Source organism: Anopheles stephensi, chromosome 3 (assembly GCF_013141755.1).
Source record: "Anopheles stephensi strain Indian chromosome 3, UCI_ANSTEP_V1.0, whole genome shotgun sequence".
NCBI lineage: Eukaryota > Metazoa > Arthropoda > Insecta > Diptera > Culicidae > Anopheles > Anopheles stephensi.
Genome location: NC_050203.1, coordinates 71,464,048 through 72,490,610, shown reverse-complemented (window position 1 = coordinate 72,490,610; position 1,026,563 = coordinate 71,464,048). Strand labels below are relative to the sequence as shown.

Here is a 1,026,563-nt window from a genome sequence, read left to right as displayed (position 1 = left end):
TCCTGATTTAAATTTCTTTCAAAATTTAAAATCATTTGAAATAGACTGAATTTTATATTTTTTATTCATTCACCTTGTATCATAGTTATTGAACCAATTGTATCATGTTTGTTGTAAATCGATAAAATATTACAGCGCCCCAAATTGATTTGTTGGCTTTAGCTTCGTCTCCCGGAACGCGACAATGATTTTTCAGTCAATGGTAAACTATAAAAAGACAGTCAGTAGTTTGGTCAGGGTTCATTGTAACCGCCAAATCAGTGAAGAGTATCTTGAGCACTGTTATGTTACAAACCTCGTAGTCCTTGTCTAAGATAATGTAGTTGCTTTGAAGACTGAGCAGCCCAGTTAAAATTGTCTTTTGTGAGGAATTGGATGCCCAAGAAGAAGCAGCAACTAAACATATTTGAACTTCTTCTTCTTCCTGGGCACTACAACCTCGAGAGGTCTCGGCCTGCCTTTTCTGGCTTTCTGTGACTTAGTTTTACCCGTAGTAAAGTAGTCAACCTTACGTACGGGGAGGCGGTCTGGATAGGATTTGAACCCCGGCCCTGCCGTGTGAAGACCGGCGCCGCTGTCGCCTCGGCCACCGGATCGCCCCAAACATATTTGAACAGCACAACCAAAAATTACAATAATTTATTTTTACGAGAGCGTTAACTGGTTCAATCCAATTGTCAAAGAGCTGCACAGGAATGGACAATTATTTTGCTGCTTAAAGTTAATCTTAATACATGTAACCGAAGTTAAGGAATTGTGGAAGCGATGAAGTTCCATTATGGACATTTTTTTGGCTACTTAGCAACAGCTTAGGAATTTCTATTGCTCCGTTATTGTTCCTTTTTGCTAATCCTTCAAAACGTTACTTAACAATAAAAAGACACACATTCGAAACGGCAACATTGACACATGTTGAGCAATGTTCAGAAAATTGTAGCTGAACAAAAAAAAAAAAAACCCCTCTGCTGAACCGCACCGGAACTCACCGGCTCGCCAGGCAGCGCCTTACTGCGTGACGGACGTTTGGAAGCTGTGTGATTTTAACCACGTGTTGTGTGTTTTGTTTAACACCGTTCGGAAGGCGTTAAAAAACTCCGATTCCATACCGTGCGTGTGTGTGCGAGCTGGATGTTCCGGGTGAGTTGAATTAGACGCATCATCATGCCACAAAGAGAGGGTCGTTCGGGATGTGTGTGGAGAAGAACCCCGAAGCTGGAATTGATCGAAAAGTTACCACTGTTTAGAGAAGTGATGTCGAGCCTACTGTGACTCGTTCAGTGGGAAAGTTAGGGCGAAGTTAAGTGAAAAAATATACTTAAAAATATTTAAAGTAGTCTGTAACTTGCTGTTACCGATATTTGCGATATTGAGTTTAATCAAAATCTTTTATCTTTTTCCTATTTCGTTTTAGCTCAGTAACTACTACAGCCTACCACCCATCTGGCCGACCACTCAAAAACCGTTTTCAACCTTTTGCCGGTAGAGGGCAGCCCAGTAGCGGCGGTAGCAATGGCGCACACTCGAGTAACATGGGGATTTTCGACAGAAAGCTATTTGTAAGAGGGCTTATCTACAGAAAGCCAATTTTATTTATTTTTCCATCACACGTCACGTAGATTTATTGTTTGAGGCATCGCGAGTGCAACACAACCCCCCCCCCCCCCCCGGTTGTTTCCTCGCTCTACAAGCCTCCCTCCCCTACACCGTAGCACACCATCGAGTGCGATGTTGAGGGTGGCAGGTCCAGACATTCGTCCTGTGTTGGTCGCTTTGATCCCTGTGGGCGGGGGTACGTTGCGAGGCATTATGACATCATTTCATTGTACGATGCGCTCGAATTGTTGCGGGCCCATGTTTGATAGCTTCCGTGGGAGCCGCACCAAATGGACTGGACGTGCTGTGGAATGGATGGGATGATCGGACGACCCACGACCAAATAATCGACGGGAGTAGCACCAACCGTTTACGGATGCTGGTGCTGGACGGAATCGTGATACTTTGCCCCGTTGGGGTTGGTGTCCCGTGGTGAGCTGGTGAGGCGAAGGTGAAGATAATTATTCTTTTGGCCCACCTGGTGGACATACTGCAATGTTGTACCATTGGTCCACCGTGGAAACCAAATGCACCCGGTACACCCGGGTTTTTTCCGAAATTTCCTATGAGGTCATATGGGTTTGTGTTAGAAAAAGAAATCGTCACCAGAGCAGGACTAGGATCAAGCTTCTTATATGCTGGTTATAGATTTGCATCGTGTTGGCTCTGTACGGCAGCCTAATTTTAGTCTCGAAGGATTTTTGGAGCGGGTTTTATTTGAATTTTATCTGCGCTTCATTGTTGCCTTCTAGGTTTGCCGAAATTGTTGGCCAGCTTTTGTTGTCTTCCCGTGCGCGGTACAAGCTTCCCGGTTTGAAGCTTCAAAGTTTTAGTCGCGACCAAACAACCAAACAAGCGCCGAACGGAACGGCCAGTGCAAGCTGTTAATTTTATTTAAATTTCAATTAGACTTAGCACACAAATAAAATGAGATCATTCGGTCGGGTTTTGTTGAAGGCTGTTGGCCGGCGCTAAACATTTGCGTTAGGCGGATTTGTAGGTAGGAAAAGTGGTTTAATCTCAGATTATTATCAGATGAGCACGGAATCTGTTTGAAATAATTTCATTTAGCTTGTTTCATATACGGCCTATTGTTAGTATGATTGGATGGTAATGTATGTATGGAAAAAATGTTAAGCTAATTATACTTTAAAACAGTATCCCGCTCATTAGGTAAGAATTTCCAAACTTACCCGCTAGGGAACCAAACTATTTGCAGTCCTCTGGCGTACGAAGCCGGAAGTTTCACTTGATTTAGTTGTACGCCGCTGGCATCGGACTGTGCATCGGGCGAAGAAAAATCCCTTACCTCTGCCACTCTTTGCCCGATTCGCTAATTCGTCAGCAGACAAAAATATCATCTCAATCCCCTTCGGTTGCCGCTTCCTCATACCCGTCTGCACTATGGCAGCTGACACGGATTTGACAAGGCTCTAGGATGCTGCCCGGTTCGTTGCCACCGCTTAATGCAAGATCCCCTCAAGCAATCGAGACACACAAAAGCGCGGAAAAACTAAAGCCCTCCCGACACTCCACGACGCATATAGAAGTGTCCTCGCGGCCTCGGAGAACCTAGCGGAGGAGTGAGCGCTCATTAGTGAAAAAATCAAAACATGTCTGTGCCAAGCACGGCATCCGGCAACACCGGCGGGCCAACGCGGAAACAACAGTTTAGGAAACAAAATCGGTAGCAACTTTTTTCGCGATCCAACCGGCGCGCCCTGATGGTTGGATGGCAAATGTATTTGCATACATGCAGATCGGCGGGATATGGTGGTCGTAGAAGCATTTTTAGCATGTTTGCTAGTCGCTGCCACTGTAGTGCTACCGCGTGGCGCTGGTGGAAAGCTTCTTTCGCCACGTCAAGCTAGCTGACGTTATTTGCATTTAGTTTGCAGGTCGCGCCAACCCGGCCAAAGAATATTGTAGCAGAGGTCTAGTGGGGCAAAAAAAAATTATAATAAATTCACTATCACTAGGTGCCGGTGGATGCTGCCGGGACACGCGCACACATTGTTTTGCGTTCGCTCGATGGAAGGATGTGATTTGAATAAGTAAGCGACGTGATGAAAAATAATGTGAACTTTGCGCCGTCGTCGCCGTTGTAGGTGCAGATGTGTGTTGCGCGACACTAAACAAAACTAATAAGAAAAAATGTGCAATAAATGCTAACTACTGATGGTAGTGGGAATAGGTGCACTCTTATACACACCACGCCTTTTATGTTAGGCGTGACTAAACGCTAGCATACTTCTTTTAAAATTCTCTTTATAAATGGCAATATTTTTATGGAACCGTTTTATAAAAAGTAACTCGTGGACCCAAAGCCACCTATGATTTTGTGTATGAACCTAAATGTATGCAATAAACTCAGTAGACTTTGTGATCATGTGGCGAGCGTTTCGAATCCAGGGTCTTGAATCATTGCCCTTTATTGAACAGTTATTGCAGACATTCAGGGGCTTGGAAACGTTTATAACAATTTTAAATATTAAAGAGATTTTAACTCATTTCTTTATTTTATGTACCCTTTTTAAGTACATCGAGAGGCCTTGGTTTCTTTATTTTATTAGCAGAAAGTTTTCGGGAATGGGATTTAATAATATGTTTAAAATTTGAAATTTATAACACAGTTTCGGAACCACGAATTGCATATCTTCTGGCGTCGATAGTGATTGCAATTCAAAGTAAAAATTGAGGAAAATTTTATTAAAAATGATTTCGTTTTAAAGAGAAAATTTCAAGACAAAGTTTCTCAACATACCCCATAATTGCCTACATTTGGGCGTTTTTAGAGATGTAGAAGAAATTCAAAATATTTTAAGATTAAAAATCATTTGGTGTTCAAATTAAGTTTTATTTGATTATTTAAATCCTTTTCACCAAAACTGAGCACATTTGTGGGCTGGTCTAATATAAATTAACAACATCATTAGAAAGTTATTCCAAATAAACTGCATACATTTAGGCGTTGGACTATTTCTTATAAGTTCTAGTCTCTTAACTTCTACTTCATTCCAATTTATCTGCCGCTAAACGACAGTTGTTTTTGTGCGTGCCAAAAGATTCCCTTCTGCTGGTTGTGCCCGTCCGCTGATTGGCTTATTTGCATCACTGATGCAAACGCGCAATCAACATCACAACGGCCTGCTGCACCTGCCAGTTTGTGTGTCTAACTTAATTGTCAATTTCGTCTACAGCTCGCATCGAACGGCGTGTTTCTTTCTAATGAAGGTGAACCACGGCTCGAACGCATAAAGGATGCGCCTTGCAAATGGTCCATAGCTGCGGGTCAGTGCACGCTCGTCAACGAATTGCTGCGCGGCCAAAGAAATGCTCATGCGGCGTGTCTTGCATTGGAAAACGCGTCAGTATTCAGATGGGAGGCACCTAGCTGCCTCGGTGTGCTGAAAGGATACTTTAATCGGCGCTTTTCACACCGGACAGCAGGAAAAGTGTTTATCCGATGGGGGTGCGAACAAAAAAAAAAAAAGGGGTGCCGCTTGCCGGGTGGTTTATCGATGGCGCGAGTTTCGAGAAGAACCGTGTCATATGAATCATGGCCGTCCGTGCGTCCGTCGATGATAATGCGGCGAAAGTCAATCAATTAAACCATCGAACCGTGATTCCTATAAGCGACATAATAATAAACATTTTCGCGCCGCACAGCTTCTCCCGTCCTCCCGGCATTCCCTCGGTGTCCCCACGTTCAAGACAATCAAGATATTTCCCGGGAGGGTTTTTGTGTGGGTGGCAATGCAACAACCGCAAGTCAGCACATTTCGGGGATGGTGCATCGGCGGCGAAGCGAATGCCGAGAAAATGTGGCCCGCGATAATCCTTAATTGGTTTTGCGATTGGAATCCGGTAGCCGCCGGAGGCTAGTAGCGCCCGGTGGTCTGAGCTAGGCCGACCGGTTCGAGTCGGACTGGCACCGGATGAGGTTTTCGGGAATGGGTCCGCCGCCGTTCGTTTGATTTGCGGTCACCTGGTCGGTTGGTGTGCAGCCGTGGGACGAATGGCTTCCTGAATGTGCTAGCTTCGCGATCAAATGACATCCTATCCGCGGTAAATCAACATTTACCGTCACAGCAGACGAAGGAACGGCGATGATAATGACGCTCTGCACGATTATGGATGATGAGCGATCGTTTGTACAGGTTGGATCGTTGGTGAGTCGTTGTGGCAGGCAGGTGATGGGGGGGTTGAGGGTGTGCTATTCATCAAATGAGGAAGGGAAAAGCTAGAAGCAGCTGTTATGTGTCTTAGGTGGATTATTCAAGTCGGATTGTTTAGTAGTTGTCATCACCGAACCCAAAGTACTGTAAGTAAAATTTATGCTTTTTTAAATAATTTAGAATCTTTTCTCATTAATTTATGCCTATCCTTTTTTAATTACCTTTGCTCCGGTCTGTAATAAAGTAACTATGTTATCATTATTTGTTAATGGGTTTAGATGTTTTTTTCTTTCTTTCATACCGCAAACAAAAAATCAGAATCAAAAAGGAAAGGTATTCGAGGTTATTCATTCGTTTAATTTAATCTAACATGAATGCGCCTGAACGTATGCAGTACATTTTACAATTAAAAAAGAGTCCAAGATGCTTATCTAAGTAAAATACTAAGATTCTATAAGCAATACTGCCAGGCCGTTTTTACTTTATTTATTTATTAATTGTTAAGGACAGACGCCGTATTGTATCGGGCTAGGCCGTTCTTATTGAATAAAAAAAGTAAAATTCTGTCGACAATCGATGTGATGAATCTTGTTATTGCATACTTTTAGGCGTATAAAATCTTTCACGCTGTCGCATTTGCATACAATAATTTGCTTCTCTTAGTAAGGTTCACAGACTATTTGGAGATTAATCCTTCTAATAAACAGTTTAATGTTTTAAACACGTAAGAAGTTGGTGATTTTATTCTCTAACAGTGTCTTTCGTTAAGATATTTCAGGAAATATCATTAAAGGATATTATTTAGCTCAAACTTTTCCTTTCTCTTGGAGACTTTTTCAATATGATAAATGAGTACTTCTTGTTCTGCTTCTGAGTTTGTGTATTTTTTTATACCCAAAGAAACATTTTTTTCTGGACTAATGTAATGCAGCTGGATTACAATCTTTATTCTCTTTCTTTTACAAACAATTTATTATGTTTAGTAATTCGCTTCAAAGTCCGACACAAGCTATTTTGAGCAATAAAACATGTAGAACAATTAACACAGAAAAACATTCCACAGCACGATTAGAAAGTCTAGCTCAAAACATGCGCAGCTACATGCGGGTACAATTCTAAAATTCCAGCCAACGTTAACAATAGCCGGGCCGCACCACACTCATATTGCGTGGTGACGTTGGCAAAACGAAACAATATTTGCCAAACCCCGCACTAGCACGGCATACAATTCCGTATGTGACGATGAAATATTATTTGTGGTATGCAACCACGGAAAACAAAATCCGATGACGCTGTGCTTTGCAGTGGGAAAGATGGGGACGAAAGGGAAGGATTAGACGGACCGTCGGTGAAGTTTCACGCGAGATGGAAAGGATTTATTTAGCTAAAAACACTCGGATATGTTTTAGTGAATGTTTTTTACCTTCACTGCTACGGCTAATCGTTGCACAGTGCATCGGGGCTAGTGTTGAAATAGTGGCGTTGAATATCATATTGTATTGTGGAAATAAAACCAACACAAACAGAATGGGGGAGAATAATACCTACGGTGGGTGGTAGTTTAGTGTGGTTAGGTAGTGCATATAGGGAAGGCAGTCGTTGATCGCAAACGATAGTCAGCTTTGTTATTATTTTTGCTGAATAATTTAATTCTCTTTCTGATTGAAAATTGTTACAAGAATTGAATATTTTTGAATTTATTTCAAACATCGTTATGAGTAGTAGTCCTATGTCCAGCATATTTTGACACCTGCTGTCAAATCTTCTAGCTGTCATTTTTTGTACACAAAACAGCCTCTCCCTAAAAACCGTTGAATCACCGTCGGAACTTTGTCCATACTTTCGATCGCTTCCCGTGATGTCTCAGTTATGCTCACCGACAACAATAAGCGAATCTTCGTACATCGGGCTCAAGCTTCATCGTTTTCCGCCTTCGCTACTGCTCACACCCCCGGAGGGCAAAACCCTTGGATCGTCGGTTCCTCAATAATCGCTATCAAAAAGCTGACAAAGGCTCATTATTCGCCAACCGACCCGGCGGTACCCAGGCTATAGTAACGTGTTGACCAGGCCACCCGATCGGGCGAATGGATCCGAATCGCGACCGATGACCTCCCATGCTGAGGCGGCTCCCAGCGGAAGCCATTGCTGTAACGCGAAACCATCGGCACAGTACGGCACCGGCCCTCGTGATCCACCATTTGTGTGGGCTGCCAGCATGTAATGTGTACATAGAAAACGGTACACGGTTAGTTTGCCAAAAAATCAAGCCCAAAAGTTCATTCCGTCCATATCCGCCCTGTGCTCCACTCTCGCTGGCTTCCCGGGATCGGTACGGGATGGGGGGAAAAGCCACCAACAGGGAAAAGCGGGTTTGTGCAGAAGGATCGAAGTGTGCTGTTCGGTGTGCCCATTTCCAGTGACGGTGGTTCTGGAGGGACTTTCCTTTGATAGTCATTGTGGGCGGAGCCTAGTTCTATCCCTCGGGATGTAGCAAAATCGCAACACCCCTGTGGTACATAAGCGTCTCACCGCTCCTCCGCATCGCGCACCGTGTAACGTTAGGAACTCTGGAGCTGCGGCATCAAAATGACATTCCGACGGCAGGTCTCGTGTAAGTTCTGGTGCTGGCTGCTTTGGCAAAACAAAACAAAGCATGAAAAAACACCTGCGCAGGGCTGGTTCGGTGCAGAGAGCATGTGCAGGACCAACACGGTGTCCAAGGAGATGTCGGAAGAGAAAGAGAGAGAGAGAGAGAGAGAGCGAGGAGTTGGAATGCGATGGAAAAGGAGGTTGGACCAGCAGTTGCCTACTCTGATGGGTACAGCGAGCGTGTGTGTATGTGTGAGAAAGCCCTTTTACAACGAAATGTGTTGGAATGTCCGCCACAAGCACAGTAGCACAAACTATATTGACACATCGGAGAACACGAACGACGGAGGCGTCGACGGAGCGGAGTTGGTTGGCAATTAAAGATCATGCCTCCGTCATCCATCAAGAAGCTGGAACGGCAATGTACCACCAACTTCCGATACGACGCCTGATATTGTCCGAGCCTTTTCGAGGCGCATTCCACTCCACCTCCATTGTCCTGTACTGTAAATTATTCCCACCGGTCCAGTGAACTGGCAAGACTTGGCCCAGAAGCCGCCTTGGTCGAATGTCGAGTTGTCGAGGTATTTGTCTGTCAAAATAATACTTTGTAATAGCTTATTCTGTCGCACTGTAGACGGTGGGACGATGTCGTGTCCTTTGTGACCAGCACCTGAACCCAGCAATCCCTTCTCTATACTATCCGATTTGATGTTTCGATGAAAAATTGCTCCCTCCTCCGGGGTTCGAGTGGCCGGAAAAGGAACAAACGGGGGATTTAAAATCCATTTTCCACGCCTGTGTTTCTGCAAAATGCAAAATGCAAAAAGGAAGTGTTAAGGGTACGGGAGATCGTTGCTCGGTCCGCTCTTTCTCCGGAGCGGTTCGAAAGTCCGGTCCGGTCGAGAGCCAGGTCATGTCAGGCAGCTAGAAAATCATGTTTTTAGCTTAGGTCGAACAGTATTAAGGTCGTGTCGGTCCGACCGGAAGCAACCGCAAGCAACAGTGAAGCACACAAACAGTGCCAGTGGTTTTTGGAATCAAATTGGAAAGTGTGACAAGTTGTTGGGAGAACTCAGGTGTCAGGATCTGAGGTGTGGTTAGAAGGGAGAAAGTGTTTCATAGCTTTAGACTGCTTAGAAGCTCGACAAAAAACGGGTTACGGAGAATCGATGCTGTTGGTAAACCAATGTTTGGTACGTACAATTTCACAGTCAATTTGATGCTACTATAGCACGAAACACACCAAAAATATTATCAATTGTGTCCAATTTATAAAGCATAAACCTTACGCTAGGGCTGAATTTTAGATGAGAGCCACTGCATAACATTTATAGCATCCTTTACCAAGCGCCTGACTCTGTACTTATGCCTTCTAACAACATTCATTGATAGAAAAATAAGTGGAAAAATAGATTGATTACACGTCAATCTAACTTTATTCCTAATAAAAATATGTAGGGGTTATGAGAATAGAACAATCCCTATAAGGAAACAACAATCTAGCTGAAGTAAGTAAATGAAGAACAGGGAAGAAAAGCTCAATTGATTTAGCAAAACAGGCATTTAATTTAGAGAAAATCATTACTTTTTTGTTGTACGTATTTTTCTGCTCCGTAGATTGTTGGATAGGTCAACGTCAACGTTGGATAGGACACAGGTCAGCGCCTGAATGTATGCTATCAAAATGTTTTGGCGAATTGCTACTACACTAATCTTCGTCTAGACAACTTTCTGCGCCAATATCTTTGCTCGAACCGTCTCTGAGAAAAATAGCCAGAAATATCGAATTATCATCAATTCTAATTATTCAGATTGAATGTCAGTAAGTAAAATCGGAGACTTTCATATATTTTTTTCTATTTTAAAAGTACACGTACGCGTTTAGTGTTAGGGGTTTAGTCGCGCATTTCTAGTTAAAAACATGATTATGATTTGTAAGCATATTGTATATTATCAATTCTTATAAAGTCTAAACCCTACGTTACGGCTGATTTTTAAGGCAGCCAGAGCACAACCGCCAAACACTGGTAATCCAGCTAAGGGTAAAATCAAGTCAAGGAAGCCAGGAATGGCAGGTTGAGACCTCTCGATGTTGTAGTGCAAAATTGGAAAGAAGTTTTATATGAACAAAGTGTCTACGTAGCATTATTTCATATATTAATTATATTTATCATAAATTAGTCTACGTTCGCCTGGAATAGCGAAATCACTCAAATTCGTCTAACGGCAACGTAGAAAATCTCCAATCAGAATAATGACGATTTTTATAAGAGTGCATCCCTTCAGGCGCTATGAACGCTTTTAACGCTGTCAAGAGAGTATTGTAACTAAATCATATAATTTATTAAAAATAAATAATCGTTAAGAATATTTTCACAGATTTTATAAAAAAAAGTTTGAATCAAATTGCTGAGCTATTTTACTGTGCTATCTGTAGCACATCCCTAGAGTTTGCTACTTAATCAGATATTTTATATAGTTGGTATGTTATCATATAAAATAAAAAAACCACAAAAATCAGGGAGGAAACATATTTTCTCCTGCTCACTGCTAGGTGTCATAAGAGACACGGGTTGTTTTCCGTAGCATTGCTTTTCTCTCCCAGCGATGGGTGTAGGAAAAACTATTTTTCTCTTATTCCGCCCTACGAACTGCGAATCCATCCCCTTATGGCATCACCAGCAAAACCCGTGCGTCAACCGTTTGTACCATGTGTTGTGTTGTACGGCACAACGAAAAGATTTTGCCCCAATCCTTTGCAGCTTCCTCGTTTAGGGCAAAGACACACGCGTGCGTGCCTGCGTGTAGTAGCGTCTCGAAGCGACGATACATACGGAACCGCAGAACAAAAATAATATTTATTGTCCTCTTCCAGTGCAGGCAAAAGGATCACCCACCCGTCACCCGCCTTCGAAAGTGTGATATGGGAAAGAAAAACAAAAGCAAAAAGAAAAAACGACTAAACACTGTGAAAAATAGCTTAAGAGGAGAGCTGCTTGCTGTGTGTTGTGTTGGGAAAAGTTTTCCCTGACGAGGTTCGCACGCGGGGAGCAAAGCCGGACAAGAGGCTAATGTTCTGGTATTTTGTTTACCATTGGTCTGAAAGTCCCTTTGATAAGCTAACGGACAGACAGCTTGCTCGGGGTAGAGTTTTGGGGGGATGGAAAAAATAGGGATGAAGGGGAGCAACCAGCCAGTCTCCACTCATGGCAGGCACACACTCCATCTTCTCGGCACCTTCAGCGCAACAAGCGTGTGTCCATCGCCGTGGGACCGTAAGCCGATTGTTACAAAATAGCGAAACAAGTTGTAGTGTGGAATGTTTTTCCGGATTTAGGGATCACACTTCTGTTCCGTGGTAAACGATTGTGCAGCTTCTCGTTTTTTTCCCCGTTTGACGCATACACATGATGATCCTTTGGAGGTGAATATACCCTGGGGAAATATTGCACAAACAGATATGATTTTATGTTTATTTAGCTGAAATAAACGCCTCAGTTTCAACAGCAATAGCATAAATAACATTTTAAAATACTAGACATTTTGGTTATCTAAATTGAGAAATTTCGAAAATCAGCTTCTAAACATACAAATTTACAAGGTGTCATGCAAATTGCAAACCTTATGGAGCTAACATAAACATACGCCTAGAAGTATGCAACCGGCATAACACAATAAAGCTCCTGTTAATCTTATTGCAACGAAAAGGAGTGTTTTACAACGTAAGCCATAATTTCATTCTAATACGTTAAAAATTCAAAAGAAAAAGGATCGATAATTTTATATTTAATCAAGCTTAAAATATCAAGATTTAATATCGATAATTTATCATCCTGCTCGATGAAATTATGCGCTTTTATACATTTGCTTTTTAAAATTCATACTCACCAAACTTCTAAGTAAAACTGCATTTCTTTCTAAATATTCTCATATTTTTACATTCCAACACCAATATGTAGCTGGTTTAAGTTAATGTATGGTTCATTTATAAGTTTGATTACGAAGAAAATGTACAACAGTTTACAAACTCAAACGCGCATCGTTCGTTAGCTAGCTTGACTGTCTGTGGAATGGAGTTATGAAGCTGACTGACTCATCCTTTCCATCGTCACCTACTTTTACGTGCTCAATAAATTGGTTGACTTTTCTTATCCTGACCCATTACAATCTAACCTTGCAGATGAGGGTGTCCTTCGCAAAAAAAAAACAACCTCACTCGTTCCCATGGCTCTAGTGCTTGCCCACATTTCAGCTGAAGATTTATTTTGCAAATTGAAAAATAACATAATTTCATCGCAAATTGAGCCACGGTCAGAGGTGAACCGTGGCTGTGAGTGATTGTTTTCCAATGTGTGTGTGTGTGAGACAAAAAAAGGTTCTTGAAACACCTTACAAAAATACCATCAAAAATTGTTTTTCCATCGGCCGATTCAACGGTGGGACACACATTTGCGGGCACATCTGGGAAGGCAAAAGAAAAAGCATCTGATTTGTAGACCGATGTAACAACGTTTGCGAGACTTTTTTGTTTCACTTGTATTGCTTCGTGAACTGCGTCAAGCAGCGAAAAGTTGCAAACATGTAATCATAAGAACTCGCAACATTGCAGACTACAGGGTGGCAACAGTTCCTTCTCCCGCACAGGAATAGCGGAACGGAATAAAACTCAAACAGCCGGAAGCGTTGTGGAAAAATACTTTTACCCCAGAAACATGTGCGCTACAAGCACGATACTTTTGCGCTCGCTTTCTCCACGGAATTGGACGGTCTCTACTGTCTACTGTGTGTGTCTGTGTGTGGTGATGTTTTTGGGAAATTAAAAAGCACCACCAAAAGAATTCCCACAAAACCCTTGAGTGCGGTGTTTTGCGGTGTACCGTGGTCGATAAGGAACGGGACAGAGATTTATGCCTTGGGCGTAATGGCACCGTTTGGCGTTGGTGTTCCTCCGCTGCCACCCTCCAGGTCGGTGTACTTTTCCATCTGGTACATGTCGATCAGCAGCCGGGAGATGGGGACGGTACCGATCGTTTCCTTGAAGAACAGGGTCTCGATGGTGGTGGACCGGATCGTGCGTAGCAGGGGCAGTAGCAGTAAAAGTCGTCCGAAACGGGTCGGTTGACGTGGGTACCGGACGCGCACGTGCTCCGACAGGACGCACTGGGCTTGGTCCTGCAGCATCTCGACCGGCTGCACGTCACACAGCTCGGACGTTTCTGTGAGAGGAAGGTGAGTAGAAGAAGGATTGAACAAACATTTCTTTGAGCTATTTTTGCTATAATTTTGTGTGTCACAAGCAGTTATTCCTCTCGCAAACTGTTGATAAACGCCAAAAAGTATGCAAAACGCAGCACAAGTTTAAATAGACTGCTCTTCGTTATTACACCGCAACAAATTAAACGTAATTTTTAATTTGTACCTTGTGTAAGGGAAGTAAAATTAGTTGAGTTGAATTCCGAAGTATTTTATACAGAGTTTTTACGTTTAGTTATGCTTACTGAAGGTAAAGTAATATTTTTAAAGCGAATTTTCATACGGCAGGTCAAAATCACTTTGATATCCGCCTGAAGGTATGCAATTCTCTATACATCTATAAAACCTACAGACATCAGAATAGAATCTCTTGACTCAAACGTATTTTCTTTAATAAATTCAGCAAATAGCTGGCAAAATCAGTGTTCAATTGTCTAAACAATCATCAAACAATCATTACCATGAATTATGATAAAATTGTGTTTGATATTCTACATTTCTAAGCTTACTTACCCGGTGAGAAGAGGATCACTGCCTTCATACAGCCCAGCTCACTCAGATCGGGCGAAATCTGTCGAAACCGGCATAGTATCTCCTGCATCGTTTTCATCTCAAGCTGAGTGGCCGCATCGGGAGGCAACCGATCGCGCACCTGAGGTGAATCAAGCAGACTGCTCAAATCCCACGGTACACTCCACTGGGCAAAGTTCAGTAGGAACAGTTCCTTCCAAGATTCCTGAGCAAAGAAGGCAAGAAGAGCAGAACAGGTGAGTGGAAGCCGTAGAGCGTTTCATCTGCTGTTGCGGATTGCCTACCTGCAGGAGTAAATGTTGATCATTTTTGGAGAGCGTCTGGAATGGAATTAAGCACCGTACCCACCGGACGGACATGAACAGAAGTCGAGCTGTTGTTTCCTGTTGGAGAGAAAGATACGCTTATGGATCTCGCACGACAGAGTGGTTGTGGCGGAGCTGACTTACCTGCAGGATCTCCCAGGTGGGAAGTCGCACAATGGTAGGACCTTCGGGCGGTAGGGCAGTCAGCGCGATCGGGTGTGGGACGAGCGGTGGCGGTGGTGGCGGTGGAGGTGGTGCAGGTCCCGTCGATGAAGCGGTCGATGACGGTGGCACTTGTGGCATGGGAGGCGGTGGTGCCGACGTCGGTGTCTGCCCAGGACTCCCGAGCGTGACGCCGCTCGAGGCGCTGCTCACAGGCGTAAATGCAGGGAAAGCGATGCTGCTATTATGCATCTGGTACTGGATGAACTCTTGGCACTTGTCCGTGCTCATCAGTATGTCAAGCACACCGTTCTGGGACAGTGGCGAAGGAAGGCTTAAACTGGTGGCGTTGATCGGCGTTGGGCTAAGAACGCTGGAACTGCCATCCACCGTTGAGTGTGGACTGGTGAGACTTTCGGACGGTGAGTCGACACTGATCGAGCTCTTGGAGTCGGTTGGCGATGGAGGCATCGGTTCCAGGGACTTGTACATGTGCTGCATGTGTCCGGCCGGCGAGAACTCGAACCCACCGACGGACGCCATTTTGCCGTGTTCGATCTTGATCGGTGACAGGATGTTCGCTCCGGGCAGTTGTCCACCACCATCACCACCACGATTGGGCCCACCGAGTGAGAACTCGAACTTACTCTGTTCCAGCTTGACCGGAGGTAGTAACGAAGGTCCCATGTGATGGCCTAGCGGTGCGAACGAGAGTGGTTGAGGATGGTGGAGCAGTGTGTTCGAGCCGCTCATGGCCGAGTGGTGCAAACCGGGCGGAAAGTGAGACATCGCGTGCCCGTAGGATGCACTGTTCACGAACGCCCCGGACAGGTGCGGATGTCCCGGATGGCCTCCGTTCGCTTGCAGGTGCTGGAGCTTCGGTTTCCGTGGGCCCCGTTCGTGTTGAACCGCTGTAATTAGAACGAACGCGGGAGATGGCAATGGAAGAAAATAGTTCATCTAATCAACTTCCCAAATGGAACGTTCTATTTTGACAGCTTAATCGACCCAAATTTACATCACCATTAGCCGAGCATGAGTGGGAAAAAGGAAAAGCAAAGCGCGTTAGAAGCGCGATTTAAACCGTTTTTCTTCATTTTCCTCGAGGCAATTTGATCCATTTTCGCGAATCGCGTTTGTGTGCACCAGAGGCGAAGTAACTTTTTTTCTCTCTCGCGATTTCTTTTAATTGAACATGCAATCGATTCTTCGGATGCACTTGATTGATTGGTGGCCTCGAGCGGTTTCGATTTGTTTCAAGCTCTTGTACGAGGTGTTGGATGCTTTTGCTCCGTTTTTACTACCCAAAACTTGCAAACACGGGATCAGATTTGGAAGAAGTTTAATTTCGCTTTAAATCTTATTAATCTGTTATGTTAAGAAAAGTTAGTTAAGAAATTTAAATTTGTTTGCGGTAGTTTGTTATGCGGATTGCATAGATTAAGGAAACATTTTAACCGAAAGCCATCTCTCAATCCTTGTTGTCTCAATTGTTGTCTTTATGCGATTTTTTATTCAAATAGGACGGGAGTCATTGTTTTGGTTATTATCAAGAAATTCTAGCTGTAAGTGCAATAGTTTAAGGGAGTACAAGTCATTGTTTTGTTGCCATTTTCTCTTCAAAGGTTGGAAGACTTCAAGGAGCTTGATGGGGAATGATATTTTACAACCATCTGGTTAATTCCTCTATAAATATTTTGCTACACTTTAATCTCATGATATCATACATACATTGCGATTTCTGTGTGCTTGGAAATCAATCAAAATTTGTATTAAGATACGCTTTCAAATCTTGAAAAGCAAAAAAAGCACTCTCATCTTTAGAAAATTGCATACTTTCGGGCGACTGTTTCCCTTGGCATAGATGTCAATGTATACGTTGTTGAAATATAGTTGTTGGGACATAGTTGACTACACATAGGGATGCTCTGTGTGCTGTTTGTATGCCCCTAAAGGTATGCAAACAATACCATCAACAGCTGGCAATAGTCCTCTAGACTATTTCGTCCGAGTGACCTAGGCAAAATCAATTTAAAAACTAGTAATTGCATACTTTAAGGCGAATTCATGTAAACAATACTATTTTGGAGTTTCATTACAAATCCAAATAAATATCTTCAATACAGCCAAACAGATTTAATTCTGTTGAGTAGATTCTAGCTCCGAAGTTGAGTAGAGTCAGCAAAGATCACTCACCCTACCAGTAAATGTCAATGATGGTGCGACAAAGCATTTCTTCACACACACTTCACACCAATGGGCAGTTATGTCCACAGTCCATTTCCCTAATTTCTCGTCTAATCTAATTAGGTCATGTGCAAAAATACGATCGAATAAGCACAATGTTTTCTAACCGATCGGACACGGGTGTGTTTTCGGGCACGAACGCCCGACCAAACCAAGTGTCCATACGATTGTTTGCGTTTAACACTTCATTGGTTCTGAAATCGGGGGTTGAAATTTATTCGATTACCAACACCACAAGCGAGGAGAAAATAGAGGGCAGAAATCCCGAGGGGTTAATTGCTACCACGAGCGAATGGAAATCGATTCGGGATCGGTCCCGGATCATCATCAAACCATCCACAAACGTATCATCAAAGGTGTGGGGGTGAGATTTCGTTAGGAAAGGCTTCGGGAGGGTGCCAGAGGGATAGAAAAGCGGCTTAGGATGCTGTTCCGTTTCCCTGGATTCCCACTCTCATCCTCCCCAATGCCTGGTGTTGTAACATTTTGACACATGACTTAACGCACATGACAGCGTACAGCCTGGGAAAGCTGTCAGCTGATCGGACGGGACAAAGAGAAAAAAAGGGCGATTTCCCTTTTGTGAACAACTGCTTCTTAGGCAGATGAGTGAGCGAGTGAGTGAGCCGCACCATCTTACAGAATTAGACCGTTTGCAATGAAGTGCATAATCCTTTCTATCGGGTTTGATCGACATTTAATGTTTGCGAGCGATTTACTTTTAGACTTGAGAATGTCAAGTGTTCCGGATGGTGCGGACGGCGATTTGAAAGGGATCTCTCTCGCAATAGGGTTGGGTTTTTGTATGTGTGTGTGATTATAGAATGCTAAGAGTTATGGAGAATCTTATGCAAGTGTCAGTTTGGAAATTCAAAAACAAAGAAATCCTTTTTGTTTCCTTCTGTTACTAGAACCCAAACACCTCAAGCACCTCTTTCAGAGGTGTCGTTAAAAGGGAAACTGTCCTAGATGCTCAGGAAAGTGATTAAAGTTTCCTCGAAGAAGCAGTTAAAAGGGAAGTCCTTCCATTCGCCCTAACTTTTACCGCCCGAAGGACCTTTAATCCTTTTTTACCCGACCAAAAATACATGGCAGCCCTGTAATGAGCCCCTGTAAGAGGGAAAACGAATCAAGGCACATCTTCATACATATACCCCCAGCTCAGATTCTTAGCCAGGGTAGGCTAGAATAAGAAAAGTTTCTCCACGCCCCGCCAAAACCTCAAAGGGAGCGAGAATCAACCCGGTCACAAGTGGTTTCTTGATGTTGCTTAAGACTTTTATGCAAAACTTATAACCCTCCGGTTTTGTCATCCCGTAACGGGGAGTTTCAGCTCTCGGAAGACCATCATCGTGGATCAGAGACCTCAAACTCAAATATTGATCCAGAACAACGCTTTCCGGTTGTGGTGGTGGTGTACAGTTTTGAGGATGGAAATTTTCCGCCCTGTGGTACTTTCTTCTCCAAAAACCAGGGAAGAAGTGTGTGCTAATGCGAATAACGTGGTATGTACCGTGTCTAAGAAAATAGCCTCCCAATAGGCCGAAAGATGCGGGAGCAGCTCGCTCGAAGTTGGAACTTTTAGACTCGGGTAATGATGATGCCGGTATATGTGATGGAGGAGCTACGATGGCTGACGATGTGATTTATTCGCAATTTGGCTAAGCTAACAGGGCATGCTGGTATGGTAATCGCGTGCGAATCGATACCCTGAGATGCACGAGAGAGTGCTTGAGGGGGGGATTCGTTCGGGAAGTGCAAAATTGGGGAAGAAAATGAAAGCTAAAATGACAATAATACGATATTGTGAGAAGGGAGAGCATTTTTTTTTTGCTACTTTTTTATCAGATTGAAGAATCAGTGAACAATGATTTATGCTAATTTGATGGAAATACTTGTAGGTGAATATATCAGGTTAATAGCTGTGTAATTTGCCAGGAAAACGTTCAAGTAGATTGATTCCGATTTCTAAATATTCCTTAATTATCATTACTATTAAGAACTTTGTTTGGATACGACCAATGCGGAAAATATGCTATCAGCCAGGCTACATGATGCGAGATTCCAAAAAGATTTCGCTCAAAAGGGGTGGTTATGCGAAATATATCCGTCAAAAAGATTTCGCCTACTCGAGCTGAAATCTCGGAAAGATTTCGCTTCTCTCTAGCTCTCTCTGTCACATTCTATGCGTTGCCATGGTAGTTTTCGGTTGAAGAGAGAGATCGCATGAAGTGCTCTAAACAACACGGGTAAATAAACCGAGATAATTTTGACGAAATCCCCCCCTTTTTAGCGAAATCTTTTTGGCATCTCACATCATGTAGCCTGGCTTTATGATAATTTAAGCTGCTCTTCTTCTGGTTCTTATGAAGCTAAAAAAAAAATGAAATAAATTAATTTAATAAAGCAACTTTTCCCGATTTACTTCTTCATTAAAGAGGCATTTATAGTATACTATTTATAGCTTTTCTTCCTAAGTTATGTCAGTAACTATTTGCCTGTACGCCTAAAGGTATGCAGTACATTTTTTCACTTTTTGTACAAACGATATTTCACAGCGCAAAACAACTCAAATGAATTTTTATGCTAATTGATATCTAATCTGCATACTTTAAGGCGTTGGATATTTTAATGAAATTGCTATTAATGATTTTTTTTCTAAATTAAATACTCTCCTTAGATATTGGAATATCAGCTATACGACCAGACCGTCCTCTCTGAATAACAAAAAGAGAGAATGTTAACATTATCATTATCTCTAAAACTCATCCCTAAACCGAACCAGGCTATCGATTTGCTGACAACATTCACATCCCTTCACAGTGAGCCTGTTACGTTGCAGTTTCCATCCCCTTTGTTACCCCCTAACTATCAAAGAATCCCGTTTTTATGAGCCCTACAACGCACACGTTTAAACGCTTCCCATTGTGCGAACCTGACAGATCACTCTTAATGCTCACAATTCAACTTGTTGATGACCATTGTCCGGTGGAAATGAACTCAAACACAACAGCTGTACCGAGTTTCCATCGTCATCATCATCATCGTGAAAGATTGACCGTGGCGGGGGGCTTAGGCCAAGAAAATCCATCCAGGTCAATCGATAAACACACACACACAAGGACACCAAACGGAACGAATCGCTCACACACTGTAACGAAGCAAGCTGGCGTATCCCGGATGACCTCGGCTAATGTTGGTTATACTGTGTCGCCTCACCCTTACCGATGCGTGTTCATCACCCACGCGATCCCGACAGGAATCCTTGGTAAAAATCCCTTGGAACTGCGTTGCCCCCCCTTCATGAGAGCAAAAGAACGTACGGTGGAAGCTGCCACCGTTTTCCCGCTATCCGTGGGAACCGGTCTGACTGTTGGTGAAGTTTTAATGCACTCCCCAAGTGCCGCTGACATGCTGAGTTTGCCCAAAAAAAAAAAAACCTTAAAACCGGCCCGTTTTCCACATGACGCACCGCATGTACACATTGATCATTTTGGAGGAATAGAGCGGATCTGATCTACCTGGGGTTGCTATAGGTGAAGCCGGGAAATGCATTTCCCCCAGCGAACACCGACACCAAACCAACAGAGAGTGAAAAAAAGAAGGAAATCCCACACCCTCGCGACAAGTTGGGAAAAGTGGGTTTTGTTTTGATCGTGGCACCAAATTAATTATAAATTAGCTAATTTCGCCCCGTTAAGCCACTCCGAATGTTTCCCAGCTTCGGGCAGCTTACGTTTCGGGCCGGAAAGGGTGGATTTCGCTCCGTCATGAAGGCGAACGAACATATGTGTGTGTGGGTGTGCGGATGTGCTTATGTGACCGTAGCATGTGGGAGGTATGCATGCAGCATGTAGCAAGTAAATATTTATGTCCCCGCCAAAACACACACACATACACGCACGAAACGCCAAAAAGGATATTCGCGCGCGCGTTTTCACTCACTTGAGCGTGGCACAACACCGCAACTGTTCCGATTCCCAGCGATGCTTCATGTGGTATTGGCCACGACCATTTCATCTCTCCCCACCCCCGCCTTGCCACTTCTCCCCTACTTTCCACCATCCCTAACCCTCATTAGAAGGCCAGCCAGTATTTCGAATCGTAATGCTGTCGGGGACGCTCCGTTGGGTGTGTGTGTGTGTGTCTCGGGTCATGAATCTTTTTGATGATGCGAGATATTCACCACCATTCTCACCCATCCGTGCGTACGGTTGTTTTTCATCTTAATTCGCACCTTTTCGGGTGGGGGTGAGGGTGCTAAGTCCGTGGTCGGCTTTTCCACATCGCCGCGTTCCAACGCTGCGCTATTCGGGCATTCGGGGGGAAAACGACGGCACATATCCTTGCCAAAGTTTCGATTCCACCAACACGCCTAGTTCAGGGTCGGTGGCATATGATTCCGTTTCATCTCCACCCGTCCCACACCCCCCCCACCCCACTCCTCGGGTTTTAGGGTTAGTGTACTGCCGGTGAACATCGTGTTTCAATGTTGATGATGCCGAATTTTGTCAGACATTTTAACCGGTTTTCGGATGTACATCCACATCCGCTCACTCAGTGCTTGTTTTTGTTTCAGCACTCAAACCGGGGGGGTTTGTTAGAAAAGGGTGTTGGGAAGTTGCAGTTGCACCAGGTTGCACTATTTGCAACCGGGGGCCGTGCCGTGGCTTACCGGATTCACTGGTTCCAATATTTATCCGACAAACGATTTAGTGATCTTGCCACCGTTTTCCACAACAGGGAGACGCATCTCGATTGGATTGGATTGGTTTGGTGTGTTGTGCGTATGTGCGGATTAATGTTTGCAAGTTTATGCAGATTTGGCGCAACTGTTGTGCTGGGGGGGGGGGGGGGGGGGGGAAAGCAGCCGCTAGAGGTGGATAACATATTATGTTTAGCTATCGAAATACAAAATACACAAATATTGCCCCGCTGCCAAGCAAATGGGCCTTTTTTTCCGGGTGAATTTGTTTCACACGCGTTGAACCATGGAGAGCAGAGGTTAATAATTGCTGCCACAGAACTGATATGAAATTAACATAATTGATAAAGCGAGCTTTGAATGATATTGTGGTATTCGTATGGAATAGAGGCGTGGCCGAGGCGATAACGGCGCCGGTTTTCACTCGGCAGGACCGAGGTTCAAATGCCATCCAGACCGCCTCGCCGTACGTAGTGCTGACTACTTTACTACGGGTAAAATTAAGTCACAGAAAGCTAGAAATGGCAGGTCGAGACCTCTCGAGCTTGTAGTACCAAGGAAGAAGAAGAGGCGTTCTGTAAAGCGAATTGCATACTTGTGCAATTAACCTAAAGTTATGCTGAACTTAGAATTCCGCAAATCGTGTGCATTTCTTGCTGATGGTTTATGCTACAAACGATTGGGTTTTTACATCTCTATTTGTCTGTTATTCGATGTATTTTAAAACTTTAAATTAGTTCTGCAAGATTGTGCCACAAAAGAAGACTTTTGCACAAAAGAAGAAGAGTTGTTGAATCGTGATGCAGAGTTGATTTATAACGCTGTATTTTAAATTTATATAAATGATTAATCCCCAACATATCACGTCATTCAGCACGCCTGAAAGTATGCAATCACTGGTTTAAGGATTGGTTTTTTGCTTGGAGAACAGCAGGATCTGGAGTTAGAGGTTATCCTATTTAAAAGGCCAGGTTCAACAGAGGTTGCAAAACTTCTTCGAGCAGATCGTGAGCAAAGCAATGCATTGCATACTTTCTGGCGCACAGACTCAATTTAAAAGGTTATCTTGAACCGTTAAGATGAGCCATGAGCTGGAGTATAAGGAATATGTACCACAACAAGGAGCAATATAGCAAACTGAATAATTGCCTTAGAAATCTAATGATTATCAGTCATAAATCAGAATAAAGTAGCAGCTGATAAAAACATGTTTATAGCATAAAAAATAATGAAAGTAATACTACAAAAAAACCATATGTTGACAACAAATTCGTTCACCTAAGTGAGCAACAGAGCAAACAGTGGCAGCAGTCCTTACCTACCAACCCACACAACCGTTACATTTTTCATGCGCCATTTTGATCCTTCATTTTCGATTCGATTCGCTCAATCAACAATCGTACATCCGAGTGGGTAGGAACCGAGGAAAGCGAAAAACGATGGGGCGACGGGGCGAAAAAAAGAAGCGCAAAAGCTTACCGTCGCACGAAATATGGCTTCGGCTGCCAAAATGTGTGCCCGAACCGACCACATTGTCGGGTGCTGCCGTACTTCCGCCAAACCACTAAAAGACGACATTACTGGAAAATATCGCTTTCCGGCGGATTACAGGGATTCCGTTTTTGGTTTTCCATCAAATGCCCGCACTTAGTCGAGCTCGACACACTGCCGAGCCCAGGTCGGTGTCGGTGCTTGCTGCTTGGGGTTACGCCACGTATTTTCCACACGATGAACAAATTGGTGACAAGCTTCTTAACGCCTGGCCCTAACGGAAGAGGAGGGAGGAACTGCTGCTTGCTTCTTGTGCGCTTGACGGGACAAAAAATGGTCCTCAAACTCAGCATCCGTGAAGCGGAGCTACCCTGTCATCGACGCGAACGCGCTGGGTGGGAAAATGTAATGGAACGCTTCATTTGATTTGTTTGCCAAGTCGGAAGCACGTGACGGTGGTGGCGTTGAAAAAAGCGAAGCGGAAAATGATGGAAAATGCCGATTACGCCATTCTGTGTCGCGGTTTTCCTGCTGCTGAGGCTGGCCGGAAATCTTCCAGCTGTGTTTACACGCAGTCGCTCATTTCGAAGGGTCGTGTGGTGGGGGCAAACTTGTCCCCATCGTCTTCGGGTGGCTGACAGTCGGCGGCAATCACCGCAGCAAAAACCGCAACCGTTCGCAGTTGATTAGCATTCCATCACGCCATAATCAGTGCTAAACGCGAACGCGATGCATAATATGGCAAACGATTCGCAAACAACGTCACGCCTGTCCTTCCTCTTCAGCTCAGCCCTCCGTACGGTGGGATCTTCTTGGCAAAAATAGGTTTGGGCCCGTACTTACCGTCCTTGTTCATCGCCGACTGGAAGCACTTGGAAAGCCGGCAGGCACGGCACTGGTTGCGATGCGTTTTGTCGACCGGGCAGCGACCCTTTAGCTCACCGGCCGCCTTACACGTGTACACCCGGTTTCGATGTATGCTGCGCTTGAAGAACCCGGAACAGCCTGTCCAGCGGAGGAGAAGATGTGAAAAAAGGGGCACATTGAAGAGGAACGTTTTCTGGGGTGGGGGGTCTCGATCAAGCGCTTACCATCGCAGCTGTAGATGCCGTAGTGTTTGCCCGAGCTGCGATCTCCACACACTTTGCACGGTATGTCTAGCAATCTGTCACCTCAATAGGTTAGAGTGAGCGAGCAGGGAAATGAAACGAAAACACGAACGATTATTATAGTGCTTTGTATGGGTATTAATGCATGTTACTACATCTAATAATAACCATAAAAAAGTAACACAAACTAGCTTTAAAGGGATTGAAATCGTAAGATAATGTTACGAGGATTGCATAGCCACAGGCGCTTATATAAATTATTGTTTCTTCAGGGAGCTTTATCAGAATGCAGTGTTTTCTTTTTACTGTCTTTCACAAAAAATCACAAAAAATTACCAAGGCATTTCCTCCCTGATATTTCGCCTTATCCTGGGCGTGCTCGGTTTAAAGGAAACATTTGTTGGCAGAAACACCTTATTTCAAGCATACTTTTAGATTGAGCTTTACGGTGCTGTCTTAAATAGTTCGTTATTAGGATGAGGCTAAGTTTGATAGCTTTATCGATTATCTTTGATAGTGCCAGAAGGTACACAAAAGGTGCTGATTTTAAGATCAATTTTCACATAACATGCCCATCGAATGCCTTCGATCAAATTTTTGAAACCGATTGCATACATTCAGGAGTTCGTATTTAACAATTATTGCAGATCTGTCTTGATTCGTGTTGGGAAAATAATTTACCTTTTTATTTTCAAATACCCTTGACTCTTTTTATCTATCTCAAAGGCTCAAATTTTAAATGATGTCAAGCCAAATACATCGATTTCTTGCTACAAATTTCAAAATTTCAGTCTACCACCATGAGTGACCTAAGAAGTGCCAAACGACCTTCCACAGCTATATACAAACTTCCAAATTGAATTAACACGTTTCCAATCATATTGGTATAGAGAGCGGTCCTTTTTAATTATTTCCATCCCCCGGAATCACTGACTAATGAGCTTTCATTGGATGGTACGTTTTTGTTATTTCTGAAGGAAGAGCCTAAGCTTGTGACACCAACCCAGAGAAAAAAAGAGGACTAATTTCTTCTTTCCAAACCCATCGTGTGTGTGTGTGTGTGTGTTGAGCGTGGCAGCAAAAATAAAGCAATTATTTAGTCAGTCTACCCTTTTTTTCGGTGGGCTAGCGCTCGCAGCTACCTCTTAAGAGGATTCACAGTCAACACGTCCTTTTTTCCCATTTAAAAGGTACACCAGGGATGTTCATCCGTCGTGGGATGGAAATCATGCAAACCCAGCTTTTGCCCGGAGTACGTCCTGCTTACATCCTAGGCGTAAGGCCGCCTGTTTTTACAACGACTCATGCTCATTTACGTGCTTTTTTTGTTGCTCTTGCTTTGGTCTTTCTACCGCCGGGTGTACATTTAATGCTGGCTTTGCTTTTATTTTGATTTGACGTTTGGCAACACTTCTCACGCAGGGACTTTGAATGGGACGGTATTTAGATGGGGGAAGCAAGCGAAAGGTTTCAAGGGGTTTTTGTTTTGTTTGTGCGGAAGTTATTAAGTGTCTTCGAATATTTAAAGTGGGCTAATCGCCGCGTGGCATAAAATTGTGCAACAGGGCATTGAAGATGTTACGCAAAATCAGATAAAAAATTGTGTTTTACTCAGATTTATAAACTTAATTATTGTAACACTTCTTTTGAAAATTTATACATGATGTTGATTGCATACTTTTAGGCGCAGAGTAATTCAAATTGACTCATCTTGACTGAAATTGACATGTATGTTAATTTGTTTAATTTATTCCTATTTATATTTTAATTTAAAAAATTTATCTAACCAGCTAAAACAAGAAATTGCATACATTTAGGCGCTTCTATCCATAGGTACAGTTGCACGAGAATTGCAATCAAGAAAAAAGCCATCACATTCGGAGAAAATTATGAAATTAGAAAGAAAAGAAATTAAATAAATTTTCATTTAAAAGCCAAAAGTTATAAAATAAAGAAAAACAAATCTTTCTGAAGATTATTTCACTTTTTGCCGCTACGGACCACCGTCAAACCCACCACCAATCGAGATTTACATTTGAATTTGTTCGCGTTCGCAAAGCCACACGATGGCACACCGGATTGCACTACCGGTGTGGCCTCTGTGTGCCAACTTTTCGGCTCCCGGTCGAAGGAAAATGTTTGCATACTACGGACACGTTGCACACGGTGACGGGTGAGCGTTTGTCCAGGCTAAGGCCAACCCCGGTCACGAATCACGAATCGATCCGGCCGACAAAATCAAACCAACCGACCAGAGACCACTGTCTCTGAAACCGTGACATGTCATCACATTAGTAGAACATTGGCCATGCCGTGGGTGACTGTGTGGGACCCCATTCACACACACATGCTCGATCAAGCGATCAAACAGTACAGGCACGTCCAGCTCACAATAAATCAATTGCATCCGTCGACTGAGGACTGGCGGCGAACGATGACAAGACCTGGTACGAGCTGTGCAAGTGCAACCTTGCGTAACTTTCTGATATTGTGATGTGGCGCCAATTCCACCACCAGACTGGGACATACTTTTGACAAAATGGCGTCCAGCTTGGGGTGAGCTTGGTGCCCGCTGCCCGGTGAGGGGATCGTAGATAAACATTCAATAAACAAACTCGTTCGACTACGGTTGGCTGGCCAATCCGAGACTAAAAGGACATCCACACACACTCACACGCCAGGGAAGGAACGTGTTTATGAGCATACGATGCCAGGGATCGACCGACCAGAGCGAGCGGGCGACACAAAATCAACATTGAAAAATTAATCAAAATTTTAATTCATGTTTTTCTAACGCCTTCCGGTCGGCTGGTTTGGTGGCGGCAGCACTGCATCACTCGAATCGATTATCGAGATGGCTTTCACACTCTCGCTCTCGCACCCTTTGGCCGGGGGGAAGTTGATGAACCCTTTTTCCTGGCCGTTTTTCGAGGCTTTGTGATTCGTGATTCGTGCCAGAGGAAGGATGGTAAGGGCTGGGAACTTATTTGCGTTTCTAATCCTCCCGGTGACAAGTCCGGAGCGTGTGCCTTACGGCCTTTTGAGCCTTTCGAATGGTTGCCGTCGGTAACCGGGAACCTGGCCCTGGCCTGGGGGTTTGTCTTTGGTTTTTCGGGTTAGCCTGACCTGGGCCGGAAGTTGACGCCGTTGCGATGCTCACTCCGGCTCGAAAAAAGTGGGAGGTGGTTTGAAAGTTTTTCATATTTTGTGAAAAATAACGCTCAAATCCTTTCATTCTCGCCTCTTTGTTCCTTGAAGCATGCTCCAGCAAAAGGTAGAAGAACCGACTTGATGCCTCTAACGTTTTTGTTTTTGTTTTTGCCCCCATCACACACTTTCCGGAAAAGCGGTGCTCGATTGTTTTGTTTTAATTTTAAATATTTGTGAAAGGAAAACACTCGTTACGCAGGGATTTTGGAGAGTGTGGGACACACCGAGCGTTTGGCCAACTCGCTCTCGCACTCGAGCGTGCCGGACGCCGATAGAAAAACATTCGGAACGTGTTGGTTCCGCTTGGTGTGCTGGTGGTGAAACGATTGCCAGGAATTGGGAAGCGTTTAGTGTTTGTTGTGATGGTTGAATCATTGTAGCATAGCTAGGGAGGGTGGGAGGGCGAACAATGCGCCCGGGAAGGGTCGGTCTTAAGTGGGAAGGATAGTGTGTAATGTGGTTATAACGTATGTTTCTCTTCATCAGTGTCATTGTGCTAGTTAATTGTAATTTTACGATGGTGCGAATGATGGGATTTGGTGAGGAAAATTGAATAAAATAAGACTGTGGGATGATCTGGTGGATGTTAAATTAAATTCATGTTTTAGGTTGATTACGCCTAGATTTAGGCAATCATCTTTTAGCGTACGTGAGTGGTAGGTCTATTAAAACAAGAATAATTTGCATATATTCAGGCGCGTTACTAACAGTAAGCAATAAGAATTATTTTTTATGTAAGAATTTATGTTACATAAATTATAACTTCCAATGGCTTTTTTTGAAAGGAATATTTCATTTATTACTTATTAATAATAATGCATTCTCTTGTCACTATAATCACTTTCTGTATGCTATACCATGATAGATATTATCAAAGTACAAGTTTAATATAGCATTTAGGTGCTTAAATTTCAAGCGATGAATTTTGATTAATTTAATGATTTGTTTTGCATCTAGTGTTCCTCTAGAACAACTGTTAAAATCCTTTATTTTTTAAATAATTTGTAGTTGTTTTGTTGCAAAAAAGCTTCCGGATTATAATCTCAGACAATTTAATTTTTTAATCTAGACTCACCGTAAGTATTCATGATATTTATCTCTTTCCTTATGTTAAAAAAATAATTAATTTTTGAACATAATTTACAGTAGCATACTTTTCGTTAAAAAACACTTTTAATGTTTGATTCTTTGGATACTGTTTTAAAGCTTTTAGCAGCTAAACATAGTTTTAGTACATCACAATTTGTTATTACATCTTCTTTTTAGACACTACAACCTCGAGAGCTCTCGGCTTGACATCTCTGCCTTTCTGGGACTTGTTTGTACCCGTAGCTGGATAGTCAGTCCTGCGGTTGAAGAGGCGGTCTGGATGGAATTTGAATCTTGAAACAACCGTGAGAAGACCGGTTCGCTATAGCATTGGGTACCGGATCGCCCAAATTTTTAGTAAAGATTATAAATTATTCAGTTTCTCAGGGAATACATCACACATATATAATCTCTAGATACTGAATTTATAGTTTTGACTCAAGCCAAGATAATTTTAAATATGTTTGAAAAGAATCCACCATGACGCATCCTGCAATATTGCATACTATTAGGCGCCACAAATCAGAACTGGCGTATCTGCCGACGGTAAATATAATGCTATGGGGCTATGGGGAAATTGAGTAATGTGTCCAGATTTGACTGGCCAAAGGTTCGAGGTTAGAGTTCAAAAAATAAATGTAGAAAAAATACATCATTTAAATCAAAGATTAAAAAAGAATCCTGGTCATTGGCAATTAAATTTCCACATATTGTGAGGTAATTTGCATTACATAGAATTTTTTGTCATGTTGGTAACATATTTTAAAATTAATCATTATAATAAAACCTTTCCTATAACTCCTTTGCTATATTAAGTTCCTGCAGTTATGCAAAGTTCATTACAAGATAAGTGTAATGGAATGAAAAGCATGGTGTGGTATAAAATGCAATTTAGATTTTAGACACAGTCTCTATTCAGTTATAATCCGTACCTGTTCCCATTCTGCGCGGTTGCCAAATGAGTTTGAAATCCACCGTGAGCCAAGTAGCCTGAATGGCTGCACAACGCAACAAAATACCGACACAGTGCTCCTCTTGTGCGTTGCGAAGAATTTAGCAAATAAACACTACAAAAACGAATAGAAATCCACCGAACAGAAGTGACTTTGTTGCGAGCAGCGTTTTCTAATGAGCCAACTCCGTATCCTTGGGATGGCACGTTGGACACCGTGCACTGAACTGGCGTAGGATGTTCTTCGGTTGACTTTTGTGTTTTTTGTATCGCAAAAGAATTCAAATAAAAAAGCACTACTTTAAACACATCACCCGACAGCACAGTTGAGAATAAATGTCGAACTAGTAATCACATTGCTAGGGTGTTCCGATAGCACGGCACTTGTGTCATGATTTCTTTCTCTAGGGACACTCGCTTTTTTCTCGCTTCACACTATGAATTGTTTGCACCTAACCTCAACACGGAGCACCTTCAGGGCCACTAGGCTTGACACTTTAATTATTCCCGACACGGACGGACACCGTCGTACAGTGAGCCCACCGAACGAGTTGTTTGTGCTCTAACGTCAAAGCCTTTCTCTGGATCTGTTTCTTGTCACTCGAACTTTGGCTTCTACCGATGTACGGTTGTACGAATGCTGGCTAGCTGGGGACAAAAGAACACACGGTTGTCCGTGATCCCATCATCCTCTCGCTCGATCTCTCTTTCTCTTTCCTTTTCACACTTAAAATCCTCGCAGGTTTGTGGAGCAACTGTCGAACGGCCTTTTGCTTTGACGAACCCTGATGACACACCACCGCCTGGCTTGCTGCGATGGAAGCTGCGTAACGACTGATATCAAAGTTGACTTCATCCTAGTTCACGTTGGCTGTCGTTGGCTGCTGGGTAGGTTTGAAATCAGATGATGTTTACCGCCACCGGCCACCTACCGGCCGCGTGTCTCCCACCGTTTCCGAAGCTAACCACGGATTCGTCGGTGCCTTTCGTCGTTAGCTTCATGTCCTTCCGGCTCTCGCGCACAGCGCACAGCCACGACCCCGCGAGTATGTTCGATGAATCCACAGTCACCCTAAACCGTGTCACCGAGGATGGTAGAGTGCGAGCGAGAGCGCGACACTGACATCGACGAGTGGCCTTATGTTCGAGCTAGGGGAGAACCCTAGCAGTCATCCCGACATCGTATGTCAGTTTGTGAGCCCTTTGGTGGAAGGTGCACGACTGCTAATGCTCTCCTGACCGAGCGCATGGAGTTGTGGAGCTTGTTGGGTGGTTTCGCCACTGTCAGTAGCGTAAAATCCGACCTGACCGACTCCTGCTGCTGCTGCTGTGAAGCAACCGCAATTGAGTGTATGCCATCTTCTGCCTCACTTCACCTCCCCAAATCTTCAGGACTCTGGAGTTACATCTCCGTACTCCGGAAATCTACTCCACTTGGCAAGTGCGATGCAACTTTGCAACACCGGAACATGAAATATTCCAGCTATTCCAGAGAAGGTGAACAAGCTATTTACCAACGCGATGGACGCCATATCCCTGCGAGAGGCGTGGCCTACCTGATGAGATATTTATCGCTCGCACACCAACACACCCGCCAGCCGGCAAGGGGCGTGGAGTTTGCGTACGAATATCCTTTCCTTCCCTATTACGCTCCACCAGCGTACACACGCACACCAACGTACGCTCATTCATTCATTCATACGTCCGTAGCGTGTCCTTTCGCATGGTGGAACGTTCATTCATCCAGCGGCGAATAACAACATGGATACGCAACTGTGAGGAGAGTGAGATAGAGAAAGAAAGATTCACACACACACTCACACATCCCGTTTGCTCGTTTACGCACGGTTTAATCAGGATCGACATGCTTCTACTACTACTACTACCACTACTACTAGCACACTACCACCACCTTGCTGGGCACAGCTCGATTACTTTCTCGCCTCGTGCTCGCCGGAAAGTCACGGGTTGTGAGAAAAGCGTGCGAGATTGTTTCACGCAAAGCCACAACATGCTGCGAGTTTGCTGACCGGAATTGTGTTGCGAATGGTGACTTTCTTTCGGTGGGGCATTTTTTGTTGTTGTTGGACCTGCCTCGACGGTCTCGATGTGGGTTGGTTGATAGTAGGGTGACTTTCGCAGGAAACAGCCTACTGAGATGAAGGTTTATGGATGATGATGTAGCGATATTTTTTTTGGAGCGTTGCAGCTAGTTTTATAAATCTGTGTTTTCCTTTTTCTGTTTAGCATTAAGTTTTGTTTTAGCTAACGCCTTTTTAACTATTCAGCGCTATTCGGCGAGATATGTCCTGGACCTGGAAGCTTAGGTAATCTCATTTTACATAAAAAACATGCTTATACATTTCGTTTTAAAATTCTGAGGACTGGATTTAACCTATAAAAACCACAAAAAAAGCCAATCAAGACTCTCCGATTAAAATAGAAGTAGTCAAAAACTAGGATCGAAAGCTATTGAAGGAACCAAACCTAGCCTTTTGAAGAACATAGTTCTAGTACTGGAATTAGACAGTTCAGATTGAAGATAAATAAATCCAGAGTATGGTACAGAGTATAGAGAAATAGAACATGTAAAGATTTAAAAGCAGAGCATAAAATTAAGAGCATAAAACTGCAAAGAAATTTTGATTAAAATCATTAAAAATTTCAATAAAGAAACCCCAAGAGAACTTTGGTTATTTGAAACCTTCTTGAATATCTGAACTTGAAATCTGGTTATTTCAAAGTTGATTGACTCTTACGTGTAGAACTTCTAGCCGTAAAATGTCCTCATCATGGAGGAACTGGCTGATCACACCATGAGTAAGAACACCCAACCACTGAGAGTGTTTTCAGGTTCCCGAAGGAAAAAAATATCACCAAGACACAGATCGACCATAATAATCCATCTCTACTGTGTTTCGGTTATTTTTTAATCGTAAGTGGCCTTAGAACTTTATCAGCAGTTTGCAAATAAGCAGGCAAAATATCCCTTTTAATTTCCAACAATAATTATAAGAAGGTTTGTCCATCTAATTTACTATGTCAATAATCTTTCCTTTAAATAATCACTCCTAATTGAACCAAACAAATACTCCTAAAGCTTGTTGTGACATACATTAATTTGATAACAGCATCACTTATGATGCTTTTTTCTCTTCTGATCCCATCCTCTTAGCTATCGACACATTTCTCAGCTGCCAGTGGTGGGTTTTTTTTGTTGTTGCACCATGTCCTTTCACCAACCGATTCGATACACGTTGGCCTTTCAGCAATTTCACACGCCTTCACCATTAACGGTGAACCAGCCACTTATTTAGCGAAGGAATAAATCATAAGAGCAGCGTTTTCAGCGACACGTCGTCGTGTTGATGCACAAGGCACAACAAAAAAAAAAATATCCGCACTCTCACAAGCCGTGAATCCGAATTCGTGACGCTGCACTAATTGATCGTCCCGAGCAGTACTTTGGCGGTGATCATTTTTTCTTTGCTGGTGCCACACCTTCTTACTTTCTTATTAAATGTATTTTACATTTTATTTCATCCACACAGCCAACCAACCAACCCGCACAATTTGCCACCTTCAAGGTATCGGCAGCACACGGTAGCGAGCACTTTTCTCCTTCCTCGACAGGCTGGATGCACTTTCTGATGACAAAATTGACGGGGAAGCACCGGGATACAGTAAGTGGATGTGACAATATTTCCTGCTTGTGTCGCTACCTTCGAGCATAACTCACTTTGCTTCTCCATTTTCGGGGGAACGGTGAGATGATTGATTGATATTGATTCGGCAAGTGTAAAGGAGGCAATGGGGCGAAGGTGGGAAAGGTACCGGAAGTGATGAATAATTGTCACCCTTAAGTGATAACAACTTCTTTCCGTGAAAGGAAATGCTTGATTAATAATATGGAGCAACGGTTTGTTGTTTGCGGGTAACCATAAACATATCTTAACAATGTTCAAAAACAGAAATTAATCAATAACAAAATATTTATAAAGCAATTAAAAAGCTACATAAGAATCTTTTTTTTTTTTTTATTCATAAAGAACGGCCTGGCCGTATTGCTACATAAGAATCATAACAATCACAAAAACAATCAGCAATAGTAAGTAGTTAAATAAACAGAAATTTAACAGAAAATAGATAAATGTTTATACATGTAGAAATTTACGTTTATAATTTAGAAACAATGGAAGAGGCTTTAATAAATATAAATATGCAAATATCAGAAAAAAAATCAGTAATCAAATGTAAATAAAACAAATCATATGATAACCAAACATGAAAACGAGAAATGTTTGAGTAAATCAAATTTAAACACTAAAAATAATTTAATAAATGATTTATACACAATTGAAAAACAATAAAAAATATGAAAAAAATCTAAAAATACACAACACAGAGAAGGTTCAATAATACAAACACAGAAAAACGAGGATGAGAAACTGACAAACCTTTAAATTTAAGGAGAGAAAAGAGAAGAAAGCTAAAAAGTAAAATACTCAAAGAAGGAACAAGAAAGAAAACAAAGACCATACTTAGAAGAAAAACGAGTAAAAAACAGAAGTTTTTTTTTAAATATGAATAAATTACTTTTACATTAATGAAGCCAATAAACAATAATAAAACAAAAATAAATGTAACAAAAAAGATGAGATTATTGAACGAAAATTGTAAATTATTTTGAATATTTCATTTTGGATAACCAAATAATTAAAAAGAAATATTTTACTGCAAAAGAAAAGGAAAAATCGCTCTCCGTGTGACACAAAAAAAAGGAGCAAACAACACTTAAAAACACTAGCAAAAAAACGAAGCATCCACCCCGAATCGCAACCTTCTACCGGTACCGGTAGGATATTGACAGGATTTGCCTAATTGAATTTGATTTGATTTGTTTATGCTAATTATGATTTGCTGGGGTTTTGCGTCAGGGTTTGGTTTCTTTTTTTTTTTTTCTCCCCTCCATATTTAGAACGCCACCAGCCCGTTCGTTAGATTTGTGTTTGTTGCCTCCTTTTTTGTGTTGGCATCCCATTTAATGATGCGTTTAGTGTGTTGTACGAGGTGTGTTACGACGTTTGGGTGTTTGGGGTTTTGTTCCAAATCATCCTGGCGTCGGCAACACCCGTACGAAACGAGAAATGATGATCCTGATGGGAGGCCAAACAAAACCAAAAAAAAAGCTCCACACTCATCCGGCCCCAAAGCAATCGACACCGGGGGGCTAGCTGTACCGGCACCCGGTAATGAGATTCTAATCGCACCGAAAAACATCAATTCTCGCCTAATTGAATTTCGGTCCAGCATGAAATGAAAGCAGCAGCAGCAGTCAGAAAAACACAGACCTGGGGAAAATGGAACCCAACAGCAAAAAACAGGGGGGAGCAAAAAAGGGAAAAATCCTACCACCAACGGGCTAATTAATTCGTAGCATACCTCAAAAACCTCGGAAAACCCACCACCATTTGTACTCGAACTGGGGACCGACCGGGTAAGGGTGCGAAATTACCAGAGTGAGCGCCAGAAAAGTGAAAGCAGGATGTTTAACAATTCATAAGTCCGTCCTTACCGGCTGAACCGGCTGAACAACCGATGGAAGGTGTTGAAACAAAAAACTTTCCTCATTAGCCAGTTACGCAGGGTTTTGTTGCGTGGCTTGTGGCCGCTCTCTCGCCGTCGCTCGCCCGCTGTCGTGAGGTAAGCCGGGGATAAGAAACCACCCATCGTGTTGTGGGTGATCCCGCAAGCTTGCTCCGGCATGGTTGACGATCACCGGCCAAACCACCGGAACTGATCCAGATGTTTGCCATTAATCATTTTCACCTTTTGTCGGTGAAACAAACAAACATTATAACTTTCGGAAATTTTCTAATCTGCGGCCAAGGAGCTAGTGCTAGGTGGTGTGTTTGGTGGTTTGGTGCCGGTTTCGGGGGTGAAGTTTGGAGTTTTCAGACGGAATCGGACCAGAAGCTTTACCTTATTTGAGCGGGGTTCCGTGGCACAGTGGGTAAGGATCGCTGTGGATAGAATTTTTAGGCCATTGTCCTTTTAAATATTTTTATAACCATTTTAGATTAATTTATAGAAGAATAATTCACGGACGGACATAGCGTAAGCAAACTAAGCATATGATTGGGGCTCCGAGCTTTCAAGAGGGACCCAGTATCTGGCTCAGTAGCGGGTTAAGGTATTTGGAGGCGCTGAGCGGAATGGCATTTGAGGCCCCTCTAATTTGATATAAGAGATAAACAACAAGACTTCTTTCGCGAACTAGGCCCTCCTAATCGACGAGGCCCCGAGCGGCCGCTCCTCCTCCACTCCTAGGTTGATCCGCAACTGATCTAACTATAAGTGTACTGTGGGATCCTTGAAGTATAGATCATTTACAGCACTCCCTGAGCTCCAGAAGAAGTTCTCGTATAATAACTCCGCTAAGTCTCTGACTCCGTCCTACTCAACATATTTGACTAGAAAAGCGATATGATAAAAAGACAATTGCTAATTATTTCTTAGATTTTCTTTGAGATTTCTTTGAATGTTAGTTGGAGGGATAATGAAGAATAAAATCAACAAACAATCTACATTTGTTTTCATTTTCTGCATTGAGTTCACTAAATTATGCCCGAAATTACTCTAACTCACACCCACCGTGCACGTTGCCAGGGAAATCATCATCATGGCTCACCCCGTCGAGACCCATCTCGTGAAGATGAGCTCATCCTGTCGCTTTCGTGACCGATGACGACCGTAACGAGCGGCCCCCGGATCCGGCAAGAAAGATTGAGGTTGCCTTCACCGCAGCAGCAACATTTCCACTTTATGACGTTCCGTGTGCTTCGTACCAGGCGAGCCGAGGCGGATGATCTGTACGCCTCCCAACCAGCCCAGACCCATCAGAACAAGGTGGAAGTAATTTCGCACCTCACTAACCGTCCGTTCGCTGTACAGGTCGCTTTTCGACCGACAAGCATTACTCGTCGCTCGGTGTAAGGATCATCCCCTAGGGACTTTTCCTTTTCTCTGTGGGCGGCTTTCCGGCAAGGAAAACCGTTGCCACGAAGGCCACGAACTGGAGCTGCGCTCCGCGTTCGGTGGGACCGGGTGGAAATGATGTGATGCCTGATACTTGTAAAACATTATTATTATTGTGAGAACGGTAACAACTGCTAGCGTTGCTGGGTGGACGTAGGTTAGCAGTTCTTAAGCCCGTGTCCGAATATGTACGTGGGACGATGGCTTTCGTGCTGAACAATAGTATTATACGGCCGGTGGAAGTTGATGAGAGATTTTTAATGTAGCCAACATAGCAGAACCCGTGCCGCGACGATAGCGCTGTTAGACACCTGGAGCATTCATAGAATGATGTTTTTTTTGTTGAAGGAAAATACGGAAAAACGACATGGAAAACAGGAATTATGATACTGGCCAACTGGAAAAGGGCAACACTGAATTAATTCCAAGGACACCATTTTATTTTATTTCCTCTGTTGGCTACAAATGACGGTAATAAAGAGAGGTTATTATTATAAATCAACCGCTAAGAGAAGTTTGAGGTGGTGTTTACAACGAATTACAGTTCAAATTTGATTATTTATCTTGTGAAACAATCTCTTTGAACGTATTTTGTTCATAGCCCCTGAAGGTATGCAATATGTGCGTTTGGGCCTTTTTTAATATTCCCAAAACTATTTTAAGAATATTCTGATGAATGAATCACTTTAAATTGCATTAAGTTTTTGCTGAAGACTATAAAAAAATTGCATACTTGCAGGCGTATTCCCACCTATCAAATAAACCAGCTACTAGAAGAAGGGTAATGCTCTCTACATGTACACAGAATCATTATTTTATGCATGCTCCTTCTCAGAGCAAATCAGAATTGAGATTCAAAACAATCGTCCCGGGAGCTTAATAAAGCTGTGCAAAAAAAATCTCAACTAATTAATCGCCTACAGGTTCTCATTTCCTTCCGAAAAATATAGTATATACCCTCTCGGCAAAATCCGTTCTCGAAAATGCTTATCCCGTGAATCAGCACATTTTTGTGCTTGTGTGTGTGTGTGTGTCCCATTCGTAAATAATCAATCTCCACAATCTCCAGGATTTTTTGTTTGTTTGGCCGGCAGTGTTGTTTCGTTCCTATTCAAACGATACACTGGTGGTGCCAACGATTAGACGATTGAAACGCCCACAAACAACCATCATCTAGCGCTCTCTATTACATATCGATTATTTATTTTACATCAATATTTCAATTGAGGCTGTGTTGCGCGATCAGGTTCCGCGCGAACACAGCACGCGCGCGCCCTTGCACACAATCAATCTCGGGCTCCATCCGCCATCCGTTACCGGGTGTGGATTGAATTTTCTGCCAATGTCATTACTGGCTGTTTTACGGGCTTTGTTGGTTGGTTGGAGAGGGGGGGGGGGGGGTTCAGCTGGAGGGGGACGAATAAAATGAGGGACAAATGGTACAGAACAGTTCCGGGTTTTTGTGGATGAATGGGCGAGCGGAGCCTTTGAAAGGAGCGATACGACGAGTACTGAAATGTGTCATTCGATGAGTAAAAGCTTCCAGTGTTAGAACATGGAAAGGAAATGTGCCGTATCCTCCCAGAGCAAATAAAAAAGGAGGTAGCAGAACAGACAAATTTTGCAGAATAATAAAAATATATTGGAAGGTCTTTAAAGAAAAAATAATAAGAATAGGAAGTGAGTAAGAATAAAATTTAATAGCTGAAATATAAAAAGCTCAAGCCATCATAGACCTTTTTAAAAGAAAATAAGGCTTTAAGGTATAAATCGAGAAAAATTAACTTTTTGTCAGTACATTGCCTACATTCTGGCGTTTAACTCTTAACGCCGTTTGTAAGGCTTTTGAACTACACTAAGGATCTATTATTTTCCATTTTTGGTATTAAATTTTTTCTATTGCGCTGTTAGCTTTTCTTCCTTGTATGTGTTAGTGTTACTTACCCCTAAAAGTATGCAATTAGTAGGACAAAGTGACTCTATTTCTCCTTACGATATTTTCGTTCGTCTATTTGCTGATAATTGCTAGATTTTTAGGGATTTAAGAGCAGAATATTAATCTTTAAGAATAAAACCATTACTTTTAGATCAAAACCTTTAAGTTCTAAAATAATTAATTCGGATACAGAAAATTTCTTCATTATCGAGAATAGTAAAACCCACTAGCAGAAAGATGAAATATATAAGTATAAAAAGACATCCGGCCCACGAATATGTAGGTCCTATCGTCACCGTATTATTGTGTGTGACCCTTTTCCCCCACAATTCCCACAACAACAACCGGTAAACTAATGACACCGGGACCAGGTTGCGCGACATCAAAGGTAAACAATTTGTCACGTTCGGGCCTGAAGCATCGGGCCCAGGATATTGATGATACCGTGCCATTACATCCAGATACCTTACACCCCGTCCCGAAATCAGATGCGGTGAAAGGATTCTCCACGCTTCTTTCCCTCCTCCGATCCAGAAACAGCTTCCCCGATGCAATCATCTTTCGTCATCTAAAATGGATGAACAACAACAACAAAAAGAGAGATCTCCTCGGTGACATATCAAGACCACCAATATATCGCCAGCTAGCTGGAGCTGGAGCTGACGTGACCGGGAACTGGGCCAGGAGAGCAACATAGAACGGGCGAGAGCAAAAGACACATTCCAACGACGACCGACCGTGGCCGGCTTTCGGGTACAAAGTGAAATCACACTCGATGAATATTCAAAATGGATGAAACGGCATTTAGCCTGCTTTTTTTTTTTCAACCGCTTTCTTTGCTCCATCGGAAGTGAGCTGTAGCTGGGTAGCTGGCAAAGGGGTGGGATGGGTGGGTGACGGGGTTTCGCGCTAATGGAATTGTCATCTGCCCAGTTCTCGCGCAATCGTACGCGTGTGTCGGGCTGAGGGTTCGCTTTTGCGCTCCCGGTTGGCGTAATGTGTGTGGCGGATAATTCTGGTGACCGCTTCCACATTGCTGCTGTTAGTTAATTTTAACTACGAAATGTGACAAACTATTTTAATAAAATGAAAGAAAGGATTTTTGTGAACTAAAAACGTACTGCAATCAAAATGACACAAACACGCCTAAAGGTATGCAATTCGCAAGACACATTAAAATGGTGAGTAAGGAATGCTTATTTTTGAACGAGAATAATTAATTAAATTTTAATAGGAAAAGCACTCTCTTAGTACAATTGCCCACTTACACACGAGCATAACGTGTGATTTATTTTCCTAAAATTGAAAAACTAAGAAAAAACAAATCCCTTTTTTGGTCCCTTTTTCCAACGGTGAAACGTGGCATGTTATTTGCGAAATTGCCCTAAAGTCGCACCAAATCCTGCACGCGTGATGTTTCGCTCAAACAAACAAACTGGCCGGTTTGGATTATGGGCCAAGTGGACAAGTGGACAGCGGTCTGGCCATTCCATTTCTGCCGCACGATAAAAAAAAAACAACAGCAGAACCCAACACCCAGTTTTCGAGGGCATGAGACTCGGACACGTGGCAAGTGCAAATGTGTTACACTAAATATTTACTGCACGCGCACCGGTAGCTAAGGAGAAGATTGTTTGCGGGTGGATTTTCGTTGCCCGCTACGTACAAGTAAGCCGAATTTGCCAACCACCTTCTTCAAGATCGGTTTACCCGTTCATACCCCCCCGGTTGGGAGGGAGGCGACAAACAGCTGTTAAACGAATCAAAAGCCATCAGTCAGATTACTTTGGATCGGCGGGCGACAGAGGGGTTCCGGCCCCGCAGGGTAGTGTCTTGAAAGATGGTGTGAGTGATGTCACAGTCACATCGGCGGCAGCTTGCCTCGCTGGCTTGCGGAATGTTTTTAATAGTTTTTCCAACGCGTCGTCTTCGGGTGTGGAGCAAGCTTATTTTTCATGTGTACTGGAGTGGGTTGAAAATTATGATTTTTTATAGTTCAATATCGGGAAAGTTAACTAATCAATTATAAGAGGCTATTAGTAAGCTAAGAGTGAGTTCGAAGAGAGATCTAGCGACTTGCTGAACCTCATGTGTATAGGACTTTACCCAATATTGACATTTTTACTCGCTAACGTTTTGCTCAGAAAAGGGTTCCAGTCCAAGATCCCTAGCAATGTTGGGGTCTGTTTTTAACTTGCAGACTGTTTCCTCATACGTAGGACTAACTTTTCTGTAGGTCAATGATAACTACAGCTCAACCAAGTAAAGGAAACGAAACCGCTACCCGATTGAGGTGTTTAAGCGTATGAAGAAAACGAAGTATTTAGATAATACAGTCTGTATAATCTAATTTTGCTCTAGTTAGGAGTGATATATTTACTCCTAAGTGATCTTGAGTGAAGAAAAGTTTTTCCATTGACAGGTTTTTTTCAAATAATCACACAAGAATTATACAGCATCTCAAGAACGGCAGTTGATATGAAAGATTCAATCGGTTTCAGTATGCTATAATAGAACGTTGCTCTTCTGAGATGATATCACTATATCAGCATATAATTTCACAACATCGATTAAGTAGTTTTTGAGAGATATCATTTGCTATCATGCATTAACGTACCTGAAATGAATTAACTCTTGCTTTGTGGTCATGTTTTGCTGTTGACCAGCATGTTGTTATGCTTGTGAAATCATCTAAGATGTTAGGATCTTCTGGAGCACAAAAAGATCGTAAAAAATAGTCATTCTAGTGAATAGATCAAGCTTACTCTGGACCAAGAAAAAAGCCCTCAATTATTCTTAAATAATTAATAGTGATATTGAGCTGTTCTAAACGGCATTTGCCAAACCTTATTCTGAAGCTACGCTTAGAATAGCACAAAACATGAGAAAACCCAAAATGTAATTTAGCAAACAAGCTATCCCGAACGATCTATCTTTCAACACTATTTGCTAATAATTTGGTTCACACACACATAGCAGTTTGTTCCCTCACTCTTCATGAACACCCTTTCTCACCCTTTATCCGATCGTGACCATACGAATCGGACATCCAACACCATCGCCACTAATCACTTCACCAGCTTCGCCCAAAGAACAGGCAAGGCAAGCAACGTGAAGCAACAGTGGCAAGAAGTGTACAGCAGCGGGCCTTAGCATCGCAATCTAAACTCTTCTTAACGCCCCAGCACTAAAAGCCTGTGCGCAGCCCGGCTTTCGATCAGTTGGTGATCGTTGTTCGTGGCCTGCAGATCGACGGAGCTCGGTGCCGTGAAAAGTAGGTTCGCTCGTTGTGTAATTTGAGTGTGGTTCTTAGTGAATTTGAGATACAGCTTCGTGTGGATTAACAAAACGATTTGAAGCTAATAAAGATCCAGTATTAGTTAACGAGATCGTGTGTGAAAGTGCTAGGAACGGTTTGAAGATCTTGCTCAGTTTATCAAACACTTTCCGGCGACTCACCACGTGGCATAAATTCGACCGCTAGCCTAATTATGGAGCTATTTCAGTGCTGTTGATAAGCGTTGGACCTACTCCTATTCCATTTCTAACGACGAGAGTAGCTGCGGGGAAAGGAGAATAGTCGAGTGACAGTTTTGATAAGTGTGAAGTGAAATTGAAAAAGGGAGGAAGAAATTCAACCAACTACAAAGAACACAGCACCCGGCAAAAGTAGTTCAGTGGGAAGTGACATAGTTTCGGTTTTTGCTGTTCCTATCGTGTTCTAAATTTTAGTGTCGTGATTGAAACCCCTAATGAGAGCCTCATTTAGTTAAATAGCCTTTTTTTAAATAATTCCTATCTTTCTTCAGTGAAATCATCCGACACCGGAAGCGACAGGGATGTGAAGTGACGAACCCAACCGGACGTCCTAATTTACTAAGCCAACTGTTGTAGTTCAATGAATGTGTGTGTGTGTGCACTTGGAGTAAAACGAAAGCTAAAACGAGAAGGTACTAGTTGAGTGAAGTCTAAACTTGGAGTGCGTGTGCTGCTGCTGCTGGGGCAAACGAGCAAAACCGGCTGCGTGTATGCGCCAGAGGTGGATTTTTCGTGCGCTTCGAACCGCCAGAGGGCATGCAGCAGGCGCATCAGTACGGCGTGTCCTTTCATCGTCCCCGGGGGCGAAGGAAGCGCCACGGAATGGGTGGTGGTAGCGTGGGTTCAGCGTGGGGCGGTGTGAATCCGACGATCGCCGTCGTCGTGGCGATGGTCGTCGGTGGGGTGATCGTGTACGCAGCTGCCGAACCGCGGACGGGTAAGTGGGGAAAGTGCTTTAACACGTGCGGGTTTCAATCGGTTTTGCATACTGACTGGGAGGACGATAGACGAACAGTAGAAGGCTTGTGGACGATAAGTACTTTGCCAAGCGTACAGCTACAGCTTAGCTGCCAAACGGTTTTAAATTTTCTTATCGATGTCCAACTTTTTGCGAAGCCGAAAAAATGAAGAAATTTAATATTATTTTCGATTTATAAAAATCCGCCTAAAGGTATGCAAACAACTATATTAAAATTATACTTCAAATTAAAGAGATTTCGCCTAAAAGTATGCAATGAATAGAAGGGCCAGAGTGTTCAACAATTTGATCTGATGTTATTGTTTATCTTCAGAAAACGAGGCTTTTATAGGATTAATCAGGGTATTGATGCTATTCTAATAGTTTTTTTATTTCGCAAATTGTTTTTGATTTATTTAGATTTTTTATAATAATGCAATGATATGCTAATTTCTGAACGGTCATAAAATTTTGATAAAAAATTCTAACGATCCAGATGCTTGTTATCGAGAGCCAGGATTGTCTTACCATAGTGTCCTTCACTCTATGCAATTCCAAACTAATGCAACGCCTAGAAGTATGCAATGGTACTGCCAAACACCGATTAGAAATACTTTTAAAACTTACAATTTCTCTTTCCTTTAAAAAAAAAATGTAGAAAGATCAGTCCTTTGATTCTAATGGAATGGTCTGGCCTCGTTTCACCCAAAAGGTTTGCAGAACCAGGACGTTAAACGTACACAGTAACCTGGTTTGCATATACAATCACATGAAATGATTTTCCCAATGCGACAGCCAATCACAAAATGCAAATGAAATCCTCCTTTTCGGTGCAAAAATCATGTATCAAGAGGTTAAGCGAGTAAACCCACCCGATTACCCGATACCTGAAGCGGGAGGGGGTTTGTCCTGCTGAAACCCTTGCTTCCCAAAACATCCCTGTCTCTGTGTCCTTTTGCATCCTGCAGCTGCCGTAATGTAATTGCTGTAATCATAATGATAATCATGCCGCTGAAACATCATAAGCGCATGGCGTGTTTGTGCAACGTTTACAACACAAAGCGCGCTGTACCGGTCATTCTGTTAATCTGCGTAAACACGCCAGTACACAACGCAAGGCACGCACTCCGGCCTGAAACTGTTTCGGTCAATGAAGGCTTATGGAAATTTATGGGTTTTAAATCATTGCACTCGTTCCGTGTGATGTGGAGCGGTGATGATGCATGTGAAGAAGAGCTGCACTTACACAGCAACAATGTTACCGGAGGGTTGGATTGACCGTGCTGTAATTAATCAACATTCAAGCGCGAATCGAGCAGGAAGGAGTTTCATCGGCAACTTTGTCAGAGTGGCACTGGTAGCCATCACTGCCCGTTGAAATGTGTACCATGATACAATCTGTCACGTATGCTTCATTACATAGGAAAGATAGGCAAAGTAGACTCTCAAACTCGGTCAGATGAGGCAGTGTATGAATGCTATGATTAAATGTGGAACAGTAAAATAGTGTCAGGAATTTTGTTGTTGTACATAAAAAACATCCAAAAAATACAAATTCTTTTCGATCGCTTCAATGCTTACAGTGTTGTATTACTATGAATAATTCAATGAGCGCGGGAATTTTTAATGAACGAAACGGTGCAGGAAATCTAATCTGTGCTCGCAGCGTTAATTCTCTAAAATGGATTTATCCTTCAGATGGTGAAATACACCAAAGCGTTATATACGAAAAGCTTATCGCAAAGCATATTGCAAACAAACATTTTCTACGAATTTTGAGGTAATGCTCGATAGAGGTTATAGTCCGTTTAAAAATGTATCCATATAGACTCGTTTTAAATTTGTTGTTATCGTTTAGATTCATTACATTTGGGTTGTTTGCAGAATCATTTAACGTCATGTGGAAAATGTATTTTATTTTTATTATTTATTTATTAATTATCACGGCTAGGAGCCGTATTGTCAGCACCGCATGTGCTGACGAAATACAAATGTCAAAAACAAAGAAATTTAACAAATTGCATACATTCGGGCGCGATTTGCTATTTGATTGCAAATACGCCTGAAAGTATGCAAAATCATTAATTGGACAAGTAAAAGGCCATTTTCTGTTTCGAATAGCTGAATAGTCAAATTTGCTGACCATTTGACTTGTCAAACCGAATATCAGTAGAACCCCAAGAAATGCCCATGAATGCTAACAGCTATCTCAAATTTACTTATCGTAAGAGTATTACAATACTCTTGGTAGGAAGCTTTATTCATTCGAGAAGCGTATTGCCTATATTAAGGCGTTCCACTGTTGTTTTATGTTTCTGTTTAGCGACGTGCCAAATAAGCCGTGTCATTCGATCAATGCTCTTTTCCTTTTCATTACAGATGGACTCGTTGACATGATCGACCAGTTCGGTATGCCTAGCTTACCGTCCGGCATCTCACCGACCACCGGCATGTGCAATGGCACGCGCAACCAGTACCAACCCCACCCGGAACCGGCCTACAATCTCAACCAAGACACCGTGCTGAGCATACCGACGATCACGAGCTTTCCGGCGGGTTTTCCTATCGATTTTTCACTGCTGGTAACGCTTCGCGCTAGCCCAAACCTTGAGCGGGCACCACTGTTTGCCGTCTACTCGAGCGATTCGGACGAGATACTGATGCTGATGGTGGGTCGTGACGTGGCGCTGTACTACTACGATGGTAATCCGGAGGATGACGAGCAGGACCAGTATCAGAACATGATCAGCTTCGGTGTGAGCATCGACGATGGGCGGTGGCACCGGTTGGGACTGAGCATCAAGGGAAACTCGGTAACGCTGATCTTGGACTGTAGTACACAGATCACGCGTCCACTGAACAGACGGGACGGTGTGCAGCTGGTGACGGACGGTTTAATCTTGACCGGATTGCAGTTGAACGAGGAGAATGGATTCTTTACGGTACTGTGGACACATGGAGGGGAGTTTGAAGCATCGACTAAACTAATTAACCACTTTACTTTCTACCAGGGTGATCTTCAACTCTTTATGATTGCAAACACACCGGACGAGGCGTACAACATCTGCACCAGGTATGCTCCCGACTGTCCAGGTGGATCTGGATCTGCTACCGGTTCGGGATCATCCTCTACGGTAACTCGCACCGTTACGATACAGAGCACAAGAACGGTGTCAAACGGTACTGCAGGAGGAGGAGGCACCGTCAGCCGAACTCAAACCAGTAGCAGCTCGAGCTCTAGTTCCGGTGGAAGAGCGTCCTCGCAGGCAGCTGGCGCTAGCATTCGTGATCAGGTGCTGCGTGAGTCGGTGTCCGTTGCCGGTGAAGCTAGCGCCGGCAGTTCCCGTGGAAGACAGGCAGCTTCGGCAAGCTCGTCCAGCGGTGGAAGAGACTTTGCCGATCTGTACGGTGATGGAGAAGGCTTGGAGGTGATTGGAGACGACGACGATTACTACAACAATTTGGAGTTCGGTGGGGATTTGAGTCGGGTAGCTGCTGGTGCAGAAACGCAACCAGATGGGAGTTCGCGCAACCGTACGGAAGTAGAGCCAGGAGCTTACGATCAACTGCGTCCCGGAGTTTTGCCTTTGCCTGATCCGGAATACGATGCGTCAGCCGGTGGAGAACCAAGACCGACGGGAGCAGGAGGTCCTCCAACTACGAGACCGCGTGTAAATACTGCGAACCGCACACAAACGGATCCGGCCGCCGGTTATGGTCCAGAATTTGAAGAAGATGAGGTAACTGAACCACTATACTTTAGGAAGTTTGGAGAACATCCTAATGTCTTGTTATTGCTTTTAAAGGAGCGAAGAGTTGGATTCCCGGCACAATCTACCGTAACGATCGTTGGCGGAGTGAAGACCATACGAGGACCTCGTGGACCACCGGGAGATCCAGGTCCGAAGGGAGAACCTGGTCGTGACGGGTTGAACGGACAGTCGGGACCTTCAGGACCACCGGGACACGTGTTCATGATGCCACTCACCTCTGCCGGCAATGAAAAGGGACCAGACTCACAGGCGGAAGCATTGCGGCAGATGCTCTCACAGCACATGACAGCGATGCGAGGAGCCGATGGACCAATGGGACTGACTGGGGTTCCTGGTGCTGTCGGACCTCCGGGGCCTGAGGGAACGAAAGGAGAACCGGGAGATGTTGGTGAACCGGTAAGGATCGGCCCAATTCTTGGGAAACCTTTTCTCCATATCTCCTGAGTTATTAATCTGTTGGAAATTACAGGGACCCATTGGACCTCGGGGAGGTGTTGGCGCTAAAGGTCGCGAGGGTCGCCGAGGAAGATCGGGACGAGATGGCGAACGAGGAGCGACCGGTTTGCAAGGTGTGAAAGGTGAACAGGGCCCCATTGGATTGCCTGGCTTCCCCGGAGAGAAAGGAGAGCGCGGACGACAAGGATCAGTCGGTGAGAAGGGTACCCAGGGACATGATGGCGCACAGGGAGAAGATGGTCCTCCAGGACTACCAGGACTTCCGGGTGAGCTTGGGCCGCGAGGATTCTCTGGACCGCGAGGCTTTCCTGGCCCATCGGGCAATCCAGGTCTGCCCGGATCTGAGGGCATTCCCGGTTCCAAGGGAAACCCTGGACCACAAGGTCAGCCGGGAGCGCCAGGCCAAACGGGATCGCCCGGTCCGGTAGGACCACCAGGTCCGCAAGGAAACCTCGGTCCGCCGGGTATTCCTGGTCCACACGGAAAGCCAGGCCTTCCGGGTCTTCCGGGAGCTGATGGGCCTCCGGGGCGGGATGGAAACCCAGGCATCGCCGGACCGAAAGGTGATGTAGGTCCGCAAGGTGTACAGGGCCCCATCGGATTCCCCGGCAACCGAGGACCCAAGGGAGACGACGGTGAGCGAGGTACTGCCGGCGATAAGGGTGAAAAGGGTGAACTAGGACACGATGGTGATAAGGGCGATATGGGACCACCGGGCGAACGTGGACATCCGGGTGTAACTGGTGCGCCCGGATCGGAAGGACCCGAAGGACCGAAAGGATTCGAAGGACCTCGGGGAGAAACGGGCATGATGGGGTTGACTGGCGATAAGGGCAAGCAAGGAGTGCAGGGTTTCCCGGGCTACCCAGGACCGCCGGGCGATAAGGGCGACAAAGGATCGTTTGGCATGGCCGGTTTGCCGGGCGAAAAGGGCGAACGTGTAAGTGTCTTTGCTCTATCAATGAGATGATTGGAATTTTAATGCTTATTGCGTTGATTTGATTTCCAGGGAAACACTGGACTTCAAGGAGAACGTGGTGAAGTCGGACCAAGAGTAAGTAAACTGAGATGGAAAATCGCCGAGAAGAAAACACTGACCCATTTTATCGTTCTTAAGGGATTCCGAGGACCGCGTGGTAGGCGAGGCGCAGATGGAACTACCGGACCGAAAGGTGATACCGGCCAGCCGGGATCTCCCGGAGCACAGGGTGAAATAGGCATGCAGGGACCGGAAGGTCCTCGGGGTTTCATCGGACTTCCAGGGCCACAGGGAAATCATGGCAAAGATGGACCGCCGGGAGCTTCTGGCGAACGTGGACCTCCGGTAAGCTCAATCCTATTCCAGCTATACAAGACTCTAAAAAATTTCCTTCTTCTAGGGTGAAAACGGAAATCCAGGCCCCATTGGTGCTCCCGGTGTTGTTGGACCGCAAGGACCAACGGGCGAACCGGGACCAGTCGGAGAACCAGGCATACCAGGACTGCCGGGACTGCCTGGAGAACCAGGCGTACCAGGAGACACCGGTAAAGAAGGCCAGTCAGGTCCACCAGGACCACCGGGAAAGAATGGTCCACAAGGTGGTCAAGGTTTGCCAGGATTCCCAGGTGAACGTGGCATGATGGGAATGCCCGGATTGCCCGGTCTCAAGGGAGAGCTTGGATTGCCCGGACTTCCTGGACCAATCGGTGACAAAGGTCAGCCAGGCGAACCAGGCAAGGAAGGACCACCAGGAGCTGAGGGACGACCTGGACCTCCTGGGCCGCCTGGCCCCTCCGGAGCAAAGGGCGAACGGGGAGAGCAAGGTTTAGGCGGACCAGTTGGACGAGACGGTTTACCGGGACAGCGAGGTCTAGCTGGACCACCAGGACCTGTGGGACCTCCGGGAGAGGATGGCGACAAGGGCGACATGGGACCGCCGGGAGAGAAGGGTTTCAAGGGCGCTCAAGGTGAATCAGTAAGTATGATGGCCTTCTGACTATTAGGCCATGGATTAATGTCTTGGATTCTTCTACAGGGACCTGTGGGATCGCCAGGATCACAAGGAAGTCGTGGAGAACCGGGAGCTATTGGACCACCGGGCGAGAAAGGACCTCCGGGAGAGATTGGCCGTACAGGGCCGAAGGGTGAAGACGGGCCAACCGGTCTGCCCGGTTCCCCCGGACCAGCAGGACCTCAAGGAATGCCAGGTCCAACGGGAATGAAAGGAGGCCGTGGGGACGATGGTCCACCGGGATCAATTGGACCTGCTGGACCACCAGGAGAAGCGGGTCGTCGTGGGCCACGCGGAGCTGAAGGTGGCCCCGGTGCTCCAGGATCTCCCGGTCCGCAGGGAATTGCGGGAGAACCTGGAACGCAAGGACCACCCGGTCCGATTGGACCCGAGGGCAAGGAAGGCGAAAAGGGTTCCATAGGACCAAAGGGCGAGGAAGGAAAGTCGGGACCACCTGGGCCACCGGGAAAACGAGGGCAGCCGGGCTTGGAAGGACCAAAGGGAGTTGCTGGTCCACCAGGATTCCCTGGCAATCCTGGTGAGCCTGGACTCGTCGGACCGAAGGGGGATATTGGCAAGGATGGAGACGATGGAAAACAGGGTGAAGCTGGCCTCCCCGGTGAACCAGGTCCACCGGGACCGGCGGGTGAGATTGGACCGCCGGGTAAAATCGGACCAGAAGGACCGGCCGGTCTGCAAGGAACGACGGGATTGGCTGGCGAAAAGGGAGACCGGGGATTACCAGGACCACCAGGAAATCAAGGACTCACCGGACCGCAAGGAATGCCGGGTCCACAGGGACCTACTGGACTGCGAGGATCTCCGGGACCTTCGGTGAGTTGAAGAATTGGAGTAGAGAGCAGCAAGAGCAAGGCAATTCTAAATGTAACCTCTTTTAGGGCGAAATTGGTCCCGTCGGTAAACCGGGCGATAGTGGAGCACCTGGAAAAGCGGGAGAGGTAGGTGCCAAGGGTCCGAAAGGTGACCGGGGCCGTCGTGGGCTAAAAGGACATCGAGGTGAGCTTGGTCTGGTCGGGTTGAAGGGTGACTCCGGTGAGAAGGGTGACAAAGGCGTCCGAGGAGTCCCAGGCCCCGAAGGGACCAAAGGAGAACCTGGTCCAGTAGGACCGCTAGGACTCAAGGGTAACGATGGTCCGCAAGGACCTCCTGGAAACGATGGCCCGCTAGGACCGAAAGGCACAGAGGGTGTTGCTGGTCTTCGAGGAGAGCCTGGACCGCCCGGACCTCCTGGACCACCTGGACCTCCAGCCGACGCACCGCTTATCCCACCGGAGCTGCTCTTCCGCATGAACGAGTTCACCATGACGAAGGGTGAGGATCGACAGAAGCGTGAAGCGGGTGATGGTACGGACATGGACGAAGACCTGCTCGAGGTGGATGACTTTGATGAGGAGATCCTGAAGGTGGAACCTCGCAAGAAAACCAAGAAGAAGAAATCCAAGTCGAAACCGTCCGATCTTGGCCCGAAGTTCCTGGATATGTACAGCTCGATCTACTCGATGCGGCAGGAGCTCGATCGGATACGGAAGCCGGTTGGTACGCGGGAAAATCCTGCTCGAACGTGTCGGGATTTGCACCATGGACATCCACAGTTCAAGGATGGTGAGTGATGACACCGGGTTGAGTTTGAGTCTAGGAAAATATGATTTAATGCTGTTTAAATGACAGGCTGGTACTGGATCGATCCTAACCTTGGCATGGGCGATGACGCGGTTTACGTGTTCTGCAACATGACAGCTGCTGGCGAGACGTGCGTTTTCCCGGACATCCACAGTTCCCAGATGCCAACGATTCCATGGCGCAAGGAGAACGATAAAACGGATTGGTACTCGAATCTGCGCGGTGGTTTCAGGGTAAGATAATCATCCTAACCTGTCCAACGACAAAAGATGTAGAATAGAACTTAATTATATGTAAACGTTTGCTTATAGATATCCTACGAAACAGTCGGTACGGTCCAGATGACCTTCCTGCGCCTTCTATCGCAAGAGGTGTACCAGAACTTCACGTACGCCTGCATGAACAGTGTCGCCTGGTACAGTACGAAGGACGAAAGCTACGACAACGCGATACGCTTCCTGGGCGAGAATGAGATCGACATCGGGTACGAGAACTCCAAGATTAAACCGACCGTCCTGGTGGACGGATGCAAAACGGGACGTAGCAAGAGCGAGACGGTGTTTGAAGTGAGGACACCCAAACTTCAATACCTCCCCATAATCGACTTCTATCCGATCGATTACGGACTGCCACAGCAAGCGTTCGGTTTTCAGGTGGGCCCAGTTTGCTTCAAGTAATAGGCAACCGTTACTTCACGGATCTTTTGCCATTGTTTAACACCATATTTGTTATACATGTATATGATGCTTACGGTAGAGTCGTCGAGATTAGTTAGTAGCTTTAACGGTTAGTATTTAAAATACAAAAGCAAACAAAGAGACACACACACACAAACAAGTTTGCGCGCGAAATTAAAGACGAAGAGGAATAGAGTTGGTTTAGGATAAGTAACATCGAGCGATAGTATTAAGAACTGTAAGAAAGGAAGGAAAAACTCATGTATCATATCGATCGGACTGAGCACATCGTTAGTCAGAAGAGGAATCGACCGAACGCTCACACACTCCTTTAAGTCATCACTGCTCTTGTTGTTATACCTGTTTCCTACATGTAAATAGAACCCCCGTCTATCCTTTCCTGCTCCCCACACATACGAATCAATTACAAGTAAAAAAAAAAAACACACACACACACACACGTACATAAGTGCACGTGCACGGAAACCATTTTTCCGGGAAGAACAGAAGCATTGTAAAGAGAAGAAAAGCAGGCAAAAAACGAACTATAATGCCTTTTACACTGCCAAAGATCGTTTGTTGTTGAAGAATAAATTATCGAAAGGAAATGAAACACTATAAGAAAGTGTTTGGAGGGTATTGTTGTCTTCAAAATGGTTAAAAAAGTGTGAGAACAACTCAGCAAACTGATTTGTAACGATTTAGGATTTGAAGTGTGAAATATTTCACTACCTAGTGAAACGTTTCAGCTGCGATTTTGAATTGAAACGCTTGAAGCGACCTCTAGCGCAATTCGTACGAAACTAGCCCAAAACGATTATTTTGAAAGTAAGCTTTGCGTGTTTTAGCATTTTCCACACGAATTATGAAGCTATTTCACATTATACTAATTTCGGATACACTTTACAATAATATTTCTCATCCGATACAAACAAAGTAAAATAACATTACCGCAACGATTAAACATTGATTGATGAGCTGTGTATATCTATCATTGAGCCTCTCGGTCATGTTCAGATTTGTTGGTTTTGTATATTTTGTTTTTAACTTCTTTTCGCACCACAACAACCACCTCGACATTGGCCACCGCACGTGGGAGAGGATTGCACCGCAAACCGAATATACATATCTTCCCATTCGTTATTCTTAGCACACACACACACATTGGGTGTGCCGTAAAACGCGGATGATCAAGTTCCACTCACACACACACTCACACTCTGTTCAGGAATCTTTGTAACCTACGATGAAAATCTTTTCCCCGGGCGCTCCGGGGTGAAAATGGGGTTCCGATCAAAAGCAACGAAAAAGGTTCGAAATTGGGTTTTTATGTTTAGCCGCCCTACAAACAACAATTAAACACGATGGAATAGTTGCTCTACACGTTTTCATCAGTGTGTGTGTGCTACCTACCAAACGCTCATTTAGTTTGTTTTAAACAGTTCCGGTACAAAAATGACATGGGGCGAGAGAACAAATTTTGCTACTAAAATTTCTTTTGCTCTAAAGAGTTGATATTAATGATTTGAATTGTTTGCTTTTTCCTAGTTTGCGTTGTTGATTTTTGAGAATTAGTAACTAGAGCTTTTTGGATTTTAATTTGTTTTTTTTTTTTGTCATGAATTTGTGTGGGGGGATAGTGTATGAATGTTATCAGACTGATGCTTCTTACAATTCACAATTCACGCGCCTAACAGATGCCAACACGCGTGGAGGGTCATTGTTTTTTTGCCTTTTCTGTTGTGGTGTTACTTGGTGCATCTTTACACAATTTTTACATTGCTTTTTCATTCCGGTTTTCCCCTTTCAGAGCTTTATTATCCTTGCTTTCTAAACGCTGCTGATTGTTGTGATACTGCTGGGACTACCAGTTTGTTTTCCTATTTACACGGCATATTATCCAAAAGGGAATAAACATTCAACCTAACAACCTTTTATTTCTGGTTTTGGTTAACGAGAGAGAATGGAAATTAACCGGTGAAAAATACAGCACAAAAATTTACTACACTGATAACATTGGAAGGAAATCAACTAGCTTCGGAAATGTTTCCCACTTGGATGTTACCGCCCAGTTCCATTCCGTAAGAAAACCAAAAAGCCTCCTACCAAGTGCTCCAAGAACATAAACGGTGTGTGGGTGCAAAAGGAATACAAAACGTAAAACCAACCCTAGCAACATTTTTACATAGTATTTTTCATTTACGATCCATACCTGACAACGCGCGCGAAATATACAAATAGGTTATATACAAAACGAACAAAAAATCCTAAAAATACTACTTAAAAAGAAACAAAATTCAAAAACATAAACAAATTTCATTTGCTTTTCCTCACAATTTTACCGTTAACTGGAACGAATGATAATAGTAAAAAAATAATGAAATAAAGTTAACATTAGATGTAATAGTAATAATTCGAAATAATACCTCCGTCTATAAACACACACACTAACACACACACACAGCTGTACAGTTTCTTCCCTTTTTCTGCTTCTCCTGTCCTGCTGCTTCCTTTCTTAGCCACACACGCACACAAATACATTCAATCTCTTTTCCGAACGGTGTGTCCTTACGAACGCACCCATGCTAGTAGTAGTAGTAGTAGCTTGTATCCCTTGCGTATCACTTTCCACCGCCGGATTCTTATCCAGTGTGAGCGGACAGGTGAGCGGGGGAAAGGGGGGGAGGGAGGGATTCGTTTGTGTTATTGTATTGTTTCTTTTGCATCGTTATGCTACTTAAAGCAAAATTAATTTCTTTTCACGCTAATTTCCCCATTTTTTTTCTCTTCCTCACCTTACGATATTTTGCTGCATCGTTCCTAGCTGGTGCACGTTTGTGTTAGTGTGCTTTCCTTTTTTGGTTATCCACACACACACACACACACACAAAAACCGAATTCAAAATTCTTTTCTCACTACCTTTCCCTACATTGCGCGGGCCTCAAAATAACCTACACAGCTAGCTCCTCTTCTAATGTAACAGGGCACCATTAGAAAGTTTTCCCGATCGTGTGCGTGTGTGTGTTTTTTTTGCACAAGAAAGAAAATACTCCTAACTATAGTTCCATTTCTTTGTTTTGTTTTTTGCATAAAACATACCACCAATTTAAAGTGCAGTATTGTAATGTAATATAGCAGCAGATTACATGCTACCGCGGGCGCTCGTAAGAATAGAAGGAAACTGAAGTAATAAAAAACCACACACGCACACACACACACTCTCTCTCTCTCTCTCACTCTCTCACGCTCTCTCTCTCTCTCTCTCTGTAACCCGTTAAAGTTTATCACAACGTAATGGCTTAATGGTATTTGCTTCTGCTGCTTTTGTCCCGCGCTTGCTACCTGTGGTACTTCTTGTTTGCGCCTGGTTTTTTTTTTCTTCTCTTGTGTGTGTGTAAAATAAAGTGTTAAAGAAAGTGTGAAGTGAGTAAAAAAAACTCTGAAAACAAAACTGTGTAAGGCAGGAAAACTTAAAGTTCATTACCCAGGCAAAGCGCCCCATTAGAAAGGCAATTTCTTAGGTGAGCTAGCCTAATTTACCTTTTTTTCTTCCTCTTTTTTCCGAACCAGATTTGATACGGCGAATGCTTGCTCTTTCAAGGAAAGACATGGAAAAAAAAATCACATAATTTCCTTCCTAACGCACCATTTTCTACCGGCCTTACTGGTGGAAGCACTTCGGGTACTTATTTCGAATCGTTTCAGTAGTTTAGTGGTTGTAGTAATAGAACGGCAAAACGTAATGTTAACTAACTGCTCTAAGCTGTGAATATATACGACGGCCAGGAAGAGCTTACCAGTTGAAGGACACAATTTAAAAACGAAAACTAATAAAACCAAATAACTCACGCCACGCTCTGTTTCTCATGGTTCCATTCGTTTCTCCAACAGTCACAAATACCACTGGCGCTTCTAATACAACAACGCACACACACACACTCACACCGGCAGATAATAAATCACACTTTTTTTTTTGTTTCGTTTGCGCATTGTGCACCCGGTGTAGCACCGTGCACCGAACTTCTCTTCTAGCATAGCGTACGTATATGGCAAATACACAACATTCGATAGCGACGATCGACCTGGTGCCTGGTGGTCGGTCTCCTCGCGATGGTTTCGTGTCGTCGCGCGGATGGGTTGCAACCGGGCAAAGTAATAATGCTACTGTTGCTACTATCTTGGCGTTTCCATTACGACCTGCTTAAATGCTCCGGCCGGCATGCGCGAATGTACCTCGTGGCTGCCAACCATCGTCGTGCCGTCGCTGCCAATATACAGTGCTAGCCCGGTGGGATCTAAAACGAGACAGACGAGTCAGAATTACTATCAATTGCCTCAGGAGGAAAATGAGATAAGCAAAAATCAAGACTTACTTTCGGATTCTTCTAAGTGGTCCAGTTTGGTGTTTTTCAACAGCTCGTCTATGATGAGCCCGGTGTTGACGCGGGTGTCCTCTACCCGCCCGGACAGTGTCGGTGCCATACCGCTGTCCCCGTCGTGCCCGGTACCCTTTTTCCTTCGCTCGGCCGCCGACTTCATGCGATCGAGTGAACCGGTTTCGCTCATCGGGATGGAACCGGAACTGGGGTTTCTTAACATTCAGCATCATCATCAGTGTGCAAACCCCGGAACATGGTGTGTGTGTGAGTGAGCGAAACATAAAAGTCAGATACAACCAACAGCGGAAAAGTGGATTCGAAATTGGAAAATTTACGACAGGGAGAGGGAAAGAAAAAGAAGAAATGGAGAAAAATATTTTATTAGTAATAAATTTAGTTTATAAAAATTATTCTTTAACACTGTCTTTTCTTTTTTTAATGTGAAACAACGAATAAATGCCAACTGTACCGAACAAGCAATATAAACACACTTTTTAAAGGGTTTTTTTTAAAACTGCTTTCGAGTGAGGAGGGAACCACGCTTCAAACTGGTTGTTTGAGGTAGCACAAAATGTACTTAGCACGCTTAGTGGAGGTGAACTTATTAAATATGTAAATTAACAGAAACGAGTGGAAAAAGCTTCAGAATTATTTACATGGCGTGAACGAAACAAATATAAAGCAAACCCGGATTTTACAGTAAACAGAATAAATAAAAGTAACGTGAGAAATTCTTTTAAAAATACAGCAAACACACACGAGTATTTTTTTACAAAAGAAAGAGAAACGTATAAGTAAACGTAATAAAAGAGGTTTTGTTTTATTCATAAGTGCACGTTAAATAAAACTAACCCAAGCTACATATGAAAACCAAGTGAGTTTAAAAGCATTTCAAACATGCACACAAAACAAAACATACATTTCGCTTGAGTGAAAAGGAGCAAATCAACTGTTTTACACCAATTTCGATGGTTTTTTTTAACAATTTTTGCGAACATTTCAACGATGCCAATGCAAAAAGAAAAAAACGCAGCCAATCCAATAGTTTGTGGAGCGGAAATTTGTTTGAATCAAACGGCCAATTCGAAACAAAAACCGGAAAAACAAGACCAATTTTGTACCAGTACCAGATAGAACATGATCAACCCCTACTGCAAACAACGGTAAATATGCAGGACAAAAAAACAACAGACGACAGACAACAATAATACAGATAAGGAGCAACAAAGAGAGTAACAGACAGACAGACAGACAGATAGAGAGAGAGAGAGAGAGAGAGAGAGAGAGTAGGAAAGAGATGAAAATAGAGTTGGAAGGTAAGAAGTAAAACACAAACATGTTAGCACTGGGACGTCTGAGCGCAAGCGATGATGGTAGATTGAGGGATGATGAGTTGTTAGTGCCATTGTTGAGTGCCATCGCCGTACTATCGAACCCGGATGAGGATGAGGATGAAGCCACGCACAGAGGCGCCCCGGCGGACGGTCCTCCACCGCCACCGCCACCACTACCCCCAGACGACCCGCCTCCTCCTGCTATCGTACGATCAGTGGACCCACTGGGCGGCGGAACAACCCCACTCGGGCCGTTGTTGTCCGTGCAGTCGGCACCGGATCCGGCCCCACCACCACAGCATGCGGCCCCGGTACCGACCGACGTACCGGTCGACGATGGACTGATTGCGCTCGAGCCGGACGAGGATGTGCCGGCGCCGGAAGTTGACGGTGTCGCTAGCGTTAGTGAGGTTAGTTGACGGGTGCTGCCGTCCAGCAAGCGCCGGTGCAAACCACAAATGTTCCTAAAGGAAGTAGGGAAGTACGTTCATAAACGATAATTATAGATTATAGAAGGGGGGCGGACGGGGGCACAACGAACCGAGGCGAAAGGAGGGGTGAAAGTAAAAGGAAAAACCCAATCTACGGGAGGAAACTGAAGTGAATAGAACAGGAAATTGAAAAAATGAGGAGCAAAGTACAGTAGATATCGATATCGATCCATGAGACATAAAATAGGACCCCAAAAAAAATGAGGAGAATAAATACGAATATTGAGCCTGTTATGGAGAAGGATGAGACTGATTAGATTAAAAATTGGACCACGGGAAAAGGAAAGTAAATACCGAAAAGTAGAACAAGTTGAAGATAAAAAACTCAAACATAATTCGTTTTTCGTTCGTCTATCGGACTTCTGGTGCACTAAACAGACCAGGAGACTCGCAAAAAGAAGAACAAATAACAACCTCGACAGATGTACAAAAATAGAGAAACATTCTGTTAGACGTTCGCCGTTTACAATTTAATTAAGTTGAATATTATCAGGCCGAAATCAGAAGAAACCCTGAGAGAATTCTGACGACCAAATTCAATATTGTGTAATAAATTAGTGAAAGTGCTTCATAGGGAAGATATTCTCAAGTATCTTATTAAGCTTGAAGTGTGTTTTCTGGCTTATCAAAAGTTGTATGTTACACTAGCATAATTGTTAAACTACTTGTGCATTAAGAAAAACCTGCATCAAAAAGGATTCTGTGTAGCTCTTAGTACCAGACAAAACTCCATCCTGTACAGACACTCTACCAAACCACTATCTGCACTATCTACAGCAAGCGAAGAAGAGGGTGACAACGATGCACTTGACCAATATGTTCCAGTGAATCTCTGTAAGTGTGTAAGGCGTGATTTATCGTAGCTGCCGCCTCCGTTTGCGCCACACGCTCTACGCTCTTGCTAAAGGTGCACAGGCACAAAACCACGACGCAGTACAGCGAAACAAAGCTGTCGAACGAGTGTGCAAACACAGCGGAAGATTGTAGCATTTTTTTTACTGTGTTTTGCAGTCAAAATTCAACATACAAACGAACGTGGGAAGAAAAACACAACGATTAACGGACAGCAAAAACAAACATTTGCCAGCACACACACGCACGCATACAAGGATAAGGGTGTGTGTGTGTATTTGCGTGAGTGTGAATGACACATTGAACACGTGCTAGCATGGAATTACTAGTCGCTTACTTTAACACCGTCGCACTGGTAGAAGAGCTGGTGGTATTGGTGGAAGTAGAATTGGAACAACAAGTAGTAGTAGTAGTAGTGGTGGTAGCAGTAGTACAAGACATGGTAGAAGTCGAATTGGTAGTTGATGCAGTAGTGGCGTTGGTGCTACTACCACCAACACTACCACCATTGGTTGCATGGTTGCTGATGGTGGAGCTGCTGCTGGTGGCAGACTTATGGCAATCGTTTGTCGATTGGTTCGATTGTCCCTTTATGATAAACTTAAGTACTACCCGCACTACTGAGCGGAATCTAAACGACGAGAGAAAGAGAGAGAGAGAGAGATAAAGAAAGAAAAAGAAAGATAATGGTAGCGGAAGAGAGAGAGAGAGAGAGAGAAACAGAAAGCGAAAAAGAAAGAGCAAAAGATATAAAACAATACGGAAAATGGTGAAAATCCAAATGGACCCGAATTGTTTTTTTTATTTCATTTTAAATTTGGATATTGAATTTCAAGTGAAAGTGAATGTTTCTTCATGAAAGTAGAAATACATACTGGATGAAGGGTACGGTTTTTAGTACTAAACAAACCGATGCAGTAATGTCAAGTGTCAAGTTTAAATATTTTAAAAATGTTACAAAAACATATTAAAAAATAAACAAACGTAGTCAAACACTAAAGTAAAAAGTGAAAAAACAAGTTAGCAATATAAGTGTAGCAAAAACAAATCGAACAACATTGAATACACATAAACACAATAATAATGAAGATAGTAAAGACACAAAAAAGGAATGTGTAAGCTTTCGTAATTAAAACAATTAAAACATAACGACACATACACACGCACACACTCTCTAATGTGTATGTGGATGATTTAGTATTTGCAATGATTTTTTGTGTCTGCCTTTAAAAGCTGTCTCTCTATCTCTCTAGAACATTTCTCAATGAGTAATGAAAAATTCTAAAAAAAAAGGAATCCCCCCAATGAATCACGCTACGATTCAGTTCGAATGCTACTTCACTACACGATTGATATTTTCACAGCATGTACTAATAATGGAGACGCCCGGTGTTTCACGTCAGAACAAAGCACTGGGCGCCTCCACCGATCTCGTGTGAGTTCACACAAATGCATGATGAAAAGCACTAATGCATACATGGTTCGTGTGTGTAATGATCGTAACGAGCAATCAACGGGTGGCAGTTTCCTTCGATGCCATGTAATCATCCCTCTCATGCACTACTCTTGCACTAAATGGCGTGTTTTTGTACAAAATTCTCATCCTCGTAGCAATCCTTGCACCTGGAATCGGTGGAGCCTCTTCGGTCGCCTGAGATCGTCGGCACCCTGTTTGCTGCATGGTATGAATGATGCCCGATACCATGTACTCCCCCTCTATGCAATTGTACAAGAAACAGTCCAGCAACAGCACAAGTACATACAACAGCAACAAGAAAAACAGAAACACACAGGTATATATGGATATGGAGGATGGTAGCGACGATGGGTGCGAAGAAGTGAAGGAACACAGTCGTGTATGGGTTTCCAGTTTCACTTTCTACCACCGTCCGGTTTCTGAGGCTTGATGTGAGGCGGATGTAAGACCGCGATGGCTTCGAGACCGTCACTATTCACAGAGCGCCACCCAGTATCATCCTGTAGCGTAACACGGAGGGTGAGAGAGGAGAAAGTGGTTATTACCTATGGTAGACGCGATTGCCCGTTGTTGTTGCTGCTGCGGTCGCCGTCGTTGGTTGATGGTTCGCAACGAGCGACTTCGCACCGACCAAAGGTACAATGCCCTTCGGATCACCGACGCCTTTGGATTGCTTCTGATGCGGTTGCTGCTGTTGTGGCTGGGGCTTTAAGCTCAGCGGGAAGTTGTTGTAGGAAGAGCGGTGCTTGAGCGACTCCAGATTGGCGGAGGAAGACTTCCCAATCGGATAGTTGCGCACGATGTTGTAGAAGTTGCTATCGGACTGGCGGAAAAATCCACCAACCTGCTGCAACTGTTGAACGGAGCCGGACGAGTTGGAAGTTTTCAGCAGCCCACTACTTCGCAGCCCTGCCGCTGGTTCCGGTTGGCCAACGACGACTCCAGCAATCGGAGCACTCTTGCGGAAGTTGCGCTCGAACGGATTGTTACCGCGGACGGAGCTGCGGGCAATCACCTTCGCTACTGTACTGGTAGGAGAGGCACTTGTCTTCGCTTTCGCTAACCTAATCGGATCTGGATCATTCTCATCCGGGCTGCTCGTCGCACTGTTGTTGGTCGTGGTTGTGTAGGTTGAGGCGGACGCAAATCGTTTTCGCCCAATGTTGGGCGTTAGGAAAGGCACATGATTCACTCGCTCGCCCGGCAGCACTGTCGGGATCGTGCTGAGAGAGTTGATTTTCGTTAGATTGGTACCGCCAAGCGTTGGACTACCGTTGGACGCGGTTGCTGTCGCTGGATCATCATCATTACCGATGTACCGCGTGTAACCTATACCCGAACGCTTCCGGTACACACCACTGTGGAACGAGCTGCGCATCTGGAACGGTAGGAAGCGGTTCGCAAGCTCAACGCCACCGGTAATGCTTGGTGGCGATAGCTGACACGAGGACGCTGGTTTCGACTCATCCGAGGAACTTTTCTCCTCTGCCTCTAGCTGCCGCCGACGACGCACCAGCACATCGTCCGACTCATCACCAGCCGTAAGATCGGTTAGGGAGCGCATTTTCGCAAAGCTAAACCTTCTCGTTTCAAAGTCCCGCTTCGACTGTAACAGATCTACCGGCGTGTGGCCGAACTCGCGCTCGTACGCCGACAGATTGCCGAGCGATTTCATCCGGCTCAGATTCAGCCCGGGCGTAAGATGATGCTCGTCGATAATGTCCGGCAGGACGTACCCGTCCGGTTGGTCCATCTCTTCGTCCGAGAACATCGCACCCTTCGGGACGGCCAGATTGTTCATGCTCTTGATCTTGATCAGCTTCGACAGCGGTATCTCGGACGTCGGCGTACCGAACTCCTCCAGCCCGGACTCGGTTCGATCGTCGCTTCCGCCGCCCTCATCCTCCGACATTACCGTCACGTCCGGCGTGACAAACACATCGTCGCCCGAGTCCGAGTTCGGGCTCTGCGGTATGCGCAACTTCATCAGCAACCGGTTCGCGGTCATCATCTGCTGCTTGGTCGGGTTCGGCTTCGGCCGGCCACCGTTGCTGCCGTTGCTGGCGGTGCTGCTGTTGCTGAGGCCGCCGCTGGTGAGAAGTTTCTTATTAGCGATCGTAACGAAACGGCTTGCGCCACCGTTAACTAAGCAAGGCTGTGCGGTACTACTACTAGTCGTGGTGGTTGTGGAGCTGGTCACCACCGGCAGCACCGTCGTGCCCGGTTTGCTATGGAAAACCGTTGCCGTCGCCGGACGGAACCTTTCCGGTTGTTGTTGTTTTATGTTGATGTTCGTTTTGTGTGTAGTGACCGCGTGGTCGGTGTCGGTGACATTTTTTTTTATTGTCCACCGGATTTTTTTTTTCATTACACCCCCGAAAAGATGCATCGAAATGCATGTAGTGTATTTGTGTGTGTGTGTGTATTTGTGTCAACAAGTGTTTAAACACAACAACCAACAGAACGGTACGTGTGCAAGATGTACATACACGTTACATTTTCCACATCATCGCGCGCGCAATCGGTGTCGCAAATTAAAAATTAATAGAAAAAACAAAATCGGGAATGGGAACAAAAACAGGAATAGGCCGGGGAAAACAAATCGAGTGGGAAAAAGGGAAACGGGAAAGGAAGAAAAGAGAGAGAGAGAGTGAGAAAAAAAAATAAAAAACGGGAACATAGCGCAATTTCTAATAAACAATACAGTAAACTAGAACTAGATATTCGCTATCCTACGAAAACTTGGCTTGGCCGTGATGTTGCTAACAAATAAAGGGACACCGTACACTTCAATGGGGCGGATGGGTTGAAGGAGACTAGAGAGAAATTAAGGAGAGCGCAACACGAACGAAGCCACACACTAATGAGGACAAGCTAGACCAACTAGAGGAGGCGCTAGAAGAAGAGTACTGAGAAAATGGGTGCGCTTCCAGGCGGAGGCGTCGTCGAAACATGGCGTCTAAATAGAGATCTATATGATGATGATGATGAGCAGTCAAGATACATAGCAGCCGAGCGAGCGAGAAAGGGCAGCTACCAAGAGCTGTAACCGAGTAGCTGCTAGCAAGCTACCAGAGAGCGCTTGCCGCTAATGAAATGAGATATCCACAAGAGGAAGCCTAGCAAGCCTGGGGGGGACTTTATTAGAGAAGGTCCTTGATAGAAAGCTTTAATGTAAAAAGGATCGACACACACCGAACACCGCGGGTGAAAGTGTATGAAGCGCGTGTTTCAACCACTCGTACCCGGGATTAGAGCACAGCGCAGCGATAGAGCGTATCTGTTATGGTGAAAGTTTGTTTAATTTAATGAACGTTCTGCGTGTGTGCTTCTATTTAATGGTAAGCATTTGCAGTAAATAGATCAAGCACGATATGCAATCTTTTTTCGAACGAAAACTCACTTAACTTCTGAAAAGACTATCGTTTCATTCTCACAGCACAGTGTGCAAAGCACATGCCATTTTGCGCGTTTCATTCTTATTAACATGCTTTTTAATAAATTTGGACTTGTCATTTGGACATTACTTATATATTTAATCTAGCGCAATGGAAAGGTATCTCTTCTTTAGGACGCACGTTATGAGATATTCATACCAAAGCGAACCTTCGTTCCAAGAAACGTGCGTCAAAACTGACCACCGCTCGGAAAATGCTTCAAGCGACGTATGCTAGCTTTACTTCACATCATGACGTATCATTTGATGCCAGGCTGGTACACACACATATATATACACATTTTGAATGTTCACCCACATCACAACAAGGTGAATGACACGCTAGAGAAAGCGTACACAATCAAGAGCATGTTCGCCTGAGCTAATCGACACAAAGACCAACGCTGTGACCGTAACCCGTAATCCCCTTGAAGCTCTTATCGGCAAAGATCAGAATTACCATAGCGTGAAGCATTAGCATTAGACTAAAGGTAAGCAAAAAAAGTGTAAAAAAACAGGGTCATAAATACGTTGTTCCATTGCTTTAGCAAAACCCTTCATGGGTATGGCTTTTAATCTGTGTCTTGCATTTGATATCTTAAATGTACCCCAAAATTCTTCAGAAACTTAAGCAACTCTTTTTTCTTTAGATTTTAATTGGATTTCAAGCTAACCACACAAAAAAAACGCTTCCAAAAAATTCAACCATTAGTATGAATAACGATCGCTTATCGGAAAGGCAATCCGGGATTGACCATTAAATTGAAATTCATACCGACGGCCCTGAGCTCGGTAACCCCGTTTTTTTGCGCGCCGATTCGCTGCTACACGGTTATCTCGATGCTATATTATTTTTATGATTCGGCAGCTCGTTAGCAGCAGCCACTGCTTTGCTTGCATGCTAAGCAGAACCGACCGGTACTGCAAAAGACAACGGATCTGGTGAAAAATCACGCACAGTCTATAAAGTGACCCGTTTTGGATATTAAATTGCATGCCTTTTTTTAATTTGCTGTTGTCGTATGTTTTCTCCTAGAAGATACGGAGATACCACCAGGAAAGCAAGAGAAATTTCTGCTTCAAACTGCCAAAAACGCTTATAGAAGAAAGGAACAAAATGGAGCACTTATATTTGATTAGATTTTGTTCTGAAAAATTTTCCTCTTGAATATATTCATGGAAAGCTGTTCCAGCAATTAATTTTTTCGAAAGTTCCTAATGAATTCGTATTTAGCTCAATCCCAAACAGGAGTTCTAGCAGTTCCAAAAATGGTTCAAATAAATTACAATTGATTCGCTGGAATTGTTCCCATCGTGTGGCCCAGAGCATGCGCTACCGATCAAGTTCAACATCATGCTCTATCGCTCTCCCATACTACGCACGTTCCACCGCCGTTCGAACCAAAATAATTCCAGGCGAAAAGAGCGAGCGATTCTATAAATAATGCTACAGTGCACACCGCCGGCAGCATTATTTGGAACTATTCGGGCAGAAATTTCACTGACAGCCGACAGCTTCCCTCATTGCCGCATGACTGCATTACATACATTCTTCGTACGAAATACGTTTGCCGAACAAAAGAGGTTCACACACACACACACGTATTCTAGATAGCTCAGATGTGATTCGCATGACATTCGTTGTGTGACGTTAGGCCGTCAGATTGGTATCTTCAAAGATTATTAAAGTTTATACAACCGGCACCGTGGTGTGGTAGAAAGTTGCTTCACTAGCCGATTTGTTAGTCACATTCGCTACTCTGGATGCGGTTTACAGTACGAGTTCAAACAATAGTACATTGTTAGGGGTGGAAAACTATGTGTGGGTAGTAGAAACGTTAGTTCACTTTAATACAGCCATACAGTGGTGTTAGTAGGTGAGCGATAATAGTGTAAGTGGAAAAAGTTACTTGGCGGACAGCCGGAAGGTTTGTTTTTTTTTTCATAACAACACAGATACAGTCAAACGGGAAGGAAAATAGAGAAACAGCGTCCATGGGATGCCGAAGGAATCCGAAAGAAATATGCACAACAAGGCTAACGTTTATTTCCACCGAACGATACGAACGATACACACTCAAATGGATGTTGATGGTAGAATTGAATTATTTTGAACAATTTGAAGATCACATAACAAGCAAGGATGTGGTGGTGGGAAAACAATAATTCAACATCAAAACCATTAAATGATCAGAAGAAATTACAGAAAAAAAACAGATCTTGGTCTGCAACAAGAAAACGTTAGAAAATCTTCATTTCTTCGGAAGAAAACTTTAAGTTATTGAAATTATATAAAATTTAAATCAAAAGAAGAATTCATCTTGAGCAGGATTCGTAAAACAGAGGGATGAAACTATCACATTTTCTGGACGAATTTAGGGGCTAACGAAAAACCCGACATGAGCTACGGACATTTTGCTTCTGCTAAAAACCAAAACGGATTGCACACCTCGACAACGCAACAAGTGTTGGAACTACTACGGGTACACAATGGTAAACCAGAGAAGGTAAGAAATCATACTGATATTTTAATTCGGGATAGGAAAGAAGAAAAAAACAGACGGGGTCGCTTACCTCTGGTGACCGGAATCTCCCTCGGAGCTTTGCCTCGAGTGTTGACTGTGGGAGAAGCTGCTGTAACCGGAGCCTTTGGACATCTGGCCAGAGAAAAACGGGAGAAGAGGGTGATTAGCAAGCGTAGATCAAAAAGGGACCGGCGGGATTTGAATCTTACTTGACTAGTATTGCTCGAGTTGCGCGAGTGACCTAATTCGATCGCACCGGACACGGTACCAACGGTCGGCACCACTTGGCTGCCGGGCACGGTGCCACTCGGCGCCACACCGACACTGATCGGTAGCGATGCGACGAGGGACAGATTCGACTGGAAGTCCAGCAGGGACGATGGCGGTTCGGAAGATTCGGAAATACCGGAATCGGTAATGATGAACGACTGCGGGTCCAGGTCGATCGATTGTTGGTGTTCTGGAAAGTCGAAAATAAAACGGAAAACGGTTAGCTTTGTGTCTATCGTTCTACATACGCCATCAAGCGGCAAGGTACCTATCGTCGTCGGAAGTCCCTGTGCGGTAGGTTTCTTCTTCTGCAGCGAATCAAACCCGGAGGACGCGACGGATGCGGCCGATGGATCGTCTTTGGTAGAAACGCGCGTTACGACGGGTGTAACGACGGGACCGACCGTCGCCATTGCCGGATCGGTGGGCTGTAGTCCGAGGTTGTCCTGTGGGAGGGCAGTCTTTGATTTCGGACTGGGAGAAGGACTGTGGAAGAGTGAACCGAGAGCATTAAGACGTGCGAAAGAGGGGCAACAAAACAGAGGCCACCGATTACTTACACTTTAAACAATATATCACCCTGAATCATGTGCATGCGTAACGACACGTTCAGCATGGAGTTGTCCTGCCGGTGCCGTGCGTCATATCCCTCCAGCAAACACTTGCGCGACGTTAGACCGGAACCGGCAAACTCGGCCAGGTTCAGATCGGTAAATCCTAGTTTCTGTAACGAAGGAAGACACAAGGACGGGAACATTAATAATTGAACCCAAGTAGAAATGCAATGTGTCGAGGGGCTTACCTGGTAACTCCTGCCACCCTTGATCTCTTTGCGCACCGATATCCGTACGGTGCAGGGGTCAAGCACGCCGGTCGACGCGTTCGACGTCATTTTGCAGGGAAACTCGAACTTTTGACCCCACTTGACGGTGTGGTTTTTCACTTCCTCCCTGGAAAAGGGGAAAGAGATGGAGAAAGGAGAGACAATGGATTAGAACACAAAATTGGATTAGATTGAGCTTATTTGGTAGTCGCCGTCATGCTGGCAGCAGCTTTACGCCGTGCGAATAAAAGAAAACGATTTGTAGAAACATGATCCAGGGACAGGTTAGGTTGGACAGACGATCGAAAGGATTTAAATGTTTTCTTCCAAATCATCATCGACACAATTTTCACAGCAATACTATCATAATCCACGAGGGTCATGTAATGCGTGTTGCCTAATAAAAGGCGCAGTTGATTTTTTTTCAAAAATTAACGGTGATGGATGTGACATTTCGCACCAGATAAAACGCAACAATGTAACGATTCTTCGTGTACAACAAATTTGCATTAAAGACACTGAAAAGCAGCGACTTCCTTGCCCATTTGCAGGATACATTGTGTACTGCTTCGCGTTGCTGATTTGAATCGAGATAAAAACGACCTACTTCGGAAACGCCGTGGCGTAGCGCACAGGGACAACAAGGTTGCCATTTGTTCTGTCACGTCGTCAACAAGAAGAAAGGATAGTGCTCGGGAACGGTTTCTTTGCCATTTTTTATCATTTACCATATTCCAACCTACGCAAAACACCAACAGTACAAAACCGGTGAACACCGGGCTGATAACACACATCGGCGCGGTAGCTTTGACAGGCGGAAACATTACAACGCCGTGGGACAAAAATAAATAACAAAAATTTGACCGATAAGAAGGACCGCGGAAAATGTAACACACACTTGGCCTGTACAATAGGCACACTCCGAGTTGGTGGAATTGAGGTTTTTTTTTTCGCGGCTGGCGACCTACACCCAGCACACGTGTGACGCACACGGCTGTCAAGCGTTCGTCGGGCTATTGTACCGACACTGGAGCCTTCCCTATGCAACAAGCCGCCAATGCACTTCACCCACCGTGCTACAACCTTGAACGTGGACCGGGGACACATTTTATCGTTCGGGACACATTATTGATCGTGCCCGGGAACAATATGTTTGTGTGTGTGTGTGTGTGTGTGTGTGCTGGCAAGTCCATGGCCGAGGGGGGCATGCTCTGGTGGATTGATTTCCCGCCCCATGTGCATTACCAAATGAAATCACGAAATGGCGCGAGCGAGACAGAGAGAAATAAAACTGTAAATGGCTAAATTCTATTTCCATCGAATGGGAGCATAAAATGACAAAAAAAGGGGATGACCCGGGATTCGGTTCGGGGATGACAAAAGCACGCCTGCCCCCCCCCTCCCCCCATATTAGGGGGATGTCAATTGAAAGCTCCGTCGTTCGCGGAATCGCCACTCTGGGGTCTGTCTGGACGGTAGCGAGAATGCAATTAGTTTGAACATCAGCGAGGTTCGTGCCGCGTCATGGGAAGCCGAACAAAAGCAATCCGACCGTAGTACACATTTGCCAGCCAGCCAGCCAGCCAGCCAGCTAGACCGGCCACCCAACCCTCTCCCAGGCGGTGGGTGTGTGTTGAACATGGTAGATAATAGTAAATCAGAGCCAAAGCTCTGTAGCTGACACACAAAACGAAGCGAAATTGCAGCAAATTGTTTAATGCTGCGCGTGTGTTTGATGGTTGAATTGATAATTTTAAATTTTATATCAAATGCGCGGAAGAGATGGAAACGTAAAATGTAGAAATAATCGGACTTGAAAAAGTACAGAAAATGCATCATTTATGATAGTGAAATGAGAAGCAGTCTTTTGAGATTTATAGTGAGAAAAATAGTGATTGGCACATAATAAACAACTTAGAACCCGGTTCCCACCATTTTCTAGGACAAGTTGAACAATTTGTCACTTTTTTTTCGTTTATTTATAGAGGCTTTGGGTCTTTGAGACTTCATTCGCCTCTATGAACAATTTGCAACTGACTCAAAGCTTCATGTTTAAACTGCAGACGTAAAGGATGAATTCATCTATTAGGTGTTCAATTCAATTAACTAGTGAGGAACTGTCAGATGTAGCAATTTTCATCATCCCAAGCACGAAAAAAAAAAAAAAACGATGAGCTGTACTGCCGCTTGCGAATCTTGTATTTGCTAGAAATGAATGGAGAAGAATTTATAAAAGTTAGGGAAATACTTTCCGAAATTTTAAAACGATGTTTTTTTTTTTTGTAGTTTTATAGAATTACTTTGAATTAAGATGTTTTTATTCAAAACAAAAATCATATTCTGCTCGTAATACATAACTTCTTACAGGTACCACCAATCAGATTGAACGATAACATCGTTAGCACTAGGCTTCAGGGTTCAATTAACGCTGTAGGTGGCGCTATGTCTCCGGATAGTCGTACTGAAAATAGTCGTCGAGTTGCGCGTCGCTCGCTAATTCACTCCAGCCAGATCTGGAGCAGATACAACCTCTATCGCTTGGGGGACGCCACCACAACTAGGCGAGCCAGTTTGGTGGTGACCACCACAGCGTAGACACTTAGGCGCCGCCTGGCACGCAAAAGCCTTATGCCCGCTCGAACCGCAGCGGAAGCAACAGCCGGTGCGATCCACACCACCGCACTGCGACGAGCGATGGCCTCTCTCCATACAGCGGAAGCAGCGCTCATCGTTGGCAAGAGGGCGCCGCTCCTGCTCTTGCAATGGTACCGTCACAAGCCCGACACGCAACGATTTGTTCTTGAGCCGCATTGCGTCCCGCACTGCGAGACGCACAAGCGCACGCTTGCGGGACGGCTGTAGCAAGATGTGGTCCGGATCAACTGCTACACTGTGCTGCTTCTGCAGAGCTGCTCGCAGCTCTTCTGCTGAGATGAGCGTGTCCAGGTTCGAACAGACCATCGTAGTCATCGGGGTCCACACTCGCACCGTCCCGACGTCCCCAGCTGCTGCGCGCAGACAGCTCACGATCGCCTGAATGTCAACCAAGCGCCTAAACTTTATCAGCAGGCTATCACCCGCTCGACGTTTCGACGCCGAAGCCGCGAGTGCACTAATAACCTCCGGGATCCGAATACTCTCCACCACCTCGGAGAACGTCCGTCCGGTTGCAGGGCACACACGGATGGCGGTCGTTGGCGGACGCTTTCTACCTCGACGTTTCTCACCCTTTGTCAGGGGCACCCCCGATGTAGGATCCGGGTTCACGCTGTTCGAGCTGGATTCCTGCCCCTCCTGCTCCGGCTGGGACTTTGGATGCTCCTGCTGTTTCGGCGAAATCGGCTGTCGCTGCTTCGCCTTCTTCGATTGTTGCTGGTTCGGCTTCTTCGGTTGCTGTTGCTGGTTTGGCTGTTCCCTTTCCTCCTCCGTTGGGGCTGTGGTAAAAAGCTCGCCAGCTGCAACTTTCTCAAGGGTCATCTGTGTACTCTTTCTGCATTCCTCCACCTGAGACTTGAGGGTTACCAGCTGCTCGGCCATTTTTTTCATCCTATTCGTTATTTTGTCTACATATTCCATATGCCTCACCCTCTCGGCATTCCACTGCTTCTTTTCTGAGCGATACAACACTAGCTCATCCCTCGCTTTCAGGTATAACTCTAGAAGCGAGCAGTAGTTTGTGGGTATCTTGATCGACTGATAGTCGTAGCCGTCGTCCGACTGAATGACATCCTCGCATGGCTTTTTTGTTTTGTCTTTTTTCTTTTGTCTCGCAGCCATTCTTCCCAAGAAGGGGGGGGGGGGGAGGGGAGGGAGGGTTGGACGCTGGAATGTTCTACAACCTCCTTAGCCACTTGCAACTCCTTCCACGCTCCGGAGAGGTAAAAAACCCTCGTTGACCGTTATCCGACGCTTGTAGGACACCGTCGATCCTTTAAATCTCTGCAAAGGGCGGAAGGGAGTGGAAAGGGAAAACTTTCGGACAATTTTCCCGGACCAAACCGTCCACGCTGATGATGCTCTCGTCCTTTTAGGTGCCAGGACAGATAATCTTTGCAGCGACCGTTATCTGACCCTTATCCGGCGCCGTGAATAAACTTTGTTACTTGGGCAGTCCCGTAATTGCTTCTGTCTTGCTTCGGCCGGACTTCATGGAAAAGGACGCCACCGATCATACGCTTAAAAAAGGTGTTTTACAGTCGATTTACCCTTGGTTTTCACACACTAAATGTCCGTTGGCCTTTTATGCGCAGATAACACTTATTTTTGTTGAAGAATATCGCATTTTTCACCGTTTTATCAAGAACAAAACAAAGAACTACGGCGCGCGCACACTTGTTGACGCTACGGCCTTCGGCTGTCAACCTTTGTTTGTGAATGAGCGCGCTTCCAGACAGCGCAAGATCGCGTAGCTGAGAAACAGGATCTGCCGAAAATGACAACCGATCTTGTGTCAAATTTCGCAGCTGTCGCCGTAGGAGCAAGGTATATGGATCAAGGTGTATGTATTTAGAAGGTGAATTTTTATCGATTTGACAGGGCGACATTTTAGTCGAGTTATGTCAGAGTTTGTTTACAAAAACATATGGTATGGGGCTACAAACATGAATAAACAGCCTCGATTCTCAGTCCCTTGAGCAATTTCGCTAATTTATGGATCATCTTCGCATATTAAGTGTTGTCCCACAGAAGATTGACGATATTTGGTTGCATTTTTCGTCAAAAAATCGCAAGCGATACCACCACCGGCGCTTCCTCCGACGCTGCCATCACTCTTCTCAATACCCTTCCCCTCGATCACCTCGGAATTGTTATGTCAGGTGGAGAAATGTCAATTTGCTCTAAACAACTCTACCTTCTATATCCATATACCTTGATATGGATATAGAAGGTAGAGTTGTTTAGAGCAAATTGACATTTCTCCACCTGACATAACAATTCCGAGGTGATCGAGGGGAAGGGTATTGAGAAGAGTGATGGCAGCGTCGGAGGAAGCGCCGGTGGTGGTATCGCTTGCGATTTTTTGACGAAAAATGCAACCAAATATCGTCAATCTTCTGTGGGACAACACTTAATATGCGAAGATGATCCATAAATTAGCGAAATTGCTCAATTGACTGAGAATCGAGGCTGTTTATTCATGTTTGTAGCCCCATACCATATGTTTTTGTAAACAAACTCTGACATAACTCGACTAAAATGTCGCCCTGTCAAATCGATAAAAATTCACCTTCTAAATACATACACCTTGCGTAGGAGCAATCTGGCGGAGATTTGAAATTTTTGTTTCTTTTGGTACTTATCGTTTTGCACGTTTTTACAGTGGTAATGTAAGGACTAATAAAGTTTATACTAAATTAAAATACATTTTTCAGAAATTAAAATGGTCCTATAGAAATGAAATACAATCCTTAACCGAGTTATGCGGAACATTCAAAAATGCAACCTATTCGTTGATTTAAATCGCATGATTTTTTTACATGCTTTTACATATTTGTTATTATATACAATTACATTTGATTTTTTTTCCCGTGGAACGCTGTTTTTAACGAGTTTTTTTAAGCTCAAGAAAAAAAAAAGTTGTTATTTTTCGCGGATCCCGTTCACAGGTGCGATCTCTGTCTGTTTGAAAACGATCTGCAAAAAAAAATTCTACCCAATTTTCTGGCGAAATTTTCTTGCAAAAACAATTCTTACCACTAAAAGCGTGAAAAAGTGAGTGCTGGAAAATAGAATTACAATTGAATTTCATGACCACGAGGCTCATTTTTTTGGTGTAGATGACTATTACTTCAACACCCGATTCATATTTCACTTCCATTAAATGAATTTTCTTTCAATTTTCACTTAAAACCTGGTGCATGAAAGTGATTTTTGTTTCATGACGTACAACTTAATCCTTTTATGCAAAACCTTAAACCTCAACCATTCCGGCTCGCTTCGGAACTCGCTTCGTCCAACCGTGAACGTGACACGCACAAAGCACGATTCGAATCGAGGAAGCGTTCGTACCACGTACGAAGGCGAGAAAAAAAAACGCGTGCGCGTCCGTGCGTCCGGCCATGTGTGCAGCCCCTATCGTGTGGTGTATATTTAATTCCTTTTGATTGACTTACATTTCATCGACTCGACTAATGGCCAGCGTAATGTAATGGTATGCGGTCGGTTGTCCGGGAAGGAAATTAGAAATGGAGCCCAGCAGCGCCCTGCAACACCCCGGTTGCACCATGTTCCAACAGTTACTGTTCGTAAAGGTGTTATGCTAGGCCGCAGACAAATGGGCGGCCGAGGAGAAAGAGCTCCGATGTCATAATAGGGCATGCATTAATTAATGTGCAAGGGCACGTGCGTTTATTCATTCATCCGTTTGCCTCAATTTGTCACTTCCGTTTCGATTGTACTGCCGCACGGGTAAGGAGGCGCAAGCGTGCACCCCAATTTTCCTTTCCGCCACCCGACACACGTCTGCCCCCCTCGGGCTCGGGTCACCTCCATCCGAATCGAAATTAGCTTGGAGCAACAGTGAAAAGCGACAACACTATGACCTTTTGGGTGTGAGCGTGTATTTGAACAGCGATTCGTGTTCACCTGCAGGGGGGGTTGTTCGTGATTTATTTGCACCCTACGTCCCACACGATTTTCCGCGTGGAAAAAGGTCGATATGAAATTGGTATGATGTACATACTAATAAACTACGCCCGATCGGCACATTTGTTCCATTACCAGGCGCAAACAAACTCATCCAATAATAAAATGGTGGAAAGCATACAACCTGAACAGGACAAACGACAAAAATCCATAAATCACCCAGAAGGAAACAAACCACCAATTCTTCCGCGCTCGAATGTCATAGAACAATGAATGGGACAAAACGAGCGAGAAGGCCAACCAGCTATCGCACCTAATTGGCCGACACCAGTTGTCGATATGAAAATCGAATAAATTTTCGTCAACAGCAGTTTCGGAACGAATTCGGTGTTGCCCTTATTTCGGTAGCACTGGAAGTGCTGCTAGCTGTTAGGACAACAAACGTTAAGGGCAAACAAATAACAAGCTATGGAAAGAAAAACATAGACACAAAAAAAAACACAGCTCCTACCGACCTGTAATAGCTCCCTTCGTGCGTCTTTGTTGAACTTTACGACGGTTGCTACGGTCAGTGACTTTTACCCCACGTTTTTTACCCCCTCACACACACACACACATGATCAGATTGGGGGGTGGGTGGGGAGCATAATTTAATACATGCGTGTTTTGGGGTAGCTAATCGTGGGGTTGAGGGTGAGTTTTTCCGCGGTCCGCGGTGTGAATGTGTTGAATCATTGTGCTGTGAGTTGACATTTCGTGAAAAGAAGGTGTTGCAGGGCAACAAAACAGAGCGTGGCTCGATCGTTTGTAAGACACAACCGGTATGGACACAACCCAACAGACCAACCGACGATAGAGAGGGACAGCGAAGCTAAACCACAAAAGCTTACGAACCGAACGATAATTGGTTCAAACGCATTAGCGTGTGTTAAAGTGTCACGCAATGTGTTTGTAGGTATATTAGAGGGTAAAGCGTGTTCGGGATTACACCAATGAATTGTAAGAGTTGTGAAGAAGTTTTTTTTAAATAAAAACAGACTGCACCAAACATGGTGTCAGTATTTGTGATGTCAACACGATTAAGCTTCGTTCTACCGTTAATGAAGTAAGAATTACAGTATAAAGTTTCTAATAACATAAGGAATTTTTATACAAAATTTTGGTGTATTTCAAGACCGTTGTGTCATTATGATTTTTGCCTCATAACCACATCACAAAGACATCTTCTTTTTGCTAGGCCTAACAACCTCTTAAGGTCATGCCTGACATTTCTGGCTTACTAGACTTGTTGATACCAAGTAGTTGGATAGTCAATTCTCACAACGGGAGTACGGTCCGGTTGGGATTTGATCCCTGGTCCTGCCGTGTGAAAACCGGCGCCGTTATCGCCTCGGCCACCGGACCGCCCACCAAGTGAGAAGCTCCTCGCTATTTGAAAAATCAATTTTTTTTCAAGAAAAAACTCTATAATATTTACTTACTTATTTTATTGTTTTATCAATAGCTCAGAGTCTTCATTCCCCATCATATCTTTTTTGTTGAATTTTCTTGTAACAAATCAGATATGTAAAGGAATAAATTGAAATTGATTTATAAGCTCATCAACTTTATGCACATTTCAATACATGCAGCCATAACCTTCAACCAAACGTCCTTCATCTTTGGTCGCTTAGGTAAAGTTTGTGCCTGCCCAACTTAATTAATGTGAAAAGTTAGACTCCCATTTTGGCCCGTACGTGTACGAAGCAAACCGCGAAAGTAATAGCAAGGTCCCCTAACGAGCTTCCTGTGTCCCGTAGCTAATTCCCCCCAGAGAGAGAGAGAGTGATGAAGTTTCGCACGGTATCGATCTCGGCCAAAGTTTTTTGCTAATGAATGACGTCACTAATCGATGTTTTATGGCACTAGGCCGAGGCTGGAGCTGGTGAGTTTTGTCCGCTTTATAACGAACACAACCGAACGCTCCAAATATTCTCATTAAATCATCGTTTAGAACACATTTGTGTGAAGGTTGCTGTTTGCCGGCAGAGCGTTCTAACAATGCAGGAAGAATATTAACCGTTCCCCCGAGTAGGAAGTGTGCGATACACGTGAACGGTGGGAAGTTGCTTTAATATTGAAATATAATTCAATTTCTTGCGCTTGCAGTCTACCCCTACACAAAACTTTAAACCGCACGACTCCCACAGCTACAATAGAGGTGCAGCGACGAGCAAATAATTAAATACAGAGGAACCAAGCACAGCCTTCAGATCGCGGAACGTCGCTAACGATCGGCCAGTCATCAGCAAACACAGGCATGAGTAGGAGAGCAGTGTCATCGAGTTAAGAAAAGAGTCTTACGCCATTTCGGATGCTGCTAATGCTTTCGCACGACCAGGCTCACCAGCCGCACCAAACAGCTTCTCGCTGTTCCTCAAACATGGTGACTCATCGGTGACTTGGCTGCTTGAGCGATCAGAGGTGATAAGTGCAATTGCGGCTGCATACTACAGACCCATCGGAACTCCTTTCTTTTGCGTTTGTTTACCACCATACATTCCGATGGCACTGATCGGTGTAGAATAAAAATAGGTAACAGGAATACGTTACGTGGCGAGTGGCACGAGAGCAACTGGCGAGGATCGTAGCAGAAGCTCGCCAATGGCAGCGATTCAAGTGCCGGCATCATCCCACCGATCAATGACCGAACCTTCGTTCGATTGGCTAATGAAGAGGAAAGGAGATTTAAATATATTCTTCAAACACCCTTCAGATTTTAAGGATTTTTAGAGACTCTACTACTTAAGTTATAAAATGCTGGGCATCAAATCCCGTCCGAAGCTTCTTACAGTACCCAGGCCTTCAAGCCTCTATTGGCGGTCCAAGTCCTCTTGAGGTTGTAGAGCCAGAGCAGAAGAAGGATCGAGAGCCATAAATCATCACTTGCCATCATTCCAAATGCAAAAAACCACCGCCCAAACCAACGATCAAGTTCAACACACCCAGCCCCTTCAAGTCCAGGTTGCACCGTTGACCATCACCACGTGAGAAGATACATAGTTGCTTATATTTGCATATTTTTTTAACCTCTCCCTAAGCTCCCTTCTTCTACTGTCACGCGACCAAACAACATTGAACTTGAGAGCGCGGTGCATTAAGCCTTCCCGGATGTACGGCTGCTTGTTCCGAACCTCCCGTATGGCGGAGGGGCGCGAACTTGAAACGTTCTTCAAAAATCTGATACCCCCTTTGGAGATGCGAAAAACAAAAACCAAGCACTCCCTCCCCTTCTACTACTAACTTCGTCACCGACGTAGGGTTCATCAAATCGACCATCTTAAATGGCTAAACAACAGCCAACTCTTTCGAAATGGCGGGGTTGCGCTCGTTAGTGATGCAAAACGGTGACTACGAAGGCTGCCAGCCAGCCAGGCCAGTATTGTTTCTATCGTTGACCGGAACCGACGGCCTTGCAGTGTTGTGTGGTGCTAGGCTAGGTTTTGGAGCGTAGTTATACCGCCAATCGAATGTGCGAGACACCCATGGGGAAGACCGTGACCAGAGAGCAGGAGCTGTGACGAGGGTCAAAAGGTAGAGTGTGCTCGTTGATGCTGGTGGGGGTGAGAGATCATCGGGTCCATCACGTGCATTCGCAGTGGATACTTTGGAAATGAAATCATGCTGATGTTGCGTGGCGTGGAGTAGACACTAGTCCAGCTACTAGTCAGGGAGTTGTAGTTAAAAAATCAATAGTTTCTCAAGTAAGCATAGATAGCTTCAGAAGACATGACCCCACAAACAACTAGAATGGGATCTTCGTAACTTCAAAAGAGAAAAGCGTCAAGTTATTGTGACGAGCGTTAATCGTCATCGTCAAGATTAAAAAATAGACTTACAATACAGATATTCAGATACAAAAAGCCAAAGGCAATAGGTTCAGAGCTAGATAATATTCTGAACAACAAGAACTTTTAGTATCCGAGTACATTTTTTTATATTCAAATATCCATAAACTTATGATCAAATTTAAAAAAGATCAAAATCGCTCTTTAATTGGTGAAACCTACCTAGTCGACTAATCAACCCGAAACCTTCGCAGCCATTAACATTGAACTCTCTTGACATTTGCCAAAAACTTCTAACCTTCAAAGCTATTATAGTAGATAACTGTAACTTCAAGGTAGTCACAAATCGGTATGCACAAACTCAACCCAACACTAGCCTTCATCGTGAATACGCAATTTGCATCACTGACGGAAGATGCCGCCGAGTGCAATGTCAAGAGGATTAAAAAATCCTTCACCATCACACGGTGACACTTGTTCGTCCGTCAAGACCCTATAGTCACGGGTAGTGGGAATAGTATGCAAAAGGTGCTAGCTTCCACTTCTCAAAGCCACCATTAGGTGGGTCATGCACACGAGTGCAATTTATCACACAATCTACCAGCTCGAAATCGAAATTGAAGGTTGTGTCCCGATTGTGTTGCACAACACATAATAACCGTGATGCGTGAAGGTGGTTAAATTAATATCCAGCCGGAAAGATTGCGCTGCTATCACACACACTAATGTGGCAATAGCAATGTTCGATTTATGGCACCGAAACTCACTTGCAAGGGAGGACAATCGGTGGAATCAGTTACATTGAACGTGAATTACGGTTGAATTGTTTCACATTGTGGTGCGAATGGTTTATGTCTTGCTGCAGCTTCGGGTAAAGCAATAAGGTCGGTTTTTATGACAGTTTTCCTGCCGGGTGGAAGATGAAACCACCCAAGACTGGATCGAGCGGTGTGCAGAAAGCGAATCAAAATACAATAAATTAAATCGTATTTTTTTAAAATGGAGAGTAAATCGAAAAACCTCCTAAGTGTGGCGATGATTCTGATAATAAAATCGCAGGCAGTTTGCAAAATAAATTGCAAAGACTTCATGATCGTCCTGATAAGGTCTCTTCCAACCTCCGAAGGTTCTTACCTAAAACGAGAGAAACAAAACAGAATGAAGAATTAAATTTAATGTTGACAAATATCTGGCGTTTAATTAATAAGGTTATTAAATTTCTGGATAAAATCCCTAACATCTCACAAACGATTACACGTGTTCTGGTGATTGAGCCTCATTCACGCTCCTGACAGACACCCCCCGATTTCTCAAAACCGATCATAGCTGTAGTCAACCATATGCAAAACACACATTTCAATTCTCGCACATTAATCGTCCCTTTTTGCTGGGCTCTGTCTGGCTGGCTAGCTGGCTGTAACCGATGGGAAATTTTCCGTTTTGGCGACGCAATAAAACGCAGATGATTTATAGATACGGCTGGTGCATGTCACTGACAACGGATAAAATAAACCATTCGGAGTGTTCGGAGCAGCAAACAACCGAGCGAAGAAGCTTCGCACAAAATGGTCCATGTGTGTGTGAAGAATTCCCATTAAATATGTTCCATCGTTCGAGATCGTTCCTCCGAGCATAATAACGCACACGAAGCGGTGTGTAATCGGGTGTGTTACCAATGACGCAGTTAGCCATTTAACGTGACCGCCGCCTGTCACATGGGAAGGGTACGGAAGGTAACGAAAGCATGAGATTGAATTTTCCGGCTCGATTCATGTAATACAGATTCGTCGCACGACACGGCATAAGAACAGACCTTAAAATCAAATAACTACCTTCTGCACCTTAACTCCGCTTAGCTTGACCTTATCGAGTGCGTTTTGATTTATTGGATTAGTTACCGGACTCTGCTAGCCAAGCCACCAAAAATCAACCCCGTGGTCGATGATGCGGAAAACCAAGACGCCGTTGTAAACGGCTCAATCGAACCATTAAGCCCCTTTTGAGGAATGAGACTGATGACGTTAAATCACACTTGCTTAGCTGCGATCGAATGACGCAACCTCATTAGAGACCGAGACACACTCGGCTAGACGTAATGGGTACTGACTGTTTCCTACCATTTGTGACACGGGGCGTTGTGATGAAATCGGGAGCGAAATCGTTCCTTCTCGATCTCTCTTTGGGATCGTTCGTCTAGGGGTTTGTTTACCAGAACGACTAGCTCTAACATTACCCCTTTTTTATTGAAAAAGAAATGATCTTTAAACACACTTAAGGGGGATATTAGTTCTCGTCCATTATCCGGTTAGATCACACGATCGTTGCCAACCATCAAAACCCTTTCACACCCGTTTCATGGGAGGAAAAATTGATGGGGCAAACTTTATTACAAACAAAATCCACCACCTCGACAACTTCGGCGGGCATTGTTTAGGCGATATGATGGGATCATTCCACATTCCCCGATCTTTCACTTTCAGCAACGGAATGTGCCAGTTTGATGGCTTTCACAGGCTGGCCAAGAGTAGCCGTACCAACCAAAGCGCGCGCCAGCGTACGTACGACGGAACAAAATGGGGAAGATAAATATTTAACTAACCCATTTTCACACACCCGGCGGAAAACTGTACGGCCGGTATAAACGGGAAACAGACCAACAGAGCCAAGCAAAAAGGGAGTGTGCGTGCGTGTGTGTGTGTGTGTGAGAATACAAACACTGATACGGCTTTTGGCTGTTTTAAGCAGCTGCCAAGAATATTAAAGTATGTTTTACTACTGACCCACATTTGGACGCCGTCCGTTTGATGGGAAAGGAATATGGACACGTTCTGGGGTGTAGTTTTGATTTTGGCCCGTATAGTTTTTAATTTTTTGCTAATATCGATTGATCGTAAAGAATGTTGCAACGACGCTGTATTAAATATTGGAGAACGCATGTAGTTGGAAGGATATGGTTACAAATGAGAGTACGAATACAATTTTGAAGTCCTTTTTGGTTTATAATACTCAGAAATTTTATCTGTCCGTAGTAATAAATAAAGAAATAAATAAATATTTATATTTTGCGATTTTTGGATTTTCTTCATGTTAGCTTAACGATCTTCTGCAAGATTGATCATGACGATCACCATAGGAGCGAGCTTTACTAACCAAATACGTACTAGACCTCACTGAAGAATCCTTACTGCGAGGGAATTCTCTAGCTAGGATTCGATACCTGGTCCTGTCGTGTGCATGAAAGGCGTGGCTACCACGCCCATCAGACCTTCCGACCGGTTGTCTGTTTATAACGCATTATAACTCAAGCATCGGTCGCATGCCAAGACATCCCATACCCAGAAGTGAATTATTATGCGTGCTGGAGATTTCTATTAAAAACATGTTTATTTTGGATTTTGTCAGTTATAAGGAATCCTGCAATTTCTCTGGCAATGATCAGGTAAGATCAGATTCTTTCTTAAACATACAAAATGGCTTCAGCAATGACAACGAAAATATCTAGTTCTATTTGTAGATTGTCCACATTATCTTGTGCAGATTCAAAGTCCATTATCACAGTCCACATAATCAGAGCAGATCTTCTGTAGATTCAGAGTGGTCCAGTTCTGTCTGTAGAATGTTCACTAAATCTTGAGCAGAGTTTTCAAGTGGCTGAAATATTACTAACTTATCTCGCAAACCCTGTGTAACAACTGAATGTATTTTATTTCAAGAAATCCCGAGTCATCTATTTGAATTCTTTACATAATTTATTTGCTTTATTATTAAGTAGAACAGCCCTATCTTATTTACGACAATCACTTTTTCATGTTAAACAACATTGTTTCCACTCTACTCCTTTTTCTTTCTGAAATCCTGTACCTTAATCATCAAAAAGTGCAATAGGAACTATCAAGCAAAAACATGAAATAAAAAATTGAAGTAGCGTCCCTTTCACTACCAGTTCCGAAACCATGTTCTCCGATCCACTTCTGAATGATTTATGGAAAGTGCCCGTTTTCCAACCCACACAACACACAACCTACCCATCATCGGGGGCCTGCATCAAACATGATGTGCACTTATTTCTAATCGGTGCCCGGCACGATCGACTCGCATACCATCATCGCGGCTGAAGAAGAGCCGAGGTGCGTTGAGTATGCGCCGCACCTCCATCAACCTCGACTTTTGATTTCACCAGCTTCGCCTGGTACGACAAGAAAGTAAAAAACTGGCACGCAATGCACCGGGCTCCTTTCCCGGCGATGGTGAGCGAGTGCAATCAGGCGATAAAACGTGCTCGCAATTCTAGTTATCTTGCTACTACCTTTGCTCCCGCATACACCACCACGCCCCGTGAGCTTGTTTTGGCGCTGGGTTTATCAACACATTGGGCCTCCACCCCCTTCAACTGATATATTGGCGGCGAGCGTGTCACCTCAATACTGGGATAGTGAAGGTCTCGCAAAACATCAGAAGGAAAGGCAACAATCCGGAGACGATTGTTTGAACAAATGCAACTGTTGTTTGATGCACACGTATCGTAAAAAAAGGGCATCGTCAGACAGCATGGAGCAAGAGGGATTGACGCGTGCACGCGTTGCAATGTCTCGGTAGCAGCAGCTGAAGTTCCTGGATCGACGAGAGACGACCTACTAATCAGCCGCGCTTAATCGTTTGATGTTTGTCCCGGCGGTTTGGTTCCGCAATATCCGCCCCATAAAACAAATGGCACTTACAGCTGGACAAATGGACAAACACTTTCCATTGAGTGGGAGCTCCCCGGTTAGGCGCGACCAGGTCGGGCGGCATGTGACCAGTTTCCAGAGTGGTAATTGATTTGGCCCAATCGTTTTAGATCGCTTCCAAGTAGAAAAGCATGTCTCCGGCAAATGCTCAATATGGCAGGGAACGTCTCCATAAAGCGTGAAGCAGTGGAAGATCCTGTCCCACTACCTTAATGCCCTAAACCAGAACCGGATACCTTCCATCAACACCTTCTACGGGATGAAAGTAGTATACAAAACTTGCAACAAAAATCCAAACAAAAACCCATAAACTCGTGCCGGACGTATTTGCCCTGAACACCGTGATCACCGTTCACACGTGATGTCGAAGGCACGAAACACCGGATGTTCAATAAAACTGGCCAGCAACACAGTTTTTCATAACGGGCAAACGGGTCAGTGCAATGAATTGCATTCGAATTGTTTGTGACAGAACTGTCATGTGATGTGTAAAGGTGTCTGGTCTGTGGTGTCTGTGTGTGTGTGTATCCAGCCTGCGGTGTAATTAGCTGAACGTGGGGTAGAAAACGTGTGATTAAACGGGTATCACAGCTCAGGTAATGGCGAGGCCATTTTTAATAATACCACAATGGCCCTGTGCACACGGTAAGTGCAGGTGGTGCACTTTTTCACGTGGAAAGTGCTTTTGAAACAGTGGAATATGCACCGCGACTGTTGTAAATGGTTTCTTTATGAAGTGAGATTTTAGAATGTTTTTCATTACCACTTGAGTTTGGTTAAATCACACGCTTATATTATACTCTTTATTTTTTATACACTTTGTTCTGTCGACTGTTTTCATTAGTTCATTGCTAGTTTTACATTAGTTTTAATTCCTTTTATATTGGTTTTTTATTTTGGATATTTTTTAGATATCTTGATACTTTTATACATTTACTTTTTAAATGTTAATGTCTTATCCAATGATTGAATTTGTCATTGCTTTTTTTTGTTTTCTTTGGTTTTACTTCCTTGTTTGAGTTGAATCTGTTCTACTTATTATGTTTTTCTATTTTACCGATTCATAATTTTTTTCTTTAATGTTATTAAAGTTTTGTTACTTTGTGACAACTACATTAAGTTTTAATTTGTGTATACATTATAATATTTTTTGATCATACTTTTATGTTTACTTCATTTACTTTATTTTGTTTTCTGTTGCTTTTTTTTCGTTTTTGTTTTATTTTCATGTGCAACTGCATTGCATAAAAGTTTAATCGTTTTGTGCGTTCTAATAACTTTTTGCCGATTTTTTTTGGTATTTATACTCTGTTTGGTTTTTGAATAAATTTCCTTTAACGTTTTTCATTTCATTTTTATTATTTTAAGTTAAAAAGTATAAAGCGTTTTTCGAAACTATGTTGATTACTATTTTGTTATTTAATTTCATTGTGTACCCAATTGAGCAAAACATATATAGATGTTTGTTTCCGTATGCACTGACCGGCACACTCATGATTTAACTGAGCCAAATCTGATTCACGTAACCAAAGCAAGGTGCACCAAATCACAATCGATGCAAATCTATCACAACAAAAGCATTAATTTTCCCAGACCATCACAACAAAATGCAAACGGCAAACGAGGCAGGCCAACCCCAAGCCACGTGAGTGGCTTTCATTCAGCAGCAAGACCCGATTCGGCCGGAAATCCCTACTACCCCCGGTAATCAAATTCGATCGGTGAGAGATTCGTTTGACTAATTACATTTGTTTGATACACGGCGTTTTCCTACCACCAATGCTATCCGTGCTACATTACGCTGTGAACACACGGTCGGGGTTCACAACACAAATGACCCACGCTCACAGCAAAAGCCGCAAAAATGAGGAGGCGGCAGAGGGAATCGTGGAGCAAAAGGCAATGCGAAAGCGTACACGCGTTCGCACAACAATTAACTTTCGGGGGGCATAAGAGCGCACCAACGCAATTGCGTGAGTAAAAATGTAAAGCAGAACGATCGCATCGATTTTTCTCTAGGGTGAAAAATGAAAAAGAAGAATGCAAGAGAGAGAGAGGCGGAGCGTGTTATAAGCTGAATGGGCAATAAAAACAGGCAAATCGAACATTCGTAACTATTCTCTCACGTGTCTCACGTAGCAAAAGTGACTTTAAACAGAGTGGAGTTCCTAATTGCACCTGAATAAGTTTTTAGTTTAATAAAAAAATTGTGGAAGAGATAAAAAACAAACACACATGTAATGGCGGTGTTAAAAGCACGATTTAAAACCCCATACACACACACACACACACACACACACACACACACACACACACACACACACACACACACACACACACACACACACACACACACACTCACTTTAAAGGTCATTTGAGACGTCACTGGAGCACGCTTAAAACTAAAACACCTCTCAATGCCTTATTTTTTCGTGTCTTTAGATCCATAAATGGAGCAGCAAGAAGATGGGGAATTACATAAGACGTCATCATGTTGTGGTTGGCGAGGCTGGTAAGATGGGGTTTTATTTTCCCAGGTTCCGTTCTCCAGCTCTTATCCAACCTGCCCAGCCACGTGTGCCACCACCCAGCAACGAAACCCGGTCGCCTTCCCATTTCGACCACAAGAAGCATTACGTCAGCAACGGAACCGATGACGTATTTGGAACTTTTATCGTACTCTTTTCCGGGGCATTTTACCTTTCCGATGGATCCAACCCGCTGCATTTTCTTCCTGCACTACATTCGCACACTAAAGCGAACAGGAAGTACGAGTTGGCAGAAAAAGAAATGCCCAAATTGATAGCGCAGTGCAATATTATCGCGTTCAGCTAAATATAAAGCTGACACGAGCTTTGGGACATTTAGGCAAAGCGACACCGTGCCGGTTGTGATCGTGTTGTCAACTGCTTTGGGGTCGCCACCAAACGACGCAAAGGTATGCACAATTGCACACGCCGAATAGCACACCCGCCCGAAACGATGACGCTGGCAGGTTTACCTTGGAGCGTGGAAATACCGTGTATACCGATGGCCCCGTTTTTCCGACGACAACAGTTTAATGTTTCGTAATTATGAAGGGCGCGAGTGGCGAACAAAAAAAAAAGCGGCACCAGATAAGAGCTCCGTGTTCTTCTTCGGTAGAGCGAATCGTTCAATTGAACGAACAAGGATAATTTTACGTGGCGAAATGTCACGTTTGAACTGTAAATATCTTCTTCGATACCCTTTTTTTTAAGCCTTAGAACGGCTGGAAAGTTATTGCGAAGAATAAAACCCAAATGTACCAACCAATCAACCCGCTTTTGGCTTGCTGGTACGGCTTTAGTCCTCACTATAAAATACGACTCGTAATCACGGTTCGGTAAGGCGTTCGATGATTCAAGGGAGTTTTTATCTTTGCCACCCGAACCGACCGACCCCCCGATGACATTCGCAAATGGTTTATCTTTGTTTTTCTTTTCCTCGAGCTTTTGCTTATTAGTTTGATGTCAATGCCAACAAAAAAACCCGGGCTTCTGATTATGCGAAAGGTCGCCCGTAGCCAAGGTCAACCTATCGGAAATGTCTCAATAAACATGTCGACTCTCGATGAGTGTTTTTTGTTGTTGCTTCCACTCTATATCATCTATTGCCAGGCACCCCATCCACACACACGGACGGACAGCATGGAATTTGTTCGATATGTGCCTTATACGGCCCGACCAGTGTGATTGATTGACAGGTTTTGTTTGCAAATGGAATTAAAATTGCGTTTGTTTTTTCTTGTCCCCGTCTCCGCTTGATCTAGGTGAGTGGCGATAAATTATACGGCCTAGATATTCTGATAAACCTGCGTACGGAAGGCTGGGCTGAGGCTTCGAGATACTATTTTTGGAAGAGAGACCAATAACACGCGTCAGTCTACAAAGTAAGATAGTTGATTAGAGTCACTCTCTAATCCACGTTTGAATCCTTTAGGCTTACTGATGAAGCGATTCTACTTTGTATCGAGTTAATTTGCTCAGGATTGGTTTATTTGAACTTTAGATAAATTTTGTCCTAAAGCTTATTAAAAGGGAAATATTTGCAAAATTAGACAAATCAAGAGATCTCTTAACGATGGTTTTAAAAGTTTTTGATCAACTTCTAACGCCTTTTTCCACTCAAGCAACTCAAGGCATCTGGATTAAATGGTGTCTGCTAACACCTTAATATATGCAATTAATTTTTTATTTAAAGTTGATAGTAACATGATGAAATTTTAGGAACGGTTGAGGTCTTTGTGAATTCCAACTTGTGATTTGTAAACATTCTGGGCAAAAATGGGTGATTGCCTACCTTTAGGCGCTTAGATTTCAAGATATTATCAAGGCTAATGATTATGGAGGATCAATCTAATATTTGCAGTCTGAGGTGATTATAAATGACGTATACAATAGTTTACGAGCTACTTCTTTTACGTCGTAAACCAAGACAGTAGGCCACATGAAAATTCAAACATAACCGTATAACGACTTTACGTCATGTGAATTAGCTCTGGGATCAAAAGGATAAGATGCGCTTTGATGTTTTGCACTGACTATAAACACCTTCAATCAGCTTTTTCTTCACAGATCAAAACGTTTAGTTATATTTTTACGCCTTTAAAGAAAGATGATGTTGGTGATTTTTATTAGAACATGTTTTAATCCAGCATCAAACAAAATGTCAACCTGTCAAAAGAAGCCATACACCTAACGCGCACACGAAGCACCATAAAATCTAAGTCGTTACCAAATCTAACGACATTCAATACGATTTTCGTGAAGTTAACAGCACGAAGCATAAAATGCTTGTGACACACTCAGGGGCGCGTCAACCGCAAACCGTCTGTTGCTATCTGGTGCAGAGGTTAAATCACGTCCCGTAAGACATCCGCAGTCGCCAAATGCGCAACGCCGCGTGCGAGTGTTGCAGAAACCCGTACCGTATCGGATTACTGTCATCGACAGCAGGGCCAGCCAACCTGTCGAATGTGAACCACAACACCAAGGCCACTCGGGTCCATCCACCCGAAAATCGCCGACTCAAGCTCCAGCCCGTGCAATCCAAGTTTCGAGCGAAGCATCTGACATCTCCCGACGACCTGTCGGTGAATGACCGTGCGTAAACGGTGCTTCCCTTAACGAGCCAGGGTAATCTCTTAATGGCAAAGATAAGAACTCACCAAGAAGGAATGCACTGAAATAAGACGTGGAGAGTCTTTTCTATTTTTTGTATCACCACTCGAGTAGCTTACGGGGCTTAGAATGTCACACGCAGCATTAAAAAGCAAAACCACAAAAATCATTATTCTAAAACATCCCGCAACTTCGGGGAGCACATGAGCATAAATTGTCCAAAACAGAACTAACGGCCAAAGCCGATCGGGCGATTGGTTCGAAAAACCCGCGTCTGCCCTGTGCTCGTGCGGCTAAGAATAGAGTTCCGCACTTGTCTGAGGGGGCAAGCGTGACAAGACAGGAAGAACTCGCCACACAAGATGCCGGGACGGAGAACAACGCCAGGGAATGTCATTAAAAATAAACCATTCATTCCGTCGGTTCCATTACCCCCGGAACGTCGGTCGGGATCCACTTATCCTGCGGACGAGGAAAAACCACGGCGAGTGTGTGTGGATGAAAATTTCAGTGTCAAATGTGTTGCATAGTTGGTGTTTGGTTAGATGGTTTAGCCAAACACGACACAAACGGCTTCCATCAAGCGAGAACCCCGCACACACGCACGGAGAGAATTGATTTCAGATTCCACGTTACGCCACAAGCGATTGGAAAATGTTGGGAGAAGCGGGAAACGACGGAGGCGGAGTGTGTTTTGAAATTCTTAAACGGGAAAACCGTGCGTGCGGTACATCTCTAAACACAGCGCGATTTGTCCAAATGACAGTGTGTAGCAAGGGAAAAAACGGAAAACATTCTTCCGTGAAATGATTCGATTGCGTACCCATGTTCAAAATGTTGTCCGACGTGCGATTCCAATTTTATGAGTCCATCCATTACATCCTCGCACGGATTTCCTGCCCGTATTTCCCAACGGCATCGATCTGAAGCCACCCACCACCAAGGGGCAAACATCACCGGCGACAACATAATTCAGGGCCACCACATCCAACAGACGAGTCGGAAGAACGTCGCGCTTGAAAATCCGGAAACCGCCCAACAGGAGTCCAGAGCGTCCATAGGTCCGGAAATCTTCGTCCACAGTACAAGCGGCACGCAATCTTTGTCCGAACGGCGGCTGATGTACGGGGCGGGTGCTAAAAATAGGTTCAAGGTTGCGCGTACATGAACCGGGATGGATGGAAATTTGGAAATCCGATCGCAAAACCCAAACATGGAGGAACGCTATTTATAGGGTTACCTCGGCCACAGGGTTCATATATGCCGTCTTAGCGGCTCTCGGGAAAGAATTACGTAAAAAAAGGGTGTGGAGAGGCACTGGTGCCTCGAGAAAAATCGATACATCTTGCTGAAGAAGCATGATATGACGTTTACAATATTGGATTTTCTTCGCTTGCTTTTGTTGGGAATGGTTCAGAGTTTAAATCAGTTTGCAATTTAAATATATTGAGAAGAGAATTATTGCCCCTCTTATAGAATTGGCGGTGGCTGCAAAACGCCTGAAAGTATGCAATCACTATTCTTTTTCTATGCCCAATGATTCCCTAGGACTATAGAAGTTCTCAGGAATTATTCGAGTGACTTACATTTACAACTTAAAATATTTACAGGATTTACAGTATTGCAAAGCCAAGACTGTTCCCATCATTGTATTAAAAAGGAGCAAAAGATAAACTTCTGAAGATCTAAAGATAAATTTACGGTCCTTCATGTACAACTCTAAATGGGTACTAAAAGCTGTTGCCAACACCATTTTCCAACCTCACACCAGCAATGCCCTTGCACAGTGCATCGTTCATTGATAAATTAATTCATTGCACACAACTTCAACAACCTTCCCTTTCCTGGTGACACACACGCCCGTTGACGACCGCGCCAGACAGTACCCAGCGGAAAGTCCCAGCACCCTCGCTGTCCAAACCAAACTAGGTCATTTGGTCATTTGCGCACGCCTTGTGGACAACGAATGAATGGAAAGCATCGCAACCCTCGGCACCCTCAGCCGAATATGCTCTGGGCCACCACTACGACTTGTTGTTATTCGCAGTGCGTTATAGAGGAAGTGCAGTGGTTCTCGCTCCCTCTTTTTTAGCGTTTGTAAACAACAGCCGTCTTAGATATTCCATTCTTAAACCTTCGGCGTTAAGAATGGAAACGCTAGGAAATAAATCCGCCATTAAGACTGACATAAACGAACCTCCCATTCTATACTGGAAGCCTCTTGCACAGGCGGGAAAAAAACGCTCACATCCGGCTTAAGCATGTGGTACTGTGGCAGCAGCTCACACATTCTTGCGCACCATAAATATAACTTTATCATTGCCCGGCCCAAACATTGATAGCAATAGAAACGGATCCCGGCCGTTCGCGTTCTTAGTCTCGGTCGAATGGCATATTTTCTCCATCTGTGTCTCCGGGCGTCCGAGTCACGGCGACATCCGAACGGTACGCCCGTCCATACCTTTTGCCTATGCAAATGAGTTGAACTTCAACACACACACACACACATCTCGCCCGGTCGCATGTCTTTTTTCCCGTTCGAGGCATCCTCGTCACGGTTCATTGACACGTGCGTACCTCTCCAGGGGGGGGGGGGGGGGGGGGGGGGGAAGGTTAGAAGCGAAAAAAAGGCACGTAATCACAGGATCCGTGCTGATTATAATGGAGCCGCGAGACACCGGGGGGAGGGGTTGCTGCCGGATGATTGTTAGAGCTTTATTCTGAACCGGTCAAGGGATTTTTTGTTGTTGTTTCACTCAACACGGTCGCTGCAACCCCCCGGTTGTGTTGCGCTGCATATTATTAAACGCTGCAGGGTCGTTAGAAGAGGTGTTTAGATTGGCGATTGCTAGTTCCGTTTCAAGATTGAAATCAACTGTGCGGCCGCGACGGGTCGACGTGCGGCTGTTGATACAGCTTCATTGAACTGTGACTTGAGTTATTGGATGTTTATAGCAGAACGGAGCTTTAGTGTGCAAACAATGGTAGAGAAATAATAAACAATCTTATCAAAAGTGATCGTGGGGATTTCGCTGCCTGCTTTTCCATTTGTTTACTAAACATTAGACACTTTTAAAAATTTGTTAATGAAATTTTCTTGTTGAGCTAATTGGTGATAAAATAAATGTAACAACAGTAAAAACTCTCAATAAAACCAAAAAAGTGAAAAACCAAGACAAAATAAAACTCTTATATCACTATTACAGAAACAGAAATACCAAAATGAAACTACAGAAATATAAATAAATAGAAAGAAAACAAGAAATACGAGTGAAAACTACAATAACAAAAATATAAGTAGAAAACTAAAGAAAATAAAAATTGATAAAAAAAAACAAACATAAATAATAATAAACAAGAAAACAAAAACATAAAAAATAAAATATTAAAAAATACGAATATTTTCTGGCCTGCTCGAATCTCTCCTATTTTCCATATTAACCCTAACATATTAATGAGATTTCGACTTTTTATATCTTGTCAATTTGAAAACTTTGAAGCCCATCGCCACTATATTTAAACTTCATGTTAGTTATTTCGTTACCCTAAAACAAACATCACTTCCTTAACCAACTGACAACGCTCGGTCAAAATACAAGACCTTTAGATTCCTTTACATCTCCTCTGCGCACACCCCGAACCCTACCATCCTGCCAATTTTCTCCACCATCAAAACAGTTTATGGTGACCCAGAAAAATGGCACCGTCGTTATTTTTTTTTGCTCGAAGGCACCGTATGTCAAAACAACAATCACCGACCGGACTGGCTGCCTGGGTGCTTGGTCTAGTTCTTGACACTTTTTCCCCGGCGGCAGAAAGGACCGGTAACGCAACGCATTAGAACGAACGGCGCGCCGAGAGGCAAGATCGTCGGTAGATTGCGGACCACAACGATATTTTATTCCACCTACAGCGAGAGCATGTCCTACATCGTTTGCTAGACTCGACGCTGCTCGTCGGTGAATCCTAACCCCGTGTGTGGCCTTATGGTAAGTGACATACACCCAGGAACTACCTTGCCCATTTTCCAATCCAATCAACTAGGCGGCCTCTGGTGTGGTGCTGTTGGAAAGATCATTTTCATTAAGTATCAGCATCGAACACGCTGTGTCGCGATCAACAGCTTCCACCACAATGGTGTATGTGTCTGCGTTCTGGTCGCGATAAACCGTCGCCGACACACGTCATCTTCGATGGCGTGTACGTGGTGCTGCGTACGTGTACCATCGTCGATGACATTTCATTGTCGATCGTCAGCAACCAGCGGTGCGTTTTGGGGGTTTGTGGGACTCGCCGGGTCGATCGCTGTAGTAGTGATGATTGGTTCACCCGTCCAAAGTAATGATCGTTTGTGTTGGTGATGTCAATTTCATTTTTTTCTTTAGCTATGTTCAGATGCATCAGATCTAACTCTACGTGATCGGTACAGCTGATGTTGCTGATGTGAGCATGTGTACATGGTCTTTGCTGCTACCGTATCATTCGCAGGCCGACACGAGAGACAGAACGAGGAAAAATGCATCAATGCATGACACAATCACCGAGCAGCAGCAGCAGTACTTTATAAGAGGAAAAATGAATGTTCGTACATGGCGTGTCACATTCGGGTTGATTCTGTGTGATGATTATCACAAAATCTTATGTTTTTATAATAAATACTTATGTATTTAAGAATAAACATACGAGTTCTTTTTATTGCACTTTGAAGGCATCCGACCATGAAGGCTTGATATCAAGGGTTTTCTCCAAACATGTTCATTAAAGTAATCTCTTGCACACTGCGCTTGTACGCTTTGCACCAACAAAAAATTAAGTTTCGACCCAACAATATTAACAACCTCATGCCATAAATGAGATCGACATACACGCACACCACCGAATGTACGCATTCGTTTTTAGACGCACACCGACGTCACAGAAAAATGGATTCGTATGCTGCTCGCTGTAAACTGGTTTGAATTTTACAATGACGCAAGGTTGCGACCGTTTCAAGGTTGGTTGGTCAGTCTCCTCTTGCCAAGCGGGTCTCGTGACGTCCACTCTTGTGCGGATTTTCTGCGGCGTTCCACCACCAGGGCTGACCTGACCCTCGGAATAACCACAACCGCTGGACCGGTAGAACTCGAGCCAGAGCTCCGGGGACCAGAGAGCCTTTCACGCGACCTTTTCGATGGGTTTTCGACCACATCAGAGCTAGATCGGTCCTACCGTAGAAGGACGTCATCGTGGCTAGCAGTTAAATCGGTTCTGGGTTACTGGAGGGTTACTTTGTGCCAAATGGTTTCGATGGTTGAACTTTTTGAGTCGGCTTTTTGGCGACATCGACCAAAAAAAAAAAAAACAGGGGATTGAATTTCTGGCCTTAGTTTGTTTCGAGTTTCGCTGAGCCAATTCATGGAACTGGGAAATTTACAAACCATTACATCCGTTGTCGCATCGAAACGTTTGGCTTTGATTTGTGGTGCTTACGACCGCTTTTTTCTCACAATTTAAAAATACGGACGGAATGGTTCAAAAGCTTAATGATTTCAGCAGAAACTGATTAGTGGCAAACGTTGTCTAAAAATTGCACCACGTTAGGCATTTTTTCTCCGCCGGACAAAGACCGTTCAACTCCCTGGTCCGAGCTGAGCTAGGCTGCCAGAAATATCCCAATGCAGCCATTGGGTAGTCAACATCCAATTCACGAGCAGGTGATAAATAAATGAGATCTTTTTTTTCCCTTAGCACCTGCCGAAAATGGTTGCCAAATGTGCAAAGGGTTGTATGTTTGGAAAAGTGGGCCGATTTATGCTAATATTTGGTTAGATATTTTATGTTTCAAGCTTGTCGAAAAAAAAAGAAGCATTAACATGATGCTGCCAACTGGATGCCGGTTCCATTTTGAGCATAGATTTGTTTTCATCTATTTTTCTGAGCTAATGAGAAAAATAAATAAGACTCATAAACGACCTAAGCAAGCTAGAGCCATATTCAAATTTCTTCTAGAACTAGAACATAACATAATTAAATTTAAAATATTAGTTATGGTGTATGATTTTGTCTCTACGCGTCTTCAAAGAATTATTGGGGTTGAAACGCCTAAAAGTATGCTATATACTTAAGTCATTATTAGTTACAGGGCTCGTCAGTAGTAAACTACGAGGTATAAAAAATGGCGAGAAAGTTACAAAAACCATCTGGCGTGATTAACAATATGTTGATTGCATACTTTCAGGCACTGAGAACCCATGACACAATCCAGTATCGGCGTGAGATGTACAGCGATGTGGAATTGTTCATTAAAATTATATTTGCTGCGTTTTAGCTTACAGCATTTAGCTTCAAAAACTATGACGCTGTTCTTGTGGTCTTCTACAACAATTTCTGAGAAACCACAACTTGAGAAATAATATGTTTGGTCGAAAGAAACAAGATTCCTCTTACTGATGTTCTTATTAACAGGGAAGTAGACAGATCAACTGACGGGGACCAGTCAGAATCCACGCAGAATCCAGTATCCAATATTCCAATATATTAAGTTATCAAAACGTACCAAACAGTTTACAGCTGTATGACTGATGCATTGCAAACAGCTCTATTGAGCTAGAATCGCGTAATCTGCTTCCATCATCGTCATTGTCATCACTCCATGACAGTTGTGCTGACATGGGCCATCAACAACGCACGTGCCAAAAGCTACAGCGTGTGCGCATATATACAGAGAAAAAGGATATCAACTACCCGTCCAAGTGCGGTCAGTTGTCTAGAACTATCATCGTGCACACCTTCTGCAACGTGTCGGAACCCCCCCATACATCTGTTCTATTCTACAGCAGCTGCGCAATAAATAGGAGCATCGGCACTACAATAATGATGCAAGTTGTGTGGAAGGCTGTCACAATAACGACCGGCCTCAACACGGCCTCCACGTAGAGGGTCTCATAGCCGTCCGTACAACTATGTAACCGCTGAAACTTACCTATTGCTGTGCTCCTGGAACGAACCGCCGTCCAGCAGACGGATCTTTGCAAACAGCACCGCATTCAGGAACGGCACCTCCACCAACTCCTCCAGGTGGAGTTCCACCGAGAACTTGTACTTTTTCTTCTTCATCATAAATGCCATTCCTGGGGCGCCCGGCCCTATTAGTGTCATTCACGACGGTATGGTATGGTAGTGTCGGGGTGGGTAGTACGGTGCCACCCGAGAACTGTAGCGCGACCAGACCGCTGGCGATGATGATGCTGCCACTCCACTGTCAGCCACCACTCACTTTCTAATGCGATTTTTTTCTCTATTAGCGCTTGCTGATCGATACTGCTATTAACCACTTCCGCCCGGAGAATGTTGCACTCGCGATGCAGCTTCACGATCGAGCCTTTAGCTTACATGTAGAATTAACACCAATCGCAACACACTTTCACCAACAAATCGCCACCGCAGCACAACACAATACACGCTATTAGAATGATATCAGATAAACGATTAGTAATACATCTACAACGATTTTCACATTTTTTCACAGCGAAAATTTTCACTAGTCACACCGAACGCTCACTGATACGAAACAGTACTATCACCCCGTTTTCCTTAACGTCTCAGCATATTGATAGAGGCGCAATTTAGGCGATCCCAGCGAATGGCACTTTCATGGACAGCACACGCATCTTCCTAAAAAGATAAAACAGATGATAAAAAATGGCATTAGATAATGTGCGGAGAATTATATTCCTAATCGAAATCGCTATCTTTAAGCTAGGCGTACTATGTCAGCTATGTATCAAAGGTTAACGGGTAGCGAAGAAGTAAACACGTCCACACCTAAAGGCGCCAAACAACCTACTGCTGCTGCCGGATCCCTTCCCAGTTCGGGTAGGTTCGATGGCAAAGGATGACATGAATTATCACCTGCCGAACATCGCCCAGATAATCCATCACTAAAACCCTCAACCAAAACCCGATGACAGCTCAAATCTCGATGTGACATTGATCAAATCGTTGCAGCAGGAAACAAAGAACAATTCGCCCCTCCATCGCAGCGTTGCAGATCCGGTATTAAGGCCGGAAAATTGTACGCCAAATAAGCGCTGGAACCTAACCCCCCCCCACAGGAGCTAACACATCCGGTTCAGATAATGAACAAACTTATCGCCCGTTTTTCGGTGGGGACTTCCCGGTCGCAACGCGTGCACATTTTTGGGCGTTATTTGCGAACCTAAAACATGCGAAATGAATTGCGCTTCGTTTGTTCTTACGTTACGTACTCCCAAATATGTGCATTATTACACGCTGATAGTGACGTAATGAACCCAAAAATGGGTGTGAGGGCTTCTCTCTTATCGTTTGCCAGCAAAAAGGTTTTCCACGAGTCTTAGTACGTGAACGCAAACGCTTTGATTACGAAACTAATTTCGGCAGTAAATGAAAGCGATGATAACATCTGGGGCTTTCGAAATTTAGCCAATTGGAACAACCCCGTAACTGTACTTTGAACTAGTGTGGGTTCTAAAAACAAAACAAAGGAGATGTAATGAGTTTGAAGGTTATGAAAGAGTGACTTATAAATTAGTAAGAGCCACACAATCAGCTTTAAAATAGTAAAGAAATGTAACTTAATGCATAACATAATTGATCTAGACAAGAACTAACGAAAATAAGGAAAAACTAGTCGACAAAAAATTGGAAAAAATTGGAAGAAGTTGAATCACTCGCATGGTAATTATAGCGAGTGGAGAATAAAGCATCATTTTGCAATGCTCATCCACTCCCTTTACGGACACTGTTTATCAGCATTTTTATCACATAGTCGTAAATTACCCTCACCGCAACTCTGCTTCACCCCACTCGCCTCAAGCAATACCTGCCAAGGGAAGGTGATGTCTGTCAGGGCTGGCATCACCGATAACGCATTTCAGCACAACAATTTTTGCTTGTAAAACGACAAAATGCCTTTATCACACATTGCTAAGTGCATCGGTAACGATAAACGAATGAGTCAGAAGACAGACGCTTCTCCAACGGTGTGGACAGTTCGTTTTTACTTCTGTTTACCAAAATCGTAGTTCCAGATGATTCGTGGGAGAGAGACTTGTTTGCAATAAAAATTAAGCAAGCAATTGGGGCCACGATTTACGAGCCCGAAGACAATACGTTTAACAGATGCTTTGCTTACTTTTAAGCGAAAACAAACCAAATTCTACACGCCAACACGGGGTTTCTCTCCTGCCGGCGTATGTGCGAAGCCAGCCAGCCACAATCTGCATTCAATTACAGGCGAATTCTTTCACAAATCAAGACCACATTCCGGTGCACAAATTGCCCTTCCGCCAGATGGTCAATTGAAAAATGACACAAATATGTGCTTACCGCACCGAACGACAGACGATCGTTGTGTAAAGTGGTGGTGACATACATCCGATGGGGGGTTTTCGGGAAGGTTGGACAGGACAGAAAAAAGAATCGCAACGAACCCTCTCTCGCCTGATTTCCATCTGACGCCGATGCCTTTGCGAATGGGTTGAGGGCAAGTGCGGCAAGCGAAATTCCTTCTAAATTACCATTCTAGGATTCAAATGGCTTGCACGTCTCCAGCAAAAAACGCAAGCCGCAGTAGCGTGTCAGCAGACCGTTTCCTCGGTCCTGGTCCTTCGTTTTCTTCTTCTACTACCTCCTAGAGCAGTGGGTTAGGGAAGGCCGGAAATCTAACCACACATTTTTCTGCTGCTTGCGCAATATGCGGCATCGAATAAATCATCGCGACAAGCGACACAGGGAGCGCACACACGACAGCCGGAACAGGAGGCAACTTGTTGCTAAAGTCATTAACGGCCAAATGGCCAAACGGTTAAAGTCAATAAGTGGCAATGGTGTAGCAACATCATTATGTCGCAATGTGGATTAGATTAAAAACGTTAAAACAGACCATGCGAAATCGTGTGTCTTAGAGCTCTGGATACATTCTTGCTCTGGATACGAGTTTTGAATATGGGAAAAACTCAAAGTCTCACAGCTCTAACATATGTCCAAATAGGTCACATTAAGCGTGTGAAGAAGCGACACCATCTCATGGAAGAGGTAATGAAAAGAAAACACATCGTCAGTGGATGCACACCACGACGAACCCCCCCGTTCATGTGGGAAGTAAACGGGAAACGTTTCTGGAAATCGCAGGTTACAACCTTCGCCGCCACATCTAACGGCGTGTGTGGCATAACACAAAAGGGTTACGCGTTTCCAGGGCCCGGCTGTGGCCGCGTCACACGTCTTGGTCGACGTCAATCGGTGGGCATTACTGCCACGTTTGAATGACTGCGGTTTCCCGATTTTCACACCGTCGGCCACAAAACACCAGCCGGAATGACCAGCGGAATAAAGCAAACACACCGCAGTCTCAAGGCAAACAGTTACAGTGTGGGTAATGTGTTTAGGTCAGGCAAATAATTTTTAAAAACCAGCACCATTTATTGGTCATCCATTGTAGAAGTTTTTATGGGATGGTCTGGTGGCAGGGGCGATAGCGGTCTTCACACGACAAGACTGGGGTTCAAATCCCATCCACGACTGACTTCCTTGCTACTGGTAAAATAAAATCACAAACAGCCAGAAATGGCAGGGCAAGACGTCTCGATCGGTTGTAGGTCCAACTAAGCAGAAGATGGATGTAGTAAAAAAAATCTTAATTATCAAGTTCCAAATGCTTTCTATTAGGAGGTTGAAAATATTTCTGAAAAAAATGAATCAAACAAAATAATTGAACGACTTCGAAATTAAATTCCTCGATCAAACCTTCCAATCGCCCTTACAAACATTCGAATCTACTTCACTGCTTGATGCATGTTATTATTGATTAATTGAGGATTATGTTATCACTGTCCTTAACATACTTTCATTCTTTTGAAAAAATCTCCCCAAAACACACCTATAATTATTCCGCACCATGTTTGGGCCGTAAAATCGCGTATAAACACACGGGGCACACATCGCTTCGCAACTGTCCACAGGGACACGCGACTCCGTTTGGGAATTATGCCAAAACGGAAGCACTCCAATTATCCCAGAAACCTCAAACTGCAGTGGATAAAGCGCTCCACACCGCAGGGAGCAAGAGGTCAGTTCTGTGTCTCTTCTGACTTAGCTCCAGCATAAACACGCAGTCCCACGGGATGCGATACTGGGACGAAGCCCAGGACACCATTGTTTACTTGCTGGCCCATATGGTCACGAGAGCGTGTGTTTAGTTTAGCGATTTAGGTTTATATCATTCGCTCTAGTTTAGAATTCACTCACACGCAGGCAATGCATCCTTAGGGAGATAGATAAATAAAGCTTGAGCTGTTTTTTTTTACACTAAAGCTAGTAGAATGGTTTCAGATCACACGACAAAGAAACGCAAGGTAGAACTTTTTTCGTGTTGTCCAACCTGCAAAAAAAATATGAAACCGCTCCATATGACGTGACGATAATTATACTAATGCACTAATAACCCATTCCAGCGTTTGTTGGACGAGTCCACCAGTCACCACCTGTGATATATCCCGGTCGGAACCACAGATCCCGGAAAGCAAATGGAAATGGGCCACCGTTATCTTTACGTGGCTCTGCTACGTCAACCACACGCCCTTAAGATAGCGCAGCTGGGTTGCGTTGAGTCTACGAGGCGTCGCGTTCTATCTAGCGTATACTGTCCGCCAGTTGTGGGTACGGTTGTGGGCCGTCTCCCCGCCAGTGGTAATGACATTCCAGCGAGGACACCTTCCCTCGCTTTATCAGTTGACCATAATCGGTAATTAAACCTTCACCGTACCGCGATACCGCCACTCGGGTCTTTCTTCCGCCAAACAAAGTTCCAACGCGTGTGAGGAAATAAAGACGAAAAATCCCACCGATGATGATGGGTCGCGTTTTGCCACGCTGCTTTAGTTTACGTTGCGTGAAACGGAATGTGTGTTTACTTATCAAGTTCAAAGCGTTGAAGGCGTGCTTTGGAAGTGGTCGAGCGTGTGTGTGTGTGTGTCAGTGATAAGGGCTTACCGTACAACGATCATTGGTTAAGGCATTGTAACAAGTGCAAATGGACAATACAGCGCACTTCTGCTGCAATCACACAGAACATGTGCTTGATGTCCGGGTGGTGTTTTGCAGCAATCTTTCCTGCACTGGGACTAATGTGTTGGACCAATAAAGAATACGTCCTAATGAGGCGTGTCGAATAGGTTTGTAGACCTTTTTCCCTTGTAAGAACTAGCTACAAGTTTCTAGCGATATAGCAGCGATGTTTGAAAACAATGATTGTTTTGACATTACGATGACACTTCATTCTGACAGTACTCATATAAATATGACAATCAGTGTACTTTGAAGCTTATGCTTTCAACGATAATTGCGATGTACTAAAGAAAACACCAATGAATCCTTTCAATTATTTAGGAAATAAGTTCTGATGCCAGGTATAAACAGATGAATAAATAATCAATAGTTCAAATGACACTTGATTGGACAAACGACAGTCCCAAATTCTGAAGAGCGAAATTAAAATACGAAGACTCGTCCAGGGAAAAAAACACCAGAGGGAGACATCGACAACGAACTTTGGACAGCGAAAATGTCGCCTATTAGGAGATCGGAACGCTAAATGAAACGGTTACTGGGTATTTCCTACCGAATTCAACAGAACAAACGCAAAAGCAGAATCGCTGTGAAATAGGTCAGCAAAAGCTGCAAAGTTATTCTACTGCTTCATTACGATGCTCGGTCGCGAATTGGAAAGGTTATGGTGAGAGCACTCTGCTTCAACTTAAATGGAAAGTTCTAGCACACCCAGCCCTAGCACTCTTCAGATCTATTCCAACCAGTAGAGGCAGCACCTTAGTTCCGACTGTTCCAAGAAGCGTTCGTTTCCAACCAATTCTTACAACACAGTGTATCAATAATTTTACGATGTTACACTCTCATTTTAACAGCTGTAGCCTTGAGCACAAAGACTTTAACTACCAACTCAGCTAATGAATCGGTGATAATATTGTATTACCGCATAGACATCAAGTTGCTAGTACCTCCTTAACCTATTTTAAAATGGCTTTCAATTACGGGACGTTACTTCCGGCTCATTAATCACGCACATGTTTAGATAATTATCGCTCAAAAGTGTTTAACTTTAATGGTGTACGCCTCTTTACGCGGAAACTATGAAAATACACAAACGGAAAATCTCGTTCGGTCCTCACTAGAGGCATTTCCTGCCGGCAGCTAGCCTGTTTGTTTGTTTTGCTTTCCAGTCGACAGTGTTTGTGCAATCTATCATCTACCCTTTTTGGCGAATGGGTGCTGATAGGCGACTTGGGGCAGGAAGTTGGAAATAGTTCTTCGAGAACTCGAGATCGAAATAATTCGTAACCGTCTTCTCCTCCGAACCGATTGCCTGATCGATCTCCTATTACCACGTTTGTGTATCTACGTGCGTACCCGAAACCCGAAACAGTTCATTCCATTAGGCACGTCACGTTCCATCGCCGTAGGTCGAACACGCTTGGCCCATATTACCGGAAAAGTACCCACCCTCCCAAGGTATCACACACACCAAGAAAGTTGTGGTTTGATTTTCATTTCGAGTAGGAGTCGTTGTTGTCGTCTCTCGCTACATTTCCCTTTCGAGTGGTTTTCTGCACACTGCAAACACTCACGGGGAGCACTACAATACTCGAGAAAAGTATCGCACCAAAGGGCGTAGTGGCGTGCCGATTTTGACGCAAGAAACCCGATAAATCATAACGCGAAAAGCACCGAAATATTGCACGTGTTTGCCACTTGAGGCACGCGTGATGGAAGCGAGAATTTTGGGGCGTAGTTCGGCGTTCCGGTGAGCACAGCACAACGACGACGACGACGGTACAGTTCGTGGGCCGTGTCTGAGCTTTTCGAGTGATTTGCTGAGGGCTCGCCATCATCACGTCTTACCCATTTTGGGGTGGGTGGATGGTCCTGTTGAAAAAACGATTTCTCACCATTAGCGTCGTTAGCGGATCTCTTTCCGGGGGTGGTTCGTTCGGGACTGCCAAGAATAATGACACAGAAAGTCATTTTTCATTATAGGGCTTGTGTTTTCTTTTAAGAAGAGCATCGAATATTGCAAAAAAAAACTACAGAGATACATAATCGATCTAACAGCAATACAATTCAATATAAAAAGTATAGAAATTGAAATTGATAATAATTTATGATTAAAACTAAAATTTGACCAAACCTGGTTTGCATGATTTTCTATAAAAAAAATTATTTTATAATATCATGTGGTACATTTACGATATCATCTGTTATATTTGTGACAAAGATGAGATATTTAGCAAAGTCTTCCGGTACATTTATCTTAATAAGAATTGTTTTGCAATATCAAACACGTTTTTTATATTATGTTCCCCTTAAAGTGATTCCTAAGCAATAATAAATTTAGATTTTTATAAATCGTCTACTCATCACTTCGAAATGTAATCTACCTAGATTGCTTATTCCGTTCACCTGCACACGTCAACACCGCGGCAGGCGACAAATACCTCCATTTTATTGGGCCATAAATTCAAATTCGATTGGCAAATTTGCTCGAAGAATCGCTGCAGTAAGGTTCAGAAAGATCAATTTCCCCTATCAAAGCCAATAAGCGTCGAATGTTCTAACCCCCTTGAAGTCTCTTCGACGCAATTACTTTGGAGACATTGTGCCACAGGCACCTCGAGACGGTTGCTGTGATTTCATTGTGGCATCTTGCAATGACTGGAGCGCTTGGGTCAAATGAAATGAGCGCGCAGCACCGCAGACGAACACATAAATTGACGAACAAGCTCGACGCCTGAAGCAACACACTCACACAGCTCACGTACAGGTTTGCTGCAAGGAATGTGTGCAAAAGTTTAACTCCAAACTAGTGGTAACATAAACATAATCATTAGCGCCTCCTACACCCAACTTATTTAGGGACCTTCCGATGGGTGTTTAAACAGCAGACTGCTTTATTTTCGTAACTGAAAACTTGCAAATGTAAATAGGAGCGAGTTTTTTTTGTTTTGGGAAATAATTTTACGCACGCAAAGCCATAAACCCGACGTGCGGTGTTCACGTGGCCCGAGGCTGTTGGCAATAGAAGCGTGTAGTGTTTTTAATGGCAAACATTGCCGGTTGCGATTTGATTTGTTTGGTTTCGAATTCGATTGTTTGCTGCCTGATTTGTTACACTTTTGGCGCACTTTTCCATGCTCTGTTTGGTCTGTAAGCCAACGTGTGCTTTATGCTATCTGTTGAGTAATTTTCGGACTAGACAGTAAAAAACGCGGATTGGCTCAACGATCACTCAACGAGGAGGATATTGAAGGCTTCATGGGGAGGATATTGTTCCGAAATTCTTTTCTCCTTCGTTTCTCGAACCAACTCACTCCCAAAGGGGTAAGGAATGTTTGAATACCGAAATAAGGTATGAATCTCCAGATAAAGCAGCCACTCACAGCCCGTTTGCCCTGTGGCCCAAGCACCCTCCAAACTCCCAAATGTGCTGACCCAGTCTCCTAATACCCTGTTTGAAGGATGCTTAGCGATCTTATCGTGTGATCTCCGGTTTTTCGCTCTGGAATGCAAGCACCAGCCAGAGCGCCCCATTACAAGAGGACACAATTACAGTAAGTCTGTGCTTCCATACGAATAAGCTCATGAAAACAAACTTCTTCCAAACTGGCGCAAGGTCTTGGAACATTGGATAGGTCTCAACGAAATAACAAGTGCCACACTTGAGCTGAAATGCCGAAAAAACTACTGTTTGCTGTCTGGTGTGTGTGTGTGTGTGCGGTGTTGCGTTATCGTTTTTCGTTTGTTTTTCTTTGCTTTTGTCGAGTAGCGGGATTTATGCCGTTCAGTGTTGCCTCGCCCTAGTGGCACCCACTGTAATAGAATGAAAAAGGGCACACACACACACGCACAGCGATAGACGCTGGACAATTAAAGACACTAGGGCGCTAGATGCGAATGGAAGGTTATCGCTGAGACCTAAGTGTGTTCCTACAACAAGCGCTAGCAAATGATCTTTTAAAGCGATAGATTAATCTTCACTGTGCGTAGAGCAAAGTACACCCAGTGAGAGCATTGGCGAGCGTAACGTGGTGCAGAAAAGGTTTATGATTTTTCTAAGATTTGCTATCATTTTTATACTTTTTTTTAGAACTTTTTTATATTCAAAATTTTACATTTTTTCTGTTTAAATTGTGTAATTTTTTTAAAGTTTTTTTTAAATGTTTTTGTTGTCTTCTTTTTATGTTTTTATGTCTTTTTTTTTCTTATACGTTTTAGTTTTTTTTGTTCCTTTTCTCCTTTTTAACGCTGGCTTAATTTTTTTATTGCTTAATTACTAATACGAAATACAATTTATTTTTTAATACAATTTTCTTAAATTTTCGTCTTTTGTTTGTTGATTTTTAATAAATAATGTTAAAAATAATTTATTGACTTGTTTTACTCTTTTAATTGACCGTCTTATTAACTTATTTGTTTTTGTACTCTGTTCTTGCTTGAAGTAATCAGTTATTTTTGAGATTTGTTAGCTTAAAAGTTTGATTTTAATTAGAATTTGTAGCGATTTTTTTACTTTTATTATTCCTGAAGAACGGCCAGCTGATTGTTTTATTCTAATTACTAGATTTTAATGAATCTAGAATGTTTATTTTTGCTCTCTACATTATTTTTGTTATTTATAAACTTTTGTTTTTTAGATTTCTTTTTTATTTCTATGTTTATCGTTATTTTGTTATAATTTTTATCTAGTTCTAATTTATTGTATATAATAAATCTATGATTACCTCTTTGTGTTGGTGTGAACATTTCATATTTTTACCGAAGTTAACCAATGAATTTTAAAAATGCAAAAAATCTAGAAAAAAAGAGCGAAAAAACAAAAACGCAACAAGAACAATTTTCCCATAGAAAACACCATAGTATTATACTTATTTCTTCATGATATGAATTCCATTCTGCAATCTAATACCCGACAAACCAGCTGGCATTCAGTTCATATGAAATACGATTAAAAATAGAACAATTCCGCCCTACCGGTTTTGCAGACTGGCTCGGACAGGCAGCTACCCCCGGTTTTGCTGCTCATCAGCAACACCATTTCCTACTTCCCGAAACCCTTTTGCTGCTCCACACAGCTGGGCGCCGCCACCGAGCCAAACCGTGATACCAATTTACCACCCAACGGTGGCCTCGTGCCCGGTTTCTATATTCATTTGTACTAGATTTCGATTAAATAATTACTATTCGAGAACCACCTGTTTGATCGGACACCGCAAACCGGGTTCGCCTGACTGGCAGGGCAAACAGCAGACGCACAAGTAGCGGTTTTAATAGAGAGCTTCTATTTCCCCCCCCCCCCCCCAAACCACCCAAACAATCGAACCCAATCAACGTCTGCTAAGACATCGGTCCGGACCGAATAATCAGTCGCTTCACGCGGGAAATTGTAGGGAAAAGAATAGGGCACCACACCCTAGGCACAAAACGCCATTCCGTTCAGTTTTGTTTGTTTGATAAATTTAGAGCAACTGTTCTTTGGCTGTTTTTCTCTTCTCTCCTTTCTATCCACCTTATTAGGCGCCATTCTTTCGCGTTTCACGCACATTACAGCACTGGCGCTTTAAATCCCAAGGGAAAAAGTGGGAAGGAAATCATTTAAAGGCCTTTTTCACCTGTGCTGCTCATCGGAACGGTCAATGGCATTGAAGGGCAGGCGTTTGCTGGCAGAAAATAAAAGCATCGTGATTCCCCCATGGTAACCTGACCTGGCAACCCACATCAGGCCTAGTATTTGCTATGGTCGAAACAAAAAATGGGAAGGAAGTGAAGAAAATGAGGTTTTCCCGGTATACACAACAAAGCCGGCCCGGTAGGGGTCAGAGGGAGCAGCCCGATTCGTCGGCACAGGGCATTCGGACATAATCGCAGCCGGCAGCGCACCATTGTACTTGAACTTCGATGATCTGGAGATTTTGGTCGTGGCTTCGTTACGGGCCGCTGACGGAAGCAGCAGCAGGACAGCAAACCCCCGGGCAGGGGATCACGATCTCTTGAGCTAGCGTTCGGGTAGGAAGATCGCTTCAACGCTACCCCGCTTGATAAAGAGCACCCGGAGTGCGTGTGCGTTACGGTACCGACCGAAAATTTTGGCAGATGGATTCCACCCAATCCCACTCGAGAAAATCGCACCGTTATGCTTATCTACTCGGCGTTTGTCGGAGCCGGCACACAACGCCAACAGACAAACCAAAAAGACCAGCAGGAACACTAGGTGAACCATGAAGCACAAACCAAACTGATAACAACAGCGCGTACGCGCAAATGCTGCTGCTGTGCAAAAGATCAGCCCGATTACACACCCGCGGCCACACCGGGGTCAGTCTGGCGGAGGCTCGATTTCTGGGTCAATTGTTTTGTCTAATCTTCTACACCACACCAGATTGAACCGAATGGGGAGGCAATTTACTTTCCAAGGTTCGGTGCGAAAAACAACACAACTAGATAATCGGGCGGGCGGCCGAGTGGAAAAGTCTTGATTGAGATGAGAAAGAAGAAAAGTGATAGACTTTCCCCCTTCAAACATACCACTAATGCGCATATGAACGGCGACTAATGTACCTACAGCAGATCGAACACACACCTGCTGCTGATCGGAAACAGTAAGATCAAGATGAGATCGTGTGATATTGAGAGGGATAATATGGCTTATCTTTGGAGATGAAAGACATAATACAATTATGTTTTACAAGTTGATAGCTCGAGAGTTATCTGATCTTCAATAACAGTATATTATATTAAGATACGTTTGAGATGCGTGAAGCAAATCATTATAAAGATTTTATAGAAAATGACATATCTTCTTGTTTGGCTCGATTTTAACTGCCATTACCGCATTAAAATTCGATTCTGGCTATTTTTATACGTTTATAATACATGTTTTAACATATTTTTAGTATGTAAGAATGTTGTAATTAACTATAGCATTTTTATTACGAATCGAACCATATGAAACCATGAACAGAAAAGACTATGACTGTTCGGTCGATTCGAGATTTTGAAACCTGGCCTACCGTGTGCAGATAACGGCGTTTACCTGTGTTGCTACCTAGCTCTACGGAAATAGCAGCGCCAATACGTGGCTTTTAATCGCTCTTCTGGCTATGTTGGAAATAAAAGCTTTTTAACTGCTGGATCCTCTAACTTCTACAACTCAATGTAACATTTCTCGAAAATCCTAATATAATTATTTGAAACTCATCTGTCTGTGTGAAATGAGATAAAAATGCCGAAAAAACAATGTTGAATTGCTTTGTGGATCAAATGAGATTAAATAAAGTAAAATGTATTATATTAAATTTCTAAAAACTCCTGTAGCGTTTCTCATAAATTCCTGATTATTATTTAATCTTCCCAAAAAACAGGTTTCAATAAATTTTTCGTGCGGCCAAACCACGACATACTTCACTTTTCATCGGACGCCGGGGGGGGGGGGGCGTCGAGCAACGGTAACCATAACCACCCCGGAATGGCATTACGAACGTAAAGAAACCGCCCCCGTAACCAACTGCACTGTTGATATTTACAGTCCCAACCCAAACGCATCGCTAACAAGACACGCTAGCTGGTCGTTAGGCAGCTGGCAGCGTATCGTCGATGCCTTCTTTTACGGCGGCTTCTTTTTTCTTGCTGATGATGCAGATGATGAATCGGCACACTACTGAGCTAGTCGTCTAGTAGGCTTGACCTTCTTGCACGAAAAAAGGAAGGCTAAACTACCCTCAAGGACCGTATTCCGTGCGATTCGGGAAGTTTCATTTGCAACAGGAAGCACCAAGTCAACCGCGAGTCCTACCTACAACCACACACATCCGAAGCACGCGAAACTTGAAACTAACTCAAACAAACTCGCCAACCGATGATAATTCGATTTCGCGTTGTTGTACCCGTACGCTACTGGTTTTTTTGGACCAGCGTTCAGGGGGAGAGGTCGCCATTCAACCGTGGCCTTGCAAAAAGTCACGAAACAACCGCACACATTCCAGACGAACGTGAGCACACCCTGGTCACATACACACACACACACGCACCTGGGCGGGTTGGAAGGGAACCGTTTTTACGTAACAACGAACCCGCGCACCTACCTCAAACAACTCCCCCTACACGCCCCCTTAGTGATACTGTTCCGGAGTTTCGGTTGGACCACTTTTTCCGTGTCCTGAGGTCTCTGAGGAACATTCGGTAATCAACGCACGTTTAACCACTCGGAACCACTTACTGCCCGTAGACGTAGCCATCGAGCTACTGTTGTGTCGAACGGATAGACCGCGAGTGCTGCCACCGAACTGCCGCGACTGCGAAGCCTGCCGAGAACCGACTGGACACACGCTGGAGTTGAATGAAGTTCGCCCGTACTGAGCCGTGGTGTATCGCGCGCGCGTTACATAAAGAGAGCAATTTCCTTTTGACGGTCACATGGACGTGAGTGCGTGTGTGTGTGTGTGTCAATCGGGAGAGCATGACGGGCTTTTCCTCAATCAAAGACCATACACGCACACACAGTAGTCGGACGCTGCACCTGCACATGCGCCACATGCGAATCCCGTCTGGATGCGTCGGGACAAAGAGAGTACCAAACCCCGGCGAGAGAGCGAGAGCGAGACATATAACAGAGCACGACTCGGGATGCATGGCGGAAGAAAAAGGAAATGGGGGGGTATTGAGGACGCAGGTTCGTAATGGTCTCCGTGGGCGGTTGTTTGAGACGGGAACACGCTTTGTGAAAGAATCCTTTTTTCCCACTCCCCCCGATTTCTGCTCGATTCCTGCTCAATGGGTAACCTTGAGCCGGCTGTCCGAGAGGGAGATGCCCGACAAAGAGGATGTCTTAACATGATTTTCTTGACCTCTTCTCCCCCTATCGATACGAACATAGACGCACACACACACACCAGAGATGGCTTATCCTCAATTAGCCCCACGAGCATCGTGTGTCCTGCTATATCGAGATCGATATTTGACCGCGTGGAGCGGGAACTTCAACGGCAGGATACCATCGCTAGAGCACACGTTCTCTAAAAGTCCGACAACGCCCTTTGAACCATGGTGAACTAGAGAAAAGCCTTTCGGGAGAAATGGAGCCCCGTTTTATTTTTCCCGTGAATCCACGGCGTTTGACAGGATGCGGCATCCACAGGACGGCCGGGCACATTCAACAACTGCCTAGCCATGCTGTCCGATGGTGGAATTTTCACCCATTTCACGTGGGTTTTTCGCGCGATCGTAAGAGCATATGCGTGCCATCAACCTACGTCAAGGGTGGTAAGCAAATGGGTACTTCCTTGTATCGGGGTGAATGGGTCCCTTGTTGGACGGAAATGGATCAAGAATGGCGCCAACGCTCGTTTGTCGTTTGGTGGGTTTGATGTGATCCTGTGAAGCTGATATGTCGATGGGGCGGTTCCACCCACGACCCGGTACTGTTTCCCTGCAGTAAGGAGTTCATATATGCCGAGTAAGCATCCGTTGATTCAATCGGCTCCGAGAGCCATCACAATAAAGCATAACGGGCAATAATGGAAACAATCACTGGCAATGTACTGTTGGAAGTTACTTTGAAATGGCTGTATTTCATTAACGCTTTGTTTGTTGTAGTTCTTTCCTTCTTTCATCAGTATTTTAAGAGATTATTCTTTGTTTTTACTAAAATTGTATTTGATTATGTTCTGTGATTATGTTATGTCTGTTCTGATATCGAACTTCTATATTTTTTATGTTTGTTGTTTGCTTTGTTTTTTATTATTGTCATTTTTTATTTATTTCTACATCTACATTTTTTATTTTTACGTCTTTTCTTTTTAAACCAATAATTAATCTATTTATTAACTCACTTTTTTCCTTTTTTCATTTTTGTTATCAAATTTAACTGTTTTATATTATTCTGTTATTGTTTTCTTTATGCTGTACAAAATACTATTTTTCGTTTGTTCATTTACTCTGTTTATTTTGTGTTTTTTTCAACCATTTTTATTTGACTTTGTAAGAATCATTGCATAAATCCCGCACAATAAATAGCATAAAAATAAATGTGTATCACTTTCTTACTAAGACAGTTCTTGGCACACAATACAAAAGTCAACAAGCATTAATACTCATTCAAATGACAAACCCACACACACTCAACCAAGCAGCCGCCATTAAAAAGAGAGTCAAGCAATGTAAGTAAACAACAATGAATTGTTTGAAAATTCTCCAGCAGAACCATGCGGAGCCATTGAGGGGGTGGGGGGAGCATCTTGTTCGTTCAATGCAAATCCTTTTTATAGCTGCGGTGATTCTTGATGTAGCTCCAACAACTTTTTCCAGATGAGTTTAAAATTGCGCCCAAACCCAAACAATGTCGGGGGCCAGGAACATTACTGCAAGCTGGAATTACCCAACCTAGGGCCAATCCCAGATCTGTAAACAGCAGACAGCCCACCGAAAACCACCGTGTTCGAGAGGCGGGCAATAAAAAGTATATTAAAAGAATTGTAAACATTCGCGCCCAGGGTCTGGTCACCTTCCACGTGGGTGCCTCGGTTGGATCGCTGGCGGCCGCATTTTGAACGGCACAGCAACCGTACCACGACCCTGAAAATGTGACTGAACTTGGCTGGAACCCCCCGGCGGGGAGACAACATTTTTGGATTCGAATGCAGAGATTTCCTCTCCAAACAAACCCCAGCCATTCTAGCCGAACTCTCTACATGTTCCCAATGTGCGCGCCTAATGAAATTCTTCCCCAAGCCGATCCACGTGCCTATACACGGGTGAGGTTGGGTACGGATCATGTTGGTCGATTTGTATCGAAACAGAACTGACCGGCCGATGATGGTATGGTGTGCTTTGTACCACATTATGTAGGCCAAACCGTCAGCTTTCGAACCAATGGCCAGGCGCATTACCACAACAACCTGCTGGGGTGCTGGTTGACCGATTGGCTTTGACACACGAACGAACACACAGCGAACAAAGATGGGGTGGCGATCATGCCGAGCTGTTGTTGCCTCGGATTATCCGTTAGAATGACATTGAACGTGTGGAGGCGAAATCTCAGGCCTACCGGACAAGCATCAAACAGCAGAGAAAAAAAAACCGATGAATCTGCCGGAAACCGGTGAAAATGGTCATCCAGGTAGTGGTGCGCGGGTGGCATCATATTGATTAGTGTAAGATTGGGCGCGAAACGGGGCCAGCGCGTGGTGCGAGTTTTGGGTGAAAAAGAAAGTAGAACACCGGTGTGTGGTTCTGCTGTTGGCGATTGGCCCAGGAGTAAAATGGCCAAAAGTTCGGGCAAGAGGATTTGCGCCATCACGCTGTGACAGCTTTACAAAACACCTATCTGGTCGTGAGGTGAATATAATTAAAGGGACATTAAAATAAGATTTTCAACACTGGATCTTTTAGTATTTTAAAAGTTATTCTTAATTTGTGCTTATGTTTATTAAATGAAAAAATCATCTAATAAAAATGTTAAAACACCATAAACGAAAGAGCTATAGATTTGATCAATGTCAAGATGAGTAAATAGCAAACAAGATGGCGAATCAGACCTTTGTATAATCAATACTGTAATAGTTGTTTTATTAAAATGGACATTGTTATAGCTGTAGTCGGTGGCGGATCTAGTCCAGAATCCCAGCAGAACGGACGGAGCAGAATCCCATCTCAAGCAGAATTAAAGTAAGAGTATCCTAACAAGCAGAATCTGCTGACTGGTTCAGAGTCAGAGGCCATGTTGAGATATTATACGAGGCCCCTTAATGAAGTTGAGGCCCTCTGAATGTTCGAGACTCCCAGGATTTAACAATCAGCTTACAGCTTAGATCGCTCTGCTTAGATCGCATCTGCTTAGATTGCTTATACTATGATGTGCCCTTTCTTTGCAGTAACCGCTTTTCTAGTGTTGAAATAAAGTAGAATCGTTTTAGAAAAAATTAAACATCCTATATTCAGTTTAATTTAAACGTTAAGAGTTGATGAAAATGGATTCTAAGGAGGCTTTCGCCTTTCCTCTTCCTTTCCAAGGAATCGCCCAACCTAGTTCCAAGGGATTCTGAACGAAACTCGAACCATCTCGTTTTATCAGCAACATCCATACATGCGGAAAAGCGGTGGGTGAACTTGGAACCAGCCATCAACATCATCACTTCCATTTTTCATCCCACTCATACAAACACAGAAGCTCTGCAATACCGTCCTCTTCAGCATATGGGGGGAGCATCAAAGTTTAACAAATCGATTATGAACCACCAACTACAACACTGCTCTCCTCTTGGACATGTCTGAGCTCGTCTGCTGGAAAAACACATTTCCACCTCAACGCACAGCGACACTTTCCAACCCTCGAAACCCACAACTTAAAGACCCTCCCAGGCGTCGCAGCTTGCTGTGGGCGTCGTCTCTGTGAAGACTCATTCTGCATTCTGTTGCATCATCATCATCATCATCGCCATCATACCATCGTTAGGTGGCAGAAAGTTGAAGCCGGCCTGAGAAGCCAGCGGCCATTAATAAATTATCTGTACCAGGCATTTGCCCCGACACAGTAATGTCTGGCGGCCAGTGTTTTGTACAGACCGGCTTTTCGAAGCAGAAGAAAAGCCATAAGTAAAAGGGAAAAGTGTGAACTACACCCTCGCCCAGTTGCATAAAAGTGGTTCGGGGAGAGGTGTAGGAGTGCGTGCGGCAAAAGGCGTAAAGTTTAATGAACAAATCTTCCGATTCGTCCTCCCTCGTCCAAAGAAATCATCGCATCACAGGCAGCGAATGAAGCATAACAACAACGGGAGCATTATGCTGACTTTTTGGGAGGCTTTGCTGCTGGACGAAGCGACCACGCAGCAGTATACTGTCCGCTGAACCTTTTTCGCCGTACGCACTCTGCACTAAGCGGTTACGATGTGAGACAAATTTAGGAATGTATATTTTATATACCAGCTTGTCCGCCGGTTTTGTGCCCACATCAGAATGCGATGTGGTAATGCATATTTGATGTAACGCTTGCTGTTAAATCACGACAGGAGTTTACAGTACGATATTGCGGCTTTTTATTTTTTGGCGCACGGTTTCGCAAAATGAGCCTCCCGCCGGCAAGGGGATTCGCAATTTTATTGGATTTAAATGAGGTTTAAATATAGGGTAATGGTTAGGAGCGTAACGCACCACATATATTTAGTGTTGCGCGAATAACCTTTAAAAGTGAAATCGGTGGAAGAGAATGTGGATGATACAAAAAAGTTAAATGGAATAAAATTATAGATTGCTCGTGATGATGCGAAGGTCCAAATGACTTATTACAACAAAAACATCATTATTTCAAGGAATGTTCCAAAAACCGAATGTCCATTGGTTTGGAAGCGATTGAAAAAAAAAAAATCACGCCACAAAATATTACAATTCGCTTGTGTGAAAAATATTTTCGCTTCATTTTTCAAGTCCTTGAAAAATATTTACAAGAATTTTAAAAACGTACAAAACATGCCTTTAATATTTTGCATTTCAAAATGGCCAAAAGCAACCGTTAAGCTGCCGACTTATTAAAACTTGTTTGAAAATAAAAATAAAAAGTTATAACGGTTTATTATTTCTTTAATTAATTTTTACCTATTTTTCTTATAGTCTATAAAATGACAAGCTTCCAATTTTACGACATTTGAAAAATGTTTTCAAATCACCAGCGAAAACACCGTATTTTATAAGCTTGATTTATCAATAATTTTCACCCCCGTTTTTCATTTTTCAAATCTTTCTTTTTTTTACTCTTAAATTGAAAAGTTACGAGTCTAAAATTCAAAAGTCTTTGAAATTGAACTTTTAAAATTTAAGTACAAAAAATTCAATCTGTCCTCACTGTTCTCGCATGTTGACCGAAAAAAGCGTTACAATGCGTTACAATCGATCTGTCAAATTTTTCGTCACGCGTCCTGTTTTAAATGTGGGTGAGTCCGTTCATTAAATGAGTGGATTAAATTCCTTACATAAATGGATTACATCTAATAAAGTAAATCCTCTCTATTGAATTCCCTCATTTTAACCCTAGACACAAGAAAGGTCTCAATCAAACTCCCTGCCGATCATCAATAATGACATTAAATAGAGCACCAACGGCTCATTAACCGCATTAAGTCAGCTAGACGAAGCGTTCGGAGCCAGGCGCATTTTAAGCCACCCCAGTCCATACAACACACCGAAAAAAAAAACACAAAAGAACAAACAAGCAAACCATTAATGGCGCTCTGCGCCGTCGCTTCTCCCTTTTAAAGCGGCCCTCATCCTGCTCCTCAATTATCTACTTTGTGGTCGTATGGAGCGTGCTGCGCAACGCATCATTATTGACCGGTTTTCGACACATTTCCAAAGACAGCAGGCACTCAGTGTGGAGTTTTTTGGATATGATCGGTGAAATAACCAAAAAAAGTTCACCAACAAAACAAGCACAAAAAAGGAAACCATAACCGTTTACCGAGATGCGCTTTCGTTCTCTACATATGCTCCACACTTGCCTGAGTCAAGGACAACTCTCTCTCTCTCTCTCTATCTATCTCTCTGTGTCCCAAGAAGAAGATGGAATAAGTTAAAGACAACGGAGCCATTTTGCAATTTTACCACTCACACAACCACAAAACGAGAAGGAAACTTTGAAGCGAAACGGTCATGTGCAATGTTTGTATTATCACCGTTTGTAACTGTTCGGAGTTGAGAGCTTGTGAAAGACATAAAAGGGGTTTCTGTCACTTTTTTTTCGAGCACGACTGATCGTTCCATAAAGAAGGGTCCTGTGTTATTTTTCGCCGTCAGAATTAATGACGCACTATGTTAAATTAAATGATCGTATTTTTTAGTCCTTCTTAGCTTTAGACAACAAAAAACCATCTTGTTCCACAGAGAAGATCTCTTTTCAGCAGTTCTCACTCACGCAAAAATGTAGCTAATGGCATGCTAATTGTAATGGTACCTTGCTTTATCCATTTCACCATTTCAATTATCGGCGGGTACACCTTCGGTAACTAAAAATAACTCTCTTGATAAATTGCTTTCCCGAACTGGTACCCAAAATCCGGTAGCTCCTCATAAATGCCAAAAGCAAGAATGAAATAAGAGCACCTAATTGCAGAAAAGAAAACATTGTCCAGAGCTACTGAGAGAGAGAGGGAGCTACCGGGCATATCGTAAACAAGAAAGAAAATCGCCAATTTTGTTGATTGAAATAATGTTTCCTTAAGACAATCCAAAAATACGAAATCCCTCCCTGAAGCATAAGAACTACGGACAAATGGTGTAAATGAAGCAAAAGCTGCAAATATCTCTTCCAAAGCTTAAATGCCCCCCCACGAACCGGTAAGCCGAAGGAACTATTAACAACACCCACGCTACGAAGGGTGCTGCTGCGTTGCTACCTAAACGCTGCCGCTAATTGCGCTGTGCTGCCCACGGAGCATTTCGCGTTTGTTTAGCTTCACTTTCTTCGCCTAATTAAAGACTTCGGGGTTCGTCGATCGGTTTGGTGGTGGCGGTGCTACTGCTGCTGGTCACTGTACTGGGGGTGGTTCCTTCGCCTGCGGATGATAGATGCATTCGTTTTATGGAATAAATGAGTGCTAATCGTTCGCGGTATAGATTGGCTGCCAACGCCGACACCATGTACGAGTCACATAACGAGTCATATCGCACTGATAGGTGGCTATCACTAATTGGTTTATAGGAGCATGTCTATTGCGAGTGATAGTCTTATAATGAAACGAGAGTGATGTTGATTCTTAAAACGGAGAAATAGAAAATTGAGTGGTGTAAGTTGAAATCCAAACAGATTAAGCAGGTGAGAAGCTAGAGTCGGTAAAGTATGACACGACATAAACGCCATCCTGGGTTGCTATCTCACCTAGAATGTGTTTTTGATGTACATAACTTAACTCTACAGTGGCTTTGTCCCGATGAGAATATTTAGGAATTCCTTGATAGTAAGGGGTATATCAAGTCATAAAAATGACACCGTACAACCAATGCTGCAAAGTCCTTTTAAAGGACCCTTTTCTATAAGGATAACTCATAAGTTAAAGATTTAGCTAGAAGTGGTATAAAGTTTACGATTATTCCCATGGCAACGTTAATTATTTCTGCAACAGAAGGGCGTCTCAGTAGTGGAGGAGACATCGGCCCGATCTTCATACGGCAGGAATGGAGTTCAAATCCCATCTGGACCGTTCCCCCATAGTGGGGACTGACCATCCAACTATACGGTATCAATAAGTCTAATAAGCCAGAAATGGCTGGCATGATCAAAGAGGTCGTTAGTCCAAAGAAGGAGAAGAACTGAAGATTTACTCGAGGAACTTCACATATTAAGGAGCCTTGCTCAGCGAGACTCCGAATGTTGGAAGGAATAGAGAGAAAACTGCTCTGAGAGCTATCTTCAACAAGCCCTCTGCCCGCAGAGTCGTTTTTGGGCCGTTTACATGGTTATAAGACGTGTTGTAGGCTTAGATTGGCCTAGGTCTAGATGACGAGATGGTATCCACCAAAAACGTCAATACTATTATATGACCAGTGATCTGCTTTGCATGATCTACTCGATAAATTACAAATAAAATCCACTGACATAGAGAACAGTTTTTGCTACTTTTTTAAGTCTTTCTTTCATCTTTGTAGCATTCTAGCTAAAGCTGACGCGTAGCTCTAAAATTATCCATGATCAATCGAGACATTCACCTCGCACTCGGAAGCTGTTCCTTAAACGTCAGTAAACATTTGTTTATCATTAAGCCACAAATTGGCAATCCTTTCTTCAAGAGAACAAACAAAAAGAGAAAATTGCTTGACAAAACATGAGAAACACAACATTGAGTTAATTTAAAAAATCAAATAAAAAATCCCCCATTTAGCGCATCTCGCGTACTCCGTACGTACATACTTTGCTAAATGGAAACATCCGTTCGAGAGCAGAATTTAATTATATTCCACTTTCCAGCGAAGCAACAAATTTAATTCAAGCCTCATTTTGAAGTATCGCAAATCGAATCAAAACAAACGAACCGGATGTCCCGAAAAACCGCCACCAAACCCCGGGGGTGACTGAGCCAGTCATGATAAAAGTTGAAGTTAGTTTTGTTTTTGTTTCGTTGTTCTCTACACTCTCCACAAAACGGGACACGGAGACCTCTCGTCCCCAAAAGAATGCTGAGCAGCTCTAATGAAAACCTGCTTGGCAGGTCTTCCTTTGAAGAGGATACTTCCCCATATTTTTGCTCTCCAACAGAGAGAGCAGAAGAGCTGAAACCAAAGATGACTCCCAAGAGAACGCCGTTCGCTAGGGTTTGCTTTTTTATTTTTGGACAGTAGTCTACTTTTTCCTGATGCATTTCCAACAGACAAAACACACAGACTTTTCCAGCCGGATGCCCAAAAAAGCAATCATCACCAAGTTGCTTCACCATGTTTTATGGAGTTGACAAGGAGCGCACAAAAAAAAAGAGTCAAAAACTGGACACGCAGTGTGTTCTACCTCACGAGCGGTGAACAAGAACCTCGACCCGGCCTTTAAAAATGAAGACCAAAAACTAGTCAAGCGACCGCTTGGGTGGTACATACATACACACATCGAACATCACACCACCAGCAGCACCATTCCATTCCACCCATTTACTCCACATTTGGTGCCATTTTTTCTGTTGTTGTTGTCTCTGTTTCTTGGTTTCCGTTTTCGGGGGATTTTCTTTTGCGTGCGCTAAATCTCTAGCTCCACAGACCGTGTATTGCATCATCGCGCACAAGATGATCGTTAAAGTCGCATTGGAGTTCGCGGTCGCGTACACACCAACACGCGTACACAGTGTCGAATTTTGTGTCAAATTTCAGTTGACACACGGAGGAATGGTTAAAGCAAGCAAGAAAGAGACCCCGAAACACACCCCTAGCAGCTGAAGAAACCGGTATTGACTTCAAGGTATTGCTCAAGAACACGGGAAGCCGGTTGGAAAACTGAAGTTTCCAACTTCGATTCGCGACTCAGAAGCAAATGCGTGTCTGACACAACGTGAAATAGTCGTCCAATGGTAACAAAAAAAAAAGGTCGCTAAACCACACTAGACCACCATGGAAAGCGAAGTTAGTGATGGACCATTTGGTCTTCGCTAATGTCTTCTACTTGAATTATTTCATTACTCCTTTTCGTCCGAAACCGATCATCCAGTATTGAATCCACGTGTGTTTGACACACCGGACAACAATGCTCGAGTTGGGGCTGGGTATGCAGACGACATTAACGACCCTTTCAAGGACTGGCCGAGAGCTGTTCCATCGAACCTCTGCACCTGGCACAGCCGTGCCACCGTCGCGCCCGTAGGGAACGAGATACCCGGCGCATAACGTTTCATGCTGATTGTATGTAATTTAATCTCATTTTTCTTATGCCATACTAAGCCACAATATCCACGACCACGGCATAATATCGGTGGTCATACACGAAAACACAGACACACACAGACAGAGGCGCAGTGTATGGAGGAAAGTTAATCCATTTATTGTTACATTCGCAAAGTATTCAAACAGTTGCTCAGCAGAATGCACAAAGTGTGCCATTTACTGCTGTGTTATGCACAGAGAAATAAATAAATATGCTGAATGCATCGATTATGACAGTATAGGAAAAGAAGGTTGTTATACTTGTTACACAGTACACAGTTTTTGTGTGAGCCAACTAAGCGATTCCTCTACGCCTATACTACTCTTTGGTGGGATTATTCTACGGTTGTGAATTCCAAACAAAACAAGTTGGAGATTACGTATTATGAGCTGCTGAGGATAAATAAATCTATACTAGCAATAGGTTATAGTTAAGCTAAATTTAAGGGGAGCCTGAAACAGAAATATGTCACAAGACCTTTTATAATAATTCATAAATAAAGTATGTGGTGGGACTAGCTAAACATTAGCTTCTATGAGCTGCTAACATCTAAGCGTGCTAATGGTAATTAGTTACTGCTGTGGAATATCAGTTTGCTGATATAGAAATGTGGAATTAAAAAAATGTTTGTGGTGGGACTAGTTGAAAAATTATATATTTTGATCTGTTACGAAATGTGGAAACTATCAATCGTTGCTTTCTTTTCAATCAATAGTTAATTAGGTAATTTGTTAATAGTGCCCTGAAAGAACGTCAATAAAAATTAAACAAATAATATAGTGGTTGGTCTAGTTACACATTATGTATTGTGAGCAGTTGGGATTAGGCAAAATCAGATGAACACTATTTTTTATAACAAATTTAAAATTACTAGACGAAATCAGTTAAGGTCAATTATTTGTAAAACAAATTTATTACTATTATGGCACTCAGCTGAGGAGGAGCCGTTATAATCACTAACAAAATAAACACATGGTGGGACCGAAAAGATATTATATACTATGAACTGTTCAGATACAGATGCAGCCATACTGATAATTAATTAGTATTATATACTAATTTACTAATTAAACTATTAAATAGTAATTAATTACAGTAACTGTAATAATAAAAAACTCGAGGTGGGACTAGTTGTATGTTGTGCATTATGAGCTGTTGAGCTTAAACAAATACATAATGGATTATTTTAAATTAATCTTTAGTGATTAAGTTTAATAAGAACCAGCTGCACTTAGACTCCTTTGATTAAAAGTAAATAACTATAAATATCCAAACAGCATAAATAATACAACTTATCTTCACATTATCAAACACGGTACACCTAAAGCGAAGCCGATCCCTTTTATCTACACAGCAGCACAAAACCAGCATTAGACTACCGTGTTAAATTTCCTCCCGACACTCACATCGAGTGTGAAAAGCTCGGTGCGACGCGGATCGATTTCCCACGGCGCTTACGACAAAATCAACCCCCGAGGAGGGCGGTCCGAGTTTCAAATTGCTCCGTTAAACGCCTTTCCCAGAGTGCTATGAACCTGACGATTGTGTCAAGCGCCTTCACCGTACGGTGGTGCGGTGAGTGTGTCACTTGCACCTCCATTTTCTTATGCACTTCCACGGAATGCAGTTCGAACGCCGCGCAAGACTAGCCCTCGGTCGATAAGAACCGGTGCGCAAAAAAGGGAGGGCGCGTGCGGCTAAAAGGGACTAAGGGTGGTCTGGGAAGAAAGTGGTTTTCCTGCCCCTGTCGAGCAGCAAAGAGGGTAGAAAGAAAGCAAGAAAAAGAGTGAGAGTTCAACGACTACCACTAAGGTAGCCGGGTTTGGAAAAAGTTGACTGATAAACGTGCTGGTGGCGGCAACGAACTGGTCGATTCGAAAACCGGTGCGCACTGACGAAGAAGATGTTACATTTCATCCGGTGGACAATTTTTCTTTCTGCCAGTCCATTGCCAGTTGATGGTTTTTGCCACCGTGTCCGATTTAATTTCCATGGAAATGCTGTTAGGACAGACAGTAGTGTGTGGATTTTCCCTCCATCAGAATGAGTTAAGGGAGCAGCAACACTGAGTGGAAAACGCAGAGAAAGGTGATGCATTTTCTCTGGGTTTCTTGCCCTGTTAAAAACCATCCACAAACCGTTCACTAAGTCAACAGGGAAAACGAACGAAAAAAGGGAAAATCGATTAGAGACGCTTGCAACCAATTTCCTGCCGCCCCGAACGAAAAAGGGGGCACAGAAAAGAAGATGTCCCAAAGCAAATACGGAAAAGTTCAAATAAATTAAATCCATTTTCCGACCTCACGCAGCGCCATTTTCTTATTTGTGTGAATCGTTTTCCCTTTTCTGGTTTCTCTTGATTGACACGGAAATGCAAACGCTGGGTGTGTATGTGCATTCCGGAAATCGGTGCCCTCAGTGCACGAGGATTTTTGTGCCGTGCCGTTGGAAAAAAAGTTACTCGCTACTTAAGGGATGCCAACACGCGCGCGCCACAAGTTGTGGTGTTTCCGCATACCTTTAGAACCCGTCCACCAACCAACTAGGTGGAGGAAAATCATTTTCCCTCAACTTTTCTTTCTTTAGTTTCCATCAAAAGAAACCCGAGACCGACGTTAAGGAAGGAGTTTGTTTGATTGTTGCATTCCACTGGTTAATGCTTTGCCAGATCCACTTGAGCCCTTCCATTGAAGAAAAATACACACTCATACACATTTGGAACATGGTATAAGTGATTTTGTGATGCATTTTCCCAAACTGCAGACACTGGCAGACCGCACGGAAGAAGTGGGTTCCCGGTTATGTGATGGGATTGTGTTCAAACATTTGAGATGAATATTTTTAAATTGAAATGCGGAAAACAAGTTGAGTCCCACAAGTGGAAGTGGGCTGGAAAGAATCAACCAATCGATAAGAATGGAATTTAAGGGAACTGTTCTATTTTGGTTTCCTGGTTATACTTCAACTTCAACACATTGATGTTTGGTTTTTGAGAATATTTAAAAATAGCTATCGCAGCTTAAAAATAATGCTAAGAATATGAATTGTGTTAAGATAGCAAGAGAAATTTAGCCTTGGATGACGATAAAAATTCTCCGGTGTTCTGAATTTATTTATTTTTTCATATTATTTACTAAACTATCATTAATATAAATTTAAGTAGGACGAATAAATGGAAGAGCAAGGTACATCCTTGTCGACCGCACCTGCTGAAAATATCCTCTAATTAACTGAATTGATAGTTTGGCCGATTTCAAGTATCATAATACACAATGCCACCTCAGTCGCACAGAAAAAAAAATGATATAATTATTTTAAAATCATCTAGAGTATTTAAATACCAGGACCCCCACAAGTAATCGATTCTTGTCGAAAAATATTAGACTATTCAGACAATTACTTCCATCTATCCGGATTGATCGATTGAATACATTTTCAAAGGCTCATAATACACGATGCCATCTGAGTTCCACCATATATTTAGTATAAGCTTGCCGGTGGACTGATTGCCTCGACTCCTTATCAGACTCTGAGGAGCCCGCCTACAGAGTGCCCTATCATTTTTAATCGTTAATTTATAGAGGTTTTGGGTCTTTGAGATCTCATTCGCCTCTTTCCTGTCAGACAGTTCAGATTAGGGTTAATATCAAAGATCGTCCAGGCATATTAAACACTAGAATTTATACATTCTCCACGGGTTCCAAAAAGCCCACCTCAAGTCTTTGACTAAACATTCCCAGACTACCAAAAAGCATATAACATTACAAATAAGTGGCATAGATGATTTTTGCCATGGGTAGTTTGTCACGGAGTTGGTGGGAATAGATCATAGTTTTATCTATGTCACTCTATATAATAAAAGCACATAAATACCGGCCACCCCAAAAACAGCGCCACCGAAGATATCACTTCTGTCTGATGTCTGTTATTATTAGACACATTCACCCATACCGCGGCAAACGGAAAACCGGCAGTGTTTTAAGCGTGCGCGAAAAATTCTTACACGACAACCCGAGGTCACTCTACCGTGAACATGTGGGCATACGCTTTAAAGATTTTTCCCAAATGGTACGTCATGGTGGAAAAGAGCTGGGACCACTACTACTACTACTACTACTACTACTTGTACCTCTACCACCACCATCGCGCCGAAACAATGGCGCACCTTTTCTTAGCGCAAAAAAAAGACGGACCGGTATTACGTAAAGCGCAAGTGGGTTTGCACTGGCTTCAACAGCTGCTTTTCCCCGTTTGTGTGTGCGTGTTAGTGAGATGAATTGTTGCGTTTGCATCGTCTTTTGTTCGTGTCTCTGTGTGCTCGTCTATGCTTCCCCCTTTTATCCTTTCGCATCGCTTTTGCATCTCTTGATGAGGCATGACTTTTCTTGTGTTCTTGTCTCGTTTTCTGCACTCTGATACAGCATCCCCCATCTTCCTTCTTTTTCTATTTTTCTCTCTCCTCTTTTCATTTCGTTGTTTGAACCGTCTTTTGTGATTGTGCGGCGTTGCATATAAAATTCAGTTTCAAATCAAAACAGTTATTTAACGGTTTGCGATATAAAAATCTAATCAGACTTAGTAGGAGAGAAGAAGTACTGCGCAACGTGCCGGAAAATTTGCATCTAGCTTTCACTGAAATAAACAACACCTCGGATGCTGCAGCCGCCCATCGCCACCAGCACACATTCATCAACGATATTGTTTACGTGACTCGTTAGAGTGTATGTAGAGTGTATGTGTGTGTACATATGTGATTAGGAGAGCACAATGATGATAGTGACTGGCGCTACAGTTTACACCAGGGGTTGGCACGCTTTTCTCTCGGGAAGGGCCATACAGTTAAACTAGGGACTGCGAAGCCAGATATTCCTATTTTTTTCTAAATTTGCATTTCGAGCAAACCATGCAGTGAAAATGAAGTTGTGCTTGCACAATTAGGGTAGCAGATTAAAATGAATAGGTGACAATACAAGTTATTAGCAAAAAACAACTAATGGAATGTGATTTGGCAAGGGCGCCAGAGGACCCTGCGAAAATTGTGATTTCGATGTGGATAGTCAGTCCTCACTTCAGAGAAATGGTCCGGAAGGGCTTTGATCCCCGAATAAAGACCGGAGCCGTTGTCGCCACTACCGTCGGGCCGCCCCCGTAGGTCCGGGTTGTTTACGTCTCACAATAATTCGTTCGGCAATTCTACTAACCTCACAAGCGCATTATACGCCTCTCCTAACCTCGCATTGATCCCAAGCATCAATTTTCCTATTTTCATATATTCACCTTTTACTTAGTAGTATTACGGACAATTACTGAATTGAATTGTTATTTAACATCTAAAAGATTATTATATGCATCATTAATTTAAAATAGTGCATATTTCGTGTTCAAAACAAACACAGGGCCATAGAGTTGATATGGCTTTTGTAGTTTTTATGTATCCACCGATCCTCTAAACCTTAGCAAGAATCTCAAATTTTGAGCTTTGAAATCTCCTATGGCCCACAGACTTCACCTATCTTACCGCAGTCGTTCTAGAACTCAGGATAAAAGAACTTGAGAGAAAAATTATCTTTCGTCTTGGTGAAGAGATTTGGTGATGCTCTTTGCGAACCGTACCAATATTTGCTTGCGGGCGAGATGCAACCAACCAGTTGGTTGGCCAGTCTTTGCCGACCCCTGGTTTACACAACCAACTATCGACGTTGACCAGCGCGAGCAGTAGTGGTTTGCCTTGTCCGGTGCATTGCCTTGCCTTGTTGCATTTTTTTTGCCTACTATTGCAGCGATAACTGAACGCGATAAATTGTTTTCGCGAAAAAAGCCCCCTCCATGACGACTGTGTTTGCACTGTTTGTGGTTGTTTAGAGGCGAATGAAGTCTCAAAGACCCAAAGCCTCTATAAATAAACGAAAAAAAAAAAAAAAAAACTGTTTGTGGTTGTGTGTGTTCTCTATGTGTGTGTGAGAAAACAAGGGGGAATGGTGGTTGTCTGGTTGAATTTCCACCTATTTTCCCACTCCCTCACCTCTTGCTGCACTTACCCTTTCTCTTCGCCCTGTCGTGGTGCCGTTGTTAAGGAGAAGCCAATCGAACCTCGATGCCCGTGCCCGTTGCTATGGTTACCTGATGGTGGCTCTGTCGGGCTTTGCGTTCTCTTGCAAGGGTGCTTGTTCGTTCTTGCTTCAGCTTCAATTGATGATAACGATGAGCGTACTCGGTGGACAACTGCACTAGACAAGCCACAATTGATTGCAGCTCGGATCGCGTTGCAGAGCGTGTCGCGATGGAAACGCGAACAGGGTATTGGTTGTGCCGAAATGAATGCCACCACCGAACACGCCAAACATTGTGTGCGCCTTATGGGTATGTGTGTGTGTGTGGGGGGGGGGATTGGAATGGGTTTACAAATTTACATTACACAACACACAACCTCGAAGAAGAGTAGAGAGAGCGAACGAGCATTAAACAACAACAACAAAAAACTGTGCAGAAAACATTTTTTACACAAACAACAACAATCACACAAGCACAACAAAAACCACTGCGCTCATACCAACCACACAGCGCACACTACCACGCACGCATTTATGCACGCACACGATTTACAGGCGGGAATGCAAGCAACCACAATCACGCACGCACGCACACACTCTCGAAGCTGGGGAATTTTCTTTATTTTGGTTTGTATTTACTTTTTGCTGCTGGTGCTTGCTCGTTTCTACAGCGACGACTGTCAAAATTGGACGGTACCTGTTTGACATTCGCGATCGCAATAGGCGATGTGAAAGGAAAAGTATCGAGCACGAATACCGGACCGCACTGAACGAAAAGCGTATTTTTCACAGACTGCGCACCACCTCACACACTTCAGCCACCTTCTTCACACCCGCGAACCTGCACCTTCCACTGGGGGTGGTTGGTCAGAATCCCGGTGGTAATCCCACAGTGTGTGTATGTATGTGTGTGAATGTATGAGGCACCCAAGATGGTTGCTTTTGCTTTGAACTTTGGAAAATTTTATCGCTCACACTGCGAACCAAGCAGGGTGGTGGTTCGGTTTTTCCTTCCACCCTTTGTGCTTTTGCAGACAGTGGTCAACACACACACACATACACACAGCTCTACGCAGCCACACAACAACGGTAAGAACAAGCACGAAGAAAATACTAGAACGGGCTAAAGAAAAAAAAACGGGGGTCGTTTTTCCTTTCAGCCCCCAAACGCAAAGGTGACCGATCGCACAACGCAACAGTCCGTTCGGAGTTCCCAAAAACCACTGTGCTGGGTTGAAAGGTTTGTTGTTTTTTTTTTTCGTAAGCCTTCCTTTCTTTACCCTTCTATAGCAACACAACCACGGGAAGAGACGACAGATTCCTGCTTCGCACTGATGAGGTGGAAGCTATTTCGATTATTTTACTCACTTCACTACCGGGGGAAGCGATGATGGCAAACGCACCACAAGCGGCACCGATTTAAAGAAGAGAAGCGCACCTTGGACTCGAAACACGGGAAATGAAAACGATTCGCGATAATTATGCGCGACGGAAAAGAGTTCTCGCTCGCAGCACGCACAAAACACGTCCACCCTTCGTTTGCACTGGCCGCGAAAACACACAGTGTGAATTTGCCGTGGGACGACGTTTTGACGCACGACGGTGTCGCTTCTCGGAAAATGCTTACGGCTCTGCTACACCACCACGCGAATGGAGGGAGCGAATCGAATGTGGGAATACAATATTTTGCAGTCCAATGCTTCGTTATTTACACTTTGCACCACCTTAAGGCATCAACTATGGTTCAAAGTATTTTTTATTAATTTCAAATAAAATTTCTGATGTGCATCACGCATAGATTCAGTTCAAAACCAAAAATTAAAATTAAAATAAAAGGATTTTCTAAAAAATATTTAGCTCCAGAATGTTCGATCCATCACTACATCGGAGATGGCAGGGTTGCCAAACCGAAGTATCATTTGACATATCTGTCAACTGCTAATTTTAAAATGGACCAAATTTTGTTCAGAAAGTTACCTTTTTTATAAGTACGATTTGATATTTTCAAATGTTTCTCTCAATTTTTCTAAAAGCTTGACCAAAAACGCTCCAATTTCCCATAATTCCGCACGGCTTTTGTCCGCAGCAAAATGGCACAGTGCGCGCTGTCAGCTGTCAAAACAACCATAAACAGATACCACGTCAATGCGGGAGGCGTTTAATCAGCTGGTAAATTGCGCGAGAATATTCAAACAAACCCCAAACCGCGAGTGATAAGGAGCGACGGAAAGCGCACCGACACGTACACTGATTTGGTACAATTGTAAAGGAAAAACTCTTTGTGAAAAAACAGCCACCAATTGAACGCCCGCAGTATTGTCCTATAGCATGCAACAACCACCAGCAGCACCACAACCATGACTTTCGACATCGAACGCAAGCGTTTGGAGCTGTGCTATGGGACGTTCGGTACCAACGCGAATGGCACCTCGGCCACATCGAAGGTGAGCGAACGAAAGCGTAGGAAAAGTTCCACCTCTTCCGAACAACCAAACACCCCGCACAGACATCGGAAACGGTCCGCGAGTGAAACGGGGACGCTAAACGCAACGCACCAACAACGATGGCCGCAACATTTGCTCCAAACCAAATGCCATGTTATCACCATCTTTGCCAGTGGCGTGCTCTTTTCGGTGCTCATGCTTATCCTGCTGGACTTTGTCCCGTCATCGCCTTACCGACAGACGGCCGGACCGTCGGTGCGGCGCGTTGGTTCCGAGAGTGGACGGGCACTGTACGCACCGCGTCATCTTCCGGATGAATCGCTGCTACGGTTGGCGGATGAAACGCGCGTGATGGAACCGTACCTGCCGGCGAGGAAGCTGGTCACCGCAAAACCGTCCGAGGAGAAGCAGGACACACTAACGAATGAACAGGAAGCGCTCGGATCGCTTAAAATGGCACTGGAAATGAAACAGCTCGGGAAGGATGATAAAGCGCTGCGATTGTTTCAGCACGCACTTGCACTGTCTCCCAAGCATCCGGAAATCCTTACCAAGTACGGCGAATTCTTGGAGCACAACCGGCAGGATGTGGTATCGGCCGATCAGTACTACACACAAGCCCTGACGGTTAATCCGTACTACTCGGATGCGCTTGCTAACCGACAGCGAACGGCACAAATCGTGGAACAGATGGATGCTAAGCGGTTCGAAGCGTTGGATCGGAAGCGAGATGCGTTGAGTTCGGTGCACGCTTCCAATATGGCGTTAAAGCGTGCGGAAAAGGAAGCGTACATCCAGCACATTTACCATTCGGTCGGAATTGAAGGAAATACGATGAGCCTAGCCCAAACGCGCTCGATTTTGGAAACGCGTATGGCCGTGGATGGGAAGAGCATCGATGAGCACAATGAAATTCTCGGGCTGGATGCGGCCCTTAAGTACATCAACGCGACCCTGGTGAACAAAAACGATTACATTACGCTAAAGGACATCCTGGAGATCCATCGGCGTGTGCTCGGGCATGTGGATCCGATCGAGGGTGGTGAGTTTCGTCGGACGCAAGTGTACGTCGGAGGTCATATACCGCCCGGACCCGGCGATTTAGCGATTCTGATGGGACGGTTCGAAAACTGGCTCAACTCGGAGCAGGTGTTCTTGATGCATCCGGTAAAGTACGCCGCCATGGCACACTACAAACTCGTACACATACATCCGTTCAGTGATGGGAATGGTCGTACGTCTCGGTTGCTGATGAACACGCTGCTGATGCGGGCGGGCTACCCGCCGGTGATAATACAGAAGCAGCATCGCCACAAGTACTACAACTATCTGCAGCTGGCCAACGAAGGCGATATCCGTCCGTTTGTACGATTTATAGCGGATTGTACCGAGCGCACGCTGGATCTGTATCTGTGGGCAACGAGTGAGCTGTCCCATCCGGTTCCGCTGTTGGCGCAGGAAAGCATGGAAGGAATGCCGCTCATTTTCAACAGCTTTACCGAGGAGGGAGCCGACGTCGGTAGCGGTGCAGGTGATACGATACGGATAGGTGTTATTTGGTGCGTAGAATCTCTCTTTATTAATGGCAGTTAGCCATGTTACTAATAGCTCCTCTTCCTTCCCGACAGATATTGGCTTCTAGTGGCCCTGGCTGGAACAGTGGCTCTCGGTGTGTGCGTGTGAGTGATACTGTTTGTAAATAGGTTTGTTATACTGCACACGTATTTGAAATACCGTCTTCTTACTAGATAAGCATGTTAACTTATTTCGTTGTCCGTTTTTTAAAACAAAAACTCTGTCTTCTTGTTACCGTCTCGTACCATCCACATCTACAAAGAAATCGAGTCCCTCGGGACACGTGGAGAACGATAGTCGTGTGATCGAAAGTCCAGCAGGTTTAAGGCTGGGGATCTACCAAAAACAAAACGCGCACAACAGAAACGGAACGCCAAAACAATAGTGTCCGTACAGATATTAGTCAATCGAAACAGCAAATGTGAGTCCTACCTTGTTTGTGATACTGTGATTATTTTTAGCAACTACGTAGCGTGGTAGATTTCCCACATGTACAATAAACTAGCAAATTTTATTCATCAAAAGATTGTGAACTTATTTTTTAATGGAGTGGTGAGAAGAGGTTGCTTAATTTGTTTAACTAACGGAGACGAGCAGAGGAATTGGCTGGAAATTTTGTGAACTTGTATGCAGGGTTCGTTCATTTCAGTTTAAAAAAATTAGAACGGGGTTCGAAGGAGGATTAATAAAAACGGTTCTTGAGGATGGTATTTTTCTGAAAAGGAGTATTAATTTTATCAGCGTTTTTTTTCTATTCGATCAAACTACGATAATAGTTTGTAAAAAGTGAATTAATTTTACAATTTTTTTCAATGGATAAGCGTGAAGAACTGAACAAATTAATATAAACGCTAATTACGGACCAAACGACGCATAGTGGGCGATTCTACTTGCATTTTTTGTATTTTATTAAATGTGATGATTTAGGCTCTTAAATCTCTTTGTACATTTTTATCATATTCAAAATTTGCATGTTGATTTTATAAACTATTTAAAATGGCGTTTACTTACTATAAAATGCCAATGGACTTCGAAAAAAACAATTCATTTCAAAATATGTTTTGTCCGATAGGACGTCACTGTGCAGCTGTCACCGAGCAGATGACAGCTCAACGTCAACGGATTTTTACTGCGTTGTTTTGCGTCGTTTCAGCCAAAAAGGTTTTGGCTTGTTTTTCCCCTTGTGCGGCAACGCGTTGTTGTAATGTTTTCGCCCGGAATGCATCGTACCCGGTGCATCGTCGCATTAGTGTTGTAAATCGTCGTGTAATAAATCGCATCCCGCAAACGATCCAACCGCCGCCTGTGTGTGTGTGCTTGGCGTGAACCGAGCAGTTAGGATTGCATCCCCCCGTCGCTTTGTTTACATCCACGTGCGTTGGTGCACTTGTTTGGCGACGATCTGTGCTGTTTCGGGGAGTTTCGGCGAGCGGTTCATGTTTCTTGGTGGCCGGCAAACATGGGTGCCAGCTCCGCCAGTGCCATCAACATGATGGACACGATGGACGATCACGTCTACTGCAACTCGACCACAACGACGGTAGCCGCTCCGGTGACGGTGACTTCCCCGAGTGCCGTCAGTACGTCAACCACCGCAACGACGGTGGCGGCTGGGTCGCGCGAACTACCGAAGCTGGCTATCGTCGCCCAGGAGTCGTCCAGTAGCGATGATCAGTTCCAGCAATCGTCCCCGTCGCAGTATTCACCGTCACCGTCATCACCGTTGCCATCGTCACCGCAGCCGGCATCACCTAGACCATCGTCACCGGTGCCGTCCTCATCGGTACCGTCCTCATCGGTACCGTCCTCACCGGCGCCATCCTCTCCGTTGCCTTCGATGGAGGATGAAACACTTATGATGGAGGACGATGAAACGCAACCGGAAGTGCCGTACCCGGTGGAAGATCATGTACAGATCAAGGAGGAACCGTGTGAGAATGAAGCGGAAGCAGAGTTTGTGAATGATGTGTACGATTACGGAGCGCATAACGGGAACGACCACGAGCTGATCAACCCGGACGAAAGCGAGTACGACGAGGAGGAAAGTGAGGAGGATGGTGATGGTGCGGATGATTACTATCCGAACAATCTTGCCTCGGACAGTGGTGTGCTGACGGACGATCAGCAAGGAGACGATGGCGGTGATGGCGGCAATGAGCCCGGGATGGCCGAAGCACTCGTTGCGATGCAGGAAGTGAAGCAGCTACAATCCATCCTGCTCCTTCATCTCGATCTCATACAAGAGCAGGGCGATCAGATACTGAACAAGGACAAAATGATCAATCGGCTAAAGGATGAAAACGATTTGCTGAAACACCAGCTCGATCTGGCCAACCGGCGCATGTCGCTGATGATGATGCAGCTGCAACAGAACGGACTAGCGCTGCCGGTCGACGATCAGCAGCAGCAGATGCTAATGCAACAACCGAAGCAGGAAGGAACCGTTTCACCGCTCACGATCCGCAGCCAGATGGAAAATGGACGCTTGCGGACGATCATCATGAAATCTTCCGCCTCGCCACCGTTCGTTTCGTCCAGTGTGGCGGACGGTGCCCTCTTCGGACCGTGCTTACCCATACGCAACCCGGAGGTAAGCAGCACCGTATCACCGGCAAAGGAAGAAGACCCGGCAGACGATATCGTGTTGCAAAACGGTCCGCTACAGTCACCGTACTACAACAACGACGAGGAGGACGATGAGGACGAAGATGAGGAGGAGGAGGAGGAGGAGGAAGATGAGGAGCAGGAAGAGGAAGATGAGGAGCAGGAGGAGGAAGACGAGGAACATTACGGGCAGGAAGAATTCCACACGGAAAATAATGAAGTTGACGGGGAAATCTTTCTGAACTACTCCAAATCGGACGATGATGAATCTCTTTCGCCTCGGATGAATGACGATTTCGACGAGCAGCAGGATGAGGAGGATGACGAGGCGGAGGAAGACGAGGCGGAGGAGGGTGAGGCCGATGATGAGCTGGAGCAGGAGATGTACAATGAGCAACAGCTTCAGTATCAGCAGCAGCAGCAGCAGTTTATGTTGCTGCAGCAACATCAACCGCAAGTGTACGAGCATTACGACGGAATGCAACCGCAACCGGAAGAGATGGATGAAGGGGAGGAGGGCGAGGACGAGGAGGAAGAGGAGGAGGAGGAGATGGGAGAGGGTGGTTATGAGTTGAACGGTGAAATGGGCGGTGAGGAGGATGCGATGCAGTACGCTAGTGACGATCAGGGCAACTACGACGACACGCCGATGTTGATGATCGATGACGGAGCCGTGGAAGTGACGATGGAAACCGATTCGCCCGCATCCCAAGAATCGTCCCAAGATTCGCAAGAATCGTCTCAAGATTCACAAGACTCGCAGGAGTCACAGGGTTCGCACACGCAGCATCCAACCCACGGGATGGGTGAGCTCGAGGTGAACGTGCCGTTCGTGGAAAGTACGGTCGGAAGTGAAGGCGAGCAGCCGGAAGATGATGATTGTAAGGAGGTCCCGCTGGATGGAGCCGAAATGGCGGTGGACGGTGATGTGGCTCAATCTACCGAGATAACAACCGGCGCAATACAGCAGCAGGACACCCGAAGGATGGCAGAAGCAGCGGAAGGAAGCGAGCGAAATGCGCCGGAAAAGCGTAGCAATGGTCCCGGTGGTCCTTCTTCGCGTCAGTTCAATCCCTCGCTTCACTGTCCATCGGGCAACTCTTCCGACGGTAGTATGGCGGGCAAGAGAAACTGTAAACCGACCGCCGCTTACATGGTCACGCAGAAGGAGTACATCTGCTGCAGCTGGAAGGATGACGCGGTTACCGCTGAGCTGGAGAAGCTACTCTCGAACGAAGCGGCGGAGCTGGAAATTCCTTCCTGGACGGTTATCGAGGACGATGACGATGAACCGGCAGGTGGGCGTGATCACCCGCCGGCCGGTGAGGAGGACCCCGTCTCGGCCAGTGAACCATCCCGCGAAAACATAACCGACGAAGCGTACTCCAAACGACACATCAAGCTCGAGATCGATGAACGGCGCCGGAAGAAATGGGACGTGCAGCGGATACGCGAACAGAAAAACATCGAACGGTTGAAGAAGCGGCAGCTGAAGGAACAACCGCAGGAACAGGAAGCGCAGAAAACGATCACCACCCTCTACCCGACGGTGGACACGCTCAAGTACATCCAGGTGACGGACGACGTGCCGGTGCAGGCGTTCGGTGAGCTTATTCCGCTACTACCGACGAACGGGAGCTTTTCCCTACCGTGGAACCAGCTGAAGGCGGGCCCGTCCTTTGCAAATCCCCAATCGTCGTATGCCTCCTCCTCCTCCTCGTTACAGCATCCACCCCATACGCCATCCCTACCGGGACCATCCGGCACGAGCAGTATCGGTGGTTTGCTACTGGAGACGAAAACCAAATTCATACACCGGTTGGCACCGAGCCTGCAGGCGCAAAAGCAACGCTTTACCAAGCGAATCAAGAAGGAACTGTAAACCACCCACACATTTTCCAACCCATGCACGTACCCTCCCACTTTTGATTTTATCTTTTGATTCACACTCGGTTTTTATTATAATTTCTCGTCTTAATTTAACTCGAAATGTGTGCGTGCGTGTCCGGCATGTTTGTTTGTCACATTTTGCAGAACAAGTGGAAATGCATTTCCGCTTTGTGTGGAAATTGTGTGAGGAAAATATTTTTGTCGTTGTTGTTTTTCGCTTTGTGCGGTACGTTTTAGTGTATAAGTGAAGTGATGCTTCTCTCTTTCCGTGCTTTTTTGTTTGTTGTACTTTTTAAATCTCACCTCACCACAACCCACTCATCTAGTGTTTATTGTGCTTTTTCTCATCACCATGTGTCTCTGTGCGTGTTTGCCACGTAGATTTGTGAACAGAACAAAAATAGGAAACGGTGTAACGTGTTTTAGTTGGCGACCTGGGGCGGGTGGGAGAGAAGTAGTATAAGGAGGTAGTATGGCTGCGAGGAGGATAATACAGTGGATACAAATTTGATGACTGTAGGCAAGACGAATAAAGCTAACTAGCGTTAGAATATGATGTAAAGCGGGTGTGCACCAATTTCTTTGGAAGCTTTGCAAATACGTCCGAAAAATCATGTCCTTGTGGTAGATTTGTTTTTGACCGTGTGGAAGTTCCCTCAAAAAGATTTGACGGTACGATGGTAAGCTCATTGTAGTCATTTTGTCTCATTTTTAGATTGCAGACATCTTGACGGTCTTGGTCTGCTGCAATGAACCTCGTAACGGCTCTCAGTGCATCGCCTTCGTTGGCCAATCGATTATCCCGGCCGTTCTGGCGGACGCATCAACGCCATCACACCATCTCAGCTTAGGACTATCACGCGTTCTCTGTCCGTGTGGATGGCCTAAAAGGAATTTACGGGGTGAGTCGGTATCTTTCTCATGACATGACGAGCCCACCAGCCATCTTCGTACAGCTCGTAGAGCTCATCATTGTAACGGCTCGACCGTGCTCAATTCCACACATATAAGGGGCAAAAAATGCATCTCCTTCGATGGTTTTCGTCAGTTTTGGGACAGAATCCATGTCTCAAAGGTGTATATGAGTATTGGGAGCATTAATGTTCGACATACAGTCCCAGCTTCGTCTGTCGGGACAGGTATTATGAGTGGAGAAATTTCCTCAGAACCCTTGTAACCATAGTAGGCTTTGTCAAACAAAAGCAGAGTCAATACCAAAGTAGGCATTGATTCGATCGTCTAAAATTAGGTATAAAAGCGGTGCATTCTGCTGTGAAGTTTCTTCAGTTTCAGTCAATCGCTTATCGCGAACGTTCTTGTCCATAAGTTAGCCTCAGTGTGTGTTGTGAAGTGGTTTGTTTTTTCTGCGTTTTAGGGAAAAAATTTCATCTGGAAGGTACTTAGACTTAAATAAACTTAGACCAAGTTCACGATGATGATCACTAATATTACGGTGAATAGGGAGTTAGAAAAGATGTGATATGTGACAGTGAAAGTGACGGGATTTGGAGCTTACGTAACGTCCTTTTTCGAGACCGACGTTTTACAACCGATGTCAGCTTTCCATTCGAAAGGGCAGGTATCAAATACCATTCGAAATGTTCGCTTGTACAAAGCACTTGTACTACATCAACGTACGGGTAAGTAAAGTGGAAGTAATACAGGAAAGTTAAACTACGTAGTACGCTGTAAAAAGTATTCTTAGTTCTGTTACATCATTGTGAAATCGTCTCTGGGTAGTTAAGGACCAGGATGGAGTTTATAACGATGCCTCCTATTCAGTGCCCTTCAAATACGAATATTCTCGAAGCCACCAATCGCCCTCAGCACGGACTCCACTCGACAAGATTCGTTCGCTCCGAGGACTCAATAGGAGCTCATTTGCCCTTAAAAATTCACACCTGATTCGGCATAAAAACGTTATTTTTAGGCGTTAAAACACTTATTTTGAAGTTCTGAAGGCGAATATCTGGTGGTTTTGTGCAAATCTAATCATAGCTGCATTGGGTTTACTATTTTAGCTACAATGCGATTCAAGGCTACTATGATGTGCTGCTATTCCCTATTTTTTGTCTTCTTGAGTCCCGTCAGGTGTGCATCTTAGGGAGAAGATATCAGTATATATGGGTTCTTCTTTTTCCTTGGCACTACAACCTCAGGAGGTCTCGGCCGGCCATTTCTAACTTTCTGTGACTTACTTTTGCCCGCAAGTACAAAAAAGTAGTCTGCCCTGCGTGAAGGGAGGCGGTCAGGATGCAATTTAAACCCCTTTCCTGCTGTGTGAAGACCGACGCCGTAATCGCCTCGCTCACCGTTCCGCCTCTATAACCTATACGTAGGTTATCAGTTAAACTTTCTATCGAGAACATTATCCAGATTTGAAAGTTGCACCTGAAGTGCACTAAGAAAAAGGAGTTTTAATAGCAGTTGTTATTTACAGACTGGGCTACAATGCTCGTTAACTGGGCTGACGTTGTCGTGAAGACACAGGTGAAAAAAAATCGTTAGGTTACTTAGATTCCCTTAGATTCTGTAGTCCACCTAGCGAACCTCCATTTAAAAGACCGTTCAGGTCAAAGCCATTCAGTGATACTTAGCGCCTGACGTATAGGATTGTACTAGGGATAAATGAAATCATTGATGATAGTTCTGGAGGTGTACTGCTCTGGGGTATTTAGCATTTTTCACTGTGATGTTTCAAGCAGTCCTTGCTCCCTGACCCTTGATTGATTCTGTTATATTTAACGGTCGTTGCCGGTGTCTTTGTACAAGACGGGTGAACCCATTTGAGCCCTAGCAACTTACCATCAAAGTTGTATTATGTAAAGATGAATTAGTCGACGTTGTAGGTCTAGTCCTCCGGTGGACTATATTGCGGTTCCAAACTTTCTGAAAACAAACTGATGAGCTCTGACCTCATTCTCTTCTGCCAGAATGTGATATAACTGCAGGTAGCAATTAACACCAACAACGTACAGGAAACTTAACAAAGAATTTATTCTCACAGTTGGTGACACCAAAAACAGAAAACTAACAAACGCTACGCCGGAGCAACACTCGTGCACCACACCCTGGGTATGCGTCTTATAAATAAAGCCCTTCCGCTAGTTTTTGATTATCACCTAAACACTCCTTCCGTCAACTATACCGGTAACGGTTAGGCGCTTTTATAGTGCGATCGTATGTATTGGGTCTAAATTTTACTACACAAACTATCCCAATACGAATTGTTAACATCGATCGCGTGTTCTCCTATTACGTCCACGGCGGAGTATTATTGTTTCTTTAGTATTCGTTTTTGTTCGTTTTACTCAACTATCTACTATGTCTTGTATCCCTATCTTCCGATGGCTAAGTCAATTTAAAAAATGAAGGACTCATCATAACAATCACTCAAGTCACTCAAGGATCTGCCTCGTGAAAAGCGAGTGCTTCAGATAGAACTTAAGTCAACGGTTGCTACCTCTCAAACTGATTGTGCCTTTGTGGAGTGCCAGCAAACCTTGTCAAACCTTGCAGTGACTTCAAATTGCACGCTACTCTAACTGATTCCCGTAACAAAGATACCCTTTTTCATCTCGCAAATTAATATTAAGTTTTTCTAGTTATCTGAGCTTTTGTCTATTGCTTTGTCCAGCATTACCAGATTGGTGGTTGTTTGACGTTTTGACGTACTGAGTATAGAAAAGATTTGTCTTGCTTTCGCAACTGATTGTGCCTGACCTGACTGGGACAAAAATTCCGGATTCCAACATACCAACCATACACCGTATTTTGGCATTGTAGGGAGAAGAACACAGAAAGTGTATTTCGAAAAGACCGCAGTGAGATTGACTTACGATTGTACAGTTGATTGACTAGAAGGGTTTGAAGTGATTGGCGTGCACAGTAAGCTTCAAACTAAACAGAACACAAATCGCAGTGCCATGGCATCGAATATCTCTTCTTGGTGATGGAACCAACCCAAAGTGAACATTTTACTTCTGGATAAAAGACAGTTTCTTCCTATAATCTACCCTCTCTCCAAAGTTGTCCAGAGTGACTCTCAACCACAGTGTTTCTTTATAGACCACTCTTCATATAAATCTTCCAATAATCTATTCGCTGGATGGATGGCAAAAAGGTGGATGGCGTTACGGTGTGTGTGTGTGTTTACAGTGTAAAAACGGTTGTACAATAAGAAAGAAGTGCCAAGAGGGCCAGCATGCGCTTTCCAGTACGCATCAGTACTACAGTAAAGTCTTTGGAAGGTGAGTGGTCCAATACATACTACGTCCATTGTGCCTGCTGATTACATTTTAAGTCTCACAAGTTAACGTGTGTGTTGCTGCTTTCGCCCTATTTTTTTATGCTCCATACTTAGTAACTTCAATTATTTTCCTATCAAAAAAGTGTCTTCGTGAGTGTGCGTAAGGACAACAGCATACATTTGGGGGGTTTTGAAATTCTAATGTCTAGAACTTGGTGTAACATTGTGAAGAGAAAAATCACAAACATCACGCAAGGTGGCACACACTCGCAATTGTCTTAAGTCTTCGAGGTCGTGTTGCCAGGGTAAGTCTCTAGACTAGAAAAAGGGACTGTCGCGGTCATTTACCCTCGCGGTATCGGTAAAAAATCGATTCCTAGTATACCTACTATCGAGTCTACATTAAAATTGGATTAGCGTTTTGGGCACATCGATATAACAACAGTGACACAATAGTCGATATCACTACAGTCAGTTGCATGGTTAGGCGGGATCCACTGCCACACTGGGCAACAAGTTCTTCCTGTGAGGCAGATCAGAGGATGTGAAGCGTTAATATAGAGACTATTAGAAGAACCCGGCTCATACTTACATCCGGATGTTCGGTGTAGCACTCTTCCAGACGTCGGCGGGGAAGGAAGTTTAGTTTGGTCTTTACACAGGGCAACGCTTCCGATTCATTGTGGTAGATCACCTCAGGTTCGGCGGATAATACAACCCGATCCACCTTGTACCCGTTCTCGACGATGATCATCAGCAAGTTGGAGCGAGGAATACGTTTCGCAAAGTACGGCGGGTAAAGAACTCTGGAACAAAAATCGAAAAAAACAAATCCTGGTGTGTTAATATCTCAACTCCAAGTTCCAATCCAGTGTTAATAGCTTACTCCTCCATCGGTGGCGGTGGTGGTTCGTAGAAAAAGCCATCGCCCTTAATGAACTTATCCTGCTGCATCACGTACAGGTTAGACTTCTTATCACACGGTTCGTATACGATCTCCTTCTTAATTTCCTTCGGTCGGTTAAAATATTCTTCCTCCTCGTCGACGTGTATCTTTTTCGGTTTCGATGGGCGCGTATCATCGTAGTCATCGTACTCGTCTAAAGAAAAGAGAAGAACCTGTCGTTTAGAAATCATTTCGAGGATGTGACTTGAGGGCACTTACGTCCAAAGTAGTCGGGACTAGGGATACCGTGCACCCAAAAGTCGAACCGGGACAACATCATTGCAACTTCCGCAATAAACCACTTTAGTCCAAGCATCAGGACTCGCCAAGGCTACAAGAAAAGTTCAAAAGATTTCCTTGAGCACTGAAGATAATCCTACTAAACATGATGGACTCACATGAAGTAACGCGATGGCATCATTTTCCACTACTCGCTCATACTCGCACAATCCCTGCAGATCGAACACGGTGATCATGGTGAAGATTTCCTTATCCACCATCGACTGCATGATGGCACCTTCAATTTCTCCAAAGAACCGTCCGGTGTGGTTGGAGGTTTCCGACAGCACCACATACCCGTTGTGATCGATCACGTAGCAATCTCGCGACTCCGACGCACAAGTCTCGATACAATCATCACACTAAAATTGAAGGAAGGCCCTTAATGACATCCTTAAAACAGAGCACATCTCCACAGCTCACCGTCTTCTTCGACGTAATCTCCATAAAGCGATCGTACATGAGCGAGTGCGTAAACTGGAACCCGGTCACACAGCCAGGCGCCTCCAGTCCACCATCGCGCGGAAAGATAGCCATCGTAGCCGTCACCTTCAGCTCCCCATCTTCCGGTGGGTCCGATTCGTGCGGCACCGAGTACACGAAACTCTTCGGATCGATCTTGTGCTGCAGGATCGCACTACGGTACCACGTTTCGTCGATCGCCTTCTTGTGATAATCACCGAACTCACTGTCCGTGTCCACCTCAACCTCACCGAAAATGAACTGCCACCGGGTTAGTCCACTCATCGTCGCGACAAACCGCAGCGTGGCATTGTACATCTCGATAATTTTCCGTTCGTTCTCGTTCTCAAACTCCCAGTTGCGGTAACTGTTGTTGGTGACCTTCGCGTCGAAGATCAGCAGCTGTACCAGCTCCTTGTTGCAGTAGTACGCATCGTCGTCCAGCGTTTTACGTCCACAGTTTGCTGTAAGAGGAGTAGTTTGATTAGAGTAGCGTGGAATATGGATGTGGTAGGTCTGCCACGCTGCATGGTACATACGGCCATCCATATCGGCTTTCTCATCGGGATCTTCGGGTTCGTACTGTTGGGACCACTTCCAGGTGGGTTCGTACAGTCGGTTCAAGAAATGGCGCAGCTCATCCTCCGGTGTCTTAAATTCGTGTCCTTCCAGATAATGGTACTTGCAGTACACCCTACAGCACAAATAACTCTTATCTTATTTGCGTATATCTTTCCTCTATCAAAATCAGTACTCACCAATCTGGATGTACCTTCCAGTTGTCACCCATAAAGAAATCGGAGATGTTCAAACCCATATGCTGGTTGCGCTTGATCTCGTCGCCCACCTTAATCCACGTGCTGCCATAATCGTGAGGCAGCACCAGCCCCAGCGAGAACGGAGTGTTCTCCAGCGGTGCGTAGTAGTAATCCTGGTACTCGAGCGATACTCGTCGCATCTTATCGTAATGGAACCGTACCGGTAACTTCAACATTTTACCGAACCGAGAATCTACCAGATGTTGACGCAATTCCAAGATGAAGGGACTCATCTCACGCCCAGTCATATCCTCAACCTGGCGTGTGATATTTTCATCATATATCTGCTCAATCTCCGTCAAATCTATACTGTTGTAATTCTCTTTTAGACGTCCATTTGATACGGGTCTCAGGTCCGGATGCATCAGCACATAACCATTGTTGCTGACGATGAACGAGTATCCGTTGACGCCAAGTTTGTACGGTAGCGTCAGCTCGTCAAGATCTTCCACCGGGATGTCTGTACCGGCCACTCCCAGAAGCCGGGCGGTTCGTGTTTCATTGTAATGATTCGCTTTTCGATCGAATGCGGGCGCACCGACAGCTATCATCAGTCTCGGTGGTTCGTCATCGTCCGCTTCCGTTAGTAGGTTTTCCTGTGGGCGAAGAATTCGAGAGACCATTTTGCTTACAAAGGTTTTTACGAGATAGATGAAACCTCTCTAAGCACACTTACTGCTGTGTCGGTGAAGGCATGTGTCCATGTTGGTGGATGTTCTACACCCTGAAGTACCAGCGGGGTTGCGATCACGGTGACGTACTTGAGGACTTCCTCCTGTACTTCGTCCAGCGATTGGATGTGTGAGTAGTAGCCTCGGTTCAGGCAAGCCATCCACTGAATTTCACGCACTTTGGTGACTTCACGACCGAGCAGATAGGTAAACACACGCACCGGGATCTTGGTGCCGTTCTCGAACCAATTGTACGCCTCGAACACCTCGGTGATGTTGCTCGGAACACCGTCGGTGATGAGCATGATCGCTTGATTGCATCCACTGACGGATTCGTTACAGCGACGAATCTCTCGGTACTGTAATGGAAGGCAGTCGTTTTAGAGAGCTCAGGACACATGTAAGGATTAGTTCTTACTTTCTGCAGAAGCTCAAAGGCAGCCACAAAAGCCTTCTTAACATTCGCGTATCCCTCCGGAAGAAGCTCTCGTACGTATTCGTTGAAGAAACGCATATTTTCCGGAGTCGCCTGTACTAACATATCCTGGGCGAAGAAATTGATATCAGTAAATAGCTTCAACTTTGAGCTAAAACCCATTTACTCACCTTAAAGCAAGGTACCAACGGTTCCACATCGTTCGAGTATTTGTAAATGTTTATAAAATCATTGTTCGAAAATGTGTCCAGTATACTTTTCACCGTCAGCTGGGCGATATAGTTCCGGTAGCCCGTCATGGAGCCGGAATTATCCAGCAAGATAACGATATCTTTCGAGCAGGTTGCAGTTTCAATATACCAAGAACGTTTTCGGCAATCGAATGTATCCACATGCTCTCGGTTCCACTCGAGTGCTGGATAGTGTCGAAGCATCCCCGTGTACGAACCAAAGTACTGCCACGATAATGCCGGATCAGAGTTGTAGTTCTGCACAAACACATCGTCCAACGATTCGGACCATTGCAGTGCCTCCAGTACCCAGGGATATCGGTCGTACACGTTCTGTGGCACATGCACTGAGCTGTAGGAAGTGTTGACCGAGATGTTGAAGAAGTGTGTGTCCGGATTGAGCGACATGTTCCGGTACATCCAGGCGTTCTCTAGCAACGTTTCCGGGATTTCTGGCTCGGGACGTCCATCAATCTGGAGTGGGAAGAAATTGTATTCAATCATACCATATGCAGAGATCTTCAAGCCAACTTACATTCGAGTATTTGCTGGAGTAGTAGGAAAAGTTGTCCGCCAGCGTTTCATTGTACTCGAACTGCTCGGACAGCTCCTCCGCCAGATTGATGATACACTTGATGGCGTCCATCTTGCGGATAAACATGCGGCCCACGTTTTCGACGATCGATTGTATCAACGCCGTACCGTCCTTGTGCTCCACACGGGCATTGTAGGCTTTGTATTTCTATAATTAAAACCAATGACCACCCGTACTCTTCGTCAGGAACCTGTTGAACCTTGTGTAGCCACCCTGGCTTCCTTACCGCCGTTATCTCCATCGCCTTTGTCATCGTTTGTGCCAGATCCCAGAGCTCTTCACCAAAGTTATCGGCCCATTTTTCCATGCTTATTGAAGACGGCCGGTAGATGAAACGAGAAAACGAAGTACACAACAAGTAATCAGTGGCCGAGGTGTACCGGACAGTGTTGTCAGGGGTCGCGTAGCGACGTATGTTACGAGGTCAGCTTTCGATTATGATAAATGATGATGTTGATGCAAATAGAGCACCAACGAGCATAGGACAGAGTCAGAAAGGTATTTATGTTGGTCAATGTGGTCTGGTGGGAATTTAGAACCGTTTGAAGTTGTTTAGAACGAAGAAGAGTCACGGAAAATGTTTCTTAAAGGCAGAGTGAAACAAACCATCGAATAATTTCCAATGTCGATTAGTAATCCAACAAGTTGAAAAAATTATGTTGATAAGATTTGAGATTAAACATATAGATAAACGGATATCAGAATAACTGAATTTCGCAAAAATCCCAAATTAAGTTTTAGTGCAAATATTCAAAAAGTCTGTTAGTTGAATTTGAAAATTTAGTTAAAGATCTTCATTGGTAAGGGTTTCATTGCAGTAATCACGTTTTGCCATTTTGATTAAAACATCATGATAATACGTGAGACAATAAAAAAGATTATTTATTGGTGTGGATATTATTCAAGTCTTTGACTGAAACGTAATATTTAAATGAAAACAAAATAACGATAGAAAATTAAAATAATTAATTTTTCAAAATCAATGATTAAGGTAGCCTTATACTTTTGTCGACCACTGTATATTTATTATTTTTTGTAATCTGCTGCTTATTCTTAATGATGGTCTGCTACTCGGAAATGGATGGATTACACTTAGGATTTTTCATAACAATGTCCATGCTATCTGGGATTTTCGTTACTGTATGGACAGATAATCCAAAGGCCAAGGTGCAAAACAGTCTAGGACCAGGCTCACAGTTTTTCCTAATCAGTATCTGATTAGGAGATCTGAGATGAAGTAACCAGGTATCGGATTGGCTGTAACCTGCGATTACATACCTCTTCACTAGTACCTAGAGTTAGGTCTTCAAACAGATCTTCATATGCTCTTGATTAGTTACGCTATGACTAGAACTAGACTAGTTTATCCATAGCTTCTTCATATCAACTAATACCGTTGAACAATGTTGGCTGTGCATTTGACCTCATACAAAACATATTACATGATTTGGAGGATCTTAAGGACACACGATAATGGCGAAACGAAAAAATCATTAAAACTAGTGCACCTTAGTTGCCTTATATTCTGCATCTTTGGCACTACGAAACCTCAATGGTACGTTTCGCCCTGCCATCTCTGTCTTTCTGTGACTTGATTTTTCCATAAGCTGTATAGTCAATCCTGCGTAAGTGGAAGTGCGAAGAACGACGCTGCTATCTCCTCGGCCACCGGACTGTCCGAATGCCTCGAATAGATGCCTTGTAAGGACAATTTGTTTGCTGCATTGAGAATTTAATCCATTACTGGCATTTAGTTGAACTGCTTATTTACGTTACTGTAAAACAGCAAGTAGCATGAAGGAAAATTTAAAAATAATTTTTATTTAGTACGAAGAAAAAACAATTCGTACCACTATTTACATTCTTCTAAATGCCTCATTTTATTTTCCACTGGCCAGAAAACACAAACAACAGAAAGCGATACTTATCATCTCCATTCAAATTACACCCTTTCCAGTGTCAACATAATTAAAATGTCATAAAAAACAATTCCCCACACCCAAAAAAAAAAAACGATGCGCACGCCCGGTTAGCACGTGTTTCGGCGGAGCATCGTTCGTACAGCAACCGAACCGGCATCCGATGGAGATAGGGTCTGTTGACAAACAACCGTGGCGGCCTTCGCCTTTTACCGGCATACACTTAACTGAACAGCCCACGCTAACCGCTGTGAGACGCACAACCGAACTCCGCTTTTCCGCGCGTACACGAAAAACACAAAACAAACCGAACACGTGCTTTGCCAAAATGCTGAGCACACATTGCGAAAGAATGAGACGACAATGTGGAAGTGAGTGAGATGCGCCCGCGAGAGAGAGAGAAAGCGGGGAGAGGTGAAGCTGAAAATAGCATCCGTGTCGGTCGGCTTTCGTTAAGTTTTTCCACCACCTTCTTCACGCATCCCTGGCTCCTGCTCCACCCTTCATTTTCCCGCTCCCTGCCATCACTGCCTTCTGCTTGGCAGAGGAGAATCCACAGGCTGCTTCGTTTTCATTGTGACAGCGAGGGAATATTTTCATCCCGAGCGAGCTGTCAACACGGAAAAACCACAATGTAAGATGGGGGGGTGATGAGCGCTGTCAAGTTGGGTGGAAAATTGTGATTTTTCCACCGAAATCGTCCTCTAAATGATAGGAAGCAACCGTTTATCCTTTCTCCAAACACCACTACTTACATTTCGGTCGCCGCCGAAGCGTCGACTGGTTGGTTGGGTAATTTTATCCATAAAAGGAAAACGATGCTGCCGAGCAGAAACTTCCTGCTGGACGTGCCAGCTACGGTGGGAAGTCTCATCCTTTGCGCACTAAGTTGACTTTCCGCTCACAGCTTGCTAACACTGTGGCACTATTGCTGCTATTGCTACGCGTTTTCCACAACACTTTTCACCACACAGCACCACATACACACGCACGCCGCCACCCCTAAATCTAGCTCTACCGAAGCGCACTAGGCAAAGCAAAAATAGTGCTAGCTAGCTGCTGCTGCTGCTGCACCTCATAACGAACGGCACCGTGACGGATCCCGGACACTGCACGCACTGGACGGTGTTGGTACGCACCACACCTGTCGCACACCATACGCCAAAGGAAAAAGGCGTATTTTCACAACCGAAAATTTAACTCAGTAACTTTTTTTTGGCTCCGGGAGCGACCACAGCTGCCCGTACCCGAGCACGTTCTCTTGGGGACTGTGATTCGTTCGACGGTCGCTGTTATGGGACCGAGGAAAAGTTAACGAAGAATTTTCCACCCCACACAACACCCGCTCGGCCCGTAGTGGGTTTTGGGGATGGTGTAACTGTCAAATGCGAGATGCAACTCGCGGTGAAAGGTGGTTTGTTTGGAAAATATGTTTGGCGCATGGCAAATAGTGCCGGGCCCGGGTTCAAAGTGTCAGTTTGCTGTTTTGGTATTCTGTGTGATAAAAAAAAACTGGTTTTAATTTACTTTTGGATAGTTTGTGTTAAAAAAATAGGAGCAAATTGAACTTTTTTATTATATTTATATACTCTATGAGTTATATACAACAATATTCAACTTTTTATATTATCTGAGAGCTTATTAAGGGTAATGTGGTACAATAGAGACATGGACCCCGTCTATTTGGCAGATAAGAAGCATGTTTTCGTAATGACTCATTAGGATATAGGATACATCATAGAATGTCGAGATTTTAAAAATAGGCTCACATTTTGGATATTATTCCTTTAACATAGCCTGTAGACTATCGTATGAAAAATAGGAGTCTTTTCTGTAAGAGAAAAGTTAACCGAGAGCTAATTGATCTCCTTCAAAATCTGATATTGTGATGTTTCTGCGTATCAAAAACTGACTATCCGACTTCACGCTATAACGGAGTCTAGTGAGGCAGACATAGGATTTACTATCCACTCTTGGCGTATAACGAACAAAGTAAGACTTGTTACATAGCACTGTAGGCTCATGATTGAACCTGACTTGAAGTCGAAGTACCTTACACCTTGGAATTTTGCCAAGAGACATATGTGTACACTCTGTCAAAGTATAGTCAACGTCAAGTGCCTGAAGAACTCCAGTAGTGAGTGAGAGAGAAAGAGACTTGAAAAGCAAGCGAGACTGGAGATCCTTACCCTGTAAGGTATCTTGCAAAATTAGACCCTTTGGACTAAGAGGTCCATGGAAGATCAGGATATAGGACGACTGGATTCCTGGGGTGATTGACTTGTTTCTCTTGGTATGCTAGGAATCTTGATAGGCGAAGTTCCTTGGAGGGAGAGTCCCACACATCCCAGTGTTAAATAACGATTAAAAGATACGCATTCCTTGATAAGCTTCAAGAATCGCTATTGTACTATTAAAAATCTTCTCGTATGACAATTATCTTTGGGACAATTGGAAAATACCTTGGGAACAGTGTGATTGGAATATTTAAATTGAAATTTAAAGATTTTACTGAGGTATTAAGATTATTGAATGAAGTACTACAGTAACGTCATCAAAGTCCACATATGTTCAGAGGACTTCCATTTAAACTAAAGAAAAAAATATCTTGGAATACAGCATCAACTTATGTAAAGACCTTCTTGCTTTCTTTGGGCCCAAGACCTTCTAGAATTATCGTCTGCCAATTACTTAAATCAGCAACAACTTCGTCGTACTTGACATTTATCAGTTCCCATAGCTCTGGCAAGATGATTCCCACTTTTCACCGGGACTAAATTAGCTAACCAGTCACCAATTATCACACGTCCCATTCCAAGAACCACAGCCACAAACCGTCTCATTGACCTATTCGCTATTTTGGCAAATGGAAGTAGGCCGGTTGTGCTGAAACCTAGCAGCCCGCAAGTATGTCACCCAAAAGAAAATTGAGTGCCAATTGATGAGGTGCCATAAATTTAAAATTACAATAAAAATCATCAAACTTTCCTAAAAGCGGCGCTGCTTGAATTGATTACTCCCAACCCCGCTCCGTGCCGGGTAGTAACGGAATCTGCTTCCTCCCCGAGGTCATTCGGGGTGTATGAGTTTGCAGTTCTGATTCCCCGTTCTCTCGCTCTCTGCACGCATCTTATACAGTAAGCCGATAAAATCTATTAACCGTAAAGGTTTGCCGTACAAATTTGCAAAAAGCAATAGAAAATGGGGGAAAACAGTCGAAAGAGAGGTCCCTTTTTGGGAAGAGAAAATCGAGAGACCGTGAGTTCTGGTAGGTGAGCAGCATTTGCTCAGCATCCAGCATCGCTCGGCCATGTGTTGGTGCCGGAGACCCGACTGTCGACGGTTTGTCTCCGGATTGGGCCACGCGTCAGGATCCGAGCCGTTTTTGTGTCACTGTGTGTGTGACCTTCACAAATTAGTTGTCAAAACAGAAACCATGTGACTCATGGTGGGCTTGCCGAAGCCTGGTCCTGGCTGTCAGCTGGTTCGGGGGTTTTCGGTCTGGGCTGGTGAGATCCGTTGTTTTTTCTATGCTGTTTGTGTCCTCCAAACATCCGAGGATGAGGGTTGAGTGTTTCTCTATTTCTGAGGAATTTCTGTGGAGGAACTGTGATGTGTTGACTTTAAATGGAGAATTAAATGAGATATTTTTGATGCTCTTAAAATTACTTCCAATAATTTTTTACCAAGATTATCGATAAGATATTCAAGGATCACTGACTCCAAAATGATTTAAATAAATTAATTGTTTATAAAAGCTAATTATGGCTCCAAATTTGGGTCAATAGCAATACCAATTCCTGCACAAAGCGTACAAGAAAAGGCTTCCAAAATTTCATGACATTATTCTTACCGTCCTTTTCGATTATTGAAAGAGGCCCCAAAAACTTCATCATTTTATTTATTTGTGCGTGTTCTTCATATGCACCGTGCAAAAGAGAGACACACCGTCCGGTGTGTGTTTTGATTTTTTGTTTCTGCATGCCACCGTGAAGCTCTCTCTCTCTCGAAACACCCGGAAACACTGGAGCCAGCATCCATCCTGCTGAGAGCTCTAAGCCGTTGCGGATTCAAACGGCAAACGACCTGAAACCGGGCATAAGAGCAATCGGCCCTGCAGAGAACCTGCCCACAAAACCCAGAGCATGCAAGGTTTGTCGGCGAAAAAAAAGGACAGCCCATTGCAGGGAGACAATTTTGAGGTTTCCTCCCTTTACAGTAAGGCCGAGCCTACAGAAGTGAGCATCTCATCCGAGAAGCATCTCCGAAAGCAAGCAACTCCGGACGCTGCTCCAGCGTTGGCCCCGGTGTGATTCGACCCAGAGTGCTCATTGTAGATTGGGTTGGCTGAGATAATGGAAGCATGTTTCCGAGGGCGTACGTACTGCAGAAGAAATTTGGTGCACTGAAGGTGGGGGACACTGCTTTCGACACAATAATATAAATCCTCCGGTCACCAAAGAAAAAAAAAAACCCCTCGAACGTAATGGTACAATTTGATGGTACTTTCATGCAAAGCGAGACAGTTTCGATTGCTTTTCAAATAACTAAGCCGCCTTCAGACGGAAGACACAGTGTTGTGACCTTTCCAATGTCGCGGAAAGCATCACACACTATCTCGTATGTCGAGCATATATCGCGAGCGTTTGTTAACCCCCATCTCGCGAAGATCGATAAACGATCGATCACGAGCAAATAGTTGCGAAATACACGTTGCGAACGAATAGTGTGTGGTATACGTGTCTGTTTATGATGGATTTCCGAGCAGCCCGGTAGCTCTCGTTCCACGCGGTCAAGTGGTCCGGTATGGGTCTCAATTACTGTCGAGCACGCTCTGCCCGGCCGACCAACGCCTGTAGTTCCACCCAGCGAACCCGAAAGTAGATCCAATCGGTGTGAGATGGTGTAATTACCTTCCTCCAGTTTCGACTGGTTAACTCTCAGCAGTGGTCAGCGATGTCAAACTTGCTGGCTGTGGAGGTTTGTAATGGTTCTGGGGGGTTTTGTTTTGAGAATTAAGGAGCTATGGTTTATCCATAACATATTATTTGAACTCTTTAAAACTCCAGGAAAGTTCTACACATTTGTTCTTCAACAATTTTCCAATACTTATGATTTTTGTTTCAATTCTTCTAGATCATTTAATTATTCTATATCTTCAATTAAGTGTAATAAGACAACTGAAACGCATTTTTAGGTTGTTGAATAACCGTCGAAATTAAACGTTATTCAAGGGTAATCCTTATTGCCTACTTCCAGGCGTTGATAAATTGCAAGGTATAAGTGTAATTCTAAGCTATATTACGGAACGAAGACACAATAGTCAAAATTAATGCAAGATATGATATTTAGTTATAAAATTTGTTTTCTTACACTTGAAGGCTCTTTAAATCTAGCTTGGTAATATTTTTAAAGCTTTTATCTGACTTTTGCTTCGCATGCAATAGATTAATAATATCTGAGCACACACACAATATTGACTAATAGATCTATATTACAATGAAAAGGAAAACAGAGTATATAAAATGTTTGGTTTTAAGGCCTATGTTACGACAATTAATTTATGGTTTAGTCGCTTGATGCGAACACATAAAACTGTTTTAATTAATCGAGCTAGGATAAAATTTCGCCTGTATGTTGATATGGACGTTAGATCAGCCTGACAAACCTGTTCTAGATAACGTTATATTACTCTAAACTTTTATCGTTTGACATCCCTGCAATAGGCTCCACTGCGAGAAGCCCAAAACACCGAAAAGAAAGCTTATAACGGCTTCAGGTGCTGGCGTGTGCGGGTGGTGTATGTTCACAGGGCGCGCGGGATAAACCGTAGGTTAGAAACGACGCACCGAACCAGCACGTTAGAGCGAGACACAGGCCACAGAGCGTGCCACAACTTCGTCAGGGAAAAGAGTAACTGCGTGCAGCCGAAAAACAATAGAGCGGCAGAGCGAGCGATGTTGGGTCGGCGAGAAATCGAGAGTTGCTCATGTTCTCCAGATGTTTTCGCAGCTCCGTCGAAAAAAGAGAGCGCGAGCGGGAGCGAACTTCGTTGTTATGTCCCGGTGCTGCGGTTCCTTCGATTGCGGAAAAGACCACGCCGCCCCAGAATATTGCTAGCACTGCGTCTGCACGGATAGCCTTTCCGGGCGTGTGTATCAAGGGTTCTGGTCCGCGTGGCTCGTGGTAGTAGTAGTCTTCACCCCGCAGTCTGCATCAGCAGAATTGTGTTGTGTCTCGTGTGTGTGTGTGTGTTGTTTGTGGTGTGGTGGTCAGTAAAGAATCGTGAGCTGAGCAGTGGTCAGTAAAGAAAAATAACCTCAAACAAAAAAAAAACCCGACCGGAATTGTTAACCGTACCGGGAGTAATCGATCCTTTCGGATCTCTAACCGTACGGTGGAGTGATTGTGTATCAGGTGTGTATTTATTGGCCCCGGGTAAGAGTGAAAACCTCAGCTGCAGCTGACAGTTGCCACAGCTAACGTTCCCTGGTGTGTGTGTGTGTTTTTTTTCCTGGCCCTCACACAATTGTCCCCGGGACATTGGGACATTGAGTAACTCGACAGGGATAATAATGCCGGTAAGCGTAACATGCGCCGGATGATGTGGTTGTGTTTGTGTTCGCGGTGTAGTTGTGCAAGTGAGCAAGAGGAGTCCTTTCGAGGCAGTAGCTACTAGTACCTACTGGGGGTGGCACCCAGACATATCAGGTGATTTTCTGTATCGTACGATGTGGAAAGTGTGATTTTCCCTGCGTACGGACGCACACCGGTACCTCACCTATCGTTCGGCGAAGGCAAACGAATTCGTGTCACGGTGGCGCGACTTTAAGAGTTTAAGAGGCCATCCTCCTCCAGCTCCGTAATTCAATAACAATAACCGTCCAAATTGAATTAAATCTCTGTCGGGCGATGTGTGATAGTACGAGTGATAGTAGTGTATGGTGCAAGACCTGTCATCTCAAGAGCCAACGTTATAGATCAAAAGGACCACCGACAGTTAAAGAAGAAGAAAAAAAAACATTCCAGACTTGTGTACTACCACATGTCTTCGCCTGCTACGATTCTGTTCGAATTAATCAATTAGCTGTCAAAGGCCGCTCCAGTGTGCGTGTGCTAGTGTCTGGGAATGGTGTAGTAAACAAAACAAAAAAAGGTGTCAAATATTACAAAATACTTATAGTCCGGCTTTGAGAACCCCATGGTGATGTGTCAAATCGATTCAAATCGGGAGTTAAGCAATCGGACACGTGTAAAATCTGCCTCATTGCGGTTTTATTTTATGTTCTGCACGATTAGCGTTGTTTTGTATTGTCTTCTTAAGTTATTTCCTCTTTTTTCCCCCGGTAAACACCGGTGAAACCATGTGCAGTAGTGTATTGTGCAACTGAATCACCTTTCTACCTTTCTCCCTAGATCTCCAACACTCCGATCCCTTCGCCCTTTCCCCCCCATCATTAGTGTAGTTGAATTAATTGGCTTTAATTGGGAGTTCTACGTCAGTGGAACACAGTTCCACATGTTCGTGGCCTATCACGCGGTATATCGAACCGTGGTAAAAACTTTAATCGCTGCAATATAAACCCTCGTTTCTCGATTGTGCAATCGGGGTGGGTCGAGACGGTGGTTTCTTTGCTAGAACCGGAATGTGTTGGGGGACGGGAGAGAAAATCGTGATAAATCGAAGCATTCCATTTCCGGCAGGAAATGGTTTACAAGAGTGTTTAAGAAGAGCGAGAGAGAGGGAGAGGGAGAGAGAGAGAGTGAAAAGTGTAGGAAAAAGTGTGTAGGATGTGAGCTAAAAAGAATTAAAAAAAATGAAGAAGGAAATTATTCTTAAGCACACCGATTATGCTGGGATTAGCCGTCCTTGAGCATTTTTAAATTCAAAGTCCCTTTTTTTCCTTGGTGACATTCTACGGCTTTTTTTTCCTTCCAATTCTAGTGTGACCCATTGCCAATGTAATCGATCCATAATGGTCTGTTAAATCGTTTAAGTAGACTTCTTTACGGTTTCCTCTTTTGTGGGTTCTGTTCTCCAATTCCCTTTATTTTTCTTCGTGTCCTCAGATATTCCCGTAACATAATTAGCATTCTTTAATTATCCTTTAATTAATCGGTCGTTTGATGCTATCGTGGTTGGGAGATTAATTTTATTCGCTTTAATTAAAATGTATCACCTTTTGGGTTATTCGGTTGGACAGAATTGAATTAATTTTAATTTTTTTGTTTTATTTAAAAAAATTATTTTGCATTCGAGAAGCGACGGGCTTGATATTTTAATATTTAAAAAAATCGAAACTCCCTAACCACACCCTTTAAAACATATCTGGAAGTTCTAGCTAACGATCTCTTCATGCGAAAGATAAATCAGAATCATCTATAGATTAATACACTCTCCCTCATCGCAGTGAACTGCATGATGTAGTCCGTGTGCACACACACGTGCTGGTAGTAGTGATGATGGTAAAATTCTTCACCGCTTACTGCAGCACTGTTTCCGGCGTACTACATCCGGCATATCGCGTTTTTCGATGCGCTACTCGTGTTCCTTACCCCGTTGTATTCGGGTGTATGATTTATGCCACCCTTGCAGATGACTGATGATGATCCACCATTCTGGCTGTTCGGAGAGCAGATATCGAAGATTTGGTCGATATCGTCCCGCACAGAATCTACCCAGTTTTTTGCAGTTTCCAATTACTTTGCCCCACGTTAGAACCAGAAGCAGGCTTTCTATGGAAGTTCTTGGAATTTCTGGCTCACTCTCTCACTCGCTCTCTGTTTCTCACTCCCCGGATCTTCCTCCAATGGACTGCACAGCGTACGAAATCTTTCTCGCGCATTCTAATGCTTCCAAGTATTTACGCTGCTCAGCACCGTATGCAAGCACGAGAGCTCGAGTTCCGATCTTTCCTACCTACGGTGATTCAGCATCAACCAACCGTGTCGAACTGCTGTCTCGGAACAGCTGTAGTTGAAGGAGGCAGCTCGACACTCGCGATGCATCGACAGTACCTCACTACCGGCAGTTCATGCACCTGGCCGGGACTTACCCTGCTTTGACGCATTCGTTTCGACAGCCGAAACGAATCGTGTGCCGGTGTGGTGGAAGCAGAGGAAGACCTCCGGCCGTGGAACGGAGGCACCGCGAATCGAGTTTTAATGGGAGAACCAACACGGGACCGCCACTTGGGGAAGTTGCAGCGGAGGGTGAAATTTTCCCACGAAATTGCAAAACGCGAGCTTTCCAAGGTTTTCTTTTGCATCTTTCGCTTTTTGGGCGAACCGCTTGTTTTATTGCGAATTTTCTCTTTCTTTCTCTCCTTATTTTTCTCGTATTCGTTTTCGTGTGTTTTATTTTACTATTTATGTGTTTTTCTTTATTTATTTTCTTTTTGTTTTCTCCTAGATTGCCTTCAGTCATCGCACCAAACCTTAGTTTGCTTTTAGTTAGCATCAGGTACGTATTAATTACTTTCTTTTTTTTGCCTCTTTCATTTTATATTGCCAATTTCTAGCTTTGCGTCTTCTAAACACATGGCTTTCATTAAAGTTTTGGGAGGGTTCTCCCTAGCCTCCTCCGTTGAGTGCTTTTTCTCTTCGGTTTAACCTATTTTTCACTTTGATTGAATACTTTTACCCCCTTTTTTGCCTCCTTTAATTTGTTACGTGTTTCGTTTTCCCTTTTCCATTTTTTTTTGCATCTGCCTCGTTCGACTTCACTCGATTTCGTAAGCCATTTTTGCGGATCAGTTCATGTATTGTTGTTTCGTCGATTTTTTGTTCTCTTTCCCATCTTTTCTACCCTGGCTGAACTCACCTACCGTGGCAAGGGATTAAAGTTTTGCAATATGTTGATATGCCTTGGCTGCTCTCGAGCGCTCTCTCTCTATCTGGTAGCCAATTTGACGGATTTTCGTCACCCATCCCATTGCAAACGGATGTAGCGTTTTAGCGCTGCTGCACAAGCTGCAGATGACATACGGTTGCAAAATTTTGCACAGAACCGGAGAACCGGCGACAGTAAAAAAAGGGGACCGTGCAAAAAGAAAAACCAAAAAACGTGGTCGAGTTCGGTTCACGGGTCCATTCTTTGCCGGGAACAGCTGTGATGACGACGACGAGTCATCAGAATGCAGTTTTTAGCTTTGAACAGGAGAGCCAGCCGGCTGACAAAATGAAATGCAATTTCAATGCATCGCTCTCACTGCAAATGTGTTCCATGTGAGTTGCGAGTGTGCGAAATCCGTACGATCAACATCGGCACCAATTTTCCGGGTGCGTTAGACCCCGATCCGATTCCAATGGCTTTCCGAGGTTCCAGGTTGGCTGCGAGCCCCGAATCAAATGGACCGTAAAGAAGGGATACACGATTATGGGACGCTACACCGGACCGGGAAGATAAATCGCCTTTTTTGGCCGGCCTCGACCGGTATAACTCCCGGGTCTACTTAAATACTGAACGGATTGCAATAAAACTTGATAGCGGGCGATAGATCGCGCATATCAAGTGTTTAGCTTTTTTTTTATGCGACGGACGCCACCAGAGAGCGAGGTAATGGAAATATAAGTCCGTTTGTCAAACACAGATCACTTAACAGTAAATAAACAATAGCGAAGCCAGGCTGCCATTTGGAGCGATTATCTGATACATTTGGCCATTAAAAAAGGGGTTCGTGTGAATGCTTGGTGAATATAACGAGGGATTTATAAGGTGAAAATTGATTTAAGTTGTGTTTCAATATAAGCAGTTGACCGATTAGAAGAAGTCTGCTTTAAATTTCTCTATTTAAGACAACATACATCAGATTCTAGTTTGATTCCATTAGTTTCTCAGCAAATGCATTTATTTGTAATGTGAAGTACTTACTTCGCAAAAGAGAGCTCTGTGCAGTTTTTAAGCTAGGAAATAAAGCGCAGCTCATCATCCCTACCAGGATGTAGCTCTACTAAAGGGAACAATGAAGGAAGTGCTTCAAACCTAAGCATACGCGAGAGAAGAAGCCTCGGAAGGCTCTTCATCAAAAAAGGACACTTCAGGAAACCCCCGCTATCCAGACGGTCGAGTTGTTCCCACGTTCCCACAAATGGGGGAAGAAAAATGATAACACAGCAAAAGGTAAACTTTGTCCTAAGTGCAGTCCTCGTGAACAGTGGCACAGCGCTGCACTTTAGCGCGTCTCGTTGTGTGCGGGGTGCGTTTTAAAGCTTGCAGTCAAGTCAAATGGCGGGCAGTTCTTCGGCGAGGGTGCATCCCATTCCACCGGAGCTGACAATGGAAAATGCGAAAGCAAACGATCGCGAGAATCAGCTTTGGTAATAAATTGAAAATTGAATTCTCTGCCGGAACTTAAAATGCATAAGTCGCGGCCGAGGATACGCCAGGTGGGTGGTGGTGGTGATACAGTGGAGTTGTCTTCAACCCGGAAACCATACCATGGTAGCCGTCCTTCCTACTGTCGGTGGTGCGCTTACCGTTGATAGCCCATAAAAATGTCAGCATAAACCTTTTATCGGAAATTTAAGGCTTCCTCGTGAACCCTGCTCGCGACAGCACCGGTGTCCCGGGAACACGGTCCCTACCACGATATCGGCAGTTGTGGTGATGCCAATTTCCCCGAAACTGTGCCAAAAAACTGAACCTCGCACTCCCACGACGGGCGACGTATTATGCTCGCTGAATTGACTTTTGTGTGGTTTCCTTAATTAGGGTCGACAGGGAGATCCGCGCCATGCTTGTGCCTGATGGATCGGAGGACCTGGTGCTAGGGGACCTCCCGTGGTGAAGGCTTCGTGGCACTAGTTTTAGAACCTGAAACGAGTACCTGTGTGTGTACCACGGCGAGACTGCCGGGTCCGAAAAGTTCATGAATGTAGGTTTTGGGTGATGGATCGCATCGTAATTGCATTACCGCTGCCAATAGCAGAATGCTATTACGTAGAGGTTTTTATTTTGGGGAGCCGGGTTTTTTTTTTGTAGGTCGAACAGAATTCAGTTCTTGTAGTTTCGCTAGAATCAATTCAGCAGTTTTACTGTGTTTTGAATGGTAAATCCAATGTTTTTTTTCTTGGAGCTGCACGAGAGCTTTTTTGGAAAACGTGCTCATGGCGCAGCAAAATAAACATCGGAAATGGTAACGTGCTCTCCGAGTGTACGATTCATGAATTGAGTGAGATTTGAAATGTAAATCAAAATGCAAAGTTACAACCTTTCTGTTGCCACTTTCAGTGCCGGAGGAAAAGTTCAAAAAATTCAATAACGAAATTGAAAATTGTAGAACGGATATTCGGTGTGATTTTACCATGCTCGTTCCTATCGATCCACGATTTTACTTTATATTCTTCTAAAGTAGCTATCCTTGGCTTACGGTTATGTTGCCCAACGTAAAAATAATCTTGGCACTCTAAAAAATATAAGCTCAATATTGGTAGAAAGCTTTTCGTTTTATTTGCGAATGCTTAAATCCCCTTTTAAAAAACAATTCTTATTCATACTGTCGAGATTCTGGCGTATTTGCTGAGTCGTTCTGCTTTGATTTTTGTCAAGTGTCGCCAACGCCCTTAAATATGCAAATTTCCAACCGTTAATTATGCTGTGAAATTTTGCGGATCCCAGGGGACGCTCTCTGTCCCACAAGAATTTCTCTAATTAAACAAAATACAAGAAAAATCGACCCACAATGAGCGCAGAATGATTCTTTTAAACCTCTGTTTGTTCATAAAAAATTGATTGCATATCTTCAGGCGTTGGAAACTCAGCTCACGACTTAAGATAAAAAAAACATTTTTTAACAACTGTTAAACCTAGATTGATTACTTAAGGAAGCTTACGTTCAAATCTTTTAGCAGAGAGAGGATCTTATTTATTTAAACTTCTTTTTTACTACTGATGCCACGAACAAAATAAATGAAGGAGTAGATCAAATAGATGGCGCGCTTCTATTCCGTTTTACTCTAACGATCTACTAGGTCTTGCCAGTTGTATAATAGCACGTGAAAGCCGGAAAGGCACAATTGCATACCTTCTGGCGTTACCATCCTAACGTATACAGGTTGTAGATTGAAACTCGTTTTTTGTGTAATAAGAGTCTTGTCTTGTGTAATAAGAGTCTGTTTGTTTGTTAAACTAAAGACATCTTAAATAGCTTCTTATTTATTATGATTCATTTAAGATCTAGACGTATTGAGTTTTGCTGTTATCAACAAGTCCTACTATAATAATTGCATAACTTTACGCGTTAGCTACTCATTAAGAAATTAAAAGCACTATTCTCAAATAATTTATGGGACAATACTGGCAATAGAATAATAAATTTTAATCTTGAAATTAATAATAAAAAACAGAACATCCACATTACATCCAAAAACTTTGAAATATCAGATCGAACGCTCGCACATAATGGGACCCTCGATAAGCATAATATTAGGAGTATTACATTTTATTATGTTACAGAACGTTTAGGTAGTTCTATCAACGTTTACATTACACGCTTTGCCTCCAGAATTCGATGTCACTCCATCGAGCGACGACCCACCCATAACCCACAAAACCCCAAAAACCACAACAACCGTGCGTGTCATCGAGCGCGCTAGTCCATCAAGTGAACCGGAAAATTCGAGCACACACATCTCAATGTCATTAATTTTCGTAATATTGTTTTAGCGTGTAATGCTCTGCATCCGGAAAACAAGCACACTTCACAACTGTTCGAGTGTTAAATTCTATTCATCGGGAATGTGTGTGTGTGTGTGTGTGTGTGTGTGGGGGGGGGGGTTTGCAAAATATTTTGGATATTCAATAAACGTTCCTGATGATAAGTCAACATTGGTTTATGTTGACATTATACTTCTTTCTTCTGGTTGCTTCCCACCCAGAACATGTCGCTGTTCTGGTGGAAGAAAATGGCACCACATCCATTTTGCTTATGTCGCCTATGTTTGCATTCTGATTTGTCTGGAGTTTGTTATGTTTGGCTGTATTATTATTAGTATACGCATTTTATTTTATTTCCTTTCTGCCGGTATTTTTTATGCTGCCGGTGTGCGCTAGGCTTGTTTATCTTACATCAATTCTTACGGCTGTGTTTGCATTCCATCCATCCATTCTGCCCTGTGTTTTTTTTTTTGTTGTTGTTCCACTACACGCCCTTTCCATGGGAATTTAGAAGCCGGGTGTTAGCTTTCCATTTTGCCCGTCAACTTCAGCGAAGCACGCTACAGCCCTTGCAGAAGGTAATGTTTTGGAACAAATGTTTTTAACACAACATAGGTAAGAGTGCATCGGGAAGCAAAACAGTTGTGAAGTGAGTGCAATGTAAGCATACTGCAACGTACGCGTGCAGGAAAAGCTCCTCAGAAGGGGGGAGGGGCTTTTATGTGTTGTGGTGTGTGTGTGTGTGTGCTTAACAACGACGTGTGTAACTTCGTGTGATTCGTGCGAATTTTGATGGTGTGAATAGTTTGTGTGTGTCTCGTGCGTCAAGGTGGTGAATGTTTGTGTGAAGGTGTTTTCCTGCTAACGTTCGCCCAAACTTGTGCTTTATGCTACCCATCCACCGTGTTACTATGTTTGTGTTAGTGTAAAAGCAAGCACGTGTGTGTGTGCGGCTGTGAAAAGAAAAACCGCCAAACGCCGCCTAACCGTCATCGTGGTGGATCTGCATACTTCCGTTCCGAGAAGAAGCTGCTCGGCACACCATTTCCGGTTGGGGGTTTTCCCACCTCAGCATCCTTTCCTTCCTTCCCAACCCACTTCCACCCCGGGTGCGCGCCTCGTGCCGGCACCCTTGGCAATCATAATTGACTGTACACCGGGAGCCTTCGAAACGCCGCCACATTGGAATATCAGGAGGAGAGTTGTGCGTGTTCGCACAACGTGGAACCGCCGCCACCATCCTGCTGCAGGTAATTTTCCATCTCATTGCTGGTTAGCGCAATTTTCCCGACTCCCTTCAGAAAGGTACAGCGAATAATCTTCGATTCGCTAGCGGACATTTTGAGGTCTTGTTGAAAAAACATGCTCACCAGAAATGGAAAGGAACGCCAACACCCGCTGTCAGGGCAAGATATTGCAGAATTCGCCATTGCCCACGCTGGCCACAGTTTTTGCCACAGTGACTGCAAGCAATGCGAACATTAACCGAATCTTTTTTTTTTCAACTACCCGCCAGTCATACCAGCGGCCTTTGCTTGGTTTGCCCCGTTGCACAGTGGGCTTATTAGAACAAATGTGGGGACAAAACTGCCGCTCACAGAGGATTACTTTGGATACGTGTGGAGCATTATGATGTGGCATTTTCAGAACACAGTTTTTGTGGTTTTTTTGTGGTTAAATTATATATTTTTACAAACTCCTATCCATAAATAGGCAGACAAGTGTAATCAAAACTTTAACAAAATCGGGCCAGTGCCTTATCTTATCGACTTTACTGTTTGACTGGACCTTTATGCTAAATTGCTTCTATGTCGCTGTTCTTCCTTGAGATAAGGCTTTTTTTATCCTCTGGACACAGATTTTCCTCGTATCGCTACTCAATAAAAATCTCTACAGTAGGAAACTTCATAGTCGTATAATAGAAAAAGCTTTCGGGGTTGCAAAGCATACACGACGTGATGATTATTCGTATTTGTTTAACTCGAATTCAATCATTTTTCAATGAGATGCTGTGTATTGCAAACATCCTTGAACTCTAACAATGCTCTTAAATGGCATTAAGTTTATCTTAAATATTTCATACCATTTTTATTTGATTACGTATTTGTTGTAACTAAGCTTCTTGTTACTGGACTTTAAACTCGTGCATCATAAACAAAATACAAAATAATCGGTTTAGGAATATAAAAATAATAACAGAAAAATCGGCTTTGGAGTAACAGATATTCGGAGTCTTCTGAGAAATGATTTCAGCAAGAACAGAGAAAAAATAGCAAATCTTCCAACATGAACCTTTTATTTCGGACGAAATACTCAGCATTATCGTATGACGATTTTAATGCTTTAAGCTTTTAACCCTCCGACTGCCCATTGTGCAGTGGTTGAAATGATGTGCAGGCCTTTCCACACCGAAGGGCAAAAACAAGTGAAACGCACAAAGAGCGCACAAAAAAACCTCCCCGACAACGTTGGACATCAGACATCAGGGAGCTTTGGGAACACACCGAACCGTCGAACCATTTTGTGTCCACTACCTAGAACGCTACCATTCTTGCCTTTAAAACAAAAACAAACAAAAAAACGAAGAACAAGCGAAAAGGAAATTTTAGGATCACATACGTCCGATTTTTACCCGGCGGCAGTAGCGAAAAGCAAATAAAACATGAAGAGGAAAATATTAATTTCCCCACAAAATTCTAGTCCGAAGGCAAGCACGAACCGGCCGGGAGGGATTTCTCCTCTTAGGTTTGCTTCGATGGTGACATTTTAAGCTTGTCCAGAGCGCGCAAAAAATGAAGCGTAGGTCCTTCTTCTCGGTGCCCTGTCATCGAATGGGCTGCTGTAACCCTAAGGGGAAAAAATGACAAAATTATGTAGAAAACAAAAATTATACCAAAAATCGTTGGCCTTGGCGTAAGGTTTTGGCGGAGAGGCGAATGCCTGTCTCTGTGTGTGTGTGTGTGTGTGTGGATGCTGTGGAAGGCTCGCCAAGCTTTCCATTCCTAAGCAAGACATCTTAGTCAGTGTTGCCCAAGTGCTTGTCGTCCATCGTCCAGGGACCGTCGTTCGCCAATCGGAGCAAATTCGTAATGAGCAATGGCGGCGGCCGGATACGAAAACCGAATTGGCAGCCGTTTTTCCGTCCGGGGACACACCAGATTTCCAGTCGTTTATCGATCGGTGAAGGATTTTCCCACCTCGTGGCGTTTTTTCCCCTTCCTTCCTTCTCAACCTACTCAACTTTGTCCAGGTCCTCAGTTTTTGGGGAGAAAATGACAAAAAAGAGACGCTCACACACACACACAAAGCTGGCTTCGCCCTGCTGAGGCGAAGACACGACATTCGGGACGGCCTTGCAGAAAACCTGGAACCCCGTTGCACAAACGTCGGAACACAAGGGTGCAGTTGCACGAGCAAGTGTTGAAAACTTTTCGTCTAGCACCGACAAACCCCGCACGAGCTCTTCACCTCAGCCTGCTGCCCAGTTTTGAAACTGGTGGAAAGTTTTCGGTCAGTTTGCTACCGAGTGCGAGTGCTGTGGGGAGTACCACGCTGGGCCTGGGCACTGGCATGGACACTGTTTGTTCAGTATCGTTTGCAAAGCCTCATCGAATGCAGCAGCAACCAAGCAACGACGAAACATTTGGGATGGGGGGGGGGGAGTTGAAAATATTTGCCGTAACAAACCTTCCGGTGTGTTCTTGGGGCCTGGATCGCATCCGCTCGCTCCCGAGCTTTTGCAAGGTGCAACTTTTCCTTGTACGGCACAAATTACTTGATTTGGCTTTCGTAACGTGATAAGGTCTTTTTGCCACCCCTGTTTTGGTGCATTTGCATAGGGTTGTGGGGGTAAGCACATTGTGGCGGCCAAGGATATTATTGCTGTGCTGGCCCACCCGCAACTATTTTGGGCCTCCGATCCAGGGGGTTGGTCCAGGCATCGGCCGGTTACGGCTTACGGTTTAATCTCGGTCGGTGTATTTGCTGGGTAAATTTTCGCCAAACTAAGCTGTAACTGGTTGTCCGGGTGTTATTGCAACGGGGGAAACTACTGACATGGTGGAGGAATTGGAAAAACAAGATGTCAGGCACTGTACCTCGGTAGAAGCTGCTTGGTACGGTAGCGGAATTTTGAACGGGAGTGGTATTTAAACGGATTTTCCAAAGTGGACAATTACCGTAAGTCTTCGACGGCGGTGCAAGCGCTAGGTAAAGAGATTGGTGCAGTGTAATATGTATTTGCTGATTTTACATTGCATTTGAGCAACATTTTGTTTACGTTTTAGCTTAAGCATCAAGTTGCGTTTGAGGTATGTAATTATCATTAAAACACTATTGTCAAATATTTTATACTTGACTTGAAAAAGGATTCCTGTGATATAAATGCCTATTATAACCACATATTTTTCGAGTGATATAGGAGACAACGACGCCGGGCTTTCTACGGCAGAACCGGAGTTCAAATCCGATGCGGATCGTTCCCCCGTTGTTGAGGACTATTCAACTATTCAATGACGAGGAATCATTATGTCTAGTAACACAGAAATGGCAGGCTTGACCTAAAAGGTCGTTTGGCCAAGAAAAGAACAGGGTCGTTATTCTAGATCAATTTTCTGAAGAATCTTCTAGTTTTTTATCGTTGGTTTTAGAGTATCAAAGACCGTAACATTTCGATGAAAAGATCCTTCCTTAGGTTAGGAACTCGTGGGAAAGTCCAATCAAATTTTTTATCTGTCAGGGACCGACTTAAAACAGGCGAAGCATTCGGAATCAAAACAGAAAAAGATATCTAAATGTATAAGTTGTTTTGACACAATTTATGAGAGATATAGGATATAATACAGCCTGCAGCGGCCTAAATTGGTCTGCTGCAGAAAACATTGATATCACTATCACTATCGCTATAATTCTGTAAGTAAGTCGCGACAGTTGAACTTAGATGATTTCTTATGCTGCAGTGCGACCAATCAGTACCCTAAGGCTCGGTTCTTGATTCTGACTTTTGACATCCTGGAGGGACATGAAATGCAAGACGAAGATTACCTTCTTGTACATCACACATATGCTTGAAAATAGAGCTGCAAGTTATGCCAATCACCATTTAATTTGTAAATCGCCATCACGAACATATCCTCAAATAAAATGAGCAAGAAAACTCATGGACTCTTCAATATATCATTCGGTACGTGCTTTTTTTTTTACTTAATATCGGTCATTCTCTACCAAAATAATGATGTGTATCGGAGTCGTCAGGGGAGTTGTCAGATTCATAAAAAGAACCTCTTAGTGGTCTCCACTTTCAAGTTACAAATGTTTCTCGTTAGCTATGATTACTAAGGACAACCGGGCTATTGACGCAGACTTCTTGGCGTTCTGTGTAAAGTCATCTCGGGTTTTTCTAATAAGAACCTAATTTAGGCATCTGGTTTGAGTTTCAAAGGACTAATATCAATCTGTTATACCATAGCTAAGCTGTTGTGCACGCCTTTAAGAACATCATTTTGTCTATGTAGTAAACAGAGAGACTTCCTACCAACATCTGGTTAGTATGGCATCTTTTATCAAATATGTAAATTTCACACAACCTCCTCAATGCAAAATAATGTACAATTAAAAAGCAATAATCAAGGCCCACAAGATACGCTTTTTCATACAATCTTAAGTCGTAAATAATATCCCTCTAAATACAGAGCATTTCCAGCGCTCAAACAAACATTAGCCTAAAGGAAGACTCCCCCCCCCCCAGTTCCCCGAGCAACATCTTCCAGCGCCTGTTTCTTTTGTTAGGTAAATGAATAAATATTATGGTTTTCCACCGTGCGCCATTTTGTACTCCCAATACGACGAATTTGTAATCCGCTCAGTCGCCATTCGGAATTTGTGAAACCAAAAATAATCAGAGGGCCTCGCCGGGATCCGCCCAGAATCTTCGCCCAGGACTTACCTCATGGCCGTGGCAATCCATTCCCATGTTACGTGAGCTTTGACTCTAGTTCGACATAATGGCGTTACGTGTCGCTCGCGTTCGTGCCCGGATATATGGCGATACGGCAGCATCCCTGTGTTTTCCCCGGAAATGGGAGTCATCCTCCATTCGGTTTCGCCGGATATACACCCACTCGTGACATTAAAAAATGAGCATAATTTTAAACAAACATATACGGTCCCCGAAGGTGCGCTTTTGTATGTGTGTGCGTTGGTGGAATGTATAATTAAAAGACAGACGACATCTTGGCGTTGTAGTGTCGTATTCCCCGGTGCCCAAACGGCAGCCGCATTACGCCTGGCGTTTTACTTGATTTGCTTGTGTGAGAAACGGTTTTCTGTGTTTGTTATTGCTGTGTGGATTCTGCTAACAAGCTATCTCGTTTGCAGCGTCTTCCATCGTCTGGTAAGCATTTAACCCGGCAGCGTAAACGGAAAATAGCCTTTTTACACTTTCCTGATAGCGGATAGCTAGTTTTGGAAGGTTGGTGGAGGTTTGAGATGTGGGAAAACGTTCTTCGCTCAGGTGATGATGAATAATTTCTGCAGCCAACACACACCTACAGCACAACGGATTCATGAGAACCCATGTACCAGCATTTCTTTGGTTCGTTTTACCATTTATTTCTTCGGCATGGGAAAACTTCCTTCAGTGGGCAAGGTTGGGTCGCCGCACTGTGTGTCCGCCACTCTCTCGCTCTCTCATCGGGTCATTGGAATACGGAGTGTGAAAAATGAGGCCGAGAAAAAAAAACGGAACCAAATGGGAAGGAAAAACCACATAAAAATGCTTCTCCTGGGGGGGCGCTTGTGACGTTTAACCGCAAGATTGGCTCTCGTAAATTTACGTTGAATGTCATGTGGAAAATTTGTTGAATTTTTTTTCTTCATTTTATTGGTGCCGGCGATTCCTTTGGCTTTCCTCTGTGCTTGCTGGACCTTTCCCATAGAGTGCCAATCCCAAAGCTTTTGAGGGAAAAAAATTCCATCATCCCCGTGGACCTATAACGAATCAAAGTGCTCTTCTCGATCTCTGATCTTAAGGATAGTTGTTGGTTCAGAGCCGGTGAAGTTGTGGACATTTATGCAGCCCAAGGATAATCAACTAAACTATCATTCCGGGTGTGTGTGTGTGTGTGTGTGTGCTAGCTTTTTTGCTACCTTTTTAGTCACCTCAAACTGTTAGCTTGAAGCTTTCAATCAAGGTGCCGTGCTCGTGGGCGAGTTTTTGCTTCGCGGATCGTTCAGTACGTGGCCGAGGGTGATTGACATTCTCATGTTCGGCTCGAAAAGCCACATGAAGTGCTGACGGTGGCTCGGTGAATGACAGCAGACCAGCAGCACGGGTGCTGCGTCGTGATTGACAGGATGCAAATTTAACAACGCACGATAATGAAAATTGTCGCACGGGGTTTCTCGCATGACCCGGGCACTAGCGATCCTCTGCTCTGTACACTGTACTCTACTGCCGGTCGTCTACTTCCCTTGGTTCAGCTTTTCCGTACCTTCAGCGCATTGGAGTGTACTTTGTTGATACACATTCTACGTTCTCTTTTTCGTCGAGCGTTTGTTCTCGATTATCCTACGTCCCGGATCATTTCAGACCCCCTACCTACCCGTGGGGAATGGGCTCGTGTGGGCAAACTATCTGTCTTTTATCTTGTCGGTAAGTCAGAGTCTAATCGGGGAACCGGGCCTGGGCCTGGGAGGAAATTAGGTTACCGGGACCCGGGTTTGTAGTAGCAGCAGTGGTTGCCCGCGTGTGCAGTGCACGAAATTCCCGAACGGAATTAAAAAATCATGCAATCACAATTATTTTGGGGTTGGTAAATTCTACTGCTGCGGGCACACTGCTGGTGCACACTAATGGTTTTTGGTTTTATGGTATGAAATCTGTGAAGCATCAAAACAGCCAGCATTGGCATCAAGCCGGGCAGGTTGAGTGTTTTACTTATTGCCAGGTGTACGGTATAAATTGGTTGGTGCAGAGCAGTTTTGGTGTCACTTTAAAGATGCTCAAAAATAGTTAGAGATTTTGGGGACTTTAAACAAATCTGTATGCGACTAGATGTGGCTCAAAGTTGAAGAAATCATGCACTGAATAGTTGTATTTTTTTATATGTTTAGAGTTTATTAGCTTGTGGGCTGATTTTGACAGTTATACAGCTTACTTAAGTTTAGTAAGTTGTGTATTTTTTTAAACTGTTGGCCCATTAAGTTCAGAAATTTTAACGATCATTTGAGTCTCAGAAACCACAGAATATAGTCGGAAATGCTCAACAATCTTTTGCTGAGAAATCAGATGATGATATGGTGTAAACTTCGAGTACCGTTTTCTATAAGATAATCCAGATTCTCTCATACGCTGATGATATAGACATCTTCATAATGGAGATGGGACCTCAAGCGATTCCTAAGGAAAATACTGATGTACGCCATACTGACACTGACAACAACATAGATGTTGCGATATTGGCAAGGGTGTTGACAGGTACCTGTTCAATGTAAAGGCTGAGGAAACATCTGAAGTTAAAACAAAAAGTTGGGATAGTACATCTATAGTTCCACTAGTCACATAAGCTTCAGACACATGGACTTGGTCTAAAATTGACCATTTTGTCTTAGCCGTGTTTGAGAGAAACATGATGAGAAGAATTTTTGGCCTTATCCATGTGTAGTTAAACAATGGATGAGTTGCTACAAAAACGAGTTCTACGCTAGGATACATAGGACAAGTCATGTCATAAGAATAGTACCGCACGGCTCAGCTCGTGTAGTATTTGTAGATTATCCGCATGGACTGAGGAGTGGCCCGGTAGAGGATCCGACAACGGTGCCGGTCTTCATACGACAGGACCGGTGCTCAAATCCCATCCGTACCGTTCCCCCGTAGTGAGGGCTGACTATCCAAATATGCGGTATCAATAAGTCTAGTAAGCCAGAAATGGAAGGCATGACCTAAGAGGTCGGTAGGCCAAAGAAGAAGAAGAAGACATGGACAGAGGAGTCTTGGTAAATTTAAGTTCATATGGAATGATGGCATTAATGTGATCTGTGACCGGTAAGGAGAATTTATACAGCAGGGAAAACCCGTAAAGAGGTTGTAGCTCTTGATGAGTAACTGAGGGAGTGAAAAATATGAAAAGTTTGAAGGATCCTTCATCACGTCAACCTCGAGTCAGGTTTTACAAGAAGCCATGCTGGTTTCCTTGGCTTGAGTTTCTTGTGAATGCATAAGTCTGTCTTGTACACTTGAGAGCTATTTAAAGAGTAACGTATTGTAGAGTAAAATGTCTGAAGCACTTTGTCCTCATATTCCCCCATTCCCAATACTAAGCCCTATTTAAGGAACATTGACATATCTTGAATATAATCTATTAATATTGGCACCTGAATATTTATTCGCAATAACGCAATACCAGCCAATTATGCAACGCTTAAGCTAGGAAAATTAAATTAGAGCATCCAATTGCTTGAAAGACGAATGTCTCAAAGCAAAATGTACATTTGCCGTCATTATGGTCCACCTGAAAAAATAACCCCCTCCCCCGTTAAACAATCATCAATTTCTTGACAGCTCATTATTCATTGCCACTTCGTTCCGGCAGACACACCGTAATTGCATAAAATTATTTCGCTACCTTCGCTGAAGAGGAAAATTCGCTCAAAATTGTGTTTGTCACAGTGCGCGGCTGTTTCGTATTTTTTGTGTGCAAATTCCGTGTTCGAAATGTCCCCTGCCTCTGCCAGCGATGCAACAGGACACGCTGATGGAGAAAATTGAACTTTTAATTGTTTTCAATTTGGATGAATTTTATTATACACCAAAAAAGTTTACGTTGCTGCTGCATCAAACACAGTGCTCACCCGCCACAACAGTACCGCTCGCTATTGAATATTATTCTACCGAGAAAGAAGATAAAAGGGTTTATCCTTTAGTGGGTCCGGATTTGCGGGCTTGCTTTAATTATCACACTTCAACGTCATCCCCATCATCGTGTTGGTCTGGGCGGATAAAATGAGTTTTACTTATCGTTTTCGGATGGCTGGCGGTTTGAGTGTGCCATAAAAACAGCATCGAATCTGTCGCCCCCCTGGTCGGGTCGGGTGCGGTTTTTCTCTACGTGTTGTGTTGTCCCGCCTTCTGACCCGTCCTGGAATGAGGGACTTTAAGCGCAGCATAAATTACCGAGTGTGCGGTCCCCGGTGTGGAAGTGTTGTCCGCGTCATTAGTGTGTGTCCTTAAAAGTGTCTCTGCAGATCGATTTAATAATAATATCCAGTGCTGCTTGTGCACTTCGGGATTCCCCCGTTTTGTGAAGAGCATATTTTGTGGGTTTCGAATAAATAACTGAAATTGAATCTTTTGGTTGATAGAAAACAATAGGACAACACAAAGAGCGGTGGGGGTTTACGACGAAATGAAACTCATTAATTTGCGACGGAAGGATGATGATGGGGATGACCACTCGCGGTTCACGCTTCCCTGCTTTTGTGATCCAAAATGGCTCTTTAATGACAAGAAAATGAGGCTTTTTGGATAGAAGAAAAACGGTTTCTTTTGTTGACTTGTCTGTGAAATTCCTTATATTAATTTCGGGGGGTGGTTCGAATCCGATTCTAATGATGTGCTGCTTTAAAGTATTCCACCTTACTTAATAACTCCTTAAAAGCAGCTTCTTATGCAGATCATGGTAGGATTTGAACTCACCGCTAGTGGCGTGAGAGATCAAACGCTTAGCGTAATGCCACGAAGTCATCTGATGCTTACACCTTTAAAACATATCAAAAACAAACTTCTCACGGGCTATAAACATCATACTTTAATCAAATGCTGATAATGGTGTTGAATAAAAACATACATTTGTCATCGTTTAGAACGTTCCCACCTTTATTATACATCTACCCGCTTGATAGCATGATTGATTCCGTTCAATTACTTTCATTGACACTCGAACCATAAACAACATGCATCAGCCACACCGACACTTGCTGCACCGACGCACAAAACCGTCGCGAACGCAATCTTTTCCATCTCGCCCGGTGTTTCCCACAGCGAATGTGCGCATAAGGTCAAAGCCATGCATCTTCGTACAAGATCTTGGCTGCAGTTTTCTTAGCAGCATAGAAATGTTGCATCCGACGACCCGGGACTTGCGTGACGCTCTCTGCATTCTTCAACGCTCAGCATTCGGCCAAGATGTGTATACGTGCCGTCGTTACCGGTCGTGAAACATTGACAACCTTGATGCATGACCAGCCCAAACTTGCGGTAATTGAATTACGCCAATCACGTCCGAATAGTTCACCGGAGTCAATAAGCGGTCCGCGGTGCTACCACTGTTTTCTTCCGCCTTTGCTGGCGTGCCGGTATGTTTTCGCTCTATGCTAGGCGGCCCCCAAAGTTTGGCCTCGGTAAACGATGAATCGCTCGTTCGCGTCCGACGTGTGGTTTGATGTGGCGTGAAGACATCAGTTTTGGCATCGATTGTACCGAGCGCATTTAAACGGAGCTACTGCTACCTCACCTTTTGACACACGGCTTGTTTAGCCACCGAGTGTGGTCCAGCATCCGAGAGATTGGTCAAAACACTCCGCAACACCACCAGGAGAAGTCAGCTAGCTACGGGAATTGATTTGCATTTTTAATCTCCAGCAGCGTACCATCCGTACGGTTTGGCGTTGTGTGGCTAACGCGTCATGCTGCGGTTAACTTGTGGTCCAGCCGAAGGATCTCGAGAACGCATGAGTGCTGTTTGCTGTCGAGCATATGCGGCAACGCCCGGGCAAAAGGCGCGCACCGTCTGTTTGCACTATTCCCGTGGAGGGTTGTTATCGATAGTGGCGGCGTGATTGTGAGCCGTACATCAACATTTTTGGATTTTGGTTGGTTGCGTTGGATATTGGGACGTTCTGGGAAAGAGGCAAGAAAGGAAAAAATGCGACAATGTCAATGCCACTGGGAGCTATAAGACGAGATTGAAGTATGTTTTTCTTGCCCGGAAAGAATCTGGAATACGGTGATGAATATTCAACCGTTTTTGTATTATGAAGATTTTAGAGATTAAACCGCTTGTATACGAAGATTTTAGATGACATTTATGCGTACACCAATTTGCATAAATTAAATTGTTATTTATACTAAACATGAACTTTGCGTCTCTGGCTGTTCATGCTGTGTTAAGTAAATTATGAAACTAATGATGAGTGGAGTTTCAGATTTAAAAATGAAAATTTTGTGATTTTGATACAGAAGTTTAAGAGTGTAATGGTATATCAACTTCATGTTTAAAATGGCAAATATTTCTTTTTATTTAATATTTGCAGTATTTTTTTATAAATAAACAAACTATTAATAATTTCTGCTGACCATATAATGTGATACTTACCAAGTATGACCGCACGTTCAAGCTCATAAGCAAAATATTTCTAGATTTCTACATGTTTAAAATAATGTGCAGTATAAGATACAAATATAATTAGACAGTAAAGATACTATCACACGACAGGAACAGTATCAAATGCGGACTATTCCCCCATAAGAACCACGGTAGTGAAACAAATTATAGCCGACATGACCTAGCAGTTTGCTTGACTAAAGTGATAAACAAAAAATAAATTGATGAATATTTTATAACAAATTTGAGCTTATTCCTAAAGGAGATAATTCATTTCAACCCATCCCAACTAATTTGACCCACTGTGCCGCACATGAGGCTAATAATCTTCCCCTACCATTTCGTTGCAATTTTATCGTCTGTTGATATGCAAGCCGCAAAGTCTTCCCGTCGCTTTCTTGGAACCCAGGCCGTACATAACAGCAAACGACAAATAAATGGTTCATTTTATCTGACGTGACCGGTTCGTTACTGGGTTAACACATTGGCCCTTGGAGGAGCAAAAGTTTTGTCTGCTCGAAGTGTCAAAAGCTGCGCTGCGTTAGCGTAAAGCTGGCAACGAAATATCGGCACGTGGTGGGAGCGGAGTATTTCCAGCTGAGCAATTAATTGCAGCCTTAGGGCCAATCGCGCTCGCTTTTCGACAAAATCGGACGAAAATGAATCCTCCGCAAAAAAAGCAGAGAAGATAACTTTGAACTAACTAATGAGCAAAAGAAACCGGAGAGTACTTCGTGCAGTGCTAAGCTTAGTCAAAGTTGATGGATTTTTTTTGTACATTTTGGGTGCATGTAAAGCACAGCATGAGTTGTTCACTCGGATGGGCAATATTTAGCACTGATGACTGGAAGCGTTTTTTCAAGAGTTTGTTGCTAAAGGAAGAAACGGAATGATGGCATGTGCAATAGGAGTTGCAGGATAAAAATCTCAATAACATGAGATCGTGCTTTGGGTTGTTCCCGATATTGTAGTCTCGCATTTTAGTGGTTTAAATAATACTTTATAAATAAGTCATCATTTTCGCTTCCGTTTAGAATAATATATAAACATTCTTTAGTCGCCCTTCTCTGGCAGTGCTTTCTACACCAAACAAAAATGGCGACACTTGTAATGGAGACGCCTAGTATATCATGCTTTATTATTGCTAGACAAATAGCTCAGTAACGTAAAAAGATAAGAAAAATTAGTGAAATTTTTCCTATAAAAATATTGAACTGAATATTAGGGATTAATATTAATATTAATAACTGAAAATAACGAACAACGTAAACAATTGTTCACAAGTACTAAAAACAATAAAAATAATTCATCATCATTGTTATCTATCGAATCATAATCAAGAAACAATGAACAATTCAAGTCATTTAGTACGAAAGAGATTCTAAATTTAGAATACAGACAAATTGTTTCACGATTCACACTATGCAACTTAAAGAGCTCTCAAAACAAACACAATTCCACTCATCAGAAGAGTTAGAATAAATACGTATCGTTCTACACATTCTGCCATTTTCCCACATTTTCTTCATTTCACTTCTTGCTATCACACAGTCTGGGCATCATTCCATGTTGCCCCTCGACGGGGCAAGAGCATTATCAACCGATTTAAAATTATTTCATTTAAACACTTACCAAACAGCACTTAAAAAGTTAGCTACCTAGCGCCCGGGCGAGTTAAGCTTTCGTGTGAACTTTGGTGAAATAAAAAGTAGGAAAAGCGCACCCTTGCACACCCTTTTTTATCGCTGGACCAGAACAGAAAGATTTTTTTTATTCTTGGTTGGTACACAACATTCGGCCTGGTTAATGAACAGAACTCTTGCCATAAACCTATGATTACGAGATGAGCATTTGACTGAATTCCAGAAAACTTTACCGCACACACAGACGCAGCGCAAGAATAGATGGACTGAGGTTTCTGGGTAGAGCTGAAATATTTCGTCGTCCGCGCTTTTCACTTCCATTCACACTATGTCTTCCTCTCTCTCTGTCTGCTATGGTTTTCTGGGATGTTGTCTTACTTGGAAAAATGCTTCCGGGAAGAAGCGATGAGTTCAGCTTTCCAGCAGTTGATTTCTTGCTGTACGATGACATTTATTTTCTCATCAGAAGTTGAGCCGTCAACGGGGTTGTAAGGCTAGCAGGAAAACACAGCGCCAGAAAAAGCCAGCTGACGAAAACTGTCGGCACCGGCTGGCAGGTATTTACCGTATCGCTTTGCTACATTTAAACAATTTTAAACCGGAAATGTGACATGTGACACGTTATGTACTAAGCTTCAGGGCTGGGAAAAAACGAGCAAAATTTCGCCTTCTTCAAGTATCAAAACATTAGGCCACGAGAAAGGTTGAATGAGAAAGTAATGGTTTAAAGAATTTTTATTAAAACAAGACGTGCTAATTTTTAGCTGTTAGCCTTTTGTTAGTAAGCACCACAATAAAGCTAAATTAAAAGCCAAAACTTAAGAACAAATTGCGCTTTCTGTGAAATGCCGTACATCTTTCTTTTGGTTTGGCTTTATTTTCCCAACTAAAAACCCCGAAAAAAGGCCAAAATATTCTTTTGCCGCAGAGCAATTTAACCTTCCTTTTGAAATGGAGCATCCATACAAACTGCTACAACATTTCCCATTCAAAAAAAAAAATCCTCGGCTTCGGCCATGCCCTCCCGAGACATGTGTCTCACCGGTGCGAAAGATACTGGTTGCAAGCATTAAAAGCAGCAAAACGATTCTACGGCACGCTGCCAAATGAAGGCAATCCTTGATGAGTGTACATTCCTGCAGTGGAAAATTTCATCGTTTTTTTTTCGCTCCATGTTTTGAGTTCACTTTTTTGGATGCTAGAAGCAAAAAAACCGGCTCCTTGACAACGTGTCTGTGTGCCCGGCGTGACCGTGTAGCCCATAAAAATAAGTGAACCCGCATCGGGAAGACGCTATTTCGATGCAATAAGTGCTCCCGTTCACCAGTGTCAAGCGACGAAATGAAAGCTTTCGGCGGTAAATGTTCCCTAACGTGAGGAGCGGGTCTGGAAATGCTGGTGGGGAGGGAGAGAAGGAAGAAAACACCTGTACATGTCATTAATGTATGCGATTGTACCACAAATAGAAAAATGTGTTCATCAACGTTAGTCCCCGGCATCAGGTGTACAGGGAAGATCCTTGAAGTAGAGTTCCACCTGCAGGACCAACCGAGAGCGATGGGTAGACGGTATCTTGGTAGTAGTAGGTAGTAATCGAGGAGGCAGGAGGCGAGGATTTCCCGTTAGCACCGACAGTGACAATGGGCGAACATTTATATCCATGCCTAGCGGGCGGAAACTCCGGACTTCTGAATCCTTAGCAATCAGGAGTTACATTGAAGTGTGAGAGACTGTGTCGAGATTGAGCTTTTGACTATTTGTGTTCTAACGTTTGTCGTTCTAGTTGCACAGGACTAGATTACTGGAAGCAAAAAAAAAAATTTAGGTCGAAGGGGTGGTGAGATGAGCGTCCAATGGGGAACAGCTCAGCAGACGGACGACAGCTTGAAATGGTGGATGGGATTGTTTGCTGATGTTATGTTAATTAAAATCGACATCCAACAGGAGTAGTGTAGTAAGACATTTCGACGACCGATTGTACTGGACGTGGAGGCATAACGTGCAATAGGTCTTCTAGATGTAGGCCACAGCATCGAATGTCCAGGGAGCATCAAGTACAAATGTAAAATAATAACTCTGCTTAACGAGACAAAATGACAACAAAGACAGGATCGAATACGAGACGCTTCTGCCGGAACGGTGTTATGTGCAAGTGTCATGGGAAATGTATGGGTTTCAATTTAATGAAGAAATCAATGTAACAAGTCTTGCGTGACGATCTAGAACGAATCCAATACAAGCAATTAGAGCTGAACGTTGCAAAAAAAACGGACGTGCTGTCATGCTGATTGCATATCTTTAGGCGGATATTGCGAAATGGTTCTGCTTTTTTCGATTGAGTAGGATTTCTCGGAGCTACAGGATTTTTAGAGTAAAGGAATTAATATGAAAAATTCTATATATTGGGATTATTTAATCAAAACGGGTCCTTTTGATGAAATAATACCATAACCACACGAATGCTTCCTGCAAGCCTTGGTATTTAATTGAAATCGATCGGTCGACTAGATTATGGTTCCGACGTTACCCACAAACCCACACACTATTGACAACTTGTAAATTAGGTACATAGACACATTGTTTGACTGCTTTTTTTTTGTTCGCCTTCTCCCCAAAGCTCCCATTGCCCACTAACCTATTTGTCGTTTCGAGATTTATGATCGTTTAAAGTTGTCTTTACCAACCGGAGCGTGATTAATAGTCCTTGTTTGACATTTCATTTGTTAAACTAATTGACCCCGGTGCTCATTCTCACGGTCCCATCTGTCACCTGTCGTAGAAGGCATTCCGTGCACAGGAGTGCAATTTCCGCACTTGCAGAACGCATTCCGTTCAACCGGTTAAGTGAGGTGTGAAAATGGAAGTACACTAGACACACAGTAGTAGCTTGAAAGTGAATGGTTTCTGTCGTTATTGTTTTATAGTAAGAATTTCTTCTCTTCACGTTGCATTTCTCCTGCATTCAATGAGCAGCCAGCATCATCATGGTTGGATTAAAAAGTGGAGAGTAACAGCTTTTTAACGTGTTGGCATATCGTATAAATTCTTATTAGCCTTCTTATAATAGTCCTTTGCCGTAAGGTGGTACGTGTCGTTCCATTTTCTTGATACCGAAGAATTCAGAGGTGGCAGAGAGGTCCCTGTACAATAGGGGCTGGAACGCAAGCGAAAGTTACTACCCCATATTGTACTTCTTGTCGTACTGTGTGTCCCTGCAGAGTGTGTGCTTGTGGTTTGCCAAGGAAGGCTTAAGCAATACTTATAGTTTTCGTAAAGTTATAGCCCCCGGGTAGCATGAAAGGCAAACGCACCAGCATCGTATGCTAGAAGGTTCTATCGTTCACGTATCTATAAAGCAATGCGTGCGGCGTTAGAGAGCAAGGACAGGGTGAATACACGGCCAGACCACTCGTCCTGAATGGGGTTTTCTCGGCGGCGTAGGGCGTGCACCAGTCGGTTAATGTTACGTGAAAGTGAACATGTGCTTCGGTTACACCACACAACATAACCACAGACGGCGAGCTAGGCCTTTTTGAATGAGCCCCCAAGTACAGTGGGGGGGTGGGGCATACTATAAGCCAAAGCTTGGCAGTGAAACCGTCATACATGATATATGAGCAATTTTAGAGTTTTTGTGTGTGCTTACTTTGGAAATGGGATGTGTTTAATATATAAAGCAAAAACGTTCTATTTTCTTTATACAAAGAGTTTATTCATATTTTTTAGATGAATTTACTTCTGCACAAAATAACATAAAACATGCCTATTACATTGTAAACGCCTTAAAGTATGCAATGCGCTGTTTTACAGCACACCGTTCATAAAATGACCGTATTTTTTATTATTATTTTAGCATTGCATACTTTTAGGAGTGACTTTAACTACTACTTTAAATCCTAATTGAATATGGATCATCACCCATATTTAGATTCTATTGAATTCTAAACTCATTTTAAGAACTTATTGTACACTACACAAGCAACACTAAATATTGGCTTATTATGGCACCAAATTCTCGATGTTATGTGTTGAGTGTTGTTAGCCACAGTTTTCGAAAAAATAATTCCCCAACCTTGTCACCACACTCTTTCCTTTCCCCGTCCTCGTGCAGCCCTATTGTTCTGCACCTTTGCGTACATACCGGTGTCAATTATGTTTCTCCACCATTCAACTCTCGAATACAAACCTGTCGGACAAATCCCTATAGTGCAGTGGAGCATAGAGAGTGTTGCGAATAGTGCTGACAGGCAGGATCCGGGTGTAAAAAAGTCACCCAATACATGACCCATCCAGGACCCACCGGACAACCCCTAAATCATGCGACCCATCCACCATTGTGGTGCGCCCGAGACAAACGTTGTATCACGTGCCAAACTTGGACGTTGGGATTAATGTACACAAGGTTCTGCTGGCAGCAAACCGGGCCATGCTTGCTGGTGTTGCGAGGTCAGCTGCTGCACCGGCCACTGTCTGTCATTATGGTGAAATAAGGGTCCACTTTTCCCCGTGCTCTTCATCCTCATCGTGAGCCGTCACTGCGGAGCTGAAGGATTATTTGATGCGCCCAGAAAGGCGAGAGAGAGAGAGAGAGAGAGAGAGAGAGAGAGAGAGAGATACCGAGATTGTAGTTTGTTTTTTCATCTCGATGCTTGCACAACACCGATCTGCACACACACACGTACCACACGTACCGCACAACAGAGAGTCTGTTCGATGGATGCCCTCCGGGGCATAAATGTTAAACTTCACCCAGCCTGGGTACGGAAACCGGAACGGAATGTTTACGCACGCGTTCCGCACTAAGTATCCGGCATCGGGCTTATTTCCGCATTGCGTGTCCGACTGTATGTGTGTGTGTGTGTGGGCTCGGTTGAATGAGAAAATAATGAAAGTTTGGTGTTGTTGTTCTTTCGCACGCTGCCATGTCTGTCGGCAGTTTTCCGGTGTTATGGTTTCCCGGAGCGGTAGGATCTGACAGACCAGAGAACCAGTCCGAAAAGTGATATCCTTGGTGATGGCTAATTATCTCGGGAGCATTAAGAGGAAGCAGCGAGCTTTACAGAACGATTGACAGTGGAGTGTTATCGAAGGTATATTAGAACGATGTCGACTCTAGGGCAGAAACACGGCTGGACCGGAGCAGACCGGATGAAGATGAAGATATAAGACGTTTCATCTTGACGAGTGGTTCAAGCCATCCGTATTAACATCCGTAGGTGTTGGTAGAGTTAAGGCGGGGGCCTTTGGGTTCGCTAACCGACCCTTGGTCAAAATGTGTCAAAATCATCACTCACTCTTTTTGCAAGGAATTCTTAAGAAACATAGTATCCTTTCAACGGCTGTGTGCCGGTTGGATTAAAAAAGGTGTTAAATATCGTGTTTCTGATAATTTTCCAGATTATCTTGCACTCAATCTTGGTCTTGTACATTATTATCGACAAAACATTGAAAACTTCAAATAATTTATTTAAAATTGCAATCTAACCATTAACAGAAACTTAGAACAGTAGTATATAAAAATATTTATTCTTTCAAATCGATATTCAGGAAAAATTGGAGATGAAATTCAAGTGAGATAAGATTTGGAAAGCCTAATCAATTTGTCAATTAATTTATAGCTGGATCCTTGGTCCTTTAGTTGGTCGTAGGCCCTGTGCCCTGGGTCCTTCATCCTTTATCCTCGGTCCTGGATCTTATGTCATTAATCCTACGTTCTGTGTACAGCATCCTGAGTCCTGGGATCCTGGATCGTGTGTCCTAAATCCTGGGTCTTATATTTTATGCCCTAGATTCACCATCCTGGTTCCTGGATCCTGTGTCCTGAATCTTTGGTTTTTTTCCCCTGAGTTCTGGGTCTTTTGCCTAGAGTCTTGGGCCCCAAGTCCTGGTTTTTAGGTGCTGGATTTTGGATACTATGACAATTTCTCTTAACAAAGAAGTCGAATAACAGAGCTCAATTTAATAATGAGTCGAGAACACATAAATTTCTTTTATTTTTCCGGGCATTCCGCTGTTGAGCAAGGTCGTCTTTCGGAGTCGGGATTCCGAAATTCTTGAGAATCTTCATCGTATAAAAATCCCATTACTAAGTTTTCCAGCTCTGCTCCAGAAGAAACCCAAAATTAACCAAGCCAAGCCACAACAGAAGTATCGCCTAAAATGTGTTTTATCATACAGACACATGCGTAAACTTACTTGTGCATTACCTTACACGACAGCATCAGCCAAGGCAAATACGATCTCCCTCTTGCCCTTGGCGTGATCTTACAAACCATGCACCAGAAGCTCACGCTTTACCCTTTTCCTTTCGCAGCGAAGCAATTTGAATAAATTACATACACTGTTATCGAATTAGCAATTTCATCAATCCCGTTCATCATAACCACGGTTTTCCTTATCTTGCCTGCTGGGTCCGCCTGCAAGCACACAGCACCGTTAACGCCCTGGCAAACTTCTTCGTCCAAAGCTCGCCGACAGGCGGCACTGTTTGCTGCGGGCACATAATTTATGAGCCTGCAGCCCGAATGCTTTTACTTTCCCTTTGCTGGTAGCGTGCGAAGCATTTCCCTTCTTTTTTGCTGTTGTCCCTCTTACGTTCTATTCTGTTTGCACTCACCACCTCCCCAAATGCTTTGTGATTGTATGCGAGTGGGTGTCAGATTTCCCTTTTGTTCCCGAGGCCGGCCGGGTTCGGTATTGGACGACAATTTTTCCCTATTTCCGTACGACGATGATGACGGCCAGCTGCGCGCTGCTTTGGGAAAGATGGAAGCCTATTTTTAGCCTTTGCACCAACCAGCCACCGTGATCGTCGCTCGTGGTCAGGATGCACTCCAAGGACGGAACATATTTATGAACCGGTGGCACTGTCCGGTGGTTCCTGCCCAGCGGAAGTTGACACTGATTGTAGGGAAAAAACGGTGTACGGACCGGTGTTGTTTTTCCCGCCCGAATGTTGCCTTTTGCCTGCCTGCCTGTGTGGGTCCCAGCTGTACACTGACCGTTTCGTTGAATAATAAATATAGGAAAGGCACTTGCAATACGGCTGTGAAGTATATCTGTAAGCGTTTATCTGTCGTCGTCACCCTTTTCGGGGAGCCGCTATTGTTAGATGATTTCCCCCCCGGTAGGAAAGATGTTCACTTTCCCTATGACAGTGGCACCGATTCATTACTGCTATAATGAAAAGTTGCTTTATATTATATTCATGAATTATTTGACAACTTCAGTCACACTTAATATTCATCGTTGGCTAGTTCACAGCGGAATGACAGCTGACTGAGTAGTGAACGGTATTTTTTTAAAGAATTTGCAATTGGTTGCATACCTTACAAGCGCTTTTCACGAATACGCCTGAAAGTATGTAAATATACGAAAAGGTTATGATGATCCCTGACAAAATGTGTTATTGAAGTAATATTAGTATAATTTTTAAATCAATTCATCAACGCACAATTTAAAATAAAATAATATGAAATTATTTACAATTTAAAGTATAGCTCGATAATATTGTAAAATGCTGGTGTCGAAATTCCTGCGATTGATTGAATCGCCACAAGTAATCTGTGTACCGAGCATTTATTTTGATGAACCCACAAAAGAGCCAAAACCACTACAGGTGATACAACGACCATCCAACAACTTATTTTCATCTCTCGTAGAAAATTACATCCCCCTTCGCCCTCGACAGGAAAGCTCTCTGTCGTCAAAAACTGAAAGCAAGCAACAAATGTCAAATGTTTCGTACCAGTGCCAGTACCGGTTTACTTGCCAGCTTCATCTTCATCACCGCCGGAGTGGTTGTACCATTTTTTTCCCCCGGTAGCTCACCTCATCATCTCAATCTTCCCGGGCTTCGTTGTTTGGCTGATTACGGGATTTCCATTGCAGTCCGTAAATGATTGGCACTTGTATTATACCGGCTCGGTAAACACATCTTCAAATCGTTTTACCCAGACTAAATCCCTTCAAGGATCATCCTATTTTGCAGACCCACCGTCTTCTGTACAACCAATCCAGGTTGTTGGGGATCATGAAGGAACATTTGTCCCCACAAACGGAGAACGAAGAGTTGGGAAGAACGGAGAGTTTGTGGGACAAAAAAAAAAACACCTCAACTCACGGGATCGATAAATATTTGTATCCCCAGGTGTGCTTGTCCTTTTGCTGAAGTGTGCTTCAGTTTTCCACCTGAAAGAGAGGGACAGCGAGAGTGTACACCACGCCAAACCAAAACTAGAGACTAGAGGTGCAGTTGCGTTTCGGTTGATGTATATACACACACAAACACCAGGTGGATGAGAACGACACATCTGGACCGGATTCTAAGCGGTCCGGGCATGCTGGATATCATTCTCGTTTGTTTTTGCCGTTTCGTTATGGTTTCGTCGCAGTTTTTTTTTCACGTTCGCACAGTGGGCAATTTCTAAATGGTATCAGGAAAAAGCTATATTATTCTTTACTAGAGAGTTGATATCAAGCAGGGTAGATTTTTTGTGATGTACTGGGCTGGAGAGAGAGCAGCACCGGTCTTTTTACGGCAGGACCGGATATCAAATCAACCTAGACCGCCTCCCCATACGCTGGGCTAGTCACCTTGCTACGAGTAAAATAAAGTCAAAGAAAGCCAGAAATGGCAGGCCGAGGCCTTTGTGTAATGCCAAGGAAGAAGATATTTAAAAAAATATATATTACTTGGCCAATTTCTATCAAGTTTACATAATACTTTCCTAGTTTCGTAAGTAATATTCAACTTTTTACCCATCTAACGCCCATTGTGATTCGGTACTATTCTAGAAAACAGAAACATGGGTGTAACGTGCTAGTGACACAAATCCTGCCCACAACGTCAACAGTCCGTTCGTATGTGACGTTGCCTTTCTCCAACAAAAAAGAAAGTTCTTGTAATAAATGGTGCCACTGTTCAGTGCTAAGGTGGAAATCCTTCCATTTCGAGACCCCACTTTTGACCTTTTGACACGTTTGTGTGTGTGTGTGTGTGTGTGTGTGCGAGTTACAGGGAACTGGATGTCGAAGATCAACGTGGGAACTGTCAAACCACACCATTAATGCGAGCGTGCAGATGGAAGCAAACATCCAACCAAAAAGACGAACAAAAACAAAAAACTCTTGCACTGCACATCGATTCCACACCCAACCCACCATCAATCTCTGCTGGAATGCTCCATTTTCGGTTCGATCCGGCTCGAAGGTACCGCTTCCGGACGTCACCGATCGAAATGGATGTAGAAATATGTTCTCTTGCATATGTTTTCCCATCCCGGCTGACGGTGGGGGAAAAATTTAATCTTTTCTCCATTTCACAAGAAGCAAGTTGAGCGGGTTATACGTGCGACGATAACCATGGTGCGGTTTTGCTTTTGCTTCGTGACACGATATAGATCAGACCAGCAGCAGTTGTGTGGCTCATCGTAAAACGAATTGGATGGATTTCGTTTGAATAAATTTCATATTCTTTTGATACGATTTGCCTGAAAGCGTTGATGTGTGGTGGTTTTCTTCTTTTTTTTTCGTTGTTGCTGAGCTACCGAACCGACATTGCGGGTGAAGATGGTTCGATTTTCATTTCCGTGTGTGTATATGCAATCGTCACCCATGTCATCCCTTTTCCATCGCTCTGCCAACTCTTCAAATCCATTTCCCACGTTCGACAAACTCGTCAACGTTTCTTTTTGCGCTTCACTTGCTTACGAAGAGAGATGCTTTGCCGAAGAATCCACAACCCAAATGGACAGGCCGGCTTGTGCCCTCCTGTCAGTTCGGACAGCAAAAGCACCAAGATTAGAGCAAGTTTAATGGCCCACATCCAAAGCGCTATTTGCAGGCACGAATGGTTGTACTGCTGTTGTCCGTGTGTGTGTGTGTGTGTGTGTGTGTGTGTGTGTGTGTGTGTGTGTGTGTGTGTGTGTGTGTGTCTAGATGATATGATTTCCGGTCATCGGTCATGTGTGCTTTTTGGGGTTGTATATTTGGTGCTTCCCAAAACTCTTCTTCTACTATTTTCTTGCCTTGATATCCTGTCATCTTACGAGAAGGACTTGCTGAAGATGTGATGTGGTGTGAAAAACTGCTCCAAACTTAAGGGTGCTGAGTGCAAGTGTTGGTTGTTTTTGCGGGGAATAAAAAACTTTCAGAAAAGCTGTTAGTTTCGCTGTACGCTACGAACGAACGCTAGTGTGAAAATAAGTTATGATTCGACACCCACCTAAGCTTTTCGCTGGGTTTCCCCCGGGAGAAACCCCTCCAGCTTTGGTTGGTGAATTTTTGATCCGATTTGCTGCGGAATGAAAATGTTGACGTTTATTTAAGTGGGGTTCCAGGCAAGAATTTGACGTCGAATTGAAGAAGGGTGTGTGAGTGACTTTTAAAAGCATATTCGTTCCACTGGACGGTTTTTGATCGGAGGTGTAGCATGTGTCAGCCCATAATTTCTACGCAAAATATTTACCCATTTCTTTTTTTTTTTTTTTTGTAAGTGACACATTCTTTAAGCGATGCAGGTTTTACCCCATAAGTTACATTAAATTATCTGTCACCTTCGAGCTGCTTGTTCCGCCCGTTAGCAAACACACTAAAGCTGGCTTACTAATTGCATTCGAAGGCTTAACAAAGCGTGATTAAATAAGAACCGGGGGGGAAAAACGCCCTTGAAACCTTCGTCGTCCACCGGTGGCCAGAAAAAAAACACTATCTCCGCCACTTTTAAAGTGAACGCGACAGATAGACTGCAGGCGAAAAGGCAAGAATCCATGCCACGGTAAGTCTAATTACCAGACGCGCGCACAAACAAACAAAAAAAAAAACCCTGGCCAGGGAGTTTCGATGGCACTGTAGGCTCTGGCAATCAAGTCTCCCGAAGGAGATCTTCCATTTTGTTTGCTTTTTTTTGCAAACTATTTTCCAACCGTCAGCGGAAATTGATAAGCGCACACTATTTTCCGTTCGCATTATCTTTGCTCGTGCGGGTGGAAGTAAATGGTGTGGGTGAAGGAACGGAGTGGTCTCCCTCTCTACCAAGGGAAACCCGTTCGGGAGGTGGAAATCTTACTTGTGTACTTACCACCTATTTGCCACTTCAGGTTTTCTCCTTTGGCGAAGAAGGAAAGGATGGCTTCTGCGCTGCGTTCGGTGATGGTTTATTCCATTATGGAAATTGTTTTTCCAGCGAATTCGATTCACTGCTCGCGGTGATGGTAAGACGATTGGGGGTGCCGATGAAGCTGTGAAGTTCGATCAAGCACAAGTAATGGATAGTTGGCTGGATTTTACGTAGTCTTGTTAGTGCATTTATTTTCAACGGTTATGCGAAGTTTGTTACGCAAAAACTGTTAGATATGGATTCTATAGAAATCAGCTCTACTTTATGATCATAATGATTTTTGAATGAGACTTTCGACTATTAGTTGCAATGTATGGTGATTGTGTTAGTTTACTTATAGAATCTCTTAGATTAATTCACGATGATTTGAAATATTGAACAAGGAATAGAAAAAAAAGATTTTCTAGACTTCTATTAATTTATTATCGAGCATTCCGTGTGTCTTCCATCTTCTTTCTCTTCTTTTGTCGTTGGCGACCTCTTAGGTCATGCCTGCCATTTATGGGTTTCTAGACTTCAAGATACTACGTAGTTGGATAGCCAAACCACACTATGAGTGTACGTTCCGGGTGGGATTAGAACTCAGGTGAAGATTGGCGTCGCTGTCGCATCTACCACCGGACCGGGCCAGTGGAATTGCACGGTAGTTAAGTTATTTGATATTAAAGTCTCTTAAAAATCATTTTGAAGATCAAGTGTAGGAATTTGTTGGAGCCCTTCGAAATCATAAGAAATAGAAATACCTAATTACCTATTGTTTACGCTTAGACGTTTGTTTACGCTTAGACGTCAAATCTACTTGACGAAAGCTAGTTTCGTCAAGTTTATGATACATGAAATATTTCAACGATACATTGAGTAGGGATGAGTGTCGCTCGCGTGGGAGACACTCATAAGAAAGTTTATAAATAGGGCAGAAAACACAATTATAACTGTCTTCGAATTTGGAATCTGAATACGACGCTTGGTAATTATTGCAACACACATCGATCCGAAACTCCGCGAATTCTTCACCTATAAATTTAGACTTAAAAGTTCTAGAATTCGTTTTGTGAAATATTTTCGGTGTACCGAGTAATCAAAAACAAGGTTTATTGAGACGAATTTTTGAAGAAAAATCTACAAAATTCCCATATTCATTATTCTCCAGAAATTCATTCCATTTGCTATTTCTCGGATCGATATCACGAAACCAAAATAACTCAGGACCTTAAGTCTAATTTTACCGAAATTTAATAATATCCTTTTGGTTCCTAAAATGGCATTAAATGAAAAACATGTAGCCACAAACTTTTCCATAGATGTACTGTTCCCAAGATGGATCATTCCAATTACACCTACCTACACGTACGATAAAATACAATGACAATTCCTGGACGCCCATACAAATTTGGTTACATTTAAGCCATCTGTATGAAATGTCCTGGCCCTATCACGCCCGGACGCAGCCATTACACGATTGGCTTTCGTTAACCGAACCATCTCTAGTCGCCATTTTGTGCCAATGAGCCACATAAGTTTCCGTACGTCCACCGGAAACTACCAACGGTCCGGGTCCATCCCGAGTAACTGGAAGAATAATTGAATTCATTTCTGGGAAAAGTTGGTAACAAAACCACTAACCAGGTTATTGATTGCACTGACCAAAGAACCGCAGCAACCATCACCGATCGATGGGCCCATAGAGATGGAGGCTTGCATATGGCGGACACCGCCCGGTCCTGGTCAGTAACCACCATCGTACGAAAGATAACCGCACGTGCATTCAATGTCCTTAGGGTGCATCCAAAGACACCGAACGGTCCTTTCTCGGGATATGATATTCGACTCAAAAATGGCACAAACCGGGACGGGTTGGACCACCACGACGTCCCTGGTCGAGACGGGGGACATCATACTTGGAGACTCACAATGCAAATGCACACGACCGAATGCCCGTGCCGTTCAGCGTTCTTACGTTTTTACGAGTCTAAGTTTTCCGTAACCACGAGCAGGGAGCGCAAAAAAAACTAGTAAAATCGTACCATCAAAGCAAGAAGCAAAAAGAGACTTGTTGCCCGCTGATGGCCATTTGAATTTCAATTTAGCCCGTACAGCCCGAATGTGACCGGCATGGAATGTGTGTTGGTGTTCGCCGGTGTTGTTCAATGCACCGGACGCGTAGTGTCCCGCCTTTCCGTCACAGCATCGAAAACCGAGTGACAGTCCTCCGAAACATGAGCGACAGCTTCAACGTTCTTTGGCATGCTCTCGGTCGCTTCCTCGCTCGGTAGAACTATTTTACGTCCCTGTTTTATTTTTCTTTTTGTCCGCATATCTCTGTGCAACAACAAAAAGAAAGTGGACGTGATCCGGCCGCAGTTTCGTGGAAAAATGTTTCAATTTACCCCGTTGCACAACCGTTGCCGAGTGACTTTTATGTGCCGCTGGAAAATAAGGTTTGATACGATGGATTCTTTTACGTAATGCCGGCCGCTTTGCCGTTTATTTTTGCAAAGGAAACTTACGTACAGCAGCAAGATGCAAGCAGGGGGGGAGAGGGACGTGAGGAGGTTGAGACGCGAGCGGGAGAAAATAAAGAGAGCGGAAACTGTTTTCCAACAATGGAGTTTATGGGGTATCGCTGTTTACCTAGGCCATGGTAGGCTTGTTCCCGGAAGAAGATGGAACGGTGCTGTTCGAGTTTGGTTTCGGTTTCAAAAGGATTTTCCTGCTTGCCGTATTGAAATTGGCTCAGGCTTCACGGCACGATTGTTTGCAAAAATTTTATGGAGAAAACTTTATTTAGAAAGCGATACAATTTACTGCAAAAATAGAAACCGAGCAAGCCTTTCGCTTAAATGGGAATTTAAGCGCTGGGGCGTCTCCAACTCCGTTACGTAGGCAGTTCTAAATCGGTATTGTAGCAGGAACTACTTTTATTTCGATGTAGATTTCCAACCAGCTGGTGGTTGGTTACCTCAAGCCTGAAACTGTGTAAAATATACAGAATTCTAAAAATGACTGTCAAATGTTTAAAATAGCTTTTCGATAAGCTTGTGCGATATTATCGGGTGGGTAGTTTTCATCAGGAATAATGTTAAGGGAGAAAGTAAAATCATGAACTACTAATGACTTATACGCAACTTCTAGTGTCACAATTGAAGCGTCACTGGATGAAATGACGTGCAAAGGAGCTACGAGTGACTCATTAGAAGAAGTTGCTTGATTTGATCAAGAAGGAACTAATTAGAATCTTATTGCAGGGATGTAATATGTCGTTAGTTGTTTGGATGAACGCGACGCAAGGTATGCAATACTCATGGCTTGCTATATCATATCAGTCAACAGGCTTTGGATTGAGATCTTTGCATTCTTCAGTCGCAGATTTGTTTCCAAAACGTTCAAAGTATCTTGTTAATCATCTCGTTCCTTTCCTAAGACTTTCTTGTGGACCTAACCACATGATTGGGCATGTTCCCTCTGGTTGGTTTATTCAGTCATTGGGGATAATCTTAGAGGAATTAGGGTTGATAAAGTTGACTTTCATCTGGCTGAGGTCTGATTATCCAGCTTCAGCTATAAACAAGTCACGATGGCAGGTCAAGATGGCAGGTCAAGGATTCCCCGAGGTTTTGATGATCGTTTCTTACTATGAAAGATAAGTTTGCCGATAAGAGTTAGTGCCGTAATATAAGATTCCCGATTTTGATCCACTGCAGTAATTTAAATAGAGCTTATCGATCATTTATTTGATTATAGCATCTTCTTATAGTTCTTATAGAAACTTCTTTGGCACTACGACCTCTTTTGGTCTTGGTCTACCATTTTCGGATTTTTGTGTCTTGATTTTACTCGTACCTAGACAACCAGTCCTGCGTTGGATAATCCGTCCTGATAATTGATTACTTCATCAAATGTCTCTACAATTTGACTTGAAAAAACATTGATTCAAGTATTCAAATTTATTGCAATTGAATTAACATCTGATTGTTTTGGCGAAAAATTTGTCACTCTCACCATAACAGTTGACAATTACGTCATAAAAGCTGTATCGTGTATTTTAAAAAATCGACGAAAAACTCAAGGTTTAATTTTATTTTTCTTTTAATCTTAACCTACAAAAAAAAAAAACAAAACCAATTTCAGTAATTCATTTTGCTAATAAATTTCAATCTATTTCCATTTAAAAAAGCGCTGATCAATTGCAGCCCGCATCCCAATAAAACACACCACCGCAAATGAAATACACACTGGGGCATTATATTCCGGGCGGATCAATTTTAACCCCATGGAGAGAAAAATAGCTTCACATAGAAAAACAATAACGTTGATTGATGTGTGATGCTTGACCCACCAGAAAAAAAAAGAAAAGAAATAGAAAAGAGGCAAAAAACCGAAACAAAAAATAGCGGCAACTAACATCAAGCTGTTTTGGCTCAATGTCATAATTTTTCCCAGCCCTGGCCAGCATCCACCGTTCCAAACACCTGCCTGGTGGGCAACATTTCGCGAGACACGTGAAATTAATGACACCCAAACGTTTTTTTTTCCTCCCGGTTTTTCCACGTGGCGCTCATATCGCTAGCCTAAGTGGACACAACAATTTGGTGAAGCAAAAACAGAAAAAACCTATTCCACCGTAGAGGGAAGGTTTTTTGTGTGAGCAATTTTTTCCCCCCCAATCCAACTCTGGTCCGTTATCTCAGAATCAATATGTTTGTCCGGTGGCACTCTTCACGTTTTGACATGTACTCCCTTCGGGCGATGTAAATGATGAGTGGAACTGCCGGAAAAGAGAGCACGCGCTCGTGAAACGAAATAAACATAGCAATTTGATTGCGGCAGTTGGATTCAAAATTTTATGACTCACATTACGGTTGTTTGGGACAACACTGCGTTAGCAGTTTTTTTTTCGCTCTGCATTGGAGTTTGGATTGTTTGTTGCTGCTACCGGTTCGATAAAAGTTTCGCGTTTGACACACGTTTCTGGTTGAACGCACCTCACCCCTGTGTGGCCTCAAGCAGGACGGTCTTCTGTCTTGGTAGCAATAATTGTACGCTGGCTGCCAATCGAGCTGACATCGATTAGACAGGACCGCTTCCAGGAAGTGTGTAGGGTTGCGGTCCTTGCGGTGGATGTTTGCTTTCTGTTGGCTGATTTCTCGATTCAGCCCTATCCTAACCTCCATCTTTGCGGCCATATTAACCGATGTTTGCGTCCGAAAGCACACGGAAATGAAACTGCGTGATCGATTTAGTTCCGGTCCCTTTAACCTTACCACCCGGTTGTCAGGGATGCTTGGACCTCCTTAACTGTCGTCTTTTCGGTGACCTTATGCCACTGGTTTTGTTTCTTTGCCGCCAAAGTTTCCAGCCGAAGTTCAGTCACGTTCTCGACAAAGCAGCGAGCACCGGGTTTGCTGGTCCAGTATGAAGCACTCGAGCGAAACACTATTTCCCGATTACGCTGGCCACCGATTTGGTGCTGGCAATTTTAATAATCTGCAATTGACGCCGGCAAGCGTTTTCCGTTTCGATGGGCCCGAAACGTGGGGTCCGCCACGTTGGATGCTTTTGACGCTCGAGTGGGTTGCAATCGTTTCCGATAGGATCTCCCACAAAACCAAGCTCGTTTAGGAGGATAATAACGGCACGGTTAGAAGAAGAAACAAGGCCGGTCTTCCTCTCTCTCTACCAAATTTCAAACGAGCTCTACTTCCGTTGCATCCTAACGGGGGCCTCCCGTGGCGAAAGCTGACGACGCGCTTCTGCGTCTCAGAATCGATCGTCTAGCCTTCGGACCTAGCAGCCGGCTTTCGACGATACCCACTCGAGCATGCCAATTCGTGGTCGCTAATGAATAGACCGCCGATGTTTAAGAAATTTCAAGAGCGCTCTCCACTTTAGTTGGGTCACCCCACTAATGCTTCGACGACAAGAAGGTGCTCGTCGAAGATGCTTGATATACCCATGCAAAGGCCGGCAGCAGTGCAACGGCAGCTAGCAGCATTTCAAGATCGTTCTCCATGCTTTCTAGCCGCCGGTACGAAACCGTGCGATGTTTGCTAATGAGATAAATGGTTCTTAATTCGTGTATTTCCTCTGTTTACTTTGTGCTTTTTCTGTTGAAAATGATACCGATCGCGATGGAACCTACGGAAATGGGGCAGGGAGAAGAAAAGCTTATCGACAGCATGCGTCTACGCTGACGGTAAATGTGTAAAACCGTTTCGTTACATAATGGGAAGTAGAGAATAAGTATGGAATGTTGAATATTTGAACAATTTGCTTATACCGTTTAGCACTTCGTAAAAACAGAAACAAAAATAGACCACACAAAACACGAGAGATAATAATTGCATACATTTAGGCTTCGTGAATTTAAAATGTGTTTTTTAAAGAAAAAATGCAAGTCATCATTTAAACAAAAGATCTTCAACTTGAAAAGCTCAGTAAATTTTAAAGTAGAAAGCCTTTAAGTTTTTTGAATCATTCGTTCCGGAGATTCTGGAGGTTTGCGATATTTTTTAGTTGGTTACACTTCTCTAGCTGGTTTAGTAGTAGCGATATCTCGGTTTCTGTCATGACAGAGCCAATATCGAATCTCATTTAAAGCGTTCTCGTGGCCGTCTTTACAGCTATGGATCTACGAGAGTTCAAGGAAGCCAATAATTCCACCTCAAGATCTCTATAGACTGTCTGGAGAAATATTTACTGCAAGAAAGGCAGATTTTTTGGCTTCCGATAATCGGAAGTCTGTAAAAGAGCCCTCTTAGGTGACATTTAGTACTGGATTATTTTAATCCAGATCGTTATGTGGGTTGCTTGTCCATATTTTATTCCTCCGCACAGAACTCTTCATCATTATCATGCAAAGTCCTTCACCTACATTCCAAATATTGTTGAAGAAAGTTTAATTGGCATCAACATTATAAATTTAGTAACAGATTAGGGTTAAGTTAAATAGCACTTTGTATATTTTTCCAACTTAGGAAGCAGTTTGTATTGTTGCTTACTCATAAAATTAAGTCTGTTTCATTCAAGCATATTAAAGCGCAGTTAAATTCACTCTCGTCTATTTAAGCTACGAAAAAATCAAAATCGCACGTCTACTGATGAAAGTCGTGTTTAGTTAATTACAAAAATCCTTCATCCTGTCATGTTTAATTTTGCTTAGAAACTTGTCTTTTACACTTGTTGTGACACTTCCGCCGTATTGTATTTAATAGGTTCTCTGTGGTTCAAGCAAGTTTTCGTGCTGCAAAATTTAACACTACAGGACAGGAGAATTCGCCTCGAAGGCCTTCGAGAACTTCCGCCATCGCTTACACTGCGTGCTAAGTGAAATCTAAGATAATCCTTTAAAATCTTCCACTAATCCTATATTCCGCACAAAACAAAAAAGGAGAGCGGACCAACTGGAATTTGCCGAGTTTTGTTTCCATTAACAAAATCAACTGTCCAACCTGACACGTCTCACGGTGTACCTTCTCGGAATAAGCGGGAGCACTCGGTTCCCTCGGCATTCCGACCAGTGTTCGTTGATTACTAACTTTACCACACGCTTTACAAATGCGTTCTGCCACCTCTCCACTTACCCACAGCTCCCTCTTTTACCTCACTCACACGAACGGGGCTGCAAATTTATACGCTCGAAGCACTTTGACAGCAAAGCTTTCGGTTGGTTACTACTGCTGCATCGGTTACGGGTTTTGCCGGGCGCTTTTACGCCAGCTTGGGATAAACTTTAATTGAACCGTGTTTTGCTTATGCCGTACCTGTTTTTTTGTGTTCTCTTCTCGTTTTCCAGAGTCATGGTTACCAAAATATGGAGCAGCTGCATGCCCAAACCGAGCAGCTCACCGAACCGCGTCGAACGGCATCACTTCTATCTGTGTCAGGTAAGTTTGGGGCGATGGGATGGGCTGCTTTTTTGAGGATGGAACTTTCAGGCTACGAAGAGGTAGTAGTATACAGCAGCAGCAGCATCTGTAGCAGCAAAAAACAGCCCAAACCGATAGGCTTCTCCCGAATACGTCCTCGCTCTCTCTCCTTCCACGGGTTCGCTTTTCCCAGCATGAAAGCCCCGTCGAGGCCCAGAAAACCCGAGATAACGCCCAACGGGACACGGGTCTCACCGGGTCGGGAAAACGAGCTAATAAACAGATTGAGATGCATAAATAAAAAATGGAAAAAAGTCCTCGGATCTCGGGCTGATTTCGTTTCCGCCTGCACGCCGAGTGGTGTGCACTGTGTGGCCGGGTTCTCCCGGTGTGTAGGCGTGATGCGGTTATGTTCGTCCAGTGCTCGGCAGCGCTACACGTCCGGTTGCTGGCTCGTCAGCGTTTGATAAGAGCACTTTCCAGCACGTTCACCGGTCTGATGGGTTGGAAAAGTGGTAGCGAAACGAAACAGTCTGATGACATTTCCGCTTTATCTGGTTCATAATTTAGACTGCAAAGCAGTGCTAAAGATAAGCCCCTCTTGTCGAGCATATCTCACACCAGATGGTGATGGCGTATCATCTCAGCACGTGAAGGGCCGCGTCCCCGGTAAAGCTACCAACAGCACGTGAGTGAGTGTTGTTGTTTTGTTTTTTTCTCAATCTCCGACAGCTCTTTAGAAATAGGTCACACATGGGTACAAAGCAAACCAACAATAGTCGTGTGCACGGGAAGGTAGTTGGTTGTTTACAGGATAAAAGCTTTCAATTTAAAGAGAATACGATTTAGAATGCACAAAACACTTATTTAAAGTGTAGCTTGTGCTTGCCAGACTTGATGAGAACGAGAAACGAGCTCTTTACAAGAGTACAACGTTGTTCGTAATGTTGGTTGCATAACTTTAGGCGTTTCGTAATTTACATTGATTTCCGCGACAATTTATAACTTTTAACTTTAAAATTTAAAAGTTATTAAAACGCCTAAAATCATGCAGCTCTTGTCTCACTCTTAAATTAAAAATAATTTAGCGTATTGCTCGCAACTGAAAGGGATTCTGGTTTAGAACTACCAACAAATTTATTCGAGAATAATTTCTGTTACATGCCTCAATGAAAATGAAAAAAAAAGAAAAAACTGTTGTTTAATCGCTTCTTTTTGATATGCATACATTTGGGCGTATTGTTATTAATATTTCCTGCTTTTAAAAGGTCATGCAACCAAATGTAAGATGGAGACACCGAAGGAACAAATAATTTGCAAAATAAAGTTTAAATTAACAATTCGCATAATTTGTTTTAAAATAAGCTTTTTTTATAGTGCAACATGATGTGTCTTGCATAAGATTAGACTTTAAGTTGTGTTTAGTTCTATGCCTAAAGTTGTTTTGGTTTATATATTTTATTTTTTTTTATAAAAAATTTTGAAATTATGTTATTTGCATACCTTTCGGTGTGTTGAAATTTACATTCCGTTTCTCGGCAAAAGTAGACAACTATTTTATTTTCATTTTATTTTAGCTTTAAAGTAAAATTACCTAAATTTATGCAATTCGCACATCGCCAGCAATTTCTTTAAAGATTTCATTTTCATTTTTTCTGTTTTTTATTGTTTTATTTTTTCGATAAAGCAACTACCTCTCCATCCTGACATGCTTTATTGTGCTCTCGGAACGTTTTTATCATCTGCGCATCAATTTAAGCAACGTTGTCGTTAACCGTACCGTTGTGATTTGAACCAATAATGCATATCGCGCTCTTGTGCTCTTCCGGTACGCGCAGCGTACTAAAAAGGGGGAATACCATTTGCCATTACACACGTGACTCGACTCGACGACATGCCGGACTTGAAAACTCAAGTCGGTATGCAACCACCAGGCGTCTCCATGAAATTAAAAGCACCACCCCGGGACACGCTGGCTGGACCAGATGTGAACAGCTCTGCGTGTGTGTGTGTTTATGGGTGTGAACTGAATGGCAGGGAGCGCGTGTAAGTCACCCAATAACGCAACGCCCGAGTTTGCATGTGTACGTGCGCGATAGCTCCATTGCTCCGGATCCGGACACAGCAGTCGGCATCGTAAAGCATCATTTACGCAAAAACCGTAAATTTGCTGCACTCTCTTGTGTCTCGTGAGTGTGTGTGTTTTTTTTTGCTTTTTGTTCTGCCAAGTTATACCAAAAGCGTGTAAGAGAGAGAGATAGAGAGCGCGAGATGAAAACAGAATAAAATAAGCAACGAGTCCTTGTATGCGCCAAGCGTGTAGCCATGTTAAATGCCACGTGCCAACAGCGAAAAGGATGCTGCACTTTGAACCGGAAATTTTGAAAAAAAAAAACAGTGGAATAATGAGCTTAAATGAATTAAGCTTTGAAAAGTTGAGTAAGCGTGTGTTTGTGCGTGTTTGTGTGTGTACAAATGGATGTTAATGTTATAAAAAACGACAAAAATGAAAACAAATAACCCGAGGATGAATTTGGATAAGATTTTTTTTTTTTGGAAAAAAATACGAGCACAAGGAAGGTGCACTGCTACCCTTGAAGCAGTTTTCACAACTTTGAACCTACTTGAAAGGCCAAGGACTAAGCCGATGCTCCACAATAATCAATAACCCCGTAGCAAGCCGTTCGAGAGCATCGTGTCTGCCGGTAAAAGAAAGGGAAATAAATATTCGATTGGAAAAAGAAGCTTCAAACTAAAGAAAACAACCATCAACGTCGCAGATGACAATGAGGTAGAAGCGGTATCGAAAAGTTGCTTGGCCGTAATTGCGATTCCGAACTGTGGTAGACAGAGAGGGAATATGTTCAAACACACTGCCACATACAAAGTTATGCATACAATGCACTAAAATTCGCCAAAAACGCGCAGCCCGGCCAAAGCCAGGAATATTTATTGAAACCACCTCAAAATGGGTATGTAGAACAGCCCAAAAAGAAAAGAAAAATCGTACCCAAACCATCGTCCTTTGGGCCGCATCCTATGAATTATGCGAGAGAGAGAGAGAAGAGAAAAATGGAAAAAAACTCCACCATAGCCACCATAAAGAACGTGCCACAAAAATCAACCTTTTTCCCCGGCACCGATTGAGTGCAGTTTGGCATGGTGCACTTCCCATCCCGATATCGCTAGGTTCGACACGCTTCAAGAAAACAAACAAAACGTCATTTCCAAAAAAAGAAAGAAGCAGTTGTACCCCATTGCTATCAGCATCATCATCATCATCATCAGCGTGAAACAAATTGAAAAACACTGCAGTCAAATATTTATGTGTTGTCGCTTTCGGTGCGGACGACGGCTCGCACGTACTTGTGGCTTCAACAATGCTTTAATTAATGCACATAATGCGCAAGCCGACGCCGAACTTCAGTCGTTGCTGTCGCCATTGTTTGTTGTCTTTTTTTTTCGGAGACAACAAGAACCATTCACTCACAATCATAATTGCATTCTTAATTTGTTTGGCTATCAGTGGGAGCGTATTTTGTTTGTTACAATCAATTGTTTCTTTTGCTTTTTTCTTCTACGGACATTTGGGGAATGCTGGTCGAGGCCAAAGGGTCAAAGATGGCTACCATCCCACCGTGAAGTGTAAGGTGCAACGGGGAATGAAAAATGGAAAACCCAGTCCCCAAGGGAATTTTGGTCTGGTACACCACGTAGCAACAGTCGGATCAGCTCTTACGCCTATGCGAAAATTGTTTGCAATGCGGGTGGCTTTTATTTTATTAGTACTCGATTGTTTTTACATTGCATTGGTAAAGGTTTATATTTTAATCTATTCGAAACAATCAGCAAATGACGTATCATAGATCTATTTGATTGTGTTTTTGAATGCCTATAGGCTTTCATACGCAATGCAAACGTAATACAACCGATACAGTTAATTGAAATATTTTATATTGAAGCTTGCGCCTACCTGGTATGCAATTAGCATGAAAAAAATGTAACAAAAACCTGATGAGGAATTAAAGTAGAAGGAGATGAGAAAAAAGCTACTGGAAGTGTAACCTTTTTTTATTGAAAACTACACTTTGAACAGCGAGTACACCATCACTCCATTGCAGTAGGGGTCTAACGTGCCTCCTCCATCTATGTGGACGGCATACAAATACTTAACGGGTCGTTTGGCGTCATTCTTATGACATGCTTACTAGAGCGAGTCTTATTCGCTGCACAGCGATGTGATCACAATACAGCTTGTTTTGTCACACGCCGGAAAATATCGAAGCATTTCTAAATTCGACATAGGGGTTTATCGGCTGAATCAACAACTGATAACGTTGTAATAAATTGACTACAAATAGGAGATTTGATACAAAAGATCATGGTTTGTAGGGTAGACTGATACGTACACAGGATCATTGCATGAAAAATCTTTAAAAGCAACACAAATCCGTAGTCAAGTCAATTGTGTTACGCTATCCGGGTTATCCAAAGAAATGTAACGTGCAAAAGCGTTACGAAGCGTTACTTTTCAAAACTTCAAATACAAAAATAATCGAGCAAAAAGGATAAAGTATCATACAGACGAGGAGTTTCATTTTAAAATTTACCAAAGTGCTCCATTTTTAACATTCCACCTCATATGGTATTCTTCGCTTAGCACCATTCTATTTTAATTGCGACATTTTCCAATACCAAAACGTGAGTGATGCGAAGAACAATAGTGCGTTACATACTGTGCCCATTGTCTATTCAACACAATCGTTGGTTGACAATTGTGAACGTTTCACTATGAACGTTATTAATGTCAATACTCACTACTTTGTATTAACCTAACTACCAACTTTATATCAAACTAGTAAAATACAAACTACTCGCTTCCTAAATGCGACTCCACAAACAAACTAGTTAACCAACAGTTATAAAACCATAAACATTGGCAAACTCCAAAGCCGTATAGACAACTCATCTGCAGCGAAACATTCATTTTAACCCCCGCACCGTATCGTCCCGGGTGAGTAATTTAACCCTCAAACTGTCCTTTTGGGGGAGAAAATGCCAAAATGGAGCATACGGACAGACAGACAACAGTCCAAGAAGAAACAAGAAAAAAAAGCGATGCTCTCTATGCAACCGTAAATATTTCATCACTTCATTTCTCACAACGATCTGATGACCAAAGTTGCCAACTTTGGACCCCGTACCCGCCACAAAAACGGGGAGCATAAAATGGGGCTGGGATGAAAAATTCAAAAAGTACTCTGTCACCCATTCTAAACCGTCGGATACATTTGCTGGTTTTGCATATAATCAGCATGATGTAGATTTTGAGAGGAAACAACAACAGAAGAAATAGAAAGCGAACTCAGACAAAGTTCGTGACTAGAAAAATGTATGAAATGGTCAGCGTAAAATAAACATTTCCCAATCACAACTTTGTGCACGGTGTGGGTTAGAAGAAACCGTGGCGCGATGCGACAAATCTGCATTCTTCTGCAGCTTGCTGCAGGTGATGGCCATTTCTCCGCCCATCGTCTATTAAGGCTATGTTCACACTTTGTTTCGTGCCCCGGCAAGTTTGTACACCCCGTTGTGTAGCACACAAAAAAGGGGCTTGTTTCGTGTGTTTGATTGAGTTTTGTTCCTTTTCTTTGTTTCGTGTTAAAAGCACACAGCTAACGCACTTTCTACTTTTTTTTTCCCCTACTTGCAGTGGCAAAGCAGCACCCAGGTTGGCATATGCTACCTGCTGTACCGGCTGATAGTGGCCATCGTGTTTCTGGCGATGCTCGTCTGCTCCGTGCTGGACATCGGGCGCTCCGAACCGATGTACGACCATCACTACGAAAAATGGTGGATCTACCTGACACACTGGGCGTTGATAGCGTGCACCGTACAGGCCTGGCTGGCAGCCATCATCGTCACCAAGGGTCTGATGATTGACCGGAACGAGTTCGGTAAGGATGGCAGCGAGCAGCGCGTTCGGTCGCAAGGAAAATGTCAATTCTATTACTTCCGTCGATCTGGGTGCACAAGTCCACCGAGGACCCAGATTCGAATAGCATTGATTTTTTGCCTTCACTACTTCCTGTTCGAGCGCTAGGACCGGTTGTCTCACACGCATCTCGTTTATCCTTTCGCAAATATTCAACAGAGTGGAACATTCACGTCGCAAGGGAAAGCCGACTACATTCGGTGTACTGGATTGCGTACACGATTGCTACCGTCTACTCGTTCATCGTCACCATCGTCTACTGGATGTTCGTGTACGATCCAAGTGAGTATGAACCCTAGTTGCGCCCTCTCCCCCCGGAGGGACCAAGAGGTGTGATGTGTGCACCCCGCACGTGTACCCTTCTAATTGATATAATATTCTAACGTAAGGCAAAAGGTATTCACAACCCATCGCTACGTATCGGAGGCTTCGAGAACTCGGGGATCAGGTAGACAGGAAGAGTGAAGTTGGTAGTAAGGGAAGAATGTTTTATGAATATGCATTTCATCATCGTTTATGTCCATCTCGGGAGGGTTTATTCCGATGAGTGACCGAGTTCCGTACACATCATCTCATAACACATCCTGGCTTTTGCGAACAATAATGTGATAAGCCTGTGGTCATTGGGTTCGTTCCGGGAGTCTACTAAGCGTATCACGAACATTTCCTAGAAATTGATATTTGCAGATGCTGTCTTGAAGCACGAGCAGCAGCAGCAACAGCACGTGTAATCTGTTATCGATTAATAACTTCTTGGTGCAAGAGGATACAATTAGTTGGAAATTCGTTTCCTGTTATTAAAAGGCAGTTAATCGTTCTTGGAAAATTGGGCAGGTTGTTCCGATGCCAATCTGTGCATATACGGTCTGACCTTCTTTGTTTGATTTCTGAGAAGCAATTTTGGGGGAAGTTTTAGTTTAAGAAGGTGCGAAAGAAGTTGTTGATTACAATCAGTCGATTAACAACTTGCCAGAAAGCAATTTATTAATATTTTGTTCATGAATTTGAAATTCTGTATGGTTGACTACGTCTTTTTTATTTATTTTTTCTTAATTTGATATTTATTATTTTGAATTGATCTATAAACTTTGATCACTTATGGTTTGTGTTTGTTTTAACGCCCGGAAGTAAGCAACCATAGTATTAAAATTATTTGGATTGTATTTGTTTTCTTTTTGGTTAGTTTTTATTCATAAATGTTGTGGAGAATCATTTTCGATACGGCCGCGTTGTAAATCTTCCCTCGTTGCTTGCAATATTCCATTATATGATTGCAAATGTCCTCAAATTAATTCGCCATTGAATGCAGTGAAGTATAAATTTTGATTCGAAGTATCAAAATAAATTGCTTTTGGCTATTGTTCTATTTTCATTCATTTATGCAGATATTAACACTTACTAACCTTTCATTTCCTTGGTTGTTTATAATACAAACCACCATACAAATGCCCGTGGTAAGCTTTCATTTGCAATTAGCATTAAAAATAAAAGTACTCTCTCGAGCTGCTGCTTCCTCGAAGTCAAACTCTTCCTCGCCAACCTAGCTAGTCAGCATTAGTAAGATCCTTAAACACTTCACCATAAACGCCGGAAGTGTTCTGTAGAGTGTAGCTGTGACGAGGCTAACAATTGCTTTTCAACTTCCCCTCCCACCCCTGTTTCTCGCTTCCCGCAATTGTAAGCATGTACACCAGTCTCTCCTTTCCGGTGCCCACCCAAAGTACGGCCAAATCATTATCCCGAACCGCAAAGTGGTGTGGAAACCATTGCACCAATTGTTTCTTGCAGCACTTACACTCGGCTTGCGGGTGCAAATTTTCTCTGCTACGAAACGGAACTTTCCTACTGCCGCAAGTTTCCTCCATGTCAACAACTTCCGGTCGTCACTTTCCTCGTGGTTCATTTTCATCGCTCAACACGAAAAAGACTTGAAATTTTCATCTCAAACAATCAGCAGATCAGCGCAGTCTGTACGGGTGGGAATTACGATTCGTATTTTATTTCTGCCACAATTTCACGCTTATCTGAAGTGTACCCCAACGGTGCACTCTAAAGAGTGGTTTTTATACGACATTCAAGTCTGCGCGTTAATTTGCACGATTCATTACGCTCTGTCGTCTGTTGCTTGTACTATGCGGTTGTATTTTATTTTTCAAATTTCAACACCCAAAACAACATGCCGTACGTTCACATTATAATGAACAAGAGTTGCGTCTTTGTGTGTGTGGGCACGCAAGTGAAAAGATTGCAAATTTTAATCTTCCGCCCGTACACAATCGGCAAACAATACGTGGTGGGCGATTGCGCCACAGTTCGTCGCTCCACAGTTCGAGTTCGAGCAGGTGGCATACGAGGCACAGTTGTTTCACAGATGCAATCGTACACTGTTACTATTTGCATGTCTGTGTGTGTGTGTGATGTTCGTATGTAGATGAACGAAAAGAAGAAGGGGATTACGTCGGTGAATATTAAAGCTCCCAGTGTGATGTGTGTGTGTGCTGGTGTACGAAACGAGTTGCAGCCAGAGAGTGTTAGTGTTCTTCGATGGAGACGCCTGGTTGCTCATTAGTGACATTAGTGCAGAGACCATGTGGCATTGTTGGGAAAGCGATATGCTTGTAGAGGATAGAAAAGGGTTGAAAATTTTTAAATATTTGGTGCATTGTTTAAATTTCTCTCATCACCGTAACACTAATAAATTATAATAAAATTTATTAAAATTATAATTAAATTTAAAAACTTGTTAGCAAATAATTCTATTTAACAATCCAGAATTCTGTTATCATGCAGGATGTCATTCGAAAAACGCTTCGTCATCTTCTTGAAGGTAGCTGCAACTTATAATTAGATCTCTCGCTGTCAAAACATTCCCCAATTACAGATTCAATATCCAATTTACTTAATGGACAAATCCGATCCACTGATACAGCTCACAGCACCATGAACCGTCCATCGAACGGATTCAATAAATGAATACTTGACAGCACAGGTTTGAACCGAACCTAATCTGCTAACAAATCGACCAAAAATCAAATTAAATTCCCGTTGATCACCTTCTATTTTTTCCCTGCTGGATCGCGGTCAGCATCAGTAGCTCAGCTGGTTTTCTGCTAATAGAAAAGTTTAATTTCTAGCTCCCCCGTAATTCTACCATTTCCGTTCTGCTTTGTCTCCCTCTCTCTCTCTCCAGGTAAAAACCGTGTCGATGCCGTCAATCTCATGGTGCACGTGCTCAACTCCATCATTATGCTAATTGATCTAACCATCGTCGGACATCCGATCAAGCTCAACCATGCGTACTGGACGACCGGTATGGGAGTGGCGTATGCGCTGTTTTCCATCGTCTATTACTTGGCAGGTGGAACGGACAGGTAAGAACCGGACATATTCACACACACACCATCAGATAGTTCGCAGATTAGCTTATCGAAAATAAAAGAATTAGGCAGCCCGCGCCAAAGCGTACAATTTGTGGCGGATTAATTAGACTGTCAATTGCGTTTTGTGCCACATTTTCCACTTGTCCCGGGAGATCTTCCGTTGGCAGGTTACCAGCAAGTTACGAGTGTATGTGTATGTGGTAGTTTGAATAAATTATGCCATAAAGCAAGTGGCACCAGCATCACTAGCTAGAACTTTCCCCCCACAACACACACACACACTTTATGTACAGCAAACTATACGCGAACAGTGCATTAATATTTTAGCAAAGTTTCTTCGCCCATCTTCGGTGAGAAGTTCGTGCTTACACAACGCGATACTGATGGAGATTAGCAAGAATATGGTTGAGGATGTATGTGCTGGCTGCACTTTCACCGGAACGTAAGACGTACCAGTGACGGCGGAAAGACCATTTATTTTGGTTCGTATGAAGATGAACGGGGAGAATTAATCAAGCTTCCATTATTCCCCTGGTGGTGATAATTGTTGCAAACGATTTAGTGTGGTGTATAGGGAAGTTTTTGGTTTTTTCGTAATGCTGTTACGAAATTGCTTTTTGTATGTTACTAGTATAATATGGCTTGGTAGAATATGGTTCCATCGCCTTAGGAGCGCTTGTTACTGTGTGACTAAAAATGACAACTCTAGAAAGGAAGTTCTAGTTAAAAATATTAAACTTCAGAATAATTTGATCGCCATATTAATACGTAAAGTTAGAGAAAAACGAGGAAAAAGGCATATTTTATGTTCGTTTCTCTTCATTTACTATTTTTACACTTACAGCGCTCTCTGCTGGAATTAAGCGGTACTGTCATGACAGGCAGGGATTGGCAATTAATTTCAGCAATGTGCTTCTGTATATTAATATAGTTATATACCAACATACTAAGGACGTTCAAAAGCCTATTCAACGTCAATGCTTCAATGCTCTACGAAAAAAAAAACTTTTCTTAAATTTCCAAACGTACCTAGCAATAAATGTTCTATACCAAACTCAATAATAAATGTTGGTTAATTTCTACTTCCAACAAAAGTTCTACAAAAATATATCCGCCATTTGTCCTTAGAAAGCTAGCTTAGTGCTTTGTCATTCTGAATAGTGAATTGCAATTGAATAGTGAAAGAGTTTTTGGGTCTTCACAATCAGTTGCTCCTCAGCATAGGCGTTGGAATTATATGAAAAGGTTCTCCAAACAGAGCTTTAACTAAAAAATTATTTTACTGAATGCTGGGGAACAGGAGTCTCTTGGAGAAAAATTAGCACAGCGCTATCAGTCACTCGTTCTGATGTATCGTCACATGGCCAGCTTCGGATATAAACGGCTTATGTTGTATAAAAATGACCATATTAACCAAAATATTTAAATCTAAGTTTTACATGGAGAAAGTTCCCAGACAATACCTCGGTTTCATCATCACGTTCAGCTAGATTTGAAGGGTCGTACGAGGCTTTTGTGTGGCCCCTGTAACATTTGTTTAGTCTGCCTACATAATAAAGAAGATGTTGTAAATCTCGAAGCAACATTAGCCGATCGTCAGGACTTGCCTAATAACTTCCAACTTTTTCGCTCGGAGAACCTTCTTTGGCGATTCTAAGATATTTGGACCTCATTTGTTTTGCATCCTCAGGTGCTTCTAAACAACTGAAATACATCCAAGGCATGCTGCTCTTGAAAATGAGTTTACTCTTTTTATTTTATCTTCAAAATGATGAATTATCATTAAATTTCTCTTACATTCTATGCTTGCTGAATCTCGAAAACAAAAAATCTCCAAAATCATTTCCCAAATTCTAATGCTTTCCCTCTCTCCCCAACAATCCAGACACAACGAGTCCAGCATCTACAAAATGCTTGACTGGACCAAACCGGGCAAATCGATCGTGATCTGCGCGCTCGGCATCTTCGCCGTGTTTCTGATGCACTTCCTCTGCTACTGCCTGTACTGTCTGCGGGTGTGGCTGTACGCGCGCGTCTGCGTCCAGGGCAATAGCAGCAAATCGAGCAGCAACGAGAAGATCACCTCCATCACGCGAACGCTCTCGTCGATGGAGGAAGCACAGCGGGAAAACTTCCTCAACCCGACCGCCGTCGTCGATCTGAAGTGAGCAGTGTTGCCGAGGGAGGGGGAGTTTTTCTTCCCTTTTTTTTTGCTCTCGGGGTTTTCAAATGCACCGAAATATGCACCATCAGTCCTTGTTTCATTCCCTACACTACGCATCCCGGCGCATCCTTCCCACCTAGTCGTCCTTTTGATCCATTCCAGCAAGAAGCTCAACACATCAAGGTTTTCTAATGCAACAAATCATGTATCTCACTCTCTCTCTTTATCTCTCTCTCTCTCTTTCTTTTTACCCTCTCATCACAACAAATCGCACGCAATTTCCCGTGTCATCTACAACTACGCAGAGAGACGCGCCACGATGGACGTGGTGGTTCGCGCCAGGTGGCCTCCCTACGCTAGTCGCACTTTTGCTCGACCAAAATATTTCCAAACACTCAAACACACACACATTCAGAGTTAACAGCGATCCGATCGTGCGGGCATAATATTATAATGGTGTGATGATGGTGCTCGTGTGCTTTTCCACTTTCGTTTTGTGGGATTTTCGTTTGGGTAATTTTCACAGGGCGGGCAAGCAAGTTTTTAACCAAGGCGTTAATTGTGTGTAAAGGTTTGTCAGCAGCGAGAAGCAAACGTAGAATAGCTTGTGGTACAGTTCGGCAGGAATGTGCTAGAATTCGAATCGTTGTCTTTGCATGTCCTTATGAAGGGCGCACGCATTTTAGAGAGAGGTACGGCCAATCCAGCGCCCGTAATGGCGCGTATGGTACGGTAAGTGGATTTCAATACTCGCATTTAACAAAAAAAAAAGTATTTCCGTTCGGTTATTGTGTAAGTTTAGGTAGTGAATTAATTTAGCCAAAAACCATATCTTCTGCACCTTTATGCCAAAAACGAAAAAAAAAGCCGTGCATCGGTCACACATTCCTAACGTAGGATTCCTTCCGTAGGGAAACAGTATAAACAGCATTTCAACCAGCAGCAAGCAAACCAATCTCTCGCATAGAATGAATACCTACATTATACCTCTCAAACTCTCTCTCTCTCTCTATTAAACGATACAAGTAACAAACAAGATGATTCCTCGCTTTAGTTTTTACGTTCACGTTTAATTTTCACCTCGTTCTGTCTCACACTCACACTCCACTATTCCCGTCCTAGATTTTCCGTCGGGTTCGTTCACAGTAGTATCTCTATTTCCCGTAATCGTATTATAAAGAAGCAACACAAACACACACACACAGAAAAGGAGCAATAAAATGCAGCAAAAAAAATGGAAAAACACACACAGACACACAGTAAAGTAAAACGTGACAGAAAAAAAACCCCAAAAAAAATCACCGATTTGAGCGCCTACCGTTCAACCAACTGACATCACTCACGAAATGTTAGATCTAGCGTATAAAGTTACTATTTGCTCACAACACAAAAACCAAACGTTTTTTGTCGGACGGTGAACGCGGCAGGGCTAGTTCACACATCACTTCACCCATACACTCACACAAACAAGTAAAGAAGAGAAAAAACAGAAAGAAAGATTATTATAACAATAGCAACAGCAACCAAAACAAAAAAAGGAAAGTTAAGAACACACACACAAGCAAATTAAATAACAAAAAACTACCAAAAAAAACGTTGGATCCGTAAGAATGCGTCTTTAAAGTACAGTCGTTGATTCTAGAAATATATTTGAAGACATAAAACAAAAGTATCATAGTGGGAAAAACACATGCAAAACGAAAGAGAAAACGAAAGAGAGGAAAAGAACAAACAAAAAAGTGACTTTAGAATTGTTTGGCAAAGGAGGGTTTGAAGTGAAAAGAAACAACAAAAAAAAAAAAAGATAGGAAATGAGTTGATAAAGTATAGTAGAATATAGAAGTGATCGAGAAGTGGCGAAAGATGATAGGCAAAATTCGTTACAAATAGTGTTGCATGATGGAACAACCGCAAACAGCAACAGCACTGGTGATATTCTCAGCTGTTACGAGGGGGAAGTGGTGAATGCAGAGGTTGGAAAAAGTTGGACAACCCACATCCCCGTTTGTGCGTTGATTTTAGCAATAAAAACCGTTTGACGAGTACACCGATAACAGCTGACATCGAGCTTCCGGGAAATCCTATCCCGGTAATCGGTGGTGGACGGTATCGGCGTTAAAAGGAATTTGCTACTGTAAAGCGCGCTCTATAGGATGCATTTTATTGAGATATAACAAACACACAAAAGTATTGAAACAGACAAGCAAGTAGCAAAACCCAGAGAAAACATAAGACGTGTTATAAAACGGGGGCATGCGCATGACGGGGGTGTGTGCCCCTCGAAGCGCAGGAGGAAACGAGAAAAATCAAACACTAAAAACCAAAACAACAAAAAAACATTCCATTTATAAATTTGATTGGTTTGTTTAGAGTGAAGTGAATGCAAAATATATAAAAATCATGTTCAACTGGTTGGAGCCGCTGCTTCGTGGTGTTGCTACACTTGAGAAATGTGAATGTTGAGAGAATGATTATGATGGGTGAAGGGATGACAGGTAAGTAAAAGATTTTTTTTTTTCAAATCAATTTTTTTATACTGATTTGTTTTACAAATCCTTAAACTGTTATTGATTATTTTGTAAGTAGAATATAAAATTTTTAATTTTTTTTTTTTTAAATATCTTTACAACTTCTATCCCTATAGATTACAGTCCCTTCTAAAGGCTGTAATTTTTTTCACAAACCTTATTATTATTAGGCAGTTTATTTTAATAGGTACCTTATCGAGGAATCTTTTGGTTTAACGGAAATTTTCTTAAAGCAAACATTGAATTTTGAATAAATACATCGATCGAACAAAGTAAAGTTGAACAGTCAACCGAATTTTGTGGACTTCTTGAGCCAGGATTTGAGTTCCAAAAACTAATCATCATTCATTATCAGGCGCTACAACCGCTTTGCGGTCTTGGCCTGCTGCAACAATCCTCGATACCGCTCACGGTTCAGCCATCGTCTGCCAATCCGTTATCCCGGCCGTTCTGGCGGACGCATCAACGCCATCACTCCATCTCAATTTGGGCCTACCACGCCTCCTCTGTCCTTGTGGACGGCCTAAAAGGACTTTACGGGCTGGGTCGTCCGGTGTCATTCTCATGACGTGACCAGCCCACCGGAGCCTGGCGAGTCTAATGCGCTGTACGATAGTGAGATTATCATACAGCTCGTAGAGCTCGTCGTTGTAGCGGCTCCTCCATTGTCCTTCCACACATACGGGGCCAAAGATCCTTCTGAGCATCTTCCTCTCGAACGCGGCTAAGAGGGCTTCGTCAGTTTTGGACAGAGTCCATGTCTCAGAGGCGTATGTGAGTACTGGGACTATAAAAGTTCTGTACAGTCCCAGCTTCCAAAAACTAAAATAATAACAAAATAACATAGTTACGAGATGCCTACTTTCAGGCGTTGATGATTTAAAAAAAATCCAGTAATTAAATAAACTCTCAGAAGGCAGGTAAATATAATATGTATGAAATGGATAAAGTTGCAAATTTTGCTGGAAGTTTAAGGTATGATTTTTTATTCTAGTGATGGTACATCATATATGCTGCATTGCGAGACAAAATTAGTCAATTAGAGTGTTTTGTAAGGAGCAGATAATCCTTCAATTTCCAACTAAACAAGAGATTGCTATCTCAGATAACGCCAGACAGATAACGCCAGACCTCTTAGACATTGAGCATGTATTGTCACAAAGTCAGAGACCTTAAGGATTTCTCAATAATAGTAAAATAAATCGATCAAAGGTTGATACAAACACTGAGCAAGGATCCCCAAGAAGTTATGAGCCTAATGAATTTTGTAAGTAGGCGAGTAACCCTGTCCAACCGAACGCTTACAATGGAGGGCCCAATAAAACCATGAGTTCTTCTATGAAAAGGTACATAATCTCTGACCATGAAATCAGCATGAACTTTTGCTTTGGTTTAGTTTAAAACATGTCATGAAAATCACACCCGCAGTCGATATCGTTTCAGGTATTCAAAACTAATGGAAGATGAAGTCAGATAAACTTCAGAACAAATAGCTCGATGATAAGGATTAATGGATGCCAGTTTGCTGATGTTGCCTAGCCTTCAATACTTAAAAAATTCCTCTGGAAAAGACGTAAGTATATAATGAAATTTTATTTCCATTCCCAAAATGCATTAAAAGCGGGGAAAATGTGTATTATAACATGAATGAACACAACCGAAAAAGCCCAAAGTTGTATGTTGCCTCTCGAGAGAACAAATCTTGTATGCAACAAGGTACGCAATGAAGCTTTTAAGTCTATTGCAGGGGTATTCAGTCGGTTCTTCAATTTGGAAAAAAAACAAAATACTTTTAAAATGCCAACATTAATTATTATTAAATTAATTAACTCTTGTTTGCTTGACGCTTACATTTTTAAAGTTTAAAGAATGGTATTTAAATTACAATGGCGAAATGGTAATTCATTTTTTTCTTTTCCCTATTTAATTCTCCGTTCTCATTCTCTGTCTCTTTGTCGCTTCGTTCGATCGGAAGCGTGTCTTAAAAAAAAGCTCAAAACCATCCCCACCACCATATTTTTGTAACCGGCTCGCATCGCACGCATTTCCATCGCCGGTAACCAATGCTGACTCGTCGGCACCCATGCCAGTCGCGGTCAGTCTACGGCTTCGAACGCGTGCGTTTCGCTCGTCTCGAGATCTCCCCAAAAGCAAGCCAACGTTCGAGGTCGGACGCGTCTCACCAACGGTTTGTTTGTGTGTTTATGGGTAAGTTGTATTTTTTTTTTGTCGCAAGGAAAAAAACGTGAAAGGAAAACCAAGTTCAGCGTGGTCGTACTTGTAGTGCAAAGACATTCTAGGCTAGTGTACCTACAGCGGCGACGATCAGCCTTGTGCTTTACGGGCTTTGCTTTCATTCGCCGAAGAAGTCAGCATTTACTGCAAACACAGTGGAAGTGAGCTTTTGCGGTGTTTGTGCTTGTGCAGTGATTCCTTACCGAACCGTTCTAAAGCAAAAGAGAAATCGTACTGACATCAATGTTGCCTACTTTTGGCTTTGTTTTGTGCCGATTGCATTATTCTGTTGTGTGTGTATCGTTTGTGTGCCGGTTGACCGGAAGTGGATGTAAGCATATGGATCAGCAGGCGGAACGGATTGTGATCGCATCACAGAACATCGCATCCTAGCGTTCGTAGTTCGTTGTGGGTTGCCGGATTCAGTGATGTGTATCAAACGACTGGTGCGGCTTTGGTGTTTATATTCATATTAAGCAGAGGCTGGAAATGTCTGAGTTTAAGTGAAATGATGGATGGTTTACCGAGTGATGAATTGTTTTTAAATTGCTCGATAGAAAAATAACAACAAATAAAAATTTGTTAATGTGAACTAAAGTGAATTATAGGAATGAACAACCTGAGGAAAACCCATTCAAAATTTATCCCATTTAGATTCATTTATTTTTAACAGTCATCGTCATAAATTCGAGATTTTCTATCTTCTTAATCTACCTGTGTTATAGAAACCCATTTAACAGACATGAGTTTTTTTTTAATTTTAAATGATAATATTTGAATAATAGTTTTATATCAAAAATTTACCAACTTTTATAATGAAATAACGTTCAAACAAGTTTGCCGTTTTTTAATGCTATTGTAGTATTTTTCCTGTTTAAATGCCCAACGTTAAACAGCTCGGCATCGCCTCTTCTTAAAGTGATTATGGATTTTACTGAAGAGCCCTGTTTATTTATTTATTTATTGTAAAGCTTATTTTTAAACGGCCCATTAAGCAAACGCGCACACCAGTTTTCAATCACAGCAGTTTTGTTGGTTATGATATAATGTAATGTAATTTCACACCCACCACCACCCCTTTCCACTGGTGCTTTACAGAGATATCAGAATTGCAAACTAAATCTACCCCCAAAACCGCGAACCACCACACTGGCTTACTGACCAGTCGAGCGTTACGCCAGGCCCGAAGCATAATTCACGCCCCAGACACCAACTCGCCGCCAGCTAATGGCGATCGCTTTGCCAAACATGTTTCATGTTGTGGTGTGGTGGTTGGAAAAATAAAAATACGTACGATGGCCGGGTACTTGTACCTTCTGTTCGATCGACGAACGACCAACCAACCAAGATGGGTTCAGGGGTGCTGTACGTTACTATGCTCGGTGGCTCCCATATGGGGCATGTACGTTCATTTGTCAAACAATGAATTAGGAGACGGAGCAGGGGAAAAAGAAGAATCGGCGAGTACGGGGTGTCCGTACAGTGAAAAGAAATGGTCGAACACGGTGTACCGATGCGCGAGTATTTAGGTTACGGTGTTATTAATAATCGAACAATTGGTGGTTGATCCCGATGATTCGGCGGTGGTCGTTATTACTTCACAGCTGCCGAATGCGACTGCGGGCTTTCAATCATTTTCCCGTTGCGGAACTGTATTGGAATGTGGCCTTGAGTGTTTTTCGCTGCCAATTTTCCAGCCCGATGCCAAGCTTGACCGCGAGCGTCGTTCTATAATTGCTGGGTGCTATTGAAGCTGTGAGATAGCTGATTAAGATAAGTGCCGGTACTTGATACGGAATCGATGAAGCGTTGTGATAAGGGTGTGATTGGTTGTGTTTTACGGTATTATTAACGCCTTTATGTGTTTGTTTGATGTGGTGGTGTGATAAAGGAAGGAAAAGTTCTGAGAGTTTCGCTTCGTACTCGACCGTATTATCGACCCAGTTTTCTATGTGACTTGTTTATGTTCTCAGATGAAGTGAGGTTTTACTGAGAATAAAACAATTGAGCAAATACGATGTGTTTTGAGAACGAATACGCATAGAATCCGTATGGGCTAGCGTGGTTCAAAATGCAGTTACAGTTATCGACTTCGCTGTTGAAATCGATCCCAGTTTTATTAAAGATACATTTTTTAGTTAACATTATGTTTTTTTATAATAAATAATGTTATCTTATTTATTTTTATTAGACAATTGCGATGGGATATTTGTTCATATTCTACAAGGTTTAAATTTTTAGTGAACTCAAAGAATGTTCGAAGAGTATTCGAATAAAATACTATCTCATCTATTTCATAATTAATTTCATTTCATAATTTAAAGGAAAAGACAAGGCTAACACAAAAAACAGTTGTAATTAGTATTGCATATATTTGGGCAGTTTTTAGATTATTTTAAATGGCAAACTAATTTTTAATCGTCGCAAGTACGTCTGCTAGCAGAGATTACAGTATTTTGTTTAAAATTGGTCGTTGAATTAATTTGCTGATACAATGTCCCATGCTGCCTTCATCTTTTGATTGGCAATGTTTACGATTATGCTGCACTCTGGGTGGTTCTATGTTTATGTTAAGCATTGGTTTATTATCGGTGCATCTGGTTTATAAAGTAAACATGGTTTGGCTTTTTTTCTCTTCCCAACGGCTTCAAGTTCACAATATTTTGCTTTATAAGCGATTTTTCTATAAACATTGAGTTTTTCGACCGGCGCACTGGGGCTCACTTAATATGTTAGAGTGACCGCCTCGCCCGATTGGGCGATTAAGGACCGGATACGTTGATATTTCCTAGAATTTTAAACTAAAGTATTTGTGATTGTGTGCTTAAGTATTTGTGATTCTATATTACAGCTTGTATATTTTTAAGCAACAAAATTGTTTATTGGATTATCCCATGAATGGTTTATCGTTCAATCAATGATGAAAAGTACTGCTAGAAGAGCTATAGCTCAAAAATGGAATAGAACAGAATGAGTCAGAATAAAAAATAAAACAATCCCTTATAATATAACCCAGTTTTCTGGGTTCTACTACTGTTACTACGCTCATCGAAATAATAGCGTGTACAACCAAAACCCGGCTCATAAAAATCCTTTCAACAGGAGGAAATCAAACTGTACCACCATTTTCTCAAGGTTTCCTCATCCAACGAATTCATTGACCTTAAACACCCGGCAAAAAGGGTCTAGTACACTCACGTACACTCCACTACGAGGAATCGTGATACTAAAACCAAACCCACAAACACACACACTTTCACTCTCTTAATGTGTGCCAGTGCTTTGCATAATAAATTCATTCTCATCATGGGCCACAAATGTAATCCAATTTTAAGGAGACGACAACGACGCTGCTGCTGAGTGTTCCACGTGATTGCACGCCTCAATACTGTTTGGGAACGGTGGTGGTCGCACCGTTTCCAAACCGAACACGTGCTGACCCGTGTACTCGACTTTCGTTACACTTACCATGTTAACAGTGCTGCTTCACGTACCAAACATTGCTGTCCAACCGTCGACGGTGGGATGGCCGTACGGGAAACATTATCCGCTTCCGCTTGGCTGCGAGTATCACGAGCGTGTGCGAGCGTGTGTGTTATTTGGTTTTTGGCACTGTTCTTTGATGTTTGATGCTTACGGTGGGAAAATTGTTCTTTTGCAGGTGATGCGAGTGATGTTTCTTTCGCCGTTACTTTACACCCCAAATATTTGGGAGTGGTGCGAAAAAAAACATGGACATGAGGGGTTCTTTTTCCTTTGCTTTATAGTTACAGTTTGAAATTCAAGTAGTATCATGTTTGAAGATTGCATAGATTCAGGCTTCGAGTGCGTGTTTTCAATGAAATTTTTTGTTAAATAGAAATAGAAGATTCCCCATACCTATAGTTTTTCAATTGTATCGAAGGTTTTAATGTGATAAACATATTTGTTATAACATTTTTATAATTTATTTAAATATTTATGCCATACTCTTTATAACATACAACTATAAACACTTATGCAATATTTAACTGATCTTTTTTTTTATTGCCGTTAATTATTTTATTATAAAACTACGAAAGTTGAGTAAAAAGAGAGCAAACAAATTCTTTAGTTCAATTCAATTCACTTTAATTGAATAACGCTTATCGATGAAGTACACAACCGATAGCTAAACTGATATGCGTAGTCCTTGATGCTTAGGTTTGTGCGGCGTAATCGCTGCGTAATGACGGGTTCAATCAATTGCATTACGGAAATATCATCGCCAACTCTTAAACTTCGAACGTTTTATTGCATTCTTCACTTCGATGGGCAGCGCAAATAAAACATCCAACCAATAAATTGACCTACTGAAACATGTTCGCCCTAGTCGATAGTATCCAAAGGGTCAACGACCTTTATACACATAAAAAGGAACACCCATAGCTGTAGTCCGGAGCAGGTTCTTCCCTTTAGCTGGCAACCGACTAACCTACCTAAGGGCACGTTTACCTTGTGTGCTCTTTTGTAGGTCATTCGATCGTCGTGCGTCAAGAGTCTACATGGAGACTGTGGTCCACCTGTTTATCGGAATGCCATCATCAAACGAACACTATTTAAACAGACGTAAAGAATCTCACCACGAAAGAATCACCATCGAGTGAAGCTGGAAGGATGTCTAAAACCTGCATCCCATAAAGAAATTCCCACACACAGACGCGCTTCCTTTGCCCTTGATCCGCGGACACACATTTGACCCTGGTGGACGATGGCGAACAGGTTATCAATGATGAGCAAATGAACAGCGGCAACGGTCATCAACAACGCCGTCGATGGCAAAAACGATCAGATTCAGGTTTTTCGGCACATCGGCTCATCCGCTGCGCTTCAGATCGAGTTCGTCGCTTATCGCTGCGTTGAAGTTGTTCGTTTGTTTTTCACGGGGATCGGATTTTAACGTTCGCGGGTCGAACCCAGTGTCGCGGTGACACTGGGAGTTTACGTTTTCAAGGTTACCTCTTTTCGGCATTGGCAATCGATGCGCGCTGCACAGATCGAGTTCGTCGCTTATCGTGGCGTTGTAGTTCTTCGTTTGCCAGTTTTTCGGAGACCGGATTTTAGCCCACCAATTCACGAGCTGGGGATTTTGAAATCGCATTTTTGGGTTTGCTGTACGAATGTTGTGTGCGAAAGTTTTATGGGATTGACAAATTATAGCTATCGATTTGTTATTCGTGTGGGATTTTATCTCCAGACCTTGTCCATGGAATTTTATTCAGCAAACTTGAAGGTGTGTTGTGTCATCGGCTAAGAAGCTCATTTTTAACCATGATTATACTTTTTTGGGTATTTTTTGCATAAATATCGTTTTTAGCCAAAACTTACTTCGCCCAGATAACATGCTAGCATGAGGTTTAGAATCAACAGTTGAATATCAGCCTTTGAAAACTAAAACAAGCTTCCGTTGACGTGTTTTTTACTATCAGATATTAAATACGCTACCCAGCTTGTGTTGCACTCTGCATCCAACCGTTTGTGATTGTATTCAATACGATAAGAAGAGGAAAACAAAACTAAGCTCACGTGCCACGCGTGTTTCTGTATTGTTTTTTTTTTTGCACATTTTTATCGTCTTGTTTTGCTTTGCAATTATTATCGTGTTCATAAAACAAGCGTCAGCATTCAAGAGTAACAGCGTTTGCAACGGCGTTCAATGCACTCAAACCTCTCCAATACCTGTGTGAGTCTGATGAGTCAGAAAATCTGCTTTTAATGAAGTCTAATGTCGATGTCTGCTGATTTTTTATTAATAAGAAATCTTAACCTAAATGAACCATCCAACTGGAAGTGCACGAAGTACAACGATTTCTTGTTGCTTACCACACCACTAAAGGCAGATATTTAATCACTTCTTTCGTTTCGTTACAACCAACGAGGAAGCTTACAAAACACGATACGCAAATGAGGCCTCCCTTCTCCAGCTGTGGGCACGCAAAATTCTAGAACGTTCCACGCCACTCAATCGAACACAGATGCAATTGCACGGCACGACACCGTAAGCGCATGGGCTGGAGGTGAAACCGGATCAAGCATTGCGTACGGGAAAACATATTTACCCTCAAGCATCATTACGAAAATCCACCTTACATTTTAAAGCCACCCAGCCCAACCGTGGGGGCCGTTCTTTACCGAGCGCTATGCCATGCCAACGGTGACCCAACTCTCAATCCGGTTTTCCGTTTCATAATCTTCTCGAGTGGCTTACCACCGTACAGTTGGAAATCGAAAAACTAACCAAACTATATTGAATTCCCCAAATTTTCGCAATACACTCCGGGCGAAAAGGGCCGGCTAACCTGGGCGATCTAGTGCGCCCGGTATCATTTCGGTTTTCCGTTTTGATTGATATTGCGCATGAATGGTGGTGGTGGTGGTGGTAGACTGTATGTAACTGAGTATGACTACCACCAGCACATCCGTTTGTATCGGTGTGATTGCTCGTCCCAATGCATCGTATGCAACGGCGGTGCAATCGTGCAGTTGAATGCGTTCGGCCGGGTACCTGTGCCTTGCGAGAGAGACGCACCGAGCGAATGAGAGGTCGGGCAAATTGGATTCGTGTTGGATTTTCCAATTGTTTCGCACGATCGTGATGCGTTCCTAGGAGCTTAGATTTTTACCCTGCGTTCTGGGTTACAAAATTAGAAAAAGCATACCTTTCCGGATGTTGATACCTAGGGGCTTTTAATTGAAAAAAGGGTTTTTATTGGAAATGAAATCGAATGTGCTTCGCAACTTTCGAGCTTTAGTTAAGTGAAAGAGTAGCTAAGAAATTAAACGATTAGATAGATCGGAAACGGAAAGGAGTTTTTATCGTACATTGCATTCAGGCTATTGGTATTTTAATTTGAAATACGGTGATGACTTCCTGTACGAGTCTTTGAAATCCAGGATAAGGGAGCTCAACCCCATCACCTTTCTTACAGACGTATTTATGCTATCTATATGAACCTTTAAGAATAGGCTTCGTCCATTTTGACATCCCATAATGACTCCACGAGTAAGGAAGTCCTGTTCACTTCTAATGGAAAGGCAACTGTTGTCGTTTGTACCGAAAGAGTCCAACATCAGTTGTCTGGGATCAATGTTATACAGAGCTGAAATCTTGCACACGAAAATCTTGAATAAAATTCGTCTAGTTCTGGTGTAGATCATGAAGTCTGATTCTATCAACTTCTATAGAAATGCAATGCGTCATCTCTTTTATTTTTTGAAGACAGCCTATACTAAGAAGGACTACTTGCACCCAATTGAGAATTCGATTGAGACATCCCGTAATTCGTCAATAAATAGAGATGTGGTTGATTTATCACCAGGATATTACTGAGCAGCAATCAACGTCATTTGTGGTTAAGATGCCTAGAATTTCCGGATAGGTTTGACAAATACCTAAAAATTGTCCTAATGACTACAACTCAATTCCAAGATGAATATGATACACGGCAGCGACCAAGTCAAAGTTGTCACAACAAATCAATACCTCTAATTACTAATCATGGAGCAGTACAGATATCTCCCAACAAATAAAGCAAGGTTAATTAAGATTCAACCTCACTCTTATCTGATGCTTTCCTCAAAACCCTGTTTTAACCGGTGTCGCTTTCCATCCCATGTGCACCTTCTCCGGTGAACCATCAATCAAATAGTGTTTCTCACCAGCAAACCAAACCCTAGTCGTCGAGATTGTTGGCAATTTAATTTAGCCCGTTAATCAAAAGTGCGCATCTTCAAACACACGTGGCGTGAGAAAGAAAAACAAGTCCCTTTTACATAACCGGCGCCACCACTCATTACGCACCCGCTCTCGATATTCCATATCTACATTATCCCGGTAGATCGAGCCGTCTACCGCTCATTTACTGTGAACCAACCCCACGGATGGGAACGTTTGCCGCTCGGTAGACAATAAAAGTCGGGAATTTTTCGGTACGCAAGTAAAGTGCCTTTAAAAAAACATTAAAGCTGAAATGAGTCGTCGTAGATGCGCCGGGGTTTGTACGTTGGAAGTCGCAACGTGTGGTTGAAGTTTCATCACAACGCATACGCACATTAAACGTGTGGAAGTCGGGAGGACAGTCAAGATGAGGCCACGAGAGTTAACCACGCTAAAGAATGGTTCCATAAACTACGCACCGAGCCGACCGTTCGCGAACGGTAATAAATTTTCCTACCCCTGGAGTAAGCTCCCGGTCTTACGGTTGGTGGCGTCAGCGGGTCTTGCGATGCATCGTGGCTAAAGCCATCATTATGCTTGGGCTGGATAGATATGCTCTAGCCGGGGAGGGGGGGGGGGAGTGGGTGGTGCAATAATAATTTTGTTTGCGGCGTCAGCGTCATGCATGCCAGGAGAATGGGCTTCTCGAAGCTTCCTTAGCTCGAACGCTCGCCAAAACCCAGCCAGCAGCGAGCCGGGTGTGGACCGGCTAAGACCGAAACAGCCCTAAACAGCAACTGCAAATCTCGAGCCTGAGCTGCTTCCGCAATCGAACGGCCGGCGGTTCGCCATGTGTGCGGGTAAGAAGGTCTCGTTTAGATGTGCTTACGATGTTGCTGATGCGATTATTACTCAACCCAATTAAAGTCCCAGACTCGGGGCGTGTAGTGGATCGCTTTCAAAACCGTTTCACATTTTGACCGCAAAATGAGTGTATCAGTAGTGCACGTGCCGGAGCATAAAGCGACATAAACTGTCCCAGTGGTTCGGTCTCAGGCAGTGATGGCGCTTGTCTGGCCACAAACTCCCTTTCCCACAGAGAAAAAAGAAGAGAAGAGCAAAGTACGATATGTGAACAATTAAAAGCCATTATTAACCTCACCAGCCAGAGGGTGTTCTGTACCAGTCAGCAACGTGTTTCCCTTTTTTTCGGCGGGAACTTTGACCAAGTAGGCAGCAAGCAAAAAAGGAAGAACCAGAAGGTGGTAATTATGTTGGCATGTTCTGCTATCATGTCTCTTTTTTCTCCCCTTGCAGTATGTTGCTTGTTTTGTTATCTTCATTATTATGGGGGACTGTTGTGCAAATGTTCGGGTTGGAACAGAGGAATAAAACACAAACGCATCCCTGCCGTAATCGGGGGGGAATGCGTCTGTCCGGGCCATAAAATATGCTATCGATGTGCAATTAAAATTATTTTATTATGACATTTTTGCTCTCAAAAAGCGGAGGGGCAGATAATGTTTCGCCCATGTTTACCGTTTGGTTAAATTAATCACCAACCGAGTAGAATTCCGGGGCAGTGATGCAGACCCTCAGTAAAGCCTCCTTCTAGTCATTGCTGATTAATGGCGGCTTATACACCCTTCAAGTGTTACGTTAATTGCTCACCAGTGGGCTCAGTGAAGTCCTTGGATGGTTTGTTCCCGGCGATGAGCTGATCGTCACCTGCGGCACCTGCTGCAACCCAGACAACCAACTAATCCTTGACACTCAACACACCCGACAAGAGGCTTTTGTAATGATGACCCGCCGGTGACTTGGTTTGAACGATGAATCCAAGCACCATTCAGTCGGTTGAGGTAACAACCTTCAGCACAAGTTTCTCCACTGGCCTGACTCTGGTGCATTCTACGTCACGGAAATTGTCTTTCGCATTGTGGAAGAATGAAAAATTGCTTCTTTCTTTCACACCTTCATACACCCGTTGCAGAATGATGCTCATTACAGTAATTTGTAGCAACACTTCCTTAAGGTAATGAGGTGTGAGGTGCGATTCTTCAAAAGGAGGAACACATCAAAAGTGAAACACTTGGAAGAGGTTTCGAGGAGTATTAGAAAGTATGTAAGGACTGACAGAAGAATGACCTCCAAACGTTGTATTCTGATGATGAATAAGATAATTTTTTTCTTGAGAGAGCGTACAAATATTGCACAGAGCTTTGCAAATCCAATTTCGAGCACATATAAAATATTCAAATTTTTTCTAAGAGTTTGAGCTATTTGACACTCATGAAATTCTATTAAAACTTCGTTAAAATACTATTGGTATTGGTTAATACAACAAACAAAATGAACAAGTCCAAATTGTAATATATTTCTCTAGAATTAGTAAAAGAGTTAAAAATACTAGAAGACGTAAAGTAGTGCCTTGACTAGAACATTTAATTGATTTTAATTCAATAATATCCAGTAGAATCAAATATCTAGTAATACATCAAAACAAATCATTCTTAAGGACTAAGAACAACTTTCAAACAAAATAAAATGTGCATGCCAATGAGCCTCAGGGCTTCTATATAATGCTAGTTTACAATGTTTCACAATAGATGGCATTAAAAGTCATTTCATAGTACCGTATCAATGTTAGTGCACTAATGACTAGTGCATTTATAAATTTTCAAAATTTACCTAAATTGAATGTCATACAAAGAAAAAAACAGGAAAGCCTTTTTATATTTTTGAGGGTTTCTTTGGGGACACTTGTGACAGTAAAATCGTTTAAATCGGTGGGACCAGCCAAACGTTATGTACTGTGAACCACTTAAATATTGAAGCAGCTTACAGTAGAGAGTCTTTCCATGCATTAGTTTAGATGAAACCATGTAAATAGTATAAATGCTAGACTCTTCATATTAAGAAGCAATAACCCAATAATTATTTCTGAATTAATTATGGGAACATATCTATAAATTTGTAATCCATTAATTCCCTGCAGGTTAACTTAGAGCGTATCGAAACAAATGTCAATGCAGTTCAATAAACACATTAGCAATCAATCGGTAAAACCATTCCAGTGAACCAGGGAACTTGTTAAGGTCCATGCCCATAATTCATACCACTCAAATGCTCCTTTCAATTTGAATGTTCCAGAAGGTAGAAGCATTATGTTCGGAATCGAATTGACGTACTTTGGTGTTTATTTCTATCGACGCAACAATAACATATGCTATAAAAAAAACCCCGATCTACATAAAACCCGTATCGCTTCACCATCTAGGCCTCAGTCAGCGTATCGTTTATGCACACGTACCTCATTACCGCAACCGGAACAATCGTTTACAGCAATCGTATCAATCAATCGCGTACCGAACAAAAATCCCGTACCGTATGGGAGTACCGCGAGTGGAACTTATTATGGTCGATAAGAAATGATACCGCGGAACATCATGTCATCCACTACCCAATAATCCTCCCAATTGCCCGGCTGGATAGTGAGTGTAAGGATACGACTTATTTTCTCTGCAGCTCACACGCATCGCGTCATTCCGCTAATGATAGCAATGTTTGTTATCTGTTCGGAAAGAAGTGAACAAGGGCCAAAAGTTGGGTGGCACGGGTCGGTGAGGGAGCTAGAGATGGCACTGATAGTGAGTGATATGAACAGTTGAGTTGTTGCCAGACCGGAGGCACTCTAGTTGATAGGACGCCGATTAGTTCCCATTCGTACGGCGGCAGTTGTACAGGACGCTCCCGCCAATGCACCATGCTCACACTGTTTCTCTATCTTTCTTTTGCAATCGATTAGTGGTTTCGGGAGAATCGGTCCAGGCAGTGTGCGTCGGTAAACGTCTAAGGAACGGGTCGGTGCTGCAAGTCTACGGACGGGAAAAATAGAAAGTGCGAAGATGCCGAACAAGTTTGTGAGCGCATGCAAGGAGGAGCTGGAGGTACGGAACTGTGGCTTCGCCCACCTTCCCGCAGAGGAGTTTGTTAAATCTCAGGTAAGTTTCGGGGGTTCGCTAACAACTTCCAAGTTCCAGTTCTACAGGTGCCTCGGGTCTTCCTCTTTTCAGTGGCAAACAAGAACCAAGTCGATATGCTTTCTGCTCTACCGGTTGGCACTGGCCATCTTCTTTACCGGTGTCGTCATCAACTCGATGGTGGTCTCGGTGGAGCGGAACGAGTTTAGCAAATACTTCATCTACCTAACGCACTGGGGCATACTGCTGTGCATGGTAACGACGGTGATGGGTGCGGTGCTCGTCATGATCTGGTACTTTCATCCGGAATACTCAGGTAAGTTCACCCACCACAACTGCAGAGCCCCCCGATAAGACTCACCCGTTAATGGTTATTGGTATGCTAAAGTAACCAAATAGTGATAAAGAGACTGATGCCCGATTGTGAGGAACCTGTGAACCGTGGGTTCGTAATTGTTTCGGCAAATACCGACCACGGTAAATATTGTACCTGTGACAGATCTACTTCGGAATGGTGCGAAACTACTCGACTCAAGGTCAGCAAGCAAGTAGTAAAATGTTGCTACCCCCACGCAGACAAAAATGTGTAAAAAGTGTTTTCAAACAGGAAATCGGTAACGGTTATCGGATTTGCACATTGTAAGATTGTGATTGTTTATTGTGGTCCAAAAATCAAAATATTTAACCATTTGCTTTGGTCGTTAAAACTACTGTTCAATCGAACGCCACAGTCAAAGGAGAGTATTTGTATCCCAGCGATCTGCTTTTGATTGATAATTAATCGTCGGGCAGGTGTGTGTATAAACAGTAGTGGACAAAACAAATGCAATTATTTTTCTTCCTTTTTTGTCTCGCTGTTTTGGTTAGGTTTAACGTTTATTTATAGTGATTTGCTTTACTATTTTTGTCCTAGTTTAATACTTGCTTCAAATTTTTAAGATTTTAATGCACTTTTTGTATGTTTTTGAAGAGTTGATTGATGCATTCAATACTAGTCTTTCTCAAATTTCCACTTAATCCTTCATACCCTCTCCGTTTTTCGTTGGAAAATTCGTTTATCGTTTTGACTTGTTGTATGGACACTTGTTGTATGGACTGTCTAGTTAAGAAGCATAATATTACGTTACGTTTATGGAGCGGTTATGGTGGCCAAGGCGACAGACATCCAGACCGCCTCCACGTACGAAGTGCTGACTACTTTGCGACGGGTTAAAATCAAGTCGCAAAAAGCCAGAAATGGCAGGCCGAGACCTTGCAAGGCTGCAGTGCCAAGGAAGAAGAGAAGTGATGGTTCACTTTTGACCACATTGCGAGGAACAGCAGATGTTCTTGAAAAGATAATACGGAATATAGTGCTTATTTTTTAGAATTTATTTTCTAAAAAGAAAATTGTTACTGCATTTACAACCTTTAAAGTTCTCGGCAAGCCATTTTCTTCTTCCTGTTACTAGCTTGTATTTATAGCTGAATACTAATAAACCCGGTAAACTTAATCAACTTTAATTGAAAGTTGATCAATTAGTATTTTCAAATTATTTATTAGCTTGAATATTAGTATTTTTTTTTATTCATAAGGGACGGGCTGGCCGCATTGAATTTTATTATTTAATGAATTTAAAAGAAATTTAACTTCTTATTAAAAATGTATCGATTTATTTATTTTTCCTCTGTTATCATAGAAAATTTTATTGTTATCCATCTCATTAATTGAAGTATTTAATTAGTTTCCGATTGACCATCTAATTTTGTAAGAAATTTGCATCTTCAATTAATTTATTCCAACTTCAAATGGTTAGTTGCACTTGTTGTGTACAACACTGTTGCAAAGCGTCTATGTATCCATCACAACAATCTGCCCGCAGCACAGACGATTGCTTTTATGTTTTGAATTTAAATTTTGAATTGTTTATGCTGCTTTCTCCGGATGTATTTTAGCAACCCGTTGCCAATTTCACATACCGTGAATGGAATCAAAACAAACAACCAACCAAAACCCGTTTGCCCTTTTCGAATGCCATGTGCTGTTGTGCTGGCCTTGGAAGGTTGTAGGGTTATGCTTTTCGGTTCACAAGCGCGGCACTAATTGATCGATCCGGTCATGCCTCTTATCACCCGAAGCCTGCCATTAAAAACCGGTCCGGCGTGTCTTTTGCTTTGCTTTGAAGGCTGTCTCGGATTCATGCGAAAGCCTTCTTTTCCGTTTTCCAAAATGAAGATGTTGATCGATGCCACCGCGGCAATGTTCCTTTCAAGTTCAAGTTCAGGAGTTGGAGTCAAAACGCCCCGCCTTGTACGCCGGAAGGTTACGATTTGCCTTGAACTGTAACACACGACCGTGACGTGGAGACGGTACCGACCACATCATACAATCGACACTGGAACCACATTGGGTGGTACAACGACCGGCGAGCGATTGAGGTTAGCTTTGGCAGCCATGTCACGTAAAACCAGTCAACACGGGAGGGGCTGATGTTTTTTTTTATTTTGGGGCTAGGTCGTTACGTGGAGAGGGTGTTTCCTCTTTTCCCACTTTACCAAGCACCCGGTCATTCTCATCGAAGTACAATTAGCCACATCCGCGCAATGGCTCATCATTGTGTACAATAATAATCCACTCCGGCGTTCGATCGGTCACATCCGGAAATATGCGAAAGCAGTCAAACTGGAAGCTCGTCATGGTTCGGGGACCGGGAGTTTCCCTCGCTGTATACGGTCAATAGTAGCCATTAGAACGGTGGTGATCAATAGCCACATAAACGGTCGTAAGGTGATTAGACGGTTTCGAATAAGGGGTGTGTTCTTGTGCAGCGGACATGATGGTGGAGGTTTTTTAGAGGTTGAAAAGACCAGTTGACTTTCAATTAGCTATCAATTTGAAAGGTGATGATGATGATGATGTGATGTTTTCCGTAAATTTAATAGTTGATAGCAGTAACCTAAATTCGTGGTTGATGATAGTTGCTCATGGTAAAGAATGGTTTTTGATGACATAAGAGCGAACGGTGAGAATGTAGTTTAAGTGACCTAAATATAACTTAGATCGATGTTATTGCTCAACGTGGATGATGCAGTTAGCGACGTCTTTTGAAGTAATACAGCTCTAGCAGATAACTCAAAGCAGAGAGAGCTCTTGGATAACACCTCTGTCTTCTTATTTGTCTGATAATTGTAGCTTATACCCTCCTACAACTTCCGGGAAGAACTTTTAATGTTAGGTTCGCGTCCTCCAACTAAAAATGACCCAAGAATCTTTCTGCTGAGCTGTTTCATCTGCTCTCTACAACATCAAAGTACTAAGCTTCGATCCACTAGCCAGTCTAATAGACACTAAAATATAAATGTCTGGAGCATATTCGTCAGTTGTTCACTGCTGTTAAGGGAGATTTACTTCCTACATTGCTCTGGACCGGAGTTCAAATCCCATCTCGACCGTTCCTTCGTAGTGAGGACTGACTATCCAACTGCCTGATATCATTAAGTATTGCAAGCCAGAAATGGTAAGCATTACCTTAAGGGGTCGTTAGTCCAAGAAGAGAGAGAGAAAGAGACTTCATACATTAAAATAAAAAATTCTAGACCACTTTCTTCGCTGTTGAAAGCTTTTATAAGACAATTTCTAATGAAACTATATTAGAAATCACTAGAACAATTGTCAGTAACCCCTAGCGACTTTTGATTAGTAGTTGTTGGAGAGCTTTCAGGATTACCTGATCAGTCTTAGGATCTATCTATTGAGTCTGGTGTTGCAGAGGATTAAGAGATTGAGTCTTGAGTCTTGAGAAAATCTGCCTGAGTTCCAAGGGGTTAATTACTATTCTTTAGTTCACCAAAATATTTTTATAACGGCCTTGATACAATTTAAGTTGTTACCTTGACATGACATATGTTGTTATGACATATATTGATATGTATACGTGTAGGCCATATTGGCTCATCTTTATTTTTCATTTTAATTCTGTGAAAGGCGCTTCACCCGAAAAAAACCGTATTCTTTATGCAATATCAAATGAGCCTATTTGCTACACACTCAAAATCATTTGTGAGGCATGATAAGAACAAAAAAAACCCGATTCGCAACAACAGGGCGATTGGCGACCACCATTCACATTCAAATCACGTCCAATCGTTTATCATTAGTTGGGTCTATTCATTTGGAAGCTGAAAACCAAAAACAAAAAACTGCAAGGAGAAATACCATCGAATATCGCACAAGAAATATCCATTTGCAATAAGCACGTTGCAAAAGTAAAACAAAATGAGGTTGCGATGCTCGACTCCGATTGTGGCGCATCATGATAATGATGAGCTGGCACATTCGTGCCGGTCGCGCTCCGAAGAGTGTTCTTCTTAATGACACTACACGAAACACTTGTAGAACATGGATGGGCAAATGTGACAGACGAAAGACAGCCCTTTTTTGTAAAAAAAAGCCTGTTAACAGAATAAATACATGTGTATGGTTGTGTAAATCATAATTCTCGCTATCCTCACTAGTCAACGTCAATTTTCCTTCCGGGTGATGTCGCCGGCGAATGAAGGAAGCTTTTGTCCCCAAAACGGAACCATCCGACGGCCTCGATTTTGTTGTGGCACTTCCTACGGAATTCATAATTGTAGGTCTCTCTATGTCTCTGTCTCTCTCCTGAGTGTCATTCGGTGCTGGCAAAACCGCGAAACGATCCGTTACTCGACTCACAAGTCTGCAATGCGCAATGATGGTATGGGAATCGAAAATTTGCCTTCAAGACATTTTTGCCATTGGCCCCCAACCGATTTGCCATTGGCGTCACGTTCACCTTCTTTTTTTTTGTTGTATGTGGCTTTCAATGGCCAAATGAGAATAACAACAGCGTACGTACTTATCGTACTGGTTCTCATTTGCGTAGATGCGCAAAGATTGCTTCGAGAACATTGCTTATTGCTTCCTTTTCCCTTCTTTTCGCGAAGCTGTTTTCAACCTGTTCAAGAACGCACTTTAAGTTGCGTGTTGCATATGCTCGTTTCACTGTTTTCTTCCCACCAACCGAGCTTCTCAGTGATGATTTTGCCTTCGTTCGTTTGGAGAGTGTTTTTTTTTTTGCAAGCACAATTATTTCCGGTTCAACTATTATCTTGCTCGAAAATCGTCTACCACACCCAGACCAATCTAGCTGTGCACGTGCGAATGTAGACCGTGCCTTTAATAAAATAACACTTCCATTTCAATGTCAACTAACGGGTTTGCCATATTATTATTGTGGGCCATCTCGTTTTATGCATGTGTTCAGCGTGCTGCTCGCCTTCTTACCTTTACTGCACTTAAGCCTGAGAAAGGTTGTTGTTGTTTTAAATTATTTAATTTACTTTTGTTTTTTATTTCTTAAGGTTAAGGTTTTTTTCCTGCCCAACAACCAACCAAACCAGCACAATTGAACCAGATCTCCATTTTTATCACCACTGACCGCTAAAAGAGCCGTTATGTAAAATGGCCTTAAGACCTTCAGTTTTTTTAGTAACCTTGTCGCTTAAGCGCTGGTGGTTCTCATTATTTTTTAAACGACAACGAATCTTTTTTAATTTTTAACTATTTAGCGTTGAAAAAAAAGTGAAGCAAAGTAAGGGTAAAACAGAGATTATCGCTGGTGTTCCTATAAATTGTTTTTTTTTTTTAGCATTTTAGCCAATTTTGGAAGACAATTTACGTCTCTTTTTTTAAATTTTTTTCATTTAAAAATCGACAATATCAGTCTGTAATTTTTTTTTCATTTTTTATTTTTTTTATTCAAATTATCAAATGATTTTCAAAAAAAAATCTATCTTTTCAAATTCTTCTTTCATTACCATAAATTGTGTAAACATTTTTTAGAGGTTTTCAATGATCCTATTGATATTAGCAAATGATTTTTGTTAATCGAAATGTATTTTAAAATAAATGAAAAAGTTTTCAAACGTCTAGCGCAATGTATTGAAATATAAATAATAAGTATTTAAACATTTATAACATAGAAAATGATATTAAAATTAAAGCTATAAAAACAAGTAGAGTACAAAGCGTTTTGATTAAATTTAACAGCTTTTTTATTTAATCTTTTTCATTCGTTTTGATATTTCTGAATTTGCAACCATATTTTTAAGCTTTCTATTATTTTTTTTCCATTTCTCATAGTTTTTATGTTTTTTTTTGTTTTATTACATTTTTGTTATTTTATTCTCTTTTTTACTCATTTTTTTGAGTTTCTTTAGTATTCGTTTTTGAATAAAATAGATTACTGTCTCCAGAAGCTGTTTTTTTTACATATTTTTGACAAAGTTTCACATAAGATGAAAAAGAAATTTTTAAGAAGAAAGATACATCAGTAAAAATTGGAAAAAAAACAATAAATGGACAACTGAAACAATAACCATTTAAATTATTACAAGTGAACAAATTATCAAGAAAAGAAATTCAAAACTCATCACAATTGATCAAATTAACGAACAAAAAATGAAACTGTCTAAAAAACCCATTTAAAACAATTTATAGAATATCTTTTGACGTATTTATCATCTTTATACATTTCAAGCTTTTCCATCGTATAGCTTTGAGACTGTGATGTTCAACTGATTTCTTTTGTACCTTTTGAAGACAATTTCATACATCATACCAGAACAATTGCCATTGTAATGGGTGTAGATTTTTCATACAAACTGACTTGTGTAACGGTTTGTGGATGATCGTTAAAAATAACACAACACGTCCGGTTGTTTTCTCACTATCCAGCTGGTCAGATGTTGTACCTACATTACCGTGATTTATTTCAGCAAGTGATATCTACATAAAAGCGTATGAAAAACGCTTCTACAAACCACCATTGCGTGACGAACAATATGGGTCATCTTTGTAAGGGTGTGATCTTTAGCCATTAATTCAACCCGCCGACCACCATCAATATGGCCGTTGTTGGCGCTTTTCGTGACGGAAAGATTTTTGCATTCAGAATTGGACATCATTTTGTTTATCTTTGTCGAGTGTACATAACGCCCGACAGAGCCTACACTTTGCCATACAAACAGTGCCACTGTTTTGCTGATCAGGACACCAACAAAGACACTCGCTTCCTCTGTTCAGGGACATTATTTTTAATTTGTTTTTATAATAAAATGTTGTTTATCCAACGACGCAACATCCGATATTTACATCGTCACCAGTAAATGCTTTATCACGCACTGCATCTCCTACGTAGTCTGCTACTCTTGAGACAGGGACCAAAGAGGCGCAAACAGCACTCGCCAACTTACAGAACCTCAAGCCGATCAAGCCGAGTGCAGCATTGCGTAAAAGTGTGCCAAAGTATTTGCGATTGAATTGTGGATTGCGTGTGTGTGTGTGTGTGTGTGTGTGTGTGAATTGCATAATCGCCATATTGACGCCCGTTCTGTCTCGAACGCTCGAGAAGGTGAGCGGGAAAGGGTTTTGTGAACGAAAAAGTACTTTTGTTAAGGCATTGTTTGGGGCGGGGGTGAAGGGATTTTTTCCAACAAAGCCAAGCCCTTTGCCGGTTTAGTCGAACATTCGCGTAGAGCAGCCGGTCAGCATCCGTCGAACCGCGTGTGCTTCATTTGCATCGTTTGAGAACGCGACGCAATGGTGCAATGTGGTGCAGGCAGTGCAAAGGTACATTTTCTTTTCGGTAAGCCCTGGAGCGGTTTGAACTTTCCGCTTGTAGGTGGAATGATCGGATGAGATTTGTGAAACAAAGCAGAACAATGGTGGTTGCAAAATGGTGCTGTGCGTATGAAAGGAAAGCTGTGATTTGCTGCTACTCTTTGGGAAATAATTTAGTATAATGTGAAAATATTTTTGTAAGGGAATTTTTTTTGTCTCAAATGACACATAAAGGCACAAATATTAGGCTTCGAAAAAATCTAACAAAATATAGAAACTCAACTGAAAATCAATCAATCACACAACTAACTTTTAACATAATAACAAACTAGATGAAAAGTAATGAAAATAAGTCAAAGAAATTTCATTTAAATAGGACAAAATTAAATTTTCAAAAACATAAGTTCCAAGAGCTGATAAGAAGCCATCTTGGCCTAACGGCCCCTTAAGGTCATGCCATTTTTGGCTTACTAGACTTCATGATACCACGTAGCTGGATAGTCAGTCCTCACTAGAGGGGAACGTTCCATATGGGATTCCAAACCCCTACAATACATGGCTACATAACTACAAGACAAGTTCTGGAATGAAAACAATTGAAAGTTATGGTGAGAGATATAAAAACTCAATATCTGATTTATATGATGAAGAGTTTTTAAGTAAGAAAGTTTGAGTAAATGGGGGGCCTTCAGGATGACGGAGTCGTTGGACCTAGCCGCCGACGTAAGTAGGACATACAGGTAGGCTAAGCCTCACGGCAGGCTAGGCCACTTGACCCTTTCGATTAAGCGTTGTTGACTATTTTGTGTAGAAAACCTTGCTAAGGGACTCGGCAACACCTCCGAGCCATTTCAAAAATCAATAAGCCTTAGTTTCTATAAGATTTTAATGACTAATGAAGGGCTTTCTGTGTAACTCCAAAGACTCCAGACGATGCCACAGTGTGACTCACTGGTTAAGGATGACTGGCTTGTAAATGAGACCTCTTGAATGACTTAAATGATGAGCTCATTGTAGAGCAATAAAAAAGAACGAAGCCTCTTGAATGGCAGAGCCCTAAGATTTAATGCAAGTCCTCAAAACTTCAAACCTGGTGTTTAACTGTTTTAAATTTATTTAAAACTACTACTACTTCCAGACAAAGTGTGTAATGCTGACGAAATGCCAAACACGTTCAAGGTGTACTGGATGCTGCACAACATCACACTCATCCTGTCCGTGTGCATTACCATCATCTATTGGGCGATCCTGCACAATGGTAAGCATTAAAAAATAATACGTCCCCTTGTCCAATCACCTCAAATTCTCCCCCATTTTCTTTTGCCTTCCCAGAATCAATGCCAGTCGACCCGAACAACATCCTGATCCATGCCTGCAACTGTGTCTTCATGTTTCTCGATCTCATCATCGTGGCGTACCCGGTGCGAATATGGCACGTGCTGCAACCGATCACCTTCGGGCTGGCGTACTGCATATTCTCGCTCATCTACTATGCGGCCGACGGTACCGATAGGTAAGATAGGTCCTGCTGGTGCGGGGTGAAATGATCTATATATGTACTTACGAGGGTCCGATCGGGAGTGGTCTAATACAGGTAACCGGGGGGGAGTATTGCCGGCTATTACGTGAAACTTGCATTGTCCAAGCGGCAATGTTATGATGGATCGACTGACCGATCGATACAGTGATTAATGATGCTTGCAGTACTTAAAGGCCCATGCGTTAACGATCTCCGATGCGACGGGCGTTCGTTCGGCTGATTGTTGTTAAATGTGTATGCAATTCGCCATGTTGCGCCAGGATTGCGACAAGAGCAAAGTAATGTCTGCGGTGAAAGAAAACCCGCTGTGTTACGCTCGTCAAACATCGAGAACGTAGATGAAACGTTGGCGTTTAAAGTTATGTTTGTACTTTAATGTGCAAAGACCAAGCCTATAAATTGTCGGCAAGCCATTGCCTTCCACCATCTTGATGTTTCTCAAGTGCTTCTTGCTTCCTCATCAAGGTGTGACATTTAGAACCCTCGCACACTTCACGATCAATATTTGTTTTGCATCATTTGAGCTGCAAGCCTTTCTCGTAGAATACATAAAAAAACGAAAGTGATTTAAACGCGCAGAATTGACGTCAGCTAGGAGATGTTGACATTCGGAAAGGAAAAAAATAGCTACTTGAGAATCGTTCGAGAACTGTTATGGATTGATCGTTTTTCACCTTCATCTACGCTTTTGCAATTAGTCTCTAGTTGTTTCTGGAATATCTCTTCCAACATCTCACCTGTGTTACTGACTGTTACGTAGTTCAATCAACCACCGACCCACCCTTCCCGTATGACAGACCCAACCAACTACTAATAACAAAGATCACTTGCTCTGCATTTACCACCACGACTTCACCTGAAGTTTGCATTAAAATTGCGTAACCTCGATCTATCGGCACGCGCAGAGATAAGCTGCGTCCCAGCGTCAACGCTCGCAAGGAAGGAGGTTCAGCCCCGGTTCGATAAGACTCCCCATAATTTCCCCCAAAGCACCGATGCACCCTTTGGACTTCCTTGTAATTTGCCAGCACATAGGCATAATGGTCCGGGTCTAAGCCGAGGTGTTCGAGTGGACGAGGAACGGCTTCCTCCGACAAGGTAGAAGTGGAAACCTGTTTGACACTTATGCCGGTCCAAAACCTCCAACTAAGAGCATCGCAGCACCAGAAGACATGGCTGCCTTGAAAGCTGGTTCCGAGGAGACGTTCTTCGCGTGGTTTGAAGTCGTACGAAACTGGATCTCTCGCATTCACCTAGCTCCCCGCGGTGCCTATTACTTTGTGACCGGCCAGGGTCACCGTACGTTCTTCTCCAGGCAAGCGCATGCTCAACCATCTGCCATGGTTAAAATGAAAGGGGAAACCACAACTTTCGGATATACTCATTACGATATACTTACCAAAAATGCGGGGACACTAAAACCTGCCTACCCTGTCCTTGATCACTCTCGCTCTCTCTCTCTCTCACACACACACTCTCTCTTTCCTCCAGATTCGGTCGGCCCTACATTTACAACGTTCTGGACTGGAACGAGCCGGGCAAGGCGATGGTTACGGTGGTCGGCACCATCCTGCTGGCCATCATCGTCCACATGCTAATGTTCGCCATCTACAAGCTGCGCGTCAAGCTCTATCTCCGGTACTTCAACCACAAACCGATCATCCCGACCAACTCGACGCTCACCCTGCAAACGGGCAAGTGCGATGGCATTTCGATGGTGTACGGAAGCGACAACAAGGCGTTCACCATCGGCGAGCGGTACTGAGACACGTACTGGATCGGTCTGGGGATGGCGCACCGTGGTTCGGAGATCGATCAGCACAGCAGACCCCTGCACACGGTCGTTTACGTACGGCAGCTGGAGCGCACGTTTAACTAGCATAGTGGACAGAGTTGTAGAATATTGGAAGTGACATTGGATAATCTGCGAAAAAGCCCGACACAAAAAAGGTATTAGTTTGGTTAAGTATTTGCGTGTAAGTATATTTGTTGTTGTGCCTATCAGCTAAGAGTAAACTGTGATTATGTTAATAAAAGTAATGAGGAGGAAATTTTTAAGAAATAATTTCATGTGATGTGGATTTGATGAAACTGAGAAATGAAAGTGGAGATCGAAGGGTGAGTTTCTTAAGATTTAAGCGAGTTAAAGCTAAAAATTTGATTGTACTAACAGGTTGAGAAACGGCTCCAGTCTATCACGTGTCAGGATCAAGTATTTTATACCATCTGGATCTTTTCCCCATTTGAATATTCATTCCAATGAATATATCGACATTATAAGTTTCTAAATGTAATGGATTCCTTTTATTTTTGTTAGAACAATTATTGTCCGTTAATGTTCCTTCCAATATTAGTCTGAAATCACACGGATCAGAGTTTTTGGAGTGATCTTTAGAATGCAGATCACCCGATCGATATCAAATCGGATTAAAAATCGATTCTCTACTACTGTTAATTCAAGCTAAGGAAGCCATACATTTCAAGCAAATGTCTCTCCAAACAGCAATTGAAAATGTTCTCTAAATGATCGCCATCTTTAGACACATTATCGAGTGCTCTTGTACAAATTTGTACAATAATTTAACTAACTCTTTTCTTTCCTTGCGATCTTTCACCGTAAACTGCACCTTTATACATTACAATATTTCTTTTTCTTGTTTAAATGTTGGTCGTTATTCGTTCTCTCACTATAAACACACTGCTCTTGGAGTGTTTTAGTGAGAAAATAAGCTATCTCACCATGAGTGGGTCATCTCACTATGAGCGAGTGAAATTGATTGCGGACAGTTTCTCACTGCTGCATTTCGCTTCACAAATTGCTACATGGGAATCCGTAGCAAAACGCTGCTTGGACCTTTTTTCGAAAATAAACGAAAAAAGGAAACAAATCGAATTGAATTATTTCTTTTTATGCATTACATTATTCGTAATAATTAAGCATACCTCAAATCGTTAGAAAATCGTAAAATAAACAATTCAAACGATATTTGGTCCCAATTCGAACAGCACCCTCGTTCGAAGCCGTTCGAAAAATCGCCACAACCACTTCGAAAAACTCCCTTCCGCCTGTGTTGCGCATTTGCGGGCTGTCATTCGCGGTCAAAATCCAAGTGTAATCCAACCGGACGTGTTTGTCGAACCAACTCGCCCGTCGCGTACAGTTCATCGCGTACAGTTTTGTCGCAATCGTACTATTCGTAGTGCTTCGTCGTTGCCACCTCCCCCCCAAAAAGCTTATCCAAAATGGTGTACATGGTGAAAGATTCCGTAAGTATAGCAGCAAGGAGTAGTTTTCCGTGCCCAAGTGCCCAAGTGAATAACCCTCAACGTCGCACACACATACACACGCAGAACAACTCGCTCCCGGCCGGCTTGACCAAAACGAAAAAATCACCAAGGCGATTATGAAGTGCGGAAGGCTTGGGGGGAACTTTTCTTCTCAACCCCAGATTCCAACTGGGAATTAATCTACACATTCCGAAGTGTATCCCATGTGTTTTCCCTCCCCACGAGTGTACGCGAGTGAGAATTGATTTGTGGAGCTTCGTTTCGATTATTTTTCTTCTGTCCGTCGACGTTTGCTTTCCACACACTCGCGCGCCACGGATGTGGGTAGCGCGTCAACCAGCCATCCCATAGCATAGTAGGCATGGGACGGAATAAGCGCCCCATCTCGTCATCGCGGTCAGCAACACTGTACGGCATAGGCTAATTAAGTGCGCTGCTCGCTGTATTGGTTTGGGTCGTGTGTGTGCGCTTGTGTGTCCGACCTTCTCTGCACGACCGCCATTTGTGTTACACACAGCGACAGTGCGCGGCATCAGATGGTATGGCTGCTGGGGGGGGTGGGTCGTTAGAAATCAATGGGCATTTATGTAGTACGACACGAAAAATTACGACCCACACCCGCGCCCTTTCCTGATTCCCACACTGGGAATCCCCTCCCCCCAAGCACCATCTGTTTGTAAGGAATGATCTGTGCATGTCCTCTAACGGCGAGATGAGATAGAAGGAAACAATACGGAACGAATTCCAAGCAGCAAACGCTTGTCTTTTCAACGGACGCTATCGTGTGTGTGTGTGTGTGTGTGTGTGTGCGTGCTGGGAGGAGGGGGGGGGGGGATGTGCGATACTCCCGCGGTTAGATAAGCTTACTTTCGCGGTTTCCCAAGCTCTGCGCGCACCCTCTCCTAGGCAGGCAACACAACACTTGGGGTTGCTGCGATTGTCGACGAGTAAGAATAGGAAGTTTACCTCAACATGACGTGAGCTTTTTGCTTTTGCTCTCTGCTGTCCCATTTTGGCATCATCATCATCCCATACATTGGACCTGTTTGATGACCGATAGCGACCGAACGCAGGAACAGAGAGCATGATGTTGATGGCATGCTGTGTTTTTCACTTTCCAGATCGTTCCTGGATGGGTGCAAATGCGATTAGCGATGAGCAATGATTGCCAAACGGCACCAGGAAGAAGAAGTGGTTTCCCTTCTTCTCTAGTATGCGGTTTCGTGTTTAGATTGCTCTTCACAGTGAAGATAAAAGGCCCAAACAAATACACACTCGATTTAATTAGAAAAACTAACAGCAAAACACACCCACGCAGAAGGAAACAGTGTTGCTCACCAAATTTTCATGTCATTTGATACCCGGCCGGCCAACCGACCAGGGCCAGGTGTTGTTTGCATTTTCATCGCCTACTTACACTGTTCGAACGGCCGAAAGGGTGAAACACCATTTAATGGATGTTTTCATCACCACCCCATAATCTTTCTCACCATTAGGAATCGAATTCTCAATTTAAAAAGCTTAAAGCAATGTGTTAAACAATATGAATGTTAGTAACACCCCGAACATCATACCTGTTGTCCACGGCGGTGGTGAGTCATTCAGGTTACTAATCGTTCGCCGCATGGCCTTCAGATTGGAACGCGGCTCGGAAGGTTTGTGAGTCGTTCGAATATTCAAGCGGAGCCGGAATCCGATACATGTGTCGGTTGATAAATTCCATTATTCATCATTTATTACTGCACTGCGTTGCTTGCTGGCCAATAGGCCGCCATGCAAACAACCTTGACGAGAAATAGCGGACCTCGACGAGGCGCATTTAGTTTAATGGTGCGAGGAATGACACACAGTAGCCGTTGGTTGTCATGTGAACCATGGTGCAAGCAGTAGAAGAAGGATTCGCGACAAGCTTTCTTTGAGTCGTTAAACGAAGTCCTAAGCAATGCTGTGTAGATGAAGGTATTGAGTGGGTACCCCCACACTGTGGGGTATAGTGACGGACAAAACAAGCGCAACACGTTGGATCAACGAGATAAACATTCATACTTTTATCAACTAATCATTTAAAGTAGGTTATTGGATGTGACACTTCCACGCCGCTAAACAAGTCCTTCAAGACAGAGCTTAAAAAAATCTCCATCTTTTCTAATCATCGATCATCCAATTTACTAATGTAATAATAGGACAATCCACGTGCAAAAATATCTGACTAACTATACAGAAGTACTCCCCAGGTATAGTGCTAAAGGAAAATTCATAGACTAGCTCCAGTCATTTTCCAAACGAGATGATCCTACGCTCTTGCGACTCACCCAAATATCCATTATCTTGAGTATCCTATCAGTTAATTTGGAGCAACTGTCAGTCAAAACATTCGAGGAACTTTGAAGCTTTCTTCATATTATCTGCGCTATCTCGTAGCAAAGAAGTTGAATTTCGAGGGGCATTTCCTGATCAACGGCTATAATCGACAGGGGTGTTGTTATACCGTCTTATCACGTCTGGAGAAACGTGAGAACATGTAACATGGGGACTGGGAACCGGAAATCCGACAGTTTTGTACGTGTTCAAAATGCACTGGAAACTGATAAGAGGAAAACATCGAAGGCTTGGTAGCTTTATCGCCCTGCACTTTGGACGCAAGCCTCAGACCATCTCTCCATATGACGAAATGCTTGGACAAGCGCGGCATTATGCTTCAAAATTTTCAGTCGAAGCTACCAATCTCCTACAAATGAACATGTTCTAGATTGATTGGTCCGCCTTATACTCCCGCTGAGGACCTCTTCTGATAATTGTATAGTTAAGATTTAGGATTAGTCGAAAGCCTATTATGGTTAATGCAACTAAATAACGAAGATGTGCACTTGTTTTGCCCTACACTGTAATAGAAGTATGATGAGATCATCCCCACTGTCAACCTCTCGCTCAATGCAATGTAAGTTTTATGGGACACTGTAACTAAATCGCACATTACTCACGCCTAGTTGCCGATATTATCTAGTTAAAATAAATCGCTTGACAAGTATGACCCATGACGACATGCCCTTAAAAAGTAACGACCCGGAAACAACACAGGTCTATTCATTGCATCTCTCTCTCTCACACCCCGATAGGAGGACTTCAACAACAAGCTTGAAGCGGCCGGCGATCAGCTGGTGGTGGTCGACTTCTTCGCCACCTGGTGCGGACCGTGCAAGGTGATCGCGCCGAAGCTGGAAGAGTTCCAGAACAAGTACGCCGACAAGATCGTCGTGGTGAAGGTGGACGTGGACGAGTGTGAGGAGCTGGCGGCCCAGTACAACATTGCCAGCATGCCCACCTTCCTGTTCATCAAGAAGAAGGAAGTGGTCGCCCAGTTCTCCGGTGCGAACGCCGAAAAGTTGGAAAACTTCATCCAGCAGCACTCCGGTTGAGAGAGTTGCCGCGGCACCAGCAACAAAGCGAGGACACCATTACAATCTAACTGCCCAGTTAAACAACAGGTGTTAGGGTTCCAACAAAGGATAACGAAACGCTTGGGAGCACCGAGGAGAGAAGAGCACACACAATCACACACACACACACACACAGAAACACAGCCTCATAAAAGACACCAAACCATCATCAAGCTAGGAGCTTTTCAGTAGCGAAGTACGCGCAAATAGGATTTTACGACGCTTCCGGTACCTTTCTTTTAATCGTCAATCATCACCACCCAATACAAGCTGTTTCTTTTCTCAATTTTCCCACCCCATATTTCGCTGTGCGTGCAAGGTTGCGTTGCCCCGAATTCTTTGTTAGGCAGATAGGCGTATAAGTGTTACTACCACTACAGGCGAAAAGCAAACAATAAGGACCCACATCTTAAAACAAAACGAAAAACCAAGCATTAGGATTCGTCGTCGCTTCACCATTTGCCTTGTATCGTGTTATTTAAATATAAATGTAATTTGTTGTGCTCTACGATTTGTTTGGCGTGTGCTGCCTTAACTTCTGCAGCTTTTATTTATCATATCTTGAAGGGAACAAACAGATGTGCTCACCTATCCTTCCCCACTATTGGTTTACAGTAACTTAAACTTAAAAGAAATCTTAATACCATTCACCCTGCTATTTATTTTCCAATTAACCGCCGGATGGTACGGTACATGCAAAATGCATTTTGGGCTCCTATGAGGCCTTCGGTGCAAGCCAGCAACAGATGGCGCAAATCGGTTAAACACACAACACTTGAAGCACAGCCTTTCATACTGCCGGCGTTGCTGGTGTCCCGCCACAAGTGGCCTCTTCACCGTTAACATGTGTTGGAGCGTCAATTTCGATTACATCGGTATCATCAGCTACAGTTGTTTGCGGTTGATACGATTGTTCCGTCGCGCTAGCTTCAAGTTGTTCCTGCTTGACTTCTACCGCACTGCCACCGTTCGTAGCTCGAACAACTCTTGCTTTTATGTTGGGTTTTGTGATGATGGGCTGGGTTTGCTCACTATCGGCAGGTTCACCATTAGAGGAAGCGGTTGTTGCTGCGGATGGGTCAGATCCATTGCGACTCGACCGTTCGTTGAGTGCCTGTGAGGAGACAGCGTGTACCACTCTTGCCTTCATGGTACGATTTAGATTCCTGTAAGGAAGTTCTACCTCTTCCGAAGACTTGCTACCTTCGCTCGACTGTGACTCCTGGTGAGAAAATCGAATGTGTCCGTTGTTGTGTTCGGTGTCGCTTACAGGTTGCTGTACCTTTGCTTCTTCAGTGCGTGGTAACGTTTGGCGGGGAGCTGGCTCTTCGCTCGTATCTTGCTTAGTTTTACGTTTCCGCACACGACGCCGCTTCGGTTTCGGAAGGCTCAAGAGCGTTGCCTCAATGTCTTCGTATGTGCTGCTTTCGTGGAGAAGATTCGAAACGCGGCGCTTACGAGGTTCGTCGTCTGACCGGGTCTTTTCCTTCGCAACGTGCTCTTTGGGAAACACCCTGGAATATAAACAAATTCGAGTAAATAGACGATACACTTACAGGATGTTTTAGATTACACATACTTTATGACTTCCTCGTCCTCAATCAGCTCAACACTTTCACCTTCCGGATAGAATATTCCATCCTCGCTGCAGATGTACAGGTCCGGCTGTATGTTGAACGTGCTTCGTATGCTGCCTATTACGGAGGCCACCGTTGTCCATGTAGGTCGATAACCGATATAAGCTTTTCGCCGATGATCGATAAACAGTTCACTTAGATCTAACAAATATCGTTTCATTATTTAACTAATTGTAATTTAACAGGAAACACACGATACACTTTTTGTTTACAAACGGCACGCATTGTACCGGCTTTGGGGAAAATGTAAACAAATGCTGGCGAAGAAATAGAAATGACAGTTCGCCTGAAATACCACTGTGCGCTCCTATTCGCATTCTGTCCTACTGGTATAACAGTTTTGTACAGAACATTTTGAAATGACGGTTGGAGAGTATCGATTCATAATTTGTACATTAAACAACAACAAAAACGAACCATTTTCAGTGTAATGATAATTACATGACCACTTTTATTGAATCCTTTGGAAATGGTTTCACGTTTCACTGCTACCGTTCCGCTAGCACGGTTTACATACACATAAGTGTTGGAGTTTCATTTTACTGCGCTACTGATACTGCTACCACCGCTAAGAAAGTTAACGTAGTACGCACACACACACAGGCTCCGGCCGTCGTGCACCACGGAATTAAGGCATTTTTAAGATGCTTTTACGTTGCTAAGGTGTGAATCACAAAATATTAATTGCTATGCATATTTGGTGGTAATTTAAATAAACGAATTGCTAGAATCACTACACTCGGCCCGTAGTAGTGGTGGCGTGGCCAACATATCCTCGAGTTTTGGGCGTTTGTTTCTCGCTTTTTTAAATTGCAAATGTGCGTTTTGTTTTGTGCTTCCGTGTAACAATTTTGTGCCATTACGACAGTAAAAATTAAAGGTAACGTTTAACAAAATTACAAAACACAAGTCTCCAAACTCCACCACGGGGATCATTCGATATCTGCCCGAAAGTTCGATTCCGGATGGGGTTTTAGTTATGGAATTTGCCATAGTAGTGAGATAAACAGTCGTTAATGAACTTGCACACGGTGTAGATGTATTGCTGCGGATGGCGGATGTAGTGTTTTACGTGCTCGGAACGATCGAAGCACACCATGCGCACGTCCACACCGCAGCGTCGTCGGTAGTTGGCAAACTTTTCAATGTCCTGAAACAGATCACTATTTAAACAGACGGAAAGCAGTGCGTATAGTATAGTAGACTTACAGTATATGGTATCAAAAGATCCTCCTTCGAGTAGAGGAACAGCTGCGGCCATGCATTGCTTTCGTACTTGAGATTGTGCGACGGATTGGTTTGTACTTCGTACCCTCGTGGTTTGATAAAGTTAAGTACATAATTGAAGGCGTCCTGTGAGTAACAAAACCCGGGTAGGATTACTATCCCATTTCTTTACACAAGGGACACTGTCCTCACCTCGAATGTCCACAGCAAAATGGCCGCCACTGCCATCAACGCCGACAGCAGTGTGTTGCAGCGTCGCTCCTTCCCGTAGATAGCCGTAATGGCACGGTAAAGACCCACTATCCGCCGATCACCCGGTGCCGAGTCAAAGATCATCCCACAAATGTTGATCGGCGACTTGGACCGTCTCAGGGCGAGTGCGATATGCTGGTACAGGAATGCTCCCCCATTGGAAAATACGTGGAATATAAGTGGATGGCTGTCGAAGTTCATGTCGTAGATGAGCTTCAATATTTTCTCCCCAATCTGATGCATGCCGGCCCGCTTCCAGAACAAATTTTCCACCGGTGCCGTGTAGCGGATGGTGATGAGACTGTTTATCGCACGATAATGTAAACAAGTATCGTTAGCGTTAGCTATTGCATATGGCGAATGGTCAGCTCCTACTCCACCGCTACTTACCCACGATCTTCATAGATTTTGGAGTACTTCATCAGGTACTTGTCCTGACATCCGGCCCATCCGAGCAGCAACACGATGGGAACATTCGTTTCGTTACACACAAACACATAGTCACTTTCGGCCGTTTGTGTGTCGCTCCGGAAGTTCGGTGAAGGGAATTTGATAAAGTACTCCAACGTGTCGTCAAGCGGATAGTCCGGTTCCATCCGTGTCCCGTATGCAGCCGACATGGGGGTGCTTTAAAGGCTTTTTTTCCTGTACCGTCCAGTTATACACTACGAATGTTGCTGCTGCTGGTGAGTAGAAGCGACGATTCTGATGCCCCGGTGCGATGCGTGAAAAAGTTAATCAATCACTGTATCAAACACCATTTGGTGGGAACGGCACCAGCACACGGACCAACCAATCCTTTCCACTCCGAACGTAGAATATTAACACATCTTGAAGGTATCGCTTCTTTCCCGGTGTAGAGCTTTACGTGCCGTGGTGTGCGCCAGCTGACTTTTCCAGGGAAGAAAATCGGAAAATTGACTGCATGCTCACTCCCACACCGATACAACTGCACACTCAAACACACACACACCGACGGCTGCCCCGGAAACACATACAGCGGCAAACGTTAGTTTGCTACGCTTTTCCATGTGGCGCGCGACCAGCAGCAGCATGTTTCTGGGTTTCCATGACACGTTTTTCTTCCAGCGTTTTTTGTCGGAAGCATGCGCAAAACAGGCCATTTTACCGGCATCAGAGAAGCTTCAGATGGGATGGGAATGGGACAGGAAGCGCTTTGTTGACGATTCGCCACTGATGGAGGGATGGAGATAGATTATTATTAAAAACAGGAAAGGGAATGTATAAAAATTTTCTTAATTAAGCAGTTTTCTTCAAAGAAAACTGTTAGTTGAAAATCCTGTTTTAAATAAAACTGCATCCAAAAAGCCGCTTGTGTGGCGATTTGAATGGTTTGAATTTCGATCCGCCAATCCAGGCATAAACACGCGCACCCAACTGTCATACGCCTAGAAAAGTCAAATACCGCGCGCCTTTTTCGCTACCCGGCATCTGCACGGCAAATCGTCGTAGGCATCGGCACAAGGAATATTGGTTGGTTCGTGCTGTATTTTTCCAGAATCCGAAAGGTGTGGTGCCTTGCACCGGTCAAACATCAAGCATTCCTCCGTACGTTGCGATTACAACACACACAGAAATAACCAACATAGCAGCTGGAACGCTGCCATAAAAACATCCCAAAACCAGAACGAAACGCTAAACACGGAACCAGTTTGCGGAAGTTGACATCCGGTAACTTGCTTCGGTGAAACGATTGCAGTGGTGCAGTAAATAGAGCCTATCATGGAAGAAAAGCCAAAAAAGCGTGTCCGTCAACCAAGGGCCGTGAAGGAAGACACTCCACTGCAACCACTTACGGACAATCCGATCAAGCCGGAACCCAACGATCTAGCACCGGTTGTTGAGCCGGTGAAAGCGAAAGGTGGCAAACGGAAGGTAAATGCGGCGGAAACGGTTGCTACCGAAAAGCCATCGAGAAAGACGGTGGCTGCAGGCAAGAAAGCAAAGGCAACAGAGCAAAGCAACGGTGGGCTGGAAGAAAATGAAGCTGTCGAGGAGGAGAAGAAGGTCGAGGAAACGGTCGTAACGAAAAGTGCACCGGTTAAAAAAGGTCGAACGACGAAAAAGAGCGCACCGGCGGCAGTAGAACAAACTAACGGGGCCATGGGCGAGGAAGACCCGGAAAGCAATGGTTCACGGGAAAAGACTCCGGTTGTGGTAAAACCGAACCCGGTAAAGAAGGGTGCTCGATCGGCGAAGAAACCAGCGATTGTGGAGCAACCCGACGAAAACACAAGCAGCCCGGTTGAAGAAAAGAAGCCCAAGGGCCGGAAAACGGTTGCCAAGGATACGAAGAAAGTCGGCAAGGTGGAAAAGGCAGAGCCTGCTGATGTGCCGGAACAGACAGTTGAATCTCCAGTAGCGCCTACTAAACGTGGAAGAGCAAAGCCGATCGCTACGAAGCAAGAAGTGGATTCAGTGGAAGAACCAGCTAGTCCTCCAAAGCCAAAAGGACGTGGCAAAGGCAAAGGTACGTTAGTAGGTATGATAAATGTTAACTGACAATTAAGCTTACATGTATTATTTTTCTCGCTTTATGTTAACTGGATAGCTGCTGCCAAAGGAAAAGTAGAAGAGGAAAAATCTCTGACCATGGCCGAACCGGTCACGGCTACAAAACCGAATGCAAGAGGCCGGAAGAAAGTTGCTGCCCTCGAGGAAACGACTCCAGATGGTAAGTAAAATCTGCGCCTTAATACGAGTAGTTGCATTGAGTCGTTTGGTAAATGTTGTGCACTGCACGTACAAGCATATGGCTACTGTGTAAATATGATTTGTTTTTGTATTTACCTAGTGGTTTCCGCACCCGAATTACCAACACCAGCCAAGACTGTAGAACTGCCCAAACGGGGCAGAACTCGAAAGGCGATTGTTCCGAGCGAGGGTAATTGATTGAATAACACATCCATCCATCTAACGCTTACGCATTACTAAAACTAACATTTAACTGGTTTGCGTTATTGCACATTAACAAACATGTATTAGCTGTAGTCATTTCATTTATATGTACAATTTGTTAGCTTCCACATGAAGCACATTTCTCGTCATCTTATGACAAAACTAAACTTGAATATCATGTATGATTGCGTATGAATAATTAATGAAATAAGAGGAGTTAGTTGCATATGTTGGGATTTTTTTTTTTTTTTTGCACTGGCTTAGTTCGTATCTTAGTGTAAGAGTCATGTGAAAAACACAGTATGTCTTAAACGGGTCAAATATAGACTTGTAAAATGTAGTACGAATCTCGTTCATGCAGCTGATGGAGAAGAAGCTGAATCTGGCCCCAGCAAGACCAAGAAAAGAGCTGCAACGGCTAATGCAAGCAATGGAGGTAAACCAAACATACAGTGAGTGCATTAAATATACGTCTAGCTAGTATATTTTTGTTACTCACTGTAATCCAAAACCACGTTTAGAAGCCAATTTAACGCCTGTATCGTACAATTGCACAGACATTCCGACCGTAACGCAACGCAAGCGAACCAAAGCACCGGTACCCGAGCAGGAGGAGCCCGATACGGTGGTTCCGTCCAAAGAAAAGAAAGCGAAAGTGGCGGCCGCACCGAAAATGAACAAATGTGCCACCGACTATGCAACGATCAACTTTGCGCTGGACGAAAGCAAACCCTGGAACTATAAAATCTCCAGCTGGAACGTAGCCGGACTGCGTGGTTGGATCGGCAAGGGTGGGCTGGAGTTTATCGACCACGAGCAACCGGACATACTGTGCGTGCAGGAAACGAAGTGTACCGAGGATCAGCTGCCGGACGAGGCGCGTCACATCAAGGGCTACCATCCGTACTGGCTGTGCAAACCGGGTGGGTACGCGGGCGTTGCCATCTACTCGAAAAAGATGCCCATCCACGTGGCGTACGGGTTGGGCGATGAGGAGCAAGATCAGGACGGGCGTCTGCTAACGGCCGAGTACGAAAAGTTCTACCTTGTGTGTGTGTACGTGCCGAATGCGGGCAAAAAGTTGGTCACACTACCGAAACGGATGAGATGGGACGAAAAGTTTCACAGCTATTTGCGTGAACTGGACGCCAAAAAGCCGGTCATACTTTGTGGTGATATGAATGTGGCGCACGAAGAGATTGATTTGGCGAACCCGAAAACTAACAGGAAGAATGCTGGGTTCACCCAGGAGGAGCGGGACGGGATGAGCAATCTGCTGTCGCTTGGGTTTGTGGACACATTCCGGAAGCTGTACCCGGACCGGGCCGGTGCGTACACGTTCTGGACGTACATGGGAGGGGCGCGGGCAAAGAATGTTGGGTGGCGGCTGGACTACTTCATCACCTCCGAGCGGTTGGTGGATAAGGTGACGGATAACGTTATCCGGACGCAGGTGTACGGTAGCGACCACTGTCCCGTGACGTTGTTTTTAAACATCTGAGACGTCGTCAGCGTGGCGTTTACTCTTTTTCTGTGGCTTTTTAGTTTCATGCATTTTCTTTCGAACTCGGACGCTAATAGCTCTTATGTTCGGTGTAGACTTGTGTTGGTCTATTGGATGTCGTTTTTGGATCTTTTTTTTACTTGTGTTTCTTTTATCAAAGTATCCACTTTTTAACCACTCAGTATCAGTATGCAAGACTTCAGCACATTCGTGAGGATATTATTTGTTTGATGATTAATGTGTGTGTGTGTGTGGCCTAATAAACGATATTTGTTAAGAATCTAGAAACGCTCTTATTCTTGTGGAAAGATTTTTCTTTTGATTGTAGGACTAGGAATTTTGCTTACCTGGGTAGAATTATTGATCACAGTTGATGCCACTGGATGGGATGCCACTTTTCCCCCAAACAGATTGTAATATCTGAAGAATTCGATTGGTTGAGAAATATAAACAACTTTTTGTTGGGAAAAACGGTAGTCAAGAACTGTCTACCGGATCAACTGATACAGAATCTGAAGGAGATTAAAAAACTGTAGAAATAGGTCGACTGTTCAAAAAAAAAAAAACAATACGAGGCAACTTGCCCGTGGCAGCAAAACTCTTCTCCAACTCTGCCCCTACCTAACAATGTTAACGGCTCGTAGCAAAGAATTTAAATCTGTTCGAAAATAACGTCTCGTACGGATCACCCTGTGTCGGTCAGCTGTCAAATGCTCCACCAGAATGTAAACAAACAAACAATCGTGTCAAAGTACTCGCCAGCACGGGTTACAGAAAGGCAGCAATAATTGCGCGTGTACAAACGTGCTCGTTTTGTATAAAGTGAATGTAAATTTTTGTACGGCAAAAGTGTCCCGTTTCACCATCGATGGACCATCCTCGACCATGCGGTTGCAAGGGCCGTAGGACGTGCCTTAGCTGCGAGGCCGAATTCGGCATCGAGCGCAGTGATTTCTACACCATATTTCAGGTAATGGTGAAATTCACTTTCTTTGGAGTGTCGTTTGCGTGGCTGACTTGCTTACATGCATGTTACTGTCCTTTTCTTTGTAGAACTCCGATTCGTACGTGTTCTGTCCGCTTTGTAACAAAATTTACCCCGGCTGGGATTGGCGAAAGGTGCTGGCCGAGCATGCAGACACCCCACAGCACGGTGGTGTTCAGGGCGAAACCTATCCCGGTGTGTACATCGATCTCGACTTTCTGTCCACCGACGAGGAAGTGGAACTGTTGCACGGGTTAGATGAGTTGCCGTGGGATGTTTCGCAGAGCGGACGACGGAAGCAAAACTTTGGACCGAAAACAAACTTTAAGAAAACGCGCCTTCGGGTGGCCCAGTTTGCCGGCTTTCCACGGGTGAGCGAATTTGTTCAGCGTCGCTTCGAGCGGGTTCCACTGTTGGCCACTTTCCAGACGATAGAACAATGCTCGCTGGAGTATGCGCCGGAGCGTGGTGCTTCGATCGATCCGCACATAGACGATTGTTGGATCTGGGGCGAACGGATCGTGACGGTCAACATGCTGAGTGATTCGGTGCTAACGATGTCTCCGTACCGGTGTGTCGATGGGAAGTCCAAGTATAATCTACACTTTCTGGACCAGTATCGGAAAGATCTGCTCGGGGAGCTGATGGATGAGAAAGCGATGCTTCGCTTTGAGCACTGTATCGTGCGGATACCGATGCCGAGGTAAGTGAGAGGATTTCGGTTCAAAAAGGGGAAAACTTTTTACTAATGTGATATTATTTCCTGGTTATTTTCTAGACGGTCCCTGCTAGTGCTGTACGGATCTCCACGGTATCAGTGGGAACATTCGGTGTTGCGCGAGGACATAACCGATCGTCGGGTGTGTTTGGCGTATCGGGAATTTACACCGATGTATCTGCAGGGTGGCAGTGAGTTTAGCCAGAGTGAAGGTATCTTCGAACGAGCGAAACAATTTTGGGACCATCGGTCCGTAACGGTGGACAGCTAATACTGTAAGGTTGAATACAGCAGACTCGCATTCGGAAGCAATAAGGCGCAAAAATATGCATTACTTTTGTATATCGGTACCATCTACGTGGTGTAAAAAAGGGCTGTAAGTTGCAGTAGGTGATTTTCGTAACTATCTTTATGAAACAAAATTCCATAGGAATATTAATATCGAAAAAAATGTTTCACAAAAGTATGGTTGATCGAAAGAAATGTGGGTTTAGATACAATTTGAATGGATGTAGAGCAGGTAAAATCGCTTTTTCAGTTGCTTTATGCTTCTTATCGATGCTGACAATATTTGGTATGAACTCTTGGAAGGTTATAAAAAAAAATTCGGCCTCTCTGAATTCCAAAGCAAAGGTTTATTCCACGAAACGGCAGAATGAAGTCTATTTTTTTGCGAAGGCTTTAAGCCAAACATATTTGTATTCACACGTCATAAGCGCTCGATATGGCCACGGTGCGCGGATAGTAAAGTGTTATTTTATTCATGAAACAAGCCAACGACCTTCAATAAGGACGCTGGCATCGCGCGCTGGATGCGAACACACCGACACAGTCGTTTCGCATTAATTAGCATTAGTTTTGGATGTGTTTTGAATTTACGAAATTTTAAATATGTAAAATATTTGATGAAAGAGCTGATTTTTAGTAAAAAGTTGTGTTGGTGATGTGGTTCATTTTGTAAATGTTAATCATTGAACTTTCGTTCTAATTTTTGATATTGATTATTGTATTGTCGAGCTTTCCAGTTTCTTTAGGCAGGAAAATGGCGATGTCCCGGATGTGGTGGACCTCAGAAATAAAAACCTTTTTGGGGCTCTTTTGGTACGATCTGTCGGCTTAAAGTAATGAAGCAAAATTGATCATTTATGATCCAGCAGCAGTCCTCACTGAAAAGGAAATGTTCCTCGTAAGGTGGGATAGAGGTGCAATAGTTTAATATGAGCTACTCATATTAGAGAGACATTATTATTTACCATCCAACACATTCTTTAGAAGATGTGAGAACATTACACAACTCGTCTGACAATGACCAACATCACATGTCAGCTTAAGGTGGAAATAATTCTCCAGGAATTTCAGCCAGGGAGCTGGACATGATTGTCTCCTCTTCAACCTGGAGATAGGGAGGACCATTCATGGGGCTCCAAGGCGTGCTTAAAAGAGCAGCTTCTTTAAGTCCATCAAGATTCATGCATATGCTGATACCACAGACTTCATTGGCTTGAAGTTCTCCTATTTTGCCGAAACTTACCGAATGATCGTTAAGACTATTGAAACCTTTGAGCTGTGAATTAACGAGGCAAACATCAAAATGATGGTGGCAGCATCAAGAGTCCCCGGAAGCGTATCATCGTAAGTTTTATGTCCGTGTGATATTAGAAAACGGGCCGAGAGTTTAATCTACACGAACACAAATTATTAACTGCTATGGGGCACTGCCCTTATCCCGTTTATTTGCATGTGTTCGCCGTGCCGTCCCGATGTCAAGTCCTCGAGCCGAGGACACGATCTTTGCGACCAAGATCGTTTCCACTCACTTCTCGTCAACTGCAGCAAGAGCGACTTACTGCAGAGAGAGTGCGTGAGTGGTTGGTCGCATTCTCACTTCCAAAAGTAAGGCATCCAAATCCTTCACCCATCTTGGGTTCAATGTCAGCAACCAATGGGTCAATTTCATATTAATGGAACTTGGAAATTCCACCTGTCTCCACCCGTTCTACTGTGACAGACGAAGCTTCGACTATAGATGATTTAGTCACACTACTTAATTACGGCTATAATACATGAACCCAGTGAAAAACTAAAAGACTGAAAAACTGGAGATAATCTTTAAGTTGAGGATGGAGAAGGACCTCAATTTGTTTAGGGCGTCTACCTGGGCGAAGGAGGCATATCTGGTGAAAATTTAACTTACGTGATCAACCGAAAACGGTTCAAAGGAGCTGCCGAATAATTAAGTAAGTAGGTTGCAAAGATGAGTTTATCCCGCCAGATGTCCTTCACCTGTCAGTTGTCATCCAATAGTATATGCGGAAGATAGTAAACAGCCGTAGCACACCTTAGTACATTGAGAATTGTTTTTACATTTTATTAATTTAAACATTTAACACATTAAATAGTAAGCAAAAAGGGGGGGTATGCATTATGCCGCGCCTATAGTGTATATATTAACATGCTCGGAATAGCCTTATGCCTGTGTAACACTTCTAGAAGCTTACGTATGGTAAGAGCTGCCTGTTAAATGAGTTTGAATAGTAAGTGGAACGGAACGTTTCAGTTTGCAATTTCGTTCGGAGGATTTCACGATTTGGAGCAGTAAGTAGCAGTAGCAGTAGTAGTAGTAGTGGTAGTAGTAGTATCAGTAGTAGTAATAGCTAGTATAACATGTGCGCTCCAATGTGTGTGTGTCCTCCTACACAGCTATATCTCCTCCAGATTTATCGCAATATTCACTAGCTTTTCTTCTTATGCAATTTCTCCTCTTTAACACACTATAAGCTTGCTTGCTTTTTCTTCCAATATGGAACATTGTTTTAACATTCTTCAAAGAATACGATACGCTCGCGCTACAGCCCAGACCGCAAACGACATCGGTATCGCCTTCTTTGCGGCGAAGGTTCAGTCTTGTGTTTTTTTGCTTTCTTCTTCGACATATCGTTTTTGTTTTTTTTTTTTTTTGGGAAGATTTCCTACTTCTAAACTCCACCACTTCGCCATTAAACGATCCTACATATTGACTAGTTTCACGTCTGTCGACACCGTTTGAAGGGACCAGCCTTCGCAAACAACTATTCGAGAAAATGAAATTCGTTCGAGCCTGGTAAAAGACCACCAGCAACAAATCCTAAACGTCCGTCGCACGTGACTGATTGCGCAACGAGTGGACATTCTGCTGTACCGCTTCCATCGTCCGGATCAGCTCATCGAACCCGTGCAGCAGACCCTCCTCACAGTTGCCCATCTGCCAGCGGCGTCTGTGCGTAACCTTCGTCCCTGCTGGCAGTGGCAGTGCTTTGGCAAAGTCGATCAACCACACACCGACCTGATGGTCGTCGTACACGATGAACACGCTGCTACCCAACACCTGATGGCGCTGGAAGAACTCGGACTTTTCGATCAGCGTACGCATCTGGCGCAATCGTTTGAGGATGTCCTTCGCCACACTGCGCCGCCCATTCACAAAGTGGCCCACCGTCGTGCGTATCTGATGATCGTTCTTGATCGTCTTCAGATCGGTGACGGGTGAAAAGCCCCGCATCTTCAGTGCCTCAATGCGAAAACCTTTCTCCTGCGTGGATGACATGTTTTCCCGGAACTGCATGTACCGCAGCTTGGTGATCGCTTTCCGTGCGTGCTCCTCGGCGGTCGGTGCGTTCGGATCGACGGCAATCATCTTTTTGTACAGATCTTCCCGCAGCGCGGTATTGCTGACTTCGGTTTCCGTGAACGTCCGGAAGCCCATCTTGATGTCCATCACGTTCGGCTCGACAAACCCGTGCAGCATGTTGTGCAGCTCGATAAAGTGCTCACCGCCGAGCTGGTGTACGCCGAGGAACTTGGGCACGACCTTGATCGCGTGCGGATCCACCATCAGCTGGCGGTAGGCGAGCAGCTCCGTATCGTTCGGGCCGGAAATGCGCTTTCGCACGATACCGTTCGCCATCGGGGCAATGCTGGAGAGAAGAGAGAGAAAGAGAGAGAGAGAGGGAAAAAAGCGAAATATTAGTTTCGTTTGAACATTTTGGACAAGAAGAATATTGGGAGATGATGGGATCGCCGACGCTACTATCAAAAGTGATTCATTCATCAGGCGTTTGACTTAAATTAGTCATCGCATCACACAAACAGAACAGATCGTACAATCTTCTAGGAATCAGCACAATGATTCATTCCTGTCCTGGAGTTCTTAAAAACATGCTCTTCGAGAATGTTTTAGCAACGCCCGTTTGCGTAATTTGATAATTAGCAGTGCATTGTTAGTTCCTACCGATGTATCTGAATATCCGGATCTGACACCTTTAGATGTCTTTCGATCTAGATTGATTTTTAGCGCCCCGGACGACGAGATATCAAGGTGTACAGCTCTCTTAAGAGTTTCACCATAAGAAAATTTGTTGTAGTTCCTGAGTGTCTAGGGGCTCCTTAGAATTGAGAATGAGGACACTACCATAACTACCATGAGGGTCACATAAGGAACTACCATACATTGAGAGATCGATTAAACGGACAGTATAGATCAACGAAGTCAGGAATAGCAGGCCAAGACCTCTTGAGTTGAAAATCTTGAAGTCTCTAGGATTCTTGAACTCCCCAAATGACCAGAGTTTCTAGAATCCTAGACTATAACTTGGAGGAATCTCAAACTGATGTCCCAAAAACTGGTTGAGGGATCCATAATTCGTTAAAAAGATCTCTATCCCTTCAAGAATAGTTGTCCCATAACTCCATTTTCCCATAAAACTTATCCTCCATTTTCCTCGCTTTGATCTCATTCTCCACCGATTTTAACCATCAGCGATCATGCAACTGTTTACCAACAGCTACCATTTTCTAATAAACAAATGGAGCAACACTTGGTTTTGCTACTCACGACAAAACCCCAATCGCACGGCAGCAGGCCAGCGAAATTGGAAACTAAAAGCGAAACATTTATACACGCTCGTTCCGCTACTCTGGCAGCATATCTGGGAAACGCTAAATGCGCAAACCGTTCCACACCACGACGACAACGGCTTCGACGGACCGGGCTTAAAGTCGTGTTGCGAAATTCCAGCCCAAAGTTGCCGCCACGCCTTGACGTCATCGCCGCCAAGCCACCGAATCGGTGATCGGCGAGGAATGTTACGTATAGAGAGACACACACGGAGTTAGCATTTTTGTGACACTTTTGTTCATATTCCTCCGGCTCTGCGGCACGTCTTTCCCAAGCGGTGGGTCCCTCCAAAATAGTTGCGCGAGAGGCCACAGATGACGTCCGTGGATGTGTTTCTAAGACACGACTTCCTTTCGCCCGATCCCCTGGTACGCGTGAGTCTGGCGTGTCACGGTGAGCTTCCTTCTACTGGTTGTGACCTTGCGTGTCTGGGAGAGTGAGAAGCGGGTCGGGTGTCCAGCGACATGACGGCGCCCAGGCACGTCATAACTTTGCCGTCCACTATACTTTATCATCGAAGAAGTTATGTCTTTTGACGCCCGCTCAGAAAAGAAGCCTGGACATGGACATGGACACACCAGGCAGCTCAGCATTATCAGCTGTTTGTATTTTGCGCAATCTCACAACAACGTCGTTTCCGAACGCTCGCCCTGCGCCGGGAGCGCACGGCACGACAGAATGGGTTCTCAGGTCCACTGGCGGATGGCGATCGGAGTGTGTTGGATTAAATATAGCCACTTCACAATCAATCAATCACGAGCGTCGCGAATCAAAGGGCACGGGGCGATCAGCGATCGGATCTGAAATTCGGAGTACGGAGATGCCCTTACCTTTTGGGATGGCCGGAAAGCTGCAGCCAGCCGGGAGGAACGGTCGGGGCGTTACATTCTAGCAGGACGGGACTGGCGGGTGCACTGAGCTCGAGAGCATTCTGTAAAGAGACGGAATGGGAAGAAATTCTGAAATCAGTTGTTTGTTGTTTAGGAGGACTTTTCTGCTGGGGAGGAATTCACCATGAAGGAGAGCCTAATGAATATCTCTCTACGCAGACAGGTGGAACTGATGTGTGGGTGTTGCTCAAAATGAAATCGAAATGAATGAGCCTACATGTGGGCTGGTCCTCAGATATCTCAAACCAAGTCACACGTCAGGCTTTGTGTGATATAGCTTAAGATTAGATATGGAAGCCCTAGGAGCATGCTTCAATCTTGGCGCGCACGCGATAGCGTCCAGACATTCCGTAAACAAATCTACATTTTTTTTTCGGGACAGGACAGTTCTTCCCAACAGCAAACTCCCAACGCTTTTGTTTGCATTTTTGCTGTTTGGCTGCGCTAGAATGGCTCCTCGTAAAACTATTGGCCCAGCGCGGGGTGACAGAAGGGAGGCCTTGCTGACATCCGGTGACGCGGCACGTGTGCTGATGCTGATCGTTGGGCTGGAACCATATATCCTGAAGATTCCGCATGGATGGTTGGTTGGTTGGTTGGTTTCCCATGGTAAACTCAAACGCCGCACGATGTTTGTTCGGTTCAAGGACAGAAAGTGGAATGAAGAATGTCGGGGTCCGCATGGAAAACCTTAGCCATATATTTAAGCCTACCGCATGATTCAACCGCTCGGGTCGGTAGAAGTTCTCTGGAATGCGTTCTCTACTTATATTTATACAAAACACACAGACGCATCACATCAAAGCAACGGTCCACATCCATATGGATCGCATCATTGGGTAATGGCGCGTAGCGAAACTTATTTTCGTACCCATGGCCCGTTCGGCCATATTCTTCCTCCGGTACCGGCCAGCTAATCGCAGGTGGATTCAATTAACCACCCCGTACCGTTCGATACAGTTTAATGTGCCGTGCGTTATAAACAAACGATCAACTTCGGAAGGGGCCGGAATGGTTCATAATTCCTATGTTCAGCGCGCGTGGTCAGCTAATTACCACCATTTGGTAAACGCTCGAATGGACGTGCCCGTGACGGGGGTTGAACCGACACGCAAGCAGCATCCGGTCACCGATGTGGCCTCTACAGGAAGCAAGTGTAGGACACAACGGCAACGAAAGATATCCAACAAAAGCTTCGTGAATCCAGAATAATTTGCCAATCTGCCACCGAAGTTTGACGCGTGGTGGAATTAAAAACGAGAGCACGCAAGAAACATCATTCCCTGGCCCGATCTCGTCCGATTATCTCCGGGCAGAAGGCTCGTCCGGGAACCCGCTAACCCGTTCATTGACGTCATTCGGCAGGCATGCTGTATCGTGGCGTGCGTTCCTACAGACGATGCTGTCTGCACCCGGGAAGCAGAGAACATTCTGCTTCTGCTTGTGGCTTGAGCTAGCTTAAGTCAACCAACCAACTGATATGAGTTCAGTGACATGTTCTACTTCCTCGCAACCCAGACGATCGTCGTTCCAATCAGTGTCCAACGTGGCGACTTCTTCTCCCCCATCCCGACGACTTCTTGACGAGCCTTCTGTCCAGTCAGTCCCGTTCTACATTGCATCCCTGCCAGGCAAGACAACCGGCAATTGGTGGGTGCAATCTAACATGTACTTAACACAGTGCCCCCTCCCCCCCCCAACCAATCTCCCTCCACACCGCTGTTATCGTGTCCCGCGACCTACAACCTTCTGGTGGCTTTCGTGAGGCCTCCATCGCCTCCACCAAGTACTGGCAAATGGAGGTTTCTCGTTTTCCCATCCTGAACCTCGAACCGCAGTCGTCCGGCGGTGGTATCTCGTGTCTCGCTCTGCTCACCAATTCACTCACCGGCGCAGGGTCCGCACGATTGACGTCAAACGGACGCGTCGTCGGTGTGCTGTGGATATCGATGGTGGTATATAAAATGTCGTATTCCACGATGGTTAGCGTGTTTTTTTTTTGCTCACTCCGTCTTTTGCCCCACCGTTTTATAAAGCAGCTCACATACTCACATACCAGCCAAAGTTCGGCCATCTTTGTTCCTTTCCATTTGTAATAATGCAAAGCAACAACAACAAAAAAAGCTTGAGAACTACTAAAGGGAGTTAGACTGTTGTTAGCATGGGAAGGATCCGGGCCGCGATCACCTTTAAAGGGCCTCCCAGATCGCCAGACCTTGGAACTCGTGGGCTCAAGCTTTATCGTACGATCGGAATGAACTTGCTCACATTCATGGGCTGGGATAGTAACAACATGAGAAAAGAAAAAAGGAATGTTCGATTGTCCGTATTGGTTACTCCAGGTCTTTGCTACCGCTACACAGTGAGCCTCTTCAGTCGGATATTGTCCAGGGAACATCCGGGCAGACTCGCTTTTTTTTTGTTGGCGGTTCCCAAACTCGCGATAATGAGCTGGTAAGGTAAGCATGATCATTAAGTTCCGGGCACAAAAACCCGCACAAAAAACGTCGATCGCCGCTGTTAGCGTGTAAGCGTTCTAATGGAAGTGATTTATCAATCTACTGCTGCTGCTGCTGCGTGGTAGACGATGTCTTGTTCAGGTGATGAGCGATGTTGTTACTCATCCTCGGTGAGCTGTGTTATGCCCCCCCGGTGGGAATATAAATCACCCACACTAATTGCTCACCACCACCATGGGTTGGCGATCCAGCGATTCGGCTGGAAGCTGCTGGAGAAGCTTGTGGGAAATGAGGTATGAGAGGCATCAAATGGATCACCCATGATGACTTCAACTTGGCTGATGTGTTTTTTTTTTGCTGTGCTTCATTTGTTTGTCTCTGGTGTGTATTGTTGGTGTAATGAGTAAGTAGCCCACTAGCAGAAAGAGATGATGTAAATGAGGTTGTTTTGCCGGTCGGGAAGTTATTAAGGTGCGAAATATTGCTCTATAAAAACCAACAGTGCAAACTCCGTAAGTGCATTTCGTTGTTTTTCTTCGGCTTGGTGGGACCTACTCCATGTTATCTACTACGAGCTGTAATAGCTGGGAGCTTTCGAAAACAAAACCTCTGAAAACAACTCTCATTGCGAAAGGAGAGTCCAGCTAGAATTAAAAACAAATTCAAACGTAATCACCGTTCGACGGAACAGTGGGAGCCGTTGACTACCGTACGTCAACAGTAATAGTCCCAGGGGCTGTTGTTGCTGGCTGTGGGGCGGTGTCCAGTCGCTACATATTTTAATAGATAATTTACCTTTTTGTGGTGAAGCGGATCCTATGTCCGCTCCTGTCGGGCGTAAAACCTACACGCCTGTGCCGCACTTGGAAACAAACACGTACCAGCACTAGCATTCTAGCTCGATTTGGGCAAAGTGATTTGCGTTCGGCCATGTGGACGTGCGGACATGTGGACGGGAGGAAGCAAATAGCAAAATGATTGCATTAGCAACTTGTTTGTGTCTAAAACCATTTGCTCCAACCCCTGCGCTGGGGAGGGACCTCCGGGTTGTTGGGATGTGATAAGGTCGGCTCACGTTTCAGCAGCAGCAATGCCGAAATTGAAAACCGGGAGGCCCGTTCTGCTGCCGTTGTATAAAATGGCATAAAATGGAGGCATGACAGCAATTAGACTGGGACGGTCGAGTGCACAATATTCGCGCCCTGATAACGGCGCGCTTGACGTCACTCAGAGCTGACGAGGTCTAGCGAAACTGAATCATGCCGATAAGGTTTTTTTGTTGTCGTTGCTGATACAGTTGATTGTATCCAAACTGGGTGCCTTTGGATTGGGGTTGGCTACTATACTACTTGTTCTCAGCCACCCACCAAGCTAACCTTCCCCGCTGTCCACTATCAAACGGATCGATCAGGTGCGAGGTTATGCACGAGGCGACTGGGTCAGCGGGCATCACAATTCCAACATCAAACCCTCTCCCACCACTGTAACTGAATTGTGTTTGTTTCGGAACGATTTAAACTCACATTAGTGGTTAATTAAACTGCAAAACATTTGCAGCTCTTGATAACCGACCCGAGTCTTGAGCTTCGAGGTGGCGCTATGCGCAGGCTAATCAACGCATCAAGGCATAGAGAGCCCCTGTCCAAGAGCTTTCAAACCGACTGCTTCCCTGAACCAGTTTGATATGGCTCACGGAACATTATGCAGTTCGTACGCACATTACGCACCCTCACACGTCAATCCGGATGACGTCTGCGGATGGTTATCCGCATGGGTGCGCGCGCGCGCGCGCTCGAGCACTCACACCCCGCGGGCGTAGATAGTGGTGGCGGCTGCGAGCTATTTTTAATTAATGCCCTATTGTTAGATGCCCACCAACCAACTACTCGCTCGAGGGTTGCGCGATAACAATGGTTCACAATGTGTAGCGAGTTGGCAGCACTGCCGTGGAAACTTGGAGCCTGGCTCAATGATCGTTTGTTTTGATCGCTCGGTTTAGTGTACGTGTCGCTGCTTTCAATGTGCCCATCATCACGCTCCCGTGCTCATCCAACCAGACGTTTGTGCGAATGGGGGGTCGAACGAATCCGGTGAACTTTGGAGGGTCCAGCCAACGATCACGCCGCCGGTTGATCGACCTTAGAGATCCCGCAGTAGCAGTAGGCGCCATTTTTGGTGCTTGCAATCGCACAGCGCGAGCGACCGTTGCTAACGGCTGCCCATGATCTTATCATGCGTGACGATGGATTCGTTGTTGAAAAGCTCATCAAAGAAGTTGTTTGCTGGAGTTTTTTTCTATGTCTCTCGCTGGAAAGGGGGTTTGTTTGCTGCTGCTAGTCACAAGAAAACATATAGATCTTATTGGTGGTTTTTATGTTGTGGTCCCGTTTTTTGTCCCCCTCAGAGGAGTCTCTTAAATTTGGAGAACCTATAGAGACTCTTGGATGATCACAAGATCGTCACAAGATCACGGCCATCGTTTTTGGTAAAGAACGGAAGTCGTAATGGACCTACTGGTGAGTGGAACCAGTAATAAGTTTAAGGCTTAGCGAGAGGTTGGTTTTTTGTGTTGAAAGCTCACATCGGAGGTTAGAAAGGCCTCAAGTCAGGAAGTTTGGCAGGAGTATTGATCAAAAGGGAGCACAGCAAAAAAGCCGCACGACTCTACCAATTTGGAATTCAACTGAATCGATCGATACGACCTACCAAGCAGAGATGATCAACTCAGCGGAGACCACTTCTGGGTGGTCTCCGGGTGTCACATGCACTAGACACACGCTTCACAGATATTATTACGGACCCATCCGCACCGAGAGCCAACGATTACAGACCCTGGGTGGTGACCACGTCAGTATTTCTATTAATTAAATCATAACCGTGCTCAACCGAAAGCTCGACTCGGCGTTGATTCGCGTGCGCAAACCGCACAACGATGTCTCGGGCCGGGTGTGTGCCTATCGAAACGCGTGCGCGCGCGCGCACACGATCGTCATCATCGCGGCACTCATAAGTGTCACATGTAACAGCACTAGCCCATCCTGTCACCGCCACCGTTTCGCGACCGGGCCTGGAAACAATGCACCGTATGCTAATTGAGGGTAATTCAGATAAATTACAACCGGAGGGATTAATGCCGGCGAAAAGGGTTTCCATCGCGTCTCGGTGTCAATTGGCGGTCGGTGGCGTGCGCACGCTCACTGGTGTTGGCTAGGTTTTGGCGCGACACACCGCCATTAATCGCGTGCTTTGTGCAGGGCGCGCGGGTCCTTATTTTTTCCCGCCGAGAAGGTTGGCACAGTGAAAGAGCAATTACGTGACCCCGAGGGGCGAGACGGTGTGGCCCTGGGGTGTGCCTGCGCTTCTTGGTCACGTTCCGGTACACAGCACAGAAGGGTAATGGCTTTTTTTTTGTCGCCAGTGCTGCGAGAGACTTAAATTATAATCATCATCTACGATAAATGGTATCTGGTCGGTCGGAAGGTTAGAATGCGCCACCGGGATAACTGCGGAAGTCGGTTGAGATTCGCGTCCAAGTAGGATCAAGATTTTATGATCCTCAACGGCTGAAGTAACGAGTTGAAAACTGTTCTCACCTCACAGTACGGAGATGTCCCAAGATCCTCAGTATCCGAAACAAAATACATGTGTTTCGTATCGGTTCCACAGTCACAGCAAAACGTGACAGACCAACCGGTGCCGGTCAGCCAGGGTAAAAGTTGTTACTTTTTCCAAACGGCAAGAAAGTGGGACACGGTGTGCGCGCTGCTACGATCCCGGGAATGCGGACGTTCGGTTGATGACGCACCGACAGCGAGACGTGCGTTGTTGTCACTGCTTTAGCGGTTTATTTCACTTTCTTTCTTCCCATTGAAATGGAAACCGCGCGTAAGACGGCTGGGGGGCAAAAAGAAACTCCCATCCGGTACGGTGCATCCGGATTTGCTCGGGAAGCGGCGAAAGCACGCAGATCGGCCGGAGATTAAACAGGAGATTGGCTTGCGAGTGTGTACCTCTGTAAGATCGCACCTTCGTAATGAACCCTTCTCCTTGACGTCAGACGCCCGTGCTGCTGCTGTTGGCAGCAATGAACCCATCGTCATCGTTACCGATGCTAACGAACTTGCCCCGATGTGAGTGACTCCATATGGGTGAGCAGCACGGCAAATCTTTAATAGGCGGCGGACGTAGTAAAAGCATCCCAGCAACCCTCTATCCACACAGCCAGAAGAATGGCGCGGAATCGGAACTGGGGGATAGTAGCAGTAACGGGTGAATAATTAAAGCCCAATGTCTTCGGTTGCGTCGGTTGAGACGGTGACCCCGACAAGCGTTGGGTGTTGACATTCCGATGTACACAAACACATTACGGATGCACCACGCATATACGCCTGGGGTTGGTCGTTGTTTTGGTCGCTTCTTCTTCGGTTGCGTGAACGCATGTGCGCAACGTCGCATTGTCGCAACCGTGCGTGAAGATGAATTATTATGGACGAAAGACGTCAGATCGAAGCATTATCCGGACGGTGCGATCTTTCCTCCCCGTTTCGGCAGCATTGACCATAAACGACTTACTTTAATGTCGGTGCCGGGCGGTTTGTGGGACTTTTCTTAAAAAGGCCACACATGTGGGGGCGCACCAGTAGCCCAATTTTGGGCAGCGCTATCAGAACAATGGACACCATTGATCGGCGCACGATCTTCACCAGAATCTCCAGCACTGCTGAGCGATTCTGAAATGTGGTACGCTGCACGTGCCTGGGAAGATCGACGACGACGACGACCATTCGCCTCAGTGATCGACGTGTCCACAAAGGCAAGTAGGTAAAATGACACTGAACGGAGCAGTAGGAAACCATCCGTGGCATTTCGGGCAAACGCTTCCGTGCGGATCGCGCCACGTTCGCCCGTACACAGTTTGCACACAACAGCGTTTCCTTCAAAGTTCGATGTCAGGATGTTGCCCGCAGCGTGGACGCGGTGGACTCGCGCGAGAGACAATAAATTGCAAAATGTCACCGTATCGACAGCAAACGCTGGTGGTGGTGGTGGTGGTAACTCAACACATGAATTTTAATGGCCTTCCGTGGCCTCATCGCATCGTCAGTCAGTCAGTCAGTCACACGGTCGAGTTGAATGTCGGGATGGAGGGACGAACACATGATCCCGTCGGTCACGGCTCAGTCGAGCTGGCCCTTCCCCATCTTCCGGCACAAGGCCAACACCAGCCAGCATGTGCCGACTTTCGGATGACAGGTGAACAACGCTAAACAGTCTGAATCAGATCGGTTCGGCAGGGCAAAACACAACACTTACGATTGCCAGAAAGCTGAGCAGCGATTTGTTGGCGTTCGCCGTTGGCACACCCTGGTCGACCAGATACTCCGTCGCTGTACGTTCCGCTTCGATGTTCTGGAATGGAGAATGAAGAGGGGTGGGCATTAGTACGGAGGGCATCACATGACGACGATGGACAACTGTTTCAACAATAGCATCCGATACTACGCTTTGCACTACACGGACGAACCGAGTCTCTCGTACCATAATACTGCAGCGTGAGACGTACAAACACACACAAACGATACAAGCTAAACACGATAAGGAATATGCACGACTCCCTGTAAATTGTGGAATACTTCCTCAGATAAGACAAAATATCACATTCAATCACAAAGATCGCGAAGGAATCGCAAGCTTTGAAGCTTTCAAGCCTACTGCGATGCCTTACGGCGTGGTGTCTGTATCTTCCGAGATCTAATTATGACAGCTTCTTGTTTTGATGGACCTTCGAAAAAATCTCTAGCCCAAGGTGTATGTATTTAGAAGGTGGATTTTTATCGATTTGACAGGGCGACATTTTAGTCGAGTTATGTCAGAGTTTGTTTACAAAAACATATGGTATGGGCAACAAACATGAACAAACAGCCTCGATTCTCAATCCCTTGAGCAATTTCGCTAATTTATGGGTCATCTTCGCATATCAAATGTTGTTCCACAGAAGATTGACGATATTTGGTTGCATTTTTCGTCAAAAAATCACAAGCGATACCACCACCAGCGCCTCCTCCGACGCTGCCATCACTCTTCTCAATACCCTTCCCCTCGATCACCACGGAACTGTTATGTCAGGTCGAGAAATGTCAATTTGCTCTAAACAACTCTACCTTCTATATCCATATACCTTGCTCTAGCCGAGTGTGCTCTGTACACAATAGGAAGATGCTATCAAGAAGAACAAAAAAAGGTTTTTGGATGCTGATAGTGTGTGTCTTCCCTGCTCTCTTCCGCTTGTGTGTGTGTGTACAATATATCTCGACGCTCGAGGAAATGTGTGAGTAATTTACGCATCGATCTGTGTGATCGAGTTGCAAGATGTCACCTCTTGTTTATACTAGCAGATCGTTCTGAGATCGATCTTCCCACACCCCACGACAGGGGGCAGAACACAACCGATCAACCCAACCCAAAGAAAGCGAACCGACCGCAGCCTCGCTCAACCACAGATCGGTAACGATCGTAACTCCCACTCACTAGGGTTGAACCACGGTCCGGGCGATACGAAATTAATCGTCGATCGTTTATGGCAACGAAGGGACGATTTAGCGTGACAAAACCGCAAAACATGATGTAAATTGTGGTACGCGGCGGTGTGGTGCGATTGAGTAATAACAACACTGGAGAGCCGGGCAGACTCGAACAGGGTCGTGATCGATGGTTCGATACGATGCCCTCCCGAGTTGCTGGGACAGGGACGGCTGACATAGTAGCGACACAAAAAACTGTTCACTGTTTCATTACCCTGAGTCATCATCGTCATCATCATCATCGTCTCGGCTCTATTGGTTCTGATGTATCTGAGGCTCTGAGACACCCCAAACAGACAGCACTTTAGTTTGCTCTCTAACTAACCGCTCAAGGACATGGGGGCCGTATTCAAAAGGAGTTAAACGTACTACACGCTATGGTAGCGCGAAAAGTATTGATATGGAACTGGTGCCGTATTGGCAATTAACAAACGTGCGGAGAACCGTTGGAGAACAACCTGCGTCAGGTGGTCGATAATTAGGCCCTGAAGGTGATGATCATTCTGGCTTCTTGACTGGCTGTTGGCTGTTTCCCGGTGGGAGGATGAATTTGTTATGGCACGGCGATGCCTCATGGCCACCGGATACGCGGATGGCGCCAAACCATTAGAGTACGTCCACTTAATGGCGATGGGAAGATGGTGCCTGCCAGAGCTTATCAAGACACTTCTGCTCCAATAAATCATAATATTAACAATGATTTCCCCTTTAGCTTACACGGTTATTTCTGGCTATCATCATTGGCGCTTTCAGTTGAAGCTAATTAGCACACCCATGTCGGTAGCCACATCCCAACCAACCCTAGCAAATCGAGGCCATGTTTTGTGATGAGACATGTTAGCTTTCAAAACAAACGCTAGTAGTTGATTGTTTAGTGCCCTGGGTACACGCGTGTGGACAACAAAACGCGTTGCTTATTATTGTTACAACCCGATGCCGCACGCGACGATCCAAAACCAAAGCGGAACCCTTTGGGGCGAACACGGTTGACGGTTTGTCCATGTTACCTTGCCCCAGTGAAAGACACATCCGGAGAGGCAAATTAAACCACCAGGGTTGCGCTTCTGGCCTGACGGCCCGGACGCTGATGCTGTTTGCCAATCACATGCCACCCATTTGCTCCCGATGCGCTCCAGCACGTGTGGCTGACGTCAATGCGCCACCAGTGATCCACACGGCGTCTTTTTAATCACAGCAGAACAGCTGCTGCTACACCCATGGAGCAGCCGGTACGTGGCGAGGTGCAACTCAGCAAGAACCCATTCCACATCGCTACATTGTCCAGATCAATGACATAGTGCTCTAACGTCAGCTCCTAATCGATCGCCGATACAGCCAGATCTATCCGGTTCGCTGTCGACGGTCGGAAAGCGCCAGATTGGTTAGCGCAGCAGCCGACTTCACTATGTGTGTGCGATACTGGAATCCGGTCCATCACTCCTAACCAGATCCGTCAATAGGCCCGTGTACAAACGGTTTAGCAGGATACGAAAATGCTTTGTCCCCTGGTCCTGGACAGTTAGTGGACAGGAAAAGCTGTGCTCCCTTCACTAGCAACACTTGATGATGAACTATTGATAGCTCCCGGGGAAGGGAAGGGACAGGATGCGTGTCCATCAGACTTCATTCTGTAACGAGTCCGGAGAGTGATCGACGCCGTCACAGCCATCGTCATCGGGCGCTAATTTTACACCCCAGACTCGTTAGCATTCCGCAATGTTAGCATTGTGCAGTACGTCCAGTGTCCGCGTACACTGTTTGCAGTTACTATTTTAGCGTGAAGCTGTGAATGAAGGCCCATCCAGCTCCAGACAGGTACGCGAAGGTAATTGCGTTTCAGAAGTTGTGCCTAGCGAGTTAAGTTAAAGGAGAGCTGCGTTGCGTTGGTAACCTTAATTACCATACCCGATGACGTATGGATCGGAATTTGGAGCATGTCGGTAAATTGCACGTGAACATTCCGACAAACCATCTGGGCAGCTATTGTCTTCCAGCTGTCTGGGGGTAAAGGTATCCGAGTTCCATCCCGGGAGATGCCGAACGCGAAGTGGCAGAACATTTGCATATTCTTCATAAAACCCTGAACACGGCCATGCTGGTGTTTGCTGACGTAAACCGACGTCGTCCAAATGGTATAGTTCAAAAATGACCGTGAAAAGTGTCATTGACAAGCTAGCCTTTGCGGGAAGCCTCCCCAGCGACCGTATCCACAGCCGTAGTGGTGTGTTTGTGTGTGGGTCAACGAGTTTTTTTTTGGTTGCGTTCCGATCGATTGATCGAGAAGAGACGAGCCCATCTCGGCAGGTGGTATCCGATTACCCCAGCTACATCATAACGCTGGACCGCAACTTAAGACGATCGCTCGGTTCTACGTCAACACCAAGGCGATCGCCCACAGTTGGGAAATAAAACATTGAGAAAGTCCAAGGTTGCTGATCCGAATCAGGCGAAGAACTTCATTCGGTTGGTAGTGAAGTTATAAACCCGTCCCGAAGCGAACCTCATAAACCTCAACCCGACGATTTAATGCCGTGCGTCATCAGCTACAGAGTGGTGGTGCACCCGAAAGAAAATGCAGGATCTCTTCAACCGATCGTTATGCTTAGGAAATGAAGTGTTTTATATGATGTACATAAATTTGGCACGCCTGAATTGGTCCGCCAAATAGCTGGTTTTTTGAGCGGGGATGGGCCTTTTTTTATGACTTCCTACGAGCGAGCGAGTCCTCGGTGTAGATAAAGGCGCAATGGCGGCACATCATCAAGCGAAAGGATAGCCTTCGCGATGGGGTTTTATTGGTTCTTTGAACCAAATAGATCCAATAGACACGTTCAAGGTGAAACGCTACCGCATGAGGCACTTACCGAGTTCTTCGTTCCATTGTCTAGTATCAGCATTTTCAGCAGCGTACGTTTGAGACCATTGTTGTCGATACAGGAGAGACGAAACTTGTCACTAGTCCATCCTGCCATGGTGAGAAATATGGAAGAAGTCATACCGTGCCGTCACACCTGTAATGTGAACTTCTCGGTACCGGGGTAGACTTGCGGCGAAAACCCGCCTGTCAACGGTGGCTGAGACAGCTGAGACCGGTGCTGATGATCTCCACCACCTCTGCAGCTTGTTGTGACCGGGCTGCGATACGAAGGCACGCGCCCCGAAATGGGGGAGTTGTTTTTGTTTGCACCACTGGCAGTTATGGAATGTGCAAATCGGGGGAGGGCGGCAGTTGACCGTGTTCTCGTTAGACCTGTAACTGTCCGGGGAGAGCGAGAGGAGGCTGGGTTGTCGCGAGGGAAAACTGGTTTTCCTTTAGACCTTCTTCTACAACTTGCTCTCTTGTAGGTATGTGCTTGCCGTATCCCCGATCTCGAAGTTACGCCGATCTTTCGCCGTAGTACCGACGTTGTGTGCAAAAGGTAGGGTTTTGGCGAGGGCTCGCCGTTAAACAAATCCCTAACCCTTTTACTTCAAAGCTTCTTCTCGAGGGGAAGATTTATATTTTTGTTTTTCACCACACCGGAGAACCTAACGGAACTCTTATGGGAGGGTAAATATTTTTCCACCGCACGGGATCTCCGTACACTGCCGATCGGTAGATTCTGGTAGCGACGACGGTGGCACCCTACACTGCCAAAGGTGCACAGCACTCATTTGCTTAATTAATATTGATTGTGTAATCAAGCGCCACTATTATCCTTTCATTTGCCAACGCAGCCAACTATCGGCGGAGTACGCAAACAGACTCCCTTTTATTGCCTGCGCAAGGGCGATCCGATCTGCGCCTCGATCCACCGCCACGATGGTTGGAACACATTGGGTGTGGACGCATCCACACGTTACTTTACACTCACTGCCTTTACACTCACTGTTACCAACTCACACTGGGACCGGCGGACCGGACACTTTCACTGGAGCTTTCCTTCTACGCTACGCTTCGAGCACGCGACACTATGTTTCTTTTCCTTTTGCGCTTCGTATCGCTTAAACAACACACTCCTATTTCCACTACTTCACCGAGATTAAAATGCTTGCGAAAACGAAAGCTTTGTCGTCACTGGCGGACTGGATGACCAACTTCAATTTCACCTCCGCTTAAAACTTGCTGTTTTCGTGCACGCACTGCCTTCGCTGGGTTTGGTCTTTTTACTTTTCCCCCCCCTCGACACTGTTGTTCAACACTACTACAACGGGGCCGATTTTTTATGCGCAACTCCCGATTAACTTTTTTGTTTTGTTTTCTCTAGCTTCGCCCGGTTACGGTTCACGAAGCATTTTTAAAAAATTACACCTACAAGTCTACCTTTACACGGGGTGTACGCGCAAAACGATGACTTTAAAATGCGTAACAAACCCGCACAGAGATAATCGGCACCGTGGTGAACATCGTTACACAAACACCGTACACAAAACACTTGGCACAGCGGCGACCGAGGAAATCCGTTGATAATAACTGCCGTTACGACTGTTGCTCGTTCTTAATGCTTGTTTTTTTTTTTTTTGGTATTCCGCTGTCCTTCTACGCGACTTGTTCGGCGAAACCCGACCCCGGGTGAAGCTGTGGCGCGTCTGTTCGGATCGGTACACGTCCGGTCGGATCGGCGGAACATCAACGAGTGAAGCTTTCGAGTCGCGAGCCGCGAGTCGTGAGCATCGCGCGTTGCGCGCCCTATTGGTTTCTCTTTTTTGGTTGTGTGCGGATCGGTGGCGGGCGGCACAGTGATACCGCTGGAAAGGTTCATAGGGAGATGTGGACAAATGAAAATTTAATTTCAAACCATTTTTAACCAGTTACTTAAAAACGTTCAAATAAGTTTCCTGTGTTTAAGAACTTTTTTAATTATTTATTTTTAACCAAAAAAAAAATCATAAAAGATCAGTAGAATACTTTTTTGTTTCCTTCACTCCAACTCAACATGCCAAGTGTCTTCGGTTCACAACGCCTGAAAATATGCAATCACTATGTGTGCTTTTATCGTATAAAATACACTTTACGAAAAAAAATAATTGAATTTTATTTATCTGCTTTAATTAATCGTCATATTGCAAACACATTACAGAATAAAAAATATTCTTTTATGTCCACCGATTACCCTTAGTGCATCCGTTACGTGTAGATATGTGGTTGTGAAATGCACACGAAAAAGCTCCGGATCGTTGAGCTTTCTGTATAGAGTGCAGCGAATGCGTTGGAAAACATGGGTTTTCTGAATTTCCAGACGTGATGTCAGTCGTTATTAAAAATAGTCAGCATATTATTTTTTCCTAATAATTTTTATTAAAATATTTAGTATTAGAACTTATAAAATAGAAAAAATATAAATAGTATGTAATTTATATAAAAAATTCAGTAATGTAAATAAGCTAAAAAAAAGTAAAGGAAGCTTAATTGTAAAACGATGCGTACTTCACACTTATTTATTAATCTTGCTTGAAATGTGTACAATCTATGCGATTATAGCAAAAAGGCACAAGAGATACCGTGAGGGAATTTTCGGTCCAATTACTGCGTGACTGTACTGGATTTTCCCTCTCACAGCAAGCAATCACCCAAGAAAGGCCTCTTTCATTTCCCAGAATGTTCGAAAAAACCAACTTAGTTGGCTTCAAAACACGTTCCCTGAAGAGGACGCAAACAGAGTTCACCTATAGATTGGCCGCATCAGTTCCACATGCCGATGGCGTAGACTGTGGATGACGAATTGCTGGTTGACAGCCGTGGCGAAGAGTGCACAGTCACACAGTCGGCATTCTTTTGCGAAACTTCTTTATCCAGTTAGACTAACCGTTTAGTGCTCTACATCTAGTTGTAACTGGTCGGTAAGGTTAAAACCCGGTATCACAAACAATCATCCATTGATGCACACCAGTGTCGCTTGCAAATAAACATGTTTGATTTATTGGTCCGTCTTTCCCACCATCAACATTTAACTGTCTCCAAGAACTGTGAACACAGTCGGTTATCTCATGACCGGAAGCAACGGTTCGGAACTGCGGCGCAAAAAAAAAAATCACCGCGCCTCAGCTGGAAGTGAAAGGACTGGCCGAACTGTCTGGTTCGTTGCGGCACAGACCCAGACGGATCACAAGACGGGCGAATGACGTGATTCGGTGTAAAATCGCTCCAAATTGTGGCGCTTTGACGTCATAGCGATCAGTAGCAAGCCAAAAAAAAAAAATAAACTGGGCCAAATAGTTCCATTACTCAGGCAGCGTTTGCCTTGATTGGTAGCCCTCGTCGGACGCTTTGCCGAAGCGTGGAAGACCGTGACTATGTCTGATTTGTGTTTGCTTTAACGGGTATTGGACGGGGTAGTAGAAAGCAGGGACCTCCGAACTATCGACAAACGGTTATCGACACCAGAGACACATCCAGGGTTGGTGATGTTCTGTACGGGTTTGCTGCTTCATCTTCAATCTGTGGCAAACAATTGCTTATTTGTCGAGTGCGTTCTTGTAAGGGTGTAGTTGCATGCCGACCGGGTCGAACGGTACCAGCTGCCGAGGGCTGTTTACCGTAGTCCGATAAAGCGCAACATCGCATTGAGCGCACACTTCGGTTGTTGGCGCAACGCTCGGCACTATAAAAGACATCTTCGGCATAGTCACCATGGAGGCACGCTAGAGGAAGGACCGGCGTGCCATAAAAGAGCAACCATAAAATGAATCTGCATTTTCCTGTTGCTTACCGGAGATTGTGCTCCAGAAGAGGAGGAGTAAGGGAAGGAGGCATGCCGTCTGGGAAGGGTTGGCCGAGCCGCACAAAGACAGTATTTACATTTTGAACCTTCAATTATCGGATTCTAGCGCCGATCGGTGTCATTGCTCCGGATTGTGCTTCGCGTGCGTGCTGGTGGGCCAGTTGGGCCAGTGCAATACGCTTTCCATTGTGTTTCAGCTCCACTTCTGGGGCGGGGGGAAGTGTGCTAGGTGATTCCACTGACGCACTGACGCACTGACTCCGGTACCGGGGCCAGCCGGATTGACGTACGTTCGCTGGTATTGGATTGGTTATGGGGGTTTTTCTTTCATTAACCCTCACGAAAGCAGTGGTGAAATGTGATGCTCTCTTTTCCCAGACTTATTCCTTTGCTGTTTACATGAGTTTTAAATAATTTAAGCTAGTGGACATTGGGGATAAGACTTATTGCAGACACAGGTACAGTAGGCTTGGTCTGATTCCTCAAGAAATACTGCTAACACGTCCACGGACTAGTCTAACATTGATATGGAGGCGAAAAATTAGCCACAAAACGAGGATCAATCTATCAAAAAATTCTGAGATCGACTAGAAAAGATCGCAGACAATACTCTATGGATCGAGGACAACTATTCATGGAGTGTAGATTGTCGTTTAATGTGGACTGATTCCTCAAGACTGATAGAAGCTCTATTATCAGAAATTCCAGACACGACTACAGATTAGCCTTACAATTAGAAACATGGAATGGGATAGGTTCCTTGAAACTTTACAGAGATCCTTGAGGAGCTCTAGAACTGTAGCCAAGGTCTCAGGCAAGGGATAAGGATCTGGTACATTACCAGAGTTTACCAGAGTTTACCGACAACTGTGGATCTATGTTATAAGAAATTAGAAGTACGTAATTGTATACAGGCTTGGCTGTAATGGCAAAGCTTAAGGTAATCTGTTTTGACCCACGTCTGGCAAAGTTCAAGAACTCTCAGCTATCCTGTCGATGTTTAAAGTAAGGCATCCTATAATTATCTTAGTTCTCGAAGATGTCATTATATCGTATATGAGCTACTGTTTCGGCTGCCGCCACCGAGTAGACCGGTGGCGGAAGCGATAACCGAGCCGGTCTTCACACAGCAGGACCAGGGTTCAAATCCCATCCAGATCGCCACTCCGTATGCAGAACTATCTATCCAGCTACGGGAGAAATTAAGTCACAGAAAACCAGGGATACTCTGATTCTCGAACTACCTCATCCTCAAACGGCTACCTCATTCAAGGGTTTACAGAAAAAGGCCCAGCCTAGTAGGGCTCGGCGAAGAAAATGGAACCTTTTGGAAACTACATTTTCCTCACCGATTCCAGCTCCAAAAGCCACTATGACGTCAATAGGCCTATGCGCCTACAAAACCGGCCACAACATTACCCACCTTCCGTGGCTCTCGAGCAAGATGCGGTGTAGTGTAAATTCGATAATTTAGCAATCTCCCTGCTTCGCGCAACCCATCTCCCGGGACGTTGTTCCACCCGGGCAGACCTCTGGCCCGGTTGTTGGTCGGTTTCGCTACAGCCGTCGATTTCTTGTGCACGGTTGATTTGAGCCGAATGCACACGCACTTCACAGTGGCCACCAGCGTGTGGCGGTGGAGAGAGAGAGCGTGAGGTGAGCACGTGAGCAATGGGGTATGTTATGCAATTATTTTATTATTTTGAGGTCAATAGCTGCAAATGCGGCACTACTGGGGTGCCGGCTACTAAACGAGTAGCGTGCGTCATCGTGTGTGCCATTGAAAACGAAGCGCTGCTCGGCGTGGAATCAATGGTGTGGAAATGTGGTTAGGAGCAACAAGAATCGCTTAATGATCGATCGGCGATTATTATTGATTAAGCTGCCAGCCAGCCGGATCAATTTTCCTTACCTCCTGCCAGCATGACGGATGGAAGATTTAATTTTCGCGGTGTTTTATAATTGTGACGGTGCTACGGGTGCGTTGGGACCTTCGGATGAGATTGATTCTACAAATATAAGAAGGTTTATTGAAGGTTGGCAAATGTTTGTTTTACTCAGGCTGACAGAATAGCTTGGACACAATAGATTGCAGGATTGCATTGCACTGATAGATGTCTAGAACTACTGCACAAGCGATAACGATCCTCCTGATCCTCGACATATAACCCTTCGAAAAGACATACATCATTGTTATTTTCTTCGCAAACATCATAAGCTGCGTGACGTTAGTCTACACTACCGATTGCATCACTAAATCGCACGTTTCGATGCTTTAACTTTAATTTCCGCCAGCTGATCTAACGGTCGATCCACTAATCGTGCGAAAACGATCAGATTAAGTAACGCGCGCTATCGCCCGAATCAACCGACGCACACATAAGCCCATAAGTCTTCCCATCCATCTACCGATTGCAGATCATCGGGAACGCTGCTTGATGATGATGATGATGATGATGAAGGGGATGACGAGGAACGATGTCTATGCGGATGGGAGCTCTGCAGAAAGTAGCTCAGCTCAGTTTGTTTGATAATACACATCCCAGAAGCGGACGGTTGTGTGTTATTTCTGCGCTCGAAACTCGGCTGGCGGCGCTCATTTGCAAAATTGACGTCAATGGATGGATGAGATTACTTTTTTTTTTTTACTTGTTGCTTCCCCAACTCGCGCCGTCCTTTTGTTTTCACTCGCGTGTGCTTTCAGATTTCCAAACGCCGAGCTCTATCTGGAGCACCGTGACAACGTTATATCAACAAAAAGCCCAGCGGCATAGCGTAGCAAAAAGTAAACACGGGGACTCTACGGGCTCGCGCGATTCCAAGTCTATCTCGGGAAAGCTCTCGGATGCGATAGGATGAAGGGTAAGAAGGCACAGGAGGGGGGGGGGGGGGGCAGAAAATGGCTCGTGCCCGGTCTTGGGGGAAAGACCGGTACCGTACCGATCGATGTGGGTATGTCCCGGGACAATGTCAATGTTATCACACACCGGCTCTGTAAACAGGGCCTCTAATCGTTTGGGGGATTGCTCTACGAGGAGAATTGTGTCGAACTGGTGAAGGTTAATTATGATGAGTACCAGCTAAACATAGGTCATGATTGTAACAGGGCGTTATAAGTATCACTCTGATAGCGAGCTATAAATAATTGATGGATTTCCCATCAGAGGTTCGCTAGGTTCGATGCGAGATGAAGTTCTAGTCTTCGGTACATTCGGGGATTGTCACCCGGAAGAGAAAGGACATCCAAAACACCAAGAACGATGCAAAAAATCACCTTCAAAGGACTAACACAACGTGTGATTGATAAGAATGTTGGGATCTTCAAGACGCGTCCCCAGCGCGTAGAGTTCCACTGTCGAAGTTGGTTCGTACACCAGCTGAGGGGACTTTGCGATATAACTGCGCTTCACGGCTACAGCCAGATAGTGCGCGATGGATACAGCATGTTGGAGCGCTCGGTTTGGTCCTGTGCTGTCGTGGCATCAACCATCAGTGCCATAACGCTTCTCATGATATCGTGGTCGTGGAGTGTGGAAACTCCAACCGTTACGGTAAATCCTCAGACATTCCACAGAGTTGATGCCATCTTATACTTATAGCATGCAATCTTCGAACAGGTAACCGAGTCGACGAACTACCCAACCTGGAACCTTCCCTATCCCGCCGTGACGGTATGCAATTTGAACAAGATCTCCGCAACGGCCGCCCTAAATCGCGCCAAAACGATGCAACGACCGGGAAACATGACAGCCGCCGAACTGTCGAATATGTTTCGATTGTTTCTGCACGTAACCGGCCTGGGACAGGCTGATCCAGCTCAGTACCGACTCTTGCACGACATCATGCTCATGAACAATCTGGAAATACCACAACTGATGGGCGAGTTTACGCCTCCATGTGGAACCATGCTGGAACGATGCATGTGGAAGGGAACCCAGTGGCGCTGTGACAATCTGTTTCAAGTCGTGAACAGCACGGAAGGGCTATGCTGTTCGTTTAATTACTACGGGCTGCTAAAGGACAATTACCCGAAGAAGATTACCGTAAGCGTTCCGAAAGACCCGAGACGTGTAATGGCCAGTGGTTACCAGACGGGTCTTTCGATTCTGCTTCAACCCTTCTCGGAGGATTACCACTCGACGGATGTCGGGTCGTACGGGTTTAAGCTGATGATCCACAGCTCGTACGATTATCCCGATAATGATGCCGAGATAAAGATTGTGCTCGCAGGCACCGAGTCGTTCGTCACGCTCACACCAACCTCAACGTACGCAACCGACGATGCTCTGTCGTTCGATCCATCCGTTCGCAACTGTTACGAGCGCAATGAACGGGTGTTGAGTGTGCTGCGGCGCTACTCGTACGTTAACTGTATGGTGGAGTGTAGGGCGGCAAGCATCTACGCGAAATGTGGCTGCGTACCGTACCATCTGCCCAACAACGGATCCTTACGGAACTGTGAAATGAAAGATATGGAGTGTGTGGTACGGTTAAGGCATCTCTACCAGACGGCAGTACCGACTTTGAATGGTTCGGTAGAGCGTATATCGTACCGATCGATTGCACCACCCTGTGGATGCTTGCCGGGCTGTGATAAGGTTCAGTACCCATCGCAAATGGTGACGGGCGTGATGAATCGTTCGTTCTCCTTTAACGCGCTATCGTTTTTGTAAGTCCTTATACATGTTTATTGCTGTATTGATTGTACATAAAGCGTTTTGTTTCACAGCAAAGACATTCAGCTGAAGAATCATAGCTTGGTGCACATTTTCCTTGCCGATCTGACTGCTACCCACTTTCGGATGGATATTTACCAGGACTCGCTGGGTGTTTTAGGTGAGAATTTGACTGTAAAATTTAAATACAGTTATTTAATAGAATATTTTATTTATTTATTTACAGCTTCTTTTGGTGGCATTTTAGGACTTTTTCTTGGTTTCAGTATTATAACAGGCCTTGAAGTGCTTTACTACTTTTCAATTCGTTTGCTGTTTGATGTGCTAACGAAGAAAAACAGTAACCGTAACGCTTCAATTCAAAATCGTGATTGAAGCGTTAGCCTGACAAGTGAGTTGCATACATTTAGGCGCATATGGGGTTTTATTGGCTGAAGTTGTTGTTTCTTAGCTCCTATCGTTCAGAATGGATTACTCGATGCAAAGTCAAGTTGCACAAGGGTCTTAAAATAATTTATTAACGTATTATTGTATCTATACATTATGCGCGATAGCATATCTCCATGCGATCAGTACTCCACAGTCACACACTTCGTTTTGAGGTACTCATTTAAAGCTTCCTTGCCTGTAACGAAGTAGAAAGACACAGGTTACTCCACGTTTCATGGCTGTACGCTTCAGTTGATGCTTACCCAAATCCTTGCCAAAACCACTCTGCTTGAAGCCACCGAACGGAGCCGCCACATCCGTTTTATTGTACGTGTTCACGAACACTGTACCAGCTTCAACCTTCTCCGCAAACAGCAGTGCCTTCTGGATGTCCTTCGTAAAAACTCCACTGGCCAGTCCATACTCCGTATTGTTCGCACGTGCTACCAGCGCATCAAAATCACTTGCATGGAATTTAGAAATGACCATAATCGGTCCAAACGACTCCTCCCGCGCGATGTACATGTGATCCTCGACGTTTGTGAAAACCGTCGGCTCGAAGAAGAATCCCTCCATGTTTGGCACTCGCTTTCCACCGTGCACCAGTGTGGCACCTTCCTTCAACCCGATCGCACAATACTCCTGCAGCTTCTCCAGATGTGCCCGATGATTCTGCGGACCGTGCGCCGTAGCTCGATCGAGCGGATCGCCTATCTTCATCGTCTTGATGCCTTTGATCACCTTGCGCACAAACTCGTCGTGGATGCGATCCTCAACAAACAGCCGTCCAGCGGCGATACAGTTTTCACCCTTGTTGAAGAACACTGAGGACATACCGAGCCGTACCGCTTTCTCGAGGTCACAGTCGGCAAAGATGACTAGCGGAGACTTTCCGCCCAGTTCCATGGAGCACTTTTTGATGTTCGATTCAGCACACGATGCCATGATGCGTTTCCCGATCGGTGTGGATCCAGTGAACCCAAGCTTGCGTACCAGCGGATGATCGGCGAGTGCTTGGCCGGCAAGAGATCCCGTACCGGTGAGCACGTTAATCACACCCGGTGGGAATCCAGCTCGTACCGTAAGCTCGGCAAACTTAAGCGCCGTCAGAGGGCAGACCTGGGCAGGCTTGATCACAACGGTATTGCCGGCAGCAATACAGGCGGCCATCTTCCACGAAAGCATCATCAGCGGGTAGTTCCAGGGCGTGATCAAAGCACACACACCGATCGGTTCCTTTTTCGTGAACGTTAGCACATGGTTTGGACGAGCGGGATTGACCGGGATAGTGGTGCCTTCGATTTTATCCGTCCATCCGGCGTAGTACCGCCACGCATCGATCGACATGCCAACGTGCGTCTTGAGTGCTAGCGTGTAAACAGCTCCAGAATCGATGGATTCAATAGTCGCTAGTTCCTCCTTGTGCTGTTCCATTAGGTCCGCTAGTTTGTACATGAGTTGGCCTCGCTCGCGTGCTGAAACTGACGTCCAAACACCTCGGAACGCCTCATCAGCTGCTTGAACTGCATCATCCACATCCGATTTGGAGGCACTAGCAACGTCACAGATCACCTGCTCGTTGGTAGGATTAACGATCGGGAGCGTTTTCCCGCCTTCAGCATCAACAAACTGTCCATTGATGAACAGCTGCGTTGGGACACATATTTTACGCCGATTAGCCTTCAACACTGTGTGCTTGCCAACAAACTCAATGTTTGCACTACGATCCCCAGCACCGCCAGCACGCAACCGTATTACAACCTCCTGCAGGAACTCCCCGTACATCGGTGCCATGAAGAGCGTTTCGTTGCTGATCGGTACCTCCAGCGTGTCCTTAACTTCTTCCACCAAACGCACCACATCCATCGATCCAGCACCGCACGCGAAAAAGTCCGTCTCGGGCTCAATCTCAACCTTCAGGATCGATTTCCAAATGCTACGGAGTAGCGTGTCCTGCTCTTGCTCCTTTTCGGTTAGCTCCAACGGTTTCGTGCTGGTATTTGCCTGCTCAAACCATTGTCCAGCGAGAATGACTCGATTACCTCGCTTCAGACGCTTAACCCGTACCAATGCTCCATCGGTGCCGGTGATGAAGATTCCTTCGCGCGTTACAAACGCAGGTCCAACGGACCCTTTGAATCGTATCAGCTTAGCATTGGTCATGCTTCTTCTCGCACTGAGCGATGCACCGTACAGGCGGACCGGGATCTCAGTACCATCATCCAGCTCCACCGTTGCTAGCGCACCGGGCACAGAGTCCAGTCCTCGAATGAAGTTGAATATCCGCACGGCAGATTGGTTGAGATTGATGTACTGATTCTCCTCACGGAACAGGGCCGGGTCGTAACTGGCTCCGATCTCGGTCTGGGGAATCTTTGGTGCGTTACCGGCCGCGATCATGTCCACTGCTTCACCCATCGCTGTCACACCTTCCGGGTAGAGGAATCGCTTGTAGAGCGTGTCCAGGGTGTCGTCACCATAAACGGGGCACTGTTTCTGAAGTAGAATTGGTCCCGTGTCAAGTCCATCGTCGGCCCAGAAGATAGAGAACCCGGCTCGCTCGTCACCCTCGATCAGTGTCCAAGAGATAGCGCTAGCGCCTCGATGCAGTGGTAAGATCGAAGGATGGTAACAGATGCTACCGAACGAGGCCCCATCGATCACTTCCATCGGGATGAACTGGCTGCAGAAGGGAAGCACATTGAGGTTCGCCCCAACCGATCGGTACTGCTCGAGAACTTCCGGTATGGGGACACCTTTACGACGCCAGGCAGTGAACTTAAACACCGGTATGCGATGCTGGCGAGCCGTTGTGGCCAGTACGTCCTCACGGTTTCCCTTGTCGGCGATCGTAAACACACCGACGACTAGGTGGTCTCGTTCGAGCAGGAGTTCGAGCACTTCGGCGGCGAAGTTACTCTGGCCGATGATGGCTATTTTGAGCTCTTCTGCATGCTGACCGTTGGTGGTTTTCTAATGAAGTAGACAAATACAACACACAAACAAAGCTCGTCATTGGAATGAAGGATCTACCCGCTTGTTGGGACACCATCTCCAACTAACACTCACATGAAACCCGTTCGTTTTCGTATCACTCTGCACTGAGTCTGCCATTTCTTTCGGTCACTACCGTGGACACCGAGTGAAATCCTGTCTGCCACTGCACTGCGATTCGGACTGATTTGCAGATCACGATCGGGACCCTTATTTATACACCACTCAGCACGGACGAGCTCAGCACCCAAGGGTAGCCGAAAAGTCACAATCGCTTATCAACGGGATGCTGCATCATGCCACAACCGGGCACGCGTGTGTCTTTGTAGCAGCAAGTGCTCCACTGGGCGATTAGAGAAGGTGCCAATCATGTCAGGATCCCTTCCACTTGGGACGGGACGGGAGGACAGTGGAGTCACACAGTGCTGTCGCTCTCTCTCGCTTAATTCATGCGATAATCAGTCGCCGGTTGGGAGGGATTGTAAAGGAATAAATTGCTGACTGTTGTATTTAAATTGAGCCAAAAGAAGGCACGTAACACGAACACAATGAAGCAGGCTGCAGGTGGCGAGCCCCATATTCTATGGACGCTCGTGTGGAATCTCTGCGCACAGGTCAGGCCGGTGGACAGTAGTGGGTCGGGACGAACTCCGCCTGTAATCAGCGAGTCACGGGTCAGACGAGCCATGCTATATTTACTAGCATCGTATTTACTGCTCCATAACCGATTCGAACCAGTTCACTCAGCCAGGGAGACAGAGAAAGTTCATCCGTCTAATCACTTGTTATCGATGCAATACGGCGATCAACACAACGCTAATCACAACGCTGATGGCGGAAGGAACCCGTAAACGGTGCCACCCTTCTGAATCTGCTGCAGCAAGCGTGGCTGGCACTAGTTTACGACGGGGTGCAGTTCCTGGTAAACGGTTGCGTGCGGCTGCTCCGATTATCTGGCTCAATCCGGTTGGCCGGGTGGCTTGATTCCGTTTCTTCGTGAGGTTATGTTATGGGCGATCGATTCGTTTCACTTCGACTTGACCTCGTGGGTGCTGATATGAGATATGGGTCCGGGATGCTGCAACCGGTTATGTCTCGCCACAGTGGAAAACTACTTCGTGCAGTCCAGAGCATACACATACGTACAGGGGTCGTGTGTGGAGTTGTGAAATTTCAAGTGCATTTGGTACGTTTTGGTGGTGGTGGTGGTGGTGGTGGGCTGATCACCGCGAGGAGGCACCAATTTGATAAGTTATCGTTTGCGGTTTTATTTTTGGAATTAAAAACGGCGGGGCTGTAGAATAAGAATTTAATAGCAGTGAAAGTTGCGAAGACGAATAAAGTGTCGGTGAGTGTGAAAGTAAGCGATAAGATGTGAATATTTGTGAAAATATGTGAAATGTTGTTTCCATGCGCAAAAAAAGGTATTTTGATTGTTTTCCTATTTTTCTTATCGAATTCGATGGATTTTTCATCTACAGTTAAAATTTCAAGAATAAGTAATGCTACGAGGCTCATTATAGAACGTTCTTGCATTAATCCGTTAGTCATAGATTTAACAGAGTTCTATAGTAGCGTTTTGTGTACTACATAAGAAAGACGCGCTCCGGTGGCAAAGGTGAAAGCGGTGCCAGTGTTCACACAGCCGGACAGGATATCGAATCCAATCCGGACTGGCTCCTCGTACGCTGGACAGACTATCGAACTAGGGGAAAAAGAAGGTCAAGCAAGGCAAATGTGGTAGACAGACCGCGCGTGCCTCTCGAGGTTGTGTAGTGCCGGAGAAGAATTAGTGCTAAGTACTTTATTTTTAACCCTAAAGCATGATCGATCTGGATTAAAAATTCACTATCGAATTTTATTTTATATTTTTATGATCAACTAGTAGGTCAACCCAGGTCCTAATCTATCATTGGTTGAGGATCTTGTCGTGGTTGTAAAAACCCCTCTAGATCTGTTTCGATGTACATGGTGATGAATTATGATCCTGATATATTCTTCTCTTTCTGGGCCTAACGACCTCTTAAGGTCATGCTAGCTATTTCTGGTTGAGGCGGTCCGATGGCCGAGGCGACAGCGCCACCGGTCTTCACTCGGCAGGACCGGAATTCAAATCTCATCCAGAGACCGCCTCCCAGTCCGCTAGGCTTACTACTTTGCTACGGGTAAAACCAAATCACAGAAAGCCAGAAATCGCAGGCCGAACCCTTTCCAGGTTGTAGTAGCCAAGGAAGAAGAAGAATGTCCTGTCCGGCCATTTTTGAGTGCCTGAATCTTTTTTGTATCTAGAGTCGGAAGCCATAACATAGTTTTTACAATCTAGGCTTTCAATTGTCCATAGATGGAAGAGTTAAGGAAAACGAGACTTTTGAAAATCAACCTGATTTGATCTGATCATCTCTCGAAATGAGTTCTTCGTCCGGCGTGAAGCAATTATACTGAAATCCATTACAATCTCCTCTTTGTTGGCTCTACATAATGGCTTATTAGCATAAGGTAAACAGAGAGCCCCCCAGTCCTGGCATCTTCACAAGACAGAGATCAAATCTCATTCGGACCGTTCCCCCGTAGATCCAACTACGTTGTATCAATACATCTAGCTGGCCATTAGATGGCTGACCACGGAAAAAGTCCAAGAAAACGAAGGAGAAAACCAGAGAGTCAATTCTTGTTGTGAAACACCTTTTCCGCTACAACTGGCAATCGGACTGCTACTGCGATTTTACACGTAGCAAGAATGCGGCCAACTCGCTCCTTTGCTCATTTGCGTTTGCTGCAATATGATTCATGGCGTAAAGCTTTCGAAGTTTGGAGCGAAAATCCATCAAAAAATCTTAATAATGTCAGAATTTGAACGTGTCTTAAGGCTTGTCACGATAGCCAGGATTGGACTATTCGAAAGAGTTCAACAATTGCACCTGAATTTTGAGAATGTTCCATCGCGTGATCTTCTGATAACGTATTTTATTATCTTTTTATTGTCTGTTTGATTCTAATCTATCAAACAAATTTCACTAATCCTACTTCTTAAACAAAAAACCACTCCCATCGCTACTTGTGCACTATGACGTCGAAATCTCAAGAGTTCTTATCACAAATTCCCAAGCAAACTTTCCTTCCAATGTAGCTCAACGCTTGAGACGTTTGAACGGTGAGTACTGTTTATTTAAGCAGTGTGTACGATAAGCTTCCCAATATGGTAAGGATCATTCTGTTTTCCTTTAGAAATTACAAACATGATACGTAATATATGAAAGAAAACGTAAACAGGAACCTAGAGAGTATTAATAATATTTCAAAAAAGGCTCACACCGGTTCCGAGATACGCAATGAAGAGCTTCGGAGTCAGCTTATTTACCCAGACAATCGATCGGAATTCTTCGGAGCTCAAGTACCCGATTACCTCCGGTACGAGAGGCCCTATTTTAGCAATTTCCAATCCTGTTTGCCACTCGATAGGAAAAGCCCCCCCCCATTTCGATGGATGAGGCACACTTTAGGGACCCCATGCTATCAGTACGCTGTACTTGAAGTTGCTATTACTCTCTAGAGCAAGAATCCGTTTGGCCCGTACGGGACGCTACGTCACCAAGGTTCGACACACGCATCGGGAGGGTTATTGAACGCAATAAAAAATTAAATTTAACGTCTCGTGTATTTCATTACGCTGCGTTCAAATTCGCTTCTACTGATAATTAGTTATTCGGGCAGTTCGGGCGGAAATTCTTCTCCGGGCCCGAACCGCTTAGAAGGCGTACGCATGCCGGATTAAGCCGCGTAAGTGCGCGCTCGATAACGTCAGCGGGTTCGTCCTCTTTGTGGAGCACTTAGAACGTGCACATTACTTATCGATTATCATCAACTAAACTCATGCGGTAGCGGTACTGGTAGCTACTTGAGACAAGGCCGTAAAACCCGTAATGTGCTGGTTCCGCGGGCGGTCGGAAGATTCCCGCATGGAATGGTTCTCCGCCCGCCGAGCCGATATAAAAGCGGCCCTCGAGCAGAACCCAACCGGTACAGTCGAACGAACGGTCGATTAAACATGGTGTGGAACGGTGTCTTCTCCCGGTGTGCGGTGGCCTTGGTGGCCGTGATGGCCTTCGGTGGTGTAGCGATCGAGGCGGCCGAAGTCGCACGGTACGATAACTACCGGCTGTACCGTGTGACGCCCCAGAGCGAAGAGCAGCTGAGGGCGGTCGCAGCGATGGAGCAGGCGAGCGACAGTTTAATATTCCTCGAAACGGCCCGGAAGGTGGGCGATCGGTTCGACATCGTCGTGGCACCGCACAAGCTCGCTGACTTTACGGAAACGCTCGAAGCGGACTACATCCCGCACCAGGTGATCGACGAGAATGTGCAGAATGCGTTCGATCAGGAGCGCACCCGGATCACGAACAAGCGTGCAAAGGGAACGTTCGACTGGAGCGACTATCACACGCTGGAGGAGATCCATGCCTGGTTGGACAAGCTGGCGAGTGAGCACAGTGAGGTGGAACTGTTGGACGCTGGTCGATCGCACCAGAACCGTACGTTGAAGGGTGTGAAGTTGTCGTACGGTGAGGGAAGGCCGGGTGTGTTCATTGAGGGTGGTATCCATGCACGCGAATGGATCTCCCCGGCCACTGTGACGTATATCCTGAACGAGCTGGTCAACAGTGAAGATGCGCAGGTCCGAGCGCTAGCGGAAAAGTTCGACTGGTACGTGTTCCCCAGCGTGAACCCGGACGGATATGCTTACACCTTCCAGGTGAACCGATTGTGGCGCAAGACCCGCAAACCTTACGGTCCATTCTGCTATGGAGCTGATCCGAACCGGAACTGGGACTTCCATTGGGCGGAACAGGGCACTAGCAATAATGCTTGCGCGGATACGTACGCCGGACCGCAAGCATTCTCCGAAGTCGAGACTCGCTCGCTGTCCGCTTTCGTTGAAAAGCTGCGTGGAAAGCTCGGTGCTTACATCGCGTTCCATTCCTACTCTCAGCTGCTTCTCTTCCCGTACGGACACACTGGAGAGCACTCGCCGAATCATAAGGATCTGAACGAAATCGCGGAAGCTACGGTTAAATCATTGGCCAAACGGTACGGCACTCAGTACAAGTATGGCAATGTGTACGATGCGATCTATCCGGCCAGTGGTTCCAGCGTGGACTGGAGCTACGGTGCGCAAGATGTTAAGATCGCGTACACGTACGAGCTGCGTCCGGATTCGGATGCCTGGAATGGATTTGTGCTTCCGCCGAATCAGATCGTACCAACGGGTGAGGAAACGTTGGATTCGCTCGTTACACTGCTGGAAGAGTCGTCTGCGCGGGGTTATTACGATGCGAAGAATTGAATCTTTTAGAGCGTTTTAGCTGTTAGTAGTGAACGAAGAAGAATCTGGGATAAATAAAATGGGGAATAGACAAAAAATAACTACCGAGTGTGCGTTTGCTTTATTAATCTTCCATCTTGGTGATGATAACAACACGTTCTCTACGTACATAATTTGTGCTGCTAAAGAGAGAGAGAGAGAGACTCCTCCTAACAACTGTCAACTCTATTGATGCTCCACAATATCCGCAGATGAGTCCTTGATGACCTCATTCACCCAAGGTTCATACTTCTCTTCTGGTTTAGAATCGCCCTCTTTGAACTCTTCCAATTTGGGTTCCTCATAGTCTTTATCAGGAATCTTAGAACTCTCTATCATGGTCATATTCGTATCAAATTCTGCATTCTGCTCTTCTGGTTTTTCATCATCTAACGCTTCATGTTTCGGATTCTCATAACCCTCATCAGATATCTCTGGGATATCCTTAATATCCAAATTCTTGCTAGGTGTGTCCTCTTCCGGCTTAGATTCTTCATCTTCCAACTCTTCCAGCTTCTGGTCCTCACAACCTTTATCAAGCATCTCATCGTTCGCTTCCTCCTCAACCTCCGCCACCGGTTCCTTCATCGTTTCCTTCAAATCCCACGCCGTTGTGCGTCTGCTAGTGGATGCCCGCAACACATGGCCACCCTCAATTTCGATCAACTCCAACTCCGTTGCACTCGATTCACCGCCCGTCGTAGTCGCTATGCTAGCCTTACGACTCAAAATCAAATACTCATCAAACAGATGGTTCGACAGCCGACGTTCGTATTTGTGGTATGCACTCTCGAGCCGCCGGACGTGTGCCTCCGAATCGGTATCGTCCGTATCGGTACCTTGACATTCGATGAAACGCTTAAAGCGCTGTATGATCGGATGTGCATCCAGATTAAGGTTGCGCCGGAAATCATCGAGATCGGTAGTTGGGTTCCAGTATTCGTCCACAGCATCGTGAAGCAACTTTGCCTCGAGTTCCTCTTCCTCCTGCAGCTCTCGGGCAGCTTCGTTGAGGGCGTCAAATATCTGATCCTCCGTCAGTTTGTCAATTTCGTACTGGATGTCGATAAACTTGCGATACACCGGATCGGAGCCAAACTCTTGCGGGATGGGTTTACGTGCGGATGGGTTGATTGGATCCATTAAACCAACTTCAATTCGTGCTGCTGCATGATCCTTAGCGTCAAACAAATCGGATTCATCGGAAGATAGCTGCTCATCAATCTCCTCCAATATTTCTTCAGGGACTTTAATGTTTGCCTCAATCACATCCGGTATCTGCTCTTTGGTCATGTTCTCAACTATTTGCTCAGCAATGCTTGTTGTTGGAGCATCTCCGACAACAAAATTCGAAGTCTCTCCACGCTCCTCCTGCCCTACCTCCTCACCAATGTTCTGTATCATATCGTTAACTTTGCGCAACTTCACACTGATCTGCCCATATTCGTCCATAATGTTTGCAAGCTGATCATGTATGCTATCGATGTGCGCATTATACTTATCCTTCTGTGCCGTCACACGATCGATAAGGTTTTGGAGCTTTTCCTGATCCTGTCGGAACACCTCCAGGCGGTATTCCTTGAAGTTGTGCGCCTTACCACCGATCGATATCATCTGATGCTCGAGATTCATATCCACCGCATCGTGACCTTTCATCAAACGTTCCAGAACCGCTTCCTTTGCCAAGCTGCGATCATCCGTTTCGCGCTCTTGGCGTACTTGCTCAATCTTTGCCTGGTTAGAGTTTTGTTCCATCGTCTTCAGAACGCCCTCATACACGATAGGTTCCGTGCGCTGTGACTTTGCAGTTTGCGGACGCACAATTTTATGGCGATTCTTCAGCACACACTTAGGATCGCGCAAGTCCACCGAGTGGAAGAATCGTTTGTACTCATCGATAAACTCCGTGATCGTGTTCTGACGATCGAGCTTACTGTCCAGCATGCTGCCACCTGGTTCATCTAGCTCACTGCTACTGTCACTGCTGCTGAGCGATATCTCCGACCGAATGGCACAGGCAAGCTTGCGATGTTTCTTCGGTACAATCTTGTCGAACATATCCTCACTGTCGGAAGTGTCCGAAGAGCAACCACGGCTACTGTCATGACTGTTGCGTACGCAGCTGTCACAGTCCGTTACGAGTGTCGGGTCGGAATTGGTATCGGAACCTGTAATGTAGTCCACGGAGGTGGTGGAAGCTTTACGAACCTCGTCCTTCTTACTGTCATGAGTTGTAGTTTCAGAACTTATGATCGAGTCTATTGAAGTGGTTGAGGGTTTACGCTTACCACCCGGCGGCAGGACATCATCCTGAGGATCAATTGGACGAGACGGTTGCATCGTTATCGAGATCTCCTTCGATTGAATGATCACGTTCAGCGTATCATCCTGCTCAGCTGATGCAATTTTGGCCTCAGCTTTGTCGGCGATCTTCGTGGACTCTTCGGATTGACTTTTATCTGGTTCTATTCCGGAATCCCCAAAAGTTGATCCTTTCACATCATCACTCGCATCATCAACGAAATCTGGCTCATTTTCAAAATCATTCAGTATCTCCATGTTGTCTTCCTCAACACATTGGTTCATCTTCCTGGAAGAATCATCAATATCTGTTCCATGTTCTAAAGCTTCAGAGTGGTCTTTCAATTCACTTCCGCCATCTTCAGTGTCATTCTTCGTTGCAGTTATATCGGTATACTCTTCCGTAGTTATCTCTTCAATGAGTGCTTTTTGTACGGCGTCCTGCTTACAGCGGTCAATATTTACTCTTCCAGAAGTACTTTCAATAGCTTGACACATTTGTCTGGATTGCTCGGTGAAGTAATCTGGAGCGGGTGGCTTAAGGGCCTTCGTGTGCTGGTTAAACAGGTCCTCCATCTCCTTCCAGGCAACTTCATTCGTTTGGTACTCCACCTCTTGAAGTTCATCTTTCACTGTGAAAGAAGTAGTTTTCTCACGTTCTTCCTCCTCATCGCTGCTTGTTTTGAGCTAGAAATGAAAGCAACAATTGAAAATGGTTCTCTTCTATAAACTTTTTGCCAAAATTTCTTACCAATTCCGGCTCTCCATCTCCTCGGTGACGTAGACGAAGCGTTGCTGGTATAAAAGTGAGACAAATAATAAATGTTGAATGCTTTAAAAACAATCCAGAATATAATACCCTACCGTTGATACTTCGACGCATCTTGCGTTGTTCTTCCTTCTTCCAACGCAAATGTTCTTTACGCTCTTCTTCATATCCTCCGCGTTTCCTATATTAGCGAAGGTATCAATATGTAATTAACTTGCTTAAAATAATTTGAATCAAACTCTCACCAAGCTTCTGCACATGCTCGATCCTTATCGAACACTGGCCTCGAATCCAAATATGTCAGAGATTTCTATAAAAAAATGTTATGTTTCAAATGATTGATCTCTATGTTTAATGCTAAAAAAACTGATATACTTACACATTCCAGAATAAGAGTTTTACGATAGGAAGGAATATCGTTCACCACAGGATTTCCCACCATCGTAAGCACTCGTAATCCTTTCATATCACCAAGGACCTTCAAAAAAGGAAGACGGTGTCACAAATAAATAAATCGTGAAAAGCCTAAAGCACCATAAAATTACCTTCACAATCGCAATGTCTTCTATGCGGTTGTGTGAAATGTCCAGCACAGACACAAAATCACATTTTCGTAGCTCCGCAATGCTTTCGATCGATTTAAGATAGTTGTGCGAGATGTTAAGCGTGTTCAGCAACGGTAAAATGTCTGGCAGAAATTAAATTTCAATTCAATGTATAAATAGTCTATCCCGTCTACGAATTCCATTGCTACTTACCACTGCCGCAGTTCTCTATCTTTGCGATATGATTATGGGAAAGGTTGAGTGTGTCCAGCTGTTTGCAGTTTTCCAAGTTTTCGATTTTCTACATAAGCAGAAAGACAAAAAATACGGATGTCATTCAAACGGGAAATCAATAGTCAAGCACAGCTGAAGCCTAACTTTGTGCACGTGTACGGCGGTACTGACCTTGATAAGGTTGTTGTGCAGATACAGACAACGCAATTGGGCCTGATGGTCCAATCCGGAAATTCCCGAAATGGCATTACATTCGAGCCAGAGGCATTTCAATCCGACATACTCCTCCAAACCCTCGATGGCGTTATATCCTGCGTAGAGGGAAGATGGCATAAGTAGGGCATACGCGGCACTAATGCGAAGTTGATGCTTACCTGAGTAGTGCAAATATAGGACATCGTTCAGGTGTGGTGTGAGATAGAGTTTGTTTTTGCGACACGATGCCTGAATCGTCTTTTTGGTCATTCTACATAGGGGAGAAATTAAAACACCATTAGGATTGATGCATTTGAAACAGGAAACATTTAAGGACACTAAACAGGGCTCACTTTTTAGGACCAAATTCTTCGTCGCACTGGTCGCGTACCATCTTGGAGCAGAGAATACAATTAAATGTGACCTATCTTGGTGCGTGGAAAGGTTGCAACTACCCTGGTTCTTGTAGAAATGGATGTGAAATAACAAACGAAGGCTGAAAATAGCAACGGTTGCTCGGCAACGTGTTGAATTGTGTTTCAAACGAATGCCACAGTATATACGCGAAAAGATTCAAATGAAATAAACTGTGCTTCGTGAAATATTTCACTACGAAATATTTGAAATATACCAAGTCTGAAATATTTCATGTTCTAACCGTTTTTTAAGTTGCAGTTAGCGAATTTAACTATATTTAGAGATAATCGTGTTAAATCGAGACAAATTTAATAATTATTTGATACTAAAAGCTATTTTTTTATTTTGAGGAAACTTTTAAAGACTTGGCACATCAACAGAGTAGATATTTTGGATCCAAATTGAGAAGAATCAGTCAGTCCCAAAGCTGCCTCAGCCAGTGCCGGTTTACTCACGACTGGAACGGGGCTCAATTCCCATCCGGACCGATCTTCCGTAGTGAGGACTGCATATCCAAGAAGACTACGCTGCAGGCTCTGTTTTCAAAGTGATTTAAGAACCAGATAAGTAAAAGGCAGTCGAATTCTATGTCAGTATTCTATGAGAGCTTCAAAATATTGTTCCCAAGATTTTAAGGATATCTGGATGTTGACTCTCTGGATCGGAACTGGCTCTATTTTGGATTGGTCAGGAACAAAGAAACAAAGTTCCTCGGCTTTAGCGAGTATATCCAGCCGATCGAGAGGTGAACTAATTACTATTTTTGATTTTTTGCTATGACCTCTTAGAGACCTTTGATTTGTCTACTGTGCCCTGGGTTCCATATATGTTTATGGAAAATTAACAAACATCACTAAGCAAGAATATTAATTTGGGTTAAGACTATATGGGACTACTTGGAACTCGCCAGTTATTCTACTCTCTTCGACAAAAAAAAAACTGAGTAAGGACTGGGTATGAGGAGTTGAAGTCCTACTGATCTACGAAGGACATTAAGCTGTTGGAAAGCTGTTGGAAAGTCCTATCAAAATACGTTTTAAACTTTTTCCATGTCTATGTGACATGTCTTCACTCTGTCTATGGTGTGTTGCCTCAAAATTAAAATATAAAAAATACTCAGATTCATCAACTTACAAACAAATGGAAATGCTTATCGCTTGCACGTGCATTGCTTGATCAAATAATTTAACTCAATTCAAAGAACCATTTACCGCTGCACGGCACGGCTGTTGCTAAATTGTTTTCACTTTTACTGCAAATCGTCCGTCAAAAAGGTGTGCAAATGTTTGCACCCAACCCGCAGCAGCTACAGTTGCAGCACACGGTATATTTTCATTCAATTACAACCTTCAAACAATTTTAAACCGACCGTACGAAACGTGACTTTGTGCGGGATGCCGGGATGTGCAAGTGATTCCATTATCAGGCCGATGGCGTGCAGATTCATAAGTTTGCGCTAATGATGCAAATGAATTGTGATGCCAGCGTGAAAAACGGCAATGGCAATATGGTCACTTTGTAAATGAGAGATGCTTGCCTGTGGGAATGTGGAAAGGCACCTAGGTATCCCGTGCAGGAGGGCTGAGAATGCAGCTCGGTACAATAACAATAACACAAGGTACGGAGATTCTGCCTCAGTAGGTGTCAAATGGAGGTTAGTATATTATTTAACGAGGAGCTCGTTTTGTAATCCGAATGAAGGGAAGCTTTCTACACGAATTGGTTGGATTGCGATTGTTGAATATAGCAAATTTTCAAATGGAATACAGCGTTTGACACAACTATAGCAACGTTCAAGGTTTTTAGGACCTTAGAATAGGAACGTTGGAGTTCAAACCTCAGAAAAAAAGATCAGTTCTGCTAGAACACGGGACACACATCATCGGTCAATAATGGTGCCAATAATAGAACCGAAACCCCGTGACGTACGCCCATTTTGTGACGTTACCTGCTAACAACTGTTCGGGGTTGTTTATCTGTCGTGTCGCGTGGTGCCGCAGCCTCGCGTGAGCTACACCCAAGTGCTGCGTCCGCTTCACAACACACAGCGCTGTGTCCTTGAAAGGAAGGAAATTTATCGTCAGTATTAAATTCGCTGCTAATTACCACTGCTTGCGCTAATCGTTCCCGATCGTCTGGAACCTGATTCTTCGGCCGGAAGGTGATAAAAACGACACATACTGACGCTAGCTAGCTAGCTAATCATGGTCGGCAGCATGGTGCGTGATCGTCGGCAATACAATCTTGTGTCCCCGGCTATTCGTCAATCGTTACCGGTGATCATCAATACATATTTTGGTGTTTACATATCGGGGTTCCTTTTTTTTTGGGGGTGCGAACGGAAACTACATGCTCCTTCACAGACGGAAACGTGCTAAACGTTCGCAAATCCGGGGCAGAAATGGTTGTGCCGGACTGTGCACGAGGTGTAATTTCCGTGTCGTCATCGTGGATGCTCGTGGTACCGTGCTAATTGATGGAGCATGTGCGTTCGTCTTCGTCTAGCGAAGCGGTTTACTTTGGTCCGGTGATAGTCACGATCGCGAGCTGTGACGTTGATGGCAGTGAGGTGGCTCGCCGTTGCTAACGACGGCCGGGTGAAGTAATCGCGAGCGAGCGGACGATATCTCAAGTGGCGCTTGATGTGTAATGCCAGTTTGATGTATTTCCATCCGATGGTAAATATTAGAGTAGCGGGGCAATGTATTTGATGTGTGTAGGTAAACGGAACGATGACACAGTGCACTCATTTGATTATAAATAATCTAGCGTGAAAAACAATAACATTGATGGATGCTTTACATGTGCTAGAGCGTAGGAAACATGATTTTTTGTTCTTAATAGCAAAAACAAATTATCAAACTATCAACAATGTAGTAGCTATATACTAACTATATACTAAGTTTTATCTCACTTGTTTTAAATCCATCGTCACTTGCACTTTGATGATAATTAAACGAGGGAGATTGTCCGATTAGCGCTATTCATTAGCAAGCAATCACTTAAAATAGTCTCATTTGGTTTTACCTTCAACTCAATTAAGCTTATAAGGTTTAAAAATAGTTCTGTTAGTTATTTTGTGTTCCGTTTGATATATTTTAGAGATTAAAATTGTATCAAATTTTGCCTTATCAAACTATCTGTCCTGTCAAGGTATTTAAATCCGTAGCAAAATCGGTTTGACTGGATTGTTCGGTGTCATTCGCTTGACGTAATCGACCTAGGATATATTTTCATCTCCTCTTACCATCGCATTTGACCTTTAAGCTATTTATGTCTACCATTATTGCCTGTTACCCTTGGTAGAAGATTGCTTCAATTAATTGTACTGACTTGGTTGTTCGGTGTAATTATCTTGACGTACCTAGGATATTTTTAGGATGTTTTATTGCTATCAACTACTCATTAGTAAGGAGTTATAGGCTCCAGAACTGAGCACATGTTTTCAGCAGTGATCGTTACTTTAGCTTTAACTAGTAAAAAAGCACTCCTTCTCGGGACTGTACTAATAAATGCTACTAACAGGTTGGTGGGTACTAATAAGTGTACTAAAACTTTTAAGAGGCCTTCTTTTGCCCTTGGAAATTAAAAACTAAGAACATTAAACTTTTGCAGAATTTTTTAGTTGTTTTCACTGGGGTTTAGAAACAATTCTGTAAAACAACAATTTTACTTAATATACTTCCTATTGTAAAACTCTTTTTAGCCTTAAAAACATTATTATGTCTTTTCAAATTAATTGTTACCTTTATTGCCATTTAATAAAACTAATCAAAAACCTTCGTTTAGCATACTATTCCAAAGGTATGAAAAATTAATTATTCGAAACCGATACTTCAAAATCAAAGCCAAGAAACTCGATATTAAAGGTGTCAAACAGAATCAATTCAATGCCTTGCGCTTGTTATCGAATGTCTCGAACGAGATTTCGAATCACGACCCAGCGACGTGTTAATTATACCTTTTACGAACCTGCTCTACGAGTGCTTTGCCCAATATCCTTGATTTTGTATCTACCTGCCACTCCACTGCCTTCCGAAGATTCTTGTCCCATACCGTGCCCTTGATGGTCGGGTTTTTCTCTATTTACTTTCCATACGGTGCATCATTCAATTTCCTGTTCACACCTTTCCGGAATACATTAACTCGTGTTTTTTAGGGTCCGGTTTTAACCTCGAACCACTCTTGCCCCGATACGCGGGGACACTTGGCCCGAGATGAGCTGGAATGGATTTCCGGCCTTCGTTACGGGCTTTCGAAGGTGGAAAACGAATTTATCGAACAGTGGTGCCGGAGGCATTTGGCATCCGTTGTTGGCACCACCAAGACTATCTCCAACCTGTAACACAGCGCATCATATAAATGGGGCAAGTAGATGGGCACGGTGAATAATGTATGCTATTGTGCAGCAACACCGGAAGTGATGACGCCGTCTGTCCGTGGCGAGCAACGAAAACTGGATGTTTGAAAAGTAAGGAAATTAACACACGCCGGCTGTAGAGTGGGCATGTATGGGTGTGTGTTTGTGGAATGATTACATAATTGCAGCTTGATTGGCGGAGCCAGTGGTACGTTTTTCCGAGAAGCCTGTACTTCGGGAAAAAAGTCTTGAAAAACAGGGCCCCGTAACATGTGTTCCCAATGGTCGAAAGGATACGAACGAAGATGATTAAGTTATTTTTCCTACTGCAATAAACAAACCGCCACCGAAAAAGGAATGAGATCTAGAGGCATTAGCTAAGGGCTCAAGGACAGAACGAGCCCTTCCTGGCAGTGATGGGTGCCTAATCCTAGCCGCGCGAACCGTATCTGTGCTTCAGAGGAAAACTAATGGCGTAACAGCTGAGGTATGACGTAATGGATTTAGGGGCCATAGTACATCACTCAGCTCTCTCGTAGAGGAGTTCCATTTTTTTTCACCGAGCCATTGGTTCAACATACATTTTCGAAAAGGAGGTGTTCCTTCCACAAATACGTCAACCACACACACAAACACACCTAAAGCTAGTGAGCTCTGAGATACCTTCCAAAAGAAAGGCGAATCAGATCCACTCTCTCACGCCCTCTCTCTCTCCGATGAAGTGGATGAGTTCCACGCTCACTCATCTCGAAGGAAATAGCCGAGAGGACACATCGATGGAGGCGCACGGTCGGTCATGGAAAAGCGGGAAGCGACTGATGATTACACAATCACTGGCGTCGCACAGTGGGCACGAGAAAATTAGAGCACCAACCCTTGCAGACCCTCGCTCGCGTCTCCTTTTTTTCTGGCCGACACCATTCCTGTGTGGAAGATTTTCCTGGAAAAATGGGAGCGTGAGTGGCGTGCGAGGCTGAGAGAGATGCAGCGTCCATGGGTTGCACACGCCACACACACTGGTGCCACTCACACGGTTGCCATTTTTTCCCCCGGAAGCAATCCTTGGGAGCCGTCGAAAAGGCCACTTGCATAGAGTATTCGGTTCTATGTGGTCATAGTAAGAGGTTAGCTATTTTCCGTGCCGAGCCTGTCGGTCTCGGTGTGAACTAAATAAGCTTTGGTGTCTTAGAATCTTTAGGCAAATAAGCAATTTAGACTTAGGAAAAAGGAAAAGTTCGTGATATTAAGGACATGTGACGTGCAGAGTTACAAAAATTAAAATATTTACTACGAGGTGTTATTTAAGGACAATTCCGGTGGTGGTAGGATTACTTGAAAGATCCAGTGTGATACATACAAGACAGAAGAACATTTACATAGCACGAGAAAAAAAGAGTCTAGGCAGAAAAAAAACAGTGGAAAACCTTTCTCCGCAAAGGAAATAATTATCGATCCCAGTGTCATAATTCCAGTGTCCTGAGCAGGGGTGCCTCCGTGCAGTGTGTGTGCGTGTGTGGCAAAGGGGTTTGCGACAGACGTCAGAGACATAGCCGTTATTATAAGGACCCCTTCTTGTGACGGTTACCGTCAAGCGAAACACTTTTCCGTTTCCCGATTTTAATGGCATTGATCCATAATGGACGATGGATTGCTGGCTCCAATCCGTCTACAGAACGTGCCTCCCGTCCGCTTTTGCGTGTGGGGTGGAGAGCCGACTTTTCACCCTTGTCGGTGTCCTCCAAAACTTTTGTCATACGAGAAGGAACGCGCTATCCTACTCTCACCTGATCTCTTACGTATCTGTCTCTTACCTTCTCGCTCTGTCCCGATACACCAACTACACCTGCCGTGTCCTTGTGTCCGCCTGGTGCTTGCTGGTGCTGGTGTCGCTGGTCTCTGCAGCGCCGATCGAACATCGACAAGCATGCGCACGGCCGGTTTGCGCGAATTTATTTCTTTTTTTTTTCATGTGTTCCGAAAACTGTATCTCTTCTTGTTGCTCTCTCGAAGAGCTGTAGCCGAGAGTTGCGAAAATGCTCCAAACCGAATGGTGGAGCTCACAGTTTTCCGTGCTGGAAAGTGAGCACGAGCGAGCGACTTCAAATGAGAGAGCTCGTCTTGCACTGTAAAATGGCAATCGTTTAATGCGCGCACGCGAGAGAGAGAGAGAGCGAGAGAGGGCACGGTTTTGTGAGCGATGAGATGGCTCCCCATTTTTTTCGCTCTCGCAACTCTTCGCGAAGGGTTGGTTGGATAAATAACCAAGGCAGTTGGCAGCGTGGTGACTCGTTTTCAGAACCGCGACTGAATCGGTTACAGGCGTATCGTAGCTGCTGGTTCGAGCGCGTTTTCTACCGAACGCACTCTGAAAAGGTGCTCTACGCTGTGTAGGTACGTGGTGTGTTGGGGTGCGCGGATGGTGGAGCTTTGGTGAAGGGAGCTGGGATGAGTAGTGGGAGGACTTGTGTTACAGTTACTACAGGATGTTAAGTGTTCGAGTTTTTATGTGAGGTTACCAAAGTGAAGTTAAAATATTGGACAAAAGCAATTGAAAGGCAGTGGCTTGGTCTATAACTTGAATATTTAAGTGACTGTAAAGAAACGGAGTCGATTATACATTATTGTGCTTTTTCTATATGTGCTTTTATGTGTGTGTGTATCTGTTTTTGTATGTCTGTGTGTGTGACTCGGGTGTTGCGAGAGAAAAACTTTTCTGGAGCAATTGGCAAACCCTGCAAGGACACTAGCGGGAATATGGAGAGCTTTCACCTTCTGGAGAGAGCAAATAGATGTGTATGTGTGTGTGTGTGTGTGTGTGTGTGGCGTAAGAGACAGTTATCTGACATTTCTGAGTTTTCAAAAGAGTTCGTAAGAAATTTAATAAAACCAGAAACACATATCATCCAAAAGAATTGCGTTCATCTCCACTTCAACTTAAGAAGTTCAGTTAGAGTTCTGAGAGCGATTCCCGCAGGATTCGTTTCCACCTTGAAAGACGATGAAAATTGAGTACATGCAAACACACACACACTTACATATAAACTGTCCCGATTGTTAGGTGGGGGGAATCGGAATAGGGGAGTCGTGGTTGGGGTGGAGGTTCCGAAGGGGACAAGTATGACACCATAAAGACGTGCGCTCGCGCACCATTGCCTTTCGCTCGAAGGTGGTTACATAAAAAAGTCGTATCGGTACATTCCCGGTTGAGGTCCTGTGCTGGAGTCATAATCCTTCCAGTGCCAGCTACTCTCGGAACACTCTTGAACTATTACTTAATCACCCTGTTTTGGAGACCAAAGATCCTAACCTATAATCTAAAATAACGCATTTTTTTTTAATCTACATTTCTCTTTCCTTCCTGGTGATTCTGTCCTGTCCAATCGATGGTTGGTGATCATCATCTGACATTTGCCTGGTATCGTCGTCGATCAACGCACCGCACCGCAATTCCAGTTTTGGGGATCAGAGTGTTCGGGTGCTGGGAACGAGTTTGCTGCTGTGTGCTGTGCGTGTGTGTGTGAGCGTTCGCGCGCGTGTTTGTGGATAACCGAGAAAGCGGAAGCGGAAGAGCGAGCGCAGTAGAGCGTGCGAGAGAGCGACGAGTGATTGTTTGGAGTTGTGGAGAGCATCGTGGAGTGGGGCATCGAGTTGCAAACTCCAGAAGGGAGGAAGGAAAAAAGTGTGCCGTGTGCGTTGGTGCTCGAGAAGGATCAAAGATCGATCGATTTTTCGGTGGGGGCCAGTAACGGATCAACAGGACAACAGACCACTGCCAAGCGTGTGTGTGTGTGTGCACAGCATTAGACAGCAGTAACAGCAGCAAACCATGGCGGACAAAAAGGTAGCGGAACAGTACTATGCCCCACCGCCCAAGCTGGGCAAATGGGAAGGATTTAGGACGTTCCTGTGGAACAGCGAAACCAGCCAATGCCTTGGCCGTACCGGATCCAGCTGGGGTAAGTAGCGGCGATACAGATAGATTGTATTAGTAGTAGTGCTTGCCACAATGCCATCCGTCATCCTGTTCTGTGCGCCCTATATCTCTGTGTCGAAATGGGGCGCAGCCATATTGGATTTTTTTTGTGTGTATGTGACGGGATGTCACAGCCAGCAGAGAGAGAGAGAGAGCGAAAAAGTGCCCCGACAAGGGCACTAAGCTTCACTCCTTGTGCGATAGTACAGCAGCGCCATCCAGTGTCCTTCCGCGTTACTAAGCGTACGGACAGAAGGAAGTACTCGCACCAGTACGCGACCACACTTACCTTGGTGTTAGTGTCACCCGTGTCATGAGAGAAAAAATGACGGGCGATCTAAGAGAGAGAGAGAGCGAGAGTTAAAGAAAGTGATTTTCTCGGCGAGGGTTTTCACTCACCTGTTTTACTCTCTCTCTCTCTCCCCATCTCTCGCGTCAAGCCGTTTGGTGGAAAGCTGGTTACATAAATTTTTACTTTTCCAACAGCCGATGGACAACGATTGTTCTTTGGCGCATAGTTGGGCACGTATTAATCGCCTTATGGAATTATTGGGCTGGGAAGGAATGGTTTAACAGATTACGCTGTTTGCTGGCATATGGAGGTAGTGTTACGGGTTTTAAGTATGCAACAGTACTCGAACGATGTACTGAGGGAAAATTGGGAATATTCTTGGGAACTAAAAGAAAAACCCCCCCGACAGGGAAATCAAGCGTGCAAGCACACACACACACACGGTCATGAATAAATTATGTTACGAGGTTGGTTTGGTGATGGATTATCTAGCCTTGAAGTAGTGGTTCCTGCTAGGTTTTGTTGCTATCCTGTTCACCAAACAAACAAGGAGCTAGCAAGGATAGCGTTGAACGTCTCGGCAATAGCAGCCCTGAGAAGAGGAACGCTTACGCAATCTGCAAAGGTGTGCCAAGTATTCGTTTTTGTTTGGAGCACGTCTCGAAGGGTTGTCCTAAATCCTTTTTCTTCTACTTGTAGCTAATAAGTGCTTAAATTTTTCTAAAGAAATTTTGAAAAGGGGTGCGTAACTATCAAATTAAATTTATTGAAACGAGCTCTTCAAAGCTCTCACGCTACTACTGATGGCGGACTGCATACACCCGATTGAAGTATGATTGACTCGGGCCGTCTCTGGCCATGTATTTCTGTATGCCTGTGGGTGTGTGTGTGTTGAGTACGAAGGCAGTGTTATGTAATCGTCTTCACACACAGTTAGCAGCCATCCTGACCTCGAACGGTAAAAGCTCGCATTCGCATTCAACCATCATCAGCATCGTGGTGAAGCGACGCACCTTATGAAGGATACGCTGCGCCCCAGTGAGAGGAAAACACAACAACACCGTATCTGTTTAATTTTCTACCAAAGCCTTACCAATTATCGTAATGCCGTGTAGCGAGCGTATGCTTATTTTCTCCGGATGCGGCCACGTGAAGGCGATACGATACGAGGTCGGAACTGGATCATTACATAAGCACCAGCTCGTCCGAAGTAAAATCGTTGACAATGCTGAAATGAGATATGCATAATTTGATAACCGTATGAGCTTAATGGCGATTCATGGGACATGGAGCATGGGATTTTTTTGCTGTTAATGAACTTGAGAGGCGTCAATGGTTTAAATTAGTTGGACAAATAATTGGAGCAATTTTGACGAGAAAGGAAAAAAAACCCTCACTTTGTGTCAGGCTCATTAAACATGGGCATTATTTGTGATATGTCCAGTCAAAACTGCGGATTATATAACCTCTGTAACCTCTTAAAAAACTACAAAATCTGATTGTTTGCCTTCGATCGCCTAATGGCATCATAAAAATGCTTCGGCTCTTTTTGTAGTGCCCTTTATTGCTAATAAAATTTTCAAACGACACAGTCTGTACGATGTATGAGTAAGCAATTTAAACCAACGCGTCACTGGTACGGCCCAATGTTGCACAATGTAGAGTGGTGATGAACGCTGGCAAAGCTATCGATACCGAGACACCATACCGCCGACTGAGACATAGTTATGCACCGCAAACATATTTGTTATTTAAATTGAAGCGAATTGAATTTCAATGCTGCAAATGGCAGCGAGCGAGGAGTGTATGGGGCAGGGTAGCTTGTCGTCCTCTTGGAGGAAGGTTTTAAACCCTCCCCGCAAGAGCCTAGAGCATTGATGAAACAATTAAAGAGGTTAACGTGTGCGTATGTGTGTCAGTAAGCGCGTTGGGGGAATTGCTAGCGGATGCTACTGCTGGTGATACTACTAGTGACAACATATGTCAGCTGACCTTTGACAGTTGGAGTAGAAGTCTCCGAACTCCATACTCCCAGCAATATCCCCAACAACCTTCTAGTTGGAAGGTTCTACAAAACCCAAAAAACGATTAAGTTACGAATCCTATTAAGCACCAAACGATCGATATTGGCCAATTCTGGCCAAGCATGCTCCATGCTGGACCCGCCACACCACCAACAATGAGCTTGTAATGGAGACCGTACAGAGCGTGGTACGGTACGTACGTACGTGTATCATCCAAATACCAAATTCTACCACGGAACACGAACGGTTGCGCACCACGGTTGCTAAATTTAATACTTCGTAAACTTGGCCCCGCCAACAACTTGCCGCAATTTCGCTCCAACAACTTGCCCTGGCGAAGGCCTAAGACATCGTGGACGGTTCAGACGGTTTTACGATGACATGATCCCGGTGGGAATGTATGTGTGTGTGTCTGTGTGTATGCCGCATTGAGGGGGGAGGGCCCAGTTTCTGGCGGAACTACCAGGCGGACGTTCCATGAAAAAAGAGCGAAGGGAGGGAGTTCCGTGCGCCTGCGCCCTACCTATAAATAACCGTACACTTTACTTTTTCCAATAAACGATATTTTCACCCTGAAGGTCTACATGAGGGAAGACTGTACGGGTCGGGTATGTCGTGGAGATGTTCTTGAATCATCTAAGCAAAGCAAAAAGTCCCAGTTCCACCTTTTTTTTCCACCCCTAAGGTGTGTGATGGATGAATTGTTTGGTAGAAGTTATAGCCTACCGTGGCGCTGTGTTTGGCGAGATTTATCAAACCCTGAAGTCTATCCATTCGCCGCTCGACTCTAACCGATCGAACCGGTTTAATGGGTATTGCAGTTGAAGGGACGGCGGAATGTTGGAGCTGGGAGGTTGTTTACACAGTGCCATTCTATCGGGAAGGTATCATTATGGCGTGTAGTTTGTTTTCTCCAATTGAACACGTTCGTTCTAGACTGCTCAGGGCGGGGGGAGAACCGATCAGCGATTCTTGCAAAGCCTTGCCAACACAGCTGTGTAGCTGAGAGCTCTCAGACCGGGTTTGTGTTTTTGCAAATCTACCGCACTGTGTCCAGGCTTGATTGGAGTTGGAAGAAAACGGTAAAGAGAACGAGCTTAAAACCATCTCAGCAAAATCTGAAGCTGGAACCAGTTCTGCAAAAATCCCGCCGATGTATATCTTGGCGAAAGCCGAGCTTTTGTACCCGTTTGGAGACTGCTTGTTCGACCTCAAAACAAGTACTCGCCCAGATGTCAGCAGATGTCTACTGTCCACGCAGGGGGAGGATTTTTTTTTTATGCGGGGATTACTCTCCCGTCAACACACGCTGTTCCACACCAGACGCCTTGAACCAGTTGTTGTAATGGTCTCTGCTAAACAAAGTTATAAATATACATAACGCCACGCCACGCCAAGTAATGACGTTTGGTGGTGGTCGGCTCCTGCAACACCTCTCACGTCCGTCCATTTCGGGTTCGCTATTCATTTATGCCGATCGAGAGACCTTCCGCGGGCAAAGAAGTCATCCGAACGTAACGGCTCACCAAAATCGCAAGATCGCACACATTGCTGACGTTTGCAGAGTGTATGGACGTGAACGTTACTCAGAGTTCAGCAAGCTCGCGTTCAAGATATTGGTGAGAGACGAGTCATGAGCGTTAGCGCATGATCTTGTTTTTGTTTTCTTTTACGAAATGGCTTGTGGGCCCCAAAAGGAGGATTGGCGAAGTTTGTTTTATTGAAGTGAAGCCGTTCCTCCTTCACTCCAGGAAGCCTACAGGAAGGGTTTGTGAGGTCCGAAGTCTTAATGGCTTTCGCACGTTCCGGTAGGTTTGCCTACGTCTAGTGTTCGTGAAACAGGATACAGCTCTTATCGACCTGAGGAATCTTTTCCTCCAGCACGCACTACGAACGAACGAACCGGAAGCGAAGAAGCATTTAGTTCCGTTTTTTTACCACTTCTCTCACAAATGAAAGGGATGGCCTCACAAAACAGAAGTAGATAGCTCTTTTTACCGGTTCCTCATGCGCATTATGGGAACAACAACCACTGATGGGTACGATAAAAAAGAAAAAGAAAAAAACGACGATGATGATGATAATGGTTGCCTGATGAGGTGATCGAATATCGACGATAGTCGACCATTATCAAGCATACCATCGTCTGTTTGTAAAGGGCAAACACAATACATCGCCCCGAGTAAGCCGGGGAAGGCCATGAGATATGATACTGTTCTGTCTCCTCTAACCCTTGCCACAAAATGCAAATAGGTTATCATACATGGCGCCCTCTACCGGAACCACTCGATACTCCACGATCACTGCTCGATAACGGTGTCCCAGAAGCGTAAGGCAGCCAACTGATAAAGGCTTGTCATGTCCGCCCGCTACTGGAGACGATATCGCGTCAATGAATTCCATGGCCTCATTCGCTAACCCAATGAGTCCCTTCCACTTCACTTCGGATCGGCCTGTTTGACCAGTGCTTGGCGAAATTTTTATCAGCAAACCCGCTTTGGCAGTTCTGCTTTCGGGCGGACCTTAGCCATAACTTATTCCATGACCGCGGCACACCGAACGTGACGAACGTTCTGAATGATTCCCCCCTTGAAGTTTCTGGCGCTTGTAGGCAGTTTTATGTTTTTTTCGGGTTGAATGTGTGTGAGTATGTATTTTTTTCTGCTGTCTAAACAAACACAAACAATGTTTTTAGTGGGTTGTGGTACTGTAAACACAACACAATATCGTCGAATGAGAAGCAGAGATAGAGGGAGAGAGAGAGAGAGCGAACGAGCGAACGAAACGTGCTTTACTGTGAGTAATAGAGTTCTGGTTTTATTTTGTTATTTTGCTTCATTATCAAGTTTTTCGTACAAAACAGTATCGTGCACGGGATTCCCATCTCCAATTACTGGCTTGAGTTGAGATTTTTTTTCTGAAGACTGTTGCTAGGTCTTATACAATTCAAAAAGGTGCCCTTCTGATGCGATTTTGTTTATAAAAAATAATATTTCAAACAATTTTGTAGTGTTATAACAAGCTCCTATCAGACTCGGCGAGGGCGTAATTTCCTTCATAATTTCATATAAAGTCTATTATCGAACTCTGCCCTGTAACATTTTCAAATTACATCCACTTTTAACGGAGTAAAAGAAAACGTTCTTCGGAGACATCTTTCGAGGAGCGATGCTCGTCGCCGTCCACTCGCCTAGACATCTCAATTTAACTTCGAGTCAATTCCCCAACAACACGCAACATATCCACGGCCCCAGGACACACGCAACCACGCAGACAATTAAGCGTGCCGGGTTGGGTTCAATTAATTCTATGTAGAAACAATCAATAAGCATTAATTTCAATTGATCTCCGATGCGATACAGAGTACGGCCGTGTACTTGTTGGGGCACTTTTCAATAATCGATCCAGTTAAGCCGATGCTGCCAAAGCGAGCCGAACCGTCAATCGGTTCTACGTCATCAATCACGGCCGGGCAGACTCGGCACTTCGCGTTCGCGTGCACAGCGAAGCGAGAACCGTTCGGAATGATTTATGAAGTTGGGTAGAACATTATTTTCGCTCTGTAGCTTTTACTGGATTGGAAGGTAATAGTTTGTGGCATATAGAAGAGATATTTACTCTTTGTAGCTGTTGGAGCGGGTTTATAGAACAATTAAAAAGGAATCCCTAAATAACGACACATAGGGAAATACAGTGACAGGTTCACCTGGGAAGTACCCCTGGAGTACCCCTGGGTTTACTCCGTAAACACCCCGACTAATCCCTATATGGTCAGAACCAGACGGCAACGATAACAATTTAAATTCCCCATCGAAGCACGTGTGCGTGTTCTTTGACAGTTTTGCCCCTTCTTCACGACAATCGAAGCAGACGGGATCTCCATGGTGATCACTGCTCGCCTGCGCTATCACTACGCTTATTAGCACGCTTCATTTGTGCGCTTGTGCTGCTCAGTACACAGACTCAGCCATTTCCAGTTCCCCGTCCCATTAACCCATTCTCGCCAGACCCCCCCCCCCCCCCACTCCCCTGAGGACAGTCAGTTTTCGTGTGACCTTCTGTTTCTGTGGGACGAGATTCCAGCGGACTGTAGCTGCCGACGGGTGTCAAGGCGACCTTAGCCAGTTAACTAACGAGGGCTATGGGGCAGAACGGCAAACGCAATCGTTAAACAGTCGTCACGAGCGGGCGCCTTCGTGGTGCGCGTTCGTGTTAATTGCTGAATAATGATTGACGGTTATATCTTGTTGATGAAAATTGATATTTTTTTGACAGTGTGTCTGGGGGTTTGTGGATGGGCAACGCACCAAAAGAACTGGTGATAGAAGAAGATAGTTAGAAAATACAGCAAAAAAAAAAAATCAGTTGATTTGATACAAGCGTTGAAACTACAATTTATTCGTATCTTCATATCAGAACGGTAGCTGTCAAAAGCTCGAACGCGCTCCCGTTCTGTAGGAGCAGTCTCACTGCTAATAAGATTCTATCCTGAAGGCAGCCGGTTATGTGCGCTCGAGAGCCTTCTCGACAGTCTGCTCCCCGCCGGGGGATATTCTATTCAGCAAACATCGCGCATTCCCGGGTTGAATAGGCTGGGAATGGCAGCCATGATTGTGCTGTCATGGTCAGTGTTTTGTGAATGCAGCAAACAAGCCTGCAGCTGTCAGGTCATGCATGCCGTCGTGTATGGCACGCTTAGATACACGGGTTCGGCACGGGCACGAACATACCCGCCATGGATGTGGGAGTGTGTGTGATATAAGCAGGCAATAGCAGGCTCCTGGAAAGTTCCATCCAATTCCAGCACGTCAAGAATGGCCCCTGGGAGTAATTTTCTTTTGCGGAGTATAAAAATGAAGGCGCACAAAGTGCATAATGGATGAGTCAGCACAACCTTTCCGGGGGATTAGTGTTATTGCAAGTGGAGACTACTATCAATCAGCAAAGTTCTGGATTCAATTACAAACACTCCTCCTCCGAATGGACCGTCCTCTCTTCAACTCTTTGACATAAACTGTATCGGTACCGGAACGGCGTGCTGCAGATGTTTTGATATGATTATGATGAGCTGTGCTCTTTTTTCTTTTGGGAATGTGTCACACGTGGTATTAGTGACGTAAATGGTGTTGTTTCACATGTTTCATCTCGGGCTGTCACATGCACATCCATTCGGCCTCATGCTCCGTGTGCTGTATCGCAAACGAACTAACTATTTATAGAAATTCACTTAAGCTGATGAGGCATACGGAAAAATAACCAAACGATGGCAGAAGCATGATGGGGCAACATGTGCCCGCTCCATAATGCGGGATGACGGTGGTTTCGTTCTGTGCTAAATTTGCATATAATAAATATACATATTAATGTGCGTCATCGGAACACGCACGAAATGTCAACACTAATGAAGCCTTCATTAATCGTCTGTGTGTTTCTCGTTTTGTGCGATCCCTTGCAGCGAAAATCCTCTTCTTCTACGTGTGCTTCTATGCTGCCCTGATCGGATTCTTTGCCGCGATGCTGGCGGTGTTCTGGCAGACGCTAGACATGCAGATGCCCAAATATCAACTTGACAGCTCGCTGATTGGATCGAATCCAGGTAAATCGGCTTCTGCCTTCTCACTTTATCTTACACTCTAAAAAAAACTTCTCGCTTTATCTCACAGGTCTGGGCTTCCGACCGACACCTCCAGAGTACCAGAATGTGGAGAGTTCGTTAATCTGGTACCGAGCCTCCGACAACGGCAACGTCGAGATCTGGACCAAACTTATCGATGAGTTTTTGGAGCGTAAGTAGATGCAGCATGAGGCGGGCCACCAAACCCTCTGAACCGGGTCCCTAACGAACCTTTCCGAACCATTTGCAGCTTACACGCTAGAGGAAGATAATCGCGTCGATTGCTCGTTCGACAATCCGCCACCGGAGGGCAAGGTTTGCAAAGTTCCTATGACTAACTGGTCTCCGTGCGTCAAGGATAACAAATACAACTTTAAGAAGAAGAGCCCATGCATATTCTTGAAGCTTAACAAGGTAAGGCTCGATCAATCGCTATCGACAGGACTCCCTGTTAATCTTCCTTTGATTTCGCCACCCCGCTTAGATCTACAACTGGGTACCGGATATGTACAATACCTCTACCAACTTGCCGGAAAAGATGCCCGACGATCTCAAGGAGCACATCCGTGGCGAGGAAGCTCGAGGAAACAAAAACGTAAGTTACCTGCGGCATCCTAGTCTTTGGACATTTTTTTTTATTCCTGTCCACCTGTCTCTCGCGCAGACTAATGTGGTTTGGGTTTCCTGTTCCGGTGAGAACCCTGCCGATAATGAGCACATCGGTGCCATCCAGTACATCCCGCGTCGTGGATTCCCCGGATATTTCTTCCCGTACAAGAACGTTGATGGATATCTGCCGCCCGTAGTAGCGGTCTACTTCGAAAAACCAAAGAGTAAGTATTGTAAATGAGTGATGTTTGCTAATGGTTTACTTTATTTATCCACGATCATAAAAGAAGAAAATGCTTGTGAAACTAGTATGAATGTGAGAAGAAAAACTTTCGTGCCTTTTTGTATGCAAGCTGAAGCTGATCAGAGATTTTTTTCGGGGTCGCAAACCCCTCCGAATGGGTTTGACCTGTTCGCGTTAGTTTGTAGCCGAACACAAGCTCTGGATAAGAAATGTAACTGCCTCTAGTTGTAATAAGCGTATTCGGGGAAGTAGCGATGGCCTGCCATTTGTTGGTGCTGGTGCCAGCACGTGCGGTGGTCGACGGGAAACGGGTTACGGTGGGAAATAGCGTAATTGTTGGTCTCGTTGAAAATGATTGTGTGGTGGATGGTGTTGATGTGGATATTGTTGTTACGGAGGCAGAGGACATTGCAGCGGTTGATGAGCTGTTAAACATCGGAGCCAACGATGAAGTGGTTTCGGTAGCTCTGGATGTAGACGTGGAGTCAGAGGTAAAAGTATTGGATTCAGGCGTTGAACTTGTAGGAAATTGTGTGAGGCTAATGGTAGAACTAGGTGTAGTTGGAACTGGAGTGGTGGATGCAGTTGGCATATCAGTAGAACTAGCAGTTAAGCTGGTGGATTCAGAAGTTGTAGAAGAGGCAGAGGTCGACTCAGTTGTGGCTGATGTCGACAAAGTAGAAGCATCTTCTGTAGAGCTGATAGAAGCAGTCGTAGTGGTCGACTCAGTTGTGGATGATGTTGAAGGAGTAGACGAAACTGTTGTAGAGCTTGTAGTGGAAGGATCTATAGAAGAAGATGTAGACGACTTTGTTGTGGATGACGTCGATAAAGTAGAAGATTCAGTTGTAGAGCTGACAGAAGTTACAGCAGTCGTAGGGGTCGACTCAGTTGTGGCCGATGTTGCAGGTGAAGAAGTAGCTGCTGTAGAGCTGCTAGTAGCAGGTGTTGTTGATACGGTTACTATCAACCCAGTTGTAGACGTTGTGGGCATTACAGTAGAACTAGCAGTTGAGCTGGTTGTGGCAGTAGTTGTTGAAGAAGCAGTGGTCAACTCAGTTGTGGACGATGATAAAGAAGTCGAAGGAGCTGTTGTAGAACTACTAGAGACAGGCGTTGTAGCAGTTGTAGTAGTTGACTCAGTTGTGGATGGTGTTGCAGGTGAAGAAGTAGCTGCTGTAGAGCTGCTAGTAGCAGGTGTTGTTGATACGGTTACTATCAACCCAGTTGTAGACGTTGTCGGCATTACAGTAGAACTAGCAGTAGAGCTGGTGGTGGCAGGAGTTGTTGAAGAAGTAGTGGTCGACTGAGTTGTGGACGATGATAAAGGAGTCGAAGGAGCTATTGTCGAACTACTAGAGACAGGCGTTGTAGCAGTTGTAGTAGTTGACTCAGTTGTGGATGGTGTTGCAGGTGAAGAAGTAGCTGCTGTAGAGCTGCTAGTAGCAGGTGTTGTTGATACGGTTACTATCAACCCAGTTGTAGACGTTGTCGGCATTACAGTAGAACTTGCAGTAGAGCTGGTGGTGGCAGGAGTTGTTGAAGAAGTAGTGGTCGACTGAGTTGTGGACGATGATAAAGGAGTCGAAGGAGCTATTGTCGAACTACTAGAGACAGGCGTTGTAGCAGTTGTAGTAGTTGACTCAGTTGTGGATGGTGTTGCAGGTGAAGAAGTAGCTGCTGTAGAGCTGCTAGTAGCAGGTGTTGTTGATACGGTTACTATCAACCCAGTTGTAGACGTTGTCGGCATTACAGTAGAACTTGCAGTAGAGCTGGTGGTGGCAGGAGTTGTTGAAGAAGTAGTGGTCGACTGAGTTGTGGACGATGATAAAGGAGTCGAAGGAGCTATTGTCGAACTACTAGAGACAGGCGTTGTAGCAGTTGTAGTAGTTGACTCAGTTGTGGATGGTGTTGCAGGTGAAGAAGTAGCTGCTGTAGAGCTGCTAGTAGCAGGTGTTGTTGATACGGTTACTATCAACCCAGTTGAAGACGTTGTCGGCATTACAGTAGAACTAGCAGTAGAGCTGGTGGTGGCAGGAGTTGTTGAAGAAGTAGTGGTCGACTGAGTTGTGGACGATGTTGAAAGAGTAGAAGATTCAGTTGAAGAGCTGTCAGGAGTTATAGCAGTCGTAGAAGTCGACTCAGTTGTGGACAATGGTGTAGAGCTGTCAGGAGTTACAGCAGTCGTAGAAGTTGACTCAGTTGTGGACAATGGTGTAGAGCTGACAGGAGTTACAGCAGTCGTAGAAGTCGACTCAGTTGAGGACGATGGTGTAGAGCTGACAGGAGTTACAGAAGTTGTAGTAGTCGACTCAGTTGTGGACGATGTTGAAGGAGTAGAAGATTCAGTTGAAGAGCTGTCAGGAGTTACAGCAGTCGTAGAAGTCGACTCAGTTGTGGACAATGGTGTAGAGCTGACAGGAGTTACAGCAGTCGTAGAAGTCGACTCAGTTGAGGACGATGGTGTAGAGCTGACAGGAGTTACAGCAATTGTAGTAGTCGACTCAGTTGTGGACGATGTTGAAGGAGTAGAAGATTCAGTTGAAGAGCTGTCAGGAGTTACAGCAGTCGTAGAAGTCGACTGAGTTGTGGACGATGTTGTAGAGCTGTCAGGAGTTATATCAGTCAAAGAAGTCGACTCAGTTGTGGACGATGTTGAAGGAGTAGAAGATTCAGTTGAAGAGCTGTCAGGAGTTACAGCAATCGTAGAAGTCGACTCAGTTGTGGACGATGGTGTAGAACTGTCAGGAGTTATATCAGTCGAAGAAGTCGACTCAGTTGTGGACAATGGTGTAGAGCTGTCAGGAGTTACAGAAGTTGTAGTAGTCAACTCAGTTGTGGACGATGTTGAAGGAGTAGAAGATTCAGTTGAAGAGCTGTCAGGAGTTACAGCAGTCGTAGAAGTCGACTCAGTTGTGGACAATGGTGTAGAGCTGTCAGGAGTTACAGCAGTCGAAGAAGTCGACTCAGTTGTGGACGATGTTGAAGGAGTAGAAGATTCAGTTGAAGAGCTGTTAGGAGTTACAGCAGTCGTAGAAGTCGACTCAGTTGTGGACAATGGTGTAGAGCTGACAGGAGTTACAGCAGTCGAAGAAGTCGACTCAGTTGTGGACGATGTTGAAGGAGTAGAAGATTCAGTTGAAGAGCTGTCAGGAGTTACAGCAGTCGTAGAAGTCGACTCAGTTGTGGACAATGGTGTAGAGCTGACAGGAGTTACAGCAGTCGTAGAAGTCGACTCAGTTGAGGACGATGGTGTAGAGCTGACAGGAGTTACAGAAGTTGTAGTAGTCGACTCAGTTGTGGACGATGTTGAAGGAGTAGAAGATTCAGTTGAAGAGCTGTCAGGAGTTACAGCAGTCGTAGAAGTCGACTGAGTTGTGGACGATGTTGTAGAGCTGTCAGGAGTTATATCAGTCAAAGAAGTCGACTCAGTTGTGGACGATGTTGAAGGAGTAGAAGATTCAGTTGAAGAGCTGTCAGGAGTTACAGCAGTCGTAGAAGTTGACTCAGTTGTGGACAATGGTGTAGAGCTGACAGGAGTTACAGCAGTCGTAGAAGTCGACTCAGTTGAGGACGATGGTGTAGAGCTGACAGGAGTTACAGCAGTCGAAGAAGTCGACTCAGTTGTGGACGATGTTGAAGGAGTAGAAGATTCAGTTGAAGAGCTGTCAGGAGTTACAGCAGTCGTAGAAGTCGACTCAGTTGTGGACAATGGTGTAGAGCTGTCAGGAGTTACAGCAGTCGAAGAAGTCGACTCAGTTGTGGACGATGTTGAAGGAGTAGAAGATTCAGTAGAAGAGCTGTTAGGAGTTACAGCAGTCGTAGAAGTCGACTCAGTTGTGGACAATGGTGTAGAGCTGACAGGAGTTACAGCAGTCGTAGAAGTCGACTCAGTTGAGGACGATGGTGTAGAGCTGACAGGAGTTACAGCAATTGTAGTAGTCGACTCAGTTGTGGACGATGTTGAAGGAGTAGAAGATTCAGTTGAAGAGCTGTCAGGAGTTACAGCAGTCGTAGAAGTCGACTGAGTTGTGGACGATGTTGTAGAGCTGTCAGGAGTTATATCAGTCAAAGAAGTCGACTCAGTTGTGGACGATGTTGAAGGAGTAGAAGATTCAGTTGAAGAGCTGTTAGGAGTTACAGCAGTCGTAGAAGTTGACTCAGTTGTGGACAATGGTGTAGAGCTGACAGGAGTTACAGCAGTCGTAGAAGTCGACTCAGTTGAGGACGATGGTGTAGAGCTGACAGGAGTTACAGCAGTCGAAGAAGTCGACTCAGTTGTGGACGATGTTGAAGGAGTAGAAGATTCAGTTGAAGAGCTGTCAGGAGTTACAGCAGTCGTAGAAGTTGACTCAGTTGTGGACAATGGTGTAGAGCTGACAGGAGTTACAGCAGTCGTAGAAGTCGACTCAGTTGAGGACGATGGTGTAGAGCTGACAGGAGTTACAGAAGTTGTAGTAGTCGACTCAGTTGTGGACGATGTTGAAGGAGTAGAAGATTCAGTTGAAGAGCTGTCAGGAGTTACAGCAGTCGTAGAAGTCGACTCAGTTGTGGACAATGGTGTAGAGCTGTCAGGAGTTATATCAGTCAAAGAAGTCAACTCAGTTGTGGACGATGTTGAAGGAGTAGAAGATTCAGTTGAAGAGCTGTCAGGAGTTACAGCAATCGTAGAAGTCGACTCAGTTGTGGACGATGGTGTAGAGCTGTCAGGAGTTATAGCGGTCGAAGGCGTCAACTCAGTTGTGGACGATGGTGTAGAGCTGTCAGGAGTTACAGAAGTTGTAGTAGTCGACTCAGTTGTGGACGATGTTGAAGGAGTAGAAGATTCAGTTGAAGAGCTGTCAGGAGTTACAGCAGTCGTAGAAGTCGACTCAGTCGTGGACAATGGTGTAGAGCTGTCAGGAGTTACAGCATTCGAAGAAGTCGACTCAGTTGTGGACGATGTTGAAGGAGTAGAAGATTCAGTTGAAGAGCTGTCAGGAGTTACAGCAATCGTAGAAGTCGACTCAGTTGTGGACGATGGTGTAGAGCTGTCAGGAGTTATAGCGGTCGAAGACGTCAACTCAGTTGTGGACGATGGTGTAGAGCTGTCAGGAGTTACAGAAGTTGTAGTAGTCGACTCAGTTGTGGACGATGTTGAAGGAGTAGAAGATTCAGTTGAAGAGCTGTCAGGAGTTACAGCAGTCGTAGAAGTCGACTCAGTCGTGGACAATGGTGTAGAGCTGTCAGAAGTTACAGCAGTCGAAGAAGTCGACTCAGTTGTGGACGATGTTGAAGGAGTAGAAGATTCAGTTGAAGAGCTGTCAGGAGTTACAGCAATCGTAGAAGTCGACTCAGTTGTGGACGATGGTGTAGAGCTGTCAGGAGTTATAGCGGTCGAAGGCGTCAACTCAGTTGTGGACGATGGTGTAGAGCTGTCAGGAGTTACAGAAGTTGTAGTAGTCGACTCAGTTGTGGACGATGTTGAAGGAGTAGAAGATTCAGTTGAAGAGCTGTCAGGAGTTACAGCAGTCGTAGAAGTCGACTCAGTCGTGGACAATGGTGTAGAGCTGTCAGGAGTTACAGCATTCGAAGAAGTCGACTCAGTTGTGGACGATGTTGAAGGAGTAGAAGATTCAGTTGAAGAGCTGTCAGGAGTTACAGCAATCGTAGAAGTCGACTCAGTTGTGGACGATGGTGTAGAGCTGTCAGGAGTTATAGCGGTCGAAGACGTCAACTCAGTTGTGGACGATGGTGTAGAGCTGTCAGGAGTTACAGAAGTTGTAGTAGTCGACTCAGTTGTGGACGATGTTGAAGGAGTAGAAGATTCAGTTGAAGAGCTGTCAGGAGTTACAGCAGTCGTAGAAGTCGACTCAGTCGTGGACAATGGTGTAGAGCTGTCAGGAGTTACAGCAGTCGAAGAAGTCGACTCAGTTGTGGACGATGTTGAAGGAGTAGAAGATTCAGTTGAAGAGCTGTCAGGAGTTACAGCAATCGTAGAAGTCGACTCAGTTGTGGACGATGGTGTAGAGCTGTCAGGAGTTATAGCGGTCGAAGGCGTCAACTCAGTTGTGGACGATGGTGTAGAGCTGTCAGGAGTTACAGAAGTTGTAGTAGTCGACTCAGTTGTGGACGATGTTGAAGGAGTAGAAGATTCAGTTGAAGAGCTGTCAGGAGTTACAGCAGTCGTAGAAGTCGACTCAGTTGTGGACAATGGTGTAGAGCTGTCAGGAGTTACAGCAGTCGAAGAAGTCGACTCAGTTGTGGACGATGTTGAAGGAGTAGAAGATTCAGTTGAAGAGCTGTCAGGAGTTACAGCAATCGTAGAAGTCGACTCAGTTGTGGACGATGGTGTAGAGCTGTCAGGAGTTACAGAAGTTGTAGTAGTCGACTCAGTTGTGGACGATGTTGAAGGAGTAGAAGATTCAGTCGTTGATGAAGCAGTCGATGATTGCGTTGTTGTCAGAGTAGAAGAAGCTGTTGTTACACTGGTAGTACCAGACGTCGTAGAAGAAGCGCTGGTCGACTGAGTGGTCGATGTTGTCTGCATAGTTACAGTTGTAGGAGTTGGAGCACATTTCACAATCACTTCCACATTGCTTCCTATTATGAACGATCTTTTAAGATCTTTGATCTCGATCGTCACGTACAGTTGCCCTATTCCTCCACGTACAATTTTCACTGCCAACTCCGTATTGTATCGGTGAGGCGGTGCCTCAACTCGAATGTATTTGATCTGGTTCGGAAGGGGCTGTAAAATGCATAAAATGGTGATTGAAAACATCGTTGAAATTCACTTTTTGAAGCCATAATGTTGCCAAACCACAACACTCACATTATCGAACGTAAACACGACCGGATTGCGCAGACCTTTAAGAATGCGTTTTTTGTAGCATATTTCCTGCTGCACATCGGGCGTTCCGAACGACACCACATTCGCACTAACACAGACACAATACGCGCACAGCAGCAGTGCGGCGGAAAATAGCTGCAATTCCATAATCGTTGCACCTTACCTTGACCGTAACCGACAGAAGACTGAACGACCTCGGAGGTGATTTTATCGTTTCACCTCCAAAATTACAGCATCACCGCAACAAACCGGTTTAGCTGCCCAAAAAACAACAAAAAAACATCTCACAACGGTAATTGCATTCTTGAGCGGAAGGAAAGTGCGTATGCACTTTTATGCGAGATGCAACTGATACCGTTAAGCGGCAAGGAACTGTGTCAATGAAACCGGTTTTGATTTTTTGGCAGAACAGAACCGGATTGGGCCGGTGTTTATGAAATACGGCCTTTTACTTTTCAGGGAGGGAATTCGAGAGTTCAAGGGTTACGATCGTTCGATGCGATGGTTTGTTTGGCCTGTTCTTCGTTTGCATTCGAGATAACCTTTTGGGTGGTTAGACACGTGTCTCATGCATTGCATACATTTCGGCGCAAAGAAGCAGTTAGATTAAATCAACTACTAGATGTATAGATAATCGCTAGCGAAATGTTTAAAGCAATGTATTAATGCATTCTCTCCTTTTCCCTTGCAGCTGGCGTCCTCATCAACATCGAGTGCAAAGCCTGGGCCCGCAACATCATGTACGATCGGGCCGAGCGAAGAGGGTCCGTTCATTTCGAGCTGATGATCGATTAAATCGGCACGCTCGTAACTCGTGACCGTGTTTTTGCAGCAGCGAATTACCACCAAGCGGGTCATTTCGCGCACATTTCGCCGGGCGCACGTGTTATCATCGTTTTTTTATGTTTTGTTGATGTAGAGAGCAAAGTTAGGGCGCGACCGAACTGCGACCGTCGGTAAGCGCGCGCACGACAGCGAGCGAGAAGGCACAAAGCAGGCCTAGGAAGAGTATCGTGTATGAGTTTATGAGCTAGCGTTAGGACAACCGCAGAACAAGCAGCAGCAGCAGCAGCAGCAGCAAAATGTAGTACGCAAGCAGCCACGTGGAGTAGTCCGGTTTTGTTGGAGCGGAAGATCGTCGAAATTGAAGTTTGTGGAAAACAAACAAACGCAACGGACGAGCGTGCAATACCAAAAACATACCGAAGCTAAACAGTCGTAAAACAAAGCTGGGAGGGCGCGTAATCAAGGGCATAAATATAAACAGAAGAAGAAAAAAAAAACCAACCACATTGTAGTAGTCGACGAGATCGAGAGTGTGTGTGTGGCGTAATCGTTTGAATCATTTGGCTAGGCATTTTATACTTTTCCGTTGGCGTACTTCAGCCCGCCAGCGGTTGGCCAGAAGATTGTTGTATGATTTTGTTATTGCAATAGTATACATAATACCCACGTTAAAGCAAAAACGGGAAAAGAAAAGCAAAAGCAGAAACTATTAATAAAGGCGAAAACAAAACAAAACCCAGTCAAAAGGATTTAAGACCATCGTAATAACTGTAGGTAAGTTGTACAGCTAATTGCAAGGAAGAAAACACACACACACAGAGAACAAAGCAAACGCAAATTCAAGAAAACTCCCGTCGCTGGAGGCATTCCGCTCTCGGCTTCAGCCATGTAAGGCAGGGAGGCTTACAGAAGAAAATCTTTAAAAAACCCTTACCGACTTCGATTCGGCGCGTACCCCGAACGCGTGTACTGTACGCGGTAGTCGCAGGAGAGCGAATGTGTTCTTTAGGTGCAGATGCTAGATATAGTGTGTAACAGAAAAATCTACAAAAGGAAACCTTTCCGTAAAAAACTCTCTCCACCATCTTACATACACCGAAACACCCGCATAGCATGATGATCTCGCTGGCAAAGCAAACATAGCAAAACTAGGACCGAATGGTATACAGCAGGGCGAGAACCGAGAAGAGTATGGCATAGAAACAAGGGAGGGAAAGCTTCCTTAAGCCCTACGAAAAAAGAAAAACGGTTTCGGTTCGGCTACTCCATTCGCATCTGCGTCGTCGATTCGCTTTCTTGAGCCTCCCAGGTAAAATAGTCTGCAAATTGTAGATCTCTAGTTTGAAGCGCCCGTCGTACATCAGCAAAATGAGCATCAACCAACCAAAATGGAGCAATGTAGTTTGTATCACACACTCACACACACACACACACGCTAAACTTTCTTCTCGTGCCGTACTCACAAACAGACATACATAAACACACAAAAACACACACACACGCTGTGCAGTGGCCCCGATGGCCGTATGGGTATACTCCCGTTTTTTTTTCTCAAAACACACCATGTACGATGTACTACTACTAGGCAAAGCAGCTAATGGAGAATAAAATAAATTAATAAAACACACTCAAAAAAACAAAAATCCCATAAAACGACAACCAAATGGACGGTTTTCTTTTTCATCTTGATGACGGTACGCGCCGTACTGTCATCAAGCTTTGTAAGCGTGTGTGCGTACTTATTGCGTCGCGTATTGTAGTAAGTAGCGATTTAAATGAAGAAGAAAAAACAAACAAAATGGAGTAGCTCCGTAACATCGACGTGCGCTTTGTTTGAGTTTAGGTGAACAAAACCAAACACAAACAAAATGGTAGCGTGTTCTGCTAGTAAGTCGTGTAAGAAGTAAGCAACACCCTTACTCAAAACAAAGGTAATAAAAACCATAGACGGGCCTCTTTCTATTCTGTATCACTCACTGCCCAACCAACATGAATACGTTAAAAGGAGAACAAAAAATCGAATGAAATAATAAAAACGATAACCCTTACGCTGTGTAATGTGAAGCTGGCGGAAGTTTATAGAACAAATGAAACAAATGAAATGAAAACGACAACAATGATGCGAAAATGTTAAAAACATATAAAAATCGAAATGAACGATCGCAGCAGCAAAACGTGACATCAGTTAATTCGTTGTATAGAAAAAAGATCTAATCTAAAAACCAACAGCAACAAAAAAAATCGTTAGCAAAAATAAGTTATAAAACACAACCTATAAAGCGCGAACCTAGTGTTAAAACAAGAGAAGGAAAGAGAGAGAGAGAGCAAAGAAACAATGATGTCGAATGAAGGTGGTGATGGCAATGCTTTAACGTGTTAGTTCAATATGCGGGGCCTGTTTCTTGTGTTCGTTGTGATTGTTATTATAGTCGCCAATTTTTAAAACGATATTACTAGACACTCGGATACTAGGACACTCGGACACTAGGCAGGTGACGGCAGTGACGTTGAAAAACATCACTTGTGATGTTTATCTTCCTAGATTGAATTCTTTCGCTTTAAAATCCAGACGCCATGCTTCGGTCTAAATGTTTAGGAGCGGCTCTTTCACATGTACTGGAACACCTGTCTTAAGGAGTAGGCTTCTGTCACACCGAAAATCTTTGATAATTGTCCGTGCCTGCGTGTGCGTGATTGTGTGCGTGTGTGTGTAAATGTTTGGATTATTTGTCAAGCTTAAGCTGCATCAGCCGAGCTAGGTTAGGGTTATGTTTTCACAATAAAACAATGTATCGAACGTGTTTGAAGCGAATCTATCCCTGTTGTCACTTGATTTGGTGTTCCATTCTGCTGGCATACTTTGCTCGATAACTTGGAGCACAATTATCTGGTAGGAGATGTATACTTAGAACCATGCCATAATTGGCTATGGTTGCCACTAACACAGTTTATAATTGGAAGTTCGATTCTTCACGCAGAATATGTGAGATGAAAATGAGAAGAGGTAACTGTACCTCCGTTCAGTGACTTCAGACTTGAGTGGAGCGATGAGGCTCACAGAATTAACACACTCAGCCATTATCCACGCACACATACAAGACGCGCAGGATCGAAAAGTGGTTTAAATAGGAGTGTAATACTCTAATAGAACTTATCGTCCTTTTTTCTCCGAGCTTGAAGGCATCTGTGTAGAACACACACACATTAAAACGAGTTATAAGTATTTTTTTAACGAATATAAAGTATAACAAATCGAATCGATCGAATTGAAGTAAACGACACACACACACGATCGCACAAGGATCGCCCAAGCACGCCCATTTTTGTTTAGGCTAAGTATCTAACGGCAGCGAGCAAGCGAACTATTTGTTTAGCGATACCGTTTGCATCCATCGTTTGTGTAAGTGGTGTACGTGGTTTGTTAAGTTTACGGGGGTGACATTTGATGGCCACCAGCCTGTCAGTCTGTTTTTTTGTCGATCGTTCGTGTTTGTAAGGCGCGGCACGCTGCACGCATATACGCATATAGAAATATATATATAAATAGGTATTAAACATGTGTTTTGCACTGGCAAGGTGTGTGGTTGGTAGGTTTTTTATTTACTTTAATTTCGTTCCTTATATGCATCGGCTGCGTACATCCTTACATCTGCCCAAACATCTGTCAAGCCCTATGCCGCATGGAGGAGAGCACATGTGTAGTTATTGTGCGAAAGTTAGTAAGAGCTAAGATAAACGAAAAAGTGGAAGGAGGATGAAAAAACAGCATACAAAAAGAAACAACCCCTAAACAGAATATAGCGCTAAATTTTAATTAACATTAACGTTACAAATGGTAAAAAGAAGAATAAGACACATCCGCAAAACCTGCGGGAAGGAATAGAAATCTCTAACTTAGCGAAAGAGAGATGCTGAAACAAAAACAAAAAAAATCTATTGTTAGTCGAGAATATTTACTAGGATACCGATCAGTTGATGGCATAAGTGAAGTAAAAAAAAAAAAACACACACACAATCCCAAACAACTATACACAATCTACACAACGCATACAAAACAAAAAACAAAACAGATGATAATGAATAAAACCTTCTAGATATAAACAAAGCAAAGCAGAAAACAAAAGAAAGCAAAGAAACATGCCGTTGAATAATAAAAGTAAAAGTAATACATTAAAAAGCAAACAAAAATCAGAAGAGAAGCCGACAGGACACACTTAACAGCAGACGATCTTTATTTGCAATACTTCACAGGCACACACACATAGACACTCGAGGACACGCCTAAACCGTGTGGCGCACACGACCATTTGCACACGCCACATTTATATACACGAGCACTCACACAAACACGAACAAAACACACACACACACAAATTAGTTTAAATATACCTGTCGTTGGGTAGTGTCGCTTTTTGAAGATCTGTGGATTGGAGAAAGAGAAGGTAAAATAATACAAATCACGCAGAACTAGCAGGTTTTGCAACAGAAAAAAAAAAACAGACAAACAAACAAAACACCCAATACCACATTACTTAATACTATAAAAAAAAACTATAAAACAAAAGAAAGCCCAATAAATTGCAAACAAAGAAGAATGATAAACAAAGTAAAGGAAGACCCAAAATCGTTAGAAATTCGAGAAACAAACAAAAGAGGAGAAAAAAGAAACAAAAAAAAAACATAAAAAGAGATGAAAATGATCCAAACGCTTAAGCGAGTAAGCGTTTGTAAGTGCAGCTTTTAGTTTCTTTTCACAGACACACAGAAAAACAAACACACACACTTTAATGGGAAGCCATGCGGGAATGGGCAAGGAAATAGTTGAAAAAAGTAATAAAATAAAGAGAGAATTTGAAACAAACAAAGAAAGGCTACTCGACGGAAGGCTATCGAAGATCTATTTGAGACAGACCACCCACCACATTAATAACACAAGAAGTATAATCGAAAATTGGGGCGTGACGGTAAAGTAAAGGAATGAAGTGTAACAAACAAAAAGAAACAAAAAGCATAAACAATTGAGAGGTAAAATTCTTTTTTTTTTCTGTTAGTATGCAACACGCAACACGAAAATGAGCGATTGGAAATGGCCGATGGCGATTGGTTTGATCGGGAAAGGTTCTTTAGGATGGTGGAAGAGATCGAAGTAGGTGGTGAGAAGGCGAGTGGATGGAAAGGGGGGCAAAGAGTGCAGGGGTGAGGGAGCTGGGGAAGGAACATCACATCATAGCAATGGTCACAGAATGGTGGTAGTGTGAAGCGATGAGAGGGGAATGGATGGGCCGGCTGGAAAAAAAGGAATGTAAAGCTATTAAATCTTTTTAATAAACCAATTATTGAAATAAAGAAGAAAAGTCCGTAGCGACACACATCTGTCTGGATTTTGTGGACGGCTAGCATCGATTAGCCGGGCAGGTGGTGCCGGAAGGGTGGTGACGGGAAGGGTTTTGAGGAGGAGGGTATCCCTCTGTAGATTGGAAGAGGTACTAAACAGATTTTTCCGAAATGTGCTAATAGAAAGAAAATAAATCTGGTCTACCTTTCGTTTAACTTCTTTTCGTTGAACGTGTAACGCCTGAAGGTATGCAATTATATAAATTTCGTGGATTATCGTTGTTACTTCCAAATATTTATTCCTTCTGTTGATTAAGTTCAATGGTTAACACAATTTAGTTTTTGTCAATCGTCGATATAGTGATTTATCACATACGCGTCTCTGAGAATGTTGTCCGGTCCTGTTTTAATAGGAATATATTGGATTTCTTTGACATGTTAAGGTGGGTTCGAAGTTGATTTGTTATCATTGTTTTCAATTGTATTTTGAGCAGAATTTTGTTTGTTTGTTGAAAGAAATAGAATATCTCGTAACAAACGGAACAAAGGATAATGAAAACCGCAATTGCATACTTTTAGGCGTTTTCAATGCGAAATTTAACATAACATTTTGGAAAGTTACAGAATCTGGTTTTTAGAGATATATTTTTTGTTTCGTAACATTTTGAGAAAATTTGATGAAAGGAAGCTAAAAAAAATCAAATCATAAGAAGGTTGCATACTTTCAGGCGTTTTTCATAAAACTTTCTTAGCTTCAGTTAGCTTGGAGTTTTTTTTTTCATTTATTTATAGAGGTTTTAGGTCTATTCAGGATTCAAGCACAAAAATTAGGGTAAAAAATTCAATAAAATCTTTGCAAGCAGATTGTTTAGCTTCACTATTGCCACATGGGAAATTTATAGCACGAACCGGTTCTCCCAAGACACAAACCAGAGGAAGGAAATATCGTTTGAATTGTTTTTTTTCCTGTTTTCATGGAATGAAAAAAAAGTTCTACAGGAAAAAAAAGTTCTCTACTCTAAAAGTAAATGTAGACTTTTTGTTAAGTTTTTTGTTTTAACTATAAGTACAGTATCCGGTTCAAGATGAGTAAATAGAAAAAGTGTACGTTTGATTTGAGAACGCAGCTTAAACAAAATACTATCAAAAAGTTTGTCGTTTTTTTGAAGGCTGGAATCTTGTTTTGCCATTTTTGAGAAGAATTAAAAGTTACAAATCGAAATTTTTTTTAAAGATTTACAAATTATTGGTTCAAGAAGCGTAAAAAGTACGAAATATTTTTTAGTTTGAATTTATGATTGGGCTTCGAGTCCCCAAGATTTAATATTTTTTATAGGTTTTTTGAAATGTTTTTAAAGTGCGTACCAGGAAACATGCAGTTTTATTTAATTTGCGGTGTGTCAGTTTTTTTTAGTAGAAATTATGAAGAATTTCATTCATGTTAGCTTTGTTGGAATTTCATAACTCATATTTAATATTTAACTAGCAAACTGATTTTTAAAAGCAGAAAAAATGCTTCGTTAAGCATCACTTTGCATATTTTCATGCGCTGCTAAGCGATGACGTGGGAAAATAATTTCTAAAGGAGAGCGTAGGAGAAATAAGGTTGAAACATACTGTGGTTCTTTGTACAGGACCACGGAAAAATCTTAGATAATTTAACTTCAAATTTTATTCTTCCTTCTTTTTAAATATAATAAGGCTACCCTATATATCTCACTGTGCTTCACAATCGTTATATTTCCATCCGCAAATAGTACACCAAACGCCGCAAATAAAACGAAGCCGACTCACACACACACACGTAAAACAAACAACGAGCCAACCTATTAAAATACTCCGGTTCTGAATAAAAACATTAGGAACAACAACAAAAAAGGGAAGGGAAAAAACAAAGCTCCAAGCGTTATCTTTCGCCATTTCGCACGACGCCACCGACCTACAGCGCACAGTCATCGGAGCACTTTTTCCCTTCTGCAGAACAGCATCCATCCATCCCAGGTAGTAATTACCTACATTCTCGCAATGAACGCAATCTTCATGCTATCTCCAGCACCATCAAAGACACAACGAACCACCGAAACGGTGCCGGTTGGACGGTGGGTTTGGAAACAGAAAAAGCGACTTGGGTATTTTCTTTATTCTGCACTGGTCACTTTTTGCTTGCTGGCTTCTAAAGGACCGTGACGATTTGTTTTCATCAACCTTTTGGCCTTTTGCTGTGATCCCTTTGCTGCAACTTCTGCGTGTGTCCTGTTGGGGATGGTTGCTCTCTGTTATTTGCCGTAAGCAAGAAGCACAGCCCGGATCGGCGAAGCATATGCATCGAATGAAATCATTAATATTTTATTGAAAGCATATTTGTAGCAATGTTTGTGGAAAAGAGGGAGAACATCGAGAAGGAAAGCTGTTGCTAAAGCATGCAGTACTTAGGAGATTTATGCTCGCTGAGCTGGATGTACGCCGCGTAGCAAATACCGGGCGAAACCAAAGGATAAATAGCACAACTCGTAAGTATTTGCTCACCGTCGGCCAGGTAAATACCCGCCGATGATTATCTTGTCTGGCAAATGGAGAATTAATCCTTCCCCGTCACCGTCTGTGTGTGTGTGTGTGATATTCTAGTTTTCTGAAGTTTCGTTCCCGACACACTCGAGGTGAAATAACTTTCCACCAACTGGACACTCTTTGTGTGGGAGAACGAACGCTTTTTACATCCCAACCAAGCAAATACTGGGTTTGCTTGTTGGCACTATTGTTCTAATTTCTTTTCCATTTGTCATGATAAATGAAAATCGTGTTTTTTTCCTTTCCATTTCAATTCTGGATGCAGTGGTCATCATGAGTGTTGTCTTTGCAGTGAAGCATCGATGCATAGGTTCTGTGACATGGTTCCATTCACGGTGGGTTTGTAAAAGCATTTCTTTTCAACTGTACTGAACGGTGAGATTTGTGTATTGCTCTGTAATGGAACAAGGTTTTCTGGAAGATCGTAAAGATGCGTTTGATCTTTCTCTTTGGCACGAAAAAGAACTCTGGTAGGGTTTGAGAAAATCGTTATGAAAAGTTATTAATTAATATAATATATTATCAGTTTATATCTTTATTAAAAAGTTTCTTGTGAAACAAGATTAATGTTTTTAGAGTACTTGTGTGCCAAACAAAGTTTTTGGAATGTATAGAGCGAAATATTTCAACTCAACGTATTACAATTAAATAAAAGGTTGATTGCTTTTGAGCTTGTTGCGCTTAAATGTATGCAATTGAACGTTGTAATATTTAAAAACTAATTAAGAGATTGAATATTGTGCTAGCAATTTAAACCATTTATCTAAAACAACATAACATGATGTTTAAGTTACAAATTGAATAAATTCAGGCTTAATGATTCTAATACGTATCTTGTATGGATTGGATATAGGTGCCTAATAATAGTAAAAATTCATTGACATTCATAAAAAAAATGATAGACATTCAAGATGTAATGAGCCTAAATGTTTTGCTGTAAAATTCTAGGAATGTAATTGCATTTCCCTATTCGTGGCAAGAAATTTGCGTTTTAGCTACGACGGGTTTTGGCACAAAATATTCGACTGTACAATAAAGTGGATCGATAAAAAGGGCGAGAATGTCAAAAATGGAGTGATTTTTATGTCAATTGAAAACGAAAAAGAGGTACTTAACAAAACTTAACGTCAGATATTTCTGGCAGTTGATCATAAAATCTGTCTCACGAATATCAAAACCAACATCATGCAAACCTTAAACGTTCAATGTTAAAAATATATATTGCATACATTCAGGCGCTCTCGTAGGAAAGATGCATACAGTAAATTTAATATTCGTTTCGCAGTATATTGATGTTTTCTTGACTTTCTTTTATTATATTTTCATTTGTTAACTTCAATAAAAAGGAGTTTCTTTTCAATATTGTAGTGCATGCCACGTTTGAGAGTGTACGACGGATCTATGCCGCTGTGTTTGGAAAGAACAACGAAGAGGTAGCTACAATCAACAACCCCCCTTGTCAATTATCATCATCGCGTAGATAATTTGACTTGCCAGGCTCCTGAGGGCTGATCATGCCAACCAAGCCCGTAAAGTCCTGTAGACGCTTCTATCCAGATGGATAGAAACCTCTTCCATTCTTGACCAAACCAGAGATGGAATGATAATGGTTGGTAAGTAAGTCATTAGGATTAACTGCCAAAAACAAAATCCATCCAATGCATAATGCCTCAATATGTTTAAATTTGAAGAATTCGTTTTTTTTTAAATCGAGGTCTCTATCAACTACACAAATCCTATTTCCTTAGCAAAAGTATTGAACAAATAAGAAATAATTCGACTTACATTTTTTCCCCAATGCATCCATGCCGTCCTAAACTTCTATTACATCATTATTCCTAGACTACCACGCTGTGAAACAAATCCATTGCAAAACAGAAAACATCCATCTTAATACGAAAACATTACTCCTAAACACACCTACCATCTGATACGTAAATACCCGGGTTGGCCCGAGTGGAAATGTGGAGTAGGAAAAAGCAAATAAAAACTCATTTCTCGCCCGACGCCCGATTAGAGACGCCCGCAAAAGTCACTGCCCTATCGTGTCGTCACCATCAAACAAACTTACACAAGACATTCGAAAAGGGGCTCTGAGCGGATGGGTGTGAGTCCTCGGGGTTCTTCTGGTTCCCACGTTTTCCACCCGGTTTTCCGATTGGTAAGCACGAGCGCGTACAAAAAGCCTAATTTTCCCATCTCCAACGGATCAAACGTCATTCTTTGGGGTTTGATGAGAAGCATGTGCATCAGACAGTTGGTTAGGAGGGGAGGTGAAAAGAGTGGGCGTAAAAGTGAAGTGCAAAAACAAAACTACTTCTACCTCTTTCTTCGCCACAAAGCATCAAACATGACACCGAGACCAAAAAAGGGTCAGGACGATGTTCCGAGTATATTCATTAGCTAAGCGTGAACAAGCTCACCTTCGTCGGCTTGATCTCCCACCTGCCCACTTCAGCTGCAGTTTGTATTTCCAACCACACACCCCCGCCCCCTCCCATCCTTTATCCTTTCGCTTCCCTTTACCGGGAAAATCCTTCCGGTTTGCAGAAGTACGGCGATGTGTTTACCTTAGACCACAGTTTGCCGCCGTACCTTCAACTGTTCTATTTACACAAGATGGAGTGAATGATAATTTATTTCCTAGGTAATGCGTAGAGCTGTGTGGGTGTGTGTGGTGGGGATTTTCCAATACTCTCTTTCATCCCCGTGTTTGAGGTTTTTCTTTCTTCATTTGAAACACGGTACGAAGGAAAAACTGGGCAAGAACCGGTACGGTGCAAATGAGGATGTTTGCATACCCGGCTTTACCCGACCCATCGCCGGTCGGGGAATTGAGTTTTCCTGCATTGCTATCGCTGATGCACGGCACTGGTGGGGTTTTTCACGGAACAGTCGCGGAGTCGTTTCTTTTTTCCTCTGTTTCGTCTGCACGGTGTATACCGTTTCCAACTCATCCATAGCGATTGCGAAACTGTCACGCAGCAAGCTTCGAAGGCTTCTTAATCACTCGAAATGTGCTTAGATATATCGCGAGCCAGGGGACCGGATGCAGCTCATTGTTTCCGGCCAGGTGAATGTGCTCACTGAAGAATCGCATCGCATCTTTCAAGCCTCTTTCACTAATAAAAACTGGCCTAACCGTCTCTGCACACTCTGGTTGGGAATTCTAATCAAAACAGGGAACTTTTTAATCAAAGCCCTCTCAATGGAATCGATGGTGAATGGGAGCTCGTTGCAGTGCAGTGCATCATCGTTGGGTTTTGGTGTACTGGTTCAGAATCAATTGCTTTCGATGGGCGCTTGGATTGTTTAATTGAGAGAAACGATCGGTATTTTTCCTAACCAAGCGCAACTTTATGGTTTGTTGCATTTGTGTGAACTACATTTTTATCGTTCGATTGTGAGGAAAACCATAATCGCTATTTTTGGGATCGTTGGTGGCCGTTGCCAATTAATGGGAAGCAATTGATTGGAATTATTGTATTGTTGTTTTTAGTTTCAAAAAAACCACCTGCTTCGACATCCCTATTTGCGGTGAAATTCATTTGCAAGGTAAGTTAATAAAAAGAGAAAAGTTCGACCAAAAAGAAAATTTAGTTCCAAGAGTTCTTGACGGACGCATTGTGTTGAACGATCCTTTAGAAAGGACCCAATATTAGATTCCTCGAACGTTTCATATTCTGGGTTTTTATAAGCTGCTCCCGGAATATGTAATATTTGTGGCCGGGTTAGCTTGTTTTCGCTGAAGCATTTCTGCGGATTTTGGTATGCGCCTGAAATGTATGCAATTTCGTTGCGTTGGTTTAGTGGGTTTTTTACTTTTTCTTAGAAAACTACTGTGTGTTAGTAGATGGTAGAGGAGCTAATATTTTTGCTAGGTTTTGTAATGATTGTAAGATTTTTTAAATGCATTACCTTTATTAAACCCATTTAATTAAAATTCGTTTGTCTTAAAGTAGCTGTTAACAATCAAGCTTTCTTGTGTGTATCATCACGGGACAATGTATATTTTTCATGTTGTTCATGATAATTATATTTTCTTTGAACATTTTCGTTATTTTAGTATAAAAAACTTCACATCGGAGGTCCATCCATCAAAAATCTTTTGACAAGCTTACAGCTCATTCAATAATATGATTCATTTGATATGATTCGATTGTACCATACTCTAGAACATGCATCAAGTTTCGAAATGAAACTTCCAAATAGTTAAGTTTTTCGTTTTTAAAAAACGTTCTAAAAGCTGTAGCTTTTGTAGAGCCAAATAATGTGTGACTAAAAAACCCGTAAAGAGAAATTTAAAGTGTACATTATCCGTTCACTGCATGTAGGTATCCTTTTTTTTAAATTCAATAGGAACGGTCTGGACGTATTGCTTGAAATATTATATTAATACACGTGAAAATTCATTTCGCTTACAAACTAGGCAAAATTTTACTGTGCAACATTTGGTATTGACTCTATAAAATTAAAATAAATACAGTTTCCCCTTCAAAACAACATGTTTGTCGTTTTCAGAGGTAGCAACGCTTGGAAAAATGTTTCACGGGGTACATTTAGTATGATCCGATGCAAAGAAGAATAGTGTTGCAGGAAAATGTCTATATCTTGCGACACGTAATTTCCCCATTACTTTGCTTGAAATGGATGTAAGGTCTGTTCAGTAATACATTTCTAGAATAATAATTTTCATGTTGCTCTTGATGTTGCTTCATGTTGCTCTTGATTGGACTCTTGGTGCTTAACTCAACCGAGCCATTGGAGAAATATTTTATGTCACAGAGGAACCAAACAAAATTCTAAATCATCTCACTTGGAGAAGGGGTAGTTTTTCCCACTCTAACAATTATTTTGCGACGTTACTAGTCATTTGATGCTTTTAAAATTCATCTTAAGGAAAGGAAATGTGTTTCAGCGCTTACATTGTCACAGGGGGATGTTGCTTACGTTGTGTTATTTTCCCCAATTGAATTATGGGTTATTTTTCCTGCTACGTCACCCTAGCATAACACCATGTAGCGTAACAAGAGAATGATACAATGTACCTTATCCTTGTACACAACAAGGGGGTGATATTCCCCTAACATAACGTTTTTGCTTTTTCCCCGTGCGGCGTTACAGACGTTATTTGGTCATCCCGTACATACCGTTCTATGATGTCGCTTGGGAATATTATTTTCATGTTGCTATTCTGTTCAAGATGAATGTGTTTCACTGTTAGTTTTTGTTGCAAAGGGTGTGTTGTTTCTGTTTTATCACTTTCCTACATCGTACAGATACTTCACCAGCTACAAAAATATCCTCCAAAGATACATTTGCTGCTTGCACATTCTGATTGTTCATTCGATGCGATACGGCTTCGTGATACTTGTAGTATGTTACAAGGCGAATGCTTCATCGTGCTACAGAGCATCCTGTAACATTCCTCTCTTTACCGGAAAAATGTAGTAAGCATTCATGTTTCCTAAGTTAAATTTAGCTGTTGAAGAATCTGTAATTTGTTTCAAGAGTTTCAAGAAATCTCTTTCAAATAATACAAGCTTAATGTACCTTTTGTTAGGTTGCCTTGTTTCGTTGTTCAACCTTTAATCGGTTTTTGGCCTAGTTGTTTATGTAGTCATAGAACACATCAGTGTGCTTCCAGAATCCCAACCAAGTGTTTTCAATACGATTTATATAATTTTGTATACGAAAAGTATATGATTTTTTTAGTTTCTTAGTTATTTAAAAAAAATATGAATGAGGTGAAAATAATCTGCTAAAAAAGTATTAATGTAATGTTCAACACCATTTGCAAAGTCATACTCGATACAGGTTTATAAGGCTAGTAATTGATAAAAATCACCAACAAACAAGTGATACTTGATACTGGATTGCAATGATAAGGGTGGTTTTTTTTTATATTTTCTTTTTTTTATAGATAAGCTTATGTTGAAATCATAATACCATAGACCAATTAAAATATACAATAGTTGTTTATTACAAGCATTATGCATTTAAAAAAAAATAAGAAAAGCACTTTCTACACTCTATGTTTTAGACGCAGAACGTTGATGTGTTTCATTTTCATTTTAACGTTTCATTTTAACGGTTCATCAATCATTTTGTTTCATTTTAACGGTTCATCAATCCTCAGAACAATCCTGGGAAAATGAACTATAGAGTTCATTTTACCCCTGCAAAGTTCACTCGGTTTAGCTTTTCTCCATCAAAGGTGTTTATAGCACACTTCATCCCCTGCATGAAACATTTCAAATCCTGCCAGTTTTCCTTGTACCTGAAAGTTTTTCCTTGTACCTCACTGGCTCACAACGTGACCGGAACCCTTCTCACCAACGCTCATCATGAGAGTGAGCATCGCCCATCGAACCGCTCTTACCATCTCGAGTACCTTACTCCCATACTCAAATGGTTGACTCTCGTGTATTTTCGCCGATCGTCGATGCCTTTTTTCCTATCGTCGGTTCGTGCCCACACGGACGGTTCGTGCGAAGGACTGTGCTGGACTGTTGCGAATTTTCCGATGCGTCCTTTCCAACGGCGCACACCGTACATCGTGGCCACGCACACACACCGCGACCGACCGAACCAGTGACGACTGTCGGGATTGTACGCGATTGCCACGAGCGTATAGGGAACACCCCGTCAACTCGTTTTCCTCCGGTCAGTCGCGAACCGATCTCGCTCGACGTTCGACATGTGCCGTGACCGTGGAAAGGTATCGCGCCGTGCCAGTGCGAAAAATCACGCAAAGCTCGACCCGCTGGTCGATTGGTGCTGATAATTTGAGGGTGTGCGCGTGTGACACAGGTGTGATAAGGGTAAAGGGAAAAGCGGGGGCTGGTGGTGAAAATTCGCAACGAAAGCGTGAGTGAGTAATTGTGTCTTGAAAATAATCGGTTGAAGCAAACAATGCCCAAAATCACTTCTACGAGCGCTCGTCCTTAAAGCAAGTGTATTAAAGTGAGTCGCGAGCCCTTGTTTTGAAGTTTTGTTTCTACCTAACTGTGGTTGATTTTCCACCATGACAAAGCAGTGGGAAATACACAAGTGAAAAATGTTCAAAACAAACCCCTTCAGGTTCGAACGTGCAGTAAACTTGAAACCAGCCCGAACTGAAAAGCCATCGCGCACCCAAGATTCCGCCAACCTCTCTTGGGCCTCAGGTTACGACGGTTACACCTTCCATCAAATGCGTACACCGAGGCTCGGGGTGGTTTCAAATAAACGAAGGAGGAAAAAAACACCGTCATAAAAATAAAAAAACTCGAACCATCGTCCTTTTTCGTTGCCTTCCATCGCCACACCGGGAGAGACCCCGTGTGAACCTCGGGGAAGTCACGCACGCATATCCTTCCGGGGCCTGGTGACGACAAACACACACACACGAGGGTTCAAGAAGCCCACAAGCTCGTTAATATCGACGAGAAAAAGAAGAAGAACCTCGATAGTGTGCCTCCTCCCTTTTGAGGGGGGGGGGGGGGGCGAGCTTTTTTTCTGCATTCCTTCTGCGTGCTTAAAGGTAGGACTCGCTCCATCGTTTCCAGCTCACTGCGTCACAGGACGACGACGACGGAATTGCGGTAAAAATTGAACCAGCGTGTTGTTGTGCCGCGTGGAAAACTAACCCACCCTGCTACTGCTGTTTTTCCTCGATTTTTCTCCATGAAGTCGATTTTTCTTAACCTCCTTCCTCAGCATGCACCCAGCTAAATGTCCTTGTCCTCTGGCTTCTACCTCTCGACAGAAGTGGTTCCGGTTCCGGTACGGTTGTTTTCTTTTTCCCCCCTGGTTAATGTGCGTGTATGCGTGTGTGAAACTGTTGTTCCTGGATGCGTGTGTGCGTGCACCAGCGTGAGGTTGGTCGTGTAGCGAGCGCCGCACAACAACAACATCACAAAACCCGCTCCATTCCACAGTGACACGAGTGATATGAAAAGTGAGTTTTCCTCGCTGTTGTTGTGTTTTTACGTTTAAAAGAAGTTTCTCCAATCGTGTGAATCGTGTGTGACTTTAAGCGTGAAGACAGCCCCGGGTTTTGAGCGCACACACACACAAACGTGTATTTTGAATGTGAATAATGATTGACCTGCTTCGTCAGCGAAAAGTTTGTGCTCAGATTGCAGCGTTTTAGGCGCACACCCGCGTGTGAATGTGTGAAGCAAGCAAAACGGATTGTCAAGTGAAGTGCAGTGAGAAAAATGAAGTCAGTTTTTTATTGGCCGAAGGTTGCATCAGGTTGAATTCAGTTTGCAGTTTCGCTTCTTTCTTTCACAGTTGCTGAACAAGAAGAACTTAGTTTGCATTCCCTTCAAACAGTGTGTGTGTGTGTGTATAATAGTGTGAGCTTGTGAAATGAGGTTTCGTCAAGCAGTTGCATAAATTTAGGCTGAATTCAGCGTCCGAAAGTTAAGTGATTGTTCCGAGGGTCGTTCTTCGTTTTGCGTACATAAACATATCAAGCGCGCGCGTCGCATTCTAGCAACTTCCGGACGGCTAGACTGGACGGAGCGCCTCCGAACGGAGCGTTAAGTGGGTAAGTTTTTGAAGCGTCTTTTCACCTTTCACCGAGTGGTCTGTTTGCTCAGCTGGTCTGTTTACTGTTATTGGGCGAGGCTGTAAATTATCTCTAACCCAAAAAGCGGTACGGTTCCCATCGCTGACCCGTGCCTGGCAAAGGCGGATGGGTTCTGGGACTGGGGTACCGGACCACTTCTGGTTAGGGATGCTTTGCCTTGGCCGAAAGTTAGGTAACCTCTCACTCACTCTAGCTATCTCACCCTCTCTTTCCCCTCAGAGAAGCATATTTTCAGTTGAGCTGATCGGCACACTCACACACTACATTTCGATTGCAAAAGTTCTGCACGAAAACTTCGGCTCGAGTTTCGGCGCAAAATACTAAGCCTGGTGTTGGATTAGATTTTACTATCAGCCGAAGAACGGAAGAACCACTTCAGTTACTTTTGGCCGAAACTTGGCATCACTTGAAGAATAGTTTCAAGTTGCTGCACGCGCGAAACATCATTTGAATAACGATTGTTTCATTGGGAAGCGTGCTTACCGACTAAAGGTGTACGTTACCGCGCGTGTGGATTGGGCGAGCAACTTCATGAAAATGTCATCAAGAAACGTCACAGTTTGCCTGAATTTAGGCGCAAAGAAAGTAGGTTGGCAGGAGGGAAGAAAAGGACAAAACATGGTATAATGAAAATGAATTTAAAGCAGTGGTGGGAAATTTGTTAACAGAAGCAGGAAAAGAAGACGATGAAGAAGGACAAGTATGCGTGAGGCGTGTAGGCAAGAAACAGTGAAAAGAAATGTGAGAGAATTTAAATAAAAATTAGCTCATCGGCGCCTCCCGGTGTGGTCCATCCCACCGTCCGTCCGTCCGGAGCCCGCTGAGTTCCGGTGAGTTGACAGTTTTTGGCTAGTGGACGACCTTTTCACACCGTTTGCCAGGACCGTGAAGATGGATGTGGATTGTAGACGGGTTTTAATTGATTCGTGGAATGAATGATGAGAGCGTAGCGAATGGAAACATTAGCAAATATCCTTCATCGCAAGTTCTCTTCTTTCACTACTGAGGGCACTTCAGATGGATGAGGACGGTACTGTAGAAGACTCGTCGGGGTGATGAATGATCCAGGGATTTTTGTTGCTACTGTTGTTGCTACTGCTGCTAGTGATTTGATGAGGAGTTTTCTGTGAGCATGTTTGTTTATTTTGCAATCAGCGCAATTTAAAGTTTAGCTATTAAATACTTTTCAATTAATCATATTGAGTTTCTAAGTGGATAGAAAAGGAAATATTTTTGTTCAAAGCCTTACAGTAACTGGAAAGCAGTTTTATTTTCTACAGATAAACATTGAACAATGTTTCTTTAATTTTAAAGGACAAATAATATTGAATAAGCAATACGGCCAGGCCGTTCCTCATGAATAAAGATGGATAGCTTTTTAAATACATTACCTAAATTCAGGCGCAAATTTGAGGAATGATATTTACTCTTAAATCAGTTGTAATCATGAATTATTACATTAGCTTGCTTTTTATCACGCTCATCACGAGCTCCGATTCGAGGATTACCCTTGAAGGATCATTCAAACGCTTAAATTGCATACATTCAGGCGTAGATTGACCGTTTCAGAGAATCAAATGCTTAAACAAAATTAAATTCCTTCACGATTTTAAGATCATATAAGAGTCTGTTGATAGCAACGAACCTCACTGTAGGTTACTCGAAATATCATTAAAAGAGATATTTAAAAATGGATTTAATAACGAATATTTTCAGTATGTCTACAATGTGTAATATCCTATAAAGAACCTTTTTTTCATTTATTCAATCTAATTGAAATTTTCACTTACACATAAACGTTCTAGAAGTTCTTCTCATTCTTCCATTAACTGCCATTAAAACAACTAGCTGTTTGAAGGCGCCCAAATGTATGCAATCTTCTGCAAAGGACAATTTTGTGGATTCAAAACCGATAATCAAAGCCTCATAATGACTCACGTAGTAAAGCATATGCTTTACGCTATCAGTTCAATCAAACAGTCATAAATTTTCTTTATTCCAAAGCTATATCGTCAAAAATGCGAATAAAGGATTAAAGGTTAACGCGTCCTATAACAGTTTTTCCTACCGCTTACATCGCACTGCAAAGAGCTCGAAACCAAATCGTGGTACTAAAACCTTTAATTACTACCATTCCGACCTGTGTCTCGCAAATCGCCAAACCAACGCGACCGACCGTAATGAGTGTTCGGTTATTATGTATGAATTCATAAATTCAATTACAGGATTTGCGACATTTACGGCGATTTGATAGGCCGCGGCCGGGCGTTTGATGATTGTTGCTGCCCTCACAATCTCGACTGACTGGCGGTGGTTAAAATCTTGAACCACTCTGGTCCGCTTTGAATTAATTGCCATCTCGAGCGTGTTTGGATATCGTGGGGACCATTTGCAACTTTTCCCCGTTCAAAAACTCCCCCCCTCAGCGAGTCATGGAAATAATTTATGCACTCGAACGACAATGAAAGCGGAATTTCGTCATCGCGTCTAAAAGTGCGTCCCCGATGCACGGGTCTCCTAAACCACTCTTCTTGTAGGCTTCCCGTGCAAAAGGCTCCCGAAGCATTATCGCTCGCCTGCAGGTCCGGTGGCACCATCGGATGAGGGTATCAGTTAATTAAAATGAAACATTCAACCACAATCGAATAAAAGTTCATGTTTTCTCCATTCGGGAACGACCAATTTACGATCTCGCAGCCGGTGCCGGGCACAATCCCTGGGTGTGGAGTCGGATTTTTGGTCGCAATTTGATAAACTAACTTCAACTCCCGAGGTAACGGACACACAAACACCGTTGATGGTCCAACCGGAGCTCGTCCTCTTGGGGCGATCGAGGACGTTGGAAGCTCTGTGTGTCTGCAACCTAGAGCAGCGTAGGCATATGGGGTGGAACTATTTCACGTATGCGAGGCTTACGGTACAAAAAACCGCAAGCCACGCTACAATGGAACGCTACATCCACAATTGTAGTTTAATGTACACACGCCCTGGGAGGACTTCACTAGCCGCGTTACGCGCGTGTAACGATCGTTGGGCTTTTTCAACATCCAGAAATTCCAACACGGAATCGGAACGGGCCCAGGCACAAACATCCCACAGCCAAACCCGAGCTAGCGTTTTGCATGGGCCTATAAAACCGTTATCGCAATTTAAATAACATTAGCAGAAATCCATACACTCTCTGTGAACTGTGAGCAGCCGGGTCCGATGCTCCAAAACTCCGATACGAGTCCTGTATGGTGGAGTTGAAGTTGTTTAATATTTCGTTGCACGCTCGCCGTACATCCCTGCTTCGGGGACCCGAAATCGTGTAAAATTGCCCGGTTTTCCCGACCTTGCTGGGCGGGTTTAGTGCCATTGCCAAAAACAACTTGTGGTCCACAAAAACCGAGGATTGTTGTTTTTCTTTTTACTCTTTAGCCACGACCCAGCCCGACCACTTTTTGCTGGTCCATTGCCTGGCTGTTTCTTTTCTCGGTGTAGCTTCGCCAGATAGATGGCCATACGTGGTAAGGCTTGATACGGCACACGCTCATGTTTCTTCTACATGTTCTACAAACTTCCCCCATGGAAAGCCGTACCCGCAACCCGTCAACCTTCGCGCCTCTCGCATCCCCTAGAGCCATTAAAAGTGCGAGTTCGGTTATTGCCGTTTGGGGAAGTTTGATGAATTTTTGATGGCGTTCTCTTATGCCGCGCTGCCGCTTTAACGGCCTGCTGTGCCTGGTGAGCTGAAGAATGGAGCTTTGCGTTTGGGGTGGGATTCTTTTTGCGGGACGGCGGCTACCTTTCGCCTTAAGGTAGCGCTTTATGTTACTCGTTGCCCTCGTTGCTCACTTGGAGTTTTATTTTTCCTTTTTTGTGGAACATACCCGTTTCAGCCATAAAGCCGCAGTTGTTTTGGATTTTCTTGGTGTGGCTCGGCCAAAAACGGAGGGGTCAAAAAACATCATCGACATTAGCGTGGTACCGGAGCACGATCAGCAGTAGCGTAATTTGTCTCGCTATTCACTTTACTCTCCTACCGAGTTGGCTGGTTCAGCTTTAAAGTGGCATCATCAACATCGCTTTAGTAGAGCCAGTGGCAAGATAAAAAAGGACTCTGGGAAGGAATTTGCCATTTGAAAGGTTCATTTGGCTACCATTTGTGTTGTGTGCTACAACTTGAGCACACGGAAAGGCCTCCCGAAAAACCTTTCAACCCGCCTGAAGTCGTTGAAAGGCCGACAGCCACAAAAACCAATGTAATTTAAAACTTGTGGAATCGTAGCACTTGGCTAGGTGCTTGCCCATTTGATGCGCCTCATGAGCTGGGCAAACAGAACCGATAACCGGTGCCCTAATGAGACGGGAAGGGTGGTATGGGCCCACGGTGAGCCGAGGTGCCTGACAATACGCATTATTCAACACATTAACCTGCATCTCCGGTTGCGTACGCGTGATTAACCGATTGGTGGATTTTACTGATGAAACCCTAGGTAGACGCGACCCGAAACCCGGCTTCGAGTAATGAGTTGCTGAGGATGAGGTGGCCAGATGGTGGCATTTAATCGGATAGGGCGTCCGGGACACATCAATAAAATATACCAATTTGTGTAAACACTTCAAGCGGGATTAATGTATGATGAAGGTAGATTACACGTAATGCAACCGATTGATGAATTACGGTTGCTTCGCGCTGGGTTCGCGATTTTTAAAAGCAGATGCATGACAAATTATCCAAATGGTGGGCAAATTCTTTTTCACAGTCGGATGATGATTATCTTTATGTAAAGTGGAATCATAATTATAGGAGATTTGATTACGGTTTAAAGCTTTCGGGATGGTTGGTTTCCGCTGCTGTTGTTGACAGCGCTGGATCAATCTGGACAGTGGGAAAATCGTTATTCGGTTTATAAGTTGTCGTTACAACAGGAATATATTTGTCATAATGAAACAACGATTTAAGTGAACCCCTTAATGTATGCAATACTACAAGTGCAATTTAAATATTCAATATTTTTACTCAACAGATGGGATTAAATTTTATTCCATTAGAGATGATTGTATGCTTTACCACCTTTAAAGAGGTTGATTTAAAACGTGTAATACATAACTCTGCCCGAAATTACCATTTGCATCATTTAGCATACCTTTAGGCGCCCTTTTGTATATGAGAATGCATATGGCTTTTATTTAAAACATGCATTGACATAACAGATAAAAAACCAAAGCAAACAATTCCGCATAATGCATTTCTGCCCATTGCTACTGATGAAAATGCTTTGAAGTGGATTGTGGAACGGATTAACACTAATACCATCTATCATCAGAGTTTCTGGTGAATTCAAATAATTGAAATACATGAATGATTCCGTAAAATTATTAGTAATTACAATTATACATTCAATTTTAATTGTTTGTCCACTTATTAATCATTAATGGAGATCAAAAATAATTATTATTACTAATTCACAATGAGTACTGGGAATAATTAAGTACTTAACGCTTCCTATAACTTGTTTAGATTGTGAGAGAACAGATTAAAGTGTTGTGAAACTGGTTGAAAAAATACTTAAAAATGGTACCGACGAATGAAAGCCCCTGAATGTATGCAATTATTATGATTTTAGAGATCCATTAGAAATAAGACGCATACTTCCTCAACCAAAGTTTCAGTGTACAAACCATGCTGCCATTCCGGAGACCTATATTTCCATTTACAGTACAGATTATTCGCTGCGTGAGGAAAACGAGAACATTACTTGTGGTCTTTGCCCGAAGGTAAGAACGGGCCTTCGCGAAAAAATTCGGCTCTATATACCAACATACACAGTATTACTCTGACGGATTATCTTCCGAGAAGGGCACACAGAGTCCTTAGCAAGTCGACTGAATCCTTCTTCAAATTGCATTAGCCAGTAAAGCGTTTAAACCACAAATCATGGTGGGTCCGCCGGATCAGTACTTCATATTTACAGATAGACTTGGTGCTATTAAATTTATACTCAGATCTCCAAAATCTATTCGGGGTCCAGACATCCTGATAATCATTGAGCAGTTTGGCTCTATGTTTGTCACTTCGTTTTGGATTTTATCAATTTTGTTCTCTTTAAACTATAGAATTACTAGAAGTCTAGAATACGGTATAATCTATTGGAAAACATTAAGGTACTTTGATACGCCGCATCTTGGATTGCAGAGACACTTATTACTGTCTACCTACCAGCTATGCACGAATATCCAATAGGTTATCCAGATGGTTGTGATGTTACGGTCATTGATTATATTGCCTTAAAAAAACTTGAAGACTAGCAGTGCATCGGCGACTCTGTTAATGATTAGCAAAGCGATGAAATCATGGAGAAATTGCATACATTCAGGCGCTAACTGTTCTTCATACATTTCCTGAGCAACAAAAGGATTTGATTTAATTTTGTTCGTCTTTTTATGAGCTTTCCAAACTGCCTCACTGTAACTAATCGACCCTTTAATACTTTGAAAACCTACAACTACTTTGATCAGAAACGAATCCAACATATCGATCGCTACCATCGATAGCATCAATCTTAATGGGCCTGCCAGTAATTCCATTTTCCCATCGGAATTAACTTTACAATCCCGCAATACAACGCCAGACAATCGGTGATACGCCTTTTGCAAGACAAATCAATTAAGAAAAAGTAAATTCCCATTTCACCCTAAAACATCCCCTTCCTCCCCCCCCTCCAACTCATACACACGCACACACATGGCCTCCAAAATTCCATCCCGAAGCCGGCATGAAACACAATCAATCTTCCCTTCCACAAGGGGGAGCCAATCGATTTGTGGGGACGAGTTTTACAAATGATTCACCCTCTTAATTTCCTGTGTGAAGCGTTCCGGGAGGACATTCATCGCCTATTATCACTCCTCTGAGCTGACAGGTGAGGTGTGTGGGGTGGCGAAAAGGGGGAAGGAGGAAGAGGGTGGTAATGATCAAAGCCTTTCCAAAAAGCTGGCGCGCGATTCAGCGCTTCAAATCCCGCAATTAATACCGCATCTGCTCGGCACGAAATGCGTGAGAGCGAAAGACAGCTAGTTCGGATGGAGCGTGAGGGAGTTCCACGCGGTGTAGGAGTCGAGGGCTGAGGTGAAATAATTCCTCAAATCAAAACAAGCAACCAACCGTGCTGATTAGTTCGTTCGAAATCAAACACCCTCAAACGCGCACGAACCCTGATCTGCCCGTCCCGATTCGGAGTTGGATTTTCCCCCACGTCCTTAACGGCTGCGGCTGCTTCGTCCTGAAGAATCGGTGGTGCGTGTTGGTGTTGATGGAGTGGTAAACTCGGGTGTCACTCATTCGGAACCACCTGAGCACGAGGTTTTGCGCTGGAATGTTAGACCGTCCCGCTGGCTGTTGGACCTCTCGAGCGTGGGCACTGTTTGCGCTGTTAAGAGTTCGTTAAACAATCCATGGCTTCGTGATTGGAATTGACGTGCATCCGAGACCCCCTGCCTTGGAAGACCGGAAGACCAGTACAAAAGAGTTCGGATAGCTTGGACGAAAATATATAAGATCTGAGCCACCTGAGTTCCGGCATCCAGCAGAATATCGGGGCAAAGCAAAAATCGTAAGTAATTCTCGAATTATCAATCAATTTAATAATTCCTCGCATGTCGCAACAGGGACAGAACTGGGGGCCATCTAATGGTCTTCTCGGGAACCGAGTTGGTGTGTTCTCGTGGCGCGCTTTGTTCGGTAAATAGAAAGACATTTTCAAGATTGCACGTACCTCGTCTGTGTAGACAACGTTCCAGCACCGCGGAATGGATGTGTCGTTGTGGAGGAAGGACGAATCTGCAGGTGTGGGTCTTCCTGCTTCGTGCTAAATCGGAAAACGTGGCAAACGTGGACGCAAAGAGGACGCACACGGAAAACCACCGGAGATACAACTGCCACAAGGCCTCGGCATCGGGTGCCGTACGCGATAAGCGGCAGCAGAAAAATATGTCCTGCCGGGGCCGAGTCCGACGGCGACCTCCACCGACTGACCCCGCATACTAAGCGCACCATAATAAACTGTGCATGTCCGTGATTGCATTTCTTTATGGATGCCATCGGAAGATGTTAGGATCTTTGGGTTGCGGGTCGGCGAGTTCGTCTCGCAAGACTCGACTTTCAGGCGGACCCGTCAGCCGAAAGCCGGTGACCGGACATCCACCCGGTGCTATTGGTGGATTTGTGGAAGAAGAAAGAAAAAACTGTTTGAAAACATTTCCGCCCCAATACCCCAAGCTGCTTGTTGAGCTTGACGTTGCAGGTCACAGATATGGTGTGTGTGTGTGTGTGTGTGTGTGTGTGTGTGTGTGTGTGTGTACACAGGTTTGCCTTATGTTCGCTGTGCAATAACAACGTTTGCGTTGCGAGCGAGTGGATGCTGGAATCTGAAGGAATCATCGAAGCCCCGACCGGGATTCCTTCAGGGATGCTGGCTCGAGTCAAACTCGATCCCGTGACCAAGGCCGGATAATGCAATCCGACGGGTCTCGGGTACAGAGACTTGGGATTTTTGTGCTACCGTGTCTGCTGCTTGTGCTTCTGCAGAAGAAGAAGCAAGGCAACAAAAAAGCGACCGAATTTTCAACGTCGCTCCAAACGTCCCCAACACCGGACCGGGACCTCCCCTAAGTATTGCATTCGATTCGTCTAAACGGACCGTTTCGGGTAGGCGAATTATGGCAGTGGGCGAAAATCGCATCGGACGTGGCTCGAGAGCGGAATGACCCGCCGCGACACCAGAGCACGTCCAGTGCCGCGCTAAGCAGGACGGGCAGCTCTATTTGGCATCTCCATCCGCTTCGTCGTCATTTTGGATTGTGTTTGTGGGAGACCCGCTTTAGGTACGTCATTCTCACGTACCACGGTCCCTTTTTCCTCTCGATCAAACCGAAACCACCCGTGGACACATGTGGAGGACTTTAACGGGAATCGGTTTTTTTTTCTCTCCCTCTTCAACGGTGACTGGAAGATGCTTCGGGCGCACATTGGGCACATTTTTTGTGTGAGAAGAAACCTTAATAAAACTACCATATTTTATGTTGGGAACTGGAGGATAGCTCTTAAAAGTATGTTAAACTTGGTAGCATCAGGCGATAGTTGCTTCAACACCTTTTTATAAACTTTGGACCTCGTTACCTCTTATAGTATTCTTCTGCTGATTATTATGTATTTATTGTATTGATTTATTTATAAAATAGTTTAAGTCATCCGTAAAATATCCCCCACATAATATTTATCAAATAAATATCTTTAATGCTTAGATATCGACCTGGTGATAGAGGCGAATGCAGTTCTGATCATCACACGGCAGGACTATGGTTCAAATCCTATTTGAATCGTCCCCTCGAAGTCCCCTTGAGTTCACTGAAGACAGACCTAATGGCAGGCATGACTTAAGAGGTTGTTAGACCAAGAAGAACTTATATATCTGGACCTGGACTGATTTGTTGACTCGGTTGATGAATTGTAATGAGAAAATCTATTGTGACTCTTAGTCCATTATTTCGTTCGTCTTCATTTTACCAAGACCTTCAATTCCAATGTGAAGGCTCGATGGCTACTGAGGACATTTTGAGATCACTATGTAGTTGATCGTATCCATTTGTTATAGAACGTAGCGAGTCTTCAACGCTGAATTTAAAGATATGCAATTCTAAATTCACCAAACCTTGGACCGTGCGTAGACAAATCAAGACTAGAACTTTTAGCTCTAACACATTTTTCAGATCATATTCAGAACTTCGCTTATCCTCGTCCTTATCATGATTTAAATCAAGAAAATTGTAAATTTTCTAAACAACTTATGGAATTTCCCTAGAATTTCACAACCTTCAAATAAGCAGGATAGTTTTGTCCCGACATTTCTCAAAAAAGTGTGAACCCACTGTGGTTTGAATTGAAATTTCCTGGAACCAAACAAGATGGAAGCCATCGGTGGCCAAACGAGTTGACGTTATACGAGTCGAGCTGTCTATGTGTGTGGGTCTGTGGATCGGTCAAAATCGACCAAAACAGATCACCACCGAGGACTTTGTTTGCTGGGCAGGACGGTTTCCCCCCTGCGCGCTCGTTTGATCACTGTAACGCTAGAGGGCGCGCTGGATGGATGTTTAAAATTTCAATCACGTAATATCGTTTCAAATAGTGTGTTTTCTTTTTTCGTTTGTTTTTTTTTCACTTGCTTTCTTCACTTCACTTGACCGCTTGCCACCGATGTCCTTTAAAACCTTTCGCCCCGCAGGCTAAGACTGGTACCCCTTTCGTTGGTGAAGCTTTTCCCATTTCGGCACGTCCGTCCGTGATGGCCAACCATGTGCTGGTGGTGAAGCATATGATGGTGGTTGTTTGGGGGTAGTGGGGTTGGGCTGGGGTCGATCCCCTCTCCTCCCCCCTCCAACCTGTGCCGACATTCGCCGGAAATATTTATTAAACCTTTTCCAAGCCAATGGTCCATTAAATATCGAACGAAATTGGTCGAACGGTAAGATTTCGGCCACCGAACCCCGTCGAAAAAGCTGGGCTCGCCTTTGGCCCGTTGCCATGCCAAGGACACCAAACACCGGGGCTCACCGACAGTACGGTGAAAATGACCTAACACAACTCACTGTGCAGTACCGGAGACTAGAGACGTGAATCTAGCCGAGAAAACCTTAATCGTAGGATGATGATTTCGAGCGAAAGTAGGTGGAAAATAGCTCCAAACTGCTATCGACTTGACACAGTCGTCCACAGTGGCCAGCCCCGGGTAACTCTAGCACGTGTGTCTGTGTGTGTGTTGTTTTTATGATGATTACTTCTGTCGTTATTTGCGGTCTACAAAAACCCGTGCCGGCTCTGATTTGGCAGAATTTGATCGATCATAATAGACAAACACCCGAACACCGTAGTTATCGGGCTGCTGGCCCAACACCGATGACCGTCGACCTGCGTTTTTTTTTTGTTGGCCTAGGATGGACCAATGGATGGATTGGAAAGTCAGAAAGCAGTCGAGACAGCTTTTTCCTTTCTGGACTGTTTGGGTTTTTGGGCGCAGTCTTACGAGAAGGATAGTTAATTAATGATTTAGCCAGCCGTGAATTGGTCGTTTCCCAAATGGCAGATTAGTGGGGAGCCAGTAGGTTTGCCAGCAAAATCAAATCGGAAAATACTGATGAATGAATGTTTTATGATGAAAGTTTAAAGTTTGATCGTATTGGAGGGGTAACAAATGGGAGGTTTTCTTGATGATGATATAAATCAAAGTTTTAAATGTAAACATGGGGAAAACTTCTTACAAAGAAGATTTCAAATGAAAATAATAAAAAATAATATTTAGATTTTTTGCTTAATTTAAATTGATTTAGCCTTTAATTATTTAAACCATACTTTAAAAATAAATCTACAACTTTGCATTATAAATTATATAGTCCAGGCAAAGAAAAAGTCTTAAAACTATAGAACATGGTTTTGAAGGTGTAAATTGCATACATCTAGGGGCATTTTTTTGTAATTTATACTTTTAATAAGCAATTCAGCAAAGTTAGAAAACTGAAACATTGAAACTTTGAAACATATCCACGAGCTTTGCCAATCTTAACATGATTTCAGGTTCCCCTACGAAGCGTAAAATAATCGATCGATAAAATCATATCTCTCACCACCGAAGCGCTCGCACAACCTTGCTGTAAAAGATACCTTTTTTTTCACCTGTCCCCACCCAACGGAACCGGTCCGACAGCACCGAATCATTACGCTATCGTTCCGTGTGGTTGTTTCTTTTTTTTTCTCTCCGTATTTATTGCTTTCCAGTTCGCTCCAATTATTATTACGTCCTTCACGCATCGGTGCTAACAAAATGCAAAGTTATAACAATAATACCGCTAATGGTTTGCACGAATGCGAATAGGGGCCAAGGGGGAAAGGAGCCCGTGAGCGTGGGAGAGAGCACGGAAATTTTCCAGCCACTTTCCACTTCCACGGTTTTTTGGGTGGAAAAATTGATTTTGAAGATTTTATTCTGCGACTGTCACAGCGGAAGAACAAACAACAACATGGCACGTGCACGTGGTGGAGACATGGACCGCTCGTTGGTCGTAACATCGAAAGGCCTGGAGGAAAGCTTCGGTACGTGAGGTTGGTTAGATATTGCTGGAGAAGTTATTTTGTACTGGTGAATTAAATTAAAAATATATATATATATAACAGAACTTCCCGCAATATTTGTCGATGCATAAATTTATTCTATTGAGGATAAAATTTCATACAGATAGGAATGAATTATAAAATTTAAAGTGAAATTTTAGACAAAGAAGCAGAATGCTCATTTTTGAGTCCATTGGCACCGTTATGCAAAATGACAGCTTATTAAGAGCGAGCCGATTAAAGGATTAGCGTCTGTAAGCTGCAATATTAGCACAATGCAAAGCGTATTGCGTGCTACCAGGCGCATTTGCTTGCATGCATGCTGCATATCGTTGCTATTTTAAGCTTTGCACGCCAGCTTCGATTACGGGCGAAATGGAGCTGCTTGGACTTTAAAAAATCACCATTCTAAACAGAGACCCATAAATAGTGTTGGGGCAAACATTTTTCTGCACGACAGAAAGGAAAACAAAAATCACACACCACCAACCACCACCGTAACAGTTTTAAAGTTGAGCCCAACAGCAAACTGTTGATACAAATCGAGTATAAGAACGTGTTGGTGGGGACAAGAAAAAAAAATAAAAGTTCTAAATACAATGGATCGAACCGTTTTCGGTGGACTAATCTGCCTACCGACCAACGTTCTGCCGTGCCGGGTCCTGCACCACACTCCCGTGAAGGGCAATAATCGCTGTTCCATGTCCTTTTTACGTCCAGGGGAAACGGTGTGTGTATGTGAGTTCTTGTGGGAAGGAAAAAATAAGTTACCACCACTTAAGCCAAACGTTCTTCTGGGTGCGTGTGTCGGCTATTTCCGTACACCCCGATCGATCGGACCGGTCGGCGTTTGAATCGTTCCAATCGACTTCAAAGCCAACGTGCTTCGAGAGCTAGCCGAGCGAGACAGAGAGAGAGAAAGAGAGAGAGAGACAGATGGCTGGGAGTCAATCAATGAGCTCCTCCACGGTGCAACTTCAACCCACCGGTCGAGCGACAAGTGAGGTCCTGCCGGGGTTCCGAGAACAAGAGCGACGACTGTCTGGACCGTTGCTACGGGCAGAAAAACAGAAAACCATGATGAATACTAAGCCGTACGGCGAACTAATCGCCCGTGTCGGCACGCAGTCGACCGTCATGCTGGGCCCGGCCGTCATTCCCGGCACCCCCGCGGACCACCCGTGCTCGGAATCTCCCCGAGCACGGTAATTGATATGCCCGAAGGATGCACTTGCACCGTTCGATTGTAATGGAAATTAATCCCTTTCCCTTCACATCCGGATTTTTGCAATTGCACTACTCCACAGGAACTGCGTGGCTGGGCGAGAAGCGTGTGGGGACCGTGTTGTCGAGCCAATATTGTCGCACACAATAGAGGGCGCTACCATGTGGTGTGAGAGTATGCGCCCTGGGGCGCCCTCTGCAGGAAACTGCCTCGCACTACGTTTGACGTTTAGTGAATTGGATTGTTTTGCCTCTCGAGGGAGACGCTCTCGGGCGTCATTGTTCTCGTGATGCAGGTTTTTTTTGTCCGTGTGTGTGTGTATTCCCCTTTTCACCCCTCTACCTCCTATGCATTGATCTCCAGCCGATGCTGGGTGGTAAATTTTCGGACCATGCCAACACGCGGTCACGTAGGTGTGGTTCATTATGATTTACAATTACCACTGTACCGTCGAGTCGCCACTCGCCGCAGGGATCCCGCACCGTTACGAGTGGCTTCAGAGTTGTTCCACAGCAAGCCAGCAAACCGGGGAGGAAATTAATCTTGGTGTCGGGTAAAGAATGGGTTGGCAATTTCCGGACTGAGCCCGGAATGGCAGAAGGTCAGCAGCCCTGGAGGTGCCGTTTTGTTTTTTTGTAAGTTAACCCGCAGCCCGGTCATTTAAATGTGCTACCAGGTAAATGAAGTTGAGCACGATCGGGCACCGACCAGAGCACGAAGAAAAAGGTGGAAAGTCTATCGCTTGAACCATACACTCATTGACCATTATTTGACCGAAATGAGTGGGACGGAGGCGATTAAAGGAATGCATCGACAACGACAAATGAGTGTTCGGGTCGACAAAAAGCCGTGTCCGAAGCCATAACTTCGCCGTTGACCCTTGAAGCGCATTACGTTCTTCTATGGGAATCGAATCTTGGTTCTTAGGAAACGGTGATTTAATTTGCCTTAGGTTACGGTCCATTCTTCATGCTGCACCGTGAAATTGGTCTAGCAAGCCGTGCTCGACCACCAGATCTATTTAGTTCGAAGGATTCCGATTTCATGCAAAAAGGAAAAAAAAAATCCTTCAACTGAATATTTGATGTCAAATGAATGGTTTTGCTCGCGAAAGTGTGCACCGCGAGTGTTCCTGCCTGCCTGCCCGTTCCGGGAACGAAGCTAGCAGTGTGGAGAAAAGTTACACGAAGCGAGGGACCCAACATTGTTAGGCCGTAACGCAAATTGAGGCAAAAAAATAATGAATGCCTGGAAGGGAAAGGAATCGAGCAGCATCGTGTTTCAGGGAATATAAATTAAACATTTTGATTTGGAAGCGAGCGAACGGATGGCCGGAGCGGGACCGACGGACCGGGGAACCGTGCTACTTCTTGGAAGCTGTCGGATGAAAAGAAGCGGCGAGAGAGAATGTTTAGGAACTGCACCGATTTTCTAACAGCTTTAGGCCCCCGCTAACAGTGGTTTCGGTTGGCGCATTGGACAGTTTCCAGGGGATTAGTAATTTGTGTGAAATGTTGTTTTTTCCGTTCGTCAGTAAACGTGGGAGAGAACAGACCGTCCAGTCGTGTGTTATGCGCTTCAACTTTGCTGGACTATTATTAGAATCTCCTATCCTCTAGTGAACAAATTCATTCCACAAAAAAGGCGTTTACTTCTTTGAAGTAGGATCGGTCGCTTGAGACGAGTGAATTGATAACAGTACTGTTTTTGCATGTGAATAGTATACATTTAGGCGTTTGCTTTAAACTTCTCTTTATTTGTTTGTAGGAAGCACACAGCGACTTTAGCGTGTTACGGTCGTAAATTGAATTCTGTCTAAGCCGCTGGCTCGGATTAGCAACTCCTAAAAGTGTGCAATCAGATTTAGAAAGAATGCATTGTTTGGAAAGAGTATTTGGAGAATGGAATACTTGTCGCTTCTGGTCAGTCGGAAGTCTCGCTCGTGAACATACTCTCTAGGGAAGAATGAAGCTTTGATTCTAAAATTTTAACTGGAAAATAAAATTTACAGCTTTATTCGAATGAAGATTGTTTGACAAAGGGTATAGTAGCTTTCATCTAAAACGGGACAGCTTTCAGTGTAGCTGACACAAAGGACCTTTTCTACTAATAGTGGGAACGATTTAAAATATATTTGATACTATGCTCCACATCCAAACTGCTCTGTACTCTTTCTAAAATCTACTCATTTGCCACCAAAAAACGCCTTGACTCCTTCTTAATACAAAAATACCACGTCGCTTCTGTCAATGTGAACAGCCTAAAATGTCATTCTCATGACGTATTTAGGCTTGTTTAGTCACCTAGTTAATCACCATACGTTACGTTTCCAAAATTGTCATAGCGCCAAAAAATGCTTCTTAGTATTTTTCTCCCGAACTTCGGTTCGGTTAATAAAAATACGTTACTTTTGGACAGAATCCATGCCTCAGATACGTATTTGAGTTCTGAATTTCAATTCTCGGGGTAGGTATTGTGAATGAAGATGCAATTGAAGGAAGTAGTACAACATTTACGTTGTTAAGACTAATAAACTAAGCCATCATTTTGGATTTTGTCTCGTTAATCTTCAACTCTAGAGCTTTGTGCCTGCTGCTCGATCCTTTGGTAAGGTTTTGCTATATATAAAAGACTCAAACTGATGATGTCTATGCCATCAATGTATCACCACCAAAAGCACCCAGGATCTAGATTATAGAAGACCTCACTTATAGAAGCATCCACTTTGAAGTCGCGTTTGACCATTTTTAGTGCTAGGCTAGAGGAGAAGCTATTTCTTCTTCACCTGACACGTGATGTTGGTTATTGCGATTATTTCAAGCTTGTTAAGCTGTAGAGCCGAGGATTGATATGACCTCTTTGTGGCTTTCAAATCATTGAAGAAATGCTAAGAATTTGGCTTCTAAAAAGATTGTAAATCTTACATTTTCCTGACTGAATTCGAGGGATCGAAATCGAGTCATCAATACATTTATTTTAAAAAAGCGATTTTAAAAAAGCGAGTTGGCACGTTTTGTGACTGATGAAACTGTAAATTGCATACCTTTAGGCGCATTCATTAAAATCGAAATTCCGACTAGAAAACTGTACGGGAAATGGAAATAAAAATAAAATTGTTGTTGAAGTTTCAAATAAAAAAGGTAAAAAAAGCTTTTGTTCTATTTTTAAAGTTTTTTTCTGAATAAAAAGTCAAACAATTGTTAGCCATCCAATAAAGTATAAAACTCTGCCCTCTTTGTTTGCACAGCACAAAGCGTCCATTTGTTAGCATTCGCAATGTGTTGTAACAAACTACGGAAATCGAATTCACATCAACGAGCAGCATGCAGAACTGTTGACTACTAATTATCGTTCCTTAATATGTGTCACTACAATTAAACTTCCTCTCAAATTTCCGTCCACTTTGCACAAACGATCAAACGGATTGAACGGCGTCGAAAAGCGGTTGCTCAAACCAGTCGGTTCCATTTTATTTATTTTTCGCAGCACTTTCCTGCTTTTTCCGTTCCTTCCCTCCCCACGAATAGTTCTAATTGGCATGTTACAACGCTGTCCATTTGACTGTTGCTGGTCGATGGGGAACAAGACAAAAAAACAGAGCGCAAGCACAACAAAACAGGAGCAAAAATAAGATGGATGAAACCCATGTCCTCTCCAACAGTATTGACTGTGTTTTTATTGTCGCTCATTTTAATCAACCCGACGGGGCGACAATGAAAGGCTGCGAGTCGGTTGTGCGACTGTCCAATCACAATTACCGGCCCCGAAACCGATCAGCGTCCATCCACTTCCGCCATATTCTTTCGTGTGTGTGTGTGTGTGTGGGTGTGTGTGTGTGTGCTTGTGTGCAACGTTCACTATTTGGCTTCCGTTCCAGTTTGGTCCGCCAAGCTGAGAGCGAATTCGATTTGTCGGGGGCCCAGCAGCCCAGTCACCAGAATCATACACATGGTCGGGTTCGCATAATGAGTAAATTTTCAATTCATGAAAATAATGAAATAATGATTTAATGCGCACCGTACACATAATCAAGCCTTTGTCCATCCATCTCGCTATGGGAGGGGAATGGGAGTTGTTGTTTTTTATCTTTATTGGGGATGGTTGTAAAAAGGGAATCTCCCGATGTGTGTTGCTGTCCATTTTTCTCCCCCCATCCAGCAATCAGCTTCCGAACATGAACCAGCTCCTGACGGGTTTGATCACATTTTTTGTCTGTTTGCCTCAATAGTGGTGAATAGCTTCGCCCTACAAATGGCTGATTATTGGTTGTCCATCCGATGCAGGATTGATTTTCTGGTTTTCGTTTTGTGTTTTGTCTTCACACACTCTCTCTCTCTCTCTGTGGCCGCTCTGTGTGAGGCCGCGCACTGCTGCATTCCTGCTGGTGCTGCAGTATATTATTCGCAATCAAGCATTTTGCGAGCAATTGATTTCGCGTGCATGTAAATTAGTTTTGGATTAAAATATAATTTCATCCATAAATTGATGAAAAACCTTCCACTAACCGACCTGCGCGACTTTGCGTGTGACGACGCAGGGTCCGAATCGAGTGTGAACCGCGGAAAACCCCGAAATTATGTGAGTGGTTTTCGGTTTCAGAGCGTTTTTTTTTCACATACTTCTCACACAAGCTTGAAGCAAGAATTTGCTGCAATCCGATCTTATATCTTGGGCATAAGCATTGAACTTAAACAAGGAATTTGCATACTAACCTTGGTCGAATCTTTGGGTCGAGTTGCTTTATGCAACCCAGTATTTACTGCCGAGAGATCCGGTGCAAATATCGATCCGGCAACCTTGCCCGACAACCCGGTCCGACTGGTTCCGGAAGAATAATCGATACCTTTACGAGCTGGCCTTTGGAAAACCAGACCAGAACAGAGCCGGCAAACCAACAGCTATGAGTACTTGTGTGCCAAGGCAGCGGTTTCCCATAACCGACCGTCTTGATGCGGCTGATACATCACACCGTAATTAGCCCCCGTACGATAATGGCTTCGGGAAATCTAGGGGAGTGAGGTACAGATCGAGTTTCGTTTGGTTTGTGCAAATAGAAGCTTGTGCAAAAAACGGTGGGGGGGTCGATTCCGGGGAGGCGTAGAACTTGCTCAAGTGCACCGTTTTAATTAACAAGTTCAATTTTTCTTGCATTGGGGTGCTCTCTCGAAAGGAATCGTAGCGAGAGAGGCTGTGAAGGCTTTGTGACTGTAGGACATTCGTTGTACGATAAATGAGTGTGATGTCTGTTGAGAAATTAATTAGAAATTATTAGTTTCATAATTAGATTTCTTTTAATGGAAAATTACTTGAATGGTGGAATTGTTTTTTTATTGTTGGTAAACAGCATAAGAAGTCGCATTGAATAAAATGAAGTGTAGCTCAGAGTAAAATGCGCCTAAAGATAGGCAATCAACAAGATTTTTTTTTAACTTCTATTGAATGATTCGATTTGTTTGGATTAATTTATTTCTCTTTATTGTTCTCCTCTTCTGATTAATTGTAAAAATCACAAATTAATCTTGCTAGTAGAATATACGCCTGAATGTATGCAATAGACCAATGACATGAATTTCAGTTACTAATAATTAAATTAAACATGATTTTATAAAGCTAGTCATCTTTTTGGTTAAAAGTTTATTAAAAATAAATGGATGGCATACAGTTTCAATGTTTCGTAAGAGTAATTGTCTCCTTTAACACCATAGCTTATTTCAATTTAAAATTTAACACGCCTAAATGTAGCCAAGTTCCTTTTGCATTCACTCCTTTGCTATGGCTTTAACAATTGCTTGAAAGATTAAATCTGTCCCCTTTCTAGAAACTCGCTCGATTAAAAAACCATCCTGCCACTAAACGGAATATGAGGCGAATGCGCTTCACAACAACACAATTTAATTAAAAGCAAATACACATAAAACACTGCAAACCGTTACATGCAAATCGCCGTACTGGTTGGTTTGAAATTTAATGTAATCTATACGGCGTACGGATGCAAAACGCCTCACAGCCTTCCATCCATGTGCATCCATTGCAGGAGCGCTGCTTCAATTCCACGATTTTGCACACACACACACGCACAGGCAACCAATGGCAGTCCCATTTCCAGTTCCATATGAAGAGTCAGTTATTCTCGTATCGTTGGTGACGCGGCTCGGGCTCCATTGTCAAGCGTCGTTATGAATAAATTTGCCTGCAAGCTCGCACCCGCCACCCCACCGTGCGTACCTTACGCCACGATTGCAGCGATACAGGCGTGGTGCAGCTGGTTGCCAGCCATAAGCACGTGGCGGTTTTAATAAAAGCGCCCTCCGCCAGCAACGCACGCTTTTTGCCGGGAAATGCAACCCGAATGTACAACTTCAACCGCGACACACATTCCATTAGACGGCACCAAAAAACCCCGGTTGGCACAATGTAAGGAAGCTGCTGTAAAATCCGATCCCCGTTCTGGGATGCTGCTGCTGCTGCTGCTGCAAGCTTCAAGTGCAGTGTGCCATTCTTTTGCCAGCCCCGACCATTGCACGACCATTTGTAGACGACACCAGCCAGCCAACCATCCATCCATCCATCCATCCGTAAGTCGCCCCGATATTGTGCATCTTCTTCGCCTCGTGTCGAACCGACGTCGTCGTCGTCTACCCAATTGTGTTGTGGCTGACGTTAGTCGTGGGGCTCTCGTCTTTTTTCTCCTCCACATACTCACACATACCCGCACGGCGATGGCTGTTGATTGGGCTTTTCCGACCGCAGTTCATTCCGTCGATGCATCACCGGAACATGGGGCAATTGAAGATAAAATTCAACGCACGAAGGTTCCATTCGGCTGAAGCGTCTCACACATCCGAGTTTTTCGCTCGAAGGATACATACTAACCGTGCTCACCGTTCGCTCTATCGTTCGCAGGTAACCAGGGCATCAGTCGGACGGCTAGTGTTCCCCATCAGTCTTGCGGAAACCAGCAACAAACGTCAGTCAGCCCATTAAAGCCCCATCGTACTCGTAATGCAATCTTTCTTACGGTGCCCTCTCGAATCGGTGAGAAGATGGAACCAACGATCGACCGCCGACCGACCGTCCGGTGGGATATGTTGACGCGTGGAATCATCAGCAAACCGCCACAGACGTCATTAAATTGAGCATCGACCAGATTCATCGGGGTCGGGTTGAGGAAGTGCGTGCCAAGTGAGGAGTACACCGGTAAAAACCCCGATCCAATAACAACGATTCAAAGATAACAACCAAGCTCGGTAGATAGAAGAGAGAGAGAGAGAAAAAGCGGACACAAAAGATGAAAACCGACGGTTTCGTGCGCGTTCTGTGGTGGAAATTGGTGCTAATTATAAATTTAATAGATGGAAAATCGATGCACGAAAAGGACAAACACGGTAAGTCAAACACCCGGGGTCAAAATGAGAGACCATTTCACAATATGCGCGGACATATTGCTCGCACACACACACGCACAAAAATATCACCTTTTGTTCGGTCGCGCCAGTTGACGGGTAATTGTATTTTCCTTCCGAGAAATTTTATCTTGTAAGCGCCGTGGAAAAAAAGGCGGAGTGGAAAATTATGGCATGAATTAAAATATTGTGCGTCCAAGGGGTGGGACGAAAAATTTACACACCACACAATTTATAGCCGTTGCGTAGATTCATTAGTGACTGTTTACAGCCATCACTTCGGTTAATAAGCGAGGGACAGAAAAGGCCGAAACACTCGCCAGCGGAATAATTATTTTCGAGAATTTTACTCAACGGCGCCGAAATGTATGCAATGTGGTGTATTTTCTTTTTCAAATAACCGAGTGTATTGCCGTTGGTCATCCAATTAGTGTGACAAATATTACACTGTTAACAGCTTCTTAAGTTTTTGCCCTTTTAAAAGCACGCCTAAAGGTATGCAATGTACACACTGTTTTTTTTCCCTCAGAGCAACGAATTTTCAAAAACAATACCATTTTATGCAAATAAAATCGCAAAGAGGAACTTTAAGAAACCCACTTGAAGCAATGATCCAATGAAAAACCTGCGTAATAATAAGCTCGTTCTGTGAGACGAGCGAGAACGGAAATCATAGACGACAGGGTCCAACAAAAAAATGACAAGGTGCTCCATATGCTTCTTAAGAACCATCCACTACTCAAGCACACATTTAACGCCCGAAAAAAACGGTTTCATTGTCTGTCATCGTTTGCCAGTCACATAAAAGCGCTTGCTTCTTTTTCCGCTCTACCGTTGTATGAGCTTTAGCGCTATGTGCTTAAAAACTTGCCCAGAATGTACGCGTTCCGGTGCCGAGCCGATTCAACGCTTAATTGGTGTGAAGCTAACTGAAGCTGGCAAAAGGTTGCTTCAGCTGCCTGTCAGTCGGACCATTCCTGTAGGCAGAAGGTCACTCACACACACACACACACACACACACACACACACACACACACACACACACACACACACACACACACACACACACACACACACACAAAAAACCATTAGCCTCTCACTAGTGGGACGACGACGAAGAATAACACGGAGTTGGCTGCTGCTGCTTGCCAATGATTATGAGATTATGCTCTTTAGAAAATGTCTTTTCAAGTGGGCAGCAACGGCTCAACACAATGCAGAACGATGGTTTTGTGTTGCTGTGCCGTCCCCAGCACCGACGGAAGTCATCCCGTCACAAGACGAAGGGAAGTTCGACCTGAAACCGGCCTGGTCCTCTGTTGTACACCATAAAGTTGCTAAAATTAATGAACTCCTTGATGAGCTGAGTTCTCGGATGGTTTGCTGTGTGTTTGTGTGTATCCATTACATATCGGAGCGACCAAACTCACCTGCCGGTTGTGGGAAGCTTTTCTTGCGGTGGTTTTTGGGCACCCGTTCGAGGTTCGTCCGGGACGTCCGGGTTGAAGTGAAACTTTCCAAACAATGGGTTGCGCGCTACCTAATTCTGCTAAGAGCCCGCAGGACCTCCGCATTCCGTCGCGCCGTAAGTGAGAGATCAGTTGGAGTTGACCTCGCTGCTGGATGGATGAAGTTACCGAGCCTACAGACAAGAAAACAAGTCTAAACTAAATAAAGAATGCCAACCGAATGTCTTTTCCGAGCCGCCGGTGTGAAGGGGAAAAACTTTTGGAAACTCGCACCCAGTGCTTGTGAGCTGTTTTGAACGGACAGCAGGACACCGTTAAGCAGCGGAGAAGTGGTGTTTGTGTGACCGGACTCGATTCCGGTCAGTCAGCTCACTGTGAGCTACTAATCCATCCAACAAGACTTCTCTGCAATGACTTCAACAGCTGCCATTGTGTTTGGCTGCACACTGCTTCAGGTGCTACAGCTGGTCGCATGCCGTCTTGTTTGCTCAGGATTTTCCTCAACAAACGTTTCTATTCCGCCACCGACATCCCGGGCGTGGGTTTTGTAACACGATAAATTAAACTTTTAATATCCTCCCTCCCAAGATCTGTCCCAGTTGTGGTAGCAATTTCATCATTCCACCATTAAGCCATACCGATTTCATTTCCTCGCACGATTGGTGAAAAGTTCACGTGGTTTGACGGGGAATGAGAAAATCTTTGACAAAGAATTCTCTCCCCTCTCAACCCTCGTTCCTGGCTAGTATTTGGTGCGTGCTTTCATACCAAATGTTACCCTCAAGAAAGGGGAAAACAGAACCCCGACACCTGCAAGATGGTGGTTGTCGTGGTTGATTCCGGATATATCAGCAGCACAATACGCACGCCACGCATAAATCACACATAACGAATTAATCTTTTGTTGTAATCACATCCGCTTCGCAAAACCGTCCGCCCAAAGCATGTTGGTATACGCGGATTTTACTCCACGCCAAACTCAGAATCTTTATCCTTTCCACCGGGGCAGAAAGATCTGGAGCGAGGTTCGGTTGCGATTTGTGCACCACCACCTTTGGGCGTAGCTTTCGAGGTCGACGGGTACAAGCATTAACCTACGGTGCGAGTAACCTTTCCACGCTCGCTCCTCGGGACACCGTTGTCAGACAAGCAATGAAGCCGTTAGCTTAAACACTTGAACGTTTGGCTTAAAACCGATGTAAACTTTCGACAAAAATGGGCGTTGAATTAGCTCCCAGCTCGCAGTGGTTGGTGTGTTTGTGTGTGTGTGTGAGTTCCATGCGACAGAAAGAAGGATGCGGTTAGTTTAATGAATTTGCTTATGATTAAACCCAGACGACAGTATTGCTACAACGGCTGCTAACGTAATGATGATGCGCCTAAAGTTATGCAGTTTTTTTTAAATTTCGTTCAAGATTTCCATGAAAGCTTGAACAACGAATTTCTCTTCTCGAATTCTTAGTAAATATTTTTTGTTTGTTAATTTTACGATAATCATAAACAAAAATTGCCGAAACATTACTGTGCAGCGCCTAAAGCTATGCAATGATTTAACTTAGACGTGAAAGTTTGGCAAGCGTGAAGTTGAAATTTAATGAAAAATAGACATTTTATTTATAATTCTTCATAAATGTGCATAAGCACTTTTTTTGGAGAGCCTAAATTTATATAAATATCGCAAGTAATCGCTCATTAGTTTTTAAATTAGACAGCTTTTGCCGACCCAAATTTCACGCACACCACTGTAAACCTCTAATCTTTGGTAGAAACTGTGGCGAAAGGCCTTCCTGCCTACCTGTCGAGCTTATCCCGCTTTCCCAGGAACGCACCAACGCCACCACCAACTGATCGACGGGATAGCGAAAGGAAATTGTCGCAGCAGGAGAAGCGAGACCCGGTTGGATATCCGGATCTTCTTCCGTTATGCTGTTGCTGCTCCAAAATAATGACATCAGCAAACGCACCGCTGCGGTGTTGGTACGCACGATGGGTACGCGAAGAGTTAGCGCCATAATGGGTGCTCAAGATAAATAAATTTATCTCAACATTTCCGCTGGAATTTGTCAACCTTTCAAGAGGAGCCGGAGGGGAGGAGCGTAGTGGGATTCGGAGAGGAATGGAATTTGAATTTACCAATTGTGCATACACGGGGAAGGCAGCGTAATTTTCGCGAGCGTGAAAAACAGTGTGTGACTAACACGCACACGCACACACACATTCAATACCGAAGGCGGGAATGGTTTATGTTCTTCAATTTTTAAATAACATCGCGCTCGATGAAGCAATTGTAGCATTTATCATGCGGTGCCAGTCGGGGTGGGCTGAACGGTTGAAAATGGCCTAGAGGGTGCTTTGTTTATGTTATGTGATTTTGGTTGACTTTGCTTAAAGGTGTTTCGCGGTGATGTTTGTATAGTTAATGATGATTGATAAGGTTGGTTCGAAAATTATTGCTTAAGTTGACAGAATGGTTTAATAATACTTCTTATTAAAAGAATATTTATCCCGGTATGCAATTTTTTCCTGTTGTTGGCTGTTGGGTTGCCAATGACACTAGATGCGCCTAAATGTATGCAATTTCGAGTTCTCAATTTTCATATTTCATCCACTTCTGGTTTATCATGCGTACATTTTTGAAACTCTCGTTAATATTCTTTTCTTTTATTTTCATCAATATTGCAAACCTTTAGGGGTTCGATCTAGTGTTTTTAATACGAACCATTAGAAAAAAACATCAACATTGGTCTAGGCCTTATAGCAAAACATACCGACAGGAGCTCCAAAAAAGTTAAAAATAAGACAAAATCATAAAGAAACAAATCACACATTTAAACGTTGGCGGGATTCAAACGACCCTCGCAAGCAATATCGATTTTTATTCCCACTAATTCGGTACCATCTTCTCGGAAGATCCAAACATCTTTAAACCATTCCCAACTCCGTCCTTTCAATATTATTATTTTTGCTTCTTTTCATGCATCTTTTCACGATAAATTTGTTCTTCGCGTGCTCTCCTCTCAAAAGTTCCTCTGCGCCAACCACTCCACGTGATGCTTATGCTTCACATGGAACCAGCAGCAGCAGCAGCAGTATGCTAATCGGCATCATCATTTTCATCGTTAATGTGTTCTTCCCGCACGTTCCTGCGATCGATAAGGCCGTGGTGAGCGTACCACATTGACATTGAAACACACACATCAAGGAACAAGTTCTCAAAAGTCATTCCGGCGCAGATTCGCGAGCGCAAACATCATCGCCCCCAGACACATACACACACCGATGAGACGATGTATAAAATATCTTTCTGCCGAAAATTGGATCGAATGTCGGCCCACCCCCTTCGAACAGCTCGGCCGCAACGCACATGTGAACGAAAAGTTCGTACAATTCGTACTCGCAAAACCAGCCTAATAGTACCTGACAAACTTTCCCATTAACCTTCCAGAACCCGTGGGGGGTGGGAGGGAGGACTGCAGCGTGCAAGAGTTGACGAAGAGGCTCGCGTGCTCGCGGACTGCCACGCGGATGGCGTATGGTGCCGTGACCAGGATTCACGAGGCACCGCGTCAGCCGGGAGGTCACCAGAGTTGATGTGTCGCGTGAGCGCCAAACTTGGTGGCACGGGCACGATCTCCGAGCCTTCGAGTCAGAACTCATTACCACCCCGAGAAGGATGAAAAGCGACATTCATGGCTGGTTCTGGTTCTCGCACAGCGCACATTGATACACGTCAGTGCCGGTGGAAGCACAGACTGACACAACTTTTTCCATTCCCTTTGCTTAAGCTGTCTTAGAACGCTCACTCGTCGCCGTCCTCGGTGCGTGGTTCCACGCTTAAGAATGATATCTTCATTAGGTAAACAGTTGCCCCCGGGGACTTTTCCCGCCGTTCGGGGAGAACACCGCGAAACAAACGAAGCACCGGATAAAGCTCAGCAAAAGGTGACCTCCAGCCGTCACTCGCTGTTCTACGGAACAACAACAGGCACGGCCGCTAAATGTCTCATGCTTCTGCTCCCACCGAACCCGAGAGGACCAGAAGATAACACCAAACTCGGTCCCGTCAATCGTCTCGGCTATTTCGTTTTTAAAAGCTTCTGCTAAATTAATGTCTCTGCGCTCTTATGACTTTTCGCAACTTTTTCCCAGCCATCATTTTTCATCTACCACCATCCACCATCCCCGGTCGTTCCGTCACACCACCGCCACCCAAAACAGAACTAGAATTGGAAAGATTGTTCCAATGTGAGAAGCTCCTACGCTACTGCTGGAGCGCTTTATCAGAACCCGGGCAAATTTTAATGAAGCACTTCGTTTCGAAAGAAATGGCTCCCGAACTGCCTTTAGCCCGCGTCTCCCAAAACCAGAACTACTGCTGCCCGTATGAGTTTGGTGAATTTCTTGGTGCATTCGCTTCCGATTGCGTATGTTTGCTTCTTGGTGTTTATGTTTAAGATAACATTTGCACCCTGCTACTGCTGAGAAGGAGTGGGCGAAGTCGAAAGATGTGCCAGACGAAAATACCTGCGTTTGTTATTGTATTTGTATTGGAGAATTTAAATTTTATCTAGAAAATATAATTACAAAAGTGTGCGATTCCGCACCGTTTACTGCTGTGTATCTGTGCAAAGTCAACAACGTTAACTTCCGATGAATCGTATCGGCTCTCGGTTGAGTTCTACTGTCGGAAGTTCAACAAATCGAAACTCAAAGTGGCCTCAAAACATCATTCCACCGGGGGGTTTCCGAGAGCGCTTCGAACTTAAAAACTTCCACAGTTTGATTCCTAGATAATGAATGGCCTATGAACCTCTCGTCAGGTCTGCTTCGAGTCGTGCTTCATCTGCCTGGTAACACCGACGGGTGTGTACGTATTTATGTTGATGTTTTTGTCTGTGTTTTCGATCTCAAGTTGGAATTTTGTTGGTGAATTCTATTCGGCTTCGGATGCGTTTGGGTATGCCTGTTTGAAATGTTAGGTTTTATGTTGAAAGGTCCGAATGATGTCCAAATCATTCATTCTTTGACATTTAGATATTATTCCAAATGTATGCTTCTATAGCTTAGAATAGCATAGACAGATAGACATCCCACTCACTTTGAATGGCGTAGGCCGTATTGGATAGCTGATGATTGAACGTACGAAGCTCGCCCAGACCTCTGAGTTTACAAGTTTCGGTCCATTTGACCCATCGTCAGGAACGATCGATGAGAGCTGTCAAACTTGTTCACGTACGTTATAAATATTCCGGAAGTGCAACTTCACCCCACGGGACGAGAAGTTTATTTTGAAGCGAGGGGAATGTTCTAAAAAAAAAATCAGGCTTTCAAGGATATCACTCATCCTATATCATCCTTAAAAAATTGTCAAGAATGGCGTCCTCTTCACCTAGGCTCACAGCCACACCACACCACTAATGTCTTAATAAACAAAGTGCACTAACGATCAGTAGCAGTTCCCTTTCTTTTTCTCCCGCTTATAAACCACTACATTAAAAACCTATCGTTTACTCTGGCATTAATTAAACCCAACCCAAATGAGTCCCAAACGTGAAGTGTTTGTGTTGCTGACAGTCGAAAAAACCCCGTCCAAATCCCCGTCGCACGAGCTGGCGGGAAAGACGCTTCTGTCGACGAGATTATTGGCCCATTTCAGCTTAACGCTTTAATAGTTTCCGGTGCCATCACGGACAACTGTTTCATCGATTACCTGGCTGCTCAACGAAAAAAACAAACCCTGAAACCTTACCCAAACAAATAGATTCCAGGTCGGGTTCCAGATCCCCCGTATAAGGGTTAAGGTAGAGCGCCCAATCTTCCTGGGCAAACATCCTGGGATGGATCCCCTTTCGGGCTTACAAAAGAAGGGTTGGTTTGGGGAAAAACAGGGGTGTGCACACGTTTGAAAATAGTTTCTATTTCACGCCTAATGAGGTTCGACCGGGGCCGCATAAGGGAGTCCGGGGCGGTGGGAAATGGAATTAGTTTTTCCATTGTCATCGGATCAAGCGGTTAGGAAATTGCTAATTAACTGTTTCTGTTGCTGGGCGTAGCTTAACGTTTTACTTTATTTCGAGTTTTTGTTGTTGTTGTTCTTGCGTTTGTGTGTGTGTTGAAGGTGGTAAGCTTTTCCGGCCACCCTAATGACTTATGGGTGTGAAAATAATCCATCGCTGGCTTGTGGGGCGCTCCACAGTGCGCATTAAGGCGATACCGATATCGATGGTAGTGTGAAAAAATGGGAACCGGGGATCGATTTAACTAAGCCTGCCTAAGAGTTTAGGCCGTGTGCAACCTGTGCCAAAGGAGAAGAGGGTGAAGGTTTTGTGTAAACACGGTGGGAGGATACTGAAAACAAAGTTAACAGGTAGCGAAAGAGATATCAAATTGGATACGGTGGTTTTTCTGGTCGGGAGGTAAGCAGTTTAATCGTTCAGCTTTACTGTTTCGTTTGGTATTATATTTAGTAGGAAGAACAGAAACATTTGGAAGAGATGGGAAGGAATTTTTCAGCGAGAATAAACTCAAAGCGATACTGGTTTTTTTAATGCTTCAGAAAAATATTTCCTTCAACTTAATTTTTCTCTTTTAATCATAGTCGATGAATAGGATTTTTTAGGAAATGTTGCACACAGACTAATGTATAGTAATCTAAAGCTGTTTTTGATTACAATACTCATGATATCAGCAGCTCGTTCTTGCTAAATCAGTTGCATTAAATAACATTAGCTGTTATTGTCTCTCGGACTCACAATTTTTTAATACGTCATGTCTTGCAATAGATGGCGCCACTAGTAAGCCTTAAGTAGGATAGAGCTAGCGACAGGTTAAGCTGATAAAGCTATTCATTTGATTAAATGCTCTTATTGAAATGAAACGATAAAGAAAATTTTGCATTTGGTGGGTCATTCTGATCGTAGGCTTGATCACACACCTGTCAAACTTTAAATTCTTTTGAAATGATTAACCTAGCACTAAAACCTGACATATGGCACATTGGAACTTTGTCATCTGAAGAGCACAATTCTAGGAACATATTTCTCCGGAAACTGCTCATTTAGCAAAGTTCAATGCAGAGAGACACATTAAAAAGAGTTCGGAAAAGTTCATCGCTCCAGCTGAAATAATTGACTGACAGCCCTAAGTAAAGACGCAAGATCTCCTCACCTAGGCACTTTATTTTGTTTTTCTTTTTGACTCAAATTTGACCTATTCAATTTTTGACTGTTTTATTTTTCATTAAACAATTCAAGTATTGCAATTGTTGGTCGATAGACAATGTTTTTCAGACCATGTAACAAATGTCTCATTGGTGAAAAGACTACAGCATGTAAGAAATCTACGTGTTAACCGTGAAGACGCTGGAGTAAGATTGTAAACGTTGCCACCTCTAGTGAAGGAACAAGGATTCTCGTAAGATAAAACTTCTGAATGATGTCTTATAGCGAATTCAAAAACGTGCTTATGTGTCGTGAGACTATATTGTTTGTACCAGCGATCAGTAAAGTTCCGATTCATGCCACTTTTAATGTGGACCTTTGTCTAATATAATAAGTCTTTTAATAATAATGTAATAGACACTGGCAAATCATAACCGGCGTTTTGCTAGACTTCCATTTCTTATTAAAACATTTAATAAAAATATATAAAAATATTCATTTATTATTCGAGAGTAAACTTCAGCCGTTTTATATTCAAAATCCAATTAATTTTAAAGTTGAATCTCCTTTGAATCAATTAATTGAACGCAATATTATGTGATATCTTGTCCACTGTTTTAGCCTGTAGTTCTACTAGCTAGAACGGTTCAAAGCTAAATGTGTTGAGCCTTGATTAAGAACAGTACAGAGTTAGCTGTAATAAAAAAATGGGTTTCAGAAAAACCCGCATTTCAAATATATGCGATGAAATCTAGATTAGAGAATGTCAAATCAGACCTGATAGTTCTACTGTGCAACAGTTATCAGTACAGTCGGTTCCAGGAGAGCAGGGGAACAGCACTCTGAGAATAATCCTCAGAGAATGCCGATATCAGTCCGAAAACAAACAAAATTGCCTAGAAGCGACTGCACTTAGCTGCACCTGATGTTATGCAATACACATGACACAATTAAGGAGATATTGCTAGAATCCCCTTAGCTCTTGTTTCCCAAACCCAGTTCAAGTACCTCTCCTTCGATCGATACGATACGATCATGTTATATGCATTACTTCCTCCTAATGAATTCAGTTTATCCTATGAAAAGTGAACCGGAGTCACCACAATACTTTGCGAGAGAAGATAAATTCTTTCACTCGCCTTGTCACAAGCTCCACTCAGCCATCAAAGTCATTCCATATCAATAATTGTTTGGTTTTCCGTTTTCTCACTTTTCCGTATTGGGACCGAGGCTTATTGGATGCCACGGAAGAAGGGTGAAACGGGACGTAAATTCTCTTCCCCGCGGTCCCAATCCATTCAGCATAATTTTCCACTTCGCTCGTTACGGTCGATGAGAATCTCTCACGCCACTGATAACTGACCGCGTTATCAAAGGCTTTATCCGGGTTCCAGGTTCCTGAACTAAGCGGTTGGGTACGGTAAAAAAAACTGGCGAAACATAACCTTTAAAATTTTTATTACCACCACAGTGAAAACCCCCCATCAAAGCCCGCACCTCTGTCCATCCACCATTGTTACACAGCGGTCTCTAACGGCTCTCGGTGTTTTGTGAGCCGGAATTGATGGTTCCACAGTTATGACAGTAGCCGCAGAATAATTAATGTGGACTCCCGGTGTTCCGCTAGAGACTATGGCTGCAGAAACCGCAGCCTCTCGGGTTTCGGAAAAAGGCCCGGTTCGAAGCTCATCAAACTCTAATGCTCGAAAGCGTCGCGTCACATTCCACGGTGTCTTGCCACTCCTGGCTGGCTGGCCGGCCACCGACTGGCGGATGAGGTGTCTATACACGTACTATCCGGACAATGAGTCCACTCGGTGCACACATGCATCATGGTGGACTACAACGGGGGTAGGACGACATGTAAAATCCGATGCACAAACGCAATCGCAACACGGCTGATGGCGCACAGTGGTCTGGCGTGTCCTGCTGCGTCCGGTACAAAGTGGGACCACTTCCGATCGGAGCTCACACTCGCGCACACACACACGGTTGACCGGGCACGTGATGATGATAAATTATCGTCACCGCGGAACCCCGGGCGTGCGACACTTCCGCTTATCTCGGGTGGCCCCGGCTGTAGAAATCGAACGACGGTGCGAACCGGGGACGGGTTCGCGTCGTTCAAATTTGCCAACGGATGATCTGCTCGTTATTATGACTAGTGGCGCCGCCGGCTACTGGTAGTAGTAGTCACCGCTGGCTGGGACTGGTGCGCGGTGGCTACGGTCTACCGTCATCGGTGGACTTTTACGAGGCAACAATTAATCACTCTGATTTGCTCGCTTCTTCATACTCACACCAAAACAGCCGCACCGGACGTCTGCATGTGCAGGTTTGACAGACTAAGCCCCAGCCCGGTGTCGAGCAGCTGTTCGATGGAGACTTCAGGAAGTGTTTTTCCCGAACTTTGCTCGAGGCCGCTGCCATGCTCTCAATATTTAGTGCACTCTAATGCGTTGACCGTACCGGAGCGTGTAGAGCCGTGCAGGGTGTATTAATTGAAAACGGTAGCCGGCAATCGGTACCGGTTGGTTGGTGTTGCAAAAAATCACGCGTTACTTACTCACCAATGTCGGAGGGGTGAAGGCTCTAGTGCACTACGTAGCCGAGCCGTAGATAGAACAAAAAAACAGCCAGGATCTTTTTTGTTTAGTTTGCCATCAGCCGTTTGAAGTGTGAAGCTCATTTCTCCGAGCAGCGACAGAGCTTATCTCCGTTTATTAATGATCGGAGAGCGTTACTTGTTAACGGATTTGTTGCTAATTCTATTGGGAAGCGCTTGGGGAAAATTGTGTGAGCCGTTTTGTTTTTTCTTTTACATCTCTGTGCTACTTTGTCCAGGGATTAAATAGGCTTTGGTTTGGGACGGGAAGATTTTTACGCAGATTACTTATAACCTCATAATGGGCTTGAAATGGATTGTGCTTTGCGCTTGCGACTAATCCCTCTGTTTGTAACAAATGGCACACCGATGTATTTGATGTATGGTTAGTGTCTGTTTCTGTAAAACTTTAAGCTTACTCAGGCTGCTGATTTCATTGGTCGATTTTAATGATTTTTTAAAATCACTTTATTATGTACGAAACTCATCGTTTTAGAGCAGTTGATAGAACGCGATTTCACTGCTGGTTGGATCCTAACTGAATTTTAAACAAAAAATCGGGAAGATCCTTTCTCGTCTACGATGTTTAAAGAAGAACAACGGCAGCAAAATATCAAAACCCGCTATGACAATCATTGAAGACGTGCCACTCCATTATGTAAATGGTAAGCGAACATGACAAAGCCCCAAATCTGCTCAAACAGTTTACTTTTTCTAGCACGTCACAATTACTACTTGTCACAGTGCCGTCAAATTTGACGGCGCGCACAACTCTCATCGTTCGTCCGCTTAAGGCGTCAACAAACTGGGAAGGAATAGAATCATGAAAATGGGGGAAAATTGTAGAAATATATTTGTGGCTCCTTCATGGCTTCAATTTCATGGCAATTAGGTTCATTGGTAGTTTATATATAGAATTACCTTATTGTTTTCTAAAAAAGAGGCAAAAATTGTTATGAATTTTTTTAAGTCGACATAAAATTAATGAAAGTCGACATAAGTCGATATCGGATAACTGGATGAACAGGAGCAAATAAGAACCAGATTGTAGGCATTTCCAGTTAACTATGTGGATTCTGATAATTATTCACCAAGAGCATATAATAGGTCAATCTCCCACATTCTCTTCTGCTGACTTGGGCCCCTTTACAGGATTCGTCAGAAGGTGCCAGGATGGATTTGCTGCAGGAAAATATACCGTTCATCAAATTTTCACTCTGATGCTAGAACTGTCGTGGTAGAAGATGTTTTGCTTGATGCTGTACAAACCACTGCCTTACACTGTGGCTGAATCTGACACCATTACAAAATATTGCATACTTTAAGGGGTTAATTTTTCAATATCAATTTTCATAGTTTTCCTCCCTTGTTGTCACTTCAATTCGCTAAAAAGCAAAGTTTATGCAGAAAATTTAATAATCCTTCTATTAAAAAAAAAATTACAGATTTATTAGTGTTTGCTGACCGTTGAAGCAACCCCATAAACTAGACTTAAACAATAGCTAGCGTGTCAGATTATTTTACCACGATCATCCCTCACAGCTGCTCGAACGTTAAACTACTGCTTATATTCAACTGGACCGACATATATCATGCGACATAATTTTGTGCATTCGCTTCGAAATGGCTTCCCATCGCCACATTCCCAGTGTAAACAATAACTGACGCATCGTTGCAAACAATCGCTCGTTGCACGCCGCCCGATGCGCGAATATCGACCACTGCATAAATCATCACGCAAATCAGTATGCGTGTATCGTTTTTTCCGACCAGGGAAGGTGAACATTTTAAATTCGATAGTTCACCAAAATAATGACACACACACGCTTATCCTTCTCGGCTGCCTCATAAAATCGAACTGTTTATCATTACGGGCAACGACCGTGGCGTGGCTCGGCTTACGCCATTTATGTGAGCGACGGATTGCAAACATTCAGGCGCATCGATCGCAAACGTCTTCTGGACGCTGCTGCGTTTGGCTTCAATTTGCTGCTCGCACGGGCTGTGCTGTTTTATTTTTAATTTTATTTCCGTAAGCGTTAATGAATTATTATTGAAATAATACTGTACCGGTGGGGATTACCCGGGTCCGGCGCCATAAAACCAGGCCTGCACCGTAGTGCGTGGGGCTCGTATGGTCGCGATGAAGATGGTAGAAGATTTCCCTCATGGCGGTGGCGACGGCGACGACTCGGTGAATCATTGATCAAAAATTAAAACCTCCCAAAACGATGGTGGCGGTGTGCTTGAGAGAGTTTCATTATACACGACGCACACCGCCATCAACGCTATCAACGCCATCATCACGATCATCATCATTCGCATGAGTCTCCTCAGCATAGGTTATCTGGTGCTGGTGGAGAATGTGAAAAAAAGGGAAAAGGAAAAAAACCCTTCCACAATAGCCTCCATTTCCAATTTCAATGAATTCCGACGTACAATGGCAGTACACGCCAGCCCTTCTGGGGATTTGTCGTCGTTTTCATCGCTTTCGTTTGCGGATGGTTGCGTTGCGTTTGCGGCTTATTGTTTGGTGATTTTTCAACTTTAACATGGTGCACATACATACACAGACACATACGAGTGCGAGTGTATCGAGCAGTTCCGTTATTTTATTGCCATTGCTCAAGCGAATGAAAAATGTATGCAAGTAAAACGCAGCCACGCTTATCTCGTGCGACAGCATCAGATAAAATGTGGATGCCGGTAAAAAAGGGAATAAGGGCAATGGGAACGGCTGGCTGGCGTTGACAGAAGCAAGCGCACAAACGAACAACGATAAACGAGTTGTTGAAAGAAGCTATCTCAATGGAAATGATTTCATTGGCATTTTACGCTCATTGAAGGGTTTCAGTAAGGATGTTAGAGATGAATATCACTGCTTTTATCGAGCCTGCGTTCATTCTTCTTTATGTTGTAAAATAAGCCTAGATGTGAAACAGAATTTAGAGGCTTACGTCTGAATGTATGCAATGGTCATTGGAAATCTTCTGCAAGAAGCAGAATTTACCATCTTATTATAGTCAATTGCTGTAAAATCTTCTCTCAAACGTCTCTTGCACATATATTAGATCAGGTGGTCTTATTGTTATGCCCGCCACTGTAACTTGAGTTAAATGTTAACCACTCGTGCACCTAACCAAAAAAAATCGCCAAACCAATTATAGACATTTATACCAATATTCCTAATAAAAGTTCACCAAACATAAAAAGCAAATATTTGCATTAAAACAGCATAGTAACTTTCTGTACGATGTAGCCTACGCCTGCCAGTATGCAAGCTATTTGCAAAATGTCATCCAATGCCCAAGGTAACTTGGTTCACTCTCAGCGTATCTGTTTGACCTTTGAACATTGTTTTGAAATACCATCAAGCTCTTGCGCATCTTTTGGAAAACAGATTGCATACATGTAGGCGTAATCAAGCTAAAGCAAAGCAAACATAACGATATTCCCTTTTAAGTCTGTTTCTTATCTCTTTTTTTTATTCACGAAGGATGGCCTGGGCGTAGAAATTTATACTGTGCTGTTTGCATACTTCAAGGCGTATAAATCAGCGAAGCAAGAAAAGTTTGGTGTCTTAAGATGTAATAACCTTTAGTTCAATCATTATGCACTCCTGTTTCATTATGTTTCCCGTTCAATTAAAGCCCCTTATATGACGTTTGCTATGCGCGTGAGACAATCACCTTGGCAATTTTTTTCCAAATTGTCCAAACATTTTAATCCTTTTGGCAGGGTAGACACACACACACGCACACCTGGCTACTAATATTGATTAAGCAATCTAAGGAATGCTTCTTGCTCATCCACTCTCTGAAACACTCACAAACATCCATTTCCATTGCGTAGTCAGGAAGAGTACATTTCATTATCCTATTCTCCAATCTCCCTCCGAATGCTTGTGCTAAGTCGTCTCGCTTGCTGCCGCTAAGTAGAAAGTTAACAGGTGCGCAAACCCATCCGGACGGCATCTGCCACCGAGGTGATGAACAAAACTGCAGGCAAACAAGCACAAGGAAAAAGAATCCTCTAATATTGCTACAGTACTGCAAAAGGGAAAAAAATGCTCAGATCCCATCCGATGCTAGCCCGGCACACTACTACTCTCTGGCAATAAATGTAGATTGCAATGTCTTTCTGACAATTTTCCTCCAACCACACGCACATACACAAGAACACACACACACACAGCCTCGGTAAGATGCATTATTGCATCCTGTTGCGAAGAAAGTAGCTTCCGCGAGCGCACGAGCTGGTGCAGCCACCGGCACTTCAATGGAAATTTTACTTTTTAATATTGTAAAGCGCTCGCACCATTTGTGGAGCACGGGTTGCATTCGCTTCTGCACTTGGAAGCTTTTAACCGTAGCCCTTCGACTGCTCGGCGGTGGTAGTGACCAGCAGCTGCCCGACATTCCATCGCGGTGGATGCGCCGAATGCGATGGTGTTTGCCGTGGCTACGAATGCGTATCGAATGCCTGCATTCGGTAAGGGGGCAACCGTGGGCAACGATAAGAGGAAGATGGTTTTCACTTGATTATAGTGCATCTTCACCGGCTTTTTGCTTGGGTTTTTGGTACGTGATGGTGGTTTTTTTTCTTCTTGCTGTTTGTTAATATTTTCCATTCTTTTCTCGGCCTCGGCGCCTCCACCGTTATGTCAACATTTGTTCCTGGCCCTGGACTGGTGACTGGCTGGTGGAAATGCACTGCTTTCTGCCGTTTCCCGGTTATCACGGTTTGAGTTTTCTGCTTGTTCGATGGTCGGTTGGCGCTAGAAATGGAAATGAAACATAACCGAAACAACAAACAACAGTGCCTCGGACGGAAAGCGGTACCATCCGTACCGTCAACAATGGCTTTTCCTGGAAGAGAAGGAAACATAAAACCGCGCTCACACACACACACATACAGCCGCCGAGCATCGGAAATGGATATCGGGATAGAGCGAGAAAAAAGTACGAGTATGTGTGTGTATGCCTCGCCAAGATTGCACAATCCCAGTTTTGGAATTATCAGACAGACGGGTAAAGGCGCCGTCCATAACCGAAACTCATTCTAACGGCGTGGAGTGCTTCAAACAATAACAGCAAGAAGCAGGGACAAAAAAGAACTCACTCACACACCAGAAGCGCACCAGAAGAAAAAACACAACCACACATCGCACAATCGAAAAGCATCAGCCTCAGTGAGTTCCACAACAATACCCGAGTCCAGTGGGTTGGGGGATGGTGAAGCAAAAACAATAGGGAAAAGGAGTGGGGGACCAGCCAACTGGAGGTTGGTAAAGGATGTGTAGCCTTAAAAATTATCAACCCAAACACAGCCGGGCACATAAATCTTAAGCCCGCATCCAATCACGACCGCGGACCGCCACGTCGTCGCGTGGCAAGTCGTCATCACCCTTGTACTCCTCGCGCCAGCCAACCAGCCACCCTGCCCGGTTACGGTTCACGTCACGGTCACGGTTTTTGTGGCAAGAACCACCCCCTCTTTGTGTGTGTGTGGTTTGTCTTTTGCTGACGAATCCAAGTGGAGGAGTTTGCGGATTGTGAGTGCGATTGCCACATGGTAGCAAATTAAAAACTGTCAACGGGTTGAACGCGGGTCGTAAGGCAGCAACAACAACAACCAACTCGTTCAGTTTGTTTGTGTGTGTGTGAGAGTGTCGTATGCCCCTGCGTTCATCATCTGTACCGGGCCGGGTTATCGGCAATGGCCTTTGGAATCCGGCCCGGAAGGGTTTTCCAACGGCGGTTTTCCATTATTATTTCTTTCGGTTTGACGTGCACACGACCACGATCGACATCGTCAGCGTGAGTCAGGTCAGCGCAGTAGGATGGGAAATGGGGTGAAATGGGGTTGGTTTTTCGATGTTTTCCCAGCTTGTTTTTCTATCGCAAGCGTCCTTGAGTGTTCGATGCGTTGTACGTTTGAAAGTTGTGGTGTTTCTTGGAGATATTTTTTCCAATATTTTCTCGTTTTAAAGGTCAATTGAGTACGGTTTATAAAGGATTCAATAAATTGCTTATGAATTGTTTAGAATATTTGAATCCAAATTGGAGAATTTTCTATTCCGGGTCATCCTGAGAGCCTAAAAGTTTTATTTATATTTTTAGTATTACGGCTTGACGCTGTATTGTCTAGAGCCTTAAAGTATGCAATATTTTACATAATATTTTATTTGAATAATATGTGTATAAAAATTAAGTTCTACGCGTTCAAAAGCTAATCTGGTTAAAAATTTTGAATCATATTAACTGATACAGTTTACATTACTAGTTTCTAGCATTTGAAATAATAGTATGATAATCAAGTTGATGCTAGTTACCCCGATTGCATATCACCAGGCGTAAAGCAATTCGGAAGAATCAAACTTTCAATGCAATGTAACTTTTTTATTTATTTATATTTATAGTTAGACGGCTTGGCGCCGTATTGACAACACCGCGTGTGTTGACGAATACAAGTACAAATAAATTAACAAGGCATTTCCTCCCTGTTATTCTGCCTTATCCCGGGCATGCTCGGTTGTCGGTGTGTGGAGATTGCAGTGTGGTATCATGTCTATTGTGGAGGTTGTGTTGATGGTTTGGTCCGGGTCTATTGCTTTCTGTTGCTATGTTGGTGGTAGTGTGGTGTGTGGAACGGAACATCCTTCCGTGTAGCGGATCTGGACTGTAACAATACAAAAAGAAAACAGTAATATGAACAGTACATACATTTGCCTGCGCACAGTGTTCCTCAAACTGCCCAGCAGTGATAGCCCAAGCTCGATCAAGCCAGCACCGAACTCAGAAGCTATCGGCGAGTTCCATCCCGTAACAGCAGGGTCTCTGCTAATTACGGGGCTGAACCCGCCGACCACCTCCGAACCCAACGCCAGCAAGGCCGAGCTCGCCCCATCAAGGCTAGACAGAGATGAAAAACACTGTTCCAGAAAATTCTGCCTCCCTTCTTACGACAGTGCCGACTTTGACCCCGGATGCTGTTGCTTCGTCAACGGATCACCCGTGGCACTACAAAAAAAAACTTAACACTTAAGACAAAGACAACACAACGAATAACAAAAAAGGAATGGCGGATATGGTTTGGTAGGATAATGGGGATGTGGAATCAAAGGATAAGACCGTTGTCTCTGGCGAATCGAAAGATGAGCCTCATGTATGCGAGGTCTCTGGTCGCCAACACTTCTCTAATTTCTGTGCCCGGTCGTCTGCCGATGCCCTCGACTGCGCCCAACAAGGAGGGTCTTGCGGTTTCAAACTCCACGCAGGACCACAGAAGGTGATCCACATCGTGAAATCCGTCACCGCAGCCACACACCTTCGTCTGAGCCAGAGTTATACGCTGCAGATGAGCGTTCAACGCGAAATGATTCGACATAAGTCGAGACATCATGCGTATGAACACCCGGTCTACAGAGAGCCCACCGAACCAAGGCCGCAGGGACACTTGCGGAGAGATCGAGAAAAGGAATCGCCCGAGATCGTCCGCCTCCCACATGCTCTGCCAGCGAGACAGGAAAAGTTGCTGTGGTAGGCGAAGAAACTCTCGGGCCGAGATCGGACGGTCGTAAAATGCGCCTTGTTGGACGCCTGTTTTGGCCAGTGAGTCTGCCTTCTCGTTGCCGGGAATTCCACAATGAGAAGGTACCCAAATTAGCGAAATCCTGAACGCCTTGTCGAACATGGAGCCAAGCAATTCTATGATTTTAATGACAAGGAAATCCTGGCTCTTAACAGCCTTCGGGGATCTTAGTGCTTCAATAGCGCTAAGGCTATCTGTAAAAATGAAGTACTGATCCGAAGGTCTCGCTGCTATAATCAATAGTGCGTACAAGATTGCGGCTAGTTCTGCGGTGTAGACACTACACGGCTCCCGCAATTTGAAAAATGCTTCGGCGGACTCACTAAAAACGCCGAAGCCGGTGTCTTCCTTAGAGGATGATCCGTCAGTGTAATACTGGCTACTTTGGTCTAAATGGCCATACTTATCCCTGAAAATGCCCGGAACTACCATCGGGCGAAGATCATTCGGTATGGTCTTAATTTCCTCGTGCAACGAGGAATCTGTTGTTAAAAGGGAACTGTAGGTCTCAGGAAGGGCAGCACGGTTTAATGCCTGTGGAGCGCTAGGATGCACTTGTAGGGCAACAAAATCTTCGTAGATTTTCAAGATCTTGCTCTTAGAACCTGTCTCTAGAAGCGCTTTAAAATTTTCTTCGATCAAGGGATTTGATACTGAAGAACGGACTAGAAGGCGAAGCGACAGCATTTCAAAACGAAGTTTTAGCGGCATCACTCCGGTCATCACTTCTAGGGACATATTGTGTGTTGATTTCATGCTCCCTAGTGCGAGTCTAAGACAACGATACTGTAGCCTCTCTAATTTGAGGATATGCGTGTTGGATGCCCAATGAAAACATATGCTTCCATATTCCAACACGGATAGTACCGTTGTCTTATACAGTCGTAGGACGTCTGATGGATGTGCGCCCCACCAGAATCCTGTGACTGTCCTTAGAAAGTTGATTCTTTTACTGCATTTTTGCACCAGATGGGTGATATGTGTACTCCAGTTTAGCCTTGAATTGAACCAAACACCAAGGTATCGAAAATTGTCGGTAGTTGATATCTTTTCACCGTACAAAAAGACATCAATTTTCGGGTCAAATAGTCTTTTCTCCCTGTTTTTTGTCGTGTCGCTGAAGGGAGAAAAGACTACCATCTCAGTTTTCTTTGCAGAGAACTTGATACCAAGGTTTTCAGACCACTCGGCAAGGTTGTCCAAAGTGGTTTGTAAAGCCAGTTGGATTTCGACGGCGTCCCTGCTTGCAAAAGATATGACGCCGTCGTCTGCTAATTGTCTAATGCTGCAGTTCGGAGCTAGGCAAGAATCTATTTCACTGACATAGAAGTTATATAGCAGGGGGCTCAAGCAGGACCCTTGTGCTAGTCCATGGAAACTGGTCCGCTTTAGTTGCACATGACCATTGTTGAAACTCATAGCTTTCTCCGACAAAAGGTTGAACAGAAAGTTATTCAACTTTGGACCCAGCCCCACATTTTCTAATTTTTGACTCAGCTTGTATGGTGATACTGAGTCAAATGCCCCCTGTATATCCAGGAAAATAGATCCCATGTTCTGCTTGCGTGCACGAGCAAGCTCTATTTCTGTAACCAGAAGGGCTAGGCAGTCATTAGTACCCCTGGCTTTACGAAAACCAAACTGGGTATTTGAGAGAAGGTTGTTTGATTCCAACCATTCTTCTAACCGAAAAAGAATCATCCTTTCAAGGAGTTTCCTCAGACACGACAGTAACGATATTGGCCGATACGAATCGTGTCTTGATGGCGGTTTGCCAGGCTTCAAGATAGTGACAACTTTCACTTCTCTCCACTCTTGCGGAACGCTGTTGACATCCAACATATTGTTGAAGATGCTTAACAGACGCTTCCTCCCTATGTCAGGCAGATTTTGAAGCAATTTGCTACCAATCTGATCCAGACCTGGGGAGGAATTTTTGCTTGATAGGAGAGCAAGTGACAGCTCTACCATTGAGAACGGTGAATCCATCCTAGGGTCACTACCAGGCGCATGTTGTGTAAAGCTTTGCGCAGGAACGAAATCGGGACAAAACTTGTGGGCAAATTCATACAGCCACTCGCCAGAAAAGCTTTCGCTCTCATTGATGTTGTTGCTGTTTCGCATCCTTCTAGCCATTCTCCAAAGCGAATTAAGTGAAGTGGCAGGGTTTAGATTATTGACGTATCTACGCCAATAACCCTTTTTCTTCGCCTTCAACAGGTTTTTGCACGTTCTCTCTAGTCCTTTATATTTTTCATATAAGGACCTCGAGCCCGTGTCCCGGAAGGCTTTAAATGCCTCACGCTTCTTGGTGAAAGCCGCTTGGCAATCCTTGTCCCACCAAGGAGTGGGAGGTTTTTTAAATGTCCTTGCTTGGTGGGAGCGCCTTGTTTGGGCCTCAAGGGCGCACTTGTTTATGATTGAAACAAGTTTTTCGTACTCCTTGACAGGAGACAAATCTTCCAAGTCAAGTGAAAGCGAAGCGGCTATTAATTCGCCGTATCTCGTCCAGTCGATGTTCCTCGTTAAGTCACATTTAACGGGGATTCCTTCTACTGGACATCCTCCCTTGATGTAGGAAATTTCTATCGGCATGTGGTCACTGCCGATAGGGTCTTGGATCACCTTCCAACTAAAATCCAGGGCCATTGCTGATGGACATAGAGACAGGTCCAGTGCACTCGCCCTACTTAGAGGTGTCTGCATCCTAGTTGCCTCTCCTGAGTTGAGAACGGAAAAACCAAATCTGTCGCAGAAATCTCGGATGATAGGAGTGCGAATGTCATCCTTATCGCACCCCCAGTCGATTCCATGGGAGTTAAAGTCTCCCAGGATCAAAAGCGGTCCAGGCAAGACCACTGCTAAATTTCCAAGATCCTCTTTGAACTTTTCAATTTTTTCCTTTTCATTATTGGCTATCGGGGGGATATAAATAGACGCAATTGTCACGTGAAGAACGCCCAGTTTTGCCTTAACTGCGACAGTTTCTATCATTTCTTGTCTAGGGGTGGGTATTCTGGTGAAAGTGTGACTCTTTCGAACACCAATCAGTACCCCCCCACCCCTAGTAACGCGATCTTCACGGATTATGTTATATCCCGGGAAGGTTAATTTAATTTCATCCGATAGCCAAGTTTCACAGAGGGCAAACACATCGCAGTTATGTTCGCCCACTAATGCTTTAAAGGAGTTTAGCTTGCCAAGCAAACTCCTACAGTTCCACTGTATGATAGTAGCCGTAGGAGCCATTAATCATCCAAACGGACCATCATACTTAAGCATGGCCATTGAGCCAGCCACTGTTTGATCATCCCCTTCAGGAAAGGAAGGGCCCAAGTAGCGATCATGTGCAGATGCTGCGGGAGGTTAAGGGTCATTAGGAGGGACTCAAGGATCTCGGAAAGAGAAGGGGTGGGAGTTCTCGGGAAGCTCGTGGGCTCCGTCGGAAAAGCCAGGCTTTCCACCGGAGCTTCAGTCCGAGAAGATCGCTTCTTCTTGGGCTGCTTCCTGGCAATTTGGGGGGCGGTAGTTTTGGGCTCAGCGTCGCGTTTCGGGTCGGTTGGGGAAATTTTAGCGTGGCGCTGTGATGCCAAAGGTTTACTTTTCGTCTTTAGGACCTTCCTTTGTCCTTTTTTGTACGGGATTCTCACATTCTTTACTGGTCTCAATGGCACCTGTTCCAGTGCAGTCGGATTGGCCTCGCCATTTGCAGCTGTGTTATCCAGCACTGCAAAGGGGTCGATGCGTTTGCTCCCTTTAGAGCATCGCTGTACGAGCCGCGTGCCCGCTCGGCTATCGTTTTGGTCTGCTCCCTTTGCAGCTTCCGGTACACAGGACACAATGCAACCTCATGCCACTCCTCCCGACAATGCGAGCATTTTTGGGACGGGGCTTTGCAGTCCTCAGTAGCGTGAGCCCCTCTGCATTTTCCGCAGCAAATCTTACGAGTGCAAAACGGATCGGCATGTCCAATCCGGCTGCACTTAGAACAGGTGGCCACCCTTGGCACGTATGGCCGGTCGATGGGTATCCGGAGGCCTTCTAAAATGAGGGCCTGCGGAAGTACCGTTCCCTCAAACGTGATCCGGAGGGAGGTGGTCGGGATATATTTTTTTTCATCTTTCGATGAGGCATCTAGCTTAAAAAGCTTTTTTGCCTCAAGGACTTTTACTTTCGGCGTGTCTGGTGCATGAAATGCACCTACACCGAATTTAACCACCTCCTCCTCCGGATAATCGAAGTCTTCGATCACGCCGGTAACTTCCACCAGACTACCGGGAATATAAACCCGGTAGTGCTCCGTAAAATCTGGATCAGCCGCAATGACGTTGGCTTGTGCCCGGTCCTTTGCGGTTACCCTGATCTTGTTCGGGCGCATCCGAAACACATCGGCAACACCCGGGTATTTTTTAAACAAAACAGCCGCGATCGTCCTTACATCGAGCTGCTTGGTACGTGGCATAAAATAAACCAACGGCTTACCCTCCCACGACACCGGGTAAGCACGAGCTCGATGTTCAGATGGCTGATCATTAGCTTTTGTCAGCGGGGCACAAAAACTATTTGCCGGTGGGACACTCGACGCCTTCGAGGAACACGGTCTCTCTTCCAATGCCACCTTTTTAGTGGCAGGAGCGGTCTTAGGGCGACCAGGCTTACGCTTCACATTCGGCTCTATCTCTCTCTCCGAATCCGATAAGTCGGTCCCCATGTTAGGACCGAAGACAACGGGGGAAGTAGGGGTAGACAAACTTACCGATATACACGATAAGCAACCACGCGCGCACGAGCAAACACACACACACGCACACAAGACAGTTCACGATCGATGCGACGATGCAGCGTCGATACGCTTGCTTATCGCAACGATCAACAGATACACACACTCACAACACTGAGAACACACGTTGATCGGGGCTAGGCGCCACTCGATCGATAAACACAAACTCCGAGCGAAAGCCGGAGAAAGGCGGAGACACCGATTAGTGCGATACGGGTAATCACGTTGATTACGCAATCGCACACGAGGACAATGACCACTATCTGCCGTACGCAAATGATCTGTTTGACGCTCCACAGCGAAACACGTCTAATCGCCACGGAAGCTGGAGGCAGAATGATGCAATGTAACTGGTCGTATATTTTTTCTTGTTGCATATTTTTCATCAATGTTTAAAATATCTCATTCGTTTTTCTTCTTCTTCTTCCTTGGCACTGCAACCTCGAGAGGTCTCGGCCTGCCATTTCTGGCTTTGTGTGACTTAAATTTACCTGTAGTAAAGTAGTCAGCCCTACGTACGGGGAGGCGATCTGGATGGGATTTGAACCCTGGCCCTGCCGTGTGATGATCGGCACCGCTCTCGCCTCGGCTCCCCATCGTTTTTAAATAAATAAAAATTCATAGCACATAGAATTGAACAACAAAAATTAAACATTAAAACTCTCTATTCAAATTGATTCCCACCGTTGTTATAGCCAGTTATCACTCATTTGTTCTGTATAAGCAAATTAAAAACGGTGATATTTAGCGTTTGAAAAATTTCTTAGACACATGGGATTAAATTCGAAATTTTGCTGACATTTCAAGCACGAAGTCGAATGACATTGATTTATAAAGGAAAGGAAAAAGGGTCTCATCTCCTCTCTGGGCACTGCAGCTGAACGAAATGATCGAGTCTTCACACTCTGGTAGGTTCTAACAGACTTAATTTATTATTATTTCTGAAGCGTTTTCATGTCTAACTGTGTATAAAGTACTCTTCTCTACTGTATAAAATTGCTTTCGAAACATCAATTACACTTCATCTGTAAATATTAAGTTTATCTGTGTGAGCATCCGTATCTGAACAGTTAACCCTAAGCACTAGCCAACGAGTAGAAGAGTATGATATACAGTATATGAGAATAAATGCAATAGATAGAAGAAAAAAACAGTCTGCAATGTCTACCCATCATCATCTTAACAAAAATGTACATTGTGAGGGCATACATTTAGGCGCATAACATGAAGATCGAAGTTTAAGAATCTTAGCAAAGTAATGAGCATAATTGGTGATTGTTGCGTATGCAACAAACGCGAGCCGTTTTTGAAGTTTTTTAATACTAAATCCATTTATTTAACTAATACGTAGCACAATAAAGGAAAAAAAAAAAACTCAAAAATAGTGGCCTTAGCGTCCTTTGCTTTCAATGCCTCTCTCGCTACTGCCTTTCTGTCCGCTTTCTCAGTCCCCGTTTACACGTTGTCATGTGATCTGACCTGTTTATGTCTTTTCGTTCGAGGATTCAATTAGCTCACAATCTACCGATACATGTTCCATATCGCTAGCAGCGTCAACACCCCCACCCGTAACGTCCCTCGTGTCCTAACGAAGGACTTACTGAATCTCTAAAGCTGCTAGATGTATAACCGCTCGTCTTATGATCTTGTTATTTGCTAGCTTTACATCTGCCTGTCTCACTCTATTGTCCTTTCCCTTTATCGTTTCGACCACTCTACCTCTCAACCACTCGGCTCTATTCTTACCATCGACAACGAACACTAGATCACCGATTTTTAGTTCCTTTTGATCTTCGAACCATTTGCTCCTCTGGTTTATGGACGACAAATATTCCTTTGTCCATCGTTCCCACATCCTATCAGCTAAGTATTGCGAGCGTTTGAATTGATTCCTAAGGCTCTCTGTTAAACTATAAGATTTGCAAACCGCAGTACATGATCCTGGCGCTCTCAAGAATTGATTAGGGGTTAGTGATTTTGGTTCTAACGAGTCTTCCGGCAAATACGTTAAGGGACGAGAGTTAATCATTTCACATGCTTCTGCCAACGTGGTGAGCAGGATTTCATCCGTTAGTACCCTGTTGTCCCCCAGCACCCGCATCGCTTCCTTCACCGATCGCACCATCCTCTCCCACACGCCGCCCATGTGTGGAGTTCCCGGTGGAGTGAAGTGCCACGATGTTGAGGCCGAGATAACCTTTTCGGCACACTCGTAGAATATCCGGTCAATCCGTTGTAGTTCGTTATCCGCACCTCTAAAACATGTGGCGTTGTCAGAAAAGATGTCATCCGCCTTCCCGAATTTGCTCTCGAACCGCCTAATCGCCATCAGACACGACTGGGTTGATAGAGTATGAACGACTTCGAGATGTACCGCTCTTATGGTAAGACAAGTGAAAACTGCCACCCACCGCTTTTCTTTACGACGCCCCACGGTGACTTCTAATGGACCGAGATAATCGATCCCCACTGCGCTGAATGGACGAAGACTGGGTGTCGATCTTTCAACTGGTAGCGGCGCCATTCTTGGAGTAAAAGGTTTACACTTGTAGACTCTACACCAAGTGCACTGACGACGTACCTCCTTGATGGCAGCTCGATGTTTCGGGATCTTAAACCGTTGTCGCATCTCGTTTAGCACAGTCTCACTGTTAGCATGACCAAACGACTCATGATAGTGTTGCACGATCCTTTTCGTTATTTCGTGTTGTCTCGCCAGAATGATCGGATACCGTTGGTCGAATGGAAGGTCGCGATTGTTGATGAGCCTGCTCTCCATTCGCATCACTCCATTCTCGTCTAACACCGGAGAGTATTTGTACACAACACTCTTCTTCTTAATCTTCCGTGCCACTACCGAGCTGTCGAGGTTGGCGTGCAGTATATCCATCTCCTCCGGGAACGATTCCCACTGCGATTGCCTAATCAGGTGGATCTCAGCTCTCTCTAACTCCTCCTTTTCTATTGGTACTTTTCTTGCTTTAAATGTCGCTTTTAGATTTGTCGAAAGCTTTCCAGTTGCTTCTATGGTGTGGATTGCTTGCTTATCTCTCTTTCTAACACAGTTGTCTACGAATCGGATGACATATGCCATAACACGAACCAGTCGTTGCCAGGTTGGTAGCTGTTGCGATGTGATTACTGAATGAAATAGGACTATTTTCCGAGTGTCTTCTTCGGTACTTTCTATCTCACCGTCAGCCACAGGCCAATGCTCTTCAGGCTCGTACAAAAATGCTGGACCGCTGAACCATTCTCCATACATTTCTAAAGGAGGACCTTTCCCCCACTTGGTCATAACATCGGCAATATTCAGCTTAGTTGGCACCCATCTCCAGTCTTTTTTGTTGGTTAACTCCCATATTTCTCCAATTCGGAAGGCTACAAATTGGACGAATCTATGTTGCTCCGAATTGATCCAGCTGAGAACCGTCTTGGAATCTGACCAGAAAGTGCATTTGTCGATCTTCAATGAATGGGTCTCTAGAATGGTGTGACTAATACGAGCGCCCAATACCGCAGCCATTAGTTCCAGTCGAGGAATCGTTTGTCTCTTCAACGGTGCAACTTTACTTCGAGACATAACGAGTTTGCAACGTACTGTGCCTTCAGCCTGTATTCGGAGATACGCTACACACCCGTATGCGTGTTCACTGGCGTCAGTAAATACATGGAGTTCAACCGATTCTATGGCATCTGAATGTGTTGTGTCAAGGTAGCATCGAGGTATTCGTATAGTTTTTATGTTCTCGAGAAGCTCTATCCATCTGTGCCACAATATTACCGCCTCCTTATTTATCTCATCATCCCAATCACATTTTGACCTCCAGAGATGTTGAATAAGAATCTTGCCGTGGATGGTGAACGGCGAGATCAGACCAAGAGGATCGTACAATCCCATAACACAACTGGTAACAATTCTCTTCGTAGGCGTTACACCATCCTCAACGTATGGCCTTAAACTGTCTCGCATCGATGTTGAGAAGGAAAGCATATCCTCTGTAGGGTCCCATATAACACCTAACACTCTTTCGTGCAATGTCTCTTTGTCTTTGTTGAAGTGTATTGGGCCCACGTCCGTGTTCTCGCCAAGCTGTTCCAGGAATTCTTTCGAGTTGGAAACCCAGTTACGGATTTCAAAGCCTCCTTTACGATGCACCAGGGTGACTTCTTTTGCTAGTTTCAGCGCTTTCTCTACCGTATCGGTACTGTCAAAGTAGTCGTCTACATAGTGACGCTTTATTATCGCTTCTGCCGCTTGGGGAAATTGATCTTGATACTCACAGGCATTTCTATTCTTCGCAAATTGCGCTGTGCAAGGGGAACATGTCGCACCGAAGGTGGCTACGTCCATCACATAAATACCAAAGGGCTCGTTTGGAGATTTTCTGAACACAAATCTTTGAGACTGCTTGTCCTCCGAGCGTATCTGAATCTGGTGAAACATTTCACGCAAGTCTCCGCCAAACGCAATTCTCTTTTCCCGGAAACCTGTGATAACCTGCATAAGCGGCACGAGTAGATCAGGACCTTTAAGCAACTCGGTGTTTAGAGATACTCCTTTCACGGTTGCAGCTGCATCCCATACGACTCTCACCTTGCCAGGTTTCTTGGGATTCACCACTATGTTGATCGGCAAATACCAGACGTTTTTGGACGGAGTATCACGCAACTCTTCTGGTGTAATACGATGTGCATAACCCTTTCTCTGATACTCTTCGATTTGCTGGCATAAGTTGTTGTGTAGCTCAGGGGTTTTCTTCAGCTTCGTTTCGAGTTGCTTAAAACGTCTCACTGCCATGGAGTAGCTTTCAGGAAAACTGCGTTCATTTTCTTTCCACAATAGGCCGGTCTCAAATCGTTCACCCACTCGTTTCGTTGTTTCTTCTAGCAACTCCTTAGCCCTTTTGTTCTCGGCAGAGTCATTTGGTATCGTTATCACAGATTCTTCCAGCTTGTAATGTTCTCTTATTAGCAAATCAAGGTCTTCATTGGTCACGCTATGATACCCGATGTTGTTTTTGGTCGCACCAGACTTTGTATACCCGTAAACAGACCAACCCAACTTCGTTTTCACAGCAATAGGATCGCTTTCCTCTCCGGAGACTACTTCTAAGGGCGTGAACAAATGGATGTTGTTGAGTCCCACCATGATCTCGGGTCTGCCTTGGTATGATTCGATGGGAATTTTTCTTAAATGCGCGTACCGTTCTTTCAATTTTTCCCGATCTACACTTTGATGTGGTAGCTCTAGCCTTTCAACCGTTCGTGCGTCTTTTAGCGTCTCTTGCTTTGCTGAGCCTACAGATGATATTGTCAGATTCAGCCTTTGCGATTTGTCCTCTACTCTCTCAATGCCAGCAGTCCATCGCAGGGTGAGCTTCTCAGGAACGCCGCCAGCTCCGAGACGCTCCACCAATTGACGCTCTACCAGCGTTATAGACGCTCCTTCATCAAGAAAACAAAGAACGGTTAGTATGGTTCCATTATGATGGACATTTACCGGAACGACACGGAACAGCATACAGTCATTTGCATTTACATGCGCACTAATACCGTCAACCAATTTAGATCCTACCTGATCGTGTAGAAGGGGGTGGTGCATTTGGTCGCAATCACCTACGTTGCATCTCTTTGGTGCGAAGCACCTTCCTTGATGTCCGTTGAGACACAATCTACACAGACTGTACTTCGCCACAAAGTCTTGCCGCTGTCTTGTTGTCCACTCCTTAAACACCGTGCAATTGCGTAGACGATGATCCGTTGCTTCACATGCAAGGCATGGCTTTCTCCCTTGTTGTGCTGGCGTTGTCTGATGATGGCCTACCGTTTCCCTTCTGCGAGTGTCCTTTGGTTGCGATGATAGGGGCATGTAGTTACCGAGATCCAAAGTGGTGTCGAGAACTTCGGTCACCACCTCGTCAAGGAAGTCGGTTAGCGTTCGCAGCGATACGGATCCATGACCTCTCTTAAATCGTGACCAGGCCCGCTTGTCTGCGTCTGGGAGCTTATCGACCAGCTCCTGAATAAGCAACGGGTTGTGTAGATGGTCTTTCAACTGGGCTGCTTCGAGATGTTCACACAACTCTTCGACGGCGTTGCTAAACGGCAGGAAGCTGGTTAGATCCGACGCCTTCGGAGCCTTTACTTCACGAACTTTCTTTAACAAGCTATGCAAGATAAGCTCAGGTCTTCCGTACACTTGCACCAGCTTCTCGATCACTCGCGGAACGGATTCCGCCGTTATCAACCTTCCGCGAACCAGTTCTAAGGCAGGTCCTTTCAGGCATTCTTGAAGCCGCACAAGATTCTCGTTATTCGTGAAGCCACACGATTTGTTCGAGGCTAGAAAGGCGCCGTAGAATCTTGGCCAATCCTGTGGTTTGCCATTGAACTCAGGAAGCTTCTGAGAAATGCCGTGTCGAGCACGCCTTTGTTCCTTAGTTGGTTGCACGTCCACACTTGTTGGTTCTACTTCTTCTTCTTCCTCACTAGAACTATCACTTTCCGATGAAGATACCGCCACTTGCACAGTTTGTTTCTTCACATTTCCATGTGCCTTTTTTGCGCTGCGAGTCACACGACGAGTTGGAGTTGTAACCCGGAACGATAGCTTTTTCTTTGAAAGGTTCTTTTGCCCAACACTATCGGCCTCGTGGCCGCCCTTTGTGGGTTTCTTCGATGGTCCTTTCTTCTCAGGCGTCACTTCACTCACACCAACACTACCGGCATCATGGCCGCTCGTTGACGCCTGATCCTCCATTTTGTTTTGTATGGTCTTTTTACGGAATCCTCGCAGCCGTACTTTATTACCGAGTAGCACCTGAGGTCTTTACCGGTTAATACAAGATCACACGCGTTCTTTTATCGCACATACACACACTGTTTCATACGTCGCACCGTATCTTTCTGTTGTAGCACGAAAAGCGCTTTTGTTCTTATAGCGTGTTCCCACGCGTTCCCGGTCTCTGTCACACACCACAATGATGTCTCTGCTGCGGATATTGCATCACAATATCGACATTATTTTTGAGAATTTTGTTGCGTATGCAACAAACGCGAGCCGTTTTTGAAGTTTTTTAATACTAAATCCATTTATTTAACTAATACGTAGCACAATAAAGGAAAAAAAAAAACTCAAAAATAGTGGCCTTAGCGTCCTTTGCTTTCAATGCCTCTCTCGCTACTGCCTTTCTGTCCGCTTTCTCAGTCCCCGTTTACACGTTGTCATGTGATCTGACCTGTTTATGTCTTTTCGTTCGAGGATTCAATTAGCTCACAATCTACCGATACATGTTCCATATCGCTAGCAGCGTCAACAGTGATCATCATGAAAAAGATGATTAATTTATGCTAAAAATCTTCAAAATAATCAGTAAAGTCGCAAAACACAAACTTAACATCAAACAAACAAACATTTATCCCTATTATGGCTATAATTGCAGCATAAATTTCCCCTCACTCAGTATCACTGGCAATGCCCTCTGCAAGCAGCAAACCAAAAAACGCTCAATCGATCATGCTCTTGAGCGAGATGCAAAAACCAGAACCTCCTGAGTAAAACAAAAAAACACACACACTGCACACACTGCACCGTGTCGTAATAATTGAACCTTTGGCGCCCTCGGGAGTGAAGTAACCATATTTCATGCTATCATCCTTTCAACTGCAGCTGAAGCACAACCGATCGGTGGGTTGGGGGAAAGAAAAATGAAAAACAAAAGCAAACCGGCACACCGTACCGAGCGCCGAGTTTTATGTTCTAAAAACCGCTCAATCACTTGCTTCAAACGAGACCGAACCGAACCGAGCTCGAAAAAGAAGCTCCAAAGCACCGAAACATATTTCCCGCACAAATCACAAACAATGGGGTAAACCGGGGGTACCGGTGCCCCCATTTACAATCCTGGCACCTGGTTTGGAGTGGTTTCGGTTCGAAAATCGTTTCCACACACAGGCACTCATGCAGCGGCATAAACAAAAACTCCACCGAGGGGGTTACCCTCATGTGCCGCAAATGTGCGATGTGCTTCGTTGTGCTGTCGAAATGGGATTGATTTGAATGTTGGTATGGCAGGGAAATTAGATTACTGTCAGCGCCAAATGCCTTATCTGTTCCATTTGCACTCGTCCGATGAGTGGCCGTTGTTGTTTTTTTTTTGTGGGGTTGGTGAGCCTGCAACCAGCCATGAGTGATGGCGGGGCGAATGGGGGAAGGAAGGGGCAGGAGGAAAAATTGCATCACATCCGAAAAGTTCCGAAACGCATCCGTACGACCCAGTACGACCCAGTGCCAGTGCACGCGAATAGTCATTTCATGCGCATCGATGGAACACGTGATTGCTGTTTTCGAGATCATCAAATATCTCATTCGAGGTTTTTAGCCGATCCGGGACTGGACCCGGGATGCCTGTGTGCGTGCATTTTTACGCCAGTTGAACTATGGGGTGAGGGTGGGAAGCCAATGGAGGAGGTTGGAGCGCTTGTCTAGTACCGATAAACTGGGTTTCCACACACGGAAAACGAATCGTTGAACGGCCACTGAAATCATGTCGGGTGAACAAGGGGGGGTTAAAATTGGGCTTGGGTTTCACCATTTTTTCTCTTGAACTTTCCTCCACCTCTTCCCATTTTCATCCGCTTTTCTTCCCTTTTACTCATCGGTTTTTTTTTGCGCATTCCAGGTTTAAAACACTTTTACTGGCGTTCGGGAATCTTTTTCCGGATGACAACCGATGAGAAAACGATTTTTCCTCCCACCTGGTACTGCTTCTCCTTCCTTCCTTTTCCGATAACTGTCAGCGTGGCCATGCGACAAACGTGAAACAGCACCGATGTTCGATTTATCGTTTTCATCATTTCGGTTTGTTTTAATCCCGTTTCCGGTCGATTCCGCGCTGTTTTTTTTTTTGCCCTGGTTTTTGTTTTCAATGGGGGGAGGACAGAATAAGAGAGGGAGAAAGAGAGAGAGGTTTTGTTTGTGTACGTGTGCATACTGCGTGTGCGTATATATCAAATTCACTCGCCACGATTGCGGTCCCCAATCGGGATGCAGTTTTTGATCTGCGCCGCTGAGGGCAGTAAACCCTTCCCTCTCTTTCTACCTCAACCACCACAAAAAAAGCGCAGGGAAAAGCGTACATGGACGCTTAGAATGCAGACCACACTGGATTGCGTATGTGCATCGTTGACATGGGAAGCGCGTTAGTGACCGGCATGGGAAAAGGCCACTAATTGGATACGCTGATTTTATTTATAGCTTCAAACTTTGAACCCCTTGCTTTGCAATTGTAATCTGGGAGGGGATATTTTTTGGGGTTTTGATTCTACCCCTCCCCCCTAAACAGAATCGAACGTTTTATCTGTGTTTTTGAAGTAATAGCGGGAAGTGCAACAAAAAAACTTGTCCTTTGATTAAGTGTAAGTTGACGTAAGTTGTGTGATATTGATTGTAGTGGAATTAGGAATGAGATCACTAACGATTCTTTGCTTGGATTGTAACAATATTGTAGTTGAGGGTTCGTCCATCAAGGTTTAAGGGAAGAAAAAAAAAAACAGTTAATTGAGTGATCAAAATAAAATATATGAAGAATACGCCTAAATGTATGCAACGTATTTTTGATCAAATCAGGGATTGGCTAGAATTATGAAATAACAGTTGTTAATGGAATTTCGTAAAATATCTTAAGCCTCCTTAAATGTTATTAGCGACAATCCGGTGCCAAGCCGTCATACCTAAATATTTATTTTATAAAATTTCATAAGAACTATGTGCTGCATACTTCTTGGTCCTTTGAATCCAGAAAATCAGGAGAAGTTTTGTGGTTTAAATTGTGCTTTAAAATTTGCAAAAAATGCCTTGCCTTTACCACAAGATACTAAAGCATTTGCCACATAGTACCCTTCAAAATTCAAACAACTTTAGAGAAACGCGCCTAAAGCTAAGCAATACATTTTTTAAACCCCCTTTGTGGAATCAAAAATTGCCATGTGTGTTTTACGGTTGTCAAATTTTGTTTAAATCTCAAAGAATTCTATAGATTACAGCTAGACGACAGACAACAGCTCTTAATAAAAATTATTTGAGAGGTTTCCAAAACGATTCAAACCAATTTTTAGAGATAAGCATTGCTTACTTTCAGATTCCAAGTTTAAAGTCTAAGTCTTATGATAAAAAATCATGAAAGGAAAGTTAAATTGTCTCAGGATCAATTATCTAAATACGTTTGGATATTCTGATGTAGAGCCTTAAGTTGGGCAATGTATAAAATAAACCTCCAATAATCTGCAAAAGGCATGATAACTCCCGAGATTGTTGTCCTTAAAACACTCACAGTCATCGTCGGACTTTTAAAGAACACATATTGCATACTTTCGGGGGTCACGCGCACGAGTATACTGAGAAGGGGTTTACACTCTAAAGCTACTGTCTAATATACCCACAATACATTTCCTTAAGCTGTAAAACACCAATATATAATTAATGAAAATCGTCTAAGGCTAAAAGCCAGTCTGATGTAGGCCAGCAAAGTTTTCTGTGGCTGGGTCCACCTTACAAAATCCTTCCCAACCGCTAGCTATTAAAACACCGTTCGTCCTAAGATCGCCTTCCGCGACACCCCACAGCAAAGGCGGACAAAACTCTCTTAATAGAGCTGCTCGTGCTCTCGCTGCAGCTTAAAGGCTCGTTAACTTAAGAGACCCCAGAAAAGCCGGTCCCAAACGGTCCGCCGGCGGCAGCAGCAGCAGCAGCAACAGCGTCGGGCGACAACTTTCGCGATAGTAATAATAGTAATATAATTCGCAATTTCCCCAACTTCCGTTCCAGATGTGTTCAGCGTCGAAGGTGTCGAGGGACGGAACATCGAGCTGCAGTGTCCCATTACGGTGCCCCTGTCCCAGGTGTACATGGTGCTGTGGTTCAAGGATAACGCCGGCATCCCACTTTACAGGTAAGATGGCACTGATGATGGCACTGTTCTTGGCGATGATGATCATCGCGGAGACAGCCTCTTCATCGCACCCGCAGTACATCATACAACCACGAAATAACATCTTTTCGTTTGCTGTTTCGGTCGGCGTTTCTGGTCCCGTGTACGTGTTTGTAATGGTCGCCGTGGTGGAATGTGTCCTGCCAAACCGCGCACAGTGTCGATGTACGTGACAAAATTTCCCGCCAGCCGGCACACTGGTCAGCGCCGGAAGTTTTTGGATCACGTGCCAAATTCAATATTGATAAATCACCGGCATCGTTGCTGATCAAGGTAAGTTTTTGGTGGGATAGGGGAGGAAGGAGGGTATGGTTTGCCGGCGCCCTTAGCACATTCCATTACAATTTTAATTACGGTCGTGGTTTTCGGGGATGGGTCCTACATTCTATTATTTAGGTGTTTGGTGTTATGCATTTCAAAGTGTTTGTGTGTTTTTGTTTTGTCACAAGAAAAGCGAAAATATGCCGTAAGCAGACATTTTTAATAATAATTCATGTACAAATAAACATTTCTTCATTTTATTTCATCAGTTTCTATCTAAAATACAACTTATGACCTGGAACGTATTTGTTGCGCCTAAAAGTATGCAATTATTTGACGACAGTATTAACAGCTTACGGATAGTATGGATGGTATGAATTTTTGAGGGCGGTCCGGTGGCCGAGGCGATAACGGCGCCAGTATTCACACGGCAGGACCGGGGCTCAAATCTCATCCTCAGACTGGTCATTGTAAAAATGTATCAGATTTGTCTCTTGAATCTCAGTCTTCGTGAGGGAAGTTAAAAATCTTAATTTGAATAAAAATTGCATATTTTAAGGCGCTTCCAACGAAAATTCAAACCCATTCAAAGATTTTCTAGTGAAAAATGGTGGAAAGTATCCTTTCCTCGATTGGTTGTCATGTCGATACACCCATAAACCTTATCAAAGCAACATAACACAAACACACAGCTCTCCATCACCCATATGGCAATCACTGCATCAAGCAGTTGCAAAACAGCTGCAAAATAATTATTCAAAACCCGGCTCGAAAACATTTGCATTAACAACGAGCGCCCTAATACGCATTTCCCCTTGGTGGAAATCTAACCGTGACGTAAATATTTCAATTAAAAGCAGCCACCAGAACACTAAGCTTTAACTGCACGCATCCAGTGCGCAGTGACGCAAATGCAGGGACGCACAGCCGTGGTGAGAATCACATTTGCCATTTTAAAACACCCTTCGTCCCTTTCCTACTGCCCCCTGTCTCAACCACCCCAACCCACAATGCAGCAAGGAGTGGAATCCACATCCACTTAATCATGCAACCCACCGAAACATGCACACTTTTTCAATCAAAAATCGTGTCGGCTGAAACTGAACCCCGTTCGAAAGCATCTAATTTGCGCCCCCGTTCCCCCCTTCTTCCCTCCCTCTCTCTCTCTCCTCCCTCCACCCCTACAGACCCCACCAACTCCACAAATAGGTGTGTGTCCGACGTCATCATTCAGCTCTCAACAAGCGCACACACCCATGTATTACGCTTTAATAAGGTGGCACGCGCACGACCCGGTTTCTTCTACCGTGTAAAAATGGGGAATGGCGAGCAGGATAATATAAATATCAACCATAAATGACTCATAAATTCTTGCCGCCCGTCCCACCCACCGACCGGGCAGGTGTATTAACCGTATATTTAGGGTCGAACGTTTATAACGCCACTTCAGGGCGACGCTTCCGCGTTATGCCCGGCTCGCATGGCCGACTTCCGCGTCGGGTCACGCTTAGACGGTGTGCTTATTCCTTTACAAGACCCAATAATTTGCTACAGATTGCTCACACCGTTCACAATTCGATAAAAGATTGTTCCGCAATAGAAACACGGCACCGGTGCACCGGAATCTCTAACGGCAACACGAGCTCGTGACACGCAGAAGGGCTTGAGCCCGCGCCCAAGAAGTTGTAAAATTAATGAACGAAAGGCAGCAACAACAACCAACCAACCGACAACAGTAAAAAAAATTACAACTCAACCAACCCCAAAACGGAAAGCCGAATTCATTACGCGGCCAATGTATATTGAAATTTAATGTCACCCAACCACACACACACACTCCCGGCGAGAGCCAGGTGGAAGGCTACATACATACAGCGTGTTTGTTGAGATTATGCCCCCCGTACTTTTACAACCCTCCGCCCTCACCCCCTCCCGAACCCCAGCCCCCTTTGAAGGGTGGGAAACCACCGGAGTCCTGTTTGACGTACTCGGTACGTACACTTTCATGTACTCACGGTGTCGATGAATGTGTGGCATCATCGGTTGGTCCAACAACCGCCGGACTCAGCTGGGTGGAAGGGAAGGGGAGGTTCAAAAGGGGGTGAGAATAAGGGTGTGAGAGGTGATGGGGGGTGGGGGAATAAAATCAATGTTTAACCAAAGAAAATCGTGTTTGCGGTTGTAACCCATCTGCCAAGTGACTGAGTTTATTTCGCTCCAGTTTTTTTTTTGGTTGTTGTTGTGCTTGATTTTTTTTTGTTTGCGTGTATGTGAGAAGGTAACGAATATGTTGGCACGGTTATATTTGTGTTGTGATTTTTTTCCCCCTTCTTTTGTATGGCACCCGCAACTTGCGCGTACCGAAAATCATTAAGCACCGAAGCTCTTGTTGGAATGTTGGGTGGGAAATTCCTAATGGAGGTGAGCCGAAAGGGGGGGCTGGACGCGAAGGATCCGGGACCGGGTTTTGAACATGCGAGCGAATGTTCGCGTTTCGGTACGTGCGTAATTAGTCCGAGTATTCGATGGTCAAATGATGAGTCGTTTTTCGGTTTGCTGCTACTTCTTTCGCTGTCGCTGTTTGATGCGCACTGACACACTGGCGCAAGCCGACGCCGAATGATAGGAACTTGTAAAACTTTCGGTACTTAATTTAATTAAAAACCGGTCACTAATTGCCGCACTGATCAGCAGATGAATGGAGGCTGCCTGTTCCTTTTGAATCGAGCTGTCCGCATCACCAGCTCCACCAACCAAGGGGTGTGTGGGTTGTAGATTTCCCGTATGCATCGCATACTAGTGTTAATTAGCTGCAGTGCTAAGATATGGGTTTTTTCGCCAGAAACCATCGGAATCAATATTCAATCGGAATGTTGGAGATAATAATTCCGAACTGTTGTAGGTATTTTTAAATTTCGGCTACATTCCGAGATTGAAAATATGTTCCAGTGAAATTGATGTAATAAAAAGCTTCTCTTTTGGAATTGCAAGTACCTGTAGCCGCTACAGAATAAATACTGAAAAGTCAAGTCATTTTTGTAGCATGAAGCTTCTCGTGATAATTGGCATTCCTCTGGTCACTCAAACCTCTTAATGCGATCAATAAACTTTTAATTAGTCAAACGTTTCAAAAGCGGTAGATCTTTTTCAGTTCTGTTTAAGCTGTATCGTAAACATGATACAAGAATAAAATATATGTGCTGAGCATAATTCACGCATTGCGCCTAGAAGTATGCAAGCTATTTAAAAGTTTTGTTTGGCGGACCTTCAGGCCTTCAAACAAGGCGCATTACATTGCGTGCGATTGGAAGTTGTTCAGCCAGGAAAAAGGAAGTTTACATCATACCATCTCTGTATGTTAAACAATGATCAAGATTTTGCGTGTGAAAGCGAGCCTGAATTCTAATTCCTCAGAGGTGTTGCATATATTTTCAGCCTTTGTAATGTTTCAAGCATGTTTTGTATTTTCAACAAATATTTTCAAGCGTTTCATGTGCTTGATTTACTTTAAAATAACATGAAGTATCAAAATAGCATTCGAAAAACGCCTAAACGTATGCAAAACATATTTTTTCCTTTTTAATTTGATTCAATTCCTTTTTGTTTGCCAAACATGGCTTTACAACACATTTTGAAATGTTGTTTTTTGTCTTGCACTGCCATGATTTTATACATTGATTAGCTTGAATAGGTAATTCACTCGTATTTTTAACACATTGCAGAAAACCAACAAAACCAATTGCATACCCTGCGGCGTATCAAACACATTCAACAAGTAGTGTGACGCTTTATCTTATATTATTTAGCTCATCATGTCTGTTTTGCCCCCTTTTTCTTGTTGTGCGCTCTATTCCCGATAGTCTAAATATGTTCAACACACTGCATAATCAATATTTGAGTGCCCCCAAAGGCCCGCCAGCCAGCCCTACGCCAAATTCCACAGTAATCTTCAATTTTTTGGATCAATACATCTTCTATCCGATCGACATGGGTGGCATGTAACAATCTTGGTGCATCATTTATTCACGTGCTCAGTTTTCGTTTTCGGTTCCCGGGAAAAATGTCTCACGAGCTTAGAACTTTACATTTTTAATGATGTATCTCGCTTCACTTTGTTTGTCAGTTGTCAGGGCTCCCAGCATCTTCACACGAAACTTACTAAATGACGTACAACACACACACAAGGCAACATGTCAGTCGGGAAGTTATTTCGTTATAGAGCTTTAAACCCTCCCCGAAGCACAGACAACGTATGTTTCTATCTAATTGAACTTTCTCTCTCGCTTCCTTTCCTTGCAGAACCTCAAGCGACACGATCAGGGAGTGTACCGATGTCGAATAGACTTTCGTACGATACAAACCCAAACGTATCGATACAACCTGTCCGTCATAGGTAAGTTGCAACGACCAAACAGCGCCTAGAAGCGCGTCCTTTTGTTTTGATTAACATGAGAACCTCAAGCATCTGTACATCTTCATGTGGCGTCGTGGCAATTCAAAAAAGAGCCACATTCTCTGTCGAACTCGCGTTGAACCATTCAGACGTAATTGTCCCCCGAGCACTGCAGTCAAACGCACTGGCGCCGTTTTATGCTCCAGTCCACTTCAACAGCTACCACTCAGCCAGTCAACCGGCCCGAACAGCAGCTACTTGATGTAATTGATGCACTTAAAACAAGACAATCACTTGTCATTGGCTGCTAATGTGCAATAATGCACCAGGGGGCGCGAATGGGACTCTCGCGCACCCGTACACTTGGGACACTAGCATCTCATTATGTGCCGTGTGTCGTGTCTCGTGATGCGAATTCCATCACCCTTACCACACGTACACGTAAATGGTAAATGCGCACACACACATACACCATCAGATAACAGGCTGCCATCGCTTTCATCTGGCAATCGGGGAGGGGGGCACGAATGGCTGCGGGTGTAATGTCTTGGAAACCCTTTCAAGCTACTCAGGTGCTCGACTCGAGATGAAATGAATCGTAAATTCATTCCACTAACTTCCTTATTAACGATGCACACACCGATGCATCTGCTACCCTATTCATCAGCTGAATGCGGTGCGCCCTGGGAGGGCTCTCCAGCCCACGATGAGATGTTTCAATTTGATGAAAAGCTCGCTTTCGCTTTGACACTTTGGCACACAGACAAGCAGCAAACATACACAGCGGAGTGTATTCATGCATTGAAATGTAGAAAACGGCGTGAGGTGGATTTGAAGTAACTTTAGGCGATAGTAGGAATTTTGACGACAGCTAGTAGCACATCTCACAACCAGAGGTCGTTTATGGGTTCTGGAAATAATTTATCGTCAATAGGATTTTTCACTCTTCAGATCAGTTTTGAATTTATCGACAATGAAAACATTTATTTCTTAATTTTACTTTAAAGTCCCGGGGCTATTCTACTCTCTGTTTCTCTTTCTAAGAATCGAAACATGTTAGAGTTGCACTTATTTGGACGTCATGTTGTGGTTATTGCATACTTTTAGGAGTATTGTACCGATTATTTAAAGCTTTCGCTAAATACTTGGTACTTAAGGATTTTTCGAGATTGTTATGTATAATTTCGATTGCAACGCTTTTTATCAAACAATTTTTCGGTCCTGTAAGTGTCTGTTGTCGTTACTAGATATCTCAAATAATTGATTTTTTAAAATTCAAATAAATAACAACTGATCTCTTTTTTTTATTCGTAACGTGCGCATTACGTTCCAGGAGGTCATTGCAGAAAAACTGAGGGAACTCTCCTAAATTTTTGAAACTTGTTTGGTCTCTTGAGTCTTTTTAGATATTTTTCAAGACTTTTTAAAGTTTTCCAAGCCAATCGTCGTAAGATTTTTTAGTGTTGCAGTTTCAATCTGGTTTCTCGTTGAATCTGTATCAGTGGAAGATATTGGAGTTGCATTACCTTAATTACTCTTTGAAGGATCACAAACTTAAAAGTCTTGAGGCTATGACTTTATAGTGAAACTTTAAATTCAAGCACCATAAAGTTAGATTTGTGAAACAAAACTCTGGCTTCTCCTGCTTGTTGAATCCCTCAACAACTTTAAGAGGCCTTTAGCTGCCGTTATTGGCTTCCTTGACTTGACTCTTAAGCTTAGTACGGGTGACTATCATTTCATACATTTACTCATGTCTTTCATATAAAGGACTCGTAGTTTGTTCTAGAATAATAATAATTCGATTCAATTTCCTTACTTCTATATAAGCAACTGAGCCTTAAAGAAATATACCTTGTGCAAAAAAAAAATTATTATTTTTTTAGCTTGCGGTTCACTTCTATAGAAAATGTTTTACTTTCATGAAAAGACTTCATACTCAAAACAATTCTCGTACCTCAGTTCATGGCTGAATAGAAACTTCCCTCACCTTCAAAGAATTCTACAATTTACCCAATAAAAAAGCTCCCCGTGACCTACCGTTCGGCCGGTCATAATGAGCCGCCCACCATGTGCCGTCCCGTTGCCGGTTGCGTAGTAGCCCGGGTGCTTAGCACTACCAGCAGATTAAGACACTAGTTACCCGGCCCCGTACACTAAGCCCTCATTATCTATTTACAGTGCTGCCCGAGCAACCGGTGGTTCTGGATCGTTGGGGTCGCCACATCAACGGGACGAAGCTGGGCCCGAAGGAGGAGGGCGATGACGTCGTTATCACCTGCCGTGTTTCTGGTGGTAAGTTTGTCCAATCACACGTACACACACACGCACACAAGCGCACTTACAAGCGGGTGCCTAAGCTCACACATCTCGTCGTAAGTCAGCTTTGTCAGCTCTTCAGACCCATCAGCTCGGGTGTCGCCGGCTTGTCATTAGCTGTCAAACCAACCACCCCCTCCCCAGCGCAGGTAAAGGTTCCGAAAGCAGTGTTTCCAGATATCCCAGCGTTATGGACAATCCGGGCGTCGGGAGTTCGCTCGGCGAGCATTTCAAGGCGTCCTTTAAATCCATTAACACCGATGCCGCTCGACGGCCCTTTGCTGGCTCCACGACCCACGAGCCATTAAGCAAATATCTGCCATTCCCGTAACGTACACAACGCCGGCGACGACGACGACATTCAACCAGCCGGGCGTCCTTTGTATCCGTCAAACCTCAATCAAGGATCTACGCCCTGGCTCCGCTTTAAGTCTACCTTCTCCAGCGTTCTCCTGAACGCTTCACAGAATTCTACATGGGTTAGTGGTTGATCCAGAGAAAGAGAGAGAGAGAGAGAGAGAGAGAGAGAGAGAGAGAGAAAGTGCAGTAGCACCAGCACCCTGCCATAATAGTCGCCTTAAGATGATTCACTTTAGGAACAAAAAACGAGCAAACATCCCTTAAGCTCTCTCGCTCTCTCCCTCAAGCGCTGAACATTGTCCGCACATTTCAGCCCGCTCCCTATATCTGTCGAGCTGCATCCTTCCTGCACTTTCCAACGCAGTTTCACCATCGTCCAGTCCCGGAAGTCAGCTAAAACCGTACTACAGTGCGAGAGTTAGAGTTCCACTTAGGGATGGAATTTTCCATTGCTTTTCTTCTGTTTTTTTTCACCCCAACGTGGTCGTGTGTTTCGCCCTACAACCGGAAGCTAACTTTGTGCTTCAAACGTCACCACTCATCAAGGAAGTTGTAGCGAAGCGAAAGCGTAAGGAAGGAAAAGCTAATAATCATCACAAGACTACATCAAATATACTCTTCTGCCGTACTGCGTCCAACCCTCGGGGGACGCCACAACATCCTTTCCCCTGGATCGCAGCATCCAGTGGTAGGGGTAGCGCGCACCGGAAACACTAACCGACCGACAACATGCGTCGATGTTTCTGGCGAATGTAGCAAAGATTCCACTTGTCGGTGCCGTTTGAGAAGGCAATCGGTTTGAAACGTCAAATGGACGCATGTACCCGTACCTCGATATCGAGTCCTTTCGCCGATGATGGCAATCGCTACACGACAATTTGATGTCCTGGCCGAGCGCGACCTCACCTTTCACTGGTCTACCACGGCGAAGTGTACACGAGCGTAGTGTGTTGTAAGTTAAATAAAATGGTGAATAAAATACATTCAGAGAGAGAGAGAGAGAGAGAGAGAGAGAGAGAGAGAATGAGATGGAGACGGCAGCCATTCATCCCACGGCCTGCTCATCGGGAAAGGTCCAACCGGCTACCGACCGCGGATATGATGGGAAATGATAGTTAATTTAAAAAGTTCACAGATATTGGATAAGTTTCGGTACCTTTTTTGTGGTGCCACGCTTTCGACTGCACTTCCGGTGAGCCAGCTCACCACTGGCGGATGTAAGTTCGATTTGTGTAACTTTTTTGCCAAGAGAGAGAGACAGAAAGAGAGTGGGTACGACTACAGGATACACGGAGTGTAGTGCGACAGTTACCTCTCGGTATTATCCTAACCCCTTTACACTTCCGCTTCTGGCTGGAGTCGACTCGAATGATTGACAGACAGACAGACGCGGATCGAGAAAGTTCGGGCACGGGTACGTATTTTGCGCCGCATTGGACGGAACCCGCGTTTACACGTCACTGAGGGTGTGATGAATTTTTAATGGATTCTACTGCCGGATGTACAGCCCGTACATAATTAATTTCAATACAGCTTATCACCGCATCGCCTTTGAAGGTGGCACGCCAGGCGTTACGCCAGGCGCAAGGCATTGCACCACGATTGATATCGATACCGATGGAGGAAGAGTGTATTTAGACGGGCTTAAGCAGCTACTTGATGTTTTCGACAGGAAATGGTAGCGGGCGGATTGATTAATATTAAAATAAATTGGACGAATGTAGTTTACAAGTCACAGGCTGTGTTAATCAAAACTGAAATATGAAATGCTACTGGGAACGAACGTAGAGGATGTTGCAGTAAGTAACCACGACCATCTAAACCGCTAAGGGATAGCAAATTTAGGAGACTTAAAGCGCCTGAATGTATGCAATAAGATGTTCTTTGGAGCATGTAATTTCCTATTCTAGTTAAAATTTATACAATTGCTAAAGCATCAGGTAACTTTCTGGATGCTCTTTATTCTGGCACATGTGGTACAGTCAGCTGCATGAATAAAGACATAGATCTCATAAAAATCGTATTCTTCACATTGACTAGGGACGATGATACTTCTCGAAACAAAATAATTAGATTTAAATCAATTCCAATCTCCTATAGCTTCGATAACGTATTTTTTAAAGAAAAATGATAACTTTACGAAAGAACGTGCGTTCCTGAACTAAATCAAATAAATTAATTAATTCTACTTTGCTATACAAATGATGGAGGCGCCCAGTACCTGACTGTAATGTTCAATAGTTTGCAGTTTAATCACTCGATCCTGTGCAAAATGGAGCAATTGTATAGAAGATTAATTTAGGACAAGTTAAAAAATATTGCTTCCAATAATTCAATAATAAAAAACTAAAATTCAAACGATTTCAAAATTCCATTACGTAAATATTTTATGTAAGTGATGTTTCAGCAATAAAAATATAGAAAATTGAAGCCAAATTGCATACTTTTCAGCGTTGAGCTTAGAGCAGTTTTTTCTATATAAAAAAAAGAAAATTCTTTAGATTAAAACTAAGCAAAACAATATTTTATATTGTTTCATAAACTTCATGTCGAAACTTTAAATAAAAAGTCTATTGAAAAGTCGGAGTTTTAAAACCCTTTCGCTGAAAAAAAACCTATCTCAAGTAACAATACCCGAAGCTCAACGATACCGCTTGGAATACAAAACACAACACTCAGCTGTACCTGACAGCGGACGGAATAATTACCACGGCAGACTGTTTGCATAAGGGATGGAATATTACGAAGTGAAGGAAACAACACCAACCAACAACAACAACAACAAAAACTGCGCCTGTTAGTAGTTACCCCATTGTAAGAGGTTTATTGTCGAGATGCGGATGCGGTACTCGTCGACGGAAAAACTCACACACACACATACATACTCTCATCTCGTTTCACAGGTCTCGTTGTGTTTGCACCTCACACTGCAGACCAGCGGGCAGTCGGTTGGGGTTTGTTTTTAATTCCATTTACCAACTTTGTTGCTGGCTCATTTCCCAACCGACACCGGAACATCTATTTCTAACCCTCTCTCTCACTCTTCCTTTCGGGGTTTCTGCCTCCTCTCCCATCCCTTTTTTTTGCGCAGGACGACCACAGCCCGAGGTGCGGTGGCTTATCAACGGCGTAATCGTGGACGATCAGTACGAGCAAAACTCGGGTGATGTCATCGAGAACCGGCTGCTCTGGCCGACGATACAGCGCAGCGATCTGAACGCCATCTTCACCTGCCAGACGATGAACACGAAGCTGGTCGAGCCGAAGGAGACGAGCTACGTGCTGGACATGCACCGTAAGTACTCGCACTGCGGAACGGGTGATATTTATTGTAAAAATATTTGCAAACCCCCCTGCCCGGCCGTACCCGTTCGTACGTCGGGTAAGTACGGCCCCGAGGTACGGCGTTTGTTAGGAATTTCAAGCCTTTCGTAAATGCAGCTGCTCTTTAGAGCCCGGGGACGGCATGGTACGGCATGTCCCGCGTGTCCGGGAATGTCCGTTCGCAAACAAGCACGAACAGAAATTGAAGGATATAAAATTTCATCTCACAACACACAACCCACCCCGATGCACGTGCATGAGTCTCGGACCAAGGGGTTTGTCCCAGGACCCGCCGTATGAGCTGGCATTTACTTAACGCTCCTCCCCAAAAACCTGTTTCGCTCCGCAGTGAAACCACTGACGATAAAGGTGATCAATCCACCGAACACGCTGGTGGCGGACAAGCGCTACGAAATCGTGTGTCAGAGCATGGGCTCCCGGCCGAACGCCATCATCACCTGGTACAAGGGCAAGCGGCAGATGCGTCGCACCAAGGACGAAATACTCGACCACAACACCACCACGTCCACGCTCAGCTTTGCGCCGACCACCGAGGACGACGGGAAGACGCTTACCTGCCGGGCGGAAAACCCCAACGTGAACGGGCTGTTCCTCGAGACGGACTGGAAGATGAATGTTGTCTGTAAGTATGCGGCAAACACACACACACACACACACACACACACACACACTTGCACACGGACATCTCCGGTGCGCCTGCTAATGGATCACTCATGCTTCGCAGATCCGCCGATGGTTACCATCCAGCTGGGACCGACGCTGGTCGTTGACGATATCAAGGAAGGTGACGACGTGTACTTCGAATGTCACGTACGGGCGAATCCCGACTGGAAGAAGCTGCAGTGGTTCCACAACGTAAGTAGTGGCCGGTGGAGAACGGTGGGATAGCGAGCGGGGAAGGTGACACAGGAAAGGTGTCAAACTCACTCCACCTCTCGAACGTAACCCTGTTCGATCGATCAATCAGCTGATTGTGTGCCATTAGCATCGGTTCGGTCGGGATGGAATGGGCACGACGGTGCTTGGGTAGAAACTTTCGAGCTTTTCAGCATGATAAGTAGCACCATTCAGCGTGCGGTGAGCTCGTCTCGACGGCTAGTGTGTGCGAGCCGATCGAAACGATGGCTATTTGTCTATCAGTATGTTAGCGAATTTAAGTGGTGGGACGAATTTATGGGACCATCCGTACAGGTCCGTGCTCAAGAATTGGTGGAAAAAGCATTAGCTGGAACTTTCATTGGCCAAATATAATTAACAAATATTTCTTATGGAGCTTTCGTTAAATTGATACCGGATCCTAGACCATCTCTCGGCACATGTGAGTGGAGTTTTGATGATCCTTGCTGTATTTGCAGAACCTTGAAACCCCGCTTTTTTATGGTTCATATCGAGCGATTGCTGGAAAAAATCGAATGCATTTAACGGTGACATGATTTACCTACCAATTTCTATGAAAAGCTAGCAACATTTCAGACAGCACGAGAGAACTTAAGCGGTCATGCGTTCGATGAACTTTACTCGAAATCGTTTAAGTCCAATCAAATGAAACACTCGTGGACTCCCGACAAGCTGGGCGAGATTTTGAACAATTCTTGGACAGTTTGAGCTACGTTCGTCGAACGTCAAATTTGCCACGTTGATAAGCAGTTATTTTTGAGAAATCAGCTATCCAACCTTGGTTTGAGAGATATTCCAATTTTGATACTCATTTCTAAAATTTCATGATAGGAGTACAGATCGCTTCAAACGGAAACCCACTTTCTATGCAATAAATACACTTCATTTAATGTTCACATTGATCATAACTCGCCACCGTGTGCCTTTAAATCAAACTAAATTACATCCTTTAATCAACACCAGCGCAGATCAACGCTTGTAATCCACTGACTGTTCGACCATCATCTCTCTCTCTCTCTCTCTCTCTCTCTCTCCCCAACTCTCCGGCAGGATATCCTGCTACAGTACAACGGGTCCGCGCGCATCATCCAGAGCGGCCAGAGTCTCGTGCTGCAGAAGGTGACGAAACAATCGGCCGGATATTACGCTTGCAGTGCAATCAACGCCGAAGGGGAAACCGTCAGCGATCAGCAGTACCTGCGAGTGAAGCGTAAGTGTGAAGTTTAAGACGTTTGACTGTAGCATCCGTTTCCTGCACAGCGGCTTTGTTTCGACCGAGCCGGTGAATCGCACCCTGACCGTCTTGGCTGGCCGGTCGGCTGACTCCCATACCGCAAACTATTCCCCTTACTCCGTTCCGTCCGACTTCTCATCCGCCCATCCGGCCAGCATCCTTAATATGGTCCCCGGGTGTGGTAAATCTCACCGGAAATTGATAGTTGATGGATTTTTCTCAATCACGGAGACCCTTTTCAGAGAGGGCGGCACGGGGTCCCGATTCCATCTCGTCTGTATCACGGCACGGCTACAGCTCTCTGAGTCGCCCGTCTTCCAGGGACCCTATCCCGGCTGGCAGCCCCCTTGCTGGTTGGTCGTTTCTGGCTGACCGATTCCGTTTGCCTCCGGCGCCGGAAATTGATAGTTGATAGAAATGAAATTACATTTAATTGCCGCTTCCCAAACACTTAACCTGCGGGGAGGACCAGGCCGGAAATTTGCGGTCGACGCCCAATGATACCCTTGGGAGGGCTCCGGGGGGTTTCGAGCTGATTCGAGCCAATTCGAGCTAATGTACGCACCCTTATACCCCGGGATAGCTGGAAGTGTGGTTTGCTGTTTTATTTTTGAGAAATTATTAAATGGCGTAATATGATATGATAAATAAGCCCATGTGGATGCCTCTCAAATGAAATACAGTTTAGGAAAAAGTGGTACGAAGAAAAAAAGCCTACAAGTATGCAATTTGTTACCATATTGGCCTTTGAGGGTTTCATTGTGGGTTGTTTTATTCGTTTGAAATGTTTTGCTTCGAAGATTCTCTTCTTGAAAGTGAAAAACTTCAAGGCCTGAAATACCCCTACAAAGTTCGATTTTTTAATATTGTAGAAAGCATGCTACGCTAGATTTACAGATATCCTGGCTAAAGGTACTATAGACTCTAACAGAAACTCTCGGAAATGCGCCTAAAAGTATGCATTTTAAAATAATAGTCAGACTTATCAACTCAATAATCTGAATTGAAGAAGTCGTGCTTATTGCATACTTTTAGGCGTAAAATACGAACACAGCACACTTCGGGTAAAATTAATTACTTAAACCGATTTTTAACAATTTCTTAAATTAAAACGTCGACAAATAACTAACGAAACACTCCTTTGTAATTCCTTGCTCAATATCAGCAAATTTTCAAGTGCATTGAAGCAAACTACGTTCCGAGCGAGCTTCGCTTATCCGATTTAAATAATATTCTTGAGAAATGCTATGCTATTTTTAATCTGGCAAAACGTAAACAACATAAATAGTTCATTGCGCATTATTGGTTGCTGACCCCTCGATGCTAATTGGCACCGTATTCTAAGGAAAAATCTAATCACCCCAGCACCTGTAATAATCTCTCGTTACGCTTATAATCTCTAGTTCCACGTACAGGCTAACGCCAAACAAATGCTACCATGTGAATTTAATTTTAAACTTCAATCCAATCGCACTCCAAAAAGCGTGTACCTTTCCCGGAATGCTTAAGATTTAATGAGAGTGAGAGAGCGAAACCGAATAAAAAACACACACATTCCTTCAAACAAACAAACTTAACTCGGTGTTTGTGCACATTCAAATCGCTTACATTCGTCAACACACTCGCTCCCTCGGCAGTTCACCATAATGAGCTCTGCCAGCTTACGGACCCCCAAAAAAACCGGTCACAAAACATTTCAAGCATCCACACCCAAAAAGCGCGCACCCCCATAACTAATTCATTAGAAAATGCTTCCCTGGCCATTGGGTGATAAGCGTTTTGCGTGGCGGCGTTCATCTTGCCGCCAAAGCGCTAAAGACACCACCACTTGTTTGGCAATATGATTATACCGTACGTTTGCGCTGGGAAATGGAATGTGTGAGTGTGTGTGTGTGTGTGTGTGTGTGTGTGTGGCCGGCCTGTTTACCACGTTGGTTACGGTTCACACGACACACACACATAAACACTTCCATCCCAATTACAACACCAGCGCCAGGGGTTGGGGGGAAAAATGGGGGTCGTTGTGAAGCCGCGCAAAACATATAATTTGCGCTGCGGATTTATAATGAAACTAATTATGCATCCGAGAGGCAGGAAGTTGCAGTGTACGGTTGGTCGGCAAAAACTGGCTGGCGAGTTAGACGAAGAAGCCAGAGGAATCCCTAGAGATGTCCTACGGGCTGTGGAAAACAAACACATTTCTCTCTCTCTCTCTCCCTCTCCCTCTCGCTCGCTGGCAGCCCATTTTCCGTTCATTATCCTCTTGACAGAAGCCCGCGAGCCTACCGCAAATCCCTTCTTCGCGATCCGCAAAGCATGCCCCCCCCCAAAACACGCAGTAAACTTAACTTGATCCGCACAAACCGTACGATTAAATTATTTGTCAAGATAGAAACGACTGCGGCATCGCGGTTTGGAACGCATTTCGTCCTGTGTGTCTGAAACTCTGCAACCAAGTCATCCAAGGTTCGGTGTCCTTATTTTACAACGGTGGTGAAGAAGTGTGCTGTGCTGGAAGGTAACGAATACACCGGACCCGTGTTTGCCACACCTAATTTGACCGATGCCATTTTTCTCACCACAGTTTGTTTGCCGGCGAACAAAAGTGCAACAAATTTCCCCACGTCACTCGTCCGGGATGGTTGGTGGAGTTGGAGGTGTCCTAATCAAGCGATGCAAGCGCTTATGCGATTTTCATGCTCGAGTGTTTGCAGGATTTTGGGGGCCGTTACACCTCGACGGGAAGTGACCGCCTCGAGTGACAACACCAAAAAGCGGATCATTTCCCTGCAGGGAATTTTCGTTGACACCCCGGTTTGGGCAACACAATGTTTTCTTCTAGCACATTTCGCTCCGCATGGTGCAAAGCACATGGGCTGCTGCTGCAATACGTCGAAATGGTGACAAACGCACACGGACGCCGTGCCAAAATATATATCTATGGTCATCAACGATGGGCCTGTTCCGGTTGTTCGAGATGGTTGTTTTGCTGCAATGATGCAATGATGACCGAGGGCCTTTTTAGGAAGGCTAATATGGCGCGTCATGTTTTTGAGCTACGCGCGCGCCTTGTGTGGCATTTTCCTGGCGTACAATTCTAGGCACCAGATGCCACCACTTTTCCGCACACACACACACACACACACACACAGTGCAGCTTCGAACACTGATCGATCATGCAGTCAAATGCAGCGTATGTGTGTGTGTGAGCCAGCCGCATGCTTGCCTTTCCTTTAAGCTCGGAACTATTTTTGCGTCCCATCGCACAGAATGCATCATAATGCATCATCCCTTAGCATACGCACTCGCACACACACACACACGCTTGAGTAGCGTAAATATTTGGCCATTCATTCAGGACGTCCTTTCGCAACCGGTCGTCAAAAATAGTATGAACGTTTTAAAATGGATGATGGCCAAGCACTACCGTCGAGGGTAATTATTTTGTCGATCATAGTTGAAGTACACTCACTAAGCATTCATTTAGGATGGATTACGTTTGAAGCGATGGAGCACGTTGGGGTGCTTTTGAGATGTATAAATATTTGGGCACAATACGGTGATGCTTCGGCGTGCTTGAAAGCTGTTGATTGTATTTTGTTGAAGCATCATTGGTGGTTATTGTTATGATTCTGTAGAAAAAGTTTTTTTATGAATGAAAAAGCAAGCTATTTAAGGGGTTTTTTTTGGTTTAACTTCTGATTTTGGTGACTCAATTGTATTTGTTTATAGAGTGATTTTTGTAAAAGTAAAATGTTTATTAAGGTAACAGATAAACGATGGAAAGTAAGACTTTTCAAGGTTTGTATATTCAGTTAAAGAATTATATATTTTAGTTAAAAAATATCCACACATACTTGCAAAAACACATAATTAATAACAAAAAAACTACTTTCAAAGAAACAGGAGACTAAATTTAAATGGGCTAAATCGTTAAAATTTAAACGATTTGCATTTAAATTTAAATTTAGATGCTAAATTCTGTACATTATTTTGCAAAGCCTTAATGTATGCAATCCTTCTTAATAATTCATTTGTTTCACATCAAACGCGGTTGAATTGGTTGAGGTCTGGCAACTTAATATAAAAAAGTATAGTAAGCCTTTACACGGCTGAAACTATCAAGTTCCTGGGGTAAAAAATGTTAATAATTTGAAAAATTTATCGAAAAAATAAAAAAAACTGTGATATTCAACGCCTGAAAGTATGCAATATTCTTTTTTTATTCTCATTTATTTGAGTACATATTTTCTACGTTAAACAACATTTCCGAATTATACAGTCCAGGAAAGTCAATGATCTCCGTAAAAGTTGCCGAATCGTTAGCCCTAAATAATATTCCCATAAAATAACATTACATACCTTCAGGCGCAAACGTTGAACACACGAAACCGGAGAGCTACGGCCAGCAAAGATTAATGTGTGTGTAGGCTGGAAAATCATCAAAATACACATTCTCACAGATTGTAGCCAGTGAACAAAAATTCATTACCATGAAACCCGTTTTCGACCACCATCATTAAACTTCACTTTTCATCCTTCAAACACAATTTTTCCTCTCTAAGGTACATATTGCCTAACAAAACACGCACAAAAAAGCCCTCACAGGTTCAGCTAGCGCCCAACTATTACAGTTACAAAAGCGCGTTACAAAAGCTAGTTTTGATTGGTCGACTGTAGTAATGGCAAAAACAATTAGACTTACACCAATTAACTTATCAAAAAAACGTCAGACCAAACATCCTACCCGGAAATGATAGGAAATTAAATTAATTAAAACCAATTTTTCCACCCAATAGAAAAACATCCACCTTTAATCATAAAATCCGATTATTTTCAATTTTCCGCAATTAGCAGCTAGCCAGTCTTTCCGATCGTCCAGCTTGCGGAATGGCTTACAGTTTTGCTACACGCACTGTGGGGAGAGAGAAAAAACCTAGTAATTCGAACAAACCGAGAAGAGCTTTAGGTGTGGGTTTGATTGGGCGGGAAAATGTTCACTAAATTTCAATACTATTACTATGATAAAAATTCGAACGCTTTCCCGAATAGCCCAACTGCAAGGCTTTGTAGCGCTTCAGCCGACTTTTTAACGTTTAATTTTTCCCGTCTTTTTTTGTTTCCTTTCATTACCCAGCACTGTATGAAACTTAATTCCCAGCACGGGTGCTGTACTGTAAGCCTCTGCCACGCTAAATATGCAAATTATATCCTAGGCAACGATTTATTCTATCAAAAGTGATGAAGTGACCACTTGAATACGATAATTCCAATCGGCCAAAGGTGTATGGCCAATACGGCCCAACAACCGAAGCCCGCAGGATAGAGAAGGGCAGCCACGCTTTAGAAAAAAAATTCCCCCCCCCCTCCCCCTCTTTTCTATCGCAAAATACCCTTTCCCTTATAATTTCCTCCCGTCCACAAACGCTCGAGACCGGGAATCGTTTCGATTAATTATATTTAGCATATTATTGAAATATGTGCACCATCGTGGCCACGTTCTCGAGGGCAAAACAGGGCGGGTTCGCTCGTAATCAGATTATTGCAAAATGCGCTTTCGCAATATTGTCATTTATGGTTTGGCGCACATTTAGGAGGCTTACGTGACCGAATCCGGGCGCCGCACTGTTGCGTGTTTAGCTGCACCGGACGGGCCGCAACACGATACGGCTAAACAGTTAAAAATGAAACAAAATAATTGGCCACCTGGGCTGGGCGCGTGAGGCAAGGTGCGTTATTAGGACAGGATGCAGTCACACACACACACACATTGCGGAGCGAGAATTGGAAACCCCTGTTTCCCCGTTAAAACCACCCAACCATGAAAACCAAATTTTCATTCCGATAAACGGCTTTCGCAACCGATATATTGGCTTACAAATGAAAACGAACAATCGCATCCGGTAGCCGTTCGTGTTTCTTGCTGTTCCGTTCTTTTTTTTCCTGGTGGCTCTAGAATACCTGGATGCACGACCCCCGGAAGCCTAACCAATCACCTCACCAAACGGGAACTAATTCCGCGATTAGTTGGCCACATATGAAACATGCCTGCCCCAGTCGGCTCCCGGGGCCCAGAACACGCGTACCGGGTGGCGGGATTTTGGCGGAACGAGAAACAATTGCAATGCGGTCGTTATGATGATTAAACATGATGCATGTGTTTGTGTGTCTGGTGTTGTATTTGTTCCTCACAGTCACAGTTAACAGTGCCGGGAGTGAACGGGCATAACCCGGGTAATGTGTGGTGGTAACGCGCGTAATGAGCGGACGCTTTTATTTTGTGCCGAGAATTTTGATTGTAAAAGACGTGATGTTGGGGGTTTCTGTTAAAAGATTACACCCTAAATGGGATTATATTGCTGCTCGGACGGTTTCGTTTTATAAGCAGAATGTTTCAATCAATTAGAAATGAAAAGGGAAATTGAGCTCTAAAATCCTTTTGAATGTATTTTAAGAAACATCAACTAGTAGTGCGGGATTGAATTATTTAGAATAATGAGGTGACTTCAGTTCAAAATATATTTTTAATGCTAGTGTTTGTCAAACATTCGACCAATCATGGTGATTTTCAAGCCATAAAACAAGTATCTTCTTTTTTTTAAATTTGTTTTTTGTTTCATTTTGCGTGGAAAACTAGCAGCGTTTTAGCCATTCAACCTCAAACAACATACGAAAAACCGAACCGGTTTAATTCTTCTTAGTTATTGGATAAGTAGTGTTTGGAATACAGAGAAATAGAAATATAAATTGCATACTTTACGGCGTTCTATGTCCTATTACGAATTAAATAAGGCAAATTATAATTTATAATTTATAATCGTAGCTATTTTCGATTGTCGAGTTGACATTTTACGGAGTTGAATGTTTGTTTTCCCGTGTTGAGATGGTTTAACGAGGTTGAATTGCTCATACGATGTTGGTTTAACGTTTTATTCTGTTGGCATATAGCGTTACGCTGTTGAACTGGCCTAGAAACCCTGTAATGATTGTTCTCTTGTAGTACTGTTGTTGAGTCCTACTGACCTATCGAATATATCGTCTGCATCTGATTCGTTTATCTAAAAATAATAGATTTTTAATTACTTTTACTTTCACTGCATCCCACTGAAACCTGATCACTGAATCGAACCTCTAGAAGGTCCTGTGCAGAATGAAAGTTGAAAGCGCACTAACAGATCGAATCTGCTGACAGGGGCAGAATTAGAGGCCAAGATCGGAGACATTATATGGGGCTCCTTATGGAGTTCGCGACCATTTAAATGATTTAAAATATAACTCCTTTCACTCCTACCATATAATTCACAAAAAATCGATAAAAGAGCACATGTGAAAAAAACCAACGAGTTAATTAACTAATACACTTCTACTGCCTTTCCTACAAAAAAGCTCCCATTTTGGCTCATTTTAATTCATACGTGGCGTTACGAAATAGTGTCTTAATGTTTCGTACATTCCCACAACACCTTCGGGGGGAAGCGATGCTAATCGCATGTCACGTACCAACGACTCTTCCATTAGCAGTCGCCGTGGCTTTGACACACACACACACTCTATCTAGAAATCATAATCACCTTATCATCACCAGCGTTGCAAGACAACAAACCAAAAAAACGCAACACATTTCCCACTTTTCCGAGAACCACATTCGTCCTCATGTCATCAAACAGTGCTTTCGTACCACACTGTTGAACGTGTTTGAAACGGGCTTCGAGTGCGAGGAATTGCCACAAACACAGACGGTTCATTTAATGTGTGCGCAAAAGCAAAACACACTCTCACACACACACGCACACGTATTTTAAACACGGCAGAGTGAAAATGTGCCAAAAACATCGTACGTAGTGCGAGGTCTCGTCCGTGTGCATCGATACCGCCCTCGAGAACCGATTTAGTCGAGGTAGGGTCCTTCCGAACGCCGAAACTCGCCACTTCCAACAATCACAGGTGGAATGATTTTTTGATTTCATTGCGGTTCATAACTGACCCCTGATGTGTGTCCCTGTCCAGCGTCGTGGTCGGAAAGGTTTTTTCGGGCTACTTTAATCTCTGCCAATGCACTTTGGGCTGTGTGTATGCACTCCGGGGACACAAAACCACGTGTACGATGCGGGACGCGTGTTGATGAAAGTAATTAACGGACTCTCCCTTTCTCTCTCTCTCTCTCTCTCTTCCTTGCCATTGCATCACACGGTCGCTGCAATCTTATTACAGATGTTCCCGTATGTGCGACGGAAAAGCTGGCTGGAAGTGTGCCCGGGAACGGGAGCGAACCGTCCGGAGGCAACCGGAATGCCATACTAATTGGCGCGTCCCGGAACGAGAATGTGGAAATTCCGTGCCACATTTTCGCCGACCCACCGGCCAGGTAAGTGCATTTTATTTTATTTTTAACTCTTCTTTTTATACCTGGCGTCACGAACTGCCACCAGAGTACTTGTGGGAGCAGCGTACTGGGTTGATGAAGTATGAACGAAAAACTCGGTACCATGCACGAAGGATTTTCTTTCCTTGTTTTTTTTTGTTGTTGCTTTTCCTTCTTCTTTTGAAAAAGGAATATTTATCATGGTACCTCGCACCGAGAGCAACAAATATCCTCCCGGGCTCGAAACACCATCACCTTCAACCAACTATCGCTCAGGGAATGCTTACGTGCTGATGTAAACGCACGATGTACGTTGGTAGCGAAACCCCATATACCGGGGCCCACTTGGCTTCGACTTTGGCCGACGTCAAGACACACCGGAACTATCGCATCCTACGGTTGCGCTTTATGCGTAATGATTCCTCAAGGTAAATCAACCGGTTCCCACTCAGCCGGCGGTATTGCACTGAAATAGCTCTTCAGACGCCAGCTACGGTTTAAGCCTACCATCCACGGTGCACGCAATGCGTCCTTTCCGTCGGTGGAAAGTGCATGAGAATTTCATTACATTATTGAGGAAATGATTTAATTACGGTATGCGTTATCGTGAATGCGACGCATGCGCGGGCTGGGGGCATGGGTGTGGGAAGAGTTTTATCACTTCACGAAAGCCAGTTAACGCTAGCAGACACCTGTAGCAGTTGTTGAGTAATTGATCACAATTCCTGAGAAGTGTATAAGAAGGATAAGAAACGATGGTGAGCGTACCGGTGCATGGTAATGTTTAATGCATGGGCTTAATTTTATGCGAATCGAATTTTCTTGATCGATGGTGACGGTTCAATGTCGATGGAGGTTTTAAGTTAAATTATTTAATTCAATTCAGAAAAAAATCATAATGTTAATTTTTAAAGGTAATCGAAAGGCGAAAGTTTATTTTTATTGCATACATTTAGGCGCACTTTTTGGAGATTTTTTTCTTATAGTTAAACTCGTACAATTAAACAAGTGATTTTTGGATTTTTTGTTGACTCTTTCGCCGGGTTGAGCTCTAGAAAACAAAATAGAGCAACAGTTAATTTAAATATATCTTTAATTAGTTTAAACTATTGTATGAGTCCTGTGTTTCACAGAGCAGTATCATTGTAGAAAATCATCTGAAACTAGCATGGTTTTTTCAATTACTGATGATTATTAACAGTTTGTTCCAGTTCCAGAACAGTGATTCAACCTTACTTTTACTATTATACAAAATACAAAGTTTAATTGGATGTCAAGAAAAGAATTTAATTTGCATAACTTTAGGCGTATACATTTTTTCTGAATAGACAACTTTTTACAGAAATATTACCACTCGGCCGAGCTCAAAGAATGTTTTTAAAAATACGCACACTAAGAGCGCCCAAAGTTAGGCTATTTGCGATACAAATGTAATTCATTCATTGTAATTCATTCATTTCTGCACTTATTTGGGATATGTTAGACAATAAACATATTTTTTTCTCAGTTTTGAATTGAAGTTAAGATTGAAATTTGTCTGTTATGTTTGTTAGTGTTTGTTTTTCTTTCTCAACAATATTTTAAGAATATCACCTCATTATAAAACGCTTTAACAAAAAATATATACCAAAAACTAGCACCAATTTAGGTTGAGCTGCATTAAGGATAGTTTTAAAATGTGTAACAAAAATTCTTTGTGCCTTCCACATAACTTCGAACATTACTTCATAATGTCCTGAATTCAAATTTAGGCTTTTGTTACTTTTTATAACAAGTCGCTTATTAAAGAAATAATGCCTTCGGGCTGTACTTACAAATACAAAATAAATTTTTATAAAAATATTTAAAGCGCCTAAAGTTAGATTGCATTATTGATGAGTCAATGTATTTTTTTCAAAAATTGCATACATTTAGGCGATTTACGTTTAAATTACGTTTGTTGCCTAAAAAAAGGTTGTTTGAAAACGTTTCCTTTAATTTTTATATTTTTATTGGATCTTTCAAAATTTAAACATTAAAACAAAAATATCTGAAGAATTTAAATACCAAAAGGTCGTCACAGAACGCAAAACTAAAAAAATCAATTCTGTGTATAACGCCAGCCTGCTAGCTATTTTTGTAAATAATCGTATTAGTCCTTCAAGCGTTACAGGTTCACCCCTGTGCATCCACACTAACACAAACATTCGAACCAATCCTGCATCGTCAAATCGTGCGCCAAAAACAAAACACATTCTATTAGCACAAGCAAACTACTCGTAAAATTACCAAACAATAGCCAACTGATGGCTGCTCAGTACAGCACAATCTACACACACACACACACTTGTATATTTACTTCACTCACTGAGCAAACTTCATTCCTCGACTTGCCGTAGCCGTGGGCAAGTGAGCGTGTGGGCAAGTCTGCTTCCATGTGGACCACAGCTTTGACGAACGTATCAAAAACCGGCCGACCCCGACCATACCCATGTTGCACACCGGGGGCGCAACAAAAAATAAATAAACAACAAGCATCATAATCAACCACCCGAATCATTATGAGCTCCCAAAAACTATACGCGCGTGGTTTTTCGTGGCTGTCTGTGGGTGTGTGAAGGGAGATGCTGCCTTTTTTGCGCTGTTTGATTTTCGAGTTCCACTTTCGAAACAAAAGTTGCTCTTGTAATGCTCGCTCCCACAAACAAACCACTGCGGGGAGCGATATTCGGTATGAAAAACTGTCCCGGCTGCATTAATACGTACGCTGATTACGACCCACTCTCGGTGCAATGGAATGAGACTCCTCGAACCAGCAAAAAAAACAAGCAAATAATCAAAGCGGGCAAAACAAATACTCCACCCTGAAAGTCCTGGAGAATCCTTTTGCGAAACAGATCGGGTAAAGTATTTTATACACACACACACGCTCTCATCTCCATGTATGCATGTAGCACAACGAAACTAAAATACCACCGTGAGGGAACCACCGTTCGAAGCGGAAAAAACCCAAGGGCAGGTGTGGGCCTGAAGCTTGAAGATGCGCGCCCGCCAAAGTTTTGCCATTTTTGCTGCCACAGCTTTAGCTCGGCTGTGGTGGTTGTATGGGAACCCTGGGCAGACGCTCCGGTGCAAGGATTCGGTGCATGTTTACTTATTAAAAAGTTGCCACATTACGAACACGCGGAACGGCTACGGGGCCGGATGGTAGGGCCAGGCCAGACAAGGCACGGTAATTTCGTTTACAATGGTCTCGTTATTTTATTAACATTCATTTTGTTTTTCCTTTTTTTTCGTGGTGTTGTGTGGCACCGTTCGCTTCTTCGCCGTTGTCGTCGTCTAACAAGGTGAGCTTGAATGTTCTTGCCCGCTTAGGCGGCACCTGTTGGGCGGACGGTTGGGACAATGGCTTCCAAGAACTATTTAATTATTGACCGAACCTAAATCGGGAGGGTGTCGCGAGGACGGTGTCCTCAAATGCCTGGTTAGCGCGCGGTTTGGGACTACACCAACTGTAGTAAAGAACATCGTTCCAATTCGGTTCTTTTTCGGGGCGGATTGGTTCTGTCCTTTGAAATATCCTTCTGCGAATATAACTTTCGCGCTTGTAAGACTACACCCCACATTCTATCTTCTTTTGCTAATGCTGGCTTAAAAGTATTTTAATAGCTCGCCGAAAAAATTAAAAAGTGTTTTTAATTGCGTTCCGTTCGCCCGAGCCCACGCTGTACATGTACGAACCGGTACAGGATGAGCAAAGAAACCCCAAAACACCAACACCAACCTCGTTCGTTACAACGTTCGTCGTCGAACACCAACAACTTGTCATACAACGCGATTGATTGAGTGCTCTTTCACGGGGTTTTCCTTTGTTTTCTCTCTTCTTGTCTACCACCAGGTCGTTTCACTGGCGATTCAACAATTCGGCCGAAATTCTTCAGGTCGATGCACATCGCTACACCAGCCAGGGCAACATCAGCATACTGAACTACGCACCGGTGACGGATCAGGTAAGCGGAACAGGGTCGATTAATGTTTCACGACGAATTTTGCACACATAGAGCTCCAGACCGGACCAGACTACCACCACCACAACACACACACAAGGCGAGCACCGGGAGTTTGTGGCACATTCGATAACAGATTCCGTTGAACACATGTGTGTGGTTTTGCGTTGGTGGAAATTCGATTTTTGGGCAATCTTAAAGGTTCAGCTGGGCGTTGGGTATGATCTTATTTGCGCTTTTTGTGGTGTTTGTATCTGGTTTTTGAGGGTGAACATGGTAAAAGAAGGTTTTTGATTAGGTTTGCATTAATGTTTAACCTATGAGAGAGAGAGAGAGAGAGAGAGAGAGAGATGCTGAAGGAAAGACAAACGAATTGATTGGTTAATTTTCTAGTTAGACCAGTCAAGAGATTGCTGATAATTTCACAAGAATAACAACATTTTAAGCTAAAACAGCAGCATTTGATTTCAACATGCTATTGAAATTAAGAAAATCGTCCTCAGATGATATCAGAAAAGAACCAAAACGTTTCCTACAATCAATACAGCAGCTTCGGGGAAGCAACTAATCTGCTTAGAGTGTTTACTTAAATTGTAAACAGCTTTTTCCATTTATAATTCAATCCACTTTAATTTATACTTGTCATACATCTCTGATAAAAAAATCGGCCAAGCCGTGTCTACCGAATAAAAATTTAAAAATACGTCTTCGGGGAATCAGATAAACTATAGTTAAGACCATCCCTTTACTTGCTGCTGTCTTTATGAAATGATGTGCTCCTATTATGATATTCTTGAGAACATTTCTGTAAACGAGGTTCGCTTTCTAAAATCAACTGCGTCTGATGTGCTATCATATGGTGCTTTTATCAACAGTTTTGTTATATTTGTGAAATAATTATATAGTAGTGTTGGTAAAAATATACTGTCAAAATGGTCTTACTATCCTAAAACTAAAACACTCTTTCTATACTTCTGATAGGGTTTTTGTTTTATTTAAAAAGAGTTAATTATAATTCTGTCAAAGACTCTCCAACAGAAGCTTCTCAACTTGATCAACTAATACTAAACGCTTTAAATTTTTAAGAAGCTCCGATTTTGGTTCACTTAGGTCTCAATCTCTCCGCTTCATATTTACCAAATATCTTGTTAATTTTTATGCATCAACAATTTAATGAAAACCGACATAAAATCACCTCGTTACCTACACGCCCAATTTACCAGACGCTCTCGTTGCTCACAGCCGCTGTCACTTTACAGCCGTTGAGCTCATTTCACTTTCACTCTCACTCACTCTCTCGCTCCGTAACCACTTCGACGTCAATCTCGTCAATCAGTGAGGGTGGTTCATGCTGTCACAATAATGCCTCGTAACTCGAGCAGCAACACCACCACTCGGAAGGATTACGGATCCCCGAGCAAGTGCCAACGCTGCTTTAAATTGCCCGTTGGGTGTCTCTTGCTTTGCTAGTCACCCGACTGTTTTTTTTTTTTTTTGTTTCTCCGGCATCTTTTATGCGTGTGAAAAATGGCTACACAATGTGTGGGAAAAAGGGCGAAGTACCGAAAAAAAAATCGCCACAACAAAAGACAGAACAAAACACCGTCTAAAGCCTGCAGCTGTCGGCTTTCGAAAGCTTGCCGGTATCCCTTTGGGTGTTTCGGTTGTTTCGCTGCGCTTTAAAGCAAGGCTTAAGCATTATCCACCAGCAAAGTGGCTCCAAGACAGTGTGCTTTCGTTCGAAACCCTCAGCCCACTCTCTCTCTCTCTCTCTCTCTCTCTCTCTCTCTCTCTCTCTCTCTCTCTCTCTCTCTCTGTATTAGTTGAAACCACCTGGTTTTATGTGGCAAACCGAGAGCAGAATCGTTTGAAAGACTACACCCAGCCAAAGAGGCGATTCATTTCCCGATCCACCGTGCGCTGTAAATGTCCGTAAAATTGGTTTATGATGTACGGTTGGCATCGAATTATGCATAAAACTGAACCGATTACGTTGCGGCGCTCGGATGCTTAAGTAGACGGGTGGGAAGTGTCTCGTCCCATTATTGTCATCATCGGTGAGGCTTTACGAGTGGTACACGATCTGTCACTTACTTCCATGGGCGCACAGAATGGGAGAGAGCAATTTACGAATTCGTGGTGTAAAAATATAGCCACCTTTGTTTCCAAGATGCTTGTGAGCATCAATATCAACTTTGAAACCAACATGCATTAACGTAAAATCTTAATTTACGTACCATCCGTTGGGGGATACTTGGTTGGTTAAATACTGTCTGCTCGTTCTATTTCCTTTTTTTTCTAAATATAAATCTAAATTGGAGAAAAAAGTATAAAAATATAGAGCATAATGATCTGAAGCACCAAAATATTATACATTTCAGCAACAAGCACCAGGCGCCTCCATTTAAAAAGAGATTTGTTTACTAATTTTTCAAATTTATAACTCTTACCATATTGAGGGAGAGTTTTTTTAATGATTGAATTTGATGATAAACAACAGTTTTTTCCTGAAAAAAGTCAAAGTCAAATTAATCAATAAGCCGTTTTTCTAAAATGCCTGGTCTGTGGTCGTTTGCTTTTTCATTATTATTTTCCCGTTCGGGATATTGATTCAGGGTATGCCCAGGATAAAACAAATGACAGGGAAATTCCTTGTCAACTGTTGTATTTTGTTATATTTGTGAAATTGTAATTTGTCAACACACGCGGTGTTCACTATACGGCGACTAGCCGTCACACTTTAAATAAATAAAAAATATTTGTTTGATTCGCCATCCTATTTTCTATTATTTAAAAAAAAAGCAACATATTTTACTAGCTACTAAATATAGTGCTCTAATCACTTACCGCTTTAATTTAAATACTCTCTAGGCTCTCAAAGAGGAGTTGTTAGAAAATACTTTTATTTTATTTTGAAAAAAGTACAATATTGATACCGAGACCAACTAGAACTTGTTTTTGTTGAAACGTAAATCATATCAAATACTTTGATATGATTCTGTGATATTGGAAATATTTAATAATGAAAATTTCCAAATAAAAAGCTCTCAATATCAAAGAATAATTTGTCTATAAAAAAACCCTTTGTGTTGAATTGTGTGTTAATAAAACAAGAAATAGCTAATATTTGTTATATTTTCCATAAATTTCGATGGCACTAAAGGCTGGTTCTTGGCTTAATTGAGTAAAATTGTACGTCACATGAGGTACCATGCGTCTCCATGTAAAACACCAGGCGCCTCCATCCATGAAATAAATCTGTAATCCAACCAATAAACCAACCTCTAATTTTTCTAGAAACTATAAAATTGTGTAGTAAACCATGCACTGAAATATGGTTTCAGGAAACTATTTTTCCATCGTAGAATATTGGTAGAAATTTAACCATATTCTTCAAAGAGAACCCAAAATAGAAATCCTTGATAAATTATTCACAAATCATTACCCTTCGTAAACAGAACGTAAATTATTGAACAAAATACTCAAATTTAAACAGAAAAACACGAAACATGTGACAACCACCATTTAAAGTTTTGCTTTTTCTGTTACATTTCCCCGAAAGCCAAGATTAAAGTCATGTGATAGCGTTTTAATTAAGCAGAAGTAGCAGCTCGAACACCATGGCAATCCAACGTAATCTGTAATCAAATGTACAAGACCTCCTCCCCCTAGCATTTCGTCACAAACCTTGACAAAGGCATATCCTCTTACAATATTCATCGCCTGTGCTGCTCCCTGTTGCCCCAAAATCTTTGTACGTATCCCAGCGTGAATGTTTGCCAAACCGTGCTGTACTGTAAAGAAAGCCTTCGTTCGGCCTGTCATCGATTTGTCATCTTCACTTTGTTCTAGTTTCATGTAGATTGTAGCGTCAGCACACTTTACGGCCGTACACTAATCTATCTCCCTCTCTCTCTCTCTTGTTTTCTCTCCTTCTTTCTCTTTTCTCACTGTGTCTCTCGTCTCTACTGTGATTATTTATTCTATCTTTGCAGGACTTTGGTACACTAACCTGCTGGGCCGTTAACGAAGTTGGCCCTCAAAGTCAACCGTGCACATTTCAGCTCGTCCTAGCAGGTAATGATTTTTTCCATAGGTACATCGGCTTTTTTGCAGGGGTGAGGGATGGAGGATGGAGTGGGGAGGTTGCAAAATCAATATCATCCCGGCACTCCAAACCTAACCTAGATTGTGGATTCTTTCGTACACACTCGTCTCACTTGCTTGCGACCTAAAAACTCCCCCAATCGACCAGCTTGTGCCAATCGAACATTTCACCCACACACACACACACACACGTATATCGACCTAGGGAGACAGACAACCATCCGCGTGTGTGTGTGTGGTGTTGGGGTGGTAGTTTCGTTTGACCGCATCAACATCATGCGCCCCACCTTCCACCCCGAGTTTCCGATCTAGCGGCCAGCCCAGGTTCCGTGGTAGGTTCGACAACGGCTGTCAAATGCAGCTACGCAATGGCGCTGCTGCGGTAGCGTGGAAATGGATCGTGAATCGTGAACGGATTAAATGGGAAACAAAAATAACACCCAGCCCCCTCCCCCACCTTCGCACCCAGAACCCTTCCCGTCATCCTTGCTAGGACCTCATCAACCTTCCAGTCGATTTCGATCTATTTTGCTCCGCACATGTCCCGAACCGCAACGCAAACGCTGGTTTGCAAAAACAAATAAGCAACCTTCATGTTTTGCCGGCACTTGCCACCCGCACCGCAAGCCTTCAATCTCCCCGCCGTCGGCCCCGTCCTTTAGGCCGTGCGAATTGAAGCCCCCAATAACAAATCATCCACACCGTGTGTCATCTCTAATACTTCGGGCGTACACGTCTCCGGCCCGGATCCTTAGAGCTTTTCGACCTTGTTTGTGTGGCTCTATGGGTAGGACAGTCATTGTGTGTGTGCGTGTGTGTTTGCACACGTGTGATAGTGACAGTATTCCATCTACCAACCCGATCCGACAGAACCGTGGGCATCAATCATTTTGCACATCAGGATTCTTTCTTCTTCTATTTTTTCCCCCACCCCGAGTCACCCATTCTCATCCATTTCTGTTGTCACCGATTCTGGTTCGTCCAAGGACTCCGACGTTCCGACCATTGCGCTTGATACTGGTGACATTGGAAACTGTCAGTATCCTACTTTCCACCCAACAAAAAAAACACATCTTCTTTTCTCTTTCTCTCTCGCTCTCTCGTTTTCTGGTCCCATTATAAGCCCGGTGTCCTTCCTTTCGTGCACCAGTTCGAATTTCATCCACTCCGATTCGGTCATTATCCTTTCCGCTGCCGGGCGCTGAACCAGTTTTGCGTGCAATGCGACAGAAGCGTCCAAAGTGGGACGTGTTTTTCTCGTTTTTCTTTTTCCCCCTGGACAGCTGGGGCAGCAAAAAAACAATCCGTTGACGTAAACGAGTCTATTGCTGTGACGACAGCGCCATCTGTCGTTCGGTGCACGAAACTGTTCCACAGTGTGCTTATCTCTTTCTCGCGCGCTCAATTGTTTCTTTTGGCATTGCGAAAGTGTTTCCGAAATCCTTCTTGTCCAGGGTGGCCGAGGGAACACGCTCGAATGGGTGGAGCGCAACACCAACAGCAGCAACAACCGGAGGAAGAAAAAAAACACCCAAGCCGTGAATTCACACGAAAACCCCGAAATCGTTTCTATTTCCAATTCCAATCATCGCATTTAATCCGAAAAAGAATATCCGTTCCGCACGCAACGCATGTCCAACCGAGGCGCTGGTTGGCTCAACCGGTGTCCAACCGAACCCCCCGAATCCCATCGCTTCTCCCTTCTCCTCCCAAAAAAAACACAGCAAAAACTCTCGGCAAATCCCATCAGCATCCTCGATAGCGCTTCCTCCCCTGGGTAATGTCGTGTATCAAAACACGCACCTGATACTAACGGTTTTGTACCAAATTTTGTTTGGATTTTTCCTCCCCATGTTCTTACGCCACTGTGTGCGCCTACGTACGCCCTGAACTGACATTCAACTTCCGGTACGCGCCGTTGTCAGATCTACCGTCACCGGTAAGTAATTGCAGTCTGCCGAACCGGACGCAACAGTTTGCGGAAATCCAGTGCACACCCGGCTACGACGGCGGCTTACCGCAAGTGTTTGTGCTCGAGCTTATATCGAAAAGGACCGGAACCCGACGGTAAGACTTTTACTTTTTTTGTTTTTTTTCGGGATGATTTTCTTCTCCTTTTTTGGTTGCGTTGTCAAGTGTTTGTGTTTTATCGGGTCTCGATTGGGTATACGAAAGGTACCATCGAGCAGGTAGATAGCAACAAGCTTCAAGCATTCGATTGGAAATGGACAGGAACTGGCAAGAAATCATACTCTGGGGTGCTTCGAATACAAACAAGCTTGCTGGGCGAATAGAGAAACATTTTGTGCAGCCTTCGTAACGGTTAGGTGGTTTTAATTGAGCTGGTGTTGGATTTAATAGGCTGGCTGTGAATTGGTTAATCCACACTGAGATAATCAGTCACGTGACGAAAGGGTTTTTAGGGTATTTTATAAACCACTTTAACGGCGACTCGTAAGGGTTAAATCGATTATTAAAGCAATTTTTCAGAGTTTATCATTGAAGTCATTTAAAAATAAATGCTCAATTTGCCTAAAAGAATGCAATCCGCCAAACACATAACCAAAATAAAAAGAAATTCTTCAAACGAGCTAGGCACGTTTATTCCCATACGCCTAAATGTATTCAATCTGCGTGACAAATCTTAAAATTTCTCCGTTTTTCCATTTTTCTTAATAGTTCTTCATCTATTATTTGTAGAAACACTTGACTTTAAATTGCCATCGCGAAACCTACTATTAAAAATAAGCTCTTACTAAACGGATTAAATTTGAAGTAAAAGGCCAAACGGTACAAATAATTTAATCGATCGCTTTAATTCCCCGACCCGACACTAGGTTTAATTTTTCCAACAAAAACGAACCGTTCTTCATACTGGAACGGTTGGAAAAGCTAAGCGCACTGATGACACTGGAGAACAATTCACTGTCCTGCGTGGTGTACGCAATCAATCAGAAGGGCCGCAGCACACCCGTACTAATACAGGACTTTGAAATTGGTCGCATTCAGCCGTATCGAGCCGGTAAGTATCCAGCCGCCCCCCTCCCGGAAATCGATTCAACTTTTACTCACAATTTTCGCTCATTTGTTCCCTCCCACTCAAACCAACAAAAAAAAAACGCAGCGCCCGAACGGCAGACGGACAGTGTCGAATGGCTTCCGATAGCCGTTGGCATTTTGCTCACCGTCATAATATTGGCTCTATCAATTTCCACCAAAACATACCTGAACCGATGCTTCGCGTCCGTCGGCTGGTGCGTTGGCCGTGATGCGTCGTCCAAGCGTGGCGATGCGGCCGATAAAAGTGAGCAGCAACAAACAAAGAACGTACTGCTGCCGGACGAGTACGAATGTGGGGCGCACTGTTTGAAGGTAGGTTTTCAAGAGGACACACGCAACAGCGGATCGTTTGAAGATCAGCTCAAACACACTCATCACGTTCACGAGGATGCGCGCCAATTGACGCTCGTTAATGGTGACCTTTGCCATCAACGATCTCAAAATGCACACGTCCTACTACTTTACATCGGTTGGGCAAAGTTCAAACGCAACTAATTCATTGCCATGTTCCTTCCCATTTTTATGTTTTTTTGGCAGCTGAAAAACGTGCAAATGTTACGGAGGCACAGTTCGCGCAAGAAAAATTGCTCCAAGGACTCGAACGATGACGAACCGGAACCGGACGTCATACCGGCCCAGTTCAACATGGGTAAGTGCGTCACCGTTTGCGTGCGTGTTTGAGGAGGAAAAGCAAATGGGAAACACCCATGCTTTTCATGGAACTTGTGGAGCGTTCAGGGAAGTTGATTGACAAGGAAGGGTACATGGGTGGGTGATCTTGATGCATGATGTCGAGCTTTGAAAACTGGAATAATTCTTTGGAAATCGGAAAATAGCTTGCAGTGGATTTGATATTTCTTGATATCTGCTGTTTGACTGATATTTACTTGGACAATTTGAGGCTCCATGTACTGAGCGAATGAACTTCACATTTACCTCTATTTTATTATCATTTAAGAATCAGTTTGATTTCAAGGATTTGATCATAAGAGCAGATAAAATATTACAGCGTTATCAGTTTATTTGGAGAAGACATGCCACATGTTGATATCCAAACTCGAAAGATTCAAGTCGGTCCTGGATAAGAGTATGTAAAGAGTTACAATCTTGTCTTGCCTATCCAACTTATTTGAAGACACCTCTATAGGTTCTCAAGGATGTGTCCTTGATTCTCATTTATTTTCTATTGTTTGTCCATGACTGTACTCCCATCCTTCCTCCCGATGATGTTTCTTCTTGCGAGTTTGTCTGCTTCCTGTTGTACTCTCCAAATTATGTCCCCAGATATCCTGTGATTCTGTTCAGCTACACCCTTGGAGGCGCAGTGATAAGTCGTGTATCGTCATGGCTGTCGTTTAACTACCAATTTGATCATCTTATCAGCAATGTTATCAAATACACGAACTGCACTATGTACTACAAATATTATCCCAAAGCAAAACCGTTGCAAATAGTGCTGTTCTTCCCTATGACCATTTACAATTCGTGGAAAGACGTCAAAAAAAATTATAGGGGACAGATACCGACTGCTGAACAGTGTTAAAGACTTTGTTGCCTAGAGACTTTCTCTTGGTAAATCTTAACTCCTGACAGCAAAGACTCAAGACAAATGATGCAGAATATCTTAGACTAGCTGGGTCATGTAGCTCAAAATTGGATGTCCATTTCTGAGACGGAGCCCGTCCTCGATTCGATAGGATCTAATTGACCTAAGAACTGTTTAAAAAATAGGAATAGTAGACAATCTTCTCTTCTATTGGAGCTTACACTTACTATCCGACCATCTAGCAGTATTGTATCCCACCCTCCAAATATAGCAGAAAATATTGATAAATACCTTGGCTTTGTTGCAAAGAGACTTTCTCATGTTTCTTCATGACTTTTCTTCATATCTCAAATATTTGAGACGAAGTTCTCCAGTAGATAATCATCTTCGTGTCGATGACACCTTCGTCGATCTGAGAAATGGTCTTAATTAGTAATTTGGTTCATGCGACAACGGCACCGGTCTTCACACGGCAGGACCGGGGTTCAAATATCATTTGGACCTTTTCCCCATAGTGAGGGCTGACTATCCAAATATGCGGTATCAATAAGTCTAGTAAGCCAGAAATGACAGGCATGACCTTAGAGGTCGGTAGGCCAAGAAGGAGAAGAAGAGGAACCCTCTGAGACTTCCAATAAAATTTCGTCGGTTAAGCTCTGTCGGAACTCTCGAAAAGAGCTAAATAAAGCATAAAATCATCATCAAAATGCCAGCTCATTGTTTTGCGTCCACGGGACTCAGGACCAAACGAATATATGTTTTAGAATATTGTAAGAACTTCATGTCGTTAAATACATATAGCAAATAATTTCTCTTGTTAACCACTTTTAATAAAATTTTGAATTCTTTCCCTTTCAGTGTCCTGCACACCCCTAATAGCGACCCCACAACACAGTGATACAGCCGCCCGCGAAAAGGTACACCTCATCAAACTATTTAATTAATCCTCCCTGTGCTTAACACGCTGCTCGAATAATTTCGCAGGACGCACAACGGTACGGTGGCTTCGGAACGACCCCGGCAACATATCAGATGGTTACCAGCGCCGACCATCCTCCCATCGCTTCAAGCGCACAGGACACAGGACTCGAGTATCGAACGCACGGCAGCATCGTCGGGATACTGCCCTCGTCGAAAGCGGTACCGGGTACGGCCGGCGGTGGTGGTGGGTCCGAGCTCGATATCAACGTGATCAAGGACCGGCTGCTGACGACACGCGTACCCGAAAGCTGCGTTTGACGTGCAGCGGCGATGCAACGCCGGTAAAAGTTGTTGCCCGAGTCAGCACAACGCTGCCGGGTGGGCCACTTCAACCTGGAGCGTGCTCTAAGCTTCCAAGCGTTCCAGGGCCACTTGCCGCCGGGCCGGGACTGTGCTTTCGAAAGTCGAGAGTCGCGGCCGGCAACCGTCGTGGACACTCGTGGTACACTCGCACACCCTGCGTGACTAAACCTCCTCCCTGTATGTGTGTGTGCATGGGTTATTTTTATGCTATTCTATTGAAACTGGAGCAGTCAAACAAAAGTTAGACAATTAAGCGAAGGTAAAACAACAATAACAAAAACTGATGAACAAATGTGAAACTATTGTGCATATCTCTGAATTGTCTTCGAAAGCGCACACACGCGAGAGTATTATAATGCGAGTTAAGGAAAAGGATGGACGAAGAAACTTATGAAGCAGATCTTAATAAACAAACCAGAAAAAAAGAATAAAACAAACCGAAATCGTTTTTAAATACATGTGTGTGTGTTCTTATCAAGCGTATTCTTTACAAAGATTTTTTTTTCTTATGTCCTTTGTTACTCGACTCACTCGTTGAACGATTTTCAATAAAATAAAGAGCATCCTGAAGTCGGTCGCATGCGTTTGCCTTATTTGTTTGATCCTAAACTATTCTTAATGCCAATCAATTTCTTAAGTTTTTCGATAATTCGGTCCAATTTACATTTTTATTCTTAACTAATACACGTTTATTAATGGTTAATGCTGCCGCAAGCTTATATCACTTTACAGTATAATACGCTATGGTAAAATTCTTAACAACGCGCCCGTTTCCTTCTTGTAACAGTGAGTCTAAGGTCACGAAACATTTGGGTCTGTCAGCATGGAGCCACGTGTTTTATGACCTGAGAAACACTGCATATAGCCCTACAACCCTTGACCTGACTCTGCCTGCCTACCACCTCCAAACATTTGCTCTTTAGTGACTTGAAGACTTCCGGCATATGGCCCTAGTTACCAGTCCGCCGTACATCTACCGTTTGTAGCATTCGCTAACGCACGCATTAGCGCAGAAAGGCCCAGGAAGCTGGATTCGTGTTCCGTGCCGTGAAACACCTCGTCAAAGAAAGAAGAAGAACAAGAAGAGGAAGACTTGAAGATTTGAACTCCAGAATCCATCTCCAGCAACACCTACTTTTTCGCGTTCTCTTTACTTGTGCTCGCCTTACTGTCGGACTTAATCTGCTCGTAACACTCCATCCACGAGTCCATCGTTTCAAAGTCACTCGCCTCGTTCGGGAACGGAATCGTCCGCTGGTAGTGCTGCTGCAGCAGATAGTTTATCGCGGTCCGCATCATAGCAATGTGCTGCATAATGCTCCGGTTCGCTTCGATACCTGCCTGCAGTTCGTCGCCCTTTGCGTCCGGTGTCGGCGCAGCTACGGCCGGTTCCTCAATCGTTATGTCCGCATCCTCCAACCGTACGTGTTGACTTTTTCTCCGATTGATTCGGGCCCTTGGCGGTGGTGCTTGTGCTGGCGGTGGTGATGGTGATGTTGGTGGCTTGATTACGACGTGTACGGGTACTTCCGTTTCGAGCTGTTGTCCCATCACGCATTCCTCATCGTCCTGTGGGTCAAGTTCCGCATCTGCCATATCGATCACCAGTTCCTTCTCGCTGCCCGACGAATCATCATTGGACGGGTCGGCTGCTTCCGTCTGCTGCAGGCTGTTGTAGCTGGATGTGGGATCGTGCTCGTTTATCGATCGTACGTCCAGTATCTTCAACGGTGAGAATTTGTTGTGCTCTATTAGCCCCGGAAAACGTTTCTTGTGGTCCATGGTTACGGCGTTCTGTTTATGTTTTGGCAACAACTGGCCGCGTCGAATGGGTCCGGAAAAATGAGAGAGTAGGAACATTTGTTTTGGAAAGAGAGAGAGAGAATGTTTTGCTGTCATCTCTTGTATTGCTTTCAATCTTTCATATAGGGTACATAAACGCAAACACGAGCTGAAATATTTCACATTTTGATTTGAATTTGAAACATTTCAATGAAGAAATCAACAGTTAAAGATATTTTATTGAAAAAGTCAAATAAACATTCCATTTTCGACCTAAAAACTAGTTTTTAAATTAGTTGATCATGAAAAATGTGATATAATTGCAACTCAAAACACCCACTGTTCGTTTTTATTTAATTTATTTGTCACTTATTCACTGTACGACTTTATTTAATAATAGTTTAGTGTTTCTGTTTGTGTTCCTCTCTGCCTCTCTCTTGATTTTTTTCATTGTTTGGTTTTCTTATTTCTCGTACGCTAATAATGTTTTCCTGTTCTTATGTGAACCGATTTTCTCTCACTTTCGTGATGTTGTTTTTTCACACATTTAACATCACTGACTTTCCGTTTGCCCTACAGCTTAAAACATTATCCATGCTTTCGAGCGAGTTGCTTTTAACTTATGTTACAACTTCCAACAACCTTATCACCTTCCCCAGCTGCAGATTCGCAACCAGCAGCCATACTTTTCGCTAAAGCACGAACACCTAGCTCCCTCACGTACATTTGCTGTCCGATATTGAGGCTCCTTCACGTAAGGGCCAGACCGGTTGTGATTGATTTCATTTTTTGGTATCGTCCTTGTATGCGGATGGTTGATCTGGGCGACGAATGTGTTGTAAGGTGTGTGTCTGCTATGGTGTCTGTTTTGTTTGGTTGTACACTTAAATGTTTCCAAATATGTTTTTCTCTCTTTTCATTTTGTTGCTCAAATGTAATTTTTTAAACCTTCAAGGTAAGGTTTGTCTGCTTCGCTAACACTTTATTTCTAGCCTTCCCTATCGTTCAAAGGATTCTTGTGGAGATGGTGTGAAGAACATAACACTTGAATATGCTATTGATTTTAGGTGGTTTTTTAATCGCTCCTCTGTGAGTCTGTACTGCTGTTAAATAAAGCGTGCCTCTTGAAACATTTGTCCAAATAAATGAAAATGCTTACCCTGATTCACTAAAATAGAGGATAGAAATACAGAGCTGAAATGTGTTGATTCCTGATATGTGATTGGTTTACAATCGGGTGGTTTTTGTATTTTTGGAGAACGCAAGAATACACGGACCTTCAACGCAACGTACAGAAATACATACAACCTGACCAACTGATATGCACGTTTCAAGTAATTGCTCCACAGATTATATTCTAATCTGGAACTGTGCCATTCACACACAACCACAATACGACTGGAACTTAAAACTGATCCAACGAACAGTTTATTGAGCTTTCTTCTCAAGGAAAATGCTTCTCCAGTGGATGTTAGTGTCATGCGTAAGGCATAACTTTAGGCGTATGACAAAAATGTCAATGCGCCTGAAATGCTGCCATCCGCAGTACACAAATCCCGCATAACGATAGCTCATCTGCTCCATTTAACAAGGTTTTAATGTACAATTAGTACATTTTCTGATTTCAACAACAAAAATCTGTATCCTTCACCATCGTTCTATTGGTTCAATGCTTACACCGGAAATGTTCGTTTTACTACTTCTTTTGTGTGTTGTTTCCTCATCGTCGCACTACTCTTTGTATGGGTGTGTGTCTGTGTGTGTGTAGTTGTAAGATTTCAATGTTTGCTTTTATTTGAAGTTATTTACAAATGTTTTTTTTTCTGTTCGAGTTCGAGCTTCATCTCACTCAACTCCAATTACAAAGTTGTTTGTGTTTTGGTTTTCTCTTTCTATTTTGTGTTCTTGTGTATTTCTTCTTCTTCTGTTGTTGTTTTGTTTTCACTTTTGCTTATGGTTCGTTCTCCATACTGGATGAATTTTCGTATAGTTTAATGTCTGATGGGTTTTTACTTGTTGTTATTTGTTAATCTGTTTTTTTCTTCTTCGTCTTCTTCCCTTCTTGTGTTTTAAGTGCAATTACAATATCGAACTATCTAATTATTTTCACGTCAGTTTTGTTCGCCTGTACTTTCTTTCCTTTCTCGCTTGCCGTGCGTTCTCTTTTCACATTTTCTCTGTGCTTTTCAAAGCGAACGGAAAAGTTGTCTTCCTTGCAAACCACAAATTTGCCTCGAATTGAATCAATTCGAAGGGACTTTCGAAACAGAAGCAGGCAAATGAATCCATTTTTTTAAACTAAAGAACCAATAATACACATTGTGTCATCATAATGAAGGGATTTTGATTTTTATCTCGCTTTTCCCCATTTTTTTCAATCAAGGGAACTGGGTTTTTGTTTCGCTTCTTCCTCTTCGTGTTCGTGCCAGTACAGAGAGTCAGCTATGGTTCCATTTAAAATATTGTAGATACCTTAAACGCTAGCTAGAGTGTGTTTGTTTTGTGTGAGTGTATCTGTTTTTTGTATTAGATTTCTATACTTTTTTACGTGTATATATATGTATATATATAATTTCTTCAAATAAACAAACACCGTTCCGTTGTTTTGTCAATTTGGAGTTCTAGATAGATTTCAACCTACTCCAGCTAGAATCGCACCCGGAAACGAGCGAACCGTGAAGGATCAACGTGCCACAACTCCACACACAGATGGCTTCTGCCCGCGTGAAGCTGTAGCAAGATCGCCTTCGGCCACCGTCAGCCGTAGAGCCGTGTACTTGTGTAGTTTATAACTATGTGTTTTGCTTACTCTGCATTACATTACAGTACTATATGGAAGACATTATATAAAATTATTATTCCGGCTTTTCAACCCACCCACCCCTTTGCTCACCGTTCGATTGTGTTAGTTTTTGTTTAGGATCGGTACGATTCGATCTTTACCTATCCGCATACGTGTTTCTGCGTCATTTTCTTTTTGCTTCTTCTCTTCTTTCCCGATTTTTTTCGGACAACTCCTTCCTCCTTCCTTCCTTCTTTCACCTCACCTCGTAGCTACTAACGCGTGCACTAACACACGGATTGATGATTCCCACTTGAAATATAGTCGTTAAACAGAGTATGAACAGAGCAATGAGAGCGTGAACGTGATATGGGGAAAAACGGTAATGTAAGTGTGAGTGATTGAGTGAGTGAGTGAGTGACGCTGCCTTCCGGACGGCTGCTATACATACTAGCCACGGGGTCAGTCCGCGTCAGCTCGTAAACGTTTCGTATAGATGCTTAATAAGTGAAATGTACAAGCGTTGCAGTATAAATGGTAATGTAGTGTAGTGTTTCGAAAGAGACCACTGCGCAGGGTTTGTCAGGAAAAACTGCGAAAATGTATGGTTTAGGATTTGTTAAGGCCTTTAACCATTTAAAGAAAGCAATTTTTTAAAGGAGGTTAGTCGCAGCAGACGATGCCCAATGAAGTCCTCCGACATCACAAGCCACGAGCGTGTTCTAATGGATGTCAGGGTCTTTCCACCAGGGTGATCTGTTTCGCGATGCTGTGCATCAATAGATGTCCAACTTGAATAAGGTGTAAGGTCGAAAATTCTAGAGAGCCAAACTTGTTTCCATCTTCTGAGCTCAGAGTGGCTTATGACAAAGCGCTTCACCATGTCGCTGGACAACGCTTTTGATCTTCGAAGTAATCGTCTTTTACTCTGCAAAGCTCCTTAAAGTCCAGCTGCAGATGCTTAATTTAACACTCAAATTATTTTTTTTACGAATTCTTCATTCCTCCAGTTTGTCTGGTGTAATGAAAGGATCGGTTATGAACAGGTTTTCGTCGTCGGAGAATAGGATTATCAATTTATCCTTCAGGCAACGATCCTTGCGAACGGGTTACTTGTCAGTTCCTTCGGAGGTAAACGGGTGAAATTTCACTCTTGCTCTAGAAATTGCTTCCTCTTTCAATTTGGATAGATTTTCAGAAATTTTAGCTTCCTTGAAAATTTTCTTGAAAAAAATCTTGAAGATCTCCATGGATGTTTGGACGAGCAGCAACGAGCTCCACTTCTTTCAAATAATTTCACTACTGCACTACTTCAATTTGAGTGTTAGTCAGTAATGTGTCACATAAAAAAAAAACAATTCCCAACCGAATTTGCAATATTCGCATTTTTTCCTGCCGTACCCTGTTGCGTTGCGTACCCTGATGTGTAAAGTATGGTATTTGTAGAACGTTGTGTGCCCCTGTTTTTTTCTTCATTTCCTTTTGTCATAATAAAAAGGGCTTCCTGGCGAAAGGGCTTGCCGAGTGTTTTCTTTTAAGGGGGCGAAAGGAAAGTAAGAAGGAAACAACTCTGGTATACTATAATCGTTCCTTCTGATTTGTGTCTCGTTCCTCATTATATCTTTCACTTATTCCTCTGTTTTTCTTTTTTCACTCAAAGCAAATATGAATAATGCATCGTAACGATCGTTGCTCGGATCCACCGTTCGCTTATTGCTGCTCGTTCATTTGTATCGTGCGGTTTCAATTTCAAAGTCTTCATAATTTCTGTACGTGCTTAACAGTGTTGCTTATAATCGGCTCTGGTAAAACAACGCAAGCTCTAGCTCAAAATTTTTGGATTAATTTAAATTCTCGAAGGAAACCCCATTTAACCAACACCAAATATTGTTTTTTTTTTGTCTGCTAGTTTTTAGGCATCTATACAACGTAATTGTACGAAAGACAAACACTGAAATCAAACAGACTTGGATTTGCTAAATTTTGTCACTAACAACCAGATGCACTCGCATGATTTAGACTTAATTCACTTTTGTTTTTGCATTCAAATAATTAAACAAAACAATCCACAGTTTGAACCTACTGACAGTTACTGACAGCTGTCATTTGTTTGTTGTGTTTTTTCTCCCTTCTCTATGCTCACTATCTGTTTTAATTTTTGCTCAATGATAACGATAAACACAAGTGCAAGTACCGGAACTAAGCTCGTTACATTTCACACGTCGTTCAGGTCATAGAATTATTCAACTAGCGCAAGCCAAGACACAAGTGAAAGTATAATTTACTAATCTCTCTTCTCACGCTCTCCCCCCTCCCTCTCTCTCTCTCCCTCTCTCTGTCATCTCTGGCTAACCTTTCGCCAGTGACAGAAGTGACAGGAGACTATCAACTGACAGCAATGGAACGGAGTTGTATTGGCTAAGTGGGACCTTTGCTTTTTCGCTTCGCGCTTACAGATTGGCTTGAAAACTCAAACTTCACAAGCTTACCGTAGCACTTTTTTTTTGTTTTGTCATCTTAACAGAACAATCACAAACTAACATTTCGCTAAGCCCTTGTACACGTAAAATACGATTTTGGGTTGTTTACACACGCACACACACACACTCTAATCTCTCCACTGGATGTCGTAAAACCTAACACTAACCATCGTACCGGGGAGTGTGGTGATGTATGCTACTACAACTGCTGCTGCTGCTGCATTCTGCTATCTGCATCGGTGCAATTTACATTTAGCTACAATTAGCTACAAACCAAAGAAAAAAAACTGCTTGCCCAAATAGGCCGTTTCTTTTATTGTAACCGGAACTAGTAGTAGTAGTAGTGGTAGTAGTAACTGCTTTTAGTACACACCCCATGTCTCTGTCACGTGTTCGTGTAGTGTTCATGTGTTGTTATTGTAATTGTGCCTGTTCGCTCGTTCGTACGTGTGTACATGATTAGATGAGACTCTGACATTTCCTTCCTCCTGTAGCGCTCTAGCATGAATATGAGAAGTTGAATCTAGTAACTTGCCTAAAGATGATTGTTAAACGTGATGAACTGCAACAAACGGGCCCACCCTTTACACGCCTCATCAGCTCAATTATGATGATGTCTAATGTTGATTTGCTTATTTTCGTATTGTCCAGAAGTTGTTTTGCTTGCCACGATTTTTACCACCCCCATTCACACACGCACACTTATGGTGGTAGTGGTAGATGGTTGGGTGTTTTTTAGTACTTTAATTTTCAATCAATTAGTATGACGATAATCACATCGAAACCAATCCCCCCTGTTTTACACCCACCTTGAGAGGATGGCAATAGAACGCATTCGATTCGGTGCGCACAATGTTGCACCGCTGTAGCTGTTGCAGTACCATCGTCTATTACTTATCTCCGTGAGTATTAATTATTACTGGTATGTACAAGTAAAATTTTGGGAATTTATCTTACAGTTTTCCGTTCCGCTTTCGCTTTGCTCGTTTGGCCGTATTTTCTTGTCATATGTAGTTCCTTCTCTTGCATGATCCTTTGGTCATATTTTTATACGATAGACGACGAAAGTGTTTGAAAATAAAAAAAGGTGCACCGGATTCCTCCTTCTGGCAAATAAATAAAGCTAAAGGCTCGTTAAATCAAACATCGATTCATAAACAGGTAAGCTTAACGTTCTGCAGCCGAAAACACATAATAGTAAAACCCCGGGAAGCTTCTAAGCACACCACAAACAACAGTTCCGACCACAAACAATACTCATCGTCTATCCTTTACCGACTAGTGTTGCAATTTGTTTTTACTAACTCTTAAGAATAAGAATCCTCTTTTTTCTCTCGTCACCGTTGTAGTGTGCGTCTCGCGTAACAAGATCGCGCCGCCATCTTTTCCACCGCCAAGAACACTAAGTGAGCGTAGTGTTTTTAGTCCAACTCGGCGCTCTCACGCGCTTCTCTCTCTGAAACGCTTGACGGAGGTTTACCCATGCATTTAATGTACAAAAAAAAACACATCCGGCCCATCTGCGATCCAAAGTTTCTTACACACAAACTCCTCGTACATCCAGGCCAGATAATTGGGTAGTAGTTTGGGGTTTTTTCCTTTAAAGGTTTGCCAACGATGATGGATCTCCGATGGATGAGAGACCTTCTCTCTTCAACGAACTTTCTGTCTGGCCTCCGAACTGTATACATTTATAACGGGTTTCCTTAGCATAGCAATAGTAGATTTTAGATTCCTTCTGGTAGTGTCCGACCTGCTGACACTGCTGACACGTCCCCACGGGACGTCATCGGTAGCTGAGACTCGTCCTTCCAGCAATCACAAAACACACAAAACTTATCGCAACAAACGGAAGCATAACGTAACACAACTGCTACTCGGTGCCGACACAGGTTCCGCAACCACCCAAGCCACTCAACAAAAATGCACCGTACACACTGTTCCGCCTTAAAATGGCACTGCAACGAACGCTTCCTATCACGCGCTGGCCAACACCCATATCACAATAAAGGTCGCTATCGTCGTGTACAGGGACGCCCGGAACAGGGACGTCGCCGTGCCGCACTGCTTGATTTCGATCTCCTCCGGATGGTAGCTGATGCACTTACCCGGACGCTTTCTGAGCATTTTCTCTTTCGCCATACGACGCACACCGCATGCACCTGCGATTGGAAGAGATGCGATTGTAACTATAGGAGCGCAAATAGAGTCTCATATGCTACCTACCCGCACCACCAACGACCTCCTGCGGCTCAATGTCCAACTGCTTGGAGCCGCAAGGGCACAGTACATCCACCACGAGCAGAATGAGATTGCTGTTCGGTATCTTCTGCACACTAAACGGACGCTCACATCCCGACGAGTGACAGTTGGTAAGCTTGCCCTAAAGAACCAAAAAAAAAACGATTAGTACACATGGTTTGACAGGTGTTGTACTAATACGTGTACTAAAACGACGACCAACCTTTAGTGGATTGTTTTGACCACTCGAGTTCAAGCGTTCCGGTTGCAGTACGTACAGATCCGTCTTCAGATCACACGGCCGTGCATGTGCCGGATCCGGTGCAACGCGTGGTCCCGCCTGCGTGTGCGAACGTTGTGGCGTCGGGGTAGATCGTTGATCGTAGTCCGGTGTTGTCACGTCACTGTGCTCCGGTGGTAGATCGTAGTCCGGCTGCTCGTAATCGTACGTATCTTCCTCCTCCAGATCATCGGTACCGTCGTAGTTGTAGTTCGAGTTTTGCCACGCACCGATCGGTGTAGGCAGCACAGACAACCAGTACGTTGCGAACGACACAAAGTACTTCAGCAACCAAGACATCGGTCGTACCGGCTTCAGCGGTTCGCTAGCACCCGTGTACGGATTGTCCCGATCGGAACAGATGCCCTGATAGTCCATCAGCGGTACCCGCCGATAGATACGGTCCTGCACCAACGAATCCATAATCGTACCATCGATCTGACCGAAGAACTTGCCCGTATGTTCACTTCGCTCGGACAGTATAACGAACCCATTGTCGTCCAGCAGGTAGCAATCGAGCTCGTCCGACGCACAGTTCTTCTTGCAGGTCGTCGAAGCGGTACACTGGCAATGGATAAATAGCCGATAAAGTGATAAGGTTAAGTGATAGAAGCCCATCGGCAAGTGTTACCTTTGACGTAATGTTGATAAAGTGCTTGAACAGTGACTCGTGCATAAACTGTAATCCGACCACGGCGGCCGGTGCCTTGTGGCCCCGATGATCGATGAAGATGGCGTGACTTGCAGTCACCAGCGTGGAGCTGTTCTTGCCGGAGTATCTGCGAGCGATGAAAAAAAACAGGGAAGCACCATTTAGTACAAGGAACCCAAGGCTGTTTTTCAACTCCACCATACCCAGAATTGAAAGGTACGCTAAACACGAATCCTTCCGGTTCGGTGGCGTACAGATCGACCGCCCGCTTGTACCAGCTCATATCCATTGCTCTCGCGTTCGTTTCGCTAAAGTGTCTGCAAAGAAGGGTAAGTGCCGGGCATCACGCATTATTCACCAAGACGAGAGAACTATAATTCCACCACACTTACGGTTCGGACGAGTCCTCCGAATGGGGTAAATGATCAATCCAGCGCAACAGTCCCGATCGGGTTGCGACGAACGTTGTCTTCACGCTGAACATGCTGAATCCAAGCCGACTGGCCGAGTTGTAAGCAGCCCAAAAATTGTCGCAATCCCAAGTGAAGTGTGCGTGTTGTTTGGCACGGATCCAGTCGACGAAGGAAAAAAGAATGGAGAGCAAAAAAAAAGCAGGAAGAAGAAAAACACCAGTTAAAGTACTTGTTGAACACGCGTCACTGAACATATTCCCCATCGGGCATCGGGTTTGCCATTATTGGATTATCTTTCGGCGACAATCTTTACCCAAAACGCGACCTGTTAGTTCTCTCCCACTCTCTTGCTCTCACACGAGAAGCAAACAACATCCTCTTACATCTGATGTTCGGTGCTTTTATTGAATCCGGCCGAGGGAAAACGACCGTAGACTTCCACAGCCCACCGAGCAGAAGGTAAGGACCCCCGCTCCGATATCTGACCGCTAGCCAATTAAATATGCATGCGTTCTACACTCCATATCGCCCGGTTGCGACTCGATCTACTCCCAACAGCAAAAACAAACCCCGCAAAAAATAAAATCCCAGAAGCCCCCGGCAAACCTTACCGGTCGTAAAAAGCCCCAGGCCACTGGGCGCATCGGCTCACTGCCAATTCATTATCCCGTCCGGCTTGACTAATGATTACGGTTCCGCCCGCCGTTTTTGGTTCCCCGGGTGGGCCAATCGCAAGAACACATCGCTGGTCCGAACGGAGTCGTTTAAAGATTCAAGCTTCCGGACACTCGGGCCAACCACCCCGAGGAGGATACATCCCCATCCCCGTTCCCTTCACACGGGACAGGGTTGTTTTAATGGGTGAAAAATTTAAATTAATTTGCCCACCACACCACTTCATTTGCCCGGCGCTCATAATGATCATGATTAGTAACCATCAACCGGGTGGGGGAGGTCCTCGCTAAGGGGCACACGGTGAGTGTGGAAGGCGGCAGACAGTGAGGTGGAAAAGCAGGATAAGCTTCATTACGGTGTGTACTGTTCGCGTGTACTTGGGAAAATCCCTTCCATGGGTTTGGGGGTTGGAAAGCTGGGAGGGAGGTGTCTGTGTGGCACGGTGTGTTGAACTGGACCCGTGTAAGGGGTTTTCCAGCACATCGTTAAAAGCCGGCAGTACAGTAGAGCGATTTGACCTGATCTGGGGTTTTTCTCTCGGTGAGAGTCGTTATCCATGTACTGTTGGCCAGCGCTGATGTATCGCAAGTACATCTCGGGGATTTTCCTAATAAATTTTACTTATTTTTGACGTTTATTTTTAATCTAAATACAACATTTAACAAAAAGTCTCTTTATTAACTCTCGAAAATTCCAAAAAGTTTATCATTGAGTGGAGTTGCTTTTTAAACCAAACGCCTGAAAGTATACTATATTTTGTAATGTTTTACTCGATCGAGAGATCCAGCATTTCCACTGGTTCTAAATGACTTGTAACTAATAGAATTTCTAGAACAATCCATTATATTCCCAAAAACTGTTCCAATATTCATTTAAGATTGCATACTTTTAGGCATTTCGCACCCGTAATAGATTCACGGTCCCAGCGGAGAGAGGTTTAGAAACCCCCAAAAATTCAATCGCTTTTTCTTATTCTCGCTCTCTTTTTCTTGCTCATACTTATCCTGTGACGTAGTTTTCGACTAAAGCATAATAGCAGCACAACAACAAAACAGCCCTCACTTCCCAATTAAAAAATCCCCCCCAAATGTCTCGTGAAGCAAAGAGAAAGACAAAAAAAAGAAACGAAACGGTTGGCTGTGGACGCTCAAGATTACCTGTGCAGCAATGCCATCAACGTGGCAATGGGGCTATAAAGTGGTGAATAGAAATCAAATGTGTTTGGTTTTTTGTTGCATATAAAAAGGAGAATAAAGAGAGGACGAAAAAAGATACAAAAGAAAAAGACACGTAGACACGATAGACACACAAAAACGCAGGTAGGTTGCAGTGCAAAAAAGAAGAGTGCATTGTTAGTTAGCTGATGATTCGTCCAATTCGTTCTGCGGTGAGTGCTTGTGCGTTGTTAGATGTTATAGGTGTGAGTTATATGATCGCGTGTGCGTTATAGTGAGACAGTTCCCGCTATTCACACACACACACACAGCTTATTTTTCTTATGGGATATTGTACGTAATGCCCACTGTACCTACCTTCGATCTTCCTTCCGCGATTGACTTGACGCACGATCGAGCCCATCGGTTACGATCGCATCCCGCACGAGACTCTGGACGAGGGTACGGTCGCAATAGTACGGTTCCGCTTTACGCGAACCTTGCATGTTAAAGTGGTGCTGAGCATAGTGCCCGACCGCAATGCCACCGTGTCCATGGTGTGGTTGGGGTGATCGTGGACGTACCTAGATATTCGGAAAAAGGACATTGGACATGTTTGAAGACAAGAAAAAGGGCTAGTTAGCAGAGGCATGCTGAGTGCTTCGTTCCGCGTCGTTCCAATCGCTTACCGACATCCACTTCCAACCGGGCCTGCCGACACGGGCCAAAAAGTGGAGCACCTGTTCCTCGGGCGTATCGAAACTTTCGTCCTTATCCCGGTAGGTGGTCTCCTCCGTACCCTCGCCATTGCCGTCCGCATCCTTCAGGCTGTTGTACTCGCAGTACACCCAATCGGGATGTACCTTCCAGTTGTTGCCCTTAAAATGTTCCGTCACTGTGTGGGGAGATTGAGTGGAAAAAATAGACAGGAGAGAGGAGAAACAGAGAAAAAGAGATTTAAATCAATCCCAAATGAAAGCATGAATAAATCAGAGATATCAAATTGCATCCACTAACGCCTGAAGGTATGCAATATTTTACAATAATCCGTTAAGGCAGCCTTCCATCGAACTAATTGCATACTTTTAGGCTGAATAAGATAAAAATATGCTGCGTGACTTCAATTACACGTATTTTTAAAACCATGGTAGAAATGCCAACTCACCATTTATATGGGAATGCCTAATCTCCTGCTGGGCATTCAGCTCATGCACACCGTACGAATCGGGCAGGGCAATTCCCAACGAGAAAGGTGTACCATCGATCGGGCCATAAAAGTATCTGCAAAAACAACGAAACCCTCAAGTTACTGGCTTCCGCCACGACGAAATTCGTACGGACAATTACTTACTTCTGAAAGCGCAAGGACACACGCTTCATCGTGTCCAGATGCGTCAGTACAGTGAGTTCGTTCTCGCCCTCCTTCTGCAGAACCATCTCATTGCGGAGCTAGAATAAAATATATGAAGCATTAGAACAGTAGCTGGATACTATCAGCAACCTTCCAGGTCATCCTTACCTCCTGAAGCGTATTGGCGTAACGCTGGTCGTGCCGCTCGTTGATGGTGTTACTCGGATTGTCCACCTCCGGCAGCTCGACCTCAGTCAAATCGACCGAATTGTACTTATGCTTCAGTGTCGCACTGTACTGATCGTTATCGCTCAGTGGCCTCAGATCCGGATGGCACAGCACCCGTCCATTGTTGTCCACGATGAACGCATACCCATTCACGCCCAGCTTGTGCTGGGGAATCATTTTCTGGATCTCCTCAATCGGAACGTCCGTACCCACGACACCGAGCAGGTTGGCCGCCCGGGTCGAGTGATTTCTTCGATCAAACACGGGTGTCGACACGGTAGTAACTAGCTTGCGGCGATTTTCACTCTCTCGCCCAAGGATACCACTGCGACCGCCCATAAACACTGGACTCCAGTGGACGGGATGGTCCGCTTGGTACAGTACCATCGGACGTGCCATAACTAGCGCATACTCAACCACCTTCTTGCGTGCCTCCTCCGCACTGTTTACCTGCACGAAGTAACCTAAGCACAGGAGCGTAGAGAAACAGTCTTAGTGTGAACCATCGACTACCGTGCACATAATTTCTGAAAAATCCTTAAACCATCTACCGCCCTTTAAACTTCATCATCCGCTACCGGAGGCTACTAGCGCGCCACGGACCACTTCAATTTATTATCGGCTTAATAATATAGCCCCGGGTCGCTCGCAGCAAAAACAAGCTAATCCTCTAGCCGGATGGAAGCTCACATCTTCACATCCCCCAGCACATCCCCGACATACCTTTATTTTCGCACGCCATTTTATAGAGATTTTTTCCACCGCTCTTGTCCGTCCCGATCAGGTAGGTGAAAATGCGTACCGGCATATGCGGATGGTTGTAATGCTTGATCACCTCCATGAACGTATCGCTCGGCCCATCGGTAATTAGCATAATGGCCTGATTGCACTGGCTGCCCTGCGAGCTTTGGTTGTACTGTGTCCGAAAAAATGGGAAGAAGAATTCGGGGGACCGTCGTGAAGCAGGCTGTCGGATTATCGAGCGACGAGTGAGTGAGTGAGTGCTTACCTTGCGCAGCAGCTCAAAAGCCGTCTCAAGGGCAGCCGAAAAATTGGCCGTATTTTCACACTCCACCGCATTGATGGCCGTCTTCACTTCCTTCACGTTGTCCGGGGTGGCTCGTACCTGCGAACAAAAGGAGCAGGAGTAGGGATAAGTAGATTGGAGCAGGCAAGCGGACTGTTACTGCCCTTAAGATAACTTACCATTTTATCCTGGAAGCAGGGCACAATCACTCGTGCCTGATCCGAGAATGAGATCAAATTGAAAAAATCATCATCGCCGAGTGTGTCCAAGATGGCGCTGGCGGTTGCTACCGCTAGCTGGTACTCCTTGCCACTCATCGAACCGGACGAATCGAGAAGAATTATCTGAGCACACACACACACACACACACGAACACAGAGCGAAAAGGGAGGTTAGAATTGAAGCATTAAGAATTCGCGTCGTCTTCGCCTTACCACATCCTTCGGTGAGGAAGCCGCCTGTATGAACCAATCTTCCGAACGAAAGTCGTTGATCTCCTTGCTGCCATAGGATGTTTCCGGTGGCCAGGCCGTGCCCGGGAATCGTCTCAAGAACCCGGTGCTGCTTCCGAAATACTGCCACGACAGGGCCGAATCCCGCTCAATATTGTTCGCAAACAGTGGATCCAGATGGGACGACCACTTGATGGCGCTCTGTGTCTCCGGATCGTCCAGGCTAACACCGGCCGGTAGCAGCACCGAGCTGAGGCTAATATTGACCGGGTAGCCCTCAAACCGACGCATATGTCGCAGCAACATCTGCCGCGAACCCTCCGCCAGCCGGCCGTCCGACTGATACTCATTAATGCGCCGTGCATCGTAGAATCCGCTCGGGTGCGATTTCGAGGTGGCCGACTCTGGATCCGACTCGGACAACGCGGCCTGTTCCGCCGAATCCATTATTCGCTGTGTGAATGAAAGTCGTGCAAAAGAAACACATTAAACGTAAGCTTCTTGTGCTATGTCCAGGAAGAATCTTTATTGAATAAACCCTCACGTCGCCATCTTCGCACAGAGAAAAAAAAAACATGGGCGCATTAAGCTGCCAGCTAATCCGAAACTCTCGGTGAAGATTCACTTCATGCTGCTGTGTCATCCACAGCACGACCGGCCGACAAATATGAAGCAACGAATACACTTTGGAATGTCCATCATTGTAATATCTGAAAGAAGACGCACATACAACAACAAAAAAACCAACCAGTGTCCAAACTCTCCCGACAATCATCAAACATCACTAATGGACGGAAATAACCCGATCGAAAGTGTTTTCCGCTCATCGTTCACACGGCGAAGCCAATCCTGGCCAAAATCGAAAGGCCGCTGTCCATCAGGCCAACCAATTTCAGAGACCTGGCTGGTTTTTTTCTTGTTGTAATACCGCACATGTCACTCATTACCTTCGGTAGTCCCCCCCGAGCAATCCATCGGATTGAGGACCAAGTTCCCTCAACCAAAGAGCCCGTGTACTCGAGAAATCCCTGTAAACGCACACACATTTGCCGAGCTGAAAATTGATACGCTGTGAAGCAAAAGTGGCCGGTTTCTGACAGAGTCCTCAGCTTTTACAGTCCGCACAAAGAACCTTTACAACGAGGCTAATGGAAGTTTCAATGGTGGCTTGTCGGGAGCAATGAAAAAAGAGGAGACGGCTCGGGAGCCATTGGCTTTGTGCTTTGAAGTTTAAAGCAGACGATTCCCCCAGGGGGAACGAAAATGCTCTCAGTACTGGATGGTACAAGGATAATCGATTTACCGATAGCACCTAAAAGCTTATCTTAGTCTTAAAGTAAAAATCATTTTTGGGTGTGGTTAAAATTGGAAAACTCCCTTGAGGGGCGTAGAATATTTATTATCATGTCTAGAAGCAAGGGAAAACTATTAGGACCATATCGTTCAAGATCTCTTCCATTGTTTTAATTCTCACATGTGGAACGCATAGCATGTGGTTGCTGAGTGTACGCCTGCATGTATGCAATTTATGTTTTTTTAGTCGTTGGTTAAGAACAAGTAAGTTTGTACAGTTTATTCGATACAAGATGAGTGTCAGGACGTAATAAGACCAGTAAAATAATCCCAAAAGGTCTGGTGCGTGGGAAACAGCTAAAAATTGGCTATAGAAAGTCATTATATGGGTAATATACAGTGATGGACAATAGATTAGGACCACCTTTGAAGAACATTGTTCATCCTTCAAGTTCGAGGCATAAACAAATTATATCTCAAGGATTATATTCACCAAATCTCCATATGAAGGAGAAACTACACTGCTAGCTACTCGGTTCAAACCCGCCCAAAGGTATGCAATCTCCATAGCAACACGTATCAAACACAGCAATCCCCAGAATTGTAATCGCTACTTAGATGCTTTTACCACGTAAAACTAAAATCTAACTTCATAAATAAATCCATTCCATTCTAATTATTCCCTTTTGCTTTTTATTAGTTTTCCAGGCGCGCTTTCAAAATAATCGCACGTCCTCCACCGTAAGCAATTAAATGTTTGCAAAATCGTACTCATTACAACAATATTTAAATTTCGTCTCGATGCTTTTCCCCGTTCGGAGCGTGTACACTCGCTCGCACACGGTTACACTGTTGCACATAAAACCCACATAACACTGTTTGTAAGTCGTGCAAATTAATCGAATCGGCGTTAAGCAAATTTTACAAGCGTACGAGCATCCATCGCTGCACAACGACTAGTTCCACACACACACACACACACAATTGCCAGCTGCATGGGCGCTGGACCAGAATCGGATATCTCGCCCGCGTCCTGGTGCGCCTCCTTAATAGATAACGTGAGCGGAATAACTATTATCATTTTGTGCTGGGCACATGTTTGGGATGCATGTGTGTGTATATCTGTATCGCACCAGGCAGCGGAATCCTTTTCTTGCTTCACGTTTGAGACGCTTCCGGCCGACCGAACAGGCTGGGGCGACGGTTCCCACATCCATACGTACGCCTGGCACAACTTTCGGTAACAATGGTAAAAGGATTTCCACTCCTTTCCACCACACACACACGCACACCCATTTTCCACAGTCCTAGTCCAACGACGAGCCTGGTTTTGCTACCATGCCGGTGCTCTGTCTACATTCTGGAGAAGGAAATATCGGTGCTGTTGCTTCTTTCCGTGCGATACCATTATTTCCATCGCTCCGGTACCGGTTGCTTCTTGGTCCCAGTGAGGACTCGTGTGGCTTTTTTTTTTTTTTTAGTGAGCGTGTGTACTTCCCGAAGCTTGCACCGTGGGGAAACTGTATCCATGTGTACATATAAACTATATTTTCCATTTTAATTTAATAGAGAACATCGTTCTCCACCCGGAACAACCTCAACGATCAACCCATTCTGGCCAGCCAGCCAGTGGACCAACGTCGTACACTCAAAAGTCAGCCCCCGGCATTATATTGGCCTTCACGTGCAGGCCTGTGTGCGCGCTGGCACAACCATTTTCTTTGGCCTTTCTTACCACGGTCGTCTTTAGAAGACATATTACGCCAAACGCTTCCGCCCGAGCATAACAGGGACCGAATGGAAAATAAAGGGCACTTTCCAACCGCCAACCAGCTCGCGAAACCCAACGTGACGGTGGTAGTTGGGGTGAAGGCAAACTCGAGGACAATAAAAATATCGAAATTAAAGCGTATAACTTACATGCCAAGGACGTTTCTGATATTACGCTTGACTTCGAAATAAATTTCTAAATATGTTTCCACCGCCGTGCCATTTCCGCCGAGCTTCGCTCAACTTCCTTATGTGTGAGTGTGTTCTTTACTTTTATCTCAAACCACTCAAACAATAGGAAGATTTCGGTCGATCGCATAACCTATTTGTGGAGCTATTAGAGTTGCAATCGACAAGAATAATTAATCTGGAAATTTTAATTCTGTTTCTAATTCAATCACATTCAATTAGGTATTTTTTGTAAATGATGATGATGGATTCTACTAAAGTTTCATTTAAATATATTCTCAAATATCATAAATCAAATAAAAAAGTCCTAAAAATATATTTTTAATCAACCAACTCCCAGCAAAAAATACTATTGAGAACCATTTCTTATGGTTCAGTTCTTTAACAAACTGGTATAAAATGTTCTTTTAAAGCACAAAAAATACTGATAGCATTTAAAATTGATCCAAACACCAGTTGATTTCTTTATGCGTACTGCACGAGTTGATTAACGCTGCTTTATTGTGAAATGCATACTTTTAGGCGTCTTTATCAAACATTTACTATTTGTACGCCTCAAACTATGCAATACACGTACCAACCGTGTACAGATTCTTATCTTCTACCCATTAACAATTTGAGAGGTCTCAGGCTTTCCATTTCTGGTTTCCTTGACTAGAAACAACTCGTCCAGATAGATTTTGATGTCTGATTCAACCGTTTGCACGATCGATATCGCTACTCTCTGGACCAGGTTCACCACCACTAGTCACTGATTTATTGCGTATCTATTGAATCATGATGTGGTGAGGTGGCTGAGATGGTATTGGCGGTAACTCCGGATTCAAACTATAGGACAGGGATAATATCAACGCCTGAAGTTATGCAAAACAAGTAACTTTTTTCTATTTCTTGCTTATCACTTTAGCAGCAACTGATAATCCATTTTCTAGCTAACCTTTGTCGCCGTGATTCAAAAAACGGAAAATCTGCAGTCATGCAAACCACGATCTACATGACCAACGCCGTAAGTTATGCAATACAGATTGCAAATGAGTATCTATCATTACATATGTATTGTATCACACTTATAAAACTGATTATCCATTATGTATCTTGTAATTGTGAATGATGTATATCACAATCTCTTTTTTAAAACATCCCGTTCAAACGTTTTTCGTTCGTTACCCGTTATCTTTACATCCAATTGAGAAACGATTCAATCTAACCGCCTGTACGTTATATCCTACTTATCCTTCTCCTTCAAAATCGTGCTCAATCCCACTGCTCAGCACACACCCCGAACACGCCATAAACCCTTCCTGGAAAAATCCCTCCGAATCCACTGGCTCCTATTAATCAATAGCGGTACCGTCTGTATCTCGTTACCCCGGCCCTGCTATATAACATGTTGCCAAATTCTTCAAACTGCATTGCCATTGCCCCATTTACCGGTGGCAACGTCTTGCGGTAGCGTGCAAACAGAAAGAATAAACACCACACCGCGGCACTTCAACCGTTTGGAGTAAGCGGCTCCGGTAAAGTACAAACCAGCAGCAGAACGGTGCTACGCGAAACACAAAACCTGTCCACCCCGACGACTGCGAGAACGTTGTTAGCATTAGCAATTTCGATACACGTTTGCACACCTAGCAACGGGCAGCAACAACATTTTACCAAAAAAATGCCCGGCTGCCATTTGAACAACGGCCACAGTACCTCGAGAGCAATTCATTCCACCGAACGCCACCGTTGGACAGGGTTTCTGGCGAAAGTATTGGCAGAAAAACTGTTTGCCAAATAATTTTTTGTTCCCTTTTTGCGTTTTTCTTTTCAACCCCTTTCACCTGTTTGTACATTTTCTGCACCGTGAAAAGTAACATGGTGTAGTGGGGAAGGAGGTAACAAAAAAGTTTTTCCAAACAGTGGACTGGTGCACCCGAACGGTACACCACTGACGACCTCACACTGTTTGCTGTTTTGCCACGTCGCCCCGAGAACACCATGGAACATGGTGGCCAATTTCACAAAACATACGACAATTTCCGTCCACAACACTCGAACAACTTCACTGGGTAAGGGCATAAGAAATGGAGTGGCAAAAAGAATGCGAGCGAAATCTTCAAACTATGAAGCAAAACAGGGAACCACTTATGCTGAGTTCACTTTTGTTTGCAGTTGTTTGCCACCACAAACTGGGTGGATTCAAATCATTTTAACGAAAAACCTCAGAGATGATGGTCCTCGTAGCAAAACAAAAAAAAAACCGCAACATAAGGAAGAATTTTGAGAATGAACAGAATTGGCTGGAAAGAACAACTGCCCGGATAATAAGTGCCATTTTGTCATTTTAATTGAATGAAATTATGTCTTTAATGAAGTTCAACGAATTTTTGAGCAGAATTTTAGATTCATCGAAAATTTAAATATTGTATTACAAATTGCATACTTTGAGGCGCATAGTAAGTAAACTTACCTTTTTAGCGCCTAAAGTTATGCAATGAGAGTAAAAATCGATTTACATCGTAGAATGTTTTAGAAGATAGAACTTCTCCTAACAACTATGACTCAAATGTCAACATTCCACCAGTAAATGTTATTTTTAATCACATCACATAAAACCACAAAACCCGCTCGAATTAATAATACAAGCGATTCTGTTCAAATTCATCCACGAGCGATGTATTCATCGCTCACCACACTGCTCATTGTTTTATATCCTTGTGAACCACGGCTATGGAACTGCCAAGTCTCTCGCATGGCAAGCTAAACCCACGCACCATTTTAACTGCTTTATTTAAAACGTTAACTTACCCGGATGCAAACGTTACGGGTTCGGTTTGGGTACTTCAAAAGGGATAGCCACAAAGCACTTATGAAGCGGCCCGCTAGTAGCATGCTTTGGCATTTTGGTTCTCACCGACATTGCTTTACAATTCAACCCACATTCACAGCCCACACACACACGCACACACTTTGAACAATTCTCAATTTCTACCCACCCAGCTATCATCAACCAAAATCCACCCTACCCAGGCTCCAATCGAACAATGTGCCATTGACCTTTTGCCAAAGTTAACCTCAATCTGTTGACCCAATAATATGGAGTTCTGTTGAAGTAGTACATCCGGCGATAGGTTCACAAGCGACGTGGGACGAACGCTTGTACAATGGCCGGTTCTTAACTCGGTTCTTGTCCCGGGGACTAAATGATTGTTTGTCTCTTTGTGTATACATTTAGGCCCACGCTCAGGGAGGCCCACAAGGGAAATTCGATTACGATGAGCTAGTCCGAAGTAAGTCAGTTCAAGCTAATAGTCTGTTCTGTGAGGAGGCAAAGTAAGCTTATATGATTGAAAAGCTTTATCTATTTCGTATGTAACTGAGAGAATCTTCAAACAGATGTCGATAAGCTTACTACCAAAGCTCTGCAATACTTCCACCTTCCCATGGTATACTTCACACACGTTTTCTAACCACAACACAAGCTACCCAACTTGCGTGAAACAAAGCACGATTCGGAAAGAAATATTAGATGAAAAATCGGCCAAACTTTTCGCTTCCATCTTCCAGCGCACGAAACACGACTACTGTCAGTTGCGTTCCGATGGTACGCCCATCCTTACCCATCACGTCAACCACATCCATCATCCCGGTGGTGGGCTAAAGCACACACGCACACACACACTCAGTAGCCAACACCAAATCCTCATTAAATCCCGGAGCCGGATCGAATAAAAATCGCTGACGCACTATCATAATTCACGGCTTCCAACACTGAGTCCCACCCTGCTTTATCCACCCTCTCACTGCCCTTCAGTATGGGTGGCACATGACGCGTACCGAAGGAAGAACGAACAAAACTCCACCCAGGACAGGAATAACAACAGACAGGGGCCATTAGTTCACACTTGCAGCGGGTGAGCCACCGAGCCACCGGAAGGAATCGATACCGATCCGATCGATCGCAACACGTTCTGCGCCAAACGCGACGGGACACAGGGACAGGCCATTTTAGTTTCGAAAAACTTCCGCAAGAACAATTTTGCCTCCTGCCCCCATAAAAAAAAACCTCCAGGAGATAGGTTTCTCACTAGCGTCGGATTACTGAGCAAGAACCTGAGTTTCGGGGAAACGAAATGTAGGGCGATGCGTTACGACGAGATGTGACTATAGGCTGTCATCCTTGCGTCAGGTTCGCGGCGTTGGATCAATAGACTCATGGCGGGCGCTAGACTCGCACGCGGACAGACCTAGGGACCGCCCAACAACAAGCCACGCTTTGACTGGCTGCTAAAGTCAGCAAATATTTTATTATTGCCGTAATATTGGCTTTTATTACTGGCAGATAATAATTCTTCCACGGGACGGGTTTGTCTCGTTCCGCTTCTAGGACGCTTACTAACAAAAACGGGGGACTACTCGTCTCTTTCCGACATTATGGCGCATCGCGCATCTGCGAAAACAAAAAAAAGCGTGTGCAAGCGTCGCCACACCATATTGGGTACGAAGCGTTCGTTTAAAGGGCACCCACACTTAAAGCGACGACATGCTTCGCATATGCCCACCAACACGAGCTTGTACCATCAGTCATCCTATCTGTCACTCAACGGAACCATCTGAACAAACCCATAAAATGACCTCAACGCGACACCAGCTCACGGTTCTTTCACGACAGACGTGCCACTGAGCTACTGAGCTGCGGTGGCTCTAAACGACACCATTTAACACCACACACAAACACACGGAGAAACAAGAAGAATGTGGTGCAAAAAGCAATCCAAAATTTGGAGCATGTCAACGCCACTGAAAGGAGAGCTACTCCAACCGAGGGGACTCGTTTCCGTTCTGACCCTGAACCGATGCAACCTGAGCTGGAGGCTTATGGAAAAAAGGCATGCCTCTAAAAAACGACTTCTTATACGCACACTGACTAGCTATAAATACTACTAACCAACACTACTATTAGGAAGCAAGGCGCAAACTTCGTTTTACAATCAATTAATCATAATCTGTCACGCAAAATGGGAAATCTTTAATTTTCGCTTCACTGTTTCACCAGTTTTTTTCTTTCTCGATCTCCCGTCACGGCACAGTGCACATCACTCCGTCTCTTGCAGCCAAAGACACAGATCATTAAAAGAAGTCTCTCGGTCGTCCCGCCGACTCAACTCAATCCCCCAACAGCAAGACCTCAGACTGTGGTGTGTATCTGTGTCTGGTCGCGATGTTTTCCCCTCCCTCAGCTGCTCATCCACAACCGAAAGGAGAGGGACCTTGGAAGTCTTAGAAAAATGTCACATCTTTCGCTGTGTCCTTTGTCAAACTAATGTGAAAAGCTGCGTTTGTGTTCGTGCTTTCGCAAGGGGAATTTTCTCTTCAGGAAAACATGAAGGCGATTCATCCTCCAGTGGCAGAATTCAGCAAACCAAAGAAAGAAGAGAAAAAAAACAGGATCCACACCTCCAAAAACCGAATAGCTTTTCACTTTATCTGTGCACCCCCGGCAATGAAGCGTCCCCTAACGTAATCGCAACCGAAGGGGCGAACCCTACGGGACAAGAAAATTCAGTACACCCATTCATCCACGCGCGTTGCTCAACCCGAAAGCGAAAGGGAAGAAAACGGGAGGTTCCACTCGAAGGAAAACCCAACCGGCCCAACTCCACCGAGAGCTGTCCGGGACGCGGGACGTTTGTGATGGAACACGGCACACAACACAACTGACATGATGAATAATCGTCAAGATTCCAGGCTAATGTCTGGGAAAATCATTGCCACCGTTCCGTTCCGTTCCATTTCATTTCCAGCTGCGCCAGTCCTTCGCTCCACAAACCTGAAAGACTTCTCCCAGACATCACGACACACACACACACACTCGCATACCGGAAGCTACCGAAGGCTCTAATGCCTGCTGAACCTTCCCGTTGCGAACCCGCCCCAGCCACACCACCGAATGGTTGATGGTCCGATTGAATTTGCGCCGACGAGGACAGAAAACTGTCACTTCGCCGAAAATGGAACCAACTGGCGAACTGTGCTGGAACTTGTGCCTAGGACGCACGCACTGCTGAGGCTCCGTCTTGCGGTAAGGCCGAAAAGAAAATGTTAATGCGACCAAAGCTCCTCTGCACTCCGCCACCAAAACACACAAATCGATGAGACACGTCGGACGCACTAAGATGATGCCCAGCCTTCAATGGCCCCCAGCGCTGTCTGTGTGAGTTTGGGTTTACTCGTCCTGTCACAAATGTGCACCAATTTGCTAGGCGGTCTAGTGCAAAAACACAGCCAAGGGATAATAATTGAAACATTTGTCTACTTTCGCCACCTTCCGGAAGGCAGGATTAAGGATGCCGATCCTCCCGTGCAGGACGACGCGAATGTGCCCTATCAGTTTGCTTCTTTTTCTATTTCCGGGTCGAGTTGGTTTATTTTTGTTCGTTTTTTTTTCGATCGTTGCTCTTGCTATTCTTATCATTTAGTCACTGTCCGCTGCCAGCTACAGAACCTCGGGGAAACTCGGTTGACGAAACAAATGCAAACCCGTGTAGCGGGGCGTGTTAGTGTGGGAAGCTTTTCCAATCTGTTTGTTGATTTGCGGCAACAATCACATCATACTCACCCACCCAATCAAGCGCCCCGTAATGGAAATGGGTGGAAATATTAAATTAGCAGCAAATTTGGCTTCTTTTCTGTTTTGTTTTGTTTTTGAAAGTTCATTTTCGTCTCGTTTTGCTACCACATTTTGATGAATTTGTTGAAATAACCAACCTGGCAGATAATCAGTGGCTGATCCGTCGTATAGATGCTGCAGGCAGATTTGATAACAGGGTGAGTGCTTCATTCTATCTGCGTAAGAGTAATACGGGTTTTGTTCTAGATATTGTAACCTCCTAACAGATAATAAATAAAAGCTTCATGATGCTCGTTGGAAGTTGAAGTTTACAGATGGTACGAATTTAATAGGAGAACATTTAGTAAATTTAAGAAATAAATAAAAAATAATTTAAAATAAATAGTTCCCTGGTAGTATGCAATCCGCGTAACAATCAATATGATTCAATAGGCACAAGTAGATGATCAATAAGCCATCAAATGGAAATGAATCTTCCCAGTTGCAATTTAAAACATTTTATGTACTATTCATTCTACAAAGAATTTTATAAAAATAGTATCAGGAGTTTCTCAACCTTAAGTGTCAAGCAATGGTTTGAAGACATCTAATAAATTTGTATTGCTTGTAGTGCTCTCCCACACAAGATCAGGAACTCTGCTCGACCAAATCGAATTGAAAAGAGTCATAACTATATGCTATCAATCTCAAAAAAATAGATTAGGAACATTAAAAATATAATTGCATACTTTTAGGCGTTATTTTGATTCTCACGAGATTTGACAAACTATAAATTCTCAAACAACTCTACACACTCTCTTATCGCTTTCAATATACATCGTTTTCACTGAAAACGAGCTAATTATTTACGTAAACCTTGAAACGGTTTATTCCATTGCCCTCGTCTGTTTCCTAACAAAATCCAATGAATATGGTAAATAATCACCAGCTGGATAAAGCTATCGAGACGATATGTACACATCCCCGGAAAAAAAACCTGCCCCTTGAACCACGGTTCCTAGCTGGTAAAAATTATTCTATTCAAATTCAACGACTCCCGATCCAGATCGGTCAAGGGCGGGCTTGATCCCCAATACATTACCCATCGAAGAGCTGCTGCTGCCTCCACACAAAAACACAGCACCAACCAGCACAGTATTCAATTTGTACCACTTATCTGGTGTACTTCAGCAGTAGTAGTAGCAGCAGCAGCAGCAGCAGGAGCTTCAGAAGTATCAGGTGCTCTCGAGCACCAAAAAACAAACAACAAAGAAAGCATGCACCCCACTCTGCCCTTTGAAGTACACGCTTTTACAAGATTTAAGAGCACGCTTCTCCCTTTTGTGCCTAACATTGCACTCGGGTGCGTCGAACGCAGAGCGAACACGTCGTGAACTTCGCGAATCGTCCTATCAACGCAGCTCGTTCGACCCTCGTTCTTGGGATGGGTGGCTTTTCCTTACCGATGCTTTCTTACTAAAATGGCGCATCGTTTCATCATGCAACTATGGAAATTCACGAGGAAATGGAAAGAACAAACATCCACGCGCAAGCAGTCCGTATCGGGGCGGAATTGTTTCTGTACTACGGGAAAGAACAATCGGGGGAAAATGAAAATAGAAAACTGATTTCATGAAGCACCCAGATACCGTAAAAGGGACGGCTTGAACGCAGTTACAGTACAACACTATAATATATAAGAGAAGAGGAAAAAAAGGTGCTAATGGCAATAGGAAAACGAAAAGATGCTATAAGCCTCGTTTAAGATAGTAACAATTACATTAAACGACTTCATTTTGAATTAAACTACAAAAAATATTCAACAACAAGAAGGCAAAGGAAAGGAATATACAAGACATAAAAGAAGAAACATAGCGCAGAAGTGTATAAAGTGAAAATATAAAGAGGAAAATAGTAAACGAGCAATACAAACTAAACGTACAATAACTAACCAAATTGAAAATGAATGAAGAAACCTTTAACGAAAATACGAAAACTGATAATGAAATTGATGAATAAAAAGAGGAAAAAATAAATAGAAAACACATGATAATCAAACAACAAAACAAGAATAGTAAATAGATATAATAAAACTTATCACTTGAATAAGCCTAGCTTTACATGACTTTTAGGATCGCCATTTTTTACACTTATGACACAACCTGCTAAATTTCATTCAGTTTGCTTTTAACATGTTTAGTGTGGATGCAATCACGAAGTAAGACTTTAAACTCCGCCTGGGTCACATCATTATCTCTTATCAAAAAACTCTTCCCCAAGTATGTGTCTCTTTTTTCCTTTAACTTATGCAACAATAAAAAATTCTAAAACTTCCGCCCTTAGTTTGGCAAAGAGAAGCCCGTCGCTTACAACGAGACGATTTCAAATGCCGCCCCGCGATTCAAAAGAAGTAAAACTTGAGATTGTACAATAAAGAGGATAGCGCAACAGCAACGACTACAACGAGCCAAGAAAAAAAAAACCGATGCTAGAAACGAAACTCTAATTGCTATAGATGATTACTTATAATAAAACTTTCATCATTAAGCAGGAAGGAGACAAACCAAAACGAAAAAGAGGACGAAAATAGCAAAGAAAAAAAAAAAACCACGATCACCCTCCCAACCCAGAAGCAAACGACGCTGCCACAAGCAAGGAAACAGCATCTGATCAATGCAGGGAATACCAGAATCACTAACCAGGACGCCGAACTTTTTTTTTGCCTCCTATTTTTTCCCAAAGGTTCCCGAATGGTTGCAGTTCATCCCGGTTCGTTCGTTGCTGGCGTGGAAATAGTGACCGGAAGTGCCTCCTACGATGGGGGGGAGGGGGACCATGAGCAACCCCCAATGGCCAACGAACCGGTGAAAATTATAACGAAATCAACCAACGGCAATGATAGCCAAACGCTATCGCCCCTAACATCCCCCATCGTACTGCCACGGTCGGGTGGCTCAGCTTGAGAAACTTGAAACTAAAGTATTCTTTACCATCCTTTTATATCTAGTTTCCTCACCAGTTTTGCCCTGCTTCAAGGGAAAGTCTTTACCCCCAGCCCGCCCATAGACATATCTTTATTTTCTTCTTCCGGGTTCCTGCTGTTTTTCTTTTTTCGATCGCTCTCTCGCCTCTTTTCTTTGTCTAGTTTGCCTTCCGTTCTGAAACCTTTCGAAGCAGAGCCCGTACAAAGTTGCTTCCGTAAAGATCGCCGGAGGAAAGAAAACACCCCCAACCAACGCTGGCTTTCCCATGGCTAGCGCTAGTTTTCCAACATCCACTGACGGCCATCTCATCATCTTCGGCTTTTCGGGTCCGGTTGGTAATTGCTTCAAATTGAAAGTAAGAATGAAACTCTCTGGCACCCGACGTACGGCCAGCCAAAGAAAGCCAACCTCGCTGTAGGATGATGGCCTTGTGCAGTGAGCAAAATCCTTCCCAAACGTACACATAGGATGGAGCATACACCAAAAAACAGCTCCGGATGTGATGTGTACCGAGCGAAAACGGGTGGCAAGCGGAGAGGCCACCCGAGAGGGGCAGTGAGCACAAACAGGCATAAAAAAAAGTTTTCCAACTTTTACAGATGTATGCCAGCAAATTGGTGTCAAAGTGATTTTAATGCACAGATAAGTTATAGCGAAAGTTTATCACCGGCGCAAGTTTTGCCCGCCCATTCGACTGGCATGAAATCACACGCGGCAAAAAGAAACCTCCCGTTGCCTGCCAACCCCCCCGCAACCACCAACCAAACGTCCATGGGCAGGTTCCCATCATAATTGGATCGTGTCTGTTTATGGAAACATTAGGAAATTAGAAACACGATAAAGACGATACGAACGGACGTCGTGCGAAACCCTCCAGAACGCCACACTGCAACGCTACTTTAATAACACACACACACACCTATACATCTGGTGGAAAAGAAAGGAAAAGCGAATGGGGGGGAAAAAAACGTGGACGAAAAAGTTGTGCACTTGCGCATTTGAGGTCACGTTGTAAACGTTGCTCACGCCACACCATGGGTGCATGGGCCACCAGCGCCTGGTGCCGCTTGGTTGGTGCTGGTTTGGCTGGTTGTTGTAAAATGTGCAAAAGTTTCCGTGCAGCTTGTAATTAATTGAAGTAATCACGCCGAGGGTGTTTTGGAAGCGAGTGTGCCGGATTATTGACGTAACGAAATTATTTCAATCGTGCCGTGCAGCACAAACACAACTTTTTGCAGTGTGTGTGTGGTCCTCTGGCTTGCAGTGCAGGGAGGGAGGGAGTGTTTTTGTTGCTTTTGTTGGGGGGGGGGTGGTGTGAAAGCATTCGCTTTTTAGATTTTAGAGGTAGGATTGGGCCACACACAACACTTTGCTTAGTGTGGATGAACAGATGGAAAAGTTTGGTTTGGTGCAGTATCGGTAGAAGGTTTTGCGAAAAGAAACTATTTCAAGTCAAGGTACTGTTTATCACAAAAGTCTGCTCTATATTGGTCTTGAAGCTGTAGCTGTAAGCTGGCGGTTTGCCGAGTTGAATCAGAAGCTTTTAACAACTTAAATGCAATGACAGCAATCATGAAAGATTCATCTCAACAAGGTTTGGATTAGATACGCCTGCATGTATGCAATTATTGTTTTTGAGTGATCTGTGCTAGATTTTTAGGGTAGTTTGGACAGGTTTTGTTTCGAAAACTCTTTGAGCGTTCATCGAGATTTTCTTGAGAAATCTTCTCTTTTCAAAATATCTGTCACTGCTGACGAAGCTGGGACTATATAGGACATTTATAATACTAGTGCTCACGTACGCCTTCGAGACGAGGACTCTGTTCAATATTGGTGAATTTCTACAGACCGCGTTCTAGAGTAAACTACAAAGCTGGTTTTTTTACGTCTCATTTGTCGAAGGACAGTGGAGGAAGCGTTACAACGACGAGCTCTATAAACTATAGGATGCGCTCCCAATTGCATAGCGTGTCAAACTCTCCAAACTCCGGTGATCGTCCTGTCATGAAAGAGAAACCGGACGACACAGACGGTTAAGTCTTTACTAGGTCATCCCCATCGTCATAAAAAGCATGGAGATTTCATAAGGCTTCGAAAAAATAATTTAGCATACTGCATAAGGTCAGGCGTGTGCATTGGGAACAATATCGCTCAGTCATGTTAGAAGGATCAACATTTTTGATGTTTTGCGGAGCATCTCATCCAACAAAGATTTACGCAACACGGAGCTATATAAGTTTGCCAATTTTATTAGAGTTCCTTTGAACATTATTGTATCGAAAATCGAATAAAATTGAAAGGGATGAATTCTTACCAAATGTAAGCAACAATAAATTATTATAAATAATTATTAAATTTAATATTTAAGGATCGCATGTCATATTATACCGATGTCTCTATCTATTATTATCGGTGTCTTTCGTGTAAAGGTTTCGAGGTTTCATCTTCCCATTTCTTGCTTTCCTGATTTGATTTGATTTTTAACACACGGCAGGACCGGCGTTCAAATCCCACCCAAACCGCCTCCCAGTACGCAGGACTGACTACTTTGCTACGGGTAAAATCAAGTCCTAGAAAGCCATAAATGGCAGACCCTTCTAAGTTGTAGTGCCATGGAAGAAGCAAGAAGGAGAAGGATAATCAGTCTTGCGGATAAAACACTCTGATGAACTAATAACGAGCACATTTTAATGGTTGTATATTGTATGAAAATAGCTACCAATTGTTTGATTGTCAGAATTACCTAGAAATACCTAGAACTCGCTTCATTAAATCACGCATTCGGATTGCATACTTTTAGGCTACAATAACAGACATTCTCATCTGAACATAAAAAAGCAAGCTGCATGCAGCTGATCCGAAACACTTTTACTATGGGAAATAAAACGCTCCCTTTTTTTCTTCTTTTCTTTGCTTGCACAAATGCTTGCCGCTTAGAACAATTAATTCTATCTTAATAATATTGTTAAACGTGTCATTAAATTCTAAACGCATTTTCCCACTGCTGGAAGGATCGCACTCACCCGAACCGTGGCGCACTTGTTGAACAACACACAAACATAAAACACAAAAGAAACACTCAAACAAACCGCACAAACCAGCCCCCCCCCCCCCCTTACTCCCCCCACAACTCCCCCACCTTACCCCACCGGTTGAAGTGATTCAACCCTGTCAAAGCTCGCTCATCAGTAAAAACATTCATTTTAAAGAACAACACTTACAGCGCCACCAACAGTATTTTCACGAAAGAGTTGCCTGGCTGATAAAGCAATCGGTGTGGGAACCAGCAACGGGGTGGCTCGTTTTCCGCGCGCAACCTAAGTGGAAAATAATTGTTCACGCTACAAATAAATTAACCTCTTCTTAATCATCTAATCTGCTTCCGCCGGCGTGGCTGCAAAGTCTGGCGTGTGGCAGTACTGTGGCAACACTTCCGCTACAACCACATTTACATATCACACGAGCCACGAGTGGGTGGTGCTGGGCCGGCGGGGGGGGGGAGGGTGAGGGCCGAGTGAGTGGCTAAAGGGTGGAAGTTGAAGGAAGACGAACGAAAAAAAAGCGCCGAGAGAGCGTCGAAAAAAAGTCTCGACCGGGGCATCCATTCGTCCTGACGCCCTGACGCTTTGGTGCCAGCCCAAAGTAAATAAACAACCAGAACCCAACTGTATTGGGGGGAAGGAGGGGGAGAGGGGTGAGAAAGCTTTACCACCCCAAAATGGGAGACAATAAATTCCACGATAATTTTACGATTCGTTCTTCGTCTGCCTGGTGAGCTGTTGCTTTGTAAGCTGGTTGGAGTTTCGGGCTCTGGGGGAAAGTGGCGCACATTTTATTTCCTCCCCCCCCCCCCCCCAGTTTAAGGGAGGTTGGAAAACCTTCCCCTCCTCCCATTACCTTCTCCTTTTGCCGAAATCCTGTTCCGGGGCGTGATCAAACCCCGATGCCGAGAATCTGTTTGCCGCCTGCGATAACGGCCTCCATTCGTCACCGTTTCGTCATTCGTCATCGCGAATGGTTCGTGCGAATGCGATAGAAATGCGGGTCGTGCAAACAGTCTCCCTCCGCATCCCCTTCCAGTCTCTCCTCACATTTCATCGCAAGCCCGTCAAATATCGACATCAAATGTGTGCAAAAACCGTCACAAGAAGCTGCTGCTGCTGTACTCAAAAGGAAAATGCTGGTTGAAAGCGACCACCAGCCGGAAAAACCTTCAATTCAACATTCCCTTTCCCGCGAAGCCTCTCTCCCTGTAGTGGCTCCGGAAAGCATCCACCGGGCGATGGCAATAGCGATGGCTTTAAGCAGCACTTAATGAGTAATTTCTGAGCTAAAACGATGAAAAGTTTCCCGTTCATCAATTGCCCGCGCTGACTTTGAGCGCTCGTCCGTGCCTGCCCGGCCCCCAAAATGAAACCAAACGAGACCGAACAGTCACGAGTAGTCACACACACATACACATGCTCGCGCATTCGAAACGCTCGTTAGTAAAGTTTTGCGTCTAACGATGTCGGATTTGATGTTCGAAGTAATTTAAAGATTCTATACACGCGCGCATTCACGTACCACACCTGCCCCCTTAGTTTGGATCTGTGTGAGACATTGAAACTCGGTATTACCTTCACAAAAGAATCGAACCGTAAATTTACAAACAATAGATTGTGTAAAAATGACAAAGCATTTGTTTACGGTAGGGTCTGACGCTGGGAAACGTCCCATCTCTTTTGAAGTTGTTTAAATAAAGATTAGTAATTGAATATATCATATATAGAGCAAGAACTCAAATATAGCCTTATTTGTAAGGCCCTAGAAATAAAGAATTTTAAAACCATACAGTTAAAAAAAAAATTATAAAATAATTGACTTCTTTTGCAAGCTTCTTCTTCGTTAGCATTACAACCTCGTGGGGTCTCAATCTGCCATTGCTAGCTTTCTGTGCGTTGATTTTACCCGAAGCTAGCTAGAAAGACCTGCGTACGGGAAGACAGGATCTTGATGGGATTTGAACCCCGGTCCTGCCGTTTGAAGATTGGGACCGCTATCACTACCAAACCTCCCCATAAAAATGTACTTATCACATGTTTTTTGTATCAATATGCAAAAAATTTTAAGTAAACTGAATTTTTTTTTTAAACTATAATCGATCGATAAGAACTGATTTTAATTCTTTCCAACGAACCTACAATTAATTTTAATGTATGCAGCTCAGTATGAACCTGTCTTTTTTTAAATAAAATTTTCATCCCCATGTTTTATAAGTGAACTTTTCTTGTAGTTCTGCAGTGAGCATCAATTTCAATCTAAACCAGAGCATAAACACCCCCGATTAAACAACTGGAACAAACAAACACAAAAAACCAACCTTTAACGATTTCTCACTGCTCCAGCGTGAAATGCTTCTTCTGACCCAGTTCTTAATAATTTTCTAAAGTTGACACCGAACACCAACCACAACAGCAAAAAAAAAATCCCAGAAATGCCACACGGGCCGGCCACACATCTGGCGAACAGCTTTGCAGTCGCCGAAGCGAGCGAGCTGTGAATGCCAATGGAGTTAATTTATCTTACATCCATGGCACAAACTGTTTTAGCATCGCCGGCCGGGTTGACTGCGAGATGCGAAAGATTGGTTGGACGTTGAGGTTCCCTTCACCCGTCGGTTGCCATACGGAAGCATATGGTAGTTGAATTAATTTCCCCAGTTTTGAGTGCCAATGTCAGTTCGTTCGGAGAAGGCGTCCAGCATCGGGCTCCGGCTAATCGTTACCGATCAGTTGGTGTTTAGATTTGATCTAGAGTGGATCTTGGACGCTTGAGGCTGGTTGCGTTTGAAATTCTGCGCTGTAAAGCATGTAAACGGGGAAAAACGGTGAACAAAGAACAGTGATTTATGTCCGAGTGTGTTAAAATGACTCGTGTTTCTATAGTAAGGTGTGTCGGGAGATCCTTTAGCAGCCTTCCTGTCTATATAATATGTGTGAAGAAAAAGGGGGAACTAAAGTGCTAATGTTAATACATTTCTTATCGTTCACATATTTCCCCCCAAAAAGACTGTGTATGCTCTTAATATGCCTGTTAGGCCTAGTGAAGTCGCGTAAGTTTGTGCATGAACCACAATCCTCAAGGTTAAACCAATCTAACATCAACCGTTCGTTTGCAATGTTCCTTCTTAACGTCGGCTAGAAACCGAGCAATACGAGGAGGATTATGAAGAGGGCCCGTGCGGACGGTGGAGACCCGGTGATGTGGATCTGCGATCGTTCGATTTGATTCGGGAGTTCCGTTTGGATCAAATTGAGGCGAGCAGCAAGCATATGCATCGTCTCCAGGGTACCAACGAGTATCAAACTGCCTATCGCTTCGAGAAGGAAGCTAACCTGACGATGCGCTCGGGTGACGCATTTCCACTCGGATTACCGCACCAGTTTTCCTTCGAATGTACGTACCGCATCGAGGATGAAGGTGAATCGTCCTGGCACCTGTTTGAGGTGACGAACGAGGTGCAGGAGAGTCAGCTGGCGATTACGCTGAACCCTGGCCGACAGATTCTACAGATCGGGCTACCAGCGACCGAGGGTGAGCAGCAGATTGTGGAGTATCATCACACTTCGGTGAGCTTGTCAAGTTACAGCAGAAAGGCTGTTCAACGATATTCCCTAACTGGACACTTTTTGGGTGGTTCTCTAGCTGTTCGATCACAACTGGCACAAGATCATGCTCGGGGTGACCAACGACTACCTCAACCTGTGGGTCGATTGTCGTCCGGTGCGCGACACCGATGGAAATTTGAACGTTCCGTTGGAGCCTCGGGACCGTTTTGACATATCGGACGGGTACGTTTCGATTTCTAGGTTCGCTGAAACGTCTGTCTTTGAGCCTGAATCGCCGGTGATTGATCTACAGTGGATGGTGATGAACTGTGATCCAACCCGACCGGCTCGTGGCAATTGTGACGAGCTGCCGGTGTATGATGTGGCATCCTTGACGGCGAACCTTCCGGAAGGACCCACCCCGAAACCGGACTGTAATGCCGTTTGTCCACCGGGATACAATGGAACGGATGTGAGTTTTGGTTGGTTTGAGATGAATAGACAAGTTTATGCCATAAGATTACGTTTTTTTCTTAGGGAGCACCGGGTCCAGCGGGACCTCCTGGTCTGCCAGGACTAAAAGGAGAGGCTGGAGCTTTTGGAAGACGGGTAACAACACTTTAATAACACAAAGATTGGAGACTCATTTAAAAAACGTACTTGTGTTTAATTCCTCAGGGACCTCCTGGACCACGCGGATTAGAAGGACCTCCGGGTATTCCGGGAATCGGACAGAAGGGCGAAAAGGGAGAGATCGGAGTAGGAATTGCTGGACTGAAAGGCCAAAAAGGAGAACCAGGAATGGCCGCGGTAGCTGGATCCGCTGTAGCAGGCCCAGTTGGACCGAGAGGATTGCCGGGTCCTCAGGGTCCTCCCGGTATAGGCTTGCGCGGTGAAAAAGGTGAAATCGGAGCTCCAGGACGTGATGGGCAGTCGATAACTGGACCCCGTGGTTTGATTGGTTCTCCCGGAGCGGCCGGCCTCCCAGGTGCTGATGGATTGCCGGGATCTACTGGTCAAAAGGTAAGCTTCTTATTCTTCCTCAAAGTCTCTCATCACATTTCTTGAATAAATGTAAAAGGGAGAACGCGGATCACCAGGACCGAGAGGTGAAGACGGGGTAGGATACCCTGGCGAACCGGGTCCCAGAGGACAGAAAGGTGAACCTGGAGACGCACGGGCAGGTTCAGCAGTGGCAGGACCTCCTGGCTTACCAGGCCAACGAGGAAACGATGGATCAAAGGGAGAGAAAGGAGAATCCGGTAACAGAGGACTTCCAGGCGTGCAAGGATTGCCAGGACTTCCTGGAGCTCCAGGCCTTCCAGGACCCCCGGGACCACCCGGTGAAGGTGGTTCCCTCGAAAAGGGCGGTGGTGGTGGACGATATTTTGAAAACTTCATGTCGTATGGACATCGAGGACCGACGGGATATACTGGGTTGCCCGGAGAACGCGGTGCCGGTGGTCTCCGTGGTCCAGAAGGTGCACCAGGCGTGCCCGGTGCCCCAGGCGTTGATGGAGCTCCCGGACCGCAAGGTATACCTGGACTGCCGGGACAAACCGGTCCACCAGGTGTTCCCGGTGTCCCTGGACGTAGCTATACCGAGGCAGAAGTAAGCGACATCTGTCGGGCAGTTCTGAGAGATCACATTGCCGAGCTTACCGAGGGATTGATTGGACCTCCTGGACCGCCGGGAGTTTCGCGGCCCGGAAAACCTGGCACTCCTGGACGACCGGGTGAGAAGGGTGAGCGTGGATTCCCTGGTTTCACTGGGGATCGTGGTATACCGGGTGAACCGGGAGCACCGGGTGTTGCAGGACCGGCTGGCGAGCGTGGCGAACCGGGTATGCCTGGTGAGAATGGACGTGATGGTGTGGGTTACGTCGGTCCGCAAGGTCCAGTCGGTCCTCCTGGACTGCCAGGTGATTCCGTGATAGGTCCACCTGGGCGTGCAGGTGAACGTGGAGAGCCTGGCAAAGCGGGTAAGTGCAGAGAGGATTCTTTCTTGACATTTCAATGAAATCATTCCACAACATCACCAACAGGACATCCGGGCGTTCGTGGAGCACCTGGCATTCCTGGCGTTTGTCCGAACGATTGCTATATGGCGGCAGCGGCAGCAGCTCAGAACTTCCGTACCAACCAGCAAACCAAGGGACCAAACTATTAGCCTACATGGCGCAGTAGGACGCGGTGGACGCCATACTAATGAAGTAAAAACCAATAAAATTTTCTCTGCATTTCAAGCTATTCTGTAAACATCGAGATCCGGCTGAACTTCATTCCACCCAAAAGGCTTTTGTCGATGCGGATTGCATACATCAAGGCTCACATATGCCCAAAGCTAATTCAATCACTTTGTTCTATAAATCAGTCCATACTGCAACGTCCCAGTTTACGAGCAAGAGAGCAAATAGGTAGAACTTAACCTATTCCACTTCCACACAGCCCAAAACCAATAAACTAACACACTAATCGATCCTTAATGAATATCTCCCGGTAGCATTATAATTCACGTGCCTTCACACTGTGCTGCATGCCACCGCACCCGAATGCACGCGCCTGCTTGTCAATGAGGCGTACGATAATAGCGGTAAAGCAGCATAATTATTCATTCAACACTTTCAGCACAACCCCGTCATTACATTCCATCAAACTAATGTCGTAATACACACAGTGATTGCTGGGAACCCTGGAAGTGAGGGAAGCAAAAAAAGGACCTACACAGTACACCGGCCATCAATCCCCCTTTTTCCGGGAACAACACACATACAGCACACATCACACATCACACATAGTTGGTCACAGTGTTTACCATACCATACAGACACGTGCGCACTCTCACACTCGCAGTCACCAACTCTCCAAGCACATGGGGACTTTACCCCCGAGCGGAACATTACAGCCCGTGAGGATATTGCAAGGCACGAGCTTGAGCAGAGTCAAACAATCGCGAAGTTTATCTCGCCATTTTCCTTACGTTTTCCGCTCAGGAAGTGAAATGTTTTTCACTTTTCTGACCTCCGCCGCTTACGTCCGCTTGCTCCTCGCTCCCGCTGTCGGAGGTTTTCCGATGTCTTCGTCGATGCTGTTTTTTTTTTTTGACGATGCCACAAAAAAACTGAGTGGTGTGCTGTGCCGGAGCCTACCCATTATTACAACCGAAATCCCTTCCACACACCCTTTGCCGAACCCTACAACGGTAGACCCTCCATACAGCCGGGCTGGCGAAACAACGACAACATGGACCGTGCTGCAGCAGATGCTATGACTCGGCTGTCTTTTACATCGACTTTAACTTGAACACTCCTTTATCCTTTGTCGCATCGCCCTGTGTGCCTGTGAGTATGCCGCTCGGTACTTGCGATTTTCTTTTTATCCCATCCTCCCGGCTTTCCCCCCCCCTCCACGACTATGTGAGTTTGCGTTTACTGCACCATCCAAACCGACCGTTGAAGAACCGTTCCGTTCTGCGTCTACATACAATCATACCAGCAGGTTTTCTGCTGGTGTCGTTCACTTACATGGCACTCTCCATTTGCATTATTTCTTAACATCTCCCCCCCCCCCTCCTCCCTGCACACCACAGTTACAACACAGCCCTTGCTCCACCAACGATCGGCCAGTGACTTTTCCTCTCTGTCTCTGTGTGTGCTCCGGTAATGTGTGTGTCCCCATCACAGTAGCAGAACCCACCCGTACAAAAGGCGACAGTTTTTAGCGTTTCACTTTTATCTGGAAAACGGTTCCCATTTTCCGGATGAACCATTTACGCTTGTCGAGCCAATGAACGGAATGGGGAGTCTCAGTGGAAGTGGTACGAACTTACATTGGTGAGGGTTTTCGCGGGAAAAAAAGAGGAATTCTTGGGCAAGACACTCGTCGCCAAATTATGCTCGATATGCGTGCGTGTGTTTATGTGTGTGTGTGTGTGTGTATAAGCAACTCGACACCGACACCATTAAGACCGACAACACCACCACTAACACCTCGCAATAGATGCAATAAACAATAAATATTACAGTCTCATTTCATGCTAATGCCATCTGGAGTGGGTGTTGGGGTTTCGGGATTTCGCGCGCTTCTTGGAGTGGATCCCAGGAGTGGCATGTTATACATTTTTAGAAATTTAAGCATTGTGAAAAATTAATTTTTATTGTGCTTAGGGTTGGAAGAAGCGATGGTTACTGTTGTAAAAACTTTCTTTAGAACGCTTAATCCGAAACGTTTTTTGACAAAAAACTGGGAAATCCATTAGATTGGATTGTATGCTTCCAATTAAATGCACTGCTAGTTCTATTCGCCTTAAAGTATGCAATGCGAGTGACAAATAGCCCAAAAGTTTGTTTTCGCTATTTTCTATTGCGCTCATCATGGCCGTGCTCTCTATCAGTACGCATTAAGAGGCCTAAAATCAACCGGCAAGCTCACTATCTCTCAGAGACATTTCGGACATGAATGTGGCACAGCTAGCAGAATGCTCGTTGTACAAGTTATGTTGAGTTTAGTTATATTTAAAACTGTAAAAAATTTCCATACAAACCATTTTCTGATGTTCCATAATCTGTATCCATTTTTTGGGAAATCTTTATGGTCGATAAGCCCTAAACTTGTCAATTTCGTCATACGCACGCCTTAAAGTATGCAAATTGCATAGGAAAATGCTTTGTATTTTGTAATTTTTGTTAGAAAAGTTTCTTCTGAAAACTGCATTGCAGTTTTTGATGAAAAACTAAAGCTCGTGATATATTTCAAGTACAAAATATGACATAATGTCAAATACATTCTCTTCTTCTTTGGCACTACAACCTCGAGAGGTCTCGGCCTGCCATTTCTGGCTTTCTGTGACTTGATTTTACCCGTAGAAAAATAGTCTAATCTAGTACGGGGAGGCGGTTTGGATGGGATTTGAACTCCGGCCCTGCCGTGTGAAGACCGGCGCCGCTGTTGCCTCGGCCACCAGACCGCGTCAAATACATTAGCCACTAATAATATATTTTCAAATTATCTCCTAAAGACCGAGACAAATAATTAATCAAGCAGCAGGACTGCTACCTTTGCTGGACCTTTCTTATATTTCCTTCATATTTAACGATAAATTATTAATTCACAAGCAAATCGAAAGTATTTTTAAAGCTCACATAATAAGCTAGAAACACTACGGTCTACGGTCTACACTTACGGTCTGGTCCTCCCACGTGTATCGCATCCGAATTTTGTTGTCCTAAAAATAATTTCCTCCATTATATCGAAACGTCCCACCATGCCGTGTACTGAGCGTGTCTTTGCCACGTACCTGATTAAATTCATCAATTTTTACACCCAAAAGCTCTCAAACCCTCCTCCCCACCCGGCTATCGTTCGCGCGGCATTAATTCATAAACGGTAACCCTTCATCAATAAGTCATGGGTAAAAAGGGTTCGTTTCGGTCTCCAATTTTCCTTGCCATCCGACCGAAAATCCGAACCCCGCCCCATTTCGACACGTTAGGCATGTCAAACGAACGGTACCGAAATGGTTTCCACGTGGCAGGGTGAAAATTTTCACCGCCGTACCTTCTTCAATCACCGTCACATAAAATATTCTATTAAAAATCAAACTCCTGCCATCTTATCCGTGCCGGATGCCGATGCACCTTCTCCACTGCTTGCTGGCTTTATCCATCCCGCGGGCACTGCTACGTCTGTTTGCTGTGTCAGCAAACCGTCATTCGGAAAATCCGGGGGGGGGGCGCGGTTCGGAGGTTTTGCCTTTAAAATTGAAAACAAAACTTTCGCACCCCCTTTTCCAATCCTAGCTTTTCCCTTTAAGAAAAACACTTTTGATCCACAAACTATAGCCCTTTTTCGAACCGTAAGCATTACCGGTGTATGGGGGCCCTCGTCACTGAGTCACACTGCAAAATATGAAACCATAAATAAGTCAAAGCCCATAATTCATGACCTGTGGACCAGTGGCAAAATGGTTCGGGTTCGACTCTCCCGCCGGGGTCACTTTGAAAACGAGCGTCAGAAAATCTCGGCACGTGTGTGTGCTTATGTGTGTGTGTGTGTGTGTGGGTATGTATGTGTCCACCTACCCACGACACTATCGCCCTATCTCAGCATCTCTTCAGCATTGTTTAGCACAGATAGACGACAAAAATTATCGATTATCGCTCTCATTGGTATGCGGAACGCGGCAGCCAGGATACATTCTGCCCCACAGTTTAAAACCGTAGAAAATCCGCTCCTTCTTCCTCTCTCTCTTTCTTCCTGTCCACCTCTCCGCTTCCGATCAAACTCCCCCCTATGGATAAAGTTTTCATCCTCCATAAAACACTTTCCTCCAGCATATGTCCAACAAACTGTGGCCGATTGCTAGCGATACATAAAGCCCACCCTAACCACCAGGGCGGAATGAACCCTGTGGAATGAAGCGTAGAGAACACTAAAAAGAAGCCTTCAACAAAACAACCGCCATTGCGAAAAAAAAGGTCCGTGTGAGCTGCTGTCTGCCATTTAGACATCATCGCACGTAAGGCCAGCGGTCCCTTAATCTAATGTGGCTAAATTTTACAAGCTTAGCGCTCGTCACCACGAAATTCAATCTTCCTGTCCATAGCGCACACGCACAGACTACCGTGACAGAACGCATCAGCTGAGTTCGTCAGCTTCAGCTGATTTGATGTTTTCCCAACATACTGTCGACGGTGATACGACAATGCTGACGCAAAGGCATTCACACACGCATTTTAGCCTGTTAGCGAGTGTGATGTATGATAAAATGTTGACCAATTTCGTTTTTGTTCCATTGTTCTACACACGAACGTTGCATAATAGGGTTTAAAGGGGGACCCTGTTTTAAAAGTGAAGTCTCCTTTAGTTTTAGCTTTAATGAAAATTTGTGTTGATGGAACTTTAACGGCTACAAAATAAGGCATTCTTTACTGCATGCTGCCTACAGGAATACAAGCCTAAATGCCACCTAAAAGTATGCAATTTTCTAAATTAAGTGATTTATAAGCAATATCCTCTGTAATTTTTTTTAAATTATTGCCATAAAATTATAACAATAAAACTGCTACACCGATTCCATTCAAATGGTTGCAATGCAATTCTTCTTGAGAATAACGCCTAAAGGTATGCAATTTTTATTAAAATGGTTTTCAACCAAAAGCTCTAAAACACGAGATTTTATTATGCGGTTAATTGTCCCCGAAAACGACTACCAGGAATCAAAATAAGATCTTATTATACCTTTATTTTCTCCATACATGGAGATAACCAGCAACGAACTAAAAATAAAAACTTGCATAAATATCATATCTCTTTCATTTCACTTTTACTTTCTTCCGATCAACCTCCGTCCAGACCCTTGTTCTAAAGATAAATTATCTACTAGACAACACAAAACTGCAAAGAATTGCATGCTTAGTGAGTCTTTTAAACAATACCGCCTAAAAGTATGCAATTTTTGGAAAATAATCTCTGAATATCAAAAATAGACCGTTAAAATTCACATTTCTCCAACTTTTATCAGTCAAGGATCGAAAAACCGATAATAACACTAGCCCATCACTGCTCCGTTCGTGTTAAATCATAAGAGGCGTAAAATTAAAAAACGAGCTAGCAAAATAAGGAAGATTATCGAGCGAAAAACACATCAAATATTGGACCAAAAATATAGAACAACCAACGATCTTGAAAGGATTGCACAAAGTCGCCTAAATTACATTGTTCCAATTTTTCTGTACCTCCATTTTAATACAGCCCACCTACATCAATAACAGGTATCAAGTAAAGGATCTTTAAACTGACCGTGTACAGGAAAACCCATGGTGATCTCATAAACCCCCCGACAACAGTCCATCTCCGTAACGCCCCATTTTGCGACTCATTTTGTACCACGACATCCGCTCGATTCAAATTGCGCTAACAACACAGAATCGTTGTGTGCACAATGTAGGGCACACCGGGTGGAAATGGACGGCGGACTTAATGAGCGGACGCACGCCGTGTGTTTCGTCGTGTTGCTGGGAAGCACGTTTCTCGCCCCAAAATACGAACGTACCAAACGGACCGAAACCTACCCCATCATTACCGACGTTTACAGCATCATCTTGCCGAAACGAGTTAAAGTTGGAAGCTATCGCGTCCTGCACAACATCTCGCCCATCGACGGACGCAACGGTGGGTCGATGTCGGCCAGCTGTAGGCAGGGTTTTATGATGCCTGGGTGAAAGAATTTTTACGCGCATACACACAATGAGTGCCAACGTGCAGTGGAATTTTTAATTGAATTAACCAAACAAAACGAGAGCTTCAGAGCTGGCGGTGCTAGCCGTAAGTTGTGTACTGGAATGTAGAAACACATTACCCACAACTAGCAGGCGATAGACGTATTAGGCGCAAGCTATTGTTGATGCTGAAACATTTTATGTGTTTCTCTCCAAACATCGCTCAGAATAGCGAGGAACTACTACTTGCAGCAATGATTCCGGGCGCAAGCAGCGAAAATGAGAAATCATTGCTACTTAGAACTAACGCACGATGCTCGTCAAGTCGTCTTTAGACACAACGCCGAATCACCCTTCGGTGGAGTCCCACTGGCACCAACAGCGCAGAGTTTCACATTAACGCACGGACGCAACGATTGATTTTATATTCTCATCATGACACACGATATTACGCACTAATGCTTTCGCCCGCCCGAAACAGATTTTATAGTGCCAATTTACGAATTCATCATTCGCTGAATGATTATTATTGGCATTGTAGTGGGGTTTTAGTTGGATTTGGAAATGGATGCGACCCCGGGTTTGCTACCCCCCGCAAACATCGACCCCACAGTCACCGCTATCCGTCCGACACGGGGACAGTTTCTCACCGTTCGCTTGGCGGTTGTTAATTATTATCGGTGTACGATACAACGATAAATTTTGCTCGCACTACTGACCGGAAATTGATTGTTGAAGATTGCTGCGAAAGCTTAACCAGACACCCATCGATCGGCTTGCGGGAGCGAGCAAAACTGTGCAGAGTTCACGAGGAAAAGGACGTTCCGTTTTTGTTTTTTTTTTTTGCCCACAGCACAACCCCGACCGGAGCTTTGTGCGGCGCTATTGAATAATAATGGCACCATTAGCGTCTCAACAATGGTGGTGCCGGCCTAAAATGTGCTTTATTATGCAGAAGCAATCAATACGGCGTGGGGGACGCGGGTCGACATGCGCGCGACATTTTTAAGCCAGCTAGAAAATCAATAGCAAATTTCATAACCCTATTTGATGCAATTAAATTACCATACGAATCGCTTTACCCTTCATTTACTATTTCAATCAGCATATTTATGGGAGTGCGAGAGTGGAGAGGGTTGGGGGAAGGGGCATTAGTATGGGATTTAAAAATTATTGATGTGCTGCTCTTACAGAAGGCACCTACCACTCGGTGCTACTCTAACAAGTGGCATCGATATTTCTATATTTTCACATTTGACTAGACATCAATCACATTTGACAGACAATTATTATCGTTAACTCACTTTTAAATTCTTTAAGGACTTTAAAAATGAATTTAAATTATTTTTTTTTTAGAATCAAAAACATTACGTCCATGACCTCAGGAACGACGGATGGACAGAAAATTTTAAATAAAATCTTTGATGCCATTTTTTTACTGACGGAAACTGTAACATCTGGTGAATTGATTCTTCTCCGATGGTTTTATAACATTAAGAGGTCATGGCCTGCTGTTGGTGGCTACGTTGACTTAGTCTTACTCGTAGCTGAATAGTCAGTCCTAGCTACGGGGTAACGGTCCGGACAGGTTTCGATACCCACCGTAACATACCCTTTTAAATTTGGTTTAAATGCATTAAAACCCAGAATACACAAAAAAGAGATAAACAAGAGGCATTGAAAAGAAGGTTGATCCTTAAAAAAATAGTAACGCCAATTACCATAAACCAAATTTAAAAAAAAAAGTTATAAAGTAAGTATTTCTGGCTGCTAGACTTATTAATACCGCATAGCTGGATATTCAGTCCTCACTATGGGGGAGGAGCGGCCCAGATAGAATTTGAACACCAGTCCTGCCGTGTGAAGACAGGCGCAACTGTCTCATTTTCTACCGGGCCGCCCCTAGCATATAATCCAAAAATCTTATGCCCTAGCATATAATGATAAATAGAAGGGAAAAATATAAATACAAATATATAAAGAATAAACAGTTATGCAATCCTAAAAGTGTAATCTTAGAACAGAAAATATCAGAACAGTTGACATAAAAAAATAATTAACAATTCAAATAAAAATATCAAAAATTTTCCTCAAATAACAACTATTGTTATCCAATTATAGACAAATATCTAAAAGATGCGTAACGTAAATTAAAACTAAACTCTCACAAAACGAAACCGAAGTAACATGAATAAAACCAGAAAAAGGCGAAACAGAAATAGAAAAGCATTTTTTTCTTATAATCTTCGATGTTATTGAAGAGCACTACATACAAGTGCCCACTTAGGTTGTATTTCTTTCTATTAACGCAGTATCCATGACATTGTATCAGTAAGTGTTCCACAGTGACTTCAAGTCCACAGTACTGACATACAGACGGTGAAAGAATCAACCAAGTGACATTAAGTTTTAGAGGAAACATATTTCACTTAGGTTGTATTTCACTTCTTCTTCTTCTTCTTTCTGCTCTTCATTCTCGAGAGATCTTGGTGTACCAGTTCTCGAGCCATTCCTTAACATGGTTTAGTGCGTAAGTATATGACTGTAGTTCATACAACCCTTGTTCTAGCTATTCACTTAAACTCTCTTACACTCTCTCTCTCTCTGTTTCTCTTCATTAGTTTCCCTCCTTTTTTTCCTTGATACCATTTGATAAAGCCACTTACAAACAGTATCAATTGTACTGGCAAAACACTATCCCAAACATTCCCATCCGTGACAGGTTCGCCGCGCTCAACCACTATCCGTCGATTCCCCGTGCACCTCATTGTGTAACGGTGAATGCGGAAGAAAAAGCACCACACAAAATAAGGGAAAATTTATTAGCTCTTCGTCGCTTTTCTAGCTTTCGCCTTCTTTACCCCCGCGCAAAAAAAAGCCTCACCCACGTGAGCGGATAAACAGTGCACCGGCAGCATTTCTTTTCTTCGTTTTTCCCACACTGGAATGTGTGCCAAGTTCATCCCCGGGAACAGTACTGCGACCGTGCCGGCAAGTGCGGTCACCAGAATATGCACACACACACACTCATCTTCATATTTCAAATATACTTTCATTTGAACCCCCACAGCTGGAAAGAAGGCGAATCCCAAGTTCACCGTCAGCTTAGGTTGTGAATTTTTGTTTTCGGCTCCCTTTTTTTAGCCCGCCCACCCTACAGAGACACTCCTCTTTTGATTATTGTGGTCTCTCGGGCACACTTTGGACATTCTAAATCCAACTTTCACAACAACAAAATGCCATTCAAAGATGGACCAAACGAAGAAAGAAACAAAAAAAAATACAGCCTGGACGAGAACGAGGAAAAGCCCCAACGCTCAAGTTATTTCTCGAGTAAGCGATTTACTTTTGATGTTTCTGCATCGGTTTTGGGTTCATTTTTATTCTTGCCATTTCGCAAATTCGGCTTCATCCCTTTGCTCGCCACTCTGAATGACCAATTTTTCAAAGGTTTCCCTTCTAGGGGGTTTTTTGTTTTGGCTTTTTTAACCCCACCGCAACCGGCGCCACCTGTTTCGGAAGCTGAAAGGAGTGAAAATTTCGGTGCGAAAAAAGGGATCAGCAAACGAGGAACGGTGGCTCACTAAATCGGACCTCGGGCCTGGTGCCGAGCCAACAAAAAAAAAAAACGGTTTACAGATTGCGTACAATCTGCACGCTGGGGAGGGCGGGAAGATGAATTAAAAATTATGTTCTACGGGATGGACCGATGTGGAAATTCTCGCTCGCAATAACGTTGTTGTCCCTGAACTGACCTCGTGCCAGGTAGCGTAAGGCGTTAAGTCACCGGAAATGAAGCTCTGCGTGGTGTGCGCGGAGTTTTTTTTTTTTTTGGTCTCCCTGAAAATTCTGCTCCATGAAATACTCATTCACAGCATACAGACACTTACAGAAAATCTCGTTTTGCATGTTTTTTCGGGTTTCGTTTTTTGCTTTCGTATTGTGCAAAGGTATGGAAAACAGAAATTCTCATGGAGGAGTAAAAAGTTTGGTTTTTGTACGCTTGCAAATTCTCCCGAATGCATTGTTCTACATAATAAAGCCTTTGTTTTTTTTTTGTTGTTGTTGCTTCACTTTCAGTTTTCTTTTGCTTGGGAAATGAATCAAAGGGTTTTTGGCTTTCGGTTTCCATTTCAATGTATTTAATTATATGAAGTTTACTACGAAAACGAAAAAAAAACTAGCAAAAAATACATTTGGAAATCCCGAACGATAATGAAACTTTAAATCAGTTCATTTATTACACAAAGAGTCTAACGAATATTCGTAAAGCTAGGAGTATGATAGGCATCGCATAATAAAATTAATGACCAGGTTCAATGCATAACTTTTTGAGAGAACTAGGCCACTAGGTATATGATAATTTAATCCCTTTTTTTGTATACCTTTTGAGATTTGAGGTCATACTACTGACAGATATTGTTGTCGTAACGTAACTTTGCCTAAACTCCAATCCCACCCGGATTGATTCGGAGCGTCGGAATTCACTTTGGAGTCAACGACTGACTGTGATAGTTACTTATCTAGCGTTACAACCGATTCGCGGTCTGGGTGTGTTACAGAAGTCCGCGATACCGTTCACGATCTGAGGCTTTGTCGGCAATATGCCGAGTTTAGTGCTTTATGGAGTCGGTCTTCCTGTGCCATTCTCATGACATGACCAGCTCTCTGGAACCTGGCAAGTCTAATACGCTATACGATGTAGAAATCACCATACGGCTGCTCTACGAGCTCTTCTTTGTAGCGACTCTATTACTATCCTTTCACACATATGTGGATCAAAATGATGTTATGAGCATCTTCGATTTTGGGCAGATTGTACTACTGGGACTATAAATATTCTGTATACTTCAAGATATAGTCGCGACAGGTATTTTGAGTGGAGAAGTTTGGTCAGGCTGTAGTATGACCGCAAGACGATGAGCAATTTCGCGAATTTCAACGTCTATATATATTCATGACAACGCGAATTTCAACGTCTATATTCATGACATTGGTGACTTTTTACCTCAGCTTTGTGAACGATTTGTGGACGATTTCAAAAGTGCATTCAAATAAACCTCTGCGTTGAAAAATGTTTGTTAGTAGGGTGTTGAAATCGGTCTACTTGATGAATTTATAGATTTTGTTAGTATTCGGCATTGCATAACTTTAGGCGTTTTTTATCTCATTGAATAGAAAAAGGAGGCGATTAAGAGTAAAACTTAGTTCACTTGGTTCATTAAACTGTCACTCCGTAACTAAGCGCATTAATGGAAATGTCATCAGTAGTAGCTCAGGTATCACTGCAATGCAAACATTTGGAATCCCTCCCCGCCAAGAACGTCCGATTTAAACCATTAAGCAGTCCCGGTTCCCGGATCGGATCTCAAACCGTAAGCCCTACCAAGGGACCAATAATCAAATAAGCTTCAACAAACCGATTGACTGTGGGAGGAAAAATTGATCCGCTGTTTTTGTTGCTCCCGTGCTGTGTGTACGCTTTGTGCCGAAAGCTGGCCACCCGTCGTCAACAATTGGTCCCTTCAAAAATCAAAATCCTTCAAAGCTTCTTGTTCGATAAGCTTTTTCCAGAAAACCCCATTACCCCCCCCCCCCCCCCCCTTCAAACAGCAGCAAGGTGGGCGAGAAAACGGGCGAACGGAGGTGTGAGACTGGGAGGCAATTTACGGAGAAATTTCCGTTCGAAAGGTAATCAAACGTTAATCTGACGCTGAAACGAAGAAGAAAACCCCCCTTTGCCGAATCAGGCCCCCGAGATCTGCACTGCACCGTCTGCCCAGCCCGTACGGGCCTTCGTGATGGGGTGGGTTCCTTTTTTTCGTCTTCTTCCTTCCTTTAAGCTTCTTTTTTTTGCTTTAGTTGCCTTCCAACAGCTCAAACACGAAAGCACTGAGCTAAGTAGTTTGCTTGCGTTTGTTCCACACCTACGCCTGCTTAAGCCAGGTAGGAAAAAAATGCTACTCCAACTATCCAACCCCTAGCGTTTGTTAGAGCATCTTAGACAACAACCGAAGCATTCGGAGTAGAAGGCTGCGGCTGCTGCTGCAGCAACAACGGTTTAGGGACGGTAGAATATACGAAGGAACCGTACTTCCGAAACAAACAAAAAAACACATTCGGCACACGTATCCTCGGCAAAGAACAAACGTATCCTGCTCAGTACGCGGGACGCATTGCGCTACTCACCATTACGGCGTTCATTTTGAAATCCATAAAGTTCTTCACTTCCGCTGCCAGCTCGCGCAGCAGCAGGATGCCATCCTTCCTGGTCACGTCCACGTCCGAGTCCTTGAAGCGCTGCAAGTACAGAGGCGAAGAGAGAGAAAAAACACACACTTAGAGAAAAGTAAGCAAACAGTGATGGTAATCGGGTGGTGCAACACGCGGGTAACACCAGTTTTAAGACGTCATCATCCGAATCGCTAAAAACGATGATTGGCTCGAAATCGTACCGGGGGAAAACGATTCCCAAACGGTGATTGCTATGAATTTAATGCATTTAGAGAGAGAGAAAACAGTTATAGCGAGCAGATTTTTTTTGTGCAGGTTTGGTTGTGTGTGGTGATGGTGCATTGATGTACAGATATCCGCTAATGGAATTCAATTTTCCACCATTAGCACGAGTAAGATGCAGCGTCATCCACAGCAGATGGTGAATTAAAGTGATGGTTAAAGTTCGCTTTACACTTCACTAGCTATTAGCGGGTCGTTCCATCAACACTAGAATACCCTAACCCCACGAAACATTATTGAACAATTAGGTGAGCAATTGTTTAGGTGGCCATTACTTATCTAAAGTGTTTTTCAGTAGTGTTCAGTCAATAGAAGAGTTTGTCGTCCGATTACTATAAGCTTACAGGAAGGTACGTCTGGAGCGTGAATCTCAAACAGACTTACTAAGGCTGTAATAGCCTTAGAATATGGATTTAAAATGACTCTCGATAGGGAGTAAGCCAAGATTGTTAGGTAGTTATTCACTTCTGCTAACATACTGAAATCTGACGGTCCGACGACATGTTTACTTACATGAAAATAGCACAGTACAACACTACAATAATACTTCAACAATGCGCAGGAAGCATTTTCACTGTAGCACAGATTAAGCCAAGTTCGCTCGCAAATTTGAAAATTATTTTCGAATTTGGCAGATCTTTTGCTGCTAGTAAAGCTCTCACCAGGACAGCCTGTTGCGTGTCCATTGCAACCACAGATGTTAACAGAGATTCTATAGCGCTATTCTTTGCAAGACCAGAGAATGAGAGTGGTCTATATCATGATGTCCTGCACTACAGCTGCAAGCTTTCGTTGTCGCCAGGTTTCTAAGATGGATGTCAATTTACCGTAATCTTTAAAACAGGCCAATTCGACATACCAGGGTCGTAGGGATACTATCGAAGATTCTAGCTATTTAAGCGTTCAAAATCAAGCTAGTTAATTTCCCCCTCATCGGAATAAATTTGATGCACATATTCTCCTTTAAACAATTTTGCCATTTTTATGAATTAAGATGTTATTTTAGCATCGTGTGTGACGGATATAAACTTAAAATTTCAGTTTTGCTCCATAAGTCATCATAAATACATTTGAAAGTTTGGGTTCGATTGTCCAAGCTAAAGGATAATTAAAAATTGCATACGTTTAGTCGCTACTATGTTAAATGCATCTTAATTTCTCATAAGTAAATTAGCAATGTTCTGTTAGTTTTTACGGTTTTAAAAAGTATTCTTTATGTTTAACGTTTAAGTAAAGCTGAGCAGTTAAGTATAAGTTCCAGTGGTGCTCAATTGAAAATATTGTCATTATATCCAAGGACAAACAGTTTTTCATCTTATCCTATAATTTTGGAGCCATGCAATAAATATTCGATACAAAGAATTCAATAAACACTCCGCAAAGCTTTAACATTATTTTGCTCCAGATAAATCACATTCACCACTTCAAACAATCGATCGTCGAAAGCGTTTAATGACCCAACGGCACAACGTTGCAGCACAAACAACCGTTCGCCTCGTCATCGAGCACGGTTCGCAACGATTTTCCCACAAACCTACAACACAACCCAACCGACCGAGCCATGTACGAATATGAATTGTAAAACGAATTAGTATCGAATGACATATTAATCTAATTATCAATCATATTTTATCGCTTATCCGTTATCAATCAAGGTAATTCGGAAATCATGTTTCCACGGTCCCTTCCGAACCGTAACCGTTCCGGTTCGTTAGCAGCCACCGCGTCAAATCGATAGCCCTTTCCGTTGCCACCTACCCACAAATCCTTCGCACATCCCACGATTCCATTTTCGCAGGACATCTTTCGCCGTGACATACTGTTTAACCGGTTGAAAATGTGAAACCGAAGCATCCGAAACACGCAATGTGGAACGGGCTTTAGCCGCTAGCCATCCTGCCGAACAGCCCGAAGCAGCCGGGTAACGGAAACAATCACGTGCCATCGTAATGAGCACGTGTGGGCAAAAGAACCGGAGCAACCAGAATGGGTTTGTTCTACCACAAATTACGCATCGGCAAAAGGAAACTCATTACAGCTTTTGTTCGATACGGAAAGGTTCGACCGAAAGACGGTTAACGGGCGATGCGCTAATCGATCCATTGCCTTTTGCCAGAAGGACGGGACGGTGGACCACGGCCGGAACAACGGCTCCGGCAGAATGTAGACGGTGCGTGCGTAAATGCTTGACACCCATAACCGTATGCGTGGCGCGATGGTACCATGCGGTAGTTTCTATCCTTCCCCGGGCTGTGACGCTGGTCGAATCGAATTGGAATGTGGTTTCGTTGTGGCCTATTAACACTTGGTGTAGAAATCCGCTCGTTAGTGAATCTGCTGATGGTGAATGTCTGGAATGTGTGTTATAATGTCAAGTTACTGCGCCCATCCCGGTGGCTTCGGCTTGTCCATTCCGCCAGTGCAGCTTTAGCACAATGGTGCAAAAGTGTCAACTAGGACAATGGGTTCCGTGAGAGCATCAATTATGGGTGATAAACATATTGATAATTGTTTAAATTATTTAACAGCCTTTCGTGTGACAGTATCGATTTCAATTATCGTTACAGCGGTTTATCATAGCCGATAGGGGATTAAGCAAAATTTATTTCACACACGCTTGTTTACCACTGGATTGCAAGCTTTAGTACGAACGCCTAAAGGTATGCAATGCTATGCATAAATTGCCAGGGAGACTTATATGCAAAGAAATGAGCTTTAAGATGATTATTAAAGATACATTGACGTATCTTTAGAAGGTTATAACTAACCATATCTGTACACGCAACAATTTTATACACTGATCCATCCTTAGAAAGCTTCAATATCGATGAATACTTCAGCAGCTAATTAGTTGCAGCTTAGCATGCTATCAACATTACAAACCATTCGCTTCGCTACTAAGATTCCCAGAAAACAAAAACAATTCTTTATATATTTTTACCAGAACTATGCAGTATTATCCACCCGCCATACAGCACCCCCATTGTCGGACTGTCGATTCGTTCCGAGCGTTCGGTTTAATTAGATCCACTGGCTGGCTGGCAGCACAAATTGGGTGCATACTTCTCGATCCGTCATCGTTGCTGGCCCATCATCATCCGTCACCGGTGACAGCGCGCGATTAACGCTGACACCTGCCAATAAACCGTCGGCTTCAGCAAATTAATCCCACAAACACATTTCAGTGCTCCAACACTACCACCAAACCGGTCGGACGCACGGTGTGCTGTGGCTGTGGCGGTAGAAGATTTTTCCGGTCGCCATTGCTTTTTCCGGGAATAAAACGCTTTTGTGTGTGTGTGTTTGTGTGAAGAAGCAGAAGAGATGGCCTTCATTCAAAAACGAAAACATCCTGCCAAAAAGGAAAAGAAAAAGGACGACTCCGCCCGCCCGGTTCGCCGAACCGGATGGATGGAAGACGCGAAACGCTAATAACAATTATCCATTCAATTTGAATTTTAATGCCATAGAAATGATTTCACGGAAAATCTGCTCGCTAAATTTTCGTGCGTCTCGCAGCCCTTTTTCCCTTCCAAAAACTCACAAAACTCGCGAGAACAATACAAAACCCTCGAAGATGACCCATCCTTTCATCCTTTTAACGGCCAAACCGCAGCTCAAAACGTTTCGCGTTTATTTCCACTGACACACACACACACAAACACACCGCTTGTGGAACGATGTGGACGTGAAAAAGCGAGAAAATGACCTAACAGGGAAGGTGTGCGCGAAAAGCTCGGCCGTTTGGAAAAACAACAGCCCCCCCCCCCCCCTTGTCCAACGGTTCAACTTGTCCAAATGGTGCAACCGACCGAAAGCTGTTCGAGGTGAGAATGAATGGATTGGGTCGCCTTATGAAATGAAATACTCCTGAGCGCCCTCCCACCTTTCCCGACCCTGTTCCAGTTCCAGGAATTCACTCACTGAACCCTGACGGCGAATCAAGAGCGAGGCAATTAAAACCTACTCCAACTGTCATCTCCTGCCATACTTCCTCTGTCTCGGTACCCTTCCACACACACACACACACACACACAGTGAGCGGCTCACCGACCACCAAATAATAGCGTGGGGGTTGTCAATGATGAACGGAAGGAAAATGAAGCGCTGAGAAATTTTCCTTTCGATTTACCTGTGCACATCCGTTTCGGTTCCGTTCCGGTAAAATGGCAACGTGATCGGTGTTTCTGGCAGGGTGTGATAATGGGGAGGAGTGAGGGTTCGGAAAGGGAGAGTGGGAGGAAACACACCTTTTTGCTGCCAGACAACTCTTTACCCTTGGCACTGAGCACTTCAAAGCGAGTGAAAACACTCACCGACAGAAACCGCCGATGGGCGAACGAAAACTCGGCGCGCTTAAAGCTTCCCGGGGTTTGTTGAAGGGTTTTGCTAATGACGTGCCTGTACAGGGCAACATTCAATTTAAATGGTGAACGTAAGAAATGGAACCTTTTAATTATGAGCATCATAATTTGGTGCCCGGAAAGCACAAAACTGCAAAGGTCATTGGGAACAAATTTCACATTTGAATCTTGGTCACGGCACCTAGCTTATATTGAAATGAAAGTAATATATTTCGGCGAATCATTTACGAAAAATATAATATAATATTACTTTGAGGACTTAAACACAAAGACGAGGTTTGTTTACCATATCAAACAATCAAGTTGAATACTGGTCACGGCACCAACGAAAAATTGAAGGATTCTCATTATTTTTGCTAATTTATCACTAATTTAATTACCTTCAAGCCTGCCTGTAATCATAAGAAATCCTTTTTTCATAAATTAAATTCCCTAATGCAAGCTCCTGCATCTCGTAAAACCATAATCCACGTTAAGCTTCTCATACGTGTCTCACAAACATAACACACCCAAAAAACCCCACTACGATACTACTTGGAATGCGAATCTCGGCAATGCAATCGTCTGTCTCAAAAACACGCTTGTTAGCGTGCTATTTCAATCCGTACAGTCGCGCACGCCCTTCGGAGTGCAGAAGTGTTGCTGCAATTGATAAAATTGTTTAAATTGCTACCATGAACAAATCACCCCGACGGACTTTCCGTTGCACTCACCGCACAAACAGAGATTTAAAGAAACCTGAGTTGAGCTACCAACATTCTCACACGAAGATAACCATCGTTGAAAAGCTACTACCCAAGCGCTCAACTTACTCCATAATGGACAGTCTTTCCACGCGACTGGCAACGAGCGGCGACAGGATGGGTTCCACGGGAGTGCCGGTTACCGGAGGGGGGGTTTTATCTAATACACCGAAAGTCCTGCAGCAAGTTCGGAACTTCGGGAGTACATCCATTGCACCTACGGCGTAGCATTCACCTTCTGCAGCACCGTCTAGTCACACGAAAGAAAAACCACTGCCCAATGAGACTTAATTTAGTGATTTGCCAGCACGCCCGCCAGCCATTTCACCAGCCACGAGTTATGTAGTGGCAGCATCGCCCGAGCGCTGCCTGACAACGAATTCGAGCCATGGACGAGCTGGAGCTTACTTCTGCACACGGATCACGTATCACCGGGACAATCGTCGTTTCTAGCGGTAATGGGCGATCGCAAGCCACGCTCCCGTTACGTAAGCTTTTCCCCGCAGTTTTTCCTCCACTCAACCACCCACAGGGAGCCTCCACACCACTGCTGGCTGGTTGGGTGCAGATTTCAGTGGAACAAAAAAACATTCTTACTCACACTCACAGAGATATGCCACCAGAATGTGTATACATGTTTTCCTTCCAACACGGTCGAACAGTGAATGCAAAGACAGTCTAGTGTTGGGAAACGAACCTCGGGGGCCGGGAAAAACACGATCGACAGGCACGAGCCACCATTAATCTACGTCCCGGGGTGGATAAAATATTCAATATATATATTCGTTTCCTAAGTGCCGGGGCGTGGCAAATATTTTATGCCGAAGAGCGCTCGGCCGGCGAGAGGGACAGCGCACATAACCTGTTAACCTTTTCCATTTCATCCGAAATAAAACACTTCAAAAAATGGGTGCTAAAAGATTGCCGAGATTTTGGTTTCGCCGCCCGGGCTGAAACGATGACGATGCTGGTGCTGGTTGCTTTGCGTTTTGTTTACAGCAGGCATGGCCGCGGAACCTTACTTACGCGGAAACGGGTGATAGAATTACGCCCAAGGGTTATTGTGATTGTTGTCGAGTGGTGGATTTGTTTGACGCGCAGCATGTGATCCTTTTAATTTTTAAACAATTGTTAAAAATTGATATTTCTAAGGGAAAAATCTGAGTTCTAAGGAACTGAAAATTTTATCAGCTGACTTCAGTGCTGGTAAAAAGTATAAACAAAAATTTATGTGGCTTTCCAAATAGTCAATGCCTTCCTTAAACCTCAAAAATTATAATAATAATTATAATAATATAATAATAGAATAATTTCAGGCGTAGAAAAGTAAATTCCACACCTTAAGTCTTCGTACGATTCAGCAAAGCATTAGAATCATGCTTCGCATTAGAGGCAATCAAGCCGTCCTACATGAATAAAAAAAACCCAACAGTTCTGGTCTTGGAAAAATGTTCATTTTATTTATGGAAATAAATATTACGAGCAACGCATAAAGTTTATTAAACATAGGACCATGTTTTCTAAGTGCCTAACTCAACAGTCTGTACTCTACACTAATTATTCTGCTCATTTTCTTTTATTATTATTTTTTACCTTTCCCACGCAAAGTGTTTCTCGAGCCGTGGAAAAAAAAACATCTACTACATCATAATCTTATAATGTACCTTATCCCAAACTCTCTCTCTCTCCCACCGTTACCCTATCACGCTCAGTTTACCATCGGAAATGTTAATAATAAATCTTTCCGCTATCCGCAGCACCTACTACTGAGCACTCCTTCAAGGCGCTTAACGCGCTGAATGCACAAGATGTTAATGCACTGTGTTAATCCACCTCGATTCACCAACGAGCGTGTTTTTTTATAGTGCAAAAGAAAAAACACATAAACACACACAGACACGCACGAAACAAAAGCCTTCTCTGGTCAACGTTCGACGTGCGAAAGCCAACGTAGCTAACGATGTGTAAGCAGAGGTAAACACCGAACACGATACATTAACCGTCTTCTAGCACGGCAGCCACGGCTACCAGGCTGGCCAATGCAAATGCGATCGGTGCAAACACACACACACACACAATGTATGCACGCTGTTGCACCTCTTCCGCACACAGCATCAATGCGGCCGAGAGCGAGTGTATGAGCGTGGGACAAAATACAAAAAAAAACAACAACAATCACCCTTCAGTTTGAGAAACTGGGCCGGTACGGTTCACATACGGGGCGCAGTGTAACACGCGCCAAGTGCTGGGCTACATTGCAATCAACATTTAACTCGAACACCTCATGAACACGTTAAAAATCATTGTTTTCTAGACTTTGCTCTTATCTTCCATCTACCGTACCGGTCGGTACGAAAGCAGGTCTTTGCAGGCAGGAAATCGTACCATACACGATTGCATGTGTGACGTGTGAAGTCGTGGCCAACAATAGCTGACAGGGTGCTGGTGCTTTATGCGTAAAGTTAAACATGTTTATCTTATTTTCCGTTCCATTTTTTTCTCTCGAATCAAGTGCAATTATATCCATCTGACAGGTAAAAGAAAAAAAATGCAATTGAAAGATAATTAAGAAAATGTTACGGTAGAAGGTTACTTTTAATGGAGACGCCTGGTTGTTTTCATAAGCGCAAAGATAACTCAAATCTCATTTGGAAATGTATTTGTTTATTTATTCAACGTCTTTTCAATGAACGAATGGAAATAAAAAAATAACACAATGAAACCTGAAAAAAAATGTAAAACGATTCAGGAATAAAAAAATAAATAAATAAGAAATCAAAATTTAATACTTCATGGAGACGCCTGATGTTTTACTATTTTATGGAGACGCCCGGTGTTTCACAGTTAATTATTTTAAGAATTAAGAATATAATGCTAAATTCGATTGAACTAAAGTGACCATAATTCCGAATAAAAAACTTGCTTAAAACTTTTTACATAACAATACGAAAAAAAATGTTACCTTTTCTTACCCAGGCTATCTTTGTTAGCTATCTTTATACAATGCTGTACACTCCATCTTGCCATAAAATTAGCTTTATGTACAATGTGCAGGTTGCATGTGTTTACCCAACGGAAGAATCTGCCAAGTAAAATAGCAAACAGAACGCAATGTGCAGAAACTCATCGATCTCAATGCCATCGTAACTCCACGCACACACAAAGACATCACCATGCACAGGGAGCTTTCTCCTTGAACATAAAAATTGGCTACGTTGCATCACATCACACCCCGTTCTCGTCACCTCGTCAGTTCGCACCGAGAGAGGCTCGTTTTCGTCGGGAACTAATTTCAAGCTAACTCTTCATCCTGTCATCCACCATCCACCATACGGTAAGGCCAACACACCTGAGACACATTCTGCCCTCGAAACTGGCGGTAGCTGACGTGCGAGTTCGAAGGCAAGGAACGCTTTTCGCCTTCTACACGTTCGGGTCGATACATGGCACCGTCTTCAAGGTTTTTCATCGCTTTAAAACCACCAGCTGCTGCTGCCGCCGGGGGTGGCATCACCCCCTCTTCATCGCTTTTCATTTTCACGAACCTTTTCTCGAATCCATCAAATTGCACACCGAGCAAGAAAAGGGGAAGCCACCTTACGAAGCCACCGAAAACACGCCCGGTGAGGGAGGGCCTCCGGTGGACATAAAATCGATTCCTATGGGCCGTGAAAATCTGTGTGGCCGTACAGCCGCACAGGTAGCGTCGACAACGAACAAGTAACGAGCCGTTTCCTTTAGCGAAGGCCTTCTTCTTCCTTCTTTGCTCCGAACCGATTATGCCAAAGGCTTGTGCTACAAAACGCTCTGTCAATGTGTAGTAGCGACAGCACCTGACAGCCCGCACACACCCTCCTGTTTCCTCCTTCCTCCCCCTCGTGTCCGGTATGCGCAGAAAGACACACACACACACATACGGGAGAGAAATGGCCGACGGCGGTGCGCTTTTCCAAACGCTTTTTGTAGGTGGTACAGTGGTTGGTGGTAGGAGTAAAAACTTTTCAGCACATATCTTCCACCCAACCGATGGCCCTCCTCCAGTGTGCCTCAGGCGCTTTGTCCTCTTTTTCCAGTGTGTGTGTGTGCATCTCGTACAAGAGATATCTTTACTTTGGTTGAAATTTTCCACAAAGCTTCACTCCAGAAACCAAGCAAGGTGTATGAAGATGGGTTTGCCCCAAAAATACACTCACCGTGCTGTAAGTGCTGCCACATACAACCACACACACACGCATATGGATACACGGGTACAACATCTCACACAAGACAGCCTCACATCGGCACAATGGGAAACCTAACTTTGGCCAGTGAAAAAGCGGGAAAACTCGTTGGGCGAACATGCGGGCGTAGAAGCTTTCTCGCAGAACTACCGAAAGCTGTTACATACACACTACCAGTCCCATCAGACCAGCAAACCAACCAACCAACCAACCAACCAGCCACGACTAGAAATCTCTGCGAAAACCATTTTTCCCCGCTCCCTTCCACACCAGCTCCTACCACTTCCACGGGAAAAACCCCCCGAAAGGATTTTGGGTCCCCACCGATTCCCCTTTATTGCGCTTGACTAATCTTGACCCGGTTTTTCCTTTCCCCCACCCTCGGGCACGATATCAATGGCAGCTCGGCCCGTGAAGGATGCTACACATTATTGGGTCTCTTCAGGTAAAATGCCTGGAAATGCTTTGTTGGCTTACGGCGCAAAACCGCATAGCAGAATCATTTAAAGGTTTGCCGTCTCCGTTTAGCAGTGCCTGGAGAAAGGTACAGCTAACCCCCACAACATCCCACCCACCAACAAATGGTGGGCCAATCGATGGGCTGGTACAACAAAACTACTACAACACTGCTAATCCTTCGTCGTCGGTGGTGAAGGTAAGTCAAATGTAAGGATGTCCGTTAAAAATTACAGCAAGAAATTGCTTTTTTCGTTACTGTACCATCGGCTAATGCTGGAGGCTGGTGAAACGCACCCACACAAGCACTCTCACGCACACAAACTTAATCCTTTTCACCGCTTACGATCGGTAAGAAAGTTTGCTGCGCTAGGGAGAGAAAAAAAAATGGGAAAGATGAACACGATACTTACACTTCTGATGTCGTTCACTTTGGTAAACTGTCGTCCAAACTCCCACAGATCGACACCGAAACGGATGGCCCAGTTTCGTACTCTGGAAAAAAGAGAGAAAAAATAGGAGTGAGAAAAAGCGTGTTAGAAAAAAGCATGATCTAAAGGAAATCACACCAACGCACAGTGAGCAGTTGCGAACAAATGTCGGTTAAAATTATGTTTACACCATTAATAATTTTATTTAAAGTAATTCAATTTTATGTTTTAATTCAAAGCAATTTCTTCATTAATTTAAAGTGCAAATATTTAACTGCAACAAGTTTCAAAAACTCTTTGCAATCTATCTTGCCTTTAAAATTGCATCATATTAAGTATGGAAATTTGGAAACCATGCAAACACTTTTTTTCCAACTGATGCACTTCTCTTTCTTCCTTGGCTCTACAACAACGTATGCTACAATTTAATTATGATCTCAAATTCCTATACCACTTGATATACTCAGAACAGAAATTAATCACTTTTTTCGTAAAATCTTGCTTCGAAACCAATGCACGCTTTAATTGTGATTCGATTTAAACATTGTTAAGTTTCATCTCGCCAAATGCCCGCTGTACACGCAGCTCATATTTCCCAGAGCCGATCGACGAGCGATGATAGCGCGAGCCGAGAAAATCGTATATCCTTCCCTCACATCGCTTAAAACGCTCCCGTGTGGCTGTGTGAAGGTGAAATTTATCATGTCCATTATCGATGAAATGATTGCAGCCTCTCGCGCCGCGTGTGCACCACGTATTTTCCACGCCGGAAACATTCCCTGTGCGGTAGCTCGCGGATGGAAGCTGGCCACGGGATATGATTGGCCTGGGGTTGAGATAAAATTTTCTACCAACGACAGCGGGTGGTAGCCACGGTACAGCCGGGTGCGACAAACCGGCGATGTAATATCTGTCAATATACTGCAGTGCCAAATAGCACCCAGCCCCGGACTGTGGCCCTGAGGGCTAAAAGACAGAAGCTCGAGCACACACACACGCAGCGTGGCAGCGAACGGACGGAGCATTCCTTTCTATTCAAATTCCTACATAAATTTTCCCAAACCCCCACACCATCCCACTGCTGGCTGCTTGTGGTGGTTTGTGATGGGAGGAAACGCATTTTCGCGCTATATGAGAGCCTCTTTGCAATTCACACCCGCGCACACACACGCAACACACACACACACATGTAAAGGCGAGTGCTGTTGTCGCACCGGATGGCGCACACTAATCCGTTGAATCGGAAGGTACAAGAACTACCATAACCTCGACAGCCGCCTCGAAGCAATAGGAGGCGAGTTAACACACAAAAAAAAATGAAATCTCCACGGGATGCAAAATGTATCGATGGTGGAAAAGTTGTGAAAGATTTTTGTATTCGATTTTTTTGTTTGTCGCTTCTTCCTTGATTTTCATATGACAGAGGGAGAGAGAGACTGGCAACTAGAACATGAGATAAAGGGTGAAAAGGCTGGAAGGGGGGGACATACATTTCACACTATACCACGAAACACGTCCCAACACACAGCGTGAGGGACACACACACACAGAGACACGTTTTCGATACCGGTGGCAAGATTTATTGAAAATTCTTTTCACTCAAAAGCTCCGGCTGTCAGCCGCAAGTAATCGGAAGTCTAGGCAACTGCCTTTTTCCTTCTTCGTCTCCCGCTCTCCTCCCTCTCTCTCTCTCTCTACCAAATGCACAACATCGGGTTAGCCGGGTTCCGGGTTCCCTATATGGCTGTTCCAGCAGGGCGGACGGCTTCCGACGATGTAGTACTGCTGTGAGATGCAGCCACAGCACACTGTGCCACCGTGTGAGGAATGATGGTTTGGCATTCAATCCAGACCACTGTGAGCACTGTGCTTACCCGGCACTGTTAAATCACTGCCTAACCAACGCTGGTGAAGTGGATTGATTGGATCCGGACGTTGATGAAAAATCTGGTCTCCTGGTTTTTTGTTGTTGTTTTGTTTGCAAGAATGCTAGTAAGCTTTACTCTATTTAAGTGAACCTTGGAAGTGGTAGCATGTGTTTTCTTTTAAACTAATGCTCTTGAGCAAGTCAATCTCTGGGGGGAGGGGGGAATCGAATAGTGGAGTACAGCTTTAAGAAGATTTTCATTAAGACTTTAAGTTGGAAGTGGTAAGTAGCAGTCCAGACCGTCTCCCAGTACGCAAGACTCATTATCCAGCCACTGGTAAACTAAGTGCAGGAATCCAGCGATGTTGGCTTCCTATTGAACTATTGAATGAGAAAAGTGATTAAACTATCCTTAGCTAATTAGGCAGAAATGTCTAAATTATGAGACTCAAAGATTTCTCTCCCAAACAATCAAAAAATCCACAAATCCAAAAATTCCAAATCTGGGTATGTGGGAATTAGAATAATTATATAATCTTGCCTGCATTTGAACTACAGGATTTAATATTACAATTTTCGAGCATGCATTTAAATTTCACGAATTAAACAGTAGACAATTAAGGGTTAAGATTAGGACTACTCGACTGTTATACACTTACACGAACTACTCGAATTACATGTAAATCATTATGGACAAACGAATACACAGTTGCAAACCGACCAGCGATACGAGTGCACACAGTCTCACTTCAATCCTCAAAATATATCACAACCACCCCCTTTCGTGAACATTTTCACATTTGTTGGTCCTTCGAACCGGATCGTGATATACGGAGAGGAAGTTTCATTCTGCAACCAAGAGTGGAACTCGGTATACGGAAATTGTGCAAGTCATTACGTGACAAATTCGCCATCGCATTCGGCCCCGCGTCAAGGGCAACGGTCGGTTACACTCCACCATTTCGAATTTCGCGCCAACGAGTTGTTCGTTACCGTCGTGTGATATTTCGTGTGATATTTTCGAGAAGCAATGGATAAGAAAATCAAGGCAGTGCAGTTGAAGAAAAGGATTGCTGTGGAAAGCATTAAATCCATGGAGCGGTTCCAGACGGATTTCCAACCCAACGACGCCCAACAGATTCCGGAGGTGTTAGAGAATTTGGAATCGCATCAGGCAGGGTTCTTCGCCGCTATTTCTAAACTGGAGGAACTCGACGAAAGTGATGCAACAATCGAAGCGTGCATTATGGAGAGAATCCACTTCGAGGAACGTTGCAGGAAGCTGAAATCATTTTTACGTGCAAATCAACCCAAGGAAGAAGGAGCGGTCAACGATACGACAGGTTTGGCTTCGTCGACACTCGCTTTTGGTCGACCGCACGCACCAAACCTACGCTTACCCAAAATCGAGCTTCCAACGTTCGATGGAGATCATACGAAATGGCTGTCGTTCCGCGATCGCTTCCTTGCTATGATCGACGCTTCGCCTGAGCTTCCGTCCATCGCAAAACTGCAGTACTTACTTTCATCGCTAAAAGGAGAGGCTGCACTACCCTTCGAGCACACACCTCTAACGGAAGACAATTACGCAATCACATGGGCTGCTCTGCTTAAACGGTACGACAACTCGCGTCTACTAATCCGTGAGTATTATCGGAAAATGCACTATCTCCCCGGAGTGCATTCGGTGTGCGTGGATAAGCTTTCCCACTTGGTGGATGAATTCACGCGCTTCGTGAACGGATTAGTGAAGTTAAAGGAACCGGTAGATTCGTGGGATACACCGCTGTCGAATATGCTGCTTATGAAGTTAGATCGGGAAACGCTGTTGGCTTGGGAAAAGCATTCGGTACACTTCACGCGGGACAAATACAAGGATGTGATCGAGTTTGTTCAAGATCGGATCCAAATCTTGAAATCGACCAACACTTTCGTGATGGATCAAAGCGCTGGTGGTACCAAGGTGGCCGGCAACAGTCGGCAGCCAGTGCAACGACGGTTCATCGCGTATGCAGCTACTTCTCGCCCGGCTCCTGTTCCTTCGTCTGCCCTCATCCAACCGCCAAAGTGTCCACTGGAGTGTTCCGAAGGTCACACTTTGCGCAACTGCCCAGTGTTCACAGGTAAAGAAGTTCAGCAACGACGAGACATTGTTGCAACGAATCGACTGTGCTGGAATTGTTTGAGCAGCAATCATCAGGTGAGGGAGTGTAAATCGGAATTTTCGTGTCGCATATGTCGGGAGCGTCATCACAGCTTATTGCATCACACTCCACGCTACACTCCTCCCACAACGGTTACAATGTCTGCTCAAACGGATGACGACAATGTGTTCCTTGCAACGGCAAACATCCAAATCAAGGATGACTACGGCAACATCCACGAAGCAAGGGCTTTATTGGATTCGGGTTCCACATCGAATTTCATCGCGGAAGACCTAGCTCGAAGGCTGTTGACCAGTCGCAAAAGGGTCAACGTCGCTGTTTCGGGCATCGGCAATTCGGTACAGCTGGTCAAGGGTTCGATCGTCGCCACCGTTCACTCCAAGACACAACCCTTCTCAACGGAAATGGCGTTCCTGGTTCTGGACACGCCATGTACAAACATTCCTACTTCACCAACGGACATCTCTTCATGGGAAATGCCGGATGTGGCATTGGCGGACAGCACCTTTAATCATCCGGGGCAAGTCGATATCGTCATCGGAGGCGATACGTTCTGGGAGCTGCACACCGGTCGCAAGCGCTCTATTGGCAGAGGCAAGCCGTGGCTGATTGAAACCCGTTTCGGTTGGGTTGTCAGCGGCATCTCTCATCATATATCAGCCGGTCCGCGGCTGTGTCATCTTTCTGCACACGATGCCACATTGGAGGAGATCCTGCATCGATTCTGGGAGAGCGAAACCATAGCCGAGGATCCTGTGCTATCGGTCGAGGAGAATGCTTGCGAAAAGCATTTCGCTGCAACAACTGTTCGCACTACAAGTGGAAGGTATGTCGTTCGTTTGCCTTTTAACCCCAATCCTAATGTCGTTTTAGGAGAGTCGAAACAAATAGCTGATCGTAGATTGCGTAGTATGGAACGGCGGTTGAACAGTAATCCTACAATGAAAAAGGAGTATGCCAAATTCATGAGAGAATACGAACAGTTGGGGCATATGAAACGACTTACCAGTCCTGCAGATGATTCGATAGATCACTATTACCTTCCACACCATGCCGTTGTTAAAGAGTCGAGCACAACCACGAAGGTTCGCGTCGTGTTCGATGCATCGTGCAAAACGTCGAGTGGTTACTCGTTGAACGACAAACTCATGGTGGGACCAGTCGTTCAAGAAGATCTCCTATCGATCATCCTTCGGTTCCGTTCTCGTGCCATCGCATTGTCTGCCGACGTAGAGAAGATGTATCGGCAAATTTTACACAGTCCCGATGATTGTAGATATCTGCGCATCCGGTACAGAGAAGATCCTGCTGAACCCATCTCAACCTTTGAACTACAGACGGTTACGTACGGCACAGCATCAGCTCCTTTTCTAGCTACAAGGACCTTGAAACAAGCTGCTATTGACAACAAGGAAGAGTACCCGCTGGCAGTGAACGCTGTCCTAAACGACTTCTACGTTGATGATTTGTTAACGGGTACCGATGATATCTATGAAGCGATTGAAATGCAGAAGCAGATATCAGGCATGTTAAATTCAGCTGGTTTCACACTGAAGAAATGGGCTTCAAACCGCACCGAAGCATTGCAAACCGTGCCGTCTGAAGATGTAGCAGTTCAACTAACGCATGAATGGAAGGATTCGAAGCAGGTTTCCACGTTAGGTATCATGTGGGAACCAGCTGCTGACACTCTACGTTTTCGGATCGATATACCACCTACACCATCCCGCATGACAAAAAGGCTAGTTTTGTCATACATAGCTAAAATATTCGATCCCCTCGGGTTGCTGGGTCCAACGATCATCATCGCCAAAATGTTCATGCAGCAACTGTGGGCTCTAAAGCAGAACGGAAGATCGTGGGATTGGGACAGCGAGCTACCATCGCACCTACAGCAAGAATGGTTGAACTTCCACTCTACCTTATCCTCACTGCGCAACCTGAGAATACCACGGTACATAGCTCAACGCACGGCCACAAGTCTGCAAATACACATCTTTGCTGACGCATCACAACTAGCATACGGCGCTTGTTGTTACATCCGCGCTGAAGGCTTGGAAGGAGTCACCGTACAGCTGCTAACAGCCAAGTCGAAAGTCGTCGCATTATCTAACTCACACTCTATAGCTAGGTTGGAATTATGTGCAGCGCGATTGGCCACACTCCTACACGAGAAGGTGATTAATTCACTGAAGGTTTCTGCTACTACAATCTGTTGGACCGACTCAATGACTGTACTTCACTGGTTGAACTCCGTACCAAATCGCTGGAAGCCGTTCGTAGCCAACAGGGTGGCTAAAATCCAGCAAACTTCCGGCATACAGTGCTGGAAGCATGTTCCAGGCACCGACAATCCAGCAGACGACATCTCGCGTGGCTTAACACCAGAGAAACTATTGGCATGTGAACGCTGGTGGCACGGGCCACATTGGTTAGCACGCAACGCTGAAGATTGGCCACAAAACACTTCACCACCAAACGAGGCTGAGAGCGCAGAGGAGGAGAGGTTAACTTCACCACGGGTTGCAACAACATCTACAATCTGCGAATTTCGGAACAGGTTGTTTTCCCGAATTTCGGCTTACCACACACTGCAAAGGGTTGTTGCATACGGCTTGCGCTTTATTCATAACGCGAAGCTTCACAAGGGAAATACGGCACATTCAAAACACATACCACCTCTCACTACGGACGAACTCAAGGCGGCAGAACTCAAACTGTGTTACCTATCACAACGAGACACTTTCTTCGAGGAGATACAAGCCCTACAGAAGGGCAAAGAGATTCCAAAGAACTCCAAACTGAAGTGGATCTCACCCTTCATCGACATCGACGGGATCCTGCGCATCGGTGGCCGGCTCACTAACGCACAACTAACAGAAGCTAAAAAACACATCATTAGAACCATCGGCACTACAAGCATCACGCAGGAGAACATGCTTACCTTGCTTGCCCAGGTAGACCAATGTTTAAATTCACGGCCAATAACACCTTTATCCGATGAGCCGTGTGATTTAGAACCACTGACACCGGGCCACTTCCTTGTCGGTGGCAATATGCAAGCGGTACCAGACATCGATTACACCAATACGCCGAGCAATCACCTGAAGGAATACCAATTGGTACAAAAACATCTCCAATCGATTTGGGCCCGATGGTATCCGGAGTATCTGCAACAGTTACAAGCCCGGGCCAAATATTGTTCCGGTAAAGCAGCCGTCCTACAACAAAATCAATTGGTGATTATTAAGGAAGACAATGTTCATCCTACCTCTTGGCCCATGGGGCGCATCGTTGCAGTACATCCAGGAAAGGACGGGGTAGTTCGCGTTGTTACACTGCGCACTGCTTCAGGGAAGCATATCGTCCGCGCAGCTAATCGTCTAGCTGTTCTACCAAATCCAGACCCGCTAAGTCATCTTGAAACCACGGAAACCACATGCACTGATTAATGCGCACTTGTAAACCACGCTACATTGTTTACATTCACAAGTGTCAATCACGGATCAAGATAAACAAACACACGCCCACACGCACCCACATATACACACACACACATGATAACAGGCAGATAGGAGATAAGCATTGCGTCAGGAGTACACGATTAGTTTTGAATTCACATTTGCATGAAATTTAAAGAAGTTCCTTCTTTGGTGGCCGGGAATGTGGGAATTAGAATAATTATATAATCTTGCCTGCATTTGAACTACAGGATTTAATATTACAATTTTCGAGCATGCATTTAAATTTCACGAATTAAACAGTAGACAATTAAGGGTTAAGATTAGGACTACTCGACTGTTATACACTTACACGAACTACTCGAATTACATGTAAATCATTATGGACAAACGAATACACAGTTGCAAACCGACCAGCGATACGAGTGCACACAGTCTCACTTCAATCCTCAAAATATATCACAACCACCCCCTTTCGTGAACATTTTCACAGGGTAAATAAAATTGGACCTAATTAAAACTGTTTGGGACAATTTTTCCTTAAACATTTATACTTATTTTTTTGAACACGGACTAGCACATTGTTTTTTATTATTCAAACAATTGTTGGGACAGATTCAAGCGTTGAAAAGCAAACAAAAATCCTCTGATCTGTCTTGCTGAGAAAAATTAAACACAAGTGATTGCGGTGGGCTGGTAGTCAAGGCGACAGCGGCGCCGGTCTTCACACGGCAGGACCGGGGTTCGAATCCCGTCCAGCCGCAGTGTTGACTGCATTGCTACGAGTAAAACCAAGTCACAGAAAGCCAGAAATGGCAGTCCGAGACCTCTCGAGGTTGTAGTGCCAAGGAAGGAAGATTGCATACTTTTAGGCTGAATGACTGCGAAATGCTTTTCAATGTGTTTGTGGTGGTATTAAGAGCTAGCAACTATTTAAATCATTACTCGTATCCTTAAAAGTAATCGAGCTAAAAGTGTTTATAATATCTCGAAAAGTTTGTAAAAATAAGTTAAACGCAATTATTCATTGAAAATTCCAATAAAACCTTTCCAGACTTTTTCCACATAAAAGCAACATCAAAAACCGATTCAACTTTAACACAAACTTTAACTGCACACGGTTTCCTTCCCGTAAACCATCCTTCACCATCGCTCTTTCTCCCTTTTCCCTCCCGTTTCATCTTAATCGATTTGCCTGGGCTCCATAATTTTTGCCCACCTTAAAAAGCGATAAAACGCTTTGCCAAAAAAGTTATGACCGTTACGACTGTGAAAATTCATTTCCTTCCGTTAGCGGCATTTTCTTTGTTTTGGGGGGATCGGGCTGTTTTTCTGATACCAGAACCAAAAAGAGAAACCCGCGAACTAATATTAACGTTATAACGCAATAAAAATAAAACAAAACAAGCAAACCAAAACCGTGTCCTAACGGGTCTTGTTTTCTTTTATTGCCTGCACGCCCCATCAATCTTGCCATCGGTTGCCACGCTTTTGCCCGCGGCTTCCGCCAGAGAACGAATCGCCGCAAATGATGCAAGTGACGTTTTGCTGTTGGAGCACAACGGTCGGCTGAAATGGGTCGCAGGAAATCAATCGCACTCGTATTACGCAACATAAAGCTAATGTGTGTGTGTGTTGGTCGAAGTGTTCTTAAAGAGCTTTTTTTCTCTCTCTAAGGGGGTTTCAAATCAATTGTGAAGAAACGGAAGCAGTCTGGTTCGTACAGGAATGATCAAATATGAACGAGCTAATTCTTGGTATGACTTCCAATGCCCGGAAAAGTGCATCATACAATGTGGCAATCAGTGCAATCATGCCTGCAAGCTAAATTGTAGAGGCAGTGTACTTATCTTACGCTGGATTGCACACGCGTTCTGTAAATGCCACTCGTGGCGGTACCTCGTTACTTGATGAGAGACGTCTTTCTCCTACTGGGTAAGGATTTACGATGTTACATAAGCGAGCTTTATGCCCTTGGTTGTGGAGTTACATGCAGTGCGCTTTAGAAAGCTGATTTTACCAGGTTGTGTAAAATTCTGACGCCTGAAAGTATGCTATATTTTAATATGGTCTGTAACACTACAAAGGCCAACAGGAATTAAAGGGATTCAACATATTGAATTCGAAAATACTTAAATTGTTCATCTAACTCACTGACACCAATTAAAATGCGTCCTTCAAAAAAAATTTGCATACTTTCAGGCGTCGTAAATACAAATCTTCTTAAAAAGCCTATCGCAAACATAAGGTTCGATTCCAAAATCCATTCACTACTACCAAACCCGTTGACAAACTTCCTGCACACATAGATTTACCATCCTCACAACTCCGAAGCCTTTGCCAAACCGCGCGAATGTCAGATACGGCCCAGAATTAACAAGACAACCGGTGGTCAATGAAGAATTCGTAACTCCTTCTCAATCACAAACTATTGCTAGCGAAGCACGACTTTGAACCTCAACAAAACCCCCACCATCAGTCCCAAACTTCCTTCGAGAAATCTGACGTAAGGATGCAAAGATCTCGCCCGCCCAAGAGACAACGCTTCGCTCGAGGTGATTATGTATTTTTTCATGAATAAATATAAATCTTCACGAAGCCGAACCTGCCGCATCCTGCAACTGCAACTCCTTGCACGGCGATGTCCCCACCACCATCGCAGCTCTGCACTTTTGTCGAGATAATTTAAACAATTTAAACTTTTCCACTATCCCGCAGCGTTTTAGCTCCCGTGGGAAAGAAAAACCGGGCAGCGGGTTTCGGGCACCCGGAACAACGCCCAAACGATCGGGTTGCGGGTAAAGCAGTGCCGCGTAGCTACGTGCCGAAACACTCGAAAAAGCTCATCCGGTTCGTTCTTAGGGCGAGAGGCAAAACATCGGGGTGAAAAGGAAGCGATTGGAAAGGATTTAAGGGGAACCGGTTGCATTGGAGTGGAAGCGAAGACGCGACCCTTGAAGCAGTCGGTAAAGTAGACACTGGCGGTATGGGACTCCACTCGGACGAATCTGGCAGAATGCGAGAAAGCGCGGACAATGATCGTTGCAAAACTGTTCGTATCGATTCATTATGCTCCAGGGATGGGAGTTCGATGCAACAACAGCAACAGGAGAAAAAAAAAGAGCCGGGTTATAATAAAATCAATTGCTTGCAAGTGAAGCATCAACTATAGATGCGCCGGAAGAACAGTAACTCGCCTACAACAGTTACAGACAGCTTCTTCATGAGGAGAATTTTATTCATGCTAATGCAACAACTGAATGGATGCAAATATTCTTGATCCTTGTTTTTTTTACAGACAAATATTGGTTTAACTTGCGTTCTTTAGTATGTCTGATCTTTAAACTGTCAAAGAGCAGTAATATACATTACTGGGAAATTTGTTCTTCAAGACAATGTTGCCAAAAGTGTTATCAATCACTTGCTACTAAAAGCGTAATGGAGAAAAATTATTCGTATACAAAGGCGTATTAATGTAATTATTTCTTCAATAATTAATTTGTTCAACCCTTACCGACTCTGTTTACTCAGCGCAGGCTTCACAAAATATTCATTTTCATAAATAAGTACTAGGTTTCCCATCCATCTAATCATTCAGCGGAATGTTACAAATAAATAATGGAAGATTACAAGCCCGCAGTGGACCCTTCCAATCATATTGTGGAATCTTACAAACAGTTTGGGAATTTACTACTTGACTATAAATCTTTGTAATAAGCTGTGTATTTTTGGCATAGTTTTTAGTTCAACCCTATCAAACTATAAAATTGTCAAACGTCATTAAATCGTTTGCTTACATCACCTCGACGACGTATCATACACATTTAAATGGTTTTCACTCGAAAATCAATATCATATGTTGTATCAGCTAAAGGCAATATTCCATAGTCACGTTGCAAATTTCCCTTAACTGTACGTAAAATTCCATTATATTATTGAAAAGTTCCACCTACAATGGGCTTGTAATATTCCAAAGCCTATTTGAAAGATTCCCTTGAAAAGAATTTAAAAGTTCCATTATATGATTCGAACCCTTTTATCAACTTATTGAGTTACATAAACTGAAAAGATGGCTATACTTAAGTAGCACTTGTTGGTTGTAATAAGTATACAAAAACCTTAGCAACAAACTGATTTTTTTACTAGATTTTTCTGTTTACTACTAGAAAAAGGGAATTCTTTCAAACAAATCTGTTCAAAATTGATAATGCGGCAATGAGGTTTTTGTTTCATAAGAAAACATTAATAAACATTTGTTAGTTCGACTGACATGATTTGAGCAGATAATTTAAGATCAGAACAAGAAACGTTTAAGAAAAGAAATACCATAGAAACAGACGAAAGTCTTTGAAATACTGGATTAGAAAGTATTTAATATAGTTTGTTTAAAGATGAATTTTTGTACACAAAAATATAGATTCCATTTTTGAGACACCATATTGTGATACTCTCTCTAACTTAATAAATGGATACATAAAGCTCAAATCATCATATTCTCCTCTGTAAACGGAATATATCCTTTTCCCTGTTTGCTGTTGCTCAACCACATAGAACCCATCCTCGTTACTACTTACTCGTTGTGCGGAATATCCTCGTCCGGGTCGGCATTCACTGGTGCAGGATCGAGCACCAGCAACAAACAAACCAGCACCAATAACGATCCCGTTAGCAAATGGCGCCGTCGCCAGCGCCACCACCTACTCTGGGGCAGCTCCATCACACTGCCGACCACTGCCGATCGAGGGTAGAGAACGCACCGCGCTAGAAACTCGATCGATGTCACTGTTTCCAATCTTCTTCTCCGTAACACTCAGCCCAATTCGGGCGTTTCAACAAAAACGCACACACACACACAAACTCCGCACAAAAACTGGATGGCGTTTCTCCTATGCCACAAAATAAACCCGTAACGTCGTAAGGTTCGGATATGAGCTGGTTTTTTTTTTGGCGAGGGCCAATTTTAGACTACCCTACTGGTTTATGGTTTATTTATCTTGCTTTACGACCGCCAAGGCCAGAAACGCGCGTCTTGAAATTTGCGCACACACACACAAAGCCACTCACACACACTAGTAAATGCATTCACCTCACGGCGTTAAGATCCACAAAGCACATGTCCACCGGAGGACACGTCCACCCATAGCGTGGCACTGCAATAATATTAAATCTACACGATTTTCGGGGGTGAAGAGACAGCAGAAGAAAAAAAAGCCGAACCACAAACGGTGTTTATCAATAAAACATACAATTTAAATATAAATTACACCATCACACAACACACGCACGCGGCTTTCGAAGTGGGCGAAATCGAGCACATAACATTTTATGGTGTACCTTGGATGGCTTGTCGTAACCATAGGTTACACGGTTCAGGATTTTTCGTGTGCGAGAAGATTTTGAACACGAGTGAGAGAGAGAGACAGGGAGAGCTAGGGAGAGAGACTACTAGAAAAGATTTGATGCACGAGCTTAATTTCGCTTCTTCCTGTCAGGACTGCAAGTGCATGGTGCACCTCACACTCACTCCAGCAACTGTAGTCACACACAAGCACATAATATACTATCGCCCAAAATGTCGTTGCTGTAGAGTAGCCTCTACCACTCACAGGAACTCCACTCCCACACACACTCGGGCAAAGTCGGAATGATTACGGAGTGTATTCGCCTACACCGCCGCCCGGAACGGTCCGGAAGTGCAGCGTAAGAGCACGTGGTGCGTGGTCCTGGCGTCGCGTGGTGCGTAGGATGCGGGAAATACGACGACACTCTCACTCGCAGGCTGCGCTGTCTGTATGCCATCGATTCGGTTGTGTGTGTGTGTTTTTTTTTTCAGAGTATTCATCTCCGCTACACCCCACACACATACGCATGACCTTGTGCGGTTCAATAGTGAGGGGATGCGGGGAGAGCCGGCCAGGGAGAGTTGCATTTGGGAGCGTAATGCATTTTGCATTCCGAAACGCAATTATGTTCATCAGCCGTAGTCGTAGTAGTAAAATTTTGGTAGTTTTAATACAACAAAAAATAATAGGAAATGAAACATCAAAGTAGTAAGAAGAAAAAGGAGAAAAGAAATATAACTAAAGAAGATAACCCAATAAAAACATAAAAAAACGAAAAAAGCAACAACAAAAAAGAGAAGGAAAAAGAGTTGCTAACGAACTAGATAAATCACAAAAAAGCCAACACACTTGGATGAGGTTTTTCTTCTCGGTACACTTTTCCTTTTCTACCATTTTTTTTTACTTCTTATCGAACCGTTCGATCCAGTTCGACACAAAACTGGACCATCTCAACACTAACCCGCAGCAGCCATCGCGGAGTTTGATTAATGCTTCTCACTGTAGCGATTTGCCTGATGGCTCGAGGCCCTCCGTTATGCACACTGTATGTCTTTTGCTATTTTCCAACGGATGAAACACAATGTACCACAGATTCTCTTCTTGTTGGAATATTGGTTCTCCTCTCTCTCTCTCTCCATTTGTTTTTCTCGCTTTCTCTCACAAAATCTTCCGCCTATTTCAAGTTGGAGGCTGTAGGATGGTTAGAGATTCTTGTTTTTTGCCTTGCCACTAAGCAAATGCACAGCTCCCTGTACTATAGGAGCGTAATCGACGCAGCATCTGCTAGCTACAACTCACAGCTTTACACACGCCAATGCACACACACACGCGCGACCACTAAGGTTGTGTAGGATCCTATTTACTACTAGCTAGAGCGGTAACTACTCCAGCCCAATTCCTAGTAGTAGTGGCTCCGTACTATAGTATTCCACACAATTCACCGACACTGGCAGCCCACACGCATACGCACACTCAACAAAACACACCAATATCCTCCGTAAACTTTGGGACACTTCCCTCCAAGAAAACCGACACCTTTTTTTTCCACCCAAATTCTTCAGAATTCAATATCCGTAGGGCACACCGTCGTCATGTTGGAAAACTTCACCCACCGAAAGTCACATGCTGCACTGCATTGGTTCGTGGGGCGTGGGGCGACCACATCTAGCGATGCATATCAACTCCACTTGCACTTGCTGCAATTCAGCTCTGGGCGAAGTTTTTGCGGGGACAAGATTCGTCGTAATCTCAGTTCATCAGTTCTCCTGAGCGAACAACAACAAAAAAAAAAACAGTCCAAAGCTTCAGGCTTACAGAATCTTCCCCAAATCCAAATCCAATGGGGGGGGGTGGTGAGTTACGAGCTCCGCACTTACATTTCCTCCCTTTCTCCACCCCCTCCCCCCACCCCTCATCACACTCTTTCGCATGAAGGATGCTTTCCTTCCGCTTTCAGCCAACTCTCGGCGAACGTTCACAATGGGCGGACGTCTTCTTGCGGGTTGTGTGGCTGTTCCCGATGCCGTGTTTCGAGTTTCCCCGGCACAGGGAAAGCACATCGGATCACATGCACGCACGCGTGCCACACAACGGGGAAGGAGTCCGGGGTCCTTTATGCTCCACCGCGTGATGAAGCGAGCGAGAGAGCGAGAGAGCGAAAGGACAGTGGGGAACGTCACATCGGCACCGTCGTCTAACATCCGTCTAATCGAGTTAGTATAATCACCACCGATCGGAGCACAAGCGAAATGGAAACGATTTTTCGGTTCAGCTACCATCGGTGAAGCCCGCGTTATTTGTCCACGGGCGTAACGAAGGGTGGAGGAAGATGAGTGGAAAAGGTGGAGATAGCTCAACCATCCTGAAAGAAGAAACGGCGGCATCGGGAAGGCGTTTTTCCTCGCTGCGTTTTTGGAGCACTCATTTACGGGCGCTACGGGCGTTACGTAGGTGCGTTACGGGGTGAGCGTTACGCGGGCTTTACCTTCAAGCTTGAGCGTGTATGTGAAGGGATGTCGGGTATAGATATAAATTTACACAACCACCCACCCGCCCAATCACAGCCAACATTTGGACCTCACAAACACACAGACCACAGAGTGCAGAACAAAAAGGGAACTCGCCACGGTACAAGCCCAAAACGTTGTGTCCTTCGTAAAACCGCATTTTTGTCCTTGCCCGCTGATGGGTCACACTAAAATAAAAGCTTTTCAATTTTCACCATTTTCACCACCAACAAACTCCACTAGGGTGCGTTTTCCTTTTAATGGTTAGTTGAATTGAAAAAAAAAAACAAAGATATCCTCATTGCCGTGCCTACCGTGCCTACCAATAATCCGCAATCGGTGGCAGGGACCGGGACGGCAACGGTGGAAGCGTCCACCACACCAACACTCCGGAGGTTTGACCGAGACGACGGTACACGCTGGGCAACACGAGCACACGATCCGTACGCGCGTACGCTAGCCGATACTACTGGAGACACCGTTTTTGGGAAACGCGCGTATTCCTTTTGCGAAACCGTTTTTCCGTCCTGACCGTGAGAGAATTTTCCTCCCTCGCTGCTAGATCCCCATCACACACACACACACGCGCGTAGGTTTTCCTCCCGCGGTGTTTCGTTTTCGCACGAGTCACAGACTGGATGCGCACGCGCTGGGAAAAAAAAACTCACGAGAGAGTTTCCACGAGAGAGTTAGTAAGGGGGGAGCCATTTCTCCTTCCGGTCTCCCTTCCCTCTCTCTCCCCCCCCCCTCCCTCCGCCTTCAGTAATTTCCACTAGCGTCCGTCAGTTTTGGGGCGAGAGGAAGGCGAAAAAAGGGGGATCAAAAACTTTAAGAAAAAAAAACAGCCAACCCAACCCCAAACGCGCTCGTGTCGTGTCAAGCTGTCGATTTTGCTGTGTTGGGCACTATGCTTTTCACCTTCTGCTAGTTTCACTGATGCGTAACGGCACTGGACACACTGGACCACTAGACCACTGATTTGAGCTGGCGCTGGAAGAAGGAAAACACACACCTTCCGGAAGGGCTCCAACGAGGAACACCAGGAACGCCGCCACTGTCAAGCGCTTTTGTCCTTACTGTGCTGAAATTGGGGGAAAATCTCGTCTGACAGCTGCTGGTGGATCGATGGATGCGTCTGAAGTGTCCGCTTGTTTGACAGGAAATTTGGGGGAAATCCTTGGAGGCTTTTTTCGGAGCCTTAAAGATGGAAAAGCCTTTTTGAGGCGCTATTCCTACAAACGGGGTGACCAATGAACAAAACAATGGGTTTTAGAAAGAGGCGTCGGTACTCAGTTGGCACTCGTGTACTATCCTGTGCTGTATATCAGTTCTAATATCCTTAATGTCTTGCGCATGCGGACCGTATGGAGAATTGATCTATCGTTTAGCTTGTTAATCCTTATGAAGGTGTATATGATCATTTAAAGCTGATCCTAATATTCTGAAGATCCTTTTAAGTTCAAAAATTCATGGGTACGGCATCCAAAACTCGTAAATAGTTCTAGATAAATTGTAGCTAACAGTAACTAGTTAAAATGCATTTAAGTCATCATCATCTTCTTGAATCATATCCTGAAAATCACCTATCGCGACAGACAAAGCAAGCCCTATATAGAATAGTTATAGCTTCAGTACTATACCTCAATACAGTGTACAGCAAAATTTGAATCGCTAACATTTGTAAGTCTCCATAGATTCTTTTTTTTTTTTAATTCATTGTGGTGATATCATTTTCTTATTTCGATGCTATCTAAATTACCTTGGACATCAACCCGTACTTCGTCAAACTTTCTTCCAAGAAATATTCCAGTTTTGTTCCAAGAAATGCCCAAAGTCCAATCTGGACCTTATAGGCCCAACAAGTTGTTGACCAAGCCAGGTTCAAATTCTTTCCAAACAGTATCAAGAGTACTGTTTGAATTTTATTCAAATTTCCTTGCATTTCCTGCTGTGTTTCGCCCAATAATTTCTCAAGCTCCAAGATTCCTGCATGCTTCCATGAACTCATGCTGGAACTTTATCTGGAACACCCTGAGAAGCTAGCATCCAAGATTTTAACATCAGTGTCTGAATATTAAAATCCAGTTATACGATTTTTAAGCTTAAGTAATTGCAAATGAACTCCAAGATCATCAACTAATTCTACGCGGAATTACATCAATTGCAGGAACCATAAAAACCCCTATATTTATTTAATCGTGGCCACACAAGTTCCCGTTAGTTTAACTTTTGAGCCCTTGGGAATTCTGACTTGAGAAACAGAATTCCATCATGATTCGGCTCGCAAAAATCTATGTATCTGCTTGATTCTTAGCGCTCATCTTCCACTCAAATGATCCACCAACTTATGAAATACCCCACATCGTTTCGTCGTCGTCTCAAGTTTTATTATTTATTTTATTATTCTCCTTACACTATCTTCCTCTGCCATCTCTACTCCCGCTCATATCATTCTCCCGCCTCCACATCCTTACAAGTAAAGCGACGCCGCGAACACGATATCACGCTTCAGCAGCCGAATCGCTTCGGAGAACTTGTTCTCCAGATCCGTGTTGCCGATCGTTTTCGACGCCTGTACCATCTGGCGCAACAGTTCCTCCAGCCGACGCATACACCGAATAATGGACCCCTCGAAAATGTCCGTCATCTTGCAGAGCTGGGCAAAGGTAGCGCCCTTACACCAGCACAACACCACATCCATCAGGAACGGTTTGAACGAATCGACGTACCGCTCCTCGTCCACCTCCACCTTACACTCGTTCGACACTTTCGCTATCCGGCGTGCTAGATCCTGCATCTGACGCAATGGCCCCGACAGTTCCTGCGTGGCGGCCGGCATCTCACTGCTCTTCTCGTCGCACACGAAGCAGCTCAGCAAAGCGCACGATTGGGCAGGCGTTAGGTCGGTAAACGTACCGTTAAACACCATCTCCGTGATGAGCAGTTCGTCGGCACAGCTAAGCTCGCACGCCACCCGTCCCTTAAACTCGATCACATCGGCCGTCGTACAGTATCCGAGTCGGCGAAGCACACGCTTCCGATGCTTCAACTCACTCATCTGCAGCAGGCTGCGTGCTTCGCGGAGAGCGTTCTTTTCGTTGCGTAGTTCCTTCTCCAGCTCCAGCTTGTTCATGTACTGGGCGTACAATCGTTCGAGACCGGACGATTCGTGCAGCGGGTGAGCGAAGAGGCGCTTCTCAAACTTGTCTATCATCTCGACGATACCTTGGAATTCTTTCTCCTGGATGTGCATGTCGGTTATGGGGTTTAGTAGTGGAGGACCCTGCGGGAACCGTTTCTTCACTTCCTCGATCGTTTTCAGCACCGATCGACGATTGTCCGCCGGACGCAGATCGTTCGGATAGTACACACGCAGCGAGCTGATGCGCGACACGAGCTTGTGCAGCACGGGAACTACCTCTACCGATCCACGCTTTCCCGGTGGACAAGGTTTGGGGATGCCTTCCTTCTCGAATCCATCCGCGACGTGAAGCAACACATCGATGACCACCTTCTGCTCGGTTTTCAGCGGATTTTGCTTCGAGCTAGCGTTCTCTTTCTTGAAGTTCACTATGATGCCCCACTCGAACTCGCCCGCATCCGATTGGATCTTTATCATACGACCAGGCTGCAGGAACGGGACCAAATAAACCGGTCGCGTTATGTACTCCCGGAACTCCTGCCCAAGCCGATCCAACTGCTCGCGGATGTGGTGGTACGAAACGATCGACTGCTCGTCCTTAATTTCCACCGCCAGCAGTTGCTTCTGTTTGCGCTGCACACGCTTGTAAATGTCCGGTATGGAGGATTGATTCTGAAACTGGAAGAACGATCGTTCCAGCATGTACTCGGGGTTGATTTCTTCGACGCGCAGCAGATTCAGCACCATGTTGTACGTTAGATGGAATGCGGAATTGATCGGATCCGGACGGCCCTGCACAATGTCCTTGCCAACCATCGGCGAAACGGCTTCGTCGATCATCAGGATAACGATACCCTTGTCGTCCAACCCACGTCGACCGGCACGCCCCGACATTTGAATGTATTCACCCGACGTTACCCAGCGGAAGTCTTTGCCATCGAACTTGCGCGGGCTGGTGAAGAGAACCGTACGGGCCGGCATGTTCAATCCCATCGCGAACGTTTCCGTTGCAAACAGTGCCTTAATCAAACCTTCGCCGAACAGGATCTCGATCGTTTCCTTGAGAATGGGCAGCAATCCACCGTGATGGATGCCGATTCCGCGGCGCAACAGAGGCAGCACGTTCTCAACCTGCGGCAGCTGACGATCCTCCTCCGTCAGCACATCCATCGCGTTGTTAAACACCTCGTCGACCAGCTTCTTCTCCATCGTCGAATTAAAGTCCAGCTTTGCCATCTGCATCGCGTACACCTCGCAATCCTTCTTGCTGAACGAGAATATGATGACGGGGGCAAAGTTCCGCTCCATTATCATTTTCACAATCTTGAAAATGTTCGTCTCGCCCTGATTCGACGCTTTCAGGCCACCCTTCCGACCCTTTTGATCGCCCTTTGCCGCTTCCCCCGCCGTCTGCAGCACGTTCATGGCCGTGTTAAAGTTGTCCTCCTTAAACTGGCCCCGCTCATCCACCACCAGATGTATCCCATCGCCACCGGCCGGAAACAGGTAGTGCTGCAGCGGTGTCGGCCGATAATCCGTGTACACCACATGGCACGGTTGTTTGTGCAGATGGCACACCCATTCCGCAAACTGGCGTGCGTTGGGAATCGTGGCGGACAGGAACACGTAGTGCACGTTGTCCGGCAGCAGGATGAGCGTTTCTTCCCACACCACACCGCGCTCCTTGTCGCGCATGTAATGAATCTCGTCGAATACGACCCACCCGACCTCGCGCATAATCTCCGAACCACGGTACAGCATGTTGCGCAGAATTTCCGTCGTCATAATCAGGCAGGAAGCGCTCGGATTGATCGTCACATCACCCGTCACCAGACCGACGTCTTTAAACTCTTCGTGAAACTCGCGGTACTTTTGGTTGGAAAGTGCCTTAATCGGTGTGGTGTAGATGACGCGCTGCTTGTCGGCCAGAGATTTTGCGATAGCATATTCCGCCACCACCGTTTTACCGGCGGACGTATGGGCGGACACCAGTACGGATTGACTGTTTTCGATGCACAGGATCGCTTCGCGCTGAAACGGATCCAGCACGAAGGCGTACTCCTTGGCCGGTTTGCCGGTGGCGGGTTTCAGTGGCATGTACTTCTGGTCCGGGTATACGGCCACCTCGTGCGTGCACGCTTCCGGCGACTGTATCGTGTGCACCTTGATGCGACTCTCAATGTTGTCCAGGCTGGTGCAAACGAACAGAACAAAGGGTATTAACTGCATGAAGGCAGATTGCAGCGTTTCATTGCACTTACTTAATGTCGTCCAGTATCGATTCCACCTTGGCTTTCTTGGGAACTTGTTCGTCGTCGCTTAACGTTTGAATTACCTCCAGGTCGCGCTTGTTACGTCCCGTTGCAGCTGGCTCACTGTAACAAATAACAAAAAAAAACTATGTTGAAATTCTACTAGCTTGCATCACACAGTCGATGCTACAAACCCTTTTTCATCGCTATCATCTCTGTTCGATTTATTTACGGACGCGGCCACGGCCGGTGGTTCAACCATCACGACCGGCACGGGCCCATTGTCGTCATCGTTCTCCTGTTCGAACACGCTAAACAAATCGTCCACAGTCGACATTGTGCGTTGGGCTTACGGGAAGGTCCTTCGTGTGCAGATGAGGAATGGGATTTCACTGTACGTTAACAAGAAAAGTACTTCTTCACTCGTTTTTAGGGCCCGTGGCTTGCAGCGTTTGATTCCCTTGCACGTGCGTCGGTTGTTGATGTTTGGTTTGTTTGCTATCTCGCACTGAAATGACAGTTTGACAGCTCGAGTAAGATTGGAATGGGGCTGTTTACGATCGCGTGGATGACGGGACGCTTTACGTGTGTTTTCGCACTACCAATCCACACAATCGTAATTTTGCGCAGTAGCGACTCTTTCCTACATCATCAATTACGAATGTAGATGAAAAAATGAGCTCTTTTTCGTGACCAATAATATGCTAAGCCATATAAAACTCGCCTGGAACCACGACTTCTCATAAGTCGCCGCAGGAACTAGCAAGATTACAACTCCAAATTGGATCCCCACTCTATCTTAATCATGTCTTCCGACCAAAAAAATCCATCAATTACCGATCTCTTAAAGGTGCCGGTAAACAATATAAAAATACGCCCGTTCCTAACTTCGTTCGTATCGCGCACGGTAGAATCGTATCGCAGCCAGCTATCATCGGATTTGACAGTTCAACGACGGTTTGTCAAACCCTAGCATTTTGTTTGTTTGTTTTCATTAAAATTTTATCAAATAAACCTCCGTGTTTTAGGGAAGCTCTCATTCAAAACGGTATTTATTTACCCTTTTTTTCCCTACATTTCATCAATCGTCTTTGATGCATATCCCTTACGTTTCGTAGGCAAAATGAAACCATTGAACTCCAAAAAGCCGACGTCCAATCTCGATCGCGAAAGAATCGTGCGTGCGTACGAAAAAGGGTACAACATGAAGGAGATTGCCGGGATGCTACAGATGAAGCACAGAACCGTGCATGGAATTGTGAAACGATTTCGCGAAACCGGGCGGACAGCGGCAACGGTGCGTAACGCATCGTACGTGAAGATAATAGACACGCATCACGTGCAGAGGATCAAGGAGTGGCTAGAGGAAGATCACACGACCACGCTCAAACAGATTGTGGACAAGCTGAAAGAGGAATACGGTATCAATGTATCGACATCGACGGTAGCTAGAGCGACCAAAAGTATACAGCACACTTTAAAAACTCCTCGCAATCTTAGGCTGTTGGCACGCAAATCTGTAATTATTATTTTTTATCAAGCCTATTTTCGTACCCCTTAAGGCCTATCTAATAATGTTTGTTCCATTCTAGCTATTACTCGAATCACCTAATTTATCTCAAGACCTCGTGCCACCTGTTGACCCATTCGCGGACATAACTCCATCAGCTGGCCTGTCTCCACTGGTCACGCCGCCACCAGGAACGTCTCGTACGGTAACACCACCACCGGAACCTTCCCGTGCGGAAACTCCTTTAACACCGGAAACTTCCCGCGCGGAAGAAACGTCACCACCGGGACCAGCACGAACGGTTTCGAGCCATCGGCGTACGATTGCCTTAAGCCGGCGCCGAGCTGAAATCAACCGAACCCATAGTAACCGCATATTAAACACTTTGGAAACAGTTTCTGCCGCAACATGCCGTTTGGTGGAAGAATGTCGACACCGGACGGACGAAGCGGTTTTTGGAGCGTGGGTTGGTAACCTGCTTGCGGAATGGTCACCTCCGAGGCAGTACACGATGAAGGTAGCCATCCGGAAAATGATGCTCGAGGCCGATATCGCACGTTACCGAGAGCGAACAGGGGTGGATGTGAATTTCGTAGTTAAAACTGAAATTGAATTCGAGTAGCAGAGTGACGGTTAAAAGATTGTCTTAAAATAGTTATTTACTATACATTAATAAATTAAAATATAACTATAAAACAGTCCTGTTGTAAACAAAAAAAAAGATAGATCCTTGGCAGTGACAATAAGCGCTATCGATAAGCGTAGTGAGTAGTCGTAAAAGGGACTTCATCGACTGGATCGTCTGGTGCCATTCTCATGACATCAGCAACCTCAACCCATCTCAAATGGTGAGATCATCTATTATAGCCTATGAAGCTTGACTTCCATACATTATTGGCACCAAAAATCCTTCCGAACTGTTTCCCCCTCAAACGTGGCTTAGTTCACGTGGCATCTGTAAAATATCAATAATTATTATATCAGTTGTAACTTAAATTTTCTCAATAACACCCAGAAAATCTCCCCCACCCACTCGCTCCGCCTCCCCCCAAATTTACCCCCGGTGAAATAAAACACGGTTTGATTTTGTTTGTATGACTATGCACACAACTCCTGTTCGCAAGGTTGGAGTTGCGGGTCGCGCTGCAATTTCTGCTTTGAAATCATTACTTAAACTCACTTTATTATAATTATTATTATTAGTAGTAGTAGTAGTAGTAGTAGAAGCATTAATAGTAGCAATAGTCATAGGTACTATCATACTCAAAAAACGGTGCTAATGTTTTGCAATCATAATTTTTTGCTTATCTCGGGCATTTCGCCAATTTTACAGCGACTTTTTTGCTATGTTTTCTTTTCTTTTTTTTTTTTTGTTCTCTCCATTCATGCCACCAATGCCAGGTGGTTTTGTTTTGTTTGCTTTGTTTCACCATCGCACATCGCTGGTGTTGCTTGTATGTTTTGTATGTTACTGTGATTGGGTTGTTCTTTTTGTTTCTCTTGTTTTTTCATGTTCATTCTTTTCTTTTTTGCGCTTTTTTTCTAGTGGAGTGTTACTTCATTTTTTTACCCCACTATGCGTTTCACAGTTCATTCTTTTCCTTTGTTTTCTTGTTGTTTTGCTGGTGTTGTTTGCATTTTTTCTTTTCGTTTTTGTTTTTTTTTTCGTTTGGCTTCGACTTACGAGCTACTCGTACAATTTTTCTTTCTTTTCCCCCCCGGTATACGTTTCATTGACCAATTGCGCGTACCGCCGGCGTTGCACTGGCTGTCGCATTACTTAATGCCCTTTACAGCGAGCCTTTGCGCTGCTGCTTTCGTGCAAGTCCGGATGAGGGCTCGCGCAATTAATCTTTACAATTGCTCTTTACAATGTAACACGATCATCTTCACATTAAACAATAGTTTAAACCCAAGGGCAGTACCCCCGTTTTCTCCCCTGTTGTTGTTTCATTTTACTGCTAAACAAATTACAAAACGGTGTTTCCTGTTGTCTGTTTGAGGGTAGCTTTTTTTTACATACACCTATTTCTATCTATCGCTGCCGACAAAGGAATTGCTCGTACACGCGGTTTAAACAGGCGTTCGAAGGGGGGGGGGGGGGGGGGGGCCCTACAAACTACATCGATTCGTTTGGTTTCTAGCGCAAACATTCTGAATGCGTTTTATTCTTTGCAAAAATGCATTCAAATCGAAGTCAAAATGGCAAACACGAAAAAAGAATATGAAACTTGCCAAACCGCAACCGCGGGGTGTAGGGAAAGCGCAAAAAAAAGAGAGGGCCAATCTCGCTTGCCAGAACCAGAAATAAGAAGCCTAAAATCTAACCAAAACACATACACACACAATAATTTCAAGAGCTTCGGCAATCTTCATTAAAAACAAACGTTATAAAATTAATCTTCATAATTCCATCATCGACCTGTTATCGACTTTGCTCAATCCAAATTCTTCTTCCTAGGGCGGCTACCTGTATATGCGTTATAAAGCATACTCACACCATTACTAATTCGTTTAACCGTAACTACTACTTCTATCGCGCCATGTGTGACTCCGCGACAATGGTACGCTTTCAAATAATAAAATAACAAGAAAAAACGCTTGCGCAATTGAAATGTAGTAAATTTTCAGCATTTTGAAAATAATAGCTTTACATACACACACACACACACACACACATACAGAGTACACACGCATGCATTCTTGTACTAAATCCTAACCAAAGAGAAGAGAAGAAAAACAAACAAAAACGAATCTGGCGAACTATTAAGCGACCGAATAAAGGACTTTAAACGGTCATTAACGACGCCACGACCGTTCCCCCTCCATGTCGTCTTCGTCTTCCTCCTCCTCCACCATGTGCGGCATGTCGGTCAGCTCGTCCGTCTCGGTCAGCGTTTCCATCGAGGATGAGTTAATGTCCGCACCACCGACGCCACCGTTACCGCCTCCGCCGCCCAGCTGATCCGCACCCGATTCGTCAAAGTCGCACAGCTTCGTTCTGGCATCGTCGTCGCCGCTGCTCGAATGCACCAGCGGATGGCCGCCCTCCTTACCAGTTTCGGCCGGTGTGGCCGCCGCCACAGCGTTCGCACCGGACGCACCACCACCACCGGTCGGTGTGGTCGGTGCAATCGCTGCCGTCGTCTGCCACACGATCGAAAGCAGCTTCTTGTTAAACTGCTTACCCCGGGCCAGTGCCTTCTCCGCCACCGGTCGCGTGCTGAAGCTGATCTGCAGCGAGGGTTCCGCCTTATCCAGCTGATGTTTCGTCACCTCACCGAACTGCTTGAAGTGGTCCAGCAGCGTTTCCGCTTCCTCCTCCACAAAGCCGGTAATGAGGATGGTGGTCGGTCGCCGATCGACGCTGGTCGAACCGGGCGGTGCTACCCGGACGACCGCACCGGCACCACCCTTACGCGAACCAACACCGCCGCCGTACGGTTTGTGACCGATCGGTTGCACCGTGGGCCCGCCGACCATTGGCGCCCCGTCCGGCGCACGGAACGTACGCTGCTCCTGCGCAATCTGTTCCAGCTCCGCATCGAGCTGTTCCCGTTCGTGCTGCGCCTTCGTTTTGTGCTTCGGTCCGTGACTGTTCGGTCCCCGGGTCGCCGAGTTCGCCTTCAGCAGCTGATGGTCCTGCTGTATCTCTTTGCCCAGATTGTTAATCTTCGTTTGCAGCTCGTCGAGCGATTCCTTCAGCTGGGGCCGGCGGGGATCGTTCGCCTCGTACGTTACGATCAGTTCGAGCAGTTTGCGCTGCTCCTTGAGGTAACCGTCCATCAGGAAGCATTTGCGCTCGTTGATGCCCTTGTTGAACTGCTCCTGCCGCTTGCGCAACATTTCGTTCTGTGCCCGGGCGGCCATCTTGCCACCGGCACCGCCCGTACCCGCCGCACCCGGTCCACCCGTACCGGGGCTGATGTATTTGTTGGCGTTGTTACCGTGCGCTTTCGGACCCGACGGCACCTGCTGCTGTGGTGCGAGATTCTCGTTTCCGTTCGCCACCACCGTCACCGCCTGGCCACCGTTTCCATCGTCCTTCGTTTGCAGCGTTTTGCCACCGGCAACGGTTGGGCCGGTTTGTGTCGTGCCGGTTGCTCCCGCCGAGCTTAGGTTGTTGTTAATGCTGTACTGATTCGGGTACGATCTTCGCAGCGAATGTTCCGTCTTGGCCGGGGCGGTAATGGCGGGCTGCTCACCGCCGGCCGGCGGTATGTGCCAAAACACCTTTATGAACCGATTGTTCAGCACCGCCTCGGTACTCCGGTACGCAACGTTTGCTTCCGCGTGCGAGGTAAACGTGACAATGGCCGCCTCCGGATCGTTATCGTACCGGATCTGTATGTTCGTGATCTTGCCGAACTTGGAGAAGTGATCGTTCAAATGCGAAATCTCGTTCAATCCGCGTGGGATTTTGCGCAGCTCGAGCGAACAGTTGTGCTGCGGGTTCATCATCATCGAGCCAGGTCCACCGGGTCCGCCAACACCACCGTGTCCACCACCGAGAGCGCGCGGTCCGTGCCTATTGTTCATGGGCATTTTACGCTTACCGCCACCACCCATCACCATCGGTCCGTCCGCAATGGCAACGGCATCTTCCGGCTCGAAGCGACTGCCGCCCCGATGATCCGCCGACACATCGCCACCCTTGTTCGCATCCACAACCGGCACGGAAATCAGCTCGCGCTGCAGTGGAGTCGCACCGATCGGATTGCCGGCGAAACCTTGCATCGGAAACACGGGAGAAACGCCACGGAACGCAAGACCCATACCGACGGGTCCGCCGCGCGGAAGGAACCCACCAATGCCACCACCGAGCCGCTGTGCCGGCCCCGGCCGGATCGCAGGAACACCGCCAATCGGTCCACCCGGCATGTTCGGCGGTTTGTTCCACAGCTCTGGCGCGTCGGGACTGTACTCGGGCACAATCGTACCACGCATTTGAGCGATCATGGCCGGATCGCTGAGCCCGTCCAGCACGACCGGATCCACACCGTGATCCCATGGGCAGGTTTCACCCCGCATGCAGTAACCCTTCTCGTCGAAATCACGGCAACGCTGCCGCTTGGAAGATCCGCCACCGAGTGGTGCGGCCGATGCAGCTCCACCCTCGCCGCCCGCCGCATTCAGCACGCGATCAAGCGATCCGACCGAGGGTGGAGGTACGGGAGCGATGGTAGGTGCAACCGTTCCACCACCGACAGGAATAAGCGGCACACCGCCCGTAACTGGGGGAACAAGCGCAGTGACCGGATTTACTACTGCTGCATCACCTGCTGCTGCTGCTGCTGCTGCTGCGGCAGCCGCCGAACGGACCGGTGTCATCGAGCGAGCAATCTTTCGACGATCCGAGTTCGGCGACGGTGAGCGGCTACGCGAATGCGATCGTATCCTTTGCGAGCGGGTACTTCCGACACCATTTCCACCGCTGCCACTGCCGCTGTTCGAAACGCTACCAGTGGCCGTGCTACCGGTCGTCCCACTATTACTTCCGCCGGCGCTGTTGGGCCCATTATTGTTGCGTCGATCACTGTTGTATCCCTTTCGATCGTAGCGCCGGAACGAATCGCTGCTACGTACCGGTGACTTGTTGCGGTACGATCCACGTCCACCGGACTTGGAATCATTCCCACTGCCGCCACCGCTGGTTCCACCGCTACCACCACCGGTACCTCCACCGCGCGTGCGCTGCTGTAGTTCGCGGGAGCGCGATCGACGCGCGTCGCGCGTACGTTCGTACGAGCGTGACCGGGACCGGGAACGGCTGCGAGATCGATTCTGCATACGGCGACTACGGCGCGTACTGCCACTATTGCTCTGGAAGATGGAAAGAAAAAAGGAAGAGACAGAGAGAGAGAGAGAGGAATTAGTAAAACAGCTGTAGGGATCGTAAAATTTTGCATTGATGTAAGCGATCGCATTCCTCATCACCGATCAGATGCTTTAATCATTCCTCCGTACCAACGAACTTTACACAACTCCATAACGCACTGCGTATGAGGTAAATACATAAATAATGGCCCATCATGCATCTCATCTGCTCCTGTTGGCGGCGGTAGGGTCACCACCACCAGTCGAGTATCAACAAACAGACCTAATCTCCGTGCTACCGATTTCCCGTTGGCCGCTAGACGTAACACAGAAGTGGCCACACGCTGTGCAGCAGGTTTGAACAAGTTTGTACACGCCTGTACGGTCTTGCGTTAGAAACGAGATGCGCGCGCAGTCATCATCAGAGTCACGATCCGTCCGGGCGCCCAGGGAGGGTTGGGCGAGAAAAAAAAACCCCCGGCCAGACCAAACTGAGCAATGGCTTGCCCACACGTAAATAGGATGATTGCATCGGTACGTACGTGTACTTGCAGGGTTTCCGAAACGACGTAGGCATGACTGTGTGTTTTAGAGAACTCCGAACAGATGTTAAAATTGTTGAGCAAATAATTAAGAATCATTACATGATAATGCAATTAGATCTTGAACATTAATTGTTGTTTTTACACGGTTTTACCAGATAAAAAACAATGCGTCTGAATGTCTAAAAAATGCGGAAAGCTTTGTTTACATGTGTGCATTCTATTGTACATTACGGTCAATCTTCTCACGTGTTGATCCATTGCAGTGTTTAAGGCGGTATGTAAAAAAAAATCGATTTTGTAGGTTCTGTTTATACAAAAAGTGTTAAATAACAATTATTCCTTGTTTTTCAATGCAATTGATGTTGATTGAGGGAAATAATGGCAAACAATAAGGCCTGGAAAGAAGTGATTTTGAACGGAAAAGTAATTCTGATAGTGCTTAGTACGATAGTACGCAAAAAAAAAAAGATCATAAGGAGAGGGTTTTTTAAATCATTCCTTACACAAACGTGAAGTTAAAGAGGCGCAATATTCTAAAACGTTAAGAAACTTTTTGACGATGAGCACAATAATGGAGATCGTTCAAACTGAAATGCCATAAATTGTTTAAATCAGGTGGACAGTATTGTCATGAGCAGTGTGTGATTCGCGAGTCAGTAACCTTTCCTTCTAACATGGCAAACCCTGTAAAAACTACCGAAAGAAAAGATGTCACTCAAATTCCGAACCAGCCCCCCTCCCCACATTAAAGAACATCAAATCATGTAAAGTATAAGCAAAAAATACATAAATAGCAAAATTACACGCACAATCCATTCAATCCATACACACAAAAACCGTTCCACATCGACCGGGGGTGGTCCCAATTTACGCTCCCGGTCTCGGTAGGAGGATGAATTGAAAGTGGCTTTTGTTGTTGATCATAATGCTGATGGTGATGGTGATGGTGATGATGATGAATGTGTGCATCTATCTTGTTCCAATCCTGCTGTTGCTGTCGGCACATAGAACACGTAGCAATCAGTTTGCATATCAGCTAGAGATCATTCTGAGAATTGCGCACAAATTTGCTTGATTGTTTTTTGTTTCAACGCTACCAACTTAATTGGAGGCTAGATATTGTTGAACTGGATCGGCAATGTATCCATTGAAACACCAATCAATTTTTTTTTTTACTACAGCGATAATGGTATCTCCCCATACAGTAACAGCCGTACGCAAATAGCTTAATTTAAGGCGTTTAATGCGTGCAGCCCCCTACAGCAACAGCAGCAGCAGCAGCGGGTGTGTTGTCAAATTGTCAAATCGACTGCGAAGGAGGTCAAGGATAGCAACGCTCGAGCCCGCCTGCAGTGTACAACACATTCCCTTTCGCTCGCTCGTGATCAACGCACGACTAGCCGGATGCTGCCGTTACTGCGATCTGCCACGTTCTGGCTACACGTTTAATGTCACTTGCCGTACACAGGCTGTGTTGTTGGTGTAAAGTGCTCCAGTATTGCTATAGTGCGCCGTTTAAAATATGGTTTTGTGTTTTTCACACTGAAACCGTGCTCATTTGCCTGCCTTTGTGTATGTTAATAATGTTTGAATTCCAGCAAATCTCAAATTTCATAAAATATTAATTAATTAATAAAACATAAGAAACTATTCTTATTGTTACTAGAATTAAAATATAAGCAATACGACCATGGGGCTCGTTCTATCAGAATAAAAAAAGTAACCATATCACACAACAAACAAGCTGTATCTGTTAGAGCCAGGACGAAATGTTCCACAAAGAGACCGGCGATTGGCAATTGGATCTTTGCCGCGTCTTTTCTAGTGATCATATTGCTCACTCGCAGATCTGTGCTCTTGTTGAAGTTTGTAGACGACTAAACTAGACAGTGACAACGATCAATGAAGTACTAAAATTACTCATCGCCTATGCAAGCCACGCTCGAGTAGAACAAAGGGGAAACAAAATATAAATTTTCCACCCTTTAAACTGGCGCTCCCATACCTTGAGCTCCTGGGTCCCTATAATCAGTCCCTACATAAAAAGATTGCCTCCTACATGGCAACATGCATGATGATTTTTACACCATACCGAGACACTCCCTTAGCATGCCATGGATCCCCCTCGTGTGCTTTCCTATCCGGCGCACAACGGCCGCACAGCCGGTTGGGATGTGCGCGCCGAACGCAGGCCGTACCATTTTCATTTGCTGTTAATAATATTTATAGTAAACCCGAAACTGCGCGGGATAAATTTAGCACCCAACTCATCTCGTGCCGCGCTACGTGCGGGAGACACCGTACGCCACCGGAAAGGGGGGGGGGGGGGGGGGGGGGACCGCATAGAACGCGCTCTCACACGCATCGTCGTGCGGTTCTACACGCATTGGCCACAACCGGCTATGCAGTTTCCAAGCAATCCAAAACTTACATGATCATCCTTGCTGCTGGAACCTTTGATTGGCGAATGCTGCTGCTGCTGCGGATGATGATGGGTGGAGGTGGACGACTTTTGGTTGCTGGCGCCTCCCGTACCCGTCCCCGTTCCTGCACCCGCTGCCGCACCACCGCTACTACTGCTGCTGCTGACCGATGACGAGGAATTATGCGTACCACTGGAAGATGTCTTCTCCGTGCGCTGTTCGCTGTGATGATGATGATGGTGTGATGTGGAGGATCGATCCGACGTGGAAGATCCGCCGCTCGCCGACACACCGCCGGCCACCGCCGATGATGCGCTACCGCCCGCCGACGAGCCGGAGGTGTAGGTCGAGGCGGCAGAACTGGACTGTGCGTCTTTGCTGGACCGTGAGCCCGATTCTTGCAGCGGTGGCGTAAATTCGCGCTTTATCCTCATCCGCGAGCTGCTGCTCACCTCTTCGGGGTGCTGATGGTTCGAGGAGGTGGAGGACGCCTGCAGCGTTACGGCGGGTGTCACTGATGCCGTGGCCGGCTGGGAGCCCGCGCCACCGCTGGTGGTCGAGGAAGCGATGGCCGTTGCTGCCGTGGCACCGTTGCTAACGGCCTGGCCGGCCGGAGCAGCCGGCGCACACTTCAGATACTCCTCGCTCTTGATCACCTTGAACAGCCGCTCGAGGAAGGGTTGCGTTTCCTCGGACAGGAACACGTCCAGCTGTTCCTTCATCGACACGATCAGATCCTTCTCCGGTTTGTCCTTCTTCAGCAGGGCGAGCACGTACCGGGCCAGGGCAGCCGGGTCGGCATCGCACAGCGGTTCCAGGACCGCCGTCAGCCATATCTTTAACGCATCCGTGTTGTTGATGTACATGCCTGTGTGTGCTGCTGCTGTTGGCAACGTGTATGCGATACGAACGTTCCTTCTCTTTCTAGCTCTTGCAACGCACCTTCCTTCTGCCTACTTTGCTCGTTGTTGTTGCACTGTTGGGAGCAAAACTTCACTTTCGTCTGTGGTACGCACCACACGACCCGCACACACACGAACGCGCGCGCTTGTTTTTGCAATAATACGCGTGCACTTTGCTTGCGCCCTTTTTCGTCTTTGAACACACGGCCACGACTACGACGACGATGGCTTCACCGTTTCGGTTGGTTGTGTAATAATGTGTCCCGCGTGTTGTTGTCCACCACGGACCAGCACCTTTCACACTGCACTTTCGCGCTCCCTTGCTCTACGCGCAACGTTCCTCGGCGTACAGCGCTACCAACACCTCGCACACGCACCGAGAGCACCGAGTTTGACGGCTAATTTTCAGTTGAAAAGGTCGAAAAGAAAATCTGTTCACTCGCTTCACGAATACGCCGCCATGACAGGGGAAATCGAGTGGCCTGAACCCCCGTGAGGTTCCCGTGTCTGTATCTGCGCGTGTGTGCGTGTATGTGTGTGTGCGTCAGATAGCGAACTGATGATGTGTGGACTGTCGTCGCACTTCGCGCTCACCTTTTGCACTAAAAGCGGTATTAAAAGTTTGGTCCACCACTCTGCAACTGATGTGTTGTTCGCAACACTCACTGCTTCGTCGAATTAACTTATTCCACAAGCAATTTCTGTTAGCTCTACACACTCCACGGTACGAGCTGCTCTATTTTGGGCCTTCGCTTTTCTGCACTTTCCAGAAGAAAAAACACTTTCCATGGGGAAAACTTAGCAAAGGTAGCGGTTCTCAGCTGTGCTGCATCAGACGTGCTGTAAACACACGCCGTCCAAGCGCGTTGATTCGAACACAAGGTTGTTAGAGAAAATGAAGCGGCAATGCGAGAGCGGTTTTTCCCATTTCTTTTCATCGATTCTCATTTCGGGTCGATAAAACATATTCCCAAATTTAACATCTCACTCTTCATGATGCTTCCATCCATTAAATTCCTTGCACAAATGCAGAAATATTGAAATACTTTTTTCTTTATTTTTGCACACCTTGATCACACAGCCACCCTGTTGTTTTCGAACATCTACCGCTGTCAACAGCGACGTGTTGTTATTGGTTTTGTTTTTCTTTTCTTCGCCGTACCAAATTTGACAGCTTGCGGGGTGCAGAACGAATTTTGTTGCGAAGAAATCTTCGCTGATCGCGGTTTATTTTGTTTCCCGCACCCGTAATCGGTAATCCTCATCGCCACCGGGCACAATGGCTTCATCCGAAACTGGGGGCGTTAAGCCGATGTCCATCACGGGCCGTATGGTCCGTGAGCGGGAGCGGCTGCTCGGCATGAGCCCCGAAGAACGTGCCTGGAGAGCGCAGTGGCTGAAGGATCAGCATCTGTCCCCGAACGAACCGAAGTACGTGCCGGAGTACTGGAAGGAGCGATACAATCCGATTCGTCGCGCTTACCGTGCTCCACTGAACATGGTCCAGAACGTCCTTACGCCGGTTATTGTAGGTTTTCGTTGCCGAGGGACACACAGGATCCAGTGTCCGGTTGTGTCGAGAGTTATGTAATGATTGTTCTCAAACACTGTTCTGTTTTCTCCTTCGTGCAGGGTCTTGAATGGGCACACGCCATTCGTTTCTGGACGGGCAAGATCGCATTGAGTGCGTTCGTTGTTCTCTCGACTGCCTACTATTTCAAGTACAATCAGAATGTGAGTATGGGGGCACCACACGACCCGGATGAACTGAGGCGATGTTTTGTTTACATCGCTTTGCGCCTGCTGCGATGCATGCCTAAGAAAACTATTTTATTCTTCTCTGTTCCATTTCCAGGATTGGACTCGCAAGGGTGGCTGGCGAGTGATTCACTCGCGTGAAGCGGTTGTTCCAGGAGATCCAGGCTACCCGAACTTCCCGAAGCGCGATTCTGCGGCCGACTACGCTGCCAGAGGCTTCAAGCAGTCGCCCATCTAAATGTTTCTGAGTCGTAACATATTAAGTGGAGGATTTGCATGTAGATAATAAATAACGAAACGGCACGATGCTAATAAAGCACTCTTTTCCTTGGGGTTGATATGATAAACTGAACATATTTCGTAAATGTTTTTTACTGTTTGGCCCCAACGAGAGTGTCCTTATTTTCGAAACTAATTACTATGCCAAAAAGCAGAAAGACTAGAATACGTTCCTATTTAAAAGTGTCCTTGTCGTAATGCTACTAAAATTATTAAATTATTAATTTAAATAATAAAAAAAACTATATCACTATCCACCTCAACCTAGTAACTTCGTGACCAAGGTTTATACAACTCCAAACTGACAGCTGAATCAAACTGCAATTTTGACAGCCGTTTTTCACCGCGATGCGTTTGTTTGGTAACAAATTAGGTTGTATTTTGTTATTAAAAGCAGTAAATTGATTAATTCATCCCTATTTCAACTCCACGCCCATTATACTATCGCATCTCAAAGGGCAATACACCGTCCCAGCCCATACCGAGCCGCCCGTTGTGGCGAAGAAAACAGCTGTCCGTGAAACAACATGGAAAACATTGAGCCGTGCTCGTTGGCCCACCATTATCGTCATTTGCGTTGTGTCCGCGCGGGCGGAAACATGTCGCAGTTTTCCTACGAACCGAACTGAGCCACATCAAACGTGTTTCTTCTCCCAAACACCCACCAGCTACTAACAGTACCCAAGTCCACGCAAACACACTTGTGTGCTCATTTTGCTGTGTGTTTTCATATATTCCGGCGGGCGACTACTGGTGTAACTGTGCGTGCATCGCAAGTGTAAAGTTGAATGTGTGCTGCTGTCGAAATCGGAATTGAAATTGTGTCACGCACAAAGGCCAACGCACGATGGCCAGTGGACAGTATGTGCTTATCATTAACCTGAGAAAAAGCTTTCTGATAGAAAGTTGTTAAAGGGATTTTCATTCCCGCGCGTTGTGTTCCGGTGCTGAAAAAGTTTCCGTTTCCTCGGTGTATGTGTGTTTACATAAGTTTTTCCTGTTTGTCCTCATTTCGAAACGTCCTTCTTTCGCTGCTCGCACCTATCGCTGTAACGAGTATAGCTGCGAATGGTTATTTGGAGGCTTATTTTCCAGTATAGATCATTAATCGGTTAAGTTAACCAGCACCATCATCGCCAGCAGCGTGAAAGGGCTGCGAAAGGTTGCTGACCTAGTACTGCGAGCGCCACCAGCCAGTCTGCATGATAAAGCGATCACCGTTGCAATAGAAAATTATGTAATGCAGTGTTAATGCAACGCGACTACGCACTTTCTACTACGATTCCACCACCACTACTACTACTACAAGCGCCACCATACATACGCACCACAAGCACACAGCCATCACATTCTCCATGGCAACGTAACAGCCGGCACCTTTGGTATGCTAGTAGCAAAAAACTGCTTTTTGCCCATTTGGTTTCCATCCCATGGCTGTTTGGCGCAGCGCTGAAAAACGTAAACAAAAAGCATCAACCAGCGGTACCCGCGTGTCCCAGCATCCCCGTTCTGTCCTGTTGTGAAGAAGGACCGGATAAAATAGAAGATGACGAGTGGGAGCAGATGATTCTTGGCGTCGTAAAAAAATGACCAAAGAAAAGGGCCTAGGATAACGCTCGGAGCAACTGGATTTGGAAACTGTTTCAAATATCGAAGTGACGGATAAAAGCCCTTTTGTTCATTCTGTCCGTTCCCGATCGATCCTTGGTATCCCTGGCCGTCCCCGTACCTAATGCACCTGTGGAAGAGATTTACGTACAGTCCCCGGATCCATTTTAACGACTGCACTGAAGCAGTCCCGGCTGCACTAGCGGTAAGTATCCGTACACTTGGCTTCATTTGCTCAAGCACACAACGTAGTTTTATTTTTTTAGGCAAAAAGGTGAAAAAAAACACACAAAAAGCAGGATATCGGATTACTTGTACCGAATAGTGCTTAAGCCCCACAGAAAACCCTTCCCGATTGAATTGTTGGCTTTCGGATTCAGGCACAGCACACGGCAAAGGGTTTTTACGTGCAACAGCGACCAAACACCAGACCGATGGGCGCATCCAGTTCGCTTACCTTTTTTTTTTTTGCTTTACTTTTCTTTCGCCGGCAATTTTTGGCGACGTACTGCCCTATTTATAAACGACCGCCCGACCACACAGTCTGTTCGGCTAGCGAACGAGTCGTTTGCCGCCGTGTCTCGGGCAGTCATCAGGCGCCCTTATGCGAGAAGATTGCTTAGATGCGATTTTGTGGGATGCAATACCCCGAACAACAGTAGTTGCCAAGAACGGTTCGGAGCGCAGTAGGCGTCGTGGCCGAAGTTGTAGATTTCTTGTCACCTCCCGCATAGTGTGCTTATGGTGGACAGTGGAAGTAGTCGATCGTAGGACAACACGCGGCAATGTACCACTACCCGGCCATGAACGCTCCGCGGTGAAAAGCGAGACCGAAACGGATATAAAGTGATTTCAGATAATTTGATTGTTGCGAAGACGCGCAAGCAGGAAGTGAATCTAACTCTCTCGCACGGTGTTCGATACCGAAAGGACTCGGTCGTTGGAAGCAGCATGGTGGCGAAAGATGGCAGTAAGTTAGTTCCCGATGCAGAACCACCAGCATATTTGAATACATGTGCCTTTGATTCGATCGTTCGAGGTTGTCCGCCGTTGTTCCAACATTGCCCACGAAACTGATGTCCTGCCTTCCCAATATTGGTGACTGTAATATTCATGAAACAAATCGATTTAATGCTGCCCCACTGTATCCCGAACGGACGGTCGGATTGGCTTCAACCGGGCTACCATTATGGTAATGCGATTGGAAATCCGCACCGTTGCGTTGGTCCGGGGGAAAATCCAGTGACTCACGCTGTGTTTCTTCCCGTGCAAGAAATTGCATAGGAACAAGGGCACGAAGGCGAACAAATGGAAGATGGCAAACTAAGCGTTGTGACCGTTTTTCGTTTCCCCCTTTCTCAGGCCAGCAAGCAAACCACAAGGCTACACTATCAGCTGTGCATTGCTGAGGGTTTATGGCCGGGGCAGATTGCCCTTCAAAATTAGCACGTGTGCATCCGCTTACCTAACCGAATGCTTAATCCCACCTCGTTTTTGGGAAAGGAACTGAGGATCTAAAATTAAACCCCAAAACAAAACATTCCGCTGTCATTCGCTTCACTTCAGCAATGCGATGCGAGAGCATGCAGCAGATTGAATGAGATGTCTCAAAGATTGGTTCACGATCATCGACACGATGCTACCTCAAAGAAGTGAACTGCTTCCGTTTGGTTAATTACTATGTAGCGCACTGATCAACCGCGGCACAAAGCACGGTGCATAAGCCGAACGCATATACGATCTTGTGAGTTCAATGTATTTAACACGAAGGACACACTGTTCTCTTTGTCGTTGTCGTGACGCCACTGTCTGTCTAGCAACCGTCTTATCATAGCTCGCATAAGACACTAAAAACAACAACAAAAAACCTAAAGGTGCGAAACGAGCCTCCTTCTAGAAGGAAGGTGCTGTTAATAAAAAATATATACCCGAGCGTGGTTTGCCGTCTGTGTGCCGATTGTTTATTTTTGGCGATAGGAAACACCATCATAACAATATATAGGGCTTGGCTTTTTGCGTTGCTTCCCGAGCCAAACCCCCACCCGAGGTATTTGGTTGGGATGTGTGCTTTACGGCATACACAATATTGTAGGACGCTTAAATGGGAATGCTATCACTAGTTTGATTAAAAACACCTTTCACCACCGTTTGGCAGAGCGTGTCCTTCCTGGCCACAGGGGCAGGACGAATCACTTAGGACACATTGATTTATGAGCCTGAAGAATCATCACATAAAAAAGGCGATTCGTTTAAAAAGATAGTCTCCTGGTCGCACATGGCCTCTGTGTTTGGGTGTGTGTGTGTTATTTCACGGCGCCATTATTTTCCGCACTGTGCACATTTTTGGTGCGACAAAAAAAAAGAACCGCGAATGTGTGTTGGGCGGGCTGTTTTGCGTCATCCGCGGCAGTGGTTCACTGGGGTCACCCTGGACGCGAGGCACGGTGAACTTGAATTTTAAATTCTCCCCAGAATGTGCACCTCCGCTTACCATCACATCATAAACAGCTGCTGAATATGTGTGCGGAAATGATACGCCCGGAACCATCTACCGAACGATGTTGCACATGCTTTAATGATAAGATAATCGATCGAATCGACATGAAACGAGGCCGCCCACGACTACCGTTGAGTGGGTAGGTAATTGGTGCAATTTGAATGTTATGCTGATTGCAAAACGGGGCGCCACATTATTGAACAGCAAATCAATACTCGCTTTCCTTTCGAACGAGCGCTGGATGAGGTTACGATGTCAGCAAACGGAAAGGAACGATCGTACTGGTAGAAAATAGCGTGAATTGTGCACAGCCGTTACTAATCTCTTCACCATTGATAAGCATTTACACATTTGCTGGCGTGTAGTAAAAATCAAGGACTTGATTGATGCAACTGATAACTCGAGCCTACAGTTACTACTTTCCATTCGATGGACAATCTGCCACCAGCAGGTACTATTTCGCGCCAGCCTTATTATCTCATCGCAATCTGCGTATTAATACGAACCGAAGCATCCACATTTGCAACACAGTCCTTATCGCAGGTTGCTCAACAAAAATATATATATGTACCTTTCCATTATCATTATCATGCTACTTAGCGCCCGCAGCAGGGGCTGGCAAAACGCTGAATCTGTACCAAGTTTTTAGACGCGACAGCGACCCCGGTCTTCACACGGCAGAATCGGGATTTAAATCCCATCTGAGCCGTTCCCTATCTATCCAACTATCATTAAGCCTAGTAAGCCAGCAATGGCAGGCATGACCTAAATAGTCGTTAGGCCAAGAAAGAAGTAGAGGGTAGATTCAATCATCGTAAAAGCCTTAAAATTCGTTAGCTTGGCAAGTACACAGATTGAGATTCAGATTTAGGGGATGGAGAGATTAAATGTCTCTTTCTTTTTAATTGAATCTTACAATACTGCGGATGCAGAAGTGTGTATGTGAAGAGTGTATTTCGAAAAATTGAAGACAAGATTCAAAAATATTTGAGAAACGAGCGCTTTATTGGTTCGATTAATGATAAAGAACCAAATATTGATTTCCCATCCGGAGTGAATCTCTCGAGTTTTTTTCCCAAGCAAAGGAAGCCAGTAGTAAGAGGTCAAGTCCTCTCGTTGTGGTGTGCATTTGTTACATACTGCTCGATCCAATTGTCGACAAGCCAAACATTTAACAAAAGACTCGCTTTAAACCGACATACTTTATAAAAAAAATGGTAAAACACTCGAGAAGGCCCCCCCCTGACAAAATTTGTAAGGGACTGTAGGATTTACGCCTAAATATATGCCATCCGCAGTACACATTGCGAAAGCTTCACGGTGTGCTTTCGGCGTGGTCAAAAATGGTTGAATAAAATCGAACGAAATATAGCTTATTATTCGATTAAACCCCCTCCCTCTATCCTGACCATTTATATTGGCTTACAGGAGCTACGTAATAATTTTTGGTCACGCTGGGAGGGACCAATCAGGCATGCAACATACACGGTGTTCCCGGACTGTAACGGAACATTGGTTCGATGGATGCTTGTTAACGGACATAGATATTCGGAAAAGGAGGAAAAATAAGAATAATAACATTTCAAATCACTTCTTACAATGTATATTATCATGCTCTACTCGCTGTCCAGTATTAACGAACAATTCACAATGTTTATATCAAACGGGTTATGGGTAAAAGACTCGAGAAGGCCCCCCCCTGACAAAATTTGTTGGGCGCTGTAGGATTTACGCCTAAAGATATGCAATCCGCAGTACACGTTGCGAGAGCTTCACAGTGAGCTTTCAGTGTGCTTTCAGTGTGGTCAAAATTGGTTGAAGAAAGTCGAATAAAATATTGCTATTATTTGATTAAATCCCCTCTCCGCTAACCCTACCATTCATTTAGGGTTACAGGAGCTTCGTACTAGTTTTCAGTCGCACTAGGGGTGAACAATCGGGCCTAAAACATGCACGGCGTTCTCGGACGGAAACGGAACAGTAATTCGATGAATACTTGTTACCTTGCATTGATATTCAGCAAAGGAGGAAACATGAGAATATCATAATCTCAAACCACTTGTTACAATGTATTGTATCAAGTTCTACTCGCTGTCTATTAACAGTATTAAGGAACAATGCACAATGTTTACATCAAATGGGTTTTGACCATACAGAAATCCCACTGTACAACAAAAATGACAGGCCACAGTGCTGCACACAAAAGATTCTAGGGGGGGCCTTCTCGAGTCTTTTGCCGGGTTATGACCATACAGAAATCCCACTGTGCAATAAAAATGACAGGCCACAGTGCTGCACACAAAAGATTCTAGGGGGGGCCTTCTCGAGTCTTTTGCCGGGTTATGACCATACAGAAATCCCACTGTGCAATAAAAATGACAGGCCACAGTGCTGCACACAAAAGATTCTAGGGTGGGCCTTCTCGAGTCTTTTACCAAAAAATCGGTTTGACGACCACTGATTTGTGGCTTTGAAGCTCCCTACAACCCTCTGCAAAACGCCCCCCGGATTGGAAAGGACGGGGCAAAATTGGCAAACGATCATAACAACATCCCCTACTATACGAACACTACCGCAACCAGTTATCATCGTTCGGGGGTTCGCTGGTGGCAATAGCTTCTAAGAACATTCGTACTCAGGATCGCTTCATACAATCTGCTCCAGACCAGACGCAAGTCGCAGACACGGCTAAGCAGGTGCCGCTGTGTGTGTGTTTTTGTTTGGCTGGGTTGGTTTGGTCGGCTGGTTGCGGGCCAATTTATGACCGCCAATTTCGGGGGGCCCGACGGATCAGTTTTGATAATGAGCTGACCGCGTGAAGGTCGCCAAAACTAGAGGCTTCGTTACACTCCGGGTTTTTTTGCCTGTTAAAGTAATAAGATCTCGTTCTTATGCTTGTTTAATGTGCGTTTCTAATTGTTACTTTTGTGTGTGTTTTCTTCCCCGTTTTAGAGCCTTTCCCAACGGCCACCGTTTCCGGCGAGGCGACAACACCCGGCGACGACACCATGCAGCAAACGGCAGCCACCGGCCGGACGGAGATGCGTCCGGTCAAGTATCACTATGCCGACACGTTCTGGTGCACCTATTTAGTGTCGGTGTTTGCGGCCAGCATCGCCGAAACGGTTACCTACCCGCTGGATCTGACCAAAACGCGCCTCCAGATACAGGGCGAAGCGGCCGCAGTTGATGCGGAAGGTGCTGTCAAGAAGGTACGATAGGACGTTTCACAAAACGAGGTCGGATTGATGTCGCGTGCCCTTATCTTATCTAGTAGGCGCAGCTTATCGGGCGCAACCTTTTAGAGATGAAGTGACCATAAAATCGACAGAACAGATCATTATACTTGATGCTTGTAGAAAGCATCTGAATACAAAGTTTCAGCGATGAGTTAGATAGGAAGGGTGTATTGTAAATATGTACAGGGCAAGCACTTGTAACTATTTATTCGGTCAATTCACGGAGTCGTCATAATTGCTACGTAAAGCTAACTTTGCGATGAATGACGTTATCGCACAGAAAAGCTCTAGCGCACATGAAACTCCTATCTAACGTTTCTACTTAATGTTTTAAATTTAGCTCAAATACCGTGGAATGTTCGCCACCGCGACCGGTATCATCCGCGAGGAAGGTGCTCTAAAGCTGTGGCAAGGAATTACGCCCGCCCTATACCGGCATCTAGTGTACAGGTGAGCCATTCGATCCACCTAATATTTACCCCGAAATAAGCTTTCGAAATAATACTTTGGCCATTCGTTTTTTTGTAGTGGAGTTCGCATCGTAACGTACGACGCACTGCGCAAAAAGTTGCGCAACGGCAAGGACCACTTTTCCCTGTGGCAATCCGCGCTGTCCGGTGTCGGTGCCGGGGCACTTGCCCAGTGGCTCGCGTCGCCCGCCGATCTCGTCAAGGTACACATCCAGATGGAGGGTAAACGGCGTCTGCTCGGGCTGGAGCCACGCGTCCACAGTGCGGCACACGCGTTCCGTGAAATAGTGGCCCGTGGTGGTGTGTTTGGGTTGTGGAAAGGCAGCGTGCCGAATGTGCAGCGTGCGGCGCTCGTTAATCTGGGCGATCTGACCACGTACGATACGGTGAAGCACTTCATTATGCACAAAACGGGTCTGCCCGATTGCCATCTGGTGCACATCATGTCGTCGATTTGTGCGGGGCTGGTGGCGGCCACCATGGGCACACCGGCGGACGTGGTAAAGACGCGCATTATGAACCAACCGACAGATGCTACCGGCAGGTAAGTGTTTACTTACAATTTACTTTTAAAAATATTTTATCTATCAAATTCATACCATTTTTGTATTGTAGAGGACTGTTGTACAAGGGTTCGATCGATTGCTTGCAGCAAACAATCGGCAAGGAAGGATTTTTCGCACTGTACAAAGGTTTCCTGCCCGTCTGGATACGGATGGCACCGTGGTCACTGACGTTTTGGCTTTCGTTTGAGCAGATTCGGGCCAGCCTTGGTGCTAGCGGATATTAGAAATTCCTTTCAACAAGCACAAAGTCACACTGGAGTCAGTTTGCTAGTTCATTTCTCGCGATCCAGTCTCTATCGTTCGCCTGTGCCATTTTCCGTTTACTCCGTTGTTTTCAACGTGTTCGGCCAAGCGGCAGCAGCAGCAGCAGGCCAGTCCGTTTTATCCAGTGTAAATATTATTACCAAAAAAAAAAGGCGTCTCATATCATGCAGCTCTCCTCCCTTTGGCTGGCGAGGCTTTTGGCGCTACGAGCGAATGTTTGTTTGTTCAGTGGTTCTCTTATTTAAAAACTGTGATTTAGAGTAGTTCGGTAGTAACGCAAAATGCCTTAGGAGATGTGGGCACATCCAGCGCGCATGTGCCCGTGTTATGTAGATGTAGTTCGCGCACGCGGACGCGGAAATTAAACAGCTTGGTCCCAATTAGTGCTAATGTTTAATTGTGTTTTGGATTGAAGTATTAGTTTTCCGCGTCGACCTCGTTCTTCAACAAGACGGTTTGAGGTGTCCCAACCCTCCCCATTTTGTCCTGCATCTACATGCTCAGGGAGTCCATTTGAAGTTTGGAACGGAAAACTCAACAACCATTCTCCTGTTGTCCTTGAACTCCTGCCCTGAATGTTCCTTAGTGCCACCCCACCTAGTGCGCGGGGATCGTGTATTATCCTTAAAGCCGTACAAGAAAGCTCCCTCTCACAACCAACCGACGACAATACCAAATTTTTGTACGATAAGAATATACGACACACGTGTTAGGACACGCGGACCGTGGCACAAACGCTGTAAATCCCTTGCAACGGGCGTTACTGGTAGTATCAACGGCAATATCAACGAGTCGATCAAACAATTGGCGGCCACCGTGATTTTTGCTCTCCAATGATACGATAAACGAACAGGAAATCAGTCTATAATACCTATCACTATCAACACACATATTAGCCACAAACACACACACACAAACAAAAGCAAACATATACATATATGAATAACTAGCCGCGATACTGAATCTTCTCGAAACTATTGTAAATTGTACATAACTAGGGTAGGTTAGCGCAAGGGAAACGGTACAGTGTAACATTACTTTTAGCCAACCAAACACTATTAGTGCGCAGGTGATAGGGGGTTTGAGCGTTTTGAAATGTTACGTCTAGAGAAGTAAAATCTTACGATGAATAAACGAAAAAATGTAAGAAAATGACTGGGGGCGGCTTTCTCGCAGAAGACTGTGCAAAAGAAAATATCACAAGTAATCAATGGTTTGTTTAAAAAATTAAATTTGTTTGTTATTTAATTTACTGTTTTGTTTACTGCCAACCCAAGCTATACTATTACTGGGGCCTGTATTCGCGTATCTAGTCTAAACGCATCAAAAATTGTTTTAGGCGACTCTACCCTTCTACCTGTCCACATACCCCCTACTACTGGGTTGTCCAGTATTATTCGCGTGACGTGATCAGGACTAACAGGACCAGGGCAGACCGCGAGATGTAAGTAATAGTCTAGCCAAACTTGTCTAGATTTCTAGAAACGTTCGAACGCGTATAGCATTTCCTTTTGAATTGCTTCCACGTGTCTGGATCATGTTCGTTGGACATTGACTCTATCTTCTACCGATCCTCGTAACGTTATGCGATACTGAAGACCGTAACTAATCCTGTCTTCCCGCAACTAAAATCTACTAACTTTGGATGACGATGAATATAAAACTGCTGTCCTCGGGTTGGTAGGAGCGCAGGATCGGGGTTCAAATCCCATCCAGATCACCTCCCCGTACACAGGACTGACTATCCAGCTACGGGTAAAATCAAGTCAACTAATGAAGAAGAATATGTTCCACTGTCAATTAAAAGATTAAATTTTGCTCTAATCTATGTTTTAAGAAGCAAACAGTCTTCAACAGTTAGCTGGCACCTTCGCCCTGGACATGAAGAATGGTCAGTTTATCGTTCGTTCTATTTCTGTGGAGCTGGGAAACCGTGGGAAACATTTTTTTACAACCATCTTCAGCTGCTTATTTCAAGTGATCAAGTGAATCACCAAAAATGTCGATGTAGTTCAGTCGCCTTTTGGCTATTTGTACGAATGCAGGGCTCGATGTTCTCGCTATTTCCCAGAGCAAAAAGGTTGTAGTGACAGACGAATCAACTATTGTTTATTCGTTTTATAGTTTTATAGTTAGTTTTATACCTAACTAATAAAATGGAAACGAACGGAAAACATTTCTTGGACATAAACGATACCTTTGACATTTCGGCGTGTGACCGTAATAATAAATAAATTTAACAAAATAAACGATACCTTACGAAAGGCGAGGAATAAAAAATCCAACAGGAAGGTGGATGATCAACAAGGACGATGGCTTGAAAATTTCCTTAAAATTCATTGTGTTTTATCTCTTACAGGGCTAATAGTCAAAAAAGAATCTCAGAAGGTTTCAAATGATTAATGTTTCAGAAGCAAGAAAAACGTAAAAAAAATCAAAAACTTAGCACATCACTGTAAAGGCCAACGGTACAGAGCCGCAATCCTCAACCACGGAGAGACAACGGCGTAACAAACGCCGAGAGTCGCCGTTTGAACAGTAGAAATTCTAAGAGAGGGAGAGAGAGAGAGAGAGTGAGAGAGGTTTTGTTGACCTGAATCGCCAATTTCGTGGTTCCGTAGCTTGTGGCACAATGGACAGAACTTTGAGCGTTGCTCACTAAAACGTTATTTTATTTGGTCTAAAATCCTGCTAGCATTTTTAAACATTAACAAATATAAACCCTTTTATGGTTAGTTGCTAAAGTTTCCTTTCTAATTTATTTGATGACTTATTTTTCAGACTGTTATGGAAGATTTTTGACCATCGTTGAGCACACTAGGCGCCCCACTGTGTGCCACCGGGACCGGTTCGAACCCGCGAACTACAACCATCGCCGAGGTGTGTAACGGATATTACGACTGTGTAGCATACGGGGGCATCAAAAGTCTCGTACACTTCAACCACGCCGGTCGCTTCTTTCCCACTGTTTCGTGTGTTGCGTTTTCGTGGTGCGGAAAAAGTTAGGAGGTCGCATCCCGCCGTGCACAAATATGGCCAACATTGGTAAGTAGAAGAATAAACTCCCCTTATGTGGGGTGGTTATTATCCGTAACTAGCCTATAACACCCGATCGTACGTGAAATTACATTACCGAAAAGAAAGGCCGATCGATCACGACGGTGTGCCAGTGTTACGAGAAGTATCCAGAAGATGGTGTTTTCCACTTGTAAGGTGTGAAAACAACAGCCACCATAAGAGTGAGTTAGTTTCCATCTTAGCATTCTCGATTGCCACTCGATGCCGGTCGGTTTGGTGAAAGTGGTGGCAGCTTCAGTAGCACCAACAAAACAAATGGGAAAGACGGCAGTTTCTAAAAATAAATCGGTGAAAAATTGGACTTCACTGCAGCCAGTGAGTCAGTTGGGTTGGGAAATACAAAATACAAGTTTTTTGGGTTGCAGTCCCGCAAGACGCTGCCAGTCGTTTTCGATCGATCGGAACGCAGTCACCATCATGCCGCTGGTCGCCCTTTTCCATACTTTGTTGGACCGATGGGAAGGTCATCGTGGCACATTTTTTGTTTAACGATGTTGATGAGGTCAGCAGTTGAATTTAATCAACAGCGTTCCACTGCACACCACACCTTATCGTCGGCTGCACACACCACACCGCACGGTGGAGCATTGCCGTGGCTGATGATCGTGGCGAATGAATGTCGTACGATCAAATCTCAATCCTACTCTCGCCGTAGCGGCCGTGACCATGCTGCTAGCTGATGATGTCATCATCCCGGCAGTAGTCAGCAGAGCAGCAGTACCAGTCATCAAGTTTGCAACTAAACCCGAATAGAATACACTTTCCACCCGCTTTTCCCTGAACCGCTCACGTCTGTATGCTAATAAAATGCGGTTGTTATTGGAGAACTACCTCCGGCTGGGCTGAGAATGATGCTACTACGCGTTACCTTGGCTAAATGTCCAGGTGGTGTGTTGAACGCTCATCACTTTACACGCCACTAAATCGTTTGCGTATTTCTTTGGTGTTCGGACCAACCGGTGATGCCGGTGTCCGATTGCACCTGCCGCATACCAAAAATGCATTTCTGGAGAAAGGTAGCGCTACCGGAATCGGCTAACCATAAGAAGAGGAAAACGATGTTCCACGTTAGCAGTGTTATACTGGCCAGCCGCGAAAAAATCGATCCATTTTTGGCAACCAAGAAGCATCTTCACATTGATGATGATGATGCAATGCGATGCGGATTTTTGGTACGGCGAACTTTCATCGATTTTTTTTTTGGAGCAAGAAAGCCACAATTTTGACCGCTTTCATCGACAAAAACTAGATAGAATGTGACTAGAAATATGTCAAGAAAATGTAGCAAATGCTAAGATGTTAGTGGAAGAATGTAACCCGTTCTGCTTCAGCTGTGGCCAACGAAGCGTACCAGTGTGCCATTTTTAACTTTGCCTTTAAGGTACACGTTTCCTTCTTGTTTCTTCCCACCTTTACGTTATGTGCCCGACTCCCGGGTATTTCATTTAACAAATACCGTACCGTTGGTTAGAAAGTTAGAATAACAATACAATTAGAGGTGTTACACCTTACAGTATGTGTACAACAACGAAGGAGAGCGTGCGAAGGCAGCATGCTAATAGGCGACTCATGTCACACAGCAGCACGCTGTAAGAAACGGTCAATTAGCACCTTCATTTGCTCATCAACTATCAAACACTTAGATATGTAAGGTGGGCAAAGGGGGATGCTGCATGTAGAGCGCGGGAAGCTAGTTAGATATTTGTTAGATTGAAAATTGTAGAATTGTATTGTTAAAGTTGAATTGTAGTTGAAGTAGTTAAAATATAAAAAGAGTAGTAACTCATCATAGCATGACGCTACTAAGCTAGCAGCACTCCATCGAGATAGATCGACGTACAGCAGCCGGGCTCTAATCTAAATTGGAACATCTACAAATTAAGGATCTTGTCGTCGCTTTATAACCTTCAAAGTACTAACTCTCGAAGAATTTGCTTAATTACTTAATTACTTACGTATCAGGCGCTATAATTGCTTTGTGGCCTTTGAATTCGCTTCAGAATTTCGCGATAGCTCTCAAGGCTCAGTTGCTCAATAGCTCCAAAAGACGGTATGGTCGTCCGGTGCCAATTCACATGACATGATCAACCCATCGAAGCCTGGCGTGTCTACATAGCTAAACAAAGGGGGAAAAATTGTAGATGAGAAATGTCGTACTTTAGACGAGAGTCGCTCGATTAGGCTTGGAATTCAAACTTTAAACCAAATTTACTAACGGTTACACATCCTTGTGCATCCTTCTTTTCGATTGGCCCGCGTGCACCTACTCATCTTCATGCGCGTTTCATGTCATAACTGTCCGTTACGGTGACTAATACTGCACATCATCAGATTCCGGTGCGCATCGTAGAATCAAGGAGAAAAAGTCTTTCGCTACTAACCATCCTCCAGCAGCAACCGATGGTCACGGCGAGGCTGAACAGAGTGTGGCGCTGGAGGAAGCAAAAGTGTCCAGTACTGGTACAGATAGTACAGGTAGTCTGACTAATGCTGCCGTTGCCAGCAGTACACCCACTGCACGACGACGTGCCCCGATCGGTAAGTAGATCGCGTGTACGTTCGTACGGTACGATCTTCCAGCTGGTACGGCATGGTTCCAGCTAGGCCACCCGTGCCGATGGTGTGTGCTGGTGCGGCGTGTTAAATATAGAATCTTTATGACCTGCGACAGTGCACCGAGCCCTTTGTGCAAGCAAGATTGATGTGGGACTGCGGTTCTTCAACACGAATGTTTATCGTTTCCGTTTCGCTGCGTGTTTCTGTTTCGTTCCATCTTTCTGAACTGCGAAACTACCTAGAGTTGGAAACGGAGGACAAGCTGGAGTACCGCTTCGTGCCAGCCGGCAGCGGAGTGGTCAACTTTAAGGTGCGCGCACCGAACGATGCACACATCGCCCTTACCACCAACCCGGAGGAGTCGGATCCCATGCTGGAGGTGTTTATCGGTGGGTGGAAAAACACGAAGTCGGTCATCCGAAAGAACCGCACCAAGCCGGACGTTGCGGAGGTGGAAACGCCCGACATACTGAATGCTGGAGAGTTCCGTGGCTTTTGGATCCGTTGGCTCGACAATGTACGTCCGAGAAATGTAGGAAGCAGTAGTAAGTGGAATTAATATGTTTTTATGTTGCTCCTCTTGGCAGGTGATTACGGTCGGTAATGAAGGATCGGCTGCCGCCTTTCTGTCGTACGAAAATCCAGAACCATTCCCGATCAATTGTGTCGGCGTTTGTACCGGGTGGGGCGCTACCGGCTCGTGGCTGATTGAGCCAGCATCGGAACAGGCGAGCCCATCGGCCCCAACGGCTGCTGCGCTGCGTAGTGGTGGTGGTGCGGCCTGTTGGGTAGCGGCCGCCAACGGTGAGATTCCACCGAACGCTGTCGTTGGTGGTAGCGATGGAGAGGATATGTTCATTGGGCGTGCCCAGCACGAGGGTGGAATTATTCCGGGCAAGGTGGTAGCATCGCACGGTGTGTGCTACATTGCGTGGGGCGGTGTAGAAAACCCGAAGGCAGAGTACGAAGTGTTGTGTGATTTCAACGGGGAGTTTGTTCCGGGTAACGGTGGAGAGATTCCGCCGACCGCTCTGCCGGCGGGCGAGTCCGAGGATGGTGAACCACTGTTCATTGGACGCGTGACACACGAGGGCACGGTGACGGTGGGCAAGGTACAGCCGTCCCATGGCGTTTGCTACATTCCGTACGGTGGCCAGGAGCTCGCGTTTGCCGAGTACGAAATCTACGTCAGTCCTTAGGACGCTAAATGGGAAGGTTTCGTTAGTAGGAGGTTCACGCCCCCCCACAAGCACACACACACACACACTTACTCACACACGCATATTAACGCACAGCCAAAAACCGTCGAGCTTACTTTTAAAAAGCATGCTTGCAGTTGTTAACACCATGTAGCTCCTTAAAATATATTTATAATACCCCCGAGCCGATAACAGTATGAAAGGAATGCAACAACAATGTTCGAATAAAGTAAATTATCTAAAGTAACGAATAAAGCAATGGTGTGATTTTTATTTTTTATTTTTGAATACAAATGTTGTCATGTCGACGTAACGGTCAAATCAAACAGCGTACGACTTCGAATTCCCTCACGTTTTGACAGCTCACATTCGCTTGTTTGCATCCTGCTGGAGATGAGCTGCAGCTCAACTGTTTCTACAAATATCACATTTCCAAGGGAGAATTTGCTCCAATTAAGTGGTTTAGTAATCTTTCATGCAATAAAAGCGAGTTTAGGTTCGAAAACCTGTCTGTTAACCTGTTGCACCGCACGTGAGAAGGGTTTCTCACTTGGTCGATTTTTGCTCACGAACGTCTCATTTGTTGTGACATGATATGCTCATCACTGCGGATCATCAACCAGCCGTCGTCGACAAACAATCACTTTCCTAGCACCGGCCATTAAATTGCGATGCAGCGCGGTACGATTGAGAAATAAGCTAACGAAGCGAGGATATTGCGGCTGGCTGATGCTGAGAAGCCTGGTAGCTTTCAACCGTAACAAGAACGCTCCTTCCCAGCATGGTAAACTTCAGTAAGTGCAGTTGGGTATATATCTTAACTTCTCCGGATCGGAATCGGATGACTCATAGTAGCATTGGGGTTTTATATTTGTTGCAGCCGTACCACCGCTGCATCTGCAATTCTACGACTATGATGATGAGAATGGTCGTTATCCGCGAATGTCGAGAAAGGAGCAGCTGCACCGATGGGACACGTTGCACGGCATGGTATGGGTACCTTGCGATTCCGCCAGGAACGTACCGCCGAGTGCGGTCGAATGTGATAGTGCCAGCGGGAAGCGCAAGAAACTCTACCTAGGCCGTGCTGAACACGCCGGTTCCATTACGCCCGGATTCATCGATCCGGTCAAGAAGATCTGTACCATACCGTGGGGCGGTAAGGCTCACGAGAAGAAGATGTACGATTTCCTGTGCACACCGGGTAAGTTTGTACCGTGCGATGACACGAACACGCTGCTCCGTGCCACACCGGCCGGTGTGTCGGAGCAGGGTGAACCGTTGTACCTCGGTCGGGTAGAGGTGAACGGGCGGCTGATCTGTGGCAAGGTGCAACGGTCACATGCCGTTTGTTACGTACCGCACAACAGTAAGGAGAAGGCATGGCAAAGCTTTGAAATTTTTCTTAAATCATAAAGAAACACACTCCAGTACATATATATATACTCATAACTGTGGACGGATTACGCTTAAGTGGGTGGGTACACTTAATAGGCTGTGCATGCAACATGAACACTAGGGTAAGGGCGATCGGTTACACCGAACCGATTTTAGGCAGTAGAAAGTGACAAACGAAACGGACGTGAGTATGGTAATAAATGTGTTCTCTTCTACACCAGTAACACCGCAGGCAACCTTATAGGAAAGGGGAAAGGAATTCCGACAAAAAAGAGCATCCGATACCGATCCGATTGCACAAAAGGGTTGAACAATTTATTCCATTCGCTTAGAGGAGGTAGTACACGTTTAAGCAGTTTAACACCGGTTGTTTTTCACGGCGAATCCAATCGTCCGTTTTGTCCGGCCACGGAAACATAAATATCGTACTGGGGAAACGATCGCTCCATACCGTCGATCGCAACGTAGCAGCATGAGTGTTCCGGCTGCACTTTGCCGACGAGAGAGTTCAAACCAAAGCGTATCAGTCCGATGTAGAGCGGTGTGCCATACTCCGTTACACCGGCCCGCAGTGCAACGGGCGGGATGTAACCGTTGTGAATGCGTACGAACATTCCTTCGTACCCGCACAGCACCTGATAATCTTGCTTCTTATGCTCTTGGCCACCCCACACGACGAAACAGCCACCCTTGGACGGAACGACCCGGCCGGGTACGATCGATCCACGATGCTTGGCCCGGCCGATGAACGTTGGTTCGCCTTCGAACCCACCGACGACGGCATCCGGTGGGACCAATCCTTCGGCCGCCTGTACCCAGCGCGCACTGTCCCAGTGGTGGCTTTCGTTGTACCCGGGCGAAGGCAGGTTGTCGGTAACGTGAAACGTCCACTGCTGATTATTCATCGTTTGTTGTGTGTGTTTTTTTGGGAACTTTGCCTTATTATTTGCAGCACTTCACTTTCTTTTTGTTTATATTTAGGGCACTAGGACCCTTTCCTACGCCTAACTTAACGCACGCCACAACAACAACCGATGGGTGTTCCGCTTATCTGGGCGCAAATTTAGTGTACTCTTCCCTTCAATATTATTTGGCGAAAATTATTTCACGCATACACACACATGTCCGAAAAATGAATGTTGCTGCTGCTGAGGCACTTAATTTAGCATGGGAAAGTTTGCGTATTTTGTTGCGTTGATTTACGCACACCACCAACGGTTATAAAAAAGCGTGCGTCCTTAAGATAAGTTCTGTGTCGAGATTGAATACACTGGCGACCTGAGACGGATTTTGGTACAAAAATTCTTTGTTATAAGCTTTTGAGTTCCTTCCTCAAAAAACAGGCACAATTTAAATGTAAGCCACGTTTTAACTATACTAAATAGTGGTTAAATCTCATTTAGCTTCAAACGTTGTGCTAGCTAGCGAGAGAGCATCATTTACGATCGATGCGGATATTCCGCCAAGGACACAAATATTTCGTACTCTTTGAACATTTTCTCGTAACCATCCACCACCGCGTAGCAGCAAAAATCTTCCGGCACAATTTTACCAACCACCAGCGTCTGGCCCAGCCTTACCAACCCGATGTACATCGGTTTTCCGTTCTTGGTGACACCGGCCGGCACCGACCCGATCGGCACATACCCACCACAGGTCTGTACGAATTTTCCTTCGAAATCGCACAGCACCTGATAGTCGTGCTTGGCGTGCTCTCCGCCGTCGGAACCGATCATGCAAGCCCTCTTCGATGGAATCACCCGGCCCGGGACGATCGCTTTGTGATGCTTCGCTCGACCGATGTAGGTCGTTTCACCTACTTCGTACCCGCCAACGACGGCTAGGGGTGGAATGACACCTTCGGCTGCCTGAACCCAACGGGCACCGTTCCAGTGGTAGCAATCGGTGTAACCATAGGCAGGATATTGCTGTGGTGGCTCATCGAATCCTTCCACACGCTGTGCACCCCACATGACCCGACCAGACCAGAGGGTGCGGTTTTGCGATCCTGTTCCACACTGACGGACTGTCCGGCACTGTCTCTCTCTCTGTGTGTGCGATGATGGCGCCGTCGTGTCGCGGTTTCGGTTTTGGTTTGTTTTCATCCAGTCCTATTCATAGTACGCACACACAGTGCCGAAAAAATGTTCATGCACGCACACCCAACACATACGTACGCTGTGGTATGGTTGCCGCGATGTTGCTTCGATCGATACACACGCACAACGGTTAAAATTCATTGCAACACGTGGTCAGGTTTCTTTAGCACGTGCAATTTTAAAATAGAAAAAAATTGCATCGTTTTTTTTTTTGCATCGCAACGAATGTATTGAAAAGTCGGCAAATTTTGGGGATTTTCCCCTTTGATTTTGCTGTTTACATCAGGCCGGGTTTTAGCAATGGGCGGAATGAACTGCCCCAGGAGCCTCCGTTGACCACGTGTAATCGTCTACTAATGGCGCCCAGTGTCCTATGCAGTCCAAGGAAGGATTTCTTCGTGTAATCCAACGGGATCCTGACATTTACCAAGCGATCTGTTCTTAGAAGAATCCTCATCTTCCTAGAAACCCAGATATCGTCTTGCACCATCCAATCCAAAGGTGAGAGAATCCAACCATACGTGTTGAAGATGATCTTGGACATGATCGGTATTGTTATTCAAAATCCTCAGGAAAAGCAGCCTTTGTCTGAGACGAAGAATAAGAGTTAAGAACTTAAACCATCGAGACGATTGTTATTTTCTTTATATTTTAAAAACACATTTCCATTACAATATTCATTTTCTACCATCATCGTGCTAACAACAGTTGACTAAACGCATTATTCTCATCAACGAACGCCTCATCATCACTCTCCTCCGTATCGTTCTTCGTTTCCCAATCGTTGGCCGGCGTTACCTGTTGCTCGAGTATTCGTTTCGCTTCGGCGGACACCTTATCCGAGTTGTTCGCCTTCGATGATGCTGCCTTTTTCGCCCGTTTTCTATCTTTCAGCGCGGGAACGTACGTTTGGACAAATTCCACCATAACGCGCAACGCCGCGAGCAGTGTTGGCGAGCGCTGGAACATAGATGATCGTTCGAATTCATACAGATCACTTCGTGCTTTTATCCACTCGTACACGTTGTACACGTACAAATTGTTGTACAGCTCATGCATGTGCAGATTATCGAACGGGTAGCCCAGCAGTGGAACTAAAGCGTACAGATTGAAGCAAACGGCCTGGAAGTTGGCCAGCGTGTGCATCGTATCGGGCATGATCGCTGGCTTACGGTTGCTGTGCATATTTTCAGTGACAGAGAAATGTTGAATTAACTCATCGTACGCTAGCATCAGTTCTGCGCGCGGTGTTCCAGTGGTGAGCTTGTTGTAAAACGTGCGATTAAATTCGGTGCTAGACGATGGGCCTGTGTCCTTCTTTGCCGAGCTGCCAGCACTGTTCGTTTTGCCCGCCTTCCGTTGCTGTTCCAGATACGTTCGATTCTGGTGCCGGAATTGGTCCACATCGCGGTACAAGCTCTTTAACGGCTTGTCAATCACCTGCAGTTGCAGAATGCAGATGATCAATGCGTGCACGTGCGCCGCATTCACCAATGGACAGTTTTTCGCCCAATAAATTATCGCCAGAAAGTATAACCGCAGATTGCTCGGGACGCTTTTGATCGCTCGAAACAATTCCTGCCAATTTTCGATACCGGACTGTTGGAAGAGCTTTGGCAGAATGGACACGTTCGGCAGCTTGTGCGGGTCGTAGCTAGTTCCTTGCGGTAGGCAGACGTCATAGAACATAATACTCCGCATACCGGTCCTTCCCTTTCTTCGGGTAAAGTATTTAAACTGCGTGGTTTTTACGTTGAACGCGGTTTTAAGAATTGCAAAAATGGTTCGCAAAATAGGATAGGCTGGTGCGTTACTGTCCGGCCGCCGGAGGTCTTCAATTTGCGGATAGTTTATGAAGTAGTTCGAGTGCAATAAGTCCGCCAAAAAGCGTGGACTTTTCCCGGCCCGGTACAGCTCTTTAAACCAGTCGGGCCAATTACGGTCGGTGAATGTGTTACGTTCGTGCGGTTCGTTCTCTTCAGTCGGCTTGTCGGGATCGTCCTGCAATTTCTCCTCCGCATCGGACTCTTCCTGTGCGGAAGCAACGGCATTTTCCTCCTCGCCCTGGATTCTCTCCTCGTTGTCGAGCTCCTCATCGTCACTCTCCGATATCACGTCCTTATCTTGATCCTGTTCCTGCTCCTGATTGTACTGGCCTTCATTAGTAAGAAAACTTTCTACATCGAAATCCTCTATCGTGGGTTCCGCCTGCTCGTCCACCTCTCCTACACGAGCCTCCAGTTCCTTCTCTATTTCTTCATCTTTCAGTGGTTCAGCCTGTTCAGCTTCCTGCAAACCAAAGTAATGTAAAGCGGTGCATTCCTCACAATTATATCCTCGCATCGCGGTCAGTATCTGCCGATAGACTCGCTTCTTGTTTCCTTGCTTTATGCAGCGCATAATGGCACGCGTAGCCGATTCCAGCGTATGTTTCTGTAGCCACTTGAGAAACAACCTTATCCGACGGTCGTGTCGAAAAAATTTGCTCTTCTTACCGCCCATCCGCATCGCCTCGTAGAACGGTTTCAGCACGCTGCGCCCGATGTAATCGTTCCCGAGCAGTGCCGCAAACAGCGGTACCATCTCCTTGCCCAACCGTTCGTGCGGTTCGATCAGATTGTCGATCGTGTACAGGCAACAGTCGAGATAGCAATAGGATTCCGCTCCCTCACCCTCCAGCACCGACTCATCGCCGTACTGTGCCACATACCGTACACCGTCCGTTCGATGCTGTGCCTTTTTCGGTTGCTTCCGTTGCACGACCCCGATCTTAAAGTTGTCCCCTTCCTTGTCCGACACCTTGTGGAACACCTTGTTCGATAGCGTCACGTACGGTATATACTGGACGTCGTGTATGTAGAAATCCGAATCGTAGCTCAACAACGGACAGTTGAGTTTACGCGCTAGAATGGCCACCTCATCGTCCGCCTCGAACGGACAGCGCATCAAGGAAACGCCCGCCGCTCGCAACGCATCGACAAACACCTCGCGCAACATCGGCGGTGGCGTACCGGCGACTGCCACCATGTTGAACCCTTTCATACTTTCGACCTTCTGCAGCAACCGATACCGGACGGTGGACATCTTGCGCTTCTCGTACCCACCGTCCAGCAGCACGTACGGTGTAACGTTGGCGAGCTTAAGCTTGTCGAAAAAGTCCACCACAATCCGATAGTACACGTCGTAGTTTCCGCCGAACGCGACCGAGTTGTGGAGCGATTTTCGGAACAGCTGCAGGCACAGATTGTCACCGTCGATGACGAGCTTGGTGTCGTGCAGTTCGTACGGTTTCAGATAAACGGACGCATTTGCTGCGATAAATGTAGTTAGTCCACGAACTCCCATTTTTGTGTACGGGAAATAAGGCGAGAAACACCGGATTGAAACTCTTTTGTTGTTGTTCACTTGCACGTGCGATTTGTTTACAAATTAGAGGAGAACTTGATTTGAACTCTTTGCGTTGTTTATACTACGCAGTTCGAGGCTTCACATTACAACTCTATTTCCTTAAACTTTTTAACAAATTCACTGCATTAAAAATAGTGAAAATTGAAGTTTTTAACGCTTCAAAGGTACATAATGTTTCGAAAATTTTATGATCCTTCTGGGACGCTCATAAAAGTGTTTTATAATATATTTTTTATTTTTACGTACGAGAACTGTTGACACTTTTGCAAACACCTAAACATTAAGCTGTCAAACGATTGTTGATGTTTGCTGATCGGCGCCTCGTTTGTAAAAACATTATACCGAAGCGCGATTCGCGATACTTACTATTTCAGAACAGAAATCATCATTTAGTGTATTTAGTGGTGCAAAACATAATTTAAGCAATCATCTAACCACAGCACAGAGAACGATGTATCTGCACGATTATTTAAACAAAATAATGCGCGTGTGGAATGCATACGAGGGCCAGGCAGTGGCCCGCTTCCTTTCGCTCCAAGATTTCCACGTGAACGAACCCAACCTGTACAAGGAAAACCCAGACGCTGCCGTTAGCCGACAACTACCATCGCCACTGGATGAAATTGTGTCCGCCCATCTGAAAGCCGTCTACCATCTGATGCGTTCCGATGCACCAAACTACACCGAAGCGTACCGCCACCAAACGAGCTGCATACAGGCGGTGGTAAAGCTGCTGCAGCAGATGAAGGAAGAAAATTGGATCCTGCCAATCATGTACGTCGTCTCGATCGATCTGCGCCTACTGGCGACCAAATGTGAGCAGCAAACGAAAAGCTCCAAGTGTGGGGAAATTCTCGAAAAGGCAGCCGAAAGTTTAATGTCATGCTTTCGGGTGTGCGCTGGCGATACGCGCTCGTCGGACGAAGATACCAAGCGGCTCGGTATGCTGAATCTGGTCAACCAGCTGCTGAAGGTGTACTTCCGCATCAACAAGCTGCACCTGTGCAAACCGCTGATCCGTGCGATTGACAGCTCTAACTTTAAGGACAGCTTTACCCTGGCGCAACGCATCACGTACAAATACTTTGCCGGCCGGAAGGCGATGTACGATTCGGATTTTAAAAATGCGGAAGAATACCTTAGCTTCGCATTCGACAACTGTCCGCGGCGGTTCACGAAAAACAAGCGGCTTATATTGATCTATCTAACGCCGGTCAAGATGCTGCTCGGGTATATGCCCCGGAAGGAGGTGCTCGAGCGGTACAACGTGCTACAGTTCCACGATCTGGCATCGGCCGTGAAGGAGGGAAACGTGCGCCGGTTCGACGAGGCAATCCGGCGGCATGAGATGTTTTTCATCAATGCGGGCGTTTATTTGATTGTGGAAAAGATGAAGATACTCACGTACCGGAATCTGTTCAAGAAGGTGCACCAAACGCTGCAGACGCATCAGATCGATATGAACGCGTTCCAGACGGCACTGCAGTTTTCCGGTGCGGAGGACGTTTCCATGGACGAGACGCACTGCATCGTTGCTAACTTGATCTACGAAGGACGTATAAAGGGATACATTAGCTATCAGCACAACAAACTGGTTATATCGAAGCAGAACGCGTTCCCGAGTGTGGTGGCCGCATGATCCAGGGAGGAGGAAGCTGGTGCAGCGCAAGAGGTGGTACTTTAACCGGATTCAATTGTAAGGCATTTTAATAACATACACGAAGAAACATGATCACTCTTAAAGGTTCGTGTGTTACGCATTTTTATTGAATTTGGGTTTGCTTTTATCCCTTCCTTAACGGTTCCATATACCTGCTCAGTTCTTCAACATGTTTTTCTTTTTATAACGTCTTCAAGTTGCTTCTTAATAACACTAAAATCATCCTCCGCGCGAGTGAAATACATAGCCAATCGAGGGAATCTGTTCCCTTCGCTTCAGGTGAAATTCCAAATTTTAATTTAACTTCCATTATAATAATCCTTTTTCTCGCGGGCTCATTTGCATAAAAAAGATATCGTGCAAGGCTCGACGACAGGAGCGTAGCAGTGTGAGAAAACACGGTCAAAGCAAGCATAAAAGCGCTTTTCTGATGGTATCCATTAGTAACAGGCGTACTGTTCTTCTTTTCATCGGTATGTTGGCAGCCACATAGTTCGTTCAAGTGAGAAAGCTAGCATTAATGTGTATCAAAGGTTCGATTATCTCAATCTCGATCGTGCTGTGTATGCTGTCCGATTGTTGCTGCTGCTGCTGCTAGGCTATAATCTCGAACTCTTCATCCGAATCGTCCAGCGTGCGTGGTTCCACCTCTTCGAATTCTAAAACCGCATGAACACAGAATCGTTTGTGAGCGTTGGTTTCGATTCCAGGATCGAAGCAATGCCTACCTTCGTTCGGTATTTCCGTCGCCGATATCACATTGAAGGCCTCGGTTGGTCCACTGTTTTTGCGCGACGAGCCAGACGATGCCGTCGTCGGTGTCCATGGTGCTTGGCGCGTTTTTGCCACCTCGAACAGTGCCTGGCTAGTGCCACCGTTCAAACTATCGTTAAACCGTGTCACAAGCACATCAAACTGCTGCCTACTAACGCACAGAAAGCAAACGGCTAGCGATGGATCCATCGAGGTGAAACTGATCCGACTAGCGTAGCGTTGGTGAAACGTTTCGTCCAGCTCCTGCTCGGCCGGTTCCTGCTTGTGTCCGACCGTTCCTACCCGTTGGACCGTGTGCGGATCTAGATAGAGTGCTTCCTCGCCGACGTACCCGATAAAGTAGAGGGCTTGATTGGGCCGGCCACCGATCATGCCGCAACTGCCCGGCAGCTGGAAACACTTCTTCAGTCCCTCGATATAGATCGGATTCACTTCGCTAAGCCCCAACCGTAGCGGGACAACGAGCAGCAGCGGTTTCCATGCGTCGGGATCTTTTTTATCTGCACATAATTCCACTGAAAAGGAAGTAAAAACGCGTTATTGTTTGCTGTTTGTTGGAAGCTTTTGGGATACGAACCTATTTCATCTGTTGCTACCGTATTGTCCAGAGCTACGTGAATGACTAGCCTGCACCAATCATCAAACTTTACTAGTTTTCTGTCAGAAAAAAACCAATAGTTTAGTAATTAATTGCAGCTCGTAAAACTTTCATTATCTTTTCTCGCAACTAACTTCAAAACCTGTGCAACTGTATTCGGCCCGAACCATTCGCCAATTCGCTTCTCCTCCGATGAGTCACCCATCAGGGCGATCTGGTGCAGCGAAAACGGTGCCTGTTTGCTGTCCTCGAATCGGTTTACGATGTTCAGATAAATTTCATCCCTTGTTTCCGCTTCCCACACCCAATCCCGACCAAGGTGCAGCTGTATCAGTGCCTGGGCCAGCACCATCTGCCCGCAGCGCAACATACAGCCCCAGCCTTTATCCGTGGTCAGTTGGGTATTTCCGATCGGAACGAATCCTTTCCGATAGGTACACCACAAGCGAGATTGCACATCCTGTCGTATGGTTTCGAGATCTAGAGGAAGGATGAAGTGTTTAGAAAAAGCTGTGGTTCCATTCAAGACCAACCCACGGAAGAGCCAGCTTACCATCGGTAGCATTGTATTGCTTTCCCAATATCCACACGGTATCGTTCGTCTTGGGAATGTCATCCGGTTCGATGGCACCACTCAGATCATACCCAACATATGCGTCCAGCATTTTTGTTTGTGTGTGTGTTTTTTAATGTTGTTATCGCTTATTCGTTCCCAGCAGGTTGGGTGATAACATTGGCCCACTTCTATCCCCACAATACACTGACACACATACACTGGGGAAGCGCTACTACTGGGTGGAGTTTAATTATGGAACAGAGGACGACGGTACGAGCCTTGGATCCTTGGATCTACTGTTTTGTGATGACCCAACGTCGTCACTGCTTGCACTGCCCTGCAGTAGTTGCACAGACCGTTCCCAAGCTGCTGGTACACGCAATACGACGTCCACTACTACGCCGTGTCACGGTTAGCAACGGTAGCAAAATTCACACACACAATATGCTTGATTACAGATTAAAAGCCACACAACAGAAAACATACATCACAGCACACACAAACCCCACGGGAACATTTGTTGCATTCTTCGCGGATCTGTCCCCCCGTAATGCTCGCGTAAACTGCAGCCAATATTGACAAAGAAGAAGTCGTGTACACACCACGCACGACGACGAATCAAACGAAGAAGACGACGAAGGGCAGTGAGTGAAATTTCTTTTGTTCGCGTTTGTTATTATTTTCATCCCCACCCATCCCACTTTTTTGACATTATGCGTCGCGCGTCTATGTATGCTGAACGCACAGTGGGAATGGCTGGTGGTCAAAAGAAGGAGCATAAACGGCCACACACGAATTTTATGCTGGTGCATCCGGACCGGCGATCGGCAAAAATATTATGCCGGATGCAGAACATTGCATCAATAATTCATTTTTCATAGCTTTAAAGTGAATTATTTTGTGTTGTTTACGAATTGCACTCTGTGTGCCAGTTGTTCTATAGGGGATGTTGCTTTTTCATAGTGGGATGAGGCGCACGGAAAACCTACACCGATCGTGAAGTTTTATGAAACGAATTCATTTGTGATCATTCTAAAAATATGCGTTTTAAAAATATCACGCTCCACACATGCACACTTGCAGTCAATTCGAAACATTACGGTTCTTCATGGTTGCATAGAAAAATATTTCTTAACCTGTATTTGCTACTATCAAACACGCATTTGAGAGCGTTATAATGGAGTGTTTTATCATATTATTACATTATCTTACAAGCTATACTCTTCCCACACACACACGTTAGCATCGTCTCATACTTAGCATCGTGTTGATCTCCCATATAGTGAGCCGTATTTTGTCGATAATCTCCCGCAACTGTTTGTTCTTGAGCTGCACCATTGCCACCAGCTCCCGGTTTTCCTGCAGCGCCTTCTTGTACTCCTCCGTATGCACCGGTTCGGTCCGTTCGATTTCACCCTTGAGCGGAATCAAGCTTTCCACGTGCGTGTACTCCATGCCTTGTTGGCAATTGTCGTTACACTTGTCGTACAGCAGCCGCAACCGTTTGAACAGTAAGCGAATCGTTCGGAACTGTTCCTGCACCTTCGCCTTCTTGTCATTGCTCGACAGCTGCCCCTGGTTCGTACCGTTCGGTGGTTGTATAGAGCGCAGTATACCGAACACTTCCTGAAATCGGCTCACAATGTCCTGAACCGTTTCCTGCCCGATCCGGCACAGGGAGAGTAGATTAAATTCGGCCTTCTGTTGCTGCTGTACGGTCGTTCCACCGCCGCCGGGTTGATTCGGCGGCACGGATTGGTTCTGCGCCTGGGGGTTGTTCATTACGTTGCCGGGTCCAACATTACCGCCCGGTTGCTGCATACCCATCTGGGGCGTGGGTTGGTTAGCTTGATGGGATGGATTCTGTCCAACCATTTGGTTTTGTCCCTGTTGGTGCTGGTTCACCGGTATCTGCTGCGGGTTGGGTTGCATTCCTTGTGCGGCTTGCTGCTGCTGCTGCTGTTGTTGTGCGTTTTGCTGCATCATACCGGCGTTGAGCCCCATATCCTGGTTGCCCTGCCCGGGTACGCCTTGCATTTGTGGGTTGTTCATCACATTATTTTGGTTGAAGCCTGCAAAAAGGAGGTAAAATGTAAATGTGCAATGCACCCGGAAGCAGCAGCAAACACTTCTACATACCCATCATGCCCATTTGGTTGGGAACGTTCATTTGATTGAGATGTTGCTGAATTATCGGGCTATTATAATTGCCCCGATGCCCACTAGGGCTCTGATACCCTCCCGGAAACTGGCCAGACATGATTTATCAACGGAAACTCGCACCTTTTACCTATATTTTCCACAAAGCCTCCGGCTGCTTGGTTTATTTTTCGGATGCGGCAAACAGTGCTAGCTTGGTGTTTTGACAGCTGTCAGAGACAGACGGAGAACCGGTTGGAACCGGTTCGTCAACCGGCCCGGTACACCCTGTGCATTTGACAGTCAGATGCTTTTTGTTTTGCTTTCTGCGCTGCACTATTTTCCGTGATTTCATTTCAAACACGCCGCGTTGCATCGGACCAAAGTTCATCCCCTGTTCATACCCGCGTCCGCAGCGATACCGAAGTGCAGTGAAGCATACACATACACACACACACGCGGAAACACAGACACGTACAAGCGCTGAATTTAACTGTACGAAAGGCATCGTTGTTTGCATTACTCAGCATTTCCTCCAGACCAAAAACGAATCATTTTTCGCGTTCGCGTTCCCCCGAAAAGGACCAACCATTGAACACAAGGACAGCAAGATGGCAAAACGTGCGGCCGGCTTTCTCATATTTCGCCGACTGCGCGAACGTATCGAGTATCTAATGCTGCAAGCCTCGTACGGCCAGCATCACTGGTCGCCACCGAAAGGTCACGTCGATCCGGGGGAAGACGATTACGCGACAGCCCTGCGTGAAACGACCGAAGAAGCCGGGTATGTTGTGCGGCCGCCGACAAGGTCAAACTCTGCTCCGTTAACGGTGGTGCTCTTATTCCCCCGATTTTTTTTTAGCTACACCGAAAGTGACCTAAATGTGCACCGGAAGCAATCGTGCACACTCGAGTACAAAGTGAAGGGACACGATAAGGTGGTCGTGTACTGGTTGGCGGAACTGCGCAATCCTTCGCAGGAGGCAAAGCTGTCCGACGAGCACCAGGACATGAAGTGGCTGGACTGTGATGAAGCGATCCAAATTGCGGGCTACGAAGATTTCGCAAAGATGGTACGCCTATTTGATGCTAAAATTAAGGCAAACGAGCTGTGAATGGACGATGGTCGGTGATGCTGTAGTGTGTGGTGGTGTTTTTCGAGTACAAGTTATTTATCCGTCTCTTGCACCAGACTTTTTCCGCGCTACGCCGTTTTACACTTATATCTATATATACACATACACACCAACATATATAGATTGAAACACACAGACACGCGCGCGCGCCAAACGCTTTCTCTAATTGGATAATGAAAGTTATCGATTGTTCTCTACGATGACTACGATTGTAACTTACGCCTCGATTATATGATGTACGAGCAAGTGAAACCCGTTCACTTTAAACTAACTAAAATAAATGAGTCATGTTATGACGACAGTCGGCCGTTGTTTATCTACACAGCTTTTGCTCTGGTTTTCGTACTCATCGAACACGTGCCTTTATTGCGCTCTACCATCGCCTACTAGGGTCGTTGCTCACTAAGGAAATGTCTTTATCGACCTTTCTTCCGGTATGCACTTCTACCCACTTCACCTTCCATTGCTTCTTCCGCATCAAACTCATCATCGTCCACCGGATGCCGGCCGTCCTCCTGTTCCAGCTCGCGCCGGTACAGCTCCTGAAACACTTCATACTCCTCCAGCGTAACGTAGGCCACCTTCACCGCAAAGCGCTTATCGCTCGTATCGGTAATCTGATGCACCGGTGGATTACCGGTCGGTGTACTCTTATCCGCCTTCAGCGACCGTGGCTTAAACAATCCCAACCGCTCCAGAAACGTGTGCCGGCAACGCAAATGTTCAAGGTCATGCGTGAAGGCATACGATTTTACCACCTCCAGCACATCGTGGCGCATCGTCTGCATCAGGTAGGCAATCTTCGCTTCCGTCACGTGCTGCTCATCCACCACCAGGTTCGGTGCGTTCAGAAACAATCGATACACGTTTTTGCGCGTCTCAAAGTGTGAATGCAGAAAGGCGACACGCTGTGCCAGCTGGCCATGGTTCGTGTAGTCCAGAAAGTAGGGGTGAGCCGACACCAGCACCTTCATGTTTGCATCCCCGAACTGGCACGATCGCCAACAGTGAAGGCTTTCGGCGATCTTTTCCACCGGGCGCACCAGTATGCTTGGGTGGCCACCGATTATGGAAAGCATTTTATCTTGCTCCAATCCTTCCGTGCTTAGGAGCCGCACTGTACGGTGCCATTGCTCGGGAGTGTATTTTGTAAGCTCGGGAACGGTAGCTAGCAGTGTGGCAATGCTTGTCCTATCCACACCTTCGATGGATGAGGCGATCGTTTCGGCCTGGAAAGCAAATACGGCTGTGGTTAGGTAGGGTTTGCGGTTTGTTAGACCAGGGAACCGGCTTGATAGTTACCAATTTCGATGAGTTGCTTGTGGTGCTGTTGCAGTACCTTCGTAGTAACAACGTTGCCGTGCATCTAGTAAGCATGGCGAAAAGGTTTCCTTTTCCCAATTATCGATGCAATCGGTGCACGTTTCGCGCGAGATGTGAGCAGAATCAAAACAACAATATGCATAAATACAGTGCGTCAGAGACGAAGTGAGACACAATACGTTTTTTTGCAGTCAGTGTAACCTGAAATTCCTCTGAAGCAGGCTGAAAATAAAACAAAAGAAAATGTTTTCCAAACAAAATAAACGTTCGACGCGTGGATACAGTACATTTTGTATTGCTCGAGGTAAAAAAAGTAATTTACCGTGCCTCACATTGTTCCTTCAGCACTGTAACATTTGACAGCTAAATTTTGCCGGTTGATTAACCCTTGATGGCTCAAAGCAGGCTTTCCTTGTAGCGGGAAAAAAATCAAATTGCATCTCCAACGGTCAATCGAGATTATCAGAAACATTTTTACCATATGTGAACCGATATTTATCAATGTGAATGACATTTGTTTTAAAATCAAATATGTCGAGCGATTTTATCCCATTCATTTATTTATCCAGTGGTACATCCGCTTTGCAGTTTCGGTCTTTTCAAGAGGCCAAGTACGAGGCTTTACGATCGATCGATGTAAGAGTAAAATAGCGAAACTTACCATCTGGCGACAATCGGAGAGCCACGAAGCGATCCTCATCAACAAAACGCCAAATTATTAACTTAGTATATTTATTTTTCCATTGTAGAGTGTGTAGTATGTACGTAGCTCAACTATTATACAGCAGCAATCATTCCGAGAGTTCATCTTCGGGTCCGAATCAACCCAAGAGACTCAACCAACAAACGCTTCCCAAAACCCCAACGATCCCGTGTGTTAACTACCGAACGACCGGCCTGCAGCTCAATGCTATATTGCGTATATAAATACATATCCTATTATATATGTTCACCTTGTGTTTTCTTTTTTCGTTTGTTTGCTTTCTTGTACACAGTAATCCTATTCGTTTCTTGTGTAGATTCTGCGAATGTTCAAAAAACAAGCCCTTACAACATGCGTCGAAACTAACGCCCACCCGAACCCGATGCCCGCCGTCCTTCTCCCTTTTAGCCGGTAGCAGTAAATCACACTCGGGCCCACAATTCTTCTATACTGTGTCGTAAAACGTAATGTATTCAGCATTATCATTATTAGATTATTAGATTATTATTGCCAGCAAAACAGGGGTTCTACTATTTTTTTTACTGCACAATCCGTGGCAATTGTGAAGAATGAAGAAGATAGCGTATGCTTTTAAGAGAAAAAAAACCCCACCGTGTCCCAGCAAAAAACAGGAAGCGGCTCGGGACATTTTTGCTCCTTTTTTTTCGTAAAGGGATGGAATATCATAAAAGACAGCACAACACAAAAGGCGCAACACGGCTCAAATATGGCTCAGAAAAGATTAGTTTAACAAAAACCGCTAGAGCGATCCCCACACAAACCCCCCCCCTCCCCTCCCCCTTTCAGCAGCTCCAAACTTGGTCAATTTTTTGTTTGTTTGGAGATCAGAGTGATCGATCGATCGACCGAACCCCGGTGCGCTTACCGCTGCTGCTGATAGATGGGAATGTTTTGCGGTCCCGGATGGTGATGGTTTGTGTTGATCGACAACGGTCCACCACCGCCGACGACGCCGGGCCCGCCGGGCGGGAACATGTTCATTGGACCGCCCATCATTGGGCCGAAATTTCCCATCGGTGGTGGACCCATCTGGGGCATGAATTGCGGTTGCTGTTGTTGCTGCTGCTGCTGCTGCTGCGGTTGCTGCTGTGGTCCTGGTGCGGGTGGAAAGTGAACGGGCGGCATATTCATCGGTATATGTTGGCTTGGATGAGGATGGTGTTGGTTCAGGTTCGGTTGGACCGGTTGGGTGGATGTAGGCGGTGGTCCACCGGACACGGGCACAGTTGTTTGTTGTCCGGGCTGAGATACTGCCGGCGGCTGTTGCTGCTGCTGCTGCTGCGGTTGAGGAACGTAACTAGGATAGCTGACGGGTGGCTGCTGTCCCGATGGTCGCATTTGGGGAAGCGTATGCTGATTTGCGTTTGGTGGGCCTTGCTGCAGTTGATGGTGCGACGAAGGACCGACGGACATACCGGAGACAGGCGGAGGCGACGTAGGATTCGCAAACCCTTGCGATATCGCACCGTGCTGCTGCTGCTGCTGCTGCTGCTGTTGCGGCTGAGGCATCGGCGGACCGGTCATATTTGGCATCGTCTGTGGAGCAACGGTCGCGCCGGTCTGTTGATTGCTAGCGCCAGCCATCGAAGTGGTCGGGGCGACCTGCGAAAGCATCCCATTGCTGGTGGGACCATTTTGGGGCCCTTGCCCCGGATGTGGCTGATGGTGATGGGGGTGCTGCGGTTGTTGGGCCGGCGTCGGAAACTGTGGCATCGTACCCGTACCCACGTTCATTTGCGTCATATCGTGTCGCAGGTGGGCCATATTGTAGCCCGGCAACGACGGTGGTCCACCTACCATCGGATACATCCCAACACCGGGAAGGCTCTGGTACATGGCCGGCATACCACCGTACATCGGATTCATCGAACCACCTGCATACCCGCCGGGCGGTGGAGCTCCCACATAGCCGCCAGCCGGTCCACCCATCGACATCGCCATCATTCCCGATCGGTCCGGTTCGCGCATCAGATTATGGTACAAATTAATCGCATCCACCAGATCACTGCTCAACTGCGTCAGCTGCGCATGCTTACGGTCGACCCGCTCCAGTTCCGCATCAATCATCGGCCCCATCTGATTAACGAGCTGCTCGAGCTGCAACATTTCGTCCGTATCCTGGGACGGATCTTCCGGGTCCGCTTCGTGTATCAGATGCAGCAAACGGTCAATCTTTTCCTCATTAATTTCAACCGTAGCCGACTGTAACAGTTGCTTCTGTTGCCCGTCCTTATCACCGGCGCCTTCCAGCTTCGATTCATCCGAAAATTGTACACTCTTTTTCGTACCCTTGCCGGAGGATGCCGTTGCGAGCGATTCGGGCTCGACGGACAGATCCGCGGTGACAAAGTTGGATGGGAACAGGCCTTCGCCGCGTTGGTTTTGACCCTTCCACCAGTTTGGGTCGGAATCGTCCAGGACCATGATGATTTCGCCTGCCTGGAACGTTAGCTCGTTGTCTTCGGCCGCTTCGAAATCGTACAGTGCGCGTACCTGTTGAGGTTAGAGTGAAGAATATTTGTAGTTAACTCGTTTATGGTGCAGGATTTTCGATCAAATTGTTTAAGGTGCTTTGCTGCCCCTACTGGTCGACACGGACTCGTTACACCCCCCCGGGTCGACCCGAACTCGTTGGAACTAGGAATACGACCCGTACCAGATTCCAGATCTCATACAGATGGCTCCAACACGGTAGTTTCGGGTCGACCCGCCCATCACTAATTAGGATTCCGAAAGTCCGATTTGTCTTACCTTCCTTGGTTCTGCCACGGGTGCAGTGGATAACAAAGCGGAAGGATACAGCGACGAAGCGGTCTGAAAAATGCAAAAAAAATCATATTATTATTGCTTCCCTACACTCCCATTGGTGTTTGGTTGGCAATCCTAGCTATCTTACCGCCCCGGACGACGATGACATCATCTTCGGCGATTGCGTGTTCTTCACTTCCTTCAGCGAAAGTTCGATCGCTTTCGCAATGTCATCTTCCTCTTGCTGACTAGACACGACGTTCGGATCTTTGCTGAGCGTCGTTTCACGCTTTGGTGTTGCCGATGGGTCGCTAAAGTCGTGCCCCTCCTCGCGCAGCTTTTTGTACAGCGAAGGAATTAGATCGAGCTGCGGGTCGGACTTGAACACGTCCTCTGCCCAGCGTTTGAGGGTAAGCTTTAGCTTCTGTACGGCGTACAAAGATGCAAAAGGAAAGGTAAAAAGTTGTTAACAAAACTGATTGGGGCAATCTTTTTCAACTCCTCTCCACTTACCGTTGTCACTTTTGGCTGACTTTTCTGCAAAAGCTTCTTAAACTCGGTCTCAAACTCCCGAGAGGCTACCTCCAGATGGAACTGTTTGCCACAATTATTAACGCACGCATCGAGCAGCTAAAATGCAACAGAAATGTATTGAACGATTAATATTTGTACAGTATCTTGCATTAAACAACAACAAGAAAAAACCTTACCGTAATTGCTTTCATCACCACATGAGGATTGGGTGAATTTAATCGTTTCATTACACATTTTAGACAATCCTTCGCTGTCGCCGTACCATTGTTAACACGGTCGCAGATGTCCAGTATTAGACCCCAATTTTCCGTCGTATTGTTTTCGCTGGTCGTTTTCTCTGCAAAAAAAAAAACAAATAGGAAAGAACATTAAACACTCGGTTTATATTACATCTTGGAAGAACAAGCGTCACCAACAACATAAGATGATCGAACCTAGAGCTTAGCTTCTAGACGGCTTTAAGCTGTTACGTTAAGCAGTCTTTAAGAAGAAATAGGATTATTTACTGATCAATTTAAATCGTAGTTCCGATTTCAAGAATGTTCCCTAGACAATCTCCTCGTGGAGGAAATAATTCATCAACAAAATCAATTAACATGACTTGCATGTCTCACAGCTACCGATAGCAAGCGACTGCTCAAGCTGAATAATTACTGAATATTATCAAAAAGTTTTCACGCTCAAAATAAACAAACAAGAGTTGCATCTGCGGTTAGTGTTGACCGCGTATCGGTCGGGTCATATTTCAAACTAAGCATTCGTTTGCTTGAGTGTACGGCTGTGTGCAAAACCCGTATCATTTATCGCCAACAATCATCAGCGTTAAAATGTAATGCTATGACGAATGAATAGTCTGCCGTTGGGCGTAAATCGGGAAGCGAATCCGTACAAATGACTCATGCACAGCCAAAACATTGGGCCGCCAATCATACATTATCGATACGAAAGGAATGATCCGGTTTCCTGTTTTTCGGGCCTAAAATAAAATTCCAAACACAAAACACTTTCGGTTAGTGATAATTGAAAATTTGGTAAAAACAAGGTCCAATTGGGACAGAGCTAGTTTTTCCACATTCGTACAAGGCATTCTGAACCGTCTGCGAACCGGAGAGCGAACGGTCGATTAGAACTTGTACGGTTTCCGGAGGTCGCTCTACGGGACACCTAGAGATAAGGTAGTCTACGCAATGGGTGCGCTGCCTGCTGTATTAGTCAGCGTCTTGAGCTGCGTGTTTGTTTTTGTCAGCTTCTCGATGGCCTCATCTGTATCTTCATGCACACAGTGAGCTGTACCACTGTCTGCTTGAATGCAAAAAAAGGGGTTAAAGAACATGTAAATAAACAAGCGGACAACAGTGGTCTGTTGTGCCAATTCTAGGGCTAAATAAAGAGTGCTCCAGCAATCTGGAACAAGGGCGATCATTGACGGTACTATCTGTACCATGGAACCGGATGATCCGCAGTTACTAGACTGACGATGTTTGCAAGGGTAATGCATTCTTCCTTTTTCCCATCGCAGTAGGCTACGGTTTTAGGTTTCCGTTGCCCCCCCACAGGGTGACCTGCGTATATTGATTTTCTGGCGTTCGTTAACAAAGCAAGCTTTGCACAAGTTTGGTCGCCCGTTATCAAGGAGGGTTGGTATCACGTCACGGCTTTACCTAACACGGTTGACCTCTCCCGAGGCAGCGCGCGCGGGCGAGTTTGCTACCCATTCATCTACCCATATTGCTCACCGTGACGGGAACACCCGGCACCAAACCAGTGCACATCCTAATTTAATTAATAAACATCAATTGCAGGAATGCGTCGCGATATTGGTGCGTTTGGATGCGCACTAGTACGTGCCACTCTAGAGGGTGGTTTAAGACTTGTTATTGAGTCGTCACATGGGATTGTGACCGAGTGCGCGAAGTTGTTGTCCTTCGCAAGACCGAGTGTCACGAGTTGTCCCATGTCCCATACCAACCTATATCCGCGTTCAGTGAAGATGACGTTCCAAACAGACTCATGTTTGCCTCGGCGATCCGGCTGTGGATACTACGTTGGGATACTTTCTTCCTGCTGCTGCTGCTGCTGCTGCTATTGCCTGGATGTTAGCAGGATCCTTTTGTACAGCGCCACGTACATGCACCAACAGACCCCGAAGACAGTGTTTCGGGTGTGGATGGTACGCCCGTCGTTATCAGCGGGTCTTTGTCCGCGCAGGGGAGAAAGGAAGGACTCCCGTTTTCGGGTTTCTCCAAGTGCTGCTCACTTTCACCCTCCTCAATACACACGCACGCACATACGATATTCACACTTCAACCTTACCCAAAAGGACCACTGCAGGTTGTATTGGGGATGTGATTTTTTCTTTCTTTCCTTCGGTTTCCACCCTCCTTTGTTTTCACTTCACCACAAATTGACGTTCAGCCCCGTCCGTGCAATTTATGCTGCTCGGGAAACGCGATGCAATACTAATTTTGACTGAACCGATAATTTACACCTTCGCTTTTCGCACTCCCGTAAGCGCCCGTACAAGAACACTTTGCCCTGGATGAACGACAAACTCACACACACACACTACACTGTACTACGGTGCATAATTTTTCGGGGGAAAACTGTGATTGCGATGGTACGGTTCCAAAAATTGTACTTTTCTTCTCTCTGTGTGTTGTAGAAGGCGATGATGAATCAAATCGACAAACCATGACAGGTTGTTCTTCTTCCACTTCTTCTTCTCTTCTTATTTTTTACTTACTTTTTTTTATTTATCAGCTGTCATAATACGCACAGTGTGAAATGCTACACTGTGAAGCGATGAGCCAAACCGGTTTGATTTAATTTATTGCTTCACTCTTTTGTTTAAAATGAAATGGGAGTGTCAAAAGAGTTGGACAAAATGCAATTTAATTTTAAGTTTCTCTTATCATTACTTTCACGATTGCACCCTATCATAAAATATCAAAATTTTGAGACAATTTTAACTTAATTTTTGCGAAGCTTCATTTACAGTGTACAACCTGACAGTGACAGTTCAGCTGGTGCGCGTATACGCGTATTGTTGCGGTGGCTCGCGTACAGTGTGTGTGTTGGGGGCAGCAAATTTGAATTGCTCTTGCGCGAAACAGCGCATCTGCTGTTGTATTTTGTCGGCTTTGTGGAGCAAACTCGCTGTCAAAAGTCGGTCCGGAAAAGGGTGATTAATTCGGTTGCCGATAATCCTACCCTCCAAAAAAAAAACCAACAAGCGATGGAATTGTGAACGGCCGTGCTTTCGACGATGGTTCCGAAGCATGATTGCGCTGTGACGATGGTTGTGGCGTATTGCTGCAGTGTTTTCGTCATCCCGTAGTGTTGTGTTGTGTAGTGCACGGTACAGGGACGGTTGCTGCGGGCCACAGGGGCTACCCGCGGTAGGAAGTAAAGTTTGTGGTCTGTTTTTTTTTGTGTGCGAGTGATTGTGTGAAAGTGTTTTTCTGTGGCCGGAGGGACGGCCCTGAAAGGCAACAACAGCAAGAGCAGGGCCAGCGTTTATCAATTACTCAACCGCGACTGTGTAGTACAACCGCCAGCCTTGCCAGCTAGCTACCAGGCCGAAGGTGGGGGTCACATTTGCTAAGATGGCTTTCGTCAAAGATCCCTGCGGTATTGTTTGCGTGCTGGTCACCTATATGGCTGTCCTGTACGCGGACTATGTGGTAACGCATTGGATAATACTGCAAACGATGCCCAACAGGTACGGTCCGTCCCGGTCCCATCTTGTAGTAATGATAACAATTATCATTATGATACCAGCACCCGTCCCTTCGCACAGCAATCTAATCGTTTTTGTTGCTAATATTTCATGCATTCCCTACTCTCAGTCTATGGGCACCGTTTCATGTGGTTGCGTTCAACACGATCGTGTTTCTGCTGGCAATGGCACATCTGAAGGCGGTCCTGCTAGATCCGGGTACGGTTCCGTTGCCCCAAATCCGTATCGACTTTTCGGACCTGCACTCGGAGAAAAACTATGGACACGAGCGGGAAGAGTGGACGATGTGCACCCGGTGCGAAACGTACCGTCCGCCGAGGGCCCACCATTGCCGGATCTGCAAACGGTGTATCCGGCGCATGGATCATCACTGTCCGTGGATTAACAACTGTGTCGGCGAACGCAACCAGAAGTATTTCCTCCAGTTCCTGATGTACGTGTGTGCGCTTGCCGTTTACTCGGTCGTGCTGATCGTAATTTCGTGGCTGTATCCGTGCGAGGATTGTCACGTGGACGTGTCCCAGGCACAGAGCCGCATGATGCACAGCGTGCTGCTGTTGCTAGAATCGGCCCTGTTTGGGCTGTTCGTGATAGCGATCATGGTCGATCAGATGCATGCGATCCTGTACGATGAGACGGCGGTGGAAGCGGTACAGCAGAAGGGACCGTACCGCATCCATCGGCCCAAGATGGCCCTGCTGGCGGAGGTTTGTGGCCGGGGACATCCGATGCTGTGGATGCTTCCCTGTACGAGCTTAAATCGGAAGCATCACGATGTGCCGCTGCTGAGCCACGATGTGTGAATCTGTACGGGCAAGCTGTGTAATTGTAGAGTAGAGAGGGAAGCAATTGGCCGCAGCGGGAAAGGGGAAGCACGTGCAAAACACGAGAGAGAGATAGAGAGAGAGAGAGAGAGAGAGAGAGAGAGAGAGAGAGAGAGAGAGAGAGAGAGAAGACAAATTCCTACCAAATGGAAGGCTCACCTAACCGACAGACCGACAGCCAGCCAGCCAGCCAGCCAATTGGCGCCAAGCATTTGCGAGCCCATTTGCATGATCGTGCATTTATGATCGTACGCGTGTACCCTGCGCTAATTAGCGTTTTTGTTTTTGTCTTCCCCGCAAAAATCCATTACCCCGGGGGCGGGTGTGTTTTGTGTGGAACGTTCCCATGGTGCAAATTCCTTCGCGTGACCAAAGACTCGGGCAAAAACAGGGTCGTGTATTGCTGCCCCTTATCGACGCGAGAATACGCGAGGCTCTAGATCGTTGCATCGTTTTCGTAATGTTAATTTATTCGCTTTGCCGTTGTTTTTCTGTTGGTTCTTACTATTGTTTGGGGCAGCAAAACGGGAGTTTAGAATTTTTTGAGGCTTCTTCCGATTCCGTCAGAAGCTTGCGTAAGGTATTTAAGCAATAGCAGTTTAACTTTATTCTTAACTTATACCCCCTACCCGCGGGACTGGATGAACTGGATAATCTTGAACCCTAAAAGGGACTGCATTACAGTCCAGTCAAACAAACAAAAGAATTGTCTAGGAATTGATGTTACAATCTTGTGCACCAAAGTAGTAGCGGGAGCCGAACCTTAAAGAACAACTGCTGCTAACAACACACACACACAGGGGTCAGGGTGTATTTTTGTATACCTTTTTCAGTACTAGCTCGAGCCTGATATTATAATTAACTTATAAAGAAAAAAAACCGCAATCGAGTTAAGTTAGTAGTATTAGGGAAAATTGCAACAAAAGGAAAAGGAGGAAGGTTCGGTTCTGTATAGCTAGATTTAATTTTGTTTGTAAACCTTTTTTTTCTGTCTAGTTGTTAGTAGAGCTCGGATTGTGTTTAAAATAGCTATCACGAACAAAGTGACCAACCGTGGTTTCCTATTGAACGACAACTCTCTGACCTCGTATTGAACAAAAGCAACAATCACGAAACGTTAGATGCATTTAACACTGTTGCCGGTTTTATGCCTTATCGTAGCGAACATCGCGCACATCCCAACACACCTGCGATAGGCAATAGATAGGCACAAGCTCTCCAATTCATTTAACCTTTTTTTTCTCTCTCTAGCAGAAATCAAGAACCACATCCTTTCGATCCCGCTCGATCGATTCGTAACCTCGAGCTTAAACTGCTTCCTATTGTTGATTACTTTCTAGACTTTCGGTTGTGTTGTGTTAATTGTGCTCAAATCAGTCGTTCATCATTCGCTTCGTTTTCGGAACTCCACTGGAGGTTGTGTTTGGTGTGTACATACGGTTTATAGTATTATGAAAAAAATAGCGGAAAACACCGAATGTATTTTTAAGCTCATCCATACCGCTTACAATTTAGCACCTTTAGCTTACACGGGTATGTTGCCACGGGTGTGTTCGGCCTTTTGTTTCTTGTATTCAAATATTTAATTCTTAAAGCACACGTGTGTGTTTAACCACTTCTCGAAACCATTATGCACGTAGATTTTGCAAAAGGCAGACCGATAGTTTAAACTGTGTGTATGTGTTTAGAAATGAGCAATAGCGACAAATCCAAATCCCACTGCCCACTAGAGTGGGCCCCTACCGAGAAAACCTCTGCTGGCTCGCAGTGGCTGTAAATAGTTGTTCATCCAATTTTGAGATTAATCACACCATCATTTCGAAAGAGGGACCGCATTGCGGTGTAGCTTTTTTAACAAAGACAAACAACAACACTACTAAATGCAGGAACTGTATTCCAAACGGTGTACCCTTGCGCAACAATGAATATGTGTTTTTTTTGTAATACATCCGTTTTACACAGCAGCAGCAATAGTAAACTGCTGCCGGAAACTTATACAAACAGTAGGTTGAGGAATGCGTCCTGAGAGTAGAGAAGCATCTACCACGTTTACGCCCGTTTTTTCGTGAATGGACTCACCCGGATCAGCAACAACAACAACTAATACTACTACTGCATCAATATTATACTATATAAATATATTTTGTGATCCACAAATAAATGTATCAACCTGATGTGCAATTAAATGTGCTTTCGTACGATTGTGTTCTGGTTCATTTAGGTTAAACCCTAATGAGAAATTAAGACAACTTCCATTGGATGATGTAAGTTTTGTAGCTAAAGCATGTGGTTAGGATTGAGCTGTTTTTTTTGCTTAGATTTTTTGCAATACTTGAGAGTGGCTAATGGAAACCTGCTGGAGGGCGGGTTTAAATCACCGACCAAGAGCCCTCATCAGCTCAGCCATCTAACATCGCTAGTTCATGAGAAAAAAAGTTCTCGTCGAAGCAATTGTTGTTCAAGCAGGCCCAATGGATGGTGCTATCCGTAATAGAGCCTTCTACGAGCGAGTGAAAAGATAGCCCTCTACGGAGTGAACTTTACTGGAGGAGTGCACCTAATTTTCGAGAGCTGGGTATTAACAACTGATTTCGGTAGTGGAAAAGAGACGAAAAGGATATCGCGATGGAAGCCAGAGCAAGAAGAAAATTGTGCTATCGCTACGTGTGGAAAATAGAGCCATTTCTGAGCTAGGAGAAGTTAAATGGGTTATATACATCCACCAGCACCTTTTTCGAAAAATCCAACTGTGCACGTGTTCAAAATTCAAACTCAATGCGCACTATGCCACCTGGGCACACAAACAATGCTTCATTTTGACAGCTCCACCCATCACATTCGCGCATGCATTTGTTTACCGCGAACCGCGCTTGTTTTGGTGAAGAGAAAAGGTTGCAGGTGCAACAGAACCGCATGCAAAAGTTTGTAAAAGTTGTGTAATGTTGCGAATAGTTAAAATACTTAGTTCGCCGGCCACGGTTCCGCTAAAATGGAGCCCATCGCTCGGCAACTTTCGGGCCCGGTTCGGTACATTCTCACCGCGTGAATTTCAGTACGAAACATCGGATGGCGAAAGTGGCACCCTGATGCACCGGTTTTCCCGGCACGTGTCCCTCACGAAGCGTGATTTCACCGACAAGACCAAGTACGGCTTTAAGGTGTGCAACTTCTATCCCCTGCCGGACGTGAACAGCTATGGGCAGCAGATACGGGACCTTGGGACAGCCGATTTGGCGAAGCTCATTACCTTTACGACGGATTTTCGCAGCAAAACCGATTTCCGCTCGTACACGGAGATTGTGAATGCGCTGGACGAGGAGTGTGTACGCCGTGTGCCGAATGCCACTACGTACGAACTGTTGGAAATGTTGCACTGTTTCATGTACCTGTTGCCGAACAAAATCGCCCAACTGAAGTCGTACCAAACGGCCATACCGAAGCTAATACAGCTGTTCGGGGGGGAGTCGGAAAATGAGCGTGATTTCCTGTCGATCGTATTCTTTCTCGGTTTGTGGAAGCGCAACAAAACGGGCACGATACTGATGAAGGAATTTCTTCAGCAATACCTGGACCGGTACCTTACGCCGGATCTGACGCGGATGGATTTCATCATACTGGCAAACGCGACGTACAAAACGAGCATACGATTGGTGGATGCATCAGAGGCGTTCAAAAATAGGTTAACGCAAGAGATCGTTGAATTCCACAACGAAGACGATTCAGCACTGCTGGTTACGTTGATTAAATGTGCCCGAATGAATCGGCTTGCGTCCGGTGAGATAATGGATAAAATTCACTCGTACACCGAATCGAACATTACGCACAAGGAGCTCGACTTTCGTGGCCTTTCGCATCTTTTCGCGTACGTAGCGGACAATCGGGTAAAGGATGACGCCCTGACGGACCTTTTCGTCGAAGGATGCTGGACTCGATTCGAGACGGAAGTTCGTACGCACGGATTCGAAACGCAATCACAATCCTGCAGGCCAAAGGATATTGCAACCTTCCTGTGGAGCTGTGCCACACTAGGCGTAACGATGGAACGATACAACGACATCAATCTGAACATGCTTGAGAAAGCAATCCGGCTGAAAGTAGACGCCGGTGAGTACCGGTACATCTCGGACGTGCTTGTCGATACGATCCTTTCGCTGTGGATTTGTGATCGTAAGTCGATTGGGCTGTTTCGGCTACTGTTCAAAGATCGCGCACTGGTGCAGAACCTTCGCAAGGAGCGTGCGAAGCTCGAATCGAGAAAGGATCTTCTGCTCACCTGTGCAGAGATAGACCTGCCGGATGCGATGGATTTGATGAAATCGATCAGAAAACCGACCGGAGATGCGTTTGCACTCAATCGTCCTGCACAAGAGTTTTTGCAGCGACAAGGCCTAAAAAAAGTAGCCGAATGCTTGCAGCGGTTGAAGGATTCAAAGGAGATGCCCATATCAAGCGTGAGCATTAATCTACCGGTGAAGCATTTGAACATTGCTAGTATTTTAGTGAAAATGAGTACGGGTGGTGAAAAGAATTTGGACGTTCTGGACGAGAAGCACTGTCTGAGCGATGGGGAATCGCCCGTAGGACTTATGAAACTAAAAACACGAATACTGAAAGATAAATCGGTCGACCATGCAGTGGTAAGCAGCTGGCTGTGAATACCCTCTATCGAGAGATTTATAATAATTGCTCACCTTTCTTTTGCAGGTCAACATCTGTAGGTTTGATACGCCGGATTCATTGCAGGAGGAATTGAAGCGCATTTTGCTGGAGCCAAAGCAGTAAAACAATTGAAGGTAGTGCATACTATTAGAGCAATAAAGCTTCTTAAAGCGTACTGAAACAGTTTCAGAGCTAGATAAGAACGCTTTTCAAATAATTCGGATGGCTTACTATTTCGTAGGCTAAAACTCCTCCTTCCAAGCCACCGTTTGGATTTGTTCACTCACGCTCGGTCATGCTCTGTATTTTTACCAATTTAATTTTATCAACTTACAACATCTAATTGCATCCTTGAATGCAGCCCACCAGCGGTGGATTTGCTTCTATCCAATGAAGTTGAACACGACCAGGTGCAGAATTATGTGTGCGAACACAAAGTCAGCGAATCCACGCTCGGGTGAGATTCCGAAGAACTGTTCCTTGTTCTGGGGGTTCGACTGGAGGCGAAGGCACACTGGTGGTGGGAAAGAAAAAGGAACGGGAACGGTTCCAGTTAGCAACGGCATCATGAGCCGGCAACCGAGTTTCGAGTATTACGTACCACCCAGCACGAAGCAGCTCACCGTGCTGATGAACCCAGCCAGGAAGGAGTTGAACGGGAATGTTCCAACGAGGCAGCAGTAAACAAACTGCGTGATGCCGGTCAGCAGAATGTACAGCAAGTAGGCGTCGACAATTTTCAGCTTCTTGGGCGTTTTGTGCGTGTACTCATCGTAGAACTTGTGCAGCACTTCCGTGAGGTTTTTCATCGTGAATTGTTGGTTGTCCGGAAGGGTGTAAACTGTTTTGTGGAAATTTGTGGAATATAGCAAATGCACCGACCGTAGATCTTCTGATTGTGGTAAGGATTTTTTTTCTTTTTGTTGTATTTATGTGACGTGTGCCCTTTTGGTTGTTGACAGCTGAAAAGGCTGCATGCATTATGTTTATACTGCTTCGTTTAGATTTCTAGTTGGAGTTGGGTAGAAATTTTCAGAAAACCCTAGTTTTATGTCGTCAATTGCTGGTTTGAAAGGGGTTTGTATTCTATTTTTTCAATAATGAACAAATTTCACACGAGAAATTGAGCTGTTTTAACTGTTTACACCAATTTTTCTTACTAAGCATGATTACTCCTGCGTAGACCATCGCCTAATCGACCTGCAAGGCCGTTTCCGTCCGTCAATGTTGTGACTTGGGGAGCGCCAGTCGCACACAGCACGCAGAGCTACGGGGAAAACACGGCACAAGAAAATAGGTGTTTATTTTCCCAATCCGAGTGGGTGCGGAGTTTGGCCGAGAAACATTCCCTAACGTGCGCTGGTAGCAGCACTACAGCACGCAGGAACCTAGCCGTGTGTTGCTAAACGTTTGATTAATGCGAAAAAGAGGCTTACATCTTTGTTCTGTTAGTTTGTGTAAAACCTCCTCAGTGCACCATCCATTTGTTTGTGTTGTTCCTTCGTGGTCTTCTCCTTTGTTGCAGATAGCGAAGGGCGATATATCGTGCAATCTGCTGTGATTTAACCACCCTCAGCGCATACAAAGTTGGGTGGCATTTGATAGTGATTTGTTTGCAGTGCACCGATTCGCATCACGAGTGTTTGTGTACCGAAAAATGGTTGTGTTGTGTTGCTAAAAGTGTTTGTGCGCAGTTTGCTAATCTTTCTCCGCTGATCGAAACGAAGTGTCCTTCGCTGTCCCACACAGTGTAGCGTGCGTGCGTTTGAGCAGAAAGAAATAGTTTCTGCTGTGTGTGTGTGTACGTGTTTTTTTTTGCGTTCTTTACTACCCCGTCACAATGGAAGACTTTACCCCGCTGATCAATCTACAGGTAGGATTCTAATTTCCACCAGATGCTATCGATTTTGTCAATTTTCCGCTCACGAGTAGGCGGTGACATTCCACAGGAGCACAACATAACCATGGTCCCTTGCCCTGTGTTGTTGTTTTTTGCTACCTGTGCCCTTTGATACCTGCTACTACGATGATGTGATTACCACCACCATCAGAGGGCATCGCCCTTTTGTAGCGATGGAAGAGGTGGAAATGAAAAACGAAAACCGGCCCCTTAGCTACCCCGGGAAACCCCGGAAAAACTGATATAAATTATATAATTCACGTGCGCCTCGTTTCTTCCACATGGATAGGAATTATTTTATGTTGTGTTCCGTTTTCTCCTAGCTTTATTATTTCAATGTTACGTTTTTCCGTTTTTCTATCTTTATAGTTTCACAATTAAAACTATTGCTCATCGTCGTACCCGTCGTGGAAAAATTACAGCTGCAGAAACCGTGAAAATAACCGGAAAAAAATTACAGATAACTGTGGGTGCAACAACTGTACGCGATGCTTCTTCTCCCACTGCCACGATAACAACCGACCAGCACAATCGCCTGTTGACTCACGTCGGAGTCGTCGCAAAGAGAGAAAAAAAAAAGTTTTCCATATAATACTGCCACCAGCTCCTCGCAAGAAGTTTGAGATAAAACTGCACAAAAAAGTGCAATTGCGGCGCACACACACGCATAAGTCTGTTGTGTCTATCCCGGAACGTCCGGCCGAGAGTAAAGCTTGGTGCCAGTACCAAACAGGAAGACGAACGAGCGCGCGCGCACACACAAAAGAGAGCGGGTGGCAGATACACCCGCATAATTGTGTTCCACCCGGCAAAAAACGGCAGAATTTAATTGTTTGTAAGTTTTTTTTTGTTTAGTGTCCTATACTTTTGTTGTAATTTTTTCTTTTGCACTTGTTTTCCGTTTTGTTTCCTATTTGGTATCCGTTTTTGTTTTGGTTTGGTTGGTGTGTATAGTTGGTAGATTGCAGACACTTTTTTTATGTTGGATGCTGTTGCACCTTTTCCAGGATTTGCACATACTGGCACCAAGTGCACCCCCGGTTTATACACTAAACAATCTTAGAAAATTATTTTTAAAAGCACTATGAAGCACATATTCAAACCCCAAAAGGAACTGACGACTGATTCCCTGTACAATAGCTATTCACAAACTTGCTGTAACCCCGCACTATTCAAAATCAATTTATACAACGTGCTCTCGTCCGATACGGGCACCCTGATGCCGGTTGGCAGCTTTATACTGTTGCTATTACACCGATAAGACTCCGTTTTCCATTTGATGGAAAGCAGAACCAGGGCACGAATACGATACAGCTGATGTGTCATGCTAATCGTTTTAAGGCTATCGAAATCATTTTTGCTCTCTTATCGCGCCGAGCGAATCAATAAAATGTTCGCCGACGACTAAGTGTAAATGTGGGTGGTATGTGCTGTAAAATTTTGAAACCCCATTTTTTGAATGAGAAATTATTTACATCTCACATCCTTTCTTCAGCAGAATTAGGGTCCTTTTTCTTTGTGAACGGGAATAACTCTCCGGAAGGGTTCGTATAGGGATGTAGGTGGTGTGATACACGGCCCCGATCGATTTAGACCGGAAGGATGGATGGTCAAAGTACGGTGGTGAAAGAACACAACCTCTACAATCTTATCTTGTGTTGGAAAAGTCGGATGCTCTACATTAAATGCCTGGTTCCGTAGGGCCAGGCTTGTCAAACTTATGGAGCAAAGACATTTTAAAAATGTTGACTATTGTGAACTGGATTTTTGGTAGTAAGTTTCAAAATTGGACAGTCAATTTTGACTGGACCTGCACTTTCAACATAATTATAATATATAATTTTCAATATTATAATGTGCTGGGAAAACCTAATCGTCGCCTAATGGCCTTTTTAACGAGCAAGTATTTATTAAATCGAGCATTTCATCAATTTTATGGACACAAAAATCTTTCTGTAGAGTGAATACTATACGCCGCTTGTTTTAAAAATTCGAACATGCCATGCCTCTTTACGCAAAAGAGTACTAACTTCAACTTCAAGAGGGATCCAGAAATCATTAGGCTTCTCGTTAATTTATTAAATTTATTATAAAAAATGGTTATTTCTCTTCTCACGAAGGTTGCCGTTACAGACAGAAGATCTCCGCTGAAGAACGCTGGAAAGTTCTCATTAGTTCCAACAATAACTAGAAGAAAGATCGTGGTTTGACCAAGTAGCGTGAATTATATTATTTATTTAATTCGTTTGGGGGGGGGGGGGGGAGGGCATCTATTCAGACTTTAGCCGAGGTTTAATAGAGATTTCCTTCGTGATAAAAAACATAAATGATTATTCTCTTTAATATCTTACTTTTCATAGAGTTACACTTATTCAAGAGTTTGACAACACTGACGGCAGACCAAAAGGTTATGGTTTAGAAACAACCCCCAAACAGCTCATTTCTGCTGATGCCCGATGCTATGCTTTATGAATACAAATGAGAAGCTTAGCACAGCGGCGTGCATGGTGCGAATGGTGCGGAACTGTACAGACCAGCATCCAATCCTTTGCCCATTCCATCCAGCCGGATGGACACTAACAAGACGACTGGGTGATAAATAGCGGGAACGTGTTGCTAACAGCACAGCACTATTAATTGGGATGGTGGATGCTCTCGTGTGTTATTAGTAGTGTTAAGTAATTTGTTCCTTGTTCGGAGGAAAACACGGCAGTAGCCAGAATCCATGCTAAAGGGGGACAGGTTGTGGGTCTCGTGATCGTTAGCCGTCCCCGTTTGCTTTCGTTAGACACCACATAATGATTCATTAGCTTATATTTGTATTTGATTTAGCGTTCAAAAGAAAAAATAAAGCAAACACACAACATTGAAGAGTGTTAAACGAAATTTCTGAAACATGCGGTGTGTTCATTTCGTTATTGTTTCTTTGTTATTGGTTACAACAAAGCCAACGACGTTTCGGCACGTGGTCAGGCGGGCTAAAGAAAGGAAGCAACACACGACGACACGCCAAGCCGCTAACGCACGCTTATCAGGTTAGCAAAAGGGCGTATAACCGTTCGTAATTCGTTCTACATTCCATCCCGCCTAGGAGGACTCTAGGCAGAAGCTGTGAAGTTTAAAGTCTTTTTACCCCCGGCAACACGGGCGGCCTCGCTGAGCTGAATCAGACGATTGATTGGTTCTGTGAACATGTATTGGGCAAGCCACCACCGCCGTCTCAGTCAGCTGTTTGTGATAACAGCCAAAAATTGTGCTAATTGAACCGTTTTGAAACGTTTTTGTCTACGTTGTCGGGAAGCCGTTCGGAAGCGGAGCCAAAGCACACAATTAGCTTAGGTTCAATGAAACGCTCGGAATGGGCTTGTAATTATTAAACAAAGATTAATGTTAACTTTTTCAAATTGTTGAAGTCATGTTGCCCGAGTGGGCGTAATAAGCGTGTCTTTGCTTTGCAATACTTTGCCCCATCCTATGTACTTCTGCTTCCTACGCACTACCTGATTTACCCGTAGTAAAGCAGTCAGCCTTACGTACGGGGAGGCGGTCTGGATGGGATTTGAACCCCGGTCCTGCCGTGTAAAGGCCGGCGCCGCTGTCGCTTCGGCCACCGGACCGCCCTATCTTCTTCCCAAAATTATACAGTGCTTCAGTTTAGTAAGAGCCAAAAACCACCGGAAACATCCCCATTCACAAGCACATCAATGGTGTTATGGACGACTGTGAAATGGTGCGTCACTTAAACGAGGATACCATTAGTTGGGCTCGCTGTACAGATGGGATGTGGAAATTGACGTGGATGGCTGCTTACGTGGGCGTTTTTTTTTCTTTTTGGCATGGCAACACGCCTATAGCGGGGAGGACACACGCGTGACGAGACATTCGTAAGAAGGTGCGAACGAACCACGTTTTTGCTCACACACACTCCGGGGTCAGCTAAGAGGCTTTCGGAGGGATGATGGGACGACATTCATTCGGTAGAAACCATATCAAAAAGAATATTTGATAGGATGTGCGAGTGTGTGTGTGTGTGCTACAAATGGTCAGAATCTTATTTTATGTGACACGTCTCACGTCGGGGGATTTAAGGATGTCAGTGCGTTGAAGATAGACTGAGACTTCATCACACACATCACGCTTAACCGTTGGGTCCTGTTTACTATATTTGATATCAATTTAAAAAAAAGTATTTTCACACTTCTATTTATTTTTGCGAAATGTTCGTATACAGAGAAAAAAATGTATATAAATTTTTAAACCCAGAAAATGCTGGTTCTTCTCTGGTGCGGTAGCTATCAGGAGGCATTGTTGCTCGACATTCCTCGACGGTCGGCACCACAAATGTTGTAGGAATTTGAGCGATTTTTTTCTTCTCTTTCTTTTGCTCTGCTTTCTTCGAGCCAAGTCTTTCGGAATGTCCTGAGGAACGGTGGTGGAACAGAATGTAATTTTTACCATTTGAATTTGTTGGCATTTTGTGGCACCCAGCAGTGCCAACTTACTGGCCCGGCGTCTATCGTTTCCAGCTCGCTCAAAGCACGTAGGTGGAAGTGGATTCGTTTGTGGGATCGATTTTATTTTGCAACGTTTGTTTAAATTTCGATTTTTTTGTTTGTATTTATGGATGCAAATTGAAATTTTCCCCACTTATTTTCATCTACATAATTAGAGCAAGATTCTAAATAATAGTATTCACTTTAATGTAGTTTTTGCCTTCAACCCCATCCTTTTTTGCCGGATGCTTTGGTTTGCTTAGTACACACCTTCCGGCGGGTTTACGTACTACCCACCACCCCAAATTTTCCCGCTTATCAGTCCGGACACTGCTGCGGTGGTTCTGGCTGGTTTGAAAAATGCCCTCCAGCAAACCGACGCCGCTGCTTGCCAAACTCTTCACGCTATCATGCGCCCCGGGGGTTTGTGTCTCTTATCGTTGGCGTTGTTGTTCAACACACACACACACACAAACCCATCTCGTGTCCGTTGTCCGCCGGTGGCTTTGTGTTTATGTAGGACAAATAGAGAATCGCGCCATAAGGAAAATCGGTGGTGGCTATGTACCTGTTCCGACCAATGCTCAGAAACGCAGGCGGCTCACAACAACAACCCTCCGAAGTCTAATCGGGGTGGAAAATTTTCATTCCCTCTCACCTACGGGTGGAGTTTTTCGGGTGGAATATGCCTGGGTCTTGGAGATAGTAGAAATTTCTTTGACCTCGGGTATGGACAAGACGATAAACGGCATTTGTTTGAATGGAAGCGTTTGAAGTAATTAGAAATGTTCGCTTGATGGGAAATGTTTCTTCTATGCTTTTTTCTTCTTCTTCTTCTTCTTCCTTGGCACTACAACCTGGAGAGAGGTCTCGGCCTGCCATTTCTGGCATTCAGTGACTTGATATTACCCGTAGCAAAGTAGTCAGCCCTGCCAGTACGAGGAGGCGGTCTGGATGAGATTTGAACACCAGTCCTGCAGTGTAAAGGACATTCAATGCTGGACTTATCAGGCAATCCAGCTACGGGTAAAACTAAGCCAAGGAAACTAGACATGGCAAGCGGAAACTGCTCGACGAGGTTGTAGTGTCAAAGAAGAAGAAACTGTAGAAAAGATGTGCAAGTTTACGAAGCAAGAATATTAATAATGACGCAGTGAAGAACGATACCAGTCTATTGGTTCTTTGTATACCCTCATATTTGTCGGGGTTGGTGTTGTTGGTCTGGTCTATAGAGACAACTGGATGTGTCCTTAACCTCTTTTGCAGATTTCCCAACCTAGCCTGTGGTAAGAAAGATCAAACGCAAACACAGTACTTCTTGGAAGTAGCCTGATGTTCGTGCATTGAATGTGATACGCGTCTTGGTAATCTTGGTGTGACGATACATCCCTATATTATATCCACCAATTAATCCTTGAACTGTTTCCTGGGCACCTGCACTACTTTCACCCAAACAATAACACATACATGAATGCTTTTCCGACTTATAATTCCATTCCCCGTTTATCATCCAACAGAGCGCCCGCAAGATGAAAAACGAACGTGAACCCTTGCTGGGCAGTGCGGCCGACGGCGCAAGCAACGGATCGGGTCTGGATCCTTTGGCCGAGCATCAGCGACTTCTCGCCCGGCCCGACCTTCGCAGTTCGCCCGAAAACATGATCGTCGACGCATCGAACGATACGGACAGCTTGATGGCCAAGGAAGACCCCACGTACGGGTCGTCGTCGGGCGAGCCGTACGAACCGTCGATGCACCGCACACTGGAACATCCGACCACGAACCTCGACACCATGATCCACCTGCTGAAGGGTAACATCGGCACCGGCATCCTCGCAATGCCGGACGCATTCAAGCACGCCGGGCTGTACGTCGGCCTGTTCGGGACCCTGCTTATGGGCGCAATCTGTACGCACTGTATGCACATGCTGGTGAACTGTTCGCACGAGCTGTGCCGGCGGCTGCAGGTACCCTCGCTAAGCTTTGCCGACGTGTGTCAGCGTGCGTTCGAATCTGGCCCGATCGGGCTGCGGCGGTACTCGAAGCTGGCCACCAATCTGATCAACATGTTTCTGGTCATCACGCAGCTGGGGTTCTGCTGCGTGTACTTTGTGTTTGTGGCGGCCAATTTGCGCGAAGTCATCGCGCACTATTTCTTCGATCTGCACACGCGTGTGTATCTGCTGCTGCTGCTTATTCCGATGGTGCTGCTAAATTTGGTGAAGAATTTAAAGTACCTTACACCGATCTCGTTGATTGCCGCGTTACTGACGGTTACGGGTGAGTCGTTGGAAGGCAAGGTTGAGCCCGCAAGGAAGCTCCTGAAGTTAAACGATCGTTCTCCCTCTGCTTGTAGGACTTTCCTGTACCTTCTACTACATGCTGCAGGATCTGCCCAACACGCATACCGTCAAGCCGTACGCCACGTGGGCCCAGCTACCGCTCTACTTCGGTACAGCGATCTACGCGTTCGAGGGCATCGGCATGGTACTGCCGCTGGAGAACAACATGAAAACACCGGAAGACTTTGGCGGCTGGTCGGGCGTGCTGAACACCGGCATGGTAATTGTCGCCTGCCTGTACACCGCCGTCGGTTTCTTCGGTTATCTGAAGTACGGTGATTCGGTTAAGGGCAGCATTACGCTCAATCTTCCCGGCGAGGAATTGTAAGTAAAGCCTGGTTCGGCACTGATTCGATGTTTAATGAACTTCCTTTGCTTTTCCTCGCATGCAGTATTGCACAGCTGGTGCGCATCATGATGGCACTCGCCATCTTTTTCTCCTACTCGCTACAATTCTTCGTGCCGATGTCGATACTGAGCGTGCACATCAGGCGACGGCTGCACACGGAACAGTCGCGACTGATCGGTGAATATCTAACCCGGGTTTCGCTCGTCGTCTTTACCTTCATACTGGCCGCCATGATACCGAACCTCGGGGCCGTCATTTCACTCGTTGGAGCGGTCAGCAGCTCTACGCTGGCCCTTATCTTTCCGCCACTGATTGAAATCGTTACCTTCTGGCCGGACAAGCTGGGAAGGCACTATTGGGTGCTGTGGAAGGATGTGGCCATTATGGTGTTTGGCATACTGGGATTTATCTTCGGCACGTACACCAGCGTGGCACAAATATTGAACCCGGATTTGGTTTAAAAAGGCAGCACAGGCGGATGATCACAGGGGGGATATTGGACAGCCGTGTACATTGCGATATATGTATTGTGTTTGTTTCGTTCGCTCGTTTGTTTCATGTTTCAGGGGGTTTTTTTCTAGTGTGTTTGAGGGTTTTTTTGTTGGGGGGAATCAAAATTAAGAATCACATAATCGGTTAAAAAAACCAACCTTATAACCAGCCCTAGTGGTATTTCGATGATATGAGCAGGTCGATTTCTCTCCTATCGAATAATTAGACATTGGAATGCAACGATACAAATCATCGTTCCGCTAGTGTACACACAGAGCCAAATGCTTCCATCTTTATACGAAACCGTGCGCTAGAGTCTAGAAAACATATGTACACGGTACTGACTAACCATTAAAAACGGATAATAATTGTAATCGTATTGAAACATTCAACTGCAACTAGAATGCAAACCCCGAGGGAGGGAGAGAGAGCGAGTGGAAGGAAGGGTTGCTAAAATCACATGTCCCGAGTGATAGGATCCAAAAGGCGCATGACAATAATATTTACTCAAACAGTGCGTGCAATGCTGGAATGAATGTGTAGAGACTATCAGGAACACTTCAGGTTAAAATCTCACCTCAGATAGAATGTAGGCAGCCCCGTGCGGCATAACTAGCTTAGTTGGACTTAAGCTTTGATTTGTTGCCAAAATTTAGAAATTATCATATTCTCCATACATACAATCGTACTTGCCCTTGAATTCTAGTATTGAACCCAGATGGTCTCTGATAGATATAAAAAGAGATGGTCTCCGAAGATTGCACCTCTGAGTCGCGGATGGCTCTCTCTAGCCTCAAATTGAAAAGAAGACAGGCAGGCACCCTTGGTGGTAGTCCTGAGGGCCCTGAGAGTTTTCCATCCACCTTCACCACCTGCCATGTGATGTGTAAAATTTTACTAAGTTACTAATTTTAGCTAAGCTAGATAGAACCCGCAGCTGCCTATATTCTATCGAGAAGTGTTATTAACTTAAGCTCCCAACGGTCTCTACAAACGGCAACATCTATTGATGGTGATAAATACTGTAAAAAAAAACGTGTGGAAGGAAACAATAACTAAGTTTAGCGTCGATATTACCATTAGCATCTTTGTAGCATTTAGATGTTGTGGCGTTCTGTTCCGATCACAAACCGATGGGGCTGCTGCACCGGGTTGACAATCAACCTCCGCACAGCACAAAGCTACTACACAGCGCTCAAAAATATCCTCATCCTTAGTCATCTATCTGTAGCAAACCATAGTGTGGCTAGTAAGCGGAATACGAAAAAAAGGCTGTTTACAATGTTTTCCGTTCTGTTTGTTGTTTTGTTGTGTTTTTGGTGTGTAAGAATTAACTGTGCGTCCGGCGCTAATAGGGCTAACCGGCGAACCCGGCATATATCTATAGACAAGCGCAGCATTATTTATTTGTAAGCGCAGTGATGTGCATGTGCGTGCGTATCAGGGGATGGAAGAGAAGCCTATTAAAAGTTCGGGGGAGCTTACCGAAACGTCTTTAAACTCTGTTAACTATTCTACTCTATCTGTTCTGTTACTAGAAAATTGGTTTTGGTGGTGGACGTTTGACTCGAACGGAACGAATTTATAGCAACGAAGAAGGGAAGGAAATGGAAAATCAATTTCTAGCTGTTTGGTTGTAACTGTAAGGCTAGTTCCTCTTCCATTATTAGGTTATTTCAATTGTACTGGACAATAACGAGCAGGGGGTGTAGTTTAAATGTTCGCTTCTTCCGGCTATTCTTTACCTTCCTCTATATTTCTTTTATTTCTTTCTGCCACTCTTCTGACCCCGTTCCATAAGCGTAAGCCAAATTGATATAATTAGTAAGCATAGAAAGCAACGTCCCCTAGCGCCCACATTCATTGCCCCCATTGCAGCGCCCTTTACCGGAACTGAACACAAGCATACGAAAAAAACACAAACAAACGATTGATATTTTACTTGTTTTATTTGCTCAACCGAGAGTGGGCAAGTGGGCTTCAATAGTGTAATATGGAATATAAATAAAATGCGGATTAATGATGTGTATCCTAACGTGGGGGATTAAAATAAATTTGCCAACAGAGTTCTGAGAGTCCGGTCCGGTGTCAAAGGCAATAGCGGCACCGGTTTTCATACGGCAGAACCAGGATTCCAAATTCCATCAGAGACCGCATACAGAGCTGATTACTTTACTACGGGGTAAAATTGAGTCACAGAAAGCTTAAAAAGCCAGGCTCGAATCTTTTCGAGGTTGTAGTGTCAAGGAAGAAAAAGTGCTACGAGAGTCTGGGTGACCCGTAGATTAAGAAATAAATAATTGTCTACCCTACCGAGACAATAGCGAGCAGTTGCTACTCCATTTTAGACACAGCTTGGATTGGGTAAGGTCCTCGATCACGACATGCCATCTCGGCTAAGCTATTTGACCGCACCGTTTGCAAGGATGCTCTGTCACAAAGATAAAGGCGCAGTTTTTGCTCAACTGATCGATCAGGACAGGACGCTCACAGGGACCTTCGCGTGAAAATTCTATAAACTCTGTCCACAGCTATTAATCCATACGTTAGGTGAGATGATTGATTGATGATAAATCCTCTTACAAGTACGATCACATCCATTTCAGTCGTTGATCAGTGTCGCCCTTCGATCCACACGCTACCAGCACACATCCTTATCCGATATCAACGTGTTCAGTGTTTTTTGTGTTACTATCCTATTTAGCCAAGAAAAGAAGAGGAAAGAAAAACCCCGGAAAGGGATAAGATTGAATAATTGTAAACAAAGAAACAAGGAAGGGAATGAACAGTGGATATTAGTGTAAGCGTTTCCGGTGTACCGTATCGTTACGATCACGTGGACACCGGGAACGGAAACGGAAAGCCCAAAACTAAATAATTGCAAGCAAACGTGTAACCGATGATAATAAAATATACAATTTTAACTAGATAGTTTTAAATAATTCATTCGACCGTTTCACTCCGCTCCCCTGTTACTACTTACCGCATGATGTGCGTTGGAATGGCGGACGTGTACAGCACACACAGGACGTTGCTTCCCTCGATCAGGGCGTGACATTTGTGATAGTCGGAACACCAGTACTGCTCGAGATTGATCACCCGATCACCTTCCCGCAGCGTGTCCTCCATCACGTCGACCGACTGATGGAAGAACGATCGCAGAATGTCCAACCGATGATGACCGGACGGACCACCGGTGGACATCGTCGTACCGGACGGACGCACCTTTCCACCCGGATTGTTGTTCAGCGCTTGTACAGCGCCCCGTGACATGACGTACTTGGCGTGTTCCCGATTTAGCAACAGAAAGCCCAATATGTGCGTATCCAGCTCAACGGTCGTGGGGAAACTTTTCGGATACTTTTGCTCGGCCGATATCAGCATATCGAGCTCACCCATCCAAAACTGTTGGCTTAGTCCCTGCAGCACATCATACTTCGGTTCCGCGCCACACAGCGCACAGATGCTGACACCCTGCGTCAGCGGAATGCTTATGAAGCGATACGCAATGCTGGGTGATTTTTTCGGCAAATAAACTGGTACATCTTGCTGGATCGTGCTGGAAGCGTTCAGCAGCAACATCAGCAGCTTTCGATCGATCACATCCAAATCCCACCAGCCTTCCGTACCGCATGCGATCCGCTGCCGGACCAGAATCGCACAGAACGGTGACCCAATCTGGACGCTGAATTCGTTCAGCTTCGTCAGCATGCCCATACTTTCCGAGCACAGCACACAGTCGACGTACCGGAAGAGATCAGCCTCCACGACCTCCAGCAGCTGATCGATCAGCGGGTAATAGTTCTTGAGCTCCCGCTTAAAGCGATCGATGTTCTTGATCTTCTTGATCGAATGTATGCCAACGCAAAACACCATCGCCTGGTAGGAGTAATCGAGCAGCTGGCGAAGCGTCTTCTCCGTGATGTCTCGCGCAATGCCGATCATCACGATCGTACCCTCGAACTCTTTCCACATGATCATACTATCCTCCAGGTAGGTGATGGGTAGATCAACACCCTGCGATTTGCAAAACATGTGCACGCCATTCAGTGAGGCGATCGTCGAAAATGGAAGCTACAAGATGGTAATGAAATACTACGTTAGCAGGATGTTCGTCGTCGAACGCAATCGTGGCTCTATTTACATTTTCGCTATCGCCTCTTTTCTTCGAGTAAATCGGTACACCACCATCCGAGGTAAGGCACATCAGGTGTATGGACATGCTGGATTCTGTGAACTTTTTACGATAGCAGGCAATAAAGTAATGAAAAAAGGTTAGTTGTAAATAAAACAAAATTTTGTAAACAAAACAGGCTGCAACAGGTTGCACTATACGATCGACGATCGTGAAAAGGCCAGTACGCGCTGGGCTATTTGACAGCTACGATGCAAATGAGCAAGATGGCCGTCGTTCAGTTAAGATAAAAATGTATAAAAAAGATAAGAATGCACAATATAGTTTTAAGGTCATTTGTTTGGAAAAGAGCGAGAGTGATTCATCACTGATTGAGTGAGTTGGGTCTCATAATAATCGAATTGACCATTGATTGAAAGGAATTATTTAAAAAAATAAATTGAGGATATTCACTATTACTTCGCAAAAATGAAATTAATTCCTGTGTTTGCGTTCGTTTTGAGTAACATTTTAGCATTTTTTTCTAATTCAAACAAAAAAAAGACCAAATGTTTTGTTTCGAGTTTACTCCAAGCAGCGTGTGATAGAGCACGGCCTCAGTCGGCAGGCAACTGCCAACTGTCAAACTTTTACTTCGAGAGCGGGAGAAAAATAGAGCAAGCGAGCGTGAACCGAGCGAAACGCTGAGAGAGAGAGAGAGAGAGTGAGGAGATCACGCCGCGTCTAGACCGAAAGAGAGCAAGCGTCGCTTCTCCACTTTAGTTCGAAACGTCGAAGTGTGCGGATGTGTCCGTGTTGGTTCCCGCGCTTAAGTTCGGTACGCGTTCAACAGTCTCTTTTTTGGGTGCGTTTGTTGGTGAACAATACAGTGCGATCACTTTTGATGCATTTCTTGTGAAAAACCGATTGTTTCGCGAACGTGTTGTTTTGATTTTCCACCAGTGAAAACGGCGATCTGAATTGTGCCTTTTTTGTGTAAAGCATCGCAAATAGCCACACACACACATACATACATAAGCGCACGTCCGGTTGTGCTGAAGAATTCCAGCAGTGAAAAGCAACAAGTTACGGCGGTGCAGTATGAAGAAGTAGAAGAGATGGTTTCAGAACGCGAGGCTCCTGTAGCTGTGTAGTGAGAAAAGTGGTGCGTTCTGGTACGGAAAACCGGTAGAAGAAAAGCGATGGCTACTCAGTTTATATGACGAATGTGATCATCTGCATTTGTTGGTGATTGTGGTGTGCTAAGTGTGTTCCGATTAACACCAATCTTTTTCGCCCTTTTCGCACGCGGTTTGTGAAGGTGGTTCTGGAAGAAGGTTTTTAGTGTTTCTACTGCACACATACACACGCAAATAAAAGTGCATCCTGGCTCCCTCCCCCAATAGAAGCATGCGAAAGTGCAAGCATCCGTATGCAACTATCAAACGACGACAACGATACGGCCAGCGAGAATAAGTAGCGCAGAAAAGCGCATCGGAAGTTCATACACAGGCAAGAGTGAAAATATTAAGCAAATTGAGTTTAAGAAAAAGAGTGTAAAAGAATATTACCCTCCGTTTGGCAGGCAGTTGTGATTTAAAGCGAAAAAGAAGTGTACTACGTGCAAATATCGACGATCTAATTAGATTTTTTGGTGTCGTGTAACGCGGGCGAAAGAAAGAAGAATCACACAGTGAAAGAAACCGTGGCGTTCCCGATCGAAAGCTGCTAAAAACCTCCCGGATATAATAAAGTGCCCGGCGATCTATTCTCGCTCCCTTCCTTCATTGTTGCGCGAAGGCTAGAAGAGGACAGCAAATCTGGCTCTGTTCTGTGTTCCGGTGAAGCAGCGCTTATCGTCGGATTCTTCGGATGTTGTGAATGTAAGTACTTGCAAGTCAAGCCTTTGTAGTGTTGTGATGAGCCAAAGGAGTTTTTAGCCATTTAAATGAAGTCTAGAATGGATACGAAGCACCCGTGAGTCTGAGTAGTCGTTAATCAGGATTGCGTCAATAATGCCTACTGTGGCAACGGTTTCCTCTTCAACAGTGGGATACACGGCACAGTATACGATGGCGTCTTGAATCTTGAATGCTTATGATTCGTTGATCGTAGAAGCCTAAGCTTCATGTTAGCTGATGAAAAAAATATTAGACCGATTAGAAACAATATTTTTGTACGTGTCCCAATGCAAGGCAGGTGACGCAGAGATTCTGCTTTCAAGCTTCATGGAGTCGTGTTTTTTTGCAAGTCTTCAATCTGAAAGATTACTCTTGGCTGGTTATATTACTGATTTTTTTTGGCTTAGTTTACTCTCGTTGTTGGGTAGGCAATATTGCGTACCGGGAAGTGACGGGATTGCGATGCCCTGTGAAGATCGCTCAAGGCACAGTAACAAAATATTACTTAACAAATTCTTATATACATTAAATTTATCAAAATCAAGTACTCAAGCACATTGTGGTATACTATCAAACGGACAAAACCGTTTGTCCCCTAATGAGATTTGAATTTTATGAACCGGGAGACCTAAGAATACTCACATTCGCTCTAATTGTGCACGGCTATCGAGCCGGTGTCTATCATGCGAGGAAAAAGCTCTCTTTTTATTTCAAAGCACCGCATATGAATTGCAGCTGAATTTCAACTTCCTCCAGACGACAGTGATAGAGATAAGAATCGCGCCGAAGAAGGCACACGCATACCCCAGACGGGACGGTTGAATGATTGACCCATGAGATCATCTTCCGTCAGAATGGATTTTGGCAATGGTGATTTTTTATGGTGACGTGCGCTGTGGAACTTGACTGCGCTAGGGTGGAATAGAGGAATTCCACCTGGCTGTGCATCATCGTCACGAACTCAAACGCCACGGGGTGTAGGAGGCGTTTGATGTGTTTTCTGAAGGAATTTTATTTGTTTATTCGCCGGTTTTGGTGGATGTCCGTTAGCGTTTGAATTTATTTCTTAAGATGATCCACTTCCTCGAAGGCGCGAGGTGTTAGAATACCTTGAATTTTGGAAGGTTTATAAATTAAAATTTAAAACACATTACATGGACACGCGCTTCTTTGCGTTGATCCATTTTCGGTGTATTCTTTATTGGCGGTATATTATTCTGCCATACACCACCTAGCACATTAATTAAGCAGTATGGATGTATAATTGAGTCCATCTACCAAACTACCAAGATCATCATCACCGACGATCATACATTATGCTAATAACGAAACCAAAAGCAATCGTTTTGATCGTCAGACGCTTGGGCCGCAACAGCTAGTGAAGGTTTTTTTTTGCACGGCGCATTGCTGATTGAATATAGTTATTTTCTTCGAAGTTGCGCGCCGAATTAAGTGTGTAAGATTCGGCAATTTTAAATCAGGTCCGCCGATGAGAAGGAAGGATCATCAAGCGTGGGCAATTTGTGGGCACTCAAGGGGGGCTGCTACTTTTATTTGTCCAGTACAGCCTCAGGTGTCTGAGCGGCCTCTTCCAACTGGCCTGCCCGTTGCTGCTCTTCTCGTGGCGTATTAGCGAAACAGAGGTTATGATGTGTGTAATTAATGTAACTCGCCGCGTTGTCCGAGCCACCGCTTGTGGGTGATGATGATGATGGTGCTCCATTTTCGCAATCGGCACTATTCGATCGGCGCACATAACGATGCGTAACGACGCATCAGGTCTCGGTGGCTTTTGCGGTGGAAGTTGGATCCCGTGGTATGTTCGGAAGCGACCGTACCGAATACGATCGCTAATAAGAATAGTGTTACCGGTTAAAATTATTAAGTAACACTGGTGGGTGTGTTTGGATTTTCTCTCGCCTTGCTATGGTGTAACAGAAACTCTTCACTCGATCATGCCTCCAAGAGATGATTTTGGAATTTGTATAACGCACAATTCGATCGCTTCCAATTGTTGTTCAAGAAAGGGCAATGTATTGTAATTTCTATTCGTGCATTACTGATTTCATAGTTGAGGGAGAAATCTATTCTTAAGGAGAACAGTAGTCTTATTGCTTGCAACAAAAAGAAACCATGTTCGCTGTTCTGCCCTTTTTTTCGGCAGCTCAAGTTTGTTACGCATGATTATGTTATCGTGTCGGTTTTGTATTTTCGTTCCTTCGACGAAGGTTTTTTGTGTCTTTTTCCGTTTCAATGCTTGTACCGAAAGATTGGAAGTTAAACACGTGATGTGAAATTGATGATGAGAGAACTGAAGGAAAACTAAAAGCGTTACTAAAACGAATCTAATTGTTCTAATTGTTTTCAGTTTCGGCTAAGCTAAAGTCAATACAGATGTGTTACAAGGGGGGTAAAGTTGAGCCAGGGGTTTTTGTGGAGTACTTAAAGCAGTACTCAACAAAGCTTTTGCGGTCGGAAGAAAAAACACTGACCACAGATCGGCATCATCCGTCATGTGTGGAGATCTTTTCTTGGCTACATGGCTATGGGATATTCTAATCGAATACACATTACGCTTTAAAGTGTTTTCCCTTACATCGCTTGTTGAACTTCGAGCATTTATCCAGCAAGATGGCTTGGAAAACGACAGACAGCATGATGGATGTAGTGCCTCGGCAGCTCCAATTTTCTTCCCGCTTCGCCACTTGTTCTGTGGAGAAGAAAACACGCCACGCCACCGAAGGCCATTGCTCCTTCTGGCCGTACCGTGATGGGTGAACGAAAATTGGTGACCCAGAGTCATTTTGCGGTTGTCGCCGTTGTCGACGTTTGGTAAACGCGCGCACTCACACTCTCGTTGCAGCATTTCGACCAGATGAGGCTGTTGTGCAAACTCTCGTCCGTTGTTCTCGCGTGCGCATAATGCAACCAAAGGCCGGCTTGCGGGATGACTGGAGCATAACTCGCCACACTTCTGTGTAGCGCTGGTGAGAAGCTGTGCGGTTATATACTGCTGACGCACTAAAAAGTAGTAGGGCAGCAACTGAAAGGGAGAAGGCAAATGGCCTCCGCTAGTATGCGCCACCGAGTGCGTGTGTAAGAAAGATTTCCGTCACGATAGTATTGTATTTTGTCGTTTTTTTGTCGTGGACGAGTGATAGGTCATCCGGGCTCAGTTACACGATGGATTGGCCGGGCGAGTTTTTTTTTTTTTTGGGAAACGAGGTCATCAGTTGCTGGTGAAACTGACTCTACTGCGCCAAGATGCCGTTTTCGTTGTAATGCTTCTTCCTTCCCGATCGGGTAATTCATCATCATTGAATTGATAAAAGTCAGAAACAGGGGGACGCATGCCTTTCTACGAGAGTAAGGCGTTTTCAGCACCCGGTTTATTGGATGATGGACCGGAGCTGTGTCTGGGACGTTTTTTTTGTTGCTGTTGATGGTTTGACGGCGGTAAATAAAGATTAAGCGCCATCAAGATTGGCTCAATGGGTTTAGAAAGAAATAGCTTCATTAAAGCAGCATCGCAAGATTCGTTTGGACGTTGTTCGGTTCATTAAGCGCTTCTAATAGGGACCACCGTAATCAAGGCGTGGTTTGTGGATGTGGAACGGAAAATCGTTTCGGGAAAACTCGCGCCAGGTGACACATCTTGCCGAGTTTCGCGAACCCGAAGCTCGCGTCTACTGCGGAAGTGTGTCGTCTACCGGTTGAAATGTGAGTGAGACTTCCCGTCTTCGCTTCTAAAGAGCCTCTGACAGCGGTTTGAATAGCGAGGGAAAAGTTGTTCTACCCCAGCTCAAAACTTCCACAGGAGAGCGGTCGAGAAATGTCGGGATTGAAAAGAACTGTCAACCAGCTCAAGCAACTCCGATAGTGGCACATCTCGTACCGTGAGAAGAAGAACAAAAGTGTCACCCAGGCTGGGAGGGGGTGCCCTGTTGAAGATGGGAAAAACTTTCACCCTTTATCGATATCCACACCCTACTCACTCTGGATGCTTAATGGGAAGTTTAAAGTGATGTATTTTCGCTATCACACACAGACATAGGGCCCTTACCGTGACGGACGTCTAGTGCAAAGAAGGGTCCAGCTTCTGCAAGTCAGCGGATGTCTGCTACATCCGTCAAGCAGTGTGTGGGACACGTACAGTGTGTCGTGTGTGATCACAGACTCTCCCAGCGAAAAGGAGAGAAAGTGAATAAAGCTTCCTGCCCACCAACTATCCCCTCTTTATGCTTTGAGGTCCAGCGAAACCGTGGATAAACGGTGCTAGCGTTGAGGTTTGACGATGGGCGAGAGCAATGTGTGTCCCGGTGTGCGTACTTCAGCAGTCATTAACCGAGCACTTTGCTTTTGACATTTATCATACCTTATTCCGCGTTTTCGATTGCAATCGGTGGCAAGTGTGAAGATGCAGCGGACGACGATGACGTGCTGAAAGACACGGCAGCAAGACATTCCAGACAGCAAAAGTCCTTCGCGCTACTCAGGCGCCACCGATTTTATTTCCGTGTTCATTTCCGTGCGGGATTGTGTCTAAGGAGAAATGCACATGCCTTCGGAGGTGTTCCAGTTTTCGTGCTTCCAACACACGACAACCCGAGCATATAGACGTTTGTTTCCCGGCCGCGCTTCTCCCCGGACAACACCATTTTACGATTATGATTGCCGTGGATAATTGCTGTTTTTGATATGCGGGGCTTTTGGGGCCGGAATTCTTTCACTCTCCATTTTATCGGACCGCTCTTTCAATTTTGTTTTTTTGTGTGTTTCGTTGGTGACCTGATTGTGTTCACTTGTGTTGGCAGCCAGCTAGCTGGCTGCCTGTCCTCTACTGGCGTGTGATAAGCGCACGCCAGCGTGGTGTGGTGGCTTATCGGCTGTGAAAAACGTGATCGATCCGGCGTTGTTTTTGTTGTAGGCCGTTTCTGACCCAAATTCCGATCAAATTTGGTGCTTTTGCTGTATTTGGGTGTATAAACAAGGAACCAGTTCATTCATGCTTCTTGTCTCGGTGTGTGATATAAACATCGCTAAGGGTGTTGTTGGGGGTTGACTAAACGTTTTTGAAGTACAATAGAGTTGACAATCAGCTGTTAAGCTTTTGTCCCATGCAGTCGCTGTGTGTAACACATTTCAGATCATGTGTGTGTGTGTTTTGTTTTTCAACCAACGATTTATTTTCTCCCTTCAGTGTGTTGTACAACCGTGTTTCTGCTTTCGAAGTTATTAAACACTTAAGTGCATTTTGTTTTGGATTTTTCTGCACACAGCTTTTATGTTATTGTTTTTAATGGTCGACCTGTCACTGTAACGTAGGCTTCTTGCGTAAAGCGCTAATCGGTGCAACAGTGTCAATTTAGTTGTAATGTACGTTTTCACGCGTGTAAGCCATTCGTGGCAGGGGTCTTCGGACAAAAAAACGAGCAAGTTTTATGGTACTAGGAAAAAGGTTTTCTGCACACAGCTGTTATGTTTTACAATAAAAAACAAAAAAAAAATTATCTAAAAAATATGAGATCATATCAACTTCAAGAATCACGGATGAAGTGTAATGTCTGAAAAAACCATTGCCATTCACATCAACTTCAAACTCGACTCAGCGACTTTTGACGAATGAGAAACCCTGCATAGAGTGGTTTAACTATTCGCTGTTAACTTCAAAGGCTTTTGAAGAATGTGTACCATGGTGGAACAAAATAGTGCACAGTACGTCAAAAGCAGCGACAAATAATTAGAACCAACTTGCCTGTTCTTTTCTCACCTGACGTAGTTTTCTTAACCGAAGCGCAAAAAAAAAGTAAGCTCAAGACATAATTTAAGACAAAGACAAACATTACACTCTGCCGTTCGCGTTTGCAGCTCAAGCAAGAAAACTGCGCTTTGTTTGCGTTCATTGTAGTAGCACACTCGGTTGAGAGGCTTTGCATCATTTTCCCCCTGCTCGGGAATGCTAAGAAAACACGCCGCCAATTGGACATTGTGGTAAGAGACCCTTACGTTACCCACAGGCGTTTGAGTGAGGGAAACGGGTAGCAAGACAAAAAAAAAGAGCGAACTCCCCAACACCCAACTAGCTATGCAACACTAATTGGTCACCCACCGGCAGCAAAACTACACGCGACGCGCTAGTGTGAGCATGCTTCTGTGAATCGGGGAGGCACCCATTCTGGTGTGTGTTCTGGGCAGAGATTTGGTGATGCATACTTCGGTACACTGTTTTGTTCAACTTCAAGAATGACGTCAGTCTGTGGAAGGCTTTTAATTACGTGAAACGAATGCCTAAATTCAACAATGTACTTTACCTAACCTTTGATTGTTCTTATCGGGTTGAGTTCCACCACCGGGTGACCCATGTCGAAAGAGGGTGGCCGGTCGAGCCCTTAGCGTGCGAGCAGAAATCCACGTGACCGATAAATCGAACCGGATTACACACCGGGTCGCTGTCGTGGTAGGTTCATAAAGACAACACATCACACAATCAAAAGCGGAAGGATTTATGCGTGTGTAGTTTCAGCAGTAGAACGAGAATCACCTTCTCTAGTTAGGTTTCACCTTACATTTCGTGCCTGTTGCGTTGGAATCGGTGGGTTTTGCTGCAACGTGATAAAGTTCAGCCATTTTTATTGCCCATTTTTGTGTGTGTGCCCATATGGGCGAAATGAAAGGAACAAAAACAATGGAACATTTTTCGGTTTGTTGAGTTAAATTGTGATGTGGTGTTGTAGGTTGTCTTGTTGTTGGCCCCGTCTCACAACACTTCGACTTCAACGCATCACAATGGCAATTGCATTTGCAAAGCCGCCTTGTTGTGAAGCCGATGAAGATGGTGTAATGTTTTTTTTAGGGTGCGTCTTTTGTGTTACTTGGCGCGTGTGTTAATTATGACATTTCGACGTGAAAACATTGTGCGTTTAAGCTGTGAAAGGCACATAGAAACACACCAAACGATATTTTGATGTTTTCATTAATGTTTTTTGAAAGCACTCGGCAGTGTATTACTACCGAGACGCGAGCAGATTCCTTTGTTTCGTCATTAGTGTTTTTTAGATTTGAGGGTAAATTGAGGAGAAAAGACAGGCACAAAAAAACAGGGTATCGGAATTATCATTTTTAATTTAGCTTAATAGCATTTCTACGGATAGTTTACTGTCATATGGAACAACACAAATAAGAGTTGCTTGTTTTCAAACGTTCAACAGCTGTTGTGCGATTGTATGCAGAAGCCAAAGTGGTTCAAACAGTACAGTAGTAAATAATTGTCCACACCACCCTACCGTGAAGATGGGGGTAAGAACGACCACCAAACGTTGGAACACTTTCAGTTCTCCCCCGGGGAGCGTGAAGTTAGTGTGTGTACCATGAACTTATTTTCCTTGCTACCGAGCTCCAGCTCCAGCTCAGAGTGTACAAGAGCAGGACGGATGTGTGAAGTAAGTGACACACGCATTTGCTCACATACATGGCAATGCATAATTAGCCGCAAATGGTTCGAGAGCTGTGGCTGCCCCCCCCTAGGGAGAAGCTAGGCATTAGCGAAGCAGCATAACGCACATTTGCGTTTCTACCGCTGGTGCGTTTAAGGAAAAGGGTGCTTGAACGCTCTAACGGAACATGGTTCTAATTTTGCACAACATTAGCTAAGAGAGGGAGAGAGAGCAAAATATTGGCCAGAAAGGAGTGGCAGTTATGTGAGTGAAATATTGAACACTACACCATACGGAAATAAGATTGATGTTTTTGAGGCATTTTTAACGGCTAAATAATCGTCGCTTCATTAATTTTAATGTAGGAGATGAGGCATTGTTGAATTTCTTCTTTTATCCACTGAGATATTCTGAGTCTTCCAACTCAATAAGGTTAAATTGAATGTACCATATATTATGTCAAGGTTTCACTTGGATTATTAGGCTTTTCATGTCAATTGAAACTGCAATATTTATTTAGTAATTTGTGGTGCCTCCTGATCTCATCGATAAAAGTAGTACAAACTTTGAACCCCACATGCACCACAATCTTTGAGTTTAGAGTGGCCTTGAAGAAAATTACCCTTTCTGATAAACTATCACTATCACTAGAGTGACGATTTCACGGATCACCGAGAGCGAGCGACAAGTAGTGAGTAACACGTAAAACACGCGTGTTTGAATAAAACGTCACGGAATATCAGCCAACACCACTAAAAACCCGTACGGTTCTCGAAACCGGAAAGGTTGGTTGGTCATTTCGCCTTCTTCCTGTCACCCTCCACACCGTGTCCCTTTTACCAAAGGTATGCGTTGAAGCCGCGCGCAATCTCTTAAAGACGCGGTTTATTTCTGGATATTTGCATAAGTGGGGTACTATGGCTAGCTCTCCCAAACAGTCAGTCAGTCATTCAGTCGTCTGTGCCCGTTCGACGACTCGTTTGCTCATCGAAGAGAGGAGTGTATTGGTTAAGCTTCCTGTTCGAGATTTAACGCGCCTAAAGTTAGACCGCCCGCATTACACCGGGGTTGTTTAAACACGAGTCGCGCCATCTATGGTGCGATTAGGGAACCATAAAGAACCTGAATGTAATTTACTAAACATCGCTAGTACAGCACGGCTGCTTCGAGCGACTATGTGAAAATAAAATGCGATTCAGGGAGACGGAGACAAACGGCAAAGAGCTTAGGAGTTGAAATTTATTTCGCATCCCAAGGTAGTCCAGCTAAAGAATCCTCTGAAGGTCCTTGACGGGCAACCAACATTGGACACTCTCTAGCGCTCTCCGACCCCACCTTGAGCTCGAGCCACATCTTCCTTCTCCTTCCCTTCTGGTGTTGACCAGTTCGGCATTGTCCAACGGTTCTCACCATTCCTTTTCCCCCTTGGCACGAGGCCTGCTTGGTTTCACCATCAACTCGTGCCATTCCTTCCCCAGCAGTGGATCTGTTCGGCAGTGTCCAACGGTCGCTGCTGATTCTCTCCCGGTACCGGTCCACCACCACCAAAGGCCGTACTGTCTATCCTTTTCCTTCCCCCTCCCGGAGTAGGCCGTACCCTACATTTTGGTCCTTCGAACCGGATCAACGCGAGTGCCAGTTTGCGAATCGCCGCGTCTCAGTCCGCGATCGAGCGTTGATCACAGTAAACGCGGTGTTCAGTGTGCAGTGAGCAGCCGGTCTACACGGACCAATCGGACGGATTGGGTCCACATCGGTGAGCAGCGAGCGAGGAAAGCTCCAACGCCAGTCCTCCAGTTGCCGCCATCTTGTGAGCAGATCGGTGCTTCGTCCAGCGAGGGAGCTACAAACGCCAACCCTCCAGGCGTCACCATCGTCATCGAGAGAGCAATCGGACGGATTCGCTCTACAGCGGTGCGCAGAGAGCGAGGGAAGCTCCAATGCCAACCCTCCAGCTGCCGCCATCTTCATCCAGCACCAACTGCAAGTTGTGCGCAGATCGGTGCTCGTCGAGCGAGGGAAGCTACACACGCCAACCCTCCAGGCGTCACCATCTTCATCGAGGGAACGATCCGAGGGATCAGTTCCACAACGGTGCTCGTCCAGCGAGGGAGCTACAAACGCCAACCCTCCAGGCGTCACCATCTTCAACGACGGACCAATCGGACAGATTGGGTCCACATCGGTGCGCAGAGAGCGAGGGAAGTTACATCGCCAACCCTCCAGCTGTCGCCATCTTCATCCAGCACCACCATTGTCATCGAAGGAACTATCCGACGAATTAGTTCCACAGCGGCGCTCATCCAGCGAGGGGTTACAACCGTCAGCCCACTAGGTGGAGCCGCACTGCAAGCAGTTTCCGAATTCGTCATCGGTGTTTGTGCATCAGTGTGTATTTTCGTCATCAGTGCTAGTGCAGTGAAACGTCATGCCAGTGACACGTGCGTCGACAAAGGACATGGACACCGTGGAGTTATCTGGAGCAGAAACTGCAGTAATGCAGCAACCAGAAGTGTCCATGCAAGTGCAAGTGTTGCGCATCAAGTTGAAGGTCGTGCATAAAAGGCTGATCAACATGCAGACCGATCCAACACTTGCACAAGTGCAATCCAAAATGCTGGAAGAGCTGAAGGCTGAACAACATACACTGCTGAATCAACTCATCGAGCAGCTACCGTATGATTTGGACAAGGACATCGCTGAGGACGAAGTGTTCCAGGCCGAATATTTGGTGAAAGCGGCATCTCTTCAGAGCATGGACGTCAAGCCTCCGCCGGTGGCAGCACAACTCGTAATGCCGCAACACCGTCTCCACATCCCGATGCCTACGTTCGACGGTAGCTACGAACAGTGGCCAAAGTTCAAGGCTATGTTCCAGGACATCATGAGCCGAGCCAATGAGTCTGATGCTGTGAAACTTCATCATTTGAACAAGGCGTTGACAGGAAAGGCTGCCGGCATAATCAACGCCTCAATGATGAACAGCAACAACTTCGAGAGTGTATGGGAGATCTTAGTCCAGCGGTTCGAGAACCCCCGGTTGATCGTCGACAAACACATCGCCGGGTTGTTACACCTCAAGGCGCTACCCCGAGAGTCTGCAAAGGATCTTCGTCACCTTGCCGAGACTTGTAAGGCGCATGTTGACGGTCTCATCTTCATGGAGAAGCCCATCGACGGAACCAGCAACCTCATCATCACCCACATTCTGTCATCGTGCCTAGATGCGGAAACTCGGAAGTTGTGGGAACGCTCGTTAAAGCATGGAGAGTTTCCTGAGCTGTACAAAACTCTTGAGTTCATCACTCGGCAGACGGAAGTGTTGGAAAGCTGTGCAACGAAGGAGCCTCAACAACGACAACCGTCGGGAAAACCAGCGAGCACCAAGGCATTTGTGTCATCGACTCCGAACCCTCCGCAGCTCTGTTGCGCTTTGTGTAAGCAGCAACATCCATTACACAAGTGCCCCACGTTTTTAATACTGACGACTACGGATAAGATCGAGAAGCTGAAAACATTGAACCGCTGCTTCAACTGTTTTGGTACCGGACATGCAGTTTCTAAATGTCCCTCACCATGGTCGTGTCGTCACTGCAAGGGCAGGCATCACACGTTGATTCATGTGGAGAACTCACGTGTAACACCTGGTCCATCACCTGTTACTGGAAGACAATCTACAACCGCTACGACAACATTAACCACAGTTGTGTCATCCACTGTGTTGCTTTCGACGGCAATGCTCAACATCACCGACAGCGCAGGAGTCACCCATCCGGCACGTGTTCTTCTGGACAGCGGAGCACAATCCAGCTTCATCACTGGCAGGCTAGCCCAATTCCTATGTTTACCACGCAAATTGGTAAACATTCCCTTGTCAGGGATTGGTGGCAGCGCAGGATCGAACGTGCGACACACCGTGACTACTACCATTCATTCCCGATGCTCCAGTTACAATGCAACGGTGGAAATGTTAGTGCTTCCCAAACTGACGGTGGAAATGCCACGACAGTACATCAACATCAGCCACTGGAGTATTCCTGAAGCATGTGTTCTGGCTGACCCGTCGTTCAACAACCCAGCGCCTATCGACCTGATACTGGGAGCATCACTCTTCTACGAGATCCTGAGGACCGGACGGCTATCGTTGGGTGACAACATGCCAACGCTCCAAGAAACCGAATTTGGTTGGGTTGTCAGCGGAAACACCATCATCGAGGAACCATTGTCATCTTCAATGTGTGCAGTCGTCACGCACACCAACGAGCTGGACTCTTTGATGAAGAGATTCTTCGAACTAGAAGAGGTGAGCGGCACACCAAGCTGGAGCAACGAAGAACGTGCGTGTGAGGAGCATTATACAGCGACAACTACCACAGACATCAACGGTCGATACGTGGTTCGACTTCCCCGGAAAGCCGAAATGATCGGCAAACTTGGGGACTCAAAGACCAGCGCACTAAGAAGGTTCTTAGCAATAGAACGACGACTTCAAAGAGAACCGGAAACTCAACAAGCCTATGTTGATTTCATGAACGAGTACCTTCGCTTAGGTCATATGAGCAAGGTAGCAGCTACATCGATGGACGCTGAGACGTTCTATCTACCTCATCATCCGGTCTTCAAAGCCGACAGCACCACTACCAAGTGCCGTGTCATCTTTGACGCATCGAGCAAATCATCAACGGGAGTATCATTGAATGATACGTTAATGGTCGGGCCGACCATTCAACAGGATGCTACCTCCATTTTGATGCGGTTCCGTACAAGGGCTGTTGCCCTCACAGCAGACGTGGCTAAAATGTACCGGCAGGTTTTGGTACATCCCACCGATCGATCCCTGCAACGCATCCTGTGGCGGAATTCACCAAACGAGCCCATCGAGGAGTATGAGCTCAACACCGTGACGTATGGGACAGCATCTGCACCGTTCCTGGCAGTACGATCATTACAACAAACGGTAGAAGATCATGGGAAGGAATATCCGGCTGCAGCTGCGCGATCCTGTGACTTCTACGTGGATGATTTCGTGTCTGGAAGTGATTCGCCGGCAGAGGCTGAATCCCTACAAGTACAAACGGCAGAATTGTACGCGAAGACGGGGTTCGAGCTACGAAAATGGGCTTCCAACAAGCCATCCGTGCTACAGCATGTGGACCAACAGCAGTTAGCAGCCACTCCATCTGCTGAATCGGGAGCCGAAGGAGTTCTGGCAACTCTTGGTTTAGTTTGGGACTCATCTTCCGACAACATGAGTTTCAAAATCAACGCGCCCTACGTTATTGGGCCAATAACGAAGCGGAAGGTCCTTTCTTGCATCGCCAGGATCTACGATCCTTTGGGAATTGTTGACCCAGTGAAAGCCATGGCGAAGCAATTCCTCCAACGTATCTGGACTCTTCAGACGGACCAGCAACATCCCTGGGGATGGGACGACGAACTACCGCATCACCTTCAAGGACAATGGATCAACTTCCACAACCAATTGATCCATCTACAGGAGCTACACATTCCTCGTGTAGCAATTGGACCTGACAGCATCTCTAGCCAATTCCATTTCTTTTGCGACGCGTCAGAAAAGGGATATGGAGCATGCTGTTACATCAGGAGCTGCAACGAACAGGGAGTCGTCACGATTCAACTGTTCGCCTCGAAGACGAAAGTGACACCAATAAGCAGCAAGCACTCCATCGCCCGACTGGAATTGTGCGCAGCACAATTAGCCAGCTTGCTTTACAATCATGTGAAGTCAGCTGTCGAGTTGCAATCTCCAGCTACATTTTGGACGGATTCAACCACCGTGGTGCATTGGCTACGAGGATCACCAAGCTGCTGGAAGCCGTTCGTCGCCAATCGTGTCTCGCAAGTGCAACAGCTTACAACTGGTTGTGCTTGGCGACACATTGCTGGAATAGACAACCCAGCGGACCTTGCATCACGCGGCTGCCTGAGTAAGGAGCTCCTCAACAATCCGTTATGGTGGCAGGGCCCACCATGGCTAAATCAACCGGAAGAGCAATGGCCGGAATCATCGATATCGTCATTTGACGACGACGCTGCCGCAGAAAGACGCGCCTCTACAGTGGCCTGTGCAGTTGTCGAGAAACCGCACCATCGCGTCTTCACGTTATACTCATCGTTCTCGAAGCTCAGAAGAATGATGGCGTATTGGGTTCAATACTTCAACCGTTGTTCAAAACGTCGATCGTATACTGGCCCTGGTATCACGACAGCAGACCTGAAGGAAGCAGAGGAAGTAATGTGCCGATTAGCGCAGAGGGATTATTTCACACAAGAAATAAGAGCACTACAACGGAAGGAATCAATTTCTTCGTCATCGAAGCTGAAGTGGCTGCATCCGCAGCTGGGAGCAGACGGCATCATTCGTGTTGGTGGCAGGCTTAGCAACGCATTGCTATCAGAGGACACCAAACATCCTATCGTGGTTCCCAACGGACATCCGTTAGCCCATCTGCTGATGGATCATTTCCACAAGACGCTGCTACATGCAGGACCACAGCTGATGCTGAGTACGAGCCGACAACGATATTGGATCTTGGGCGGCAGAAACCACGCGAGAAGGACTTATCATCAGTGCCTCACCTGTTTCCGTGCCCGTCCTATCTCATCAGAGACACTAATGGCAGATCTCCCTTCGACGAGAGTGACTTCCAACCGACCTTTTTCAATCACGGGGATTGATTACTGCGGTCCAGTTTTTGTGAAAGGCGCATACCGGCGAGCAGTTGCTACAAAGGCATATGTAGCCATCTTCGTGTGTTTCGCCACTCGTGCAATTCACATCGAACTTGTTTCCAACTTGACGACGGAAGCATTCATCTCAGCGTTACGTCGATTCGTGGCACGCCGTGGACTTCCAGCAGAGTTGCATTCAGATAATGCAACAAACTTCAAGGGAGCAAGCAACCAGCTAAATGAAGTCTACAAGCTGTTGCATTCATCACATCATCAAAGGAGCATCCGGACATGGACCTTGGACAGGAGGATTACGTGGCACTTCATTCCACCGCGAGCTCCCCATTTCGGTGGGCTTTGGGAGGCGGCTGTGCGCTCGATGAAACACCACCTAGTACGAGTTGTAGGCAAAACGTCTCTCTCCTTCGAAGACATGGCGACGCTGCTGACCGAAATTGAGTCATGCCTCAATTCTCGGCCATTAACACCGCTGACCGATGACCCCACTGACGTGACGGCCCTTACACCCGGACATTTCCTGGTTGGATCGCACCTCCAACATGTTCCAGATGCCGAGACAGCGGGCGTTCCTGAAAATCGGTTGACACATTGGCGACATGTTCAACAACTAATGCGTCACTTCTGGAACCGATGGCATAAGGAGTACTTACAGCAACTCCAACCGCGTTCGAAATGGTATAAGGATGATGAAAGGGCTATCGTTCCAGGTACGTTAGTGATCATCAAGGAAGATAATGTACCACCACTTTCTTGGCTGTTAGCACGAGTAGTTGAGGTCCATCCTGGAAAGGATGGAAAGGCTAGGGTATTTACACTGCAAACCAGTACCAAGACTAAGGTAGTTAGGCCTCGCGTAAAGCTATGCGTTATACCCACGGCAGTAGGAAATTATTGAAATTTCTCAATTTCAAGGTGGCAGGATGTTCGAGATTTAACGCGCCTAAAGTTAGACCGCCCGCATTACACCGGGGTTGTTTAAACACGAGTCGCGCCATCTATGGTGCGATTAGGGAACCATAAAGAACCTGAATGTAATTTACTAAACATCGCTAGTACAGCACGGCTGCTTCGAGCGACTATGTGAAAATAAAATGCGATTCAGGGAGACGGAGACAAACGGCAAAGAGCTTAGGAGTTGAAATTTATTTCGCATCCCAAGGTAGTCCAGCTAAAGAATCCTCTGAAGGTCCTTGACGGGCAACCAACATTGGACACTCTCTAGCGCTCTCCGACCCCACCTTGAGCTCGAGCCACATCTTCCTTCTCCTTCCCTTCTGGTGTTGACCAGTTCGGCATTGTCCAACGGTTCTCACCATTCCTTTTCCCCCTTGGCACGAGGCCTGCTTGGTTTCACCATCAACTCGTGCCATTCCTTCCCCAGCAGTGGATCTGTTCGGCAGTGTCCAACGGTCGCTGCTGATTCTCTCCCGGTACCGGTCCACCACCACCAAAGGCCGTACTGTCTATCCTTTTCCTTCCCCCTCCCGGAGTAGGCCGTACCCTACACTTCCATTACGATGTATGGGTGTTGGTGTGTGATAAAGTAAATGTAAGTGGCTTGGCCACGATCAATGCTGCGCCCCGAAAGGGTTTTGGTTTGTTGGTGTGAGTGTGTGTGTGTGTAAGGCCATCGAGCCGGTATGTTCTGTTGTAGGGCTTCATTTAATATTTTGCCAACAGCTAGACCTTACGTGCAGTGTTGTTGGGGGGCAAGTTGATGGTAAAGAGTGGAGCACTCGCCTTTAGAAATGCCTGCAGACAATGCCAATAAGAGCGCGAATGTGCATGCACGAGGTTAGCGTATGATTATTTAACAGCTCCGTCGTGTCAGTCGTGGGAATGCACTCTGTTGCATGTTACTTGTGTCGCGCTTAACGCAACTGGAAAGAATTTTCCTTAAGGAACGAATATATTAATCCTATTAAAATTAAACCTTACCGTACGTTCAAACAATTTTGCGGACAATGGAGAAATATTAACACGTACAGTGTGTGTGTGATACAATCCTTCTGCTTTGTTTGCTCGTGATACAAAGATATGCGCGATGAAACAGGCTTAGCCAAGTAGTTTTTGTAACCGTCAGGACTGTTTTAAAGCAACTAATAAAAAGCAAAAACACCAGCCAAACTAGTCGATTATTAATTCGGCAACGCATTCGGCTTACCCCAAAACGTGATGTGATTTTGGTTTTGTTTCACATCCGCACCAGCATCATATCACTGTACGGTTTGTCGCATGCCACAGCACGATATAGAGACTGTTGGCACCGGGCGTAATCTCACGTTTTCTCTGGTGGACAAAATATTCCTCTTTACTTGGATGAGCTTTGGTCGTAGCTATTTGTTTCGCTTTTTTCGTGTCGTTTTTCCGCACGAGAGCTCACACAGTGAGGGATGTGGGTCCGTTGTGTCGTCTCGGTAAGAAATATGAATAGTTTGTGTTTCCTTTTGCAACGCATCACCTTCTTGTCACGTCCTGTCGTTTTGCCTTTTTTTTTGTTGTGTGCGCATCTTTTGGAAATATGAAAATCTATCCTCTCTTTGCGCTTCGGTGTGGTACGGATGGTGCATATTAATCGTCTATCTTATACCATTCAACATCCCAGCGAAAGGATGGAGCTGTGTGCAAAATAATCTTCGCCTGCGACAGCTGGTTCTAATTTGGGGTGTGCGAGAAAAAAGAAAGAAATCTTGTACGGAAAAAGAGGGAACAGACGTAGACGGGATGACGTTCTGTTGGGTATAAAGTTCGGTGAGGATAATATCGTGTGGTGTTTATCATGTGCTATGAGTATTGCAATTTTAAACTTTTATTTTGATTTTTAGTTATGCTTACAATTTCCAACATTTCTATTGTTCTAAGTTTTTGCTCTAGGTCTCTGTGGAGTTGGAGTGTTTGAAACATAAGAAAACTTTTTCGGTCTGTTGTAGAACAATTTAAAGTTTTCATAGATGCTTGTAGGTTTTAAAACATGCGATAAGAAATATATTTCCAGCAAATATGCTCTTAGAACTTCCATGCGCCTATGCTTGATTGCATATGCAGTCGGCATACCAATAACGAATGAAGTAGAAAGAACCGAAACGCGATGATAAGTCTATGATGAAACTTCTTACAGACCACAGTGTTCCTTTACCCCCGGTGTTTGTGTGACAGCTATCAGCTACAGCAACTAACAGATGTCGGAAGGGATAACTCATTCTGGTCCCTGTTTCCCTTTGGTTTCCATCTTGATTTTACCATTTCGTTTTTTTTTTGTTTGCAATCCTCCCGAAGTGCAACATTACCACATGCGAAACACACCATGGTCTCAGTGCAGTGGAACTTCAAGGAACCTTTGCACGTTTTCGTTCTCTGCTGCTATCACAGCTTCCTTTGCGCATACGTTTCTCTTCTCTGTGGCATCGTAAAACCGATGCAAGAAGTAGGGATCGAGTAATAATGGTGGCTATAAAATTCTTGCTCATGTCAACAGCCGTAAAAGAGAGAAGGGGGAAAAAAAGAGATTGGGTGCTGGTTCAATGCTTTTCATTGTGTTCTTAGCAAATGAAAATATTCATCCACCCGTTCTTTAAAAAAAACGATATTGTGCAAGTTTAATCGAGAAAATGGTTGCTAAAGAAACGAAATCACATGAACCCTTCGGAGGAAATAGCGCAATAGGAATGGGTGGGTTTTAATTTTTTAGTGTGGTGTTGTGATGGGGGGAAAGTACAGATGGGACTATTCTAGTTTCAATTTTTAAAATTGCTCCATAATAAGATCGCTCGTTCTACTCCGTACAGCCAAAAGCCACATGTGTTGCTGAATGAACAAAGCTTTCAACGGTATGTGCGTGCATTCAATATCCTACCACCAAAGAAATTTACCTTCAAACTGCGCCATTCTCTGTTGCGTTGTGTTCTTTCTTGGGCTGGCAAATGGTACTGCTGGTGGAGATTAAGAATTGCGACCGTATGACGCATCGCATCTCGATGCGGCAATTAACCGGAAAAAGGGAACAAAAGGAACATGAATGGTTTTACAGAGCACGGCCGATGGAGATGCGTGCATGAATGGGAATGCCCGCTTTGAAGAGTATCCGTTCGAATCTTTTCCGCATCTCTGTTTTTATTGCTTGCTAAAGGAAAGGCAAGAAATTTGATTCTTTCTCTCTGATCAATTCAGAAACTTTCCGTTACGGATTGTTTTTCTTTGAAGATGTATTTTTAGTTTCATTTTTTTTTCTTTTGTCGTTTCGTAAGAGGAGGTCCTTTTTGCGAAATGTGAAGAGTGTGGATGAAATTCCTTTCATTGTATTGGCATTGTTGTTTGAAACTCTTTGAAGAATGTGAGGCTTTTTTTTGGCACGTTCTGGATTTTTTTTAAATTTTTCTTTTGAACTTATCTCATTCTCGTTGTTGTCAGAATTTGTTAGCCTTGAACTGTGAGTGAGATTTTTACGGTGTATGTTTGCCTGTTTGCGCAACACATCAACGATCGAAATCCTCCATCCAAATCGTGTGATACGCCACAAGTGACGAACCCCAGCTTTTTTTTTTGTACTTGCTCTACCAATTCGCACCCAGTTTTGTACCTGACATTGGCATTCTTTCGCGCACACGACAGCATTAAACCAATCGCATAACACAACAGTGTGTGTGTGAGCAGCTGATGTAGCTCTCGAAAAAATAGTAAAATTGCACTCATTTTCCTGCTTGATAACAGACGACGAACCCCTCCATCTACTAAGCAAACTATCCAGTTAGTGCGTGACGACGTGAAGAAAAAAGAAAGCCACTTCCCTTCTCTCGAAAAGAAAGCCCAAAATTTAACCCGCTGAGAAGGTTTCGTAGCGTGTGCGATTGATGTGGACAGGTGGAGCATTCCGTTTTGTTTCGTGTGTGTGCGTGGCGTGGCTTGGTGACGGCTAGTTTGCGAAGGGGTTTGCTGCAGCTTTTTGTCGAGCCCCGGCTCTTCGGTGCGTTGTTCCGGTTTTTTGCTGAGGTTGCATTCCGATTGTGTATTTTTGTTGTTTTTTTTGCTTCCCTTTTTTGATTGTTGCCCATCAAGCAGTGAGCATTTTTAGTAACAGTTGAGCAGGACAGCCTTTCGCGAACGACCTTCGGGGTGAGTTTTACAACCCCAAAATTGAATGTTTCCCCCTTTTTTCTTCTGGTCTCTTCAACAGGTGAAGGGGAGTGTTTACCTCCCTCGCTGGTTTTTGTTTCGCTGGTGGTTTATGGCTTTGTTTTGTCTGGTTGGTTAATTTTCTTACGCGTTTTGGGTGGTTCCATCGTTCACTCTTCGCTCTTCAGTTTTCTTTTGATTTGTTTTGTTGTAATCTGTGGCGCTATGAAGCTCTCCGACGCTGAAGGAAATTTTAATCAAACTTCTCGCATTTGTGTTGGTGCAAACTACAGTAAAGAAACCATCCCATGTATGGTACTCGAAAGCGCGCCAACCCTTGGTGTAAAGGTTACACTTTCGTCGCAAAGGTTGAGTGTATCATCCGGCACTGGGTGCCGATCACGATGGGTGCAATAAAAAAAGAGGGAGTGTACGGTGTGCGGACTTATTGCGAGGCCACCGACCATAAATCTCCAAACGCCACTCAGCGTAAATGGGGAATCCAGTTGAAGGAGGACGGTAATAAGGGATCGGCATTGTAAAATGACGCACCGTGGAGAGTTCTCTTGAGCTGTGCTAAAAGATTGGGAAATTGAACGGAAAACGGTCGAGCGCTGTAGGAGTCTTTCTTCCTGGGAGCGCACGTATTAGCCTGCGATGGTTAAACTCCACCAGATGTGTTTTCGGGTGGCCTCGGCCGTGCAGTTCTCGTCCAATAATGGTTTCCAGTGGAAAAATACCGACGTCAACAACGATCTGCCTAGGGCCAGGGATATTAAGAAATAATCGAATTCTGTACTCATTTCGGCTAGGCAACACCCTTTTATAACAAGCCTAGGAAAATTGACTTTGAGGATGCTCAATTTGGCCATTAAATTGTAGCGCACCGAAATGTTCTGCACGTGTCGTCGTTTATATATATTTTTTTGTTCCTAACACGGGGTGGATTGTTGTCCTGCGGCTAGTTTGCGTCCGGAAATGACCGGAAAAGTGGAGGAAATGGAAGAGTCGTCTTTTCTTATTATCGGCCTGGCTGTTGCTGCCCTATTGCGAGCTAAATGGTAACGAGGGAAGTTTAAGTTAGGGGGAGGTATCGACTCTTTTGGACGCCTTAAACGGAGAAGCACGAAAGCGCAATGTAAACACAACATTTTTACACGCTTCCCTTGCATTGAAGTTTTCTAGCTAACTTCGCTAAGAATTGAGGGTGGAAACGCTATCCGCGAGGGTGATAAACGGGCTTTTGCTGGTTAGGGCTATGTTTAGCTATTTGCCAAATAAATACATTGTCGGTGTGCTGATAGGATTTGATTAGGATCCCACCGTATGGGAGTTCCGGGGGAAAAGCAAATGGGTTTCTCCCAAAGGTAATAAATGGAAGTTAAACTTAGTTACTCTATTATCTTCTTAAGTTCGGTTAATTTGGAGCAAGGATAAAAGGATAGTCATCTGTCTTGACCTAATGTTTTTTTGGTAATGCTATCTTAATCTAGATAAGATGATGTCCAAAAAAGGATAATTGCGTTTCACCCGATAAGGGGTTTCCAATATCGTTGAATTTGAATTTTAAATTAATTCACTATCTTTCTGCGTAGTGCGCACATGGGGGCTCTGCTATCAAGTTCCCTCACGCAGGATCCGGTTTGGATGTTGTGCATTATCTGTGGCGCCCCAAAGGCGTTCAACATGTCCAAACTATGCGACACCTTATGATTTGATGTCTCGAGGTTTATCGATCTCTCCTCGTTCGAAGCAAAAACCTCATTGATCACTGACTCCAATTGCAATCAATCACGCGCAATCAATAACCTTCCCATTCGAATGATAGCACTCCACCACAACCGTGCCATGTAGTTTTTGTCAAGGCCCTTGACACGATCATGTCCATTTAGCGCACCATCCGAAGGCTCGATTACTTGGTACACTGGGTGGGCATGGAAAGAGAGTAAAAATATGGGAAAAATCGTTTAAAGTGTACACTTCATTTGGAGATAGCAAGTCTCAAGAAGTGTGGTGGTGACGAACGGCAATTAGCCATCGAGGCACAGTTTGAGTAAAAGCAAGTTTTTTCAAGCTTCAACACATTTCCTTATCAGTATTAGTTTCTTCAAGTGTGTTTCATCCTTCAATGCCATACGCAAGGGGGGAGATACGGTTTGTGTATCTTGCAGTCTCTAACGTCGCATTACCACCAATGCCCGATAGAGTCGTTTGTGCAATATTGACCCCCCCCCCGCAGAGAGGTATGTGTTGGACCGGAAATTTCTGCACATGCTTCCTTCCGCTTCTGTTTTATCTCATCAAATAGCCCCTCTAAACACCAGATGTGTTTCTTTTGGGACTTTATTCACAGTTGCTGTCCACTGTTTAGATAGGACCTAACTCGTTCAAAGAAGCCAAACGGAAAGCGTATCCTTTAGCAATATTTGGAAAGGATTTATCGAAAGGAGTATATGCGGGCAAGGCTTCCAGTGTTTGTTTGTGTTTGTCCGGAGTCAATGTAGTTCCTGTTTTTTGCGTTGGTCAACCACAACCGGTCGAAAGTTGTCCCGAAAATAAACGCCGGTTGGCATTGGAAAAGGATTGGTGAAGATGGCGACGCCATCTGTTTTCGCAATCGTAAACGTATAAGGACTGGGGAGAAAAAGGTGATGTTCGATAAGCCAGTTGCAGTTGTCAGATGATTTCTGCAGGAACTCGTCGGATCGTAAGCTTTAAAATATTTGTTTTATGGGTATGGTTTATGGGATTGAAGGAAGTAAGAGGAGTTTTGGAAATGAGGCCAGGGTAAATTATACGATTGTCATGTTACTGAGCTGGAGAAAAAATATTAATCATGAGTTTAATCTGGTGTACAGAATTCGCAATTATGTAGCTTTTAATTAAAATTTCTTTTACTCGGAACATGTGGTGAAGTCCTTATGATTGTGAGATATTGAATTGTTATCAAAAGCATTAAAAGTCATTTGATATCAACCAACTTCTTCAACTTCAATAATAGTCGAAATACTTGGAAATAGATTTTCTTAAGTCGACCACCAGATGACGTAGACTTCATTATTTAAAATGTCGGCTACCCAGTAATCTGCTTTTGAAGTCTTCAGGTCTCCTTCAAAAGCCTCCGAGAGTCATTGACAGATTGTAAATCCCACTATCTGCTTAAGTATCTCTTTTCTGCATAACAGCTCAGCTACTGTGTGCGTTAAATTACCTATTTGTCTTCACAATTGAACTGGACCGCCTTCACTTTCCGCGTATTCTGTAACGTAAACCATTTTCGTGTATGGCACACCACCCACTGTTACACAAACCGTATTATTTCTTCCACAACCAACGCCCGGGAGTTAGGTGACGTGATGCCTAAGAGATCATGCTCGCGCGCGCCCCCGATGATGATGGTGATGATAATGCAAATCGATTCGCTACCGCCCAGAATGCTCCACAGACCTACAGTCGGTCAACATGGGAGTCTCTGATGACTGATGATGATGATGCTGCTGCTGGCTGCTGTTACCTACCACACCGCATGCACTCGCCATAGTTCCGCATATCGTTATTATGCAACGCCACTGTTGCCGCAGTTTTTTTCTTCTGCGCAATTAAGTCTCTTCTCCAGCTGGATGTGTGTGTGTGTGCTACTGTATGCGCCTTGTGGGGTGACGCGATCCGTCGCAGCCGGCAACTCATTTTACGGTTGTTTGTTGCTTATCGACGACAAGCAGCTACTTTAAGTTTTGGAGCGTTGTAATGTCGCGCACGACCGGTGTCTTTCTGCCACGGGCGCGTACCCATGCACACACCCATGCATCATTCATCCATCAATTGCCGAACGCTCGCCTTTATGCATCGGTGTGGAGGCTGCAGGAAAAATGTGATTAACGCGCAAATGTTTTCCGCGGAGTCATACGCGCGGAGGGAAAGAACGGAGGGGGTGGAACAGTGTTGGTGCACCGGTGCAAATAATTATATGCTGTGGTAGCTGTAGCAGCGGCACAACGGTGGCACACAGGAAGGTAGTTGGGCACGACGTCGCCTTGCACATAATGTATTGCGCAGCTCCGAAAAAGGGAACTTTACAATGGACGTTTGTGTAACTGTCGGTGCTTTTGCCAGTGCTTGTTGGGCTTACCTAGCCGGTGTCATATTTTGTAGTTTTACATCGTTATCTGACAAATTACGTGCAATTTCCCGTTGACAAGCGCTTTTTCGGGGTGTATCGGGGGACGATCTGCGATGCTCGATAAATGCTATGGTGCGTCAGTCAGCTGAAGTTTCTGCGACAATGGAAGCGTTACTAGCGGGTGTAATATTTCTTTTTTACAAAATATTCTCCTGGTTTGGAGAAATCTTCTGTTAGTAAATTGCATCTGAAAAAAAATGGCGCTAATATCTGAGGTTGTCCAACATAAAGCGTTTGGTAAATATTTTATCCTCGATCTTTTTACCCTACTGAATTCTTAATACAACATAAAATTCAAATTAATCTTAATATTGTTATCCATGTTCCGCTTGCCAACTGTTACCCCGGTGGTCCTAGGAGCAATAAAAAAAGTCAAAATATTTGATTGCCTACCCCGCTCAGGTTGATTTCATGCATCATTAGACGCCGTAGCAAAATTAGATGCCATGGTTTAACTTATTTTAAATGTGATCAACATTTTTTTTCTCTCTCTCCTCTAACCTATCCAGTGCCACTACAGATCGTGGAACGATCAGAGCAATAAAATACACGCTTCAAGTGCAACCTTTCATGCCTTCCATGTGGCTCGGCAGCAGCCTGTCCGCTGTCGTGTTTTTGCGTTTCGGAAAGCGCGCGCACAGCACTGGCCTCTGTCGTCTGTTACCGATGTTGCCGGGTTTTTTTTTCGTTATTTTATTCTCTTTTCCGCTTGATTGAGCACGTTCGGGCACCGTTGGACCTGCTCGTATCCGCACATGCACACAGGTGCAACCGGGGGAACGTATGCTGCATATACCGGAATTAAAATTGCACTGCAGAACTACTGCCCGAAAGTCGTTCTTTGTCGTGTGGGGTATAAATGGATTCCCGCGAGGGAATTGAAAACAAGACATGGCGACCCGGTGCTGGTGATATGAACATAAACCATGTCCACCACCATGTGTGTGGTGTGCTATCGTAAAAAAGTGGATAGAGGAACAATACACGTTTTTCGATTGTGACTGTGAAGTAGCTAGAGATGTAACCAGAAATAGCATGTTTTTTGGACATATCTCTTTCGCTTCGCTTGAGCATTTTGAGAGCCTGGTGGCAATTTGTGTTTAACCTTTAACTGTTTTACTGTTTTTATTGTACATGGTCTTACTGATGACTTATGCTATTTTTTGTTCTTCTCCATTTTTTTATTACAGGTAAGTCGCCAGTACACTTTGCATGTATCATAGAACCAGAGCTTCCTCCGTCCATTATCCGATCGCTAAGAAGACCAAGGTAAAGTGTTTTGTTTTTTTTTGTGTGTGTCTTAGCTTGTGAAATTTGTCTTTTTCTTTTTCTCTCTTTCTCTACCTGTAGTTGGATTGGTCTTTTTATTGCTAGCGGTCCTTTCTGTCTTTTTTTTTATTTTATACTTTTTTTACATGTTTTTATTCTGTTTTGATGTGTTTTTATCTGTTTCTATATTTTATATAGTTTTTTTGTTTTAATTAGTTTTTATAGAGTTTCGTTTTGTAGTATGTTGTTGTTTTATGCTTTTATTAGTTATTTATTATTCTAAAGCTTTTTTAAGACTTCATCCATCAAACTGTTTTGTTGTTCTTTGCAAAAATCAAGATTAGAAGCAAAAAACATTATATAAGAGGTTTAACCCATCAGAAAATATTGGAAGGACTCAATGTCTCGTTTTTAAAACACCGATTTTTTTTTTCATGTGACTTGTTTTATCTTCGGGGGCATGTTCTAGTTCGTGGTAGCTCTCTCTTCTTTATTGACCTAAAGACCGCTTAATTTCATGCGTTTCATTTCTGGCTTACTAGACTTATTGATACCGCATAGTTGGAAAGCCAGTCTTACCTTTGGGTGAACGTCCCAGATGGGATCTGAGTCCGGTCCTGGCGTGTAAAGCCTGGTGCCGCTGTCACAGCCACCACCGGGCCGCTGTTATAGCTCTACTAAGAGCGAAAGAAACATCTTTTCAATCTCTGACGATTATGCTCTAGAGAATCCAAGTCCAGTCATCGGTTTAGGATATCTGTCAGGCCCTTTCCGAGCAATGTGTGCCCTGACCGGTGTGGTCTCACAGTAGCATGGTTTTAGCTTTTAAAATGTAATTCATTCTTGCACTGAAAAAATTAAATTAAGTGCAAATACTCCTTTATGGAACTCCATCAAGCCGCATAAATTATACTTTTAGTAAGAAAAAAACAACACATTGACGTATTGGCTGATAATGTGTATATGTAAGCTGTTCATTGATAACGCACACATTCTGCATCTGTTTCCGTTTAACGTTTCAAGTGCAAATATGAAGCGAAAGAGAGCCGTTTTTGCGCAGTCCTTATCTGTTTGTTTTGTTTATTTTTTTGCCGGAAATTACTTTCAAATACAATTTCCAATTTGTTATCGGAAGAGTACGGATGCAAAACTCTGTTTGGTGTTTGTCAAATTCCGAAATCGCACTAATTGAAGTTCATGACCTTTCGACTACGTTGTATAATGCCTTCCTTGTGTACGAATTTGCGAATTGCCGGCAAGAGTAAACGAAAGGCATTTTTTCCTCTTCAGAAGTTGTTCACTTTTTTTAAACTCAAGTGTTCAAATATTTGTGCGTTAGCGCATTAGAAAGCGTGCGCTTACTTCTTTCTTCATACAAACACCGGATTCTACCGTGGGGAAAGTAAATGCGAAAAATGCTTTCCTACATTCCGGAGCGGCGAATGACAAATTTTCCTGTGCGTTTTTGTTGGAGCGGAATCAGTGTACACCGCGCGTAAGATTTGTCCGGCATTTCCGGTTAAGTACATTTCCTGAACACAGAAGCAGCAGCCAGCAACAACTTGTCCACGGAAGAAGTGAATCGAGAGAACAAGAAAAGCGAAACAGAATGGAGTGACGGCTGTTGCAAAGGCAGGTCGGCAAACATTAAACTTCCTTTTGATACTTCATCTCGAACCCACAAAACCTCTTCCTATGTGGAAACTGCATACTATGGTCGGTTGCATTCCAAAAACCCTTTCGCGCATAGTTTTCGTCGCGAAAAAAAGCGAGTAACAACAAGAGCTGTTTTTGTACCGCAAGGAGACAACACAATCCCAACGGACCGAGTTTGACAATTTTATGGGCGACGACTCTCTTACTTATTGGTGAAGTTTTTTGTTGTTGCGTCTGTTGGATCCCCCCTTTAGGGGCGTTGGAATCCGGCGCGAAAGTGTAAATCGACCGGTCGAGATTATTTGGTGGTGCGCAAAAGAAAAAAAAAAAAACTCTGCTGGCACTCAATCTGCAGACACGATTAAAAGATGCGGGCCCTTTTTGTTTAGTAGTTCGGGGCGGTAAAGATCAACCGCGCGCTAACTTGAGAAGTTTGCGTTCTGTGAGGCGCACCACCAGGAACGACCGGATGATGCATCATGCTTTTCTCTCACTTGAGGCTGAGTGTGTGTGTGTTTATGTTTGTGTTGAAGCAGCACAATAAAAACCCCAGCATCCCGACTCATCCGACCCGCGACCGTGTTTATATCCCGAAGTTCTGATGCGCTTTGCGGTTTAATTCCTTCCCATGCCGTGCTGGGTGATCTCTTCCCGTGTATATGCTTTCCCGCCTTTAAGTTGCTGGGTTTGTGGTGGTTGCAAAGTGCGTTTCACTTTCGCAATCAAAACCCATCCACCGGATGTGGGGTATTCAGGGGGGAGTTTATAGACGGCAGAAGTTTATTGGTGTGTGGGCTCTCTTTTGGAGGGGGGTGAGAGTGAGCCGCCAAGTCATCGTTATTATTTTAATGATCGCACTTCGAAAACGAAGCCTTTACCGATTCTGAATCGGTTGTTCTTTCCGGTGTTCAAAATCATGACCGAGTGAATTGCTTTTGCTTGTGCCCGAGTGGAATTTTTATGGTATATGTATGTGCGCGATTGTTGGTAAAGCCGTAAATCAAATGTGTGAATCTCGCTTCTCTCATGCAGAACTAAGCGAATTGTTCTGTTTTGTTTGGAACTCATTGTTTGGGAGATTCACGAATAATTATTAATACGGTTTTGGTCGTGATATTCCGGCTAGAAAATAAGTGTCGTTTTTATTGCCATTTTCTATCAACAAATTCCTGTGATTGTGGCGAATTTGCAGTTTTTTGAACGCCTCGTTGAGGTTTTTTTGTACCTTGCAACTGGAAATGACAACTTTTCCTTATCAAGGCATAATTTAAATGAGAAGATCAAACGAAATTGAATCATGAAACCTTGCAATCTCATTATATGATGTGTTTTAATTATCAACAAAGAGATTCTGGGAAGAGTCTTGATTAATGTTCAGTTTTAAATATTCATCATGAGATAATGTGACAAGCAAGCCATCACAAATTAATGCTTATCTTGAAATGAAGAAAGTGTTCGTATTGAACTGGATATTGGTTCTTTTCAAGACCTCGTTCAAGTGAAAGTAGTATCTTTTGAATTATTCTTTGGCTGTAACATGTCAAGACAATGGGGACTAACATAATTAAATTCAGAAAAAAGTGGTTCTACCTCAGCTTGAAAAGTCGTGGAAATGCGACAGATTCCAGTTTTATCATCATAATATTGCATTTTATCCGGAATAGTATTTCGAAATTATTCAAACTTTGCTAGCTGATTCAGAAAACCCTGTATGCATAACTTGGAATGTTAAAATGCATGTTGGACATTGTTTTTCGAATGTACTTTTCCCCCAAAGTATTATCTTCTTGTTCGACAATGCTCCCAAACTTGTTCCGTGTCTGAAGTTTGAGTGCTGTGAGTTCTGCGCGACAATCTTCGACTGAACTTTCAGCTGTTAAATTGCTGTTGAAACTTTTTCATCATCTGTGAAGGACCGTTGTCTGGCAGGATGACAGCAATACTCGAGCTTCCTCTCAATGTCCTCGACGAAAAACGTCACGTAATAACGTTTGCATCCTGTGTGTGTGTGCACGCGCGTCTAAAACGACTTCTTCCACACACCGGATCTGACGTTTAATTTTGCCTCACTTTTCGAACAACATCCCGAGCGCCAAGCCTCCCTTCTGTGCTGGCCCTTTTTCCGGGTTGCTTTTCATCCAACTTTCGCCACGTTTTCCTCGCACCGGACGACGACGTACACACCCGTAAATGACGTTGGCTGGACGATGATGATGAACTGAACCATCCGGTTCGCAGTTTCGCAGTTTAATGGCTTTTGCCGGCTAATTACGGGAATGCGAAAATTCTCACGTTCCGGTGCTGTTGATGTGTGTCTCGGTTGCAGGATCTAGAGTTCTGCGTTTTGTGTGTGTGTGTTCTTTCTTGCAACTTCTTCAGTTGGGAGGGATGTTCAGGGATGCATCACGATCACGCTGCAGCGAGACAGCCGCCGAAGTATCATTAGTAGATGTTGCTGACATCCTGAAAGAGCAGTAGAGGAACCAAGCTGGGGGGAGAGACACGGTATTGTTAAACGGTGGCAAACTTTAGGACTTTTAGTTTTTTTCTTCCCTTTTTTCCGTTTCCCATTTGGGGCTTAAATTTAACGAGGCCGAGTTATTTTTTTACGCTCGTTTTTTTTTCGTCGAAAGTCTCGCTCTGTGTTCAACGAATGTTATCTTATGAATGGTGGACGGGTAGACTGTGAATGGAGGGTATAAAGAAGTTCGAATGAATTTTGGTGCTTCTCCAAAACTCGTTGTTCTTGAAGATGGTCCGTTTGCTGCTACGACCGTTAGGTTCAGCCATTCCTACTGCAGTAGACCTAAAGAGTTCTTCTGCTTATGACAACAGCACGACATAATGAAGTTGAGCTGCAAAAGTTGGCAGAGATACTTCTGGCAAAGTTTCTACTAATCTTTTCAAAATTGAAAAAAGGAATGAAATTTTATTTAAAGCCTTGGAATATTTTATACAATAGTCTTTCAATTTAAATTCCTCCACAATATCTTATCCTTAATTATCTTAAAGTCTGGGAAAAGATCTGGCAATGATGCTCCCCACCAAAGTATCGCGCAGAAGCTTGGCTGATCGTCGGTCTGATGAGTAATAACATAAGAATGCGTGTCAGAAGAAAGGATTAATCTCACTGGGAGGTATTCGCGAAGCCTGTTTTAAGCGATGCACGGATGCATAACACAAGACATTGCGAGAAGTGGTAAGCCGATTAAAAATTAAATAAAACCACGACCGGAAATAATTTTCATGTTTTTTAAATGATAAATTATTTTTGATTTCATTGTTAATAAATTTTGTAATTGAGCTTCGAACTTACGATTAAGCTTGTCAAACCTAGAGCATTTACCAAGTGCTCTCTTTGTGTGACCTCCAATTGCATTGCTTGCATCTCTTATAAAGCTTGCTTCCAGTGACGTATTCTATGTTCTGGGCGGCGGCACACATTATACATTCTTTAATCTTGACACATATCAAGCAGAAAGTTGATGCTGCAAACTTATTATTTATGCGTTCCGATTATGTCAAAATTATCAATTGCTTATGCGTTGATCATTTTGCAAATGCAAACGGAACAGCAACGCATTAATCAGATCCGGCCGCCAGTCGCTCACTATTTTGCCCTTGACAGTAGGAGAAAAAGATTAATCGGCTGCAATGCTGAACGAATGCAGCCCGTTTTGTTAACAGAAAATTGTCCCATTCATTAGCTGTGAGCTATGCTGGGCTGTTAAGCGAAAGCCGACAGCACAGAAACGAAACCCTGAAATGGCTAATTGTTTTAAATTTATTTGCTCCCCCTTCTTCAACGGCCTAAGCCGCTGGTGGTGTGGATCCCAGTCGGATGATGATACTTTTGATGATTTGTTTGATTTAGATGCAGTACCGTCAGACGGCGGGTGCATTTCTAGCGATATACGGTAGCTGGTTGCTGTGTGGGGAGATGTTTTAAGTAGGTCCACGACGTCGACCCACGTACGTACGGACGCCTCATCTTATCTTTTGAGCTCATTAGAGATGGGGTTAACCGTCATGTTTCATGTTTGATGAGTTATGTGTGTGAAGGAAAGGGAAATTATTCAACTGTCGTTGTCGTCGTCGAGTGATTTGTGTGGCTCTCGGAGTGTGTGTTCTCTAGTCTAGGTTTAAACAAGACTGTCGACTCCGAGACCGAGTCTAAATTTCTCATACGGACGGGGAAATGGTGGGAAAACTCCTAACGAAGAACACAGTGGCGGTGAATGTAATCAAAACGACAGCCATATTAAATGCGTATTTTATCAGAAGAAAACAACTAACTAAAACAATCCCTCAACCCGATGGCGTTGTGGTGATGGTGATGCCGGTTTGGGTGGCTTAAACCCGTCATCATCAAAAGCCCTCCTATCGCAAAGCAATCGCAGCACCAGTCAGTCGGTCTCGATTGGCGACACGAAATTGCCACTGCTGCCCCTGGTGGAATTAATTGAAACCGGAAATGCTTAATTTAAAGCTGACTGTGTTCGTTCCACATGTAGGCGCGATCTCTTTTCTTTCGCTTAGCCCGGGCAGGCTTTTAGGACTCGTCGTATTTCAATTTCTGATGATGATGAATTTTCAACCAATGCGACCTAACTCTCCCTCCCCCCCCCAACCATTCGCACTCTCCGTCGTCTTTTTCTCCTGCGTCAGCCGAGCATTCAATTCGAAAGGAAATTTTAATAAAGCGAAAACTGCAACAGATTTCATTGATGGTCATCATGATGCGCTGAGGGTGAAGATGCGTGCCAGAGAGAGAGAGAGAGAGAGAGAGAGAGAGAGAGAGAGAGCTCGTGTTGGGAAATAAGGAGCAGAAGTGACGGCACCTTCGGACGGGTGGTTGCGTCGCATAACACTGTTGTGATTGATTTATGGGCTACAGTTTGTGATTTTTAATTGCTCCAGCTCTACCACCCTCGACGCTTTGCGGTCCTCGGCCAGCTAATGCATGGCATTTTCGACGCCCAAGATGGAGATGTGGTAGCTTTAAAAGATGGCCTCGTGCGGAAGGGCCTTCCGTGCGCCACCCTTCATGGGCGGAGCGGGTGTTGCGTAGCTCGTAGGTTTCGTTTTCGCATTTCGAAGTATAATTTTAATTGTTTCCAACCTTACATCTAATGATGCTCGCAAAAAGCCCAACGGGGCTTCGTGGGGCAGCTTACAAATCACGGTTTTTGATGATGATTGTTGGAAATGGTGGCAGCAAATTTGAATTTAGCTGCTGCGTTCCGTAGATTTATTGGAGCCTGTGATCAAAGATTAGAATAATGTTTTAATGGCGCTGGTGGGATGTAGTTGCATGAATTTATTATATGACAGCTTTGAATTTTGACTGACGTACCCCGCATATCCTCTTATATATTATGTTTTAAAGGCCAAAAATGGCATCTTTTTAATTTGGTTTTAAAGCTTTAAAGATGCTACATGGTAGCCATAATCAACTGGGTCTACTGTACATAAAAGTCTGTCTACATAATCATAAACAGCCTGGGGAGCAATGAACTTGTCGCACTCTCCATGCCAAACCTGACGTCCGATGAATATGGTTCGCATGTTCTGCAAAGAACTGTTCGTCGAAAACACGGGACCATCCGGAACAGAAGCGGACGGACGCCAACCTTATAATTTTGCGTTGACAGAACAAAAACGAAAACGGGGAATACGGTAGTACAATGTCGGAACGTGTGTTTTCGGCTCAAAACCCCCAGGTGAAAAAGAGAATAGAGTATGAGCTGCTGCTGGATCGTAGCCAAAAAGGTGTGACTGCTGCTGCCTTATGTGGGGAGGTTCAAATTGAGGTGTAGAATTAAATTGACAGGGCATATGTATAATATTTATGACTCCGAGCAAACTATTCACTGAACATGTCTGTATGCAACGTTCTCACTATTGAATTTTGCGATTTTTCTTCATTTGTTTGAACTAAATTTTCGTAATTTACTATGGACAATAGTACTATGGACAATTTCCAACAAACAAACAATCAAATCAGTCTACGTCTTACTGTTGTTATATTTCAAACCGTACATTGTTTCAAACATAGAAATAGTTGTTTTTTTAACTAAAGAGTTACTGCATCGTTCTGTTAATGAAATATGAGTTTTATATATTTTAAGCAAACATTAGTTTCGTCTATTGCAAGTCGTTTTAAAATTTTATTTAAATCATTCTTTTTTAACATTTCCACGCAATTAGCTGTGTTCATCACTTTCGACATGACTCTATACACGCTAGCTTTGGTTAAGTTTTTACTCGAAAATAAAACTATAGCAAAAACTTCTCCACCACACATAAGCGTTATGACAAACCATCAAACCCCGCTAGTCGTCACACTGCTCCGTCGTTGACGATGGGATGAAATGACGCGCGTGTGCGCTGACTCGTGACCACAAAATGTGAATCGAAGCGTGTGTGTTGCAAAGGCACATAATGCGTGATTTACGTTGAGCGGTTTGGTTGTGTATTAATTACGCTGGTTGAGGGGCTTTTGTGTGTGTTTCTTTTTTTCATTTTGGCTCTTCCTATTTGTCTCTCTTCTTTTAATTGTTCCATGTCAATCATCCATAGTATGCAGGATGTAGAATCTGTGGTACAAATTATTTATCACGCACCGAGTTAGTGTTCATGTGTTTTGAGGTTTTGATTTGTAGTTTCCATGTATTTTTCAATTAGTTTTCTATTTATTGCACTTGTAGAAAATCATTCTCATGTTTTTATAAGTTTTTGTTTACCTTTTTTAAAGACTTTTTTAATGTTTTTTCTGTGATCGTAATTATCGGGGTCAGAACAACAATAACACGTTTTAACAAGCCATGTAGGTTTTATTTACGTGCCACCTGAATCATTATAGTAGTCAGGGAAAAGAAATGTTGCTTTGCTGTTTTAGAAAGTGGTTTTAATTAGCACAACCGAAACAATAGCAATGAGTGCTAAAATCAAAGTTAGGTGGGCAGAACAAAAAAGGAATTAGATCGAACGACAAAATCAATATTTATACCTTCTGTTTAGTTTACAATCAAGGTTAATCCTTTTGGTTGTTTGCAAGCTGTTGTTTAAACAAGAGCTCAATCTTTTGCTCAGAAAAAAGCGCACACGTGCAAGCTTCGTTTTTTGTCTGCATTTCTCTTCGATTCGTACTGCTTCAGATAAAAATCGATTTGCTCGCGCTTCGGAAGGTAGCTAAAGGTATGGGTTTTGGGTGTTGGCAAGAAGAGCTTCGTATCCGTCAGTGAAGTGGAATGTACACCATCCACCCACCTACCTCAATGAAACAGTGAGCCGCTGAATTCATTAATAGAAATTGAGAGCGAAATGAAAGTGGTACTGGCCTGTAACGACTGTAACGTGCGGTTGATGTACTGGCATTTGACGGTTCGTTTGTTTTCTTATACTTTAACGTCTTTTGGGGGTGGCAATAAAAGTAAACTACTTTTCCTTTTGTTTTCTTTCTTTTTTTTGTGGACCATTTCATCAATGAAATGTTGTGTGTGGGTCTATATTTTTTAGAGGTTAAATGTTTTTAAAGAAATTACATTGTTTCTGTATTTAAAATTTTATATATGCCTTTCAGTTTACAAGCGCTTGCTTCAGTCGTGAAATTCGATTTATTTCGTTGCCGTGCTTTATTTGCATTCTTCCCGGCACAAAAAAGGATATTTTATAATTATATTGTTTACCTCGTTCTCAAGACAATTTCGTTCTTGAACACTGAGATGGTGTTATATTCAAGATTAAATTGTCCTCCACAAGTACAGAAGAGACTCGCTTGGCAGCAGACATTCAAAGGCAAGCCGGTACGCGACAGTCGATCAAGATAGCAATTAGAGACGATCGGCACGAGGTTGACGTCGGTTCGTCATGGCGCCCACACAGTGAGCGATATTTTGTTATTTTTTTTAAAGCCGGGGCTTAAGCTTGCTCAAAAGATGGTGAAGACGGATGCAAGTTTATTTTTACAATTTACTCGCCTCGTTTTTTGGTTGTCGTTGGAATAAATCTCTCCATGTCACCATGATTCATCCGCGTGTACACCGCGTTTGCGGTCCGAAAATTTATTCCGATTGTGTCGTTTTCGGTGATGAATTAAAGCAACGAAACATAGCATCAGCGCAAACAACAATGGTTTTCCATCCACCCAAAAGGCACGGATAGCGATCGATGGTGATGATGATGATGTGTGTTTCTTGGTGGAATAATAAACCATCCTCCCTCTTCCCTGTTGAGTGCGGCAAACCACTCCGAAGTGTTCTTTTAACGCCCATAAAAACTGAAGGGCAGCAAAATCAAACACGATTGAAAAAGCAGTAAGCACAAATGTGACGAAAGTGAACATCTGGCTGTTGGTGGAAAATCCAAGAGCGTAGTTTTCGAGTGTGCCCAGCCGCTGGACTCTGGGTTGAAAAAATGTAAATAGCCCAAAAACCCCAAAACGTCGAAACGAGAAGGGTATGCGGTAAAGCATATGTTTGGAAGAGGTTCTGCTGCTTGGGGTATTTCGGCTATCAGCTACTGACGTGTTCCGTGCGGCACATAAAACATAGCTATCGCCTCTTCGACACCCGAACCGGCAAGCAGACGAGTAGCATTAATTTGCATAAAAATTCCAAAAGCAAAAGCTCACAAAAATGTTTTATTAGGACGAATCGCCTTAACGGCATAAAGAGCTGATAGTTTCGTTTCTGTTTTGAGGATAGAAATTGTGTTTTTTTTTTAATTCAACCATCAACGCAGAGTATTGATTTACCTGCAAGTTCCGACGGTCCATTCCCAGTGGGTTTTACAAGTTCAGTTACACCAACCACGTGTGCGACCGCCACATGGTACAGAATTAATTTGGCTCATCGCATAAGGTAACGGGAAGCTTTCACTGTGGGTTTGTTTTCCCCCCTCAATTGATTCTTTCATTTGAACCATTCGCCTTCGGAAAAATAATCCCTCAAAATTCTTTCCTACCGCACTAGCGACTTTAATTTGTAGTCCGTTAATTGCGTCGTGCGTGCGTGCGTTTGGTTGGCTTTCGGCCAATGATGGGGAGCGTATCGAATTAGATATGTATCTCTTCACATCGTTCCATTAGAGACAGTTTGGCTCTTTCAACGCCAGCCAACATTGACCACTTCGCTTTCATTGTGTGCAATGTGGTGGTGCTCATCATCAAGAAACAATGGAAAATAGAGGAAGTGGTAAAGAATTGCAATGCTGTGGCGGGGAAAACAAAATAATGCTGGTCAGTGAAGTAAAGGTTTTTTTCATTTTTTTTCGAATAGACATAATAGGCAAACGCACTTTACCACGGGAAAAAATATTAAAATCATTTGCGTATCGAGTTTTTCGTGGCCATGTTTCGCAATGCGTGTCGCTCGCTAATGACTGTTTCTGTGTGTGTGTAGAAATTCATGCTTGTTTAAATCTGCATTGAATGAGTGGAAAATGAAAAATTATTCCTGTTGCCACTCACGCTGTGGAATAAAATGTGGTACAGATGTAAAGGAAATTAACAAAGCTTGCTCACTGACATAAAGATAAATGTCCGAAGATGTTGCTGTTGGCTCATCGTTCGGCTACTTGGGCTTATTTTTGTGAGCTGCTTCCCATCGTGCGATATGGACCGGTCGAGTGTGCGCGGGTGGTTTGGTGATGAAGGCTTTCATAATCGTGTCGTGTCGCTGTCGTCGCTTCAGTCTCGTTCTTCATTTGCACAAATTTACGCGCTAAGATTAACGAGATCCGTGTGTGTTGCTGGTTGTAGGTTATTTTTTCCCCCATTGTTGACTAAGTGGAGAATGATTAGCTTAATCTTTACATGATAGTCTGCGTGAGATAGAGGAAGGAAATGTGATGCAGTTTTAATTGCTCACGATAGTGGAGAGACAGAGCGTAGGACGCAGCGCATGGGAAAGAGTTAGTAGCATCGTTTAGTAAACTTGTCGCAGGTCATCATCGGTCATCGCGCGTTCAGATTTCAAGCGTCGTCGCCGTCCGGTCAGTCATTCGCTTGTAAATATGCTGTAATAAGGGGAATAAGCGCAGAGCAGCAAGCACGTGGGGAGGAACGTTATAATGAAACAAAGTTTCACAACATCAATCCGCTCGCCCTTACTGATAATCTTGAAAGAAGGTCGAAGATGATCTACACGGTGCATCGTACGTGTTATCACTAATTATGTAAAGTCGGTGTAAAGTCGCTTGCTATTTGGGGGGGGATTTGCTGAGCGGGTGTGCAAGATGATGGAGCGCTTAATTGTTAGCTAAGTGGTAGACCGTTGCTACTGTATAATAGGAGTAATTTGAATTACTCGATTCAATAGATTTGCTTCTAAACTTAGGTCGATAGCTTGGACGTAGCGGAGCTCTTAAAGATCATTTTGCCTACCAAGGAACAGTACGACGCCTCATACTCAGGATGGTAAACGCACAACTTAGAACAAGAAAGGTAATGGGTTCAATTCTCGATGGAAGTTTTCGTAAATCTCATAGACGCCTTTTTTTTTGGAACAGTCGAAAGGATTAAAAATAAACAATCTCAACCTGTTTCCGCGAGCTCTATCATCACATCGTCTCTAAATCGAATATGTAAAATTTACATAAATCGTGATTAAAATGATTAACGCATTCAATAATAAACACGGGGCCTCTTTGGATCGCTTAAAATCCCTCTAATGTGTACCGCGTTCCATATGTTTTAAGTGGATTTTCTTTCATTTTATGGCAAACATAATGTGCCTTATCTTAGCGCGCTCTTCCAAAATAATAATCGCCTGAACAAGCAGTAAATCTCTGCTCACCTGTTTCCAAATGTATCGAAGATTGATTTGGGCAGCAATAAAGTGTTACGATTTAGTATTCCTGGTGTGCACTACTATGCAAACATAGGACTAGGTTCAGCACACGCTCCAAGATTTACATAGAGATCATCAGCGCGTGGGGAGGGCTTCTTTTCTTGAAGAAATTTTATTAATATTTGTTGACACAATCATGCGTGTAAAATGCTAATTAGTCCATTGGAAATGGCTTCACGCTGCGAAACACCACAACCGTGTGTGTGTGTGTGTAATGTGGGCCTGATTGGTGTCGCAGTCACCATAAAAATGTCATCCCATAAAACGTGACCAGTTCGCCCTTAGAGTGTCGTTTGCCCTGTCACCCTCATACATCTCTCTGTGTCGCCTCCAGGGTTCTCTAATCCGCGGATCGAATCGTACGGAAGGGACTGGAGCGCATGTGGGTGAACGTATTTAGTGAACTAAGTGTCGTGAATCACCCATCGCTCCCGAGGAAGAGCAATTCGTATAGCGCGAGTCGCGATGATCGTCATCAAGTGGTAGCGTTTTAGAAAAGCAAAACTGAAGTCTCATAAATATTACATTTAAATTTTTGCGTCACCTTGCAGTCGTGTGCGAGGATGAATCACGATAATCTAAGGGGATCAATCGAGTCTGACATCATTGTGAAAGTGAATCGGGTTGAGTGACGGATTTTAAGAAGAGGTCTAGACTCTTGAAGCATAACGCATTGGGGTTTTGATGTTAAAGGTCACCCGGCTCGAGAGCGCTTGTGTGCGTTGGTAAACCTACAAGTACCTTTACACGCACATCCAAGAGGAGTTGATCGCTTCATTTGCAGTTCGTCTCGGTTATCTGTATTTCCTTTCGGGGAGTGTCACATTCTGAACTGCTTGAATAGTTTTACGACCGAGAGAAATTGAAATATGCAAAAACATATGCCATAAGTTCTACTATCAGCTGTATTTTGAATAATATGCGATGTCTTCTTGTGATTGGCGACTTGCCTCTATTCTTATAGCGTTGACGTTATACACACTGTTCGTCAAGGACGGGCTTCTGTTTATAAATTTTTGCAAGGAATAACATACATGCGTTATCAAAAAACGCGCGCTCTTTCTTTGTCATCATCAACGCTAGACATAATCTATAACTTGGAGCAACAGAAATACATTAATTCATTGCCTCCAGCTATGAAATTTAGTAACTACTTACATTTAACAGAAATAAAAAAAGCCAATGGCTCGGCGGCCGTAGCTCAAATGGCCTGGATTATTTATTTTCCGCCCTCGAGCTATCTGGTTTCGCATTTCGGGCGGAGTAATCTTCCACTTAGTGTGTCAATGTCAGAACAAAAGCACAGAACAGACACAGCTCTGTGGCTCGAAGGAATCGATTTCGATCAGCATGAAAGCAAAGACCTAACGGTTTGATTGCATCATGTGGACTAACGTTTACGTAGCCCAAGAGAAGAAGAGTTTCACGAATCGAAGGGTGGCCTCGAGCCGTCAGTCAATGAGGAGTCAATGACTTGGTGGAAACAGCAAGGGAAACAGGGAACCACTTTTCTCTATCCTGAGCGATCCACAATTTTGGTCTGCACGAAACCAGGCTGATGATCGGTGGAGGATCGTATAGCATCCTTTCACGAGAGCCCGGGTTTTTGGGTGTTATCGGTGGATAATTATCATTATTTCGAAATGTTTCATCTTTTCCGGTGTTGGTGTGTTTTATGGTAGATTTTGTGGGATTTTTTTGTTTCTTCTTCTGCGGACTCCTTTCGCTTTCAGCGTTGGGAAAGTTTGAAAATTAAAGTATCAGCATTGCTGCTTGCACGCTATTGTGGATTTGTCCAAGTAATTTTCTTTCTTCGTGTTTGATTGAGGGATGGCTTTTTCCCATGAATGATATTCGTTTTGCGTTTGTTTGTGTGTTGTGATTTTAAATCGATTTTTTTTTCTTATGAATTAGATTTTTGTATAGTTTTTTTTAAATATTTTTTTACAGTAATTTATTGCGTTTTTTATAGGTTTATTTCTTTGCCATATTTTTGTATAATTTTTTTTTATTGTACTTTTGATAATGTTTTTTTTGGTTTTATGTGACATTGCTTACGATTTTATTTCTTGTATCTTCTTCTTTTATATTTTGGTTGCATTCATTATTATTTTGATAGTTTTGCATCTTTGTTTAGCCCTCCTTCAGTTTATGTTTCACTTTGTTGATCAGTTTTGTAGCTTTTGTTGTAATTTTTTCGCTTTCCTTTTTCCTTTTTCAAGCGTGTTTTATACTTCTTTTGCAACCTTACTTCATGGTAATAATTGTATGGTATTATATCATCTTATTTCATACGTTTTTTACCCTTTTCAATTGTGTTTTCCTATCTTTTTATTGCTTTTGCTCTTGCATATTTATTGTGTTATTTATATTAATATTTCTCATTGTTTTTGTCTCCCTTTCCAGGTAAGCTCTACTTGATTAGTACATGAAAAATGCACTGTTGAACATTTGACTGATGAAAGGTATTTTTGTATTTTTATTGTTTTTCATTACATATTCTTCTTCATCTTTGACTGTATAACCTAATACCTGCAAGAGGTATTTTGGATTCTCATTACTAACTTTCTTGACTTTGTCTTGCTCGTAGTTTGGAGATCAATACTGCAAGGTCGGATCGATCGTCTCAACGATCCGGATTGGATTCTATGCTCAATCCTGTCGTGTAAAGACCACCCTTTTCGGCTACCAGACCGCTACATATTGCTGCGGATTGAAGGGAATTGTGATCATTTTCTGGCCGAAATGTCTTTCCCAACAAATAACAAATTAAATGACTTTCACCCATTTCGGTTCACTCTACCGTAAAATATGATTCCGATAAGTGATTGCAGTTGTGGCACGGTGCTACTGCAGCCAATACCACACCACTTTCTAAGAAATCGCATATCAAAATTGTATCAAAGCTGCATCCGCTTAGATGAAACAGCCAAGCCGCTTCAACAACAGTCCTATGTACTATGTCCTTCATCGCAGTGCGCAACCATCCGCATCGGGTATGCACAGCGAGAAGCGCTAACAATTTCTTTTCGCCTGAAATAAGGCGTATCAGGAAAGGGGTTTTTTGCGCATTATTTCAAGCGTGTTGCAATAGCGTCATCGCCGATTTCGAGGATGATCAGAGGCTCGTGGTGCCCATCTAGCTTCACGGTAAGGTGACGCTTGGTCTTGAACGGTAACGATGCTCGTGTATTTAAAAGTCCACGGGAAAACGGGAGGTGAAGATCATCATGACCGACTAACCGTGACCACTTTTCGAGCGGATTATTGTATCCGGTGGTATGTGCTCCAATACCGATAAGTCTTGCAGGAAAATGCGTGAAGGTACGCGTGATGCGTGCTGCTTCAAAGAAAAGGGTGGTGCATTACGAAAGAAAGTGAATAACACTCTGAATTTGTGCGTACAGCTATCTCAGTCCAAGAATTTTTGTTTTTTCTTGACATAAAATCAGTTGAAGTAGCCGAAAATGAAAGTACGGCATAAGGAGTTTTCCCTACTTCTTTTTCTATCCACTTTTTTTTTTACATCAAAAAGCCCTAACCGCCTTTAAACGTTCTAACAAGCTTTGATTTAAGACCCATCGATTCCGTCGTTACCGTAACGAGCGAGAGGTGAGAAATGCTCGAGAAACGGTCATCCGAATCGAAGCGCAAATCAAATCAAGCGGCTCGAACGAGCACCACGCGTTAATAGCGATGTGTCCGTGGGTGTGTGTGTCTGCTTTTCGAGGCCTCTCGCGCCGGGTGGCGTTAGCAATCCGCGGCTTTCCAATGTTGCGCGACACGCCTCGTGGCGTCCGCGAAAAACAGCTTTCCTTCTTCTCGCCTTGCTTTTTTACCTTGCACGAACGCAACAAAAAAAAAAAACGCACACTTGCCGACGATCCATTTGGAGGTCCTCCGCCACGGCGTCGATGACCCAGTTTTGGGGGGCCTAGAGTGTTGTTGCCTTTTCATTTCCATTTCTCCTTCTGCAATGTTGGCTCGGTGGATTCATGCACCCATTTCACCGTACGAGCGTCATGCGTCGAAAAACATGCGAACCGAGAGAAAGAAATGAAGAAAAACTGCAAACAGCATGGAATGCTCACACGCAGAGAATCAATTTGAAGGGGGAAGGTTTTTTTTTGGTTATGGTTTGCTTCCATGTTTGTGTGCCTTCTCCCCCAAACAGGCCGGCGCGATGGATGCAAGCTGCTGCATGTGGTCTACACACATGCCAATGTGTTTCATCGTTCTGGCATTTAAATGTTCTGCTGTGGGTAGTTGCTTACTCGGGGGCGCCTCACATGTACTACGTGCGTAATAACGCATACACTAAGCGTCAAATTGTGCAGCAAATACTACCACCACCACCACCACCACTACGCTCTTCGGCATTTAAAGGATGGTGGTGCTGGTGGTGGCACGGTAGTGCGTTTTACGGTGGAATGCTGCGTGCGTAACGCCAACCGTTTCGCGTGGCTTACTGTGTACGCATAAATAAATGAATTCAATGATTCAACTTTCGCACTACTAGTGACTGGGGCGTGAGTGAGTACGTGTGTGTCATATTGGTTTTCTTTCGTTTGGTAAATAGATTGTGCACGCGACCACCCAGTGGGTGGGGGCAATATGTTACGGGGTGGTACTCGCATGCCGCATAACGCCCGCTGCAAGGTTACTCATAATGAAGTTTTTCGAGCCAAGCCTAACAGTTTTGCCTAATTTTCTTGACGATGCTAATTTGCTTCGATAATTGCGCAGAGCATATCAGTGTTTGTGTGTTTTTAATTTGAATTTAATCAACGAGTTTTCTTAACATTTAAAAGGGCTTTAAATAGTGCCTGTACAGAGGTGGAAAATTGTATAAGACCATCAAAATATTATTTCCAATTTTTTATCATTTTTAAGTATTTGTTTGTCAAGATTATTTTTTTGATTTTTTAATTTTTTGGCAAGGCTAAGCTTTTTATTTTCCTTCAATCCCCCCACGCGATTAGTCTTAAAACGTAATTTAAGCACTTTTGACTTACCCTTTTTTTCTTATCCATTTGCTTCTATTAAATTTTATTTTCGTCTGAGTTTATGTGTGGCTATTTTTTAATGAAATTATAGCCCTTTAATGCAACCATCAAACCAAATCACACGACACACATACACACACACAGACACTAATAGGTTCATTTTTTTCTTCTTTTTTACACCTTCCGTCACAAGACAAGGGTGTGCGCCAAGGGGGAGAACGTAAAGCGTATCGAAAAAATTAATAAATCGTAACGCAGACAATTTCTCACCGAAAATATCTGGAGCATCCCTAATGGTTTGGCTGGAAGCGCGACGCAGACAGCGTGGGAAGATGCAATCAGTACCGGACCTAGCGGTACTTTCTGTCGCCAAGAACAACGAACGGTCGCCTATTTAGCAGGCAGACAGACGAAGCTGGTTGGCCAGGCCACCCTTGTGCGCCCGGTTTCCCTTATGTTTTTTTCCGCTTCCGAACAGCTATAAAAAGAGCTCCAAATGATCGTACGGAAGGGTCTGTTAGTTTCATTAGTCCCTAAAATGTGCAAGTTACGGTGGCAGCTAAATGAACTTAAGATGGATCGAGGGTGGGGCGCACCAGACAACGACACACCTTCCTCAATGATTTCGTTAATAATGATGTTCGGGTGTTCGTTTTTTTTTTTTTTGCAGCCAGCGCAGGAGTAGCGCGCAAAGGATTCAAAAAAGAGAGGAAGCACTTTTCGACGCTTCTTCTGGCGTGTGTACCAAACGGGTACCACATCACCCGTCGTGTGCCGCTTTCTTTCAGCGCCACAGCAAGAGATGTATAATTTCGAAGCTTCTCGGCACGCAAATGTAGTGTGCCCCCGATTGGGTCGCGATGTGTGGCGTAGTAAGGGATGAAATGTTCTTTCCATTTTACCGGACACCAAACGAACCCTTTCCGACGTACCGTTTCGCGTTCCACTGGACTTGCGGTAGATAATGATCATGTGCATCGCGGAAGACACTCACCGCTTGAGAATCGCCGATTATTTATGCGTGTGTTTCGGGAGTCTGCTTCCTGTTCGCTCTGACTCTGATGCCCGAGTTTCTGATACCGCGCAAATTGATGGTGGTGTGCAGTTTCGGCATATGACACGACACCACTGCGAATGCTCTTTGGAAGAAAGCAATGGAGCCAGCCCGGTGGTGGATGCTGTCCAGCTGCTTCCCTGTGTACCGAGTTAATGTTTTTTTCTTTTGTTGTGTGCATCCCAAGTTCAAGCTCCGGCGATACTCTTGGCGATGAACACGATACGGTCGTGACCGGTTTTCGCGAGAAAGCATACTCCAAAACATGAAATGAACTTCACCATCGCTCGCCTGTGGGGATGGTCGATGAAACCTGTTAGTGAAAATGGATTGGTTGGTTGGCCCCGGTGGTGGACATTGAAGTTGCCTGCTGGTGTCGCCGCTTCTCCTTCGAACCAGTAAATTATGTGCGTAGTTTTGTTTTTGCTCAGCTACCGGTGGTGGGTTGGTTAATGTCCACCTGCTTCCTTGTGGATGATAAAAAAAACATGATGATTGCCTTTGTTATTTTTATGTTATCAATATTTGCAGGGTTTTTCGGGTGTAACATATTTTATTTTCGTTGGATGATTTAGTCAGACAAATTGGTTATTTTGGCCTGCTTATATCATGATTTTATCTTACATCTATAAAGCATAATTTCAATGAAGCATTATTTTGATATTAAAACAATTGACAATCTATCTTGCTGTCAAAACATAATATCAACTGATGAAGTAGGTTTATATTAGAAAAAAAAGGACTCAAATTCATCATTAAAGCGTGTTTCGCACTCGGAACAATGAATCTGATCGTGTGCAGGTCCAAAACAAACGTAAGAACCCTGCAAATTTTGCTATGTTTTTGTCATCGTTTTTAAAAAGGTGTGTTTTCACTTCTTGTTTTATTTTTTCTCATTTTTCCTTAAAACACGTTATTGTGCCTTTTTTGCCCCTTATGTAACGCTCGCGACGATGACGACACTGGCCGATGTGCGGTGGGATTATTATGAATTATAATTAAAACATATCCGGCCACTACCGTGATCGAACACGAGCGTAAATTAAACCGCCGCAAGCGTATGATGAGAAGGGCAAAAAATAGCAACACAACCGCTCTTTGCAGTAAGCAGCTTTTGTTTTGTCCCTGTGGAACACGTGTGGCTGTGTTTTGATACGCTTTTCGGGGTGTGTGCTCTGGCACAATTTTCTCGTAATGATGATATCGTTTTTCCTTTTATATTTGCTGTTGAATAACTAACTCTAAAGTGAATTGAGTCTTCTTGAGACGCTACTGCTGTCAACATCATCATTTTCACTAATAAATGTTTCATTGACGTTTGATTTATGGTTTTGAAGAAATGATGTACGCTCTTTCGCTTTATTTTGGCAATCGAATATTGCTTTTTTAGCCTCCCCCCGTCACTGTCTCTATTCGTTTGAAACGGGTTGAAAGCCGTTTAAAACGATAAAAAAGCTTTTTCTGTTGTTGAAAGTTTCACTCTCTAGCCTCCAGCCCGCTGCTTTTACAGCGCATGGCCGCGATCGGTAAACAGGAAACTGCGACAGTTTGACTTTGGTGTTTGCTCTTTTAGTTCAACCAACCAACGCCCGCCTATCTAACCTTTCCGCCTCGTTACGCTCGTCTGGACGCAGCAGCAAGCGAGTTTGCCAGTGAAATCGCGCGACGAATTGTGTTGCGAATGTGTGTAAGGACGCACGGTAAAGCCAACACTCCGAATCCAGCGAAGCATATCGGTGGCATAGGAGTATTAAGAAGGAAAAAAAAACCTGTCACTTTGTCCCCCGACAGATCCGGAGGGCGAGATCCGGGCAGAGATACGGCGGGTTGTCGTTGTTGTTTTTTGTTGCGTTGCGTTCTGTTTCTTCCCTTTCCGGTATGTTGTACAACAATGCTGGCACAGTGATTGTTGTGACTGTGAGAATCTAGCACTCGCCAGAACCCCTAATGAATCTGCGGGAGTGTTGTGTAGTATGGCGAGAGAGTATCCGTCATCCTAGAACAATGGCATTTCCATCACCGATGGTGATTGCTGCTGCCGCTTCTTCAGCATGTACGCAATCTCCCGTACCGGTTAGGGTCAATGGACGCTGGAAACGGTTTCCTAAGCTTCAGCGGAACAAGGAGACGGGCAACTGGCACACTAACGTGCGTGTGGGTTTTTTTTGTTGTTGAAGTCACCAAGTTATTCGTTTAATTTGCTTTATCATTCACACTACTTCCACCCCGCGTTAAAAAGGCGCCAGCCAAAAAGTGAGCATTCCCGCCAACAATCAGCAGATACTTCCCATGATGATGGGCTGATTTTGACCGCCGAGGGAGTCGATCAATGTGACGTCCTTCCCTGCTTCCGTTATTATTAACCGTGCGAACTGGCGTGCGAAGCGATATTCCGATGGCCGAGGCTGGAAAAACCAAAACACCGTGTGGTGGTTTTCGCTTTATTATTTTGATCTGACCCCGAAATGAAAAGCTGATTTTTTGTTTCGGTTTTCCACAAGAGCAGCACGGGTTGAGTGTAAATAATTAATTCTTAAACAAGCTATTATGCTGCTTTCTGTGGTGTGTTTGAGCTTTCATTCAGTTCGTTAGAAGAAGCTAGTTTTTTTTCCGTTCTAATAACGGATCTTCTTGGCGGATATGGTATGGAAGGGAAATTAAAAGCCTCATTAAAAAGGTAACACCCCGAAACTGATCGGTGGTCGGTCGACAAAATTTATACCTTTTTTTCTATTATTCAAACTCAACGCATAAGTGCAATGGAAAATAAGGCGAAAAAAACGTTTAATCCGCACTAAACGGTTGTTCAAGTTGAAGGATAGCTAGTCAAGCCGTCGCTCCGTTGGAAACAAAAATTACATATTCCATCCGATTTATTGGATGAGCCCAATAGCGTTTAAATGGCTCTTGGCTGGCGGGTGTGTGTTTGCGTGTTCGGGAAAGTACCGAACGGTGCGATCCAGCGTACCATAACGGGTACGCTGCTTACTGCTGTGCGATGCATCCTCGAACGGTGTGAGAATTAAATGCACTTCAATAATGCGATGCTTTTCTATTCGACGTTTCAAAACCAAAACACAGCTGTCCGGCGAGAAATTTACAACCGGTAATGGCCCCATACGGTAGAGGATGGTAGAGGGAGGGAAAGAAAAGGGTTTTCCCTTTTTGAAAAGAATGTAGGTCAATTAGATGGAGAGGAGGAACTACACACAAACACACAAAATAGTAAAAACCTGAAATATGCTCTTCACTTTTGCGTGCGACCAAGCTACCGTAACCGTGGTGCAGAACCGTAATTAGTAAATATAAACTAAACGGTGCGCTGGTACAAAATGGAGCTCAGTTTATTGCTTTTCTTTCGGTAGAAATGTATTGCTACAATAACATTTCCCCCCGAAAACCCCTGCATACGTAATCGAAAGACTCTTGCATATGAGTGATACAGCAAGCGATGAACCCCGCGGCTCAAATCTTTTGTACGGACGATGTGTGTTTGCGTGCGTGTGCTATATTGGGCGGCGCGTGAATTGATCGTTAGCCGATCGACGATTGACGAAAATTAATTTTGTCTTGTGTTTTCTGCGCAACTCTTTGATTGAGATCTGTATCTTCGATCGATTTAGACAGTAGGTCAAAAACGCACACACCACCGTCGCGTGGCTCAATCGATTCGTGTTACTAATAGTATTGTTAGGCATAAAGATTTGTATTTGTTGATTTGTCCTTGTGAATGGAGCAGCGAAAGGGTTCCGTTTGAATGACTGCAAGAAACAAAGTATGATTAAAAAATAGCCAAACGAACTGGTTCAGTGCGCTTGAAATGTGATTTAAGATAAGATAATTCCCGTGCCGCTGCGGGTGTATATATCGTTCAATATCGGCGGATGTGCTAAATTCAAGGTCATCGGATAAATCAACTCCGGTGTGTGTTTTATTTTCGGGTGGGATTATGAACAACGAGAGGTTGTTTATTGAAACAAATGTCTGGCTAAAATTTATCTACCTCGCGTCGCTAATTTCCTTTCAATAAATTGTCTAATTGCTGCTTTTAGACTGCTCGTAAACTAGCGTTCGACGCGATATGCCTTTAAGGCCTGGTTTCTAAAGCGACTTAAACGCTGCATTTTAACGTTTGATCGTTTATTGCCGATGCAGACCCTTATAAGTTTATTACAGTGTGTGTATTTAATGGAGTAATTAGGAACGATTTTTCTCCTTACCTACAGTGGTGTGTAGTTATCGCATTTTTGCAACTAACTTGTTCCGAACAAGTAACACAACGAAGGAAAAGAGATGTACTCTTCTTAAAAATCTCGTGCTTTAGCAAAGTAAAACCGAGCGCACATGATTTGTTTTTACATTTCCAACATTCGTGTCTCATCCCACGTGTTCACGTGCATCATAAATAATGTTGTTTCTGTCGGATGTGTTGCGATACGGTACGAGGCACTATGTTACGATCAAATGTTTGAACAAAAAAAAAGGGAAAACGTGACACACACACACTGGCACACATACAAGAATACAACAGCACATTGTTGTTGACGGCGGATTGATTCACCGATGTGTATTGTGAAGCGAAATCTTCCTTCCTAATGGAACATAAATGGTGCCACGCACTCCCATCTCAAGGTTTCCTCGGTTCAGTATTATTAGGAAGTTTCGGAAGTCTCACATGCTAATTACACGCTGTCCAGTCTTGAGCGTTGTTTAATGTGGCTTTCATTATGTGTGTGTGTGTATGTTTTTTGATGATTCAATTTGTTTCCCTACCTTTGCATGGGAGTATTGCGCAGTTTTTTTTCCTTCTTTTCATAGTCTTTCGAAGCTCATTGTTAGTGGTAACAAGAGAGCTACAGCATTAATTGGTTCAAAATCAAAAAGGATCGGAAATAATGTTGAGGAAGAAGCATTTAGTTCGATACTCACTCCCCCCGGACAAAGCTCAACCGATAGGAAAGGTTGGATCGGATTCATCTCATCGGTGCAAAAGTTTTGGAGAGAAAAATTGTAGGAGGTATAGGTATGATTCCTTCCCATTTTTTGTTTTGTTTCTCCACATCTTTATGTTGCCATATCATCGTTTCCCTCGAAGAAGACGAAGACAAAAAGCGAGCATTGTTTGGTTTTCTCGCACCTAAAGTACACCGAAGAGGAGGTCCCGGAAATGGTTTCTTTGTTTTGATTGAAGGAAATTGTATGATTTACATGCTGTGAGATGTGTGTGTGTGTTGAAGGGAGGAGATTTTTCGGTGCTTTATTTTCTGCCGATTCAATTGTTTCATTGTGGTAGCTCTGTGTATCACAGACACACAGACTGAAGCTAGGTAATGTTGTAGGGTGAAGGCAATCGCGTGAAGGAGCTAGATTGTGGATGAAGAAACCCGACGGGATGTACTTCCGGGGTGGTGGGATGTAAAGTAGAGTGATATGTGTAATTAATTGTTCGTCGATTTGAATCTACAAGTGTGGAATTTCGACCACTTTGTCGGAGTACATTTTGATTCACGTCAAAACCAAAAATCAATTTGCATCTGCCACAGGCACTGTGGCTAAACGCGTTCGGATTTCGATTTAAAGAGCACGCGAGGGCAACAAACGAAATGCGTCCAATTTTCTCCTCCCGACCCTTATCAATCTCGGCCTTTCACCTTCGGGACCGATAACAAGTTTTTCCCGCCCCGAGTGCTGTAATATGCATTTGTTTATTTATTTACCTATGATAGCCTTCGGGTGCTTTCGTAAAAAAGCATTTCCGTTTTTCAGACACTCGTCCGAGGTGACGCAGGTTTGTTTTCGAAAAGGGGTTGTGTCCTCTTATCTCGTGCCTGTGTATATCTATTTCAGGGATACTCTCTAGACCAGTCCGCGAGCTCGTCAATGGTGCCCCCGGATGCCCGTGTCGCGTTATCAGTGACGGGTGGCTCTAATAAAAGCGTTTTAGCGTCATACTGTCCACCGAGGTTTTCTTCCTCGGGCGTGGGGATTGCTTTCGTTGTTATCGAGGCAATGATAGTATTGCCCTTTTTTCCAATCAGGAAATGTAACTCTTTTATCAGTACTTGGCACCCTCACTTTTTTAATACACCGTCTCCGTGTGTTTGAACATTGATTTGATGTGTTGTTTGCTCCCTGTGCCTGTGGTCGATCGAGGATTGATTGAGAATGGGGCTGATTGGAGCTGTGGTTTGTGACGCTCCCTGAGTCCCTGAGCAACAGCTGCCTCTGGGTGTAAATGCGCAGTAGAAGAGAGCATTTCCAAACAGATTGCAAAGTATTTTTCATTTATTTAAAACTAAATATAGTTATTGAAAAGAAAGGATTTAACAGCGTTTCACCATCGCTAGACGTTCAAGTCTGTAAATTGACGCATTACGGTACAACAAACCGGGCCCTCATTAGCCCACAATTGAACAACACCACGCACCCCCGGAGGAACAACGATGCATCCTACTGACTTTCTGGAGCAAAAGGCCCGCTCTCAAATGTTCGAAGGCGGCGGGATATAGTAAGATACATGATTAATGGGAGATGTTTCCTCGGGTAATAAGCAATACCTCTTCAATGAAAGATATTTTATACGATCGTACAAAACCTACACAAATCGATTTTATGGTGTGTCGCACGATTTTATTCTACAGATTTGAATTATGATCCAAAAGCGCTGGTATAGATGGAGAGCGTTAGTGAATCAACTGTTTTGATCTTTAGCGTACCTGACATGTAAAGTGAGCACTTCTTTTGCGCCTTCTACTACCACCAGTAGAGAAGCCCTTGATCTCGGCAATAGTGGAACGGAAACATCATGACTCGCGTGGTTCCAGTTTCTGGTGGTTTCATTGGCGGGGGCCAATCGTGATGGAGGACGGGATGTTGTCAGGGAGTGTCACTTGGTGGTCGAACGATCGGGCTGAGCGTAGTAGCACGGAGTATTACTCTGCTTTGTACAGCTCCTCACCGGTACCATTGAGTGTGTGTGTGTGCTTTTCAAACTTCTAATTATTCAACAGCTATTGCGCGTGCATCGATCGTGTGGTGGTGGTCCGCCTCTTTGCGGGTGGTGATCCGAGTAGAGTAAAATAAATATATCCGCTTCACTGCTACTGCTGCCTCCGTACGTACCCCGGTCCAGTCAGCCAACTTTGAGGTGTGTTCAGCTGTTTAGAAGGCGCCCCATAGTCGGGGAAGGGGTGTTTAGAAAATAGTAGAATTAACTGACATTTGCTAGTTTTCGTCGATCAGCGCAGCAGCACGCGAGTTGAGGCCCCTGGACACAGTCGGCTTTGTTGTTGTTGAAGGAGTGAGTTGGCCACCGTTTGTTTCGTAGCCGTGGGGCAGAAGGGGAATGTGTGTTTGTGTGCTGATGAATGGCTTTTTTTCAAATAGAGTTCAATTTGTCCGAAGGTGTTAATTGAGGAGCGACTCGTTGAACTACTGACATATTCGGAAGGTGTAGAGTTGCGAACCAAAATACAATAAATAATGAATATTTGGTGCGCAAATAATGACTTGGAATATATGAGGAATTTACTTTTTTCTTGGAAATTTGGTAAATAAAAATATTCCTGGGTGTCATTAGTCCAGACCAGTGGTCCAGAATCTCTCCAGAGCAAGACATTAATCCAGAACGCCATAAATACTCCGGAGCAATGTACTCAGGTTATATTCCGGGTTTATTCAGTTTCAAATAATGGGTTGTGATCACCTGTTCTGTTTCTCATACTGGAAGATTGCTCGAATGTTTGACAGATCCCGTCTAAAACTCAAGTCATGAAAGACCGCATTGATAAAGAAGAACATTGATAGAAGAAACTTCTCACGTTTCTACACGCTCTCGGATGTATCCGGTTTCTCCAAACCGTATTGTAATGCCTGTAGTTTTACATCTCCCGCGTCACAAGATTATATTAGTCATCATCAAGATTCCCTCAAACTCTGACGGTGATTGTGATGCGTTCAACGATGCCTGCTGACACACTTTCTACAACTATTGCGTCGTAGGATTGCATCAACTGCATTACCGGCTGATGTCGGAAGGCATCAGACCTATCCAAAGTGGGACTTCGATTACTAGGTCGATCACAGGTGCATCGCATCGACAAGTTACCGATCGTGTTCGGATGTCACATGTGGGATGATGGTGAACTGCGCATCTTAGTGATGTGTCGTCTCCCACAACTTCCTTTGCACCATGTCTTCACCTTTCATTAAGCTTCAATTTATGTTGCATATTCCACCACTACGCTGTTTTACATATTCCTTCCCGTCCCATGCACACACTCTACGGCAAATGTGGATTATTTTAGATCCCAAAACTGAAACGTACCCTCGTACGTACCCGGTGGACAAGATCTCCTCAATGGGTCGATGATTCATACAGCATCAAGCGCTCGCGCGCTCGCTACCGGTTGGACTTGAAACGAAGTTGCGCTTTTTGACGTCTTGTTTGTAGTGCTGCCATTGGATTTTACCGCCATTTGCTATATTGCCGTTATTGAACTTCTGGAACCGCACGATGACGCTTGTGGTGTTGGTGTGACTCACGGCGTCGTCGTCTCGTGCGCTGAGACGCTGACCGGTTCCCGTTGTTGTGCGGTGCCACTAGCAGCGCGCTATCCCAGCGTGGTTGCTTTCGTCAGTCAAACGGGGAAAGGGATTTCGGGCTGGTTGGTAATCGTCTCGCCAATCGGTGTGTTTTTGTTGGGGTGTACAGCTTCAGCAGCAGTAAAAAAAAAATACAGCAGAAGCCTGTTGTGGGCTCATGAACTCTCTTCGAGAACGTGCTAGGGCTTTGGCGCAGCGGAAAGTAAGTCGATCAACTTTTCCTCCTCGCTCGAGATTGGCAAACTGGTTTTTCTGGAGCGTGGTTCTGGTGTGTGTGTGGGGGGCTTGGTGTACTCCGCGTGTGTTGCGAGTGGTTAGAAGATGATGATGGTTCCTGTTTTCCAAGTTCCAACCATTTTTATTTGCATGAGCGATTTCATAATTTCGAATCCAAATCGTATCAAGAGCAAGAGAGAGAAGCAGCAGTACCTTCGGAAAACTTTTCTCTACGTCAGTAACGTGTACACCACACAAATGGTCCTGAGCTTCATTCTCTGCATGCAAGGGGAAAACCACAAACCCTAAAGCGCTGTCGAGATTCCTAGGCACGATCGCGTGCATTGGCTTTATGGTGCATGGTTTCGAATAATGTTAGTATTGGTGCAGTATGCTGTGCACTGTTAAATGTGGAGCAACGTATAAAGTACCGCACCACCGTCACGGAACGGTAAATGACGTATGATGGACAATTTGCGAATAGAATGCAGAAAAACGTATCGAGCTGGGCAAGAGAAAAAAGAAAATCTTTTCGGTGCAACCCTCGATACTGTTCCGAAAAAGTATTTACCATGTACTCCCCTAACCCATCGATGATGGTACTGTTACTTTCCTTTCTTTCTTTTTGCGGGATGATTTGCGCGTACTGTAGCGTAACTGAATTCCTTTCGCTTTTTACTTTTAATTACATCCCCATTCATTTAAATCATCAGCACCTTGGGAGGAGAGAAAGACAGGGAGAGATCGAGAGAGAGAGATAGATTCCGCAGTAAATAGAACAGAAAATGATAAATATCTTGTGCTGAGTTGCTGAGTTCCTCTTTGTGTATTTAGCCTAGCTGCCCTTCGAAGCCCGTTGAAAGCTTTCGTGTTTTGGACTCATTTTTCCCTCTTTTTCTTTATATTTCTTCTGAATGAGCAGCAGCTTCTACTCCGGATGTGGTGGAAAATAGGGCATAAAATTTGCAACCAATTTTTATGTGTTTTTTTGGGTGATCTTTTCCGTTTGATCTTTAGTGCTTTTTTATCTATTGATCTTTGGATCGTTTCTCAGAGCATCGAGTGTAAATGAAACGAATGTGAGTGATGTTAAATTTATTACCTAAAGTAAGTGAGAAAGTGTCACATTTTTGTTCATAGCTAAAAAAGAGGTTATAAATTTCCCTCTTTTTTTTTTATTCATAAAGAACGGCCTGGCCGTATTGCTAAATTTCCTTTTTTTCTGTGGTAAGAAAAACACATCAATCTCCTAGCGGCAATCGTTATCGGTAACGAAATTCAGCAGCAGCAGCAGCAGGGTACTACCCTTTCATTTTAAAGCCTTTTTGTTATTGCTGTTCCACTACGCACACACAGCAGCCAGGCAGCAGCAACCCCTTAACTTTCAACGCTTTTATACCATTTAATTTAAAAAATTTAAACGATCGGTTAAGCGACGAACTCACCGCCTTGATTAGGAGCAAAAAAAGAATGACAAAAAAATACCGAATGAAACGATTTAAAGAAAAGCGCGCACCTTCAGGGCCCGCCACTTATTGGGTTCCGTGTGCGGCCCAGCGTGAAGAAAAAGTTAGTTTTCACTTTTAATACTTTCCGCATGCTTTCATTATCGGGGTGCTGCACACGCTAGCTATTTGTAGCGGAGCCAAGATAGCAAGCTGTGCGCGAGAGCCCGCGAGAGGGAAACAAAAACAAAGACTTTCTTCCCATCGGGAAGTGACCGAACGGTGATTTACTTTGCTCGCTGATGATTGTCTTTCTGTACCGTGGATGCTTTCGCTTTTTTCCGCTTTGTTTTCTGACGACATCACCGCTCCGTTGCCGGTAAAGATCGTGTATGCAAATTAATTGTGTTTCGCAAGATGCTCTTTTCCTTGAAACGGTGTGGCGTGGTAGTCCTTCTGTTTGACATGTGATTTTTTGGATAAGATCGTGCAAGTTGAGCTACAGATCGGGCTCTGGAAGAGAAAGAGTGCATACGGCTTGCATTCAAACGGAATGGTGAGATCTTTCTTGTAGTTTTACCGGTTAGAAAATCCCCACTATCAAGGCATCAGTGAGTGTGTGTGTGTGATGAAGGGTGTAATACGACAGAAACACGGCGCAACACACGCTTCGATACGTATTGTATTGTATGGTAATTTTTCTAATAATAGCCTAATCAAGATGGGCAGACCGGTAGGCAGCAGGCAAAACATGGGTTTTGCCGCGAAGAACCCAAACAAAAGCCGGCGGTAAATACGCACATTTCACCCCCTCGATTTTTTCTCCCTCACTTAATGTTTTTTTTGAGGCGATGGAGGAGGAAGCACTTTTTTCTTGGTGCATGTGCAGAGATGCATGATGATGCACCCCTCGGTTTGCAACAGGTCGATTTGCAAGAACATGGTAAATCTCTCTCTCTGCACAACATCTCTTTTCAGTCGGAACGAGATCGATGACTTTTACTTCCAACTCGAGAAGACTCCCTCTTGCTACGCTGTGCAGATTTTAGCCGAGAGAGTGCACTCGTGTGCGAGGGTTGCATTCGGTTTGTCTGTCTGCGATTGAAGGGGTCTTGAGTTTTTTTTTTTGTTTCGTTTGATTGTTGTCATGTTTTACTTAAAGTACAAAAAAAACCTAAAGAATGTAAAAAAAAATGCTCCGTGTACAAAGCCCAACTGCACAGTGAGCATGGGAGGAGAGAGTAAAAAAAATCGTCTACCCCCACAAGTACACAATTTCGCGGGTGTGCAGCGAACCGATGCACAATTTATTATCAACCGATTTCCGGTGCTGGTGCTGCTGCTGCTGCGGGCGTCTTGTTCGTCCGTTTGCCTAGCGATTGTCTCTTGGGAACGAATCGGGACGCAGACGGTTGTTTTTTTTTGTTTTGTTTTAAGACAAACGCGCGCGCGAGCTGTGTTGTTGCAAAAGCAGAACGGAAATGCAATTGGTTGGGAAGGAAGAAGTACATAAATTTATGCTTGCTTTATTGCGCAACACAAAGCAACTTGTTCTGGATCTACAACGGCAAATGGTTATTGTTACCCAAAGAGCAGAAAAACTGCGCAAAATATCTGCAAACACAAGAAATGATATAGCAGGGAACTGATTTGCTTATAAAATGATTGCTGAGAAAATAGTTGCTCAACGAAATATGACACAAACTCAATACAAATCTTGCAACAGAAATCACATCATATTCAGTTGAGACCTGAAAATCTAAAAATTGAAATACAATCAGCTGCACAGATTTGAAGAATTTTGATTGCTTTAACTAATTCCATTTTCTTTTTCTTCTTCTCATTTTAGGTAAGCAGTTCCAGAATAGTCAGAAACAATCGACAAGTTCCGTGAGCAAATAGAATCAAATGGCAGATGGGAGCTTTTTTTGTGACAACAAGCAATCAACATTCTTGAGCGTCAAACGATAATGATGAATCTTCTGGTCTGTTGGTCGTTAAAATTCAACCAAAAACCATAACCTTTTTCCGCATCGGCCTGGGATTTGCTTGGTGGAGACAAAAAAGGTCTCACTATTGTAAGATAATTTACGGCTGGTGAAATACGTAATATAAGATATAGATAGTGCGGGGTGCTTAAAGTTGGGCAAAATCAATTATCTGATTAAGCTTCCAGATTACTGTTCCGCCTAATTTGTGCGATTAACCTTCGTCTGGCGAGCAAGAACAGCAGGAAGACACGCTGTCAACTTCCCGGTTTTTTTAAAGATTTGACACAGAATGTTACAAAATTTGTTGGGAATGTAACAATCGTCTCTACATAATGATCATCGTGCTCAACACTAACCTTGCCGGAAGAAAATTCATCTTCTAACCTCGAAGAATGATGAAACGACCTCCTAACCGATGATCCAACGTACACAGGAAAATGGAATTATCGTCTCATCAGGCTCTCACAAGCGAGCAGTGGAATGACATTTGACATTTTGTGTGCAACGAAATACGTCCATTATGAAAATGTGATACACCTAATTACAAGGTGCCGATGAATGTTTACTGAAGAAAAACGTGCACTCCTCTACCAAAGCTTTTGGATCTTGATTAGGGTGGACGGTATGTTTCCTGTCCCTTTAAAGATCTAGTTAGAGTGAACATTAGACTGCGGAATGTTTCGGTTGAATGGAGCGCCATTTTGATGCAACAGAGAGAGAGAGAGAGAGAAGGAAACTGTTGTGACATTGTGCGTAATATGTGAAGCTACTAAGGCAACACAGGTCGGCTCTACAATACCAACAATAACGATCACCATCGCTAGTTTGACATTCCCGTACTGTGTAACGTCATCACTAACAACTCATCCGCGTCACAGAGATCTCAATTAAGTTACGGAAAATGTTTCGGTACCGGGTGAGGCGCAGGAAGAAGCGATTGTTTCATTGTAACGACACATTGCAAAGCTTTTTTTCCTTTCCTTTTCTTTTTGTCTTTTTAAATCATACGTCTTGTAATGTATGGAACAGCAGCTTGCGTTGCATCGGGTGTAGAAGTGCGTAATTCGCTTCGGTTGGTTGACGGTACCGCTTAGAGACACTCATTGTTACAGCAATTGTGTGACACAATCGAAGTGCACTATCAAACCTTCCTCGCCTACGGTGGGGGTGTAAGTACACTAAGCCAACACTGGCAGCCAAAACGAACTTCAAAATGGTGGGCACATTTAACTCATCAAAGAGTGCATTAACGCTCAATTGAGCGTTGAGACTCGCACGCGCGTATTAACGACGTTCGTCGTAACGTTGAATGGATTTTGTTTTTTCGGCGGGAAGGGGCGAACGTCATTGTGTGCGATTCACGAAATCGGTAAGTGACTTCTGTTTTGCCCTATCTAATCGGAAGTTTTGTCTTTTTTTTGGGGGAGATTTGGGTTTTGTTTTTGCTCATTATCTCCCCACCAGCAACTTATATCGGTTCCGGGGACCGAAGAAGCTGCAGCAGTGTTACGTCTTGTGGTTTATGAATTAAAGCAACATTTACATTGCCCAACACACACACACACAGAGACAGCGTCGACTGTCTGCAAGAAGCCGAACTGTGAAGGGTGACGTTTTAATGGACGCAAGCAATAAGCGGTCGACCAGGAAAATCCCTGCCGGTGGGCTGGAAAAACGATGACAAAAGTGAATGGTTCATTGAAAATGCTAAACAAGAAACCGCACAATTGAATGGTGGAAATAATGTTGTCAAAAAATAAATCTAAATGGCACCTTGCGCCTCCTCGTTCGGAGTTCCGATTGTATGATGAACGACGAGCTGGTGGTTTTGTTTCAAGTGCACCAGCGGGGGTGGTTTGTACCCTCACCATTTTGTTTTTTTTTCCAAAAGCCTCGGTCAAGATGGAGGAAGATGATGCTACTAACGAAGCGTCTTCTAATGCGCAACAAAAGTGTGAATCTAATGGTTGCTTCCGGTGTGTGGTAAAACACTCCGGTGGTAGAGAGTGGCCCCGCCACTACAGTGTGACAGCAAGCCACTAAATGACCTGTTGAATGGGCTGCTAGAAAACGACTGGGGCAAATTGCGTAACCGACACTCGTTACCTCAGCGGTCCTCTCCCCAAACTGTGTCCGTCCGGTGTTTTGGCAGATGGCTAATGGATTGTAGAATTGGTGGAAAATGACATAAAAGCCAAGGCAAAACACCAAAAACGCTCCCCGACAGCAAAACATCCATGCATAATTGTTTGTCGCATTGGCGCGAATTACGGAATTTATGTAGCTCACAGGAGGTTTTTCGGAGCCGGGAGACGATCGCAAATGAATGCAGCGCGCACTGATAAGCGTTCCGCGTTGAACCTTGATTTAATTAGTGGCGTTGGAGTGGTGTCGGCAGGTCTGGTGTGCCTAAACATGGACAAAATCGAGTCATCATCTCGTGCCGTGCAACAGGAAGTGACAGGTTGTTGGTGTTGAGCAATGGATGAGCTTCTAAAAACTTTGGGATGCGCATTTCCTTGACCGGTTGGAGATTGGATGGATGGTTTTTTTTTTAAGGGAATCAAAAGTAAAAGGGACATCACCCCCGTGGTGGTGTGGTAAATGCGTAAAACAATCGTTTTAACACTCCATGAAACTTCCACCCCTGGGTTTGTTGTAGAGTGACGATAATGAGCTTGTGAAGTTAAGTTTTCGCAGTGACCTACGGACGTATCAGCATGATCATCTCTGACGCTCCCCCGCGATCGTTAGAGCGCGAACGGATATTTAAACGATCTTTATTTGTAAACAATGGAGATCCGCTAAAAGTGTGCTTTAATCATACTATCCGTTTCGGTGGAGATAACTCGTTGAAGATGGGGGCCACCCGGCGAATGGCCGAGTGACGTTCATCCATCAGGGGCAAGCGGGGAAAAAAAATCCGCAAAGTGAGAGGGATTAGTGAAGGCGGTTTTTTGGTTTTGTGAAAAATGAACCACACATAGCCAGTGATTCATATTTCGACACATTTTCCGTTGCCACTTGGGTCGAAACAGTTCAGCCTGGTGGGTGTTGTTGCGTGCTGCTGCTACTGCGGTGTCTCTTGTCGCGTACGACAAGGAGTCCCCAGGAAGATGGACTAAACGTAAACAATCGATTAATCTTGTTCTTCTCGTGATTTCGAAGTGAGCGCGCGCGTGCTTGCTCGTGTGTGTCGTCGCAAAAGTGGAACATCATTTTTGGAGCAATTTATAAAAAGCTAGCTTTTCATTTTCTCCTTTGGAAACAAAAAAACACAAGGTGGTGAAGGTGTAAAGAGTGGTGTGACCTAGACAGTGAATATCGGGGGTCTCCAAAAATAGATCCAGTTAGACTTCGTTTGCTTTACTTGGGACGGTGCAAAAGGGTGGATCTACTTTTATAGTCCAATAGTGGCGTGGGTTAGCTGTGAATCTGTTAAGTGTGCTGGTGTGCTTGATTACCATTATCTTCTCATGCTCATCGATCAGCGATAATTCTCGCACACACCATAGCCAAACCCCGTACGACAGCGATGGAGTTTATGGTACACTACTCTCATTTTAAGGTAATCATAAATTAATTTATTTCTCCAACAGCAACAAAAAACGTCCGTCCAAATCGTCCGATAGGTTGTGCTTGAGCTTCGCGAAGAAGGGAGCACGTGCGCGCACATTTTGGGAACCATAAAACGCGAACCTTGCGATCGATCGTTCCTAACCTCAATCCGTGAGATGGTCAAGAGTTTTGTAGACGCCGAGCGTTTCCTCCGCCAAGCATTCAGCGCCGTTCGTTCTTCGCCGACGTTTGCGTTTGTTTGGGACATTTAAATATGGCGTAGTAGCGAGCAACAACGTGAACGAAGAGTCTGTTCTTGTCTTCTGCTGCTGCTTGCCCCCATAGGTTTGATGTCAGAAAGGGAGAACAAGCTTGTTATAGTAGTAAAACCTTCCGGGGCCGGTTGGTGATGATCTTGGGAGATGAATGGAAAAGAAGAAGAGATATTGGAAAGAGGAGCTCTCCAAGATCTTCTCCTCAACGACAGGGGCAAAGCGCACGGATGCGGTGGTGTGGTTTCTTGCAGAAAAGAGGTTTTGTGCTCCTTCTTGATCGCCAGAGCACGTCACAACATAGGAAACAAGAAACGGTCGGGGCAAGCCGGCGAGCAGACCGAAACCGGTTTCGGGCTACTCCAGAACAACGAACGATGCCTCGAGAGAAAACCCGTAGGGACACGACGCAATACCACCATCACCGAACCGCGGTGACCCATCCACCACCACCACCACCACCACCACCAGGTGTATGGATTTTATGTTTTCTTTCTCTGTGCCGAATACGCGCGGATCAAAAGAGGTCTTTCTCCTACCGGGTCGAGAAAAAGGCTTCCCGGTTGTGAGTGTACGGGTGTGTTTGTGACAATCATGATCTTGGTCGAGATCGCAAACCCAATACCAATACAGACGAAGCTCTTAGACCTCTTGGTGAAGCTGCTGGCATCGAGAAACGAGCAGGCAACGCGGTCAAGAAAATGTGTTGGACCTAGAAGAAGAAAGGGTGCGATGTAAAACTAGACACGGTTTAGGGGTATCCCACAAGGCACGAGGGAAAGAAAGTCTTTTGGGACTCCATTGGTGCGTGGTGTAGAAATGATGGCAGCAGCCTCTGGGGAGGGCATTTGCGAAAATCGATTGACCGTGAATGAGACTTTTGGTTCCATGTTCCATGGTCAAATGTGTGGCCATAGTTTCTTAGGATTGGATCTCTTTATATCTGCAGTGATATCCAATATGAAGTAATATACTGATCTTCGAAATTCGCCGAGTCCTGAAATGTTACTAGAAATCATCCAGACATCTTCAGAGAATAATCCCCATAAAAACTGAAACCCTAAATCCATATATCAATCAAGTACTATCAAGCAATGGTTAAGGATGTACAAGGAAGTAAGATCGCTCATCATCGTACACCGGTACAGGTTCTTAAACGCTCTTCATCGTTTCGTTCTTCATGGTGCTCTTGGTCTAAATGGTGGCAAAAAAACGCCTCATCAAGAAAACCGTTTGCGGAGGACAACTTTCCAACCTCGAAAAGAACCAACCCTCCTATAGCTACCGGGTGTGTGATGGAAGAGTTTTTGTGGCGAAAGAAACGAGAAGAATCGAGAGAATCCATGACCCATCAACACAGGATATGTGGTTGTAGTTGGCAAGCCCCGCCAGCCAGGTACTCTCCTCAGAGAACCCGGTGGCAAAGAGATCTGGAGGATGCGGGTCACAGAATGGGAAGAAACCTTTTTTTTGCCTTACTCACCGTTTTTATCATCGTGAGCATGGTTCTGGATTCTCTGTCCAGAAAGCAAACTACGAAAATGGTTGTCCACGGAATACGGAGGACCTGAAACCAAATGCTGCAGGACGAGAATGACGAGAGCCACGACGAGAAACATCGATTTCAAGTAGTAACGTGGTTCTTTTTTGTATCTCTTCAATTCTTGCTTCATCTCTCACAAACGCTTTGGTGGGATTGCGTTTGTGTGTCTGTGTGTGTTCGTTTTTTTCCATCTGTTTAATTCATCAAGAGCATGATGGGTTCTGATGCGGTTGTGGTATACACCAGGGACAGAGTGTGTGCTTCTACATCAGAAAGGAGAAAGAAAAAAAAAAGCCTCCTCTGTGTGAGGATTTTTTATCGTGTGTTTTTAAAAAACTTGATGCTGCACGAGGGAAGAAACCTGAACGAATAAGAGCAGGAAGCAATATCACTGGCGGGCAACGTGAAGAAACTTCATTGAAAACTGAACCCGGGAAGGAAAGTTTATTACGATCGTGATTAAAACTCCTGGTGGATCTTTCCTGTTGGGTAGGACAAAGAACAGTACCTGCGGTTGCTGCTGGTGTATCAGAAAACCTGTCCAAAAGCCGGCATTCGGGAGCCCCTGTTGCCGGTTTGTCGCTTCCTGTGAAGATGCCAGAAACCACGAATTGGAGCATCGGAAAAGATGGTCTTGTGACGCACATTTTGGATATTCATTTTCTTATGTAGAACAGAATACAGATGAAGTGTGGGTTTTTTTTTATTCACCATCCAATTTTTGCAAACCGGAAGTGAAAGGTGACTTCCCGGGCGGGAGCGTATAAGATAACAAGGAAACCAGCGGAAGCTGAGAACTGTGGGTAATAAATTATGGGGATGAGGTTTAGAAGTGGAAGATGTCGGCCACACTATAAAAAAGAAGTAAAACATAGAAGTAAACTTACTGACGATGAAGATGATGATGATGGGCCTTTTAAAATTGTAGCTCGCTCGCTCACATCCAGGTAGCATTAAGCGTCACACTTTATAAAGCTATCAGCAGCAAGACCAAGCGGGTGCTTAAGAATGCTCATAACAGTTTAAAATTGGGCTGGTTTTTCTTTCTTCATAAATTACACGTCAGACAATTGCGTACACCTCTGGCTGACATAAGCTTTTAATGTCCAAAGTTATGTGTTGCGCAGTAAAAAAAAATGGTGTGCGCCCTGTTTGGTTCATCCATTTTAATATTCTGGACCGGACCATATAACGGGGCATGCATAAAATTGTCCCAGGCATATTAGTGCTTGTAGTAAATAATAATCCATGCGTACGATGTCAAAATGTCAGCAATGAGATATTAAATATTTACTGTTGCTTTTGTGTGTCTCGAGTTGAGATGTTGCACAAAGATGCTTGAATGTGTCTCCGTCATCCGCATATTCAGGTTCTACGTTACGGCGAGGTTTGTCCCGAGCTTTTGTGGCCGGATTACCCGATTGAAAACCTTCAACAAGACAAAGAAAAATCCAACCGCAACAACCAACCAAAGGTCATGCCCTCTCCAATGCTCTTACGTGAGCAGCCTAGGCGCAATGTATTCCAGGCCTCATTCTAAATCCCTTCTCGCCGTCCTGCTCCCGAAACCTTTCTAAAAGCCCGGCCACAACCCTGAGGGCAGCAGTAGTAACTTCACCGGGACCAGCGAAAATTCAACTCCCTTAACAATCCGCGCAGTGTAGCGCGCGGCGGAAGCGCAGCGCAAAGCGAATGAAATTAAAATGCGTAAACGATGAAATACATTTACACAAAATTAAAACAAAAACTACAACCACTCGGGAGAAGATTGACGGCTCCATCCGCCCGGCGGGAGCCGAGTCTGAACTCGGGTCGAACCCAACCCCGGCGCAGACTTCAGGGCCAGAACTATTCCTACTAGTTTCCCGACTGGTCCGAGCGCGTTCTGGCCGCGGTCGAACATATAAAAGCGGAAGGCACAGACATTAAACTAATGTAGGCTCGGCGAAGCTCAGGCCGCCCGTACTCTCTTTCGCTAGCGAATCTAGAATACATTCTGAACAGAACGGAAACCAAGGGTATAAAGGGAGAGAAAGCGAAGTGCTGGAGGAAGGAAAAGCGAGAACATTATTTTTCCACCAAAACCAACGAACGAGTTGGTCGAGTACGTTTGCTTGGCGTGGAGCTGAACTCCACTCACGAATGTTGTTTGACATTTGATCCAAAGATCACTTTATGTCTCACATTCTGTCTTCCGTATGTCTGGCGGGAGACCTGGAGAGTTCCTTCAACACACTCTGCTTTTGTGGTGAGTTCGATTTGGCAATGAGCACATCATTCTTCAATTGCCATATTTAGCCGGTCCTGTTGGGTGTACACATCGGCCAAACTTAGCATATTATCTTTCCTGCAACGATTCCCGTGAGTCGTGCTCCAGTATTTCGTTTTTGCATTCGCGCTTTTGTACCGGCGATCCATCCATCGGCACGTCACGGATTTGTGTGGCTAGTGTACTTGAAAGCAAAACGAGGGGAGAAAACAGCAGAATTTAGTACCGTTTAAAACATTTTATTTAAAGCCCATTTGTGGTGGTTGCGAAATTGGGCTCACTTAAGTGTGTTACTGTATTTCCCTCCCCTTCCCCCTCCAACCGTTTCCTTTGGTTTCAGCAATCTCAGCCATGTCTTGATGCTTTAGTCATGCCGTCACGAAACCATAGTACCCTGAAGCTTTAAGGAGAGTATGTCCCAAGGGTGATGGAAAGGACTTAAGCCATTTGATTGGGAATCGTGAGCTCTCGTTCGGGACTGGAAGTTGTTGGTCCGGTAGTGTCTGGGAGGAACAGTGTCCAAAGGAGAAGACAAACTTCATTTAAAATCACACGCGCGTTGGGTTTGCAGTTTTTTGAGGACTCTTTCTCTCTCTCGCTCGCTCTTTGGTTTCGTGCTGTAAAGTGCCTTCCGGTATGAATTCGTTTAATTCCGGCCTGAAGGAATGCAGGAAAATTGCTTTAAAATGCTTATTGCAGCCTGCACAGTGGTCCATTACAGCCAATCGAGGATCTGCAATAGGAATGCTTTGAGGGAGAAGCGGGAAGTTATGGCATATTTACAGGCCCAGTTCCCTGACATGACCGAATTCATGATGAGGAATCAATCAAGTCGTGATTGAAGTTGAGCGTTGCAGAAGTTTTCGAACTAATTGTGCGTCCATGTCAATCTGTTAATCCACTAACGGTAAGAATCATTTAGTGATACTGGAACGCGTCATCCGGAAAATACCCTATTGCCCTTCGTGGATTCTCGTACCCCGAGACAATTAAAATGAATGACAAGGTATCCATCTCGAGACAGAGGGAGCGAGATAGATCAAGACGGCAATCAATAGCGCGATGGGAAATCAACAGCAGTGGAGAGGTACACCTGCGCACATCATCAACTAATTGGTTCCTTTTTTGGACGATTTGTGAAGGTACAAATCATCATCCAGCGAACGAACGAACGAGCGATCGACAAACAGAGACACTGGCTGACCGTGGAGTAATTATTTCTCAAAACTAATAAACTAATAATCGCCTCAGCAAAGCTTGACTTCCGATAATTACAAGCGCTCTGCGATGGGACACGGAGAAGGTTTCCTCGGTCACGATGAAGCATCTATCGAGCTTTATGATGAGACCGCACTGTTTTACATCACTGTGTGGTAGAATTATAGTCGAGCGCTTGTGTATATCTCACCCGACATTATGTCACACCATCAGTTCCCGGTCAGGTATGACATCGCCCCGGTCTCACAGATGACTCACAGTCAAAACGTCCATTATGGTGGCACGTGTCTTCTAATAGCCGTGTTTATTTAATAACAAGTGAGAATAGATGTTATCTCCAATATTCTTCTCGCCGTTTCATGTCATTGTTTAACCTAGACCTCCTCGAACGTGCGATGTTTAGTGCTGCTGAGCCACAGAAGCCTCAGATTCGTTTTGCGATTGTGCTCCATACAATCGATCACTTATGCGATGCTCAATGAGTTGCTTTCCGTGCCCTGCGCAGAGGAGAATCTGTTAGGTTGGTTGCATGCGTTGCTTGGGAGTTCAGATTCCCCCGGGAAGGGGTGGAATATCGGATAATTTAATCTTTCCGGTCTGTGGCGGTGTTTGGTCGGTCGGAAATCGGTGAATCGAACTCGAACAGAACGAGTTAATTAGGCATCGATTTCCTGGGAGAGGAATTGAAAAGAGATAGAACTGGGAAAATAAGAAGTGAGTATGAGGCGAAATGACTGGACCAAGTTGGGGTAAAGTTGGGGTTGTGAAGCAGGGAGAGCTACTAGGAGAATAAGGGTAGCTGTAGTAGCTAGAACCTCGCAGCCATACAGCATCCAACACCGTCTTTTGAGATGATACGAAAAGGAAATTGATTCTTTCCGCTGTTTTCTGTCTGTGGCTTTCGGCCCAGAGTGCTTAAGGTATCGTGCCCGTGACGAATGCGATTATTTTTTCGCCCCTACTGATACCTACTCTGTCTGTCTGGTCCGGTTTATAAACGCGTCTTAAAGACGCCATAGTGTGGTTGGTTTTTGTTCCGCAGTCATCGGAAATGTAGATTTTTCAAGAATTCTCTTGGTTCTCTTCCTGCTTCTTCCCCAGCATTTGCTCTGCTATGTACGGCTGAAAATTGGCTAATGGGCGCTGTGGTTCGTGCCATGGCAAATTTCGAGAAAAACAGCTCCCTAGAGCAAAACCAGATAAACAAACAGAATTAACAATCGTTTGAAGAGGAGTAAATTTACGCGCCACAGAAAAAAAAGCGATAGACAAGCCAGCGGAACAAATTATGTGCGCGCTCCGCGGCTGCTCAGGGTTGAAATTGTATTCTGGCGCTGGGAATATTTTCCGGACATTGAAATGTACGCAAATCCCCTTGGCTTTGGCTGGTTGTGTGTGTGTTTGGTATGGTAAAGAGAGGTGTATGCACCATATTTCTGAAGAGCACCGTACTGTCAGCATTGTTCCCACTGGGCGTTAGGAATAGGCTCACGATCGCGAGTTGTTTAGTGGTCCAAAATTATGGATTCTAGACCGAGCACAGAAAAAGGAAGTGCTCGATCATTAGGGAAAAGCAAATTTAGGCGCGGAATGTTTGCGCATGCGCTTCCTTCTGCGCCCACTGAAAAAACTCATCCCCCGAAAGAAGGGGGCTTTATCCGGGTGAAAGGAATAGAAAACGTATTAATAATCAAATTATGCTTGGATGATGTTACTCCGTAGTCTAGGAGTTTACCCAACTACAGCTGCCTCGAATTTGCTTAATGTACCTTGGGAAACAAGTAGCCAAAAGCTGTGTTCTAATAGCCCTCCGGACAATGACAGACTCAAGTTCGTCGACTTTCCCATCGAGTTCTGTAGTGATTCTGTGAAGTCATCTTCGAAACATACACGGCGTATGGCGTAAGTATGGCTTCGGGAACAGTTTCTTGATCTCGGACGACCTGACACTTGAGTAAACACGAGGCTAAGCATGGGTTATTTTTTTGGGCTGGAATTCATGTTTGCCCTGTCTGTCAACGGGGTTCATTCATAAGCGGAGCATCATTAGAAGATTTCTCGTACTCGAGTTTCTCTCTTCCAGTGTCACCGGGGTAAGAAACAGGTTTCCCATCCGAGAACCGTGGGCGTATCCGCCGCCATTAAAGTCGTATAAGTTCTGATAAGACTAATTTAATAACCTCTTCAAGATTCCCGCCGGCTATGCTGTTCCTCTTGTTCTCCGATAATGTGGAGAACCTTCGTGTTTCTTTCTAGTATCAGCAAGAGCTTAGAAATAATGAAATTAAATTATGGTGATCCAATATCTGCTCTGTGTTGGAGGGATGTTCACAGCGATAGAATGTCCATTTTTTATTTGTAGGGTTCTCTTTAATTTTGTTTCCCCTACATTTCTTCATGCTCAAGCAGGACATTGGCCAAGGATAAAACAAATCCCGACCCGTGGGTTAGGCTATTGTTGCGGAAAGGAGAGCAACGATCTAGTTTGATCTAGTTTTGTTTTCTTCATCTCAGACAACCGTCTGGGGAAAAAAGTTAAGTTTCCTTTTTTTATTTGCCTGCCTTTCCTTCCCAGGACACAACAACACTCTTCAGGGATCCGGGACCTGCTCCTTCTTCGTCGCGAGCGTGAGACGATCGTAAATTATGATCGCAGACCTTTTTTTTTGTGTTTCGTTTTTCCTGCCAAGTGCGTTAGATGTTGCCTACAAAGAAATCGATCTGATACAGGAATAAGGTTGGGCAGGGGAATAAAATAAAGTATAATAATATGCGCCGACCCACGCGACCCGGTAATGACCCCCGGAGTTTGCGTGTGTGTGTCGGTCGTGGTTTGCGTCGCGTTTCCGGGGCGGCATTCTTGGCCCGAGCGGCTGCTGTTTAGTCCAGGTCAGGGTTTTTGAGGTTTTGTTGTCTTCCTCGGTCTCTTCTGTTGGTCCCTTGGAGGACCGTGTGAGCAGTGTGATGTAAATTATCGCCCTGTTATTGCTTCCACTTCTCACCCTTAAAGACGACGGAGCCGGCCGGTGATCTGACCGATTGGGGAAGGTTTTTTTTTTTGTTGACGGGATGATCGGGAAATGATGAGATGGCCGTCCACGCCTACTCTCCAGACTTGGATGGAGAGATGGTGTGTGCCTAATAAGAAATCGATTTGGTTAGAATGCCTTGAAGTGTTGTCGGGCGCGACGAGGAGTATGCGGATCCACTAAGAGTAATAGACGAATAAGTCACTCGTAAATGTCACGACTCGACTCGGTCTTTGACAATTTGATTAAGTTAGGGAGAATTGGAACTATAGATGCCGTGGCCGAAGACAGCGATGTGTAAATTGAATATCTCAATTTAGTTCGACAGTGAGAAATCTTCCACCAATTGACTGCAATTGACATCAATTGCGCTTGCGGATCTCCGATCGCTTCGGTATCCAGCGGAGATCCAGTAAATTCTAGGTCTAGCAGGAGGAGACATTCGCATATTATACAATATGGCCATAGGAAGGGAAAGCACTGTCCTTTGTGCACCAGCTGGTTGCGAGTCGGTGAGCTAAGGCATACAGCCCCACCGTATCGACTCAGCGAAAATCAACACCCAGCACGCGTCATCTGAGCCCAGACATCGAGGTCTGGTCGTTACAGTCACGATCATTAGTGGCAAGCGCGGGATGCCATGCATGTACGTCTACGTATCACGTACGTTTCGATTTGCTGATCAAGCGAGCGCTTTGCTTCCGCTTGCACTTTTTGGTTAATATTCTTTGGTTTTGAATGGATATCCATGTAGATAGGGAGGGTTTGCGGCTTTTGTTGGATAAGACGCACACAAGTTTTCGTTTGTAAATCAAGGCAACAGGCAAGTCCAAAGAGATTAACTCCAGCACAACTGAAAGAGGGATGTCTTTGTTTCTTTCGAATCGAATTACCTTTGTCGTCTTTCCCTGGAGTGTGTTAGTTACCGTCATAAAGTTCTATCGCTTCTAGCGCTTCTATATGCACCTCATCATAACTCATCGATCTCGCACCAGAGACACCATAACCATAAAATGACTCATAATTCAATCACTTAGATGTGGTTCGTGTAGGTGGTTGAGTTGCGGTTGGAGCGTGGTGAAAGAATCACACAACCGAAAACATTCATCAATATCTGTGTAAATCGTTTAAAAGCGAAAAAAGTGGGTTGTTAAACATCACCCATAATAGGGTGTCGATAGGATCGTCACTCCCCGTCCAAAGGTCCAAAGAATTGCTGCTACAGTGAATAATTGCTTTCGTTTCAAATTGAACCGGAGGCCAGGGGATGAACGGCAACAATTCTCCTGCAAACACTTAAAACTCAACAATCGGAATCCATTCTTATGGCTTTGGAGCTCTGGACGCAGACTTGGAACTTCAGTCTTCATTTCGTGTGTGGAAGAAGTGAAAACAACAAACACACACTGGAGACAACTGGAGAACATTCTTCATATGCGTAACCACCAGAGATCACGGTGAAGAACGCATTCCTTTTCGCTAGTTCTCTCTCGCGCTCTACCAAAACAATCGACTCATTATGTCGACACTTGGATGAATTATTCAAACGCTTTCGTCACGCGGTCTCGCGTTCTCGCTGGCTGGTGATGTTTCACAGACAGTCTTCCTTTTCATGCTGCTTTACACTATTCCCTTAGGCCTTCTCCAGAACTGATTGAAACCGAGTCTGATATTTGCATACGAGATGGGAAGGATTACGAGAAAGGCAGTGAAGAAAAATCTTTGGGACGTGACTCCTGGAGATTATCAACCGTGTGATGGTTAGCTGTGGGTGCCTCAGTGGTCAGGGAAGGAATGCGTTCTAGGAAACCCCTGCCCGGTTCAAGCATATGGCAGACAGAAACAGTGTTTCGAAATATTAAATTGCATTCCTGTTGCGAAAAGATCTTCCCTGGTCTAAGCAGCAGACCTACACAGTGTCTTGCCAGTTCCGGCCTACCACTGTTGCTTGTCTGTCCGGTTGGTAGCAAATTAAATGACAGTGTAAATCCACCACCGTACAACATGACACGCAACGCTGCGATATTGCGCCACGAACCACGACGCGCTTCTTACTGCTGCTGATCGTCTCAGACTTCCCGCAAGTCCAAGACGACACTCGAGACGCGCTTCAGGTGGCAAAATCTGTACGCCAATAACTTCTACGTCTTCCGCTGCCGAGAACCGCCAGCGACAGGTGAAAAATTCCAACACTATCTCGCACGACAATGGTGCTACGGGTGGAGAGTTGGGTGGGCTGAAGTGACCGTTTCTCTATTTTATTGCCCCTTCGTATGGGGTTGGGCGCGCCCGCTTTTGATCGTCCTTATTGAGCGTTGCGTAAGCTTCTGTACACGGTTGACGGTCCAACGGTTTGACCTGTGCATGATATCCGATTTCGAAACCATTCTCATTCTGTGTGTTCCGGTCAGTACCGTAATGTTTTGTAGGCAGGGTAGCTCACACACACACACACACACACACATTCCATTTTGCAACATACCTATTTTCTAATTGTCTTAGTCAAGCTTAAACAGGGGCTTGCAGTGTGATGCTTCCAACTGCAGCAAACAAAGCACGTTTATATGGGAGGGATGGAGAGTAGCCGGGTGGGTACCGTGATACCGTTACCGAGAGTTACTGTCGCCCTGTGTCAATTAATGTTCCGAGCCAAATGGTTTGCGTCAATGCCAAGGCTCTCCTGCTAGGAACTAATGTCTCTCGGAGTAATGCATGGTGAGAAGAATGCAAAGAATGTACACTATTGAAGCGAGTTTTTGCTATGCTTCTCGTGAACGACGACTATTGACATTCTTTCGATCTTTTGAGTCGCTCGATTTGTCCACAATTGCCGATCATGTCAATAGTGATCTGAAACCCGCAATGCTCTCTTCTAGGGGTCTCATAAGTCTTCCGCATCGTTCTGTCCGTACCGACCAAGCTAATGTCAAGATGAGGCCTATAAAGAAAGGACAAATTGCTCACAAATAAAGATGTACGATTCCGGTTCGGAGTTGTTTGCCCCGGCCGTACCAGTTTAATATTTGAATTGCTTTAACTCCGACTTGCTGCTGTGTGAAGTTGTTTATATGTGGAGTCACCACCAGGGCGTAATGGAAATAAGCCAGTTAGAATGTAAACAAGGCGTTGTTCTCATTCTCGACCCAAGTGACTACGTCTAATGCAATGCGTCTAATGAAAGTAATATGGAAGCTGATCTTTCTCGTGTGGTTCTTGTTCGCAAATGTGCTTTGTTCACCTCCCCGCATGTATGGGGTTAGAGCGCGATTATTAAGAGCCGACCGATCTCCTCCACGCACAGTGCGCGGCTGGAGAGATGTTAATGGGCGGCTACTGACGGCGACGCCTACATAAAACTTCAGCGACTTTGGATTGTCGTAGGGTCGTTGGCCTCGCCTTTATACACACGGTGTTCTATAGTGCGTTTCTTTCTGTGCAAAACAGCACGCGCAAAAACTGGCATTGGCGCCAGACACTATGCTCAGACAGAAAATGAAGAAATTCTGGAGCAGTGGACTTTCTGGAGCGCGGTGGTTCCGTTTTGTAGTGGAACCGGTTAGATTGGTGAGTCGCATATTCGCTTTCCAGTGATGATCGTGTGTAAATTTCTCGGCTGGTGATGAAGAATTTCCTTTTTTTTGTTTGGCTAAAAATCACAAAGCAACAGGATTGTTTTTGAAGAATCAACGTCACACAGCCATTCCTCGATGGGTTAAACCTTGGACGACAAACGAAGGGCGGTCATATATGTGCACACCGCGCGGTAGGAACGGTAATTAAAATGTGCGATGACCATGTCAACGGTTTAGTTCCTCTTCCCTTGAGGGAACGCCAACACACATCGTCACCACGAGGCGGCGGTTAGAATACAAAGATGGCCGCCATTTGGTCCACGCTTCTCCATCACGTGGGGGACTACTACCGGACATCGTATAAATACCCACCGACGCAAATCGCAATCGCCCGTTTGTGGTTGATTGAGCTGAAACGCGCCGGGAACTGGGAACTAGGCCACAGGGATAACTTACAAACACTACAACAACCGAGCGGGATTAACTTGCATCTTTTTGGCTAAATTCTACACCGAGGCTACCCGGGGTAAAAAGAGACGGATAGAACGGACAAAAGTTCTCACACCAACACCGCTGGTGGTGATGTGCCGTAGGTTGACGGGTGACTATTTTTAATTTTATTTGAAGGCAAACCGAAACCGTGACGCTACCATAATGAGATTATTCAATTCCACCCCGATATGGGTTGTTGCATGTGGTGTTGCGGTAGCCGCTTAAAACATGGGGGAGAAACGGTTGTGCCGCTGGTGTGTTACTACGGTAATTTATACCTGTTTTCCTCTTTTGCAACGCTAGAACGATGTCATAAAATTCTCGTTGCAGCAGCGTTTCTGTTTTGCAATTCTTCTTGCTGTGTTGTTTTCTTTTTTTTTTCTTCAAGAGACAGAGAAGGTACTATGGGGCTATCGGTGGGGCTAAAGTGAGTGGTTGCATATTTATGAAGTGCACAAGTGCACCATGTGCGCACTCGACGTACCCTCGGTTGCACCACTATCTAGAACATCTCGGAAGCAGCGAGCCATGATGCGTGTTTGACTTGCTCTGAGCTGGTAACTGATACTGCTGCAGTTGCGCGCGCGATGCACTGGGTGGTAGGTTTCGCTCCACACAGCATACAGTGCCACCGAGCACAGACAGACCACTTGTGTTCTATTCTCATCCGTTCTCGCATCTGTGGTGCTCTGATACGGTTCCGATACACCGTGCTCCACACACAAACTCCCGTCTATCGGAATGAGGGATCAGACATCGTTCACACCGGGGGGTGAAGTTATCCTCCGCCAGCGGGGGGGAAAAGACAGGTCTTGAGGATGGTCCGGAGTGTGTGACTTTATTTATTTATTTACTGCTCCACTGCGGGATGAGAGGGATGCAGTTGTGGATGTGTGATTCGTTACTTCATGATATGCATTACATTATGCTGATCTTTTACCAGTCTCCGCCACCAAGTTAGACCCGCCCTGGGAAGAGTTTTGGGAAGTCACTCCGTCGTCGCCGTGTGTGACGGAGAGTCGCTTTCTACCGTTTGAGGTTCTCCTGCCGAAGAGGGACATAATATTATCATATCACAAATTACTCTCCATTATACACAAGCAGACCACCCGTATAACGAGGACTGGAGGGACAGAGCGAGAGAGGAATCATAGAATGGATCAGTCGCTGATCCGTTTATTCGCCTGTGTAAAGGAGGGGACCACACACTGATGGATGAAGGAAGTCTTCGAGATGTAAACATAATCAGTACCATTTCCGTAGTAGACTTTTCTGTTCCTTTCCCGGATTGTTCTTACACAATACTGGCAATTGTGGCACCGATCGTCCATTTGCCTTTTTTAGCTGTTAGTGTCACTTGTGGCGATCATGAATAGTGTTCGTTTATAGGGGATCATGAAGATCTCTGAGGACATCCGGGAAGTGGGTACACACTATTTGCCAGCCTGTTTACTCTGATATAGGAATTGTTGGTGATAAGCAGTGCACTTCCTTTCGTTACAGCGAGTTTGTACACAACAGTTTGATGATTATTTTTCCGGGGCAGGATTTACTTCCTGTGTGCAATCTGCAGCCAGTAGAAACAGAACGGTATCTCTCATATCTCACTACTCGCTATGTTTTATGTACCCATTAAAGGACCCCAATATGGTAAATCCACTTTATTTCTTATTTCAAAAATGGATATCTTGCTTTAGCTTAACGGAAGAACCGATTCTACGTTGGAATGGTTACACAGTTACACCGACTGGGTAATGATCGCAAATCATTGCATCGACGATTAAATCAGACCGATTAAGTACCTGAGGGGGGGGGGGGGGGGGGGTGGAGTGTCTGATAAGGCAAAGTCGGAGCTCTGAGAAACGTATGGTGCTCCGACATCAGTCATATGGTTTCAGGGTAAACCACACAATGGCCGAACACCGTACACGAACATGGCCATCATCGAGGTGCATCCATACGCACACGATATGATGCCTTAAACGGCTCGTAATTGTTGTCGATGCTGTGTAAGGGCTAAGGAAGCCGCCGGGAAGGGGAAGCGCAGCGCAATGCATCGCAACATGATGAACACGTTGCTCGTCTCCACCTGTGCCGACAGAGGTTGGTTGGGATGGCGTAAGAGAGACGAAGCGCGCTAGACTCCAACGTTGGCCATGTGTGTATCGCAAACAACAACATATCGTGCCGTTGATGATGGTGCTTCTAGGAAGGTTGGTGCTGCCGGCAGTAACGCTTCAAGCTCCAAAGAAGGGACAAATAGTGCGTTGTGCAAATTCACAAGAAGCAGGAAGAAAAAAAGAAACCCCGATCGGTGTACAACAGTGCGTCGTGGTGATGGAGTTGATGATACAATATCCATCTCTCCCCAACCCTGTTAGTGGTGGAGACGCCGGCATATTATATTAGTGGTTACCAGCAAAGTCAGTACGGAGGCTTTGTGTCATCACAAGCCTCCAGCATTTGTCCACCGGCCGTAGACCATAATCATTCGAGGAAGAAGATGGTTTGTTTACGTTTTTTCTCTTCCTCAGTCTATGGAAAAGAGCTCCATAATGAGAGATGCAATGGGTCGGAAGATCTTGTTGTTGTGTGTGTTAGTCTCCGATGCAATTGTAATGCATGTTGGGATGGGTTGGTAAGACCGGTTGATGGATAGCACAGCCCATACTAAGATCCTCCATCTCAACGTACACGTTACTCGTGGTCGAAAAGCCAACCCGCTGGACCACAATACTCTTGCCTCGGTGCAAGCAAGACACTTTTTGGCGCGTTCTGTCTCGATGTATTTACGCGCGAGCTAAACACGTTTTCCTACTTTCGTCTTTAGCGCACCTTTTCCCGTCGGAGAAGGGTAAAAGTCCCCGGGAACCCAGTCCCAGTCGTTTGGTTGACTTTCTGGTAAGCCGGTTTGCTTCTCGATGGGCCGGTTTTGTTTGCTGACCCGTTTATGTGTACCGCGAGTACACTACCACCAAGTTTAAGGTCTCTTTGTGAGTGTGTACAGTCAGTCTGTACAGCACATCACCGGCAAGATGCGCATCTCTCAGCCACAGCCCAGACGACGCAAGTAAACGGGATCGGTGTGGGTTCTATGTACAGTTCGGGAAAGGTTTGTGTTTTAAAAGAAGAAGCCCCGTTACACACGTTTCGAGCTGTAGAGCATAGAACTAGCTGCAGCCATAGGCCATCTTTGCTGCGCATGTCCGGACGTCTTGGTTGTGACTGTACGTGATTGACACGAGAACCGGCCTCGAAGAACTTCTCGGTCGGAACAAGAACAATACTTCAATCGCGATCGGAAATTGCGCCCAATTCTTGATTGTTGTACAACGAATTAATCCCTATCCTTCCTTTCGCTGGTTGACCATCGTTCGACAGTTTAATTGGGGGTAAAGTCGATCGAGTAATTGTACCAGATCGATGACGCGGACACCTTGAAACACAGAAATTCTGGCGCTTGTTCTTCGCGGAAGTAAGAAGATCTTGATTCCAGCCTGGTAAGCAACCGACAGTGTAACCCTCCCACCAAAGGGAAAGCGTCGTCTTGAAGCGAACCAGAAAGAATCTCCCAGACACCACATCCAATCGATTGATCGATCTTGTGTTTGGGTTTTTGAGTGTACTGGCACCAACCCGGGCAAGTTTCAAGTTTTACTCTTCATGCACTTCCTTCTAACATGGCGGCGCACGTGATGCAGCTGTTGCAGCGGGGAAAAAGAATCCAAAGGATCATCACACAAATCTTCACGATGCCGCGGGTTATTCTCGTCTGTTGTACAGTCCGTCACCCGCTTGGTGCACCTTTACTGCTCTCGTGCCCAAGAATAGACTGAATGAGCAACGCCGAAGTTAAGAAGAACAAAACAAAAAAGTTAGATCCATCACAAATAGACATGATTGAGTCCAATTGCAGCATTGTTTTTTTTGTTTCGTTGTTGTTGTCTCGAGACGGTGGACGGTGATCCGTGGTTCTTAAAGTTGGTTCCCTTTTGAGCTCCATGAACCAACGTCCAAGTAAACGTGAACCAGCGTCGAAGAAGAATTCATTTGGTGGAGGTTTCGGAAATTGGAAGTAGAACCTTTATAATCATCATCCTGCTTTCATGATTGATGCTCGTTCGAATTCTGGCATCGGTCGGGCCGGTCGGTCCGTTTCGATGCTCAGCGCTTCATTAGCGGTGAATGGGATGTCTGAAATGAAGTGTTAATGTGCTATAAAATTAGATTAGATTGCAGACGACGCAGCGAATGCATTGTGCGCTCTGGGGCCGGTCTGGGCACGACCATGTTCGTAAAGATAATAACCCCCACGAGAATATTCGGAATGAGTTGGTCCCTTTTTATATCCTTCAAATGTCTAGCTTGGATTAAATGTTTAAAAATAAACCGTATCGAGTTGTACAAACATGGCTATGTTTTTTTTTTCTACTCCATCATCCTATGTTTTCTAATCACTCGCTCGTAACGAAACTCCCAGCGTGACAAACTTTCACCGCCAAAAAATATGTACATCATATCCAACACATGTGAATCAGATAAGGTCGCAGATTCACGTTTCCAAAAAAAAAGCACCATCAAGCTGAAGCTGTTTAGGTACGATTTGTTCCACGGGCTTCACTTCCGGGTCACGCTCGAACGAATGACAGCCACCACCGCCGATGGGTGATCACTGTAGCCTCCGGAAATTAAACCTTCAAACCTCCCATCCCTCAATGAATGATGAAGCTCATTTTGTAATGAGTACAAGCGTGTTTTTTTCCCCCTGGTTCGTCTACCGGTTTGTTGATACTTTTTGGAACGTGCAAGTGAATGGGCAGTACACGCTTTTAAGAGCCTTTTAATTTGAGGTTAAGCTTTTTCGGGGTGCGCGATTTGTGTGGTGGATCGACACAACATGCCCAAGTGTTTTATACGGGTCACACTTTTACGTCCTGCTTCCTCGGTGCGGCTTCTTCGACAATATTTATCGAGCTTTTGATGCGCCCTGAAAGACTAAAAACAATGCTCCACAATTAGGCCAACCGTTCAATGCGTCCGTTTACTCATGTCCGGTGGTTTTTTTTTGTTCGTGGTGTTGATTGATCGATCCCGCCTAGCGCTTTCTAGTTGGGCTTTGTGGAAAACGTCAGGTTGAAGTAAAATCCTAACATGAGATTTTCTTTCCTAACACGTGCTCTTTCTGTTCTTCCTCCAATCTCTTTCCAGGACTCTAGCAATGGGATGATAAATCTGGCGGAGGTCGGAGGTCCACCACCTCACATAAACGGCGGGCCAGCGGCTGGCTTACCGCACATGATGCCAACACCGGTAGTGGCCGGTGCCGGTATCGCCATGATGGGTCAACATCATCAACAGCAGCAACAACAGCAACAACAGCAGCAGCAGCAGTCTCATCCCCAACAGCGTCTCGTTGGTGGAGCACCCCATCAATTACCCCCGTCGGGTATGCATCATCCACATGGTCCACCTCCACCACCACCAGGAGTCGGAATGGGTGGGCCACCACCTCCACATCATCTAACACCGGGTGCCGGTGGTGGTGCGCCCCAGAATCGTACCTCGGCACGCGAACGAACCATGCATGCTGTTGAGTACTACAAAAGCAATGTCCGGCGAGCACGTGTCGAGGCTGGTTTGGCTCGGAATTCGCTCCACGAGCGATACTCCTACGTCCAGCGACAGATGGCCACGATGGGAAACGGGAATGGCGTGCTCGGTACCAAAGTCTCCCCTCACGGGCATACCGATCATCTGTACCGAAGCAATTCGAGCCTGGAGCTGATACACGACCACGGTGGTGCCGGCGGAATGCCAGATCACCTTCATCCAGGCGGTGGAACGAATCTGAGGCGCGAGTACGGTAGCCACGGTTCAATCGATGTGATCTCATCCGACCGACATCCGCACCATCACCATCACCATCCGGGTCAGGGTGGTGCACCGAGTGCAGGCGAAAGCTTTCTTACGATGCTGCAAGAGTATCAACCGTTTGGGCTGGATGGGTCCTCACTACTGTACTCGCTAAACAAACATCACACAGGGCATGGCGGCCACGGGGGTGCCAATGGAGGTACTGTTGCAGCTACGAACCCAATCACGCTTACCGGTGACGATGTGGTCGATCGAGGTGGCAATTCCAGTCCGAAGCTGCGGAATAAGTTTCACCGACTTTGGGGCTCGAGTAACGGAGCCGGCGCGGCTGGAAGCAATGGTTCGGCTAGTGGGAAACAATCGCGGCAGGTGGCAAATGGAGGGCCAGCCACTACGACCGCCTCGCTGGACGATAGTCAGCTATGTGCTGCATTGAACGCTAGTACGAGTTCTACCACCACGACTGTGTCCTCGGCGGATATCGAGGAACGACAGCGACGACGAGCGTTTGCTCATTTCGATTGCCGCTCCCTGACGGCAAACCTGGGATACGCAGCGAAATTGCGAGGATTTCTTCTGGAGCGCCGACGCAATACTACCACTGGAGCTTCAGCAGCGGCCACGTACGGAACAAGGTCCTCTACGCCCGATGGGGATAGCGTGGACGAGGACTACGGCGATGGACAGCAGAACGAGCTGTTGGAGAATTGTCCCTTCTTCCGGAACGAGATCGGTGGCGAGGAGGAGCGTGAGGTAAGCCTTACACGAATGGCATCTTCGACGACGACAACCTCCGGTGGAGCTGGAAGCGGACAGCAACGGCGAGCTATCCACCGGCCTGCACTTGCATACGGTGTGTCTGTGCTGGAGTGCGGAGCTAACGATACTCTCTGGAAAGGTTACACCTGCCCGTACCAGAAAGGACCTCGTCCTATCGAACAAATCGACAATGGAGCGCTCTACTACCGACAGCACTTTTTCGGCCAAGATCACCAAAATTGGTTCGGCATGGACGAACATCTCGGCCCGGTAGCGATCTCGATCAAGAAGGAAAAGATCAACCCAACGCCAGTGCAAACGCTCGCCCTACACGGCTCAGACGTAGCTCCGACGACAACGCACCCAGCCGAACAGTACCTGTACCGGCTGATTGTGCGCACCTCGGAGCTGCTTACGTTGCGTGGTTCGGTGATCGAGGACTCGATTCCGAATGCGCGCGGTGCCGGCAAGCACGCCAATACCAAAGAGATTCTGGAGTACGTTGCGCCGGAAGTACAAATCGGCTGTCTGCGGTTGGCCGTCAGCTCGCCCCAGTGCGAGCAGCAGCTGCTGAAGCTGGACGAGCAGGGCCTAACCAACAAGTACAAGGTGGGCATCCTGTACTGCCGGGCGGGGCAATCCTCCGAGGAGGACATGTACAACAACGAGGAGGCTGGTCCGGCGTTCAACGAGTTCCTCGACACCATCGGACGGCGGGTGCGATTGAAGGGTTTCGAGCACTATAAGGCCGGATTGGACAACAAAACCGACTCCACCGGGACTCATTCGCTGTACGCGACACATCAGGACTGTGAGGTGATGTTTCACGTGTCCACGATGCTACCGTTTACGCCGAACAATCGACAACAGTTGCTGCGCAAGCGTCACATCGGCAATGACATCGTGACGATCGTGTTCCAGGAACCGGGAGCTCTGCCCTTCACGCCGAAAAACATCCGCAGCCAGTTCCAGCACGTGTTTGTGATTGTGCGTGCGGTGAATCCTTGCAGCGATCATACCCAGTACCGGGTGGCGGTTTCGCGCTCGAAGGATGTGCCCGTGTTCGGTCCTCCGGTGAAGGCCGGATCGCATTATCCGCGAGGGAAACAGTTTGCCGACTTTTTGCTGTCGAAGGTGATCAACGCAGAGAATGCGGCCCATCGGTCAGTAAAGTTTGCGATGATGGCGATCCGAACGCGCCAAGAGTACCTTAAGGATTTGGCCACCAACTACAGCACGGCAACGGTGGTCGAAACGGGACAACGGTTTTCAATCTTCCCGAGCAAAAAACGCGAACGTCCGACAAAGCCACGCTTCTCGGGCGATCTTTCGCAGCGGGGTGCCTTCTGTTGGCAGGTGGTATTGCACGACAGTGGCCAATCGACGCAGGTCGATTGCTTCTTGGGCATCTCGGCGGAAACGTTCGTGCTGATTGAGGAGTGCACGCGTCAGATCATCTTTGTGACTCCGTGCCGGGCCATTCTCGGGTGGTCAACGAGCCAGAATGCGCTGCGCGTGTACTACCATCAGGGCGAGTGCGTGACGCTTAATATGCGCGATACGGGCGACCGAGACGAGCAGCTGGAGGTGATCGAGCGGTTGCGTGCGGTGACGAATGGGTGCGGAGCGCTTGAGCTTGGCCTACGAAGGAATCCGATGGGACAGCTAGGATTCCACGTGCAGCCGGACGGTGTTGTGACGCAGGTAGAGATCTCGGGCCAGGCGTGGGCTGCTGGATTGCGACAAGGATACCGCTTGGTGGAGATATGCAAGGTGGCTGTAGCGACGCTGTCGCACGATCAGATGGTCGATCTGCTGAAGACATCCGCACAGGTTACGGTGACGGTGATTGAGTCGTTTGCCGACTTTACCCCGAGACGTGGTTGCACGCTGCAGAACTGTCGGTTCAATTCGATCAACTACGAAAGCGAGTACGACAATATGATGCTGGAGGGTGGCAGCGGCAATAAGAATGGTACTAGCGGACAAAGTGGTGGAAATGGTAGTACCAACAGCAGCAGCAGCAAGAAGGTGGTCCCAGGCGGTCAGCTCCAATCGTCTGCCAGTCATCGACGTCGCTATGAGCGTAACTTTTCCCCGCCACGATCGAGCAACAGCTCGGGATATGGCACGGGAAGTAGTAGTCGATCGTTTACTGCAGCTGTTGGTGCCGCTGGTCAGCAGGTAGCTGCAGTTGCGCAGCCAAACGGACCGGATATGGGTACACTGACGTCCTCCTCGAGTGGCCACTCGTCGAACGATGAACGCTGGTACGATGTGCTTGATCCACCGCAGGAAGCATCCTCCATCATGGCGGGCCCTCCATCCGTTGCTTCCGATCCGAGCGTTAACTACCATCATCCGAAGCTGACCGCATCGAGCAATTCGCTTCCTCTCGCCGGATCCAGTCCACGGCCGCTTTCGCTGCACAATGACAGCGGTGGACAGTCACCGTCGCGCAACAACGGAGCAGGCCAAACAGCACCGTCGGGACAATCGGTGGGACGCGATAATTCGGCAAACATTGCGATGTTGAAGCGTCTCATCATAGCGGATTCGGCGGCAAATGGGGCTATGGAAGGAAACGGAGCACTACAACAGCAGCAGCAGCACCATGCGGAACCTTTGTACAGTAGCTCGTTGAAGAATCTTTCCAACCATCATCTGCTGATGACGGCTGCTGGCGGTAACCACGTGGAGGAGGATGAGCTTTCCCGACACAACTCACCGCAGCTGCGACGATCCGCTACCACGACCAACATATACGGTATCAATGGCAAGAAAGCGAACGGCGGTGTGGCCAATTGCTCGGGCAGCAGTGCTTCGAGCAGCCGGAATAATAGTCCACGACCGAATGGTGGAACTGGGGAAACGGCAAAGCTGCGTAGTGGAGCTGCGTTAAAAGGTGGAGCCCAACATCATCCGCAGAGGAACAGTGTAAACTACACGACCGGAAGCACACTGCAGGAAGATCTGATGAAGCTGATCAATCCGGACTACATTGCGAACGACGATAACTTCAACTCGGGCGGTATGGAGCGTATGCAGAAGGGACACCAGAACAGCCACAGTCTCGGGAATATCGCTAGTTTGGCTGGTGGGCTGAAACCGATCCCGCAGAAGAGTCGCTCGCGGGAAGGCGTTAATCTCGGCTCAAATCAACAGCTTTCGACTGCTAATGGAAATGGACTAAAGTTGGCCAATGGTGGTGGTGGTGGCGGCGGAGGTTCGAACAGCCCGAGTAATGGTGGTGAGGAGGACGTTATCTTTACAACGGCTCGCCCTGCGACGGTCATTTCGTCGACCACGTCCAACAGCTCCAGTCCGGCTAGCGAGCTGCTGCTTGGGAAGCATCACATGAACGAGGATCATCTGAAGATGTCGCCTAGCAGGAAGCAGCAGCAACAACAGCAGCAGCAATTTGTGAATGGCGGCATCTTGAAGAATGGTGGAGGCAAAATCCCGCTCCCGGACATGAAGGAGATGGATTGGAGCAGTCTGGTGGACACCGCAACCAAAGCAATGACACAGGTGAGTGTTGTGGAGTTGGTGGTGGTTGTTGGTATGGAGGAAAAAAAAAAAAAACCCTAACCTTGCACTTTTTCTTTGTAGTTATCGGAGTCCGTGGCCAAATCGCAACACCCAGGCAGCAATGTATATTACGACGACATCAGTCAGGTGCTGAACGGAGTGCACAATCAGCATCAGCTGCAGCAGCAGCAACAAACGGGCCACAACGGCGCTATGAACGGTGGTCCAGCTAACGGAGGCACTGGTGGTGGTGGATGCAGCAGCGTTAGCGGAACCGGCAGCAGCATTGGCAGTGGAGCAGACCTTTCCTCCTCAACGCCGAGCTCCGCCTCCCCAGTATCCACCGGCAGCAGTAACGCCGCCCAACAGCAAGTTCTGATGGCGCTCCAGAACAGCTCAAGCCTGCCGGAACTTCAGTCCCAGGTGACACAACTTTCCGACCGCGTGCTACGCGAACAGAGGCGCCGTCGATCGCTCGAGCATGCCGTGCGCCGGCTAACGGAGGAAAACCGCCGGCTGCAGGACGAAAGCCAGGCAGCTGTGCAGCAGTTGCGTCGCTTTACCGAGTGGTTTTTCCAAACGATCGATCGACAATCGTAAGGGAACATACGGTAACACATGTGGCATGTTCGTCGTGTCTTCCAAAGCGTGATCATCTTATAAAAGGGAAGCAAAATATTGACATTCGTTTTTTTTTTACAAAATGACCAAAAATTATGTACATAAAGCGCGAACAAATGTAACATTTATATATATATTAAAGCACACATAAATCCTCCCCTTTACTGTACGCTACGTTAGGACCGGTTAGAGTGATAGATTGAGCACCAGTAACAAGAGGAAACAGTTAAAAATTCTTTAAACACATTTACATATACATATACAGCGTGTATTACTCGGGAGAAGCTTTTTTGCTCGGCAGGAGAAAAATTGATATAAGGGCATGAAACAAAAGCCTTCTTTATATAGGATATTTGTAGGGGAATGTAATGTGACCAAGCTGGAGAAACAGTGTTTCCTTCTTGCAAATTCAACAGCAAACACCAATTATACATGCTAGGACTTTAGAGGTTATCTATATACACACACACACCATCTCTTTACATACATACATATGTACATGCAACGACGAAAGACAGAGGACGGAAAAGTGCACTATAAATCGCGTAGCGTGTGTTTTTGTTGTTGTTTGTATTATTCGGCGTAACGATTTTCGTGGAAATGTTGTAAGTGGGAGGTGCACGTACGCGCGCACACATGATGCTGCTGCAAGCGGATAAGGACAAATAATATGCCAAAAATGCCTCTTCGTATAGTACTGCTATTAATACTTCCTCTATTACTACTTCTACATTATGCTAACTTTTTTTTTTGATTACATCGCTATGATATGGTATTTTTGTATTTGAATTATGTGTGTTATTGTATAGAATTCGCAAAGCCTCTAGCTTTCGATCCTAATTTATAAAGACTCTCTATCTCTCTATTGAACATTCTCGGTATTAAAACTGCAACAAGCATTAAAGGAAAGCGAAAGCGAACCAGTGTTTGCATGTTTACGTTACACCATTTTACATATACCGCGGTTTTCTTTTTCCCGGTGCTCCATGTGTGCATGGTTAGGCGCTCCTCTTGTGTTGTGTTGTGTTAGTTTTAAGCTTTGCTTTCCCCATGAAAAAGCAGTCGTGCACCAAACAGTAGTAAGCGTAGTTCATGTATAGATATATCAGTTTTTCTTATGTAAATCATCTTAAGTTTTCCACCTTTTCCTAGACTGAACAGGAACAAAATTAAAATCCAGCTTGTTTGACTATTAAAATTTGTACTTTCGGAATACTTTCTCAAGCAAAAACCACAACGGTGTGTACAACGTGAACAGTGTAAAGTATAACTTTTTAGTATCTCTTAATTTATCGGTAAATGCTATCACTCTTTATTCTTGTTATAATACAACTAGACCATATAAGGCGCGCGCCATTGCGTGAGTCCGATGAAGTAAAGTGAAATAAAATGTTAAAGAATACTGAAAGGTAGGATGTTTTTTTTTTTTATTTGAATATTTAGCATACGAAAACACTAGGTATTTAAAACAAAATAAAATTTACATTTAAATGTAGCAGAAAATGAATGAACGCGTTCGAATTATTTGCTATATTTCGCACATTAGCAATATGATGCTAGTAGCGCCACCAGGGTGAAGCGGTTGCTAGCGGAACTAAATGTGTTTCCATGTTTACAGAAGGCTGGTTGAGTTCTGGCTGACACGCGACGTCACTTGCGTTGAGCATGTGCTTCCCGCTGTGCGAACGGTTTGTTTACGTTTTAACTCGTGCTCTCCGGTGTGCGGTGTGCTCGGATGTCCTTTCTGCTGGCTAAAATCCGTAATTAAAGTGGTTATCTGCCGGTGAATTTCGTTCCAAACAACTTTTTCCCTTAGTTTTTGAGTGTACTAACAAACAGTGTTAAAAGTGACCCATTCTAACCCCTTTCTGGTGCAGTTTTTGGTTGGGAAAGGGCACGCAATTTACGCAGCTTCCTCGACAGCAGGATGGTGTTGTGTGTGTCCTGCAGCTAAAATCTTTCTTTTCTTAGTGAATTGTATGATAAATTGTATGTAAAGCAGATTAGTTTGCTTCCATTCATTACTGTTACCGTGTGTACGAGCAGTTGCTCAGCAGTGGTGCTCAATTCCGACGAATCAGGGCACAGTGTTTTGTGTGCAAAGTGGCGGCCACTTGTGTCCGAGCTTGCGTACAGTGACCCCGGATTTGAACTTGCAGCGCACACGTGGTGAGTAACGTATTTTTCATTATCTTTAAAAATCCCATAAACAGTACGATATGTCTTCGGTTCCATAAGCCCAGGTCCCCATCCGGGACCTTCATGATTTAACTGTTGAATGTTGTAGGTTAGGGGTGGACATAAACATAGAAGAAAAATACCTTAACGCTTATTGAGCCACTTTAAAGAGTTTTTTCTTTTCATATCTATAAAAAACTTCATATATTACTTACATTTCAAATTTACTCACAAATTTTGCCAATCTATTCGGCCAATTATCAGCCGCATCAAACCGTGTCACCACAATCATTCACCGACCAGACTAATCAGTGTCATTGAAGTGATTCAATCAACTTTGTTTTAAGAAGAAAAAAAAATGCATGACCAACAAAAATAAACCGGCACCGATGTTGCGCCAGTTATCGCTTATTACATGCATATTTTGTGTTGTTGATTGTATTGAACACTTACGGAAGAAAATCACACGACCGAGCCCACACGACGGGCGAAGATATCGGTTATTTAAGGCGTTACGTCAAGTGATGGAAGCGGCGTGCTCAGGAAGTGACCGTCACTGAAGGCCACCGTTTCCGTACAGTACTAATTATGGGCGCGAATACATAGGAAATGGCCAGCAAAGCAAGAAGAGCGGAAAAGAGTCCGAGCTAAAATCTTTTTCATAATCAATATTTTTAGTTGATATTTTCCTTTTTGGCACTACGTTTATAAAACGTAGTCACGGGCGTGAATAGTATCCTCAGTCGAAGAATGTTTCGGACAGTTCCTGGCACTTCCGCAAGTCATCTGCCTGGTTGGTGACGATCTCGCACAGATGGTTCAGCAGGCAGTCCTCCGTACAGTCGTTGGCAAGCGATGCATCCCCCAGCTTCACCTTGTACTCCCAGTAGCGGCGCAGATCGTCCCGTCCGGCCGGTGTTCCCAATCGTCGAATGAGCTCATCCACACCGGCTGGGCTGAGATTGGCGAGACCGTATTCCTCCTGGAACGAGTACATCCGGAACCAGTCGGGACGTTGGTCCGGTGTCAAGTTCGCGGACGTTAGATTGTACGCGTACGACTCAAAGTCCGTTACTTCCTGTGGGATTGAAAAGAAAGGGCTCATTAGCTTCATCCTCGAAGGCATCTCCATTCCACAACACACTCACATAAGTCTCCGGATTGACGTAGTACACGACGTAGTTGGGGTTAACGTTCGTGTGCGTCGTACCACTTCCACCGTTCCATGCCACACCGACCGCATACTCGGGATTTTCGCTCGCATAAAACACATTAAACTCGTCCTTGTGCGTGTGCCCGTGGAACTGGGCGCTGATCGTATCGCGGAAGCGTTCCAAAATGCGTCGATACTCACGCTGCCACACGCTGAAACAGTCGGACGAGATGGGAAGATGGGCCAGGATGTGTACCTTCTCGCCGGCCCGTTCTGCCTGCAGCAGGACATCGTGCAACCACTGCAGCTGTTCCTTCAGCGCGTCCGGTTGGTAGAGGATCCACCAGTTGAACGTGTAGCAATCGTTGTTGTTGAGAGCGATCACTCGGAATCCGGGTCGTACCAGGGCCGTGTAGTACCCGCCGAGCCGGATCGTTTGCTCCGCTGCCCGTGGCAACCAGTGGCTCCAAAGGTCGGCAGACAGATGGTACAGCCAGTTGGTGGAAAAGTCCGGCCGGCTAATCTCTCCCAGTTCGTACACGTTCGTTGGGTGTGCCTCATGGTTGCCCAGAATGTTGTACACCGGCGTTTCCGGGAACGTTTCCCGCAGCTTTCCAATGACGCGACTGATCGACCGCACATTGTACCCGATCGAGGTCTCCCAGATACCGTGATCGATGATGTCACCGGTGTGATAGACAAAGTCCGCATCGGAATGTTCTTCCGCAACGCGATCAATCAAATCTTCGACCGCGTTCCACGGTGTGTCACAGCTGCGATAATCACCCCAGTGGCCGGCACCCGCTGCCGCATCATCCGGTACGCCCTGAGACTCACGGCAGCAAGCAGGTGCACCACACTCCGCATTATAGCCCGTGCGGTAGTTCGGATCGAAATGGAGATCCGTGATCTGGACGATCTTCAGATCATTCGGACCGCGCTGAGCAGCGCCGGTCTTTGAAGCGGTCACTGGGGTTCCGTTCGGATCGACATCCACTTCCCACTCGGTGAAGGTAGGATCGTCCAGTACGCACGCACCCGATTGGAAGACAACGGCGCACAACGAAGCGGACGTTAGATCGGGCCGGTTATCCACAATGTACAGGAGAGGATCAATGTTTAGCTCGATGAGTCCGCGGCAGATAGATTCCTCCTGCAGATTGAGCATGGTGCAAAGCTCTACCGTCGTGTTGAACACTTCCTCCCGCGAGGCACCTTCACGACGGAACTCCAGTACCGATCCACCAAACCCACGACAGATCGTGCACAGTGGACCTTCCCGGGCCGTCGGTAGCTCGCGAATTTCCTGCGCCCGTTCATGCTTGCTAATAGCGGACGCTTGGATCAGTTGTCGGAAGTGCTGCGACATAGTGCCTTCCTCCTTCCAGCGGCGGAATTCCCGCGACACTTTGTCCTCGAACTGAACTGCAAAAACAACAAATCGTTTCGATTAATTTGCTGGTAATCCGTTTTATGGCACAAGTGTACCCACAATAACCTCCCCCGTGAAGAGGAACGTGCTTTGGGTTGGTGAGTGAAGCACGATAAGATTAAGCAGCGTAGCACGATGGTCCTCCGATTAAGACACACTTCTAATTACGACGTTGTGCGTCACAAACCTGTTCGGTCACACACTTACCGTAAAACTTTTGGAGCTTTTCGACCGTTTCACGGTATCCTTTCGGTTGCAACCGGTCACCCTGCACGGGAGCCGTTTGCAGCAGCACCAGGGACAGCATCACTGCCCCCGGCAGCACCAACGACACCAGGTTACGCTTCATTGCACTCACTGTTCACTTCGATACCTCTGGTCCGTGTTCTCCAGGTGTGTCCGGCACACTATAGAGTGCTATCGCCCGGTGGCGGTGAGTTTTTATAGCAAATGGGACAGGGCAGCGAAACCATACCAACACCTCGATACCTCGCCGATAAGGATGGTCAAATGCGTCTCAATCACAATCGCACAGCGTGGAGACGGTTGGAAATGCGGCACTGGAATTCGCGTGCACAAAGCCCGGTACCATCTTGATTGGTTGCAAGTTGACCACCACTTCAAATGTGGCCGGTGGGCACTGCTACTGTGTGTCTGGGGGTTCTTCAGGTGAGAGATGAGCTTAAAAAGCGATAAGTGAAGATTTGCTTTGCAGAGCATATGATCGTGTTAGGGATCAAAAATTAGGCGGTATCCGGGGGGTAAGTGGTTGGTAGTGTAGTAAAGCACTGCATGATCACGCGATGAGGATTATCCGCATTGAACCGGTGGGTGGGTTTAGTGAACCCCCGAGAGATGGGCCATCTGACCCACATGTTTTGTTTACGATGGAAAGAATCGTAACGATTTGGAGGCACGATCGGTTGAGTTTTTAACGGTAACTTTCACTTTATTCTGTCCTCTTCTATGGGGTTTCTTATAAGGCAAGAGCGAATCGATGCACAGCTCTGGCTATTTGGCACAGGAATTGGCTATAAATTTAGAACTTCATAAGTTCCTTTTCATCGGGGCGATCCGGCTCTCTAGCTGGTTGCGGTGCCTGTTGCTAGCACCAAAGGACCGGCATCAAATCCCTCATTCAGTGAAAGAATCCAAAAATGGCAGGCCGATGTCGATGATATTATACGCACTTACCCGTGCGCTGAGATGACGCGTACAATATCAACGGCTACTATGAAAATATCATCTGAGGATATTACATTAAAAGGTATTTGTTTCCCCTGTCATCTGAAGCCGTTTCCATATCAACTATTTTTTTTGCCATTTCATCGAAGGAACCTACAATGTAAATGGTTGCTATTGCCTTATTAACTGCAAAACCCTGTAAATCAATTATTTTAATGTATTGTTTATAGCACAATGATATGTGATCAATTAATGCTCTTCCTATTGATTCGCTCAAAATGTTTTCTTTCCAAATAAATTAAATGATTTTATGCTGAGCATGATCCTTTGATAACCTGATACGCGTTCCACAGCATTATCTAAACAGAACCATCAAGTTCCATTTGGTTGCGGGTACACCATAATGCTTGAAGGCAAGATCCTAATCCGATTACTTAGGTGTTGGGTTTTGTGGTGGTGAGAAGACGTCAAACGTTCAACGACAGTGACCAGCTGTCAAAATAATACTATTTTTATAACACACTTTGTCTTCTTCTTGTTTTTTTGGCCTAACGACCTCTTAGGTCATGCCTGTCAATTCTGGCTTGCTAGACTTAATGATACCACATGGTTGGATAGTCTGTCCTCACTACGGGGGTGGGCCCTGATGGGATTTGAACCCTGATCATGCCGTATGAAGACCGGCGCCGTTGTCGACGCACACTTTGATCAAGAGCAAAACGAGAAAAAAATTGAATGCTATAAACTCATTACTGAATCATGGCTTTCGTCCACTAAAGCAGCTAATTCTTTAATCCCTTCCCAGTTTCAGAGTCCTCCAAGTTGATTGGTTTATTGGTAATCACTTAATGTCTTATCAGCTAGCTATAAACTAGTCTGGCTTCTACCTTATACACTTAGTACTGAACGGTAGTGTAGATCTAAAGTTTAAGTAACATAAAGAGCTAAGGACCCACCTGTAGTGTGATGATGATCTCGCAATGAAAGTGACAGTGTTATCTGCTCACAAAATAACGCCTTTTTCCGTATAGCTAACAAGCCAATATAAAGTCAGATAAATGTAAAATAAGATTTACATTCGTAACAGCTATAACACTATAAAGCGAATCCGAAGTCAACTCGTCCAGACCCACATGTACTCAAGGTGTACTTTATTGCTGCACTGCTCCGTTGCTATGGTTGCGAGCGCTTTTCGCCATGTGTTCGTGCTCGTTGACCATTTAATACCGCGACTGCAGTGGGTCGAGAGTGAGAGCAGCACCGATTGCACAAACACAACCTTTTCGCTAAACGGAAAGAATGCCTTACGAGACCCATTTGTAACGCCATACCAGCCGCAGCAGCAGCAGCAGCAGCTGTCTAATGCTTCGGGCACGGTGCAGTGTAGCTGAAGCGCATTAAAATAGCATTGTAAAAAGGAACAACCATTTTTCTCGGTACGTTGGAACTTTCTTTTCGAAGGGGCAATGCAATTTGCTCTAGATTTTTTCTTTCTCTTTATCAATAATTTCTTTTCGATCAGAAGCTACCACTCTCACACGTAGACGCACGCGGGGAGGTAGAGAAAACCGGGTAACCACTTGAGAATACGCTGGCAAAGCTACCGGTTGCTGCAGTTTCAACAGCCTTTCGCCGATGGTTTCGTTCCGCCCACAGCTTCTCGGTGGGTTCTTACCCGGTAAAACCTGTCCCCGGGTATGCTGCACTTCATCGAATCAATAGCTCTTCGAGTGAAAAGAGAGATTAAATATGCATCGTTTGCCATCATCATTATCATCATCATGACCGCTTCCCGTCCCCGGTTTCTTCAAATGGCAAAAGGGCATGTGGAAAATAGTCCCCGTTTTTCCTCATTACTTCAATAGTTGCGAAACCTCCACGCTTTTGCCTATCAGAACAATAAGAACCACTTGCGAGTGTTGTACCTCGTGAAGTGGGAATTTAACCTCAACGTTAACGAGTGACTTAATTCTTAACTAAATATAACGAAATGTTATGCGTGTTTAAATTTCCTTACTCAAACACAAAACTCCACCGGGGGCTTGATGCTGCGCAACTTATTGGTCCGGTGTTGAACATAGCGAATCAATAATTCAAGCTGAACGAAGAACACTAGTAACACGTTCCGTGCAACATCGTTCATCGCGGATAATCTTCTCCATCGTCTTTATCGTCCTGGATCGTGGTGGTATTGATTCGGTGCCGCTTGTATCTTCACCAATTAAAGATTAATAGACGGAAGCTGTTGCCACCGGTCTCGTGGACCGCAGCAAACCACGGGTAAATAACTTCGGAGCAGTAGGGATTGGTTGGGTGAGGTACGGCTTTGCAACCTTTCAGCTCGACGGCCAACTTCACTCCAAGCAATCCGTCATTCATCTACGAAATTATTTATATCTAACGCCTTTATCCGTGATCCGGTTGCGGTGGGTAGTAGTTCCTTTTCTTTAGGTCCGGCAGCGGTCCGGCTCTCACAAGTCACTGGGGAGGGGAGGAGGCGCACGTGGCTTCATCAGCTGGAAGGATGAACGGAAGCGGTTGCGGTATTTGCGTTGGTCAAAAGAAATAAACCAACCCACGACCGAACGTCAAAAACCATTCCTTCGTTGCTTGGTGGCTAGCTGTGAAGACCGTCCCTCGGTGGGGGATAGTTTTCCCGGTGGCTTTTTCCTTGTGAGAAGGAGCTGCTGGACGGCGAGAAGGAAGGATCTATTTATTCGTCTGCCAAATCCAAAGACTCGCTGGTTGGATGATTTATTGGCGCTGATCGATGAGGAGAAGCGAATGTAGCGGATATCCGGTCGAACGAGAGCGAGAGTAGATGAAGCAGAATCTGCTGCTGCTGCTGCTGTTGGTGAAAGGATGAATTGGAGGTTTTTGGTTGCTTTTCTTTGCATGCTTCAAGTTGCTGACTCTTTTTTTTGTTGCCTCTTTGCTCCACTTCATCGTAGATTATCGAGGTCCACCCAGCACCGTGGCGTGGTGTGTTTGTGTTAGTTTTATTGCTTGTTTGTTTGATGCCCTTTCGTTCGTCGATCGTTTTCAATTTATTTCTGCCAAACACACACACACACACACACACATGTGTCTAGTGTTCAGGATTTTCCCTTACTAGAATGGCGGTCAAAGATGGCTACAGGTTTCTGCCGGTTGCCATGTTACCGCGTTGTCTTTTTCTCCTCGCTGAACGGTGAAGGTTCGAGAATGAAGTGTATTTAACAGGTTCGAAAGAGCGACGGCACATGCTACACATGCTACACTATGATCGATCACCATCAATTTACTTTCACCGCACCTGGATTGATTGAGTGGAAATCGTTTGACGTTAGGAACGAGTTGGATTGTTTTTTTTGTACGGCTAGTATATTTTAGGGTTTGCTTTTTTGCATGTAAGAATTAATGTCGGTCGTTATTATTACAAGATTTTTTTCGGTAAAGCATCGACTGTTTTCGATAATCATGGGAAAACATTGTTTTATCGAACGTCTTGCATGTCAAAATGCTAAAAAATACAAGCTCTGCTATGCACGTTGCATACCTTTAGGCGTTTCAGTGGCGTTTGCACTGATAGCTAGTTCCACGTGGTTAAACCGACTTGATTTTTTTAAGCGTAATCCTAGTAGTAATCCTAGTGCTGGAAAATGTGTCTGCTGGTTGATGCCATTGTTGGCGTAAATCTGGTTGAATTCGTGCCGGATTTACTTCTCAACAGAGACAAACATAGCGCTGTTTGATGATAACTTGGTTTAGCTTGAGATCGTCAAAACGATTCTGTATCTCAGTACCTTCCGGTGCTTTCCAAAAGCAACTAAATAAACAGAGTGAAGATTTTTTGCCCCATTTCCTGAAGAGTTTTCATCCTTGGCAAGCGAGTGGAGACCCAAAATTTCCCAAAGTTTCGTCGTTCGAGACCACCATCTGACAACGATTAAGCCTTAATCCTGCACGAACAGGGACGATAACCATAATCCCAGGTCCGTCATTTGCTGCTGTTGTGAAGCGGGAAGCCTCACATCAGCCGGATCGGTCTTTCGTCCATCATTTCCACCCGCTCAACTCAATTAATGGCCGTTTTTCATCCGATGGATTATTTATTTTACTCACTCAAAACGTATTTCCATACACTGGGACCGGATGGATGGATGGATGGTTGGAATGGAAACTTGTTTGACTGAGTACACGGCATGGCTTATCATTTTATCCTTCGATCATAATGCGGTTTATTTAGGTTCTTTGCTATTTGAGCGACAAATTGGTCCCATTAGGGACTAGAATTGCTTAAATATCTTTTGTAATATAAGGTACACTGTGCAACTCTACAAAAAAATAGTATTCCTTACCATACCATATGAAGTTGTTGATGTGCGCCTAGATGTATGCAATATTTGTCATGTAACCAATTTTACATTCAAAATCAACTTTTATTACATCCCGAGCTATCTTATAGTTGAGTATTCTATGTTTATAACTGTCTAATATAAACTAAACATATTTTTCTTTATATCGATATAAACTTGTCCCGTGTTTAACGGATTATAACAAGCATCGTTTGATACTACCACCTGGTTTGCCAATTTCACGGCATGCATAAAATGCATCCTCCGCCGAGCTGTGCCCCATCCTCCGGAACGATGAAAATTACCAATCCAATATCCAATTTCCCATCACCAACCACGATGATAAATTTGCCTCCTCTCTCGTCTCTCTCTCGTCGCTTTATATGATCTCTCCCTTTTGGGGGTTGATTTTTTAAACAGTTACTGTCCCGAGGACCCACCCTCCCTGTGCAGAGGGTGTATCTGCTTAACCCAGCGGAGACAAATCTCGCTTGATGGATCGAAGCAACAACAAAAAAGGCAACAGCAAAACAATATGATAATTTAATGTATTTCGAACGAGTCATCGTGACGCGCGGACATATTCCGACACAAGCGGACGATGGACATCATGGCCAAGCATTGATGGTTACACCGTACCGCCGTTGGTTGGTTGTTTTTCTTGCTTTATTTTTATTACTTTGCATGCATAAATCGTCCGACCGGACCGGAAGCTGTCCAACCAGCCGTACGGACTGACGGATAAATCTTTTCTCCGTTTTTCCGTTTCTCGGTCCGATTTTGTGGCGATGCTGGCGTCGCGTGGCCGGGAGGTTTATATATTTCCCCCCCCAAGCATAACTTTCCGGTTCGGAGAAGGTGACACAAAAGTGGTTTCCTGGTGACTGTGGTCCTTTGGTGACTGCACAAAACAAAAATCCCGCCCGGCGTGGAAAAGTGTATAAAAGTAATATAAACGACGAAGCTGGTGGAAGGAGTTTGGTTAAAAAATATTAACCTACTTGTTTCCCGGTCTCCCCTTGCCAATCATTCAAATATCGCGGCGCAACACAATCAAAACGACACCGGAGGTTTGTCCTTTTTGCAGTGCATTGTTTTTTTACGGTTGCGCCAAGCGCCCTTCAAGTGGTGGACAGTCGTGAGCTTGAATATTCACAGGGAAAAAACGCAGGACCTCGTTGGATTCGTCCCCTGTTGTGCGTACAATCTTTAATTTTCTGCCATTTGCTCGCTCCCATTGAAAATGTATTTCCCATCCGATGGACCACCCAAACACACTCGGCTCGTACGGAGAGAAAAACAAAGGCGGAAATAGAATTTCTCCGGAAGAGGCATGATAAATGTACTAAAAATTCATTTGAATATTTTCTTTCTTTCCTACTTTTACTGCCAGACCAGCGTGCGTGTGTATGTGTGTGGCGGTTGGAAAATTGGAAACGCAAAGCTGCTGTTGTTTTATGGCAATATTAAACCCCGTCACTCGGCGAGCAAACCACCAGGATACAACAGATGGAAAGTGGAGCGAGTTTGTCTCAGAGTTTTCTCCGATGGGCCACATGGCATTATTGAAAGAGTATAAGAGAGAGAGTGAGAGTAAAATTAAGCCGGAAAAGCCCCCAAGGAACGATGATGGTGAGGGTGCCGTGTTGCGAATTTTCGGAACCCGATTTGCGCCGACATAAACATAAAAGTTAATATGACGACCTTCAACCCCTCCGGGCCGCACTTTCGTTCGTCGATGGGGTTTTTTTTGTTGTTGCCTTTCACACATACGTTTTTATGGTGATGTTGTGATAAAGCTATGGGATTCGATTTGTGATGGTTAAAATAAGGAAGAGAAAAACCCTAGACTCCCCACAAATTAGAAATGGGGGGATGGAGTGTGTACATGTGAGCATGTTGCCAGTTTGTTTCCCTTCCAACCAAGTTCAAAAGAAACATTCAGTCAACAGTCATAAGTCGGCTCTGTTTCGATGATCTCTTCCACCGAGTTGCTGTGGCTGTGAAGATGTTTTTTTTGTTATCGGATTCCATTTGCCAGTAACCGACGGTGTACACAATTGTTGTGTGCCATCAGCAAGAATTAGCGAATGAGGTTTCTGGCTTCCGAAGCGATTATCAATTCTAATTCTATTGCTTTATTCATGCAGCCTTCGTTTTGCGTAGGATTTAAAGGTGATTTTATGCCTTTATTTTGATTGCCGTGAAAAATGCTGACAGGAAGTCTCCATTCGTATTAAATGTGTTTTTTATTCTTTTCTATTTCTGTTTTTATGAAAAAAGGGTATGGTAAAAGAGAATTTCGTCTCTGATTGCTGATCGTTGGTATGATTAGAGTAAAAACGCCTTAAAGTATGCAATGTTGTGTATTTTGATGCCCAACTGTTAATACTTACGGGGAGGCGGTCTGGATGGGATTTAAACTCTGGTTCTGCCATGTAAAGACCGGCCCCGCTGTTGCCTCGGTCACCGGACTGCCCCTTGCTTTAAGTCACATATGTAAAATGATTTTTTACATACATTTAGGCGCAGTGGTGCCAATACATTTAGGCGGAGGGTAAAGGTTTTTTTAGTTTATATTGCTTTCTCATTCTTATGCACATTCTCAAATCATTGTTTATTAAAACAAATCGAACGGAAAGGTACCTATCTCAACTCCCCGCGACAAGGATTTAAAAATATTTTTATGCTTAAGTTTTAATTCCTTTTAAAAAAATCTAAAAGAGCGTCTTATGTCTTCTCTCTTGTCCCTTTGATCTTTGCTAGTCAAAATAACCTTAAAGTATGCAATATGCAGATAAAGTCCGAAGACTGTTTGATTGAACTAGGATTAAAGCTTTTTACATACATTTAGGCGTAGTTTATTGCTATTAAATTGTCTGAGTGATCTTAAAACACTTAATCTGGCTTACTTATCTGATGTCATGTCAATGGTCCACGTTTAGTACGTCTTGGATTGTCTTCTGCGATAAAGTCTCAACCATTCTCCTGCTCCGAGTAAAAAATGATGCTTTTTTCATATTAGTATCGCAAAAGTCGTAAGTACCTCCATCGCCTTGACATTGATCCACGGTTGAGGCACGGGGCCTTGAAGGTATTTTCCTTATGTGTCACACGTTCCCATAATGCGGATTAAAGGGTTTTAAATATACCTCGTCTTATTTTAAGACTACCACAAACACTCTTCGCAGGATTAATACACCCGTCTGCAATGTGCTTTGAATAGGCAATCGGAACATAAACGTAACTATGCCGCACCGCCGCGTATACAACATCGCGCTTCCTTTTTCGAGCTTCGCCATTCCGTCACGTTACACAGCTCATTTTTCTAGGCATACATTTCTGTGCTTCCATTATCCTGCTTTATTTTTAGCATGCTCGCCGTTTATTTCTGTCCCTTTTTTCCTGAATGAATAATAGTTTTAACGAAGGGCGCGCGAACGGTTACCAAGATGGCAAGCCATCAATCGATTGGGTGGAAAAGAAACTTACAGACCACGGTACGTGACCACGACGGTAGTCATACGTCGTCGTCGAGTGTGTGACGTCACGGCTAGTGAAGGCCTTGTGAGTATTGTGGGGCCGGGAGAAAAAAACCGCTTCCCATATTTGCGCCTACAGTTATGCTATGCGAGGTACGAACACGCTAGCGGCGTATCGAAAGACACAAAAATGGAAAAAATATGGTGGTGTGCCTAATGGTCGCTACGTTCGGATGTGTAAAGGCATCGCTAAACTCCGGACGACCGGCACTAATCAGCCACCACCTACCTTATGGTGGCACGGGCTATTGGAGTACTGAGTACCGCCCGGAACGATTGTTTTGGGAGCTACGAAATAAGGGGGTATTCCTTTGGGAGTGAGTTGGCGCTAGCCGCTTTTGTGTCGTTGTTTAGGATTTACGTAAAATTTCCCACCCTACTGCAAACGGTCGCTGACGCCGTTGGGCAACGGGCCCCGAATTCAAACAAGCAATATGGTTTGTTTACGTTCGACAACAAGGGAAACGGACATGCGCTGTTGTTACGAAGCGTTTCGAAGCTAGCATGAGGCTAAGTGCCCCCTTTAATTTCCATATAAAAGGAGGATTAGGTACACTTTCTTGTGTAAAGCTATTAGTAAATAGTAATAATTGGATAGTAATTTTGATAAAATTTGAACGAATCACTTGAAATCTAACAGCTAAAACCTAAACTCCATCGACCGGCTTTTAGCGCTCCCTATTCAATCTTCGGATCGCCCTCCATAAACGGTTCGCTTCCCCTCACAATATTGATAAAACTTCGTGCCGAATGGAGGCGCGCGTGCTGGCATTTTCGGTCGTCTGTGTCTTCTCGCGGTGTTCGGGATCCCTTGTTTCCTTGTGTGCAGTGGGTCGTGCTCGGTTCGTCTGCCAGTCTGTGGTAGTGGTGGTAGTAGTAGTAGTTGAGCCGTGCAGGAAGTCGGTTGTCCGGGGTCAGTCAGTCAGTCAGTCAGTCCGTCTGGTTGCGTTTGGTAGGCCACAGCAACAGAACTGCATCCGGTTCGCGTGCCCACGCACACACAGACACACCCGAATAAACCACCCGCCCGCCCGCGTCTCGGCCTACTGCTGTTTGTGACTTTGTGAAACGTTCCAGACGGAGTGAGCGTAGTAGGCGCGATTCGTTAGTAGTTAGTGGATCAAGTCATCATTGTTGAGAACGCTTGTTTTAGTATTTCAGTAGAACAAGTTCCGGATAGAGCAGGCAACCAAGTTCCTTAAATTAGACTGTGTGCGGCAGTAGAGAAAAGCAAAGACGCGCGAGTAAGTGAGTGTGAAAACGGGTCGGACATCTTCCTTCCCGCCTTCGACGGCTGTAGTACGCTGCGTGTAGAAGTGGTTCGGTTACTATGGCTCGCTGAATGACACGACAAAAACGGAAATATTGGTCCGTACAGTACCGCGTGCGTACGTAATCAACCCGTATTATCCACCCGGCAATGGTGGTGGTGGTGAAAAAACGAGGACGTGGAAAATTGTGCCCATTTCTTACTTCTTGCCCACCCGGCCACTCAGCCACGGATCCGGAAAGTGATACGATATAGCATAAAGCGACAGCAGCTTCGGGTTTTCGTTTCCTTGTGTAGCGTGTGCTTTTGTGAGCGGTCGAACACGGTGGATGAAAGCAAAATTTCGCTTGCGGCGGCACTAGAGCAGGGACTCGCGGAGGACCTACAACGTTTGGCCTTTGGCGCTGGCTGTACCGAACCAGTACCGACTGCTACGATCGAAAAAAGGAGACCTTCGATTTTTTTTTACTCGCCACTCCACAATATCCCCGGCAACAACGGCAACTTCAAGGTTCGGTTCGGCACACAAATGCTTCACGTAGAGACGATGAGTCGGACTACCGTTGAAAGCGTTACGAAAACTAGACACATCGCAGTACTGTGGTGAACGGCTACACTACACCGCGCACTATGTGAAACGGTGTCCAAAAAAACGGGAACACAACTGTGGCGCTTGCTGTCCCTTCCATCTGTGTCCTTTTTTTTTCGCGCTCGTCGTTCCTTTCTTCATCGTCCTGTGCGTGCCGTTTCTTTCTCCCCTTTGGAACCTGTCCCACAAGCAACAGGACCGCGTGTCGGAATTGTGGATCACACTGGATGCCGCTTATGTAATTTCTGTGCATCCTTTCGCGAGTGTGTGTCACCGTAACACAGAGGCGTAACTTGCCGCCGGTGTGCGTGTGTGTGATAACGAGCAGCAGTGGTTGTGTAATGTTCGGCAGTGTTCCCATCGGAAGGCGTTCGGTTCGGAAACATTGGTCGCACCGAAAGTGAGACGTGTTGTAAGCCCTTCGTTAGTGGGCAGAGGTGGCTCACGAAGTTGTCGAAGTAGGTTTGATTGTGAAAGTCGTGGTTGCCCCTAGTAACGCATCTGGCACGTACCACGGAACAGTGTCACTCAACTTGGCCGGTGCAGTATTTGGATATGGTATAGCAAGAAATTGGAGTTCCTGTGAAGAAATGTTATCGTGCTTGTTTTCTGTGGTCGTATAGAATCGATTGTTTACATCCACCCTTAACTCGGTGCTGAAGAGTGACTGAAGTTGTGTGTTTGTGTCCCGGCATAACCCCGTAGTTGCACGTAGATACGACGTAACGGATCTTATGAAACCTTCGGCCGGCGACGCACGCGATAGGATGCCCTTGTCCGGTACCCCTAACGACGCTGCTACCCTTCGCCGATCCTGGACCGAGTATCATGCTCACAGAGTCTATCGTCGAGCGTGCGACGCCTCACAAAAGTCACCGACCGGCACCACCACAACCAGGCATCAGCAGCAACATCCGGAGAAGCAATCGTATCGCCGCAGCACCGGATCCCGAAAACACCAGCAAAGCGTACTCCTTCACCACCGCGACGACTTCCTTTCTTCGGCAGCTTCGCGAACAGTTTACGAAACGGGCGCGTAAGCTAACGCGCAATCGGTTCTGCTCCTCGCAGGATAATCTTGGTGCATCGGAATATCGGAAGGATCGTCGTATACACGGGCTCCAGTTACCACTGCATCCCCTGCAGCTAGTCGGTTGGTTTGCTTTGGCACTGTTCGGTTACTCTACGTTCGGTGTGTTAATACCGGCGTTAGAACCATCGCTACAACCTCCTCTGTACATCGCTCTTGCCGTACTGTACGTGTTCCATCTCGCTACTCATCTAACCGCCCTGCTCCTTGATCCAGCCGATCCCGAGTTGCGCCGGCTGGGGCCGGCTAGCAAAACCGTAGTGCCAGAGTTCGATCGTACCCGGCATTCGCACGTGATCGAGAACGGTCGGTGCCATCTGTGCAACATCCGTACGACCAGCGTCCGCACCAAGCACTGCAGCGTGTGCAACAAGTGTGTCGGTACCTTCGACCATCACTGCAAATGGTTGAACCATTGCGTCGGTGGACGGAACTATGTCGCCTTTCTGATGTGTGTGGTGAGTGCGGTCATAGCGGCGCTGGTCATCCTGGCCGCAGCCATCTTCGAGATCGTGCTGTACCATGTGCAGCCGGTAGGATGGCTTAATCTCGCCTGGTTCGGGCTGCTGGACGTTGGCGATCAGACACCGTCGGATGAGGGTGGCGTTGAGCTTGAGTTGACAACCGCCGCCGGCAGTAGTTCGGTCGGGACCTCACTAGCGGACGAGACGAGCACGGCCGGTGGCTTGTTGTTCGAGAACTTCACCACCTCCGCACAGGATATACTGCTGAATGGGACGGTTGGTGGAATATTTGGCGGTGGAGACGGAGGGAATAGCTCCGGAACGGTGGGCAGTTCTACGAACGCAACAACGCAACCTAATGCGACGGCCACTGTAGCTGCGGCTGCTGCCGAAGGAATCGCACTACATCACACCGTGTTCCTGGTGTTTGTTGCATCGCTCGGGATTCTGGCCGCTATAGCTGCCGGGTTGCTGTTACATCTGTGCTTCTTTCACGTCTACATCTCCTTTCTGGGTCTTACAACGTACGAGTATATCCGCAACAATCGGCAGGCAGCTGCGGCACAACAAAACGGAGCGAATGGTAGAGACCATGGGACACACCTTTCGAATGGGCCATCGGCACTCGGTGGAGATGTGGAAAGTGCACCGTCAAAGTTTACTCTCTTCTCCAACTGTACTCACGCAGGATCACGCAAATTCCCCGAGGTGTACATCTGTTCCTCGATCAATCAGAAGACTACCGCTACGATCAACGGTCCACCGACGGGGGTGTCTTTCCTGGGACGGAGAGGAGGTCCCACTATGCCAAATTCTCCCGCCATAATTCTCCCTGGCCAACTAAACGATCTTAACCGGGTGAGACCTCGTACACTGCATTGTTGCGATAGTAGTAGCACGGAATGTCGAAACAACATCACGGCTGCTGGGTTACGGACAGTGACAGCGACGGCAAACGTTGCCTCTAGCTCGTCTAGCACCGTTACGACGTCGACGAATGGTAATGGCGATGCATCACAGCGCCAACATCTTCAGCAGCAGCAACATCATCACCATCAGAAGGCTGCCTTCTATCTCTGCTCGATGCTGGAAGATGATCCCCATGAAGATCCTGCCGAAGGCAAGAGCTCCGGCAATTGTCAGGGTACGCGGACGTTTCACTGCTGTTCACAGTACAGTCGCCAGATGGCTGCTGCGCACACCTCCTCAACCATGACCACGAACAACAACAATCACCACCGCCAACATCATCATCATGGGAATGATTTTCTTGCCGCTGCGACGGCAGCCACCCTGCTCGCCACTACCATGACCACGTTGACGACTACGACAACGACATCCGAGGAGGCATACATCCAGTACACGGAACGTTGCTCCTGCTGTAGCTTCCAAATGCAAAAACCTGTGACGCAACCGTCAGCCGATGGGACGGCAACGCCAGCACGGAGGCATCATCTCCACTCGTACGATTTGCATCCGTTCCGGAGAGGTTCCGATAAGGTTTCGTCACTGGTGGAGCAGCAGCAGCAGCAGCCAGGTGGACGACGACTTTGTTGTACGACCGAATCCCTCGCCGCAGTAAAATCACACCATCGGTGGAAAAGGAAATGGAACTGTTGCTCCAGTGTGCCCGACAGTCCGGACGTTCCGGTTGATATGAGAACCATCTCCGGTACGGTGTCCGTCTCCGGCAGTCGCACCGTAATGAGTGCTCAGTTTGATACCGGGACCCAGCCCGAGTTACCAACGATCAGGAACGTTGCTGAGCAGCAACAGCAGCCGCACCAACAAACGACATCGATTGAGCGTCACTCACACGGCGCACCAGAACTGACATGTAATGAAAACTGTGCCAACAATAACTGTAGTAGCGTTAGTGTTAGTAGTAGCTCGCGTGCGATGGCCGTTCGTGCCGTCCACGAGGATGATACCACCGCCATCGAACCAGACACGACGGTGACCACGTCCACTGCTGCTTCATCTTCTTCTTCTGCTTCTTCTGCGATAGAAATTCTAAACTCCGATGCCAACGGAAACGAGCTGGTACACGAACGCGACCCAAGCGCAACCTCGCCGGCCAGTGTTTCCCCCGTACCGAAACGTCCCCGTGCAAGACTCGTCCGTCCGTGGCCGGTGGTCCGTTTGCGGCACATGATGCGTATGATCGATCGCTACCGGAGACCTCGCTGCCGGGCGAATCTTGCCGGCAATACCAGTGGGAGCAGTGGCTCAGTATCAGCTGCGGCGAGTGGTAGTTCCGGCAATGGTAATGGCAGCTCCATTCGGCAGAACCAAGTGCGTCCACTATCGTCCAGCGAATTCGCGAGTGCTCTGCTTACGGTGCCTGGGTTTGGTGCGTCGGCGCTGGCAGCGGCAGCTGCTGCGGCTGCTGCAGCATCCTCCTCGTCCTCATCCGCTTCACCTTCCGGGTCGACGTCCGGTGGACCAGGGTCTCCGTCCGTGCAACTCCGCTCGTCAACGGTCCGCGGAACGGCGGACGCTTCGTCAGCGATCACGATGCCCGTGTTGCCACCTCCGGCACGGCGACGATTAAAAGGCGGTGGGGCGGGTTGCGTGGAACAGTTGCCGGAGTTGATTGCAGACATCACGACGCCGTCCCCTGCATCGTCGGGATCATCCGTCCGTGGTCCGGTCCATCCGCCGATGAGCTATAGGCGAAGTCGCCGCAAGAACGTTATTCGCAACCGTAGCCCGACCCTTTCGCCAATACACGAGTCCGGCCTATCGAATCCCACGTCTCCGCAGCCCTGTCGGCACGTTTATCCTGTCTGCTCGTCCAGCACGAACTCCGGAGTCATTCCACTGGTGACTACTACTGGGTATACGGATCAGTCACCTTAAGGTGGGGTTGTGGTGCTGCACGATAGCAAGAATTCTAGCTAGGAAATATCGTCGCCTAATGTCTAAACGGAAGTTACGAGATCATGTCTAGTGCGATCCACTACTATGCACTCTATCGATACTGGGGCATGTTCGCAGTTCACCGTATCTTCAACACTAGTAAACGTAGCCACTTACCGGTAGAGATCCGAACTTCAACAGGTTACTCATTTGATGCCTAACCACAGAGAGCAAGACTAGACTGCCGTTGTGTTTGTGTAGTTCGAGAATGAATCGTTGCCTAGGTGTACAGTGAGCTGCGTAAACGAGTACCGTTACGTTTTTAAGAGACTTATGATCGATAAGCGATCCATTTTGAGGCTGACACGTAATTTGACAACGCAGTTAAACGGAAGCAAACCGTATTACGGCCACCGGAAGTAGCGAAAGTAATACGTATGCGATACAACGAAAACATTGGGAAGAGAAACGGAAAAGTGGGAAACATTAATCAAAATATTGGGAAGGTGTGTGGTGTGGTACGTTGTTTGTGTATGCCATTATTCCGGCCAGAAGATGCTTCAATCGTTAATCGCAAGTAGCGCTGCGAAAGAAAAGGGGTGTAGTGTAGATAATCAAATTTTTTTTATATCAAAACACGAGTAGTTTGTGCGTGTGCATGTTGAAGAGAGGAGTTTATGTTGGACGAGGACGATCCTCGAAAAGGGATAGCGAGATGAGATCCCTTGTTTTTAGCATTGTAATGCCAGTACACAGATATAGTGAGGTTGTTGGCCGATGTACATTGAAGCATTCGTATCAGCAAAGATTTGTATCAACAGAGAACAAAATGGGAAAAATAAAACAGGAACGCTTTTTCACGTTGTTTGTTAGAGGAGCCTGTAGGTTTCGGCCGTGTTTGATGGTTGTCGCTACCCAGCAGCCTCCGGTAGACACTTGTGTGCAATGTTTGTGTGATGGGTGTGCGTGTGTGTATATGTTCGCTTCTAAACTTCTAAATAATTCAAGTAACGTATTGCCAACCCATTTCTTCACGAATTTTCCTTTTACTTTACCCCGGTATTCCCGATCCCCATCTTAAGGCAGACAACTCTCTCCCTGTCTCTCTATCACCTGCAGGTAGAACCGACGTACCCATCACGTGTCGTTTGTTGTGTGCTTCAAAGAGGCGTGTGTTTTCCCCATGATTTGAATTTCATGTGCATCCGTCAATGTGTGTGTGTGTGTGTTTGTGGGTGGCTTTTTGTAAAAAGGCATGCGGGAAAATAAACAAAAAACCGTGGCGTGTACGGATGAGATTGATCAACTCCTCAAGCCAATAAATATCTCTGTCTGAAACAAGCGAAAGAGGGATCGCGACTAATTTAATACAAAAATCTATATCCAACGCAAAATAGACTTTTACCAGGTGGTGCGTGTGCCTCACTCACACACACACACCGGAAATATCCCGAACATCCCCAACCAGCTAGGAACGTTGATTAATAACGAGCAGTAGCTGAGCGAATGAGTAAGCTGGCCTGCTGTATGAATGGAGCATCATTGTAAAGCAACGAAATGATAGCCGGAAATGTAGGCACGCAGCAAACGAAAAAACACACACACACAGAAGCAAAATCCCAACTTTATTAAAGGGATGATCAATGATAGGCAAGTGCAGTACCCGAGTTGAGTAGGACGCAAGAGCAAATGGTGCAACACGGAGGCGCAGTTTTGTGACGGGGAGGACTATGAACTATTTTTTTATGTCGCTTTTCCTGGTCGTAAAGCAGATCCGTAGAGCATATGGTGAAATGTAAGCAAAAAAAGGGACATAAAACACACGTACACAGAGAAAGAGTTAGTAATGTTGACGAAAAACTGCGTTAAATGCGTTGCAAACGTGCCGGACGTTTGCAAGTGTGTGAGTGTGTGTGCTGTATGTGTAACCCGGGAGCACGGAGTGAAAACCGTTCCAGACGAGTGTGATGTTGGGAAAACAGATATATTATATATATACATACATAGTAATAAATAATTGTTTATTTGAAAACATAACGTAACAAATGTGAACCAATGTGGCAGAGCGGTAAGCATATTTTATGTGCCTTTTATCGATGACAGATAGTTAACCATAAAAGTAAGTGAGCGTTTACAGATGGTTATAAATCTTTATTTTTATTTGTTTTGATTTGTTACAGGCAATTGCTTATATTTTTATGTCATTTGTCGCGTACATAACGACGCATATTTATTTTTCCATGCCGCTTTTGTTTAAATTAAACAGTAAATTATTGCATAAACGACATGCGTTCTAGGGATCACTCGCCTGAAAGTATGCAAAATGTTTCCTGAAAGTATGCCTGAAAGTATGCAAACTGCATTACAAGGCTTCGAGAATAGATACAAAAAATTTCGGTATCTTAAAATTCCTTAAAATTCCGATTGCATACCTTTAGGCGCTTACCACCTAAAACAATGTGCTGTCACGCTTCAAATCTAGTTCATATAAATTGTGGTTCTAATGATCAAAACATTACGGGTTTAGGGATGATTACTCTGCGGTCGATCCTCCTGTCCGATCATTGGCTCGGATTGTTCATTTTTCTTTAAAAGTTAAGCTGTAAATAACCCTGCCCGTATTGATGATGGAATTATTCAGCGCTATTGCATACATTTAGGCTCATTCGTTTAATTTTAATTCAATTGATAAAAAATGCATTGTAATCGATTTCTTTTCCAGAGACTAGTTTCTAAACTGTGCATTACCATTTCATCTTTTTCAGCTCATAATAAATAATATGATTTTGCTCCTACCGGACGAATAATATCAATTTTTTCCCCTGTTTCGGGGTTGTAACATTTACGTGACTTTTCGGATTGATTTCGACTTGCAAAACAAAAATTACTATATTACTTGCTTCTTTATTTGAAGGACTTTTTTTATACTTCTATATTAAACCATAATCAAAAACAGGTCTGCCTCAAGCGATCCACCGAAAAGGTCCCACACGTTCAGCTTTTAACTGGACACGAACCAAACTGGTGCATTATGGCGGTCCGTTTTCGTCCGTTTTTTCCCGACCGGCCGATTTGCTTAAAGCTAGCAATCCTTTAAACCGCACCCCCTCCGTTAAACCAAACCGGCAAATGTCAAAAGTCGACCGTTCCAACCCAAACCCAAATGGTTGGAAATTCGGATTTTATTGATTCACAATCCACCGGCCCTGGCAGCAGCTAGCGAGGGCAGCTGCAGCAAACATTTTTTCGAACCTTTTCCCGATGTGAGTCCTTTTCCGTTTTTCGTTCCACTCACGCACATGTAACGCCCTCTGCCGAAGATCGCACATTTTCCACGCACCATCGGTTGAAATATCTTCGTTTCATCTCGAAAGAAAATGCTTCCGCTCCCCTAGTCTGGTATGGATTGAGTTTGAAAAAGGAATGTTCCGATCGTGTGTCTGTGTGTCGCTTTTGGGGAAAGTAGCCTCCTTGTGCGCCCATGACCAGGGCAGCTCTTCTGTACCTTTTGAAGGCGTTCGTCTTCCACGGAATGTACACAGCAGCAGCAGCGGAAGGTTTCGCGTAATTTCGTTCGTTATCCGATTTATGGGTCCTAGGCTCTCGGTTGGGCATGGGTTGGGTTTAAAGAAGAGCGAAACCGCACGGCTTTAATGTTGCGGAGTTGTTCGAGGCGAATCGAAGAAGCTTTGGCTTGTTAGTGTGTGTATGCCCGGGGCTTACGGGGATAAGTTGTCTTTTGATTGCATTCGGATTTCGGATAATTGTGTGCGATTGCTTGTAATAGCTTGTTGTCTGTGGAGAGTGGAGTGGATTAGTATCAACATTTTTTTATTCTGGTGCGATTCAATGTAAGTGACATTTTAAAAGATTTGTGATTTTTTTTTCTTGAACAAATAATGTTTTCGACACTGGAGAAGATGAAAGCCATCTGGTAATGTTCATCATCCGGTTGGAGGCATATTTTCTTTGACAGTATAAATTTTCTTCACGCACGTGTCGCTTTTTTTTGGCGAAAAAGCCTCGGCAAGTGCTCGGGCTGCGACAATCATGGTTGATGTACCGATGTGAGCAAAATTTATTCGCATCATATTCTTTTCGATCAGGTTTTCGCTCCTCCCGTTACCCGCCATTAGGTGTGTTCACTTGATAAATAGGTATGGAAAAATGAATTCACACACAAGCCAACATCACCCGTACCGCTCGTGCCACTAAGAGCAAGGATGAGAGTTTTTGTTCTGCCGCGTGTCGTTCTGTCCTTCCTGTCGCATGAAGTTTCCCCCGGTTTGCTGGTAAAAAGCTGTTAAATAATTCATGGCCAACGACAACAGCGTAGCAGCAGAACGGGACACGACGCTCAACATTCACGCATCGTGCCTTCGTCTCCTTCCCTTGCATCGTGGTTGGTGTCGCATCGGATTGGATGTGTCATCTTCACCGGCATCGACAGCAACCGTTGGTGGTCGGTTGAGAAATTGAATAAAGTCCCGGCCTGTGACGGTGTGTGGTTCTTCTTCTTCTTCTTCTGCATGCGTACGTACACGGCAGCACTGTCTCGGGTACTGTCGATGTTTGGCACATGTGGTTCAATCTAGGACCGTTGATGATTGGACCCGGGGTTCGCTCCACTGTGTGTCGGTGGAGTAAATTCAGTGTTACCGACCGACGGGCGGCACACACACACACGCACGCTTTTTTCCCGCCTGGTGGCTCTCCGAAACTGCCAAACTATACATTAATTCATTTTTTGGGGTTCTTCATTAGAGAAGTGAGTGTCGATGGTGGCGATATGAAAATTTTGCGCAGCATTATGTGTAGTGCCACATGTGACGCATAGGAAGAAGACGTCTCCTACCGAATCGAGGTATCCTACCCGAAACCGACTAAACGAGACGCGTTAGAAACGCCCTTGGTAAGGTAAAGCTTGCATATACATTCAGGCAAATTCATTTTTAAAAAACTACAGAGAAAACCGAACGCCCGAAGCTATGCAATCCGCTTTACAGCCATACGTAGTATTTCATGTCACTTTAACGAACCTGTCATGTTGCAAGGGGGGATGTTGCTTGTCTTCCTGTCCTCGTTTCTGCAAGGCGCCCTTTTAATTATATTCGCCCTAAACGGATACCGTAATATTGTGCTACGGATTTGCATCGGAAATGTATTTGCTTTTAACAGGCTTGACATTTTAATTACTCCGTTATCAGAGGCACTATAATCGCTTTGCGATTTAGAGTCATCGGACAGGACTGGACAGTGCGAGAAACGAGCATTGTTGGCGGTTCTGTTTCCGTCTCGTTTTCATTCAGCTTTCTAGTTTTGAATTGGTTCAGAGCGTTCTCCAGCCTTCAATAGGAAGCCGTAAAGACACAGTATCGTTCATCACCTTTAAGAGACTGGGGATAATTCTTTCAAAGAAAAGGCCAACGATTCTTCGCTCTTTGTGACTCTTGATTAGCTACGAGAAAAGATCAAATTGAGTAAAAAAAGACGAAGCACTTATGAGATCTTCGCCTAAAGATATTCTAGGCATATTTTTAGAGAGCTTCTTTTGTATAGGACCTAAGAACTTTCTACCGCAATGATTTCTACAGGAGAAGGAACTTTAAGTTGAGTACTTCCGCTTCCTTGGCACTACAACCTCGAAAGGTCTCGGCCTGCCACACATCTGGCTTTCTGTGGCTTGATTTTACCCGTAGCAAGGTAGTCAGTCCTGCGTACGGGGAGGCTGTCTGGATGGGAACATTGCTACTTTATATAAGTTATTGGATACCCGCAATGCTATAAAATGCTATCACTGATACACTCAAATCATGTTTGATAATTACATACCATTCGAGCGAAGATGTCCACACAATCATTAAGCTTCTCCTCGGCCACTTTCTTCCATATCCACGACCCTAAGTACCAATAAGCCAGGCAAGGAGGTACTGTAAAATGATGCAACCTGGCGATGGGCCGATAGCACATACTATACACCACGGTCGTTGACCAAAACAAAACGACACTAATGTTGTCGATATCTACCGGGAACGATCTAGGACTTTTGCTGGGTGATCATCCATTTTGCGATTCGATATGTTGTGTCGTTCCGCGTGGTGCACCAGGTGTCCCGCCTTAGTTCGGGCAAGGCAATTAGTTTTCATTACCCCCTTGCCAAGTTAAAACATTCCACCTATCGAACCTTATCCTTAGGTTGGCGAACAGATACCCGCTGGCGTTGTAAACGGACGGGCGATTCCGGACAAGGTGTAAATCTAAATCAACCTCCACTCCACTCCAGCCACGCATGGCTGTGCCGACATAGGCATTCTCGCACGCTTCACGGCGCACGAATCACGGGACCCATTCATCGTGAAGATACAGTTCGTGGGGGGGTACATTAAGCATTCACGGTTCACCGTTCATTAGGCTAATGAACATAAATATGGTACACCGGGACACCGATACTACCTCACGGTGGGCTGTTGAAAGACGAGGTGTCCTCCTCAAGATGGCGCAGAAAACTACTGCTAGGCGAGAGCGGCAACGGTGTAACTCGACATACATGTCCACGATGCGGCGTATGCGCGGGTGTATGTTCCCTTTTTGTGGCCGTATTGCTTCCCGATCGATTTACGAAACTGTGACCTAAAGGGGGCGGTTGGAAAAGCCATGGGCGTACGTGCGTGGCATCGGTGATATGGGCCTGCCACCGTCGTCATCGTCATCATCGTCACCGCCCGTCGACATGAAAATGAGCTGGTGAGATGCGGAATGGGGTGACACAATTGAAACGCAAACGCGATACCATAACGTGGAATGACTTTTCCGGGTTATCCTTTGCTCCTCCGGAATGGCCTCTGTGCCGTTGCCTGTACATCCCGTGCCGTTGTCATTTGATGCGGTCGATACCGCACCGAGTCAGCGCCATTGTTTATCGACTTAAATGTCAAACCGCAAACACACACACACACACATACCGAGTGCAACTAAATGGTTCGTCCGTCCGTTGCGCGCTCCTACGCTCGGTATTTTAAAAGCCTGTCGCTTTTGCGATGATAAATGCGTTGACGTTCCATTTTAATGAAGCAAATGATACACTTCACCGGTAATCAGGTTGATGTTGATGTTGAAGGTGGAGCTTTTCCTGAGTTCTTTGTGTGTGTGTGTGAATTGTTACCAAGTTGCCAACAACCCCCTTATCCCATGGCCTGCAGGAATCGGGCCAATATTTCCACCATTGTGTGGCCTGTTACCTGTAATGACAGTACACGGAATAAAGAAAGAAAGAAAACCCCGTGGAAACTGTGTAACAACACAAATGACACATGATGATAATATGGCCGTGTTTGCTGCGCATCAGTTAATACTCTTTACATAAACGGTGATGCACCATCAGTGGTGTGTTTAAATCCGATTACAGCACCGATTGAAAGTTTTTCAATGGTTTGTGCTCTGTGCTTGTGTTATCGGTTTTCAATTCAATTAAGTATCAACAAACCAATTGAAGCAGCTTCGCATTTGTTGTGCCCGAATCACAGGTAAAGATTTTCCCAATTTTTCACAGTGTCGACTCTCGAACCAAATCGAAAGTTCAAGCCGGTACTGATGAGTTTGTTAATCAATTTGCGCGATGACGCTACAGTTGGTAGGCAAGCCAGACGATTTCTGACCGCCTTTTGTTGCAAAACATTGGACATTCGCCTTAAGATTTACTCTTGTACTCAGTTTAGACGGTGCGCAAAGTCAAAGTTGCACATTCTGTCAAAAGATTGATCTGGTTGGCAATAGCAACGCAAGCCTAAACACATTGTTTAAGTTGAAATCAGGGGAATAATTGAAATGTTTTTCAATGAGAAAATTGACATTTCTAAACATGACATAACAGTGCCAGGGTGATTGAGGGGAAGGATATTGAGAAGAGTGATAGAAGCGCGACCAATGAAGATCGACGCGATAACGGACACGAAGACGGAAAAGAGCGAGATTGAACGTAAAAAATAGAATAGAAAGAGAAAGAGATAAAGATAGAAAGAGAAGGCATGAAAAATGAACACAAATGAACCTTTTCCGGAGGACCAGAAGCTGGAGAGCATGACGCAGGCAAAAGGTGAGAGGAAGCGAGAGCGAAAGCATGAGAATCGATGAACGACTCCTATGATGATGATGATGATGATGATGATGATGATGATGATGATGATGATGATGATGATGATGATGATGATGATGATGATGATGATGATGATGATGATGATGATGATGATGATGATGATGATGATGATGATGATGATGATGATGATGATGATGATGATGATGATGATGATGATGATGATGATGATGATGATGATGATGATGATGATGATGATGATGATGATGATGATGATGATGATGATGATGATGATGATGATGATGATGATGATGATGATGATGATGATGATGATGATGATGATGATGATGATGATGATGATGATGATGATGATGATGATGATGATGATGATGATGATGATGATGATGATGATGATGATGATGATGATGATGATGATGATGATGATGATGATGATGATGATGATGATGATGATGATGATGATGATGATGATGATGATGATGATGATGATGATGATGATGATGATGATGATGATGATGATGATGATGATGATGATGATGATGATGATGATGATGATGATGATGATGATGATGATGATGATGATGATGATGATGATGATGATGATGATGATGATGATGATGATGATGATGATGATGATGATGATGATGATGATGATGATGATGATGATGATGATGATGATGATGATGATGATTAGCGTTAGTGTCCAGTTATTCGTTAGTCCTTCGTTGTGTTGATCATTTATACAAAGCATAGCGATTCTTCTTCTTCTCCTTTGTCTGACGACCTCTTAGGGATCATTGGAGTTGGATACGGGTCCCGTTTTTCCCTGCGACTTTTAAGACTTATGTTTGCTTATGTTTCTATCCCAGGGGTATCCCAAATTTAATTTAAAAACATCTACTACCATAAATAGACACTGTTCGCTTTGGGAATTTTGGAATGAAGCAAACAAAACGCAATACAAAAGCAACCAACTTTTTCTCTGCCCACGAACCACTTCAAACATCTTCATATCGAAAAGCGATTGCATAAATAATAACAACGGAACTCTCAAAACCCATCTCACACCTGCACAAAAAGGGGAAAACATTAACGAAGAATTATTTCCAGCGTGAAGTCGCATAACAGGGAGCGCGCACCGCACAATTTAAACCGATATTCCGTGCGTGGTGGTGCAAGAGAAGAAAAAGAAAAGCAGGATCCTTTCTGATGGAAAGTATCCACAACTTTTCATTCCACATGTAACACCCGGGTCCCCCCTCCCCTGTAGCGTGGAAGCTGTTTTCTTTTTGTTGTGCGTATGTGTGTGTGTGTGCGGGTGTAGAAGGGAAAAGTTTTTCGAGTGAAATCGAATTTATCCACCCAGCACCACCGACGACGACGGCTTTTTTCGGTTTGAGGCACTTGAGAGACCGTCTCCTTCATCATTGTACCGCGCCGCCATGTTGCTGCTTTATGACGGGAGAAACGCGAACACGCCACCATGTGGCGTGTGGAAGGTAAGAAAAACACACAAAGCGTCAGCAACACTGGTGTTGTGTTGTCGGTTGGTTAACCTAGCGTTTGTTACACTGTCGCCTGGTTTTTCGGAAGTCAACGCACCCCCAAGGAAAAACAAGGGCCTGGCTGGTGTTGGCATGGTGTTGGCAAAGACAAAAGTGCGCAATGACTAAACACGACAGTAAGTGGATGGCTGACATTCGGATGGCAGATATTGAAGTGAAAATTTGCGCACTTCATGGCCGATGGGAGGAGGAAATGGGAAGTAGGGGGAGGGAAGGAGGTGGCAAAGAAGTTTTTGACGCCGGTTTCCAAGGACAATGTCGTGGCTTGCTTGAGTGAAAGTAAATAGAATTATTTTATGTTAATATTTACACCACTATTTCGTTCTTTTAAGTAATTCGTTGAGAAGAAAATAGTCCTATAAAATTTCACTCGCCTAACTACTAATCGCGGCTCGGGTTGTAATCCATCCAATCCGATTTCATCCTGATGAGGGGGAAAACTTCCGATGATTGTCTACATGCTATTCATTTCACTGTATTAAAATCGATTGCCGCTAGGGAAAAAAACTTTTAAAGTGCAATTCCCGTTAAATACCTGCATGGAATAAAGAGCCGGATGGAGGCAAAATCCGAACTTAATCTGCGCCAGAGTAAGGCGTAGTTTTTTTTTTGTGTGTGCAATTTTGCCCCTACCGCTTTTCTGTATTTCCCCGGAGTACAAATTCTCTGGAACGCGCGAAGGCCACCGTTCACGTTGCTGACTTCCTGTCGCCCGCCCGGTAAGTAGCGGCGGTTTGTACCTCCCAGTGGAGCACTCGCTGTACTGACTACTAGCCCCAAAACCTATTTCCTGGCGCGATTTGTACGCTTATTCTTGTGAAGCGAAAGAAGCACCAAGAAGAAGGTGGAAAAAACTTCCCTCCCGGTCCCCAAGAATCCCAATGCGAATCAGATGCAAATGAATGCATACAGTTTGGTGTTCAGTAGCGCGGAGGACAATTTCGCTGTCCTAGTTTTTCGTTCTAGCGCTGCTTTTTCTATTTTCTTTCTGTGGCCTTGTCATTCACACATGTGTGTGTGTGAGTGTGTGTATTTGCTTTTCCACGCGAATCGCTTCTACCTTCGAGACCGGATTTCGGATTTCTTGCGGGCAGTTTTTCCGGGCGTTTTTTCACTCTCTCTCTCTCTCTCTCTCTCTCTCTCTCTTTCGCTCAGTCTGCGCCTTGTTGCATTTCCCCAACCAGCCAACCCGTTCCTTTGCGCTGCGACTCTTCCGAGACGAGGATGTGTGAAAACAGTTTGAAAATAGGCAAACCACCACCGTCACCGAGGTACACACGCCCCCCGTTTGCCGTTTCGTGAAGCAATCAAACTCGTGCGCTTCCGTTTGCACACCCGTAGGATTTGTCCGAAGTGTCCCGGAATTTGCCTTCAGTGAGCGAGTGGGGACGGGAAATAAATTCTCTGCCCGGAAGCGACCGGCGGCCAGAAATCCGGTCGTGACCGAGTGTGTCCCCCGTGTTAGTGTGTCTGTCGCTGCTCTCGCCGGTCGCCGATGTCCGTTGCATGGTTTCGATCGAGTGTTTGTTGAACGCTGTCCCACCACGAAGCGTTCTTTTGCTTGAGTCTATTGAAGGGAATGTACGGGGAGCTGGAGACAAAATGACCCCCTGGAGATTTGTATTATTTTTTTCTTTTGATGATAAAATATTTTGATTGCAAAAGTATCTAAATAGTTTGACACTACTTTTCTCACAATTTCTTTATTATTGTTTAAGCTCATTCATCGTTACTGCAAATTGGCCAAAATATAGCTACTCGTTTGCCAAAGTTGTGCTTATAAAAATCGTTGCATGTCCTGCAGCGTGACTTCAGTTTGGTATCAGGGCTGGAAAAGCTAGACAGTCACTCTTTTGATAAACGCTGTTGAGCAACAAGATCAATAAACACTTTAAAATGTTTAATTTTCCTTTACTTTTGCCTTCAAGCTTAAGGAACCTTCCTTAATTTCAATTCACATGAGCATTATTTGGCTAAACGTCTTACTTGCAAGAAGAGAATATTGGACAATACGGCGTCAAGCCGTCATACTTAAATTAATAATAAAAGTTTTCTATATTTCGAATATTAGTTTTTAGGGCATTTGTTGGTGGCAGTAGCATTTGTGAAGGCATGGTTGCTATCAAAGCCTTATCTAGGCTGTTCGTCCTTACCTCGGACTGATCGGAAAGGATATAATGTTTTAATAAAGATTGTGAAAAAAATTTTATGAAATTAGAAAAAAAAATCAATTTAATTTCTAAAATGTATTACGGAAATGGAGGTACGGAATCATTACTTCAGAAATAATGAATTAATATTGAAAGCTGTTTGTTAAGCAGTAGCCATCCATCTCAGAGTAGCCTGTTTGCTCCAGCCTCCCCTAGCAAAGTACAAAACGCATGTGTATTTCTTTTTTTGCCAAAGCAAATCGTCGGAATGTGTTTTAGGAAGAAAATTAAATTTCTCCGTCCTTTTCGCAACAAACCGCTAACGGACGAAATCGTGCTCAGCTTCTCGTTGGTTTCATTCCGGATTCCGGTGGATGGCTTTTGGATGGGGCCCATCCGCAATAATAATCGAACCCATAAGAAAAACGCCAAGCGTGATAATTTGGGTTTCGACTCTTTTATCCTTATTTGCTTGTAAGATGGACCAAACCCATCACACTTGAAGCAGAGGAACCAGAAGAATGTAGTCAAATGGTGTCCCAAATTAAAGATTGCCGACCATTCTTCGTGGTGTACTGGGCGTGACGGTCGCGATAGACAAAACTGACAACTGTAGAAACACGTCTGCCACCGCTCTTGGCCGGACTGGTTTTATTTTATATTTCCAAACTGTTCAAATGTGTTTCCTTCGTGTACTTGGTGCAGCAACAACAAAAATTGAATTCCACTCCCAACAGCCTGTCGGTCACCCGGCTGTAAGTAAGTTAATGGTTACGAAAATTTGATACCTCCGGAAGGTTATGCCTCACATTTTTTTGGGGGTGTGAAAAAGTCGGCTCTATAATGGCAAACGCCGGCCCAAAATAATAGACCCGATGGGTTCTGTGTCCCTTTTTTTTTTTGGTTTGGTTTGCTGGGGTGCGTTGCTTTGTTTCCCGTCCGTAAGTGGTGCCCCGCTCTGTGTCATGCCCGGCAAAATTACGTTACTCGTTTTTATGCATAACGACATTTCGACAAAATAAAACCAAACCCAACGATGAAAGTTTACATCCCCAAGAGAGGTCCGAAGGTCCCTTCGAGGTGCCCTTGCTGAAGGAAAGCAAGCAACTGCAAAAAGGAAAAACAAAAAGTCACAAAGGCCACGTTTTTACGCCTGTGGGTCAAAATCGTAGCTCCATTCAGTAATGGATTGTAGCTTTTAGTTTCGCTTGCTTTCCAGTACCCGTTGCTCGGGTGCGTGTATGGCGTAAGTATAGGCTTTACTCAACGATCGGCTTTAAAGTCAACGATAAAGGACCCAAAATGGGGGTGTATGGATATTTTTTTAATAATTCAAAATTTTATTACACTTTAATCTGGGTGCTTGCAAATGATCGTTTTGGGGGAGTAAAAGTTTGCTACGACAAATTTTCCAAGCCGCGCTTAGCATAAGCATATGGGCCCTTACGTGTACCAGTCTCGAACCGCTACAGCAAAAAGGCCATCTTCACCGTAATGATATGCTTCTTAGGGCGTTTTTGTTTGCCGTTTCCTTCCCTCTACAATGCTTGCTACCCACCGGTTAATAACGTACCGCATACAGACACACAAAATGCTACAACATTGTGCGCTAATATAATAAAGTAGATAAGAAAGAGATCACCTTTTTGGGAAAACCCCAACATTGCTTCGACTCGTTTCGACTCGTCCCAGCACAAAACGCACGTTAGCCCTTAAAACTGTCTCTCTCGCTCTCGGCCAGGTAACGTAGTGCGGGTTCAATACCCGAAGGTAGGGCTTCGGCGACACGACCGAACCTCGCCACGGATCACCATTTTATTTGCCATCGCCGTCCTAAAAATTCATATGAAAAATCACGTTTTCCTAATCTCGTTTAATCGTGTGCACGTTGAATTGGTTGGCGCGGACCTGCTCCGCTTTCCAACGCTGCGTAAAGTTAATCCTGAAAGAGAGCAACTCGAATGGCACTTTATTGGGCGGACGGTGGTATAAAAAGGAAAGTGAAAAGGAGGTGATCCTCCTAGTAGCAAAAACACAAAAATTCCGGCAGAGAATTCGCGACGGTGGTACTCAATGGTTCCCTATCGCAAACGGATAATCTTCAAACTGTTTTCCCACAAACACAACGCCCAACAGTTGAAGGGTGGTGTGGGTCGTGAAAAACCGCGCAGCACCGGGTGGCAGTAGCGAAACATCATAATCATAATCGGTTGAGATTAATGGTCCACCGAACCGGAGGCCCGATTTGACAATGGTGAAAGGTCAGCCACCTTACGGGCTAAATATAATCGCTATTTTTTTGTGTGCGTTATCAATGGTTTCTCATCGGTTTGAATTGTTGTCCTCGACGGCTAGGCTTTTTGGAGGTAACAAAATGTAAATTGTAGGATTGTTCAAAACGATTAAACTGATACTGCATTTCGCTTAACAAGATTAAGGTTATTTTGAACTGTGTTGGGTAGAAAAAATCGACATAATATTAAATTTATTCTAAATCATACAATTTAAGTCATCCCGTTTTGCGTCAAATATTCTGGGTGACGTAAAGCTTTATACAAGCCCTTAAAAATAGCTCTGAAAGAATTTCTAGGACTCTTAACGTCTAAGGTTATGCTGCCGCAATCAACCAAGCTTTCAGACATAGTTGTTGCATGTCTTGGTCCGATTTTGGAGGATGTTTCATAGATAATCCTCTCGCATTAAATGTTATCGAGTAGCAATACGGCCAGGTTGCTTTCAAGAAGAAAAAAATATTGTATTGAATGACAATGGATAAATACATAAATAAGTTTAAAAATGCATATGATTTAATGCTATGATAACGAATACATAAAATAATAATTTATTTAAAAGATTAATGTGTTATCATCTGGGGCATTACCTGATTATCGATCAGTTTAGCTCATCGATCCACCCAACCATCGTAAAGTACTTTCTTTCTTATATTCAAGTAACATTCGATTGCGTTATAAGTTGATTTACAACAGTCAGCGCCTGTTCTGGTTTCCATGAGTGGAGAAATTGAAGATCGTCAGGCATTCTAGGGCTACTGACTATCTGGCCTCTTCGGCTTTTACAACATAATCTATTTTCTGTAGGAAATCGAGAACATTGAACATAGGAGACAGGTTCAGGCTTCTTCAAAGTCGAAAGATGCAACAAAGTTCTGAAAAAAGAAATCCTGGGGATAGATTGGTTGTTTTGCAGATCTTAGAGTCCCTGATGAGGTCTGAGGCAGTAGACAACTCAGAATCCAGATAACCAGAATACACCATAAGATAACGGCGCCGGTCTTCACATGGCAGGACCGGGGTTCAAATCCCATCCAGACCGCCTCCCCGTACGCAGGGCTGACTTCTTTGCTACGGGTAATATTAAGTCACAGAAAGCCAGAAATGGTAGGTCGAGACCTCTCGAGGTTGTAGTGCCAATGAAGAAGAAGAGTAGCAACTGATCGGTAAGGAGTCGTAAGAGCTGAATGCCAGTAACAATGAAGTAGCTGTATAACAATGTTAAATCCTTTGTCCTCTCCTTATTACACTCTAAAAAGATGTGTATGGGAAATTAAACTTGATTTTAACCCTCCAAACTTACCCGACAACCCAAGCTGCCACAAAGTGCTGAAAGTTGCTGAAATGAATTATGAAAATTCATAAAAAACCCCCCGCACCCTTAAATCTATTTTCCCTTATCGTATGCGTCGAGATTAGAATTTGCAAGCATGAACTTCATGCCGACTCATGACGCGTCCTTTCGCACTGCTTCCGCAAATAAATTGCCACCATTTATTCACCGGCACAGTACCACTCAACCACACCAGGCAAAGGTGTCGACAGAGCACCTGTTAAACGAAATTGTTCTTGATTACATTTGGCCCCAAGTAGAGAGTGAGTGCCGAGGCTTTTTTTTCCTACTCACACACTCCACAACCACTTTTGCACGTGTCTTATTGCTCCAACCGCTCGGTGGGATATTCCCATCGGCACATGAAAAGCACGTGATAATACGGGCACTCTTGTGCCGCACATCCGTCTCGCTTCCGCTGCAATTACTAATCAGCTTGCTCGTCTTTTTTCTAGCTGCTTGTTGTCACCTTCCCCTCCCCCAGTACCCGGATCGGACGGATAATAACCGTTTTGTGTCTAATGAGATGATACACGTATGTCGCTTTCGTCAATTGCTTAAGTCTGCCCCTTAAACCCTTCGCGGTTAGGGACCGAACCTCGACCGTAAGACGCGTTCCAGGAACCCACGAACCGAGCAAGCAACCGGCCTTCTAAGCCGCAAGTTCTCGCAATCAAGGCTGATTACTACCGGCGCCACAACCGTCGGCATGTTACCACACCGTCTCCGAAGATTAATCCTGTCAGGTTTCTAGCCATCCAGCAGCTTATCCTGCGACTTCCCGCTGGGTTACGGCCGTATGCCGCAACAACGGATCGTATCTATATCGCCCTTACTGCGAAAGCAAGCGACCGACGAGGTAGGGGATAAACTTGGCAGGAAAAGTTTTCAATATGCGACCCCGGGCCCCGAAAAACTCTGCGGAAAGGAGGGTTTTTCGGGTGTGAATATGAATAATGTTAAATTTGTTAGCTTTCTCTTCGAACTGGCGGTGGGTGCTGTACTATAGGTAGTGGGAATAATATAGCGCAAGAAAAGGGATTGAGCATGTTGATGTTGCGTAAAGTGGTGTACCGGTGTCTTCGTTTCCTTCTTTTTTTTTTGGGGAGGGGGAGCTTGTTATTTTTATTCTGCACAACCCGTCTGATGTAAAGTTTTCCGTTTGCATAATTTCACCCGAACTCGCACGTGGAAGGAACGATTATGGTTGTGCTGTAGTTGAAGAAACTATAAACAATCTGCTGGCAAAGAGCAAATATTTATGCTTTACAAGCCAGCACAATTTATAGCAGGAATCTAATAACACGAGCAAAAGAAAAAACAGACCGCTTCTCGTCCTCCGTTGGAAGCTTTATTGAAGCAGGTTAGAGCAGAGACTTGCCTCTCAATTAACGGGGCCGCACACTATTCCATTCAACTTTTTTATTGCTCTTCCCTAACCCTAATGGACCCGGTAGGAAGCTGACCGAGAATCCTTTTACCGGTTTAGGGGTGCAAATTCTATTTATGAAACAATTCTGTGACATGAAGGAATCCCTTTTGTTCTCTGAAGCACCCTTATAAGCCACAATACAGCAAACCAGAACAAGAACACGTTACGACGTGCTGCCATGCTGCATCACCAGCAAAACGGTGAAATGGAAAGTATGTTTTACTCTGCGGGTAAACGCATCCCCCAACGCACCTGATTGATAGGACCCTCTCGATCTACGCCCCTCGCGATCGGGAGACCCTCTGCCGAAGGTACACAACTCGCACTCGCTCTACATGCCATCGGAGTCCTCATAACCGTTGTGTGCCACCGATCGAGGTGCTAACGGAGGAGGTGTTCCACTTTATGTTTCATTTCACACGCGTCAGGTAGACCGGGTGTAAGCCAACATTAGCATAACACATTGACCTCTCATGCGGGGTATGCGGATGTGTACCCGGCTGTGCGCTGTTGCGCTGCACACGTGATTTGCTACCTGTAGATCCTTAACGGGTGTACCGTACACCGAGATGCACGATCGAACACGTCCCCGTTGTACCTTGCTTCCAATGTTTGCGATCGTGTTGGAACAGTAACGCCCTCTGTTTTACTCTCTGCACAGCATCCTGCCTTTACCTTCTGGAAGGCTGTTGCTCACGTAGTCCCAAAGGTAGACCATCTGGCGGTGCAGGTCAACGGGAAGGATTGGACATGCTATTACGGGTGGTCCTGACACAGGTCAGGTCAAGAGTGTTCTTTCACTATTTAACCTACGCTCACCGGTATGTCAGACATCATTCGCTTTCGGAAACCTGAGCAGAGCACAACTTGGTGTGATCATCTCATCCCGTGTGTGCCTTAACGCAATTGTAACGATTACCGTTCTCGAGCACATCCAGTGTGATTATTCTCTGTGACTCAATTATTCCGTGCTATCAATCAACCACCATGTGCAGCTACGCCGAACACAGTGGCAATCAGCGTGACAACATGTGCTGGTGCTTCGAGGAAATCAGCCTCATGCTGTTGGTGCAACGAATCCTGATGTATCTGTGGTATCGGCTACTGCTGAAGATGTTTCCCCGGCTGAGCGTACTGCCGAACTGCCACGAATGCTCGCCCCGGCGCAGCCTTCCCTGCGGTCAGCTAGCCGACGAGTACTGGAAGGCATCGTACTTCTCGCGCACCCTACAACAAACGCAAGGTCATCTGTACGATAACAAACTGCAGCAAGCGTTCCCACCGGCCGGATTCTGGTAAGTTAACGACAGCGTCGCTCTGTTTCCTGTATCATTATTTAACTAATTCCCAAATTCACTCTGTTTTTTTTCTTTACAGTAAACACATCCCATCGGAACCACCAGCATACGAGGAAGCGATCATGCCATACGAGGAGGACCTCTTGGAGGAGGAAAACTTTAACTTCAACTGTAGCGACATTAGCCACGTGTATCAGAGCACCTTTCTGGATGAGTACGACGAGTGTCTGCTGGCGGAGGCGGATATTGCGTGGGATATGCCCGTGCCCGATCCGAAACCAAAGGACCAATGTCAGTTGGATGAGGAAATTTCGCTTCTCCTGAACGATTACTACATCGACGACGATTTGGACGATCACCTACAAATGGCAGCGTACGAGACGGCGATCGGGAACAGCTTTTTCGGTGATTCGTGGATGGAGTAATTGTGATATGATACAGACAGTTCCTTAAGTTAAGAGAGTGTTCCGCTTGTAAATACGACCCTAGGTTAGAGGATAGATTAAGCTAAACGTGATAGGTTTTAAATTTATCATTAACAATCAAGAATATAATTTACGATGTTTAAAATTTAAATGCGTTGCTGTGTGGGAAGAATTATGTTGAGCTTTTTGAACGTCTTTCGAACGAACTTTTCGTGGATTATCGTGTGAGGATTTACTTTGAAAGCCTTTTACTGTTTGTTCCGGTGCTTTGTCAATAGAGTCTATCTTTCATTTGCCTGATAAATTTCTAAAGAGATTTAAACTAATCTTTTCTGAGCTTCCCATTCACTTGATGCATACAGGTAGGCAGTTTTTTCTTTCAACGTTTCTATTATGCATATATTCAAGCGGACAGTTTTTCTCTGTTGTACGCGTCGTGCTTTCTCTCTGAGTACGTACTACAGGCCCTGACAGTGACAGTTCATTTCCTCGTATAAATCACTTCTTACTTGCAAAAACCTACACCGGATCCGATCCCACCATATTCCAGTGATTGAGGTTAGGTGCTTTTCCAAACAACGCGTGCCACTTTCAGTCCACAAAAACAATACCATTCCAGAAAGCAGGTCACAGTGCAACATTGCATAGAGCAAAAAGGGAAGGTTTTTTTTATTCCCTGTTCCTCGTTCCCTTTCGAGAGCTTATAACTGCTTCCATCGCGTGTAACACTTGTACGCGTCCTGAGAGCCAGCTGGCAAAGTGTACCCACCACTACTGACTGTTGGCCTTTGCTGGACGGTGTCCGGTCGATGCACGGTCCAGCGAAACCTACCAGCTTTGCCAACGAAAGCGCACAGAAGCTAGAGAGAAAAAGAGAAAGAGTGAAACTACAGAAAAAGGGCACCCTACTGCCCTGAAACAAGCTAGATTAGTTCTGGGCCACCGACATTTACGCTTTTCGTTGGTCCGATTCTTTACGGCGCGCGTTCTGGCTTCGATGCTTCATGCTCCGGCCATCTTTTGCCGCACCCGGCACAAAGTGCATCCCGACGAACAGCTAGCGCGCTACTGTCCGCCACTGATCGATATCACACACATTCGCGCCCGTTGTGCCTGTGCAGACCATCAAAGTGCGCTCCTCGGGGTGAAATTGGGGCAGCTAGTTTGATTTTCTGCTGCAACCACAGGATTTACTTGGGCGCTTTGTGCACAGTTGGACAGTTGCACTGGTTGACCAAGTTTTAATGGACTTGGAGCACTTGTTCCACGTTACATGCACAAGCGTGCAGCGACGCGCCGTACACATGAACAAACATGTGGACAAATGGGCAGAAGAGAAGCAATTACACAACCTTCCCATCGTACAGAGAGAATTCTTGATTGGTGGTACTACTTTTCAATCATGGGTTGGGTATCACGGAAAAAAATGGTTCCCTGCGACGGACCGCTAATTTGTTGTGGCCGGCGTTTCGTGCCGAGACCTCGATCGGAAAAGTGAAAATTATAACCTCACATTTAACCACTGAGTAATGATATTTGTTGAGCACAGAACGCGGGTTTGCCGCATATGTTGTTGTATGGGTTGGGATTTTTATTTATTGTGAGAACGGGTCCATGGAACATTGGTTGTGGTTGTGGTTAACGTGTGCGCCCCCAATATGTTTTTACTGTTTAAAGAGGCAACTTTAGTGCTTTTCTATCAATTTTATGCTCTTGCCAACATGTCACACGATACTTTGATGTTCGCCTTTCGAAAAGAAACCATTTCCTGGCCTGCAATGAAGATAACGCAGAGCTCCGTAATTTAGTTAACAGCTCGACTGTCACCAGCAACCAGATATCGACAGCAGGGAACGGCCCTCAACCATATGCTGTGAAAGTTGTACTGGCCGTTTTCTGTCACTGGCGCTAATTTGCAGCCATTTCGTGCAACAGATTCGTTTATCCCTATTAAGACGCACCAAACAGATGGGCACATTATCGGATTGTGTATGTGTAGGGAGGATTCCACACACACCCGTGGATACAGCGTCGGCAAGAATCGAACCGAAAGACCAAAGAGCTGCTATCTACAGGCAGCGGAGTAATCCTACTGCTAAACTTATCATGCGATATAAATTAGCTAACGGTCTTGGTTGCTTTCTTTTGTTTTCCTGATGTCCCAATTTTGGGATTTTGGCTAATAGGGGCCCGCGTTAGGGTCAGGGACATACCACCACTCCCACAAAACTTTCGGCAGGCATTTGGTGCTATGGTGTACCGTTTTTTCCCCCCGTACAGGCTCGATACTGATTAAACCTGACAAGCCCATCCGAATGGTGCTGCTATCCACGCGTTTCTGATGGAAGTTTGTGATGTTCCAGAGGGACAGCTTAAAGACAGCCATTGTCCATAGGCCCACTGGACACTTGGTAGTCGAAACACATGGGACGCATCCGCTTCCGTTTTGGATGTATTTACGCTTGGTCACTCTCAATCACGTCGTCGTTTCCCTGTGTTTAAACGCCCAAACGCATAGTGACGTATTCATCCCGTCGAAGTGACATTCGAAGCTACCGGTACTTGCCCTTGTGTGTCCGGATGTAAACGATACGGTGAATTCATTTCCAAACACTAGACGCTAGAGAAACTCGTATCGGGCTTCCGGAGATGTGCCCTTGGGATGGACTGTACAGAACGTGTTTAGCCTTAGGACGGGCACACCCAAATGGGGTTGACTGACAAGAAATAAAGACTGATCCCGAGCGGCCCCGAGGGAAGCCGGTTTGGTCCGTTTTTGCCTTAAAGCGACGGGCAGAATAGATTGGCTGCTGACGGTTGGGCCATTTTCGCTCTCTGCTTCCTTCGCTACGCGATTCTATTTTTGCTAAAGCCTCAGGGTGACCAGCACATCGCACTTGTCGAGGGCACAAATGCAACGTTAAACTATCCGGAACGGCGAGACTGAAATGTGCTTACCCGCCCCGCGGCTGGATGGACTTCCTTCTTTTCACTGTGGTGAGAAGTTTTTATAGTAGTAGCTTCGTGCACTCGTCGTTTCCAGTGGCAGTGGAAATGATCCGCGAAATATCTTCCCTCCGGAGCAGGTCGGGCATTCTGCTGCTCGCCCGTCGGGAGTTCGAGAGTGCTGGATCGAGATTTTAATGACGTCCACGACCATCACCATCGTCATGATGTTAATGGTGATTACTTACTCCCGACTACAGGTCCTTCGGTCTGTTTGGTTTTCGGTAAGGTTCGTGGTGTGCGTCCTGTCCGACCTGGGGCTGGTCGGGTATCACGTGTTTTATCTTCTCCTTTTGCTAGTATGTTTTAGAACAAATTGGAACTTTGATTTTAATGCACCCCACAGGAAGCTCCCCCCCCCACCCCACGGGTTTGTGTTTGTATGCACCGCCGGAACATCATGACACTTGTTACGGAGGATGTTGGCAGGATTGCAATGAGGAAGAGGGGGAGTGTATTAAGCAATTTGCTTAATGAACAATATCCGGGCTGAAGTGTTGTTCGGTTTTCTACGTACGTTGAACGACGCTGCATTATGAGGTTAATTAGTTTTGATAAAATGAAAGCAGACAATTACTTTTTTAGAAAATTTACGTTGAAAACTTATCTAGCAGAGATTCAAATTATGACTGGATCCTGGTCACGTCACCATTTTCGATTTGAAATGTAAAAAAACCCTGTTCGCGAATTGCATACCTTCAGGCTAACATACTTAGGATAAAACTAAACGCCTAAAGTTATGCAATTTCCTAATGAAATCGTTGTTTTACACCATTATAACAAATAACGATTCTTTTAATAATCTTTTTTACATCTTTTCTAGTAGCATCCTTCTAAAAAGTAAACAGACGATTATGAGGCTTAAATCGTCTGGCCGTCTCTGCCATCGAAGACACGGACAGGTCATGATGCCAAGAGGCGACTTTAGCATCACAAACAACTTTTTTTGTCCGAGCACACACACACACACACCAGCTCACAGACCGGAGTCTCATGTACATATTAAAAAAGTCTTTCCAACTATTTTTTACTCCGTCCTGATAATCTGGCAAAGAACGCAGTGTGATGCAGCAAAATCGGTACGTTTCGGGGAGCGAGTTGCGTTTCTTGCACGAATGCATCATTTTGCTGCAACAGCGCAGGAAAAAGTTGATCCCTCTGCTCATTTTATGGCTTTCTGCTTTTTTGTCTGCGTGCTCTCTATCTGTCTCTCTCTCACCATAGAATCGGGACCCCGTCTTACTTCCGTGCGTGGTCGGGAAGTTTTCCACAACACAAATTTGAGATGAAGTTATCGTTTTTCACCAGCTTTCCTTGACCCTAATCCATGCTGGCGTTTGGCCGAATCGATGAAGTCTTGCTAGAAGGATTTGCTCTGATTGCAAATGATAGTGCCAGTGGCCGCGTGCAAAGAAACAGCCAAGAAGAAACCCACGGGAAAGCAAACAAGACGGAACTTTCTTATGTGTTCCGCGTCGTCTGCTTGCCAGCGAAATGCTTGCGGTGCTTGGCAGTAAATGAGATGATTCGCATCTCTCGGCAATGCTGAACGTACGGAAGCAGCAACTTTTCCACCGATTGTTTGTCCGGTTAAGCCGGGAGCTAAAGCATTTTCCTGTGGAAGATGATCCCCTACACGTTCGACCGAGTGGTCTGTGCGGTTGAGCAAATATTTCCTGTTTGCTTGAAATCAAACTCCGAGATGAAAGTAACGGTGGCAACAACAACAACAAAAGCTACCCTTCAAGCAAATTGGATAATTCTCCTCACAGTGAACTATTTATACAGCATAAAAATTTTCTTACACCACCTCTCGGCTTACGAGGCGAAAATTAAAGTTGCTCCACCTTATCGTTTCTAATCTGCCCCAAAAGTTGGGTAAATCAAAATCCCATAAAAAAGTGGGCAACAGCTTGTAATTTGCCAACCCAAAAAAAAAAACTCTAGCGCGCCCCTTTATCGCCGACACGATAATACTTGTACCCCGGGAGGAGATCTCGAGCGGTCCTCTTAATCATCAGCATCAAGTACGTCCTTCAAGCGGAGCCAACAAGAAGCAGCGTCCGTCGTTTAGAAGACTTTCTGCCTCGGGGTTTTTCCCCCATTCGTACCCCGTTCGCATCAACACGGACGAGCGACAAGGAAAACGGTTTTCGGGTTTCTACCCGAAACGCCCGTTTACGCCCGAGCGAAGTGACAAGAGCGTGACAGCGTTCAAGCACCCTTCAACTTATGAGCGTTCGCCCTCGATTGCCGTTAGAGGAGCAAAACAAAAAAAAACAGGGCTACAATAAAAATTAAATGGACAGTTTTTCTTTTATTTTCACCTTAGGGCAGGGTGAAGCAGCTTGTACTGCCTTGTTGAAGGGAGGCTAAAACCAAATTCTCCAAGCTAAAAACTGATGGAAGGATTCGATTCGGTGTCATTGATGGGATAAGAAAAAGGGCGAAGAAACAAAAACAGCTGCAGGGAGGATGTTTGGCAAGGCGAGATGTGGAAAGCAGCTTTCTTTTATGATGAGCCGCTGGGAAAATAGGGAAAAACAACTTTGTTTTTCTTTCACACATATTTTTCAGAACGAAGCGCAAAAAAAACACCCGAAGAGTTGGATCAGAGTCTTGAAAAATTGCACAAAAAAGTGGGTTTCCCGTTTTTCGGAGGTTGCAAATCGGAAATTCATCTCTTTTTAAGAACCAGCATTAGAACATAATACAAAACTTGTTGTTTTCGCTGTTGGTATTTCGTTATCTCAGTGAGTGAGGAAAAAGTCTCACAACTGGTGGAGGTTCTTCCGTTTTTGCTTTGCCTTCGTCCAGCAATAACCATTTAGACCAGAATTGGGCTTACTGGGGATAGTAGACAAAAACTCACTAAAAGGTCATTTACGGCATGCTAGGGGGCGAAAAGATCCAGGCTCCAGGGGCATTTTTAATGGATCATTTGTTTTTATTTACGGCTTCGGAATATTGACGCTTCACCAGGATCCATAGCCGGCTTTTTGAGCCTTGGACGTTGAGATATCCTAAAAGGTTTACTCTGATAAGAAGGGTATTCAAGCTCATAGATAAAGCATCACCATTTGCTTTTGTTTACTTTAGAAGGCTTCTGAAATTAATAGCATTTTTTACAATATAAAATGTATCTAGTTGTAAATGAACTAAATTCCCAGTTTGTTAAAAATCTTGAGGTGCGCCTAGATGTATGCAATTTATTTAAGAGTTTAATTGCCTAGGTGATGGTGATCACTTGGGACTAATCTCTCTGAAGGCTTGTTTGATGATACTGCCTCGTTGTGTTGGACTTTGCTACTTGCGTGGTTTAGTTTGCGGTCTTGCGAGGCTTAGGTTTAGATTAGAACATAACGTTAGCATACTTTCGGGTGCTTCGAGGTTGTACACAACCCAACGAAAGACTGTAGTTTAATTTATAAAATACCTTTTAACAGTAAGCTATACACTGTAGCTTATCGAAAGTTCCCCAAGTCCTTAATGTATGCAATTAGTGTAATACGATGTCACACTCGTAGTTTTTAGAGTCTTCCAAGCTATGACTGAGGTATATTGCATAAATTCAGGCTCCAGGTATAGCTCCTATATTTGCATTAAACAAAATTATAATAATTTAAATGATTCCTTTCATTAAGCATCACGTTTCTTCCAACAAAAAAAATTATTAGCTCACAAGCTTCAAACAAGCGGAAAGCAAGCACACACGACCAACCTACCTCTCATGCTCAACACTACAAGTTGAAAGATTTTCCTGCAAAATTTGCATATTCCCGTGCTGAACGGTTCTTAATTTTTTGGGCGCAAAACTTTTCGCTAAAACTATTATCATTAGCCGCAGTATTAGCAGTGTCTCGCTGGTGCTGCTCGGTGATATTAACTCTCTCGACGGTGTAGTTAGTAGTGCGACAAAGTTAAGCGAACGAACTCCGAAACGCTGACGAACGTGGTGGCGTGGTATTAGCATCAAACTTTGTCCCTGTTTCGGTACTACCCAACAAAACAAGTGGTAAGAAAGGTGGTAAGGCTTTCAGCCACATCAAACTCTTTCTCTCGCTCTCTCTTTTCCTCTGTTGCCTACACCTAGAGGCTAAGCTTGTACTGGGTGTGATTTTCCAACCCACATAGGGAAGAAAGTCCAGCTCTTTCCGAAGCGTTAAGATCACCTTCATGTGGTGTGGTGGCACCTTTTGCTGCTGTAAAGTAGGGTTTCGAGCACTGTAAACTAATTTATGGTAAATCTGTTGTACAACACGGAGAGTTGTGGGGTTCGTATGCGGAAAAGCAGGAACAATCATTTCTCTCTCTCTCTCTCTCTCTCTCTCGCTCTCTCTCTCTTTCTTTTCCACCAGGGCAGAACAGAACACATCACCCAAGAGGATACGCTCTTTCCTTTCGACGGATGCTTTTGATAGCAATTTGCACCGCATTTTCATCCTGCCGTTGTATTCGAGACCCGTTTCCGGCAGCAGCAGCAGCAGCAGCATCAGGTTCCACATCTCGGAACCGGATGCCAAGTGGCTTTTCTCATTTTGGTCCATTTCCTCCACAAAACCAATAAAGTCGAAATGCGGATAAGCTTCCAGGCGCAAAGATTAGCAAAACCCCCCTTGATAAGAACTGGTGCCCTTCTTACGTCGGAAACCCTTCGCCTCCTTTGATGATGCAATTTAATGTCTTTATGGTTCGGTATTCTCGTAATCCTTGCAAATATCCAACACTTTATGTGCAACACAAACAAATTTGCTCTAGGTAAAGCTGAGACGAGCTGGGGCAGGATATAAAGTGTTGGGGGTTTTCCCCAGTGCTCCTCTGCAGTGGGCGGAAAATGGAAACAATTAAAATTGTTTTAATGCGCTCGGTCGTGTGTGGCAAGGATAGTCGTCAGGGAATGGGGAGGTTTGATGATGAAATTGTTCCAACGCACAGTCGTCCCAATGAGACACAATATTTATTCGTACAGACGAAAACAAGGGCGCGGCGTAACGTTCTTCCATAAATTTTTACCACCCAACCAATTCCGCAGAAAAGAAACACACGCTAAGTATGTGGTGGTGGTATTGGTGGATAAACCTAAGAGAGAAGAATGGAAGGAAAAACGCAAATCGCATGTATTGCCACTGTTCCCGGGAGCCACTTCTCTCCCTGCAAGGCTTCAACCGTGGCCGTGGTAGGTCATAAATAAAGTCATAAATTTCATTTTATACCAAACATAATTTTACCAGCGGCTTGTATCCGCGCCGTTTCGCCATCGCGCTTCCTCTCCGGGGAGGGATGCTGACTGACTTTTCTGGCAGCAGCCAAAAAGGAAAACATCATAATATAATCATTCCCACCATGAGGCCAACTCTCGTCGACGGGAAACGAGGGTGATGCGTTTGGCTAGGAGATCGACCACCTTTGTGAGCTTTGGGTGTGCGGGATCCTAGAGAGCAATGCGCAAACCTCCGGGAGAATAAAAACTCCAACGGAAGAAGGATTGGATTTGGAGTTGTGAGGAATCGATTTTTCTATGCCGCGAGACTGTAAGACACTGAACCACCTCTCCGTCCACAGTCTTATCCACAAACGAAGCACAAAAATCCTGTGGTACCGCCCAGTACCAGCAGCATATGGGTGCAGCAGGAAGTGGGTTACGTCTGGGATTTGATTATTGTGGGTAAGCTGTCGTTGCTCTCGTGTTGCTTTTGCCTCTGTCGCTGGTAGAGTGACTCCCCGGGTCTTGCATGTCGTGTGCCGAATGTTGCCTGTTGGCAACGTGGAAAATCAATTTTCCATAAGCGGCAGCAGAAGCATCAGCAATACGCTTGTGTTGATTGCAATCTGTTGCAGAAGTCCTCTGTTTCGCCCGGGGTCGGTCGGTCGGTTGCGGAACTCGAAATCAAGATGATGGGTTGGATCGTATAAGTTGCATCGTAAAGCCACCGCCCGTGCATGCTGGGGGTGTGCGCATCGTTTGCGTATTGCCACCGGGACTCGGAGTGGTGTGGTTCACTGCTAAGGACAAGAAACCGGAATAAAAAAAAACACGTTAAGATGGATAGAAGGTGTCGTTAAGGAGTGGAATCGTCAAATAGCTTAGGGGATGCTGGATTAAGGATCTCTTACGCTAGGTACTTTAAAGTGAGATAATATTTTCTGCTGAATGTTCGCCTGGACAGCTTGTCAGATTTTGTTTCAAATTATTTATTTTCTTGGATAATAATACCCATTGTGATCGTAATAACAGAAATCAAACTATTCCATTATCTCGAAGGCATAGAATCCAAGTGTTCAATGTTATACATGCCTTATGACAACTTCAGCTTCTAAAATGGTTCATTTTCGATTGGGCAGATAAGGTAAGAGAATCGCAACGCCTGTAGGTATGCAATTATTAACTTTTACAAGCATTTTTCATTATCCTTGGCAATTTTAGCTATTTTGTCTTTTTTATACAAGCTGGCCGTACTGTTATTGTCTGATAATTAATTGCATACCTTCAGGCGTCATATATCGACTTAAATTAATACTGTTAGGAAGTATAAAATAGATATGACATTTTTTTAAATCTCTTCGTTTCTGAATCTCAAAAGAGAACAAAGTCGGATCAATCATTTCACCTAAAGGTATGCAATTCACTTTACAAAATCCTCTTTTTGTTATTTACTTTTTAGATTTGTTAACGATCTTCTTTATTTTAAATTAGAATAATAAAAACGTCCATCCCTTACAAGTTTACAACTCTTTAAATGGCCTTTAAAAGCAAAATGCAATTGTTTGTGTCGCCCGTTTCATTCTTAAATAATCATACTCAACTCCATTCCATTCTTAAATATTCATAATAAGCAACAAAAAAAGTGCAATTTAATGCACCATCAACCATCATTTCCTTCATAGCAATGAACAAAATAAAAATATTTCCCCTTTTAGTGGTTTTTTAGCGGTCAACTACCTCCCAATCAGCATTAATGAAAACTTATGTCAGGAAAGTACAACTGTTATAGGCAAACAAAATCATAACCACAACGCCTTCCTGGCCGTGGCCGTTCGATAGAAAAACCTCATTAAGCAAAACCACTACACGGAACTCAATTTAACGCGGGTTTTACGGAAAGCGTGGCCAACTACGACCCGCGGTCAAATGGTAGCGTGTGTGTGTGGCACATTTTGGCACATAGAAGCTGTTGGTCCGATAATGCACGTAAATTGGATTGAAGTATAATCCCAACCTCAAACATACTCCATTTACCCAGCGGAGATGATGGGGAGGTAAGGGTGATCCTGCGGGGGAGGTGATTTAATGTCTATAAGTTCCCATTTTCGCGAGTTTGCGTGTGTGTCCACACGGGACGGGTTTGGGCGGTTGCTCCTACAATTATCGGCGGTGTTTTTGGACGAGCTCCAAACGTCCACCGAATCACCCGAAAAGGCCAAAGGCGTCCGATTTAATGACGAGCAGGGATTATTATTACTGTGCTCCTGGCTTCCACCATCCGCCACGTTTTAATGATGATAACGTTCGGATGCGGGTGCGCGACATCGAACGGGGGGACCAAACAAAATAGCTTAAACGCTTACCTTAAATAGGGATGGGAACCAAAAAGTAGCATGAAAAAAGCTCATACAGGTAAAACGTTCCAAACCCAACGATACTATCCGGTTGGGTATACATAAATGAGCAGAATCAACAACGCTACGGGAAGCCAAATTCCAATCGTCAGAAAATCGCAGAAATCGTCATAAACGACACGCCGACAAAAGAAGCCACAAATGGAGAAGCCACGTGGCGAGAGAGAGCAAGCAAAAAAGCAACTCGAACAAATCGAAATAAAATGCACATCTTCTCACCGCGACCTGATATCCCGATGGGAATTGCATGGAAAGAGCCGTGTCCGTTTTGCTTCCATGGGTCCGCACGGCAACTTCCTTTGTAGCTGGCAGGATTATTCGGTCGTTCTAGAGTGTCCTAGACGCGAGGAACAGGTTCGGTTACACGACTCAACCCCCGGTATCCAATAACCGTCCATTTGATGGCTATATTTAGCCGCTTGGACTTGGAAAGGGAGCATCATCATGATCAGCATTTAGTGCTTCGAACACAGTAGGTAGGAGCAAGACAGTACCACCGGTCTCAAGGCCTTTTGTGTATGTGTGCCATTTTTTTCTTCCTCCCTTCGAAACGACACTCCCCGGTCAAGTGTCGAAATAAATGGTGAGAAAAGGGCACACCTGTTTTTATATTCGTCCATTTGGTTTTCTTTGCGCCTGTTTTTTTTTTTTTTTTGCTTTTGATCACATAAGATTGAGGTTAGAGGGTTTAAGGATAAGCGTTGAATAATGTGCCATCTTCACATTGTACTTTCCTCTATCTGGATGGATATGGGTTGTCACAGATTTTTCCAAACCGCACCACAAATGATGACCACATGGCATTCGTGCCTTTATCGGTTGATTAAATATTTACCTCTGTTCGAGTAGTAGTAGTTCGTAAGTGTGTGTGTGCGTCCGTGTACGAATGAGGTTTGCAGTGTCCAGGAAACGAAAAGGAAACGAGCACGAACACAACGCACCACCCTAAAAAGCTCCCTCGCAGTCCCACCAAACAATCCGGGGGGTGTACGTTTAATCGCGTCATCAGTGTGTCATCATGTAGTCGTCCTGTCGTGTCCTGTATTGATGATGTTTATTGATTTTTCTTTTATTACGATTTTCTTTACAGGTCTCTAGCGTGTTTTCCGAGCACCAGGAACCGTATTGTCCGCAGCGTGTGATTGATATACATTTTTTCCCACCCGGTAAGTGTTTGCCCTCATGCGCAACTATTTATTCATGGTTTTTTTTAAGGGAAAAATTCACACCACTCCAGCTCCAGCAGTTGATGGAGACGCCCAGTAGTTCACGTTGGGAAGCGAATAGCCCGAGACACGTTTTATTGTCCAAGCATATGGTTATTTCTCTCTCTCTCTCTCTATCTCTCTCTTTCTCTCTCTCTCTCTCTCTATTTCGCTTCTCTGAAAATAGTTTACTCATTCATTTGCAATTACAGCACCATTCTTCGTGCTCCCCCCGTTTTTCCAAAAGGTTAAAAAGAAACAACAGCAGCAAAAAAACGCGCAACAGCGTGAAAACCAGCTGTGCCAGATGATAATAACAAAATTAACTACCACCCCGGTTGCTTTTCCCGGCTGCTGCTCCACCATCTCGCAACTTTCACGCTGTTCTGTGTTTGATGTTCGACGGTGCTGAAAGGCGAACTGTGCTATGTCACCAATAAAAATTCACTGGACCGTATTCCGCATCGTTCGGGCACGCGGTAATGCAATTGATGAAAGCGAGACGCAGAAAATCAAATAATTTTCACTTCGACCTTCCGCGTACCGGGGGAGGCCGTGCGTGCTTGCTGTGTTTCGTTTTGTTTTTCGATAGCGAATGAAATTTAAAAAAATGGAGGAAGCAAGTCCTTTTTTGTGTGCCCTAGGACCAGGCATTCGGTTTCGAGGCTTCCCTACCAAACCTGGTTATCGTGTGCAGTTTTTTTTCAGGCTATAAAGGCCGTAGTTTTGTTAAATTTTTTGAAATTATTAAATAACTATTCATCATTAATTACTACACATATTAACACATTCTTATCACCTCCTATGAACATCAAATCCTGTATATTGTTTGGTAAGGCAAATAAAATCAAAATGTCTTCCCGTAGCAATGCTACCTTAACCGCGACGGTTAAAGCGCGAACCCGATTTGTTTATGATTATTGGGCAGCCAAATATCGTCATAAAGAAGCTACCATCGTCCGCCAGCGTGATGTTAACAGCAGCATTCGATTCCTTTTTTTTTCATCCAACATTCGCATTCCACCGAATCTGCGCCGAACTATTTCCAATCGAAGGTTAACGGTATCAGATATCTGTTGATTCAATTTTGATGCCGGTTGTAATTGTCGTGGCTGAAAATCATATTTTCCTGGTCGGTTGGAAAACGCATTGCCACATCACAGATTGGAAAAAAAGAATCCTTTTTTCCGATTGTAATATTTATCGCGAACTATAAAATCCGACCAATGTAAACAAACCCGTCCACACTTTTGGGATTGCATTTTATTGCGTTACGGTGCAATCGATAAGGCTCGGGTGTTTTAAAACAAACACTATAGATTGCTTTAATATCTACGGGATCCAATTTTCCTGAACGGGTTTATAATAAATCGATTAAAATATTTACTACAGCAGCCATAATCATTCGCGATGCCATCATCACCATGGTGCTAAAGACGGTAACAATCATTCGTAGCCATTTTGCTCCGTTTTATGTGTGTGCGCGGTGACCATCACACACGCAAGGGACAAATTGAATAAAATCGTTTAAAATGTCCCCGGCGAAATTAATTGTCCTGGTTGATTGGCCTGTTTTTAATTAAAGTTGTTGTAAAAAAATCCTCTACAGGGAACTTCAACTGTAACTATGCCCCAGTGGTCGATTTTTCGTGCTGTAAACCATATGCGTTCTTTACAATTTTATTTAAGCTTTAACTTTGTTTCCCCTCATTAATTGCACAAGCGATTACATTTACAATTACTATTTAATAACAAAACTTCTCTCTCACCTCAAGGAAATTGGATACATCAGCGTTCACCTCACATTCATTCACATCACGAAAGGTTAAACAACTTACTCCCAACACTCACAGTGAGTGTTGCCGTTAAAGCTTGACGGATGAGTTTACTGGCCACTGCGCACCGGACATCAAGTCATAAGCTTCGTACCATTTATCATTCACCGCACCGCTATCGCGCGGTTCTTCTCCTACGCTTGGGGGGAAATATTTAAATTCCCACCCTAGCAAAAACCCCGTCGGTACCGGGATCACTCCTGCCCGTTGGGGGATTACGCACTGCGTTCGCGTATGTCCACTTCATCAAGCGCCTTGTTGAAGGCTTTTGTCTCAATCACACCGCTTTGCAGGGTAAAAGATTAAAAAACGTTCCAACCATTACACTGTTGTGCTCTGCAATCCACGCACTAAACGAAAGCGCCACGAGGGCATGATTATGGACGCGTAAGCGTCCGAAGAAGGGTCGATTGGATCGCACCCGATCGCTTTCCATTTTTCATCCACCGTTTAACATGGGAAATGTTTTTTTTTTTGTTTTTAAACAACATTTTTAAACCTTTCTGGTGCGTTATCTCTGCCGAGAACGAGCAGACGCCCGGTAAGTGGAGCACCATGAATAATGATTTAATTATAAATTAACCACCGCGAGTGTATGCTGCTGCGTCCCGAAATTAGCCCTCAGGCTGATTTATGAAGCGAAAAGCAACGCACTCCGGAGTAAAACGTTTGTTTGGAATGTCGCGAAATTGGAGGATCGCTTTGAAGAGTGGTAGAAGTAATAGCACCTCGGGTCTGCCATTTTCCAGATGCTGTCTCACCGAATCCGGTCCTGGCATTCCGGATGGTGTTTAATTCCCTGAAAGTATCATAAATTTTCTCTCCGTACAGCGCACAAAAGAATTTCACAGTGAAAGCGTCCGGAGAGAGGATCAAGAGGATCAACAGGAGGTTAGCAGGAAGTGGTGTGACGCTTTTCATATGGTGACGTTTAGCGATAAGGAAAACCTTCCGGTGGGGGCGCATGATTAAAAGCGATTTAAACGCACGTTACCCACACACACACACACACCCATACGTAGCTATTTTCAGCGTCCCATTGTTGTGGAAAGCCTGGTGAACCTGGTCCTGTGCAGTCCACTGGACGAAGCTTTTCCAGTAATTGGTCACACAATTTATTCGCTCGCGTTAGCGCCGTATCATAAATCTCCACCTCCAAACCGTTCGCAACACGTGGTGGTCTTATTTTTCATCATAAATCCTTCTGGCTGGCCATATAACACTGTATGTGTGTGTGTGTTTGTGTGAGTGTGTATTGTCCGGCGACCGGATTGGGGCTTTCGCAAATTGCATGCCCTAATCGCAAATCGTGATGAAGTGTTTGCCTGCGAACGGGTCAAACTAGTGTCCTTGGAGCGTGAACAAAACGGGAGAAACGTTTGGCCGCGGTACGGCAAGCCCAGCGGAGGAGAAAAGTCCTTGTTTAATTAAATCGTTTCTAACCGCTACCGGGAGTGTTTCGGTTTGCACAATCCGGCGGGGCAGCAATCGATCGTGTTCCTGGCGTGGAATAATTCGCATCGCATTCGCCGCCATCTTTATCCGGAGGGAAAAGATCTATTATGTTGCCATTGTTTCCAAGGTTGGAACGCTTTATGCTAGCAAAAGCTTATCGACTCTGTTGCACCCTCCCCTGCCTAGAGAGCTTTAACCGGAAAGGATGTGGTTTTTGCGTTGTAAACTTTGGAAAACATCTATGCACAAAGCGAGAGCTACCGAAGAAGCGTCCAGCCGAATGCCATCATTTTCGTCACCGGCACAGTGATTGAACATGATCTCTAGCGGCGGGCGTTGATGGTGGGATGAGTTTTCTGTCTCAATCCACCGCTCACTGGATGTGTCGGTAAGGTGGCTGATTGAATCAAACTGTTACCGTGACGCAACAGGGGCAACATTGTGGTACACTCATCCGAAAAACCCTTCACGTCGTGGTTCAGTCCCCTTTTCCGGACTTCCACGATTGATCACCGTTGTAGGTGCATGCTGTGAGAGAACGTGTGCGTTTGGTCAAAATTTTATAGAACAAAATGTTTAATCGAATATTGAATTTAAGCTCAACGGGTCATAAAACAGATGATTTAGCATTGAATTTGCACTATTGAACTATCCGTTGCATACATTCAGGCGTAATCTTAAATTACGCCTTAAAGTATGCAATTCAATATTGAATCAAATTTTGTCCCGCTTTTATTTCACGATTTTGGGCATGGCGTGGATTCAAACGTTTTCATAAAACTTTTATATAAAATAAATGTCATTTTACAGATAAGTGATAAACTTGAAAAAAGATTTATTCAACACAATAAAAAATTGTCCCAAAATCGGATTTCTTTTGTACATTGTTTCGAACTAAAACGTTTGGTACGATTTTGAGCTTGACGTTGCAGCCCCAGTGGCACACGGGTCTTCGCTTGTAACCCTGGACGCTCTAGACGCTTGAACGGGTGACCTCTAGAGGCCTATTATCCACACCTCCGTTTGCTAGGGTTGGACTGATGTTGCACAAAAAAGAGCAATCGTCCGATGCTAGAGACGGATGTGCGTCCCCGGTCCACACTGTATGACCATTTAAACACACACAAACCCACGTGCGTGTTATCGACGAGTACAGCAAACTGGCCAACACGGATCGATACGATGAACGATAGAGCACTAGAAAAGGGTTTGCATGTGTGTGTGTTTCGCGGCCCACATTGCATTCCGTATCGTGCAACTACCCAGCGCAACGCATGCATAATGCAGACAGTGCAGTTCATAATTCAAACAACAGCCAATTTCCGGCCGTGGTGGCCACTTGAATAGCGACCGACGCATCCTTTTGTAACTTTGGCGGTGGTGCACAAAAACGGTGCACTCCACTGCGCTACCCTCTAATCATCGATTGGACTCACGTGGCACTATGTGCATGCAACGTGCAACGCGCACCATTTCGTACGGATATAGCACATAACGAGTGCTTACTATAAAATTAAAACGCTTCACGCATTACTTACGATCCGGTGGGGTGCATGGAAACAATTTCTCAATCGATAGAATTTCGCGTGCAGTACGGCGAACCGCGAAGCAACGCGAATGTTTAATTAAAAGGTACAAGCTAGCGTTCTGTTTTCGAACTTGCGTGACGCTTTCCGGATAAGTAGGCAAACTTTTGTGACACCCTGGGTGGTCCACCCGGGCTTTGTAATAAATGTTGAGAGACTTTCATGGACGTTTTGTGGGGCTTGTGAATGCTTGTTCAGTACTTTTACTAGTTTTTGTATGTGTCGTTCGTGTTTGCAGAAAGAATTACGAAATCAGTCTGTCAGTTTTCATTAAGTTTTTAACCTGTCCAACTGTCTAATCAAAACAATGTGAATTCCTGTTGCAATTCCTTGATAGGGTTTTGTGAGGTTCCTAAGCTTCCTTCAGTTAATCTGCTTTGGCTATATCGAATTCATAACATAATTTATCTCACTTTATCTAATATTATCCATACTCTAAACCATCTTACGTATCTAATCTATTATCATTCGCTATAAATCCGCTTCCGCAAGTAGTAGAGGGATTACTTTACAAAATACCACTCATTATCTAAAATGTCCCTAGCCATAGTCCCTAGGGCACATCACGCTCTCTCAGCTCATAATCCCTTCCCGGGTGCTCTTATTCTTCCTCGATTTCGATAATCCATCATCGATTCTATCGCCCGTCGCATCATTTCTCTGGTCTTACGTTTGCACGGTAGCTTATTTGCACTTCGTGACCATGGCTTAAATGGCCAACTTTCGTTCCACAACACACAGGTCACACACAGTACGAAATATTGCTTCTCCTGCAATACATTGATTGCTTGGTGGACCTTTCGCCGACCCGATCGATCGAGCACGGTTCGCCGCCCGGCCAACCTTTTTCGGCAGATCGATTCCACCGATAGCGTTGAATGGTGGAACAATAACCGTAACTTTTACATCGGATTAACATAACTTTCAACCTGAACGATTTCGATTCCGGCTGGCAGTGTAAGGCAGAAAACCGAGTGTCTCCACCCAACCATGGTAAGCACGAAGACTCTGATTGCACTGGCGCGCTAGAATTGGTGATTATTGTGCTGTTTTGTTATGCTTTCTTTTCTAGCACTTGCCGCGCTCGCTGTGTCAATGCAGCGCCATGAGCTCACCCAACCGGGGAAGTGTCCGTTAATGTCCGCTTTGACGTTCGCGTACCATTTTGTACCCCGTTTTTCCTCTTCGCTCTGTAACTCGGCGAAGGATGGCTTGCTGCTAGCACTTTAGTAGCGCTGATGCTGCCTGAGAAGCGTACTGGGTTAGCGTGTGGTGTACGGCACGGTTGCGATGCCCGATCTTCTCGACAATGAACATGGTCCGGTTATAGCTATTTGTACCTATTTTATTGCATCCTGCACCGGGACTCGTCTTTGTGTGGTGCGCGGAAGCAAATGTGTTATTTCAGGGTACGGTCGTACCATTTGTTAGCCCAACGTCGTAAATGAGCGGACATTATTGTTGAAGTAAGAAGGGGGCCAATATAGCTTCCGTGTAGGCAGTGATGGCAGTGAAAGCTGAAGTAAACTGAGGATTAAATTTACCAGAAAACGATAATGAAAGAGGTTAAAACCATTTATACCATTTTTTCTTTCAAACTGATATGTTTTGTTCAACCACAATAATTTATGTTTCACTCTCAATATCAAAGATTTATCTCTTGCACAAAGCTCGCATTGTTCTCAGCAAATGTGGTACTTCGCCAGTTAATCCCGTTTATACTGGTGGCTTTTTGATTTCATTGTGCTCAACCGCTATCTCGCAGCGCTCTCACCAGCCAGCGATAATAATAAAGAATGTCACAATGTCGACCCTTTTCATCACAATTCTTTTCACTACAGATAAACCTTAGGACAAATGGAATGGAACGCTAACGGTGACTGCGGATGGAGGTCGTTGAGGAATTAAAAGGTCAGTTGGGTTGCTTGTGGAAAACCTGTTTTCCTTCCCTCCTGGATAACCCTTTTGAGAGCAGCACAAAAAGCACAGAAACATATGTGGCTAGCCGGACAAATGTTATCCGTTCATTTCTATGCTTAATCCCCCGGCCAGTCGCTTTTGCGTTTCATATTTCACTAGGGCTCAATGCTATTTTGTCACGAGTTTAACGCGGCTGCATTCACTTCATCCACGGTGACTCGTACACCGAATGCCAGCTTTTCTACCCTTTTACTTCAAAAAGCAACCAGCCACGGTACAGCCAAACTTCGAAACAAATGAGACCCTAGGCACCCTTCAAGAACAAAAATATGAAGCACTTTCATCACAAAAAAAATAGCATTTTATTCACGCATTATCCACACTATTTCGCTTCAAAGGAAACCAAAAGCAACGAAAAAAAAAAACTTCCTTTCACATTATTGAACTGCACCCAGGGAATCCTGTCCGTACAATGTAGTAGAACACAAATCGCGTGTCATTGTGCCGGGGGGTTCACCCACCTTCCTCACCTGCTCCTACAGCTTCTCACAGCTGCTGAGCTGAGCTTTATGTTTCGTGCAAAACCCGCTGCGCTGTGCTTTGATTCAACGGGGATTGGTTAATTGTGCAGACAAAACAAAACCAAACCAGAAGTGAGAATGATTTACACCCGCCGGCATCGCTGTACAACGCAGGCTTACACCGTTCTGTGTTTCGGTGTGGTGCGAAATGTGGTTGTTTTGTGTGTGTGTGTGTGTGTGTTTTACGCTTCATTTTTGTACCAACAACCAACAACAGTATTCTTGCCGTGTGGCTTTATTTGCAACTCTTTTTACTTTGGCGTGTGTGTGTGTGTGAACTAGTATTCGCACTTTTATGTAGAATCATAGCTGAAAGCAAACAATTGCGTGCCAAGCGTGATGAGTTCGCAATGGAGAGGAACATTTTGGCACGCGTCATAAAACACCAGGCGTCTCCATTGTTCTGCAAATATTTTTTACCAAGGCTTTTCAATGCTTGGGTTTACATTTTTTTTTTTGTAAAAGAAACATACCGACTATTAGCCAGGTGGTGGGATGATAGTTCTCTAATATAAATAGCAAACATTTTTATGTCTATTGTGTATTCTCAAAATTATGCCCCTAAAGATAGGCAAAATGCATGACAGGACATGCTTTTTATTGTTGTATTATCAGTTTATTTGACTTATTTACAATGTTTTTCCAATTTATCAACCATTTCTGATAATTGTTTAATCGCTTTTAAATAGTAAGATACTCCCTCGAAATGCTTTCCCCTATGCTTCTTCCTTCTTTACCGTGGCACAACTGTAAAGCTTCGCAAAGAAACAAGCACCCAATTACTTTACCCACATCGGCAAACGCCACAAGACGCTAGCGAGGTGCATAAATCAACTTATTCCGCTTGTCAACCATACCGCTTATGCTTGCTATCGCAAGCAGAAAACGCAGCGTATGCACAAGAGCGTTCGCAAAAAAAAACAACACCGTGACCTGCCAAAAGCCAACCAGCAAGGTGAGCCACAAGAAGGTTCGACCGGCGCCGTGTACGGTGTAAAATAATGCACAAATTGGCCACGAAAGATTTGCTTCTTCATACACACGCACACATGCATAAACTATACCGTTCATGCACTTGCCCCAAAGAAAGAAAGGTGAGCGCAAGAAGCGAACGAAGGCGCTTCTTCCATTATTTTGCATAAACGAGCAAACAAAGCGCAACGGTGCAGATGGTGTGGTGTGGGGCAAGCAAAGCTAGCTCGGCCGCACTGAACCGTGCCGAGAAAAAAGGTAATTGAACTTTACCCGAGCGGTGCGCTTTTGTTCTGGCGGTAGTTTCATCTCCGTTCCTTTCCTTTTGTCTTCGGCTCGGGAAGGAAGTCTTCAGCACTTTCGTGCCACAAACGGCTCTCGCGAACGCTGAAGTAAAAAAAAAAAACAGGCAGGATACTTATAAATTTATAATGGGCTCGTTTATGTCGTTATCATTGCAAATGTTTGTAAAGAGGCACAATACATGGTGGGTCTGCTTGTGCAGAACGCTCGCGTGGTTTCCAGCTACAATGGTGTAGCTGCACGCGATTTGGTTCCGTGGACATTTTTTGTTGGAAACCTTATACCAGGGGCTCAGTGAATTTAATTAATCGTGAACCGATTTTGTTTACCATTCGCCGTTCACGCGTGATTGGATTTATATTTGCATTGGTGTTTATTCTACTATTTTAAATGATGTTTACTTTCAGCACGCTCACTGAAAGTTTCATTATTTGCTTTATTTAATGACTACACCGATTACGGATCGGATTTTTTCAAAGAACCAACCTGAATGTACGCAATCGAAGACTCGTGGCAGTTACAATAACAGCATCATTATAGCTAAAATATTCCATATCTCATATCGCTTAAATTTTCCTGCTTTGAATTCTCGAAATTATTATTCAATTGAAACATTGATTTGCAACCGCCTAAATATGTGGAATTTAACCATATTTTATGCTTAACTTTGTTTCCAAGAATTGTTAATTTTAACAACATAAATAGCGAATAAAAAACTACTTTATTCTAGGCATTGGGCCTCATGCTAAAACTAGTGTCGCACAATATTTGTGATTTTCATTAATCGCCACCCAGGTCTAACGCACAGTGCCATGTTTTAAGAGGATTTTTAAGTTTTGTGCCTAAATTTATGCAACTCAGAGATGGCAAGACCACTATAACTAAAATATTGCATATTGTCTTAAGCACTTGAAATTTTCAAAATTTCTGCCTAAATGTATGCAATACACGACACAGGCATAGCAATACCATCGTATTTAAGATATTTCATACTGCTAAACCTCTCCTGAATCTTGTTCCCAGCATAATGGTTTAATTAGAACATTTAATTTGTAGCCCCCAAAATTTATGCAATTTGTCGCTATTTTATTCTCCACATGTTTTCCCACAACTGCTCCCATTTTGGCAACGTAAATTCATTTTACAGCACATGAAACAATATGTGTGCCCCGCCTCTCACTGCCTTTTCTTAAACTCATGTCACGCAATGTTGGCGACTTTCATTTAGCCCCCACCCCCTCCCAGGCTTAACATGAATTCACAGGCGCCCGCTATGAATATATATTTTCATCCCTAAAATTATCATATATTGCGTACATAAATTTACACTTTCCGGAAGAAAAAAAAAAGGAAAGTAAGTAAAACTTTTTCTCATTACTCCTTCCGGCTGACCTGGCGTTGTTTTTCACTGGTTGCGAGAAACTCCCTCTCACTCTCCCCCTCCCCCTCCCATGGCACATCTCATGTGCGTCGTATTGCCCGGAAGGGTCACAATAAATTGTGTGCCCGTTCCACCACCAGCTCCAGCGCTATGTGTTAGTTAGTGCTCTCGTGCGCTTGCCTCCCTTTTGTGCGCTTGTTGTTTGAATATTCATAAGACAAGCACTTTAACCTTTCTTTCGCTCGTTGTTGTGATTTTTCCTGAAAAGGTCAATAATGGGAAAACTGTGCTCAATTTATTTATTATACGCGTATTGCTTTCTAGCGTGAGTGTGTAATCCACGAGGGCAGCGATTTTCCACACAACCAAGCACACCGCCGACACACACACGTACAGGGTTTCACATCGTAGGTCATACACACCGGGCAGAAAAAGGGGGATAGTTTTTAGGTGCCAATTCTGATTGTGCATGCATGAAACGAGTCGTTGGCCGACGTGTTGAAGCGAACAAAACACAGAACGCAAAGCACTAATTATAACGGTCCGAAGCTTTCTGGCCCCCCTTGTATGTGTGGTGGTATTTAGGGTGCCACGAAGTTCAAGGATATCCGGAAAATAGTGCTTTTTCTCGCTCCAGATAAAACTGGTGAAAGGGAAACCGAGCGGGGCCGAATGTAGAATTTTAACCTCAACCTTTTCTTCGTCCAACGTCCAACACATTCAACGCCACAAAAACGGTGTTAAACCTGGCGGAGAAGGGTTGGCTCCAAAATACTCGACATGCCATGACACATCCCCACCGGAGAATGATTTATTTGAGTCGCTCACACAGTTCCCCGTGTGATGATGTTACCCTGACTCGCTTCTCATTGCTCTTCTCGTCCGCCAGATGATGAGGGTCCTTCCAACAAACTAACGGCAAAATGGCAAACGGAGCAGCAAATGAAGTCCCGTTGCCCCGCACGATGCTGTCCACCGGGATCGGGTTGCAGGTGGGGAATTGGTACAGGGACGATTAGTGCAAACTGTTGCTCGCAACCACACGCATACACGACCAACGGAGTGACAGCGCTGCAAAACCATAATTCCTTGGTGAGCTCTCGGGTACATGTGGTGTGAGTTCCGGAGCACAAAAAAGCAGGGATGTGCACGGGTGAAGATGAGGATAGAATCCCTGTCATCGTTGTTTTGATGGGTCATTGCTTTGTCGGAGAGGTCCGTGAGACGATGGACGGGTTGGTGTCACCATCCGATGGGATGAAGCTGACGTTATACTAGCTGGCAAAGCTTTTTGCCCATTTTATTATGATGGATGCGAGCGTGAGAGATGTTGTGTATTTTCCCTTGGAGAAGTAAATCAATTTAATAAATCTCATTAATTCATGTAACCGTTGTTCGCAGCTTTGCACAAATTTCGTAGATAATTTGAGTCGGGAACATGTTTTATCTGATAAAACTGCTGAAAGTTTAGGACTTCATTTTCAGCACACAATATTTCACTAATTTCTGAGCTTAGACGAACTTCTGGATAAAAATCTATTATTTCGCTTCGATTCAAATAAACATTTAGAGCGCATTGCATACTTTCAGGCGTATTATTCCTGAAAAAAGTAAATAATTAATTTATACGCCTAAATGCATGCAATCAGCATTCGCAATTCAACATATTGTTTTACAGAGTACGCTTTTTTTAAACGCTTTTACGGATGGTTTTGGTCCCGTCCCGAGATTTTTCCTAATAAGTGTACCTAGTGTACAAAATACAATAATATCACCTGTATGAACCACTATTCATCATCATACCAAGAAGTGTTCTACCGATTCAAAATCTAAACCAAACACCATCCAAAAAATATCTCTGACATTGAGCACAGTTCTTTGCATCATGCAGAAATAAGCAACACCTCATAAAAGAAGCACTTCCAACGCAAATAAAATAGCTTTCGCCGTGATAAAAAAAAAACAAGCATTAGAAACACCATGCACTGCTGCAATCAAACCGGCTGAATGAACAAGTGTCGCGCTCCATACACGTAACGATGGCGTTTGTTATTGACGACGCTGGAAGAAAAAAAATAGTAGCCAGCTTACGGTGGTAGTATCGCATGCACACTGGCACATCTTCTAAGCGCTCCTGCAAAGTACGGCACAATCGTTCCCGATCTTTGGCACGGTACGACACTGCGCACCTAGACTCGATCCGATAGACTGTGTCGTCTGGGCTGCACCGGCCGCATCACTGCCGCCTCTAGCCGAAGTGTATTATTTTTCAAACAGTTTTATCCTCACGCCCGGGGATAACTGTTGTGAAGCTGGAGATCTTCTGCCATCTCTAGCCCTTGCAATATCCCATGGCCAGAGCAACAAAAAAGCGCAATCGGCATCTGCAGTGCTTTTGATGATTTCGTTTTCAGTGTAGCCTGTGTGTATGTTCTGGGGTTGAATGTAGTCTTCCACCAGCTCTTACCTTTGCCGAAGAAGGCTTCGTCTTGGCACCACGCCGTTGCAACTGCATGCAATGAAATGAAACTATCCGAAAATGTCCTCAATTTTTGTGTCACGAGTCTTTTTTTCGGGGGCTTTTCCTCTGTTGCCTCTTTAGAATCAACAACATTTCAATGTGTTCTTTTGTGAGATGCTATCCCAAATTCGCTCCAGTAGACAGTGACGATACATTTTTTAACGCCATCCAATCATTTTCTGCTCTATGAAATCTAACTTTGAGTACGCTGGGGGTTTTTTTTCTAGGTGGATTCTCAAAACCAACCTTACGGTTGAAGCATGGTCCCGGCAAGGACACCAGCGTCGTTTGTTTCTGTTTTTGTGGTGCGCGTCGCTCGAAAACCATCACACCAGCCATCGTCATCATTTCTGCTGTCGTGGCAGTCGATCTCCATCGTAAACGTTTCGGGCATCTCGTTAGGGAAACGGCAATGGAAGAGGTGTTGCTGTTTGCATTTAAATATCGTTTTCACGCGCAACAAACAGCGAAAAGATTGCTTCGGGCAAGTTTTTTATTGTTTTCCCCCTCCTTTTGGGAATACACAAGCGAATCTCTGTTCTGGAGCGAAATTGAAACCTCAATTTTAACCGCCTTTTTATAACGTGTGTCACCGTTCGCTGACCGTTCGGCGGAAGTTTGCTGATGTCCTCTTCAGTGCTTTTTTTAAATCGTGTGGAACAAGTAGGGCATAAGGCTTTATAATGGGAAGAAAATTGAATGTAATATCAATTGTTGATTTATGAGCGGACTTCCGCCTTTCAATGAAAAATCATAATTTTCTCGCCGACAAATTTGTATTGAGCCACCCAAAACAAGCTTAATTTATATGTTTTACTCCAGAAGAGACTAAATAAATTACCCAAAATCGTCCTATTATGCCTACAACGATATTTTGATTCTTCAAATTGCCTACATTTAGGCGCTGTTAAAATATTTTACCTTCAAATTGCCTAAACGCAGGCGTTTTTGATGCGTTTTGTTAAATGAACACATGTTTTACGAAAAAAACACCAAATTTTTTACCCTTTTCTTATCAAACTAAACTTTAACGTAGCTCATTACCGATTTCTTCTGTTAAATTTAACACTGAATACAGAGTTTCTTAACCCTAATGTGTGTCGTATAATCAAGAACAAACTGTCCATAAACCTTAGCCGCAGTAATTATTGTCATCAGAACAACCTATTGCGGACATAACCATTCACAAACGGATATAAACAGACTGCTGATGCGAAAGTTCAAGCCTAATTCAATCGTCACACCGCTTAGCTGGCTCACCTTTGACGTCAACCCATTAGATGAATCGTCCTTTTGACGTCTTCTGATGCCGTGTGATTAATGTGACGCAAAATGGTGTGATTCTTGTCACAACTCCACACCAACTCCACAGCACACGTTCGCTATCGCTACCGTAAGTGATATTAAATTTAATCAACAATGTCGTGGTACCCCGGGCAAACCGGGCTCGCTGCTCACCAATAAAATACCTTCGCTTGCCTTCGCCTTCAACCAACCAAGCAAGAAGAATCCCATTAGCTCGCGATTTCGTAGCGCCAAAAAAAAAAGCCAAAATGTTGCAAAAGCCATTTAGTCCATTGGCAATCGCAATTCGCCGATCCGCCGTCGTCGTCGTTGCTCTATTACTCGGCTCGGCCATCAATTATCGGGGACGAGGTTTGAGGAACGAAACGTGGCGCACGACGGTCCGTTGTCGAAATGGATCGCGCGAAAAAACACAGGGAACACAAAGCAACGTGAATTGGAGAACAATTTCGAACGCTACAATTGCTGTACATTTCACCAATCAACCGGAAGCGCAGTTTATAGAGTGCTGTTGAAGGCTAAAGCGAAGTAATGTGGCACGAAAAAAAATGGCGAACTTCTGGCATAAGTCTAAATGGAACGGAATCTCCCAATCAGTCTGCAGTAGTGGCCATTTAGTTTTGTAGTGTTATCGATTGAACGAACCACGAGCGGCACGAGTACAGTGTGTGCCAGTGTTTCATCAAAACAAACAGTCGGTTCGGAACGATCAAACTTTTTCCGGTATGAGTTATTGTTTTAATTAACCAATTTAATGGGATCAATTCATTTGGGATATCGTTTTATCAAATGCTTCTTTAAAAAAATGCAGACATGAGGCATTTTTTGTCATACACTGTGCCCTAATTCTCTTCTAAAGCGCTAGTGGAACCTTCAGTGCAGGAAAGTAGTTGAACATTAAACCAACTCTCGGTGCCCATCGTTTGGACGAGTGATAAAATTCGATTGCTTACGCAAGGAACGAGAGGAGAAAAAATGCAATCCTAGCTGTTGCAGCACACAGATGCACAGCAGACTAACCGGGAAGGAACGACGAGTGAAAGAAGGAAAAAAGCACACGGCACAGTGGACGAGAAATACCACCATTTTGCGTCGAATAACTTTTGATGAGAATTTTCCTACGTTTACCTCGTCCTCGTGCGGAATAGTTTTTCTTCTTCCGCACCCGAGAGTTCCAGACAGGAGAGGGGAGCCCGATGTGTGCCATCTGGTTTTGAGATCATTTAACAATTTCTATTTGGAATTCGAGTGTTCCAGATGGGCTTTGGAGAAAAAGCAACCCTCAAGCGAGCACTGGCGAGTGTGTTTGTGGCCAGCGTACTGACTCCAAAGCGCAACTTGCGGGGGAAAAAAGCGAACGTTTGTCCGTCCCGAGCGTATTGCGAGTTTCGAATTTTGATTACCCACTGCGACTGCGACCTCGAAACCGGAGAGTTTTGATCGAATTCGATTTCGATTTTATGTTTTATTGTTGTTTTCTTACGGTCTCCTTCTACTCCCGAATGTGTGTGTGTTAGCTTCTGCGGAAAGAATCGTTCTTATATGAGTCAGATTTATGTTACCGATACATTACCTTCAGGTTCATCTATCTTGAGTTCGTTCTTGGAATCGGGTTTCCGGGAATCATTAAATTTTAAACCATGGATGCATAACTGCTGCTGCTGCCGATGATGGTGCTTTCACCCATTCACTAATACGACTCCTATAATTCCTGTTCCATTATGATTTGGAAAATCCAATTGCAACCAGAGCGATGCTGATGCTAATTGCTATTTCAACGTTTGCACAACAGATGATACATCTGCTTTGCAAGAGCTGGGAAATTAGCTCCCTTGCTCAGGTGTGCCCAAGGTGTGGTGTACATTAGATTACCTCCGGGTGCTGAGTTCCATGGGTGTATCGGACACACGATACCGAAATGCAGCCAAGCCTCGGGGGCGAACATGGCCGGTCGGATCAATGATAATTCCCTTCTCATTTCCTGTTACCTGCTGCCTCGCTCCATCCGTCCAATTTGTTGTACAAGCATTTGTTTGCCACTAATTAGCAGCGGCTGCAGATACAATTAGTCGCGGAATGATACGCGCGTGAAGTGTAGGATTTTCAACCCCATTTTTTCCCAACCCACCAACGACCCATGGTATGGTCGCAACCGATGCGAACGTGTTATACGGAGGATGTGATTTTCGGTCGATGGAGAATTTATTATTGACGCATTATCGAAACTCCAACTCTTTGTAGTTGATGGTGCAGATTAGTTGCTGGATAAAAATCGATAATCCTTTCGATATGACTACGATTTTGACTCGCAGTGGTTGGATTGGCTAGATTTGGTGGATTAGCTGTAAGAGCAGTTACTGAAGCTAATTTTGAAATTTAATAAATAAAGCGATTGTTTTTTTGTTTTTGTACGAATGTTACTTAAAAATATATAGCCTGGTTATGTTAAAGAACATCGGACATTATCAACTAGATCAACTATAACTATGGTTTATTTTACGAAGATTATCCTGGCAGACGCATCAGCACCAACACTTCATCTCAGTTTGGACATACCAAGCCTCCTTTGTTCATATCTTCTTTTTCTCTCTTGGCCTAACGACCTCTTATAGGTCATGCCTGCCATTTCTAGCTTACTATACTTATTGATACTTCATAGTTGGATAGTCAGTCCTCATTATGGGGGAACGGCCCAGATGGGATTGGAACACCGGATCTGCAGTGTAAAGACCGGCATCGCTGTCGCCACAGCCACCGGACCTCCCTCTGTTCATATGGTTTGCCTAATAGGACTATACGGACTTGGTCGTCTGGTGACTTTCTCATGACATGTCCAGCCGAAAAGAGCCTGGCGAGTCTTTCTCACTGCACAATGATTATATCACCTTATAGTAAGAGTTAAGCCTAAGAGGAGTTCGTGATTGAGCCGTTGTCGTTGTCTTCAAGTACATAACTTTCGACTCATAGAAATTCATTAGTTTTTAAAAGAACTCCTGTCCCGGAGATGTATGTACTGAACCTTTAAAAGCTCCAACTTCGCCACAGGTGTATCGAACGGAATAGTGCCCTCCTCAGACTGTAATATGATCAGTTGACAGTCAGTACTCTTGCACGTAGCTCAATATCTATCTTGTTGTTGGGGCTAACTTTTGACACCAGTTAGGTGAAGTTTTCGACGACTTGAAAGATGCGTTCAACTGTTTGTGTGTCACTCCTGTGTTTGTTAACAGAACCGCTGATGGTGCATCTGTCACTTTGGTATCTTGCATCGTTAGTCATACAGCCCGCATAGGCAAGTCCCATATCTATGGCAACATTCATGCAATCTGTATGTTCAGCGTATGCTTAGAACTAGATTTGGCTCGCCGAAGTCACAGAAGCTTCCAGCTCGGTGTCTTGGAATGCCTACCCAAGTTGAAGCCAAGTTGAAGCAAGAAATGCCAAGTCGAAGCGAAGAAAGGCATTTTCAAACCAATAACCTGCCATAAATTGTAATATTTCTCAAAAACAAAAATTAACAACTTTGTAAAATGAGCCGTTCAAACACCAATATCGGGAGACTTTCGCTTGTAGGGCATTGCATTGCATAATTTTAGGAGAATTCCCCACTTGCGCCAAAAAGTATGTGATCCTCTAATCCCCTCAAGCTTGGTCCCGGTTTGTGATTTCGGTATGCCAATTGTTTGCCTAGATTTTATTCTCTTTCCATAAATACCGAATAGACAGCTTTATATTATTTCTAGAAAGCGATTTTTATTTATAAAACGAAATAAGTTCCTCAGACATAGCGCTTTCCAGTATCAGTTCTTTTGATTTGGTCAAAGAATTCAAATCAACACACAATCATAACATTCCTTCACCGTGCCGGGCGCAATCAATTAGAACATTTTCCCGCTCCCTCCCCACAGTTTTCCTCCCCCAACTGTGTCCGTTTGCGATAAACTCATGCGTCTTTCTCTAGCGAAAGAGTCACTCCCAGTCGCCGCTCGCCTTGAAGAAACCAATTACGGTTGGCCACTGTTTCACACTTTGCTTCTGCCCTGCGCACTCCCCGTAACAAACCTTCAATTTCTCAACTCAAAACCCCACCTCATCCGGTTCGTTACGGGGAAAAGGAATGTTCGTTAGTTTGTTCGGTGTGCGTGAAAGGTAAAAGTTCACCGTAGGCGAAGAGTTTGATGGCAAAACCTCCCGGGGGCTCCTTTCAACCCACCCACCCTACGTCACATCCAACACCTCGAAATGAATGTGATGGGTTCGTCCGGATCTTCTACACTTCAAATTGAGCTGAAGAGGGCAGTAATTTTTGCCCATTGAATTTACCTTTTCGGGCACGAAAGCGGAGGGCACGAAAAGGTTCGAAATACAAGACTGTCTATTTTACTACCGTACGTTCGTCCCGGCACCATTCCCAGCACATTGAGGAAAGCGAGCCGGAGACTAGACGCTCGGAGCAAATCCCTCACTATCCTTTACCGCTTCTTAACGGAGCAGCTTTAGTAGATTGTCTGGTTATTGTTATGTAAATGGTATGTTCTTCTACTGCTGGCGGAATTCAATCATCTGCTTTCGGTGCGGGAGTAATGCCCGTTGCCAGCGTTCCTCCCGTTTCGGGACGGTTTTTTGTCTCCTTCACCCTCTCATAGTGATATTTTCCCACTCGGAACTGTCTCTGGAACTCTTGTGGCTCGTGTGTGGTGTGGTGTAGAGAATGTTCTTACTTCCCGGTCTCGGATTGAAGCAGCTCGGGCGGTGAATTGAAACTAGAATTTTAAAACCCAAAATAGACGGTAGAAGTGTAACCGCATAGATTCCATTTAAGAGTGCTCGTACCAAACCGGACACTGTTTTGGGGGAAGTGTATGTCTATGATCATGAATCTTTAGCAGCTGGCAGGAAAGCACACAATCCTCCGGCCCGATATTCCTGGCGTAGTCCTCTGAGCAGGAATTTAATTTGGCTGCGAAGAGTAACAACGCAAAGCGAAAAAGAAAAGCCCCGAAGCCACCACCAGTTTATCCTCGTTAATTTCTACCGGAAACAAGAAGTTTGTCGTTAGCTTCATGGTCTAGCAAAGGCTGCACTTACTGCAGCTGAATGCTTTTGTGGTAGGAAAAGTTCCCTGCACCATATTTGTTCCTAGCCGGATGTGTAAGAATTTTGCCTAGGCCCCGACAGTTGCATAGTGCTGCATCTGGCCGTGCAGCATTCCTGCTCAATTCACAGCTCCCATTCCCAGGGGACAGATTTGTGATAAAAATGGCAGAAAAGTCATTAAAAATATCTTAACAAGAGTATGTCGTAACGCATGTTGCATACTTTTAGGCGCTCGTAGTGCAATATCATTCAAAACTATCGAACCACCAACATACGCAGCTTGCATTAATGTCGGTGAAATTAACAACTCCTTTGTTTCCTGTTAACAAGGCTGGGGGCCTGGGTCGTTTTCGCAAATAACCGGAAGGGAAGTAAAAGTTAGGCGTAAAAGTTTGGGCAAGAAAACAAAAACCAAGTAGCCCCGATAATCTGGCCACCGACACACATGGAGCGCGTGCGCTGTAAGTCCGGAACGGTTGTGCCAATATGCAGCCCGGATGAACGGTTGGAAGAGTTCGTATGACCTTCCGTGCATGCGACCAGAACCATAACCAGGCGCAACAGCTGTCGACAAATTGGTCGGTCGAGTGGTCGGTGGAAAAATTTACTGCCCATAAGTGCGTTTTATGGCGCTACCGCAACCGTTATCGCACAGGCTGGGCCCGCCAGAAAATCGGCACAAAATCCGAAAGTTCTTCAATAGCGATTCCAAGATTGAAACGGGGGTGTTGGGGTTCTATGCTAAATCTATGCCCGGCTATTTCGTCGTGCCCGGTGTGCTGTGCTTTCGGTTTTGGGTTTTGTGCTGAGCTTGAGACTGCGACATCCTCCTGCTCAGCATGAAGTGTGAAATTAATTGCTGCGGCACGCGGCATACACGACCTTGCCTAGCTGCCGGAATGTTGGCCAGAATGCTGGAGCAACGCAATCGGGGATTTGTTGGCTGGTTGACCAAGTGGCACCGAATGGTCCTTGTTAAAACTCTAAAGCGATCAATTTTGTGCGGTATATTGCTTGCGAGGCTACCGATTTTGGTGTCGGGCGCCTAAAAGTATGCACGCGTGTGTACTGCGGCTGTACGAATTAATTTATCACTGTCATGATCTTAATCGGGATGACCTATGATCTAAAGGGGGATAGCAAAAGAGAAGGTCTTTCAAGAAACACTATTTATGGCGCAATGTTTTGAGAGAGATATTCTTAAAAGTACACCATTTGCGCTAATTGAAAGTTGTACCACAAAACAATGTACCAAACCACCCGAAGGACTGATTTTTAATAAATTTCCATCAGCATCAGACTTGACTTGCCTCGAGCGTCGCTAACCAACCGCTCAACATTTGGAGCATAATTTTCCCAGAACTTATCCGAACAAATGACGGCACGAGACTTGGCGGTGTCTGAGCAAAAGTGCAATCGCTTGAAAACCATCGTCGCCAAAATTGATGACGATAGATTGATTGATGGATCGGGATCGAGTGAATCCAATTACCGATGCGGTACCGGTATTCGCTGCTGGAAATAACGGCAAACCACACTCCAATCTCGGCGACGGCAAAAACCTCCCCCCCTAATTCGCCGACGACAAGTGTGTGTCAGCTGGCAATTGAGAAAAAGCGCTTGTCCCATGTACAATCTCCGTTCCTCTGCTTCCAATCCCCTCTTCCCCCCGTTCGTGAAGTGTGAGGGCAGCCAGAAAGCCACAAATTTGTTACATGCCGCGACGAAACAATGGTCCCGTCGATGGTCGCCTGTCAGCGGGCATCATTCATTCCGAGCGCTTCAACCGATGAGCAATGGCAAGCTAAACCAACCCCGAGACAAGCATCATTGGGCCGCATTATTAATGATGATCCAGCCGTCGATGTACATGTCCCAAAAATTAGAGCTTGTGTGTGATGCATATTTCCCGGATAGCAGGCCGATGTATTTTCGGAACGGAATTTGCAAATGCTAATTAATGTGACCGATAGTGGACGGTTTGCCGATATTTAAATTTGATGTTTCGGAACCTCATTTACGATGCCCACTTTTACTGAGGACTTTGTTTACTGTGTTTTTTTTTTTCACTGTAAAGTGAATAAACTAATAAACTGTAAAACAGTAAAAGAAAAGCTTCACTACAGTACGTCACTGTTCCTGGTGGGTAAATGAGCAATTTAATTGAAATAGATTCAGTTTAAACCGCTTAAAATTTGAAAGGAAAAAATAAATCAAAACTTTTTTTTCGTATCGTACCAATCAACCAACATGTACTTTTCACATAATTTATGTAGTTCCTGCTCCATTCCGTCGACAGTTCCCATTTCTCTCAATACAGCCCCTTCAATTCAATCAGTTTCAATTTCTGCTCGATTTCACTTACCGAACGGGGTCCTACAGACGTTCCCAAGATCCCTTTCGCCTATACCATGGCACTACCCGGGCACGTAGTAAATGCGAACACACCATAACATGACAGGGCAACCAACGTCGAGCGCTTGCTGCTCATTTATGAACGCTTCCGTACGCATAGTCTCTTGAGGGAGAACGTTTTCCGTGCCAGGCTAGCTTTTATCCTTTCCTCTGAACATTTCTTTGGAAAGCAGGCAGCAACGCAGATTCATCAATAGCTCATTCATCATATTTTTTTATGGATTCACGGTACAGCTCACTCGAGCCCCCCGCCTGGTTTGTGCACGAGAGTGTGTAACAAAGAAAAACCTCCAAACCCGCCCAAACTCCCACAGTCGGTATTGTTCCGCTTCCTTGTCGAGTAGGTCAGGCAGTTGGGATGCTGCCCTAGCTGCTGGAAATATTAAAGTATGTTTGTCTGTTTGCATTAGTTAACATTCCAAGGAATCGAGGCACAATTTTTGCTTTGGTCGGTTCGTCTCGATCCATGGTTACACGGGGGCTAACGGGCCCAGAATTTCTTACTCTATCCCCTTGCCGAGGGCTACAACTATGGGCAGCTACACAACAGCAAAAAAATGGTTCTGCCCTTCAGGAACGAGGAAAAGAAAGGCTTATGATGGATTTATTTCACCACTACCAGCTCGCGACGACCCTCCACGACCGTCACTCAAGTGCGGTCCAATGAATCGAACATCGGACCAAAACCGTCTTCATCCTCCATCCCCCCTTTTTTGTGCTGCTATTGCGTATCTCGTTTACCCTCCAGCACCCGGTTTGTGACGAAATTTATTTATTCGTTATTTGAAACTTCTTACCGAAAGCCGTTCGCTGCTACTGCAGCAGCAGCACAAACAACATTCGCCGAATTCCTTAAGTTGCGAATTCCATAGAAAAGTATACGGTTCCGATGGCCCCCAGGGGCCATCATCGAACTACAGCATCGTTTCTAGAGCTTTTCGCACGATAAAAGTATGATTTATTGGCGTTCCATTAGTTTGCCCGGTTGGGTCGGCGTTCTTACTTTGTCGAGCCCGCGCCGTCGCACTACTTTACGTTCCAGTTCCGCCCGGCTACCGTGGCTGGCAGGAGATGATTATTTAAAACTTGTTGTCGGTTGTGTCAGGTTCAAAATCAATAACACATCGACTGGTAACCAATTATGGGGCGGGTTAAATTGTTTTTATGTTATGAAATATTGAGACACTGATTTATGTTGGTGCTTCTCGTGGCGGAACGGATTTAAATTGAAAAAATAATTACAAGCATCAAAGCTTCGAAATAGAAGCGCTTCGATTCATGTGTAAATATAATATCTATATTACTGTGAGGAAAAAACAGAGATTATAATAATCATAAGAAGTTTATGTTGGTTTAGATCGAACGCCTAAATTTATGCAAAACCCGTCTCTAGTTAAAAAACTCTCTTTAAACGCTACCTAAAAATCTTCAAAGCACAAAGTTTTACTTCCCTTATTTTATTCGCTTCAATCAGCTGTAGGATTTTGTCTGAGTACGGGCCCCTGAAAGTATGCAAAACAGGTGTATATTAGCAAGCCAACCAAAGGCATGTATTGGACTTGACTGTTAAAATTCCCGATACAGAAAATTATTCATATAAGATAAACAGTGACATTTATGGAAGTTAATTGCATAGTTTCAGGTGCTTAAAACCCGCCAGTAAAATTGCTTCCAGGAAAGTTGTGAAAAAAGAATAAAAATCCTGTATTTTCGGCACCCTACTAAACTCTCTTTACATCTAAACTCACCTGTGTGATGGTGAGGTTAACAGCCGAGAAAAATAAAATCAACAAACTCGTACTTGTACTGTGTTGTTTAGCTAATTCAACCACTTCAAAACGCACACTTCTTCTCACTCCCTTGCAACGGTTTAAAACTTTCAAGCACTCTTTAAAAAAAGTCTCGCCCCATCTCACGAGTTTTGTGAGCTCAAAGTCACACGCTCACATCAAAAAGAATAGTAGTAAACAAACAAACAAAAAATCACTCTCACTGTTAAAGATTTTCCATTCATGTTTCACGTTGATGAACTAACATTTTCTCGCTCATCAACAAAAGCCACCGGAAACACGTGCGGAGACAGTTCGTTTTTTTTTCTTTTTCTTTTTCGTCCTGTGAGGCAAGTGTCCTCTCAAAGCCGAGCCGCTGCTTTGTATTGTCCGACATGAAAAGCCACTTCCGGTTAGCCAACCACAACCATTCTCTCTCCAGTTCCAGCCATACTGACCCGAAGGCACTGGGCGGATATAGTATTTCCTTTTCCCTACCCTCCTTCTCGAGATTCTCGGCTCGGATTTCGTATGTTGCAGAAAATCTCTCCCCCCACGTACACACTACTCCACTCCACAGCTCGCTAGTCTTTTCGACGGATTGGCAGCGTTTGCCATCAAAAAGATCATCAGGGAATGGTTCCGGGGGGGAGGATGAGTCGGGACGGCGGGAGGCTATTGTTAGTTTGATGTCCGGAAAACTAACGCAACCGTGTGATAAGCTTTATCGGGGAGAGAGAGAGCAAGCGAGAAAAAAAACGCTATTGAACGCTTGACAAGGGGACAAAGCCGCCGGACCGTGAAATGAAGACTCGGCTGGAAGGGATATCTGAAAAATCAGTCGCAAGAGCTTTGCTTGTTATTTATTGTGGCGTTCCATGATTTGCTCCCCCGTGTTGTTTGCCTTCCCATTCATCGCTTCGATTTTTGCGAATATTCAACAGACTTTCGCCTGTGACAGGATTCGACAGGTCCGGTAGCTGAGGGGCAAGATTCTCTTCGTAGATCTATCATCGAAAAAGCATCCTTAATCCTATTTAGATAAGTTCACGTCATATAACCTTCACTCGGTACACTCTGCCAATAGCTGCACAGAGTTTCAGATAATCTTCCTTCGGGTATTGGGGAATTGAAAAAAACCTCAGTTGACAAAATAAACGTCAATCTGTCGGTGGGACCCAATAATGTGACAGTGTACAGTGGTAGACATAACAATATCAAATCTACCTAATTTTGCATCCATCAAACAAATCGCTCGGTCACCCAATGAACAGTACCGATCGAAGAGAAATCAAGAGAAGAGGGAAAAACAGAACTTCTCACAGACCAGAGGGCGTTGAGTACGGCAAAGTGCCTGACGAAATAAAGTTGATGAATAAGTTTTTTTTGGTGCTGTGTGTCCTCTTTTTCCGTCCTCGTGTTTCACCAACATTGACATTTCCTACGACACGAACTCGGTCATATTTGTTTCGGTCATCGGGAAATGTTTTTGTATGGAACGAGAGGACTCTCTCTCTCTCTCTCTCTCTCTCTCTCTCTCTCTCTCTGCCTGCTCACATTTGTTGACAAACCACCCAGACACCCACCGTTGGAAAATATCAGCCAGCGTGTACTCGGCTGCATGGTGGGTTCTTGTGATTGGTAACTTCCGGTTTGGCCGGAACGGTTTGATGATGGCGGTTGTGGTCGGTTTTTCGAGCGCTCCCTGTTCATCGGTACCACGGTACTCTCAATATAGCAGCAGCGAGAAGGTAAAGTTGGCCGCAGCTGAACAAAGTTTGTTCTCTGGAAGTGATTTTATTTCCGATTTATTGACACTTTTTGTCAAGAAGACGATAACCTACGCTCCTTCACCGTATGTTTTTGTTTCTCGCAGCACCGAGGCTCCAGCGTTTGGTTTCGAAGTGACATTTTGAAAATTGTTCACGCTCATCAACTTTGCAAGTTAATCATATTAGTTGCCAAGGGCTTTCGGTACGTCATTCAGAGACATTTTATAATGGAAAATAAGTTCCAAAAATTGGACACAATAATGAATCTAATTATCAATAAGCGGGAAAGGAGTTGAAGTTTCTTTTTCATATATTATATACTCTTTGCATTTAGTATACCTTGCCAGTATACCTTGAACACCAATTTGTCTCGATTAGTTAGTACTTTTATGAGAATAAGCATATTATTCAACTTGAACTTCAACTTGTTTGAAAACAACTTGAAGAACTGTTTTGAGCTGTATTTGAGCAGGATCAATCGTCCTCATTCGGGATTTGGCTTGTCAAGCCCTAGGGCAGCTATGAAAACAACATCCGTCAGAAAAGTTGTAGTAAAGTTAAACTCTTTTTCCCAAAATATTTCACTACTTTCTTTACAATCCCTTTCCTTTTTGAGAGGAAACTACTGTAAACCAAATCCAAACGAACCAAAACGAAAACGCCTAATTTTATGCAATGTGGTGTTAAAGCTCTTACCTAGCTTAAACTGAAATACTTCCAACCAGGAACCTCTTGTTGTTTTTCCTTTGATTTATCTGGTGGAAAAAAAGCATTTTGGCTTTCAAAACTTGACCATTAACTGTTCGCGAGGGCAAAAAAATCCTTCCACTGGAACCATATTTTATTATCCACCTAATCTATGACGACGGAACAGCATCGGAATTTGAGAGTACTCTTAGGCGTGCTTTTAAAAACTTTCCCTAAATAAACTTTTGCCGCCGGATGTTTTTCGTCTTTATTCCTCTTTTTTTGTTTGGGGTTCGTTTTATTTTTACTTAAGCAGTAAGCTTCATCATTGCTTCCTGGAATTTACAACAATCAGATTTTATTCATTACATTTGGTGCAACTAGATGCTAGAATATTATGCTCTTGTGTTGCAAAATACAGACTAAAATGTTTCCCTCAGTTTCCTCGAATCATTTAATTGGTTAAATTAATTGTTTTTAATCTAGAAAATCAGTAATGATCATGCTTCCTTTCATGTTGTCATTTTTCACGTCCAAACTGTTCCTTTGTTCTGGCTCACAATGCCCTGCGGGCCAGTGGAAGAACACAAAAAAGGCGTTTCATCAATTCGCGAAAATTAGTTCTCGCAAGCTTCTGATTGTTCAGGCGATTTGTGAGTAAACTTTTCCCGTCTGGAGCTTTTTACCATTTGTCCGCTGTTTTCTTCTGATTAACACGCCTCCCGCATGGATGACGTCCAATGATCACTTTCTCTCTCGGTTTCACTTTTATTTACCGCTCCTGCCCCCCCAAACGGGTGGATTTTGTGGGCTGAAATCAGTTTCACAATGTGCAAAAAAGAAAGCAAAAAAAAAACATTCGCCCACAGGGTGGGCTTTGTGATTTCTTACACTTATCGGTCTGTTTACGTGTTTGTGCAGCCTTTTAATGGGTTATTTTTGGACGTTTCGTCCGCTTATAGTGGCGCTTTGCTGTTCACTGCGTATTGAATATCCTTTCCATTTGCTGGTGGTTTGATAAAGAGAGGACGAAAACCCACAGTATCGTTCTGCATCAGCATCCTAAGGTTTGGTTGAGTTTTCCTTAGTAGTACACAACCATTTCCGTTAGCGTTAGTGGTTTGGATTATTAGTACATGCCAGCGAGAGATAATTCATTTGAAAGTTTCGCATCGCAACATGAGAAGAAAATGGAATGATAATATTGGGCAAAAAGGTTGATACAATTTCTGCATGAAAGAGGCACAAGAAGTATTTGAAATCGAACATCACTGTGATGACTTGGACATGCTAAAAATCGCACCTCCAAAGGACGATGTGCTCGACAACGCTATTCACTTGTTTATGTTTAAGCTCATCGGATTGTGAATTGCCTAGGGCAGAACACTATCTCGCCACCGTTGATCGATTGTCTATTTGGAGGTTTCGTCAATAGCCCGCTAGTGCATAGCCCGGCTTTGAGGCCCTATACAATTGTTCAACGTCACGGCAGCGAAAAGCAACAAATGGAGGCTGTGCTTGTCGGACAGCTCATCGGACCACACCGGAAGGCAAAAACTGGTGTCGAACTCTATCATGCTGTCGCACAGTGAGCTAGGCGAATGCAAAAATATTACAGCGGAAAATTCTACTTCACTGTTAACCGATTCAGACGAGCAAACGCCTGAAAGTATGCAACATATTTTTAAAAACTATCTGTATTATTGCAAGTTATTAAGTTAAAGTTCTGCCATCTGAAACCCCTTTAACAGAATTCATAGAATCTACATTTGCTTGCAATTCATGTGGTAAATAGATAACGTAATAGTACTTCGTTACGAATAAAGTCTATTTTAAAAATAGGAATTGCATACCTTTAGGCGAATTTTGCTTGCTTACAGTTTCTTACCTTTTTTCGATTTTCAAAGGCAATCTTTGAATGTTTTAGTAGTTTTTAAAGTACTTTAAATAATCCATTTCCTAAAAATATTTTCTTGATCAAAAAGGATGGCCTGGCCGTATTGCTTTCTTACTTGTAACATAAGCATATCTTTATTCTATTTATGGTTCCGACTTCTTTTAAATTTTAATGACAAATTCACTCCCTACTTGCCCAGCGTGTGTCGTGGTCCCTGAGGCAAGTGACAATCTGACAATCGCGAAAACAACAAAGCACTGCATACGATCCTTTCCATGCGCACGCTGAAATGTTTGACCGTTTTTGATGACAGATAAACATCGCTAGTTTCCGCCGTATAAAAGCCTCCATATAGGTAGTGTACACTGAGGTTTGGTCCTAGCGCTTCCCGTTAGCAAATCACAGTCTTTTCCATCCGGTTGTTTTCATCGAAGGTGATTTATTGTGAGACGTGTCGCACGCATAGGTGTTTACGTCTAGTCAAATGTTTCCACCAAACAACACCAACTCTCCTGATGAAACCCAAACCAAACTTAACCTCATTAAAAACTCTCCGGAACAAAAAAACACAAAGAAAACCTCACCAAAAAAACGGAAAATGCATGATGAGTGCCCACAATCATCGTCAACATTTTCGCTCCCCGCAAGCAGCACATCATCATAATTCTTCGCTTAGAGGTTTTTGCTCGCGTAAACGCGCTGGGGAAAATTCGTCCGGGCAAAGATTTCCCTGGAGAGTTTTCAACGCTCAGCTCCGGCGGGCTCTGCGGTGCCGATGCCGTAGGCTGGCAAAGAAATGGCTGCTGGGACCGCTGCTGGACGGACGTACCTTCATTTAGCATTCCAAACGACAATCGGCTCGTCCCTAACGTTCGTTCGTTCGTCCGTTTGATCTTACGTGTCTCTGGTGTGGCGATGCGAAAATCCGTGGTGGGGCACGCAAAATAAAAAGCCCCATCAGTATCTTCGCACACCCGTGCTGTGACTTGGCAAACGCTAAGAAAGTTGCGTCATAATTTGTATTCATTCCAAATTTCCTATCGTAAAGCATTTTTTTTTATTGTCGCCTAGCTGCTTTTGGAAGAATTTTAACAAGGCGCTAGGAATCATAATCAGCGGGCTTTCGTGTTAAACACGTGTGCTGAAGATAGAGAAACGTTTAACAATTTAATATAAATTCAAGCAAACTTTCTTTCAGATGGATCTTAAGAATCAACTTTTGAAATATATTTAGAATTTTGAAGAGAAATGGTTTTGCTCAACTAAAACAAAAACCTCAAAAAGTCTCTCTCGTTCAAAGAACTTCCACCTACCTTTATTTGGACCTTGAAGAATTCCTTTTCAACGCTCCGGAGAAGTTCACCAAGTGCGATAATCATCAAAAAGTGTGCTGATCTTTGCTCCGACTTTTGAAGTCAAAGACAAAGAGCTCAAATTTTGCCTCTGTTAATGATTTACTCAGCACCGAGCCTTTCGCTTGATGCAACTCGGCACCCGTTCCCGAATCAAAAAGTTTATGCCACCGTGTCCCCCCATCAAAGAGGTGTGCTAAAAATTAACGTAATAAATCCAATCCCGACAATAAAAAGGACACGAACGCTGTGTCTTCCGTCCACGAAACTTATTCCGCCCTGCACCGCAAAGACAAAAACACACACACACACGGGTGGAAGTTTTTCTGATGACTCGCGATGCGGCAAACAGTTTAGTAACGAGCATGATGATTTAAGAACCGTTTGGAATGGTTGCAAAGACTATTCAAATGCTTCTTCGGCCGGCCGGAAGCATGTGCGGTTTATGGTTATGGCCAAGCTCCATTCGCTCAACAAGACACATGCCCAACTCGGTGGGGAAACATTTCACGCACATGTCACGGCTGTAGATGTGTGTACTTATATTTCATTTCGCCAATTTTGCGGCACAGTGGCAGTTAGTGCCCGCAGGACCGGCATACTGCGGCAGCATCGAATGGCGTACACACTAATGAATGCTGCAGAAGGCCAGGGAGAGTGAGAGAGCGACCAGTGTGAAGAACGGCAGTGACCTCGACCGCTGGTAAATTCAAACTTTTTGGCACATTGCCAGTCATTCGATGGCCAAATTAAGGCGCACTCCCTGCCGGAGGTCCCCGATAGGACTTCGATACAAACACAAAGTACAACACAAGCCGTATGATGAGTGCTACCAGTTGGACCAACTTTCGTAGTTGGACCAAGCAAAGTAGAGTTTAAATTAGTTTGGAAATTCATTTTAGGTGTCGCATTGGTTTTTTGGTTCAACAAAAAATTCATCGGTAAAGCTTAAACGTGGAATCTGCAATATCAGAAACACATCAAGGACCGTTTTGAAGCTGTTGAAACTGTGATTGAAAAACATATTGCAGAAATTTGATTAACAAATAGGTACTCTCGTAAGAAGATCGGCAAAGGTTAAATTTGTCAAGCGCATTGCAGCATTTTAGGCAAGTTGCTTACGGGTAGCGTGTATGTGTATTTATTTTAGGGCTAATTAAAAGCCAAACATAGCCAAAATCGGCAAGATCTCCTGATGAAAACACATTGCTTTGCATACCTTCAGGCGTTAGTAGCGATGATAATATATAGCAACGAGTCATAGAGTGGTGGCCCATAGCTCATGTTCAAACGATGTTTTAATATTTTATCCTTTGATGTATATTTGCCTACATTTAGGCGCAGCATCATATGCATCAGCATCTTAGCAGTAACGTAATGAATAAAACGGCATTTAGTCACTTTGTCCTTTTCCCCAAGAAAAGGAACAACTTGAACAGAAATGTGAAAAGAACTCGCCCTTAAAAATACTGCTCACTAACTGTATTATAATTAGCGTTTTCGAGACACGTAATTAGTAAAGGTAGATTTTGTGAGGCAGAGAAAAGGCCCACACTGCAAGAGGATCGTTAGCAGTCGCTCATAATGACCGCTTTTCGCTTACCAGCAAACTTCGCCATTACGTCAATTTAAATGTAAATCCATTATTCAAAAATTATCTCCATTAGCCCAGGTTCATCCTTCCACCCGGAGGGTTGGAACGATAATCCAGCGCTAGTTCGGTTGGAACCCCTTGTCGTTCGATCATAATTCATTCAGTATGCTCATAATACCATCACGCGAAACGCGTCGTTTTCCAGCGTTTTGCTCGTAACAGATTCGTAAACTCTTTTCTTTTTGTCTTCTCCGCTGCGGCCAAGTCCATCAGTTGTGCCATATCTTTTGGTGGGGCTGAGGAAGAAAAACAAGGGGGCCACGCCATAGAAAGCACTTCCTGCTCGAACGCCTGCCGTAGTAATGCTGGGGTAGATTAATTTATCCTTTTTTTTTGCTTTCTACTTGCTTTCGCTGTACCGGACGTTGTATTCGTCCGAAACCATTTCCACTGTCGATCAAAGCTGGCTTTGGAGTTGGAAAGCGGAAACCGAATCTCTTTGCCGCAGCGCGTCAGGATGTAAGTGGGAGGGGCCGTACGGTTGGGAAAGTAACGAAAGACATCCGACCGGATGGAGAGAAGAAACCGAGCATTTCAAAACACACCAGCCCGGGTCTAGATGATCCAGATAAACCTGACACCTTCGGTGTTGCCCATCCACACCTCCCTCCGCCGGAGACCGGAGTCGACAGCAAAACCACCCTTTTATCCGTGTTGCGGCAATGTGATGTGATGAAAGGATGTAATTTCTTAGCTCCAAACTCAACACAATAGCACACGGACCGGACCGACGCATAAACAGCCCACCAGGCTAACGCTTCCATCCGATCCGGTTCCGGCACTGATACAGACACACACACACCCCGGAGCGCTTAAAGGTTTTGTGCGCGATGGGGAGGTAAAGGCCAAGAAAATAATCTCATCCTACGGCAGAATGCGCGTAGAAAGGCGATAGTGTTGGAACAGAGATTATGTCGCTTGAGGCGGCGACACGTACCCGTAGAAATGGTCGTAGAATCCTTGCGTGCGTGAAAAGAAAGCGTAGCCCTTACCCGTACCATCGCCGGTACAGTTTCGATCGATGACCTTTAAGCAGCGTACACTTCTAGCGATAAGATACGAAATCCACCCGCTACGTGACAACCGCAAGATGCTAAAAGTGTGTTCCTCAAAACACTTGCCAGACTTTTGTGGCCCGCATCAGAAACCCCTTTTTCGATTGATTTGCCCAGCTGAATGGGGCATTGTTTAGAAATAAGGGTTAAAAATTAGTTATTATGAGTTCGGTTGGTCCGTGCCACTGGACCGAAACACCTAAAGAGAGACGATCGGAAAGCGTTCTTACCCATTTTAAGCCGAAAAACACGCCCGTTCATCATCAGTCAGTTTTAATTAAACCCTCATCATGCAGAAAGACGCTTTTCTCCAGTGACGCCAATATTTTAATGAAGCTTTCACTCTTTTCGTCTACTTTTAGGTTTACTTCACATCCCAGCACCGCAAATCCCGACCCAATCGAACCGCCCGGGACCTAGGACGTCGAGAGGACCGCCCGGAAGAATTAGTCGTCTCACATCCGCAGCGGACGTAGACAGCTCAAAAATAGAAAAAGAAATTTACACCCGACAGGAACGATGGTAACGAGTAACGACAATAACGTAGTTACACCGGCTGAACCAGCCACCAGCCAGGTGGAGCAATCAACTACCGCCGCGATGGACACAACCGAACCGACCACCAGTCTTACCGGAGGGGCGGTTCAACCGAGCCGTAAGTTGGGTGGGTTTGAATTTTACGAAAAAATTCTCCACTCACCGAGGTACGTGGTGGCACCGATGGTGGACGCGAGTGAGCTGGCCTGGCGTCTGCTTAGCCGACGGCACGGTGCCCAGCTCTGCTACTCGCCCATGTTCCACAGTAGCTGCTTCACGAAGGATCCCAAGTATCGGAAAGATTCGCTGCAAACCTGTCCGGAAGACCGGCCACTGATTATTCAGGTACGTGCGAAGGGTGAAGCGTCTGGAAAAGCATTGAGCATTGTGTTTGTTGCCTGTGGACGCACGAGTGGAGCACGGTTAATTAAAACGTTGACATTTAATTACATGCACCAGTACGTGTCCACACAGTAGCGGCGCGCATATCTCTCTCTCTCTCTCTCTCTCTCTCTCTCTCTCTCTCTCTCTCTCTCTCTCTCTCTCTCTCTCGCTCGATAGACCGTTTCCGTGTGCGCCATTTTATTTTTGCTGTTCTTGCGCTTCTTTGTTTACTGAATTGTTGTTTTCTGCTTGCTCTTCTGCTTTTAGTTCTGCGGTAACGATCCGAAGGTGATGCTGGAAGCGGCCCTGCTCGCACAGGATCACTGTGACGCGATCGATATAAACCTTGGCTGTCCGCAGGCAATCGCGAAGCGGGGTCACTACGGTGCCTTTCTGCAGGACGAGTGGGAGCTGCTGCGCGAGATAGGTATGAGTCTGGAGGGTGATCTACAAGATTCGATCGTGAAGTCGAACTCAGTAAAGAGCAATTGTACATGATCGTTGTGGAGTTACATTATAACTATTTTATCTATATTCCTAGTATGACGACTTAATTACATTTTTTTAGTAGCTTATTTTTGAAGATAGATATTTCAGGAGGATATTTCATACAAAAGGATCTGTTTGGATTTGTTATCCAAGTACCATAACACATCATAATGATTTTTTTGAGCGAAATCAACTAATTGTTTCGTATTTATTACTCCTAACATTAGTTCCTTTAAATATCTCAAAGCAATGTCTAAGATAGGTACTGTAAGTTCAAAGAATAGTCCAATGAGAATTGGTAAAAGCTACAGGCACACAGATTCTTCCAGGACGTACCATTTATTTTGTTATTGTAAGAGGATTTTCCATAGAGTAGAATCATCCTGGAAAATGAATTTTGAATTTGAAATTGAATGAACAAACAATTGAATTAAAATTTAGACAATCACTCCTCGACCGTTTAGGGTCTAGTAAAGTTATCTCCTAACATAAAAAGTAGACAGATTCTCCTTCTTCCTTGGCACTACAACCTGGAGAGGTCTCGGGCTGCCATTTCTGGCTCTCTGTGACTTGATTCTACCCGTAGCAAAGTAGTCAGCCCTGCGTACGGGGAGGCGGTCTTCTGGATGGGATTTGAACCCCGGCCCTGCCGTGTGAAGACCGGCACCGCTGTCGCCTCTGCCACCGGACCGCCACGACCGTTTAGAGTCTAGTAAAGTTATCTCCTAACATAAAAAATAGACAGATTCTCCTACTATATCATAAAAAAACTAAATCATAGGTACCAGTCGCTCGACATGAATGCAATGAACGAACATTCAAGGCAAAAAGCACACTACTATTCCTCGGAGTTTAAATTTTGGAAGTTGGCTAGCATTCGTGCATGCTCCTTGTAATACTCTTTCTTAGTACAGGCTGTATCGCTCTAGTGGGCCAAGTCTCCCGTAGAACCTGGCTTAACGACCTACTCAGTGCTAACTATTAAACAGTAAACTCAAATGCAGGCCGTATGTTGATGAAACCATATGAACAGCCTGAATCGTAATTGTAAAGCCATTTAGAGCAGGGCGTACTACAAAACTCTCTAAAAGGGATCCCCTTTTGTAGCGTTAATTTTCTGTGTAGAATTCCTAGAAAAGAAACTCAACTTTGTTTGCCCCATTCATTCCATGTTACGATAAATTACTAATGCATACAAAGTAAGATGTGGCTTAAGAGGGAGAGCATGGAATGAAGATGGAACATTCACATTTTGTCCCAACAACACTTGTTGCGACCTAACAGGTGCTAGAACAAAAGCAGGTCGGGAGCTGGCTCTTAATTATATTCCCCTAACGTATGAGTTGTCCCGTTTGCTGCCAAGTAACGTGTATCGTACCGTTTAAGTTTTACTTCCACTGCTTTTAACAAGAAGATCGTATTAGTTGCGGCTGACACGGGGGGTATAATTCCAGAAAGCGAAGGGAACGAAACTTCTTCCTTGTAGGTTTTTTCCCCCTGTTAATAGACTTATGAATTTACACTCCTTCTTAGTTTTTCCCGGAAAATAGTTGGGTGCAATTATTCCTGCAAAATTCCCAGTATTCTTCCAGGGCACTGCACATTGCTGGTAGTAGGACTAACCAGTAATAGGAAAGCTCTGTCAATTGTGTCGTACGTTCGTATTCATCAATTTCCGTCAATAGGAAACATGGCAGGAACTCCAATGCAAAAAGTAAATCCGCCCCCGTTCTTATCCGTAACGATTGTTTGATTTTCATTACGCAATTTTCCACCCCCGGACGGGGACCGCATTGTGGACGGATTTTTCTGTTTGTTCCCCCACCCGTGTACGGAAACCGATTACTGGTGAGAATGAATATTCCAGCCCAGTGTGGACCATTATTTATCAACTTAAACCCGAAATAATATTCGCCCCCCGCTCCCTTTTTTCCCCTCGGGTGGGTAAATAAATGTCCTCCCCCCAGGGGTGGGGAAGTTTTTTTTTGCATGGCCGGTAAAAATAGCCTACAAGCGATAAAAACGGAACACCCGGCAGGCACACACAATCCTCGGTCCGGCAGGTGGGTTTTGTTTTATTATTTGTTGCTTCTTGGCGACTGGCTTGGTAGTGTGTGTTAGGAAACTCGGAGAGGAAAAGGTAAAAGGCCAGTAAATATAACCCATCTCCACACCCGTGACTTAGGGATGTGGGCAGTGGTCGATGGTGAATCCATTGCCTCTTTTTTCTCGGGAAGAATTTTTAAGGACGGAAGGTCCGTCCTTTCGCTCATTAAGACCGGGAAAGAAAACGGAGGAAGATGTCCTTGATGAGAGCGCGTGCTACATTTCCCTCCGTTTGCAAGGAATATGGGAGCAAAATCCTTGTTTGGTGTGTAAAAGCGTTTTTCCTGGTCCACAGTTAAGGGAAGGGACTAGTAGTAATTACTGTGTGTGGCATAAATCGGGGCTACCCGCCAGAAATTTCCATCCAGGACGTTGTCCTCCGCTAGCATATCCGGTAGCAATTAAAATAATGTTTAACCGTGTACCGTGTATTTTTGTGCTTCTTCTCCCTGACTGCAGTAAGCACCCTGCACCGTAATCTGGCCATCCCGGTCACGTGCAAGATACGCATCTTCGAGGATATGGAGAAAACGATTCGATACGCCCGAATGCTGCAGGACGCCGGTGCCCAGATACTGACCGTGCACGGACGGACGCGCGAACAGAAGGGTCCACTGACGGGGCTGGCCGACTGGAAGTACGTGAGCGTGCTGCGGCAGCAGTTAAACATACCGATCTTCTCGAACGGTAACATTATGTCGGTGCACGACGTTGAACGGTGCATCGAGGCGACGGGCGTGAACGGGGTGATGACAGCCGAGGGCAACCTGCACAATCCGGCCCTGTTCGAAGGGGTGAATCCGACGTCGTGGACTATGGCGCACGAGTATCTCGACCTGGTGGAACAGTATCCGGCACCGATTTCGTACATCAGGGGGCATCTTTTTAAGATATTTCATCATCTGTAAGTATAGCCGTATGGTTAGAAAGCTTTTTATATCATATAAGTTAAATAATATAAGTTAAATAACATTTTGTAGAAAATTTAGTTTTAATATTAGTTTTAATTATCGAATTATTTTTATATTTTATTCCATTGCGGTTTGGCCACAAAGCATTTTCTTCCTGTGTGTTGCCTTATCCCAAGCAAAATCGGCTGGTGTTTTGAATTTTGTTTGCAAAGTTATAGTGTTTGTATATAATTCGGATTTAGCAACGATTTTAGTTGTTTTATTAACATTTTATTATTTTAATTCAATAATTAATTAACATAATTATACCAAAATTAGTTTCATAAATTCATAATTTCCTACGTACCGCTGGTTGCCAATCGTACCGCTGTACAAACGGAACCTGGCAGGTGCGCACTGTTGTAGGGTTCTCGTGCGAGAGCCGAACAGATGACAGCAGCCTTCGCAACGAAGCATGCGATATGACGCACACAAAATGAATAATGCTGCCGGTATCAAACAAATCATGCTGACGCAACAAAAGGTGCTTTCTTCAGTGCGTGTGCCAGAATTGCGATTCTGTGAAATAAGACCGTACATACATACCGTACATACAATTTCACAGTGAAGAAAGCGCTCCAAAGAAGTGGTTGAACATGTAAAAAGCATAAGCCGCTCATAACTCACGCACGCATGGTTTGGGTTGGAAATTGTGCGTGCGATGCTGCCGGTAGGGCTGTCGGAGGGCACGCTGTACATCGCTAGCGGAACAAGACGAGCGCGAGTGCGGTGATCAGTTCGGCGGTGTTTCGGGTTATCGCTTCTCGGCCTAAAGGCTAAGATCAAAGTGTAGTATCTGTTCTTATCAGCTTAACATCTGATAGATCTCCCATCGGGAGACAACAAATGTTAAACTGATTTTTGGAAAGAGGAGGAAAGTTCGGGGCTTGCTCCACTTCCTCCGCGGGTTGGCCCGGTATTGCAGTACCGCCGGGATCGGCCCACGTTCATTCTAACACAAAATTTTAATATCAATAGAATTTTAACAATTATGAGCCTTGAGTGTTTTGATAATTCAGTATTCAAATGTACAGCAAATCCCCGCAGCACGCCATACTCGATATACGCGATTTCGCAGTACGCGCTTTTTTAGAAAATGACATTTCTTTGCGTTTACCGTAGCTGTTTGAATTCTAGTTGGACAATTTTCCTCAAAAGAGTTTCCAATTCGCAATGTTAAACCGGTGGACGATGAGCAAGTGGGATTATCTCGATTCGCGGAAGAAACGTTCGATTGTATTTCGAACCAGCTGATATTGCTGCTGTACGACATTAGTCTGTTGGATATTTTGCACATTTTTTGCACAAAAATGGCATCACAAGTAAAAAGCAACAGAAAGAAGTGTGCTATAACAATAGCAGAAAAGCTGAACATCATCAAACAGTTCGAAAGTGAAAAAACTGTAGCAGCAATAGCTCGCGATATAAAAAGACCACAATCAACAGTGTTGTCTATCGCGAAACAAAAGCATACTCTTCTCAATTCTGGGAAAGGAGCTGCAATGGGAACGCGAGTACGAGATAAGCTCATTGAACATATCTGAAATAAAATTATGAACTACATTTGTTTAGAGTTATTAGTTTACTCATTTTAGATAAGTTTTAATATGATTCTTAAGTAAACTGAAAAGAACGCCTAATGGGATTAGTTTTTAACAGGTTTAAATTTTAATTCTTTATTTATAATTATTTTTCAACTCCTTAATTTGATGTATGAACAAAATGTCAAAGGAAATTCGATATACGCGAAAATTCACGATACGCGCGAGAGTTCGGTCCCAAACATTAGCGTACTACGGGGATTTGCTGTATTATCATTGCAATCTGATCAACCACTCTTTTTCAGAATGCATCTGAAGTCAAATGCCGCCTTACGGGAGAAGCTTGCCGGCAGTCACTCCGTGGCCGAATTCCGCACCGTCGTAATCCATCTCGAGCAAAAGTACCTACCCTTCCACGAAGGCACGCAACTGTGGACGGGAGAGGACGAACACGACGACAACGGCGATGACCCCAAAGAAGAAACCATCAGACAGGATCAAAACCTGCACCTTCCACCATGGCTCTGCCAACCGTACATGCGTGCTCCGCCGGAAGTGCATCGGCAGAAGCTCGAAGAAGCACACCGCCTGGCGAATGATCCAACCCGTGAAAAGCGACAGTTCTTCGACGTGCACGGTAATGAAATTTCACGCAAACGCATGAAAAAGATGCGCCGGGTGCAGCGTCGTCCGAAGAACAAGAACCGTGCGCTGAAGCGTGCCCCAAACGGTGGCGCACCACCGAACAGCACGCAGGAGAACGAGAGTGAGGATGGGGGTGAGGAAAACGACGAAGCAGGAGAGCAGCAGCTGGAGGAGGAGGAGACCACGTCGAACGGGAATCAAATCATTGTCCGGATGAACATTTCAATCGCCGACACAAACGGACGGCGGAGACGGTTCGATGAGCTGTGCAAGAATGAGTCACCGAACTGTACGAACCCGATGGTAATATAAAGCCTAATGTGACACCTGGAACAAAATACGAATTCCGAATTTCTTTTCTCTTTTTCAGGGTATGAAATGTGAACATCGCCTGTGTCGGACGTGCTGTAAGGGCAAATGCTATCGGGAGAATCGGGACTGCACAGGCCATAAGATTCGCATCAAATCGAGACGCGAAAAAGCGATCGCCCTGACACGGGCTGAACAGGAAGCGAAACGGGCGATCGATCGCGCGGAACCGCAATCTGTGAACGATGAAACGGCACCGGACAATCAAGTTACCATCGACGAACGAAGTTGATCTGCTGCTGCTGCTGCTGGTACTGTACACCGACCGAAACGAAGGAAACGCACGTTTTCGGAGGAAGAAACGTAAGTAAATGAACGGATTCTATTGATTGTTTGATGGACGAGCCTAATAAACATCCTGGGAGAAATTTGAAACCCTTTTCGCCCGGTGCCAAAACGAATGATCTAAGTTAAAATCGCGTTGAAAGAACTATGAAAAGATTAAAGGTTATTACACTGTGAGTAGAATTTTCATATAAGAAGGGATAGTTGTTGTATGCAATAGTTCATTTAGCTTTTAGATCTTTAATTTAATCTGCTTTGCCGTAATTTTTGCTTCAATATCATCACATTCATTACGCATATTTTTATTAGCTTCGTTCAATAATCAATATAGCGCAGATCATTCCTTTTGATTGCCTTACACCATTAAAATATTTTTGTTTATTATTGTTGAATAATACTGTAAAACAACTAATCAGACAATTGCCCTCTTGGTTCGGGATAAGGAAATATTGCTAATATGGATGTAAAGGTTTGTACAAGAAAAGTCAACATTCACTTACGCATATCATCTTTAATTTGAAATTTAATTATTATTGTTTTTTATAGAAGCCGGGACATGGTCATAGTTCATAAAGTAGTTATTTGTTTAACAATTATACTGGAAACTTTACTTTCAATTTAATAATTTCTATGCTTCTTTCCTTCATTAAAAAAAGTCTTATATGGTCTTTATGGTTTGGTTACTTGTGATATAGAAGAGATATTATAATTCAATGTCAAGTACAAAGGAGTCACGAAAGTGGACATGGTAAAGTAAGATTACTAACAGGTGGTAATGTTTTTGTTAAACAATTTCGTTTATTTTTTTTATATGTGTTATGATTGAACGGCTGGACATGGACTTTAAATTCTAATTTCCTAACTACCATTTCTATTTGTAATAGGAATTATTAAATTACGTCTACTTCAGTTTGTATTTGTAGTTTAAAAAATTGAAAATTCGCTAAACAATTATTTAATCGATTTCTTAGCTTAAATAGCTAGATCACCCTACACATTTCTCGGTTGATGGTATGAGAAACCCTTATTTATTTTACACACATTTGAATAATCCCTTAGAGCATTAGAGATCGATTTCTATTAAACAATTTTACCCAAGGGCTAACCAAGATTAGTTCCATAAAATAATTTACATTTCATTTCATTAGCGGTTTGCAGGGTGTAATTCTCTGACAAGGACATCACTTAAAGAGAATTGGATTATTTTGGCATGACTCGTTGGTTTTGGGGAATTGCTTGTCCTTTTTTTCTATCTTCTTTGCTTCTACAACCTCGCGTCTTGGGTTTTGGCTTGCTAATACTGAGTCATTTACGATTTGTGTTGGATAGTCAGGTCTGAGTACGTGAGAGACCTACTCTCTGGTCGAGATTCGATATGTGCTGCTGCTACTTCGATGACTATTATTTATTACTGACCTTGCTATGTGAATAATATAGATTTATCTCTTTCAAAGTCACGTTTGACATTTTCAACAACATTGCAGATTTTAAGTTCGCTTTTGAATACGATCACAATGATTGTTTATTTAGGGTAGAAAATCAGAATGTTTGTTACTTTGTTAGACTTGTTGTTTTGGTGTGAACGTGGGCCGATCCCGGCGGTACTGCAATACCGGGCCAACCCGCGGAGGAAGTAGAGCAAGCCCCGAACTTTCCTCCTCTTTCCAAAAATCAGTTTAACATTTGTTGTCTCCCGATGGGAGATCTATCAGATGTTAAGCTGATAAGAACAGATACTACACTTTGATCTTAGCCTTTAGGCCGAGAAGCGATAACCCGAAACACCGCCGAACTGATCACCGCACTCGCGCTCGTCTTGTTCCGCTAGCGATGTACAGCGTGCCCTCCGACAGCCCTACCGGCAGCATTGCACGCACAAGTTCCAAGTCAAACCATGCGTGCGTGAGTTATGTGCAAATTTATGCCTGAGTTTACTAAATTCCATTCAAAGGAGTTCATTGTTCCGCCATGGGTATCATTGTATAGAACTGATCAGATGGCCTTATTTCGCAGAAACGCAAATACCTATTGTTTGCGTTGCCAAGTCGTCAGCATGATTTGTTTTGTGTGCGTCATTTTACCTGCTTCGCTACAACGGCTGCTGTCATTTGTAGGGCTCTCGCACAAGAACCTCACAACAGTACCGCAGTTGGCAGGTTCCGCGGAGCGAAGTTTGACAGCTCGCATCGGCATTTGTTTTCATTCGCCTTTTCGCACTCAACAGAATCGCGTCCAGAGGGGACGCGCGTCCTCTTAAATTACACATATTTTAAGCTAAAAAAAAGAACCACAAATTGCCAACAAATCAGCATCGTGCGGAGCCGAGAGAATGACGAAACGGAACGCTTGGTCACGGGTGGAAACACTCGAGCTGCTCGATATACTGCGGACGAGCTGCGTCCCGTTCCTGGACGGTACCATCAACAACCGGAAGGGCCAAATGTATCGCCAGATCGAGCATGAGCTGCAACGGCGCGGACACAGCATCATACGGGACGCCCGGCAGATTGAGCACAAGTGGAAAAACCTCAAGTTTGCGTACGACCGGTACCGGGAGGAGCTGGTGCAGCGGGAAAACAACAACGACAAAGCGTGGATCGCGGAACCGAAACCGTGCGAATTCTACAAGGAGCTGGAGGAACTGTTTAGCATCGTTGAGCAGCGTTCGCCACACATTGAGATGCAGCCAGCGGAGGAAACGATCGTGACGTACTACGGTAAGTTTTCCTGCTCCCGTTCCCGGTGGGAATTTCTCTTCATAATAGCTTTGTTTGTTCGATGTTGCAGATGAAGAGTTCGTTACGGATGAAACGCAAGAGCTTACCGTGGATGATGATTCGGTTGTGATAGAGGAGATTGTGTACGATTCACAGGATGCACTTGAGTTTGGTAAGCCATCACAAGCCATCGGCAATCCTCTAGATTCGTTTTCTAACTCTACCTATTTCTCTTTGTAGAAGAGGCAGCGGCAGCAGCGGCGGCGGCGGCGGCTGCGGCCACCACTTCCAAAGCAGCAGCAGCAACCCCTGCTGAACCAACACCACCTCCGCAACCCACCTCATCACAACCTGTCCCGAAGCGCAAAAAGCTAACGGTAGCCAACATGGACGAACTGCTGTTCCGCATCTGTAACCTACAGCAGGAGCACAACGAATCGTTCAACCGCAGCCAGATGGAGTTTATCGAGAACGAGTTTGAATCGTTCCGCGAGAAGGAGCGGGAACATTTGCTCCAGCTGAAGCTCGATCTGGAGATGTTGAAGCAGAAGTTTTTGGCCCGAATACGGAAGGTGGCGAGGGAGGAGGTGGGGGCGCTCGATGCGGGCGACGAAACGCTGGGGAACGATTCGAAACGGCGGCGTGTTGGAGGTGGTGTGCGACGGAAATAAGGTGGTAGGGGTGTTGACTTTTTATACACATGCAGCGATAGTAGGCTGTGGCTGTTTGCGCAGAAACTGGAAAAACAACAACAGCATGAGCTAAGTAGGCGCATTGGCGCGTCGTTGCGTAGTTACGATTTGGTGGTTTTTTTTACACACACACAGTTGTGCATTACGATATAGCGACGAAGCAGAGGTTTGTTTTATTGAGATGTAAAAAATAAGAAATCTAGGTATAATTAATCTAATTTACATATTAAATACTTGTAAAATACCGTTTAAAAACGATGATGCTCTTTTATAATTATTTTTTTGCTTTAAAATAAAAATATGCCATAATTTGTCTTTAATCTAAAGTATTTAAAAAATAAAATAAGAAATCTGTCCTTTCGCATGGTGAGAGAAGGACCATTGTGCGGAAGTACTAATATCGATGAGCGGCAAGTGCTACCTCCTGATTTGGATGCTCTCCTGTTACCCGAGGTTGAAATTCGACCGGTTTTTGGCAGCTTGCTTCGTACGTTCAAAACCGAGAGAGCCAACGCGATCGTTCGTGTTCAGCGCCTTACCTCCTGAACTGGATGCTCTCCTGTTACCAGAAATCGAAAAACCAGCCATCTCGGGCCATACGCGTGCTACGATCGTGTGATAAAAACTGCCTCCTGATTTGGATGCTCTCCTCTTACTCGAGAACGAAATTGCACACAGCTTCCCAGAAGGCGAATGTGTGAGACGGCCGTGGTTACCTCCTTGCTTGGATGTTCTCCTGTTAACTGTGGTCGAAATAAGCGCAGCGGATTCAGAGCAGCCTCCTTCGATCGGATGTTTTTTTTTCTATTGCAACGACACTGCAGGGAAACTCAAATTTTTGGCGAACGTTACCAAACCATTTTTCTTTCAGTCTTTATGTAACAAATAGGAAAATACATATAAATAAAAAAACACCACGATAATCACATTTTCGATCAGATTTATTATCACTTTTCTTCTTCAAACCAAACAATCGTCATACACAAGCGCGCGGATGTGGTGTATATCGTCATACACACACACACACACGCACGTACACCCCTCCCCTGCCTTTCTCCTACTCCACTCCTCATACCTTTCTCGTCATTCTCTTCTCTCTTCATCCCTGTCACTTTTCTACTGCCCTTTGTTTTTGCTCCTTGTTTTTTTGGGGCGGGGGTTTTCTTCTTCTTCGTTTTTGTTTGCTTGATTTGTTTTGCATTTGAATAAAGAGTAAGTTTGTTATTAGAGGTTTGTCTGTTTAGTATGTGTGTGTTTGTGTTTTTCTTTTTTCCATCTCCTACACATCCGTTTTACTACAGTTACAGGTTCTTCGATTTTTTTTTCTTTAATTTTAACTTTTCCTTTACACACGCCCAACACGCAACACAATTGTCGACCATTGTTTTTACTTGCTGCTTTTGTTTGTTTTGTTTTAAGTCTTAATAAAAACGTCGTAAAGAGTGTTTGCAAGTGTTTGTTTTTTTCCTATTAATTTATACTTTTCCATTTCCCCTCTCCCCATTTCCCCAGCCGCCCGGGGTCAAACGTCGCACCGGCCAAAGCCCGCGAAGGAAAATGAGGATGAGATTAAGAGAGTGTGTCTCAGGTATGTGTAATTTCTATGTACAAGAACAGTTTCCCCCCCTCCTCCCCCCTTCGTTTTCCCCCTCCTTCCCCTTCAAAACCACACACACACACACACACACCCTCACACGACTATGGACGATTTTCTCCCCTTCTTTATTCGCCTACTAGGTAAGCAGCAGCAGCAGCAGCAAACAACAGCAGATTGGGGGAAATAAACGATTCATGTGTGTGTGTGAGTGTGTGCTGGGTATTCTGCCCTCCCCACTCTCACTCTCGCTCACTCTCGCTCACTCTCTCACTCTCTAATCTTCTACTCCTCTTTTCTAACCAATCAAACCAACTGTAAGTCCCCCCCCATCTAACTACCGGCGCGACTTTACTTTATATATGTATTGATGTATATTTATATATACTCTACACTAATTGCATAATGAGTCTAAAAACAGAATAATGTCAAAAATAAATAATTATAATTATTATTTAAAACGTTTCCATTTTTTTTCGTTTTGTTTTGTAGTATGTTTTTCCTCCGATCCAATAGTGTGTGTGTGTGTGTTGTAAAAATAGAAGAGCAAAAACAAAAAGGTGTGTGTGTGTGGAAAAACAAATATCTTCTTCCCTAACACTTCCCTTCCCCCTCTTCTTGCTGTTGAAAATTCTCATAGTAAGTGGCTTTCATCTTTACACTACACTCCCCTGTGTGTGTGTGTGTGAGAGTGTGTTGCTATGGTTTACGTTACTAAACACGTCTATAGCTTACTTTGATTATACATACGACGATACCACACACACACACACACGCCGCCAACACACACACACAACGCGCCCGCTTCTTTTCTGTCACTGTATTGGTGAACAAAAAAGGTCTTCTCTTCTTCCATTTTGTTTTCGTTTGTGTTTAGTCAACCCGTTCAAACACCGTCTGCATGCTCTTTGTAGATGCGTCGTCAAGTCAGTTCCTGTTTGCTTGATTGTGTTGTGTTGTGCCAAATACATTTTTTGAGCATTATTGTACGGTGTGTTGTTTCACTGTAGCGCAATTCTACTTCCGCTTTCCCGTGTCAGTAAGCTGTAAGTTCTTAGAACATTACCTCCATTTTATTTTCCCCTCCCCCCATTAAGATTTATGGTCCGCATCACGAATGACCCAGAGGCGCACGATAATCCCACAAGATGAGGCCACACACACACGCACACACGCACACACAACACTTAAAGCGTGTGTGTGTGTGGGTGCTCGCGCCTATACTAATACCGGCGGCTCTCGTGCGTCATTCGCTGGAGCATAAACAAGCTTGGTCTCACAACCGAGCGCCACACACCGTGCCCTTCCGCCCACAAAATGGAAGGATCCGGTGAATTCCTTATGACACAGGACACCAGGTTGTCGAATATGCTCAACACACACACACACACAAACACACGATACAATAGAAGCCCTAACGATACACACGCGCGTTTTAAACGCACCAGAGCATTCTCATGCTTTACTTCCCCACCGTTTTGGCGTTGTGTCGTGTCTTGATCAGGGGTGTTGTTGGTGGTGGTGGTGGTAGTGTGGTGCCGCCGTAATATCAGTACCGTCCCTTGTGTTCTTCCTCCACAAAACTCTGCTACTTTTGTTGCTTAACAAACTAATTTCTACACCTATTACCTTTCTATTTCTTTTACACATTCGCTCGCTCTCTCTCTCTCTCTCGCTCTCTCTCTAGAAGATTACCGGAGTTCCTTCTACTATACTATCCTCCTCAAACTACAACACATTTCCACTGTGTGCGCACCACCTCTTCTCTCTCTCGCTCTCACTACTACACAACTACATTTATAAGCGTCATTTATTAATTTTTAGTCAAATCGGTTGATCGTCCTTGTCGGAATCGTGCTGCTGCTGTTGGTCCTTGGACAGATTCAACGATCCGGGGCTGCTGCTGTCGGAGAAGGCGGCCGCTGCAGCTGCTGCCGCGGCGGCCGCTTTCGCTTCCGCTGCCATCCGTGCCGCAGCTGCCGCCGCTTGCCGTCCGGCGCTCGATCGCAGCTCGCGCTTCCGTTCCGGCACACCGAGCGCCGACTCCAGGTCCTCCCCGCTGCGGGGCCGCTTGCTGCGGGTCGTGCGGCGTCCACCGGACGGTGTTGTTGTGCCGGCAGACGAGCCGCCGCCTGCCAGCAGCGAGGAGGTGGAACCGGTCAACTCGCAACCGCTCGAGTTGGCCGCATCCGTGCTCGAACGGGTCGACTTGCGGGCGGACGACGATGTTTCCGGGATGGATTTCTCCGACTCCGAACGGTTCGCTTCGTCCTCTGCACCCGAGACGGCGCCACTGCCACCGTCCATCAGCTGGTGGTGGTGTGCGGAGGACGACGACTGATGACGACGCGAGGTTCGGCGGCGATCCTCGTCCTGGTGGTGATGGGACGCACCACCACCCGCCGCTACCTCATGATCGGACTCGGAAGTCCCAGCGGCAGCTTTTAGCATCATCTCGTGATCATCGTCGTACGATCGGGAAGCGGCGGCGGCGGCCTCAGAATGATGAAGGTGATGACGGTCCGCCATATTGCTCGCGCTTGACGGTGGCCTTTCTTCCCGGACCCGTTTCGTGCCATCGTCTTGCGACAGCTCCGGCACATCTTTATCCACATCCTCATCGGCGGCCAGCCGGTCGTGACTTTCTTCCCGGCGTCGTTTCACCGGGTGACCACCACCATCCTCCTCGTCCTTGCTGGCGGATCCACCTGGAGCTGCTGCTGTTGTACGCTCCGCCGGATCATCTCCACTGTTGTGGTGTTTCGTTGCTGCAGCGGCTGCTGCTGCGGCCGCAGCCGACGCCAAGATGCGCTGCTGCTCAATCAAACGCTGCGCCTCCTGGGCTTCGTGCACCTTCTTGAGGTGTTCCTGCTGCAGCAGCTTTTGCTTCTGCTTCAGCAGCATGATCTGCTTTTGCGGATCAACCTCCTCGTCGTTCAGCACACCGCCGCTCGATTTCGACAGCTTCGAGGGAGCGATCAAGTCTTCCAGGTCCATATCATGGCCGCCGCCACCGCTACCTGCGCCTCCTCCACCTCCGCTACCACTTGACGTGGTGCCACTAGTTCCTCCTTCTCCCGAAGGAGGCGGCACAATCGCTGCACCGGAACCACCGCCACCACCGCCAGTGCTTGACGATAGATTCTGTGGACTGCCACCGGCTGCTAACGCCGTGAGCGATAGCGTTGTGCTGAGGGAGGAGGAAGCAGATCCGGATGATCCGCCGCCCCCTGCAGGCGTGGCGAGCGAAACGGAGAGACCGGCAGCAGCTGCACGGCTAAGATCGGCCGCAATGCTGCTACTGTCCACCGACGAGCGGAGGCTACGTTCCGCGGTTCGTTCTAACCGTTCGGCGGCCATCGCTGCGGCAGCGGCTGCGACCGCACGTTCGTCTCGCTCCCGCCGTTCCATCCGCTCGAGCCGGTCCCGCTCGTGTCGTTCGTGACGCTCGCTGCGTTCCCGTTCGCGCTCCCGCTCCCGGTGATGATGGTCTCGCTCCCGGTCGCGCTGCTGTTCCGATGAGGACGATGAGCTTGACAGTGCCGGACTCTTCGAGCTAAGGTTCAGCGACGAGGATGACGATCCACCGGGGAGTGGGGACGGTGCCAACGAGATGGTGGTTTGCGAAGGAAGCGAAGCAGCGATACTAGCCGCAGCGACCGGTGTTAACGTAACCTTGTCCAACCCTAGCAGTGCCGCTGCAGACGATTCCGAACCAGACGCTACTCCTCCTCCCACTGCCGAGCTAGAGGAACGACTCGAGCGAGAGGAAGGCTTCAGCTCATCTTGCGCACCCGCCGCTCCCATCAGCAGTGCTTTCGCGTCGAGCTTGGCAAGGTGATGCTGCAGCTGTGCCGCTTCCTGCCGCGCTCGCTTCGATTCGGAAACGGACGAGGTGGGCGACGAGGAAGACGACGAGGTCGGAATGAGCGAAATGGCTGGCCCAACACCGAGACTGCGGGCAAGCAGCTCGATCGGATTTTTGCTCAGCTGCTCGAACGCATCCTTCAGGTCCTGCTGCTGGTGATCGCGCGCCTTCTTAGCCGCCGACGGTGACGATGATCGACCGCTGCCACTCGATCCGCCTGCCCCGCCACCACCCCCACTGTTTCCACCGGCCGAGGCGGAAAGGGCGTGCGCCGCCATACCGGCAAACAGGGCCTGGCTGAACTCGGGCGGTATCGGTAGCTGCATGTCTTTGGATGACATTGCCGCCATCGCTGCGGCCGCTGCGGCTGCCTGTGCGGAGGCCGAACTGCCGCTGCTACCCTTCGAAGAGGATGAATGGGAAGGCATCTTGCCGGTCGCACTGAATGCAGCCTGCATTGCCGCCAAATCCGCCGGGAAACCGCCGGCCGTAAGCGTTTCGAGTATTTTACGTCGCTCCCGCTCGAGCTTCTCTAGCGCCTGCTTGTTCGCCTGCTGTGCTGCAGCACTTTCCCGCGCTCGCTGCTTTTCCGAGGCGCTCGATGATGAGCCGCCTCCTCCGCCGCCACGACTGTTGCTGCCACCGCCGCTTCCCTGGCCTGCGGCGGCCGCCGCAGCAGCAGCCGCTGCCGCAGCTGATATGTCCAGCCCGGCGGATCGTGTGAGCGACTCGAGCAGATGCGTGTCGTGCGGTAGAAGCAGCTGTTGAAGCTGTGCCGCTTCGCGGGCAGCTTGCTGATGTACGGCTGCTACTGCGGCGGCTTGCTGCTGCTGTTGTTGCTGGGTTAAGCCGGATGAACCGCGTCCACCCTTACCACTGCCGCCCGGTGAGGATGCCGATTGAGATGAGCCTCCGCCGGATCCCATACCGCGCGAATTCTGCTTGCTCGATTGCGACTGTCTCGAGGTGGTTGTGGAGGAGGACGTGCCGGTCGTTGTACCGCTCACCCCAGGCAATCCGTACGGGTTGAGCCCCCCAAGCCCGAGCGGTGTGTACAGCAAACCCGGATTGGGGAAGAAGAACGGGAACTGACTGTTGGCGGCAGCTGCTGCAGCAGCTGCGGCGGCTGCCTGTTGCTGCTGCTGGTTCTTCGACGACGAACCGCCACTTCCTTGCTGTCCCGAACCCGATCCAGAGGAAGACGTGCCAGCACCATCGTTAACAGCGGACGACTGCTGCGATGAGGATGATTTTCCGCGCGATTTACTGCCAGTACTGCCGCCCTTGGTAGGGGTTCCTCCACCGGCTGCAGCGGCCGCTGCTGCTGCCGCCGCACCGAGGGCCGCCGTGGGATCAAGCCCAGCAGCCGCCATCATGGCGGCTAGACTTTGCGCGTCCATTCCACCACCCGCCGCACCGGACAGTCCGCCGAGTCCGGCCAGATTCGAGAAGAGATTCATGTTGCCCAAGTTACCGAGCCCACCGAGCCCGGCCAGTCCCGGCATGCCACCGAACGGCATTAGCAGCGGGTTGTTCTTCGGATCGAAGCTACCTAGGCCGGGAATGCTTGACAGCAGATTCGCGTTAAGTCCGGCCAGTCCCGGGAATTGCATGCTGGCAGCGGCCGCTGCTGCTGCTGCTGCCGCCGCAGCATTATTACTGCTCTGCGCGTGTTTCTTCGAGGATGAGGATGACGCCGAACCGGATGCCGACGATTGTTGACCAGCGCTCGCGGAACCGTACTGATTCGCGTTTGCTGCCCCCCGCATTTGCTTCGCGGTTGAACCGCCCTCGGAACTCTTGGCGGATGCTATGGTGGCTGGCCCTCCGGGGAGCGTTATTGATTCGGCCCACTTCGGATCGATCTCGTACGCCGGATTGTCGGCCAACCATTGCGTGAGTCGCTTTAGCTGCGGTGCCTTATTGCCCGTCAACCGTTTGCCGTTGATCTTGTTGATGACGGCAACGTACTCATCGCCGGTTAAGTTCTTCCAGTTGAATGCCATCGGATTGCTGTCCGCCTGCTGCTGCTGTTGTTGCTGCTGATGTTGCTGCTGCTGCTGTTGGTGATGATGTTGTTGTTGCTGCTGCTGTTGTTGCTGCTGTTGCAGACTGTTAGCAGAGCCTCGCGTCGAACGTGAGCTCGATCCGCCGCCACCTTGTGGTGAATTTTGCGCCGACGAACCGCCCCGCGATCGAGACCGGGACAGATAGTCCATGCCCATCGCCTGCTCCGTCAGTGCGGCCGTCTGTTCTGCGAGCCACTTGTTCACCTTCGCATCGTGCGCACTGCCGTACTGACCAAGCTTCGAGCTCAGCTCGGCTGCCTGCTTCATTTCCGCAAACATAGCTTCGTAAGCTTTGCGCTGCGGTGAGTTGGCCGGTAGCGATTGGATCAGTTTCTGCTGTTGCTTCAAGAACGACTGTTGCTCCACCTGGGCGGCCTGCGCAAACAGTGCATTAAGGCTGTCCTTCGTCGACATGGCGCTGCCCATCCCGGACATGCCTTGCAGCGCTGCCTGCATGCTTGCTGCGGCCGCACTAGCTCCACTGCTCGACGCCGAACCTCCCACGCCGGACGACGACGAGCCCTGGTTGCTGCCGCCGCCCTTCGGATTGCCCGGCACGCTCGTGACGGTAATGGTGAACGGTTTCTGGGGCGGCTGCTGGCTAGCGGACGTCGGTGCGCTCGCCGGCGTTACCGAAACCGACGGTGGTATTTGCGGCTTTTTCATCGAGCTGCCGGAGAAGCTTCCGCCGGGCGGTGTCGGATCACCGAAAATGGTTTTATGCTCCTTCGCGGCCGACAGCCCGAGCACGATCTCATCCAGCTTGCGACGCTTCTTCTCCTTCCCGAGCGGCGGTTCTTCGATCGGTACGCTCACGTTGTTTTTCTTCATGAGCTTCGAAAGCATATCGTTCAGCTTGCCCTTACCGGCAGCCGCTGCCGCAGCCACCGCTGCCGAGGGCGACTGCTGATGCTGCTGCTGATGATGGTGACCCAGCATCAGGCTGGATGCGGGACCGCTAGCGCTCGTTATGCTGATACCGCTCGGCAGCTGCTGACTGCTGGAGGACTTTTTGTTTTTGCCAATCGAAAAGTCCTGCACCTCGCTGAGATCCATCGGACCACCGCCCATTCCGCTGCTGCTTTTGATCATATCGGCAATGTTAACCTTCGGTAGGCTGTAGCTGTAAATACACCGGGGGGAATGTAAGGATTTTATTACGATCTCTAGCAAACAATTCACATGCGCGGGGCTTACCCGCCTGCTACTTACCTCGAGGACAGATCGATTGGTGTTAGTGTGCTGGATGTACCGGGAATGAGCTGGGGCTTCGGGTACGACATCTGGTTGCGTGGGCCGTGCTGATGCGCCGGAGGCGGTTGCAGCACGTTCGAGTTTGCACTGTTCGATCCACCGCCGCGCGCATTGGATCTGCTGCTGACCACCTCCTGGACGTCATCATCGTTCCACTGCAGACCACCTCCAGCACCGCTGTTCGATGTAGATGTGTGCGAAGGCTGCGCCTTTCCAGTTGGAACTGCAAAACGATTAAATCAAACACAGATTAGTTAAAAGATTTACCAATGTTATGCTAGCGGAAAAGCTATCATTTTGCAAATAAAATTAATTGTTACAATATTTAAGTAATATTTCGCTTAAATGATTTTGCGATGCAAGAGTTAGGCACCTGACAGCAAGTGTTACGAATTGGAATCTTTAATTGCTAAGTTGGTTTCAGCCTATGACTGTTCGAACTTTTAAGGGCAATTATGTGAATAATATTAATGGAATAAGAATGGGGAACGGCGAAATCGGGAGAAATGGGGAAGAACGACGAAAACAATCATTACCTGGACTCTGTGTATTATTCAGCAGCGCATGCAATTTCGCTCGCTCGGTTTCAACATCGATAGCAATGTGGCGTTTGCGTTTCTTACTTGCGGGCGGTACCGTCACGCCAGCAGCTGCGGCCGCGGCTGCCGCATGAGCTGCCGCTGCGGCATGTGCCGCCGCCGCCACCGACATCGACTGATGGTTCATTGCCCCCGCCGAGGACGATGATGCCGCTGTCGCTCCGAGCATGCCACTGCTGCCACCACTACCACTAGCGCTCATATTTCCACCGGCCGATGCAATACCACCACCACCACCGACCTGCTGCTGCTGGATGGCCGCAGCCTGATTGCTGATCTGCTTCGCATTCTGATGGTCGGTCGTGATCGTAATGACGTCCGGTGTGCTCGATGCCGACCGGCGCACATCATCGTTCACCGGGATGATGCGCTTGATCGTTTCGTACAGCGGGATGTCCAGATCGATACCGAGACAGCCCGTGTAGGCCGAGTACGATTTGCCCACCGGCCACTCGCCATGCTCCACGCAGTAGATGATGTGACCGACGCGACGCTCCAGCGCAAAATCGCGGAACCACTTTACGATCATCGAGGTGTCGATCATGCTGGCAAACTTGCTCATATCTGAAGGAAGACAAGAGAGAGAGAGAAAAACGGTTAAGTACACACACACTTTACACCACAAAAAAAAAAAACAAAATTTAATTAGCAATACTTACTCTTTAGATCCTCCTTTGTGAGGCTGCTGTCCAGCTGCTTCAGTTTCATCAGCGGCTGGAACACTTCCAGATCCGGGAAGCGTGCCTTCAGCGCAGCGGTTTGCTGCGAGCAACGTTCCTCATCGGTCAGATTCACGATCGCCGCTTTCACCTCGATCGGTTTCTTCTCCTCCACAATGATAACGTCTGGCGATGGTGAACGTGCGACCGGTTGTTTCTTCGGTGCCTCTTCCGTCTTGGCATCATCGGCGGCCGCCGGAGTTACCACCGCAACCACACCGTCGCTGCCCTTTTCAGCTACAACCGCAGCAGGTTCGACCGCTACTTCCGCCTCTTGCTTCACCGCTTTTTCGGCGATATTTCCAGCTGGCTTCTCTACAGCTTCAGCATCCTTTTCCTTCTCAGATTCTGCTTCCGTTGGCTTCTTCTCCTGATCGGTAACCGAGATCGGCTCATCATCTTTCACCTCCTTAACCGGTGACGAACGAGCAGCAGCAGCAGCAGCTGTTTCTGCTTCCGGTGCTCCGACCTTTGCCTCTGGCTTAGGAGAAGATTCTGCAACCTTGCCGGCTGCTTCCTCCGTTTCTGGCTTTTCCTTTTCGAGGGCCGTTTCCTTGACAACTTCCATCGCTTCACTTGCAACCTCAGCCTCGGGTTCTTTCACGGACTCGGCAACAGTTTCCTCCTGCTTATCCTTTTCTTCGATCGCAACCTTTGACGAGTCCACTTCTGGCTCTGGCTTCGGAGACTTCGGTGACTGGGCCGGCGGCGGCGGCGGCGTTACAATAACTTCAGATTTCTTTTCATCGTCCGTTTTGTTCGAATCACTACCGGGCGAGCTGGGCTCCATTGGTGTTGGTTCTTCCGCGGGTTGTTTAACGCTCTCCTCCTCCTTTTGCACTTCCGGTTTTGGCGAGTCGTCGGCAGTTTTCTCGTCCTTCTTTTCCGTGGTTGCCGTTGGTTCGTCTACCTCCATAGCCTCATCAGCAGCAGCTGCAGGCACGGGGACGGCGTCCGCAGTATCTGATTCTTTCCCGTTCGATTTATCATCAGCTTCTGCTACCGCCGCGGTAGTCGTCTCCATCTTTTCAACCTCTGCCTCCTTAGCTTGCGGATCCTCCTTATCCGGAACGGAATCCTTGCTGCTGCTGCTGGTGTCAACAACAGCTTGCTCCGGTTTCGTCTCGGCGACAGCTTCCACAACAGGTTCCTTCGCTTCCGTTTCCTTCGGCGGTACTTCTGTCGTTTCCTTGTCCTTAGCATCACTAGCGTCGACTTCCATTTTCTCATCATCACCAGCGACAACAGCTTCCGGCTGTTCTGGTTTATCGCTTCCGTTTTCCTCCATTGTAGATTCCTTCTCAGCTTCGACCGGAACGTCCTTGGTGGTCTTTTCAGTCTGTTCTTCCTGCTTTTCGGTGATTTCTGATGTGCCTGTTTCATCGGTTTGCTTCTCCTCTGGAGACTTTTCTACCGAATCGATCGCTGGTACGGTTGATGGTTCTTTAACAGCTTCTTCGTCTACCTTTGCATCTTCCTTCACCTCAGCATCGCCACCGTCCAGCTTAGCAGGAGAACTAGCAGTCGGAGCTGCAGGTTTTTCTTCAACGCTTTCTTTTTCGGAAGCAGGTTCCGCTGCTACCTCAGGCGACACGTCCTTCTCTGCAGGCTCGGTTTCCGAAACCTTCGGCGTAGCGTCTTTCTCGGCAGTTTCGTTCTCCGTTTCCATTTTTTGTTCTTTCGAGGGCTCGGAACTTTCCTGCAAAGCGTTCTCCACCATCTTTGGACTTCCTACCGATGCCAGAGTTTCTTTTTCCGGACTCTCAACAGATGGCGCAGTTTCCGTCAGCGATTTAGCACTTGTCGCCGAATCAACTGCTTCAGCAGCTTCATCAACCTCAACCTTGACAGGTGAAGCAGGTGCCACAACCGGCGTCTCCACCTTCGGCATCACATCCCCGACTACCGCCTTCTCTCCATCAACCTCCATCGCAGCAGTAGCCGCCGGCACGATGGTATCCTTTTCCTGCTTGACGGGCAAATCAGCGTTCCTAACCTTCTCCGGTGTGGTAACTACCTCCGACGGCGGTGCCGCCTTCTTAGCAGCCACTGCATCGGCCTTCGCTGCAGCCTCTGCTTGCATCTTGAGCAGCTGCTGGTTTTGCAGCTGAATTTGCATCTCTAGCTGCTGCAGATACTTCTTAGCCGCCTCGTAGAAGGGAAAGTCGGAGTCCGCCAGAATCAGCTGTTCCGACCGATAGATACCATACTTCAGCACGGCACGCAACAGCTCCCGATCGTGCCGTCCCGGTATCCACCAGTCGGGCGTGTCGAGATTATTTTCGCACAGACGAATGTTTTCCTCCAGCTTGGGATGTTTCACTATCTGGCGCGCCTTCGACAACAGCTCCAGCCGGTCCAGTATCAGCTTGGCATGATCTTCCGTAACGTCGTCCACGAGACCCTCGAGCCCTTTCTCGTCGTCGCTTAGCTTAACGCCCGCCTGCCGTTTGCACATCGCAATGAACACCTTATAAAAGTCGCTCAAATTTTCGTCCGTCTTCTTGTCCAGCTTGGCGAACACCTTGAAGCTGTAGAAATGTGAACAGAAGCAAAGTAATGTATCAAGACGGTAGAAGGAAGAAGCACATAATGGAGGAAAAATCACTTACCGGCTCCAGTCGGGAGTAGGGACGGTCGTGTTGGGTTGCAGATCGATACCATACCCGGTAAGGACGCGGATGAATTCGTTTTCCTCGCGACGGGTCCATCTCTTCGGTATCTGATCCAACCGGACACGTTCTCGTTCACGCATAACCTGCTCATTTTTCTCGCGACGTTCCATTTTCTACAAAACAGATGTTTTTTATATTAGATGTGCACAATTTGCGCTAACAGAACACTATTGCAAGTAGCTAGCGACCCAAAATACAAAATCCTACATAACTACAAAAAATAACTATCCTTACATAGTGACACACTCTATTTGCTTGTAAAAATAATGGCAACTGTATTTCTCTAACAAAAAAAAAACTCCAACTTACTGCCCATAACCAAAAACCTATAACATTTCTACGGAAAAATAGACATAAATGATGAAGAACTGATAAAGAAATGTAGCCTGAGCTGAAATTAAACCTCATCGTATGTTTCCTCCCCCCCCCAGTATACTCCTCTCTCCTTGCTCCTCAACTTCAAAAACAGCCCCCCAAAACAGGAAGAATAGATTGAAGCGAAATAAAAAAAAAGGAACACTTTAGCATATCACTCAATACTAACCAAATACATTGCTAGTTTCTGAAGATCTATGTTCGCCAGCTGATTCGGATCGGCCGGATTCAGACCGAGGCCCAGGCTAAGCATCAGACTAAAGTCAGCCGCCGTCGGCATACCAGCCGTGGGTGCTTGCAGACCACCAGCACCACCGTTACCGCTGGTTGAAGCTATTGGCTGCTGTGCGCCCGCTTTACCCTGGGGCCCGGTGGCGGACCCGCCTAGTCCAACAAGACTACCGGCGTTTGCCCCGGCGGGCCCACCACCACCCCCCGTGGCCGAAGGATGGTTTAAGCCGCCCACCACCATTGCTGAACCTCCGCCGACAATCTGACCGGCGACGACTTGTTGCTGTTGTTGCTGCTGCTGCTGCTGCAACGCTGTCAGCTGCTGTCCTTGTTGCTGTGATGGCGTGATGATCATGGGGCCAGGTGTTGTTGAGGGCGTTGATGGTGATGAGGACGTTTGACCGGAAAGGGTCGGTGTGCCGGGTGGGGGCACAATCGTCTGTAGCTGCATGCAAGCGGTGGATAATGTTTGGGGATTTGTGAGATTTGGAATTTTTTTTTTCAGAAACCAATTATAGCCCATTGTGCCAAAAACAAAAAAAAATCAATGCAGATATGGTAAATAATACAGATCAGTCCGATCGTTGAACCAGCCGAAGAAAGGTGTGTGTGTGTGGTGTACAGGGGGAGAAATATTCATAAAATAATGTATGTAATACGTATAAAAAAACCCTTTGCATTTTGATGAAATGCATAGCGAGATGGCGATGAATGATTGTTAAATGCATGAGAAACACGAGGAATGAAATTATAAAACGATCGCAGAGAGATGCACAAAACAATAATTCAGAACATCCGCTGATGCCAATAGGGCAAAAAGGAAGAAGTTCAGCATTCAGCGTTTCATATGTCTTTCGAAATGTCACGTTTTATGTTTAATAAATCAATGCATAAATTAAAAGTAAAAAAAACTTTTAACTTCTAACAATTACTACCGTACTGATGAGTGTGTCTCGATGTGCAATAGAATACGAATGACAAAACAATACAAAAAACATAAAAGAAAACAATGACTGCAATTGTGTGATTCTTCATAATGTAAATTTAGCAAAGAAATCTAACATATTCACAAATGAAAACAAATAACAATTTAATACTTGGCTACCCGTAACAAAAACATAACACAGGTGAAACGCGACAAGAAAAAAAAGTACTGTTTTGAATATACCATAAGTAAAGAAAGACAAATAACAAAAAAAAAACAACTCAAACACCTCTCGTGATGCTGCATAAAGAACAGGACACGAGGGTGTGGGGAACATGTTTTCATGCAGTATTTACTCTAGAGCCATTACTCTACGTACTAAAGTAATAAGTGAATAACTTGATACAAAATGGCAGTGATGATGATTGAAAAAGAAAAACATGATTTCAGCACAATTTGTCTTACCTTCGCCTTCTGCTGCTGCTTCAGCTCCTCCTTCTTGTAGTTGCGCTGGTACGAGGTGATGACGCGCCGTAACCGGGTGTTTAGATCCTGCATCGATGGCCAGGCCAGCTCGGGATTCATGTCCGATGGGGCCGGTGTCGGTGCCGCACTAGCCGTTCCAACTGTGGATTCTTCATCATCTAGATTAGTATTTATTATAACGAAACGGGGGGGCACTTGGTTAGGATAAATCAAATCTACTGTCTCTAATAACGCTTGTGCTGTTTTACATATTGCTACCCGATGAAGTGATGCGATCGTGAATAGATGAATAGATGATAAGATGAACAAATTTGAAGGTTTCTTTTTTTTTGAGTACCGAAATGTTTGGTTTCAAAGCACAAATAAATCATTTATAAGCGCTAAAAAAACCAGTGTCATTTGTCCGTAAATCACAAAGCAACATGTGATCATGATTTTAAAACAATCCCATGAACCGAGAAAAACAAATGGGAATTTAATTCCCGAAACAAATTACAGCAACCGCTAAATGTGCAAACAAGTAACTCGAAGGTGCAGTTTAAATAAATAAAAATTTTTTTTAACATACTCCAAAAAATAAAAATTGTGTAATATACAAAAGTTTACAAAAAATTAAGAAATCAAAATTAAACTACAAAAGATTAGAAAAACTTCTATAAACAGAAAAAGAAAAAAATGCAAACATTTTCTAACACAATGACACCTATCGCGAACCAAATTAACCATCAATCGATAAATATATCGATCGATATAAACAACTATTATGGCGGAATGGTGCCGCAATGCAACAAATTTGTCAACTCGTAAAACGATGGTAACAACTGTCATGTCCGTCACACAAATCGTGAGGAAAAAGTCGAGCAGTGGATAAAAAAAAGTCGCTATAATTTGCATCGCGAACGACACAGTTTGGCTATACCGATCGATATATTTATCTACCGCCCCGAACCCAGTTGATAAACGGTACGGAGTCGGAGTTGAGAGCTTACGTTGGATTTAGGAAAAAAAAATAAACAAAATATAAACATATTTCCTAACTTGTTTTACATATATTTAAAAAAACTCAAACCTCTTCGAATAAATCGAACGATTTTATCAGGCCGTAAAAGAAAAAAAGAAATTGGCTGAATATTATATGTATCATGATTTTGCCGAGAATTTCAATGAATTTCGAATTTTGAATAAATCTAAACAATCAACATGTAATGTTGAATAATATTGAACAACTTAAAATCATGAAAACCTATAAAAATCGGCAACGGCTGTTGATCCAACAAGGATTAGAACACAACACGCATAATTTAAGTTGCTGGCAAGCTAGCTAGTAACGTAATGACCAACGGAACACTCAATCTCCTAATACTCTTCATCAAAGTTCACTGTGCGCATCTCCGGCAACTAGCCATACTGATTAGCCATACTGTAAACCACTGCCCGTCTTCAGGGTCAGCATCCTTCCACGCATCAATGCAATCGATGGTCACTTATCAACTACACTTACACATGGAAATTTGCTAAGAAACCCAAAATGTACATCTGGTTATTCAAGCGGATCATGCTGTTTCCGCAAATGCCTTCGGTATGCTGCAAGATTTGTATGATCATCCATCACCATCTTCCGTGAAGAATAATGCATTCAACATTTTTGAACAAACTTTTCCCACTAGCAGTAACAAAGATTTGACAGCCAATTTGACAGATATCGTAACTACTCGATCAGTTTTTATATCGATCGTTATCTTTTTATCGACTCGTGATAAATTTATTGGTCGATATAACCAGAAACCAGTGGTTTATTTTTATCGACTGGCTTCGCGATAGGTGTCAATATTTCCACAAAAAAAAAAAACCGGGCGATATCGATATGGGGTGAGAGTGAAAATGTATGCATGACGGTCCCCCTACTGGGAAGGAAACGATCACTTACCGTCCTTTGACTCGATACCGACCGATGCCGATCGGGGGGTCGTTTCCGATGGAACACCATCTTCCGGATCTTCCTCGTTGTCGCCCAGCTTCGAGTTTGCGTCATCATCATTTCTGCGGATAGTAAAAAATGGGTGGGCCCCAACCATTTTAATATAAATTTCGCTCTGAAGCATGCTTTTGCTGGTTGCACAAAATCGGTACAAGCACCATTTTTTAGAGTAATCACAGTACAACACATGAAACGATTCATGATCATATGCATATTAAGCTGCCCCAAGTGAGTGAGTGTGAAAGTAGGGAAGGTTTTTGATTGAATTGATAGTTCGATGAAGATGCATTTGCGCCTGCCTGCCACAGTGAGAAGAGGATGCATAATGTGGGGAAGAGTTGATTGTGGGCGTTGATTTATTTGCACTCAAGTTGTTGGCTTTTTGTTATATGAGAGGGAACAAGAACGTTTCAAACACCTTGTCAGTGGGAATATGTGAAATAGTGAACATGTATAGAAGCGAAAGGGGATTTTATTAATTTAATATAATGTGGTACAAAAAAACACAGCCAAACACAATTGAACCATTGCTTTTATCGTCCTGGAACTGTGTGTGTGATGAGTGTCAGAGGCAAATCAGTTATCAAAATATTTTATTTATTTAGTTTCGGAGAGAAATTCTCCGATGCGGCTGGTAGGAAGTGTGGAACACACACATTGAACACTATACAGAGAAACTAGTAGGGAGAAGAAAATCACATAAAAGAAGGAAACATACAAGTCACATGTATAGAAAACGAAACTTTACACATTCAGTAATTGTAGAAATGCGTAGCAAACGGTAAAGTATTCATCGAGTAAACACACGGCAGCTGACAACACGTTTAATGCACGGAAGAATAGGATAGCTCACATTTAAATAAATGTGAGTGGAAGGGTAAAAGACACGCTCACGAACTTAAAGAACTTGGGGAAGATTTTTTTTTTCTTTTTACACTAGTACAAACCTGTTGTACTTTTCTTTTTGGGTGGAACAAAAAGAAGGAGATAAATACACGCTAACAACAGACTAACATAAAAAAGGGGGAAGAAAAAGGGGGTGGAGAGAGAGAGAGAGAGAGAGAGAGCAGGATAAGAAAATAGTAAACGAGCACTTACTCTTTGACAATCGTCGCCTCTTCGATGGTGCCATCACCGGGACCGCAGTGGCTCTGGAAGCAGAGCATCGGATCCGCCCGCATCCCACGGTAGTTTTCGCAGCCATGTTTGTACGTTCCCACCAACAAACTTCGATCGCAACAATTTGGATTCCACCATGAGCACGGCAGCTGATCGGGCGTAGGCGGTGGCCGAATTGGGAGATCGCTACACACGGGACAGGTAAACACGCACACAATATATGGGACATAGTCCGGACGTCGTAGCACGCGCACGCACACGATCCACGACAAAATGGTGACCAATGTGTGTGTGTCGTTGTCGGAGGGTACGTACGAGGGGGGGGGGGTTGGCGAAAGTGCAACGTAAGAAAAAACGTAAATAATTTGTTCAATAATCACTCAATGATGGGGGGGGGGAAAGAACAAACAAAGAAGGGCGATGGAGACGTTGCAGAATGCTTCCGTTTCCGGTACTTTGTAGAAGATAAGAGGAGAGGGGGAGAGAGAGAGAAGGGGAAGAAGATCGCAAACAGGGCGGGGGGCGAGGGGGGAGGCCAAAGGAAAAGGAGGAAGTTTTGTAACGTATTGCAAGAAAAACCTAAGCAAAAGGGAACATTTGTGTGTAAAATAAACGATCGCCAATTTTGGCGATTTCTTGCAAAATTTAACTCAGTATAATAATGAAACTAAACGGATTTTCTTTTTGCTTGGTTTTTGAACAACTCAAACTACTTTCAAATAAAACAACGTTAAATATTGCTTGCTTTCTAAGCAAGAAAAAATGGGTTGAGACATTTCCTCTCCGCCATTGAAGTTTTTGTAGCAATTTCGTGTTCTTGTTTGGAATTTTTTGAAGCCTTTTTTCTTTTCTCAAGCCACGATTTGCCATTTCCGTTTGCTCAATATAGTGGGAGGGTTTTGTTTTCGATTATCGTTTTACTTTGGTTTTGTGGTTTGTTCAATAAATGGCTGACTTGATTTTTTATCAACATCTATAATTATTTATTATCACACACGCACACATACACATAGAAGTAGATAGAGACCGACGAAGAAAGTAGTCTACATTACATCATACCATTCTCAATTCAGAGTGAGTGAGAGAGAGAGAGAACAAATAAATGAACATTACCCTTTCTCTAGCAGAGTCACACGATCAATTTGAATGATTGAAAAAAAGCTCAGCTCAGCATGTTGGACTGAAATTGACCTTGTCAAGTAGTGATGAGGCAAGGTTTTGATACAGACGATAGACTTCTTCACACTGTTGCTTCATTTACTTGTATAGCATTTGCAGGGTTTCTCAGGCCAGTTCAACATTGTAACATAACTATACACTTGAAAAAAGGGCGACTACGGCACCCGTCTTCATACGGCAGGATCGAGGTTCCCATCCCATCCAGATTGTTCCCCCGTAGTGAGAGGACTACACAACTTACATACAGAGTTGCGCCCCGTACAACTTGTGAGCCTATTCTACTCCTTAGCCATTAAGAGTTTTATGTGTACGTTTCAGATTGTTTTCCCTAGTAAAAAGAAGATCCATAAAGATCTTATAAAATAATAATATGCTACACATTAATCTGACAAGCCTACATACAAGGCAAAAGCATGGTCGTTAAACCCAAAAAGTGAGTTAACTCAGATAACTCATCCTACAATATAGATCAGTAGATCTAAGCCCTTAAGCCAAGACAATTTCCCCCCCAAAATCTCATAGCACACAATACAAGTTCAAAAGCGTGGAGAAGCCATCTTCTTCTTGCTGTACAAAACCATATCATCATCATTTTATTAGACAGAGAGAGAGAGCGAGAAAAGCGAGCATAGTATTGAAAAATTGAAAAACTTCAAATTTTATATCAATCCAGACAAAACACCAAAAACAGTAAGAAAACAAACAACACACTTAGATTGGTAAAACAGTTTGTTGAGAGAGGAACACAATAAAAAACACAACAAAACGAAGGTACACATTAGTGATGGAATAACCACTCAGTAGCGTGAATGAAATCAGAGTGAATGAGTTATAATAGTGAGTTACATCTTATACTCACTCTTTAAGAGTTTATTCTTGAATAATGATTTAGCTCTCCGTGCCGACTAGCCACTCACTCACTGCGTTTTAACTCACTCATGAGTTAAATAACTCATTGGTGATTTAACTCTCTGTGCCGACTAACCACTCACTCACCTCGTTTTAACTCACTCACCACGTTTTTACTCACTAGAGAGTTAATTGTCGCTTTGGCATATCGCAATGATCGCAACTCAGCAGGCAAGCACAATATTCAAGGCAATAACAGGGAAATATTAAGTAGTGTACTGGAAGCAATAACCTTCTTCTTCTTTCTTGACACTACAACCTCGAGAGGTCTCGGCCTGTCATTTATGGCTTTCTGTTGATTCATTCCGAGTTCATTCCGATGCTCATTAACATTTTTTTTTTTTGCTTCATTAACATTTCGCGATGCATTAACAAAGTTTTGCCCAAAGATTGCTTCGATATCATACAATAACTGACGAGCAGTATAGTGGAAAGTTTTAGTGCGGCCGTACACACAAGCGAAAGATCTACATAGTCGCTTTTGAAATAATTTTTGTTATGAACAATCTATCTTTACGGCTCGTTACCGTATTGTATTTTCTTAAATCATCGTGTGATCGTGACCAATGCGATATGCCAATACGATATTTAACTCTCTAGTGAGTTAAAACGAGGTGAGTGAGTGGTTAGTCGGCACGGAGAGTTAAATCACCAATGAGTTATTTAACTCATGAGTGAGTTAAAACGCAGTGAGTGAGAGGCTAGTCGGCACGGAGAGTTAAATCAAGGGTGAGTTGAAATAACTCTTCGTGTTGATTCAAATCATCTAATTCATTGCTAAGATTTAAGTCATTCACTCATTCTGATTCAGTTTGCACATCACTCGTACACATATTGCAAATTGCCGACAAAAAAGGCAATCATTTTGCCAGAGAAAAAGTGCAATGAAAAAAAAAGAAAATTAATTTCATTTCATATTCCAAACAACACACTTTGCGACGTAGAGAGGAACCAAAAACTTTCAAAACAATTCCAACGACACACTTAGAAAAACACATTTTACAAAATGTAAAAAGGAGAAAAAGGTTTGACAAGACGCCACACATGTTTGTGCAGTGGAAGGACAGTAATAGTAACATATGGACGGGTTTTGTGAAACTATGGATGAGCAAAGATTAGGTACGCGGGGTGTTATTTACTTTCGTGAGGGGATGATGATGAGCTGTGTCTATTAGCAGGGAACAAACATGGAACAATAAATTTATTAGGAATTTGGCTTAACTCTGCAGCTTCCGTTTGCGGTAATGTGTGTATGGAATGATTTTTTTTTTGTTTTCCTTCGCAGTACAAACATAGAGCCGGTAACATAAAACATTTTCATTTGCTCAAGTGTGGGGTAGTATGCACGCGTTAACAAAACAGAAGGATCTCTCAGGCAATGTGTGAAGGTGGGTGTGTGTTAACGGGAAGATGAGCTTGAAACTGACGGAAGAAAGTAGAGAGGATAAGAGAGTCGCGGGAAGAGAAAGCACCAAAAAAAGGATCGCCCTTTGGACAAGGAGAAACGAGATAAAGCAAATATACCTGGCATTGGCACCTTCGTTGATTTGGTTAACCAAATCGCCGAGCACCTCGTGCTTTATGTAGTACAACATACGAACGCGCAGCAACACTCTGTAAAAGCGAAAGAAAAGAGAGAAAAAAATGTGTATTAGTGAAAATCGGGATGCTTTTTTCATGCTCCCTTTTTTCTGTGTCATCCCGGTGTGTTTTGTGTCTGTGTGTGTTTGTTCATCAGCTTAAACCCCATCGCTTTTTTTTACAGTACAATAAGATGGGCTACAAAGAGCAAACGGAGCGAAACGGGCGACAGAACGGGATTGACACACAAGCCAACCACAAAATGAAGGGATGTGCCGCGCGCGCCGTCGGCAAATGTGTCACGTGTGCGTTCTCACACACACTCGCTTCTCACTTGTTTGCGTGTCTGGTAAGATGCTTCTTGTAGTTGATGTCGAGCAGCGTCTCGGTGTCGTATTTTTCGTCCTTGCTCCAGTGGTGCGGATCGGAGACCGGTGTCGTTGTGCCGCCCGTGTCCGAGCCAGATTTGGCCGATTTTTCCGCCTTCGTGCCGGACGAGTTGGAGGATGCATCTTCGTTTGCGTCAGCCGCCGCCGCCGCACTGCATTGTGGTGTGGTCGAACCAGCAGCAGCAGCAGCCGCCGGTTGGGCTACTACTGGCGAACCACCACCACCACCGTTACTTCCCGTAGCGGTGGAATTGGACGGTTCGCGCTTCGGTGTAGTACACGCTGACGATGATTTACGTCCTGCGAAATGGTTGGTAACCGGAAAATGGCGGTTAGTGTTTACAGCGGAGACAGCAGCAGTCCTCTTGCTTGGCCCCTACCCTTTGCATTGCGTCCTCTCGGCACTAGATTGTGCAAACCGCTGTGATTGCGTGCAATTTCACGCTGCTCACCACCTTCGTTCGGTGTAATCAAGTCCCAGATGAAGTTTTTGATCTTTTCATCACCCTGATAACGCTCCAGACAGTACAGCAGCTGTAGGAGAACAGTGATGAAAAGAGGGATTGTGGATCATTCGAAGTTTCGAAACACCTGAATTCTTTGCTTGCCAATCGTCTCTAAATTCAGTTATAATTGTGAGAAGTTCAATTGTGTTTTACTCAGCGGAAACCTAAAGTTTCCTCAATATTAGCATAGCGGTCATCATTATTAATCGACGAGCAGAGGTTGTTCAATAACAAACACTTACAATCACACGTGCACAATCCTCTACGTCTTGCTCTCGCCAGCCACGCTTGAATTGTCCCTGTTCGAGAATTTCCGTCCAACGAGCCCAACTGGGAAAAAGGAAATAGAAAGGGAAAATTAAGCATAAATCCTTCCCGAGCGATCAAATCTTTCCCGCCGACACATACCCATGCGAGAGCAATCCCTTCTCGACCTTGAAACACTCCGACCGTGCCCAGTTGCCGTACGACACCTCGTCGGCACCGAGCACCGCAAGCGTTTCACGATCGCGCGGCACATAATCGTCGTGCTGCATCTGTTGCTGCAGCTTCTTGCGCTCCTTCGCGCCACGCGTCCGCTTGCTGCGCGTTTTCAGCCCGATTCCACCCTCCTCACCGTCGCTGCCCTGCTCGCCGGACGATTCGTCCGAGATGTCCATCACACCGTCATCGTGCCCGTAACGCTTGATTTGCGTACGGCGGCGCGGTTCCGCAATGACCAAATCTTCCGTCTCGTCCTTCTCGCAAGCGGTCGGATCGATTTCCGCCTTCTTCGCCCATTTGTTCCAAAAGTCCGGATCGTCGATGTTGATATCGCTCCGGTTGGCCGACGCAGCAAACGATGCCTTCGAGAAGGTCGACCCCTTTTCGCTTTCCATCGTAATGATCTGCGTGCGGCGCAACAGGATCGAATCGATGTCCTCCTCGCAGAACTTATCGCCCGCATCGTCATCCATCACGGCACCGTACGCTCCCTTCTTCAGCAGATCTTCAATCTCCTTCTTCGACAGCTGGCGCTGCGTACCGTCCTTGTTCTGGCCCGTGTTCATGCTCTGCAGCACCGCCTTGTCCAGCCCGAGCTTTAGCGACGCCTTGTCAAACATCTCGCGCTCGTACGTGTTGCGACAGAGCAATCGATAGATCTTAACCATCTTTTGCTGCCCAATACGATGGCAACGGGCCTGCGCCTGCAGATCGTTCTGCGGGTTCCAGTCGCTGTCGTAGATGATGACCGTGTCGGCTGCGGTCAAGTTAATGCCCAAACCGCCCGCCTTCGTACACAGCAGAAACACGAATCGGTCCGAATCCGGCTTCGAGTAGCGATCGATCGCAGCCTGCCGCAGATTGCCCCGGATGCGCCCATCGATACGCTCGAACGGATACTTCTTGTACATCAGATAGTCCTCCAGGATGTCGAGGCAACGCACCATCTGGCTGAAAATCAACACCCGGTGCCCGTTGGCGCGCAGCTTCGGCAGCAGCTTATCGATCAGCACCATCTTACCGGACGATACGATCAGATTTTTGTAGTACGATTCCGCATCCTCACCGTGCTGCTGCCGGTAATCGTACTGGATCTGATCTTCCGCCCCATTCAGCAGATACGGATGGATGCAGCACTTGCGCAACTCCATCATCGTGTTCATCAGGTTCGGAATGTTTGCGGACGTTGTGCCCTTCATGAGGAAGGAGAAGTTTTGCTCCAGAATGCCACGGTAGTACTTTTTCTGTATGTTTGTCAGCTCCACCTCGACGATCGTTTCCTCCTTGGGCGCCAGTGACTTTTCCACATCGTCCTTCAGCCGACGCAACATCATCGGCTTCAGCAGGGCCTGCAGCTTCAACACCTCGCTCTCCGTCTTGAGGCTGCCAAACTCGCGCAAAAACTCTTCGCTGCAGGCAAACTGGCTCGGCTCGAGGAAGTTGAGCAGCGAGAACAGCTCGTTCACGTTGTTCTGCAGCGGGGTGCCGGAAAGCAGCACGCGATGCTCCAGATTTAGCTGCCGCAGCCCTTCGAGCAGCTTACAGTTTCGGTTCTTCAAACGGTGCGCCTCGTCTATGACGCAGGCGCGCCACGTAAAGTTCTTCAGATCCTGATAGTCGGTCACGATCATTTCGAACGTTGTGATCAGCACGTTAAACTTGGTAATGTCCCGGATCAGTTTGCCCGTCTCCGTGCGATAGTACACCTCGTAGTCCTGTATCATCTGCCGGCTCGTGGCCGACCCGTGGTACACGATCACGTTCATCTCCGTCCACCCTTCGAACTCGCGCTGCCAGTTGGGGATGGTCGAGAGCGGCGCAATCACCAGAAACGGTCCGCGAATACCGTACTCGTACACGGAGTTTACAAAGGTGAGACTCTGGATCGTCTTGCCGAGACCCATCTCGTCCGCCAGTATGCAGTTGTTGCCCTTGTACCAGGAGTACCGCAACCAGTTCAAACCTTCCAGCTGGTACGGTCGCAGCTTGTTGCCACCCTTGAAGATGGGCGATTCCGGCAACGCCTTCCACTGGTCCGGATGCGGCCGCTTCTTCGTCTTCCACTCGCTCTTCGGTGGAATCTTGTTGAACTTGTAGTACTGCTCGATCTTCAGCTGATCGACATCGTCCTCCAGCTCCCAGGTGCTGTCCTCGTACGGCAAGCTCTTCCACTTCACCAGATAGTGCTTCACCGTTTTGCCCTCGTCGTCCACCAGCTCCGACACGTCCAGCACCCGGTCCACCTCCACAAAGTCCGGATTGAACGGTTCCTCGTCCAGGCTTTCGAAAATATTTAGCTGCTGCTGCTGCTTCATCAGGAAGCGCTTGATTTTATTACCCACGCGCTTGTCGCCCTTCAGCAGCTCATCCTCGGTGCGCCATTCGCAGTGCAGGTAGGAGAAGTTGCGATACTTCACGAAGTACTCTTCCACGTCGATAAACACCGGCTCGGGTTTCTTTTCCTCTTCCGTTGCTGCACTCGCGCCTTCCTCTTGCTTGACCACTTCTGCTCCCTTGTCAGTGGTGGTGGCTTTAGCTTCATCCGATTCTTCTTCCTGCTTGACAACGTCGCCCTCCGGCTTCTTGCTTTCCCCATCATCAGCAGCAGTGGCTTCGTCTACTTCCATCTTTTCCACGCCGCCGACAGCTTTTTCCTCGGCCGACTGTTTGCTGGCATCCGCTTGTTGGTCAGCGGACAATTCTTGCGACGCGTCTCCACCATTCGACTGAGCACAAGCAGCTTTTTCTTCCGCCTTATCAGTGTCATCGGTTGCAGCTTTGGACGGCTCCACGCCCGTCTCCATGCTTTCCTTCACTACATCCGTAGGCTCGTTTTCTTTTGGCTCAGCATCCGCCGTACTCGGTTTATCGTTGGCCCCTTCTGATGGACTGTGTTCATCCGTTTCCATCTTCTCTTCGGCTTTGGATGTCTCGGCAGCAGCAGGTGCGTCTGCTTCGTTTTCAGCACTTTTACCGCTGACATCCCCGGGGATCTTTTCCGTACTGGAAGCAGCTTCTACATCCGTATCCATTGGAACTGCGTCACTGGTCGTAGATGTATCGTCCTTGTTTTCGCTTTTAGCGTCAGCCATTTCTTCACCCTTGGAATCAACCACCACCGCTGGGCTCTCTTCCTTCTCTTTCTCACCCTCGGCAGGAGTTTCTTTAGCTTCTTCCTTCACTGCCACATCCGCTGCCTTATGGGCGGTTTCGTCCGGCACCGCTACCTCTGCACCATCATCCTTCGGTTCACTTTTGACCGCGTCTTCCGAAGCTCCCTCCTCCACAGGTTCGGGAGTTTTCTCCTTCGGTGGAGGTGGTGGAGGATCTGGTTTCAGTTCCCGCCGCCCTTTACGCACTGCCAGCACGTACTGTACAACCTGCAACAAAAAAAGATAACAATCCGTTAATAACCCTTTGCATCTTCGAAATGAAGCGGCGGGAAGTTGAGAAAATCCTTCCAGGTGCAGCACTCACTACACCAACTCACCATCGAATCCTCCTCCGATGTGTTGACGTACACGTAGTTTGCATTAGGTTTCGATGCATCGTCTAATGGCTTACCATCGGGACCAAGCTCTGCCGTCGCACCCGGTGCCAGTTTCGCGGTGTCCGATGTGCTCACTTTGCTTTCATCCGTCGCCAGCTCACCGCCGGCTGTACCGGCACTACCAGCAGCTTCTCCACTAGCTCCCCCTGTCACGGAACCATCCGGGGCTGCTTCACCGCCTGCTTCGGCACCACCCACTACCGATCCGTCCGTCGGAGCTAAACCCTCCTTACGGTCCGAACCACCATCGGACCGGCGATCCTTCCGGCTGCCGGTAGGAGGTGTTGGCGAAATAATTCCGGACTCATCGTCGGAAAAGCGTAACATCACATCGTCGACGTACTTTTTGCGCTGCGTGTTACGTGCCGAACGGCGCTTCGAGCTGTCCGCTTCCGTGTCCGGTGGAGGCGATGGTGGCGGTGTGCTTAGCAAATCATCCCCTTCACCATCCGACTCGGTAACGATCATGCGACTGCGGCGCGATCGGCTCTTCGATCCACCGCCGCCCGATTTGCTGCCACCGCTGCGGCGCGAGGAGGAGCTACCACCGCCGCTCGGGCGGCTACGATTCCTACTGCTGCTGCTTCCACCCTCGGAACTGCCGGGTTCTTTGCTTTTTTTACTGCTCTTCTTGCTTTTGCTCTTGGTCGGCGTTTCCGCCTCCGGCTCGACCGCGGCAAGACTTTCATCGGGCGTGTCCTTCTTTTCCGGATCGTCCTCCTTCGCGAGCTCGCTCTTGCTTATCTTCGATACGGGGATATCATCAAAGTCCGTTACTTCTTCCATCGGGACAGCACTACCACCCTCCGTTGCTTCAGTCGTGGTAGTTATTGCTCCACCCTTAGACGACGACTGATCCGCTCCACCATCAACCTCACCACCGTCTTCTCCTCCTTCCTGTTCCTCGTCCTTTGTGGCCATCTTCTCGTGATCCTTCTCTCCTTCTCCACCTTCTTCCCCATCGACAGCCACATTCGAAGATGTCGCATCAGTGTCTTCCCTTGCCGTAGACTCGACGACCACGCTGCTCGCCGTCACCGATTCCTTGCCCTCGTCCGCCCCACTCTCGCCGGTCACTACTGCACTGCTCGGGGCAGCAGCATTAGCGTCGTTCGAGTTTTGTGCATTCATCAGCGAAGCCAACGATTGGTTTTCGTCCGTTTCGCTCGTGTTCGTGCCGGATTTGGAAAGCTCCAGCTCAGCAGCAATCCCACCGTCCGGCAGTTCATCCTCCATCGACAGCGAATTGTCACCGTCGCTCGACGCCACACTCTTCTTCTTCTTCTTCTTGCTTTCCTTCGATTCTTTCTTTTTGCTTTCCTTCTTCGGTGTTGCCGATTCCTTCCCGCCCTCACCCTTGGCCGGTTTTTTGGGTTCCCGCGGTTTACGCGGTTTCTTGATTTTCTTACCACTGGCATCGGTGGACGTGTCCAGGTCTCCGGTGCAGGATAGATTGTCCTGCGACAGATCACCACCGGTGCCACCGATTCCACCACCGCTGCTCTCCAGCGACATTAGCTCGTGGAAACTGCTGCCATCGGGACTAACCTCGGGCAGTCCGGTGCCCGCTGTCACGGAGTCTTCCGACACGGGTAGCAGCGTGGTTGGTGTCGGTGTTGTGATGCCTGTGGCGGCGGCTGCCGTCGAGAACATCGGTGCAACGACGTTCGATTGCGAAGTCTCATCACCGGACGTGATGAGCCCCGTCTGACCTACGACGGTTGCTGCTCCGGCTGCTGCCGCCTCCTGTTTGTCACCCTTCTTCGCACGCGGTTTACGCGGTTTGCTGGACGGTGTTCGGCCGCGCCCACGCCCCGTCGTGCTCGTCACCTGCGGACTGTCGATCATGGCTGCTGCAGCGGCTGCTGCGGCCGACGTCATCGTCGGTGCGACAGGGTACAGCGGGTGGGGCGGTTGCATCAGTAGACAGGGCTGCGGGCCAACACCCTGGCAACCGTCTGCCGCTTCGTGCTGTTGCAACATTGCCAGCCGCTCTTGCAGGCGCATCATCTTCTCTTGATTGTCCGCCATCGGGAGCTTGTACATGTCCTGCATCTGCTGTTTGATTGCCGCCCGTTCTTGGCTGTGCGACATCATTGGTGGCGTTTGATAGGGCGGCGGTGGTGGTGGAACCATCATGTCACCTCCGACTGTGGCTGGTGGCACTCCCGGCAGCTGTTGTTGCTGCTGCTGCTGCTGCTGCTGCTGCTGCATCATCGTACCACCGACTTGATGCATTCCGTACATTGTCGAGCCAGGTGCTGGTGCCGAACCGGCCATCGTTTGTGGCATCTGACCACTCAACGCTTGCGCGTAGGTAGCCGCCGCCGAAGGACCGGTCACGGTCGTTGGTTGTCCACCAACGCCAGCCATGAGGCCGGTGCTGCTGCTGCTGCTGCTCGTCGAGATGATTGGTTCGCCACCGGGCGATATCGTACTGTCGCTCACCGCCGTTGTGGTGGATGTCGGCACAAGCGGCTCATTGGGACTCTTGGTTGCGGTCGTCACTTCAGGCGCCTGTAGGTCCGTCAGTCCAGCCGGCGCTACCACATCGGACGCCACCGAGTCCAGCAACAGTTGCTGCTGATCCATCGCAGACGTGTCCGTGTTTCCACTCGGTTGCAGCATACTTCCATCCGAATGATATCCACCAAGCGTTTCCTCGCCCGCCTGCTTCGCCGAATCCAACAACGACGAACCACCGTCTCCCATGCCGGCGGACGAATCCTTCAACGAGTCATCCAACACACCACCACCACCTGATTGCAGATTGTCCTGACCGAGACCAAGCATCCCTGCCGTGCCGGAGTTTTGCTGCTGCTGCTGATGGTGATGCAGCGCCTCAAAGTCTGTGCCGGACATGAGCGAGTTCGAGTTGGACGATTTCGACTCGTCCGTGTTCGATTCGGCCGGCGCAGGCACGATACTGTCGCGAGATTCTTCATTACTACTGCTACTGCCGGTCGTAGCCTGCTCGGCCGAAAGCGAATGTTGCTGATGTTGTTGATGGGATTGCTGTTGCTGCTGCTGACGGGCATCGGCCACTTCGGCACCACTCGGCACCAGGGGTGTAAGCGTAGTATCGTGCGAGTACACCGACGAAGCAGCACCACCGGTATTGCCCATCATGGAAGGTCCCAAGCTAGAGGGCGCTTCGTTCGCATTGCTCGACGCTAAGCTATCGATTAAGCTGAAATCGGATGATGGAGGAACAGACACCTGCTGCTGGTGGTGTTGTTGTTGTTGCTGCTGTTGCTGCTGCTGCTGTTGATGGTGATGTTGCATCTGCTGTTGTTGCTGCTGCTGAGACTGTTGTTGTTGTTGTTGCTGCTGCTGCTGTTGGTGATGATGATGCTGTTGCTGTTCTGCAACGGGATCCACCATCCCGGCTGACTGCTGATGGTGTTGCGCCTGAGACTGGTGCTGCTGTTGCTGATGATGATGGTGCTGGTGATGCTGTTGTTGTTGCTGATGCTGCTGCTGCTGTTGTTGCTGCTGTTGCTGCTGATGCTGATGGTGGTGGTGTAAATGATGATGGTGCTGCATATGGTGCTGCTGCTGTTGCTGATCCGTAATCGAAGATATCGGTGGCAGCTCAACCACTCCCTGCTGATGCGGATGTGCATGTTGTTGTTGGTGAGAATGCGCATGTTGCATCGAGGGTAGATCGTTCAGCGATGAACCACCAGCACCACCTTGCTGCTGCTGATTTGCCTGCTGCTTTGACTGTTGCTGCTGCATTTGTTGAGATTGTTGCTGCTGCTGTGACATACTGTTGTTCACGCTCTGCAAATGCTGATTTGGGCCGCTTGGCGACATCAGCATCTCGTCATTAAATGACGGCGAGTGAAGCTGCTGCGAGATCGAATGCGACAGACTTCCACCGCTATGTCCGGTGGCCGGTTGCATCGCTGCCAGTGTGCTGTGATGCATCGTAGGTTGCTGCTGCTGGTGCTGCTGCGGACCACCACCACCGGGAGCATGATGTTGGGCCGAAGATGGTGGCGGAAGGTGTGATCCCGGTTGCAGCTGCGTTAGCATCTGCTGCTGCTGCTGCTGTTGCATTTGCTGCTGCATGGCGGACATTTGGGGTGGCTGTTGAGGTGGTTGCGCTCCGGTAGGTTGCGAAAGGTGTGGTTGGTGTAGACTATGTACAGGTTGCTGTTGCTGCTGAACGTTTGCGACCGAGGTAGCCACATCGACACCGCCAACAACGCCATGCTGCCCTTTATCGTCTAAACTGCCGTAAGCCTGGGGCCCTGGTGGACCGGTTGCCGAGGGCGGCGGTATCACAGGCATGCTGGTTTGCGACACGGGTGGAATTAGGCTGGAAATGTCATTCAGCTGACTGATCTGCTGCGCGTGCGATGGTGGCGGCCCGTGTGCGCCCGGATGTAAGTGCGGGGCATGGGGTGCGTGCATCGGCGGCATATGGCTACCGGGCGGTGCAATTGGCCCTGCCATACCGTGATGTGCACTTCCATTAATGCCACCACTACCAGGACGCTGCTGCTGCTGCTGCTGAACGGCTGCCATTGGTGGCCACTGCTGATGTTGCTGCTGGTGTTGGTGCTGATGCTGGGGAGACATCGGTAGCCGAGGTCCCAGCGGGGACAGTGGATTGTTCGCACCCATCTGCTGCTGCTGCTGCTGTTGATGGGTCGGTGGACCACCGCGATAACCAGCGGCTGCCGCTGCTGCTGCTGCCGCTGCTGCCGCCGCTGCTGCCTGCGCGTACTCCATACCGGTCGCACCGGACGGTGGCATAACCATCTGCTCCAGCGCTTGCAGCGTCGTGTTGACACCTGCCCCAGGACCGCTTACGACGCTACCGCCCGAGCTGGACGCGGTTAGCTTCGTGCCGGTCTGCGGTCGAGGACTCTGCATACCACCGCTACCGGCCACTATCCCCGCACCCAGATGGGGCGAATGTGTGGACGTTATCGTCGCTTGGGGCGATTGCGACGTGACAACCGGCGGTCCCGGTGGCTTTGCCGGCGACATTACCGGACGCGGTGACATCTGCGTGTGGGGCGACATTTGCGGTGGACGGGGTGACATCTGGGGGGAGAGCTGGGGGAAGGGTGCCCGATACTGGGGGCTTCCACCGTGCTGGGTGGGCTGTTGCTTCGATGCAGCGTTCGGCAGGTACGATTGTTGCTGCGGTGCACTCGCACCGTATCCACCACCACCCGGTCCACCAGCGCCGCCACCACCTCCACCCCCACCGGGTACACCCGGCATGCCGGAACCGTGCGTCATCGGATGCTGCTGTTGTTGCGGTACGCCGAGTGGTCCACCAAGCCCGTGCAATCCGGCACCGGGCGCGTTAGGCTGTTGCGCACCCGGGTGCACCATACCGGGATGCTGTCCCTGCTGCTGCTGTGCAGATTGTGGGCCTCCTCCCAGACTCGACAGCCCCGGATGTTGCTGTTGATTGTTGTGGGCTTGGTGCAGCTGCTGTTGCTGCTGCTGCTGCTGCTGCTGGGATTGGGGAGGCAGATGGGAGGGTTGCTGCGACGGATGCGTCGGAGCTAGTCCTCCCGGTACGACTCCACCACCACCGGGCGGCTGCTGCTGGGGCGCACCGAGTTGATGCAGGCTTGTGGGTACCTGACCACCGAGATGCTGCCCGTAGCCGCCGCTCGGATCCAGCTGATGCTGATTGTAAACGTGTTGCGCGGATCGCGCCGCATGCTGCTGCATGGCCGCGGCAGCCGGACCGTACGCACCGTACGCGGACTGTGCCGCGGACGGTGCACCCGGGTACATGGAGTGGCCCGGCTGAGGATAGTGTTGCGATACACGCTGCTGAGCCTGCTGCTGCTGCTGCTGGGGTTGCTGTTGCTGGGGAGGTTGTTGTTGCTGTTGTTGCTGCTGCTGCTGCTGCTGCTGGGGCTGACTCAAGGAGCCATAGCCTTGCTGAGGTGGCATCATGCCGCCCATCATCGATTGCTGCGTGGGATATTGCAGCTTTTGCGGATCCTGTTGCGGATATCCTCCCATGTGCTGCCGGTATCTGTTGCAAGTGACAAGAAAAAAAAAAGGCGTTAGCAAGAGAGCATTCTCAATGGATTTGAAAAAGCCATAATTACCCGGTAGGCGTTTGGCGCTGCGTTGGTCCTTGGGGTGGTCCTTGTGGGAGACCGTACCCCATCGGGGACGCGTACGGATTGGCTTGCGGTGGCGGTGGAGGCTGCGCACCCCACACCACATCACCCATTCCGGCCATACCGGCGGCACTGTGGTCCGGCATCGAGTACATCGAATCCGTGCCGGCCGGCTGGTGGTAGGAAGGATACTGCGACTGCGGCGGCGGTTGCTGCTGCTGCATTGGGTGTGGGGCCCGATGCCGCGCGTACGGTCCACCGGCATTGCTACCTGGTGGGCCCATCCCCCGAGGGGCAGTCGGATCGTATCGATAGTAGGCATCCCTGCGATAAGAATAAAGGCATGTTAATACAGGCTCCACTCTCCAGCACGATCAGTATACTTACATTTTAAATTCGTGTATAAAAAATAGATCGGTGGACCCTTGGCTCTATCGTTGTATGATTACACGTACTACTGCTGCTGCTGCTGCTGCTACTACTGGTCATATATGTATCCCCACACAGCCGTGCTTGTTTCGTCATACGTGAGAGGAGCTATGAGGCGCCCTTATCCTACTAACTATACACACACAAACACACACACGCACACATACGCGCACACACACTCACACACACACTCAATCGGGTGCGTTGCTTTAGCGTTTGCTTATCAGTCGTGTTTGCTTGTCCGTTTCGGTGCTGCCACTTGCGTCCCCGGATAGCGCGCTCGTCGTCGTGCCGTTGTCGCTCTGTACGTTCTTCATGAGGAAAGGATATTTGCTCGTACGCGGGAGGGGGGGGGTGGCCTGGGAGTAGGTCGTGTGGCAGAGCAAAACCGGCCTTCCGATGCAGAAGGGCCAGGCGCAGTGCTGTTGTACGATGGAAGTGTTTACGTGTGTGCGTGTGTTTCCGTTTTTCTTCTGCGCTTTTCGCGCACTTTGTGAGAGGCCGCCACAAGCGTTTTAAACTGTGGGGGAGGGGAGAGCTCGTTTCTGCTTTTTAACTTTTATTACTACTTATACGGTACACGGTGGAAAAGACGAGTTGATGTATTCTTGTGTGTGTGTGTGTGTGTGTATGTAAAAAGCTAGCAAATCACAAAAAACGGCTGCTTTCTACTACAAGTACCACACACTACTCGTTTTCGTGTTTGCTCTCCTCCCTTTTCTTACTGTCTTCCTTCAGTCGGACGAAAACAAAACCAAACGGAACGAAAAGCAAATTCCTTCTCTGTTTATACGTTTGCTTAGCAATTGTTTCTCTTTTCTTTTGCTTTTTTACATTAAAATGCTACTTTTTTTCTGTCCGGAGTTCGGTTCACTAGTGTCCGCCCGCTGCTGTTCGGTTCTTCATCTGTGTTCACGGTGTTTCCTTTTCTGGAGACAAAGAAAGACATTAGACACACAAATAAAAAAAAAAATCAAGAATAATAATTAAACTATACATCATTTTAAATGCAAAGAACCGATCAAAATTCGTTTCGTTCGCTCTCTTTACAAATAAAATGTCCGGCAATTGTTTTGGGCACCACCACTTGTTGTTTGCAGAGTCTCTTGCGCCACACGCTTGTCAACCATTTTTGGAGCACCACACAACACGCATAATTTTGGAAATCTGCAAAAAAAGAAAAGAGAAAAATGGTCTTAGTTTAGTTAAACTGGTTCATGCCCAATAGAAAAGGCAAGCGAAAGGTACTACTGAGCTCCCCTACTAATCTCATTTCACATACCATCCTTACAGACGAAAATGCTTAAGATGTTGCACTTATGGCAGAGAAAGCATCATTTTTTAAATAACCCACACATAGACAAATGACTCTTCCTTACGTTTGGTTAGCAGACCCCAATATACTAAAACCACAACGCAGCCACACCAGAGTAAGAATCACATAACGAAGAAGAGATTCCCAGTGGGCAATCTTGGCAAAGGATGCGAGCAAATATATACACTTCTTTGTGCTATCCCAAAACGAGCATGGTTTAATGGTGAATGTAGAGTGAGACTGCACCTTTTCGTTTTACGATGGTAAATGCAATGGCGAAAGTGAAGCTGCCGCAGCATTAGATGCTTCTTAATGAAATCCTCATTACCGGGTTTTTTTTATCTTATGTAGATGTGCTCTAATGACTTGGTGGTTCTGTAATGCTTCTCCCTTTCCCATACAATTTTGACAACGCAAAAATACAATTATAAAAAATACAATATGTACAAAAATATGCTGGACTGTTTGATACATTAAATAGAAACCGAAATATGACGGGTGACTGCAATCCGTCTGTCCTTACGAATTCTCTCCTGAACAGTGGTTTATGCAAGACTCCCAAAATATTTGTACCACCATGCTGCTGGCCCACCACGAGTAGAGAGAAAAGCGAGAGATATCTCGTGGAATTATTTCCTTTCTGCAATTGCAATGATGCATCTTGAGGGCTTGAGGGTGTAAGTAGCTACTGGAACGCCGAATCGACTCGGACTTTGGACTTTGGGTATTATACATTTTATTGGCGAAGGTAGAATCATCAACCGAGCAACTCTTATTCTCATTCTATCCATCAACAAGACTTCCCACTTGCAGTAGACAGTTCTTCTGACCACTTGTAATAATATCGGTACTTCGCTGCGGGAAGGAAGAAACGAGTTGCGCCGTCCACGATTATTGATTTTTTGTCTGCGGTAGTGACAGTTTCGATACAAAATGGGATTTCGTGTACCCACATGCGGTACACACACGGCTAAATTTAATACCCTGCTGCTGCTGCTCGATACCCCACACCCACATAATATGCTGCGAGGTAGAGTTAGGATAGGTAGGTTTTTTGACGTATTTCTCTATTGCCTGTAACACCGAGTGCAGGAGAGAGAGAGATGATGGGCAAAACAACAGCAAGTTCCGTTTATTAAAGTTTGCATGTAACGAACGCTAAATGGGAAAAGCTATACGCTTATGGATATTTTTAGCACATAGAGCGTACAGCATCCCCCGTTCAGAATCCGTCGATTTGGGACGGCGCGAGTCGAACACACCACACGACCTTTCCACCTTGCTTCAAATTCTAATTGCCCACCACATATCTCTCTCTCTCTCTTTGAACCTCTACCTTTCTCGAACCTCATAAGAAGATGCTGTGCATTGTTCACTTTCGCTGTCTCTGGTTTTTGGAACAAGCACACACACACACACCACGACCAAGCACACCAATCGAAGAGCGTTGTGTTTTAGAATTAATTTATGAACATGGACCTGGTGCGCCCCGTAGCATTCGATGAGTTCTATAATGTGTGCTCCCCCCCGTGTAAAGCAGTGTTAGTGGTGCATAATTTTCAATCGGTTCGCCACAATCAAAAACATGGCCGGCGTCACCGTATACACAGGAAACGTTTAATTTAATGCTAATTTGGCAAAGCAGGGTGTTATCGGTATTGAGAATCTAATGTTAGCGTCTGTGTGAAATGTCTAGCTCATATGTGTCTTTTATCTATACACAGAACCGCAACTGTTGTTCACAAAAATCTGACGCCGAATGACGCGCGCGTTTACAAAGATCCGCCATTTTGGTAGAATGGGTTTGCGAGGAGTTTTTCATTGCAATAATACATCCAGTTGATTTTAATCCACTGTCTTGGCGTCTCCTAACCTTCCATTCCATTATTCTATCCTTGATGGTGTCCTCTACCTGTGTGCCACGATTCCCAACACTCTGCTGCTTGTCTGACACATGACTTCCGTTCCATATCGGCGAGGAGGAGAGATCCACACACTATCGACCAGATTCTGTCCATCGGTGAGGATTCGCGCGCACACACACACACAGACATCACATCCTTTTAGAGTAACCGCCAAAGGCAACAACATACGGTCGGTTATAATCCAACGAAAAAAAAAAAAATGTTTCATTTAATCATTCCAACTCTTGCCTGCACGCTGCTTCTACTGTGTGCTGTGGCTCGCCTTTACTCTTTTCTCTAGTTCGCCATTAGTGTTCCACCTCCTGGTTGTTTCTAATCCTTTTTACTGCTTTCGGAACTACGAGGGATTTTTTTTTTTTGTTCATCGAACCCAACACACCCTTCTCAAACACACACACGCACGCCGTGTAGTTGAAACATTACGGTCCTGGTCTCACTCGCTCGGTGCATTTCGTAACACCAATACAAACGCATTTAAATGAACCGTTTTTCTTTTTTGGTTATAAATGTTCTTTTGCTTCTTCTTTTTTTATTCGTACATATACTTCTGTGCCACCAATGCTCGGACACAGTTTGTGCTTCTTCTCAAGGACATTTTATGTGCCGCTGCCGTGTGGTGGTGTCGATTTTTTCCGACCATCGTTAGCTGTGGTTTTGCCATCGGAGTGTTACACAATGCGTTTAAATATTGGAAAGATGATTCGTTGTGCCACGTGATAATTATCAGAGCCTTTGTTCCCACAGCATTGCTTAAGCTCAGTTTAGCAATGAATAAGAGCACTCTTATTCAAACAGTTTTCATATTCATAGTCAGAACGGTCAAAATACAAGTAAAACACTTGCTGTAGTTTGTCGCAAAAATTTGCTTCATCTTAATGTCGCTCGTAAAACTAAGAAAATGACGGTTACAAAAATGTATACCCACTAACAAGAGTTTTATTTCCCCGTTTTCCTGTCTGATCACTCTTCACTCACCACCTCCCTGACTCTAGAGGAACAGTAGAACAGAGAGAAAAAACAAACGTTCACACACATGCTTAGCACACAGGAAAGATGCATTTGAAGCAAAATTACCTTAAGTGGTTCGCGCGCAAACACCCGCTCGTCCACACCCTACCCCACAGTCGCGGCGGCGGCTGCTCCAATAGAGAGATCGAAACCAGGAAGTGTCTCTATCCCCCCGTGTGTCGAAGGGGTGATGGTGGTGGTGGTGGCTGTAGGCAGTTGTTGTTCAATAAGAAAGCATCAAGAATGGAAGAAGTATTTCTGGCGTGTCTTTCAGTAGCAAGTGTGTTGCGGGGGGGGGGGGCATACACACAACCGATCGCAAAAGCATATCAACGGAAAGCAACGCTAGCGAGGGCAATGAAGTAATATAGGACGCTGCAAAGGTGAACCCGACAGCACAACACTCGGGGGGATCGGTTTGGTTGGTTGGGACTCGAGAAAAGAGTACATGCGTTTAGCGCGAAAGAAGATTTTCGGCCTCAAGACTCAAGCAAGAAAGGGAGTGTAGAAAAAAAACAAGAGCGACCGAATCGGACTCCTAATCTGAATATTACGAAGATGAGAACAAGACAAGATGAGGTGTGTCTCTTCGCTGTGTGTGTGTTTGGGAAAGAAAGTGTCCCAAGGGCCGGACGCGCGGGCCGTCAACTTTTCTCTGATTGTGGAGAGCGCGCATGAGATTTCATAACATGGCTTAATGACAACAACGGACGAGACACATGCCTTTCCATTCACAAGTAAATTCCAGAAAGGGTTTTTACTCCGACGAAATCCGGAAAACCTTTTCTCCAAGTCTTCGTCCGCCATATTTGATAATTACATGCCAGCCACGGCTTCATGAGGAGAGCCGAGAGCAGCTAAGGATACGGATTCATTGCTTCGCAGAAGGGCATTATTAATTCTATTCGATTCATTTTCGGGAGAGCTAATTCATCCAATTAGCAGGTTCCATGTGTCGAACTCGAATGCGATGAATCGAACCACGCCATCATCATGTTTGAATCCCGAACCACATCATAGTTTCGTATTATGCTGTTTATGCTCTGTCTGTGGTGTGTTTGTGGCGTCCACTGCGCACTGCCATCTGTCATTCGGCACGCAGGAAGCAGCGTGTGAGTGAGTGTGGCATTACAAATCCAAATCGGTATTCTTCTGTAGGCTTCGTGGTAGCGTTGATTTCATTATTTCAATTCATAATTTAAGAAGCGCGAAAATTGAAATTCTTCTTCCACCTAAATCGGTACGCCGTGGCTTAGAGACCTAGGAGTGGTCTATCTCCTAATGCCTTTCGGATGCACGTACACAGATGATATCATCCATAGTTGAAGGCAAACAACGTTAAACATTCAATCGTTTCAATTAGATGAAATGAGTCCTCATTTAGGTCACAACAACGCGTCTTGTGAAACAACCCCCCGTTATAATAGTTTCCATTGTACCTGATTGCGAATCGATCGGTTGGATGGTGTTTGTGAGATGACGCCGTCTTGCAGCGTGAAGCAGTTCGAGAGACCCGGGGCTTGGTGTGTATCGTATAATTGTCAAAGGGAGATGAACTTTCCGTCCACCGGTCTATGTACGTCAGCGGGGATGCCTATGCGCCTCCGTTCTTTCAGCAAACCGGAGCATAGCATTAGCAGCGGACCAACCGTCCGAAAAGCGAATGAGAGCGGGAGAGAGAGAGAGAGAGAGAGAGAGAGCAAGGGCCAAGACATAACGAAGAACAAAAAAAAAAGCGAACTAAGCACGTTTAGGCGCCTATGCTTTCCGAAGGAAGCCATCGCTTCTATCCCATTTGCTCTCCCGTCCTTTTCGCATCCAGTTAGGTGAGCGCGGTGAACTTTTGCTTCACCAAATCTCCATCTCTAAACGCACCCCGCGAGAGATGTTCGGGTTACCTTTGTATAACAACCCGGGGTAAGGCCAACAAGGGAAGAAAAAAAAAAACGACCGCGTTCCCCCTGCCACTACACCACTAGCAGCAGCACCAGAGAGAGCATTAGCGGCGTTGCGCGCTACCATAATCCATCTTCTTTGGCGTCTTTTACGGCCTGACAATTGACGAACCGGCCGGCACACGAACCGGCGGGGCACACGCACACACACAGAGACACAGCACCAAGCAGATTTTGACAGCGCAAATAGGCGCTCGAGCACGCTGCTGCCTGGTGGTGGTAAAAGAAGATCGAGCGTCCATCTGAACAATCTTCACTTCAGCCTTCCTCCTTCCATCCACACCTATGGCCTCGTCGACGATGCTTGCCTATTCCTTTGCCGTAATCCCAACCCAACAACCAACACCCAGCAGCCAAGCGCGGGGGTGAATAAACTTTTTCCACCCGTGTGTGCGAAAGAGAAGCAGCAAAGAAACGGCTGCGCGACACACACATACATCCGCAAGCGCACAATATACATGTATATCTGTCAAACGAATCTAAACCGAAGCCAGTGGAAGAGGGAAAGCCAAAACATAGCGCGCATTGTGTTAAAACATTGGCAAACCTGGAGCCACCAGCAAGCGGGAAAAGAGTGAGGAAAACTGTAGCATAAAGTTTAAAGCACCTGGTTTGGCTTAAGAAACCCCGTACGGGGGAGGTGGCAAGAGAAAGGTATTGGGATAAAGAAAGGAAAACACCAGAGAAGAACACGACGGTCAACGCTTCTTCTTCTTCTTTTATCTCAACTATGCAACTATGTTTTAGTGGAACTAACAGAATCCAGCTTGGCAAGAGGGTCGAGCATTCCAAGATTGGGTCCTCCGTACCCACTTGGGTTCACCCCTCATAACGGGGTGTATGTATCTCTCGGTTGTCAATTTTTGCATGCTAATTCAGGGTAGTGTCTTCTTTAAAATCTGTCGCCATACAAATCGCGCCTAGTATCCTGGTCACGGCACCACAGATGAATATAGCATGCGATACGATTTTACAGGGTTTTTCGCAACAAAGTGAAATATTTTATATAATTTAGAAACTCCTAAAAATGTTTAAAAAAGATAAATGTTCTTATCGTGTTTAATCATTAAAATTATTCAACGATCATTTGCGAAGATTAAGCAACTGATTGAAAGATGATTTATTCACTGTTATAAATTGACAGGGGCTAGGCTTTAATGATGACATGCCCCTACATTATAATATTCAAGAAGTTAGGCAGAAAACAAAAGCACTTCCCAATTACTTCCTTCATAAACCAGGAATAAATCAAACGGATGGTAGGAAAGATTTCCCCAGGGGCAAATCGTTCCATGAACATCTCTAATCTAACCACGTTCAGTTTAAATTATATTTTCCCAAACACAACTGCTCTTCTTCACGAAGGGTACACAGAGCGTACCTTCATTACTGCAGATTTCAGCATGCTACTGGGCGTTGCCATTAGCTGGAAGATTGGTTTGGTGGGGAGGAGACCTCCTTCGCTTTCATCTTCCATCCAACCAAATGGCATAATGTCCATTCCATTCGTAATGAAACGGAAATATACCCCGCAACTTCTTAACGCAAATCGAACCACCCTTCTTGCTACTGAAAGTATTGCATAAAAAGAGAGGCACAGCCAGCATCATCTTCGCTTCAAGTCGAATTCCACAAAACCCCCCCCAATAATCCAGAATGTACTTTTCTCACTTGCTCGATAGCAAAACTTGTGTCCCAAGCAGATTTTTCCCCTTCTCTGTCGTGGAATTACTTGAGACAGAGCAAACAAATAATCTTCTACCCTTCTTCACTGCACACCGCCAGTCACACCATCAGATCCTTCAAAATTATGTCCTCGCTTCCCTCAGGATGTGGTACTGCTAAACAACTGCTGTAAGAGCGCGCGCTAGGGTGAGTCTCGTTGCTATAAAAAAGGAAATTCGTCCGACAGACACATTCACACAAGCCCTACGCACACAATCACGATAAGGGAAATGTATCGAAGGCAAATACAAAGCCCAGGCGTCTTTTCGCGCACCTGCCTACGATAAGAGCATCATGCAAACAGGGAGCGTGGGACACACACAAATGTAAAACGAAACTGCTGGAGATATAGGATAAGAAGAAGGTCCACGACGACGATGGTGGACGAAAATCATTAACCAAACACAATCGATGGAAAGATCCTGGGATGGGGTTTTTTTCCATGCCTTTTCATCATGGCCCAGCGCGTTTTCGATTGGAAAAGAAGAGGAAGGAAAACAATCGATTTTTAAATTAACAATCATAGGAACTTATCGAAGAACTAAACGGAAGCTAACCCTTTTCTTACGTCTAGCTTACAGAGAAACCTGTCTTCTATCGGATAGCCACAACAACCGTGGAAAGAAAATGTGTCAAGTGAGGGCTAACGATTTTTTGCTTTTCCGCCCAACAAAGACCAGGATATGAGATGACGCACACACAACCGCTCGGATCGGCTCAGTACGAAGGTGATGACCCCGGCCACGGAAAAGCTCCCACACCACCACCCCAACACACTTTGGCGTTGTGTGACCAACTCTCGAAAAGCCATTTCACCATTCGAAAAAAGGGCATCTCCCCTATATGTTTGGTTCTATGCGCATGCTTAAAAATTAACAAAACAATAATTCATCCACCTCCTTCTCCTCACTCGCTCCCCCAGTAACTCCCATAGCTTTGGTGCTTTTTCACGGCATTTTTTCATCCTTCCCAGTGGGGTTTGGAGGGGTGGGGGAAGGGGTACTCACGTCTTTTTCTCTGACCGTACACAGAAGCAGTAGCACACTAGTGCATCCACACTACTCTCCTGATCTTTGCGAGACTGCAAAGTCCACACACACACACCAATACAGTTCATGAAAGGATTCGTGTGGACAAAAAACGGCACGAATTTTCATATCAACATCCGCCAATTACAATAAAAAATTTAGTAGTTGTTTCTTTAATAGAATAAATTAATGGTTCTCATTAAACTTGTCTTAAATCTCTCAAACTCAACGAAGCATTACTTCGCCGCGAAAAATTCAATCAAGTTAAGTAATTGCAAAATCTGCTACCAAAACAAAAATTGTCCATTAAGGGATGAAAAGATTCTCGATGGTTCTCTGAAGATTGAAGTTTAGGCATCAGTTCACTGACGACTGATGCTGGACAGTTTGTTTCCGTAGTAATGATATCCATCAAAGTTACAAAACCAATTGAAGATGCTTTGGTGAACCGTAGCACAAGTCTAGAGATAATGGAGCCAGTTGCTGAGACGGCAGGAGTTTCCATTAAATCCCATCCAGACCGTTCTCCCGTAGCAAGGACTCACTAGTCAAAGACATCAGTAATGACAGGCTGAGTCCCAGTCCTATGGTGGTTGTAGTTCTAGACATTCAGCACCAACTGTTTCAAACACAGTTATAGTCACACAAGATGTTCAATTGACTTCGTAAAGAACGGCCTGGCCGTATTGCTATGCTCAATTGAATTGATGTGGATAAAATTTATCACATTAATGCATTATCAGTCACGTTTGGCTTCGACACAATCTCAACTCCTGTACAAGAACCGACCATCAATTCCACTTCCTTGTATGCTATCACGTGAAACTGTTCCACCAAGCGATGGAGAAACGTGCCTCAAACGTAACTACACTAAAGATGCAGAACTGCGTCAGAAAAAGGAGGAAATTCTCAGATTCGCCTTTGATTCATCATTTGCATTATGTCGTGTAGTTTTGTAATCCTAAACATAACTATTGTAAAACCGTAGCTTCTAACTACTCTTAACGCGAACACCAGTTACTCACGAAATTTGAATGTTAGGATTGTTGTCTCTTGAGGATAATTACCTGTAATCGGAAAGAAAAAGTTCGATTAGACATTGGTTCAAAAATTTCAATCTATTAATTGTCGTATTATAGAAGTAATAGATATTGATAGATAAAGAAATAACAAATAAACATATCTCCTAAGCTTTCACTTGAAGCGCAGATTTATAAACGAAAAATGAAGCATCTAGACAACCAATCACAAGCGAAGAAATGATTTCCCTTCGCCCGATATGTTTCTCTAAATAAACGAATCGAATCGATTGCTGCTGCTGCTGCAATGTACACGCGTACACATTACAGTACAAATACAAGCTACTTCTCGGGGGAGGAAATGTTACCATGTGCCATGTCAAAAAAGAGAAAACCGCATTCGAAGTTCAAAAATGGCGGTCAGTCAAACCTAACCCCACCCCCACCCCCGCCTGCTTGACTACAAACGACGCATGTAAAAACGGACACCAATACACAAACATGTGCAGCCACACACACGGAAAGAAGTACACGCCACCACCAATTATCGATGGTAATAAATGCAAATAGACCCCAGAATCTTAGTCGATTCGCTCATCTCTCAGCAAAGAAGGGATAATGCTGTCGGTAGTGTTATGCGCGAGATAGGAACGAGCTGGGGCTAAGGAACGGTGGTGGATAAAACCGATTACTTCTTCCAAATGTATACCCGGTACACAGCATCAGGCAAGCACAAGACGCAGTACTGTACCTTTTCTTTTTGTTGTTGGAAATGGTGAGAGAATGCAGGGCGGCCCTCGGTGTTTGTGTGTGAGTATCGAATGCCATCACACAAATGAAGACTGGCCCCATTTTCCCAAACTTGCGACTCGCGACAACTTGCGCATGTTCCAACAAACGATGCCACACAGAAGCAAACACGAGACTCAACCCCTGACTATGTGTCTGTGTGCGTGTGTGTGTGTGTGTGTGTGCTACCACCGGTCGATGCAGCAATGTACACACTCACTGTCGGATGGGTATAGATTATTGGATTTTTCTTCCGCCGCACTATCAACCCAAAGCTATCCCTGTACTAATTTCTCAAAGTTCAGCTAGCTGCGTCAAGATAACTAGAATCTCAAAGGTCTTCTACATTGAGAGTAATAACACCAGATAAGACCAATACCAAGCTAACTTAAGTTGTAAGATAACTTGATGAGTAGTAGTGCTTCATCGCTTCCATGCTTCCCTAATCAACTGCGCGTACTAATAACACTGTCGCTAATGTTCTCACACACACATACAAATCAAAGGAAGGTGTGCTGCTCCGGTAGCGCTGCGTCACCACGGACATCTGTTTACATGCAATAGCTGTCAAATAGATTCCGATCTCTTGTCATTGATAAGTGTGCCGTCATCAAACGGGCACCGTGTTGAAAATGATCGCTTAACACTATGCCAACGATAAACGCACACCGCTGGCGCTATACGTCATACACTTAGAGTGACGCCATCATACTAAACGGTGACGTGCACCGCTCTCTCATCCTCCCTCGTTTGAAAATGACGATCACGTTTTGTGCCCCAGCTGTTGTGTGTATTTCCCCCCCCCCCGCGTATTCACTCCTCTTCTACCTCTCCCGCGACAAACCACCCTTACCTTTCATTCATCCCCAACCGTTTCCAAGTCAACCGCCCCAAACCTCTCCACACTCACTTCCTCTTTCGCTTCCACACCAACATCAGCAACAGTTTCCAACCAGCCAACCAACCCGGCGCCCGTTGGCGCGCGTTCTCTTGTGTGTTCTTTTTCTTTTAGCACACTTTAGCGTGTCACGCACATACAAAAGCTACCAACACAAGAGCATCATGAGGAAACGGGGGGCTCGGCCTGCCTGCCTGCCTGTCTGCTGCTGCTGCTATTCATTCAACGTCCTTGCCACCACTTTCCACCCTACCCCCTCTCCCCCTCCCTCCCTCCCTCCCCTTCACACACTCGCTCCACCAATCGACACGAAACACACAGCAGCAGCAGTCAGCACACACTGGCGCGTACGACAGAGAGACCAGGGTGAAGGTTTGTTTTTGTTTTGTTTCTACTACAGTAAAAAAAAGACCGGGCACACACACACACAGTACAGTTACCTTACTCACGGGCGTTCGTCGCGCTCATCTCGTGAAACCGTGTTTTTATGGTAACTGACTGAAGTGGCAGAGCAACACACTAGGCCCCGCTATAACCACACACACACAAACACACATATTTGCACGCCGTGTTTTGGCCTGGTGTGTTGTGAAGGGGTTTTTTTGTGTGTTATGTTTTGGTAATACGAAATGTAACCTCCATCAACACATGTTTACTTTTAGACACAATCAACCAACAAAAAAAAAACCCCGAAAAAGCCACAAAAACCACCATACATACGGCGCGCCGTCAGCTGATCGGTGAGGAAGAAAACAAACCACCATAAAAGCGATACGAGCGCCACATGAGTACCGCAAACGGGACACAGAGGAGATTCATGACGACAGTGGGTGAACATGAGGCTGCTCAGTCTTGACAGCTACTCGAACTGGGTGGTTAGTAGCGGGCAAGCAGTTGTGACGACGTGCGAGAATAATCGCAAAGATGCAAAACGTCATCCAGCAACCTAACAGTTGATGCTTTTAGGCTGGGGAGTCACTGCTCAGACTTATACGACTAATCGTACATACACTTTGTACGGGATTGGACGGATGAGGTCGTGCAATCAAACTGTCATCCGATCTTAACTGTCAAATTCCATAGAAAGTTTGTACGACTAGTCATATACGTGTTAGTGTTGCATGTGTGACATCTCCCGAATGATACATGACAGTAGACTTTATGCAGTAAAGTAGCTGAGTGTTGTTGAAATTGCCCGTATGTTAAGCTATACCTGCCACATATTCTCACTTCCGACTTAGAATTTTGCGATGGGGCTGGCTAGCGAGATACCCGGCGACGAGCCATTGGGGCGTCGTTCGACTGTGCGTTTATATGTTTATGTTATTTTCTAAAGCACACACTCTCTCTCACTCTCTTCTCGGCAGTGGGACACTTCTCCACACCACGTTACGTCAAACAGCGGGAACTGTACTGCACACACCACACCAGCACACGCACAAGTGGTGATTTTATGCTGACGACGGACACAGAGCTTAACGAAGGGGGCAGGAGATCGGAGACGTGATTCGACAACAGTGAGGAAAAACACGCAGTCTGGTGCTCTACTACACACATTTCATCCCACCTTCTTTCCCTCTTCTTCTCCACAGTGTGTATCTCCCTCTAACCTGCTCACGTTCCTGCTGCGAACGGAATTCCCGGCATTCGATGAGCCTGCCACAGTCGGAAGTACGAGCGCTTCACACTCTGTACATCACCACACCACCACGCACACCCGGCTTCCGGTGGTTTTTGCCGCTGTTTGGGGAAGAGAGCTCCGAGGTTTAGCAGGACACGAGGAGCTTCAGTTTGTCGAGAAAATATACAGCACACCATCAGAGCCAGCATCACCCGGAGAAGGCAAGCAAGACGATGAGTCCTGCTCTCGCTCTCTAACTCCTGGCCGGCGGCTTTCTGTTCTCATGCTGCTGCTGCTGCTTGTGGATCAGTTTTTTGGACCTGGGACTAAAAACCATAGAAACTTTTCTTGTGGATGCCTATTTTCCACGCTTTTCCTTCCCTTTCTTCGTGGCTCCCTCAGACCGTGTTATATGTACGCAGCAGACTGAATGCGTTACTACATGACTGGGCTCTGCTGGGGGGATTGCTTTAGGGGTCCTTCTTCTATACGTTACCACTCCTTTCAGCAACACAGTCTCTTTCCCTTCTTCTTCTACGTTTAACTCACACATACAAACCGAAGTGAGGTCAAGGTCATCTCAGGTCGATCCCCTTTTTGTCTGTCACACAGTGGTGGTAGCGCGTTGCTGTTGCATCGTCGTGTGTGATGGTGGGGCGGCCCCCAGCACTATGAAACCTTTTTGCGGACCAGTTTTATGTTACACAAGTCTCCTATAGGTGTTCACCATTAAAAAAAAAGCTAACAAACCTTCGAACAAAACACACTCAGCACACTTACTTAGAAGGTGCTGCACCCATACAATATATCCAGAAAGAGAAGACACAGTTGGAATTCGATTCGAGTGTTACAGAGCCGCATAACAGCTGATGGAGAGCGTGTCCCCCCACAAGCACAAGCTTAATGGCGACAGTTTATTCTAATTTTATTGACAATTTCAAATTTTAACTTGCAAAACATTTATCACAACGAGAGAACTTTACGTGAAACACTCCTCCTCTCTAGAGGGGGGGGGGGGGCAAAATTCTCGCATCCTTTTTTTTTCGCATTGGAACACCGAGATTAAGGTTGCACATCGCCATTCGTCAACTTGGACGTCTAGTAAGCAGGCGCAATATAGAGAGAGAAAGAAAGCGTGCTTTTGCCATCACACCAACCCGCGCGACAAACACACAATTTTCGGTCAGGTGTGTGGGATGTGGTAGTGATGTGTTGGCACTTTTAGCAAATAAAAGGGAACCAGAGACCAACAGCAGTGCGCGCCCACCATCATCTCGAACTCGCGCACACACATACACCAGCATAACCAACCATCGCGCGTTACGACGGCGATGATGATCATAAAACTCTTTGCGGTGAAAAATAATTAAAATGGTGGAAATGAAATCTGTCTCTGTCTTCTTGAATCGAAGGCAAAACACACTGTTGTTGCGGTTTAATGCGGGGTTCACTACACTCCATTACTTAGTTGAAGGCAAGCTTTCTCTCTTCCTCTAGAGCTATTTGGATGGCAGCTCTGTTCCCACGCATTGGTACTGCAAGAAGAAGCAGGTTCTTACATTCCCCCGGAATGGTCGTTTAATGGTAAGAAAAAAAAACACCAACACATGCGGGGAAAACTAAATTCATCTCGACCTGGCCTTTGCCTTTGGTGTAAGCGCTTGCTACAATTAGTTTATGCGACCTGATACATTACTTTGTGTAGTGGAAGCAGCCCCAATACACGCGCACACAGCGAGTGATACTCGTTGACAAAATGGATACCTCATTGATTATTTCTCTTCAATTCATGGTGGTGTATTAATTAACTACCATTCTTTAGATCTTTAGCTAGCAATAAGATTCTAAACCAAAGATCTCCAAATTATTATGTCATTAGTCCAGACTAATCTGTCTAGATTTCTGGACTTGATTTTACCCATAGTTTAACAGTCTATTATCTAGCGTATGGGGAGACGTTTTTTGATAGGATGTTATGCCGGTCCTTTCGTATTTGCAACTGGAACAAATGCAATAACCTAAAAAAACCTACTGTCTAAAACAGAAACAAAACTAAGGATGTTTGCATAAGGGTTGACCACGCTAGACTACCTCACGTATGCACGTATACTAAAGAGAGGCCCTTCACAATTATCGAACCGAGCGGGATGGCGTAAATGATTTATCTTGCAAAAATGCTCACCAATACAAACGCACACCCGGACACAAATAGGAAGGGACACGAACGACAATAAAACTACCCCACGTAGTAGTTGATGTGCGTAGAGGAATTGGATTTCGTAATCGCTTATTTAGTAGTTAGTCTCATTAGTGTGTTGTGGTTTTGCCACGATGATGATGCTGAGATATCGATTAACATCGAGTTGAAATTGAGCCAGAACAACTTAGCAAAGCGATTGAACTACAGAGTGAAATATCAATGTGCATATTAAGAGATACTTCTTGGACACAGTCGTTATATCCATCATCCGGTTACAGACAGGGGTACCCATTCCTTCTGCACCATTGCACGATATATATACACACACACGTAATAATAAACCCATATCTCGGGACACACGGGAGCAGCAGCAGCAAGTGGTGTGTCGTGTTTTGTGTATGAGACGTTTGCAAGCAAACAAAACAAAATGGCCGCGCTTTGTCGAATAGAGAGGAAGAAGATACAATTCACCTCTCACTGAGGCAAAAGGCAGCAGCAGCAAAAAAAAACAACGACACACAAGCAATCCATAATTTCTCACCGCCTAGGTAACTACCGCCGATGCTGTTCTCCAATGATGCGCGAATGTATAGTGCGCGCCGCCCGGGGTGGGGCTGGTGCTCGGTGAGTGAGCGCAGAGCAGCAGCAGCAGTAGTGCTTGACCACCAACCGGCCAATTTCATATGCCTTTCTTCTGCTTCTTCACAAAACCAACCAACCTTCTCTTCTCCCATCTCCCCAACCACACGCATGGTTCCGGCAGGGAGGACGACTCGCGCTATCATTTTTCTCTTTCGTGCGCCCACTGTGTGTAGAAAAACAACAAAAAGACATACACTGAATGTAAAAAAAAGGCAGGCAAATATGCGCTATACCCCCCCAAACCGTCAGAGAAGAGAATGTAGTGTGGCGTGCGTGCGTGTGGCGTTACGGGGGGGAGGTTTTATTTCTTCAGCGTCTTATCTGTCTCTGCTCTTATTGCACCAATACTAGCGCACATTTACGTGTGCGACACAATAAAAGTGATCTCCAAAGGGAAGAGCATGAAGTTACATGATGTTTCGCAAAAGTGTTGTGTCCATATGTGAGGTACAAAAATGTAGGTAATTTCAATATAAATATTTACCCCATTCCTTCCTCGACCCACACATACACACACGCACGTGAGATCAAGACAACATATTTAAAACTTAAAATCACACCCGCTAAACATGATTAATATTTGTATGCAAATTGAACAACATTACACTGTGCTGTTTGTTGTCAGTGTATTTGTAGTCGAAGTGTGATGGATGTCTCTCTTCGTGGTTCTGTATCATAAGATGGATGCTTAAAAGCACACCTCTCTAATATCGTTGAAAACATTAACCTAAAACGCATATCACGTACGCCAGGCGAATTAATTCCTTTTCCTCGTTCCTAATGGAATGGCGAGTTGTATTTGGATTTCATTTATACTAAACATCAATCGATTATCTCAAAGCGTATTATTATAAGGCGACAGTTACATTTCGAACCATGCAAGTCGAAGATATTCGGCATTGAACATCAAGACTACCTAACTGTTTGAAATTTACATTTAAATCAATTACTCTCAACCGACAATAAAAGCGTTTCCCCCCTTTGAATCATTTTTTATGGCATCAATTTCATAAAAAGTTAGAGAGCAAAACCGAACGCTAGTCATAAAAAATGTCTTACATATTACGTTTTATGACTGAAGTTGTGACAACAGCACACACGGACAGTGAGTATTAATGTTATCAACATCACAACCAAATTTGACGCCAAGACAACACAGCACGACTTCAACGTATCCAAACACTAAAAAAATAGCTGTAAAATTAAATTATCCATATTTTACAGATCAAAACGTAAAAAAGCCGTCACAAAACGATATAAACAAGTTTGGATTTTTAGTTACTTTCTGGTGCCTCATAATTTAATATATAAGAATATTTTTATGGCAAAAATCATACTGTTACATTGTAGGAAATATGCCGGTACCCGTCCTCGACTAAAACAGTCAAGCAATGTTAGACCTAGACCTCTATTCAGACTGGGTAATTTCCAGAAGAGATACATTCATCATAAATAGCTTAACAGCAGCTTAAAACAATCCAAGTCAGAAGAGTTAAGAGAAGCAGAAGTTGAGGAGATAAGGTAGCTCTCCCTACTGCGGGACTTATTCTTCTTTATTTTTTTATTGGTAAAGGTTGTAGAAGCCAAATAAAAACAAGAGGCTCCTCCTAAGTTCTCGTAAGTGATCAGAACAGACGAACGGTCGCCAAGGATTTTCCTGGTAGCTAGTTTTGTGAAAGACCTTTGCACTCGATCGATGTGATCAACGGGGACCAGATTACTGAGCAGAACTCCAACAATGATGATCGGACCAATGAGTAGAACAACGTCTTAGTAGAGGTGATAGTGGATAGAGAATCTCGTTAGCTTACCTATTTAAACATCAATTTTATCCGTTCACCACGGATATGCAATCGCTCATCTTTCACATTCGATGCAAGCCGAATTATTTCCAATATCGTTGATTGCAGACCTCATTCCAGAAACACACAACATTTGCATCGCATTTCTCATTCGTCGCTTTATCGATTCATCAATTTATCTCACTCATACACACACACACAGACACCGCATCGAAATTCAATTCTTCTAATTTTCACTAGAAGTCCTTCCGAGGACAAATGACACCGACGAATGCCGAACCACCCCACAATGGCATGGCGGGGACGGCTTTATGTATTGTGTTTTCGCGTTTTGCTCATTTCCCGAACCACTAGAAACACACATACCACACCAGCAGCACTATGTATCTCATCTCCTGACTGACTCATCGTTCTAATTAGACTTTGGCCCAGCATATTGCCGCAATGCTAGATTTGAACTCGATAGCACATAGCTGGCGTTTTATCCTACCCATCCATGCCCTCCTCTCTCTCTCTCTTCCGCCGGAATTTCGACTACCGGAATTTTGCTTCTCCTATTGCGACGACAACTCTGCATGGCCGAGGTCCAGACGACGACCGTGGGGAGTTCAAGCCGCACAACACAACACAGCAGCAGCGAATCGATTTTTCACCAACCCCATAAGCCCGGACAGGACGAATACATACATTGTTCGGTTCAGTCCGATCATCATCTATCTACCCCGTGTGTCGTGTTTGCATGGCAGTACGGCTGTTGTTGTTGTTGCTCGCATTAACACAAACACTCCACCAATTTCGCTCGGCTGTTAGGAATCACATTCCTAAGCGTCTCGCAACTCGAATCGACGAACGATTTCACCCAAAAAATGGATTGCGTTTTACAAAAGTGTAAGACCACACTTCTCGGCGGACCAAATCCACCAAAAGCTCTCTCTCGCTCGCTCTCTCTCGCTCGCCCTCTCTCGCTCTCTCTCTTCATTTAATGCTTAAACAAGCGCGTACTTGTGGATCATATGTACAATCACACACATCAAACAGCATACACTAAAATTGAACGGTAATAGAGAGTGACTCTTCAAGAAAATGGGTATGATTTGCCAAAAGAGAAAACACGTATGGTGGTGGTGCCAAATCACCCCCTCCCCCCATCATATCTACGGAGAAAATTCGATTATTTTCTCAGGTGCCAAATTAAATGCACCAGACACACGTCATTCGCAAAAGCAAATGGAAAATTGTTTCCAAATAAGACATGAAAATATGGTATAGGATGTTTTGTAAACGGCTACGAATAGTCCTTTTTCTTTTGTTTTGTTCAATTGATGGAAAAATTTTCATTGTGTCTTGCATCATAAAACAATTTTTGTCTCCATGTTTCAACCAATAAGTGATTTTGAAATAACACACATTCCAAGCAATCACGCCTTGTTTTTATATCTAGAGCAGCACATGGGGACATATGGTTTATGTAGCCGGTTTCTACATTATAGCGAATAAGTCTTGTGGATCACTTGAAGAAGACCCAGATTCTACAAACAGACCAGGCAGAATCGCACAGATCAAGAAGAGGTAAAGCATATGTAGACAATTATTTTATGGCCTGAGACACACTGTACGGATTTACAAATCCTTTGGACAGTCGACAATATGATCTACTACTTTTACTTTCGGCAATCTTCCCTAGTCTCACTTGGCACAATGCCTGACTAAACGACTTCCAACATGATGAAGTTTTCTAATAGCTTTCGGCGATTAACTGAAAAAACGGAAACTAACAACTAATATAGTCGAGGTCCAATGTCTACTTTCTCTACAGCCCACTTCGTCTGCACTGACATAACGCCTAAGGATATTCTTCAGTACGTGAGAAGGCGATCGATATCCGGCACTTCCGTGTGAAGATCGGCACCTTTACTGTACATTACACATATAGTTAAATGTGCGAATAAGAATTTGACTAGCGTCCTAGCAGGATCACCTCCTCAGGCGATAGAAATTCACCCATGACCTCCCAATATCACTAGATCGAAACCCCGTCATTACATACGCGGGCAGACATCACAAATATACAGGCACAACACAACAGCAAAACTAAGCATGCAAACGGCAACAGCCATTCACATCTACTTCGGCGTACTTTTATGACCAGAAAGGGGCAAATAGAAAGACACCTTTCTATCTTATTATACGGACAAAAAAAAACAACATTTTCCTCCAATTAATTTCAATGGTTGCATATTTGGAGTATGTTGAAGAGGGCAGGGTAACCAAAAAAAACTGCTTACTTTTGCACTTTGACGTTCACAGCGATAGAAAACCAGTATACGGCAGCTTTGTTTTTATTCCGATTCTTGCGATATAAATTCACCGTTCAATACTTTCATCTTTGCCCGATGGTTACAAACGATGGCGGCACAGCAGCAGGTTAACAACACTACATAGCGCATTCCTTTTTTTCCCGAAAACGCACAATCATACAAACACGCACACAGGAATAGGTAGATGGTGCAAAAAAAGGCACAAGCGCAACAACGGAACGGAAGAGAACAGACACCGGAGCCGCCGTACGTAAATGAACTAATTTAGCCTTCTGCTTTCGCGAAAGGTGAGATTACACGACTACCAACGTGTTTCCGTAAGCGCACTTTGCAAGGTAATTCTGTGTTCTCACGCACATACACCCAGTGTAACCATCATCGCACATTAGAGGAGCAGCACACACACACTGTGGATCTGTGTGTAAACCGCATTTTCTTTTCACTAATTTTGGGCAATCAATTTTCGATTGGTTTTATACCGGGGGGGACGCACACAAACACACACACACACTAGCTTCACACATACTGATTAAGAAATGCATACGATAGCGAGAAGAAACAAGCAGCAGAGACAATGAGGCTTATTGTTTCTACCGCACAAGATTGCACCCTACAAGTAATAAATTACACCACATAAAACTGATTTTCGAACCACACGCACACACACAAACACCTCCCACTAGGGGACAACCAAGCCTCACACACATTTTCTATTTTTCATTCCGTTTGCACTGCCCGACACCCAACGAACGGAAGACACAACACAAGAAAAAAAAAAGAAAAACACACACACGAAAAACACTTATTTTACTTCTTTGCAAAATCAACGACCTTTGCGCTAAGTGTGCACGAGATTCCGTGGCAACCACCGTAAGCGAAGGAAGAAGAAACACACTTTGCGGGAGGAGTTGGAGGGTAAAATGGAGCAAGAATATAATTGCTTTTCAGCTCCAGCAGAAGCCAACAACCCAACTCATTGCAACTGAAATAGAGCTAAACAGTGCTCTATTTCAGTTGCCCCCCCAAACCAACCAACACACACTAATTCAATGACGGTGACCGTGCAAACAACAGGAGCGACACGGTGCTTCTTCTTCCACTATACTGCGACGCCATTATCGTGTGTCGTTACCAGCCCGGATTTTTGTTATGCCATTGTTTCACAAAGCAGCCCGTGACACGGTGGTACAACCGTACATCTCTCTTCTAAATTGCTTGCACACCCGAGAAGTTGAACCACCCCCAAGCTATAAAACGATATCCGAAATCAATGGTTGCTAATCTAACCGAAACTAACCGCACACGCATTAAACACTACACACTCTCAACTCACTCAGTAGTGCACGGGAATGTTTTTACGGGTCAGCAGCTATGCTATTACACAATGGTAATGCAGAATTGATAGAAAAGCTCATTTTCGATGCGTTTCGTTTCCGCGATTCTTTCTCGCGTGCGTCTGTCAAACCCGTTTTCAAAGGACTAAAAACCTTTTCGCTGCTGCTGTGCGGCGAGACGGGCAAGCAAAAATCCTCTCTTTCTCGCTCTCTCGCTCTCTCTCTCTCTCCTTTTCTCACTCTCTCATGCATATGAAAAAACTGACATTGCACGCACACAACTACTAAGGAAGGGGGCTGGAATACAACGCGCGCGCACACACACACTCGAGTGCAATGGTGGTGACGCGCTAAACTATTTTATTGCACACACCAACACTACACAAAAACATTATGCTTCAGCTTAATTTATCTGAACCGACCGCTTGTTTAAGTGTACCGGGTTGTTGGATTCAGTGCCTTCATAATGAAAAGAAAATTATCGAACTTAACAGCTTTTCAAGAAAGAAGCCACTGTTTACAGTAAACACATTTCTGCATCGAAGTTGTTCTAGCTTTCCTGTGTTGGTGCACACACAACTCTATCCTCCACATACCGTTATCTTCAATATGAAGCCGGTACAACAAATCGTCAAAAAGGCACGACATACATACACTTACAACACCGAACACGCGTACAGCAAGCGTCGCCTGCCTGCTTTGGTGTGCCTGGTGTAAGCGTGTGCGTGTTGTTGGTAGCTCGACCTTTCACTCTTTCGTACGATGTTGAGAAAGCGAGATGGAAGATAAAAAAAAGCACTCTGCCACGCACACAGCCACACACCGGACGCGTTGTGTTGTGTGCGCTGCCGTACTACACGAACACATGCGCACGGGCATACGTACCGACCATTCAACCCGTCGTCACCGGCAAAGTTTTTTTTGCTTGTTGACTGACTACCGACCGGCGGTGTGTGTTGTGTATACACACATGATGATGATGATGTTCAGCATAGATTTTCCGCTCCTCCAATGTGTACTACTACTTCTTCAGCCTTATTCCGTTCCAACCACATCTTTTGGCACCCAGATCAAATTTCGAACCCATAGCGAACGCGCGTTTACGGCAAAAAGATGTCTTTTAGAAGCTGCTGCAAACTTTTGCCTTTTCCTTTAAGATGGTAGCACACACATACCACCATACGCATGCCAAATCGTCAGCGAGCTGTATCAGTAGGTAGGGCGGCTGCACCGTAATTAGAGAATTGGAATAAGTGCTTTCAGCTGAACATCGAACATCATCGGGAAAACGCGGAGCACAGGATCAGCAGAGAGTCCGTCGCCACCGTCGCACAGATTCATTCTCTCGCGTTCTGATGGGCCAGATTGCGCTCTACGATACGATTCCGAAGCGCAAGCAAATGTCGAATGTGACGGAAAAAATTTGTGTGAAGTAGACAAACCTCGTCCATCCCGCATAAAAACCCGAGGATCAATCGATTCTATCACGGGCAACCACTTGTGTCCAGTCGCTCCGATGCCGGAAAACGTCCCTCCACCTTTACAGCTTCTGAGCAGCAGCCGGCCGGACAACTCCATATTTCAGCAGCAATTATTTAAGTTCCTGTTTTGCCTACCTACCCATCGAAATATACACCTCCGACGAGAGCGGTGGTAGCTTCATGGCAGCCAACATGACGGGGAAAAGGTGAATAGAAAAACAAACCCCGCGGTGACGACGGTAAGGCAGACGACACCACACCACGCCTCTTCCTCTTGCTGTGGCTGCTTGCGGTGTTGTAAACTGTCTTCGTTACACAGCGGCAGATGGCCTTGCAATTTATGCCGCCGCTTCTCGACCGTTTCGATCGGCCATCTTTTTCGTGTTTGGCGGTAGTACTGCATTCTCGCATCGTTCTTGCAAAGGACACATGTCTAGAATGTGATCACCTGCAATCAGATGCCTTGAGGTTTTCTTTTACAGAGAATACTTGGTAACCGAATGATACCCACTTCGTGACGAGTTCTGGCGGTTCTAATTCTTGCTCGACGACTTCGCTTGTTACACCAATCAGTAATAGACGTCCTTAGCTATAGATTCATCTAATGTACGGTAGGATTAAGATCATTTAGTGGCCTAGGTCGAGGGCAGTTATCAGAACCAGTCTTCGGACACGGCAAGACCGGATATCAAACTGTTATGCGGACGTGGTATCAGTAAGTGTAGTTAGCCATCAGACAGACAGCAAGACACCTAGCTGATCTTTAAGCGAAGAAAAAGAGGAGGAAGATCTTTACATTTTTAGGCTAAGTTCTCTTAGCCTCTTGTAGCAGCTCAATGAAGTTCTCAGATGATATCACAATTGCCACACGTAGTGTCACACATTTTTAAGGGTCTAAAGGATCTCTTATGTCAACTCCTCCAATAAGGACTACACGTCCGACCCTTTAAATGTCAGAATTATTTTTTTACCCAATGTGTTGTTGTCCCCCCCCGCTTTTGCTCCAGTACCTGAAGCGGGCCAGGAAATCCATCCTTCCCTTCGAGCGTACTGTACATCTTCTTACAAGTGCATCTGTATAGGTGTGATCTTTACTCGCGTGCGGGTCGAACCGCTGCTGCTCATCACATGGCACGCGCGCATGCTTTGCGGTTATGCTAACCATTCTTCTTTGCATGCATGTGTGTTTGTGCGAGAGTTTGGGCTGAGGTGTACGTGAGTTTTGGCAAATAAAAAAGTAAACTACCACTGTTCATCGTTTTTATTATGCCGTTCCCTTAATTCAGGTAGCATTTGCTTGTCACATATTTTCATAGTTCGCAAACTTCTTGTTAATGTTGGAAACAGTAGATGCAAAATCTACATAATCTAAAAAAAAAAGACAAGAACTAATACACAACGGAGAGCCAAACCAATTAAAGCCCCCCCCCCTCGACAGGAAGCGTCTAGAAAAGATAGTTTTCTACGGAGTTCTTCTTCTCATCTCTCCCGCAACAAGACAATCCCCCCTAATGAAACCAGACAAAAAGCCACGCAGTGCGCTTGACCTGATGCTGCCCGCAGGCACAGCACTACAGGAAGGAAGCAGAACACAAACGAAGACATCGGGGGGCGAAGAGGACAAAGCAAACGAACGGACCAAAGGAAGAAGTGAACGGAATATGAGCGCGAGAAGAACGTTGGAGACATAAATGTGGGCACATACAACATACAAGCGCTATAGGAATCGGAATCCAGTGGACAGATGATGTTGCATTAACATGAGCGTAAGCGGGAGATAAAACCGAGTACGCGCTATAGCTACGGGGCCGCGCGCGAAAGGATGACGCTTGTGTCTAAAGAACGGGTCAGAAACAAACAAAAAAAGAATAATGAGGGTGAGAGAGAACACCGAACAGCACAGCGGCACACACAGCCACAGTCACATACCAACCAAAAAAGCATATCGACGTATCACACTGCAGCAGCACGGCACAAGCTTGAAATCGAAGCACACCGAACGAATTTACCATATCGGCCATTAATGAATGCCCCCCCCCCCTCTTTGCTTGTTTGTGCGCTAGCGAGACGACGCAGTGGTTCTCAATCGTGCAAAGTAAACGCGTCAACCATATTGTTTTTGGAGAGAGTGTAAAGGAAACGTCACATACATGACATTTGGTTTTTATTTTCTCTCAAATTCTGCTATACAATCGCATGCGGTTATTACACTGTGATTAAAATTACCCATTTTCAAAAATAGTTAAGAGCAAAGTGAATGACTCCGTAGCCGAAATTTTATTATCAAATTCAAGTATAGGTTTTTAAAAAGGTTATCTTCATAACTCTATACCCCAAACAGACACTGTGACTAGTTAAAATTGAGCATAGGGTGCCTGCCGAAACATACATAATTGATCATTAAATATACAACCCATATAGCCACAAGCGAGCGAGCAGTTATAACATTACGGAATTCAAGATCACACATCACTACCATCCCAGATACACTGTTTAAATTGTTATCACAACTAACGATTGGTTTTAAACACAAGTCTTTAACACGGTCTTTTGGAGGTCTTAGTTCCAAACAGTTCTAGGATTTGTCACATTAAAATTGATATTTGCCAGCAGTTCGTGCAGGTGCGTCTGTTACTCCAGATATTATTTTAGATAGAAAAAAAATCGTTGGGCAATATTACGTCCGATTGCCAGGGTTTCTAAACGAGTCGGAAATCTTTTAACAGTAAGCCAAAAAAAACTGGACAAAATAAATATGTTTTTTACGGATTCTAACTTATTCGAGCGGTGGCCCGGTTATTAGATACAACAGCGGCGCCTGTCTTGACATGGCAGAACCGGGGTTCAAATCACATCTGATCCGTTCCTCCATAGTGAGGACTGACTATCCAACTATACGGTATCAATAAGTCTAACAGGCCAGAAATGGCAGGCATGAACTGAGAGGTCGTTAGACCAAAAAAGAGGAAGAACTTTTTCTACCACCAACTGGAAGAAGCGCACGAAGTTCAACTGTACATTCTATAAATATATTAAAACTAGTACATCTTATTAATTCAAATGGACTTACCTTTAGAGTAGCAGCTGCTCCAATCATTTAACAGCAGGAAGCAGGTATAGGTACAAAGGCCGAACCTCCGGCACTTCTTAAGTCCCTTGGTGCGTGTTCCCGTTTCGTTCACTAATTCATTTCATTAAAAAAATCATTGTGACGTGGCCATCACCACACCGCCGTGAACAAGACGAAAAACACCGAAATGCAAAATCATCAAGTACGAGGAGGAGGAGGTGGCTGGCTATCACCCACCCCCACCACTTTCCTGCCTGTGTGACCATGTCATTCGAGTTTGTCACTCTCAGCTTTTGCTTTACGCTGGTTGCTCCGCAAATAATATGGAGATGTCGTCGGGGCGTCGTCTTTTGGGTTTTTTTTTGTGTTCCGCACCGACCATCACATCACCACACAGAACCCTTTTGATTACGATGCTTCAACTTCACTCGAGTTTGTGGCGCAGCATTACAATTGATCATTGATTTGGCGCGCTCTTGCTCTCTCGCTCACTTGATTTTTCCCGTTTTGTATATTCATTCTCTCCCATTCTCGATGTCGATCGTCACCATCGTCACTATCATCATCAGCATCGTCGTGTAATCGTAGCGTGTTACCTTTTAATACTATATTACTTTGTGACAGAAGATCGAAGTAATTTCATTATTTCAATCGAGAGGTCCCTGCTTGTGTCTGTGTGTGTGAGTTTAAATGTTGAGGCATTGATATTTCTTTTCTTCATTAATACATTTGTATTATACACGGTTGAACTTCTTTTGAACCAAAACAATCATTAAATTTGCAATAAAGTTTCTTCATTTTCATCTAAAACTGACATTAAGAAAAAACTTTACAAAAAAACATGAAGTAGCAAATTAGCGACACTATAACCTAACTAGCTTCACTTTGCACTTCATCCAGTCGTGCCCCGTAGTATATCTTCCTTCTCTTTGTTACATATTCGAACAAAACAGGAACAATAAAAAGCACAAGAGAAGGAAACGATAAAACCGGTATGCGTTCCTCAAGCCGAAGCGTGCCGATATACGCAGGTGGGAACGCGGTTGAAGTGACTACTACCTCCAGAGGAATCTATTTCTACACATTAAAGCTCTCTAAAGTCCTCAATGGTTTAAAATACAAGTCCGATTGGAACACTTAGCAAAAGAAAGAATGATTGTTCTGCACAGAGCAGCGGAACAGAGAGCGTCTGATATTTTCCACTCCACTATCTTTTCCATATCTTTTGATTCGCTTATTCACCACATCGCGTCGCCATAGGCAATACGCCGGTAAAGAACAAGAGTATGCGCGTGTGTGCGTGCACCCGAGTGAGGTAAGTGAGTTCGAGCACGAGCCAAACGCACGTGAGACAGATAAGAAAAATCTCGTTTCTTCTCACTAGCTAGCATGAGTAGTGAGACGGGAACTACACTACCAAGTCGGGTTTATTTTGAATTTGCGGTGAGAAAGAAATGCACAGAAATATCAAAAAGTGGTACAAAATCCCACTTTTTTTACATGAACATGAAAAGGGGATTCTATGATGCGAATTGAATATCTTCATAAAATTGTTCCATAAGCAAAACTTGCTTTTCAGCTTGGACGTGAATTAGCCAAAGAAATTAAATCAGACCAAGGACTTCAGGGCTTTCAGTACCATCTGCTTCATGTGCTTGGCCTGCTGCAGAATTCTTCAAAGCAGGTATTAGAAAAGCGTAGTGGCCTCCCAATACAACACCCGAATGATTCTAGCGGATGCATCAACGCAAACGCTCCATCTCAACCCGGCCCAAATAACGACTCATCTGTCCAGATGAACGTAAGACTGTGCGACTTTACAAGTTGCATACAAGCATCTTTCTCTCCACCACGGTTAAGACAATTTCGGCATTTTTGGACCGAGTTTTTGTCTCAGAGGCATGAGTACTTGTATTATAAAATGTTCCATACAACCCTAGCTGCGTTCGTCTTTTAATTCCATATAGGCTCAGTATTGGACGACTTCAAAGGTGCGATCACTTATATGTATATCACACCAGCCTAAATCAATGTCTGTTAGGAGAGCCGCTATTGATGCCAACGTCATCTTAGTTTGCGGTTCCAACCAGAAGGTTTGTTGTGCTTTTTCGTTTCTTTGGCAAGCTTCTAGTACATAAGAGAGCCTCAGACCAAGATATCAGATATTGATGTTCTAAAAAATATGCAAGCCTGTTGAGGAAATGTCGAAGGTTTCTCGCTGCACTTTCCAATTCGGCAATAGCTTTACGCGACTATTAATCGAGCAGTTTGAGATGAGGACATTCGCTCATTTTAATGCTGTTCGAAACGACGACATTTGTCGATCGAAAATATTCGACCTGTTCGAAGAACAACAACACAACTCGTTAATAGCTCCCTCTCAGTTTTGCTGAGCGTCGCTCTTCTTTCTCACACGATCCGGCTTGCTTATTTATATGCTCTCCTTTTCTCTCACAGCACAGCCAGCCGCCAGCGAGCCAGTCTGCCAGCACACCTTTTAGTTCTTCTGCATGTTTGTTGTTGGTTTGATTTGCTTCTTCTTTATGCGCGCTCCGTACACACTCTGCAGTGCGATGATGATGCTTTCTTTTCGGCCGCCTTTTGCTCTTCGATTCTTTTCGAACCTTGCACCCTATAATACAGCCCCAATGCTGCTAGACGAGGTTCGGTAGTTCGGGTATGTGTTTTCACCACACACAACAACGCTTTCCGGTTCTTTTTTATTTTTCGCGCGATGCGGGTGCAACAAGAAAGCAAGTGGGTGCGCGGAGAGGATGGATGGATGGAGTGGACGATGGCGACCCTTTTTAGAGCATTAACGCAACCATCACCACCACCACCACCACCATCACACTCTTAATTGCAATTGAAGCGGAAGGTTCATATTCCGCACACATTCGAATTCGATGCGGAAAATCCACCATCTTTGATGGCTTACACACATCTTGCTGGTTGTTGTTGGAAACGATCGGTTTGGAAAAAATGTTGGGTGACATTACAATGTCTGCTTCGACGTGTTCTGATTTCATATTTGCTCTCAACGAATTAAAATTTTCTATTAAATGGCATCAACGAGAAATAGGAGATCACCGGCTTATAATTCGATTGGTTGAAAATTTTCTTGAACTCCTTTCACAAAAAGCTTCCGGATTCACGAACACCACACACACATGCGCGATCATAGATAGAGCTGCTTTTCTCCGATTGCTACGCGGCAACATGATTTTTTAGCCGTGAACAAGGAATGAAGAAATGGTGCAGAATTAGAAAAGGTCGCACACGGCAGCACGGATTTAGTTTGAGGAAAATTGAAAATCAAAATCACAACGAGTTCAAGGAGATGATGATATGGGACGACAGCAACCACGCGACAAAGATGAGGACGAGAAAGAATTACGTTTTTGTCTTCCAGCTTCTCACATATTCACACTCACTCACTCACAACAGTACACACACGCACACCTCTGTTTGCTTCTTTTCGATCCACAGGGAAGCTTCTGGGAATCTTTTTTTTTTAAATAAATGTATCCGTTTTACAAGAACAATTGCCAAAGCACTAGGGCTATTTTTTCACACACACTTTTCCGGCGTACGTAGAAGAAGCACGACGAACGAGAGGCACAGCCACCAACATAGATGGCGTTAGCGTGTGCAGCCTGCTGCTAGACACCGTAAAAAAAAATCCCGTAACCAACCATTCACGCCGAAGAGGCCTCAACGAAATATCTCACCGCCCGAAAATCGATCACTTTTCACATCGCACCACCCTGTATTTTCCTTCGTCTGTCATGGAAAAATCACATTTTCGTTTTACCACACACGGAATGCACGGCACTATTGTGTGGGTCCGATGACCGCACGCCGGTAGAAGCGAGACGGAACAAACCGACGGAACCACTTTTCACGATAAAACTGCACGTAATGTGTGTGTGTGTTGATGTGATCACATCCACTCCGCACCACAGCCTACTCTAATTGCTACACCACACATGCCGGTTCCAAAATTTTCCTAGCTCACGCACGCACGTACTGTGCAAAAACAAAATGCGACGGCGACCGTCCTCACCATTAAAAAACACCTCCATTTTGTTTCTTCTCATCGATACGATTTTTATCTGCGACCCTCTCGCTGGCCGCTGCGCTTCTCACGCTGTGTGGCGCTGCTGTGCTGCGTGTGGCTCGCCGCTTGCTTCTTCCTGGTGTGTGATTGTGTGCGTGTAAGTCTCTCCTTCTCACTGCGTCCAACACGCGCAGCTACGACACGAGAACGAGCGAGAGAGATGCGTCTTGTGTGCATGTACGTGTGTGAAACGACTCTTACTATTCTTTTTCTTCGTCACAAATTTGACAAGTTCATACAAATGAATCGCTTTTGCATTGGAAATTACACCTTTTGATTTTAACACCATCCTCCACAAAGAGGGAAAACTGTGCATTATCACCGCTTATCCAGCAATTGTACACCAAAATACACAACACCGCCTTCAAGTGAAAGAAGAGATTCTTTGCTTTCTTCTCCAACACACACACACGCGCACGCACAAACCCTGCCGCAGCTATGCTGCGAGACATTTTCACATTCTTTTCCACAAAACCCCGCAGGACACAAACTCACCCTCGATAGGTTAGGAGGCGGCTGTTCAATTGTTTGTTCGCCACGCACGAAAAGGAGGAAATTAAGCCGCTTTTCCAAACACACCGATGAGAAAAATCGTGCAGAAAAACCTGCCCTGCTACCGACATGAGCGTTCACCTCATCCGGAGCGTGAACCGACGACTAGTGAAGAATGATGATGATGTGTGCGTCGCGAAAACTGCCTGCCCGATCATTCGCTGTGCGCTGCTTGCGAAGAGAGCGCACGCACACTACAACACCGGTTAATCGAATCAAGTATCGAACACCCCAGTATACACATCGTGGAACAAATTAAATAAGTCGGTAAATGCATTCGGGGGGAAAATTTTATGTATTCAGCATTAAACCTCATGTTTGGCCTTTTTTTTCGGGGGTTTTAGTTGCTCTACATCTTGCTCCTCTGCGTCCTTGCCATCAAGGGCCTGCACAATCGATCCGACATCTTCGCTTTCATCACTACCACTGACATCTTCTTCCAGCTCCGAATCAGAGTAATCGTCACTGTCCTCAGTGAGCTTTGGGCGACGAGTGATTACCACACCAGCCTTGCCAAATCGCCGACCTTCAGCGGCAAGTAGTATACGGTTGGGGACACCTCGGATTGCTTCTTTCGATTGTTCCTCGCTCAGTCCAAAGATAAGCCCGCTGCAAATGAAATAAACGGTGGAAAATTTTTAAGTCAATTTTCCGCTTTTAAACAGAACAGAACAGCACCGGCTTACAGGTTCGCTATGTCGTAAGGACTCCTGAGCTCGAACGGGTTTTTTGCCGAGCTGGAGATCACTACATTTTTCGACTTTCCAAACGAATGGTATCGATGAGCACAGTTAATCGTATCTTTCCGTTCGACAGGGCTAAGGATCGCCGGTGCATACTTTAGCTCGAACGCAATGTTACGATCCACGGCCAGATAGTAAAATTTGCGATTTGGTCGCAAACGAATTGTGTTGCTCCTGTACGTTATGATATTGCAATGCATCGTTTGACAAGCGTATGTCATGCCGCTCTCGCTTGTCGGTAGAGCTGCTATCAGGTCGTAGCTTCGTATGTTAGACGATCGATTTAACACCAATGAAGCGAGTGCATCGCCGAAGATAATGGTTAACCGGTTGAACAGCCGAATCTGTCCTTGGAAAGCAGCCTGAGAATAGAACACACACATTAGTTATCAGTGGAAAACATATAGAATTTCATTTTTTTTGCCCTACAATCTCGAGACGGAGACGCCGGCCATTTATGATATTTTTTTTCACTTAATTCTACCCCAAGCTAGATAGTCTGGTTCCGGCACCGCTACCACCTCGGCCGTCGGGCAGCCCTCACTTACCTTTAAATCTTGCAGACAGTAAGGTGTCGGTACCACATCGTCTTTGTTCGCAGAGGGTCCACTGTTCGTTAAGTCCAGCTCCTGCTCGATGGCAATATTGTGGAATCCTACTGTAAACAAGTACAGAGCAAAGGTAATGATAAGAAGGCAATGGAGATATTTACTCAAAACTTACATTCGATCGCTTCGCGTATGATTGCTTCTAGCTGAGCTCGATTAGCTTGTGGAATGCACAAATCCGTAAAGCCGGTAATATGGTTCATCGTGCGAGAAATCGGCCTTTACCGCCCGTACTTTGCTGTGTAAAAACATAAACATTGCGGGACGCACGTGGACAGCGACCTGCTCGAATGTCATCCTAGTGACGTTCTGGCTGTGCTCGATTTAATATTCGAGTAGTTGCTATAAAATTTAAATTGTAGCCGTTTACATTTGTTTTTTTCTGTATAATGATAATGACATTCTTTTAATTCTTTAAGGATGCTGTGTCTAAGAGAAATTAGTGGATGGATCGAGAGCCATATTTATTAGACAGCCCAGCAAAGTACTCGCTTTGGCTGGAGTCACTAGGCACAGTCGCATAGGACTATGAGGTTGGATGAATGTTTGATTGGACGACCTCATCAGTAAAATCACACTTTATTTCATTACTACACGACTTCCTTTATTCCCCCTCCAACAATCACCACAATAGAAGATCTTGTTAAGCACATTTCTGAAGATGATTTACCGATAAAGACCATCTACTGGACATCGCAACATTCCCATACCCTTTATGTCGTTTGCAAAGTTAAAGGTAATGTGCCTCGATTATGGCTCTGAGATTATGTTACTTTACCGACTATATTCAAACCTCTGGCAATTGAATTGATAATTCATTTAATAGAGCAAATCAGAAACGGACCTTCCACGTGAATAATGTTTTGCTGTGCCATATATTTAAAATAACATTTGCGTGTCATGGCGTACAATAAGCTTCTTTGCCTATGGTTGAGATCGGATCGGATCGACTGGTGCGCAGTTCTTAAAGAACATATTTGGCAACTGGAGCGGCCGATAGGTACTTGTTGTATCCCAGTCCGTAGCCGCCATAGTTATACAGGCCATTATCGACGACTGGGGACACCAGCTTGTTGTATCCGAGACCGTAACCGCTGGCAAGGACCGGAGACACCAGTTTGTTGTATCCTAGGCCATAGCTGTTATCAACGACCTTGGTGGCGACGACCTGGGACACCAGCTTGTTGTATCCCAGTCCGTAGCTGTTATCAACGACCTTGGTGTATCCCAGTCCGTAGCTGTTATCAACGACCTTGGTGGCCAGCACCGGAGCAACCGACGGATATTCGACCACCTTCTTCACGGCCGGATAGGAACTGTAGTACGATGGGTAGGAGTACTTGTCCACAGCTGCTGGCAGACCGTACGACGAGCCGACGACCACCTTCGAGAGAGGAAGTCTATAACCGTAGCTCTGGTAGGACAGATCGTCAGCGTATGGCAGGTACGAGGCCTCAGACGCAGCGACGAACGCCACAGCCATGATTGCAATGAAGAACTGGAAAACACGAGACGATCGTTAGAAGAGTTATTATCAAGTAGACTTGAATTGTCACAAGAAGCTCACCTTCATTTTGATTGATGTTGTTGTTGATAGAAGTGCTGTGCGAATACTGATGCCAATATCGTCGATGGTCTCATCTTTTATAGCGCCACCTACCGGAAGAGTAAATCGAAAGGAAAACTCCATCGTCAAGGTCGGTTTTCGGGTGGAAAATGTGTCGCTTTGGGTTTGTTATAAAACACGATATTTGGGTCAAACGATCACAGTTCACTTGCAACGTTTTCGCGATCAAATCCAATCAATCGGAGCACTCAACTGTAAACATGAAGGTGAGTTTTGTGGTAGCATTGGTGGTATTTATTGATACTGATAGCAAGGGAATCGATTTGTTTCAATGTCCAGGGATTCATCGCGATCGCTGTCCTGGCTCTGGCCGCTGTCTCCAACGGATCATACCTGCCAGCTGTGCAGTCGGTCCTTCCGTACTCCTACAGCTCAGGACTCTATGGTCTGAACGGCTATGATGGACTGGGCCATTACTCTGGACTAGCTGGACTGGGATACCCCTCGGTGCTGGATCATGGACTGTCCTACCCGTACTCGGCCGCTCTCCCGTACTCTGTCTACAACAACGGTCTGTATGGAGGATACTACGGCGCCAAGGTCGCTCCGACTGTGGTCCAGGCCAACGTCAACACTCTGAAGACGGTCAGCCCTCTGGGTCTGTATGGAGGATATGGTGTGGAGCACGGATACGGTCTGGGTCATGGATATGGCTACGGATACAACAACTACCTTCCAGTCCAGGCTCATGCTGCGAAGTACGTTGCTGCCAACCCGGGAGCCGTCCATGTGGCCCCTCTCCCAGGACATCTAGTCAACCAGAAGTCGATTGTGGCATAAGTAGATCACCATTCTGTACACATTGAAGTTTTAAATAAATGCAAAATCATTAAATCGTAATAGAAACTCAGTTTAAGATGTTTTCAATTTTCCACCACATGCTTCACATGGCAGGACCGCGGTGACAATCCCAGCCAGGCTTCCGTACGCTACGGGTAAAACCAAGTCACAGAACGTCAGAAATGGTAGGTCGAGATCTTTTGTGGTTGTAGTGTCAACGAAGAGGAAGCTGGACAGTTTATCTTTGCTACGGAGGAATGGCTAGGATGGGATTTGATATCGCATCCTGCTGAGTAATTGTTACTGTCCAACCTGCCTTACAGTCACTCTACTATGCCAGTCAGTGGCCATAGTATTATGTGTATGTGTAAGCAGGAGGGCGTGAGTGATCGAGGGCGCTGACCGTTGCATCGGGTCAGTGCAGGACAGTCGGTTGAAGATTGCGTTGAGATAAGTATGCAATTAAAAATAGAGCCAATACGGAGCGTGCGTAAGGTAGCGGATTGTACAAATAAAGTTATTTGCTGTATTGTTTATGTCTCGCGTTATCAAGGACCATCTACCATCGGATCACCGTTTTAACTTATTCGGCCTTCATTACATCGTTCACGTTTCAAGTACAAACGTGTAATTTGAATTCCTTACTTGCAGGATAGATAGAATTTTAGTTGGTTTGACCGTTTCAGCTACAAGTTTTAAAATTTTGCTGTAATATTTTTGAGCTTTATTCAAAATAATATTTAAAATCGGCTCTCCTAAGCTTCCGTCCTATTCAAACATAATGAAGGAATCAGTAATTTATTCCCAATTCAATAATTTAAATTCATATTGACCACTATTATTTAAAAAAAATCGTTAATAATAAGGAAGTTACATTCATTTACACCACAAATACTTTCAGGAAAAACCTTGGTTTATTTACACACGCCTGTCCAATTGATCATTATCACATTCATTTACGCCACAATCGACTTCTGGTTGACTAGATGTCCTGGGAGAGGGGCCACATGGACGGCTCCCGGATTGGCAGCAATGTACTTCGCAGCATGAGCCTGGACTGGGAGGTAGTTGTTGTATCCGTAGCCATATCCGTGACCCAGACCGTATCCGTGCTCCACACCGTATCCTCCATACAGACCCAGAGGGCTGACCGTCTTCAGGGTGTTGACGTTGGCCTGGACGACAGTCGGAGCGACCTTGGCACCGTAGTATCCTCCATACACACCCAGAGGGCTGACTGTCTTCAGAGTGTGGAGGTTGGGCTGGACCACAGTCGGAGCGACCTTGGCGCCGTAGTATCCTCCATACAGACCGTTGTTGTAGACAGAGTACGGGTAGGACAGTCCATGATCCAGCACCGAGGAGTATCCCAGTCCAGCGAGTCCAGAGTAATGGCCCAGACCGTCATAGCCGTTCAGGCCATAGAGTCCAGAGCTGTAGGAGTACGGAAGGACCGACTGCACAGCTGGCAGGTATGATCCGTTGGAGACAGCGGCTAGGGCCAGAACAGCGATCGCGATGAATCCCTGGACATTGAAACAAATCGATTCCCTTGCTATCAGTATCAATAAATACGACAAATGCTACCACAAAACTCACCTTCATGTTTACAGTTGAGTGCTCCGATTGATTGGATTTGATCGCGAAAACGTTGCAAGTGAACTGTGATCGTTTGACCCAACCACCGTTTGCTTTTATAACAAACCCAAAGCGACACATTTTCCACCCGAAAACCGGCCTTGACGATGGAGTTTTCCTTTCGATTTACTCTTCCGGTAGGTGGCGCTATAAAAGATGAGACCATCGACGATATTGACATCAGTATTCGCACAGCACTTCTACCAACAACAACATCATTCAAAATGAAGGTGTGCTTCTGGGAAAAATTCAAGTATACTTGATCGTCACTTTTCTAACGAACATCTCATGTTTTCCAGTTCTTCATTGTAATCATGGCTGTGGCGTTCGTCGCTGCGTCCGAGGCCTCGTACCTGCCATACGCTGACGATCTTTCCTACCAGAGCTACGGTTATGGACTTCCTCTCTCGAAGGTGGTCGTCGGCTCGTCGTACGGTCTGCCAGCAGCTGTGGACAAGTACTCCTACCCATCGTACTACAGTTCCTATCCGGCCTTGAAGAAGGTGGTCGAATACCCGTCGGTTGCTCCGGTGCTGGCCACCAAGGTCGTTGATAACAGCTACGGACTGGGATACACCAAGGTCGTTGATAACAGCTACGGACTGGGATACAACAAGCTGGTCGCCCCGGTCGTCGCCACCAAGGTCGTTGATAACAGCTATGGCCTAGGATACAACAAGCTGGTGTCTCCGGTCCTTGCCAGCGGTTACGGTCTCGGATACAACAAGCTGGTGTCCCCAGTCGTCGATAATGGCCTGTATAACTATGGCGGCTACGGGCTGGGATACAACAAGTACCTGTCGGCCGCTCCAGTTGCCAAATATGTGTTGTAAATGTGTAAATAATATTGTTTTAATAAACCGGCTCCGGCTCCGATCCATGACGTATGACTGTTAACCCAAGCCATGTTTCCTCGTTCTCTTTGTTCGATCGTTCGTCGTGCATTTTGGAGAAGTGCGTTCGTTTTTTGTGTTGCATTTTTTGTGGAGCTAGTTTGGCCATTCACTTGGGATTAGATTCGCGATCGTCCACTGCTTCTGTTGGTATAAAAAGACATCTCTGCTCTCGTATCAATCAGAACTAGAACGATCTTCGACTCGATCGCATACCAGCATCAATCCCAAACCTCCAACCAGCAATCATGAAGGTAATTGAAGGACTTCTCAAGCCTTCGGGAGCGATTCATCCCTGAATAACCGATCATTTCTTCCTGTCCATCCGCAGTGCATCGCAGCTGTAGTCATGGTGGCTCTGGCCGTCGTCGCTGAGGCCGGTATTGCTCCGGTGTCGGTGGTCTACTCCGCTCCCGAGACGACCGTCGTCCAGCAGAACGTGGCTCCGAAGTACGTCACCGCTTACGCTGCCCCGGCCGTTACCTACGCCAGCCACGCCAGTGTCGCTCCGGTCGCTGCCTATGCTGCCCCAGTTGCCACCTATGCTGCCCCGGTTGCTACCTATGCTTCTCCCATCTCGTACGCCGCCCAACGCACCGTTTTCCAGGCTGCCCCTGTTGCCTATGCTGCCCCGACTGCCTACGCTTACGATCAAGGAAACTACGTCCAGGCCGTCCAGGCTGTCCCGACCGTCTACGCTCAGGTCCAGAAGGAAGCTCGCTATGTGGCCGCCAACCGTGGTGCTATCCATGAGGCTCCTCTGGCCGGACACGCCGTCAACCAGCAGTCGCTGAACGTTGAGCCAGCACCCGGAACTCTGTAAACCTAATTTATTGTCATAATAAAAGCCCTGTGACATGGATTGAATGATCCTGAACAAATGTACAAAATGATTCGTTTATGGGGCTTTGTTTTCCGCACCAAGCAGTTGGCCAAAATTCATGTGCTAGGTACCAACAGACCATAGCTCTTTCTGAAGCGGTGTTCACACGACAGATCCGGAGTTCAAATCGCATCTTGACGGTTCTTCTGTACTGAAGACTGACCATCCAACTATGTGCTATCATCGAATAAAGGAGGCTAGAACTGACAGACATGAACTATGAGATCTGTCCCTAGGCCAAAAAGAGAGAGAGAGAGAATCTCTTGAAATTTTTGAATCTTTTCAAGATTATCAGAATCCGTAAGAAGTTAATGCTCTTATAAAATTAATCGGAGCAATTATTTAGATAAAACTCTTTGTTTATTTACACATAATTGTCCAATTGATCATTATCACATTCATTTAAGCCACAATCGACTTCTGGTTGACTAGATGTCCTGGGAGAGGGGCCACATGGACGGCTCCCGGATTGGCAGCAACGTACTTTGCAGCATGAGCCTGGACTGGGAGGTAGTTGTTGTATCCGTAGCCATATCCGTGACCCAGACCGTATCCGTGCTCCACACCGTATCCTCCATACAGACCCAGAGGGCTGACCGTCTTCAGGGTGTTGACGTTGGCCTGGACGACAGTCGGAGCGACCTTGGCACCGTAGTATCCTCCATACACACCCAGAGGGCTGACTGTCTTCAGAGTGTGGAGGTTGGCCTGGACCACAGTCGGAGCGACCTTGGCGCCGTAGTATCCTCCATACAGACCGTTGTTGTAGACAGAGTACGGGTAGGACAGTCCATGATCCAGCACCGAGGAGTATCCCAGTCCAGCGAGTCCAGAGTAATGGCCCAGACCGTCATAGCCGTTCAGGCCATAGAGTCCAGAGCTGTAGGAGTACGGAAGGACCGACTGCACAGCTGGCAGGTATGATCCGTTGGAGACAGCGGCTAGGGCCAGAACAGCGATCGCGATGAATCCCTGGACATTGAAACAAATCGATTCCCTTGCTATCAGTATCAATAAATACGACAAATGCTACCACAAAACTCACCTTCATGTTTACAGTTGAGTGCTCCGATTGATTGGATTTGATCGCGAAAACGTTGCAAGTGAACTGTGATCGTTTGACCCAACCACCGTTTGCTTTTATAACAAACCCAAAGCGACACATTTTCCACCCGAAAACCGGCCTTGACGATGGAGTTTTCCTTTCGATTTACTCTTCCGGTAGGTGGCGCTATAAAAGATGAGACCATCGACGATATTGACATCAGTATTCGCACAGCACTTCTACCAACAACAACATCATTCAAAATGAAGGTGTGCTTCTGGGAAAAATTCAAGTATACTTGATCGTCACTTTTCTAACGAACATCTCATGTTTTCCAGTTCTTCATTGTAATCATGGCTGTGGCGTTCGTCGCTGCGTCCGAGGCCTCGTACCTGCCATACGCTGACGATCTTTCCTACCAGAGCTACGGTTATGGACTTCCTCTCTCGAAGGTGGTCGTCGGCTCGTCGTACGGTCTGCCAGCAGCTGTGGACAAGTACTCCTACCCATCGTACTACAGTTCCTATCCGGCCTTGAAGAAGGTGGTCGAATACCCGTCGGTTGCTCCGGTGCTGGCCACCAAGGTCGTTGATAACAGCTACGGACTGGGATACACCAAGGTCGTTGATAACAGCTACGGACTGGGATACAACAAGCTGGTCGCCCCGGTCGTCGCCACCAAGGTCGTTGATAACAGCTATGGCCTAGGATACAACAAGCTGGTGTCTCCGGTCCTTGCCAGCGGTTACGGTCTCGGATACAACAAGCTGGTGTCCCCAGTCGTCGATAATGGCCTGTATAACTATGGCGGCTACGGGCTGGGATACAACAAGTACCTGTCGGCCGCTCCAGTTGCCAAATATGTGTTGTAAATGTGTAAATAATATTGTTTTAATAAACCGGCTCCGGCTCCGATCCATGACGTATGACTGTTAACCCAAGCCATGTTTCCTCGTTCTCTTTGTTCGATCGTTCGTCGTGCATTTTGGAGAAGTGCGTTCGTTTTTTGTGTTGCATTTTTTGTGGAGCTAGTTTGGCCATTCACTTGGGATTAGATTCGCGATCGTCCACTGCTTCTGTTGGTATAAAAAGACATCTCTGCTCTCGTATCAATCAGAACTAGAACGATCTTCGACTCGATCGCATACCAGCATCAATCCCAAACCTCCAACCAGCAATCATGAAGGTAATTGAAGGACTTCTCAAGCCTTCGGGAGCGATTCATCCCTGAATAACCGATCATTTCTTCCTGTCCATCCGCAGTGCATCGCAGCTGTAGTCATGGTGGCTCTGGCCGTCGTCGCTGAGGCCGGTATTGCTCCGGTGTCGGTGGTCTACTCCGCTCCCGAGACGACCGTCGTCCAGCAGAACGTGGCTCCGAAGTACGTCACCGCTTACGCTGCCCCGGCCGTTACCTACGCCAGCCACGCCAGTGTCGCTCCGGTCGCTGCCTATGCTGCCCCAGTTGCCACCTATGCTGCCCCGGTTGCTACCTATGCTTCTCCCATCTCGTACGCCGCCCAACGCACCGTTTTCCAGGCTGCCCCTGTTGCCTATGCTGCCCCGACTGCCTACGCTTACGATCAAGGAAACTACGTCCAGGCCGTCCAGGCTGTCCCGACCGTCTACGCTCAGGTCCAGAAGGAAGCTCGCTATGTGGCCGCCAACCGTGGTGCTATCCATGAGGCTCCTCTGGCCGGACACGCCGTCAACCAGCAGTCGCTGAACGTTGAGCCAGCACCCGGAACTCTGTAAACCTAATTTATTGTCATAATAAAAGCCCTGTGACATGGATTGAATGATCCTGAACAAATGTACAAAATGATTCGTTTATGGGGCTTTGTTTTCCGCACCAAGCAGTTGGCCAAAATTCATGTGCTAGGTACCAACAGACCATAGCTCTTTCTGAAGCGGTGTTCACACGACAGATCCGGAGTTCAAATCGCATCTTGACGGTTCTTCTGTACTGAAGACTGACCATCCAACTATGTGCTATCATCGAATAAAGGAGGCTAGAACTGACAGACATGAACTATGAGATCTGTCCCTAGGCCAAAAAGAGAGAGAGAGAGAATCTCTTGAAATTTTTGAATCTTTTCAAGATTATCAGAATCCGTAAGAAGTTAATGCTCTTATAAAATTAATCGGAGCAATTATTTAGATAAAACTCTTTGTTTATTTACACATAATTGTCCAATTGATCATTATCACATTCATTTAAGCCACAATCGACTTCTGGTTGACTAGATGTCCTGGGAGAGGGGCCACATGGACGGCTCCCGGATTGGCAGCAACGTACTTTGCAGCATGAGCCTGGACTGGGAGGTAGTTGTTGTATCCGTAGCCATATCCGTGACCCAGACCGTATCCGTGCTCCACACCGTATCCTCCATACAGACCCAGAGGGCTGACCGTCTTCAGGGTGTTGACGTTGGCCTGGACGACAGTCGGAGCGACCTTGGCACCGTAGTATCCTCCATACACACCCAGAGGGCTGACTGTCTTCAGAGTGTGGAGGTTGGCCTGGACCACAGTCGGAGCGACCTTGGCGCCGTAGTATCCTCCATACAGACCGTTGTTGTAGACAGAGTACGGGTAGGACAGTCCATGATCCAGCACCGAGGAGTATCCCAGTCCAGCAAGTCCCGAATAATGGCCCAGACCGTCATAGCCGTTCAGGCCATAGAGTCCAGAGCTGTAGGAGTACGGAAAGACCGACTGCACAGCTGGCAGGTATGATCCGTTGGAGACAGCGGCCAGAGCCAGGACAGCGATCGCGATGAATCCCTGGACATTGAAACAAATCGATTCCCTTGCTATCAGTATCAATAAATACGACAAATGCTACCACAAAACTCACCTTCATGTTTACAGTTGAGTGCTCCGATTGATTGGATTTGATCGCGAAAACGTTGCAAGTGAACTGTGATCGTTTGACCCAAATATCGTCCGCTTTTATAACAAACCCAAAGCGACACATTTTCCACCCGAAAACCGGCCTTGACGATGGAGTTTTCCTTTCGATTTACTCTTCCGGTAGGTGGCGCTATAAAAGATGAGACCATCGACGCTATCGGCATCAGTATTCGCACAGCACTTCTATCAACAACAACATCATTCAAAATGAAGGTGAGCTTCTTGTGACAATTCAAGTCTACTTGATCATAACTCTTCTAACGATCATCTCGTGTTTTCCAGTTCTTCATTGCAATCATGGCTGTGGCGTTCGTCGCTGCGTCCGAGGCCTCGTACCTGCCATACGCTGACGATCTGTCCTACCAGAGCTACGGTTATGGACTTCCTCTCTCGAAGGTGGTCGTCGGCTCGTCGTACGGTCTGCCTGCAGCTGTGGACAAGTACTCCTACCCATCGTACTACAGTTCCTATCCGGCCGTGAAGAAGGTGGTCGAATATCCGTCGGTTGCTCCGGTGCTGGCCACCAAGGTCGTTGATAACAGCTTCGGACTGGGATACACCAAAGTCGTTGATAACAGCTACGGACTGGGATACAACAAGCTGGTGTCCCCGGTCGTCGCCACCAAGGTCGTTGATAACAGCTATGGCCTAGGATACAACAAGCTGGTGTCTCCGGTCCTTGCCAGCGGTTACGGTCTCGGATACAACAAGCTGGTGTCCCCAGTCGTCGATAATGGCCTGTACAACTATGGTGGCTACGGACTGGGATACAACAAGTACCTGTCGGCCGCTCCAGTTGCCAAATATGTTCTTTAAGAACTGCGCACCAGTCGATCCGATCCGATCTCAACCATAGGCAAAGAAGCTTATTGTACGCCATGACATGCTCATTTTATATTAAATATAGTGAATCAGCAATGAAAAATGTAGTTGGAAAGTCTGTTTCTCTCTCTTCTGTACGATCATGGCCTGTAGGTAGATGCTGTTAGACTTCACAGGATGATTGTGTTGTTTCTCCTCAAGCATAGCATCTTTAGTCCAACAACAATCAGAAAGACGTTTATGACTCTCTTCTATTAAATTTTCATTATTTATTTAGCAAACGAATGCCCAAAGAAACCAATTGAGCCATTCGGTCAAGACGATATCGCACTCAATTATCAACCCCCAGAAGTTCCGTTCTCTATCGTCCACACCGTTACGATCGTCAGCAAATACCAGCTCGCGATCATCACTCGGACCTCTCGTGCGATAGAAGATAGAACGCTACTCGGACGCCCAGGGGCCAAATTTGTTAGTCAAATACACACCGTGTCCAGTATGCTGCATCCAGCCTGGCCAGCATCGGCAGCAAAGAGACGCCCGGAACGACGCGACGAGATTAGAGATTCACAAGCGGTTTCGGGGTTTCACAGAGTAATCACTGTACAATTATTGTACTTCCATTAGCGGATCAGCCGTTCCGTTGCATCAGCTGCCACACACACACACACCCACGCGACTAGAATTTCTTTCCAGCATCTCGAATACAAAACCGAAACACACACTCTCGTTACCACATATATCGGTTTTACATGATTTATTCTCTGTTCAATCGGTTTATGCGAAACTTCATTCTGTTTTCCTTCATCATGCGCGCATCGCTGCGCTGGCGTTTCGCCCCTTTCCGTTCCGTTCCAAGTCCGTCGTCTGGCCGTGTTTGCCACCACCTCCTCTCGGTGAGCGAACCGACGATCCCCACGCAGGACTTGGATGCCATCCATCGATAAGTTTATATATGTATGAGAGTTTTTTCTTCTTCCTGTTGTTGCAGCGTTTCATCATCATCTCTCTACTCTCTCTCTCTCTCTCTATCTTATCATCTCATTCCAAGCCACAGAAATTGAGCCGATCAAAGCTCGCTTTCCTTCTTCATTGTACATGTCCATTACATTCCATTTCATTTTTTTTTGTTTTGTTTTGTTTTGCTGTAGAGTTTGTTTGTTATTACAATTGCACACCAAGCGCAATATATGTAATGTGTTGCTGCTGTGTGTGTGTGTGTTTGTTTTTTTCCTTTTTGTTCCTAGAGTGTAATTTTCCTCTCGAGTTTTCCTTTCATCTTTGTTGTTTTGTGTTGTTTGCTTATTTTTCGGTTTTTGTTTTGTATTATTAGTTTTTTTTGTTTCTTTTCGGTTTTCTCACGATGGTTACTAATTACTAAATATTCTTAAATGTCGTTACTGTTTCCTTTCTTCCGCTTTCATGTACTGTGTGTATGTGTGTGTTTCATTAGCCACACTCTTTTCTCTATCCTTCCCACTACTATCCCCCATCTCTCTCTTTCTCTTTCTCTCTGTGGCTACTTACTTCCTGTTGCCCATTTCTCTACATTAATACGGTAAACCACATTCATTCGTCGCACGCATGCAGAAGACCCATCAAAATTGCACATACACCCGTTCCCGATCGTTCCTGTGTGTTGTGTTTTTTTAGTTGTTTCCGATTTTCATCCTTCAGTTCTCTATGTTCTGTGTGTGTGTGTGTGTTTTTCTCTTCGCTTCGCTTGGGCGCGTTTGTATAGTGTTTTCCTTGGCTTAGAGTAACACACTTCACTTGTCATCCCACCGTTTGTTTTTTAAATCTAATCCATTTTTCTCCTCTCTATCTTCTTTCGTTCTTCCTTTTTCCCTCCTCGCACACACACACAAATAGCATCATTTTTAATTTTCTTTTATATTTCCCAGTTGGTCTACTTAAACTTAGCTTATCAAACGACGTATGTGTGTGTGTGTGTGTTTGTTTAATTTGTTTACGTTTTACTTTGACGTTTGGAGGTTCAGTTCTTCCTCCAGCCAAAACAAAAACAAGCAGTATTTAATTCTCTTCGTTGCATCGCTGCATTAATGCTGCTTTAGGGCTCTACCATAATTACACATGTATATTGTATAAGGGTGTGTGTGTGTGTAGTTTGTAAATTGTAATCTTGCCGGGTTTTTCGGGGGAGTGTTTCGGGGCGGCAAAACTCTAATCACCGATACACACACCCCGAGTGGTTCCACGTTCGTTCGTTTACTAGTAGTAGTAGTAGCTGTTTTTGTTGCTGTAGTAGTAGTAGATATTCTCAGTACTGTCCTAGATTAAACGCTAGAGCGGGTTGCGGTTGGTGGCTATTAAGTTAGTTTAATTTCCTTATCCTTTGCCTCACATTATCAATGCTTTATACAGTTCCTTATTACACTACTGCTGGTGTGTGTGTGTGGTTTGTATTGTAGTACTGTTTGCTTTCACCTTCACCAGTCCAATATTCCTGGACTGGATCATCATACACACACACACATTAGATGAATGAAGTATGGAACCATTTTTGTAGTTGTGTTTTGTCCTGCTTCTTTTTTCTCCACCAAGTATTAGTCCTTCGTTACCCTTTCCTGAAGAACTTGAGCCATATCCTTCACGTCCTCCCCTTAGAGAGGTTTCTTCCGTTTCACAATTCTTACGCTCCTTTTTTATATGTAGTTTCGAGAGCCAGTGAGTGAGAGTGTCAAAAAGCGGTTCGCGTTAGTTTAGAGTTAGTCGAGTTTTTATTAGTCGCACAGCGGCCGCGCACTACTATTTACCTTACGCCATCCTCTTATCACTTCATCATTCACGCATTCACGCGGGCTCCCCCCTCTCTCCGTACTACTGCTACTTAAATTCAAACTCCTCTGCTCCTCTGCTGGCCATTTTCTTCACACTCCCCTCCCTTCCTTCGTCTTCGCTAACCTAAACCTCCTTCTCTGATGTACTCCAGAGCTGGTTGATGTTATATATGTGTGTGTGATCAGTATAAACCCTGGCTGGCTGGCTGGCTGGCTGGCTGCTTGGCACGCAGGCAGGCCGGCAGTTGGCTCTAAATTCATTTAAACATTACTATTACCCCTTTTTGTTTTACGTTTAGCTAAACCGTGCCGTCGTCAATCGTCCCTTCTTCTTATTCTTCTTCTAAACCCTTCCGGCGGATAAGCTTCTCCCAACGGCAACTTTTAAAAAGCGCTTCTCTCCTGTTAAGCCTGTTTTGTTTTGCAAATCATTTTCCTGTAAGCCCCTCAGCCCACGAGAGCCAACAAAACGAACGAATGAACGAACGAAAAATCTGGCAGCTTCACAGTTGCTTGAGGTGCTGTTGTGGCTTACGTTTCGCTGACCGGTCTTAATTCCCCGTTCATGATCGACAACCTCGCAAGCAAGGTTCCTTCCTGTTCTTCTCCTATTTTCCTTTCCAGTACGCGCATAGGATCAAACATCAGCTTAACGACAAAAGAACATTTCTTCACTTTACGTGTTACATCCATGTTGTATATATATATATATTTTCTTTGTACAGCAATTAAGCAAACGGATCGAACCTCTAACGTGGGAGTAAGGGAATAAGGAAAATCTGATGTGAGCAAATTAATTCAAGAAACCCAAAAAGAAAAAGTACATAACAAAAACATAATCGGTATATGATCGTTTTAGGTTCACAAACGCATTGACGCACCACCCAGCGCTGCAACCGTGTAAGCAGTGTGGTCTCCAAAGAAAAAAAAGAAGAAGCATTTAGAGGGATCCCGTCTCCCTCGCTATCTCTCTCTCTCGCTCTGTATGTATCAGTCGACGTGCGGCAAACACAGTCACTTTGTCTACGTTCTTCTACCCCTTTTTCTCACGCGTTTCTTCCCTTTATACACACACACACACACCCAAGACACGCGCACCAGAATTCGTCCCGTTTCCTTCCCACTTTTCCGCGCAGGAAAGCTCGCCTTCTATGCATTGCTTCTTCAGTTGCCTGCTCTCTGCCTGTTGTCATGTGCCCGTATCTTGCCGCTTCTCCTAAAAAGACTAACAAAACGAAGCCTGAGCAGAAAAATGCCTATCTACCTTCCGTTTTCCCCCTAATCGCGCTCTCTTTTAAGCCAAAAAAAAAAAGAGGACGAGATCGACACGTTTTTGATTCTCGATTCCTCCCCGATTCCCGGGATGGTGTACACTAAGAAGCGAGCGGATTCATCAAGGAAGTGGACCTTGGTTTTACGTTGTGGCAGGATGGAGTGTTGTTACCATGATTAACATCAATCTACAATCTCACGCTGTTCTCTCGATTTTTTTTATGGTAAAGTCAATCAAACAAAACAAAAACTAGGAATCAGTATTATTCCGCAGCTTCTGGGGGAGGAGGAATCCACCTTCCTACACACTAATGCATCATTATGGAGCATTGGAAGTAAATGTTCGTTTGTGTGTGTGTGTGTGTTTGTGTGTGCATGGGCGTGTGTATGGAAATGTCCCCAAAAGGCAGGACGACACACAACATACCATCGGATCTCGCGCGCGCAAGGAAGAAACGAATTAAAGAAAAATTTAATATTATTCCGCATTTCTTGCGTCCAAATTTTGCCCACGCAGACGAATCGACGAGCGGCGTTCGGGTGTTTCGTGCCGCGAGAAGGAAGCTGCCACCGCGGCCGTTGTCGCGTCCACCACGTTCGGATCGTTGCCGACGACGCCACTGTTGTTGTTGATGCTGTTACTGTGCGCGGACGGTTGCCCGCCACCACCCATCACCATGCCGGACTGTTGCTGCTGTTGCTGCTGCACGCTTCCACCGGCCCCACCACCACCACCGCCCGGCGGCTGTCCCTTCTGCAGCTCCGTCCGTATGAAGTGTTGCAGCAGGTGGCGCGTCTGGGGTGACATTTCCTTGCTCTTGTCGGCGACAGCGGCGGCCGCCACGGCCACCGTGTGGCTGCTGACGATAGCGGTACCACCGCCGACGCTGCTACTGTTGTTGGCATTGCTGACATTACCACCGGCTACGACCACGCCGCCACCACCGCTCGCACCTTTGGACGGTGTCGTTACTGAGGTGGTGTTGGTGATTTGTTTCTGTTGCTGCTGCTGCTGTTGTTGCTGTTGCTGCTGTTGTTGTTGTTGCTGCTGCTGCTGCTGCTGCTGCTCGTTCTGGGTGGCACTCGGTGTTCGGCTTTGGCCGCGCTTCATGCTCGTAAACGCGTTCAGATTCGGTCGGCCAAACTTGAGCATATTCCAGTCGAACACATAGTCGTACACGAAGCCCTGCCGGTGGAACAGCGTACGGAACAGCTTGCGCAGATAGCAATAGTCGGGCCGCTGGATAAAGTCCATGTGGCGGCAGTACGCCAGATACAGGCTGAACTCGCGCGGGAACCCTTTGCACAGCTCCTCGACCGGCGTGGAAAGCTTCTTCTCCGAGATCCGCTCATACTTTTGGCGCTTGTTCGCCGCCTTCAGCCCCTGCCACGGTAGCGTGCCGAGGTTGAAGTACATCAGCACGTACCCGAGCGATTCGAGATCGTCCCGGCGCGACTGCTCGATGCCCAGGTGCGTGTTGATCGAGGCGTACCGGGCGGTGCCGGTAAGATTTTTGTTCTCCCGGTACGGTATGTGGGACATGCTGCGCGAATCCTTGTACTTTTTCGCCAGCCCGAAATCGATAATGTACACCAGATTGCCCTTCTTGCCGAGCCCCATCAGAAAGTTGTCCGGCTTGATGTCCCGGTGGATGAAGCTGCGCGAGTGTATAAAATCGATGCGCGATATCATCTGGTCCGCGAGCAGCAGCACCGTCTTCAGTGTGAAGCGGCGCGAGCAAAAGTTAAACAAATCTTCCAACGATGGGCCGAGCAGCTCCATCACCATCACGTTGTAGTCGCCTTCCGAGCCGCACCACTTGATCGTCGGGATGCCGACCGCACCCTGGAGCATTTTGTAGAACTTGCTCTCGATGTGTAGCTGCGGATGTTTCGTCTTGATGCATTCGAGCTTGATCGCCACCTCCTCGCCGGTGGAGATGTTCGTGCCGAGATAGATGTCACCGAACGAGCCGGAACCGATCTTTCGGCCCAGCCGGTACTTGTTACCCACGCGCAGTTCCATCGCTTTTACGCAATTTTGTCGTGTAGCGGGAATTTCTCTGTGTGAGTCCCTTTTCTTGTTAACTTCCGCGTATCTGCCGTACGTGTGCACGTGCCTCGTTGTACTTTGTTGAGCTGCGAGCTTGCTCCTTATCCACTGGTGCCTGTGCCGTCGTCGTTGAAGTCGCTACTGCGTTACAGCGGGTTTTTCCTGTCAGCCGCCTCCTGTCGGCTTCCGCTTGCGGTGGTTTTATTAACTGTTGTTGGCTACTCCGGAGCGGATCCTGCTGCTTCTTCTTCTCCTTCTTCTTCTGCCCAGCCGTTTTGTCTCACAGACAACAAGATGGACGGTTCACGGCTGGCGGTAGAACAAACACGACAGGAGGGCGCAGATGATGCGGACGCGTTGTTGTTGTGTGCCAAAAGAGACAGAAAAGACAAAAGTTAGTTACAGATTGTCAACTGCTGCTATGATTATGATTTGATTAAACGTGACGATTTGCCCAATATCGCATTGGGTGTTTAGATTTTAGATTAGACCAGTAGGCTCTTCCAGGCAATTTGGTAGAGGAAGTAAATCTCCCAGTCTTCTGCCAGTTCTTGATTCCTCGATTTGATCATAACCTTTCATGGAGACACGTGCGAACGGACGGGACCGGATTTCGGTATGAGGATAACATCGGCCACAAGGAAGCGATTTAATACAATTTTCTAATAAAAATCAGCTCACTGTTCACCAATAAGAAACATTTAAAACAAATTAAAAATGATTTTAAATTACACCCGTTCGCACAATCAATCCAACATACAGCAAAGCCTCCTGCGATCGGTCTCACTGTCGAATAAGTTCCAACGATTACTTGTCATTTTCCTCCCAAATGCAACGCCATTGGGAAAAAGAGGAAATGGGCTGGTGCGCTGGAGAACTAAAGCACAAAACACCATTTCCAATGTGTGTTGTTACACACATGGTCCAATGTCGAACGGCCCAAAACACCCCCCCAGCTGATCGTCGTTTAGCGCTGGTGGTGGCCAATACACACCGCATACGATTTGCAACATGCATCGGCATTTACATCGTCGACACGTGCAGAAATATCATCACATTTCAAGACGGCGCGCGGCAGGCAACAGCATCATCACCCACCCACCAGCATCGTTTTTCCGATTTGCCTTGAGCGGCGGCAACATTTGCGACACGAGAATCAAATGATACAACCCTAACCTAACTCCCACCGCTACCTGGGGGGGGGGGGGGGGGGGGGGGCTACCCGAGACAAGCCCCAGATGTTGGTTACTTTGTGCACCAAGATGTGCACACCCCCGCCCGGCCTTCCTTCGTTATCCACCTCCCTCCTATGGTTCCATATCTCGCAAAGCCTCGTTGGCGAGATTTCATTTGTCCTCCATCTGCGCGGTACTATGGCATGTGCTCTCCGTTTCTGCAACACGGAGCCAGTGTACTGAGGGATGGTAGTATTATTGAGAGGTGAATTAAAATCGTCCGCATTTTCACGAGTGTCTCTCTTCCAACCTCCCCCCCCACCATACAGCTGCAGCACACCCGGAGACGAAACAATAACAACAGCTCGGCGGAGTCAGAGTGTGGTTCTCTCAAGGAACACGGTAAGATTTCACACACTGGCTCTGCAGCCATGGGGAGTCTGTCGCGATCGCCACCAACGGCTTGTGGGTGCGAATTGTTGTTGTTCGGTATGGTGCAACAAATCATAAAGGAAATATGCAAAAGGGGGGTCGCCGTACGAACGCGTGTCGAGAGAACTACTGTGCGAACTGGACTGTTTCGTCGTCACAATCGATTGTTGTTGTTGTTGCGGATCTCTTCCGGAACTGTATATTGCATTCGTATGATTGATGTAGAGACAAAAATGGGTTTCCTCTAGAGACTTGAACGATCTAAGACAAGAAGAATTGTCTAAATACCTGAAGATTATGGTGTAAGAATCCAATCTGATTGCTTTGCACCTGCCCCTTTGTCTAGTGCAGTGTCGTCCATGGACTGGAAGCCAAGACTTCATTCGTTTCTTGAGAGTCATTTTGGTTTCTGATTGGATCCTAAAGATTTGACACACTCGTCCATCTTTTGGACAAGTTTCCAAACACTCAACTCAGTTTTATAATTCCATTTGAATCAGTTATTCGAATGATAATCCCTTTCTTTTACTACAGAAAAAACGTACAATCTCGATTAAAACTCGTATATGCCTCATCACTCTTATGTCCCCTCAGTGGGGGGAAAGCTGAGTTGTTTGTCACCCTTTCAATGTGCTAACTGTGGAGTTTTAGTTTTTGTGCATGTATTCTGAGTCACAATCTACACACACAAAAACAGATTAGAGCATTTTTTTTTGTCCCCTCAAGTGTGGCTAAAACAATGTAATTCTCGCTACAACAAAGTCAAGTTCTCTATCAGGTGCAAAGTAACCTCCCTTTTGTGCATCGCCATTCCGACAGTGCCGGACTGCAATGAAGTGAATAAAGGTGGAATCAATCCTTCCTCAAACTAGACCAACCCCCTCACTCTCTCTCTCTCTCTACTACTTTATCAACACTTCTATCGCTCACCATCCAATCCAAGCCTCATTACTGACTATGACGAAATCGGATGATGACAATTTTTTTGTAATGACGAGCAATATCCGCAACACAAGACACCCAAAGATTACGGCAAAGAGTGTTAAGAATGACGACGAATCAATATCGAGATGGAGGGACTGGGGGCGCCCCATTCCATTTCCGTACGTATTCCGAGACGAAGCACGGCCCACCAGAAACGGGTTCCCAAATAAATGTTGCTGCTGCTGCTACTACACAACACACCAAACACACACGGGTGGTGGTGCAAATCTGGCCAGGCCGTTGTTGTTGGTGCTCGATGTTACGGTTCAGAGGAAGCAATTGATATGCCATATTTCTGCTTCACAGCACCTTTTACCAGCGGGGCTTCTTCTTCTTCTTCGGTTGTCCCCTCGATGTGCGACGCGTGTGTACCATCTCACCGTGGCCAAACAGGAAAAAAAGAGCAACCCATTCTCATCTTCTGGATGGTCCCCGTCCGGTTATTCCAGCAGTGCTTTCACAGCAGCTTCGTGGAAACTTCGTGGGTTTTCTTCACGGGTCAGTGTACCATACCGTTGTGGTCCCCCAGCTCCATCCCTACACTCTGCTGGAGCAGATTTTGCCGGAAACCGAGCCAAATGGTTGGGCTTCCTTTTGTGTGGTGGAAAACTAAAACCCCGGGTGCGTATACACTGGAAAATGCACAACAACAACAAAAAATACTACATTCCATGAAACAAAAGGCACACGGTCCAAGAGTGGCAGCGGGTGGAGTTTGGGTATAGATTTCAAAGCAAACGGTTGCCGCGTTTCGGGTGCTAGAGCTCGCTGGCTGGACCCCGAGAGAACGAACTGAGTGTGGATGATGATGATGTCCGACAAGTGCAGAACGCGCATCAAACCAACATCCCCGCGTCAGAAGCACACACCGTCGTTGTTAAGGGATTGTGCTTGCGTGATTCATAGCCTCCTCTTCCTGGAAAACGCAATTCCGGGAGTTGCTCTTTTGCTTCTACATCGTCATTTCGGGGGGAACTTTTTACCACACTGTCCAACAGATTTGTTCACACACACACACAGATATACACTTCCGCAATGGACGAGAATATCACGACTTGAAACACATTTTTTTGCACAGAACATAACCCACAAAGCGAACACGGGAATTGCACTTGTTCATAGATTGTTGTTTGGTTGTCATTTTGTGTTCGTTCCTGTCACTATCGGGGTGCGAGTTGTTGGGCCACACTGGTTCCACCATGCTTCCCCACAAAATCACGTACACTTTGCGTTCTATTTCACCTTATTAACAAGCACCCTTGCCTGTACTCCTCCATTGCTATTAGACCCCCCTCTTCCCCCGTAGCAACTGTTCGGTGTGTTCCTTACCAACCCACTGTCACCAGCAGCGTTCGCAGCAGTTGCTGTAGCAGTCGAGGCAGCCGCCGTAGCAGCAGGTCCGACTCACAAGGTTGGCGGCGGCCACCATCTTTTCCTTTTTCAGTGGAGCCACGCACAAGAAACACACACCGAAACACGAGACAAATAGAGAGAACCCAACAAAAAAAAAGCGATCCGGGGCGAGAAAACGTGCGCTCGCGTGTGGTGTGTTGCTGGCCGATGCGATGACTGCTGTTGTGTTGGGGTCAGTTCTTGGCTACGATCGCGCTACCTGGTGGTGCTGGTTCTTTTCGCTTCCTTCGCACTTCTTCCACCTCGGTACCCCTCACACACACACACAGGCGCGCGCGTAGCACACACACACCCAGACGAGCTCCCAGGGTTACGAGCTGTGTGCGTGCGTTTCTACGCTGGTTGTATTCCTCTTTCCTCACACACAGCGACTACGGTTGCTTCCTTTTTACACACATGCACAGCTTTTGTTCGGTTCAGTTTAGACGACGCACAAACACACACACACCTACTCTCAAACTACACACGCACAGCGACGTACGTTCCGATGACAGACACGGCCGTGCTCCAACAAACCGATCCTTGGCAACACTGGCAACACACAACCCAGCTCGCAATATGTAACCCAAGCAGGCAACACTGCCACCAGTGGATGTGCGTGTGTGGGTTAGTGCGCACACGGCATTGTATAAAACCTTCGCCGTTCGCGACCTCGTGTACACGCACACCACACTACCACCAACACCATCGCTTGTTCTATTGCTGATTGCGTATATTTTACACTTTATTATCGCTCCGAACACACCAACACACACGAACGCACACACGCAAACCCACGTCTCTTTGCTACGTAAATCGGGTTCCAGCGACCGAGAGAACTTCCTTTGTTGTGTCAAAAATCGGTCCTTTTCAGCACAACCCGCCCTTGCCAGCGTTTCCCCTCCCTCTCCTTCGCAGGACTAAACCCCGTCCACGCACGCAAGCACTTTCGTAACAAGCTTTAAACACGATGCGCACCATTAAATGAACCATTACACTGACCACCAAAAATTATTTCCATGATTATGATGATGATGATGGCGGACGAGCGAGCGAACGAACGTATGTAATGCACGCTCTTGTGTGTATGGGTGTGCTATTTGCTGTTTCGTCGAGACCAACTAATGATGGCTGCTGGTGCCTGCTACTTTTGCTGACTTTTCTCGTCCCGTTTATCCGAGTAACCTGCTCGGTGAAGGACTCGTAGTGGCGCCTGCCGTTCGCAGACACAAATCACCTAATTTGACGCTCGGAGCACACCGTTCGACAGGCACGCGGATGTACGCGCAATTACGACATTCTTATACACCATTTTCATAGCCCGTGCACATTCCATACAGCCACGGTTCAATATGTATAACCTCACAACGTGCACCCGTTCAACTCAGCAGAAACCACACATTCCCGTAAAGAGAAGACAAAAGGCCTTTCACAGAAGGGGAAACTAAAAACAAAAAAAAGGCAAAATTAAACTCACGTTAAACTACCGATTCGAGATGGTAGCATCGAGTTGGCCGACTCCGGAGTCCATGTAGGACACGATTACGGGGTTGCGGGATAGCAGCGCGCGCGTGTGTCTGCTGCAATCCAGCAGCGGAAAAACGTGGAAAATGCACAACGGTGCTCAGTGACGACGGTGAGGATGACTGGCGCCCGGGGTCATCGATTCCGCTTTGCTTGGCAGCTACCACCAGGAGCAGCAGCAGCAGCAGCAGGCAGGCACGCACCTTTACACCCGTGGTCCGTGGCGAGGTCGGAGGTAACAAAAAAACTAAGGAAGCCTTTGAAAACGCGATTTTAGCAGACGAAACTACGAAAAGAAACACGACCTACGCGCACAACACGGTGGTGGATGTGTTTTTTTTTTCGCTTTTCGCTTCTCCCTGCTGTGTGCTGCCCGTGCTTGGTCGCTCTTCTCGTTGTGACTGGAACGTCCACAGAAACGGCTCGCAGCTACGGGAAACACGAGCTCTGAAAGCACACGGTTACACACACACACCAGACACAAACGCACACATACGTGCAGGGACGAAATGTTGAATCCGTTCCCCACGCAACGATTTTCAAAACTGCGAAATGCACAGAAGTGTCAGATTGCTACGTGTAGAAACGAAAATTATGCAATCGTTTGCTTTTGGGTTATCCAAAAAAATAAAAAATTGCAAAATAGCATTTATGTTCAAATTAATGATGATTACAAACACATTTTCGACTATTTTTCATAACAATTTTACCTCTATCAATTGATACGTGTAAATACACATTAACGACGAAATGTCATGTAGCTGTCAAAACGCTTGACATTCATGACACCACCACAAAGGGGGTGTGTGAAAAAAAAAAATCGCCGTATCAACAACTCAGCAGTGGAACTACAGAAACTACAACCAAGAAATAATTCACTTAAAGTAATGGAAGCTCTGTACAGTTTGCCGTTCTTTCTGTTCGAGGTGCCGAACTTGAAGCTAAAGCGGCCCTCATGGTTCCAGCAACCCTCAGCCATGACGGTCTTTTCGTTTGTACTGCTCTCTTACTTCCTCGTCACCGGAGGTCGGTGTCGGCTTGTGTGTTGCTTGTACGCAATCGAGCATTTTAACTAATGTTTTGCATTCATTTTTAGGTATAATTTACGATGTGATCGTTGAACCACCGAGCGTAGGATCGACGACAGACGAGCACGGCCATTCGAGACCGGTAGCGTTCATGCCGTACCGAGTGAACGGTCAGTACATCATGGAAGGACTTGCCAGCAGCTTCCTGTTCACGATCGGTGGTCTCGGGTTTATCATTATGGATCAAACGCACACGCCCGGCAAACCGAAGCTGAACAAAATTCTTCTCATTGCCATGGGCTTCATCTTTATCGTCGTGTCGTTCATTACGACGTGGATTTTCATGCGAATGAAGCTGCCGGGATACCTCCAGCCTTAGAGCCCTCGCAAAACTTTACGGCTCCGAGTCATAGGCGATTAAGTAAACCTCTCTTCAAAACAATAAAAATACAATTTTATTATGAAAATGTGCGTTTACATATACTTAACTTACATCACGAGTTGGACTAAATGATTCGTTAGTGATACATTCGAACATGTTTGAGTAATATAGGTTGGGCGGGTGGGAGACGCAACCGCAAGTTATAGTCGTATGCGGAAGGAGCTGAAAGAAAACGGCAGAAACGAGACAATGTACGATCGCAAATGAAAAACTGCCAGAAAACAAGCGTCAAATACTCACTTAATGAAATCTGACGATTTGTCGATAATATGCTCAAATTCTGCAAACGACAGTGCTCCATCATCATCTAAATCAGCTTCCTCCAAGATGTTCTATAACGAGAAATAGCATTTATTAAAGGGAAACAATCAAAACACCTACCATTTCTGATCGCTTACATTAATCAGTTGATCAATGTCGCTGTGGCCTAGATCGGAATTGTTATCCACCAGCCGTTGAATGACTAGTTTCAAATCATTCCTGCCTATCATATCGTCACCATCGAAATCTAAAGAGAAAACAAACCGTCCTTCATCACCGGAATCACCACCGAAACACCAGCTCGTTCCTTACCATAGATCCGGAAGGCGTGCTCAGCCTTTACCGACTTTGGTGCAGCATCGGAAAACACGGACATCATGTCGAGAAAATCTTCGAACGTTATATCGCCATCGTTGCTCGAGCTAAATACCATGCAGATTCTGTCCCCGAACGGGTTGGCCTTCAGTTCCGGATACTCAAGGACTTTGCTCATGGAGAGCTTTGCATTCTTGTTGTGTCCCACTTTCTCAGGCGCGAGATTCTTGAACTTCTTGTGTGCGCTACAATAGAATTAGGGAGGGATAGTTAGTGGGGGGAAGAATTTATGCGATTTTGTAGTAGGGTGAGGCTACTTACTACAAAATTTCTTTCTTCGTAAAGTATGTCAAATCTTCATAATCTTGCAGCTCGTCCTCACTAAACTGGCTCTTTACCTGGCCCATTGCTTCTTTTCGACTGAAGTAGGGTGCGAAATATTGGGTATTGGCAGGAGTTTGCACAAAGAAAAATTGTTATGAACTAAAGTTTGCACAAGAGAAAATATTTGTGTTTATTAAAATGACAAACAAAAGGCCAGGGAAGAGCAACCATTTGTTGACATTTGTAATTTCATTTGCGAGTCCGTTTATAATTACACATTCAGTTCTTTACAAAAATAAACATTAATTCGGTAATGGATTTTCCCATATAATTTTTTTTTAAATAAAGTTGTTTAGTAATTTCCAATCCATTTTTTTAAATCTTACTCTTATGTAAACAGTTTACACAAAAAAAAGTGTCTAAAAACATAAATTTGAATTCCTCCGAACCGGACAATATGCGTTGTCAATTTGAGACAGCGAAACAAGAGAGCAGGATAGCCATAGAGAGCGAAAGAGACAAACAAGCTCGGAAACACAAAAAAACACGACCGCGCGCAGAGAGCCAAACGTTCCCCGCACGATCCGATGACAGTTTGCATTTTTATAGAAAAGAAGAGTTAACTTCTGTGTGTTTCTTTCCACCAGTAAATGCCTAGTGTTAACTGTTTTAATTTTCTCCCATCGGATGCCAAGTGATCGAAAAGCTTCGATCCGAAACACCAGCTTCAGCAGCGCCAACAGAAGAAGCGAAGAATGCATGACGCCCCGTGCGAATACGTGAATTAGTGTGTGCGGGAATTGCGTGTTGTTGCTGCTGTGTGAGAAAGTGATTTGTTGGGAAATTTGTTTGTAAGACAAATTTCCTCACCAAAAACGACAAGCGTATAAAGTGTGCGTGTGTGTGCGCGTTGTCCCTCCTTCTAACCCACACCCAGTGGGTGTAGTTTTCTTTTTGGTTGGGTCCTAAAAGTGGGCGCCGTGTAGGTTTTGTGTGTGTGTGCGTGCGTTTGCGTCTGTGCGTGCATTTTGTAGCCTTCCCGCACGCCAATAGTTTGTCGATGTGTCCTAGGATATTAGAATAATGAAACCTAGCTTATGCTACACCTACTGCACGCTGTTACTGGTATCGCTAGTGTCCAGGTAAGTTCCGGCCGACGGGTGTCAATGGCCTCCGCGTCCTTTGACGCCACCACGGTGGAGCCACCGTTCGGGCTATGATGCAATCGTCAGCGGAAACGGCTCTCCCGCACGGGTTTCATGCCGCTCCCGCGGTTGCCATGGCAGCCAAGGAGATATGAAACACGTATTAATTTCGATTTTATTTTTAATTCCATCTTCCTCTTCCTAGTTGCACGCTGTTCATCATAGTGGCCTCAGAGACGCTGAAGCCAACCACTGGTGACGATCAGCTGCAGCAGCACCACGGTGCCGGATCACGCGAAACGGTGCATGGCCAACACCACCCGGTGCAATCTACTGTCGGTGCAGACAAAGGATCGAATGTGTTCTCCCCCAAGCGAGTGATATCCAGTGGCATCGAACCATCTGCCGGCCATGTACGGACTAAAAACAGTTCTCCCGAAGATGGCCCACAGGGAAGCGTACCAAAGGTGCGACCGCTTAAAAAACCATCCCGCGGTAAAGTGGGTAAAAATACGCTTAAGAAAGATATCCTGACTGAGAAGCCAACCCAGCAGCAGCAGCAGCAGCAGCCGGATGAACCACCGGATCTTAAGGATGTGATATTTTTGGACACCATCTCCAAAAACGTTGGCGTCACCAACAGTGGGTAAGTGTCGGTAAATTTGATTCCCTATTCTGATTTGTTTTAGACCATTCAAACGGTACATCCGGCAGCGCTTCACTTCAGATGATAAGACATTGCTTTGTCCGTCCTGATATGAAGCGTCGGTTGATGCACCTTTTTCCTATCTAAATTGGGTGGCAAATGACCTTTTCGAAAAAGCCAAAGAATGACACGATCGAGTGGATCGAGACGATACCTCAATTACAGGGCGCTATTTTAAGCCGGCCGACAGGTACTTTCTTCTGTCAAAAAATGTCAAAAATTCATAATTCTTCGCGTGAAGGTCAGCCCGCGGCTGTTCACTTTTCTACACGTGCCAATACGCACGTGTTGCATATTAGTTTTTCTTCTCTCTGTGGTTTATGAGTAACCTTGCGCGCAAAATCACGTGGTTTTTACATGTACGGATTGGTATGTGCGTTACCAGTGTACGACGCTTTTGCCTTCGTGGGATGCCACACAAGTGGTAGGCTTCTTAGCCTTGCTTGCCTCGTGATAAGAAAACTGGTCGCTTTATGGAATAAAGTACCCGCAAGCTTGTTTGCCAAGCGGGTGGAAAATTGGGCTATTCGGAAGTAATTAAAAAAAGCCTTTTCCGCTTGATGGGAGCCTTACAAAACTGCACACCACCACCTTACATTATCGCTCTTCAAACTTCATCTCCCGGTGGTGAAAGTATAATGTAAGGTACAATAAAAAACCACTGCTAACGGTGGTGCATTTCATGGTGCACTGAACGCACACATGATGATACCTGGTGGGGTGAGGGAAGCGAGCGCCCAAACCAATCGACCTTGGCATGCAACACGTTACGTACGGTTGTTATTACATTCCAAATCGTTAAATGACATAGAGACGCAAAAAAAAGGAATGTCTGTACTTCAACACACGATCCGCAAACAAAAGATCGTGAAGAAGAAGTATTCGATGATCGACGGAAACAGACGAAACGCCTACGTATTAATTATTTAAGACTTGTGCTGTTTACTCTAGCGTCTTGCAATCCTGCTTTATTCTCCACTTGTAACACTCCACTTGTAAAGTTTTATTTACACGTGCGTTAAAATAAATTCACTGTTTGGAGCTCAACTTGTTGAAGTTGCAATGTAATGGATCATAAATTTTTATAATGATCGCTGGCTAGACCCGGTACCGCCACGGGTAAAGATAGAGCTCTGTTTATGTAATAGTCGTTCGCTGGAGATTGGTCGAACAGAGGGATGGTATGTTTTTTGCAATATTTCTTATGCTCCAATTATTTTGTGAATTAAATTGTAAAAGAAAGCGAAATTTCTCGAATAATAATTAGAATTTATATAAAATGCTTACGAAGCACAGAAACGCTTCTGGTTCAAATATTTGCACAATAAGGGTGACATCTTTATAGACCAAGGTCTTTGGCGAGCAGCTAAAAAACTGGAACAGAAACAAACATCAAACATAAGCAAAAATACAACTCCTCCCCCCAGACCTTTAGTACGCGAGTGTAAGCACATTTCATCCATTTTATCATACCTTGAACAGAAAAAGCGGGCCATCATTTTATGCAACGTTTCATCAGCCCAGAGTCTCTTTATCGTATATAAACCGTGACGACGTAACCACATACGAAGCTTCCGCATGGGACCCCCCGTTGGTGTTTGGTGTTGCATTCTAGAGGTCACCGGGGCCCGGGAAGGTTAACGGACGCGGCGAGTCACTTTATCATTACAGGCAAGTTTTTTGAGGTTGTGACAGGTTGTGGGGCTTTATACCACCCCAGACAGAGTGTTGTGACGTCGTCCCCAATCGGTTCCCCCCCATTTGATGATTGAACCAGGCGGGGTTTGAATACCTGACGTCTAGTGTCGCGTGACGAACTTATAGTTCGGTATCGGCTGATTAGGTGTAAAGAAGAAGGTGTAAAAAACCATCTCTCTCTACCCTTCCTTGAGATTGCGTCTGTCAGTGTTATTACATAGATACGCGCGTACTGGCAGAAGGTTTGTTAATGGACGATTGAAGATGTGTGCTAGTTTACTTTTACTAACCTTTTTATTAACGTGCGAGACCCAGTTGAGATTCGAACCAAGAATGGACCATGTTGCAGAAGCTATACGCTACCGATCGTTCTTTTTGATCGTACTGTGAATACTGAGCTAATTCCTATACTAGTCTAAGGCTTGCATAAACTAATTGATGGAATAATGTATGCATAAAGACTACTCAAAACTCAAACATTTATGGTTGGCAGAAATATTAGACCATTTAACCATTGCGCAGTTATGGATAAAACAGCTTAGGAATTACAATTGGAGATATTCTCGTACTGCGAATTCCTGATGATCCTAATCCTGATGATCAGTTTAGTTGCTTCTTAACGTCCTACTTCAGGCTCTAAAACTATCCCTCTCAAACCTGGATCCAGGTATCAAAGTACTCGAATATAAACAGTGAAGAATATCTTCGAATATATGGACTTCGTGCTATGGTGCCCGTGAAAATGTCAATCTGCTAGAAGACCTCAACCAATATTCTGCATCCAAGACTCTGTAGCAATTGCATGTCCACGCTCAGAAAGAGCAGAAAAAACTATAACATTTACTTAAGCTGAAACCTTTGCTAAGGTGCCTGCTGATTACCGTAGAACCAGCCAGAAAGACACTATTTTTATAATATTTTTATTTGTTTAATTGGCAATATATTTACGCGTCTATCTTGGTCTAAGCATATTGCTGGTGGACAAAACCGTAACTATTTCTTCTAACAGACACGGCCAACAGGAATGCCTACAGAACGGGCCTGATTTACACAGCTGGACATGTGAGAACTTCAGCCCCCGAGTGGCAGCCTTCACAGGAACGCCAAATAGGGTACTTCCTCTTGGTGAACCGGTTATACCGCCATAACCATCGGCAATACTTCTCCCGTAAGTGCGTAGGCACAACAAACCCTTTCCCCTGAAACTGCAACGCTGAGACAGTATTTATCCACGTCACTACTGTTGCGAGAGAGAGAGAGAGACTCAAGTAACTCAAAAAAAGAAGTACTTAAAGGGTTAGCATAACTGTTTAATGCTAAACATTGGGGCAAACCGTTCACCGTTGCGTTATTAACTTTTCTCGCAAGGCGCGTGAGCAACACGGGAAGATCAACCGAGAGAGAGCACAAAATGATGACGTTTGCAACACGGATCCGCGTACTCATCTCCATACCCTGGTTCTCCATGTCACCAACGCTTGAAGTGCTTGATGTTGGGGCACGATGTACACTCTATGGTAGGTTGCTGTGTTGGGTGTCGCACAGACGACGACGACGACGAAACTTTAGCCGGGCGCCATCGTTGGCATGATTATCAACGCCGGAGTCGGGCACGAACAGCACAGGGGGGTAGACGAGTGCAGCAGGCCTCCCTCTTTCACCAACCCCAACCCCGGTCGGTCGTCATCGTCGTCGTGCGTTGCTGTTGCGGTTTACTGACGCGCTGGTGGTTCGTTCAGTGTCAATTGAGTTGTTCATTCGTTCGTTTCTGTTTGTTCTGCTCGTGCTCGGAGGATAGCGCGTGTTGCTGGTGTCGCCCCGGGGTGTTTCCCTGGCCATTGGTCCCTTATCAAAGGTCTGTGGGCTACTCTTGGATGCCCCTTTCATATTTGGAGCTTTAGTGCAAATTTATTTGTGTCGCTAGAGTCGCTTGTGTAAGTGGAGTGAAATTGGCAAGTATTGAGCATTAAAAAGAAAAATCCTGCACCAAGAAAACGGGTGCGGTACTGTGGGCAGTTCGCCACTTGAGGCAAATAAATGCCGGGTCGATATTATGTCACACCACGGCACGGGGTTTGGATGCGACCCAAAGCAAACATAAACCAGCATCATCGACATTGACCGTGGCGTTTCGCCTGTTGGCATTGCACACCATTAAGAAAAAGCGCATAGTGAAGTGTTGTGGTGTAGCATAAAATGCATTCATTCTTGGTGATTCATCAAGCTCTCCCACCCGAGGGGGAACTCGTGGGGAGAAATCAGTTGTGCATTCTAGTGCGTGGTATGCGTGTCGTGCATCGTGTCGTGCTCTTCAAACCTAGCATGAATGTTGAGATAAATCTCCCTAGCGTGAGTTCTTGTAGGGGGGAGGCTCAGTTTCTAGTGAAAAAAAAAATCGAATCGTGTCTAAAGAGTGTGTGAACATAAGCTAATGGTGCACAAAGTAGTGTTAAACTGCATCTTCAAAGGTTGTGATATCTAACTGTGCTTCATTCATTTAAATCATCACGGCAAGCAAGCAATTGAGTGTCGAATAAAGGCACTCTCGTCCCTCGTCAGACACAGTGTTAGTGTGCAAGTGCAATGTGCGGCCGCTAGAATGCCACCAACATTTTGTGAAGAAGAGCGGTGTGGAGCAAATTGTTTGGATGACTTCATATGCAACGTGGAACTAGCACAAGATGGAGATTAAGCCAAGTCTTAATTGACCAAGAATTCAGCTTGACGACGCAATCCTCCAACCGTTGGCTTTTTGTACAATAATTTAAACGTTCTCCAGTAATTGATTTGTAAATGGGAGAGACCTCCAGATGTTAGAATCATCTTATTGGGCTTATTTTACTCTCCTTGGGAGTCTGGAATACATCCCAACAAAAGCGCCCTTTATTGGATGATGCTGATAAGTAGTACAAAATGGATATCGACATGTTTAGAAAAGCGTTGGTTTGCACAAATCGCACGACAGACCTTCACCACTTACCACCATCTCCATCTCCAATTCGTGCGTGAAGTTTCGCCCAACCGCGTTGATAGTGAAGAATTGGTAGGAACATGTGCGACCAGAGGAGGTTCTGTGGTGCCGTCCCACTGTTAATTTTTGCTTGGCTGGACCACATCCAAATGGAAGTTTCATGTTGACCCTGCTTGCTTCTTGCTGCCACACACATACACACACATTACATTAGAGATGTGTGGTGTGAAAGTGTAATCACTAATGCGAGGGCGTCGGAAGCCAGCGTTGGATGCCAGACATAAATGGAAATAATGAAAACAAGTGGTGTGTTCGTTTTATGTACGGCTGTGGTCATTGCTCCAGTGGGTCGGTCGGTACAGTTTGTTGGGAGTGGGCACGCACCCCCCTCCCATCACTTGCCTATGTTGAGATAGGGAATGGGGTGTGACACAACATTAAATCACCTTGAAACTGAATTATGATTGTTAGGAAAGTGGAAGATGAAGATCCACTGAAAGTGGAAGATGAAGAGATCAAATCTCAACTGGAACTCTTCTTCTTCTTCCTTGGCACTACAACCTCGAGAGGTCTCGGCCTGCCATTTCTGACTTTCTGTGACTTAGTTTTACCCTTAGTAAAGTAGTCAGCCCTATATGTACGCGGAGGCGGTCTGGATGGGATTTGAACCCCCAGTCTGTCATGTAAAGACCGGCACCGCTGTCGCCTCGGCCACCGGACCGGACCCAACTGGAACTTATCAACCATTTATTTAATCAATCGACTAAAAGCGTTCGTAATTAAAGTATCTCTCTGGCGGATTAGTTTCCGGTGTTCCGGTAGTGCGCAACCCAGGAGAAAGCATTCAAAAGCTTAAAGACAAGAGGTGGGAAATCATTAGTTTTTCCAGCTCGCATAATCACGGTTGACCACGTGGAGCCGGTGCTGCAGGGTGTTCAGTCTCAATCTCAGTCCACCATGATCCGGAGCCCAGTTTTCTGACGCAATGCGGCGCTCGATGCGGCTCACAGTCCGCGACTCCAGATCCCTGGGCGGAGTTGGAACGTGAGTGAGTGTGGTGAGGCAAGCAAAGACCAAAAACGGCAGCATCCATTTTTATACCCGCGTAATGCTCAGTTCCAGTTCCAATTAGCTGCATTTTCGGTTTTCGGATGATGGAAATAGAGAAAAAAAAACGCACCAAGTGAAAGTGAAAGCATGAGAAGGAAGGTGTTGCTTGAAGAAAGATGACATAAATTGCATTTGCTGCTGGCTTGTGTGACAAGGGAGTTTTTCTTTTCGCGCCAGGAGCTTTGGAGCAGTTCAGGCAGCTATTGAGTAATCGGACGAGCTGGAGTTGGATGGTTGGGAAATGTAAATTTCTACCTACCCAGCTACCAGCCCCGTTTTTTGTGAGGCTATATGACCTCTGGAATGCAAAATTCAGTAAAAGCCAAGTTGCGGTTGCCAGCGGTGAGCTTCAAAAACCGGTCCTCCGATATTGTTGCCAGGTGGTGACATTTTCTCGGCTGACTTTAGAAGTTGGCTGTGTTCGGGACCGTGGTAGAACGTTCACTTTACGGCCTCTTTTTTGTCATTGGAACCTGGTGAAGGTTGAGTAAAAGGTATCGAGCTTTTAAAATTGACAGAGAAGCAGTGGTGTTTGGGAGCTAAAATGCGGCTTAATTCTTGAGAGTGCGTGAAATCTTTTCGTTGGGGCAGTAAGAGCTCTACTCCAGCAATGTTGACTGTTGACAGCTTTTGTGTGTGCGTTAATGACTAGCGTTTTCATCTAGATAACAACTGGAGCACTGTCATCATGCGGTGACATTCTTATACTGACGTCGTTCAATTATCTGGATATGCCACTGTGACAGCGCTAACAAATCGCTTTTTTCGATCCAACATTCCCGTTCTCACTCCTTGGCTGACAGTACAGTAACGCCCAATGGTTCTCTAATCTACAAAGTGCGCTTCGCAACTACTGCTGTTGCATATTTAATGTGTCCAAAGGGTTTGTTGTTCCGCTAGCTATTTGAGTGTCTATTTTTCTACACTTCGATTCCCCCACACCACCCATCGGCAGTACTTGACCCTTTTGCTCTTGGCATTGAATCCGACGGAACTAATCGATCCTATATCGATCGTGGTCGGGTACGACGGACGGCGACAACAAAGCGAGCGGACTTTGTTGGCTGTGCCGAACCGGTGCTGGCTCCACAATGGCGGATGGCCCTGAAAGATCACCAAATTGCGTCGCAAATGAATTGCTTGAATTTTAAGCAAGCAATCTAAGCAAGAGTGTTATTGGGTATGTTGTTGTAGGCACGCTGCTCGTTTGGTTTTAATTTTGGAAGTCTAATCAGAGCTCACAGCTCGGCGTGGAATTCGAATGAAATCTCACAACAACGTTCGTAAGCTGATAAGAGCTGTAGTTTTGTGTTTGCGGTTTTTGATCGCCTTGAGAGAAGGTGGGGATGCTTCTAGACGACCCAAAATGACGTCCGTAAGCGTGGTTCTTCCCCTATTCGATTACTCAATTTGCGATCGATTATCAATCGTAGTTTGCAAATGTGATCTTAGGTCGGGCTAACAAACAATCTACAAGATCTGTACTCATCTTCAAAGCAAGCGTCCGTCTCAGGCATCTTTTTTATATGCAAACCCCGTTAGGTATGTCCCATCCCCCTAGGTTATCATCTTGGCCGCGAGGAATTTAAACCTTCACACTTGCAATGCACGTCGCTGACGATGATTTACAGTTCTCGCGACGCTCGGCCCCACTAAACTGTTCAACGCCACACGACCGGAATTACTGTGTTGCAGTCTAGTGTGTGTGTGTGTGTGAGCTGTTGACGATACACAGCAACCACTGAATTCCACCCCCCCTTCCAATTTCATCCCCCACACTGTGGCGCCTACGGTAAGCAACAGATGACGTGGACAAATCGGGATGCGCTTCGTAGACTCGCGCTATTTCGATTATCGCAATCGGGTTTCGTTTTGTTTGTTGCAAGGGTGGGGGTTAGGGTAGTCAGTAATTGCTAGCTAGGAAATTTAGATACTCCTTATCGGAATAGTATCGGAGAGAAGGTCGTTCCAAGAACCGGTGTTCTGGATGTTCTAGAAAAACCAGTTGCAGCATGGGATGAGTTAAGCAAAATCTTCTAAAGGGATTCATAAGTTCATTCATATTGTTACCAGCCAACCTTTTTCTGGTTTCTACAATCAAAATCTACCCAATCTTGGCATCAGATGGAGATGACTAAATCTCTTCTAATCACAACAGAAATAATAGTAGCACAGTCAGTTGCTCACTTGCCAAAAGTGTCGTTGTGAATGGTAAGGCTCATTGAGTGTGACAATGTGATACTTCATATGCAGCATATGTATCTCTTGCAAGATGCTTACGGGGAACCGTTTCATTCACTTTATCCTCAATGACTGTAGCATGCTAGCCGTGGGTATAGAAATTTGATCAGAACGATAAGAAATTGCGGGCTTCATGTTGCGGTTCTAAGTGGACGATTTTGATGGTTGTTGGGTGTACAAATAAGTAATTATTTTTTTCACTCGTATTATGCTATGCGGAATGACCAGAGATTTAATTACTCTTCAGCGCGTTTAAAGGTCTTTCGATCTACGCCAGTGTCTGTAGCTGTGGACATTATTTGTCGTTTTACTTTGAGATCTTCTCTGAGTCTTTGTAAAAATGTAACTGATCATTCCATACAGTATTAATTATAGCTTTTTAGCCCTTGTGTCGATAACTATGAACGTCTAGGAATACTCTCGAAGCCTTTTGAGGGGTTTAGATAGGTAGTCCTACAGTTAGGTAGACCTTCTTGTTCTTCTTCTTCTTCTTCTTATTTCTCACTACAACCTTGAATCTTGGTCTCGGCCTGTCAATTCTGTCCGTCTGGTGCGGCCATGTGAAGACCGGCGCCGCTGTCGCCGTCGACCACCGGACCGTCCCAAAGGCCTTAGGAAGTCCTTCAGCCAATACAATTTAAACCCATGAAAAAAGAAGACAATTTATTTAATTTCTTCAGTCGAATTTTATTTTACAGTACATAATTTCGAGTATTTAATGCGCTTTTAACTTTCCCAAACACCCAATCATCTCACGTTTGCTTGACTTGGCAAATAATCGTTTACAATTAGCATTCCCTGCAACTCGACACTCCATTCGCCTCGGTGATCCAAAAATCATCATCCAAAACGTGTCGAAAATCTGTTCCCATCTGACAGACGTGTAATAAAATAGCTCTGCAATTGTATCACATTTAGAGGGAATGATATTTCCGCCCTTTTTTTGTGGCTAGCAGAAGCGTTTGGAGAAGGCATCATGTTACGGCATCTCGCGCAGCACGTTTCGCAGCAAACACACTTTTGAAAGTATGTTCCGCTCATTAAAATCGGAAGACCTTGAAAGCTCCGATTCTACGATGGGACGGGAAAAAAGGGTTGCTGTTGAGTGATTTTAAGATACGGATGAAAGCCAAAAACGTGGGCGTACGAGATGTGTTGTTCGGGAGATGTTGTTGTGGCGTATTTCACCAGTTCACGTGCAGCACGCCCACGTTGTGTGTCAGGCGGAATTGATGGCACAACCATTTTTTGTTTTTGCCTTCGAAGCTTTGTGCCCGAAGAGTTGCTATTAAAATTTCCATAAAAGTGTCTTATCATATTTTTAAAGCGTCTATCATTACACGACGTTATCGGTGTTAAATGTTCCGCAAATATTCCGGTCGGGGTTTTTTTCTGCTTGCCCTACCGTTTATATCAGTTTAGCTAGTTTTTTTTTGTTGGTTGGTTAGCTCCACGTCGTGCTACATGTCGCGCAATTCATGCACAAACAATTTGCTCCCATTTAACGAAATATTGGCATGCATTTTCGCCCGGTTTCAGCAACCCTTACTCGTGTCTGACGTGGGACAAGCGCGCTATCATTTACCCGGTTACACACACATGGATAATGACTAACCGTGTTGTGCGTTATTAGCCTGTTTAAAAATTCAGTTCCAGTAAAAGTGCCTGACGACAACGGTGACACCAAGTGCACAGTTCCCGGCAACAGTGGTTGCCTGTGTCAGCAGCTTTCGGTACCGATCATAAACAGTGCGTTCTTTATCAAAACCGTAACGCTTCTTTTTTCGCGGTTTAGCATCACACGAGATCGTGATCTACGTATTAAGCGCGAGACTATCTTGCACCCAGGAGGTTTGCAGGAGGTTATGTGTCGTAGACGGACAGCCGAACGGAACGGAACGTTAGTCGGTGCCATTGGTGGTTCTATGTGCCCGCGGGTCGTCGGATGCTTCTGCTACCATCAACGGTCGATGTGTACATGGTGGTGAATCTGTATCTGGTTGCGTTCTGCTACGTTAAATGGCAGCTCTCGATGTGGTTGGTCGGTGCGATCGCGGAACGGGCCGGAAGAATGCGTAAGCTTACCGTGCTGGTCACCTTCTGCTGGGTTGCACTGATCTCCCAGATTGTGGCCATCTCGAACCTCTACCACGATGGGTAAGTGCCGATGGGAGAGAGTGGACGTGTTAATGCTATTGAAGATGGGATTCTAGCAATTAAAGTATTGTGATGTGAATCACATCAAATATCAAATTCAAATCTTTGATAAATGAAGACAAAAACACACACAAAGTTCTAGATATGGGCTATTTTCTTATGTGATACACAAAATGGAAAACTCCTAGCGAAATTGATAATCACGGATAAAAAAGTTACATTTCCCCGAAGGCCAAAGGCGATTTGGTCCCCCTTGTCTACTAGTATGTTCTATAGTAAATCGCGATGCTATGTAGCATAACAATTTTGGTTCAACAAATGTGTGAAATTTAATGAAAAAATGTGGTGTTAAATTTCATATTTAAAAATCATACAAAATAAACTTTCAAACTTTTTTAAACACCTGACAATGTTGTGTAAATTTGAAAGTTATTTGTCATTTTAAGTTTTCTTAAAAATCTTTGAAAACTTCAGCCTTAATGCTTAATATTGTTTAATAATAATTGTTTAAGATATAATTGAAACGTTATCATACGGCGGGACCGAGGTTCAAGTCCCATCCGGATCATTCCCCCGTAGCGAGCACTGATTATCCAACGTGGTATCATTAAGTCAAGTTAAAATGGTAGGCATGTCCAAAATGGTCGTTAGACCAAGCAGAGAGAGAGAGAAAGAGAGAGAGAGAGAGATAATACTTGAATCTTTAAATTTAATCCTTAAATGTCATAATTGCATTAAGTAAATATTTTTCCGCCAATCCATTGGAAGCTTTTCCGGCATCGGAAATGTGTACAAAAGGCACTAATAGAGACGTGATGTTTTGGGGACATTCTTTTCAGCTATTCTGTACAAAAATTAACTCCAAAAAATTATTTTCCAGTTTTCGTTTAAGTCCTCCAACAGTGATAAGACCAAATCAAAAGAAGTCCCGGTGTAGCGTTAAATGTCACAATAAAACAGTTGCTTACAGTGTAAACAACAAGAATGTTTCAAATATTTGTTTCGTTAAAATGCGCCCAAAAAATGCACATCTCAACATCATCACCCGGGTGTGTCAGCGCTGGCCGATGGATGGTATGCCTTCAATTGCGTAAACCATACATTTTTCACTCCAACAGTCTAGTAATGTATGATGGTGGCAGGAAGTTTTCGTTAGCTGATGAAGTTAAAAATAGTTCCTCCAAACAACGTGCTGCGGACGAGGCACGCTAGCAAGTGGACAGTAAACTCTACAGCCAACTTGCGACCGGTTTGGTAATGTCATCTTGGTCGTATGGTCGTATGGCCGATCCTCCTATGGTGGTGTACTTGAAACGATAGTGAACACTGTTTGAGCACAGTCAAGGTTAGGGTACACCGTATTTGAGAAGGATAGCGTGGCGTGTACACAACGACAGTATCGTCACAACATGAACCAAAAGCTGGTGGGGTCAGCGACGAGAGCATCGCCCATATTCGTTCGCTTATCACGTGTCATCTCTCGTGTTGACAGACTGGGCGATCTTTGCATGCATCAGGAAGCGGCTTTCTGTTTCGTTTGATTTGCTTTGCTCTTGGTGCATGATTGAGCATCGCTGTGAGCAAGTCTCGGGATCTCTCAACTAGAAATCTGTTGAGGTACTAGTGATCTATTGACAGTCGGAACTCGGAGATTACTGTAGGTTGCGATTGGACCTTAGGGGGAAGTCTATTACCGTTAGAAATACATGGTCGGAACGAAGTCTGTGAGGTACGATCAGTTGACGGCGATCAGCCTTCATGAAGTCAGTGAAAGTTTGTTTCCAATGATTTTCTATAATTTATTTGATATCGTGTTTATAATAAGACTGTCAGTAGCTAAGCTCGTCCGACGTGTATGGCAATTTCGTCTAATGGTTTTCCTTCTTGTCTGCATCTCATTTTAGGTTACAAGACATTCCAGGACCACCATCGATAATCACGCTGGTGGACAATCAGCACCATGAGCTGAACAATATCGAGAGCAAGTTGGAGGAAAACTTGGAGGCAACGTTGAAGAATCTATCGCACAACAATGTACACACTACTGTGCAAACAACCGTTCCGTTGCACGCTGATGATCACCAACAGTTGGTTGGCGTTACTGCAGGCGACCATCTTGTGGATGAAAGCAATGGAACGATCGAAGAACAACTGCTGCCCCAAGAGAACGAACAGCCGTTATTGGTGCTGGTTCCCACTCAGGATCCGGATGCGGCATCATCGGGATCCAGCCTTCAACAACCGGCGGGTGATTCTTCGACGACACAAGAACCATCGAATGAGGCACCACTCGCCACCGATACAGCAGCCGTTGTACCACCGAAACCGCTCGAAGTGAACCTAACCGAAGAAAACCCGATGCCAGTGTTCAGCGAGTGGGCCCAGAAGCAAATGGCTGAGGCGGAGAAAAAGCTGGGTGAAGTCGTGAATGCTTCGGCCATGAAGAAGGGCACTAAACCGGCGGGCAGTAAGACGGGCGGCGGTGCGATGAAGCTACGGGCGAAGAATTATGCTGCGCCGGAATGCGGGGCAAAGATTATAGCCTCCAACCCGGAAGCGCAAAGCACCGGTTCGGTGCTTACTGCGCCGAAGGATGAATATCTGCTAAATCCGTGCACGAGCAAGATTTGGTTCGTGGTAGAGCTGTGCGAACCGGTACAGGCGGAACGGATCGAGCTGGCAAATTTCGAGCTGTTCTCATCGTCGCCGAAGGAGTTCAGCGTGTCGGTTAGCAATCGCTTTCCGACGCGCGATTGGGCCAACGTGGGCCAGTTTACGGCGAAGGATGAACGGGACGTGCAAAGCTTTCAGCTGCATCCGCATCTGTTCGGGAAGTTCGTGCGGGTGGAGATACTGTCGCACTACAATCAGGAACATTTCTGTCCGGTGTCATTGTTTCGCGTGTACGGCACGTCCGAGTTTGAAGCGTTCGAAACCGACAACACACCGTTGCAGCCGGAAGATGATGATGATGATGACGACGAGCTGGTTGGGTTGACAAATGGCGTTGGGGGTAAGGAACTGTTGCAGTCGGGCAACGGTGGCATCAGCGTGGAAGGAGGAGCTTCTAAAGAGGAGCATTCTAAAACACCTCTAGGAGGCAAGCTGACCGAGGAAGGATCTTTGGAGAAGCTGGGCCACGATGCGGCGGTCGGTCGAAAGGGAGGCAAAAATCCGAACAACATCCTAAAGTCGGCCGGTGAGGTGGTAATGAACATGGTAAAGAAAGCTGCCGAAGCACTGGGCAAAAGTGGGAACGATAGTAACGATTCGTCGATCGGTGGCACCCCAACGGAACGGGTCCCGTCGAGAGAGGGAGGCGTGTCGGTCACAAGCGTACCGACGAACCTGCCAGCAGCAGCAGCAGCATCATCACCCTGTGTTACACTAGCTTATACGATACGTTGCGTTAACTGCACCGACCATTTTCGGGCTCGTCTCGAGTCCTTGATGAATTGCAAACACAATCTTCTCACTAGTCTACTAGGGGTGGCGCGCATCGAACGGTCGTTCGATTCCGCCCAGCATTTTCTATGTGCCAACGTGTTAGGATTTAACTTGCCGCGGTCGCAGCAGGGCGAGGATGGGCAGGGTGAACCGGCGTTACCAACGGTTTGCCTAAATATGCGCTACAGCGTGCTTAACCTGTTGCCGGACGAGCTGGTGGCCGGGCTGTGCAATGCGGTGGCATTTGATCTGAACCTCATAGCGAAGTCACAGCAGGTTGATGTCGAGGACAAGCAAACAATAGACGGAACGGAGCTGAAAACGAATGAGGGTGATAGTTTGTTTGAACACGGGCGTGGTGATGACGGTGCCAAGAACTTAGCTAATCAGCAGCAAGAGGAGCAAGCAACGGGACCAGGACAATTAGCCGCTGATATAAACGTTAGTTCAAAAACCAATGAAAATGAAAACACATCAGAACAGCAGCGCGGCCAAGAATCGGAAAATGAAAGCAAAGAAACGGTGGTGACTGCGCCGGAGGGTGGAAGCGAACAGTCTCTAGCGGAAAATGATTCCAAAGAGGATGTGAACATGTTCAACATTGCTACCGAACCGCCGACATCTACCACCATCGCGCTGGAAGCAGCAGATCATGACGAGGCGGCTCCGACTGCAGAAGGCACCAAAGACCAGGACCAGCAACAGCAGCAAGAACACCGGGAAAAGGAAGACTACACCAACAACCACCACCATTGGGAAGCGATTGATGAGGGACTACCGTCCGAAATGGCAGGAACGGGTCCTTCCGGTGGGTTTACGACTGGTCCTGCCGCCACCGCCACTACTGCCCCGTCCGGAATGGCTACCGGCCATCAAAAGGTGCAGCCGGAAAGCGTTTTTCTGCGATTATCCAACAGAATTAAGGTAAGGACGGTAATAGCATCCCCATTGCCATATACCTCACTCCGTACACTTGTTCCATCTCTCGTTTTTAGGCGCTCGAGCGAAACATGAGCCTTTCGGGCCAGTATCTCGAGGAGCTGAGCCGTCGGTATCGCAAGCAGGTGGAAGAGTTGCAGCATTCGTACGCCAAAACGTTGCACGAAATCCAGGAACAGAACCTCCGGATGGCGGACAGTGAAGCGAAGCTGCGCGAAGTGAATGAACGGTTGCGGCAGGATCTGGTAGACTTTCAGGCGACCGCTACCGATTGGCGCAACATAGCCCTAGCGATGCTGGTGTTTATCGTACTAACGCTCGTCATCCTGCTCGCGATGGTCCGGTCAGTTGCAAACGGTGTGAACCTTCTGGCGAATGGGCATAAGCTGGACGGGCGGCAACAACCCGCTCCCATACCACAGAGCGTCATCGATCGTGAGCTGGCCCAGGTGGGTTCGGATGCGAAACCAATCCGGGGTCGTATGTTGCGTAGAAAATCGATCGACGGAATGCCAACGGGCGGTGCCGGTGTGGATGTAACCGGAACCGGAGTCGGTAGCGTCTCGGGGATCATTATTGCGACTGGCGAATCTTCAACGGGTGCCACTAGCATGTCACCGGCCCGATTGCGCAAAAAGAGACCAAGCGAGGAGGCGCTCAATATAAGCGGTACGTACGTGAACCTGTTGATCGATGACGGGGAACCGGTACAATCGCCGCCGGTAGCGCTGGAACGGAAAAAATCGAAACACAAGCACCGCAAAGTGTCCGCACCGTCGATGATGGCTGTGAGCAGTTCGACACCTGTGAATCACGAACCGGCAAAGCGGTCCGTATCGATGATTGAACCACCGGAGCAGCGTACTGCCGAGCGTACGCCCGAAAAGGAACGCAGCGGTCGTATCGATGAGCTGCCGTATCTGGAGGATAACGATGAGTTTATAATACCGACGGCAAGCGATTTATCGTACGATGAGTATGTGCCCGGCTCGAACGCTTCCCCGGGAACGGACGCCACCGATATGGAGCGGATCGCTAATGGGACGCCCAGCCGGAACGGGAGTGTGCCACCGCAGTTGCTAGCGGGTGCCGGTGACGCAATGGAACCGAAAGCGAACACCGCTACTACCAAAGCATCGCGCCGTCTATCGTCGCCAGCATTTTTCAAAAGCTCCCTGCTACGGTCCAGCCTGGGGTCGAAAAAGCGTTCGTCTAAGAAAACTATCAACGGTAACAGTAGTAGTAATAATAACACTAGCAGTAATAGCAGTAGTAGCAATAGTTCCAACAGTAGTGCCGCCCCGCGAGAGCTCGGTGCGGGCGATGCTGGAGGGTTAGGTGAGAGTGGCGGTCGAAACGCGCTGGTCGACACCAGTTGGTACCGTTGGTGGTCGTCGGAGCAGAGCAGCAAAATGTTTTCCTCCTCCTCAACGCCTTCATCTAGTCAGGAGGTTGCTGTCGTCCCATCGCCACCGGACAGCAAACACCGTCAAAAGATAGGAAAAGCCAGTTCAGCCAGCCCACCGTCCGATGGTTCGAAGGACCGGAAGCTCGAACCGGAACCGGTGAAGCTATCCGTTTCGTTTAATGGCGACCGGCCGGCGAATGGTATTGGGGGGACGGGTGGGAACGGTTCACTGGAACGAAAGTCCAGCCGGGGCAGCATACGACGATTGTTCCGGAAGGTGTTCTGAGGTGTACAAGGATTAACCTAGTTGTATGCTCGATATTTTACCGATAGAAAGTACTAAGCAAAAAAATAGACTGACGCTAACCACCTCTCCCTGCGTGGAAAATTCCTTACGGGAAGGAGGTGAATTGTTTTGCCGAAAAGAAGGGCCAAAAACGGGATTAAGAGAAGCACGCGCTTTGACACCCTTGTTGGGTTGACACCCTTGTTTCCTTGGAGGATATACAGTCATGTAGATGCAAAACAAAAAAACGGTTCCTTATATCTCTCAACACTGTGTACACTCCCACTCGCTGTTGTTATATTACTTTCCTTTGTACCCTCTGTTGTGTATTCCTTCTCTTATTTATGTTTGGATGTCTGTAGAATAACCTCCCGTTGCAAGTGGTAGTGCGAAAATGTCGCTAGCTTTACTGTTAGCAATAATCTAGTGATGGGCAAACTGAGTCAGAATGAGTGAATGAGTTAAATCTGAGCAATGGCTGAGATGATTTAACTCAGCAGTTAAGAGTAATTTAAACTGAAGTGAATGAGTTAGAAGAGTGAGTTAAATCTCATACTCACTATTCAAGAGTTAAATCTCGAGAAATGATTTAACTCTCCGTGTCGACAAATTACTCACTTAATACGTTTTAACTCACTCCCGTAAAATATAGTAAGTGAGTGAAAACAAAGTGAATCAAAACGATTTGAGTGAGTTAATTCGAAGTGAGCGAGTTAAAATACAGTGAGTTTAAACACGGTGAGAGAGAAGTGAGTCGTCTGCGTGGAGAGTTGAATCATTTCTCGTAATTAAACTCCTACAAAGTGAGTATAAGATTTAACTCATTCATTCGGAATTAATTCACGTAACTGAGTGGTTATTCCTATCCCTGGAATAGTCCGCGAAACATACTATAGTAATGTGTAATAGGGATATTAGTGTTCCAAGTAGTGTCCGTTCAGCGCGGATAAATCCTAAACCATTTTGTTATCGCTCTTGCCATTTTAGGAAAAAAAACACAATTCGAGTTATCGTTTCGTTTTGTGATTTTGCGAAGAAAAAGCAAACAAAAAAGCCCCTTGAATACGTGTCTTGTTCTTTGCCTTAGGTGTGTACCGTTCCCCCCCCCCCCCCACCCGTCAAATGAATGTTAAAGTGAAAGTTGTATGTGTTAAACACGTAACGAGGAACGTAAATGGGCCAGTGATTGCATACGGGGGTTCGCTGTTGTGTTGTTGCATTTGTATTAAAAATGTGCTTTTTTTTTATTCGGATAACCAAAAATTAGATTAATCAATTCCCCGGGTAGACTGAAGGGTGATGAGGGAGAGCTAAATAAATTATCCAAAATTGCAGCACATCGTATCGGTATCAAGCCATAGCTATTCTCGGATCTAGGTTTCTACGGTTTCGAACTCTCGGATCGCAAAGCGGTTTTAAATGGTAAACAATAAGGAAGCTTAATCTGTACCCCGATAAAAAAAAACCGATAAACAAATAACAGTACCAACCGATGTTGTTTAGTGGATTGTGACACAGCACTAGTTTTCGTGGTTGCACTATCGTAGGCTTTGAAGGGGATGCGACGACGAAGAAAGCAAAGACACACACACACACGAATTGCACGTAGCTTTTCTTCGGCTTTGGTTCAAATTGGAAAATGTAATAAGAGTTGCTCATAGGGCGGAGATGGCTAAGGTGAGAGGAATCCCTGTCGTTGAAACGTTTATGTAGAAACCGAAAATAAATTATTTTGTTATCAATAGTAGCTGTTACTCACAGTTTTAGGACAAGTGTAATAGGATATTGGGGACGTTTGAAAGAAACTAAACCTTTCTCTTTGGGTGTATTACATCTCCTTTGGCATTGTAGAACATCTGCCTTTATCAAATGTAAAGACCATAGTAGTGATGGGTCATAAGACTCTTTCCCCGGATCGACCCGGAGTCGAGTACGATCTTATAGGAACCGAGTTTGACCCATGGGTGCAGCTAGTTTGGGTCGAACCCTGGGTTCGACCTCTAGGTTCTGGTCGTTCGGATCGACCCGTAGGTTCGACGAGTTCGGTCTAATCCATGGATCGTCCAGAAATCGCTACGGGTCGATTCGAACTCACTGGAATTAGGAATACGACCCGAACGATTGCGAGTCGCTTACGGATGGCTCGACCCCTGTAGGTTCGTGTCGACTCGCCCATCACTAGTCCATAGGTTTTATTAATTAGAGTAACGCGACCTACTTACCTACGTATTGTGAACCTTTTGTGACGCCTATTTGAGTGGGGGTTTTAAACAATTTTGTTTAACAAATATTTTATTGCACCACACCTATATTTTAAGCGCAGCGATAAAATCACTCAAATCAACCAGCTCCTGCTCCATCGTTAACTTTTCCTTCCGTGCCAGCTTGTTCACGTCGTCGGCCGCCGTTCGCAGCAGTTCCTGCCAGTTGGTCACCTCCTTCAGCCGCTCGTTATCCGTGCAGTAGAAAATTTCATTCACATCCTCCTCGAGCTGATACGACAGCACGTAGCGGAACGTTTGCTTTAGCGCTTCAACCGTCGTCTCGCGGAGACTATCGTTACGGCACACCAGGTTCAGCACAAACAGTCCCGTGTCGCCGATAATTTTCCGCACATTGGCCAGTACAGTCCGCTCTACGAAGGCTGCCGGTGGACAGCTCATGCCCACGCTCGGATCCTTACTGTCGACATCGAACAGGAGCGCGGAATAGTGCGCACCACGGGCCGCTTCGTCCGCTAGAAATTGAACTCCGTCAGCAATAACCACCCGCAAACGTTGGTCCAGTGTTAGACCGAAGTATTTGACCGCAATCTGTTCAATTTCCGGATCGATTTCGATTGCCGTTAGGGTGGTGTTTTTAAGACACTCACGGATAAACGTACAAAGACCGCCGCCTCCGAGCCCAACCACGGCTACGGGGCACGGTTTGCTTGGGCTGGTCATGTTGGCCGCAAGCTGTACGCCCACCGTCATGAACAGATGATGCTGACAGGCAAGATAACCCGGATCGATCACCTTCTGGGCCGCTCGGCTTCCACGCACACGAGCCATCTTGAGTGCCGCTTCCGACTGGACAACGGATTGGTTGGAAAGAAATATGAGCCTCCGGAAGAGACGTCCGTTGTCACCGGCGATCTCTTCCACCACGTACTCTCCGGACAGTTCACTGCGCCCGGTGTGGATCGTTTCACGGCGACCAACCTCAGCACCGATGGAAAGGTACGGTATCGAGGCGCCTTGGAGGCCATTAGGCGCGAGAGATTTTACGCTTTCCCCTAGCTCCGTTTTCACTGCCTCCAGATCGCTGTAAACGTGCCCTCGGTGAAGGGTAACGATCGCGAGACGATCAAACTTTGCCGATTCTTGCAATTTCCTTCGTCCGGCCGGTGTTGCAAAAAGCCATTCCGTTTCCCGACCCTGCGGAACGATGAAAGCGGCATACTTTCCATTCCCTCGTTTGGGTGCCTGATCCAGCACGTGAATAGTGTAGCGTGGCTGTTGCTTCTCACTGGGAGAAAACAGATCCAGCGAAACTTCCGCCATACCGGCGATGCTGCCTCGTGCCAACCCGTTACAAACCATGGCCGCTTTTTGGGCTGCGGCTACTCCCGCCATTAGCTCCTCGGGACGCTGCACACGCTCGATGTGATTACCGTCCAGTCCAAGTTCGAGGACGCGCATCGGGATGTTTTTCAGCTTTGTCGCTACAATTGCAAATACCACCAATGATGAGCCGTCCGCGTTGGGAGTGTCTTCTGCCGCATGGCCTTTGCCTGCTTCGGGACAGCGTACGATCCGGAGCATAAAGTGTGCCGAGGGGAAATAATCTACCACCTTTCGAAGGATGTGTTCCTGGAGGAGCGAAATGCAAACGTACCGCCCGGCACCCCGTAGTACGCGACCAATTTCGGTAAAGTATTTCTGTACGACCGAAACCACCTCGGCCGATTCGTCGGTGAACAGTGCATCGAGCGTACCCTTGTCCAGCACGACGGAGAATGTTTCGTCCGGGAAGGTCATGGCGGTAGCATCCATCTGGTTCCAGGCCATTTCGGGCCGTGTGGTACGGTTTGCTTCCTGCATCTGTTTAATGACTACGGGCGATATGTCGATGTTGGTGATTTTTCTGCGAAAGGCGGAAAAAGATAGTGTATTTGTGACTGAAGAAATCGTTCCAATGAGCAAACCACACTCACTTGAAGCCCACATCGTACAGGTCCATGCTAAGCTTCGAATTACCGCAACCGACCACAAGGATTTCATCCTTCACTTTGATGTACTGGTGCAGCTGATCGCACAGCTCCGGATATTCGCCGTACCATTCGAACGCTTGCTTACCACGCTTGCGGAAAAAGCTGTTCCAATACTCGGTCGATCCAAAGTCGGCCGTACTTTTGGGTAGCAGATTCATTGTGCGATACGGCGATTATTGGCTCGTTTGGAAGGAAAAAGGTGTTGGACCGCTAGGAATTGTAGTTTACGATTGTTCTTCACTTGGTTTTCAGCTTGTTTCAAACAAAAACTGCATTTTAAACTAGAATAAAGCGAGCCAGCACGTGTTTTTGGGCAAAGTTTTGTATGTTTATGTTTTGACCGGTTTTGGAAGTAGATTTGTTGTGACAGCCTGGCGGAGGGAAGCTGTCTATGTCACAGGGTTCAATACTAAAGTTATTGTTCATGCACACTCGTCTGTTTTGCTGATGTAGAATGGACATTTTTTAAATTTAAAATAAATATTGAAATAAAATCTTAAAAATTGTTGAAGAATCCTTATTTTTATATCACAAACCATAACACGAGACGGTTTCCAAAGTATAATGAGGCTCACATTTCTCATTCGCATGGATTGAGCTTATGTCTGGGTGTGGACGCCTAAAGGTATGCAATAGTCTATATAGTATTTATTTACTTTGAATTGGGGTGTTCCGAGGTCTCTGACGGCAATGATCTTGCACACGGCAGGACTGAATATCGAATCCCAACCGGATCGTAGCTGCTGACTAATAAAATGCAGTGGCTGATCATACAATGGGTGAAGTAAGCAGCTTCTTTAGGCTCTACCGACTACCTCGTATAAGAGGCTTCCTTCAAGGAGCCCAGTGGTAAAGGTCTAGTATAAGTGGCCTCATATAAGGGAGCTCGTGGAAGTGGCTTCGTCTGAAGGGACTCGCTGAGAATTGCCTGTGAGATAGAACCTTTACATCCATTCCGCCTATACCCTCACTGAAGCCTAAGGCTCTAAGGTCACTGAAAAAATGTATTGCATACCTATAGGCGCAACTAAAGCAACACAACCTTACCGGTGAGTCATCATGCAAAGTAATGCATTTTGCGTAAATTTTATGCAAACCTTTGAATTAAATTTCTTTCTCAACACTTTCAATGAACAGCAAGCAAATGTTTATGGTTTAAATCACTTGAAAAGGAAAAAAATATTTTATTTCGTTTAAAAGAAATCATCTTCCTGCGCATGTGCATCAACTGCACCGCACGGGATCTGTCCTACTACTGCTACTACTTCGACTGGCGTTCGAAAAGTGATTCAAAAGGGTTCGCTCACTAACGGCTGGACAACTGTGGTGCCCTGGTGCGGTTTGTTTTGGACATTATATTTTTTTCGCTCCTTTTAACGGTTTTAGTACTGGGAATTGTGTTTTTTACGACAATATCCTAAATCGGTTCATCAAATGTGCTTTCTGGTAGGATTTTTATACTTTTTTTGTTGCTATTAATTTCTTTCTTACGTTGCCAGCCCCTACTCAGTGCCCAGTGCCCGAACAAACCGAACTCAAACATACTCTATATGATCTTAACAAAGGTGTAGGTTTAACAACTTACGTGTTTGAAATACTTTCCTGTTGCCTTGCGCTTTATTTGCGCTTCCATTTGGCGTACCTATCGGTTTACAACTTACTTGCTTGTAGTTTCGCACTTTTATATATCTTTTTACGGCTTTCGTTTGCGCTATCTTACTCAGTTTCCTTCATTGGCCTTCTGTTACTGTTGTTTTAACATTGATTGTTACATTGTTGTGTGAAAGTAGTGTAATGTTCCATGCTGAACCATATGCTCGGGTTAAGTTTCCTCTTGGCAACATTGTAGTACAGTTACGATTTTCTCTTTGATTGTTTGCGATTTTTCTGTTGTGCCTGTCTGCTTGTCATCATTTGTGTTACTATGTTTATACACTTTGACTTAGAGTTTTATATTAATTTTTCCAATTCCTTCCGTCCATGATTTATAAGTTCCAAATTATGCTCTATTTGTGGTTAGAATGAATGTCTCAAAGTTGTATCAAAACTTGCCGAAATATTTGAGTGCGTGTGTTTGCTTACATTTATAAAATTATGGCGTTTTCAAAAAAAAATATAATGATACAATTCATGCTAAGCAATTGGAGCATGTTTGTATTTTAGTGACTCCCTAGCATGAATTTTATCATTAAACAAAACCCTCTCTTTACTCAGCTGTCGATCGATCATCGATCAGGGATCGTGCATCAGTATGGCTTCAGGTGTAACTTTGCCTTGTTTTAACCAATTTAGAACTCGGCTTACAAAACTCAAAACTGAAACTGTGTGTTGAAAATAAATTTTTGGACCCCCCTGTGGCCTTTTGCACTGTAAATGAATAATGACTAGATTAGTGTACTTATTAAAAAAACGGCACACAAAAACCGATAACCGAAAAGCCATGCAATGAGGATCCCTGACCGTTCGATCGTATCCTCTGTGACGGATGAAATGTTACTTGTCGCTGTAAAACTTGGACAATTGTTCCCTTCCCCGTGGATGAGAACTCCAGCACGCTTACTATTGGCAAGAACTGTCGGTACTATTGTTGTTTTTGTATAGGTTTGTTTTTGCGGAACCGTCAGTTGGCGGAAGAATAGCAAGCTTACCGGAATCAAGATTACCAACACCAGCTTCTATTCCTCGTCAACCGATCGGCCCTTCGGAATCGGTGTGAATCTGTACGGGAGTATCCATTCTATTGTAGTTGTGGTGTACCGCTGTCGGTACTGCTTATGTTATATCGGCTATGTAGTGGTTTTTTTAAATCGGTGTTGATTTTTGTAGTTCGGAACATCACCTCAGTACGGATGCCATGTCAGATCCCACGCTTAACTGCAGACGCCCCCTAATAGGGCTGCCCGCTGTCGCTGCGGTTAACATGAGTTGAGAGGAGCGGGCGTTTCGACACACTTACTGGGTGTGCCTCACGTTCTTTCTTACTATTTACTATATGTGAGCTTTGGTATTATTTGTAGATTGGTTATTGTGGCGGAAAACGTAAACTGTATTGATAAGCACTGTAACTGACTGGTTTGGTACTATTGTTTCTTACAATTGCTTGCAAGCTATCCGGCACGACAAAACTGCTTAAGAAAGTGGTAGCTAGCTGTAACGGTTCTTATGTTATGCAGGTAATTATGTCATGCAGATTGCCTACTTTAAGCGCAACGGTATCTAGAGTTGAAAAAACGCCTAACAGTATGCAATCGCAACGACATACCGATCTCACGAGTAACCACCGGCACCTTTCAGCAGCAGCTTTGTCAACAGGCATAGCTGCGATGCGATGCTAGTGTTCCGGTTTGCCAAACCTTCTCCATCCACCCAAAAACAATGGAAGGCCAAATGGTACAAAGGTCATCGGTTTGTGCTGCGATTTTGACTGGCGATTTTCAAACACGATGTCCTCCCATTTGTGAACCTCCCACGGTGGATGGTGGCCGAGTTTTGCGATTGTACATGGCAGATTTTACTATTGCATACGACAAGTAGTTTATGTGTGTGTGTGTGGTTTGGTTACTTAAAATCTATTGCGCCTGTCAATCGAACGACAGCTGACAGCCCTTTAGTTGTGTTGGGGCGCGCGAAGTAAAGCATGGGCGATCCGTACTTTGGTGATGCTTGTGCATTTAATGTGAGTTACTCCCTTGCGCAAGAGAGTAAGTGGATATATTGATTATGGTGGTGTGTGGTTGATCGGGTGCAAGTAGTGGCTGTATTACCGGACCGGACCTGTCCACCATCGTTTGCGTGCGCCTTCACTCGACTCAGGCTCAGTAGAGCTTCCTATCGGCAAAGGAAAAAAACGATTGCTTGACACACAAGGAAACACAAAAATGGATCGCTGATGACATAGTTGGTTGACAGAGACGGTTGGTTGTCGCTTGTTACATTTAGCTAGAGAATCGTGTCGTGCGAGGAGAAACAAAAATCCGGGACCACCTATTGCCGTTTGATACACGTACACGTTACACATATGAACGATTTTCGCTTTAAGTATAGATAATATTTGTTTAGAGCGCTTAGCTTCCTCTTTCTATGTATATAGACAATACAATTTTTGCTATCTTTTCACACATCCCGCCGTGTCCCTGTGTGCGACGTAAAACACAAGATGAAGTACATAAAATGGCGGAAAGAACGGTTGTTGTAAGTTTGCAGCAAGTCCCTCTTAACGGGCGATTTGAATGTAGAACTCCACAACGGACAGGTGGAAACTTACAACAGTCTTTCTTTCGCGTGATTGCCACTAGCTAGTAGTTAATAGTAGCTTCCTGTACACAATTCTTCCCACGAGCACAAACGAGTTCTTAAAAGTTCACCTCACCATAAGGTTTAAGTATTTCTTGTACACACCTACTTCCACTTTCTACTAATGGCTGTACAGATTTTAAATAACATTTACATATTTACTTGCGCAGCAGCACATCGATCGCCCGCTTCCCATTTCCGTTCCGCAGCTCATTGTCGACACGCTTCTGGAGCAGATTGTAGATATCCACATACTGGAACTCAGCCGCCAGATGGAGCGCCGTATTGCCCCGTGCGTCAGCGTGATTCAGTGGCAGCGTCGGAAGTTTCAATATCTCACGGACAACCTCAACCTGACGCGAAAAGACGGCATAATGCAAGGGTGACCGTTGCTCATGATCGAACAGATCACGGTCGAGCGGTAGAACGCCAGCCCGCAGGATGGCACGAACGATGCCAAGGTTCCGGTTGCAGATAGCCGTGTGCAGGATCGATTGCCCATTAGCCGAGGGTATGGTAGCGTTAGCCCCGTGGCTCACCAAATACCCGAAGATCGCCTCGTGCCCCGTCTGTGCACTGATGTGAAGTGCCGTAAAGCCTTCCTTGTTCTGCGCATCCAAACTGACGTCACCTGCCCGATGCAGCTTTACGCAGTACCGCACGATATCGAGCGCACCGCGCAGTACGGCTAAGTGTAGGACGGAATTCTTAGTGTCAGCTTCCACTGCATCGAGAAAGCGGTCCACCAGCGGGGGGAAGTTGTTCACGAAGTACTGTAGCGCATCGAGCCGATTGTTCATGGCGGCGATCGAGAGTACGTTGTGGCCGAACTGGTTGCAGTGCTCCACGTCCGCACCGTGCCGGACCAAGATGTCGAGCGTTGCGAGTGGTGCACGCGAGAGCGCGTGGAACAGAGCGGTGGAACCGATCGTATCCTTTGTGTTCACCTCGAACAGATCACTCTCGAGCAGATACTCCAGTATCCGGTTGTAGCCTTCGCGTGCAGCACAGAAGAACAGCTGATGGGGATGCTGCGGTTGCTGGTGCTTAGTGCTACCTCGGTGCGTCGGCGATAGGGCTGTTAGCGTTTTACCGATCGTATCGATCGAGGCTCCTTTCGCGAGCAGCAGATTAGCGATGTCGATCGATTGCTTCCTGATTGCGATCGCTAGCACAGCGTTGAGATCTTCTCGGTTGGCTGGTTGACGATTGAATGTGTCGTGTTGGAGCAATGTTTGTACGATCGATACACTACGGTTACTTACTGCTAGCAGGAGCGGTGTCCAGCCTTCCCCGTTGGCTAGCAGCGGATCGGCACCATGCTTGAGCAGAGCCTTTACACGCGCTGGTTCATCACAAAGGCAGGCCAGATGGAGAGGAGTCGTACGGAAGCGAGGGCTCGCCACATCGATCTCGAAGAACTGCAGGTAGTGTACGATCGCGCTCTCCGCTCGGGCATGATGCAGCGGCGTAAAGCTATCGCTGCTGACATCGGCAGGCGAAAGACAGTACTCGAACTGCTTGGTCACATGCAGCAGGTCATCCACTACGGTCTGATCGCGTAATCGCTCCGGTAGCGCTAGACTTTCCACCTTTTGCGCACTCTTCACTAACATCCGGATAATCTTCCTATGTTCACTCGCGATCGCTAGTTCTAGTGGGCTTTTCCCCAAAGCGTTCCTTACACTGACACTGGCACCGTGCCGCAGGAGTAACCGTACCGTTTTTACACATCCACACTCCACAGCAAAGTGTAGCGCACTGTTCCCGTTCACGTCACGCAGCTGTACGCTAGCACCATGCCCGATCAGTACCTTGACCACATCGGGAAATCCTTTGCGGGCAGCAATCTGCAGTGGTGTTAGTCCCTGCGCAGTCGCATCCTTCCGATTGATGTTACTTTTCACCTTACGATCGTTTTCGATCACGAAACGTAACACGTTCAGTCGTCGAAAGGTGACGATCTTCGGGTAGAGACTCGCGTACTTGACCGCCTCATTCGCCACCATGAACTCCACGATCTCCTCGTTCGAATCGTCACAGTACTGGAGAAATAGATCGACACACGCACTAGCTATTTTGGCACTAAGCAACTCGTTGTTCTTGAGAAACACGATCGCGTCCTGATCGTTGTTGAGGAAGATCCACGAATACTGACTGTAACCATGCTCACCGTTCGTGTACCAACGAGCGCCGGCGTTCGTGAGCGCCTTCACCATCTCCACGTTGCTCAGCTTACAGGCCACATCGAGCGGTGTTTGTCCACATTCGTCGCGCTGGTTAAGATCATGGCACTGATCGAGCAACAGGTTCAGCAGCTCCACATTACCCGAAATCACGGCGTAGTGTAGTATCTCCGCGTTGCTCTCCACATTCACATTGTAGTCCGGGTGCGTCTCCAGAAAGCTGGCAAACAACCGATCAAAGTTGAACACCATCGGAATAGCGTCGATCTGTCCGTATCCAAAGTCGGCCACAATTTTTGACAGAATGTCCTCGTCGTTGCTCAGCACCGCCAGGCTGTAGCAGAACTGTACGCGGGATGGAACATCCGCCAGAATGTCGTACAGGGGCCGCCCACACGGTATCGCACTAACGTTTTCCATCAGGTAGGACAGCGGTTTGAGAAACTCATCCACCTTCCCGAAGTCCAGCAGATGGCCCAACAGCATACAGCTCTGGTGCTGTACCAGGTGATCCACTATGCCGTGGTTAAGATGATTGCGACCGAGCAGGTACGCCTCCTTCCGGATTGTGTCCCGAATCTCTCCACAGTTCTGATACCGAAAGCCACCGAGTATGCTTTCCTGGTGTTTCACCAGGGCGAGCTTCTCCGCAAACTGCCACCCATGTCGATCGTAGATCTCCGAGATGATGTTCTTCGACAGCTTGATCACGCTGAGCGCATTGAGCAGGATCGTTTTCGGTCCCGTGTTCGGTATCAGTAGCTCGTACGTGATGTGACCGTGTGCGAGGTAGTTGCGCAGGTTCCGTCCCGTTAGTACTGGAAGATAGTTGCACAGGCTCTCCCGGTTGTCGACTAGCTTCGCCGATAGGGCACTGGTCGCTTCAAGCATTAGCATTTCGAAAGCGATTTCATCCACCCGCTCGAACGGTTTCATGTTCATGTTTTGATCTAGGAACAGCTTCTGAAGTTGGGACACCTTTTCCTCCGTTTCGCGCTCCTCGTCGCGGCGCAGATCGGCTAGGAGGTTAGCACTGTACAGCACACGGTGGCGTCGCAGAAGCTGCCGAAGCAGATCGTACCGCTTCTCGGGATGATCTTGCAGTTTGCAGAAGTTGGGATCTTTGGTTAGGTAGGACAGCTGTTGTCCGGTTGCTTCTTCGAGGCGTTTCAGGAGCAGTGAGTTCCCACCTCCTGTGAGATGCACCGTAAGAGGTCCACGAGACGCGAACGATCGTTGGTAAAGTTGTCTATCGATTGTGTACAGCATGCGACACACTAGCAGCGCTATCCTTCGCTCCAGTTCGCTTCTATGCCGCAGGTCCGGTAGTTCGTGGTAAAAGTATGTTAGAAGGGCACTGCGAAGTTGCACTAAAAATTGCGTATCGAGCGTACGGTGCGGTTGGAACACTTTCAGATGAGATCGAAAGACGTGGCGGAGCTTGTCGTAGCTGTGGTTCGATTTGATCTTCGATATGAGTCCCTCCACCATGAGGATCGTGTTGTTGAAGTGCTGGTGAAGCGTCCTGTAGCTGTTGATTTCTTTGGTGAGCTTTGTGCGTATCCGGTGGATGTGATCGTTCGTGGGAACGCCCGCCCTGCGATACTCCGCATCGATCGCCTCCATTAGTACACGGATCTCTAGCAACGGGAACGGAGCGCATTCCAGCTGCTGCAGATGTTCGGCCGGATTGTGGCGGAAAAGGTACGCGTAATAGGACTTGATCTCCTCCAGACTTTTGCTATCGTACAACCGATTGATGAGCGTTTTGATGGCCAGCACATGCAGAAGGTTTCGTGCGTACAGGAACAGATGGCGGAGAATGTGCAGCTGGCGATGTAGCTCCTCACAGTCCAGCGAGTCATCGTTGATGTGCAGGTGGTCTTGACGATCTTCTTCGCGAGCGTAACCAGCGGTAAGTACTGCCAACAGATCACTACCCCGTCGGTAGTGCGAGAGATAGTCACGTATCCGAGCATCGCCCAGTATCCGTTGCGGTGTTAGCACATTCACAAAACACTCCTGATGCCTGGTGATGATCGGTGTGTCACGTCCGTGCCGGATAGTTTCACAAACCACCTGTACCACCCGTTTGATTGCGAGCGTTTTAATTTCCCGATCACTCGACCAGTCCGACAGCTCCGATACGGAGTCGATGTACCCGAGCGCCCGGTTGATGGCGTGCAGCTCCCTCATACGCCGATAGCTTTTCGTCATCTTACGGAACACTTTGCGATTTCTGTCCGACACTTTCGGCAGGCTGGTACGCAGATAGTACCGATAGCTGAGCGCTTCCGCTTCCGTCCTTCGACGCACGTCCTCGGGCAGCAGCTGGTCACGCACAATTTTACGCTGCTGTGTCAGTAGGTTCTGTTCGGTAAGGTCCCAGGGTGCTTGCTCTCCGGTGACACAGCCGTCAAGAGGTTCCTGTGCGCGCTGTCGTTCTACCCACAGCTCGTGTAACCGGGCACGGTAGTTCGATTGCTCGCCGTCACACTCACCACCGGCAACAACGTAGTGACAGAACATAAGCTCCCGGTTTCTGTCGTTCGTCCAGCGAAACTTAAGGCAAGCTTTGGGGAAGCTTTTTTCACCCCCGGAACTAAGACTGGAAGGACTGGCTCCACCGGAGGTACTGCTTTCTTCTGGCGAGGTTGTGGATGAAGTGGACGTTTTACTGGTGCTGCGGGCGGCCTGGTTGCCCGGCAGGGCGAGTATCTTCTTCAGCTCGTTTGTAACGGCACCGAGATAGAGGAGCAGTTTGCGTTTGTCCACCAGCATTTTGTACATGTCGTATCGGGGCGGGTTTTTCCAGATGTGCAGAAAAATACCTGAAAAGAGTGAGAAGCGGAAAAGTCAATTAGAAACGATCGGTAAATGAGCGCCTGAAAGTATGCAATATTTTTGTAATTTTTAGGATTTTGATTGATTTTGGGGGGAAATGTTTAACCCTTCAGCAGACCACACTAGAGAAGACCTAAAGAAGCACATCCTCTAAAATCATCCCCCGCAAACTGTTAGTAACGTATTAAAGATGCACTTTTGCAATACGGATTGCATACCTGCAGGCGCCTTATTTTTAACTCGTCGATACATTGCAGTAAACCAATTCTAAGGGTCCCCAGTATTTTCCACCCAGCATTTGTCACCCGATTTCAACAACAAAGTATCGGTAATCCACTCAGGGACACGCCAAAGGGAGACACGCTCTCGTTCAACTGAATCCGGCTTGCACGAGACCTTCTACCCGGCTATCGTCGTTTTGTTTGTAAACAAAATCTTCACCATCCTGTATGCACCTGCTTTCCAGACCGGATGGATACGAAACAGTCCCAAGGTCCTCGGTGGTCGACATCACCAATAAAAGACACACCGACGACGATTAAAAGGTGTGGTGGTGTGGGAGAGTCTACTATCTGTACTCTGTATGCTGCGGCCAACCAGCTGGTTCCATTCACCAAACTCATCCCCCATCGAAAGAAGGAAAGTTTACCGTTTTAAAGAATCTCTGTTCGAAAAAGTGGAAGGATGAACGACCAGCATACGGCAAACCGGTTCCGCTCACCGTAACCCCGACCCTAGACGTAGTCTGTCAAGGTACGAAAAGAAGTCTCGGCCATCGGTGGCAAAAGAAATGGACAACGTTGGGCCAGTTTTCCCTTGTGGTACGAGATAGGAACGAGATATGCAGATGCTGACGTTTGTGTGTATCCACGACCGATCTTGGAGTGGAGCAAATTGGGGCTGGGCGAAGCAGTATTGGGAAAACTATTTTAGCAATTCATTTTCCTCAGCCACCGTACGGGGTTGTGTGTTCTCCCAAGGGAACGAGTGCCTTAAGAATGGTGTTTGAAAAGAAAAGATCAGGTTGGATAAGCTGCTTTAGATGCTTCAACCGTTTCGCTTCGTTCGTCTCTCGCACTAACTATCCATTAGGATGGAACAAATGCAAGAAGAAAAAAAATGGGAAAAAACTGACCCCTTTTTCCCAACACAGGACACCGGAGGGAAAATAATTTAAAATTTTACCGATTAAAAGTCCACCCGCTTCGCTTCGGGGCGAACGAGTTTACCTTTTAGCCATCATCAACATCATCTTGGCCATCATCACGGGCTTGTGTCGACTTTTTGCCCTCCGGAACGATGTTGGGAAGAGAAGGTCGGTGTTGTGTACCTTCTCCAATGCTTCGACGTAAACTGTTCGAGATTGTATTCTCTATTCCGTTCTGTGTGTTGCTGTGTTCCTACGCTCTTAAGGATACGATCCTTAAGCCAGCCAGTTTTCCAGGAACAACAATAAGAGGCAGGAACGGTACCCGATTTAATATTGTGCACTCTTTGAGCTCCGTTTTTTTGTTAAGATTTGTTTCACCTTTTTTGTTGCTCTGTAGAATCTTCATTTTTAGCCAACTTTTGAATTTTTGTGCTCTCTGTATGTTTCCCACCCAGCTCTGGTCCGCCCTGTTCTCTTTACCTTTATGTGGACATTCTTTTGTTTTTACGTTAGCTTTCTTTCGTCTTCTCTTGGCAACATACAGCAAATAAATTTCCCCAACCAAAGAATGCGCTACCGAACCCCCCCCCCCCAGTACGGTCCAAATCCCTTAAACCGTTTCGTGCTTGGACGGTGGTCTGCGAAAAGGGATTTCCAATTCGAGGCAAGAAAAGCCAAGGCGGCGCTTGTGTAGCGGCCCCAAGAAGCCGGCCAGCACGCTAGCCAAACAGGGGATGGTTTTACAAAGTTTGTTTTTTAAAAGTTTTGTAGCGCCGTTTTTTTTTTGTTTGTTTGTTTCCACCAGCTTATCTGGTGCTGGTGGCGCCCGGATCTGGAAGTCGAGAATGCTTTGGGTGTTTTTTCCCCCTTGTTGCATTGTTCTGCTTACTTGAACTGGTGCACAATTCGAACAATGGATTAAAACTGGTAAAACCTTGCAGGAGGGATTTTGCTGGCTGCTGGGGTTTTTTTCCCCATTCGTTTGGTGAATAAATATTTGATTGAACAACGGGGCTGGAGAGTGTTTGCCAGTACTTTTCTTTAGACGTCTTGAGATTTTTTTTATGAAGGGAAAGAATGTTTTTGGCATAGTTATTTGTCTACTTTTTACTCCCGGATAGTTTTGAAGAAGGATTATAGATTACTAAACGCTTTTCAAGTTTTGTTTTGCGTTGTTTGGGGCTTTTTTAGGTATAGAAGACCTTTCGTGCATTGCGTATTTTGTTCTCACGCCTAGAGGTATGCAAAATAAATAAAAACTGTAAATCTTCCAAATAAATCTAAAACCTTCAAGAATTTAGATCAGATATTTTCTAAAATATTAGTACAATTATATTGATAGAAGGTACAAGAAGGAGAAGAAGATGACAAGTTAAAAAAAGTTGTAATAAATTCGGAAAACCAACATTGCATACTTTCAGGCAGTAGGTTGGTGAGGTCTTCTCAGTAAGGCATGTCTTCAAACGTACAACACAACTTATTTTAGCGCTGATTAAGTGAAAAAACTTCAAGCTTAATATCACTTTTTTGCTTCAAATTTTTAAATTTGAAACAGTAGATAATAAGGTTCTAAGCGTCTTGATGCTTTTCAAAAACTTTCTGATTGTAATACAGTGGTGGACAGTAAAAACATTGGTTACGTTCCAGTCATAGGACATAAAGGTATAGTATATGTTCCTATATGTTCCTAAAGTATGTTAGTATGGTATATGTTCCTAAAGACGGCTAAAGGTAAGGCGGTTAAGAGGATCGAGAGGATCGAAGAAGAGAAAATCGAAAGAGAGATATGAATCGAGTTAAGAAAGTAGGGAACTCTAACAGTTGCTATCTCGCGCCTTTAAGTGATTAAATTCTTTAAAACTATTTCTCCAGCATTAGACAGTCCAGAAAAAGTCCCAACGTTTTTACTTAATTTTGAAAACCCTGTAATTTTAACGTATCATTGTGGTCCTGTTCCGTTCCAAGACAGAGCAATCCCTGTTCAAATCGTACCTTACAATGGTTTCAATAAAACAATTAAACTACGATTTCCACCTGAAATCAAACGGTTACGCGCCATTTTGTAATTAAAAGACGGAAACTCCCACTGCCCGCATGAGCAAAGGTGATAGCTTTCATCACGCAATCCGTCGGCAGTAGTCAAACGGAATCCCGGGCGTTGGGTGGAAAAAATTGACAAATCATCAAACACATAATCGGACCGGCAAGTGGCAAACCACTCCCTCGGCACACAGAACCCGCGGCGAAGGGAGCAAGCCGCGAGTGATTCACTCACGCGCTCCCGCGCACACACATTTTTAGCTCCCCATTCGTACACCGGAAAAGCGCCAGCCAGGACGGTGTTTAAATGTTACGGTTGTGGGTCGTTTTTTTTCCTCCCCCAAACGGGTTCAAAGTACATAATACATTTCACCACTGTTGCCATCCGTTCGATTGGTGTATTGGAGCAATGCGCGCGTGTGTGTGTGTTTGGGCCCCCCTTTTTTCTCTTTCATGTCCACTATATTGCATCAGCTGCATTTTCAGGGTTTTAAAACCACAGCAAAAAAAAAACTAATAAATACAATGCGCTCCAATTTCGTGCGTGTGCGTGGGGAAGGAAAAATCCGCGTCAATATTGTTCGTTTATGGTTTATGGCAATAGTTGGCGCACCGTTTCGTATGCTCGCTTTGGAGCGGCGCAAAACAAAACGAGGATTTATGGCCCTTGTGTGTGGCATTCTGCACAGCTCGTTGCACTCTTGTCCACGATCGGTCTCTCTCTCTGTATCTCTCTTTTTCTCTGCCTATGTGCATCCGTGGTGATGCATCAGCGTGGAAAGTGCGTGCTGCAATCAGCAAACACTATCATACGCCACTGGCCGGAAAGCGAGAAAAAAAGGGGAGCGAACGAGCTCAAGGGAGGCCAGTTGTTCAACGCCCACACACACTGGTGCGTATCGGCACACGCATGCGGAAAAAATCGGAAAATCCCCTCGAACGAATGAAACCAAACCCACCGCCACACGCACATACGCAGCGCGGTCACCAACGGTCGCTGATTCGTCCGAATCGAGCGCTCGGTCCCGGAGCAGAAGGAACCAAACGGACTTTCGAACCGGGGGCGGCAAAGGTGGGAAAAAATAGACGAGAGCACCAAAAAAAAAAAAAATAAAAACCCGACAAACTCTCCCTCACACACACGGATGTGCCGAATGGTGACGGTCAGGCGAATAGGCTTCAACACGGCCTCGGCCTCGAGTGCGTACTGCCAACGAACGCTTGACGACAGTACGGGATAAAGATAGCAACGCATCCCACCCTAGAGCCTCATTCCCGATGGACGGTGTCGGGGACCAGCTATGAAAATAACGAAATGGAACGAGCCGAAAAAAAAAACCCTGTACGCCCACTTTTCCCACCAGGAAGTGGATTGCCATTGCCTTTTTTTGTTTTGACGGGTACTCACCGCGAGGCTTTGTAGTCATCCTTTGTAGGCGACCGCCTTTTCGAAAGCGAGGGGTTTATTTTTTCTTCCCCTGTGGTGGTTACTAGCATTTATCTCTTTCATCGCGCTATCAGTCTGGTTTTGGGGATTTTTTTTCTTATTTAAAAAACAACGTGTGATAGATTTTTTTTCCATCGTCCAAGGGATGAAGCTACCCAAAAAGGCCTACGCATTGGTCCAGCGCAATATATAATTAGAGGCTGTGTTTATTTGATTTTTTTTGGGGGAGCTATGTGATAAATATAAATCCTCGTGAAAAATGGCGCCCGTTTCGTATCGTGCGAGCCCTAGGAATTGTCCGAGGTGCTATGTCAGGTAAAGAATGTATATAAGGACAGACAACACAGGATTTTGCTTCTAGTTTTGTTGAAACAAAAAATCGAACGACACTTCGCGTCAAGTATCGCGTGCATTGATATTAGGTTGATTGAAAACTTCGTTCGATTTTCGGTCCATAAGATACATTTTTTGGTCTAAATATTTTTTTAAATAAATTTTTGGTAAAAGACTCGAGAAGGCCCCCCCTAGAATCTTTTGTGTGTAGCACTGTGGCCTGTCATTTTTGTTGTACAGTGGGATTTCTGTATGGTCAAAACCCATTTGATGTAAACATTGTGCATTGTTCCTTATTACTGTTAATAGACAGCGAGTAGAACTTGATACAATACATTGTAACAAGTGGTTTGAGATTATGATATCCTTATGTTTCCTCCTTTGCTGAATATCAATGCAAGGTAACAAGTATTCATCGAATTACTGTTCCGTTACCGTCCGAGAACGCCTTGCATGTTTTAGGCCCGATTGTTCACCCCTAGTGCGACTGAAAACTAGTACGAAGCCCCTGTAACCCAAAATGAATGGTAGGGTTAGCGGAGAGGGGATTTTAATCAAATAATAACAATATTTTATTCGACTTTCTTCAAGCAATTTTGACCACACTGAAAGCACACTGAAAGCTCACTGTGAAGCTCTCGCAACGTGTACTGCGGATTGCATACCTTTAGGCGTAAATCCTACAGCGCCTAACACATTTTGTCAGGGGGGGGCCTTTTCGAGTCTTTTACCAAATTTTTTTAAAATTAAATAGGGGTTTTCAATATAACTGCTTAAAGGCCAATTAATCTGCATTATTCGTAGTTTGAAGTTTGATGCACAAAAATTGCATTAAAAGACATTGGGAGGGTTACTCATCCTCAAATATAGGATGATATAGCGTTACATTCATAATATAAAGAGATTAGAACCAAAATCTTTCATTCTACGCCTAAATGTATGCAATAAATTAATTTTAGAGAATATTTAAGTTAAATGTTAGGACTGTTTTCCTTTTGTCATCGCCAAAAGACGGTCCGGGGCGGTCCGGTGGCCGAGGCTACAGTGGTGCTGGTCTTCACACGGCAGGGTCGGGGTTCAAATCCCATCCAGACCGCCTCCTCATTAGTAAGGCTGACTTCTTTACTACGGGTAAACTAAACTCACAGAAAGCTAGAAGTGGCAGTCCGAGACCTCTCGAGGTTGTAGTGCCAAGGAAGAAGAAGATGAACGCCAAAAGACCACTTTGAAAGGTTTTGAGCAATTATTGTTAAAGGTTGTTCTTAAAATTCTTCATGGCTTAATGACATGTGTCATGTGGCCATTTCGGCTATATAATGGCTTACTACGCTTATTTATACTACGTAGCCGGAAAGACAGTCTTGTTTTGTTTTGTTAAATTGAATACTTAGTATTTCGATTGAGTTAAAAAATATGAAGGATTTATATCAAAATGTATGCATATCTTTAGGCGTTGCATGTCTCGTTAGAAATGCTCGTCAATAAGCGCAAGTTTCGTACAATAAAGGCTAAACTTTTGTAGTTATTTTTAATTTGTAGTTTTAAAATGCACAAGACTTAAAGCACATGATTTTGTTTTCCTACTGTATCAAGATTTATTTTTATTGTTTACTACTGAATAGTGTTTCAGCAGATGAAAAAAGCGAATTATAAACACCATCGCAACCCAAATAATTTATCTAAATGGAAGGAAAAAAATAAGCGAGATTGCATACATTTAGGGGCCACAGTATCTGATTAACAATCCTTAAACATACTGATGAGGCTTACAAAACTCAAGGAAACAATAAATTGTCTAATCTAGTTCCTATCAAACTTATTCGTGAACCTACTAGTTACTTGCTTCCTTCCAGATGCAATTTTAAATTTATCCCGACAGCTTCTTCAAGAAGTATTTGCATACATTTAAAGCAATGAAAGTGTAGTGATAAAGCTATGCTGTACTTCAAACGTTTCAAAGCAGATGGTATGTAACTGAGTAATGACTTTTGTTTAGAGTCATCATCGGCGCTGAATTAACGTCCAATAGGCCATTCTCTCTTTAAGAAGCCCCAGGCTTCTGAAGATCCTTACTTCTAAGAGCAACTCTTGAACAAGCTTGAAGCTGTAGACAGGAAGACCTCGCTTGGGAGGAAGGCCTCCTAAGGAGAAAGCATCACAGGTAAGAAATTATGCGTACGATAGAACCCTCGTTGCAATTGAATGCAGGTTATCGTCGTCATGATTGAGTTACGGTGTGGATGTGTTTTCTTCAAACCTTTCACTTTTTTGTGTCCTCTCACGTCTCGTCACCGGGCGTGGATAACTGTTGACCTTTTCAAGAGTTGCAGGCAAAGAACACGGGTCCTTCTGCAACAGGGTTGAAGCAAAATGCACAAGGACACCAATCAAGCAAATCCCACCAGGATATCCACAATCCTTCCTCAAATGAACCCGAGAGGTAATAGTTTTAAAGAGCTTCAGATCCGTCCGGTTCGCTCCATTCTTTGGCATCCTCCGTGCACGATGCACGCCACTTCATCCCGAGCACGCAATCGACCGTGTGTGTGTGTGAGGGGTCTAGTCTGACACATCTAGTCTGCCCCAGCTGCCGAATCACCGGGGGCCCGAAGTCGGCGAACACGGCACGGTTCGACCCGCGACGCCGACCAGGGAGGTAGCGTCGTCTTTTTTAAACAACGTTTCCTTCGCCCGCTTTCGCTGGGCGTCTTTTTTTAAACAACTTTTTTAAACAACTTTCAATTGCTCCAAACCGCGCGCCGTCGACACGGCGAAAACACGGCGGTGCGATGGTTGTCTTTCGTTGCGCCCTTTCGTGCCTTGCGTCCGGACGACGCGAACGTACGGAATGTGGCCCAACACCCTCCCAAACGCGGTACCGTGGTGTTAGTTTGGAGCATCAGTGTGTAGTGGTGGATAGTCGCATTCGTCCTTAAAATAATAATAACGGTCGCACGACGTCACCATCGCTTGTGAGTGTGTGTGTCTGGGAATGAAAATGGAACGGGAGGCACTCCTCGTGGTCTCTACCGCCACTCACCCACTTCTTCGCCAGAGTGTGCCAGAGAAGGAGAGCAGATAGTTTGACATGTGCAACTATCACGCGGGTTTTCCTACCACACTCTGCAACCGTGCGCGATATCGGGACACTGGGCACTCGTGTGTGTGTATGTGTGAATGTATGTGAAGGACACAATTCCCCGATGGCAGTGAGGGCGTACTGGGAATGGAAGTGTAATGCCCGGTTCGATCTTTCCTCCTTTCCAGAGCAATCGGTGGCGTGATAGTGGTGTGATAGTGTTGCGTAGGCAATATCCAATCAACATGTGTTCACAGTGCGGCACAGATGTAGTGCGATACTATTGAAGAGTGTGAAGTTTGTTGAAGTGTTTTGTATTTGAAAAAAGCGAGTTAATTTGCTAAAATAAATAATTTATAATAAATTATTAATAAATAATAATAAATCTATGACAATACGGCATCGGACCGTAATACTCAATAAATAAAAATAATAAATCTATTTTTGTGTTACTTTCTTCACAAGATTTCTTAAACCATTTTTTAGCCCATTTTTCACAATTAAAACATGAGATTTTGATGATGGGACACTCAACTAAAGAATCAAGAACTTCCGTGAGAAGGTGTCCTTTTACAGTTTAAAGGAGAATTTGTCTGTCAACTATTGTAAATTATTTTTTTTGGAAATAAAATTTATTCTATAAATTATTTAACATAAAATAAGTATATAGAAAATGAAATCCTTTAATCTCGATTTTTACAATTACAATTAATACAATTAATATTTTTGCAAATACCAGATGGAGCTTAAAATTCACGTTTCTTGCCCAAATAAAGACTGAAAACAGTTAAAAATACAATAAAAAATTTCATAAGAATTTCCATTAACTTACATCACTATCTCAGTAGCATAACAAAGTTAAATGAATTTTTAATGCTTTTTATAATTTGAAATTAGAAAATCACAAAATAAATCTAGAATTGAAAGAAACATAAAGCTCAAAATATATTGAATTATGAATGTGATTCTACAGTAAACATATTTATAGTTCTAGTTAGACCGTTGGCACAGCACTTACTGTCCCGCTAATGGTAAAAATTTGCCAAGGGAGCTAGAAATGACAATCCCAATTTTTTTATGGAGTTGGTCTTGGTCAAAGACTAAGAATAAAGAGAAGAAAAGGAGGAATTATTAATCTGGTAAAATGCTGTGGAGAAAATAGTATTTGTAAAATAAATGTTAAGTCACTTTTCAAGACATTTTCACACATTTTTTAAATCACATAAAATAGCCAGATTGTCTTACAAGAACGAAAAAAAATGTTAATAGCAACGGTAGTGAGGAAAAAAATTGTCACGCACTGTAAATAACAGCGAGTGCAGGCGACTACTGACGTTCACGCAGGAAGAAGCGTAACTAGGTGTGGATGGATAGTGCGTACGGCTGGAGAATGCATTGCATTCAAGTAGATACGTAATATCGTGCCCAACAGACGGAAGTAGGCTCGAAAACAGGAAAATGGTAATTGGAAAAGGACGAAAAAGAGCAGCAGGCCAGAGCGAGAGAGAGAGAACGAACGAAAATGAGCTTGGGAGTATCATTCCTGTGGGGTAGGAGGTTTATGCTTGTGTGTGATTCCATTTGTTCGCGTTTCCCTGTGTGTGAGATGTGTGTGGCCGAGTGTTTAGATACACTGTATGTATGTGCGTTTTTCTATGAATGTGTTTGTGTGTGCGTAGATGACTCTGCTTTATAGGCTTATAGTTTTACGAGCTAATGAGCGCCAGCAACCATCATAAGTTCGCTTCGGAAAAACAACGCGCCACAAAACACTTTGCCGCTTGTTGTTGCCGCACCGACAGGAACCGGAAGGAAGGTAGAAAAGTTGTTTGGCGTGAAGCGATTGAAGTGGCATTAGTTTTAGATCTATGTGTGCCCTGCCAGCTCGCGTCCCGGGCGTCAATAAATATTAGGACGCGTAGATTGAGGCAAGCGCACATCAAACGCCCGGTAATGCTTATGAAGCAAAATTTTGTGTACCAATTACATTGAATATTATCATCACCATCGTCCATCGGCCATGGTTGTTATCAAAGAGTTTAGATAGTGTTAGGCTACACTTTTGTACCTACTTTAGCGAATGGGTTTAATGTGACCATTAATGACTAGTAGTATTGGTACAACTAATATTAGATTCGTATTAGTATTGGTACAAATATCGAGTAAAATATGCATAAAAGGAAAAAAATGTTGCACAAAGATTTAAAATCATTTAGTAATTTAAAGAAAGAGTTAGTTATTTCGAAAAAGAATCGAATAATAATAATTATTTTGAAAAAGAAAAGAAAAATGAAACATAATAAAAATAAGTATTTATTAAAAATTCAAACACTTTAAAAGTCGAAAGAATTGGTAAAAAAATCGTTTGGTTTTGGTTGCTCCACTTTGGCGAGGGTTTCCCGTACACATTTCTAAGCACGTCCTTATATCCACAGATTGATTTTAGCGAAACGACACATGTGTTCAAACGCGCCAGCAAATGAGCACCGTTTATAATTTATCGCGAGAATTAATATAAATAAAATCTATGTGTTGCAGGTCCCCGGGAAAACTATCGACATGTGTGTCCCGGGAATTTTTCCTTCACTCGCCAACTAACGCTTAACGTTAGATGCGACGCATCGTATCGCAAACGGCCCGGCACCAAACGGCATCGGGCGTACTATTGTCGTGCACTCGGCAAAAGCACGTTTGACCGGCATAAATGGGTAGCCACGTTTCTCTTCTTTTTCTTGTTTGTTTGTCGGGCGGCCCTCTGCATCTGAAGCGATAATGTTTAGTGGTCGGTAAATATATAGCAGCCTTTCGATGTGTTTGTGGGCATCTATCGAGGGATGCCCTTTTTTTGTTTAAAAACTAATTTTCACTTCAATGCAATGGGGGAAATCTAAACAGCGGAGCGGTGGAGGGACAGGAATGCGGAAAAAAGCGGACACACCGAATGCATCATCGAACGCAGCACGGACGGGACGTTCCGTACGGGCTGGCTCGTTCTAATTGTTTTCGTTTGCCCGCGGTCGCAAACGTAGCGGTTTGCTTTCGCTAGCTGCGAAAGCGTGCGGTGGGGATGTTTTGTGTTGGTTTTAATCAATAGGAAAAATCGGAAACTATCCCCTATCGATAATGAAACGTGCAAAAGGCTTTATGTCAGGAGTAAAGCACCGTTCTGTTGGTTGGTTGGTTGGTTGGTTGCTTGTTTGAAAATACATCAAACGTGGGTGCAGTCGGAATCAAAAGGAAGCGAGACTGCCAGCTGCAGCTGGGGTAGGCTTTGTTTCGAACGCTTTTACTATGTTAATTATTCCATTTGATTAGAATATTAGAAGAGGAAGAGGGCTGGAAAGCTTGTTATTAAATAAAAAAAAATCATCAAGCGAAATGGAGGCGCATGGTGTTTTAGTACAAGCGATGGAGGCGCCCAGTTGTTTACGATAGTTATGATAGGAAAATTATTTAGAGTTTTAATATATAATTTAATAAGACAATTACTTGATTAATATGCGTTTTTTCAAGACTCGCTGTAAGAATGAAGCATAAATGTCAATGATGATTCTTAAAAAAATATGAAAAAAATCAGTCGGAAAATGTGTCCGTCCATTTCCCGGAAATGTGTAATTACCATTTTTATCCAGTACCATTTCTTATCGTCGATGAGCACAGACAACGACATTTTCCGTTTTATAAAATTGTACATATTTTATTTTTTTTTATGTTTGAAGCATACAGATATTCCTTCTCAATGGTGTATACGAAAGGAAAGAAAATATGTACGTATAATGAAGCGTCAGCTATCCTCGTTCGGTTCCCGATTGCCGTCCGTATCTTTACAGCTTTACACATCATGCTCACCCTTTCCAGCTCGTTTCCACCTTCCGCCTTTCGTTCTGCACGAAGCAAAAGATGCTCCGATAATGCCATCCCGAGGACGAGATGAGAGGAACACGACCCGTAAGACATTTCTCGGATTTTCCCCGAGAAAAAAGGGTACACAGCAGACGCTTGGACGCTTTTAATGCACAAAAAAGCAAGCTTTCCGCCTCTTCTAGCCCTCTCCTGCCGCCTGGGTGGACTGGTACCGCGCTCGAGTGTACATCGTAATTAAGAAAATTTTAAAATATTCCAAAGCTATAATTTCCATCGTGCCATCTCTCGTGCTCGTGCCGTCTTGCTCTGACGCTTCGTTCGGTCAACCCCGCTGTAGAGCGGGTTAAGAGCGAAAGAAAAACGTAAAATGCAGGGCCACGCAAAGAAAAAAGAAACGAACGATGAACAAATTGAATGAAACCCTGCTCTTCTTTCCGCGAGGCGAAGGCAAACGAAAAAAAAGGCTCCTCACGGATACAATTACGAAGGAGTTGGTTGGTGGTCCGGTGGTACAACATTTCGTGCGACCGGCGGAAAAAGCGGACTTTGTTTTTTTCCCCCTGGTTTCCGCGGGTGCGAGTGTGAAAAGGTTTGGCGTAGCGTTCATCTCCATTTTGTTTGTTCGCTTCCCGTCCGATGGTGAAAATTTGCTCTCGAGAATGAAAATTGAAACGAAACGGTGGAAGACATTCGAGCCGGTTTCTGCGGGAGGTTTTGGGCGGGGTGTTTTCCGTTTTTTATTTCCTTCGTTTCTCGATGGGAGAAAAAAAAATCAACCGGCACAAGAGACAGCGAGCGCTTGTCAGCGTGGTGGTGGTTCGGGAACGAGTGGTTAAGGGTGAAGAAAATGAATTTGAAGTAAGGAAAAACTTCAACCAGGAGGAATTTCCAGGAGGAAACTGCCACGTAAAGGGAGGTGAGAGAGAGAAAAAATTGGCAAACCATTTCTAGGATACCATCAGCATCAGGGCAAATGAAATGAGGGTTTTGGCGGTGCAAAAACAGACTCAAGATATCAGCAGAGGAAAAGAAAAACATTCTTTTTCGAAAAGAAAGCACCAACAAACAAAAAAAACACCCTTGGCTGCTTGGTAACAGTCTCGGACGCTTTTTTCGGGCGAGGAAAGCACGCTGGAGGTCAGTCCAAAGGAACGACTGGCAAACAGCAATGATGCCAGGGCAACACAGCGGCACCGAGGAAGCAACGTAGCGAAAAGGCTGTCAGATAAAAAAGTTGTTTAAATAACAAAAGTGTACGATATTTTCGCTGCAAGTTTCTGCTTTCCCGTCGGCGCGGAACAGCCACCAGTGCCAGTTTTCCCCGACATTGCTTTTCTTTTTTGCTTGTGTGTGTTTTTTTGTCCTTTTTATGTGAGAAAGCCTATATAAAAACGTTCGGCCAATGTTATTTATTTCTCTTAGCTGGGCTTCTGTATCGTTTTTGCTGTAGTAGCGATTGCTTGAGTAGTTCGTTTTCTTTGGGAGTTCTTGTTGTGCCCCTTTTTAGTTTTATTCAGCTTAAATTTATCTTTTAAAATTATTTTAAAGGTGCATAGAAGATTGAGAGATTAGGTAAAAAGGGACAGAAACAGAGGCGATTTACCAATAGCGGTAATGAAAAGCTTCCTAGATAGTAAAACTGAATTGAAAAATTCCATACTTTTTATGCATTTGCCATTTTATTTAATAATTTAAGCACAAATATCTCCTTTACAGCGATAATAACGCTCTTATTGCATGAGTAATAGATTTATTTTTTATTTTATGTATATTTCTAGTAAGACGGTTTGACGCCGTATTGACATGAGTAATAGATGTATTTTACATAAATTTCAATAAAGCTGAGAAAATAAATTGTAAAGAAGTTTAGAAAATTGAAATAGTAAGAGAGGGAACTAAAATGTCAAACAGTTAGTTAAAGTAGTGAAAATTGTTATTATTGCAATAAATAAATGGAAAAGCCACTGCACGAAGGACGAGTGTATAAAATCATGTATAAGTGCACAATATTCTTGAAGAATAGCTTTATAAAAGAGAAGAAAGTTTAGGATTAAAAAAAGTACAGAAGAAAGACGAAAATAAAAGAAATTACAGAAGAAATTAGGAAATAAATGAAATAATAGTGTGGAATATAAGGAGTAAACACAAAATAACATAAAACTATGCAAATGTATTTCAAAAAACTAAAGCTTTGTTAAAGTATACATTTAAAAGAAAAATAAATGAAAACCCGGAATAAAAAATAAAAATAATACTCAAAACTCAAATGGAAATAAAAAAAAAATCCGCAAAATAATTGTCTATTTCTTAACATAAGTGAAAAATCTTGTTTGCACTTAAAATATGCATTACAGTGTACTAAAACAGCAGACTCAAGTAAATGAGAGTAGATAAAAAGTCCATTTTAATCATTCAAAATTGAATCGGACTGAACAATAGCGTCACATCAACACTATCGCTATCATCGTGTGCCGCGGTGCGAGCGAGTGATTCAATGTCCAACGATGTCCCGCACAAAAAGGAACCATCCACTCCATTTAAATCCATAAAAATGACTTCTGCCAGCTTTCATCATTTGCAATGATTTAGCAACTGTAAAAGAAGCAGCAACACGGCCAACGTAACGGCACGGGAAGCTTTCCCGACCGACGGCGGGTAATGCTTTTCGGAATGGAAATATCCTATTGCGCTCGCCCGGTGAAATGTTATTTTAGCAATAAATATTACCAGTCCTTCAGCCCCTTTTGCTGCCCTCCCCTACGGTGACACCACAGTCTCATCCTTTGCTCGGTGAGCAATCGAGCTGAGCAATGAAAAGTACGATAATGACAGTGGAGTCTGATGTCACCATCAGAGACGGTGAAGAGGTTGAAAGTTTGCCACCATTTTTTCTCCCCCCCTTTCATCGTGTCCTTTGTGTCCGGGCACTGAAGCGAAACCGGCCAGTGTACTGTGCATCGTTTTTCTTTGCCCATTTTTCACCCGGCGCTTGGTGACTGTGTGCTGGACCTGCTGGAGATTTTCCATTACCACACTCACACTCACTCTCTCGTTCGCTCGCTTTCTTTTGCGTGCTATCAGTCACCTTTGCAGGATGAATTGGGGAAAAGCGTTGGAAGCCGGGTACAGGGAGGGGGGGGGGGGGGAGCAGTTTGTATTAATTTCCACATTTTCATTCCCATTCGCACTTACTTTGTATGCTGCCAGCGGGATAGAGGCGTAGGGCGAGGGGGAGTGGAATGGCGAAGGAGAAAGAAGACAAGATGGAGGACCATTTTGAAATGCAAAGTGCACGAACCGGTTTGAAGGGAGGTATAAGTAAAGGAGAAAAATTAATTTATTTCTCACAGCGAGCAAAAAAAAACACGCATGAAAATTACTCACACAGCAAAATAAAAATAAAAGGAAAAACTTGAAGAAAATAAGGGCAAAATAGGAACAGCACAACAACTAACCGAGTCTCGGGCAGCATCCACCGGGGGTAGCTGTCGCTGGTCGCGCCCAGCTTCAGCAAAAGTTGCTGCTACTGACGTGGTGTTCATCTTAAGCAGGGCGTGCAACGGTTCAAAGGTGGACGCCGAGAAAATGCACTTGACGACGGACACTCTGGACGCGCTTCGGCGAGCGCTTTTCCGCCAGCGCACCAATCGGGGGAATCTGTTTTTTTGCATCTCGATGTTCCTTCCTCATCCGTTTGCTTCATCCGAGGGAGGAAAAAGTTTTCGATAGTTTTTCCCCAGCACCGGTGTTTTTTTTTAATTGCGTTTTTCATTAGAAAGACTTTTCTGTACCTTTATTTAGATTTGAAAAGCGTAAAACGGAGCGAAGAAAGAGAAGGGGCAAAACAGTAAAACACAACCAACCCATTTCAAATCCGCTCAGGATCAGCACTGGGTGTGTTACGAGGAAGGAAAGCGTCGGAAAATGTAGGGATGGCTCGTTCCTCTTTTCTCTTATCCATTGTTGTGTTATTGCTACACACGGATGAAGCTTTTATTTTTAAAGCTGTCAGTCAGTCACCGGCTCTGGAAAGTTGGTGCTGGGTTCCCGAAAGGGCGAGAGTGCAACGATAAGAAGGATGGTAGCTGGAAGAGAATGTATAAATCGTTGCCACGTTGCCGGTACGATGTGCAGATTGCATTAAAATCGGAATCCCTTTCAATTCCTCTTTAGGAACAGGAGCAAGAAGATTAAGAGCGACCGGTGCTATGGTAAACTTTTGCACCGATTGAAACAATCTACGTGTCCGGACAGGATCGATGAAAGCATTGTGTAGCCACTACTGTCAACTGGTTTCAACAGCCTGACATACTTTTATTCTATGTTCCGTCCGCCTTGCAGGGAGGTGGAACCCGGTTGACCATTTTTAGCCCAATTCTTATCGCGTTAATTGACCATAGATAGATAGTTTTAGACTCGTTTAAGTAGTTTAGTGTTGGGCAAGCCATTATAAGACACACTTTCCAATGTATTTTATCTGAGTGCGGTATGGAGTGGAGCTTTTTTGAATTATTTAATTGAGCAACAAGTTAAAAGAATGTACTACATAAACCGTACATGCAAGCTGTATTGTCATAGTGATTGCATAGTTTTAGGCTTTTTGTTTGGCAACTTGCTCACAGAAATATATGGAGTGCTATATTTATTGAAGCAATGTGTATACCAGTGCTCAAAAAAAAACAAGGCCTCTTGGACTAGGCTCCTTGGAACAGACCCTTTGAACTAGGCCATTTGGACAAGGCCTCTAGAAGCAGGTCCTATGGGCTAGGTCCTTAAAATAGGCCCCTTGGATTAGGCTTCTTGAACTAGGCCTGTTCGACTAAACCCCTCAGACTAGGTCCCTCGGACTAGGCACCTTGCATTAGGTCCCTTGAACAAAGCCCCTTGTAGGTTCCTTGAAACAGGTTCCATAGACTAGGCCCTTAAACTAGGGCCCTAAACTACTCCCCTTGGACTAGGCCCATAAACTAGGCCTCTTGGACTAGACCCCTTAGACTGGGCTTCTTGAAATAAGCCCTGGACGAGGTCCCTTGGACTAGTCTATTTGGACTAGGCCCCTTTAAACTAGGCTCCTTGAAGCAGTCCCCTTGAACTAGATATGTCTTACTATGCCCTTTGGACTATGGGGCCTTGTGATCAGATCCCTATGACTAGGTCTCTTGGACGGCGTCCTTAAACCATGGCCCATGGACTAGGCCTCTTGTAGTAGCCCCCTTGGAGCAGGCCTTCAAGCTCTTCTGCCTTCTTCTCTTTAAAACATGCCACTTGACACAACACTCACTGTAAATTTACCCCGGCCCACGAAAAATACATCGAGGCAAAAGAAGACAGAAACAAGACTTAAGCAAATAAAATCATTTTATTTCCACTAGACTGATGACCACTGTAAATTCCATCATTTGGGGCTGGCACAATATTCAGTGCGTCTTCCAGCTACGCACATCTACCCACTTCTACCGGCTCAAACTCAATCCAATCAAGTTGGCACTCGACGCCACGTGAATTAATCATGTTTTCTTCAATTAAATCTCCCTGTTCGGAGTTTGCCAGTGCGCGGAACTGGCATATTACCCTTCTTCATTAGGAAGGGTGGTCGTAATTAAGTTAACTGAAAGTGTTTTTTTAAGTGTGTACGTCAGCACACAGGAGACGGTGGTCAAGTGGTAAAGAAAAAAAAAACGATCTGAGGGAAATTTTTTATTGCTTCCTTATGTTCGGTGGACAATTAAAAATACATAATTACTCTCATTAGGTTTACGCTTCGAGCAATGGTTTTAAATTTAACTGCATGAGCAAAGGGGGGGAAGAAAAATTGATTGCGTTTATTTTACCGAATGCGTTGGATGGAGTTCGCCCACTTTCGGTGACAATGATTGCAGTCGAGTTTAATGTAAAATATTTGCTCCTTTCACAATAATTGTCCAGTTCAACGAGAGCGACGTCGTAAGGATTGAATTTTATTTGAAAAATCCCTCGTTTATGGTTCGTCTGCTGCACGGAATCGTTATTCGCATGGCTTTGTTTCGAAGGAGGAAAACCAGCTACGAGTTCATTGCTTCCAGTTTTTGTTAGTACAAATGAGGATAGCAAAATCAAACAAAATGTGCAAGAAGAAAATATAGTTTCTTGAGTACGAGCTTTCTTGCAATACAGGCCCGCTCGCCTAGAAGAAGTTTGAGTTCCGATCGTCTCCATCACAGACACAGACACCAAGGGGACGCAGACCAATGTCCTGTCTGCACGGTGGCGCTCCATCTTTGTCCTACCCGCGCAAACTCCACCCCAAAGCTCACCCATTTCCTGCTCACGAACGACGACGATGATGAGGTTTTAATTGTGTTATTTTTTAATTAGGCAAAAAATTAAAACGTTTGTCCGTTGCACGAGTCCGGGTTCGTTTTTTACCACCCTTCGTCTGGACAATGTTCCCATACCCCTTTCCCTTGCTTATCTTCTTCTCACGAACCGATAGAAAACACCCGTGAGAAAAAAAACGATGTCAACAAAAAAGACCACTTCTCGGGACTTCGTTTCATTTTTTCCCCCATCTTACGTTGAGTCTTTAAGGATGTATTGACGGAATGGTGGACTACTCCCGCACCTGACGCCCATGTTTGTGTCCCGTGTTTGTGTTGAGGGCGAAAACTCGATTTTCTTCAAGAAAACGGAAAGAAAAAACGATTGAGAAAAACTGTTCCTTCGTGTGGACTGCCCAAGAAGGTTGAACTAGCCCGGGTGAACTTGGGCAACGTTCGGTGGACACTAGACAAACACGTAGCAAAAGCAAGAAAAAGTGGGTCCTTTAATTGAACCCTGGGTTAGTTGGGGGGAACGGAGACGATGTGCGGAGGGTGGTTTTCTTAATTAAAAATAACATTTTTTTCTACCGTCCACCGTCCAATGGTGCTGCTGGTTGCGGCTAACGACAAGAAGGTCTTACCGGAGTAGGGAAATAACGGAGAAGCAAAATGGACGGCATACCTATTTTTGCCTTTTCATTTTTCTCCAGTGGTTTGTATGGCACAAAAAATGGTTTACTAAATTTTTAAAATAATATAGGGAAATTTTGTGAAATAATATCTTAGCAATACAGTAAATTTTGTACATTGTTTGTCGTTTACGAAGAATATATTAATAAAAGTAAAAAAATGCAGGGGTTTTCAGTTGATAATTCGTATAATAACAGCTCCTTAAAACTAGTAAAATTGAAGATGAAATTTCAATTCCAGCTAGCAAATATTTGGCCGAGTCGAATGTGGAGCTTGACAGTATAAACCCATGATAGAAACGTGTGCGTATAGAGAGTAGTTTTAATTGTGAATATGAAAGAATAGTACTGGACTTGTCCAGGATGGAAGATAGTGCTCTGCTTGAAAAAGTGGTAGTAAAAGTAGAAGAAGATGAAGAAGCAGAAGATAAAGAAGACGTGGTAGTAAAGAGCGTTAAACGATTAAGAAGACGATCTAGTTTTATAGTTTTGCATGAATACAAGATAAAAGTTTAAAAAATATTTACAGGGGTTTTTAGTTGATATTGTGAAAGCATCCATTTTTATTGTAGGCTCCGTAGATGAAATGATAATCAAAGCTTATTGTTATGGAAACAGTTTCAGATGACAGGGAAATCAAATATCTTTTAATGTGAAGTCTACATATGATATTGTCATAGTAACCGATGATATTATACGCGTCCTCCCAGCGCACAATATCATCTACTCCATTTCATCGAAGGAGCCTACAATAAAAATGGATGCTATTCTAATAACAACATTAAAAAAAACCTGTTTTTATTTATTTGTTACTGTTATTTGGACGTAACAAACAACTATTTATGCCACAAAAGTGAATCATTTTGCCTTATCAACTGAAATACTCATGGTTAATGTTGATTTGAATTCAATCACAAGTTAATATAAATCTGTTATCCCTTGTACAAGAGAAGAAATATTAATATATTATAGCTTGATTAAAAAAAGAGAAATAAATGGAATAAAACGAGAAAAAAATCATTTTTATCTGAACTATAGCGAGGAAATGATAATTCATTGCCACTTTTTTTTCTTCTCCTTCTTTCTTCAAGGTCCTTTTTTCTCAAGAGGTCTCGGCCTGCCATTTCTGGCTTTTTTTGACTTAGTTTTACCCGTAGTAAAGTAGTCAACTCTGCGTACGGGGAGGCCAGCTGGATGGAAATGGTTCCATCCCGGGTCCTGCCGTGTGAAAACCGGCATCGCTGTCTCCTCTGCCATCGGACCGCCCCATCGCCACTAGATACTTAAAGCTAGGAATGAACTGATAAATGAATTTGAAATTCACACCATTGAAACTTCCAGATAATAATTAATAGAATAAACTGTTGTCAAGAACAATAAGCTGAAATTAAGAATTAAACTACAGCAGTTGAAGTTTCAGTCAATTTAAAATTAATTTAAGTCCTGCTTGGTTCAGAGCCTGATATGGTTCAGAAATATCATGCAACTTTAAAAAGCTTAGTGGATTATATCTTATTATTAGCTAGCTATTTAGCTTATTATTATATCAAAACGGAAGTTTAAACATGATGTGATGTTCTTAAATCATGCTCAATCAACTTAAATAAAACATATAAAATATTTTATTTTTCTCGTTTTTCAACATCCAAATCGCACTACAACATAACAAGCGCAAGCTTGCATTGTAAACGAGAAGCCCACCATCATTACCACCACGGTGCCGTTTTGGCTCCGGCTGCTAATTAATCAAAAAACGGGACGTTGTCTAACGGCTTCGGTGGATTGTAACGGCCATTTCCCGGTTTTTCTCCGGCTTTTTTTTGGCGTGCTTTACCGAGAACGAAATGTAAATAAAAGTATACATTCATTCGTGTCGGCTGAGGGGCGATGGATGGACAGACAGAGGTGGTGGTGGCTGGCAAACGCAACGAAACGAGAACAAAAAATTATATGGAATAATAATCATTCTCCATTGCTGTTGAAGTCTTCGGTGGGGTGTTTTTTCTCTCTCTCTCTGTGCGTGTTCCTTACAGTGCAAGAGTCCTATGAAACTCGGACGAACAGCAGCACCCAGCCATCGTTACACTTGACTGGCTTCATTTTGAAGTAGCGCCGAGAAACTGGGCAGGGCATCGGAATAAAACACTTTGGCACAGGACAGCACCAGCACAGACCGGAGTGGTCATTAAAGGAGTCGGTCGCAAGAAGCAATGGAGGAGTGGTGCGGAAAGAAATTAAAACAAGAGAAAGAGAGAAAAAACCTTGCTGGATGCATTCTGCTAGAAGCAGAGATTGTTCCGTAAGCATAAAAGCTTCCAGTCCTTCTTTTGCAGTTTCCGACTTCGGGTTTTCTTACCGTCCTGGGCCTCTACCCCTTCCGTTCGCTCGTTCTTTTTGTCTGAAGCGAGCGTTTTTATGTTGCCAAATGGCAAATCATTCTTTCTTACCAGCTTCCAATTTTACCCAAACCCCCCCTTCCATTTCTTGTGCAACCCGCATCTTTGCGCATGGGTTCCGGGGGGGGGGGGGGGGGGGGGGGGGGTAGGAGCATGGGGTGGTTTTTCTTTTCAATTTCAAAGCTTTTCTACCCTGTGCGCTATGTCCATCCGTCAAAGGGCTTTGTTTGGTGCTTCGTTAAGGGTTTCCTTCCCTTGCGAGTGTCCCGATCGTGAAGCATCAGAACCTCCGCCCCAAAAGCTACGGGTCCAATTGTGTATTTGGGGGGAAAGGGGGAGGGGAGCTTTAGGGGGTTATGAGCAGGATTGGAGAGGAGTTCTACGTAATAAAAGGCTTTTTTGCAGTGTGAAGGGCTTCCTATTTGATGGCCAAAAAAGGCTGGTTAGTTTTGAAAGGGCAAGCTAATGGATGAGAACAATGAAGGGAAGAGTGAAACAGAGTGGTTATTTCGATGAAAAAAAAATTGAATAATGATAAAATTCATTTAAAAACGGTGTTATTTTTAGTACAATTGGCAAGGGTTTTAGAATATGTTACAAAATCGAAATCATTAGACAGATAGAGTGAAGATAAAATGCGAATATCTGCGATATTCATCAATTAGTACAACCTGCAATATTTTAGTATAATTCATATTATCGCAATTTTAAATAAAACATTTATTTTATTTAAAGTAAGGAAAGCAACCATTTAGTCAGAAGCTCATTTCTAAATTGAAAAACGACCATATTTCCTACTCACTGTACTAAAAACTCATCCAAAGTCGGAAGAAGCACATCTGACCAAACGGAAAACCAAACGTCCAAAAACATGTAGATTTGTTATTTTTTCGTGAAAAATCATCAATTTCCATGTTGAGGTTATCGTTTTTAGAAGTCTGCGATCTCTCTCTCTCTCGCTTCCAAGTTTCCTTGGCTTTCTAATGAGTTTACAGCACAGTTTGGCCAATCATTAGACCAATGACCTTTTGCTAGGTTGATGCGGTCGATCCGTTCGGAAGCGACACTAAAGTATGTAAAACCAGCTTATCACCACCGTGTGATTAATGGCACCTGGTGAGATTTTGCCATGAAAAATGATTATCCGGTGCACGGGTCTGTATGCGAGTGCGAGAAAATTAATTTTCCTTTCTGTGGGTGTTGATCTTTCAAAAGTTAATGGGTGAAACTATTTGAAGTTAGACAAAAAATATTTGAATGTTTTTGCTAGCTTCATAGCTTGTCTAACGTTACCTCTTAAGTCACTGCAAGAAAGCTCACTATAAGAAGAAAATAAATATGAGACCTCTCGTTTTGCGTAATCAAGCTTTCCCATGCGTGTGTTCAAGTGTAGGTGTCAAGTATGCTGGAGCTACCGCTACTTGCCCAAGCCAAAAGAATTCTTTGATTAATTACAGCAATATAAGAATTACAAGCGAACGAACAAAACATGAGCCCCCTGTGCAACGTTACACACCCCTTTTGTAACGAAGCCAAGCCAGTACTGCCAATAAATCGTCGCTGTGGCGGATAATCTTCGAAGGAATCTTTGCCCGTTAAAAAAGGGGGTGAGAAATTCCAACGCAACACCAAAGTCTGCCAGTTGTTTTGCGGATGATACCACACAGAGCTTACGGCATGAATCAAATCAACGCTGGGAGAGAGCAAAAAAGAAGTGGCCACATTGTGACATACGATGCGTACCATCTCCCCGGCTGACTAACTGTCTGACTTAAGATAGGGCAAGTTTCATTTACCTAGCTCCGGTAGTGTTGTTGTGTTGTGTTGTTTTCTTCTGTAGCATGCAGGCAGCAAGCCCCAAACCCGAAGGGAAAGCGTACAAAGATCATGCCAGAAGAAACTCACCTCTGCTGACGTGGAAAAATAAGCAGTTATTTTTCAAATTATCCACACACATCCTCAAGTTCCAGCACATACCGTTTCGGGACGCCCGCTACGGGTACGATACGGCAAGGACCGAACGAAAAAAGGGAAGGGACGGCTTTTTTCTTATTTTGTTCAACTTTAATTTTTCCCCCTAACTGTGGTTTTACGTTGTATCACGGTGGGGAAATAGGTGTTACGTGCAGAAAAAGCATATACGTTACGTGCTTGGCAAGCGACACAGCAAGGGCGGAGGGTGGGGTGGGGGGGGGGGGGTGATGTGAAAAATGTGTCCAAAAACCGAGCAGCTAACTGCTGGGTTTGGCCACCCTAGAAAAAAACGGGACTTCTACCACGAGTATGCTGACTTTTTGCTGTCATTAAATCTTGGTTAGTCGTGAAGGAGAGCGAGCATTGGGAGTTTCTCCAACACGGTGGCCGAAGCGAACAGAGGAAGTAAATGGTCGAGCGCCAAAGGGAATAGTGCACTTTATCTGTTGCGGTTTTTGGGAATAGCTTGAGAGGAGTGCAGATATTTATTTTGAATGCTTGAACTGTATACTTTTTAGTACATTTTTAATACATATTTAGAACATAATTTAGCTTTTAGTAGTTTAGTACACATTTAGTACAATTAAATTTTACACTTCATGTAGAATGTAGAATAGCGAACAATTCATGTTAATTTGTAAACTGGAATGATAAGAAAAGCAAATCCCAAAAAATCCATTTTCTAAACCACCATTTTGATTCGCGAACAAGATTTTCATTGGTTGGAGCCTTTCAAATACTGAAAAAAAGCAGGAAGAAAGGTATGATTCTCCATAAAGAAAATAAAGAAGAGGAGACAAAAAAATGGCTCGTAAAAATTATACCCACCGAAAACCAACCCAAGCCACAGACAAAAGGCATCGTATCGATCGTCAGAAAGAGAAAAATGGTGAAGTCATTTTTTTTTTCTCAAAACTGCACCGGAAACCACCGAGCCGCCAGAAAAGGACGTCGGAGAGAAAAAAAATGAAAAATAAGACTTGACCCAAACCAACAGCAACTCGACCGCATTCGTTGTTTGAATGGGTGGGAAAGCGAAAAAAAAAACACACACACAGAAAAAAGAAATTGCGCGCGCGTATGAAATGCCGCAGGATAACGAAAGAAAGAAAATAAGATATATGGGAGAAACGAGAAGAAAATATAAGCGAAAGAAAAAAAAAAACGGGGTGAGCCGACCCTCGTGGCTCGTGCAGTTGTGGTGGAAATATTTACCCGTGCGCAACACCATTAAACGTACCACGTGGCATGAGAAAGTAGAAGCAAAAAAAAATGGCGAGCGTGTGTAAGGCAGGACCTGTTTTTTTTGTCCCACCCTTCAAGACAATAACAAAACAGGGGGCAAAGAAGAAAAAAACAAAAGGGACAACACATCATTTTCACCCCGTTGGAAGGCTAGAATGCGAAGGGAATGTTTGGAGGAACAACACATCGTTGGCGCGTTCGTGTGTGTGTGTGTGTGTTAACAAGTAATGTGTTGATATGGTGCGAAGAACGGCTACGGCCGTTTGGGGGGTTGAGATATGAAAAACACGTCCGTAATGACAGACAATGGTACGTGGAAAGCCAAGATGGTTCCGGGGTGCTAGCTTGTGTCTCATGAAGGTGTCTGAAGGCATCTTTGTAATTTTGCTCACTCTTGCTGTGTCTGTGAGTCTTTTTTTTTTGCTTGAAAGTGTAGTCTCATGCAGACAGTCTTTTTATGCCAACATGGCAAGGATAAGAAAATGCATTGGAAAATAGAGAGGAGTCTAAACTTTGTAAGCAGTTGTTTGTTTTGTTCATTACTCTTTCTGGTCACTATTTCAATTTTTTTATTTTTACCTTATTATAACCCAATGATTAATTATTGATCTTTTTATAATCAATTAATTTAGAACACAAAAAATATGCCTCAAACTGTCTAAATGATTGTTAGGAATTTTATTTGTTGCAAGAATTGAATTCAAGATAGATATGAAACATACAAATGCATACTTTCAGGCGCCAATATGAAAGAATCAAGCCAGTTGCTATGGATACTTATTGCTACGCATAAAACAAAGTAAAACGCCAAAAGTTATGAAATAAGTGTGATAAAACGGTTCATGTCAATTATTTAAGCAAACCACTGATTCTTTTTTTGCTTTTGAATGTTTATTTTTAAAATAAAATTTTTAGGAAAAAAACATTTTTTTTCCAGAGTGCATAACGTACAAGCAAACTTCATTTAAAAATTCAACACAGTGCAGAAAACCAACTTCACTTGCACACCACACTTTATGGTGGTAGGACCGCGCGGTTGAACTGCAAAAGGCCATAACCGTTTCTTCGGTCTGAATGTAAATTACCGAAGACTCTACTTATAAAAAAACGAGTACAAGGATGAGTGTAGGTTTTTTTTAAGTCTTGCCCGCGGTGTGATGGCCCACCGTGTATGTAAAAGTGGCATATAAAAATCCTTCCACCGGCTCAGCATGGGGTTTTGGCAGCTGGCATATGAGAATGGTCGTGATTCTCTGCCTACCGTTTATATGTCGCGGCTATCTTCCGTGGAAAGGGTTGTACATTTTACATTTCGTTTTTGCTTTCTTTCAGGTGTTTCTAGGAGATACAGTTTGGTGTATGCACGTACCGGTAAGAAATGTAGTACGTGAGCCAAAAGTGGGCAGATAAGAAGCAAACAAATGTTACGCTGGGTTGAGACAGTTGAGGCAGAGAGTCACAGTGTGTGTGTGTGTGTGTGACTGTGTTTGCAAAGTTTTATCGAACGAAGGTCTTACTGTCGTTAACGGTTGGTCAGAGAATTTGTTGGTATGGAGTTATAAAATATCTCGTCCTTGCACAAAGCAAGGTATAAGAAATGTGTTCTTGTCCCGTGGAGCAGATTTTACAATTTTTCCTATATTTTTGATGAGTTATACAAATAATAGTATTTTAATATTTTTTGGTAAAAGACTCGAGAAGGCCCCCCCTAGAATCTTTTGTGTGCAGCACTGTGGCCTGTCATTTTTATTGTACAGTGGAATTTCTGTATGGTCAAAACCCATTTGATGTAAACATTGTGCATTGTTCCTTAATACTGTTAATAGACAGCGAGTAGAACTTGATACAATACATTGTAACAAGTGGTTTGTGATTATGATATTCTTATGTTTCCTCCTTTGCTGAATATCAATGCAAGGTAACAAGTATTCATCGAATTACTGTTCCGTTACCGTCCGAAAACGCCGTGCATGTTTTGGGCCCGATTGTTCACCCCTAGTGCGACCGAAAATTAGTAAGAAGCCCCTATAAGCCAAAATGAATGGTAGGGTTAGCGGAGAGGGGATTTTAATCAAATAATAACAATATTTTATTCGACTTTCTTCAACCAATTTTGACCACACTGAAAGCACACTGAAAGCTCACTGTGAAGCTTCCGCAACGTGTACTGCGGATTGCATACCTTTAGGCGTAAATCCTACAGCGCCTAACAAATTTTGTCAGGGGGGGGCCTTCTCGAGTCTTTTACCTATTTTTTACTTTTAAACCTGTTAAACAAATGTATAGTCATGCAATATACGTACACTTAAGACATATTTTAGGCTCTACAGCAAAATTCCAAGATATTAAAATTGAAATAAAAAAAATCATAAAGCTGTGGTTGAATCGCAACACTTATTAGTACAATTTTTAGTACCAGTTATCTGTTTCTAAACTACACTACATTTAGAGATTTGCAGGAGGTCCAATTCAAAGACTATTAATAGTAAGCATAAGATAATAATAGTATCATTATAACAAAAAACAAAACATCACTAAAGTCTTTCAGAAAAGTTAGTACTAAATGTGTTCTTAATACATGTAGACCCTTTAAGAGCACTATTTTAGCCTTTATTAAGCTTAGAAAATATAGACTTTAATTGAGTTAGAAAAACTCCTGTGATTTCATGGGATTTCATGTGAATTTTATTTGTTATTTTCAAGAGAGTTACAATACAAAAGACAAATCTTAATATAACTGTTTTTAGAATCCGCTTTAGAATCTTGCTCCAAATCGATTAGCCTTCAAATGATTCATATATTATAATCGCATTCAAAGCGAATTCCTAGCGTGTCGTAGACGCTTCTTGGTCATCGAGGAAACACTTTCACTAGCCCGAATCCTGATACATTGCCAACAAAGTCTTCGTCGCACCGCGCGAACGAACGACCGTACGAACGCAGCCGGCATACCAACCTTCCTACCCATTGGATTATCGTTTCAGCAGTTCATTAAAGCACCGTTTTCGAAAGCAACGCGAAATCCGTCCGCAAAGTACGCTATCCCGCGTACGAAAGGGTCGTACCGTGGTAGTATCATCCCGTGTGCCCCCGATGGGACACCGATTCCGGTACACGCTTAGTTAACATTATTTGCGGATTGCTAGCACGCGAGCTGAGATGCTGCAAAGCAGTGGAGATTGCTGCTCCCATTCGCACAGGATGGCACAATTCTAACACCAACCATGAGAAGGTTCATATTCTTCGACCTTGTGTAGTGCCCCATCGGTTAAACTACCTTTCCCCGGTTGGTCAAGTTTGTGGCCAAGATGATGAACTTGAGGATCAGACGATTCGGACGATTGGTCGTGTTGTTGGGAAGTAGAAGGAGGTTTCTCTGAGTGTTAAACTGGACTTCGATCGTCGACCCAGTCTCGGTGGAGTAAGGTTAAGAGCTGTTGACAGGTAGGTGGAGAGATTCTTTGGGTCCCCGGCGTGCGTCCGGTTAACGTTGGGACGCCTTTTGCTATGGTTCAATGTTTAACACCGTGTCCTTGGGCGATTTAGACGAGTTCGTTATGGCTAGCAGTGTAATGGATACGTTTCTCGCACTAACACCAACTTCCGAGGAAGGTTATAGTTAAACTGTCTAAGGATGAGTTACGGGTGTGAATGAATGTCCATCAAAAATGTTTGACATCGATCGGCTTAGGAGGTGTGTAACAATTTAAAGAGAGACTTTCAAGTTACAAATTAGCAGTTATAAAGTCCAGTTGAGTTCATGGAAGAAATTGTTTGAAATTTTAAGTAGAGAAGCAAAGATGGAGTAGAAATGCCTTATCTTTAGATGATTAAAGTTAATTATATATTTAAATTAATAATTATAGGAAAAGCTGGTTTACAAAATTATTTTGAAAAAGGATAGAAATTGTGGTCAATTGGTATGTATCTAAGGAAAGATTCTGCCCAACTCGAAGCGTCCAGATAAGAAAATCAAGATAACGTACTTAAAGTACTTCAACTTTACGACACTTCAACTTTAATACAAATACTTATTCTAAGCCGTTTAGTTGGCTAAACTCTCAGCTATTGTCTTTTCCCAACAAACAAAACGTCTCTCGAACACTCGGTAAAGAAAACGAACCAACTAAATCTTCCCATGCGAGTGGCTGTATGAATTTGCCCACAAGCTTTGTCCCGATTTCGTTCCTGCGCAAAGCTTTACACAACATGCGCCTGGTAGTGACCCTAGGATGGATTCACCGTTCTTAATGGTAGAGCTGTCACTTGCTCTCCTATCAAGCAAAAATTCCTCCCCAGGTCTGGATCAGATTGGTAGCAAATTGCTTCAAAATCTGCCCGACATAGGGAGGAAACGTCTGTTAAGCATCTTTAACAATATGTTGGAGGTCAACAGCGTTCCGCAAGAGTGGAGAGAAGTGAAAGTTGTCACTATCTTGAAGCCTGGCAAACCGCCATCAAGACACGATTCGTATCGGCCAATATCGTTACTGTCGTGTCTGAGGAAACTCCTTGAAAGGATGATTCTTTTTCGGTTAGAAGAATGGTTGGAATCAAACAACCTTCTCTCGAATACCCAGTTTGGTTTTCGTAAAGCCAGGGGTACTAATGACTGCTTAGCCCTTCTGGTAACAGAAATAGAGCTTGCTCGTGCACGCAAGCAAAACATGGGATCTATTTTCCTGGATATACAGGGGGCATTTGACTCAGTATCACCATACAAGCTGAGTCAAAAATTAGAAAATGTGGGGCTGGGTCCAAAGTTGAACAACTTTCTGTTCAACCTTTTGTCGGAGAAAGCTATGTATTTCAACAATGGTCATGTTCAGCTAAAGCGGACCAGTTTCCATGGACTAGCACAAGGGTCCTGCTTGAGCCCCCTGCTATATAACTTCTATGTCAGTGAAATAGATTCTTGCCTAGCTCCGAACTGCAGCATTAGACAATTAGCAGACGACGGCGTAATATCTTTTGCAAGCAGGGACGCCGCCGAAATACAACTGGCTTTACAAACCACTTTGGACAACCTTTCCGAGTGGTCTGAAAACCTTGGTATCAAGTTCTCTGCAAAGAAAACTGAGATGGTAGTCTTTTCTCCTTTCAGCGACACGCCGAAAAACAGGGAGAAAAGACTATTTGACCCGAAAATTGATGTCTTTTTGTACGGTGAAAAGATATCAACTACCGACAATTTTCGATACCTTGGTGTTTGGTTCAATTCAAGGCTGAACTGGAGTACACACATCACCCATCTGGTGCAAAAATGCAGTAAAAGAATCAACTTTCTAAGGACAGTCACAGGATTCTGGTGGGGCGCACATCCATCAGACGTCCTGCGACTGTATAAGACAACGGTACTATCCGTGTTGGAATATGGAAGCATATGCTTTCATTGGGCATCCAACACGCATATCCTCAAGCTAGAGAGGCTACAGTATCGTTGTCTTAGACTCGCACTAGGGAGCATGAAATCAACACACAACATGTCCCTAGAAGTGATGACCGGAGTGATGCCGCTGAAACTACGTTTTGAAATGCTGTCGCTTCGCCTTCTAGTCCGTTCTTCAGTATCAAATCCCTTGATCGAAGAAAATTTTAAAGCGCTTCTAGAGACAGGTTCTAAGAGCAAAATCTTGAAGATCTATGAAGATTTTGTTGCCCTACAAGTGCATCCTAGCGCTCCACAGGCATTAAACCGTGCTGCCCTTCCTGAGACCTACAGTTCCCTTTTAACAACAGATTCCTCGTTGCACGAGGAAATTAAGACCATACCGAATGATCTTCGCCCGATGGTAGTTCCGGGCATTTTCAGGGATAAGTATGGCCATTTAGACCAAAGTAGCCAGTATTATACTGATGGATCATCCTCTAAGGAAGGCACCGGCTTCGGCGTTTTTAGTGAGTCCGCCGAAGCATTTTTCAAATTGCGGGAGCCGTGTAGTGTCTACACCGCAGAACTAGCCGCAATCTTGTACGCACTATTGATTATAGCAGCGAGACCTTCGGATCAGTACTTCATCTTTACAGATAGCCTTAGCGCTATCGAAGCACTAAGATCCCCGAAGGCTGTTAAGAGCCAGGATTTTCTTGTCATTAAAATCATAGAATTGCTTGGCTCCATGTTCGACAAGGCGTTCAGGATTTCGCTAATTTGGGTACCTTCTCATTGTGGAATTCCCGGCAACGAGAAGGCAGACTCACTGGCCAAAACAGGCGTCCAACAAGGCGCATTTTACGACCGTCCGATCTCGGCCCGAGAGTTTCTTCGCCTACCACAGCAACTTTTCCTGTCTCGCTGGCAGAGCATGTGGGAGGCGGATGATCTCGGGCGATTCCTTTTCTCGATCTCTCCGCAAGTGTCCCTGCGGCCTTGGTTCGGTGGGCTCTCTGTTGACCGGGCATTCATACGCATGATGTCTCGACTTATGTCGAATCATTTCGCGTTGAATGCTCATCTTCAGCGTATAACTCTGGCTCAGACGAAGGTGTGTGGCTGCGGTGACGGATTTCACGATGTGGATCACCTTCTGTGGTCCTGCGTGGAGTTTGAAACCGCAAGACCCTCCTTGTTGAGCGCAGTCGAGAGCATCGGCAGACGACCGGGTATAGAAATAAGAGAAGTGTTGGCAACTAGGGACCTCGCCTACATGAGGCTCGTCTACCGATTCGCCAGAGACAACGGTCTTATCCTTTGATTCCACATCCCTATTATCCTTCCAATCCACATCCGCCACTCCTTTTGTTATATGTTGTGTTGTCTTTGTGGTAAGTGTTTTATGTAGTGCAACGGGTATTGCGTTGACCGGGCTGTATAATTCGAGGGCGATGTCCATACTGCCGTAAAAGGAGGCAGGCTTTTTCGTCTGTAGCAGTGTGCTGCAAGTTAGCCCAGCTTTGATACGGCGGGTCCACCTGTGTTGGTGCTGGGCTCGGGAGTGGTCGGCGGGTACAGCCTCGTAAACAGTGGAGTCACTCCAGCTGTTGCGAGATGGAATCCGCCGATCGCTTTTGAGTCCGATGTTGACTTGGTCGATCATAGGCTGTGTCATGGCTGGGCTACTTGGAGAACATTGCACGCAGAAAAATTCATGTTTGTACTGTCCAAATAACTGTGCTTGTTTGTTTCAGTCCAGACCCACATCACACACTTCAATAGTCAACCGGAGCGAACCAACCCCCATCGAAGCCATAGCCACAGCAATAGAACCGGACCAAAAAAAACTTACAACACACACACATACCCTCACAATAGAAATGGACAGCAACCACCCATTTTCCCTGCACAACCGAGCATGCCCGGGATATGGCAAATAACTAGGAGGAAATGCCTAGTTAATTTTGTTAATTGTTTTTTCTGCGTGAATATAATTCACAGTCACCACATGCGGTGGTGACAATACGGCATCGGACCGTAATACTCAATAAATAAATAATAAATAAATAAATCTTCCCATAAGTCACCAGTCTAATGTATTTATCTCACAGGAAAATATATTCCAGCCATCTTGATGCCTCGAGCTGCCCTGTTCGAGAATCGACCCACCGAGCTTACCTCCACCACCGATCGCAACAACCTGCCCCGGGCAAAGTTGTTCCATTTTGCTGTCAATTTACTCATCCCAACGAGCGTCGTACAAGACGGTATGTCCTTCGGCGGCCGGGTTCGTCTGGTATTAAATCAAACCCGATGTGCGTTTTATTATCCACCGAGGGCTCATCCCGAACGCCACCATCTTCCCCCTTCCCCGTTTTTATGATGCATTGTCTGCTGGCAAGCGTTCTTCTTTTTTACCCCTCCAAGCGAGACAGAGTGCGTGCATGTGTGTGTGTGTAACACAGTTCAAGTGGCCAGGCGGTAGGTTTTTACAATGTTGCGAAAGGATATCCTTCCGGGACAGCTCAACGACGGGACGGAACCCAAAGCGTCTGTAAGTAACGCTGTAAATCAAATACAACGACGAGCCTCGAAGATCCCGAACCGACCGAAGTTCGGATGGTCTTGGAAAATCGTTGAAGGGATGGAGGGGTCTTGTGTAACATGTGTGTGTGTGCGTCTCCAGCAGAGAAGGGCTTAGGGAAGAAGGGAAGAAGGATTTTGTACGACTGCAGCTAATCGTTGCATATGTTAACGGTATGGTAGAAAGTGCTTTACGGAGATAGGAGGGAAAAAACTGGCACTCAGCAACGATAACAAATGACATATTACGTGGCTCGTTGGCCATTGGGACGCATAGATTAGATTTAGGAGGGGGTAAAGGATTTAGGAATAGTAATACAATGTGACTGACATATTTGTTTGTCTAGGTGGGTTTTTAGCTAATAAATACAAAGAGTTGGAGCGAGCAAAGGATCAAATGATTACTGAAGCTCAATAGTAACTCAGAGATGAGACTTAGTATTTACATATGTACAGTGTGTAACCAAATATTACAAACACATGGTTCTTGAAAATAAATTGAAAAATTGAAGAGATGGAAAGAAGGATTTTCTAGTTGTTTTAGTATTTTTTAAACCTTAAAGTATAAATTAAAAGAATAAATTATTATTTTTGCAGAGTGGACAAATAAAGCTGGAATAACAATTGGAATATACAATTTCGAAACTAAAATTTTGATAAACTCATTGCACAAAGTTGTGTTGCCAAACTATAAGACGACGTTATTAATAAAAACGTATAAGATAGGATATGGGGTAAATATTCAATAGACTGACATTTAGTAAAACTTATTGAAAAACACTGGGAACGCAGGATAATTAATCAATAAAAAAATCAATTTTCGTTAATCGCATGAAAACATAGAAACTAAAATTAAACAACAAAACAAGACAAATTTACACATGACACAAAATGTTTTCATTTTCGTGTGTGTATTTTGACATGTTTTTATCTAATTTAAGCATAGAAAGCAGTAATCTTTAGCAAGTACAAAAGCGTTCATCAGGATGGTCTTTTGTTTTGTCCGTCACTGTAAATTGTATACGTTTTGCTTAAAAGAAAATAGAGCTTAACGACTTATGTTTCAAATAGTAATGCACAATTTCTTACATTGTGCTATATTTTCATTAGATCGGCGGAAGATATTTTCTTCTCCATTTCCATCAATCGATAGACATTAGCAAGCATTATTACATCATTGATTCATCGTCGGTAGTCGCCACAGAGATTATTGTTTATAGAATCGATTGTTTCGTGTTTTACACCTATTTCTTAGTGTCTCAAACGAAAATATTTCGTTAGATTTCCACTCTTGCTCAAATTGTTGCGATTTGCCAAAGCTAAGTACGTTTGTTTTTCTTATGCCCCAGTCGGAAACATGCTGAACGCGCAGGAAGGGGGAAACAAAAGTTTCGCTCAGCAGTAAATATATGTGCTAACCTTCCTGCTCGATGGACAACCTGCTAGGCAACTTACACAAACACACACACGCACACACACCCACGTACGGCACACCACATGCTTGCAAGATAATGTGCGGTAAGGAAGGACACAGCGTGGTTTGAATATGAACCGTAACGGAAGCTACACGACACGGACATAACAAGCTATAAAAGGGAACCCGAAAGCGTTTTCTTACCCATGCCAAGCTGCACCGTTAAACAGGACCCTCACCGGTATCGGGTTTGCATTTGGTACGTTTTTCCCTGCGTTCGCACAAATTTCTGCTCATTGCTGCGAAACGAGACGATGGCGACCATGCGCCTCCATCAGGGCAGGGCAGCAAATGGGTGAAATGAGGGTGCGGGATTTTCTTGGCTGTACATATAGAAGTGGTTCACACACACACACACACGCTCTAGAATGGGAAAGGGAGGCACAACACCACCCACCACCCACGGTCCAATTTCATTCTCTTCGCTTTGTTTTGTATTTTCCAGTCCCGGGGTGGGTGGTGTTGGGTGGCATTTCCTTCTCGTCCTTTCGGCCAGAGGGTATCAGAGTATGAGGCTGTCTTGGAAAGCGTCTTAGAAAATGGAAAACGTCTTACAAGAAGCACTAGCCGGGCATCGATACGAGAGCCACTCGGTGTACACCCTGGAGTTTCGGTAGCGAAGGGGAGGGATTCGCTGGGGGGAGGGTGTGGGGTTTAAGGGGTGTCCAGGCCTTTCTACCCTCCTCTTCAGTAACATCAGCTCACCTATTCTTCTCCTTTTCTCTTCCTCAAGTTCTCTCTCTCTCTCTTTCTCTCTCTCTCTCTCGCTCTCGCTTGTGATGACCAGCAGGATGTTGGGGAAGGCTCACTTGGGATGAAAGGATGATGTTTGTGAGCGGTTTTGAATTTCAAATCGAATCCTTCCCCACTTACCCCACTACCTTCATTCACCCTGCCTTCCTCCCTCCAGTGGGTGGTTGGGTGGTTTCCGAAGACGTTCGTTACCGGTCGGCAACAACAACTGCAACAACAGCCCAACAGTCATCCACAGTACATCGAGATGTATTTGTGCCACCCACTTCAACACACCCGGGGATGGGCGGTTTCTCCTTCCGATTAAAAACATCCCCTTCGGCCAGCCAACCCAACCCAACTAGTGAGCCACCCACTCGAACAGTGGAACTCGGGGGAGATCTTTTCCTTGCTGGGAGGCCATCATCATCATCCCTGGGACCGTTGTTTAAGACGTTTCCTATCCTTGCACGTATGTGTATGCTTTATATTTTATCCCTCCATTTTCTCTCTCACTCTCTCTCTCTCTCTCATACACACTTACAAAATAGTGTGCACAACACATACAAGTTGGCGTTACCGAATCGCCGAATCTTTATTGTTCCTTGGGTAGTTCCTTGGCAACCGGTGGGTGGTAAGTTTTGAGTATGGTCCACTCGGCAAAGTGGAGGAAGGGGAGGCGAGAAGGCAGGAAAGGAAATACAAATTTAAGTCAGATTTTGTGGGCTAACACTATTCCACGATAAGCACACACCAGTGGGAAATGGTGAAGCGATTCCAGTTAGCCAGAGACTTCTTGCACCGGTCAGCAGTATGGTGAGTTGGGAGAGCGGGAGAAGGGGAAGAGGAAAATGTTGTGTTTGTATGTGTGTGTGCTTGCCCGAGACGTTCTTGGTGGAAGACCCGAGCAGGAGACCATTTCTTAGACCATTTTCTTAGACATTTGATGTGTGTACACGTCTTATCTTTAATGCATGCTGTGCCGCACACACACGTATGCTGAGAAGTTTGTGCATTGTGGGTGGGTGGGCTGCACACATACGGGTCCAGTTTTGGCACACATACAGCGATGCGGACCCGGGGTTCGAGCTTGATGCTGGCCCTTGGTGTGCAAACCACAGACACAATTCGCCACCGTTCACGAGTTGTTCACTCTCTTGCTCTCTTTCTCTCTTACACACTCACACAGCTACACCATGCTTCTTAAGGAGCTTATAATCCTTAGCTACCTAGAGGATAATGAAGCTTGTTCGTAGGAGCAGGACAATAGAACGGCGAGCGAAAAAGGTGCCGCAAAGGCGGGGATCCATTATTAAGATCGACCGTCCGCAACACGTGTGTGAGACGGGAGTTGCTGCGAGTATGTGAGTGTTTGTGTGTGTACGCAATGAAACCCCCGTTCCCGACTATGCCCCCTATTTCTTGAGGGGGGGGGGGGGTGAGTTTTAAAAACCCGGCCAAACAGAAGAGATCGAGGGCATTGGTGTGGCACCCGGCAGGACACTGTGGTGTGGGTTGTCTTATGCAAATATAAAAGGAACGATCGAAGGAGATAAGAAAGCTGGCAGTTCCGGTGGACAATAATGGGTGGGAGGAAGGTGGGATGTCTTTTCCGGTTCGGCACGCACATCGGCCATACGAGGTGCGCCTTATACATATATGGTAGCAAGGAAGAGGTTGCTAGGGGAGGTTGCTGAGGGTGGGTGAATTTTCTTAAGAAAATCTTAAACACTTCTGGTCGAGTTATCCACTGGACACACACACACACACATACATGGCTCTAAATACAGGCACACACACACACGCTTACATCTTGCACAAGTCTTAGCTGCCGGAGTTGTCTTAGAGATTATCGGTGTGAGCTTCTTCGGAGAAGGAAGATTCCCGCTTCTCCCGGTATCTGCCTTCCAGGACACCGCTTTTCCTTCAAACCACCCTATTCATGCATACATGAAATACATATGTGAACGTGAGTGTGTGTGTGTGAATGCGGAGTAAGACTTCAAGCCATGCATAATGCATAGTGCAAGAAGTTCAAATAATATTCTTTTTTTTCCTTTGCGCTCTCTGCGTTGGTCTTCTTTCAATTTCTTAGGCATAGCTTCGGTGCCAAGATGCGCATGTTCTTAGCGCACTTTCCGGTGTACCAAGAAACGCAGCTAGAGCAAAAGAGGGGAAAAGCGAGCTGGTGGTGCAAGCTACATGGGGCAGAGCGCATTAAAATTTGAACGAAGGGATTAGGTTGCATTTTATGCTCCAAATTGGATATCGATCACACGGACAGTTCCGAGAAGGTCACCATGGAGTGTGGCGGGAACTAGAATTTCACTGGCAGCCTGTATGTGAAAAACGGTATGAGCCAGGCTGAAATAATAAAGCAACGAGGACAAATTGGTTTAGTAACAACAAACAAAATCGGTGCTGTTGTTGTTTAAGAAAATCGGTACCCCTATTAAACAACAGGCATGGTGAAGCCCAAACTCCCGGGACTTTTGCTTTGATTGAACAAATCAAAATAGCTCAAGAGGCGAAAAAAAGCACAGGTACGCAACGGTTATTCCCTGTAGTTAATTATGGCCCGGGGGGTTGCTTTATCGACGGTTCGCTGATCAACACCCTTAATTGGAGCCTAAACGGGAGCCAGATTTTAATAGGGTTTATCTCGCAATTGGATCGTGTTACAAGCCAAACGAACGGACGTTCGGACCGATAATCAAGCGCTGATAAATGTTTCAAAAATACACGAAACAGTGGTTTGATGTTGCTGTGTATTAGTGATGAGGTTATTGCACATAATTAGAATTGTAACGCTAGTAACGCTTCATACGATGGTTAGAATTGCAGTAGGAAGTTTTGCTAGCTCGTTTTGGAATTAATTGCTGTATCAGGTGTACTGATATTTTAAATTCAATTATCGTCATTATAACAAGGTGTAAAAAATGAATAATAATTTATTTAATCAGACATTTGGTTAGAACTACTCGTTTTCCTTCTACGGTATTACAACCTCAAGAGGAATCGGAATGCCATAACTGGTTTCCTTGACTTTATTATGCCAGTAGCTGGATAGTTAGTCCTGCGTATCGGGACCGGATTCGATACTCAGTCCTGACGTGGGAAGACCGGGACTGCTGCCACCACGACCATGGAATTGTAGTAAGAAGTTAGTGCCTGTTGGGTCTAGTCTGTTGCATTGTATCTCAATTGTTCATTTATAAAATCTTGTGTGGACAGTATATCTTCAATATTCTGAGCTATCTATTTCATTGTGAGAAGTGCTAGTAAGAAGAAGAATTGCAACTGTTCTTTAACTTTTGAGATTTGAGATCTTTCGATTCTTCTTTCTTGGCACTACAACCTCGAGAGGTCTTGGTCTTCCATTCTGTGTCTTAATTTTACCCGTAGTAAAGTAGTCAGACCTACGTACGTGGAGGTGGTCTGGATGGGATTTGAATCCCGGTCCTGCATTGTGAAGACCGGTACCGTTATCGCCTCGGCCACCGAACCGCTCCATCGGTCTCTCGATAGATAATGAGGGCTAGGAGCTACCCGGAGCTACTAAATGATATAAGCGCTAACTAGTGAGCACAGCGCTTCCAAGTGAGGACAGAGTGAGGGTCGAGCTGAATAGTGAGGATAACACAATGAGGAGAGAAAATACCTTTTTTTTAAATAAAATAGCGTTGAGTTCTCCCAGTTTATTGAGATGAGGATATTGAGGCCTCAAGCTTACTATTCAACACTAGTACTGAGCAATTGAAAGTATTTGGCATTCAGGAAAAAGAAGATTTATGAGACCATAATATCTTATAAAACAGTTCTTCAGAACAGATTTTAGTTTTTAGAACAGATTTTAGTACTAAGCACATTAGCAGGTTTATCATTGCTTCAATGATTTTTTTTATATTACCAAAGACGTAAGGAAGACTTTGAAGAAACACCTCATTCAAACACTCGACGCTTCATGCGTCTGATCAGCCAACTACGCATCGTTCTACATTGTTGCCAGCAGGAAGTTCATGCGATTGGTTCGATTTTTCTACAAAAACATGAAAATTAGAACAAACAAACAAAATATCTGCAGTTTTCCCATTACCAGTGCAGCACGCTTCCGGTGAGATTGTTAAGTTTTTCCTCAAGCAATTTCCTGTTCCTTCATTTTCTTCATGTGTGAGAGTGTGTCTGCGCGTAGCATACCCATACGCGAGTGCGTGCCCCGCTCATAGTTGTTGCAAAAATAGTGCAACGGATGGAAAAATAAACACGTATGAAAAATGAGCACTTAAAAAAAAAGATGCGAGTAAACACTGGGGCCACTGCGATGATGATCCGCTCACGGAACCGTACACTCTCCGGCAGCGGTGGTAAAGTGATGGGTTGCAGCAAATGGAAGAAAAATAATTGTAAAAAAAAGTGCAATAAAAATGGGTCCACGACTTGGCGAGTGAGCGTTGCACTTGAAGCTGAAGAACAGAGAAAGGCTTTACCGGGCAGTGCTTCCAAGAGCGATAAGAGCGACCGAGGGTTGATGAGATTAAACGCAGGCAATGACGTACCAGGTGAAGATTGTGAGAGATGATGTAAAAAGCTGATATGATAAAAAAGGAGGTTAAAGAAGGAGGTTACATTTAAATACTGGAATACTTTGTGTATGTTTAATGATGAGGTTCGACACCCTTGGGAATATTATTTCAAAGAATGCTTGCAAAAAATTTAAATTTTAAATAATTTATCATTTTCCTAATTTAAACTCAGCACAAATAGAATCAATTATAGCGAATCCTCATTACAATTGGCCAACTTTATGCCTTCTCTTACAAACCAACTATGAGAGTCTGGGAGTCAGTATTTTTAAACGATTTTTATTTATCGTCACTCTGGGCCTCGATTTCTTTTCCAGCTTCCCTACAAACACACGCACACTGCAAACAGTGCAGCTTGCTGCATCGGTGCAATTCACAATCGTCGTGCCTCGTCACCACCACCATCTACGCGCCCTTCACATGTCACGTGCGATCATCTTTTCCAGCGGCGAGAATGCCTGGGAATATCATCCGCCAGATCATTTGTTTATCTATCTTTCTAGCAAAACGGCTGGTGTGTACGTATTGTGCCGCGCGGGACTCGCCCGGACGAGCGGAAAGTTCCTTAAAGAAATTTTTATTTCTTCGCCTTTTTCTTCACCCGCCACATTTTTGCACCCACTGCAGTGGCAGAGTGCAACAGATCTGGCACATGCGAAACGAGCTCCGGTGGGCTAGAGAGTTTAGTTTAAGCGAGAGCAGAGAAAAAAAATATAACCATGCAGCAAAGAAGCTCAGTGTTTATTGGGTGGGTTTTTTTTGTTGTTGTTGGTTCGTGTTGAGGCGTTCATTTGTCTGGGCGTTGGTTTAATCATGGATAAAATTGGAATTACTCAGCTTCAGCTGGGCGATAGTTTGCCCGGTTTTAAAAATAAAATGACTGTTGCAGCAAAAGATTTCTACCGTGCTTATATGGTTTTGTTATAACATTTTCCTATCTCTAGAAAGTAGATCTATTGGCTTGTAATCTTCACTGCTCAGCTTCTACAGTTTGCTTGTTCGTGTTTGTTTAAGCTTTATAGCTTATAATTTTTCAATTAAATTTTTAAAATATTTGTTAAATTATTATACGTAAATCCATAATGTCTACCATCCATAACCATAAATTCGGGCAGAATCGGTGGCAGAACCGGAAATGGCGCCTGACCGACACGGCAGGACCGGGGTTCAAATCCCATCCGCCTCCCCGTACGTAGAACTGACTTCTTTACTACGGGTAAAACTAAGCCACAGAAAGCCAGAAATGGCAGGCCGAGACCTCTCGAGGTTATAGTGCCAAGGAAGAAGACGCGTTTAGAGGCTTTTTGCATGCTTGCTCTGTACTTTTATTTTTTTTTTATTTTCAATATAATAGTTGATGTTTGATGAACTAACAATTTAAATCAATTAATATTTTTCAGAGATTGTTTTAGAGATTCTAATGAAGACAAAATTGCAAACATGGTTTGCATCTTCACCTATGCTTATTATCTAATTTTATTTATTTATTTATTTATTGAGTATTACGGTCCGATGCCGTATTGTTTATTATCTAATTTTAATACATTAAATATATTTTTAAATCAATTTAACACTGACACTGAATATTTTCAATAAATATTAAAAGACATCGAAATAATTCAACAAAAATATTAATGGAAATAGAAAAAATAGCAAATCAGACAATACAAAACTAGAAAATACCGACCGGGACCGGACTAAATAGCAAAGCAAACCAAAGTCGCACACGATCTCCCAGGAATGCGTCTGCAATTGCGGTGCCATAAGTGCCCTTTTGCGCACAAAAATGCTAATGCACCCGCGTGTTATTTTTCTCTCTCTCTCACTCACTCTCTCTCTCTTTCCGTCTCTCTATATTGTTTTTTCTTTTGCTTTCTTTTCGTTCCTTTGGTGCGTTTAGTTCAATTTTGTTTTATTTTATTGTTTGCCGTGCGTTATGCGCTTCTTTCTTCTGAAATCCCGGCCGGTTTGACGACTCCGACTCGATCGACCGCAAACTGTCTCCCAGTGTTATATATACAGATTCCGCTTCTCTCATCCCCCCGTCTCTCTCTCTCTCTCTCTCTCCCTCCTTTTACTACTATCTGCTCCCCTTTCCGCGAGGCCAACGGCCAACGGTCTACCCGCGGATGAAGTTAGAAGTGTGATGCGAGAAAAGAACTGGAAACGATTGACACAAAGAGTGCACCGAGCAAATCCCGGTGTCCGGGGAAGGAGGAAGGAAGTGGGCAAAAGTGCAAGCAACCATCCACCCACCCCATCCCGCACCGGAGGGGGTGGCCAGACCGCGAAGGGAAATAATCATAAAAATAATGCACTTTTGCATTACATTCGCGGGCTTGCAGAACGCATACAGCGAGTCTTCTTTTTTTTTCCTTTTCCACCCCGACTGCACTTTGAGCCTGTACCGTAAATTTGCGTACGGATCTGTCTCGACTCGACGGTTGATGGTGCAGCACCAGCAGCATTTGTCTTTAAGATGTACGGGCGCGCGCGTTGGGTTGGCGTTCTGTTGGCGGATGCATTTAGCGTCGATTGGCGCGCGTATGTGAATTTTTGTTGCGTTTTTTTTTTCTGCAACAGTGATGGAATCACACAGGCATCGGGTACGTGTGGTGTATTGTTTATTTTTTCTAACCCTCCTCCCCCCCTCACGGGTACTATAATCATACCGATGTGTATGCACTGCGTGCGTGTGTCTTGGTTCAGGGATGCATCTTGTGGCATGAGCGTTTGTGGTTGAGATTTGCAGCACGGTTCATTTCCATTCGATAACATTTGCTTCTGTGAGGTGACTTCATTCTTTACGCTTTTTAACAGACGACTTTTATTTCATTATTTAAATCTTTGAACGGGCGATTTTTCAATTAGTTGGAATGTAAAAACTAAAGCAAAATAAGTAAGAAAATATGTATCGTGAAAGGTATTAAATGTTAATAACTAGTTTCTGATCCCTTTTCGGACCGTCTCCCTATAGGCAGGACTGACTTCTACTTAATTATTTTCCATGAATACTGATTCTTATAAAAGTAAATCTTTATTGAAAACCCCGTTACTGAAAGATTAAATGAATAAAATTAGTTTGGTGAGCGCATTGCATACTTTAAGGGGGAAATAATAAAAGTATGCAATTTGCCTGACACGATAATTTTATTTGAGTTTAATTCTCTTAAGAAAATATTTCTCTGTGTATCTGTACTGTGTTATAACAGTTGACTCTACTAATATGATTTATAAAAAAAAAGTTTGAAGCACAAAATTAGACAAATGAATATATGAGAAAAATATGAGGACATTACCAAAAAAGTACTAAAATAACTATTTAAAAAAATCCGTTTAAAACGCTTCTAATGAGAAATTATTCAAGCAAACAGCACAAACCTAACGCATATTAAATTCCTCTATCCACGCGTTAAAACTATTTCACACGTCATCTGGAACACCGACGGAGGGTATATGGTCATGCTCTGATAAACAGGTGAACCCCCTTAACAAGCGGTCAATTTACATGTCTTACAGGCCAAAAAAAAAACCTTTAACCCACTCTGTCCACCTTTATCCTTCACGGCAATCCCTTTTTTGGATATCGGAAGAAAAGAATCTACAAAGGGCCGGAGGGTCATTATCCCTTTCGATTGCGCCAACTGCGTGCGGCCGTACGGTTGGTTTCATTTTTCCCCCACAAACAACCCTTGTTCTCTACCACAAAACATTTTCCTCTTTCATCTTTTCGTCGATCGGTAGCAGGAAAAGGGGAGAGAGATTGGTTTTTTTTTGTCACACTCTTGACACCCAAAATGCCAGCAAAGATTTGCCCGTAACGGAAGCAATGAGAAGACGAACGTTGTTAACCGGATTTGGTAGGGTTAACCACCAGGTCAACTTGGTCCTCGGCAGGGGATTAACCATCTTTCGACCATTCTGCTTGTTGCGGGAAATTCGTTTAAAGGGCCACATTTTGGGCAATCAGATCACTCACATCCGTCAACCCTTTCACGACTGGCCGTTGACCCCTTTTGGAAACTCTTTTTCTTTCTCTCTCTCTCCCTTGCCGACTGTTCGGCCTTCGTAAAAGTGCGTCACTGCGGGGTAGCTGCTATTGTGGATGTGAACAGCTGTTTGGGAAAACAGAGTTGAATGATCTGCTCATAGGGGATGCTGTGTGAAGCGGAAAGCAAAACGAAAATAAAAAAATAGAGATACACAGAAAAAAAGCATCCCCATACTCTCTCGTGCGGTCGGCGTATTTTGGCGGAAGGGTTGGTCGGTGCGGTTCAAAACAAAACTGACCATCCGCAAGCCGGCATATGCTGGGAAAGGGGTGAAAAGGAGAATTTTTTTGTTGTTGGTGTATTTTAATTTCTGGTTACGGACTGGTGAAAAGGGAAATAAATGGAGCTGCTGCATTGGGTTCAAATTAATGTATCCGTTACATTCTAATTGACGGGTTAATGGCCATTTGTTTTTTTTGCCATTGCTTCTCTCTTTTTTATTTAAAGCAAAAAAACGGACTTCAATTGAAATCAATTAAAATAAGCGAATCATAATCAAAAAGGTGTGATCTTTTATTTGCTATCAGCAAGTGGTTTATTTATATGCACTATAGAAAAAACACTAATTAATTAGTGGTTGTTACTGTCAACTTTTGCTACTTGATTCTGATTTTTTTTCTTGTAATTTGTTTTAAATAGTTCTCAAGCGTGCATATGGCAGTCATATGTTCTTGGTGGGCAGCAAAGCGGCGTAAGGCCATGCGTGTAATAAACTGTCTTCTTGGAGATATTAATGTCACGACTAGAGCAGAGGACGGGACTCACTTAACAACGATACGTTTGGGTTTGGGAAGATTTTTTATTAAAGAAACAAGCATAATTTAAACCATGCTTTAGGCTAGATAATTTTGAAGCAAAATAACTAGTTTTCATAGCAATCTACTCATATTCAATAAGAATAATAATTAGATTATTATGGCATCATCTAGCTATAATCCATTAGTATATGTAATTCCATTTTTGAAAAATAATTTTTAAACTAATGGGAAATAAAATAGTGTTTCGATTCCATATTTGTAAGCAATTGCAGACAGGACAATTAATTCTAAAACAGCTGGCCACAAATAATCCACACCGAAAGGAATGTCCTGTATGCTAGTTTTCAGTTTTTAATTTCATACTACAAATCATTTCTCGCACCGCTCGTTTTTCTAACCGTCAATTAAGTTAGACAGACGTTAAAAAAGGCGACCAACAAAGCGATCCAACTACTCTCCCCGTCTCAAAACCGTCCCGTCTGGTTTCACGCCAGGGCGCGAATAGAATTGGGGCAGGGTTTAGGGTTAGGTTGAGATGGATGGAATGGATGTTTTTTTTTATCGTTGCTGCTGTGTGCTTTGCACTCCACTACTCTTCAACATATTAAAAACGCTCGCGGAGGTTGTTTAACGCAGTGAAAATGCAGCGCTCCATGTGCTGACGCGGGAATTGGTAGCGATGCAAAGCGGCAAAGAAAGAACTGAAGAAAAATAAAAAGGCACGCGGAAGAGACGGGGGGAGGGGGGTGTTAGAGGAAGAGGAGGAGGAGGAGGAGGCCGGGAGGGTACTAACATTCGCCAACGAGCGCGATGCGGGAGAGATTTGGTAGCGAAAATGGGGGGTCTTCTGGAATAGGGCTCGGAATAGGTGCTCTATGAAAAATTGAATAAGTTTATAGCATAAGCATAGCCAAATTATAGCAAATTACATTTTTTTGCTGTCATTAATAAGGACGACAAAATCAATCAATTAATTAGTAGAGCAAATCAGTTAGACATATGATAAATTAGTGTATAACTCACTTCACAGCAACATTCGGGATGGATGACAAAAACATCCATCAATCAGCAAGTTTCTAATAAATCACCTTTAGTATATAAGAGTATTCTCGAATGAGTTAATGTACTCAAATATACTATAACTAGTGTAATTTATAGTAATCAAGCTTAATTTATCCACCAAAGTCTCAACAAGCATGTGAAGTATAAAAAAAGAGGTAGAAAAGGACTTATAGCGCGATTTAAAATAATGTACTTCAAAGTTGACTGCATGACACTTAGCTTTTTGACATTTGTTCCCTAGGCCTACTGCAGTTCCGTGCCAATGGAACCGGAAACCTCCATCCCTAGGTGTGTGAAGTGGGCAAAGACTTTGGACGACATTTAAAAAAACCATACAGAAAGCCGTTCGTCAGACACCAGGCGTCGTTACACGACGCCATAAGCACATGACGGATGGCGCGCTGATGACGGCGGCGACGATGACGGTGATGATGATGGTGGCAGCAAGGACTGCAGGGACCGTTGTGCCAGCGAAAGTTGTTTAAATAAGAGCAAACCGCGAACCGAGCCGGGCCATAAAACTAATTCCGTGCGTTAGCTCGCGTCATACGAATCGCTGCGCATTTGCAAAGGGCGACTGTATGTGTGTGTGTGTGTGAGAGAGTATTTGTTGGAATATAATATCTTTCCTCACATCCCACTCCTAGAACTTATCGACCCTTAGTTTCCCTCCCCACAGTCACCGGAAGTCGATATCTCCTGTCCAGAAACACCTCTGAATAGCTGGAATGTCCCGCAAGGCTCAAAACTTTGAAAAGTCGCCCATTTAACTTTGGCGACGGTTTGGTGCACAGGTTTTCAATAAGGGACTCACCGATACAAAATTCCATGTGATGCAGCGGCAGCTGTTTGTAGACGTTGCGGACGAAGAACAGATTCTCCAGTATGTAGGACAACCGGAGCAGGAACAAACTGTCCACGTCCGTCAGATTGTGACTGTCGTAACCGGCGGCCAGTTCCTGCCCATTCTCGACGATCGCTTCCAGCCGGCGTAACGTTTCCCGTCGGCCCTCGGACCACCCGGTAGCCCGGTGGGCCCGGTTTCTCAGCCAGTAGTCGTGATTGATCAGGATCTCGTTCAGGTACGACTCCATCGGTTCCTTGAGCGGAACGTTCCGCAGCCGCAGTTCACCGTACGCCCGGGCAATGACACAGATTTCGTCCTCGTACTGGAGCCGCTTGATCGAGATGAGGTACTCGAACAGCTGTAGATTACCGCGCCGAATGAGCAGATAGTACGCGAGATGATCGTCCAGGTGTTGGGTTTCACACCGTACGAGTTCTTTCGCTACCTCGGGCTGGCGGTTTTCGAGCGCCAGCTCGGACGCGGTTAGCCGCTTTTTGTTGAGCGCATTACAGTCGGCACCACGTTCCACGAGCAGGGCTATCATTTCGAGCCGGTTCTGCCGGGCAAAGACGGCCCGGTGAAGGGCCGTATTGAAGAACTTGTCGTCCCGCGCGTTAACGTCCGCTCCGCCGTCCAACAGGTGGCGTACCCGGTCGAGGTCACCATTTTGAACCGATTCGAACAACATGGTGGAGGTGTTGACAGGACGACGATATCGGGTGACTTATTGGAGATCCTGGGTAGGACTTAGTTGGGAGATCTTTTTTTGCGACTTCGCGAAGTCATCGTGACTTCCTGATGGGGGGGTTGTGGAGTTCCCACACACTAGTTCCAGTTGATAGGATGGGTAGAATTCGAGAGTTTCTAACACCGTATGTACACTTACACTGACACCATCACGAAAGACTTCCAAAACATCTGGATCACTTATCTTATATGTAGGAGAATTTCTGTTGTTTCTTTTTGCTTAATATTTTCTCAACTATTATCCTGTACACGTGTTATAATTCCTGTTAATTAAAACCGCCACTTCACTCTTCACTTATGTACAGAAAATACTTTAAAACTCCCAAATCGTGAGACTGTTGCATTTCCGTTTTGCTGGAATTCGATTACGGGCGACGAGAGCGAGAGCGTTCTCGTACCGTCGTCCTTCCGTGCGGAGGACAATTTCGCGACAGACTGACCGAACGCAACCCAGGCACACCGTTTCGTTTTCGTTGGCGGAACACATTCACAGCCACAGCCACGCAGGACGAATGCGTCGACGCGAGGAAAAAAAACAACAAGAAGCGAGACAGACAGCAAGGAATATCCGCGCGGGTGCCGCGTTTTGTGGGTCGCGATCGCCGCCGTGCAGTGCGCCCTCTTCTGAAGTTGTTTAAAAACCGATTCCGTTTGATTTCCAGCAGCGGTGCCGAAAGTTGCTTAAAACTTGGCAGCGCGCGAATCACTCACTCTTTCTCGTGTACACCCTCATACACACACACACACACACGCGCACACGTACAAACAGACTGGTACATGTTTTCGCGCCAAAGAAAGGTTTCGCGGTGTACGCGCGTGGCGCCTCGTGCCATCTCGCTCAGACACACCCACGACGCATCGGTCGACGATGACGCTCGGTGCAGCAACCGAACGAACGCATTTTGCACCGCGGCCCCCACCCGTCGCTAGGGGAAAGTTGTGAGGGAGCGGTGAGGTTTGGGAAGTGCCGGATCTGAACTTAATACCGGCACAACGTTTTTTTTTTCCGACGCTGTGTTTATGTTTTAAACTTGCTTTTAAGACCACTGGCGCAAATTTTTTAAAACACACTCTTTTTTTGTAACGCACGTGTGCCTTGCTTATTTACACTCGTTAAAATCACGTGCTCAGATATTTCTTTTTTGCATAAGCCACATAGAAGCTGATTATTTCGATTACTCTTGTTGCAGCCTTTTGCATGTATCACTAGTTCACTAGTACATTCAATAAACACTGCACGTGGAATGGAGTGACGTTAATAAACATTTTCAGTTGAACTTTTAACTGCTTCCTGTACTTTGCGCAGCCGACCGCATTTGAATCCACCGTTTCCGAGCGACGAATTGAAAATGCGACCGGCCGACGGTTTCGGAACGCTCGTTCTCCAAGCGGAGCTGGAGCATTCTTATGCTGTCTGTACACTGCTGCAGTAGTAATCGGGCGATGCAAGTGGGGCTGAGACAACGAAACAAATATTTTAAGTTAATTTTTATAATTGAAACTTTCATGTAAAACAGAACAAACGGATGAAGGTATTTCAATGAAACTTACTCTTTTTCAACGTATTTTTCATTATAATTTTTCATTACAATAATATAGCTTTCGGACTGTAAAAAATACTTAGAGAAAAGATTGTTTTTAATATCTAAAATATATTTTTAAAGCATTCGTTTCATTCAAATTGGAGTATTCACCATTGCAAGGTAATAGTGCTGAATAAATTTCATGAAGGTATGGAATTTCCCATCCGTTCCGGTGTAGTGTACCCATCTCTACATCTTTACTCCGAACGCGCACGAACGCAAACCGAACGAACGCGTGTTGCGTTCGGATTTAGGTTGAAACATTTGAATCAGCCGCCTTTTTGTACAGAAAAATAAAACAAACTTTGCGTCTGTTTTACACTGTGATTAAGTAATGGAATATTATACTTAATAAGAGTGTGGAACTTAATACGAGTAGATATGAAACACCTTAACAGAGTTTTATCGGAACAATTTAAAGAAAAATGAAAATATTGACGAAAATTGGTGAAAAAAAACATTTTCAGTAGCAATCCAATGCCTGCACAGAGCAAACTTTTCACGTTCCAGCTTCGTTGGCTTCAATGATCCGTGATTGAAAAGTTTTTCTTCTGAACGGAAGAACGGTTGAAATGGAGTTCAGATTCATCCGGGCATGATAGTTTTTGTAACGGTTATCATTGGGCCACCTCTATTTATTGTTGCACATCTCGTTTGAATGGATATATTCTCAGCTTTGATTGTCTTCCTTTTAAAATTCATTTCACGAATTTCATCTGCTTGAATTTTGCCCTTTTTTGGGCATTCCGATGACTGTGACGATAGCGTCGCTGATCTTCACACGAAAATATTGGTATCTCAGTTGCTAAAAGTAAGTGCATGAAAGTGGGACGGTCTTTATTCGGACTTTAGCGAAAAAGGGAAGTTTTACTTGTATTAATTTATCGAATGTAATTTGCGTTATAAAATAAAAATTTTTATAAAAAAATACGTTGTGTAATCGAATCTTGAACCAATTTCAATTTCGAGCACCGTCCGCATTATCCGGGGACTCAAGCAGCTTGCGATGATTCGAGCAGCTTGCGATGATTCGAGCAGCTGTCAACACACGAGCGAGCTGTCAACGTTGAAATCAAACCCACTCGTCATACAAGTGCTCGAATCCGCATGCAACGTCCTAATTTTGTGTCACAAGCCCGCCGGCCATACAAAATTGAGGACGTTTTTACATGGGCTGAGGACATTCTGAGGACGTTCGGATTCGGGCTTATGGGGTGGTGTGCGTGAGCGTTTGCGCTCCAGCGGTATACATGTGTGTGTGATCACGCTGTTTGTATGTATTGTGATATGTGTTTTCTTTCGCCTTGCCACTATTTGCTTCACAAACAAAACAGCTCTTTTTTTAAACCATTTATTAAAAGAGGCTTTGGCCCTCAGAGACCTCATCCGCCTCTTTAAACACTCCGATAGTATCCGATGCCGGCTCCGAAACACATCCGGAAGCTTCCTACGCCGGCTCCGAAAGAGAGCCAAAGACTTTCATTGCACTACGTTTTTCCCACAAATTTTTAACACAATTGATTAATGCGACGGTCCCTCCGATACAGGAGCGATCTCGACGTGACGCGGATGTTTTGGCTGGCAAACTTGCTTTGCCTAAACACAATTCTAATCCATAACAGCAACTGCGGCCAATGGTTTGTTTACGTGCCGGCACCGTACCTGTCAAGTCTACACCGACGCGACAATACATACCAATACCGCGCGTTTACACGGTCGAGCAGTGGCATACACAGGCATACACATCGACACAGGCTGTGGAAGAATTGACAGAGCAGCACAGACGATCATTGCCATACTGGCAAAGAGGGATAGCAATATGGAATGTTGCACACGAGCACAAAATTGGGTACAAAGCTGAGGACCTTGTGCGGAAACCGCTCGACAGGACCAGTGGGAAATCGTAACGTTTTGTTTGTTGTTTGCGCTTGTGCTCGGTGTGTGTACAGTTTGTTTGCCCTTAAATTGTATTAAATTCGTCCAAAACTGCTTTAACACCAAAAAAACCTTATCCACCGACCGCGTGGCAAGCTTTTGTACTCTGGTGCGTTACATTTGCATGTTGTTTCGCCTGCTAAAATGAGCCCGGGACGTTCTTCCGAAATGTCGCACATTGTGGAATTCAACAGCCACATCCAATCGTACTTCATCAGCAGCACTTACGGCAACGAAACGCTCGTGAATCGATGCTTGGAGGTGAGTTTTCGTTCCCCCTACTATCAGCTCGATTTCAATGCACTGATTCCTGCTCTCCTCCCACAGCAATTGGCAGCCGCAAGTGCCGAACACAAAACCTTCGATGTCTCCGTGTACGAGTGTAACATTTTCTTTGTCAACCTACACAAACTGTTGAGCCACAGCATGAAGAAAACGAATCTTCTCTGGTCGGTGATGGCGGTGCTCGAAATTGCCGTGACGGACGACGAAACGCGAATTGCGCTGGTTGACAAGTTCCGGTTTCTGCCGGTTATTTCGCTTCTCCTGCTGGAAGTACACACTCCGGAGCAGCAGAAGCGTGTTCTTTCCCTGCTCCATCACCTCTCCTACGGCGCCTCCATCGATGGGCAGGAAATGTTTATCGAGCGACTGATCCAGAAGCTGCTCAACATCATCGAACAAAACCACGAAAAGAAAGAGCGCTGCGAGGTGGCACAGCTTGCACTGTCCATACTGGTGAACCTTTGCCATCGGGACCTATCGACGACGTTTGTGCTGACGAGAAACACGAACATATCGGGCTTTTGCAAGCAGATTAAAAAGTTCGGTCTGCTCGCGTGCAAAATGTACATCATACTGGAGCAAAACGATTACATCAAGGAGATCGATTTGCACTATCTGCTACGCATGAGCTTCGAGGAGGTACGGTTAATGCTGGCCTCGAAGAATAGCTTCAGCTTGCGGCATGTGGTTGACTTTCTGCGCTATGTACGAACGCTAAGCGGCTCGCGGGAGGGAGAGCCGGCCAAGGCAGCCGTAACGGACGAATACTTCCAGCGCGATTTGAAAGAGTTTTTGCACGAAATAGAAAAGTATTGGGCAAATCGTACACCATCGCCGGAGTGTGAACCCGCCGGGAAGAAGAAAAGGACAAAGCAAAAAGTCGAGCTGAGAAAGGACCGTACGAGCGATGGATTGTTTGAGATATTGGAGTGTATCGTACTACTCAAACCGGACGATCGGGAGCTGTACAGGAAAATTTGTGAGTTCGGTCCCATTAAGCTGATCAACAACGCGCGTGACGATTGCTCGAAAGCGGTCGATCTGTTGCGCACGATACTGGAAAAGAACCCGACCGATACCGCGTTCGCCGAGGAGTGTAAAACCGTGCTCGCCACGCTTATGGCCAGCATCACGAACAATGACGACGAAAAGCTTGCAATCGCTTTCACAAAACTGTTAACCACAATCGGCAAGTCGTTGAATGCGGTAGACGACGCAATGAACCAGGTAGCGGAACAATTCTTCCAGCATCTTTTTGCGAACGTTTTGAACAATACGCGCGATTTCGGTACGTTTGATTATTCGCTTGCGGACGGTCACGTGCGCGTGTATCTGTGGGCACTGTACACGTTCAACGAGCTAGCTAACCTTTGCCCAACACACTGGTACGCTAAACTTACGAACCTGCTCAAACAGAAACCGATCCAGTTCCTGATTGCTAAGGGATTGACTGGTGGAACGGATGTGGAACTGCTGGAAGCGTTACTTCAGGTAACCGCCACGACCGACTTCCCCAAGCAAGATGTGGCCCGTATGATCGATATGCTGAAAAGTAATCTGCCGGCGTTAGGAGGAAACAGCTCCAGGGCTCCCTTTGCACCGCTGAACGGTAATACGGTGGTCCACACCCAACCACCGACGGGATACAGCTTCATCCGCACGCTCAGTCGAGACCTGCAGGAACGGATCGATCAAGCCGTGGTGCACATACAGGATGCTAAAGCGGCCGGGTTGATCAATGAGGTGGAAAAGTCGGAGCTGGTTGAGTTCTACACCTACAAGATTAACATGCAGACGAGCTTGATGAACGATTTGCGCAACAGTTTAGAGGCGACAACGGCACAGATAACGACACTGACGCACCAGAACCAGCTGCTGATGGCGGAGATTGATAAAAATCAGAAGAAAAGTCTTCCACTGCTGTTGAAGGAGTCCGCGTAAGTAACAACTTGTCCCGAGGTATATGGTAAACATATCTGGACTTCGATCTAGAGATTGGATGCAGCCGGGGGTGGGAGAGTGAAGCTATGGACCGAGCTTCCTAGAAACGGAACGGACTCCAGGCCTTGTCTTTTAGACGTGCTTCATAGGAGCAGGCCAAGAAAGAAGCATATCTAGACTTAGGATCTAGAGGAATCCCTTGAGGATCTTCTCCACTCTACACAAGCTCCTTATCTGGTCCTCAATGTTTCATGAGAACGGCCACGGATGACCTTATCTGTATAGGATTTGTATCAGACATAGTAGGATGAACGATGGAGAGACAATTCTACTAGACTGCAATGGGTGTTGATGACTTTTTCAGTAATCCAACTTTGGTTTTAGTGGTTGATGTGAGAGCTGTTTAAGGATTATATAGCATTAGACAGCGTCATACATTTCTTACAGCTATACAATTCAGTCAAGTTGCTCCGTTATTAGCAAAGCAGCCAAAATTAACCATCTGTGCTTTTGACACATTTTTAGGCTCGAAAACGAGAATCGGCTTCTTGAGCTCGAACTGGTGCAGATGCGATCGGCGGCCGCTACGTACGACAAGAAAACGAGCCAGATGAAGCAGGAGCTGGCGGAGTATATTAAGAAGTACGGTGAAAAGAGTCAGAAATGTGCGGCACTGGTGAAGGAGATCGAGCACCTGCGTACGCGTGACGACAACTACGAGAAGGAAAATAAGCGTCTTCAGCTCGAGTTGGCCGCTATGGTAAGATTATGAAGCACGTTTTGCATTGAACATCTGTTGATAAAAGATTTTTCTCTCCATTCTAGACTAAAAATCGAGATGATGCACGCAAGCTGCTCAAGCTCGGTGAGGAGGACCGACAGAAGCTGACCGAACAGCGAGAAGCCGAACGGAAGCAGTACGAGTGTAAAATACGGGAACGGGAGCGTGACATTTCGAAGCGTAACGATCTGATTCAGCAGCTGGAGCAAACGCTCGTGCAGCGTGACAGTACGATCGAAACGCTCGAGTCGGACGGTAAGGAGCTGCGGGAGAAGCTCAAAGATCGGGAAGATCGCATCGCACAGGTTGAGTCCGAGTTGAAGGAGAACGAAAAGATACAGCAAGCGATCTATAGTTTAATGAACAAGAACAAAAAGTAGAACGGACGAAGGACGATGAAAACGGATCGACTAAAGTTTTAGTAAGCAATTGTAACTGATAATAGACTCATAAAGCTTTTAACTGTAAATGAAAACAACGCAATAATGTTTCCATTTAAATCTATCACAAAATAAGGAAAGCTTCCAGTTGCACTATGTGTGATTGGTTTTTTATTATTAGAATCACTTTTCCACATCCTTTGTATGGCCTGATAACAAACATTTTCCTACAAACATTTCCTATAAATTTGCGCATAAAACAATGTAAAGTAAATCAGAAGAAAAAACGTTCCTCGCACCCTATAACTCCTAAAGCGTGTCCTTGTTGATGATCTCGATGAGTTCTGGGTTCTCCAGCATGGTCTGATGCGTTCCGTCGATAATCTTCACGATCAGCGACGCGACAGTAAACTCGCTCAAGCCGTAATCTTCCTCGACGTCACCGATTTTCGCTGATCGTACGAGTACGAGCGGTGATACGATTTTTTCTTTCGCTTCCGTACTCATGTTCATTGCCGCCTTTAGTCGGTAGAACAAAACGCGCATCATTTTACGAGCGTACTCTTCCGAGAAGGGATTTGAATCACGGGCAACCTCCATTAGCGTATCTACCCGCTCGAGGTACGTCGATCGATCCATGATGGGTTTAATAATGTCCTGTGTAGCTGTAGGAAGGACAATGGATAGTACGAGTGTCAGGATTGCCATTTGCAGATGCTCATCGTCAAAGCCCGACAGATGGTTACTAGCGAAGCGCTGCAGATACAACGGGGAGCCATCGATTAGCATCAGCTTTCCTTGAAGTGATCGTGCTTCCAGGCGCTTCACGATCTCCAGCGCCAACAACGACCCGAAGGAGTAGCCAATGACCAGGAACTGTTCCACCTTGGCGAAGACAGTCTCGAACATCTCGTCGAACACGGTGTCAACGATTCCGGTGATGGTCTGCTCGTCGGTAGCGCGGGCAAACGTCTGTAGCATGAACGTTGGAGCATTGATCTCGGAAGCGATCTTCGTCCAGGCTGGACTGCAAACGCTTTCAATTCCCGGAATGATCAGCACAGGTCGATCGTACTCGAGGTCGTTACACTTGGAGGGTAGCCGGAGGACAGTGTGATGACTGGCGGCTTCATCACCGAAGCTCGCCAACAAATCCTCCAGCTGAAGCTGTTGAGTAGCGGCTTCGACAGCTTCATTCTCGGCCTTGGCATCGGCCAGCTTCTGGAGCTTGGAGAACGTGAGTGTACGAAGATCCTGAGGCGTCAGAATGATATCAAAGTCACGCTCCAGAACCTGTCGGATTTCGACGGCCATCAGCGAGTCCATACCGATGTCAGCGAGAGTACTCTCGACCGAGACGGACTTCATGTCGCGAATGTTCATGATGTTCATGACAGCCTCAACGATGTTCTTGGCTCCACCGCTCGAGCTACGCTTCTCGGCCACAACCATACTGGCCACAACAGGCTCAGCGGTGGTGAGCAGTTGATCGAGTACTTGGATGCAGGAAGAGAGACGTTGCTGCAATGTACCACCGATCTCCATGTCGATCTTATCCTCCTGCATGTCGGCAACGATACCGACCTCACCGATGGCTCCCCACTGGATGGCTTTTCCAGGTAGGCCCTGAGCGACACGATGCTCGATGATGCGTTCCATGATGGAGTTCGCCATACCGTAGTTCGACTGGCCGGCGTTTCCACGTCCGCACGAAACACTGGAGAAAACGACGAAGTGCTTCAGCATGGGACACAGCTCACGACTGATGAGATCGAGGTGATGTGTAGCGGTGGCCTTAGGAGCCAAACACTCGGCAAACTTATCCACCGATTGGTTTTCGATGATGGCGTCCCGGAGCTGCACGGCGAGATTGAAGATACCGGCGACGGGGCCCATCTGGATGGCTTGTTGGAGCAGTCGGCGACATCCGTTCTCGGTGGAAATGTCTTCCGTGGAGATAAGTACTTGAACTCCGTATGTATGCCATGTGCTAGAAAAGGATAGAGAAGGAGGTCAATAGATTTTCTTAGAGGGAAAGAGGCCTAGAATACTCACTTGATGCGGTACTGTTGATAAGGCTTAGTGATGCCTCTGCTGGAGCTGAGCACCAGCTTACGGCATCCACGAATGATGAGCCAATCGGCCAGCTCGAGTCCGAATCCACCAAGACCACCAGCGATGACGAAGCTCTGCTCGGGGTTACAGTAAACTCGCGGAAGATAGGATATCGGGACGGATGCGAGATCGTCCTCGTTGTCCCGAATCTTGAGCACAACCTTTCCGATGTGTTTAGCCGTAGCAAGGTATCGGAACGCTTGCTCGATCTCATGCGCCTGGAAGACGGTCGTAGGCAACGGTTGAATGATGCCCTTGGAGATGTCCTCCACAATGAGCTTGTGCAAAACCTGCATGAGGTCTCGCTTTTCCTTGAACAATAAATCGACGAGCACGGCGGTAAAGGTGATACCCTTCTGGAAGAGAGCCATCGCCAGCTTGGAGTCCTTCATCATGTCGTACTTTCCAATTTCCAGGAAGTGTCCTCCCCTAACCAAACAACGGATGGAAGCCTGAAGCTTTTCCTCGGACAGAGAGTTGAGAACGAAGTCAACACCTCGGCCATCGGTACGCTCCTTGATGAGTGTTTCGAAGGAGGTGTCTCTGGAGTTACCGATGTTGTTGGGGTTTAGATCGGGGAAGTAACTGAGCAGGAACTCACGCTTCTCCTTGGTGCTGACGGTGGTAAAGACTTCGAGTCCGTAGGCTAGACACACTCGAATAGCGGCCAGACCGATGCCTCCCGTCCCAGCGTGAATGAGAATGGAGTTTCCTTTGCGAATGTGAGAGCAAATGAAGAAGGCAGCGTAAACAGTGGCGTACACAGTAGGAATGGAAGCCGCCTGCTCCAAGGTACACCCATCAGGAACGTCCAGAGTGAAGAACGGATCAGCTTCAACCATCGTTGCCATAGATCCAGCGGGTATCATTCCCATCACACGCTTACCTGAGGCCGTAACACCAGAGTATTCGAAGCCTAAAACGCACTCCTGTTGCAAGCGACTAGTAAAGGACGTTTCCACGGTGAGGCGTCCAGTGGCCAGCATAACATCCTTAAAGTTCAACGAGCTGTATACGACTTTGACCAAAGGACCTGTCGGTGGTTGCTCACTCAGCGGACCAACCATCCATGTGAATGAAGATAGATCTCCAGGCTTGACACAATTGGCGAAACAGTGGTTAGTGATCGATTCGTATCGAGGCTCCTCCTGCAGCTTAAAATGGCGATAGCATCCCCATTGTCCATTGCGATAGACGTTGATCGCCAGCCCGAGCTCGATCTGGTCCTTGTAGAATGGGTTGGAAGGATCGAACGCAGGTGCGTTGGGATCGTCGATGAAGAAGCAGGAAACGGTTTGAATGTTGGGCTCCTTGCGGATACAGTTCACAAGTCCGATGATACCCGAAGAAGGATCATTCTGGGCGACGAGGATGATAGGTTTAGTTTTCACCTCTTGCTTCAACTCGAGCAGCCAGTTCAGGGCAGTATCGTTGGAAGATATCTTGATGACGTGAGCATCGACGGAGGTGTTCATTGCGGACTTCTTTTGTTGAAGAAGCAGGAATGTCTCACCTTCGATCGGGATGGTACTGACAAGCTGGAGTCGTCGATGGCTATCCTGGAGCTGATATCCTTCAGACTCACGGAGCAGTATGAAGCCTTGGTCGGAAAGCGAGTTGATAGCATCCGAGATGAACTCATCGTCGTTGAAGAGGTTCTCGCAGATGAGCAGCAGAACGTTGCGTTGCTTCATGAGCTTTTCCTCCGAGATGGTGACGTTCGGAATGGGCTCAGGCTTCGCGCTGGAGAGCAGCGTGAGATGAGCTTTCACCAACGGCAAATCGCCGATCGCATCACCAAAAAGGGTGATGATTGGGTCCTTCGTTTTCGAGTGAATCTCCGTAACAGCACAAACCAATGTTGTCTGATTGTCAAGAATGGTTTGAAGAATAATAGAAGCAGCTTGGGCAGGTTGAATCGTTTGCCGTGAGCAATAGGGATAAAACTTGTAACTCTCCAGCACAGGAACACCCGGTGGCAGTCGGCGGGCGATAGTGCTCGCATTAAGTCCACGAATCTCAATACCACTGCTCTGCAGCAGGTTAAGATCGCGATCGAAACACACGCTGTAGAAGGGAACGTTCTCATCGCTGGCTTGCAGCGACGATTTCTGCTGTATGGGATCGATCTTGATCGACTCAATGCGGGTAGGAATCACGAGCGATCGAGAATCCACCGCAATGATAGCGATCTGAAGCATACAATCCAACAGCGCGGTCCAGTTGCCCTTCCATTCGATGTTTGCGCACGAACCATCAGCAGCTGCCTCCAACACGGACTTGAAGAATCCTCCATAGTGGTAGCCCCGGAGCCGCAGTTCCTTGTAGAAGTCCTTCGTTGGAAGTGTAACGGCTTGAGTGTTTCGTTGTTGAATGGAGTGCAGCTTGAAGTTGTTGAGACGTTGAATATATCCCTTCACGACCAGCGTCGAACCTTCGGTCACCTCAAAGTGACCACTGATGTCGTTAATCTCGACAAACAGTGTTACCGTTTGACCGCTCGTAATGGTAGTGGCGCGTAGAAACTCTACCTCCGTAAACTCAACGGCCACTTCGTTGGGGATGGTTCCCGTTTTGCTGGTGAAAGAATCCCACACCAGATAAAGATATTCCGTGGCCGGTATCAGCACCCTGCCATCGATGCAATGTCCGGCAATGTACTCCTGCTCGGCGAGTGTGACCGTGTATTGGTTGGAGCCTTGATCCACCATCTTTTTGGTCTGGAAGTTGGCCACGTGCCAGTCGATGGAGTGATCCCACTGGATGAGGGGCCCGATCATGGGAGTCTCCAGTGAGACCGGGAACTTTACCTCGGGATAAAGATCGAGCAGCCGGCAGTGTTGTCCCTCGACGAAAGCCCTGCAGTACAATCGTGGAAGGAATAGTTTAGGAAGAAAAAATGATAATTGTATTCTAGAAGATCTACTTACCGCCCTATGGTAGCGAGGAAGCTTTTCACAATGTTATCGGTGGATTGAATCGAAGGAAGTGGTTGCAGCACTACGGCATCACTATCGATCCTGTTGAATATCTGTGCGGAAGATTTTGGATCGTAGATACGGAAAGACAGCACCGATGTAGCAGTCTTCCACTTCTTGGTGGGGGTCGCAAACAGGAAAGATTGCAACACCGACGCCAGCTTCGCATTCAAGTCCTTGTCCGTGATAATGTCACGATAGTTGAACGTCTCCGGGTTGTGGTACGAACCAAGCAGAACTCCATGGGTGAATGCCACCCGTATCGCATCCGAAAGGGACAGTACACCGTCAATGTACGCGCATGTAATCTGTCCGATCGAGTATCCACCATACTGGTCCACCTGAAGCCCGATCGCCTTCAGTGTGTGGTACACACTGATCTGTATGATCAACGTCCAAACGGCTCGCTGCAGAATGGTTGCGTGCTGATCCTTGCTGAAGATACACTCATACTCGGGAGCCTTCAACAGACCTAAGCACTGTTCCACCGACGATTTAAACGGTGGGAACTTCTCAAACGCACGCAGCGTCGTTTGCCAATCGTAATCCATCTGTGCGAAGACGATGGCAAACTTGGGTAACGCCTTTCGGGCTTTGGCCACACTCTTCTGCATGACAACTGCCGTACCATCTTCACGGCGCGCAAGTATTGCGTATCCACGGTTGTTCATTTTGGTGAGCTCCTTTCGCTGAATGTTGTGCGTCAGTGCGTACAGTTCGGGGTCAAAGTTGTGTTTGGCGACTCCTTCCAGCAAATGATCGACCGCTTCGATCGTTCGTCCACTCCAAACCACTAGCCGTGGAAGATCATCCGACGGGCGACCGTTGGACACCTTCTTCCGAGTGTGAGCATGCAGTAGGGCGTGTGCATTGGCGCCACCAAAGCCGAAAGAATTCACCGCAACCAATGGTCCATCGAGTGGTGTCGCTACGTCGACCACTTTGAGGTGACCGTTCAGCAGCGACGGTACATCTTTGCGCGGTTCCGTGTAGTGGATGTTCGGCGGAATAAGGTTAGTTTGGATCGCGATTATGCACTTGGTGATGGAGCAGATTCCTGCCGCCGGCTCCGAATGTCCAATGTTCGATTTGACCGAACCGACAAGGAGTGGACCATTCCGGTCGGGACAGAACACCTTCTCTATGGCGTCACACTCTTCCGGATCACCTACTACCGTGCCGGTACTGTGCGCTTCCACATAGCTCACGTCCTTAGGCTCGTAGGGAACTTCGGCGTAGAGTTCGTCCAGCAGCTGCTTCTGTATCTTGTTCGACGGGAAGGTAATGCCCTCGAGCTTGTATCCATCGCAGTTCGTTTTGGTGTTCACGACGTGCGCGTAGATACGCTTGGAATCCTTCGCCTTTTGGAGCAGAATCACGGCGTTAGCCTCGGATCGGGAGTATCCCGAGGCTTGCTTATCGAACGGACGACAGTATCCGTCCGCAGCAAGCACTCCGAGCAGCGCAAACTGAAGCGTGATGTAGGGATGAAGTGTGAGGTTAGTACCGGCAACAAAAGCAGCCTCACACTGGCCCTGACGGATCGCCTTACAGGCCCAATCGAGAGCGTACATCGAGCTACTGCATGCCGTATCCACCGTCACTGCTGGTCCCTTCAGATCCAACGCGTACGCTATCTTTAGCGCCAGCATACTCCGCGTGAAGCTGTAAATAAATGTACGTTAAAGGAAGTCCTAACTGGCCCTACCGATGGCGACACTAACCCCAGCATTACTTTTTTGTAGGGCATACGCGTTTTCTTGTACGTCCAGTAGGTCTCCGTCTCGGACATGGAGAACCCAATAAACACACCCGTTCTGGAGCCACGCAAATCATCCAGATGCAGTCCCGCGTCCAGTACGGCCTCGTAACAGTGCTCTAGCAGTATCCGATGTTGAGGATCCATCGTGTGCGCCTCCTTTGGGCTGTAGCCGAAGAAGTCCGCATCGAACTTGGCGAGAGTGTTCAGCTTACCCAGCCGCTTCGGTATGTCCGGATGGGTATGGCGCCAGCGATCCTCCTTCTCATCGACAAGATCAATCTGGGATGGAGTAGTAGTGGTAGACCAAGTGGGGTTAGCCCGCAGTTGCTCCTATACAATGCAGGCACTAACTAACCTTGCTGTACAGATTGTCGGCAAACTCTTGCACATTGTCCGAACGGGGATATTTGCCCGCTATGCCCGAAATGACAATCGAACTCTCCGACTCGATCGGCTCGATCGCAGGACCGTGGATAGTCTTCATGGCGTACGCGAATACACTGATGGGCTGGACGAGTTCAGTGAATTGATTTTATATGTGTCCCCGCTGCACAGAAGCATTCAAATCGATCCGCATAATTGTCCGCACCCGGGAAACGTGACTTCCCCGGCCATGTGCAATTAGTAGCGTATACGAATTGTTTTTCGCTTTAAACCTTTTAAAACTCCCCCCCGGATGGGTAATTAAAGGTGTTAATTATACTGTGTGAGTGAGGTGAAATGGCAGCTTCTTTACTTTATCGTGCAGTGGACGGGGGTTAGTCGATATCGCGCTGTTTCTACGACGCCATTTTGTGAGGCGAGGTGGAAGGAAAGAATTAATTAACTCAGTACTCAGGTTGGGCTGTAAGTGTGGAAGCAAGCGAAGAGAAGTGATATCGAATACTGTGTAGAAAACGAGGTTAAAAGTTCAAAAACCCCTTTGCCGTCGGTATTTGTGTTGGTTTTTGCGGAAGTGGTTTGTTGCTTAGCTGTGTTAGAGGATCATTTCACGGTTTAGAATATATTGGAGCAATAAGCTCGAAACGTTTTGCAATAGCTAATCGGTGTTTTGTTTAATGCTTCATTTTTATTGGATTAACTTATAGCAACTGATAAATAAGCTTTCGGTTTTATAAATCCCACGTTCACAGAGTGTCCTTATTGATGATTTCAAGCAGCTCCAGGTTGGAAAGCATGGTCTGATGCGTACCGTCGATCACCTTCACAATCATCGACGACTGGGTAAACTCGCTCAGTCCGTAATCTTCCTCAATTTCGCTGATCGTTCCCGAGCGCACCAGAACCAACGGAGAGGCTAGCTTTTCCTTCACTTCGGTGCTCGTGTTCATGGCGGCTTTTAGTCGATAGAACAATACGCGCATCATTTTGCGTGTGTACTCCTCCGAGAAGGGGTTCGATTCGCGTCCAATTTCTAGCATTTTGGAGACACGCATTTCGTACGTAGCTTCACCCATGATCGCACTAACAATTTCGGTGGACACTGAAGGCAGTGCGAACGATAGGATGAGCGTGAGGATTGCCATTTGCAGATGTTCATCGTCAAAGCCCGATAGATGGTGGCTAGCGAAGCGCTGCAGATACAACGGGGAGCCATCGATTAGCATCAGCTTTCCTTGAAGTGATCGTGCTTCCAGGCGCTTCACGATCTCCAGCGCCAACAACGACCCGAAGGAGTAGCCAATGACCAGGAACTGTTCCACCTTGGCGAAGACCGTCTCGAACATCTCGTCGAACACGGTGTCAACGATTCCGGCGATGGTCTGCTCGTCGGTAGCGCGGGCAAACGTCTGTAGCATGAACGTTGGAGCATTGATCTCGGAAGCGATCTTCGTCCAGGCTGGACTGCAAACGCTTTCAATTCCCGGAATGATCAGCACAGGTCGATCGTACTCGAGGTCGTTACACTTGGAGGGTAACCGAAGGACAGTGTGATGACTGGCGGCTTCATCACCGAAGCTCGCCAACAAATCCTCCAGCTGAAGCTGTTGAGTAGCGGCTTCGACAGCTTCATTCTCGGCCTTGGCATCGGCCAGCTTCTGGAGCTTGGAGAACGTGAGTGTACGGAGGTCCTGAGGCGTCAGAATGATATCAAAGTCACGCTCCAGAACCTGTCGGATTTCGACGGCCATCAGCGAATCCATACCGATGTCAGCGAGAGTACTCTCGACCGAGACGGACTTCATGTCGCGAATGTTCATGATGTTCATGACAGCCTCAACGATGTTCTTGGCTCCACCGCTGGAGCTTCGCTTCTCGGCCACAACCATACTGGCCACAACAGGCTCAGCGGTGGTGAGCAGCTGATCGAGTACTTGGATGCAGGAAGAGAGACGTTGCTGCAATGTACCACCGATCTCCATGTCGATCTTATCCTCCTGCATGTCGGCAACGATACCGACCTCACCGATAGCTCCCCACTGGATGGCTTTTCCAGGTAGGCCCTGAGCGACACGATGCTCGATGATGCGCTCCATGATGGAGTTCGCCATACCGTAGTTCGACTGGCCGGCGTTTCCACGTCCGCATGAAACGCTGGAGAAAACGACGAAGTGCTTCAGCATGGGACACAGCTCACGACTGATGAGATCGAGGTGATGTGTAGCGGTGGCCTTAGGAGCCAAACACTCGGCAAACTTATCCACCGATTGGTTTTCGATGATGGCGTCCCGGAGCTGTACGGCGAGATTGAAGATACCGGCGACGGGGCCCATCTGGATGGCTTGTTGGAGCAGTCGGCGACATCCGTTCTCGGTGGAAATGTCTTCCGTGGAAATGAGAACTTGCACTCCGTATGTATGCCATGTGCTAGAAAAGGATAGAGAAGGAGGTTAAGATATATTCTTAGAGGGAAAGAGGCCTAGAATACTCACTTGATGCGGTACTGTTGATAAGGCTTAGTGATGCCTCTGCTGGAGCTGAGCACCAGCTTACGGCATCCACGAATGATGAGCCAATCGGCCAGCTCGAGTCCGAATCCACCAAGACCACCAGCAATCACGAAGCTCTGCTCGGGGTTACAGTAAACTCGCGGAAGATAGGATATCGGGACGGATGCGAGATCGTCCTCGTTGTCCCGAATCTTGAGCACAACCTTTCCGATGTGTTTAGCCGTAGCAAGGTATCGGAACGCTTGCTCGATCTCATGCGCCTGGAAGACGGTCGTAGGCAACGGTTGAATGATGCCCTTGGAGATGTCCTCCACAATGAGCTTGTGCAAAACCTGCATGAGATCTCGCTTTTCCTTGAACAGTAAATCGACGAGCACGGCGGTGAAGGTGATACCCTTCTGGAAGAGAGCCATCGCCAGCTTGGAGTCCTTCATCATGTCGTACTTTCCAATTTCCAGGAAGTGTCCTCCCCTAGCCAAACAACGGATCGAAGCCTGAAGCTTTTCCTCGGACAGAGAGTTGAGAACGAAGTCGACACCTCGGCCATCGGTACGCTCCTTGATGAGTGTTTCGAAGGAGGTGTCTCTGGAGTTACCGATGTTGTTGGGGTTAAGATCGGGGAAGTAACTGAGCAGGAACTCACGCTTCTCCTTGGTGCTGACGGTGGTAAAGACTTCGAGTCCGTAGGCTAGACATACTCGAATAGCGGCCAGACCGATGCCTCCCGTTCCAGCGTGAATGAGAATGGAGTTTCCTTTGCGAATGTGAGAGCAAATGAAGAAGGCAGCGTAGACAGTGGCGTACACAGTAGGAATGGAAGCCGCCTGCTCCAAGGTACACCCATCAGGTACATCCAGAGTGAAGAGAGTATCGCTTTCAATGAGTGTAGCCATGCATCCAGCATTAATAATTCCCATCACACGTTTACCGGTGGCTGTAACACCAGAGTACTCGAAGCCCAAAATGCACTCCTGTTGCAATCGATCAGTGCAGAACGTTTCAATCGAAAGTCTTCCGGTAGCGATCATCACATCCTTAAAGTTCAAGGAACTGTATACGACTTTGACCAAAGGACTTGTCGGTGGTTGCTCACTCAGCGGACCAACCATCCATGTGAATGAAGAGAGATCTCCAGGCTTGACACAATTGGCGAAACAGTGGTTAGTGGTCGATTCGTAACGAGGCTCCTCGTGCAGCTTAAAATGACGGTAGCATCCCCATTGTCCATTGCGATAGACGTTGATCGCCAGTCCGAGCTCGATCTGGTCTTTGTAGAATGGGTTGGAAGGATCGAACGCAGGTGCGTTGGGATCGTCGATGAAGAAGCAGGAAACGGTTTGAATGTTGGGCTCCTTGCGGATACAGTTCACAAGTCCGATGATACCCGAAGAAGGATCATTCTGGGCGACGAGGATGATGGGTTTAGTTTTCACCTCTTGCTTCAACTCGAGCAGCCAGTTCAGGGCAGTATCGTTGGAAGATATCTTGATGACGTGAGCATCGACGGAGGTGTTCATAGCGGACTTCTTTTGTTGAAGAAGCAGAAATGTCTCACCTTCGATCGGGATGGTACTGACAAGCTGGAGTCGTCGATGGCTATCCTGGAGCTGATATCCTTCAGACTCACGGAGCAGTATGAAGCCTTGGTCGGAAAGCGAGTTGATAGCATCCGAGATGAACTCATCGTCGTTGAAGAGGTTCTCGCAGATGAGCAGCAGAACGTTGCGTTGCTTCATGAGCTTTTCCTCCGAGATGGTGACGTTCGGAATGGGCTCTGGCTTCGCACTGGAGAGCAGTGTAAGGTGAGCTTTGACCAACGGTAAATCACCGATCGCATCACCGAAAAGGGTGATGATTGGGTCCTTCGTTTTCGAGTGAACTTCCGTGACGGAGAAGAAAATGGTGGCTTGATTCTCCAGAATCGTTTGGACAATGGTAGAAACGGCTTGGGCTGGTTGCACTACATGCTGAGGGTAGTACGGTTGGAACTTGTAGCTCTCCAGCACAGGAACACCCGGTGGCAGCCGGCGGGCGATAGTGCTCGCATTAAGTCCTCGTATTTCAATCGCTCCACACTGCAGCAGGTTAAGTACCGGATCGAAGCGAACGTTGTAGCTGGGCACTTCATTACCAGACGCCTGATCCGTTCCCTTGTGCTGTATCGGGTCAATCTTGATCGATTCGATGCGGGTAGGAATCACGAGCGATCGAGAATCAACCGCAATGATGGCGACCTGCAGAATACAATCCAGTAGCGCGGTCCAGTTGAATTTCCACTCGATCTTAGCATATGATCCATCAGCAGTGGACTCCAACACGGATCTAAAGAATCCTCCGTAGTGGTAGCCACGCAGCCGGAGCTCCTTGTAGAAGTCCTTCGATGGAAGCATCACTGCATCGCTCTTCTTGTGCTCGATGATCGGCGGTTTGTAGTTGGTAAGTGCCTGAATGCGTCCCGTAACAACCAGTGCCGAACCTTCACGCACCTCGAAATAGCCCGTCACTTCATTCAAATCCACCGTAAGCGTTACCTGTTGATCGCCAACGAGTGTGGTGGCGCGCAGGAACTCTATATCCAAAAACTCTACCGGCATCTCCTCCGGAATGATGCCCATCTTACCGGAGAAGGAATCCCACACGTAGAACAGATATCCCGTAGCTGGGATGAGGATTCTTCCATCGATACAGTGCCCTGCGATGTAGTCTTGCTCCGAGAGTGAAATCGTGTACTCGGTGGTGCTTTGATCGACCATACGCGTCGTCCGGAAGTTGGTAACGTGCCAATCGGCCGAATGATCCCACTCGAGCAGTGACGAAATCATGGGAGTACCCTGCGACACAGGGAACTCGATCGCTGGGTAGAGTGACAGCAGGTTGACTTGATGACCTTTCTGGAAGGCTCTGTAAAGTGGAGAGGTTATTTAGCGAATAGTTCTTTGAAATAGAACACGTTTAAAATACTTACTCTCCCACAGCCTTCAGGAAGTTAATGGCGACTTCATTTGAAGTGTTCAAAGAATCATTCAACGGCTGTAAAACGAGCGTTTCGTTGCCTAATGTTTGGAACAATGAAGCCGTTGCCTTTGGATCGTACATGTCGAACGTTTTCAGCTGGCAAGGATTAACCCATCTCGGCGTTGCAGCTCGAAGCCGCAGAGGCTTCAGTGCTGCCGCCATCTTCAGGTTAAGCTGTTTGTTGGTGGAGACGTTGCTGCTGGAAGTCTTCTCAGTATGATGAGCTCGAATGATGTATCCCTGTGCGTAGGCCACTCGCAATGCATCTTGCAGGGACAGTACTTCATCAAGATACGCACACGCGACCTGTCCTGCAGCATATCCAGCGAACCGATCGATTGAGAGGCCCGACTTGATCAACATTCGATACACTCCCACCTGAGTGATGAAAGTCCACAGGATACGGTGAATCGCATCGTCCGTCTGCATTGTCTGGTCGAATGCATCGAATCCACACGCCCTAATGGCCTGCAAACATTCGTTAGTGCTTGCAGCAAACTCTGGGAATTGCTTAAACGCTTCCACCGCCACCTTCCAGTTGCCTTCGAGCTGTCCAAACACAAGCGTTACCGGGGGAATCTTGTACTTCTTCGGCGTGACGATGGAAGCAGCTTTATACAGCATGTCAGCAGAACCGTCCTTAAGTCCACCGAAGATGGCGTACCCCTTGGCGGTCATTTTCGGTATTTCCTTGCGCTGAATGTTATGCGTGAGGGCGTAAAATTCGGCATCGTATCCTTTGCTTTTCAGGCTGTCCAGAAAGTTATCAACCGCAGCAATGGTTCTACCGCTCCAAACTACCAACCGTGGAAGCCCGTCCGATGGACATCCTCCGTTGATTTTTCGCTTCGTACAGTTGTGCAGCAGGGCATGAGCATTGGCGCCACCAAATCCGAAGGAATTCACCGCTACCAGAGGTCCGGCTAGAGGAGTCGACTGATCAACCACCTTGAGCTTTCCGTTCAGTAGAGACGGTACATCCGATCGGGGCTCGGTGTAGTTGATGTTCGGTGGGATGACACAGTTTTGCATCGCGATCACACACTTGGTAACGGAGCAGATTCCAGCTGCAGCTTCCGAATGTCCGATGTTCGATTTCACCGAGCCGACTAGCAGAGGTTCGGTTCTGTCGGGACAGAACACCTTCTCAATGGCGTCACACTCTTCCGGATCACCTACTACCGTGCCGGTACTGTGCGCTTCCACGTAGCTGACGTCCTTGGGATCATAGGGCACCTCGGAGTAGAGTTCGTCCAGCAGCTGCTTCTGTATCTTGTTCGACGGGAAGGTAATGCCCTCGAGCTTGTATCCATCGCAGTTCGTTTTGGTGTTCACGACGTGCGCGTAGATACGCTTGGCATCCTTCGTCTTTTGGAGCAGAATCACGGCGTTAGCCTCGGACCGGGAGTATCCCGAGGCTTGCTTATCGAACGGACGACAGTATCCGTCCGCAGCAAGCACTCCGAGCAGTGCGAATTGAAGCGTAATGTAAGGATGCAGTGTAAGATTGGTACCGGCGACAATAGCGGAGTCACACTGGCCCTGACGAATCGCCTTGCAGGCCCAATCGAGAGCGTACATCGAGCTACTGCATGCCGTATCCACCGCCATTGAGGGTCCCTTCAGATCCAACGCGTACGCAATCTTCGTTGCCAGCATACTTCGAACGAATCTATATTTTGTAAGAAAATCCATCAATAGAATCCCGCTACAAGACTCCCATCTGGCGCCGCTATACTCACCCCAAGATCGATCGATTGTACGGTGACTTGGTTTTCTTGTACGTCCAGTAGATTTCCGTCTCCGCAATCGACACACCGACAAACACGCCCGTACGCGAGCCCCTGATATCGTCCGGATGCAGTCCAGCATCCAGCAGCGCTTCATAGCAATGCTCCAGCAGCAGACGCTGCTGCGGATCCATCGTGTGCGTTTCCTGGAACCCGCTGTTGAAGAACTCCGCATCAAACTTGCCCAAATTGTTGAGCTTTCCGAGACGCTTCGGAATGCCGGCGTACAGATGTCGCCAACGGTCTTCCTTATCGTCCACTAAGTCCACCTTGGGAAAACACACACAAAGCGAGAGAAAACGGTTCGTATTAGAGAGCTATACGCTAGGACACTTTCACCTCACTTCCACTGCGTACCTTGTTGTACAGATTGTCGGCAAAATGCTCCACACTGTCCGAGCGCGGATACTTGCCCGCAATGCCACTGATCACGATCGAATCGTCCGCGGTGATTGGAGTACATGTTGAGCGAGATGACGAAGATGCGTTGCTGCTCGAGTGCATGGTGATAGCTTTCGTGAGTGATTTGTTGCTGCTGCTGTTGAATGAAATGTACGATCGTAAAGTGAAGAGTGCACTGCTGCAGTATCGCTGGCGCTAGCTTGGTTTTATATTCGGAGCTATTAGAACAATTGTTTCCTTTGGCACACCCTGTACGCCACAGCGCATTGTGCAAATTTTTGCGTATTAATATGCAATAAATAGCATTGAGGAGAAATAGGTTAGCGAATAGATACAGGTCAATGGGCAGTTCTACCCCGGGCGAGGGTTTACCTTGGGATGACTAATGGCGTCCAGCAAGAACTGTCGAAATGAAGCACCTGGAACGCTGGGGTGAATCACTTTCGACTTCTCCAGAGATTGAATAATAATTTCATATCTATTACATGTAGCGGCAGCTCTGCACTCGGGCCAACGCCGTAGTGGATGGTTGCCACTATCGCTTCGGTTAGCCTAACCTTGAAAACGCTAATCGATGCAAATGATACGCGGCAACTGACCTGTTAGGGGTAGTGAAAATTAATTCGATACGGTTCGGACCGTTTGAAGGAAGTATAAATAATGGGCTGCGTTAAGCAGGCGTACCGCGCTTCGTTTCTTGCGGACAATTTGTTGTCCCATGTTGAACAGCTCCAGAGCTCCAGAGCGGTACGTCGAGCGCAGTGTATCGGTGGTGTTGTTAGGGATGGAAGATTACTGGTGCGAACTAGTGTGGTGTTTGTGGGTAAAAATCTCAGCCAAAGCAGGGAAAGTGCCGTGTGCTAGATCACCATCTGTACGGTGTACGTCAGTCAATTGAAGATGATCAGCGTTGATTGAGATGCGCACCCCGGGATAAGAATAGCAAATCGAGATAATATGGCCAACTGTGGAGTGTGTGATGCTGCTGCATCGTTCCGGACATCTCGATCCCGGTTTGCGATGACAGTTGGCCAGCAGTATTCGGCGTTCGAGCAGCGCCATGACGGAGGTCAAGGCATCGCGTGGACATTGGGCCTCGAAAACGGAGTTCATCCTATCGTGCATTGGTTATGCGATCGGGCTGGGCAATGTGTGGCGCTTCCCGTATCTGTGCTATCGGAACGGTGGTGGAGCATTTCTAGTGCCGTACCTGTTGATGCTGGTCCTGTGCGGAATACCGCTGTTCTTTCTGGAAACGTGTCTCGGACAGTTCAGTGGAACCGGGTGCATTACGGTGTTCAAGATCGTTCCACTGCTCAAGGGGGCCGGGATCGCGATCGTGGTGATTAACTTCATCTGCACCGGGTACTACAACGCGATCATATCCTACCCGCTACTATTCCTGTGGCGATCGCTACAGGCACATCTGCCATGGGAAACGTGTGAAAACGCTTGGAACACGGATCGATGTCTGGAGCTGCGGGGTGAGCATCATGTGGAGCTGTTTCTCAACAACAGTGGACTAAGTGTGGCGGATCGGTACCGTACACCGGCGGATGAGTTTTTCCAGTAAGCTGCTGATCTGAAAAGATCTTTCCAGCAACTGATCATTTACTGGAGATTTTCTCGCTACATTTACAGCAATGAAATTCTTCACATCTCCGAAGGTATCGATCACATGGGAGGCATCGTGTGGCCCCTGCTGTTGTGCGATATCCTCGCCTGGATAGTGATCTTTTGCTGTATCGCCAAGGGTGTCCAATCGGTCGGTAAGGTGGTGTACTTCACGGCAACGTTTCCGTTCGTAATCCTTGCGGTGCTGCTGGTGCGCGGTGTAACACTGCCGGGTGCGATGGAGGGCATCAAGTTCTACATTATGCCCCAGTGGAGTCAGCTGCTGAATCTGCGTGTGTGGGCCGATGCGGCCATACAAATTTTCTTCTCGCTCGGACCTGGCTGGGGTGGGATAGTGAATATGGCGAGCTACAATCACTTCAAAAACAACACCAAGCTGGACTCGATCATCATACCGATCGTGAACTGTGGGACAAGCATTTTGGCCGGGTTTGTGGTGTTTTCTGTGCTGGGTTACTTTTCGCGTGAGTTGAGCGATGACGATGTATACAGATTTGAACAGAAAAAGTAAGGTTAACCTTCTTTTTTTTATTGCAGATCAAACAGGTCTTCCAGTTGCAACGGCTGCTACCGGCGGACCTGGACTGGCTTTCATCACGTATCCGGAGGCAATCAGTATGCTTCCGCTATCTCCACTGTGGGCTTGCCTGTTTTTCAGTATGTTATTCTTTCTCGGAGTTGATAGTATGGTAAGTGTGATGGTTAATGTTAAAAGAGTCAAAAAAAAGTGATAAAACCTATTCATTTTAGTTCGTCCAGATAGAAGCCATCGTTTCCTCGGTGTTGGATGTCTTCCCCGTTTTGCGTACGATGAAGCTACTGATAACGGCTGGGACATGTTTTCTACTCTTTCTGCTGTCATTGGCCTGCGTCACACGGGTAAGATGCAGTTCGGCGACGGCTACCATCCACCACAACCTTTGGACAGTTCACACTGGTTCCTGTACTCCTCGTTCTTTATCCGCAGGGTGGAATGTATCTGGTGCAGCTGCTGGACTGGTATTCGGCGTCAATTTCGGTGATACTGGTTTGCATTGTAGAGGTCATTGCCGTGGCATGGATATACGGGTGTGACAGGTTTGTTCGCGACGTCGAGTTCATGATCGACCGTAAGGTGGAACAATTTTGGATACTGTCATGGAAATTCATCACACCGATCGTGCTGACTGTGAGTGTGGTGTGGTGACGCTTCTAGTTTTGTGGGTTTGAAGTAAAAATTGAGCGTTTCTTTAAGTTTATTTTCATCACTACAATCGCGTACAATACTGAGGTGTCTTACAATGGATTATCGTACCCGCGATGGGCAATAGGAGTCGGTTGGGCAAGCTGTTTGGTCTCCATGCTGTGCATTCCAGCATTCGTTATCTACAAGCTGATGATCACAAAAGGAACGTTGATGAAGGTAGGATAACGAGATTGCTTTTCTTTTAAACGGTTAATTTGAATCCTTTTTCGATGTGCTGTCTTCTAGCGTTTGAAGAGTCAACTAAAGCCCCTTGATTGGGGCCCAGCCGATGCTTATCAGCGTGCATTGTGGAGCGATACTGTAGAATGCGTTCAGTAAAATAAACGATACCTTCCTATCATACCGAAACTTTAACCGGCTTGGTTTTAGTCACATGCACCGCACCCGGATTGGCGGCTACGTTCACTCCACCACCGACCTCGACATTTACCGGCCGTTCTACCGGAACTGGAACGTGGACTTGCTGCACTACCGGAACATGATGTACCACTGGCACGTACACGGGCACCTTATGGACGACCCTCTGCACATGCACTTCCGGTACCTTCACGTACTCACGCACCGTTACGGGATGGTAGGTGTGGACTCCACCGTGGGTGTGGCGGTGGAGGAATGGGCTAGGATTTGCAAAGACGGTGGCGAGGAGCGTGAATGCCAGGACTGCTGTGAAGCTCTGCAAGAGACCGATCACACCGGAACGATTGTTTACGAAGGAGCAGTACTCATCTTCAAACGCTTACCTTCATCGTGACTGCGCTTGCTATGACAGATGGGACAGAAGATCACCGACTACTGGCTTCGAACGATGATCGGATGGAATTTATACACGTCCGCTCGGAGTGTTAGAAAACTGGTTTCCCAAACTTCTGGATGATCCGGAAGCACTCAATGCGGTGTCGTCTTATCAGATCCACACGCCGCCTATGCATCGGACAATGGCACATCGTGACACCGGAACCAACGCAACATTTCTTTCTTTGCATACAATTGTGTAAGAACCGCCGAGATTTTTACATTGGTAGCCAAATGAGTGTATTTCCAACGAATCGCTTCTTCATGTCCAGTCATTCTTCATCGTGTTTTGACTTGAAGATGGGGAATTTAGTGTTGGTCCAACTAGCAGCAATTTAGTCCGAACCGGGCGCAGCTTCCAGGTTCAGCTGCTGCTGGGAGAAAGCGTGGCCTGGCAGTGGAGCCTCGTGGATCGCTCCTCGGTTGGCGGCCAGATAGCGAGCCTCCTTCTGGTAGACGAGCGCCGGAGCACTGTAGGCCAACGGGGCGGTGTAGTAGTACGGAGCAGCAGGAGCATAGGCCAACGGAGCGCCGGCATAGGCGTAGGCTGGGGCCGTCGCGATAAACTTGGCGTCCGAGTTACTCTGCACGACCGTAGTGTGGGGGGCGGCAAGGGCTAGGGGTGCTCCGTAGAACAGAGGGGCGAGTCCAGCTTCGGCGACAACGGCCAGAGCCATCATGACTACAGCTGCGATGCACTGGAAAGTTAGAGAAGTCTGTTAATACATCTAGTAAAAACTAACTGAAATAATAGAGTACTAATCGGAGACACTATTTACCTTCATGATTGCTGTTGAGAAAAAGGGTTGTAGTTGATTGGAGAAGGATTGCTTGATCGAACAATCGGTTGCGTTCTGTGCTGTCTGGAGCGTGCGCGATTCCCTTTTATACCAAACCAAGCGGTCGGCGTATTGGAAAAAATAATCATGGGAACACTCTTCTTCTACGCCATCAGATAAAACGAATCGGAGGAAAAAAAAGGAAAAGGACCCCGATCCGGGTCCGAGCAGCCGGTCGTAAGGGCAAGGCGAAAAAAGGAAGCTTAATGCAACCAGATCCAGAATGTCCAGATCGGTAAAATACAAGTTCCTCCGATGCGTGCCTATGCGTAGTCAGTACGCGATCGTCAATTTCGCACAGAACCAGAACAACAATGCGTACGTTGCGCGGGTCAGTGCACTTGGCGTTGCGAGAGGATCGCGGATGCGAGTGAACAGAACTGGTTATGAATGGCTTTTTTTTTTTCATTGTTTCATTTTGTTTTTAAATAGTTGCGCTATTTTCTGTTAAATTATGAACTGGATCGAAAGTGAAGCTTGATGGGGTGCTGCAGAAAATACTGTCCAAAAGGTAATGCGATGAAGGTTTTTTTAAGCCTCTGGGAGTATAAATATCGCGGTGATTCCGGAGTTGTAATCAGAGTCAAAGAGTTCGTCCCCCAGAATACAACGAAAACATTCCAACAAGCGTAATCATGAAGGTAGTGATACATAAGAGCATAATGCTAAGGGCTTAAGATATTGATACTAGTCGTTATTTGTTTTCCAGTGCATCGCAGCTGTAGTCATGATGGCTCTGGCCGTTGTCGCCGAAGCTGGACTCGCCCCTCTGTTCTACGGAGCACCCCTAGCCCTAGCCGCCCCCCACACTACGGTCGTGCAGAGTAACTCGGACGCCAAGTTTATCGCGACGGCCCCAGCCTACGCCTATGCCGGCGCTCCGTTGGCCTATGCTCCTGCTGCTCCGTACTACTACACCGCCCCGTTGGCCTACAGTGCTCCGGCGCTCGTCTACCAGAAGGAGGCTCGCTATCTGGCCGCCAACCGAGGAGCGATCCACGAGGCTCCGCTGCCAGGCCACGCTTTCTCCCAGCAGCAGCTGAACCTGGAAGCTGCGCCCGGTTCGGACTAAACTGCTGCTAGTTGGACCAACACTAAATTCCTCATCGCCCAAAAATAATCATGAAATCAAGTCAAAAACACGATGAAGAATGACTGGACATGAAGAAGCGATTCGTTGGAAATACACTCATTTGGCTACCAATGTAAAAATCTCGGCGGTTCTTACACAATTGTATGCAAAGAAAGAAATGTTGCGTTGGTTCCGGTGTCACGATGTGCCATTGTCCGATGCATAGGCGGCGTGTGGATCTGATAAGACGACACCGCATTGAGTGCTTCCGGATCATCCAGAAGTTTGGGAAACCAGTTTTCTAACACTCCGAGCGGACGTGTATAAATTCCATCCGATCATCGTTCGAAGCCATTAGTCGGTGATCTTCTGTCCCATCTGTCACAGCAAGCGCAGTCACGATGAAGGTAAGCGTTTGAAGATGAGTACTGCTCCTTCGTAAACAATCGTTCCGGTGTGATCGGTCTCTTGCAGAGCTTCACAGCAGTCCTGGCATTCACGCTCCTCGCCACCGTCTATGCAAATCCTAGCCCATTCTTCCACCGCCACGCCCACGGTGGAGTCCACACCTACCATCCCGTAACGGTGCGTGAGTACGTGAAGGTACCGGAAGTGCATGTGCAGAGGGTCGTCCATAAGGTGCCCGTGTACGTGCCAGTGGTACATCATGTTCCGGTAGTGCAGCAAGTCCACGTTCCAGTTCCGGTAGAACGGCCGGTAAATGTCGAGGTCGGTGGTGGAGTGAACGTAGCCGCCAATCCGGGTGCGGTGCATGTGACTAAAACTAAGCCGGTTAAAGTTTCGGTATAAATTTGGAGAGACTTTAAAATTGGCAATAAATTCGATTATGAGTACTAAAAAAGTAAAATTAAAACTTTGTTGAGTGAACGTGTGATTTTGCAATTTTATTTCATTTTTTTACATCCAACAAGTTAAAAACCTGTCAGTTGTTCGAGTTTCGTTAATTTTGTCTGTGTGTGCTTGTGATCGAAATAAAACATTCCTTCTGCTGTTCCTATGTTCGCAAACGTCTTACTGAGTTCCTGGTGCCGGCTCAACGTTGAAGGCCTTCTGGTTGACGGTGTGTCCAACGAGGGGAGCATCATGTACGGCACCGGGCGTGGCGACGACGTAACGAGCTTCAGACTTGGCCAACACAGCAGCAGTGGGCTGCTCAACGACAACTGTCTCGGCAGGAGCAACGGCAGCAACCGGAGCAGCCTCGATCACTTCCGAATCGGACGAGTACACGGTTGGGACTGGAGCGACCGTCTTGTATTGCGTCACTGGAGCAGCGGCGTAGGTGACGGCCGGAGCAGTGTAGGACACGGCCGGAGCGACGTAAGACACGGCTGGAGCGGAGTAGGTGGCCACAGCAGGAGCCGAGTAGCTAACGTACTTCGGGGCAACGTTCTGCTGCACGACGGTCTTTTCGGCCGGAACCGAGTAGGCAGTGACGACCGGTGCCGAGTAAGCGACAGCCGGGGCAACGTTCTGCTCGACGGTGGTGTAGGTGGAGGGACGCACATTGTAGGTGGTGACAGCGGGGGCAGCATAGGCAACGGCTGGAGCGGCCGAGATGTACTTCTGCTGCACGTAGGTCGTTTGTGGGACGGAGTACGTGGTGACGGTTGGGGCAGCATAGGCGACGTTCGACGTGACGTACTTCGGGGCCACGTTCTGCTGGACGACGGTCGTTTCGGGAGCGGAGTACACTACCGGAACCGGAAGGACGGCTCCCCGGGCGACGGCCAGAGCCATCATGACTACAGCTGCGATGCACTGGAAGAGAGTGAAGATTTCATCCCCATTAGCTCCGGTACAGCAAACCGGACGAGGAATCACCAATCGCTTACCTTCATGATTGCTGGGCTTGATTTGTGGATGAGGTCGTCCAAACTGTGCGAAGATCGATTGAGTTGTGATCGAACCACAGCCCGGGCGTACGGCTTATATACGTGGGATCCCTATTCTTCTTCCGTGTAGACCGAAAACCTCCCTTGCCAAAAACTGGATTATTCCATAAACAAAAAGGTTAATTGTGTCTTAAAAGACCATTTTTTATTAGATGACTTGATTGGGTGGGTTCAATGGAAAGGAAGTAACAAACACTCGATAAAAGAACGCACAAAGGAACGAAACGAGAATAACGAACATACATGGGCGAGCGGTGACAATCGAGCTCGGGATTAGCGCAGCCGCAGCCGAAAATCAATTCACTCGCGCATGTATGCTTGTTTGTATGTACGGCGTGGACGGATTGGATGACATTTAGAAAACGTATTTGGCAACTGGAGCGGTTGGCAGATACTTGTTGTATCCCAGCCCGTAGCCGCCATAGTTCCACAGAGCAGAATCGACGACTTTGGTGGCGACGACTGGTGCGGAAACCAGCTTGTTGTATCCGAGACCGTAACCGCTGGCAAGGACCGGAGACACCAGCTTGTTGTATCCCAGTCCGTAGCTGTTATCAACGACCTTGGTGTATCCCAGTCCGTAGCTGTTATCAACGACCTTGGTGGCCAGCACTGGAGCAACCGACGGATATTCGACCACCTTCTTCACGACCGGATAGGAACTGTAGTACGATGGGTAGGAGTACTTGTCCACAGCTGCTGGCAGACCGTACGACGAGCCGACGACCACCTTCGAGAGAGGAAGTCCATAACCGTAGCTCTGGTAGGACAGATCGTCAGCGTATGGCAGGTACGAGGCCTCGGACGCAGCGACGAACGCCACAGCCATGATTGCAATGAAGAACTGGAAAACACGAGATGTTCGTTAGAAAAGTGTTTATCTATAAGATTGAAGAATCTGAAGAAGCTCACCTTCATTTTGATGGATGTTGTTGTTGATAGAAGTGCTGTGCGAATACTGATGCCGATAGCGTCGATGGTCTCATCTTTTATAGCGCCACCTACCGGAAGAGTAAATCGAAAGGAAAACTCCATCGTCAAGGCCGGTTTTCGGGTGGAAAATGTGTCGCTTTGGGTTTGTTATAAAAGCGGACGATATTTGGGTCAAACGACCACAGTTCACTTGCAACGTTTTCGCGATCAAATCGAATCAATCAGAGCACTCAACTGTAAACATGAAGGTGAGTTTTGTGGTAGCATTTGTCGTATTTATTGATACTAATAGCAAGGGAATCGATTTGTTTCAATGGGTAGGGATTCATCGCGATCGCTGTCCTGGCTCTGGCCGCTGTCTCCAACGGATCATATCTGTCAGCTGTGCAGTCGGTCCTTCCGTACTCCTACAGCTCTGGACTCTATGGCCTGAACGGCTATGAAGGTCTGGGCCACTACTCTGGACTCGCTGGACTGGGATACTCCTCGGTACTGGATCATGGACTGTCCTACCCGTACTCGGCCGCTCTCCCGTACTCTGTCTACAACAACGGTCTGTATGGAGGATACTACGGTGCCAAGGTCGCTCCGACTGTGGTCCAGGCCAACGTCAACACTCTGAAGACGGTCAGCCCTCTGGGTCTGTATGGAGGATACGGTGTGGAGCACGGATACGGTCTGGGTCACGGATATGGCTACGGATACAACAACTACCTCCCAGTCCAGGCTCATGCTGCGAAGTACGTTGCTGCCAACCCGGGAGCCGTCCATGTGGCCCCCTTCCCAGGACATTTAGTCAACCAGAAGTCGGTTGTGGCGTAAATGAATGTGAGAACGATCAACTGGACAAGCATGTGTAAATAAACAAAGAGTTTTATCAAAACACATACTCTATCTTCAGCATATATTAACCTAAAGGTTGGAAAGCTTTTGCAAATTTCTTTGAGACTTCAACGATTTTATATATATTTAAACTATCGAGTTTGGTTAAATATTGGTGCAACTGCCAAGCTCTCCGAGAAGAAATGCTATCAGTTTAGCAGAATACTTGTTGCAGAAAACAAAACCTCACAAACGAATCATTTTGTACATTTGTTCAGGACCATTCAATCCATTTCACAGGGCTTTTATTATGACAATAAATTAGGTTTACAGAGTTCCGGGTGCTGGCTCAACGTTCAGCGACTTCTGGTTGACGGCTTGTCCGGCCAGAGGAGCCTCATGGATAGCACCACGGTTGGCGGCCACATAGCGAGCTTCCTTCTGGACCTGAGCGTAGACGGTCGGGACAGCCTGGACGGCCTGGACGTAGTTTCCTTGATCGTAAGCGTAGGCAGTCGGGGCAGCATAGGCAACAGGGGCAGCCTGGACAACAGTGCGTTGAGCGACGTACGAGATGGGAGAAGCATAGGTAGCAACCGGGGCAGCATAGGCAGCGACCGGAGCGACACTGGCGTGGCTGGCGTAGGAAACGGCCGGGGCAGCGTAAGCGGTGACGTACTTCGGAGCCACGTTCTGCTGGACGACGGTCATCTCGGGAGTGGAGTAGACCACCGACACCGGAGCAATACCGGCCTCAGCGACGACGGCCAGAGCCACCATGACTACAGCTGCGATGCACTGCGGATGGACAGGAAGAAATGATCGGTTATTCAGGGATGAATCGCTCCCGAAGGTTTGAGAAGTCCTTCAATTACCTTCATGATTGCTGGTTGGAGGTTTGGGATTGATGCTGGTATGCGATCGAGTCGAAGATCGTTCTAGTTCTGATTGATACGAGAGCAGAGATGTCTTTTTATACCAACAGAAGCAGTGGACGATCGCGAATCTAATCCCAAGTGAATGGCCAAACTAGATCCACAAAAAATGCAACACAAAAAACGAACGCACTTCTCCGAAATGCACGACGAACGATCGAACAAAGAGAACGAGGAAACATGGCTTGGGTTAACATTCATACGTCAAGCCGGAGCCGGTTTATTAAAACAATATTATTTACACATTTACAACACATATTTGGCAACTGGAGCGGCCGACAGGTACTTGTTGTATCCCAGTCCGTAGCCGCCATAGTTATACAGGCCATTATCGACGACTGGGGACACCAGCTTGTTGTATCCGAGACCGTAACCGCTGGCAAGGACCGGAGACACCAGCTTGTTGTATCCTAGGCCATAGCTGTTATCAACCACCTTTGTGGCGACGACCGGGGCGATCAGCTTGTTGTATCCCAGACCGTAGCTGTTATCAACGACCTTGGTGTATCCCAGTCCGTAGCTGTTATCAACGACCTTGGTGGCCAGCACCGGAGCAACCGACGGGTATTCGACCACCTTCTTCACGGCCGGATAGGAACTGTAGTACGATGGGTAGGAGTACTTGTCCACAGCTGCTGGCAGACCGTACGACGAGCCGACGACCACCTTCGAGAGAGGAAGTCCATAACCGTAGCTCTGGTAGGACAGATCGTCAGCGTATGGCAGGTACGAGGCCTCGGACGCAGCGACGAACGCCACAGCCATGATTGCAATGAAGAACTGGAAAACACGAGATAATCGTTAGAAATGTGTTTATCGTTTAGATTGGAGAATCTGAAGAAGCTCACCTTCATTCTGATGGATGTTGTTGTTGATAGAAGTACTGTACGAATACTGATGCCGATAGCGTCGATGGTCTCATCTTTTATAGCGCCACCTACCGGAAGAGTAAATCGAAAGGAAAACTCCATCGTCAAGGCCGGTTTTCGGGTGGAAAATGTGTCGCTTTGGGTTTGATATAAAAGCGGATGGTGTTTGGGTCAAACGATCACAGTTCACTTGCAACGTTTTCGCGATCAAATCCAATCAATCGGAGCACTCAACTGTAAACATGAAGGTGAGTTTTGTGGTAGCATTTGTTGTATTTATTGATACTGATGGCATGGGAATCGATTTGTTTCAATGTCCAGGGTTTCATCGCGATCGCTGTCCTGGCCCTGGCCGCTGTCTCCAACGGATCATACCTGCCAGCTGTGCAGTCGGTCCTTCCGCACTCCTACAGCTCTGGACTCTATGGCCTGAACGGCTATGATGGCCTGGGCCATTATTCAGGACTCGCTGGACTGGGATACTCCTCGGTGCTGGATCATGGACTGTCCTACCCGTACTCGGCCGCTCTCCCGTACTCTGTCTACAACAACGGTCTGTATGGAGGATACTACGGTGCCAAGGTCGCTCCGACTGTGGTCCAGGCCAACATCAACACCCTGAAGACGGTCAGCCCTCTAGGTCTTTATGGAGGATACTACGGTGCCAAGGTCGCTCCGACTGTGGTCCAGGCCAACGTTAACACTCTGAAGACGGTCAGCCCGCTGGGTCTGTATGGAGGATACGGTGTGGAGCAAGGATACGGTCTGGGTCACGGATATGGCTACGGATACAACAACTACCTCCCAGTCCAGGCTCATGCTGCGAAGTACGTTGCTGCCAACCCGGGAGCCGTCCATGTGGCCCCTCTCCCAGGACATCTAGTCAACCAGAAGTCGTTCGTCGCATTGTAAGGAAATTGCGCTTGTAAATAAAGTCAAATCTCGTATTCACTTGTAAAATATCAGTATTTGTTATTGATTTTTGTGTTGGGAATATAGTTGAAAAACAGGAATGGAACAGAACTATTTCTTTTTTGTAGAGGAAAATATATTGAAAGTATCCTTCCGAGCTGAGGGCACTAAGCAGGGAGTAGTAAATATTTTGAAAGTAATGTTCACTTCATTCACCTTCATTTGGAAACACCACGGTGAACACTACATATTTGCTGCTCCCAAAGCCTGTCGGACAAGCATTAGCCCATAGAGACAGCAAGCTCTAGCTATGACTGAATGAGCGAAGACGAACCAAAAAAAATTTTTGTCCGATACGACATAAGCACTGCCAAAAAATGTAAACCGAAAAATTGCCATATAAGCATGGAAAGGGTCCCATACTTGCAACGACTCTCTTCGCATTGTTGTACTTGTATTTTTTTGGTTAATTTGTTTTTACAGTCCAACAGTAGACAGTTAACTAACAATAGACAGTTTTTCAGTTAGTGGTTTATTTAATTTGGCACTAGATTGCAGTTTTATAATATTAAAATTGGCATCCTTTTTAATCAATATTGCAATGGGAAAATGATAAAAAGTAAATGAAACCATAACTCAGAGGACATTTTATGAGAAGCAAAATATTCATATTATTCTATTAAAAATATACTCAAACTGTTAAATTATGTACACACCAGATAAATTGGGTATTTCCATGCGTAAAATAGACAATTGATTTAAAACGTTAAAAACCATCCTTAAAACAATGTGTTGCTCAGGATTCAACAACACAACGTTACACAAGGTCACAGTTGTTATATAAATCAAGCCAAATAATGCTGCATTAAGATCGTTTATCATTGCAACTTTATGACACAGAACAATTCAATAGAAGGGACAACATGATTTTCTATGATCATTGTATTCATTAATTATTCGACCATCATTAAAAAAACGAAAAAAACACAAATAAAAATAATTCAAGTCGTTCATCTCATTTTCACCAAAAATAATAAAATGCAAATAAAGTTTATTTACACATTCATTTACGCCACAATCGACTTCTGGTTGACTAGATGTCCTGGGAGAGGGGCCACATGGACGGCTCCCGGATTGGCAGCAACGTACTTCGCAGCATGAGCCTGGACTGGGAGGTAGTTGTTGTATCCGTAGCCATATCCGTGACCCAGACCGTATCCGTGCTCCACACCGTATCCTCCATACAGACCCAGAGGGCTGACCGTCTTCAGGGTGTTGACGTTGGCCTGGACGACAGTCGGAGCTACCTTGGCGCCGTAGTATCCTCCATACAGACCGTTGTTGTAGACAGAGTATGGGAGAGCGGCCGAGTACGGGTAGGACAGTCCATGATCCAGCACCGAGGAGTATCCCAGTCCAGCGAGTCCAGAGTAATGGCCCAGACCGTCATAGCCGTTCAGGCCATAGAGTCCTGAGCTGTAGGAGTACGGAAGGACCGACTGCACAGCTGGCAGGTATGATCCGTTGGAGACAGCGGCCAGAGCCAGGACAGCGATCGCGATGAATCCCTGGACATTGAAACAAATCGATTCCCTTGCTATCAGTATCAATAAATACAACAAATGCTACCACAAAACTCACCTTCATGTTTACAGTTGAGAGCTCCGATTGATTGGATTTGATCGCGAAAACGTTGCAAGTGAACTGTGGTCGTTTGACCCAACCACCGTTTGCTTTTATAACAAACCCAAAGCGACACATTTTCCACCAGAAAACCGGCCTTGACGATGGAGTTTTCCTTTCGATTTACTCTTCCGGTAGGTGGCGCTATAAAAGATGAGACCATCCACGATATCGGCATCAGTATTCGCACAGCACTTCTTTCAACAACAACATCAATCAGAATGAAGGTGAGCTTCTTGTTACAATTCAAGTCAAGTTGATCATCACTTTTCTAACGATCGTCTCGTGTTTTCCAGTTCTTCATTGCAATCATGGCTGTGGCGTTCGTCGCTGCGTCCGAGGCCTCGTACCTGCCATACGCTGACGATCTGTCCTACCAGAGCTACGGTTATGGACTTCCTCTCTCGAAGGTGGTCGTCGGCTCGTCGTACGGTCTGCCAGCAGCTGTGGACAAGTACTCCTACCCATCGTACTACAGTTCCTATCCGGCCGTGAAGAAGGTGGTCGAATATCCGTCGGTTGCTCCGGTGCTGGCCACCAAGGTCGTTGATAACAGCTTCGGACTGGGATACACCAAGGTCGTTGATAACAGCTACGGACTGGGATACAACAAGCTGGTGTCCCCGGTCGTCGCCACCAAGGTCGTTGATAACAGCTATGGCCTAGGATACAACAAGCTGGTGTCTCCGGTCCTTGCCAGCGGTTACGGTCTCGGATACAACAAGCTGGTGTCCCCAGTCGTCGATAATGGCCTGTATAACTATGGCGGCTACGGACTGGGATACAACAAGTACCTGTCGGCCGCTCCAGTTGCCAAATATGTGTTGTAAATGTGTAAATAATATTGTTTTAATAAACCGGCTCCGGCTCCGATCCATGACGTATGAATGTTAACCCAAGCCATGTTTCCTCGTTCTCTTTGTTCGATCGTTCGTCGTGCATTTTGGAGAAGTGCGTTCGTTTTTTGTGTTGCATTTTTTGTGGATCTAGTTTGGCCATTCACTTGGGATTAGATTCGCGATCGTCCACTGCTTCTGTTGGTATAAAAAGACATCTCTGCTCTCGTATCAATCAGAACTAGAACGATCTTCGACTCGATCGCATACCAGCATCAATCCCAAACCTCCAACCAGCAATCATGAAGGTAATTGAAGGACTTCTCAAGCCTTCGGGAGCGATTCATCCCTGAATAACCGATCATTTCTTCCTGTCCATCCGCAGTGCATCGCAGCTGTAGTCATGGTGGCTCTGGCCGTCGTCGCTGAGGCCGGTATTGCTCCGGTGTCGGTGGTCTACTCCGCTCCCGAGACGACCGTCGTCCAGCAGAACGTGGCTCCGAAGTACGTCACCGCTTACGCTGCCCCGGCCGTTACCTACGCCAGCCACGCCAGTGTCGCTCCGGTCGCTGCCTATGCTGCCCCAGTTGCCACCTATGCTGCCCCGGTTGCTACCTATGCTTCTCCCATCTCGTACGCCGCTCAACGCACTGTTGTCCAGGCTGCCCCTGTTGCCTATGCTGCCCCGACTGCCTACGCTTACGATCAAGGAAACTACGTCCAGGCCGTCCAGGCTGTCCCGACCGTCTACGCTCAGGTCCAGAAGGAAGCTCGCTATGTGGCCGCCAACCGCGGTGCTATCCATGAGGCTCCTCTGGCCGGACACGCCGTCAACCAGCAGTCGCTGAACGTTGAGCCAGCGCCCGGAACTCTGTAAACCTAATTTATTGCCATAATAAAAGCCCTGTGAAATGGATTGAATGGTCCTGAACAAATGTACAAAATGATTCGTTTGTGAGGTTTTGTTTTCTCTAACAAGTATTCTGCAAAACTGATAGCATTTCTACATTCAGAGCTTGGCTGTTTCGCCAATATTTAACCAAACTCGATAGTTTAAATATATATATATAAAATCTTTGAAGTCTCAAAGAAATTTTCAAAAGCTTTCGCACTTCTCAGTTAATATTTTCTGAAGATCGAATATGTGTTTTGATAAAACTCTTTGTTTATTTACACATGCTTGTCCAGTTGATCGTTCTCACATTCATTTACGCCACAATCGACTTCTGGTTGACTAGATGTCCTGGGAGAGGGGCCACATGGACGGCTCCCGGATTGGCAGCAACGTACTTCGCAGCATGAGCCTGGACTGGGAGGTAGTTGTTGTATCCGTAGCCATATCCGTGACCCAGACCGTATCCTTGCTCCACACCGTATCCTCCATACAGACCCAGCGGGCTGACCGTCTTCAGAGTGTTAACGTTGGCCTGGACGACAGTCGGAGCTACCTTGGCGCCGTAGTATCCTCCATATAGTCCGTTGTTGTAGACAGAGTATGGGAGAGCGGCCGAGTACGGGTAGGACAGTCCATGATCCAGCACCGAGGAGTATCCCAGTCCAGCGAGTCCAGAGTAATGGCCCAGAACGTCATAGCCGTTCAGGCCATAGAGTCCTGAGCTGTAGGAGTACGGAAGGACCGACTGCACAGCTGGCAGGTATGATCCGTTGGAGACGGCGGCCAGAGCCAGGACAGCGATCGCGATGAATGCCTTTTGGAGAATCATGTCAAGTTAGGACTCCATCAAACATGCACTGAATTTGTTTGATTACCTTCATTGTGTTGTTTAACTGCTGCGTTCTGTAAGCCTGACAATGTGCTACTGTTGTCCTCTGCAACGTTGCTCACATCTTTTATACTTGAACTGTTTTGCTATAACAAATATCCGATCAGTAGCTTCAACCAAACCAAACTTGTCATAGTAAAAGGAAAAACTATTACTTTCTATAAAAATCAACACTGGTGATTGAGCTCAATACTATCCGTCGAGGATCGTAAAATAACATTTAGTCACGCTTGAATACATTTGAGCCGGTGAAGAAGTAAATGCAAGGTAAAGTTTATTGGCTTAATTGGCAACCACAAGGACGAAATACTTTGTCACAGCTTAGGAGAGTCCACTGAACAAGTCGTAAAAGTATTGAAGTTTAACAAATTTGCTATAAAAACAGCCAAATGGAAACCTCTAGTCACAGTTCATATCCACCGTCTCTTGTGTGAAGACAAGTAATTGGCAAGAGCACTCAAACAATCATGAAGGTAAATATAATTATAGAAACGTCAAGGAACAATCATAAAGATGATTCAAACTACTTCAGGGATTCATCGCGATAGCTGTCCTGGCTCTGGCCGCCGTCTCCAACGGATCATACCTGCCAGCTGTGCAGTCGGTTCTTCCGTACTCCTACAGCTCTGGACTCTATGGCCTGAACGGCTATGATGGTCTGGGCCATTACTCTGGACTCGCTGGACTGGGATACTCCTCGGTGCTGGATCATGGACTGTCCTACCCGTACTCGGCCGCTCTCCCGTACTCTGTCTACAACAACGGTCTGTATGGAGGATACTACGGCGCCAAGGTCGCTCCGACTGTGGTCCAGGCCAACGTCAACACCCTGAAGACGGTCAGCCCTCTGGGTCTGTATGGAGGATACTACGGCGCCAAGGTCGCTCCGACTGTCGTCCAGGCCAACGTCAACACCCTGAAGACGGTCAGCCCTCTGGGTCTGTATGGAGGATACTACGGCGCCAAGGTCGCTCCGACTGTGGTCCAGGCCAACGTCAACACTCTGAAGACGTTCAGCCCTCTGGGTCTGTATGGAGGATACGGTGTGGAGCAAGGATACGGTCTGGGTCACGGATATGGCTACGGATACAACAACTACCTCCCAGTCCAGGCTCATGTTGCGAAGTACGTTGCTGCCAATCCGGGAGCCGTCCATGTGGCCCCTCTCCCAGGACATCTAGTCAACCAGAAGTCGATTGTGGCGTAAATGAATGTGAGAACGATCAACTGGACAAGCATGTGTAAATAAACAAAGAGTTTTATCAAAACACATACTCTATCTTCAGCAAATATTAACCCAAAAGTCTGAAAGCTTTTGCAAATTTCTTTGAGACTTCAACGATTTTATATATATTTAAACTATCGAGTTTGGTTAAATATTGGCGAAACAGCCAAGCTCTGCATGTAGAAATGCTATCAGTTGTGCAGAATACTGGTTAGAGAAAACAAAACCTCACAAACGAATCATTTTGTACATTTGTTCCGGACCATTCAATCCATGTCACAGGGCTTTTATTATGACAATAAATTAGGTTTACAGAGTTCCAGGTGCTGGCTCAATGTTCAACGACTTCTGGTTGACGGCGTGTCCGGCCAGAGGAGCCTCATGGATAGCACCGCGGTTGGCGGCCACATAGCGAGCCTCCTTCTGAACCTGAGCGTACACAGTCGGGACAGCCTGGACGTAGTTACCGTTGTCGTAGGCGTAGGCAGTCGGGGCAGCATAGGCAACAGAGGCAGCCTGGACAACGGTGCGTTGGGCGGCGTACGAGATGGGAGAAGCATAGGTAGCAACCGGGGCAGCATAGGTGGCAACTGGGGCAGCATAGGCAGCGACCGGAGCGACACTGGCGTGGCTGGCGTAGGTCGTTACCGGGGCAGCGTAAGCGGTGACGTACTTCGGAGCCACGTTCTGCTGGACGACGGTCGTCTCGGGAGCGGAGTAGACCACCGACACTGGAGCAATACCGGCCTCAGCGACGACGGCCAGAGCCACCATGACTACAGCTGCGATGCACTGCGGATGGACAGGAAGAAATGATCGGTTAGTCAGGGATGAATCGCTCCCGAAGGCTTGAGAAGTCCTTCAATTACCTTCATGATTGCTGGTTGGAGGTTTGGGATTGATGCTGGTATGCGATCGAGTCGAAGATCGTTCTAGTTCTGATTGATACGAGAGCAGAGATGTCTTTTTATACCAACAGAAGCAGTGGACGATCGCGAATCTAATCCCAAGTGAATGGCCAAACTAGATCCACAAAAAATGCAACACAAAAAACGAACGCACTTCTCCAAAATGCACGACGAACGATCGAACAAAGAGAACGAGGAAACATGGCTTGGGTTAACATTCATACGTCATGGATCGGAGCCGGAGCCGGTTTATTAAAACAATATTATTTACACATTTACAACACATATTTGGCAACTGGAGCGGCCGACAGGTACTTGTTGTATCCCAGTCCGTAGCCGCCATAGTTATACAGGCCATTATCGACGACTGGGGACACCAGCTTGTTGTATCCGAGACCGTAACCGCTGGCAAGGACCGGAGACACCAGCTTGTTGTATCCTAGGCCATAGCTGTTATCAACGACCTTGGTGGCGACGACCGGGGACACCAGCTTGTTGTATCCCAGTCCGTAGCTGTTATCAACGACCTTGGTGTATCCCAGTCCGTAGCTGTTATCAACGACCTTGGTGGCGACGACCGGGGACACCAGCTTGTTGTATCCCAGTCCGTAGCTGTTATCAACGACCTTGGTGGCCAGCACCGGAGCAACCGACTGATATTCGACCACCTTCTTCACGGCCGGATAAGAACTGTAGTACGATGGGTAGGAGTACTTGTCCACAGCTGCTGGCAGACCGTACGACGAGCCGACGACCACCTTCGAGAGAGGAAGTCCATAACCGTAGCTCTGGTAGGACAGATCGTCAGCGTATGGCAGGTACGAGGCCTCGGACGCAGCGACGAACGTCACAGCCATGATTGCAATGAAGAACTGGAAAACACGAGACGATCGTTAGAAAAGTGACGATCAAGTATACTTGAATTTTTCCCAGAAGCTCACCTTCATTTTGATGGATGTTGTTGTTGATAGAAGTGCTGTGCGAATACTGATGCCGATATCGTCGATGGTCTCATCTTTTATAGCGCCACCTACCGGAAGAGTAAATCGAAAGGAAAACTCCATCGTCAAGGCCGGTTTTCGGGTGGAAAATGTGTCGCTTTGGGTTTGTTATAAAAGCAAACGGTGGTTGGGTCAAACGATCACAGTTCACTTGCAACGTTTTCACGATCAAATCCAATAAATCGGATCACTCAACTGTAAACATGAAGGTGAGTTTTGTGGTAGCATTTGTCGTATTTATTGATTTGTATTTATTGATACTGATAGCAAGGGAATCGATTTGTTTCAATGTCCAGGGATTCATCGCGATCGCTGTCCTGGCTCTGGCCGCTGTCTCTAACGGATCATACCTGCCAGCTGTGCAGCCGGTCCTTCCGTACTCCTACAGCTCTGGACTCTATGGCCTGAACGGATATGATGGACTGGGCCACTACTCTGGACTCGCTGGACTGGGATACTCCTCGGTGCTGGATCATGGACTGTCCTACCCGTACTCGGCCGCTCTTCCGTACTCTGTCTACAACAACGGTCTGTATGGAGGATACTACGGCGCCAAGGTCGCTCCGACTGTAGTCCAGGCCAACGTCAACACCCTGAAGACGGTCAGCCCGCTGGGTCTGTATGGAGGATACTACGGCGCCAAGGTCGCTCCGACTGTCGTCCAGGCCAACGTCAACACTCTGAAGACGGTCAGCCCTCTGGGTCTGTATGGAGGACACGGTGTGGAGCACGGATACGGTCTGGGTCACGGATATGGCTACGGATACAACAACTACCTCCCAGTCCAGGCTCATGCTGCGAAGTACGTTGCTGCCAATCCGGGAGCCGTTCATGTGGTGCCCCTGCCAGGTCACATCGTTAATCAAAAATCGATCGTAGCCTAAACTTCCAATAAACGACGCATATCTGTACACACCGTTTAAAAATGTGCCTTCCATCGATACCGGTTTCAGTTTGGGAGGCTCGTTTAATACCGGTTGAAACTAGTTCTGCTGCCATAATGAGGGTTGATTGAAATGCGGAAAATGTGTTCGGTGGATCGTAGAATCGAGATCACATAATACTGCCTTTCTCGTTTCATGTGGCTAGAATATTTGGACTTCCCTTCGAATACATGTCTTCGTTGCTGGTTTGAAAATGGTGTCTCGAACAAATATTCTAACGATCAGAACTATGAGTGGGTACCATCGGAACGAAAACCAGATCGTTAGGCGTGTCTGACGGAGATGAATTTTGGTGGCAGTGAAACCTTAAACCAACGAACTCGTTTGCAAAGAACCGTAAAGACTTCAAAGTGTAAGTAATAATTATAGTCAACGTTCTGGCCATACGTTGCCTCCACGATTCTTTGCCAAGAACGGTCCGGTGATGTTGAAGCAGGAAATGGTGCGTTGCCTGTGGTGCGTCTCCAAGCGAAGCACGCAGCAAAAAGGGACAACGTAAGAAAGATCATGTTAACCGCATAACCGCGACCCACCCGAGGTAATGCCGGCCCAGGCGCTGTGACCTTGAGATTGTTATTGTGTGATCGATTTATTTGAGCGTGACTGTATTCGTTCTATTTATTTGCCTGCTTTTTTTGTGCACTCCCTTCGTAAATGGTCACTTGAAGCGGCCATAACTTAACGCAGCATTAATTGATACACCACCATCTTGTTTGCTACACCAATGTTCTGGCGGAGACACACTGTGGTGCTGTGGCGGGGTGCGAAAGATCAACCACGCCTCGGCCTGTGACAGCTTCAGCAACCGTCTGCCTTGGGTTGAAACATAGAACCGCGGAATGGTTGCGACCGGTTCCAGAAGTTACCACGTTCCGGTATGCTGGGGGCTCGCTGATCGATTGAAAGCGATCTTTAGCAACACCCCAAACTGACTGGCGGTGAAAAATGAAGTCCGATGTTATGCCGACGGAGACGCTTTTGTAATCCAATTAACCGTACGAAGGCGCGCTCTGGCTTAATTGTTGCGAACTTTGGTTGCACTGTAGATCGCCGTAATTTGATTGTGTTTCTAGATGATGTCGATACGCGGGTACAAGTAGTCAAGCACAATTTATGGTTCAAAAAAGATAAAGTGCTTACAAAATTGAGATTGTTCTGGATTGGTACAGCTGGTAAGGTTTAAATGATGCACTGCAAGAGCTTCAGCATAGAGTCGGCGTTTAATTATAGACTTAGTAGGCATACAGAAGATCAACCCGTGAAGCAATGATCTATCGAATAATTGAGCTACAACGTCGTGTAATCAAATGTATGCTCTCCCAAATTCAAACCATACTGTAAGTAAAAACTCCGAGGTTCTAGTAGTTCTACTGGTTTGAAATCCATTACAATCAAATGAATTACTTTGGCATTATATATCACGCACTCTGATCAAATAATATTCTTATCAAACTTAAAGCATGTAAAAGTTCCTCCTCGGTGGAGATACCATTTGAATTTGGAGAGCCTGGGAGACCTCACGACTTCTAAGGTCATGCTGGTCAAATCTGGCAGAATTAATGATCGTACGTTGTTGGATAGTCCCTCCTCACTACACGGGAACGGCCCGGAAGGGATTTGAACCCCGGTTCCGCCATACACCAGGCTACTTTCTTCTTTGTGGTTTAACTGCTTGGCCTACTTGATCATGCCGGCCATCTAATGGCTTACTAGACTTCTTGATATCACGTAGTTTGATAGTCATTCCATACTACTGGGATCGGTCAGGATGGAATTCGATAAAGGTTCCTGGCCTGTGAAGGTCTCTATCAAACACATCAAATATTCGAATCTCCACACCTTACACCACTGTTTCGCAACCTGTTAATACTCCACTGCTCCACTCGAAGTACCCATTTACACAACCGATTAATCCTTGCAACAATCCAATTTATTCCAAACCGTTCTCACAATCCAACAAACACTGAGTATCTACATATTTACAGAGTTCCGGGTGCTGGCTCAACATTCAGCGACTTCTGGTTGATGGCATGACCGGGCAGAGGAGCCTCATGGATAGCACCACGGTTGGCGGCCACATAGCGAGCCTCCTTCTGGACCTGAGCGTAGACGGTCGGGACAGCCTGGACGGCCTGGACGTAGTTTCCTTGATCGTAAGCGTAGGCAGTCGGGGCAGCATAGGCAACAGGGGCAGCCTGGACAACGGTGCTCTGGGCAGCGTACGAGATGGGAGAAGCATAGGTAGCAACCGGGGCAGCATAGGTGGCAACTGGGGCAGCATAGGCAGCGACCGGAGCGACACTGGCGTGGCTGGCGTAGGTAACGGCCGGGGCAGAGTAAGCGGTGACGTACTTCGGCACAACGTTCTGCTGGACCACGGTGGTCGACGGTACGCTGTACACGGTTGGGACGGCGTTGTAATAGCTGCCAGCTTGGACGGTGGCGACCAAAGCGACCATGACTACAGCTGCGATGCACTGGAGAAGACGATAAAGTCGAGGATGTTAGCGATGAAACGCTTCGCTAAGATCACTAGCGAGAACCGGTGTAGCTTACCTTCATGATGCTAGTTGTGGGTTGTTTGGTGGTTCCGTTTGGAGGAATTGATGTGTGTTGTTCTGAGAACGGTTTTGATGTGACACTGACTAGCAGCCAGGGGCACTATTTATATGAGACGTTCAAATCAAACGGACAGTGTGGAGTTAGTTTGATCGATCATAGTCCGAAATAGTTTCCAAAAAAAAAAAAAAAACGATCAAAATCTTTGTCCACCCCTCGCCAACGCCTCCGTGAACCGGTGAAAGGAAAAGTCAGGCAAGCAAGATTACTACAAAAAAGAGGATTACGCTACACATCGCGTTCTGGGCGGTTGAGCACATGGATTGTAGTTTTTTTCTCTCTTAGTTTTCCTCTCTTAACTCCGACCAAGTTTCGTTTCTTTCGGGAGTTAGCAAACGCGACCACTTCCTGAAGAACTCCCGCGGCCGAAATGGCGAGCTTAAAAAAAGGGAATGTAATACGAAACCGGTACAACCTGTACTAGTTTTCGGTTACCATGAGTGGCATGCTAAAACGAATTATCGCACTGTTGGAAGCAGTCGCAACGAAAAAAAAACATCACCCAACGAAATTAAAAGTAAAGCAACCGTAACACATCGTAGCGGACGGACTGGATGGCGTCGTCGTCCAAGAATGTAATCAAGTCTCCAGCCCGCCGGCATTTGATAACTTGAGAAGCACACACACACACACGCAGGGTTCTGGAGGGTGTTCTGGTAGATTGAGGCTGGGCGTTGTTGTTTTTGCGTAGAACCGGCACTTTGCCAAAACTTAAACCTTCTGCCCGTTTGCTTTGTTTGGCATTCCTGAAACTGGATCGACCAGGACGCCGCCTTATCTTTGTTGCTTTGTTGTTGCGTTGACGTATGTTTTTGTGGTATTAATTTTTTAATCGTGGTGATTAACTAATCAGATTCAGGTTGACGTTCTATGAGGTGTAAATAATTTTACATTAAATATACATGAGCTTATTAAGGTTGATTTATGTAATTTTGAAAAAGGCTGAAAGTGTTTGTATAATTTTCTGCTATTAGAAGGTTTAAACTACATAGCACGATGGTTCGAAATTTATCCTATCGGATGACTTTGCAGAAATAGAAGCATAATACGTGACGACCTTGACACGTTCAGCTGTGCGGAGAAGAAGAATCGGCGTATGGAGTAAAGGCTCTAGCAAGGCCGAATAGATTATTCTTTCTCATTTTTTGGGCTTTCTTATGGTCATGTTCGCCTGTTGATATCGTTACAGGTCTTGTTTTAAGCTGTGATTATTTTGACAAAATAATTAAATAAGGGTTGAAGCCGGAGAGCTAGTTTTAATGTCAAATAAACAGGGTTTTGCATGGAGGGGCAATAAGAGTTTCAAGCTTTAAATTTGATCAGTAAATAAAGGAAGATCCTGGACTTGTCCAAGAAATTAGAGGAGCATAACAGATTAACCAGAAAGCTACACTAGAAGGCAAAGGCTAATGGTTCTTTAATATGGATTCTAAATATTTTTTATTTCGAAAATTGTCTCATATCTGTTTAATAATTATAATGAACGCTTGTAATTTTTCTTTGGATGTGAAAGGAGAATTACCTGACTTTCATCTCTATAAATTTGGATTTTATTTTTGCATTTTCTCACAAACATTAAAAAAATTTGGTCCTCGTGTGCTAGATGCGATTTTTGGGAAAGGAAAAAAATTGGGTTTTTTTTATTGAAGTATTTACTTTCATATCAACCAACTGAACCAAGAGCTGCCTCTGGTTTTGGAGAAATTTCAGTTTTGATGCGCATCATATAGCCTGAAGTAAATATAAATCGTTGTGTCAAAGACCTTGAAGTGCTCCTTCACGCTAAGTTGAGCTTACATGACCAGCTGGAGCGCATCATCATCGGAGCTGTTGTTGGCCTGTTGAAACATCTGGCTCGAGATTTGACTGATTCGATTTTGACCAAAACGCTGCACTGCTCGCTAGTTGGATCAGGAGCAGAGTCCGCATCCGTTGTGTGATAGCCTATGGCTGCTCGATCCCGGATGCGCCTCGAGTCCATCGAGTGAAAATTCACGATGTTTGCTCTACTTCCTGTAAGGCTCCCATGGATTATGGCGGTCGCTGTACGCTGGTCGGACGCTAATATGCAGAGATCCTTCATTGCAGGGCTTAAGGACAATCGGATCCGCGTTCATCCTTTACGTCCCGGCGAGAACGCTCCGAGTTTGGAAAGTACTTGACTTGAGTGGAACGTTGGTCCCATTCCGTTTCCGCTGATCGTTTTATAGCCATGTGTGGTGTGTATTCGTTCCGTAAGTCCTTGTTATTGGTAGTGTCTTAGTTTTGATCGATTTTTCGTATTTTATCATCATGATAGCTTTAAGTTGCCGTAACAGTGCCAACAAATAAAAGTAATGCATTAAAAAAATATTTTTTGATATTAGCTCCAGTTGGAAAACGTTAATTCTGCAATGTTAAAGCTATTCGACATTAACATTGTTAGCATAGCGATCACGAATAGAAAAAAAACGTATAAACGGAGAACTTGCTATAATTTAGGCTTCTTTATGGTAAAACGGACTAGGGAAGTAGGGAAGGAAAATCCGGTCTCTCGAACGGTGAATGCGATACGAACAGGATGTGTTTAGAAACACTCTCTCTCTCTCTTTCTCTCTCTCTCCCTCTCTCTCTCTCTCTCTCTCTCTCTCTCACACCACCTCCTCAATGCCTCCGCGGCCTCCGTTTACTCGCCAACATACCACAACCAATTGTAAACGGCAAATAAAGGAGAAGGCTCTCAAACCCGTAAAAACTGTTCACCACCGAGAGAAGCAATAATCATCGATGAATATACTAAAGATTTTTAATTTTTTCCAAAATAAAATATAGAAGTTTCTTTACTTCTTATTCAAATTAAAAAAAAATTCATTCCCGTCCCAGAAGGAAAAACTGGAACAGGGATGTAAGCGACGAACCCGCTTTTACTGTTTGGTCTATTAATGACCAAACACATGACCAAAGTCAAGCACTATTGATTATTGTCTAAAATGAAGCTTTAAATAATAAATTTTGAAGATAATTAACAAACAACAACACCAACAGTTACTGTACAATATCACAACGCGCTTTTATTTTGCAGCACTCAACAAATGCCGCCTATATGCCGATCATTCAATTTACAGAGTTCCGGGTGCCGGTTCCAGGTTCAGCGACTGCTGGTTGACGGTGTGGCCGGGCAGTGGCGCCTCATGCACCGCACCACGGTTAGCGGCCAGATAGCGGGCCTCCTTCTGGGCGACAACGGCCACGGCTGGCTGGTAGGCGTACGGTTCGACGTAAGCAACTGGAGCAGCGGCAACGTGAGCGGCGACAGGGGCCTGGTAAGCGTAGTTCCAGGGCGATACAATTCTGGCGTAAGAATTATCCTGTACCCAGCTTCCGACCGAAACTGGCGCCAAATGCTGCAGAGCTGCTCCATTGCCCCAGTAGGTAACGGACGATCCCTGGACGGCAACGGCGACGGCCATCATGACTACAGCTGCGATGCACTGGAAAAAGGACACGATTATGAGCGACTCCTTCGCAGCAGGCGGCGAAGTCCTGTATTTACCTTCATGATTGTTGATTTGAGGATTTGCAAGCGTTGTGGTTTGCTGCTGTTGCTCTGAATGTTGCTCAGATGGTTCTGATACAGTTCACACACCGTTCGGTCGGTATTTATAACGCAACGCAGTTCTTTAGCTCAATCAACCGCGATCGAGTGTTGGCTCCCCCTTATGGCCAATGACCTCGACGCGCGTACGCACACGAAGTTCTGAAAGGCCTGAAAGGAGACTCATTCCGAGACCTCCCACCTTTTGCAGTTCAGTCGATCACCACGAAAGGTGAGACGTGCGTCAAATAGTGCAATATTGCTACCAACCGGAAATCACCCTCTAAAGCGGTGAACAATTGTTGTACAACGGGTGGTAAAAATGTCAACCAGTTTAAGGTACTACGGGGCAGTAATTTGATACCGAAGATGCACATACAGGTGCTTTGGTTGAGGCAGTGTCCGTGGGTGCAAGCCCGTGATGGTCAATTATCTCTTATTACACGACACTAGATGTGATGATAAGAACAACATTTAATAATATTTTTAATAGTTTTATCAGTTTTCCTTGTGATATACTCTCAATTGAGCTGTTCTTTGAAATAGATCAATCTTAAAATGAATATCAAAATGTTGCATTGTTTAGAAATAATTAATTTATTCAAAATTGAGGGCTTGAGCTCACCTTCGTATTGTCGTCATTCTCATGACTGGGCTGGATATCTAATCCTCGGATCGTCTTCTCGGAATCTACCGTTCGAATTGTCTCCGTATGCAGGACTGGCTATCCTCACCTCTCGAGGTTGTAATGCCAAAGAAGATAAAGAATTAGAAAAAGTAAACAAAAAAGAAAAAATTACCCTAAAGACAGAAAGATTAGTTATCCAGGTTACAATCGAGGATCTTCTATTGTTAGCTAAAGCTAATCAACCTTTTAATAATAACTGGGGGCGGTTCGGTGGCCAAGACGACAGCAGCGTCGGTCTTCAAACGATAAAACAGGGTTTCAAATCCCATCCAGACCGCCTCTCGGTGCACAGGACTAACTATCCAGTTACGGGTAAAATCAAGTCACAGAACGTCAGCAATAGCAGGCCGAAACTTCTCGAGGTTGTAGTGCCAAAGAAGCAGCATTATAATAAAAATTATAAACGTGACCTTGATTAGAAAAATGGAAAACTCTATCAGTAAAATACATATTTGAATATAAACAATACAATTGTTCGTTCTTATTATTGTTGAAGATCACGTTCGATATACAATTCGTGCCGGTAACTTTTTGTTTAGGAAATTTAAACAGATTACCCTTATTTATTTATTTGTTTATTTATTTATTTATTTATTTAAAGAATGACGGCTAGATGCCGTATAGTCAAAAAATATTACCCTAATTAATTCGGGGAAATACTTCTTATGGAAACAATTGTCATAATTGTTAGAGGGTAGACAAGTGGTGGTCGTATTTCAATTACTTTCTTTTATATTATCATAATTTATCTGAAAAAAAAACAATCTCTTTTTGTTTTGTTGATTAGCAGCATGAAGTAGAGTATCACTTGCAATTATCGAGGTTTTTATGGAGATTTAAAATATGTAAGGAAATATTTATTCACAGAAAGAAGAGCTCTTTAAAAAGCCACCTAAAAAACTTCTGTAAAACTTCTTCAACGCTTTTTGATTGTTGTTATGTTCCAAAAGCTGCATGCGTATTTCTTATTGCTTTGTTTTGGATTTCATTTAACGAGGACAAATATTAAAAATACGTTTTTAATAAAATAAAATAAAAATTTGTGTAATATATCATCCGAGAAACATACAGCGAACGAAATAAAATCTTAAGGAAACAAAACGTATCGCTCTGGTGTTTCTATGTCTAACAAGACACGGATCTGGCATTCGAGTTGAGGTCCTCACTATCGCTTGTACAAATCAAAAGGCTAGACCACAAGAATCGATCACTATCGCAATATCCGTTTGTGCACCTATTCGACCACAGATTCCACTATCCCATTATCGAAAGTCATTCCCCACATCCTGGTGTCAAAATGCTGCCGTGTTGCGTGAGTTCAAAGTGTGTGTATGTGTGTGTACTACAATCGCGTACGCGCTCGATATCTCGAAAGGAATGTGCGATACGCACGCAGCTCCGGTTGAATGGAAACGTGAATGGAGCCACAGATTGCAAGGAAAGGCATGCGGACAAAGGAACCAATGCGAAGGAACCGATCGGTAACGGTTAAAAAACGCGATCCCCACCCCAGCAAGGGACTGGGAGGTTTGGTTTGCGTTTTTGGGAGCCAACGGTGAGGTTGGGACAGATTTGTATGTACTCAAAGAATGTGAGTGTTTAGGTTCTAGCGTTTTTGGGGTTGGTATAAAAGGCTCGGCACAGGAGTCCTGACAGTATCATACGTTGGTTGAGTTCAGCTTAGTTCAGAAGCAACCTCCAGTTAAAACCAAAAACACCCCAATCTACAAACATGAAGGTATGGTTGGAGATCTTTAGGGGAAATTGCGATATCTGGACGTGGGAGTTAATTGTTCGATTGTTTCTTTCCAGTGCATCGTTGTTGCAGTCATTGTTGCGCTGGCCGTTGCCGCCGAAGGAAGTGCCATCGCGTCGTACGCCGTCCCGCTGGCCTACTCTGTTCCGCAGACCACGGTCGTTCAGCAGAACGTCGCCCCGAAGTACGTCGTGGCCGGTTACGCTGCACCGTACGTTGCCTCGCCATATGTGGCCGCCGCCCACAGCTATGCCGTCCCGGCCGTGTCCTACGCTAGTACCGCTGTCCACGCCGTCCCAGCTGTGAGTTATGCTGTGCCGCAGGCCACCGTATACGCTGCCCATGTCCAGCAGGAAGCCCGCTATCTGGCCGCTACCCGTGGTGCGGTCCATGAGGCCCCACTGCCCGGACACAGCGTCAACCAGCAGTCGCTTAACTTGGCTTCCGCTCCCGGAACTCTGTAAGTGAGTGGTCGCGGAACTGTCGGTCTGTTGCTACCTCAATAAAATGAGTTTCTTAATGTAAATTTTAAACGAGTACTGGAAGAATTCATCCCCGATTTATGATCGCTGAAGTTCACATCCGAAACCAGTCCCAGCGATCACGGTACACCATGACATTGCACTTCGCACTGTCGATCGGCTGTACCCTTTACGGATCGCCATCATAAGGACGGTTGGGCGTCGGTTTCTACCGTGCCTCCGAGTGAGTTTCTGCTTTGTTGTGTCAGCAGAGTTGCCTCGAACGTACTGCCCAAGGACGTCCGCATCTTTGGCAAACTCATACTTAACGTACCACCTTGTGGCCAATACGGGCTTTTACTGTAACGTTCGGTTAGCAGCTCTCAGCTTTTGGTGGTCTGTAATTATAGTGCACTGCAATTCGTCACCTCATTCGTCGTCAATCGGGCCTACACGAACGCAACTGCATTGGACGAAGGAAAGAAAAACCGGTTCCACACTCGACACTGTTGGCATTGATCTTGAAATTTGGAACTCTCGCTCTCGGCAGTCGAAGAGTGCGTAACGGTGCGTAACCGATACCGGTGCTGGAAGGCGTGTTGTTGTGGTGACCAACACCCCTCGGAAACCCTTCCGGTTTGTAACGGAATCAGGGCAAAAACTCGTTTGCGTTCTCTTACGAGACCGAAAAAGGCGGCTGGAAGGTGTGTACACAATATGAGGATTTGTTGTGGGTATGAAAGATTTTTTTGACTATTTCCTGATAATAATGACAATCATGCAAACTTTACTAGACGGCTTTTTAATTAAGGTAGGTTTTGTAAAAATGAGGGCAGATTTAAAATTAAATTTTATTATGTTGGCTGTATTAAATTTTGTACAACTTGAGCTAACTTTAAAGTAAACCATAATTCTCGAATTAAAAAAATACTGCATGATGGATCCTCATAAAAAAAATCCTAAATAATGAAAATCTTCATCTGGCAAAATCTTTAGACTATAAATTAAAAAAAACATCAAGCAAAGAATACACTAGAAACACTTTTCGTTAAAAATTCTGGATATATTTTATAAACAATAAATATTTATCCGATTCAGTTGCTAAATATCACAAATCAGGCCACAATCGACTTCTGGTTGACTAGATGTCCTGGGAGAGGGGCCACATGGACGGCTCCCGGATTGGGAGCTACGTACTTCGCAGCATGAGCCTGGACTGGGAGGTAGTTGTTGTATCCGTAGCCATATCCGTGACCCAGACCGTATCCGTGCTCCACACCGTATCCTCCATACAGACCCAGAGGGCTGACCGTCTTCAGGATGTTGACGTTGGCCTGGACCACAGTCGGAGCGACCTTGGCACCGTAGTATCCTCCATACAGACCCAGAGGGCTGACCGTCTTCAGAGTGTTGACGTTGGCCTGGACCACAGTCGGAGCGACCTTGGCGCCGTAGTATCCTCCATACAGACCGTTGTTGTAGACAGAGTACGGGAGAGCGGCCGAGTACGGGTAGGACAGTCCATGATCCAGCACCGAGGAGTATCCCAGTCCAGCAAGTCCCGAATAATGGCCCAGACCGTCATAGCCGTTCAGGCCATAGAGTCCAGAGCTGTAGGAGTACGGAAAGACCGACTGCACAGCTGGCAGGTATGATCCGTTGGAGACAGCGGCCAGAGCCAGGACAGCGATCGCGATGAATCCCTGGACATTGAAACAAATCGATTCCCTTGCTATCAGTATCAATAAATACGACAAATGCTACCACAAAACTCACCTTCATGTTTACAGTTGAGTGCTCCGATTGATTGGATTTGATCGCGAAAACGTTGCAAGTGAACTGTGATCGTTTGACCCAAATATCGTCCGCTTTTATAACAAACCCAAAGCGACACATTTTCCACCCGAAAACCGGCCTTGACGATGGAGTTTTCCTTTCGATTTACTCTTCCGGTAGGTGGCGCTATAAAAGATGAGACCATCGACGCTATCGGCATCAGTATTCGCACAGCACTTCTATCAACAACAACATCCATCAAAATGAAGGTGAGCTACTTCAGATTCTCCAATCTAATAGATAAACACTTTTCTAACGATTATCTCGTGTTTTCCAGTTCTTCATTGCAATCATGGCTGTGGCGTTCGTCGCTGCGTCCGAGGCCTCGTACCTGCCATACGCTGACGATCTGTCCTACCAGAGCTACGGTTATGGACTTCCTCTCTCGAAGGTGGTCGTCGGCTCGTCGTACGGTCTGCCAGCAGCTGTGGACAAGTACTCCTACCCATCGTACTACAGTTCCTATCCGGCCGTGAAGAAGGTGGTCGAATATCCGTCGGTTGCTCCGGTGCTGGCCACCAAGGTCGTTGATAACAGCTACGGACTGGGATACACCAAGGTCGTTGATAACAGCTATGGCCTAGGATACAACAAACTGGTGTCTCCGGTCCTTGCCAGCGGTTACGGTCTCGGATACAACAAGCTGGTGTCCCCAGTCGTCGATAATGGTCTGTATAACTATGGCGGCTACGGACTGGGATACAACAAGTACCTGTCGGCCGCTCCAGTTGCCAAATATGTGTTGTAAATGTGTAAATAATATTGTTTTAATAAACCGGCTCCGGCTCCGATCCATGACGTATGAATGTTAACCCAAGCCATGTTTCCTCGTTCTCTTTGTCCGATCGTTCGTCGTGCATTTCGGAGAAGTTCGTTCGTTTTTTGTGTTGCATTTTTTGTGGATCTAGTTTGGCCATTCACTTGGGATTAGATTCGCGACCGTCCGCTGCTTCTGTTGGTATAAAAAGACATCTCTGCTCTCGTATCAATCAGAACTTGAACGATCTTCGACTCGATCGCATACCAGCATCAATCCCAAACCTCCAACCAGCAATCATGAAGGTAATTGAAGGACTTCTCAAGCTTTCGGGAGCGATTCATCCCTGACTAACCAACCATTTCTTCCTGTCCATCCGCAGTGCATCGCAGCTGTAGTCATGGTGGCTCTGGCCGTCGTCGCTGAGGCCGGTATTGCTCCGGTGTCGGTGGTCTACTCCGCTCCCGAGACGACCGTCGTCCAGCAGAACGTGGCTCCGAAGTACGTCACCGCTTACGCTGCCCCGGCCGTTACCTACGCCAGCCACGCCAGTGTCGCTCCGGTCGCTGCCTATGCTGCCCCAGTTGCCACCTATGCTGCCCCGGTTGCTACCTATACTTCTCCCATCTCGTACGCCGCTCAACGCACTGTTGTCCAGACTGCCCCTGTTGCCTATGCTGCCCCGACTGCCTACGCTTACGATCAAGGAAACTACGTCCAGGCCGTCCAGGCTGTCCCGACCGTCTACGCTCAGGTCCAGAAGGAAGCTCGCTATGTGGCCGCCAACCGTGGTGCTATCCATGAGGCTCCTCTGGCCGGACACGCCGTCAACCAGCAGTCGCTGAACGTTGAGCCAGCTCCTGGAACTCTGTAAACCTAATTTATTCCCATAATAAAAGCCCTGTGACATGGATTGAATGATCCTGAACAAATGTACAACATGATTCGTTTGTGAGGTTTTGTTTTCTGTAACAAGTATTTTGCAAAACTGATAGCATTTCTACATGCAGAGCTTGGCTGTTTCGCCAATATTTTACCAAACTCGATAGTTTAAGTATTTATAAAATCTTTGAAGTCTCGAAGAAATTTGCAAAAGCTTTTGGATTTTTCGGTTAATATTTGCTGAAGGTAGAGTATGTGTTTTGATAAAACCCTTTGTTTATTTACACATGCTTGTCCAATTGATCATTATCACATTCATTTACGCCACAATCGACTTCTGGTTGACTAGATGTCCTGGGAGAGGGGCCACATGGACGGCTCCCGGGTTGGCAGCAACGTACTTCGCAGCATGAGCCTGGACTGGGAGGTAATTGTTGTATCCGTAGCCATATCCGTGACCCAGACCGTATCCGTGCTCCACACCGTATCCTCCATACAGACCCAGAGGGCTGACCGTCTTCAGAGTGTTGACGTTGGCCTGGACCACAGTCGGAGCGACCTTGGCGCCGTAGTATCCTCCATACAGACCCAGAGGGCTGACCGTCTTCAGAGTGTTGACGTTGGCCTGGACGACAGTCGGAGCTACCTTGGCACCGTAGTATCCTCCATACAGACCGTTGTTGTAGACAGAGTACGGGAGAGCGGCCGAGTACGGGTAGGACAGTCCATGATCCAGCACCGAGGAGTATCCCAGTCCAGCGAGTCCAGAGTAGTGGCCCAGACCTTCATAGCCGTTCAGGCCATAGAGTCCTGAGCTGTAGGAGTACGGAAGGACCGACTGCACAGCTGGCAGGTATGATCCGTTGGAGACAGCGGCCAGAGCCAGGACAGCGATCGCGATGAATGCCTTTTGGAGAATCATGTCAAGTTAGGACTCCATCGAATATGCTGAATTTGTTTGATTACCTTCATTGTGTTGTTTAACTGCTGCGTTCTGTAAGCCTGACAATGTGCTACTGTTGTCCTCAGCAACGTTGCTCACATCTTTTATACTTGAACTGTTTTGCTATAACAAATATCCGATCAGTAGCTTCAACCAAACCAAACTTGTCATAGTAAAAGGAAAAACTATTACTTTCTATAAAAGTCAACACTGGTGATTGAGCTCATTACTATCCGTCAAGGTTCGTTAAATAACATTTAGTCACGCTTGAATACATTTGAGCCGGTGAAGAAGTAAATGCAAGGTAAAGTTTATTGGCTTAATTGGCAACCACAAGGACGAAATACTCTGTCACAGCTTAGGAGAGTCCATTGAACAAGTCGTAAAAGTATTGAAGTTTAACAAATTTGCTATAAAAACAGCCAAATGGAATCCTGTAGTCACAGTTCATATCCACCGTCTCTTGTGTGAAGACAAGTAATTGGCAAGAGCACTCAAACAAACATGAAGGTAAATATAATTATAGAAAAGTCAAGAAACAATCATAACGATGATTCAAACTACTTCAGGGATTCATCGCGATCGCTGTCCTGGCTCTGGCCGCTGTCTCCAACGGATCATACCTGCCAGCTGTGCAGCCGGTCCTTCCGTACTCCTACAGCTCTGGACTCTATGGCCTGAACGGCTATGATGGTCTGGGCCATTACTCTGGACTCGCTGGACTGGGATACTCGTCGGTGCTGGATCATGGACTGTCCTACCCGTACTCGGCCGCTCTTCCGTACTCTGTCTACAACAACGGTCTCTATGGAGGATACTACGGCGCCAAGGTCGCTCCGACTTTGGTCCAGGCCAACGTCAACACTCTGAAGACGGTCAGCCCTCTGGGTCTGTATGGAGGATACTACGGCGCCAAGGTCGCTCCGACTGTGGTCCAGGCCAACGTCAACACCCTGAAGACGATCAGCCCTCTGGGTCTGTATGGAGGATACGGTGTGGAGCACGGATACGGTCTGGGTCACGGATATGGCTACGGATACAACAACTACCTCCCAGTCCAGGCTCATGCTGCGAAGTACGTTGCTGCCAACCCGGGAGCCGTCCATGTGGCCCCTCTCCCAGGACATCTAGTCAACCAGAAGTCGATTGTGGCGTAAATGAATGTGAGAACGATCAACTGGACAAGCATGTGTAAATAAACAAAGAGTTTTATCAAAACACATACTCTATCTTCAGCAAAAGTTAACCTAAAAGTCTGAAAGCTTTTGCAAATTTCTTTGAGACTTCAAAGATTTTATAAATACTTAAACTATCGAGTTTGGTTAAATATTGGCGAAACAGCCACACTCTGCAAGTAAAAATGCTATCAGTTTTGCAGAATGCTTGTTGCAGAAAACAAAACCTCACAAACGAATCATGTTGTACATTTGTTCAGGACCATTCAATCCGTGTCACAGGGCTTTTATTATGGCAATAAATTAGGTTTACAGAGTTCCGGGTGCTGGCTCAACGTTCAGCGACTGCTGGTTGACGGCGTGTCCGGCCAGAGGAGCCTCATGGATAGCACCACGGTTGGCGGCCACATAGCGAGCTTCCTTCTGGACCTGAGCGTAGACGGTCGGGACAGCCTGGACGGCCTGGACGTAGTTTCCTTGATCGTAAGCGTAGGCAGTCGGGGCAGCATAGGCAACAGGGGCAGTCTGGACAACAGTGCGTTGAGCGGCGTACGAGATGGGAGAAGCATAGGTAGCAACCGGGGCAGCATAGGTGGCAACTGGGGCAGCATAGGCAGCGACCGGAGCGACACTGGCGTGGCTGGCGTAGGTAACGGCCGGGGCAGCGTAAGCGGTGACGTACTTCGGAGCCACGTTCTGCTGGACGACGGTCGTCTCGGGAGCGGAGTAGACCACCGACACCGGAGCAATACCGGCCTCAGCGACGACGGCCAGAGCCACCATGACTACAGCTGCGATGCACTGCGGATGGACAGGAAGAAATGGTTGGTTAGTCAGGGATGAATCGCTCCCGAAAGCTTGAGAAGTCCTTCAATTACCTTCATGATTGCTGGTTGGAGGTTTGGGATTGATGCTGGTATGCGATCGAGTCGAAGATCGTTCAAGTTCTGATTGATACGAGAGCAGAGATGTCTTTTTATACCAACAGAAGCAGCGGACGGTCGCGAATCTAATCCCAAGTGAATGGCCAAACTAGATCCACAAAAAATGCAACACAAAAAACGAACGCACTTCTCCAAAATGCACGACGAACGATCGAACAAAGACAACGAGGAAACATGGCTTGGGTTAACATTCATACGTCATGGATCGGAGCCGGAGCCGGTTTATTAAAACAATATTATTTACACATTTACAACACATATTTGGCAACTGGAGCGGCCGACAGGTACTTGTTGTATCCCAGTCCGTAGCCGCCATAGTTATACAGGCCATTATCGACGACTGGGGACACCAGCTTGTTGTATCCGAGACCGTAACCGCTGGCAAGGACCGGAGACACCAGCTTGTTGTATCCTAGGCCATAGCTGTTATCAACGACCTTGGTGTATCCCAGTCCGTAGCTGTTATCAACGACCTTGGTGGCCAGCACCGGAGCAACCGACGGATATTCGACCACCTTCTTCACGGCCGGATAGGAACTGTAGTACGATGGGTAGGAGTACTTGTCCACAGCTGCTGGCAGACCGTACGACGAGCCGACGACCACCTTCGAGAGAGGAAGTCCATAACCGTAGCTCTGGTAGGACAGATCGTCAGCGTATGGCAGGTACGAGGCCTCGGACGCAGCGACGAACGCCACAGCCATGATTACAATGAAGAACTGGAAAACATGAGATGTTCGTTAGAAAAGTGACGATCAAGTATACTTGAATTTTTCCCAGAAGCACACCTTCATTTTGAATGATGTTGTTGTTGGTAGAAGTGCTGTGCGAATACTGATGTCAATATCGTCGATGTTCTCATCTTTTATAGCGCCACCTACCGGAAGAGTAAATCGAAAGGAAAACTCCATCGTCAAGGCCGGTTTTCGGGTGGAAAATGTGTCGCTTTGGGTTTGTTATAAAAGCGGACGATATTTGGGTCAAACGATCACAGTTCACTTGCAACGTTTTCGCGATCAAATCCAATCAATCGGAGCACTCAACTGTAAACATGAAGGTGAGTTTTGTGGTAGCATTTGTCGTATTTATTGATACTGATAGCAAGGGAATCGATTTGTTTCAATGTCCAGGGATTCATCGCGATCGCTGTCCTGGCTCTGGCCGCTGTCTCCAACGGATCATACCTGCCAGCTGTGCAGCCGGTCCTTCCGTTCTCCTACAGCTCAGGACTCTATGGCCTGAACGGCTATGATGGATTGGACCACTACTCTGGACTCGCTGGACTGGGATACTCCTCGGTGCTGGATCATGGACTGTCCTACCCGTACTCGGCCGCTCTCCCGTACTCTGTCTACAACAACGGTCTGTATGGAGGATACTACGGCGCCAAGGTCGCTCCGACTGTGGTCCAGGCCAACGTCAACACTCTGAAGACGGTCAGCCCTCTGGGTCTGTATGGAGGATACTACGGTGCCAAGGTCGCTCCGACTGTGGTCCAGGCCAACGTCAACACCCTGAAGACGGTCAGCCCTCTGGGTCTGTATGGAGGATACGGTGTGGAGCACGGATACGGTCTGGGTCACGGATATGGCTACGGATACAACAACTACCTCCCAGTCCAGGCTCATGCTGCAAAGTACGTTGCTGCCAATCCGGGAGCCGTCCATGTGGCCCCTCTCCCAGGACATCTAGTCAACCAGAAGTCGATTGTGGCGTAAATGAATGTGAGAACGATCAACTGGACAAGCATGTGTAAATAAACAAAGAGTTTTATCAAAACACATACTCTATCTTCAGCAAAAGTTAACCTAAAAGTCTGAAAGCTTTTGCAAATTTCTTTGAGACTTCAAAGATTTTATAAATACTTAAACTATCGAGTTTGGTTAAATATTGGCGAAACAGCCACACTCTGCAAGTAAAAATGCTATCAGTTTTGCAGAATGCTTGTTGCAGAAAACAAAACCTCACAAACGAATCATGTTGTACATTTGTTCAGGACCATTCAATCCGTGTCACAGGGCTTTTATTATGGCAATAAATTAGGTTTACAGAGTTCCGGGTGCTGGCTCAACGTTCAGCGACTGCTGGTTGACGGCGTGTCCGGCCAGAGGAGCCTCATGGATAGCACCACGGTTGGCGGCCACATAGCGAGCTTCCTTCTGGACCTGAGCGTAGACGGTCGGGACAGCCTGGACGGCCTGGACGTAGTTTCCTTGATCGTAAGCGTAGGCAGTCGGGGCAGCATAGGCAACAGGGGCAGTCTGGACAACAGTGCGTTGAGCGGCGTACGAGATGGGAGAAGCATAGGTAGCAACCGGGGCAGCATAGGTGGCAACTGGGGCAGCATAGGCAGCGACCGGAGCGACACTGGCGTGGCTGGCGTAGGTAACGGCCGGGGCAGCGTAAGCGGTGACGTACTTCGGAGCCACGTTCTGCTGGACGACGGTCGTCTCGGGAGCGGAGTAGACCACCGACACCGGAGCAATACCAGCCTCAGCGACGACGGTCAGAGCCACCATGACTACAGCTGCGATGCACTGCGGATGGACAGGAAGAAATGATCGGTTAGTCAGGGATGAATCGCTCCCGAAGGCTTGAGAAGTCCTTCAATTACCTTCATGATTGCTGGTTGGAGGTTTGGGATTGATGCTGGTATGCGATCGAGTCGAAGATCGTTCAAGTTCTGATTGATACGAGAGCAGAGATGTCTTTTTATACCAACAGAAGCAGCGGACGGTCGCGAATCTAATCCCAAGTGAATGGCCAAACTAGATCCACAAAAAATGCAACACAAAAAACGAACGCACTTCTCCAAAATGCACGACGAACGATCGAACAAAGACAACGAGGAAACATGGCTTGGGTTAACATTCATACGTCATGGATCGGAGCCGGAGCCGGTTTATTAAAACAATATTATTTACACATTTACAACACATATTTGGCAACTGGAGCGGCCGACAGGTACTTGTTGTATCCCAGTCCGTAGCCGCCATAGTTATACAGGCCATTATCGACGACTGGGGACACCAGCTTGTTGTATCCGAGACCGTAACCGCTGGCAAGGACCGGAGACACCAGCTTGTTGTATCCTAGGCCATAGCTGTTATCGACGACCTTGGTGGCGACGACCGGGGACACCAGCTTGTTGTATCCCAGTCCGTAGCTGTTATCAACGACCTTGGTGGCCAGCACCGGAGCAACCGACGGATATTCGACCACCTTCTTCACGGCCGGATAGGAACTGTAGTACGATGGGTAGGAGTACTTGTCCACAGCTGCTGGCAGACCGTACGACGAGCCGACGACCACCTTCGAGAGAGGAAGTCCATAACCGTAGCTCTGGTAGGACAGATCGTCAGCGTATGGCAGGTACGAGGCCTCGGACGCAGCGACGAACGCCACAGCCATGATTGCAATGAAGAACTGGAAAACACGAGATGATCGTTAGAAGAGTTATGATCAAGTATACTTGAATTGTCACAAGAAGCTCACCTTCATTTTGATGGATGTTGTTGTTGATAGAAGTGCTGTGCGAATACTGATGCCAATATCGTCGATGGGCGCATATTTTATAGCGCCACCTACCGGAAGAGTAAATCGAAAGGAAAACTCCATCGTCAAGGCCGGTTTTCGGGTGGAAAATGTGTCGCTTTGGGTTTGTTATAAAACACGATATTTGGGTCAAACGATCACAGTTCACTTGCAACGTTTTCGCGATCAAATCCAATCAATCGGAGCACTCAACTGTAAACATGAAGGTGAGTTTTGTGGTAGCATTTGTCGTATTTATTGATACTGATAGCAAGGGAATCGATTTGTTTCAATGTCCAGGGATTCATCGCGATCGCTGTCCTGGCTCTGGCCACTGTCTCCTATGGATCATACCTGCCAGGTGTGCAGTCGGTCCTTCCGTACTCCTACAGCTCAGGACTCTATGGCCTGAACGGCTATGATGGACTGGGCCATTACTCTGGACTCGCTGGACTGGGATACTCCTCGGTGCTGGATCATGGACTGTCCTACCCGTACTCGGCCGCTCTTCCGTACTCTGTCTACAACAACGGTCTGTATGGAGGATACTACGGCGCCAAGGTCGCTCCGACTGTGGTTCAGGCCAACGTCAACACCCTGAAGACGGTCAGCCCTCTGGGTCTGTATGGAGGATACGGTGTGGAGCACGGATACGGTCTGGGTCACGGATATGGCTACGGATACAACAACTACCTCCCAGTCCAGGCTCATGCTGTGAAGTACGTTGCTGCCAATCCGGGAGCCGTCCATGTGGCCCCTCTCCCAGGACATCTAGTCAACCAGAAGTCTATTGTTGCTTAAGTGGACAGATTGTCTAAATATTGTAAATATAGTGATTGGTTTGGAACTTGGTAAAAAGCGTATTTTGTCTTAGCAGGTTAGGACAATTGTTAGAAAATTCCGCTGATTTTTTTAAATTATGGTTTTACGAGTGTCTTTGATTTGTTGGGAGATGAATTGTGGAATTTTCTCATGAGGTTACACAAGGTTACAATTTGATTTATTTCAACGGTTTGGTTGTTTTTTTTTTTGTTTTTTTTTAAATTATGACGGCTTGATGCCGTATTGTCAGGTTTGGTTATTTTGTTACTATATTATTATCTTTTATCTTTTTTTTATATATTTATCTATAAGTTGTAATGTTTCATCAATCTTTTGATAATATTGCTGAAAATTTCTTTATTTACCTTGCTTTACTCAACAAAAGGTTTCACCTTCCGCAAAACGAAACAATCGCAAAGAAATAACACCTGGGAAGTAGCCCGGAATGCTTGTTACCGTTCTGTCTATCGAAACATTAATCTTCCAAATGCCGCCAGTTCGGTGGAACCTGCAATTTGTTGCTGTCCCCGTGCTTCCCACTGCTCGGTCAACGGTGCTGTTCATGCAGGCACAACACAACACATTGCACATCGGTCGTCATCATCACAAAGTGCGGCGCAGCCAACAGGCGAGAGATTACATCGAATGGGTGTGTTTTACGTCAAGCGCCATACCTCGCCAGCTGTAAGCCGATGCAGTGGCTGTCGTTGATTGATTACCATTTATCAACGGTAACGCGCGTCGGTTCTAGGCGGACCCCGGTCGATCTGGTAAGGCACGCTGCCGGGTCAGCTGAGGAGCACCGGGCAGCCGGACGCCCATTTGTGGCAAAAGGTTTATGCAAATGAAAGTTCAATCCTTTCCGCTCTTACTGTCAGGTGATTTACGAAATCGATCGATTGTGTGGGTTTTGCACATCGAAGCGACTCTCGCTTTTCTTAATCTTCTCGCGAAGGGATTGCTGGTGTAGCGAGAGGATTTATTTGTAGCAAGTGGAAAAATGGAATCCTATCGGCTAATGAGCTGGGTACGGATGTGGATTAAGACTTCAAACAGTCGACGACAGCTCAAGCGAAGGGCGAAAGAAGAGCGGAGGAATGCGTCAAATTAGAATGATTACTTTAATGTGCTGTCGCATGATGAGTGGACTTTGTTGGGGATCGATGGTGAAGAGCTAGAGAGAGAAAGAGAGAGAGAGAGAGAGAGAGAGAGAGAGAGAGAGAGAGAGAGAGAGTTAGTAAAGCGATATGGCGTTTAATGATGTGATTTAAATTCAGTTGCAATTATTCGCGCGAGTGTGATACGATTGGCTTAATTGGAATGTACTGCAAGAAGCTGGCGAAGTAGAGCAATAGCCTTGAACTCTATTAGAATCCTTGGAGGATTTGTGTCAAGTGACGTGATAAAAATGATGGATGGAAAAGTGGAGATAAACGGACTTACAATTAAATAATTGTGTTTGAGGAGATTATGTAAAAGGACGCCAATAAGCTTACTAGACTTAATGCAACTCTCAGAGGATCCATCTTTAGTTGGTTTTCGAGCAGGGAAGCGTGTAATGTGTCTTAACTATTTTATTTGATAGAATAACGTATAGTTAAGCCTATAAATTTTAACTAAAATCTTAGGACATAAGTGGTGAAACGTGTGACGCAGAGTTCGCAAAAATCTTCAACCAAACCAATCTTCAGAAAATTTTCAACGGGTTGTAAAATTTCATAATAGCGTTGTATATCTCCCCCAATGGTATGCAATATTCCCCTATATGAATGCAAAGCTCCGCACCGAGTAATATAGTTCATTGTTCTCAGTCAAGCACCATACCAGCTTTTTGGGGTCGTAGGGGTAACGATTTATTGTTTTTTATTTAAAACGGATTGTTCTCACATGGTCTTTAGAGCAGATATTTTGCTACTGGTGCAGCACCAGCAAGGTACTTGTTGTATCCGTATCCATGTCCATAGCCGTACGCCCCACCGTAAACAGCCGGATATCCCCAATGATTCGCCAGGCTACCGGCTACGTTTGTTTGGACGACGGTCGTCTTCACCGGCCCGTAGGCACCGTAGAGCGATGCGTATGGCGCGTACGGATAGGCTCCATGAACCGGAACCGGTAGACTGGCGGCATTTTCCTGCACTACGGTCGGTCCATGCGAGCCCCAGTAGCTGTACGTACCGGACGGGTTGCCATAGTAGGCGGCATACGGTGCGGCATAGGCGGGAGCTGCGTACGCCAGCGATGCATAGTGATCGTCGTAGTAAGCACCGGTATCGTGTACGGTATGGGGCAGCAAGCCGGTGTAGGGCGCAATGACTCCTGCCTCGGCGAGTGCCACAACACCCATAACAGCAACAGCAAGTGCAGCAAACGACTAGGGAATTGGAAGAATTGATAATATCGTTAGAGTGTTGTGTTCCTTGCGGAATTCGCTCGCGATCTACCTTCATGACGATCTGTACGCTTGGGATCTTTTCCTGGGGAAGGTTCTTGAGGCACTGCTGGACACGATCTACGGTCGCCCTCACTCATTGCAGGTGGTTTTATAAAGCTGCCGGGGACCTTCAAGACCTTCACGCGGTAACGCACGACAATGCAATAGCCAGTTGAAGCTGTGCGCCTTCAAGCGTAACTCAAGCATTAGAGGAGTCAATTATCCAAGAATCTGGGCACCGAGAACGAGCAACACCTGTCACTCGCTCCGTCCGAGAACAACTGGGAGAAAGCTAGAATTAGTAGCACCCAACCTGTAGCGCACCTGCACACCAGCGCCCAAGCTGGCGGAAAGTCTAATTGATTGATAACGCCCTGCGAGAAATGAGGTTTGTTTTGTTTGACGTTGAGCACTCACAGAAGTGTACTCTCGGCGGGGTTAATAAAAATAGCCTTTAACCACGGACGACTTTCCCACCATAGCAGCGGCAGCCGGAGCTCGGTCAAGGCAGGGCAGCCTTTGTGGTGTTTTTGCAATTCCTTCGGCGCGTTTCTATTACATGGTTGCTTGTTCCAGGATACGGACTGGTTACTACCACCAGCTGTCGCTGTTACCTCGTGGGATACACGCTGGAGTAGTAATTAGCATACGCTTGCGAGCCCCGTGTCCAGGCACGGAGCAAACACATCAACACTCTTAATTCTTGATCGAGCGTGGTGGATCGAAAGCGAACAAATGTTCTACATTTGAACGGCAAACAGGTAAGGAAAGCTATGGCTAGAATAGCAGCGCATACAAAGGTCTACAATAAAGGAGCTAATTGTTATCAAACGCCCGCACCCTAGCGAGAGATAATTGATCGTAGAGGCCGATTACGGGCAAAAGTTCCTCAATAAAATTGATTTTTAATGAACAGCTTTTAGGTGGATAGATTAATCTTGTTCGCGGTGGGCTGTCTCGGTACGCAACGGTGCGCTCGGATCGGGTTCGTGACTAAGAGCAGTGAAACGGGAACTTATTACGCCACTTTGTTGGGGTGACGCTGAGTTGTCCATAGGATTGGGTAGAATTTCTGAAGTTATGTCATATTGTCACTGTACTAGAATTCTAATTCCAACAGGTTTTTTTTTCGGGAACTCTGGGAAAACTTTTGGGAACGTTCTGGAATTTCGTGGGGAGAGTTAGACAGCAAAGAAGCACAAAATGCGTAGGCAACCACCTGCAACACACCGGGCGGTGCAGTGCAGTCCCTCTCGCACGACTAATTAACGCAATTATCGAACGTGACATATTTACCCGCCGAACGGGCAATTAAACTTTATCTCTTCCAGCCTCCGCCCGTTGCTAATCGGTCGGGCGCTCAGCTCTCGAAAGTAGTCCTTCTTCGGCTCGACACGAACGGTGCATTTTTCAGGAAGTGTGACACGTTGCCACACGTTCGACAGTGGGTGTGGGGAGAGTCGGGATCGTTTTTTTTTATTAATATGTTGCACTGCAATAGGTTACTCGCACGCCACGGTATGGGTTTACCATTGGTTATTCGCGTCACGTATGGGATTTTGTAATAAGCACCCATGTACAGCCATCCACCTGGGCCGTTGAAGAACGTGTTTGTTGGGCAGGGCAGATGGTGGTTTGAACTTGGTCGGGACCCCCCTTTTCGCAGACTTGCGGTTAGGGGAAACAGAGGTGACACCACGAATAGTGAATAGAAGGGCACCGTTGACCTTGGCCACGTTCTGTAACGAAGAGGGCGGGGGGGGGGGGGGATTGAGGGAATGAGGAAGAGGGAAGTGGTTTGTTAGAACTCTTTGCATAAGAACTTATTCACGTAATAGTCTTAGCTAAGACACGGTCGAGGAAGAAAGTTGACGTCAGCAAAAGCGAATGAAGGACTTGACTTTTTTGTCGTATTTATGGAGAACTAAGCTCTGTGTGTTCAGTATGTGATGTTTACATGAAAACATCTGTTCAATTATTAAGACTGTATTTTATTGACAGTAAACTAGGAATAATTGTGTCAACTTGAAATAATCCTACTTACATACTGATTGATGCTTATTTAGCCTTGGTATTCCTTTCCTTGTCGGCCCTATGGATTCTCTATTTGATCTAATACACCATATCAGGTCGTTTCTTAGCCGAATTTTACTACATGGCTGAATGATAATTTCATTTTCGTCAGTGCCATTAGTATTGCATGGGATGACTATAGCATTTTTTCAAGTCAATATTAATAAAAAAAAAGTAATCTACTTCATAAAGCCACGCTACGTGATGCCAGGTGCCAAAAAGATTAAAAGGGGTTAAAAGGCGGAGATTGGCGAAATTTTTACGTCAAAATTGTCTCGGTTCATCTGCCCGCGTTGTTTAGAGCACTTCATTCTTACTCTCTCGTCAACCGAAAATTACCATGGCAACGCATAGCAAGTGACAGAGAGGGCAAGAGAGAAGCGAAATCTTCCCGAAATTTCAGTTCGAGGACTCGAAATATTTTTGACGTATAGATTTCGCATATCCCTCCCCCCTTTTATGCGAAATCTTTTTGAGATCTCGCAACATGTAGCCGGGCTTCTATATTCTTATCATCCATGATGTTCCATTCATCAAACAGGGGCGGTCCGGTGGCCGAGGCGGAAACGGCCCCGGTCTTCACACGGCAGGATCAAATCCCATCCAGACCCTACGCCTGCCTGTACGTAGGTCTTAGACTACTTTACTATGGGTTAAATCAAGTCACTGAAAGCCAGAAATGGCAGGCCGAGACCTCTCGAGTGAATAAAAATAATATGCTAAAACCATTAAAAAAGCTGAGCGTTTCCAGTTTTGTCTAGCTTACTAGGGATTTTTTTATTAATCTTTTCATATTTTTCCTGACACAAGATGGTTTCATAGTAAAAGAAGGTATCCGAAAAAATAATTCTAAGTCTAATAACGTTCATGGTAAAAAGCAATTTAACAAGTCGTTCTGTGTTCCATTAAAATTATTTAAAGTAAATCATTTCTTTGTACAAGTTGTTTTTGAAATATGCTAAACAATATCAATCAACTTCATTATATTGAATGGAGTTTTATAAACTATTGTTAGAATAAGAAACTAAAAAAAATAGAATCAAAATTCCAAGTATGAGATTCGTACCTTCTCTACTATAATTAAGGATACTTTTATAAGTTTGTTCGTTGTTCGATGGCAGAAATACTTCCTTCTGTGGACATTCCTTGGATTTAAAACACGTGATCTATTTTTGCATTCAATTTTATATAAGAACTCTTGGCGAAAAGGAAAAAAAAACATAGCAATTATTCCTTGAAAGTGAATTTTCTAATGAATACTGAAATCCATCCAATAAAAGCGTTAATTGGTCAAAGCTAGTGATGCTTTCGAAGTGGAATTGTTCATGCCAACGAATCTTCATAGGCATTATTCATGCCCCCTTTCAAATACATTAGAGCCGTTTTCTACCGTCGATTCTGTTTGGCTCTTGGTTTGAACTCTAATCGCCAATCATCGATTTTGGCGCAAAGGTGAGTAGAACGTTTTAGTAATAAAAAGCCACACCGCTGACCATTTGTCATAACTAGAGCCCGGTTCCGATTGGTTTGATTTCTCCGCAAAATGCTTCCACCGCATGACCTTCGAAGCCGTTGGACCCTGACGTACCACAATCGCCAATTCTTGGCCCGGGCCTGGCCCGGAGTGTCCATCTGAAGCCGAACCTCCCGACCTGATGGAGCGGAAGCTTGGCGGTGTTCGGTATCGGTCGGTATGCCGATCGCGCCCCCTTCCACCGGAGTTTCATAATCTTTGTGTTGACTGCAATTCCAACCTGCAAGGCTAGGCGGTGTATGTGCGATAGTGCGATCGGTGAACAATTTTCTTCCCTCCCTCGGTCCCCTTTGCTCGGACTAGTCCTCTTGCTCGGTTTTCACACAGGCTGGGCGAGAATGCATTCCGAACGTTGCGGTTCGTTCGTTTGGGAGTTGGTGCACTTGCCCGACCCCGTGGGTGCATTTGGAGAGTGCATTGAGGTGCGAGGCGAATGCGGTACGGGGTGGAAGTCCACACACACCGAAGGGACCATTGGCTACGATCGGCTGTTGCGTGTGGACATTTGGGAGGGAGAGGGTTGTGCCGTTCACCCAGGAGGTATGGCGGGATCGGGTTCTTCCCTTTTGCTAGCCAAAGTCTTCGGGGCTCGGGTGTTGACGATCGTTTGTATAAAAGGATCCGGCGCTGGTCGAACTGCATCAGAAGCAATCCAAGCGTTCTAACAGCTCATCCAGCAATCCTCAACAACACCAACCTACCTACAACAATGAAGGTACGTGTTCTAGCGCAGGATCTCTGGAATCGAGATATCAGGACCTCTAGATTCAGGATCTCGCAGGACCTCAGGATTGATTTGATACTAACTTCTTCCTTCCTTCCACACAGTGCATCGTTGCCGCCCTTGCAATCGTCGCCCTGGCCGTCGTCGCCGAGGCTGGATACCCGTACGCTGGCTACCCATACGCCGGATACGGAGCCACCGTCATCCAGGCCAACGCTCCAGCCTGGCCGTACGCCGGATACCCGTACGCTGCCGCTGCCTACCCGTACGCTCATGCCGCTGCCTACCCCGCTGCCATCGCTGCCTATGCTGCCCCGCACGCCGCTCTCCTGGCCGCTCCCCATGGCCCAGTCGCCTCGGTCGCTCACCATGCCGGCGTTGTGCCCGGAGCTACCTCGGTCACCGCTACCCGTGGTGCCGTCCATGTTGCTCCTCTGCCCGGTCATGCCGTGTCGCAGAAGCAGCTGAACCTGGCCCCGGCTCCCGGAACCCTGTAAGGCTGGAACGCTTTGACTAGCGCTTAAGGAAACGATCGGAAAATTCGGAACAAAGGATGTGTGTGATAGGCCGGAGAGCAACTGGTGCAAAACCCTGCCGGGCAGTGCGACAGATTTGTCCAGCGGTGCAGACCGTTGAGCAATTGGTCGCCAATGTTTTTCCCCGAGGGTTTTTGACGATAGCTGGCTGTTATTTTGTTCATGGTTATCTCAGCTGGTTGTACATTTACTGTAAATAGAAGTTATTTACATGAATAAATGACAGCAAACAAAAATAATCTGATATGGTTTTTATTTAAAATAGTATTTTTAATCGTCGCTCGATAAGTCAAACATTGTCCATGATTCCATTTTAAATAAGATCTTTTGGGTCTACATCCTGCTTTTGACTACAACAGATTGCTGTGGAAGGAATTCGACACATTCGACTTATCCAAATACGCAAACTAGGACCTACATCTCTGGTAACAGATTATCTAAGATACCACAACACCACATAGCCGTCTCTTAGCATCAATTTTGGATCGCACGGCCGAAACACGAGCTAACGCATCGATCGAGTTGCTGAGCATACACAATGCAGCACCGGATGCACAAGCCGATCAACGTTATCGTCATCAGCCGGAGTTGCACACCGGATACACGTGCCGAACGATGACACTGACAGCAACCATCGGACAGCTTAGGTTACATACGAGATAAACGCGCTAAACCGATGATATTGTAGCAACAACACAGTCGGTTTGGGATAACAATTTTAAATGATAAAGCTAGTTCTTCTCGAACGGTCAGCCCAATTCGTCTTTCCATCTTTTTCAAGAACATGCATGAAAGATGTGCTAGAAAGACTCAGCTATACGGTCAGGCCTAATGAACTACGAACTACGAGTTGAATACTCGTAGTTGAATAGCCATTTGATCAGTGTTCTCATGCTGTTCAATCATAATAATGAATCATTATCATCTGTACTATTAAGGCTATGCTCAGTAAACCACCCAGAAGTAAACGAAATGTGAATTTAGGCGAAATAACTTTAAAGTAGGTATCACATAAACTTAAGATTAAAAATGAATTTTAAGACGACTGTGGAGAAATTGATGTTGACAAGCGCCTTGGAAGTTCTATCATCAAATTCTTTAACTCGAAAACCTTGAGATGTGTTAGATTCCCTCGCTTGATTATACATGTTGCCGTCTATATCCAGTCTTGGCTAAGAGGGGTTGGTCCAGTCGGGATACAATGACGGTTTCTATCGTATGAAGACTGGAGTTGGTATTTCAAAACCCAAAATAGCTAGCAAGAACATTCTAGGAATTGCAATGATCAAAACGGTGGAAAGGCAAACGAGATTGTTTAATAAATTCCCAATCGTTGTATTATATGCTTTGGAATATTGACCAAAATAAAGGGAAGAATAGACAACAGCCAAACAAAAATATGTGTATGGACATGGTGTATGGTAGGTACGTTTGTTGGTGTGCCACAAAAAGGGATTTGAATATTAAATTATGTTTGAAAATAAAATGTAGTTATACTTGTAAAAATATTTTCTTCTTTAAAATTTTGTTAAAACCAGCATTATTTCGACAACTGAAGAGACAGATATGAGAAGAAAAACCTTGTTATTTTTTTTACAGGCTTATCTACTAGTGTCAGCAAGATCTGCACAAAGTACGAAAAACCGAATCAAATAGGATTGTTTAATTAAAACACCTTCGTGAAAGTAGCCTAATAAAACTGTTCGATCAGAAAGATAGGTCAAACAAATTAAATTAGTATTAATTTATGAGCTGAAAGGCATCACACATGTGCCTTGGGTGGCTTGGAAAGAAACGTACCCATGCGTAGCTAAATCAAACACGTTCACGTGCATATAAATCTGCCATTACTCTGTCCATTTCGTCAGCCACGCGTGTCTAAGCGATCGGAAGTGTTCGGACTTTTGGAGTGTTTCTAATACCGATCCATACCGATTCGTCCTTCACGGTCTACTACCGGCGTCCTTACGATTGTATAATTTTGGCAGTAAAAAGAAGATTCTTACCAACGAACGGTGTGACGCGTTCCTCGTTCCGTTTCATTCTAAAGTCCTCTTACTTGTATGCCGAGAGCGTGTGTTTGAAGAAGCGACTCGAGCTAGAAGCGAGAACTGTTCGATATAAAAAGGCGCTTCTGCCATCGGTAAGGCATCAAACAGCTTCAAGCAACCGTTGTCTGCAGCACACATCTGCCTCAAAGCTAACCGTCAAACCAAACCAACCTAAAACATCAGCAACATGAAGGTAAGAATCTGTTCTCTAATGTGAACCAAGAAAGGAGCTAACGTTATCCTTTATCTTTACTGATAAGGTCTTCATTGCATCGATCGCTCTGGTTCTGCTGGCCGTCGCCGAAGCCTCCTATCTGCCATACGGCGGTGGAGTTGTGAGCAGCTACTCCTCGGTTGCCTATCCATCCTACGGGCTGTACGGAAAGTCGGTCGGTGTGCCGGTTGTCAGCAAGTACGCCTATCCCGCGGTGTACAACAGCTACCCACTGGTGAACAAAGTTGTGGCATACTCAGCGCCGGCTAAGGTTGTGAGCTACGGCGGTTATGGTTATGGTGGCTACGGTTATGGTGCTGGCTACGGGCTCGGTTACGGCAAGGTTCTGCCATCGAAGTACTACTGGTAATTCCGGGTGTGTATGCTGAATTTGGGAACAATTGAAACGAACTACCGGAGCAACTTAAGGATCAAAATGTACAGAAAAATGGCGTTGTATAAAAGCGGAATTTTAAAATAAATCAGTAAAAGCATTGAACAAAAATTAAAATTGATTAGTGATATGGTTTCTTTTGAATTGAAGAGGAAATATGGAAGGCAATTGATCAATAAATGAAAAAAACCATAGCATAAATGATTAATTTTAATTGAGCATATGATATCATGTATAACTTCAGATTTCTTTATTATCTAATATGTTTGCTTTCTTTTTTGTCTTCTTTGTTATACTTAATTATTTTGTTTAGTTTCTCAATAATAATGTTTAGTGTAAATATTTTCTATTTGTAATTTTTCTTATTCCTATCAATCATTAATATATTCACATCATAATGTTCTATTTACTATTTTCTCTGTTTTTAAAGCGTTTATTTAATTCATTTCAAAAAATCCTTCATAATCTTAGTTAGAATTTCATTTTGATTTGTTCTTGACGGTTAAAACATTTAAACGATTCTAATTATTTTTTTATTCATTTTTCGTAGGGATCATCCTTCTTTTGAGTTCCCTTGTTCATGCAGAACTTGTTGATTCTTTTAAATATTCCTAGATAATGTTTTCCTAGGTTTTTCTTCACTTAACTGTGATTTCAAAAATTGATGAATAATTTTTGTTTTAAAGTCGCATGCAAATAGTATTTTTAACTTTTTTATCATAGAATTTTTAGATATCAACCATTTTATGTTGTTCTCATTTAAAAGCAGTTATTTGTCCCTGCAAACGTTTGAATGTAGTATTTATTTATTTAATTTATTAAAGAATTATATTTAAATAAAATTAAATTTTAAATAATGAGTTTACAGGAAAGCGATACGGCAACCATGACTTAAAATCTGAGTTTAAAGATACACATTTTATGATAAGAACAACAAGTGAAATTTCATCATCTGTCGTAACATTTGGAAGTAAATTTGAGTTTTAATGAGACATTCTGATGTCCTAGCACGGTAACTTATGATAATGTGAGTGTTGAAGGGAATAAAATATTTAATAATCTTTCTATAGGGCGGTTCTGTGGCCGAAGCAATAACGGCACCGGTCTTCAAACGGTAGGACCGGGTTTCAAAGCCCATCTAGACCGCCTCCCCGTACGCAGGACAGACTACCTTGCTCCGGGTAAAATGAAGTCGCAAAGCGTGCCAGAAATGATAGGCTGAGGCCTGCCGATGTAGTAGTACCAAGGAAGAAGAAGAATTCCAAGAAATATTGGAATAAAGACTCTCTAGTTAATTCGAACTAATAAACAATTAAAGTAACGTGTTTAAATAAATAACCCTGTTGGAAAAGCCAGGCCAGAGATTCTAGTACAAAAAGAGGAAAGTAAGTCGTATTTGTGTGTGTTTTTTTTTATAAAATGCTTTGCATTCATTTGCTTTTATTCAAACATTTGCATGAATCAATAGAAACGAAAACAGATCGCAAACGAACGAACTATTACTTAGTGGCTAATGAGTATGTTATCACTTGTAATCAGCGTATTGCACGACGGGCGCACAGTGGGATGACGGTTTCCGGAGCAGGTGTTTTGGAGGGGGGCTGAAAGTTTTGTTTCCCTGTTCTGGACGACAAAAAACCTTCGACTTAGATGGTTCCCGGAGCTGGGGCCAGGTTCAGCTGCTGCTGCGACACGGCATGGCCGGGCAGGGGAGCAACATGGACGGCACCACGGGTAGCGGTGACCGAGGTAGCTCCGGGCACAACGCCGGCATGATGAGCGACCGAAGCAACTGGAGCGTGAGGAGCGGCCAGGATGGCGGCGTGCGGGGCAGCCAGGAGGGCGGCATGCGGAGCGTACGCTGGGTAGGCGGCATGGATGGCTGCCGGTGGCCACGAGGCAACTGGGACAGCTGCGGGAAGACCAGCGTATGGCCAGCCCCACGGCAGGACACCAGCCTCCGAGACGACGGCGAGAGCAAGGACAACGGCAACGACGGCGACCTGTAAGTTGGGGTGTCGATAACTAATTAGTATCCTTCCAGAAGCAACAGGGGAATCACTTCCAACTCCTCACCTTCATGGTTGTTGGATTTGGTTTGTTTGATGTGGTTGGTAGAAAGAGCTGTAATAGCTTGTGATCTGTTCGATCTGACGCTTGGATTGATTGTGATACTGGTTCGTACGTCAGGTAAGGATTTTATACCCAGCTCATGTACAAGAACGCTTCGGAGTGCCAGAATGCTTCGGTGCTCCAGGAAGGACTGGAAAACTAGAAAAAAAAGCCACACAAAACAGATCGATCGTTCCGAGCGATCGAGCCACACTTTTACTGGCGCGATCGGTAGCGGCGAGAAGCGCCTGGGCGAACCAGGGCGAACCTTACAACAGCAAGGCAATTAATGGTCCGCGACCTCTCATCCCCACGCTCGGCGACATTCCAATCCAGCGGAATACATAGCGGCTGGGAGTTCCAGCTGGTCGCAACAGATGGGACAGCTCGTGTGCCGGGCTGAACGTGGTGCGTCTAATGAACCTGTCCGTGGAGTGGTGGAGCGTTGCGTTTTTGGAAGGAAGTGAAAGAGCACCAATTCTAGAAGGAGCTTCCCGGGCTGATATAATTCTTGTTGAACACGTAACAGTTACCACCCAGAACACTCGTTCACTTTCAAGTTCAGTGATCCAGTGGGCTTCGGGAGAGTGTCGTGAAATACATAACTTCGTTTACGTCAGCCATCCAAGCGAGTGCGCGCGCGCGCCCGCGTATGTAGATTAAGCATTAGCCCGAGCATATGGTCGCAGTTGTCCCCACCAAACCCGGGCACTGTGGTCTGGTGGTCCGCACAATTCTAGACCTTCGGCCCTAGATCGGTGGGTAAAGTGAAAGAATATGTCGGATCTCGGTATATAGGAAAAAGCTTGGTGGCAGCTCGTTGTGTCCGCGTTAGTATTGCACCCTGTTCGATTTTTTTTCTCTTACGCTTGCGCACCATTCGAAGATGGTGGGAGGTTATGCACATGCACAATTGCAACCCGGCAAACGGTACCGAGGTCGAGCGTACTTGCCGGGCGTACGATCGGGCGATCGCAGTTCGGCGTTAGAAGAAGCTGGGAGTTTCCGTATAAAAACCGGCACGCGTACCTCGGTAAGGTATCATAACTTCTACAACCGTTCCAAAGTAACCACCGAAGCAACCGCTCCAATACCAAAACACCAAAATGAAGGTACGCGGTTGGGTCGGGATATCTGGGACACTCGGCCCCCCAAAAAGATCCCTTCAACTTTGAAGTTCAAAAAAAAAAAAAAACTAACGTTCTTTCGATTCCATTCATCCCTTCTACAACAGTGCATGGTAGCTGCAGTCATCTTGGCCCTGGCCGTTGTTTCGGAAGCCGGACTTCTGCCGTACGGTGGCTGGCCCTACGCTCATCTGGCCGCCCCGACCGTCATCCAGTCGAACGTGTTGGCCCATCCGTACGGTGCGATCTCGCATGCCGCCATCCACGCTGCCTACGCCCCGCATGCCGCCATCCTGGCCGCTCCGCATGCCGCCTACCTGGGTGCGCCGCACGCCGCCATCCTGGCCGCTCCGCAGGGACCGGCTGCTTCGGTGGCGCATCATGCTGGCGTTGTGCCCGGAGCCACCTCCGTCACCGCTACCCGAGGTGCTGTGCATGTCGCTCCCCTGCCCGGACATGCCGTCTCCCAGCAGCAGCTGAATCTGGCCCCGGCACCGGGAACGATCTAAACGATGCTCTAGTCCGACCTCAACCATCTCGTTCTGTCGTCTATCGCTGTTTTGTCGAAATTGCCCTATCCCGGTTTGGAATGGTAGAGTCATTTCGGACGATCGTATCCTCGTGTATTCGGACACCGCGGAACGCCTGTGTGTGTATGTGTGTGTGCGAATAAAATGAGCAGACCAAAATTGGTTTCACATTTCTCATAAATTTGAACGCTTCTTGAAGTTTCTGTTAGCACCCGTGAAAGAAAAGGAAAGTGTTTTACATCCTCAACCCTGGAGCAGCTCAAGAGGCGACAGTGGTAGATACGACAGTTTCACCGGTCTTCACCGGGTTCGACAGGGGATCAAATCTCATTTGGGCCAACTACGTGGTACCGATAAGTCTAGTACGCCAGAAAAGACCCAAGAGTTTGATAAAGTCAAAAAGTTGAAGTATCAGCTCAAGCAATTGAAATGAGATTCTTGCATTCAATTGTATCAGACAAGCAAGTATCGTTCTCATTTTAAATATTGCAATTTACCAACTCCAACAACTGCCAAAGTGAAACCCAGATTTAACGAGCTAAAAAGGCCTTTGGCAGTCGATTTGGTTCTTTTCCTTATTTGGTCATAAATCTCGTCCTACGATTGATCCAACGGTTGTTGACACGTAGGTTGAGCTGCCGTTCGTCGCATTTGATTAGTTGTACTGTTCGATTTTTTAGTTGCACCATGATGAGACATGTTCGATCTAGAGACATTTCGCTTCTATAATATTGTGTAAACTTCAAACATTTCTGAAACGAGGTGTCTAGAAGGAAGGAAGTAAAAGGTGTAAACAAGAATCTGTAGCAAGAGAGAAGTGAAGATCACAGGAAGCTTGTGGGTGTTACATCTTCTTTGGAAGTGTAGTTCTTGGTTCTTGATAGCTTAAAAAACATATATTCAACCCTGATCTGCGTTTAGAAGGTCATATAGCTTTTTTTTAATCATAGGATATGGTCTGGCCTAGTCTGATACGACTGACTGATGAAATGTAAAATGTTCGGCCGCATTGTCACGATCACTAAAGAGCAATAAGTAGTTCAGCTAATCAGTTTCTATACAAAATTCCTGATTAGATACCTGAATTCCTTATTTGATACTCTGCCAAAGATGCGTCACGATAGAAAGCTAGAACCATGACCATGACATATGACAGATTGTTTGTGCTTCGAAGCTGCTTCGTGGCGTTGATCATAATATTGTTAGAATAGAAGATACGTGAGACATTGTCTCAATCTATGTGCTGCCAGTAATACTTAGTTGGTGATATTTTTTTAAACTTAAGGAAATTTTACTTGTGAAAAATTGATCTGTGAACTCTGTGTTGAAGACAAAACATTAATTCTAAAAAGATGGGATGTTCTTAAAGTTGCAGCAGCTACTTAGCAGCTGACATCGATAGTTGGGAAGAATACTGGATTATCGGTGTAACGCTTATCAAACCGTTTAATAGAGAACATGCTAATCACGTGACACTGGTTGATGAAGGTAGATAATATGAGCTTTAAATGTCCCCGTTCGACACAAGTCACGAGAGGAAAAGTCTCTGTTCTTTGTTGCCTTCGAGCAAAAAATAGATGTTATAACCACTTAAGACGTTTATTAAACGAATTTTCAACCTTTTCTTCTTCATTCATGACGAGAAGAGATCAACTTTTGCTGCGTTACGATCGTGCAGCACTGTTCGGCGGCCGAAACTAGGCGTTCATTCATTCATCTCGCTTTTGTTCAGAACGGAGGGGATACTATAGAGGGCGGATCGGCAATAAGCGAGAGTCACGATGTGTTTTACGATGTGCAAGCTATTCGCTTGGTGACCAGGTCGGTAGTACGAACAAATCATAGAACGGAAAATCATGACCATTTTGGCCCAAATTTTTTGAAGTCGACTGGCAACGCAGTCTCATTTCTACTTACTTTACAGAGTTACTATGCATATAAACGATGCAGTTTAACAACACCGTGATGCAGGTCGAAAGCTCTAGAAATAACTCAGAGACTAGCCAAACGGTAAAATGCACCACCTTGATTAAAAATAGCAACCCAACAGACCTTCAACGAGTACGACGCTGAGTCACAAACAAGAAATCTAGGAGCTAGTTCCGTTAGCACGATTGACCTCGGCGTGCGAGCAAGTTTAGTTGGACTTATTAAGAGTTTGAATATTTTATTAGTGAAATAAAGTAAATTTTTGAACTAAAAATTTTTCTGTATGAATCACGGTAAACTAAATGGTAAATTTGAACAGTGAATCAAGACAATCGGCAATCGTTCTTGACACCGTTTGTCACAGCAAACTCCCACACGGTGTGCAAACACGGATCTAGAACACACAAAAGGTGCTAAACCTTAAATGCATATCCGCCGGGTGTTGTGTTCCAGCGTTCCAGCGTCTCTTGAGAACTTCCTTTTCCGAAGGTGTGAAAGCTTATAACGACCGCAACCGGGGCGCCCAATGACTAATGGCGATAAAGAACGGTTCAACGGCAGTGGAAAGCAAACCGCAACCCGCTGTCAACAACTCATAAGCGCTCCATTCGCTCAGTCAAGCGTGGGTCCTGGCACGGTCGATTAACGGGGCGATGCCAGCTGGTTGCCGAGATTGACTGTGAACTTGGGTGGTGTCCCGGTGGTGTCGATGTGTTCTGGGCCGGCCGGCTACCGGGCACGGTTCTAGGTGCCCGGGATATCTCGTGCCAATGTCAGCCAGTGCTAGAAATGGACCTAGAAATGTGCACCTAGAAATGGTGCGCGATTGATTGTCGCGCGGCGTGCAACAGTTCTAGTGCACATTTGCAAACTTACCCTGCCCCCGGAGCTGGACGGCTTGGGTGGAGTCGATATCCTGGCCAGAACCCCATAAAAATGGGTGGTTTGTTGTTGTGGTCTGTGTGTTTTTTGTTCATATCTACAATGTCACATTCTGGTTTTCTGTAGGTCGCCAACTGTTGTGCAGGCGGCCTTACCTATTTCTGCCGTTGTTGTCTTCTAATCAACGACCCATGAAAACCACGGAAACTAAGCCACGGTATAAAAGGCTAGGGACAAGAAGTTTGAATTGTTACTTTAGCACATTTCCTTGCACAGAACGGCAGTAATCGCTGGGCAGCACACACCACGATGGAGGTAAGTATTGATTGGACGTGTGAGAAGACAAGCAGGATGTGCGAACTCTGCGAGTGACATCTTCAATTTTCCCTTGGGCAAAAGTTCCTCAGGCAAGTGCTCGGTATTGCGCTGGCAGTAGGCATCGTGTGTACGTTAGTGGGCTCGCTGGATGCATCGTTTCCGGGTCTTTCGCTCGAAGGATGGCCCTACTATTATCCACTCGGACCCTGGCACGATCATACACCGGTGCAACCGTACTACGAACCCGTACCGATCACACCCGTAGTGGCGGCTCAGCTGGCAGAGTATCCGGGCGCCATGTCAATAGCGGCAACACGTGGCGCAATCCACATTGCACCACTGCCCGGTCACTCCGTGTCACAGTTCCAGTACAATCTGGACGCACCACCTGGAACGTACTAAAGCAAAACAAAAAAGCCAAACAACTACACTGTTCACTTAAAAATTAGTCAATAAACAGAGCTGTATTTCTCGCAAGTACACTATCCCACCGGAACACGAGGCGTGGTCATTAGTTTCTACACACTTTGAGAATTTCCACAGCCATGGCTCACCGAGGGTCCTGAGCGAGCAGCTTCTGCATGAGGGTCGGTGCAACGTACTGATTGGTGCTGTAGCCCTGCCCCTTGATGAACACGTTCGGTACGGCCCAAGGACCGGGTTTGCCTCGCTGCACGGGAACGTACGCCACTAGGGAGGAGGACGGTGCGACGAAGCTCAGGTACCGATTGTCCGGAAGGAACAGTTCCGGATGATGATGGGTGTGGTGGGCTTGCTGGTGAGCCGCTTGTTGGTGCAGTGCGTGTGCAAAGTGTAGCTCGGGCACAGGTCCTTCGTAGTGTGGTGCGTGATGATCGGGAAATCTCACTACAGGATGTTGCTGGAGCAATCCCGTTTCTACGTGGTCAAAGTACTTTGGCCTGGGGAAGTATCCTTCATCGAGCGGATGGACCGGTTGGTAGGGTGTGAAAAGGGCGAAATTGGTGGAATGTGCGGCGCAGTGCGTGACGTAGACCGATAGCAAAACGGTGACAAATAGCTGACCGAGGATCGACGAGAAATTGTTAGTGAAGTGCTCCGGGAGGAATTTCTGTAACTTAAGCGCTTACCTTCATGGTTCGTGTGGTGCGTGTGGGTCGCCGTCTCCAAAAATGCCTAGCGTCTGTGGCGGTCAAACACAAAGTGGATCATCCTCAACGGTGGTGATCACGTTTTATAAGGTAGATATGTGGAATCGATGTACGTACCGTCGGGTTCAAAAAAAAAAAGCGGATGCATCTGCGCAACTTCAGACTTTGGTGCCTTATGCAATGCCGCTTTTCGTTGGTGGTCCAATTGTGCAGACATGCCGATGTGATATAGTGGATCGTAAAACTGTAACACTGGACCGGTGCTCCGGTGAGTCGCGCGTGAGTGCCAGTCGGTGAGGTTGCGAAGTGCGATAGTCGGCCGAAAGTTCATCGGAGGGTGAAAGTTATGCTTGCACTTGACCCACAATTGCTGTTGGTGAGCTGGTGGAGCTGTGATGAATGTTGTCAGGACCGATAAGATAGTGTGTGTTCGTTGGATTAGGTGTCGAAGGAGATAGTGGAGACATAATGATGAAGTTACATGATTATGTGGGGCTTCTACGATGAAATCTTCAATGAGAATAATAGCAACAGAGGCTCTAGCAATTGCTTGAAGCATGCATTTATTTATGTGCACATTTATAATAGATAAAGCATGTCGATCAGGTGGGCAGAATTTGGGGTACGGGCGTCACACTCCTCTCCAAGGTGCACCAGACTTTGGAAGACATTTGACTAAACAGGTACGCCTCGGGACGAGCGAGCCCTCAGAACACTGTCGTTGAAATTGATCTAGTTTGAACGTAGGTCCACTACTCCTCGGATCCCGGGGCTGGCGCCAGATTCAATTGCGTCTGGGACACCGAGTGTCCGGGCAGGGGAGCAACATGGACAGCACCACGGGTAGCCGAAACGGCCGTAGCACCGGCAGCCGGAGCAAGGGCAACTACAGCCGGACCGGCAGGGGATGGCGCCAGGAGCAGTGTGGGGCTTCCGGACACGTCGACGGCGATCGGTGCCGGCAGCGCTTGCACGACCGTTGCAGGTGGATTGGACTGGATGACGGTTGAGCCAGGAATGGCAAGACCGGGAGGAACGGCGACTGCATATCCTGGTGCGAGTACCCACGGGATCACGCCGCCCTCAGCAACCAGCGCCGTTGCGGCAAGGACAAGCACTACGATGCACTGCCAAAAAGGGATCAAGATGAAGCGGGCTGGTTTCGGGCTGGTTTTACCTAATAATCCACTTCGGTTGGCTTCGTACATACCTTCATGATTGAACTGTGTGGTGTGATATCTTTGGAGTAGAGCACTAAGCGAAGTAATAGTTTGGAGTAGAGCGAAGTAGCTGAACACGTTACGTTCGACACTGCAGATCAGAATCTGATGAGCTACAGTTCTATCGGTTCTCTATTTATATCAGCCTCAGGTAGCAGCAGCACCAGCACTGCTTCTATCAAACCCGGGCAGAAGATGATATCCACCGGGCGACCGGCCGGTCCGAGACATAACCCCGTCCAAGAGCGAATTGCATTAATTACCCACCAACACTGGTGTCCCCTAAGGTATCGCTCAAACTAAGCTGGACATTTCATCAGCATTTGATGGTGCGAGCTCCCTAGACCCACGAGATGGGACACACCATTTTAGGACCGGTTCAAACCCGCCAGGGTTTGGCGGTGGAATTGGATTACAATAATTATTAGCATACATTAATCGTTCGCAATGGAGTAAAGGCAGGCGCAGTACATGATCCACGCGTCACAACTCGGCGCAGATGCTCCGAGTACAGACATCTGATCGAATGGGAAGTGTGATGTAACCTGTTCCGTTCCGACGATGCCGACCACCATCAGCTGGTTGGGCGATATTGCCTTCTGTGGATGTTACAGAATGGGGGAAATTTATTCGCACAACCCGATCGGTGACGTCGGAGTGCTAGGTGGCCGGTTGATATCTAAATGTATCGGAGAGATTGAAGTACAATTGTACCAGGCACACCTTTGCAAACCAGATTCAGCATGAAGCTGGTTTTGATTTATTTATTTGCAATCCGTTAGAAAAGGGACGAAATGCACCGTTATTGTGGCCAGGAGGCCTATAAAAGGAGACGTTAGCTGAGGGAGCATTGTTAGTTGCTCTCGATTGTTGGGACTGGCTATAGTGCATATATCTCGCTTCCCTGTTGATTCATTGATACTCAATTAAGAATCTCTATAGGCCATCTCTATTTGAAGACATTGCGGGAACGAGTCAGTCTGTGCCGCTCAGGCCTTGTTAGCCTGTTGTTACAGATCTGTAGAAGAAAAACGAGAACATCGATTGATCACCCGTGAAGTACACCTATACTAGGATAGTCGGAGGAGCTTTGAAACCTTCATCATTCTACTTAAACTAAGCCAAGTCACAGAAAGCAAAAAAAAGGCCGAGAACTCTTGAGGTTGTAGGGCCAAGGAAGAAAAGAGGACATCCAGCCCTGCGTCCTGCGTACGGGGGAGGTCTGGATGGGATTTGAGCCCTAGTTCTGCCACATTTAGACAATGGACAAACGGAAATTTTTCTCATAATATTACTCCTCGTTCCTTGAAAAGGCTCCCAATATCCCTCAGTAGAGTCTAGGATCTTTTCAACTAATTCTGTAGCCTGTATTCTGTATTAATTCTGTGACAACGCATAGCTCTCAAGAGGTCAGAAAAGCAGTGAAGTTTTGCTTTTTGAGTGACATAACTGGATAGTCAGTGCTGACTAGGTTGTCTAAATGGAATTAAATCCCTGCCACGTGAAGACTGGCGTCGCAATCTCGACCTCGGCCACCCACTCTTCCACAATAAGGCAAACCAATTCAAAATATGTTAAGAACCAATCGCTTAGTGGTTTTTTAGTCGCGCTTATTTTTAGTGCTCGGAGATATTGGTTTATGATTCGATTATGACCTACGACACCTAATGCTTAATCATACAGAATAGGACAAGTATTGCTCAGGATCTAATACTAGGTGAGTCCATTCGCTTACGATCTGAAGGGTACGGCACACTAGAATTATGCTTCCATTCATCTCAATAACCGCCTGGTAGGTATTCATTTCCCGCTTAATCATTAGATCTTTGCTAATGGCTCGCAGGAGTGGTATTCTATTGCATGGCTTGTTCGTTTCGTCAATAAGGAAATACCTCAATGCTATGAAGAAAAAAGACAAAGTAGTTTAATTGATTAATTTGCAAGATGGTCTTCTTTAAAATTGAAAGTAAATATATAGACCTCAAGGCCCAAACCGAAAAGTTGAAAGTAAAATCAGGTACAATAATTCACCACCAGCTACAAATTGTTAACGAGCTAACGATTAATTGTGCAGTTCACTACATTTTTCCGGCTAATACCATTTTACGACCAGTACGATACTTCATGCTTACTGGGTGTTACGGGACAAATTTCTGTTTCCACCACTCGCAACTTGATCGTGGTCGTTCTGTACAATCCAGCCAATACAATCCACAAAATTGCAACCTCTCTCGTAAATCTTCCAACCTTCCCACAGCTTGCCTGATGAAGTTTTATTGCTTTCGATAATGCTAAAAAAGCTAGCAGCTAAATAAGAAAATACCAACGCCTGTTCGGTGCAACATGCAGGCCGCTTAAAACCCCGCTAAGCCGTTGAGCTGTTCGTTTGGGTCGTACGAGCTGTCTCGGCGCGCGTTCGTTCCAGCGGTAGTTCTGGTACATTCCACTTCCCGTTTCGCTGGGCCTGAACGTTTGTTCACCAGTCGAAACAAGCAAGCCCTTCCCTTTCAGCTTGTTCGGCCCACAAGCTTCCCCCCTTTCGGCCCACAAAAGCACACGACACGACTTTAGCGCCAGCTAGCCAGCAAGCCTGCACTGGAATGTGACATTGATCTTGACGACGAACGAGAGCACGCGCGAACGCCATTTTTCGCGCTGGTTCGGAACGCGGATGGCTTTCGCTTTTTTATCTCGCGTGTGTTTCTTTCGCGTTTGTGGTTCGCATGTGCGTTTAGCAGCCGACGATGGCTAAAGTTTGTCACCCGTAACGGACCTCCTGTGAATGGGTATGAACTTTGGGCATGGTTTGATTTCGGTAAACGCGTGGTAAAAATTACTGCACGAAATCGGAGTCCGGGGGATTGGTGGGGCATAAAGCGTCATAGATTATGGGGTGCAGCCGATTGACCATTATTATATGCTCGTTTTTTTTCCTCTTCGCTTCTAACTGTAAGCAGTGGACTCAGCAGCAGGAGCGGCGTAACAAAGTGCAATCGGGCAAACGGTTTTGATGGCGAAATTAAATTAGCTAGCATTAACACAACACCCACGCCAAGTTTGTTTTAACCCTTAGGTGAGCATAATTAATCTGAAAAAAATATTTGAGGAATTAAATGGAACATAGTACACTTATACTTACGACCGTCATGCACTTTACAATGTTTTTCTACTCATATTTTGAAGTAAGTTATTCGTTTATCAGTTAGATTATGACACTTATGATTTCCTTATATGGTTATTAAGCTTATTTTTATGCTTAAATATGATCTTAAATATGATTACTGGCCATATAGATGGCCCGGCGGAAAAATCAAACGGGGTCCGGGCCTTCAGATTCCATCCGGACCGCTTCCTCATAGTGAGGACTGACTATCCAACTATGCGGTATCAATAAGTCCAGTAGGCAAGAAATTACAGGCATGGTCTAAGAGGTCGTTGGGCCAAGTAGGAAGATGAAGTTAATCAGTCCACACTACGAGGAGTTGGTTGGAATGGGATTTGATTCCCGGTGCTGTCGTGCTAAGACCGGCAACGCTATCGGCTCGGCCGCCAGACAGCTTGATAGATAGGATTCATTATAAGTTGGATTGTGTTGGTGAGATTTCTATCTCCAGATTATGTTGTCTGCTTAGCTTAAGTTAGGATAAGGGTTTGGCCTCCATTTTTCTGATAGATCTAACTTACTTATTCAATTTTCCGTTAACTTATCTGTTAAACTATTGTTAACTCAAAGGAATAAGAATATGTTATAGTTTTGAATTTAATTTTATTTTTATTCTTTAATCATTTGCCTATTTCATTTAGTCATCTTTTACACTACACATACACTTGTCAGAGTCAGCATGAAATTGCAGATATAAAGAATAGCTTAAGACTAACATTGGTTAGACTTGTATTTTTCATCAGCCTATCTATTAAGGGATTAGTTTATTCTAAAAATATTTCCTAAAAGGAAATTTAAAATGAGACACCATTTACCGGCTCCGAGGGATAACTAGCGAAAAAGCTTCTCCACAGGATAAATATTATAATCAATCGCATTGATTCGATGTTATGTTTTCACATTCCGATAGCAATCGACAACAATATGGCACCGTGAAACTGCTCTAGAAAAGATAGTTGGATGTTTTTCCCCCTTTTCCTCGTATTGCGACAGTCAATCCAATCGTAATGACGGTGTAAGTCCTGCAAAACCAACCCCGCCGGTAATCGAATAAGAACGAAGAAAGGCTACCCGGTGACGGTAGGTAAGATCGGTGAAACATTCAAAACATTCCCAGTTTTCGCTCTCGATCCATTTGCTAATAGGTCGCAAGGTGTAATGAACCGTCTGGCTAAATTTCATAATACCGTGCTCGCGTGCCCGGGATATCGAATGCCACACCGGTTCGGGTTGATATGTTTTGCCTAAACTCTCGCACCCTTTCGTGCTCCATCCCTTCGACTCCCGATATTTACTGATGCAATCGGATCGAATCGAACAAGTTCTACGAAAAGTGCATACACCGAAGGAGGGAAACGCGCACCCAGATCGAGAAAAGTAGAGCACCAGGAAATGACGCCTGCACTGGACAGGCGTGATGCCGGACTGCAAGACTAGCCGTTGGCGGGAGTCTGCGTGTAGCAGTCCCTGTGGCAGACACAGGTGGTGGGAATTTATAGTGGAACTATGGCGAGGTTGTGTATTTTGTTTGCGACAGTTTGTTGTTTTTCATAGCGTCCGTAGTCTGAGAAGCAGTGAGACATTGATCCTCAGGAACGCAGCGGTTTTTTTTTTTTAATTTTGTACGGGCACATGCGGCTGGGAGTCGACAAATATTTGCATACGTGAGTTCAAGGAGGTATTTTTACTTTCATTTTTAGGGGCTATTTATTGGACCAGGAAAACATGAACATCGGGTTCTCGGAGGGGCACGGGTTCAGAATGCGCGTGGATTATAATTGGATCTCCGGTAATGTGTATGGCATATGACCCACGCAGCGGCTGACGAAACGGTCGTTGAACGTGTCGTCAGAAATATGAATGGGCGTTATTAGGGGGGTAGTGGAATAATTCTAGAGGATATAGTTTTTATGGTTGTTATAATTTTAATGAAATATTAAATACACTGCTTAATACGTGATAATTTCATAACACTATTATTATTGGGTTGGGTTGTATTATTTTCAAGAAAATAATTGACTTTTGCTACGAACTATAAATCATCACAGAAATGATGGCTTGGGGGCTACAACGGCGCCGGTCGTCACACGGCAGGACCGGGGTTCAGATCCCATCCAGACCGCGTCCCCGTACTTAGGGATGACCTCGAGAGGTATCGGCCTGCCATTTCTGGCTTTCTCTTACTTGATTTTACCCATAGCAAGGTGGTCTGCCCTGCATACGGGGAGACGGTCTGGATGGGATTCGAGCCCCGGTCCTGCCGTGTGAAGACCGACGCCGCTGTCGCCTCAGCCACCGGACCGGCCCTGATACTACTTTACTACGGGTAAAATCAAGTCACAGAAAGCCAGAAATGGCAGGCCAAGACCTCTCGACCTCTCGAGGTTGTAGTAGCAAGGAAAAAGAAGCAGAAATAAACACGAAATAGTTTTTAAATTACGAGCGGGACACTTCACGATCATGTGTCATGGTGTGTAATGTTCCGCACAGAAAAGCAATCTTATTTTTATTGGATCAGAGAGACTTTTCGTTACTGCTAAAATCACCTCTATCAAAATCTGAGAAATTTATACAGCTGCAAATTTTAAGTTTCTGCAAGGGTTAATCTTCAACTAAAACTGTGTTAACGATCCTTAAGAATATTACTTTTGACCATTTTTCTATTCTGTTTCAAATCTATTGCACCTTGCATCAATAAGGTAGACAAGGTATTCTCCTATTTATTGCTTAAGTTTTGACTTTTGGTAAGAGGCATTGACAGATACGTTGCTAAATTTGGAAGCTATGAGGCTTTTTGTATAGCTGATGAGATCGATTTATAGAGCAGATAACATAAGTCAATGCTCCGAAACGGGTTTCTAACACACACTTTTCGACCGTTCTTAAGAAACAAAATTAAAACTCTTCAAGCAAACCATCATGATCTTACTGTTAATTTTTATTACGAGTTACTGCATTTTGTTTTGCTTCGTTCGTTACAGCCGATCAGGCAGATTAATTTCGTTAACGATGGAACCATGAACCGATTTACGGGGTACGATAAAGCGCTAAAAATCTTTCCACCATGCTACAGCTTCTGATCGGCGGTACCAGGTGCGATCAGCTTCTGGTCGACGGTGTGGCCCGGTAGCGGTGCAACATGTACCGACCCGGCGTTAATGGCTTCGTACCTCGCGACGGGTGTCTTGTCCGCACCGGTACCGTACTCCGTGCCGAACGTGGCAATGTCCTTCACTACGGATACCTTTGCGTTGGGCGCTACGGGGACGGCTGCAGCACTATTTACGCCGGTAGCGGGTGCAGAGCTTACACCGACTACTGGTGGCGTTTGGAGTGTAGCTGGCTGGGCGTTGTTGTTGTTGTTGTTATAGTTTAGTGAGGAATAGGAAACGGCAGCTGCATCCGAATGCGGAAGTCCATGGCGTACGACCTGGACCTGGGGAGGTAGCTGAGCCATGTTGAACGGAGGCAGGGCTAGTCCTGGAAGAAGTTGTTGCGGTTGTGGTGGAAGTGGGAGCTGGTAGGGATATTGTCCTGGTTGAAGGTATGGCAGCGGGAGCTGTGCTGGGAAGGGCACTGGAACTTGTGGCAGTTGTACCGCGGGAACTTGCTGAAGAAGTGGATATTGCTGAGCGGGCAGGAACTGCGGGACAGCGTAAGGATGGGCCACATTTGGTCCAGGGATTGGTTGCCAATCGTTGTACTGCACAAGACCCTCGTTGAAGTACGGGTCGATCAGCTGCTGCTGAGCACGTGTAAGTGCCAGCATAGACACTAGAGCTATCAGAGTCTGTAGAAACAACATGTTTTCTTAGTAAATGATACACTTCCACGAGATACATCTTCATCCACGCGTCACTCTACCTTCATGATGCTGTTGATAGCGATCACACCTGCGCAAGTTCACACTAAGTCACTCCGGCACCGATCGACACAGTTTGATTGGAAAAACTCAATGAACGATCAGTTTTATATGACGTGTGTGGCCGTTTTCACACCGATTGGAAAATTGCGAAATGCTAGAGACATCGGTGGAGATATCAGCTCTCGATAGAGGGAGCACCCACCCAACAGAAGGTCATCATCGTATCGATGGTTGACGGTTAATGGTCACTTTCTAGGTCGTACCATCGGTAGTCTTCGCAGCTAGCAGTAGATAACCCCCCCCCCCCCCCCCGCGACCCTTAATGTGGATTGCTCTCGTTAAAGTTTCGGTCAATTCGCCACGGTTAAGAAACTGCGGCTCATTCGCGGAAGTTGTTGTGGACTAGAGGAGGAGGTGTTACCGTAGCGGAGGTAGAGGATTTCCTTCAACTAACGGATGAGGAAAGCCTTGTCAAACCGAGATCGATTCGAAATCGTTATCGGGCAATAACAATTCACCAACCACGTGCTGGTGATGCTTCTCCTTCTTCAACTGGCGTCATGTGCCAGTGGACAAAGACCATGATCGATGGCGCGTTTAAAAAAACTGATATAATAATCTTTATCTTTATTTATCAACTAAGACACTGCTGCCAAGTCAGTCGGATATCCGTGAGGTTGGAAGTTTCGTTGTGCAACACCGCGAGTGACGCGATATGGGCGACTTTGGCAACAAAGAACGCCCATGACGCACAATGCGGCGCGAAGTGTCGCCAAAGTGTCCAGATTCCAGTTTCCTTATTCAGATCGTGCAAGAACTCGTGCAAAGGTAGGATTGTTTAATCAGTGGATTACTTAATGCACCCAGAGTCCAATAATGTTCCAGCTGCTGCTGCTGCTGCTGCAATAGTGGTCCACCTTTGCAAGGACCTACCGGTCGCTTACTGCGTCTTAACAGAACCTCCCAGGAGCGCTGGCGAGCCACACCGCCCAACAGTTTCAAGCAGTTGGGCAGCATTTGATCGTTCCAATTACTCGGTCAGCCGGCATTGGGAATAGCGCTGGGAACATTGCTAGCAGTGAACCTGCTTCGGAACGATCGAAACAAGTTTTCCCCGTGCTTGGACCGTCCATTGTCCATTGCTGGATCGCTCTGGATCGCTTAGGCTCTAGCCTTTGTCCACCGTTTTTACATGTGCCTTCTCTGTTCCGCTTCCCGCCGTTGCCGGCTACTTGGCCTTCTCTTCTTAACACACACACTCACGCGGGCCTCGGTATGCAAGAATAGAAGCAATGCGATTTTGCGCTCGATCGCGATCGATAGTCGATTTCGCGCGCACGGGTTCAACCGTCAGAACATGTTTTGCCAACGACTACATGGCTTCTCATGAGCACTTGCACCTCGTCCCAGGGTTGGCCCAGGTTGCCGGATATAAAGTCTTCGCCTCAGCGGGGGTAGCTTTTTCGACGATTACTATGATTGGTGCTCGGTACCCGGTAAGGTGATTTAGTTTTAGATGCCAGGCAGTAGATCTGTCTATGCATGATATGTAGGCGCTTGCAAAATGCGCGTGTGTGCTCTGTGCATGTGTCGTACGGATTTAGGCGTTGTGCTTGGAGTGCGACATAAGCTGCTGCAATTATGGAGCGAAAACAGGTCGAATTAAATTCAGGTAAAGTTTTTTTTTGTGTAAAAATAATTTATGGTCTTATTAATAGTACATAGAAATACTCAAAACATGATCAAAAGCATATAGAATCGAACTTGCGACTCTACTAAAAGCGTTAAATTTTAAATCAATTCTAAGGAAGGTTAAGGTGTAGTTAAACGGCTGCAATGATATTTTTGTATTTCTATGAATTTATTTTTTACATATTTATTTACCAATACGGACAGTCGTTCCAATGGCATAACAAAGTAACAAGAAGTAAATAACTTCATTATTTTTTTTATTTATTTATATACTGAGAATTACAGCTTGATGCCCGCATGTGCTGACGAATATTAAATTTACAAAAAATAACTAAAAATAACGAGGCATTCCTTCCCTGTTAAAATAATTTTATTGATGATTGCAAATTTATTTAATTTGAAACATTTTTGTCCTGTGTCTGTAGCATTTTTGTATTTGTGGCTGTAGCTTATCTAATCAGTAAATTTTATGTCTATTAATGTAAATGTAATTTTAAAATTTAATGTAAATTTATAAATAAAATAATAATGTAACAACAAATTTCTAACTAAGAACAAGAAATTTGAAAAGAAACTTTTTTTCAGTATCTCAATGAATTTTAAATATTTAATTTTTATTATTCATGGCTAATGGATGAAATTTGTGTAAATAATACAAAAAAATAAAACCAATAGTAAATACTAATGAAAAAGTATTAAAATTACATTTCAAAGTGTCCCATTATTGATTAATATAAACGATGTGAATCGGAGGATCGCAGGTAGTTTTGATGTTATGTTTTGTTATGTTTTGATTAATCATTACACGCTTCTTGAACTTATTGCAACCGTGTACAAACGTCTTTTCATTCCCACCCTACGATCAACTACACCTTCATTGCCTGTTTAGGAGCAGCTCGGTATGTTTTTTCCTTTCCGGCAATCTTTTGCTCAACAGCCGCTACACAACAACAACAAAAAACAAAGCCCTGCAAAACAGTGCTCAAAGAGCGAGAGAGAGAGGGAGGGCGAAAAAAATAGATAAACATATAAATGGCAGTAACTGAATCAAGGTTACTGCCGCCTTTCTACAAACCGTCCGCCGAGAGACTCGCCCAACTGGTCGAGCCGAACCAATTGAATCCAGCAGCGATCCCAGAGTGCCAGCATTCCAGCGACTTGATGGGCTCAGAATGATGGGCTGGAATCGGTCGCTCCGATCTCCGATCTGGTGAAGATTGAGCGTTCTTAAAGCACACAGCACTTAGCTCACTCGGTGCGCTGGTAAGCCGTCAATCGTTCTGTGGGGTGGCGTTTGTTTTGCTGGTAGTAATAGCTAGCATTTCCAACTGTTGGAAATCAAACTAGATTGAGCGACAGAGGTCTGAGGGCATAATAGAATCGTTGCTAGGTTCGAGACATTTCCGAAGTGTGGCAAGTCTTTTAGAGATCGGAATGGGATGCTTGATAGTGATCGCGGATCGCCCAGCGCGAAAAGGGGAGATCTCGCGAGAATTGTAGATAAACACCATTTAGATACGGGAGGATGATTGTGGGTCGAAATGTAGAAGGTGGAGATGATAAATGGACTTCAACTTTTCGCTACTTCGGACTAATTCGAATGGGCGTAAGTTGTTGAAGTATTGTAAGACATCTTGTAGAACCACCAGTAGATATCAAGCAAAAGCTATAAATTAGAACTCTAACCGATACTTTCCATTCTATCGTTCGCCAGCTGACAAATCACCTATCCATAATGCGTATAACTCTATTCACAGCCTACATTCACACCGGTAGACAAACCAATTAACTGACCATAAAACCTTCCTGTTTTTTTTTTTTGCTCGCCTCAACTATACCATGCATCATCCTCGTAGTGATCCTCGCAAACGCAAATCCGAGGCTTCAAGCTCGTTACAGCGCCCTCGATTGGCATTGCAAATGAGATCACTTAATTTGAGTGAACCGATCAACCATGACAGCCATGGTTCCTCGTGAGAGAGAGAGAGAGAGAGAGAGAGAGAGAACCGTGCAAAGAGTAGGCTCTGACTCGACTCTAGGCACTTCTCTACAAGTGAGCGTTGATCGTAGTACACATTGAGTGATAATAATAAATTTTGCCTTTCCTGCCCCTTGGTGTCATAAATGTCAAATTTCTGTTGTTTCTACACGGTAGGATAGGTGGTTCCCGGTGGTAGTAGTTAGTGCTCCGAGTATAATTTGTGCAGTGTTTGTACCAAGGGGTGGAAATTATAGTGTTTACGGGCCACCATTTTCTGTACCGGTGGTAATCGAACAACGGCGACTGCCGACAAAGAGCATTCTGATGGATTCCTCGGTAAGGTAGAACCGACATGGCTGTAACGACAAGTTGTAAAGTTTGTTGTAGGCTCGTGTGTTTATAACCTGATGCTTCTCTCTGACGTGTCGCTTTTCTTTCTTTTGACCCTTTTTTTCTTGCAGAACGGTGACATTGACACCAAAGACTGTTGGTGGGAACGGCCAAGTGTTATCTATGCGTGAGTAGTGGTGATCCGTTTTCTATTTCCTCTATATCTCCATATGATTACGATTGTGTTAGGGAGGGAGCGGAACTATCTTCCGGTACTGGTGTTGAGGTTAGTCGATGCAACCCCTTTTTTCTAGCGGTTGTAAGTGGAGCAATTGAGCAGGGCGAAGTAATCCGGTTGCGTGACAAGGCCGGGCTTCCTTCGTTTTCCTTTGTCATACCTTTGTTTTTCACCGGCAAAAAAACAAATCCTTTTCGTGTCATTCGAGTTCAATCCCTTTTTACCCACCCACGAGATGGTGGCAGTTCATATCATGGGGAAAAGGTCCCGGGGAAAAGTGGGCCACCAAACACTAAACTGACAGCTTGATTAACCTCTTGCCCTCGCCCATCTGAGTCATCGTGGCAGAAAGGGTAACGTCCGCGAGAGTTAATTTGTTTCGGACGCAATCGAAACTATGTTGAGGGTGGTATCGTTATTTACTTGGTTGGTAACCTTTGTTTGGGGAGGAGGACGTTCTAATCACGCATTGGATGGGGAGTTGGGGTAGGTTATGGAAGGTTATGTGGGGGGGTTTTATTTGATTCGTTCATAGCATATGCTGCAGCAAAAGGAGATTTACAATGGAGTTGGACGTTACAAAACTGTGTCGAAACACGGATTTGAAAAAAAAAGAGATTAGTAATCGCTGATGAATTTCCTTTGTTGCATTAAGTTTATTTATTTTTAATATTAATATAATGTTTTTTTTATTCATAAGGAACAGCCTGGCCGTATTGCTTAATATTATGTTACTATGTTTAATTTTTTAAAAATAGTAGAAATTTACAATCACAACTTTCGTATCTCTGGAGTTTTTAATACTTTACCAATCTTGGCTTTAACTTTCTGCAATGTAGAATAGCTAGAATATCACATATTTATTCAAGAATAAGAGATGATTTTCATTGGAGTTCTAAGTTGTTTTAGTGTAGCAGCTTTCAGTACACTATATTTTGTTTATCCCACCAAATATAGAGATACTGAACTTATCGACAACAATTACATGTTAAATTCATAGTATGAGATGATGTTGTGATTACCTTTCCCTATATCAATTGGTCTGAAAAGTTATGAAAGGGATGTCTATTTAGAAGAACAATTTTTATTTCATGTCCATTTATGTGAAAATGAACTCGGTTCTCGACATCTGGCAAGCATCCGCATGATGTTATCTTCTTCATCTGGGTTAAACGATCTGGAAACTCGTACAGGGAAAGGCTTTGGGCCTTAGTAGCCTCTTGTAAGACATAAAATGGATTTCTAAACTTAGCCCTTAGCCACAGTCATTGCCTAGGATGGTCTGGATGGGATTTGATAGCCGTTCAGATGGTGTGTAAACCTAGTTGCTTCTGCATCGGTCACCAGATCGATGCCACAGCTATGTGTCATTTGTTCTAGAATAAAACGGCCTATTTGGTTGCAGTAGACGACGAACTTCATATCTAATAATTGCTCATTCCTGTGATAAGTCATTCTTCACGTTGCTACTTCTGTAAAGCATCTACAGTTTGTGACTTGCAATTTTTTTTTAATAATGAACATTTTTATGGCGATATGATTCATTTACATAGATTTATTTATATAGAGTTTTCAATGTTAATATTAAGTTAATCTTTGATCTAAAATTTGTGGAGTATTGCTGATCTGGCATTTCTAACTAGCCATGGATTATTTAATGAGAAAGGATCTTAATTCAATACCTACATAAACTGTCTAATTATCGTCTGGCTCAATACATTATTCTCCAACAAATCCATCATGACAAGACAAATATTTGCGTTTCGTTTGTAGCGTTCTTGGCTTATCCTACCCCAAAACACAAAGCATTCTCCTTAGCAATTTACCAGTGTTGTTTATTCCTGCAGTCATGTGTGAAGACGTTTTTATATTGCGAGTGGGTGAGAGGAGTCGATTTTCAACGATTTTCCCTCCCGAGCGCCATGTTTACTTTCTGTCGCTCTCGTCACACACACGCTTCACACGCCATACGTGAAGCTACCAAGCACATACACATACACACACACACACACACACACACACACACACACACACACACACACCTTTTTTGAATATGTTTTACATCAGCATCAAGGAACGTCCCCCAAAAAACATCCAAAAACCAGCAGCTCCGTAGTAAAAACGTGAGCGCCCGTTTACGGCTAACGAAAATCAAACCCACCTTGTGCAGGCCACCATCACCATCGGATAGATGGATGACTTCTACTGGTGTGTCGGTACATCCTCCAGACGTTGCGAAGCGCGTTGTTGCGTTTTCTTGCTTCTACTACCCAGCCCAGCCCAATCGTTATGGCGAGCCAACGATCCACACATCTGCCCTCGCGCCTTCCATTCGGTGCCGGGGGTTTTTCCGCTTCCTTCCAACGGTTTCGGAAAATTCAGAGCGGTGGAGACCCCAGAGGTTGCCCGGTGTAGGTCGAGCGTTGTGCTTTGGCCTGGCGTTTGGGGCGGGACTGATTGGAAACGACGGGGTAGGGCGATGGCTGGTAATGGTGGCGCGGCCCTGGGTGGGAAAACAACAGCCGTCGGAGCTTTTCTTTACCGACGCCAACCCGGGGCCCGATGGTTTTGGGTTCGATCGAGCGTCAGTTTGGATGTCGACGTGAATCGGTGAAGTGTGATGGTTTTTCGCGTGCAGTGAATCGGTGCTTTTCGGTCGGGCACGGTGTAGAATGTGTGGTGAAAATTAGGGTCGGAAAAGTTCTGACTAATCTGGAAGTGCATCTAACTTGAAAATGGGAGTGAAAGTGGGAAATTTAATGAGACATTTCTTCCGGTTTTGGAACAGTTTTGGTAACATTTTTCGAGGAATTTCATATTTGACTTTGAATTAAAGACACCAAAGCAAACATTGTAACAGTGCTTTGTGTCTTTTCGCTCAATTAAATCAGAGCAGTAGAGCGTTCTAGAAGTTACTGTCACGTTCAAGCATGTAAATGACCGTACCCAGTACATTCTGTCGCAATGTTGCTCAATCCAGTGCTTCATCTCCAACCCATTTCCTACGTATGTAATGATGAAAATCCTTCCCATAAAACCAATCACCATCGTGCAGCAAACAAAGGCGCCACCGGCATGATCCACGCGGCCGGTCCTTCGTGGTTGTGAAATGTGAATGGATGGGAAAAATTAATTATCAATGATTTATTGATACCAACCGAGCAATGGGCACGACGCCATTTGACGCCCGCGTTGCTTTTCAGTGTCAACGTTCGTTCGTTCGTTCGCGCGTGTGAAAATCGGACCGAGAGCAGTGCTTAAACCCACTAATGGCGCGCAAACTGGAGCAGCAGGAACGAGCAGGTGCTCGTTCGTGTCCTGCGTGCTGATTGATGGGTGACAGTGACAGAAAACCTGCGGCCACCTCCAACCCTTTGGTGGAATTTTCTTGTGGTGCTAAAAGAGAGATCCCAGCTTCAGGATGAATGCAAACAGTTTTTGGGGTACGATCGATCAGCTGTTGGGCAGGGAAGCTCAGAAGCAGAGTGGACAGGATTCGCTCAAGGTGGCCGGATGGCTGTCCGCCTATGCCGGGGTGCGAAAAACGGCCGGTCAGGGGTAAGTTGGGTAAGGGAGGGATGTTTTTTTTTTAGTTAAACAAACTTTGCACTACCACTTCGCAGACAGCTTTGTGTTGGATGTTCTTTTCATATCATGTGTGATGTGTGATTTGTGACTTTGATTGGAGGCGTATGTGTTGCCCGTCAGTTTAGACAATCGTAATGGAAGTTTATGTTGTAACAGCAAGACATATGTAAAAACTTTCATTTGTTGTTTTTTGTAGGCACATGCTCGTAAAAAAATGCGAAAAAAGTATTGTTCAGTAACCGTGATTACAGTTACTGTTTAGAATTTTCAAGCAAAAAGATTTGATAAGCTTGACGCAAAATTGAGTACTTTTTTTTCCTAGCATTTTTTTATAAAGATTAACAATCTTTATGTGTGCTGTGCTTATAGAATTCCCGAATTCCCAAAAAAGTTACTGGCTTTTTTAGTAGCTGCGCCTGAAGGTATGCAATGGAGTTCACCTCGGTAGGAATTTTGTGATTTTCTATACAAATTGCATATTGTCAGGCGTTAAGCTATCATTTAAATTTAGCGGTGAGTTATGATGACTCACCATGCTACCCTGAAGTAAAATAAATCAAATTAAATCAATGAAACAAAATAAAATAAATCCATTTACTAAAACTTTTTGTTCAAGTCATTATTCATCATTATTCAAGTCTTAAAAAGCGATACCCATCCTTTACAAATAAAAACAAAGTCTGAAATGGATTAATGTAAAACTTTCTGGATTCAAAGAATTTTTGATTAAAGTCCCTTAACGCTATAAAACAAATTTTCAAAAATCATAGCTAGTATTAAATGCATTGTTAAATTTACAGTAACACAATTTTGCTCATAATTCTAGAACAAAATATTTGCAAGGTGAATTAAGATTACTCCTAACAAGCCTGAAGCAGCAAGTCAGCTTCTGGACTGTTTGGACTATAATATAAATATCTAGTAAATATCTCCCCCATAGAACTTAGAGAATAGTTCGAATAGATGAATCAAATTATCAATATATTAAGTAATTAGTATGTTAACATTTTTAACCATTGCTAAAATATTTAAAAAAATATAGCGAAAGGCTTTTCTTGTAATCACCATATTTTTATAATTTAATTCCTACCTTCTGAATACTTATTTTCATTTATTGAAAAATAACTCATCTCCACTCAACATTAAAATTTACCGCCCTTGATATTGATAGCCTGTTTCGTATTATTAAGGGCTTACGGCTCACACTCGAACAGGAGCATTGACCTAAAACATGCCATACCTATTTGCCAAGGAAGTGCAACTTGCACTGCCACCCGAGCGGAGGTGCATGTGCATCGTGCAAAGTACGATGCAACGGTTAGAACTGTTCGTGGCACGACACGAAGGTTGAGCACGAAGTATTAGTTTGTGTAAGACAGGCCGATGCCATCAGCAAGCATATGTGTGTCATTGCGATGCACCAGAAAGGTGCTGGTGAGCACTTGCAGTGGCTTCTCCTGCGTGGGTAATTGCGTACATTTTTGCAAACCCTAGTACGACCAATTTAGCTTTCACACAGGAATCAATCGTCTGCAGGTGCAGGTCGTTGGTGGTTCTAATCTTGCATCGAACAGAAGCACCCGCTGTTACTGAAGTACTCGCACTAGAAAGCTGCATAATCAACTATCCATCAGCACGCAATCGAGCAGGAATAAATAAAAGTGACACGATGTTAAACCCTTCAGCGCGGGGAGTTCGCTCTATTTTTGCCAAGTCTCTGTTTAGCGCCTTGGGTAGGGTAGGTTCTTCCCAACTTCCCACAATGCGCAAAATATGCAAATGCAAAAATACAATCCCAGCCCGATCTATGACCTCCGAATGGAACACATATGCCATGATATGCGTACCGCCAGGATCAGGTAGTTCGAGCCGATGCCGGTGTCCTTCGGTAACCGTCGCTATTCCGCCTGGTTGTCGCCTTGGTGCACGGTTATGATTGACTTTCCTTCAGGTTGCGACCGAGGGATTCGACGATTTCGGAGGATTATTACGCTTTGTTGGGTGATTGTTGCCAACCAAGTGCCCACCACCGCACCGGTCCTTTGATCACGCTCTTACACCGCGAGATACCTGCACGTTGTGTCGAAACCGGTGAAACCTGGTGCTCGGCAAACTTACCGGCGCTACTATATATTTTGTCGATATTTCGTGACATTGGAAGATATTGGGGCCGTTAAGTGTGCGGATATGTTATGGGTATGATAATCGCCATAAAGTGAGATGTATGCGTCGTCTGTTCGGCCTCTGGGCGAAACCGCTTTGGTACGAGCAGACGAACGTCTTCCTCGTGCGGGTTGGCTGGGCGTACTGGAGAGATCCCGCCCTGGAGACGGGCTGGTGTCATGGGACCGGCTTCTGGTTGGGTGAACTGACTGCAAATAGCAACAAGTTGAGAGGCGTTACATATTGGCATCGTCTTAAGCCTCTGCCAACCTGTTTGGTGATTGCAATCGTTTTGCTCAGGCTAAAGCTCTTATGTTCCGTCGTCGGTTTTGAGGAGTTCTGAGAGAAGGAAAAGCGAGTGAAGCTTTGAACAGCACTGATTGCTTCCTGTAATTTAATTATCTTGTTTTATTGCGAGGGTAAATGAACACTTAAACAAATAGATATGATAAGCTCTTTTTAATTGTCTAGCGAATTTAAAAAGCACTTCAAAAAATCTTGTTGGATATTCTTTTGCACTTCCTTTTTGAAACGTAAAATCTTGTCTGCATGTACCTCACTACACGAAAAAGAACGGACCAGTGTTTAAAGTACACCTCACTTTACTCTTACGACAGTGACGACGCCGCAGGCTACGGTAGCGACGGGTTCAGTGGACTTCCCGGCCGAACGTCGAGTTTACCATCGATTTTCCCGAGCGGCAATCAGCTGATTCACCCCGACCAGGACGGTACTTTTAACGGTGGGGATGGTGTGACTGGACCGGGCGGCAATGGCGGTACGACGGCGGGCGGGCGTAATGGAGGAAGTCGCAAAAAGGTTCGCTTCCGTAAGTCAAAGCTCCGGCAATTGTACGACGTGGAAGTGTTGCCGGTCGAGTACCTGGGGCCAAAGATCGAGTACAGGTGAATATGGTTAACTTAGTTAAAGATAGTTTTGTGTTTTAATTTAAATGCATGGATGAATTTATGTTATTTTTTATTCATGAAGGACGGCTTGGCCGTATTTCTATGAATTTTTGTTGAAAGATTGATCGAACAATATTGTTTGTAAATTTCATTTCTTGAACAATGTATAAGTTATATCAATTATATTTTAATGGTAGAAAAATCAATCAAATTTAAGAAAAGAATCAAAAAGTTAGTTATGTTATTCGCACAGTCTTCAGCAATTTTTATTGCATGCTAACAGTGTTTTGCTATAAAACTCAGGCATTGCTATAAATCGTTATTATTCGAGCAGATTCCGATTCAGTATTCGAGTACTTTGCTCGACGCGAGCTTTTACTCACAGTGTGTATGTTGTCATGAAGCAGTGGAAAGAATATTTGTTTAAAATAGTGTTTCTTGATGAAACTGGTAGCTTTTATTGATTTATTTATATTAATTACAACGACATTTCTTTTATCACCATTTGAAAGTTCACGTATTGAGTTCACGTAAAATTTGTTTATAAACTTACAGTTTTTAACCTGTCCCTTTTCTTTGATTGCATATAATTTAATAAAAAAAAACTTAAATAAACAGCAGTTATTTTCTAGCTGTAATCAAATGCATTACAGGAAAAATTAATTTAACAGCTCAGCGATAGATCTCTCTCCTTGAGCTAACGATCTCTTAAAGGTCATGCCTGCCATTTGTTGCTTACTAAACTTAATGATACCACTCAGTTGGATAGTCAGTCGTCACTACGGGGGAAAGGTCCGGATGGGATTACAACCCCGCTCCTGCCATATGAAGACCGGGCCGTTGTCGCATCTACCACCGGGCCGTCTCAATAGATCGGTGATAGATAATAGCTTTGAATATATTTGTTTTTCATATAGAACGACATGTCCGTTTAGTTTAAGACTAATTAATAAAAAAATCATCTTTCACATTTGATCTTAATATAGATCAATGAAATGAAAACTAAAAGAAAATACAGACACTATTCCTCACAAAAACTATTGATTTTGATATTGAAAATTGATTTTTTTTCTTCATTATGCATACATTTAGGTCCTTTTGTATTAGTGACTACAAAGCAAAACTATTATTTTGAAGTACAGAGTGTGTTCTTCATGTTGATTCCATTTTTAAAGACTTGTTCTTACGAACTGTCGAAGTGTTGCACTCCGGCATTAACACCTAATTCCACCGTAAACGCTAAAGAACTTTCCCATTCTTTTTTCTTCCTGCAAGAGTTTCACCCTGAAACAGTTGCTTCGTTAAACTTTTTCCCAAAATGTTTGCGCATTCCGTGTGTAGTCATCATAAAAAAGCACAAACTTTTCTCGCTTCTCCTTCGCCAGTTTTTACACCTCGTTTAGTTATTGTACTGTTACAAAAAAAAATGAAAGAAAAAATCCTCGAAATTAGGAGTGTACCTGACACGAACATAGCAAAAACCACCGTGTAGGTTGGTGCGGTGACAGGAATAAGTTTTGACATGTTGATGACGGAAATTGGATTTATTGGCACCGGATAGGCGATGTTTCCGGTGCCAGCAAACAAGGTATGGACAAAGTTTTGAGCCCAGTCTATTATCGCCATACTTCGGACCACCTCCAGTAAAGTCTTAAAGCACTTCCTTCACGTCCTTGACATTGGGCTTGTCTTGGGGTTGTGAAGTAAGCCGACTCGAGACACTCGGTGTGACGGTATCCGTCACTGATTACACCAGGCCCAGAGTTCCGGCCGGCAGAACCAAGCTTACGGCCATAAAAGCTTGTAGTTTGCTGTTCGTGATTGATTTGATTCGATCGAGAATGTATACTCCCCTGGGTGGTAGCCACAACGCCAGGCACAATGTTGCAATGTTGGTTAGGGTACGGAGAGAGAGAATATCGTCGCGAATTGGTGTGCCAACTGACTGATGATTGGAACGTGGGAGAAATGGCCCGCTAGGACGCTGGTTCCAGCGCAGTGTACCGAAGCTAAAAGCCTACAGCCAGCGGATTTACCTTGCGGCGACCACGTGCTGATGGGAAATCTGGGGCAAAACAGATGGGAATGATTTATTTAAGAGTTATTGCTTGCATGGTGCCTTACAAAACGGGATTTACATCGATTGATTGAATGGTTAGCACGATCGGAGATGATATACAATTGTGCTCCGTTATGATTCATTTCCGGAGTACCAGCAGCTAGGAGGCAAGTCAAATGGGCGTTTCCATTGGCACGATTAAAATGGCTTCCTTTGATGTTTGATATTGACACTGAACTTTAAAGCCTTGAAGTCAGGAGCTGTTGTAAGGTTCGCCAACAGTCAAGAACGATTGAAACATTATTTAAATAAACAAATCATTCCTCTTAAGATATTCAATAACAGCTAATACCATCCAGAGAACTTGAAAATAAAAAAATGCAAACCCATCCTATGTCTACAATGGCCCCTACTCTTGACCTTGATTACGTCGTTACGGTTCGAGGTTTCACTATTTTATTGTGTCAAACTGTCATAAATCAGGAGCGGCACCTCATCGGGGCTGATGTTCGGCACCTCCTTAGGCGCACCACCAGCCCCCCCTCCCTTCGCCGTGAACTCCCCGAAGGAAGGCAACCCGACGAACGGTGGCAACCTGTACCAGGCGAAAAGTGAATTTATGTCTTGTTTATTTCTTTAACGAATTCACGTTTAGCTCCACCTGTTTCTCGGCGGGCGGTTGGGCAGTATTCGAGCTCCACCAGCGCTTTCCGCCCTTGAAACCTTGATGGGTGCTAGATACTTTGTTATCTTCACCCCTAGCAGGAACTTTACCAACTTCCAAGCAGTTGTTCCACCACGACCGTTTACACTATCAGATTGGATTCGGCAGCCAGGCAGGCAGGCAAAAAGGTATTTTCGTGTGACCCATTAAGAGTTGCTCACGAAGTTCGTGCTAGCAGCCTGGGGCTGGCAAAGCAAAAACAAAACAAAAAAACTCGGGTGCCAAATTGATTCTGGCCGAGTTTTTGCTTTCCCATCGTTCCAGGCCCACCAAACTACCAACCCGATTCTTCATTGTGATACATTTTTTCGTCGGGTTTCTTGTAGGTCTCTCTATCCAAAACGCAACTCCCGGCTCCCCTCTCAAAACAACGATCGTGCCTCGGTTTTTATGATTCGCGATTCTTTCGCACCGACGCTCCGTCTGTTTGTTGTTTTTTTTTCAGGTCCCTTGTCTCCTCCTTCTTGGATCGTTTCTGGAGGACCCCACCCGAAAAGCGTATTTTATTTATTTCGTCTCCATTTTTGTTGCTTCTTTTAGCCTTTTAGTTGCCTTGTTGCGGTGTTTGAATTAGTTTTCCTCACGTCAACTACCCATCAGCACGGCATCCATTTCGGTAAAGGGAACCTTCGCCGGGGTCTAGGGCTTCAGGATACACTTTTGGGTGTGTGTGTGTGCGTGTGTTTGTGCTGCCCTGAACGAGGTGAGAACAAACAAGAAGGCGTCAATGGCGCTCGGATGGTGGTAAAGATTTGGTTTTTGACAGTTTGGCACCAGAGTCCCGAACGGTTGGACGTGAGGTCCTTTTGTTGGTCTGGAACGCGTTTTACACTTGTGGTTTATTGACATGAGGAAGTGATCACGTGGACGTGAAGGAAGAAACAGCTGATGGAGGTACAACCACCTGAAGCACCTATTTGATTTGAAGTCCCACAGTTGAAGACGGTTAAAGCAAGTGATTCTTGAAGAGTGGATGTGTTCTTAGCGGAGATACTTATCGGAAGGCATGTGTGCTATAATATTTGAAGTGGAAGACATTATTATAGCAAGAATAGGATGTCAACACAGCGTCCTCACACTATTGTGGTGAGGAATCGTTTTGTCGGTACCCAACAAAAGATGGATCAAATTCTGTGATAAAGTGTGCTCTTGAAGTGGATTGAAGAACGTTTGAACAACAAGCCTAAAAATGAAGAAAGCGAATATGGCTAAAAACCAACTGGAGAAGATGATGCTCGAGGAGGACTTTACGTTCTGCGAGTGTAACTTTGCCGTCAAACCAACGAGACGTCAGGAGTAAGTGTGGATAACAAGGGGTTTTGGCCAACAACTAATGGCAAAAATTAAAATGTCTATTTCACAAACACCATTTTGGATACTTGTTTAAAACTATTTCGATGCTTACAAAAACTTCCGCCAGAACATGCACTGCTAATGAGTGTAGGACTCACCTTCCGAGTTGAGTAGTAGATTTATTTTTATAGCCTCGTCGTCTGAAACTTTGAAGCTCAAACTGTTGAGCAACAAGTTTTTTCCCTGCACTTTCGCATATTTTATTACTGTCACAAAGTGCAAAAACGGGTGCTGCAACAAAGTGGCGCAACAGAAATTAATTAATTAGCTTACCGAGCTTCTGAGGGCGTTCAAAGGAGCAAGAACAAAAAAAAAAGAAGGAAAGGATTTACCTGAGGCTGTGAAATTGATAAAAGCTTATATATTCGCGTGATGCAACTCAGGTTGCAGGCGATGCACTACGAAAACAAAATCAATGCAACGAGACTGTGCGCAGATAAAAAAAAAGTGTGCGAATGAAGTGCAATTATGATGATTAAAAGCACAAGTATGATAATTTGCTGCGACAAAAAAGGTATAGATACATTCTAAATTAAATCTACCTTTTTTTTGTTGGTTCATGGCTCTTTTGTCCGGGACACTTAGGTGTGAAGGAAGGCTGCGTGTGACCTAATATCGTATGATAACGATATCATTCGGTCTCGGTCCCTTTCGCCCCGTATCCGGGACGGATGCAGTTTTTAATTAAAATCAGTAAAGCCGGAAGTAAAATCATAAACCTCGACCCGTGTCAGCAAGCCCCCGGTGTATGCAGTGCAGGGTAACGGCTGTTGGGGTCGATGGCTCCAGCATTCCACACGCACCACCTACCAGCAGCGGGACCAGCTGTTGATGAAAATAAATGGTTTCGTTTTCCTTTTTTTTTCTTCTCTCTTGTACCGATTCCAATGCACTTGGGGGATGGAAATTTATTTGCCTCCTCTCCACTTTCTCGGCTGTAAGGTGGAAGTTAGGTTAACTGCGGTTAAGCGATGTCGTACGTCGTTGTTTAAACCTACGCACGCATTCGAAGGTAGTAGAATGTGGGTGCTAGAGAATGCGATTAACTTCCTGTCAACTGATTTTCTGCTCTACTTTTTTTTGCTGCTGTATTGCTAATGACACGCTGGGGAAGGATTTGTGTCACAGGTGTCAGGTGTAAATGATGCGGTTACTCATGGGATGTGTTCCTTCTGGAACATCGATCAAAAAGATGGGAAATCGAGGTATTAAGGTGTACGCAGGAGTAGGAATGTATTGATGATTGACATAATGAATTGCTTATTAATTGATGCAAATTGTTTTATACATCAAATAATTGCGTACAGAAGGACTTGTCCAAGTTTGGTTCTTTCTACGTTAGGGTTAGGTTGGGCTGATAGCATCTTATTACTCTTCTGATAGGGAATGATACCTGATGCTCAGTGTTTTTACTTTTTATCAGTAATAATTTTGAAGTGCTTCCAAAGGTTACCAAACTTTGGTGAGATTAAAGGATTCTAATCAATTGTTATTGTATCAACTTTTTTCATGACAGTACCAACATCAAATCCTATTAGACACTCCCCTTAATCATTTTTGGCCAGCCAAGTCTAGTATTAGGCAGAGTAACCAAAAACAGCAGGACAAGACTGCATGCGGTTGTATCTTAAAAATAGAGACTAAACTCTTAAAAATACTTTTATAACTCATGTATAATGAAATCATGGTTTGGAAAATCTGTAGAACGTAAAGGCTAATAATGCAAGAAACCTTCTTCTTCCTTTGCACTACAACCTCGAGTGGTCTCGACCTGCCAGTTCTGGCTTTCTGTGACTTTATTTTATCCGTAGTAAAATAGTCATCTCTATGGACGGGGAGCCGGTTTGGATGGGATTTGAACCCCTGTACTGTCGAGTGACGACCGGCGCCGTTATCGCCTCTACCACCGGACCGCCCCAAATGCAATAAATAGCAAAATAAAATACAAACAAAAGACGGAGAAAAAAATCTCAACTAAATTAAATTTGTTTTTAGATACAAGTTAAAAAGTAAAATAATGTACGAATAATATAAATTATCTCGGGCACTAAATTTCAAAAAATGCATTCATTTGCTTGATAAAGTAATTATAAAAAATAACACATGAACAAAAAATTACAAAAAATAACATTCAACAAAAACAATCAGAAAATCACCAACTTCTTCAGTAAAATGGCCTTTTGCCTTTACTGAAACTACTTTTACTACTTTAAAATGGCCTTTTTTAATGAGTAAGTCGAAGCATACCATCGTAATAACAGTGTCGATATTAATGATGAACTTCGTACTGACTTATTTATTTATTTTTATGCTTAAATTTTATAAATAATTACTTGTGAAATATTCCGTACCCTGATTAGTTTATTTCTCAAACCCAACCTGAAATTTATTTATCAAAAAAAGAAGTATAATTATTGGACGATTATTGCAAAAGATTTTCTAGAACAAGGATACATTGTGATTTTCCCAGACATATTCTTTGTCAAGTTAGTAATGGTCACATTTAAATAATAAAATATATGCTTAATTATTCTTCCTCGCATTAATTGCTCATTACTAAGGCCTCAACAGTCATTGCAATCGTATTTCAATACGTTGCATACTTCATAGGAATTATGGTTTTTCTACTATATTTAATGCTAGAATGGTGAACCCCACTATATTTTAGGGGTATTCTTCATCACCTAATCTGATGTAATTAGATTCAAATCTCGCTCTTTCTTTTTATAATTGTCGCAAAATATAAATATTATATTTATTTCCATTTTTCCATATCACTTTTATTGACAAAATGCTATTCAATCCATCATACCAAACCATAACACAGGTTACAATTTTACCGTAGAAGCGGAACGTTTACGAAGTAAATGTAGGAAACGAAACACTTCACCTCATGAAAATATCCTGCCCCGTGAGGCATGATTATGGTTATAATTACTTTTCGCTACGGTACCATTCCGCTCATCGCATGTTAAAATCACAGCCTGAAAATGATGACAGCTGGATGGTACACAAAACTATGAACAGTGATTCGATTGCTCCCAGGCATTCCAGGGAGATAGGGAGTGTGTGAGGGCATGTGAAAGCGACCGTGCGACCGAAAATATCCTGTGCAACAGCTGCCCTTATTTCACATGTCGACTGCACCGACTGCGGCCACATGCACTCGTGCATGCTGTGTGACGTGTGCAGCAAAGAACGTGTGGAATATCTAATGTCAGCGTACGTTGGCGGAAAATGGCCACCTAACACCCGACTCCGATGCGCTTGTTTAGCGACTTTTGCACAATGAAACAAAACCCCTAAAACCTCAAGCCTTAAATCGTCACGAAGCGCGGACTGTCGACTGGAATGTAAAGTGTTCTGGTGGGCGTGAATGGGGTGGTTGAGGTGTGTGAGTTACATTGTACTACGAGTAAACATTGGTAGGGAGTGTGAAAAATCGCTTTAAACTCGTTCCCTTAGTATCGTCCAGATACCAGCTCCATGACCAGAAGTCATTGGAACATTGGGCAATGTCTCAATCTGTGAGTCTCGTCGTCGACGACGACGACGATCGACGAATGCAACCCGGCAGAGCATCGGTTGGCGATAAGGTTGTTTGAATAATATTTTATGCATCCTTTGGTAAGCCTACTCCAACGTGCCTTCGTTTGCTTTTGGAGGACAGGCGCATAAAAGGAGTCCGTGGAAAATCGCTTTATTGAAGCAGCTGGCGTAAGCGGGTCGGTGTGGTCTCGATGGTTCTGGATCGAACCGTTCTCCGGCAGCGGTAACTGTGTTTATCAATTTTATGTACATTCGATGCTTCGATATTCGATTTTTGTCCAGTTCTATTTATATGTGCTCTGGTCTTTGCCTTGCTGGTGGAAAATCGAAACTCTCCATCCACCCATCCAACCAGCTGCGGAAAGCGAGACGAAGGCCATTGCCTGGCCTCTGGTACCGTGCTGGAATGGGTTTTCATCGTTTTACATTCGTTGGAGAGACCTCGTGATGTGTCTGGTAAACGATGTCGACTATCCTATGTAAATCCTGTGCCTCACACACTGCTGACTCGAGCGTTAAAGCCATTTCCATGACCCTCTTACAAAGGCTGTTCGCATGGTGGAAGAGAGGACTACAGCCATTCGGCCAATCGGTTGCATTAATTGAACAGAGTAAGCGTACGACTGCTGTTTCCCCCTTTTTAGCAAGAAGCGAAACTCCATTTATCGTTGGACAGTCGGTTGTTGCTAGGCGGCAGCGAAAGCATTCTTTCGTTCGCGTAATTTTAATTTGCTTCCAGTCGTGACCGGGACGTCGCTGGCGGTGCCAGCTACTGCTATCTAGTCCGTTGCTACAACGCGCGGTCACGGAGGTCACTTCACTTTCACGCGACGCGTTCTGGGCGAGTGCTTTTAACGTGCTACTGTTGTCTAACCTTTTCCCCGGCTCATTACGAGGGTGTAAAATGGAAGTGAAATAAATTACGGAAAGCAATTTCGATTGCTTGCATGCTGAATTGTATCAGTAGCTTTACAACGGAATCGATCTTAAAGGTATGATTTTTGAATAGCTTTTGCTTCTAGAATGCATTGATACGTTTAAAATAATTGTAAAATTTGATGAAATGCTATTGTATCGAAGAAATTGCCTACATTCAGGGGCTTAACTTATAAAATTTCATTTTGCTTGGCTGGAAAAGGATTTAGCTGCGCCTAAAGCTAGGCAATTTCGAATTCACGTCTATATATTTTTTCGTGCAATATTTTACCACTGGAGTCTCACCTTATGCTTTTTTTTCTTCTTTATTTTTCTTGTCTTCTTTGACACTACATCTGTGAAATTCTTACAATTTCTGCTTTTCTTGTATTGATTTCACTCATAAGTGGTTAATCTGTTCAGCATAGTGCAGTCCTTACTACACCAAATTAAAATAAAAGGATATTGCATACAATTAGGCGCAAGATTTAAAATCTGATTTTAATCTTCATTTATTCGCAAATTATTATTTTAATACTTTACATACAGTAGATAACAATAAAATATAATTGGCTTTATTCATCTATTACCCTTAATCTTGTTTTTCATTGCACTAGCATTTTTCAAAAATTCAAAACACCTAAAATTATGCAATGAATGTTTTTTTGTTTTGGTTTGCTTCTTTGCTTTTGTGATTGTTGTTAATTTTTGATCGTGATTATCGAATGCTTTGTTTTTTTTTTTAAGTAATTTATGTTGAGCTTATTTTATCACGCTTTATTATCTAACGCTTCCCTGGTGCTCTCTTCATAAAATGCCTATTTTAAAGTCTTTAACACAATTCTTTTAGCAATACGGCCAGGCCGTTCTTTATGAATAAAAAAAAACACAATTATTTCTTCATTTATAACAGAATAATTCAAAGTATTATCAACCTCAAAAAAACGTTCCTCTTACAAAATCTCCTTCCCCAAAGCACGTATTACGTAGCAGATCAACCACTAAAACCCCTTTTGCTTTGCAACAATTTGCGTAACGGACTTACAGGCCAGTGTTGCCAGCCACCCAACAGTATGCGGGCGGCTCATCCGACACAACCCTTAACGCTTCAGCAAATCCACCATTTTTATGGCGCCTCGTAAAAATATGATCACGATTATTATTGTTATTGCGTTGCCTGCTGTTGGTTTGGGACTGGTCGGCTCTTTGGTGCACCACCATCGGCTCTACGTCCTTTGCCTTGAATCGAAGAATCTTCTCTCCATGCCACCATGCCAATCGATTCCCTCTTACCGTTACCCATCCGATACCAGCAAGCTACACCATCCGTTTGCTTTTATGAGTTTTTCTCGTGTTTTGCTTTTTTTTTTGTACCTACTACCACGTGGACTTGGCGAAAATTCGAGGTTATGTTTTTGCCAAAAATTTCCACGTGCGCCTGTACCGGGTAGCATTCACAGTATACACGTTCGATGTGTTGGGCTTTTGTTTTGCTCGGAACCGAGAGTTCGTGATGTGCTTTTCGATTTTCTTCTGTTTCACCTGCAAAGCCGGGTAGCAAAAGCGCAACATAAATCCGGAACACCCCGTCGGCCATGTCGGGAGCCCGGGACGTCAATAGCGTCACGATCGGTTGTCACGGATAATGTGTATGTGTCTGTGTGTGTTTTGGCCTTTTTTTCTAGAACAACAGCAGCAAACAATTTCGATTTTTTGTTTGCAATTCGAGAGCTCTCGATGGTTGAAAAGGGGTAGAAAATAGTACTTCTCGTACCCTTACCTAGGTCTACACTAGAACACTAGCGCGTACTTCACTTTGCGCTTTCGTTTGTTCGCCTGATGCCACGCGGGCAGTGTTTGGAGCGCCCCGGAGCATTAGTCAGCGAGTGCCATCGCACGCCAACGGACGGATAAAGCTTCCGGATTGAGTGATTTCGTTTGCAGCTAGCCCGGTTTCTGGGTTGTTGTATCCATTATCCTGGTGTTACGGTGGTGTGAAATTGTCCATTACTTTCGGTTAGCGAGTTCTCACTTGTTGTGGCATTTAATCGGTGTATGGGATTTGGTGTGAATCAATCCACCGCTTGGTGATTGATGTGTCCCTAGTTCGTGCAGTGTTGTGCAGGTTGTCTTACCAAACGTGCATTCCGTTTTTTCCTTGACCGTTCGTTTCAGTGTGAACCTTCCCCGAGTAACCGCGCAACTGGAGAAGTTGATGGGAACGAATGTGGTCCGGCTGACGGATCGCAAATATATGCAGGAGCTTCAGCGTCGCATCCAGGAGGACTACAATGTCACGCTGGAGAAGCGGATCAGCGAGCGAGAGGTAAGTGGCGGTGCTACACATTACCGCTAATGATGGATGCCGCAGCTTTTTGGCCAGAATCGGAAACGTTGCGAGGTTTGGGAAAGTTTCACGTCACCAGCGTTACTGTAAGGATTCCTCCAATTATGCTCTCGTTAGCTCCGCACTGTTCACGTTCGATCGCTAATTGTACCTTGAACCTGCAGGCAGCAGGAACAATGCGATGTGCCTAAAATTACAAATCACCTTCCAATTATTAGGAACCAGCAACGTACCCCGAAACCCCCGGGTGTCTGGGATGTGGGTACATCCACCATTGGTAGCTCTCATTTCATAGTCATTTCGCACAAGGATTTCACCACTCATCGTTTGCTCGCATTGCTTTTTTCCCACTGCTCTACCGCGTAGAATTTTACGCGTTTGCAATTAAAATTCTACTCTTGATTACTGGGGGAAACATTTGCTTGATTATTGGAAATTAAACCTTCTAACTTTAGACGACTTTGTTGATGTTGTAGGTAAAACACAGACGAACATTAGAGAGGGTCAAGATCTCTTCCATGAACTTGAAAATTGAGTTAGTGAAAGTCAAGTAACATCAAAAGTTTTCAACTTCAATGTATCTAAATCGGAACAACCCACGCTTCAGAGAAGCATGGAATCTGATCCACCAGAAGAGATAGGCAAGTGTCGAAAATTGTTATCTTAACACGATTGCGAGCTGATTATCTTAGAAACCACACCGCATTTGGAAAACAGAGCCCGGCATAAGTACTGCCGCAGCACTTCAGGCCCTCGGTGCTCGGTACTCTAGCTCTAGTTGAAGTTGTCCATACCTGGCCGCCTTTCGGTAGGCTGTGCGCGGTGTGGGTATGCTTGGTGTGCTTGTGAAATCGATAACCGTTTTGAGTGATACCTGGCACATAGTAGTGAAACACACGACCATACACACGCGAGAGTGCGCTAGTATATCATGACAGCATGGAGCACCATCTCACTTTGACACTAGTACGGGGAGCTTGTTCGGGCCTTCTCCACCATTTTCGATAGTAGCATGTTTCGCTGCTGTCTCTTTGGAGTTCGTTTCCGTTTTGTTTGTTTGGGTGTTTTACTTCAAATGTTGCCATCCAATGAATGTTAAATTTGTGGTGCCCCCGGTCGGCGCTCCCGAATGCATTCCTTGGTTGGAAAGCTGAGCCTATCGATCGATCGAGCGAAGGTGATAAGCGTTTTTTGCACCAATATACTATTGATAACATCGTTTGGATTTGTCCCCCACACAGCTGTCAAGCACCCGGAATTCGGTACAGGGACAGTCTATGTGCCTGCTGTTCCTCCTGGTACGTGGTTCGATTGTTGCCAAGTGTTTGCTGTTCGTCGGTGTGTGAGAGGAGATGCCTCAATTTCCCGCTTTGGGTTGACATTCAAAGCTTGGATCTGAGATTGACAGTTTTGGCACAGTTTTCTCCAAGGAATGGGAGTTGGAGTTGAGGATAGCCTTTTCTGCCTCAATGTTATTTAGAACTGTTACCTCATCTCCTTATGAGTGAATTTTCCTTTCATTTGGTACATCCCATACTTTTGGACTTAAAGCAATTTTCCTGGTGCTTATTATTTCACTTAAAATGTGCTGTTTTTTGTAGCAATCACAAATACAATCAGATGTTAAAGCAAGCACCATTACTCACGTCTAGACACAGCGTTGAGCGTAAATCGATATACCGTCCACTTACTTTTGGAACACAACTTGAGTGTACTTTCAAGAGGACATGTTTAAGGATCTTTTTTTCCATTTCGAACTTTTTCGAAACTTCTGAACTTCGAGGCTTCTTCATTTTTTTTCCTTTTCCATTTTGCTGTACGTGCCTTCGCTTGAACCGCCTCTCACTTGAGGAAGCTACCACCGTAAGCACTACGCAAGGTAACGGCGAACTGTTGCAACACGGAGCCACCCAGCCTTAAGAGTCTAGGAAATGGATAATGTGGCATTTAATGTGATTATCATAATCGTAATCAGCGTTTCGCCGCGTTTTATACTACCGATGTGAGCACATTTTACGACCGGCATGTGCACGAATAAGAGGGACATCCGCACGCACTCGTCGTGAGCGTAAAGTTTATGAAGAATGGGACGAGCTTTTGTTACGACTTTTTGTGCGCCCTTTGGGGGGGGGGTGGGGTTGTGAAAATCGTGGCGAAAAGCAACAAAAAAAGGTTAAGCATATCGCCTGATCCATGCATTGAACTCGGCTGCATACGTGACTGCACTTCGTGGCAATTGGAACAAACGGAGGGGGGGCGGCTTCATTCGAATGGGCCCGGTGGCGAGACCCCGGTTCGTAGATATTTCAAGATTATGCGGAACCTGAGTAGGTTCCATGAATTGGTGTCATGGTAGCCATTTTGCGAGCGAGAAATGGAATGAAGCGCTGCTGTGTGGATGGTGATGCTTCATTTTCCATTGGATAGAATAAGTAAACACTACAGGAGAAGGGTTGAGCCTTGAGTGGTATTAACATGGTTCAGTGTGGAGGAAAATAATGCTGGAAAATATTAGATTTATTTAAAACATTTACCTTTTCAATAACTAACTTTCAGACACATGTGCGAGCTCCCATATCGAGTGGTAAAATTTAAACCTTATGTCTAAAAATATATCAAATGGCATTAACGCGCTAGCTAATAAAGTTAGCTAATAAATATGAATTCTGAACTAACCAGTTTCGAATTCCTGGTATGAAAATTTGCCATTCTAATTTCAGTCGATTTGAATTCAATTTGAAATAAAGAGGTGTAATGGAATGCCACGACTCGACGAGGAAACAAATATAGCGCCTGAAGCTATGCAAACAGCAATGCTTACTGATTTAATTAATTTTGATTGTTGAATTGCTGGACAAAGTGCGATAGGTGGCCACTAAGAACTGTCAATTTTGTAGCCCTAATACATTTTTTTCAAAAACGGGGTTTTGCATACATTCAGGCGTGATATACCATAGAAACTGTCAGTCCCGTATGAAATGCCCTTTCACAACGTTTTGGATCGCTTAGGGATAAGCTTTATCGATTGAATAACTTTATCACGTCTGCCTGTAGTTATTGTAAACGCCCGTCATTTATAAGCCTTCATAATACGATAATTTATTTTACCTCATCTGTTTCTCACCGTTTATATGTTTGTGGAAAATTGTGTTGAAAAATCATAACCATCAACCTTCGTTCACACGTTCCTGCACTCATACCTTCAATGCATCCACCGTTGGCTTGGCTGGACCGTTGCTTCGCTTTACCGCTGGTGCCGTTCACCACCATGCGCACATCAATCGAACCTTGGGGAAACAATAACAATACGAAACACTGCACAATAATGAAATCACCGGGACCAACACCGTACCGAGATAGCACCGAGAATGGCAGCGACAGAAGCAACTAATCCTGGACGGCAAGTATAGTCTCGAAAACTGTCCCCGGTCTTTGATACCGCTGCACAGTATCGTGCTGGTAAGGTATCGCAAGGTGTTTGGTTCGAGCTTTTGCGTCGTCCTGCGTGAGCACGGCAGGGACCGCAACGTCTCGAGGTGGTGTTTAAGATGTCGGCTGAAGGCAATATTAGTAGAAAACGAACCAAGGAACGAGATATCAAAAAGATCTCATAAAGTGTCCGTTGCGCTTCGCTACGTGTTGATTATGTTTTGCTTTCACTAACTCCTTCCTTTTCTGTTTGAATTTTTGTCGCTTCCCGGTCCGTTCTTCAAAGGCGAAGGAAATCGAGCGCGAGCGCAACCTGATACTGTCCGGTGCGGGCGATAGCATACCGGAGGAGATGACCAGCTCGGTGTTTCTTGTGAATCAGAAAACGAACGTCAACATTCTGAACAAGCGGGAAAAGGTTTGCACCTTTCATTCTCTTCCGGTTTGGGGCCTCAGCCTTCGAAAAGTGAACCCTTTTGTGAGCGCCGTATTTTACTTTTCTTGCAGTTGAAAACGATCCGTGAGAAAAATGCTGAACGTTTGATCAAACAGGGCCATCGCTGGGAGCGGGAACGTCTGCAGATGGAGGAACAGAGCCGGGAGCGGGAAATTGAGCGACGCACCAAACGGGAAGCGCTGCTCGAGGAGGAAAAGCTGTACATGATCGAGGAAAACGATCGTTCGCTGAACCTGCTGCGGATGAAGACGAAGAAGGGTCCCTGTCGGGATATGAACCTACGGTCGATGTTGATGTTGCAGCGTGAAGAACTCGGCCGAACGATTCAGAAGCGTGACTTCGACATGAAGGACGAACGATCGGGCATGGGTATGGAGATGGAGGGTGGAAAGGGTGATCGACGACGGCAGCGGCGTGGCATGAGAAAGCAGCGTCAAATGCAGCGCCAAAGTGAAGTCAACGAGTACCAGGAGTCCTCCTCACCCGAGGAAGGCTACATCTCGATGAACAATGCCGATTCTCCCGAAGATCTCGAAACATCGATCGCGATCAAGGTGGCTAAAGGTGCGAGCAAGGACTCGGGCGATGAATCCGAAGCCGAACAAGACTTCGATCAAGCGACCGTCGAGGGTGGTCTAGACACGAAAAAGGACACCGATGAACCCGAGGATATAACTCCCGAGCAGGAAGCCCTCACAGAACTGGACCAGCAAGATGCCACCGAAGCAGAGCTGGAAGCGGCCGAAGAAGCACGTCTGCGCGAGGAGCTGGACAAAACGCTGATGGAGAAAAAGAAGGCTCGCCAAGTCCGGAACGAAGATCCCAAAATAACGAAGCTCAAGGAAGCAGATGTAAGTGTGTGTGTGTGTTGGTGGTTGATTAAATCACAATTGCAAAATCAGCTTCCAAACGCATTTTATGGAGTGACCCTTTTTGCTCTCGTTTTACTACATTTGCAGACCGTTGCAGATATTTATAACGTCGCCGATGAAATCATCGTGCTGGAGAAGAAGAAAACGAAGAAAGGTTTCGGAAAGTAAATGGCCCCCTCCTCCCTAGTTTCGGCACCACTAAACCACCGAGTCTCCTATTGAGTGTAGGGTTTGAAGAAATCGACCTATCTGTGATTCTGGCCGACAGCGCTGACGTTCTGCTCGTGGAGATTTGTTATCCTACCGTTTCCATTGGACTGTCCCAAGTGTCCGGAAAGGGGTTTTGGTAGTTTATTTATTTTTCTAAACTAAATGCTGTGTGCCTGTGAGTGTGTGATGTTTGTTGAATGCACGTTGTGATAAAAAAAATGAGAATGATTGTTTTTGTGTAGTGGACGACACATTGTCTCAATAAACCGTTGCCAGAAATTAGTAGAAATGTTGAATGTTGATAACAAATGGATTTTTTGTGGTTTTAATGTGTTCATAAATGGTGACAAAGCTATGGAATATAGGTATTGCAGGTAACATGTAATGCCCAAAGGTATGCAATGTTTGATGCAGAGAAGCGTTTCATGAATATTTTTATTCCATCGAATCATATTTTCTAAATCAAAAACGGCGTTTTAATACAAAATTGTTTTTAATTGTCCTTGTGTTAAAAGTATGATTTATGACAAAGTTTTTTTTAGTAAATAAATATTTGTACTACGTTTTGCCTTCGTTTGGTAGTAAAAATGTCTTAAAATCCATTTTTTTGCATTTAACAGAGTTTAATGAACGCAGAAAACTCCGCGATAGCAGAATGATAAGGGTCCAGAAGTGTCAAAGCTCGCTCCCAAAATCTCCACAGACCTCTACGAGCTTTTCCTAAAATAAATCATTGCATACTTTCAGGCGCGTCCCAGGGGAACGCGACCGAAATGAGGTAAAACGAACATATTGTTTATTTATAGTTATTGATACCTAAAGCGTGGCCTTTGAATTGCGCAAACAAGCAACAGCAGCAATTGCATACTTCCCAACCATATCCACCAACCGAGGTTCATCCGAGGTTCATCGGAATCCGAACGATGCGTGCTGTTCACCAGTCGTCACGGTCGCCGAAGAATCCCGAATGCAAATGCAAGGATTCACGTTCGCGCCGAACCGAAGCTCGGTTTTATGAATGAAAACCGTTTCTTACTATCCGCGTAGTAAAAGCCCTCCGTCCCTTCGCACAGCAGGGAAGCGTGTCCGTGGGGCGTG

At 45.0% G+C, this 1,026,563-nt stretch overlaps 100 protein-coding genes, 3 long non-coding RNA genes and 2 other non-coding genes across 225 annotated transcripts; 55 read left to right on the top strand and 50 right to left on the bottom strand.

Moving 5' to 3' along the window:
• Positions 1-12,905: 12,905 nt before the first annotated feature.
• On the bottom strand, positions 12,906-29,765 carry LOC118510626 (nuclear receptor subfamily 2 group E member 1). Of its 2 annotated transcripts, none has more exons than XM_036052664.1 (7): positions 29,401-29,765; positions 24,152-24,225; positions 23,904-24,065; positions 14,600-15,528; positions 14,435-14,533; positions 14,133-14,355; positions 12,906-13,582 (listed from the first exon to the last, which is right to left on the bottom strand). In XM_036052664.1, the coding sequence occupies exons 3-7, from the start codon at positions 23,914-23,916 to the stop codon at positions 13,272-13,274; spliced, it is 1,575 nt and encodes a 524-aa protein (XP_035908557.1). In that variant the 5' UTR covers positions 23,917-24,065; positions 24,152-24,225; positions 29,401-29,765; the 3' UTR covers positions 12,906-13,271. The 2 variants fall into 2 exon arrangements, with proteins under 2 accessions (XP_035908557.1, XP_035908556.1); XM_036052663.1 differs by having other exon boundaries at positions 24,152-24,232; positions 29,401-29,518.
• Positions 29,766-41,557: 11,792 nt separating this feature from the next.
• LOC118510620 (collagen alpha-1(XI) chain-like) lies at positions 41,558-51,847 on the top strand. 2 transcript variants are annotated; one of them, XM_036052647.1, is made up of 13 exons: positions 41,558-41,668; positions 42,204-42,649; positions 45,050-45,612; positions 45,682-46,410; positions 46,477-46,839; positions 46,913-47,839; positions 47,909-47,953; positions 48,017-48,223; positions 48,279-48,854; positions 48,915-49,724; positions 49,790-50,513; positions 50,580-50,764; positions 50,843-51,847. In XM_036052647.1, exons 2-13 carry the CDS (start codon positions 42,469-42,471, stop codon positions 51,206-51,208), a joined length of 5,676 nt encoding a protein of 1,891 aa, XP_035908540.1. In that variant the 5' UTR covers positions 41,558-41,668; positions 42,204-42,468; the 3' UTR covers positions 51,209-51,847. The 2 variants fall into 2 exon arrangements, with proteins under 2 accessions (XP_035908540.1, XP_035908541.1); XM_036052648.1 differs by having other exon boundaries at positions 41,654-41,672.
• Positions 51,848-52,167: 320 nt separating this feature from the next.
• LOC118510621 (mucin-5AC) lies at positions 52,168-125,260 on the bottom strand. 13 transcript variants are annotated; one of them, XM_036052649.1, is made up of 12 exons: positions 124,961-125,259; positions 123,581-123,969; positions 94,038-94,729; positions 66,776-66,923; positions 66,534-66,697; positions 66,242-66,459; positions 65,913-66,163; positions 65,753-65,835; positions 60,288-62,003; positions 56,925-57,386; positions 55,583-55,800; positions 52,168-55,504 (listed from the first exon to the last, which is right to left on the bottom strand). In XM_036052649.1, the coding sequence occupies exons 3-12, from the start codon at positions 94,211-94,213 to the stop codon at positions 55,383-55,385; spliced, it is 3,558 nt and encodes a 1,185-aa protein (XP_035908542.1). In that variant the 5' UTR covers positions 94,214-94,729; positions 123,581-123,969; positions 124,961-125,259; the 3' UTR covers positions 52,168-55,382. The 13 variants fall into 13 exon arrangements, with proteins under 13 accessions (XP_035908542.1, XP_035908543.1, XP_035908550.1 ...); XM_036052650.1 differs by lacking the exon at positions 123,581-123,969 and having other exon boundaries at positions 94,038-94,517; positions 94,633-94,729; XM_036052657.1 differs by lacking the exon at positions 123,581-123,969 and having other exon boundaries at positions 124,961-125,260.
• Positions 76,643-85,041, top strand: LOC118510624. Its single transcript, XR_004906043.1, has 2 exons — positions 76,643-76,954; positions 84,378-85,041. It is a non-coding gene; the product is annotated as an uncharacterized LOC118510624 (long non-coding RNA).
• On the top strand, positions 124,572-124,851 carry LOC118510625. Its single transcript, XR_004906044.1, has 2 exons — positions 124,572-124,681; positions 124,753-124,851. It is a non-coding gene; the product is annotated as an uncharacterized LOC118510625 (long non-coding RNA).
• A 441-nt stretch (positions 125,261-125,701) lies between the features above and the next one.
• LOC118510619 (protein adenylyltransferase Fic) lies at positions 125,702-128,135 on the top strand. 2 transcript variants are annotated; one of them, XR_004906042.1, is made up of 3 exons: positions 125,702-127,595; positions 127,665-127,739; positions 127,874-128,135. XR_004906042.1 is itself a non-coding variant. In XM_036052646.1 (2 exons), coding segments are annotated over exons 1-2 (1,647 nt in total). In that variant the 5' UTR covers positions 125,702-125,949; the 3' UTR covers positions 127,666-128,135. The 2 variants fall into 2 exon arrangements, 1 of the variants encoding a protein (XP_035908539.1); XM_036052646.1 differs by having other exon boundaries at positions 127,665-128,135.
• A 576-nt stretch (positions 128,136-128,711) lies between these two features.
• Positions 128,712-132,667, top strand: LOC118510618 (ESF1 homolog). Its single transcript, XM_036052645.1, has one exon. It carries the CDS (start codon positions 129,071-129,073, stop codon positions 132,095-132,097), a length of 3,027 nt encoding a protein of 1,008 aa, XP_035908538.1. The 5' UTR covers positions 128,712-129,070; the 3' UTR covers positions 132,098-132,667.
• A 2,411-nt stretch (positions 132,668-135,078) lies between these two features.
• LOC118510617 (voltage-dependent calcium channel subunit alpha-2/delta-3) lies at positions 135,079-143,980 on the bottom strand. Its single transcript, XM_036052644.1, has 14 exons — positions 143,466-143,980; positions 141,018-141,099; positions 140,732-140,938; positions 140,137-140,670; positions 139,949-140,074; positions 139,536-139,889; positions 138,800-139,455; positions 138,581-138,735; positions 138,003-138,505; positions 137,699-137,941; positions 137,520-137,631; positions 137,241-137,454; positions 136,947-137,160; positions 135,079-136,877 (listed from the first exon to the last, which is right to left on the bottom strand). The coding sequence occupies exons 1-14, from the start codon at positions 143,582-143,584 to the stop codon at positions 136,752-136,754; spliced, it is 3,645 nt and encodes a 1,214-aa protein (XP_035908537.1). The 5' UTR covers positions 143,585-143,980; the 3' UTR covers positions 135,079-136,751.
• A 4,518-nt stretch (positions 143,981-148,498) lies between these two features.
• LOC118510615 (protein rolling stone-like) lies at positions 148,499-203,333 on the top strand. 11 transcript variants are annotated; one of them, XM_036052633.1, is made up of 9 exons: positions 148,711-149,127; positions 152,123-152,173; positions 156,983-157,617; positions 189,305-189,395; positions 195,091-195,334; positions 195,532-195,654; positions 198,563-198,743; positions 200,638-200,916; positions 201,222-203,333. In XM_036052633.1, the coding sequence occupies exons 4-9, from the start codon at positions 189,309-189,311 to the stop codon at positions 201,274-201,276; spliced, it is 969 nt and encodes a 322-aa protein (XP_035908526.1). In that variant the 5' UTR covers positions 148,711-149,127; positions 152,123-152,173; positions 156,983-157,617; positions 189,305-189,308; the 3' UTR covers positions 201,277-203,333. The 11 variants fall into 11 exon arrangements, with proteins under 11 accessions (XP_035908536.1, XP_035908525.1, XP_035908526.1 ...); XM_036052643.1 differs by lacking the exons at positions 148,711-149,127; positions 156,983-157,617 and adding an exon at positions 148,499-148,543; XM_036052632.1 differs by lacking the exon at positions 156,983-157,617 and having other exon boundaries at positions 148,627-149,127.
• Positions 203,334-205,511: 2,178 nt separating this feature from the next.
• LOC118510614 (protein rolling stone-like) lies at positions 205,512-228,566 on the top strand. The gene is made up of 6 exons (XM_036052631.1): positions 205,512-205,652; positions 217,163-217,358; positions 217,431-217,653; positions 226,100-226,219; positions 226,294-226,474; positions 227,993-228,566. The coding sequence occupies exons 2-6, from the start codon at positions 217,263-217,265 to the stop codon at positions 228,264-228,266; spliced, it is 894 nt and encodes a 297-aa protein (XP_035908524.1). The 5' UTR covers positions 205,512-205,652; positions 217,163-217,262; the 3' UTR covers positions 228,267-228,566.
• A 1,010-nt stretch (positions 228,567-229,576) lies between these two features.
• On the top strand, positions 229,577-233,737 carry LOC118510613 (thioredoxin-2). Its single transcript, XM_036052630.1, has 2 exons — positions 229,577-229,768; positions 232,906-233,737. Exons 1-2 carry the CDS (start codon positions 229,745-229,747, stop codon positions 233,203-233,205), a joined length of 324 nt encoding a protein of 107 aa, XP_035908523.1. The 5' UTR covers positions 229,577-229,744; the 3' UTR covers positions 233,206-233,737.
• LOC118510611 lies at positions 233,738-235,137 on the bottom strand. The gene is made up of 2 exons (XM_036052623.1): positions 234,806-235,137; positions 233,738-234,740 (listed from the first exon to the last, which is right to left on the bottom strand). The coding sequence occupies exons 1-2, from the start codon at positions 235,021-235,023 to the stop codon at positions 234,017-234,019; spliced, it is 942 nt and encodes a 313-aa protein (XP_035908516.1). The 5' UTR covers positions 235,024-235,137; the 3' UTR covers positions 233,738-234,016.
• Positions 235,138-235,281: 144 nt separating this feature from the next.
• Positions 235,282-237,672, bottom strand: LOC118510612 (transmembrane protein 53-B). 5 transcript variants are annotated; one of them, XM_036052624.1, is made up of 5 exons: positions 237,132-237,672; positions 236,733-237,047; positions 236,283-236,643; positions 236,073-236,216; positions 235,282-236,013 (listed from the first exon to the last, which is right to left on the bottom strand). In XM_036052624.1, the coding sequence occupies exons 2-5, from the start codon at positions 236,960-236,962 to the stop codon at positions 235,837-235,839; spliced, it is 912 nt and encodes a 303-aa protein (XP_035908517.1). In that variant the 5' UTR covers positions 236,963-237,047; positions 237,132-237,672; the 3' UTR covers positions 235,282-235,836. The 5 variants fall into 5 exon arrangements, with proteins under 5 accessions (XP_035908517.1, XP_035908519.1, XP_035908521.1 ...); XM_036052626.1 differs by having other exon boundaries at positions 236,733-237,025; XM_036052628.1 differs by having other exon boundaries at positions 236,733-237,022.
• Positions 237,673-237,767: 95 nt separating this feature from the next.
• Positions 237,768-241,061, top strand: LOC118510607 (recombination repair protein 1). Of its 2 annotated transcripts, XM_036052618.1 has the most exons (5): positions 237,768-238,833; positions 238,915-239,037; positions 239,158-239,247; positions 239,623-239,697; positions 239,819-241,061. In XM_036052618.1, exons 1-5 carry the CDS (start codon positions 238,086-238,088, stop codon positions 240,760-240,762), a joined length of 1,980 nt encoding a protein of 659 aa, XP_035908511.1. In that variant the 5' UTR covers positions 237,768-238,085; the 3' UTR covers positions 240,763-241,061. The 2 variants fall into 2 exon arrangements, with proteins under 2 accessions (XP_035908511.1, XP_035908512.1); XM_036052619.1 differs by lacking the exon at positions 239,158-239,247 and having other exon boundaries at positions 237,803-238,833; positions 239,819-241,053.
• A 436-nt stretch (positions 241,062-241,497) lies between these two features.
• On the top strand, positions 241,498-243,436 carry LOC118510609 (alpha-ketoglutarate-dependent dioxygenase alkB homolog 4). The gene is made up of 3 exons (XM_036052622.1): positions 241,498-241,735; positions 241,819-242,453; positions 242,529-243,436. Exons 1-3 carry the CDS (start codon positions 241,634-241,636, stop codon positions 242,737-242,739), a joined length of 948 nt encoding a protein of 315 aa, XP_035908515.1. The 5' UTR covers positions 241,498-241,633; the 3' UTR covers positions 242,740-243,436.
• A 1,375-nt stretch (positions 243,437-244,811) lies between these two features.
• Positions 244,812-261,964, bottom strand: LOC118510608 (inositol-trisphosphate 3-kinase A). Of its 2 annotated transcripts, none has more exons than XM_036052620.1 (4): positions 260,196-261,964; positions 256,064-256,159; positions 248,232-248,332; positions 244,812-246,421 (listed from the first exon to the last, which is right to left on the bottom strand). In XM_036052620.1, the coding sequence occupies exons 1-4, from the start codon at positions 260,325-260,327 to the stop codon at positions 245,593-245,595; spliced, it is 1,158 nt and encodes a 385-aa protein (XP_035908513.1). In that variant the 5' UTR covers positions 260,328-261,964; the 3' UTR covers positions 244,812-245,592. The 2 variants fall into 2 exon arrangements, with proteins under 2 accessions (XP_035908513.1, XP_035908514.1); XM_036052621.1 differs by lacking the exon at positions 260,196-261,964 and adding an exon at positions 256,289-256,544.
• Positions 261,965-267,224: 5,260 nt separating this feature from the next.
• LOC118510039 (sodium channel protein Nach-like) lies at positions 267,225-269,083 on the top strand. Its single transcript, XM_036051426.1, has 4 exons — positions 267,225-267,583; positions 267,650-268,701; positions 268,762-268,868; positions 268,935-269,083. Exons 1-4 carry the CDS (start codon positions 267,293-267,295, stop codon positions 269,081-269,083), a joined length of 1,599 nt encoding a protein of 532 aa, XP_035907319.1. The 5' UTR covers positions 267,225-267,292.
• On the bottom strand, positions 268,895-272,504 carry LOC118510604 (cytosolic 10-formyltetrahydrofolate dehydrogenase). Its single transcript, XM_036052612.1, has 3 exons — positions 272,207-272,504; positions 269,401-272,110; positions 268,895-269,333 (listed from the first exon to the last, which is right to left on the bottom strand). Exons 1-3 carry the CDS (start codon positions 272,249-272,251, stop codon positions 269,278-269,280), a joined length of 2,811 nt encoding a protein of 936 aa, XP_035908505.1. The 5' UTR covers positions 272,252-272,504; the 3' UTR covers positions 268,895-269,277.
• A 3,628-nt stretch (positions 272,505-276,132) lies between these two features.
• Positions 276,133-277,552, top strand: LOC118510605 (zinc carboxypeptidase A 1). The gene has a single exon (XM_036052613.1). The coding sequence runs from the start codon at positions 276,177-276,179 to the stop codon at positions 277,470-277,472; it is 1,296 nt and encodes a 431-aa protein (XP_035908506.1). The 5' UTR covers positions 276,133-276,176; the 3' UTR covers positions 277,473-277,552.
• A 3-nt stretch (positions 277,553-277,555) lies between these two features.
• LOC118510602 (dynein assembly factor 1, axonemal homolog) lies at positions 277,556-288,571 on the bottom strand. Of its 3 annotated transcripts, XM_036052610.1 has the most exons (11): positions 288,123-288,571; positions 282,407-282,487; positions 281,714-281,805; positions 281,511-281,650; positions 281,319-281,406; positions 281,106-281,248; positions 280,940-281,038; positions 280,806-280,870; positions 280,656-280,741; positions 280,543-280,586; positions 277,556-280,478 (listed from the first exon to the last, which is right to left on the bottom strand). In XM_036052610.1, the coding sequence occupies exons 3-11, from the start codon at positions 281,802-281,804 to the stop codon at positions 277,677-277,679; spliced, it is 3,558 nt and encodes a 1,185-aa protein (XP_035908503.1). In that variant the 5' UTR covers position 281,805; positions 282,407-282,487; positions 288,123-288,571; the 3' UTR covers positions 277,556-277,676. The 3 variants fall into 3 exon arrangements, with proteins under 3 accessions (XP_035908503.1, XP_035908504.1, XP_035908502.1); XM_036052611.1 differs by lacking the exon at positions 282,407-282,487; XM_036052609.1 differs by lacking the exons at positions 282,407-282,487; positions 288,123-288,571 and adding an exon at positions 281,888-281,996.
• Positions 287,321-312,039, top strand: LOC118510606 (sodium/potassium-transporting ATPase subunit beta-2). Of its 3 annotated transcripts, none has more exons than XM_036052616.1 (8): positions 287,321-287,435; positions 289,765-290,267; positions 298,056-298,196; positions 298,264-298,386; positions 298,465-298,628; positions 298,699-298,809; positions 298,879-299,047; positions 306,591-310,720. In XM_036052616.1, the coding sequence occupies exons 2-8, from the start codon at positions 290,138-290,140 to the stop codon at positions 306,692-306,694; spliced, it is 942 nt and encodes a 313-aa protein (XP_035908509.1). In that variant the 5' UTR covers positions 287,321-287,435; positions 289,765-290,137; the 3' UTR covers positions 306,695-310,720. The 3 variants fall into 3 exon arrangements, with proteins under 3 accessions (XP_035908509.1, XP_035908508.1, XP_035908510.1); XM_036052615.1 differs by lacking the exon at positions 287,321-287,435 and adding an exon at positions 288,541-288,702 and having other exon boundaries at positions 306,591-312,039; XM_036052617.1 differs by lacking the exon at positions 287,321-287,435 and adding an exon at positions 288,581-288,698 and having other exon boundaries at positions 306,591-310,695.
• Positions 299,061-305,817, bottom strand: LOC118510601 (mucin-2-like). The gene has a single exon (XM_036052608.1). It carries the CDS (start codon positions 305,594-305,596, stop codon positions 299,129-299,131), a length of 6,468 nt encoding a protein of 2,155 aa, XP_035908501.1. The 5' UTR covers positions 305,597-305,817; the 3' UTR covers positions 299,061-299,128.
• A 9,081-nt stretch (positions 312,040-321,120) lies between the features above and the next one.
• Positions 321,121-414,133, top strand: LOC118512033 (nephrin-like). Of its 6 annotated transcripts, none has more exons than XM_036055825.1 (20): positions 321,121-321,461; positions 322,868-323,126; positions 343,445-343,926; positions 378,380-378,503; positions 378,701-378,815; positions 383,103-383,196; positions 385,378-385,491; positions 388,967-389,170; positions 389,549-389,842; positions 389,945-390,075; positions 391,168-391,327; positions 399,563-399,716; positions 403,591-403,702; positions 407,695-407,776; positions 409,732-409,873; positions 410,644-410,828; positions 410,931-411,178; positions 411,404-411,515; positions 413,271-413,329; positions 413,397-414,133. In XM_036055825.1, exons 3-20 carry the CDS (start codon positions 343,830-343,832, stop codon positions 413,649-413,651), a joined length of 2,682 nt encoding a protein of 893 aa, XP_035911718.1. In that variant the 5' UTR covers positions 321,121-321,461; positions 322,868-323,126; positions 343,445-343,829; the 3' UTR covers positions 413,652-414,133. The 6 variants fall into 6 exon arrangements, with proteins under 6 accessions (XP_035911718.1, XP_035911723.1, XP_035911722.1 ...); XM_036055830.1 differs by having other exon boundaries at positions 321,150-321,400; XM_036055829.1 differs by having other exon boundaries at positions 321,150-321,411.
• On the bottom strand, positions 372,869-374,326 carry LOC118512035. The gene is made up of 2 exons (XM_036055832.1): positions 373,130-374,326; positions 372,869-372,999 (listed from the first exon to the last, which is right to left on the bottom strand). Exons 1-2 carry the CDS (start codon positions 374,312-374,314, stop codon positions 372,988-372,990), a joined length of 1,197 nt encoding a protein of 398 aa, XP_035911725.1. The 5' UTR covers positions 374,315-374,326; the 3' UTR covers positions 372,869-372,987.
• A 6-nt stretch (positions 414,134-414,139) lies between the features above and the next one.
• LOC118512036 lies at positions 414,140-415,544 on the bottom strand. The gene is made up of 2 exons (XM_036055833.1): positions 414,832-415,544; positions 414,140-414,752 (listed from the first exon to the last, which is right to left on the bottom strand). The coding sequence occupies exons 1-2, from the start codon at positions 415,476-415,478 to the stop codon at positions 414,701-414,703; spliced, it is 699 nt and encodes a 232-aa protein (XP_035911726.1). The 5' UTR covers positions 415,479-415,544; the 3' UTR covers positions 414,140-414,700.
• Positions 415,545-415,919: 375 nt separating this feature from the next.
• On the bottom strand, positions 415,920-490,016 carry LOC118511274 (voltage-dependent calcium channel subunit alpha-2/delta-4). 7 transcript variants are annotated; one of them, XM_036054165.1, is made up of 20 exons: positions 489,938-490,016; positions 485,651-486,243; positions 473,566-473,647; positions 463,043-463,153; positions 429,196-429,666; positions 428,941-429,105; positions 428,744-428,860; positions 428,458-428,650; positions 427,675-428,198; positions 427,507-427,604; positions 427,321-427,436; positions 426,845-427,050; positions 426,534-426,739; positions 426,159-426,191; positions 424,306-424,413; positions 424,117-424,230; positions 423,893-424,040; positions 423,205-423,825; positions 422,967-423,123; positions 415,920-422,902 (listed from the first exon to the last, which is right to left on the bottom strand). In XM_036054165.1, exons 2-20 carry the CDS (start codon positions 485,791-485,793, stop codon positions 422,718-422,720), a joined length of 3,798 nt encoding a protein of 1,265 aa, XP_035910058.1. In that variant the 5' UTR covers positions 485,794-486,243; positions 489,938-490,016; the 3' UTR covers positions 415,920-422,717. The 7 variants fall into 7 exon arrangements, with proteins under 7 accessions (XP_035910058.1, XP_035910055.1, XP_035910060.1 ...); XM_036054162.1 differs by having other exon boundaries at positions 489,844-490,008; XM_036054167.1 differs by having other exon boundaries at positions 485,651-485,962; positions 489,844-490,008.
• LOC118511276 (collagen alpha-1(IX) chain-like) lies at positions 447,795-450,893 on the top strand. The gene is made up of 8 exons (XM_036054169.1): positions 447,795-447,975; positions 448,095-448,138; positions 448,228-448,655; positions 448,732-449,106; positions 449,172-449,243; positions 449,313-449,657; positions 449,716-450,616; positions 450,680-450,893. Exons 1-8 carry the CDS (start codon positions 447,935-447,937, stop codon positions 450,802-450,804), a joined length of 2,331 nt encoding a protein of 776 aa, XP_035910062.1. The 5' UTR covers positions 447,795-447,934; the 3' UTR covers positions 450,805-450,893.
• On the top strand, positions 482,558-484,298 carry LOC118511277. Its single transcript, XR_004906134.1, has 3 exons — positions 482,558-483,011; positions 483,386-483,631; positions 483,795-484,298. It is a non-coding gene; the product is annotated as an uncharacterized LOC118511277 (long non-coding RNA).
• A 1,287-nt stretch (positions 490,017-491,303) lies between the features above and the next one.
• Positions 491,304-494,824, bottom strand: LOC118513223 (exosome RNA helicase MTR4). Its single transcript, XM_036058750.1, has 3 exons — positions 494,514-494,824; positions 494,329-494,442; positions 491,304-494,258 (listed from the first exon to the last, which is right to left on the bottom strand). The coding sequence occupies exons 1-3, from the start codon at positions 494,654-494,656 to the stop codon at positions 491,396-491,398; spliced, it is 3,120 nt and encodes a 1,039-aa protein (XP_035914643.1). The 5' UTR covers positions 494,657-494,824; the 3' UTR covers positions 491,304-491,395.
• Positions 494,825-495,217: 393 nt separating this feature from the next.
• LOC118509253 lies at positions 495,218-496,542 on the top strand. The gene is made up of 3 exons (XM_036049588.1): positions 495,218-495,367; positions 495,438-495,838; positions 495,912-496,542. Exons 2-3 carry the CDS (start codon positions 495,443-495,445, stop codon positions 496,449-496,451), a joined length of 936 nt encoding a protein of 311 aa, XP_035905481.1. The 5' UTR covers positions 495,218-495,367; positions 495,438-495,442; the 3' UTR covers positions 496,452-496,542.
• Positions 496,543-496,913: 371 nt separating this feature from the next.
• Positions 496,914-506,339, bottom strand: LOC118510582 (zinc finger protein swm). Its single transcript, XM_036052574.1, has 2 exons — positions 504,623-506,339; positions 496,914-501,652 (listed from the first exon to the last, which is right to left on the bottom strand). The coding sequence occupies exons 1-2, from the start codon at positions 505,478-505,480 to the stop codon at positions 498,629-498,631; spliced, it is 3,882 nt and encodes a 1,293-aa protein (XP_035908467.1). The 5' UTR covers positions 505,481-506,339; the 3' UTR covers positions 496,914-498,628.
• Positions 506,340-506,622: 283 nt separating this feature from the next.
• On the top strand, positions 506,623-507,626 carry LOC118510584. Its single transcript, XM_036052580.1, has 3 exons — positions 506,623-507,044; positions 507,149-507,250; positions 507,372-507,626. The coding sequence occupies exons 1-3, from the start codon at positions 506,796-506,798 to the stop codon at positions 507,510-507,512; spliced, it is 492 nt and encodes a 163-aa protein (XP_035908473.1). The 5' UTR covers positions 506,623-506,795; the 3' UTR covers positions 507,513-507,626.
• A 249-nt stretch (positions 507,627-507,875) lies between these two features.
• On the top strand, positions 507,876-517,352 carry LOC118510583 (mitochondrial uncoupling protein 4). 4 transcript variants are annotated; one of them, XM_036052577.1, is made up of 5 exons: positions 507,876-509,366; positions 514,611-514,870; positions 515,238-515,347; positions 515,426-515,911; positions 515,983-517,352. In XM_036052577.1, the coding sequence occupies exons 2-5, from the start codon at positions 514,667-514,669 to the stop codon at positions 516,155-516,157; spliced, it is 975 nt and encodes a 324-aa protein (XP_035908470.1). In that variant the 5' UTR covers positions 507,876-509,366; positions 514,611-514,666; the 3' UTR covers positions 516,158-517,352. The 4 variants fall into 4 exon arrangements, with proteins under 4 accessions (XP_035908470.1, XP_035908468.1, XP_035908472.1 ...); XM_036052575.1 differs by lacking the exon at positions 507,876-509,366 and adding an exon at positions 509,733-510,131; XM_036052579.1 differs by lacking the exon at positions 507,876-509,366 and adding an exon at positions 514,335-514,512.
• Positions 517,353-519,016: 1,664 nt separating this feature from the next.
• LOC118509884 lies at positions 519,017-523,285 on the top strand. Of its 3 annotated transcripts, XM_036051124.1 has the most exons (4): positions 519,063-519,242; positions 521,607-521,813; positions 522,074-522,348; positions 522,419-523,285. In XM_036051124.1, exons 1-4 carry the CDS (start codon positions 519,230-519,232, stop codon positions 523,028-523,030), a joined length of 1,107 nt encoding a protein of 368 aa, XP_035907017.1. In that variant the 5' UTR covers positions 519,063-519,229; the 3' UTR covers positions 523,031-523,285. The 3 variants fall into 3 exon arrangements, with proteins under 3 accessions (XP_035907019.1, XP_035907017.1, XP_035907018.1); XM_036051126.1 differs by lacking the exon at positions 521,607-521,813 and having other exon boundaries at positions 519,017-519,242; XM_036051125.1 differs by lacking the exon at positions 521,607-521,813 and having other exon boundaries at positions 519,093-519,242; positions 522,056-522,348.
• A 348-nt stretch (positions 523,286-523,633) lies between these two features.
• Positions 523,634-524,643, top strand: LOC118509888. Of its 4 annotated transcripts, none has more exons than XM_036051131.1 (2): positions 523,634-523,833; positions 523,911-524,643. In XM_036051131.1, exons 1-2 carry the CDS (start codon positions 523,812-523,814, stop codon positions 524,444-524,446), a joined length of 558 nt encoding a protein of 185 aa, XP_035907024.1. In that variant the 5' UTR covers positions 523,634-523,811; the 3' UTR covers positions 524,447-524,643. The 4 variants fall into 4 exon arrangements, with proteins under 4 accessions (XP_035907024.1, XP_035907027.1, XP_035907026.1 ...); XM_036051134.1 differs by having other exon boundaries at positions 523,636-523,824; positions 523,886-524,643; XM_036051133.1 differs by having other exon boundaries at positions 523,636-523,838.
• Positions 524,644-524,716: 73 nt separating this feature from the next.
• LOC118509890 lies at positions 524,717-526,348 on the bottom strand. Its single transcript, XM_036051136.1, has one exon. The coding sequence runs from the start codon at positions 525,331-525,333 to the stop codon at positions 524,803-524,805; it is 531 nt and encodes a 176-aa protein (XP_035907029.1). The 5' UTR covers positions 525,334-526,348; the 3' UTR covers positions 524,717-524,802.
• LOC118509889 lies at positions 524,717-526,603 on the bottom strand. The gene has a single exon (XM_036051135.1). The coding sequence runs from the start codon at positions 526,531-526,533 to the stop codon at positions 525,868-525,870; it is 666 nt and encodes a 221-aa protein (XP_035907028.1). The 5' UTR covers positions 526,534-526,603; the 3' UTR covers positions 524,717-525,867.
• A 539-nt stretch (positions 526,604-527,142) lies between these two features.
• On the bottom strand, positions 527,143-529,977 carry LOC118509880 (protein asteroid). Its single transcript, XM_036051119.1, has one exon. The coding sequence runs from the start codon at positions 529,870-529,872 to the stop codon at positions 527,218-527,220; it is 2,655 nt and encodes an 884-aa protein (XP_035907012.1). The 5' UTR covers positions 529,873-529,977; the 3' UTR covers positions 527,143-527,217.
• A 239-nt stretch (positions 529,978-530,216) lies between these two features.
• LOC118509882 (PCI domain-containing protein 2 homolog) lies at positions 530,217-532,042 on the top strand. Its single transcript, XM_036051121.1, has one exon. The coding sequence runs from the start codon at positions 530,387-530,389 to the stop codon at positions 531,572-531,574; it is 1,188 nt and encodes a 395-aa protein (XP_035907014.1). The 5' UTR covers positions 530,217-530,386; the 3' UTR covers positions 531,575-532,042.
• On the bottom strand, positions 531,674-534,246 carry LOC118509883 (cysteine protease ATG4B). The gene is made up of 5 exons (XM_036051123.1): positions 533,521-534,246; positions 533,102-533,447; positions 532,947-533,026; positions 532,324-532,884; positions 531,674-532,254 (listed from the first exon to the last, which is right to left on the bottom strand). Exons 1-5 carry the CDS (start codon positions 533,630-533,632, stop codon positions 532,190-532,192), a joined length of 1,164 nt encoding a protein of 387 aa, XP_035907016.1. The 5' UTR covers positions 533,633-534,246; the 3' UTR covers positions 531,674-532,189.
• A 349-nt stretch (positions 534,247-534,595) lies between these two features.
• On the bottom strand, positions 534,596-535,982 carry LOC118509885 (mediator of RNA polymerase II transcription subunit 30). Its single transcript, XM_036051127.1, has 2 exons — positions 535,663-535,982; positions 534,596-535,595 (listed from the first exon to the last, which is right to left on the bottom strand). The coding sequence occupies exons 1-2, from the start codon at positions 535,781-535,783 to the stop codon at positions 534,763-534,765; spliced, it is 954 nt and encodes a 317-aa protein (XP_035907020.1). The 5' UTR covers positions 535,784-535,982; the 3' UTR covers positions 534,596-534,762.
• On the top strand, positions 535,961-537,114 carry LOC118509891 (bis(5'-nucleosyl)-tetraphosphatase [asymmetrical]). The gene is made up of 2 exons (XM_036051137.1): positions 535,961-536,446; positions 536,525-537,114. The coding sequence occupies exons 1-2, from the start codon at positions 536,274-536,276 to the stop codon at positions 536,775-536,777; spliced, it is 426 nt and encodes a 141-aa protein (XP_035907030.1). The 5' UTR covers positions 535,961-536,273; the 3' UTR covers positions 536,778-537,114.
• On the bottom strand, positions 537,108-538,313 carry LOC118509886. Its single transcript, XM_036051128.1, has 2 exons — positions 538,101-538,313; positions 537,108-538,027 (listed from the first exon to the last, which is right to left on the bottom strand). Exons 1-2 carry the CDS (start codon positions 538,173-538,175, stop codon positions 537,215-537,217), a joined length of 888 nt encoding a protein of 295 aa, XP_035907021.1. The 5' UTR covers positions 538,176-538,313; the 3' UTR covers positions 537,108-537,214.
• Positions 538,314-539,631: 1,318 nt separating this feature from the next.
• LOC118509881 (signal transducing adapter molecule 1) lies at positions 539,632-544,839 on the bottom strand. The gene is made up of 6 exons (XM_036051120.1): positions 544,097-544,839; positions 542,304-542,464; positions 542,107-542,223; positions 541,742-542,017; positions 541,597-541,659; positions 539,632-541,338 (listed from the first exon to the last, which is right to left on the bottom strand). The coding sequence occupies exons 1-6, from the start codon at positions 544,137-544,139 to the stop codon at positions 539,707-539,709; spliced, it is 2,292 nt and encodes a 763-aa protein (XP_035907013.1). The 5' UTR covers positions 544,140-544,839; the 3' UTR covers positions 539,632-539,706.
• A 321-nt stretch (positions 544,840-545,160) lies between these two features.
• Positions 545,161-548,888, top strand: LOC118509887 (palmitoyltransferase ZDHHC3-A). 2 transcript variants are annotated; one of them, XR_004905947.1, is made up of 3 exons: positions 545,161-545,848; positions 545,976-546,764; positions 546,807-548,888. XR_004905947.1 is itself a non-coding variant. In XM_036051129.1 (2 exons), the coding sequence occupies exons 1-2, from the start codon at positions 545,733-545,735 to the stop codon at positions 546,667-546,669; spliced, it is 810 nt and encodes a 269-aa protein (XP_035907022.1). In that variant the 5' UTR covers positions 545,161-545,732; the 3' UTR covers positions 546,670-548,888. The 2 variants fall into 2 exon arrangements, 1 of the variants encoding a protein (XP_035907022.1); XM_036051129.1 differs by having other exon boundaries at positions 545,976-548,888.
• A 620-nt stretch (positions 548,889-549,508) lies between these two features.
• Positions 549,509-551,519, top strand: LOC118511235. Its single transcript, XM_036054072.1, has 2 exons — positions 549,509-551,327; positions 551,395-551,519. Exons 1-2 carry the CDS (start codon positions 549,630-549,632, stop codon positions 551,470-551,472), a joined length of 1,776 nt encoding a protein of 591 aa, XP_035909965.1. The 5' UTR covers positions 549,509-549,629; the 3' UTR covers positions 551,473-551,519.
• An 85-nt stretch (positions 551,520-551,604) lies between these two features.
• LOC118511238 (dolichyl-diphosphooligosaccharide--protein glycosyltransferase subunit DAD1) lies at positions 551,605-552,286 on the bottom strand. The gene is made up of 2 exons (XM_036054076.1): positions 551,951-552,286; positions 551,605-551,863 (listed from the first exon to the last, which is right to left on the bottom strand). Exons 1-2 carry the CDS (start codon positions 552,156-552,158, stop codon positions 551,733-551,735), a joined length of 339 nt encoding a protein of 112 aa, XP_035909969.1. The 5' UTR covers positions 552,159-552,286; the 3' UTR covers positions 551,605-551,732.
• A 271-nt stretch (positions 552,287-552,557) lies between these two features.
• Positions 552,558-563,852, top strand: LOC118511236 (proton-coupled amino acid transporter-like protein CG1139). 2 transcript variants are annotated; one of them, XM_036054074.1, is made up of 5 exons: positions 552,558-553,222; positions 553,619-554,084; positions 559,260-560,022; positions 560,099-560,408; positions 560,477-563,852. In XM_036054074.1, exons 3-5 carry the CDS (start codon positions 559,272-559,274, stop codon positions 560,892-560,894), a joined length of 1,479 nt encoding a protein of 492 aa, XP_035909967.1. In that variant the 5' UTR covers positions 552,558-553,222; positions 553,619-554,084; positions 559,260-559,271; the 3' UTR covers positions 560,895-563,852. The 2 variants fall into 2 exon arrangements, with proteins under 2 accessions (XP_035909967.1, XP_035909966.1); XM_036054073.1 differs by lacking the exon at positions 553,619-554,084 and having other exon boundaries at positions 552,569-552,646; positions 552,875-553,222.
• LOC118511237 (protein fuzzy homolog) lies at positions 561,090-565,313 on the bottom strand. The gene is made up of 3 exons (XM_036054075.1): positions 565,070-565,313; positions 563,909-564,999; positions 561,090-563,621 (listed from the first exon to the last, which is right to left on the bottom strand). The coding sequence occupies exons 1-3, from the start codon at positions 565,145-565,147 to the stop codon at positions 563,564-563,566; spliced, it is 1,227 nt and encodes a 408-aa protein (XP_035909968.1). The 5' UTR covers positions 565,148-565,313; the 3' UTR covers positions 561,090-563,563.
• A 502-nt stretch (positions 565,314-565,815) lies between these two features.
• Positions 565,816-650,611, top strand: LOC118513468 (signal-induced proliferation-associated 1-like protein 2). 3 transcript variants are annotated; one of them, XM_036059259.1, is made up of 5 exons: positions 565,831-565,904; positions 566,625-566,922; positions 591,567-591,645; positions 643,632-648,587; positions 648,669-650,611. In XM_036059259.1, exons 3-5 carry the CDS (start codon positions 591,589-591,591, stop codon positions 649,185-649,187), a joined length of 5,532 nt encoding a protein of 1,843 aa, XP_035915152.1. In that variant the 5' UTR covers positions 565,831-565,904; positions 566,625-566,922; positions 591,567-591,588; the 3' UTR covers positions 649,188-650,611. The 3 variants fall into 3 exon arrangements, with proteins under 3 accessions (XP_035915153.1, XP_035915151.1, XP_035915152.1); XM_036059258.1 differs by having other exon boundaries at positions 565,828-566,922; XM_036059260.1 differs by lacking the exon at positions 591,567-591,645 and having other exon boundaries at positions 565,816-566,922.
• Positions 576,802-588,253, top strand: LOC118510038. The gene is made up of 2 exons (XM_036051425.1): positions 576,802-580,900; positions 588,192-588,253. Exons 1-2 carry the CDS (start codon positions 576,802-576,804, stop codon positions 588,251-588,253), a joined length of 4,161 nt encoding a protein of 1,386 aa, XP_035907318.1.
• A 121-nt stretch (positions 650,612-650,732) lies between the features above and the next one.
• LOC118513472 (tRNA-dihydrouridine(16/17) synthase [NAD(P)(+)]-like) lies at positions 650,733-738,718 on the top strand. Of its 2 annotated transcripts, none has more exons than XM_036059265.1 (8): positions 650,733-650,991; positions 651,180-651,377; positions 699,625-699,700; positions 731,659-732,178; positions 732,485-732,644; positions 735,272-735,716; positions 737,609-738,251; positions 738,319-738,718. In XM_036059265.1, the coding sequence occupies exons 4-8, from the start codon at positions 731,816-731,818 to the stop codon at positions 738,547-738,549; spliced, it is 1,842 nt and encodes a 613-aa protein (XP_035915158.1). In that variant the 5' UTR covers positions 650,733-650,991; positions 651,180-651,377; positions 699,625-699,700; positions 731,659-731,815; the 3' UTR covers positions 738,550-738,718. The 2 variants fall into 2 exon arrangements, with proteins under 2 accessions (XP_035915158.1, XP_035915157.1); XM_036059264.1 differs by having other exon boundaries at positions 651,086-651,377.
• LOC118513471 (sphingomyelin phosphodiesterase-like) lies at positions 652,040-654,401 on the bottom strand. The gene is made up of 3 exons (XM_036059263.1): positions 654,179-654,401; positions 652,535-653,964; positions 652,040-652,464 (listed from the first exon to the last, which is right to left on the bottom strand). The coding sequence occupies exons 1-3, from the start codon at positions 654,318-654,320 to the stop codon at positions 652,126-652,128; spliced, it is 1,911 nt and encodes a 636-aa protein (XP_035915156.1). The 5' UTR covers positions 654,321-654,401; the 3' UTR covers positions 652,040-652,125.
• On the top strand, positions 663,777-671,362 carry LOC118513470 (mucin-19). Its single transcript, XM_036059261.1, has one exon. It carries the CDS (start codon positions 665,723-665,725, stop codon positions 669,308-669,310), a length of 3,588 nt encoding a protein of 1,195 aa, XP_035915154.1. The 5' UTR covers positions 663,777-665,722; the 3' UTR covers positions 669,311-671,362.
• Positions 687,010-688,062, top strand: LOC118513475. The gene is made up of 2 exons (XM_036059268.1): positions 687,010-687,483; positions 687,566-688,062. Exons 1-2 carry the CDS (start codon positions 687,176-687,178, stop codon positions 687,909-687,911), a joined length of 654 nt encoding a protein of 217 aa, XP_035915161.1. The 5' UTR covers positions 687,010-687,175; the 3' UTR covers positions 687,912-688,062.
• LOC118514918 lies at positions 736,519-736,712 on the top strand. The gene has a single exon (XR_004906893.1). It is a non-coding gene; the product is annotated as a U2 spliceosomal RNA (small nuclear RNA).
• A 1,463-nt stretch (positions 738,719-740,181) lies between the features above and the next one.
• LOC118514919 lies at positions 740,182-740,375 on the bottom strand. Its single transcript, XR_004906894.1, has one exon. It is a non-coding gene; the product is annotated as a U2 spliceosomal RNA (small nuclear RNA).
• Positions 740,376-740,635: 260 nt separating this feature from the next.
• On the top strand, positions 740,636-742,331 carry LOC118513474. Its single transcript, XM_036059267.1, has 3 exons — positions 740,636-741,319; positions 741,390-741,491; positions 741,560-742,331. Exons 1-3 carry the CDS (start codon positions 740,932-740,934, stop codon positions 741,988-741,990), a joined length of 921 nt encoding a protein of 306 aa, XP_035915160.1. The 5' UTR covers positions 740,636-740,931; the 3' UTR covers positions 741,991-742,331.
• A 603-nt stretch (positions 742,332-742,934) lies between these two features.
• On the bottom strand, positions 742,935-806,000 carry LOC118513467. 14 transcript variants are annotated; one of them, XM_036059244.1, is made up of 20 exons: positions 805,785-805,999; positions 801,170-801,280; positions 776,121-776,206; positions 774,998-775,968; positions 774,596-774,934; positions 768,441-774,519; positions 764,876-768,330; positions 764,710-764,797; positions 764,342-764,495; positions 763,907-764,261; positions 763,516-763,605; positions 759,883-760,089; positions 758,734-758,846; positions 756,786-756,964; positions 755,334-755,840; positions 754,727-754,902; positions 752,055-754,645; positions 751,333-751,959; positions 750,755-751,019; positions 742,935-750,665 (listed from the first exon to the last, which is right to left on the bottom strand). In XM_036059244.1, coding segments are annotated over exons 4-20 (20,463 nt in total). In that variant the 5' UTR covers positions 775,000-775,968; positions 776,121-776,206; positions 801,170-801,280; positions 805,785-805,999; the 3' UTR covers positions 742,935-745,429. The 14 variants fall into 14 exon arrangements, with proteins under 14 accessions (XP_035915137.1, XP_035915138.1, XP_035915145.1 ...); XM_036059245.1 differs by having other exon boundaries at positions 776,124-776,206; XM_036059252.1 differs by lacking the exons at positions 801,170-801,280; positions 805,785-805,999 and adding an exon at positions 792,976-794,993.
• A 113-nt stretch (positions 806,001-806,113) lies between these two features.
• On the bottom strand, positions 806,114-807,468 carry LOC118513473 (ribonuclease P protein subunit p30). Its single transcript, XM_036059266.1, has 4 exons — positions 807,308-807,468; positions 807,133-807,242; positions 806,528-806,946; positions 806,114-806,450 (listed from the first exon to the last, which is right to left on the bottom strand). Exons 1-4 carry the CDS (start codon positions 807,393-807,395, stop codon positions 806,147-806,149), a joined length of 921 nt encoding a protein of 306 aa, XP_035915159.1. The 5' UTR covers positions 807,396-807,468; the 3' UTR covers positions 806,114-806,146.
• Positions 807,469-808,040: 572 nt separating this feature from the next.
• LOC118514300 lies at positions 808,041-808,897 on the bottom strand. 2 transcript variants are annotated; one of them, XM_036061079.1, is made up of 3 exons: positions 808,760-808,897; positions 808,409-808,690; positions 808,041-808,345 (listed from the first exon to the last, which is right to left on the bottom strand). In XM_036061079.1, exons 1-3 carry the CDS (start codon positions 808,880-808,882, stop codon positions 808,157-808,159), a joined length of 594 nt encoding a protein of 197 aa, XP_035916972.1. In that variant the 5' UTR covers positions 808,883-808,897; the 3' UTR covers positions 808,041-808,156. The 2 variants fall into 2 exon arrangements, with proteins under 2 accessions (XP_035916972.1, XP_035916971.1); XM_036061078.1 differs by having other exon boundaries at positions 808,041-808,690.
• LOC118514290 lies at positions 808,896-972,450 on the top strand. 13 transcript variants are annotated; one of them, XM_036061043.1, is made up of 9 exons: positions 808,896-809,025; positions 809,099-809,429; positions 941,070-941,156; positions 943,696-943,820; positions 949,160-949,382; positions 952,020-952,193; positions 966,753-966,926; positions 969,433-969,606; positions 972,137-972,450. In XM_036061043.1, the coding sequence occupies exons 1-9, from the start codon at positions 808,909-808,911 to the stop codon at positions 972,391-972,393; spliced, it is 1,662 nt and encodes a 553-aa protein (XP_035916936.1). In that variant the 5' UTR covers positions 808,896-808,908; the 3' UTR covers positions 972,394-972,450. The 13 variants fall into 13 exon arrangements, with proteins under 13 accessions (XP_035916936.1, XP_035916937.1, XP_035916935.1 ...); XM_036061044.1 differs by having other exon boundaries at positions 943,696-943,869; positions 949,122-949,295; XM_036061042.1 differs by having other exon boundaries at positions 943,696-943,869; positions 949,122-949,333; positions 952,058-952,193.
• Positions 810,492-817,126, bottom strand: LOC118514293 (shematrin-like protein 1). Of its 4 annotated transcripts, none has more exons than XM_036061060.1 (5): positions 816,919-817,126; positions 816,620-816,845; positions 816,446-816,532; positions 813,586-813,759; positions 810,492-810,899 (listed from the first exon to the last, which is right to left on the bottom strand). In XM_036061060.1, exons 1-5 carry the CDS (start codon positions 817,036-817,038, stop codon positions 810,556-810,558), a joined length of 951 nt encoding a protein of 316 aa, XP_035916953.1. In that variant the 5' UTR covers positions 817,039-817,126; the 3' UTR covers positions 810,492-810,555. The 4 variants fall into 4 exon arrangements, with proteins under 4 accessions (XP_035916953.1, XP_035916952.1, XP_035916951.1 ...); XM_036061059.1 differs by having other exon boundaries at positions 813,586-813,634; positions 813,722-813,759; positions 816,446-816,845; positions 816,919-817,124; XM_036061058.1 differs by having other exon boundaries at positions 816,446-816,845; positions 816,919-817,125.
• LOC118514298 lies at positions 811,330-812,139 on the top strand. Of its 2 annotated transcripts, XM_036061075.1 has the most exons (3): positions 811,330-811,467; positions 811,537-811,782; positions 811,819-812,139. In XM_036061075.1, exons 1-3 carry the CDS (start codon positions 811,345-811,347, stop codon positions 812,068-812,070), a joined length of 621 nt encoding a protein of 206 aa, XP_035916968.1. In that variant the 5' UTR covers positions 811,330-811,344; the 3' UTR covers positions 812,071-812,139. The 2 variants fall into 2 exon arrangements, with proteins under 2 accessions (XP_035916968.1, XP_035916967.1); XM_036061074.1 differs by having other exon boundaries at positions 811,537-812,139.
• Positions 812,235-813,020, top strand: LOC118514309 (adult cuticle protein 1-like). The gene is made up of 2 exons (XM_036061093.1): positions 812,235-812,384; positions 812,462-813,020. The coding sequence occupies exons 1-2, from the start codon at positions 812,379-812,381 to the stop codon at positions 812,951-812,953; spliced, it is 498 nt and encodes a 165-aa protein (XP_035916986.1). The 5' UTR covers positions 812,235-812,378; the 3' UTR covers positions 812,954-813,020.
• Positions 814,190-814,999, top strand: LOC118514299. Of its 2 annotated transcripts, XM_036061077.1 has the most exons (3): positions 814,190-814,327; positions 814,397-814,642; positions 814,679-814,999. In XM_036061077.1, exons 1-3 carry the CDS (start codon positions 814,205-814,207, stop codon positions 814,928-814,930), a joined length of 621 nt encoding a protein of 206 aa, XP_035916970.1. In that variant the 5' UTR covers positions 814,190-814,204; the 3' UTR covers positions 814,931-814,999. The 2 variants fall into 2 exon arrangements, with proteins under 2 accessions (XP_035916970.1, XP_035916969.1); XM_036061076.1 differs by having other exon boundaries at positions 814,397-814,999.
• LOC118514311 (adult cuticle protein 1-like) lies at positions 815,095-815,880 on the top strand. Its single transcript, XM_036061095.1, has 2 exons — positions 815,095-815,244; positions 815,322-815,880. The coding sequence occupies exons 1-2, from the start codon at positions 815,239-815,241 to the stop codon at positions 815,811-815,813; spliced, it is 498 nt and encodes a 165-aa protein (XP_035916988.1). The 5' UTR covers positions 815,095-815,238; the 3' UTR covers positions 815,814-815,880.
• LOC118514304 lies at positions 817,150-817,899 on the top strand. Of its 3 annotated transcripts, none has more exons than XM_036061086.1 (3): positions 817,150-817,187; positions 817,257-817,502; positions 817,602-817,899. In XM_036061086.1, exons 1-3 carry the CDS (start codon positions 817,182-817,184, stop codon positions 817,788-817,790), a joined length of 441 nt encoding a protein of 146 aa, XP_035916979.1. In that variant the 5' UTR covers positions 817,150-817,181; the 3' UTR covers positions 817,791-817,899. The 3 variants fall into 3 exon arrangements, with proteins under 3 accessions (XP_035916979.1, XP_035916978.1, XP_035916977.1); XM_036061085.1 differs by having other exon boundaries at positions 817,539-817,899; XM_036061084.1 differs by having other exon boundaries at positions 817,257-817,899.
• On the bottom strand, positions 818,522-829,885 carry LOC118514292 (casein kinase I). Of its 4 annotated transcripts, XM_036061055.1 has the most exons (3): positions 829,739-829,885; positions 829,383-829,676; positions 818,522-824,231 (listed from the first exon to the last, which is right to left on the bottom strand). In XM_036061055.1, the coding sequence occupies exon 3, from the start codon at positions 823,893-823,895 to the stop codon at positions 822,348-822,350; it is 1,548 nt and encodes a 515-aa protein (XP_035916948.1). In that variant the 5' UTR covers positions 823,896-824,231; positions 829,383-829,676; positions 829,739-829,885; the 3' UTR covers positions 818,522-822,347. The 4 variants fall into 4 exon arrangements, with proteins under 4 accessions (XP_035916948.1, XP_035916947.1, XP_035916949.1 ...); XM_036061054.1 differs by having other exon boundaries at positions 829,383-829,862; XM_036061056.1 differs by lacking the exons at positions 829,383-829,676; positions 829,739-829,885 and adding an exon at positions 827,843-829,303.
• Positions 830,206-830,924, top strand: LOC118514303 (putative oligosaccharyltransferase complex subunit CG9662). Its single transcript, XM_036061083.1, has 2 exons — positions 830,206-830,455; positions 830,526-830,924. The coding sequence occupies exons 1-2, from the start codon at positions 830,212-830,214 to the stop codon at positions 830,834-830,836; spliced, it is 555 nt and encodes a 184-aa protein (XP_035916976.1). The 5' UTR covers positions 830,206-830,211; the 3' UTR covers positions 830,837-830,924.
• Positions 830,890-831,994, bottom strand: LOC118514302 (calcium and integrin-binding protein 1-like). Its single transcript, XM_036061082.1, has 5 exons — positions 831,797-831,994; positions 831,473-831,720; positions 831,298-831,407; positions 831,140-831,231; positions 830,890-831,061 (listed from the first exon to the last, which is right to left on the bottom strand). Exons 1-5 carry the CDS (start codon positions 831,880-831,882, stop codon positions 831,040-831,042), a joined length of 558 nt encoding a protein of 185 aa, XP_035916975.1. The 5' UTR covers positions 831,883-831,994; the 3' UTR covers positions 830,890-831,039.
• On the top strand, positions 832,333-851,654 carry LOC118514287 (SUN domain-containing ossification factor). Of its 7 annotated transcripts, XM_036061034.1 has the most exons (5): positions 837,078-837,203; positions 843,321-843,403; positions 843,466-843,827; positions 845,732-848,198; positions 848,270-851,654. In XM_036061034.1, the coding sequence occupies exons 3-5, from the start codon at positions 843,616-843,618 to the stop codon at positions 849,905-849,907; spliced, it is 4,317 nt and encodes a 1,438-aa protein (XP_035916927.1). In that variant the 5' UTR covers positions 837,078-837,203; positions 843,321-843,403; positions 843,466-843,615; the 3' UTR covers positions 849,908-851,654. The 7 variants fall into 7 exon arrangements, with proteins under 7 accessions (XP_035916923.1, XP_035916927.1, XP_035916925.1 ...); XM_036061030.1 differs by lacking the exons at positions 837,078-837,203; positions 843,321-843,403; positions 843,466-843,827 and adding exons at positions 832,333-832,941; positions 833,150-833,590; XM_036061032.1 differs by having other exon boundaries at positions 843,321-843,827.
• Positions 852,182-854,522, bottom strand: LOC118514289 (eEF1A lysine and N-terminal methyltransferase homolog). 2 transcript variants are annotated; one of them, XM_036061038.1, is made up of 2 exons: positions 854,106-854,522; positions 852,182-854,035 (listed from the first exon to the last, which is right to left on the bottom strand). In XM_036061038.1, exons 1-2 carry the CDS (start codon positions 854,318-854,320, stop codon positions 852,214-852,216), a joined length of 2,037 nt encoding a protein of 678 aa, XP_035916931.1. In that variant the 5' UTR covers positions 854,321-854,522; the 3' UTR covers positions 852,182-852,213. The 2 variants fall into 2 exon arrangements, with proteins under 2 accessions (XP_035916931.1, XP_035916932.1); XM_036061039.1 differs by having other exon boundaries at positions 854,102-854,245.
• LOC118514286 lies at positions 855,310-911,543 on the bottom strand. Of its 2 annotated transcripts, XM_036061029.1 has the most exons (3): positions 911,393-911,543; positions 909,434-910,456; positions 855,310-863,472 (listed from the first exon to the last, which is right to left on the bottom strand). In XM_036061029.1, the coding sequence occupies exons 2-3, from the start codon at positions 910,152-910,154 to the stop codon at positions 858,614-858,616; spliced, it is 5,580 nt and encodes a 1,859-aa protein (XP_035916922.1). In that variant the 5' UTR covers positions 910,155-910,456; positions 911,393-911,543; the 3' UTR covers positions 855,310-858,613. The 2 variants fall into 2 exon arrangements, with proteins under 2 accessions (XP_035916922.1, XP_035916921.1); XM_036061028.1 differs by having other exon boundaries at positions 909,434-911,543.
• LOC118514288 lies at positions 913,697-917,216 on the top strand. Its single transcript, XM_036061037.1, has 4 exons — positions 913,697-913,992; positions 914,059-915,953; positions 916,483-916,717; positions 916,783-917,216. The coding sequence occupies exons 1-4, from the start codon at positions 913,876-913,878 to the stop codon at positions 917,116-917,118; spliced, it is 2,583 nt and encodes an 860-aa protein (XP_035916930.1). The 5' UTR covers positions 913,697-913,875; the 3' UTR covers positions 917,119-917,216.
• Positions 917,267-924,489, bottom strand: LOC118514285 (fatty acid synthase-like). Its single transcript, XM_036061027.1, has 5 exons — positions 924,329-924,489; positions 923,936-924,252; positions 922,164-923,876; positions 919,174-922,092; positions 917,267-919,108 (listed from the first exon to the last, which is right to left on the bottom strand). Exons 1-5 carry the CDS (start codon positions 924,455-924,457, stop codon positions 917,428-917,430), a joined length of 6,759 nt encoding a protein of 2,252 aa, XP_035916920.1. The 5' UTR covers positions 924,458-924,489; the 3' UTR covers positions 917,267-917,427.
• LOC118514284 (fatty acid synthase-like) lies at positions 925,023-932,276 on the bottom strand. Its single transcript, XM_036061026.1, has 5 exons — positions 932,027-932,276; positions 931,622-931,938; positions 929,830-931,551; positions 926,847-929,765; positions 925,023-926,781 (listed from the first exon to the last, which is right to left on the bottom strand). Exons 1-5 carry the CDS (start codon positions 932,171-932,173, stop codon positions 925,101-925,103), a joined length of 6,786 nt encoding a protein of 2,261 aa, XP_035916919.1. The 5' UTR covers positions 932,174-932,276; the 3' UTR covers positions 925,023-925,100.
• Positions 932,736-935,300, top strand: LOC118514291 (sodium-dependent proline transporter). Its single transcript, XM_036061053.1, has 7 exons — positions 932,736-933,640; positions 933,713-934,170; positions 934,244-934,395; positions 934,457-934,585; positions 934,674-934,874; positions 934,941-935,108; positions 935,178-935,300. The coding sequence occupies exons 1-7, from the start codon at positions 933,132-933,134 to the stop codon at positions 935,268-935,270; spliced, it is 1,710 nt and encodes a 569-aa protein (XP_035916946.1). The 5' UTR covers positions 932,736-933,131; the 3' UTR covers positions 935,271-935,300.
• LOC118514317 (cuticle protein 16.5-like) lies at positions 934,922-936,633 on the bottom strand. 2 transcript variants are annotated; one of them, XR_004906593.1, is made up of 3 exons: positions 936,524-936,633; positions 935,693-936,442; positions 934,922-935,625 (listed from the first exon to the last, which is right to left on the bottom strand). XR_004906593.1 is itself a non-coding variant. In XM_036061101.1 (2 exons), the coding sequence occupies exons 1-2, from the start codon at positions 936,527-936,529 to the stop codon at positions 936,080-936,082; spliced, it is 369 nt and encodes a 122-aa protein (XP_035916994.1). In that variant the 5' UTR covers positions 936,530-936,633; the 3' UTR covers positions 934,922-936,079. The 2 variants fall into 2 exon arrangements, 1 of the variants encoding a protein (XP_035916994.1); XM_036061101.1 differs by having other exon boundaries at positions 934,922-936,442.
• On the top strand, positions 937,149-937,903 carry LOC118514318 (cuticle protein 16.5-like). Its single transcript, XM_036061102.1, has 2 exons — positions 937,149-937,224; positions 937,293-937,903. Exons 1-2 carry the CDS (start codon positions 937,219-937,221, stop codon positions 937,653-937,655), a joined length of 369 nt encoding a protein of 122 aa, XP_035916995.1. The 5' UTR covers positions 937,149-937,218; the 3' UTR covers positions 937,656-937,903.
• On the top strand, positions 937,983-938,543 carry LOC118514319. Its single transcript, XM_036061103.1, has 2 exons — positions 937,983-938,062; positions 938,130-938,543. Exons 1-2 carry the CDS (start codon positions 938,057-938,059, stop codon positions 938,463-938,465), a joined length of 342 nt encoding a protein of 113 aa, XP_035916996.1. The 5' UTR covers positions 937,983-938,056; the 3' UTR covers positions 938,466-938,543.
• LOC118514295 (cuticle protein 16.5-like) lies at positions 938,540-942,222 on the bottom strand. 2 transcript variants are annotated; one of them, XM_036061066.1, is made up of 2 exons: positions 942,202-942,222; positions 938,540-939,437 (listed from the first exon to the last, which is right to left on the bottom strand). In XM_036061066.1, the coding sequence occupies exons 1-2, from the start codon at positions 942,205-942,207 to the stop codon at positions 938,688-938,690; spliced, it is 756 nt and encodes a 251-aa protein (XP_035916959.1). In that variant the 5' UTR covers positions 942,208-942,222; the 3' UTR covers positions 938,540-938,687. The 2 variants fall into 2 exon arrangements, with proteins under 2 accessions (XP_035916959.1, XP_035916958.1); XM_036061065.1 differs by lacking the exon at positions 942,202-942,222 and adding an exon at positions 939,512-939,635.
• Positions 939,691-943,163, bottom strand: LOC118514297. Of its 3 annotated transcripts, none has more exons than XM_036061071.1 (3): positions 943,110-943,163; positions 942,697-943,041; positions 939,691-940,169 (listed from the first exon to the last, which is right to left on the bottom strand). In XM_036061071.1, exons 1-3 carry the CDS (start codon positions 943,113-943,115, stop codon positions 939,927-939,929), a joined length of 594 nt encoding a protein of 197 aa, XP_035916964.1. In that variant the 5' UTR covers positions 943,116-943,163; the 3' UTR covers positions 939,691-939,926. The 3 variants fall into 3 exon arrangements, with proteins under 3 accessions (XP_035916964.1, XP_035916965.1, XP_035916966.1); XM_036061072.1 differs by having other exon boundaries at positions 942,760-943,041; positions 943,110-943,162; XM_036061073.1 differs by lacking the exons at positions 942,697-943,041; positions 943,110-943,163 and adding an exon at positions 940,484-940,560 and having other exon boundaries at positions 939,691-940,415.
• Positions 945,058-966,020, bottom strand: LOC118514294. 3 transcript variants are annotated; one of them, XM_036061063.1, is made up of 5 exons: positions 965,963-966,020; positions 965,486-965,903; positions 962,813-962,980; positions 947,732-948,032; positions 945,058-945,097 (listed from the first exon to the last, which is right to left on the bottom strand). In XM_036061063.1, exons 1-4 carry the CDS (start codon positions 965,966-965,968, stop codon positions 947,770-947,772), a joined length of 855 nt encoding a protein of 284 aa, XP_035916956.1. In that variant the 5' UTR covers positions 965,969-966,020; the 3' UTR covers positions 945,058-945,097; positions 947,732-947,769. The 3 variants fall into 3 exon arrangements, with proteins under 3 accessions (XP_035916956.1, XP_035916957.1, XP_035916955.1); XM_036061064.1 differs by lacking the exon at positions 947,732-948,032 and having other exon boundaries at positions 945,058-945,366; positions 962,807-962,980; XM_036061062.1 differs by lacking the exon at positions 945,058-945,097 and having other exon boundaries at positions 947,705-948,026; positions 962,807-962,980.
• On the top strand, positions 945,901-946,624 carry LOC118514305. 2 transcript variants are annotated; one of them, XM_036061088.1, is made up of 3 exons: positions 945,901-945,952; positions 946,022-946,267; positions 946,304-946,624. In XM_036061088.1, the coding sequence occupies exons 1-3, from the start codon at positions 945,947-945,949 to the stop codon at positions 946,553-946,555; spliced, it is 504 nt and encodes a 167-aa protein (XP_035916981.1). In that variant the 5' UTR covers positions 945,901-945,946; the 3' UTR covers positions 946,556-946,624. The 2 variants fall into 2 exon arrangements, with proteins under 2 accessions (XP_035916981.1, XP_035916980.1); XM_036061087.1 differs by having other exon boundaries at positions 946,022-946,624.
• On the top strand, positions 946,720-947,500 carry LOC118514310 (adult cuticle protein 1-like). Its single transcript, XM_036061094.1, has 2 exons — positions 946,720-946,869; positions 946,947-947,500. Exons 1-2 carry the CDS (start codon positions 946,864-946,866, stop codon positions 947,436-947,438), a joined length of 498 nt encoding a protein of 165 aa, XP_035916987.1. The 5' UTR covers positions 946,720-946,863; the 3' UTR covers positions 947,439-947,500.
• Positions 949,813-950,589, bottom strand: LOC118514314 (cuticle protein 16.5-like). Its single transcript, XM_036061098.1, has 2 exons — positions 950,440-950,589; positions 949,813-950,362 (listed from the first exon to the last, which is right to left on the bottom strand). Exons 1-2 carry the CDS (start codon positions 950,443-950,445, stop codon positions 949,880-949,882), a joined length of 489 nt encoding a protein of 162 aa, XP_035916991.1. The 5' UTR covers positions 950,446-950,589; the 3' UTR covers positions 949,813-949,879.
• On the bottom strand, positions 950,685-951,572 carry LOC118514296. Of its 4 annotated transcripts, none has more exons than XM_036061068.1 (3): positions 951,420-951,572; positions 951,042-951,350; positions 950,685-951,005 (listed from the first exon to the last, which is right to left on the bottom strand). In XM_036061068.1, the coding sequence occupies exons 1-3, from the start codon at positions 951,540-951,542 to the stop codon at positions 950,754-950,756; spliced, it is 684 nt and encodes a 227-aa protein (XP_035916961.1). In that variant the 5' UTR covers positions 951,543-951,572; the 3' UTR covers positions 950,685-950,753. The 4 variants fall into 4 exon arrangements, with proteins under 4 accessions (XP_035916961.1, XP_035916962.1, XP_035916963.1 ...); XM_036061069.1 differs by having other exon boundaries at positions 950,685-951,041; positions 951,105-951,350; XM_036061070.1 differs by having other exon boundaries at positions 951,105-951,350.
• Positions 954,332-955,116, bottom strand: LOC118514306 (adult cuticle protein 1-like). The gene is made up of 2 exons (XM_036061089.1): positions 954,980-955,116; positions 954,332-954,900 (listed from the first exon to the last, which is right to left on the bottom strand). The coding sequence occupies exons 1-2, from the start codon at positions 954,983-954,985 to the stop codon at positions 954,403-954,405; spliced, it is 504 nt and encodes a 167-aa protein (XP_035916982.1). The 5' UTR covers positions 954,986-955,116; the 3' UTR covers positions 954,332-954,402.
• On the bottom strand, positions 958,067-958,675 carry LOC118514316 (adult cuticle protein 1-like). The gene is made up of 2 exons (XM_036061100.1): positions 958,575-958,675; positions 958,067-958,512 (listed from the first exon to the last, which is right to left on the bottom strand). The coding sequence occupies exons 1-2, from the start codon at positions 958,578-958,580 to the stop codon at positions 958,141-958,143; spliced, it is 378 nt and encodes a 125-aa protein (XP_035916993.1). The 5' UTR covers positions 958,581-958,675; the 3' UTR covers positions 958,067-958,140.
• On the top strand, positions 960,925-961,593 carry LOC118514315 (cuticle protein 16.5-like). Its single transcript, XM_036061099.1, has 2 exons — positions 960,925-961,042; positions 961,117-961,593. The coding sequence occupies exons 1-2, from the start codon at positions 961,037-961,039 to the stop codon at positions 961,522-961,524; spliced, it is 414 nt and encodes a 137-aa protein (XP_035916992.1). The 5' UTR covers positions 960,925-961,036; the 3' UTR covers positions 961,525-961,593.
• On the top strand, positions 963,496-964,174 carry LOC118514301. The gene is made up of 2 exons (XM_036061080.1): positions 963,496-963,566; positions 963,635-964,174. Exons 1-2 carry the CDS (start codon positions 963,561-963,563, stop codon positions 964,103-964,105), a joined length of 477 nt encoding a protein of 158 aa, XP_035916973.1. The 5' UTR covers positions 963,496-963,560; the 3' UTR covers positions 964,106-964,174.
• On the top strand, positions 964,355-965,058 carry LOC118514308 (adult cuticle protein 1-like). The gene is made up of 2 exons (XM_036061092.1): positions 964,355-964,419; positions 964,497-965,058. The coding sequence occupies exons 1-2, from the start codon at positions 964,414-964,416 to the stop codon at positions 964,986-964,988; spliced, it is 498 nt and encodes a 165-aa protein (XP_035916985.1). The 5' UTR covers positions 964,355-964,413; the 3' UTR covers positions 964,989-965,058.
• LOC118514312 (adult cuticle protein 1-like) lies at positions 967,362-968,057 on the bottom strand. The gene is made up of 2 exons (XM_036061096.1): positions 967,993-968,057; positions 967,362-967,915 (listed from the first exon to the last, which is right to left on the bottom strand). The coding sequence occupies exons 1-2, from the start codon at positions 967,996-967,998 to the stop codon at positions 967,424-967,426; spliced, it is 498 nt and encodes a 165-aa protein (XP_035916989.1). The 5' UTR covers positions 967,999-968,057; the 3' UTR covers positions 967,362-967,423.
• Positions 968,238-971,675, bottom strand: LOC118514307. 2 transcript variants are annotated; one of them, XM_036061090.1, is made up of 3 exons: positions 971,554-971,675; positions 971,176-971,484; positions 968,238-968,495 (listed from the first exon to the last, which is right to left on the bottom strand). In XM_036061090.1, exons 1-3 carry the CDS (start codon positions 971,557-971,559, stop codon positions 968,307-968,309), a joined length of 504 nt encoding a protein of 167 aa, XP_035916983.1. In that variant the 5' UTR covers positions 971,560-971,675; the 3' UTR covers positions 968,238-968,306. The 2 variants fall into 2 exon arrangements, with proteins under 2 accessions (XP_035916983.1, XP_035916984.1); XM_036061091.1 differs by lacking the exons at positions 971,176-971,484; positions 971,554-971,675 and adding an exon at positions 968,847-968,891 and having other exon boundaries at positions 968,238-968,777.
• On the bottom strand, positions 970,042-970,733 carry LOC118514313 (adult cuticle protein 1-like). The gene is made up of 2 exons (XM_036061097.1): positions 970,673-970,733; positions 970,042-970,595 (listed from the first exon to the last, which is right to left on the bottom strand). The coding sequence occupies exons 1-2, from the start codon at positions 970,676-970,678 to the stop codon at positions 970,104-970,106; spliced, it is 498 nt and encodes a 165-aa protein (XP_035916990.1). The 5' UTR covers positions 970,679-970,733; the 3' UTR covers positions 970,042-970,103.
• Positions 972,451-974,136: 1,686 nt separating the features above from the next.
• LOC118513270 lies at positions 974,137-975,099 on the bottom strand. Its single transcript, XM_036058837.1, has 2 exons — positions 974,859-975,099; positions 974,137-974,788 (listed from the first exon to the last, which is right to left on the bottom strand). Exons 1-2 carry the CDS (start codon positions 974,862-974,864, stop codon positions 974,309-974,311), a joined length of 486 nt encoding a protein of 161 aa, XP_035914730.1. The 5' UTR covers positions 974,865-975,099; the 3' UTR covers positions 974,137-974,308.
• Positions 975,100-979,050: 3,951 nt separating this feature from the next.
• On the top strand, positions 979,051-979,954 carry LOC118509804 (adult cuticle protein 1-like). Its single transcript, XM_036050942.1, has 2 exons — positions 979,051-979,170; positions 979,284-979,954. The coding sequence occupies exons 1-2, from the start codon at positions 979,165-979,167 to the stop codon at positions 979,674-979,676; spliced, it is 399 nt and encodes a 132-aa protein (XP_035906835.1). The 5' UTR covers positions 979,051-979,164; the 3' UTR covers positions 979,677-979,954.
• Positions 979,955-981,819: 1,865 nt separating this feature from the next.
• LOC118512967 (glycine-rich protein-like) lies at positions 981,820-982,491 on the top strand. Its single transcript, XM_036058193.1, has 2 exons — positions 981,820-981,959; positions 982,027-982,491. The coding sequence occupies exons 1-2, from the start codon at positions 981,954-981,956 to the stop codon at positions 982,348-982,350; spliced, it is 330 nt and encodes a 109-aa protein (XP_035914086.1). The 5' UTR covers positions 981,820-981,953; the 3' UTR covers positions 982,351-982,491.
• A 1,284-nt stretch (positions 982,492-983,775) lies between these two features.
• On the bottom strand, positions 983,776-984,565 carry LOC118512970 (adult cuticle protein 1-like). Its single transcript, XM_036058197.1, has 2 exons — positions 984,451-984,565; positions 983,776-984,377 (listed from the first exon to the last, which is right to left on the bottom strand). The coding sequence occupies exons 1-2, from the start codon at positions 984,454-984,456 to the stop codon at positions 984,021-984,023; spliced, it is 363 nt and encodes a 120-aa protein (XP_035914090.1). The 5' UTR covers positions 984,457-984,565; the 3' UTR covers positions 983,776-984,020.
• Positions 984,566-985,491: 926 nt separating this feature from the next.
• On the top strand, positions 985,492-986,324 carry LOC118509855 (adult cuticle protein 1-like). Its single transcript, XM_036051064.1, has 2 exons — positions 985,492-985,598; positions 985,721-986,324. Exons 1-2 carry the CDS (start codon positions 985,593-985,595, stop codon positions 986,120-986,122), a joined length of 408 nt encoding a protein of 135 aa, XP_035906957.1. The 5' UTR covers positions 985,492-985,592; the 3' UTR covers positions 986,123-986,324.
• Positions 986,325-988,742: 2,418 nt separating this feature from the next.
• LOC118509266 lies at positions 988,743-989,768 on the top strand. 2 transcript variants are annotated; one of them, XM_036049617.1, is made up of 3 exons: positions 988,743-989,028; positions 989,081-989,269; positions 989,354-989,768. In XM_036049617.1, the coding sequence occupies exons 2-3, from the start codon at positions 989,264-989,266 to the stop codon at positions 989,672-989,674; spliced, it is 327 nt and encodes a 108-aa protein (XP_035905510.1). In that variant the 5' UTR covers positions 988,743-989,028; positions 989,081-989,263; the 3' UTR covers positions 989,675-989,768. The 2 variants fall into 2 exon arrangements, with proteins under 2 accessions (XP_035905510.1, XP_035905509.1); XM_036049616.1 differs by having other exon boundaries at positions 988,743-989,269.
• On the bottom strand, positions 989,712-991,771 carry LOC118509264 (adult cuticle protein 1-like). 2 transcript variants are annotated; one of them, XM_036049614.1, is made up of 3 exons: positions 991,613-991,740; positions 990,382-991,529; positions 989,712-990,311 (listed from the first exon to the last, which is right to left on the bottom strand). In XM_036049614.1, the coding sequence occupies exons 2-3, from the start codon at positions 990,385-990,387 to the stop codon at positions 989,823-989,825; spliced, it is 495 nt and encodes a 164-aa protein (XP_035905507.1). In that variant the 5' UTR covers positions 990,388-991,529; positions 991,613-991,740; the 3' UTR covers positions 989,712-989,822. The 2 variants fall into 2 exon arrangements, with proteins under 2 accessions (XP_035905507.1, XP_035905508.1); XM_036049615.1 differs by lacking the exon at positions 989,712-990,311 and having other exon boundaries at positions 990,941-991,529; positions 991,613-991,771.
• Positions 991,772-997,557: 5,786 nt separating this feature from the next.
• LOC118513500 (E1A-binding protein p400-like) lies at positions 997,558-998,892 on the bottom strand. Its single transcript, XM_036059345.1, has 2 exons — positions 998,650-998,892; positions 997,558-998,575 (listed from the first exon to the last, which is right to left on the bottom strand). The coding sequence occupies exons 1-2, from the start codon at positions 998,653-998,655 to the stop codon at positions 997,853-997,855; spliced, it is 729 nt and encodes a 242-aa protein (XP_035915238.1). The 5' UTR covers positions 998,656-998,892; the 3' UTR covers positions 997,558-997,852.
• A 3,468-nt stretch (positions 998,893-1,002,360) lies between these two features.
• Positions 1,002,361-1,025,774, top strand: LOC118508945 (eukaryotic translation initiation factor 3 subunit A). Of its 5 annotated transcripts, XM_036048855.1 has the most exons (8): positions 1,002,361-1,002,659; positions 1,002,785-1,002,840; positions 1,009,260-1,009,547; positions 1,020,326-1,020,476; positions 1,023,858-1,023,956; positions 1,024,213-1,024,344; positions 1,024,434-1,025,234; positions 1,025,343-1,025,774. In XM_036048855.1, the coding sequence occupies exons 1-8, from the start codon at positions 1,002,648-1,002,650 to the stop codon at positions 1,025,421-1,025,423; spliced, it is 1,620 nt and encodes a 539-aa protein (XP_035904748.1). In that variant the 5' UTR covers positions 1,002,361-1,002,647; the 3' UTR covers positions 1,025,424-1,025,774. The 5 variants fall into 5 exon arrangements, with proteins under 5 accessions (XP_035904748.1, XP_035904752.1, XP_035904747.1 ...); XM_036048859.1 differs by lacking the exon at positions 1,009,260-1,009,547 and having other exon boundaries at positions 1,002,366-1,002,659; XM_036048854.1 differs by lacking the exons at positions 1,002,361-1,002,659; positions 1,002,785-1,002,840 and adding an exon at positions 1,005,539-1,006,449 and having other exon boundaries at positions 1,025,343-1,025,770.
• The last annotated feature ends 789 nt before the right edge of the window (positions 1,025,775-1,026,563 follow it).

Bases quoted from the DNA above. Each gene is read 5' to 3' on its own strand.
- LOC118510626 (XM_036052663.1), bottom strand. The intron at 24,066-24,151 runs GTAAGCGCTTGA...TCCGCTGGACAG, and splicing joins CGGCATCTACAGCTGCGATG to GCTGTTCCGGGTTCTTCAAG. The intron at 14,356-14,434 runs GTAGGCAATCCG...TTCTTTGCTCAG, and splicing joins ATCAACATTTACTCCTGCAG to GAATCTTGGAAGGAACTGTT.
- LOC118510620 (XM_036052647.1), top strand. From the start codon at position 42,469: ATGCAGCAGGCGCATCAGTACGGCGTGTCCTTTCATCGTCCCCGGGGG. The intron at 47,840-47,908 runs GTAAGTGTCTTT...TTTGATTTCCAG, and splicing joins CGGGCGAAAAGGGCGAACGT to GGAAACACTGGACTTCAAGG. The intron at 50,765-50,842 runs GTAAGATAATCA...GTTTGCTTATAG, and splicing joins ATCTGCGCGGTGGTTTCAGG to ATATCCTACGAAACAGTCGG.
- LOC118510621 (XM_036052657.1), bottom strand. From the start codon at position 94,213: ATGACACTAATAGGGCCGGGCGCCCCAGGAATGGCATTTATGATGAAG. The intron at 66,924-94,037 runs GTAAGTTTCAGC...CCCCTTTTCCAG, and splicing joins TTCCAGGAGCACAGCAATAG to GGAGGAAGTGAAAAACCACA. The intron at 57,387-60,287 runs GTAATAACCACT...TACTTCCTTTAG, and splicing joins GGCAATCGCGTCTACCATAG to GAACATTTGTGGTTTGCACC.
- LOC118510619 (XM_036052646.1), top strand. From the start codon at position 125,950: ATGACTTTCGACATCGAACGCAAGCGTTTGGAGCTGTGCTATGGGACG.
- LOC118510618 (XM_036052645.1), top strand. From the start codon at position 129,071: ATGGGTGCCAGCTCCGCCAGTGCCATCAACATGATGGACACGATGGAC.
- LOC118510617 (XM_036052644.1), bottom strand. From the start codon at position 143,584: ATGAGACTTCCCACCGTAGCTGGCACGTCCAGCAGGAAGTTTCTGCTC. The intron at 139,890-139,948 runs GTAAGAACTAAT...CTTCCATTACAG, and splicing joins CCTTTGAGCTTCTGCAGAAA to TACCGAGAGATTCGTCGCTG. The intron at 136,878-136,946 runs GTAAGTATGAGC...TCTGCCTCACAG, and splicing joins GCTACACCGAACATCCGGAT to GAAGAACTTGTTGCCCAGTG.
- LOC118510615 (XM_036052643.1), top strand. From the start codon at position 189,309: ATGGTTACCAAAATATGGAGCAGCTGCATGCCCAAACCGAGCAGCTCA. The intron at 189,396-195,090 runs GTAAGTTTGGGG...CCCTACTTGCAG, and splicing joins ATCACTTCTATCTGTGTCAG to TGGCAAAGCAGCACCCAGGT. The intron at 200,917-201,221 runs GTGAGCAGTGTT...ACAACTACGCAG, and splicing joins ACCGCCGTCGTCGATCTGAA to AGAGACGCGCCACGATGGAC.
- LOC118510614 (XM_036052631.1), top strand. From the start codon at position 217,263: ATGCCGAACAAGTTTGTGAGCGCATGCAAGGAGGAGCTGGAGGTACGG. The intron at 217,359-217,430 runs GTAAGTTTCGGG...TCCTCTTTTCAG, and splicing joins AGGAGTTTGTTAAATCTCAG to TGGCAAACAAGAACCAAGTC. The intron at 226,220-226,293 runs GTAAGCATTAAA...TTGCCTTCCCAG, and splicing joins TTGGGCGATCCTGCACAATG to AATCAATGCCAGTCGACCCG.
- LOC118510613 (XM_036052630.1), top strand. From the start codon at position 229,745: ATGGTGTACATGGTGAAAGATTCC. The intron at 229,769-232,905 runs GTAAGTATAGCA...ACACCCCGATAG, and splicing joins TGTACATGGTGAAAGATTCC to GAGGACTTCAACAACAAGCT.
- LOC118510611 (XM_036052623.1), bottom strand. From the start codon at position 235,023: ATGAAACGATATTTGTTAGATCTAAGTGAACTGTTTATCGATCATCGG. The intron at 234,741-234,805 runs GTATGTGTAATC...TTTATATTCCAG, and splicing joins GAGGACGAGGAAGTCATAAA to GGTGTTTCCCAAAGAGCACG.
- LOC118510612 (XM_036052624.1), bottom strand. From the start codon at position 236,962: ATGTCGGCTGCATACGGGACACGGATGGAACCGGACTATCCGCTTGAC. The intron at 236,217-236,282 runs GTGAGGACAGTG...TGTTACTCACAG, and splicing joins TTTTGCTGTGGACATTCGAG to GACGCCTTCAATTATGTACT. The intron at 236,014-236,072 runs GTAAGTCTACTA...GATCTGTTTCAG, and splicing joins ATCTTTTGATACCATATACT to GACATTGAAAAGTTTGCCAA.
- LOC118510607 (XM_036052618.1), top strand. From the start codon at position 238,086: ATGGAAGAAAAGCCAAAAAAGCGTGTCCGTCAACCAAGGGCCGTGAAG. The intron at 239,038-239,157 runs GTAAGTAAAATC...GTATTTACCTAG, and splicing joins CGAGGAAACGACTCCAGATG to TGGTTTCCGCACCCGAATTA. The intron at 239,248-239,622 runs GTAATTGATTGA...TCGTTCATGCAG, and splicing joins GGCGATTGTTCCGAGCGAGG to CTGATGGAGAAGAAGCTGAA.
- LOC118510609 (XM_036052622.1), top strand. From the start codon at position 241,634: ATGGACCATCCTCGACCATGCGGTTGCAAGGGCCGTAGGACGTGCCTT. The intron at 241,736-241,818 runs GTAATGGTGAAA...TTTTCTTTGTAG, and splicing joins ATTTCTACACCATATTTCAG to AACTCCGATTCGTACGTGTT. The intron at 242,454-242,528 runs GTAAGTGAGAGG...GTTATTTTCTAG, and splicing joins GTGCGGATACCGATGCCGAG to ACGGTCCCTGCTAGTGCTGT.
- LOC118510608 (XM_036052620.1), bottom strand. From the start codon at position 260,327: ATGACTTCTTCCATATTTCTCACCATGGCAGGATGGACTAGTGACAAG. The intron at 256,160-260,195 runs GTAAGTGCCTCA...TCTCCATTCCAG, and splicing joins ACAATGGAACGAAGAACTCG to AACATCGAAGCGGAACGTAC. The intron at 246,422-248,231 runs GTAAGGGCATCT...TCTTCTCTCCAG, and splicing joins CTTTCCGGCCATCCCAAAAG to CATTGCCCCGATGGCGAACG.
- LOC118510039 (XM_036051426.1), top strand. From the start codon at position 267,293: ATGCAAAAAATCACCTTCAAAGGACTAACACAACGTGTGATTGATAAG. The intron at 267,584-267,649 runs GTAAATCCTCAG...ATCTTCGAACAG, and splicing joins TGGAAACTCCAACCGTTACG to GTAACCGAGTCGACGAACTA. The intron at 268,702-268,761 runs GTAAGTCCTTAT...TTTGTTTCACAG, and splicing joins TTTAACGCGCTATCGTTTTT to CAAAGACATTCAGCTGAAGA.
- LOC118510604 (XM_036052612.1), bottom strand. From the start codon at position 272,251: ATGGCAGACTCAGTGCAGAGTGATACGAAAACGAACGGGTTTCAT. The intron at 272,111-272,206 runs GTGAGTGTTAGT...CTACTTCATTAG, and splicing joins CGAAAACGAACGGGTTTCAT to AAAACCACCAACGGTCAGCA. The intron at 269,334-269,400 runs GTAAGCATCAAC...ACTTCGTTACAG, and splicing joins TGGTTTTGGCAAGGATTTGG to GCAAGGAAGCTTTAAATGAG.
- LOC118510605 (XM_036052613.1), top strand. From the start codon at position 276,177: ATGGTGTGGAACGGTGTCTTCTCCCGGTGTGCGGTGGCCTTGGTGGCC.
- LOC118510602 (XM_036052609.1), bottom strand. From the start codon at position 281,928: ATGGTACGCGACCAGTGCGACGAAGAATTTGGTCCTAAAAA. The intron at 281,806-281,887 runs GTGAGCCCTGTT...TCCCCTATGTAG, and splicing joins GAAGAATTTGGTCCTAAAAA to AATGACCAAAAAGACGATTC. The intron at 281,651-281,713 runs GTAAGCATCAAC...CCCTCTACGCAG, and splicing joins CCTATATTTGCACTACTCAG to GATATAACGCCATCGAGGGT.
- LOC118510606 (XM_036052615.1), top strand. From the start codon at position 290,138: ATGGCGGACAAAAAGGTAGCGGAACAGTACTATGCCCCACCGCCCAAG. The intron at 290,268-298,055 runs GTAAGTAGCGGC...GATCCCTTGCAG, and splicing joins CCGTACCGGATCCAGCTGGG to CGAAAATCCTCTTCTTCTAC. The intron at 298,810-298,878 runs GTAAGTTACCTG...TCTCTCGCGCAG, and splicing joins AAGCTCGAGGAAACAAAAAC to ACTAATGTGGTTTGGGTTTC.
- LOC118510601 (XM_036052608.1), bottom strand. From the start codon at position 305,596: ATGCAGACAACATCGACCACTCAGTCGACCAGCGCTTCTTCTACGACG.
- LOC118512033 (XM_036055825.1), top strand. From the start codon at position 343,830: ATGAAAACCGACGGTTTCGTGCGCGTTCTGTGGTGGAAATTGGTGCTA. The intron at 378,816-383,102 runs GTAAGTTTTTGG...CTTTCCTTGCAG, and splicing joins CGGCATCGTTGCTGATCAAG to AACCTCAAGCGACACGATCA. The intron at 403,703-407,694 runs GTAAGCGGAACA...CTATCTTTGCAG, and splicing joins ACGCACCGGTGACGGATCAG to GACTTTGGTACACTAACCTG.
- LOC118512035 (XM_036055832.1), bottom strand. From the start codon at position 374,314: ATGGAGGATCAGGCGTCAACGAGCGGCCATGATGCCGGTAGTGTTGGT.
- LOC118512036 (XM_036055833.1), bottom strand. From the start codon at position 415,478: ATGGACCACAAGAAACGTTTTCCGGGGCTAATAGAGCACAACAAATTC. The intron at 414,753-414,831 runs GTAGGTGTTGCT...TTCTTTGACGAG, and splicing joins AGTAAAGAGAACGCGAAAAA to GTGTTTCACGGCACGGAACA.
- LOC118511276 (XM_036054169.1), top strand. From the start codon at position 447,935: ATGTCCGAGTGTGTTAAAATGACTCGTGTTTCTATAGTAAG. The intron at 449,107-449,171 runs GTGAGTTTTGGT...TTTTTTTCTTAG, and splicing joins CGGGATACAATGGAACGGAT to GGAGCACCGGGTCCAGCGGG. The intron at 449,658-449,715 runs GTAAGCTTCTTA...TAAATGTAAAAG, and splicing joins CGGGATCTACTGGTCAAAAG to GGAGAACGCGGATCACCAGG.
- LOC118511274 (XM_036054165.1), bottom strand. From the start codon at position 485,793: ATGGAGCTGCCCCAGAGTAGGTGGTGGCGCTGGCGACGGCGCCATTTG. The intron at 463,154-473,565 runs GTAAGTATCGTG...CTGTACTTGCAG, and splicing joins AAGTGAACGACATCAGAAGT to CGCTTCAAGGACTCGGACGT. The intron at 427,437-427,506 runs GTAAGTAATTGT...TTGTTTTTGCAG, and splicing joins GTGTCCTTGCGCTTTCAGAA to ATACTTTTATGGCCCGATCG.
- LOC118513223 (XM_036058750.1), bottom strand. From the start codon at position 494,656: ATGTCGACTGTGGACGATTTGTTTAGCGTGTTCGAACAGGAGAACGAT. The intron at 494,443-494,513 runs GTTTGTAGCATC...TATTTGTTACAG, and splicing joins GATGATAGCGATGAAAAAGG to TGAGCCAGCTGCAACGGGAC. The intron at 494,259-494,328 runs GTAAGTGCAATG...CGTTTGCACCAG, and splicing joins TCGATACTGGACGACATTAA to CCTGGACAACATTGAGAGTC.
- LOC118509253 (XM_036049588.1), top strand. From the start codon at position 495,443: ATGAAACCATTGAACTCCAAAAAGCCGACGTCCAATCTCGATCGCGAA. The intron at 495,839-495,911 runs GTAATTATTATT...GTTCCATTCTAG, and splicing joins GGCTGTTGGCACGCAAATCT to CTATTACTCGAATCACCTAA.
- LOC118510582 (XM_036052574.1), bottom strand. From the start codon at position 505,480: ATGTACATCAACAACACGGATGCGTTAAAGATATGGCTGACGGCGGTC. The intron at 501,653-504,622 runs GTAAGTTTTGGA...TCCATCTTCCAG, and splicing joins CCAGCAGCAAGGATGATCAT to AGCAATAGTGGCAGTACGCG.
- LOC118510584 (XM_036052580.1), top strand. From the start codon at position 506,796: ATGGCTTCATCCGAAACTGGGGGCGTTAAGCCGATGTCCATCACGGGC. The intron at 507,045-507,148 runs GTAGGTTTTCGT...TCCTTCGTGCAG, and splicing joins ACGTCCTTACGCCGGTTATT to GGTCTTGAATGGGCACACGC. The intron at 507,251-507,371 runs GTGAGTATGGGG...TTCCATTTCCAG, and splicing joins ATTTCAAGTACAATCAGAAT to GATTGGACTCGCAAGGGTGG.
- LOC118510583 (XM_036052575.1), top strand. The intron at 514,871-515,237 runs GTACGATAGGAC...TTTTAAATTTAG, and splicing joins CGGAAGGTGCTGTCAAGAAG to CTCAAATACCGTGGAATGTT. The intron at 515,348-515,425 runs GTGAGCCATTCG...GTTTTTTTGTAG, and splicing joins TACCGGCATCTAGTGTACAG to TGGAGTTCGCATCGTAACGT.
- LOC118509884 (XM_036051124.1), top strand. The intron at 521,814-522,073 runs GTAAGTAGATCG...GAAACTACCTAG, and splicing joins ACGACGACGTGCCCCGATCG to AGTTGGAAACGGAGGACAAG. The intron at 522,349-522,418 runs GTACGTCCGAGA...TCCTCTTGGCAG, and splicing joins GGATCCGTTGGCTCGACAAT to GTGATTACGGTCGGTAATGA.
- LOC118509888 (XM_036051131.1), top strand. From the start codon at position 523,812: ATGGTAAACTTCAGTAAGTGCA. The intron at 523,834-523,910 runs GTTGGGTATATA...TATTTGTTGCAG, and splicing joins GGTAAACTTCAGTAAGTGCA to CCGTACCACCGCTGCATCTG.
- LOC118509890 (XM_036051136.1), bottom strand. From the start codon at position 525,333: ATGAATAATCAGCAGTGGACGTTTCACGTTACCGACAACCTGCCTTCG.
- LOC118509889 (XM_036051135.1), bottom strand. From the start codon at position 526,533: ATGAAAACAAACCAAAACCGAAACCGCGACACGACGGCGCCATCATCG.
- LOC118509880 (XM_036051119.1), bottom strand. From the start codon at position 529,872: ATGGGAGTTCGTGGACTAACTACATTTATCGCAGCAAATGCGTCCGTT.
- LOC118509882 (XM_036051121.1), top strand. From the start codon at position 530,387: ATGTATCTGCACGATTATTTAAACAAAATAATGCGCGTGTGGAATGCA.
- LOC118509883 (XM_036051123.1), bottom strand. From the start codon at position 533,632: ATGCTGGACGCATATGTTGGGTATGATCTGAGTGGTGCCATCGAACCG. The intron at 533,448-533,520 runs GTAAGCTGGCTC...TCCTTCCTCTAG, and splicing joins GCAATACAATGCTACCGATG to ATCTCGAAACCATACGACAG. The intron at 533,027-533,101 runs GTTAGTTGCGAG...TTTTTCTGACAG, and splicing joins ACAGTTGCACAGGTTTTGAA to AAAACTAGTAAAGTTTGATG.
- LOC118509885 (XM_036051127.1), bottom strand. From the start codon at position 535,783: ATGTCTGGCCAGTTTCCGGGAGGGTATCAGAGCCCTAGTGGGCATCGG. The intron at 535,596-535,662 runs GTATGTAGAAGT...TCCTTTTTGCAG, and splicing joins CAACCAAATGGGCATGATGG to GCTTCAACCAAAATAATGTG.
- LOC118509891 (XM_036051137.1), top strand. From the start codon at position 536,274: ATGGCAAAACGTGCGGCCGGCTTTCTCATATTTCGCCGACTGCGCGAA. The intron at 536,447-536,524 runs GTATGTTGTGCG...ATTTTTTTTTAG, and splicing joins GAAACGACCGAAGAAGCCGG to CTACACCGAAAGTGACCTAA.
- LOC118509886 (XM_036051128.1), bottom strand. From the start codon at position 538,175: ATGCTTACTAGATGCACGGCAACGTTGTTACTACGAAGGTACTGCAAC. The intron at 538,028-538,100 runs GTAACTATCAAG...TTTGCTTTCCAG, and splicing joins CAAGCAACTCATCGAAATTG to GCCGAAACGATCGCCTCATC.
- LOC118509881 (XM_036051120.1), bottom strand. From the start codon at position 544,139: ATGAGTCTGTTTGGAACGTCATCTTCACTGAACGCGGATATAG. The intron at 542,224-542,303 runs GTAAGGTTTTTT...GTTGCATTTTAG, and splicing joins TGGTGATGAAAGCAATTACG to CTGCTCGATGCGTGCGTTAA. The intron at 542,018-542,106 runs GTAAGTGGAGAG...TACGCCGTACAG, and splicing joins GTCAGCCAAAAGTGACAACG to AAGCTAAAGCTTACCCTCAA.
- LOC118509887 (XM_036051129.1), top strand. From the start codon at position 545,733: ATGGCTTTCGTCAAAGATCCCTGCGGTATTGTTTGCGTGCTGGTCACC. The intron at 545,849-545,975 runs GTACGGTCCGTC...CCCTACTCTCAG, and splicing joins CTGCAAACGATGCCCAACAG to TCTATGGGCACCGTTTCATG.
- LOC118511235 (XM_036054072.1), top strand. From the start codon at position 549,630: ATGTTGCGAATAGTTAAAATACTTAGTTCGCCGGCCACGGTTCCGCTA. The intron at 551,328-551,394 runs GTAAGCAGCTGG...TTTCTTTTGCAG, and splicing joins AATCGGTCGACCATGCAGTG to GTCAACATCTGTAGGTTTGA.
- LOC118511238 (XM_036054076.1), bottom strand. From the start codon at position 552,158: ATGAAAAACCTCACGGAAGTGCTGCACAAGTTCTACGATGAGTACACG. The intron at 551,864-551,950 runs GTACGTAATACT...TCCCACCACCAG, and splicing joins GAGCTGCTTCGTGCTGGGTG to TGTGCCTTCGCCTCCAGTCG.
- LOC118511236 (XM_036054073.1), top strand. From the start codon at position 553,190: ATGGAAGACTTTACCCCGCTGATCAATCTACAG. The intron at 560,023-560,098 runs GTGAGTCGTTGG...CTCTGCTTGTAG, and splicing joins CGCGTTACTGACGGTTACGG to GACTTTCCTGTACCTTCTAC. The intron at 560,409-560,476 runs GTAAGTAAAGCC...CCTCGCATGCAG, and splicing joins AATCTTCCCGGCGAGGAATT to TATTGCACAGCTGGTGCGCA.
- LOC118511237 (XM_036054075.1), bottom strand. From the start codon at position 565,147: ATGTCCATACACCTGATGTGCCTTACCTCGGATGGTGGTGTACCGATT. The intron at 565,000-565,069 runs GTAAATAGAGCC...ACCATCTTGTAG, and splicing joins AAAGAGGCGATAGCGAAAAT to CTTCCATTTTCGACGATCGC. The intron at 563,622-563,908 runs GTAAGTAGTAAC...TTGGCTAAATAG, and splicing joins ATTCCAACGCACATCATGCG to GATAGTAACACAAAAAACAC.
- LOC118510038 (XM_036051425.1), top strand. From the start codon at position 576,802: ATGCCAGTGACACGTGCGTCGACAAAGGACATGGACACCGTGGAGTTA. The intron at 580,901-588,191 runs GTACGAGCCGAC...ATTTGGAGATAG, and splicing joins AGGACCACAGCTGATGCTGA to CAAGTCTCAAGAAGTGTGGT.
- LOC118513468 (XM_036059258.1), top strand. From the start codon at position 591,589: ATGTATCATAGAACCAGAGCTTCCTCCGTCCATTATCCGATCGCTAAG. The intron at 591,646-643,631 runs GTAAAGTGTTTT...ATCTCTTTCCAG, and splicing joins CGATCGCTAAGAAGACCAAG to GACTCTAGCAATGGGATGAT. The intron at 648,588-648,668 runs GTGAGTGTTGTG...TTTTCTTTGTAG, and splicing joins CAACCAAAGCAATGACACAG to TTATCGGAGTCCGTGGCCAA.
- LOC118513471 (XM_036059263.1), bottom strand. From the start codon at position 654,320: ATGAAGCGTAACCTGGTGTCGTTGGTGCTGCCGGGGGCAGTGATGCTG. The intron at 653,965-654,178 runs GTAAGTGTGTGA...TTGTTTTTGCAG, and splicing joins AAAGCTCCAAAAGTTTTACG to TTCAGTTCGAGGACAAAGTG. The intron at 652,465-652,534 runs GTGAGTGTGTTG...TCAATCCCACAG, and splicing joins ACGTCAATCCGGAGACTTAT to GAAGTAACGGACTTTGAGTC.
- LOC118513470 (XM_036059261.1), top strand. From the start codon at position 665,723: ATGCTCACAGAGTCTATCGTCGAGCGTGCGACGCCTCACAAAAGTCAC.
- LOC118513475 (XM_036059268.1), top strand. From the start codon at position 687,176: ATGTGCAGCTACGCCGAACACAGTGGCAATCAGCGTGACAACATGTGC. The intron at 687,484-687,565 runs GTAAGTTAACGA...TTTTCTTTACAG, and splicing joins TTCCCACCGGCCGGATTCTG to TAAACACATCCCATCGGAAC.
- LOC118513472 (XM_036059265.1), top strand. From the start codon at position 731,816: ATGGTAACGAGTAACGACAATAACGTAGTTACACCGGCTGAACCAGCC. The intron at 732,179-732,484 runs GTACGTGCGAAG...TTCTGCTTTTAG, and splicing joins ACCGGCCACTGATTATTCAG to TTCTGCGGTAACGATCCGAA. The intron at 732,645-735,271 runs GTATGAGTCTGG...CCCTGACTGCAG, and splicing joins GGAGCTGCTGCGCGAGATAG to TAAGCACCCTGCACCGTAAT.
- LOC118513474 (XM_036059267.1), top strand. From the start codon at position 740,932: ATGACGAAACGGAACGCTTGGTCACGGGTGGAAACACTCGAGCTGCTC. The intron at 741,320-741,389 runs GTAAGTTTTCCT...TCGATGTTGCAG, and splicing joins AACGATCGTGACGTACTACG to ATGAAGAGTTCGTTACGGAT. The intron at 741,492-741,559 runs GTAAGCCATCAC...TTCTCTTTGTAG, and splicing joins ACAGGATGCACTTGAGTTTG to AAGAGGCAGCGGCAGCAGCG.
- LOC118513467 (XM_036059244.1), bottom strand. The intron at 768,331-768,440 runs GTGAGTTGGTGT...TTTTTGTTGCAG, and splicing joins CATCGGAGGAGGATTCGATG to GTTGTACAGTACGTGCTGGC. The intron at 758,847-759,882 runs GTAAGTGCTCGT...TACTATCCGCAG, and splicing joins GAGGCGACGATTGTCAAAGA to AAATGATGATGACGCAAACT.
- LOC118513473 (XM_036059266.1), bottom strand. From the start codon at position 807,395: ATGAACCATATTACCGGCTTTACGGATTTGTGCATTCCACAAGCTAAT. The intron at 806,947-807,132 runs GTAAGTGAGGGC...TTCTATTCTCAG, and splicing joins ACTGTCTGCAAGATTTAAAG to GCTGCTTTCCAAGGACAGAT. The intron at 806,451-806,527 runs GTAAGCCGGTGC...TTTCATTTGCAG, and splicing joins CCTTACGACATAGCGAACCT to CGGGCTTATCTTTGGACTGA.
- LOC118514300 (XM_036061078.1), bottom strand. From the start codon at position 808,882: ATGGAGTTTTCCTTTCGATTTACTCTTCCGGTAGGTGGCGCTATAAAA. The intron at 808,691-808,759 runs GTGAGCTTCTTG...CGTGTTTTCCAG, and splicing joins CAACATCAATCAAAATGAAG to TTCTTCATTGCAATCATGGC.
- LOC118514290 (XM_036061040.1), top strand. From the start codon at position 808,909: ATGTGTCGCTTTGGGTTTGTTATAAAACACGATATTTGGGTCAAACGA. The intron at 943,870-949,121 runs GATACGGTGTGG...GTCTGTATGGAG, and splicing joins CCCGCTGGGTCTGTATGGAG to GATACTACGGCGCCAAGGTC. The intron at 952,194-966,752 runs GACACGGTGTGG...GTCTCTATGGAG, and splicing joins CCCTCTGGGTCTGTATGGAG to GATACTACGGCGCCAAGGTC.
- LOC118514298 (XM_036061074.1), top strand. From the start codon at position 811,345: ATGGAGTTTTCCTTTCGATTTACTCTTCCGGTAGGTGGCGCTATAAAA. The intron at 811,468-811,536 runs GTGTGCTTCTGG...CATGTTTTCCAG, and splicing joins CAACATCATTCAAAATGAAG to TTCTTCATTGTAATCATGGC.
- LOC118514299 (XM_036061076.1), top strand. From the start codon at position 814,205: ATGGAGTTTTCCTTTCGATTTACTCTTCCGGTAGGTGGCGCTATAAAA. The intron at 814,328-814,396 runs GTGTGCTTCTGG...CATGTTTTCCAG, and splicing joins CAACATCATTCAAAATGAAG to TTCTTCATTGTAATCATGGC.
- LOC118514293 (XM_036061058.1), bottom strand. From the start codon at position 817,038: ATGTGTCGCTTTGGGTTTGTTATAAAAGCGGACGATATTTGGGTCAAA. The intron at 816,846-816,918 runs GTGAGTTTTGTG...TTCAATGTCCAG, and splicing joins ACTCAACTGTAAACATGAAG to GGATTCATCGCGATCGCTGT. The intron at 810,900-813,585 runs GATACGGTGTGG...GTCTGTATGGAG, and splicing joins CCCTCTGGGTCTGTATGGAG to GATACTACGGCGCCAAGGTC.
- LOC118514292 (XM_036061055.1), bottom strand. From the start codon at position 823,895: ATGGAACTGCGCGTGGGTAACAAGTACCGGCTGGGCCGAAAGATCGGT.
- LOC118514303 (XM_036061083.1), top strand. From the start codon at position 830,212: ATGACACCACCACAAAGGGGGTGTGTGAAAAAAAAAAATCGCCGTATC. The intron at 830,456-830,525 runs GTCGGTGTCGGC...ATTCATTTTTAG, and splicing joins TTACTTCCTCGTCACCGGAG to GTATAATTTACGATGTGATC.
- LOC118514302 (XM_036061082.1), bottom strand. From the start codon at position 831,882: ATGGGCCAGGTAAAGAGCCAGTTTAGTGAGGACGAGCTGCAAGATTAT. The intron at 831,232-831,297 runs GTAAGCGATCAG...TTCTCGTTATAG, and splicing joins ACATTGATCAACTGATTAAT to AACATCTTGGAGGAAGCTGA. The intron at 831,062-831,139 runs GTGAGTATTTGA...GTTTTCTTTCAG, and splicing joins AAATCGTCAGATTTCATTAA to CTCCTTCCGCATACGACTAT.
- LOC118514287 (XM_036061030.1), top strand. From the start codon at position 832,883: ATGAAACCTAGCTTATGCTACACCTACTGCACGCTGTTACTGGTATCG. The intron at 832,942-833,149 runs GTAAGTTCCGGC...TCCTCTTCCTAG, and splicing joins CTGGTATCGCTAGTGTCCAG to TTGCACGCTGTTCATCATAG. The intron at 848,199-848,269 runs GTAAGGACGGTA...TCTCGTTTTTAG, and splicing joins GATTATCCAACAGAATTAAG to GCGCTCGAGCGAAACATGAG.
- LOC118514289 (XM_036061038.1), bottom strand. From the start codon at position 854,320: ATGAATCTGCTACCCAAAAGTACGGCCGACTTTGGATCGACCGAGTAT. The intron at 854,036-854,105 runs GTGAGTGTGGTT...CGCCTTTCGCAG, and splicing joins CTGTACGATGTGGGCTTCAA to AAAAATCACCAACATCGACA.
- LOC118514286 (XM_036061028.1), bottom strand. From the start codon at position 910,154: ATGTTGTTCGAATCGGTTCAAAATGGTGACCTCGACCGGGTACGCCAC. The intron at 863,473-909,433 runs GTGAGTCCCTTA...CACTCTTTTCAG, and splicing joins TCACATGGAATTTTGTATCG to GTATTTTTCTGCACATCTGG.
- LOC118514288 (XM_036061037.1), top strand. From the start codon at position 913,876: ATGAGCCCGGGACGTTCTTCCGAAATGTCGCACATTGTGGAATTCAAC. The intron at 913,993-914,058 runs GTGAGTTTTCGT...CTCCTCCCACAG, and splicing joins TCGTGAATCGATGCTTGGAG to CAATTGGCAGCCGCAAGTGC. The intron at 915,954-916,482 runs GTAAGTAACAAC...ACACATTTTTAG, and splicing joins CTGCTGTTGAAGGAGTCCGC to GCTCGAAAACGAGAATCGGC.
- LOC118514285 (XM_036061027.1), bottom strand. From the start codon at position 924,457: ATGAAGACTATCCACGGTCCTGCGATCGAGCCGATCGAGTCGGAGAGT. The intron at 922,093-922,163 runs GTAAGTAGATCT...ATTGTACTGCAG, and splicing joins TTCCTCGCTACCATAGGGCG to GGCTTTCGTCGAGGGACAAC. The intron at 919,109-919,173 runs GTGAGTATTCTA...ATCCTTTTCTAG, and splicing joins TATCAACAGTACCGCATCAA to CACATGGCATACATACGGAG.
- LOC118514284 (XM_036061026.1), bottom strand. From the start codon at position 932,173: ATGCACTCGAGCAGCAACGCATCTTCGTCATCTCGCTCAACATGTACT. The intron at 931,552-931,621 runs GTGAGTATAGCG...TACAAAATATAG, and splicing joins TACAATCGATCGATCTTGGG to ATTCGTTCGAAGTATGCTGG. The intron at 929,766-929,829 runs GTAAGTATTTTA...TCCACTTTACAG, and splicing joins TTCCTGAAGGCTGTGGGAGA to AGCCTTCCAGAAAGGTCATC.
- LOC118514291 (XM_036061053.1), top strand. From the start codon at position 933,132: ATGACGGAGGTCAAGGCATCGCGTGGACATTGGGCCTCGAAAACGGAG. The intron at 934,171-934,243 runs GTGAGTTGAGCG...TTTTTATTGCAG, and splicing joins TGTGCTGGGTTACTTTTCGC to ATCAAACAGGTCTTCCAGTT. The intron at 935,109-935,177 runs GTAGGATAACGA...GCTGTCTTCTAG, and splicing joins CAAAAGGAACGTTGATGAAG to CGTTTGAAGAGTCAACTAAA.
- LOC118514297 (XM_036061071.1), bottom strand. The intron at 940,170-942,696 runs GTGGTTGATAAC...CTGGCCACCAAG, and splicing joins CCCCGGTCGTCGCCACAAAG to GTCGTTGATAACAGCTACGG.
- LOC118514296 (XM_036061067.1), bottom strand. From the start codon at position 951,542: ATGGAGTTTTCCTTTCGATTTACTCTTCCGGTAGGTGGCGCTATAAAA. The intron at 951,351-951,419 runs GTGAGCTTCTGG...CGTGTTTTCCAG, and splicing joins CAACATCCATCAAAATGAAG to TTCTTCATTGCAATCATGGC.
- LOC118514294 (XM_036061064.1), bottom strand. The intron at 962,981-965,485 runs GATACGGTGTGG...GTCTGTATGGAG, and splicing joins CCCTCTGGGTCTGTATGGAG to GATACTACGGCGCCAAGGTC. The intron at 945,367-962,806 runs GATACGGTGTGG...GTCTGTATGGAG, and splicing joins CCCTCTGGGTCTGTATGGAG to GATACTACGGCGCCAAGGTA.
- LOC118514307 (XM_036061090.1), bottom strand. The intron at 968,496-971,175 runs GTCGTCGATAAC...GGATACACCAAG, and splicing joins CCCCGGTCGTCGCCACCAAG to GTCGTTGATAACAGCTATGG.
- LOC118508945 (XM_036048854.1), top strand. From the start codon at position 1,006,313: ATGAATGCAAACAGTTTTTGGGGTACGATCGATCAGCTGTTGGGCAGG. The intron at 1,006,450-1,009,259 runs GTAAGTTGGGTA...CTCTTACGACAG, and splicing joins CGAAAAACGGCCGGTCAGGG to TGACGACGCCGCAGGCTACG. The intron at 1,025,235-1,025,342 runs GTAAGTGTGTGT...CTACATTTGCAG, and splicing joins CGAAGCTCAAGGAAGCAGAT to ACCGTTGCAGATATTTATAA.